We start from the raw sequence: 1098322 nt of genomic DNA on the forward strand, positions 1-1098322 counted from the left end.
GCTTGAGTGTTCTTTGGTTTTTTTTTTGTTTTTTTGTTTTTCCCTTCATTTTTTGTGAATGCAGTGTTTGGTTTTGGCTTGTGGTTGCCCTCTTTTTTAAGTATTCTAACCCCTTCCTATAAGTGTGTTTTAGCCTGATAGTCCTGTAAGTTCAAACACTTCATTACTATATTAAAATTAAGAAGAGAAACAACCAAAAAAAGGTCTATTTATTTCCTTACTTCTCTTGCCCACATTTTATGATTTTGATGACTCTTTCTTTTTAATTTTATTTTGTTTGAAACATGTTCATGATTAAATCTGTATGCTGGCTTATTTCAGTGACTGCTCTCTGATTGTGGTTTCCTCAATCCTAGTTTTTCCTTTTTTTTTTTTTTTTTTTTTCTCCTCCCTTTCTTTCCTTCCGTTCTTTTAGGTTTAGAGAAGCCCTTTCAATATTTCTTTTAGCCTGGGTTTGGTATTGCTGTATTCTTTTAGCTTTTGTTTGTTGGAATTTTTTTTTTTTTTTGTCTTTTTACCTTTCCTAGGGCTGCTCCTGTGGCATATGGAGGTTCCCACACTAGGAATCCAATCAGAGCTGTAGCCGCTGGCCTATGCCAGAGCCACGGCAACTCGGGATCCGAGCCGCATCTGCATCCTACACCACAGTTCACGGCAATGCTGGATCCTTAACCCACTGAGCAAGGCTGGGGATTGAACCTGCATCTTCATGGTTCCTAGTCAGATTCATTAACCACTGTGCCACGATGGAAACTCCTGGAAAAAATTTTTATTTCCCCTTCTATTTTAAATGATATTCTTGCTGGATAGAGTATTCTAGGTTGCATATTTTTTTCCTTTTAGCACTTTAAATACCTCTTGCCATTCCCTCCTGGCCTGTAGAGTTTCTGTAGAGAAATCAGGTGATAACCTTATGGGGTTTCCCTTATAGGTAACATTCTGCTTTTCTCTTGCTGCCTTTAGGATCCTCTCTTTATCACTAACTTTTGCCATTTTTATTATAATGTGTCTTGGTGTGGGTCTATTTAGTTTCAACTTGTTTGGGGCCCTCTGTGCTTCCTGTATCTTGAACTCAGTAGCCTTTAGATTTGGGAAGTTTCCAGCGATAATTTCTTCAAATATATTTTCCATCCCCTTCTTTTTCTACTCCTTCTGGAATTCCTATTATGCGTAGATTGGCCTGCTTTATATTATCCCATAGGTCTCTTATATTCCTTTCATGTTTTTTCATTTGGTTTTCTGTCTGCTGTCCTGATTGGGTGATTTCTATTAATCTATCTTCCACATCAGTAATTCGTTCTTCTGCATTATTCATTCTGGTTTTTACTGCCCTTAGTTCAGTTTGTATCTCTGCAAATGAATTTTCTAGTTTTTCTTGGCTCCTCATATTTTCTAGTTTCTTTCTGAGGGTGTCTGCATTACTGTTCATATCTTCTCTTAATTCCTTCAGTATTTTCACTGTTTCTCTTTTGAACTCCAGGTCTGTCAGACTGCAGAGATCTGTTTCATTGTTGACTGCTTTAGGTGAGTTCTCCTGTTGGTTTAAGTGGGGGTGGTTTCTCAGCTTCTTCATCTTGCTTGTTGTTTTCTTTTTCCTGGGGGAGTTGTACTCTCTGTGACCAGGCAGTATTTGCCTTGTCACTGCCGTAGAATGTTTCCTGAGGGCTGGCATTGTTGGTCAGTCTTTGAGGCAGCATGGCTTTTCCTGAGTGTGGGTGGGGCTGACAGGGTCTCTCTGAAGCAAAGGAGGACTTCCTTTGGGCAGACAGGACTGGGAGGTCCACACTGCGATGGAAGCAGATTTCACTCAGCCGAGCAGAGCTTGCTCTGGTGTTTTGGGGCTGTGGGGCTCTTGCAGGGGGCTGGGGGTGCTGGGCAGCTGTTCCGTGGGAGTACAGCACCCCCCCGAGGTCTGGAGGGGATAGCTGGGCTGCTGAGAACCCAAGAGGCTCTTCCCCAGGGCAGTCAGAATTGGAAGGACTGCCTGAGAATGGAGGCAGATTTTTCATGGCCCAGCCGAGCTTGTTCTAGCTTTTCTGGGCTGTAGGCCTTTTCCCAGGGGCTGGTGGTGCTGGGTGCTCCTCCGCAGGGGTGTAGCCCCTCCAGAGGGCAAGCAGGCCAGGGCAGGCAAAGCCCCTGCGGTGGTCGGCTTGGGCAAATGGTGAGGCCCGCCCCCCGGGATGGCAGGCAGCCCCAGGTCTGGTGCCTGCATGGGGTGGATGCCCTGGGAAGCATAGCTTTCCGATAGCTGAGGGCAAGTGAGCTCGCTGTGGCATGGGGAGTATTCTATGGTGGCCCACCCCTTCTTCTCTCCCCTCCCCAACACAGGCACCTTGTCTCTCCTGCAGATCCAGGTCTTCTCCCAGTTCCCTTTGATGCGGCTTTCCAGTCCCCAGCCCTTAGTATATTGCTCCCTCCCTCCGCGATGCTCCGCTTTCTAGTCTCCCAGGCAGTCTCTGCCGCGTCAAACCTGACAGACTGGTTCCTAGACCCCCCACAAGCAGTCTCCGCACTGCCCACCCCAACCCGTTCCCAGGGACTAACGTCCGGAGCCGAGGTCTCGGTGCCCAGCCCCCACCCAAGCGCCTCTGTTTTTGGTGACTGTGCCAGTAGTTCAGATGATGTGTTTGGTTCTCGCTCTGCTTTTCAGAACTCCGACTTACTGCTGTGCTCTTCTCTGCATCTGGAGATTCCTCCGATTCGGTTGATCTTCCCATCGAGTAGGTGACTTTCCCGGGTGTGGGATCCCTTTCTCCTCCACAGTTCCCTTTCAGGAGCGCCCGTCCAGCCCCGATTCTCCTCTCACTCTCCTCTTTTCTCTTATTTTACCCAGTTAGGTCACGAGATTCTTGCTATTATTGGAGTTTAGGTTCTGCCAGCGATTGATTGCTGTTCTGTGCAAGTCTTTTAACCTGTAGATGTGGTTTTTGTGTGTTTGTTTGTGGGAGAGGGTGAGTGTGTCCCCCTACTCTTCCGCCATCTTGCCTCCTCCCTCAAAAATTCTTCTTTATAAGAGATTGCCAGGAGAAAAATCTGAGAGATTGAGAATTAGAAAAAATAACATTTGCAGGTGTTCCCTATTGGCCTAGGGGTTAAGGATTCCGCCTTGTCACTTCTGTGGTGCAGATCGGACCCCTGGCCTGGGAACTTCCCCATGTGTCTGGCATGGCCAAAAAGGAAAAATACCATTTTCCACTCAATGAGAAGATTGTATCTGGGCAAAATAGGTGCTAAAAATGTTATGCGAAATATTGCTGGGGGACCTAACAGCAGGGGACTATCGACAACACTCAAAGGGAGCTAGCCAGCCCCTCGGCGAGCTAATGGGACACAGGCAGACCTACTGGGAGACACCAGCTCTTGCCAGAAATCGGCCCAGAATCACCCTTCCAGGGCTAATAAACCAGTTTACAGGAAACCGGGGGCTAGAGAAACATATTAAACGACATCAATGGAATTCAGAGGGGACATTCTAGAGGACAAACGACCTGCTTTCTCCAACAAACAAATGGCATGGAGAGAAATGGGGAATGTGAACATGTTTAGATTAAATGTAATTTAAGAGGTGAATGAAGCAAATGCCCTCTTTGTGAGGGCTTTGGATTCTTACCCAAGCCACCCGCAGGTAAAAAAGGTATTTTTTGAGACAACTGGGGACATTTTAACAGGCACTGAGTATTAGATAATGTTCCATGACGCAGTTCTTGCTGACTACAGTTACCTACTGGTTTAAATGACAGAATGTCCCAAAATCTCCAGGGATGAAGAAGCAGCCACCAAAATGATTGGTGTGCTGGCGGATGGCGGTGTGCCCCACATGCTGCCTCTGTCCCATTTGTTTCCGTTCCAAACTCGGGCCCCACACCTGTGCGTTTCATGGGTACGTCTAAAAAAGAGCTGTAATGGCAGCTTTATTTCCCCCTTTAGGACAGTCAAGTCCAGGTTTTGCTGGCTTGATCACAGAGTTTTGTGTAGGAAACGTCCAGACAGGAAGAGAGAGGAGTGACCTGTTGAACTCTCTGGGGATCGTGTGGAGGAGGGACTGAGCTGGGGGGAGGCGAGAGGCGGGAGAAGAAGGAAGGGAGGGAAGGAGAGGCTGGGAGGCTGAGGAGGTGAGTGAGGATTATGGCACGAGGGAGCGGGGTCGTGCCCCTCCCCGACCATTGCCCATTTAAGACTGGCAAGAGGTCACCTCTCCTGGGATCCCGGTTCCACAGCCAGATCCTCGAGTCAACAGTGCGTGATGTCCACGAGACGATAGAAATTGTATTCACCCAGCAACTAAGGGGCAATGCCCGGGGCAACAACAGGGACTCTAGTCTCTGCCTCAGCACTGTGGGCAGTGTCGCCCCTTCTCTGCTGTTAAAAAAAGTCTGGACGAGGATGACTGTGGTGCTGGGGTGCATCTCAAGGAGACTGGACACTTCCTTCTCTCCCAAGAGGTTGCCAATCATTGCTCCCTCCCGTCTTTGCCCTCCCTTCCAGCTTCCCTCCCCCAGAAGAAAAAAACAAGAACAAAAAGCATTAGCCTTATTCTGGAAGCCAGTGTGACTGTATTTTGACTTTCATCCTTGACGTTCACATTTCAGGAGAACCCTGACCTTTCTGATTCTTCCACGGTCCCTCGGCCCCCAGATCTACTTACTTTCAAAGGAGCCCTCTTTAATCAGCTGTTAGTAAGTAATGTAATAACTGGCCTATTGCGATGCTAAAGATTGAACAGGGCTGAATGCTGCATCTCTGCATCACTGTCCATGACATGTAGGGTCATGAGATGTAGACACTGGTTAAGTGTCTTCACAGTGTGACTTCATGGACTCAGATTGTGTCTGATGTGGATAAGCCATGATCTGTCTGCCCTCAATTCTTGTTAAAATGCAAGTATTTGGGTTATAAGGGAAAAATACGAAGCTCACTGAGTAAAAAATGACTACTACAGTCCTAGAGGCAATACAATCTACGAACGAATTCATAAGCTGTGACTTGCCCCAAAATCATACCAAGTATGATTTGGTTTCATGGGAAAAAATAGGTTAGAAGCCAGTGATTGAGTGGGATTCCCATTTTGCATTTATATGCAGGTCATACCCGGATGTTGACAGGATGTGTGTTTGGGGAGCTCGCAGAGGGGGTGTGAGCCAAGATGGGGACAGAGGGAGGGAAGGCATGTGAAGTGGGAGTCACCTGGGGGGCGTGTGAGTGTGTGGGAGTTCCTGTAGCATGTGTGTGTGCACAGTCCTAGACACAGTGGAAAACCATAGTCAGCACCCAGACTTCTAGAACCCATAAGATTGGTACTGAAGCCAAAAAAACAATGGAAGGTCTATCACCCCCTTCCTCCCCCGCCCCCCAGGAAAACTCAAGGATGTTTAAGGGCAAGAACTTTGGAGTCAGACCTACTTTTAAATCCCAACCCAGCACTCACTAGCTGAGGGACTCTGGACAAGTGACGCAGCCTCCTGACATCACCTTCTCATCTATAAAATAAGGATACTTCTTAGCGTCCACATGGGGCTGAGCACAGTGTGACACACAGCAGACACTCGATAAAGGGGAGCTTTAAAAACTTCTAGCCCATTGCTCAAAGAAAACTGCACCATAGCAACACAGTAATCTCCAACAGAGCAATTTTTTAAATACATTCACATTCTATAGCTTTTTTATTCTCAAGAGGTTTGGGCTTTTTTGTTTTGTTTTTGGAGAGGGAGAATAGAGCTGACAGACAATTCTTGATTGCTGTGGCTCCTGGGATTAACAAGAGGGCGAAAATCTAAAGTCCACAGGCTGATCGTCCCCAGTGATTTCAACCCACAAAACCTTTTACACGTGTTCTCACTTGTAAGCAGATCAGCTGACCGGAGCTTGCAGCCTCATTTTGTCTGGTCTCACCCTCTGACAAAGGCGCTGGGAGGCTGAGATCGGCCACCACTCTCGTCAGGTGAGTGTGGCGTGCGAGCCTCCTGGAGCAGGTGCTGATCCGTTTGCGGCTGGAAACCTCAGTACCTCTTCCGTCTTTAACACCAAAATCGATTATAATTTTAAGCCTTCTGAGGTTTTGCTGTAACGAGTGGAAATTTAGCCAGTAATTTCTTTGGGATTAGAAAGCAAAGAGCTAGTATAAATACAAGGTCCGTGTTACTTTGCAGAATATCTAGAGTGCTTCTTAAACCCATTAAAAAGTAATTCTGAAATCTTAGTCACAGTCACGCAAAGATTTCTTCCCCCTACTGCGAGAAAGTCCCTGCTCTAAGTCTGGGAAAGCCACTCCTGGGTTAGAATAATGGAAATTATGGTTTAACATTCTCAGAAAGTAATAGTAATAGAGCCCTTTTCTTCCCCCCACCCCCCTTTTTATAGCCTCTATGGCATTTCCCTGCTAATGCTATTCCAGCTGTGGAGTTACTCTGCTTGAATAGGGTTGCAGTTCTCAACCCGTCTAATTGCTGGGTTCTGCATAGGAATCGTTACGCCTCCCTGAGCAAGTGCTGGCTGCCGCAGACCCTCAGGCTTTGTTAGGGACCTTCTTGTGGTTATTATCGTAGCTGATGCCACCAATGCCCTCTAGCACGTTCATGGGCAGAGGAAACACGATGGTGGAATTCTTCTCCGTGGCCACGGTGGTTAAGGTCTGCAGGTAGCGCAGCTGGAGGGCGATGGGGGACTCGGCCAGCACCATGGAGGCTGACTTCAGAGACTTAGAAGCATTCATTTCTCCTTCCGCTGCAAGGACCTAAAAGGCCAGGAATAAAAGACTTTACAAATAAAAGCTGACAGCTGCGCCTGCTGCTTTCTTTTGCTGGGTCCGTACAGAGACTTCTTTCCCAGCCCTTGCTTGGCCACACATGTTTCACGCACTTACTTCCCTGGCAAGGAGAAGAGGTGCACATCCTAACGTGATTAGAGAAACGTAAGGAGGTTGCAGGAAGTGGGGATTACAAATTATGAGGCCCTGGAGCTCATTTTCAAACAAAATAAAAACACCGTTTTTAATCCAAACACAAACAGGTCCATCCACCAGCGTGATGTCCTTGAATCACCTTGAAGTCTCATCATTTGCCATCTGAAATTCAGGGTCTCCAACCTGTCCTTTTTTCTCTCCTTTTTACCTATCCTAGATGGTCGTTTTTTAAATTTATTTCTGTTGCCAGTTTTGCCTCATTCTTACAAGGTAAGGATTGTTTCAAGTTCTGATTACAAGTGGCAGCAAGTGCCAGTGTGAAAACCCTTGCTAGAATTCTCCTCAGTACCCTGCTCCTCTTCCAGTTCTCAGGCTGCCCACGAAGGACTTAGCACTTGGCCACCCCGCCCGTGGGCATTCACTGCCTGTGTTCGAAAGTGCCTCCTAAGTCCATTGCTTAGAAGTGGCTGGATCTCAACAGATAAATGAGAGAGAAGTAAAGCGAAACCTTCCTTACTGCCTAAGATTCCAAAAGAGGGATGCAGAGGCTTCTAATCTGATTGGTTTCTGATTCTTCAGGAAACCCATCCACACAGAGAGGAAGGCTGGAGAGCCAACAGATTCAAGAACACTGGAGGCCAAGGTGCCCTCACAGCTTGTAATTCTAACCCGACTGACGTCATCCTTTCCAGTTCAATTAACAGATTTGGATGATGTGCAAAAGACAGGCACCAAGATGCTACATCAGGTTCCCCAGATTTATAAAAATGCAGCTTCCTGGGCCCACTGGAGACTCTGCTTCACTAAGTATGAGGTGAGGCCTAGGAGGTAGCATTTGCTTTGCTTATTTCTCTCTAGGAGATTCTGCTGTGTGGCCGGGGTGGGGACCTGCCTTGTTGAGTCAGATTATGTTGCTAAGTGCCCTTGACGAAGACCTATTTCTTCCCCAAGGTACATTAAGCTGCCCATTATCTTTTAATTCAGGGGGAAATTCTCAGTAAAAACTGTGGGGAAGAAAAAGAAAAACCCTTTTCATCACAATAATTTGAGAGGCCCCAAGCTTCCTGCCAAGCTCCATCCTTTTTTTTTTTCCTTTTAGCCCTGTCTTCAGCATGTGGAAGTTCCCAGGCCAGGGATCTAACCCATGCCACAGCAGTGACCCAAGCCACTGCAGTGACAATGCTGGATCCTTAAGCCACTGAGCCTCAAGAGAACTCCCAAGCTCCATCTCTGCCTGCTCCGAGGCTGGGAGGCTTGGCCTCCAGTGCAGACAGCGTCGCCCTTACCCTGGCCCTGGCCTCCCGGGTGGCCTCGGCCTCCGCGGCCATGGACCTCTGCAGCTGCACAGGAATCCGGACGTCTTTGATCTCCACGCGGGCCACCCGGATCCCCCACAGCTCGGTGGCATCGTCAAGTAAGGTCTGTTTCCAGGTCAAAAGAAAGGACAATGATCAGAAGACAAGTGATGGGATCTACGTTTTAATGTATTTTATATATGCAGGAAATGTACTCTTTTCTCCTGCATTTACAGCACCTGGAGTGAGACGGTTGGGGGAGGGAATAGGAGTTCTCATCACTTGTTTGCTGGAATTGAAGTGAATCCAGGCAGGACTCAGGAACAAATCTTGACAGGTCTTTTAACAGGTGGTCTCTCAGCAGGTGCATCCCAATTCGTCCCTCATTAAGTATGTACTATTGGTCTAGATTCAAGCAAACATCCTACATTTTCTTGCCACCGGCACCAGGCAGGCAGCAGTGGATTTTGTCCTGGCTCTGCCATTTGCAGCTATAGATCATTGGGTCCATTACTTAACCTTTCTGAGTCTCTGTTTTCATACCCATAAAAGGTTTTCTTTCAAGACCGTCATAAGATGTTGGAAGTAATACATTTAAGTTATCTGTCAGTGCCTCCCAGTGACTCGATATATACTATAACTGTGGTTTGGGGGGTGGGGGTGGCTGCACTCATGGCATGTGGAATTTCTCTCACCAGCCAGGGATCGAACCTAGGCCACAGTAATGACAACACCAGATCCTTAACCTGATGAGCCACGTGGGAACTCCTCATCCAGGACTTTTTGAGATATAATTTGTCTTGCCCTGTATATCCTCTGGCCTGTGGCCAATTTTAAACAGGTAGCAAGGCATAGTTTTTAGAGCAGAAGAAGCCTAACAATCAAAGATATGCTCATCCTTTGTAAAAGCTTAAGACCACAGAGATACCTTGCTGGTTATCCTGGAGGAGGAAGGATGAGCAAGGGTGCCTGAGAAACAGTGAGATCAGAGGGGTAGATCCCGCAAAAGGAAGAAGGCAGAGATCTCCGTGATACCAAACAGCAAGAGAGCCCTCGCCTTTCTGGGATCCCCACAGACCCCCAGGAGGGGGGGACCTCACAAGAAACCAGTGATCTGTGACGGGGGAACATCTGAGTCTCCAAATTTGTGGGGCTCTTAAAATGACATGGAGAGTTGTCATGCACAACTGTCTTTCTCTCATAAAACCCCAGGGACTTTGTGCTACCTTAGGGGCTAGAGGAGATGCCAAGAAGGACCAAAAGTGAATTTCCCTCTTGACTTACCGAAGGCAGGCTCAGAACCCAAATGTAACTGATTTAAGAAAATATAGAAACGTGACTGTGTGTAATCTCGGGTGTATGCAAGGGAGATGGATACCTGTTACATCCTCATCAGTATTATAATCACACTGACCATTCGTGTCATTAGCAACACGAAGTCGGATTTCCGGGGGACGGCAGTCCTGTGCTGTCTATCTATCGAGTCGTAACTTTCACTTTGCACCAAAATGCAGGAATATACAGCTGCTTGAGAAATGGCAGCACCACCTGGGAGTCATCTAACTAAAATTAACTCTGGTCTCTTACCTCATCAGAAAAGTCTAAGGTGTACAATACTAATTCATGATTTTGAATCCCAAAGAAAATGGATATGTGCACAATTCCAGCAGTCCCCTCCTCCTACTCAGATATTTAAATCTGGACTTTGCGATTATAAAGAAATGAACTCCCGAAACGAAGCCCCAACTGATTAGAGCAGGTGTGTGTGTGTATGCACGCGCATGCCTGTACACACACATGGGAGGTGCTTTGACTTACTGATAATTAAAATGAGCAGATTAAAGATGCAGGCTATTGGTTCTTGGTGTCCTTACCTGGATGCTATGGGCGATCTCTTCTCTGCCAGCTAAGATTTGGGACAAGGTCTGTGTCCCTAGGACATTTCTCAGAGTGGTCTGAGCCAGCAGAAACGTGGCTTGGTGGACATCATTGACATTGGCTACTGCTGAGACCGCGCTGTAAATTCTGTAATAGACCACTCCATCCACTTGAGTGGTCACAGAGTCCCTGGTGAGGATCTGGAGAGCAAGAGCACAGGACATCACATGCTTACGCCTTTCGCAGTGATCGACCAAGGGCCAGCCAGCCCCACAGCCCCCTCCACAGGAGGGGAGCATTAATGAAACTCATACAGCATCACCAATTATCTGTCCCGGCTGGAATATCATCAGCCTGGTTGATAACAAAACTCTTACACAGGTGAGATCTGTACCTAACCCTGTAACTTCATCTGCAGGAAGGCTTGCATCCCATAGTCAGAGGGGAGATGAGGTATTTCCATTTTAAAATGTAATGGCAGACCTCTGCTGGAATTCTGCCTTCTACAGAGCTGGAACACCAGTTTCCCTGATACCTGCAATCTTTTCACTTCTCAGTTTCATCCAGCTTGTGAATTGCAGTGCTGCTTAGAAAACATAGATGGCACCAGAGACCATGTTCTAGACTCTAGAATGAAAAACCAAGTTATCTTTATAGAGGCTCTGCGTTCATTGTTCTGAATTAACATGACAGCTACTCTGGAGCAAATAAGGCTTTGGGGGTATCACGGAAACAGAGCCCAGATCTCCTTTCTCGCCCTAGAACTATTTACTATGGAGCCAGAAAAGGCCCATGATAAGTCCCTAAACATCCTAAGCTCTCTCATGACTAGGGGTGCATTCTGAAATAAGGACTCTGCAGTCGCTGCCAGTGGCATGGAGGCCTCACTGTTGTGTCTTGATTGAGGTTTCTGGACCCCTAACCTGATTTTTCTCTCTTCTCATTCCCTTTGCGCTCCCACACATTTTTTCTCAGATTGTTTTGTTCATCAGAAAGTGGCATGATTATTAAGCAATGCCGCTTCTCTTCCTTAGCGCCCAGTTACTGGTTTGGGTTATTTAGTTGCACTACTTTAGGAATGGAAACGAATTATTTGAAATCCAACTACGGGTGGACCCTGTGCTTTGGGTACTCTTTCCCCATGCCCACCCCACTTTGTTGCACACACACACACACACACAAAGGTAAAGCAGAGGTGAGTGAGACAGATATTCCTAAAACATTTCCTGAGAAGGTGATGGAAGGGATAATATAATAACCAGCCAATGAATTAATTTCAGCTCCTTCGTACAGTGATTTTTCATTCTCCCAAGCATCTGCCGTCATTCTGCGCCCAAGCTTCTCTGCCATCTGTATCCCTTCTTTCTCTTCTCTCCGCCTCCCTCCCACATAGTCATTCCAAGTCTTCTGGCCATTCAGCCCTTCCCTGGGCTTCATTCTCCTTTGATGAAACAAGCCCAGTAGTTTCAGGAGTCACCTAGGGGCTCCACAAGCAGATCTCTAAGAATCCATCCTTCTCTTTATAGCTTAAAACATAAAATCTCACTTGTCCACATAACAGGAAGATACTGGTTTTCTTTCTAGCAATATATCTTTAGTCAGCATTACCTCCTGTGGAGGAATGTTGCAAGTGACCGTCCGGAGATCAACTTTGACAAACACATCTACGCAGGGCAGGACCAGAATCAAACCTATGAAAAAGAAAACATGGTTTAAGGAGATCCCGTCATGGCTCAGTGGAAACGAATCCGACTAGGAACCATGAGGCTGCGGGTTTGATCACTGGCCCAGCTCAGTGGGTTAAGGATCTGGTGTTGCCGTGAGCTGTGGTGTAGGTTGCACACGCAGCTCAGATCCCGCGTTGCTGTGGCTGTGGTGTAGGCCAGCGGTGGCTACAGCTCTGATTGGACCCAGAGGCTGGGGACCTCCATATGCCGCGAGTGCGGCCCTGAAAAGACAAAAAGCAAAAAAAACAAAACAAAAAAAAACTACAGAAAATATGGTTTAAAATGTCACCCTACTGAAAATAACTGCAACATATTGTCTCCTAGGAATACTTAATTTTCATGAAACTATAAGTGCTTCTCAGATAATTTTTAAAATGTATACCTAGACCTTTGGAGAAATTATTTCCTCCCATCAGTCAATGACTTAAAGTGGTTCCCTTGAAATTAAAATCTTTTAATAAGAAGCCAAAGATCATTGACATTTGACAGTTAATTCTTGGATTTTCTTGTATAAAACATTCAACCTATGTCTATCTCAGTACTGAATCTGACATTTATTTAAAAGGATGGCTTGGAAATTGGTTTCCCTGTGTTAAAGGTATCTGTATAAAAAAAATTGAAGCAATAGACTTTTGACCTTGAATATCAGTGACTGTCAACATTCTCACTTATTTTCATTAGTGCTCAAGGAATGTTAGAATTAAAATCTTCCCAAGATTTCAGTGTCCCTAAAACCAATGTATTACAAAATTTATAGTTTCTCTGTAACTCTGTTCTGGTTCACATACAATAACATTCCTCAATTGTACGTACTTTTACTTCTCTCCAAATTGTGAGTATTGGGTTGGGGGCAAGGATAGGGCTAAGGAAACTCCTTTGAAGATCCTATGACTCCTTAACATAGCCCCAGAGAATATTCTGTACAGCAAGAGTTACATAGATTAGAACCACAAGGTGGAGTTCCCTGGTGGCTCAGTGGGTTGAGGGTCCAGCATTGTCACTGCTGTGGCTTGGGTGGGGGGTTGCTACTGTGATGCAGGTTCCATCCCTGACCTGGGAGCTTCCACATGCTGTGGGCGTGGCCCTCCAAAAAAGCACACAACGCACATCAGCAAGATGCAGACACCAATCTATTTCCAATACCAGAAAGATTTTTCTTCTATTGCTTTTTGTTTTTTTGGCCACACTAACGGCATGTGGAAGTTCCCGGCCAGGGATCGAACCCTTGCAAGAGCAATGACTATACTGGATCCTTAACCCACTCAGGCACCAAGGAACTTTCTGTGCCATTGTTTTATTTTCAAAAAAGAAACAAATTTTTAGGTTGAGTACTAATGCAGCTAAGGAGCTTTTGTTCTTTTGGTCTTTAAACTTTTCCAAGACTTGTGGTGAGGATTACTTCCTACTTTACTTTTTTGGGGGTGCTAAGAGTTAAGGTCATGGCCCTTAGAACTGGAGAGAGTCAAGTTCTAGCCCTACCGCTTAAATAGCTTGTGACCTGGGAACATTTATCTAATTTTTCTGCACTTCCATCACCTAGTATCTATATGGCAGTAGTGAAGATTGAGCACAAGTCAATATGATAATTAAAGAAAACACTGAACACGGAGCCAGGTACGTATTAAGTGCTCGAGAAGTAGCAGCTCTTATTATGAATATTTTCATTATTAGAGAATAATTACAAGTCACAGAAGTGGGCAGGTTTTCCATTAGCAATCTGGCCTGTTTCCCTCTGGCTCTCAGGACATTCTGCAGTGACTCGTTGGCCCCAGAGACACATATGACAAGAGTTGTCATCCTGGGACATTTAGTGGCAAAATCTTCTGGGAAAATTCATTTAAAAGACACTTTTCTCTAGAGTCCTCCAAGTCATGGCTATTTTACCTCTTTCAAATTTCCAATTTTATTCTCCCTTATAATCTTGGCCCCCACCTGATGTGACCGGACTAGGAAGGGGTTAACTTTGTTCTGTTACTCCTCAGCTGGATAATTCTAACACTGCTATTTGAACAAACTCATAAGCCTGTCCATAATAAACAATTCTTACCCTCTTTCTCTTAGGTCCCTTATTTGACAAGTAGGATTATACTAATGAAATGGCCAAGCTTTCCTAAGTTTCTTCTTTTGAAGTTTCTCATTTATTTTCATGCAACAGATACAACAGTGCAGGGCCAAGGGCAAAGCACACAAGGGAATAAGGATAGTCCTGCCCGTGGAGATCCTATAGTGCAGCTGGAGGGAGGATGAGTTTACTTAAACACATCGTATCGGGGGACAGAAAACAAATGTGATTAGAGAACAACAGCAAACAATCCTTCTTCTCCATGTGCCTACCAAGATGCTGTTTTGACAACCTTGCCTAAAATTTGTCATATGAAACTGTCATTTTGGTGTGTCGAAAACAACAGTAGCAGTTGCATAGAGTTCAACTAAATATACACCAAGAGAAGTGATGAGTATTAAATCAATATCTTACTCCTGGAGAGCTTCAGTACTGGTACCTCTCCCCACACCTTGCAAAAAACAAACAAAAAGTCCTTTTTTTTTTTTTTTCCCATCGCACCTGAGGCATGCAAAGTTTCCCAGGCCAGGGATCAAACCCAAGCCACAGCAGAGAAAGTGCTGGATCCTTAATCCACTGAGCTACCAGGGAATTCCGTTTATAGCATGAACAGTTTGGGACATTTTTTATTCTAAGCCTATAGAGAAGGGATGGATATAAAGACCACGCTTGACAAAAGGAATTGGACAGAGGTTTCCAGCTCTCTGTCTCTATTAGTCTACTTGCCATGAGAGGAAATTAACATTGACTTTTCTCTTAACTCTTTCCAAGAGTGAGAATCAAAAACCAGCTCCTGGGAATTGTCATGGGGGCTCAGTGGTAATGAACACGACTAGTATCCACGAGGACGTGGGTTCAATCCCTGGCCTTGCTCAGTGAGTGGGTTATGGATCCAGTGTCGCTGCAAGCTGCAGCGTAGGTCACAGATGCAGCTCAGCTCGGATCTGGCGTTGCTGTGGCTGTGGTGCAGACCAGTAGCTGCAGCTCCAATTTGACCCCAAGCCTGGGAACTTCCATATGCTGCAGGTGTGGCCCTAAAAAGACAACCAAACAACCCAGCTCCTGGAATACTCTTCCTGGATAACTAAATTTTCTGCCTTGGCCATTTGCTCCCTTCCTTCATTCTTCCTTCACTCTCTGGTAATAAGTGGCGTCCAGCCAAGGTAACCAGAGCCACCGTTTGTTCACGGCACTGAAACTCTCAGAGGGAGTGTTGGAAAACAGGTCTAGGTTCCCAGCCGGCCGAGCTAGTGGTCTACTGGCCACTCCCAGTAACTCGCTTAAGGAGACAGCACCCTTCAACTGCATGGAAAGGCAAGGGCCCTGGCTTCCTGTGATTTTCTCCCCCTCGGTAAATGCTGCCAGGGAAAATGTTGGTGACAGTGGCAGCAGTCCTAGGTGCCCTCGATCCTTATCAGGGCTGCCGCGGTGTCATTCATACCTGGCCCCTTGGCTTTTTGGGCTTGGATGCGTCCCAGGCGGAAGACGACAGCGCGTTCGTACTCCTTGATGATCTGCGAGGTTAAGGGAGACCAGTGAGTCCTCATGTTCGTCAGCTCACAGAGACCCCCGTTTACTTCCCAGGGAATTACCTTCAAGCACATCCATACGGAGACAGGGAAGGTTATGACCATCAACAGGAAAGAAAGGGAAAAGAGGATCCAGCCACACACACCCAGCCCTTTACTCTTGATGCCTAGGAAATGAGACGGAGGCAAGCCTGTGAGTGCCGCGGGTCTTAGGAAACACACACACACACACACACACACACACACACACACACACACACACACACACACACACACACACACACACAGCTTTTCTCTCTTGCCTGTTTAATGTTGTCTGGTTCCATTTTTGCTTTGACAATTGATTTTTTGTGTGTGCCTCACATTCGCCTTTGCGTCCCCTAGGCCCACGTGCTCCCTTCCAGGAAGACGTTCTGATCTTACCCTCACCCTGGCGGGCTCCTCTTCTGAGTGTCCAAAGCACTCACTATCGTCACTATTCACAGCACTTTGTCACTTTTAGTTAGGTTTCCTGTAGATTTTTAGTGCTTTGAGAGCAGGCTTTGTATTTTTATATCTCCATCTCCTGAAACACTGGAGATTCTGGTTCCATTCACTGAACGAGGGAAGTGGGTGACACCCTCAATGCTTTGAATTTAGTTCATTACTCAGAAACGTTCACTGAGTAATGAACTAAATTCATAGAGTAATAAAAACAAATAATACAAAAATTTTTTAAATTTAGGTTCCAAAAAAAAAAAAGAAAAAAGAAAAACATTGCTCAGCAACGTAATAGATGGATTTATTGATCTGTTTGATGTTTCTTGTTTGGAAAGACGGATCCATCAGAGGAGATTCTGGTTGCTCTCAAAACAGTCAGTTAAGCAGAGAACCACACAACCTCCCATTTTTTCCATCATGGGTCCTTACACCCTCAGCCCCCACACAATTATAAGAAGAAAATAAAGAGAAAATGCAAATGTTTTCCTTGCATCATTCTCCTCTCTCCTCATCCCCCCTTTTCTGTCTGAAATGACCACCAATAGCAACAAATACAAATGAGTCGTCCTTAAGATTTATGCCCAGGTATTCTCATGATAATGTTCCGTGTAAGCGCCGTATATCAAACACACCCTGAAAGTACAATGGAGGGATAATTAACAAACCATGATAAATCTACCCCATATCATATCATAATTTTTTAAAGTTACGAACACGTGAGAAAATCGCTATAGTATGTTGTTTGTTTGGCCGCAACCACAGCATGAGGAGGTTCCCGGGCCAGGGATCACCTTAAGGGACCTGAATATACCAATATATGGTATGTTGTTAAAAGAATAAAGTAATAGGATGCAAAATTATACGGACAGTACAATCCCTCTTAGTTAAAAAAAAAAAAAAATGAGGAGTTCCCGTCGTGGCACAGTGGTTAACGAATCCGACTAGGAACCATGAGGTTGCGGGTTCGATCCCTGGCCTTGCTCATTAGGTTAAGGATCTGGCGCTGCCGTGAGCTGTGGTGTAGGTTGCAGACACGGCTCAGATCCCGCGTTGCTGTGGCTCTGGCGTGGGCCGGCGGCTACAGCTCCGATTCGACCCCTAGCCTGGGAACCTCCATATGCCGCGGGAGCGGCCCAAAGAAATAGCAAAAAGACAAAAAAAAAAAAAAAAAGAGTAAAAAAATATTGGAAGAAAATTAACCAAAATACTAAAAGTGGTTAATTCTGAGTGATGGAAGTATGACTGGTTTATACTGTTCAGAGAATTTTTATTTTTTGCTACCTTGATAGTTTTCAAAAGCAATGTTAAAATTAAAAAAACTAAGCATGCCAAGTTAAAAAAATGTCCTTTGTGTTTCTCCAGATGCTTTCCAGGAGAACAATAAAAATTGTGTGGAGTAAGAACAGTCACCTTCCCTGGGCCTGGGGAGGTGGGGTTACAGATTCTTCCCTCTTTGTTCACTCCCAAGCCTGTGGACACACAGTGACACGGGCTCTCAGCAACCTCCTGCTTCTTTCTCTAATGAATCAAGGATTTTAAGCACCAAACACAAAATATAAAGGAAAACCCTATGGGTTATCACTTTTTACCACCTGTAAATCATCTGACCCCCTGCCTTTTTCTCCTAAATATGCACACAGCTAGTGTCAAGAACATTTTTTAGGAAAAAGTGCAGAATTGCCAAACAAAACATACTGTGTGACTCAAAGTATGGTCTCCGTCTGGCAACCTCAGCAGCCTAGGACCGTTTCTGGAGGCAGAAAGTCCATTCCAGACCTAGAGATGAGAAGTTCTAGAGATGAGGACCAGGAATCTGAGTTTGAAAAATCTCCCCCAGGAAGATTCTTTTGCACATGAATGTTGAGGAGAATTTCTAAGATCGAAAGAGTCAAGATTCCAATTAACTTCACTTCAACTTTTAAAGCAATAGAACGGGGTGGGGTTTCATGGCCAAGGCTAATGAGTAGAGGTACTAATAACAGTCTGGGCCCTTGGGGAAAAGCCCTCATTTACAGCGTTCCGTGGATTCTAATCGACCCTGTGACGTCACTGAACTTGGAGTCCGGAAGAGTTGCACCCTAGTGGCCTCCGAAAGCTGGGACGGGGGTTCCCGTCGTGGTGCAGTGCAAATGAATCTGACTACTATCCGTGAAGATGCAGGCTGGATCCCTGGCCTTGCTCAGCGGGTCCACCGGCAGTTGCAGCTCTGATTCAGCCCCTAGCCTGGGAACTTCCAAAAAAAAAAAAAAAAAAAAAAAAGAAAAAAAAGGCAAGCTGGGACAAGCCTGCAGAAGGCTCCTGCTGAGGGTGGGAACAAGGATTCAGTTATTTAATTCTCTCAGCATTTGTGAGCAGAAATTTCTGTACAGCCTGAAGGACTGGATGATGTGCCTGATTCAGAGGAGGGCACACATAAGTCAAAGAAGGGCTGACACTGCACCCATCTCCTTAACTACCTAAAGCGCGTGGCATCAGAATTGTGACATATAAGCCCTGTTTCTCTTTGTTCAGTGATCATGCAGGTTTTTCAAAGATCAAAACCAAGTAAACCTGTAAATGCATTTAAATATTTCACTGGTGATACAAGCTTCGATCTTGCTGTTTACCCAGAGGATGTCTTAAGCCATTAAATACAAGCTAAAAAGTGAAATTTCTTGTTTAAAAAGGTAGTGAAGGCAGCTTTTAAAGAGACTTCCCACTTGCACTTCCAAAGGAGGTAGCCTCCGATACACCAGTGTCGCTATCCTACTTCAAGAGAAAAATCCTCTTTTCCAATTCCCGAGGATACTCCTAAATGTATACTTGCTTTTATAAACCGATAATACCAAAGTGTTCTCTCCTTCTAACTTGACTTCTTTGGAAACAAATTATAGAGCACTTGGGAGAGAGAGAGAGACACACACACACACACACACACACACACACATCCCAATATCAGTATTATCTTCTTCATCCTCACTTTCTGGACTTTCAACAAGGTTTTTTAACTCTGCAAGACCCAGTTTTCTTCACCATGAAATGAGGTAATAAAAAAACCTACCTCAGAATTACTGTAGAATTTAAAATATAATGGGAACACAATGCTTTGTAATACAAAAGAGCCAATAGAAAGTAAGTAGCTGAGGTAGAAGTTGTTCCTTACAGTCTAAGTTTTATTTTCCTCAACTTCTCTCCAGGTATCAAACATGGTGCAGCTCAAACTACCTTTTCTATTTAATCATAGCATCAACGGATGATATTCAGAAATGATCTTAGCCTGTTCAACATATCTTTGCTATTTAATGCAAAAAAAAAAAAAAAAAAACGAGTGCAAAGGTAAACACAAATTTCATCTAACACTTAAGAAAAAGAGCAAGTCAAGTCATAGACTGCTCTTCAAGAAGCAAATGAAACCATGAGAAGCAATGAATCTAAAATCCTGGGCTCTCAGGAATACTGAGGCCAATCTCAACATAGATTAGTCTACCTCGTGCTCACGCTCTAAGTGTAATGATAGGACCGTCACTTTGCTTAATCTCCATACAACACACTTAAGGCAAGAAAAAGGAACTTACCCACCAAATTCTCTTTGTCCTGCTTCTCGGGGGAGGATGCCCCAGGATCCATCTCATTCTTGGGGGGGCTTTTATGCTTGACAACTTTTCATGGGTTTGGAGCCAGACCGGGGCTCCGGGCAGCACCCAGATATGCTTGGGAGAGGGAGAGGAGAAAGACAGAATGAGAGACTGAGAGAAGTTCCTCCGCTTTCCTGAGCACCCTAAGGAGTCGTTACCCCGGTGAAGGAAGCCTGTTAACATAAACAAAACGAGCTCTTTGGTGAGTTCAGACTGCCGTTGTCCACAGGGGAAGTTCAAAAGTATACACATGACCCGCTGGTTGGGGGGCTTCCTGTAAAATGTCCTGGTGTAGTTTTTGGTATCATTTATATTTTATAAAACACTTCTCTGCAACGTGTGTGACCTGTTTATCATAATGAGCTGTCCGATACACAGGGCCAAGTATGTCTGCTCTTATGTTTCAGATGAAGGCCTTTCATCCAATTCATTTTAATAACACTCAGAGTGAGTCTGGTCATCCCAGCATCTTGATTAACATAATCCAATGACTGCCAACTATTAGTACGGTAAAGACTAAAATCCCAAGTGTCCTAAAAGACCAGGAGTCTGTCTCTCCTGCCCTTGCTTGCCTCACTTACATGATACTTTCTTTACTCAGCAACAGCCTCACTGGCCTTCTATCCACACCAAGCTATATGTGTCCTAAGTGTCGCAGGGCCTTTGCACATGTTACCACAGGCATGGTTATTCAGTTAATGTTCGTTTCATTCTCTAGACCAGGGGTTAGCTAACTACAGCCTGCCAGGCAAATTTGTTCTTCCACCGACTTTTATAAATAAACAGCCAAGTCTATTTGTTTCTATATTGTCTTTGGTCACTTTTTCACCCTATCTACACAGCTGAGTGGTTGCTGTAGTGACTGTATAGCCGATAAAATCTAAGATATTTGCAATTGGAAGTTCCTGTTGTGGCTCAGCGGTAACAAGCCCTACTAGTATCCATGTGGGTGCAGGTTCAATCCCTGGCCTTGCTCAGTGGGTTAAGGATCCGGTGTTGCCATGAGCTATTGTGTAGGTCACAAACATGGCTCTGATCCAGGATTGCTGATGTGGTGTAGGCTGGCAGCTGCAGCTCTAATCTGACCCCTAGCCTGGGAACTTAACATATGCCGCAGGTGCCCCCTAAAAAGCAAAAATAAATAAAATATTTGCAATCTATCTCTTTACAGAAAATGTTTGCTGACTCCTACCCCACATTATAGCTTCCAGGAGATGAGTGACTAGGTCTGTTATTTTTTTACCACGGCATCTGCAGCATACACAACAATGCAGGCACTAACTGTTGTCCGAGATACTTGTTGAAATAATGAATGAATAAGTAATTCATCAAAGACAACAGCTCATCAATGATAACACTTTTTCTCGAATCTAGATCTCTAGGTTCTTGTCCCAGGAGTCCTTCTTTCATCAAACCACTTGAAACAAGGGCAATTTTGCCTTCATTTCAACACTGAATGCACCAGTCTTCTAATCCTCTGACGTTCATTTTTCTGATATCAACTCTAAATAATATTTTGTTTTCCTTTGTGTGGAAACAAACAATAGAAAACCACCTCCAATATTTCCTATCTCATCTTGTCTTTTCAAGTGTTTCTTCTTGCAACCACGTATTTATTTTCTCAGCAACTTCAACTGTGAAAACCTCAAAGATTGTGGGTTACTTTTGCCAACTACTTGATAATCATAATTGCCTTCTGCACAAGCTCAAATTACAGTAATAACCAGGCAGGGCTGTCATCCACCTTTTGTAATTATAAGAATTAATATGGACTATTAGAACTTTGGGAAGGAGGCTGGGGACCAGAGACAGATTAAAACAGACACGTGTACGTCCTGAGTCAGAGACTTTTGGCTTTCAAATGCTTTCCTCTGCATTCTTCTCATACATCCTAGGTTAGGGCTTGATGTGGAAATGATGCCAGGGGCACGGTGAGTGAGAGGCAGGTGCTGGGCTCACACTGCCTGGATTTAATGAAATCCTGTCTCTACCATGACCTAGCTGTGTGACACTGAGTGACTTCATCTCTTCTGCTTCACTAGTTTCATCTGTAAAATGGGCATGATAATGTTCTTTACCAGAGTGGGCGGTGTGAGGAACACATGGCATAGTCCATGTAAATACCCGAGTAATGACTGGCATCGGTACACCGTGACAAGGATTCCCACAACTGGGAGCTGCGTTGTATTTCTCAGGACTTAGCTGTCTTCTTTCTAAAGTGGGGAATGTTGGGTTGATTTTCACAGTATCTTTTCCCCTTGGAAATTGATTAGGTTTCTCCAAATCTTCATGACCTCTCTCCACCCGCCTGGTTAATGCTTCTCCTGTTTGTGGCAAATCTGCAAACTTGACTTCCATCCCTGGTTCTGTGCCGTCAATCCATAGACGGTGTTCTCTTTCCTCCAGGCCTCTACTCCATCACCACGTTGTCTCCACTTTGGGACTCATCCCTCCTGGAAAGAGCAGGAGGAAGTCGTTGCCATCATTTCTTGCGAGCAGGTTATAGAGAAGCTTTGCGGCAACAGGAAGCTGCTCTCCTTCCCAGTAGGGTGACCCTCCGCATCATGAAAACAAAGTGTTTTGGAAGTGCTGGTTTCGCTAATTTCTAAATACATTTCCCCTTAACACTGGCCCAGTACCATTTACGCCAGCACCGCCATCACTGAGGTGCGAGGTTCAAAACAACAGTGACAATAATTGCTCCCTGGTGGCAGCTCTTAAGAGCCTCCAGAGTAATTGCAACAAACACATCCCCTTGCAAGATGACTAAGCAACTGCTTTCCTTCTTCCTGCAAAATGTTCCAGCTATCTCAACCTCGAAATCGAGAATGATTTCAACGAGTAAGGAGCACCCAGGACAAGCCGAGTTCCTAAACGGGAGCCCCAGGAAATGAAGAAACCATAAGCCCATCTGCAGGTCTTCCTCTTCTTTTGCTTAAAATATAAAACCATCATGGGTCACGTTAATGGAATGTTCTCCCCTTGTCCTAGGGGACCGAGGGATAGGGAAGAAAGCAGACAGAGAACTGCCCAATGCACTCCCGATGAAGATTTTGTTTGTTTTTGTTGTTGTTTTGGCCACACCTGCGGCATATGGAGATTCCCGGGGTAGGAATGGGACCAACGCCGCGGCAGAGACCTGAGCTGCTGCAGTGAGAACGCTGGATCCTCAATCCACTGAGCCATCAGAGAACTCCTGCGTGTTTCTAAACTTTTATTCTGTCAACTAAGGAAAGGCCTAAAATGAGAACAGTTATGGGTTTTTTAATTTATAATTAAAAATTTTATACAATTTTTCTTTCTTTTGCCATGCCTGTGGCATATGGAAATTCCTGGGTCAAGGACCAAACCTGCAGTGACCAAAGAGCAGTGACCACACTGGATCTTTAACCACTAGGCCACCAGGGAACTCCCTTAAACATTACTTTCCATCGGCAGTTACTGCAAAATACTTGGAATATTCCCCGTGCAAGGCAGCTATAACTTTTTTTTTTTTTTTTTTTTTTTTGGTTTTGTTGTTGCCTTTTTAGGGTTGCACCCCTGGCTATGGAAGTTCCCAGGCTAGGAGTCGAACTGGAGCTGCAGCTGCCAGCCTACACCACAGCAATGCAGGATCTGAACTGTGTCTATGACCTACACCACAGCTCACAACAGTGCTGGATCCTTAACCCACTGAGTGAGGCCAGGGATCAAACCCACATCTTCATGGATATTAGTCAGGTTCTAAATCTGTTAAACCACAACAAGGACTCCAGATTTACCTGAATTTTAATGAAGCTGAACAATTTTCACATGGCTATTGATAGGACCTTGGGATATATTAGTTTAGATCACTCTTCCCAACTTACATGCTAATATTGTCCAATATATAATCTTTTGGCTGAACCAAATTAGATATTGTTTACTACTGTTGTGTCACCTTTAAAAACAACATAAGTTCATTAAATTCGATTTGGCGTAAATTCTTTCCTAAAGCTTAAAATTAAGGCTAAACAATTGCATGAATTGACAGCAAATCCTATACAGACTACAGGCCTTTACGGAGAGATTGGAGAGGGGCATTTCTATTTCCTTCTCATAATGCCAGTCCTCACTGCCTGCAATAACTTACAGCTTACTATCTCTAATTCAACCTGCAGGCTGCAGCCTAAGTGATTTTTGCAAAGTGCTTTCTAATAAATTCCCAAACTCCGGACCATGGAGCAAAGGCCCAGCTCTTCAGTGGGGTTTACAAGGTCTTTCACCATCAGGTCCCTCCCTTGCTTTTTAGATCCAGGCTGCAAACTTCAAGTCCATCCAGTTGTATGATTATATTAATTTGCTAGTCTGTGACATTCCATGCCTTATAAAGGATGTTCATTCTTTTTTTTTTTTTTTTTTTTTAGCAAGCAAGCAACGTCTTCATTAAAGGAAAGCAAATAGCTCCCAGGATTGCTGGGAGGGGGGAGAAGAGCCCCCTTCTTTATTGTCTTATAGGGATTTTTATCTCTTAGAGGTGGAAAGGGGCACCAGTGTGGGGTCCAGAAAGATGTGGTTTTCTCCTATTGGCCTTGTTCAGTTACCTGTATCAGTCCTTGTCCAATATAGCTTTTCGGGTTGGAAATGTCCCAAAAGTTTTATGTTGTTTTTGTCCTTTTCTTTCCTTAGATTAAGTCACCATTCTTCTCATTCCTTTTTTATCAGTTAAGGAGTGGGCTAGAGAGTCGCATTTTCTATAGTAAACACAAGTCTGTGGGGAATACGCATTTCTTATAATAAAGCACGGCCTGTGGAGATGTTACTTCCTGGAGCCCTTAAGCCACAAATGTTAATCAGTGGCCCTATCAAAGAATGCATCGAAGCCCACGCTCCTACACTGACTACCTGAGTTAATACTCTGCCTCAATTCCCCCTCTAGAGTTGGAGACTCTAACTGCTGGGAAAAAGGGGCGACGACCCCTCTGACTGCTTCCTGCTGAAAAGGGGTGTCGTTAGGGAAAAGCAGTTAGGTCTCCACTCGTGGGACGGTCGAGTGGGCTTCGATACATTACACTGGGTACCCCTTCCATCACCATTTGAAGGTTGATAGTTTTTAATCGGGATGTAATGAAATGAGAAATACAATTAATTACACAGGGTCCGAATAAAAGGATTAAGATCACAATGATGGGTATGGTGAGGAATATGTTCACCAGCACGAGGAGGTCAACCAGTTCCAGAGGGCGCCTCCAAAAGCAGGAGCCGGATCCAACATCTTATGAATCTGCTGCTGGAGATCTAGCAGAGAATCAGACACATTCTGTGAATAATCAGAAATACAGACACAACATTTACATAAAGGATGTTCATTTTTAAACACTTGGTTCAAATTTACCACTTACTGTGTGATTTAGATCTTGGCTTCTTTATCTGGTTAGTTAGATTGCTAGTATTTCTCTCATAGGGTTGTGGGATACACAAAACCAGGCTCCAGCAATTATTCCAAGTGCTCCAAAAATGCTCTCTTCATTTTTATACAAAGTTTTAAGTGCACAATATATGCAAAATCCCAGGAATACATCTAAAAGATGGATAGGACACCTGAAAGAACAGATGAACATCTAAAAGATGTTCCTTTGCTCTGAAAAGGGGCTCACAGGACAGGAGAAATAATAGCATCTCTATTATTATAGTAGCATCACTTCAGAAAGATTACCCATTCAGTAATTTTTTTTCCGAATGAACAGTCAACATACATAAGCAATATAGGTACAATATACAATATAATCTCTAAAGTGTTTTCTGAGTGTAGACCCAACAGGAACAGATGACAATTCCTAGGAACTAGTATAACATTAATTATGAGGTTACATTCTCTATTTGGAGAAAATTAAAGGCATAATTAGTCTGTTTCAAATGTTGGTTATAATAGAGCTTTCACATGAGATATTATTTAAAGGAATAGGCATCACTAGTAGATAAAGAATTACAACTAAATTCAGACAAAAATATTATAGCTATTAGGTCTAGCAATAAAAAAATGAAAACTCATCCAGGCATCAAATAAAACACATAAAATATCTATCATATCCATAAAGTTTATTTTAAAAAATTGTTAAAAACTAACCATACAGGAATATTTATCAATAGACTTAAAAAGTTTGTTCCCCATGTGGAAGGAAAATACATTAGCAACATCTTCCAGACACCATCTTTATAAAAGTAAAACCTCTAGATGCTGAAATGTACTACAGTAGATTCAATAGTTTACATTTTTAATCACAGGATTGGAAATCATTCTCCCTACTCCCCTGTCCCCCTAAACGTGGCAGTTATTTTACTTAAAATAATGACATTCGATCATATACTACCACAGATCCTTAAATAGAGTACACACTGCGGAGTTCCCATCGTGGCTCAGTGGTTAACAAATCCGACTAGGAACCATGAGGTTGCGGGTTCGATCCCTGGCCTTGCTCAGGGGGTTAAGGATCTCGTTGCCGTGAGCTGTGGTGTAGGTTGCAGATGCAGCTTGGATCCCGCGTTGCTGTGGCTCTGGCGTAGGCCGGTGGCTGCAGCTCCGGTTTGACCCCTAGCCTGGGAACCTCCATACGCTGCGGGAGCAGCCCAAGAAAATGGCGAAAAGACACACACACAAAAAAAAAGGAGTACACACTGCATATTTACTAACAGAGCAAGTCTTCTCTATCTTGTTGTCACATAATTATTTTAGATAAGCATTTGATTTTAAGTACAAATAGAAATACTACATCCCATGATTGTAAACATTCACCAAGAGCTTCCAGAGCACAAAGAGTAATAGAGGTGGCCCAAGGGTCAGTCAAACATTCCTCACTCATTTGGATGCTGCTGAGATTAAGTTCTGAAGGCAAATTATCACAAGCCTCACTTGTATTTCTGTAAGAAAGTAGTTCTGGATATAAGTATTTTTTTTTTAGTTGAAAACACCTGAAAGTCATCCTACAGACTATATTGAGCACCATTTTCACTTACCTGAAATACATTGAATTAAATTCAGCAGTCTATGTATGGTCAGTAATGTCAGGAATTAAAAATAACTGTGGGCCTCAAGTTCCCTTTTGTGGATACCTATGGAGCATGGATGCTGAGTTCCTGCGCTGCTAATGGGAACCGCTCATGCAAACCCAGGGTCGGAACTCCCCCAGGGCCACATGCAACCCGTAAGTCTGAGGCACAACTATTACTTCTGTCCATGGATGCTTTACAAGCAGATTTAAGGCTGTGTTTGGCTATAAAGAGTTCAACCTCCTCTTTAGTATTCCTCCTACATAGATCACATACACGACTCAAAATCTCATAGGGTGGGAGGTAAAGAGTCCCTCAACACTTTTTAATACTATTCTCCATACAATTTACTGTCAGCATATTTACATAGGGGAGTGTTCAAAGTTAAAACCATTTTTAAAAAATGCAACCCTATTTTTAAAACTCTTATCCCCATTTCCCCAGGATTATCCTCGTCCTCATTTCCTGACTTTCGGCCAACCTCACATTTGTCAGATTGTTCACTGCAGTCCTCAGGCAATTCTGATGTTGCTCCGAAAGCGAATATGCATGGAAATATATTCACTGCCACCCACTCTGGGACAGGCCTGGTTGCAGAGAAAACGGTGTTCCTGGTGTTGAAGGATAGCTAGGAAACCCATCTGGCTGAGCTGGATAGCTATCCAGAGCAGAAGCTGAATGGACCTGAAAGAAAGAAGAATGCACGAGTTACCAGACTGCCAAATTCAATCAGGTCTGTACTTGCTTTAGTCTGTGCCATACTACAGATATTCACAAAACAAAAGAAAGAAAAATGTTGGGGTGGGGTAAGTATGCTTGGTCTCTTGAAATTTCTAAAAAACCCAGAGTTCCCCTTATGGTGCAGTAGAAATAAATCTGACTGGTATTCATGAGGATGTGGGTTCTATCCCTGGCCTCGAGCCCAGTGCGTCAAGAATCCGGCACTGCTGTGAGCTGCTGTTTAGGTCAAAGACTGGCTTGGATCCTGCGTTGCTGTGGCTGGCAGTAATAGCTCCAATTCAAACCCAAGACTGGGAACTTCCATATGCCATAGGAGCGGCCCTTAAAAAAAAAAAAAAAGAAAGAAAGAAAATTTTATGAAACAAACTTCTTCAGAGGGCGGAAATGTGTAGAAATGCCTTTAAAGTGCTTACCACCCTTTAAAAAAAGTCAGTAGGTTTTCTAAAGAAAATTTGCTTTAATGGTTTATTATTTTAGCTTAAATCATAGAAGACAAGCTAAACTTTAACTGTCACGTGAAGATTCCATTTCTAAAATCTCTGAACTGAGGTTTAAAAGTCTATGTAAACAGGAAAACTAATTCATACAGATGAAGACATTATATCATCTTTGTTACCTTTCTGAAAGAAGACAGGAATGATTCATAGATGTGGGGTGAATTAATCAGCAAATCTCCAGACACTGGGTCAAGAGCCATTTTTGGCCAGTGTGGGAATACCACTCTCTGTGCTGCAAGGTTGTCACTACAGAAGCTGGTACATATGTTGCCATTTTATTTATGCCAGGCACGGCCTGCTCACCTGCTGTAACAAGGCTGACTGTGCAGCTGCATTATGCTGTAACTCCTGCAAGGATGACTGCGTGGGATTCTGAGAAAACCCGGGGATGGCAGGGAGGGACAAAAGTCCTGGAAACACAGAACTGCCTGCAGCTTGAAGTCCAGAGGATAAACTAAAACGACAGACAGACCAGGTCAAAATGCACATAACATGAAAGCTATCACTTCTGTATTTGTCAAATACTATCTCATTTCTTTAAAAAATCAGACAATTTCTGTTGGAACCATAAGAGCTTGCCACTCATGATATACTTCCCATTATAAACTATATTGTTCTGAATTCAATGAGCTTATTTGTTTTATAATAAAGATAAACTACCAAATACAAATCCTAAAGTTATCTGAGCAGGCATTAATATTTTATATACTAACAAAACATTTTTCGAGTTCTGACATGTGGGCCAAGAAAAATACTTTGCATCACCAAACAATTCGATTTTTTCATTTAGATGACAAGTAAGGAATGGTTTTCCCCTTTCGCACTATTCACCTACCCAGCTTGTGCCACCAGAGCCGAGTTGAAATTGGAACTGAAGGCGGACGCGAATCCCGGGAGGACAGGAGCTGGCGAAGGGGCGGTGGCCGCCTGGGAGGTAGCCGCCTGCAGCCCTGGAAACGAGGGCAGTGCGGGGGCGCCGGAGACGGAGAAGCTGGGGTAGGAGGGAGTGGAGGCTGGCAGAGGTCCTTGTGCCACCGAGAAAAGGGAGGGGACAGCGGTGGACAGGTTGAGCGGGAAGGCGGCAGCCGAGGCGGGTGCGGGGGCCGAGAGTCCTGAGAGCGCAGCAGCCGAGGAGCTGGGGTGCGGGAGCGCAGAGGAGGTGGTGGGCGCAGCCGAGGTGGCAATCAGCGCCCCGGGCAGGGAGGCGGCCGGGTTGCCAGGCAGAGGGAAGTTGTTGGTCAGGGACGTGAAAGGAGGCAGGGCGGTGAAGACCGGGGTGATGGGGGTGGAGGAGCCGTGCGGGGGCAGAGAGATGGAGGAGAGCGGGTTGGAGACGTTCAGGGGCGCGCTCAGGCTGGACAGGCCCGATAACGCCGGGTTAAGGCAGGACGGTAAGGTGATGGGCACGGAGGCCGACGTGTACGCCCGGCCCAGTGTCCCCGACAGGCCCAGGGTGCCGGGAGAAGGGGGCACGGGGTGGGACGGGCCCTTGAAGGCCGACGGCGTGGGACTGGTGGGCTCGGTTTTGATCATGACGGGCAGGGTGGTGACGGCGGGCGCGGGAGTGGACGGGGCGCGCAGGTCTGAGCTGCCCGCGTGGGGGCCGGGCAGCAGGGTTGCCGCGGAGCCACCGGTTCCCGAGGCCACTGAGGCCGCGGGCGCGGCCAGAGGAGACTGCGTGGGCAGGCTGGGCGGCGTGGAGGCCGAGTTGGCCGCGGGAGAGGGTAGGCCTGGGAACAGGGCCAGGCTCGGGGTGGAGGACCTCTGCGGTGCGTAGCACTTGCCAGCTGCCGACGCGGGAGGGTCGGAGCTCTGATTAGAGAGAGAGGGGAGTGAAGCCAGCCCACTGGTAACAGCCGAGGGTAGAGCGGAGGAGTTGATTAGATTGGTATCGTTTGACGTGAGAAAGCCTTTTAAAGCAGACAGAAGGGGGTTATTTACGCCAAGCGGACAAGCAACAGTGGGAGCAGAACCACAGGCGATCACAGGAGTTGGGTTGGTCACACCTTGGGATGTCGGTGTTAAGGTCAAGGGGAGACCCGCAAAAACCGATGACAGTGCAGCGGAATTGAGGTTGTTGGTAGAAGCAGCAGTAGAGGTGGCAGAAAAGGGGAGGCTAGTGAACGGCGGCGAAGTAGAAGCAAAGGTTTCATTGGAAGCGGTGGCCCGAGGTATAGATGTGGCCTGAGGGGCTGCGGTAGGAGCAGCAGAGGGACCTGGCAGTGGAACGAGGCCAGAAAACACTGAAGGAACGGGAGCAGATGTTGTGCTGTGGACGGAAGCTAAGGGTGCGGCCGGCAAGGAAGGGGTTCTGATAACTGTTGGATTGGGCGTCGATGGCTGCGGGGTGTGAACGGCTGCGGAGACCTGCCCCGGGAACACTGGAAGGACAGTACTTGGCATGTTCATCCCAGAGACCGTGGCAGTTGCGGATGCTGATGGGTGGTTTACAGCCTTGACTGGGGAGGCCGTAGGAATGGGAGTTGCAGCAGGTGTTGAAGGATTAGAGCCATGAGGAGAAAAGAGCTGACTTGCTGGGGTAGAAAATGCTGTTCGCGGGGTGGGGAGAAAAGGAGGCAAGAAATTGTCATCACACTGCAATGTCAAATTTTAACTGAAAAATGAATAAAAATGTCTGTAATATTTAACAAATTATCAAGGAAAATCAATGATCGGCATGATAGGCTATAGCAATGCATACATACATGGTGGATTCTATTACCCTGAGAGTCACCCACAGCCTCAGAGCCAGCTGAGTTCTAGACTCTGCTCAGACTAGCCCTCCAATTCAGAGTGAGGAAGCCTTGAGAGGTCAGCAAATAAACTTTCCTTTCCGTTTCCCAATTTCTAAAAATTCAAATAATTTATTTTTATTACGATTGGTATTGGTGTACTTTCCCTTTAATTCTCTCAAACTACTTATCTAGAATAATAAGACCTCACCTTCCTTTTAGGGGCAAACAAGGCCTTCCAGGACTCAGGCCATCTCTCTATATTCTTGGTTGCCACTCAGTAAGTTGAACTTAATATTTCAGCTTAGCAATCTGTATAGTTTCCCACCAAGCATTTTCAAATGAAAATGGGTTCGTACCTTTGTATTCAGTTTGTTTGACAAGAACTAGAAGCACAAGGAATACCTGGTTTTTGAGGTATTCCTCTAAAAATGTACCAAAAATTATTTAGGTTAACGTTGACTGGGAAACATTTGAGAATTCACTGTCTTATTTAACTTCATGCTGAGGACCATGTAATTAATGACAGATGGCAAGGTAAAACCAAGCTGTCCCAGTGTCCTTTAGAGCAGCCTCTGCTGGAGATCTTTTCATACAGTAACACGAAAGCCATCCACTGTTAATCACAGTGCCTGCAGTTAAAATGTAACAAAACAAAACTGAACCCCCCCAAACCATGTCATGATAAGTAGCACTCTCCTGTCATCTAATTTGGTTGTTAATCGCAGCACACTGTCAGATCCTGTGCTAAGTACATAAATCCCTCATTTGACTTATCCTCACATAACCCCCTGACATAGGCACTGACACCCCCATTTATGGATGGGCAATCTCAGGCTTGGTGTGATTAAATAACTTCTTAAAACACCATGCAGCTTATTAAGTGGTTTCAAAGGGTATAAAGTTTCAGTTACGCAGGACGAACAAGTTCCAGAGATCAGCAGTGTAACATATGTCTATAGTTAACAGTATTGTACTATGTACTTAAAAAACGAACAAAAATTGTCATGCAGCTATGAAGTGAAGAGCCAAGATGTGAACCCAGGTCTGTCAGACTCATGTTCGCAAGCACTATACTAGTTTGTATTTATTTCTGTTTCTTAATATGGTTCAAAAAGGGAAAGAAATCTTATTCATAGTAATGCAACATAGCAAAGGAAAACTATGTTATTCCTAGCAAAGGCACCTATGACACAATGTTTATTCTCTCCAAAAATAGATTTATTAATGAAGCTGAGTATAAAGGCTGAAGTGCCCTTAATCTCCTTTTCATAGACGCTAAATGAGCTCCTTGAGGTTACAAAGCTGGGTGGTGGCAAAGCCGGGATCAAAAACTGTGCCTGCCATCTCCCGTAGCGTCATCCTTTCCACTGCCCAGGAACTACCAGCTACGAAGCACTGTTTTGGCACATTCTCAGGGGAATGGAATCTTCCCACTGAGTTGCCTAACGCTGTGTCATAATTCGATTCATAGGCTACTTTGCTACACAAGAGCTGGCCCCAGGTTTTTTCTTGCACCAGAAAGCCTCCTGACCACACCTGTCCTCACTAGGGGGAGAATAAAATGTTACAGTGCTGCTGCCACCTGCAGGCGTGAGGGAGGCCACGGCTCACCCTCGTCTTACCATTCCACTTTCTGCTTTGGCGCCCCTGCTTCTTTTCTACTCATTACACTACCCCAAATGCTTGTTGAAATAATCACATCTAAAAGATGTACCTGACATAGCATTTGTCAAAAAGGGTTTTACATATATATACATATATAAATTGAGTCTTCCAATATCACTGATTATAAAGTGAAAGCAGATATTACTGCCATATAGCACTTTAGATGGCACTGAGAGTTTTGCAAACAGGATACAAAGGCATATGGTTATTTTTAAATCCAGTTAATACATGCCTTTCATGTTGTGTGTTTAAAATGTACCACTATGCAGCCACTTTGAGCAAGTATCAATTAATTAAATTATTTAACCAGGAAATTTCCCCAAGTATGAAGATTCCAAATACATTCAACTCGAATTGTTCTTAGTGGATTAGCAATGAGATCCTGCTGTGTAGCACTGGGAACTATGTCTGGTCACTTATGATGGAGCATGATACTGGGAGAAAAAAGAATGTATACATGTATGCATAACTGGGTCACCATGCTGTACAGCAGAAAATTGACCGAACACTATAAACCAGCCCTAACAGAAAAAAATAAAAATCATTACAAAGAAAATACCAAAACCAAAGAACCAAATTGTTCTCAGTGACTAAACAAAGCAGGCAACCAGGACAGACAAATGTGGTACTTACTTTGGTTCTGTGTGGGTTTTGATTGATTGGAAAGGTCTTCATTTTCTATGTGAAAATAAATAAATAAAAGTTAATTTCAGCTTTAATCAAATTATTCACCATCATAATAATCAGAGGCACGAAAGGAAAAATGCATAGTATTCCATCAAAACACAAATAAATGACTTGAACAAGTGGCATCTATAAATGGAGATTTAACGAAAGAAAGAAAAAGAACTTTAAAATCTGGCAGTGCAAAGTAATAACACAGATACACATAATACTACAAGAAAATAAGTAGAGAAGGTGAAGACTTCTAGAGATAAAAATCTGGCTCCAAATTAATAAATGCAAAGAATAGTGAAGATTACAAATAACATTGCTAAAGGCCAAATTACATAGTTGAAAATATACAATAATTTCATTTAAAATGGCACACACACACAAAAAGAGTATCATAAATGAATAGCTAAGAGACACACAGAGTACAAAATAAGAATCCTTTGAGCCACTTTCAAAAAAAGTGGGAAAAAAAGAACAGATAAAAAAGCATTAATTAAAGGAAAATAAACTTTAAAAGACTTGACTCTTCATATCCAAAGGGCTTATAGGTTCCAGGAAAGAGTCATGGTAAGATCCACACCTAGATATCCTGGTGATATAGGTGAACTCCAAGATTAAAGGCCTTTGTTAACTCTAAAGATAAGGAATGTTTTTTCTTTGTAAGCTCACAGAAAGAGACCAATGTTCTAACAAAAAAAGAAAATTGACTGGAATTGAGTTTCTCATCCACAACCCTATTCATGTGCCCCTTTTGAAAAAGCTGCTTAGAGAAATTTTCTACTAAAAGAAAATTAGAGTGAGCCTATCAGGACAGGACATCAAAGAACAGAAGAAATAGTTAAGAAGCCATAAATTCAAAGGCACGGAAGGAAAGACATAAAGTATTCTATCCAAACACACAAACTGATGTGTGGAAGTCAAAAGGTGGCATGTAGGACAGCTGCTTTTAGAGTTTGTACGCCAACCAGCGTTAGGAGTATGAAGGCGGTCACTAGTGATTTTAAAGATAGAAACCCTGAGTTTAGGTAGGGGCAAGGAAAGAAGCCTTGTTAAAAAATAAAAAAAGTAGCTTGATTAAACCAAATAAACAAAAGTAAAGAGAATGAAAAGCTGGGATTAATGAATAATTAATGGGTACAAAAAAAAAAACAAAAAAAAACACCTGGAAGGACTAAGGACAAATGTAATTTTTATGATTACTGGAAACTCCCTACTGATTTAAAAATCAGAATCCGGTTTTATATATATATATATATATATATATATATATATATATATATTTAAATTTTTTTATTAGGGTATAGTTGATTTACAGTGTTGAGTCAATTTCAATTTACAGCACAGTGACTCAGTCATACATATATATATATACATTCTTTTTCTCATATTATCTTCCATTATGGTCTATCCCAAGAGACTGGATATAGTTTCTAAACCAACTAGCTTACCAAATAAAACCCTAAAAAATTTGAAAATAAAGATACAGGCAAAATACTTTTGAAAAAGGAGGACAATATCAATACTCAATAAAGCTAGCAGGGAAAAGTTACAGTTAAGTATAACTCATTGGATGTATTATTTTATACCCAGAAAATTCAAAAGACTTAAAAAAAAAAAAAAAAAGCTAGAAAAGGAAATTAGTAAGTAAGTGCCTAGAAATGAAACACTCCATTTATAATTATAATAAAATAATACCTCTAAAATCCCTAGGCACAAATCTAGGGCAAAGAACCTATATGAGGAAAACTACAAGATCTTCCTGAAAGAGCTAAAGTAAGGCCTGGGGAAAAACACTACCACCTGATACGACGTAGAGACACATATGACGGAATGGTGAAACTTAATATCATAAAAATGTCAAGTCTCCCCACATTACTAACTATAAATACCTAAAATCGATTTTTTAATTGCATAAAATGATCTTAAAGCTCAGATGAAAGAATAAATTTCCAAAAATGGATAAGAAAAATATGAGACTATACAGAGAGAAAGCTAGCCTTATGAGATATCAGAACATACTACAAATCTGCTAATCAAATCAATATGGTATCATCATAACATAAAGTAACTAGATTGGAACAGAATAAAGAACCCAGAATTAGAGCCATGTGTGTAAATGAAAACTTAAGATAAACCTGTTATTTCAAATCAGTAAGGAAAACAGTTTAGTTAATGGATGGTGCTGGTATGAACGGACTGGCTACCATCTGGAAAACAAATTGAGATGAACCTCTATTTCACCCCATATGAAAATAAATTCCAGATGGAGCAGGAGTCTTACCAAACCCAGTTTACCAGACTATATAAGGCTGAGAATATCTGAACTGAGATAACATGGTTCCACTTTTCTTTCACAGCCTCTATTTGTCTGTGCACAATTTTAAAACCCTAAGAGCAAAAGGCACCATAAACAAGGGCAAGAAATAAAAGAACACACTTTGGAAAAATTGGTTTGCACCTTTAATCACTCAGAATACTGGTCGGCAAACAACAAAGCCACTCTGGCTAGTAACAAATAAGTTATTTATTAAACACTATTAAGTAACTCCAAGTCCCAGGGAAGCAAAGAAAAAAAAATTAAGTTCTATCTCTACCCTAAAAATATACAAAAATAAATGGCAAATGGAGTAAAAGCTATATATTTTATAAGAACCACTACAAGAGCAATTAGAGAATATAAATGATATTTTCACATTGTTGGGATGAGGGAAAGGCTTCCTACTTAAGCTATAAAATTCGGGAGAGTTGAATAAACAATAAGTGATCGAAATAAAAATTAAACTTTTGGAAAAGACACACAAAAGAAAATATCAGTTAAATCAACCTTATCAAATTGGCAGAAGTAAAAAAACAAACACAAACTCTGATGCTTTCCTACTTGGAAAGGGTGCAAAAAAACCATATGCTCATACACCCTCGCTGGCAGATGTAAACGGGTGTGGTCTTTTTGGAGAACAATTCGGCAACATACAGCCCAGTATGTATACCTCATACCCCGTGTTCCCAATAGACCCAAAGAAAAAGGCTCAAGTGGCAAGGGCCGGGGAGGTTCGGCCCTTCCGAGCACCTTCTCTCAAGCCTTTCCTCCCACGGCAGAAGGACTGTGCCCAGGTAGTGACACTCATGAGGCTCTCCCACAGCCTGTCAGTTTCCTGCTCGTGAGAAATGGCTCCTACTTCTCCAACCTGCTCGTGTTCACACATGCAGGCCGAGGCCGCTCCAGCAAGACTGTGTGTCTGACTCAGACCCATCAGCAGGCCCTCGGGCCGTGCTCCCTTAGGACACGGCCACATCACACAACCATCCCCTCCAAGTGCACCAGATAATTCACTTTTAACACCCCAGAACAACATGATTTTACCTGTTGCTCCTGGATTCGGAGTGTATGGAGGTGGTGGGGGCACACCTGGAGCTATGACATTGGCTAATGGTACCAGACCGGCATTGTTATAAGCACCTAAAATAAAAATATAATAGGAAAAAAATACATTCAATTTAGTGTGTGAGTTCAAATGGTATTGACACAGCTATCTAACTTATTTTTCAAGCTGTTATACAGCAGATTTGCATTTCAATGGAGGCTCTAGGGTTGGGTGAACTGAGACAAGTGGAGACTATTTCCCACTGCAGGCTCTATCCAGGCATACCTCACTGAAGGCCTAAATTATATATTTGCCTTTTCTGTCAAGCGCACACACTTGGCCTTTTTAAGTTAAGTGCATTAGTGGTGCCTTTGAATACCAACTATCAAAAAGGGATTTAAGATGATTTATCCATAAGCAAAGCCCCATAAAAGTAATTAATGATGAAGAACAATCTACAATTAATTTACCAAAGGAAACCATCCCAACTAAATTCTGTCTCCTGCACTGTTGCAGACCAAGACACTAGCAGCTGTGGACAAAATAAAGCTCATGACAGCATACTTCCTAAATGTTTCAGATTTCCAAAGTACATACAGCAACGTTTACTTTCAACTTAATAAATAAAGAGCAAAAAGAAAGAAAAGTGATTATCTGAAATGACTGCTTACTGGGTGCAATGGTTGCGTGTGGCCGGCACGGAGGTATTGGATAAGGAACTGGTTTATGTGGATTGTAGGTTGAAGGAGGCTAGATGCAGGGGAGAAAGCACAGCAGTTAGGAGAAAAATCCAGTAAGCCGTTTTCTGGCAAAACAAAACACAACGTGACTTTCAAAACATTTAGGCATAAAAGGCCAAAAATGCTCCAGCATCTCAAACACCATTGTACTAACACACGGCACAATGAGGGAAATCTCTTTGCTTTAAGAAATGTGGTTCCTATCAAATTCCAAAGACAGATCCTGCCAGAGACTGCTGCGGAGGTGTTTATTTTTTATTCCAGCTGTAAATCATCTCCAATAAAGGGCGAAACCTTATCCTAAACAGCAAATTCCTCTCTGCCCCAGCTTAGTTAATCCAAGAACGTCTATCTGCTCCTCTGTAACCCAGGACATCCACTAGGTTTCGGAACCTCAGCTACTTCAGGGCCTCCAATATCCTCCTGGGAATTCATCTTCTCTCTCCTACCCTCTTTTCTCCTTTGGGAAGAAAAAAGCACTGTCTCCTTTAGCATCTGGTATGCGGAAGCTGCTAGGAGAATCTAGACTGGGATTAGGAATTGAGTAGCTTAGTCTTTCTGCCTTTTGAAATCCACAGATCTCTCCTTTTACAGTTGACAGAACGTATATAAGTAACGAAGAACATTCAGAGTCGGTCTCTAGAGACCCAGAGGCATCCAAAGCCAGGCCAGATGCTGTAGCTTTAATGACAGAGACAGAACAAGAGAGTGCACTCATGCCCATGGAACAGTGGGATCCACTGGAGGTAAAGGGACAAGGGCAGCTCTGGGTGATGGACTAGCCCTAGCCAAGAACTAGGACCTGAGACTGTTTTGCTCTTAACAACTGCCATTGGCGTTCTTATAGGTGGGCTGGTGGAACTGCAAGGTGGCTGTGGGGAGGCCTCCAGTTCTCCAACCCCAACAAGCCTTCAACCTATAGCGTTGTCTTCTGTTCAGTTTCTATTCCAATCAGTCAGTCCAATCATTCCCTTGAAATTACTCTCAACCTCCTGGTTCCACTCTTACTTCACTAATGCTAATACGAATTCAGCCACCAAACCATTACCCTAGTGAAAGTGAATTCTCCATACTCCACGTCTCCAAGCCAACAGATGAATATGGCCAAAGAAAAAAGTAGAAACAGTTCAACTTTAAAATAAGACATTAAATCTCAAAAGGCACTTTAATACTGTTAGCTAATTAGATTGAATTTCGCTAGACCATTCACCTTCTTAGAGTTTACCTTAAACTTCACAACACAAAAAAGAAATTTATGTTTTGAATAGACAGAAAACAAAATGTAAGAGTTAAGACTTGTTCCATCATTTATTTTCTAAACATACTGGTTTGGATGGCCCGAGAATCCTTGCAGCGATTCCTTTGCCTTCATTGGTACATTCTTCACCGTCTTTCTTCAAAGGGGTTCCCTATTTTACAAAAGAAAGAAGAAAAAAATAGGTTACTGAGACCTAAAAAACCCCCCAAAACAAAGCAAAACCAAAATGAACCAACCGACCCCCTTCACTGTATTACACTGAAGACAAGGTAGGCATCTAAGGAGCTGGACTGCAGACCCAGCCCTGCCCTGGCGGCGCGACCCTGACACAGTCCTTCCTCCGCCCCCTCTGCCGCGCAATACTTGTAATGCGTAGAGGTAGAAGGAGACACGCAATCCACGTGCGGACGACGGGGGGCAGGGGCAAATAGGTTCTGATTTTTCTCCCTGCACAACAGGATCAGCCAGAGACAGAGCTTCGGGGCTACAGTACTCCCGCTCAAGGAGTCAAAGACAGTACACGTATTACAGCTGAAAATAGGTGAGAACAAACGGTGTTCTCCATATGCATGAAGCGTGATCGCTGGGAGGGAGCTCCCTGGGGACTGCTCTAAGGCCGGAGGAGACTAAGCTCACCCACCATTATGATGTGTCCCCTAGCAGCATGATTTCTAAATGGTACACCCCAGTACGGATGTACCCCTAATAGCATGGGTTCTAAATGGTACACCCCAGCTTCCAAGGGGGGGGCCCGTGCTCCTCAGCTCCTACATGTGCCTTGTGTCCTGACATGAACAGGACTGACCTGTGTAACAATTAGGATATTCCAGAACTGATGGCATTTGACTCCCAAGGCTGAGTCCTACAAGACAACACAGCTTCCACCGGCCTTCCCCAGGACCATCTGCCCCAGTGGAAGTCAGCTGCCATACCAGCAGGCACTCAATCAGCACAATGAAATAGCCCTTACGGCAAGGAACAAGGACCCCTGCCAAGGGCCAACACCAATATGCCAGGCCTGTAGGTGAGCCTCCTTGGAAGCTGAGGTCTGAGCTCCAATCAGGCTGTCAGATGACTGCAGCCTCAGGAGAAACCCTGAGCCAGAACCGAGTCCTGCACTCTGAGGTTCCTGACACTGCAGGAGATGCTAAATGTTCACTGTTAAGGTCCACTGAGTTTTAGGTCATTTGTCACACTGCAATGAAAATATACTGTTCTTTGAAAAAGTTATTTCACAAAGAAGTCTGAGGAACAATGGATGACATAAAAACAAATGTCCTTCTTATAGGGCCCCTTAGGGCCTTTATTATGCAAAGGGATTCCCTAGGAAGGAGACTCTGCAGGCAGTTTCCCAAACATATTTAACAATGAAACTGTCTGAGGAATACTAAGAATTTGAAAAATATTCCTTTACTACATGTAAATCAGTGCTTCTAAAATTGTTGGAAAAACAAAACCAAACAAATCAATCCCTTGTTGTTGTCTGGCTTGTTCTTCTGGACATTTTACACAAATACTTTAACACAGCTTATGTATGAACTTGCATTCAGTAGTGACTCTTTGAATTAAGTAGCTGACATAGTTAAATTCCTTCTCATTGCAGATATTTAAAGTGCTAAAAGGAAAAAATATGCAACCTAGAATACTCTATCCAGCAAGAATATCATTTAAAATAGAAGGGGAAATAAAATTTTTTTCCAACAAATAAAAACTTAAAGAATACAGCAACACAAAACCCAGGTTAAAGGAAATATTGAAAGGGCTTCTCTAAACCTAAAAGAAAGGAAGGAAAGGGAAGAAAAAAGAAAAGAAAAAAAAGAAGAGGAAGAACTAGGACTGAGGAAACCGCCATCAGAGAGCAGTCACTCAAATAAGCCAGCATACAGATTTAATCATGAACATGCTTCAAACAATATAAAATTAAAAAGAAAAAAATAAAAAAGAGTCATCAAAACCATAAAATGTGGGCAAGGGATGTTAGGAAATAAATAACCCTTTTTGTTTGTTTGTTTGTATGTTTCTCTTCTTAATTTTAATATAGTAATGAAGTGTTTGAACTTACAGGACCATCAGGCTAAAACACACAATTATAGGAAGGGGTTAGCATACTTAAAAAACAGGGCAACCACAAGCCAAAACCAAATATTGCATTTGCAAAAAATGAAAAAAACAAACAAACAAAAAAAACACTCAAGCAGATAATAACAGGAGACCATCCAACCAAAAAAAAGAAAGGAAGAATGGAGAACCATAGAATCAACTGGAACACGAGGTTCAAAATGGCAATAAATAATCATCTATCAATTATCACCTTAAATGTCAATGGACTGAATGTCCCAATCAAAAGACACAGAGTGGCTGAGTGGATAAAAAGGCAAAAACCTTCAATATGCTGCCTACAAGAAACTCACCTTAGGACAAAGGATACATATAGATTGAAAGTGAAAGAGGGGAAAAAATATTTCACGCCAATAGACATGACAGAAAAGCAGGAGTCGCAACACTCATATCAGACAAAATAGACTTTAAAACAAAAGACATAAAGAAAGACAAAGAAGGACACTATTTAATGATTAAGGGACCCATTCAAGAAGAGGATATTACTATCGTCAACATATATGTCCCAAACACAGGAGCACCCAGATACATACAACAAATATTAACAGACATAAAGGGAGATATTGATGAGAATACAATCATAGTAGGAGACCTTAATACCCCCTTCACATCAATGGACAGATCCTCTAGACAGAAAACCAATAAAGCAACAGAGGTCCTAAAGGAAACAATAGAAAAGTTAGACTTAATTGATATCTTCAGGACACGACATCCAAAAAAATCAGAATACACATTCTTCTCAAATGCTCATGGAACATTCTCAAGAATCGACCACATATTGGGACACAAAGCTAACCTCAATAAATTTAGGAGCATAGAAATTATCTCAAGTATCTTCTCTGACCACAATGCCATGAAATTAGAAATCAACCATGGGAAAAGGAAAGAGAAAAAACCTACTCCATGGAGACTAAACAACATGCTACTAAAAAACCAATGGGTCAATGAGGAAATCAAGAAGGAAATTAAAAACTACCTTGAAACAAATGATAATGAAGACACAACCTCTCAAAATCTATGGGATGCTGCGAAAGCAGTGCTCAGAGGGAAATTTATAGCAACATAGGCCTTTCTCAAAAAAGAAGAAAGATCCCAAATTGACAACTTAACCCTCCACCTAAATGAATTAGAAAAAGAAGAACAAAAAAGACCTAAAGTCAGCAGAAGGAAGGAAATTATAAAGATAGAGGAAATCAATAAAATAGACATTAAAAAAACAATAGAGAAAATTAATAAAACCAAGAGCTGGTTCTTTGAAAAGGTAAACAAAATTGACAAACGCTGGCCAGACTCACTAAGAAGAGGAGAGAAAGATCCCAAATAACCAAAATTATAAATGAAAAAGGAGAAATCACAACGGATACAGCAGAAATACAAAAAACCATAAGAGAATACTATGAACAACTATATGGCAACAAGTTTGACAATCTGGAAGAAATGGACAATTTTCTAGAATCTTACAGCCTGCCAAAACTGAATCAAAAAGAAACAGACCAACTGAACAAACCGATCACTAGAAATGAAATTGAAGAGGTCATAAAATCACTCCCTACAAATAAAAGTCCAGGACCAGATGGCTTCACAGGTGAATTCTATCAAACATATAAAGAGGAATTGGTGCCCATTCTCCTTAAACTCTTTCGAAAGGTTGAAGAAGAAGGAATACTCCCAAAGACATTCTATGAGGCCACCATCACCCTAATTCCAAAACCAGAGAGAGATACCACCAAAAAAGAAAACTATCGCCCAATATCTTTGATGAATATAGATGCAAGAATTCTCAACAAAATCTTAGCCAACCGAATCCAACAACATATCAAAAAAATTATATACCATGACAGGTTGGGTTCATCCCAGGTTCACAAGGATGGTTCAACATACACAAATCAATCAGCATCATACACCACATTAACAAAAAAAAAAAGTCAAAAATCATATGATCATCTGAATACATGCAGAAAAAGCATTTGACAAAGTCCAACATCCATTCATGATCAAGACCCTCACCAAAGTGGGTATAGCGGGAACATTCCTGAATATAATCAAAGCCATTTATGAGAAACCCACAGCAAATATAATCCTCAATGGGGAAAAACTGAAAGCCTTCTCACTCAAATCTGGAACAAGACAGGGAAGCCCACTCTCACCACTGCTCTTCAGCATAGTTTTGGAAGTCCTAGCCACAGCAATTAGACAAACAAAAGAAATAAAAGGCATCCATATAGGAAGAGAAGAGATAAAACTGTCACTGTATGCAGATGACATGATACTATACATAGAAAACCCTAAGGACTCAACCCCAAAACTACTTGAACTGATTAATAAATTCAGCAAAGTAGTAGAATATAAGATTAACATTCAGAAGTCAGTTGCATTTCTGTATACCAGCAATGAAATACTAGGAAAGGAATACAAAAATACGATACCTTTTAAAATTGCACCTCATAAAATCAAATACCTCGGAATACACCTGACCAAGGAGGTAAAGGACTTATATGCCGAGAACTATAAAACTTTAATCAAAGAAATCAAAGAAGATGTAAAGAAATGGAAAGATACTCCATGTTCATGGATTGGAAAAATCAATATTGTAAAAATGGCTATACTACCCAAAGCAATCTACACATTCAATGCAATCCCTAACAAATTACCCAAGACATTTTTCACAGAACTAGAACAAATAATCCAAACATTTATATGGAACCACAAAAGACCCAGAATTGCCAAAGCAATCCTGAGAAACAAAAACCAAGCAGGAGGCATAACTCTCCCAGACTTCAAGAAATACTACAAAGCCACAGTCATCAAAACAGTGTGGTACTGGTATCAAAACAGACAGACAGACCAATGGAACAGAATAGAGAACCCGGAAATAACCCCTGACACCTATGGTCAATTAATCTTTGACAAGGGAGGCAAGAACGTAAATGGGAAAAGGAAAGTCTATTCAGCAAGCATTGCTGGGAAACCTGGACAGCTGCATGCAAAGCAATGAAACTAGAACACACCCTCACACCATGCACAAAAATAAACTCCAAATGGCTGAAAGACTTAAATATACGACAGGACACCATCAAACTCCTAGAAGAAAACACAGGCAAAACACTCTCTGACATCAACATCATGAATATTTTCTCAGGTCAGTCTCCCAAAGCAATAGAAATTAGAGCAAAAATAAACCCATGGGACCTCATCAAACTGAAAAGCTTTTGCACAGCAAAGGAAACCCAAAAGAAAACAAAAAGACAACTTACAGAATGGGAGAAAATAGTTTCAAACGATGCAACGGACAAAGGCTTCATCTCTAGAATACATAAGCAACTTATACAACTCAACAGCAAAAAAGCCAATCACCCAATGGAAAAATGGGCAAAAGACCTGAAGAGACTGTTCTCCAAGGAAGAGATACAGATGGCCAGCAAACACATGAAAAAATGCTCAACATCGCTGATTATAAGAGAAATGCAAATCAAAACTACCATGAGATACCACCTCACACCAGTCAGAATGGCCATCATTAATAAGTCCACAAATAACAAGTGCTGGAGGGGCTGTGGAGAAAAGGGAACCCTCCTGCACTGCTTGTGGGAATGTAAACTGGTACAGCCACTATGGAGAACAGTTTGGAGATACCTTAGAAATCTATACATAGAACTTCCACATGACCCCGCAATCCCACTCTTGGGCATCTATCCGGACAAAACTCTACTTAAAAGAGACACATGCACCCTCATGTTCATTGCAGCAGTATTCACAATAGCCAGGACATGGAAACAACCCAAATGTCCACTGACAGATGATTGGATTCAGAAGATGTGGTATATATACACAGTGGAATACTACTCAGCCATAAAAAAGAATAACATAATGCCATTTGCAGCAACATGGATGGAACTAGAAAATCTCATACTGAGTGAAATGAGCCAGAAAGACAAAGACAAATACCATATGATATCACTTATAACTGGAATCTAATATCCAGCACAAATGAACATCTCCACAGAAAAGAAAATCATGGACTTGGAGAAGAGACTTGTGGCTGCCTGATGGGAGGGGGAGGGAGTGGGAGGGATCGGGAGCTTGGGCTTATCAGACACAACTTAGAATAGATTTACAAGGAGATCCTGCTGAATAGCATTGAGAACTTTGTCTAGATACTCATGTTGCAACAGAACAAAGGGTGGGGGAAAAAATGTAATTGTAATGTATACATGTAAGGATAACTTGATCCCCATGCTGTACAGTGGGGAAAAAAAAAAAAAGTTTTAAGTTCAGAACAGAAATGTTTTAAAAAAATGGCATTCTTCAAAGAAACGTTTTGTACTTTCTAATAATAATGTATCACTAATGATCAAACTCATTTTTATATACTTTTTGGATTTTTCTGATTTTAGTCACAAGCATAGTTTATAGTGTACTGACATATGCCTAAATAAAAATATTTTCATTTATAGTAAAAAAACAAAGAAAAACAAAAAACAAAAAAAGTTGTATTCAACCTCATGGAACATTGTTAATTTTTTATATGTAAAAATAGCATATTGAATTTTGAACTATAAGTGTAACATTAAATATGTATTGTTTGCTTATGTTTAAAGTGGTGATAAATGCTAGCTGAAACTTGAATATTATAAAACAGAAATGTTTTTATCCTATATAAAAAAAAATTCCTTCTCATTACAGAAGCATCATCACTGGCATTTTCTTTAAATATCACAACTATGCTCATTTCATATTTAGCCACAAGAAGTTTCATATATAGTCACAAAAGTATGCTTACTGGGAAAATTCCATTTATGCGACTAGGTTTTCCTTTGGGATATGGATTTCCTGGGATCGTTCCACAAGAAGATATCATAGCATGAGGAGCTTTGCAGCCTCCCTTAAAAGCCTGTAAAATTAAAAAAAAAAAAAAAAAAAAGAAGAGGATGGTTAAAAAAAATCAAATAAACTCATAAAGTAGTCTGGATATTGGGAAGCCCTGTTAAATAACATGAATTAAGGAACAGCATCAGAGTTCCCACTGTGGTGCAGTGGGTTAAGAATACAACTGCAGGAGCTTGGGTGGCTGTGGAGGCATAGGTTAGCTCCCTGGCCTGCTGCGGGTGCAGCCATTAAAAAGAAAAAGAAATGAAAGAAAAAAAAAAAAAAAAAAAACCAGCATCACATCATCCAGCACTTCCAATAGTGAACTTGACCAAATTTAATAAGTAAAATCTCTTCACTTGAATGGAATTATTATTATTATTTTCGTCTTTTTAGGGCCACACCCATGGCATATGGAGGTTCCCAGGCTAGGAGTCAAATCAGAGCTACTATAGCCCCTGACCACAGCCACAGCAACAGTGACGCCAGATCCAAGCTGTGTCTGAAACCTACATCACAGCTCACAGCAACCTACTGAGCGAGGCCAGGGACTGATCCTATGTGCTCATGGATACTAGTCAGGTTTGTTTCTGCTGAGCCATAACAGGGACTCCCCTCAAAGAATTATTTAAATGGTAACATGATGTTTTTAATATCAGAACTAATAGACTCCTATGCAAAGATATCTTCGTATATCAGAACTAAAAGACTCCTATGCAAAGATATCTTCGTAATTGTGTGCAAAAAAGCACATTTAGTATTTAATATGTCCCATTTCTCCAATGACCAAGAAATAACTTTGTCCAGCTCTACAAACACCATGCTCATGTTGAAGGCAAAGGCAAAGAGAGCGCAGATATGAAAGAGACAGTCTCTGCTCTGAAGAGGTTTATAACTTAGCAGTACCAACACAAACTACACGGGACACTGGGTATCCAAAGAACTATACTGTTGAAAAAGTCAGAGTTCTCTGGGTGCTGGGGTTCAACCTCCTGTTATACAGTTATGAGATCTACTGAGGAAGGGGTCTTGGTTCAGCTGGGGATCTTGTCCTCAACTTCTAACATGGTGGCTAACACAAACTGAAGGAGTGCTCAAAAATATGCATTAAATGAATGAAAAATTATACTAGTATGGACATACATTCCAGTAGATCTCTATGATATTATAGGAATATCAAGTTATATATATATATGTATATATAAATATACATACAAGCTATATTTTATAAGTATGTATAATGTTATCTACTTTGTTGTGGAGGTATGCTGACTTTGTGAATTCATTCACAACACACATTATTAGCTATACAATCTAGCCCCCTACCAAACATCCCAACCCTAAAAATCACCTCAATTTTTGGCTATTATAAATAGTACCAAGGTGAACACCCTTGTGTATGAATGTGAATATTACTTTTTATTTCCTAGAACAAATTCCCAGATACAGAATTTTTGGGTCAGCAGGTATGAACATTCAAAAGGCCCTTCAAATTCACCTTTCAGAGAAGTTGTACTAATTAACACTGATAAAAGGATCTAGTCCTCAGAAGACTCAGGCCCTGATTCTTTCTGAAAAGGTAAAGTGACATGATCAGAATACAAGAAAGAAAACTACAGCCGTAAATGCCTGATGCCTTGAAGAAATTAGTCAAAAACACCAATGAAAAAGTTACTAAAGTATAAAAAGCTGAGCTCAGCTCTTGCTGTTGCTACAATAAGTCACAAATAAGGCAAGTTCTCTGCTCTCCCTGAGCCTAGTGATGGGTGTGAGGATTGTCAATGGTGGGGACATGACCTCCTTAAAATAGGTTTCTCATCACTAATTCAGTTTCCAGCTGCCACCATCCTAAGAAATTAATATCTCAGATGACGAATCAGGTTTTCTAGGCTTGGACAAGTACTACTTCTCCCATTCTTAGAGATTTTAAATTCACAAACTGGAATTTGACTTTATTAGTCATCTCTTACGAATTTGATGAAAATAAGCCTGATAACAAAGTAAATTTAAACATTCAAATTCTAAATACATAAAATTAAAGACAAAAGCTTGGAGCCATGGCAAAAGCTACCAAGGGACCGGGAATAAACAGCCCACAAGGCTCACACTGAGGGATCCACTGGCTTCTCACTCTCAAGCCACCTCTTCATCCTCCAGGGTCCCCCTCGCATCTCTCTTTCTCCGTCACAGCCAGCAGGGGTGTCTTTCTTTACCCATCGCATAACAGCAGACAGGTTACTCATCAAAGTTAACACAGGAATAAGACTGCTACTTTCCTCTTCATCACTATTCAGAAAAACCAGCCTCGAGGGAATTACCTGTTCCAGCACTCTCTTGCACCGTTTCTTCTCAGACATATTTATCCTGAACAAATCTTCAATGGGACGAGAATTCTGTGCATCGACAATGTTTCTACCAGGGAAACACAATTTAGCTTTCATTTAAGGACCTGGACACATATTTAATACGTAAATATATCGGACTAATACATGACATAACAAGTATGATTATTTAGTTTGAATTGGTGAATGTAAATAATGTTTACATAAAGATGGTAAATATAATAACTGAACTGATGGTTATCTGGCTGCCTCGAAGTAACAAAGTAATACTATAAATAAAAATCACTATTTTGAGATTCTTGCAAATGTAACTTCTCAGTGTCGGAAGAGCTACTGGCAATAAAACAAAAATCACGGCTGATCTAAAACTTTAGGCTTTATTTTATGTTTTTGTGGTCATCTATAAATATATAAAAGACTTAAAACTGCGTGTGCTGTAAACCAGCCACTTACAGGCTCTTCCTTTACAGAACAGGTTCCTTTTTCTTTTTTTGAGCTGACATTCATTACATTTGCTTCTCAAATGCAGTGCTGGATGCTTTCACAGATCTCACAGTATATAAAGTTCACATCCTGACTAAGCAGGTGAGATCCTTATTTTCACAACTAAGGAAAATAAGGTTCAGAAAGAATAAGGAATATATTAAGCCCAAAAAAAATGCTGTCAAAATGTCAAAATCCATCTAACTTAAGTCCTACAGCTGTATCACCAAGCCTTTCAAGTTATTCAGAGTGGGAAGGCAAAAGCAAGTCACCAAAATGCAGACAAATCAAAATAAGTAATTCTTTTTTTTTCCCCACACCCCAGGCATGTGGAAGTTCCTGGGCTAGGGATTAAACTCGCACCACAGCAGTGGCCCGAGTCACTGCAGTGACACCAGATCCTTAACCCTAACCCTCTGTGGCATGAGAGAACCTCCTCAAAATAAAAAATCCCCATAAGGCCCACAACTTTCTAAGTTATAACCATGTATAATATGTACATCAGGTATTTAGATGTAAGAATTCAACCCTATGCTTTCATAGATTGTATTAGAGTTCCATTTACTAACACAATTCTGACACATTAACACACACTGAGTTAAAAGATGTTTAAAAAATCTTCCACATTTTTCTCCAATAAAGCAAAAAAAAAGAAATACTTACGAAGCTAACAGTTCAAGAGCAACTAGTTTGTCTTTACTGAAGGTGAAACAGTTGAGTATATTGACCACTTCTGCTGGGTGAACAGCCACCATTTTCTATTAATATAAAAAATAATTTCATTTTCAACATGAGACATTTTCATCCAGAAATCACCTTTGATGGGGCAGGGAGTGTAATTAAATGTTATTAATATAAATATTTGAGGTGAAAACTGCTTAATCAATAGTTAAGCCCTAACAACCATGTGAATTAGGCCTTTCCAATGTAACTACAATAACTGAAGAGGTAAGTTCTCTTACGTGCTTTTTTAAAAATCCACCATTTCTCAGTATGTTCACTTACAGAAAAAAATGTACATGTACTACTTTCCTCAGAAAAGCTCTATTTACAAATACTGGAGAAGTTAGAAAAAAATTCTATTCCTCGGCTGGAGTGCAGCATATGCCACCATCAGCCCTTCCTGCTGAAGTCCGTGGTGCTGCACAGCGTCACTGACCAAGGGTATTTCGCAGCCACATCGGGAGGGAAAAGGTGGGTTAAACAAGTTTCTTTACTGCAGAACTTTTTTTTAAAATAGTCTTTATTTTTTTCATCATAGCTGGTTTACAGTGTTCTGTCGGTTTTCTACTGTGCAGCAAGGTGACCCAGTCACACATACACATATACATCCCTTTTTCTCATACTATCATGTTCCAGCATAAGTGACTAGATGTAGTTCCCAGCAGAACTTTCTTAAGACTCTTGTTAATGTGTATTGTGACACTTCAAGATTGTGTGGACTGTTAGTTTATTTCACTAGGGTACCTATATTTTTGAAAAGTAGGTCAATTTATAGATTTATGTTAACAGTGGAGGACATTCAAAAGCAGTCACTATAAGGAGATCAGTTAGATTCAACACCCAATAGATTCCTAAAATTTGGAGCAGTGGTTTTCAAACACTTTTACTCCTGCACCAACAAAGAACTGGCAAAACTACATACCCCTTTGCCTGTTTTGAAATTGACATGTATGAATTTTACTAGAAGTCTACATATTTGCCAAAGACTGATTTCCTTATAAGGTTAGCATATATTTGTGAAAACCTTGGAACCACTGATCTAGTTCATTTAATTTATGAAAATGTCCATAACGTAACTTAACTGCCAAAGTTTGTCTTCAGTGTGAAAACACTCAAATCAGATTTGTTGGAAGAGGCTGAACTTAATTTAATTCAAATAAGAGCACTAAGGTGTGCCTGTGTAGCTTTCTCATCTCTGATTTTTAATTCTAAGGCAGGTGGACAGGCAAGCAGGCCTCAGAGCTTTGTCATGAGTTTGTTGCCTAATAAAAAAAGGCAAAGTCCCACCAGTATGTCTTACAGAAGAGCTCTGCTTTGCTCTCCCTCTCAGGACATTGCATTGCTTCTTTGGTCCTTGGAGAAAGATTTTCACCCCCAGCTAATGGGTCGATTGGGGAGATAATCTTCTTTTTTTTTTTGTAAAGTAGGAAAAAAACAATTATTAAAGAATAGAGGTACTACCAGACCCAGACACTTTCTTAAGCAGATTAGTTTAGGAAGTATCTTTTTTTTTTTTTTTTTTTGTCTTTTGTCTTTTTGTTGTTGTTGCTATTTCTTGGGCCACTCCCGCGGCATGTGGAGGTTCCCAGGCTAGGGGTTGAATCAGAGCTGTAGCCACCGGCCTACGCCAGAGCCACAGCAACTCGGGATCCGAGCCGCGTCTGCAACCTACACCACAGCTCACGGCAATGCCGGATTGTTAACCCACTGAGCGAGGGCAGGGACCGAACCCGCAACCTCTTGGTTCCTAGTTGGATTCGTTAACCACAGCGCCACGACGGGAACTCCAGGAAGTATCTTTTAAACCAACACTGTCCAAATGAACCTATTAAAATCAAAATTAAATAATACCTTAAAAACACCATTCATTAGATAGACTAGACACATTTTAAGTTCACAAAAGCCACATGCAGCCAATGGTTACCATACTGGATAGAACAGATATAAAACAGTTCCATCATCACTGAAGGTTCGTTGGACAGTGCTGGTATAAAACATACAAGTATAAACCAGTCTAGCTATTCTTCTAAGACCAAACTCAAGAGAGTAAAGATACACAAAAAGAGAAGGAAGTAAATAGAAATATTTAAGAATTCAAAGCCTATGTTTTGCTTGCCTATAAATACGTCCTATTCCAATCTGCCAATTAGAACTCTGTACAATTTAATGGTATAGCAGCCACAACTTAAGTTCAAATTTGGGAAGTTTTAACTTTTTAACATAGCTATTTTGAATAATCAAAGTATGATGAAATTTAGGGCCAACGCAAACAAATTACAACTTGAGATGGATTTTAGAAATTGGGGGAAAATTCAAAATACTTAAATTCTACATTCTTAAGGAAAAATAATTTACTTACATGCTGTAATGCTTTCATTGCCTTCAACTGAGGCTCAGCCCAGGAGAAATATCTCAGTAAATCAACCACCTGAAAGCAAAGAACTGATTTAGTTGTAACGACAATGCATTAGCAAACATTTCTACAAGATTTATTTCAGTGCTTTGAATTACTATTCAAAGAGTGCTGCCTGGGCCCAGACAATGAGGCATCAGCATGACACCAGGTTTTAGGCGGTGCTGACAGAGGAGACTCGTGCAGCTGCTTAAATTCACATCAACTGAAACTGAAATGTCAGTTCCTTATGAGCACAAGCTACATTTCAAGGGCTCAACAGCCAAATGAAGCTGGTAGCTACCATAATGGTTAGTGCAGAGAGAGCATTTCCACTGTCACACAAAGTCTTGGTCAACATTGGTCTAGAAATAAAGGATCAGGTACGGGAAAAAAAAAAAAAAAGGAAAGTGCCTAAAGAAAAGGAAAGCTGGAAGAGTACTATACGGAGATAAGATGTCCACTCAGGAATATAAAGATATAACATGAATGGAAAGCTTTAAAAAAATTTAGTGGAGAACGATAGTTTTATTCAGCCACAAAAGGGTGTCCAGTACTGTGGTTTACTGCAGGTCCACTAACCTCTTTTATTCAAATCTGGAAGGCATGCTACTTTTAGACCACAGATCTATTTCCTAAAAGTGTCACCATGAGTCCCTCTAGCAGCTTCTAAACGGTAAGTCACTTCAGGAGCACAGCCAGCCAGGCTTTCTCCCACTACCACCAGTGAACATCAAATGAACGAGGGAGCTAGGGAGCTATTTCGCAACAGCCAGTAAGAGGTGAGCAGGCACCAGGAGCCCAATAATGAAGTCTTCACGTGCTCACCACCACTGGGATTCACTGCCTCCATGGGCACCCCAAAAGGAAAAAAAAGAGACTCAAGATGAGAGGGTAATACAGTCTGGGTTAGTGAATTATTTTACTGTGAGTTCCTAAAAATGTATTAAGGTTTCAATTATTCTAAAAGTAAGATTAACGCTAGAAATGTAAAGAAGAGTAAAAATACTCTTTACTCCTTAGGGAGAGACAGACAAATAGGAAACAAGTTTTGTGTGTCCTTTCCATATAATTGGTAAGAGAGTATGTCCTTACTTTTATGGGAATAGTGTCTTTCCTATATACAGGAAATGCTACCTGACACTTCACCAACCATAAGACTTTACGAACTATCATGTCTGATACAGGAAGGAAAAACTTCAACGTAAGTAGGCTTAGAAGGTCACACTTAGAAAGCAGCTTAATAAAATTTTTCATGCCTTTAGCAAATTCATTACATTTCCACGAAGGGTAAGTTTTGTGTAAAATTTCATACAGATACACAGAAACACAAGAGAAGGAAAGAAAAGCTGTCAGCTATGAGAAATTATAAATCTTTCTGAAACATTTAAATTAAAAAAAAAGCATAAAGTGATTGTGAAAAGTAATGGGATAGCTCAAAAACACTCACTGAATAGGCAGCAACATATGCAAATCCCAAAGTAGCTCTTAGGAATTTAGAAAGCACAACTATAGGCATAAAGTTAAATTTTGAAAATCCTGAGAAACAGACGAAGAGTTGGAGCGTTTACGGACTCAATCTACAGATTCATCCACTGTCAACCTATTCACGTTTCCCCCCTTTCCCGGAACTGTTCTCCAGATGTCTACTTCTACTTCTGCTCCATTTTTCTATCAAGTATCTTCCAAAGATCTCTTGGAAATTCGGTTTTCTCTGTATATGTGTGTGTGTGTACATGCAAACCTATTTTTTTTAAATCAGCAAACTCCCCCTTAAGCTGGGTCAAAGTTTCCACTCAACTATCATGCTGAAAATATTAGTTTTCTGGCAGTTATAAAAACTACTTATTAGACACTGCATTTATTTTTCTTGTTGCCAAAATGTGTACTTAGTGACTTCGTATAAGAGCATATATCACCATTTGTTCAAGTTTTATAAAATGTAGTGAATTTTGCAATTACTGACTCATAAATACCATACAAATTTGGGTACTTTTACCACCAGAAGCTTACAAACTTATGATTTTGTGCCCAGAATATGAACACTTTGAACTGCTTTTTTAAGACACTGCATTTTTAAATCATGTTAGCATATGATATTGTGATGAAAGCAGATTATGTTTATAAAATACCCCAACTATAAATTCTGGGATGTTTTCTACTAAAACTGAAAGCTTCTAAAGCCCCTGAATAAATACAGCAGCAAACTAAAAGTAATTCTCAACTTGACCAGGAAGTAAACAGACTCTAATCAGAACATCAGTGTTTAAAAAAAAAAGAATTTTGTTTAAACAAATAAACAGATACCTGTTCACTAGAGAAATATCCGTGCACATATTCAATCGCTTTTAATTTATATTCAGTCAAAACAGCCTAAAAAACATAGAAAAACAGAATTAACATATGTAAGCGGGACAGTAATATGCGTATTATCAAAACTGCCTAAGCAACTCAAAACAGTGGCAGACCTCCTGCAGCCCCTGCACACAGAGGCAGCAAAGTCACCATGGTGATGTGACATTCTACCAGGTTCCATGAAGTAGGGGAGACACTGAAACTCAAGCAGGAAACCTCCCCTCCCCGAGCCTCCCTACTTACTCCTACAAAAGAAGGGAATGGAATTATAATAGATAAAATTGGACATTAATAGAAATACAGTATTTCTGTAAAGGTAATCATAGTTTTATATCATCCCCAATACAACCTGCCATTTTTCAGGTTAAATGGATCAGACATCACTTATTTATCAGACTATTATTTATTATACACCTGCACGTGCTAAATGATAGAGAAATAAGGATAAGACAAGGTCTAGTCCAGGCTCCCAGTATAGACAGAAATGAGAACCCAGGATCCAAAGAGGGTCTTGAATTCAACCTGTGTGCCTGCCACTAACTGGCAATGCGGCCTCTGAGGCATCTAAATTCTCGCAGAGCCTTCTCACTCGTAAAAGAGAACAGCATTCACTACCCACCTCAGTTACAGTGAGGATTAAAATAGTCAAGAGTAGATCTTGATAACAAATAATCACTTAATAGAGATCCAGGAAATTCTGGCCTCAATCACAGGGGAAGTTCATGGCCTTGACCCAGTACTATCTAGAGCCGAATGAAATCATGTATGATCTCCTGTCAACTATTTGCTAAGCTTAGAGACGGAAACACCAGACTAAAAACCAATCATTAAAATCATTAAAAATCCACCAGTCCCCAGGTGATAATTAGACTTACTGTGGTGAACCTTTTGTTGTGTATAGAAATATGGACAGTGTTGCAGGTCAATTATATACCCCCTGTCCCTCAAAAACAACTAATCCATTTGCTTTCACTACAAAACAATGTTTGTACTTCCCACATGCATCATTCTGCTAGAAGATACTATGACCAAAGAAGCAAATACATCCAGGGAGCTAAATAGTTGAATGCTCACTGAAGAGGAGGCGGGAAGGGTATGTTGGATAATGTATTCTTGGGAGTTTCATGATCATTTATTTCCATTACTGGACACAATCAAAAACATGTTTCTGGCCCACATCCTGGATGGTGCTGATGCCAAGTCAAGTCTTACTACTTTCTCCAGCACCAGAGAGGCCCTGCTGTAGCCTCAGGCACAGCATCTAGGCACTCCGTAGTTACACAGCCTGACTACGAACGCGAACGCGGGGCCCCTCCCTCACCAGCTGAGTCAGCTTGAGCTGACTAGACCTCAGAAAGACTAGGTTTGCCACCTGTAAAATGATCAATGGTACCTAAACCTCAAGGCTTGTGAGATGGATCAAATCAAGTAACGCCTGGAGAAACTGCTTAGAACAGGCACACTCAGAAAGTGCTCAATAATTAATGACTAATATTATTATTACTCCTTCTTAAAATGCAAACATTGCTTTCCCCCTCCTTTCTTCTCCCTTCATGTTTCTTTTCCTAGAGTCTCCTTTCTTGCTTTGTTTTCAATGACAGTAATGACAGCCAGTGTCACCTACAGACCTAGGGTGAAACTGAGGAAGAAATTACCTGGTTTAAAAATTTACCTCATTTACAAAATCTGAGAGAAGTTTTTAAAAAGCTAACAGTAATTCTATCTAGATAAGCCTATCTTTTTACTCTATTTTAATAGAATAGAAATTATCTCTGGAAAATTCCTTATTCCCCTCATTAACATTTACTATGTCATCTTTTTTTTTTTTAATTTACCAGTTGGAGAATATCTAAGTAGTGGCAAATTCTAAGTAGTCAGTAAGCTGACATTTCACTGCATACTTTCATTGGGCAAACTGGGTTTGCAAAAGCAGAAATTTCATTCATAAAAGAACATTCAATAGTCACAAACAAAAATTGAACTAACATGAACATTTGAAAAAGAAAAAAAGCCTTAAAAAGGATCGAGGAAAACATCTTGCTTTATAGAGAATAAAGTAAAACAGTATCTCCACAGGCAATTTTATTAATAAATTCATAAACTGAAATAAATATTAACCACCAGAGCACAAAAACAAGCCTGCGTCTGTCGTGGGTCATAAAGACAAGAAAACGGCGAGATAATTGCCCGGAAGTCCTAAGCCCAGGACCCTTATTAGCATAAGAATGGCGAGTCAGTCCTTCCAGTTTTAATTTTGTAAATTCTTATTTTTAGCTCTTAAAGAACTGGCTAATTCTGGGAGGCAGGCTACGTACTATCGCCCCAAAACGCAGCAAAAACGTGGAAAGCAGAGAAAAAAAAGTTTTAAAATTCAGGTTAGTGAAGCTCATTCCTATGACCTTAACCTTAATGCTACACTTTTTATTAGGACGCTAATTTTGCCCTCCCAGGCAACAAACATAGTCTGCTTATTCTCAAGACTTAAAAACACTTTCCGTAATAATAACTACCATTAAAGGAACTTTCTAAGTATTATTTCTAGTTCCCAGTCACTCTTATGTTACTGAAAGATGAGGAAATCGCCTCGGAAATATTAAAATCACTTATCCGAAAATACGGAGCTATTAAAAATGATCTGTAGAGCTCGGGATTCGGAACCCGGACTCTGAAAACAACCTCCGCAACACCGCACTGATCTCAGCCTTAACATAATTTCCGTTTGTATCGTGAAATGCATCAAGATAACGTTTCTACACTCCACGTTAAAATTCCAACTTTTTGCAATCCTATTATTTTACACGCAGTCCCTGAAAGAGAATAAGAGAATTCTTAGCTCACAGAATTAAGGAATTAAGTGCAATTACCTTTCTAATTTCATCCAGCACCGTTTCAAAGGACTTTTTGTCCATCTTGACTACTAGCTCCACGAGGTTTTAACAGTTACACTTTCAATTACAAAATGTTCATCCCTCGTCTGCTCCAATAGTAAAAATGTTTACCGCTGAGAAAGAAAAAAAGACTCAAGGAGCAGGAGAAAGGATGCGAAGAGGTAGAGTACTTCAAACGCTGCAAAAATTTCCAAAAATGGAGACTTATAAAAACTTTTTACTAAAAACGAAACCCGTCAGGCTTCCCCAGCTTCTTTACACAAAGCAGCAGGAACCCTCGCGGAAGAGCCAGGTCCTCTCTGAGTCCCGCAGAAAAACCCGCGGTTCGCAGCCCGAGGCAGACCGTCGGTCCCTTCAGCCGAAGGCCAGGTGCCGCCGTCGTGAAGCCGCCTTTCCAGGTGGAGCGGCCCAGAGAGTAGAGGCACCTGCGCCCCGAAACCGATGGGCGGCAAGGAAGGAGGCACTGGTTTCCCGGCCCGCACCAGCGCCTCGGCCGCCGGCCGCCTCTCACCGCCGCAAACCTGGCCTCATGGCCTGACTAGCGCTCACTCCCAGCAGCTCCTCGGGACTCCTCGGTCCCGCAGCCCGGGCAGCGGAGGCCTGGCAGGCTCTTTGTTACCAGGTGCCACCGCTTCCGGGAGCGGGCCGGCGGCCGGAGAGCTCCAGGAGCCGGGCAAAGGGGGGAACGCTCCCGGGTAGGGGGACTCCCGAATACCGCAGCGCCAAGAGCGCCAGGAGCCCCTCCTGGTTACCCCCACAGCTTCCCCCTGGCTCCTGGGGGCCTTCAATAGGGCCCGTCGCACCCGAGTAAACTCAACTCTGCGCCGCCAGCTTAGACCACGCCTTCAGGAGCGACTTTAAAGGGGTCCTGGTGTGGGAATGTAGATGTCCATGGCGCATGCCTGGGTGTCTCGAAATTGGATGCAGCTGATGTTCGTCCCAGAACCCAAAAGTTATTTTTTGAGGGTCACACCCTTGATTCTAGGATTTGATTGTGCCAGTTTGTGATTGCTAAATCTGAATTTAAAAGAATGAATGTGGAGTTGTTAAGGCATATCTACGGGCGCCCCGATACTGGCGTACCGGAGATCTCCGCAGCGTGGAAGGTCCGAAGGGTGGTCACGGGGTAAAACGAGGCACGTGATATGAGGGCGGGGGCGGGAACGAGTTGGGAACCCAAAACCTCAGTTCTGATTTTCTGTTACTTGGGTCTCTGCTGCCTTTTCGTTCTCGAACCCCGCGCATCCAGGGAAAGGGGTTTGGAGCTAGGAACTCGGGAAGCGACTAAGTGCGTGGACTTGAGGCTGTCCGGTGGCCCCCAGCCGCCTGCCAATCCTTTTCCCTCACCAGACTTCCCGTCTGGTCATGGCGAGATTCTGGGTCTGCGTAGCCGGCGCTGGCTTCTTTCTTGCATATCTGGTTTTACATTCGCATATTTGTGGCTCTTCGGTGAGTTGGATTGTGAGGAAACGGCTGGTGGGTGTGTGGATAGCACTGTGGGGAGGAGGTCTTGGGATGGAGTTGGAGCTGGTTTTCGCACTAGCTGGGCTCAAAACCTGCACCGGGGGCCGAACCGCCGACGTGTTGCTTGTCTCAGTGTTAAAACGTTTTCCTATTTTCTTTTCTTACGCAGCTCCCACTACGTCTTCATTTTGCTTTTAAATTTTCCTGGAGAGCTGAGGAAATCCTTTACCGGCTGGATGTGGATTGGCCCACGTATTCAGAATACTTTACTGGAGCAACATTTTGTGTTGCAGTTGATTCCCTCAACGAATTGGTTTATGTAGCCCAAGTAAGTAAATTTTTTTCGGAGTTATGAACATGAAGAAGACAGTTTTCCTGTATTAAGTCCATATATACGTTTATGTTTTGCCAATTGTGAAATTTTTTTTTTGAGTTAAAGTTAACATTTTAATTTTGAATGTGGTAGATAATAATGTTGTTAGGTTTCGTAGCAGGTTTTTTAAACGTGACTGAATTTCTCGATTAACTTTTAAATTTTGTTTCTCTTTGCCAACATAAAGATTGCCTCTTTAAAACGGATCTTACCTAAGCAGTTATTTTTGTGTACCTTTAGAGAGGGGATAACATCCCAAAGGTATTAGTGTTCACAGAGGATGGATATTTCCTACGAGCCTGGAATTACACAGTTGACACACCTCATGGCATATTTGCAGCCAGTACACTACATGAACAATCCGTCTGGATCACGGATGTAGGAAGTGGTATGTGTAGTAATATCTATTAAATTTTCTTGCTGCAAGTCACATCTTTGCCCATGTTCTTGCTTGTCCGTTTTAAAATCAGAGTGGCCAAATCTAATTGTAATTTTTTTTAATAATTCATGAAATCCCTTGTTTCTCAATCTTTATATAATTGTGCTTTTGTAGCATCAAGACATACCACAGGGAAGCTGTAATTATTAGGATCTTTAACCTCTCAAGGGGCTTTTCTCTTAAAAGCTTCAGTTACTTTTCTCGGATTAAATAACTAAACCTCTTTGGGGAAGCCGAGTAAGATGGCAGTCTCTAAAAACTAATGACTGGAGTCCTTGCCTCTCGTTTTCCTTCACCCTTCTCTGTCAAAAGAGAGTGTGCTGAGAAACCAGAACTACTTTCTTGCCCAAAGTGCGAGGTTTACAGAAACGCCTGGTGTCAGTGATTCTGAAGTCCCACTGACCTCAGCACATCCGAACCCTTCCTTCCATCGAAAGTTTTTAGTAAAATGCGCTGCAGAGCAAAGTAAGCACAGCTGAATTTATAGCTGTGAGATAAGGTTTCAGAGATAGCTGTTTGTGTTTGTGGCTTAGGACGCACAAACAATGCAAGAGGTAACCTGGAAGGATCTCAGGAAGAAAAGAGATCTTACAGTATTTCTAGTCTGGCTTGGCCCAGTTATGGTCATGGCTTGAAGGTCATCCTGTTCCCTCAGTCTGGCTAATTCAGATACCATTTTAGAATTACAGAGATCTCTTTTTTTGTAAGAAGCGCCCTTAGCACATCTGTTCTTTTCAGGATTCACTGTTAAAAGGAGGCCTTTTGAATTCCTTCCATTCATGTGATCTTTATTTTCTAAAATGCCTCACTGGTTCCCAGAAATAAAAAACCCACATGATGTCTTCATTCTTTCCATTAGAGCTTGATTTTCCCACACAGAGATCTGAAGACAGTTTTTTCTATTCCTTCCCATGTTTCAAATAAATACCCTTTAGTAAAAACATAGCTGCATATTACCCATTTTTATTTTTATTTATTTATTTTAAAAATATCTTTGGTTGCATCTAAGGCATATGGAAGTTCCTGAGCCAGGGATCAAATTCTACATCACGGCTGCGGCAATGCCAGATCCTTATTCCACTGCACCACAGCAGGTACTCTCCATTTTTTTAAAAAAACACATAATTATCTGGTATTTCTTTTTTTTTTTCCCAATTCTTTGGAAACTGTGAAGTTTGCTACCTTTTATGTTTTGTTCTCTTATTCTTGCTACGCATTTTAGCTCAAGCCTCCAAAACAGGTATAATACTAAATGCGATTTTAAAGATAGGATTGTAACGCAGGTTGATTCACTTTATTTCCAGTGAGCCCATTGTTTTCAATTTGTCTTTTTGATTGCCTCCCAGTTCTTGGTATGCCTTCCAGTTGATGTCTGCTAACTTCTTTATGGTTTCCCCCTATTTATTAATATTCTCTTTTATACTTTTGCCTGTAAGATAATTTTAATTCAAATTTTAATGTAAGAAGATGAGAGACTAGTGATTTGGAAAGATTGATAACTTTCCTAGGAAAGAAAAGCCAATGGGCTGAATTTTGGATTTTTTTTCACTCAGAAAAAAAGTGTCATTGTAAAAAGTTGCTATTGTTATAAACTAACATAATCTCAAATAAAAAATATTTAAAATACTCAAGTAGGTATAAATGTCTTTTATAAACATACAGAAGTCTGTGTCACAGAGAACTTCTTCACTGACCTACTGAATTTGTAGCTCTGCTTGTGAGTGACTGAAATAAGAGTTTTCAATATAAATTGTTCCTTTTCCACTGCCTTCTTGATTTTCTTTTATAAGTAACACTAACTCAGCATCGTAAGATTAAAAAAGGAAATGGTGTACCAGTACTTTTACATTGTGCGCTCTTTGAAGAATGAATTGTTTTGTTTTGTTTATTTGGATTTAGAATCTACTTCTTTTGGAATACCTGAGATTTTAATTTGTGAACAGATTTGGTTGTAACTAATGAAGCTCTGTCGCTTGTCTAATATAACATTTGATTATCTGAGCCTTTTAACTTTTTATTGCTGTTTAATTTTGTCAAGTGTTTGCTCTCAGCTTACTTGAAAAACATGAATGTTTGTACAGAGGCTATGTTGGTGAAATTGCCTGTCTGTCTTTATAGGATCGTATGGTCATACCGTTAAAAAATACAATTCCTTTGGTGATCTTGTTCAAATTTTGGGAACACCAGGCAAAAAAGGCACTGGTTTGAACCCCTTGCAGTTTGATAACCCTGCGGAATTATTCGTAGAAGACACGGGAGATATTTACATTGTAGACGGAGATGGAGGATTGAATAACAGATTGATCAAATTGTCTCAAGGTACTTGGCTTAGTTTCATATGGCATTGTAAGAGTATTACTTAGTTGGGTCTAATGTGGCTCACAGTATATATTGAAACTGTCGTACATGAAGGTTTATGTAAATGGCTCAAGTGTGGCTCAGAACAGATGTGTGGGATCGCCAATAATAAATGATTCTAACAGACCTGCTTATTCTTCACCAAAAATTAGGTGTTTCTTTTGAAATGAACAGGAGGCAGAGTGAAAATTTATAGTGTGCTGAAAAAATAAGTGGTTATTCAGTCCAGTTAAGAACGGGAAGGGTAGGGAGTTCCTGTTGTGGCTCAGTAGAAACAAAACTGACTAGTATCCATGAGGATGTGGATTTGATCCCTGGCCCTGCTCTGTGGGTTAAGGATCAGCTGTTGCTATGAGCTGTGGTGTAGGTCGCAGATGTGCCTTGGATTGTGCATTGCTGTGGCTGTGGCATAGTCTGGCAGCTTCAGCTCTTGATTCGACCTGTAGCCTGGGAACTTCCATATGCCATGGGTGTGCCCCACCTCCCGAAAAAATGGGAAGGGTAGGAACCTGGCACTTAGGAGCCAAGATATTCTGCAGGTTGATTGATCAGCACGTGTTATATTGTATTCCCTGCTCCCTGTTCTCAGCATTATTTCAGAAGCATGTCGGGTATAGGTGAGGCAATTAAATGCTACTCCATGACAGAGATTGTTGAAGTAAAAGAAGCTTAGGCAAACAAGAAATCACTATTGGCTAGAGAAGTAGGACCAGAAGGAAATAGTTCTTGAACTACCTGCTTTTGGTGGGAGGAGAAGAGAGGGATGGGAAGAGCATCCACAAGCTATTACACAAGGTCTGCAGGTGGGATTAGCAGGAAAGGTGCTTAGGATGCACTGTTGGATAGTTTGAAATAAGATTTGGGTTTGAAAGTTTAAGGATTTTGAAGCCATGATTTTGTTTATAAAAAGTTTGAGGTTCTTGAGCAGCAAAGTGATGTTATTGAAACAGTTCTTCGAAGACACGATGCTATAGTGGGATATGTTTGCAGTAAGCCATGTCATTGGGGGGCTCTGTCATCTGTTTATCGCCGTGTAACGGAATCTGGTTGGTGATATTTAAAAGGAGGTGAGGTGGGGGTGGAGCAAGAATGCAAAAAATTCTATGAAAGAAAGAACCAAATTTAGAAGACAAATTGAATATAGATATATTAGTTTCTTGTGGCTGCTGTAACAAATTGCTTCAAATGAAGTGGCTTAAACAGACGTTTATTCTCAGGGTTTTGGAATCCAGAAGTCTGAGATGTGCTGGGCAGGCCTTGCTCCCTCTAGAGGCTCTGGGAGGAATTCTTCCTTGTCTCTTCCAGCTTCTGGTAGCTCTAGACATTCCTTGGCTCGTGACAGCGTCACTTCACTCTCTGCCTCAGTCTTCACATTTCCTTCTTCTCTGAGCATCTCTGTGTCTCAAATCTCCCTCTCCTTCTTCTCAAAAGGACACTAGTCATTGGATTTCGGGTCCACCCTAAATGCAAGATTATCCCAAGACCCTTACTTGCATCTGCAAAGGCCCTGTTTCCAGCAAGGTCACAGTCACAACTCCGGGGACTGGGACTTGGACGTAGCTCTTTTGGGCGTGGGGTGGCCCAGTTCAGCTCACTGCTGGGTTATAAAGGAGACCTGTCTATAAAAACAGATTGTGAATTTTGAAGTCCAGCTTAGTTCTGGAGGGGAGCCCATTTGAGGGAGAGGTTAGCATGAACCCTAAACAGTGATTTTGAGATGTGCAAAAGTCGCATGGAGACAGTCATTAAAGAAGGAAATTAATTGCTTAAAACAGAGAAAAAATTATTTTTTTAGCTTAAATTTTTTGTGAGATATAAGAATTAGACAAGTGGGTATATAAACAGGAAGCCAGGAAGGCGTAATCAGCTGGGGATATAATTGAATCGTTTGTTATAACATTGTAACTTAATGACCTAAAATACAACGTGTAAATGCACAAGGTATTCCATGTGTTGTTCTGACTGTATGTGTTTGCCATTTATAGATTTCATGATCCTCTGGCTACGTGGAGAAAATGGGACAGAACCCGCTAAGTTCAACATCCCTCACAGTGTGACGGTTGATTCCGTTGGTCGGGTAAGTATAGTGTCACCGTGTCTGGAACTGTGTCTGCGTGTACTTGTGTGTTTTGGGGTGCATGCGTGCACATAGATATGGGTCTTGGTGCATGCACGCGTGTCTGCGCGTGTCTGTCACATGTATATGTGAGTGGGTGTGTGTGTCTGGGTGAGTCGGGGAAGTTCCTCTGGGGCTGGGTGTACCCACCTACTCTCTTATAAATGCTTGGGTTCTATAGTGACATTCCCCAGATATTTAGAAATGAGCAAAACAGACTGAAAGGGTAGAAGAAACAAACAAAGGCACAGAATATAAGTGAAGTTACCTGGCGGGAAAAAAAGAGTTGCTCTCCTCCGCAGTGACAGCAAACACTTGTTAGAGGAGTGAATGAGGGAGTCTCTTTTCAGTATTTCGCAGCATCTACTAAAGGCCTGCGTGACAGTGGAGAACTCCAGCTTTTCAGTAACGCAGGTGCTGTGTTTAGTAGTCAGAGCGTTCCAGGCTTTGGGTTAAGACAGACAGGGCCGTACGTGGCTCTCCTGCTTATTGTAAGCTCACTTCGAACTAAGTATTTAACCTTTCTGCATTTGAATTGTTTATCTGAAAATAGGCCTTTTTAAAAATAATTCTCCTCTTTGGGGTCCTTTAGATCCTAAATGAGAGTGTTTATGAAACCAATGAAAACAAACATTCATTGTTTCCCCTTTTTTTCTTTCTTCCCGTTATGATATAACCTTTTTCCAATCAGTATCTTTTTGGGTTCTCAGGTGTGGGTAGCTGACCGAGGCAATAGAAGAATTCAGGTGTTTGATAAAGACACCGGGGAGTGGTTAGGAGCCTGGAATGATTGTTTCACTGAAGAGGGGCCATCCGCAGTCAGGTAATTGTTTCTTTTTGTTTTAAAGTGTTCAATTTGGTTTATGATAGTTTCTCTGAAGAGCTAGCTGAAAGTGTAAAGCATTTATTGTGAATTTTAAGCAGGGAAGAAAAGGGATGGAAACAAGTATTCAGACAACACGTGATCGTATCTCAAACCCCAGGCAGAATGAAAGTGGATAAATTCCCATTGTTCCATGGGATCCATGTATCAGAGATAATAAATGCTGGGCCTTCCTACAGCCTCTGCCTTCGAGGTGCAGTTTATCTTTAAGCAAGAGAATGAAAATTAAAATCTTGAATCTGTAGCATGAGACCCAGCCTAATGTCGATTCTTCATTAGTTTCATTTTTGTGTAGTACCCCGATACTACTTTTTAAGAAAATACAAGCTGCAGTTCCTGTTGTGGCTCAGGGGTAAGAACCTGACTAGCATCTATGAGGATTTGGGTTCAATCCCTTACCTCACTCAGTGAGTTAAGGATCTGGCATTATCTCAAGCTATTGTGTAGGTTTCAGACAAGGCTTGGATCCTGAGTTGCTGTGGTTGTGGTGTAGTCCGGCAGCTTCAGCTCCCATTCAATCCCTTGCCTGGAAACCTCCATATGCAGGGGTTCACTGTGGCCCTTAAAAAAAAAAAAAAAAGCAAGCTAATCTTTTAGTCTGTCATCACAAATCTCTTGTTCCTTCCACAAGCAGAATTAGATGATTTTAAATCCCCTGAAAAGAACCCTTCAGCAGGCAGGTCCTTACTGTTGTGTAGCATTCCAAGGGATACAAATGGTGAAAAAAATAAACATGTTAATTTCGCACCAGTTGAGTAGGTAAAATGTCTTTTCCCTTAGATTTACCCCTGATGGGAAGCGTTTGATTATAGCCCAGCTGAATCTAAGCCGCCTCTTAATCACAGCGGCGCCGCCGGTCGGAAACATCGGTAACTGTTCTGTGATCAGCACCATCCAGCTAGCAGATCAGGTCTTACCTCATCTCTTGGACGTCAGTCAGAAGACTGGAGCCATTTACGTGGCAGAAATCGGAGCAAAGCAAGTACAGAAATATGTTCCTGTGAATAGCTATTTCTCTTCTTTCAGTTCGTAGTGTTTCTTTTGCTGAAGAACCTTCATGTGGAGGTTTAGAGTCTCTCGTTCATTGTTAAATACTGTAAAAGGATGTTCAGGCACCAGGATTTGTTTCTTTATTTTTACCTGACCTAGTAGCAGAAAGACTTGTTTTCTTTTTTTCTTTTTTTTTTTTGGCCACACCTGTGGCATATAGAAGTTCTCAGGCAGGGATCAGATCTGAGCCACAGCTGTAACCTCTGTCACAGCTGCAGCTGCACAACAGTGGGAACTCCAGATTTGTTTTCATGTCATTGTGAATCACGGCTTTTTGGCATCCTTGTGACTTAGTTTCACTCCTGAGTGCCTAAGGAAATTTTAATGAAAGAAATGTAACTACTGAAAGATGGGGCGGGAAGAAGGGACTAAGGAGGTAACCCAGGACCTTGCCTGTGGATTCATCCTCCCTGGTGGGTGGAATAAACATGGGAATAAACACGGGTTTGCAAGTCACATAAGAAACAAACCTTCACGTAGGCACTTCATAAAAAATGAGCTGCTGGAGAGACTGGGTCAGAGGAGGTCTTGATTTAGGAGCACCCACTGAGTGCTAGGTACCGAAGATGCGCATATGCAGAGGCAGGGTTTTCTCTGTGCCTTTGAGTAGCTGGAAGTCCACACAACACGGCGATGGCAACACCCAGGTGCAGTACGGGACTTGTGAAGGGAGGAGTGTTACGTCTGAGTCCTGGAGACCTTGCAAGAGACTCAGTTTGAGTCCAGCTTGAAAAACTGAGGAGGAGAAAAACCACGTGGTCCAGTTGGAGAAGCTGTGAAAAGTGACTTGCTTGCCATGAACTTTGAAAGCCTTTCTTTTAAAGGCTCTCCTTGGCTTTGGCCCTTTAGTTGTAAGATACTTAATCTCAATCTTTAAATGTAGGAATAAAATGGCTAGCATCTAAGCACTTTACCCAAAGGGATTTTTACAAATAACTGGTGTGTTTTTTAAGGGTAGTGTTGAAAATAGGTCCCCTTCTCAGTGCCCTCTTTCTTTTTCTTTCTTTCTTACCTTCCTTCCTTCCTTCTTATGCACTTCATTTATTCCTATCATGTGTCTACCTCATAGAAGTTGTAGAATTATCTATATGAGGAATGTGTGCCAAACACTTGAAGCTATTAAGATGAGTAATTCTCTGCCTTTCTATTTCTCTGTGTCTTTTTTACTCCTTTGGTCTGAATATTGGCCTCCCAATTAAGACCATTTGTCTGGTCTGTTCTAGTTTATTCTCAGTTTTGAAGGAAACTTACTGTACTATGTATTCTTCGCCCTCTTTCATATCCGCCTCCCTCTGTCTCAGTGTTTTTACGGTTAATTGTGTGGCATGTGAGAAATCTCAAATTGACTTTCCTCATCATCTTTTATGACTGGAGTCTGTTTTCCAGACCTCAAGGCACTCAACACTTGTTTTGATGCTGGATCATATGTTGATGCAGTTAGGAAGGTAAATCCATCAACAGGAAACTGTCCCATGTTCCCACGCCATTCGTAGGTGTGTCTGTGCCACTCATCAGGCCGTGTGATCCACAGGCGTCACCTTAGTTTTCTCTTCAGTAAGACGGGAGCATCACTGCCTCTCCTCCTTCAGAAATGCTGTGAGGACCACATGTGCACTAGGTTCAGATGTGCCCTTGGAAACTGTAGCTCCGGGTAAACGTGAAAAGCATTTTATTATCAAAGGTCCTTATAATATGCTACTTACCTGGGACCAGCCCTCAGCTTTGCCTTAATTTTGCATTTATTACTTTTCATCAACTTTATTAACCTTTATGCAGTTTAGCCAATATAGTAAATCGATGTGGATGAAAGGAAATAATTTGAGCTTTTATTTGTTCTGTTTTTCAAGCTAGGATGAGAAGTGCAAATATCTCTTTGAAGGAATATAGGTTAGATTTTGTCATTTCAAAATGTATTTAGCTTTGTTTTACACCAGATTCTTATGAAACTTGCTGAAAGTATTGGCTCCATGTGTCTAGCTGAAAGTATATATTTTACTAGCAATGCCTAACATCGGAGCAAAGCAAACATCCTCATGGTATTCCACTTTTTTTCTTGGGATTAAATGGTTCAATTAATTGAATGAGGTGTATGTTGTATTTTCTATTAAAAAATAAAAATTTTGGAAAGTCTGGTTTTCCAGTTAAAGTTTGATTTTATTGTAAGCAGTTTATAGTCTCTTGTTCCATTGCAGAATTTCAACAGTCATGAAATCATAGGTTGATACTGAGACTATATCCTTTTCATTCATATGTAAAGTGAAAGCTGAAATGTGCAAATATTGCTAGAGGTTGCTTAGAAGACTGAACGCGGCTTTTAAGAGGGCGGGTGGGTATGAATGATAGTAGTAACGAGCTAACTATATTTTTGCCTTAGAAATGGAATCTCTTGACCCCTTTACTTTCTAGATCTGTTCTGGGAGCAGAGAGGTAGGATGTTCTAAGTTGGAAAACCGAAGGCTTTAGGTATCTTTTTTAACCTCCACGAACATTGGGTCTTTAAAGTGGAATATTTGTCTGTCAAGAGAAAACATGTTTGCAGTCTGATGATAAGCCAAGGAGACCTGTATACCTTGTACTTAGGTCACAGGTGAAAAGACAGCTTCAAGCCATGTGCCTGTTAGGCTAAAGGTAAACAAGGTCCAACTTTGGCCTTTTTGGTTTTAAACATGATTGCATTTCAAAACAGGATAGATTGGATAGCCAGTGTTAAAACTGGAAACTGCCAGTTTTTTTTTCTCTCTTAAACTCACCAAAATAAATCCGAATCGAGTTTTTTGTTTTTTTCTTTTTTTGGTTCTTTTAGGGCTGCACCCATGGCATATGGAGGTTTGCAGGGTAGGGGTTGAATCAGAGCTGTAGCTGCCAGCCTTTGCCAGAGCCACAACAATGCCAGATCCAAGCTGCATCTATGACCTACACCACAGCTCACGGTGACACTGGACCCTGGGCCCATTGAGCAAGGCCAGGGATCGAACTTGCGTCGTCATGGATGCTAGTCAGATTGGTTTCTGCTGAGCCACGAAGGGAACTCCTCAAAGTCTTTTTTTAAAAAGTTAGAATATGTCGGATTTATTTATTCAACAAAAAAGTACAAAATGACAGATGTATGAAGACATTGAGGCAAGTATCTTCTGCCCAAGGAGTTGGCTACCTAGTTGGGAAAACAAGCCACACAAACCACCCTGAGTTTTTCAGCACTTTAGCATTTGTGTTGCATTCTTGATACAAAAGAGGGCAGCAGAGCTCTGCTTATGATATGCATTTCTTGACATCAGATGTGGGCATCTGTTGACCTTTGTACTTTGATTTTTTTTATTTTTTAATCTGAGGCTGTACTGTTAACCATACTTTTAATTTTTCTACTTTTTTCTTCAGATTGCTTACATCTTGAGGAAATTGGTTTATAGGTGACCTATTTTCCAAAGGTTGTTAGAAATTTTTATGGTTTCCTTGGACATTTTCATGTTTAAGAAAAAAAAAATCAAATCGTTTCAGTAAAAGATTTGGAATGTTTGTTGGCCAAAACTATTACAAGCCTTGTTCAGAAAAAAATTTGTTGCAACCTCAGTTAGCATTGATGTAAATACGGCAAGTTTATAGACAGGATAGTCTGCAATCCTGTTAACCAGATCTGAGGATTCAAAGTTTCCTTTGGGATGCTACATTTTAAGGGAAAATCCTACACATAGACTATAATTCCAAAATAGGTAACCAAAATAACACAGTGACAGGAAATGATTCTGAGACCTTGAGGGGGTAATTGTGTAGTAGAGTGAACAGACTTTTTGAAAATTGTCTTCTTTTAAGACAATGAGCAGAACAGACTTCTTAAAAATTGTCTTCTTTTAAAACAAGAGCAGAAATAACAGAAGTGGCTACTTGGCCTAGCCCAGTGAAAGAACCTTCTAGCAAAGAGCTGTTTAACAGTGGGATAGACTGTGTTAATGGGAATAATGAAGCTTAGTGGTTCAGAATGTGAAACTTGAAGCTAGGTCAACCTGGGTTCTGATCCAGGCCCTGACACTTACTATGTAATTTTGAGATGGCTTCATTTTTCTCATTTGTAAAATCAAAATAATAGTATTTTCCTCATAGAATTCTTATGAATACAAATAGGATCATGCAGAGAGAGAATCACAGCCATTCCCTGATACCCAGGAAGCTCTGGCCAAACTGTAAGAGATTCACTCACAGTATTTAAGCCAGAGATGGGCAGCCATGCCACCTTCGGGCAGAGGTTCTTACATTGGGAAGATGGTGAGACCAGATGTGTCTCCCTATTTTATGATTTTGTGTTTAATCATAGCCCTGAAAACTAAAGTTACAGTTGCAGTACACTAAGGCATCTATCATTTAGAAATGGCCATTTTTTAAAAAAGCAGATTTTCAGTTTGCCTTAAAGCTATTTATTCATCCAACAGGTAACTATATGCCAAACACCAGGAGTACAGTGATGAGCAAGGTCAGTTTTCTGGAATTTACATTCTACTTGGAGAGAAAGAACAGTTGAGAGGAAAAATGGGATTCTGATTAGAATTTGGGGTCTGTATAAGCACTCGGTTGGCTATTCCCATCATCCTCTCTTACCTCACCACCTTAGAGACTGGAAGAGCTAGGTGCTTCCTCAGCTCACTAGCATCTCGAAGTAGTCATATGATGTGATAACGGTCTGGCCAGTGTGCTCCTGGGACTTCAGGAAAATCATTTGGTTTTTTGATTTTTAAAAAAAGCAGGTGTAATTAGCACCACCACCTTCTCTCTTGAATTGAACTTGAATATGATGTCTGGAGTTGCAGCAGCTCTCTTGGAACTATAAAGCAACAAACCAACATGCTTAAAGAAGGCGGAGAACCAGGAGCCTGGGTTTTTATGATTCAGAAACCACCAAACAAGCCTTGTAGTTCTTTTCTCCAGACTTCTTTTTGTGTGAGATAATTAAGGCATCGTTAGTTGAATGTTTTCTTGCCAATTAAATTATTCCTAAGAAATTCAGTATTGAATTAACTTGTATTAGCTTGGGAGGGATGGTTATTTTTTATGATTTTAAGAGTCTGTAGCCAAGAAAATGTCATTTTGCTTTTATGTCTTGTGTCCTTTAATAAGATTTTATTGTTTTTTTTAAATATAGATTTTGTGCATTTCTTTTGAGACACATTTAGATTCCTATGTCAGATTTATCCTATTGTAGCTAATAGAGGAAGATTTTTTCCCCATTTCTAATTAGCTTTTGGCGATATAGAGTAAAAGTAGCAATTCTTTTTGTATACATCATATCTGTTCATCTTTATAAACGCCTACTAATTTTAATTAGGTACTATAGATATACAGATAGTGTAGATAATACAACTCTGAAAACGAAGATAAGTATACGTCTTTTAATGTTCTCATTGCTCATTTGTTTTTGTTTTTCTTTAATGGCTGTACACAAGGCATATGGAAGTTCCTGGGCCAGGGATTGAATCCCAGGCACAGCTGCAACCTACGCCAGATCTTTTAACCCACAGTGCTGGGCTGGGGATCCAACCTGCACCTCTGCAGCCACTGGGGCCACTGCAGTCAGATTCTTAACCCACTGTGCTGCATTGGAAATGCCTGAATTTTAAAATTTTATTACATTAGTTAGACTATTCAAAATGATGTTGAATGATAGTCATGATATGGAATATCCTTATTTTTGACTTTACTGGAAATATTGGTACTTCACCAGTTAATGCGATGTTTTATTGCTGTTAAGTTTTGGTAATTTTAGTATTTAGTTTTTTCAATCTCTTGAAATTTTATTAAAAATAATTACTTAGTTTTATAAAATGGTTTTTGGCATTGATAGGTGCAGTATGTTGATTAATGAAAGTTACAGGTTTTTTAAAATGTTTATTACTGGAAAAAAACTTTTACTTGCTCCTAATTCCCTGCTTAGGAATTTTATTCTTGAAACAAAGAGGGCAGTAGAGTTCCATTTTTATACACTTCATTACATTCCACCCAACTCCAAAAGGAATTTGAGTTACCTCACAGTAAAATATTTTAAATACATTAAAATAATATCAAAAAATTGTATGGGGGGAGGAAAGCATATTTATTCAAAACATGGATTAATAAGAGTTACAGCAATTTGGCATTAAGTTATTTCTGAATTTTCCTGTAGCCATAGCAGAGAAGGAAAATGTGTATATGTAATTGTCATCTGATAAAAGGGAATAGATCCATTTTTAGGAAACAAAAACCTTTTTCCCGCTTCTTTACATTTTAAAAATTATAGTTGGTTTACAGTGTTGTGCCAGTTTCTGCTGTACAGCAGAGTGACCCAGTCATACGTATATATACATTCCTGCTCTTAAATTATCTTCCATCATGGTCTGTCCCAAGAGATTGGATATAGTTCCCTGTGCTATACAGCAGGACCTCATTGCTCATCCGTTCCAAATGTAGTAGTTTGCATCTACTAATCACCAACTCCTAGCCCATCCCACTCCTTTCCTCTCCCCCTTGGCAGCCCCAAGTCTATTCTCTATATCTGGAGGTCTATTTCTGTTTTGTAGATAAGTTCATCTGTGCCATATTTTAGATTCCACATATAAGTGATACCATATGGTATTTGTCTTTCCTTTTCTGAGTATGATAATCTAGTTGCATCCATGTTGCTGCAAATGGCATTTTGTTCTTTTTTATGGATGAATAGTATTTAGTGTGTGTGCATGCAAGGAGAGTAAGAGAGAGGACCATACACAGAGAAGGGGGAAATAGCTTTTCTTCCACCTGTACCTTCCCACTTTGTTCTCTACAATGATTCCATCCCACTTGCACAACCTCAAGACTTTGAAGACAAACGCATTTGTAGGCATGGAGATTTTGTGGCATTTTGTGTGCTAGTTTGATAAGTATCATAGATAAAATGTGGTGGTAATTAGTATAAATTTCTCATTCAAAGCCCACAAACTGCATTGACCTGACCCCAGAAACAGGGTGGAATTGAAGTTATAGTTAATTCAGTGACCTTAAAATGCACCTTCACTCTTCTTGCTGCTGAATCATAGAAATTGGCAGTGATCGTTCCCAAACATACTTTTTCCTGTTATTCTTGAGAGTATTAATTGAAGGGGGTAAAGTCTATCTCTGTATTATTCAGTCTGTTAATCAGATGGGCTGAAAAAGTTAGTATTTCATCCAATTCTCCATCATTCTCTAATTTTTCAAGTGAAGAGACAGATCAGAGTTTCTCTTGTGGCTCAGCAGGTTAAGGACTCGACTAGTATCCATGAAGATATGGGTTCAATCCCTGGCCCCACTCGACTAGTATCCATGAAGATATGGGTTCAATCCCTGGCCCCACTCGACTAGTATCCATGAAGATATGGGTTCAATCCCTGGCCGGATCCTCAGCGTTTGCCATGAGCTTCAGTGGAGGTTGCAGACGTGGCTCCAATCTGATGTTGCTATGGCTGTGGCCTAGGCTGGCAGCTCTAGCTCCAATTCGACCCCTAGCCTGGGAGCTTCCATATGCTGCAGGTCCAGCCGTAAAAAGACACACACACACACACACACACATACACACACACACACACATTTTTAAGAAAGTGAAGAGACAGATCATTATGGAAAAAGTATGTTCTCACTGTGTGGAAATTTTATGTGTCTGCAGAGTCTAGTGAGGGCACGATGTATTTAGGGCTTTATATATATGTATATATAAAATAACACCCTTCCTTAGTGTAAAATTATTCAGAGACACCTTAATTGGCATGATTTTGGACGTCGTAATGGCAGTCACACAAAGCATGGAGGATAGAAATAGCACATAAAGATAGTAACCATGCATCAGAAGAAATCAAGATTTAACCTCAAAGGAAGTAACAGAAAATAAGGCAGTATTTGAACCCAAGTGACTGAGATTGAATTTGCAACTGTGATATCTGCTAACTGCCCCTTATCTCTGTGAACCCCCCTGTAAAAGGTCGTTGGCCCCTTAGCTGGACAGGAATTTCTGCAGAAATTATCTTAACATCATTTTATAGTTTTATAGCCACAGTTCCTGAGCTCTCGTCATAAGCACAGAGTGGAAAAAAAAAATTCTATTTTCCCCAGTTCCTGCAAACTGCCAAAATCAAGTTGTCTGTTATTCCTGCCCTAGAGGTTAGTACAGAGGTAGACTGGGGGAAAAGTAACCTCTACCTGCCTGGAAGAGTCTTAGGATGCTTAGGAGTGGAAACGGGGAAAGGAATCTGAACTGTCTGGTTGGACACTGAGCACTGTGGTGGGATGGGTTTTTTTTCTTTGAGCTTCTGTGGTTGAATATTCAGTCTTTCTTTTTCTGCAACCCTATTGACTAAAGCAGTGTACAGATTCCACAGGCGCAAGCCTCTGTAGGGAGCTTCTACCTCAGAAATGGAATATTCATCCTCGAAGGGCAAAATATTAGAGTGAAGCAAAAGCAAACAACCAGTGAGGAAAAGCCAAAGCCCAGAAAGGCAAAAAGAGAGGTTTTGTAGCACCCTTGCAACCACAAAGGTGCCTTCTGTTACTCGTTCTCTAACACCTGCTGTACACGACTCATGCCTTCTTTTCATTCCTAATTGCTTATTTGCAATTTCCTTCTTTAAAAAAGTGGGGAGTTCCCGTCATGGTGCAGTGGTTAACAAATCCGACTAGGACCCATGAAGTTGCGGGTTCTATCCCTGGCCTTGCTCAGTGGGTTAAGAAACCAGCATTGCTGTGAGCTGTGGTGTAGGTCGCAGACTCGGCTCGGATCCCGCATTGCTGTGGCTCTGGTGTAGGCCGGTGGCTACAGCTCCAATTAGACAGACCCCTACCCTGGGAACCTTCATGTGCCACAGGAGCGGCCCTAGGAAAGGCAAAACAACAACAACAACAAAAATATGTGTTAGAGCTGTCCTTCCTATTTTTCTTTCCAAAGAACCAGTGTTTGCCTTTGTTTTTTTTCTATAATACCTTGGTTTTTCTATTTTGCCCCTTATTCTTTCTTTCTATTCCCTTTTGGTTTCTTCTGTTCTTTTTCTAACTTCTTTTTAATTTTTTAAAAAATTAATTTTTTAAAAAATTTGTTTATTTTTTAAAAAAATTTTTTTGGCCACGCCTGCAGTGCAGAGTTTCCCAGGCCAGGTATCAAACACGAACCACAGCAGTGACAATGCCGAATCCTTACTTAACCTGCTAAGTCTCTTAAACAGAGACCTCCTATTCTTTTTCTAACTTCTTAGGTGTATGCTTAGCTCATTCTTTTAAAAATTCTTCTTTTATTGTATAATGCTATGAATTTCCATCCAAATTTTGTAGGTAGTATCTTTTTAAAAATGATTTTTATTTTTTCCATTATAGTTGGTTTACAGTGTTCTGTTAGTTTTCTACTGTACAGCAAAATTAACCCAGTCACACACACACACATATATACATTCTTTTTCTCACATTATTCTCCATTGTGCTCCGTTGTAAATGACTACATATAGTTCCCAGTGCTGTACATTAGGATCTCATTGCTTATCCATTCCAGAGGCAATAGTTTGCATCTATTAGCCCTAGATTCCCAGTCCACCCCACTCCCTCCCTCTCCCCTTTGGCAACCACAAGTCTCTTCTCCAGGTCCATGAGTTTCTCTTCTGTGGAAAGGTTTATTTGTGCTATATATTAGATTCCACGTATGAGTGATATCATACGGTTTTTGTCTTTTTCTGACCTCATTTAATATGAGAGTCTCCAGTTCTGTCCATGTTGCTGCAAATAGCATTACTTTGTTCTTATTTATGGCTGAGTAGTATTCCATTGTGTATATATACCACATCTTCTTAATCCATTCATCTTAACCCACTGGACTTTTAGGTTTGTTCCATGTCTTGGATATTGTGAATAGTGCTGCACTGAACATACAGGTGCATGTATCTTTTTCATAAAAGTTTTGTCTGGATATATGCCCAAGAGAGGGATTACTGGGTCATATGATAGTTCTATATTTAGTTTTCTGAGGTACCTCCATACTGTTTTCCATAGTGGTTGTATGAGTTTACATTCCCACCAACAGTATAGGAGGGTTCCCTTTTCTCCACACCCTCTCCAGCATTTGTTATTTGTGGACTTGTTGATGATGGCAATTCTGACCTGTGTGAGGTGGTACCTCATAGTAGTTTTGATTTACATTTCTCTAATAATCAGTGCTGTGAGCATTTTTTCATGTGCTTGTTGGCCATCCGTATTTCTTCTTTGGAGAAATGTGTATTCAGGTCTTTTGTCCATTTTTCAATTGGGTTGTTGACTTTGTTGCTGTTGAGTTAGATAAGTTGTATGTTTTAGAGATTAAGCCCTTGTCAGTTGAATCGTTTGAAACTATTTTTCTCCCATTTTGTAGGTTGTCTTTTTGTTTTTTGTATGGTTTCCTTTCCTGTGCAAAAGCTTGTCAGTTTGATTAGGTCCCATTGGTTTATCATAGGTAGTATTTTAATTATAATTCAGTTCTAAAGACTTTATTTCCATAATTATTATTCTTTGAAGTCTGTCTTTAAGTTTATAATTATGAGGAATTTTATTTATCTTTGTGTTTCTGATTTCTAACTTAATTGCATAATGGACTGAGAAAGTCATATATTTGATACAGACTATCTGGTATATTTAGACATGATTTTTAACTAAGTATATGGTCAGTTTTGGTAAGCTCCATTTATGCTTCTAAAGAATGAGAATTCTTGAACTATTGTCATTAGCTAAAGCTTGCTAATTGCATTATTTGAATTTTCTTAAAAAATTTTCCATCTCCTTGAGCTATTAGTGGAAGAAATATGAATTCATTCATTTTCTTTGGCTTTTAAATCAAATTTGGCTTACTACTTTCTTATATTGTTTCTAGAAGATAAGGCGAAAAAAGGCTTAAGCGTATTAAAGAACATAAAACCTGGTGTAATTGATTTACATTTATTGAATGTATCATTCCTTGGATTTGATTAATTCAAGTATTTCCTCTCACTTTCACTTTTCCGGGCTTTTTAGTCTGAGGCTCCTTTAATGCCTTGTTACTTCGATGGTTCCATTAAATTCAGTGCCCAGGGCAGAGTTTTGTTAAAGGAGGCAGGAGCTGCCTCCAGGAAACCTCAAGTCACCTGGAGCTTGATGATGCCTGCTCCCCCCGACGGCTGCCTTTGCAGGTTTGCATTTCCATTAGCAGGAGCTTGTCACTTAACAGATGAAATTGGCAAATGGAAAAAGCGAATGGACACTGTGTCCACACATCTTCTTACACAATCTCTCATAGTCAGGGAGAAAAAGAAGCACTGCTAGCCCATCAGATGAGTTGAATTTAATAAATTCTTGTATCCAGTTTGATACCTAGCCTGAAAACCTCCATGTCCCTCAGGTATGGTGCTTAAAAAAAAAAAAAAAAATTCTTCTAGTCATGATTTAATGGCCTTTCTTTTTTTTCCCTGTTTCATCTTATCTGTTTTCATTTTTTTTTTTCCCTTGATCCCTTTTATAACCACAAGGAAGACATTGGGTCACGGGTGCCTATTTTTTAAATCTTTTTTAACAGTTTAATTTTGGGGGGATAATTTTAGCTTTAAAGAATTGCAAAAACAGTATAGAGTTCCTATACTCCTTTCAGCCTTGTGTCACCATCTTCCTTAACCACATACACCTTTGCCTTCTCTGAACATCTTCCATGAGCACAGAACATTCATCAAAAGAAAGAAATGAACCTTGTTACAGTACTGATAACTGAAGTCTGTAAAATAGGTAGAACATTTCTCAGATTGCACCTGTTTTTAGTTGATGTCTTTTTTCTGCTCTAGGACCCAGTCCAGGATCTCAGGTTACATCTATTGATCACGTCTCCCCAGTCTTCTCCGGTCTGTGAACCTCTTTCTCCCTTGTCTTTCAGGACCTTGATATCTTCCAAGAGTCGTGCTTGGTTATTTTGTGGAACGTCCTTCACTCTGGGTCTGTTTGTTGTTGTGTCATGATTGTCTGAAGTCCTGCATCACTGGGAAGGATGAGTGGAGGTGCTGTGCCTTTCTCAGTGCGCCATATCAGGGAAACCTGATGTCCAGATAGATGTGTTAGGAGGTATTGCTATGGTAACCAGCATCACTTGGCTGAGGTGATGTCTGCCAGGAAGCTCCTCTGTAAATTTATTACTTTCCCCTTTGTAAACTACCACATATTTGGGAAGAGACACTTTGACACTACGCAGACACCCTATTTGGCCTCAAACTTTTGCGCCAGGCTACCCAAGGTCTAGTCTTCTGTAGGCGTAAAATAGCAGCCCCATGGCTCCTGAAACGTCCTCCTTTCCCCCAAACTGAAGTCTTCCACTGGCTTGGCTGAGAAGCTTACCTTGCAGGTTTTCAGTTTCCTTTCCATTTTGGCTTCACAGAAAGTGCTTCGTTCTGTCCTGAAAGCTCATTTAGTACGCTTGAGAAACTGCTTATGTTTCATCCAGCATTTCTCCATTGTGTCGTGGAAGACTACTCTTTCGGGTGATGCCAGCATCTTGCTGAAAGTGATCGTTGCTTCCCCCAAACGCATACACTGACATCAGTCTCCATCTGTATTCTCAAGGCCATCATTCTAACAGCTGTATTTTCCAAGTCCAAGATTCCTATTCTTAAAAAAGGACTTTTCTTGATTTGTGACTTTTTTTTTTACGTGAAAAGACTTAAAATTGTGCAAAGATTATGTTATTATACATTTAGTCTTTTTTTTGAAAGAATAAAATTATGTAAATTGAGACAATTACAGAAAATACTGGACATATGTTCTCTGTACCTATGGCTCGTTAATCATGTTGCTCAATTTCTCTGTTTCTGTTCTGGGTACATGATCTCATACAATAGAGCTGCATCTATGGAACAGTGAGCTCCATTGTTTCTCTGTATTTGATGAAGATGATGATATGAGGAAATAACTGCTATTTCTAAATAATGGATAGATACACATTTTACTTAAAAAATAGTTCTTAACAATTCTAAAAAGTTCTTTTTATCACCTCCTATTGCTGTTTTATTACACTGCTCATGTCTGACATCTATACTGATACCCTTCCAGCAAGCATCTTTCTGTGGAGCTATTTTTTTTTTTTTTTTGACTGGTTCCATCTGTCCTTATAATTCATCTCCCATGCTGAGTGGCTTTGCATGTGGTGATTCCTGGTTTCTTAGCCACTCGGACCTCACAGTTCTCCATGAAAGAGGAAGATCTCACTAGGGTTGTATTCAGATACCTGACTCATGTGAATTTCCTGCTGAGATTAAAATCTGAAAGGGAGAGTCAATCCTGTGTTTTCTGTTTAGGCTGGGGTGGAGATTGGGACTCTTGAGTGTGTGTGTGTGTACATGCACGTGTGCTCATTTGGAGAGTGAGACTAAGTCTCATTGCTCAATAAAGCAAGGAACAGATGGCACTGTCAGTTGCAGGCACAGCACAATCACACACCATCTGAGCATTCCCAAACAGAGCTGCATATGCAAACCCAAGCTGCCAGCAATCCCTCTGATACTTCAATCCCCAGAGCTCCAAGAAAGCATATTGTACTGCATTCCTCTGAACAAGAAAAACTGCTGGACTTTCTGCCTTTCCTCTACATTCCTTCCCACACCCTGTTCCCTGAGGTGCATTGGAGATGCACTTCAAACTACAATTTTATGAAATCAAGTCTTTAGTTATTTGTTCTCTAAGGCAAAGAGGTACTAACACAGAGTGATGCTAGAAATAAAGGAGTGGGACCCATCATAATAAATGTGAATATTATTTATTCACTGAACAAGTATATGAAAATCCCCCTGCGTGAACAAAAGCCCATGTGGCATAGACAGTAATATATTTTTTTTAAAAGTGCAATCTCTGCCCTCAAGCCACTAATAAATCAAAGGCTGTAGGATACACAATGTAACCAAATACCAGTTGGAACATAAAAAATAGCATAAAGTGAAAGGAGTTGAAATGAATGATATTGCTAGTTGAGGGGATAAACCTTATGGAAACAGTAGCATTTGAGTTGGACTTGGAGAAAGTCAGCATTTAGTTGTAAGACAAAGGGGTTGTAGTTTACTAATGAGTGAATGAAAATTGTATACAGAGTACTAGAATAATTTATTCCCATCAGTGGTCTTTTAGCCCATGAAAAATTAAAATGAGAAAAAAATATTAACTGGTTTAGGGATTTGGGCATTTTATTCTCAACGAAGAAATGCTTTTGCAACATTTTCCCCTCTGAAAACTCGCCATTCACCTGGAGCCCACACACTGCTGCTTGAGTGTAAATGGGTGTTACCACTTGGAAAAGTAAAGCTACATATAGGCAGAGCCTGTGATCCAGCAAGTCCACTCCTACACGTAGTCAGCAAAAGTCATGGTCTAGAATATTAATAACAGCATTTTTAGTTCTAAACTGGAAGCTACCCAAATGCCCATTGACATTAAAATTGAAGACTGTATCATGGCATATTCACTCAATGGAATGCCCTGCAGAGAAAAGTGGAATAAGTGTGTGTGTGTGTGTGTGTGTGTGTGTGTGTATACATTCAAGTATACACATACATGCACACACACAGAGCAGTCACTCAGCTAGATACAGAAGAGTAGGTAATGTATGACTCTTTTTATATAAAGTATATAAACTGGCTAAAGTAATCTGGGCTGTTAGAGGTCAGGGTAGTTGCCTTGAGGAGTAGTAAGTGGATGGGAACACAAGGAGGGTCTTCTGAGGAGTCTGTAAATTTGCAATCTCTTTTTCTAGGTTCCAGTTAAATGAGTGAGTTCAGTTTATGAAAAATTAATCAAATTTTATTTTGATGATGTATATTTTTTGTAACAATTTTTATTAAAAGTCTTAAGACTTTAAAAATAGTTTCAAATTTAAACTATTTTAAAATAGTTTCTCAAATCAAGATAGCCTAGATTTTTTTTTTCTCAAATATAAAGCATAGAACAATCAATTGAATTGACCTTGCTTTTGGTCTTTGAAATCTAATTCTTTGTCTGGTTATTAGGATAAAAGTCTTACTTGATCTCTAAGTCTCTAATGACCCTTCTGTGCAGACAGTATGTATTTTTCTTTAGCATGGAAGTTTGGACCGAGTGGGATTGACATTCTTTAGATTGTTCTCCTTAAATATTGTTCAACACAATTCTGTCCTTATATCGCTCTCTTTGCATGCTCTCCCATCTCTACATGCTCTCTTATTCATCCCTTGGCTTCAGTTTCCACCACCGATGTATAATACCCAAATTTCTGCTGTTTTCTCACCTTAGCTTCAGAATCCCTGACAGCATCTTCACCTGGATGTCTCACAGGCCCCTTAAACGTAAGGTGTAAAATGGAGCTTGGTATTACCCCCCTGAAAGCTCCTTTCCTCCTACCCCTCCTATCATGATAAAAGACCTCACTGTCCATTTCGCAGTTGGACAGTCACCCAAGACTCCCTCTCTTTTTTCTTCTTCACTCCCATATCGAATTAATCCACAGCTTCTGTCAGCTCTGCCCCCTAAAAAGCTCCTCAGTCTTCATTCTTTTTAGGTCCAGGTGCACTCAAAAAACCCTGTGGAGTAAATGAACCTCCTCCCGATTTCAGCCAGCCACCTCCCTCACATCTGTTCCTCGGACAAGCCTGTATTTATAGAGATAATAAGCCTATTCCAGTAGCTGCTCAGAACAAAAATCTTTGGGTCGTCGTCTGCTCATCTCTTTCTCACACAGTTGGATAACTAACTCTGTCTTCAAATACATCCAGAATCTGAAGGTTTCTTCTCATCTCTCCCCTGTCCTTACCACCTTGACACCACTCAAACCACTCACACCTGTAGCTTGAGCTGTACCCACACTGTCCAGTGAGCTGTGCCCCAATACACTACACTGCTGTGTGTGCACACTCTCTTCTGTTGCTAGGGGTGCCCAGCCCTCATCGATCTGGATAATTCTTTCTCATCATGTGTGATACACAAATACCACCATTCTTCTAGGAAATCTTCCCTGGATCTTTCATGCTGAGCTAATACTCTGTGTTTTTTATGTTCTGACTGTTGACTACATTGCCTGGCATGTAGTTGGTTCTCAGTAAGTTCAGAGACAATGATGATGAACTAATCTACTGCATTGTAAAAGAGCCCTGTTGCATTGCCTCTTGCAAAGCTTTGTTATAATAAATACCGTATTGTATTGCGATTTTTGATTTTCACGTCCAACTTCCTCTTCACCAGGTTATGAGCTCTTCAGTAAATGTGTGTCTTAATCACTTTTGCCTTCTCTGTATGCTCATGGTAGTGTTCAAGAATAATTGCTAAAAGGATAAGAGTACAAATGAGTCGAGAGTGCGTTTGTAAGTCTCCTGTGCCAACTGCTAAGGACTGAATTGCGTTCCCCTAATATTCATATATTGAAGCCCCAACCATAGATGTGATGATATTAGGAGATGAGGCTTTGGGGAAGTTTAGACGAGGTCATAAAGAGATGACTCATGAATAGGATGAGTGTCCCTCTAAAAAGAGACACAGATTCTCATTCCCGCCCCCCTCTCTTTCTCTCTCCCTCCCCATATGTGAGAACTATGAGAAAATAAATTTCTCTTGTCAAAGTCATACAGTCTGTGGCAGCCTGAGCAGACCAGTCCATATCTGAACGAAATTAGTTACTTCCAGCTGTTGTCAAGGACCGTGATTGGGAATTTCCTGAAAATACACGTAACATTTTTTTCTACAAATTATTGCCTTGGCTTGACTGTACATTTCATTTGGTTAGTATATGGCAGGCAATAAGAAGACCAATCAACCTGTCTAGCGCCGAGTCACAAAGTTCATTCTTAGCCACAACCAGTCATCTCAGGAAAATGAAACTGAATAACCCCCCTGCTGGGACATCAATCCAAAGCCCATTTCCTCGTAAGCACAGGTCTATATGGGCGATGTTTATAAATTAAGAGCAAAATGTTGTTATACTTTAAGTTATTTTCCTGTAGTTGAGTATTAACATCGGTACCTAATTTTTTTCGTCTTTGCTTGACTCACAGGATGATGAATGGCTCTTCATTTATGCCACCACAGACACTTAATTTTTATAATGAATTCAGTTTTTAAGAATCCAAACCTGTTTACTTTGTGTGTTTTTAGAAAGAATATTTCCTTCCTCCACTTTTCAGTTTCTCTGCAGAGAGAATTCACCTGGATCAGTCAACCCCCATGGAAGAGCAACAGGTCGCATACCTAGCTGTATTTTGAGCGTTTGGCTGAATATCTTTAAGTCCAGCATCTGTTCATGTCAGAGACACCAGGCAGCTGCATCCACAGCACATGTTTTGAACTATTGCCAATGGGGAGGTCGCAGTAACCTGTAAATCTGAAACCAGAAAGGCCCAGGTCAAGTTGTAGCCTCTTAATTGATTGTCTGATTCTTTTAATTTGCAGAATCAATTTAATATTCAAAAAGGAGGACACTTCGAGGATTGATTGAAAACAGACCAGGTAGGGAATGATTGTCTGACACATCGAGGTGCTTAAAAGGGGAGCCCACACCAATTCTGTGTGTCTTGTTTCTTAGTTTCTGCACGGGTTTATTCTTAAGTAAAGAATAAGGAAGAGGGGAGTTCCTGTCGTGGCTCAGCGGAAGCAAATCTGACTAGCAGGTTCAATCCCTGGTCTTGCTCAGTGGGTTAATAATCCGGTGTTGCCGTGAGCTGTGGTGTAGGACGCAGATGCAGCTTGGATCCCACATTGCTGTGACTGTGGTGTAGCCTGGCAGCTGTAGCTCCAGTTCAACCCCTAGCCTGGGAACCTCCATGCCATGGGCATAGTCCTAAAAAAAAAGGAATAAGGAAGAGTATGTTCATAGTTGTGACCCAAGCTGTCAAAACATAGTGGTGGCATGGCTGTGCTGTCCTTAAAAGCAAATAATAACAGACTCAAAATGGAAAAAGCTCATTCCACTGATTTCAGAGTCATGCATCATGCGACCAGCCCAGGGTGCATGCTCTAAAAACAGCGCTCTGCCCTCAAGCTCTCACTCTTTCATGCCTCCTCCGTGTGTCTCCTACGCTGCTCTCCTGGGTGTTCTCAGCCCTCGTCTTTAGAAGACCTTTTTAATTTGGGGGCTGGGAGTGTTATTCTAGGGTTAGCCGGTAAGGCACCAGCTGTCTCATTACCAGAGTGATAAAATATTTGCTGCATCTAACTGACAATTATCACAGGTTTTTCCTCTAAGCAGACTCCCTTCAGGCTCCTCAGTGAGAAAGAAAACCACAAAATTCAACATCTCACCCCAGCTGTAGCACTTCATGAATCTGACCCATCAAAATGGTAACTAGGGGAACTTCTTCCCAGCTCTCCCAGGAGGGTAATCACCTCTTTTGTTGGGAAGTCTGCAGGAAATTAAAGGTTCCCTTGCGCCTGACAAGCGCTTGCCAGGATGCCAAGCATTCTGGCAAGGGAGAGTCAACAGAATCCAAAGTTCTTTGGGTTAAATTTGCAGAGCAAATCCAGGAGGATGATGGTTCCCTTTGGCTGCCATATTCTGCCACTGCTGCTTTCAGCAAACCACCTCCACCTTTGCTGTTCCAGCACTTTAGGACCAGCCAAGCAGGGAGGCAGAGCTGGCTGCAGCTGAAGCTTGACTCTCAGCAGACCTGGAGCTTTAAAATCTTGTTCTTCCCCTTTTGCACCACATGTGATCTTTAAAACCTTAACCTAAAACCCACCAATGGAGGAGACTATATCCAGTCTGTCTTCAAAATCCTCCCTTAGGGCAGTGGTCTCTATTTCAACCCGAAGTTAGCATCCATTAAGAGTTAAGATTTGGGAGTTCCCTTGTGGCTCAGTGGGTTAAAGATCTGGAGCTGTCACTGCAGTGGCTCAGGTTGCTGCTGTGTCATGGATTTGATGCCTGGTCTGGGAACTTCCACGTGCTGCTGGTGAGGGCAAAAAAAAAAAAAAGTTAAGATTTGTTTCTGAATTTTGCGATATGCAGCATGATTTCCAGCTAAAATCCATCAATGATCAAAATACTGTGCTTAATTAGAAAGGAGAAGAATGTGCCTAAGTCCAAAATTCAAACAAAACTCTATTCCAAAAGTCAATGGTTGTACATTTTCTTGAAGAGAGCGCCCAGTGTAGGCCCAAAGTGCTGGCTGAAGACTCTGTTAATCATTTGCAAAAGTTCCATGCATTTCATTGCCATTTCCTCTTGGATTTCTCTGATTTTCTTTGAAAAGAGGCCTTTTAAATTCATTCAAACTCCAACACCCAAGTAAAATGTAGCAGAGACAGGCTGAGCATCCATCCCTATAGAGAGCCTCTGCAATTCTGTTCTTCCAAGGAAGGGACCATTGAGGATACATCTGATTGGTTATCAGGTAGCACAGCAGGAACCCCAAGGAAAGTCAGGTTCAGGTTGCCCTGATGTAATTACTGATGCACTTAATTAAATCATGTACCAAGACATTAAATATTTCAGCAAAGTCTGTTTTAGGTTGTTTTACCTCTTGAAAGACACTAATATGAAATGATTTTCTCAGGTAAATGAGGTTTAGCTGTGTTGGTGGGGAGGCCAGACGCAGCAGCTGCAGGTTTAATTAAACGTTTGCCTAACCATATAAAAAGACAGTGATATATCTTCATAGCATCTGGCAGCTTTACTATCCTCCAGTCCTCCTTTAATTAGCAGGCTGGTGAATTTAATAGAAAATGGCTTTAACTCAGGAGCAGATGGCTCTTCTGAGTGACAAGGGGAATGACAATTTCTGTCATGTTTACTTGGTATGGAGCTTTTTAGTCGGAAAGATCTCTTCAGAGCACAAGCCTGATGAAATCAGGGTCGGGTTTAATATCGTCTGAAAGCCACTACTTCTGAATCTTCCTCAACTAAAAAAATGTGACGTCTGAGCTTCCAGAGGTGGTTTTCCTTTGTCTCTCTGTGTTCATTTCTCATATTTTATGACAAGACTAGCCTTTTAGTGGTCGAGTTTTCTATAGAGTTTCTCAAAGGTAGAGAAAACTGTCTGTTGGACCCCAAAGAATCTCTGAAATGATGATTGTCATCAGCGTTTTAAAGTTAAGGAAACATGAACTTCATTTCCCTCCTAGCTGGCAATTGTCTTGAGAGAAAGCAAGTTAATATCTTTGCTTTTCACAGACGTTGCTTTGGATGTGAAAGACAATGTAAGAAAATCCTCAGGAATAAGGAAAACAGTGTTCAGAAGTGTTTAGTTCTTACAAGTCTATTTTTATTTCTTTTTCTTTTTTTTCCTTTTTATGACCACACCTGCAGGGTATGGAAGTTTCTAGGCTAAGGGTCAGATCGGAGCTATAGCTGAGGCCTCCGCCACAGCCACAGCCACGCTGGATCTGAGGCACATCTCTGATCTGCGCTGCCGTTTGTGGCAGTGCCGGATCCTTAAGCTACTGACCAAGGCCAGGGATCAAACCCACATCCTCACAGACGGGTTCTTACCTCACTGAGCCACAATGGGAACCTATATTTAGAACCTTCTTTCATGTGTAAGTGCTCTTCCTGCGGGTCTCTGGTCACTTTGTACATACTCGTGGGACAGTCAGGTTGCACCTAGGAAGTTTTAAACAGTGAATTTAGGTCCCTTTCCATGGTTAGGATGGACTGGGTCAAAAATGGACAATTGCTCTGTTTGGAATAAGAGGATTATTTCTCCAGTTCTCAGGTAAGGATTGCAGACAGACTAGTCCAAACCAGTCATGCAGTGTTCACTTCTAATAGCTGCCAACTGTAATAGTAGGTACTTTACTTAAATTATCTCATTTAATTCTCATAATTAACATGTTAGCCTGTAAGCCTTTTTTGCAAATTAAGAGATGGCCTGAAGAGTTTACGTGAGTGGCTGGGCTGGTTTTGGGTATGTCCAGACGGAAGTATCACCCTCTCTACCAAGTGTTACGCTGTCTAGAGACCATTCAATCTAACCATGAGCCAGACGGATGCTGGGCATCCAAAGACACAGAGCCCCTTGCCCTTGAGGAGCTCTCATCTCAAGGGGTGGAGGGATGCATGGCACACACGTAAGCACAGTGAACATGGTGAGAAATAAAGTAAAGCCCAGCCAACTACTTTGTGAGCCCAGAGAGAGGATTTGCACATTTTTCCAGGTATCATGCACAATTTAACATTGGATTTAGTCTCTTTCCTCCCAACTTACTGAAGTAGAGTTGACAAATAAACATTGTGTGTATTTACAGTGTACAATATGTTTTGGTATATGTATATGTTTTGAAACGACTGCCGCAATCAAGCTCATTAACATTTCCATCACCTTACGGAGTTAACGTGTGTGTGCGCGCGTGCACGCACATGTGGTAGGAATACCTAAGACCTACTGTCTTAGCAAATTATAAGCATACAATACAGTACTGTTAAGTAGAGTGACCACGGTGTACATGAGATATACAGAATTTATCCTACATAATTAATTCTGTACCCTTTGACCAACATCTCCCCGTTTATTCCACCCTTAGCCCCTGGCAACCACCTTTCTACTCTGTGAATCTTTGAATTCAGTTTTTTGAGAGTCTGCATATGTAATGTTACGCAGGTTTTGTCATTCTCTCGTTGGCTTATTTCACTTAACATAATGTCCTCCAGGTTCGTCCATGTTGTCACAGATGGCAGCTTTTCTTCCCCCTTTTGGATATATTCCATTGTATATGTTTATACCACGTTTTCTTTATCCTTTCATCTATCGGTAGACACTTGGGTTGTTTCTCTATTTTGGCTATTGTGAATAATGCTGAAATGAACATGGGAGTGCAGGTATCTTTTCGAGGTTCCAGTTTAATTTCCTGTGGAAATATACCCAGAACTGAGATTGCTGGGTCATGTTGGAGTTACCTTTTTAGTTTTTTTTTTGAGGAACTGCTATACCATTTCCCATATCTGTACTAACTTAGTGTGTTTTCTCCACATCCTCACCAACGCTTTTGTCTTTTTGATGAGAACCATTTCACAGGTATGAGATGATAACTCATTGTGGTTTTGATTAGTGATATTGAACACATTTTCATGTGTCTTTTTTTTTTTTTTTTTGTAAGTGGCCACACTTGTGGCATATGGAAGTTCCCAGGCTGGGGTCAGATTGGAGCTGCAGCTGTAGGTCTACACCACAGCCCAGCAACACTGGGTCTGAGCACCATCTATGACCTATGCCTCAGCTTTCAGCAACACTCAGATCTTTAACCCACTGAACAAGGCCAGGGATCAAACCCTCATTATCACAGACACTGTGTCAGGTTCTTAACCTGCTGAGCCACAAAGGGAACTCCCATGTGTCTTTTTTTAATGTCTGTATTATACTGTTTTGATTACTGTAGCTTTGTAATATATTTTGAAATCAGGACATGTGCTGCCTCCAGCTTCGTTCTTGCTCAAAATTGTTTTGTCTATTTAAGATCTTTTGAGGTTTCATATAAATTTTAGGATTGTTTATTATATTACTGTGAAAAATGCCATTGGAATTTTGATAGAGATTGCATTGACTCTGTAGATCACTTTGGGTAGTATGGACATTTTAACAACATTAATTCTTCTAATACATGGATATAGGTTATCTTTTTATTTATTTGTATCCTTTTCAATTAATTTCATCAATTTTTGTAGGGTTTTTTGTTTTTTTTGTTTCTTTTTGGCTGCACCCCCAGCATATGGAAACACTCAGGGCAGGGATCAGTCCCTTGTTACTGGAGTTCCCGTCGTGGCACAGTGGTTAACGAATCCGACTAGGAACCCTGAGGTTGCGGGTTCGGTCCCTGCGCTTGCTCAGTGGGTTAATGATCCGGTGTTGCCGTGAGCTGTGGTGTAGGTTGCAGATGCAGCTCGGATCCGGCATTGCTGTGGCTCTGGTGTAGGCTGGTGGCTACAGCTCCGATTAGACCCCTAGCCTGGGAACCTCCATATGCCACGGGAGCGGCCCAAGAAATAGCAAAAAGACAAAAAGAGAAAAAAAAAAAAAAAAAAAAACCAAACCAAAGCAAAACCTTGTTACTGCAGTGACAGTGCCAGATCCTTAACCCATTGCACCACAAAGGAAGTCCAATATTTTGGGGTTTTTTTATTGTACAAATTTTCCATTAAATTTTATTCCTAAGCATGTTATTTTTCTTGTTGCTATTATAAGTTGGATTGTTTTATTTATTTCTTTTTCAGCTAGATTGTCATTCTGTACAGAAATACAACTGATTTTTGTATATTGATCTTGTATTCTGCAGCCTTACTGAATTTAGTGATTACATATAACAGGTTTTTGGTGGAGTCTTTAGGGTTTTATACTTATAACATCATGTCATCTGCATATTATTTTTCTTTCTCTTTCTAATTTGGATATCTTTTATTTCATTTTCTTGCCTGATTGTTCTGGCTGAGACTTCCTGTACTATGCCGAATGAAATTAGTGAGAGTGGGCATCCTTATCTTGTTCCTGATCCTCCAGGAAAAACTTTCAGCTTTTTACCCTTGAGTATAATGTTAGCTGTGGGCTTGTCATATATTGCCTTTACCATGTTGAGGTATACTCCTTCTATACCTAATTTTTTTGACAGTTTTTAGACAAGGGTATTAAATTTTGCCAGCTACTTCTCTGTGTATATTGAGACAATGATGTGGTTTCTATTCTTTAATCTGTTAATGTGGTATGTCACATTTATTGATTTACTTATGAACCATACTTGTTTCCCAGAGATAGATCCACTTGCTCATGGTGTATGATTCTTATAATATGCTATTAATTTTTGTTTATCAGTATTTGGGGTGGGGGGGATTTCTGCATCTATATTCATCAGAGATAATTGATCTGTAATTTTCTTTCCTTGTAGTATCCTTGTCTAGCTTTGGTACCAGGGTAATTCTGGCCTTATAAAATGAGTTTGGAAGTTTTCTCTCCTCTTCAATTTTTTAGAAGCATTTGCCAAAGATTAACATTCATTTTTTTTAAAGGTTTGGTAGAATTCACCAATGAAGCCCTCTGACCCTAGACTTACCTTTGTTTTTGATATCTTGGTTTTGACTGAATTAATCTCCTTACTCACTATTGGATCTATTCAGAATTTCTGTTTCTTCATGATTCAGTGTTGGTAGGTTCTGTGTTTCTAGGAATTTATCTATTTCTTGTAGTTTATCCAGTTTTTACCAACAAATAGAATTGTACCTAATTGAGCTTGATAAATTGAAATTCTTAATAATTTTGAAACAAGTGGCCCAACATTTTCATTTTCACTGAGCCCCACAAATTAAGTCACTGGTCCTGGGCAAGAGGTCTGCTTTTCTTTGGCAAGGTAGAGAAGAGCGTTGTAAAGGCAGCAGTGGGAACAGGCCCGTTCCCAGGCTGAATAGTTTTTGCCAAGGGTGTATAAGAAACTTAAAGATCTGAAAGCAGATTTCTAACAGCCTTTGGAAAGCCCTGTAACTTCAAGGACCCGTGTGGCCCAGTTTAAAGACCACTCCTCTTGTCTTTCAGTTGGCACATGGCAAGACTGCTGGGCCTGCTGGATTTTTTGCACTTCACTCCTGAAAATGACTATACAGTATTCCTAATCAGCCTCATCCAATTTGAGCATCACACACTTCATCATCAACAAATTACTGCTGGTATCTTTCCTGCTACTCACTAGGCCCTTTAGTGTGTAATTTGGGTAAGGATAGATGAAGTGAGTAACCACCTCTGAAAGTGGAGCACAGAGGCCTGATTAGAGTCTCAAAATGCTAATTAATTATGTTATAGATTAGGATTAATTTGTACCAAGTCATCTCACTGTTTTTATACGGAAATATTTTAAATTGCCACATGGACAACATTGGAGCAACCAACAGATGCCCACTATTTCAAGCTCATGCTCTAAGTTTAATGACATATTTTTGATGCACTGTGCTTACGAACCAAACAGAACAGGGCTTCCAGGAGAGCATGGAGAAGAGGCACTGTCAGTCTCACAGCTGGACTGTGACAGACAGGTGGGGTCTACATGGTTCTGATGAGCTTCTTGATTCACAGCGTCCTGGTTTGTGTGTGTGTGTTTGTATCATTTTGAAAATTATTCAGTCGATGAATTCTGCTCTAGATGAAAATATCATGTAATATCATATAATAAAGTATTTTCTTTCTTGCAGTACATTTGAACAAATGCCTAAAAACAATGCGTTCAGGGTATTAGAGAAAAAAATGAAGCAATTGAATTCTAGGCAATAGAAGAGAAGGAAGTAATGTCTCTGGTGATGGTGAGGAAAAGTGAAACAATTGGGTTGCACTGACTCTTCATGACAGAAAGATAATCAAAACAAAAGCTATTTAAGTGGAAAGTGAAATTAACACCATCCATTCTTTCATGCACCTAATGCTTATTAATGATTACTGTACTTGAAATAAGAAGGATTGGGTTTTAATCTTAGATCTACAATTTTCTGAATCACTGAACTTCTCTAAGAAATAATTTTTGCTTCTAGAAGATAATTTTTTTTTTTTTTGTCTTTTATCTTTTTAGGACTACACCTGCAGCTTATGGAGGTTCCCAGGCTAGGGGTCAAATCAGCAGAGCTGTAGCCACTGGCCTACACAACAGCCACAGCAATGCAGGATCCGAGCCATGTCTGTGACCTACACCACAGCTCATGGCAATGCCAGATCCTTAACTCACTGAGCAAGGCCAGGGATTGAACCCGCAGCCTCAGGGTTCCTAGTTGGATTCGTTTCTGCTGTGCCACAACAGGAACTCTTAGAAGATAATTTTAAATACTCTCTGCCTGGTGCCACTTACAGGAATGTTGTAAACTCACAGGAGAAAATAAACCTCAATCATTCCTCTGTTCAGCTACTAAAAATGTAACTGCTATGAGTTTTTCAGGTTACTAACTCAAAAGTATCAAAAGCATATATGTATGTATACACACACACACACATATATAATTTCAAGCCCTCATTCTATATATAGGGGAAGTTTAATCTAGTTAATTGTAAGTGAATACCATCATTTTAAGGGTTAACATCGATCAATAAAAATCCACTTCCTTCCATTTTTTTCTCCATGGTAGCATGAAATATCCAAGAAGCTTTTTATTTAAGAATTTTATTTTTATTTATCTGTAGTGTCTTTGAATGTGCTTTGAATGTGTGTGTGTCTCTTTGTGTGTGTGTATCTTATCACTCACTGATTGAATGATCACTGTCACAAAGTGTGGGATCTTATCCCCATTTACATTCCTTTCCTCCACCCTTTCTAATATAGTGGCTTAAACATTTCCCATACATAAACTTATAATCACACAAGTCAGTGTTACAATTTTTGCTTAAGTTGTGAAACATAGTTTAAAACATTTAAGAAGAGTAGGAAAGCCTAGCTTATTTGCATATATTTTTGCTTGTCACGTTCTCCTTTCTTTCCTGATGTTCCAGGGGTCTTTCTTTTATCATTTCCTTTCTGTCTAGTAAAGCTTCTCTAGTTGTTCTTTTATGGTAGAACTGTGGGAGACAAATTCTCGGTTCTCTTTATCTGAGGATGACTTGATTTCCCCTTCATTTCTGAAGGGTGGAGGTTCCTGAGGTAGAGGATTCTGGGTCGATAGTTCTTTTCTTGCGGCACTCGACAAATGGTCTGTCTATATTTCCGGTGCAACATCAAGGACTTTATCTCCAGTTAATATTAGCATGATGGATGCTATAAATAACTTTCCATTGGTGAAGTGAGCAGCATCTAAGGTTTGTGGGTTGGCTAGAAATGTCACACAGGTCCTACGAGAATGAAGCAAGCGTGGTCACCCAATTGTGCAGAAGGGCTACTTTGGCTCAGGATTCTAACCTGTCTATGTGTGAGCACTCATACAGGATTTTTTTTGTCTCTTGGATTTTTGCCCTGAGTGACTCTTTCAGATGAAGATCTGCAGACCTTTCCTACCTCTAGTGGAGACAATTGACAGTGTTGCTGAGACTCAGCCTCTGTCCACTGGTGCCAAATAGAAATGCAGAGACAGAGTTGGGGATAAAAGAGAAAAAAATAGCTTTCATTGCTTTGTCAGGCACATGAGGCCACAACAGGCTAATGCCCTAAAAACCGTGCCCTCTCAAGTCCCAGCTACTCAGGAGGCTGAGGTTGCAGGATCCCTTGAGCCCAGGAGTTCTATGCTGCAGTGCACCCTGCCAATAGGGTGTCCACACTAAGTGTGACATCATTAACTCCTGAACAGAACGTAATAGTTGTCAACTACCAAACAGCCTTGAGTCATTTACAACCTTACACATGGCATTGCCTGCATCTTCCTTCCATGCTGCTTTGGAGAAGTTCTGGCTCCGTTCATGCAACAGTGAGGGTTGTGCGGAGATTCTGCCCTCTTTGGCTACAAAAGTTATTCTCTGATTGGTGTCTGAAGTGACGCTGAAGGTCCTGGAGCAGCCTGAGTGGTTTCTTATGATCCTGAGAAGCAGCCCCTTGACAGGAGCTCTCCTATGGTGCCTGATGAAAGAAAAGGTACATGGATGGTGGGGAAAAACATTTATGGAAATGGATACCCAACAAGCACATGAAAAAATGCTCACACCGATTGTTAGAGAAAAGCAATTTCTCACACCAGTCAGAATGGCCATCATTAACAAGCCAACAGATAACAAAGGCTGGAGAAGGTGTGGAGAAAAAAGTACCCTTCTACACTGTAGGTGGGAATGTAAATTGGTACAACCACTATGGAAAACAGTATGGAGGTACCTCAGAAAACTAAATGTAGAACTACCATATGACCCAGCAATCCCACTCTTGGGCATATATCTGGACAAAAATTTTATTGAAAAAGATACATGCACCTGTATGTTCATTGCAGCACTATTCACAATAGCCAAGATATGGAAACAACCTAAATGTCCATCGACAGATGATTGGATTAAGATGTGGTACATATATACACAATGGAATACTCAGCCATAAAAAGAGCAAAATAATGCCATTTGCAGCAACATGGATGGAACTAGAGACTCTCTTACTAAGTGAAGTAAGTCAGAAAGAGAGACAAATGCCATATGATACCACCTATATCTGGAATCTAATATACGGTACAAATGAACCTTTCCACAGAAAAGAAACTCATGACTTGGAGAACAAACTTGTGGTTGCCAAAGGGAGGGGGAGGGAGTGGGATGGACTGGGAGTCTGGGGTTAATAGATGCAAACTACTGCATTAGGAGTGTATAAGCAATGAGGTCCTGCTGTAGAGCATAGGGAACTCTAGTCACTTGTGATGGAACATGATGGAGGGTCATGTGAGAAAAAGAATATATGACTGTCACTTTGCTATACAGTAGAAATTGGAAAAATACTGTAAACCAACTATGATAGAAAAAAAAATCTTAAAAAGTGTAAATGTAAAAGAAAATGAATACTTTTTAAGCATCATCATCAACAGTTTCAACATAAGTGCATCTATATGCCTAGAAAAGAAAGGATCTTTTTACCACGATTCCCAAGAAAAAGATGACATACTTAGGAAACTGTTTTTTTTTTCTTAGCCAGACATTACTCTTCAAAGCAATCATGAAGGCTACTTAGAGATCTAACTTGGTTAGCTGAGCAATGAATGATCTTGTTCTAAACATAGCAGAGAACAAGGGGCTGTCAATATATTTTTTTTTTTAACAGAAGCTTTTTTTTTTTCTTTTTCTTTTTTTGCTTCCCCACAGTACATGGAGCTCCTGGGCCAGGGATCAGAACTGAGCCTTAGTTGCAGCCTAAGTTGCAGCTGTGGCAATGCTGGATTAACCCACTATGCTGGGCTGGGGATTGAATCTACGTCCCAGCACTCCCAAGACACTGCTGATCCTGTTGCGCCACAGTAGGAACTCTAACAGTTAGAAATTTTTTCAACAATAAAGTGTTATTGGAGTTCCCATTGTGGCTCAGTAGGTTTTAAGAACAAGACATACTGTCCATGAGGATCGTGGGTTTGACCTCTGGCCTCTCTCAGTGGGTTAAGGATCTGGTGTTGCTGTGGCTATGGCCTAGCCTGGGAGCTTCCCTATGCTGCAGGTGCAGCCCTAACAATCAGTCAGTCAATCAATCAATAGTTATCAAGGACTCAGAGGAAAAGTGGATGTACGCAGTGACCAGATTCTTCAGTCTCTAAATATTTATCATTCTTCCCAGATCCTCAAAGATCCTCCAGGAAGCTACCATTTGAGGACAGGCTTTCATATATGGCCCCCTTTCTGCCACAGGTTAAAACTGATTTGCAAGGCTCTTTGAATGGAAACTCCTGATGCCAGGAACTTGTGTCAGTGACAGTCCTTTGGGAGTTTTTCTCCCCACTGTCAGAACAGCACTGTCTGTGAACCGTTGTAGGCCAGGCCAGCTGAAAATATGGTGAGCCATCCAGTATTTGAATTCTGCACCAAAATTGTGAATCCTGGCAGCTGAAGAGGATGGGCAGGCATGTTCCAATTCATGGCAATGGCAGATAAAGTAGTTACACTGTGTTCTGTAGAGCATATCCTTGAGCAGCCCCTGGGAAATACCATCCAGTCCATGGATAAGGCATCCATGGGGGAGAAATGGGCAGAACGAAGCAGAATTGCTTAAAGTTCACGGGGGTGTCTTCAGTGGGTCTCAGCCAGGGTTGACCTAAGCATGAGCAGCTTATTTTCCTATGATTTGAGTAGCCCCAGGAAGTTTCATCTGCTTCTAAATATTCACTTAATCAAGTGCCTAAGATTCCACTGCTTGAGATGGTTTATCTAGGGTTAAGTATGAGGCAGTAATGTAGTGCCTCGTATCTATCAGGCATTCACTGCATTACTGCCATTGTTCTTTCCATAATAAGCACGATCCTCTTAGGTTGTGGATTTTTTTTTTTTTTTTTTTTTTTTTTTTTTTTTGCCATGCCTGTGGCATGCAAAAGTTCCCAGGCCCGAGATGGAACCCGTGCCACTGCCAGATTCTTAACCTGCTAGGCCATCAGAGAATTCCAGGTCATGAATCTTACGTAAGGGTATTTGGAGTGGTAGAGGAGCACTTTTTGGTTATCACAGTGTGGGAGGATGGGGCAGGAAGGGGAGAAGTGAGGCAGGCAGGGTTACTAAATTTCCTGCAGAGTGCAGGACGGTCTTATATAAGGATGGATTGTTCTGCTGTAATCACCAGCCCTTTCTTTGATTATGTGTTATAGGAACAACAACAACAAAAAAAAAGTTTTATTATTCTCTGCTTAGTGTGCCTTTATTTATCTGATTTGTTTTTCTTTTTTACCTAAGAAGCCCATGCACCATGCAAAACCCGTGTGCCTGTGGAGATGGAGAAACACCAGAACTCAACCTGGCCTGATCTATAAATACAAACATGCTAGGGGCAGGTTGGGGTGTAGGAGGGAACAGTTCAACCAGTTAGTCTTTTGGAAATTAGCCTGTTCTTTGCACACCCAGCCCCTCATCTATGTTTAGGTGTAGCCATAACTCCAGAATATTGGAAAATAAACAAGAAATGTAGAAGCTGGGTGATCCTTAGAACGGCATACCCCTGGGAGATTTTAGGTTGACTCTGACTTAGACACAGGAAGGGGAGAGGTGACAGGTGGGCCAGTTGATGACCTGGGCATTTCAGGACATAGGAACCAGGTGGAGTTTTTCTTGCTCTGTCCCTCAAGTCATTCCAGCAGTTACAATAGTGTGCATTGAATCCATCCTGGACAACAGCACTGATCTCGTCTGCCCAGTGGGCCGTGATGGAGCCACGTGCTTCACAGACAAAGCTTCACTTCCTGGGGGTGAAATTTTCTGGGGAGTGCAGAGAAAGCTCCCTTTGTTCTCCTCAAGGTTTTTTTATTAGCACCTGCCAGGGTCTCTGCCTCTCTCTGCACCTGCTGAGTTGGCAGTCTTGCAGCATACGTCATGTCCGCTGAGATTTTTTCCCTGACAGGAGTCATCGTCACACAGCATCCCTCTCCTGGGGCTCGGCAATGACAGATTTTGAGATCTGACCTGTCTACTCTTTTCAAAGACCACTTGGTGATCATGCAAACATAAATATGTAGACTTTTTTAACATGTGCAAAAATCAGATCCTAAAATGACTTGGAGTGTCTGGGGAATAAGTTCAGTAGCCTCTTTAAGGAAGAACATGCTAAAACTGGTCTTCGTGTAAGCAAATGCAAGTGTGTGTTATCAGGAATTCGAAGATACTTAAAATATCTCTTGGAGTCAAGATCGTGGGGAATCAATAAATGTTTACAAGATGCTTAGGAGTGAAGTTCTATTTCAGTATGATGTTGCCGGAGCAACACCCAGAATGGACTATCTGCAGAATAATGTGATAATTGCCTCATAGTTCCTGTAAAACAAGCTTACTTTCTAACTGTAATTGCTAAGATAGGCGGGCTGTAGGGACACTCTAGAAACAAACTGTCAGTTCTAGCCTCACTTGAAAGGTGGAAGAATTCTGATTGGGGAGTTTAGAAGCAAAACTTTCCCTGCAGTCCTGATCTCACCCTTTCTGTACAAGCCACTTCACTTCGTCCATCTCTATCTCCCTGCCTCCCCTCCCCACTCCTTACACACAGACACACACACACGAGTCATCACAATAAAAGGAAAAGTCCCCGGCCTCTCCAGGGACCGTTTCAGGTCAAGACCCTGGGGAAGGGAGAAAAGAGAGAGCGAGGCACAGATTTCAACTGAATGGGGTCCTGCTTCTGACACACTCTTTTGAGGATGAGGTCTCTAGGGCAGAAAGTCTGAGGCCCCTTCACAATAAAAACTCAGTTCTGGCCAGTTAGAGCCCTGTGGCCACCACTGTAGACCTCCCACGGGGCAAGGTCATTTTCAGTAGCAGGTCAATCATGGTATTCTTAATTGCTAAATAAAATACATTCCTCCTTTCTTTTCTTTTTTTGGCCACTAGGTAACTCCTCTTTCTTTTTTAAAAAAATAATCATTTAAAGTACCAAGGGTTGTACTAGATTCTAGAAATGCAAGACTGAAAAAGACATAATTTCAGCAAATAGGATATTTTGTCTGTCAGGTACCATAAGCAAATACAGAAAAACTATAGTATGGGGGCATTTGAGTTAATTTTTCTCCGTAATCATAAGAAATGATCACATAAAGAGAACTTAAAAGGCAAACCAACATTGCAGGGTAAATCGTGAAAAACGTTTGAATTAGGAAAAATGACCTACGGAAATAGAAAATATATGTGTATTTCTGATAGCAAAAATGTAGTAGAAAACTGCTTATTTACACTATAATACAAAGAAGAGTGGTACAACGAGGGTTCTTTTGGAGAGTGGTGTAAAAAATCTCCTTTGAATTATATGATGGCCGTACACGTCTATCACTTTATGTTTGACTTGCTCCACTCAGCCATTTGATAGGTCAGTTGGAAAAAATACAAGAGGGCTTATCATTTTTTTCAAGAGCCTTTCTTAATCTTCTGTATAGAAGCCATTCTCTTTTGGAACCTCAGTGATCTCTTTATACAGAAAATAAATACCAACACATCTGGATGCCCAGCCAGTGTATAAGCAGCCTTTTAATCAATTCTGTTTTTCAACCAAGAACTTGACTCCCTTGTCTGACTCACCTTCTGCCTGCAGTCCTGAGGGTTCCAGAGCTCCTGTGAGGGTGACTCAGACAGATTTTTCCTGCCCCAGAGCTTTCCTGTCCCTAAGTCATTGCCACTCCTTTCTTGCCTTTCTTTCTTCCAAATATGCTTTGGTATTTTTTTTAATCTACTGATATCTCATTATTTTGAATTTTACTTAGGGTTTTCCTTTACCTGTATTTAAATGGGATCCTGTGAAGCCTTTGAGAACAGCCCATGAGGTGCATCCACCATGTGAATCAGGAGCCCAGGCAGGTTAGGTTGTTTCCAAGATCCTGCCTGTAGCCATGGGAAGTGGGAAGTGGAGGCGGAGAGGCAGAGCCAAAGCAGGAGGCTCACTGAGAAGCCATCCCTTCTCCCTGAGCTTCTAGAGAGCCCACCTCAGTCTGGCTTCTGGCACCATCCCTCCAAGTCAGTCTGCTTTTGCCAAGTTTACCAGGGATGTCCTGGTTGCTAAATCTGGTCAACACCCAGTAGTCTCTCTCTCTCTCTTTTTAAAAAACTTCTTTATTAAAGTGTAGTTGATTTACAATGTTGTACCAATTTCTGCTGTACAGCAAAGTGACTCGGTCATATACACACACACATGTACTCTTTAAATACTTTTTTCCATTATGGTCTATCCTAGGAGATTGGATATAGTTTCCTATGCTATTTAGTAGGACCTCGTTGTTTATACATCGTAAATATAATAGTTTGCATCTGCTAATCCCAAACTTCCAGTCCATCCCCTCCCTCCCCCTTCCCCTCAGCAACCACAAGTCTGTTCTCCAGGTCGATGAGTCTGTTTCTGTTCTGTAGGTAGGTTCATTTGTGCCATGTTTTAGATTCCACATATAAGTGATATCATATGGTATTTGTCTTTCTCTCTCCTCTGACTTACTTCACTTAGTGTAAGAATCTCTAGTTCCATCCATGTTGCTGCAAATGGCATCATTTCATTCTTTTTTTTATGTCTGAGTCATAGCCTTTCTCTTGATTGCTTCACTGCAAACTTTTCTTTGTTGAAGTCTCTCCTCTTTTGGTTGCTAGGCTTCCTCTCCAGGTTTTTCTGATTTGCTCTTGTTTTATCTTCACAGCCCTGCCCCGTCTCCTGTCTGTCTATCACTAAATGTTGACGTGATCCAGTGTTCTTTGTTTTTTAAACTTGGAATCGATTTGAGAAAGTTCTTGGACTCTTCCCCTCTGAAGAAAGTCTTTCCATAGAAAGCCTCCAGGAGATCATCTCTGAAACTATAAGAGAATCAGCTGAGGAAATCAGAACATGCCAAAGCACCCTTGATCATTTGCTTAGTGACTTCACTCTTTCAAAAGCTGGGATAAGAGGTTGTTCTCGATTGTGTTACCGCCCGTGTGTGCGTTTTCTCATCCTCGCTCCTCCTTGGCTAAGAGCAGATGATAGCTGATAGTGGAGAGGAGTAGGTTTGCCTTCTCTCGCTTCCCTTTGAGCATTTTGGTGACAGGAGGGCTTTTGGCAAATGGGAGGGCTTGTGTGTATGCCTCTGTCTGACCTCCATAGTCTGTGCCTCGGTGGAAAGAAGCAGCGCCTTGGCACATATTCCTGTGACTTATGTGTGCTCATAAAAACAGTGTGCGATTCACAAAGCTATCAGGTCTCAGTCATGAAACAAAAACACCTGTCAAAAGAGTTTTATTTTAACTTGTTAATGACACCACAAATAGACCGACAGAGGACAAGGCCATCATTTCAGGGGACACTTTTACACAGCCGGCCTCTTCTAGGGCATGCAGATACTGCAGGCTGCCTCTGGTCCCTAATTAGAGACGTCCCTCCACGGACACCATAAATCAGTTGTCATCAGAGGGCTGTCACCTCTGCATGCAGGGAGGTTCTGCATCTGTTAGCACGGAGGCCATACCCCACAGCAATTACCACTGCCCGATAGTTCCTGAACATGGCTCATTACTCGGCAGATAATTCTGTTTTTCTCACAGTTCTGAGAAGATAAAGTCACTTATTAGGTACCATTTTTTTTTTTTTTTTAATTACGTTCCTGGATGCAATCTCTGGTGCTCAAGGGGCTGGGATATGTTTGGAGAACAAGTCACGAGGAAACATGATTCCTCACTGCACCAAATCCCTGAGTTCCTTTTAAGAATATGGGGCTAGGAGTTCCCGCTATGGCACAGTGGGGTCAGCAGTGTATTGGGAGTGCTGGGACGCAGGTCGATCCCTGGCCAAGCACAGTGGGTTAAGGATCTGGTGTTGCTGCAGCTTCAGCTTAGGTCGAAACTACGGCTCAGATCTGATCCGTGGCCCTGGAACTCCATAAGCCATGTGGTGGCCAAAAAAGAATACAGAGCCAGATTTGGGATGTCCAGGTCAAACCCCTCTCATCTAGTGGCCTCAGCCAACCTAACAGCCCTACACATGCTGCCCTGGGGGCTTATCGGGTCAGCCCTGGTAGGTGGAGACACTCAGCCCAGTTAACAGCTTTTAGGAGCCATCTCTCAGAAGGAAGTCAGCAAGGACACGCACTGCTCTGGGCTGAATCTCTCCTCCCCACATTTGTGTGTTGAAACTCTAACCTCTAGTACCTAACAATGTGATTGTGTTTGGAGGCAGAATTTTGTTTTGTTTTTAAATTTTATGGCCACACTCACAGCATATGAAAGTTCCTGCACCAGGGATTGAATCCAAGACACGACTGACTGCGAGCTAGCACCTACTACTTCAGCTGCTGCCCTTTAACCGACTGCATGGGGCTGAGGATGAACGTGCCTCTGCAGGGACCTGAGCTGCTGCTGCAGTCAGATTCTTAACCCACTCCAAGAGTTTTTAAAGAGGTGATTAGGTTAAAAATGAGGTTATTAGGGTGGGCTCTAATCCAGTATGATTGGTGTCCTTATCAGAAGAGGAGATTAGAGACCTAATTAAGACGCAGGGGGAAGAGCTTGTGAGGAGGACTCAAGTAGGAAAAGACAGCCTTACCAGCCAAGGACAGAGGCCTCAGAAGAAACCAGCCTGCCCGCACCTTGAACTTGGACTCTAAAGCCTGAGCTTGGACTTCCAGCCTCCAGAACTGTAGAGAAATGCATTTCTGTTAAGCCACCCAGTCCATTTTTTGTTATGGAAAAAGCCCTAGCAAAATGAATACAAGCATTTTCTAAAATTGCTTATAAAAGTAGTATTTAAACAGATGGTGGCTGCCTGATAAGCAGTATGCTTTTCTAGAAGAGAAGGAGAGGACATTCCCTTCCCTTAGGTCGTGTGCAGAGTAGGCACACTGGTTTTAATTGAGTCCATTTACTCCAATAGACAAGTAGCTTGACTTCCCTTTACATGAAACAGTAGAAGTAACTTAAAAAAAAAAAGCAGAAATATTGTTTTTTAAAAGTTTGGGGAAAGTGCTTTCTAACGATGTTTTTAACGTTGCAGTGGTCAAAATTATTTCTTTGACTTACTATGGGAAAGTCTTTTGTAATAAAGAATGGATTAAGTCCTCATTAGAGTAAGGCAGGTTTACTCTAATGTTTTCAGGTAAATTATCACATCACTGCTTGACCCTGTGGACCTTTCATTCCTGCACTAGATGTTGCTGCTCATTTACTCCCTGCTCCGCTCTGGATGCATGAACCCTTTCTTGCCCACCAAAGCTCAGTCTCCATTTGCTCATTTCTCTTATTTCCCATCAGAAGGGACATTTTAATGCCAGTTTGGTACATATTAAGAAGTTTTATGGTCTATAAAGGGAAATTTGGCTAAGAATTTCCCAGATCTGAGTATCAGAAATGGGAAAATTTATACGTAGAAAACTACATGATATTTCAAAATACCGCTAACCATGTCATCATGGGAACAAAAAATCAGAATGTTGTTGCACTTGGCTGTGAGAGTTTTCTGGTGTAATAGTCTTTTTGTTTTGAATTAAATATTTTGAGGAGCGGAGTGGGTTGGAAGCCCTGCCAGAGATTGGGAAAGGTCTTATCTGACCATGCCTTGAGTCAGTATCAAATAGGTAACCCCAAAGCTATTAAAATGATCGTTTTGGAGTTCTCATCGTGGCTCAGTGTTGATGAACCCGACTCGTATCCATGAGGTTGTGGGTTCATCCATGATGAACCTGACTAGTATCCATGAGGTTGTGCCTTGCTCAGTGGGTTGGGGATCTGGCATTGCCTTGAACTGTGACGTGGGTCTCTCAGATTTGGCTTGGATCCTGCATTGCTATGGCTGTGGCGTAGGTCGGCAGCTGTAGCCCCGATTTGACCTCTAGCCTGGGAACTTTCATATGCCCCACATGTGGCCCTAAAAAGACAAAAAACTAAAATAAAATCAAATCATAGTTTTGCTTATAAAAAAGTTATGTTTTTAAAAGACACATGGAATATGGGAAGAGGAAAATGGTGCATTTTGGCTGTATGGTTGGGGTCAGAAGGTGTGTGTGACAGAAAAAGAGACACAAAGCAGGGGGCGCGTTAGAACAGAGACTCCTCAGAACAGAAGATGAGAATGTTGGCTTCGGTTGCGTGTGTTAGAATGGAACACTGCCCCATGACCCCAGCAGGGAACACTAATGATAGTTTTGATTACTCTTACACAGGTTTGAGTAGAACTGAATTAGAAATGAGTTTTTCAAAGAAAAGGGTAGAATCGGGATTGTAAAAGATCACCAGGGAAGCACAATTTTTCCCAAAGTATGGACCATCCGTGGAAACTGTGTCCCTGGGCTCTGCCTCTGCAGCCCCAGTCCCTGAAATGCCATTCCACCGGCACATCAAGTGTCGAGTGCTTGAAAACTGAAAACTGAGCACCTCCAGTTCATATCACCATGAGGGTTTGAAACATTAGAAGAGCATTTCTCTTCTGTAGTCCTTATTATGTATAGGCACCTTTCTAAATACTTTCTGTTAATTCATTTAATATTACCTGCATGAGGTAGATACCAGCTTTTATTATCCCGTTATACCAACATGGAGACTGAGGTACAGAGAGCAAAGGTAATGTCCTCAGGGGCACACAAGTGCTAACTGGACCCAAGCAGTGTAGGTCCCCAGTCCACTCGTCTGACTGCTGTGTTATCCTCCTTCTCAGAGTGTTAGACGTGCAGCCTTTGACAATCATGACATATACTCTAGATTTTCTGGGCCTTTCTGTTTTCAAGTATTCTGCTCATTGCCCCACATAAATTCCAGTATTCCAGATTCTTTTCTGTCCCACACAACAAAGGTCTGTATGTAATGGTGCGTGGATCTTCACTGGCTGTTGAGTTTCCAGTCCCCAGATTGTTCTGAATTTAAATGTCCTAGTAAAAGCTATTGTATATAGTTTCCACATCTACCTTTGTGAAAATACAGTGTTTAGACCCCATCATTCATTGGCTTGAGAACATGCAACTTCTGTGGACCTCAGTCTCTGCATTTTTTTTGTTAGTGGCTATACCTGCAGCATATGGAAGTTCCCAGGCTAGGGGTTGAATCAGAGCTGCAGCTGCCGGCTTACACCACAGCCACAGCAACGCTGGACCCCAAGCTGCATCTGTAACCTATCCTGCAGCTTGCAGCAGTGCCAGATCCTTCACCCACTGGGCAAGTGCAGGGATCGAACTTGCATCCTCATGGAGACCATGACAGATTCTTAACCTGCTGAGCCACAATGGGAAGTCCTCAGCCTCTTTATCTCAGTCTCCAACAAGTGTTGGACCAGATGAGCTCCCAGCGTCAAGATTTTTTATTTTACATCTGTCAGTTGCATCCAGGCTTAGCCTCATTTTTGCTGAAGTGGCATGTAATCAGTCTTCTAGGAAATGATTGCAAAAATCCATCCGTATCCTCCAAGGTCTGGGGTAGCGCCTTCCTAGCGGTAATTGAGTCGGCTCAAATCAATGAGTCATTGGCCATCTGTAACTCTCCATGGGTTAATTACCAACACCATCTTTTGACTCTAACCTGTTTTGTTTGTGCTTAGAGACATGTTTTTGTGATTTCACTCTTAATTTGGGAGCAGCTTATATTAATTCACACTGTCCATTATATGTCTTTCACAATGGGCATTTCCCATAGGCAAGCTGATTAGCCTGCCCACAAAAACAGCGGCGAGCACAGAGCTTGTAAGGTAGCAGATGAACAGTGCTCAGTGAATGAGCTTTATGGACTAAATGGGGCGTGAGGTTCATCGCGCTCCCTATCACAGTCAAGAGGACTTGCAACGGAAAGAAGAAATAAGTCATTTAAATAAACTGGGTGAGATAAAAGAAGAGTTCAAAATCACTCAGCCAGTTAAAACCAATTTAATACTGTCATTGAGTTTAGGACCTTTCTGCTTAAAGCCTTCAGTAGATTAAATATCCAGAGGGTTGGCCAAGAGAAAGGAACTAACATTTATGGACATCGAATATGTGCCTGACATTGTGCAGAGTCTTTAGGATAGATATAAAATTAAATAATAATAAAACAAAACTTGTGTATGCACAATTCTAACTGCTTTAGGTGTCATACCAAACTCCAAGGAGTAAGTTCCATTTTTATCCCTTGCGATTACTGCTCTCAATCTTTTTTTCCCCCTTTTCAAGACCTCACCACAGCATGGGGAGGTTCCCAGGCTAGGGTCTAATCGGAACTGTAGCCACCAGCCTACACCACAGCCACAGCAGTGCTCTATCCTTAACCTACTAATAGAGGCTGGGGATCGAACCTGCATCCTCATGGATACTAGTTGGGTTTGTTACCACTGAGCCACAGTGGGAACTCCTGCTTTCAGTCTTACAACAAATGTCAATATTATTCCTATTTTTCAAATGAGACCCAGTGTTTCAGAGAAGTTTTTAATTTGGCCATGGTCCCTCAGGTAATAAGTGACTAAGGCATCATTCATGTTCATGTGTGCCTGGCCCCAGAGCTGTGCTTTTCCCCTCCTCACCTCGAACCCTGATATTTTGGAAAAGCTCTGCATTGCATCTTTTACCTGAGAATTTCCAAGTTGGAAAGGACCTGGATGGTCCCAAGCTCATTGCTTTTATTGTGTAGAAAACCATTGTTTTCCTTCCAGTGGTTAGCAAACCTGGGCCCCTGAATTCTTACCCTAAATCGCCTTTCCTTCTGTAGTCGCTGGTCCGTAGAACTCACACAGAGAACAGTGATGCGTAAGTTGGGGTGCGCATCAGAGAGCTCATCAACAGCACTTTAAAAAATACAGATTCCCCAGCACTGCTGTAGCTGTAGCTATTGAATCCAAGCTACCTAGTCAGCAAACGTGTGACTCTGATGTCACTGGGATTTCACCTGGTGTTACTGTAATTACTTGCTCTAAACTCCTAGACACTAAATTTGAAGGCACCTTATTGCTGCAGCATGACAATGGGCTGGGCCTCAAGATATACCGGGACTTCAGTAGAATAAGCAAGTAGAGACTTGTGATCAAAGCCTATGGGATCTGACTCCACAGGAGGATCAGCTGCAGATCTGGCCCTTGAGAGAGGCAATCAGATGAGCTTTGGCCATCCACGAGGTCAGTCTTTAGGCAGCAGAGATGCCAGCAGTCAGGCAGGAGGCACATTGCAGTTCTGCAGTCTCTGTCATAACAGGTCCCTAACTGGAATAGGAATCTAGGAGAGGGTCCATCCTCTGGGAAACAGGGGCTGGCAAAGAGCATAGTTAGTAGGGCTTCAGTTACGGAACCCGGGGTTTGGGGAGGGCCCTCAGCTCCGTGGAGGGTTTTTAGCCCTAAGAAGGAACCACGTCAGAAGCTCATTGTGCACTTTTTCATTTAAGCACCCATTTCTTTATTGATCAGGATTTAGGCCAGGTACCAGAGTAGGTGCCTTACATATTTTTATAATTGTAGTGATGATTATTCATTCTTTCTCAGTCATCCAGCACATTTGAAAACTCTTCCCATGTTAAAAAAAAAAAATTCCCTGTCTTAGGATTCTCAGGACTCATGGCAAGCCCTCCTGGTCTTCTGTCCTACAGAACTGTGGTGGGTATTGTTTTGAGCTGCCAACTTCTGGTAGTTTGTTAAGCAACAGTGGAAAAGTTTCGCATTCTCCTAAATTTCAGATCTACATGCTGGACTTCTTATTCTTCCAATAACTATTTACTGAGCACTAATCTCCATGTTACAACTTGCCATACATCCATAGACAGGTGAGACAGGCCTCTGTCTTCTGGTCCTTCTATTAGAAAAGACAGGCAGAATGACCTCCAACTCAGCCCTGCCTCCCTTTCCTCTTCCCTCTTTGTTATGTGCCCTTTCACAGTGGTCACTGTGGTGGCATCCACTCCGATGTCCAGAAACCCTGGCGTCATCTTTTCTTTTCCTCCTCCTCCTCCACGGCCAGTCAGCCAGCCAGTCCCATTTATTTTACTTCGCTACAATCTCTCAAATATGTTTCCTGATTTCCAGTTGAGATCCTAACTTAGTTTGAGCCACCATCGCCTCTCACTTGCATTACTGTCATAGCCTCTTAAATGTGCCCCCAACAGCATTCTTGATCCCTTCTTTGTTCACATTGGAGCTGGAATGATTTCCCTACAGCACAGATCTAGCCTTCTGAGTCTAATGCTTAAAATTCCCCAAGGTCTCCTTGCTCCAGTCCTAACGATACATAAACCCTGACCCCAGTGACCACCTAAACGCTAACTCTCACCCAGGAGTCACATGACAACTGATCACATGATGCCCTGTGAGGTCTTTTCCTTCTTTTCTCTTTCAGTATCTTGTCACCTGCATCCTTCCCCATGTAGCCGCTCTACTCTTCAGCTCTACTGACTTACCCACAGCACCGTTTTCTCTCCTGTCTTTCACTGTTTTTCCCTGTGCATGAGAAAACTCTCCCCACCCCCCTTAGCTTCTGTACCTTCTTCCTGTCTTTATTTACACTTCTGGGAAGACGTCATGCCCTTTCCTGGGCTGTCTTGCATCCTACTTCTCGCCCCTTTTAGTACTTATCATATACTGTCTGTTCAGTGGAAAATGGATTGTGTTAAGCAATATTCTGAACAGTAAAACTGATTAACTCAAGCTTGCTGACAGTGGCTTTAAATCATGACCTAAAGTGATTCGATTTATCCCCAAAACCACCTCATTTTTGAGTGTATTCGTTGTATCCATTAAACTGATCATAAAAGGCTCTCTGTGAAAATCCTCGCATTCCACGCCGCCGTATTCTCTATGCCTGTTCTTTATAAGGTTTGGATTGAAATAAAGTTGTTCTGAAGGGCTTTAAAAATATCATTTCATGAGTAATCTGTCTGAGAGAGAATTTCTGAATCTACTTGCAACGCTGCCATCAATCTGTCACTTAAAAATATTTTCACTAGCCGGTCCCAGATTTACCAATCGTATTGCCGGGGAACTCACACTGTGATGTGGGTGTGTGAATGAATGTGGATAAGCGTGTGATGATGACACTTATCAGAAGCCTGCATATCCACTGGGGGGAGGGGGAAACCAAAAGCATCCATGAGGACGAGTGGGTCTCCTTCAAGCCTCCAAGTTGGGACCTGTGGGGAACACAAAGCAGACAGGGATTTGGCGGAATAAGGGTATGCAAGGGAACAGGATAAGGAAACTATTTAGTGGTTCAGAAATAAAGTGAAGCCAAGTTTCTGCACAAAATGACTAGAATAGAGAGCAAGAGTGGGAATGGCAGATTTTTATGACCACTCCCACTGTATGCAGAAGTCCTGAGCCGAACCACAGCAGTGACAACACTGGACCCTTAACCATTAGGCCGCCAGGGAACTCTGGCAATTTTTATTGGTCACTTTCCTAGTTATTTTATCTTTTTCACTGAGCTTGTTGTGCTGAAGAGACTAGAGCAAGGAAATACTAAACTGGAAAATGGCGTATAATGCAAAATAATCTCATACTGACTGTGTTAGCTTGAGTTCTTCATTACAAGCAAAAGAGATCTACTCTGATTGATTGAAGAACAATTGAAATTTATTAAAAAGACACTGTTAGTTCACAGAATAGCAACAGGGCTGGCGAATGTGTCTTAGAGGCCACTTTGCAATAGGAAAAAGTCTCCAATCACACGCTTAAGTTTGTTGCTGATTTATGCAGCTTGTACTAGCAATGGTGTTGGTCCTGGAGACTGGCCAGTGGCCAGAGGTCACCATCATGAGTATTTCCTCCATTGTTACCCTGCAAATTTTTTTACTTTTATTTTCATCACTGTGTGAGAGAAGCCTTTGCCTGTCTGAACCTCTGCTTCCCAAGTTAAATTCAAGGGCATGTGTGTTTAGATGCTATATCGCAAACATAAATGAAAAATAATTACCAGAACCAAACACTTGAATTGATAGAATATATAGGATATATTCAACTACATAAAATTAAGGATTCTAGAACAAAGGGTGGGGGGAAAAATGTAATTGTAATGTATACATGTAAGGATAACCTGACCCCCTTGCTGTACAGTGGGAAAATAAAAAAAATTTTTTTAAAATTAAGGATTCTGTTCACCAAACAGAATGAAGAGATTTCCAAAAAAAAAAAAGAGTTCCCACTGTGGTGCAGTGGTTTAAGAATCCAACTGCTGCAGTTTGGGGTCACTGAAGAAGTGAGGGTTCAATCCCCAGTCCAGCACGGTGGGTTAAAGGATGTGGCATTGCCACAGCTGAATAAAAGAAGTAACTCTAGGAGTTCCCCGGTGGCCTAGCCTGTTGTCCCTGATGTGCAAATTTGATCCCTGGCCTGGCAGCTTCTGCATTGCACCAGCAGGCCAAAAATAAATAAATAATTAATTCTAGAAAAAAATCTTACAATATGCTCCATCTATGTAAAGATTAAAAATGCAACAGTGTATTGCTAAGGACACTTCAAGCGATTAATCTAAAAAAGAGGAACAACATTGATTAAAATTCAGAATGGGGAAGGAGTTAATGGGGCCACAAATAGAGCATCCAAAGTACCAGATGTCTTATTTTTCAAGAGTTGCCTGGAAATTATAAGGATGTTCATTTTACTCTTATCCTTTAAAACATGCATACAAGTGTCTTCACTCTTTGGAGTGTGTCCTAAATCTCACAATTAAAACAATTAAAGTGTTAACTAGACAATAGGAATGGTGGTGGTGGTGGTATTGGGAAGAAGACCACACTTTTGAACCATGTGGGAGCACCTGCTTTTTGGTCCCACAGGCTGTACTTGTTGATGCCCCGCTGCGGTTGTGGTGTGGGGACAGCTTCCTCACATGCCTTTCCCCAAGTGAGTGGCAGTGGCCCTCATGAGGGTTTGGCAGCTCTTTACTGAAAGCGTTGGGGGAGGGGGAAATGAATGGTCGTTCCAAGGAGAGAGGATGTGGGTTTTGTGCCCTTGGTCTAGTTTTCTTGCAGCACAGCTCCACTGTTTGCTGTCCAGGCTTTCCGCCACGTGGATGCTTCCCAGGTCTCCTGTCTGCTCTCCCTGCATGGACCTCTCTCTCCTTCCTCACACTCTGCTTCCCTTGTCTTGCAAAGCACTCTTTCTTTAACCCTTTCTCCCTCCTGTGTTCTTGGCTTGTCCAGCTCTGCTTCCCTACCCTCTTCAATCTGGGTCCCCAGATGCATCAGTCTCTTCCTGTTGAACAGATGTTGCCACCTAGTGTGTTGAATTTGTTTTGTTTCTCCTCCATCCAGTGACTGCTGCTCCACAAAGAGGTGTGAGTGGGTTCTGGCTGATGTGCCTTCCCACCCCCGGAAAAACAGGACAGTGAGCTTTAGTCCCGTGGAGGGTAGAGGGCCCATGGAGCTGCCAGGGCAAGGCTTTCCCTCTGGGCTGCAGCAGCTTCTCTCTGACAGTAGCCAGTCAAACATCTCACTACAGTGCAGATGGATTTCGTTCCCAAAACTTCATCTAGTGTGCAAAAAATTTCATAATCTGTCTATCATGCAATTTTGACCGCCTCCTTTTTTTAACAACCAGTACTAAATACTTGGGACTTATTATACTAAAATATGCTTGCCCCATTTTTATCCTGACTTGCATTGTAAACCACTCTGTTAACTGACTCTGGTTCATAAGAAGCAGGATGGCTCAAGAGGTGTGCGTGCTGCTTTTCGAAGTAGGTTATTTGGGTTTGAATGTCAGCTTCACCCCTTCACAGCTGGCTCAGCTCAGACAAGTGATCTAAGCATCCTGGATCAACTTTCTCCAGCCCATGGAAATAGTGATGGTCCTACCCCATCAATGAAGTGACATCGTCTATGTAAAGCACCTGGCACACGGCCAAGATTCAGTGTCAGTTGTGATACGTCATGCACAAGCCATGTCTGTCTACTTATAGGGTTTTTCCCTAGGGAATGATGAGGTGCATGGCTGGGGGTAGGGCAGAGCAAGGCAAGGGGAGATTAACACATTGACGCTGGTATGTTTTTTCTCTCCCCCCTGCTTTGCAGGATATGGAATCCTCTGTCCAGGGATCAAATCCGAGCTGCAGTTGTGACCTGCGGCAGCGCTGCAACTGTAGCAACTCTGGATCCTTAACCCACTGAGCCAGGCCAGTGTTTTTATCCCAAGTGATATGTACTCTAGAAATACAATTTCATCTGTCTGGTGGGACAGGCTGGTAGATGTGGGATGGTGATCCGTTTAAAAGAATAGGAGTTCCTGCTGTGGCTCAGCAGTAACAAACCTGACTAGTATCCATGAGGACGCTGGTTCCATCCCTGGCTCTGCTCAGTGGGTTTAGGATCCAGCATTGCTGTGGCTGTGGTGCAGCTCCGATTCAACCCCTAGCCTGGGACCTTCCATATGCTGCAGGTGCGGCCCTAAAACAAAAACAAAAACAAGCCCCCCCCCCAAAAAAAAACAACCCCAAAAAGCAATATTATTTCTTTGACCCTAAATAGATCACTTTTAAAAAATAATCAAACCTTTTACTTGGTTTTTAAAGATTTATGCCAGAAAGTTGTTTGGACCTGTCTGCTTTTAGGAAGAGGTTTAAGCATCTGTCTTCCTTCTAAATATTTCTCTGAGAAAGAGAGAAATACAGCAAGTGAATGTAAATAGTTAAGGGTTTCTTGTTTTTGTTTTTCCTTCTGTCTGTCAATAGACAAGGCCGACTTGCTAAATGTCAAATTGAATTTGGAACGCAGATTTTTGAAGAAGTGTACCTTAGAGTCTGTCAGCCCTCAAAAGTTTAAGAGAATTCTAGGAGGCATTGATGAGTTAGATTTGGTGGGGGTGTGCCAGTGCTGGCCAGGCCTGCCTGCCAAAGGCTGCAGATTTGATTTCCCTCTGTCCTGCCAACATTTGAGGAAAAGGAGCTGGCTGCTCTTTTAAAGGGAAATAAACAATAGAAGCTGACAGGAAGCTTAAGGAAGGCAAACCCTGTGTGTGTGATGGGGGTGCAGTGGAGTATAAGTTCCCATCCTAGACTCAGCAGGCTACCCCTTTTGGAATCTTCTAGAACTCTAAGTTGTAAAAAGATATTTTAATACATTGTTAGGAAAACAGTTCTCAAGCCCGTGCTTGTATTTGACATCTCCTTAGTGATTCCCCCAGTAGATAGTAGTTTGAGAATTGTAGGGTCCTTTTAAGCCTGTTTGAACTTTCTAACTTTTTCCATGAGGTAGTGCTTTTGCCATCTAAAGTGATAATGAGATTGTTCTGGAAAGCTGTGATATGACCCATAAGAGGGAGCTCAAGATTTAACACTAGATTTATTGAACAATAGATTTTTTTCCTACATAATCTTCATAACGTATTTTAAAACATCAGAATTGAAATGGACAAAATCATTGTTAATCGCTTTATTGTAAAGTGATTATTCACTAGTATTCTCACAGAGAAACTGAAAACCTCCAGTTACTTCAAGGTATTTGGGCTGTTGAAATATCTCTTTCAAGAACAAAGTCATTTTGCACTTAATGGTCTGGTTTGCTGAAGGGGGACCGAATCATCTATTTACTTCCAATGTGGTGCCTTTTAAAATTTCCACTAAGAGGTTAATATCCACAGAGGACCATGGGTGTTCACATCCCGACGTTAAGACTAGAAATTAAAGCACAATGAGAACGAAGGCGGAGGTGGTCAGAGGGTATCAGTAGTCTTTCCTCCAAGATTCTATTAAAAATAATGGGGGTCCAAAAGCTGTTGTTAATATTTTTTAAAAACCCAAAGCATCATACATTTGTCCTCAGTAAAACTGCACAGGATAACTGAAATGTCATATTCCTTTGATTTTGATTAGAATTAGATTAATCAAACATGATTACTCCTTGCTGATCAGTTGCTTTTTTTGGCTGAGAGCAAATCTTACATCAAATTAATTAAAAAGAGAAATGTATGTATTACTTTTTAAACGTTGTTTGTTTGCTAGACAGTATCTTTCAAGTACGTAAGGACTAGTGGGAAAACATTTTAAAAGGAATCCCTGATGGTAAAGAATTTAGAAGCCTCATAATAATAAACAGTTGTGAGGAGAAAGATGGGCATCTAGCTTTGCCAAATAACATGACAGTTTTCTTGCTGGAGAGCAGCATAAATTAGGAAATAAATGATGAAAAGCAGCACTTACAGTTGGCCTATTAAAAAACCTTAATTACTAACAGTTCCTGGGGAGGTCCTAAGGGTATGACATATGTTCCATAGAAATATAAATTAAGAACTTCCAGGCAGCCTAGGAAATTAATTATTTTCCCTAATTTCCAGCAAATGCTTTTGCTCTCTGCTTTACAGAAAAAATAGGCATCAGTGAATGGGAACTTCCTTTGCTTCCCTGCACCATATCTGCAAAGTGGCTTGCATCTAGCTGGAGGTGAGGTGATCCTCCATTGTCTAAGGCTGATCCCCTGTCTGAGCTCTGGACCCCCTCTCCCCAACCATCTTACAATTAGCCTTTTTTTTTTTTTTTTGTATCTTAAATCTTCAATCTCTAGCTCTCTGACATTCTAAGCTCACTGGCTTTTTCTCATCAGCAAGTAAACATCGTCAAATCACTCAGATCTTAAAAACTATACAAACAAAAAAACATGCTTTGATCTCGTATCGTCCAGATATTTTATTTTATTATAGTTGTAAAATAAAATAGACTTTAAAAGCAACAACAAATGCAACAAATGAAGCCACTTTGGATTCTGAGGTGAACAGACCAACTGCAAAAAAATTTTTTATGACATTGGGGAATTTTTAACATAGAGTTGTTATTAAATCTTGTTAAGAAATTATTGTCAATTTTTTGCAAATTTTATGATGGCATGATGGTTATGTTTGAAAAAGTCCTCATTAGCTAGCTGTGGATGTACTTAAAAATACTTGTGCAAAAAAAAGATTGATAAAACAATGTGGCAAACCACATCCATAAATAGTGAGTCTAAATAATGGATTTAAAGAGACTTATTTTACTTCTTTTGTTTTTGTTTGAAAATTTTCATAATATTAAGCCTGTAGAAAAAGATATATTCTTATTAGATGATATTTTTTAAATCCAGCTCAATGCTGCTTTTAAATAATCAAGCTTAAGAAAAAGTAAAGCAGAAAAGTGGATAATAAAGCTGTGTAAAAAAATATATTAGGAAAATAGCCAAATAAAGCTATAAACAATACTATCAGGAAAAGTGCTTTAAACACAAAATTATCAGTAGGGTTAAGGAAAGACACTGCTAATGATAAAAAGAATGATTCACCAAAATATGCAGTTGTCATAAACTTAGATGCACAAAGCAAAATGAGACAGAAACGAGTGTCAAATCCATAGATAGATGGGAGAATTCTAACACATTTCTCTCAAAGGTTGAGATCAGTGGAGTTCCTGTCATGGCTCATCAGTTAAAGAACCTGACTAGTATCCAGGAGGATTGGATTCGATCCCTGGCCTTACTCAATGGGTTAAGGATCCCGAGTTGCTGTGAGCTGTGGTGTAGGCCGGCAGCTATAGCTCTGATTTGACCCCTAGCCTGGGAACCTCCATATGCTGCAGGTGCAGCCATAAAAAGACCAAATTAAAAAAAAAATTGAGATAGAGAACAGAAATTTGGTAAAGACACAAGAGATTTAAATAGAACAAATACCAAAATTGCCTATAAAATTCTGAACTAGGAAGTAGAGAACATAAACCCTTTTCAAACACTCTGGAACGCTTATGAGAATTGACCACTTTCTAGGCTGTAAAGTTCCAACAAGGTGATAACCTATAAAACAGGTTTTTGACCACAATGCAATTAGATTCAGTATCAGCAATAAAAATGCTAAAGGGTGAATCATAGTGGAAGATGTCAATTTCTTAAAAATCATTTCCAAAGAAAGTTTTAAAAACTGGTAGGATATATATACATATATATATATATATATATATATATAGGCAAGCAGTGTGCAGAGAAAATTTACAACTTTAAATGCATGTATTAAAAAACCAAGAAAATTTACATAAGAACAAGCTAAATATTCAACTCTACAAGTGAGAGCAGAAGACTACAGAGTAAATACCAAAAAGAAGAAAGGAAATAATAAAGATTGGACTAGAAAATAATTAAAAAGAATATGCAGACATAGTCAATAATATAAAAGCCAATTCTTTGAAAAGACTAAAAAGTTAGAAAATCTTGGAGTTCCTGTTGTGGCTCAGCAGTAACGCACCTGAATAGTATCCATGAGGACGCGGGTTTGATCCCTGGCCTCGCTCAGTGGGTTAAGGAGCTCAGCGGGTTAAGAGTGTTGCCTGAGCTGTGGTATAGGTCACAGACATGGCTCCAATTGACCCCTAGCCTGGGAACTTCCATATGCCACATGTGCAGCCCTAAAAAGAAAAAAAAAAAGAAAAATGAGAGGCTTCTCTTACCAAATCTTATAGCCTCCAATACTAGAGGCTGGTGGGATGATGCAGAAATGGCACTTGCCAGCACCAGTGTTCTTGGGGTAGAATGAGCTCCCCAAATGGCTGCCGCCAATGTCTCGTTGCCAGAAGGAGGCTCAGTTGCTTCCTGCTTCTCCAAGATCAACAAAGGTGCTAACCCAGGCATCTTTCACATTACTGCCTCTGTGTTAGGTCTTGGAGCAGGTGAGGTTTGCAAGTGCTTTTTAAGAGCAGAGTCGGTCTCTCCTACAGCCCTCTAGCCAACCCTTAGGGGAGCCCCACTGCCTTCAAAGCTGAACACCCCGGGTGCCTGAAGGACCCTCAGGCTGGAAAGTCTTATGTGAGGCTCAAACCCCTTGCTCCTTGGGGAGAACCCCAGATCCTCCTGTGTGGGGGTTGCCGATCCAGGAGTGTGGTCCTTCGCTCTCTCTCATCTCTGCCCCTCCCACCCTTGACATTGTGGTTCCTTCTTTACCAGTTGGGTGTGGAAAAGCTTTTCATTCTCATGATAGTTACTCTGGAAATAGTTACAGTTTTGGTGTGCTCGTGAGAGGAGGTGAGCTCAGGGTCTTCCTTCTCCACCAGCTGGGCCACATCCATTTCTGCGGCTCCATCTGAGAAGAAGAATTCTGTACTTAGTCCTAGAGGGTGGACATCTGACATGAGCCTGCCAGCAGTTCTGGTGAGAACTCTAGCCCTGGCTTGTGGATGGTCACCTTCCAGCTGTGTTCTTACACAGTAGAGAGCAAAGTTGCTGTTTTTAATGATAGGGGCAATATGAGTATACTTATGGCCAAAGAGGAGGAGGAGTGGAACGGGAGCAAAGGAGAATGCCGTGAAGATTTCATAAATAGAGTAGTACACTGGAGTGGGAAGCAGTGCATGAGACCAAGGAACAGCTAAGAACTTGGGTGTGTTAAGGAGAAAAACAGTGTTCTCCTCGGAAAGAAGAACAAACAAGAAAAGGCAAGTGAAGATGCCCAAAACTTTCAGGTGGAGATGCTGCGGGTCCTGATAAATGTTCTCAATTATTTAGAAGGAGGAGGGATCATCTGTTGAGAATGAGGAATGTGGAGGTGGGGCTGTGGTCTCAGAGAGGGTGGGGAAAATGTGGCAGATTCACTGGGGCACCTCCCAGGCAGACTGAGACTTCTGTCTGGCTACGGACACTTCTACTGGAGCTGAGATCCAAATGCGGAAACGAGTGGGCACGAGATTATCTCGTTTTAATTATTTAGGGATTAAAAAGCACAAGTTGCTCTGTGAAAGTTTATCTCCCCAGAAAAGTTTGGATTCCAAAAAGCTATTCATTCTAGGAATATTTACTCATCTAAGAATATTTAATATGTTAAGAGAATTCAGACATCCACTGACAGTAATAACAAAAAAGAAGGCTGATTTCTGAGCGCTTGCAAAGTAATTAATTAGCCCAACACTGTTCCTTTTTAAGATCCAAAGGATGCCAGTGTGGAAAAGACTAAAAGCACGGATGAAAATGTGTTTTCTGTTAAATAGGCTGTGGAAGAAGCCCAAGAATATTGATGTGGTAAACATTTCAAAGAGAAACAGGGGAGGGAGTCCAGATTCCCAGTAATTCCATTGGAATAAGTCCAGTAAGACCTGTGGAAGGTTTAACTCCCCCCCCCCCACCCCACATACTTAAAAAAGTCACCAGGATACAACAGAAGGTTGTCATTAACTTCAGTTAGAGAAAGAACCCTTTAAAGCTAGAGTCCTTGAGTGTTAAATGACTGAGGATAAACCACATGCAATGGAACTAGGAATTCCATCTGCTGCTCCTGGGTCAGTTTGCACCCTCTGCCTCTTTCTTTCTGCTTGCTTGCTTGCTTGCTTGCTTTCTCTTTCCTTTCTTTCTTTCATGGCCCAAGGTCTAAGAATGGCCTTTCCATTTTTAATGGTTTCATTTAAAAGAGGTACCTAATTACCTTTCATATGTGCTGCCTTCATAGCAGTACATATGGTACATGGCTTTTCTGATGCCTTAGTATTCTTCTGGCATTTCATAAATGTTCTTTTTCCTCTTTCTTACCTCTAGAGGGCATGCACACCCCTTTAGAGTGGTCAGATCAGATGTTCATTTTATAAGGGACCTGGAACCACTTCTCTCTCATTGCCTTCTTCTGTGGTTAGTTGGACTCAGAACCAAGTTCTCTCCTCCTGTGGGTTGAATTTTCTGTCAGATGAACCTGTCTTTTCTTATGGTTAACTTGTTTGTTTGTTCTTTCTTTCTTTCTTCCCTTTTTTAGGGCCGCACCTAAGGCATATGGAAGTTCCCAGGTTAGGAGTTGAATCAGAGCTACAGCTACACCACAGCCACAGCAACGCCAGATCTGAGCCATGTCTGCGACCTGCACCACAGCTCACGGCAATGCTGGGTCCTCAACCCACTGAGCGAGGTCAGGGATCAAATCCACATCCTCATGGATACTAGTTGGGTTCATTGCCACTGAGTCATGATGGGAACTCTCCTTGCTGGTTCCTTCTTTCATGTTAGCATTTCTGTAGATGCTAATACTCAACCATTGATACTATTTTAAGATCTTTTCTCAAGAGTCTCCTCAATTCCCATGAATATCCGGTTTCCAGGATAATGTTCAATCTAGGCACCCTATGGCCCAGTTACATGACCATAAAATTAACCTTCACAGAAAGAAGCCCCTCCTTTGCCATTTCCAGTTTCTAGAGGCTGCCTTTTCTCCTTGGCTTGTGGTCTCTCTCTCTCTCTCTTTCTTTCTTCAAAGGCAGCAATGGCCAGTTGCATTTTCTCACATCGAATCGCTCTAAGCTGCTGCTTCATCACACAGTCTGCCTCCCTCTCACTTGTGATCACATTATCATCCAGGATAATCTCTGTACTTTATTTCCATCTGCAACCTTAATTCCCCTTTACCATGTAACATAGTAAATTCACAGATTCTGAGGATTTGGACAGGACCCTTAGGGCATCCACCATGCTGCCTCCTGTAGCAGAGCAGGAACGTGGTCCGTGGATGGACAGTCATGAGGAGCAGGTCACAGGGCAAGCGGGTAACACAGCGTCTCCCCTGAGCATCTGGCCTCTGTTCTCTGGCAGAACTCTGCTCTGATCTCAGCCTCGCCACCTGCAGCCACCTGACATTCAGCAGGTCACTTCACAACTATGAGCTCAGTTCTGTCATCTGTAAAGTGTCTTAACAAAAGTACCAGTGCCCGAAACATAAGAATAACAATTATAATACCTACTGATTTTGAGCTCTTATTAAGTGCTTAGTAAGATTGCAGCTATTATTTTGATGACGATGGAGTGGAAAGCTAAAATTTGGTGAGTCTGCCCTCTCAGGGGTGGGACTGAAATCGAAGGATTACTATAGCAAAGGGGTGGAGCCTGTGCTGATCTTCGTAATAATAGTCATTTCAAACTGACCACAGGGCATTTGCTGCAGTTAAAGCCTAGGAAAATTTGCCCTCTCTGCTAAATGCGCTGTATCTCACCCTTCTCTTCCTGTCCCTTAGGTGTTTAAAAACACGTTAGCTTCTTACCTGGCTTTTCAAGGTCGCCGTCCCTTGGCAGCCTCTCAAGATGCATAAAGTTAGGACCTGCGTCTCCAGATGTCTCCTTATCACCTACATGGTTGAGCAGAGACGTTTGCCTTGAAGTGATTAAAAAGACTATCCCCATGTAAAATACGCCCTCTTCATCTCAGAAAGAACACCCTTGTGAAGTGGCTAAGCTAATAGCACATTAACTGACAGAAACAATTTAGCAACTGTCATCATTTAACAAAATAATGTTGTCTCTGGTTTCAGGGAGAGACTGACTCACTAGGAGAGACTATCTCAAAATCACTTACACAAAGTAGACAACAGTTTACTGAAATCAAGTGACCGTTAACTATAAATATCATTAAATAGCTATGGGCCCTTGCATGTATTTCCTATTTTGTTTTAGATCACATTCAATGGGCTTCTTGTTTTAAAATTTGCCTGAGTGCTAATTGATTTGCTGTGTTTCACCCTATTCTCTCTGCCCCCGGGCTCATTTAAAATATGATAGCACAAGGGGCAGAGTCTTTAAGGCCTTAGCCTGCTGTGGCCCCCTTTGCCTGGCAAAGCAATAAAGCTGTCTTGTTCTCTGTTACCCGCCCCCCCAAAATAAAATAAAATATTATAGCACGATTGTAAAATCGAAGTATCTAAAGTAGAGGTGGTCAGTGGTGGGACCGCATGCAGTGGTCTCTGCTCCTTGCATTCCCCACCCCCATGATGGGATTTCTGAGCTATCCAAGCTGCAGAATCTCCCATCAGTTCTGCTCTATAGGCAGGTACCACAAATCTTGTGGATGACCCACAGCTTTCATCCGAGTGGACCTCCCTGAGCTACAGCACTGCAGTTACACGAAGGGAAGGTTGCTGAACCTTGCAGTGACTGCCATCCAAGAGCCAAGAGCTGCTCACATCTTACAGAAGCAAAATCAGCAGCTGAAGTCATACAACGAACCAGAATATTCTTTTTTAAAAAATCAATTTTTTAATCAGTTAAATACATAGGTAATTAAAAACTTTCCACGAGGTTAAGAATCTCTTTAGCCACCACTGTAATCTCAGTAGCTTATTATTTTTCTGAGTCTTTTTTTCCTCTGGATCTAAATACATCCATTTATACACAAAAAAACGAATATTGTTATTAGTTGCAGTCCTAAAAAAAACAAATTGTGGCCCTGAAACATTAATGGGAAAAGTATATGAACATGTCTCAAAATAAGAAGTACCAATGACCAATAAACATATGAAAAATATCCAACCCTTTAAAATCAAAGAAATGTAAATTTAAATAAGTTACCGTTTTTGGCATCAAACTGTCACAGGTCTGTTATACCAGTATTGGTAAGGGTATCGTGAGGTGGGCACTTGTGCTATACTGTTGCAGTAGCAAATTGGTATAACTTCTTTAAGAGGGATTCTACAATAGTTATCAAGGAACTGAACAAATATTTAGATTTCAGACTTAGCAATTTTGTAGTTTAAAATATAGGTACATAAAAATTCATCTCATTTATGATACTCAAGAATTTTACTTGATGGAGTTCCTGTCGTGGCTCAGTGGTTAACGAACCTGACTGGTATCCATGAGGATGAGGGTTCGATCCCTGGCCTTGCTCAGTGGGTTAAGGATCCAGCATTGTGTGAGCTATGGTGTAGGTCGCAGATGTGGCTCGGATCCCATGTCTCTGTGGCTGTGGTGTAGGCCAGCAGCTGCAACTCCAATTCAACCCCTAGCCTGGGAACTTCATGTGCTGCAGGTGTTGCCCTTAAAAAGAAAAAAAGAAAAAAAAGATGTAAAATGATAGTAGTGGTGGTGAGACTGCTGTTGCTCACATTAGCTACTCTCAGTCAACTCAGAATTTAACTCCCTCCGAGTCAGACTACTTGATTCCATTTCACACTTCTCTATTTACCATACGTATAGGTATTTTCTGTCTAAATCTAAAGCCTTTTGAATTTGATGGGATCCTAAGATGCAGATGTGTTGTCTCTATGGTGACAGCTTCAAACAGGACTTTTACACATTTCTCCTTCATTTTTAGGATCACATAACTCTTCCATCTTTAAAAGATTAAACAACTGCATTTGCATAGCTCTAACATTTTGCCTGATGTGGTGACAACTTATGATGTCATTCTGCTGAATGAGACCAAATCTGTGCCACAAATAATTTTGCTTAAAGTAAATTTTATTCGCCAAAAAATATAATGCCAAATATTTTTTAATTAATTTTTTTTAGACTAATACATAGTAGTTGTGGTTCAAGCTTAAATACAGCTGTGGATTCAAATCCAAGTTTTACTGTTCAAGAGTCCTATAGTATGAGGCTTTCCTCTTAACTTTCAGCAAGATCTGTCTGTTAAATTGGGATAATAACATCATCTCATTTTATATGGCTATTTTGAGGATTAAATGAACAACATAGTATTGGCTCACTATGAATTCTTAATAAACTTGAAGTTCCCATCGTGGTGCAGCAGAAACGAATCCCAACTAGGAACTAGATTATGGGTTTGATCCCTGGCCTTGCTCAGTGGTTAAGGATCCGGCATTGCCGTGAGCTGTGGTGTAGGTCGCAGATCTGGCGTGGCTGTGGCTGTGGCTGTGGCCGGGAGCTGTAGCTCCGATTAGACCCCTAGCCTGAGAACCTCCATATGCCTCGAGTGCAGCCCCTAAAAAAAAAAAAAAAAAAAAAGAAAAAAAGAAATCTTGATAAACTTCAGCTGTTATCATTATGATATTGTCATTGTAGAAAACTTAGGGATATAGAAAACAGATCAACAGAAAAGTCACCTATAGTTCCATGACCACAGGTCAGCCCAGTTACAGTCTTATGGTCCTTCATGCCAAGTGGCAGTGAGCACTTTCAAGACCCACCCATGTGCATTGCAGTCTCCTTTGTACCCTTGATTGCCTTGCTCCTCCTGCATCTCAGGGCTGTGGTCTCCAGTGTGCTGGTAAGAGATAACCATGGGGTGGAACATCCTGGTCAGGAAGCTCAAAAAACATATAAGAGAATTTTAAAGTTGGCCAAGTCATTCATATTCTTGGGATCCCTTCCAGCTCTGACATTCTATTATTCTATCTCCTCATCCATCAATAACTTTGCAGTAGAAATATCAACTTGTGATGTTCTGTCCCCTTGGTTCCCTGGCATCTGCAGACTAAACATGCACTTGAAGGAGGCAGTCTCTCTGCCTGATTCCTGACACCTGATTATAAGCATCTCAGGTCTGTTTGGTTTGGCTTCAAACCAATGTAAGCATTGTCCAGATTAGTCACCTTTTAAACTTTTCTTTTTTCTTTTTTTTTGAGGCATTATAAAAGGATAATGACTAAAAATACAAGGCTCTTTAAACGTTTGTCTTGTATTTTTGACATGATGTTTAGCACTTTAGCCTGTTTTTCCAGAGACTGGGATTCTTAGACATTAAAAATAATAATAAATAATCATACCTTCATTTATATTCTGTAAGGAATTTTCCTTTTCATCCCTCTATTGAGTTACCTGCCTGTTACGTACTCTCCTGCGTATCTGCTTCCTAACACTTCATTAATTTAACCACCTCAATGCAGAATTCCCAGGGGTCCAACTCCAGGTTCCAAATCAGCCCCTATCCTGACAGCAGCTGGGGCTCTGGGTGGTGGTTTTTCACTCAGGCTTTAATATAGAAGATTCTATCTGAATGGGATTCCAGGACAGCAGCCACAATTCTGGCAGTGTTGGTGAGTTGGTACCCATTTCATTGGCACTATCTGAGGATACGGGGCATAGGGAAGGCTGCGGATTAGGGGCCCCACCCCTTTCCTCCTCCTTTCCTGCAATGGGATTGCTGGTCATTCCTCCTTCCTACCTCATACTCCTCTCCTCTCTGCAACCCTCTCCAGTCATCTGGGTAGAAGATGAGAGCCAAGTTCATCTTCTCATTTTAACCAAGCCTGACTCTATTTCAGAGGTTTAGTTCATTATCGTATTTAATAGACTTAAATATAATATAATATATTGATGAAGCCGTATACTTTTAAATGTCTTTTTAGGCCCTTCCGTGGCTTTAAATTGCTATAAAATATATTTCTTTCCTACAATGATATCCGAAGGCCAGGAAGTCACCTACGTTTTTATTATTTTAATGATATTTTTCATTAAACCATATGGCTATGCCTTGTCATTAATTAGACCAAAGGACCCATCACATTCAAGCAAGAGCCATACTTAACAAAAATCAATATTAAATCCTAGCCTCCAGCTTTTCATGCAGAAAGGTCTTGGAACAGAAGCTGCCTCACACTGGAAGGAAAATGAAAGAAAATGCAGAACAGCTGTGAAGCTGTTGTTGTTACTTGTCACAATCTTGAACTTGATAAAAATTCCTCTAGGAAACTTCTAATATTGAACATTGATCCAGGTGGGCCTCTCTTAGAGATCCTCATGTTCTCTGTTGAATCAAGGAAAGAAAAATGAATAAACTAATACACAGAGTCCAGCCTACTCATTTTACAGATGACAGAGATGAGGCTCAAGATGTCAAGTGCCTGTCCAAAATCACACAGCCAGAGAGTAAATAAAATGCGCTAGGACAGGCATTATCCAGTTACCAAGCTAAAATTGTTTCCTCCATCCTACAAGCACTTTGAACTTGAATTTAACACCCCCAAGTGAATTTTAAAATTCTAATTTACTATTTCCCCTAGAGATATTTTGCTTCCGTGATGGTTATTTTAATGTGTCAAATGGGTTAGGATGTGGTGCCCAGTCGTTTGGTCAAACATCAGCCAAGATGTTGCTGTGAAAGTAGTTTTTAGATGTGATTAAGAATCAGCAGACTTTGGTTAAAGGAGATTTCCTCCATAATGTGAATGGGTCTCATCCAACCAGTTGAGAGTCTTAAGAAAAAAGATTGTGGGTCTTTGAGAAGGAAGGAATTCTGCCTCCAGACAGCCTTCAGACTCAACACGGTGGCATCAAAAGTGAAACAAGTAGAAAAAGATAAACACTGTATTATGTCACTTAGCTGTGGAATCGAAAATAGTCAAACTCAGAGAAACAGGGAATAGAGTGGTTGCTACCAGAGGCTGAGGGGTGGAGGAAGTGGGGAGATGTTGGTCAAAGTGTATAGACTTCCAGTTGTAAGATTAACAAGTTTAGGAATCTGATGCACAGCCTGGTTAGACTAGAGATAACATTACTATGTATTATACTGGAACATTGCTAAGAGAGTAGATCTTACATGTTCTCAGCACACACACATTCACAAAACGGTACTCATGTGGTGGGGTGGAGGTGTGATGGGGTGGAGGTATCAGCGTATGCGAGGGTAGTAATCATTTTGCAATATGTAAGTGTATCAGATTGACATGCTGTGTACCTTAAACCGACACAGTGCTATGTGCCAATTGTATCTCAATAACGCTTGGAAAGCAGGGGGAGAAATACAGCACCAACACTGGCAGGAATTTCCAGTCCACCAACCTGCCCTCCAAATGTGGGACTTGCCAGCCTCCAGAACTGCATGAGCCAATTCCTTTAAATCTCTCTCTGTCTCTACCTACCTATCTATGTTACCTGTTTAACTATCTCCTGTCAGTTCTGTTTCTCTGGAGAGTCCTAACATGGCCCATGTAATTAACAGATGAAAAGAATTTAAAAGCTGTGTGTCGCTTGGCAGATTAGCAATGTTCTGAGCTTCAGGTAATTGAAAGACTGTAGAAGTCATTGTAAAGAATTCTGAGGTGGAAAAGGGGCCATAAAATTGCCTTAATTTGGGGTGGGTTACTCTGGATTTGGTGCACTCAGCTGGGCTTGGTCCTGAAGAATGTTGTGATCCACCCAGTTGCCTGAACAGCCAACCCCAGCTCCCAGACTGTCTTGGTGGGATCCTGTAATTCTCATCTCTGAGCAGATTTTCAGCCTTCTTGGGACATGGGGCTGCCTTTTTCTTGATAGAGAAATTTCTATAATTTTTAAAGGAACCATTTCAGCTTAAAATTATACATGTAGTTTTTCACTCTATTTTTCTCAGACTCTTTCTCCCTGTCTTTATATTAGCCAGTTTACATGGGTGAAATGAAACTGTATGTATTCATTTTGATGAATACAAATACATTCTTCTTTAAAGATTTTCATGAGCAACAGTCCACACCTGGGGCAATGTTTTCATAACACTCTGAAGCAGAGGTAAAATTATTTCATGAGGCAAGCAATGCAAAAGAGAGGTCTGGAAGAGTGAGGGGTTCCCCTCAAATCCCTCATTATTATTATAATATAGCGACATCTCAACTCAAGGAGAAATGACCAAAACCCAGCCCATCAGCATAACTATATTTTCCCTATTCAGTTGGTTGTTGGAGTTTTGCCAAATCCCAGCAAGACTAATTTGTCCAAGCCTCAGACTGATTCAACCCCAGACTGTTGCCCCTGTCAGACTATCTTTTGTACGTCCTTGAAGCCAGTCCATTTTCATTCTTCCTGTGATCCATCTTCTAATCCACATCCCTCTCCCAGGAGACCACCAGTGGAAAAACCTGGGCTTGGGATGAAACAGAAAAATAGCAGAAAAATGATTTCCCTATGAGAAGTGCTTTTCTCTGCTCATTACTGCAAGAATATCAGAGTGACTGATAGCAGCTAAATCATAATCAGCCAGTTCATCTGTCTCAAAGCCAGCAATTTGGATTTTAAGGTTTACCTCCAGAGAGTGATCTTTTTCCTTGATCAAACTTCTCCTGTGATCTGCAGACCTGCCCCGGCTCACAAAGCTCCTCAGTGTGATAATTCACACTTCTCCGCAAAGATGAGAAGGAAGCTGAAGCTCGCCATCCCTGCAGGGCTAGAGTTTCTGTCCCGCATGCACTGCGACCCCTGAACCTGCGCTCTCTGGGCTGCGAGTTTGCACACATACTTTTCCCCCTAAGGGCCAACTTCTAACACTGATGACACAAGATTTTATTTCAAGTTTATTTTGTTCCTCTTTTTTGCAATCAATTTTTTAAAAATCTGCACCAACATTTTCTTCTGGGACAAGCCATTTTTTCTTTATGATTGTTTATTAGGTGTGTCGCATGTGCTGCTCAGCAAGAGAAATATAATGGGCTGGAGATCTTAGAGTTATGCTGCAGAGAAATCAGACAGCTTATGGTCTTAGAGATGCTTGGGCATTATTAAGGTCATTCGTTACACGGAATTTAAAAATGAGTTTATTATTGTGGTTCCTGAAACAAGGTTACTCTTACTTGAAAAATGGTCGATGGCTTGTCCCCATATAATTAACTCCTGGTGTCACTCAGGGTTCAACCAAGGAAGCAGAACCATTAGGAGATATATATACACACACACACGTATATATCTTTGATGTATATAGAGAGATTTATTGCACGGAGTTAACTTGGGGCGATTTTGGGTGGAGCTGGGCAGGTCTGAACCCAGGGCAGGCTGTCAGGTATGGCAGGCTGAGAATCTCAGGCATCAGGACTGCTGAAGGTGCAGCCCACAGGTGGGATTTCTTCTTCTTCCTCTTTGTGTGTGTGTGTGTATGCGCGTGTTTTGGGGGCCACATCTGATACATATGGAAGTTAGACCCAGGCTAGGGGTCTAATCGGAGCTGTAGCTGCCAGCCTACACCACAGCCACAGCAACACCAGATCCGAGCCGCATCTGCAACCTACACCACAGCTCATGCAACGCTGGATCCTTAACCCACTGAGGAAGGCCAAGGATGGAACCTGGGTCTGGAAACTCCCTCCAGGATTTCTTCTTCTTTAGGGAAGTCTCAGCTTTGCTTCTACTGAAGAAGACAGAGAAAGAAACAAGACATTGCATACACTGTGGTCAGGACTCGGTAAGAGTAACCACAATGTCGGGGTTGTGCCCCATTGGAAGTGAAGCTGACCCAGTTCGAGGGTGGTCAGGGCAAGCTTTCTGGAGGAGGAGACGTTTAAGTCCACACTTGAAAGACAGGTGATCATTATCCAAAGTGATCAAATAGTGGAGAAGGCTACTTAGGCACTGAGGTCTGATGTTCAAAGGCCATGAGCAGGATAGGAGATTTGGCCTTGGGCCTGTGGGGCAGTAGCCTACTGCAGGCTTGGAGTCGAGAAGAGGCTGTAACAGAGCAGCAGCCAAGCATGTGAGGCTTTTCAGGGCTGTCTAAGAAGATCAGGGTTTTAACTTGAGGGAACAGAGAGTCACAAAGGATTCTGCGGAGGGAATGGCATGCTCGAGGATGAAAGCTAAGAAGAGCAGTATGTGGATTTTCTTGGATTTCTTTGATGGGTCTGACAATTCTGGACATAAAGAGTTAGTTAAATAAAAAAAAGGGGAGGTGGCTTATTGCCTTGAAATGGGTGCCTCTGCTGACAAAAGGGGCAGCCCTGGCTGTGGGCTCAGCCAAATAGATGAGGCCATCCTGAAAGTCACTTCCAAACACACAACTCAGTGCTGAAGGGTCAGAAAAACAATAGGAGTGATAATCAATAACTTACAGAAAATGATGGCACAAAAAAGAACTCTGAATTGGGATTTGGGAAAGCCATGTTTACACCCCAATTCTGCCCTAAACCAAAAGCTTTCTTTGCCCTACTCTCATTTTTAATAAAAGGGGGATTGACTAAGAGAAAATTTCCAGGAAGATTAAAGGGCATGGGTGTTTTAAAATCTGTGCCAGGCTTACTTTGTTTTCGTCCTACTCTTTGGAAATCAAAAGTCATTTTCATTACTCTAGAAATGTAAAGATGAATTATATATAAGTTGTTTTGACCTTAAAATAAGACTGATATCTTAAGATATGAAGCTTTAGAAAAAAATCCAAACCTCTGGAGAAAATTTTCCTCTGAACTATCAGAAAAAATTCATTTAAAAAACTATTGAGGAAGAAGAAAAAAATCCATCATGTCTTTAATTAGATGATCATTAGTTATTTTTAAGCTCTAGGATCCAACTCTTTTCTATGGAGTAGCAGTATTTTGATCTTTTAAAAAGGTGTTTGCGGAGTTCCTGCTATGGTCCTGTGGGTTAAGAATCCAACTGCAGTGGCTCAGGTTGCTGCAGAGGTGCAGGTTCAGTGCCGGCCTGGCGCACTGGGTTAAAGGATTTGGCCTTGCCACAGCTGTGGCTCGGATTCAATTCCTGACCTGGGAACTTCCTATATGCTGTGGGTATAGCCATAAAAAATAAATAGAGGTATTCATGTACATTATATAATTTAATCTTTAACCATTATCCTTAGCAAGTTATTATTTTGAGGTTTGAATGGGAAGATTTACCACCTACACTATCCAAACAAAAATATCAATAATATCTTCCCAACCCGACATAAATTCTTCCACCAGTATCAATATGATGTCCAGTCTATCTTTCTATCCCCAGTACTCAGAGCCATGCCTGGCTCAGAGGTGATCTCAGTACATATTGGGGAATAGATGCATGAATGAGGACTTGAAGAAGAACTGTGGGGCTGATCACTCACCCAGACCCTGGACACACTGTCCCGCTAAGCTGTCCCACCTCCACTCCCCTCTCTTTTCCCTTGGAGGAGTGCTTGGGCATCTTGTGGTTGTTGCAGATGTCCAGTGTCCAAGAATAGTGTCTGCTTCCAGAGGCATGGAATTTGTGTGCACCTGTGCTTAGCAGGTGACTTTGCTTTGGAACTTTCAGTGTTAACTGTGACCACAAGAGACACAGAGAACATGACCTGAGAAATTAGATGGTGTGGCACGTGGAGGTCTTACAGCAGCCTGGGCAGCAGGCAGAGCACAGCTGTCATCATCACCATATGTAGAGTCCTGCGTGAAATCAGACTACATACTTCTTTTTAGTAAGCTTGGATTGGGGGAGAAGAACATCAGAATTTGGGTTTTTAGTCAAGAAGCATCCTAGGAGTTCCTGTCGTGGCTCAGTGGTTAACGAATCCGACTAGGAACCATGAGGTTGCGGGTTTGATCCCTGGTCTTGCTCAGTGGGTTAAGGATCCGGCATTGCCATGAGCTGTGGGGTAGGTCGCAGACGCGGCTCAGATATGGCGTTGCTGTGGCTCTGGTGTAAGCCAACAGCTACAGCTCTGATTAGACCCCTGCTCTGGGAACCTCCATGTGCCGCGGGAACGGCCCTAGAAAAGACAAAAAAAAAAAATGAAGCATTCTGTAAGGAGTTTCCTGGTGGCCTAGCAGTTGAGGACTCAGCATTGTCATTTTTGTGGCTTGGGTTTGAACCCTGGCCTGGATTGTTCACATGCTGCTGGCACAGCCAAAAAAGAAAAAAAAAAAGAAACATTCTATAACATCTTAGAAATATCTTTGTTTAAACAAATTATTGGCAAGAAAGGCTATTATCTGACATAGAATCTCAGTGTTGAATAGCGTTGCCCTGAAAACTGTCTTTCTGTTGTCTTCAAAAAACCAGTGCTGATCCTTGGTAGGTTTCCTTATCAATGACAGTTCACCCTGGTGCAGGTCTAGCCAGACTCCTGTGGAAGCCATTCTTCCTTCCCTTTCTTTTCATTCTGCCCTCTGGGGGGAGAAGAGACAGAGATGTAGGAGGACGAAATGGATTTGTTTGGGTGATGAATGTGAGAGAAAAATCAATCTCTCCTTCTCCTCATTTGAGAGTTGACTTTTTTCATCAGTAGTCCCGATTCCTGTTGTAAACACACAAATTATTTACAGCCTTTGTTCTCGACTTTGGCATGCAGGTGACAGAAGAGTCCAATAACAAATTCCAGAGAGGGAATTCATTTTTTAAAGAAGATTGCAAAAGTCTGTTGGTTACTATTTGACCAATATAAATTAGAAAATTTAATCTTCCCATTTCATTCCTTCCATTATTCATATATATGCTCATGGAGGGGCCTTTAATTCCTTTATGTTTTAAGGAATTATCTGTTGAGTGCCTGCTGTATGTGAGACCCTGTGCTGGGTGTGATGTAGCATCTTGGTTACCGCATGGAAACAAGTAGCAATGGAAAGCAGGTGGTGGAGTGATAGAAAGATATTTTAACCCTGTAACACCCCCCAAATGTAAAATTAAAGTCATTGCAAATACTACAAAGGAGCAATACATGGCTCTATCAGTTTGCCATTTCTGATAGCAAATAAGAAAGGACATCTCAGCACCAATGAACGATCACCATTTCTTTGGTTCTATAGCCCAGCTGGGGTTGGCTGATCTAAGATGGGTTTGGGGGTGTGGCTCTGCTGACGACCTTTCATCCTCCTTTTGGATCCAGCAGGAAACCCAGGAGTGTCCCTTTCATGGCAAGGGCAGAGGCACAAGAAGAAGAACTGATTGTATAGATGCTTTTCAGAATTCCTCTGTGTTCTCTACTTTCATGCCATTGGCCAAAGAAAATCAATACCCAGCTCAACATCAGTGGATACTCTTCTCTTAGAAATGAGGATGGGGGTACTGCGGAACAGTACCCCCGCCCACTGCAGTGGTTCGTGGACAGTGCGTTGTGGATGATTCCAGTAGGAGCTAACTGAGTGAAGCAGAAAAGGAACAACTTGACTAAAAGCCCTGTGGTGAGAAGGAACAGGGTCGCTTTGAGACAGTGAAAGAAGGTCAGTGAGGTTAGAACTCAGAAAGTGAGCAGCGACCTGGGGCAAGCTGAGTCTAGAGAGATCAGAAGGGGGCAGAGGGCACCATGCCCTGCAGGCCATATTAAGAACTCTGAGCCTTTGTCCTAAATAGTCAATATTCAGTCTTGGAAAGGCATTCTGTTCAGCATGTTACTCTCTTTCCCACCTCTCTTTTCTTCCTCATGAATCTGGAACAAAAAGGACAGCATATAATTATTTCTATATGAAAATGTAAAAACTAAGTGATATGGATATGGTTTCAATACACTGGGCCCATATCCCCAGCTTCTGCTTCTGAGATTCAACAAACTGTGATCAAATTTGCAAATGCAGAACCAGGGATTATGGAGGCCAACTGTAAAAGAGCCATGATGTGTAAGAGACCTGAGCATTTGCAGATTTTGTATCTCGTGATGCAGTGGGGTGGGTAACTAGAACCAATTCCCCTTGGATACCAAGTGATGACTGTTGATGCTTTTCAAAAGTGACGACAAGCAGGAATTGCTTTAGTCTTTTGTTTCCATTATGAGTTGTTTGTTCTATTTTATATTTCTTTATAACACGTGATTTTATATATGTGATTATATATTTAACCAGAAAACTGATGTTATAAAATAGTTCCTTTAAAAATGGTCTTCAGGAGTTCCCTTCGTGGCTCAGTGGTTAATGAATCCGACTAGGAACCATGAGGTTGCGGGTTCTATCCCTGGCCTTGCTCAGTGGGTTAAGGATCCGGCGTTGCCGTGAGCTGTGGTGTAGGTTGCAGACGCGGCTCGGATCCCACGTTGCTGTAGCTGTGGTGTAGGCCAGCGGCTACAGCTCTGATTAGACCCCTAGCCTGGGAACCTCCATATGCTGCGGGAGCACCCAAGAAATGGCAAAAAGACAAAAAAAAAAAAAGTCTCCATTTGTATCTGAAATTGCTTCATACATTATGTATATGTTTTTTTCTGTGTATTTGTATCTCTCTCTCTCTTTTTTTGGCTGCACCTGTGGCATGTGGAAGTTCTCAGGCCAGGGATCAAACCCAAACCACAGCAGTGACAACACTAGATCCTTAACCCACTCAGCCACTGGGGAACTCCAGCATTGTACGTGATATTAATGTGAGATATTTGTACATTTTTCTCAAAAGTAAAGTCTTTAACCTGAGAGTATACCTAGTAAATATGGATAGTCTTCCTTTGAGTATCCATGTTTCAATTATCCATATTTGCCAAGTAGACTGAAATCAAAGGCCTGGATTAAGCCTTCTCTTGCCTCATCTTCTCCTGCTGGAATATTCTAATATCCATTCATATATATGAATGCATTTTTTTCTTTTTTGGCCACCCCACAGCATATGGAGTTCCTGGGCCAGGGATCAGATCTGAGCCACAGTTGTGACCTGTGCTGTGGCAGTGCCAGATCCCTAACCCACTATGCCGGGCCAGTGATCAAAGCTGCATCCTGGTGCCGCAGAGATGCCATATAGATCCCTTTGTACCACAGTGGGAACTCCCACTCACGTATTTTTAAAACGTCTTGGCAAAGAGTATTTTCATGATGCAAAATGCATCTTGTGTCATCATGTATTTTACGATCCAATCTAGCATAATTTTAAAGTGAAAATAAGAATAATGTATAAACCAAGACTGTCCTGGGGAAACCGGACATCAGCTCACCCTACTAAGTGCATCCAGATGGGATTAAGCCTATTAGGACAAAACAAGGTTCTTCCCCGCATAGTTAGGAAGATGACAACCAATGCAGGATCCTGTGCGTGAATCTCAAGAATTATAAAAGCTGACAAAAGAGTAGATGCTGATGACAGGAAAAATAAAGCAGGGTTCTGTGGAGAATTGTATATATCGCAAAAGGAGGGGGGGTGGCATGTGCAGAAGGGTACAGGCTCTGGTGGCAGCTAGACTTGTCTGTACGGCTCAGCATGCCCCCGTGGACATGCTGTCTTACATCTGGTGCCTCAGTTTCCTCTACAGCAACTCTGAGAATCTGGTGAAATAATACTGAACACATAGTAACCACTCAAGTAAGGTTATTCCCTGTAGTAAACTGAAAAGGATGTATAATGGATTATGGAACCTACGTCCAGTTCCTCATTGCTAAGAAACTGGATAACCCTGAAGTAAAGTGACCAGGAGTCAGGAGTCTCCCAAATGGCCCCCTGAGCCATCTGTTGGGGGGGCATCTTCTTCTTGCTTCAGAGCACTGAATTCATTCTAGAAAGTGCCTGCCCTTTGTATTGCAGATGTTGCATGTAGACACTGATCACTGAATCTTAATAAATTGCCATCATCTGACTTTTCTTCCTGTTTACACAATGTGAGGCTGGCTCTCACCCCACCTGCGGTTGGACACAGCTGGATGGACACAGCTGCTTCCTCTGTGGAGATCAGAATTTGACACACAAGGTGGAAGTGCAGAGACGTTTCCAAACCTCTTTGGAGGAAAAAGACGTTAAGCCTAGAGCCGTAGCTGAAAGTGAGTCTCCTTGCAGAGCTCCATGACACCTCCTGATAGCACATTAAAGTTGCACTAGTGACAGCAGTTCAGAGATAGTGCTGTTTGATCATTTCCTGCTTCTATCTTTAAAGCTAGATTATACCAACACCTACTATTATTATCTAGTCAGTCTCAAGGTGCTAGCAGATACCCAGGTGCCTACCAGGACGTCATCCTGATTTCTGTTGCTCTCATTCTCTCTCTCTCTCTCTCTCTTTCTTTTTTTTCCCCTTTTGTCCATAGGCCAGGGATTGAACCCACGTCACAGCAGTGACCGAAGCTACTGCAGTGACCATGTCAGATCCTTAACCTGCTGTACCACAGGGGAATTCCATGTTGCTCTCTTTTTATAGCAATATTCCAAATGCATGCAAGAGAACACTTTCACCATGTATCCACCTTCAAGGTCAGATGGGACTGGGAAATGGCTCTACACCGTAGCTCCTTATTCATAATGAATTGGCATATTAAAGACTGATAGGTCCCACCAAAAAGAACTCAGTTTAAATTTGACTCAGCATGGCATAGCCAAACTTCTTTGACCATGGCACCCTTTGGTCATTAGCGAGTATTAACAACCGTGGCACTTGTAGTGAAAAACCCATGAAAAATGCTGCTCCGTAGGATATTGTTGTATTCCTGTTCACTTCAGATACTCTTCTAAAAATATTTGCTTTTGAAGGCACCATGCAGAGGTGAATCTGCTTTATTCCTCTTGGAAGGCGTATGAGATCAGTAAATTAGCTCCAAAGTGGTTTACATGATTACATGATAAATCTGAAGCATATGCAAATTACCCTGGAGTTTTTCTAGCACATGACCTATTGTAAAAGAAATCAAGCTATGGGTGAGCAATTAAGTTGTTTAATAGAATTTGAAAGCAGAATGGATAGCACAAAGCTACCAGCTAGTGTTCGATTTATCAATTTTGCCCTGTTTCTATGCAACTGATAAGCGTGGAGTAAATCTGGGCTTAAAAATACGTCAACCCTCTGACCATTATGCAGATTTATAATTTAGGAGATTGGAATTGTGAGGGGTCTAGGTGAGCCAGCAGGTGGAGTTAGGATGAATTTTGGTCAAATCCTACACTGCATATTCAGAAACTTAAACTCTATGAATTCTTTTAGGTGTAATTAAGTTCTAAGGGACTGATTCAAATTCCTAGCCTTAGAGTCATAAATCTAAATCAAAATTTGTTCATTCACAATTTGGGCTATTGCTTTTAAAGATGAGAAGCATTTTTTCTATTATTAAGGTAAAATTTATAGAGAGTGAAATACGGAGGCCTTCAGTGTACTACTTGAGTTATTTTTTGCATGGTTTTATTTATTTTTCATGTTTTTCTCTTTATTAAAAAAGTTTTATTGCAGTATATTTAATTATAAGATTGCGATAATTTCTGCTGTATGACAAAGCGATTTAGTTATACGTATGCACACATATCCCTTTTCTTTCAGAGTCTTTTCCCACGCAGATTAGCACAGAATATATTCATGCTCAAGCTCGTATTCAGGCTTCCTCTCCTTTTCCTCCACCTCTTCTTTCCTGCCCCTTCTTCTATCCTGCCTGCCCCATTTAGCCCTTTTCCAACTCTGTCACCAAGAAACACCTCAAAATAATTTAATATCTAAGGGGGGAAGAGTAAGGAGAAGCTTGCATTCTTATGAAATTTTTTACCTCAACTGTTATAGAACCCAAGAAAATACATCTCGCCTGCCTTGTTAATGACCCGAGCGCTCAAATCTTCCATATGCTATAGGCACCTGTCTCTTAGTTGGAGCAGGAGAAATGTTAAACCTGCCTTCTTCTGGCATTGCATTTTTCTAGATTCCAGAGTGATAGACAGCAGCCTCATGGCACCAGTACTTCATATTGTTGCAATTTATGATTTAAGAAATGCCCACTTTCATCAGCATTACACTTAGGAATCATTTCACAGGATGATTTTTAGTTAGTTTCTTAGTTGCTAATTTTATTAAACTGACATCAAGCTCTCAAGATGTATCCTGTTTAGAGTTTGGAGACCCTTATGCCGTGGTTATATTAATATTCTCTTTTATTAGTTAGAACTTTCTAGCCAATAATCAACCCTGAATCAGGCACCTTAGTTTCGTTCATGTCATCTGATGTCTTTTTCGAATAACTCAAAAATTTTTTAAAATAATGGTTTATTAGGAGAGTCACTGGGCCTTAGTGAATCTGGTGGCTTCTTGTTGAAAATCTAATGTCTGCTAATTTATTTATTTATTTTTTTTGGGAAATCCAAGACTGATACTACCTTTACTAAAAGAACAGGTACCCTATTTCAACAATTAGCACCACAGACTTAAATCCAATAATTAAGGTCACAGAATTTGAATAGAATTAGTAACTAATTGAATTGGAATTTGTGTGTGAAACAAGCAGAATTTTAAAACACTTGCGAATTTTAGGCATTGATGTGTTAATTAATATGAATTCTTTGTTAAGTAGATTCTGAAGTCCTGCCATTGATGTAATTATGTTAATGGATTAATTAATATGAATTCTTTGTTAAGTGAAGTAGATTCGAAAGTCCTGCCATTAATGTAATTATGTTAATTCTAGAAGTGAAATCACTTTATGTTCTAATTTTGTTTGATTTAACAAAATATGGACTGAGGATTTTTCCTGGTAGAATTTAAGGAGCACATGGTTAACAAATGATCTTGTCCCTGTGTTATTGATACTTGGCCCAAGGATAAAAAAAAGAACAGCTGTTTGCACAGGAAATTTCTGAAATTAGACACAGGATTTGGACAATAGCTAGCTTGCATTTGTTTATAATGTTACAGCTGTGTACTGGAAGAAGACAATCCCGTGGTGGAAAGTTGGTTAAGGATTTTCCTTTAGAAGTGTAGTAATGACATTTGTTAACATGAGAGGAAAGTTCCCCTATCCTTTCAAAAAGATACTTGCTGGAATCGTGAGATGGAAAAGGGCTTTCCTTTCTTTCTTTTTTTTTTCTTTTTTTTTTTTTACAGAATGAAATACATACATTTACACACAATTACATTCACACAGATTACTATAACATGGATCTTAAGAAACAGATTATGTGACTCCCACTAGAGAAGTGGAATGGAAAATATGCTGAGACAAATAGGAAATTTATTCTATGCTTTATCCCAATTTTATGGCTTTCATCTTTACTACTTAGTTTTATCTATTACATTTCAATTTTTCTTTAAAAATTAGCATTATATTAAATTGTTATATTATGCAACTAAAATTTATAAAGAAGAAAGCCTTATATACCATTAAATATTTTATATAGCATAGTAAAAAGAATAACTTAACTGGTAAGCATAACAAAAATAATACACCCTCTGAAAATAAGTAAAATATAAAATGCATAAGTTGGTTAAAAAACAGTATAACTATATAAATATGTCCTCACAATTTGTTCCATCTCATTGATTCTTCAATAAAGGCATTACACCATTCTAGGTGATGTGATAAACAAGACATTATAGACTTTACATTGTACCATGGAGAGAAATGGTTATTAATAATACAGTAGTAGAACTGTATTATTTAATTGTACAGTTGCATTCTTTAATTATAATTATCATAAATTCTTTGATGGAGAGGAAATCAGACTCAGATCTAAGAAGACTTCAGCATTCCAAGAATGATGTCAAATGACCCCCTTCATGGTGGATTATGCACTTATTTACTATGAGATATATTTCTTCTCCAGAGATTCCTTGTTTGTGTATCAATTGTAGATTTTTGGTTTGCAGTTATTCCGAAGTTTTGATGTAAGAGTCTATATGTATATGAGATTGTTTTAAGTTGTTGTTCTCTTAATTGCAAGTTCATCTCTGGTGTCCTGCATTTGTACCCACCTCTTCTCATGATTTCTGATTTTGATGGTATAACTGTGCATGGATGATTTCGTATCTTTACTGTATATATACCTTTACTGGTGAGTCTTGTCATTTGTGGAATTTTTGTTTCCTGTTGCTGATCTTTTCTTTTCTGCCTAGAGAAGTTCCTTTAGTATTTGTGGTAGGGCTGGTTTAGTGTTGCTGAATTCTCTCAGCTTTTGCTTATCTGAGAAGGTTTTTATTTCTCCTTCAAATCTGAATGAGAGCCTTGCTGGGTAGAGTATTCTTGGTTGGAGGTTTTTTCCTTTCATCACGTTAAGTATATCATGCCACTCCCTTCTGGCCTGCAGAGTTTCTGCTGAAAAATCTGCTGATAACCTTATTGGGGTTCCCTTGTATGTTACTTGTTTCTTTTCCCTAGCTGCTTTCAAGATTTTCTCTTTGTCTTTAATTTTGGTCAGTTTGATTAATATGTGTCTCAGTGTATTCCTCCTTGGGTTTATTTTATGGTACTCGTTGTGCCTCCTGGATTCGAGTGAGTGGTTCCTTTCCCATGTTAGGGAAATTTTCGGCTATTATCTCTTGGAATATTTTTTCCGTCCCCTTCTCTCTCTCTTCTCCTTCTGGCACCCCTATAATACGGATTTTGGTGCGTTTAACATTGTCCCAGAGTCCCCTGAGACTCTCTTCATTTTTTTTCAATCCTTTTTCTCTTTTCTGTTCTGCATCCATAATTTCCACTAATCTGACCTCCACCTTGCTTATTCATTCTTCTGCCTCCTGTATTCTGCTGTGAGGTGCCTCTAGTGAGTTTTTTATTTCAGTGATTTTATTTTACATCTCTTCTTGTTTAAGTTTTATATCTTGTATCTCTTTGCTCAGTGTTTCCTGTAAGTTATCCATCTTTGCCTCCAGTTTATTTCCAGTGTCTTGCATCATCTTCAGCATCTACAGTCTAAAGTCTTTTTCCTGGATGCTGAGAATCTCCTCATCACTTCGCTGATTTTCTGGGGTTTTTCCTTTCTCCCTCATCTGAGTTATAGTTCTCTGTCTTTTCATTTTTATAGGTTTTTGGTGTGGTGACCTTTTTATAGATAATAGAGCTGTAGCCTCTCTTACTTCTGGTGTCTGCCCCCCTTGTGGCTGAAGTCGGTATGGGAGGCTTGTTGTAGGCTTCCTGATGGGAGGGGCTGATGCCTGCCCCCTGGTAGGTGGAGCCGATTCTAATCCCTCTGGTGGGTGGGGCTTAGTCTCTGGATGGGATTAGAGGCAGCTGTGTGCCTGAGGGGTTTTAAGGCACCTGTTTACTGAGGGGCGGGGCTGTGATCCCACCTGGATTGTTGTTAGCCCTGGGGCTTCTCAGTGCTGACTGCTGGGTGGGGCCAGATTGTCCCAAAATGGCCACCTCCAGAGAAAGGCATGCTGCTGAATATTCGCAAGAGCTTCACTTTCAATGTCCTTCCCTCACAACAAGCCACATTCACCCCTGTTTTCCCAGGATGTCCTCCAAGAAACTGCAGTCAGGTTTGACCTAGGTTCCTGTGGAAACCTCACTCTGCCCTGGGACCCAGTGCACGTGAAAGTCTGTGTGTGCCTTTTAAGAATGGGGTCTCCATTTCCCCCAGTCCCGTGGAGCTCCTGCACACAAGCCCCACTGGCCTTCAATGCCAGATGCTCCAGGGGCTCTTTCTCCCAGTGCTAGATCCCCACACATGGGAGTTTGATGTGGGGCTCAGAACTCTCACTCCTGTAGGTGAGTCTCTGTGAGCCAGTTAGTTTTCAGTCTGTGGAGCTTCCCACCCAGGAGGTATGGGATTGTTTATATCATGAAATCACCCCTCCTACCTGTGGATGTGGCCTCCTCTTTTTCTTCTGGAGTATGGTATGGGTTTCCCGTCCATTTGGGTGGGGATTGCTCAGTCTTTAGTTGTGAATTTTGTTGTTTTTAGGAGAGAAGTTGAGCTCCAGTCCTTCTATTCCGCCATCTTAATCCCGTCTCTTAATTACAGTTCTTTATCGAAAGGCTTGTATCAAGGGCTTTTCTTTCTTAAAGACACCTTCCTTTCCTTCTAGAACATTTAAAAGACATAAACATCTCCATTCTAAATGAAAAGACACACACACAAATAATGTACCTGAATCCAAAGACCATTTTTAGCACTCTTGAAAGGCAGTTTACTTGAGTATCGTTTTTCAAAACACACAAGTGGATTATAGTTGGGACTGCTCTGACCACTGACCCAGGCAAACCAGTACTTCCCTCTGGGAACCTAAGCTCTCATGCTGCACTGAGTGCTCATCTAAAATGAGGAGATGTTTGAATTTCCCTTCCTGATCCCAGGGATGAAGATGATTGGAGAAGTCAGCTTAGGATAGGTGGCCTGATTTTGCTGTTTTTATGATTTGTATTGATTGTTGCAGTTAAGCCCAGTTGATCTGTTGAGTCTATCAAAAATGCTTAATTATTCTGTCAAAAGGTTTAATTAGGTACACAGATGCCATTAACCTCTTCTGAATTGCAATGTTGGGGTGGGCAGGATCACCTAATAATAATTCCTTAAATGTATGTAGTACTTATAAAGTCTATGTGTTTTCACCCTTTCCTCTTTTTTTAAAATTAATTAATTTTTGTTTGCTCTTATTGTTATTTCTCCAATTTTTTTTTCTCCTCTACAGCATGGTGACCCAGTTACACATACATGTATATATTCTTTTTTCTCCCATTATCATGCTCCATCATAAGTGACTAGACATAGTTCTCAGTGCTACATGGCAGGATCTCATCACTAATCCATTCCAAAGGCAATAGTCTGCATCTATTAACCCCAAGCTCCCAATTCCTCCCACTCCATCCCGCTCCCCCTTGGCAACCACAAGTCTCTTCTCCAAGTCCATGATTTTCTTTTCTGCGGAAAGGTTCCTTTGTGCCATATATTAGATTCCAGATACAAGTGATATCATATGGTATTCGTCTTTCTCTTTCTGACTTACTTCACTCATGAGTCTCTAGTTCCATCCATGTTGCCACCCTTTCCTCTGTAGTCCTTTCCAATAGATCAGCGTGACCAGTATTGGGCACCAGTAGGAGGGTAATAATCAATCCTTGGCATGACATTCTAGGTCTGTAACCAAGGCCTCTCTGCCAATCTAGGTAACCTCATCTCCTGCTCATTGTAAACACTGGTCCTCTGGTACTGCTGAATTGTATGTGCTTTCTTCAATGGGCCATATTCTCTGTGACTTTCCTTCTATGCATTTCTGACGGTAAGAATGGTGTTAGAAATGCCTGAGAGGGTGCAGAGAAAAGGGACCCCTCCTACACTGTTGGTGGGAATGTAAATTGGTACAACCACTATGGAAAACAGTATGGAGATTCCTTAGAAAACTAAATATAGAACTCCTGTATGATCCAGCCATCCCACTCCTGTGCATATATACAGACAAAACTATAATTCAAAAAGATACATTCACCGCTGTATTCATAGTGGCATTATTCAGAATAGCTGAGACATGGAAACAACCTAAATGCCCATCAACAGATAAATGGATAAAGAAGACATGGTTCAGAAGTTCTCGTCGTGGCTCAGCAGTGAACAAACCTGACTAGCATCCGTGAGGATACAGGTTTGATCCCTGACCTCACTCTGGGTTAAGGATCTGGCATTGCTGTGAACTGTGGTGTAGGTCGCAGACGTGGCTTGGTGTGGGTTGGCAGCTACAGCTCCGATTCAGCGCCTAGCCTGGGAACTTCCATATACTGCAGGCACAGCCCTAGAAAGACAAAAAGACAAAAAAAAAAAAAAAAAGGAAGACATGGTACATATACACAATGGAATACTACTCAGCCATAAAAAGAATGAATAATGTCATATACAGCAACATGGATGCAACTAGAGTCTCTCATACTAGGTCAAGTAAGAAAGAGAAAGATACTACACGATATCACTTATATGTGGAATCTAAAACGTGGCAGAAATGAACCTATCTACAAAACAGAAACAAATCACAGTCATTCTCTTGGGATAGAACATGATGACGGATGATATGAGAAAAAGAATACACACACACACACACACACACACACACGACTGGGTCACTTGCTGGATAGCAGAAATTGGTACAACATTGTCAATCAACTATAAGAATTTTTTTTTTAAATGAAAGAATGGTATTGGTCTGGCTTACTGTAATATCCCAGGTCTTGCAAAAATCCCAATTCCATCCCAATTCCAGTCCAAGTATTGAATGTTTATTTAGAATACCCTTCCCCTCCTGGTCGGTCCTTCGTCTCTCAGCCTAGATATCAGCCCCCGAAAGACATCTTTCTGGACTCTCCCTCATGTGTCATTGGACACCTTACTCTAGGCATACATCTGGCATAGGACTCAGGACACCGAGATGTCACTACCGATTGCTTTTGCCCTGGGCTGGGACCTTGAAGACAATGACTGTCTCTCATTCACATTTGTCTCTCCAGTCCCTACAGAGCACCTGTCAGGTAGACGGCTCCAGGATATAGCCTTCTGCATTCAGGTCGTGAAAGCACAAGAGGTCCCAACAAGTCTTCTCCAGTTTGTACCCTCTGCCAGTGAAATCACTGAAAATTCGGTCTCCTGGGTTTCCCAGTCTTTTCAGGGGCCCCCAGAATCAGTCACGGATGCCACTGGGTGAATAGTCCTATTGGCCACCTCACCTCTATTTAATGTCCCTTGTCCCCCCTCTGCCCAGACACGCCCCATGGCCAAGGGCTTTGTCATGTGCAGCTCTGGCCCTGGCTGTGCTCCCACACCCATTTTCACAATATCACTGGTGTTGATTATGTTTTAACCAAGCTTTCCACCAGGTTTTACTGCACAGACGTGGGAGGGTTAGAAACCCTTTCCTCACATCTCATTAATGGAGCTGCCACCAAGGTACAGCTCATTAGTTTGACTTGCTCTCAGCTTATTTTTTCAGCTTATGGTCAAACCTATTTTCTCCAGGAACCCGGAGTATCTCCCCTTGTGCTGGACGTCATGCATGGCTTCTTTAAAATCCACATGCCTGCTCACTTTCGGGTTCCCTGAACCTAAGGAGGGCAACTGCCTTTGGCTCCCCCAGAGCAAATTTTTTTTCCATAAGAGTTTGATGCCTGAGAAGTTAAGTGGTAACCCCTGTGTTCTTCATACTTAAGAATCTTAGCCCCATGGTCACTCCATCAGTGAATTCAGTCACTGCCTTTCCCATGAGACTCATCCGTTCTCATGGAAATGGAGACCCTGTCAACTTTTTGGCAGCTTGGCACAAACCTGCCTGTACAGGCCTGATTTCACAGCACACAGGGGCCTTGAGTAAAACAGGACAGAGATTTATATCCATGAGTACTCAGCTTGTTAGGATCTTAATTATGGCATTGATAAAATTTAGAAAATCACTCGGAGGGTCTGGGGCAGGCGCTATCACTTATAGTTTCTTCCCCAGAAGTAATTAATTACATAGCTACTCAAGTGGGTGATTGTCAGTTTTCTATACACATGCATGATAACATGTGTGACAAAGCTTTGAAATGAAGTTTTGTGTTCACCTAGTGTGCTGCAGGATAAAAGATGAATTAAGCCACTTATACCTGTCTTCACTTATGGCTTTCATCTTCTCAGTCTTTTCATCTCATTCTTATCTCTTCCTTCCACCCTGTACATTTTGAATGTAAAATTATGTGTTTCCGAAGGGATTCCAACGTGACTGTGTGACTCGGTGATGGTAGAAAAGCAAATGTCCGTATATTTTCTAATGCAGGACATGATCAAAAGCATGCAAATGAAAGGCACAAAGTTAAGGGCTAGTCCTTCGGTGCAGATGAGCTCCCACACGTAGCTCTGTGTGTGAAGGTTAAATATTGCTGTTCCCACCTTACCGGAAAATACCTTAGGCATCCCCACGTAGCAGAGAACAGGACAGCAGAGTGCTGAAAGAAGGCTCCAGGTCAGCCCCAGCCCGGGCCAGCCTACCTGCTTCTCATTTCCATTTTGCAATGGAACAAACTTTCTTGAACCTGCCCTTCACCAGTTGCAAGCCTTGCTTCCTGCACTACGAGGCCTGATCAGCCATGTGGGGTCAATGATCAGAGTGTCGTTTATTCTATACACTTACTAATAGTTTAGGCATAATTTGGAGAGGTGAGCAGAATCAGCAGCCAGATATAATGTGTAGGGCATTGGGTCATGAAATCTAGAAACCCAAATGTTCTTACATTTCCAGCCAGAATTACTGAGCACTCTTTCCCTGACAGATTGGGGTTAAAAAACACAGACTCTAGTGTGTGGTTTTTCTGAGAAAAGACACTGGTTGTTTGAAAAGATGTTAGAAGCCCTTCAGCCACTTCTGATCACTAAGCATGCTGTTCTCATAATGTAGGAATTGTGGCGAAGTTTCCAGAGTGTATTAAATATCCAATTATTGTGGTTGCAGTAGAGGTATTTTATAAAGTGGAATTTTTCATTTCTGATATTCTCATCTTGCGGGGGAAGAAGGGCTGCTGTTTACATTTTATGTCCAAAGTACAATTTATTGGCCCCCCCCTTTTTTTCTGTTACATTCTGTTCATTTTACACACATCTACTCTTTAGTCAGCTTGTTTCACAAAGGTAAGAAGGATAGGACATTCCATCTCATTTGACAGATGAGTCCATTTAAGCTCAGATATAGTGTGTGAGGATTAAAATAGATCTTTGATAGAAAATCTCCCTGGTAGCTTAACAATACCCATCACTGGTAAGGTTGTGAGGCAACAGGAACCACCATTCATTGTTGGTGGGGATGCAAATCATACAACCACTTTGAAAGACAGCTTGGCAATTTATTACAAAGCTAAACATGGTCTTAACATATGACCCAGCAATCACATTCCTAGGTCTTTATTCAACCAATTTGAAAACTTATGTTCAGGTGAAAATATGCATGCAAATATTCATATCAGCTGTTTTCATAATTTCCAAATTTTGGAGGCAACAAAAAAGTCTTTCAATAAGTGAATGGGTAAGTACATTGTGGTACATCTATACAACATGATAAAAAGTGTAAGCCATCAAGCTACGTGTGAAACTTAAATGCACATTGCTAAGGGAAAGAAGTCCATCTGAAAAGGCTACATACTCTGTGATTCCAAATATATGACGTTCTAGAAAAGACAAAACTAAAGACCGTTTAAAGGTCCATGATTGCCGGGGGATTTGTAAGGGAAGAAGGGAGAGTGAAGTAGAGAATGTTTTTAGGATGTTGAAATTACCCTGCATGATACTGTAGTGATGGATATATAACATAATACATTTGTCAAAACTCACAGACTTTCACCATAAAAGAGTGAATTAATGAATGCATGAAAAAAAATCACCCAGGAAGTCTGGAATCCCAGGATGGAATACAAAAAGTGTCAAAATAATGTATTCGTCTTGTCAATGTTGAGACAATTTTACTAAAGGAGGTGAGGGAAAAAGGTTCTGACCTAAGTAATTTTGAAAAAGAGTGGAGCCTATTAGATAAAAGGCAAAACAAAACAAAGCACCTCAGAACAAACCCTCTACATAAGCACTGTGTTCTAGTTGATATAGTTGTTTCCCACAGTTATGGTTTAACCACTGTGATAAACTAGGCATGTGTATTTGAATGAACAGTTAAGAAAAGTTATGACAGATGGTGGGAGCCACTTTTCTCACTTTCGGAGTGGAATGTTACAGATATGAGAGGGGAAATGCCTGGAATGACCCACGTGGTAATGGATTAGAGTTGGAGGCATTAATGTGAAACCATGTTTAGCCTTATATTAGATACAGATTTCTATATATAGAAATAGTTACAGATATGTGTATACACATATGCATGCACACACACAAGTTAGTTCACACAGAGGCTGGATGCAATGACACCCCAAGAGCAATGAGCACACCACACCTCACTGGTTGGTTTTTACTCCCATTCTCCAGTAAAAGGAACCAAGTTTCCTTGGAGAAATGACTGATTCTAGGGCCCGGGCAAGAGGTGTATAAGATGAGATTGAAGCATCTCTCAGTGTCAGAAAAAAATTTCAAAAAAGCAACAATGGTGGGATATGTCAAAGGGACTGAAGAGTCAGCTGAAAGAGATCCCACAGGCCAAAACTGGAATAATTTAAATAGCAAAATAAATGAAATGGCATTGGCTAAAACCCCAACGTATAAAAATATCCATAGGAGTTCCTGCTGTGGTGCAGCATAGATGAATCCAACTAGTATCCATGAGCATGTGGGTTCAATTCCTGGCCTTGCTCAGTGGGTCGGGGATCCGGTGTTGCCATGAGCTGTGGTGTAGGCCACAGACGCAGCTTGGATCCCACGTTGCTGTGCCTGTGGCGTAGGCCTGCAGCTGTAGCTCCAGTTTGACCGCAAGCCTAGGAACTTCCATATGCAGTGGGTATGGCCCAAAAAACCAAAAAAAAAAAAAAAAAAAAAATCCATGAATCCATATTGATATGAATAAATTATTGAATAAATGAGTAATTGAGAAAGAAGATAAATTTTCCCATGCAGAACAGTTCCGATAATTTGCATAGGTACTCTGCCCCCAAGGATTGTAGCCTCTCCTCCTTAAGTGGGGACTACACGTGGTGACGTCCTTCCAGAGGATGTTGTGTGGAAAGGAGAATCAAAGACCAGCTTCGCAGTTGAGGGGCTTGACAAGCACTAATTTGGTTTGGTGCTTGAGGTCCGCATTAGCTGGGATAAGTCATATTGATGGTATGTACCCCTGCTAAGATGTGCCGTGAATGGCTCAGGCATCTGACCGTTACTCCTGAGAGCTGTCATGACCATCAAAAACGAGGAAAGTCTGACCAACTGTCACAGCCAAGAGGAGCCTTAGGAGACCTGAAAACAAAGTATAACGTGGCATCCTAGATGGGATCGTGGGACAGAAAAAGGAAATTACATAAATTACTAAAGAAATTTGAAAAACACACAGACTTCAGTTAATAACATCAATATTCATTAATTAATTGTGGCAAGTGTACCTTACTAACAAAAGGCACTTTTAAGGGAAGTTGGGTGTAGGGTCTGTAAGCATTCCCTGTACTATCTTAATAATTTTTATGTAAATATGAATCTGCTCTAAAATTAAAATTAGCTTATTTATGGCCGAGAGATATATGAAAAGATGAACTGCATCATTAATCATCAGGGAAATGCCAATCAAAATCACAGCAAGATATCACCCTGCACCTGTTAGAATGGCTGTTGTCATAAAGACAAGAGATAACAAGTGTTGATGAGGATGTGGAGAAAAGGGGGACCCTTGTGCACTGTCGGTGGGAATGTAAATTGGTGCAGCCATTATGGAAAATGGTAGGGAGCTTGCTCAAAAAATTAAAAATAGAACGACCGTATGATCTAGCAATTCCACTTCTGGGTATTTATCCAAAGAAAAGAAAAATACCAACTTGAAAAGGTAACAGCACCCCCATGTTTATTGTAACATCATTTACAGCAGCCCATAGATATGCAGACATTGTGTCCATCAATGAATGAATGGATGAAGAAGATATGGGGGTGTGTCTGTGTGTATATATATGTAATTCATATATATGATATTCATCCTCTCATCAAAATTAGAGTATTGTATTCTGATTAGCAGAGCTGTGATGAATCTCTGCTTTCCCGCATTCTGTAACTTGAAGAGTTAAAAAACAGAAAAAAAAAAAAACAGTGGCTTAGATTGGTCTAAAAATTATTAATTTTTAGTAATTAATTAATTTCTAAACTTTTCTAATTAAGAGCAGCACTGTGCATTCCTGCACACATGTATGCTGTATGATTAATACTCACCTCGGCGCTACTTTCAGGCCAAAATAGTGACAGTTATCATAGCAAACAACGTGTCACACTTCCTGTCCTCCCTGTGGCTCGCCCTTGGGCGTGCTGCTTCGCAAAACTGGAGTCCCAATCAGGGCATTTGTGCTAAGTTTAAGTGAGTTTGGGAGAATACTACTTAACCCCAGAAGTTCACTAGTAAATAACTTTTAGGCAAAATCGTGAGGACTGATCCATTCGTGAATGTGAATTCAGTTTAGCTCAGCAGAGACATGGGAAAGGATGCATCTGATTCGCACCCCATGACTCCAGTGGTGAGAATCAAGGCACAGGTGAACTGTGTACTTTTTATTTACTCTAAGTAAATAATAATAATCTTCTTTGCTCCAGAAAACCAAGCTTCATTCGGTCAAAATACATAATAAGATCTGGGGCGTGAGGATATCCAGCAGGGCATTTGCAGTTGTTCTGGTTTGAGGAAGCATAATTCCTTTTTTTTTCGTAAGTCAACACCATAATCCGTTATAGTCAGAACATGATAAGGAAATAGAAGTTCTCTTCTATCATCCACAGGACTCATTTATTGTCCTTTTGTCCTGAGAGCTCTCTCACAGGGGAGATCAACTGTCTGCCTGCTCCAGTCTCTGTCTTTGGCAATCGTTACCATTATCTTAGAGGTGTTCAGATCATCTCAGCTAACTGGCCAGGGCTTTATGGATGAGGGAATTGCCCTAGATTTCCTCCTGTGGGCCGAGGTGGTCTGTGCAATTGCTAATGTATCCTGTGTATCTGAGTCCACGCCTCAGGCAAAGCAGAAGGAAGGGTCAGTATGGAAATGAAGGCGATGTCTCCTGACTTTCCAAGGAAGATGCTTGAGGCATATGAGATTGATTCGGCTGATTGAGTCTGAGACCCCAGGGTGCAGATTTGAGGTCAATATTATAGTTGGCCTTATCCTGGAATATTATTGGTAGTACCTTATTTAATCCCATATAAAGCAAATTGAACATTCTTGTCCTCGCCTTTGTAAATCAGGTTAATCCGAGTCAGTGATAACGTGAGGTAATCATGGGAAATTTCTTCAAACACCCAGAGGATGTAAAGATGAAAGCAGAATATTGTTGGGTGCCACGGTGTAGGTGTCTCATGTTTTCTACGTGTTCTGAGAGCAGAGGAATTGGGTGCCTGTGTTCTGGACTATCTTTTCATGGGTGTTTGTAGAGTGAACAGCTTTGGAAGATGGAGATAGTAAATCCTAGCAACAAGGACGAGCTACCTTAAAAGGATATAAAAGGTTCAGGATTCCTAAGCTCCTGATGTTTCTCCTGTATCATGACTGCTTCTGTGGCTGTGGTCTGGTCCCTCCGAGAAGAGGGGGTCGGGGGTCAATGTCACAGTGATGTCCCTGGCTACTGCATAGCCATGGGCAGTAAATGGTCCTTTACTTCTGAGACAGGAGTCTCCTCTCTTCTTCCAGCATCCATCAGACTGCGGCAGGCTAAGAGCAAACCTCTGACCCTCTGCAGTTCTTTTCAGTGCTCTCGGGAGTAACCTGGAGGGGAGAGAGGGAAGCCAAAGGGGAGGTAGTGATGCTGAGCAGTGGCTACCAACAGAGTCTATGCTACTCTGCATCTAACGGGGAACCTGGAGCTTGAATTAAGCCCGGTGTCCCACTAGAGATGACAGTGGGTCTTTTGCACCACCCCTCTGCCAAGACAGTCGTTGGCTCTGGGCCACCCAGGGGTGATAGTGGGTGATGGGAATCCCATCCAGACACTGCCCAGCAAGGCAGCTCTGAACAGCCAAGGGCATCCTCCAAAACCAGCTAAAGTCTGGATTGGCAGCAGCATCCACTACAGCCTGTGGGGTTCCTGGGGCAAATGATGTCTCAAATTTCTGCGATTACTTTTAAAAAGATGCATGAAATGCTGTCAGTGCTTTTTGAAAAACTAGGGGGAAGAGAAGAATAGCTCAAAGCACATGACCACATATGGTTTTGATTTTCCAAAAGAAGAAAGTAGATGATTTTACTCTTACGAGCAATCTTGAGGAAAATTGTAAAATTAATGTCTCAGAAAGAATGGTCTGTGAGGCAATGTTCAGAAGAGGAAATGGTGATTACCAAGCCAGAATGTGTTAATTTAAAAAGTCATATGAAATTATCTACATTTTCTTTTTCTGAAAGGATTGCTAGACCAGCACAACAGGAAGTGATAGATATTATGATTCTGGAATTCAACAAGCCATTTGACATACTATCCAGTGGACATACTGGGGAAATGGGGGCTTAGGTAAGTTGACAACTGAATGTATCAAAACTGATTTATTTGCATTCTCTTGTGGCCTAGCAGGTAAGGAGCTGGCATTGTCACTGCTGTGCCATGGGTTTGATCCCTGGCCCAGGAACTTTAGCATGACATGAGCATGGCCAAAAAAACCCCTTGATTTATCTAGAGTTGCTAAATGTAGTAACTGATGTCCCTAGCCTCATCTGGCTCAGCGCTTTAAGCAAAGCAACACTGATAAAATTGGTGGTGACATGGAGCTGTGAGAGGTAAAATATGTTTTGAATGACAGAATATAGTCCAAAAGGATTCTTTAGGCCACACTTTATATTTAAGGTGGATTCATGTAAGGTTAAGAACTTGAATCCAAATGTAAAATTGATGAGACCAGGCTCAACAGTAGAATGTGTGAAAAGGGTTTAAAAACCTTTTAGATCAAAGTTGAGTGAAAGTTCAAAATGAGGCAGTAGTGCAGTGGAACTTCCAATAAGTCTATTTGGCTTTTATCATGAGTGTACTGTATATCAGGAGTTCTCTTGTGGCACAGCACGGTAAGGATCTGGCATTGTCACTGCAGCAGCTGGGTCACTGCTGTGGTGCAGGTTCCATCCCTGGCCCAGGAATTTCCACTTGCTCTGGGGACAGCCAAAAAAAAAAAAGGTATTGCATATCAAAGAGAGAATGGCATTGATCACATGGACTATCAAGTTTATCTCATTCCCCCGTAGTTTGACAACACCCACTGAAATATGGTACCTCCTCAGAAATTTTAGAAACAAGAGTCTTCGCAAAGCAATGGAAAAGTCCAAAGGCAGCAGAAATTCCAAAGGGAAGGAATGTAACTTGGCTGTTTCCTCGATGAGTGATGATGGTTTGAGTATCTGGAATGCCATCATCAAAGACCAGTTGTTGATAAGCTAGGGTAAGATCAAATTTTACAAAGCCCTCCTTGCTCCCCTGCCCCTGTGCATCCACAGAAAGTTGCTGACCTGCCTGCAAGCGGTGGGAAGGGTAGGAGCTGTGTGAGCACTTCATGGACAGTGCACTTGAACTCTGGAAGCCTTCTTTTTCCATCAGGCACTATTGGCGCACAAGCAAAAGACTCCAGAACAGAATTATGTTCGCTCTTTTGCGAAATTTTCCTTTTTGGTGTTTTCCACCTCTCAGAGCAGTTTTTCTCAAAGCAAGATCCATAGACCATTTGTTCCTCAAGAACGTGAAGATATTGATCTGTGGTCAAATAAGTGAGCACACTTAGAATGTTTTATTTTAAAATTGAAGTTTCATTTGTTGTCAAGTAACACAAGAACAGAACTTTGAAAAATCAGATGATTCTACAGTGGTACCTTATCCTGTTCTTCCTCATACACAATTCTCTTTATACGAGGCCCAGTTTTTACTATTTTTCACATCTCTGTAAGCTTCTAGGAAATTCTTTTAGTTCCCTGAACTTGGAAACTTTGTGTTGTTGTACTGAAGTGTGTGTGTGTGTGTGTGTGTGTGTGTGCGCGCGCGCGTCTGCGTCCTCCCAATTCACATTCTGCCTTACAACTTCCATTATTTTGATGCCATCTCTTGTTTGCACTTTACTTCTTTCCTGTTACCTGATTTCCTTGTCCTTGGGACTTCCTTTTTAAAAAATCCCTCATGGTGGCTGACTCCTTTGCTGTAGCAAGCTCTGAAAAAACGGCCTTTGCTTTTCTTCTTTGGTTAGTCTTCGTTTATTTCCACACTTCTGACTTTTAAGAGGATTATGACAACTTGGTCAGGATGTCTAGGGCTATGGAATGTGGTACAGATGAGAAAGTCAGGGGAATATCCAAGTATTCTATTGCAGAAAGTCTCAAATATTTAAAGCTGATAATGCAGAAGTAACACTACAGCGGAAGAACTAGCACCACCTTTCCCAATGATTTGCTTTAGCATGAACAAGCCTGATTGAATCAGGTCAAGATAACAGGGCACTGTCCAGAAGAGACAAGGGTGTTAGATTTAAACTGGCAACACAGGAGTTCCCATGGTGGCACAGCGGAAATGAATCTGACTAGCAACCATGAGGTTGCGGGTTCGATCCCTGGCCTTGCTCAGTGGGTTAAGGATCTGGCGTTTCTGTGAGCTGTGGTGTAGGTTGCAGATGCCGCTTGCATCCTGCATTGCTGTGGCTGTGGCATGGGCTGGCAGCTGTAGCTCTGATTTGACCCCTAGCCTGGGAACCTCCATATGCCACAGGTGTGGCCCTAAAAAGCAAAATAAATAAATAAATAAATAAAATAAAGTGGCAGCACATGCATGTGTGAGAGACAGGCAACTGCAGCTGACTGTTTCCTTCAGGAAGGCAAAATTACAAAGAAATCTGTTGCCAGAGCAGAACAGCTGGAAGAGTTTTAAATTTCATTCTTGGGCCTGTAATATTAATTAAACAGGAAAGTGACCGGCTTCTCCATATATTTTATATTGAACTGCCCAAACAGGATTAAAGGACTGATGGTATAATAACAAAAAGTTGAGACAAATGAAAACCAGAGGATGTTTAAAATAATGATTATACAAGTCTAATAATCTGAATGTATTGCTTTCAGCAAGAGGCCTGTGATTAGCTGTTGCGTCGTAGGATGAGAGGTCAGAGTGGAACTAGAAATGTGAAAAGCTGATTGTTGTGCAGCACTTCAGGGAAGAAGAACGTGAGATTATTTTACTTTGGGTCAAAATAATTCCACTCACTCCCAGTTATTAAGCAGGATGAATTAATTATTGGAATCCATTTGTTCATTGCCAATTATAAAGGCCCCCTGGGTGCCAGCAACATGGTGGAAGCTGAAGTTGGAAATGGACATGAAAATAATACTTGCAGATACAACATGATATGTACAAGTGTCAATGTGACAATGCTTGTTAGCCCTCAGTATGTATTTGCTGAATGATTCAGTGGCTGCATAACAGAAAGTAAAGTCGTATCTCAAAATATGAGGGAAGACTTTCCAGCCTCACTGGGTCAAAGAGTCATGGTTAGTGAGTACCATTATCCTGCAGTTGTATTGCTGCCTTTCAATCAAAGCTGCCCCAACCCACCATTTTTTTTTGGAGGGGTGGCATATGCTGCTTTGATTTATGATCCCTACTTTGTAGTTGATATAAACCCTGATAGCCCATCAACAACCAGTTTTACCAGGTACTTGGGCATGAGCAGAAGCATCCCTGTGCAGGTTGGGTACCAGAGAAATGAACTACCTCTGAGCCTCTGTACAGTGTATTCATCTTCTCTTGCTGCCCTAATAAATTATCACAGCTTTAAACAATGGCCATTTGTTATCTCACAGCTTCTATAGGCAGCAGAACCAGAGCAGTGGAGCTCAGCTGCTTTCTGCATGGGTCTCACAGCATTGCAGTTAAGACCTCAGCAGGGCTTCATTCTAGGCCTCTGTTTCCTTATTGGCCCTGGACTGGAGGCTTCCCAGCAAGTAGGGCTTCTCACACTCCAAAGTTCAAGGTCCCCTTTCTCCATCGTCAAAGCCAGCAAACAGGGGTCAAGTCCTTCCCTGCTTCTGCATTTTTTCTGTTTCCCCTTCCTCTAGTGCATCTCTGAATGTCACTTCTGCCTCCCTCTTCCACTTTTAAGAGCCCTTGTGATTACATTGGGCTCACCTGATAATGTAGCGTAATCTATTTTAAAATCTGTCAACTTCCATCTCATCTGCAGAGTCCTTTTTGCCATGTAGGGTAATGTATTTGAAGTTTCTGAGGATTTAATAAATGGCATGGACATCTTTGGAAGGCCATTGTTCTGCCTGCCACCCTCCCCTAAACCTTCACAATATAGTTGTTCCACACCTACAAGCCTCTGCCTCTAAAGCCTTTCTTTTAGGGGAACCAAAATCACTTTATTAAAGTTCCGGGTGTCATCCCCAAAAAAGCAAAGCTATTTTTCCAGTTCCCTGTGAAGTCCTGTGTATATTCTGTTTAGGAAAGAAACGAAAACTTGGGTGATGTTGGCTTCTATTGCTGTATACCTTTGCAAAAACTCTCTAATAATTCTAAGGCTCTCTGTAATCTGAGCTTATAGCTACTTCTGCCCAGTGTTGGTGGATAGACTGATACGATATAAAAGGTCACATTTGACCTGTGTCTTAAAAAGAAAAATAGCAAGTCTGGTGGGGTGGGGTGGATAACATTATTGAGGCCCTTTGTATATCAAGAACTGTGATGGATAGATAGATACATACATAAATACATAGATAGTAGAGATAGGGAGAGAAATAGAGAGATCTTTCCTGAACAACATGGATTGAACTGAGCAAGTCTGCTTCATGTGGATTTTTTTCAATAGCAAATACCACACTCCTCCAACATCATTGGTTGAATCCAAGGGTATCATGGATATGCAGGAACTTCGTATACAGAGCGCTATGAGTTATACATGCATTTTCAAATTAGCACATGTGATTATGGAGGCTGGCAAATCCCAAATCTGCAGGGTGGGCCAACAGGCCAGAAACCCAGGGAAGCACCACTGCTGCAGTTCAAATCTGAAGGCCATCAGCTGGCAAAATTCCTTCTGGTTTGGGGTGGGTTTAGAGATGAGGAGTGAAGATCAATCTTTTGTTCCTTTCAGGCTTTCAGCTAATCAGATGAAGCCCATCACGTTACAGAGGGCCGTCTGCCTTACTCTAAAATGCAGTTTTAAATGTAAATTTCATTCAAAAATACCATCACAGAAACATTCAAATAATGTTTGACCAACCATTTGGGCATTATGGTCCAGGCAAGGTGACACATAAGATTTTAAGCATCTCAGGCAAGTTATCAAAGAGTCATATTTCATTACCTTTGAGGGTCCTGTGAATTTTGAGATTATTTTGATGGATGTTTGTTGAAGAGAGGGGAGCTCATAATATTCTATGAAAATTCTTGAAGTATTCTGGAAAAAAAAGTTTTTTTTTGGCCATGCCTGTGGCACGTGGAAGTTCCTGGGCCACTGCAGTGACAGTCCTAGATTATTAACCTGATGAGCCACTAGGGAACTCCAAAAGAAGCCATTTTTCACTCCAAAATTTCCAGGTAAATCTAGCATCAAATTTTTTTTAAAAGAGAAGAAATTATAAAAGTACTAAAGAAAATGTGGGTTAGCAATATATAATATTTATACAATTTATAATATTTCCTAGTCCTAAAGGTTTACAACTTTGACCATATTAAAAAATGAAAGACAAAAATTGAGAAAAGATTTTCAACACATAAGTCTAACAAATGTCTCATTTCTTTGATAGCCAAAAAACTAAAAACCAGGAAGAAAAAGTCAAAATCACATAGAAAACTGGGCAAAAAAATCTTTTTTTTTTTTTTTTTGTAAAAAACTGGGCAAAAGATCTTTTTTTTTTTTTTTCAAGGGACTGACATAAGAATAGTTTTATTTAAATCGTTTAACACTTGTGCAGTACTCAATATTAAGATGTTGAAACACTTTAAACAAAAATCTGTTATGCTTTAAACAGATTAAGAAACCGAATCCTGGTTGGCAGAAGCTAATTCTTATATCACACAGCTAACAGGAGGTAGAATTCTAAAATCTGATTCCAGCATCCACCTGTACCTGACAATTCAAGGCAAAGGGTGTCTTTTATTTTTGTGTCGCACGAGTTTCAGGACTATATAACCTGGATCAACTCTATGGAACAATAATTTAAAAGACAGAAAAGGGCCTCCTATGACAGAAAATCTTAAATTGACTATTATACCACTTATACAATCAGTGAAGAAAACTGACAACAGAACAGGCCAGGGGTCAGTCAACACACAACGCAACGTGTTTTAACAACTTGGCCAAAGGATGGATGAGCATCGTGCGTTACCTGTTGTGTGGTCACCTCTCGGCTTTTTTGAAGGGGGTGGGTGGGGAGGGAACATAAAAACAGAGGGATTCAAACTAGCCCTATTAAACATATCTGCTAAGTTCATGCCTTTGTCTGAAATTAACAACTGAGTGGAACGCGTATTTATCACTCGCATAACACTAGTCTTTTACTGAACTTTAGGGATTCAGCAGGTGATGCTCAGATTTAGGCAAATCCTAGAAGTAATTGCACTGAACAATATCTCAATTCTCAACTGCAAAATAATACTGGGTAATTATTTCAAAGTATGAGCTATAGCTACAATATTAAAAGACATGTATAGTAGAAAAATTCTCTAACTTAGAAAGTACAAATGGTTAAGTCAACAGTACCTACTTACACACAAATGAAACAAAATCAGAATAAACACTCAGCTTTAAGGAGAGGCAACTTCAGCCCAGGTTTTACCACTCAGGGGGAGAAAGTTCCTAGGTGGGTCATTTTGTTCAAGGATGACTTGAAAACCAATTTATCAGGCAAATATTTCAGATCCCAGCAAAGAAGACTCTTCAAGGATCTTGCCTATTAATTTGAGGCCGGAGGACAGACAGTGTGGAGAATTCATTGCTCCCGCCCCTCAGGCCCACCCAGGTTGGGCAAAAGATCTTGACCAGTCCTCAGCAAACTAGGAAAACTGCAACTTAAAACTCCGAGAACATTTCTCACATTGCAAATTAACAAAAATCAAAGTGTGATGAGACAATGCATGTGGAGGAAATGTGAAACTGAATGTACGCATAGCTGCTCTGAGTGTATTGTTCCAGCTCTACGGAGGTCGATTTGAAAATATCTAGTAAAATGCAGAATGCATACTGCTTTGACTCAGCAGTTATATTGCTTGGAAGTTATTCTACATATAGTCTCTCGCATGTGCACAAAGACATATATAGAAGAACAGTTATTACAGTGACTGCTTGCAAGAGCAAAATGTTTAAAAACAATGCAGTGTACATTAATACGTACTTGTTAAGTCAACTACAGTCCACCCACACACTAAAATACCAGCAGCTATTTTTAAAAGTCATCTCCGTATGTACTCAAATGGGATCATATCTAGAATATAGTAATGAGTGAAAAAAGCAAGATGTAGAAAAGTATTCACACTATGCTTCTGTGTATTTAAGTTAAAGGGGGTGATAAAATATGATACAGGTCTGTGGAAAGGTGCTCATGAAAACTGGGTAGAGAGATGAGAAACCAAGGGCTATGGGACAAAATGGGAGGAAAGCAACTTCTAACTACTGGATATTATTCCACACCTTTAAAAATTGTGCACCGTGTGTATACATCACCTCTTCTAAATGAATAAATAAATTTGAAGTGATTGGGAGTTTTATGGGCAGAACATTTACAAAATCAAATCATAAAAGGAATATTATGGCAATAAGAACTATTGCTGACAATATTGCCCATTCTGTTCATAGCAGTCTTGTTCAGCTAAAGATTGCATATAAGTCTTCATATGCATGCATGTGTATACATATATGATAGTAAAAAAAAACAAAAAACTTGAGGGAGTTCCCGTCGTGGCTCAGTGGTTAACCTGACTAGTATCCATGAGGATGCGGGTTTGATTGCTGGCCTTGCTCAGTGGGTTAAAGATCTGGTGTTGCTATGAGCTGTAGTGTAGGTCGTAGATGCGGCTTGGATCTGGCGTTGCTGTGGCTGTGGTGTAGGCCAGCAGATACACCTCTGATTTGACCTCTAGCCTGGGAACATCCATATGCCAGCAGGTGTGGCCCTAAAAAGACAAAAAGACAAACAAAGCAAAACAAAAACCTTGAGGAAAAAGGGTCAAGCAAGACATTGCAATTTCTGTACCAAAAAGTGTGAGAATGATTTATGATTCATTTATTCAACAGTGAACCAAACACAAGTCAATGTCAAGCAATAGGAATGATACTCTAAAGAGGTAGAAAACTCTTTATTTCTTGCACACAAGCCACCTAAAGCTTAATAGACTAATGGGTTCAAGATAACAGAAAAGACAAAAAAAGTTAATGAGAAGCACAGATTAAAATGACTGGAGGGTGGCTCAACTCATACTAAAAGGTTACTGTAGAGAAGTTGTACAGAAATTAAAATCTTGACCCTCTCTGATTTTCAAGACCTTAATAACTCCCTGATGCAGAACCAACTCTCCCAGTTCCAAGCGAAATTCTCAACTATGACCAGTGGTTCTCTGCTACCCACAATCACCCACCTGGTTTCCGTTAGCTGGGAATATTCTGTTCTGACCTAGCATGGAACATGCATGTGCAGCTGTCAAACAGCCAGCAACTCAGCCACAGTCTTGTCAGGCTGCTGTAGGGGGTGTGGGTTCTATAAATAGAGCACAAATGCTTCATGAAATACTTTGTAATTATTATCAGAAACATCTCTTTGCAGCTCCCAAGGATTAAAGAAAGCAGTGCTTGATTGACTAAAAATGCTCTGATGTGTGATACAAATATTGAAAAAGTTCCACACATTCTAGTTTATCTTTATGTATAATCCACCATTGTCCAGGATTTTTAACTTAGTAGAGAAAAAATACCCCTCTAAAATCATATTTCCAGATGTACATACTGGGAACCTAGCCTGGGAACCCTAGCCTGGGAACCTCCATATACTGCTGGTGTGGCCCTAAAAAGACAAAAAATAAAAAAATAATAATAAAAAGTTGAGTTCTTTATGGGAAAAGAATCTGAACAGGAATGTATGTATGTATATGTATAACTGATTTACTTTGCTATACACCTGAAACTAACACAACTTTCTAAGAAAACTATACTCTAATACAATTTATTTATTTTTTTAAGTTGAGGTTCTTTTCCAAAAACTCAAAAAAGATTCAAACTCAGTCATCTCAGATGTGAAGTTCAGGGATCAGCAATCCATGGCCTGTGAGCCAAATGTAGCCCACCTCCTGATTTTGTGAATAAAATGTATTTGGAACACAGCCACTATCAATTGCTTACATATTGCCCATGGCTGCTTTCAGACTGTAAGAGCCACTTGGAATAGCTGCTGTAGGAAACATAGGACTCAGAGCCTAAAATGTTTGCTGTTCTGTTCCTTTAAGAAAAAGTTTGCTGGTCCTTGATTGAGCCTTATGGAGTTAGCGCCTGAGATATCCAGAAAAACTCTTGATTCTTAGCTATATCATTACATCAGTGATAATTAAAATTCTCTCTCTGATAATAGGTAGGACTTTGAAGCTGGACAGGCTTGGGTTTCAGTCCTGGGTCTATAGTGCTTTTGCCTATTTAATCAAGTCACTTGGTTCCTATTTTCTCATCGGTGATACAAGGGTAATGAAAAAACACAGTGAAGGAGTTCCCGTTGTGGCCCACTGGGTTAAGAACCTGACTAGTATCCATGAGGATATGGGTTCGATCTCTGGCCTAGCTCAGTGGGTTAAGGATCTGGTGTTGCTGCGAGCTGCGGTATAGGCCGGCAGCTGCAGCTCCGATTCAGCCCCTGGTGTAAGAACATCTCTGTGCCGCAGGTGCAGCCATAAAAAGAAAAAAAAAATTAAAACACAAGGTGCAAGGTTATTGTGAGTATTATAAAGAGATGCCATTTATAATAAGCAGGTGGGAAAGTAAAGAAGCCAATGGATAAGAATCCAGTTATCGCAAAGAACTTACCTCTCTGTGGGTTCAGGTATTTATTGGGCTTAGCACCGCAATGATTTTACTGTATCACAATTTTGTGGTTAAGGGACTCAGGCAGGGGTTAGCTGAGTGATTCCATTGTCCAAATGGGATTGACTGGATGGGCTGGTCTAGAGGTTTCAGAGAGCCTCACTCCCATGGGCTTTTTTAGGGTACCAAAAAGGCTGGGCTCAGCTCAGGCTGTCAACTGGAGCACCCACATGTGGCTTCCCTAGCCCAGCAGTCCTAGGGTGTGTGGACTTATTAGAGGGCTGCAGAAAGAATGTTCCAGAGACAAAAGCAGAAGCAGCAAGACTTCTTATAACCCAGCCTGGGCAGTCAGAGTGTCATTTCCCCATACTCCAGCAAGTCCCTAAGACCAGACTTTAGCTCTCGATGTGAAGAGTCATGGAGAACTTGTAGCCATCGCTAATCGACAAGCCCTATTTTATATGCATAAAATAATTTCACTAAAATTTACCACCAAAGCAACAGGAATTAGATTCAGCCAAGAAATTGAGGGATTTTGGTTTGCAGGAAGCTTGGTCACTCTCCTTCAAATTGATTCGGCAGCTTTTAAACACAATTATCCATTCTAACAATCTAAGAGGCTGGAATTCTCAATACCCTCATTTTTATTTTCTGGAATTTACCAGATTAGCTGAGCCAGTGTGTCCTTGTGACACCCATAAAATGAGCAAAAGAAAGGTGTTTTTCTCTTCCCAGGGAAAAAAAAGTACAGTGTACTTGAAAATATGAAGGGCTTTGGCCATATTGGAAAAGTATTGTGAGCAATTTGGAGTGGAAAGTGGGAGACATCCGCTTTTTTCTTTCCTTAAATGTGGAAATGTAATTTGCACTTAGATTTTCAAATCCATTTTTATTCCAGATGTATTATTAGAGGAGGGGGAAATCCAGTAATATGACAGTGGGGAATTCAGTAATATGTCATTGCATAGATCCAAGTGGGTGGTTCTATCAAGAAATACAGTGACACTAAATTGGAAAAGCAAAAATCAGTCCATGTGCTGAACAGATGTTAGAGCCAAAATAGACACAGGGCCCCAGCGTCTAGCTGAGGCAGATGCTCTCTGGAACATGGTAGCAGCTTCACTTTTGGTGTTTTCTCACAAATAGTGAAAACTTCAAAACTGTGACCAGAGGGAAGAGCTGAAGTTTTGTGGGTGAGAAAGAATATCATTCTCTAAATAAGAAACAGAACTGAAACCTTTTTGGGAAACTCTCTTTTTGTGCAATTTTTTTTCTTTTTTTTTTAGGGCTACTCCTGTGGTATATGGAGGTTCCCGGGCTAAGGGTCGAATCGGAGCTGCAGCTGCCAGCCTACACCACAGCCCCAGCAACGCCAGATCTGAACCGCATCTTGACCTAAGCTGCAGCTTGTTGCAACACTGGATCCTTAACCTACCGAGAGAGGCCAGGGATTGAACCCTCATCCTCATGGATACTAGTCGGGTTCTTAACCTGCTGAGCCACAATGGGAACTCCCCTTTTGTGAAAATTTATAGGAAATTTTATTTGTAAAATGTACTTTTAAAAATATCACTCTCTCTGGGTTAAGGACCCAGTGTTACCATATGCTGTGGTGTAGGTCACAGATGCAGCTCGGATCTGGCATTGCTGTGGCTGTGGTGTAGGCCGGCAGCTGCAGCTCTGATTCACCCCCGAGCCTGGGAACTTCCATATGCTGCATGTATGGCCTTAAAAAAAAAAAAAAATCACTCTCTGATACATAAAAGAATGAATTTTTATAATAGTGTTTATGGTATTTATGTCACTTTAATGGGTGTAGCTGGGTGACTGGATGGGAGAATAGCAGCATCCTTGGATTAAAGCTACATTCACTCGGTTGTTTTAACCCCTAGCATCTCACCTGAGGAGAAAATCAGGTCATTCACGGATACTTTAAGGTCAGAAGCATTGCTTTCATTTCCAAACAGTGCTTCCTAAGAGAGCATCCATTAATCAGATCAGCAATTAATACTTTTCAGCTTAAATAAAGCAAGTTCTTACTTCCATTTTTTTTTTCTTTGGGACTGTGACCCACTTAAGAAAACTCACACACACAAAAATCACTGAAGTGTTAACTGTTAATGACTTAATATTGTTATTTTAAAATTTAAACTATAAAAATTGTCGAGTTTTTTATTTAAGATATAATGAACTAGAAATCAAAAAAAAAAAATGTTTTTAATAGGCTCTTTAACTAGAAATGTTTCGGTTCCGAGGTCTCAGTGGGAAGACCTACATTTGGCACACAATTTACATCCTACACTGCAGAATGCCACTCGTGAAAGCCTAAATATGTAGGCACTGGTTGTGGCTTCCTAAAAAGGAAACTTTAAGAATCCCATACCTTAAGAAAGGAAGGAAGGAAGGACGGAAGGGAGGAAGGAGAAAAGAAAGGAAGGAGATAGATAAAATGTAAATGGTGCAGATTAACCTTTAAAATGTGAACAAAGGAAAAAAAATGTGAACAAAAAAAGAATCCTATCCATTGATAATAACTGCTTTCTCATGAATTGTCTCATTTGATCCTCATAAGCCTGGGAAGTAAGTTTGACTCGTCCCTGAGACCTTGAGTCCCCTGGTTCCCACCTTTAACTAAGATAAATGTCTCTGTGTCTTGTTTTATGTTAACTTTTTTCTTAAGTTTCACAGTACCCGTTCTTCAGCCCTCACCTGCTGAGCTGGTCTCAGTGCTAGGGAGTCTTCTAATTTCATTCTTTTATATGTAGCTGTCCAGTTTTCCCAGCACCACTTATAGAAGGGACTGTGTTTTCTCCAATGTATATTCTTGCCTCCTTTGTCATAGATTAGTTGACTGTAGGTACGTGGGTTTAATTCTGGGCTTTCTATTCTGTTCCACTGATGTATTTTTGTTTTTGTGCCAGTACTACGCTGTTTTGATGACTTAGGGAGCCTGATTCCTCCAACTCTATTTTTTTTTCTCAGGATGTCTTTGGCTATTCTAGGTCTTTTGTGCTTCCAAACAAACTTGAAAATACTTTGTTCTAGTTCTGTGAGAAATGTCCTTGGAAATTTGATAGGGATTGCATTAAATCTATAGTTTGCCTTGGGTAGTATAGTCCTTTTGACAATTTTGATTCTTCCAATCCAAGAGCATGATATGTCTTTCCATCTTATTGTGTCTTCTTTTGATTTCTTTCATCAGCGTCTTATAGTTTTCAGAGTACATGTCTTTTGTCTGTTTAGGTAGGTTTATTCCTAGGTATTTTATTCCTTTTGTGTGATGGTAAATGTGAATGTTTCCCTAAATTCTCTTTATTATCTTTCCTTATTAGTGTATAGAAATGCAGTTGATTTCTGTGTATTAATTTTTTTTAACTTGATACAAACTTTTATTTTTATTTTTTTATTTTATTTATATTTTTTTCTGATATACACCATGGGGACAAAGTTACACTTACATGTATACATTTTTTTCCCCACCCTTTGTTCTGTTGCGATATAAGTATCTAGACATAGTTCTCAATGCTACTCAGCAGGATCTCATTGTAAATCCATTTCAAGACCCATAACCCTAAGCTCCTGATCCTTCCCACTCTTCCCTCCCCCCCCCCCCACCCCGGGCAGCCACAAGTCTTTTCTCCAAGTCCATGATTTTCTTTTTTTGTGTAAATGTTTATTTGTGCTGGATATTAGATTCCAGTTATAAGTGATATCATACGGTATTTGTCTTTCTCTTTCTGACTTATTTCACTCAGTATGAGAGTCTCTAGTTCCATCCATGTTGCTGCAAATAGCATTATGTTCTTTTTTATGGCTGAGTAGTATTCCACTGTGTATATATACCTCATCTTCCTAATCCAGTCATCTGTCGATGGACATTTGGGTTGTTTCCATGTCTTGGCTATTGTGAATAGAGCTGCAGTGAACATACTGGTGCATGTGTCTTTTTCAGGGAAAGTTTTGTCTGGATATATGCCCAAGATTGGGATTGCGGGGCCATGTGGTAGTTCTAAGTGTAGATTTCTAAGGTATCTCCAGTAGATTTCTAAGGTATCTCCATACTGTTCTCCATAGTGGCTGTAGCAGCTTACATTCCCACCAGCAGTGCAGGAGGGTTCCCTTTTCTCCACAACCTCTCCAGCACTTGTTATTTGTGGACTTATTAATGAGGGCCATTCTGACTGGTGTGAGGTGGTATCTCATGGTAGTTTTGATTTGCATTTCTCTAATAATCAGAGTTGTTGAGCATTTTTTCATGCGCTTGTTGGCCATCTGTATCTCTTCCTTGGAGAACAGTCTATTCAGGTCTTTTGCCCATTTTTCCATTGGGTGATTGGCTTTTTTGCTGTTGAGTTGTATAAGTTTTTTGTATATTCTAGAGATGAAGCCTTTGTCCTTTGCATCATTTGAAACTATTTTCTCCCATTCTGTAGGTTGTCTTTTTGTTTTCTTTTTGGTTTCCTTTGCTGTGCAAAAGCTTTTCTGTTTGATTAGGTCGCATTGGTTTATTTTTGCTCTTATTTCTGTTGCTTTGGGAGACTGACCTGAGAAAATATTCACGAGGTTGATGTCAGAAAGTGTTTTGCTATGTTCTCTTCCAGGAGTTTGATGGTGTCTTGTCTTACATTTAAGTCTTTCAGCCATTTTGAGTTTATTTTTGTGCATGGTGAGGGTATGTTCTAATTTCAATGCTTTGCATGTTGCTGTCCAGGTTTCCCAGCAATGCTTGCTGAATAGACTTTCTTTTTCTCATATTATGCTCTTGTCTCCTTTGTCAAAGATTAATTGACCATAGGTGTCTGGGTTAATTTCCAGGTTCTCTATTCTCTTCCATTGGTCTGTCTGTCTGTTTTGATACCAGTACCACACTGTTTTGATGACTGTGGCTTTGTAGTATTGCTTGAAGTCTGGGAGAGTTATGCCTCCTGCTTGGTTTTTGTTTCTCAGGATTGCTTTGGCAATTCTGGGTCTTTTGTGGTTCCATATAAATTTTTGGATTTTTTGCTGTAGTTCTGTGAAAAATGTCTTGGGTAATTTGATAGGGATTGCATTGAATCTGTAGATTGCTTTGGGTAGTATGGCCATTTTTACAATATTGATTTTTCCAATCCATGAACATGGAATGTCTTTCCATTTTTTTACATCTTCTTTAATTTCTTTGATTAAGGTTTTATAGTTCTTGGCATATAAGTCCTTTACCTCCTTGGTCAGGTGTATTCCGAGGTATTTGATTTTGTGAGGTGCAATTTTAAAAGGTATTGTATTTTTGTATTCCTTTTCTAATATTTCATTGTTGGTATACAGAAACGTGACTGATATCTGAATGTTAATCTTATATCCTGCTACTTTGCTGAATTTATTTATCAGTTCAAGTAGTTTTGGGGTTAAGTCCTTAGGGTGTTCTATGTATATTGTCATGTCGTCTGCATACAGTGACAGTTTTATCTCTTCTCTTCCTATTTGGATGCCTTTTATTTCTTTTGTTTGTCTAATTGCTGTGGCTAGGACTTCCAAAACTATGTTGAATAGCAGTGAGTGTGGGCATCCCTGTCTTGTTCCAGATTTGAGTGAGAAGGCTTTCAATTTTTCTCCATTGAGTATTATACTTGCTGTGGGTTTTTCATGAATGGCTTTGATTATGTTCAGGAATGTTCCCTCTATACTCACTTTGGTGAGGGTTTTGATCATGAATGGATGTTGGATTTTGCCAAATGCTTTTTCTGCATCTATTGAGATGATCATATGATTTTTGACATTTCTTTTGTTAATGTGGTGTATGGCGTTGAATGATTTGCATATGTTGAACCATCCTTGTGAACCTGGGATGAACCCCACCTGGTCATGGTGTATGATTTTTTTGATATGTTGTTGGATTCGGTTGGCTAAGATTTTGTTGAGAATTTTTGCATCTATATTCATCAAAGATATTGGGCGATAGTTTTCTTTTTTGGTGGTATCTTTGTCTGGTTTTAGAATTAGGGTAATGGTGGCATCATAGAATGTCTTTGGGAGTGTTCCTTCTTCTTCAACCTCTTGAAAGAGTTTAAGGAGGATGGGCACCAGATCCTCTTTATATGTTTGATAGAATTCGCCTGTGAAGCTATCTGGTCCTGGACTTTTATTTGTAAGGAGTGATTTTATGACCTCTTCAATTTCATTTCTAGTGATCGGTTTGTTCAATTGGTCTGTTTCTTCTTGATTCAGTTTTGACAGGCTATAAGATTCTAGAAAATTGTCCATTTCATCCAGATTGTCAAATTTGTTGCCATACAGTTGTTCATAGTATTCTCTTACTTTTTTTGTATTTCTGCAGTATCTGTTTTGATTTTTCCTTTTTCATTTCTAATTTTGTTTATTTGGGATCTTTCTCTCCTCTTCTTAGTGAGTTTAGCCAGGGGTTTGTCAATTTTGTTTACCTTTTCAAAGAACCAGCTCTTGGTTTTATTGATTTTCTCTGTTGTTTTTTGAATCTCTATTTTATTGATTTCTTCTTTGATCTTTATAATTTCCTTCCTTCTGCTGACTTTAGGTCTTTTTTGTTCTTCTTTTTCTAATCCGTTTAGATGGAGGGTTAAGTTGTCAATTTGAGATCTTTCTTCTTTTTTGAGGAAGGCCTGTATCACTATGAATTTCCCTCTGAGCATTGCTTTTGCAACCTCCCATAGATTTTGAGAGGCTGTGTCTTCATTATCATTTGTCTCAAGGTATTTTTTAATTTCCTTCTTGATTTCCTCATTGACCCATTGGTTTTTTTTAGTCTCCATGTAGTAGGTTTTTTCTCTTTCCTTTTCCCATGGTTGATTTCTAGTTTCATGGCATTGTGGTCAGAGAAGATACTTGAAATAATTTCTGTGTTCCTAAATTTGTTGAGGTTAGCTTTGTGTCCCAGTATGTGGTCGATTCTTGAGAATGTTCCATGTGCACTTGAGAAGAATGTGTATTCTTATTTTTTTGGATGTCGTGTCCTGAAGATATCAATTAAGTCTAATTTTTCTATTGTTTCCTTTAGGATCTCTGTTGCTTTATTGGTTTTCTGTCTAGAGGATCTGTCCGTTGGTGTGAGTGGGGTATTAAAGTCTCATACTATGATTGTATTTCCATCAATTTCTCCCTTTATGTCTGTTAATATTTGTTGTATGTATCTGGGTGCTCCTGTGTTTGGGACATATATGTTGACGATAGTAATATCCTCTTCTTGAATGGGTCCCTTAATCATTAAATAGTGTCCTTCTTTGTCTTTCTTTATGTCTTTTGTTTTAAAGTCTATTTTGTCTGGTATGAGTATTGTAACTCCTGCTTTCCTGTTATCAAAATCATAAAATGTGGGCAAGGGAAGTAAGGAAATAAATAGACTCTTTTTAAATTTTTTTTTCTTTTTCTTTTTTTCTTTGTTTCTCTTCTTAATTTTAGTATAGTAATGAAGTATTTGAACCTACAGGACTATCAGGCTAAAACACACATTTATAGGAAGGGTTTAGCATACTTAAAAACAGGGCAACCACAAATCAAAACCAAACATAGCATTCGCAAAAAATGAAAAGAAAAACACTCAAGCAGAAAATAATTGGAGACCATCCAACCAAAAAAAGAAAGGAAGAATGGAGAATCATAGAATCAACTGGAACACGAGGTTTAAAATGGCAATAAATAATCGTCTATCAATTATCACCTTAAATGTCAATGGACTGAATGCTCCAATCAAAAGACACAGAGTAGCTGAGTGGATAAAAAAGCAAAAACCTTCAATCTGCTGCCTACAAGAAACTCACCTTAGGACAAAGGACACATACAGATTGAAAGTGAAGGGGTGGGAAAAAATATTTCATGCCACAAGAGTCTTTAACACTTGAATGAACAACGTGAAAATCCTCTGTTTTTGAGCCGGGTACCTGGGATTCATTCCTCTGAAGCCTGAAATGCTCTCTCTGCTTCCACCTCCCCTGCTCCTAATTATCCTAAAGACCCAGATCACAGGTCAGCCCCTTTGGGAAACCATCCTGAATCATCTGGGAAACTTTAATCATTGTCTCCCAGAATTTGTCACACTCCACGGGGATTATTTACATAATCTGTCGCTCCCATCCAAAACTTGGAAAATACACGCAGAGATCAATACCAGCCATGGTTTCAAATACCTCCCTGTATTCTCATCTAATTGTTAATTGAAGGAATTCTTAACCCTAATTAGACAGAAAACTCCTTTAGAGTAGAGAATACAGCTTGGTAGAAATTTGTGCAATGAATACCATCTTTGGAAAAAGATTAGCTCTGAAGCAGTGGAATCACCTCCAGTGAAATGCATTCATCCCTGAAAAGAAATTAAAACAAACAAACCCACAAAGCCTTTTTGAAAATCACCCGTACATTTTTCAGAGGAAGTTGGTATATGTATCTGATTTTTTTGGTCATAAACAAATCATTATATTCGCAACACCCTTGGCATAGTCCTGTTGGAAGAACATGGATGGTGAGCAAAGGTGGTTGACATGTAAATCATTTTTACAAGGAAACACCTGATGCAAAGATTTTTCACAACTTGAGGACTAGCATATTTATGTGCACCATAAAGGTTTCACCTAATTTTTAAAATATATGGAATTTGGCTTCCCATAGCATACAGTACATTCCAGATAATGGAAAGTAATGAGCTGAATATAGTCTATTGCGTCAAAGTGAGTAGGATGATCATTATTTATTCTGAACCTTAGAACCTATTTTCATTACAATCTTAGTGAATATAGTCCATTTTAATACTACCCTAGTGAATTTTGTGGTGTGAAAACACATTTAGAGCTCTTGGAGTTCCTGATGTGGCTCAGTGGAAACGAACCCAACGAGTATCCATGAGGATGCGGGTTCAATCCGTAGCCTCTCACAGCGGGTTGGCAAGCAGGCATTGCTTTGAGCTGTGGTGTAGGTCTCAGATGTAGCTCAGATCCCATGTTGCTGTGGCTGTGGTATAGGCTGGCAGCTGTAGATCTGATTTGACCCTGAGTCTGGGAACTTCCATATGCTGTGGGTGTGGCCCTAAAAAGCAATAAATAAATAAATATTTAGAGTTCTTAATCAGGAATGTTCATGCTACCTATGTAAGAGTGGCTTTTATAGGAATGAATATAGGAACCAGAGCACATACTGTAGTATCGGGATCACCTGGGAAACTTGTTAAATATACAGGTGCTCTGACCTCAGCCCCAGCGATCTGAATCAACCTGTGTACTTTAGTAATAGCATAGTGATGCACACTAAAAATTGGGAACCAGTGGACTGGGAGGATAAACGCGGTGGTGTGCTGAATCCAGCTCCCACTGGCTTGCCGGAGCTGACTGTGCTCATCTCCACCCAGCTCTGCACCCCGAGAGGACACACTGCTAAGTCAGTCAGCCAACAGTGGCCGTATTTACACCATGGAAACTGCAACTACTATGTTGTTAAACACTTACCAGCGCTCCATTACATAAGAAATCAGAGTCTTGGTCTCTCTCTGAAAAAGAATTTTTGGGATAAACTTTGGTTCTGCTGAAGTTGTCTGATAAACATTTTGTTATGGGTTTAGGAAGGAGTTATAGTAGAGACTCAAAGTTCCCAAGTTGTAAAATTCGATATTTCTCCTTAACGAAGTGAAAATTAAAAGATTCAAGGAAGTGAGTTAACAGCCATTAAAAAGCAGGGAACACTAAAGTTTTTTGAGATGGTAAAATTTTTAAGGCTTTATGGCCCAGGTTTTACCTTGCATAAGGTAACAGGGAAGCTGTCGAGTGGGGCGACTGCCAAAGGGTGCTTCGCCAACTTTCTCATATTTAATCGGGTCCAACTGCAAACCAACTCGGACTCAGATGTGGGACCTGATGGGGAATCTTCCATGGCCCACACTCTCCTAGCCCTCCTGGACAGGCGGTAGGCATTTATGCTCACATGATTGTCTAAAAACCAGCCAGAACTTGACGGCGATGATGGTAATTTCGCATTTTATCAAATCTCACGGGAAACTCAGAGATTTGGCTTCCAGATTTGAATTCTTTCCCCACTCCCGCATTACATATGAATTTTGGAATGCCTGGGTCAGCAAGGTCACTGTGGTTCTGAAACATATTCATGTACTGGAGGGTCAGGGTGGGCAAACTCCAGTTTTAAAGGAGAGAGTGAAAAACCTATCTTGCAGCTTCACTCATTAATATAAATTGAGTGAGTGATAAGTTTTTTAAAAAAATAATTGTGGCAGAGTGGACTAGGTCCAGATTCAGAAAAAAGTACAAAGGATCAGTTCTTTAAAAGAGGAATGTGTCAAAAATCTTCTTAGGAATGCGTCTGCAATCTAAACACTATGTGGGGTCATAGAGATTGACCATCTGTGCCAGCTTTCTTGGTACAATTATGATTTTATAAAATTAAATAAAATCTCCATTGCTGACCAATGAAATGGAATTAATCTTAGCTCATAAAGATTAAGTAACTTCACAAATTAGGGGGGAAAAAATCCTTTAGCTAGATGATAGTCCCAATTTGAGATTTAGTATTATCACCTTGTTTACAGAATTCATGATAGGTTCCTTAGAGCTAGATATAAGCCTCAAAGTAGTCTCTGTGTTTTAAAATGAAGAGCACACACTTGCAGCATCTCAGCTTAAGTGCAAAGCTTACTTCTCAGTCCCTGCCCTCCCCTGAGCCAGACTCTCTGCTTCCCTTAAGGCTGAAAGTCTGTTGAGTTGAACAAAGGCCAGCAGCTTCAAATGTCACAAAGAAACTTAATCGATTCTTCTTCGGCTATAGGTTGATCTACGGAACTAAAGAAAGAAGGGAAAAGAAAGGGGTAAATAATAAAATCTTCATGGGAGAATTAGAGTGTTTTCTTCAATGCTTAACTTACTGCACTTTTCCCCAAATTTAAGTTCCTCCTTAATAGAGTCATGAAACTCCGATTCCACCCCTAGCCTGAGAACCTCCACATGCCGTGGGTGTGGCCCTAAAAAGACAAAAAGACCAAAAAAAAAAAAAAAAGAAAGAAAGAAAAAAAAGGTTTATCTGGAAAAGCAATAGGAAAAAGATCAGGGAAGAAAAGGGTAGTCTGTATTAGCAGTTTCTCAAGTAATTTCTATTTTGAGAAATGTGTTTTTCACCCTCTCACTTCAAATAATATTGCAGTTGGGCATGATAAATTCTCTGAGATACCCTGCAGTTAAAACTGTCTTAGACTTGTTTTTCTTTCATTTTTGTGTTAAATTTACATTGTGTTAAAATACACGTAACATAACTTTACCATCTTCATCATTTTTTTTTTTAATTTTATTTTTTTATTTTCCCACTGTACAGCAAGGGGGTCAGGTTATCCTTACATGTATACATTACAATTACAGTTTTTCCCCCACCATTTCTTCTGTTGCAACATGAGTATCTAGACATAGTTCTCAATGCTATTCAGCGGGATCTCCTTGTAAATCTATTCTAGGTTGTGACTGATAAGCCCAAGCTCCCGATCCCTCCCACTCCCTCCCCCTCCCATCAGGCAACCACAAGTCTCTTCTCCAAGTCCATGATTTTCTTTTCTGAGGAGATGTTCATTTGTGCTGGATATTAGATTCCAGTTATAAGTGATATCATATGGTATTTGTCTTTGTCTTTCTGGCTCATTTCACTCAGATGAGATTCTCTAGTTCCATCCATGTTGCTGCAAATGGCATGATGTCATCCTTTTTTTATGGCTGAGTAGTATTCCATCGTGTATATATACCACATCTTCCGAATCCAATCCTCTGTCGATGGACATTTGGATTGTTTCCATGTCCTGGCTATTGTGAATAGTGCTGCAATGAACATGCGGGTGCATGTGTCTCTTTTAAGTAGAGCTTTGTCCGGATAGATGCCCAGGAGTGGGATTGCAGGGTCATATGGAAGGTCTATGTATAGATTTCTAAGGTATCTCCAAACTGTTCTCCATAGAAAACAAAAAGACAACTTACAGAATGGGAGAAAATAGTTTCAAATGATGCAACTGACAAGGGCTTAATCTCTAGAATATATAAGCAACTTACACAACTCAACAGCAAAAAAACCAATCAATCAATGGAAAAATGGGCAAAAGACCTGAATAGACATTTCTCCAAGGAAGATATACAGATGGCCAACAAACACATGAAAAAATGCTCCACATCGCTGATTATAAGAGAAATGCAAATCAAAACTACCATGAGATACCACCTCACACCAGTCAGATGGCTATCATTAATAAATCCACAAATAACAAGTGCTGGAGGGGCTGTGGAGAAAAGGGAACCCTCCTGCACTGTTGGTGGGAATGTAAACTGGTTCATCATTTTTAAATGCACAGTTCAGTGGCTTTAAATACATTCACACAACATTCACACTGTTGTGCAGCAAACACCATCATCCATCCCCATAACTCTTTTCATCTGGGAAAACTGAATCTCTATTACCTATTCAACAACTCCCCCTTCGCCCCTGCCTTAGCCCCTGGCAGCCACCAAATGTGTCCTTAGGATTTTGACCACCTTAAGTATCTCTTATCAGTGGACTGGATTGTTTCACTCACCGTAATGTCCTCAACGGTCACCTCTACTGTAGCTTGTGTTGGAACCTCCTCCTCTGAATAATATTCCGTGAAAATGTATAGCCCACGTTTTGTTTGAATTCATTGGTCCATGGGCACTTGGGTTCCTTCCATGTTTTAGCTGTTATGAATAATGCTGCTATGGACATGGGTATCTAACTATCTCTTTAAGACTTTGCTTCAGTTATTTTAGGTATAGAGCCAGAGAGATTTAATTCAGCATTCCCCAAGCTTTTTAACTGCAGGTTCCTGTTTATATTGAACCCTATTAACATGATAAGAAACTAATGTCCTGCAGCCCACTAGTTGAAATATCAGTCAGATATGGTACTTTCTTCAGGGAAAAAAAAAAAAAAACCCACCAAAAATCTTCCCTTGTGTACAGCTTTATAGCCAAGGACACTTCAGCAGACAAACCCACTTCTGAACTAACCCACTGCTTCTTGAGAGCTGGGCCACAAGCAGAGAAAGGGATCCTTGAGGTCACCAGAGCACAGTGTTCCTGCTCAGAAGGGAAGGAAGCCAAATTTCCACTTCTAGAACTGAATAGTTTGCACCCCAGGGATGGGACTTCTGCTCAGATTCCAAATGTCACTCTGACGATTCATAATTAAAGTCATTGATTTCCTTTTCTGGGAAAGTTTTACTTCTACTACGTGTGCTCTATCTTTATTGTGCCTCTGCTATTGAATTATATTTCAGCCCTTTCTCGTGCCAAATTACTTTTAAAAGATAAATCTTCAGTAAGTTAATACTTTTCCCACATCCCTTGCAGTAATATGTACAATGTGTGGGCGTCAAGATGCTCTGTAATAAAAGGAGAGCTGCTCATGTGGCCATAGCATATATTCTAAAGGGGCGGATGGACCGTAACTGTGACTCTGCAGGAGATGGGGTGCCCTGACCTTCCTGGTTTACTCACTGCGGCTTCCAGGGTCAGATGTTACTCACTGCCAGCGAGTACCTCACTCCCTCTGTATCCTGAGACTCTCCTAAGTCCCTGGTATGCAAGATGAGCTTCTCCCAGTGTTTCTCTGGTGTCCACCCAGCAAATGCCAAGCAAAAGGAACTTAGGCAAGAGGAGGAGTAGAAACTTTGTGTTGCAGCTCAACAGGGAGCTCTAGGAAAGGAGAACCCAGCCGTCACAACACCACCTGAGCACTGGAAGGCAGTTTGACTTCCTTGGGGCTCTTCCAGAGGGAAGCTGGTGCTCATGGAAAGAGAGCCCTTTTGGGGGAGTTGACGTTGTGACTCAGCAGGTTAAGAGCCGGCTAGTATCCATGAGGATTCGGGTTCCATCCCTGGACCTGCTCAGTGGGTTAAGGATCTGGTGTTGCTGCAAGCTGAGGCTTAGGTTGCAGAACTCGGCGTGTATCTGGCATTGCTATGGCTACGGTGCTGGTCAGCAGCTGCAGCTCCAATTCGACCCCTAGCCTGGGAAAAAAGGGGTGCCATGGGTGTGGCCCTAAAAGGAAAGAAAAAAGCCATCAGCCCTTAATGTGTACCAGACTCTGTGCTAAGATGTTTCCATATGTTACCTCACTTCATTACCTGTGATCTATGAATAGTATTAATATAAATCCCCTCTTACAGATGAGGAGAGGTGAAGAAATCGAGGCTGAGAGGGGTTAAATTATTTGTCCAGGTGAACACAGGTCATAAGTGGCAGGCGGGCTGGGTTCAAATGCCAGCTGAGATCTCCAGCCTGAGGAGGGAAGGGAGAAGGCTGAAGCCGTGCAGGTGGGGCTCTGGTTCCTGGGATGGAGAGCCAGCTGTAGACGCCTAGGAGGCGGGCAGGAAGGGAGCTGAAACACTCCTGGAAAATGGAACAGCTTAGAAAGAGAAGTGAGTCAGAGGCCAAGGACAAAGTGCTGCCAAGAGCTGGAGGCCTTGCGGGGGCTGGATGGAAATTCCAGCTTCTCCTCTGAAGGGAGCCCAACTCCACCCACGGACTGTCTTCAGGCAGATCACTCAGGTACTCAGCCGGCAGCCTCACCACCAGCTGGACCCAACCCAGTTCAACTGGAGAGAAGATTTACATTTTAGACATCAGTAAACAGCCAGCTCTGTTCAAAGGAGTTTTTTTTTGTTTGTTTGTTTTGTTTTTAATTAAAATGTAAGTGGAAAATCCATGAAAGGCTCTTGTCATGGGCTCCTTCATGCAGTTCCAGAAGTGAAAGTTGGTTTTGCTTGTTGTCTAGAAGCCCAGGAGATCTGTAGGGCTGAATTTTTGAAAGAGGACTTACAGGAAAAGATCAGTTGGAATCAAGGCAACTAGTCATGTCAGTTCTAGATGTGAATTAGTTAATAAAAATGTGTTTATCATTAAGGTCCCCTTAAAGTTAGCTGGTTGAGTTTGGGGAGAAATTAGAAGTGATTAAGAAAAGCTATCGAATTAATTTAAATATGTCTCCGACCTCTTCTTTCACAATTATGGGAGAGGTTTATCAAAATCTTTGTGTAAGTGAATAAAGAACACGCCAGGAGTTCCTGTCGTGGCGCAGTGGTTAACGAATCAGACTAGGAACCATGAGGTTGTGGGTTCGGTCCCTGCCCCTGCTCAGTGGGTTAAGGATCCCGTGTTGCCTTGAGCTGTGGTGTAGGTTGCAGACGCGGCTCGGATCCCGTGTTGCTGTGGCTCCGGCGTAGGCTGGCAGCTACAGCTCCGATTCGACCCCTAGCCTGGGAACCTCCATATGCCGCAGGAGCGGCCCAAAGAAATAGCAAAAAGACAAAAAAAAAAAAAAAAAAGAAAGAACACGCCATCATTGTCCAAATACATACATTTTAGGACATGAAGGAACAGGAGAGAACTAGGTAGTCTCTGTGCTGTGATAATGAAATGAAGCACAGTGTACACCATATGCTCTCATTATTCTGATTACTTTGCACTTTTGCTCTTGACCCTGTGTCCCTGCTGGTTCTCTGTCATAAACATCACTCTTCCTTCTCTGACATTTCCCCTCCTGCTAGTAGCCAAAAACAAGACTAACAATCCATATCTGCAAGAGAAAAATATATTTTTTTCAGATTAAGAAATGAATTACAGGAGTTCCTGTTGTGGCTCTGGCAGTTAGCAAACCTGACTAGCATCCATGAGGTTGCAGGTTGGATCCCTGGCCTCATTCAGTGCGGTAAGGATGCAGCATTGCCCTGAGCTGTGGTGTAGGTCGCAGATGCGGCTTGGATCTGACGTTATTATGGTTGTGTTGTAGGCCGTCTACGAGGTGAGGGCACAGGCTTTGAAACACTAGACATTCTGGGTACAAGTCCCGGCTCAGCCACTTATTTTGTGACTTTGGGCAAGTTACTTTGGGTGAAATGCCTCTTTGCCCCCCTTTCCTCAGTGTAAAGGGGTGGTGATAATAGTATCTGACCTTATAGATTTACCCTGAGGATGAAATGTATGGATAGAGCTGAGAACAACGCCTGGAAAATAGCCAGCACTCAGTAAGCACTCAGCAATCGTTAAAGACAAAGAAGGTCCAGACCTGTCGAGGGCTGCTTTGGCTTTACATTCTCCATGTAGATGCAGGTACCAATCTCAAACTCAGAGAAATGGCTTGAAAAGAGATTGACGGGGCCTTCATCAAGTGCAGCCATTGATACTGCCTGTTATATTATATTTATTTATTTGTTTGTTTATTTTTGTCTTTCTAGGGCCGCACTCACGGCATATGGAGGGTCCCAGGTTAGGGAATCAGAGCTGTACCTGCTGGCCTACACCACAGCCACAGCAACGCCAGAACCGAGCCACATCGGCAACCTACACCACAGCTCGTGGCAAAGCTGGATCCTTAACCAGCAAGGCCAGGGATCAAACCTGCATCCTCATGGATCCTAGTCAGATTCGTTTCCACCGAGCCATGACAGGAACTCTGATACCACATATTATAAATAGCATACCTGAAAGAAGAGCAGTGATTATTACAAGTGCTGTTGGCAGAGACTTCACAATTGGATGAAGATGTGTTTTGCATAATAAAGGATTTGTCTGGTCTTTGTGCCAGGTTCCTGGGATGGAGCTTCTGAACCCTTGAAATTTCCTAGGTGATAGAAATGTTTTTCTTATTCCTGGCAGGTCCCATGACAGATCCCTAGGTCGTTTCAGGATGGGGGCTGGCCATGCATGAAAGACCTACTATGTAATTAGTGGGTGGGGACTTTGAGCTACATGATATTAGACGGAGCAGAGGGAGGCTGGTGATTGAGTTCAATCATGCGGCCAATGATTTGATCAATCTTGCGTATGTGGTGAAATCCCAATAAAAACTCTGAACATGGGAGCTTGGCTGAACTTCCTAGTATAATTTATGGCCAGGAGGGGGATGCATCCTAATTTCCCAGGGAGATGACATGGGAACTCTGCATTCAGGACTGTCCTTGCCTTACTTGCTTACGTGCTTACCTTGGGCTGGTCCTGATTTATATCCTTTGTAGTAAAACTAATCACAGGTATAGAGCTTTCCATTGTTTTGTGAGTCATTGTAGCAAATTACCAAATCTGAGGTGGGGTGGGTCTTGGAAACTCTTGAATATGTAGCAAATTTTGTCAGAAGTCTCAAGGTCCTGGGGTCTCCCGAACTTGTGGCTGGCCTCTGAAGTGGGCTGTCATGTTGGGGACCCTGCTCCTGATGTGTGCAATGTGCACGAACTCTGGGAAGTTAGTGCCAGAATGGAATTGCAGTATTGCACTGTATGAATCGACTCTTGACACGTGTGCTCTGTGGACGGAGGAGATGGGCTTGAAGACCCTTGGACCTATTCCACTCTGAAACCACGATTTGAAAAAAGAAAGTGTTTTTTTTTAAGATAAGGATTCTTTGGTAAGCCATGGTGTAGACTAGAAAAAAGGTGTCACATTACCACTGACCACGTATGAGCTAAGAGGTCAGCAAGGAAAGGTCTCTTCACACACAGACAGCAGCTCTCAGTCAGCAGATGATGCCTCCTCTTAATTCCATGATTTGGTGAGGGGGACAGTTGTGAAGCAATCAAATTAAGTATTTTCAGCCTCCTGTGCAAATAAATTGGCAGTACAAGCCTGCTTTTTCACTCTGAGTTTCCCTGTCAAAGGGGTAGATGCTCATGTCAGCCTTTGAAGGTTAAGTTATGATAAAACCAGATCATCACGACACTTATAAGGCCATGAAAAACCATTTCTGTGATTTCACAAAGCTTATTCAAGTGTCACAGCTCCACAATATATCAGGAATCCTGAAGAGCCTAAACTTGTCAGTTCAGAAGTGATATTTTAAGATGTTACTGCCGAGGATATGCTATCAGCATTTTATCAGACAGCCAAGATATGATAGACTGATCGTTGAGAGTTTGACTCTCTCCAAAAAATATGTGAAAAACTTTCCTCAACAGAGGAATTGGTGAGCTTCATATTAGCTGGTTATATCTTAGAACCACCTTCACATGCTGCAGTGGAAAGAGGAAAAAAATTACTTTCCAGAGTGGAATGCCAACAAGGAGCAGATTAGGAAACCATAAGCTGCTTTATCCCAGGCTGAAATACTCATAAACCTCTTGACTTCACACTTGACAGAGAGCCAGACGTCTTCAACCGACAGAACGCTCCTGAAATTCTGAATTCATGCCTTGCTTTTAAAAATAGTTAACAAAGTCACGGATCACTTGCTTTCTTTTTGACTTAGTAGTTTTAGTAAATAATAATAATGATATTATTATTATTATTTAGTAATAATATTTACTAGTAAATAATATTACTAAATAATAATGATGATAATTTAGTAAATAATAATGATGATAATTTAGTAAATAATAATAATGATAATAAAGAATGAGAAAAGAAATATTGGATGTTAAACCACTTATGGCTAAAAGTATCTACTATCAAGTTGGATACACTAACTTGGGAAATATCCATTTCACTAATAAGGATTTATCATTAAAAATTATTTTCATTAATAAGAGCAACGGCATTGATTTTATGTAAAACTGACAGTTTGTTTCCTGGATGCCTCTTACCTGAGCCTCAAGGTTTAACATAGGCCTGGAATGGTGACGCGAGTGTCCAGGTAAAGATCTAGGTGAACACTCTCCCAGCCCAACACCGTTTAACTGATGGAAGTTATAAATATAGGAACGGAGAAAACAACCATTTAAAATCTCTGGAAACTGCCCTCAGGATGGACAGCTATGAGAGAGGTATTTACTCAAATTGTGCTAAATCTTGATAAAAACAAAGACTGTCTTTAACATCTGAGTTAAGACCAGCTCCCATCACCCACTCCCACTCTGAGCGATGGTAGACCTATTCCTTGTGGGTGCCAGGAAAAAGATGGGGTGTCCTGCTCCCCTTAGCTTCTAGCCTAGAGCTATGATTGGTTCACCCCACGGGAGAGCCCCAAGGATCTTCCGGCCCTAGACTCATGTTGTGAAAGTGCTGTTGACAGCAGGCAAGGCAGAGAGTGGGGCTCCCTGCCTGCCCCCACCCCCGCTCATTCAAAGAGCGAGGGCGGTGCTGCAGGTACTAAAAACTGAGCACACTGGGGCCTGATTGTCTCCACCACAGCTCGACAGCCCGCTCGCAGGCAGAAGGATTCACATCAGTGCTGCAAAAGCCCAGCAGACAGCCCCCCACTGCTGCTTCAGCGGGTGCCACTCAGGGAGAAGGGGGCTGCTGTCCCCACATTCAGCCCTGTACAATGGCCCTGAGGCTCTCCGGGCATAGCAGGCTGTAAGAACGCAGAAGTTCCCAGCTCTGTGTGAGGGGGTGACACTGGAATGGGGCGAGGAGAAGTTCGTTCCTAAAGTGTTGTTGAAAACAATGGCAATTCTTGGGGGCCAGCAATTGAAAGGGGGCTGGTGGCTCCATCATAGTGGTAGCAACAAGTAGAAATGAGAGACCAGCCGGAATATTAATAGAGGGAATCAGGGAAAGGCTGAGCCAAGGAGGGTCTTGCTGTGATCACATTTGTCCTTGGGGTTCCAGAAGGCTATTCAGTGACAAGCACCAATCTGGGGGTTTGGTAGAGCAATAACCATCCAGAAAGACAAAAGCCTTGCCTTCAGGAAAATTACAATCAGGGGAGAAAGCCTCACAAACAAATCAGCAGGAGAATTCTAGAGTGTTTGTATTAGTCTGGAAGAAATAAAGTGATAGGAATAGTACTTGGGCAGTGAGTGGGTAGGAGGTAGCTGTATAAACCAGATCACTCTGCCTGAACTGACATTCGAAAGCTAGGAAGGTGTTAGCCATTGAGATACTTAAGAGCCCCAAATCTAGCAGAGGGGACAGCAAATACAAAGGCCCTGAAGATGAAACAAACAAACAAACAAAAAAGACAGGAATGGTTGGAGAATGTGGGCAAAATGAAGTTGGAAGCAGAGGCAAGAAGCAAAGCCTGCTGCTCTTCGGGACCTCAGGCGGGGATGCGACTTCATTCAGAGGTGATGAGAGGCCAGCCAAATGTCCAGATGAGGGAAGTAGCATGATCAGAATTGTATTTTTTTGAAAAGAGAATTCTTACAAACATACAAGAGAATTGTGAGGCGTGGAGTAGAGGAATCGTCGTGGCCACAGTGAAGAAAAACAGGCAGATTTAGGATTTGTTTTGGGTGTGAGAGTGAAGGCTACAGGATGACTTTTTAATTTTCAGCTTCAGTGGCTGTGGGTCTGGTTACCATCGTCAGAGATGAGTAAAAATGGAGGAGAAAATAAGTAGACGAGAGAAAAATCAGGGTTCTGTTTGGGATGGACTTAACTTGAAGGTTTTCAGACACCTTCCTGGAAGCTGGTAGGTGTTTGGCTCTGGTGCTCAGTGAGGGGAGGTTGAGCACTGAGGTGCAAAGGGGACTGTCATCAGCAGTGGAGTGGCAGACTGAAGTACTTGTCCCACTCACTAGCCTCCTTTCTGGCCCTGCCCTCCCGACAAGAGGAACCACTTCCGTTTCCCAAACCTCCGTGCCTTTGCCGGTCGGCTCTTGCTTTCCTGGAAGGCTTCTCGCAGCACATCCACCTGGTAAAGCCCTATCCATTTTCTGTTACAGAGGAAGAATTTGCAGGTAGTATCTTCTTAGGGATTACTAACAGTTTTGCAAGGTATAATCTCAATCTACAGCTAATCTTTGCTTACCTAAAAAATCTCAGAAAAAAAATACAACAAAACTCATAGAAATTAAACATGTATGTACCAAATGGAGCCAAAGCTGAGTCCTAAGGCTCTGAAGGCAAAACCGAGGCCAGTCTGCTAAGCATTCTTGCTGAGCATTCCGTCCTAGATTTCAGTAAACCATTTATTCTGCCTGAAAATCCTATTCTAAAACTCTTGAGGAATCTCTTTCTTTACTGACTCCTCTCTCTCTCTCTCTCTCTCTGTGTGGCTGTGCGTGGATATGTGGATATGTGTGTACACATGATTGTAATACAGTCTGACAAGTGTTCAGTTCAGTAGCTGATTTTTCTTTAACAAGAACAAAACTCAAGTGACAGCTCCTCTATATAGCTTTCCCTCAATGGCAAGATAAAATAACTGTTTCTTGCTACATTCCAACTGGATCCCGTACAAACTTCTATAACTGTAGCTCCATGTATTAACATGTCTGTCTTCCCATTAGATTGCTTCTTGAGGGTAGGACTTTTTGTTTGTAGCATTTTCTCTCACCTATACACACAGCTCTTGTCACTTAAAAATGTTAGCTAGGGGAGTTCCCTGGTGGCTCAGTGGGTTGAGGACCTGACTCTGTCACTGCTGTGGTGCTGGTTTGATCCCTTGCCTGGGAACTTCTGCATGCCATAGGTGCATCCAAGAAAAAAGTTAGCTAGGAGGGGAGGAAGGGAGGAAATTGTATGTAGAATGTTTTAAAAACAATGGAGTTCTTAATACTTTAAAATAGGCATTCATAATTTATATTTTTTGTTTTCTTAGAAAAAACTTACCAGCCCTAATTTTTAAACATTACATGTACTTCCTTAATATGCTATAAACAGAAATCATTAAAATGCAACATTTTATTCTATTGTTTAACTAGGTCAAATAATCTTTCCTCCTGTCTGGTTTTTTCCCAAACTGCACAACCCCTTTCTTTACTGACTGAATAGCTCAAAACCTCTTGCCAGAGGCAGAAAAAAAAAAAAAATCAAGTAGCAGAAAACATCTACATCAGCAACTTGACATTCCTAGCCAAAGCTCCTGGGAATCGCTTCTTGAGACTCTAATCATGTCCAGAAGCAGCCCCCATTCGTGGGAAAGCCCGCTGACAAGGTCCAGCCCCAGAGGAGGGCAGGACGCCCAGAGAGAGTCCCAAGATTCTCAGTTGGGGACAATGAAGTGCTCTGGGGTCCTGTGATTTATACTGAACGCTTCTTATTGGTGTTTACAAACGTGTCAGACAGTGTAACTAAGGCTCGTTTTTCCCTCCAGTGTCCTGTGTTCCTTTCGCCTCTCCTCTGCTGGCAGACCTCCTCCCCCAGCACCTGATTGGACAGACTTAGGTCTGAACTGTTGCCTCTCCACTTGGGAGACATGATTTAAAGTAAACACCACATCCAATCAGATCAGTGTTTGAGCTGTTATTCAAAATACCAGTCTTGGAGTTCCTGTCGTGGCTCAGTGGTTAACGAATCTGACTAGGAACCATGAGGTTGCGGGTTCGAGCCCTGGCCTTGCTCACTGGGTTAAGGATCCGGTGTTGCCATGAGCTGTGGTGTAGGTTGCAGACGCGGCTCGGATCCCACGTTGCTGTGCCTCTGGCGTAGGCTGGTGGCTACAGCTCCAATTAGACCCATAGCCTGGGAACCTCCATATGCTGCGGGAGTGGCCCTAGAAAAGGCAAAAAGACCCCCCCCAAAAAAAAATATATATATATATCAGTCTTGGGGAGTTCCCATTGTGGCTCAGAGGGTTACAAACCTAACTAGCCTCCATGAGGTTGCAGGTTCACTCCTTGGCCTCACTCAGTGGGTTAAAGATTGGGTGTTGCCGTGAGCTGTGGTGTAGGTCACAGATGAAGCCTGGATCCCGAGTTGCTGTGGCTGTGGCTGTGGCTGACAGCTGCAGCTCTGATTCAACCTCTAGCCTGGAAGCGTTGATGTGTCGCTGGTGTGGCCCAAAAAAACGAAAACAAAAAAAATCAATCTGGGAAAGGGCTACTCGGAGTCCTTCCCTGGGCGACGGTCTGATCAAAGGGCTCGTCAGTGCCTGTGACAGCTGCGCTTTACAGAGTTTCTAAATATTATCCAGGGAAACCAATTGCCAGAGACCTCGAGAGCCATGGTGGACAGATGTCCCATTCAGAGGCAGAGGCAGACTCTTTGTGTAAAAGAAGTTCTCAATGACTCCTTAAGACATAACTGAGCCCCACACTTCAAAATAGGAAATATTAAGAGTGAAAACAATCATAACCTTTGCTGAACACTCACTCTGTGCCCAGCATTAGGTTGTAAGTTTCTCATGAAGTTAGTCCAATTATTACCTCTGGTTAATAGATGAGGAAACAGAGGTTTAGAGATGATCCCACTGGGCCAGTTAGTAAGTAGCAAAAGTGAGTCTCCCACCCAGGCCTGCTTCATTGTGATTGGACACTGCTACTAGTTCATGGCTTTAGACTCCAAGCACAGATAGGGTTTAAAACAAAACATAGAATGATTTAATCCCAAAAAAGAACCAAAGAGGAGTTCCCAAGTGGCTCAGTGGTTAAAGAACCAGACTAGCATCCATGAGGACACAGGTTCGATCCCTGGCCTTGCTCAGTGGGCTAAGGATCTGGCATTGCCATGAGCTGTGGTGTAGGTTGCAGATGTGGCTTGGATCATGCATTGCTGTGGCTGTGGTATAGTCTGGTGGCTACAGCTCTGATTTGACCCCTGGGAACCTCCATATGCCGCAGCCCTAAAGAGACAAAAAAGCCAAAAAAAAAAAAAAAAAAGAACTAAAGAAGCAAAACCATGAAACAGGTCGTCCCGGATCCTGAGAGTGAGGAAGTGGGACTTCCAAGTTAGAGGTGAATGGTCTGGAGAGAACTGCCAGCCTGGCCCAGTCTTGTGTCGATTGGACCCACAGAGGAAAAACCCCACTGGCAGCAGATGGCATAGGCTTAGGAAGGAAGGTCAGATGCCTGTGGCAGACATTCGGAATTCTGACCATCATTTTCACTTTGTGACTAAAACTATCCTAATGAAATCATAACTTCATTCTCAGATCCTTCTGGTTTAACTCTGATGTCTAGAAAATCACTGATGGATTGACCAAAGGTTTCCAATACATAAAAGAACTACTAGCCACCCCCACCCCCAGTGGACACTTATTTATCTGGCACTACTTACTATTCATTCCTGTTCCTAATCCATATTCTCTTTAGCCTAGATTCTTCACAAAGAGCCAATTTTGTACATTTCTAATTCATTACCCTCCACTAAAATGTACGGCAGCTCTTCTTGAGAATCATCAACTGAGCAACTTTCTATTCTTTTTTTTTTTTTTTTTTTTGGCCATGCCTGTGGCACATGGAAACTCCAGGAATGGGGATCAGACCCACACCACAGCAGCGACCCAAGCCACAGCATTGACAATGCCAAACCCATAACCTACTGAGCCACCAGGGAACTCCCATTATTTGAAAGTAGATTTACAAGTGTATTTTTCTTTGGATAGAAGGTATTTTCTTGATTTAAGTCAGAATATTGTAGGTACATTCATATATGAAATGTATTAGAGGACCATGCCATTTAAACGATTCCATCATTATCTGTTGTGGATATTTAGATCTTTTTTCTAGGGGGAGTTCCCATTGTGGCACAGTGGTAACAAATCTGACTAGTATCTGCGAGGATGTGGGTTCGATCCCTGGCCTCATTCAGGGGGCTGGGGATCTGGTGTTGCTGTGAACTGTGGTGTAGGTCTCAGACTTGGCTTGGATCCTGCATTGCTGTGGCTGTGGTGTAGGATGGCAACTGCAGCTCCAATTTGACCCCTAGCCTGGGAACCTCCATTTACCATGGGTGTGGCCCTAAAAGGCGGGGGGGGGGGGGGGGAGAGAAATGAGGAAACCACACTTGTGAACAGCCGTGACAATGCCAGATCCTTTAACCCGCTCTGCCACACAGGAACTTGCAGGCATCTGTACTTTTAATAAGCAATGCAATAGGGGAAAAGTTGAGTGATCATTTTAACTCCTAGGAGGTTCTTGGTAATCCTTTAATGCATAAATTATCACTTGCATTGCCTCCAAGACAGCACAGAATGCCTGAAAAGAAATCCAATCCTTGCAATATAAACAAATGGATTTCCACTCACTGTTTACTTGAGCAGAGCAGACCAGTGGATTTTGCACTTTATAGAATTTCTCCAAAGGGAGGTCATTCACAGCACAGTTTCCAAACTAGTTTTCTGGGAGACTTCCTTCAACTCCCATTTTAAGGCCTTTTGCACCCCACCTCTGACCCCTGCTGTGCTTCCTGTAGAAGCCCCCGAGGAAAAGTGATGGAGAAAGTCCTTCCAGATGTAGCGTGCAATTATTTGTGTTTCTTCTTATCTTACATGTTTTTCTTCTCAAAGACCATTAGGAGCCATCAGCTAAGGAGGATTTAGGGTTTAGATTTCAAAGGATATCACATTTATACCTTATCTGTATGTCAAGTCTGAGTGATTAATGTGTCATATCATTTTCCAAAGAACCTCACTGAAAAGTCTACACCAGTCGGTATTCTCAGACACAGCTACAAACAAACCCCTGTGCTCCCAGGAAGCGCAGTGTATGCCTGTGGCTGGAGTTCCTCAGATAAATAGAGCTATTAAATTTTTTTAGTTATGCAGCCAATATTTATTGACTACTGAGAATGAGACAAAGGCAATGCTGAGAAGGACACAAACATTTTCCCTGTAGTAACAACCGTCAAACCATAGACATTAGGCAATTAATTCATTGCCACTTTGGTCATAGGAGGGTCCACCAGGACTCTTCACCTCATCTGAGATGGGAGGATCAGCTGTGGTTTCCTTTAAGTGTGACCTCAGTTATGCGTGGGGCTTAGTCGGATGGAGCGGGGTAGAGAATGACGCTTTAGGCAGGCAGACCAGAAGGACAAATGCTGCGAGGCACTTGATGTCTCGGCCAGTGGAAGGAACCCAAGGGAAGACAGCGTAGTCAAGGATAGTAGGTCAACGGAGAAGAGTGACAAGAGACAGGGAGGTGGGAGACTTACAGGCCAGGTGGAACCAGAGAAGCAGGAAGTCACGGAGGCGGGACCGGTTAGATCTGTGGTTTTTACACACTGCTTATCTCGCCTGTTGTGGAAACTGGGTTTAGAGGAGAGCAAGGGAGGATGCGTTGGGCGTGTGCAGATAAGAAGGGGTATATTTGCCAGCGATGTATTTTTTTTTCCTTTTGGCCACGCCCTCAGCTCATAGAAGCTCTCAGGCCAGGGCTCAAACCCACGCCACAGCAGTGAATCAAGCCGCAGCAGTAACAATGCCCAGATCCTTAACCCACTGAGCCAGAAGAGAACTCCTGCAATGTATTTTTAAATAGGACATATAAATATCCATCTATATGTATGTGTATATTATGTATGTTATATAATGCTATCATATGTAATGACATGCAAATCTGTGTGGTTCTTTTAAAATCTCTACCCTAGAGGTGACTATTTAACGTTCCACTGAACCTTCTTAGACATCCACTCACCAGAGGCAGCAGCGACAATCATTTCCAAATATCACTATTCAGTTTTCACCAGGGAGTTTGGTCACTGGTAGAGGAATGCTAGAAAGAATGTTTCCCTGGTGAAAGGGGCGGTATTCCAAATCTATGAATTGGCCTTGGTCTCTTACACAGTCACCTCCACCTCGGTGTGAGCTTTGCTCGGAGAGTCTCAGGGGTCCAGCAGCCTCTCGCACCCCAGGAGCGGTAACCTAGATCTTGGTAGCCAGACACTTGGTTCCGTGTCCCTTTACTTAGCAGATGACTCTGCTCTGAAAGAAGGTGAACTGGATCCTGCTGCTGGAATATTGTCGGATCCACTGAAGTGAGCCTTTCACCTCGGGTACTTTTCAAAGTGCCTAAAGTACAAATCAGTGGAACAGAGTGTAGGACGGTTTTTTGTCCTTACTTGCAAACATATGTTTGTATATGTGGCAGAATCTCGTCAGAGACCTGCTTTAATTATAAGATCCCATCTGGTGGTAGACTCGTGGAGAAGATACAGCTCTCACCAATCTCCGGAAAACCTAAGCTAGCTATATTTGCAACAAGAACTTGAACATGGGGTTGGCTAAACTGGCTCAGATCTGTTAACAATTAAGACAGAAGGATTAATTCTTTCTTAACTGGATTAAGTCAGCGTCAAGTCGGGCGAGATGGAGAGAGGGAACTACCTAAGGTGTAGAACTGATGTGGAAGAGAAAGAGGAAGGTATCTAGGATGACTGAGGTTTCAGACAAGAGCAGCTTGGTTTGCTGTCCTGTGATACACCAGGAATAGAGCTGGTTTAGAAGGGAGATTATAAAATCAGTTCGGACAGTGGGTTTGATATATCTGGGACAGAGCTGGTTTAGAAGGGAGATTATAAAATCAGTTTGGGCAGTGGGTTTGATATATCTGTGAGTTTGCTAAATGGTGATGTTGCATATGTGTTTGGGTATAAGATGTCTGGGGCTGACTAGGTACTTCTGGGAGCCTTTGGGAAATGGATGTAGCTGGGGCCGTGGGAATCCATGAGATTGCCCAGGGAGGTCGGGGCATAGACGGGAAGAAGGCCCTGGAGAGCTCCAGCGTTTAAAGTCTGAGTATCGTTGCATGTACATCAGTAATGATGTTGTTCCTCTAGCAAGTCTGTGCCCTTTTTACAGAACTTTGGAACTGGAAGCAAAGTTCCTTTTCAAATAGGAATTGCCTTAATTTGAACAAATACTTTGATGAGCCGAGTGAGGAAGAGAGCCCTGGATTGTGTTTCCAAGGCACAAAGAAATAGGAACGCAGAACTGCTATGCATTGGTGGGGGCAGGGGGTGGGGGATTGATTTTTCCTCTTTAAAGAAAGAGGACAGAGGAGGCAGCCTGATGCAGAGATTGGGTTTGGGGGTTTATTGGAACTGCAGCGGAAGGGAAGCTAAAGACACAGAGCCGGAATTATGGTTTTCTTTGGACAGATGCTCAGGAGTGGGGTGGCTGGATCACATGGTAATTCTATATTTAGTTTTTAAGGAAGCATCATGCTGTTCTCCATAGTGGTTGCACCAGCTTACATTCCCACCAACAGTGTAAGAGGGTCCCCTTCTCTGCACACCCTCTCCAGCATCTGTTGTTTGTAGACTTTTTGATGATGACCACTCTTACTGGTGTGAATTGATACTGGATATGTGTATATGTATAACTGATTTAGTTTGCTGTACACCTGAGAGTAACTCACCTTCGTGAGTTAACTGTATTCCAGTAAAAATTTTAAAAAGTCATCTAAATCCCCTCCACCAAAGAGTCTTCTCTCCCATTTGTAGCTGTTTGCAAGGCTGTGTTGTAAATCCCTCCTCCAGCTTCACCTGCCAAGTCTTCACTGAAACCTAAAGAAACCTCATAAATGTTTAGGGTGAGTAATTTTTTAATAGGACCCTCCACACACATGCACGCGCACACACGCGCGCGCACACACACACACACACACACACAAGCACTGAGTTTTATGTTAGGGGCAAAGAAGTAAAGGACCAAGGCAGCATATGGGTATATAAAAGGTAGCCTCTGAAAACATCCCCTCAAGAATTTGCAGAAATTTGGGGGCTGGCTTTGAACTCTAATAGGCTGTGAAATTGAACAGCTTATTTTCTATAGATTTTTGACTGATAAGCACATAGGCATATCTGTCATCTCATAGCTGAGTTATACATTTTTATGAAATGATCGCTTTGCATTACTTTAAAATTATTGTTGAGGGAGTTCCCGTCGTTGCTCAGTGGTTAACGAATCCGACTAGGAACCATGAGGTTGCGGGTTTGGTCCCTGGCCTTGTTCATTGGGTTGATGATCCGTCGTTGCTGTGGGCTGTGGTATAGGTCGCAGACGCGGCTTGGATCCCGAGTTGCTGTGGCTGTGGCGTAGGCCGGTGGCTACAGCTCCGATTCGACCCTTAGCTTGGGAACCTCCATGTGCCGTGGGAGGTGTGAAGGAAAGAAAAGGAAAGGAAAATTAAAGGTAAAGTTAAAGGTAAAGTGAAGTGAAAAGTGAAGTGAAGTGAAAAGTAAGATGAAGTGAAAAGTGAAGTGAAAAGTAATGTGAAGTGAAAAGTAAGGTGAAGTGAAAAGTGAAGTGAAAAGTAAGGTGAAGTGAAAAGTAAGGTGAAGTGAAAAGTGAAGTGAAAAGTAAGGTGAAGTGAAAAGTAAGGTGAAGTGAAAAGTGAAGTGAAAAGTAAGGTGAAGTGAAAAGTGAAGTGAGGTGTGAAGTGAAGTGCGGTGTGAAGTGCAGTGAAAAGTAAAGAGTACAGTACAGTAAAGTAAAATTGTTGAATGGGTAATGTAAGTTTAACAATAAGAAGGGCATTTAAAGTAAGTCTCCCTCTCACCCCATCTCTTATCCCGAGGCAATTATTAGTATCTATTACTTACCTTTCTGAGAGATTCCATTCATACAAAGTAAATGTATGTATATTCTTTAAAAATATTTGCGGACATTTTAGCATGCTATATCAGTTCTTCTGCATCTTGCTCTTCTCAGTAGACTCTGAAGATGTTTCTGTATCAATATAGAAATGTTTGCTTTTAAATGTTCATATAGTTTTCTATATATAGGTGTACCATCATTTATTTAAGGAGTTCCCTACTGATGGTCAATGATGATGTCTACAGACTTTCTCTGTTTTCAAAAATGCATCAGTGGGAGTTCCTGCTGCAGTACAGTGGTAATGAACCTACCTAATACCCATGAGGATGCGGGTTTGATGCCTGGCCTTGCTTAATGGGTTAAGGAACGGTGTTGCCGTGAGCTGTGGTGTAGTTTGCAGATGTGGCTCAGATCTGGCATGGCTGTGGCTGTGGTGTAGGCTGGCGGCAACAACTCCGATTAGACCCCTAGCCTGGGAACCTCCATATGCTTCGGGTGCGGCCCTAAAAAAAAAAAAAAAAAGAATTTCAATGAATAGAAAAACTTAAAGGCCATAGTAAAAGATAAAATATGTCAGTGCTAAATCTGTCACCGTGTTTGATATATAAGTGATCACTAAACACTTTTAAAATGAATACATAGTTAAAAGAAAAATACCAGAATGTCAGAAGCCCTAAGAAAACATCATGGGTGAGCTAAACTAAGCATCTCAGCTAATCCTATGTGGAAGGCACAGCATAATCTTCAAAATAGGATGAACAGCAGTTCTTCCCTGATTCCCAGATATATGGCAATTGTGAACACTATCAAGAAAAAAAAAATAGAAGTGGAAGAGTTTCCAGATCCAGTTGCTGGTGGAAGTAGTTTAGTTTCAGCATGGCCACAGCTGGCCTCATCGCATGATGCTCTGTCCTCGCGCTCGTTCGTGTTAAAAACTCCTCCTTTTTCATCACTGCCATTTATTTTCAGGTGTGAACATTTACTTGAACAATCACTTGAGTTCACAAACTAGAATAGGCCCTCAGGAGACAGAAGTAAAGATGATCTGAACCATGGGAATGATGTCCCTTTTCCATAACAGGTGAACTCCTCCAGGGAAGAATCACTTGTGTTCTCATTGACCCCCACTGGTAGGTGTTAGTGCAGTGACCCAGGTCACAGCATCTTCTTGCTCTGCTCTGGGGCATTAGTCCAATGCTTTGCCCTCAAAAATTTCACCTGAGATGACAGTTTCTTCTCACTCATGTGCACTTGTTGGAAACTGGTATAATGATCCTATGCTCTCATTTCCAAGAAGGTTCTCTCTCTCCCTATGTTTTGTTGGTTTTTTTTTTTTCTTTTTTTTTTGGCTGCCCAGCGGCACATGAGTTTCTGGGCCAGGGAATCAGATCCAAGCTGCAGTTGCAACGTATGCTGGAGCTGTGGGCAACACTGGATCCTTAACCCACTGTGCCAGGCTGGGGATCAAACCTGCATCCCAGTGATTCAGAGACACTGCTGATCCCGCTGCACCACAGTGGGAACTCCCCAGGAAGGCTCTTTTGGGTTTCCCACTCCACATGATGAGAGTAAGCCCCAATCAAAGAGAGATGCCTGCACATTTGATGTTCTGACAAATTCACTCCATCACCCAGGGCTGCAAAAACAGTTTTTCCCAAGATCATTTTGGTATTAACAAAAATGCTGAATGAATTTCCTCTTTCTTCTTCTCTTCACAGTTAGGCTTTTCCTTGTTTTTGCAATTTAATAAGGTATGAATGATATACAAAACCTGACTATATTCAATATATATGATTTGATGAGTTTGGACATATGCGTAGATCCATGCAATCACTGCAATCAAGGTTATAAAGCATCTCCATCACCTACAAAAGTTCCTTGTGTCTCTTACTTTGTGTGGATGCTAAGAACACTTAACACGAAGGCTACCATATGAAAACATTTTTAAGTGCACTACATAATGTCTGTGAGATTCATCTATGTCATCGTGTATACTAGAAATTCATTCTTAGAGTTCCCCTTGTGGCTCAGCGGGTTAAGAACCAGACATAGTCTCCATGAGGATGTGGGTTTGATCTCTGGCCTCACTCAGTGGGTTAAGGATCAGGTATCACCACAAGCTGTGACATAGGCTGCAGATGCGGCTCGGAGTTGGTATTGCTGTGGCTGTGGTGTAGCCTCAGCTGCAGCTCTGATAAGGCCCGTAGCCCAAGAACTTCCATGTGTGGCTCTAAAAAGGAAAAAAGAAAAAAAGAAAAGAAAGAAATTCATTCTTTTTCGTTGCCAAGTGGTATTCCACTGTTTAAATATACCAGTTTCTTTATGTGTTGGCAGACCTTTTAGTTGTTTCTGGTCTGGGGTTATTATCAACTTCAAACACTTTAATGCAGTCTTTTTGTGCACATAGATTTTTTTTCATAAATACCTAGGAGAGGAATTACTATGGTTAACTTAATAAAAACTGCCTAATGGTTTCCAACTACACAAATCCATACTTGGCAACGTTTGGTGTTGTAAATTGTTTAACTTTAGTCATTGTAGCATGTTAAATGGTACTTCATTGTGGCTCTGAGTTTCGTATTCTTCTTGACCAAGGATGTAGAAGCACCTTTTCAATGTGATTATTGGCATCTGTATATCTGCTTTTGTAAAATATTCCATTTTTGTGTTAAAATTGAATTGCATTTTTATATTCATTTGGGAGTTCTTCATGTGTGCTAAAGAAAACTTCTTTGCCAGATTTGTAACTTCTAGTCTTTGGCTTACCTTTTCATTTTCTTAATGATGTCTTTATGTCTTTTAAATTTATCTGTACAGGATTTTTTACCTGGAAGGAACTTTCTCCTTGTCTTTGAGAGTTAATTAACATCATGGGATGTGTAATCACTGTTATTCTTGTTCCTTTTCCCCCACAAGCTTGGGACCAACTTGAGAGCAAGGGTTGCACTTTATAGAGTGCTTTCTGTCTAGTAAAAAAGCCAGCAAGTAGCAGGAGCTCAAGATTTATTTGTTACTCAGATACACAGATAAATATGTTGCAAATTGGAAGAGTCAATTCAATTTCATCGATAAACTTCTTTTTTTTTGTTTGTTTTTATTTTATTTTATTTTATTTTTTTTTTGGTTTGTCTTTTTGCCATTTCTTGGGCTGCTCCCATGGCATATGGAGGTTCCCAGGCTAGGGGTCGAATCGTAGCTGTAGCCACCGGCCTACACAGCCACAGCAACACAGGATCCGAGCCATGTCTGCAACCTACGCCACAGCTCATGGCAACGCCGGATCCTTAACCCACTGAGCAAGGGCAGGGATCGAACCCGCAGCCTCATGGTTCATAGTCGGATTCGTTAACCACTGAGCCATGACGGGAACTCTGATAAACTTCTGTATATACCATTTTCTCTTCTTAAAAACAAGGAAAACTCCCCACTTTACTTTGCAACATGTACAAGCAATGAAAGCTTTATGAGGTTGTGAAATAGAGCTGTTTTGGACCTTTATATATATGTTAGTAAGTAGCTAGCCTGTGAATATATACTTTCCACAGATATTATTATTATTTTACTTTTAATTTTTAAAAAATTTTTTCTGCTGTACAGTATGGGGACCAAGTTACACATACATGTATACATACTTTTTCCTCCATTGTTGTGTTGCAATATAAGTATCTAGACATAGTTCTCAATGCTACACAGCAGGATCCCATTGTAAATCCATTCCAAGAGCAATAGTTTGCATCCGTTAACCCAAAGCTCCTGATCCCTCCCACTCCCCTCCCTCTCCCCCCCGGGAAGCCACAAGTCTGTTCTCCAAGTCCATGATTTTCTTTTCTGTGGAAAGGTTCATTTGTGCCCTATATTAGATTCCAGATATAAGTGATAGCATATGGTATTTGGCTTTCTCTTTCTGACTTATTTCACTCAGTATGAGAGTCTCTAGTTCCATCCATGTTGCTGCAGATGGCATTATGTTGTTCTTTTTTATGGCTGAGTAGTATTCCATTGTGTATATATACCACATCGTCCTAATCCAGTCATCTGTCAGTGGACATTTGGGTTGTTTCCATGTCTTGGCTATTGTGAATAGAGTTGCAGTGAACATGTGGGTGCATGTGTCTTTTTTAAGGAAACTTTTTTCTGGATATATGCCCAGGAGTTGGATTGTGGGATCATATGGTAGTTCTATGTCTAGATTTCTAATGTATCTCCAAACTGTTCTCCATAGTGGCTGTATCAGCTTACCTTCCCACCAGCAGTGCAAGAGGGTTCCCTTTTCTCCACACCTCCTCCAACACTTGTTATTTATTTTTGCTCTTATTTCTGTTGCCTTGGGAAACTGACCTGAGAAAATATTCATGAGGTTGATGTCAGAGAGTGTTTTGCTATGTTCTCTTCCAGGAGTTTGATGGTGTCTTGTCTTACATTTAAGTCTTTCAGCCATTTTGAGTTTATTTTTGTGCATGGTGTGAGGGTGTGTTCTAGTTTCAATGCTTTGCATGCACCTGTCCAGGTTACCCAGCAATGCTTGCTGAATAGACTTTCTTTTTCTCATATTATGCTCTTGCCTCCTTTGTCAAAGATTAATTGACTATAGGTGTCAGGGTATTATCATTATTATTATTACTATTAGTATTATTATTTGGCCATGCCCACAGCATGAGGAAATTCCCAGGCCAGCCAGGGATCAAACCCATGCCATTGTAGTGACAACACCAGATCCTTAACCTGCTGAGCCACCAGGGAACTCCTCACAGATTTTATTATTATTGTTATTGTTAAGATTATTAATCTATGAATCCTGATTTTCATTTGAAAAACAGTACATGTAAGTATTTTTTATATAATTCTTAATACATCAGATGCTCCTTATCAAATGCTGGGACATCTTGAACCATAAAATTAATATGACTCATAAGGACTTGAGATATAAGGGTTAGCCAGTGGTCTTTATCATGTCAGAGCGATCATTTTTATTCTAGTGAGGTTACTAATGTTTAAAACCATATGCTTCCATAAAATGACAATGTTATCATTAAATCTATTTAAGAAATTAGACCTTAATGAATTCCATTGAGAATTTCAACTTCATCATGGGAGCTAAGAAGTCATAATACTCTTCTGACAGGAAGGTGTAGTTAAAAAAATTTGAAAAGCACCGGCAATACATGAAAATGATGGGCTAATTGAGGAAGCCAAGTGCAATCTTCTTCTCCTGGCAGGAAACCACTGAGTGGAGAAGCCCCTGCTCAGTGGACAATGAGACACAATCAAATGGCATTCAGTGCATGATGAATAAACATTTGAGAGCAGAGTGACTTTTTCCATAGCAACAAAGCCTCAGAAAGTGCAGAATGTTAGTGGCCAAAAGTCTTGTGTTGTTTTTTTCAGGGACACATGAATCCTGGCCCTGGATGGTTAAAAGTGCCAGAAGCAAGCTTGCTGTTCAGGTATTTAAGTTTAAATTGATAAATATGTATAGAAAACATAGTGACCTGTATAAACAGCCCAAATGCTCAATCGCCACATATGAAAAAAGCATACCATTTAGAAATGAATTGAAACTGAAGCTTTAAGGATTCGATGCTTACTCAGCATTGCCTAATAAAAGACCAGTATCCAATCTTTGCTTTTGAAAGAGCTGGTTTTGTTAGGAGGTCATGGAAGGGTCCAAATCCTTCTTTCTAGTCAAGGCTTTATGCTGGGAAGAGCAGTGTGACAGTATCTTCCCCAATGGCCAAGATCCCTGAAAGATGGCGGTAGGAAATTGCCCCTGGGACAGAAGCATGGAGGTAATGCAGCCCCATGTAGAAAGGAGAGAAGCAGCATGTCCCCAGCAGCTAGTGACCACTGTCATCACCCCTGGAGACTGAACTGGGACCTGGTTCTTGCTGCCTTCATCCATGCCTCCCTGTTGCCCATATTCTCAAACGTTATCCAGATTAGACTTGAAATTCTTCTCTCATAAGGATCTGATCATGATTTAAGTGCAATGAACAGGCAGTTTGCATGCTGGTTGCAAGGGCTTTAAGTTGAAAGCAGGAGTTATGTCTTACTCACTTTTAATACCTTCTGTATAGAGAATACCACCTGGTTGGATGACTAGAGGGGGAACGGGAGGCCTTAACCTAAAACAGAAAATTCACCAGACTGTTGGAAGTTGAAGGTTACATGTAGGAAATTGCAGAAACAAACTCCATAACTGAATTAACAGTCTCTGACACATTTACCTATTGATCAAAGAGAGAATTTATTCACAGAGATTTTCAGATACAAACAAAATAGCACTTTTAAATTTTTTACAAAATGGATATTGGAATAAATGTGGTACAGCACAGGACAATAATGGACAAAAGGAAACAAGATCTAATGACCCGAACATGTCTCTCGTTACTCTCACATCTTCAACTGAATTCTCTCCTACAGAGGCCAGAAAGTTGCCCCTTTACTTCATAAGAATATCATAGCAGAAGCTACTCAGAGAAATATTGCATATTTTTGAATAATATTGAAATACAAAGGCTTAATTCTAAAGGTCCAGGTAAACACCGAAGACGTGTTGAGGGCATAAAGAGTTTGTGCAGGATATACAAAATACTGGAAGAGTGGCCTATGGATCCATTTATTAGGTTTAATGTATGCTTTACAAAGTGATAATACTGTATTTTAAATGGGTATTAAAAGGAAGATAGAGGAGTAATGCACCACTAAACTCTTGTATAATCTGTGCAACACCATAGTTTGCGTATGGCATGTGTGTGGATGTGTATGTCTGTATGTGCTCGTGTGCTTTCAGAAGTGCCATGACCTACAGGGAACGTCTATGGGTTACCCTGCTTCCTAACATAATACTGTTTCTACTAGCCCTTTTGAGTCTGAGTCATCATCCTTAAAAAAAAATTCCTTGTTTGCATATATAGATTTGTCATGTGTATGTATGTGTTCTACATTAACAATATTCTGTAGAATAGAAATACCCGACACCCTGCAATATTTTTAGCCTTTGGTCCATTTTTCTCTACCATTCCATGCTCTACATTTCTTTCAAAAGTCTTGCCCAACCCTTCCACATAGTATAATGTTTCTGATCCCACTGGGTTTTATTTCATGAGTGCTGTATGGTGTAGAACCACTATTCCACCTTTTGAAAGTAGCTGACTGCTTCGGTCCCTCCTAGCCCCTTTGGCTCGTCTTCTCCCCCGCTGGCTCTTGGTGGCTCCATCTCAGTATGGGTACTGCTTCTGTTTCTTGCCTGAGAAACAAGCCAGCCACGTGCATAGCAGCATGGCGGCTGCAGCACCTGCTCCCGTGCAGTAGTAGGCCCAGCCGATTTCACACTTACCTAGGAACACAAGAGAGGGAGAGAAAGCAGGCACAGATCAGGATGATTTTACAGGAGGCTCTGTTGTTTCTCCCAGGGTGTGTGTTCCTGGTGTACCAAAGTGAAATTGAAATACTCATTAGAAATGTTCTACTCACTAAAATGGAATGCTAACAAGTACTCAACGTTTCCTGCAGATGGAAAAAAGAAAGACTAGTTGTGTGCATTTCAGAAGGACCTCAATACCTATGTCTATGGCTAGCTGAGAAGACAGAAGCCTCGTCTCCCACTGATGTTCATTCTCATGGCTGAAGAAAAAGAGGAATGAAAGCAATCAAGATAGGAAAGATGAAGGTATTAGTTCTGATTTAAATCATCCAAACTCATATGCATAATGAAATGCCTTAGAAAAAACTCAAAATATAGATTTAGTCCTAAATACAGATACAGTTTCTGCAAAGGGTACACTCTAAGGAGGAGATCCATATGAAGGATAAAATGCTAAAAGAATCCACCAAAAAAACTCCTGGGACTAATAAGTGATTACAGCAATGATACAAAGGTAATATACAAAAGTCAATCACTTCCTCTGTACCAACAATCAGCAAGGTGTATTTGAAATTAAAAACACAGTACCATTGGATGGGATTAAGATGGTGGAAGAGGGGAGTTCCCGTTGTGGCACAGTGGTTAACAAATTCGACTAGGAACCATGAGGTTGTGGGTTCAGTCCCTGCCCTTGCTCAGTGGGTTAAGGATCTGGCATTGCCATGAGCTATGGTGTAGGTTGCAGATGTGGCTCGGATCCCACGTTGCTGTGCCTCTGGCATAGGCCAGTGGCTACAGCTCCGATTTGACCCCTAGCCTGGGAACCTCCATATGCCGCGGGAGCAGCCCAAGAAATAGTAAAAAGACCAATATATATATATATATATATATATATGGTGGAATAGAAGGACTGGAGCTCAACTTCTCTCCTAAAAACAACAAAATTCACAACTAAAAGCTGAGCAATCCCCACCCAAATGGACAGGAAACCTTAAAGATATCCTACTCTGGAAGACAGAGGAGGCCACATCAAGAGGTAGGAGGGGCGATTATGTGACATAAACAACCCCCCTACCTCCCGGGTGGGAAGTCGCACAGACTAGAAACTAACTGGCTCACAGAGACTCACCTACAGGAGTGAGAGTTCTGAGCCCCACATCAAACTCCCACGTGTGGGGATCTAGCACTGGGAGAAAGAGCCCCTGGAGCATCTGGCATTGAAGGCCAGTGGGGCTTGTGTGCAGGAAACTCCACGGGACTGGGGGAAATGGAGACCCCCATTCTTAAAAGGCACACACAGACTTTCACGTGCACTGGGTCCCAGGGCAAAGCAAAGTCTCCACGGGAATCTGGGTCACACCTGACTGCAGTTCTTGGAGGACATCCTGGGAAAACAGGGGTGAATGTGGCTTGTTGTAAGGGAAGGACATTGAAAGTGAAGCTCTCGCGAATATTCAGCAGCATGCCTTTCTCTGGAGGTGGCCATTTTGGGAAAATCTGGCCCCACCCAGCAGTCAGCACTGAGAAGCCCCAGGGCTAACAACAATCCAGGTGGGATCACAGCCCCGCCCCTCAGTAAACAGGTGCCTTAAAACCCCTCAGGCACACAGCTGCCTCTAATCCCATCCAGAGACTAAGCCCCACCCACCAGAGGGATTAGAATCGGCTCCACCTACCAGGGGGCAGGCATCAGCCCCTCCCATCAGGAAGCCTACAGCAAGCCCCCCATACCGACTTCAGACACAGGGGGGCAGACACCAGAAGTAAGAGAGGCTACAGCTCTATTATCTATAAAAAGGTCACCACACCAAAAACCTATAAAAATGAAAAGACAGAGAACTATAACTCAGATGAGGGAGAAAGAAAAAACCCCAGAAAAACAGCTAAGTGATGAGGAGATTCTCAGACTCCAGGAAAAAGACTTTAGACTGTAGATGCTGAAGATGATGCAAGACACTGGAAATAAACTGGAGGCAAAGATGGATAACTTACAGGAAACACTGAGCAAAGAGATACAAGATATAAAACTTAAACAAGAAGAGATGTAAAATAAAATCACTGAAATAAATTCAGTAGAGGCACCTCTCAGCAGAATACAGGAGGCATAAGAATGAATAAGCAAGGTGGAGGACAGATTAGTGGAAATTACGGATGTGGAACAGAAGAGAAAAAAGATTGAAAAGAAATGAAGAGAGTCTCAGAGAACTCTGGGAGAACGTGAAACGCACCAAAATCCGTATTATAAGGGTGCCAGAAGGAGAAGAGAGAGAGAAGGAGACAGAAAAAATACTCCAAGAGATATTAGCCAAAAACTTACCTAACATGGGAAAGAAACCACTCACTCGAATCCAGGAGGCACAACGAGTACCATAAAATAAACCCAAGGAGGAATACACTGAGACACATATTAATCAAACTGACCAAAATTAAAGACAAAGAGAAAATCTTGAAAGCAGCTAGGGAAAAGAAACAAGTAACATACAAGGGAACCCCAATAAGGTTATCAGCAGATTTTTCAGCAGAAACTGCAGTCCAGAAGGGAGTGGCATGATACACTTAGCGTGATGAAAGGAAAAAACCTCCAACCAAGATTACTCTACCCAGCAAGGCTCTCATTCAGATTTGAAGGAGAAATCAAAACCTTCACAGATAAGCAAAAGCTGAGCGAATTCAACACTAACCCAGCCTTACAACAAATACTAAAGGAACTTCTATAGGCAGAAAAGAACAAGGGAAGAAGGAAAGAAAAAAGAGCAGCAAAAACAAATCCAAAGCAACTCATAAAATGGCAATAAGAACATACATATCAATAATTACCTTAAATGTTAATGGACTAAACGCCCCAACCAAAAGACATAGACTGGCTGAATGGATACAAAAACAAGACCCATATATATGCTGTCTTCAAGAGACCCACTTCACTTCTAGAGACACATACAAATTAAAAGTGAGAGGATGAAAGTACATATTTCATGCAAATGGGGATCAAAAGAAAGCTGGAGGAGCCATATGCATATCAGACAAAATAGACTTTAAAATGGATATTTTAAGGGACAAGTAAGGTCACTACCTCATGATCAAAGGATCAATCCAAGAAAAGGATATAACAATTTTAAGTATCTATGCACCCAGCATAGGTTCACCACAATATATAAGTCAATTGCTAACAATCTTAAAAGGACAAATCAGCAATAACACAATAATAGTGGGGGACTTCAACACACCACTTACAGCAATGGAAAAAGAGAGAGAGGACTCAAATCAATAAACTTAGAAATGAAAAAGAGAGGTAACAACGGACATCACAGACAGAAAATCAACAAGGAAACACAGGCCCTGAATGAAGCATTAAACCAGAAGGACTTAATAGATATTTATAGGACATTCCATCCAGAAGCAACGGAATACACATTCTTCTCAAGTGCACATGGATCATTCTCTAAAATTGATCACATCCTGGGCTACAAATCCAACCTCGGTAACTTTAAGAAAATTGAAATCATATCAAGCATCTTTTCCAACCACAACACTATACGACTGGAAATCAACGACAAGAAAAAAACTGCAAAAAACGCAAACACGTGGAGACTAAACAACATGCTACTAAACAACCAATGGATCACTGAAGAAATCAAAGAGGAAATTAAAAATTACCTAGCAGCAAATGACAACAAAGATATGACACTCCAAAACCTATGGGATGCAGCAAGAGCTGTTCTAAGAGAAAAGTTTATAGCAATACAAGCCAACTTCAGGAAACAAGAAAAAGCTCAAATAAACAAGCTAACTTTACATCTAATGCACTTTGAGAGAGAACAGACAAGACCTGAAGTTAGTAGAAGGAAAGAAATCATAAAGATCAGAGCAGAAACCAATGAAATAGAAACAAAGAAAACCATAGAAAAGATCAATGAAATGAAAAGCTGGTTCTTTGAAAAGATCAACAAAATTGATAAACCCTTATTGCAACAGAACAAAGGGTGGGAAAAAAATGTATACATGTAAGAGTAACTTGATCCCCATGCTGTACAGCAGAAAAAAAAATTGATAAACCCTTAGCCAGACTTATCAAGAAAAAGAGAGAGAGGACTCAAATCAATACAATTAGAAATGTAAAAGGAGAAGTAACAACGGACATCACAGAAATACAAAGGATCATAAGAGACTACTATATGCAACTATATGCCAATAAAATGGAAAACCGAGAAGAAATGGACAAATTCTTAGAAAAGTACAGTCTTCCAAGACTAAATCAAGATGAAATAGAAAAGATGAATGGACCAGTCACAAGAACTGAAATTGAAACTGTGAGTAAAAAACTTCCAACAAACAAAAGTCCAGGACCAGATGGCTTCACAGGAGAATTCTATCAAACATTTAAAGAAGAGCTAACACCTCTCCTTCTGAAACTTTTTCAAAAAATTGCAGAGGAAGGGATACGCTCAAACTCATTCTATGAGGCCACCATCACCCTGATACCAAAGCCAGACAAAGATACCACAAAAAAAGAAAACTACAGGCCAATTTCACTGATGAACATCGATGCAAAAATCCTCAACAAAATACTAGCAAACCGCATCCAACAATACATTAAAAGGATTGTACATCATGATCAAGTGGGATTTATCCCAGGGATGCAAGGGTTCTTCAATACCCACAAATCCTTCAGTGCGACACATCACATTAACAAACTGAAGAATAAAAACCATATGATCCTCTCAATAGATGCGTAAAAAGCCTCTGACAAAATCCAACACCCATTTCTGATAAAAACCCTTCAGAGAGTGGGCATAGCGGGAACCTACCTCAACATAATAAAGGCCATATATATAACAAACCCACAGCAAACATCATTCTCAATGGTGAAAAGCTGAAAGAATTCCTGCTGAGATCAGGAACAAGACAAGGATGTTCGCTCTTGCCACTACTCTTCAACATAGTTCTGGAAGTCCTAGCCACAGCAATCAGAGAAGTAAAAGAAATAAAAGGAATGCAAATTGGAAAGGAAGAAGTAAAACTATCCCTATTTGCAGATGACATGATACTGTACCTAGAGAACCCTAAAGACTCTACCAGAAAACTGTTAGAGCTCACCCACAAATTTGGCAGAGTCACAGGATACAAAATTAATACACAGAAATCGACGGCATTTTTATACACTGACAATGAAAGAGCAGAAAAAGAAATTAGGGAAGCAATCCCATTTACCATCGCATGCAAAAGAATAAAATACCTAGGAGTAAACCTACCTAAAGAGACAAAAGACTTGTACTCTGAAAACTATAAGACACTGATGAAAGAAATCAAATATGACACAAATAGATGGAAAGATATACTGTGCTCGTGGACTGGAGGAGTTAGCATTATCAAAATGAATGTATTACCCAAGGCAATCTACAGATTCAATGCAATCCCTATCAAATTACCAAAGACATTTTTCATAAAACTTGAACAAAATATTTTCAAGTTTGTGTGGAAGCACAAAAGACCCAGAGTAGCCAATGACAACCTGAGAAAGAAAAATGGAGCTGGAGGAATCAGGCTCCCTTACTTGAGACTATACTACAAAGCAACAATCATCAAAACTGTATGCTACTGGCACAAAGACAGAAATATAGATCAGTGGAACAGGATAGAAAGCCCAGAATTAAACCCATGCACATACAGCCAACTCATCTATGACAAAGGAGGTAAGACTATACAATGGAGAAACGACAGCTTGTTCAATAAATGGTGCTGGGGAAACTGGAGAGCCACATGGAAAAGAATGAAATCAGAACACTCCCTAACACCAGACACAAAAATAAACTCCAAATGGATTAAAGACTAGACATAAGACCAGACACTATAAAACTCTTAGAGGAAAACATAGTCCAAACACGCTCTGACATAAACAACAGCAACATCTTCTCAGATCCACCTCTTGGAGTATTAACGATTAAAACAAAAATAAACAAATGGGACCTAATCAAACTTCAAAGTTTCTGCACAGCAAAGGAAACCCTAAACACAACGAAAAGACAACCCACAGAATGGGAGAAAATCTTTGCAAGTGAATCAACAGACAAGGGATTAAGCTCCAAAATTTATAAACACCTTCTGCAGCTCCATACCAAAAAAAACCAAACAATCCCATCAAAGAATGGGCAGAAGATTAAACAGACAGTTCTCCAAAGAAGATAGATAGCCAAGAAACACATGAAAAGATGTTCAACATCACTCATTATTAGAGAAATGCAAATCAAAACCACTCTGAGGTACCACCTTATACCAGCCAGTATGGCCATCATCCAAATGTCTACAATCATTAAGTGCTGGAGAGGGTGTGGAAAAAAAGGAACCCTATTACACTGTTGGTGGGATTGTAAATTAGTGCAACCACTGTGGAAAACAGTATGGAGATTCCTCAGAAACTAAAAATAGAACTACCATTTGATCCAGCAATCCCACTCCTGGGCATCTATCCAGAGAAAACCATGACTCGCAAAGACGCATGTACTCTGACGTTCACTGCTGCACTATTTTCAATAGTTAAGACATGGAAACAAGTTAAATGTCCATTGACAGAGGAGTGGATCAAGATGATGTGGTACACAATATTCCTACACACAATGGAATATTACTCAGCCATTAAAAGGAACGAAATACCAGCATTTTTAGTAACATGGATGGACCTAGAGACTATCATGCTAAGTGAAGTCAGCCATACGATGAGACACCAGCATCCAATGCTTTCAATGACATGTGGAATCTGAAATAAGGACAGACTGAACTTCTTTGCAGAACAGATGCTGTCTCACAGACATTGAACAACTTATGGTCTCTGGAGGAGACAAGTTGGGGGCTGGGGAGATATGCTTGGGTTGTAGGATGGAAATCCTGTGAAATTGGATTGTGATAATCATTATACAACTACAGATGTGATAAATTCATTTGAGTAATAAAAAAAAAACCACAATACCATTTATATTTGCTCCCCCCCAAAATGAAAATAGGGAAAAACCTGACAAAATAGGTACAAAATCATTATGAGGAAAACTATAAAATGAATGAAATCAAAGAACTAAACAAATGAAGAGATAATCCATGTTCATGGGTAAAGGCGCAATATTGTCAGGATGTCAGTTCTCCCAATTTGATCAAGGGATTCAATGCATTCTAATGAAACCTCTAGAAAGTTGTGTTATGGATAACAACAAACGCATTCTAAAGCTTATATGGAGAAACAAAAGAACAGCTAACACCACATTGTAGGAGAAGAACAAAGTTAGAGGATTAACACTGACTCAGGACTTACTGTAAGTCTCCAGTAGTCAAGACAGTGTGATTTTGGTGAAAAAACAGACAAATAGACTAATGGGACAGAATAGAGAGCCCAGAAACAGACCCACAGAAATACAGTTAACTGATTATTAATGAAAGTGCAAAGGTAGGACAATGATGCAAAGGTAGGTTTTTCAATAAATGGTGCTGGAACAATTGTATGCCCCATGCAAAAAAAGGAAATTATACCTTTCACAAAAATTAACTAAAAATGGATCATAGGCCTAAATGTAAAACATAAAACTATGAAAGTCCTAGAAGACAACATAAGAGAAAACCTAGCTGACCCTGGGTAAGGTGATGATTCTGGGCTATCACGCAGTCCATGAAAGTACTAATTGATAAGCTGAACTTCACTAAAATTAAAAAAAAAAAACTTATGTGTATGACAGTGTCAAGAGAATGAAAAAACAAACTGCAGACTGAGAGAAAGAAGTGCAAAAGACACACCTGATAAAGGACTCTTTTTTTTTTTTTTTTTTTTTTTTTGTCTTTTGTCTTTTGTTGTTGTTGTTGTTGCTATTTCTTGGGCCGCTCCCGCGGCATATGGAGGTTCCCAGGCTAGGGGTTGAATCGGAGCTGTAGCCACCGGCCAGAGCCACAGCAACGCGGGATCCAAGCCGCGTCTGCAACCTACACCACAGCTCACGGCAACGCCAGATCGTTAACCCACTGAGCAAGGGCAGGGACCAAACCCGCAACCTCATGGTTCCTAGTTGGATTCGTTAACCACTGCGCCACGACGGGAACTCCCTGATAAAGGACTCTTAACCAAAATACACTTAAAACTCAACAATAAGAAAGCAAACAACCTCATTTTAAAAAGGGGCCAATGGAGTTCCTGTTGTGACTCAGTGGTAATGAACCTGACTATCCATGAGGATGTGGGTTCGATACCTGGCCTCGCTCAGTGGGTTAAAGATTCAGCATCGCTGTGAGCTATGGTGTAGGTCGCAGATGCTGCTCAGATCCCGTGTTACTGTGGCTGTGGTGCAGACCAGCAACTATAGCTCTCTGATTTGACCCCTAGCATGGGAACTTCCATATGTCACAGGTGTAGCCCTAAAAATTAAATAATAAATAAGTAAATAAAAATAAAAAGGGGCCAAGACCTCAGAACACAGACACCTCACCAGAGAAGATATACAGATAGCAAATGAGCATATGAAAAGATGCTCCATGTCATGTCATCAGGGAAATGTAACTTTTGGAGGCTGGGAATAATATATACACTCTACTGTATAAAATAGATAATTAATGAGAACCTACTGTCCAGCACAGGAAAATCTACTCAGCAGTTTGTTATAACCTACATGGGAAAAAGTAATGGGTATATTTATGACTGACTGATTCACTTTACTGTACACATGAAACTAACAGAACATTGTAAGTCAACTCCAATAATTTTTTTTTAAATGGGACTAATCTTCAGGCAAAACCAAACAAACAAAAATGACAGTGCTACCTCACTGCATGCCCATTAGAATGGCCAAAATCTGGAGTGCTGATACCGCCAAATACTGGTGAGGATGTGGAGCAACAGGAACTCGCATACACGGGGGTAATTAGGCAAAATGTAGTCACTTTGGGAGACAAAATTAAACCTACTGTTACTATACAGTCCAGCACTGACACTCCTCGGTGTTCACCCAAAGGAGCTGAAAACTTATGTCCACACCTGGGCCTGCACAGGAATGTTTATGGCAGCTCTCTCCATAACTGCCCAAGTTTTGAAGCAACAGAGATGCCCTTCAGAGCCAGGACTCAAACCTGGGTTCCAGGTTCTAAGAATAAGAAGTCCTTGACCCAAAATATTCTATTTGAATTAATGGAATAGGTTTCTGCAGTAATCAATCATTTTATTTTTAAATAGCACCCAAAGATTCTTTTCTGCTCTAATTTTAGTCTTCTGGAAATCAGAAACCAGAAAATGCTCCAACAGCAACTATTTCTTCCCTTTTCTTTTGTTTTTATTATATTATTAGTATTATTGTCTTTCTAGAGCTGTACCTGGGGCATATGGAAGTTCCCGGTCTAGGGGTCTAATCCAAGCTGCAGCTCCTGACCTATACCACAGCCACAGCAACCAGGGACCCGGGCCGTGTCTGTGACCTACACCACAGCTCATGGCAATGCCAGATCCTTAACCCACTGAGCGAGGCCAGGGATCAAACCCGAGTCCTCCTGGATACTAGTCAGGTTCATTACCACTGAGCCACGACGGGAACTCCTCTTTTGTTTTAGTTTACACATTATATTAGCTACAAACACATATAACAAGATAGTTGGATTTCACAGTCAGTGAACATACAAACCATAGCTTGAAAACTATCTTTTTTTTTTTTCCCCACAAGTCAATCGTTTTTACCTTGTTCATTAACTACTACTTCTCTGTGAAGAAATACAAAGACTGTTAGGGGTAGCATGCAATTTGACTTCTTCTCTTCACTGAGGTCTACTGAAGGGGCAGTCAGCAGAGGCCTTATTTACAGGTAAGGTGAAGTGAGGCAAGGCTTGAGTCATTGGCTTGTAGTCACTGTAAGTCAACAGCAGCAAAATTAGATCCAGTATCTTCATATCTCAAAAGTATTCTACGTCATTACCTATGTTCAGGGACAATGGGATACGTTCAGTCTTCAGCCTTGACATCTTCCTTCCCATATCCAATAACATAGCAAACACATTTTGATTGCTGTTTGCTCTGAATTGTTAGGAGAGCTTTCATGGAGTAAATGTTAATACATTTAATCCTCATAAGAACACAATGGGATGTGAGCATCATCCCCACAATTCAGATGGGAAAACCAAGGCTAAGGAAAGTTCAATAACGTGCCCATGGACTTGCCTACAGTCCCTCTGCCTCTCTCCACAATTCCTCCTGTGTTCCACTGCTCCTCAACTGCCTGTGGCAACCCCAGGCAGTCTTACCTGCTGTCATTGCTTTCCTGTCTCCCTGCTTTGATTTATAGTATCAGCAACAGCCAGAGGCAGCTATCTTTTTTTCTGTCTTTTTAGGACCACACCCACAGCATATGGAGGTTCCTAGGCTAGGGCTAATTGGAGCTGTAGCCGCCAGTCTACGCCACAGCCACAGCAACACCAGATCCAAGCTGCGTCTTCAACCTATACCACATCTCACAGCAATGCCGGATCCTTAAGCCACTGAGCGAGGCTAGGGATTGAACCCACAACCTCATGGTTCCTAGTTGGATTCATTAACCACTGAGCCATGACGGCAACTCCGCAGCTATCTTTTTAAAAATAAATCCTGCTGGAGTTCCTGCTGTGGTGCAGTGGGTTAAGAATCCGACTGCAGCAGCTCAGGTCGCTGTGGAGGTGCTGGTTCAATCCCCAGCCCAGCACAATGGGCTAAAAGATTCAGCACGGCCACAGCTGCAGTTCAGATTCAATCCCTGGCCCCAAGAACTTCCATGTGCCATGGGTGTGGCCATAGAAAAATAAAATAAAATAGATCATGTTAAGTCATTCTCTTAGAATCCTTTCATAGTTTCTCAAACATGCAGTCTCCTTCCAATGGCCCATGAGCCCTGGCATGAGCTGGCATCTGCCTGCCTCTCAGAAGTCGTGACCACCTTCCCTCTGGCTTCCTTTCCTGCCACACTGGCTGAATTCTCTGGACCACATCTGGCTGGTTGCTTCATACTCTTTATTCTTTCCATTCAGAAAATTCTACTCCCAGATCACTAGAGAGCTGGCACCTACTCAAATGGCAGCCCCCTCTCTGCCTGTCTCATCAAATCACACTATTCCTTCACCTCAATTTATTGCCTTTGCAGCACTTACCATGGTTTGTAAATATTGTGTGTGTGCAGGTGCTTAATTTTAGTCTGTCCCACTGGGATAGATGAGAGTTTCAATTAGGGGAGACCTTTGTCTATTTTCTTCCTTATTGTACTCCTACAACAGTGTCTGACTCATAGTAGGCACTCAATAAAGAAACTCGGAATGAAAGGCAAGATGAAAGACAAACAGAAAGAGAGGAAGCGAAGTAGGCAGACAGCTAGTCTTTAAAAAAATAAATACAGAATTTTAAGAGTACTTCTGTCCTGTTTTGACACTTTTGGAGAGCAGTTGTCCAAATGTAAACTACGCATTTACAGCTTCATACAGAGTGTGCTACATTTAAAAGGATGATAGATCCGGAAAGAGCACACCTCCACCTCAGGCTGAATCTTCCCAGCACAAGACCTCCGTTTATACTGGGAGACAGAATCAGTCTTTTTCAAGGGTAACAGAGTCTCCTTCATGGACCAGATTTTCTGATAACCATAGGCTAATGTGGCAGTGAGTCTTGGGAATAATCTCCATTTTGAATTATTCTTTCGCTGGATGAAATAAATCTAGGAGGGAGAATTAATAAGTAGCTAAGCGATGGCAGGTGGTTTAGAACTTTTCAAAGAGTCAGCAGAATTGCTGGTCAGTCCATGCAGTACACGGCTCATAACAGAGAACACGATCAATTGTTCAAGAATAACAAGGTATTGAACTGCGTACAGTCCCACGACCTCACATGACAAGTGGAGGACATAACTCCTTATTAACTGTTGGACACTCCCTAAGGAAAAAGTAGCTGCTGAGACTAATTAAGAACAGTGTGCGTGACAGTAGTAGTGTGTTAAATAAGGATGAAAAAAAGAAGTCACTAAAGCACTGACTATCCAAAGACTCAGGAAAGAGCATAACTTTTTTTTTTTTCCTCCAGGAAAGTCAATAAAACAGCAGAAGCTTAAATCTTGGGGGCCCTTAATTGGCAGGGTTGGTGTGGCGATGGTGTAGATACTCCTCCATCCAATTCCTTCGGATCCCTCTGCTGGTTCCATCCTCCATCAGCTTCTGGCTGCACTTTGATTCTAACAGCTTAGATTTGCAACTCTCTTCTGAGGCCTGGTGAGCCGGGACCCATTTTGCTCCAACTCTCAGAAAGTGGAAGTACCCCTGGCGTGACCTACGATGGGCTGATGGGGAGTCTGAAAGCCCACATTCTTGCCTCCGGGTGGCACAAACTCTGCAGTGCCATGAATGTTCCAGAGCTCCTGCGAGCTCAGGCGGAGGCTGGGGCCTCCCCTGAAACTGCCTCCTTGCGTGGTGCCTACGCCTCTCTATCTTGGTTTCCCATTACTGGTTTCTCCTGGGCTCATTTCCTTGATCCCCTGAACATGAATCCTCATCTCAGGGGTTTTGCTTTGGGGAACCTGGTCTCAAACAAAAGCAAATGAATGATCTTTCTTGCTTTTCTTTACTGTAATCAGGGTCTGTGAAGTTTCTTCAGTTGTCAGGGCTTAACCCACCTACCCACCTACCCATCCAAACGCTGCCATCCCCTGAAAGACCCGGAGCCGAGACAGAGTCTTCAGCACACCCTCCCTGTGCTACCATCTTCCTGGGGCCAATCTAGCGCCTTACCTGCTCAATGTGTATGTGTCATTTCTGAGAATGGTTATGTTCTGGAGCCTTTCTTGTTTGTGTCATAAACCATAAAATTCATCAGACCAACTGTCTAGCAGGTGAAACAGAAAGGCAGGACACCAAAGAAAGGTACTTTAAAAGTGTACCTCAGTAGAAAATGTCTGAGGCCATCCCGCCGTATTGGTACTAATTACACACATGTGCCTGTTTATGTGTGATTTACACATTTTTTGGTTTAAATTTAGCAACTGGCTAAGATCCAAAATGAGCAACTAATGTTGTGTGATTTAAAAGAAAATTATTCCTCTATTTCAGATGTGAAAGTTTAGGTTTGCTAAGGAATTCATAAAGTAATTTGTAAATAAATCAATATGGATTTCTTCTGGTATTTTGCGTTATACAGAGATATAGCCAGTCCCTCAGTTTAACCTCAAAAAATATACATACAAAGGGCATACACCACACACACACACACACACACACACACCTTTTGAGAAGCAAGAAATGGTCAAGATCAGCAGTAAGATCAAGAGATGTCACTAAGATTTGGGCGAATCTGGAGAGACACTATGTCATCCGTCCCCTGATCCTTGACTCCCTTCTTCCCACCCCTCCTTCGATACATTCACTAATTTGACAAATACTTGTTAACATGTCCACCCCAACTGGAAGCCTCTGGGTACCAGGGATTCACTTTGGAAAAAGATAAAAGTCCGTGCTATCCAAGAACTGTGGTCCAGTCAAGGGAGTATAAACAGTAACTACTCAGATACTTATGTGATGGTAATTGTGACATGTGCTTGGAAGAGAAAAAAACACCCAGGACGCTAAGACAGCCAATCGCAAGGAATTGTATACGGTGCGGTCTGTGAACGGGCGTTTTCGATTAGCAGGGACATTTAAGCTGAGGCCTGGCAGAGGAGCAGGGGCTAGCCACGAGAGAATGTGGGAGGCTGGGGGAGCGCACTGCCCCAGGGGGATGGGAAACGTAACAGAGAAATGTAGGCAGATTTGGGTCTTGTTCAGATACAGTACTGTTCAGGCGAGAGATGGCTGTCACTGTGGGTGTGGGTGAGAGATGGGCTGGCGACCAGCTGCAGAGGTTAAGCGCTGGAAGGCAGGAGACTTCCTCTTTAGGATGTTCAGCTCCACTGGTACCTGGAAATATGAGACGGTCAACATCCATCCGTCAATCTTCTGCAGCCACGCTGCGCTGCACCGTTACAGGGGATCCAGGAGAGAATGCGATCGCGTCTTTGGTCCCACGAAGCTTATGTTCCACTAACACCAATTCTGGAGCATCACTGAGATGGGCCGCATTATTTTGAAATCATTCCTTGTCTATTTTACACATATGTCTGTAGCAATTCAGTTGAATGAAATTAACTAAAGAAGGGAATTTTTTCATTAAATTATAAATGTAAATGTCTCTTGAACTTCTCCCCCAAAAAGGAATATATTTTTTCTCTCTGAGCATGATTCCTTCCATTGTTAACGAAAGTTGGAACTAGAGGAATAAGAAATTAGCACTGTTTTTCACAGTAATAAGAAGAAAAGTCTTTTTGAGTACATTATGATGTTAGGGAAGAGCAGATGTTTCAGTTTGTATGTTTTAAGGTCCAAGAGTATTAATGGAGCTAAATGAAACCAGGAAATACACGATCATTCTTCCCTGGCCTCTCTCTTCCCCTGTCCTGGCAATAAATTCCCGTTCTTGTGATGCAAGCAGAAAGCATTTTACTAGCGGGCAAGTTTTGTCTGTATTCTTTCAGGAAATTAGAGAAGCAAATCTGTTGCAGCTTTCCCTTTTGCTCTCTGTAATGCTCCATCAAACAGGACTCCAAGATCACTGGGTTGGCAAACGGTGGCTTTCAACAATCGGGATGCCATTCTTGACAGATAAAATAGAGGTTAATGGGACAGAAAGCAGCCAACCACAGCCACCTGCAAAATCAATGGAAAAAGATGTCCTGGCTGCATTCCAGGGCAGCCCCAGAGAGAAGATGGGGGGAGAGGCGTGGCTGTTTTTCAGGGTGGCTCAAATTCATTTTTAGTGCGACTTTCCTTAGTAATAGAAAGAGAAGAAAAGGCATGGGGAGCCCAGTCTTACGACAAATTACACTGAAATTTCAGTGATAGTTCGTTTTTGGAGAACATGGTATCACTTGTTCATTTGTTTGATGAACATTCCAGAGCCGACCACGCGACTGCCTGTCTCACTCCCGTATCCCAACATTCAGTACGATGCCTGGACCACAGCAGACAATTGATACACGTTTGTGGCGTGAATTCATGCCAGACACTATGCTTGTGCTGAGAACAGAGATCTGAAATTAATAATTATATACTAGCTGTCCTGGATAGCCTGTGAGCCGGGCGAGAAACAGTTTAAAAGCAGCATCTCATTTAACCATTTTTGCCTTTGATGCTTTCAGGAAATTAGAGAAGCACCTCTGTTTACCCTTCCCCAATGTCCTTCCTTTTGAGGTGTAGACATTGAGTTCCATGCAAGATAAGTCACTTGCCCAGTAACTCAAATTATATGACGAAGCTTGAACTTGAGTCGGTTCCAGCACTTTGTCCTGTGCTCAGATAGTGTCTCAGGAAGCTCTCTATCAAATGTATGTTCCCCATGTGTCAGACAGTACTTGTCTTTGCTAGAACTTCCATGCCACGAAGAAATAAAACATGTTCTGCATTTTTGAATTCACCAGTCTCAGAAGGCTTCAGGCACCCGTGTCTACCTTGCACAATCTAGTTATTAAACGCCTGCATCTTGCAGACTTGGCACTCCCTCTCCAGGGGCCAATGCAACCCAACCGGCACTCTCTTGGCAACACCATCCCCTCTAGGGGACGTGGGGTGGTGTGGTCCAGTGAACTTGCTTGATCAAGTCAGATAACTGATTCTTTCTGGGTGAGAACTGGCTATGGACATGCTCACTAACTGGGTGTTTTGTTTTTCTTTTTAGGGCCACACCTGTAGCATAGGGAAGTTCCCAGGCTAGGGGGTGAATGGGAGCTACAGCTGCAGGCCTGTGCCATAGCCACTCAGGATCCGAGCCATGTCTGTGACCTACATCAGAGCTCACAGCAGCGCTGGCTCCTTAACCCACTGAGCAAGGTTAGAGATTGAACCTGCAACCTCATGGATACTAGTCGGGTTTGCTACCACTGAGCCACAATGGGAACTCCCCCAAACTGGGTGTTTTTGGTGTGTACCCCCTGTCTGAGCAGAGCCGAGGAAGGGCTCCAGGTCCTGGGCCCACCCCTGATCCCCTCCACCTGTAAACCTCTAGCAGGCTGGCGGGAGCTGCCGTGCCATCCTCAGTGGTTACCCAGAGGCTTTGCCACAGCGCCTCCCACTGGGCACAGGGCTGCTCATTTAAGCACAAAACAGGGTCACCCCGGTCATCCTGCCCTCTGACCAATGCCTAATGCAAACCTCCATGTGTGCTCAGCCTTCCTGTGCCCTGCACTTGAACCTGAGTCCCCTGGTTCACTTCTTTCCTCACGGGGTCACTGCTGAGTTCCCAGCCCTGAGTCCAGAAATAAGCCATCTGCCATCACTTATCAAGGCAGAATACCTTTCATCTGTGATGTTTTAAAATCTGCAGCATGTTAAGATATCAATGAAAAGTCTATGTAGAAAAGAAGCAGGTGAATTCAACTTCATTCCCTTTTGCTGTACAAATAATGAAGGCAGGAAGGTGGAAGAAGCATCGGTGAAGAGAGAAAACTTTTGTATTCCTAAATACCTTGGACAGAAAAGTTTGATGGGGCCTTCTCCTCCTGAATAAATTCCCTCCTACCTCTTCACATGCAGACCAGCTTGTCTGCCTACACATTAAAACCAAGAACAAAAACAATCTCTCATGGGATCAATGCCATTTGTTCTTTTGGGATGTCACTGAACAAAGATGATTCTAGTAAAAACAAAATAAAACAAACAAACAAAAAAGAACCATCATGTTTTAAATATTTGACCTAAAACATACAGAAGCTTTCATTCAAACTCATAACAGAACAAGTAGTTAAAATGATACCTGTCTGAAGAGAGAAGAGCAGAACTCAAAACTTTAAAAAAAAAAAATTACAAGAACTCGAACTTGATTGCTGAGCAAAAAAAAAAAGAAGTAAAAAGACTGAGGGAAGAAATTTTGTGAAGTGGGGCTCATTTTAAAAGCTCTTTGCTTGTTTCTTTTTATGACTAGAAGCATAAACTCACATTGCTGATTGTCCTAGACACAACTTCAGCGTCCCACTGAGACTGTACTTCCCTGGACGTGCTCTAGGGGGTGCTGTCCACAAGCAGATCTCAGGAATGCTCCCCTCATGGGTAGTTCCCAAGAGCAGATAGTGTGGAGGTCTGTGCAAAGGTGGAACCCACCACAGACTAAGCTCTGAGTCTGCACACAGTGTCCCAGGAAGCCACGGCCATCTTCATGACTCCTGTACATTCTACAGTTTTCCCGAGCTGCAGCACCGTGAATGGACTGAGCACCCCTCCTCAAGATACCATCCTTGACTGCAGGGAACAAGGCCAACGGTATCTTTCTACTTCTCCTGCCCCTTCATTCCCAGGCTTAGGAGGCTGAACAATAGGATGGGAACTCTCCTGGGAGCAGAATGGTACCTTCCCCCCAAACCTCAGTGTACGAAGGTCTAGCCTGGAGCACTGGACCCACTTCAACCAAAAAAGAGGAGGCGAGAGACTCTTAAAAGCCTCTCCACCTTCTCTGTCTGCTCTTACCTTCTCCAGGAGGTAACTGGGATGTGAAGAGTTAGACTAGACACAGCACAGTGTCCGGCGGTCAGAGCTGACACGCTCACACTACAGCATCAGTAAGGATGCTTCCTACCCTGCAGGTCCGAGGGAGCAGGGATTTACTCTCTGGCAATCACTTGTATCTGCAAAGTGTTCATAACAGCACCGTGTCTACGGTGTCTAGTGAATTTTTGATAGGAAAATATATATCTGCCTTATAAATTTTATCCGGCACAGCTCCATCGATTCTGTCGTTGGGGTGGGAGTGAGGAGAAGGCTGTCGGAGGAAGACGTGAGGGGTACGGACTGCTGTGCAGGCAGGCACTGAACTCCAATAGGAGTTCACATTATATAGTCCCAGATTTTAGAGGGAAAAAAAGCCTTCCCAAATTACACATGAATTCTACTTATTCAATGATATAAATTTCTCTTCTGGATTCCCACACACAGTTGGTTAAAGAGCCATAGTCTCAATTTGCTCTGCTGTGTCTCTCTTGGCCCCATAGCCATGTTTTAGCTCCACCTTTAAAACCAGCCATCATCAACTTAGGACACCCCAGCAAGTACCTATCCGAGGGCCCACACTTGCACAGCTGTTCAAACTTATCAAAGGGCAGGACACCCAGAACAATAGCTGGACTTGACATAAGGTTCTGTCATTCTGAACCCAAACTCTACATCAGGGGAGGAAAGATACTACTCTTTATTTTTATTACTATTACTATTATTACGAATACTTTCTGAAATTTTAATAAGTTCTCACATCAAAGTGTAGATTTGAACAGCAAGCTTTTAAAAAAAAATTTTTGAGGAATTACCATTGTGGCTAAGCGCTAATGAACCCCACTAGTATCCGTGAGAATGCAGGTTCAATTCCTGGCCTAGCTCAGTGAGTCAGGGATTCGGCGTTGCTGTGAGCTGTGGTGTGGGTCACAGACATGGCTCAGATCCTGCATTATGTAGGCTGTAGTGTAGGCCAGCAGCTTCAGCTCTGATTTGACCCCTAGCCTGAGAACGTCCCCATGCTGTGGGTGCAGCCCTAAGAAGAAAAAAAAAATTTTTTGAGCATCTAGAGATTTTCAATACTATTTTATGTTTGTTATTTTCTGAAAATAGAAAACTATGATGCAGAAATAAATTTTAGAGCGAACAACCCAGTATGAGACTGTAAATTCCATCTAATGCATAATTTTATACCTAAAACTTATAAGTCAATCTGTAGATTAGACAAAAGCAGTGTATCGATGTTAATTTCCTAATTCTGGTCATTTTACTGCTATGTAAAAGAACGTTATTCTAAGGAATTATTCACTTAAGTATCTGGGCGTGGAACGGCATCGTGTCGGAGAGAGAGATCAAGGAGCAGGACCGAGGAGGGGAATGACAAAGAAAATGTGATGACACTTAACATTAAGAGAATCTGAGTGACAAGTGTATGAGAATTTTTTGGTGGTATTTTTGCAACGTTTCTACAAGTGTGAAATCACTTCAAAACCAAAATGAAGCAACTATAGCAATTTAACGATACATGTAGATACACACACGTCCAGGTAGACACGTGCATATGTATGTATATAAACATGCATGGATGGGCCTTTATGATAGTTTGACTTATAATTTTTTGACTTTAGGATAGTGTGAAACTGATACATATTCAGTAGAAACTGAACTCTGAATTTTGGATTTGATCTTTTCCAGAGCTAGTGGAGTGCAGTCCTATCCTCTCTCATGATACTTGGCAGGGAGCACAGCTCCCATTCAGCCAGGAGATCAAGGAGGGTGAACAACCAATACATTTAGAACCACTCTGTCACTTCTAGTACAGCATTCAATAAATTGCATGAGATATTCAACACTTTATAATCAAAAAGACTTTGTGTTAGAAGGTGTTGGGCAACTGTAGGCTAAGGTAGGCATTTGGAGTACGTTAATGACAGCTAGTTAAAACTATGATGTTAGGGAGGCTGGGTTATTAAATGCATTTTCAACTTACCATGGGTTTCCTGGGATGTAACCCTATTATTATAAGTCAAGGAAGATCTACCTATAAAACCAGTGGAAGATTTTTATACTTCTAAGTACAAAGAGCAAGAACTCTATCTTGGTAAAAATACGGTATGCAAAATGAGAAACCTGCCTAATGATAATTTTTGTTGTGTAATTTTCCTCATGAAAATATTCATTCACCCTCTTCCACTCCATGTGCGCTTGTTGCCCTGCTGAGCACAGCACACAGTGGGGTGACCAAAGAGGTCTCAGATCCCTGGCTGCATCGCTTCTAACACAAAATCCACCAGATCCCCACCAACCACAGCCAACTACAGCCAATCACAGCCAACTACAGCCCATCATAGCCAACCACAGCCCATCACAGCCAACTACAGCCCATCATAGCTAACTACTGCCAACCATAGCCAACCACAGCCAATCACAGCCCATCATAGCTAACTACAGCCAACCATAGCCAATCATAGCCAACTGCAGCCTACAGATTTAATCCACCCAAATAAAGAGGACATTCTAGCATGAATCTTGAAATGCTGTGAAACGGTAAGCGAGGGGGACGTGTATGCGCAGGACTTGGTGCTCAGGTGAGGAGGAAACTGAGCAGGGCTCTGTCTTCTCCAGGATGTGCCCTGGGGGAGACCACAGCGGCATCTGGGCACAGAGACCCTATTTTCCTCCATTGCGTCTGGCAAGATGAAGGGGTTCTACATCCCATGTGGGAACTAGCACTTCCCACTGAAGGAAAAATCTCTTCCAGCTGATACACAGAAGGATTTCACACACGCTAAGCATGTACTCCATGAGAGAAAGATCAGGGGATTTTTACATGCAATCACAGTCGTCTCCAGGCAGCTCGGGCTGTGGGTGCCTGAGGCAAGACGGGAAGGCAGGGGTAATGAGGACTCAGGATTATGGTAAAGGGATTAAACCTGAACAGAACAGAGGCACGTTCACATTCAAGCCTCATCAGGAACCAGTGCATCGACCTCCATTGCTGTGTCCTTTTGACTTTATTCTTCCTTCGCACCTCTTGCCACCTAGCACATCCCAGCATCAAAGATTTTAGAGCCAAAGGGATATTGGAAAAGGATCATATAGATCAAGAGTTTTTCTGCAAAGGTCCAGAGAGTAAATAGTTTAGGTCAAAATCAGCCACAGACACAGAATAAACATAAACACAGAGCCATGGGCATAGATGTGTTCTAAGAAAACTTTTTCTTTCTTTTTTTTTTTTTTTTTTTTTTTGGTCTTTTTAAGGCCACTTTTGTGGCATGTGGAGGTTCCCAGGCTAGGAGTCTAATTGGAGCTGTAGCCACTGGCCTATGCCTCAGCCACAGCAACACCAGATCCGAGCCGCATCTACGACCTGCACCACAGCTCACGGCAATGCCAGATCCTTAACCCACTGAGCAAGGCCAGGGATCAAACCTGCAACCTCATGGTTCCTAGATGGATTCGTTTCCATGGCGCCATGATGGGAACTCCAAGAAAACTTTATTTTAAAATGGAGGCAGGAGTTCCCTTTGTGGCTCAGTGGTTAACAAATCCGACTAGGAACCATGAGGTTTGCGGGTTCAATCCCTGGCCTTGCTCAGTGGGTTAAACATCTGGCGTTGTCATGAGCTGTGGTGTAGGTTGCAGACACGGCTCGGATCCCTCGTTGCTGTGGCTCTGGCATAGGCTGGTGGCTAAGGCTCCGATTCGACCCCTAGCCTGGGAACCTCCATGTGCTGCAGAAGCGGCCCAAGAAATCGCAAAAAAAAAAAAAAAAAAAAAAAGCAGGCAAAACAGGTCCCATTGTTTGCTGATTGTTCATGGAGGTCTTTTGCATTTCATAGTTGGGGACCCTCTGGCCCAGGAGACTAAAGTGACTTCCCCAGATCTTCAATAGGAATGTCTGTTTTTTTGTTTGTTTGTTTTTATAATGAAAGACTTCCCAGTGCCCAATCTAAAGCAGGGTGCCAAGGCTGGATTATTCTTAACCAAAAACCAAGTCCTGACGATTTGGGTAAGAAGCATCTACACCACATAATTATCTGCCTGCACTTTTAAAGTTAATTTCACATAGCCAAAGCAAATAATTACAAAGTTGTGTGTGTGGTGGATGGGAGTAAGCCAACAACCTCTTTTACCAGCAAACCGGTACATTTGGACATACAGACGTCCTGTCAATATAAGTAAATCACTAGTGTGAAAACGGCTCCAGATAAGAACAAGCAGCGTTAGATGAATGGATGAACAAGGCGGTGGTGAAGCTACCCAAAGGGATGTTATCCAGCCATAAAAAAGGAGTGAAGTTCTGACACAGGCTACAAGACGATGAACTTGAAGACATTACACTAAGTTCGAGAAGCCAAACACAAAGGACAAATATTGTATAATTTTGCTTAAATAGAGTACCTAGGATAGGCAAATTCACAGAGACAGGAAGTAGAATAGCGGTGAGGGAAAAGTGGAAAAGTGGAATATGGGCTGGGAGCAGGAGATAATGGGGAGTTATGGTTGAATGGGTAGAGCTGCACAGCAAAAGCTCCGGAAATGGTGATGGTGGCACGGGATTGTGGGTGCACTTAATGCCACTGAACTGTATCCTTAAAACTGATCAAATGGTAAATGTTGTGTTACATATATTTTGTTGCAATTTAACAAAAAAGGAGCAGTGTGATGTGGGGTAGAGAACAGAGCAGAGTTGGGTCAGTCAGAGAAACTGGAAGATCTAAGAACTAGACGTCTAGCTGACTGCTGGGGGGGTCAGTGACATGGAAACGGATGCTTTTTATTTTTTTCTTTTTAATTTGTTTTTTTCTTTTTAGGGCTGCACCTGCAACATATGGAAATTCCTGAGCTATGGGTCAAATGGGAGCTGCAGTGGCCAGCCTACACCACAGCCACAGAAATGACAGGTCTGAGCCGCATCTGTGACCTAAGCCTCTGCCTGCGCCAACGCCAGATCCTTAACCCACTGAGCAAGGCCAGGGATTGAACCCGCATCCTCATGGATACTAGTCAGGTTCTTAACCTGCTGAGCCACAAGGGGAACTCCAGGAACCGATGCTTTTTCACTGCCTCTCACACCTGGGCTCCTAGGGCTTCTCCTTGTGTACCCCATCAACCCTTCTCATTGTTTTTCCTTCACGCCAGATCCATCTAAGGCCCGTCCTCTTAAACTTGACACGGAATCAAGGCCCTTTATCATCTTATCTTGAAATCCCCGCAAGAATCACATAACTCTGAAAATGGTGGCAAAGATGCTTTGCTATATAGTGTTCCTGCAGTACCAAGGAGTAGCAACAGAAATAAAAATACCCCGGTGCCTTCAGAAACATAATTAAATGCAATTAAATTTTAGTTTAAGTGTAGGTTTTTAGTAAAGTAGGGTGAGTGGAGTAGCATCTGAATTTTTATAATCACACCAATCTAGTGGACCCCTGTGCCACGGCCTGGTGGACAGTTTAGTTAAATCGCAGTTGCACGATTTACCCGTAAAAATGGTTTACGCTTTGTCCTGTCCGGCCAGCCGAGTCTCTCTCTGCTGGCACGGTTGCTATTAGTTCTCTCCCCTTAGCACCGAATCCATCCTAAAAGTTTCACTGGAGATAAGGCTGCTGTTCAGATGATAAGGCACACACATTGGCTCGTACGTAGAATGTACACCGCTGGCTTTGTGTTCACGCTGTGACCTGACACAGAACCTCATCTCCAGGTGGGAGGGGCTGAGATAACCAGCAGGGCCTTATTCACACAGCGATACAGATTATCCTTTGGTTTCTGTCTGTAGCTGCTCTTTATAAAGGCTGAAACTCCCTTTATTTCAGCTCCTTTGACTCATGGATGGCCCCAGCGAGAGTGTGAAAGGACCCAGGCCATCTCTAATAGCGGCTGCTCAGCAAGGCCTGTGGCTGCGGCCAATTTTCCAACAATCCATGTGAAGAGGTGCTGGTTTCTATCCTGACAGCATTTTATCTGCCCTCCCCTGTTGGTACCTGTCAGGCTTTCATCAGCCACCAAGCAGTTCTGAATAGAGGCTGGATACAGATCATCAAGGAAACCTCTGTATGCCTGGATCTGTATCCAGGGATATGGAGAAGTAGGGCAGCAAGGGCTGCTTTGATCTTGCTCAGTTGCCCTCAGTCCAAGAGGCTTCCTGGATGATCCCTCCTTGCTTGGGAACAGACTTAATCCAGTTTGGTCAAGCACAACCTTGAGAATCCGGTAAATTACAGCACCCACTGAAAAAGCAAGCAGGATGGGGAGACGTCGCCACTGTCTGAAGACCTCATTTCCAGGCAGACCACGTCCTGCTACACATACAGGCACTTACTAAGTAAACAGGTATCAGAAAGCAGGCACAAGCCCACTCACCAGCCTGCCCTGAGAGCTAGTTAAATCCTAGTTCCCTATCATTTTAAGGGATGTTGGGCTACCGTCTTGCCGTAAAGGAGCACTGGAGGCAAATGCAGCAAGGTTCCATGGAAGGATTCTGTTAACCTCTGGTAACAGATAACCCCAAATCCTCTGAACCAAAGACCAGAAACAGACCTCTTAGGAATGGTCCAGATTTGGCTGCCGTCCCTGGGGCCAGAGTGGGCACAGCGCGAAGGCTGAAGTAAAGCTGTTCTCGGTAAAACTACTGAAACTCCTGTACCGGTGATTAAACAACCACTGCCCCCAGCTTCCCCAGTGTCCCGTGGTCCCCTCCTCCCTTTGAGAACTCTAACACTTTCTAGACTCAGGGCCCAGAAATCAAGACGTTAGTACCTGGACCAACAGCCCCCTGGGGAAGGCTCAGGTCAGTATTCGTTTTAGTTTGGATTAGTCAGGGCCTATGACGTATTTTTGTTAAATATTTTAAATATCTTTCAGACTCACAATATTGGCTATATGCCTGGATGGCTATTTAAATCCTTTCCTGCCAGAACAGGGAGTACCTCTAACTCGGTCTACAAACCTCAGTGCCTTTGATGTCACCAGTGAGGGCCCATTTTTAACATTGATCACATTCATTAATGAGACACTAGTTCCACCATCAAAATTCCATTTCTGACCATTGCTGTACGAACAGTGAGGCTTGTAGTGATGGCTGAGCTATGGATAACAGAAGACTTGTCCTAGGAGCCTTGAGTTTCCACTCTGGAGCCTGCACCTGAGCTGTGACTCTCTGGGACTCATGCACATATCTCATTCCCTCCATCCTGAAGTATCCAATGAATGACAGGCATTGTAATAGTGGTGTGAAGAACTCCGAAGGATCTAAGGTCTTATTCCACTTGCAAGCTAACACATCAGCCTGCCACACCTTCATGGACATGCTGGCACAGGAAGGAGACTCCTGGATCAGAGACAAAGGACTGTGTTATTCACAGCACAGCAACCAGCATGGGTTTTGTATCTTAATCCATCCCTTTGCTCAAATAAGTCACCCAGAATCAGAGAGCTATCAGGGAGTGAAACTGAGATTCAGTTCTCATTCATCACATTTTTTTTCTGTTATGGGGAAAACTCATTTGCCTGGGATAATTCATTCATATGATATTTTCTGAAAAGATAGGATAAATGAATTATACTCTACAAATTCTCTATATTAATTAGTTTTGGTCAACTTCCTACCAGGTTCAAAGTCAGGCAAAAAGTCACATTGGCCCTTTGATTGCTTTGTTATAGTTTTGGTTTTGTTCTAAAACATGTTTGATGGGTTATTAATCAATAATGCTTACCAACAGCCCTTTCCTAACAGGGGACCTGTTAAGAGGTCTATCTTCTACTTCTGTTCTATCTTCTATTATGGAAAAAAGGCAAAAATACACAGGAAGTTAACAAAGAACATGAGTTGGCACAGTAATGTGAATTCCCAATTCTGGGGCAGAAATATTTCTCCTGAGGTTAAGAACCACAGTATAAATGAAAGGTTTGAAAGAACTGTCCTCAAATGTTCAGATAGACACATTCTTCCAGAAACATTAGTGAAAGGTGTTTCCTCAGAGTTACTGTTCTAAACAAATCAGATAAGAGGACGGTGTAAGACAAATATGTGAGAACTCTCCCAACTAGAATCTCCTTGGGGCAGGGAACTGGTGGGAGACGTCCAAGAGGCTACATTACATCATCAGACGGAATCATCAGCGTGGGTTGGTGGGGGTAGGGTGTAGATCCTTTTTCATAGATCATCCCCAAGTCCTTAACTAACGGAAAATTTTAATAAATCTATATATTTATTTAAGATGATGTTTTTATAGCCAATTTGTCTTCATTGCTCTTTCTTTCTCATAGGCATTGCTAATATGGTCAGATGAACACAGTTTATCCTGAGAAAGGATCTAAAACAACAAAAACAGTTACTTTTAAAATTAGTGCCTGGTGCAGCCACTATGGAAAACAGTATGGAAGTTCCTCCAAAAAACTAAAAATAGACCCCCATATGATCTAGCAATCCCATGCCTGGGCATCTATCTGGAGAATATTTGAAAAGATTCATGCACCCCAATGTCCACTGCAGCACTATTTACAATAGCCAAGACATGGAAGCAACCTAAATGTCCATCAACAGAGGAATGGTCCGTATATATAACAAAATACTACTTAGCCTTTACAAAGAATGAAAGAATGCTATTTGCCGCAACACAGATAGACCTAGAAATTATCATACTAAGTGAAATTAGTCTCTCTTAAAAGAGAGACTAACGTGTTCTTCCCAGTAGTTTGGTGGCCATATCTTAATATTAGAACATTAAGAAAGAATAATGCTTCTTATTTCCTACTGGTTTTCTAAGTGTATTTCCTCTTTTCTACTAGCACTGAATTCCACTGCTGCAAATCATTGCTAGTCACTGAATTAGGTTTTTAAAAGGCATTGATACAGCAATGGGAAAGATCTTGCTTTAAAATAACCAAACCAAAAAAGACTTTAGGAAGGAAAGATTTAGAGCAATTTCTTTTTTCATCTCCCAGGGCATTTGGTTCTTTAAACCATGACTCTGAACTTGATTACTTTCTGGGGACATGGTTAAGGCTTCAGTCCCCTCAGGGAGGGACACCATGATTCTTGCCGGATATCAGTGGCCAAGTACACACACGGTCAAAAATGAGCAATAGGGATTCTTCCTTTTTATCTTCTCTTCCTTGCTTCTTGCTCAGCCTCTCTCCCTCCCTTCTTTTAACCGTTTCAGAGCCAGCAGATATGTGACATGCAGGTAAGGATCCTAGCCATCTAATTAATCATTTTATTCTAAGTACGTGGCACAATTTTTGGTACCTAGAATGTGCTTAATACCTATGTTGAATAAATAAATACACTTATTGAAAACTGCTATGGGCCAAACACAAAGACAGGCACCAAAGTTGCAAAAATCCTATCCCATAGGAGCCTACAAAGATAGTCAGGGGGACAGATAGAATTGATCTACGGTTGTACAGAATAAGGTACTTTTTCCTAAAGCAGGACCAGAGGCAGTTATTTATTTAGCCATCAGCTAAAGTGGAAATGTTCACGCTGTCAGCTGTTGCTGTGCTTTCGGGAATGGGTGGGTTGAAATCATGTCCCTGAAATGCACTGGTTCTTCTCTTCACTTTCAGAGATGAAAGCAGGAAATCCAATCCTTCATCTCCTAAAAAGAGGCCCCTAGGAAAGCTGAGTGGCTAGCAGAGCTGAGTGTTTTTTTCTTGGAGGTGCCGCCTGGACACTTAGCTCCTGCACGTCGCACTGGCCGAGCTGGGCTTCCTCTGCCTGTGGCAGTTTTCCAGCATCACAGTCCAGAGTATTTCCGTGGGTGCCCCTGGGCCTACCTAGGTCGAGTCTTTGGTTTAAGTCACAGCGGCTGCCAAGCATCCCTCCATCACCGTCCCGCACTAGAGCTGAGTGACGGAACACAGACTCACACCGGACCTTCTCAGTGACTTCCCACGACTTGGACTTGAATGTCAACAGTTTGGAAGAGTTCCAGATAACAGCCATGGAGGAGGCGGGAATTCATCACTGCTTGAAAGACTTTACATTTGGCTAAATCTTAACACATATGCAACACCTCACCACTCATCAGGGTCCCGAATAGCAGTGTCATAATGGGATCATCAATAACCTTTGAGCAAAGACCAGAAAGGCATCAGGTGTTAGGAGTCTCTCCCCGAACCCAATGGCAGAGGGTACCTGCCATTGCTGGTGAGCACCCAGCAGGCCAGCCCGGCTCCCACACACTACTCAGTGCCTGGAGCCCCTGGGCAGAGCCTCAGCCTGGTCTGCACAAAGCAGCCTCAGAAGTCCACAGAGTTCTGGGAATCTCTCACTTCTGGCCAAGGGGATGCCAGCTTTATTAAATATCTCAGAAGCCGGCAGAAGCTTCTCCAGTTATTGACTGCAGAAATAGAGGCTTCCTTGTGGACAACAGGAAAACTGGGTCACTCAGCTTCAGAAACACCCACCAACACCACACTTAAGAAAGCTCAAAAGAGACATTTTCTATTTTCGTTCCCATTTTTGCTCACTGGCCTCCCCACAGCTTGCAAATAAACTGTTTTTTGTTTTTTTCGATTGCAGTTCAATGTGAGAGGAGAGAGCGTGTGAGTCAGGAGTCAAAGGGCTCAAGGAGACGGGTCCAGAGAGAAGCAAGATGCACGGCTCAGATTAGAGTAGAAGAGATTTCTTCACTGGAGTGGAAATTTGGAAGAAACCAACACTCATCTTTTCTGACACTGAGAGAGAGGCTGGGAGTTTTCCGAGTTTAGGGCATTCTACTTGAGAAGCCAAGAGTGTAATTTCAAGAACAGGAAACATGATGGCTCCTTAATCAAATTAAATAGCAAAATGAAAGCAATAATTACTCAAATTTACTTGGCAAATTAGCAAGACAAATTAATTGAAACAGTACCTTTGATCATAAGGTTATAATTAGAAAAGTCTTTGGTGGATGAAAATATCTTGGAGGCATGAATTAAATCAATTGGACAACCTGATTATAAAGCCCTTATGTTTCATGTGTAAATCCCAACCTACTGTTATGGAATATAAAGGGAGACTAGAGATTGGTCAGCAAATATTCATTCAGAATAGTCCTGAACAAGAAAAAATACTCCTGTATAAATAGCGTGAATAATATTAGCAAATGTCGACTGGGCTTTCGTCAGTGAAGATGTTAAGCTACACGAGGTGGGGTTCTTATCCCTTGTACTGTTTTGTTCTCTTAAGCAGTATAAAGAGACAGCATTGCTACCTTGCACAGCATAAACCTTTGTCCACACCATGGGCTTCATGATGGAAGGAACACAGGGCACTGAAGTCTGACCAAAAAAAAAAAAAAAAAACAGAGACTGAGGAGTTTCCTAGTGGCTCAGTGGGTTAGGGATCCAGTGTTGTCACTACTGTGGCTCAGATGGCTGCCATGAGCTGGGTTCAATCCCTGACCAGGGAACTTCTGCACACCCCTCCTTTAGTAAGATCTGGTTCTATATAGCTCTGAACACCTCTGCGCGGGGCCATAAGAAGCTTAGAAGTACATGGTATTATTCCCTAATAACAGCTATTCATCCCAGAGTGGTCACGTGGCTAATCGGTACACCTAAACTGGAGAGAGAGACTTTTAGTCCATTCCTGGGGGAGGGGCCTGCCCTCCTATTTGACATGAACAAGGACGCTTGGAGTCACCAGTGCCAAACAATGTCATCTAAGACCAAGGAAAGAACTAGCTTCAGGATGAAGCCAACTTAGAGATGGATGACATCTGTGAGCCCCAGGACCGGTCTGAAGCTCACCTTGGCTCTGGATGGGAAGGCTCCAGTACATCTGGGTGAATGAAACTAGAGGAGAAGTTTCCAGAAGGTTCTCAATGCTGAGAAGATGTAAAATGCTGGGGTGCGGTAGTGAAAACTGCCAAAACAGGATCTGAGTTTCATTATAACCTGCTAGTTAAGATGGTGATACACAACAGCAAGACGCCGACAAGAACTGTATTCTAACCAAGTTGAGGCCGCTGGGAGACAGGACAGCAAAGAATGCCTCCAACACCAGAGAAAGACAAATACCAAACACTGTGTTCAAATATCTCCCCTGGACACAGTGTGCTTTCCAAAAAAAAAAGAAAGAAAGAAAGAAAAAAAAAAAGAAAAGCTAGCAGTTTTTGTGTCAGCGTTTATCTCTTCTCTGCATTACCAATCACAAGCTAATCTAGATGCAGGAGAGCTTTGTCTTCAAGGAGGGAAGAATGGGCAGAGGGAAGCCTCTTACTTTTTAATCCAAGCAAATTGGGTGGTAGGTAGAACCCCAGCTCCTTCATCAAAAGAGCCAACATTATTCTGAGGAAAGTAAATGTTTGTCATTCACTGAGTCAAACAAAAATTGCTTCATTTTCAAATGCACAGACTTTTTGTTTTTTGGGTTTTTTTTGTTTTTGTTTTTGTTTTTGGTCTTTTTACGGCCAAACCCACAGCATATGGAGGTTCCCAGGCTAGGGGTTGAATTGGAGTTGTAGCCATTGCCTTATGCCACAGCCACAACAACACCAGATCTGAGCCGTGTCTGTGACCTACACGACGGCTCAGGGCAATGCCAGATCCTTAACCCACTGAGTGAGACCAGGGATCGAACCCGCAATGTCATGGATACTAGTCAGAATTGTTTCCACTGAGCCTCGATGGGAACTCCTCACAGACTTTTGATATAATATCATATCTGCCCATTTTCTCAGTATCTAACAGAATTTTTCTTATAAATTCTTCTAAAGTAAAAATTTTTTAAATGACTTGGGATATGAATAATACTGCTGTTAGACCACTACCCTTGACATGTTTCTTCTTAGAGTGAAATATTTAACGTGAAAAGCAGATAGATGGCTGGATTAGTACCTTGCTATGCGCTCATTGTCAAAAACTTAATCTGTCCACCCTTATGTTAAGGAGAAATATATTGGCTATCATTTGGCAATAAGTACTTTTGTGGACTTATAATCTTAGGTCTAGTTAACACCAATTCTAGAAAAATGTCCCGAGAAAATAAATCAGAAAGATGTATATTCATTAAATGATGCCTAAAATAAGTCTTAAAGTAACAGAAACTGGAATAGACAAAAGACCCAGCTAGAAAGAAATAAGGAAGTGGTTAACTAAGTGTAGGTTTATCAACTAAGTGAAATATTAGCTAATCATTATAATTATAATGGTGTGAATCATGCTGTATTATGCAAAGCATTTTTATAGGTTGCTAAGCAGGTAGAATATACTACCACCTATCTACACGTGGAAACTATCTAATTAGTGCACAGAAAAATTCATGAGCCCTTCATTGATTTTTTGGTCTCTATGATGCCCTGAGAAGCTTTCCTCCCCCTCCTGGGCTTCACTGTACTGTAATCCTTGCCTGCACTGTGCCTCTGTCTCCTGCCTGAGAATCCACACGCATCACTTTGTTCAGGACTCAGCTCCATTCCCATCCCTTTCACAAAGTTATATATTGCCCTGGAATGAAACTGCTTTAGATTCCTTAGCCCTGACTGTCATTTTCATGATATTTTGTTTGCTTTATCTGCTCAGACTGTGAATTCCACAGAGAGAGTTATTTTTAGTGCATGCAATGACTCATATGATTTTGAATGAATTCATCAATGAATATAAACCCGTCGGAGCAGGCCCCATTTCTTTTCTTTGTGTCTAAAGTACTTCCCAAAGGGTAGATTATAAAGAGCTCCTCACTAAACAGTTGGATAAATGAATATACGTGTGTTGTTACACATGACGCAGGCTCCAATACTGGAGTGTGTTTTTCTTTTTCTTTTTTTTGTCTTTTTTTTTTTTTTTAGGGCTGCACCTGCGGCATATTAGGCTAGGGGTCTAATCAGAGCTGTAGCTGCCGGCCTACACCACAGCTCACGGCAACGCTGGATCCTTAACCCACTGAGCGAAGCCAGGGATTGAACCCGAAACCTCATGGTTCCTAGTTGGATTCGTTTCCACGGTGCCATGATGGAAATTCCGTGTGTGTTTTTCTTCCCCATCCTTTTCCCATCTCTGCTTCTATGAGAGATCAGAAAAGGTTCGTTCTTTCTTTTTTCTCACACCTTCACATATTGAATTCCCAGGGTCCAGGGATCAAATCTGAGCTGCAACTTGGACCCATGCCACAGCCGTGGCAATGCAGGCTCCTTAATTCCCTGCCCCAGGCCAGGGATGGAACCCTCGCCTCAGTAGCACCTGGTGCCATTGCAGAGACAATGCCGGATCCTTAACCCACTGCTCCACAGTGGGAGCTCCCAGAAAAGGTTCTTTTTTAAAGGGAGTGCTCTCCATGAAGAGGACTTACCCAGGTCAAACTGGCCAGAAATGTAGCCGCAAGTCTGCCGAACTTCCTCACTGTCCCAGCCCAGGGGGTAGAGGGCGCAGCCAGCACCGATCAGCAAGCCTGCAAAGAGAAAAGACAAGAGGGCTTTACCAAAGTCCCTCAGTCACCCTGGATAAAGATACCAGGGAGAAATGATCCATATCAGCAATGTGCCAAAGAACATGGTGCTGGCTTTTTGGAAGGCACCAGTCCTGCTCCCTTTAGTGTTCTAAGGTCAGTTTGAGTCCAAGAGCAATTCAGGTCTGCTTAAAAGAGAAAAAGAAAAGGAAAAACAAAAACCCAACCTTGACAGACAGCTCCCTTTGGTTCCCACTTCACCCTTGAAAGTATGAAAAGCCGTACAAATCCTGTTTAGGAAGTCCAATCCAGAAGCCCTTTGAATCACTCTTGTGAAAAGCCAATCCATCCCACCATCAATCCATGTAAACAAATAACTCAAGAGCCAGCAAAAGTGCCTCACTGGTTAGACTTCATTATTCATTAGATCATTGTTTTCCAATTTGAAAATCAAAATAGACTGTTTCAGCATCATCAAATTTTACCAAGGGCAGAGAGAGCATAAAGATTTTGGTGAACCACTTTGGCACATTGATTGAACTCGTGAACTGTGCTATGGTTACTGTGCTCCCTTGAGGGATTTGAGAATCTCGAAGTGTCCATGTGTTTAAGAAATACTCTGGAAGACAGATGCTGATTGTAATCTCAGCTCTTGCAGCAAAGACCAAAAGGCTTGATGATTAAACTGGAGCAAGTGACAGTTTTATTTAAATATAAATCAAGTTATCACGGCAGCTCACTCAGCTGACAACTTTCGATTGGTAAGTCTATATTTTTTTTATTTTTCACATTTTTTTTCTGTAAGTGGTGGAACTGGAATTCTATGCACCTGTTTGTCAGTGCTTTTTTTCTCCTTTTTAAAAAATTAAAGTACAGGAGTTCCCATCATAGCTCATTGGTTAACAAATCCGACTAGGAACCATGAGGTTGCGGGTTCGGTCCCTGCCCTTGCTCAGTGGGTTGACGATCCGGCGTTGCCATGAGCTGTGGTGTAGGTTGCAGACATGGCTCGGATCCCGCGTTGCTGTGGCTCTGGCGTAGGCTGGTGGCTACAGCTCCAATTAGACCCCTAGCCTGGGAACCTCCATATGCCGCAGGAGCGGCCCAAGAAATGGCAAAAAAAATAAAATAAAAATTAAAAATTAAAGTACAGTTGATTTACAGTGTTGTGCCAATTTCTGCTGTACAGCATAGCGATCCAGTCATACATGTATCTACTTTCTTTCTCTCATACCATCTTCCATCATGTTCTATCCCAAGAGACTGGATATAGCTCTCTGGGCGGCAAACAGGACCTCACTGCCTATCCATTCTAAATGTAATAGTCTGCATCTACTAATCTCAAACTCCCCGTCCATACCATGTCCTCCCCCTTGGCAACCACAAGTCTGTTCTCTTTGCCTGTGAGTCTGTTTCTGTTCTGTAGAGAGGTTCATCAGTGTCGTATTTTAGATGGCAAGTCTTTAGTTTTGCATCACAAGTCTAATTCGTTTTACAAGAAGCTGAATGAGACCAAAGCACTCACCCTTTGAATCTGAGGCTAATCTGAAAGTAGCATTTTGTCAAAGTCAATGACCAAGTGTTAACATCACCCATAAGCCCCACAAGTGTGCTGAAACAGTAGGACCAACGCAAACAGCATGACTGAAGAACTGTGGGTTAAGAGGCGCTAAATAAGGGAGGCCCTTTCCTAAGACAATCTGTTCATGTAGAAATGTGGAGGCAGAACGACAGGGCTCCCAGATGCATCCAGACGAGACCTTCAGTCTTTCTGGACTGTCTCTTCCTGTCTCCCTTTTGCTTTTCTGCCATTTCTGGTGGAGGACTGAGCAGTTGTAACCCACACAAATAGTCTGTTTCCTCCCAGTCCTCTAAGGAGGAGCTGCTTCCCCTGCCCAACCTCTCTGCCAACCCCCAGAAGCTGACACACACATGCCCCACTTGGCTGCCCCTCCTTCCCATCCAGCTCCTGGACCACAGTAAAACGTGCATCTGATGTGGAGGGGCTGTGGTCCGAGGGAATGTCTGCAAGAATCACTGCAACTGCACATCACAACTTCCAGGATGCCTGTGTGCAACTGTATAAATGTGAATTGTGTTGAAGCTGAAGGGTAATTCAGAAAGCGATAACACAAGGTTTGCTGACTAAGCGAATGCCCCAGTGACCGGTTTCCTCAGGCTTTTCGTCTTAGGATAGAACTTACAGCATTCCGAAGACAACTCCAAACTAGTAAAGAAAGAATCAATGAGGATGCCAAAGTTTATGTAAACTGAATTCCATGAATGTTGAATAAATAATGTGGCATCATTTCCGTGAGACTCAGTTCATAAATGAGTAAGTAACACCACTTTTTGAGGTCTGGTGAGTCGTTTTTAAATGATGATGCATGCAGAAAGGCAGTTAGATAGAAAATATTCAAGGGTAAGAAAAATGAAAAAAGAGTAACTTTCAAGCCATCAGTATTCTCTTTATCTGAGAGGCAAAGAAATGATAAACAGTCTCATTTGCTGATGTTCTTTTCAGTATAGCAGAAAAATATGTCATGTGTTCACGAAGCATCTGCTCTGGTCCAGTATGATGGTGACAACATCTTGGGAGACTAAACAGAGGGGAACTTTTAAATCCTATATATGAGCAAACAAGCCTGTGATTCTCCAAGTGGTACAACATTTAGCAGTTAGGGTTCTTTTGTACAATACTGGGGTGTCCCTGTAACACTATGAAATGTGGATTTAACTATATAAATTAGAAACACTTTTATACATAGGAAATCTGTGTTAAATGTAAGAACTTTTAAAAAAAATGCCTTGAGTATATGTTCACATTTTAAAAAGTGTTCAGTGGAGGGCAACTAGCTTATTTGGATTTTCATGTTAATATTTATGTAGTCTTTGTTTTATCCTCTGCTCATGTTTGCCAACAGTAAAGATACTGCAGATTCTGAAGATTTCTGGGAGAAAAGTGCACATGGCAAATGGATCAGGCTAAGTGGTTGCGTTATCAAACGCAATTCATGGGCCTGACACACAGTGAAGCCAAACCATGTTGAAACGTAAGAGTTTGAAGTAGAGAAAGATTTATTGCAGGGCCATGCAAGGGGACTGGGTGGCTCATATCCCCAGAAACCCCAAACTCCCTGAAGAAGTTCAACCAGTTTGAAAGGCAAGGTGAGGGAGGGGTGTGGTTGGTTGTTGGAAACTTCTTAGTGTAGGAACCCTTTGTTCTTGCGGCTGTCCACATAGGTCAGGCCGTGATGTTCCTGTAACCCTCCAACAAGACAAATGGTATTCTCTGTTCTACTTTTTAACTCTGTGTGAATGGAAAAGTTATATCCTTAAAGGTCAGAGCCTTGAGAGTGAGCCGTCCTATATATTTCAGGCTATAGGCAACATTCTTCATGCAAAACAAGGCAATGGAATACGAAGGTTAAAATAAAAGCAGATCTAATAGCGAGTCAGATTGTTCTTCCCTATTACAGCTGTTGCAATGATTAGGTTCCGTAGGTCAACATCAGTGGCCTCTTTGCTCCCCCACTACCACTCCCATTGTACATTCAGGTGAAAGCAAGAAGTCTCAGGCCAAAGTCAGCCAACTCTCTGACACATGCTTAGGAGTAGGCTGGCAAAAAAACAATCAGATGATCCATTCTCTAACCTCGGTGAAACCCTCCCCCCGACTCCATCAGAGAGTCACTCTAACAAGTCCTTTAACATACACTCAATACAGACATTCAGATGGCAGGATCAGGGACAGTTCAGGTCAGATCCGGTAACAGCTTCCTTTGATGGAACAGGAGAGGACACAGAAGTCAGGTGTGCTAGACCTGCACTGCTCCATGCAGTAGCCACGAGCTACCTGTAGCTCTTTAAGTTTATATTTAGGTTAATGAAAATGAAGTAAAACTACAAGTTCAATTCTTCAGTCACACTAGCCACATTTCAAGTGCCTGACAGGCACCTGACACTGGCGGCTACCATACTGGACAGTCTAGCTATAGACCATTTTCATGGTCACAGAAAGCACTTCTGGAGAGGACTGTTCTAGACCTAAGACATCACTTCAAAAAGATGCTGGGGCAGGGGGGAAAAACCTGCTACTGTCTAATGTCTGTCTGGCATGTGGATTATTTTGAGCTGAAAGCCATCAAGGCCCAAAAGATTCAGGAAGAAAGCTTGACCCTCCCTCTAATGGCTGCAAGAATGTGGATAAAGGGCCTGTGTGAGGAACAGGGCATCACCAGAGACACCTGCAAAGACCATGGGCAGGTGAGGTGGGGGAAACTCGAGGCAGGGCCTAAGGATCAGAGTCCACTCTGTGTCCTGTGGTCTCTGCAGAGCCCAGCAAACACTTATTTGCCAAACATGTGTTTTTCCATCTCCATGTAAGTTACCTTCTTCCTTTTTGCAGTCGCAAAGGACTAACGCCCAACGGTCTCTTTGTCTTTAGCTGAAGATAGTATTTAAAGTGAATGAGGGTTTTACCTTTTTGGGGAATTACTCGTCTTTTTTCCTGAGTCTCTCCTATGTACACGTTATTAAACTTTTTTGTTTGAGTGTCTCCTCTTAATCTGTCTCAGGTCAAGTCAATTTAATTCTCAGGCCAGCCAGAAGAACCTAGAAAGGTAAAGGAAAATTTCTTCCTCCTAGACTCTGGGCTGGCCAGATTCTTATACCCTGTGCCGGAAACTGCTTGTCAACAATCAAAATCATCCTTATTCTTTTACTCATTTATTTAAAAAAAAATTTTTTTAGGGCTGCAGCTGTGGCATATGGAAGATCCCAGGCTAGGAGTCAAATCAGAGCTGCGGCTGCCAGACTATGCCACAGCCACAGCAGCGCAGGATCCCAGCGACCTTCACCACAGCTCCCAGCAATGCTGGATCCTTAATCCACTGAGTGAGGCCAAGGATTGAACCCACATCCTCCTGGATACCAGTTGGGTTCTTAACCCCTGAGCCACAATGGGAACTCCCATACTTACTCTTTTAGATTCTCCCTTTCCAGGTGGGGCTAGAAGCCAGGAAGCTACATTTCAAAAACTCTTCGCTAGCAGAAGTTCTAGCTCATATTCCATCAGTAAGGAGGTAAAAGGGAGAGATAAACTCAATTCCCCATTGGCAGCTGCAGCCAGGGTGAGCCTGTCTGCAGACAGTAGACATGGGATTTGGGGAGCGGCTTCTAGGAAGCCCCTTCAGCCTTGCCCACCAAGGGCAGATCGTCAGCTGCCTTGACTTTTGATCAGGCACTTCCTAAACTCCTGAATTCTTCAAGCAGTTTCTCTGATCTTCACTTCCCCAGACCTTCTAATAAGTCTGTGAAACTTCAAATCCCTGGGCTACATCCCCTCTGGCTTGAAATACCTAGAGTGTTTCTTTTACTCGCTAATTCCTGGCTGGTACATGCCCTACTTGTGCAAGGGCAGAGGGGCTGATATGAATATTTCCATCTGTCCATGGTTTTCACATCATCCTTTGTCTCAGTGAAAAATTACCTCTAAAACAACTCATGCTAATCCTTAAATCTTGGCCTAAGTATAGACAGTGATGTTAAAAAGCTTTCCGTTAATCACCTCAGTGGTGTGCTCTCTGGTTTGGGAACTTATGGTAATTAACTTCTGGAGTGAGGATTTCAGAAGAGGACACTTCCAATTTACATAGGAGTCATTAGGGATTTGTTGTCTATGCTGAAGTACCAATCCTGCAAGAGTAGAGACAAACATAAAAGCAAGAACATCTTTTTTTCTATTTTCTTTTTATGGCTGCATCTGAGACATATGGAAGTTTCCAGGCTAGGGGTCAAATCAGAGCTGCAGCTGCTGGCCTACACCACAGCCCCAGCAATGCCAGATCTGAGCTGCAGCTGTGACCTGCAGCACAGCGCATGGCAATGCCAGATCCTTAACCCACTGATCAAGGTCAGGGATCAAATCAGCATCCTCATGGATGCTAGTCAGGTTCTTAACCTACTGAGCCACAAAGGGAACTCTAAGAACATCCTTTTAATGGAAGAAATCTGCCATTGTTCAGCGTTAGCAGCGTTAAACCTTAGACCACGTTGTGGAAATCAGTGTTTGATGGAGACATAGGTTGAAAATCCCAGAACTAGATGCCACTTAGATATGATATCATATGCTGCAATGAGGTTCAGAGAATATGCTGGAATGTGAAATGGTTGCCCAAATGAAACTGTAGTGACCTAATGAGTTTTTATAGCACTAGCTGACGAATTTGCTCCTGGGGAGTAAATGGTTCAATTAAAATCTCTGGCTCACAAACTTTTATATTATTTACATGGATTTTCTTTATTAGATTTATAAACCTTGTGGTTACCTCATGGGGCTTAATTATGTGGTATTTTAACCAAACTCCTGTTACACGGCCATTAAAGACTTCATGAAAAAAAAAAAAAAAGTCACACTTTTTGAAAATCTGTACCTCTAGGAGTGTAAGTGAGAAAAGATGCTGTGAATCCTGGAAACAACCTGGGGAAGGTGGTAACGGAGGTGGGTTGGTTGGAGGAGGTGTGAGATCATTTGCAGCTACAAGCTCATTTGCAATTAAGAAGAAATCTATTTTTGTAATTCTAAAGACTCTGCAACTTTTAAGGGGCAAAGAGTAAATCACAGATTTGTGTAAATTAGTTCAATCTTTAATTTTCACCAGCTCCTGGCTGAAATCAGTTATTACAGACCAGAAGACAGGGCTGAAATCAGTTATCAGGACACCATAGACCAGGAGAAAGGTCATTTTGTAGGCGGTCTTAGGGATTCAGAAAGATCCTGCCTCCTAAAAAGGAAAAGTAATCCAAACAAATGACTCCATAGTTCCTAAACTAAAAACAAAAATTTGAATCATGCATTGACTGTGAGGTCATTTCAACCTGAGTACCCTGGGGTTTTGGCCTCACTCTGTTCAAGACAATGAAAATATCTGAAGACCCTGATCAGCAGAATGACCTTTAAGGAGAAGCCAGTGGTGATGGAGGAGGCGCAGCCCAGATAAATGCAAAAAGGTGGCCCCTGGGAACTGGGCAGTGATGCTGGGTTCTCAGAGGTCTTCCCTTAGCCCCTCATGGGGCTCCCGTCCAAATCTTAGCCTGCACACACCTGTCTGCCTACTGTAAACCACCTTCGGGAGAGAGTCCTCGTGGAAACGCAATTCGTTTTTCCACTGTGCGGGAGATATCTGCCATGATGCTAATTATTTTCTAGAATTTGAGGGGGAAGTCTGGAGTTTGTAAAGAGCTCTGTGGTCAAAGTCAGGACGGAATGCTGGGAACTTTCCCTTCTGCAAACCTTTTTCTATTCAAAGTCAGGACTTCACACTTAGCCAAGGGAATATTAACGTCACAATGTGACTCCTGCCAAGAAAGCAAAACAAACCCCCAGTCAGCCAATGCCAGTTACTCTCTGCAGGTGGTAAGAATAGAGCCCTCATGGTAAACTCATAAAGTCTTATTTTTTCCAGGCCACTCTTGAAACTTTTCATGTGATCTCACTTTTTTTTTTTTTTTCCATGACTATCACTCCATTCTTTTCCATGGTTTATTATTTTTTTTAAGCAGCTTGACTTTTTCCACCTATCGCCCCTCGAGTGGGCACACAAGCCTTTCCCATCAATTTATCTTTTATGTTTTTTTTTTTTGGATATTTTTATCCGTTCTCCAGTTCCTTTAGTTCCTTTATCGCCCTTTCTGTGGCAGGCACTGAGGGAAATTGTTTTCTTTACTTTTCTCATGAAAACGGCTCAGTCTTATAGCTTGTTATCTGGCCTTTTCTTTAGAAGAGGCTGGCCTCTTTCCATCTCCAAGACTCCATATGCTAATTTGTGTAATTTCGTCCATTTTCAGCCCTCGATGAGATAACCGTTGTAACAACAAAATAAATCCAGTGATGGGGAGGGACCAAGGGCAAGGGCCAGTGTTAACTTTCTTCAGACGTGGAACGCGCAATGAGCAGGAGACTGCTGAGGGAATCAGGAGGCTGGGTTAGGCTCTCGTAGGCCATACCTCCTTGCAAAGTGCTTTCTGGAAACTGAGGCACAGAGGAAGTGGGAGGCTCCAATCAACCCCAGGACCCCCAGAGCCCCGTCCAGGTCTCTTTTCCACCTATTGAGTCCACTCCAAGGTCATATGCTCCCAAACCCACAACCTGAGCTGGGGCCACACAGGCTGAATTTGACCCACATGGTGTTTTGCTGACTGGGATTTTTCACCCTCAAGTCCAGCGTTCTTGGCTCCCTTGAATAACTGAGAGATGTGCCCACCCTGAGCCTGCACCCAGCTGGCTGGAGCCAGGTCATGGAGGTCCCCTTAAATGGCTCAGGCACCCTGGCCAGTCCCCAATGCATTTCTAACTAGTATATTTTGAACTTTCTCCTCTCTGAAAGTTGAATCCCTTTCCTCTGAGGTATTTTCTTTCCTTGCCTGTGCTCAGGCTCGAACATACAAGCTGCTAAGGTTTAGACACCTCAACATGCAGCTGCCCTCCTGTGGGCTCCCACTGCGATGCACTCTGTGCCATTCGTTTGGGGCTCCCTTCCTTGCATTGCAGTTATTTCTAAGTATCACATCTCCTGGAAGGCCAGAAACTACTTTATGGTTTTTTTGTTTGTTTTTGTTGTCTTTTTACCTTTGCTGGGGCCATTCCCACAGCATATGGAGGTTCCCAGGCTGGGGGTCCAATCGGAGCTGTAGCTGCTGGCCTACCCCACAGCCACAGCAACAGGGGATCCGAGCTGCGTCTGTGACCTACACCACAGCTCACGGCAACACTGGATCCTTAACCCACTGAGCAAGGCCAGGGACCGAACCCGCAACCTCATGGTTCCTAGTCGGATTCGTTAACCACTGCGCCATGATGGGAACTCCTCTCCTGTATGTTTACTTGCATCCAACTCACTGATTCATGGTACTGGTTAAATATTAAATAGTCATGATACTGTTTATTCAGTATATGCAAAAGCTTCAGAATAATTATATAATAGTTATCTAAAAGATAATAGGAAATTCTGTAATAGTTATCGAAGAGATGTCCAATAGATAATAGTTATCTAACACATAGTAGATAATAGCCTTTATTTAGCAGAGGAGGAAACTGAAGCTTAAAGAAGTAGGCTCTTGCTCATGAAGCCACTAAATGGTAGATCCAAGGACTTATTTCCAGATCAATCTTAGCCAGTTCTATCCTGTATCTTCTAATGCCTCCCAAATCCCAAAATATTTATGGTCCCAGCTCTGACCTGAACTTCCATGCTCACATATGCATTGAACCTTAGGTATAAATGGAAAAGTAGGAATGGGATGGAAAAGAAATTTGAAGTCACCATTTTTCTGAACTGACTCTGCTTTAGCGACAGGGAACACTTCTCCAAAGACAAAGGATGGGCTCCTGGGAACCCCACAGATCCCCCCTTCCCTAGGTGCCAGCGAGGAAGAACCCACCACACAAATTCTGGCCACAAAGAGCACATGAAGGCATAAACTCTTCATCAGAAGTTTAGCCAAGGAAAGCATATCTCATCTTTATAATTAATACAGAAACATGACCACTTCTAAACTATCAAAAATACTTGCAAAAATCACAAGAACACTATTTCTTTGCTGAAAACATCCTGCAGAAGAGAACATACTTAGGTTCTCTTAAAATATTTTCCAAAATGGATCCTTGAGTCTCATTTCTTCTCCTTTGCCAGCTCATTCATCAAAAAACACAAGAGACACACGCAGTGTCAGGTGTCAGAACACCTGCTCCTTAGCTTAGCATAAAAATTCACAAGCTAATTTCAGCCACGAATGACTTGGCATCTTTGCGTTTTCTGGGGCCCTAAGCAATCAATGGTAGAAAAAAATAAAGTTGTTTCAAACAATGAGGGAGATTTTGTCATTCCTATGCAACAGTTTTCTGATAAATCATATCTGATTGAAAGCAACATCTCTCTAGACCTAGTAGTTAAGAGCACCCCAGGTCCAGGGTTTCACCTCTTTAGGTCTCAGATTTCCTCATCTTTAAAATGTGAGAAACCTCATCTCAGGTAAGAGAGGCAGCGCTGGGGTCAAGTCGGGGCTCCAGGCTCTATTGCTATGCGTTTGTTCACTGCCTTTACACTGAGGCTACTGGAAAGCGAGCTGGCAAGGGTCCGTGCAGCAGCTCCAGCTCTGAAACAAAAGAAGTTCTAATTTTCTCTGACCCTAACGTGCCCCATGTTACACCAGCAGAAAAATTAAGACATAGCCCCAGATGGCCAGGGTAGTGTGGTTTGGGACAGTGCTTCTCAGACTGAGATGCACACAAGGCAACTGGGGGGCTTGTTAAAATGCAGACTCTGGTTCTGCAGATTGGGGCGGGACTGGAGCTCCTGGATTTTGAACCAGTTCCTGGCAAAACCGAGGCTGCCGTCTATACTAGGCAGGGCAGGGAGGATCCAGTGGAAAGAATGCAGACGTTGAGGCTGATCACGTCAGGTTCGAGTCCTGACACCACCTAACCAGATGTGTGACCTTGAACAGCATGCTTTTGACTTGCCTGAGCCCAGACCATCATGTAAAAAAAAGACCCAATGCTGCCCATATCTTTAGCATTGTTATTAGAAATAAATAAAAGGCTAAATAAAAGTGCCCAGTTCAGGGTTTGACATAAGACAGGAACTCAGTAAATGGTAGCTGTGTATCAGTGTTAAGAATAATATTGTATCACTGGAGTGGCAAACATTTCGTCCTGTTATACTTGCCCATTTCAGATTCTTCATTATCAGCTCCAGGTACTCACCAGTTTAAAATAAACCAACCAAAATCCCAAAACTAAGAAAAGCAGCAGGGTCTGCCTTATTGCTTGCTTACATCTTCTGAATAAATATATTTTCTGGAACTAAGACAACATCTCTACAGTGAAAAATTATTACTTTCTTCTTTGTTCCTGCCAACACTATGTTATGAAAATCTTTGAGAGTTCCCTGATGGCTCAGTGGGTTAAGGATTCGGCGTTGTCACTGCTGTGGCTCAGGTCACGGGTGTGGTATGGTTTAATCCCTGGCCCAGGAACTTCTGCATGCCGGGGGTGCAGCCAAAAGAAAAAATTTCAAACTTACAGCATAACTGGACGACTTGTATGGTGAACACCCAGATACCTGTCATCTAGGTTTTATGTTGAACAGGTTTTTAAAATTTGCTTTATCACCTATCTTTCCATTTTTTCATTCCTCTACTGATTCATCAGTCAATCTTTTTTTGGGGGGAGAACGGACAGGGGGTAGGGAGATGCTCGTCACAGATATTCAGCATCAGTACACATTAAGTTTATTTTCAATATTCATGCTCCATCCTCTTTTTTTTTCCTCGGCCTATATGTCTGCACAGACCTATGAGGCAGCTGCAAAAATTGGACCCTAAATCTACAACTGTCACAATATTGTACCCTTAAGGCCTGATGGCACTAAATGGGGACCTTCAACCCAGAAGTAACTTAAATACAAATCTAGAGCAAAGAATTCCTCTAAGCTTTTCACATTTTTCAAACAGCCACCCTACAACCTAAAACGGGATTGGCGTGCTTCTGCTGTCTGAGTCACCAACACCAGTGAGAACATCACGAGACGGTTCCTCAAACTCAGAATGACAACAGCATAAGGAGTTCCAGCCCAGCCCAGCCATGCAGCTTAGAGTTCCCAGTGGACATATCTTCTCTTAAGGATCACTGCTGTTTTGCACAGAATGAATCACTCCCGATACTCCTTATTTGCCGAAAAAAGCATGAACAGAATCATCACATTTCAACAGGAAAGCTTTCCGGGAACCAGGCTAGGCTCCAACACTATCCTGTGGGAAGAGTCAGACCAAATCATGAAAACAAAAACTAAACAAACAGAAACACCCAGATGTAAGTAAATTTATACTGAAACCCTGAATGCATCCCACCCCTGGACACGCACCATTGATTCCAAAGCAGACTCTGGTCCATGCACGCTGGCTAACTGTGGTGACCCTCACTCAGCTGGATATTCAAGAGGTAGACAGCTGGGAACAAGGGCTTTGGAGTCCGAAAGTCCTATATTCAAACACTGGGTCTGCTATTGACTAGATACTGATGGAGCAAGTCTCTTAAATTTGAGTCTTAGGAGTTCTATCCATAAAATGATATACTGTTTTTTCTTTACAGAGCTGTTGAGGAGATTAGATAAGATGTCCCAGCAGAGTGCAAAGCATATAAAGTAGTGTGGCTTTTATGAAATAATGAGAAAAGAGTGGTGTGGTGTGTGTGTGGTGTGTAATGGAGTACTACTCAGCCATAAAAAGAATGAAATAACACCATTTGCAGCAACATTGATGGAACTAGAAACTATCATACTAAGTTCAGTTAGTGAAAGACAAATATATGATATCACTTATATGTGGAATCTAAAAAATAAAAAAGGATACAAATGAACTTATTTGCAGAACAGAAACAGACTCACAGACCTTGAAAAACTTATCAAAGGGGAGAGGTGGGGGGTGGAAGGGATGAACTGGGGGTTTGGGATTGGCCTGTGCACACTGAGGTATACGTAATGATTGGCCAAAGGGGACCTGCTGTATAGTGCAAAGAACTCTATCCAATATTCTGTGATAATCTATGTGGGGAAAGACTCTGAAAGAGAATGGATATGTGCATATGTCTGACTGAGTCCCTCTGTTGTACAGCAGAAATGATCACAACCTTGTAAATTAACTATATTTTAATAAAACTTTTAAAAAAAAGAGTGCTTTAGGAGAACACCACCACCAGGATGCTTTGCTTATGGGACGGGTTTGCAGACCGTCTGCTGGGACGGTAGGGCAGGTGGTACCACGTGCATCAAGTCTCACAGGGAACACATCATATAACACCATCCAGGAGAACACCATCCCCAGCCACGTGGGAGCCTTCCCCCGACATGCCTTTGATTCCTGCAGAGGCACGAACTCCCAGTTCCCCTCCCCTCAGGCTGTAGAGTGATTTGCCCTGGGCATGGGAAATAACACTGCTGTCCATGGGCTGTGTGATCCGACCAGAGGCCCTGGGTGCGTCAACCTCAGTGACACTGTAATGGGACTGAGAGCCTAGCCATGCATCCAGAGAGCTGGCTGGAAGAGAGGCTCCATCTCCTGCAAGGGTAACAGTGGATGGGGGTTGTGTCCTGTTGGCATGAAGACGACAGGGGAACCAAGCTGCCGCAGTTCCGTGTAGATCATGTGAGGAACTATGGTGTTTACTGCATTCATGCACAATGAACCAGGGATCCAGGGACTCAGGGAAGGGGCTGGCTGAGCTGGGAACTACCGGGGTGTCAGCTACAAAATTCCCGTGGAAGAAATGAGGGGCAGGATGGCGGGTTGGGGAGGAGGAGACTGGAGAATGAATCTTTTCATACAATTGCCAAAAAATTACCTTATTTTTAATTAGTATCGAAAGCCAAAGAGTCTGGAGAAGGAGCGTGCCTAGGCTAGGGTTTAACTCAAGTGGGGTCTTGCCTTGGGAGAAGCCTGCTGTAGAGTAAGGCTGGGCGCTTGGGAGGCAGAGGCCCTCGGTTTGGAGCCAGGCTCTGACCTGGGTTGATGGTGGATGTTCATACTTGACAGAGGAGAGTGCCCTACAGATCAGCCAGGAAAAGCACACAGAGAGGGCAGAGTATGTGGAGGAAAATATCTCCCTCCTTAGTTCTGATGTCCTAATACCATAAAGTTACCCAAAACGGTGGCGAACTCAGAGGAATCTTCTAAAAGAAAGTTAGGTTCCCTGGGGTTTTTACCTCAGTATTCCTACAATATAAGTTCCATTTTAAAAACTTGTTTCAGTTCCAACACAAGAAGATTTAGGAGAAAGAGTAACACCTCTCTCCCCATTAATGTTCTTAACCAAAACATCAAGTGCCCAGAGATAGGCAAATTCTGTGTTCCAAACCCTAGGCATTCATTTCTACTGGACTTAACAAAAAAAGTAGCAAGGTAAGACATGATTTATTTTCCTATTTATTTCTAAGGTCCTTAGTTTTTTCTTTTTCTTTTTACAGCTGCACCTGCTGTACATGGAAGTTCCCTGGCTAGGGGTCAAATAGGAGCTGCAGCTGCAGATCTATGTCACAGTCATAGCGACAATGGATTGGAGCCATACCTACAACCTACGCTGCAGCTTGCGGCAATGCAACATCCTTAACCCACTGGGTGAGGCCAGGGATCAAACCTGCCTCCTCATGGACAGACACTATGTTGGGTTCTTAACCCACCGAGTCACAACAGGAACTCTGGTCCTTAAGTAAATTAATTAGGGGCCCCATGACAACACTAAAGTAGGATGCCAGGCACATTTTTAAAAAGTAGGAAACTCTTCATATGATGACATGAATGGTTAGTGATAAACTTTCTACAGGTTGACAGAGAGGAGGCTCTGCACAGTCTGCAGCCCATCACGGTGAGCCATGCGAAACCTCGAAGGCACAGCAAATGGGAAGAGTGTTGAAAATACTTTTGAAAATGTAACGCAGAGGGTATCAAATGAAAATCCTGTGTAGTAATGAAAACAAGCCGACACACATTGATAGGCCACTTGTAATTTAATTTCTAGCTACCCCGATGGCAGATATTACTTACACCTAGCTTCCAAACAAAAAAATTTCAAGTGTGAGGTTGCCTGGATTTTTATCTTGACAGACCACCACAGCAGAGGCTAACCTTAAATCTAGGTCTTTTGAAGCCATAGTGAGAATCCAGTACGGCACATGTCTCACAAACAGAGCTGTACTGTTCAAGAGAGGGCTTCAGGCACCGCCTTGAGGTCTGACCACATTCTCTTCTGGCTTTGGGATCCTGAGTCACTTTCTTGCCTTTCTCTTGGGCATGTTTCCTCATCAGTAAAACAGGGATAAACACCATATCATAGAGTTGCTGTAAGGAATATCTGACATACAATGCACAGATACACACACCCATGCAGGCACATACACGCACGTGCATATGTACACACAGACACAACCCTATGCATAATAATATGTACAACATTATTATTGGAATATAATACATACAAATTATATAAGCACATATTTTTTGGACTAGGATATATAAGACATCTGTAACAGGTTTCAATTAACATTTTGGCTTAGGAGATATGCTATTTTCACGACTTCTATACTCTTAAGGCATGTTTCTCACCTAGCACTACCCATTCCGAGTATGAACGTGCCCTAGGATCACTGATGGGTGCCATCACCGAGGTGGTACTGGCAGTCAGTGTCTTAGTTCTGTAAAGATTTTTCTTTTCCTTCACCCACTTTCCGGGACATCAAGAAAGAAAAACCTCATCCATGTTTCCAGGTCTTTTTAAAATACCATCAATTCCAGTAAAAAAAGAGTAAAGCCATCTGGAATAGCTGACAGACAGCAATTTGGAAGCAATTTCTTTTGAGACAGCTACAAAGATTTTCCTTTTCTGTTTTCTTTCCTTCTTGAAATGTCAAGGATAACCGAAACTTGCTACTTTTCCATCTGCGATTTACTGATTGGTCCCAAACAGGTTCTGAAAGTACTTGAGAATTGGTTTCCAGTCAGTCCAGTGCCGGTTTCTTAAATTTTATTCAATTTTTAAAGTGCCGTATTTGTCATAAGTGTTTTTTGATATCAAAAAATATAAAATATTTAAACACACCCATTGGAGAGTGAATTCAGTCTTTCACAATGAGAAAAAAATAGTCTAAATATATAAAAATGGTATTATAAATAAATATAATAAAATTCATTAATTAACAAAAAATGATAAAAAAAATAGTATCATAAGCAGTTACAATGAAATCACGGGTATCTTTTTCAAATAGATTATCCTAAGAATCATATTAACATGAATGGGAAAAAAACCCTCAAATGGATAAATGCTGTATCACATATAGCAGAATTAGCAAAAAGGAGAGTCAGGAATTCTCATTCTTACTTAGCCGATAATAGCTGCCTGAATATGAATTTTACACAAAGACCTTAAAACTGAACACAGGTGTATCCCCAGGGCCAATGAGATATATTTGGAAATATGTGCTTATGTAGTTTACATGTTTGGTGGAGAGCACAATACTAATTGATCGCTGCCGCATTCATTGAGCTGGTGGGCTTTTGGGTCTGTGCAAAGCCTGATGCTAACAAGGTGGAGGAATTGAAAACACTGAAGAGGATCCATTCGTCCTAGTGACTGAGAGGAAGACAAGTAACACGGAAATGATATTTCAAGTCTGAACTTGGGTGGTGGTAGCAACGAAGCCAACAGTCACCATAGAAATCAGTTAATTTTCGGTGGAAACATGAGGAGGTGGCCCTTGAAGGATGAATGGGGTTTTGATAAGTGCATGGAGTCATCCCAGGTGAAAAAAAGAGGCCTGAAGATGGACAGGTACAAGGCAGGCTTGAGAAAAATAACACTAGACTAAGTTGGGGGCCAAGGGGCTGGAGAAGAGTAGTGGCCAGGTGGTCAGTGGCGCTTGAGGAGGTTGCTGGTCCTTAAGGGGCGAAGGGACCTTAACGTTCTGAATTGGGTTCTCAAATGTAAGAGCGGAAAGGGCCCCTCAAAGTGATCTAATCTAGTGCTTCTCCAACTCTGCCTTTAAAATATTCCTAAATGGGAGTTCCCTCCATGGCTCATCGGTTAACGAACCTGACTAGGATCCATGACGATGCAGGTTTGATCCCTGGCCTTGCTCAGTGGGTTAAGGATCCAGCGTTGCCGTGAGCTGTGGTGTAGGTCACAGACACGGCCCAGATCCCATGCTGCTGTGGCTCTGGCATAGGTCAGTGGTTACAGCTCCGATTAGACCCCTAGCCTGGGAACCTCCATATGCTGCAGGTGTGGCCCTAAAAAAAAATATTCCGAAAAACCAAGAGGAGTGAATTTCATACCTTACAGAGTCAAGGGTCCCACCTGAATCAGTCTTCTTCTGAAATACTCTTCCTTATTTCAACTTAAGAAATTATTATGGGATTTTCCATTATCCTCCACAGATAGCCTTATTATTATTATTATTATTATTATTATTATTATTATTTGGTAAAAAAAAAAAAAAACCAACAACAACAAAAAACTTTCTCCAAAACAGAGTTGGAGTAAAATGGATGCTCCAGTAAGATATCTGGGGTTCATGCGTGGCTTCACATATGCATAGCAAACCACTCTTTTCTCTTTACAGTATGTATGGTCTATACATACATACATAGTATGCATACGTATACTCTATACAGTATGTAGAGCTCAGTCTGAGAAGGATGAACCTTTGAATCCAGGCTGCAGCACAAAAGAGATGAAGTGACAGTAAAGAACCAGAAAGAAAATGCTCAAGATCACAGTTAGGGAAGGAATCAGAAATGGCATGATATCCCTTGTCCCTCTGTCCAAAGCTTTTTCTGCAACATCACATTGTCACAGAGAAAAGAAAGTACCTGAGCTGACGGGCACAGGGCACATCACACTCAAAAAGGTTCAGAGGTCACCAGTGGTACCCAGTGAGTGAGATGGAGACTTCCCCAGCCAGTCCCATGGGCCCCATCACGCCGCACCACACCAGCCACTTCTCCCCACAAGGCTGCAAATGTAACAGTCTCCAGTGATGCGACAGCAATGGCTTAGACCAGCCTCCCTCCAAGGGAACTATTCCCAATATCGAAATTTCTAGCTTATTTACCAAGGGAGAACAGAGCCTCAGATAAATGCCTCCTTTCTCAAGTGGAATTGAGCAGTTGCCAATCAAAGGCTGTCAAGCATGATTTATGCTATGCAGGGCTTCATGGGAGACACAGAAAAACATCACAACGCTGTGTTTATCTCCCTCTCATTGCTGGTTCTGGCAAGAGTATTACAGTCAGGCAGGCTGAGTCAAAACAGTTTTCTAAAAATATGGATCAGCTGAGACCATTTAAAGCCTCCTTTTATGGAGTTAATACTAGGACTTTCCCCTTGGGCTGTTCTGTGTATTCTTTCCCAGAGCCTACTCTTCCAACAGCATCCGGCCATCTAAAACACACAATTTTGTCTCCTTGCAGGGGGATCACAGCCTCCCAAAGACTGAAAGCAAGTCTGCATTCTTCCCAGGAGCCTGGGGAACTCCTCCGGAGGTTGGGATGGGGAATGAGCCTCCATCAGTTTCTGGTCTGGAATAACTGGTTTTGTTGGTGGACCCGGTGCTGCCCTGCAGGTGGGACTGGCAGTCAATATTTGTTTCTAATCCTTCCAAGGAGGAGCTTCCATTTTCCCAATTTTTATGAGAGGGGACAGTTAGATTCTAGAGGGTGAACTGAATGCCATGATTGTATATGGACTTTCATATGGGGGGGGTGAGAAAATCAACCCCTCATCTGTGTTAAGCTTTACATCCAACTCTGGTTGAAGGGCTGCTGGTGACAAGGCTAAGGGGACATGGGAGGACGTTTGCTTTCAGTTACAGATTCCATTTCATTTCTATTAAAACGAATAAACAGGGAAGTGCCATTGCTTTCCCACTAGCTTTGTGAACAGACTATTTTCAGAATGCATGCTCCTTAAAGCTGCCTGCCATCAAGGCATGGGTTTCTCAATGCATGTCGAGTTCTACAGGTTTTCATGCTGGACCCCTGGAAGCCCTGGGGAGCAATTCATGGTGACTAAAGAGCATCACACAGGTGAGAAGGGGTGAGGGAGACCCAAGCGGTGGAGAGCAGGAAGATCCTGGGCTCCCCTGCTGCTTCCACTAGGGCAGCGCTGCTCTGCTCTGCACTTGTACTGGGCTCTCACATGATAGTTTATATGAGGGAAAGGTTCAGCTCCAAAGTATTTTTAAAACTACCCTCTCCTAATGTTTTGGGTTGATTTATGCCTTCTTTCCCCCAAAGAGATATATCGAGGTCCTAACCCCCAGTTCTTCAAACTGTGACCTTATTTGGAAATAGAGTGATTGCGGATATAATGAGTTAAGATGAGGTCATCCTAGAGTAGAGAGGGCCCCTAGTCCAATATCACTAGTCCTTATATTAACATATACAAACGTCTCTCTGTGAAGCAGATAACCAACAAGGACCAACTGCATAGCACAGGGAGCTCGTCCCAATACTCAGGAATAGCCTATTTGGGAAAAGAATCTGAAAACGAAAAGATATGCATACATGCATAAGTGAATCACTTTGCTGCACACCGGAAAGTACCACAACACTGTAAATCAACTCTCCTCCAATATAAAGAAAAATTAAAAAAAAATAATAAAGGAGACAGCCACGTGAAGACCCCCCGACACAGAGGGATGATGGTCACGTGAAGATGGCAGCGAAGTTTGGAGTGATGCTGTCACAAGCCAGGGAACAACACCAGGGGCCACCAGAAACCAGGAAGAGGCAAGGCAGACTTTACCCTAGAAACTTTAGAGGGCACATCACCCAGCCAGCACCCTGATTTCAGACTTCCAGCCTCCAGAACTGCAACAGAACACATTTCTGTTGTTATAAGCCAATTAGTTTGTGGTCCTTTCTTACAGCAGCCCCAGGAAACCAAGACACCCGGTCAAAAATATTTTCTCCTCTGTTTAATTTTTTTCCTCTCTTAGGCAATACATTGATAAAGGAAAGTGCAGTAAAGCAGTAAAAGCAGAAAGCTATTTTCTCAGTTTACTAACCAACTCCTGGCCCTTGCCCCACCCCCTCCAGTTTGTCTCTTAAGAAAGTTCCTCCAAGAAGAGACATATACAGAGGCTCTGATTTCTCCTAGCACGACGCCGAGGTTCAAAGAGGCAGCCTGAGCTCAGATGCCACAGGTAACACCATAAATCTCTGCCTTACCACGGGGTCAGAGAACGAAGGTCGATCGGCAATCCTCATCTTTATAACCTGGAGGAAGCATAACTTACGCATCAGACACAGTTAACCATGCATGCCTGACATGTGAGATGCAAGCTGCGTGATCATAATTTATATTTAAAGAGCTTCTTTCACCAAAGGGCTCAAAGAAATTTACAGACTTTTACTTAATTAATCCTTGCAAGCCATCCATGAAGAAGGTAAAGTAAGGTCGTATATCCCCCTTTCCTCTGGCATCTCAGGGTTTGGTCACTTTTCTCCTCTTTTCTTATTCTTAGGGTTGTTGAGTTTCCTTTGTCCCAAATGTAGACTTTTATTTTGAAGCCGATGTTCAGATTTCCATATAACCCTATTTCTGGGAGCTTCTGCTTAGAAGAAAATTGGTCCCATTTCCCACCCTCCCCCATATAGATATTTGTGTGTGTGTGAAGGGGCGGGGGCTTGCTCTGAAAGGTCCAATCTATTTTGAAATTACCATTTCTTTAAAGCTTTTACTTCTGAATTATCTTGCAGTCTGGGAGACTAAGTGTTCATGAATTGTGTGTGTGTGCGCGTGTGCGTGTGTGGGGGGTGAGAGAGAGAACGAGAAGCAACAGCCTTGCCAAGTGGCATTAAGATGCCATAAAAAGTGGTTTAGGGGTGGAGACAGGATCTCAGCATCTCAGTAGTCACCTCATCATTGCACACGTCTTTTGTAACTTGGTCAGTGTTCAGACTGTGCCCACTGGAACTCTTCCCAGGATCATGGATGGGAGATGGGGAGAAGAAATAATCAAGGAAACTAAAGAAGGAAGGATTTTTTAGCCCCAAACCATATTTTACACAGGGTGGCTTCTCCTTTGCCTGTTTTCCTATTGAGCTTCTGACTAAGCAACTGCATCTGTGGGGCAACCTGCAGATGATAGGCAATGACTCAAGAAGGATTCATTAATTTCTCTGAGCTCTTTGGAAAGAGAGGTTATTGAAAAGAAAAAAAAACTGCCATGTGACATTGGGTTCTCTGGGCCTGACCTGTGAGGCTCTGTCTTTAATTTACCATACTAAGAAAGATTATTATCCATGAAGGATTATGTTTAGCCAACCTGGAATCTTTGCTGGCACTAGTTTGCCCTCCTGGATATTGTGGTTTGATGGAGTTTTAGCCAAGTGCCACCAGAGCACTTTACCATTATTTGACATGTGCAGCCAACCCACCTTACAACGTGAAGTCTTTCCTTGAGCCAATAATTAGTGCAAGAATTCAAGTTTTTAAAACCCTTCAGTTTTTCAGATGCTATAAAAAATTCCAACCCAGGACTTTCAAAGTTTCAACACAAATGTTTGCAAGCCAAAAGAGCTTAACACTCAATCTGGTTTATTCTGCTGCTTATATTAAAATCTGTAACTAAGCATTTATATAGTACTTGCAGCCATCTCGTTGAGAAAGAGTACAGAAATCAGTCTAAAGTGGCTTTGATATACTCCTTTCTGCTCAAAATAATCTGAAGGATTCAGAGGAAAACTAAGTTTAGCCTCTTCGAGCAGAAGGGTGTTAGAACAGAAGGTTCTAAAACAGCAAGGAAAGTATATTAATTAGCATTTATGAGAAGAGGAAAGTGACCACTAGGTAGGAGACAGTTTAAAGGGGGCAGGGAGAGCAGGAGTTCCTATTGTGGCTCAGTGGGTTAAGAACCTGACTAGTATCCATGAGGATGTGGGTTCCATCCCTGGCCTCATTCATTGGGTTAAGGATTCAGCGTTGCTGCAAGCTGCGGTGTAGGCTGGAGATGTGGCTGTGGTGTAGGCCAACAGCTGTGTCTCCAATTCGACCCCCAGCCCAGGAACTTCCATATGTTGCAGGTGTAGCCCTCAAGAGAAAAAAAAAATGTTGGTGGGGGGGAGCATAAATTTTTTCTAAACTCTGATCAAAGGCATTCCCGTAGGTACACCTTGATTGCAAGCTTACATAGCAGACTTGGAAAGCAAGGCAGGAATTATTACTGCTTGTTCGTGGAAGGAGAAGCAGCAGGTAGCCTGAAAACGGTACTATTTTAGAGATCAAGCTGCAGAAAAGAAAGAAATTCATGGAGGTGGGATCGAAATGTTATGGCAGATGCCTAATGTAGACTCTTGACTTTTGGGGAGAGAGAAATTCCACCCAAAAGGGGCTAGAGGGGCTCGGGAGGTCAGAGGACTCTGACTGCCAGGGTTAAAGAAAGAAACACAGGAGTTCCCGTCGTGGCGCAGTGGTTAACGAATCCGACTAGGAACCATGAGGTTGCGGGTTCGGTCCCTGCCCTTGCTCAGTGGGTTAAGGATCCGGCGTTGCCGTGAGCTGTGGTGTAGGTCGCAGACGCGGCTCGGATCCCGCGTTGCTGTGGCTCTGGCGTAGGCCGGTGGCTACAGCTCCGATTCAACCCCTAGCCTGGGAACCTCCATATGCCGCGGGAGCGGCCCAAGAAATAGCAACAACAACAAAAGACGAAAGACAAAAAAAAAAAAAAAAGAAACACATAAATAAAATATGACCCAGGAAGGCAAATCCAAAGTGAGTGGAAATTAATTAAGCCAAATTTAAAACGAGGGACAATGACGATGTGTACCCCAGCACGATACCTTTTGCTTCAGCTGATATGTTCTGTTAATGTTCCCTTGTTAAAAAAAACTTGATCTGAGTCTAATCCAAATGTAAGTTAAACATTCAGTTTCTCAGTAACACCAGCCACTTCACAACTTCAATAGCAACCCACGGCCAGTGACTACCATACTGGATAGCAAAGATACGAGGCATTCGCATTATTTGAAGGCAGTTCTATTGGACATCGCTGCATTAGAAGGAGGGTCTCTGATACGTTTCAGACCACCATACGGATGGCCGATATTAGTAAGATCATTCTGCATCTTCCTCACACCAAAATGCCAGTCAATTATCAGTCACTGTGTTTAGCTCAGCTTTCTTGATTGCTTCTCCTTATTGTGTCTCAGTTTCACCTATTTTCAAGTTTACCCTCCAGTGAAATAAATGAGGGAGAAAAATTGTGGAAAAAGATCATTTACACATAAAGCAAGCCATTCAATGATTAATAGATAGAAAATGAATTTGGATTATTTCTTAAAAGCCCTATGTGACATTAAATTCTGGTCTCACAACCATGTCGAGTGTAACTGAAAATGTTCGCAGCAGACACAGGGAGTATTCTAAGTGCAACAGTTAGAGAGCTCCCAAAGTCCTTTCCCAGATGTGGGTAATTTTAAAACATTTATTTGGACCTTGTGAAAAGTGCACCCAAGTGCCAAAGTCACTTGCATCAACCCTCTTATAGAAATAACAATGCAAGTGGAAACTAGAAACGAAGAAAACAAAGCACAGTTTGTTCCTCTGTCTGTTTCTCTCCTTTAAAACTAAGAACATCACTGTATTCATTGAAGAGGGGAAATTCATCTGCTTTATGAGGATACAGATTAGGGACACTTGGAGGGAACAGGGGGAAATGACCTCACTGTCTCATGCCGTCAAGTTCAGCACGGTTTGGAGAGGGGGCTGCTCTCCATCTGAGCCTGTTCTTTCTAGGGGTTACTATTCCTGGTGCTAAAGCAGGAAGATTAGCAATATGAACATTTCTGAGCTTTAGGGAGATAGACACACTCAGCCTTTTCCTTCTGATTTTTTTTTTCTTTCTTTCTTTTTTTTTTTTTTTTTTTTTTTTTTGTCTTTTCTTTTTAGGGCCGCACTGGCGGCACATGGAGGTTCCCAGGCTAGGGGTCCAATTGGAGCTACACCTGCCAGCCTACACCACAGCCACAGCAACGCCAGATCCAAGCCGAATCTGTGACCTACACCACAGCTCACAGCAACGCCGGATCCTTAACCCACTGAGTGAGGTCAGGGATCAAACCCGAAACCTCATGGTTCCTAGTTGGATTCGTTTCTGCTGTGCCACGATGGGAACTCCTGAAAGCTCATTTCATGGTTCTTTTTGCTTTTTAAAACACAGCCCTCAGAAAAGGTTAAATAACATCTGTGGCCCACATGACATTTCCATTGATGACAGAGATACAGACCGTGATCACAGACTCCAACAAACAAAAGAGCTTAGAAAGTGCTGACTCATGAAAAGCACCTCTTCACAGTTTTCTGCCATGAAGGCAAAAGCATCCTCTGGCAACAGGAGCAGAAGAGCCGCAGGAATTGGAGAAGCCATCCTGAATATCTCCACTATTGACAGCAACGTAAAGCCCTCGCCGGCCGCCAAAGCTACTGTAATGGAGTAGTATCAAAAAGAAATCAAACACAGACTTTAAAACCCCTGCCTTGTCTTTTGAACTGACTGTGGGAAAGCAGCTCTGGCAGTCTGCGGGGCTGGGGCTGGGGCTCCCCAGGTCCCCCGAGCCTCACTTTGATTTCCTCTTGATCAAAGATGGCACCTCATTACTGAAAAAAAAAAAAAGAGTTGAGGGCTCCTGGGAGGAATTCCATCCCCTCCCTTCCACCCCCGACCCCCGCCCCTGGAGGGTACACAGTGACCCAGGAAGACAGCCTACGGTTTCCTGGAAAACAGTCAAATCCCCAGATACTGAGAAATAAGGGGAAATAGGGATCAACAGAGAATGAGATAGAGCAGGAGACCCGGGGACGCAAGGCCGTCATCAGGTGGCATTCAGGTCATTCTCAGAAGTGGGCAGTGAAGGCATCTGCCAGGTGAGACAAGGGAACATCCTAGCCCCTCTCTGTTTCTGCCTCTTTTCTTGTGCTCTGTAAGCTCTTGTGTTCTATAAATAGGCAGGAAGGGGAGTTAATCAGTGCCTGTTTTCTCATCCAAAAAAAGAATTTTTCCCCCTGACTCCTTTCCAGTCTTTCCCGGCTTAGAGAGGACCATTCCTCTCCTGTCACAAAGTTTGTAAATTCCTTTGCATCACTTCATTATCATCAGTGTGACACTCAGCACTCACCACTTGGTTTAAACTTTGACGTCCAATAGTCATCAGCTACCCTGTTATGAAGAATGCCCAGGCCAGGGTGGCCAGTATCATTGGGTCAGAAAGAGCTACAGCCTAGAGGCAGCTACGACAAGCCCTGCCATTATCCGCCAATCAATCGCGAGCAGAAACGGTGCCGACTGCAAATAATTATCAACAGGAGGTTTTTACTGGTGAAAGTAATGTTTTGTTAATGCGCACGGTGGCTGTAATAACAGAATCCCACTAGGTGATAGTTCAGGTTTTCAAAGTATGAGTAAACCAAGTTAGTGGTGCCCCCTCTGCGGCATGAGGTTGTGAGACTCCAGCTGGGCCAGTATCCTGTACGCTGAATCTCACACTTCTTGGAGGAACGGTGCCTATGGCTTGATCTCTAGTGGGATCTGTGCCCAGCTACTGCTCTAGAAGGATTTCTGATTTAGGATGCCAAGTTGAAGGCCTGCAATCCTGCCCGGTAAACGCTGTTGTTTTTGTCTCAAGTAAACCTTTCATAAAAGGTAAGGGCAGCACACCTAGACAGACGCGAACCAAAACATTATGGAGCTTAAAGGACAAAGTGCATGATCTGCTTGGTGTCTGTGTTCCTGAAGGTTGTTTATTAAATGAGTCTGTGACAGAATTTTGCTTGAACCTAGGAGCCAGGTCAGAAGGGAGTGGCTTTCTCTCACCTGCTTGGAACTTCTTCATTGCTGCCATTATCTAACAAGACTAACCCCAGGGCTGTGCGGGGCCAAACTGGCTTGGTCAACAGACAGCAGCCCCATTCTTCACTCAGACCCAACAAGCAAGCCTTCTTTCAGACCTTGAGTGTTACAATCCTTCCTGCTTCGAGGGGCTATGACCTCCCCTCCGAATTCTAGTCAATTCTGATTCACCCGTCAGGTCTCAGCATAAATCATTGGTTGTCAGACTTTGCTGCACATCAGAACCACCCAACAGCTTACAAAATATCCCACAGCCCAGGTCACACTCCATACAGACTAAATCAGAACGTCTGGAGGTGGGAGCCGGGCACATTGATATTTTCTAACGATTCCCTGGCTGATTCCTTTGGGTAGCCGTTTGGGAACCACTGACTTCAATGTTATCTTTTTTCAGTGAAGATTTGCTAATCACTCTGCTTAACTGAGGTTCCTCTGGAACTGAGTTTCCTCTGTCTCAGAGCTCTCGGTATGCTTTCTCACTTTATAATTAGCCTTGCCATTTCTGTCTTGACACCCTCTGCCTCCTAGGCTGTATGCTCTATGATGGCCACTGACTTGGCTGTTTTTCGCATCTCGGTATCTGAAGCAGCTGGTGCAGTGCCTGTTACCAAGAGGGTGCTCGGAATACATCTGTACAAAATAAACGAATCAGAGAATTCAATGTTTAACTTCTCACTGATACGTTCTCCTCCAGTGAAAACTAGCCAACTCACCAAATATTTGCATGCTAACTGTGTGACGAGTTTTCTAAAAGGTACTTTGGAATGATAGGAGGGAACGTGAAGCTGATTTGTAGGCAGGGTTCATGCATATGAAATCGTAAGAGAGCTGGATAAAGCTGAAGGTATAAAATGCAAGGGCTTAAAGTGACAGTGAGTGCAAGGCCATGAGTAGCATCCGCACACGGGCATTTTTCTTCCTAGACGTCTAAGAATGAACCAGGGGACAGACAGTCAAATCCTAGGCCATATAGTACAGACTGTCTGCATTCATCCCCACTCTGCAGTCTGTCTCTCAGGTTTTTGAATTCCACCACCCAAGTCTTCCTGATCCTCAGTGCAGCATTCACCTAATTCAGTAGCCTTTTGTTTATCTGAATTGGAAAACTAGATTCACTCACAACATGAAAACAAAACAAAACAAAATACCATCTTGGAAACTGTCAGCTCTAATTTTGATCAAGCATTGGGATAATATTTAAATGACGAGCCTGATGAATCACAGGGCGGTGCTAGAAGAAACAGATTTGTTTGTGCACTCTAAAATATTTATTCTGCCCTCAAGTATTTATTCTCCTCACATTCTGTCTTCCACCCAAAGCCTTGACGATGCAAACACTTTCTAGGCTGTCTCTACAAACTACCATTCCTACATCCCACATGCGTAGATAAGTTCTGAGCAGGAAGGGGGCAGGGGGCCATGAATGTTCTTGCTAAATTCAAGACGCCAGTACATAAACCAGGAGATGCTTTGGCCTCACAATTTAAGCAGGGCTGCAGATTAAAGTAATGTTCAGAGGCCACAGCAAAGAGTGAGGATGGATACACCTTAGGGAGCTCCAGGGTGAAAGAAGGTAGGTTGGTCAAAGTATTAAAGGATATGCAAGATTAGTCCAGGCTGCGAGGAGGCAGCGACTGCCCTTTTTTCCTAAGCTAAATCTGAGTTAATGGCAAGACTCATCCTATTAAAGCAAAGGATGGCATGGGTCCAAACTATTTCTGCACTGAGTAACATGCAAGAGGCCTCGTGGGTGTGACCGACATGAATTTATTATTCTGTATTGTAAGTCAGCTCCCCAGAGTTCAGGATGAATGGGAAATGCCAATGAAGCGTTCAGCACAATTTCCCTCCCTGGTCCAGCTCAGTCCTGTGACTTAGGAGGCAGCAGATACTCTTTCCCAATCAGGGCTGGGAATTGTTAACGTAAAACACTGTCCTGCTGAGGGCCTTTCCTTTTCAACAAACAAAACACCATTCGAGATACAACTGTGTCAAGACGTTATCAGTGTGTGCCTTTTAGTATCTCCAAGGGTGGTTTTTGTGCACCCTTAAGATTATCTTGAAGTTATTAAAAAAAACAAAACAAAACAAAACAAAAAACCCTTAAGTTTATAAATCCACTTTGCAAATCTTTTTATTCTCTTTTGAAATTTGGCAAATATTAACAATTTATTTTAAGGGATCTTTGATCAACAGTTGCCCCTGTTCATTAACTTCCTCAAACTCCTTAAACATTTGAAACTACATTTATAAGTTTACTACACTTCACTTCCTGCACTGCCTCAATGCGTAGAGTCTAAGCTCTACCGCACACTTGAGAAGTTCTTGCAACTCTGACAAATTAACTCTTAAACACAGTGGATCTTAAGTTATCCAAAATGGTTCAGTATTGTTTATGAACTTATTAATATTTCAACTTTAGACCACAAATCTGAATAATCAAGTACCCCCTTTTTAATTTAATCACAGAGCTCAATGAGGTTATTCACACACTTAAGATGCCATAGACATTCAGATTTCTTAAGACAAAACTTTTTAATATTACGGGGTGATTTTTTTTTTAACACTGCACATTTAATTTTAAGTCTTCTTATGAAAATGACCAAATCCCCTCAAACAATTCTGTGATCATGATGACATGGAGATGTTGGAGATTACCCTTCTCCCCTCAAAGTGACTGCGTATCAACCACAGGTTTTAGCCTAGAGGAAAAGTCCAGGACTCCAAGAGATCCAGGGTGGTTTTTCTCAGGACCATCCATCAACAGGCCCAGGAACCTCTGTTTTGACAGTCGCTAGGCTGTCATGGAACTCAAGACCAGGATCTCCAAACAGGTGGTCTTACAGCTCAGGTGTCTAGATTAAAATCACATCTTTAACTTTCCTTCTCTAACCTCTAACAGGATTTTGTAGCCTACGTGAAGCTTAGCACTAATATCCTTCCCTGTTTCAAGTGTAGCTACTTGAGTTTCACAGATATTTAGTTACTCCCTTGGATTCCACGGGTCCCCTCCCCTTTACAAAAGACGATGTACTGACCAAAGAGTTCACGATTTTCTTCGTCTCTCCAATTCAGTTATAGATCCTGTCCGAGAACTTTTAGAGTGGAATCTGCTTCTTCTAGACTAAGCCCATCTCTTCAAGATGAACTCCATATTCTGGACACTGCTCAGCGCAAAGTTTACCTTGATACAGGAGAAGGCATGACTATACAGCATGCAAGTTTTCCTTTTTCCTGGTTTTTGGCTACAAAACATCTTCACTAACTTTAAAAAAAATTTTTTTATTATAGTTGATATATAATGTTCTGTCAAATTCTGCTGTACAGCAAAGTGACCCAGTTATACATATATACACATTCTTTTTCTCGTATTACTTTCCATCATTTCAGTCACACGTGATTGGATAGAGTTCCCTGTGCTTTACAGCAGGACCTCATTGCTTATCCATTCTAAATGGAATAGTTTGCATCTACTAACCCCAGACTCCCAAGTCCATTCCACTCTCTCCCCTTCCCCTTGGCAACAACATGTCTGCCCTTCTTGCTTCTTCCCAGGTAAGCGACAAGTGGCGCACAGGCAAAACAGCTCAGCGTCTGAAAACTAGAAGAATTAAGTCCACCATCAAAACTTAGTATTTGCTAAGAAAAATGACCCAGAAAAGCTTTTGAAAATACCTGCTCATAATTGGAAAAAAAAAAAAAAAAAGCTGAGCTGCAAATATGAATAAATATAATGCAGTAGGAAAGTGATGCTTTTCTATATAATAAATGTTTGTTTGAAAAGGTGTTTCACCTTAATATTCACTGATACATCCATATACATAAATGCACACAATTATTAATAAGTGATTTTTGACACACCAATTTTTTAAAAATTTCAAGAACCACTTTACAAAGCTGAAGTTTAATTAGTCATCAATGACTCCATAACAGGTCAATGAATAGAGTCGGATAAACAGTAGCGGAGTCTCTCGGAAAGAAACAGGGACATCTGTCTGAGAAGTCACGGCAGGTGGCAGACGCCTGTCTGGGACACAGCGTCCAGCACTGTGCTTTCCCTCTGCATAGTGACCAAGTGGAAGTGGATGCCGGAGGCTCTGATTATCTTTGTATCTGCCATGGTATAAATCAGGATGTTTGTATCCAGTTATCTCAAATCCCTTTTGAAATTCAATTGGACATTAAATAAGTAAACAAGATACACATGCAATCCTAAGAAATGTCAAACAGTATTGAATAAACCATTCAATTATGCTGAGAAATAGCTGAGTTTTAGGTCAACTTATTTACAAGGCAGTTATAGAAACTGAAATTGCTCTTTTATTCGTTTTGTTTTGTTTTGTTGTTAGCATGTCTGCCTTATGCAGAAGTTCCTAGGCCAGGGATCCAAACCACGCCACAGCAGTGACTCAAGCCGCTGCAGTGACAGAATTGGATCCTTAACCCACTGAGCCACAAGGGAACTCCTTTTTGTTTGTTTGGCTTGGGTTTTTTTTTTAATTGCTATTTTATTTATAATGATATCTTGATGGTCTAACCCATGGGCTAAAATTCAACACCTTAATGCAGGCAGAAATCTTACACAAGACTATCAGACCAGAAGGCCAAGGAATTTTGCCACAGTTATGAAGATATCTTTTCATACTCAAATTCAAAACAATGTTACTCCCGCTATGACCACTTTAATTAAGTGTGATTTATTTGACCCTTTTAGACACCTTCCAGAATTACTGCTTGCCTATAGCCAATTTTAAATACCCAGAGACTTTTCAGTTCTCCTCATAGGAAAATAAAGTGCTCTAATAAATAATGCACCTCCTACAAATTTGGGCCCATTCTCTTTTTGCGATGGTGCTTTCCTATACTTTGCACCAAACATACAATAAACACTTGTTCCTTATCTTTTTTTTTTTTTTGGTCTTTTTAGGGCTGCACCCAAGGCATATGAAAGTTCCCAGGGTAGGGGTTGAATCAGAGCTGCAGCTGCCAGCCTACACCACAGCCGGTCAGATATGAGCAGCGTCTGCGACCTATACCACAGCTCATGGCAACACCGGATCCTTAACCCACTGAGCGAGGCCAGGGATCAAACCTGCATCCTCATAGATACTAGTCAGATGTCTGCTGCACCACAATGGGAACTCTCTGCCTGTTCCTTATCTTTAAACTGACGCCCAGATTGAACTTCTCTGACTTGAGTCACTGAAAAATAAAAATCAAGTTCAAATAGAAGTAGACCAGGACAGACAACCAGGGGATGTCTGGTCACAATGACACTTCAAGGCTTGCTGATGCCAATAAAAGAAAGTGGATCCCGTTAGGAGCTTCCAGCAACATGGCCAGACATGTAATTTAGAGACTATTTTAATGATAATGGAAGGGATGAGGAGTTTGCATTGTTTTTTTGATTATTTGAAGAAAATAAGTACTTCTCATTTGGCCTATTCCACCCCACATAACCTGGTGGTTTCAGAAAGAGCCACCACAGCAGCATAAGTTGTCAGAGGCTAGTGTGCCGGAGTCGGAAAGTGGCCTAATACACCATAAAATAGGGAGGAATTTGTGTCCAAAGCAGGTGACTTTGACATCATCTGGATCTATGGGTCAAAATGGCTTTTTTGGCTATTTCTTAATTCCAACTAGGTTTTCTCCTTAAGACATATCTCTGTGGTTTATCTGATCTGACACCTAAATACTTTAGAGAGTGTTCTCACCACGGCACAGTGAGTTAAGAATCCAACTGTAGCAGCTCATGTTGTGTGGAAGTGTGGGTTCAAGTCCCGGCCCAGCACAGTGGGTTAAAGGATCTGATACTGCCACAGATGTGCTGTGGGCTGCAGCTTTGGCTGATTCAATTCTTGGCCCAGGAACTTCCTTATGCCACAGGTGCAGCCATAAAATAAAAAATAAAAAATACTTTATTATTCAGATTGAGAAGCACAAAGACATCCATGACTGGCAGTGATGGGCATTTTTTGTTATCATAGTGCTCTAAGCCCTGCTGAGCTTTGGAGACTCATGTTGTTACAGCAGGCAGAGAGTTAAGTATGAGCAGAGAAAGGGGACATGGGGCCAGATGGCAGGAAACCATGCCTCATGCAAACAGCAGGGTCCATGGGTGATAAAAAAAAAAAAGGTGGAACATCCAGACTGATAGGAATCCACACCTTTTGGGGTGATAAGTGTCCCGGGTGCAGACAAAGAAAGGTGGAAAAGGGGGCATGAATCTCCAATGTCTGGATGTAACCTGTTGCTCATTATGCCCTCATTATAATAAAATTACAATAAAAATTAGCTATGCGGATAAGAAGTACCCATCACACACAGACACCATAGCACTTCCGATAAAACTAAATAAGGACTAAAATCCCATCTCCCTTTGGGAATGTGAAGTTGGGATGAAAATTAAGGAGTATGACCCCCAAACCCCACCTTCCCCGTGAATATGCCGCCCATACAATTAGATACCCCATAGAACCGGCCTGTCTAAAAACGCAGACCAGCTGCTGGCCTCTGTGCCCCCCCTCCTTAAAAGGTGTATTTCTCACTCAAATAAATCCTCACTTTTCTTTCTCCATTTCCGTCTCGTTTCTGAATCCTTTCTGTGACGATAAGAACCGTCTAGAAACAACATATGTCTCTGGGACGTGGGGTCCTCACTAGTGCCTTCCACCACACACACTATCCGACATGACTGTTCAATATGCGTATTAGCTCTTTGCATTTCCTAAGGTAACTATTAAGTTATTTGGATAAAACTTAGCAGAATGATCTTTGGGTAATGGTCTTTAAAACTGGTACTTGGTTAGAAAAGAAATAACGTGACAAAAAAAAAAAGAAAGAAAGAAAAATTAATCCAAAATAATTTGTTCTATAACAACAGGCTCCTTCTGTCATTAGTCATCTTCTAGAAAAAGAATAATTCAACATTGCTCAATGCTATTCACAGGCAGGCTCTCTTAGCCAGGTTCTAGAATGTTTACCATTTTTGCTCCAGACACAATAATCCTGTGCTGGAGCTTGCTCAGTACCAAGGGCCAAAAAATAAAAATAAAAATAAAAATAAAAAGTCTAAAAGGGGAGCTTCTCCATTTAAGATCAAAATTCTTAAAAGATTGTATAGACTGGAACTCACTGTTCAGACACCCAAGTGTTTTATCTATAATTTTAGGTGCTAAACTCGTCTACCCATCTGAATTATACATCACATTTTGGAGAACAAGGACGTCATCTGAAGAAAAACTTCTCTGTGATTTTTAAAAAGACACAAAAAAGGCAAGAAACAAAAAGTCTTTCACAACAGTTCAAAATCCTGAGGCCAAATTTATTCATTCATTTGGCTTTCAAGCAGGCAACTTCTTTGTCCCCTGCAGTATTATGCAAGCTTACTTAGGAATGCAGAAGAGCTCAGAGAGCTGAAAATTCTATTCCCATTGCCATGGTGAAAACCACAGAGAAGGAAGATAACAGCCCCCCAGCACGAGTAGGGTGGTCTCCAATATGCCTTTAGAAGCCCACCACTGCCCTCATAAACAAATACTACAACTTAGAAATGAACCCTCTGTTTAGGACCCAGAAAACATCACTTCAAATACCATCTCAGAGAAAGAGAACTCACCCACATCATCATCAGCCACAGTGACACACGATTAACAAAAGACCTGACCTGTACGAAAGACAGGAATTCTCCCCTATCTGGGAAAAAAGTTGGGGGGGAGAATAGCACTCATAAACAGATACTTCCCACATCCTGGGGAGGCGCAGGTCCTCGTAGCATAATCTAAAGTCAAGTATTTGGCACGAACCCCCCCAGAGGACGCCCCCACCGGGATGATGATCCAGCACACAGTGGCTTTGGGACGGTTTCCAAGAGCAAAGTCTCCGAAGAATGTTAACGTTTCATGACTTCCTTCTTTTCTGAAGGGTTCCAAATCAGGAAGTCATTGTCCCCTATTAATCGTTGAAAGGGAAAAAAAATATGGGCAGGGATCTACAGTAACTTCCTCACAGCACAGCACAGCTGCCTGGCTTGCAATTAACATGCCATATTTCACATTAAACCAAAGAATTATAAATAAGAGGCAGGTTACAGGGAAACCTTGCCAGATGAATATCTCTGTCCAGGGATATCTGAATCACAGGCTACCTTTATTTTTCATCATGTTATGTTGCCTATAATAACCATATTTCTGCATGGAAGCAGGGCAAGGCAGTGTGAGTAATATGTGGACTCCACACCCCGGGGCAATGAGCTGCTCTCACAAGGAACATCCACTTCAACTGGGTAGTATTTCATCAAAAGGCCACATTCCAGGTGGCTGCTGCAGATGTGCTGTCACTGTTTTTTCCTCTCTACTAAAATTATAGATAAGATGCTTGTGTAACTGAACAGTGAGTTCCCATCTATACAATCTTTTAAGAATCTGGGTCTTAAATAGAAGCTCCTTTTTCAAACTTTTTTTTTTTTTTTGAGCAGGGGGCGCTGGGTACTGAGCAAGCTCCAGCACAGGATTATTGTGTCTGGAACAAAAATGATAAATTGATAATTGGCAACACTGACGTAAGAGGTGGGAAATTCGTTAGGGAGATTATTGGTGCGCTAAGGTAGGCAGATGAGCTAGACCATAGGTATACCTTCATTCTTATGTGTACATGCTTGAAGAAGCTGGAAGAATCTAGTTAGCCATGGCGGGTATATGCTCTGAATTGGCTCCTGAAGCTGGATTCCAAGAACCCTGTAACCAGGCGTGAGTCACATCATTTGGCCAGATTGTGTCTTGAGTTAAGTGAAGTCCTGGCCCCAGACCAGGGTTGTGTTTATCTCAAGGAGACTCATTCCTTCACATCGGCCAGGATGGAAGCACCTGAAAGGGCAGAGAGCTAGGATTCTGAGGAGCTTCAGAAAAGACACTGTCATGTTAGGGCTTGTTGGCTAATTAACATGTGTTGAAATTCTCTTCTAAGTACATGACGGTGTTAGCAGTGGAATGGTCAGAGCGGGGGCTATAACCCTCACCTACTTCTAAATACTAACAAACACTGCTAGCTGTTTCCAAAATCCGGTTTCTTCTTCTGGGGCACACACTGAAATTATGTTGACCAGCCCACTTTCAGTTGGATGTGGGCTTTAACTGAAGTCTTGCCAAAGGAATGAGAGAGGAAGTGATGTGGCCCATATTGCAGCATGGCTTTAAAAAGTAAAGGCGGCACCTCTGTGTTCTCTTTCCTTTTCTGTCTGGTGGATACAGGGATAGCTGGGGCTCGGGGCTCACATAGAAGAGCCTGGGTCCTTGAATCATCACAGGGAAGCTGACCAGTAATATCTACTTGGATTGTAATGAAAACTAGAAATAAACTTCTATTGCGCTTCAGCCCTTAAACATTCTTGGATCTATGAATATTTAGCCTACATAATTGACCCAGACCCTTAGTATTTACCACAACAGAACACTGACTCACAGAATATCTGAGAAAAAAAGTGGTGTTTGGGAATTAGCAGACAGAGAATTGAGTTTTCAACTGACCGCTACTCCTAGGTCTTGTGAATTTTGTCCTTTTTCTTTTTTCCATTCAGGAATCACAGTAGGAATCATAACAATGCCACAATTCCTGAACAACCCTAGGAAATAGGTGCTACACTTATCCCCTACTTTATAAACAAAGAAGTGAGGAGTTCCCTGGTGGTTAAGGATCCAATGTTGTCATTGCTGTGGCGAGGGTTCCATCCCTGGCTCAGAAATTTCCACACGCCATGGCACAGCCAAAAAAAAAAAAAAGAAAAAGAAATGAATACAGAGAAATGAAGTGTTTACCCAAAGTTATAGAATTGATAATGACAGTGGGGGGACTTGAACCCAGGCACTTGGGCAGCAGTGCACATTCCCTTCTCTTAACCTTATCACTGCACTGCTCATCTCCAGAATATCTCAGAAGATGCAAAGATGAATGAGATCTGGTCCTACTCCAAGGAGTTTATAAAATTTAGTATAATACAAGCTAGTACATGTATCACCAAGGGAAATACAAAATATTGTGGAGTTTCAAAGAAGGGAGGCATAACAGCCAATCAAAGAAATTTGGGATATTTTATGAAGGACAATAGCATTTGTTAATCATTTTGATGCAATTCCACATACTTTTATTGAGCACTGTTTTATGCCAACTCTTCGAAGAGTTTCTAGCCAAAGAGTAATTTGTACTAATGTACTAATATGTACTCAGGAAAATATTCTACCATCTCAAGTAAGAAAAAGAGATTCGAAGATTCACAAAATAAGTTTTTATTTAAACTCCAAATCCTGAGCTGATTTGTGTCTCTTTTTAACTATGTCTGAAATGAGGTTTTCTGCTGTGTTACTTTAATAAGTGAATATGTGTTTGCATTTGCACAAATGTATTGAAATCTAACATGCATGCTGAAAATGCATATATAAGGGCACAGCTCAAAGAATTTTCATAAAGTGAATGTAGCCTTGTAACCTTTACTCAAATTAAAAACCAAAATATGGCACCTCCAAAGCCGTCTTCCTGCTCTTTTGTAATCACCACCCTATCCCAAGGCTAACCATGATCCTAACTTCTAGCAGAATAGATTGCTTTCGCCTGTCTTTGAACTTACATAAATGGAATCCTAAATTGTACTCTTTTATTACAGCTTCTTTCTCTCAATGTTATGTTTGTGAGCTGTTTATGTCATCCATATCATTAACAGCTACTGATTTATTGTCATTGCGGCATGGCTTTCATTGTGAATATACCACAACTAATCCACTCTACTGCTGAATGAGAGGCATTTTGATAGTTTCCAGTTTTTGCTACAAAAGACGCTTCCATGAATAGTCTCATGTATGTCTTTTCACGCATATATCTACATTTTGTTGTTTGGACCGGAATTACTAGATCATAGGGCAAAGAGGCATTTAAAAAGTTATTTCCTACCTGGATAGTAAGCTCAGTAAATAATGTTATGTGTGAGCAATAGCCCAAGCACATCAGAAAGTCTTAATGAAATAACCACTGGTTGTGAGAATAGAAGTGTCAACATTCAGACAACATATTCTTCCTAATTACTCCTTCTAGAGGCAGGGTTAGGCCACTGTTCAGTGGGAGCTTATCCAGGGGACTGGCTCTTGTTGTCATTTTCCAAGAAACCGCTTTTACACTTTCACACTGAGTACTAGGGCCTGTTTCAGGACACCTAAAAATGTCCTTATGGTTGACCTTGGCTGGACTGCATGTAAGACAAGGTTCTCTGCTCTCGGTGCTACGAGGCTCAGAGGAATCTCTCTTGGGACAATTTTTTTTTCCACTTGTTCTTATGCTAGTGCAGTGAAGTAAATTTCATAATGCTTCAAGTCCCTTTTGGTGTGGGCTCCTTTTTTGTCATTTGTGTTAAAACATGCTATGAAATATTTGCTTACGCAAGTTTAACAAAGGGCATAATAAAGCCAATTGTTTGCCTTATCTCTGCCCAAACACCTAAATGGCATAACCCCTTAGCAATTCCAAGTTTTTTCCCATGACTTTTGGTGTTTAGGCCCTTGATAGTGTTATGTTAGACAGTTTGGGAGAAAGTAAACTGAAAGAAATCAGCATGTTAACGGATTTCAAAACATAAATAAGTGACTAGAGCCAGGCCAAATCAATGTATTTTTGTTTGTTTGTCTGCGTTTTTAAAAACTTATTTTATTTCATTTTATTTTTTTAGGGCTGCACCCACGGCATATGTAAATTCCCAGGCTGGGGTCCAATCAGAGCTACAGCTGCTGGCCTACACCACAGCCACAGCAATGCGGGATCCAAGCCGCATCTGAGAGCTACACCAAACCTCAGGGCAATGCTGGATCCTTGACCATTGAGCAAGGCCAAGGATTGAACCTGCATCCTCATGGATCCTAGTTGGGTTGGCTTCCGCAGAGCCACAACAGGAAAGCCCCCAATCAATGTCTTTGTGAAGACACTGGGCACGATCATTTTCTTAAAAACACAATTCAAGGAGTCACTCAGATCTTAAAGTCTGGGTTTCTCCTTCTTCCTAATCCTTCGGCAGCATGTGACCAGGTTATCTGGTGACAAACTGGCTGGTTTAACTGGGGCTGTGCTTTTCTGTAACAGTAACCCAAGATGGAAACATCTGGAAAAGTACCATGACTGAGCTGGTGGGAATCAGAGACCAAGTGAAATGGTCTATTGTTAATTTCCAGGAACTGACACAGAGGGCAGAATGAAATAATTCAGTTGGGCACGAGTCCCGTCGGATTTCTGAGAGGCTTGTATATCACTGTATTGCCTCGCCAAATAGTTGAAGGAAAAGTAGTTCAGCAAAGTTGAGGAAAAATAAATCTTGGCGCACACGTGTGTGTGTGTGTGTGTGTGTGTGTGTGTGTGTGTGCATGCGCACCTATGGAAACCTCTGATGGCAGGAACAACTTGCCATAAAAATATGGAAAAAATACAAAAACCAGCTGGAGAAACACTTAAGTCCTGAACTGGGTGTGCAAAGAAGCAGCTGGATCCCCCACTGGACTGAATTTGGAGGTGATGGTTGGGTTATCCTTGCTCTCCTCGGCCACTGGGTCAGGGTCTGGTATATCCTCTGCAATAACCAAAAGTCAACTGGGTGAAGACTAAATGAATTTATAAGTGGATGGGAGAATAAATAAAACAAGCAGTCAAGCTCCATCGTCTAAAGGCTGCATTTGACTCTTCTCAAGCCTTTCCCACTGGCAGTCCATTTATCTCCTGGCCCTTTAGTAAACACATTAAAAAATGAGGAGCAGGAAAAAAAATGAGGAGCGAAAAGAAAAAAAATACTTAGTTAGCTTGAGTGGATATGTGATACATAGGTATGTACAGAATAAGGACTAGAAAGACATTTCGGATGTCACTTCTCTATTTCTCTGCCCATGGGAAGTGTTTACTGAGAAACAGAATGGATGGAGGTTGAAGACAGGTCCAGTGCATGAGATTATACAGTTTCCTTGGGTACAATCTGAAAGCAGAGCACTGGGTAAATATAACACCTCTGTGGAAATGGTAAATAAAAATTAATAGGAGCTAAAGTCTTTGCTAGGATGATGAAAGTTGAAAAGATCTAGGGGAAAGATCGGAAAAATGAGAACCTGGTTCTTTGATTCAGACCAGGGTTCTGCCCTAGAATATAAACCCTAAAGGGCTAGTACCTTTATCTGTTTTATCCATTAATTATATCCCAAGCGTCTAGGACAGTACCTGACGTATTACAGAGGTTCAGTACATATTTGCTGCATGAAAGAATACACTTTAAAATGTTAAAATGAAAAAGAAAAGGTGGGGGAGAAGGTATTAATGGCTATCCTATTGGTTACATTCGTGGGCAAGTTCATTCATTCTGCATCTTCTCAACTGGAAGCACAAGCCAACAACACTGTCCAACTGTGATGCTCCAGTTTCAAAACTATGACAGTACAGGTTAAAGAATAAAAAGACTGAAAATAAAAGGTTTTCTCTCTTCTCCAACCTCGAGCTCTTCTTTTCCCTACGACCTCTTAATACTTGGGCAATAAAGTCCAACGTGTGAAAGCGAAGAATCGTAGCATCTGATTCATCTATTTCACATACGATGCACTGTTTAGCTGCAAGAGGGAAGAGAAAGTGCCAGCTTTCTCTCTTTTACAGTGTGTGTGAACATAAATCAAACACAGGGAAGTTGTAAAGCTACTGAGCACTTTTTCAAACTTTGATAACTCCGGTGTCCGTGTCGGGGTGGTAGAACTCATTTGGAAAAGCCATGCAAATCAGATTCTTCCTCGAGCCGTGAAAACCTCAGTTCTGCTAGTCCCAGGCCCCATTTGTATCTGATCGCCTACAAAAGGCATATAAATATTTGTCACAGGCGGGCATTTAAACGATGAATACATTTTGTACAACCGCATAAGGTTGTTTTCACAAAGGTGAAAACATTTCTGTTTTCAAGTGTCATTTGCAGGTTTCTTCTGTCCTTGCCTATACGCTTAGGTTATCACAAATGTTAAAAAGCCCAAGGGCGTACAGAGACTGTTTTCAACTCCAGGAAGAAAGAAAGGTGGAACAGGCAAAGTTGCTTTTCTTATACTTCTAATCGGTGTCTTTTCTCTCTAGTGAAATCACCCTGGCTTATTCATACCCTCTTGAGAACGAGACTGGGCTTTACCAGAAAGACCATTCAGCCTTTCTCTCAAAGGCAGTGTCTGTGGGCAGCCCTGGTGCAGCAGAATCTGTGGGAATCCCTTGACTTTGACTCGTGTGCCCCGGACTGACAAGGCTAAATTAGGTCCTAGCAGCTGCACAATGTCAAATGAGGCCAGGGCTGCATGGGGGGATCCATGTGAGGCTTCCATGCCTCAAAGCGTGAGTGAGAAGCCAAAGTGGGATTTTTGTTTTGCTTTTTAAATGTACATCTTTCTGTGCCCCTCTATCATTTAATCAATGGCATCTAATTCCCCCCCACCCTCCGCCCCAAGGGGGCAAAGGGAGGAGTCCTACCAATGGCAAAGTTTCCTCCAGCAAAATTCTTCCTTGTGAGCCATTCTGCAAAAGTTCATCAGCTGAATAAACCATTCTCTACAGCCCTCGTCTTTATTCCTCTCTCCTTGCCCCTCCCCCCTCCTTTCTTTTTAACCTTTCAGCGCAGAATTAAGTCTTTGTGCTACTCAGCACATCAATGAACTCTCTCGCCCAGCCCGGGGGAGCTCCTGGGCCAGGGCAGGGGCGCCTCTGTGGGCTGCATCCCAATTCAGAGAGGTGGTGACAAGGAAGCCAGTCCCAGCCGTCAAACGGACCCTGTGTCTGGGTATGATTCATAACAAAAACTTGTTTAGAAAGCAAAAGAAAGGAAGAAAAAGGCACGGGATTTGGAGTCATTGAGTCAGTATTGTTGAAAGATTGAGAGCATTACGGAGGAAGAGAAAGGGGATTTATTCTTGTGTCCTGGTGGCACCCAATCCACGGGCAGATCTGCTTCAAAAGAAGGCCAGTGACATCAGACAACATCTTCCAAAATAAGCTCACATTAAACCAGACCAAACCAATCCCTCAACTACGCTTTCCAACACCAGCCCACTTCTACCCTTTCCTGGCAAAATAAATGCATGCATGCAATAATAAATGAATGAATAAAGGAATGGAATAAACAGTCCTTTTTGACTATGGCCAGTTTTGTCTATATAGTTTTTTCTTTTGGATCATATAGAGGAAAAAGCTGAATTAGCTCCTAATGCTTTTTATGAGATGGCGGGGGTTGGGGGGGGTGGGGGGAGAAACGTTGCAGTGATATTTACAGAGTCAGTGAACTTAAAGAAACAAATTAATTTAGGAGTCCTCATTTACCTACATGGAGTGTCACAGATTCAAAATTCAATCAATGATTGGCTAGATGTATACTCTGATTCCTAAAATAAAATTTTTAAGGAAAAGATTAAAGCTTTTGTTTGCTTTTTTTTTTTTTAAGTGTGTAATAGAACTAATACTGGAGTAAAAAAGAATTGGCTAGGTCTTATTTTTGTATTACTTCCATGTTTTTAATAGATTTATGACTTTGTCTAGATACTCATATTGCAACAGAAGAAAGGGTGGGGGAAAAAATGTAATTGTAATGTATACATGTAAGGATAACCTGACCCCCTTGCTGTACAGTGGGAAAAAAAAAAAAAAAAAAAGATTTACGGACATTTTCCATTTTATCCAGCAATCTCTTACAACGTATGTGGGTGAATACTAAAAAAGGTTCGAGCTAATATGGCTTTAAATATGCACAAACATCGATGCCTATCTTACCTTTTAAATGACAACTGCCCACAAGACCCTTATTAAGGCAGAACCCCTGAAAGCTCCAAATAGCAGCTGGGCATTTTCTTCAGTTATCCAAATAAAATATCTGATCTAGTCACAGAAATCTCATGATATGGTCTTATCTTTGGGAAATTAAACGCCTCGCCTTCCCTATTTTATACTCTCAGTAATCTCCGGCATTAGCATAAAATACCTTGTGGCCAACCAGCCTTGAGGACTTTGTGGCATATCAAGTCATATCCATCCTAAGCTGCCTGGGACAGTAAAGGTGGAAAAGAGATCCCAATATCTTATGATATATAAGGTGCTGCCCAATAACCAAAAACACGGATTCCAGATTCACAGTTTCTGAAACGTTTCAGCCATGTTACTCTGCCTCTCTTTCTCTCTCTCTTTTTTAAAAGAAATAGTTAGAAGGTGGATTCAGTCCAGTTTTTTAACAGGTCTACATTTTAAATAATAGGTGTGCTAATTCGTCCATTTCGTTTATTAAAACAGTGCCACAAAACCCAGGAAAGTCTGCATTCTCTATGTACCAACTTCAATTTTCCTTACAAAGGAGAACAAACACCTCTAAATGTGGAATAACTGATACATAATAAGGAGTTGTTTCTCTACTCTGGGATGCCTTGCTTCTGGTAAAGGACAAGCATAATTTTATCGCCCTCTCTTCAGGAAGTTTAGACTCATGTCATTGGTGGGACCATGGTGGTCTGAGGTCAAAGTCTTTATTATGGTTGAACAAAGACAGAGGGGAGCATTTTCAGGCAGCTTTGGATGAAATGATTTTGAAACCAACTTGGTATTCCCATCCTCTTCTCTAAAAAAAGAGTGAATAAATTATTACGATTCTAACTTAATAAACATTCACTTAAAAATTCTAAGTAAAAAACTTTACAACCAATAAATTCAGCATTCCCAGTATATGAAATCAGCGTTTAGTATTCCCAAATTAATGAAAATGTTTTCAGTTCTACTAAAGCCGATATATTCTTAATCATTTGGGCAAAGCAGTTTAAGTTTCACAAGTCCTCAACTCTAATTTTCATTGAAATTTTTAAGCATTATGAGTTCTGCACATGCCAGCCCCAAGTTTGAAAAAAACAACACATTCTCCTGCCGACAAAGAGCTCAGAAATGATTTTGTTTTGTTTCTTGAGGGTCTTTTCTCAGCTTGAGGCTTGCCAACACAGATTAGGATTAACTAAAACTTTTTCCAAAATATTTTAAAAATCTAAAGTGCCTTGCATAACTAGTTAATATTTCCTTCACAGAAGTAAAAAAGGTGAGAATAATGATTTTCAATAAAGTGACCAAAGGTACAAAGAGGTTTTAGAGAGAAAATACACAGCTTCATAGTCTATCGTGTTCCTAGAAGGTCTGGGTCACCAGCTGCGTTTGCACCTGCTCAGCTGCCCTTGGCCTTTATATCATCAGGCAAGCCTCCTTCAAGTTAGGCTCTCTGAGGTCTGCACCCACTGTTCTGCAGCAGCTCCTCACCCTCAGAAATACGGATTATCTCCCAAAGACTCTGGAGTGTCCGAAGGGTATGGTCTGGGTTACGATGCAATCCTAAACATACAGAGTGTGCCCGAGCCTATTAAAGTGTAATCTATACCTCAACGTGAACCCCATGAGGTGAGTGTCATTAACAGACCATGCACCCTTTGTGTCTTATTTCTGTAGGTAGTAATTAATCTCGCGAGTGGTATGAAGGGAGAAAAATAAGGCTCTGCCATTCCAAAGAACCTTTCTAAAGAAAGAAAAGAGGAGAGCGTTCACATCCAGAAACTGGGATCCACCTTGCCAGTTTTCTTAACACATCCATATGACTGGGGATTGCTTTTCTACATCTGTATCACCCAAGACCCTCCTCCAAGAACTGGCTTGTGAGTATCAAGGGAGGGGAGCTTTGCAATATTGGAGAAGAAAGAAAACACCTTAAGACTTCCAGCAAGGTCGGGAAGGGGACTTGGTCGAAAGTTAGAAAACTTTCAAAAGGCTATTTATTTCTTTTTTTTTTTTTTTTTTTTTTTTTTGTCTTTTGTTGTTGTTGTTGTTGTTGTTGTTGCTATTTTGGCCGCTCCCGGCATATGGAGGTTCCCAGGCTAGGGTCGAATCGAGCTGTAGCCACCGCCTACACCGAGCCACAGCAACGCGGATCCGAGCCGTCTGCACCTACACCACAGCTCACGCAACCCGGATCGTTAACCCGAGCAAGGCAGGACCGAACCCGCAACGTCATGTTCCTAGTCGGATTCGTTAACCACTGCGCCACGATGGGAACTCCCAAGGCTATTTATTTCAAAGTCTTGAAAGAATTGCATTTTCATTTCCATCGTAAGAGATACATGAGGGAGATAAACATAGCGGAAAATGGGATCTTCCTGATGTGTGGCTGCAAACCACAACTGTAAGCAAGATAAAACCCACCGTGGATTCTACAGTCTGTGTTTGCCCAGCAGTCCTGAAGGTATCTGTCCTGGAAAAAGACTTTTCTCCCTTCCTACAGTGCTATTCTTATAAACAGCAACACCTTGACTTTAAATTCTCAAAACAAGGAAATAGATTAGAAGCAGAATTGAAAAGGAGTTGTGCTTTATCATTTCTGTTTTGCCAGGAGGACATTCTTAATCCTGGTGGTAGCAATATCGAATACCTGCCAATCCGATCACCAAAAAACCTCTAAATAACAACTGCAAATGCCCGTCCACCTTCCTATGATGTCCCCAGCAGAGAGGCTGTCAATCATGGAGGAAAACTAAAAGGTTGAAAGTGAAACTTCAAAACGCGCCAAAGCGATGCTTGGCTATCATATTTGCTTATTGGTCTAAAATTCTTCAATTACAGAAATGCTTTAAACAAATTTTGCAAAATATAACTAATAATTTAAAATTATTCTTCATAGATTTTACTAAATGTTAAATCCATAAACCTTTAAGCCTTAGGTTCATAACATACTAACCACACACATACTGTGATGAAATAGATTCCAGCTTTATGACTGATCCCACACATTGAAAGACTTTAAAAACCATTCTCAATGCCATCTGGATGATTTCATTGGGTGAATGATAGTCCACTGTTCTAATTTTCTTTTTACAGGGTATGAAATCAGATGGTTCATCCCAATAATTATCAGTTCCAAATGAACATCCCATGTCAATGCACTGACAAGTTCAAGGTTCCAAGTTCATTCCCACTAAGAAACAATGGAGAGGGGTTCCCGTTGTGGCTCAGCAGTCAACGAACCCAACTAGGAACCATGAAGTTGCAGGTTCAATCCCTGGCCTCGCTCAGTGGGTTAAGGATCCTGTGTTGCTGTGGCTGTAGTGTAGGCTGGTGGCTACAGCTCTGATTAGACCCCTAGCCTGGGAACCTCCATATGCCATGGGTGTAGCCCTAAAAACAAAGGAAAAAAAAAAAAGAAACAAACAATGGAGAAATTAATGGGGCCATTTTGGAAACTCACAGCTGTCATCTGTACCTACTCATGCAAAGCAGTCTAATAAAAAAGACGCTGGCAAGAGGAGGATGAAGAAGAGTTGAAAAGTGGCTTTAGAACGCTATAATTTGAAGGCTGGCTATATGAACAGGGCCATTTATATAACATATTTGAATTCTGTCCCCTTAGCTGGCAAAACACACACATACAAAACCAACCTGAGGAATACGGCTGCTCATACAGGGCAATCAGGTAAACTGGCTGTCTTAAAACTTGGCTAGGACAGTAACAGAAAAAATAGAGGAAGCATGAACAAGTGGTTTGGATGTTTTGTTCTATTTATTTATTTGTTTATTCATTTTTGCCTAAATCTTTAGGACATGGTCTTGCTTCATGTCCCACTCAGCAGATTTTGCAGGGATGATCATGGATCAATACCCTCTTGGCAAGTACCAGGAAATGGCAAGTTATGAAGGAAGTTATACAGCTATCGTGATCTATATAAACAGCAGCAGACTACATGATATGTTTTAATGTTAGGTACTACTTTTTTTTGGTCGTGCCCATGGGATATGGAAGTTCCCAGGCCAAGGATCAAATTCGAGCCACCTCAGAAGCGATACAGGGCTTAACCCTCTATGCCACAGTGGGAACTCCTACTGCTAGGTACTATTCATTCAAAAAAAATGATGCTGATTTAATTCATTTCAAGAAAATACAGTGGGTGACATCCCCAACTTCCCTATAAAAATAAACTTTTTAATCCCCAAAGCTCTCCTTGCTCTCCTTTTCCTCGGCAATTTATTTTAGGTGGGGAGCCTCATTTGTGTGGCTTTTATGGAGCTGAGAATCAGTAAAAGGATGCACCATGTGCACAATTCTCAGCAGGTCTCTTACAGTCCTGAGCTTATCTCAGACATCACAGGCGACTTACCAGGCTGGAATATCAACAACACTTCAAAAGGCAAAATGACTAAAGTCTTGCTTCAGGAATATTTGAAGCATAGACTTTTCAGACACACAGTGCAATGAAAGAGTCAAAGTTATACAGACTGCAGAGCATGAAGGGCTTGTACATTGCTGTGGAGTCATCATCACTAAACATGTCTAGGACTTTTTTTTTCATTCCAAACTGAACCTCTGTCTCCATTTAACATTATCTCCCCATTAACCCCTCTCCAAGCCCCTGGTTACCCCTATTCTTCTTTCTGTCTCTGTGAATTTGACTAATGCAGAGATCTCATATGAGTGAAATCAAGTTGGCTTAATTTTAAAAGGCTCAAGTAGAATACTGTTTACTTATCTCAAGAAATAAACACATCAAGCTAATCAGGTTGCCTTTTATTTATATGTAGCCTTCTTTTTGGGTGTGGGGGGTTCTGGGGTATCTTTAATTCTCAAGAGAAAAAAAAAGTCTTCACTCTTTGCTCTAAAATGATAACAAATCCATTTAGTTTATTCTGTGTGCCTTTCCTTTTCAAGGTAACTCATCCGTCATTCACCTCGAATCATATACCAGATACTCTGCTAAGCAGCCTGGAGGATAAAATGATGATCAAGACGGACTACAGTCCTACTTCACACAGCTCAAGGGATAGCGGGAGAAGCAGACAGGTAACTGAATTCAAATGCTCTAAGAAAGGAGAAAGGCAGGATGCTTCACGATACACAAAGAAGCATCAGATTCAGTTTGGGAAAGGAAGGCTTCTGGTGGAAAGTAATGTATAAACTGAGACAGGAAAGATAAGAATTAACAAGTGGGGAAGAGTGATTCCAGGCACAAGAAAGAGCATGTGTGAAGAAGACCTGACAGAATTTCAGCAGAGAATGAGGCAAGTATGAGAACCAGAACAGAGGCAGATGAGATAAAGTGCGGGCAGGGCACACTGAGCCTTCTGAGAGTCATGCTGATTAGTCTTCGTTCTCTTTCCAAAGGAAAGAGGAATTGGAGAAGGAGTCTGTGCAGTATTGTGATATGAGTATATTTTAGAATGCTCACACTCGGTAGAATTGCATTAAAAGTGGGAGAAACTGGACCAGATAAAAGTAGTTGGGGTATTATAGTCGTTAATCCAGCGATGACATCAGCAATGCATGGGAAGGAAGTGAAATCTCTTTGATGTTGAATTCCAGTAAACCAGTATACACACACACACACATATATGTATATATATGTACATATGCATGTACACATGTATATGTGTACGTGTGTGTGTATGTGTAGGTATACATACACATATATATTTTAGAGCATATATACAAAATAGTTATATAAAATCATGGTCGTTCCTAAAGGAGCTCATACATTGAAATGAAAATATAAACAAAAATTATGGGAAGTTGGATAATAAAATGAAAATGCTTTTAAAAAGAGTTTAACCTTAGATTTGGAAGTTCAACAAAAATTAGACAAAGTAGATTTCCACCTTAGAGTCTCCATCCCACAATTTGGAGAAATAAACTTTTAAGAAAGCATAAATAAACAAAAGTTGTGTAAATGAGAAACACTAAGTAGTAATGGAGAGACTGCCAAATAAAGCGGTCAACGACGGCACCAGGAGCTCAGCCTCATCACGCTGAGAATAATAACGTGGGCTGTGAAGGAAACATCCATAGTGCGTGAACGGGAAGTTCAAAGTACATAAGTAAAGCATACTGCAAAGTGGAGCTCCAGAAAAATTAATTTGTTCATGTGCCAGGCACCTAAGTAGGCAGTGAGATAAAATTCAATTTAAAATTATGGGGATGTTTACAAAGTCAAAAGAATGTTACTGCAATTTTTCAAAATGATGACAATGTCCTATGTGAAATATGTTATTTCAGAGATCTGGAACCCATGTGGCTATGGCAGCTCTTTTCTGTCTTGAGAACTCTTAATAGTAACAGGGCAAAATATCTTGGCATTTTTTGGCTACTAAAGCTGCAGTTTTATTGTGTACTCTTAAATTGTTTTAGACAGATTTAAACCACATCCAATCCAATCCACATATTTAACATTGTACGTTATACGCACACAGTCAAGATAAAGAGTTCCCCAAAGTTCCCCTCTGTCCTTCTGCAACCCCTCCCTCTTTTGCCTGCCAGCACCTCTCTTTCTACAGACAACCACTGGCCTTTGGTCATGACAGGTTAGTCGGCATTCTCTATAGTTTTACATAAATGGAATCACAGAGTATGTATGCTTTGTTTGGCTTCTTTTACTCAGTGTAATTATTTTCCATGATTCATCCGTGCTTTAGCATATATCAGCAGTTCACTTCTTTTCATTGTCTATTAATTATCCATTGTATGGATATACCACAATTTGCTGATCTAATCTTTTTTTTTCTTTTTTGTCTTTTTAGAGCCACACCCATGGCATATGGAGGTTCCCAGGCTAGGGGTCTAAGAGGAGCTGTAGCCGCCAGCCTACACCACAGCCATAGCAAGGCGGGATCCAAGCCACCTCTGTGACCCACACCACAGGTTATGGCAACACCGGATCCTTAACCCTCTGAGTAAGGCCAGGGTTTGAACCTGTGTCCTCATGGATACTAGTCAGATTCATTTCCTCTTGAGCCACGATGGGAACTCTTACTCATCTTTTTATAACATTTGTGTTGTTTTCACTTTTTATTGTTACAAACAAAGCTCCTAAAATCATTTATATACAAATCTATGTATGGACTTATATTTCCTTTTCTTATAGGAAAACATCTAAGAGTGAAATGACTAGACCACATGATAGGATATGTTTCACTTGTAAAGTAACTGCCAAAATGTTTTCCAGATTAGCTTTACTATTTTACTTTTCCACCAGCAATGTATGACAATTCCAGTTCATCCACATCCTCGCCCACATTTTGTGTCGTCTATCATTCTAATTTTAGCCATTCTTATACAGTTGTGTAGTAGTATCTCATTGTGGTTTTGATTTGCATTTGATTTAATTTTCAACTATTCTTTCTCTACTGAATTGCCTTTGCACCTTGTCAAAAATCAGCTGTCCATATATATGAGCTTTTTGCATAATTAATTTTTGTATAGTGATCTTAGCAACTTTGCTAAATTTATTTATTAGTTCAAGAAGCTTTGGGGGGATTTCCTCTGATTTTCTATATGGACATACGTGATATCCAAGAATAAAGACATTTTATTTCATCCTCTCTAATCTGAATACTTTGTATTTCCTTTTCTCTATTGCCCTGGTTAGAACTTCTAGTTTAATGTTCAAAGGGGGAGAGAGGACATCCTTGCCTTGTTCCTGATCTTCAGAGAAAGAATTCAGTCTTTCACCCTTAACAATAATGTTAGCTATATATTTCCCATAGATGCCATTAGGCTGTGGAAGTTCCATTCTGTTTCTCATTTGCCAAGAAGTTTTATCAAGTGTGGATGTTGGATTTTGTCACATGTTTTTACTGCAACATGTAAATAATGGTATACTTTAATTTTTTAAAGTTTTAAAAATATAATGGGAGTTCCCGTCATGGATCAGTGGTTATTGAATCCAACTAGGAACCATGAGGTTGCGGGTTTGATCCCTGGCCTTGCTCACTGGGTTAAGGACCCAGCGTTGCCGTGAGCTATGATGTAGGTATCAGACGTGGCTTGGATCTGGCATTGCTGGGGCTCTGGCGTAGGCCAGCGGCTACAGCTCTGATTAGACCCCTTGCCTGGGAACCTCTATATGCCACGGAAGCAGCCCTAGAAAAGGCAAAAATAAATAAATAAATAAATAAATAAATAAATAATAAAATTATAGTGATTTATATTGATTGATTTTTGACTGTTATACCATGCCTGCATTACTAGAATAAATCTGTGTCATGACAGATTATACATTTTACATGTTGTTGAATATGATTGCCTAAAAGTTTTAAAGAACTTTGACACATGTTCATGAGAGACAGTGAACTTCATTCTTTTTTCGTAACATCTTTATCAGGTCTCATAAATAAGGCTGGCCTTGTAATGAGAATACTTCCTGGGAAGCATTCTCTCCTATTCACTTTTCTGAAAGAGATTTCTAGAATTAATAGTATTCCTAAATGGTTGGTAGAATTTGCCAGAGATGTCAACAAGATCTATAGTTTTCTTACAGAAAAAGTATTTGTGTACAAATTCTTTTAAAAATAGATACAAGGCTATAATCTTTACCATTTCTCTTTCGGTTGCTTGTGCTTTTTCAAGGAACTTCCAAGTTCATCTAAGTTTTCAAATTTATTGGCATGTAGTAATTCATAATATTTCCTCCTCCTTTTTTCTTCATGGCCAATCCACAGCATATGTAAGTTCCTGGGCCAGGGACTGAATCCGAGCCACAGCTGCAGCAGCACCGGAAACTTTAAGCCACCTTGCTGAGCTGGGGGTTAAGTGCACACCTCTACAGCCACCTGAGCCAGATTCTTAACCCACTGTGCCATAGCAGGAACTCCTTCCTTATTACTTTTTTAATAACTACGAGTCCTTCTCTCTTATTTCTGATAACCATAATTAGTGTCTACTCTTCTTTTTTCCTCTGTTCAATCTGGCCAGAACTTTATTAACTTTATTGATCTTTTCGAAGAAACAACTTTGGATTTCAGCAATTTTCTCTATTGTTTTGTCTGTTTTATATTTCATTGATTTTTTTACTCTGACATTTATTATTTCCTTTCTTTTTTAACTTTGGATTTCATTTTTTCTCTCTCTCTCTCTTTCAGTTTTTAAAGTGAAAGTGGAGGTCATTGATTTGAGAGATTTCTATTAGAGTAAGTTTCCCTTTAAAAACTTCTCTAGCAGCATCCCACAAATTTTTACATTTTTGTATTTATTTTCATTCTGTTCAAAATACTTCCTAATTTCCCTTTTTATTTCTTCTTAAATCATGAATTATTTAAAAACATCTTGTTTATTTTCTAAATAATCACTAATTTTCAGATATCTGTCTATTATTTACTTCTAAGTTAATTCCATTCTGGTCAAACAATATATATCATATGACTTCAACTTTCTAAAATTTACTGGGACTCATTTTATAATCTGCAATATGATCTATCTGGTAAGGGTTCCTTTTGCACTTGAAAAAATTGTGTATTCTGCTGCTGTTCAGTAGAATGTTCTGTGAATATCAATTGGGTCAAGTTGGTTGACAGTGTTGTTTAGGTCTTCCATATCCTTATTGGTTTTCTTTCTAACTATTCTATCAATTATTGAGATAGGGTATTAAAATTTCTGAGTATAGTTGTGAATTTGTCTATTTCTCCTGCAGTTCTACCATTTTTTTGCCTCATGTATTTTGAAGTTCTATTGTTAAGTGCATAAATATTTAAGACATCCTGATGCACTGATGCTTCTATCATTAGGAAATTATCTTCTTGCTTCCTCATAACATTCTTTGCTCTGGAATCTCCTGTGTCTGCTATTAATATAGCTACTCCAGCCTTCTTCTGATTAGAGTTAGCAGAGTATATCTTCTCCTATCCTTTAAGTTTTAACCCATTCGTATCTTTATATTTAAAGTACATTTCTTATAGCCATGGTACAACTGGATTTTATTTTTATCCAATCTGACACAATTTGCCTCATAATTGGGGTGTTTAAAACATGCATATCTAATGTGATTATTAATATTAATTTCTCTATAGCTTTTCTCTATACATTTTTACTTGCAGCACATACCTTCTATCGGAGCCATAAGACTGGAATAACCATCTTTCTTCTCAACTTTTCATCTTTTCTTATTACTTATGAAGATCTCACACTTAACATCTAAAACTGAATACATGATCTGTACACGACCCTCTCACTCAACCAAAAACTCATCCCACACACAGCCTTTCCCATTTAAGTTCATGAAAAGGCCAACATCTTACTTATTATATCAGCCAAAAGCTCTGGGGGCATTGTTGGTGGCCTTCTCTCATATTCCACACCAAATGCGTCAACACAGCTGTGGGCTCTATTTTCCAAAAATATTGAACCAATGTTCCTTCCTTCTAAGCTATCACTCTGGCCCAAGTCACCAATATCTCTCACCTGAATGAACTGCAATGCCTCCCAACCTATTTCCTTGTGTCTGTACCTGCCCTCTAGCCTACAGTTTATTTGCAACCAAACAGCAAATCTGACGTTAGTGAAAACATAAGGCAAATCCTTTTACTCTTTTCTCGAGTTTTCTAATGACGCTGCTCTTCATCCATCCCTTCCCCCTGCACCCCCACCCCTCTCGGACCTCACCTCCTACGCTTCCCAGCCTCCTTGCTGTCCTTCCTCAGAGCCTTTGCAGGGGCTGCCACTTCTGCCTGAAATGCCCTCCTGCCAGATGTCTGCAAGGCTCACCCCCTTTCCGACCTCACGTCTGCTCAAATCCCACTTTCAGTTAGGTCTTCCTCAACCACCCCATTAAAATTGCAACCCACCCTCCCTCTGGTCCTTCCCGTTTCCTTTCCTGACTTTATTTTTCCCTCCTTAGCGTTTGCTTGGATCTTCCTCTCCCCACCCCACTCCCAGAACTTAAATCCCGCAAGTTCAGGAATTTTTATCAGTTTTATTTATTGCTATTTCTGCAGGGTCTCTAACACTGCTTGGCACATGATAGCCAGTCGATATGTGGTTGTTGAGTCAAGTAATTAATCACCAAGCAATCAACCAACCAACCAATCAACTGATATTGACCAAATATATTGTTTTACCTAAATCTATTTACCCATGGCTGAAATGTAGAATATATATCATGTGAATAAACAACATATACTGAAACAGAAAATAAATTCTTTTCCATTTGTCCTCCTGTGAAGCAGAGGAACACATTTGCAAAAATCCAGTCAAGCTATCTGGTCATTAGGGCCTCTCCTTCTGATGCTAAGATCAACATATGTGGCTTCTAGTTTGAAACTCTTACACTGTCATTTTTCCAGTGACTGAAGTTTTTCTCTCTGTAGTATTGAACTGGCTCTCTGAGCACTCTTATCTCTAAATTACTATAATGCTCTGGTAATTAAGTTTCAGAAACAACTAATTTGGTGAGTAATCCCTTTCCCTCCAAATGACAATTCATCTTTCGCCATGAAGCATATTTAACACTAGCTAACAAGATAAACAATAAACTAAAAAATAAAACAAAAGAAACCCTAACACAGATAAGCACAGAAAGCAATAGGCATTTCTTATCATTAAGAATTTTGTAACTTTGTATGACGTGTACAATTCAGTCTTTATTTCACTTTATATAAAGAGTATGTAATGAGTATAGACCTTTGATGATTCATCATGTGAAGGCGTGCTTAATATGTATCAAAAAGTAGCAATTAGGTGAGGGGAACCTCGTACCAAGGCTGCAGACATCTGGACAAGCACATCTGTTCAGAAGTCAGTGGTCTGTACAGAAGACCATAGAGAAAGAATTAGTGTCAATCTGATATTCAGTGATAAAAGATTATCACCAAAAATCCAATATGACACTAGGGATAACAACAAAACTGGCAAGTGAAGTGCAAATGGAATGACCTCAGATTTTAAGGAAACTCAATGACCTTGACTGCTGCTCAAAGCTGTCATGTTGGTAAGAATATTCTCATTCAGGGCCAAAGTACAGCTCTTCCTTGACTTACGGGTCATATCGGAATAGACCCATCATAGTTGAACTTAAATTGCATTTAAAATGTGCTGTTTTTCCTAATTTATAACACTGAATACATTTGCTATTTCTCTGAAAAAAATTCAAGGCAAATATCTATCTTTTGCTAATAAGTGTAAGGAATACTAGGCATTTCACTTCTTTTGGATATACACTCAGAAGTGGGATTGAGGGAGCATATGGCAGTTCTATTTTTAATATTTTGATATGATACTGTTTATCATAATGGCTGGACCAATTTACATTCCCCACAACAGTGTACAAGGGTTCCCTTTTCTCCACATTCTTGCCAATTTTACCTTTTGTCTTTTCCATAAAGCCACTGTAATAGGTGTGAAAAACTGTATTTAATGCACCTAACCTACCAAACATCCCAGCTTTGCCCAGCCTACCTAAAATGTGCGCCAGGTGGGCAAAACCATCTAACACAGAGCCTATTTTATAATAAAGCATTGAGTATCTCATACAACTTATTGTGTACTGTGCTGACTGTAAAACAGAATGATTGTCTGGGTCCAGGATGGTTGTCAAGTATACTGGTTGTTTATCCTGTGACCACATGGCTGGTGGGAGCTGCCCCTGCCTAGTGTCACAAGACGGTATGGTACCCCATACCAGAGCCCAGGGAAAAAGTCAAAATTCAAAATTGGAAGTTATGGTTTCTATTGAGTGCAAATTGCTTTCACAGCATCATAAAGTCAAAAAATCCTAAACTGGGACCATCTGTATAGGAATTCCCATCTGACCCATTCTAGTTCTATAAACCAGTTCCCTTAGCCCTGGAGAGCTGGAATAATCCACCAACCACCAGGGGCCTCCTTTGGTCTAAACCTTACTTCTTCTACTTCTTGTACCACACTGGTCTCCCACTCCTGTTTCCCTGGCTCCCTGGACCTGTTTGTGACCCTCCTTCTGATGTGGTGACTCTCACTGACTCTGACCATAGTTTGAGAACCACTGATATAAGAGAATTTTATGTAGCCACTGAATATTCCAAATGGTTAACAAACAAATGAATAAGTCATGAGAAAATAAGTTAAGTCATACATGATAACAGTTTTAGTCTAGGAAGAACCTTTTCCAATTCTTCACTACCCTCCTTTTCTTTCTTTCTTTCTTTTTTTTTTTTTTTTTTTTTTTTTTTTTTAACCCAATCCCCTCCTTTCTTCCTGACAGGTTCCTAAAATGCACATTACTTCTCTCCACCCCTGCCTCCTGGCTGAGCATTCCTAATTCTCTAGATCACACAATACTCTATCTTATAAAACAGGCTTTGCTCTTATCTGAAGGTTATTGATAAACACTAAAGTCACTGATCTCTGCAGCTATGTTACAAAGTCCAGACAATGCCATTCTTCATGCAATCATACCTGTTAGAGGTTGCACATTAAACTACGCTGATCATGCCATTCCCCCATCCAGCCTCACTCTTCAGCACCCCACTGGACACCTAACAAGAGCTATGAAATACAGCTGGGGTCCAAACAATGGCGGAGTGGGTGACAAGCATGACCTATGCTCTGGGTCCACTTTGCCATTTGATGGCTCTATGGCTCTATGGTTCAGCCACTGGCATCCAACAGAACTGGGACACACTCCACAGTCCTGAGGTTATATGTTTTATAACCTCTCTAAATCTCAGTTTCTTCATCCAAAAAGGGAGATAACTTTATGGAGTTGTTACAATATAAAAAGTCTTACAAATTCTGGTAGACGGCAAGTGCTCACAGAGTGCTAGCTGCTGTGCTGCGCTGATCTATATTATTAGAGGTGAACTCCCCATTTAGTCTTGCTTTCCTTAGATAGTGCTGTAATGGGCAACAGTGATTGCTTTCTTTTCAAGTCCAACCTCGTTAAATAACTGTAGATTTAATCAGTTAATACACGAGAGCCTGAAGGGCTGAAGTCTCACCATGGATTAAAAAAGACAGAGGCCACATAATTTGTAGCGTAGATGGCCAGCAGGTATTTTAGAAAAGACTAAGCTGGACCAATTGTGCAATCATGTATCACAGCTCATAAAGAAGAGGGGGGTATAATAAGTGGGAGAGGGGGAGAGGCTTGAGGACAAATTTTGCCAACTTCATAGTTTTCTCTGAGATTGACTAAAGCCAGAGCTTTGGGGAGTACATTACATACTCTTCTTTCTAAGAGAGAGGCCAAATACCTGGGCTCTTTCTTTAATTTTAGTTACAATCTCCAGTTACACCCCTTCTTGGCTCTTGATAGCTGCTTGATTAAATGCATTGCTTATCAGGCTTTCACTTAACCAACAGGTACACGAGCCTAAAAAATGACCCAAGACCACCACAGCCACTGAGATATGAAAAATGTCTAGAACAGGAGTTCCTGTTGTGGCTCAGCAGAAACGAATCTGACTAGTATCCATGAGGACACAGGTTTGATCCCTGACCTCGCTCAGTGGGTTAAGGACCTGGTGTTGCCATGAGCTGTGGTGTAGGTTGCAGATTAGGCTTGGATCCCCCCATTGCTGTGGCTATGGTATAGGCCGGGAGCTACAGCTCTGAATCGACCCCTAGCCTGGGAACCTCCATATGCTGCAGGTGTGGCCCTAAAAAGACAAAAAAGAAAAAAGAATGGATAAGCAATGGAGTCCTACTGTACAGCACAGGGAACTATAGCCAATCACTTGGGATAGATATAGAAGGAAGATAGTATGAGAAAAAAAATAAATATATATATGACTGGGTCACTATGCTGTACAGCAGAAACTGACACAACACTGTAAATCAATTATATTGTAATAAAAATAAAATAAAAAAGGAAAAAAGGAGAGGAAAAAACTTTATAAAATAAAAATAACCTTAAAAGTTATCTTTAAGAGAATTGTAGAATAGCCAGTCCAATTATTGTGTCAAGCTCCAAGCTGGGGCTGGTTGGTAGAAAAACTTAGTTTAAAATAACAGAATTTTAAAATAATGGATTGAATTCTACAGAAATTCTCAAAGGGGCAGATACATGTTCTTACAGATATTTGGCACCTTCTCAAAAGTTCACCCCTGCTACCACCATGAAAAGGACAAAGAAAGCAAAAACCTCTATTCTGAATATATCAATCGCCACATATTCAATACATCATATCTCCTTGAAAAGCATCTTTCAAGCACCAGCCCTAAAAAGTTTGTCACTGTCTTGAGCTGGATGGAGCCAAGTCTCTCAAAGTGGCCGAAAGGGCCCAAGTGCCTTTCTCTTTCCTGATCTCAGTTGCCCAATATGTGAGCGGCATTGAGAAGGTTAGACATCTCAGAGCTTTCTTCAAGCTCTGACATTCTCTTTGCAATTTCTTTCCCATCATCGTGAATCTTTGTCTTGTCGCCCTCCTGGATGTCTCCGCATCTTTGGCAAGACTGACCAGTCTCCTGCGGAAAAGTCCCTCCTTGACTTTTATCATGAAAGCAACTCAGGGTCTCACTCCTCAGGCTTCTATCCTCAATCACGGCCCCAAGGTTCAGGTCCCAAACTGCCGCACTCTTTCTTACCTCGTTTAAATGGCTCAGCATTTCCAGTGTCTTCCACTGGCACTGCTACTTCACTAACTTACAAAGCTCTGCCTCTAGGCCTGATGCTGTCACATCACATAATGAAAATGAATTATGGGAATGGGCTAGGGGACATACTCAGAGATGCCCTTTCACTCAGAACTCTGTAGGGACCTGCTGAAAACAACTTTTCTAATTTTACAAATTAAAACGTAAAGTGAGAGAGGTCAATTAGTTCCCCATCAGGAAAGCGGCCAGTCTTAGTGCAGAGAGGATTTCAACAACCGTTCATATGTAAGTGTTCTTTGGACTCCCTGCCCGATGGGGCATTAAAAGAGACAATCTAAGTACTCAGGAGTTGGGAGTTCCCGAATGCTTGCTTTTCGCGTCTTACTTGACTGCCCTTGCCGAAGAGTTATTCAACGGTCGTGTAAGTAGGTATTTGGTACAGCCCATGAATTTGCTACAGCATAAAACAAACAGAAAGTGGTGCAGTTAGAATCACTAGCCTCTTCAAATGGCAGCTCAGAGTCCTTCAGGAAGCCCTGCTACTCTAGAGGACATCAAAGCTCATTTGAAATGGAAAGAGCTTCTCCAAAATGCGTCTTCGAAGATGGCAAAGTATTGCAGAACAGCTTTAAATTTAGGCTTTCCTCTATGGTACTTTAAGTGTAACAGATGGATCTTCATAATTAGCATCCCATTTGCATTTTTCTCTCTACCAAAAAAAGAGCTAATAATCTTAGCAGGAGAATTAAAAAACATCATTCCATCATATTTTTATTGATCTTACTTATAATTTGTATGCCGCGTCCTCTTTATGGTCCCTATTATTTCCAACCCTCTCCCAGGAGATGAGCACATCTGCAAATAAGGCAATGAGCTGGTAGTTACTCAGGAGCACAAAGTTGAAAATGACTTTGGGACGAGAACAAAGCGGAAGGCCCTGATAAAGTGGAAGAAATATGGAGGTCCAGAGTCAATGCTAAGCCCATCGGTGTAATTTCCTCGAACAGAATAGGCCTATTTATCTTTGTGTACATTTCAGTGAGCCTCCCATCCTCTCCCTGGGCTATATAACTCCCAGCACTCAGAACCACTTAGTTTAGAGGTGCTATTAAATAAATGAAATCACAGAACAAATTGCCCTCCCAGGCAAGCTCTCCTGGTCGAAGGCTCCAGAGTGCAAGTGGCATGAGAAACATCTTGCCCAAAGTACTTCTAGTAGAGTGGCAAAGCCAGGATTTTCATTCAGGTCCTGTCCAGCAGCAAACATGACTATCATAACCAAAGCACCATTTTGACCTGCCAATTCTATGCAATACGTTTGCTCCGGTAACGGCCTGGCTTTGACTCTTTCATGCCCAATCCTCCATAATCAAAAGCATAATTTTGCAAGTCACCTGAGTGGGGATTAGGCATGTAATCAATGACCATGAAACAGAGAAGAGCAACTGGTCCACAGGGAAACTAAACCCTTGACCTTAAGCTCTTGAGGGCTGATTGCTAAAAGATTCAGTTAATTAGACACAGACTATTAAGTGAGCAAATCCTCTCAAACCACAAATCTGAGCTGACCCTTTCTAGGTGCACATAGTTAGTATGCCCTGATCGGGTGTGTGCCCTGGTTTAGCACATGGCAGGCCTTCTGAGTATCCCCAAACACGTGCAAGTATAGGGAAATTATCATCTTATGCTGACATTCTCTCACAATAATAATGCCTATGCTTTGCTACATCCTTTTTTATTTTTTTCCTTCTCTTTGAAGATGATATATCTAACCTAACAATCAGGGTCTTTAAAAGAATCAATTTTTCATCAGATTCATTACTCTTCCCCAGAGGCAACACGAGACCTTCAATTCTTGAGTTGGGAGCATCCCTGGAAAGACGGTGTGTCCTAGATGAGAAGCAACAGCAGCACATACATGACGCTAGGTCTGCAAAGGACTCCCCTTCCCCAGTCTGCTGCTACTGGGCTTCACTCAGGCCTCCTCATCAGCATGTGCAGCCCATTCACACCAGGCTCAGTGCCTCCGACCACTTCTCACTTGAACCAAAGTCGCTTAAGGGCTAGGTTCTTACAAAGCAGTAGAGGGAAAGAGGAGGCAAGACAAAGAGTTGCATTCCCTGTCTGTACAGTATGTGGGCCACCGCCCTTCTCTGTGTTCCCTAAATACTCGATATGATTTGAAAGGGTTGGAAAGTGAGAAACAGAAAGGCTAAGGGGGAGGAAGGAAGGAGGGGAAGGGAACTCTTCTAGGCTGCTCTTCTGTTCCTCCTCCCTCCGTCCAACCCCCTGACTTCTTCCCCTTATCTTCACTGTCATTCCTCCTACCACCTTCTTCCCAACCTCCTCATCTCCTCCGCTGTAGCCAAGCCCTGGGCCACAGCAACCACCCATTCCCCTTGGGGGTGCCTTTCCCACATCCCGCGAGCAGTAGGAAGGCACAGATCTCAAAGCTACAGGGTTCTGGTGAGAGTAGACTTGTTGGTTGCATTTAATTTAGATTTCTGTCTTTTCCTAGAAACAGTGTTCTCCAAAGATGACTAAGTTTGATAAAGCTGTTATTCAGGGTATATTTTGAGTTAAACAGGCTTTCAAGGGCTGGCTTTCGATCTTAAACATTGTAACATAATATTCTGAGTTCAGATGCTTCTAAAGCTTCACACGTATTGCATTATACACATTTATTCATTGTACAGAAAAACAAGGCAACGTGTAAAATCGAGAAGTGTACTTGCAAGGTACAATGTCAGCTAAAGAATCAGGCACACTGGCTAAGTTCTGTAATTATGAAAAGTAAGACCAGGCATTACACACACTAGAAATTCATCATTTGCTCCAACATCTCTACTTTTATTTTCTGTAAACACTGTACAACTTTATGTTAAAAAATCCTGTCATGATGTCTGGTGGCTGCTCTAGATTTAGATATGAAAAAGCCCTATTAAGAAAAAAATCACATGGCTGTAATTCTTTTTCATGGAGTTCTTGGTTGATCAAACCATCATTCATGACAGAAGTCTAAATCCAGAAAGGTGCTGGATTCTGATTTTCTGCTGTTAATCCGACAAAATCACTGGGAAACATTTAAACTGCCTGGATCAGAAATCATTTACTGGAAGATGATCATAAATTCCTTCATGAGTTTCTTTCAGGACAAAAAAAAAAGAAGAGTGATGCTCTGTTTTTTAAAGGGGGAAAAACCCTCACAAACTAATAGGATTAGATTTGCAAGGAAAGGAGATTGAGGGGAACTTGGCCAATTGGCAAAACCATGTGAGCAGATGCATCAGGGGCCATCTGATCTGGGAGACATTATCCCAAAGCCATCACACCTCCTCAAATGGCCTCAACCCTGTGGATGCAAAAATGGAGTCTTATTTCCAGTTTGCAGCCTTGATAGAGCCAAGGAAGCTGCCACTTATCTCACAGTCAGAGGAGAAGCTTTTCGGTGGCAGTGGATGCTTCCACCTCTTGTAGAAACGGAAGTCCAAATCCACTGGAAACTGAGCTTCCAGACCAAAGGATCACTGATATTCCTTAGTATAGTTCATGATAGTTCCACTTAAATATGCATGAACCCATACATATTTGAAACGGACTTTAATGGCAAGCCCGAGAAAACAGTAACACCTAATTTTAAATCAGGTGAGTTAATAAAGAAATGTTTACTTACATAAAGGGCTACAGCTACCACACACAGTCCCCGATCCATCATGGTCAGGAGTGTAAACGGACGTGGTATGAGGAATAATGGAAAAGTAATGTTGATAGGAAAAGGATTTTTTTCAAGGTTGTAAGGACAAACGATCTTCCTACAACATTATTTACAAATGTATTAGCGTTTTCCTATTTATAAATAACATGTCTGGGGAATATTTAATATTCACTTCACGGCCAAGAATTAAAAGTGAGCCTAAATGTATGCAACATACTGCCTTATCTTTAATTCACATGATGAAGCTTGTTTTCAGAATAGAATATATGAGGGATACACAGATAATGATCGAACTATCCAAGCAGCTAAGCTTTCATTACTGTAGACGCCACTAGAAGCGACACTGAAATCTAAATGGGATCACGCCAACCAAGAGATGAGAACTGTATCTGTGATTTAATTGCCAAGTCTACCCAAGACAAATGGCTAAAGGTTCAATGACCCTGAGGTGAAAGAAACAAAAGGAATTTCCAATGAAAACAGAATAATTTTATCATCAGACTTACCACCCCTGTTTTCTTACTGTGACCTCTCACTTATCCACAAATATTTATCTGGCAACCTCCCATTTTTAGAACATAACTGAAAAGCAATGAATCAAATCACAAAATTTGAGCAACAAAATTCTCAACTGTGCCTTGAAGGATAGACTCTTATACCATCAACTTTATGGATTAGTTGCTTTTACTCTTGACCTAAAAATACGATGTGCTTGGTGACTTAATTTCTAAGCCCAAAGAATATTAGACATCATAAGTAAGAGAGGTTATGACTTGCTATAGGTTTTATGAGAACAGAGAGACACAATGAGCAGAATAGTAGAGAGTAGAGAACATCCACTAAAAAATTGACAAACCTGCCCCCTCACCTCAAAAAAAAAAAAAAAAAAAAAAAAAACCTGGACAAAAGCTTAAAAAAGCACAGTAGTCTAAGAAGAGAAAGTAAGACTAAACACAGCTCAGCACGTCCTGGTATTACATGCATAGCAGAAAAATTACAGTCATTCTGGTATATGATTCATCCAGAAAAGTTCATATTTTGTTTGGTTAGTTCATTTAACAAGTCATGAAGGTACTAATTCATTTTAGAAAGGTATTCATTTAAAAGGCTTAAAATAATGTCTACGCGTATGTGTGTGTGTGTGTGCATGGGTGGGTTTCCATCTATTTATCAAGAGAGATGCTTAGAGGCTAAGAACTTCAAGCTGATAATTGCCTGCAATCAATTTTCTCTTAGTCATGTACTTCTGAAATTTGGCCTAGTGTCTGGAATATGGAAGTAGTAACAAAAAGAAGGCAAATCTTAACTTACTGGTTATGGATTAAGTCCCAGATACAGTGCTAGGCTTTTTCCATACATTATTTCCAATAATCAAAATAGCGAGAGGAGTTCCCGTCGTGGCGCAGTGGTTAACGAATCCGACTAGGAACCATGAGGTTGCGGGTTCGGTCCCTGCCCTTGCTCAGTGGGTTAACGATCCGGCGTTGCCGTGAGCTGTGGTGTAGGTTGCAGACGCGGCTCGGATCCCGCGTTGCTGTGGCTCTGGCGTAGGCCGGTGGCTACAGCTCCGATTCGACCCCTAGCCTGGGAACCTCCATATGCCGCAGAAGCGGCCCAAAGAAATAGCAAAAAGACCAAAAAAAAAAAGAAAAAAAAAATAGCAAGAAAGACAGATCTTGCTATGTCCCTTGATCAAGGAGAAAGCTGGGCTAGATAACTTGGCCCACATTTAGAGTGATGGGGCCAGAGTCTGGATGTAAAAATAAAACTGACTTACTCCAAAGTCCATGTTCTTCTTGCATTATATTGGCTGATTAACAATGAAAAAAAGAAAAACATCAAATGGCATTATGATTCTATTATGAGTAAATACCTTTTCAAGCTTGGCGTATGCTTTTGATGTATGAAGATCCAAGGTTTATAATAACTGATTATCTTTTCTAAAAACCAACCTGCATTCAACATATTACATAATCTCACCAAGGAGAGAAAAGTGCTTAAAAGACGTCACTATACCAGATATTTGTCTATTCATAGACTATTACATGGAATGGTTTTCTGCTGAAATGTATGTTATTCAGAAGATTAAAGTAGTACATTTCAAAAGTACATAAAGCTGTTTACAACCAAGCATGTCATTATAATGGTAACTTAATTTTTTTACATGCTGTATTAGTATGTGTCTCTACTGCTAATGTTCTGTTTTCAATAAGTCTCATGAAGTAAATTTAAGCCAAATAGGTTTTGTGTTCTTATTTGTTTTTAGCTTCATCAAGTTACACCCTTCACTAACATTTCTAAAGATTCAAGTATATTGAAACACTCCTATTAAATTTTGGAAGAAAAATCCTATCTAAGCACAGCCATAAAACTACAGAAAGCTGAAGCCCAAAACTAGAGGAACCATGTGTGTGCCTGTGTGTCTGCGTGTTCATGTGTATTGCTCTCTCTTGAGAATAGATGGATTAAGAAATATTTTTGGATCAGGGCCATGAACTGAATGGACATGGACTTCATAGAGCCCGAAGAGGACCTGCACATTAAAGGAACAAAAGCTTTCTACACAAAATACATTATGTACAGCTACACTGAGTTTAAAAAAAAAAAAAAAACCAACAGTGTAAAACAGAGAGTGTAAAAGAGGTCGATAGAATTACACCAGCTGGTCCCACTCCCCGCCAGGCTGCAGATGGAAGGGAGGCAATCCACAGGATACTTGAGGTTTAATCCAGAGAAAGCTTCACAGAAAAAAAAAAAAAAATCAACAGTGAGTGGCCCTGAAAAACAATCTTCAGCCACGCAGATTATCTAGTACTCGTCAAACTGAATAGATTAAAGGTTTGCCCTTCAAAGAGAAACTCTTCCACACCAAGCCATTTAGCCCAGGTTTTCGTGCGCATCATTGAGTTCAGAAAGACAGCCTTCACTTTAGAGAAGAGTGAGGGGCCATAGCTTTCGGTTAATGCAAACACAAAACCGCCCTTGCCAACATTACAACAATGTGTTAACATCTAAAGTCGAGGGGTGAGGGAGACCCCCCCATTTCTTTACAAACACCAGTATTACCTCTCACTCACGTCTGGTGGAACGTGGGGCCGCATAAGAACTTTGCAGGAAGCTCTGATGTGGCCTGTCGCGATGCCACCCAGACCTGGCCATCTCCCACCACCTCTTTCAGTCTCCCCCAAGTACTGCAGTTAAGAGGCTGGAGATGGTAATTCCAGCTAAAGGAAGAGCAGCAGGAATAATGGCCAGTGCATGACTGCAGGATAAGTTAAAAAAAAAAACCCAAAACAGAGATATCCATCAATATTTCTAAATGGAAAGGCCATTCGATTACAACAGAGGCCATCCCAGTCCTTTTCTCTCACAGTGCCCCCCCACCTAGCTAGCCCTCTGCTCTGTCGTTCAGATCCACCCTCTGGCTTTGTCCATCTGTCCCAGTTTCCTCCCCCCAGAGGGTGTAGCCTTTTTGCTGCTCTGCAGAAAGGCAGTCGATGCACGCGCCAAAGGCAGCCTGGGGAAAACAGTGAGGCGAGCAACAAAGAAGCCCGCCTGGAATCCTGACCTTTCGAAAGATGTTTCTGGACACCTAGGAAAAGAAGCCACTGCCTTCACTCGCCTAGGTCCACTCGACAGAGGAACATCCAAGGCCATTCTTTTTTTTGACTTTACCCTGGGGGACAGGTCATTCTTCTACCTGATAGGATATCTTTCCATTGGCTTTGCTTGAAGAAGTAGGTTTCAGTGCTAACACTGTACTTATAGCTAAAGACAAGGCTGGTTTCTTAAAAAAAAAAAAAAAATCTAAGCAACCTATCATTGCATGAACATGAGTGCAGTAAAAAGGCAGGCTAAAGAAGAAAGATTGATTAAGCTACATCAATTTTAGGCTTCTGTAGAATTTGTATTGTAAGCCTGAAAATATATCCTGATGTGCATTTAAACCCATGCAGTGCCTTTCATTTAAAAATGCAGAATCCCTTATATGTATACATGTAACTGATTTACTCTGCTATATGCATATACCTAAAACAAACACAACTTTCTAAGTCAACTATATGCCAATGAAAATTTATTTAGGAGTTCCCGTCATGGCACAGTGGTTAACGAATCCGACTAGGAACCATGAGGTTGCGGGTTCGATCCCTGCCCTTGCTCAGTGGGTTAACAATCCGGCGTTGCCGTGAGCTGTGGTGTAGGTTGCAGACGCGGCTCGGATCCCGCGTTGCTGTGGCTCTGGCGTAGGCCAGTGGCTACAGCTCATATTCGACCCCTAGCCTGGGAACCTCCATATGCCATGGGAGCAGCCCAAAGAAATAGCAAAAAGACAGAAAAAAAAAGAAAAAAGAAAATTTATTTAAAAATAAAAAAATAGAAATAGAGAATCCTTTATCTTGAAAAGCAATTTTTAAATCTGCTTTTCCAGCGAATAATAAAAATTATTTTCTAATTTTACTTACACTGTAAAAACATGTTTCATAATTTTTTAATCATATTAACAATTTTATTTAATTTTCATGCAAATACATGGCATTGGCAAGGCAAGTACAAACTGATGTAGAAAGACGTTAAATGAAAATCAAGGCATACGGTTAGTGATGGAGAGTTTCTACGCCACTTTCATCACTAGTTACCTGATCTGAAATGAGTCCCTTGCCTTCCCTGGGGATGCTGTCTATTCACTGATTCTTTAATTCAATAGATGGCGATGGATGGATGACTGTAAAGCCTTCACCATAAGTGGAGAAAGAACACAACAAAGTCACGTGCATGATATATCTAAAGAAAAGGAGAACCTAAACTTCTTTTAAATGCACTGGACTGTCAATCACCAGTGAGGAATGGAAAAAGGCCAAAGACCTGAGCCAGAGGTTTGGAGTGTCTGTGAGTGTTTGCCTAGATGTATTCTAATTGAGCTCTGTTACTACTTCTCCCAGGCAAATGCAATTGATTTTGGAATTATCCGCTGCTTTGAATGGCCCACCCCAGTTTCCCTCCATCCCTGTGGATAATTAAAGCCTGATGTAAAATTGAGAATTTGAAGAACATGAGATCTCAAACTACTGGAGCCTTCTAATGAGGCTCTGCTGTAAATTATTATACCTCTGCACCCAGAAAAATGAAACCAAGGTTCCTGAAACCTACAGCTTTATACCAAGACATAATCCAATACCCTGTGGTCTTCTGGATTGGTGACACTCCATTTCTTCTCTCGATAACATGTTCTTAAGAGTTGTAATCTACGGGTGCTTGGCTAAGAGTCAAGTTCACTTTATGGATAAGATTTCAGTTCTTCTTTCTGAAATTCCACGTGAGCACCTGATTAACACTGATCTTTTAAAGAGTCGCTTTTTGTAGCAAGAGTGAATGTATTATTATACATATTCATCACTTTGGCTTCCTAGTGATACTGTTTAAAGACTGGAGATACAATGTTTTCATCCAAAGGTCACAAAGCATATAATTGCTGGCATTTTAACTCATTTGGAAAAATAAATGTTATCATTGGATTACTAGAGAGTGCCCTTCACTTTTTTCTTCTCATTGTGGTCATTTTGGAGAGTCTGTTGGTAAAAGTCAAGCAGTCTTAAGGGTTTGTTTGTTCTATAAATTTTATTGGAGTATAGGTGACTTAACACTGTTGTGTTCATTTCAGGTGTACAGCAAAGTGAATCAACCATATATATACATATATATCCATTCTTTTTCAGATTCTTTCCCCACATAGGCTATCAGAGCACTGAATAGGTTCCCCAGAGGTATATGGTAGGTCCTTGTTATCGATACCAATTTTTGCATATGTGTATGTATGGATATGCCAATTCCAGCCTCTCAATCCATACCCTCCCCTTTGGTAACCATGAGCTTGTTTTTAATATCTAAATCATTTCATAAACTTCACTGAGCTGCCAGAGGACACCCAATTCTCCACCTACAGTGGCCACAACCTGGGTGAGTCATTAAAGAATACAGGAAATGGAGAAGTTGAAATTTCCATAGCATACTCTGAAAAAACTGAATCTAAAGACATCCTCTGTTCTCATCAAGGAAGAAAAAGTGAGCCTTTGTTGTCACATATACCACTGACAGTTTCACTGCGGAATTAATTAAATCATTTGGACGACAAAGCCCATTTTCTATTTTGTTAAAAATAATAACCATTATTTTAAATAATTCCAAGAGTTTCATTCGTTCCAGACAGGGTAGCCAGGCTAGTCACAGCAGCAATGACTCCTGCTCAGAAGCCTAAGGAAGAGAAATGGTTTATGAGAACAATAACCTGATTTTATTTCACTAGGGAACACGGCTTTCAAGTCTCTCATTACTTCTCATGGTAGATGTAATGTATTTATCAAATGTTATGAAGCATTTACTTCCTCAGCTCTAGTCATCAGTGGCAAATAAGATTACCATGTGAGAGAGTAGAAAACAGAAGTGGCTTTTTCCTAACCTCATTAAAACCACACAACCAATGTGGTTGCTTAAATGAACAAAACACATCTGAAAACCAAAATAATCTTAGACAGTGGATTACACTTATGAGCAGCCATGAGATGTGGGTGTGCACCCACTCACGCCTCTAAAAAACAGGGATAGGGTCGAGATCATCTCCTAGACTCTCTACCAAAAAACCCACATATATTCAAGGTAACTGATGGTGGATGCTTAGAGTTTTGATCACCAGAGGCTAAATGTGGTAAAAGCTGTAATGCATTACTGCTCAGATGGTTAACAACGAGATGAGAACAGCCCATTAGCTAGCAAGAGGTACAAGCTTCTCGAGGGCAAAAGCCACAGCTAACAGAGTTGGATTCACCTCTACACAAGTGTCAGCTTCTTTCAAAGTTCTTATTATTCAGCCTGGGCCAAATCTTCCTGTGGGTAACTTTCAGAGTGGCTAAAAACTGTGCCCTTTTGGAGAAAACTTAACGTTCCAAAGTTCAGAGGGCTGTTTAGAAAATGATTACTAAAGCAATTGACCTGACCCCCAAATCTACAGAAAGTTGATCTTGGAGAGGAAAAATACAAATTTTCATTTTTGATAACTTGGGGACATCAAGGGATCAGTGTATTCCCACACATGACATTATCTGGCCAAAGACTTCAGAATGTGCTCACAGACGTAAAGAATTGGGGAGGGAGGTGAACATCTACATCCATGTTGTATGTTTCCAAAATTCACCACGCCGTACCCTCAAAATGGGTGAATTTGACTGTATGAAATACATTAATAAATAGCGTTTAAAAATTAAATAAATACTTGTCTTTATCCATTGTCTTTCAGTAAAGAAAAGGACACAGTCCCAGGAAAAACTACTGCAGAAGAACATGGTGAAGTTCACATTTTGAGAAGAGGGTAATCAGGAATCCAGGTCCTAAGATGTCAAGCCCAGCCCAAGCAAACTACCTTCCAGCACTATGAATATTATCCAGTAGCATTACGTTTTAAAGGAAAAAAAAAAAACATTCATGGGGGTGGGGAGAACCCAGGAGGAACAGCCATTTCTGGGTACATTACATTATATGATAGAGAAAGAGCCCAGCCCTATGACAGACTTCCATGGACAGTCTGCATTAGCAAACCTTGGAGAAGTGGGGAGCAGAGGGTGGGAGGGGGACAGGATGGAGGGGAGAGAGCAGTGCCAAGAGGAGAGAGAACAGATGAGGAATTGAGCAGCCAAAAGTACCAGGTGGAAAGAGGTGAAGGGAAAAGCAGAGGAAGAGCTGAATGGTGTCAAGGGAACAGAACAAAAGAAACTACGGGCTACGACGATGCATATCGAGGTAAACAAAAAGTGAGCAGAGTTGGAAACCCACTCGAATGCATAAAGAAAGAAGATACAGAAACTAACCCGAAGGAAGGAGAGAAATGAAGTGAAGAAGGGTGGAGCAGTCCGGCTCTGGATACCACTGCCACATAGGAGTCTGCCGCTGAATTATTCTGGAGTAAAATTAAAAATATGTTAAGGAAATGCCAGAGAAATCACTTGAAGAATTTCTTTCCAGATGTTCTCCCCAGACTATTTTCTCCCCCTTCTTCTATGGAATGTAACCTTCCTGAGGCCTTTCACAAACCTTTGGCTCTTTAAACTTAAATAACTCAATGTGAGACAAGATTTCTCTTCCAAGGACATTTTACGGTATCCATTATTTTATTTATACTTCATTTCAAAGTGCTTATGAAGTGATTTCCCACTGTGAAGCAGAAGGACAAGAAGAAAACAAATTATAAAGACAGACCTGTATTCTGGTTCCAGAATTGTCAGCAATTGTTTGATTTGGACCAGTCCCTTAACTTTACTGCGTGCATGTGTGTGTATATGTGTGCATGTGTGTGCATATGTGTCTGTGTGTGTTCACAGAGAGCAATCTCCTTGCAGTTCCATTTATTACTCTCTTTCTTCCTTACCCCTTCCTTTATTCCTTTTTTCCCTCAATCTTTTCCTCCTGGTTTTTTCTTCCTCCCTCTCTCCTTCTCCATTTATGCTCCCTTCCAACAAATATTGGGAACAGATGCTGTGCTGACCACTGAGCCAGCTTCTGGGCACACAAACCCATGAGGGGTTCAATTCTGCTCAGGGTTTGGATGGGCTTGCAGACAGTAAATTCATCCGTCACTTTCAATGGTTGAACATTAAGGAGAAACAACTATTGACCGTCCCGTCCTCCCAGATTCATCTTTTGAAGTATAAAAACAAGATTTCCCTTTGGAATTAAGTCTCTCTGGATACAGCATTTTTCTAGTTCTATGCAATTATTTATCTCCCCATTTCCTAAATGTCATGTCTTCACTATTCAGTTTGGAATTTAAAGACTCAGCCTGACAAGACAGCCCGAGGCTCCTTCAGAGCAGAGGCTGCAGACAGTGATCCTGTGAATGTAAGGATAATCATTTGTGGCAACAACAAAAGTTCCAACAACCCCAAACAGAAATACTTTCAGAAAAATGTGCCTCCTAAGCACTGAATTTGATGTGCAAGGACTCATTCAAAGGCGGGCTGAAAACACGCTAACTGGTACAGGCACACCAGCATACCTTTCCACGCTTTCAGATTCCTACAATTATCAGAAAGAAGGCAGTATAACAGAATCTTTTTTAAAAAAGATAATATGCCTTTGTATGTCTTAATCCCTCCTCTTCTTAACTTCTTTTATGCTATTCAATGAATCCCTTGAGCATCTACTGAAATTTCTCTTTTCATACTATGACTAATTGATTTCTGCAAACATTTCAGAACCAGGCATTTCAACTCAAAATCCCACAGGGATGCCTGGTAGCCTACACACACACAAAAAAAAAACCCTGGAAGACATGGTAGACTCAAGATAGAGCAGGAGTTCCTGCTGTGCCATAGCAGATTAAGGATCTGGCAGTGTCTCACTGGTTCATGTGGCTGCTAAGGTGCAGGTTCCATCTCTGACCCAATGCAGTGGGTCAAGGATCGGGCACTGCCACAGCTGTTGCACTGTGGTTGCAGCTGTGGCTCAGATTCAATCCCCGGCTGGAGAATTTCCATGTGCTCCAGGTGCAACCAAAAAGAAAAGAAAGAAGAGAAAGAGCAAGGCTCACAGCCACCTTCACACAAGTCAAGGCTCAAGAATCCAATGGTTGATTATCTAAAGTCAGATTATGAAAAGGTCTCCAATCGACTTGACAAGCACCTTCCACCCCTTCCTTTGGGAGAAACCACATTCCTGCTTGCCTCATTATTTTTCTAGCTTCTCCTCAGGCTTTCCAGTGATGGGTCAATAGGAGATGCTTGAACAAGAACCCTGGTGCAAATATAAAAAGTGCAGCATCGCAAAATATCATGCATGCTGGGTTCACCTTGCAGAAGAGAAAGCAACAGAGTCCCAGCATCTCTCAGCAGTTCTAAATGATGATTTCTCAAAGAACCATAGCTGATTCTTTTAAGTTCCTAGGGATGGAGCTGAGGACAACGTTTGCAGGCATTTAACAGTATTTGATGGCAAAACAAATGCAAACAGTGTTTGTTATTTTGAGACTCATGCTCTTAAGTGATTTAAACTCCTAACAGATGCTCTACATAGGAGTCAGTCCCCTTAGAAGAGACATTTAGTTTGCTCTTTGGAAATATTAATGGAGGTTGGGGAGACTCCCTTTATGGTCCTGCCAATGCTTTAAAATCAAATGTCCTCATCTGCATGTGTTTATGGCTACATGTACAAAGACCAGTTGCAGGGAGCAGAGCCTCACAGTCAACAGCCCATTTGGAGAACTTGAACATCATGACAAGTCACTGTCCTTCGGGCAAGTTCTTCCTTATAGTTGAGGTTTGTATTTGGAGATGATAAGGCTCTAGTCTATGCCCAGAAGGCAAATAAAAACAGATCCTTTGCCAGTTACACTGAAGGAAAGAACCAGAGAAGAGTAGAGACAGAGGAATCACTGCAAAAGCCAAGATAAAAATCTTGGAGTTCCTATTGTGGCTCAGTGGAAATGAATCTGACTAGTATACATGAGGATGCAGGTTCAATCCCTGGCCTTGCTCAGTGGGTTAAAGACCCAATGTTGCCGTGAGCTGTGGTGTAGCTCACAGATGCGGCTTGGATCCCGCATTGCTGTGGCTGTGGTGTAGGCTGGCAGCTGCAGCACTGATTTGACCCCTAGCCTGGGAATCTCCACATGCCACAGGTGAGGCCCTAAAGAGACAAAAACAAAACAAAACAAACCTGCCTGCTGAAAGATGAGTATTTTAAAAGTCTCAAACCAGCAGGCAATGGTACATCCAGCTGGAATCCCTTCTTCTCTTAAGAAAAGCTTACTAGTGGTCATGTCATCAACTATTCATTTTTTTTTTTTCAAGTCTTGAATTCTTTAAAGAGTTTAGTTAGAAACATCTTACAACAGACAGAAGAGCAGACCAGAATTTGCAGGAAGAAAACCTGTGGCTGAGTCTGTCATCTGAGGATTATGAGAAGTCAGTCTCCCTGTCAGGTGTGTGATCAGCAGAGGGGAAGCTGATGCTTTGGGTTGGTTTCCTGCCTTAGAGGCTCAGGGACCCTGAGGCCAGTTTCTCTCTGTGAACATGCATCCTGTATTCTCCATGGTTGGGGCAGATCCTCAGCGGCCAATCCCTTTTTCCTCATTACCTCCCTCTTCAGAAAGCCTGGGGGTGATGGGGCCCCAGCCAGAGGAAGGAGATGATGCTCAGAGACACTCCCCCAGGGATTCATTCATGACCAAAACATCGCAGCAAAACAGCGCTCCCTGGGTGGAGCTCCTTTGGGATTCCAGCAAAAGTCCCTTTGCTTTGGTTGCCTTTATTTTTGTCCTTTTCCCCCCTTACATGTGTCCTAGTCTATCTTACACATCGTGTCATTGGGAAAGTTGAGTGAATTGAAAATATCTGTCCTTTGCTCTCACTCACATAATTGTCAATATGTTTAAAATCCTTCCCCTCGACAGATATTTCTGAAATCGACTGTCCTGTCCCTATCAAGATGCACATCACTCAAGGGCTTTTAGAGAAAGGGAACAAACCTGTATTTTTTTTTTTTTTTTTTTTTTTTGTCTTTTTGCTATTTCTTGGGCCGCTGCCGCGGCATATGGAGGTTCCCAGGCTAGGGGTCGAATCGGAGCTGTAGCTGCCGGCCTACGCCACAGCCACAGCAACGCAAGATCCGAGCCGCGTCTGCAACCTACACCACAGCTCACGGCAACGCCGGATCATTAACCCACTGAGCAAGGGCAGGGACCGAACCCGCAACCTCATGGTTCCTAGTCGGATTCGTTAACCACTGCGCCACGACGGGAACTCCGAACAAACCTGTATTAAGTGGCAAATAGATGCCACACACGAGGCAACACCTTTACATTTCTGTCTCCCTCTAGGAAGCAGGGGTGGATGTCACTGTCACCACAGTAGAGGTAAGTATACAAACTCAGGTAAGTCTCATAAGTGGTGAAAGGCAGAGGCAAGAATCAAACCAGAGTCTATGTGATTCTCAAGTTCCAGCAGTGTCCTTTCCAATGCATGCTGTGACCCTCGAAAAGCCTGAGAAATTGAGGTTTTCTGAGGACAGGGTGGCAGTCACCTCTGAAAGGTTTTTGGCTTCTTTTAAACTGATTTTTTTTTTTTCCTATTATATTGGGTTTACAGTGTGAAAGTTTGGGAATCATTCTTCAGGTTAGGGCTGGGGGTGTGATCAAGGTTACTTGTCCTAAAGGAAGCACTATGCTAAATCAGGCTGCAATAATGTGAGCCATTAGTGGCTAAAGCCCCCTGGTTCTCTAAGAAAGGCCCAGGAGCATGTTCGGGAAGGGAAAGTTACTCCCAAGAGGGCTTTACAGCCTCCACAAATGCACTCTTCCTCTACCCCACCCATGGAGCCATCTGAAGCAGTGACAGGAAATCGGTGTCATCACTATTGTCAACTCAAATTGAGAGATGCTATCAAGAGTGATGGATTGAAGAGATTCTGGGCTATGACAGGACTACAGAATCAATTAGCCAAGCCTCACTGCCCTTCTTCCATGGGTGCTCCTGGCATGAGTCTGGCCTAACGATTTCAACTTCATATGACTTCAAGCGCCCTGCTATCAACCCAACAACTTCTCCCCAACCACAAAAGGATGTTGGTCACTGGTAATTTACATACTGTCATAGCTGGGGGCTGGGGGAAGGAGATGCAAGATCTATAGTGTATCCCGCTACGTTTATTTCACTGGGATTGATGTAATCCGTGGAAACGGAGCTGCTGTAGTCTTGTCAGGTTACTTATATCGATTATAAAACCACTCAACCTAACAAAAAGCACCCAATATAAAATAATCTAATTGACCCAAACCTTCCTATTAACACATACCTTGCATACAAATATGGATTTAGGGTACGAGTCAAAGTCATCGTATTTTCATCTCTAGGTGAGTGTCCAGGACAGTGCATGAGCTGCTGTGTAGATGGAGAAACACTACCATTGGATGAGAAAGGTCTGAAGATTTCAGCCAGAGACTTTTACTGAAGCAAATTAGGAGAGGAGGGCAGGGAAGTGTGGAACCTCAGAGTTCTTATTCTTTAAAGTGGGGGACTCGCTTGCAGGAACTGGTTTCCTGAGGGGTCCTGTATGTAGCACACCCATGGCCACTGGGCCAATGAACAAATCCTGATCCATGGGTCCCAGATAGGCCGAGTGTATACACTGCAAGCAGTCTGCTACTCCCCCCATCTGGCCACAGGCTCTCTAGATATGCAAATTGAGCACCCCTAATACACGGGTGCTGCCTGGACACGGAGGTGTCACTGTCATGAGGTAGCACTCAAGTGTCGCAGTTGACAAAGCCACCTCCAGAATTGCCATTGGAGTCATAACTCATATGGGCACCATCTCTACAGGTAAAGTATGCCAGGCACAAAGGGAATCACCAATTACGGAGATGTTCAAAAAAAGGTGAGTTTACAAGTAGGTCAGTGATGCACGTTTCTTTTTCATAAGCTTGGTGATGAAGCAGTTAGTGAAGGAGGACTCAACGGAGTAACGCATTACAAAAAAATCTCCAGGACAGCATGGAGACACCAGTGAGAACATGTGGATTACCTCAAACTAGAAAGGATATTTTGGGGCCAATTAGATCTTTCCAGTAGTAATTTTTATGTAAATCAGTGGACTGAGGAACGAAGGCTGGCAACCATACACTGTATAAAAGAGCGAAGGATAAACATCATTTGACATTAGGCCCAGACAAATAAAGTGAAAACAGCTAACTAAACAGAGATGGAAGTCAAAGGAAATTGAAGATAAACTCCTAACCCTCATTAGTTCATATTAATTTTGGATGAACTGTGGTAAGTGACTCCATGTGAAAGAATGGACGTTAAAAAAAAAAAAATGTTCTAATACCAAACTGCTCTAGAAAATGTAAAGAAGCCCCAATCTGCAGTTCTTTAATTTTATTTCTGTAACATTTGCATGGCTGAATGTATATAAATTTAAACACTGGAAAAAAAAAACTGTCTTTTATCAGATCTAATGTCTTGATTTGGGTTTTAAATATTTGGTCACTACAGAAATAAAGTATAGGACCTACTGCCAAAGAACTGGAAATAGTGAACTTGTTTCTCCCCTTAATCATAGCACACGATGGGGAAAAGCATGGCCCTAACTGTTATTCGAGCTAATTATCCTGGAATGAGGTCTCAGCTCACATTCTGGAGGAGTCCTTCAGATAATTCAGTGTATATTATATCTGAGAAGACTGTCTTCCAATACGAGCAATTATTAGCTAAAGAAGAACAAAGAGCCAGTGATCTTCAGAGACAGTTGCTGTCAAACAGCATAAATCAGGGACCACGATTGATTAACTAATTTGAGTAGTAAAGACAGATCTGGTTGCTATGGCAATAAAGGAAGGGTTGTGGAAGACCCCATCAACTGAGAGATTCCCTATTCTTACGGGATTTCAAAGAAATCAAAAACCACAAAGAGAAAATGCCCGCTAGGTTACTGACTACAGCCATAAAATGACACTTTCCAATCACTTCCTTTCTGAAGCATTTAGAGGGCTTTCCCAATACTAACTTTTAGGGTAACCCGAGACAACTAGTGGTACCCCAGTCTCTCACTGAGAACAGACACATTCAGTGAGGAGATTCCTGGGCAGTGCATGGGTGAGAAATCAAAAATTCGAGGGTCTTTCTGTCTCTGTGACCCCTAAAGAGCTCACTCTCCTTATTTAAGAACTACTTTCCCAACATATTCGTCTTCAAGGGGCCAAGAGCCAATCATTGCAACTTTAGGTTAAAGAAAATCAGGGTCCCACTGTTTTCAGATCATATTCCCCATCTTGCAGCCCTTCTCCCCAACATCCAGTTCCAGAAGGAATGGTCAGAAGCCAAGTACTCATGTCTGTAAGGATGCTCTAGAAAAGACAACCTGGAAAGTCAAGTCAAAATCCTTGTCTGAAGATATGTGAAAGGTTCGCCTGTGGCCAAAAAAGTAAAGGTCAAACCTACACTACCCGGTGTCGAAGAGGCAGAATTTCTGGGCGGCCTCAAAGAGGAGAGGCAGCCCTTTGTAAGGATGTTGGTTTGAATCAGCATCAAGAGGAAAGAAACAAGCTGCTTTCACTGAAAAATGGTCCAGCAGAGGCAGGTGTGAGTTTGGAAGACAGCTCAGAAAAGTGCCATGCTCTCTGATGGCTTCTGCTCAAGTTCATGACTGTGATCACAGTTTGGTGCTGCTGGGCAGAAAAAATACATGCCCTTCCCCAGAGCACTGCCCTCCATGCTCTTTGAAAAAGCATTGCCCTCTTAAATGCCAACCTTTCAAACAAAGGGGGCTCTCTTTAGTAGAAAAAGGCCATCTCCCTCCATTCCTAAGCTCTGCCCCTTTCACCAGGGAATGAGGCTTGTTTAGGGAGTCTTACTATGTTCAGATAAAATATCTGTATCCATGCTTGTGCATTTGAGTGATTTATTTTTTCCTAAGGTTCTCTAAATATTGCCAACATAATTCTAGACACTCCCAGATGGAGAAAAATGCAATTCCAAAGACAGACGAAGAGGGGGAAAGAGGAAGATCTGATTCAGACTCACCTCTGCCTGCTATCAGCGTAAATTCAAGTTGGTAAATGCTGATTACACACCAAGCACGTGCCCAGAACCGCCATGAGAAAAGCAGGGGTGGGCATTTCTCTGCATTTATACTTTCCGGTCTTACACAGAAGACTTGAAGCACCTTACAAGCAGGATTAATTCCTAGCGCCTGACTTGACAGAGTTCACAGAGGAATGAGAGACAGAGGGTTTTTTCCTCCCTTGAAAGGTGCTTATTTAGGGAACTCATCAAATAAGCAGTTGGGAGCCAGGGCTTTGGAATCAGATGGCCTGGGCTGAGATGAGACTCAGTCAATGACAAACTGTGCGACCCTCAGTCATTTGGAATCTTCTCATTTGAGAGCATTTAACCAAAGTAATTAAAGCTCTCGCTTTTTACTCGCCTCTCTTGTAAAATAAATAATAAATGATAAGCCTCCACGGTCCATCAGCAAACATGTTTTCTGACCAAGCCCCTGAAGCAGTTATCCTACGATGATGCTACAGAATAAATGATCTTTGTCATTTGTTCATAGGTGTTTCTAAGTAATTTTTAAGGAAACATCTATTAAATATACAAAGGAAAAAAGAGAAATGCTGCACTATCTTAATTCATTTATTTGTTTCATTCTGTAATCTTACACCACTTTAAAATTTTTTATTTTGTCTTATTTTGGCCATGCCCACCGCATGTGGAAGTTACCAGGCCAAGGATCAAACCTGTGCCACAGCAGTGACAACGCCAAATCCTTAATCCACTAGGTCACCAGGGAACTCCCCTACATTACTTTTTATAAACTGATCTTTATTATTTGGGACAAAATGATGGAGACAACATAGGGTCTGTCATACTAAAAGAACAAAAGGTGAGTGTGGATAAAATGAAATCCAGATGAAGAGCTAGAGCCACTTTGATTCTATTTACAGAAGGAACCTGGGTCTATCTCTCACCGTCTCTTTGTGTCTCCAATGCAAAGAACCTCTTCCCTTAACTGCCCTCATCCCTCTATGATTCCTATCTTTCTCCTAGATCCTACCTTTCCTGAGTTTGGACACCATGTCTTATATGTATTTCCATTCCTGGTGTTTTGACATATGGAAAGCATTCTACTCACATTGTTGAATGAGTAAATGAATCTCCTCCCAGCTATTTTCTTTTCTTTTCTTTTTTTCTTTTTTCTTTTTAGGGCTGCAAGTGCAGCATATGGAGGTTCCCAGGCTAGGGGTCCAATGAGAGCTGTAACCGCCAGGCTACACCACAGCCACAGCCACAGCCACAGCAACGCGGGATCTGAGCTGGTCTGTGACCTATACCACAGCTCATGGCAACGCCGGATCCTTAACCCTCTGCTTGACGTCAGGGGTAGAACCCACAACCTCATTGATACTCGTCGGGTTCCTTATCACTGAGCCTCCGCCCAGCTATTTCCAACATTCATCAACCTGCACTTTTGAAGGGTGTCTCCATGTCCACAGGGTATAGGACTTCCCTTGCCTGTCATGTTAATACAATACTCCTCCCTCCTGCTTCCATATTCCTGTCACTCAATGTCATGAAGGTCTTTTTTCAAGCACTACCATCCTTGAAATTCTTGAGATGGCACCCAACCCAACTGCTGTCTTTTCCACTAACCTCCAGAAAACCAAATCATTAGTACCTTCCATAATGCACATTTATTGAGGAGTATTAGTAGATCTGTGCAAGCCTCTGCACTTCTGATATTCCTTTATCACTTTTCTCCTACTGCCTTTCTGAAAATTCTTTACTCCTTAATTTATTCCTCTTACGTATCCTTCCATCTTTCCATAACAGACAGAGAACATTAAACAGTTCCCTTTATAGCTGCTGTAGAGTAATCATGCATTTCTGCCTGGCCTTCACCATTTGAGTCCACAGTGAGCTGGTGAGGGCAGCGGGGACTGGGCTTAGCCCTTGGCTTCAGACAGATCATCTAGTACTGAGTAGTTTCTGAAAAAAAGAAAAATCTCTGGCTTGTTTCTTGAACTGGGCCAAGATTCATGCACTATCTTGATGTTTCTGTCACCAGTACAATGCTTCCATGATGTGTCTCTTCATGCTTGCCTATGTCCTAAATGCGATGTCATGATTTGCATCCGGGATTATTCACAGTCCCCAGGAAAGAATGCAAATACACTTCCTGATCAAAAATATCCAACATTACCCTTCCACATTCTCATTACTACTTAGGACAACTCTACACACGATGAAAATTCTCAGAAGCAGCCACATCTTAGATTCTTCTCCATCAAAAACTCAATCCTGATTCCATAAGGGAATTCCTGTTCTGATGAGCATCCTCTGTTCGCCATTTGTACAGTTGGAAGATGCCAAGATGTAAAAATAAAACCCCATAGCAGGGCCGACATTCTCTTCAAGTAAGTGCCTCAGCCTTGTTTCGTACGCTAGACATGTTTTAGCCAAGTTCGTCTGCCTCGGGCTAGCCTGCCCAGGTAAAGCTTGGAGCAGTGGCTATTCTAGGAGGAAAACCATATTGGCAGAGATTTAATGCTGGGTTAATAGTCACGGCAGCAGACAGGTCTCAGCTGTCCTGCCAGGAGAGTCTTCAAAACACTTCAAGTCAGATTCTGTCTTTTGTCTCCTGGCTCCCCGGACAGATTTTTCCTCCTCTCCCCATCGCTTGCTCTCGCTATAACACATGCCACCAACAACAAGGAAGTAACCTGGTGTTCATAATACTCCTAGGATTCAGATTCATACACTTACTTGGTTCCCAGGGTCCCGGCCCACCCACTTCCCTATCACATGCAAACCACCCTCTTCCCTTTTCACAGGGTCCTCTAATTTCTTCCCCCTTCAATACAACCGATGAGTTCTTCACTGCGTTTCACTCAGGATGAAAAAGATGCAGGACATAGGAGGTTCCCAGGATGCTTGTCTACACTGGCCCTGCTTTCCTGTTAGCCTTGTGAGCAAGCCAGTAGGTACGTGCTCAAGATCCAAAATAAATTAGCAGAAAGTCATCAAGAGAACATAAGAAGCCCTGTCTTTACGAGACCAAATAGGCTAATGGCGTGAACTTGTACTAGACATTTGTGGTTTCTGATTGGCCAAGGGAGAGCCACCTACCTCCTCACCAGAGTGAAACCAAATCGAAGTACAGTTAAGTCGTTTCCTAAAGCATATGCTAAATATCTGCTGTAGGCTAGGCATGAGGGAAACGAAAGATGAAACACCACACAACGTCTCTGTCTACGAGGCTCTCATAACCGTCTCGGACAAGACACAATCACATTGCAGTGGCATCGTTACTACAGTAGAAACACATGCCAAGCTCTGTGAAAGCACAGAATCTCAGTGACTGATTATGCCTCAATCAGAGGCATATAAAGAAAGTCCTCCAAGCGGCAATGTTTAACTTCCAGACTTAAAAGAAATGGCATTTGGGGTTGAAAAATCAACTGAATCAGTTCATCTCTCTGCTCATTTTAATTTTTTAATTTTTTGGTCACATGTGTGGTACGCAGAAGTTCCCAGGCCAGGGATCAAACCCGCATCACAGCAGTGACCTGAGCCATAGCAGTGACAATTGCCAGATCCTTAACCCACTGAGCTACCAGGGAATTCCTCTCTGTTCACTTTTAAAATATATATAATCTAAGTCAAAATAGGCTGGCTAAAATGAAAAATTCCTTCGGTAAAATTTGACTAAACTAAATGGGCCAGGTGAACTCTTCTTCAACATCTCTCACATCAAATATAATGTTTTGTGCCAGGCACGTTCAAAGTGCAAAGGAAAACCATCTAATATGTTTAATTTGTTAAGAAAGCTCCTGTCAAATTTAGAGAATGACAAGATTCAATTTCAATTTAATATTTTTCAATTTATTCCATTTATATTCCATTTCTTCACATTCAATTTTTTCAATCACCATTGTGTGTCAGTTTTTTTATATGCTAAATAAACATCAGCTGCTAAGAACTAAGCTGAAAAGGAAACTTCTTTTAATTACAAACACAGACTTTAAAAAAATAAATCCCAATAAATCAAAATGAAATTTTCTTTTCTTTGGGGATTTAACAGATTGCATTTTAGTTATACACACATTTCTAACTTGCTAAGCAGAGGAATGAGCACACCCATAAATTCATGGGTAGGCATGGCATGAGGGAAACGAAAGATGATATATAGATGAAAGATTTTTAATAAATAGTTAATAATATAGACAGACTGCCAACACAAAAATCTGATACCTGGTTCAAGAACTTTCTAAAAATGAAAGTTAATTTTAAAAAGCATCTGAGGAGGTTGCACTGCGGCCCAGTGGTTTAAGAATCTGACTGCAGTGGCTTAGGTCGCTGCGGAGGTGTGGGTTCCACCCCCGGCCCTGGGAAGTGGGTTAAAGGATACGGTGTTACCATAGCTATGGCACAGATGGCAGCTGTGGCTCGCATTATTGAATCCATATGCCATGGGTGCAGCCATAATAAATAAATAAATAGCATCGGAATGAAAAAAAATACTGATTTCAAAACAAGTGAAATTAATTACTCAGGTTTAGATAATGCTTTTCAATGTACAAAATGTTATTACATAATAATAGGAAATATTTGAAGTTCCCATCGTGGCTCCGTAGAAACAAATCTGACTAGGAACCATGAGGTTTTGGGTTTGATCCCTGGCCTCGCTCAGTGGGTTAAGGATCTGGCGTTGCTGTGAGCTGTGGTGTAGGCCGGCAGCTACAGCTCTGATTTGACCCCTAGCCTGGGAACCTCCATATGCCACAGGTGTGGCCCTAAAAACAACAACAAAAATAATAATAGGAAACATTTCAACTAGGGTCCAAAACAGGAAACTAATCATCAGTCTAGGTGCTCTTTTTATCCCTCACTCTTCACTTCAGACCTTCAGACCTGTGCTCAATAAATAGTCATCACGTATCTACAGTGAGCAAAGCCCAGGTCTAGGCACCATGAGCTAGGAGTGAAGTGAGAAAGTCTTTCTCCTTGAAGAACTCAGAGACCAGCAGGGAGACACCTAGAAAGGCAACGACAAGACAGTAGGTTTGGGAGAAGGAGAGGCTGGATGCTGGGGGGATAACCAATCAGAGTGAGCAAGAAAGTCTTCTGGAGGAAATGACGCCTGTGCTGAATTTTGAAAGACTGAGGACAGAGGCAGTGCTGGTCAGAGGGAGGAGAGAAGCCTACTTCAGGCAAAGGAGACAGGGATTTCTGTCATTTCCACTTTTCAAAGCATCACAGACATCTGTTCCCTCCTCTCCATCCTCATTGCCATTATTGGTTTCAAACCCTCGGCATTTTCTTCTAGAAGAGATTAACACATGAGTTTCCTAGAGGCTTTGGGTACCATGATACCATGAGCAGAACGGAGAGGGCTGTCACTGGACCATGGCAGTCAGCATCGATGCTGTAGCAGTCCATTATCCACACGCAGCCCATCCAGGACGTTCTATAAAAACAGTCACTAGACAGTCCCAGTGCCTCAGAGACCCTCTCAAGACTTCTGCCTCCCAGCCTCACCTTCGAACCCCCTGTAGAGATTTATCAGGAACACTTATTGATCTGCTGCTAAGCTGGATTTTAGCTGGCTCTGTGTTATGTGTTATTACTGACACACATATTGCACCATGTGTATTACATATACACTATGAGGTACCAGGATGGTCAACTTTATAGAGAAATCAACCAAGGCACTATAATTCATTGTTAAGGCATTAGAAGTTTTTCCTGCAGCACAAAACTTTAATATAAGCATGGTTATCATCCCCTTTCATTGTTATCCTAAAAAAATACAAATCTTTTTTTTTTTTAAATAAAAAGGGACTTTCAATTTTTTTTTCAGCAACTCATCATCAAAATGATCCTTCTCCTTATGGTGTGGATGGGATACATGGAAGGCATTTACTCTTTTCCACCTGGTATCAGAGGAAGGGAAAAAAATACTCTGGACCCGTGAGGTGGTCCTCCCGAACTACACAGCAAACTGATGACAGAGCTGGACTGAAATCTGACTCTCCGGTCTCCTGGTTCTCAACCTATTTTCCTTTTACCCCATCTTGCTGGCCCTGTACTCTCCGTAGTTTAGAAACATGCTTTCCCCTCTGCGGCTGAGTGCATCCTTTCTCAAATATACACCATTCAGCCATTTGCACAGGAGAAAAGAATCAGGTTATAAACACTAAAATCACTGACTATGCTGATCCAATTAAAACACCTCCCCATCCTTAGTCGGTGGCATCCTTATGGCTTCCCCCTCTGTCCGCTTTCTTAAGGGCTCCTCCCCGCAAAAGACGAGTAAGGAAGGCAGTGAGGAGCCCACCCGGCAGAAACAGAGCTCCCCCCTTGGTCATTGTCCTGGCATCTACATTGTTGCAGGACTCCTGCTTAACAGTCTGATAAGCACCCCAGGGCTTCCACTTGTTTTATTTATTTCCTGGGGACTTTGTCAAGGCTCAGCAGCGAGAGCAGGCGCTTTCTTTTCTCTTAACGAACTTGAAAGGTTTCTTCTCTTCTTTATTAACAATAATGCTTGGTGTCGGTACAGCTCCTTCCACAGCTGCAGCTAAGGTCCCTTGAAGGTACTGGCACTCTAGTGATAGCTTCTCATTATGTGAGTGGTAATCACAGAATGAAGGGGACAGCTGAAGGCAGAGGGTGGGCACGGGAGTGGGGAAGAAGGTTTTCATGGAGCCCCTCTCTCAAACATGAGTTTGGCCTGGGTCCTCTCTACAGCCACACCAACAAGGTTGTGATGCCACCTCACCTGTCTCCTTCAAACAGGTGTGCTTTAAGAAGCAAAGGTCTCCAGGGAAATGCCCAACTCTTCCAGAGTAAGGACAGGAAGACACAAGATAGACAAGATCACATATACACAGACTCACACACACACACACACACACACACACACACACACACACACACGGAACACAAAATACATTGTGTGTTTACCTGTCTAATACGTGACACCAAGACATAAAATGTGCAAGCAATCGCTGAGTTCTTTAGACACTCCAGAGTGAAAGAATGAAAGCCAATGCTCGTTCCAGAGAAGGATGTGGCATTCTTCCCCGCCCCCCATTCTATTCACACTTAATGTCCTCCAATATAAACGGGTCCAAATTCCCTTTTTCTATTAGGTTCATCTCCCAGATTTTACGGAGTTGAGCTCCTTGAAGTCTTCTTTCCTTCCGGCTCATGAACAGCCGTCTCTGTCAATGTCATCCATAAAAGTCCTTCTTGGGTTACTTTACAGGAACCGGGCATGCACCAATTTGCAGCATGAAATAACCTTTTTGTGGACAGGAGTAGAAAGTGAAACACAAACCAGTGGTATTATTTAGAATTTACGACAGCCAAATACCATGTCCAGTTGCAGAGTAAATGCCACAGACACGATATCAAAATTGGAAGCCGTTCGGAAGTGCCCGTGGGCTGCAGAGAGAAAACTCCAAGTGCGTTCATACTGACCCAAGAGGGCGGTTCCGAGTAGAAATGGTATTTCCGCGACGAGGGACGTTAACAACAGGGAACTCCCTGGCCAGTTGTTCTGCTGATACAAATCCTCACGAATTTATAATCAGATGTCCAACTTAGCCCCCCGGCAAAGAACAACTATAAAGCTTAATAAAACTATCAATGCTACTTCAAAATCTCCTCCGCATTCTTTATGGACCACTAAGGAGCAACTTAAATCCAATCTCTTTCTTCTTTGGCTCCTCCGGAGAACCAAAAAGAGAAATGGGAGAGGAAAAAAAGAAAGAAAAAAAGAAAAACTTTGAAAAACCTGATGACCATCTAGTACATTTCCAATTACACAAAATGTCCTCGATATCTTCTGACAGAGTTTGGAGAAAGGGTAACTATTCAGGACGCAGTCACTGCTTCCAGGGCAAGGGTGGACCATTTATCTCCCAGAATAAAACTGCAAATGCAGCATCACATGCATTCCGCCACAAGATATCTCTGCTTACAGATGTTTTATGAGAATGCCTTTTTTATGACCTGTATTAAACATTCTGTATCCCGTGGTCTGAGAAAAATGTAATAAAAAAAGTTTTAAGTGATAAGATTTCAGAAGGAAAAGGAACAAATTGTCTCCTTGTAATAATACAGCTTTTCTCTTTTAAGGGTTTGTTTAAAACAACAATACAAATTATTTTTTAGTTTCACGGGGAGAATTTCACTTGTCTTTATTTTTTCATTTTTCTTGCTCTGAGTCAGTGTTCCCATTTTTTCCGTAAGGAGAAGCCTGGCAGGACAAATTGCTAACAACTTTTTGTTTTTATTTATACTTGGTTTTTATCTCCTAAGTTAAAATATCATATTATTATTTTTTCCTCATGTGCTTAAACAGGATCTCTTTGAAAAAGAGAAGAAGAAAATAATGTTTCTTCACTTTCTGTCTTGCTCTTCTAGAGCCAAACTAACAAGTCAGATGATTTTAATTTAATGGATACGCTTAGGGTTAGTTTAATGGTGTGACACGCTAAGCCGGAGCTGGCAATGAGCACACAGAGAAGCACTTCACACACTGCCAGTGCGAAGTACTGGACAAAGGGAGCTGGCAGTGCATGTCCTACCCCACAAGGAGCCTGCAGACCAGCGCAGGGACAGACAGGCACTGCAGACAGACACCACACAGCCTAGAGGAGCAGGCAGCAGGGACCCTGACAAGGAATGGGGGCCTCCTAGATGGACAATGGTGACACTCAGTCTTCCAAGAAGGAATGTATTTCCTGCATCAGCGGTTCTCACATTTTAGGTTGAACTTGTTCAAAACAGTCCCACTCTGCCCTCCAGAGTGTGATACACAACGAATCTCAGATCTGACCCAAAAATCTAGGTTTTTGAGAAGCTTCCCATCTGATCTTGATTCACGTGGTCTCGGGACCGCCTTAGAGAACCACAAATTAGGCAGATGGGACAGGAGGTGTGGGTGGGGGTGATGTGTCAGGGCAGAGGGACCACGTGTGAGATTTCAAAGAGGGCAGTGTGCATGGTCATCAAGTGACTGAGCGATCGTGAAGGCCCTGTCACATGGAATTACTTGAACCTGATTTTGAAGGTGCTAGAGAATCTATTTCCGTATTTTAAAAAATGAAAAATAAGATCAGATGTGCTCAGTAACTTTTTTTTTTTTTTTTGGCCATACCCATCGCATGCCAAAAATCCCGGGGCAGGGATCCAACCTGCACTATAGCAGGAACCCAAACCACAGCAGTGACAACACTGGATCCTTAACAGCCAGGCCACCAGGGAGCAACTCAATAAGTTTTAACAATGGTAACAAGGTTGAGGATCAATTCTTTAAATGTGATTAGTTGATCTATTTTTAAAAATAAAACCATACCAAAAAAATGAGAAACACCTCTTCTGCTGTTTGGTTGGTTTGGTTTGGTTTAGTTTTTTTCACACAGATACTTAATGTCAGAATACAGTGGTTTCAAATGGCCACCAAAATTCTGGGGGACACTGTGGTGGCAGCACATCTCAAAACAAAGAATGTCAAGTGGCACATGGTTCCGTGGGCACCATCTACAGCCACATTCAGGGGAGCTTCCAGGACAGCACCCACCTTCTGGCTGGCACCATGATATGTTCGGAAACATCCCTGAGACAGGCTACTGGTGGCTGGAAGATGTCACTTAGCATCACAGAGGCCCCCACATCAAGTATCAGCAACAGGCTACTGTGATTGGAGTATAAATGGAACCACCCAGCCATCGGCCCCAGTCAAAAGTCAGAGGGTCCATCCCACGCCTCCCAGGGAGAACACAGACAAGGACAGTGGCAGTGATGCCCAGAGAAAAGGATGAGGTTCACGGTACCCTTGACTAAAAAAAGAGCTGCTTCTTAAAAAGGTGTCCCACAATGCAGAAAATGCAGAATCATATGGGTGACGGCATGTGTTTATATCTGTGTCCTGACTATGCATTACCAGTAACTTTTAAAATTATTTCATAGGAGCTAAAAAAAAATCTTTTTCCATAAGCTGATTATTTACTATTCCTATTAACAAATGATGGCCAAAGTGCATGCAGAATATTGCATTTAACCTCATGGAGCATACATGCCAGTTTTTTAGTCTGTGTAAGAATGTCTACTTCTATGTAAACATGTATTAATTAAAAATAAAAAGCCAAACTACAAAATGAAAAATAAGCTCTATTTTAAATTCTATTAGATAAATACTATTTGAATAAGGCTTGCAACTAAAAGACGATGCCATGTGCCAGAGAGTTATTTAGTCCTTGGCATAACTTCTAAATTCTTACTAAAGATCTAAGAAGAAGTTGGCAAAGTAGCTGAGCCTAAAGAGATTCTGCTGAAGGTAGGCAGAAGTTTTAATGAACTGAACTGAGGGCAAAGTACATTCTTATTGTGTTTTTTCAAGTTTCCAATGCAATTTATAGCAACTGCAGCATCACTGAGAACATAAGTCTGGTTAAAAAATATGCCTCAGGGTCTGAAGAATTTGTAAACCGTGTTTGCAAGGCGACACCAGCAGTGATATTTAGTAAGGTATGGACTGGATACTCTGCAACCTGTGAGGAAGCCCTTCCCTTCAAAATGATGGCGAACAGGACTCCCAGCCTGAGAAGTAGTGTCATCATACGCATTTGCAATATGCAGTCTTTGAACCTCATGAAGGATGAGGTCCACTGCCCTGTGCAAGGGACGGTCCATGGTCTCTGTGGCTACATACAGTGAATGGTGGATAAGCTGTGGACAATATCTGCAAATGGTAACCGATCAAACAAGGGCAGGAAAAGAGAAGTTCTGACACTTTATTTTTTTAAGCTTTATAGAAATAGAGCTGATTCACAAGCTTGTGATAATTTCTGCTCTACCATAAAGTGATTCAGTGATCCATGGAGACACACCATTCTCTTTCAGATTCTTTTCCCACATAGATCATCACAGAATACTGCGTAGACTCTTTGCCACAGAGCCGGTCCCTGCTGGCCAGTCATTCCATACTTGGTGTGCATATGCCAATCCCAAACCCCCAGGCCATCCCTCCTACCCCAACACCTGTCCCCTTGAGTAACTGTAAGTTTTTCAAAGTCCATGAGTCTGTTTCTGTTTTGCAAATAAGTTCATTTGTAACTTTTTGTTTTGTTTTTTTTTAAGATTCCACATATAAGTGAGTTCTGACACTTTAAAACTTCATTCACATTTCCTGTGGCTCCAGAGCCTGAGTTTTATGCTTCCAGAACCCAGTCTTGTCATATGCAGCCCACCCGGCTCTCCCCCACCTCCCCTGCCATCACTACCACCAGGTCCCCGCTGGACAGCCCCTGCTTCTGGGCTACGAGGCGCATCAGGCCCAGATTTGTCCTCTGTGACGCCGAAGCTTTTCTGTCCCCCTCAGTGGGGTTCTCTTCTTTCCCTGGACTGCTGCAGTAGAGACGGTCTGCGCCACGTGGCTTAGTTCGTGATCGCCCTTCTGGTGCTTCTGCCTCTCTGGGTAGGTTTCATGGGAAGGGAGCTATTTACAAGTACTTTTAGAATTCTATTAGCATCTCTACCACAGGAACTACTGAACACCATGCTTAGTGGTAGAACTTGATCTGCACGCATGCTCTTGGTCTCGGGCAAATGTGAGAAGAGGAACTTGCCTCTGTTACCGAATCCCCAGCCACCATCCTTAGGATGCTGTCACGAAGGAAAGAAGTCTACTAACCAAGGGCACTTCTGTAGCACACGGGAGGCCATTCCTAGAGGAATCACGTTGTCTCTTGTTTGCTGATCCGTCGGCTCCTCAGCTGAGTGGGAAGAAAGTGTGACTTTCGAGAGCAAAAAATAAAGGTCAAAAGATTTCGTGGTTCTAGTTCCAGCTTTTCTCCTGGTTTACGAGAAGCACCTTCGCAGGGTGTCAGGGACTCAACAGGTAGTTATTAAGTGATGACAGTCTCACTGAGCGAGAATCGTCTATCGATTTCCTGGAAAGTCAGTCATGGATAAACTTATCCAAAAAGAATATGGATGGAAGTATGAAGTTACAAGCCAATCAATGCCAATTTAAGAGCAGCGACCTGGAAACCACCGTTCAGGCTTGAGAGGCATTAAACAAAGCAAATGTTCCAAAACGCGGAAAGTCCTCCCATTTACAAAATCAAACTAAAGCAGCATCGGTGTTTATGGAGCATGTCCTGTATATGCAGCAAGGTTCTCAGGAGGAACAGAGATTGAGGCTTCTAAGCAGTGAGTGCTACTGCCTTGGAGGAGTGGGCAAGGTGTGCCCTGTGATTAATGCAAGTTCTGAGAAGGGATATCTCAATGAAATTGAGAATACCCACAGAAGGCTTGGTGGACTCAACAGTTAATTTATTTGATTTTCCTTTAGGAAACCAGAACTAAACTATAAACATTTTTCTGAGCTTCTCTAGGGCACCAGGCACCATACCAAATTCTGGAAATGTAATAATGAATAAATAACAACTGAAAGAACTCAGAGACTAGGAAGGGAACTAGACCTACACACACACAAAAGCATTACAACCTGTATATACTAACAGCACGTAACATGTACTTTGTGTGGATCTTTTGTCTTTTTAAAAATCTGGCTAATTCCCTAGGTTTTAAGATGAACCCACCTAGAGTGGTCATGAACAGAGTAAGAGCAAATGCCTTTTTGGGGTGAGCGGTAGACAAGCACAATTCAGAAAACATCTTTCGAGTACTGGGGAAAGTCTTGGCAGAAGTGGACACACAAGTACCTCATCTAAATTCATAAAGGGGGGTTCTGATCCCTTTGCCAGAGGAGCTCAATCAGCCACGAGGTTGGGGAGGGACTGCAGTTTCCAGAGCTTGTCAGGGGTCACTGCAGAGCTACTGTGTGATAACAATTTGAAAAAGAACAACAGAGCAGAAATTAAAAGGAAGGACAAAATAGGAAAAAATAACAGAGACGCCATCAACAGTAATCAACGCTCTGTGGAGCTGAGTCAGAAAACATATTTAAGGGCAGATCAACACGGACAATCTCCTGTGACTGTCATGAGTACACTTGAGATGCAAGTGCCAGGACGAGGCAGAGCCAAAAACCCATTAACATGGATCCAAGTACATGATGTTCTATTTCATGGCTCGATTTTTTTGAAGCTTACGGTATACAATTAGCCTTTACTCATGTTATCGTAAACCCTGCGAACAAGTAAATCTGACAAACTAGAAAATATAGATAAAAAATCAAACTAAGAAGAAATTCTACCCATAATTCCACAAGCACAGAAAAGCCCCATTAATATTTTTAGGCACTGATTCTTCCAAAGGTGCCGGCTGGAAGGAGGTCTTGTCTGGAAAAAGACAAGGGTTTAGTGAAGAACAAAACGAAGAAAATCTGAAGGTGGACGTAAAACCATGAGCTATGTAATGCTAATTAACCTCCTGGATAAAGGATTTTATGCACATTTAAGTGAAAGTGCTCACCAGCCAAAACGCATGATAATTCCATTTGAAGTTTATATTAGTATCTTGCTATAGATGCATCTATATTCATCTACATATATGAATATAAATATGTATGTTTCATACAGCACATCTACCTACTGTAATTCTTTTTGACCGGCCCTGCCATTAGTCCACTGTGGTCCAGGATAAAGGGTCCCTTCTGGTATTAAGAAGAAGGGGGGGATTTTTACCTGGCAGAGGAAACACCATGATCAAGAAGAAGGGAAGATACCTAGGTGAACCCCCTGAAATGAACTCCTTGGCTTAAGAGCCCAGCCTTCTTCACTAGACAAAAATCCCTATAGAAAGCTTAGACCTGCCGATGGTACGTCAAAGCAAAATTAGGCAACTAGGCACACACAGAGATTACAGGCTTACCTCTTACCAATATTACTCAAAGAACAAATCTTGAAATCATAGAATTTGAAATTATCTCTAAAGGTCAGAAAAGGTATGTGTTGCAATGTTATTTTGGTACTGAAAAAGTGGAATTAACTGCATATTCACAAAACCACAAATGAGTCATGACATAGCCATAGGGACAAAGCATTATTTAGCAATTAAAAATTGTATTTCTGGAGCTCCTGTTGTTGCTCAGTGGTTAACGAATCCGACCAGGAACCATGAGGTTGTAGGTTCGATCCCTGGCCTTGATCAGTGGGTTAACGATCTGGCGTTGCCGTGAGCTGTGGTGTAGGTTGCAGACTCAGCTCGGATCCCGCGTTGCTGTGGCTCTGGCATAGGCTGGTGGCTACAGCTCCGATTCGACCCCTAGCCTGGGAACCTCCACATGCCGTGGCAGCGGTCCAAGAAATGGCAAAAACACACACACAAAAAATTGTGTTTCTTAGCCTGAATATTTTCATTGAACGTATTACATATTTCTATGTTCATATGCAGATAATTATGTGCAAATTATTAATGACTACTGTGCATTGGTTTTCTGTTTCATTATAGTTTACTTATACTTTTAAGTTTGCCTAACTAACTTGTGTAAGTCTTATAATTTAAAAAAATTGTAAAAAACGCCTAACAGAGGAAAATGCTAATTTTACAATGGTAATTGAAAAAAAAAATCAGGCGATGAAAAGTTATTCCAAGAGACAATGAACAGAGTGTTTTCATTCACAGTAAAAAGAACTAAAGGAAGGTACTTTTAAATATTTGTTCCATAATCATTCAGTCCATATGCGTTAAGCAGTTACTTCATAGCAAGCACTGTTCTATCCTTTGAGTACAAAGCGGTAAAGAAGACAACCAAGACTGCTGCTTTCCTGGAGTCTCCATTCTAAAGGAGTAACTTACAATGACCAAATGCTTACAGACGCAAGATCGTTCCAGATGCTGGCAAGTACTAAGAAAACATATAATAGACACAGGTGACGAAAGGTAAGTGGGAAGGATGGGGCTACTTTAGACCGTGCAATTAGCAATCGTGGCTTTAGAGAAAGAAATCTGGGATGCAAGGGGACCATGAGAGAAAGCAAAAGATGGGGGAGGGGGATACTTAATGATGAGGATAAAGACCCCTAAATTAAATGAGCTTGTTAAGGGGCTGGAAGACAGAGAGCAAAAGGGTGGGAAGGTGGGTACAAGATGCATTCAGAGGAAGAGGCAAACGTCAGGTTGTGCAAGGCCAGAGAAATGAATATGCATTTTATTTCAATTACGGAGAATGTATTGTAAGATTTTAAATGAGGGGTTTAACAACATCTGAGTACTTGCTGATGGAATAGAAGTGAAGTTTGGGGGAAGAAGAGACATCAAGCATGACTCCAAAGTGTGCCATACTGTGATGACCATTAAGAGTGGGGCACAGTGTAGAGTGGCGAATGTGGATCTAGAGAATCAAAAGTTAGTCCTGGCCATGTTTTGCTGGACATACCATGTGGAGTGCCTAGTAGGCAATTAGCTATGTGAAGCTTGATGGAGAGTACAGGACTGGTGAGAAACTCGGGAATTATTGGCATGTCGATAATAGTTTTTTATTGGTATCCCATTTATTTTATTTTTTAATGTAATTTTATTGGCATATAGTTGAATGACAACGTTGTATTAGTTTCAGGTGTACAGCAAAGTGAATCAGTCATGCCTATTAATATATCCACTCTTTTTTCCCACATGGGTTATTACAAACTATTGAGGAGATGTTTCTGCACCATCCAGCAAGTTCTCCTTAATCATCTGTTTTATCCACTAGTGCGTGTATGTTGTTCCCTCCTTCTAATTCTTCCCTTCCCCTCAAATTTAAAGCATGGTTCTCAATGGAATCACACATCTCCTTCAGTTCAATATTAAAAAAAAAAAAAAGAAAAATGGGCAGAAGATCTGAGTAGACAGTTCTCCAAAGAAGACACACAGATGGCAAGAAAACACATGAAAAGATGCTCACCTTCACTAATTATTAGAGAAATGCAAATCAAAACTACTATGACGTACCAACTTACAATAGCCAGAATGGCCATCATCAAAAAGTCTACAAATAATAAATGCTAGAGAGGGTGTGGAGAAAATGGAAGCCTCTTACACTGTTGGTGGGAATGTACATTGGTGCAACCACTAAGTAAACTGGCAGGGAGGTTCCTCAAAAAACTAAAAATAGCACTACCATACGATCCAGCAATCCCATTCCTGGGTATCTATCCAGAGAAAACCATAATTTGAAAAGACTCCTGCACCCCAGTGTTCACTGCATTACTATTTACAATAGCTGAAGCAGGGAAACAACCTAAATGTCCATCAACAGAATAACAGATAAAGAAGTGATACATACACACAATGGAAAATTACTCAGCCAGAAAAAAGAATGGAATAATGCCATTTGCAGTAGCATGGATGGACCTAGAAACATCTTATTAAGTGAGGACAGTCACCTATACGTGGAATCTAAAAAAAAAAAAAAAAAAAAAAAAAAAAGGATACAAATGAACTTATTTGCGGAACAGAAACAGACTCGTAGACTTTGAAAAACTTATGGTTACCGAAGGGGACAGGTGCTTGCTTGGGGAGGAGGATGGACTGAAGGTTTGGGATTGCATGATTGGCCAACAGGGACCTGTTGTATAGCCTGTATAGCACAGAGACCTCCACCCCGTATTCTATGATACTCTATGCAGGAAAAGAATCTGGGAGAGAATGGATATGTGTATATGTATGACTGGGTCACTTTATTTTACAACAGAAATTATCACAACCTTGTAAATTAATCTTGTAAATTAACTACACTTTAATAAAAGTTTTTTAAAAAGTAAGTGCAGGGTAGAGAATATTCAAGAAGAACGAATTCTGTCCAAATTAAGAGGCCAAGCAGAGGAAGATGAGGAAAAATACCTGGTGAGTTGGGATTTAAGAGGATGTGATACGTTGGAAGATGTACCAAAAGATCATTCCAAGAGGAGAAATGGTCAACATGTCAAATGCTACACAGAAATTTAGAAAATTGAAACCCAGAGTTAGCCACTGGATTTGCAACAAGCAGGTCATGGGTAACCTGCACAATGGGAATTTTAGCAAAGTGACAGAGCAGGATGAGGAAAGAAGAAGAGAGGAGAACGTAAAGGCAGCAAATAAAGAAAACTCAGTTGTGTGAAAGCTGGCAAGGAAATAGTACTCAGAAGGGAATGTAGAGTTTCATGTAACAAGGGAGGTACAAAAGCTAAGGGAAAGAGAATGGATTAGATACAGGACTCAAGTGGAAGGTCATCCTGCATCCACGGTATCAGATGGGGAGTCAGGGAATCGGAGCGTCAGACAGGTGCAGGTAGCCTGGCAGACACTGTAGAGGATGGCACTGGAAGAGGATGGCTTCCAAATTTATCTTTCCAACTTTAATGATGGGTGTCTCTGCTAGGCTGAATTATTGGTGAATTTCACTTTAGTGGTATAACACTTTTTTTAGAATTTTCCATAATTTCTATAATGAACATATACTACATGCATGACAAAAACCACACACTTATAAACCGAAAGAAAAAATTTTTAGCTTGACTGAATTTTAAAATTTAGTTATACTCGACATGCAATATTATATTCGTTTCAGGTTTATAACATAGTGATTTAATATTTTTGTACATTATGAAATGATCATCACAACAAACCAAATAGTGAATGAAACTTAAAACCACACTGGAAACATCTGAAAACTTTAAAAAACTGTAATGTTACACAAGGGATTTCTTTGAACATACATGAGACAGAAGAAATTTTTATGGCATCACCTCTGTCCTGTTTCAGCTCTCCGCCTGTCAAAACCACTTCCCCTCTCATGTATTTCTTTCTAGGGGTTGTGTTTGGCGCAAAGGCTCCAGCAACGCTACCAATATTGTGTCTTGGATCTCCACCAGAAAAGGGAACTTTGCTTGGCCCCTACCTCAAGTCTAACGTAAAAATGTCACACACACAAAAGCAATAGGTTTAGATTCTCCCAAACTCTTGCTGCCTGGTCACAATTTTTTTTTTTTTTTTTTAACAAAACTACATTTTGCTGCTTTCCATCCAATTCTGCCTCCGGGAAAAAGCATTTATGATGTCATGAAACACCCAGCTTATTGGTATAGATTCTATTTCCTCTGGATATTTTCTGGATGAAATACTGATGCAGTTTTCTTCATTGGCTTCCACACAGCCCCCCATTTAGGATATTACAAAAGCACCAAAGATCAATGTGGAGAGGAGGAAGGTGGAGCCACCCATGGGAAAAGCTTACTGACTGAGAAACAGGAAGGGACTAAAGACACTCAGCCGTCGCTAGTATTTGTTGTCCTACCCCCTCCACGGAGGAGAGGGGCTTGAGACCTACTGAGCCCAGTGAACCGTTAACATTTAGGAGCGGTTTCAAATCCCACATTCCATTGGGTAGAAGGATATTCCTGACCACAGCCACCAAAACTATGACCTCTCTTAGCTGGAACAATGCGTGATTTTTCTCAGCTTGAGAGAGGCCCTTGATGGAGGACACTCGCACCAGCACTTGCGCCTTCTGCTTTCCAAAGGTGGTCTTGGAACTTTCACTTGCGTTTGCCGCAGTTGTGAGAAACTTTAAAGAGAGGACACCCCGGCTGGACAGAAAAATGGTCTCTTCAATGACCATGGGATCCTGAGTTATACACAGGGGGACAATCAGCCCCTGCCGGAAAAGTCGCGCCCCTCCTCTCTTGTCTTCCCTCTCCTCTTCCCCCCCCCCCCCCGCCCCGACTCCCCACCGCTGCCTGCACTGAGACGATTTGTTTTCCTTTCTGGATTCTTTTCAATGACCAGGACTTCCTCTAAAAGATCCAAGCCTCCAAGAAGGAGGCTGGAGCCAGTTACGAGGGTTGTAAACACCAGCTTTGGTCTCATTCCCATTTGTAATCAAGTGCTTTGGGGAGTATCTTTCAGAAGTTCTCACTTGGGGGGCGGGGGGCGGGGGGACAGGCCGGTGTGTGGTAGGCGAGTCCCTAGAGATCTGTATGTAGGGCCACCTACCAGCCCCTTCACCTCCAGAATGCCTGATGAGATGTCTGCCCCCTTCCTTGCATAGCAAGAAAGAACTTAGTGCTATTTACAGTGATGAAAACAAATGACCAAACCTGACAGTTTTCATCTAGAGTCAATTCACAATGATCCAATCGTGAGCCTGCAGACGTTCTGTGGCCAATTTTCAATTCCAGAAAGGTTTCTAGCGATACCTCCCATCCAGCAGGGTCACTTTCCCCTCATTAGTCAGTTAGTGCTCGGGGAATACCAACTACATTTAATATCAGATTAAGCAAACTATGAAGGAAGATAAATCAGCAGGAAAAATCACATCGCATACAAAGCAGACGTAGGAATGTTTGGGTCTATATCCTACTTTGCGTTATTAACATCACCACTTTCTAACCAAACAGTGTCTTATAGGCATTTAAAAATCTCTGAATATTCTGCTTGTACATCAAATTCAGAGAAATGGGTGCGGCCCTTTTTCAAGAAGTTTGCAATTAACTATCGAATTTACAAATGAGACAAGGAAGAATCTGTTCTTCTCCTGCCTGACATCCATCTGTTTTCTTTTTTTTTTTTTTTTTCATTTCAGAGCAGCACCATGGAATGATGGGAAAGAAAGATACAAACTAGTTCACTTTGCTACTTAATAGGTTTCTGGTAAATGCAAGACCAGACTAGAAAGTAGACTAAAATAAGATTTCCCCAAGTTCTACCTCAGAATTTCAATTATTCATGCGTTCCTTGGCTTCTGCCACGATGACTAATCGAGAGCTAGCAAAGATGAAGGCAGCGATGAAAAGCAGTACATTTTCAAGGAGCAAAAGAAATCAGGATAGACCTAAAGGAAAACGATAAGTCCTAAAAATCTAGGAGAAAAAAAAGAGTCTAGAAATTGTAGTGACAGAAATTTAATTTGCTTTGACTCCCTAGAGCATTTACATCTGTATCACCAACTTGGCACTCGGCACCTACTCGCTTGTGCTGTTATTCGTCTTGCCACAAGAGCTGGCTTTTATTTATTTATTTATTTACTTTCGCTTTTTAGGGCGCACGTGCAGCATATGGAAGTTCCCAGGTGAAGGGTTGAACTGGAGCTGCAGCTGCTGGCCTACACCACAGCCACAACAACTCGGGATCCAAGCCACACCTGCAACCTACATGACAGCTCACGGCAATGCCGGATCCTTAACCCACTGAGCGAGGCCAGGGATGGAACCCACATCCTCATGGAATACTAGTGGGGCTTGTTACCGCTGAGCCATAAGGGGAACTCCAACTGTTGCCTTTTATTGATCTTTTACAAAGTTCCAGGCTGTGTCAGGCACCTCGTAATAAACATTTCTAATCCTGACAACAATCCTCCAAGATCAGTGTTATCATTCCAGTTTTACTGATAAGAAAAAGGTTTGGGGTAAGGAAGCTGCTCAAGGCCTTTGGGTCTGTGGTGGACCTAAGTCTGGTTGACCCTCAAACCCTTTCCCCCCAGCTTTCCCAGTGTCAAGGGGAACTAGTTACAGGTCTTATTCTCCTTCCTAAGGAAACTGTAAGCAGCCAAATGGAAGGTGGGGTTGGAATCCTTAATGCGACAGGGACCTAGAGGTTCCATATCATTGCTTCGCTCACTGTCTCCTGGGCAGGGCTCAGTAAGTGCTACTGACTGTGTCTCCATCTTGGGAGGGGATTTTTGTTTGTTTTGTGCCATTGTTGTTTCTCCAGAAAGGCCAGCTGCAGCAATGCTGTTGCTGTGTATGGGATAGTAGGGATCCTGCCACTGACAGTATAGACTGTGTCAGGTAATATAACACTATTTAAAATGTACACAACCCTGTGCTTTCAGTTATAGGCAGGTAATATACACACACATCCATTCCAGCAGCCCTTGCGGGGCAGGCAAAGGGGTGCAAACTGCTTCATCCAAGCAGGCACTGAGTATCACTGCCAACGCAGTGACAGCGGTCAGGCTGTCTCACTCCACTCTAAAGATAGCTTTGTCAGGAAGAGAGGCACTGCAATCTGTCACGACGAATGGAAGTGTAATCTCACCAGCCTGAAAAGCAGGGGTCATATTGAGCCCCTTTTACAGAACAGAAAGAAATGCTAGCATGTCAGGGTGTCTAAGTTGAAAAGAGAAAGCAGTTTAGCTGCTGGCTGGATAGCTCTGTTTCATTAATTTAAAACAAATGAGTGGCCCCAAAGAAAAGATGGAAATTGTGTCCCTGCTTATGAAAAATTACTGTAAGTTTTTCACATATTCTTGTCAATTCATTCAGCGGTACTTAACCAGCATATTCCAGAGACTGCAATACAAACACTGCCATCCTCACAGGGACCACAGCTTCCACAGGGGTCACCACTCAACTCAGTGAACACGTATGTACCATTTTCATCCACAGGAAGATAAGTAGTTAACTCAGTGAGAGATGAAATTCGAGGTCTTTCTCAGAAACTAGGCCTACAATCTTGGAAGCTTTTGGAAACTATCATACAGACAAAAAGGACCACCCCGGAAAGTCTTTCTTCCAAAAATTGTTAAAAATGATAAATGGACCCTCCATCACTTTGGGCCAGACCATATGTCCCTCTGACATTATTCAAGAAACAAATGGAGATGGAATAGCGATTCCTCAATCCTCAAAAACTTTATAGTGCCTTCTGGGCTTCATTTGCTCCATTTTTAGTAGCCAAAGGACCATGCTTCAGCCTGCAGCTGTCCTGTCCTGCTCCAGGAGCCCCACCGGCTTCCTAAGTGACCTTGGGTAAAGCGCTTAACCTTCTTGCATTTTAGTGAGTCCAACTGCGAAATCAGAAAGATAATGACAACAACAATAACAAGGCTCAGGACCTCCATACCTCGCTGAAGGTTTATGAATTAATCATATTGGACTCTGAAAGTGCTTTTATGCTGTTAAAGCATTTGACAAGAGTTAGCAAATTCCCACACTAATGTAATATATATGGTCCAGAGAATTACGTCAGAGGCTATGCGTGGCAGAGTGCATTGCAGGTTACTTTGTGGTAACATTAAAAGAGATGCATTCTTTAACTGCCTTTGCTATTTACCCTAGGGAGGAACAGGAAGAAAAGCAGTTTTAAAACCCTGCATCCAGTTTAGTGAGAATTATAAAAGTATCTGAGTAAAGGATGAGCCTTTGACAGTTTTAATGCAAGCTCTGGAAAGAGGTAATGGATAACTGTGAGGTGACTGATCCTCCATTTTATCCCAGCAGTTTATTCCTTTTTCCCAACTCTGCCTTAACACTGTCACAATGGCCTCCTCGCTCACACTCCTCCATAACCTGCCCTTCTCTTCCATCAAAGATGTAACTTCGAAGGCTGACCCTGAAACTATCCATCTAGTTGCACAGAGAACATCTTAACTATCAAATGAAATCACCATTATTTTGATAGATCACGTGATGCATTGTTAATTGCAGTGAACTTTATGCTGACACGTGGCCGCCGTTAGACCATCAGCGTAGGTGCCAAGCCCTAGGCTCCCACTTCCTAAATAGTAACGTGGACCAGGCATAGGGCTCCTTGGTTCCATAGGCACGGATGGTGCTTATTAATGTACAAACAGTGCTTAGACATTTATCAGAGCACAAGGTTTCAAAAACACACCATCACCAATACTCACTACCTGGACTCGACACATGTGACTCTGTAGATAACATTTCAGACTCCATGTCCTTCATCAGGAATGTGGAAGATGTGGACCAAAACTTCCTTATCGGAAACCTGTTCAGTTTACATGGCTCCTGTGCCTTCCTGTATCTGTTGGGTGCCTTCCTCATCTCATGCTGCCCAGTATCATTCAAAGACTCCCAGGTCTCCTTTCCTATAAAAACAGATCTGCCAGCAAATTGTTCAGTCCTGAGATATAGAGACACACACACACACACACCACACACACACACACACACACACACACACACGAGGCTTTGCAGCATCTCATCATCAAGTGGTTGCGGCTGATGCTTACTTGTGTCATGACTGGTGTGCAAGAGTCATTGAACAACGGCGTGAGAACCTAAGAGCTAACCACTGGGAGGTCTGGGGCACTGCTGTAAAACCCTGAGGAACTACTTTGTAAGGCAAATAGTTTCTTCTGTTTCTGCTTTAAAGCATCTCTTTGATAGAGCAGTGGGTTCCTGCCCCAGGGCTGCCCCTGAGCAGGAATAGGACCTTGGACAGATACCTCAGTTCCTTAAGCCACTGACACTCCTTCAAAGGCTTGAACTTGATAACCTCTCAGCTCCCCATTAATCTTATGTAATATATATATATATGATATATTTATATTATATACATATATGAATGATTCCATGATTTTTCATAATCATGTCTTTTTTTTTTTGGAGCCACACCCACAGTATATGGAGGTTCTCAGGCTAGGGGTCTAATCTAATCGGAGCTGCTGCTGCCAGCCTACGCCAGAGCCACAGCAACGCCAGATTCAAGCCGCGTCTGCAACCTACACCACAGCTCACGGCAATGCCGGATCCTTAACCCACTGAGCAAGGCCAGGGATTGAACCCGCAATCTTATGGTTCCTAGTCAGATTCGTTTCCGCTGCACCACGACTGGAACTCCAATCATGTCTTTTTTTAAAGATACATTAAAGGAATGCAGACATCCTCTATGATTTTTTAAATAACCAATCCTAATTTTCTATGCAGCTTTTGGAAAGCTGGAGTAAAGGATAAACTTCTATTTAGAATCCACACACACACACACAAAGAAAAAAAAAACACACACATTGCACATAAATAAGAAGAGGTAACGGACATAAAATTAAAAGTAAGCATCAATTGAAATAAAATCCAAACTGTTGTTCCTATACCAGAAGATGGAAAGCTGGAGATAACAAAGAGGATCCTGCGGGGAACCTGGCCTCTCCTTTCACTGCTCTCCTTCCTATTAATTGATCCCCAAAGATGCGGAAAATATTTAGGCAATTTTTTTTTTTAATGTCCTGAATGGCAAGAACAGAGCTACAATAAAGTCAAATCAAGAGGAAGTAAGTCCATAAAAGCCTGATAGGGAACAAAGCAAGGTGGACAAAATCAAAGTCTCTAAAGGGTGGATGGATGAATCAGCCTTATAAAATTCCACTTCTGGTTACACCTGTGCTAAGGCAGATCTCAGGTGTATCAGTCTCTATGTTAGCTACGTCTCCACTCTGGAAACAATGATATGCTGGATGCATCATGAGTACCAATGTGCTGGAGTGTTTAGCGGAAAGATATGACTATTACAAATAAGCAGTCACTAATGTTGGAATTACAGCTACATCTGTGGCCATGTAATTAGCTGTAAAGCTCAGCATCTGTCATGAAATTGCAACTACGATATGTGAACTGATAACACCAACAATTAAAACAATAACACCACAGAGCCTCAAAGAAGCTTTAATTATTCATTTAATTTGGAAAGTAAAGCTGGAGAGGGCAGCTGCTAAAGATCTAGCTTTTCTTGACTCAGTCCTGCTCATCTGGTTTTTGAATTTTTTCCTACTGTTCATGTGATTCCCTTCTGTATTTAATGAACCCTGATTTCCCTGGAAGTCCTGCAAAATAGACCACTGTTCAATCCCAGTACTTTCAATTACGTCGGATGTGTGAGCATATTATTAGCTCTCTAAAATGGACCATCAACCCAAACTTCACTAGAATAAGGGCTACTCTGATATTTAATGCACTCAAATAGTGCAATTAAAATAAAGACAGTGACTGCTATGTATCTCTAAATTTAGTCAACAAAAATTTGTGAGTCTACCATGTAAATGTCGTTCACTAAATGCAGTTCTACCTCCATTTAAATTACTCTAAAACTTTACAGTCAAGAAAAGCAAAAGGGGGAGTTCCCATCGTGACTCAGCAAGTTAAGAACCCAACTAGTATCCATGAGGATGTAGGTTCGATCCCTGGCCTTGGTCAGTGGGTCAAGGATCCGGCATTGCCTTGAGCTGTGATACAGGCCAGCAGCTCCAGCTCCGATTTAACCCCCAGCCTGGGAACTTCTGTATGTTGCAGTTGAGGCCCTAAAAAGAAAAGTAAAGAAAAAGGATGAGCAAGGAATATAATACAATCTGTTATGTAATGATGCCAGGGAGGTGTTATAAATTTTGAGCCATAAGTAAGGAAGGGGAAGGGTGACTTCTGATCTGAGATCAGAGAAAAACTTAGGGCAGAGGTGGCCTTAGAAGTGATTCTCAGTCTCGGTAAAGAGGGAAACTGACCTTTCTGACAGACAGGTTAGAGTGAAGGGTAACTCAGAAGCAAGAAAGAACAGAGGGAGCTTGGGAGACGCAGAATGGTTACAACTGGCTGAAGTCTTAGATTTAAGGCCTGAGAGGGAGGGAAAGGATGGGTTGCCTAAAGAGTCTGGATTTGACTTGGAAGTGATAAGCTGACCAACATTTTTAAATTGGGGAGCTACAGTTCACCATGGTTCTTCAAGGATTACCTCTCTGATGAGGATGGGCAGGATCTATTGCAAAGGAAATCCCTGTCATTTGTTGGGGCCACAATAACAATCTAAGAAGAACCTGGTGAGGAGGACAGGGAGTGGAGATGGTAGGAAAGAAGAGAGACATTCTTTCTCCTAGAGTAGGGCTGCCCCATGCAACGTTCTGTGATGATGATGGAAATAGCCTATATCTGCCCATCCAAATTGGTAGCTTCTGGCCACTCACGCCTAAGAAGAACTTGAAATGAGGCTAGTGGGACAGAGAAAGTGAATTTTAGGTTGTATTTAATTTTAAGTACCTTAAATCATTCAATGTGTCTAGTGACTACTGCATTGGACAGCACGCAAGTAACAAATATTGCACAGGTAAGATGTCAAAGAAATAAGGATAAGCAATATGAAAAACAGTTAAGTAACAGAAAGCAGAAATTTAATGACCTTTTGTAACTTCCCTCAAATTTTGACTCAAGTCAAGTGTTTGTTAAAAATGCATTGAGCTGGGGAGTTCCCGTCGTGGTGCAGTGGTTAACGAATCCGACTAGGAACCATGAGGTTGCGGGTTCGGTCCCTGCCCTTGCTCAGTGGGTTAACCATCCGGCGTTGCATGAGCTGTGGTGTAGGTTGCAGACGGCTCGGATCCGCGTTGCTGTGCTCTGGCGTAGGCCGGTGCTACAGCTCCGATTCAACCCTAGCCTGGAACTCCATATGCCGGGAGCGGCCAAGAAATAGCAACAACAACAACAACAAAAAAAGAAAAAAAAAAATGCATTGAGCTGTGACCTTTTGGAAAGCACAGCCTTCTATTCATCTTTCTATTACCTAGAACTTAGTACAGTCCTAAGCACTATAAGTACTCACTGAACAACTCTGAATGAATACATAAATAAGTTAATGAATAAATACATTATACGTATGCAGTTTAGAACTCACCAAAGAGCTGACTTTAGGCAAATGTCTTAATGCGAGAAGGTAGTAACTATAGGCTATCTCTATAGCTTCACTCCCTGATTGTTCCAAAAACCAAGATTCTAGAGTATATGAACCCAACAGCCTGGAGTACTGAATTTTCATTTTTGTAGTAAAATTGGGAGTGTCATATTTCTCAAGAACTTTAAAAAAGCCAAGAGGACTCATATGAATGACAGAACCTTATCACCATCATGCATTTAGTTGAATGCTTTTAGAAGGCAATTTTCTACATATTAAAACAATACAAATTTCTAATAGAAACTCTGGAATATATTGAAACAATAAAGGAGAAAATAGAACAATCTATGATTCCATAGCCAGAGGTGTTCTCTATTGAGATATTTTTGTTGCCAAACCAAATTTGGGTCAGCTCACCCACTGGCAACAAAGCTAATGTACTGACACTGGGTTGTGGTGAAGGAAAGTGCAGTGTTTAATGCAGGCACCAAGAAAGGAGTCTGGGTGGCTAATGCTCAAAAGACTCCACCTCCTTGATGGCTTTCAGAGAAAGGTTTTTAAAGATGGAGTGAGGGAGGGGGTTGCAGGGTGTGTGACCAGTTCACGGACATTCTTCTGATTGGTTGCTGGTGAGGTAACTGGGAGTCAACATCATCAACCTCTGGTTCTAACTGGCCTGGGGTCTACATGCTGATGGTCAGTATACAATTAACTTCTTCCACCTGGTGGGGTTTGCAGTAGCTCAAGGATATGGCTCAAGATAATAACCTAAAGCCCTTGAGGAGGAACTAAAAGTCTTAAAGTTTGTTTAAGAACTAAACTATTATTATTTTGTCTTACTTGACTGTATTCCTTTGTTTCTACATTTTCTCACTTCTCTGATTAAATGTGTTCTTTGGAACTTGGGGAACACCTGGGAGGCTAAGGTTCTTCTACAAATAAGAGGCAGGTGGAGGACATGGAGGTTCTGTCCCGGGGAGACAGGATCCCTCATAGGGTCCTGCTCAGTTACAATCCCCTCCACTTCTCTTTGATACTATTCAATCTTGAGGGGGAACAGGTGCAGAATAAGAAAGGGAAAACAATTTTGGGTAGAGAGGTTAAGCCATAAACTTGGCATAGGAACTCAGTTTTAGGGGGAGTTGGTTTTATTATATTTCTTTTGTGTGTTTGATTCTGTACAAAACAATACACACACACACACACACACCTTTTTCTCCACAGAAAAAATCTTTATACCATGAGCAATGTCAATATTCTTCTGTAATAATTTTCATAGCTGAATAATATTCCATCATATTAAAATGCCATAATTTCTATAACAAAAACTTTTACTGTTGGTTACACACATTGTTTCCAGTCTTCTAGAGTACCATTTGGATATTTATAATAAGAGGCTTAAAATACCTACAGCCTTGACTGGGTTTCTCCATTTCTAGGAAAATATGAAGGAAATAAACTTCAATGGGCATCAAAGAATTATTTACAATAGGGTAAGACTGCTAAAAGGTTTCAACATCAAATAACAAGAGATAGTAAATTGTTACAATGAATATTATAAAACATTAAATGATGAAAAATTTGAAGAAGAAAATACTTATAAAAGAAAAAAACACTACATAATATTAAAATACATAGGGAGTATAATCACCAGTTTTTAAATCAAAACTAAAACCTCAACACAAGGAGGGGGAAAAAAAGCCTGGGAAACATATAGCAAAATATAGGCACACCTTGGAACCTGGGGAATAGTTCAAATAGATTCAGGTCCAGACCACCATAATAGAGCAAGTGTTGAAATAAAGGGAGTCAAATGAATTTTTTGGTTTCCCAGTGCTTTTAAAAGTTTGTTTATATTATAGTCTAGTAAGTGTTCAATACCATTATGTCTAAAAATCAATGTACATACAACAAAAAATACTTTTTTGCTAAAAAATGCTAACCATCATTGGAGCCTTCACTACTACTACTGGGTTGTAGTAGGAACAGGAAGATCACTGATCACAGATCACCTTGTAATAGGGGAGAACAAATCTGACTTCATAGTGGATCTATTATTCTATTCTATTCTATTCTATTCTATTCTATTCTATTCTACTCTACTCTACTCTATTTTTGGTTTTTAAGGTCACACCCATGGCATATGGAAGTTGCCAGGTTAGGAGTCGAATTGGAACTACAGATGCCAACTTACACCACAGCCACAGCAACATGGGATCCAAGCCGAGTCTGTGACCTACACCACAACTCATGGCAATGCTGGTATCCTTAACCCACTGAGTGAGGCCAGGTATCAAACTTGCATCCTCGTGGATACTAGCCAGATTTGTTTTTGTTACACCAAACAGGAACCCCCTTGTTCTGTTTTGAAAACATGTGGCTGCACCCTTGGCATATGGAAGTTCCCAGGCCAAGGATCAAACCGGAGCCACCACAGAGACAACACCGAGTAGTTAATGTTGTGAGCCAGAGAAAGTCCTAGATCTGTTTCTTTAACCTTCGTATTCTGTTGTTCTTGCTACAAGATGATCACTAAAGGGATGTTGCCTGTAAGTTTAATTTATAACAGTCCAACTCTAGGAACCCTGCCTCCCAGATAATGAATGTTAAGCTAAAATACCTTTTCTTAACCCACAGGAAACATCCTGACCAGGCCCACCCATAAATGACTGCAGGAAGGAAGAAATTAACACATCCTCCCTGGAGGCTGCCTGGAACCAGGAAATGTCTGACTTTACTGCCTCCTCTTTCAATGTAAAAGAAGTCTGAATTCTACCTCAGGCAAGATGGTTCTTGGGACAGGAGTCCACCATCTTCTCGGTCTGCTGGCTTTCCAAATAAAGTCACTAGTCCTTGCCCCAACAACTCATCTCTTGATTTACTGGTCTGTTGTGTGGCAAGCAGTTTGAGCTTGGACTCAGTAACACCATAAAATATAGTAACAACGAAAATGTTTGAAATATTGTGAGAATTACCAGAATGTGACAGAGAGACATGAAGTGACAAATGCTGTTGGAAAAATGGCAGGAAAAGACTTGCTTGACACAAGGCTGCCGCAAACATTGTTTGTTTACAGAAACAAACAAACACGGTATCTGCAAAGTACTATAAAGCAAAGCACAGTAAAATGAGGGTGCCTCTGTTAGCAATGACTGTCCTTGTCTGACAGACAAGAAAGTCATTATATTTGCTTCCACCCCCAATGTTTCCACATAGTAAAAGTTCTATAATAGACACAGTTTCCTCTTAAGGCGTCCATAGAGCATCAGTTAAGATCCCATGGCACTCTGATGCTGTCACAAATGTTCTCAGGAAAGACATCATTGGCCATGGTGACATTTTCAGGATGCTGTGAGACAAGTTTTGCCATGTGAAATCCTATACAGAAAAGCAAGTGAGCACGACTTTTAAGCACACAGACTTAACAGGGAATTTGAACACACTGCACATTCTCATCTCTGTTCGGAGCAGGGCACAAGGACATGGTGATCTTGCTTACAACCTTAGACAATACTCACTGAATGTTAACTTCATCCCTTTCTGTTAGAAAGAAAAATCATGACATTACCAGGTCGAAGAGACTCGGGTCTCCTGGAGGGGATTCTGCCAAGGGTGCCTCCTATAAGGGCAGATACACCAGGCAGCAGGTGTTTGATTACAAGACCGGCGAGATGAGAAAACCATCTGTGTGAAAAGGCAGTAAGTACAACAAAGCACACTGGCCTTAAACACTGCTGCTACCACTTGCAGGACTATTTCCAGTCCAAGCTATCTTCTAGTGCTGTCTCTAGGAAGGCACGAGGCTAGGCAGTCCACGTTCTTTTCCACCACTCATTCCCCCTTTGGCAGATGAGGAAATATTAACTCAGAGCTTGGGAATACCCCCATCTTATATACGGGAAATTGAAGGGTAGAGAGAACAAGCAAACTGCCTGAGATCCCTTCCTTTAAGAAGCATCAAAGGTGCGATTTCGAGCCAGTCCGTCTGGCTCCAGAGCCTGACTCCTCCACGTCCTCTTTCTTCCCCACTCAGCCCCACTAAGCTTTTAACCTCTGCCTCCAACATTATTTACATAATCAGCATGAAGTCTGTACACTTATTTATAGACACACCATTTCTAGCTAATGTGAACAATCATACCAATAGCATTACATGGAAAGAAAAACGACTCCACGAAACCCCTTTCCATAGCTCGAGCTCACAGAACCATAGATTTTCTGGAGCACTCAACCCGAAATGGGTTCCATGTCATTTCATATTTAATTGGAGTCAAGTGTGCCAAACTTAACTATACCTAAGTAGTCACAGGAGAATAGATGGGTCCAGGGCTAAAATACATGTTTCTCTGACCCAGATTATGGGCTTTCCTTTTCTAATAAATTAGTTCAGAGTTTCCCATTTTCTTTAACCCATTGTTCCGGCTTATGTGGTTCCACTGACCACATAAGCCAGAAGCAGAGACGTGACTATGTCACTATGAATTGTCTGTACCTTGGTGCCACCATATGTCCTCCTGAGGGATTTAGTCAGAACATGAAGCGACTGGCCCCATTCTTCTATCCCCAATTTTCCTTGCTGTCCATGTTCATGTCTGTTGGTGGAAGGGAGCAGTGGAAAGCAGCTGAATGCAATCACCTTTCAGGCTTACGAAAAATAGGTGTTCAGAAAAAGACATGGTGGATCAAACAGGAAAAAGTCTAGTTTCCAAGTATATTCTCTGTGCATGGCCTCAGGGTCTTGTAATACCTTTTATTAACATGAAAATACATCTCAAGTCAGTGGATCAGACTTCCGGTTGTGGGGCTCCCTGAACCTTTACCAAGTTACAGTCCCATCACTCTGACTTGTGATTTCATTTAATAGGATTCAGTGAATCTGGTCCATCAGATTTTTCCTATAACTTGTTTTATGAGAATAATACCTTTCATTTGCATGGTACCTTACACTTCTCAAAGCAGCCGTTGAGTGATCATAACGTTGCAGTTACAGGCATAAATAGAAATGATGCCCATTTTAGAGGCTAAGAGTGAAGAAAGAGACAAGAGTTGTGGTACTACATGGAGAAAGGATGTATCTCTTTTCAACAATTATAATGGGATTTATTTATAAGTCAGTCTATGACTCAAATATGACAGATGGCTTCCTACCTGCCCAAACCTTTTGGGGTATCAAATCAATATGGATTATGTGCCTACTCGGTGCCAGGCACTGAGCCGGGGCCAGGGATAGAAAGAGCTTGGGATGGAATTCAAGGATTTGTCGTGTTACAAATCCTCCCCAGGTTATACTGCTGCCCAGCCAAGCCTGGGACCAGTAGTGCTGTGGAAAGACTTCAGGCCTCAGGGACCCACGTGACCTAGAGTTAAAATTCTGGCTCAACCTCTTACCAGTTCGGTGACCTTGGGAGTCATTTTACTTCTCTGATCTTCAGTTTCGTCATCTAGAGCCAATGGAAACAATCTCTCCAAGCAAAAGTATAGGTAAAACGAGATAATGGATATGAGATAAAGTATACCTGGCACATGATAGGTATTCAATTAAGAATAACTCTATAGAAAGGGGAGATTAGAGGAGAAGGGAAGAGTAGGACGGAGAGCTCGGTCAGATCGATCCCTGGAGACCCTGCTGAGTCCAAGTCCAATGTTACAAAATGCGATATAACAGACCCTAGAGAAACTTTAAAAACACCCCGTACTTCAGGGAGCTCCTGTCATGGCTCAGCGGTGACAAACCCAACTAGTATCCATGAGGATGCTGGTTTGATCCTGGTCTTGCTCAGTAGGCTAAGGATCTGGCCTTCCTGTGAGCTCTGGTCTCGGATCCTGTGTTGCTGTGGCTATGGCCGTGGCAGTGGCTGGTGGCTACAGCCCCAGTTGAATCCCCCTGGCCTGGGAACTTCCACATGCCCCGGGTGCAGCCCTAAAAAAACAAAACAAAAACAAAAACAAAACAAAACCAAAACAAAAACAAAACAACAAAAAAATGCACATGGCATTGCATTTATACCTCCCAAAAAGTGGAAAAGGGCCAGTGTCCCAGTGCCAAAGAAAGACATCCCTCCTGCACACTACAGACTGGGAAGCTCAGCAGCAGAGCCCCAGAAAAGAGCACACAGCATCATGACTGGCTAGACTGAAAACAGTCGCTGCAGGAAGGCAGGCAATCTGCTATTAGTGAAAAGGCTAATGACATCCCATTTTAGAAAACATTTGCCTGGCTGGCCACTTCAGAGACCCAGATGTCGCTCGTTCCATAGGCATTTTCCACGAGCAGCCAGGTATGAGGCACGGTCATTCCTTTCCAGGAAAGCCTGGATGCAGCACCGTGCCCAGAAGCAAAGTTCATAGCACTGACAGCACCACTGGCGTGCAGGCTGCAGGGGGCCGAGTGAAGCCTCTGGACTACCTGAAATCCTCACCACCTCAATCCAAAGAGCAGACGACCATCCCAAATCTAACACCAAGCTGGAAATTGTGGTGGAGCCAGACAAAGAAAAGTGAGCAATTAGACTTCAGTAGGGAATATGAGTTTAGTGATGCATCATTTCACTCATCATCTTGAGCAAGCAAACGACTTTCCAAAGCAATTGATGGGCTTTTAGCCAAACCCGCACTTACTGCAGTCTCTGCACGAGGCAGACTGGGGCACGAAGTCAGGTGTTATGGTGAGCTAAGCAAAAGTGAGGGAAGAGACCACGTGAGCACTAAACCACGGGGTTTAGTTACTGGCAACGACTACGACACTGTGGGAGGGAAAGGTCAAGGTGAGAGAGGTCTGAAAGAGCTGATTCTACTCCTGATTCATGGGTTCGTCACTGACTTAACCATAATCGAGGGAGGGCAATGGAAAGTGAACCTTCCTACTTATAGGAACGCTACCCGATTCCCAGCAGGAATTTCATGTCAGTCCTCCAGATGCTCTCATGCTACAGAAGCGTGAGGAACGAATGCCTCAGAAGGGCCAAGTGTGCATTTTAAAAAAACACTTGGTTCACATCCGTTTATTTATTTACTTGGCCACATCCTTGGCACATGCAAGTTCAAGGGCCAGAGATGGAATCCGAGTCAGAGCTGTGACCTACGCCACAGCCACGGCAACAGAGGATTCTCAACCCTGCACCGGGCTAGGATCGAACCCTCACCTCAGCAGGTTTGAACCTGAGCCGCTACAGAGGCAATACCAGATCCCTAACCCACAGCGGGAACTCCCAAAACACTTGGTTCGAATACACCAGCATAATTTACTCCTCTCATGTTTTCCCTTTACTTTTTCCAGCCGTGGGAAAAATTAGTTCAGAACTAATGAATTTCTAAATATTTGAATAGGAGTCAATCAGTGATAAGCCTTCCTGCTCCGATTTCATATTTAGTCTCTGGTATTACGACAGCAACTCCAAAGATAAGGGAGAGGCATACGGGGTTTAACTCAGGGTTTATTTCCTCCACTCTCTTCACAGCATTAGGAGTGCCAGCGATGACGGTAAGAGCATTATCTGATTTGATGTGAGTGGCAAACTTTTCAAATGAATAACTGACGTCAGCTTCCCTGTCATGTTGCCAAGTTTAATTCCCACTTCTCCCACGATTAATACTCTAATGAAGATGCTGTCTGATTAGGGCTAGTATACACTCACAAAGCTTCACTCTCGGCTACAATTAAAGCTTCTGCAGTGAACCATGATAAATCAGCCCCATCGAGAGTCCCCATTAGTTATAAGACTAGAAACCATTGAACATTTCCATTTCTCTCTAAACCTGGATGACCTCACAGTGTATTTAACATTTTAGCATCACTTTATTTTAACAATAACGTGTCTGATTCTGTTTGGGGGCATTCTTCCCAAACCATTCCCCGAAAGGGAAGGGATCTGGCTCCAAAGGAAGACGGAGAGGGAAAGTGACCTTCCTAGAACAGGAAATCCTAACCGAGAACTAAGCGTCCATCGACAGAAGAATGGATAACGACGGTGTGGTGTATGTGCACAGGGAATGCTACTCAGCTATAGAAAGAATGGAATTATGCCATTTGCAGCAACACGGATGGACCTAGACAGGATCATAAGTAAGCTAAGTCAGAGAAAGACAAGTCTCACGACATCACTTACATGTGGAATCTAAAAAAAAAAGATATAAATGAACATATTTACAAAACAGCAACAGACCCACCGTCACAGAAAACGAATATGATTTCCAGAGGGAAGAGCAGGATTGGGGAAGGGGGAGATGAATTAGGAGTTTGAGATTAACGTATACACACTACTATGTATAAAATGGATAAACAACAAGGACCTACTGTATAGCACAGGGAACTAAGGGTCTTATGCTAACATAGAATGGAAAAGAATATCTACCTATAGTTGTATCTATATCTATATAACTGAATCACTCTGCTGTATACGTGAAGCTAGCACAACACTGTAAATTTAACCATACTTCAATTAAAATGGTGTATATATATATATAAATGAATTAACTGAAAACTTTGTTTTCTAGTTAACTGCACCATGAAGACAAAGAGCATTGGTCAAGCACCTACTCAGGTGGAGGTTGGGCTAAACTCAGCTAAGAGGAGTTAATCATGTTCCATTTGGTACAGTACTTTTGGCATTTCGCACATTTTCCATCTATATATGGTACAGACAGTACCAGGATACCTTTTAATTCTAGAAAGTCGTATCAGCCAGTTTTCCTCCTGAGATTTATTTATTTCAAAGGTTCAAGTCAAGGAAAGAAAGTCAGTAGGGAATGAATGAAGTTCCAAGTTAATTGAGTGAGCCGCTGCGGTCAGGAAGTCCAAAACAGCCCGGCTCTCAATGCTTCCAGCTTCCAGCTCCATAGGGAGGGAGTCACAAGCCTCCTAATATCTAGTTTGACAAAGGAAACAAAAAGGCACCTACGCACGCCAGCTCTCTGTGCTGAGAACTCAAGGATAAAGGACGGAGGGAGCAAATGTGCTCAGTTCCCATCTCTGGCCGGCACGGAAGGTGCCTCTGCATCTCCCACCAGCAGCTACAAAAACCTGCCCTGCTGAGATTGCGAGGTTTTGCTCTTCCTCCCAATGCCTGAACCTCACTATGGCTCCGAAGAGCAGCAGCTATCTCCTTCCTATGTTCCAGGCATGACACTGAGGTGTTTTTCTCTTACTGTGCTGTTAAAAGCCCTGGTGATTATTTCTTTACAGTGATGGTGGAAGTCTGTCTTCTTTCCCTTTGCAGAAACCACTCCCAGCTTGGCCCCCCTCGGTCTGTACTGGCTCCTGGCAGCAGCGGCCCTGCTGGTCTTTCTTCCTTGATGCTCTCATTTCAGATATCCCTGCGGAGGACAGCCTGGCCGCTCAAGACCTAGGCACACCTCCCCAATACCTGTTCAGCAGAACCAGCCACTCCCTTCAGTCCACGAGGTCCAGGTGCCAAGAGCCCTACCCATCCCTCCTGCACCGAGGCCATGGATGAGGGTCTAGCCTCCCTGAACCCAAAGCTCCACTCAAGGACATTGCCTGGGTTTCTGAGGATCTGAAGCAGCATGGAGCTCGGGGCTACCAGCTTCTTGCCAGGAGATGGGCATCTTCTTGAGAAAGGAGTGACTCAGAGACTTCTGGGAGAGGGATTCAGCCCCTGGATCTGGCAGGCCTGAAGCCAGGCTACCTTGAACTTCAGTGACACAAGCCAATAAATTCTCCTTTTTTCGACTCGGCCACTGGAGAACTCTTCCAATGTGCTGCTTTGCTAAGGATCCTGCAAAGTTTCCTGGGACATCCAAAGTGATCCATTCTTCCTTTCCAAACTCCTTGTTTGTTGCCATTTGATCCTTTTACTTCCAGATGTGCAGCTTCTCTCTGCCTTGATCCTCCATATCCCAGATCAGTGCTTTCCTCACACCCCTTTATTTTCTCCCTTTCCAAATAAAAATCCTTTGCCCCTTCAATGCAAACTCACCTGAATTCTCATTCTACCTCCCGTCAGCAGTTGTTCATCTCCTGAACTCCATCAGTATGCACATGATGACAGAGCAATGGAGATGTCTGTACCGCAATTAGACTGTAAATTTAATGTATTATTCTCATAGTTCCCGTTGTGGCTCAGTGGTTAATGAACCCGACTGGGATTCATAAGGATGCGGGTTCAATCCCTGGCCTTGCTCAGTGGGCTAAGGATCCAGAGTTGCCGTGAGCTGTGGTGTAGGTCACAACGAGGCTCAGATCCTGCGTTGCTGTGGCTCTGGCGTAGGCCAGTGGCTACAGCTCCAATTAGACCCCTAGCCTGGGAACCTCCACATGCCATGGGAGCAGCCCTAGAAAAAGGCAAAAAGACAAAAAAAAAAAAAAAAAAAGGATTATTCTCTAATTTGATTTAGTATTCTCAAATCTTTTAAACTTTATGGTATTCTTTTTGATAACTGAAAATTCTACTCCTTTCTCTCTCTCTTTTTTTTGGCTTCACGTATGGCATGCATAAGTTCCTGGGTTAGGAATCAAAAATGCCCCACAGCCATAACCAGAGCCACAGCAGTGACAATGCTGGATCCTTAACCCACTTCACCACAAGAGAACTCCTATTCCTCTTTAACATCATCTGAAATTTCAAAACAAATAAATATGGTGACCAAAACCAAACTCAATATTTGGTGTAATATTAACTATGCATCTTTAAGAAAGACAAACACCACATGATATCACTTATATGAGGAATCTAAAATATGGCACAAATGAACCCATCTACTAAACAAAAACAGACTCACAGACATAGAGAACAGACTTGTGGTCGCCAAGAGGGACGGGGAAGGAGTGGGATGGACGGGGCGCTCGGCGTTCGTAGATGCCAACTATTACATTTGGAATGGATAGACAAGCAAGGTCCTACTGTAGAGCACAGGGAACTATAGCCGGTCTCCCAGGATAGACCATGATGAAAAAGAATATAAAAAAGAATGTACATATGTATGTGTGTGACTGAGTCACTTTGCTATACAGCAGAAATTGGTACAACATTGTAAATCAACTACACTTTAATAAAAAAAATGCAGCTTTAACCTCATCTTAGACTAGAAATGTGGACTGTATCCCCAAGATCACTGGTTCAGACTTGAATAAACATCAGAATCTCCTGGAAAGCTTAGGAAAATTCAGACACCCAGCGCTTGTTCTCGGTCTGGGGTAAGGCCTTGAGAATGTGCACTTCCAACGAGTCCCCAGATGATGATGTGGTTTGAGGACCACGGTTGAGAATCACTGGCCTCCACCCTCTTTATTGAGAAGAGCCTGGGTTTGAATTCCAGATCCACCTCAGCTCCTGTGATCTGAGACGAAAGATTCCCAAGGCTCTGAGTATGAGCTGCAGGTGCACAGAAGAGTCAGCACCCCGATCTGCCATTCTGCTGACCTTGACTGAGCGCTTTCCTCAATCTCCCTACGCCCCCATCTCCTACCACCCGGCATGAGTCAATGACACACGTGTTGACCTCCCGAAGCTTACAAGTGAGGTGCTTCTTACAATACAGGGCACATAGTAAATGCACAGTAAATGCTGTCATTCCTGGTGTTGTTAGGATTGCCATCAGCAACAGGAACTCAGTGGTCTTTCAATTCCCTGTCCAGGGTTCTTTTACTCAGCCACCGTATCTCTGATGTGAATATACCTTCCACTATAAGGCCAGTCTCTAAGAGTATCCTTTCTCATTGTTCTATTATTCTCTTCTATTACAGTGTTTGAAATTATCTTTCTTTGATCAGCCCAGAATTTTTTCCTTCCATGATGGAATGTGTTTTTTTCCTTCCTCCAAATTCAAAGAAAACTCACTTTTCCCAAAGTCTGTGCATTAGAATAAGACACTGCACCAAAAGCACCCCGTTTCCTTTCCCCCTGACAATTATTGATAACTTTCTACAAAATATATTGAAGCTTCTCATCAGCTCTATCTACAAAATTCTCAACATACCACCATGAAGGATGGTTATGTGTGGCACTTCACAAAAACTCCAGGAAAACAAGAGCCATTTGTTTCCTGCTCTTTTTAATTTACCCCATGAAGAGTGACAGCCAGACGCTTGCTCTTAATGTGGTCATGGAGGCATCTACCATGCATTCAAAAGCTTGGCAAGGGGCTGGCCCAGAGAGAGCTGGGGCAGAGAAGCAGGATGCTAAGGAAAACAGAAGCCAAGAGTGAAGCAATTAACATTTTTTTATGCTTCACTATAATTAGCCAGATCGAAGGGGACCTGGGCTCACAGCATCTGCCAGCCACGTGACTCTCTGAGGACAGTCAGTGAGCAGTCCTGTAGGCCTTCAATATGACTAACTCCACGGGCAGAAATGGTTTTTCTCTAAATTACTCCTTTGTGAATCCTTTGCCAGTTACTCCCATCCTGAAGTGCTGCACTTGAGCAGTCACAGGACACACAGTTCCTGTTTCCTGCGAGTGGCGAATGGCTCTCGAAACCACAAACAGCCCTGCAAGGTCGGCACCGGAGCTTCAGGTTCTGGGACTCCACCGATGCCTCCTTGCTAGGAAGCGGCAGAACTGAACTCAGATCTTTTCAAAAGTCAGTGATTTGCAAATGCTCCTGATCATAAAAGAATCTCTGGAGCTGTTTACTAAAAACACGTGTTTTAAGCCAGTAGCTCTGGAGTGAGACTGGGAAACAGCATCTTTAAAAAGATTCAAGTGGTTCTTATTTTTCCTCAGGTTGGGTCAACCAATTGCAAAGCTGTAAGAGAGTATCTGTGGGACTTTCTATTTATGCCCAGCATATTGAAAACAGAAGCTTCAATTCTTGGGAGTCTTACAGAGTTCATGACTTGTCAGTCTCTTCTAGTCTTTTTTTCAGAGACCCAGAGTAACAGACTCATTTCTATCACAATCCATATGGATGTGTACCCCTTGCCCGGAAACCTGAGTGGTTCCCAGTTTCATTCAGCATCATAGTCAGAATCCATACAGTGGCCTGCAAGAACCACAGGATCTGGCCCACTCTTAGCGCCTGACACCAACGCTCTCACACTCATTCCTTTCCAAACACGCAGCCCTCGCCACCCCAGAAACACGCCAGTTCCCACACTGTGCCTTTGTAGTCGTTCTAACTGGAACATTCTTCCGCCAGATATCCACACAGCCAACTCCCTCACCTCCTGTAAGTCTCCGCTCAAACCGCAGCCCCATAAGGCCTGCCCCGATCATCCTACTTGAAACTCAACCTTCTCAACTCCTATAATTCCTCACTTTTCTTTTTTTGGCTGCCCTGTGGCATACGGAAGTTTCCAGGCCAGTGACAGGTTCCAAGCCGCAGTTGTGACCTATGCCTCTGCTGGAGCAATACCACATCCTTAATCCACTGTGCGAGGCCGGAGATCGAACCTGCGTTCCAGCATTCCCAAGATGCTGCCAATACTGATGCGCCACAGTGGGAACTCCAACTCCTCTAACTCCTAATCCTCTGTACTTACTGCCACTTTTTTTTCTCTTGGCCATTTATACCACACATGCACACACTAAGGTACAGCTATAGCTTCCAACATGCCGATTAAGAAGATACTGTGCAATTTACTTGTTATGCTTCCTGTTTGTGATCTTCTCCTGCTACAAGTAAGCTCCACGAGGTCAGAGATCTATGCTACTGATATATGCCCAAGCAACTAGAACAGTGCCTGGTATGCAGTAGGTGTTTAACAAATATATGTTAAATTAATGACCATAATTGAAACAAAATTTCACACAATACTTAACCTTACCATGTCAATGTATTCTGATACAGTCCATCCAATTCTATTCTAATTTATTTTATTAAAGTGTTGGCTGCAACACATGCTTGGTTACCCAACAATTTAAAAAAAGCACTGACATAATCAAAATTCTGCTGCTTGGTGGCCAACCCATTGCTGGGTGCCTGTTTAAGTCATCAGATCAATTTTTTTACCAGGTGCCATTTGACCAAATACAAAGAGCTTCCTCCAAAGGGTAACAACTATAGAGGGTGATAGAACACGTGCAAAGAAGAAAGATGATAAGATGATAAAGTTAGAAGTTTTGGTAAATGATTCCTTTGGCAAAATGCTAACTTAGCTTCAAGGGTTTAAAGCAAAGTGGTAATAGATGCGTGGATGTAGTAAGCAATGCCTCAGGGAGTCACAGGGAGGGGCACGACATGTTTCAGACTGTATTAATTTAGTTAAGCGAAGAGTGTTTCAAGACATACAGTTTAATCATCATGTTTTATAAATTTTCCTCTCAAACCTGCTAAAAGGAAAGGGATGGTTTTACATCCAATGAGACATTTCAGAGAACAAGTTCACTATGCCCCGTGTTATCACCGATAACCACTTATTTGTAGTTACATTTTTTGGAGTTTTAAATAGTCTTTAATCTTAGTTTGGCTTCATGTTTCAGAATTTATACCATAAGCATTTTCCCATTAGTTTGCTAGGAATGTCCTAACCAAGGACCACGGCCTGGGTGGCTCCCACAACAACTCCGGAAGCTGAAAGTCCAAGATCTGGGTGTGGGCAGGGCTGGTTTCTTCAGAGGCCCCCCTCCTTGGCTTGCAGGTGGCTGTCTCCTCTTTGCGTCTTCGCAAGGTCTCTCCTGTGAGTGTCTGTGTCCCAATCTCCTCTCAGTCATATTGGGTTAGGGCCCATTCTGATGACCTCATTTTAATTTAACTATTTCTTTAAAAACCCAATCTTGGAGTTCCTGTTGTGTCTCCTCGGAAATGAATCTGACTAGCATCATGAGGACACAGATTCGATCCCTGGCTCCACTCAGTGGGTTAGGGATCTGGCATTGCTGTGGCTGTGGTGCGGCTCAGATCTGGCATTGCTGTGGCTCCGTTCAGTGGGTTAGGGATCCAGCATTGCTGGGGTCGCAGCTCAGATCTGGCTTTGCTGTGGCTGTGGTCTAGGCTGCCAGCTACAGCTCTGATTCGACCCCTAGCCTGGGAACTTCCATATGTCGCAGGTGTGACCCTAAAAAGGAAAAAAAAAAAAAAAAATCTTCAAACACAGTCAAGATCCTGAGATGCCAGGGCTTCCATATAGGAATTTGAAGGAGACACAATTAAGCCCATAATACCCACATTCTTAATTCTAATGCTTAAAACACACTCAGGAATAAGCCTATCATTTTACACTTGTATCTGTTGTCATATACGCAACCCAAAGCTCAGGTAAAAACATGCTACTTCCTCTTCACTGTACCTGGCCTCTCTAAAACAAAGAGAAATGAACCAGGTAATAAGGTAAATTATTTAATTTAAATTAATTTAACTATAACTAAGATCACCAGATGTCCTTATCAACTCAGGAGAATAAAAGAACGATTTTCCTCAAAAGTCGGGCCTGCTTCCTAGATACTTCATTCTGGACTGGTTTATACTGACATGCCTTTTTCTCCTCAACATTCTCGGTACAAATTAAAAAGATAAAGGAACATGCACTTCAGGGAGGATGAAGTGACCAATTCAGGAGGAAACGTGACGGGAAATGAACGGGTTAAAATCAACCACGTATAGATGTTATCACCCGGAAAGCATCCCAGGAATCACTGCTATTTCCACATTACACAGGGTAGAATCCGCGTGGGATACAGCTGTCGGCAGAATCTCAGTGGAATTCAGAACATAACTGGTATCAGCATTTTGCCAGGTCAAACCTTGCCTGAAGGCCCACTATGGGTAAGGGATTGTACAAGAACTTAAAGGAGACTGAGTGAGAAGCTACTGAAAGAAGTAATTTTTTTTCTTACTTGGTGGATGAAAGATTTAGTGGAACTATGAGATCCGTCCAAAACACATGAGGGCTCTTAGGCAGAAGGAGGATTCAGTGTATTCTCAGGGGCTACAGAACACAGTTTGATCAATTGGTTCAAACCCTGAGAGGCTGATTTTGGCTCAAGAGAAAAAGGCTCTGCCCAAGAGAGCTACCCAGTAACACTGGGTGCTGCGTTCCTCTCACAGTATTATGACGAAGGGTCCTGGGCAGTGGGGAGAGAGTCATGTATCAAGCAGGGAAAGAACAACTTCTTGGTTCTTCCCAAATCTGAGACCTTTCCATCTGGTTCACCCCTCCTACAGGATTCCAGTGATAGAGTGAAGGATAACGTCTACCTACCTTCATGTATTGTTTAGATGATATTTTATCTACAGTATAAATAAAAACAGTCTCATTTATCCAAGGACCCATTGCTTTACTGTCACAAAGGAGTTGTCCCCGATTTCTTCAGCCTTCACCCACCTCTCCCTCTACCATCTGCCACTCAACTGAGATCAAGCCTTGGGAGTTCCCTGGTGGTCTAGTGGATAGGATTCAGCACTTTCACTGTTGCAGTCCAGGTTCAATCCCTGGTCTGGGAACTGAGATCCCCATGAAGCTACTCATGCTGACAACCTTGTCATGTAGGCAACCCAGCAAGAACCCTCTCTCTTTACAGACAAAATAACCCCAAGTATATCATCGTAGGAAATAAAATTCAAATAACAATGATCTGTGATCTTACGCATTATAATAATAATTATTATTATTATTTGTCTTTTTGCCTTTTCTAGGGCTGCTCCCATGGCATATGGAGGTTCCCAGGCTAGGGGTCTAATCGAAGCTATTGCTGCTGGCCTACACCACAGCCACAGCAACGCCAGATCCGAGCTGTGTCTGCAACCTACACCAAAGCTCACGGCAACGCCAGATCCTTAACCCACTGAGAGAGGCCAGGGATCGAACCTGCAATCTCATGGTTCCTAGTCAGATTTGTTAACCACTGCGCCACAACGGGAACTCCCTCTTATGCATTATTTTCATTATAACTTTCTAGGGAACATTATGAAGGTTTCCAATATCCGACACTGGCCTCATGGACTTAATGTTCCTATTCCATGACCATCAGGGTAGATAATCGTTGTGATTTTGAACAACAACAAAAAGAGGCATCAACTATAAATGAAAATACAATACATATGAGAACGGACCTGTTGTTACTACGGCTAATATATGTGCCAAATTTTTAACGAGGGGTGAGGATCTGAACCTTCGAAGGCAAACACAGTGAACGACTGTGAGAAAGGACTTCAGGGGCATGAGACGAGCAGAAGGAACACAAATACAAGCGAGTCAACATTTGTCAGAGTTAAGTTCCATCTGATTTCATACTCTGCTGAGCAGGGGACACCAAAATCACCTAATTTTCTACCCAGTCAGGCTAGGACGATGATCCAGAGTAAGAAACGTTTCACACTCCTCATTTATTTTATTTTATTTTATTTTTCGCTTGTCACCCCTAAATTAATCAGGGCCACCACCGTTCAGTGGCTTCATCAACAGAGCTCCATCATCCTGTCGGCTCCTTAAGAAGCGGAAGGAGGAGGGCTGGGTGGGGGAGGGTGTGTTGGCGGAGAAGGAAGGAGGGCTAAGGACTAGGAGAGACAGAGAGAGGGAGAGAGAGAGAGGGAAAGGTGTGCAAAAATGGGCCATCTCACGGAGACTCTGAAGCTGAGGCAGCCGTGTAATTAGAGAGTGGGCTTTTCTTTCACTTGACAGCAGAAGAAAAGGAAGTGAAGAGACGCTTTTAAATGAAACATGACATTCCCTTATTAAAGTTGGCTTCCGATTTTAAATGGCTTAGTGCTTTGCATTTTACTCCCCCGGCTGGGTTACCCAAGGAGTAGATGTTTAATGAAAAAAAGAGACTGCAGGGTTTCGGAAGAGCATATGCATGTTTCTAAACAATTTCTGTGTAAACATTTTTATGTTTAGAAGCGCTTTTGTGTTATCCAGGCAGTAGTAGGGCACCTTTTGGTAAGCAGACATGTATTCCAGCTTACAGGGGAAAGGCACGGTCGGCCTTTTGTTTAAAAATGACACGATGCATAATCTGTGTGATGCATTAAGAATTTATTGCCCGTTTCTGCTTCAGCTCCTCCTTCCTGGGGGTGGCCCGCAGACACCGGGCGTCCTCCAGCAGAGCTGAGTGGCCCACACCACGCTGGAGCACGGCACACGGGACCTGCAGACCCCAAACAGGAGGGCAGCTGCAGTATGACTCCCTGCCATGAGAGGCCTAACGAGGGTCACGCATTGTCCACCTCACAGCGAAAGAGGGGCATCCCTGCCTCTTCTCTCCTCCCCACACCCACTTCCACACCCCCTTCAGCCCAGAGGACTCCAGACGTTCCCCCCACAGAGAGGGAAATGCCCCAGGATTTTACTTTCAGCCTTGGAAGGTAGGAGAGATGGGTACCTGGGAAACTGGATTTTTTACATAGCTCTGAAATCATTACGTCTGTAACTTAAATTCTTCACCAAACCCTATGTTAATCAAGAGATCAGCATGCATCTTTCCAGGAAAAAAAAAAAGGGACAGGGAGACAGAATAAAAAAGAAAGCATCGGAGTTCCCGTCGTGGCGCAGTGGTTAACGAATCCGACTAGGAACCAGGAAGTTGCGGGTTCAGTCCCTGCCCTTGCTCAGTGGGTTAACGATCCGGCGTTGCCATGAGCTGTGGTGTAGGTTGCAGACGCGGCTCGGATCCCGCGTTGCTGTGGCTCTGGCATAGGCTGGTGGCTGCAGCTCCGATTGGACCCCTAACCTGGGAACCTCCACATGCCGCGGGAGTGGCCCAAGAAATAGCAAAAAGACAAAAAAAAAAAAAAAAGCATCAAGTTAGGAGTCTTAGGAATTAGTAGTTGCATGTATTCTTTACAGAAAGGGATAGCTTTGCTTCCTGGTTGGAAAAGTTAAGTAAAACAAAACCAAGAACAAATAGTCAAAGAGAAAAACTGCAATTTGGAAAATACAGTTTAAATCTGAAATCAAACTGCTGGAACTGGTATCCTTCATTATTATTAATTTTTAAATATTTTCTCCTGAAGTATTTCAAATACACAGAAAGTCATATATAAATACAATGAACATTTCCATATCCAAGTCCTGATTTACCCAGATCTTAACATTTTGCCAAATCTGTTTTTTTTCTTAAAATAATACAGTGTTATAACGAAGTTTTTCTTGATGAAAAATTTACAAATGAGAATGAGTTGCAAAATATCTTAATATACTTCCTGCTACAGGCATTCAATAATTTTTCACAGACATCAGTAAATTATGGCTTCTTTGCTCCTCACCTCTATCAATTGATTAAAACTGGTTCAGAAAAAAAAAAGAAAGAAAGAAAGAAAAAGAAAAGAAAATTTAATCAGCATCCCTGACAAATACATGGAGGAGCAAAACAAAGGGTTCCACGTAAATACGGGGGGGGGGGGGGAAGTGAACTTTCTAGGCCAATCACTTGACTTTACGAATAATTACAGAAATGTTGCTTTATGAAAATGAATAACTTCAAGCCACACTGTTTTCTTTCTGTGAAAAACCCATGGTATTTAAAGACAGGCAAAGGCCAGGAAGATAATGAAAATCCTTTTTTTTCCCCTCTGAATTTTAGTAATGTTTTGGAATCGATCACCAACTTAAAGTCCAGTTTTCTCTGGATCATGAGTTATACTGGAAAAGTATTTGCCATCTGCCTTCTGGGGCTTTCTGGTAAGATTTTTGCCTGCTGTTAGATATCTGCTTTATGAAGCAAAAACAGGTGCGGAGCTGTCCCTGAGAAATGCTTCTTGATAATAGCAATGACACAGGCTCTCTTCCTACATGTGCCCTCGTGTGAACTCCCCATCGTCCCCTCAGAGTTTTCCAGCACTTTCTGGAGCACCTACCTGTGAGATTTCTTACCCAACGCAGCCAGTGCCTGTGGTCCTCTGAAAAGTTCGCTTCTCCAGCCAAGTGGTTCCCAAGACTTTCCCTGAGACGACCTATGAACACCTAGTGATTTCTGGTCCTAAAGTGGGATGCGTGGTCAGAATACTCTTTAATTTGAAGACTTAATAAGTGTGACAATCCTGTCGAGTTTGAAATACTTATCTAGGACCTCAACAGCTTCCCACTGCCTGCCTTCTCCTTCAGGCTTAAGGAACGCTCCATCTTCACAAGGTCTCTTATCTCCCCCTAATGCCGGAACTCTGTCTGTGGGGCATCTGTGTCCTTGATTGAAAGCCAACTAATACCTTTCATTCCTCCCTTTCATAGTATGTAAGATGTATGAGAAATCAAATCAAGTTTCTCTCTCTGTCTTCAGTTACAAAATGGTTGTGCCAAACCTTTCCTATTTATTTATGTCTTTAGTCTTTTTAGGGCCAAAACTGCAGCATATGGAGGTTCCCAGGCTAGGGGTTGAATTGGAGCTGTAGCTGCCAGCCTCCACCACAGCCACAGCAACACCAGCTCCGAGCTGTGTCTGAGACCTACACCACGGCTCACGGCAGCACCGGATCCTTAACTCACTGAGCAAGGCCAGAAATCGAACCTGCGTCTTCACGGATACTAGTCAGATTCGTTTCCGCTGAGCCACCATGGGAACTCCCTTTCCACTTTTTTAACTTTACTCTGAAGTTGTTCTGGAAAACATTCACATCTTCAGATTGCTCTTCAAATCTAAAAAGTGTAAGAACAGTCTGACTGAGCTGGGGATATCTGGAATCTAGAAGAAGACAACCTAGGCATCCATGCTTGCTTCCTGCCACTTTTGTTCTAAGGCCCACCCCTTGCCTTTGGAAAGTTTTGGATGGTAGGCAAGGGTGTGAAAGGCCCACCCAGTTATACCAGATGTTGTTCTGCCTTTCATTTCTCTGCTACTGGCCACCAGAGAGGCCACACTTACCAAGATGTATGGACAAGATGTGCTGGGTATTATTAGAGAAGAAATATCCTTCCCCACTTGCTGGCTTTGCTCTCCCCTGGCTCCCATGTCTCTTCCTTGGGAAGCTCCAATGGCATTTTTTTCAATAATAGTGAATAAGCTTAACAATTACTAACTGGAAATATTGGTTGTGAAAGTATGTCTTGGGTTACATTCAATCCTTTTAGATCAAATCCAATAACTTCCAGTAGGAAGTAAAAGGAAATGACTCTTCTTAGGCATTCATGGAATTCTGCCCTAAAGTAATTCTTTTATTCCAATCATCAAGGTAAAGTTTCCTCAGCCCTCATTTCTTCTACTGCTAAATTGGTAGCATCTTTTCCAGTTTTGCTTCTGGGTTATATTTCTATTCTACATCTTTGGCCTTCTTTATTTGAACCTGTCAAAACAATCTTTAAAAGTCTTATCAACTAAAATTATATAGATAGAAAATTCTGAGAGCGACGTAGTAAGTACATACTTTCATTAAGATACTTAGAAAACTAGTTCATGGGGGTAATGTGAAAATAAAAAAAGTAAACTGTACTTTGTTGAGAGCTTACTATGTGCCAGGCACTGCATCAGAAGCTTTCATATTAGTGTATATATTCTTCACAATAATTCTAGAAAGTATTGTTTCCACTTTACAGGTAGGAAACTGAGTTTCAGAGAGAATAAATGTCATTGTCCAAGTTCATATAGCTTCTAAGCCAGGAAGCATACCCAGGCCTTCATGAGCCCTGCCTTTATGATTAAAACATGCATATGATCCCTTTTCCACCTATACTTAGGAAATATTTATTGAGTGTATATTATGTGATTTCTACTGTACTGTGTTTATTTGTGGAATAAGTAATATATGCACTTCAGTCCCTGGCCTCAACAACTTCTAGTAGAATATATTCCATTTCTGCCTAGTAAGAGTAGAGCAATCATAAAAAAATTGACAGTGGGGAGAAAACATATGAGGACTCTCAAGCCAAAGAGAGTAATCATCTCAACAAAGTCTACCCAGCTGGAGGATCAAACCTAGACTCTGAACTCAGATTTTATGCTTCTTCCGCATGCTACAATGACAAAGAACTTTTTTTTTTTTTTTTTTTTTTTAGTAGAAGTATATTCAATTTATAATGTTGCGTTAGTTTCTGGTGTATAGCAAAGTGATTCAGTTATACATATGTATGTAACTATAAATATATATGTGTGTATTATCTTTCAGATTATTTTCCATTATAGGTTATTAAAAGATACTGAATATAGTTCCCTGAGCTATACAGTAAGATCCTGTTGCTTATACAGTTATGTGTATCTGTTAATCCCAAACTCCTAACTTATCCTTTCCCCATCTTTCCCCTTTGGTAACCAGAGTTTCTTTTCTTTTCTTTTTTGCTCTTTTAGGGCTGCACCTGCCACATGTGGAAGTTCCTAGGCTAGGGGATGAATTGGAGCCGCAGGCCTACACCACAGTCATAGCAACATGGGAGCTGAGCCATACCTGCAACCTACACCACAGCTCACTGCAACCCTGAATCCTTAACCCACTGAGTGAGGCCAGGGATCAAACCCGCATCCTCATGGATACTAGTCAGGTTCATAACCCACTGAGCCACAACAGGAACTCCCCATAAGTCTCCTTTCTAAGTCTGTGAGTCTGTTTTTGTTTTGTAAGTAAGTTCATTTGTATTATGTTTTCACAGTCCACGTATAAGTGATATCATATGATATTTGTCTTTCTCTGACTTACTTCACTTTGTATAGTAATCTCTAGGTCTATCCACAGCCATTCTTTTCATTCATTCTTCAAGAAATACTAAGTTCTACGTGTGTCCCAAAAATCTGATAGATGCTGGGAAAATAAGAGAGATGAGGTGTGACCCCATCCTTGCAGAGCTTATAGCTGGATACAGACGCTCATGCTCTCCCCCACGATGTAGCTAATAAAAGGCACAGAACTACAGAATATTTATTCCTCCTTCGTCAAGTTTAAGTGATAATTAGCCATCTATGAATATTAGTTTATTCTCATATAAATGTTTCCTTTTAACTTACTCAGGCCCATGACGATAGTCTATGCTAAAAGAAGGCAAGAAAGAATCATTTAGATCTCTGGGTCTCAAGTTTTGGTGTGCCTCAGAGTCACCTGGAAGACTCATCAAAACACAGATCACGAGCCTCTACCCCAGAATGTGTAATCCAGCGTAGTTCAGAGACGGAGCCCAAGAACTTGCATTTCTAACAAGTTTCCAGGTGATATTGGTACTAGTGCTGGTGGGGAGACCACACTTTAACAACCACTAGTTTAGATCAACTCCAGAATGATCCGGCCTCCTACACAAGATACTTAGGACAGAGAGGATGATGCATATCATCCCTTACCTGTGGTGAAGAGGCCTAGTACTCTGGTTTTATACATGAGGGACCTGAGGCCAGTGAAAAATCCATGGCTTGTCCAGGAACAGGTACAAGTCTCCTGACTAATTATGAATGCAAGAGGTCAGATTTCTCCAAGCAAAACTGAAAAGGCTTTATGGAGACAGATAGCTCTACGAAGTATTCAAGAAATGGTGCCCTCTTTCCAACTCTGAGAACCAGTGGAGAAAAGTGATGAGTCCATCCTGAGCCTACTCTTTCCAACCTGATTCTTGAAATCCAACAATCCATCTTTGTAATCTCTACTCTCGGCTATTCCACTCATCTCATTGGGAATCTGAGTGATGAACGAAGAGTGTTTTAGACTGAAGGGCAGAAGACTCACATTCCAGTCCAGCGTTAGGCACTGAGTATTTAAACTGGCTGAATTAAATAAATGGGTTCATTCCTGAGACTAGCACAGCTTGGTGAAACAAATATACTCCAATTAAAGAAAAACGTCAGGGAGTTCCCACTGTGGCACAGCGGAAACAATCCGACTAGGAACCATGAGGTTGTGGGTTGGATCCCCGGCCTTGGTCAGTGGGTTAAGGATCCAGTGTTGCTGTGAGCTGTGGTGTAGGTCGCAGACACTGCTTGGATCTGGTGCTGCTGTGGCTGTGGTGTAGGCTGGCAGCTGTAGCTCCGATTTGAGCCCTAGTCTGGGAACCTCCGTATGCCGCAGGTGCAGCCCTAAAAAAAAAAAAAAAAGTCAAGGTGTCAAAGGACTAAATGCTCCAATCAAAAGACATAAGGTGGCTGACTGGATAAAAAAACAAGACCCATCCTTCCACTGCCTACAAGAGACGCACTTTGGAATTAAAGACACACAGAGACTTAAAATGAAGGGATGGAAAAAAATATTTCATGCAAACAGAAATGACAAGAAAGCTGGAGTAGTCAAAAGAGACTTTAAGACAAAGTGTAAAACAACAAAATAACATTTTTTCTTCCTGTTCAAAAAAATAATAGAGTAACTGGGGTCATCTAGGGACTGAATAATTGGAAAGAGGACTTCTAAAGTCCCAAAAAGCTCCAGCATTTTGCCACTCCCTCTGATTTCCCTGGTTATGAATGAACTAAAATAATGGATGAGAGAAAGGCTGGAGCCACAAGAGACAAAGCTCTAAGTGCAAAGGTCTCTTCCGAAAGCACAGAACGAAAACCTCTCATTTTCTCTCTGCACCAGCGGCTCAGGAGGGCAATGACCAGTCCCTTCTCATGAAGTCTGATCAGTCTACTCACTGCAGCCCACAAAGAAAAAGTGGTTTGGCATGAACACTGGTCCCTGGGCACCACATTTTCTGAAAAGCTGGTTATCGTGGTGATCTATTTTCAAACGAAGATCACGATAATCTAAGCAGGAACACCGTGCTATTTGAAAATAAAATTTAGCCAAGAAATGTGAGCCACCAAACCGGCCTGATCCATTCCATTATTATTCAGCCAAGGTTAAGTGAGCACCAACAGATGAGGGGAGGGGAGCGACACGCCCCTCCTTAACTCAGCAGAGCCCCCAAACCAGCCCCAAAGCATGGACTCAAGTGTAAAGTGCATTTCTGCACTTACATGGAAAGGAAAGAATGTAACCGCCCCAGAGCTGAAGAAGTCAACCCAGGACACCACGGATTGATATAAAAACTTTAATTCCAGCCAGCCAAAAACCAAAAGAAAAATAGTGCAGGAGAGGGACTTTTATTCCCCGTATAATGATGCCAAATGTTAGAAACAAGCTCCAAGAACGAGTATGAGGAACATGTGAGTGTTCTGGGCATCTGCAGGAATAGACCACATCAATCAATAACCAGCAAATCTGTCCCAGGCATTCCTTTGAGAGGTTTCTGAGCCACTGCTGTTGAACTGCATTCGCTTGATCCTGATGAGACCCGAATCCCGTTGAAATGGAGTGGTCGCACTCCTAACGGCTTTGCCCACTTCGCCTGCAAAGAATCTTATTCTGTTTTACACCTGATGATTTTTCTGACAAAATCCTGTCCCTGCCTGTCAGCTCCACTTCTGAAGCCAGCCAAGGCATGAACGAGCCCCACTGCCTTCCAGAAGTGACTCGTTTCACACTGACTACACCCGCTCCAGGCTTTGCCCACATGCCCATCAAGGGTGGAAGATTTTTTTTTTCTTTTTCAGAAAGCAAAATAAAGCTTGAAGTGCACAAAAGCTATAAATCAGCAGCAGGAAACAAGGTCACGCGTTTTACAGCATATGATCCAAACACATGCTGTGCCAAATTGGCCTTTAGTCACTGGAATTGCCATAAAATGTGCCTGGGCTGACACTTTATTTTCACCATTTGCCCTTATTGCAAGATAAAGGCTGTCGTCCCATTCTTCCTGGGAATTTCTCTGGGGCTTAACAGCTTCTTAAATGCTTGCCTTTGTTTGATAATCATTTTAAGGCCCTGCTTTAAATCATCTTTCTCCCTTTCTAATTTATCTCTGCCCGACAGCAAGGCAGCTTTGGAACTGTCTGTGCTGAGGTGGCTGATTAACTGGCTCACTGATTACCCCGATATTAGCATCAACACTGCCTCCCCAGCCACCCTGACGTGTGCGTGCTGATGAGGGAAGGTGGGAAGACACACAAACTGGAGAAATTGCTTAAATAAAGAGCATTATTAACTGAGAGTGGAAACCAATAATCAAAAATGTCTGCTTTCATTTAAAAAAAAAAAATCAGTCTGGGTAGAAAAAAACCTGGAGCTTGAATATCGTTTAAGATGAATTCAAATCTCAAAAGTTGTATGTAATGACAGTATGCCCTGTCTCTTTACTCATGCTACTCACTTAATAGGTTTTAACTAAATTTTTTTCAAAGTATTTTGCATTCTGCATATCCCAGAAGGCACAAGACTGCAGAGGCTAATTACAGGTTCCTATTGTCTAATCCTTCTGGAATAGACTCCTAGCTGGATTCCTGCAAGCTTCACATTTAGTATCAGGGCAGACAAAGCCCTTCAGCAGCAGCCGCAAGAATCTAACAGCTATGCCACACTTGAAGTAGCCTCTAGGAAATGAATGCAAAGCATTTCTCTCCTGGTGAAGGCTTCGTGCCCCCGAAATGAAGTCATCTATTTCCAGGCCATCTTGCCTCTGCCATGCCAGCTTCAAATACCAGACAGCACGTGGCTTCTCATCCCGCCCCACACAAGCATCCTAGGGTGAACCAGAGTGGCCCCCAGCCTGATGTTTTGGCAGTGGGTAACATATCCAGAAAAGGCTGCATCAGTCATGCAGGACATTACCATAATTGATCGCCATACATTACTCATTTGCAGATAAAAGATAACCCATGAGCACACAGACTTCCCATCAGGTCCCACTGATGTTGAAGGCCCTTAAACACAGCCAGTTCATAAGGAGACCAACCAGGATGTCAGGGAACAGACTGATGAATGTATGTATAATGCAGGAATCAACCGAGACCGAAAGAAAACCCATCTGAGCTAAGACATTGACATGCTAGATGACCTTGGCCAAGGTACTTGACCTCTGTAAGCCTCAATTAGTGGAACAGTAAAATTGAATAAAACCAGAGCCTTGATGAAAATTAGATGCTGAATTTGATTTACTTGGATGAACCTTCTGGAATAATTTACAATCCCCAAGACAATAGTCAAAACACACAGCAAACATCAGAAGTGCCAACCCAGGAGGGAGTTGCAGCACTTCAACTGTCCAGCCTATCACACCGAGTCCCTTCAAGTAGCATGTGCAGATCTCTCCTAAAGTAAAGCACATTACATGCGGCAATTTAAATCTTTCACGTTGGAAAAACAGTGTGCTATGTTGTTTTAAGGAGAGAAAGAGGTTTAAGAAAAAAAAAAACATTCTGATCTCCCTGTGTGATCCAAAAATAGTACCTTTTCCTAGAAATTGCTTTAAAGAAACTCTACCATGGTGTTAAAGGGCAAAGCTTGCCGAGAGCTCTAGGGATTCCAAAGAAAAATACTGCAGACTGTAGGGGGGTAATGAGAACTTTTACACTTCTAAATTATATAATTAATTCCTGAGTACCCACGACTATTTAAAATGCACTTTGCTGATTGAAAAGGGAAGAAGATAATGAAGCACAAAGAGGATAAAGAGGATACCACTTGTTAAGCCAGTGAACATTTATGGTATTGGGGGAGGAGAGACAAAAAAGACCCCTATTTGCTCGTGATCCAAGCATTCAAGATTTTTAAGAGGATTGGATAGCAAAAATGCTTTTTTGCTTTGATTTTACAAATAGAGACAGGGTCCTTGGCTCCCTTTTCTTTATTCAAAATCTGAAATAACCTCCAGTAACCCAGGCATCAACCTTTATTACTACAATCTATACTGGAGATCGCAAAACACTTGTTTCCAGCCCATTTTCCAGATCCAAATTTCTATCCAGTTTTCCTGAACTTTCCAAAATCTTTACACCTTGTCTCTACAGCTACTACTGCTCTATGTCCCTGTTTGTCCCGGCAGTTCCAGCTGATGCCCATTGTCCTGGAGGAGTTCACGTGCCTCCTCTCACACGCACAATGGTCCAGACTGGAGGACCCACATTCCCCGCTTTCTCCACTCCTTCTGGCCCGGCCTCAAGTAGTCCCGTATCTCAGTCTCTCACTGAGACAGATGAGATAAGCTATTGGGCAGGCTCCCCATCTCCACGGCACCCTCCCTTCCTCTAATTCATTCAGCACAGGTAGATCTTTCTAAAGGGAAAATCCAATCCATCACCTGCCTACTTTATTGCTACCTCTCCCTGCTACTTTCAGAATGAAGTTTAAACACTTGCAAGTGCTCAAGTTCAAAGTCTTCCATGATGTGACTTCATTCAGTAACATCAGCATTCCCTTCCAGCCACACTGACGCGTGAGTGATAAGAGGAAAAGAAGGAAGAGACACAAACGGAAGGGAATTTCTTAAATAAAAAGCACTAATAACTGGGAAGGGAGACCATAATAAAAAATATTTGCACGGTTGTTGCGTTTTTGTAGTAGCTCCTTGGAAAATCTGATGCAAGTATATGAGAAACCATGTCAACACACGTAAATATTTTTAAAATGGGGATAACTTCTAATAATCTTGCTTCATCTTATCCAAACTAGCCAATTTTTACATAATCCAAAAACTATGTCTACACATGCTAAGAGCACAGCAGAGGTAGGAATACAGTCGATTTGTCTGCACAAGAAGCTATTAAGAGAAAACAGGATGTGGAGTTCAAACTGGATTTCTGTGATTATGTAAGTTCTCACTTGTTGCATGTAGTTTTATTTTTTCCTTTTTTTTTAAATTTCTTTATATATATGGCCATCATCCAAAAGTCTACAAAGAATAAGTGCTGGAGAGAGTGTGGAGAAAAAAGAACACTAGTACACTGTTGGTGGGATTGTAAATTGGTGCAACCACTGTGGAAAGCAGTATGGAGATTCCTCAGAAAACTAAACATAGAACTACCATTTGATCCAGCAATCCCACTCCTGGGCGTCTATCCAGAGAAAACCATGACTCGCAAAGACACATGTACTCCAATGTTCATTGCAGCACTATTTACAATAGCCAAGACATGGAAACAACCTAAATGTCCATCGACAGAGGAGTGGATCCAGAAGATGTGGTACATATACACAATGGAATATTATTCAGCCATTAAAAAGAACGAAATACCAGCATTTTTTGCCACATAGATGGACCTAGAAACTATCATGCTAAGTGAAGTCAGCCATACAATGAGACACCAACATCCAATGCTTTCACTGACATGTGGAATCTGAAAAAACGACAGACGGAACTTCTTTGCAGAACAGATGCTTACTCACAGACGTTGAAAAACTTCTGGTCTCCGGAGGAGACAGTTTGGGGGGTGGGGGGATGTGCCTGGGCTGTGGGATGGAAATCCTGTGAAATCAGATTGTTATGATCATTATACAACTACAGATGTGATAAATTCATTTGAGTAATTTAAAAAAATGGAAAAAAAAAGTTGAGGAGAAAATAAAATAAAAAAAAATAAATTTCTTTATATATATATATATTTTTTCTACTGTACAGAATGGTGACCCAGTTACACATACATGTATTCATTCTTTTTTCTCACATTATGTGTTCCATCATAATTGACTAGACAGAGTTCCCAGTGCTACACAGCAGGATCTCATTGCTAATCCATCCCTAAGTCAACATTCTGCATCTATTTACCCCAAGCTCCCAGTCCCTCCGACTCCCTCCCCTTCCCCCTTGCCAGCCACAAGTCTATTCTCCAAGTCCATGATTTTCTTTTCTGTGGAAACGTTCCTTTGTGACATATATTAGATTCCAGATATGTGATATCATACGGTATTTGGCTTTCTCTTTCTGACCTACTTCACTCAGGATGAGAGTCTCTAGTTCCATCCATGTTGTTGCAAATGGAATTATTTTGTTCTTTTTTATGGATGAGTAGTATTCCATTGTGTATATACCACATCTTCCTGATCATCAATCATCCATCAGTGGACATTTGGGTTGATTCCATGCCTTGGCTATTGTGAATAGTGCTGCAATGAACATGCGGTGCATGTGTCTTTTTTAAGTAGAGTTTTGTCCGGATATATGCCCAAGAGTGGGATTGCTGGGTCATGTGGTAGTTCTATGTATACTTTTCTAAGGGACCTCCATACTGTTCTCCATAGTGGTTGTAACACCTTACATTCCCACCAACAGTGCAGGAGGGTTCTCTTTTCTCCACACCCCCTTCGGCATTTGTTATGTGCAGACTGATTAATGATGGCCATTCTGACTGGTGTGAGGTATACTGGTATCTCACGGTAGCTTTGATTTGCATTTCTCTAATAAAGATCATACACCACGACCAAGTGGGATTCAACCTAGGTTCACAAGGATGGTTCAACATATGCAAATCAATCAACGTCATATACCACATTAACAAAAGAAAAGTCAAAAACCACATGAGCATCTCAATAGATGCAGAAAAAGCATTTGACAAAGTACAACATCCATTCATGATCAAAACTCTTATCAAAATGGGTATAGAGGGAAGATACCTTAACATAATTAAAGCCATTTACAACAAACCCACAGCAAATATAATACTCAAGGGAGAAAAACCGAAAGCCTTTCCACTAAAATCTGGACAAGACAAGGATGCCCACTCTCACCACTGCTATTCAACATAGTAATGGAAGTCCTAGCCACAGCAATCAGACAAATAAAAGAAATAAAAGGCATCCAAATAGGAAGAGAAGAGGTAAAACTGTCACTGTATGCAGATGACATGAGACTATATACAGAAAACCCTAAGGACTCAACCCAAAAACTACATGAATAATCAACAAATTCAGCAAAGTAGCTGGATATAAGAGGAACATTCAGAAATCAGTCGCATTTCTGTACACTAACAATGAAAGAGCTAACCCAAAATAGATAACTCTATTAGCAATCAAAAATGTAAGTTAGGATTATCCGTCAGAATATAACAAGGGCTCCCAGAAGCACTTCCTTCTTACCAAAAAGTAGAAGCAGCTACCACAAAATACGACCGAAGGCAATTTAATTTTTAAAATAAAGCAGAAGAAGCCAGAGAGTCCTCCCTTGTGTCAGCTCTCAGGGAATCCAAAATCCCCAGCCTTCCCAACTCATGGCTTCCAAAAGCTGATTCAACTGGGTCTCTCAACTCAGGGTCACCATTATTCAACCCGCCTGTCAAAAGGCTTGCCAAACCAAGGCATACCCAAGAAAATAAGGCTTTCACTCAGAAAGGGTCACGTGACAGACAAAGGGTACTCAAAGCTAGTTGGTGACTTTTTTGAATACTGTCAGCATAACCAGGTTCTAATTCCCTTCAAATTCACAGCACTAACAAAAAGCAACCTGCACATAAAAACTACTCACTTTTTAACAATCACATGTTGAAAGAGTAGCAACATTCTACCAAAAGGCAAATACTGTCATTAAAATAAGTCTTTCTTACAAGTTGCCCCAAAACCACAGTTACAAGCATGTCTGTAGAAGTGTAAGTACACAAACTCACACATTTCGCAAGTCCGGTGCAAATACAAATATACTGGAAGAGTTTGCTAATGATAGAAATTCCACAATAAATCCACTTCGCAAGAGTTGCTGATTTTTTGCCTTAGGTTTGGTTTTTGAACATAAGAAACGTTTTTCAGTGGAGCCAGCAGAGGCCTTTTCCTCAAAATACTGCTCAGGTCAGCATCCAAGTCCCAAGACACTCTAAATATTAAAAGAATTCCCGAACATTCTACATCTTCCCCTCCATCTGCAACTGATATCGGATCAATGAGACCAGGGGATTTCTTCATTTCATGGCCTTAACAACGAACAGAATCCTTACTTATTCAACACCAATGGGTACTTCTTATGAAGCATTTCCACCAGCTAAAATTATGAAACTAAGCATGACAGATGAGAAATATGCCATCAAGGCTGAGAATGGAAGCTCTAATTCATTCCTACTCTCCCTGTGACCTTGAGGAAAGCCTCCTACCTTCTCCTTCTATGTCAATAAGAGACAGAGCATTGGGAGTTTCCGTTGTGGCTCAGCAGGTTTTGAATCTGACTAGTGTCTGTGAGGATTCGGGTTCAATCCCTGGCCTTGCTCAGTGGGTTAAGAATTCCGCATTGCTGTGAGCTGTGTGGTGTAGGTGTCAGACGAGGTTTGGATCCCGCGTAGCTGTGGCTGAGGCGTCGTAGGCCAGCGGCTACAACACCAATTCAACCGCTAGCCTGGGAACTTCCACATGCCCCAGGTGTGGCCCTAAAAAGCAAAAAGACAAACAAACTAAAACTGGAACATTTACAAATCCTAACACCTCAATTTCTGGAGGAAAAATAAAGTAATACATGAAGCACTCTGGGTATTAAGAAAAAAAAAATGAAATAAGGTTAGATCTATAGAAAGATCATTTAGACAAATCAGAGACAGAAACAGAGACTTTTGCTCAGAACTTCAATGAATACTTTCTCCAAGGTGGAAGTAAAGACTCCCTATTTTTAAAAACCTCACTATCCGGGGCTGCTTATTACAGTATGTATGTGATCCTTTTTATATTCTGTGATCCTTTTATCTTGAATTGGATCTTAGAAAGCAGAACTTCAGAGTGTCCAAAAATACCAACCATTACACACAGCCAGGTCCTACTGTTAAGATACCACTTGCTGGATGTGTGTTTCACATACATTCCTTGTGATGAAAAGGAGGTTAGACGTTAAAAAATGAGAGTCACATTTCCTCTACGCTACCGGAAGAACTTCTGGTTGATTAATCAGGTTCACATCATTTGGTCAGCGACAGAGACACAGGATTTTTCAGAGCGATCAGACCACTGATAAGATATGGTGTGGGCTTTTTAATGTGTCTTTGTTTTTTGTTTTTTGTTTGTTTTTTGGTCTTTTTGTTTTTCTAGGGCCACTCCTGCGGCATGTGGAGGTCCCCAGGCTATGGGTCTAATCAGAGCTACAGCTGCCGGACTACGCCACAGCCACCGCAACATGGGATCTGAGCTGCATCTGTGACCTACACCACAGCTCACAGCAACGCCGGATCCTTAATCCACTGAGCGAGGCCAGGGAGCGAAGCCACAGTCTCATGGTTCCTGGTCGGACTTGTTAACCACTGCGCCACGATGGGAACTCCGTGTTTGCTATTTATTAACCACATCGACACAGAGAGCAGAGAACTGGATGCTTTCCTCAAATTACAGAAGTAAAATGCAGTCACGAGAGGGCGTCATCATCTATCCAAATACTGATATCGTGTCTGGTGGGGCCCACCGCAGAGCAGCTGAAACACTCTTGCAGACCTGCCTTGCTGATGACTTATTTCCTCCGAAGGTGGAAGAGAGTCCAAAGAGAGCTTGTGCACTGAGACTTAAATCTGACAACCAGCAGGGGCAGGCCTATCAGCGAAGGGAAAATTAATGGAATACCGAATGCAGTGGTCCTCTAGACGCTCTCTTTTAGACCCTCCCTCATTATTTCCTGCCCATCCCACAGGCTTTCTCCTTGTTTTTACTCACCTGACCCCAGCACACACACACACAGGCTCCCCCCAGCCCATCACCCTCCTGCAACCAGCATAAGCATCCGGCCATTCAACTCTCTTTCTCCAAACAAAATTGCTCTCTTCTCTTTAGTAAGCACTTCAGAACTTACCACTTGGCAGGCATTGTGTGAGTACTTACTGAATGTTAACTCAGTTAACCCTGATTATAAAAAATAAAAAATAAATTAAAATAAATAAATAAATAAAGACTCACGAGGTGGTTGATGTTTTAACATCATTTTGCAGACAGGGAAACCGAGGCACAGAAGGTTTTACTAAGGTTACATGGCTAGTCAGGGGCACAATAGGATTCAAGCCTAGGCAGTCTGGCTCCAGAATCTGTGCCCCTAACCTGTACACTGGTGTCACCAAGGCCAAGTCCAAGCTCCTTAGCATGGAGAAGTCCATGACCACACCCTCCGACATGATGGCCCACTGCACCCTCTATGGACCCAATACCTCACAAGTCAAAGTAGACAACTTACCTGATGACACACACAGCCCGAGCCAGTCCACCTCCACACGTACAGGCAGTGTCCTCTCATCCTACGCAGACTTCTGCGTCCCCTTTAAGAAGCAGCTGGCGTACTGCTCTCAAGATGTGGCCCTCTCTCTACAAGGCCTACAAGACCCACTTTCTTCTATTTCAAATTTCCCTCATCCTTCTATATCTGAGAAAAAAAACTCATCTCGTTTTGCTTATAGTTACCTGTGTATCTGTCTGTTCCCTCTCCACCCCACAACCCCAAAAGACTGTTTTGTTTTGTGTGTCATTTGCACAGCATCTAATGTAATGTCCCAATCTGGCTGATTTCAGTTGCATTAAATTCTAATGGACAACATGGAAACATAAGCTGAACAAAAGTGTGGTTAAATGAAGTCACAGATTATTAATCAGCTCCCTCCAAAATGCAGTGACACGTGGACAGTCATCCTGAAAGGAAGCTTCCGAAGGTGGGCAAGCAACTCTCCTATGTTCTTCGTCCTGTCACTAACTTCTGGGAGGGCACAGAAGGAATATTCACAAGGTCTTTGGAGGATCCAAAAATACGAGGGGAATAAAAACAGATAACATGACAAAAATCAGCTCAAAAAATGGCTTGAAACGAACATAATAGGAATGTCCTATGGATAAGTATAAAAACCTGAAATCAGCAGCAACAGAATGTAGGGTGAGGGAAATGTAAGTTCAGGAGTCTCTGCAGAGAAGAAAAAAAAATGCAAACCTGCCTTGATCCATGGCTTTGGAAAATTTACTTAACAACTTTGAATCTTTATTTGATCCTCTATATAATCTTATACTTTAGAACTGATACATGTAAAGTGCCCTTTACACAGAAAATATACAGTTTCTTGTTACTTACTGTCATCAGTATTATAAAGGGAAACTCAGTACTAACCAACAATGTGACATGATTACTGAGGCGTTGGCACAGGCTTAAGCTGCATTCATAGCGATGAGGATCCAGATCATAAGCGGAATAAGGCAACGGGACCCTTCATTGGTCAGAGACCTTGGCAATGAGGCTGGATTCTAGAGAATATTCTGCAGTGATTTTATACACACACACACACACACACATATATCCCAAGAGAGAAATCTTAGGTATGGAATTTACTTTTTATCATTTTCTACCAGAGCAGCTCCACTCTCTAAGCAAGTAAATCCATACAAGGACCATTTCTTTCACAAAAGATGAAAAATAAGCATAAGTTCCAGAATTAAGGTTGGTATTAGAATCGATGAGAGAAGAGGAACAGAGAGTAGTTTAATGGGGTAGAGCTTTAAGGATAAAGAAAGACTCCATCAATACATGCAGTGAACTTCAAAGGAGAGTTAACATTATCTTAACACGGAAAAGAAAGGTTTGAATAATCATATTAGGGGAGGAGGGGGAAGACGGCACACATACAAAAAAAAGATAATAAAAATCAAGGGCTGATGACGGGGCAGTTGAAATACAAACAGGCCATACTCTAAAGATGTAAAGAATGGTATGAGATATGAAACAGATGCTTAGATAAAAGGAAGAAAGAAGTTAAGGGATATAAAAATGCTGCTATACCCTTAAGAATTAAATATTCAACAAAGATCTCCTTAGCACCTATATTGAGGAAAAGCACAATGTACTCTGATTTTGTACAGACTGGATTTTCATCCAAATAATAAGCACGCTTCAATGAGCACTGTCTTTTTAACCTTTGGGTTTCCAAAGGGAAAAATACTGTGATGTCATTTTCCCTCTGACTTCAAATTTGTACTGAAGGAGATCATAAAATAACTAATTTCGACAGAAACATCTTTTTCTCATAAGGTTGTATTTCTGGAAGGATACTGACCAATTTGGTAATGAGTTTCTCTTGGTGTATTATTGTAAGCCTTCGTGTCGGCCGTCATAAATTTAATGCTATTCACTAACTCCACATGGACCACTCAAGGGTTAATCTGAACATCTCTGAGCCACTAGAAAGGAAGGGTGACTGATGTGACTTAAGTGCTGATATAACCTTTCATGTTCTTGTTCACATGCTTTGACACTGAAGAACAATGATGACAAAAAGAAAAAAAGGATGGGGAGTTCTCTGATGGCCTACCAGGCTGAGGCTCCTGCATTCTCACCACTGTGGCTCTGGTTACTGGTGTGCGGCGTAGGTTCAATCCCTGGCCCAGGAATTCCCACATACTCCTGTGTGGCAAAAAAGAAAAAAAAAAAGAAAAAAAAAAAAAAAAAAAAAAAAACAACCAAGAGAGAATCTGAAATAAAAGTTGCAACTCTCAGTTACAAAAGAAAAAGAGGATGGCCAGGTCAAAGACACATACCTAGAAGTCATATCGTGTATTCAAGAAGCTTAAACACTTTTAAAGCCAATCCCTTAGGAAGCCCTCTCAATCTTATGGGAGAAACCAGTGCACCATTCATGCAATAGGCAGTTATCATCACTCACACAGGAAGAGCATAAACCCCATAAAAGTCTCAAGATTACTAATACATAATAACAATTTTTTTCTCATTTCACATAAAACTCAGTGGACATAGGAAAGTTAAAAAATTCTTCTGACCAGCTCAGGAGAAAGCACTAGCCCTTGACAAAGAGAATAAACGCTGAACAAATGCAGCATCCTTGACAGAACAAAGTCTTGCCTGTTAAAAAGAAGGTTCTCACCTTCTTCGACTGACACTGTTTCAAATTATCATCTTTGCATCGGTTAAAAATAAATACATGCACTATCATGTCACCAAATAGAAACCTAAAAATAATCTTTTTAAATAGACAACACCCCCTACACTGACCGACAAACCTCTTGGAGCTTATTTACAGTTGATCCCAAGTCCCTAATACACGCACTAGCCTGTAGGGGTGCTCAATACATCCTGTAAGTGCTGCTACTCTGTTGGCTCAGTGACTTCAGATACACTAAAAAGTACCAATAACTAGAAACCAGGATGCTGGTTTAAAAGATCTTCCATTTTCCATTGTCTGACCATTTCTTACTAAAGGATGACTGGATGCTATTTGCATCTTCCCCAGTGTCTACCCTCCTTTAACGGATCCTGACCTACCAAGCTCTCAAGTCCACCCCTAGCAAAGAGGCCTTTGACCTTCATTCTACAGCCTGAAGTGGTCTACTTGCAATCAAAACCATGTATAATATCATGCGATCAGCAAGGGCAGCTTTGTGGGATGAAGAATGGTACCTCGAGCCGAGACTATAAGTAGCTTTGGTTGGGGCTAACTTCCTGTTCCTAAGAGGTTTCTGTGTACCTGTACATCCCTGGACTGTGGATAACATGGTTCCATCTGTTGTTAAAAAAAAAAAAAAAAAAAAAAAAGTATACCTTCTACAACCTAATGAAACCTAAATTTTATCTCTTGAGAGGCTGACGACACGTCCAGGGTTGTTTCCTTGTTCTTTCCTATGAGAGATTTGTGCTGGAAAATTTGGACCTAGCTAGTCAAGAGCAATTCCACAGGACAACACAATGTGCCCAGGAGCAGAAACCATTTAATGCTCCCTGGTCAGAACAGACTGTATCAGGTCTCAAGTTTTGCACTGAACCCAAGAACTTGCCTGTGCTGGTATCAAATGGGAGCTGCTTCTAGTTAGGTTATTTTTCCAATGTCCTTGCTGCTTAGCTTCAATGGTTGTTGCCAGTCTTCCCTGAGAGATTATAAAATCAGCAGGCAGGGACATTCCCTCCCCCTTCTCTTTATTTACAGCCTAGAAAATTCCCTGCACATGCCAGGGGTTTGAGCAAGTGATCACATACGTAATATATTTAAGAATTTCCAGTTACTTCTGCTAGAAATGAGATTTGCAGTCATAAATATTTAAGCTAGAAAATAGAAGTTGTGGAGTTCCAGCTGGGGCGCAACAGGATTGGCAGCATCTCTGCAGCACCAAGATGCATGTTTGATCCCTGGCCCAGCACAGTGGGTTAAAGGATCCAGCGTTGCTGCAGCTGTGGCTTAGGTCGCAAGATCTGATCCCTGCCCAGGGAATTCCTTACACTGGAGGGCAGCCAAAAAAGAAAAAGACAATAGAAATTTTCTCTCTGGCCTGTCTCCTATTCTGCACAAACTTGTAGCTCGTGGCTTAGTTCTAAATCATAGAGAATCCCATCTTCTTCCACTTGAGATGATGAAAAGAGAAGTCATCATTTTCGCTGTTGTTGAGAATAAGGAAAAGGATCTGGGGTCCACACTGTGAGTCAAGCCAGCACTCGGACAGAAGTATTATTCGGCCTGGTCCCCACCCTGGGTCTCAGGGTCCAGGCCAGCTCTGCACTCACAAACATTTCCCAGTCCTGTCCTGTCTTGTCCCCCCAAACTGGGCTGCACCTGCTTCTCGATGGGGATACTTACTGCTCACCCCTCAACTTCCAAATTCTTCCTCTCCCTTGGGCTGAAAAGAACTAGACCTCGGAGCACTGTGCAAGCTGACTTGGAAAAGGATATTAAAGGATTTCTTTTTTTCCTTCCTTTTTTTAAGGCCACACACGTGGCATATGGAGGTTCCCAGGCTAGGGGTTGAATTGGAGCTACAGCTGCTGGCCTACACCACAGCCACAGCAATGCCAGATCCTTAACCCACTGAGCAAAGCCAGGGATGGAACCCGAGTCCTCATAGACACTAATCAGGTTCTTAACTTGCTGAGCCACAGCGGTAACTCCTTAAAGGATTTCCAATCAGGTCCCCCGGTTACCACCTGGTGCCCCTGGCAGCAGCGAGGTGACAACAGAGAGGAACAGTAGTGACAGGCCAGCAGCACATGAAAGAGGCTGAGTGCCAGGCTGTGGGGCAGCCCTCTCTTCCAGAAGCCAGCCGCTACAACAGACAAGTGCCCCCGTGACTGTTCATGAACCATAGTGTCATCTTTACAAATAGAAGTAGAATTTTCCCATCTCTCTCTGTGATATTAACAATTACTTCCATTTTAGGGAAAGTGGCAGGCGAGATAAAACGGAATGAGAAATAGGATCTATGAGCTGCTTCCCGTACATCTGGGCTACAATTCTTACGCCTGTCACCCTTGTTGACAAGCTTAAGATAAAACCATGATTTTTATGTTTAGGTCCCCAGACAATCTTCCAGGAATTTCCTTTAAATTTACTTCCCACCTTTAGGAAAAAGAATTAACACAGAATGAATAATAAATATATTTATTGTGTTGCTTAGACCCTTTGGCAGGAAAAAAATGTAGATGACTAGATTTTTCAAATAATTACTCTCTTTTGTTAAAAAAAGAGAAAGATAGCTAAAGTAGTGCCAGTCAGCTTTTGTTTGAGACAGCTAGAGGGCAAGGTCACTATTTCCCCACACCCAATTAGGAGACATGCCACTGCCAAGAAATACCACATTCATGCTATTTCCCCCATTTCTATCTAAATATATACACTGATAGAAACCTTGTGTGCTTTGTCTATTTATTCAACAGACATTCATGAGTCCCTCCTACATTCAAAGTCATTGGCATGGAGAATGAAGCAGACTAGTAACAAGTGGACACCTTTGTATGTTCGTTCATACTAAAGTGTGAAGCTCTGCACTGGAAATGCACAAATGTGTTCTCCTGTAAAGTCTAAAGACACCGTAAAAACAAACCAAACTTCCTGAACTGATCAACTTTGATGTTCTTATCTCCAATACACAAATAGGGAATCCAGGATTTAGGAAAGTTAACTTGCCCAGCTAGTAAAAGACAGCACTGAAGGCAGTCTATTCTCCTCCAACTCTTGCTTTTTCCAATTTACTGAGCTATTTGTTGGGGAACAACAAATTCAATTAACGCAACAAATTTAAAAATACAATCTTGGATTCAAAGTACTTATGGTCCAGAGGGAAAAGATATGCAGATAAAACAAGCAACAACCACAACACAATGTTAAGTGAAAACTGAAAAGAAGTTTTGCACAAAGTGCCAAGAAGGAGTAAGTTGCATAAAAGAGTGACGCATAAGCTGAGGCTTCCCCAAAGATTAATCTACCCAAATCAAGACTACAGCTGAGCAATTCCTATGTGCTTGATGTGATGCATAGTAGGTACGTAATAAATCACCGTTGACTTATTGAATGAATGAATAGGATTTCTTTATGTGAACATCAAGCAAGGAAAGCATTACTGAAGGAGAGAGCAAGAGATGCAGACCTCAAAAGAGCCCCAGCCCCCTCTGGAAGCTGGACTGGGCTGGGGAGAAGCGTGGGAAGGGAGGTGCCTGGAGCTCCAGGCAGGGGCTGACTGTGGAGAATCGTACCTGCCTATGTTTAAGAACTTGAAGTGAATCAATCCCTCTGGGGATGACGGGACATTCCAACACTGAAACCTGTACAGTGTGGGCAGGCAAGACGCATGCAATCACTTGCCACAAATCCAAAGGGCAGCATCCACTTTAGGCATGACATGAATAGTGCCCCCCAGACCTGAGCCTATGGCAGTAGAGAAACGATCATTGAAGACCTGTGACTGGATCTAGGAAAGCAGCGGATGGAAAAGAGCCCACAAATCACAGGGATAGTCCAAACTTGCAACCACGTAACATCGGAGGCAAAGCTCCTCCAAGGACATTCCACTTCAGTTATAGAATCAGGCAGCAATTCCATCTGAACCACTGCTTCCCGCTTGCTGGAGACAGGAAGACATTCTGTTAATTACAAATCAAAACAAGAGTGACATTCATGAGCTACTTAGAGTATACAAGCAGGGTATACTTAAGTGCCTCAGCTTTTCACAGTGACTATCTGCAAGTTAACTCATGCCAAGATCACACATTATAGCTAATGAACAAACTGGTTTTTCCCAATGATCTGTATGAGCAAAGTTTACTGGCGTAACTTAAGAGCACGTATTAAAAATAATGTGGACCATCTCCTAGTGACGTACTATGAGGAAATATCCTTTTTGTTCCGAGTAAATTGCCTCTAGTTTGTAATTGAAAAAATAGGCTGTACTGGTAGAAATGGCTTTTATGCAGATGAGAATTAGGAGCCTCATTGTCTGTGTGTTGACAGCTGTGCTTACATTCTGTTCCCTTTGGACTAACTTAAAGTCAAAGGAAAAAAAATTAAAGCCACCCAAATAAAAATGGAAAGGTTATTTGAAACTAACAAAATGCACTTGGAAATTCTGGTAAGATTCCAGACAACTCAAATCAAAACCATGCTGCGGGGTGGGAGCAAGCATGTACATTTAGAAATAAAACTTAACACAGAGAAGTACTACATTTAAATTAGGAATTTACCAACCCTGAGCTTTAAGTGACAAGAGCTAGCTAGCGGGACTTCTGGTAGAGTCCTTGCAAATACCACACCTCTCCATCAAAGACCAAACAATGAATATTGGTGGCCTAGAGGCTTTGCAAATCTCCTAACAAAAGTTCAACCATCACATTAAGAGCACAGGAAACTCAACTAAAGAGTAAATAACTTGGGCTGAACAAATAACACTTTACAGAACATAATTTCATAATTCAACCCTTCTGCCACAAGCATGCTTAAGAAAGGAGAGTTAAGGGTCGTGTGACCTAGGAAAAGACCTTGAAATACCACTTGATGGTTCTTTATCCACAGCTGTCAAAAGGCAACCAGGAACACAGATACAGCTTTTCTATTTTCAAATGTAGTCCTGTGCCTCCACTTTAAAAAAAAAAAAAAAAAAATTTATGGCCCTACCTGCAGCATATGGAAGTTCCTGGGCCAAGGACTGAATTTGAGCCACAGCTGCGACCTATGCCACGGCTGTGGCACTACCAGACCCTTTAATCCACTGAGCTGGACTGGGGATCGAACCCGCACCTTCACAGCAAACTGAGCCACTGCAGGTGGATTCTTAACTCACTGTTCCACAGCAGGAACTCCACACTTTTGATCTTCTATTAATGATTTATATATCTAAAAGCCCACCTGGCAGCTCTACACAAAATGTAGTGACAATAATAGGGCTGTGAAACATAGAAAGTGTGAAATTTATCCCTGGACCATTTTCCCTTCATCCCTGTCCCCTGGATGGTTGCAATGGACACTAATCCTGCCTCCCTCCGTTTGTCACCCTCTCCAAATCTTTTTTTTTTTTTTTTTAAAGTCTAATGTCAGATTGCTCAGAAAAGAGCAACACTAATTATGCTCCTGTCCTATTCAGAAACCTTCTGGGGCCCCCAAATGCCTACCAAACTAAGTGTGAATTCACACCCTCCACCATACAACCCCAACTGAGGCTTCCCAGTCTAGTCCTCATCACGACTCTACTAACACCAGCAATGGTTGGTCAACTTACAGGTACTGCAACATCACCGTTTTGCCAATAAAATCTTACACAGGATCCCAATCATATAAAGCAGGTAAAATAATTTCTTACTAGAATATATGTATTTCACAGACTCAAACTTGCATCATTTTCTTTTTATGAAAACAAATATTAGTATTTTTTAACCGTACCATGTAGACAGCCCATGAGACTGAGTGAAGAACTCCTCCAGACCTTGAAAATCAGGTAAATATGGTTCCCTTCTAGGAGTTAAAGTTTTAATCAATCCAAAATGGATGAGACACACAGTCACCTTGAACACAGACAGATGGTTTCTAGACCAGCAAAATACAAACTGTTATAACCCTGCGATTCCAAGCTCTGTTTCAGAAGTAAACATGAGTTCCACAAAATGTCAGGAAGGGTTGTCGAATAGCACTGGCAACACTGCCCATCACATCCCCCACTGACAAACTGGGGGTGGCACTTTCTCATCATGGCTCTGAAGAAACTGGTTCCAGTTATTTGACCCACAACTTTCCACAATTTCTGTGTTCAACTCATTGCCTACACCTTTTTTGGAAGAACACATGTCATACTGTGATGTGTAATAAATGCATATTTTGCTCTTCATCCTTGGATCAGAGGTCCCAAAACCTTGCAACGTCCTGAGTGATGCGAGCAATGGGGGCATCTTTTGTTATAGTATATTGTCTCTTGTCCTCAGTTCCCCAAGTTGCTACAGAGCCATAAAGGCGAAATGGATGTCTTATTATTCCTAACAAGACCCTTTGCACCACCACCGGGTTTATGTTAACAAGGGGACTTACGGAAAGCACTTAGGGATACCGGTTGGTCGCCAGGGAAACATAATCTTGAATAGAGGGACAAAACTCTCAGTCCCACCCTTGATTTGGGTGGGAGGTGGGGGTAGGGGACTGGGGGAGCTGGAAGTTGAATCAATCACCATTGACTGGTGATTTAACTAATTATGGCTATGCAATGAAGCCTCCAGAAAAACCCAGAAGGAGGGAGTTCGAAGACCTTCCAGTTTAGGGAACTAGAAAGAAGCCTTCCATGTGCTCTGCTGGGCTCCAAACTCGACTGGGACAGAACCGCTTTTGCTCAAGACCTCACTCATGTATCTCTTCATCTAGCTGATGTGTATCTTTTAATATGCTTTTTTTTTTTCTTTTTGTCTTTTTGTCATTTCTTGGGCCGCTCCCACGGCATATGGAGGGTCCCAGGCTAGGGGCTGAATTGGAGCTGTAGCCACCACCCTACACCAGAGCCACAGCAATGCGGGATCCGAGCCGCGTCTGAGATCCACACCACAGCTCAAGGCAACGCCGGATCCTTAACCCACTGAGCAAGGGCAGGGACTGAACCCGCAACCTCATGGTTCCTAGTCGGATTCGTTAACCACTGCGCCACGACGGGAACTCCCTCTTTTAATATGCTTTGTAAAAAACCAGTAACCTGGTGAGTAAACAGGTTTTCTGAGTTCTGTGAGCTGTTCTAAGAAATAAGTTAAAACCAAAGAATGAAGACTGGGGGGGAGGGAGCACAGGAACCACTGATTTATAGCCGGTAGGTCAGAAGCACAGGTAACAACCTAGGCTTATGATGTGCATTTGAAGTGGAGGGCAGTTTTGTGGGGTTGAGTCTTTAGCTGGTGGAATCTGATGCTACCTCTGCATAGAGAGTGTCAAAATGGGGTTCAGCTATGTTTTGACCCCCAACCGGTGTCAGAGAATTGCTTGTTGATGTGGGGGAACCCCACATACTTCCTCATGCTGGAATTGGGTACTGAATCTATAAGCCATTAATGCAACTTCCCTGAAAAGTAGCTTGGAAAGCACTGCTATAACCAACTTTGTACTAATTAGTCTCATCTCATTCCATAAACATTTCTAAAATAAAAAATTAAATAAAGGAAACAAGAGGACTGCCATCTTGGGAATTTGAGCTGCTCCAAAACTAGTCATTTGTCTGTTTATATTTGATTCCAGAAGGTAGTTTAAAAATATGGGTGGTCTAGTTGCTTAGTATTATCAGGGCATATGGATGTATTAGTTATGGCACAATCTAAGGTGCTGAAACAGAGTATCCCCCCACAACATAAGCTTGAACAAGACAGTGGTTTATTTCTCCCTTAAAGAAAATTCTATGATGGGGAGTTCCCATTGTGGCTCAGCAGGTTAAAAACCTGACTACTATCCATTGAAGATGTGGGTTTGATCTGACATGGCTGCAAACTGCAGTGGGTTAAGGATCTGACATGGCTGCAAACTGCAGTGTAGATCACAGATTCAGTTCAGATCTGGCATTGCTGTGGCTGTGGCATAGGCCAGCAACTGCAGCTCCAATTCGACCCCTAGCCTGGGAACTTCCATATGCCACAGGTGTGGATCTAAAAAAGACAAAAAAAAAAAAAAAAAAAGACTATTCCATGATGATGGCAGCGGGGGCTCTGCCACTCTCAACATGTGGGTTCCCTCTTGAGTACAAGGTGGCAGCAGTAAAGGAAACAGACAAGGAAGGCACACACACCCACTTCTTTCAGGGTCCTGGCTTGGGGAACCCCACATCTCTTCGATCTCTTCCATCCCACTGATCAGAATTTGGTTACCTGCCATGCTCACTGCAAAGGAGGTTGGTATAATCCCCCAAGCTGGGATACTGATGGAAAACTAGATGCTTCTGCCACCAGAGACCTGGCAAGGATACGACCAATTAAAACAAGGGAATCCTCCCCACTGTTCAAGTCCATAGCAAGAATGGAGTTTTTTGGTATAGAGTAGTCTCCCCTCATCCCAGGGTTCACGCCCTGTGGTTTTGGTTACCCCCAGTCAACTGCAGTCAGAAAATATTAAGTGCAAAATTCTAGAAGTAAACAATTCATGTTTTAAATTGCATGCTGTAATGAGTGGCACGTGCCATCAGCTCCATCCCAGCCAGGGCAGAAGTCAAGCCTCTGTTAGGCATATCCCACCCGTCAGTCAGACTAACTGTCCCAGTATCACTGTGCTCATGTTCAGGTAACCCTTACTGCATTCAGGAATGGTCCCAGAGCTCCCTTGTGGCACAGTGGGTTAAGCATTCAGCATTGTCACTGCGGTGGCTCAGGTTGGTGCTGCGGCACAAGTTTGGTCCCTGGCCTGGGAACTTTCACATGCCACGAGCATGACCAAGAAACCAAAACCAAACCAAACCAAACAAAAAAAACCCACAAAGATTAAAAAAAAAAAAAAAAAAAAGGCCTAAAACAGCAAAAGTAGGGCCGCAGGCAAGTCGAACATTCTCTTACAGTGCCTGATGCATTAATTAAATCATTAGGGGTGTGCATGTATGAGACAGTACATAGTATCAACAGGGTTCAGTACTATCCATGGGCTCAGGTACCCAGTGGGGAGGGGGGGCCTTGAATGTGTCCCCTGTGGAAAGGGGCATCGCTGTACTTTCAAAAGCACTGGTCCATTTAGTCTACTTCTGCAGCAGACTGGAAGATGTCTACATCGCCAAGTTTGAAAGAGGACAATAACGCCACAGCAACTCCCCCATATCTCCAGGGCCACAGACAACATTCCACATCCTTCCAAACTCCAGCTGTTGAGTTTCCAAAGAAGGTTCCCTACTAGAACTTCTGGTGGTAGTGACAGCCACAATAATTTCAGGGTGGCACTGTGGGCAGAGGATATAACTGGTTCACATCCTCAGTATAAAATATATATGTACCCTTGTTTTGATTCGTTAAGAACATTCAAAAACATCAAAACCACGCTCTGCTTTGCATACGTTCTACACCAAAAAAAAAAAAAAATCAGATTTACAACACCAAAGAAATAATGTGTTTTCAGCAATGACAAGTAAAAGACAAGAGATAAGGATTTTAACATAAAACTAACCTGGAGGCAGTTTGGCGGTAATCAAAACTACCTATAAAAATTCCTATTTTTTTATTCTTTTCAGGAGCTGACAGAGCCAATATAACTTGCTCCTGTTACCATAGTAAATACTCTTTTCATGGTCTTTAGGTCGGGGAAATTGAAGCTCTCCGGTTAATCCTCCTGCTCCCACCAAGAACAGGTTAAATGAAATTTGTAAACCCCTTTGCACAGCGCCTCGTACACAGTAGTTTTCAAAACACAGCAGCATTAAGCATTCCACATATGGCTGGGTGGTACACTGGCGCATGAATAGCAGCAGCAACAATGCTGGGTTTCATGAACGGAATTCTCTATGTCTATTTTAAATATTCCTTACTACAAAATAGCTCTGTGAGTGTTAATATGCAAAGATCTCAAAGAGATATTGCAAACAGAAAACCTGGGGTTCAAAATATATAAATAGCAACTTGTCATTTGTTGAGAGGAGATGGGAAAGGAAAGTAGATATTCTTATGTGCTTATACATGTATTATGTACATTCTGAATGATACCCAAAAAAGCGTTTTCAGTGGATGTCCTTTGGAAGAGACCTAGGTAGGTATGGGAAAATACAGCAAGAGATGCTTTTACTATATACACTTTTAATATCTTTATAACTCTGTCCCATATTCTTGCACCACTAATTCCAATAAATTAAAATTAATAAATACATATTTTCCATTGATACCTGGGCAACCTTCACTCTCTTACCATTTAAAATACTACCTATATTATTTTCCTTGGACTGTCATAAAATACTACAAACTGGGTGTCATAAAACCACAAAAATTTGTCTCTCACTGTTCTGAAGGGATCCAAAATCAAGGTGTTGGCAGGGCCATGCTCTCTGCTAAGCCCTGAGGGGAGGATTTTCCTGGGCCTCTTCCAGCTTCAGTGGCTCCAGGCATCCTTAATTTGCGGCATCGTCACTGTCATCTCTTTCTCTGAAGCCACATGGCACTTTCTGGGTTCAATTCTGTCCAATCTCCCTCTCCTTACAAGGACATCAGTCATACTGGGTTAGAGCCCACCTTATTCCTGTGTGACCTCATCCTAAATTGATTACGTCCGTAACATACTATTTCCAAACAAGGTCACATTCGCAGGCACCTGGGTTAGGACGTCAACATATGATTTTGGAGGTCAAATTCAACTCATAAGGCTACCATCATCCATGTGAGCATTCACTACATTCTACAGATCTCGATTCTCTGTTCCTGATTTCTGGTAGGAGCTCTGTACCGAAACAGAGTGGCTGGGTGACTCCAAGGATCACTTGGTGAAAATATATCTTTTGGTGGCAGAAATTTAAATAAAAGTGCAGAAGTACAGAAGAGTAGATATTTTAGGTATATCATTAATAGAAGGAAAATGGTCATTTTATACCACTGAAAGGGAACTGCAGGTACTTGATCCGGTTGCTCTGTGAATTCAAGCATAGTGCCCACATGCTGGCTTTCTTAGCGATCAATTTTTACCTGGTTGAAGTTGACCTACATAGAAATGTGTCCTGCTAAATTTTATAGCTAAATTGAAGCAAATGAGAAACGATAGCAAAGCTTTGTTAGGAACAAAAAAGCCTTCCTCTGCTGTGATTTTTACCTCTTCCTATGATCATTTGTTCTTAGTTATTACAGGGGCTAACTGATTCCCCTCGATACAGGGTTAGGCAGAGACCATAAGCATTCTAAACAAGGGACTCCAGTAAGTCGAGATCAGAATAAACTTCCCCAACCATTCACAAAGCATTAACTGATTACCCACTTCAGCCCCCTACTTGACAACATGCAGGAAAGGAAAAATCAGACATGGTAATCTCTTCATTTTCTTTATGCATTAAGTGTCTTTTCACAGTGGAGTTCACAAAAGATCTCCTTGTTTGTTGAGTCACAGCCCTAAGTTCACAAGCAGCAAGCAGTAAACTTCCGTTACCAAAACACGCAGCAATCTCTAAAATGTTAAAGAAATACACATTGCAAAGGGTCATTAGCTTTGAGTTATACAACCAAGTGATTGCTACAGGGGCATGGAAACCAAGAACGAGGTTGCCTGTGTGGACAGCCATGCAGTCACGTCACTCAGAAGGGAGCAGGGTCACCAGACTGGACACCAGTCACCACATCTTCAGGCCTCTGCACTAATGCCAAAGCCATGCCTCTCCCAAGGTTGTCCCAGCCAGTGACTGAGCCCTGTAGGCATAACACTAAGTCTAACCATTCTGGCCCAACTGTGGACTCTTCCAATGGGCAATCCATCTTCAGAGACCGCCCCCTACTGGGCAGGCCAAATTCTCAGAACTGCACTCAAGCCTGATGCTCATCCCACCCCACCCTTCTTCCGGCTGCTCTCATTTCACAGGTGTCAGCCCTCCAGCCCAGTCCCGTAGCTCTCTCTACCATCCCCCATCCCTCCCCTCTTTCGTGCAGATCTCTTGCATGTCTGGCCAACTGAACACAGTTAAAATTCTGCTTAAACTTGTAGAACAGTGAATCAGTCAGTAACGAATCCAGTGCAGATTTACCTTTTGTCTACTTAAGACTTCACGGGCAGGTGATGGGCAGTTTCTTTGTAGGCAGTCACTTTTCCTAAAACAATGACGCATCCTTCTTTATTTTTCACGTCCTGAGCCTTAGCCATCCCCTCTATGTACCTACTCTAACACGTCCACTCTTCAAGAGAAGCTCAGACATTCCCCTGAGGTCATGACAAGGCTGGGCAGCATGTTCTCTCCGACAGGCTTGGACCTCCGCACCTGTCATTTTGATTAACTGTCTTCCTACTGATGGGCGCCCTCTGAGCCTTGCGGGAATTTTTAAAGCTCGTTCACTGTTCTCTGTTGGCAGTGTCGTCCCGCCTCTCTCTCTATCCCTGCTCTTGCAAGGTACATAAATGCACCGCTGTCTGGAAATAAGGGGACAGGTGATGTCACATGCAGCTCTGTGTTCACAGACCTAAACGCACACACAAAACAATTCGACGTGGCTTTAGCTAGGATGCATAAAATGCCAGATCCGGGCTGTAAAAGGCAAGTGTGTGAACCAGAAAAATCAGAGTTAAAACAAGGCAAAATAAAAACTTAGACTAACACAATGAAAGTCCATCTTCTAAGCTTGCAGGTTCCAGTCTGTGTCTGCCTCAGGGAGACTTATTCTCACACATCTAGTTTATTCCAGGCCAGAGAGGGAGACATTTCAACATCCACGTGAAGAAATGTCACTGCTTTGAAGCTACACTCAAATGTTTCAAGGGTTGTAATTACACAAGTGCAATCACTACCTTACAACTTGAGTTTCCCTATCTGTTTAAGTTGGAATCACACCTCCTTCCGATTTTCTCCACATCTCTCATTATCAATCTTTAATCAGGGTGTTGGTTTTCTCCCACATTACTTCACTTAAAAACAAAGAAAGTTCCAACGGAAAACAAAGGAAAACACTCAATAACGTGGGACCCAAACAAGAGTCCCTCCTCAGGAAAATAGGTCTCGGCTCATTCTGTTAAACCACTGCTACAGACCTGCATTGAGTTAAAACATGATCCAGGGAGAGAACCATTTAAAAAAGCAATGAGAGTCAAGATGAGGTTACCATGCTGAGAGGCAGCCTGGAACAGTACAGAAAGCAGGAATCAATGTCGGGTTACAAGTTCTATTTCTCTTTATTTCTTGGACACACTGCCATTTTTTCCCATTTTTATTTTTTTAAAATGATTTTTATTCTTTCCATTATATCTGGTTTACAGTGTTCTGTCAATTTTCTACTGCACAGCAAGGTGACCCAGTCACACATACATGTAAACATTCTTTTTTCTCACATAATCAGGCTCCATCTTAAGTGACTAGACATAGTTCCCAGTGCTACACAGCAGGATGTCATTGCTTATCCATTCCAAAGGCAATAGTTTGCATCTATTAACCCTAGGTTCCCAGTCCATCCCACTCCCTTCCCGTCCCCCTTGGCAATCACAAGTCTGTTCTCCAAGTCCAAGAGTTTCTTTTCTGTGGACAGGTTCATTTGTGCCATATATTAGACTCCAGATATGTGAAATCATACGGTATTTGTTTTTCTGACTTACTTCACTTAGTATGAGAGTCTCTAGTTCCACCCATGTTGCTGCAAATGGCATTATTTTGTTTTTTTTATGGCTGAGCATTCCATTGTGTATATGTACCAAATACAATTTGTTGACTAAGCTGACAGTCAATCTTAGTGTCACCAATGGTGGCACGAATCTTCAGATTGGATGCAGATTTGAAGGTCATTTCTCATGATTCTGCACCACCATGCTTAGCCTGAATTCAGTAGAGATCTAACTTCCAGTTTACGCTAAATGCAGGATAGAGGTACATACTAGTTGACACCTGTTGAATACATGGCAGAAGGTGAGCCATTTTACAAGATAAGTGTCATAGACTTTCCATATGTCATGAAAAAAGGGACACATATCTTGAGTAAAGGAGACACAAACATCACAGGTAAGGCATGGCCCTGGATTGGCTCCTGGCAAGGACAAACTAGCTATAAATTACATTTTGGAAACAATTCAGAAATTCGTATATGAACTGGTGGCAAAGGAATTACTCCAGTTTTGTTATCTATAGTAATCTTAATTTGGCTATATAGAAAAAATTTTTGAGATACCCACAGAAAAATTAGAGATGGAATATGAGAATATCTGTAATTTCTATTACAATCTCTCTACACAAAATGTGATTTATTCATCCACCATAGGGAGAAATGTCTACCCTAGGGATTGGCAAGCTTTTTCTGTAAAGGGCAAGACAGTAAATATTTCAGGCTTCACAGACCATAGGGACTCTGTTGCCTTTACTCAACTCTACTGTCATAGCACAAAAGCAGCCACAGACAATGCATAAATGAATGTCCATGGCTGTATTTCAATAAAACTTTATTTACAAAGACAAGGGGTCTACACATCTTCATTTGCTGACCTCTGATCTACTCCTTTATTTACAAATGGATGCTAGGTTCATTGCAAGCATATCCTTGGCCACAGTATTCAACATGGCATCAACTTAGCCTTTTAGTTCTTTTCTCCTTTACATCTGGAACAACAGCAGCATGTGAGGTCAGCTCCTCTTAACAAGTGGGTACAGATTCCATTAGAACAATGTGTCTGGGAGTTCCCGTGGTGGCGCAGTGGTTAACGAATCCGACTAGGAACCAGGAGGTTGCGGGTTCGATCCCTGCCCTTGCTCAGTGGGTTAAAGATCCGGCGTTGCCGTGAGCTGCAGTGTAGGTTGCAGACGCGGCTCGGATCTCGCGTTGCTGTGGCTCTGGCATAGGCTGGTGGCTACGGCTCCGATTAGACCCCTAGCCTGAGAATCTCCATATGCCGTGGGAGCGGCCTAAGAAATAGCAAAAAGACAAAAAAAAAAAAAAAAAAAAAAAAAAAAGATCCCCACGAACTCAGATTTCACCTCAAGATGACTCCAGAAACACAGAAGTCAAAATAAAATATTTAGGGGATTAATTAAGTGGCACCATTGGTTCAGACTGCCCATTAAAGGTTTACCTATAACAGAAAGCTTCAGTCTCTTCAGTTTTGTGCTCTACCATTAAAGAGACATGTCATAAACTTTTATGGAATATGGCATGTCATGAAATTTGAATAGACTTAATAACTAAAAGAGTTTCATAGAGATGATGAGTACAAACTATGAGAAAATTCGTGTTATATAGATTCTCTATTAATAAAAAGAAATCTAAATCATCATTTAAATTTTTAGGGAAAAATAATCCCACAGAGTTAGGATAAGATAGCCTATAAATTCTCTGGATGTGGGAAGTGGGGGTAGGGGTGGAGGAGTGAATCCCCTGCCAAGTTTGAAGGTCATAAAAGGAGTTGAAATAAAATACAAAGCTATATATAGAAACACATTTTTCATGGTAATATACTTTATGGTTCAAACTGGGCAGTAAAGTAGACTTGTGAAAAAATATCACATTAGAGTCTTCTAATTAATTCTATGTATTATTTTGGGATTCTTAATTTGAAATGACCAGAAATGACATAAAAGAAAATGACTACTGTTAAATCCTATTAAAAGCTGTTTGTAGAAAGATGTGATTTATTTTTAAAATCTCTGCTTTTAAGGATTGTATTCACCTAGGACATAATACACAGTGAGAAATACCATGGTATTTCTACAATCATTTGTGCTCTGAAAAATTTATGTAAATTTGTCAAGAGGAGGGAAGATCTATCTCTGCCCTCACTCAGTAGAAAGGATTTTTTTTTTTTTATGGGAAATAAGGTCATCAGGAATGTATGTAATCTACTTAACATATTAAGTTTTCAACCCATTGTGGGAGGTTGGGGGGCTAGCAATTAATATCATAATCATAAAATAGTGGTATCCTTCTCTAAAACAGGCACCCACTGGATAATATTTACCTAACCAAGGTGGAAAAAAAACTATTTTAATGGGAAATAATAAAATTATACTTCTTTCCAAGAATTTTAAATTGTCAAACCTCTGTTTAGAGAATTGGGGATTACCTCTTTCCTGACCTGTACCAGCTACTAAGAAATGACGCTTCTTCACTGGATGTTGCTAAACCTGAAATAAATCCTTGAACAAATGGTTAAGCCAGTTTTGAAACCATAAATTTTTTTATGAATCAAAGAACATACCTAATGTGTCCAAGCTCTTTTTTCCATATTTATTCCTTCCTTTGTTTTCTAACATTGTTAAGAATGACACGTAATTCTGATATAAATTGCTTATTTCGTTTGTCAGAATCATAGGTTACACGAAGTTGAAATGCCCCAAAGTAAGGAGACAATATGCAATGTTCTACCATAGATGCAAACTTAAGCCATTTTCGTTTTGGAGGAAAACAGGTTTACCTATACCTGCCCTACCCCAACCCCCCTGAAAAATCAACAAAATTTAAAGGGCTCACAGATAAAGCAAAGATAAGAAGGCTACAGGGTGTGGCCCTAAAAGGACAAAAGACAAAAGACCAAAAAAAAAAAAAAAAAAAAAAAAAGTTTGTCTTCCTAATAATATGTCTCAGCAAAAGAAATAAAAAATGGGTGATTCTAGTATGGGCAGAGAAAGTACAACATGAGTCTTGGGACATTTTTTTTATACCAGAAAATGAAGAAATGCTTGCCAAAAAAAGGTTGACAGTATGCTATGAGGATGCAAGAGCTAGCTTGAAAGCATAAAAGCACTATTCAGAAAAGTAGACACTGAGAGTTCTCTTGTGGTGCAGTGGTTAAGGATCCAGTGTTGTCACTGCAGTGCCTACTGCGGTGTGGGTTCAATTCCTGGCCTGGGGACTTCCACATGCTGTGGGTGCAGCCAAAAATAAATAAATAAATAAATAAATAAATAAATAATAAAGGTGGACATTGACACATTAGACTTTATCAAAATCAAAAACTTCTGCTTCTTGAGAAACTGTTCAGAAGAAAATGAAAAGACAGGTCACAGAGAAAATACTTGCAAAAAACATATCTGATTTAAAACTTCTATCCAGGATATATAAGAAACTCTCAAAATTTAATCCTACTTTAAAATCCTCTTACAAAATGAACAAAGATTTTGAAAAGAGGCTTCCTCAAAGAAGATACATACATGGCAAACAGACATACGAAATACTGCTTACTGATAAAAAGGAAAATGTACATTGAAATTACAATTATGGTCAACTGATTTTCCTACCAAAGTACCAAGGAAATTCAATGGAGGAAAGATAGTCTTTACAACAAATGTTGTTGGAATAGCTGTATGTCCATATAAAAACAAACAACCCTTTGGCTTCTGCAAGAGACCAAAGTGCAAAATCTAAAACAAACTTCTAGAAGAAAACACGTAAGAGGTCCTTGTGTGATCTTGGGTTAGGCAAAGATATCTTAGATACAATACACAAACCACAATGAGATACCTCTACACACACATAACAAGAGCTAACATTAGAAAGACAGATCATGCAAAGTGTTGACCAGGCGGTAGAGCAACTGGAATGCTTACACACCACTGGTGCGCACATAGAATGGTATTGCCACTTTGGAAAACAGTTGGGCTTGGAACGTTAGGCACACATATACCACACAACCCAGCAAGCTGACTCCTAGTCACTTACTCAAGAGAAATGTAATGTTCACGCAAAACTTTTAGGCAAATGTTTATAGTAGCTGTATCCACAATCACTAACAACTGAAAAGAAAACACACATCCTGTAACTAGCATATACAATACCATAATGTGATACATTCCTACAGTGAGATGCTACCTCAGCAAGGAAAGAAAACAAGGTATTTTCAAATGCAACAACATGGATGGATCTGAAATGCATTATGTCAAGTGAAAAAAAACAGACTCAAAAGGCTACATTAGAGACAGAAAATAGATGCGTGGTTCCCTAGGACTGGTTAGGTGGAGGGGTCACAGGAAGTGACTACCAATGGGTACTAGGTTTCTCGTTGGAATAACAAAAACGATCTAAAATTGATTATGATGATGGTGGCACAATTCTGTGAATATTCTAAAAAGCAATGAACTGTATCCTCTAAATGGGTAGATTGCATGGCATGTGAATTGCATCCCAATGAAACTTTTTCTTAAAGGTTGCATATTGTATGATTCCACTTAATGCCATTCTATAAACGGCAAAAACCATAGGCACAGAAAACAGACTCTTAGTTGCCAGGGGCTGGGGTTGGTGGAGGAATGGACCACAAAGTGCAGGAAGGAACTTTTGGGGGTGACAGGACTCTTGGGTATCTTGATGTGGTAAAGATTACACAATTGAATGTGTTTGTCAAAACTCACGCAACAGTTAATCAAGCAGGACAAATTATTAACTACGAGTAAATAATACCTCAATAAGCCTGTCATTAAAACTTTTTTAAACAACTGTATCTTATCAGAAAAACACTAGCTCTATGGATTTTAGTTTGTATAATGGATAGTACTAGTCACCTTTTCCCAGATACTGTGTCATCAGTGGTCTGTCACAAAGGTAGCACCTATGAATGTATGGTTTATCATTACCTTTTTAAACCTCAGTGGTTTTATTCCACTTTTAAAACTGCTTTTCGAATAAGTACAAGGGGTAATACAGTAATATGCAATTTCAATCACAACTGCAAAGCTATTAACTACTTCTGAGTCTATTTATCCCAGCTTTATGAACAAGATAAATTCAGTTTACATGTGCTTTTTATGTTAACAATGGGCTTTATTTGCATACTTTAAATGCACACGCAGAGGGAAATTTAATTGCCTATTTAAGAGAAATGTTCTAAAATCAAATTATTTCATTTTGGGGATTTTTTTTTTTTTTTTGTCTTTTTCTAGGGCCACACCAGCAGCATATGGAGGTTCCAAGGCTAGGGGTCTAATCGGAGCTGAAGCCACTGGGCTACACCAGAGCCACAGCAATGCCAGATCCAAGCCGTGTCTGCAATCTACACTACACCACAGCTCATGGCAATGTCGGATCCTTAACCCACTGAGCAAGGCCAGGGATTGAACCTGCAACCTCATGGTTCCTAGTTAGATTCATTAACCACTAAGCCACGATGGGAACTCCAGAATGTTCTTAAAGAATGTTAGATTTCTCTACTAGGGAACGAGAACTTTTTAAAACCTTAAAACATGTCAAACATACAGAAATTTTGAAAGAATAAGAACATCTATATATCAAGCACCCAAATTCACCTATTGCTGTCGTCTTAGCCTTGTGGTCCTTATCCATCAGTCTAGTTCTGGGCTCTCTAGTTGGTTCCATGGATCTGTGTGTCTATCTTTTCACCAGTAACACATGGCCTTAATTAATGCGGCTTTCCAGTTAAGCTTGAAATCTTCCAATTTTGTTCTTCCTTTTCAAAATTGTTTTGGCTTTTCCACTTCCATTCTTTTCTCATTTAAATTTCTGAATCAACCTGTCAACCTTTACAAAAAGTCCAACTGGAATTCTGATTAGAAATGCACTGAATTGGGAGTTCTCTGATGGCCTAGTGGGTTGAGGCTCCTGCATGCTTACCTCTCTGGCTCTGGTTGCTGCTGTGCAGCATACGTTCAAATCCCTGGACCAGATATTCCCACATACTGCCTGTGTGGCAAAAAAGGAAAAAAAAAAAACCAAAAAAACAACGCAAGCGAGAACCTGAAATAAACGTTGCAACTCTCATTTAAAAAAAAAAAAAAAGAAAGAAAAGAAATGCACTGAATCTACCGGTCATTTGGGGAGAGAAGTGACATCTTAACAATATTGACTCTTTCAATGAAGGACACATTTTTCTGTCTCCATTTACTGAGGTCTTCCTTGAAATTTTTCTTCCCCCTAAGGAAAGACTTAGTTTTCACTTCTGGCATCTTCTTTTTCATCCCTGTGGTCCCTCACTCCATTTCCCAAAGTCAAGTTTTGACACATTAAAGAATGTGCTTAAGACATGGAAAAGACATAATACTGTCATATTTAAAAATTTTCAGTTACCGACATAATGATAACCCTCTGTACCTAAAAGTTTCTGCTTAATGACTCAGAGTACCTTGGCTAACTTCTTTTATTACGTGTGAATAAGCTAAATACAGTTGACCTGGACTTTTTATTGGACAGGATAATTACTCAAACATCAGAAAAAAAATCTATGCGAACATAAAATTTTTAAAATCAGTACCCTCTGTGCCACATACCATTACCTTCATGAATCAAAAATAATATGTGATTATCTCATTCATGAGGTTTTTTTCATCAAAATAAGTTGTACCCCTGGGTATCCTAACCCCACTGTCAACAGGCCAGCTTCGACATGTACCTTGAAAGCCTGTCCCAGAGGCAGGGGCTGGTATTAATGCAAGGAGAATCCATCAACTCAGAGGAACACACGCAGCCACATTCAAGACTGTGACTGGGACAGTAACTGAAAAACTGAATACTTTTCAAAATGCCCCTTTGTTCTTAATGGCATCGAAACCATTACTGGGCTATTCCACTGTCACCAACATGAACAAGAGTAGTGAGTACTGGTGCGTGCAAGGATCAAAAACTGTGCCGAAAGGGCTTGCAATTAATAATAATTGCTCCCCAAGTGTCTATTTTCCATAAAGATTCCACTTCACAAGGGATACACACAAGTCCACTGGGTAGGCTTAATATTTTCCCTGTGGGTGGTCCTTTCTGGGAAAGTTATTCAAAGGCTCTGCATGCTGCTAGCAAAACATCATTAATAAGAACGATGCAGAAGAATTATAGAGACAAAGCACACCTTGCCAAATGGTGACCCCTTACAAAGCAGCCCATGCAGTTATTGAAGACTGTGAAATGAAGGGATCCTTGAGACAGGGAGGGCACAATCACTTATTTACTCGAGTTGTTTTATTTATGGGGTTGTTTGGGGAGTGGAGACCGAGGGCGGTGTCGACACTTGCAGGCTTCATTGTATGCTGAAGTATTATTTTTCGGTAGGTAATTTTAAATAAAGGAGGAAAATTTTATTAATGCTTTTGAGTGGAGTTCAAGGCAGAAATGTAAAGCAGCAAGAACCAAAGAAAGGGAAACCAGAATCATATTCCCGTAATTGCAACAAACTGAGAAATTTAAATAGATATCAACACTCTCATGCTCACATTCGAAAATCATTCAGTTTAAACTTCATAGGGAAGCAAATGAATGTAATTAATGAAATACAATTTTTAAATTATTTTGATAATTATTTAAATAATCGGGACTCATATGGCAAATTGATTAAAAGAATAGCCCCATTCTTCACCCCTCCTTATACCTATAAGCCTTGAAGTGAGAATTCACAGCTTGACCCACTGAAGTTGGACTGGTCTTGTGACTTGCTTTGGCCAAAAGGATGCAATGGAACTGCTATTACACTGGTACTGAGACCAGGTCTCTAAAGTCCAGGCATGCCTTGGAATCCTGTCCTGCTGTCATAAAAAGAAGCCTGAGCTAACCTGCTAGATGCTGAGAGACACAGCAAGAACCATCTCAGCCAAGGCCACCCTATACCAGCCACCAATCAATCTGTCTGAAGGCTGCAGACACATGAGTGAGAGCAGGTGAGATTATCCTAGCCCATCCCAGGCCTGATGAACCATCCTGCCAAAACATAAACTGGTGAGAATAATTAATATGTGGCTATTGTGCCATGAAACTTGGGGATTGTTTAGAAGTACAAACTAACTGATACAATCAGCTACCTTTCCAAGTTGCTCCTTGGATTTCATTCTATATCATTTTCTTTTCCTGCCCCTGTGTTTTCAAAGTTATCAATATCACCATTACTAGACTCCTGATTAGTCAATGCACTTTGACAACCTCTGCCTCTCCTGTCCTTCCCATCATCAGTCCCTTGGTCTTGCAACTTCAACACAGAAGTAAGCGTCAAAACTATCTGCCTTCCTCCATTCTTCCTGCATTCTACTAATAAAGGCAGAATCATTTCTCTACCAAAAGCTCTCCTCTTTCCTCCTCACTCTTTTGTTTCTTTAATACATTCTTTAGCCACTAAAGTAGAATACTTTTCTTACTAAGCCAAAATCACTATTTTACCAAAAGGCATGTCAGGACATACCATTCCCCATCTCAGATTGTTTAATGGCTCCTAGCTGCCTATAGAATGTTCTGAACAGTTTGGCATGGGGTTTAAGAAGCTCCATCACCTGATTCTTTGGTCATTTCTTTTTTTTTTTTTTTTTTGTCTTTTTGCTATTTCTTGGGCCACTCCCGCAGCATGTGGAGGTTCCCAGGCTAGAGGTCTAATCGGAGCTGTAGCCACTGGCCACACCAGAGCCACAGCAATGCGGGATCCGAGCCGCGTCTGCAACCTGCACCACAGCTCACGGCAACGCCGGATCGTTAACCCACTGAGCAAGGGCAGGGACCGAACCTGCAACCTCATGGTTCCTAGTCGGATTTGTTAACCACTGCGCCACGACAGGAACTCCTCTTTGGTCATTTCTTACAGCATCTCTCCATACTTCTTCAGGCACATCAAGCTAGAATTATTGCCCCCAAAGACCATGCTCTTTCATATCTCTGCACCTTTGACACGTTATTTTCTTACCCTCTTCTCTACCCACTGAGCTCCCAACCAAGTGATTCACTTGCTGACGACTCTATGACCCTCTTCTCCCACGGGCATGCAGCCCTACCCTCCACTCCCACCCCCTTCTTAGTGTGCTGGGTAGATTGTCCTTTCCCCTGAACAGCTCTCAGATGTGTTTCTTATGGTCATTTTTTCATTACAGTTTAACCTATACTTCATTGAATGCTGGAAGGGTGTAAATTCCTTGGCAGCACGGCATACGAAGCTTTGCATACCTCATACACCCAGCACAATGCTTAATACGTTAAATACAATAAGCTACGGATCCTGGGCTACCAGAAAGGGAAAGGAACTCTTCAGAGGGAACTTAGTTTTCTGGCCAAGAACCAAATCCAGATGTGGGCCAAATAAATACCTTTGCTCCATTATCTGAAATGGATAGTTAGGCACAGCAGAAAGTCAGCTTTTGACTCCTTCAAAACTTTAAACTTAAATATCATAAGACAGCATTAGTTCCCTGACTCCTATTCAGGAAAATGATAACTACAACTATGTTAAATTCAATTGGAGTTGGGATCCAGAAGTGTTATCATCCCTTTCTGTTCTCACCCCTGCCATCTGTGCATTTTGCAGAATCAGATAAGTGAAGGGTAATTTCTGAATGCAGAAAAACCTTAAAGAACAAAGCTCTCTGTTACACAAACCTTTTTTTTTTTTTTTCATTCTGCTATAAAGAGAAGGGGAAAAAAAGTTGATATCAGGACTCATGTTCTAAAGAGTTCTGTAATCCCATGCACATTTGCCTCTAAAAAGAAACACAGTGACCCTGAGAAAAGTCTCTTCACTCTTCTGAGTCCCTATTTCTTCATCTATTAAAGGAGTGGCTGAGACTAAGTTAGCGCTAAACTTCAATGAGCTGATTAAACATCAGAAACTGATGTTCACACTAATCAACACCAGAGAAGCAAGACCAGTCACAAAATCATTTAAGCATTAGATTATGCAGACTGTACTTACAAAGATAACAAAAGACTCCAATATAACTTTGAAAGATTCTTAACAAAGATGAAATTAAGAGGATTTTCACGGCCTTCAATTAGTTAGAATTGCAGCTAAGAAGAACTATGTATTACAACTAGACAGGTGAATGAGGGTACAATTGTGAATATGAAAATACTGGTCTTCTAGGGAATGGAACAACTCCAGACTTTGTAGGTAAGCTGTGAGCCTTAGACAAGTTACCTAACCATGTCTCTCTGAAAAACAGGATAGGTATTTCTGACTCATTGAAAGCTGTAAAGATCGAGTGAGATATAGTCCGTGCAGGACTAGATTACGGCAGATATTAAGTAAATGCTAATCCCCCTTTCCCCACCATCTCCAAGAAAGTCTAAAAACACTTTAATATGCATGGTTGGAAATAACCTCTCAGCTGTGTAATGCTCCTTTTTTTCCATTATTCAACATTCTTTCATGATGCTGAAGTATTTTATTTTCATGAATAGCACTTGCTTCAAAAATCCTCTGTTTATTAGATGGCAGGAGATAATACCACAAAAAGAACCACAGTAAATTTATTCATAGAAACAGGTCTGACACGAGTTTTGCTAAAGTTGTACGCTAGCATATGAAATAAAGTCAGGGAACATGTGACTATAACTAACAGAGAAATACCCCTGAGAGTAGAAACCCTTGATCTAACCTTCTCCCCAGTACTAGGCAGGATACACTATTTTAGGAAGGGAATTTTCTTAAATGATATTTACTACTCTCTAAATGCCACCCCTTTGGCATGTACTGTAGCAAAGTTGACCTTTTAAAAATCCTTATTGGAAATGAAGAAACATTCCATTCTATAAAACTTCTATTCATTTAATGTAATCATGCTTTTGATCTTGGTCCACTCAGGATTAACTGAACAAAACAGACCAGGAAGGGTCAGAACCTGGAAATCAGAGCCCTTCAATGGAGAGATGCTACCCTGGGTGCTGAGACAGGACCCAGTCTATCCGACCAAACGCAGCATCCAAGGAGAGGATAACAGGCAGGTGCTGGATTTCTCCGCAGCTGCTAGAAGCCAGGGAGAGATCAAGTTGAAGGGCTCAGGAGCATTCAGCGCCTCCCCTCCAGGGATAGGTGGAGTCGTCCCCCAGGGAAGACACATCCAACATGCAGCATAGAGGCCCACTGGCTCCAGTTCCCAGGCTGGGATTCAGAGACGACATCAGGTTTCTGGGAAGGGGAGTTATGGAAGAGACAAGGTCTTTATTCTAACGTGATCGGCCAAAATAAACATGAAACAAGATGTGGATGCAGACAGGGTTCAAGAGGGACACTTGGATCTCAAAAGCAGTATCCAAAATAGGACACAGAGCCAGAACTGGACTAACTGAAGAGGACACTGCAGACTCCCACAACTCCCTAAACCCCAGACCTCCTTCAACCCCTCTGCCAGCGTCATTCCTTTCTAGCGAGCACAGTACGACTCACAGAACTGTGAAGATGAAAACATCTATTGAAAGCCAACTTTGTGTCCCTGCTCCAGGCAGTGGGAAATCCACAATGAGGAAGACAACCGTCCCTGCCTTCAGAAGCGCAACGTCATGTAGAGAAAGCAAAGGGTGACGAGGTCGTGCTGCAGATGGTCACTCCATGCTGCAGAGCACAGGGAAAGCCATCTCACCCAGATCTGCTTCGGTCAGGAAAACCTTCTCCAATAAACTGAACCTGTCTTGTTGAACTAAATCCTTGGACAGGTACTACAGCAATCCTCTACCTTCTCTCCCTTGGCCAGAAACACTTCTTTGTCTTCCTCATTTTTGAACATTTAAGAAAACCTTTCCCACTCTTTATAGAACACCCTCTAAAGTCTCTCAGAGCATTGTCCAAGCAGAACACTGGTGATCCCTGTCACCCACAGGACCAACTGAGCTTCTAAGACGGTCTCCGAAGGCATCAGAATACCACCCAGGGCAAAAGGCACTTGACAGTCCATCAACATAGCTGCTGTCCAAATCCGCTACGTCATGTCCTAGGAAGGAGATTATAAGAGCTCAAAATCAACACTATTATTATTATTATTATAAATTTGGCCTCACCAGTGGCATATGGAAGTTCCCGGGTCAGAGGATGAACCCGTGCCACAGCGGTGACCAGAGCCACAGCGGTGACAGCTCTGGATCCTTAATCCATGGCACCATGAGGAAACTTCTCAAAGTCAACATTATTAATAATAAGAAGTTAGCAAACACCTTCTGTAAGCCCCAAACTGCATACTCTACCAAAAAAATGATATTTCAAAGAATGACATAAAGGATTCATCTTCACAATTATTCCATAAGATGGTCTATATTACCTCCACTCTATAGATAAGAAAACTAAGATTCAGAAAGCAAATAAAATTTCTCAATAGATTTTTAGCTGAAAAATCCTTCTAGTGGAGCCAGAATTCAATTCCTGCTGTTTTTCTCCAAAGCCTGTTCAAGGCTCTCCTAAAACACCGCCTCTCACCTACAGTCTTAATCTTTTCATTTACTACCTGGGGGTGTCGCAGGATACTCTACTTTAAGTTATGCAAATTGCCTATTTCACACATATAAGATAACGGCCCTGCTAAATCTCTTGACAGCATATGACTCCAGCCTTGAGCCTGAGGTCTCAGCTTGGCAAATAGGACCAACTGTTCACCCACTGGCCCCAAGGGGGCGTTCTAGCCTCCTTTCTTGCCATTCTTCTCTTCCTCTGGTTCCTAACGCGATGCTGGAGCCAGCCAGTGTCCAGGTCCACGTTGCCTGCTCTGACCAAAGACCTTTCCCACTTTTCTGGCTGTAAATTGACTAATTCAGGCCCTAGATGACCCACTTCACAGCTCAGCCTGCCTCCTCCGTCTCCCCAGCACTAACTGACTGCTTTCTCTTTATGCTCACATCCTACTTTGGGATGCCAGGGTTGCAGCCCTTACCACTTTGCAGGAACATCTGTTCGCCAACATCTCCCTAAAGCCTTAGTTAATCAAGATGTGGTTCAGGAACCTCCAGCACTGACATCTCTGGGGAATCTGAGGTTCTCCCTAAACCTACGGCACCAGAACCAACAGTGTTAACAAGATCCCCTTGACTTTGGTGCACTGTAGCCTTTGAGAGGAACTTCTCTCGTAGTCTCTGAATTTCAGGAAAACAGTGGTGGAGTTTTATTCTCCTCAGCACTTTGCACAGAGCCCAGCCCTGAGAGAATGAATACTCTGTAAATGTTTGCTCAATCAAAATGGATGTGGAATCTCACTTGATTCTTTTAACAATCTTCTCAGCAACCACTCTCTCTATTACAAATGAGAAAACTCATGTTAGGGAGATTACGAAAATTTCCTAAAACACACAGCCAGTTGATTAGCTGGATAAGGTCCCGGTATCTAACATCTAATTCTGCATTCTTTTCATTTCCCTATTCTATATTCCATGCGTTAGAAATAAGAGCACATATTTACCCAGCAACTCACAAGATACTTATTTTAGCATGACAATAGTGCCAAGGTGGGGTTAGCAGACACCTTGCTTCCCTGTTCATGCACCCATGCACTCTTTCCTTACGTCTTTAGTCACAGAAGATCTTTCCTGGTGGGTTTCAGTCTTTTTCATTAATGGTTCTATAATTAGTTGTCATTTTGGTGTGCCCATGAGTGGAGGTGGGTTGGGATCTTTCTACTCCATCTTGGCCAATCTCTCACTCACTAACTCCTTTACAGAGTAAAATCTAAACTAAGCACCCACCACATGCCATGCCTTATACTCAGAATCGAAGATGTACAGCCTTGCCAAATCCATTCCTGCCCTCATGGGGACACCACCAAGTAAAAACAGCCCTTTCCCAGTGTCAGAAGGGCCACCCCGGGATCCCAGGGTATGGTGGGAACACAGAGGAGAGACCCAGAACTCAGACACAAATTCAGACTCTCACTGAAAATTAAAATGACGTGTTAGATCTTAGTTTTCCACTTACGTCTCCATTTTCTAAGACCACACCTGTGAGCGCATGCATCTGTGTGTACGGCGTGAGCATACAGTCGGAGGAAAATATGAGGACAGACACTCTAAACAACCTATAGCACATGCTGCCAAACAAAATCCGTCAAGGTAAGATAGGGAAAAAGACCCACCAGAGCACCATTTGGCTTTCAATGCATCAAAGATTTACACACTCTTCCCAGTATCATTAATGGCTGTTATGAACATAATTTGTCCCCACGCACCAAAGGGAGAATAAATTCCTCACAGAGGGGAAATAGAGGGTATTCAAAGAAAAAACTATTTTCTGCAGAAAACTGATGACTGCAGTAGGAGTCATAATAATTTTTTAAATTCCTCATTATAGGAGTCATAAAGGTCACAGGGCAATACTAGAAACACACATTCGCAGAGAACATCACCAAATCATCCAGCAAAGCGACAATAACAAACATGGCTTCAATGGGGTCCTGCTGTACGGTACAGGGCATCACGTCCAATCTCTTGGGATAGAAGAGGATGGAAGAAAGTAAGAGAAGAACGTGGATATATGTATGACTGGGTTACTATGCTGTACAGCAGAAATTGACACAACACTAAATCAACTCTAACTTTAAAAATGGCTTTTTAAAATGCAGGGCTCAATAAATCCTGTAAGTTTAAGTTCCAAAGATCATATAAAAGGCAAAAAAGCAGAAGGATGGATCAAATAAGAAAACCCTTTCTGTGCTAGTCCATTCTCCCTCAAGCCACTAAATCTGCGCTGACAGAAACAAAACATAGTTCTATCTCCGTGCAGAGGCAAAAAGCACAGGAGCTCCTGAATGACTAGAATATGTGCATCCGGAGGGTTGATAAGTGACTCAGACTGTTCACTAAAGGGGCCGGCTAATGAGACGAGGGACCAAAAATATTCATGGAGGGTAAAACCAGACGAGTCAGCAGCATGGGGCGTTTGGCAGAGCAGCAGGGCAGCCGGTGTGTGCGCCTTCTTGGCTAATGAGAATCAAACGGACAGGCCGAGGGGAGGCCGGAGACCTGGAGCATCATGTCTCCTTCCCTGGGAGCCGCATTTCCTAAGGCGATCAGAGGTTTTTGCTCCTCATCAGATCTTTATTAATCCGTGGTCATGTCTCTGTATTTTGTTATTCCTCCCAGGGTAACAGATTATACTCACGGTTTCAGAGCAAGTATCACAGCTAGCTCAGGGGACTGGAAATGAAATTAAGAATCAAGGATGGCATGCTCCTTTACTTGTCAGAGCCTCTGCTTCTTTCCCTGTTAAAACGAGGTTCACAGATGCTCTCCCCCAGGAATATTGAGAGAACAGACACTTGCATATTCCCTGGAGGTAACCAAAAACTGTGCAAGGTGTGTGTACATCTCATGGTACCAGGCTGGGCCGTGGTGAGTTCTCAGTAAACTGGCTCTTAGCAATGCCTTGGAAGGCATTCTGCCTTCGAGAGTCATTCAAATCAGGAAATTCTGAGCTGTTTTCCTCTGGAGACTTTTTATTTTATTTATTTATTTGTTTGTTTGTTTGTTTATTTATTTTTTAAGGAAATCCAGCACAAGTTTAGCCAAATCAGCAGGTAAATTGCCAAGGCCAAGAAGAAACCCTATTTGGCATACTCTGAATACAGCATCTAGCACAGCATTATAAATACATGGAGGAGTATTTGATAAAGATGGTAAAGTCTGCTGCCAGGATTAAATGAGGTGACCTTTTTGGATTCCTTCCAAATGGAGGTGGTAAAGGAAAAAGTGAATACTAAGAATCTATCTATCTATCTATCTATTTATCCACCCATTCATCCATCCATCTATCTCTCCCTAATCCATCCAGACTAAGTCATCAGGCGGGGCCAGAGCAACAGGTGTCTGAGCACCTTCCTACTTCTAAACTGCCGTCAGTGGCCCATGCACATGACACTCAAGAACAGTAAGTAAAGATCCTCCACTCTGCTCTTACTACATCACCTGTAACCACCCCACCTAGAGGTGAACCGCATATCAAAAAGCACCAAATGAGATGCCCATAAAACTGCACTGTGATATCCCACTATTTCTGGTTGCCTTTAGGAAATCTACAAGTGGAAAGCACCTAACCATAGGAAAATGAATTGAGTTTGGACCTCAGGAAACAGAAATACTGATGAAAGATTGTTGGCTGATTTCAATATAAAGGCTTTTGTGCATAAAAGGGTTAAGAAAACCACTTGCATACTCTGCCAGGGAACAGTTTTCATCAGGAAATTGGAACAGTTTATTGACTCTCATGACAAAATGAAAAAAATAATGCTAGTGGGGCAGGGTTCTGTACACCTATCAACATACCTTATTATACCTTGATAGGGTATAACTAGCATCCCTCCATAATAAGCAAAATAAATACAAAGGGCAATAAATTACGGGTTGTCTTCTCACATTAGAACCTCTCTGAGTCAATAGCAATCCCAAGGCATAAACACTTCTTCCACATTCCTGAGTCCCGAGAATACTCCAAAGACCAGAAATGATCCGTGCTGTTCATTTTTATACATTTATTTATTTACTTATTTATTTATTTTTTTGTCTTTTGTCTTTTTGTTGTTGTTGTTGTTGTTGTTGCTATTTCTTGGGCCACTCCCGCGGCATATGGAGGTTCCCAGGCTAGAGGTTGAATCGGAGCTGTAGCCACCGGCCTACGCCAGAGCCACAACAACGCGGGATCCGAGCTGCGTCTGAGACCTACACCACAGCTCACGGCAACGCCGGACTGTTAACCCACTGAGCAAGGGCAGGGAATGAACCCGCAATCTCATGGTTCCTAGTCGGATTCGTTAACCACTGCGCCACGACAGGAACTCCACATTTATTTATTTTTAGGGCCGCATCTGTGCCATATGGAAGTTCCCAGGCTAGGGGTCAAATCAGAGCCACAGCTGCAGGCCTATGCCACAGGCATGGCAATGCCAGATCCTAGCCACATCTGTGACCTACACCACAGCTCATGGCAACGCGGGATCCTTAACCCACTGAGCGGGGCCAGGGATCAAATCTGCATCCTCATGGATACTAGTCAGGTTCTTAACCCACTGAGCCACAATGGGAACTCCATGGGCCATGCTGGTTAAGATGCCATTTGCTTAGAATAAAGAACAAACTCTTTTGAATTAAGTGTGTCAGGAAGCTCACCCCATATCCAGAGGGAGGATGGACCCAGGAGGAAAAAAGAGAGGGGGAGCAATCAAATCCATATACCCCAACACAGAGTGATAAAGTATTCTCTTAAGGAAACAACGCCAATCTAGTCTATGTCAGAGTATCGTTTCTAAACACTATAGTCAAAAAGAAAGTTTTTTATAAAATTTCACTTTGAGTTCAAGTTTACTGCAAATTACATATGACAATAGAGGTCTTAAATAGTGCAAAACGAAGCTCCAACTATAATTTTGGCGTTGTGGTTTTTATATTTTTGTAGTTGTTAAAATAAGCCGGGATGCTGGCACAGACAGCAGAAGACAATGAGGAGGAAACGACTGAAGAAACAGAGCAGGGAAAGGGATGGGTAGTTTGGAAAGGATTTTGATGGGAACAGTGGAGTTTTTTTCAGTCTAGATTAATTGGGTTATTTCTGAATGAAACCGATTATTATAAAAGAACATTCTGCATATTCTAGTAAAGCTCTGTAAATTCCTGGCAGAGTCGATTCCAAAGGAGGAGGCTGATAAGCCCTTCTGAAAATCTGAGAACTCTTTGCATGAGAATTATCACTCCGGAGTGTGCAAATTCCAGTCCTGTTGACTCACTGTCTCAGCCACCTACACTGGGGCTCCCAGCCCAGAGGGGTTCTAGCCTGCTGTCTGTGGGGATTCCAGCACCTAACCAGCTCACAGAGTCACGTGGAGAATGACAAACATGATAAGAAATCTCACTGCTGCCTAAAAACAAGCCCAGTCAATAGAAAAGCCACGAGGCCATGCTGTTTATATTTTAACTCAATTTTCAGACTAGTATGCTCCCAAGTACATCTGAAACACACAAACAGATGCAGACAGGGCTTCTGGGAACATGAGAAATTGTAAATAATTTTTTATAGCAAGAGTGTGCCTCTTAAGTTCAAAGTGTCAGTGCATGATTTTGTCCTGTTGGAAAGACTAGAAAGAAGGAAGAAGGAGGAAGGAGTCTTTGAATGGAACTGCTTGCCACCTCTTTGAGAGGGTGGAGACTGCATGTAGCTGGAGAGAAGAATAAAGAAGCATCTGGGCGCCCATGTTCTAGTCCCTCCTTTTCCCTTATATTAAGGCAACTCATTCTCCTACTTGCTACACTTCAAGCATTGTTTTGAGGTAATACATCCTTAGAAAGCAGAAATGGTACCTCCATGACTCTCAATGCAGGCATACCTAGTTTTAATTCTGTTTCACAGATACTGCATTTTTTGTTTTTTTGTTTGTTTTTTTAATTTGAAGGTTTGTGGCAACCCTGCATCAAGCAAGTCCATGGGCTCCATTTTTTTTTTTTCCAACAGCATCTGCTCACTTCCTGTCTCTGGGTCACATTTTTATAAGTCTTGCAGTATTTAAAATTTTCATGGTTATTGTATTTGTCATAGTGATCTGTGATCTTTGAGACTGCTATTGTAACTGTCTGGGGGCACCATGAACTGACAGCCAACTTAAGTGCTAAGTGTTGTGTGTGTTCTGACTGCTCCACCAACAAGCCATTGCCTTGTTGTGAATGCAAAGGAAAGGTCCTTGAGGAAAATTAGAAGTGCTACTCCAGTGAACACATGGATGAAAAGAAAGCGAGACAGCCTTATGGTTGACATGGAGGAAGTTTTAGTGGTCTAAATAGAAGATAAACAAGTCAGGAGCTCCTATCATGGCTCAGTGCTTAACAAACCTGACTAGTATCCATGAAGACACAGGTTCAATCCCTGGCCTCGCTCAGTGGCTTAAGCATCCGGTGTTGCCGTGAGCTGTGATGTAGGCCGCAGACACAGCTCAGATCCCATGTTGCTGTGGCTGTGGTGTAGGATGGCAGCTGCAGCTCCCATTTAACCCCTAGCCTGGGAACCTCCATATGCCGAGAGAGGGCACAGCCTAAAAAGAAAAAAAACAAAGAGTAGATTGATGTAGCAAACTTCATTGTCTTATTTTAAGAAATTGCTGCAGTCACCCCAACTTTCAGCAACCACCGCCCTGACTGGTCAGCAGTCATGAACATCAAGACAAGACCCTCCACCGGCAAAAAGATGATGAGTCACTGAAGGCTCAGATGAAGGTTAGCATTTTTTAACAATAAAGTATTTTTAATTAAAGTATATACATTGTTTTCATACATTATGCTTTTTAACACTTAACACACTACAGTAGAGTGTAAACATAACTTACCAGTACATAACATTTGTACTGGAAAATAAAAATATGTGTGCCTGGGCCACCTCGCTGTGCAGTAGAAAACTGACAAAACAGTGTAAATCAGCTATAATGGAAAAAATAAAAATCATTCTTAAAAAAATAAAAAACAAAAAATACTGTCAAGATCAGAAAATAATTTACATTCTTAAAATTTCCTGATAAATCTTATATTTTAAAAGAATAATGAGAGCAAAGAAAACAATCAGTGATGTTTCTGATTCCCAGTATATTATCAAAATTTTAAGTTCTGCATTTTGTCTAACAAGCTTCCTTGCTCCATATGACTGAAATTTTAACCACAGGTAAAGAGAGAATGAGCACCAAATGAAATCCACAACTTGAAATTATCCAGGAAGAAATAAGCAAACTTTTAGAAAATGGATCAATAGACATTTTCTTTATAAGTCAAGCAGTAAATATTTTAGGTGATAGGGGTCAAAGTCTCTCTCCCTTCTCTTTCTTCTCCACTTCGTCCCTCACTTCCTGCGCCCATTTCCCCTTTTGCTTTTAAACAGCTCTTTAAAACCATTCTTAGCTCTGCAACTGAACAAAAACAGGCCTCAGACCAGATTTGGTCCAAAGACCACAGTTTTCCAACTTCTGTTCTAGAGCAGGGTCAACAAACAACGGAACAGAGTCCAAACCCTTCCTGCAGCCTGTTTTTGTAAACAAAGTTTTATTAGAACACAGACACTCTCCGTCATTTATAAATTGTTTATGGCTGCTTTCCCATCTCCCAAAACAGAGCCGAGTAGTTCTGACAGAGACCCTATGGCCCATAAGCTAAAAATATTTACTAGCTGGACCTTTCCAGGAAAATGTTTGCCTGTCTGTGCTAGAGTAATGCAAATGCTTCATTAATAACATTTTTCTCTAGCCCTTTCCACTCTAAGAAGAATTATAAGAAACAGCCTTAGTTAGTCTTTTGAGAGGGTTTTTTTTTATTGCCGTTGTTGGGTTTTTTTTTGGGGGGAGGGTAGCTGATAAACACTAGAAAAGCCAACCAACTGTACACACGAAACTCGTGTTGAGGAGAGAAACCTTCTGGACATCCATTTTTTTCTTTAAATGGGTGGCATGTATTTTCATAGCTTTTGTGACAACAGAGAATGGGAAATATTGCCTTTTATGAAATGTTGAAAGAAAGCAATATGAAGCTGAAATAACCTGTCCAAAAGCCCAGGATAGGATATACAACATCAACTTAGCCGAGAAAAACACCCTTTTATAGTATATGAACATGGGGTAAGCTGGCATGGTGGCTCTGAAAGACAGTTGAAAATACTGCTGCTGCCTATCAATTTCAATTCAGCCTAGAAAAATGCACAAAACTACAGAAACAGGGCAAAGCACCCTACACATCTGCCTCGATGAATTCGACTCCATTTTCGAAAGCTGCATTTCTCAACTGGCCAGCTTTCTCTCAATTCTGTAAGCTGAGTATTTTATCCTGGAAATTAAATCTGGAAAACTCTATGAAATTGTTCTCTTACTTGGTATTCCACCTTCCCTGTGCATGATGCTAGAAGTCAAAACTCCTTTCCCCCCCCCCCATCTCAGAAGCTCTGGACTCGGCCTCCCCCACAATCACCGTCACTGCTTGCTTTGTCTGCTTTAGGTAGAGGCTGACAGCCTTCAGAGAAAGACTCTTGCTTTGCAGCCCAGCAGCAGACCAGAATCTGAGTTGATTTTATCCAGGGACCTCAGTTCTCAGATCAGGGAAGGACAGAGGATTTAACAAACAGAAAAGGCTTTTGAGTGAACCCTCACCTGTCTTCCTCGGTCACCCTTCCCCAATCTCAGGAGACAACCATTTTCACTGCTGCTTGAAAACCATTTTTCATCTTGGTTTTCATTACTGCTTGAAAATCAAAAACCTCAGTAGAGCAGGATCATATCTGCCTCGCTCACCAATATATCTTCAGCCCTTAGTGCAGCGCCTAGCCCGCAGTAAACATAAATAAATATTGTTGGATAAATGGGTAGATGATGAATAGATAGATGGATGGATGGATGAAAATTCCAACATCCGAATGATGCTTAGTTTTTAAACTATGTTATGTTTCTCCATAAATGTATTTGCAAACATATTTGCATAACTGTTAAACATGCTGATTTAAGAGTTTATAAATACAGGGAGCTACCAGCAATAAACTGATGACCAGGATATCAGCATGCATACATAATCTAGTTGAGCAGGTCATGGAAGCGCTCAAACTATTGCTCTCATTTTCAAAAGGGGGAAAAAGAAAAACTGTAGTTTTTAGAAACACAGATCAGTAATTTTATACCGACTACCTGAAGAAAAATGCGGATTTAATATTTAGCCCTATAGTCTAAAAGGTTTACCAAGAGAAAGCAGATTCCCAGAACGCAGTACTGCATCATGAAGATTAAACCATATTACACTCACCTCCCCTTTAGTTTGGATAAGTTAAAAAAGTGTTACAGGCATAAGGTGCCTTGATTTTTGCAAGATATGTGACAATGTTAATGTTCTTTATGTGGATTGGATGGCAGGATAGTAAATTATCACTCATCTTCGTATGTACAGAAGGAACAAACGGGAAGCACAGAAATCAGAGGAAGGCACAAGCTCAAAAAAATGAAATAATGAAAATACTAATAATTCCAAAGGTCATAAAAATGGATAAAACAACTTCCGAAAGTATTAAGCCCCTGTTCAGACACAAGCTGGCTCTGACGTTCTAGAAGGGATGCCGTAGGATGGTGAGAGAGAAACTCTTAGAACTTTTCATGTAAAAATTTTCCAAGTCTATGGAATATCTCTCTAGAAGGAGAAGGATGATGTACATTGAAAAATCTTAGGTGCAGGTTCTGGCTCCTATTTAGCTTTTCAAACTTAATCTTTCTTTACTCCTTCTGTAGTTATCACGCCAGCAAACTCATACTGTCTGTAGCTTCCCAAACACATCCTGCAATTTCCAACCTTTGCAGATTTTTTTCTCTTTTCCTGAAAGCCATCTTTAATATTTTACATTAATTACATTAATATTTTAATTTTATTCCATTATTGAAGGCCTCATCCTCAATGGCCCATCATATACGCTAATTTTAAACTTTTCTTCATCCCATCCACCCACAAAAAAATATTTTGTATCTTGACTTTCCCTGCACTTTCATAATGCCATGTTTGTAAGTCTTAGCAGGCATATTGTATTTGGTATATATTATGCCTCTAGGCCCTTTCTCAACCATCTCACTGACTCATGTAGCTTTAACATCCCCATATACTGATAAGCACGAAATGTATGCCTCACGTGCTATCTCTTTGAACGTGGCCAACACACACCTGACTGCTCGCAAGACAGTCCTCCTGCAAATCCAACAGTGTTCAAAGTTGAAACCACTGGTATCCTTCAGTACACCTGGACCCCTGAACTTTTTCTTGACATGAGCACAGGCTCACACCCAGTACCAGGTCCTGAAACGATTTCACCTCCTCAACAGATTGAGGTCCAAGTCCTCTTCTCCACTTCTACTGCCCTTTTAGTTTTGACCCTCATCTTCTCTCACACAGATGGGACGTTATCTCCTACTGATTAGACCTCTTTATATATCTACTCTACAGAAGGCAGTCTACCTTCATCACAAATTGCATTGTCTAAACCCTATACTGACTCCCCATCACAGCAAGTTCAAGTCCAAGTTCCTCAAAACAGCCTGAGGAGGATCTGGTCAGCCAGTTAAGCTCACAATGTTAATTGTGGAGACAGAGTGTGAAAACCTAAAGGCTGCTGACTCCAAGCCCCTCTTAACCAAAACCCCTGGATGCTCATACTGTTCGCCAGCTCTTCTCTGGCAACGAGACACAGAACACGAAGTTGAATCTGGCTCTATCAGCCATAAACACAAGCAAATCTTCCTTCGTGTTGCCTCCCCGTTTCCTCGCATGGTCATGGAAAGCTTTGGTGGCTTATAAGCAAAGGAAACATATTGCTTTTACATTCCAAGCCACAAGCTCACCAAATCTAGCTAATGGAAATCGTACTTCATCTCTGAGAAGATTTATATAATTTTAAAATATCCAGCAGGATTTGCAAAAGTCATGGCAAGAAAAGAGAAGATGGAAGTGGGACTTTATATGACAGAATGATAATGAAAGAGCTAAGCAAGAAAATATTCAGATAATTAGCATTTGTGGGCAATAATGGTTCAATCATGATTACAGCTCTGGCAGATTTAAGATGGTTTCATTTTAAGTAGTATCACATGTCAGTCTGGTCACAACTGAGCCGGTATTTGAGTTGGGCGGTGGGATTCTTTTAAGTGTTTAAAGCAAAAGCATAAAACAAATGAGGCTAACTCTTGAAGAGGAATGTTTAAAAAGTAGGGAAAACCCTATAATTTCTTTTACCCATGGTTTACATTCTTTATCCTCTTATCCAATCAGATGCAGTAAACAAGAATCCTTAATTCCCATTAGGACAACCATACAGCCATTCAACGGAAAGTGTAAACAACAACCAAAAACTAACCATGTCATGTAGTCCAAATTTTAGCCAAGCTTATTCTTTTAGGAAATCTCAAGTGATGCCTCATTCTACAAATCATGTTGAAGAATTCATTTTTGTGACTGCATATGTAAGAGGTTATAAATGTAATAATTAAAGGGAAAAGATATGAACTGGATAATGATATTATTCCACAGGACAAGGAAATCCTAAGTGGTATTTATGTCCTATATAAGTAATAATCAGATATAAAAATAGTAAGCTTTCATAGGAATACCTGAAAGTCACCTAATATGGAATACAATCAAATATGAAATAAAACATTTAAGGCACGGAACAATCTAAAGAGTTACTCATCTAAGGCTCAGAGTGGTAGTAGTGGACTGTTTGTTTTTTAAACTTCATGTGTGTGTCACAGTCCCCATTGGGAATCAGACGAACATTTGATACTTCTTTCCAGACATGGGTATAATATACATGAATACAGGGCCAGACGTAGATCTTCTACGAATGGATGAAATAAGTCCTCATTCAGCAGGTCATGAACCCATTTACTATCCATGAGGATGCAGGTTCAAGCCCTGGCCTCGCTCAGTGGGTTAAGGATCCAGCATTGCCATGAACGATGTTGTAGGCTGGCAGCTGCAGCTCCAATTCGACCTCTAGTCTGGAAACATTCATATGCTGCAGGTGGGGCCCTAAAAAGAAAAAAAAAAAAAAAAAAAGAAGAAGAAGAAGCCCTCATTCAGAGGATCAAGTCTCATGTTCAGAAAACTGTTATATAGTATGTGCATTGCCAATTACTCAAAAACCTCGCTTCGGGAGTTCCCGTCGTGGCTCAGTGGTTAACAAATCTGACCAGGAACCACAAGGTTGCGGGTCTGATCCCTGGTCTTGCTCAGTGGGTTAACGATCCGGCGTTGCCGTGAGCTGTGGTGTGGGTTGCAGACGCGGCTCGGATCCCGCACTGCTGTGGCTCTGGCGTAGGCCGGCGGCTACAGCTCCGATTGGACCCCTAGCCTGGGAACCTCCACATGCTGCGGGAGCGGCCCTAGAAAAGGCAAAAAAAAAAAAAAACCAAAACTCTCTTCAAAAAGCAAGCTTCCAGATGTCCAATAGGCACATGAAAAGCTGCTCAACATCACTAATTGTTAGGGAAATGCATAACAAAATTGTTAGGGAAATGCACAACAAAAGTATCACTTCACATCAGTCACAGTGGCCATCACCAGAAAGTCTACAAATAACAAATGCTGGAGAGGGTGTGGAGAAAAGGGAACCCTCCTGCACTGTTGGTAGGAATGTAAACTGCTGCAGCCACTGTGGAAAACAGCATGCAGATCCCTCGAAAAACTAAAAGTATTAACATGCGATCCAGCAACACCACTCCTGGGCCGATGACCAGAAAAGACAAAACCTCTCATTCAAAAAGGCACATGCAGTCCGATGTTCACTGCAGCACTATGCACAATAGCCAAGTCATGGAAACAACCCAGGTGCCCATCCACAGATGAATGGACAAAGATGTGGTACATATATACAGTGGAATGCCACTCAGATAAAAAAGAATGAAATAATGTCGTTTGCAGCAACATGGATGGACCTAGAGATTATTACAGCAAGTGAAGTAACCAAAGACAAATTCACATGATATCACTTACATGTGGAATCTAAAATATAAGACAAACGAACTTACAAAACAGAAACAGACTCACAGACTTCGAAAACCAGCGTATGGTTAACAAAGGTGAAAAGGGATGGGGGAAGGATAAATTAGGAGTTTGGAACTAACAGGTAGACACCACTACACATAAAAGACATAATCAACAAAGACATCCTCTATGGCACCAGATATGTAACTACATATACATGTTTCCTGTCTACCTGAAATACAGCATTGTAAATCAACTGCAATTCAATAAAAAAGCCCATGCCTATCCCCTCAAAATACATATAAAATATTAAAATGGAAGCTTGAAATGTTTTTGCTCTGTTTCCTAATTATTCAAACCATAGATTTGAATAATTCCAGGTCTCGTTCAAAACCTACCTATGGGTCCAAGGCACCTTCTCTGATCTTTCCAGAGAAAGCTGAGGTTTGACATCTTGACTGATGTCAAGACTACACTCCATCTGTGTCACAGCGAGGGCAGGACCATGTTTTAGAGGAGAAGGGACAGGATGGGGCTCACCTGATTCAGGTCTGCATCCCAGCTTGGCCACTAGCTTGTTCCCTGATCTTGGCCTCTTTAAATCGCAACTTTTCTCATCTGTAAAACGGTGCCAACCTTCTCTTCCAGAAAAAAATATGGTCACAATTACAAACAAAAGTGTCCAGCCTTTGTCGAGTCTACAATGGAGCACAAATCCTATTATTAGATTATTCCTCCGTTTGTGCCCTTAATCTTGACCTCCAGTTTCCCTACAGAGCAACGTCTGGCATCAGGATTGAGCTGGATGATGATAGCCGAAGTTGCTGTGAGTTGAGACTCTTCAACAAGAGGCTGGAAGAGTGGGGAGAGGGGACCAGCAGGATGCGGTTCCTTCCTTTACCAGGAAAGGAAGAGGGTCTGACACATTTTCATTCTATTCCCTGTTCCCCACTCTGCCTCATCAGGACCCCTCTTGAATGACCAGGGCTGTGTTCTCCTTCCTGAAGGCAGCAGAGCACAGAGCACAGCCCTGGTTTGTGATCCAGCTACAGCCCACAGAACAATCATCTCGGAAGCTGCTGATATATCTGCTTGCCTCTCCCACTTTAACACAGTTAACTGATACTTAAAAATAAAAAATAGCATGTTTCCCAGGCGACTAGCATTTTGTTATCTCTATAAATTAAAAACTGCTAGAATGAAAATCCACAGATGGTCGTATCATTGTAGTCACAACATCTTCTTCCTTCACTGCAAAATCATTGAGCCCAGGACTCAAGAAGTACAAGTGGCCAGATCTACTGGGAGCTTCATTTTCATTCCAAAAGGTCTACCATTCAGTAATAAGTGCTATGCCATGAAAGCATCATCTAGAGGATAAGAAGCAACAGGAGATGCTGGTCGCAAGTCAGCCTACAGAAAGTTCCAAGTCCAGGGGTGAGGCGGATGTGGGGTGGCTCTGGAGTGAGCAAGGGCCTTCTTTGTGGGTCCAATGTACACGGTTAATCTCTGCGGCTCATTACTAGCCACTGGGCAGCCCAGGTAGAGAATGTCAGCTGCTCCCGATCTTTGGATTTACTTTCAGCGGCTGAAGGATCATCTGTGCTGACAAGTCCGCCTAGAAATCACCAATTTACTTTTAAGTCTGCAGGGACCACAGAGGGGCCAACATTTACTTTCCACTCAGGTTTATGTACTGTGCAAGCAGCCCTGGAGGACACGTCTCCTCCTTCTGCTTTATTCCAATTCAATTTCGCTTGTAAACTAAAGCTACCCCCGGGGAGTTCTTAAATATAAAGGTTTCTCTTACCTCTTCCTGGGACCAGTGACTCTTTGGCAATTCCATTTAGCACTTGTTCCCATGTCTCCAAAACCAAAGAGGAAATAAGCTCATTTGTCACTACTCTAATTTACAATCATTTAACCGAGTTCATACCGACTAAATTTGGGTCAAAATGATTTACTGGTGCAACCCAGCTAAAGCCAGTAACATAACAAGCGCTGTGGAGGAGAACAGATCTCTCAGGCTGGTGGAGTTTACTGCTTTAAATTTTATGCTAAGAAAACTGACACAAGGCTGACTTCAAAGACGGTAATTTAAGCATTAGTTCAAATTTGTGGTGTGACAGGTACCAGTATTCAGGATTCATTCTCGTGATTTCATTAGGAATCAAAGAAGCAAAGCTTTCATATGAACTACAAATGAAATATAGACTATGTTTAATTCACAAGCAAAACCAAGAAGATTGGGAATTCAAATGTCTGGCTCCTTCCTGCATTAGAACAGAGATGTTTCACAGTGTGCAACCTATGCAACAGTATAAGGCCACCCTTGGTCTCAATGCTCTGCTGTCACCATCTCGAGCTTCTTAATTTTTGAGCCAGAGGCCCCACATCTTCCTTTTGCACCCACATTACATTGCTAGTCCTGCATCCGAGGCGTGAACATTATCAAACTACTGTCCTTCCCTCCTTACTAACAGAAGAGAATTCATTCAATCATTTATTCATTCAGTGGCTATTTGCTGAGACCTACTATGTACTAAAAATGGGAGAAACTGATATACTCATATCCTCATGAGTTAATAGGCTAAAAGGAAAAAAAAAGTGGTGAAAATAACAACACTAAATGATAAAAATATTGAAAATGATAACATTTAAATTAGAAAAATATTTAAGTGCTAAACCAACCTTTAGAGCTTGAACGAAAATTCCACATGGTGGTTAAAAAGGATTGTGTTCCTAAATTGAAGAAATACACTCCCCTGTGCTGCTCCTTTTAGTACCCCACAGAGCCTGTCCTTCTCTCCTCCAGGCCACACACGGGGTGATGAGGCAGCGCCCCTCCAAGCAGAACTGAGGTGGGGACACTTGAGAGCCGACTGGAGTTCAGAGCTTCAGGAAGTCAATTTACAAATTTGGAAAAGTCAGTGTTTTAGAAAGGAGCACAAGGGTTCAAGGAATGAAATTCAATGCACACACTCACGTGCCACGCGTCACCAAGTCCCACCCACCTCCATGAGCTCCTGTCCCATTAGGGTCTCGCCATGTCCTGTTGTGATCATCCACCAGAGGCCGTTGGGCCTGGCTGCTCCCAATGCTAATGCTAGATTTGCTAAGATTCTGAAGCAGAAATGTTTGAGAACGCGGAAGCGAGAGCGTCCAGGCAGCGTGCCGGGTAAGACGTGCTCTCTCCCCATCAACAGAGATGGAAGAGAAGGTTTCCGAGCACATGGACCACCTTTAAAACACACGCCGGCAGCATGTCTCAACCCCTGTCACTGACAATTTCTCGTTTGCCTTTTTGGGAGGGATGCAACCAAGCTAGTTTCTCTCTAAAGGAAACGGCTGCATCGAGCATCGTGGCGTGAGAGGGCGAAAGCACCCCCGCCACAAATGACTAGGTCAGCATGGAGGAAACAGCGTGGACCTTTTTCGCAGGAACATTTCAACCACAGGCTGTGGCAGTACTATCTGCTAGTTTGAATGTAACTACAATGGGAACAGGGAAAAGAAGACCATCTTTTGCAATGAACCTGATCAGAAATATTTACATGTACGCAGATGTCCATTTTAAGCACAGGGCTCTTGCCATCCAAAACCCCCAATTCCACAGCGTCTGTTTTTTGCTGTTATGTATGATAGTACTGGACACAGGAAGCGGTTTAGCCAAGAGCAGGGGCACGGCCATTAACAGTGTAACCTAAAGAACACAGGCCAAGCATGTCAGGGACCCCAAATTAGAATCCTGCTCACATAAATACCTGGATTAAAAACTTTTCACCATGATTTTAAGCAAGTCCTCCATCAAATGAATGTGAATATGGTGATACGCACAGGATGTGCTGAGAGATTACAGAGGGGGGCTGGCGATCACACATGGAAGATAGTGTCCCCCTGGCCTTCACCAGGGGAAAAAAAAAAAAAAAATCTGATGCCGTTCCAAGGAAGCCCAAGAAAGGCAAAGTCCTTCAAGTTGCGTAATCAGAGAGGACTTGAGGGAGAAGTCAACACTCAAATCAAGCCTTAAAAGACAAGTGGATTTGAGGCCTGTGTCAAGGGGAAGAGGAAGTGTCAGCAAAGGCACAAAAGTGGGACTGAAGGCAGAGTATCCAAGGCACATTGGAAAATTCGGTCTGGGCAACTCAGAACCCACAGGAAGGAAGCCAGTGGATGGTAAGGTGACACGTGGAGTGTGGGCCCCCCTGTGGAAGGCCTTTATCCCACAGGGAGCAACAGAGGAATTCAGACATGAAGGACCAGGATCCCAGACGAGAAGATGACTCTGGAGGCTGGACAGGAGGGGGGCAGGTGTGCAGGACGGGAGCCCAGGCCAGAGACAGACCTCGGCCACCTAGTTCTGGTCCTCTGAGCCATCGGAAATAAATGTGATAGGGCACCAAGAAGCTGAATGAGAACAAATTTTAATGCCTTTTTAATTAATGATTTTCATAACGAATAGCTTTTGAAACGGTCACTCAGAGATCACGACTGTGGCAGAAACAAGCTTCAAAGACATTCCCTTACGTACCACATTAACTCTGTCACGGCGCCTTCGAGACAGTGCAATGCCTCATCCTCCTCCAAGATTCAGAACAAATGACTGTTTTACAGCATGTTCTCCTGCCCCATCTCTGTCCTCAGTTTCAAGGTACATTTTGTCTTTCCCTCATAATGTACTTGGTAGAGTTTTAAAAGAATTATATATCAGCATCAAAGACATTTTCTTTTTATTTTGTTCAATTCCCCAGAGGATCAGAAATGAAAGCTCCAAACCCCCTGAATGGAGCTTTAATCTTAGAGAACATCGCGGCAACATACACCTGCAAATATCACTGGCAAGGTTCATTTTGTGAAGATAAAGTCACCCTCTCACCATATCACACAATAGTGAAGCGGCTGAGAGAATATCAATGACATCTTTCTGAGGAGCGCCTAGCGACCAAAGCCATGAATTGACAAACTCCTGGAGGGCACAACCCCGTATTATATTTACTTCTTTTGTCTCCCACAGCACCTATCACAGTCCCAAGCACAAATCTGCAGCAGGATTTTAAGATTAAACAAGGAAATCTGCACAAAAATGTTTTGTCTATTATAAAATGAAAATTAAAAGTAGCTGACATTAGTTGACTTGGAACTCTAAAAAACTAATTTTACTTTCAGTGGGTTTCTATGGTTATTCAAAAGGGATAAAACAGGGGCAGAGAGTAATCAGGCTATAGAGACATGGGGTGGATCAGAGGAGATGGAGGGTTAAAGGAAAAATGCTCACAGAACCTAAAGATAGTATAAAAAATACCACCGAGATGGAAAAAAGTCACAATAGGGGAGCATGAGCTAAAACAAACAAATAAAAAAAACCACCTTTCCAGATGTTGAGATTATTTATTGCATCTCAAATTGTGATGAATAGGGGTTAAACACAGCTAGTAACATGTATTTACCTTGAGTAATAAGTATTTACCTGTGTACTAAGTCACCTGTGGAATGGGAATACTCAAAATTGAGTTCAGGGCATCCAGCAGAGTGCAACAATAAATTAAAAGTAGAGAAAAATATAATCAAAGGTCTTTCTTTTAGTTCCTTATCATTCTTTCTTGGTCTGCTTCTATTCATTACTTATCCTCATGGCTAGAATGCTGACTAACAGAAAGCAGGATTCAATAAATAGTTATGTAATGAATGAAGCTTATTAACTTCTCAAATTAAAGTGTAAAATTTTAAGCCAAATGAACTATTGGTAACAGCCATCATTGATTGGGAAGCTATCTTTTCAGGCTCAATATTATACCACTTACACACAGACAAACTTGGCAAAAACCCAGTGAGTTTGCATTACTATTACTACGTAGGTAACGGGAAAGGAACCCAGGCTGAGTCAGCTGCTTGCCCAGGGCCACAAAGCTGATGATGGGCAGAATTCAACCCTTGTCTGTCCAGATCCTGTGTCCACTTGCTTTTCACGACAACACAGAGCCGAAGAAAAACGTAAACACAAGAACAGAAGGCAGTATTTGAAGATTTGCTAATACAAAAAATAAAAAAAGGAGTAACATTTCATTTCACTGACACTCTTACAGAAACACTTTCTTCTGGGATCTGACTGCAAGCGAAACTCTGAAGCAGCCCATGTGTGCAAGTGTTGTTATTTTAATCTCAGCTGTAAGTAAGGCTACGAAAACAATCTGCCACAATTTACAAGCCTAACAAGCTAAACAGGGAGCGGATAGAGGAATGAAAACATTCGATGCCTCCACCACCTCAAGATCTCATCTGATTCGACTTCCCAGATGTGCCCTAACTGGACTGCAGGGTCATTATGGGAAAACCACACCATTCAAAGCACAATTATCTGAAATTACACTGAAGTCAAACGTAGGAAAAATGGCGCCACACAGAGAAGAAGAGCCCGCTGCTGTGTAATTTCATGAAACCTACTGGACACCAAAGACCCTGGCGGCCAAAATGAATTGTCAATGGTCCCTACAGGGAGGCTATAATCAGGAAAGCCACCAGTGGGTGGATGAGATAAATGAACCAACTGACTTTCTTCCACCTGGAAATCAAAATAGAATGCCATCTTTATGCATGAGACAAAAAAAAAAATTTGTTTTAAGGTAAAATATTCATCCTTCACACTGCTGTTCTTTTGTTACATTTCTAGACTCTTTCTTCCTTGAGGTGCTTTTATGTTCGTAAACATCACTCAGGGTGATATTTGTTCCTACCTTGTACAGATCTAGTCCAGAAAAAATAAAATCTATTCTTACAAAGTGCAAACTTCCCATGAACCCTTGTCCACCAGCATAGTAGCTGTTAAGAAACTAGTACCATCTAGGGGCAAGCTGAGAACTGATGACCAGGTCAAACACAGCCAGGAGCTTGCCTTCCAACCAGGACAGTCAAATGATAAAAGAAAGGGTCAGGCTATCAAAGCCAGTTTTTTTTTTTCAAGAGTAAGTGAAGTAACTTTTCTCCTAGAAGGTTCTCCGAAGACACTACCACTCCAGAGAGTCAACCCTGATCTCTCTCATGAGTTCTTTGCCCATGTTCCCAACTGCCCACGTGACCTTCCACCTTGAGGTCCCACAGAAGCTGAACCACAGACTGTGGGTGCAGAGATGCTCTTGGGTGGATCTCCTCCTCAGGAGCCTGTGAGATGTACACACCGAGGAGGCTGCCAAACTCAGCTGCAGACCCGGAGTCCTTTCTCCTGCGTCTCCAGCACTGTCTATGGAAAAAAGGCAAAAGTGCCTGGTACAGGTACCATGGAAGCGCTGGAATATGTGCTATTGGTCAGGCTCCTTGGTAAAATGTTCCCCCATCTGTTGGGGGTCACGTGACTGCCTAGCCCAGGCAGCCACAGGATCAGTGAATTGCAGCCTTCTCCTCCTACCTGGCTCTGTCTTGACAAGGCGAGGACTGCCTCTGCTTTGAGGCCCTGATTGTCCCTGCCTTCCAAGTCCCCCAGGAGGATAAAGGTCTCACTGGACTGCACTTCATTGCTTGGACCCTGCCTTCCCCTCCTCAGGGGACGCTCTGGACCTTGAGAATCAAAGACACAAATGTAGCCACCCAGGAGAGGGTGCAAATACCATTACCTTGCCTGGTTGTCGCTGGTGAGTGAGCCTCAGTGAGGCCTCTGCTGTCGTGTCTGTGTACCTCCCAGAATGCAGCTGCAGCTATGAGCCCACAGGACAGTGCTTTATGAGGGCAGTGACTACGGAGACTATAAAGGAATTGCCTTGACACCTAAGGATTGTAATTTCCTACTTAAATTAGGTAATACAATCCCCACGTGAGAAAACAAACACGAGAAACATGAACAGCAGCAAAAATGATGTCCTACCACACACTACACTGCATAGTAAGTGACTCCATTGTCGCCCCCATCGAGACACAAGGAGAACATGGAGAATCTTATATCTGTACCCGAGACAACTGTGCACGCAGCAAAGAGGGGGAGAGAGAACATGAGGGGCTGGGATTGTCATGGGGAGCCCACTGTGGCCAGGAGTGAGAAGAAGCTACACCAACTTGAACCACGAACCTACGGCCCCCTTTTCAGCCACATGCATGCTAGGAAGTCGCAGTCCTATAGGGAATCGGTTCTTCCCAGGTATTTCCAATCCCCTCCACTCCCTGCCCCCAACATATCAGCTGCCATCTGCTACCCACAGGACGATCCAGGTAATCTCATCGTAACACTACAGGCATAAGTTTTAGGAAAACTCTGGAGCTTAGAGGTAGAGACAAACATAAATGCTCATCCACAGCCACTCTCACCTGGGAGCACTGCATCAAGCGAGAATTCGATTTCATCACAGAGTCATACAATTTTCGAGTTTAAAGGCACACTCCTTTTCCTCAAAAATCTGATACGACAAACTAACAGGTAATTACCAAGGGATAACTAGTTGCCTTTTTTGCTCTACCTTAGTACACAGCTGTAACATGACTAGCATAAGCTATGACAGAATCTACTCTTTTTTAGGGCCGCTCCTGCAGCAAGTGGAAGTTCCCAGGCTAAGGGGCTGAATCAGAGCTTCAGATGCCAGCCTACACCACAGCCACAGCAACGCCAGATTGGAGCAGCATCTGTGACCTACACCACAGCTCATGGCAACGCCAGATCCTTAACCCACTGAGCAAGGCCAGGGATCAAACCTGCATCCTCATGGATCCTAGTCGGGTTTGTTAACCACTGAGCCATGAAGGGAACTCCCAGAATCTATTTTATTGCATTTTTAAAGATATTTTTATTATACTTGACTTACAATGTTCTGTCAATTTCTGCCATACCTCAAAGTGACCCAGTCTCTCTCACACACACACACACACACACATATATATTCTTTTTCTCACATTCTTCTCCATCATGATCCATCACAAATGACTAGATATAGTTCCCTGTGCTAGACAACAGGATCTCATTGCTTATCCACTCCAAATGCGAGAGTTTGTATATATTAACCCCAGACTCCCAGTCCATCCCAATCTCTCCCCCTCTCCCTCGGCAAACACAAAGCTATGACAGAATCTATTAAATCTCTGAACTAACAGAGTCATTTATTACAGGTAACCAGCAGCAGTGTTCAACGACAAACGTGTGGACCATGAAATTCATTTATTTCTCTATAGATAAAAATATAATTGAAAATGTCAAAATGTTATGATAAGATATACAAAGTCAATCTTGCATTTACTTATGTTTATGTATTTGCACACTTATTATTTCCTGTGCTTTTAGGGAGAGAAAAGGAAAATGTCTGCTTGTGAGAAGCCAGTGAAGTTCAATGACATGACACTGAGAGTCACTTTAGGTGTCATCAAAAATGCTCCTCCTAAAAACCCCAGGTATGTTGAGCAGTGAGTAGCTCTCATTTGCATAAAGGTGAATGTGCAAACAATTCTATTTTCTTCTTTTTTCTCTTTTATTTTCTTATTTTTTTTTTTTGCAAACAATTCTAAAATCAAAGATATCCACATTGTAATGTTGTACAGTACCTCACATCTGCATACAGTGGTAACAATAATATTAACCCCCCCTTTTTTTTGCTCTGTAAGCAAAAACAGAGCTACTGCAATTTAAGTCTTATTTTCTTGTTTGTTTTTTAGTTTTCCGAAGGACTGGGGGAGGAAAAGAAAATGCCTGGTTTCTTATACACCCCGAAATATAAAATAACTGAGACATCATTCATTCATTCATTTATCCATCTAAAAATAGGAGCAACAAAACCCATTTGCCCCTACCTCAGAAATGTCTTCAGAATTTTTTTCTCTTTATTCCCACATCTTCAACGAAGTTCTCAGCATCTCTGGCCAAGCCTGCTAGAACAGGTCTCTCGCTGCCTTTCCTGGTTTGGTTGTTCCCCAAACCAAACTTGCTCCTCATTGCTACTAGATTACATGGTTCCTAAAGTCAACTTCACCCAAAGCCACTCAAAAACTTCAGATCAGTAATACATACAGGGACCGTAGACCTGATCCTTTGTCACAAAAGACCTGATCCTCTGCCCCACACCTTAGTAGGTTGCCATTCCCTGAACTCCCATCAGATCTTTTTAGAGTAATTTGGCTTTGAGAATTTGATATCTCCTCTGCTCAAAATCCCAGGGAGTCTTCTGCTCATCCTTCAGACCCAGCTCGACTAGCACATCTGCCACAGTGACCTCACAGACCCTAGAGACACCAGGTCCCTCCCTCTCCTGTGCTGCTACAGCATTCTGTTACACTTCAGTGGACCCTGGGCATTCCTAAACATCAGTGATTTTTGTCTATTCACCCCGACCCCAAAAGTTCATAGTAGGGCATAATCTGACATGTGGCCCAGGTAGGAATTTGAATTGTGTATTGTATTTTAGCCAGGATCTAGGAAAGCAGAAACCATCGTCTCTCAAACACACAGAATTTAATGTAATACAGGAAATTGGTTACACAGATGATGGAAGAGCTCAAAATCCAGACAAGAGTTAAAGACATGACCCAGAAAGTGACATCAGTAAAAAACTGCTACCATCCATTAGGCTGGAGTAATGCTGGGAGAAGATGGCATCCCGATGACTGGAAGAACTGAGCTGTCTGACTAGGAGAAGAACATGACAGTGGCTCCTGATGGGAGGTGGGACCGTGAAGGGCAGGGCTTCCCAACAGGACTGCTACTGCCAGAGATTCTGCCCAATGAAGACTTAGAGAAGGAGAAATACCATGGCTCTCCCCTGCCTCCCAAAGTGCCTCCCATTGGCTGCATCTACCCAGACGCCAGGTGCCAAGGCTTCTGGGATATGTAGTCTCCAAGCAAGACAATGGCAGAATGGAAAATGATGGGCACATTGTGGGAGGCTAGTGAGCGCCTCACTTGGCAGCTGAATGAGCCTCACCAGACCATCACTGCATGCAACAGAGTGTGTGTCTGTCTCATGAGTCCTTTGGATTGTCATTGTACCTAACATGTTGGCTTCCCCCACAAGGCTGAGAACCTCAATAGCAGGGTACTTGTCTCAATTTGTACCCTGACACCTAGCATGGTATTTGACATAGAGTAGGCGATCAATACATACTACTAAAAGCCCACAAACATGAACCCCCTGGATTTATAACAAATTTTAACTCAGCATGTCCCAAAGTTTGTTCTGCTGGCCGTTAATTCAAAGGCATGCTATCTATCATCTATTAGAGGTAAGTAGGATTCTGTCATCCCCAAATAAATTTGTGAAACACAGTGTTAAACAAAGATAAGCTGTTCTTTTCATCCATTCAAGCCGCAATAACAAGTTTAGAAACAATAGAAATTGATTTCTCCCAGCTCTGGAAGTCAAACATCCAAGGTCAGGGTGTCAGCATGGTTGTGGGGGGGCTTCTCATCCCCTTGCACCCTCACATTGGCAGAAGGGGCAAGGACTCTCTCTCCAACTCCTTGCATAAGGGCACTGATCTCACTCATAAGGGCTCCACCCTCCTGACCTAATCCCCTCCCAAAGGCCCCACCTCCTCATAACATCACATCCACAGGCAGTAGGATTTCAACAAATGAATTTGTGGGGGGACACAAATACTCAAGCCATAGCAGCTCATTTCTTGACTGCAGACAATAAGTCTACTCAGTGCTTTCAAAATGTACTTGAAGAGAGAGATGTAGAACGAGGCAACATCATTTCAACATACACAACTATAGAACTTTTTTTTTTTTTTTTCAAAAGACTAACAGCACACAGGGACACCAGTTCAGGGGTCACTGCTTTAAGTGTTTTCACACTTACACCATTTTATTTCTTCTTCGAAATACTCCTGTGAGGTATAAAAGAACAAGGTCACACCTTACAGATATGAAATGTTGCTAATAAATAATTAAAACGAACTAATATATCCAGTACTAACTGAATATATTAGCTGTCATTTACTATTCTAATCACTGTAGGGCTAGAAACAAAATGTAAATCTTAGTTCTTGCTCTATCTGAACAGAAGACATTCAAGAAAAAGAGACCCATAAAACAGAACTTTCTTTTTATTCAATAACATTTTTATATGTGTTTTAGTACATCATGGCGTTGCCTGACTACTGAAAATACGAGACATATGGAAAGTAAGTTATTTACGGAAGTTATAAGCAGGTCAATTCTGGAACTTACATTTCAGTTTGAGCTTCATGAATTCAAAGAGAAAATCACTAATTGGTATAACAATATAAAAAAAGAAAGAATAACTAAACCCCCCAATAATCAGTCAGTAGTATCAGTGCACCAGCACTGGGGAACCAATGAATCCAACTTCATTTTTTTTTTTTTTTTTTTTTTTTTTTTTAGCTGATGTATTTAACTTCATAAAGTTCTACTTGCCTTTTAGTCTTTTTTTTTTTTAATTTTTTTTTTTAATTTTCCCACTGTACAGCAAGGGGGTCAGGTTATCCTTACATGTATACATGACAATTACATTTTTCCCCCACCCTTTCTTCTGTTGCAACATGAGTTTGTATACATAGTTCTCAATGCTATTCAGCAGGATCTCCTTGTAAATCTATTCTAAGTTGTGTCTGATAAGCCCAAGCTCCCGATCCCTCCCACTCCCTCCCCCTGAATCCAACTTCATGATCTACAAATGAGTATTCACAAGTCCCTCGACAATCATCAGACTCCTTTCGAGTGATCAAGCTAGAACTCTATCAGAATCTATTGCTTCTATCAGAATATTTTATTAAGACCGACAAAGTAGAACACTACCCTTCATTTCTAAAGAGAGACACAAGGTCTTTGGCTTTGTTATTTAAGTGTGTCTTAAATTTAACATTACCTTCAGCCTAAACAAAGGATTATTACAAGGGTTTCTAACAATGGAGAACTTACACTGGGGCACTTAGACTAGAAAACGTGGCCACCATGCAATAATGAGAGACACAATTCTTCTATTAAATCATTTTTAAAAGACAGCATGTCTGCTTTGGTTGGATGGTTTGGCATTCTCCCTCAATGGCCTCTCCACTATATATTATATTATAAATATTAACCTGGTTTGTATGTTTTGAGAACTGGCCAAAAGTTGCTATATCATATCACCACAAGCGGTTCTATCCTACTAGGAATAATAAAAAGAAAATTCACCTAAGTTAAGAGATTTATTATCTATAATGGGGAGAAATTTTGAATTCTACATATAATACAATGTGGAATTTCCATTAACACTTTAATATTATGGTGACAGCATTCACAGCTCAAACAAAAACTAATGGGATAACTTTGGGTGGCATCCTTTAAAATTCAGTATTTTCAGTTGGGAAAAAAAAAAAAAAAGGAATAAATTTCCTGCCTCACTGGGGTGAAATGAGAACCCAATATGTTCCAAGAATCACCGATCCCTTCAGGGAGCTGGTTCCACGTTAGTTAGGAAAACACTTCGTACCACTCTTAATACTATACTTTCTCCACGGTCCCAGGAGATGGGTATAAATACCAACTTACTAAAGGCTCTGTGAAGTTCCTCCATAATGAAATCTAGTAACTTTCCCTAAGCAAGTGTCTCCCAAATCTACCTGTTTCCCAAAAGATTCTGCTTTTTCCTGTTAACCTATTAGTTCACCCAGGAATCAGTGTTCCTCAGAACACACTCGAGAGTGATGCCTTAAGAAAACAAAAAGATGAGTGTGAAAGACATCCAAGGATAAGAGTTTGGACCTTGATGCTATTATCCTCTGTGCTTATAGGCAAGACACACAATAAGACACCCTTGCCAAGCTGGAGGGAGCTGCAGAGTTCAAGTTAATAATATAACAGTGATAACTTTGTATGGAGCAAAATTAAAAGAGGAGCCAAAAAAAAAAAAAAAAAGAGTTGCTTCTGCAATTGGCCCAAGAAATGCCTCGATTTCCTAAAATTAGAGCATCTTCTTTCAGTTAAGACACTGTCACTAAAAAGCCACTGTGCCCATTAACATGCCCACACTTATCATTTATCTTACTCCTCAGCTGTCATTTGACAGACAGCCTGAATTTGAAGGAGAGCACAATGTGACACATCCTACGTTAGGCCAGGTTTAAAGTGGAGCAAGAGGAAGAGAAGCCCCAAGCCCTCTACCTAAAGGGATGCAAGACAGGCCCAGGTGGCCACTACCACGAGGGGACTCTGGAGACCCAATGATGCTATCAGCACAGAGACACGGATGCTCCACGAAACACTCACCATCGCAGTCCTGAGGAGGACTTCACCCTCCGTCAGGTGAGGACATGGTTTCCCCCGGGCTTCTTAGAAGAGCACAGAGTCTAAACTGGAAAGGTAGCTGTTTGCTGCTGATCAGCATTCTACATCCATTTTACACGGATACATGACCCACATCCAAATGAAAGGGGGGGCGCTTTTCAAACATGCCCCCTCCCTCTAGCACGAGCACTTAACGGCAGAGGAAATGTACAAATTCAGACCCTGACATCGGCAAGCACCAGTGGGCAGAACTTAAGAGAACCTTAAGACGTCTTTACAATGTTCTCACATGTTTCATTCATGGAGCAGAGAAATAAGATCTTTAACATACACCAAAAGTTTGGTATTAAGTTTTAAAAACTCTGTTAAAGTACTTAAGGACTACAACAGTATTCGAAGGCAGGTAACTTCATGCTCAACAACCAAAACCAACATTAAAGCCACTCTTTCCTCATAGCGCCATTCCCATTCTCCACACGGGTTAACATTTTTATTGTATACGATAGTTCTCAAAGGCTTTCTACATGCCTTTTAAAAATCCAATCGAGGGTAAAACTCAATCCAGACGGGATTTTAAAAATTATGACAGAGACATGACTTTAAATATAAGATGGAGGTAGTGGCAATTAAAGTTTACGTACAAGGTACCACAAGAAAGGCAGAAGGCATTGAAAGTCTTCAAGTATTTCTTTTATGAGTAGTAAATGTCCATGGACCACAGTCCCATTTTGTATTGTTCCATCGGCCTACAGGTGACATTGGAACCACTAACCAACCGTAGCAAGGCGATTCCAAATGAAGGCTGACACTTTGTCCTTTAACCAGTTCCAAAGTACTGCAGGGGTTGTACTGCCTGATGTTATACCATATGTGCAAACTCTAGACACAGCAGGCAGGGTTAAGCAGGATGCCTCTGTACTTTGCCATTCTCCTGCTTCCTGTTGTTTTTGGAGCAATCCTAACTTTAGCTAAACATAACCCTTCTGGGTGAATCATTTTTAGTAGGAGAATCTGCCTTATAGCTCAGTGCCCTGTACCTCTGACTCCATTTCAGAAGCATTGCCATCTTCGGAATTCAGAGAACTCCATGGTTTGGTTATTTTGCAGTCTTTAGGAAACCTACCCTTTGAATGAAAACTTTCATAAAGTAAAATTACTGCTCTATCACTAAATGGTAGCGTTTATGGCAGATTTTTCAGAACCTTTTCCATCATCCAAGTTTTTTTTTTAATTCCAAAATGACTCCTATCTTGGATAACCAAATGTGTTTACCTACCTGAGCCCTCAAAGGGTTCAAATCAGAAAGCCCTCTGAGGTTTTATACTCAGTATGCCAGATGTGAAAAATATATTTGAGAAATGCTAGTAATAAACTATAACCTCAACTCCATGTCAATAACTCTTACCAAGCCAGAGTTCATGAAAAAAGCATATACAAAGGGAAAAACAGTCTTTTTAAAAGCATATATAAGCTCCCCAATGATCTTCCCCCTTGAATTTTCTGTAAAGTAGAACATTTAGCTCTTTATAATTCCCAAAAATCCTCACAGAGCTTCTAGAGGGAAGCAGAAATCCCACCAGTCTCAGGTTCACTTCCTGTTGCCTTCCTTCAATGTAAGTTTAAAGGTAATCAATAAAAACTGATTTCTCTTTGTAAGCACTTTCCTGTTCTGCCAGAAATAATAGTAGTCCCTGCCCCAAAATGAAGAAGACGAAAAGTAATATTTAGCATAAGAGGAGAAAAAGAAACTGCCCAAGCATTTTTCCTGAGCCAAGAAAAACACAAAGAGCAAATCGAGCTTATTCTGAAAGAAAAAAATTTTAAATATTCCTGGCATTAGTCCTATTCTTCAAATCTGTAGTATCAACAAGTTTTTGACTCTGGATTTGTATTTCAACTCTACAGAAACCTCATTATGTTTCCTAATGGTTTTACTGTATTTCTGTGTAAAATACACATCACATGCAAGACTTCTGCTCAACGTTGAACAGTGAAGCGGTAAAGAAAGTCCCCCAAATTGCCTCTTAGGGCAGAGTGGGATGAAAAACCACGGTGGGGGCAGGTGGAGGAAGCATACAAGAACAAAGTTACATCTGGGAAGGAAATCAAGAACTGAAAACAACTGTATCTCATCTCAAAACACAGAACTTTCTGCTACTTGCATTTTTAGCACAAGTATTTTCCTACTTAAAACCTTATTTGAAAGTTTTATATCAAATAATCTAAAATAATCTGTTGGAGTTTCTCCCATATGTAGACCGTATCCAGAACTCTTCACTGTTCATGGGTTTCCTTCTTCTGGATTTGTCACAAAAGACTGTAAGAAAACACCCAATGAAAGACCAACAGACTTTTACTTTGTAATGAAGTTACAAATACATTTTATACGTTTTCCTGGCTTCCTATTTCCTCACATTCTGTACTATCTACAGAGACTGTCGTATTTCACCAAAGCAGGTTATAAATCAGACAAGTTCAGTCCGTCAGGTTGAAAAATGGAGGTGAAAGGCACAGCAGAAAATATATAAAGTATAATTAAAACCATATGACCAGAGATATTGAAGCAATACATGTTGGAAGAAACCCAAGTAAAAATCAAACCTTTTCTGGCATTAGTGAGACTATCCAGCCCATTTGGGACAAGCACACATCGGTTGCTAAATATTCTTTTTTTTTTTTTTTCTCCACAGCAAAAGCATTAGAAAAGTTCAATCCTAACAGTAATGAAGCTTATCTTTGTGGCATAGTGAAATTCATAGCTGTTAATGTAAAACTGATCTCTCATTTAAAACAGTAATCATTTATTTAGAAATATAGTTTAAGATTGGGCAAGGCTCAATTTTAGATCCACCAAAGAGTATTAAAGGCTTAGGGTGACAATGTGGAATCAAAACCCTTTTCTATTTTTCTATGAAGTTTTCGTCTCTAAAGACCTGAGGATTCCAGAAGGACACAGATACTGTAATTGCTTGCTGTTGAACATAAAAAGCCAGAAGCTAGAAAATCCAACCTGTCTCCTCTACTGCTTTATGAACAATGCAGATGTTACTGCCTCACACAGGTGGTACTTCAGAGGCCAAGGATGTACATGTCTAAGGATGTACAGAAATTAAGAGCTCTTGAAATTGTAAAGCAACGCAAGGAAAAATCTTGGACTGCTGGCAGTCTGTGCCCAAAGCCATCCCATGTCAGTATCTCCCGAGCATTCCAAGTGTCAATTATAAGAATCTCAACAGACAATGGGAACACGGTTTTCAATACTGCTTTGGGATTCGGGCAAATGAGTGAAGTTTGGCAAAGTCACTTACCCCCCAGGAACTGAATTCCTCCAGCCACTCTTCCCACTGTCCTGGAGATGAGCTCCGACACACAGCAGCCCATGAGGGCAGTGAGCGCCACCAGGAGGAGGAGGCCACAGCCCAGGCCTGTCACGATGGTACAGATCCTCCATTCTGCGCTGGGGATGCCCTGGAAGGAGGCGTAGCGCCCACATTCCTCCACCATCACCATCATCTGCCGACTCTCATCGTGCACAGGATATGAGCACCTCCGGAAAGTACCGAAGGACACGGGCTTGCCCAGCTGCGATCCCCACAGCCAGTAAGGCATGAAGAACCCCACGCAGGAGGTGGCAGCACAAAGGAACGAGAGCAGAGCCCAGATGACCCCGGTGCAAGTCAGACTGGATGCCATCTTTCACCAGACAGGGCAGGGAGGACCCAAAGTCACTGTTCTGGGTCTGCAGGAGTGAGTGAAGGTATGAAACCACGGGGACCGACAGGTAATCCACAGTTGTGATGGAGGAGGGGGGTGTCTGTCAATAGAACAGATGTTCAGTCCTACTGGTCATCAGCTTCCCATCCTCTGCAGTAAGGATGATAGGCCCTGGTAAACCACAAGAAACAAAGTTAAACATTTTCAGAGAGGTGATGACACAGATTCAGCTGGTCTACAACTTTCAGTGAATAAACTTTCAAAAATGCCTCAATACCTCTAAAGTATTGCTGCACAAACGTCTTTGTAATTCAAATTTTGTCAGCTTAGCTCAAAGCTTTTTCATGTTTTTATCTCCCATAAATGTTCTCCAATTAACTCGGACAGCTATTTACTTAAAGAAACGCACGACTTCTACTAGCCAAGCCAGTGAACTCATTTCACCTACTCACATTAAAAGTAATGTAGCATGTTTACTGGCAGTGAACAGAATTCTGATTATTATAATAAAATGAGCCATACCATGGTTTGTTCAGTTGGCTTGCAAGTTCGTGCTCATAATTTGTAGCAACTTTTCTGTGTCCCCTTAGGTGCATTAACTCTCTGCATGAGCCCGGACAAAATAATTAGGATCATTTTCACAGTTTTAGACTGTCTATGCACAAGAACGGATGGACTCTTCAGCATCCCCAGCATTCATTCAGTAGCCTTTGTGAGTGCGTTCACTACGTTCTAGTGTCAATGAAAGAAAGCCTGTGTACGACTTATTTCCATATCTGCAATTCTGATTCATTGGCTCCAATTAAATTATTGGAACCATCTCTTCTGCTGAATGATTGTCACTCATCTGAAAAATAATCCATACTTTCCAGGACTCTACATGGAACCTCAGTCATTCGAGTGGTTCCACGTGCTTTGACTTCCATCCATCCCTCCCTTTCAAAAAGAGTTCCAGAACCACTTCCCACACTTTCCATAAAGAAATGAATACAGAAGCCCAGCGCCCATGCGCCCCACAGTTCCATTCCCAGAGCTCTTAACTCTAGCTTTCAGGGTCCACCCCAAACCCTCCCGCCCCCACCTATCTCACTTCCCAGCCCTGGCCCCTGCCCTTTCGTTTCCGCCCACCGCCCCATTCCAACTCCAGTGTGTCACTCCAGGGGAGTTTCAGCTACTTTTTAAAAATCTTGTCAACTGCGGTCAGCATCAGCATTAGCGGCTGAAGTTGGTCCGTCCTGGCCCCGACGCGGGGAAAGAAGCATGGGGGTGGCACGGGGGGAGGAGGGCCCTCACCTCGAGCCCGGGTAAGGTGCCGGGGGTAAGACCAGACAAGCCTGTCGCCAGCCCCCTGCAATGTCCTCGCCCACCTCCCCCCCCCCCACCCCGAAAAGACACACAATGAACCCTCAACCCCGAAGGCAGTGAGGGGTTATTTTGCAGCCGGCCCGGCGCGGAGGGAAGGGATGAGGATGGGCAGGCAGCACCCCCCGGAGGCCAACGCCCGCAGCGGATGCGGAGGGCAGGGCGAGCCGGCCGGCAGCCCCGCTCAGGAAGTCCAGAGCCCGGCAGCAGCCCAACTCCGGCGTCCGGGGACGAGGGGCGCCGAGGGGGAGGAGCAGAGCCTGCGCCCCGGGGCAGCCGCGCGCTGGACTCACATGGCTGGCGGGCGGCGGCCGCCTCTTCTCCCGGGGCCGGGACGCACACTCAACTTGCTGTCTCCCGGCAGAGCATCCAAGGCACGGAAGACCGTCCTTCCTTCTTCGCCGCGGTCCCTAACAGCTGCCGAGCCCTGGGGCCCGACGAGGGAGGAAGAGCCGGGAAGGCGGAGGGCTCCGAGAGGACGCGCGGCGGCGCCGCCAGTGCAGCCCCCGCTGCCCGCGGCTCTCCGGCGGCGGCGGCGGCTCGGGCGGAGCGCTGTGGCCGCGCGCGGGGCGCCGGGGCTGGCGCGGAGGAGTGGATCTGCCTTTGGCAGGCGAAGCACGCACCGCCTCCTCCCCTCCGCCGCCCGGCCCTCCTCTCTCTCTCGTCCCCTCCCCTCGCGCCCGCAGGGACCCGGAGCGGACACGGCGAAGGCGCGGCGCAGCGCGGCCGGCGGGGACCCTCCGGGCGCGCGGGGCGGGGAGGGGGCGCGGCCGGCGAGCGCCCGGTGCCCAGCCCACCCCCGGGGCGGCTTTCGTGGCTCCCTCGGCCCCAAACCACCTCCCGCCTTCCTCGCAGTACGACTCCTTCCAACGCGAGGGTGGGGGAGGCAAACGGACCGAGAAGTAAGGGAGAAAGTTGCTTGTCCTCACGGGTGCTCCCGAGGGGGCTGGAAGACGACACACGCTCCCTGTTGGCTTTTCTGCGTTTGGTATTTGGGGTTTAAGCTCAGGTTTCCGACTGCCTTTGGGGGACACAGATGGAGAACAGGGCCCTTCAGGACTGGATGCAGTGACCTTTTGAGTTCTCAAGAGGCTCTAGGGATGTGGTCACTTTGGAAGCTAGTGAACGAGGCCAGTGTGGGCGTGGGAATGAGAGGCGAGAACCGAGAGCCTAAGGCTCTCAGGGATTCCGTCAGGCAGCTGCCTTTGCAGCCAAGCCTGGGAAGTCAGAGGGAAATGCCAGCGAGCCTCTCCCAAGAGACGTCCTCTTTGCAGACCTCTTTCAAAGCATTCCTCTCTGTCTCTCTCCCTCTTTCCTCTCTCTCGATCTCTCCCTTTCTGTCTCTTTCCCTCCCTCCCTTTCTCTCTCCCACTCTCTCCACCCCTCTCTCTTCCCCATCCCCCCGCCCTTCCCTCCCATCCCTCTATCCGATCAATCTTGCAATCAATACCACCATTGAATTTCTTTACTGAGAAACACTGATTTTGATTTCCCCTCTGGACTGAAGGTCTTTTTTGCTTGTCAGTGGCGCTAACCCCTTTGGAGGGGTAGAGCTACGCTCGGCAGACGGTGGGAGCCTCTGCTGAAGACTGTATTTTAAGAATCGTGCCATCTGGGAATAGCAGTTTGTGAAGTAGCTACTTCCCCATAGTTTGTGCTTTTGCAAAGCAGTTGAAAGTAATAACTGTGTAGATATATATTTCATAGTATATTTTCAAATCGCACCATTTTAATTGGCCATGGTAGTGTACTTTTTTTTTTTTTTTTTACAACTACAGCTGGAGATGTGTGTTCTTTCATCATTATTTTGAAAGGCTTTGTGTGATTTGTTCCAACCCTTTTGAGGTCATAGACCTTTCTAAGAATATGGCGAAATTGATGAGACTCCCAGAAAAAAAAATGCACATACATATCAAGCTTTATCACAGTGGTTCTCAAAGGAGAGAAGGGAGACTATGACCGCCCCCCCCCAAGAGAACATTTGGCAGAGTCTGGAGATGTTTTTGTCATAACCAGGGAAGTTCAACTGGTATCTGGTGGGTAGAGGCCAGGGATGCTGCTAAAACACGCTGTAATGTACAGGACAGCCCCCCAGAATTATCCAGCCCAAAATACCAATACTATTGAGGTTGAGAAAGCCTGTTACAATAAAATGTCAGACAGTTCCCTGTTCCCCTGCAGCCCATCCATGATCAGAATCCCTGATCAAACGCCCTGATTAAATTATTTTCATTTGTCTTTTACAAGTTACTGGTTAATGAGCTCAGTGTCCATGTAATAACAACTGGTCTGACTTTCCATTAAGTATCATAGCCTAGGTTATTGCACAGAGCATTCAGATCTGTATAATGTGGGGGTAGAAGATATGCCTCCAAAAAGACAAAATAATGAGAGGAGATGCAGACTCATCCTCCACACAAGCCACTGTGGATATTGGTCTAGGACACTTTCTCAACTTGGAGTTTGAAGCACTGAGATGGGTGGCTCAGATGAAGCCCTCGCTGTGTCTCAGTCCTACACTAACTTTTCTTAATAGATTATTTCATCTAGTCCTCAAAAAAACAGGGGGGGAGGGTAGAATATGAAGGAAGTACAGTTATTATTTTACAGAGAAGTTAAGTAATTTGCCTGAGACTTTTCAGCTAAAAAGTGGACTTTTAAAAAAAGCTTCATTCTCTGCATTCTATTAAACAGACTAAATGCTATTAAGAGGTTCTGCCTAAGAGGAAAGTGAAAATAGAGGAGGAGGAGGCTGCTTTTTTTTTTTTTTTCCATCTACCAGGATGCAATATCAATATTCGTGAAAGCACAGTGTGTTATCTACTAGGACTGAAATTTCCAGCTCAGGTGAATGAATTTGGACAAACGGTGACCTTTCTGAGCATAAGTTCTCTCATTTGTAAACAGAACACGGAAACTGATGATTCCTAAAATTCTTCTAGCTCATGACTTCTAGCATCATGATTATATAGGTACTCTTACATGTGAGAAGAAGTTTCAGGGTCATCTAATTTTGTTCAAGTATATAATTTCACAGACGAGGAGGCAGAGGCTCAGAATCCTGCCCTAGTCTTACCCAAAGCTGAGCCTTGAATCCAGGTATCCTGACTTCTCATTTCACTCCACCATGTAATTACCTTCCCAAACTATAAAATCATCTGAATTATGCCTTGAGTTCTTGTATACCTACTTTATAGGCAAAATGCATTATAATATCTTTAAAACCCTTGCATGAAATTTACACCTTCAAAGGATCTTTAAATTACTTTCCATCCAGAAGTTCTCACATAGCAGATGCTGCTTATACCTCTTTATTCCAGGTTTGAGTTTCTAGTAAGTTTGGATGTAGTCCCATTGAGTCATAGAATGAGATCATGAATGTAAAAATACGTGGAGAGCTATATAACACTCTGGTTGAGCTACACCTTGTAGCACAGCAGGCATCTTTCAGAGGTGACAAGCACGAGGACACAGCCCACGCACTAAGAATGAAAGAGTGAAATGGGGAGCCTGGATTTGTGGTACCTTCAATAGGCTGCTGCATTCTCCTCACACTTCTCTCGGGTGAGACCAATAACCCTTAGCTGTTTAAATCTGCAATTAGCAATAGATAAATAGCGACTAGACTCTTCAACTCTTCAAACTGTTCTCTTGCAGTCCAAAAGCCAGCAGCACAGTAAAGTGGATTAGAGCATGGACACTAAGAAGAGCAGAGAGAGGGCAGAATGGTGTCACAGGAGAATTCATTCTCCAGCAATTGGGGGCTGCAGTGGGTGTTCGTTGTCTTTGCCATGTGTCAGAGAAGACGGAGCCTCCTGAAAACTTGGCAATAAAAACAGGAATAGCTACGAAGACAGTTAACAGAATGTCTCCCCTTAAGGTCTTAACTTCAAGAAATTCTAAGCACCATAAATGGTCTGATACAAGAAGGTATCCCCTTGAAGAGAGACCAGCAAGAGAGAGATGCAGGAAGGAGCAAGATGCAAAGAGAACAAGTGGGATAACAATAGCAGAGGCTCCAAACAGAGCCAAGGAAGAGAGACTTTCCTTGACTGCTCTGGCTGTGGAGTTCATCAGTTTCTCATCAGAATGTACTATTTGTTCCTCAGCAGAATCTATCCGAGCTCCCCAAAAATGTCCCACCAGCTGAAAAACCGTAATCAGAATTTTCAGCACAGAAGCAGCTTCCCTCCATGAAGCTCTTCTTCAGACAAATTCAAATAGGTATTGCTATGATGCCCCTCCTATTTATTGGGGAAAAAAAATCTCACAGAACAAGCGACCTCTCAGATTTCCTGATCTCCATTTCAAGTGGTCTCTGGATGAGGTCACATATGGCTTTTAGGGTGTCTATTCTCCAATATGTATACACACATTTACCATACCTGTCATAATGTCCTATTAAGTGGGTTGCCTATTTCATTTTCTAGGAACTTTCTTTCATGTGTTTGATAGACTCAAGACCCCTCTTCCTATAGAAATTGCATGTATAGTTATGTGCAATTTCTAAACACAATGATTTGTATGACTATATTCCCCAGGAGCTCTCATGGAAATAAGATGCATACAGTCTGTGGCTTGCTCCCAGGGGTGCTGTCTGCATTATTCATTTAAAGTTTATGAATTACTTGGGAAATATAAAGTGCCATATAATCTCTCTATATTATTCTTTTATGAATTAAAGTAGCATACAAATTTTAAATCAATAACTTATTCATAAAAAGAAAAAATGTGAAATGTTAAATCACGTTTAACACAGAGAACACTTCGCGTTAAACCATCAAAGTGGGAAATGTCCTTAGTACATTACACGTTTTTTTGCTACATGACCCAGTATGCATTTTAAAGCAGTGCATAATGTTGTTTCATACCAAATCAGTGCTATGCTTTTGCTACTTTTAAATGCTGCTTCTTTTTCCTCCCAGTATCAGAAATCATCTCAGGCTTTTTCAGTGTTCCAACTATATTTTCTGGTTCTCAAAATTTTTCCCAGAATGTGTAGAAAGATGAATATAATGCGTTCCATAGAAAGAGATACAAATTTTGTACATGTGTAGGTAATAATATTTGCCACCAGTCTGAAAGAATTCACAAAGATGTGTTCTACAGTATTTTAGAATCTTAAATCCCACCCTCCTTTGCCAAGATAAGATGCATTGCAAGGACTGAGTATGTTAAGACGATGGTCTAACAGAAGAACCCAAACTTACATGCTGAATTCGGCATGATGATACTAAGAAGGGGTTAACAAACACTGATTTTTCTCAAGTAAATCATTTCATCTTGCAGCCACTGCGAAATGGCAGAGGGGCACTGCTTCTTTCCCAGCTCCCTGGTCCTCAGGAGTGATCTTGCCGATAGGCACCAAACCTCTCCCCACTCATTAGAGCCCTTGGGGAAACCAGGGTCGCAGGGAACCCCACTCCGGCCCCGCCTCATGGGCCTGGTCAAGCCTGCTCCCCTCTCGTGGGAGAATCTCCCACGCAGGAAGCTGCCCCCAACCACGCTGCTGAGATGGGGATAGTGGGTGCATCTGCCGAGCTCCGGGCTCAGTCCGCAGACCCTTGGCCTCTCGCTAAGCTACATCCTCCACTTCAGCCTTTATCAGTAATCGCCCGTGATATTCTGGCTGTTATGTCTTTCCCTCTCAGCTGGTTCATACTGCAGCTTTGGAAGAGATGTGTTATTTCTTGCCCTCATCACAAACCCAAATCAGAACTATCGCTAACTGAAGGTACATGCTCTTCAATATTAACTACTACTATTCTGTCACCAATACATCAGCCACACGAGGCCTCTACTGATGGGGGTCAAGGAGAAAAGAAGGGAACTACTTTTCCACGGTTAGCATGGAGTGGAGCAGCCAAAGATGGTACCATAAATGCTGTGCTGGGTTGCACTGCCAACAGGGTGGTAGAGTAGGTGAAAGAGAAGGCTCTTTGGCCAGTTACCTCTCTGAAACATGGACGTCTCTGTGTGTTAAAAGCAAAAGAGCATGGGTGAAGGGGCAAGAAGCAGGACACAGCAGAATAAAAAGAGAGTCAAGAGCAGCGTACAGCGTGGACCCTGTCAGCAGGTGGACACTGGAAGTGGTGAGGAGGGTAAGAAACAGACTGGGGGAGAGAGAGGGAGGGGAAACGGAGGAAAAGAGGTCAGGAAGGGGACAGAGGGAGAGAGCGACTGAGAAGGGGGAAGGAGGGAGGAGATGGCAGAGAGAGAGGTCAACGAAGAAGATGAGACAGTGTTCTGCTTCTGGGTTTTGGTTCTGTTCTGCTTTGTTTCCGGGAGGGGGGAATCACTAGCAAGGGTGCGTTTCCTACCCTGAAGGCGCAGACCTAGGACCCTTGCTGTGTCTGATGAGGGATAGAAAAATCTGGATCCGGTGACTCAGTTACTACTCCGAGGGCATCAGTGTGTCATGAGGAGGGTGCGTCCACTTGGAAGCACTAGCAGTCAAAGGGACATTCACTAGATCGACTGAAATAAAAACGCAGGACATGAGAGCTGTGAGTTGCAGGGTCACTGGGCACTTACTGCAGACGACAGCCCAGGAGACAGCCTCTCAGAGGGCCCCGAGGAACTGCTCAGAGAGGAAGGTGGAGGGAGGTCAATGGATGTGTGATTTTTCTGCATAGAAGGCTGCTGCTGGTCATAAGGGACAGACCTCTTAGTTGATGGTTTTAGTGCTTTTCTAAGTATGGGAAGATGAAAGAATCCAGGATCATAAAAAATGTCTCCTGAAAATATCAAACTATCTGAAGGCGTGTTCTGCCAATTTTCCCAGAGCACAGAGCGCCTCATTCCTGATCCCTAATCCCTGCCCTGGACTGCAGTGGCTGTGCCTTCGTTCTTATTAGAACCAGATGGCGAATGACATTTTTTAGTTGTCAACTGTACGCAGGGAGATGACAAGCCGTGTGTCCCAACCCTTTGTTAGCATCTATAGTAGCAATCCAGTATAATAACTGCTGTTTGATACAATGCCTTCACCTGGCTCAGGCAATCAGCCCGTCCTGCCTCTGTGCTTCTGATCAGTTTATAGTGACTTCTGCTATGGAGCTTCTTTTTTTTTTTTGTCTTTTTAGCTATTTCTTGGGCCACTCCCGCGGCATATGGAGGTTCCCAGGCTAGGGGTCTAAACGGAGCTGGAGCCACCGGCCTACGCCAGAGCCACAGCAACGCGGGATCCGAGCCGCGCCCGCAACCTACACCACAGCTCACAGCAACGCCGGATCGTTAACCCACTGAGCAAGGGCAGGGACCGAACCCGCAACCTCATGGTTCCTAGTCGGATTCGTTAACCACTGCGCCACGACGGGAACTCCTTTTTTTTTTTTTTTTTTTTTTTTTGTTCTTTTTTTTTTGTCTTTTTGCTATTTCTTTGGGCCGCTCCTGCAGCATATGGAGGTTCCCAGGCTAGGGGTTGAATCGGAGCTGTAGCCACCGGCCTACGCCAGAGCCACAGCAACGCGGGATCCGAGCCGCGCCTGCAACCTACACCACAGCTCACGGCAACGCCGGATCGTTAACCCACTGAGCAAGGGCAGGGACCGAACCCGCAACCTCATGGTTCCTAGTCGGATTCGTTAACTACTATGGGAACTCCATGCTATGGAGCTTCTGACAACGCACTGCAATTACTTGGTTGTGAATATGTATCTCAAACTCGATTGTTAATTTTTCAAGAGCTCCCATATTCATCCTTCGAGGCACAGAGCAGGTGTTTACTTTGTAAGACCTAACATTTCCTGAGCTGCTTTGACACCTTTGAGCCTCTCACGGCCCCAAAGGCCTGGCGTGAGTTTCCCTGCCCTGGTCAGATATACCTCCATTTAGAAAAACAGGCTCCACCTCCCCCACCCCCCCATCCCCGACTAGCTCCCCTCTTGGCCAGATCAGCTGCACCCCATGTGGTCCTCAACCCAATGGGTTTCATCTCCCTACAAGCTCACAACATTATTCAAACACATCAATCACGTTCTCCTGGAGGAACAAGGGGGCACTTTACTCTCTTGTTACTACAAAGCCTGTCTCTCAGCCCCTGCTGGCTTCCTCTGCTCCTACGTGCAGCCCAAGTGTGGCCTTACTTGACAAGCGGGGTGCCTCTCTTCCCTGGGCTGTGAGTAGATGTGACTAATAAATGATTGTCATCTCATCTGTCCAGTGTCAAGTGTCATGTATTCAGCCAGATCATTGATTTGGGGTAAGAAGACCCCTCTCTCATCAATGAGGTGACTAGGAAGTGATCAGAACACTGCTGAATAAATACTTGATTAAAAATGTAATGTCTGGGAATTCCCATGGTGGCTCAGAGGGACGAACCCAACTAGTATCCTTGAGGATGCAGGTTCGATCCCTGGGCCTGCTCACTGGGTTAAGGATCTGGCATTGCCATGCGCTATGGTGTAGGTCATAGACACTGCTCAGGTCTGGCACGGCAGTGGCTGTGGCTGCAGTGTAGGTCATCAGCTGCAGCTTCAATTTGACCCCTAGCATGGGAACCTCCATATGCCACGGGTGCAGCTGTAAAAAGAAAAAAAAAATGTGAACTCCAACACAATCTGTGTCCACTCAAATTGCAGATCTGTGTCTCAGGAATACTATAGCAAACAATTCAGATTTGGTCTGAAGTTCTAGATTCCTTTCTTTTCCCTTCTACTCTTCTGGGGTCAACTTTCTTGAACACTCCTGCTGTAATGGCTCAAACCCGTATCTGGTGAGGTTCCTATATTTTTGCAAATTGCCTGGAGAAACTCTAGACACTTCTCACTAAACTGTAGGTCTCATCCCAGGGTTCCCCATCTTCTTTGTCTCCCAAGTAAGACCACACCAGGTGCCAGGTTTTTAAAAGGAAGACAGGGAGGGGCTGCATTTTAGCACAGCATAGCAGCCCCCCTAAAATAGACTACAAGAGCCCCCTGCCCTGGGAGCCTCAGAGGGGCTGTTTTCTCCTTGGAGAGTCCTGCCCACCCATTTTTTACCACCAGCTGGGTCCCTCTCTCCAGACTGTCCTCCACCTACTCCTTCCTGCACCTCTGCATCTTCTGAACCCCTCAGCACTTGTCTTGCAGGCTGCCTTGGGAACTTAAGTCTCTGTTCACTGTGTCCTTCAAGCATTTCCCATTGCCCCTTGGTCTCACTGTTGTTCTCTCTCTAGGGTGGGGGGTGGGGGAGTGAGCACGCCATGGGCACTATAATAATCCTCCCCCAACCCTACTGAAAGAATTGAGGGGATTTGAACTTGCGCCTTCCTCAGGTGTTAACTGGCTCAAACATCAGCCTTGCTTTTTAAAAATACAAAGTAAACTTATTTAAAATATATGATTAGACTATGTTTCAAAAGGCACTTCTTTAAACACAGTAAGTTCTATAGCCTCCTAAAGACCCTTTGAGCCCAAATATTAAAATCAAAAGCCCACGTTATTGCTGGTTTAAGAAAAAATACATAAAACATATCAACACGCTGCCCTCAAAAAAGTATTATCTTTTCCAAGAGGAGTCAGAGTCAGCTTCCGACCATCATAACCAACATCCACGATGCCCAGTGGTAGAAAGAATACCATATGGGAAGTCAAAGACCTGAGTTGAAATTCAGAGTCTGGATCTTGACCATACTAACATGACTCAGATATCTGTTCCATTATCACCCATTCACACAGGTAGTGGCTTTACCCAATAAGGCTAGTCGCCATCATATCTGCACTTGCTTGAGATGAAAAGAATCAATTAACTTATTCATATTAGTTAGTAGTAGAGCTTGAATTAAGAGAGGTGCCTGGATTAGAAAGCGATTTTCTTGAATGTTGAGTATTTGTTTCTTTATACCAGAAGCCTCCTAGTGGCAGAAATGCAGCAAAAAAGGAGATTGTAATTCAGTAATTTTTCTTCTAGGTGTAAGGGTGAATGTCAGATTTCAGCCTAACCCTGCCTGGCTTTTCTGTCTTTTTTTTTTTTTTTTTTTGGCCTTTTCTTGGGCTGCTCCCACGGCATATGGAGGTTTCCAGGCTAGGGGTCGAATCGGAGCTGGAGCTACCAGCCTATGCTAGAGACACAGCAACGCAGGATCCAAGCCGCATCTGCAACCTACACCACAGCTCACGGCAACGCCAGATCATTAACCCACTGAGCAAGGGCAGGGATCGAACCCACAACCTCATGGTTCCTAGTCGGATTCGTTAACCACTGCGCCATGACGGGAACTCCTGGCTTTTCTATTAATAACCAATTAGCATCTAATGTATCTGCTCCGAACATATTAGTATGAGAACTGGTTTAGTACCCAAGAGAAACCCAAGTTCTATTCTTGGTATAAACTACCCGTCAAGCATATTCTTCTTTTTCTTCTTTTGCTTTTACATATATGGCTATTATTTCTTTTATAGTCATGATATTCAATAGAAATTATGTGTAATATATTTAATGCAAAATTTTAAGACCTCACTTACCGCTTACTTTTGATCCAAAAGTACTGCAAGTCTTATGTGAACTTGGATATTGCTTAGAAAACAAGTAATTATGGTGTAGTGACGGGAAGAAAGACCTGGTTTCCTTGATTCAAAAGCTCCTGTGAGTCTTAAACAGAACAGATGGCGAATAAACATCCGGTTTTTGATGAACGCTTCCTAACCTTCATTTTAGCCTATAAAGAAGCAGAAGAGGAAGAGACATGAAAAGGAGATCTAAACACAGGGTAGCAGTCAGGAACACCCAGTTCTGGGCTCAGTTTGGCTGCTAAATTGTTTCTTGACCTTGGACAAGTAACAGTGAAAAGTGAGGGATCTGATCTGACTATTGTCTCCTCTGAAAACAGCTGCATGGTTCTTTAATGAGAGAGGTAATATAATTATCAATAGCCAATCAGGCGAGAGTCATGCAAGTCCTCGCTGTCTATGTTAGCTAAAACCACATGAGACAAACTTCTTAAAGGGTCAACTCACCCCAGTTGGAGTATGGATGGAAAGAGGCACCATTTTTTCCATGGTTTAACTTTTTCCCCAATTTCCCCCCCACTTTTTTTATAAAAAATAAAAATAACACCCCAAAGCCTTAAGAACAAGTCTGTTGTACCAGTTAGTGCTGGAGAATGAAAGGAAACCTGACCTTAAGTTTCCCAATGTAATAATTAAATCCAAACCACTCATTCTGAATCATTTCTCTCCCCTAGCCAGGTTCTGCAGAATTTCTCTTCTGCCATCTTAGAATGCATCCAGTAACAACAAAAATTTGACATGTTCAAAACCTACAATAAAAGTCTAACCTACTCTTCTAAGATGAACTTGAGGATGCACTTAGTGTGCTAAGAGCATGCAAAGTTCAAGACCCTTTTAGGGGTCGTAACAGTAGAGTGAACCTAAGTTCAATGGCCTTTCTTGTGTTACACTGAAAAGTTATCTTGGCAGGGGTGGTATTTTCCAGAGTTTCTTGGATTAAGTATTGATGTATAATAAAGGTAAATAGAAGTACAAGATGAAGCATAATGACTTGCTGCCATCAAGACAGGATTGATCTGAATTTGATTTAGCCATAGAAACACCTCCTATGGGGAGAAAGCCTATTAAAGTTTAAAGTGGACAGATTCTCAGCTCAGCCACTTACTGGTTTTCTCATCTTAGATAAGTCAGTTATTTAGCCTCTCTAAAACCCAATTTGCTCGCATGTAAAATGGCACTTCTATCTTCCCATAGTGTTATTCTAAACCCTAAATGAGAAAATATACATAATTTACCACACTGCCACACATAGTTACCTGTTCAATAAATGATAGCTATTATTTTCAGAAGACCTCTCTTCTACTATCTTATAATTCACTTACCAGCAAATAATCCAACACATTCAAACCTACAAAAAATTCTGATCTAGTCTCTTAAAATGATAAAATTAAAATGAGCTTTCTTTTAAAAATATTCAATATGCGATCTGCTATTTCCTACAGTTCTTTTTAAGAGAAGACAAGTGATGTCCAAATTTTTCATGTAAATAAAAGTATCAAAAAGTACCCTGATTTTGCACAAATGAACCTTTCCACAGAAAAGAAAATCAAGGACTTGGAGAATAGACTTGTGGTTGCCAAGGGGGAGGGGAAGGAAGTGGGATGGACTGGGAGCTTGGGGTTAATAGATGCAGATTATTGCCTTTGGAATGGATTAGCAATGAGATCCTGCTGTGTAGCACTGGGAACTATGTCTGGTCATTTGTGATGGAGCATAATGATGTGAGAAAAAAGAATGTACACATGTATGTGTAACTGGGTCACCATGCTGTACAATAGAAAAAAATTAATGTATTGGGGAAACTAAAAAAAAAAAGTACCCTGATTTGGATGTATTGTTCAGTATACTACATTATATGAAATGGTACCCGATACAAGTTTTCCAGTGGACATCATCTTTGACACCTTGGTACCTCGAATGAATGAACACTGAACTTTGAGGAAGCACTAGAAAGAGGCATTCGTTCTGAGCTCAAGAAATCCAAGGTGAAACCTCCAAAAGTTAAATTCTGTGGGCCTGTTTTCTTATCTCTAATCAAGCCCAACTCGACACCTTCCCTTCTTTCTTTCTTTTTTACCTTCTTGTCTCTCAGTCTATCTTGACATTCCAGCTTAGCAGGGACACATATATAAAAGCACGCTGGGGTCTATAGGAAAGACACATTAATACAATCCCAAAGTCCTTATTAAACAACATTAGCTCATAGGTGGTATAGCCCTTACTGACATATCAATTCCAGTTAATAGCAATTAATAGACTTTGTGGATAAAATACAAAACATACTAGCCCGTGACAACATCAATTACCTTCTAATTCTTCACCTTTACTGACCATTGTCAAAATAGGGCTACCAGTCTGAATACAAACCCAAGAAAATGTTGTTCTCACTGAAACAGACTTCAGACTTTAGAACTAATGTAGAACCCCTCCACCCCAGACATCATTTTATCTTGATCAGTTTTCAGAAGCCAAATAAAGGTCATTTTGATTATTCAAAATTAAGAGTAACCTCCTGGGGCAGAACTGCAATAATGGGACAGCACGTTGCTTCTTCAGTCTACAGTGAGTTTAGTATTTAGGCAAAGATCCCTGAGCTACAAACTATACGGCTGTTACTCACTAGTGCCATCTGCCGGTGACCCAGGAGCATGGTTTGCCACCTTAAGAAGCTCTGCTCTGGCACAGACAAGGCTGGAATCAAACATAGTTAACTCTTAGTGTGAAAGTATTTTTCTGATTTGTGGATTTCTAGGTCTTTAGTGACTCTTCATCCTCACACCCATTCTCTGAGGATGGCTGGAGGCCTCATCTTAGCATTCTCACCAGAAGTTAAGTAAGTGGGGAATAAAAAAGGAACCTCACATCAATCAGGATTGTTTCTGTTATTTAATGGTTTTAAAAATATGAAGTTTCCTTACAGAAGAATTCCAAATAATACATGTACACACCCTCCACCCCCACCCAGGAGGTGAAATTTATCCCCTCCCTCCCTGTAGGGTGGGCGGACTCAATGACTCACAGAGAATAAAGTATGGAAAAGGAAAAAACTAGTAACTTTCCAGTGGAGAAGCCTGACAGACAACACCTTCACCAGGTGACCAAGGTAAACATTCCTGGCCATGTGTGGATTCCAGGGATCCCTGATGTGACGTGAGCAAAGCACACCTCATTTCCTTGGCATTCTTTCCAAAGACCCATCACCCCAGTCGACTCACGCCTGACAAACCATGTTGGGGGACATTCTGCAAAATACTCCTCACAACTACCAAGGATAGGAAAAGCCAGGGAAGGCTGAGACACCGGCACAGATCAGAGGACACTGAGAAGACACGACGACTCAACGCAATGTGGTCTTCTGAACAGAAAAACGACGTTCATAGAGAAACTGGTGAAACCCAAATAAAAGCTGGGATCTAGTTAACAGTAAGACATTAATGTTGGTTTCTTAGCTTTTTTTTTTTTTAATCTTTTGTCTTTTTTAGGGCCATACCCACGGCACATGAAGGTTCCCAGGCTATGGGTCTAATCAGAGCTGTCGCTACTGGCCTACGCCAGAGCCACAGCAACACCAGATCCGAGCCAAGCCTTCGACCTACACCACAGCTCATGGCAACATCGGATCCTTAACCTACTGAGCAAGGCCAGGGATCAAACCCGTAACCTCATGGTTCCTCGATGGACTCCTTTCCACTGCGCCACAACAGGAACTCTGATTTCTTAGTTTTGACAAATGTACCACAGTAGGTAGGGGAAACTGGAAATGATTAAGGGTGCAGGAAAATACTATCTTATCCTTGCCAATTTCCTGTACATTTCCCAGTATTCCAAAATTTTTAAAAAGTTTATTTTATTATTATTATTGTTATTATTATTTTGTCTTTTTTAGGGCTGCACTCGTGGCATATGGAGGTTCCCAGGGTAGGGGTCAAATTGGAGCTGCAGCTGCCGGCCTAAACCACAGCCACAGAAACATGGGATCCAAGCCGAGTCTGTGACCTACACCACAGCTCACAGCAATGCCAGATCCTTAACCCACTGAGCAGGCCAGGGATCGAATCTGAGTCTTCATGGATAGTAGTCAGGTTCATTTACTGCTGAGCCATGACAGGAACTCTTAAAAAAGTTTATTTAAAAAAAAATGCAAAGTGGAGTTCCTGTTGTGGCTCTGTGGTTAACGAATCCGACCAGGAACCATGAGGTTGCGGGTTCGATTCCCGGCCTTGCTCAAGCAAGGCTACAGCTCCTATTAGACCCCTAGCCTGGGAATCTCCATATGCCGTGGGAGCAGCCCAAGAAATGACAAAAAGACAAAAAGTCAAAAAAAAAAATTTGCCATTATGTCCATTTCTATGCTGAACATTCTTGTTTCATTCATTCAAACACTTCATATTTGAAGAACCTGTCACAGATTAAAACGTGTTTCGTGTATGTTCATTTAAACTTCCATGGCAGCCTGCGAGACAGGCAAGATGGGTTATTTCCATCTACAATGTATAAATGAGACTTGGAAATTCTGTCCTCCTCAAAGTCACTCAAGGAATAAGAAGCAGAGCCAGGCCTGCTGGGTTTCTCCTCCAGGACTCTTTCTATACCTTCCAAGTTTCTCACTTCGAATTCTAGCAGTAGTGATTCTATTAGGAGTGACTGATATAATCACACTGGGAGTGATTGACGTGAGGTTGTTGGATTTCATGTACTCATGTTATCCTGACTCTTCTGTGTGAGGATCTGAGTGTGGAAAAGAGCAATGAACACTGTAAGAAAAAAATGGAAATGGGAAAGCATAAGTCAAAGTTGTAATATTTACTCCCAGACTTCATCATGAAGTAATAAAGTTTCCTCTGCCAAGAAAAATCCCTCTCATCCTTTAAGGCTTGGCTCAAGAATTACTTTATGAGTCCTTCCTCCAGGCTCTGTGCTGCATACGCATGTCTCCAAACTCTGTTTCTGTAGCGCTTTTCACTGCTCATGTATTATGGATATTTTCTTTGAATGTACTTTAAGAGGGGAATTGTTCTACTAAGTTTTGTAGAGAATGACAAAAGCTTTTCCAAAGTCATTTTACTAACTGAGACTTGACTAGCACCAGGTGATCTTGTGTCTTCCATGACTTGAGTGTCATGAAACTTCATTGTGATTTTCGTTTTCATTTTTCTGATAATCACCCATGTTGAGCACCTTTCCCTTTGCTTCTTGACAATTAACTGTTCTCCTTTGTGAAGTTTCTGTCCAAATCCTTTGTCTAAGTTCTATTAGGTTACACTGAAGGCATTAAACAAATAAGTAAATATATTAGGGATAATGGAAACTAAGTTTCTTACTGTTTGAGAAAGGAGTTACAATCACAAATAGGAAGAAACTGAAAATGAATCCTGTGTTGTTGTTGGGAACTAGAAGGGTTGATGTGAATGCATGGTTTTCGGTATGTGTAGATGGATATACAGATATCTATGTAGGCGGGGGAAAGAATGAGATAAGCCTGGAATATACTATTATGACAGAAAGTAAACACTCAGTGATGGAATTGTATCAAAAGGAAACAGAAGCCAGTTTGGACAGCCTCCCTCTGGTCAAGTCGGAGACAATTTGAGCATAAAAATAAATAATAATAGCAATGGATTATGACTCACTGAATAAAATAGGAAACTATGAGTCCTCAACAAACAAGCATGCTTCAAACTTGTTTGATGAGAAGTGGGGATATTTACGGAGTTTCAAATTACTTCCCACGAAACCCTTCTTAAATAGAAATGAGAAAGGCATAATGTTATAGTGAAGAATTCTGGCACACACCACCTTAACTGAATGATCAAAGTGAATAGGACCAGTAATTGGACAAATTAAAATTCTGTACTACCTGATAAGATGCAATAAGGGCACAGCATCAAGCACACTGAAGTTCCTGCCAATTACACACGCTGAACCTCATCATGAGGAAAATCAGAGAAAGTGAAAGTGAAGGACATTCTATAAAATGACTGGCCGATAAGCTTCAGAAGTGTCAGAGCATAAACGTTAAGAGAGACTGAGAAACTATCCTGTGGTGCTGGGAGAGAGCTGGGAGGAAAGTGAGCAGCTGGGGGGCCGGTGGCATCTGGGACAGTTCATGACGGTCTGCCCAAAGCATCCACGGAGGGTCTTCGGTCACCTGGGTCCACTGTCCCTGGGCTGGCCGGGCTCCTGCGGCGCTTCCTTCTTTCTTCCCTCCTCCCTCCTGCGTCTGAGCCTCCTCCCCGCTGCCCCCAGCACCTCCAGGCCCCGCACAAGGGACGAGCAGGGACTTCAGAGTGGGCGCACGGCCATCAGCACTGCAGGGACTGAAAGTGCAGGCGGGCTTCCGGGTAGGGAGGCCTCAGCGGAGCACCTTCTGCCTGGGGCACCAGCCGGCAGAGGGCGCCCTCCACGCCAGAGCGAGGAGGGTGGTGGGGGGCTCTGCTTCATAGGGGTCCCCGCGGGTGGGGGACCTGCAGCCACAGCTAGAGCGGGCTGCCCTGGAGCATCCTGGCCAACGTCTCCACGTAGGATGCAGATGCAGTCCCATGGTGCTCCCAGCCAGGTCTCCATGTGCAGTGGGGCAAGTCACCAAAATCTCACCTCCCATCCCTGTACTGCTGGATGTCCTCAAAGGACTTGGTGGTACTGGTGTCAAGAACACACAACCGGTAAATTCTCAAAGTTCATTTTCTGATTTTTCTTCTTTTCTCTCTTTTTTTTGGGGGGGGGGCAGCGATCCTGGCATGAAGAAATTCTCCGGCCAGGCATGGAACCCATGCCACAGCAGTGACCCAGCCACAGCAGTGACAACACCGAATCTTTAACCTGGTGAGCCATCAGGGAACTCCTTTAGTTTCCCAATTTTGGTATCTTTTTTTTTTTTTTTTTTTTTGGTCTTTTTGCCATTTTCTTGGGCCGCTCTCACGGCATATGGAGGTTCCCAGGCTAGGGGTCGAATCGGAGCTATAGCCACCAGCCTATGCCAGAGCCACAGCAACGCAGGATCCGAGCCGCGTCTGCAACCTACACCACAGCTCACGGCAACGCCAGATCCTTAACCCACTGAGCAAGGGCAGGGACTGAACCCGCAACCTCATGGTTCCTAGTCGGGTTCGTTAACCACTGCGCCACGACGGGAACTCCCCAATTTTGATATCTTTATTTTACTTGTGTTTGTGGAAAATATACACTAAAGAATTTGATGTGATGGGGGTCAGGTTGGGATTTGATTTTACCTTATTACCAGCTAGTCAATGACCCTGTTCCTATTTCAGGGATGGTGGCACAACACATAAGAGGTCTGGGTCAGAGACAGAGTATTTAATTACTCGTGGCACAGGAAGCCGTCTGAACACCACCATTTGCATCTGTCCCCTTTCCCCCAAAGTCCCATGAGGGCAACACAGGGCCCAACACATGCAGTGGGTTGTGATACAGGGAGAAATTCTGAACTCGGGGAACCTACTGTTTTAGAGCAGACAGCAAGCCTAATCGCTGCCCAGAGCACACCTCGTCCTTCAAGGAAACTCACTGCAAACAGAACCCTGATATATACTCAAAGGGGTAGTGTGTGTCTAGTAAAAACACGGAGAGGAATTATGGCAATATCCATATTATTCCTACTATCACAAGATGGTGAGCAATTTGTATTCATCAATAGTGAATAAGTAAATTGCAGTGTTTATAACTGAAGGAAAAGGCGTGAACTAATGTTCCATAAAACAATATGGATGAATCTTACAAACCTAAGGTTCAGAGACAGCATCCAGTTACAGAGAATATACAGAGGATTGCTTCATTTACATAAAGTAGAAAGGTGAATGAAACTAGTCTCAAGGGGTCAACAGGGGGTCCCAAAAGTAGTGACCAGAAGGGGCTTGAGAGAATCTTCAGAGATGCTAGAAATTGTTTTTTCTTTATCTGTGTGGTAGGTGCATGGTTGTGTTCACTTTGTAATAATTCACTAAGCCAAACACTCGTGATATGTGCACTTTTCTATGTTTTACTTCCCCCAAAGATTCAAATGTGAAAAGAATGCTAGTGCACGCTTATGTAAGTGAAATAACACAAAGATGTGTCAAGGAAATGCCAGTAACTTTCCCAGCCTCCTCGTCTCCTGGCGTACCCATTTGTAACAGACCAGCAAGCATCATTTTATATTGTCTGCTGGTTTAACAAGCAAATATCATCAGGTATCCACAGATATCTCTGCTTTCTCTCTCTCTCTCTTTTTTTTTTTTGCTTTTATTCATTATGTTAGACACCTTATTGACGTTAAACTCCAATCTTTTTATTTGAACGTTTGTCATAGACTTTCTGTAAGTCACTAGCCAAAGTTAGAACTACTGTGTCCAATTTTTCTACCCATATATTTATAATTTTACATGAATAAGTACACATACTGTTGTCTGCTTACAGTTTAGCCTTTTTTTCTATGCATTCCTCCTTCCACACAAGATCTCTCTCACCTCTTTAAAAATCTGGTATTTTCCTCCCCACTTATATTATTTGTAAATGAATAGTGTATTTAATCGCTCACATACATATGGATAAAATTTATATGTAAATATATAAAATATATTCATATTAATATTCTCATAATCAGGAGTTCCCATTGTGGCTCAGTGGGTTACTAACATGACTAATATCCATGAGGATGCAGGCTGGATGCCTGGCCCCACTCGGTAGGTTAAAGATCTGCTGTGGCTGACGCTGTGGAGTAGGCCAGTGGCTGCAGCTCCAGTTCGATCCCTAGCCTGGGAAATCCCATAAGCCATGGGTAGGGCTCTAAAAAGCAAAACAAAAAATTCTCATAATCATTAATTTCTCAATATTTCTACTCTACCTTGTTTTCAAAACACATTTAATGTAGCACTTTCACCTATGTAATAATCAAAGGTCCATGTGGTACACAGACATGGAAAGTATTGTAAACATATACCCAGTTATTATAACTGCAGCATTTTAAAGGTAGAAAGAATGTGAATAGTTTTACTTTCCACCACAATTCGAATATTTGGCCAAATGATACTTCCTCTGAATTAAACTTAAGGCTTCATCAGGTATATTGTTTGCACCTACTGGAAGCAAATGGAAATAATTAGGCTCAATACCATGCATTAATTTTCCTGTCTAATATCTGCACTTTATTCTCCTATCTCTGGTGAGGAAAATCTCCTTATTAAATCATTCATGTTATTGCTTATAAGGAGTTACAGCCAGTTCACGAGTTCTTTTGTTATACTTAAATTATCCCTTAGCTATTGAAGGGATACCATAATTTCCACAAATAATTTTTTGCTTTCTGTTTTTCAAGAAAGTCACCCTGTAAATTGACATCTGTTGCTTCAGAAATCAAAGTTAACTAACATGTGGAATTAAAACAAACTCAGTGGCACTCAACAGCACGTTCACTTTTTTCTTTAAGGAAAAAAGAGTTTACAAAAATTTTACATTACTTTATAAAGTCAAATGGGAATGCAGAACATCAAGTCAATGACTTTAAAAGAAATTTTCAATGTGAAAATCAATCATCATAAATTTGTGTCAAGCATGGCAAAATATGTAGACATATACTTCAGTAGTAATTTTTATTTTGATATAGATCCCCTATCAGAGGTAGGTGATTTATGAGCTTTTTAGTGTGAATAGCAAAATAACAGTACCTATCCTTAAACAAACAAAAAAAAAAAAAAAGAAAGAAAAAAAAAGGAAATATGCTTTAGAAACAGGACTCCAAGGAGCAGCCTAGAGTTATATAAGAGAATGAGAGAGGATTTCTTCTCATATATCATCTATAATCTGATAAGTTTTTTAGACTGTGGTTCCAAAGAGAGATTGGATCTGGTTGCTGCTAATTAGGCTTTGGAATCATATCTTTTTTAAATTAAAAAAAAAATTTCTTTAAGGCCCCACCCATGGCATATGGAGGTTCCCAGGCTAGGGGTCAAATCGGAGCTGTAGCTGTCAGCCTACGCCAGAGCCACAGCAACGCGGGATCCGAGCCATGTCTGCGACCTACATCACAGCTCAAGGCAACACCAGATCCTTAACCCACTGAGCAAGGCCAGAGATTGAACCCCCATCCTTATGGATCCTAGTTGGATTCGTTAACCACTGAACCATGACGGGAGCTCCCTGGAATCATATCTTGATTAAAAAGCCTCCCTTTAAGAAAAATCTGTTTTCTCTACCCTAGGATTACTAGAGCACACTGTTTTTGTTGCTTCAAATGTAAAGAATAGGGCTGGCTCAAATAACATATGCTCCATATTTTATCAGGCCTCTCACACCAAAATGTTGGTTCCTCACAAATGTGGCTGTTCACCTGACCTCAAGCTTTCCAAAGATTTTTTTTCTTCCTATTTTGGGGGGCTGTGTGTGGGGAGGGGGCATAAGGTAGTTACCAGGATAGGGGTTTAATTGGAGCACACAGCAACAACAGGTCCTTAACCCACTGAGCGTGGGCAGGGATCAAACCTATGTCTTCATGGATACTAGTTGGGTTCTTTACCACTGAGCCACAATGGGAACTAAGCTCTTCTTTCTGCTCTTCTCTCCTTAGGTACAAAGTGCCAGCTGGTTTTGGCAGCTCTGTTCCTTGGCCTCATAATTGAATTTCTTGTTCAAAATGACCCACTCCACCTCTGACACCAAGCAGCTCTTTAAACAGATTGGCCAAAAGCTACAAACCAAATAACCCCAGTGGTCAGCTGCTCACTAGAGGGATGTGATCATTCATAATCATAGGCCAATTGCTGGAGAGCAATTCAGAGTTTACTCACCAGTCACTACTGACAGCTTTGCTTTCAAATTTCCTGTAATAGAGTCTCACCTGACTTAGGTCTTGCTGTTTCTGTGCAATTATTGCTTTAAGCTAACAAAAACTGCACTGCATTAATATTTAAAATTAAAATCAATGATTACTCTAGCACAGTGACAGAATGCTGTGGCTGAATGCCATGGAATTTCTTGTTAATATTAATTTGTAGTTTGTACAGAAATGGTTTAACAACAACTGAGCTACACACATGTAATTCAAATATTGATGGACTGAGCCGTAGGTCTGGAGATCATGAAGGAAATGGCTTATAACCATTTGTGTTTGATTTTATGGTCTTAGAATTTAAAGAAAATTCAGTGTATTTCAGTAATAACATGTAATATACTTTTTCTAGTAGATTGGTACTAACACAAAATTTCCAATCTCTGACCAGCATAAATTTGTTTTAGATTGCTAGGAATGACATAAAATTTCCCAATGAGATTTTTATCTCGTCATGATAACCCTGATATCAGTGTTATCATCAATCATGATTTACTGAGTATGTTTTAAGAACCTGGGACTGAACTAAGACTCTGATTTTCCTTAGTATAGGAAAAGGATGATGTTGATCTAAATTAGTAGAATACTTAATTTGAATTGTTTTTCTTTTTCTTTTTTTCCTTTTCTTTCTTTCTTTTTTTTTTTTTTTTTTGTCTCTTGTGTTTTTTAGGGCTGCACCTAAGGCATACAGAGGTTCCCAGACTAGGGGTTCAATTGAAGCTGCTCCACAGCCATAGCAACACCAGATCTGAGCTGTGTCTGCGACCTACACCACAGCTCATGGCAACACCAGATCCTTAACCCACTGAGTGAGGTCAGGGATTGAACCCGAAACCTCATGGTTCCTAGTCAGATTTGTTTCCACTGCGCCATGAATTATTTTTCTTGATTGTGACAATTAGCTTCCGCTTGGCTATAAACACACGTCATGTTCACATTAGATGAACATGTGCCCACAGCCTAATAATCAAAGATCCACCATCCTAATTAGATATGTTTATAAAATCCAATAGGGAACTTGTTTTTTATAAGATCACTCATTAACCAATATTTATGGACTGTATAAGGCGTTATACTAATTTTTGCTGTGGGTTATATAAATAACACATGTATTACCCTCAAGGTATTTTATTATAAGCTAGGAAATTGATGAGACCTGTATGCAAGATCCATACTATAAATCCCACGTTTAATATATTTATTTTCTTTACAACCTCCCTAGGTTTGTGAGAACCAGAGAGAGTAACAAAATCATTGTGGAGATGAAGCTTCTCTTTGGGGCCTGTCATATTTGGATGATGTCCTTTTACTGAAAAACACATGTTTTAGGCCAGGGCAGTAGAATACAAACGTCAGTACGTGTCAAAATCATCTGAGGAATTGTTGGCTGGGCCTCACCCTTGGAATTCCCAATTCTGGGCCCACAGTGGGGCCTGAGAATTTCTAAAAAGTTTCCAGGTGATACTGAAGTTCTGGGTTGAGGCATCACTCTGAAAAGCCCCTGGCCTAGAGACTCCCAAGACTGGTTAGGAGTCAAAAAATAGGTAGGTAGCATTTTCTTTCTTCCTTTCTTCTTTTTTAAACTTTTCCTCTCCTTTCCTTCACCCCCCTTTCCCTCTTCCTTCCTTTCTTTCCTTTTTAACATGGGTCTCCCCGTCCTCACGCTTAAGAGACTCACTGGATCTGGGTTGAGGATCACAAGCCAACCCTTTTTCAAAGCTTACACTATAATTTGCTCAATTCCAAGACAGCGAATGTTCCTTTCCACTGTCCTGGGGGCAATTAGATAGGGGAGAGGATTGAATGAACCTGGAGGGAGCCATAATATAAAGAGACTGGTGAAACCAGGTGGAGGATTTACACTCCTTAATTTGATTCGCTGACAGGCACTAAAACTTCCCTCCATGTGAACACCCAGTGGGCATCCTCAGGTGGCAGAATTTAGAACATTCTAAAAGGTGCATGCCCAGGGCTGGGGCTTAGGAGGAGCTAAGGGTGGCGCTGCACTGGGGCAATTACAAGGAGGGCCTCTGTGACCTGTCCTCCACCAGCTCTGCATCATGGGTGTTTTCCTCTTTTTAAGCAACTTCAAGGGCCCATGTCATTTTTCACTCTCACTAACCTTAATCCCGTCACACACCTTTCGGTTTCCCAAACTGGATGATGAGAATACCACAGATACGTACGGGGCACCTTCCAAGAACATCAATTTCAATGAAAAAGTGCACCTTATACTATCTCTCAGAAGAGACTCCAACGCTGAGTATTGCAAGCACGAGTGTGTGTGTGTGTGTGTGTGTGTGTGTGTGTGTGTTGTTTTATACTTTTGTGCTGTAGGATATTAACAATCTTTCTAGTCATAAACAATGCTCGCAGCTATGTTTTCTGATTGCTATATGATCAAAACTGGGTGTGGAAGACAGCAACACTAGCCCTGCAATAAATTATGTGACGTCCATTACCTAAATTGCCTTCATTATCTGTGCCTGCAGAATGTGGGCTGGATGATATCACACTGAATTAATAGATATAATATTTCTTGTTAGCAGCAGGACAGCCAGTCCTCCAGGGTAAGGTTGGATATAATCACCTACTGAACTAGTTAATTTGTAAAAGGATAAGCAAGCCTGAAATCAAAACGTAAATCACTTTTTTGCTCTTAAAACTGTATCTTATACATATGTCAATACATAAGACTAGAGATGGTCCATAAAATTGAGATATGGCAGATAACTTTAAAACATAACAGCATTCTCCTTGGAAGTAGCCTTTAGAGATCTGGTGTTTCTTTCTGTTCCAAATCATAGATGTATGCCATTGAAAAGAACTTCAATTTGATGACCCACCTCATGGGAAGTTTCTTTCTCCTGAGGGCTTGTAAACTGGTTACTGCTTCACCCCTGAGAATAAATGTATGACCATTTCCTTGTTGGACAATTCTGACCAATAGAAGGTTCTTCCTTTCCAAAATTTTCACAAAAATGAGAATCCTTAGTCCATGCCTTAGGTCTCTCTGATTCCCAGCCCATATTGCTTTACAGTATCGCTTTGCTTCTGAATGAAGGGCCTACTATGTGCCAAAATTTTGCAAAATAATTGTCAGGAATAGAAAAATTAATGCAACCCAGAACCTCTCCTTAAGGCGTTTACAGCCTGCACATAAAAAAGATAATATACGCATATAATTATTTCTAATTCAAGCGCCAAAGAGAACCTTTAAGTTCTACGAACCTTTGTCCAGAGGAGGTGAAAAGAATGATACCCAAATGGAAGCAGGTTTCATGAAGCAGACAGCTGGTAGGTGGGGATACAGACATAAAATGCAGAGACTTTTTGGGGCAGAAGGGAGGCCATGTGCATGATGGTGATGAAAACACTGGGCATGTTTAGAAACAGGGAATTAAAATTCTTGCAGTGCAGCATAAGCTAAGTACAGGGAGACACTGAGAATAAAATATAAGGATGCATTTCTTTTTTTTTTTTTTTTTTGTCTTTTTGCTATTTCTTGGGCTGCTCCCGCGGCATGTGGAGGTTCCCAGGCTAGGGGTTGAATCGGAGCTGTAGCCACCGGCCTACGCCAGAGCCACTGCAACGCGGGATCCGAGCCGCGTCTCCAACCTACACCACAGCTCACAGCAAGGCCAGATCGTCAACCCACTGAGCAAGGCCAGGGACCGAACCCGAAACCTCATGGTTCCTGGTCGGATTCGTTAACCACTGCGCCACGACGGGAACTCCAAGGATGCATTTATCAGGCTGGGATGAAAATAAAGAGCACCTGAAAGCCAGAGACAGACCTGTGGATCTGATGCTCTATACTAGTTTGCTCCAAAGTGGGCCATAAATCTCAGGATGGATGTCAGAGAACGCAACCGGGTGGCACTTTCATTTGTAATGTGATGCATTATGGAAATGCACTCTACTGGTTGACTCTGGTTCTCTCACTATTCATATTTCTAGGTCACAGATCACACATACAGTATGGGTGGCATCCTGAGGGGGAGATTGGGTGTACCATGACGCTGGGATTGGGAGGGAGTCATCTTTTTTTGCTTGTTTTCAATGCTTGAGTTTGTACACCGGGGGGGGGGGGGGGGGGGGGGGGGGGAGGTAGGGAGGATTTATAGATTATGTCATCTAACTTTAAATAAACAGCCTCACAAAATGGCAAATGGCCTAAAAAGATTCCTTCAGAGAACCCACAAATTGAAGATAATACTAACAATATAGTCACAAATAAAGTAAAAGGGGCAGAGCTGACACTCCCCATCCTCTAAGGACAAGGTGTTCATAGCCTAAGTGTTTTAGTATATTAAGGAGCTCAACACACATAACTAGCATTCACATTTTCACTAAAAGAAAACCTTTATCTTCAATACGAATTGTTATATATAAATATTATATATATACACACCCATATAAAAATATACACATATTTAAAACTTAGGTCTCTGATGAGGCTTACCTGAATAATTATTTTTAACTGTTGGAAAATATTGATTTGAACTGTTGAAAATCCTGATTTTTACGGCTTTAACTTATAATTTATAGTTAGCATTATAAAATAAATTAACATTAAAAAACATAAAAATTGCTTTAAATATATTTAAATTTTACCATAATGTCCCTGTCTTCGCACTCCTACATATCATTCCAAGTTTCAGATTATTTTGTTTACAAATGCAAATTCAGAGAAGTGCAAATAAACACGGAAAGGTGGGGAATAATTTAAGGTTGCGGGCCTACCTTATTAACCTGTTCACATATTCAGCAACACACGAAGATTAGAAAATTTCAGGCCGCTTGGAAAGGTACCAAATGAAAAATGGAAACCTCCTTTCCACAGGAATGCCATCCTGGAAAAAAAAAAAAAAAAGCCTAAATTTACACATTTCTCTTTTTCACACAATCACACAAGTGTTTCACATTATATACACTATAACGCACCTTGCTTTTTTCACATACTAGATTTTGGAATTCTTTCCACAGCCTCATTTAAATCTCCTTCACAGCAGATAACAGTTGCATAGTATTCTAAAGTGATCTTAACTGGAAATAACTTTTACCGAACGTATTTGTGAGACACAGGGCTCCGTGTGTTTCACTTCTGCCTAGCACGAACTTTCAAAGATTCAGGATTCCACATGCCCTTTTAATCCCGTAAACTGGAATCTCCAAACTCTATAAATTTGCCCTGAAGTTTAATCTATTTTGCAAAGTCGCGCGTTAGTCTCGTCCCCTCTTGCTCCGAGAGTCCTGCCCCGCCCCTTCTCTTCCTTCCACCAATTTCTACCGCCCCCAGCAGCTCCGCTCAACAGGAGTGGTCAGGGCAGAACCTTCCCAGGGCGCATGCGCGGTAGGTAGGCGCATGCGCGATGCGCGGCTGCTGGCGCGTCGCGCACCGGGGCTGAGGTGGCCGGCGCCGAGGAGGGGGCGGGACGCGCGGCGCTATGGCTGAGGGTAGCGGGGAAGTAGTCGCAGTGCCCGTGACCGGGGCTGCCAACGGCTTCAGTAATGGGGCCAGTGGGACCTCGGCGCAGACCAACAACCCGCTGTCGCGGAAGCTGCGTAAGATCCTGGACACGCGGCTGGACAACGACAAGGTAACCGCAGCCGGCAGGGCCGAAGGTCCCGCGTCGTTCGCGGGTCGGAGGGACTGGGGGCGGCGTCTGTCCGACACCCTCTAGCTTGTCCCTTGTCCCCACCGCCGAGGGGACCCCAGGCCCTCGGGACCCGCTGTCGTGCCGGCATGGGGCGGGTAAGAAAGGGTAGGCCGAGGAGCCCCTGGAAAAGCGAAGAGGTTTTCTGGGTATTGCTCCCTATTTATTTAAAACGGTTCTTTCCTCGATGACTCTGGATCCGGAAGGTAAACGGTGGAGGCGCCCTGCTTCCGCAGGTGTTCGGGGGTTCTGAGCAGGGAGGGAGAGAGGAGACACCCCCCTGGGGGCGCAGAAGAAGAAACGGGCAAAAGAGGAAAATGCAAGATAAGGCAGGACGAAGGGGGGCCTTCGGAGGAACGAAGGCCAAGGCTAAGCATCACTGAGCTTTTCCATTGACAGGTGAAAACATCTAACAATTTACAGAGCGACAGGGCTACCACCTGCTTATGGTTCAAAGGAAACAATACTAGTTTTTGTTGTTGGCCAAGCACTAACAATTTACAGCGCGAAAGGGCTACCACCTGTTGATGGTTCAAAGGAAACAATACTAATTTTGTTGTTAGCCAAGCACTAACTGACGTGTGGGCTTGTGCTGTATTTCTTTACAAGATAAACCTCCCGCATCCTCTTCCAAGTACCTTCTGAAACTTAGAGCGGACTTCCCATCTCCACTAGTAGCTGCTTATCTCTTCTGTATCACTGAGTCCCTAGGTATATTGTCATGCCGTTGTGGTTAAAATAAAAATATATATGTAGAAGTGAGAGTTCTAAAGATGAATTTGTAGGTAACTGACAGTAACCTGTCAATAAGAATTTTTGTGTTAAAAAAATAACAATATAATGAGCTAAGAAAGGTAGGCTCTGGGGCCACGGATTATTGGCTCTAAACCACCAAATTGGTGCATTATGGTTTAAGCCCCTTCTCTAAGCTGATGTTAAAATTCTAAATTGGGAATACTGCTAATAACTTTCTCAGGGTTGTTGTGAGGGTTCAGGGAGAGACTGCTTAGCACAGGGCCCCAGCAGTTTTTCCTTATGAAATGTTAATTCTTATTAAATGCTAATATTATACAATTTCTTAAGGGTTTAAAGTATCTAATATTGACATGGACTATTTCATTTACTACATCTACTCTGATAAATTAATATTATCGCCTTTTTACCCAATGAGAAAAATAAGGTGTGGAGAGAATGTTACTAGCTTAAGTGACATACTGGGTAAGTGGTGAGCTGTAATTTGCCCCTAATCTTTGTGATTTTGTTCATTCAGCATTTACTGACTGACTACTCCTTTGGGCCAGGCCCTAGGACATTTCAAGCCTGTATTCAAAAGAAACAGCTTTGTTTTACAGTAAATATTGATAGTTAAGGATATTTTTACTCTCACATATTAAACTGAATTTAAATAGCTTTTTGTCAGTCCAGTATCCTAAAATATCATTATAACCAAAAAATGGAAAGGTCAGCCTCTTGGAACATACATGGTTCAGGTGTAGGAATTTCTGTCTGTAGGATTTAGGGTGCTATTAGATATCATGGGCTTGGAACTCTGCCTCCTCTCCTCTGTCCATATTCTCTCTGTAGAAGAACTCTTACTCTTTTTTTTTTTGGTCTTTTTAGGGCCATACCCACGGCATGTGGAGGTTCCCAGGCTAGGCGTTCAATCAGAGCTGTAGCCGCCGGCCTACACCAGAGCCACAACACCACGGGATCCAAGCCGCATCTGCAACCTACACCACAGCTCGCAGCAACACCGGACCCTTAACCCAGTGAGCGAGGCCAGGGATGGAACCTGCAACTTCATGGCTCCTAGTCGGGTTCGTTAACTGCTGAGCCACGAAGAGAACTCACTCTGTTTTTAAATAGTGAAAAGCATGATGCTTCTCTAATTTATGAACCTTGTTCTTGACATCTTTACTAAACTCTAGATTTGTACAATCATTTGTCTATTTGACACCTTTGTTTGGATACATGATCAACATCGTAATGATGTTTTAACATGGCTAGAATTCCTGATTTTTCTCCAAACTGGTTCTGCTCCCCGTTAGAAAGAACATCACAACTTACCCTTCAAGGAAGACGCATACAAGTAATTTTTTATTCCTGTCTTTTTTTTTTTTTTTCCCACATCCAGTCCATTAAAAAATCCTATAGGCGCTATCTCACAAAAAAACAAACAGTTTTTTGGAAATGTCCTCTTGTTTTTATATACAATGCTACCATCTTGTTCTTCGCCCCTGTCACATCTTGCTTGGATTATTTTAGTTTCTTCCTATCTGTTTCCTTCCTTGCCCTCCTCTAGCATCCATTCTCCTCCCAAGGTTGGAATAAACTTTTAAATGTATAAAGCATATTACGGTACTCCTTTGCTTGACAGCTCTCGTAGTTTACCATAGCTTTGGTCACACCAGCCTTCTTTGTGCTGCTTTAGGGTCTTTGTACTCATTGTTCCCTCTGCCTGTGAAAGGCTTCGTTTCCCCTGGATGTTTCTTTCCTACCAGGCAGGCCTAAGTTCAGAAGTCACCTCATACAGGTCTTCCTCTCTCAAGTTATGTCCCACTCACTCAGGTCCTAGCCTAGCAGCTACCAGTGGTACTTATTTTTTACGTATATCCTTCCAGAGATACTTTATGCATTCACAAGTGAATATAGTCCTTTTTCTTTTTTAATAGTTGGTGTTAGGTTTCTGTACCTTTTTGTTTCACTTACTGTATCTTGAAGATCATCCTTTGTTAAGTACACAAAGAATTTCCACTTTTTTCCAATGGCTATATCATAATGTCTTTAACCAATCCTTTTTATTTATTTTTTTATTTTTTATTTTTGTCTTTTTGCCTTTTCTAGGGCCACTCCCACAGCATATGGAGGTTCCCAGGCTAGGGGTCCAATCAGAGCTGTAGCTGCTGGCCTACGCCAGAGCCACAGCAATGTAGGATCCGAGCCACGTCTGCAACCTCACCACAGCTCAACAGTAACACCGGATCCTTAACCCACTGAGCAAGGCCAGGGATCGAACCGGCAACCTCATGCTTCCTAGTTGGATTCGTTAACCACTGGGCCACGACGGGAACTCCTAACCAATCCTTTTTAGATGGACTTTAAGGTTATTTCTAGTCTTTGCAATTCCAAAGAATTCTTTAGTAAATAATCTGGTATATATGCCACAATGCATGAGTAAGTGTGAATTTGTTGTGTCTCAGAAATAAGTTTACAGTTTGGTAATATGAAGGTCATCCAATATTTTTTGGATTGTGTAATGGAAACAAATTATTTGGAAATGATTTTGTTCATTTTTTGCTTGAGATTAGAAAAACGTTTGAAAATTGGTCCCAGTGATGTTCTTTTATTATCAATTATGTAGGAGATGTTGGAAGCTCTCAAGGCACTCTCAACCTTTTTTGTTGAAAATAGTTTGCGGACTCGAAGAAATTTACGTGGAGATATTGAACGCAGAAGCTTAGCCATCAATGAAGAGTTTGTAAGCATTTTCAAGGATGTGAAGGAAGTATGTAAACTCTTTTCATTTAGCAGTTATTAAGAGCTTACTATATGCTGACCCTGTGCTCATTTTTTTTTTTTTTTTTTTTTTTGTCTTTTTGCTATTTCTTTGGGCCGCTCCCGTGGCACATGGAGGTTCCCAGGCTAGGGGTTGAATCGGAGCTGTAGCCACCGGCCTACGCCAGAGCCACAGCAATGCGGGATCCGAGCTGCGTCTGCAGCCTACACCACAGCTCACGGATCGTTAACCCATTGAGCAAGGGCAGGGACCAAACCCGCAACCTCATGGTTCCTAGTCAGATTTGTTAACCACTGCGCCACAATGGAACTCCTTTTTTTTTTTTTTATGGGTAGTGTTGATAATGTTTGCTATTTGTGTACCGTGATCAAATAGAAAATATAACTACTAACTCCCGCAGCATCCAGATTTTTCTTTGGATTAGTGTGATTTCTAAATCTGTAACCTCCACTCATGCTGCTTCTTCAAAAGTTGTACCGTACCATTTGTTCCAAGAAATCCTTTTAGAAATTTTAGCTGTTGAAAAAAAAAATTCCTCTGAATGATTTCCTGGTAGAAATAGTCCTCCTTCAATGAATGAACCTCCCTTCTCTATTGGAGAGTAGTTAGGATTGAGTTACTTTACTGCATCCTAAATTATAACACTTTCAGGTTGGGATCAGTTACTTCAGTTAGTAAGTAGTGATTCATTATGCTTGAGTGAGTACTCTACTCACCAAAGGGTGAAAATGAATTTTATTTATTATGTAATATTTTGTTAATTATCTTAATATTACAGAGTGATATTCTGTAGTTAATACTTCTTTGTGACTTGTATGAAAGTGTCATACATGGTTCCAGTGAGTAGTTACTGAACAGATTATTTTTTTCTTTTTTCTTTTTTTTTTTTTTTTTTTTTTTGTCTTTTTGCTATTTCCTGGGCCACTCCCGCGGCATATGGAGGTTCCCAGGCTAGGGGTCGAATCAGAGCTGTAGCCACCGGCCTACGCCAGAGTCACAGCAACGCGGGATCCGAGCCGCGTCTGCAACCCACAGCACAGCTCACGGCAACGCCGGATCCTTAACCCACTGAGCAAGGCCAGGGACCGAACCCGCAACCTCATGGTTCCTAGTCGGATTTGTCAACCACTGCACCACAACGGGAACTCCTAAACAGATTATTTTTAACGTGTAGTAGGATTTTGTTGGCTGAAGGCTGTTAATCTGGAAGGTTAAAAGGAAAGTTTGGTGGTGTTCATAAAAATAGGGAGAGATGGTTGTGATGAGCACATCTCAGTTGTTCTCTCTAAACACCATTTCTCACTGAAAGGAAGTACCAAAGTGAGGAAGCCATATACGGCTACAGGGAAGTGTCAGAGGACTCTAGAACTAAAGAGGCTTCCACTACCAATGATAGGATGATTTGAGTACCAGTGGGAATAACTGCAGTGGACTGAGATGCATCAAGCATGTTTAAGTCCATGAGTTCATAGCGATACTAAAGTAGAACCCTCACTGGTTATCTTAGGCAGTTATAATTTGACTTATTATTTGAAAACGGCTAAGTGAAAGGAAAGAATCAAACATTTATCCTCTCTTTTGTACCAGCTACATACAGTTGAGGCAAGGCTTCTCTTTATGGAGATAGTCCATTCATTTACTAAAAGAAGAAATGATAGAAGATTTTTATAACCACTGTTGAACTGAATGGATCTTGCTCAAGTTTTCTCAGCCTTGGCACTGTTGCTTTTTTGGGCCCCATAGCTGTTGAAGGTTGTCTTCTGCATTGTTGGGTGTTTAGCAGCATCCTTGGTCTCTATCCGAGAGATAGCAGTGGCACCACCTTTCCTCAAGGTGTTGTGACCAAAAATGTCTCCAGATGTTGTCAGATGCCCTGTTGGGGGGACACAGTTGCTCCAGTTGAGAACCATGGGTCATCATTAGCTGCTTACCTCACAAAAAGAGAAACACTCCTATTTGGGACTCCTAGTAAAGGTACACAGCACCACCTATGAAGAATTCTTGCAGGAAAATTAAACCAGAAGATAATCAAGCTTCTAGATACCAGAGAAGAGCAAGGATTATGTTAACACCACAAAGCTGCAGTCAGCAAATCTGAAATACTGGAAACTGTAGACAAATGAATTGGCTTCTTCAACAAATAAACTGTAAGAAAGAGAAATAGGGAGGAGTGAGAATCTATAGATTTAAAAAGGAAATGAGAAATATCAACCAGCTGCTATTTGTGAATCTTTTTTGGGTCCTGACTTGAACAAATAATTAGAAGAAAAACAGAAACAATTGGGGAAATTTGAACACTGAATAGAACTTTGATATTAAGGGATCATCAGTGAAAGTGTAGATGTGTAAATGGCATTTTGTAAGAGGCCTCTTGGAAGTACATACTTCTAGTGTGTGTACCTGAGCTTGGAGAGGGAGAAAGTAGGTGGAAAGACAAGGAGTTCCCATTGTGGCTCAGCAGAAATGAATCTAGCTAGTATCCATAAGGACACAAGTTCATTCCCTGGCCTCGCTCAATGGGTTCAAGATCCAGCATTGCTGTGAGCTGTGGTGTAGGTCGCAGACGTGGCTCGGATCTGGCCTTGCTGTGGCTGTGGTATAGGCCAACAGCTATAGCTCCAATTCTACCCCTAGCCTGAGAACTTCCATATGCTGCCAGTGTGGCCCTAAAAAGGCAAAAATAAGGAGAGATCTTTTGTCATGCTTTGGCAAAAAAAGTATCATAGGACGAAAATAAGGCTAAGAGAAAAATTTATTTCACCATATATAATGCTTGGTGTTACTGTTCTCCTTTTCAGGAACTTGAAAGCATACATGAAGATGTTCAGGCGATGAGCACCTGTTGTCAAGACATGACAAGTCGCCTGCAGGTACTGCATAATGGCTGGGTTTTAGCATAGTTCTTGGTACAGAGTAAGCTTTCAGAAATTGTTAGATAGGTCTATAAAATGTATGAGTATTTAAGGCATCATGCCCTCTAGGAAGTTTGAGTATAAATGTGCTTATTTTTTTTACCTGTATATGTCTGTGTGTTTCTTTGGGTGATGGTTTACTTATTGTGCTGTTAACTCCAGAAGCTTTTGTATTTTGATCTTGCCAGTATAGAGATAACTGCTGAAATTTTGATTCAACTTTTCTATCCCATGATATTCCACAAATGCAGCAGAAATAAATTCCGTAGTAGAAGGCCTTAGGAATAATTCCAAACTAAAGCTATGCCCAGTAAAGACCCAGCTTAATTATGATGTATGCTCAGCCTAAAAAATATCTCAGGAAAAGCTGTATAAATTTAGATCCGGTTATTAAAGCAGTTCTAACCCTTTGTTTGGCTGCGGAGTTAGCATTTGACCTAATTGCCCTCCTGGAGTCATGACTGTGTCTACCAGCTTCATGTTTGTATTTCAGACTTATACCCCCAAGGGTCTCCTGGAACTTTTGACAGCCACAGTGATTCTGGGAAGAATCATTAATCCATGTTAATCTAAATGTGTTTCTGTCTGTAGAACTAGTCTGTTTCCTGTTTCTGTAAAATTTTAGCTTTCCTAGTCTTGTCTCAGTTTTTATATTCTCACAGTATGATATAGTGGGACCTCTAATGTTCGGCTCCATTCCTTAAAAATTAGTGGTCTGCAGAGTTATATAGATTCAAATCTATTTTCTTAAAAATATCTACTCTTTGCTAGGCACATAATTTAGTTGCGAAGAACACATACTCAGAATAGCTTCATTAGAAGCTATGTGGGTGGGGCTCTGTTATTGATGGGATGTGTATGAAGCAGTAAGACAACATTTTATTGAAAATCTGGGAGTTTGGAGGATTAGCCCTCTAGGAACCCAGAACCTTGGGTGTGGGGTGGATAGTGGTGGTCTAGGTCTGAGGTAGTTCTAGAAACATTAGCTGCAGAAGCTTGTCCCTTCACTGTAGTGTTCCAGTGTGGGAATGACCCAGGATCTTCATGTGTTTGCTCTGGCGTCCTCTCTTTAAAATACCGATCCTCCACTTTGTGTATTTTTTCTGCTTCACAGTTTCTGCTTGCTAGTGGCTTTATTTATACACACTTCTGCTTCATTTACTGTCCCTTCAAGGCATGGACCTTATGTCTCTACCCACCTTACAACCACTGGCTTGTCCCTCCTCTCATTACTAACTGCTTTATTTTTGCAGTATTCCCCGGGGCAGGTCTTTGGGAGAGAACTTCGTAGGCTACATTTGTTTTTTGTTTTGTTTCACTTTAGAAATATTTTCCTAGTCTTTGAATAAACTACCTTTTCATCAAGTTTTTACTTAAGAGTCTTTCAGCTCTGTTTTGGGGAAGAGAGGGTTGCTTAGTATGACTGTGTCCTTTAGATGGCGCTGTCTCTAATCATCTCCAAAACTGTAAATGAGGTTTTGTTTGTTTGTTTGTTTTTTATTCCAATTCTCAAATTGTTATCTCCATCTTGGGTATTTCTTTTGAGTTCCATACCAGCGTATGAATGACTTAACTTACAACTTCATTTAGAGGTTTCCTGGTACATCAAATCAGCACGTCCATGAGGAAGTCTGGCTCATCTTTAACTGGCTCTGGCCATGCTTCTGTTTCACTGAAAAGCATCAAGAACTATTAAATGCCTTAATCAGTATTGTGGTGATTACCTTTTTCTTTCTAAGCCTTAGCATTTGGTGTGGATTGAGAATTCTGAGTGTTTGTTGAAAGTAGTGTACGAGCCTTGAGACATCCATTTCAGTTACTTGCAACTTTTTTAAACCTTTAAGTTCTGGAGTGTGATCTCATTTGCTGTAGTCTGAACTCCAGTAAGTGGCAGTATTAGTTTTCTGAAGTACAGTACAATTGAAATGCACTGATGTTAGATATGTTTATAATTTTAGGCAGCCAAGGAACAAACTCAAGATTTAATAGTGAAAACCACTAAGCTTCAAGCTGAAAGGTAAGTTTTTCTTTACATAATCAACTCTTCATTAATTTGGAGAGTACTTGGAAAGAAAATTATAGATCACTTAAAGTTAAAATAGTCAAAAACAGGATTCAAAAAATATATACGATTCTAAGCTATTATCTAAGTAAATTAAACTTAAAACAGTAGTTTAAGAACATAGATAATTGGGACTGAGAGATTATCCCTCCTTTGAAGTGGTGGTGCATTGTTTGTTTGCCATAGATGATTGCTTTTAAAAATGTGGGATTTTTCAAATCTTGAGTAATTTTATTACCCTTTTCATGATTGTCTCTTATTTTTTACTGATGATTATGCACCCCATTACAGTCAAGATACAGAGCTGGTCCACCACCACACCGATCTCTGCCATGGGTAAATGGACCACAGTGGGAAAAGTTGCAGACTAAGCTGATGTGTAAAGATAGTTGACTATATAGAGAAGCCAAATCTCCAAGAAAAGGCAGATGCTGAATTTCTGTATCCAGGAATAAGCATGCACCTTGAGATAGAATGTTTTAGTATCACAGCAAATCTTTTGAAAGAAAAGTTTCCTAGAAGAAATTCCCAGAGACCAACAATGTGAATTTTTCCTTTAAGTTATTGTTGGCTAACCAAAAGGTATGAATTCAATTGAAAATTGTGACTAAAACCAAGAGAGTAACAAATCACCAGTCCAGTGTACAGGTTTATTCAAACCCTTACTGGTCTGAGTTCAGTCTTTCTCTTGCCCTCTGTACTGTAGTGGGTCTCTCATAACTCACTGACTCTCTTTCCTACTAAACTGTGAGCTCCTTGTATCAGTGACAGTTTCTTACTCTCTGTCTCTGTCTCTAGTGTGTAATGCACTGTAGATTCAGTAAATAATTTTGAGAAAATAAATACGAAATGCAACTGTCTGATGTCAGAAAAGAAACGAAATTGGAGTGTTTGGGACTCTGTAGGAGGTGACATTAGAATTTTGTGCTCCTGTTCATATTAATTAAGTTCTTTAATTTAAGCAAGGTTGTTTATGTTCATAATTTCGGTAAGCCTATGGATGTGTTTTGGCCTGGTACGGTTTTGAGAAGTGAATATTTATGACATTTTAGTATCCCAAGAGCTCTGGATGTGGTATGCCAAGTGAACATTTGTGTGGATGTATTTTGGGAAAATTACATAGCGGAAATTATGGTAACAGATTCCTGGGATCTGGCAGAGAGTTGTTTTTCCATTTTTAAAAATTACCTTTTCTTTTAAATAAGAGACCTAGTTAAACAAGCAGTTAGCTTTAGAAATAGAAACTCTGTGGGCTCATTTCGATCGCATGATATTCTTATTCAGACAAATGTATAAATGGTAAGACTGTTTTCTCCAAGAAGACTACTGAGCCAGAAGGGGGTCATTTTGACAGCTTCTGCTCTAACAGGTGAAGTTTGATACAGAATTGTCTCCAGAGAACTGCAGCTTAACATTTCCCCTTAACATTTAGAGTCAGACTAGGAAAGGCTATTTCCAGATGAACATACCTCTGTATTTTTTAATACCACTGGAATCACTATTCATTATGTCTTTTATTGTCTTTTGTAAAGGCCCACCAGCCGCATTTCTCCCTGGACTCAGAAAAATCTCTGAGCAAACATTTGTTTGTTTTTGAGTTGTAGTAGGTTAGGGTGGAAAAAATGCAGACCTTGAAGACCTGCATTCTAATCTAAATCCTGGATAAGAGCTCATCAGATCTTTAGTTTTATACAGGTTATTTCTTAACCCCCCTCAGTCTCAGTTATCACTTGTGAAAAAAGGGAATAATAAACTATATACAATTAATAAGTGATTTATATAGGATGCCGAACACATTGACGACATATCTCAAGAAGCGTTACCCTCCGTGTTCCTCCCCTTGGATTAGATGAAGCTGTAGCACACGGTGCTTCTACATTGGCTTTGGTGACGGGAAGCTTAGGCCATTCTTTGCTTAGTTAGCGATAACTTTCCTTACTTGTGTTATTGATGTTCTCATTCCTTCTCTTACTATTTTATTTTTTAGTAGTTTATATTTTAATTGTGTTGTTTGTTGTAAACTACTTTAAGTTAGATTTTGAAGTTGATAACATAAAAATATGAAAACTTTATTTTGCACATATTACATGTAAAAATATAGAGCATATGTGACGTATATTCTCTCATTGCCTGGTAGAAAATTAGAATGCAGGGAAGCATCATATCTTTCTTCTTTCTTCTCTTTTAATTTGTGTGTGTGTATATAATTTAAAGAAGAAAATTATAAGCAGCTGTAACTTTACCACCCTGACATAGTCTCTGTTAACAATTTGGTGTATTTTCTCTCAGAGTTACTGTGTGTACAGAGTTATATTTTACTATATTCACTTAATAGTTCATGTGCATTTTCCTATTTGAGAAAAATCATATTTTTTAATGTGGCATATTTTTTCTTGTGAGTGAACCAATATCTAGCATTCTTCAATTATCAGACTTTGTTTCCATTATTAAACATAATGGTTTGGTAAATGTTTTAAAGTCATTTTGTGCATTTCAGGTTATTTCCTTAGAATAAATTCCTAGAATTGTAATTAATCAAATGGTATAAACTTTAAAAAATACCCTCATATATATTGCCTAACTTTCTCTCCAGAAAGGTAAGGCCAATATACACCTCCAATATATGAGAGTGTCTATTTTACTAAACTCTCTAAGGGCTAGATATTGCCATTAAAAATAGTAATCTTACAGGTGAAAGATAGTGCCACACTATTTTAATTTACATTTCATTGAATAGTAGTAGATCTACCTTTTTTTCATTTTGTTTTGCCATTTTCTTTGCTTTTTTTTTTGTTTTAGTCTATATCTTGTGCATTTTTCCAGTTATCCTTTTTCAGTTATTTTGAAATTATTTGGTGGCGGTAAGTTTAGAAGTTAGAATTAAAATATGACAGAGGTATATTTTGAGGGAAAAAAAGAGTACCATAAGATTCATAAATCATGTTCTGGCACATTTTGAAGGAATCATTGTAAAAATGAAATAGTCTGTTTATTTTGAATACTCAGGCAATACATGACTGCATGTCCCAAAAATCGATACGTGTGTATATCGTTTCTATTTAAAAGTATGTAGGGATTGCTATACATAATTCTCTATGACTTGTTTTTTGTACTTATAAGGTGCCTTATAGAAAATGTTGTGCTTTACGTATAGCTCAACTTCATTTTTTTTTTTTGCTGCTTATTCTTCCCCAGTATGTATTTGCCATATTTAGTTATGTACTATTTAATTTATATTAATTAGTATATATTATAGTATATACTATGTACTAATATATATATGCTATATACTAGTATATAGCATATATATATTAATTCAGTGATTACATGAATATATACCAAATATTTTAGAAGCTGTAATTTATAATAACCATTCGTATGTTTTACGCTAACATTTATTTCATTTACTTTTAATTTAGATATTAAAAACTCTCCAAAAGATACCGTATTTTACTTTCGGTGTAAGCTAGGGCAGGGGCCTGCATTACATGCATCTTTTATCATCTCAGACCCCAGTACAGGGCCTTTATACATTGAAGATCCCTGTTAATTTTACTTGATTGTACAAAAACTCCTCAACTTTCTGTCAGAATGGTTGTGAAATTTTTCCTAGGAAGAATATATATGGTAAAGCTATAGGGTAATACGATTTTTTTAAATTGTTATTTCCCCAATACAATTTTTTTCCTACTGGACAGCATAGTGAACTAGTTACACATACATGTATACATTGTGTTTTCTCACATTATCATGCTCCATCATAAAATGATTTTTAAAATATAGTAAAATACAGTAAATTTACAGTTGCCCATGTTGTTCCTGGGCCAGCTCTGGTAGATTTAGTTAAAACAAAATGAGACAGTAAACTAAGATTAATTTTCCTTTGTGCCTTATAAATTACTATAAAGATCCAAAAGAAACTCCCAGAAGGTTTTAATTGAAATGGTTAATTTGTATAGGAGTTTTATAAAGTGTTTTAATTACTTTAAATCCTGTGCAGTAATGACTGGAGTTTTATCTAAAAGTATAAAACAAAACCTGTGAAGGTAACTTTTAAAAAAAAGGTATCACTACTTAATAAGACGATTAAAAAATAGGCTGTCGGAGTTCCTGTCGTGGCGCAGTGGTTAACAAATCCGACTAGGAACCATCAGGTTGCAGGTTCGGTCCCTGCCCTTGCTCAGTGGGTTAACGATCTGGCGTTGCCATGAGCTGTGGTGTAGGTTGCAGACACGGCTTGGATCCCGCGTTGCTGTGGCTCTGGCGTAGGCCGGTGGCTACAGCTCCGATTCAACCCCTAGCCTGGGAACCTCCATATGCCGCGGGAGTGGCCCAAGAAATAGCAACAACAACAACAACAACAAAAGACAAAAAGGCAAAAAAAAAAAAAAAAAAAAAAATAGGCTGTTTAAATCTGTGTATATTTAATTAGGTGATTTACATGATCATTTGAGAAAAGCAGAATGTTACTGCCCCCTGGAGGCCTCTTCCTTTCTGATGTTCTCGTCATTGAGCAGGAGCATTTGACTTTGTCAGCTTAAAACCTCATGACCCAAGAGTAGAAACAAAACAGAGATGGTGTGCTTTGTACTATCCATTCAGACAGTGGTAGTGAACAGTATTCAGTTTCAAATGAGTGAAGATACTCTATTCTATAAATATTGTTAGAATGTAGAATATTACTGCTCTGTGAACACTGCTAGTGAAACACTTACCATTTTATTGATACATCTTCAAAACAAAGATCTAGAAGCCAGAGATACTGAATTTCTGCTCACGTACTTTGTATCCCTAACTTGCCTTTAGATGGGACCTTGCTCGGTCCTTCAGATCCCTGCAGGTTGAATTCCAGACCAGATTTATCAGCTGATCTAGAGAGGTTGCATTCAAATAGTATAATTTAAAAGACCTTTTTAAAAAAAAAAAAAAAAAGTTACACTAGCATGCCAAAAAAAAAAAAAAAAAAAAGTGGGGAAGGCAAAGTGGAGGGGTGATTTTTTTTTTTAAATTAATGCGGAATAACTAAATGAGTTCTTGACTTCTAATCTAAAATTAGAAAATAACAGACCTGATTTGGGGTTGTTGTTGTCTTCACGCACAAGCTTCAAAGGCAAATCTAATGGGCATGTTTCTCTCCTGTAAGCTAACTTTGTTATTACATGGTACATATAAGTGACTAAGGATTTGTAATGCCCGGACCATTTGTGAACTTTTTTTCTCCTTTTGCATAATAATTCATCATTTTACTGTTGCCTGTGCTAAGGTTGAACAGCATCAGCCAGTTTTATCACCTACATGCCTGATGAGGCTTTTGAAGATACTGAGACTCTTTCACACCTTTGTTTTAAAGGTTATGTGAGATGAAACTTGTTCTAAAGCTATGCAGATGAATAGTGTGCTTGATTCTTTTGTTTTCTTTTTTGAAATACTGCAGTCAGAGATTAGAAATCCGAGCCCAAGTTGCAGATGCCTTCTTATCCAAGTTCCAGCTGACATCCGATGAGATGAGTCTTCTCCGAGGGACAAGAGAAGGACCTATCACTGAGGTGTTTTGTTTTCTGTTAAAGTCATTTACAATGTGGCAGTTACAGATATTCTAGAGAAATTACTTTTTTAAAGCTTTGTTTTACTAACCAAAATGTTTCTGATTTAAAAATGTTTTTAAATTTGGCAGTTAAGGCGCATGTATTAAATTACCTTAATTTCTTTTCTCAAAGCAATACATATATTTTTTTGTTTGTTTTTAGAAGTCGAAGAATACAAGGGGAGCTTATAAAGAAATCCTGCATCACCTCTTCCATTCCTTCCCATCTCTAATTCCTTTGGCAACCATTTTTAATCTAGTTAATTGCTGCTTTTGTAAATTCTGTATTCTAGATCTATAGTTAAAAGGAATATGCTTTGACGATCTATGTTAACTATTTTCTGTTGATTTCCTGTCATGAGCTCTGAGGATCTCTCTTTCCCCCCAGCCCCCTCCTCCCACACACATACATGTTCTCTTTCCTTCCTACCTCCCAGTGCAGTTAGATGCATCTTCTATTTCATTATGGTGACATTACAGAGATTGCACATTCTTTTTTATACACCTTTTTTTCTTTCCTGGAATTAGACATCTATTATTTTTCCATCTGTTTTAATTTCTGAACCCATGCCATTCTTTCCAAACATACACAGAACTATATATAAAGCCTCTCAAAAAGCAAACAGCAGGAATGGAGTTCCTGTCATGGCACAGTGGAAACGAATCCAACTAAGAACCATGAGGTTGCGAGTTCGATCCCTGGCCGCGCTCAGTGGTTAAGGATCCCATGTTGCCATGAGCTGTGGTGTAGGTCACAGACATGACTCGGATCCTGCGTTGCTGTGGCTGTGGTGTAGGCCGGCAGCTATCGCTCTGATTAGACCCCTAGCCCGGGAATCTCCATACGCACAGGTACAGCCCTAAAAAGACAAAAGCCAAAAAAAAAAACAAACAAACAAACAAAAAAAAACCGGGAGTTCCCGTCGTGGCTCAGTGGTTAATGAATCCGACTAAGAACCATGAGGTTGTGGGTTTGATCCCGGGCCTTGCTCAGTGGGTTAAGGATCCGGCATTGCCGTGAGCTGTGGTGTAGGTCGCAGATGCGGCTCGGATCCCTCGTTGCTGGGTCTCTGGCGTAGGCCAATGGCTACAGTTCCGATTAGACCCCTAGCCTGGGAACCTCCATATGCTGTGGGTGCAGCCCTAGAAAAGGCTAAAAGACCAAAAAAAAAAAAAAAAAAAAAAAAAAAAGCAAACAACAGGGAAAAGTGTTATTCCTTTCTCTTGAAAATACTGTTTTTCCTGAGAAGAATCTTTCTGTGTCCTACCTGGGAATTGCTGTGCCCGCAGTCATCACTCTGGGTTTTGAGGGCGGGAAGAGTTCCTGAAGTGGAACTGAGGGAGGGGGCATACTGAGAGGCTCTTGATGGTTGTCACTGTTAGGAATGGAACCAGTCCCCTGTAATAGGGTGTTAAGTAGGTGAGAGAATTGGCAGGCGCATTACTTACCAGTATTTATTGCCCTTGTAGTTTGAGAACCTTTTCATCTTTGAAATATTTGATATCTCACCTTTTTTCCTGGCAGAAATAGTAAACAGAGGGTTTTTTTTTAAGTTTATTCATCAGAGAAAAATAAGTCATCTACTGTTTTCATGATTGGAACACTGGTTATCTGGAAATTAATGCTCCAGTATCTTTTTTCTAAAAGAAAAAAAGCTGGGAGCTCAGCAGCAATCAACTCCAGTATATTTAATGGCATGTTTTATGCATCCAGCTTTGCATTGGGCTCTTGGATGAGGGGGCAAGGACAGTTTATGATAGCTATATAAACTGTCATCTTCAGTGATAATAAAGCAGTGCTGAATCAAGTCGGGGGTGTGTGGTAGCATGTTTTCTTTATGTGATGATCTTAAAGTTCACATTTCTCTTTCCCAAGATTGTACTCCTCTTTAGGACAGAGATTTTGTCTTTATAAATTTTGTCTCTTCAATTTAGCACTCTATTTGGCACATAGTAGATTTTGAATTAATATATGTTTTAAAATGTGAATAAATTTTTATTGCACTTTTTATAAAAATTTAGAGAATGTTGCAGTCAGTATAAGAAGGCTTCATTAGAGTAAATGGAATAATTTCTTTTTCCTCTGTAGTGATATTTCAAGTTAGAATAATGTAATTTACCTGAAAACAGAAATTTTAAAGTTACATTCTTAATTTTAAAGGATTTTTTCAAGGCCTTGGGAAGAGTAAAACAGATTCATAACGATGTAAAAGTTCTCTTGCGTACAAACCAGCAAACAGCAGGGTGAGTAATCTTTTCAGATCATGGTTGTGTTATCTTTTATATTTCCAGAATTTTAAAAAGTTTCTAGGTTCTTTTTAAAGTATGTGACGTGATGCTCTTTTGTGAAATAGAAGTTTAATCTTTATGTTTGGGTAAGGGGGGAGTTGTACCCTAACATGTTTAGAGTAAAGTAGCACTCGGGTATCTAAGTGGTGGTATTAAAACTGGACAGTGTTTATCTAATTATAAAATATTACTGAGGAGTTGCTATTGTGGCTCAGCAGGTTAAGAACCTGATATAGTGTCTGTGGGGATGCAGGTTTGATTCTTGACCTTGCTCAGTGGATTAAGGATCTGGCATTGATTGCCACAAGCTTCTTCATATATTGCAGATGTGGCTCAGATCTGGTATTGCTGTGGCTGTGGTGTCCGCTGGCAGCTGCAGCTGTGATTCAACCCTTAGCCTGGGAACTTCCGTATGCCACAGGTGCAGCTGTAAGAAGGAAAAAGAAGGAAAAATAAACTACCAAACTGTTTAAAAAAATTAAATTTTTCCACAGAATGATAAAAATTAATAAACTAACCAAATTATTCTGTAATTAAACAAAATAATTAGGTTCTTGGATGTAGCTATTGGCTAACTAAAACTTTTTAATAAATTATAATGTCTTTGACTTTTTTAGTTTAGAAATTATGGAACAGATGGCCTTGCTTCAAGAAACATCTTATGAAAGACTTTACCGATGGGCTCAAAGTAAGCGTTCTCTTTTAGTAGTCTAGATTCATAATAATTAGTGTTTAATTTTGTTATTTTACTTAGTCTTTATTTGATAACATTTTGATCTTAGTAATCAAAAATCGTTTTTAAAAAGAAAGCCTTTATATTCGAATATACCGTCTTGGTATTTGTCTTCTAAGCATCTGTTACCATTCAAACACTATATGATTAAGGATGGGAATAAAAAAATCAAGCAGTATTTCTTCCCCATATTATCTTAAAGTTCACTAGACATCTCTTGTTATGTATATAACTATTTTCAATGGTGAATTAATTTTCTATTGCTGCTATTACAAATTTAACACAATCTTAACATCTTAACACAAGTATATTGGTTTATAGTTCTGTACGTCAGAAATCACCACGCTAAAATTAAAATGTGGGCAAAACTGCATTCATTTCTAGAGGCTCTAAGGAATAATCTTTTCCCTGCTCATTTCAGTTTGATGGCATAATTCAGTTCTTAGAGTCTGAGGACTGAGCTCTGCGTTACCTTGCTGGCTGCCACTGAGGGTTTTTTCCAGCCTCTAGAGGCTGCCTGCATTCTTTAGCTTGTGACCCCTTCAGCTCCATCTTCAAAGCCAGCAGTGGGTGAATGGAGTCACTTTGTCACGTTGAATCTCTCCTGCCTCTTCTTCCATCTCGTATCTCTAATTCTTCTGCTCTCCTTTTCTACTTTTAAGACCTATGTGATGACCTTGCACCCACCGGGGTAATCTGGGAAAATGTCTCTGTTTGAAGGCCTGTCACCTTAATGCCGTCTGCAGTGTCCTTTTTGCCAAGGAAGATAATGTATTCATAGGTCTCAGGGATTAGGGATCCTGGGAGAACCATTATTTTGCCCACCACAACTGGTTTATTTCTTTTAATTTCGTTTAAAAATGTTTCAGTAGTCTGTTCACAGAATTGCCTGTTAAAAGCAAAGTAGGTGTCTTGACGTTAAGACATAGAGAATAGATGGACCTTCAAAACCTGTTTCTTTTTCTACCTCTTTTGTTTGTATTGTTTACTCCTCTTTGGAGTATTGTCTGGCTTCCCCTCTGTATATCCAAATCCTACCTCAACCTTCAAAATCAAGCTTTGCTTCTACATCTTTCTGGAACTCTCCGTAGCTATGTTAAGTCATACTGACTTTTCCCATTTCTAAACACAAATATTTATTTGGTAGACAGTAATTTAGTACTCTGTCATTGCTTAACTTTTGATGTATATACGTCTTGGCTCTCCAGTTAGATTTCTGTTTTCTTAGAGGCAAAGACATTCCCTCAGATTTCTCTGTGCTCCCGTGACATCTGACTTGGTACTTCCAAACTGTGGCGTTCCGACTCCTAAGGACTCTGGAGTCATCATGAGATATCTCCGATTCCATATGTTTTTTTTTTTTTTTTAACCATGCTAGACATTATACTAGTGTGAGCACCTTGGGAATTTCTAAGCATGTTCTAAGTTATTTGAACAGAGTAGACATTTAATAAAAATTTTATGGATACAGTTATAGTAAAGGACATGCTGGCATAGAGATTTTTAAAAGTTTAAGATCTAAACTGTTTTGAAATTGTAATCTTACTATGATATGTTAGTGACCTGTATAGACTTTTTTAGCAACTGCTTAAAGATTGCTCCCAAGGTGAGGGGCTGACAATGTACTTTTAGTCCTCTCTTCCCTCCTGGACGTCACCACGTATATAGATAGCAGTTATCTAGTGCATATTTGCTCATTGATTGGTTTCTTCAGAACCCTGTTTTTTATCATAATAAAGTATGTGGTACGTCAGATAACAAAGGTGATCATTTGAAGTTATGTAAACACTTAAGATTAATTTTATAGTTTGACAGAATTATCTAGTTTTTGATGGGCATGTTCTCTAGGTTTTTCTAAGCGTTTTTTTCATACAGTGGTTAGACTTTGACTGTATAATAGGCGTAATAAAGACCTGATTTTAATTTAACAAGTTATAATGTTAACTTTTTTTTAGATGAATGCAGATCATTGACACAGGAATCATGTGACATATCTCCAGTACTGACTCAGGCAATGGAAGCTCTACAGGACAGACCTGTCTTATATAAGTAGGTGGCTCTTTCCTAATTCAAAAAATAAAAACTTTTCCTGTGATAATTTACCTTGATTTTCAGAATTATCAAATTTGCATACAGTAGTTTGAATAATATAATTTACAGTGCTGTTTTTATCATTACCTGGGTACCATTGCAGCATCAGCCTGTTTGCATATTGTGTGCTGTGGAATGCAACACAGAGATGAAGACAGCGTGTCCCTGTATCTAGATGACCTCTTATTTGTGTACAGGTCAAGGGCTTTCCCCCAACCTGTCAACTTGTGAAACTACCCTGAAATTGTATGTAAATAAACTCTGCCCCTGAGAGAAGGAGGTCAGATAGACTGGGAAATATAATTACTCAGAGATGAGAAAAGAAAATCTAAAATCAGAATTCCGTTTGTAGGATTCAGGAAAAGAAAGCATTCAGGTTTTCGATCCTCTAAGTGTCACCAGCCAAGAGATAGGTGATGACGCTTTGGATAAGAACCTTATGCACTACTAACCTGTACTTTTGTTATTCTGTATTTACATTCCTTTTTCAGGAGTTCGCGTCGTGGCTCAGTGGTCAATGAATCCAGCTAGGAACCATGAGGTTGTGGGTTCGATGCCTGGCCTTGCTCAGTGGGTTAAGGATACGGCATTGCCATGAGCTGTGGTGTAGGTTGCAGAGGCGGCTCGGGTTCCGCGTTGCTGTGGCTGTGGTGTAGGCTGGCGGCTACAGCTCCAATTAGACCCGTAGTCTGGGAACTTCCATATGCCGCAGGTGTGGCTCTCAAAAGACAAAAAAAAAAAAAAAAAAAAAAATTCCTTTTTAATACAAAATAGAAATAAATTCTTTTTTTTAAAAAATTTTTAATGCCTGGGATAGTATGAAAATAGGAAGACCAAGTGGGAAGTTAAAATTCTGGAAACAGAAAGCCAGGGTCTCCTGCAGAGGCATTCCGTCCTGCTCCAAGTCATGCCTTTCATATGCTTATATATTTTGGGAGGATTTCCTTTTTACTGTTTTCTGACTGGAACCTTACTTGTCCTGTAGTGAGGTTCCAGAACACAGATGTTGGCACAGCTGCATAAAATGATAACATCCTAGTGCTGCTTTACTGGATACTCAGTGTGTCTTAAACACAGTTCTGAGTGTGGCAGACTTAACATCAATAAAACATTGCCTTCAAATTGCTTTATTTTATAGAACCAGACATAAACAGATATACTCCAGGGCATGTATTAATTGCTTTTTAAACGTCCTGTCCCCAGTGCTCTGTGGCTCAAGTAGTCTGTGGTGGGTAAGGGTGTAAACATTAGGGAAAGTTTCCCCTGCAAAGTAGGTGTAAAGTTAGATCCAGAGGTTAATAAGCATTTTCGTGGGTGAAAAAGGAGGAGAGACATCTCAGGTTGAGGGAACAGAAGGTGCAAGGTGTGGATTGCCAAGGAACACAGCCCTTTAGGAAGTGGCGGAAGCTCGCACTGGCTCCTGCATTAGTAGCAGGAGTCAGATCAGAGTAGCCCAGCATGTGGTGCAGTGGTGCAGGCACCTGTGATTAACTCATGTCACTGCTGACCACCAGTTCAGCAGATCTCACCAACTCTGGAGTGTCTTTCCCAGCTTTTTCACTCTAGTGTATTGCTGTTTGAGTATGAGAATCTTTTAGTACTGAGAAGATTTGGTGTTTGGTTTGGTGTTTGCTGAATAATGTGTTATATTGTCCACAGATTCATATTTGTTCACAAAATTAATCTTTTTAAAAAAATGCCCATGTATGTTTTGGGCATCCAAAAAGGTCAGCTGACTTCTACCACATAAATGGTTTTTTCCTAAATTTTGATTCTTGATCAACAGTTGGAGCAGTGTTGCGTATGGTTTAAAATGTGACCTCTGAGTTAGATTTTTTTGATGAGCCCATGCATCTTTATAAGCTTCAGTTTTCTTAAGTTGTAAAATGAGTGTAAAAATAGAGCCTATCTTGCTGTTGTTGTGAAGATTAAATTAGAATGTTCACATAAGGTGTTTAGCATAATGCTTTGCTCATCACAAAATAGTAACTATTATTTCTATTTTGAAAGGAGATAAACTGGAAAGCTTTCAGCTGAAGAGAGATGTATTTAGGGTCTACATGACAGTGGGGCAAAATGCTTGAAATAACAGAGAAAGAACAGAACTAAAAATTTCTCTCCACAGGGCACATGTCAGGAGCTGGGGGCAGTAGTGCAGTATGGGAGGTTGTACGAAGAGTTAGAGGTTGAATAGGAAACGAGGAGGGTTTTAGTGCCAGGTGATTACTCTGAGGGGAATGCCAAAAAAAAGAAGATTGGCTTTTCATCTTAAGTAATCACCTATTTTCAAAGTAGCGCTTTCTTTAAATTCAGTGAAAACTTTTCATCACCAGATGGCGCTATTGGACCTTGATTTAAATGATGTGTAAAAGTTTCACTGAAGTGTTTGGGAAAAGTTGCCGTACTCTGTTTTTCTTAGGTATTAAATAACTGGAATGCTAAGGCATTATTAACTTTTAATAAATAAAGTACAGAAGTTTCTTCAAAAATAAATTTATTACAAGTAGAAATGAGCAAATTGATGTTGTCTTGGTAGATCTACAGCCTGTAAATTATTAAAGAATGTAGTAATATATGTACAATGCTGATTTTTCTTCATTCTTTATTTGTTGCATTTCTTAGGCTTTTACACTAATTTTTATCTTTTAATTTTTTTGACAAAAATTTTTCATTTCTTAATTTGCATTTTGACCAGAATTTTTTCTTTTTCTACTATGGCTAGATACAGAGAAAAGGTTAAATTTTTTATTTTAACTAGAAGCATTTTAGAATATTTACATAATTTTAACACCGACCTTTGTATAGCTGCATTTTCAACTTCTGACCTTTGTTGGAAAAGAATGTTTTTGGTCAAAGAAATTTTTTTGTTTTTAGGAAAAGATGTTTCAAGTCTTCAGTTATCATTGAAGGTTCATTTTAGCTCATGCTGTTCTTCAAACTGTATTTATTGCAGGAGAATTAGCATTAATATTTATTTATATTTTATAGTACACAGATTAGATTCTAGTGTTTGTCAGGCTTTTTAAATTGCCCTTCCCCCTAATTTAAAATGCCAGCGAATTCACTGGTTTCTTTTTTTTTTTTTTTTTTTGCTGTTTCTAAGGCCACTCCTGCAGCATATGGCGGTTCCCAGACTAGGGGTCTAATTGGAGCTGTAGCCGCCAGCCTACGCCAGAACCATAGCAACTCAGGACCCAAGCCGCGTCTGCGACCTACACCACAGCTCACGGTAACGCCGGATCCTTAATCCACTGAGCAAGGCCAGGGATCGAACCTGCAACCTCATGGTTCCTAGTCGGATTCGTTAACCACTGAGCCACGACGGGAACTCCGTCACTGGTTTCTAATATAAATTGTGGTCACAGTGAGTAGTCCTAGAGACAGAAGTTACATTGTTTCTGTTTATTGTGTGGCCATTTGAGTCCTGAGGGTAAAGATTAGTTTTATATATTTGAAAAGTTAAGTTTGTGAATTTTCTGCTATGATGAGTCATCTGATCATAAGTCATTTCTTAGAATTGATCATTATTTAAAGGAATGCATTCTTCACCCTGGACATTTTTAATTTTAGGAGCATGAGGGGAAAAAATAGAAATAAGCATTTTAGATATACTTTGTTTTAAAAAATAGAAAGTGAATGCAAGACAGTTGTGCACTTTATCAAAATATAGTTTGATGCTGCATTTTCATCATTTTGCTGTATTTTCATACATTTTCATTTAATGTGTTGCTGGTATGACTGCAAGGAATTTCAAAACCATTTCCTTTTAACTAAAACCAAAAAACCACAAACAATCATGGTCTGGTTACAAGTGAACAGTCCTTTAAAAAGGTTCAGAGTCCTAAAAATTTTAGCTATTAACCATTTCACTACCCTTTTTTGGGGGTTGTTTTTTTTTTGTTTGTTTTCTTGCCATTTCTTGGGCCGCTCCCTCGGCATATGGAGGTTCCCAGGCTAGGGGTCAAATCGGAGCTGCAGCCGCCGGCCTACGCCAGAGCCACAGCAACGCAGGATCCGAGCCGCATCTGCAACCTACACCACAGCTCACAGCAAGGGCAGGGACCGAACCCGCAACCTCATGGTTCCTAGTCGGATTCGTTAACCACTGCGCCACGACGGGAATTCCGAGAGTTTTTTTTTAGTTTTATTGGGATATAGTTGACTTACAGTGCTGTATTTCAGGTGTATTGTAAAGTGAATCAATTATACATATGCATATATCCATTCCTTTTCAGATTCTTTTCCCATGTAGTTTATTACAGGATATTGATATTTCCCTGTGCTGTATAGTAGGTCCTTGTTACATATCTATATAGAGTAGTGTGTGTATGTTCATCCCAACCTCCTAATTTATCTGTCCCCTTTTGTTTCCCTTTGGCAGCCATAAATTTGGTTTCTAAATCCTTGAGTCTGTTTCTGTTTTGTAAGTTCTTTGTGTCATTTTTTTTAATTAAATTTCACATATTAGTGATCTCACATATTTGTCTTGCTCTGACTTACTTAGTATGATAGTTCTAGGTCCGTCCGTGTTGCTACAAATGGCATTATTTCATGCTTTTTTATGGCTAAGTAGTATTCCATTGTATGTATGTATTACATCTTCTTTATCCAGTCCTCTGTTGATGAACATTTAGGCTGCTTCCAAGTCTTGGTATTACAAATAGTGCTGCAGTGAATAATGAGGTGCCTGTATCTTTTCAAATTAAGGTTTTCTCCAGATATATGCCCAGGAGTGGTATTGCCAGATCTATGATAGTTCTATGATAGTTCGACATTTAGTTTTTTCAGGAACCTCCCATCAACAGTCACTACATTTTTAAAATATTCCCTCTTCCAGTTTTCATATATTTGAAAAAAGGTAGTTTTTTTTTTTGTTTTTTTTTTTTAATTAAATCAGTAGAATATTCAAGAAAGCAGTATAGCCTAAGACATTCTTTTGGAAACCCTTAGGAAATTTTGATAACTTTTATTTATATGTAGGGTAATGAAATAATTCTTAATAGGCAGTCTAATAGAATACTGTTTAGGGATATAAAAGGTAATGGGTCTCAAGTATATTGACATTGGACTATGAAAAGATATTTTGTTTTCCTTTCTACTTCTAAAACAGAACCATCAGTTGGCCAATGGGTGGTGATAATGGGAAATAAAGGCTAAGAGTATGGGCACTCTTAGCAATGCTAAGCCATCCTGTAATTTGACCCAAATTGTTGAATCTTTTAGTTCACAGTGTTCCCACTCTGCATATTGCTCTCCTTCAAAAGTCTTTTCCTCCAACTCTAGTAAATGACTTGTAAGTGTATGCAAAAAAAAGAAAGTATTTTCTCTGTACGCATAGTTGGTCAGTAAATTTAAGGAATATACATTTAATATTGGAGTCACAATAAGCTTTTAAATATGAATAGTTTATTTTGGACAGATTTTGATGATTGTATATGAGAATTTTTTAACATAAAAGAAAGAGTCTCATATTTTGGATTGCAGCGCTCCAACAGTAACCAGCCTCTGAGAACTGGCCAGCAGGCCCGCGTGTGCAGTGGAGCATCTTGTCTTGGACACCGGCGGCTCCGAGACCTGAAGAGCTCAGGGTCGCCACCTTCCTTTGATCTTTACTTTTACCAAATCTGCTGTTTTATCCTTTATTGCCACTGCCTCTGTTACTGATTCCAAATCCTAGCATCCTTTCTTAGGAGTAAAAAGACGCAACCTTTAGATCAAAATGTCATTTCGATAGTCATTTCATAAATATTTTATGTTGCTTAAAACAATATTGCTTGAGAGAGTTGTATAAAAAAAGCCTTGGATGTCTTGCTTATCTCAGGAATTACATGAATAGTTTGATATAACCATTCGGAAAAAAATAAAACAACTTTTTTTTTTTTTTTTTAAATAACTTATTTCCTCTAGGTATACCTTAGATGAGTTTGGAACAGCCAGAAGAAGTACAGTTGTTCGTGGATTTATTGATGCTCTTACAAGAGGAGGCCCAGGAGGTACACCTAGACCCATTGAAATGCACTCCCATGACCCTTTGAGGTATAGTTGTTAGACAGCATTGGAATATTGGGCATTTTTCGGAAGGAATTCTTTAGTAACATTGAGTTTTTTCATTAGATATGTAGGAGATATGTTGGCTTGGCTCCATCAAGCTACTGCTTCTGAGAAGGAACACCTTGAAGCTCTCTTAAAGCATGTAACTGCACAAGGTGGGTTCTCCAGAAGATTACTGCTCATGTCTGAATACAGCAAATCACACACGACTTCCTTGTTTTTCCTCTTATTGCTGTTTTCTTTATGGAGATAAACTCTTCACATGAGGTGATGCAGTAAGCATCATAATTAATCTCTCTCTCTCTCTAGTTTTCCTCTTCTTTTTTCTGCTGACAGTCTTTCATCTCTCTCACTCTCATTTTGTCACACAACTGATCACACTTTTGTACTGGACCCTCGGGACCTTGCCTGGTGAGCCTAGACCCCTCTGCTTTACTGCTAAGACCTCTCTGGAGTGCCTGGCCTATGCTGTCTCAGATCTTGTATACCGCCATCCTTGAAAGGCCAAGGTGGTGTGGTGTTCATTCTGTCTATGCGTGCACAGGCTGCGTGACCTGCCTACGGTCATTAAGCTGCTACTCCTTTTCATTTCTACTACCCAGCCTGGTTGCTCATTCTCACGTAACTGTTTTAAAGTATTTTGAATAATTACCTGTATCCTAAATGGGCTAGATTTCAAAGCATAAAAATGATTATTTTTTAGTTGCTAATGTCTGTTCATAGAATTTCAAATCTTCTAGTTGTGACCACCTTAAGATACTGGTTGTAGAAGGGACTGGAGGGAGTTCCTGTCGTGGCGCAGCAGAAACTAATCTGACTAGGAACCGTGAGGTTGTGGGTTCGATCTCTGGCCTCGCTCAGTGGGTTAAGGATCTGGCATTGCCGTGAGCTGTGGTGTAGGTTGCAGACATGGCTCGGATCTGCTGTGGCTGTGGCTGTGGCTGTGGCTGTGGCCAGCAGCTGTAGCTCCAGTTTGACCCCTAGCCTGGGAACTTCCATATGGCACAGGTGTGGGCCTCCAAAAGCAAAAAAAGAATGTATTTCTTGAAAGGTGTTAGTAAAGTGCATGAGAGGCAACAATGAGATGAATTGGAGTTAGATGAAATAAGTTATTCTAAATCTCTGCTTCTCCATCTGTAAGAATGAGGGTAGTTACAAGTAGTACCTGTCAGGGACCCAGTACAGACCTTGATAAATAGTCCGTAGTTAGTTAGTAAATGTCAGTTTTTCCATTAGGTTGCTTTCCATCTTTATACTCTCACTTTGTATGCTTAGCACTGCTGCCTAGAACAAGGCATTGGTAGAATGAATGCTAATACGTCGTCACAGCACCTCCTTTAGTTAATATATTCCACAATCTTTTTTCCTGTGACTCATACATTTATTCTTTTTCACAAAGAAATGAAGTTCATTTTATTAACAGTCAAATGAGGGCTTTTGACTCACATATCAAATTTAATAAAATATTGTTAAGGTCCTAAAAGATATCAAATTTAATAAAATATTGTTAAGGTTATTTTAAATGTTTGTTGATAATGCCATTAATATCTGTCAGTATTAATTTTTTGAACTTGTGTGAAGCAAACTGTAACATGGAAAAAAATTTCCATTATGTTGTAATTAATTGTAGGTGTTGAAGAAAATATTCAAGAAGTTGTTGGCCATATCACTGAGGGTGTGTGCAGGCCTCTAAAGGTAAAGTATTGTTTTTATATGTTATGTGGCATCTGATTCAATTTTACCTTATTCTGAGTTAAAGAAACTCAGCAGCTTGAATTCAAACTCTAATTTTGGCACATTAACACAATAATGTAGGATAATAAAACATTTTAAAATAATCATTGCCAGTTTTCTCATTAAGAATATTTGGGAATTCCTCTGGTGGCTCAGAAGTAACAAACCTGCCTAGTAGCCATGAGGATGTGGCCTTGCTCAGTGGGTCAAGGACCTGGCATTACTGTGGGCTGTGGTGTAGGTCAAAGATGTGGCTTGAATCTGGCACTGCTGTGGCTGTGGGTGGTTGGCAGCTGCAGTTCCAATTTGACCCCGAGCCTGGGAACCTCCACATGGCACAGGTGTGGCCCTAAAAAGCAAAAAAAAAAAAAGAATATTTGAAATACTCTTAGTTGGAATATATTAGCTTGTTTTTTTAACATATTGTTTCCCATAGTAATTCATGTTAGTAACCTGAGAAAATGTCTGTTAAATTAAAATGTCGACTGAACTCTTAAAACAGATTTATTAAGAACATGTTTCACTTACTTTGTTACTTTGCACATTGTAAATTTCTTTATTATAGCTATAATAATTATAAATCCAAGGAACAAAATGAGCAAATGTTATTTTCAATACTAGTTATAGTGCAGGAACAGAATCTGAGATCCAACCTGAGTTAGAATTTCTACTTTGCCACTTAATTGTGTTCACTCATTCTAATTGCATTCTGCATCTTAATTTGCTCATGGTGAACTTGTATGTAAAAATACCTACCATCAAGTGTTGTGAGGATTCAGTGTGAAAACCATGCAGATGAAGTACACAGTTCCTGGCACCTACTGGGCCTACCGACAAACGTTATTTTTATGAATATTTCCAGAATACTTTGCAATTATTGGTTTACTTTTCCTTGTTGACTGACTTCAGTTTACTGTATAGAAATTTAAATCCAGAAGTTTTATGATTTATTCTTACCAGGAGCTCAATTCTAAACCTACATGTTTTTTATTTGTTTCTAAGATACTCTTTTGTTATTTTTGTCCCAGGCAAGGAGATCCCAGTAACACACCTTGTGACAGTTGATTATATTTGCCAATTAAATTACTACTATAACTTGATTATCTTAGGCCCAGTTGCATATTCAGTAAATTCATAGCTAAGTATTTTGAGCTGATTTTTCCTGATTCTCCCAAATGAAAAATTTACTTGCCAAGTTGGACTTTTAGAATTCTATACCCATATAAAATTGCTTGTTTTATGTACTAGTAGTTATTGGGAAGATAAGAATAGAAAAGAGAGAATAAAAATAAGTTTCTTTTTCAACACTTTTCATACCTTTTTAAACTACATATAGTTAAATGAAACTGCTAGTCACTTTGGTGGATAAACTGTAGTTTATCTGCCTCTGCCTCCTTATCCCACCTGACTTAGGATATTATGTTTCTTATGTTACTTGCTCCTTCTTTGCTATTTTTTTAAGTAATTGTGTAAAATAGAATTATAGAATTTGAGAGCTGGAATGAACCTTAGAATTTCCTTTTCTGGTTTGAGAAGGAAATGTAACTATGTTAAAGATGTTTAAAATAATATCCATTGTTTATACAAAGAAATTACATACCAAGTCAGCATTCGTTTTAAAATGTACTTGGAGATTCTCATTTCCTCTTCCTTAAATGCGTCTGCCCAGACAGGTGTTCAGAACACTTGTAGCACGTGGTCGCACCTCCCTGTGAACTATTAATGTAAGACAGAAGATGAAGAGGAAGGCTAGTGAGTGGGCACAGATCTTTTGATTGTAAAATGATGAAAAATCCCTTTAGTTTCTTAAGTGACAGAAATCTTAGACCTTCCTTTCTATTTGACAGCGATATTTATTGCATACTCCAGAGAATATTTAACAGGTGTTCACAGCAGTCACACATCACATTAGCTTGAGAGTGACGTGTTTATGATCCAATAATTCTTCCCTTCCTTTATGTTCTCACAGACAGTGTTACACTATTTTAAGAACGTTCTTTCTCTGTGACCTCATTTGGGTATCTGATAGTCTTAGTGATACAGTTATTAGCTGAGAAGAAGCTTAGTTTAACATTTTCTTTTGCAGCTGTAATTTGGGATATTTTTCTTAGTGATCTGTCTCCTTTTACATTCCCTTAATATAAATCTTTTCCCCTCCTGACTGGTAAGTGTCGTGGTAACTTTTCATAAAGTCAATGAATGATCTGGCTAAATTTCTTTCACTCAACCTTTTTGGCTTTGTATTAATGAATTCTTTTTAGGGCCAGGAGATTTTTATTTTTAGAAGGGTAAAGAAAAACTTGTAGTGGTGATGGGAGATATCCTTGCAAAAATGTATGTTCTGTTCTACCCTATATTGAATCTTTTCTTTGTGTTAAAAAGTGAAACTTCAGAGATAGTCTATATATTTGTAAGCACTAAGGTATGATCTCTAAAGTTATTTCGAGTTTTAAAAATATGTGCTCTAAAGTAAAAATTAAACGTATTTTGGACAGGTTACTATGGGTCATCAGCATTAAGCCTGTTGTTTTACAGACATCGTCACTGAAAGTTGTAACTAGAAACGTCAGAATTAATGTATTAAATCTTTGTTTTTCAGGTTCATAGTTAAAACGATCTGTCTTTTATGTGAGTGTTCTAGATCACTGACATTTGAATTTTATCTCTTTTAACAAAACTTTCCTCTATGCTCCTGACCATCTTAGACTATGACAGGTTCTGTGAAGATAGGTGTGTGTCCGAAAGTAAATGGCAGGAGGACAGAGGGATTCTGTATGGTGTGAGATGGCCTTAGTCCCCTGATGCTGCTGTTTTCACTGGAGAGCAAATATCTGCCCCGAGCAGCTGTCTGTCATACTAAGTTCAAGGGGGTTTATCATCATTCCTTTTAAGATGTCCCTTCCCCCTTTCTCCATAAATACAGTTTCTCTTCCTCTCCTGCTCTCCCTCTCACATTCGCTCTGGCTCTCTGTCTGGCATTGAGTGCAGAGCCTCTGCTCTGTCTTCTTTCAGCCTGAGGTGGTTGTCACATAGCCTGCAGCCCATTTGCTGCCTTTTTTTTTTTTTTTTTTTTTGGTCTTTTTGCCTTTTCTAAGGTCGCTCCTGTGGCATATGGAGATTCCCAGGCTAGGGGTCTAATTGGAGCTGTAGCCACCAGCCTACATCAGAGCCACAGCAACGCCGGATCCTTAACCCACTGAGCAAGGCCAGGGATCGAACTGGCAACCTCATGGTTCCTAGTCGGATTCATTAACCACTGTGCCATGACAGGAACTCCCATTTGCTGCTTTTAGTATCTGCCTTTATCATCCATGTTCGTAATAAACATATGAACCAGGAATTGTTCCAACCACTTTCTGTTCAGGTGTTATTCCCCTCCCAACTTTTAAGCTCTATAATCCTTTTTTCCTCCACGTCCATCACTGTTTTGATTCCCAGCTAGTCGCTGCTACAGCTTCTTTGGTCCTTCACCTATTTTACTTGCATGTTTTTGTTTCTCTTATCTCCTGTGTTTTTCCTGGAGCTGTTGGTTTTTGCTGAAAATGCTTTGGTCCCTTATATAAACCTCATGAGATAGTGCGGTAAATTACTGCACTAGTCTTGGTGTATCATATATAAATCTCCTGATTTTTCAGCCTTTCTCTGTTGTTTTCATTGTAGCTGAAAGGATGCCACTTTCCCTCAAAATCTTTGTTAGAAAAAAGGTGAAAGTTTTTCTTTTCTTTGTTCCTTTTTCCCTCTTTTTCTTCCTTTCTTTTTTTCTTCCCTCTTCTCACTTTCTTTAAGAAGTTGGAATGAAGAGTATTTGTCTTGATGCCAGAAAATTCTAGAAGGCAGATTGCCAGATAGCTGAGACAGTGTTACAGATCTGCTAGGGAAGAGCTGTCTTAAATCGTTTTGTATTTTGCCCGAATAATTATATTAAAATTCATAAATACCACTTTTATTGATGTAATACACATTTAAGTCACTGTTGAGGCCTTGGACCTAGAAAGAAGTTGTAACATGAAAATTACAGTTTTTAAATTCACATGCCATTCATGATTTATAATATTGTGGTGGTTAGCTAGTCTGTTACCCTATGCCAAAAGATGTATCAGTTTCATAAACATACTCATTAGCTAGAGATGAATTTCTGTATAGGTGGTTTTTGTATACTCACATACATGTATTTATAAAATGTCATTTTAGCACATCACTTTCATTAGTATTATGCCATTAGTCAAAATCTAAAGGCTTTCAAAAGTGTTTATTAAACATCTTTTGTATAAGTGCTGTTCTACCAGATGCTGCAGAGTATGTAAAAGAGCCGGAAAATCCAATGTCTATGTTTAGGAAATAAGACCAATGTTAGCAGCAGCTTAAGCATAGATATAATATGTAAGTAAGCGTATTCAATTTGGGTTAGCTTATATTTATTTATTAAGGAATATAAAGTAAGGGAAGGAGTTGTGAGGGATAGAATTTAATTAGAAAAGATTCCTAATAGTTAATCTTGAGCAGATGAAGTTAATCTTGAACTAGATATTGCCCAGGTAGTATAATAATTAGACAAATATGTTGGTGCCAATTTAAGATTTGTCTGCTTTCCTGTTCTCTAATTAATGTAAAAAGAAACTTGTGTAGTAGTTGAAGATAAGATTTTTTTTTCTCCTGAATATTTGTTCATAGAGCAGTACAGCAGTACATTTTCACTGATAATCTGTTTTTAGGACTGTAAATGCTGCTTTGTGATTTAGAGCTGAAATAAATTCCATTATATGCTGGTGATAATCTCATCATTGTATTGATCATTTCTGATAGCAACTGCTTTGATCCAAATTGTATAGGTAATGGATCATTTTTTGTGAAGTGTTCTGGGTTAAAATGTTTGTATTGGTTTAACATCCTCTATGATTTAATATTCAGAAATTTGTTATTTAGAAGGATTTTTGTGATCTCTGCAATAATAAAATTTAATCTTTTTAATGCTATTCATACCATTTGTGATTCATGAAGAAAAGTTATGGTTTTAAGAAATGTTTAGTTTTTCTTTCACATGTTTTTATAGGTTCGAATTGAACAAGTAATAGTTGCTGAACCTGGGGCAGTTTTATTATATAAAATTTCTAACCTCCTCAAATTTTACCATCATACAATCAGGTGAGTGAAATGGTTATGTGTGCTTGTTAAATTCCTCATGAGATGTGGTTTCAGTGAGAGCACCGTGTAGTGTGTGTTCCCTTTGCATGATTAAGTGTAACTAGTAGGACCTCGCACCTAGGAATCATTACATGCGTGTTATACATGCTGCACTTTGAGGTCCATCATTTCCTTTTCCTTTTTTTCTCCAAGCATAACACACACTCACATATACACATTTGCACACACACAATTTATGTAGCAGTGTGAGTCTGTCAGTATTTTTTGAGTCTTCCCATACTAGTAAAAGAGATCCATGGTACCTAAAAGAACTATGTATTATACTCAGAATAGTGTGTAATTAGTGAAATATCCTTTCTTATAAATAACATAAATTCTCCTTCAATGTTTAATTTCCCATTAGAGTAAAAGGGAGCCATAGCTTTATTTCCTGTAAATAATAGCTGTCTTTTATTCTCTACATAAAAGTGACTTTGTCTGATTAGGAACCATTTGTCTTAAATAAGATTTTTGACTCTAAAATTTGTTCTCATTTTCACTTCACATATATCTGTTGATGGTATACATACACTCGAGCCTTATTGTAAACATCACTAACACCATGCTATATGTGTAGTTGTGTTAAAAGTGTTTTTCCAAGTTATATTTTTGACAGTTTTCATATTAGTCTATTAAAAATGATTTAAAATTACGTTTCACGAAGAATGTTAGGAACAGAAGGCCAATTGTTAAAATCCAAACAGTGATTGTATAACTGACAGATCTGGGAGGGGTGCAGGGATCACTAGTTCAGAGGCACCTAAAGAGTATGGCAGCGCTGTTACTACCTCTTGCTGGCTCAGATGAGCCACCCAAAACTCAGAGCTGAGAGATGGGTTTTATATCTTGATGATAGATTTTTGCACAAGGTTAATAAGCCACAGGCTACAAAACTGATCAGAGATGGAATTGGGGTTAGTTGTATGACATTTTAGGTATAATTTATTATCACCAGTGCCCATAATTCAAAAGCAATAAATTAGTTTTAATTGTAATGTTTTGCATTTCCTAAAGTAAGAGAATGATACATACCTAGGAAACACAAGAGCAGCTCAAAGCAGCTAACACTGTTTATAATCATAATGCTGTATTATGCAAAGATAGTGGTGAAAATAATTTTTAAATGATCTCTTTAGTTATATCATAATGGTGCTGTGTGCCATTTATTATCTGAAAATGATGATAACTCAGTTTCTAGTAGAGTGCTGAGAAAAGAATCATATGGATTCTGAAGATGATAGATTTTTTTAGGCTCTGAGAATTATAATTTTTCTGTCCTTTTTGAGAATTATAGTTTTTTATCTTTGAAGATAATTTTGAAGATGACAAGATCTTTGGATACATTTTTTGGCATGTACTTTTTCTGTTAGCACATTTCTTCAGTTAGTCAATTGAAAATTAACTGTAAATGTTATTTTTCTAGGTGCTTAGGAAATGGCAGTGAACAAAATGCAGGTTGAACTTACGTTCTAATGAGGGAATCAGGTGTGAAATAATAATTTTAGATAGCAGTAAGGGCACGGTGGAGAAATCAAACCGGAGAAAGGCAATGGAAAGTGTAGCAAGTGACCCTGCATGAGTAGGTGTGTGGGGTAGGGGGGACAGTTTTTGAAGGTCTTTTGGTGGAGGTGATAATTGAACAAATGCTTGAATGACATGAGGAGCTGGGCATGAATAGAGCTCCAAGAAGAGTGTCTTAGGCTGAGGCACACTCTGGGCCTGAAATAGGGAAAGGTTGTAGTGCAGAGGACCAGGGTTGGAGTGAAGTGAGGTGGAAGGCGGAGGGGGAGAGAAAATCAGAGAGGTAGGCAGAGGACAGACCATTTAGGACCCTGTAGGCCATGGTGAGGGTTTTGATTTTATACTGAGTGTGTTGAGGAAGATGTGGGAGGATTTGGAGTGACTTTAGCCGATGTATGATCTAAGGTATCTCGAGCACTACGTGGGTAATGCAGTATCATGGGACAACAGGAGAACAAGGTATTTAGGAGGCGGTTAGCCGTTCTGAGCAGAGATGGTGAGGAGTTAGACTAGGTTGATGGACTTGGAGGCGGTACAAAGTAGCTGGCTCTGGAGAAGTTTATGTTATAACCAGTAGGACCTGTATATGGACTAAATGGGTAATATGAGAGGTTCGATTATGAATTCTCAGCTTTGGTGTGAAGAACTAGTTGAGAATGGTATTGTCATTTGCTGAGATGGGGAGCACTAGAGAGGAACAGGTTGATGGGAGTCGGTGGGTATTGAAGAGCTGAGTTCGGTTTTGGCCCTGTCAGGTTTGATGTGCCTGTGATCATACAGTAGGAGATGGCTACTGGGAAGATAACACAGAGAATGAGGGCTGGAACTGAATTTGGTAGTTTATAGCATATAGGTATTCGAAGCCAGAAGACCATGTAAAATCCCTTCAGAAGTGAGGATAAAGAATAGGGCCTAGGTCAGAGTCTTCAGGAGCTTCGAGCTTAGAGGTTAAGAAGAGAAGAAACCCACAGAGAAAACTGGGGAGGAGTAGCTCCATAGGAAAGATGGAAGTTCTCAAATATTTGCCTCCTGTACGTTAAAACTCCTGGAGGATTGATTTCATCAAAAGGCATTGTAACCCCAAAGAGGGGAGATGTGGAATCCATCAGTAGAGCTACTGATGGAATGGCTTCCTTAAAATAAAAATGAGATCTTTTGGATGATCAAGACATGCATTTAATGTGATAGAGGAAAAAACAGAGATGCGGGTTTGCGTGTTTTAAGTATCTATTATAACCCACTGTATTCTAAAAGAGATTATGGAATATCGAAAACATGGTATTTGTTTTCATTTGTTTATCACCCAACTTAAAAGGAAAAAAAATCTCATTTTTTAATGAAACTAGAATAATTGTTTCTAAGTCACAGGTTATATTCTGTATAAAAACTTAATTTAATCCAGATCTTTTTGAAGAATTATCAGTTAAAGAGCTGAATTGTTTTAGCCAGTTATGCAACTTGAGATATTCTTTGCTTTTAGCGGCATTGTTGGAAATAGTGCAACTACATTGTTGACTACCATTGAAGAAATGCATTTGCTGAGCAAAAAAATATTCTTCAATAGCTTGAGTCTTCATGCAAGCAAATTAATGGACAAGGTACGTTTGAAAAAAATTCTCGAAACAATGTGAATGTGAGTTTTTCACATTAAAAAATGTCGTTTTTACTGTTTTTACATTGATAGCGGGTTTTTTTTCCCATTCTGTATGGCATCCTTTTGAGTTTTTCCTAGACAAAACAAAATTCATTTTGAGATGGCTTACTGGATCTAGGTTTATAGTCTGTTCCTGGAACAATATAACGTTGAGTCATAATTGGAGATAAAATCTCAAGCCCTAGTTTCACTACCTTTTTTTTCCAAAACCAAGAATTTGTGATTAAAGCAGACTTCCTATATTTAGAACTTTTACAAAATGTCTTTTTCTAAACAGCTTACTTATATTTTTACACTCAGGTCTGGCTTTGTCCTTAAGAAATTTATGATCTTTTGAGTTATATATTAATTATGAAAACAAACAAGAAATCAAAAACTAAATAACAACAAAGGCCTGAAAGAGTCCTATGAGAGCGAATATATTTTTTTGATGGCTTTTTGGGGCCCCACCTGCGGCATATGGAGATTCCCAGGCTAGGGATCAAATCGGAGCCACAGCAACGCAGGATCCAAGCCACGTCTGTGACCTACACCACAGCTTACAGCAATGCCAGATCCTTAACCCACTGAGCGAGGCCAGGGATCAAACCCACAACCTCACGGTTCCTAGTCGGATTCATTTCTGCTGTGCCACGACGGGGAATTCCGAGAGCTAATGTTTGTGAAAATGAACAGTAGGTTGTTCAGCAGTAACTTGACAGGACGTTTAAGAATGGGTTTACAGTAATCAAATCCTTCTTTAGTTTTGTTTGATTATTAAGGATGCAGGTTTTTCAAGGATGTATCACAGTCACCATTCTGACTTTTTAAATTTTTTTTAAAAATTAGGCTGCTCTATCTACTCACTTTGTTGTATTAGACAAAGGTTCTTAGTATAGTGTGGAACAGTCAGTAGCAATCCAATCCAGAGTACCTGGTCAGTTTTTGCATCCCTGAGTTCACCTAAATAGCTAAAACAATCATGGCAAAGAAGAAAGCTTGGAGGACTGAAATTCCTGATTTCATACTTACTACACCGCATGGTAAACAGTTGGCACTGGAATAAAGACAGACTAGAGAGCAATGGGGTAGAATAGACAGCCCAGGAATAAACCCTTGCATGTATGGTCAGATGATTTTTCACAAGAGTTTCAAGACCATTCAGAAGGGAAAGGACAGTCTTCCTCAACAAATGGTGCTAGGAAAACTGGATATCCATATGCAAAGGATGAAGTTGGATCATTATCTAACACTTCATGTAAAAACCAGCTCAAAATGGATCAGAGGCCTGAATGTAAATGTAAGTTATCAAACTCTTAAAACCTAGGACAGAAGCTTCGCAATGTTGGATCTAGTAATTTCTTGGATATGACACCAAAAGCACAAATGATAAATGAAAAAGTAGGAGTTCCTGTCATGGCGCAGTGGTTAACGAATCCGACTAGGAACCATGAGGTTGCGGGCTCGATCCCTGGCCTTGCTCAGTGGGTTAAGGATTCGGTGTTGCCGTGAGCTGTGGTGTGGGTTGCAGACGCGGCTCAGATCCCGCATGGCTGTGGCTCTGGTGTAGGCTGGTAGCTCCAGCTCTGATTAGACCCCTAGCCTGGGAACCTCCATATGCCGCAGGAGCGGCCCAAGAAATGGCAAAAAGACAAAAAAAAAAAAAAAAAAAAAAAAGGAAAGAAAAAGTAGACAAATTGGATTTGATCAAAATTAAAAGATTTTGTGATTAAAAGATGCCATCAGTGGAGTAAAAAGGCAACATGCAGAATGGGAGAAAATATTTGCAAGTCACATATCTAATAAGAGATTAATGTCAAGAATACATAGAGAACTTTTAAACTTAACAAAAACTTCTGGCTTGATTAAAAAAATGGACAAAGCTCGAATAGGTTATTTCTTCAAAGAAGATGCAGAAACGGCGGATAAGCACGTGAAAAGATGATCAACATCACTTCTCATTAGGAAGGTGCAAATCACAATTGTAATAAGACGCCCATTAGGTTGGCTAGTATGAAAACAGCAGAAAATGGCAAATGTTGGGAAGAACGTGGAGAAATTGGAACCCTTGTGCACTGTTGCTGGGATTGTACAATATTACAGTTGCTGTGGAGAAGTATGATGATTCCTCAAAATTTTAAGGGTAAAATTATGACCGAGCTATTCTCCTTCTGGGTGTATATCTGAAAGAACTGAAAGCAGGACCTCAAGGACATATTTGTACAGCTTTGTTTGAAGCAGCGTTATTCACAATGGCTGAAATGTGGAAGCAGCCCATTGTCCCTCGAAGGATTAATGGATAAACAAAATGTGGTATATATGTAAGGTGGAAAGTTACTCAGCCTTAAAGAGGAAGGAAATTCTGACATACGCTACAGTATGAATGAACCTTGAGGCTATTACAAAATAAGCCAATCGCAAAATGACGAATACTGTATGACTCCACCTCACAAGGTACTTAGAAGAGTCCAAATGGCAGAGGAAGACAGGAAAAAGGGTGGTCGTCAGGACTGGGAAGTGGAGGGATGGGGCGTTTCTATTGTGTGGCTGCAGAGCTGCGGTGTTCAAGATGAAAAGAATTGTGGTGGATCCTGCTTGCACAGCATTGTGACGGTATTTAGTACCCCCACCCTGTGCACTTCAAAATGCTTTCATTTCCTGAATGCCAGCTCACAGGGGACTCAGTAAATACCAGTTACATGAATGACTGGTTCACTTCATTTGCTTCTCACCCGTGGTCTGTCATCATCTTGCTATTACACTCACTATGCAAAACCACCCCGGATTAATTTGAGTTTTTAATTTCTCTTTTATGCTGTGATTGTTGTTCACTGCTAAGGGAAATGAGGTCTAGAGCCACTAAGGCGCGGTCTCCAACATCTACGACGCCTCTGTGGTGTCTGGGAGTCCTGCACGTCCACGCACAGCCCCTCATGGTTAGTTTCCTTTCACCTCTGTTCTCAGATCTACCATACTAGCTCCTATTAGAATGGCCAAATTTCTCCGAGTTGAATAATAAGCATTTTAAAATGTCTTTGCCAATATGATTAGCACAAAGCACCATGATTGGTTTTTTTCCAATATAGATTGTGGTGCTTCTAGCAAAAATGAGCCTTTAAAAATATGTTTATTGGCTGTTTGAGAATTATTTTTTCATGTCCTTTGCCATTTTCCTACTAGGTTATATCTTATTTTCTGACTTTTTTTTTTTAATGCATTATGAGTGTATTACAAATCCCTTCTCCGCGTCATCTTTTACCTTTTAATTTTGCCTGTAGTATTTTCTTACGTACCGCCTTTCATGTTTATGTAGTAATATCTAACTTTTTTTCTTTATTATTTCTCCTTTGAGAGCATGCCATACTTCAAAAACTTTTCAACAATAAGAAAATATGTTCAGAATTTAAGATATGCTAAAGTTAGCATCTGTCAGTGGGAAAATGTTAGATTATTTAATAAATTCATTTAAATATGCGTTCTGAGGTCTTTGTGTAGATTCACTTTTTTTTTTAGTGGAGGCTAGTGGCATGTGGAGGTTCCCATGGCCAAGGATCAAATCTGCACCACCGTAGCAACCCAAGCTACTGCAGTGACAATGCCAGATCTTTAAGCTGTTGTACCACAGGAGAACTCCTGTCATTTCACTTTGATATCAAATATTTAATGTACTTAAAGTTTATTTTTGTTCATGCTGGGAAGGAAAAATCTTAATTTATTTATCCGAAATAGCTATCCATTTATTTTATTTTATTTTCACTCAGAAAAACCTAGTAGGTTCTTATACAGTTTTTTCCCTATAAAGTTAAAATGAAAGTTGTAAGAAAATAAGAAAATATAATGGCTTACAAAAGATAAGTTTTAAGCATGGCATTTTCTAGTTGAACCTAGAACGGAATAAGAGGGGAAGAAAGAACTGTAATTTGAATGTATTAAATACTAATTAATACTACAGCCTATGTGAGTTTATAGCAATGAATAGGTTTTGGCTATTATTATTGTTGTCCTTGCTATCAATAATTATGCCCTAAAATGTTTTTCTTAGATATGAATTGGGTGATATTTAGGGATATTTTAACATTAGGGATTGCAATATCATAACATTTACAGCATATGTGTTGCTTATATATACAACTGTTCAGTTTTCTTTCAAGAATTATCTTCCCAGGGTTCCTGCTGTGGCACATTGGGTTAATAATCTGGCTTGTTTCTGTGGCGGGTTCGATCCCTGGCCCAGTGCAATGGGTTAAGGATCTGGAGTTGCCACAGCTGTGGCGTAGGTTGCAGCTGAGGCTTGGATTCGATCCCTCGCTTGGGAACTCCCATATGCCGTGGGGGCAGTTGACAAAGATAAAAAAAAAATTATCTTCCCTTTGCCAAATTTTAATGTTTTCATATTTTGCATGGTATCTTTTTCTTATTCTGCCTCTTGTAAATCATTCATCTCTTCTAAGAAGATTCTAGCCTTATGAGGAAAACAACACTTACTGCAGAATGTTCTTCATTATCAAAGCACCCAAGTAGAAATTTTTGATAATAGAATTTTAATGTTCTGAGGTCTTTGTGTAGATTTGTTAGGAAGAATAGATTTTAAAATACAGGTATAGCCAGAGATGAACTCTTTCCGTGATTCCTTCTGTGCTTTTAAAAAGACATATTTGGGAACTAATTCTTTTATCTATTATGAAAAAAAGAAACTTCAAGGACATCATTTTATTGAATGATGTACCTTTTTCATAACAAAGCAATTGGAAGCACTTGAGTGCTCAAGTGCGTGTACTCCCTTCCTTATCAGGCTCTCTTGAAACATTCATAACCGAGAATCCAGCAGAGTCTAAAGGGACTCTGTATCTATAATACAAAAGATACAATGTCATATCAATTTTAGCTAGAAAGACATTGTCTAAAATTCTTTTTCTCTGTAGTGATACTACAGTTCTAATTTGAAAGGAATGGTATGCCATAAATGAAACCTTTATCAAATTAGTAGGTGAGATGGATTTGTCCAGCTCTCTGAAAAAACAAACCTAAATATTCATTTAAATTTTGACTTAAATTCTAGGATAAGGTTACTGTTTAAAATGTCTTTCTACTGTTCAGATTGTAGTACCTGGACCAGCAGCTTGGGCATCACCTAGGAGTTTATTAGTTTAGCTAAAATTAAGAGTCTGAGGCCCTACCCCAGACCTACTATATCAGAATATGCATTTTAACCAGATTCTCAAGTCATTCAAATGCATGTTAAAGTTTGATAAGTGCTTTTTTTAGGTGAATACTTAGAGTTTTACATTATTTCTTGCAGATTATTCTGCCAGGAACAACAAACAAAAACAATGTTTTCAGTTAAAATGTTGTTTAAATGTAAATAAAAATATGCACAATAGAAAATTTATTAGAGTTATTTCAAACAAATGTTAGTTTGCATTTTTATACATAAATTGAATATTACTATTGACTTTATAAACTTTAATTCCATAAATAAGGTAAGAGGAAACTTTTGGAGGTGATCCATATGGCTTATGGCATAGAATGTGGTATTGGTTTCATGGGTATGTAACTGAGCAGGGGCTCATGTGCCCACAGTCCAGAAAGCCAAACTCTGACAGTGGGTATTTGCAACAAAGTAAGGGTAACCCTATTTGCAGGGCCCCAAGCGAGGAGAATGGGCAGCTCATACTCAAAAGACTGGAACTCCTCAATGGTTTTCAAGGCAGGAGTTTGGAAAGACAGTGTTGGGGAACAGGATCCGAGCATGTGTGATCAGCTTGTGGACCTTCTGAGTGGATGGTGGTGAAGTAACTAGTTGATATTTGGGGAATCTCAACCTTCTGGTTCCAATCAGCCTGGGGTTTAGCACTTGTGGTCAGCAGATAGTCACCATCCTCCGATTGGCTGGGGGTCTTAGTTTCTCCAGAACAACTCAAAGTATGCGTCAGATTGTAGGAATCCTGTGACTCTGTTGTCCTAATCATTAACTGCTCTTCAAAACTCAGGGAGGCCCAAGGAGACTAAAGCCTTCCCTACAAATGAGAGACAGGGGCACAGCAGGGCTTTGATACCTGGAAAGGTCCTACAGGGTCCTGTTGAGTTTTAATCCCCACATTTCTTTGATACTTCTCAGTCTTGAGGGGAACAGGGGTGGACAAGAAAGAATACGGTTTTGGATAGAGAGCTTACTCATAAAATCAGTAAGGGAGCTGAGTTTTAGGGGGACTCGTTTGCAGCTATATACTTAGCTCTAAATTCTTGGAAGTTTCAGACTTGAAATAACTTTACCACAAAAGGTATTTTTCCCTTCAGTTTTGTCCATTTGGGCTTCATTATTTTGGGGCTCTTTTGTTATATGCCTATATGTTTATAATTATTTTCTCGTCTTTATAAAATGCCTCCCTTTCTAGTAGCAGTTTTAGTCTTAGAGTCTTCTTTGTTGAATTAGTATAGCTACTGTAGCTCTTTTTTGGTTATTTTTGCAAGGTATATCCTTTTCTGTCCTTTTACTTTCAACCTATTTTTGTCTTTAAAGTGTGTTTTTTTTTTTTTTAAATACAGCATATAGTTGGGTCATTTTTTTTTTTCTTTTATCCATCTGCCAATCTCTGCTTTTTGGTTTGCATGTTCACATTTAATGTAGTTGCTGATAAAGTAGTATTTATGACTGCCATTTTTTACCATTCTTTTTTATGTTCTAAGTGATTTATTTTGCTATTCCTTCATTACTGCCTTCTTTTGTGTTAAGTAAATATCTTCTAGTGTACTATTTTAATTCCCTTATTGTTAATTTAAATATACGTGTGGATACAACCACTATGGAAGACAATATGGAGGTCCCTCAGAAAACTAAAAATAGAACTGCCATATGATCCAGCATCCCACTTCTGGCTATATATCCAGACAGAATTGTAATTGAAAAAGATACATGCACCCATGTGTTCATAGAAGCACTGTTCACAATAGCCAAGACATAGAAATGACCTAAATGTCCGTTGACAGATGAATAGATTAAGAAGATGAGGTACGTATATTCAGTGGAATACTACTCAGCCATTAAAAAGAATGAAATAGGAGTTCCTGTTGTGGCTCAGTGGTTAACAAATCCGACTAGGAACCATGAGGTTGTGGGTTCGGTCTCTGCCCTTGCTCAGTGGGTTAAGGATCCAGCTGTGGTGTAGATTGCAGATGTGTCTCGGATCCTGCATTGCTGTGACCCTGGTGTAGGCCAGCGGCTACAGCTCCGATTAGACTCCTAGCCTGGGAACCTCCATATGCCACGGGAGCATCCCTAGAAATGGCCAAAAAAGAAAGAATGAAATAATGCCACTTGTAGCAAAGCGGATGCAAGTAGAGACTATATTAGGTGAAGTAAGTCAAAAAGAGAAAGACAAATGCAATATGATATTACTTATATATGGAATCTAAAATATGGTACAAATGAACCTATCTGCATAACAGAAACAGACTCATAGACATAGAAAACAGACTTGTGGTTGACAAGGGGGAGGGGGAGGAGTGGGATGAACTGGGAGTTTGGAGTTAGTAGATACAAACTGTTAATGTTTGGAATGGGTAAGCAATGAGGTCCTCCAGTCTTGAGATAGATAGAACATGATGGAAAATATTACAGGAATGTGTGTGTGTGTGTGTGTGTATATATGACTGAGTCACTTTGCTGTGCAGCAGAAGTTGGCACAATGTTGTAAATCAACTATTTAATAAAAAATAAAAAAGTGTATGTATAGTTATTTTCTTAGTGGTGCCCTGGGAATTAAAATTAACAGCTAAATTTATAATAATCTAGCTAGTTTAACCTACTTATAGGATTGTGGTAGGAAGAAATGAGATTAAAGGATATAAAGCTTTTGTAGGCCCTGTGTGTAATATATGTTGCTCATAAATATTAGTTTTTCTTTTATTATTACCTTGAAAAAACACATACAAGTTTTAAAAACATGCCAACTTCAGTTAAAATCTTCTTACACAAGAGGTAGCCACATGAGGAATCATTACCAACTAACTTTAAATAGTATATAAAAGCTTTGTTCCTGTATAGCACCATTTTCCTCTTCCTTTATGATATTATTGTTACAAATTACATTGTGTGCTCATCAGCATAGATGTATAGTGACTGGTGTTCTCTATTTCTTTGTGCAGAATTGAGTTGCTGTGTAGTGTCCCTTCAGTTTAGCCTGAAGGATTCTCTTTAATACTTCTTGTAGAGCAGGTTTGCTAGTAAAGAATTTACTTGTTGAGAATGTCTTAATTACTTCTTTATTCTTGCAGAATAGTTTTGCGGAATATAGAATTCTTGATTGACAGTCTGTTTCTTTGAGCCCTTGAATATATATCATCTGTGGGTTCTGATGAGAAATCAAACGTTAATTTTATTGAGAATCACTTGTTCAGAATGAGATATTCATTTTGTTGGTTTCAAGAGTCCTTTTGTCTTTGTCTTTTGACAGTATGATTATGATGTGTCTCAGTGTGGACATATTTATTTTGCTTGGAGTTCATGAACTTCTTACATGTTTAGATTTTTTTTTTTTTTGCTAAGTCTTCTGCCACTATTTCTTCACATGCTCTTTTTGCACCACCTCCTTTTCTCCTTTCCTTCTGAGATCCCTGTTTTATTGTTGTTGTTGATGGTGTCCTCTTTGTCTCTGAGGCTGTTAATTTCCTTTCATTCTTTTTTCTTTTTTACTCTCAGACTGGTTAATCTTAATTGCCCTGTCTTCAAGTAACTGATATTTCTTCTCTCTACTCAAATCTCCTATTGGTTCCCTACAGTAACTTTTTTTTTTTTTTTTTAAAGGCCGCACCCACGGCATATGGAGGTTCCCAGGCTAGGGGTCGAGTTGGAGCTGTAGTCACTGGCCTACACCACAGCCACAGCAGTGCCAGATCTGAGCCACATCTGTGCCCTACACCACAGTTCACAGCAGCGCCAGATCCTTAACCCACTGAGCAAGGCCAGGGGTTGAACCTCTGTCCTCATGGATACTAGTCAGATTCATTTCCACTGAGCCACGATGGAGAACTCCCCTACAGTGAATTTTTCATTTAATTTACTGTGCTTTTGAACGCCAACATTTCTGTCTCTTTATTGATATTCTATACTTTGTAAGATGTTGTTCTCATACTTCTCTTTAGTTCATTAACATGGTTTTCTTAGTTTTGGAACATATATAAAAGAGCTGATTTAAAGTCTTTGGCTAGTATTTCCAATTTCTGGGCTTCCTCAAGGAGTTTCTTCTTCATTTTTTAATTTTCCTGTAAATGACTATATTTTTTTCTTTGTTGGCATGTCTCATAATTTTTTGGGGTTTTTTTTTTGTTTGTTTGTTTGTTTGTTTTGCTTTTATGAAGGAGGGAGGATTTTCAGAGGTCCTCCCTTTGCCATTGCTACTTATGTCACTTTTGTATTCGCTTTTATACCCAGAACATTCTTAATATAAATCCTGGTATTTTAAAATTCTTACACCTTTTCTGTCTACCTGACACAAGGGTGTGGTGTCTTACATGGATTTCTAAGTACCAGATTTTGTTTCGTTTACAAAATCTAACTATGTTAATATATTAATACTTTGAAAAATACTTTGAAAAAATTTGTAGACACATCTTGAATATCATGATGCTATCTCATAAGGATAATGAATTTAGCTAATTAATATGTGTCAGATACTCAAGTGGTTGAGATGCAACAATCCATTTAATCTGATCAGAATCCCTCTGAACCTCTGATAATTTAAATAACTTTTCCAAGGTAACACAACCAGTCAGTGGTAGGTACAAAATGTGAAATTAATCTCCTGACCCAGGATTTTAGTGGCAGTGTTGCATAGTTCCTGTGAAGTATGTGGCCCATGGACCAGTGTCCTGAAAATCATCTGGGTACTGTTGAAAGACGGATATCTAGACCCCAAACTACGCATATTGAGCCACACAGTATCTGAGATTTGGGCATGAGGGTGAGTGGTGATTCTCAATTATAGTTGAGGAATTACTGGTCTCTGAATTGCTTTTTTCTTAAGACTTGGACTAAAAAATTACCATCAAATTCACATAAAAATACAACTCTACAGTTCAAAGACTGCTGAGTATCCTTATAATTTTTTCTAATTTTAAAAGTACAAATTCTGGAAGTTCCTGTTGTGGCTCAGCGGGTAACGAACCTAACTAGTATCCATGAGGATACTGGTTCAATCCCTGGCCTCATTCAGTGGGTTAAGGATCCAGCATTGCTGTAAGCTGTGGTGAAGTTCGCAGATGCAGCTCGGATCTGGCATTGCGATGGCTGTAGTGTAGGCTGGCAGCTACTGCTCTACTTCGACCCCTAGCCTGGGAACTTCCATGTGCCACGGTGTGGCCCTAAAAAAAAAAAAAAACGAAAAAAGTACAAATTCTGGACTTCTAATTGTGAAGTATTCTGAGATAATCTAACAAAAAACTTTCTCTGATAAAACATTCTCTGTAACATTCTCTGATAATTTTGATTAGGATGATAGATTATAGATTTTGTAATATGTCAGCCAGGCTTTACATCTTTGATATGAATTATTGTGAATTGGCAATTTTTTAGACACTAAAATTAAATAGAACAATATAAGCAATGGATCATACTTTCTTTTAGGTTGAACTCCCACCACCTGATCTTGGACCAAGTTCTGCATTAAATCAGACGCTCATGTTGTTGCGTGAAGTTTTGGCATCTCATGATTCCTCAGTTGTACCATTAGATGCCCGTCAAGCTGACTTTGTACAGGTATGTTGTAAATTCATTTCAGTGGTTTGTATTATTCCTCTATTGTATATTCTCTTGGAATTCTGATGTTTTATAACCCATAGATCTTGCTCTTGCTCTCATTGCTTTCCCCTTCAAATATTAAACCACTTCTCTTTAATTTAAAAAGTATTCAGTAATGCTTGTTTTAAAAACTATTACAATCGTTATACCATTTAATCTTTTTCTTTTTTTTAGTGGTTTCTTATTTTTTATTTTGTTTTATTATTATTTTATATTTTCTTTTTTGGCCACCCCATGGCATATGGAGTTCCCAGGCCAGGGATCAGATCTGAGCTGCAGTTGTGACCTAAGCCACAGCTGTAGCAACACTGGATCCAGGCCAGGGATCAAACCCACATCCCAGCATCCCAAGATGCTGCCAGTCCTGTCGTGCCATCCTCATTTAATCTTTTTCTTACATGCTTCTCTAATTTGGCCCCCTTTGCATTAGTTTGGCTTTTCATTGTGATGTGCCATTAACACCTGCCTGCATCACTGATTGGGCAATTATACACTTTATTTTTCATTTTAGGTTTTATCATGTGTCTTGGATCCTCTCCTCCAGATGTGTACTGTATCAGCCAGCAATTTAGGCACTGCTGACATGGCCACTTTCATGGTCAATTCACTCTACATGATGAAGACAACATTAGCTCTGTTTGAATTCACTGACAGACGTCTGGAGATGCTGCAGTTCCAGGTTAATTTTGCCATAAAATGACTGTCCACTGTGGTGAAACCTTTTTATGTGATCTTAGTTGCTGACTATAAGCTAATTTCAGTGACCTGATATCTTTGAATCCCTTGTTATAATCTGGTAGAACCATGCACACACCCTAAAATGCATATTTAGTATTTCAGTTGTTTGGAGAAGCCAGAATATATAATGGGTAAGATAGTTTATTCCTGCCGTAGTATGTGTTGGTAGAATGAAGCTTTTCTGACTAATCTGAACAGTTATTCTGTATGCAGATTTCAGTTTCTGAACTGTGAATAATGTGCTATGTTTTTCACACTGTGAGCTAGTGCAGAAGGTGTTGCTGAGGACAGATATATTTTTATCTATGTGTAAATCAGTGTTAGGCACAACATTACAATTTGTTATACCAATCACTCCAGTCCTATAAGCCAAATGGTATCACTTAAGATTCGCAACAAAGTCATTTATAAAATTTGCCAGATACTTGGCTTCTGATTTTGAAATAGTGATTTTTAGTAGATATAATGATTTTTAAATAAGAAAATTCTCCATCTTCTTTGTTAGCACAAGTATATATATTTGGCATTGGGTACAGTCAAGGTTTATTTATCATTTGGGGGTTTTTCTATGGAATGAGCTTTGAGACCTCCAAATTTTTCTAATTTCTAATTATTTTAAAAGAAATAACAGTGAGGTATGATTAGTTTTCTTTTCTTGCATAGTTTTTTATGTATGATAAAATCATTTTTTAAAAAATTCATTGATTCTTTCAAAAAATTCCTTCTGTATTTATCACTAATTCTACCCCAATCTCTGCCATTTGACTAAACTTTTCTTAAGATGTGCAGATATATCAGTTGTCCAAGAGTTTGTTTTATCACCAATTATGTTTTTTTTTTAATACTCCCAAAGTCAGTTTTTACATTCCAAGAGGACAGGCCCCACCATGTAAGCGCTTATTAAATCTGCACTTGCATCATGTCTGCTGACAGGCTGGTGACCAGTGCTGGTCACATGGACCAGCCCATCTCCCAGTGTGGAGAGAACTGTGCAGAGGTGTGGATGCTGGAAGGCAAGAGCCCACCACAGTGATAGTTTTCCTTATTGAGTAAAAGATTCATGAGGTTCAGGCTTTTTCTATCAGTAGTCTATTAATTTTCTTCCACTCTTACTTCTTTCAGTGTTTTAAGCAAGTAATCCGGGCTAGGCTGATTCTCTTTTATTGGTGACAACATATTCTCTTCATGTGGAAGCTAGTAATGATTTTCTCTTGAGTTCAGGTATTTCCTCAGGATACTTTTTGATATGTCTCTTTTTCTGTTGAACTTGGACTTTGCAGAGCCATTTCTGTCTGAAGAGTCAACTCTTTCTTTTGCTCAGTACAGTTTTTCTGTTACCTTTAATTATCACTTCTCCATCTGTTACTTTTTATATTTGGAAGCTCCTGTCCTTAGTTGGCTTTATTTCCTGAATTTGCCTTCTGATTTCTTTTAAAATCTCACTTTAATGTATTTCTCTGATATTTACTCTGTATTACTATTCTTTCATTTTTCTTTCGGTTACTAATTTGGTTCTTAGCAATAACTCTTTCATGAAATGTTGTATTTGCTATCTTGTTTTTCTTGGCTTCCAGTAAGACTAGTAAGTAAAGGTTCTAATTGTACTTCCTTGGGCAGTCCCTTAAAGTACTCTGCGTCTTTCAGTAGTGTTGCCTCAGGAAGAGATACTTGTTCTCATTATTCGGGTAGGTTTCCTCTTAGAACCCACTCCCCTTCTTAAAGCAACGGTTGAGGGGGAGGGGCTCAGCTATTGGAGTTACCTGGACTGTGGCTTGCATTCAGGTGGTAACGCATGAATCTTGTTAGTAGTGTTCTATGCCATTGGTGAACGAGCTGGTAAAACTCAGGGGACTCTGGTGAGGAACAGAAAGGTCTGCAGGCTTTCAGGCCTGTGCTAGTAAAAGAAAGGGAGCCATAGACTCCTTCCCACTGGAGGAGTCATCATCCCATCAAGTAGCCTCCCTCTGTGCCTTCTGTCCCACTGGCATGAAGTGGCTTCCCCAAAGAAAGCACACACAGCTCACGCTGCTGGCTGGATCTTTTTAGACAGTTCTTGAACTCGACATGTTTGACCAGCTTTCTGCTGGGTCCTCAACAGTCCCCTAGTTGTCACAGAGCTGCTTTCTCCTCAGGAACACTTACTGCCTCCGCCCCTGTGGGGTTGCCTCCAGGCTTCTCCAGGTGGCATATTCGATGGGTCGAGTCAGTTGAGCAACTTGGGGGCATGAGGTGGTGCGGCGATGAGGACGAGTGTTTTATTTTTCACTGTTGTTGTTTATGAGTAGTTTTTGTTTGTGTTTTGCTTGATGTAAGCTTTTAAAAGAGCTGAGAAGCAATTCAAATTTTTTGTCTAGTGGCCAGCCCTGGAATCCCCTGGGGTTATTTATTTATTTATTTATTTGGTAAGCCTTTCCCTCCCTTTTGTCGGAGGACTCCCTCTTTGGAGGAAGGAAAAGTCTTTGTGTAGAAGCCATCCCTGTGCCTCATAGTTTGGCTCCATGGCCACTGCCAGAAACAAGTCCATTACAAAGAGCTAAGACTCCAGGATGATCTGCTACTCTCATAAGTTTTACTCTTCTTGTAAATTATTTTCTTTCAATTGTGTTTTATTTTAGATTGAAGCACATTTGGACACACTTATAAATGAGCAAGCTTCTTATGTTTTAACTCGAGCAGGCTTGAGTTATATCTATAACACCGTGCAGCAGCATAAACCTGAACAGGTAAGCGCATGGATGTTCCTAACGAGAGGGATACACCAATTTAGAGTATGGGTTCTAGAGCCAGACTCTGGGCTGAATCTTGGCTCTTCCACTTAATAGCACTTTTTCATTAGGAACATGGCTTATCTCTCTCTTTGCTCATCTGTAGATTGAGGATAATAATATCTGTAACATTAGGATTGTTCTGAAGATCGAATGAATAGCACATGTATAGTTCTTAGATACAGTAGGGTGCCCCAAAATATTAACTGACCTTTGTAATAAAGATAGTTTGGGTTAAAAGTAATGAAAATATAAAAAACTTTGTATTGAAAAATGTATAAAGGATATTTATTGGTAACTTTTCACAGTCCTTTATCACTGTCAGTGAATTGAACACATAGATTACTGTATAAATAGCGGTCATTCCCTTTGTTAATTTAGCAAATCATGGACTATTCCTTTGGTCTGTTTCTTGTGGGGCTAGCATTTGATCTGATTAAAGTATAGAACTCCAGTAGGATTGGAAAATAGAGTGACAGAAACCCTAGAAAAGCATGTAAGCATCTTTCTTTAAAAAGCAAAAAACTCTTATAAATAACATTACATTAAGAATATTTTATAGCTTAGAAACTCAAGTGAAGCTCTCAAAAAAAATCACAAGTTTTGAATTTTTCTTTTGACAAAGCAATAAGCAACAAATTTCCATCAGTAGGTGCCAATTCTGGTGCCTTTTTATACTTACATCTAAAATTGTCAAAGTGAAACTCTGAAAGCCCCCATATCTCATTGCCATTTCTCGGTGTTACTGCCCTTTTTTCCTTATGTTTAGATTTGAATAATCCTGGTATTTGCATTGTTAGTAAACTTATGCTTCTCCAACAAATATTATTGAGTGCCTTCATATTAGTTATACAAAAATGAACAAATCATAGTCCCTGTTCTAATTGAGGTTTAAGATATGACACTTGAGTTCTTTGGAAATAAGCTAAATGTTCCAATTTGGGCCATCTACTAATGGACTGTATTTCATAAGTGAATTGTAACAAATAACGTGTGTTTTCATCTTGTTTTTGCCTCCCTGCCCCTTTTAAGGGCCCGTTAGCTAATTTGCCCAACCTAGATTCTGTGGCAGTGAAAGCTGCGATGGTGAGTACATAACAAAGCATTTCAATGTAGGTTTCCTTATGGAACGTTATTGTTATTTTTTCCCACGTGATACTTTTGTCCTTGGTGATAATTTTATCTCTTAATATGCCATATTCACATTGGATCTAGTCATAACGATTGCACATGCATTGCTTTAACTAAGGAGGTCTGCCCAAGACGTATATTTGTAGTATATTTCACCATACCCTTGTAGTTTGATCATTGCTGTTTAGGTTTTCTTCAGTTTCAGTTTTACTCCTAACCTCTGGAGGAAACAGAAATGACAGACATGAAGAAGCTAAGCTGTGTGTCATTATAGACTTTGCTCTGTCAGTGATGCTTGGCTTATAGTTCTTGACTTCTTCCCGAGACAACTGAAACTGGATTCCAGTCTTGAGATACTGTGTTACTCTTAGTGCGACACTCACCAAACTTCCACTTTATTACTTTCCTTTCCGGTGATGCAACTTACGTGCACATCCCTTTCTTCATAAAGAAGAAAGCTTTGGAAGCTCTGTAGTGATAACACTAGTAGTACTAATACTAACAACAGTGAGTGATGACGAGAGCCGTTAACATCTCTTGAGTGTGACACACATTTTTTATGTATTTTTTAATCTTCCTAAGGACCCCATTTAACCCAGTACTTGTGTTTTACCTGCTATACAATACTGCCTATCTTAAGTGTGTAAATACTCACTACCGTAGTGGTTTGACTCTAAGCAGTAGTTCTCTTGGGTGACTTTTTTTGATGCTAGGGCTTTCCTATCTGTCATCTGACAGAGCTAAATTTAACTGAAAATAAAGGAATAGGCCCACAAGATACCTTACATGCACAGAATGCAGAGCTGACAGAATTAATATTAGACAAAGGAGATTTTCAAAACACTAATTATTCATAAATAAGGAACATTATGTCATGATAAAAGAATATATACATAAAAGTAACATCCATAACTTTAATGTATCAAACATAACAGTAAAAACTGTAGAAATGCAAAGAAGATTTGATTCTAAAAAGTTCAAAAATAAGTGAAAATGAATAAATTTTAGATTCATTAAAAAAGGTGAGCGTCTTAGACATACACTATACTACCCAGTAATTCCACTTCAGGGTATTAACCCCCCCTCCCCCGCAGATGAGGACATGGGTCTACACAGAGATGGGCAACTTCACTTAGTACTCCGTACGTGTACGTGTCTTGCCTGTTCCTCCTTCCCCAAGGACGCATATTCAGTTCATAACATAAACTCACAAAATAGATTTAAACCCTATTACAGATTCATATATGCCTGGTCTTAACTTTAAAAGCAATTGAGTTGAATATCTGGGGTCTCTCTAAAGAAACAAAATCTTGATTTTTATGTGTGACCCATAGTTTTATAAATAACTGTCTGGGGCCCAACTTGGATGCCTCCAAGGCACATCAGTTCAGTGTATCCCACACTGAATGAACTCCTCCAACTCTTCACCACCAGCCCCAACCCCAAGTTCTTTTACACGTGTTCCTCAGAAAGTGCAGGAGCATCTGCGTATTTACTATTTCAACAATTATTATCCTAGTATCTGCTATTATCTAGGTGCCATGCTACAAATTGGGATGAAAATAGATTTGCTCTAGTAAGAGACCTAGTCATCACATAAATAAATGTATAAGATCGCAGTTATGGATTGTGATAATATTGTGAATTATAGAGATCCAAAATCTGAGAGTCAGCACCTTCATCCTGTCACTGACCAAACAGTGATGGTTTTGCTCGCCAGTTCTCTCTTCTCCCCACCCCTGGTGCCCTCGCCGTCTACTCTAATACAGCCTTCCCTTCTTCTTGCTGTAGCCACATGTAGCTTCTTAAAATTTAAATCACACTATTCTCTCCTTCAGTGGTTTCCTCAAGCTTTTACAATAAGAATTAAAATATTTTAGAAAAGCCTACTGTCCTGCATGAACTGATCTCTAATAGTCATTTTCCCTCTCAGCCTGAGCCTCAATCCATGCTGTCCCCACTACACACACACACACTTAATGTGATGCTTGTTCATCTTTAAGATTTCACTTAAAATGTCCTTTCCTAAGAGATGCTTTTGCCAAACACACAGATTAGCTATGTTCTCCTGATTTATGCTTTCATAGTTTGGCCTTTTCTTTATTTATGTTATTATTTGTTAAGTACTTTTCTCACTAGGCCATAAGCTCGAGGAAGCTCTAGGGACTGTTCTCTTTTGCTCACCATTACAGTTACATTATCTTATATGGTACTTTTATCTTACCAATAGCAGGTCCTCAATAAATATTAGTTGAATAAATAGGTGAGTAAATAATTAATAAATGCCCTGCATTTAGAAAGTCACATAGACTTGCAGTCTGATGACTTCTTGTTAATATTATTACTCAGAAGTTGGGTGAAGGAGATCAAGATGAATGGTTTGGATTCAGGATTTTAAAACTAGGTGTTGCTGTTACTGACTACATTGAAGATTGACATTTCTGGTGAGTTTTAGTTAGAATGTCTAAGAAATAACTCATTTGGATAACAAAAAACTCTCTATTTGAAATATTGGATTTTTACCAAGATTGAATCCTTAAAAGCAATGGTTGGTGGATGTTAGTAGATACATGCACTTGGTGTTTTGCATTTGTCTGTTACATTTAGGTTCAGTTTGATCGCTATCTCTCAGCCCCAGACCACCTGTTAATGCCACAGCTGAACTTTCTTCTGAGTGCCACAGTGAAGTAAGTATGTTTTGGTCCTGGTTAGATCAAAAATTTGGTCTCCTGTTTTGGTCTCCTATTCTCAAGAATAGAGATTTACTATTGAAGATTTATAGTTCTCAACTTTTTTTCTGCCTCAGCACCCCTAAAGAGATCTAACCTTAACCTTTCATATTTATTTCTTATCTGTGTATAGCTCCAAAATCTTTATTTAGTGAATGATTTTTAAAAACAATATGAATTATATAACTGGATCCACATAGTTATTATACCAAATTCCCTTGTATTAACACACATGTCAAAATGGCATTGAATATGTCATGAAAGATCAGCAATACATTTATTGTGCAATATAGATGATACGCCATGTAGACTGTTTTGGACTCAGGCAAGTTCTGTAGATACAGTGTAAAATTGTTCAGTATCACATACTTATTAGGAATGTGTTCAAGACAAAGAACACATATTAGAATATTGCAGTTAAAAGAAAATAAGAGATTATACCGGGTGACTTTCTTCATTTTAAGAAAATATTGACAAAATTGTCTGCAAGTAGGAAATTAGATGTCTATATATTTTTTCTTTCCATTTAACTAATGTATTAAGTGCATTCTATGTACTAGGCACTAGAGTAGATTTAAAAGACCTCTTCATGGAGATTATAGTCTGACATGTTAGTTATACACATGAACAAATATTTATATTAAAAAGGAACAAAAAGAACTGTGAAACTTAAAAAATGCTTCAGATATTGGAGAGGATGTATTGGTACGGAGGTGGTCTACTTTTTCTGTTGTTCTGGGGAGCAATACATAGAGCAAGGAGGCAGCTTCTGACTCAGCATGAAGAAGAGTTTGGTGGCAGTTAGAATTGGCTGGAAATGCATTCTCTCAGACATGGAGTTAGGGGATTTATGTATTCGGTGTGGTTAGAGTAAATGATTTTAAATTTTTTTACTTTTATATTCTCTTATCCTAAAAGATCCACAGCTGTCCTCAAAAACCAGAATTCTAAAGACCCGTGAGATTGTAAAACAAATTCCATTATGCCATGATTCAAATTGTTTGTATGTGTTTCTTAAATTATTTTATTTTTTTAACCAAACACCTGCAGTTCTTTTACATTTAACCACGTTTCATTACTTAGTATTTGAACATTGAGTTGTTTGGAGCATCAGTAAATGTAAAACATACCTTTCATATTATTTTCATAGTACAGTCCTGCTCTCTGACATCTGCAGATTTCACCTTTGTGTAACCACCCAACTGCAGGTTGAGAATATTTGCTAAAAAAAAAAAAAAAAAAAAAATTCTGGAAAGTTTAAAAAAGCGGAACTTGAATTTGTTGCACATTAGCAACTGTTTACGTAGCATTTACATTGTATCAGGTATTATAAGTAATCTAAGATGGTTTAAAGTATATGGGAGGTGGGGTGTGTGGGCTATATGCAAATACTATGCCAGTTTATATAAGGGATTTGAGCATCCTCGGAGTTTGATACCTGAGAAAGTCCTATAAGCCAGCTACCTCAGATGCCAGGGTCTGACTGAGGGGAAATTTTAATGTATTTTAAAAGATGACATGTAGTCAGATGCCAGGGTCTGACTGGGGAAATTTTAACGTATTTTAAAGGATGGCATGTAGTCAGATGCCCTAAAGGGGGAAAATGGACAGATTTGGCTACATAACACTTGAAACATTTACAGAAAAAGATGATATAAACTAAGTTAAAATAAAAGCAATAATGTGGAAAAAATTTTTGTAAATTATGTAACAGACCAGTTATCCTCAATGTAGAATGAGATCCCGCAAATCAGTAGAAGATAATGCACTCTTAATTTGAACAGCTAACAGAAGAAATGCAAATGATAAATAAATACATGAGAAGATAATAATCAAAATATGCAAATTAAAACAGCAGTGAGAAATTTCTGCCTATCATATTACTGAAAATAAAAAGTTTATTGTTATATAGTAATTGAAATGGTCTGGGAAAATGGCCATTTTTATACTCTCTTGGTGAAAGTATAAATTAGTATAATCCTTTTAAAGGACAGTTTGGCAACATTTGTCAAAATTTAAAAGTATATGTCTTGCAGTTCCCATTGTGGCTCCGTGGTAACAAACCTGACTAGAATCCATGAGGATGCGGGTTCAATCCTTGGCCCCTGCTCTGGGTTAAGGATCTGGTGTTGCTTTGAGGCATTGTGGTTCTGGTGTTTTCTGTGGCTGTGGTGTAGGCCGGCAGCTGCTGCTCTGATTCAGCCCCTAGCCTGGGAACCTCCATATGCCACAGATGTGGCCCTACAAAGATAAAAAAAAAAAATGTGTATGTCCTTAGTTTGTGTGCATTTGTATATATAAACTGAATCACTTTACTGTGTAGCAGAAATTAACATTGCAAATCAGCTATACTTCAGTTAAAAATTTTTTAAAAAAGGATATTCTTTAGGCTCAAAGATAACTCTTAATAGATTTTTTTTTCCTTTCTTAATCTTAGTAAGAGTTTATAAAGTTTCTGAATTAGCGTCGGTAATAAGCACCTTATTTGGATCAATCTGAATTCTTTATCTTTGAGGACATCTCAAATTTTCTAGAGTTTAAGCAACATTTTAAGTCAAATGTTTGTGTCCTGTTACTGAAATATTTTAGGTTTCCTCCTACTTTTTACTGTCCACTTGCTTAACAGTAGTAATTTAGTTTTTATTATTAGCAAAGTCAAATAAACATAGGTTTTGGTACATTACTTTAAATCTAGTCTTATATTAGTATATTGGTTTTACAGTAGGGACTAGCATTTATGTTATAAATTCATATTCGAATGTAATTTAAAACTGAGATTTACATATGGTTTATGTAAATAATAATAGCGCAATTATGAATTAGAAATCGATCAGTACTGATTTACTTCTTGCAGAAAATTTCTAAAATGTTTATTGAAAAGTATTCTAAAATTAAATGTAATCTATGAATGCATTTTCAGGTTTTTTAAGAAATAGTATCAATTTGGCTACTTATTTTAAAAATCAGGTTGCATTGAAGATTTAAGGCATTTTTTTTACACATTGAAGATTCAGCATTAAAGCAGATTTTCTGACTGCCTTTTTTTTTTTTTCCTTTTTTTGATTAATAACATGTCCTTACTCTCAAAAATAATTTCTGTGCTTATTTCTGCTACTGTATAGGCATGGTATATATTTGGTCTTTGCTTTTTAGGGTCGTACCTGTGGCACATGGAAGTTCCCAGGCTAGGGTTGAATTGGAGCTATGGCTGCCGGCCTACACCACAGGCACAGCAACGTGGGATCTGAGCCACATCTGTGATCTACACCACAGCTCATGGCAACACCAGATCCTTAACCCACTGAGCAAGGCCAGGAATTGAACCCGCAACCTCATGAATACTAGTTGGGCTCATTACCGCTCAGCCACAATGGGAACTTCCTGTATTTGATTTTATATATAAAACATTTGAAGTAATAGATAACTTTCATTCAATTAGATTTTTAACCTTTTCAAAATGGTAATTCATTTTTAACCAAAAATAATTTCATTTCTTTTTTCTCAGTTTCTTTCTATTCATATTGTATTTAAAATGTCAATTATTGCTTTGAAATACAAAACTTTCTTTTTTATCCCTGTCTCATTTTGCTTTGTTAATGTTCTATTCTCCTGAACTTTGCTTGTCTCTATGGTTACAGTACCTTTGGGACACCTATCACTCTTGTCTCCCTTTTTCTTAAGTTTGAATGCCTTTCAAAGGAGATTTTGATTGAGCACTTCAGCCTTAGAATAAACTATTGAATAAATATAACTAGCCAGGAAGCAGGGTTGTACAGAAAATGAACAAAAGAATAGAAAAAGAAAATAGTTTTAAAGAGTTCTTCCTCCCTTGTGATGAATTAGAAGGATGTTCTTTTTTCAGTGCCAAATTCCAGTGTTTTAATTGTGTAAAAAAGGAGTTTGGACTACAGAAACCACAATTATGCGTATTTATAAAATATTCTCAGTGTCTTTTCTTATTGAATCAGGATTGTTTCTCTGAGTAATTTAAGAAATAGAAATTACAGATGCTTCTTAAAGTGAGCATGTAGCAAGTGGCTCTGATTTGAGAATTCTTTTATTCAGGAATCTCCCTCTATTATATATGCTAGAAACAAAGCAGGTATCTTTAAAAAGAACTGCTTTTTTTTTTTTTTTTTTTTTAAAGAGGTAAATGGAATGATTTTCTTTTACTGACGCTTTTTAAGCGACCCGTCTTTAACTCTCAGGAATACCCGTGTTAAAAATAGAGCAGGTTTGGGAGTAGGGACAGGGTGAAACTGCCAGAGAAATAATGGCTACTAGAAATCTGTGAGCTAAAAAATAACTGGAGCTCACGCAGTGCTTTGGAGAGTCCACACCTTGAAATTCAAGTAAGGTTAATCAGTCCTACAGTAAAGGCTACTTTAGACTCAAACTAGTAAAGCTTAAAAACTAACCTCTGAAAAATCATGTGGATCTTTATTAAATTAACTCCCTTCCAGAACAAAACTTAGCACTCCCGAGTATGACAACAAATACAATCAACATTATAGTGTTGATAATGCCGAGCCTGCAGTAAAAAATGCATAGGTGAAGTAGTCAGAAAAATGTGAACCAAGCTAGAAAAATCTGTCAATAGAACAGACTTACAAATGACAGAGTTTACAGAACTAGAAGATAAGGTCTTTAAAACAGCTATTTAAAATGTGTTCAAGGACTTAAAATTTTAATGAGAGGAAAAATTAGGAATTCTACAAAATGAAAACTATAGGTCTGAAAAATACAATATTTAAAATGAAAAACTTAGAGTTCCCATTGTGGCTCAGCAGCTTAAGAATCTGGCTAGTATCCATGAGGGCAGGTTCGATCCCTGGCCTCATTCAGTGCGTTAAGGATCCGGTGTTGCCATGAGCTGAGGTGCAGGTTGAAGATGCACCTTGGATCTGGCATTGCTGTGGCTCTGGTGTAGGCCTGCAGCTGCAGCTCTGATTAGACCACTATCTCAGGACATTCCATGTGCCGCAGGTGCAGCCCTAAAAAGGAAAAAATAATAAAATGAAAAACTCACTGGATGAACTTAACTGCCAGCTGGATATTCTAGAGGGCAAGATCAGTCAACTTGACCAGAGGACAATAGAAGCCATCCAGACTGAAGCACAGATAGGAAAAAATTAAAAGTTAGAAAAAAGGTGAAGGAGTTCCCGTCGTGACACAGTGGTTAACGAATCCGACTAAGAAACATGAGGTTGCAGGTTTGGTCCCTGCTCTTGCTCAGTGGGTTAACAATCCAGCGTTGCCGTGAGCTGTGGTATAGGTTGCAGGCGCGGCTTGGATCCCGCGTTGCTGTGGCTCTGGCATAGGCTGGCAGCTACAGCTCCGATTCGACCCCTAGCCTGTGAACCTCCATCTGCCACAGGAGCAGCCCAATAAATAGCAAAAAGACAAAAAAAAAAAAAAAAAAAAAAGGTGAAGAAAGCCTCAGTGAATGTTGAGGTCATATTAGCATTATAATCATAAGTATAGGTGGAGTGTCTTAGATTGAGACATAAAATATTTGAAGATGTAAAAGTTTTTTTCACATGTGACAGAAAACATGAACTCACACCCAAGAAGCTAAAATAAATACAGTAAGGCACACCATAATCAAATTATTGAAAACCAGTGATGAAGAGGAAAAATCTTAAAAAGCAACTAGAGGAAAAAAAGATGAGACATATTATTTGAAGGAAGCAGTGATAAGTATACTGCTGACTTCTTGTTAGAAGCAGTTCAAACCAGAAAACAATAGAACAGCATCTTTAAAAAGCTGAATGATAAAACAGTTTCAGCTCTGATTGTGTATTCATCAAAAGCATCTTTCAAAATGAAAGCAAAGTAAATACATTTTGAGACAAGATAAAAGTAGAGAGGGTTTATCACCAGTGTACTGCACCCTGAGAAACGATAAAGGACTTCTTCAGGCTGAAGGAAAATGATAACAGAAGAAAACTCACATCTATACAGAGGAATGACAAGCTCAGGAAATACAAAAGAGAAATTTAAGAGATAGTTGACCATTTGAAAAAAATATATACAGTCATTAATGGAATTCTTTTTATTTATTTTTTACATTCTTTTATTACTCAAATGAATTTATCACATCTGTGGTTGTATAATGATCATAACAATCCAATTTCACAGGATTTCCATCCTACAACCCAAGCACATCCCCCCACCCCCAAACTGTCTCCTCCAGAGACCAGAAGTTGTTCAATGTCTGTGAGTCAGCATCTGTTCTGCAAAGATGTTCAGTCTGTCCTTTTTTCATATTCCACATGTCAGTGAAAGCATTGGATGTTGGTGTCTCATTGTATGGCTGACTTCACTTAGCATGATAATGTCTAGGTCCATCCATGTGACTAAAAATGCTGGTAGTTCATTCCTTTTAATGGCTGAGTAATATTCCATTGCATATATGTACTACATCTTCTTGATCCATTCCTCTGTCAATGGACATTTAGGTTGTTTCCATGTCTTGGCTATTACAAATAGTGCTGCAGTGAACATCGGAGTACATGCGTCTTTGCAAGTCATAGTTTTCTCTGGATAGTTGCCCAGGAGTGGGATTGCTGGATCAAATGGTAGTTCTATTTTGAGTTTTCTGAGGTATCTCTGTACTGCTTTCCACAGTGGTTGCACCAATTTACAATCCCACCAACAGTGTACTAGGGTTCTTTTTTCTCCACACCCTCTCCAGCACTTAGTGTTTGTAGACTTTTTGAGGATGGCCATTCTGGCTGGTGTAAGGTGGTACCTCAGAGTGGTTTTGATTTGCATTTCTCTAATAATGAGTGATGTTGAACATCTTTTCATGTGTTTCTTGGCCATCTGTATGTCTTCTTTGGAGAACTGTCTGTTTAGATATTCTGCCCATTTTTTGATGGGGTTATTTGTTTTTTTTTTTTTTGGCATGGAGCTGCAGAAGGTGTTTGTACATTTTGGAGCTTAATCCCTTGTCCGTTGATTCACTTGCAAAGATTTTCTCCCATTCTGTGGGTTGTCTTTTCGTTGTGTTTAGGGTTTCCTTTGCTGTGCAGAAACTTTGAAGTTTGATTAGGTCCCATTTGTTTATTTTTGTTTTAATCGTTAATACTCCAAGAGGTGGATCTGAGAAGATGTTGCTGTTGTTTATGTCAGAGCGTGTTTGGACTATGTTTTCCTCTAAGAGTTTTATAGTGTCTGGTCTTATATCTAGGTCTTTAATCCATTTGGAGTTTATTTTTGTGTGTGGTGTTAGGGAGTGTTCTAATTTCATTCTTTTCCATGAGGCTGTCCATTTCCCCAGCACCACTTATTGAACAAGCTGTCCTTTCTCCATTGTCTAGTCTTGCCTCCTTTGTCATAGATGAGTTGGCTGTAGGTGTGTGGGTTTAATTCTGGGCTTTCTATCCTATTCCACTGATCCATATTTCTGTCTTTGTTCCAGGACCATGCAGTTTTGATGATTGTTGCTTTGTAGTGTAGTCTCAAGTCAGGGAGCCTGATTCCTCCAGCTCCGTTTTTCTTTCTCAGGTTGTCATTGGCTACTCTGGGTCTTTTGTGCTTCCACACAAACTTGAAAATATTTTGTTCAAGTTCTATGAAAAATGTCCTTGGTAATTTGATAGGGATTGCATTGAATCTGTAAATTGCCTTGGGTAATATAGTCATTTTGGTAATAGTAACTCTTCCAATCCATGAGCACGGTATATTTTTCCATCTATTTGAGTCATCTTTGATGTCTTTCATCAGTGTCTTATAGTTTTCAGAGTACAGGTCTTTTGTCTCTTTAGGTAGGTTTACTCCTAGGTATTTTATTCTTTTGGATGTGATGGTAAGCGGGATTGCTTCTCTAATTTCTTTTTCTGCTCTTTCATTGTTAGTGTATAGAAATGCCATTGATGTCTGTGTATTAATTTTGTATCCTGTGACTCTGCCAAATTTGTGGGTGAGCGCTAACAGTTTTCTGGTAGAGTGTTTAGAGTTCTCTAGGTACAGTATCATGTCATCTACAAATAGTGATAGTTTTACTTCTTCCTTTCCAATTTGCATTCCTTTTATTTCTTTTACTTCTCTGATTGCCATGGCTAGGACTTGTAAAACTATGTTGAAGAGTAGTGGTGTCTTGTTCCTGATCTCATCGGGAATTCTTTCAGCTTTTCACCATTGAGAATGATGTTTGCTGTGGGTTTGTCATATATGGCCTTTATTATGATGAGGTAGGTTCCCTCTGTGCCCACTTTCTGAAGGGTTTTTATCAGAAATGGGTGTTGGATTTTGTCACCGGCTTTTTCTGTGTCTATGGAGAGGATCATAGGGTTTTTATTCTTCAGTTTGCTAATGTGGTGTATCACACAGATGGATTTGCAGATATTGAGGAACCCTTGCATCCCTGGGATAAATCTCACTTGATCATGATGTACAATCCTTTTAATGTATTGTTGGATGCAGTTTGCTAGTATTTTGTTGAGGATTTTTGCATCAATGTTCATCAGTGAAATTGGCCTGTGGTTTTCTTTTTTTGTGGTATCTTTGTCTGGCTTTGGTATCAGGGTGATGGTGGCCTCATCGAATGAGTTTTGGAGTGTCCCTTCCTCTGCAATTTTTTGAAAAAGTTTCAGAAGGAGAGGTGTTAGCTCTTCTCTAAATGTTTGATAGAATTCTCCTGTGAAGCCATCTGGTCCTGGACTTTTGTTTGTTGGAAGTTTTTTACTCACAGTTTCAATTTCAGTTCTTGTGATTGGTCCATTCGTCTTTTCTATTTCATCTTGGTTTCGTCTTGGAAGATTGTACTTTTAAGAATTTGTCCATTTCTTCTCAGTTTTCAATTTTATTGGCGTATAGTTGCATATAGTAGTCTCTTATGATCCTTTGTATTTCTGTGATGTCCATTGTTACTTCTCCTTTTTCATTTCTAATTTTATTGATTTGAGTCCTCTCTCTTTTTTGCTTGATAAGTCTGGCTAGAGGTTTATCAATTTTGTTGATCTTTTCAAAGAATCAGCTTTTCGTTTCATTGATCTTTTCTATGGTTTTCTTTGTTTCTATTTCATTGATTTCTGCTCTGAACTTTATGATTTCTTTCCTTCTGCTAACTTTAGGTCTTGTCTGTTCTTCTCTCTTGAGCTGCTTTAGATGGAAAGTTAGCTTGTTTATTTGAGCTTTTTCTTGTTTCCCAAGGTGGGCTTGTATTGCTATAAACTTTCCTCTTAGAACGGCTTGTGCTGCATCCCATATGTTTTGGAGTGTCGTATCTTTGTTGTCATTTGCTGCTAGGTATTTTTTAATTTCCTCTTTGATTTCTTCGGTGATCCACTGGTTGTATAGTAGCATGTTGTTTAGTCTCCACGTGTTTGTGTTTTTGCAGTTTTTTCTTATTGTTGATTTCCAGTCATATAGCGTTGTGTTCGGATGTGGAATTCTTAACACAGATAAATAAAGTTTGTTTTAAGGTAGATTATAAACCTTATCACAAGTACTAAAACGTTTTCTCTAACATGCCAATAGATAAGATAAAATAGAATGTTAAACAGTTAGAAGAAAGCAGGGAAGGATAAAAAAGAACAGATGGGAGAAATATTAAATAAGTAACAGGATGATGGACTTAAATTCAGCTTTATAAGTAGCAATATTAAGAGGCAGAAGGATTGGATGATAAAGCATAGCTCAACTATCGACTATGAGAAATCCACTTTAAATATAAGGACACAGATAGTTTAAAAAGATGGTGAAAAATATACCATGTGGGAGTTCCCGCTGTGGCTCAGTGGTTAACGAATCCAACTAGGAGCCATGAGGTTGCAGGTTCGATCCCTGGCCTTGCTCAGTGGGTTAAGAATCTGGCATTGCTGCAAGCTGTGGTGTAGGTTGCAGAGGCAGCTGGAATTCTGTGTTGCTGTGGCTCTTGCGTAGGCAGGCAGCTACAGCTTCCATTAGACCCCTAGCCTGGGAACCTCCATATGCTGCAGAAGCGCCCCCTAGAAAAGGCAAAAAGACAGCAACAACAACAACAGCAAATACCATGTGAATAAAAATTGTTTTAAAGCTGAAGTAATTATATCCTGAAATTAATATTGTAAAAATTAGACTAATGGGCAGACGAGGATCTTTCAGAGTAATACAATAATTCATGAAGTTAGAATAGTAAATATATTTATCTAAAAGTAGAGCTTCAAAAATGTGAAGTAAAAGTTTTTAGACTTGAGGAAGGATAAATTGACATTTATTTTGATGTTTCAACCCTTCTCTCTTGATAATTGATAGAAAAAGTAGACAGAAAACTAGTTCAGTGTAAAAGAACTGAGCAATTGCACCAATCAGCTCAACCCATTAGGAAGAGACTAACCACATACAGCTATAAGAAACAACATTCTTTTTAAGTGGAGATAAAACATTCACCAACCTAACATAAATGGACAAAACAGACATAGAAAAGCCACTAGCGAATATTCCCGCCTATAAACGTGGTTATGCCTGTTTATTCAGATCTTCTTTTAGAACTTTCTGTAAAGATTAATAGTTTCTTCACAGAACTTTCCATTTATATTATTGGGTTTATTCCTAGAAAACAATTCTGTGGCTCTTATGATAAGGTCTTTTATTTTCTATTACCTATTCTAATTAGATATTGCTGATATACAGGGAAAGTACTAATTTTATATGTTCATTTTGAATTTGTTCAGGTTAACTGAATTCTTAATTCTGTTAGTTTATCAGTTGTTTGCCTTGATGTTTTTGTTTTTGGTGCAAACATCTAAAAATAGTAAGTTTTATTAACTCTTTTCAGTACTTGTGACTAAACTCATTAAATTGGCTGGGCATGCTCCAGAGTAAATAGTAGATGTGGTAATGAGCGCATATCTTACTTTGAACTTTTTAATAAGAATGTTTCTGATGTGTCATCATCAAGTGTGACATTTGCTCCAGCACGGTCACATGGTCTTCATCTCCACGTAATGTAGTTAATCTGTAAATTCAGCCTAACTCCAATCAAAATTGCCATGGAACCATTTTATTAAATATATAGAAAGAAAACTGTGACCCTGGTCACTTTTGACCATCTCCACAGTGGCCACTCAGGTTCAAGATAGAATTTCACAGACGCCTAAGCCATTCTCTGTTTTTGGCCTTGCCCTGTCCACCACTTCTGCACCAACCTCTGCTGTCTAATGTTAGCTTCTCAGCTGGAGTGATCCTTGAATGGATTGCTTCACTTAATCTTCGCAATAAGTCAGTACGTTAGGATTTCCATTTGACGGAAGAGACCGTTTTTTAGAAAAGTTAAATAATTGAAACAAGATCAAACAATTAGCAAGAAGCAGAGCCGAGGTTCAAATCCAGTATTTCTGATTCCAGAAGCTCTTTAATATTTTTAGAGGAGGTTCAGAGTGTTAGGCATATGTAGTAGATAAGGCTTAGGTGAGATGGCCTTTGTCTCATCTAAAACATGCGTTAATTTTACTATGAATGACAGAAAGCTATGACGTCTTTGGTATTATGATAAAAAGAAATTAAAATATGCACTTTTCAACCAATTTATTTTTTTCCTTAGTTTTTTTGGGTTTAAACTGTTAACACCTCTTCTCCTATGGCCTGTTTGATTGCACTCTTAACTAATAAAGCTTAATTTTAGTGATCACAGGACCTGAATGTTGAAATGTTATTTTTAGAAGTGCTGGGTTTATGATAATGATGAAAGTTGTATAATGTTGTTATGGTAACCAAAATTCTAAAGTACTGATTAATGACAAGCTCACTGATGCTGGAAGTAAGCAGTTCATTTATTATCAAGCTCAGTACTTTAAATAATTGTTTAAAATATATGTAATTCAATGAACATATTTTAAAATGACAGTGATATCTCCATTTAGTTATACAGTAATTTTGAAATTTATAATACTAGATTTTTGTGGCATTATGACATTTATAACTGGATAAATTAAGTTTTATAATGTATGACATTCCCATGCATAAATAACTAAAATAGGTTGCCAGTCTGTAAAATTACATAACAAACTCATCTTTTCTTCCTTTGTTTCTTCTTCTTCACCACAGCACATAAGTTACATGATTATTGTCTCTTTTTTTTTTTTGGTCTTTTTTGTCTTTCTGGGGCCACACCCACAGCACATGGAGGTTCCCAGGCTAGGGGTCCAATCAGAGCTGTAGCTGCTGGCCTATGCCACAGCCACAGCAACATGGGATCCAAGCTAAGTCTGCGACCTACACCACAGCTCAAGGCAACACCGGATCCGTAACCCACTGAGTGAGGCCAGGGACCGAACCCACAACCTCATGGTTCCTAGTCGGATTTGTTTCTGCTGCGCCACGACGGGAACTCAGATTATTATCTTTGATATGTGGTATACTGGTATAGCAAACTATATCCAAAACTCTGTACTTTCCAAAAGTAAGAAAGACTGTCCTAAACATGGAAACCAGGCATATCGAGTCTGAGAGAACAGCATGTCCTGTTAGTGCCATACTGAGACATTGTTACCGGGCTCATCAAATAGTATTTAATTATTTAGGGGGAATGCACCACTGTTTGATTCTCTGTTTACTGTTGCTTACTGTTTCAGTAGTTTTTCATTTCCTGTGTTTTTTCCTGCTTCATGGTATGTTAACCCATTTTGTACATAACCTAATTTTAACCTTCCTTTTTAAATGCCTGTAAGTGACCGGTTCCTCAAAATATTTTGCAAACCAGCTTTACCATCTTACTAAAAATTTCTCGTTAACAAATTAAATGTTTGACAGTCTTTATTTGTATGAGTCAAGTTTTAAATTTTTTTTGAAATTACTATGAGAATTTCATGGTAGTAAAGAGACCAAGAAAGTTAATGGTCTAACTATATAGAGATGAGTCTTAGCTTACATTCAAATAAAAGCTTTTCCCTTTTTTTTTTTTTTTTTTTTTTTTAAGGGCTGTACCCGTGGCATATGGAAGTTCCCAGGCTAAGGGTCGAATTGGAGCTGCAGTTGCCAGCCTATACCACAGCCACAATAACACCAGATCCCAGCCATGTCTGCCACCTACACCACAACTCATGGCAACTCCGGATCCCTGATCCATTGATTGAGGCCATAGATCAAACCCACATCCTCATGGATACTAGTCGGATTCATTTCCACTGAGCCACAATGGGAACTCCCAAAAGCTTTTCCCTTTTAACTGTCCTTTTTTGCAGATCTGTTGGCCATGAGAAAAGCAGGCCTTGTCTTTAAAATTTTAACATAGAGAAGCAGTTCTAAACATATTCTTTATTCATCAGCTGTTTGATTGGCTGTGACTGATCAAAATATAGAAAGTAAAATCTGAGGGGGATATCTATGCTGGCAGGAGAATAGCATACATGACTGAAAAAAAAAAAAAGTGCTGCTTTTCTTTACCTGTAGACGAAGTAATCGGGAGATAAGGACATTCCAAGTTTCCTGAAGCACATGACTAGACTGAAATGATTTTCTGGTCATTTTGTATTCATAGAATTCCTGAAGTTTTCCATTTTGAATATTGATATGTCACTATAATGATTCATCATTATTTGAACTCTGTATTTCAGACATGGTGTTAGTGAATAATTTGGGACAAGACACCAGGCAGGCAGATGGTATACAGACATCTGCCTGTGCTTTTTTACATTAAGGATGAACTTAAATAGTAATTAGCATTATTAATAATTAGCATTATTAATAAAAAAGAATGGCAAGAAAATTGCTTTAGCATTTTAGAAATATCACCCATTTATATACAAGTAACTGATATGCTTTTTATAAATCACTATTTAGGGAAAAATCCCCTAAAGTAATGTGTGGGTGTGTGTATAAATTTAGCACATAGAGATTTTTTTGGCAGCAGTGCATTAAAAATGCTCTTAACCCTCAATGAATTATATAATTTTATTTTATTTTTTGTCTTTTTGCCTTTTCTGGGGCCGCACCAGTGGCATATGGAGGTTCCCAGGCTAGGGGTCTAATCGGAGCTGTAGCCACCGGCCTACACCAGAGCCACAGCAATGCGGGATCCAAGCCACATCTGCAAGCTACGCCACAGCTCACAGCAACGCCGGATCCTTAACCCACTGAGAAAGGCCAGGGATTGAATCCGCAACCTCATGATTCCTAGTCGGATTCGTTAACCACTGAGCCACGATGGGAACTCCAAATTATATAATTTTAAAACAAAGTACCTTGTAAAGGTGGTGAAAATCAATATTTTGTTTTATAGTGGTGAGTTAGGCCTGGAAAGGTTCAATTACTTGTTCAAGGTAATAATAAGTAGTAGAGGAGTTCCCATCATGGCGCAGTGGTTAACGAATCTGACGAGGAACCATGAGGTTGCGGGTTCAGTCCCTGGCCTTGCTCAGTGGATTAACGATCCAGCGTTGCCGTAAGCTGTGGTGTAGGTTGCAGACGAGGCTCGGATCCCGCATTGCTGTGGCTCTGGCGTAGGTCGGTGGCTACAGCTCCGATTAGACCCCTAGCCTGGGAACCTCCATATGCCGCGGGAGCGGTCCAAGAAATAGCAAAAAAAAAAAAAAAAAAAAAAAAGTAGTAGAACCTCAACTGGAATCAAGATCTTCAGACAGTAATGCCCTTTTCTATACCGTTTTCTCTCAACTGTATATATAATTCATTAGAAAAACAGTAAAGAACATAAGTGTATGAGCCTGTACCTCATTTGGGTTAGTGATAGATGAACTCAGCATTTGTTCAGAAATATAGAATCACTGTCAGTTACAGTTCTTGCTCTTTCCAGTTTGGATTTGGCTCATCATTTGGAGAATCTCCGTTTCCATTGCATTTCTTCTTCGTAAGGCCAGGAGGAACAGTTCTTTCCTCTTCCCGTTTTACTTCCCACTATGTGAAAGACCTTTTTGTCCCACTGTGTGAAAGATTCTTTTTCATATCTCTCATCTTGTTCAGTACAGCTGTGTTCATTTTTTTGGTGGCCTCTTGAACAGGGGAACAGAATGAGGAAGTCCTGTATTGTCAGTACCAATGTCTAAAATAATTATAAACTCTTTCTTGGTGTTATTGGGCTTGATTTCATGTAATTGTGTCTTAGCAGTATTGCTTTATTCTGGTTTTCACCATTGCAAATTTATGATTTTTCAGCTATATCGTGAGTTGTAGATTTGTAAGTTAGTTTAGCTTACAAATAGATGTGCCCTGAGTTACAACTAAGCAAGTTTTCAAGTTTTGGACTTGAAATTAAAATGTAAAATTTATTACTTAAGAATTTCAATAGTTCATTTATTCTACATTTACCAGTTAGTTTAGTAATACTGGACTTTTAAAAAATGTGTTTAATATTCATTATACCTTATTCTGATTTTAACTTCTTGTGAGGCTAGCCTTGTTTGTGTATTTTTGTGTGTGGATGTGTGTGGAGGGGGGTGGGTGTGGGTATGTGTTGGGCCACACCCATGGCATATGGAGGTTCCCAGGCTAGGGGTTGAATCGGAGCTATAGCCTCTGGCCTATGCCACAGCGATGCCAGATCTGAGCTGCATCTGTGACCTACATCACAACTCACGACAGCACCAATCCTTAACCCAGTGAGCAAGGCCAGGGATCAAAACTGCGTTCTCATGGATACTAGTCAAATTAGTTTCCACAGAGCAACACACTGGGAACTCCTGTGTATTCTTTATGTAGTATAGATACACTGTGTTCAGATTGAATACACACTGTGCTCAGATTGAATATAGATTTTAGAGTATGAGGTGTGAGTAATGAGTTCTTTGTACACCTCCCAAAATCTTACTGCTTTTAGTGAAGAACTAAAAGTACTGTATCCAGAATCCATTAATTAACTCATTGCAAAATGGGTATTAAGTGTATATTTAACAAAATTGTAAAATACCAGAGTTCCTGTTGTGGTGCAGGGGAAACAAATCTGGCTATTATCCATGAGGATGTGGGTTCTATCCCTGGCCTTGCTCAGTGGGTCGGAGATCTGGTGTTGCCAGGAGCTGTGATGTAGGTCGCAGACACAGCTCAGATCCCACCTGGCTGTGGCTGTGGTGTAGGCTGGAAGCTGTAGCTCTGATTTGACCCTTTGCCTGGGAATTTCCATATGCTATGGGCATGGCCCTAAAAAACAAACAAACAGAAAAACTAGCTATAGTATTTTTCAGCTGTATCCTTTATGGAAATTATTTTTACATCATTTTGATGAAATTATTAAGCTCAATTAGTTATAGGAATGATCAATCAATTAAAAAAAAAAAAAAAAACCTCAAGGCTCTTGTGGTTAGGTAGATTTCCAAACGAGTTTCTACCATCCTCCCTTCCAGCAAAAAGGTAGTACAACCAGTAGCCTTAATCCACTCTGCTCAGAAAATGTACTCAGTGTGTCTTCCTTCTATCTATATCACTTTGGAAGCTTTAGCAAGTTTTGGAAAATGTCAGGTTGCTCCAACTCAAAGAGTTTGAGACCTCGTCGGAACTGTGTGCTGATGATCCAGGATCACAGGAGGACTCCCTTCCTCATTCCATTGATTGATTCCATTCGTTTTTAGACCACAGGCACACATTTCCACAGATAATCTTACAAATGTATTATTTTGGTAGTGAATGTAATGGAAACTGATTCTTTCTAGCTCTGAAGATCAGGAAAGACTTCACGGATGAGAGCGAACATTTTACTGAGAATTAAGAGTATTCACAGGTCAGGGGGAGAGAGACATCCTGGGCAGATGGAGGTATGTGAGGGAGCCAGGAATTTGGAAGTCAGCAAGAGCAGGGTGGATAGAACAGTAGTGATACAGAGGTATTATAAAGAATTTTGAGAGATGAGGTAGGGAATTTTGACTTCTCTGAAGCCAGAAGAAGCTATCAAAGCTCCTTGAAGAAAGGCCTAGGATAAAGGAGAGTCATGATGGAAGGTCTGCTTTAGAAACATAAATGTAATAGCAGTGCTTACCATATACCAAAGTGCAGAAGAGACGGACTGGGGAACGACTGGATAGGAGTTTTTCTTGTGTACTCCAGGCAAGAGTTCGGTAGGATCTGAACTGAGGTGATGGGATGTGGTTGTGCCATTGACAAAAATAGGAAACATAAAAAGACTTGGTTTAGGAGTAAAGCTTGAAAGATGCATTTTATTTAGTTACTGTAAAAATCAGAAAAAAAAAAATGTTATCCCTAGTAGGTACAGAAATAGAAGTAGCTGGGAATGGCAGAGTAAATGTTGGGGAAAAGAGAGTTAATGCAGATTTAATGAACCCAGTGGGGATTTTTTTCTAAAAACATTTACTTCTGTTTGTTTAAAACTATTTCTGTCATTCTTTTATGTGCTTATATGGAAATGCGTGTTTGTGAAAATGCTGTGATTTGTTGCAGCAAGTGCTACTTTTTTGCCAGATGAGAAAGAAATCTAGGAGATGTGGTATTACTGTAGGAGCTATAGATGAAAGGGCAGTATATTTATTGTAAGTTATCCTGAGATTTCACTATTGATAAATTTGAGTAATTGTAAGCTGCTTTGTTTAAGGTTAATGTGTTATCAGTAAGTCGCCTTTGCAAAATCAATACCTTGGTGGGTCAGTTTCTTTTTCTTGTTTTTCTTGATCCATTATATCAGGCACTGTTCTAGCCCTGAAGATAAGGCAGTAACAAAGCACAGTCCCTGCCTTCCTGCAACCTACGTACTAATGGAAAAGATGTAATAAATAATATAAAAAAAATTTTGTCCCCAAAGATTACTTGTGTAGTTGTGCAATGATTATGTAATAATATATGTGATATTTGTGAAAATGAAGTATATTCGTTCAAGTATGAAGCTTTTCTTACAATTAGACTCTGTATTCACATTGTTTGTTTATCAATAGAGAGCAGATCATAAAACAGTCTACAGACCTAGTCTGCAGAGCCTATGGTGAAGTGTACACAGCTGTGATGAATCCGGTCAATGAGTACAAAGACCCCGAGAGCGTTCTGCACCGATCGCCACAGCAAGTGCAGACTCTTCTCTCCTGATTGTCGTCTTCGAACGTTTTAGCAAAATACTGCATTCCTAAAACACTGAAGGTTTTCTTGGTTTTTAGTCTGTTAATCTTTGAAATTTGATGGTTACAGTTTCTTTGTAGCATAAGAATGCAGGTCCCAATAATTGCTTTGCCTTAGTCACAGTAATGTGGAGGTAACGTGCTGACCTGAGTTGGTGTTGCTCTCTGTTGGCTCTCCTCGTGAACGTTTATTCTCTACTAGCCCTCTCTCCAGCTCAGCAGTGTCCCTTCGTTCTGGAATATGGTGTAATGGGAAAAGAGAAGTGTGAGAAGTTTGGGGGATTTTTTTTTTTTTTTAACAAGATAGTTCTTGTAAGAAACTGCATTAAAAATTTATTTAAAGCTAAGAATTAGTTTGAGGATATGACCTAATAAATGCCTCTTTATACCTAAAGATTCATTTGCTTTCTTGTTAGTTATTGTGAGTAGGTATACTCAAACTGAGGAGCAGAACTATACACTGAGCAAAAATAGAAGAGAGAAGTTAAATGTAAAGTTGGTTTCTACTCTGTGTGCCCTGGATTGAATTCAAGGTGAAGTTCAGCACTTCAGATGGGATTTGGGTGTGTAGACATGCTCTGCTCCATGTAGGTCTAGTGTTGAGAAATAGACATCTGTTACATGATGTGAACTCTGAATTGATCCATGTATAATTTTGTGTTCAAACCAAAGAAGTAATGATGTCTAACGTGGGAGGAAAAACAGCAGAGTAGCAATTGCTTATGGATGAAATGTCTGTCCTACGGCGGCCCCTTGCAAAGAATTGTTTGGGCTCAAACTTTAGAACTTTACTAAGAATAAGATTCAAAATCACTGTGTGTGGTAGCTCCCATTGTGGTTCAACAGTAACAAACCTGACTGGTGTCCATTACGATGCAGGTTCAATCCCTGGGCTCACTCAGTGGGTTAAGGATCCGGCATTGCCATGAGCTTTGGTGTAGGTCACAAACATGGCTCGAATCCCGCATTGCTGTTGCTGTGGTGTAGGCCAGCAGCTGTCGCTCGGATTTGACCCCTCGCCTGGGAATGTCCATATGCTGTGGGTGCGGCCCTAAAAAGCAAAACAAACAAAATCTCTCTGTGTGTGTTTTTTTTCTTTTAAATCTAAATGTGTTTAGATAAAAAACATGGTATGATTTGACTTTGTCGGTAAGATTTTGAGGACAGTTCTTATTAGCAAAATATCTTAATTTCTGGTAAATCTGTAAAAAGAGGTAAGTCTCCAAATTATAAATGAGAGAAATGAAGCATAAGGAGAAAATTGATTAGGTTAAAATATTGAAAAGTAGTAAGATAAAATGAATATTTATATGGCAAAAACAGAATAACAAATTGGTATTTATAGAACATGGCCTATTCGTCTATCTGAAATTTATAATTGTTTGTGTTAATATGACTTTGGGGAGCAAGAATGATTGATTATATATTCTTTCATGTTAATCTGTATTTTGAGTTTTTTTCCTTCAGTGGGTATGTGCGATATATAAAAGAAAGTAAAATAGGATATAAATGAAAAGTTTAAATGTTCTATAATTTATATCTACTGTGAAAAAAGTTGCTTACTTGCCATTAGTGAATTCCTTTGTTTTCTAGGAAAAGAGTATATTTAGCTTTTTACCTAAAAATTTTTTAATACAATATCAAACTGTTTCAGCAACTATTGCAGGATTTTATACATCTTATCGTTGTGTCTTTAGAAAATATGATAATGGAAAAGAAAATCCAATTTAGGTAAAATGGAAATAACCAGTGGAAGACTGATGAACCGACTGTGGTGTCATTGTGATCTTGAGAACAAAGTTAAAATAAAAGATTGTAAGTTTAATTCATTAGCTGTATTTGCTATTTACTTCATAGTTTGCATTTTGAACTGTTTTTTGAGGTGACATAACTTCAAATAATGCATGTCAGCCTTTCCTTCAGAGGGAAAGGCGTTTGCCTGACCAAAATCTTCTCCGATTGAAATTTTCCGTTTTTTTTTCCTCTGTGCCTGTACTTGAACAGGTGAATGTCACCCAAGAAAAAAACACACGGTGACTTTTTGAATTCTTGATCACAATCTTTAGATAGCTAGCACTCAATATTGCTTTGTAGTTTTCTACTCTGTCTCTGGTAAACTCACCTCCCCGCTTTTCAAGATGACTTTTCCACCTGCACTCTTAGTTAATGACCTTCATAATTCATTGAGAAAACGGAAGCTCTTGATTAATGTCCCTCATTTTTCTACCCTCACATGTTGCATTCATCTTCTTCATCTTTCCTCCTTTTGTGTTGGAGACAGTGTCCCTCCTCCTGTGACAGGCTGTTCCCTTTCTCTGTACTCTGGATCCCATCCTCTCACCTTCTCAGAAACTTTTCTGAGTTAGCCCTTTATTTTGCTTCAACAACTTGTGAATGCTCTAGGATTATTCTCAACAGCCTATACATGCTCTAGTGTTCATAACATTTTAAAACTTCCCACTTCCCAGACCTTCCCAACACCTTCATTTCTCTGCTGCTGTTTTTATGGTCGTTTATGTATGTTGTCTTCTGTTTCTGCTGCCATTATGTCTTTAAATTAGCCCCCTGTGGCTTCTGCATCACTACCGGAACACAGCTCGGATGAGATATCCATAGCTTGTGTGTTGTCACAGCCAGTGGATTCTTCTCATTCCTTATTTTATTAAACTCTCAGTAGGCTTTCATGGCACAACTTTCTATTAGTTTTCATTCTAGTTCACTAACTAAACCCGTCTCAGCCTCCTTCCCTGGGTCTTTTGCCTCTTTGTTACTTTTAAAAGTTGACACACTCTAGGGCTTGATCCTCAGATTTTTCCCCTCCCCTTAAGAGTTTATTATCTAAGCATAGTGTAGCCTTTTCTGACTGCTATTAGCTCATATGTCCTTAGGTCTGTCATTTAGTGGAATACTCTATAGTAGTAAAAAATGAAATAATTTCCAAAAACGTAATGTTGAGCAAAAAGATAAAAATCACATAATAATATAGTTTGAGTCCATTTATAGAATTTAAAACGTAAAACAGTTATACATTGTTTATGGATACACAAATGGTGAAGCTATAGGGAAACACAGGAAATTAATAACATGGAATTCAAGATTATCTCACAGGATCTTTAAAAGTTACTAATAATGTTCTGTTAAACTGGATTGTTGGTATATGCATATCTAACTTGATTTCTAAAAATATACATATATGTTACATGAACTCATATATATATATATATATTAATTACAGTTTTTTAAGAAGTTAAAATTTGTTTAGCACAGAGCCTGGAATAAAGTTAGAACTCAGTATATGTTAGCTAACGTTTTTCATTACACTTGTGATTAAACAAATTTATTAAGTAGCAAGAGGGGGTAGAGTCTATGATAAGCACCAAGGGTTTAACAGCTCACTGAGATGTGCTTCTGTCATTGAATTCCCTGTTTTGCACAGAGCTAGTCACAGGTATTGTAAGTAAATATAATGCAGTTTGATAGGATGCTTGTGCATGTAGGTAAGAGGGAAAAAAGAATGTCATTCTCTTTGAAAGCCACATTGTATGCTTGATGTTGAAGAGGCTGAGAGGACAGGAAACAGAGTTTTGTAGCACAGCTGTACATTTTTTCGTTCTTTGATGACAGTCATGACTGGGTTACATTAATTAGCTGTTTGATTATGATGCAGAGTTGTGTTATGGGATGGGAACATCAATAAAAATGTCGGCTTAAGAAATTCCACCAAAAAAAAAAAAAAAAAAAAAAAGGAGTTCCCGTCGTGGCGCAGTGGTTAACGAATCCGACTAGGAACCATGAGGTTGCGGGTTCGGTCCCTGCCCTTGCTCAGTGGGTTAAGGATCCGGCGTTGCCGTAAGCTGTGGTGTAGGTTGCAGATGCGGCTCGGATCCTGCGTTGCTGTGGCTCTGGCGTAGGCTGGTGGCTACAGCTCTGATTGGACCCCTAGCCTGGGAACCTCCATATGCCGCGGGAGCGGCCTAAGAAATAGCAAAAAGACAAAAAAAAAAAAAAAAAAGAAATTCCAAATTTCTGGGAGTTCCCATCGTGGCGCAGTGGTTAACGAATCCGACTAGGAACCATGAGGTTGCGGGTTCGATCTCTGGCCTTGCTCAATGGGTTAAGGATCTGGCGTTGCCTTGAGCTGTGGTGTAGGTCGCAGGCGCGGCTCGGATCTCACATTGCTGTGGCTCTGGCGTAGGCCGGCGGCTACACTCCAATTGGACCCCTAGCCTGGGAACCTCCAAATGCCACGAGAAATGGCGCTAGAAAAGGCAAAAGGACAAAAAAAAAAAAAAAAAAAAAGAAGAAAAAAGAAATTCCAAATTTCTGCCTCTCCCTAGAAGAAACCATAAAACTGGCCTCCAAAACTGTCAAAATCAATTTTTTCAGAACTGAAGAAACTTACTAAAGGCTCACAACAGTTGGATTATGCTTACTAAAAAAAAAAAAAAAATGCTGAGTCTTGGTAAGAACAGCATGCATTGTGGTATTTTAACTTTGACTACTCCTATGCTTTGCTCCCAAACTTAGCAATAGCCTTGAAAATAACATCCCACATTCCTGGTCCTGGAGAAAACAGAATAGCCCAGTTTCTCAGAGATTGTCCTTATTTGACCTGTCTAACGCCTCCCTGGAAGACCATTCGAAAGTTTATTTTTATTTGCCTAACTTGGAACTCGCCCAGTCCTAAAGCCACTACCCAGGGGAGGGGCCTTTGGGAGGAAGGACAGTTCTCTTCTACCTGAAGTTAGGACAAATGGTAGTTAAGGAAAACTTGGGAAGAAAGGTTAGAAATGTGATACTTGTAAAGTCTTTGAAAAACTGACATTTTTGACAGTCTTAGAAAGCCATGCACATGTCTGGGATTGTCATGCTTAAGAGAGACCCTGAGCACTCAACTCTGACTGACCTTGAGGCTTTCCTGCAAGCAAGACATAAAGGCTGAAGCAAAGTTAAAAGCTGCCTGGCTGAATGTTGAAGGACTGCTGCCAAACTCACACAGAACATCTCAGCAGAGACTGGGAGATTTTTTTGGTTCTAAGCACTTAAGGAAATCTGTCCAATTGTTAGCTAACAGCTTAGCTAATGGACTACTATAACTGGTCACACAAAACAAAAATTATGGATTTTGCAGAATTAATTCAGAAAGGTCACTAAAGGAGTTCCCGCCGTGGCGCAGTGGTTAACAAATCCGACTAGGAACCATGAGGTTGCGGGTTCAATCCCTGGCCTTGCTCAGTGGGCCGATGATCCGACGTTGCCATGAGCTGTGGTGTAGGTCGCAGACGCAGCTCGGATCTGGCGTTGCTATGGCTCTTGAGTAGGCCAGCAGCTACAGCTCCTATTAGACCCCTAGCCTGGGAACCTCCATATGCTGCGGGAATGGCCCTAGAAAAGACAAAAAAAAAAAAAAGTCACTAAAGCACATACAGTAATCACCACAAAAACAGCACCAACAGCAAACTTTGAGGGCTGAGGTGAGAAAATCTGATTTTCCAATAGGATAGCACATGATATTTAAAATGCCTGTTTTCCAAGAAAAAAACTGGCAAGTTACTCAAAGTATGGCCAATACACAGAAGGATAAAAAGCAGTCGATAGAAGCTATGCCTGAGGAAGCCCAAATATTGGACATAATAGACAAAGACTAAAACATCTCTTTTAAATATGTTCAAGGGCTGAAAGTGAGTATGAGGACAATATCTTACTAAAAAGAATAGCAATAAAGAGGAATTTCAAAAAGATGTCTTTGTAAAGTTATAAATTTGTAATAAAATGATAACTTAGTTATAAATTTACAAAAATTATAAAAATCTGGAGTTAAAAAGTTTTTAACAACTGATTTAATTTTCATCAAACATTCACTGTAAAAGTTCATCAGCAGATTTGAGCAGGCAGAAAAAAGAATCTGCAGACTTGAAAATAGGTCAATTGAGATCATCCAGTCTGGGGAACAGTAAGAAAGCCTCAGAGACCTTTGGGATTTTATCAACAATACTACACAGTGGGAGTCTCAGAAGAAAAAGAGAGGGAAAGGGGGACCAAAAGAATATTTGAAGAAATATTGGCCGGAAACTTTATAAATTTGATGAAAACCTTACTATATATATACACACTAAAACTCAACAAGCTCTATGTAGGATAAACTCAGAGGTACACACCAAGATGCATTACAGATTATCAAAAGCCAAAGACTACAAGGGAATCTTGAAAGCAACAAGAGACATAACTCATCATTTGCAAATGGTGCTTAATTAGGTAACACCTGGATTCTTATCAGAAATCAGAGAGACCAGAAGCACTGGATGACATATTCAAAGTGGTGCAAGAACAACTGTCAAGTCAGAATTTTATATCCAGCAAAACTACCTGTGAAAATATTGGAGAAGCTAAGAGAGTCTTCAGATAAAAACTATTATACTTGTCATAAATAAAAAGAGTTCTTAAGGCTGAAATGAAAGAATGTATTAGACAGTAACTCAAAGTACCAAAGAAAGAATAGCAAGGAAGTAGACAACTTGGGAAACTATAAACCATCTAGATCTAATGGACATCTCAGACCACTCCAACAACAGTACACATTCCTCTCATGGGCAATGCTATATTCTCTAAGACCATGTGTTAGGCCATAATACAAGTCTCAATTTAAAAAGATTAAAGTGTGTTCTCCAACCACAATGACATGAAATTAGAAATCCATAACAAAAGAATTTTTTTATGGCTACACCTGCAGCATATGGAAATTCCCAGGCCAGGGATTGAATCTGAGCCACAGCTGCAGCAACACCGGATCCTTTAACCCACTGCACTGGGCCAAGGATTGAACCTGTGCCTCCGCAGCAACCTGAGCCACCACTGTAGTCGGATTCTTAACCCACTGTGCCAGGGCGGGGAACAACCAAAAGGAAGTTTTGAAAATGAACAAGTGTATGGAAATTAAACAACATACTCTTAACTAATGAGTAAGTCAAAGAAAAAATAAAAAGGAACTAAGAGAAAACTTTGAGGTAAAAGTTCGGTATGAAACAGCATTTCAATTCTTATGGATGCAGCAAAATAAAACAGTGCTCAGAGGGAATTTTATAGCCTACATTAAAAAAAAAGAATTAGTAACTTTACATCTTAAAAAATTGGAAAAAGAAAAGAAAGTTTAACTGAAAGCAAGAAGAGGGAAATAAAGACATAGAGAAAATATATAATAGAAAAATAACTGTGTTATTTTAGCAAATGGATGTGCTAGCCATCTGTACCATGTAGAGAGATGTTTGAGTACACCTGTAAAAAAGATGTTTCAAAAATTGTTGCTTGGAGTTCCCATTGTGGTGCAGCAGAAACGAATCCAACTAGGAACCATGAGGTTTCAAGTTAGATCCCTAGCCTCGCTCAGTGGGTTAAGGATCTGATGTTGCCCTGAGCTGTGGTGTAGGTTGTAGACACGGCTTGGATCTAGTGCTGCTGTGGCATAGGGTGGCAGCTGTAGCTCTGACTAGACCCCACCCTGGGAACCTCCGTGTGCCGCGGATGGTTAAAAAGCAAATGAGGGATGGAGGGAGGAACGAAGGAAGAAAAGGAAGAAAGGAAATTGTTTCTTACACGGCATGTTAAAACCAGTGTTACTTCTGAGAATGTATGGGCTAACCATTGTGTAACACATGCAGATAGTGTTTAAAGACATGTGTAAGATGTTTCTAGGAGTGCTCCCTGTTCATCATGTTAAGAATAATGTCCTTTCAGTTATTCAATGTGCTAACCATTCAGCATTGCATGTAGAGAGATGTTTAAATATATATGTAAAAATACAGGAAAATATAGAATAGAAAAGTTAGTTCTTTGTAAAGATTAAAAAAAAAATTATCCTTTACCTGGACCAAGAAAAAAAAGACACAAATTACTAAGATTTGTAATTTAGTAATTTAAATTACTTCTGACTACTAACCTTACAGAAATAAAAATGGTAGGAGTTCCCGTCGTGGCTCAGTGGTTAACGAATCTGACTAGGAACCATGAGGTTGCGGGTTCGATCCCTGGCCTTGCCAGGTTAATGATCTGGCATTGCCGTGAGTTGTGGTGTAGGTCACAGATGTCGCTTGGATCCTGTGTTGATTGCTGTGGCTCTGGCGTAGGCCGGTGGCTTCAGTTCCCATTCGACCCCATCCTGGGAACCTCCGTATGCCGCAGGAGTGGCCCAAGAAAATGGCACAAAGACAAAAAAAAAAAGAAAGAAAGAAAGAAAAGTGGTAACAGAATACCTCAAATAAGTATATGTCAACAGATAATATAGGTGAAAGGGACAAATATCTAGAAAAACAAACTAAACTGACTAAAGAAGAAATAGAAAATCTGAATAGACCTAAAAAAGAGACAGTAATCAAAACACTTAAAATTTTTTTAAAAAGCCCAGGACCAGATGTCTTCACTGGTGAATTCTAACAAATGTTTAAAGGATTAACACTCATCCTTATAAAATTCTTCCAAAAAATAGAAGAGCAGGGAGCACATCCTAAAATTCTATGATACCAGTACTATTGGTTAAGCAAAACCAGAAAAGGCACCGCAAGAAAACTATAGAGCAGTATCCTCTGTGAATATTGATGCAAAATCCTCAACAAAACACTAGCAAACAGAATCTACCAACATACTTAAGGATTATATGCTACAATTAAGTGGATTATTCCAAGAATGCAATGTCAGTCTAACATATAAAGTCAGTCCATATGCTCTATACTGTATTAATAGAATAAATGAAGGGAAAAGCCATGATCACCTTAAGAGATGCAGCAAAATCTGACACCATTTCCTGCTTAAAACAACAACAAACTGGGAATAGAATTTCTTTGAATGGACATTTATGAAATATACACAGCTAACATTAATGGTGAAAAACTGAAATCTTACCCCCTCTGAGATCATGAACAAGTTAAGGATGTACATTCTTGCCACTTCTATTCTACATTATAACAAATTCTAGCAGAGCAATTAGATAAGAAAAAAGGCACACAGATTGGAAAGGAAAAGTAAAGCTCGATCTGTTTGCAGATGGTTATGGTCATGAATATGCTAAGGAGTAAAAAGCCTATCCGTTAGAACTAATGATGTGGTAACACTGCAGTATACAAAATCAGTAGGCAAAAGTCTGCTGTATTTCTAAATGTTATCAATGAGCAGTCTGAAAATTAAAACAATTCAATTTATAGTAGCACCACAAAGAATAAAATACTTAGCAGTAAATTTAACCAAGGAAATGAAATACTTCTCCACAGAAAACTACAAAACACTGTTGAAAGAGATTGCAGATGCCCTAAATAAATGGAAAGACATGTCATGTTCATGGATTGGAAGACAATATTGTTAAGATGACAATATAGGATGCGCTGGGGTTGTGGGTTGGAAATCCTATAAAATTGGATTGTGATCATGTACAACTATAAATGTAATAAATTCATTGAGTAATAAAGAAAGATGACAGCATTCCCCAAACTGATCTACAGATTCAGCACATCCTCTATCAAAATTGCATCTGCCATTTTGTTTTCCAGAAATGGATAAGCTGATCCTAAAGTTCCTATGGGCATATAGGGGAGCTCACATAGCCCAGACGATCTTGAATCTTCCCAATTTTAAAACTCATTACAGTGCCCCAGTAATCAAAATAGTTTTGTATTGACATGGATAGGCATAAATAGTTCAATGGAATAGAATTTAGGGTTCATAAGTAAACCCATGCATCCATCACTAAGTGATTTTTTTACAAAGCTGCCAAGGCCCTTTAGTGGGGGGAAGAATTGTTTGTTGTTGTTGTTCTAAACAGATGGCACTGGAATAGCTGGAAAACCACGTGCACAAGATTGAAGCTGGACCTACCTATATCTCATACCATATACAGACATCAGTTCAAAAGCTAAGATTTAGCTTTTTAAATGTAAAGCTAAAAACTAAAACTCAGAAGGAGACATCTGTGTAAATCTTTGTGGGCTTGTATCAAGTGACAAGTTTTCATCTTTTATACAATATAGTTTTTTAAATAAAAATATAAGTAAAATGCAGAGTCACATAATAATGTTGAACATTATTGGTCAGTTGATTTTTCCTAGTTAGTTAACTATGCTGTTAACAGTTATAAATAGATAGGCCTATATATGGTTACTTTGGGGCTGTAGTTATATTTAAGCAGAACTGTCTTGAAAATACATATTTATTTCTCCTCAGAGAGAATGTGCTTTTGGAGTTAGATAATTATGTATTTTTATATATCCAAATATAAAATTACTACAAATTGGCTAAGTGAATATAATAATCACATTAGTAATAGCATGGTAGTCTATCAAATTCAAGTAACATTTGATAGAGCCAAAAATATCCATATGAAATATTTACTTGCTCTGAGAGAAGAAATCTTTTTTTTTTTTTTTTTTTTTTTTGGTTGTGCCTGTGGCATATGTCAGTTCCTAGGCCAGGGATTGAACCTAAGAAGCCACAGCAGTGACAACACCAGATCCTTAACACACTGAGCCACCAGGGAACTCTGAGAATGTATGACTTTTTGATGGTTTTGTCATTGTATATTTTAAACAGTAAAAAGTCCAAGACAATCTATGGTTTTGAATGTTTATAGCTTTGTCAAAGGAAATTAATTTACTTGAATATTCTTTTTATTTCCATCAATGTCAAGATCTGAAATTCCCCTGGAGCAAGAAGTAGCTTTTTGCCTACTAAATGCAAAATGACAGGAAACAATAGTGATTTTTCTTGTGCAAGCCATCATCAAAAGTTGGGTATCCTGTGTTGAGATGCCATGAGCTTCTCTAGAAGTGTCATCTGTATGAGCCTAGTAGCAGGATTCAGACAAGAGCTGGCTACTATTGGTAGGCAGGCCTCAGATGGAAGATAAAATGGTAATGGGGATTGAACTAAGGGGAAAAATTGCACTTGCCTTAGATGCCAAGTCTTGGAAAAGATTGCAAGGCTAATCCACAGCCTTGCAAAATGTGTTTAATAGCAGACCAGGAATCTTTTTTTGCTTAAAAACAATTAGTTCCTTTTTCATCAACAAAGATGTAAGCAAAGCAAGCATTCCAAAGCCAAAAAAAAAAAAAAAAAAACTGTCGTTAAAAACAAAGGTAAACAACAAAAACACCCTGTTGAGGTCCCCTGCCTTTATGCTGAATCTTTCAAGGAAGAAAATCACTTATCACTGAGTATTAATAAGTTAATGTAATGAATCATACAATAATAAACCATAATTCAGTTTGCAGAAACCAAAAAATGTGCAAATTCCCTCTTATTTACCAAAAGACTCTTTCTTTGCAAGTGTAATCATGAGCCATGGTGTTGCTCTTGGTAACTGCAGGTCTCAGAAAATGGTATGGAATTAGTACTGCTTCCTACTTTCTGTGTGTCATCACCGTGGGCTGAGGCTGGGCTGTCTCTGTCATGTATCAAATCTCCATTATATGGGGATACATGTCTGGGTCTTTTTTGCACTCTTTTCATGGATCGATTTATTCATGCACCAGTAACCAGTATTTTAATTGTTATAGCTTTATAATAAGTCTCAATCTCTTGTAGAGTGTTCTATTTTATTTTCTTCACGTAGGGTGCTTCAGTCATTCTTGGCTTTTTGCTGTTTCATCTAGGTTTTAGAATCAACTTTGTAGTTCTCAAACAGCAGTTGGGGATATGATTATGATTACTCTGAATCTGTATATCAATTTGAGTAGAATTAATATCTTTATGATATTGAATAATCCACATTATTAATATGTTGAATTTTCCCTAGTTAGGATAGTTTTCATGTCCGTTAGAAAAATTTTATAATTTTCTCCATATAAATCTCAGAAAACTTTGTTATATTTTTTCTAAGAAACTTACAGTTCTTATTTATAATTTAAATAGTATCTATTTTAAGTTACATTTAGAAATTGTTGGTTGCTGTATTTAGAAATGTAATTGACCTTTGTATGTTGATTGTATTAGATCCAGAAACCTTCCTCACTTATTTTTAATGGTTTTACTTTGGGTTTTCTGCATAGACATTTATATTATTTGAAACTAGATGAGAGTGTTGTTTCTTCCTTTGCAATCTTTATGTGTTTTATTTCTTGTTCTTGTCTTACCATGCTGCTGGTTCCTCCAGCCCTATGTAATTAATAACCACGATAATGGACACTTTTCTTAATTCTGGCTTTAAAGGTAGTGCTCGTATCATCTCACCATTAAGAATTTCTTGAGTTGATTAATCAGAGAAGTTCTTTATATTCTTATATACTCTTATTATGAATTAGAATGTATTGAATTTTATTAAATGACTTTCAGAATCTATTGAGATGAACATGTGGGTTTTTTGTTTCTTTTATTTGTTTATGTGGTAAACTGCATTTGTAGTTTTTCTGATGATAAACCACTCTTGCATTCCTGGGATAATCCTAAATTGATCACATTCTGTTTTTCTTTTTGTATAAACCACTGGATTTAGTTTTATTTTTGTACATGGACTAGTGGCCTTGCTAAATTTACCAGTTATTTCTAAACTTCATCTATAGATTCTTTTGCAAACTTGATCTGTACATCCACCACATGGTTTGTGATTAATAGCAGCTTTGATTCTTTTTATTTTTTTCTAGCTCTGTGATACTGTATAATGTTCAACCAGTACAGTGTTACAGTGTTGAACAGAAGTGGTGATAGTGGTCACCCTTGTCTTTTTCTGAAATGTGGGGAAGGAGGGAAAGCTTTCACTAGGTAGATATGTTGTAGATAAGCTTTATCAAATTTATAATGTTGCCTTCTGTCTTGTTATGTTTTAAGTCATGAATGAGTATGGAGTTTTATCAACAAATTTTAAATCTGGAGTTCCTGTTGTGGCTCAGTGGTTAACGAATCTGACTAGGAACCATGAGGTTGTGGGTTCGATCCCTGGCCTTGCTCAGTGGGTTAAGGATCCGGCATTGCCGTGAGCTGTGGTGTAGGTCACAGACACGGCTCGGATCCCGAGTTGCTGTGGCTAGGCCAACAGCTACAGCTCTGATTCGACCCCTAGCCTGGGAACCTCCATATGCCGTGGGAGCGGCTCAAGAAATGGCAAAAAGACAGGAAAAAAAAATTTTTTTTAGTCTGTTGAGATAACTATATGGTACCCCTCCCTGTTACTTAATGTGAAGAATTTCAAATGTCAAAACAACTTTGCATTCCTGGAATAAACGCAGTGGTCATAATGTACAATCTCATTTAATATAGCCCTTGATTTTTTTAATATTCTATTTAGAGTTTTTGCATCTATGTTCATGAGAGAGATTGCTCTGTGATTTTCCTTTTTTTATTGTCATCAAGTTTTTGTAACAAAGTTAAACTGACCTCATAAAACAAAGTGGGACATATTTTCCCTTTTTCTCTTGTCTGGAATAGTTTGTGTCAGATTGTGGTTAATTCTTCCTTAAATGTTTGGAGGAATTCCAAGTGAAGCCAACTTACCTGGAGCTGTCTTTGTGGAAAGGTTTTAAATTATAGGTTCAATTTTTAAAAAATACATAGGACTATTCATATGGTCTGTTTCTTCCTGTGTTAGCTTTGATGAATTCTGTTTTTCAAGGTATATGTCCATTACATTTAAATTTATTATCATCTTCTCATCTTTTTTAATGTTCATGGACCTGGTATTAGTAATATATGTTTTCTTTCTTTTTTGTTTCTTTATAGGTCTTGCTGAGTTATGGTTTGCTAGTCTTGTCAAAGAATCTGTTTTTGATGTGGTTGATTATGTTTATTTTACATTTCATTTTTTTCCTCTACCTGAATTATTTCCTTCTTTATACTTACTTAGTATTTTATATGCTCCTCTTTTTTTTTTTTTACCTTCTTCAAGCGAAGCCTGTATCATTAATTTTCACTTTCTTTTTTTGTAATATATTTATTTAAATATGTTCATATATATTTTCTTCTAACACAGACTTAACTATATCCATGACTTTTTATGTCATATTTTTATTATCTTTCTCTTCAAAGTATTCTCTAATTTCCATTGTGATTTCTTCTTTAACTCATGGGTTATTTAGAAGTATATTTCCAAATATATGATCATTTCCTATTTCTCTTTTTTGTTATTGATTTTGATCTCACTTCCACTGTAGCTAGAAAATATGTAATGTATAGGATTCCTTTTATATTTGTTCATCCTTTAGGGTCCAGCATATGATCAGTTAAGTGAATGACATCCCCCTTATACATGAAAATGATGTGTTCTGTAGTCATTGCGTCCAGTGTTCTACATTTAACTATAATTATGGCTTGACTTATATTTCTTTTTAGTTTCGTAAGTTTTTGCTTTATAAGTTTTGAAGCTATTTCTAGATATTTAATTTTTTCATTATGATTTTTTCTTCGAACCATTAGTTACTTAGAGGTACATTCTTTGCATTTTGCTATTAAAGTTTCTAGCAAAGGAATAAGATGATAAAATTTATGTCTTAAAAAGAATACTTGATGATGAGGTAGATTTCCTTCTGCCATGCCGCTTTGGCATCCTGCTGTCTGTGTCCTCCTCCACAGTTATAAAGATAAACTTATAGACCTACCAGTGAAGCTGATGGGTGAACTACTTACTGGCAGCACCAGTCACTTTGATCCCATGATAAATTAAGCTGAATCCTCACATTTACAGTGTTCACCTCTATCTTTCTCTTTCAGACCCTGGGTTGGGTGACTTGGATTCTCTTGGCTCTTACTGCTTTTGAATGCTGTCCTTTGATTTTAAGAGATCTGGTATCTTGTATACTAGAGATAATCTGACTTAATTATCCAAAATGACCTCATCTCAAAGTGGGTTATGGTATATAATCACATTAACATGAATAAGCAAGTATGTCACATTGACTTCCAGCTTCCAGTTTTTTGAGATAAAATGCGAATCCTTTCTGTTGCTGAACATTGCAGTATTCATCATAGATGGTTTTTTGAACAAAATAAGGAGGCAGTTTTCTTGCTTGGTGGACATTCTGCTGTTTATAAAACTATCCATAATCTGAAGCATAAACTTAATGTAAAATTCAGTTTGGTTTCTATCCAGTAGCATCTGAGATTTTTTTCATGGAATTTTGGTGGTCGGCAAAGGAATTATTGAAATAAAAACATCACAGCTTCTGTGCTGTGTGCAGATACTTACTGAGTGTGACGAAGGAATTACTCTCTAACTGAGCACATATTCTGAGCAATTAGGCTAAGTGCCCAAACCATTAAGGCTCAAATGCCAAGTGCCTGTAGGGAGGGTTCTGTTACAGGATTTAGCAACCAACCCCTGGCTCACTTACCAGAGGGTGGCACTCCAGGCTTCCTTATCACCGTGCCAGTCTGGCTGAGACTCAACAGCTGCCACCTGGCTACTCCTGGCTTCTAGACACTCTCCCCAGTGCTGCCTCTGTCCTCACTCTCCTTGCCCATCTGCCCCCCATCTGCCTGCCACTTGAGTGATGGGTGCACAGCTGGGGGCACCTTACGAATTGAGTCATGACACCAGCTGACACATTGCATTCACCTTTCCTGTGCCTCCATCCCCCAAGCCCCTTCTCCAGCTCTGGAAGCTTGACAGGAAAAGATTGTCAATTCCTGTTCCATAACATTTTAAGGGCTCTATTCTGAGGCTACTAGAGTATCCCGGCACTCAAGGAAACTGAGCGTGGGGGTGGGAGAGGGAGGTGTCCCTGCAGGGGACTATGGACATCCAGGCACCCTTGGCCTACACCCCAAAAAACATGGGGAAACAGGGAACAACAATAGTGGCCTTTGCAAATCCAAAATTGTATCAAGATGGGCCGAAATCTTGTTCTGTCACTTTACCATCCTGTCTTGTCCCCCAATCCGCTCACCACCACTCCCGAAAAAAAGGAAAAAAAAAAAAAACCCCAAAACGTAGTAGTGCAGTTTCTTAACAATTTGACTCTTATCCAGAACTGAGGCTCTTTATTTGTTAGAGCTATGCATTTGGTCCAAGATTTTCTAATTCTTTCTGTGGGAACTTGCATCAGTACCCCTCCCCAAGCCCCCACAGAAGAAGCAGATGGGGATCTTGGCAAGGTTGGGAAGTCCAGGACTTGGACAGGTTGAGAGTTCTATTTGCCAGGCTGAATTGCTCGTAATTAAAAAGCTTCTCCTCCTCCTTTTTTGCACTTCTGAACTTATCTGAGGAATCAAGAGAGTACTTAATCATGCACAGAGACAAATCTGTCTCCCCGTATAAGTGAAAATCTGCATTTGAAGTCAAGGGCTTCCCAGCAGAGGTGAGTCATGCAGGCTGGTTGGGGCCATGGGGCACAGTCAAGTTCTCTGCACAGGTGAGGGCCTGGGCGCACCCTCCTCCCTCCCCTCCTCAGCCCCGATCCCTCTCCTGAGCTGAGCTATCACTGAATGCTCCCAGACTGCAAGATTCTGAAGCCAGTTTTGAGTCTTGTGACACTTACTGGCACCAGATAGTTAACATTTATTTGCTTTCTAATACTGAGAAGAAAATAACTCATTAGTCTCGACATTTTAATGTGTGAGCTTTCTGAGACCAAAGTTAACTTTGCTCCTTCGGACTGAGCTATGCTAACCATCAGATCGAATGCCTGTTAGAAATTTAGAACAAGGTGAGGCATGACCACTTGTGGCTCTTGGGGTGGTAAGAACTCAGAGTTGTTTTCAGAAGTACCTGATTTTTTTTTTTTTTTTAATATTCCAAAAGAGGTAAGATGCTGAGGTCGTCTCCCTTTAGGAGCTCTTGAATGGGGCGTTGGTGACTTGTGGGTGGAGGAGGTGGCAGCAATAGGGAGCTCTGGAGCTGGCACCCCACCTGTGAGGGAAGAAGAGCATCATGGGGAAAGCATTGACTGGTCTAACCAAAGTCGCATGCACACTTATGGGGAAAGGGAGGAGATGTCAGTTGTAGGGCTTCCTTACAAAGAAGGATGAGGCAAGAGCTGTGCTCCTGTGTGGGGGTGTTTTCCCCTGGGGTCACTCTCTAGTCTTAGATTTCCTGTCACAAAGGCAGACAGCTCCCCTTCCAGCCCTGAATTCCGCCAGGAAGTCATGAAAGTGCTAGATGTGCAGCTTGCTTGGGTAGCCATGCCCAGATGACCTCTGCAGACCGTAGGGGGCAGGCACCTGTCCTGTACAGGACTAAGGCCCCATCTTCCAAAATGGAGACACCCCTGCTTGCTGCTAGTCAGCTCCACTCGGCACCATCACAGCCCGCAGCAGCCACAGGCCGTGGCTTCAGAGGACTTCATAGTCATCAAGGCCTCTTCTGACCTGGTGGCACAGTCAGGCGCTCTTGGATCACTCCCGCTTCACATTCATTTATGTGATTTCGTTTTTCTTGCATTTTAACACATGTGTCTCCGGCTCTCTTTCACACCTAGGCACAATGAGATTTAGTAACCCATTTTAATGAGGCAATTATATTTTAACTCTATTATGTGCAATTATCCACTCCCTTAAATTGCCTCAGCTGGAGAGCCTGGTGTCAGTGTCCCGCTGGCACTCACTCGCTGGCCTCTGGGGCAGCTGGGTAGCTGGGCCTCTGCACACTAGGGACACTCCCACAGCCCCTGCTGCTCTCCACAGGTGGCTCAGTGCTGCCACAGGGCAGGGACAGTTGCAGTTTCTGGCCCACCCAGTGGAGCTCTTGATTGCTGTGTGGGTGGCCTAGATCTTTCTCATCTGCTTTGCCCTGCCGACAGGGCTGCTTATCCAGGCCCCAGAACCCCAGGTAGTCTTCCAGCTTGGAAGGGCCAGAGAAACAGCCTTAGATAATCAGAGCCGTGTGCCTCGGTCTGCTTCTTTTCTCTGTAGTTATCTAGGCTTTGGGGACCTAGGGATGGGGGTGGAAGGAGGAGGGTCCTATGTGCCCATCCTACTTCTGCAGATAAGGCCTAGTGGTAACTTTAAGAAAGGGTTTTATTTTTTATTTTGTATTTTTAAAGTTTTTTTTGTCTTTTGTTTTTTGAGGGCCACACCCGTGGCATATGGAGGCTCCCATGCTAGGGGTCCAATCAGAGCTGTTGCCGCCAGCCTACACCAGAGCCACAGCAACGCCAGATCCGAGCCTCATTTTTGTGGCTATACCACAGCTCATGGCAATGCCGGATCCTTAACCACTGAGCGAGGTCAGGAATCAAACCCACAACCTCATGGTTCCTAGTTGGATTCGTTTCTGCTGTGCCAAGACGGGAACTCCAAGAAAGGTTTTAATCTTACCTACTTCATTCTAGTAGTGTATCTAATTTATATGGCAGCACGATGCATAACAGCTGTCATCTGTGGACTTAACCACCCAATTTAATAGGTAGAATGTTTCCAATATTTTTCAGGTACCTGTGGCTATTTATTTGACCTTAACCTATGCATAGAGGGACCCATGTGCTTGAATTTTGTCCCTGACTTTCATTTGATTTTTTAAGAAGTTTTATCACAGAGCTATATATCAGCATCATCATTTGTTAGCTTTGCATGCCTGGAGTTTTACTGACGTGGTGTCATTCTACATGTAGTCTTCCGTAACTTACTTTTCTCCACACAGTTAATGTTAAAGCTTCATCTTTGCAACTGTGTTGAGTGGAGGTTCATTTATATCCACTGCTGTGTAATTTCCCACTGTGTGACAAGCTATTTGTCCATCTTCCTGTCAAATGAACTTTTGGCTTTTTTAGTAATTTTTTTTTGTTTGGTTTGCATTATGAACAATGCCTTCATAACATTCCTGTGTCCATATACTAGTGCAAATGCATGAGAATTCCTCTCTTGTGGAGTGGAATCTCTGGGTCATAAGGCGTGAAAGTGTTCAAGTTATAAGAGAGTGCCAAATTGTTTTCTAAAGTGGTTGAACCAATTCATAGCCCCTCCAGCCAGGTAATCAGTATCTTTTGCTATTTCCCAGATTCCCAGGCATTCTGTGACCAATGTGACATATCAGTTAAGCGCATTATTTGGATATGAATTCCAGATGTTGTCTCTGGGACCTTGGAAAAATCAGTTGTTCTCACTAAGCCTCAGTACCCTCATCTGTAAAGTGGGAGGGGAAATACTTGAGTCCAGTACCTAATAGCTCATGGTTACCTGGGCAGACTCCTTGCCTTATGAACAGGCAGCATCCCCCAGCACCCCAGTGCCTTAACGTTGCCCCGTGGAGTTAACCAAAATCCTGTGTGCTGTTGTTCAGGAATTGGCTACTTAGTACCATTCACAATCACCCTGCCCTGTAAAGAAAATGAGAGGTCAGATATCTGAAGGTGTTAACATTTTCTGGTTTGTATCATATGTGATAGTTTGGTAACTTATCTAATGAACACCCCCACTACTGCTGGTATCTCGTACATAAGTACCTGTTCGTTGGGTTTTCTCCTTGGGCTCTCAGTGGGATGCCTTTGCCCTCAGAGACCCATAAGACAGCACAAGCTTCTCCAAAGCTCCCTCTCATTGGAGGAGCTGCGCTCAGAGGCAGCCAATAGTGATGCTGCAAACGGTGACGTTAGGGCAGGGCTTTTACAAAGCACATTGCCCTGCTGCCTAACCATGGTCTCCCCACTGGGTCCTCAGAGCTAAATGTTATTTCTGTTCCCATCTTTACAGATAAAGAAACTGAGTTAGAGACAATTAAGTGACTTCTTTTCTTTCAAAGTCAGACCTTTGACTGAGGCCCAAGTCCCTGGACCTGGTGCTTGTCCCACTGCCACGCATGTCTTCCTGTCATGCTCCATAGTATACATTTATTCGTTTTTTCTTTTCTCTGCTATTTAATATAATCCACTTGATTATATTAAAGCAAAAAGAAATCAATTTGTGTCTCGGGGGAGGCTATGGCCATTACCCAGAATACCAACCAGAGTTCTCTGTCAACTTTGCTTTGAGAAGAATGGTTCAAGAATTAATTGTAGGAGTTCCCGTCGTGGCGCAGTGGTTAGCAAATCTGACTAGGAACCATGAGGTTGCGGGTTCAACCCCTGGCCTTGCTCAGTGGATTAAGGATCTGGCGTTGCCGTGAGCTGTGGTGTAGTTCGCAGACATGGCTCGGATCCTGTGTTGCTGTGGCTCTGGCGTAGGCCAGTGGCTGCAGCTCCGATTCGACCCATAGCCTGGGAACCTCCATATGCTGCGGGAACAGCCCAAGAAATGGCAAAAAGACAAAAAAAAAAAAGAATTAATCATAAAAGGCTTATTCATAATGAAAAAGGCTTAAGGTCACAGGCTTTAATTTCCTCAGTTAAGTTGTAATGACTGAAAAGTTTGGTAACAACTGAAGCGTATAGTTCCTGCGTCTTTATTGCTGGGAGGCTTTTTCACAAGCATTTCCATTGCCTCTTTGTCTTCTCCTCTCCTCCTTCAAGACCTCACTTGATAGCTGCCTTTTTAGTGTTCACTTTCACTGAAAAAAGCCTCTGCATTCTCTGGGGCTCAGACCTTAGCTGCTCCTCGGTGACTGCACCTCATGTCCTCTGAGACCGTGGCTGCGATGGTGCAGGCCCAGCTGTGGCTCCACCGAGCAGGAAGAAGGCCCTGTCACTGTCCTGCTGGGGTCATTGCACACAAGGCTAGGGAACAAGAACCACCCCAGTTCCCAGGACTCAGGGCCTGTCTTGTCCTTTGGAATCTCACTGAGCAGGTTGCAGATCCCAGAGTTTTCTGGCTTATTTCCCACAGATGCTGAGGGCGCTTGCCTGGATCCGCTCACTGCAAGATTTCCAGGCACTTTTTGTGCGCTGTCCAGATGTGGTGCGCGGTCAGCCAGGTGCGTTTGTCCCGGAGGTGTCCAGATGGTGGGCGAGGGTGCAGGGAGCCTCAACTTTCCCCCAGGTCTCCCCAGCGCGACCCTGCCCTGCAGTCAGACCTGTCACATGGTCCTTACCTCCAGCCGTGATGGCGCTGGAGCAGGGGGGTGCATTGGCCAGGTTTTGGTCTCTGGAGGACAGTCCTGATTTAAGCCCTGACTTGGTCTGCTTCCTCGAGAGAGTAAATGTGACCGCCCTGAGTCCTTCCTTCCTACAGCCATGGCTGCTGACCTCAGAGAGCCTTCAGTCTTTGTTTCCTCTGCTCCCCAATGTTTGAGGGCAGGAGCTGAGCCTCACTTTGTGTTCTTTGCAGGGACAGCAGCCCCTGAGTAGTAGTTGAACTGACCTGCTCGTTGAATGTCAAAGGAGTTCTCAATGACACCTGGAATAGACATTCCTAAAGTTACTCCCTGGCACTGTGGGGTCACATCCCTCACATCTATTTCTTGGCTCAGGGACCCTGCCCAGACTCCCCTTCCTGGCCCAAGAGCTCAGTTCTCGACCTCTTACGGTTGATTCAATAAACAAGTGTTTGACCCACTCAGACGATCTCCTAGAAAACAGGAAAACACCCCTCTCCAATTACCTTGAACTCCCTTGCCCCAGTTGAGGAACTGAAGGGTTTTCCAAAGCACACAGATATCCAGCCAGAGGCTTGAGTCTCAGATCAGCGAGCAGCTGGTAAAGACCTCAGGTCTATAGAGGGAAAACGTGTGTGGCTTCCTTCTGTACACCTGCTGTTTTGAATTGCCAGCTTTGGGCCAGGCACTTTGTATGTTTTATGTTTAACCCTCACACCAACCCCACAAGGCAGACATTGGAATTGCTGTTATGCAAATGAGAATCAGGAGGATCTGAGAGGTTGAGGTTCTTTTCCCAATGGCCGAGTGGGGATCAAAGCCAATTCTGCCCCCTCTCTGCTCTTCTTACTTCTCCACTCTTCCTCCATCCTAGCTACATGAATGGAAAAATAGCAAATCTGTCTCCAAGGCAACCAGAGGGAGGAGACTGGCTTTCCCAGGGTGCAGCTCATTTGGGATGTTTCTGTCTACCTATTCCTTGGAAAGAGGCTTGGGCAGGGGTGAAAGCAGCAATGAGCCCTTTTCAGATGGACATCCCTGGCTATGTGAAGCGGGGAGCTTTGTGTGATCTGGAGTCCCCTAACAGTGAGAGCCTTGAGCACTGGAGACTGCCTGTGGGGCTTCTGACAGACAAAGAAAAAGAGATTTTATGCCATTTATGTGGTTTTCCACTAACAACCGAAGAGGCCGAGACACATGATTTTCAATCATTAGATGCTGATTATCTTTTTCTACATCTGCTTTGATTAGAACAGGAGGAAAACAAAACGAAACAAAAACTCAGAACTCAGAATTATCTGATTTTAGGTTGGCAGTGCCCAGCCAGTAACGAGCTGGACCGCTACCTCTAGTCTGTTTTCTAGAGTAGAGTAGTCACTGTAATGTAGAAATTCTGCACCAGCCTAACTTCAATCAGGAGGCTTTTAAAGCTGGTAGTTTCATCGAACTAAGTTAATTCTTTCCTATCCCACCCACCTCATTATCAGCTGCTTGTTATTTCACAGTGAACTGTGTTTCTTAGAATAAGAAATGCTGTGGTAGCCTGTGTAAAACCTCTCAAGCTGTACTCTTATTAGTCCAGATGGAAATAGAAATTATGACTCTATTGACAATTTTGTTTGCTCCACAATATCTAACTATTGGCTGAAATGAACCTAAAAATTAATCACAAAAGGGAATTTTTGAAGGTTGTAGGAAGTTTGGGTAGATTCGTGTAAAATAGCGAAGTGGAAACCCCCATGCGTGTGGTGTGTGCTGAGTGGATAAACCCCAAAGCCGTCCCTCAGTTTGCAGAGCGGGACTGTCTCATTGCAGGAAAGGGCCCAGCCACCTGCTTCCCTAACTATTAATGGGGCAAACCAGAGCATGCTCGTTATAGGATGCTCACCAATAAGCCCCAAGTTCATACCTGCCAAAGGAAGCCTTAGTCTCGACTTTAAAGTCCTCCATGGTCTCTGTTTTTTCCAAACTTCATATAATTTTCAGACTTTATAAATGTAATGTACATTTTGAAGATTCCTTTCTTCTAATAGAAAGTTATTTTTTTATAAATTGTTATCAATCATTTCTGGTGTTTAGAACAGACTATACCATACTCATTAAATATGGTTTTGAAAAAAAATCTGAGAACTATATTTAGTATTTGGTACATTACATTATTCTCAAAAGCTCTTCTATTTGATCTGTGGGTTTGGATGCTTAAATTTCTTTTGCATAGATTTTTATATTGCTTCTTTTGTAAATCTTCTTATTCATAATTATTTTTAATAATTTTCATAATAGTTTTATCAGTGGGTTGGGGCAAACTTTTTAATATTTTTACATCTAGAAAGTTCACAAAGATGCAGATTTGCAAAGTTCTTATTTTCACATTGTTGAGAAGTCAATGTGATTATATTCAGGAAATCCTGAGGGCGCCAGATTGCCAATTCATTTGTAATGATTACATAAGATAGGATTATGAATATGCAAAGCCACAATAGTGACACTGAAATATCAATGAAATATCAACACTTAGACGGGGGATAGGCATTGCTTTCTCAGCCCCAGAGGAAGGTCTGCTTTTTCCGAGAGGCCACCCAGTGAAATGGTGGGTTCATCGTCCATGGCGTCAAGGTCTTAGAATCCCCCTCTGTCACCTGTTACAAAAGGCTGTTACCCTGGGAAAGTAACATAGCCTTTTTGTGCCTCGTTTTCCTCATTGCTAAGATGGGCATAATGTTATTGAAACTCAAACTAAAACACACAGAAAGTGTAGAATAATGCAGAGCACAAAATAAGCATTCATGTTAGCTGCTTTTACTTTCAATATACTTATGTTGCTGGAATTTAGATTCCAGAAAAAGAAAAAACACATAACACCTTTATCTCTCAACTTAATCATTTGTATAATGAAAGAAGTTCTCGATTAAGGACAAGGACATCTGGGTTCTGACCCTGGCTTTGACTCATCTAGCTTTGTGACCGACTGTCCATCCGAGGACTGGGTTTTCTCATCACTAAAATGAGAGGGTCGTACTGGAGACCCCCTGTTCCCTTCAGCTCTGTCATCTAAGATAGTGCTCCAGTGGGTCCCCAAACCCTAAGGACTTCGTTCTTTCTTTAAGGTGTATTACATTTTAATACATCAAAACAAAATACAGCATCCAGATGCCAGCTAAAGTGAGAGCTGGAAATATTCTAAAACAGTCTTTTCAGACGTATTTCTGAAAGATAATTTTGAGGCAAAATTCTGATCAACTAAGACTTGGGAAAATATGACTGGGTTTAAAAAGCTAAAGAAAACAACTGCTAGAGAAGTATAATATCAGCTCTTTTATTCCAGTGTCTGGCTTTGTTTCTAGGAACCATTAGCTAAAACAAAGGGGCAGAGGAAGGAGGAGGAGGAGGAGGCGGCAGTGAGGGAGCAAGAGAAATAAAGTACAACTTGTGTGTCATGTGCGGTTGTTATTTTAAGAAAATGTATTCTGACCAATTTTATTCAAAGCATAAATCAACAAACACCCAGTAGCAATCTGCCCCAAGATTTTTTCCCCCAATATAGATCTAATCAAATTAATCAGGATGTGTCAAAAAAATTTCCAGTAAAGTGGCTGTCTCTATCTTTTCCAGTGTTGGGGTTAAATATCAGCCACCATGGGCTTGCCCAGCCCCCTTGCCCGGTAATCTTAGCTGCATAAACATCAATATTGTGCGTTCTCCCCTTGGAAAAATGAAGGCGAACAATGGGAAAAGATGTAACACGTGATTTGCAGCCTTATTGGAAATACTTTATGAATGAATCAGAGAAATTAGAGATGAAAAAGCCCACTAACTCTGGCCAGTACCTGATGTCTACTGCCGTGTAGCTTTAAGTGGTTGGTCTGGTCTTGTTTTCAGTGATGTAGGTTTTTGGGAATTTACCACTTCCCTCAAAGCTGCTTTCCAAGTGAAGACTATCTAGCCTGCTAGAAGAGTCTGATAAATTCCCCTTGCTTCCTTTGATTTTCTCATTAATCTCATTTGATTTAGCTTATTTAGTTGCTTATCTTTAGTGTCATTTGATTCTTCATTGTTTTCCACGTGTGTTTTTTGTTTCTCTTCTTTTAGCCTTTCTCTCTTCACCTTTTGCCGGAATGAAAGCAAACGAAATTTTTTTTTTAGCTGGTGGATAGGTGGGCAGTAACCATTGGCTTCATTTAACAAATTAACAACACGAACTGATCCATTGTCGGGTGTTGTGCTAAATACTTCATATACACGGTCTTATTTATCAAGCCCCTGCTGTTAGCCAGACTTTGGAATGCAAAGTTAAATATGACCCTGTAATTTTTGACAAAGAGCTTGTAATGTCCTGGAGGGGGACAAGCATTCAAAGAGGCAGTGTCAGCACAGCATGCCCTGAGCATGGGGCTGTGTTCAGGGTATTGTCCAGCGGTGAAGAGAAAGGGGCACGGGCAGCGGTCAGGAGGAGTGAGAGGAGGATGTCCCAGATGAGTCAAACTCTACACTGAATCCTTAAAGAGTTAGAAAGGGTGCGTGCACCTGGAAAGGACAGTTGCTCCAGAGATTACTTAGAGTTCATTCAGTGTTATTAAGTTGAAAATCACGAGGATTGTTAGGAAGTAAGCTAGGCTAGGGTCAGGTTGTAGGAAACTCTGTACTACCTGGTGGAAAACTTGGACTGTGTTCTGGGTTTTAAGCAGAGGACTGGCATGGCTGCTGTGGGGAAACGTCCAGGAGTCGAGGCGGGGAGATTGCGGCTGTGGCATCTGTCATGCTGAGAGACAGTGAGTGTTGGGATTGCAGGGTCAGGTTAGCTGTTCTTGGTTGGAATACATTTAAGGCTGTCTCTCTGCTTAGATTCTAAGTCATCAGGAGGTACTTACCAAGTACCTTCTTACCAAGTACCTTCGAATCTCTGAGTGGGTGATCCAGGTCCCTAGATACTGAAAAGTGGGTAGTAGAGACACGTTTGCTGCGGCCCGTGGGGTTATATCAAATGGTGGTTATTTATTGATAGTTGTCTAACAATTTCTGAGGAAGACTAACTTTCTCTTAATAGCATATACGCAGTGTGATGGGAGAGAGATAAGAACTGCTACTTACTAAGCATCCACTTTGTGCAAAGCCCAGTGCTGTGGACATTAACATTTGATGTATTAGCAAGGTGGCAGTAGGGAGTCACCCTTTCAAACGTGGATCAGTCCTAATCAGCACATAATGGGAGATAACCGCTTGTAGAAATAATCTGATCTAAGAGATGAGTTGCTTGCATTTTCCTCCCAGCCTCAAAGTAATAGATAATAATTGATGAATCTACTACTTGAGCTCAGTAGATTCAGTACATATCAGTTTGGTTAAGGTGATTGTGTTGTTTCCTCAGGATAGAAATGGCACCAGAGGAAGTTTCAGTCTGACAGATTATATTGTAACAGGCTAGTCTGAAGTAGTAGAAAGAAAATGCCTGCCTGAAGTTTACAAAAAGCTGGATAAGGCAAAAGGTCTCAATCAGGATTCATTCAGCACGTCCAGGGAGAGGAGTGACTGTGTCGTGGATGTGTGCATTGCAGTCACGGGGTTTCTACGTATCTACAGACGTATCAGCATGTTCTGTGGCTTGGATTCAATAGTCTTCCCAATTATTGAACACTTTTTTTTTAGCTCAATGAATTGTATTATATTTGTAGTTGTACAACCATCATCATAACCCAATATCACAAAATTATTGAACACTTTTTAAAGAATCCGAGCTCATCAAATAACCTCCTTTGTATTGGCAGAGACAGAATGGTGTAGTGGTAAGCTGTGGGCTCTGCTTTCAGATCCCTGGGTTGGTATCTTGGCTCTGACCCTTTGAAGCTAATGTATTTCAGTTATCTATTGATGCATAACAAACTACTCCAGATCAAAACAGTAAACTTCTCACAGTTTCTGTCGGTCAGAGATTTAGAAGTGGCTAAGCTGGGCAGTTCCAGCTCTGGGTCTGTGGTAGTCTGCCATCTGAAGGCTCAACTGGGGCAGAGGTTGCTCTCCCAGGGTGGCTCACTTACAGCCTCTTATAGGCTGCCCGAGAGTCCTGAAGACATGAGGCCAGGCTTTTCCCAAGTGAGCAGTCTGAGAGCGAGCCAGGAAGAAGGGACAGTGTCTTTCATTCTAACCTAGGAAGCATATTCCATCACTTACACCACATTCTACTCATTAGAATTAAGTCTCTAAGTCTGATTCAAGTCAAGGGAGGAGGAGAATTAAGCTCCATCTTTTGAAGAGGGGACTCTTGGAGTTCCCGTCGTGGTTCACTGGTTAGCAAATCTGACTAGGAACCATGAGGTTGCGGGTTCGATCCCTGGCCTTGTTCAGTGGGTTAAGGATCTGGTGTTGCCGTGAGCTGTGGTGTAGGCCAGTGGCTACAGCTCTGATTGGACCCCTAGCCTGGGAACCTCCATATGCTGCGGTTGTGGCCCTAGAAAAGACAAGAAAAAGAAAAAAAAAGAAAGGAGGACTCTCAAAGAATTATGCACACAATTTTAGACCATCACCCTGTGTAGCTTTGGGCAATTTATTTAAAACCTCTGCTCTAGTTTCCATAGTAAACTGGAAGTGATGCTAGTGTCTGCCTTATAGAGTTGTAAGAATAAAATGAAACCTTTCTTTCAGTGTATAAAGCAACGTAATGACATGTTCCATGGAAGGCGAGACCACCAGGAAGCATAAGTGTCACCCTCAGGCACGCATGCCCTGGTCTGACCCTTCCCTGAAGGAAATGGCCCTTCCATTCCAAGGCAGTATCCGGGGTGAAGTAATTTATAGATTTTAATCCAACAAGTGGAAATTATTACTTCTGGTCAGGCATCCATATTAATACAGTTTCTCGAGGTATTATACTTTCAGCTCACCTAACAGAGGAATCAGCTTCAGGATCCATATTTGGGTATTTTATGTAAACTCTATTACTTAGGGTGAGCTGAAGATATTTGGAGATAGAATATTATGATGAAGTTCTAGCACATGATTTTCAGGCAAAATTCACCTTTTTAAAATGGATTATGAACTATGTAATTTCCCCCAGTTATAATTATTCTCATGAAAGAAAGACACACAAGGAACTGGGGAGAGAAACAAAGAGAAGAGTCTTTCCTTACACAAAAGTCCACACAAGAAAAGGCGGATGGCTCTCAGCACCAAGCACAGATGCGGGGCTGTGAACCACGGCCCTTCTTTTCTTCTTGGAAAATGTTCTCCAATTAGAGGAGGACAGGAGATGAACTGCTGCTAAGTACAAAGTTCGTTACTTTCTGCAACAGTGAATGCCATTGAGTTATACCAGCCATTCTGAATTCTTTTTCCTCCAAAGGCCCCATTTGGCCTCTAAATCTCTTTCACAACCCCTCCTCCTCTCTCTTAAAAATGTTTCCTATTCACTGTGAGGCTCTCATCCAAGGAAAATAGATGGTGGTGAAGGACCTGGGGGATGGGGACAGGAGCGCTGAGGGGAGCTGTTTCCAAGAAGAGAAGGGGTGTGAGGTCCACTCCCCACAGCATCCATGGATGCTTAATAGAGGGTTGGAGGATGCTTTTGGCAAACATCAAATTAGGACCAAGCATTCACCCCAGTTCACTGGAACGTGCAAGTTCGGTTGATAGGTTAAGAGAAGAGAGGTTTAAACAATTACATTCTTTTCCCTGAAAATGTGAAATGGCTTTGTGCCATAGAAAAAAAAGCAGTAGCTAATGAGAAGGGCCTTCTTTTTTTTTTTTTTTTTTTTTTTGTCTTATGGGAAGCAAAGAGGCTGGGAGAGAACTATTTCATATTTTAGATGCAGTCTGCGATAGCTGAATAACCTTCTTATTTTGACTCACAGCTTCACACAATGCAGGCTTTCATCACATGAAGAGCCACAGCAGAGAGTGTTTGGGCCATTTTCTCTTTTTATTCATTTCCTAAGCCCCATCCCTCCCCCACCTCCATCCCGCATCCCCTCTGTCTGGGTTTGAATAGCTGAAGTGTGCCCACAATATGTATGTACTAGACACATTGTTACCTTCCTTTTACCAAAAGCACCTGGCAGGGTCACCCGCCACCCCATGGAGTCTGGCTTAACTCTTTGAGTGACAGATGTCTAAATATATATTTTACAATGATTTTAACAAGTATTAGAAACAGACCAACAATTTTAACAAACACATTAAAACCTAAGAAGAAGGTAGATCCTGTCATGTTTTCTTAAGTTTTATAATTTCCCTTCCACTCTTCCATCTCCTTTTCTCTTAGGCTTTTAATATTAAAATGTGGATTCGTTCCTCCCCAGCTAAATCAGTGGGAGTGTTCATAGCTTTTAAATCTAAGCCTGTCAACATCTGCAGACTTTGTGATCATAAAACAAGCAACCACACATATTTGGTGAAGGAAAACAAAACAAAACAAAACAGTACCCATTATACAGCAAAGTATAAAAATAAGCAAATTCTTTGTATTTGTAAAAATCCAAATACGTGTTTTTCTCAAGAGGCTGGAGGACTGTCAGATTGTAGCTCCTCAGATTTCTGCTTCCAGCCAAGATGGAGTAACAGGGACTGGATGTACCCTCCTGTCCAAAACATCCCCAGATCCAAAAAACTAGATGAAATAATAGTTTTGAGACACTGGACAATAGGTAGAATAGGATAATTTAAATCAGATGGAGATTTACTTTCGTTAGAAGTTGTAGTTAGAGTCATAAATAAAGGAGATTAATTTCTTACTTGGTGTGGGTGTGGAATGTTGGCCACAGTGGTTGTAGTGACCTGGTAGTACCTCCACTCCTATCTGACCAGAGTGGAGTCCTCCCCAAGGGCTGGACGCCGACATCCTGCACGAATCGCACAAGAAGGGATTTCCCTGAGGACCAGCCTCCCTCAGCTTCACTGTCATCGGGACTTAGCTTAATGCAGATGAGGGCGCACCTGTCTATGACCATGAGCTGATCGTGTTTGGAGCCACAGTGAAAGATAGGAGCTGCTGCCTTCTCTCCACTACATGAGCCTGGCAGTGGCTCTCTTGGGGACACTCCTGGACCAGGTTCATTAGGGAGCAAGAGTCTCTGTGGCATGTGGCTTCCTGTCTTCTTAGGAGATACTGATGGCTAGGTGAAAGACTGAAGTTTTCAGTCCCAGCTTTAAAAAGAAGTGTGGTTTGTAAGGGAGCGTCTGAGGGGCTGCTGATGTCCTGGGTGATGGTTACCAGTGTGATCACTTGGCTGTTGTTCATCCAGCCGCACACGGGTCATGGTGCATTTTTCTCTGTGTATATGAGTAAGTTCAATAAGAAGCTATAAAAATAAGCGTAGTGGTTCACCTTAACTATGTACTTCTTTTAACTGACTCTGTTTTGATCTAATTATTACTTTATTTTAGGAGAATGTATGGTAAAGCTTGAGTCCTGAGTATACCTCATATTTTCAGTGGTGATCCTAGAGGCCTTATGTATTTTCAAATATCAACAAAAAATTCAGCCTCTTCATTCCTGCAGGTGGAGACAAAGCTATATCATTCAATCCTATGCCCTTTAGAAACTTATATCTCAAACAGAAGTAAATATTCCCATTGACAAGAATATGGTTACCATTGGGCTAGAAGGCTGGGGTTATTCAGAAATTTTCTACTGGTCAGCAACATGAAACCCTGGCCCTTTCAATCACTGCATGACTGATATTTGTTTGGGCTCTTCCTTTAGTTTTCTTTTTTTCATTCCTAATGTTATAGGTGATTTTTATTTAAAATTTTTTTACTCTCTTTTGTGTTTCATGTTAAATTCTTAGAGTCAAGGATTGTGCCTTTTCTATTTTAAAATGATGCTACAGTTGGCAGTGCTACTCATGTGCTTGAGAGGTTGAATAGGACAGTACTTCCCAGAGGCGTTCTTAGGCTACAGACCAATTCAAGCTAACCCTAAATGAGCAGACATTCTGTATCATGAAATGCGGTCCCTCGTTTAGATTTTAATTCTACCCTAGCAAATGACCCAGATCTGTTTCAGTTTAATCCCAGGACATCGGTCACAGTTTATCTGTTGACCTGGATCCCCTTCAAGCTAGGAATAGCCATACACAATAGTAATACAGTTTTCATATGCAAGTTTACCTTCTGATGGTATCTGGTAGGGAGAGGAATTTTTCATTCCTGTGTTGTTGAAGATCTTCAGAAATAAAAGTAACCCCAAGCCAGGTGAGATAATTTTTCATCCAAGCCTAGAGAAAAGGGAAACTGAGCTGGCAGTGTACCCAAACAGCATGGAACCTGGGGACTGAAAGTGTAGTAGACAGAGATGCAAGGTGGTTGCCGTGTGGCTCAATTTAGGGCTGGCACAATCTGGTCCATTCCAGCTGGAATGTCTAGCGTCAAGAAGGGGTAATGAGGAGTTCCCGTCGTGGCGCAGTGGTTAACGAATCCGACTAGGAACCATGAGGTTGCGGGTTCGGTCCCTGCCCTTGCTCAGTGGGTTAACGATCCGGCGTTGCCGTGAGCTGTGGTGTAGGTTGCAGACATGGCTCGGATCCTGCGTTGCTGTGGCTCTGGCGTAGGCTGGCAGCTACAGCTCCGATTAGACCCCTAGCCTGGGAAACTCCATATGCCGCGGGAGCGGCCCAAGAAATAGCAAAAAGACAGAAAAAAAAAAAGAAGGGGTAATGAGAAGGCTGTGCCTGGACAAGTTGACATTACCTTCATGGTGGACTGGGAGCTTACTTATATTCATGGAACTCTTAGCAGATACCTGTAAGCACCAGTCTGCTTAGGTCAGAGTACAGCGCACCTGACCTCACCTGCAAAGACTGGCTCAGATGCAGCACTGTCCTCCCAAATAAACTCCCCAGGAGGGTAAAAAGAGAGAAACTTTGGAGCTGGTTCCTACCCTGAGCTGGCTGTTGAAGGAGGAGTGTTGCTTTGGAGCCAAGATAGAGGAACTGCCATGGGTTGGGTAGGAACTGGAGTGAAGGCCCAGTTTCAGGCCCTCAGCTTTGGTCCTGGCCAACTGCAATATGCTTCAGCTTCATGGCCGCTGCACGGCCAACCGAGGATGTCTTTGGACTGCTTGGTGGAATCGTGGTTGTGTTCCAGTAGCACTGAAGGTGACCTTGAGGGATGCATCTGAGTCCCTGCTCCTGTGGGAAGTCTGGAAAGCTAGGAACTGCTTTCAGATTCTAGAAGTAACATCTGGGACTTTGGGGCTGTATCATGGTATCTGGTAGGGAGACGGACAGGAGGCAGGGTGTCAGGAAGTAATGGGACTGGATTTCCTGGTGTTAGGAGCATGTGAGAATATAGTATTTTATTATGGGTCTTCACTAGTCAGTGTTACTTTTCCAGATTTAAAGTGGACTTATCTCTATGATCATTTTCTAGTGACTACTAAGGAGTTTTTTTTTTCATATATATCATACACATTTTAAATTGATGAGTGTCTACTTAAATATCTCTGTCAGAATCAAAAAGGATTAAAGAACTTACCCTAATTCAAGTAGAGCTACCAATCCTTTTCAAATGATTTTTGTAATAAATATTTAGGGTACTGAGAAGAGATTTCAACTGGCAGAATCTGCCTCATGCAACATTTTTCTAGCTATTAGCTCATCCTTAATTTGAACTAATCTATCCACTTAGGGATTGAAGTAGAAAGACCACCTCAAGTCAAAGCAGGAAATGGGTAGAGGCTAGAGTACTCAGAGGATGAAGGATTTACCGCTTTGCTCAGCTTTGGGGAATGAGGGAAATGGTACATCAAACCCGGGGCCACCTCCATACCCTGGGATGTAAATACGATGCACTGTACAGAGGGGGTGATCCCTATGAGGTGCGGTCAGGAGGGAGCCCAGCAGGGCCTCCTTTCTGCGTACACCCCAGGCTCCAGGAAACCCTGTGACAGCAGGAAGCAGAGGAGCATCGAAAGCCCAGAGCCTGGAGGAGAGACCCCTCACGGTGGGGGGAGGGCAAGCAGCTGAGCAAAGGAAGTGAGAAGAGAGGAGGAAGTCAGTTCCCCCAAACAACTGGGCTCAGAAGCTGTGCTAAAGGGAGAAGTTGTCCCCTCCAAGATTCCAGGAAGCGGGTGCAGACCTCTGCAGTGGCAGGAATAGGCAGAGGAAGAAATGTGGAGGCAGATAAAGGGGGCAGCCGGAACCCTGGCTCTGCCTGTTCTGATTCATTCGACTCGGAGTGAAGGATAGTGGAAGCCTGAAAAGGGGCGTGTGGCCCTGGCCGCAGTGGGTGGAGTAGAGGCCAGAGGCGCAGTTGTTAGGACCAGACAATTTAGGAGTCACTTCGCTAGTAAGTGACCACCCCACATGGGGTGAGTGGTGTTGAAACAGGTTTTGCAGAGAGAAAATCATACTCCAGCTTGCACTCGTGAAATTCAGCTTTCCAGCTTGCACTCGTGAAATTCAGCTTTACAGCAGCGGAATTTCAAACATGAAGCTGAGACTCGTGCTTTAAAGCATCCCCAGGAAGAGCCACTCTGTGGTGGCCGCTTGCTTTGGCCCTTCTGATTGAGGTCTGCAGATTCTGGAGATGTTGCTCGATTTTACCCACAGCAGCATGGCTCGTTCTTTGCTGGATTCAAGCAGAACGTTTTCTCGTTGAATAACCAGCTGATGCCTGTCACCCCTTTGAGCGTCTAGCCTACCTGTGAAAAGGAAGACAGATCTCACAGCCTCGCATTCATAATTCACCGACGGGACCTTCTAAAGACACTATTTCATCTGAAAAGCTAAAAGTGACTAAGACACTTAATATTATTAATCACATTATGAGCCCCTAGAGACTGCTTACTGGAAAGTATTTTGGGAAATTTACTGATGGGAAATGGAAGGCACCACAAGTCTGCTGGTTCTCTGCCCATTCTTTTTTTTTTTTTCCCAAAGGTAGGAAATGTCTCTTTTCACTGTGAGATTGGCTCACCACGCTGTGAACTGTAGTGAGTAGACTGGGTCAAAGGTCAGGGGAGTGGAATGAACAAAAGGACATGGTGGTCACTACACAAAGGGCCAGCTCCGGGGGGTCAGGTTTGGTTATAGCAAAGTGCTTTTGCATTGCCTGCCAAGAAGATGGGGTTAATTAGGTAGGAAAGAGTAGGAGGAAACTGATGTTAGTGAAACATTTAACTGGATGCTTTAGCATTTAACTGGATTCAGTATCAGATGGAGTATGTGTGTGTGTTTAATTCTCACAAAAACCCCATGAAATGAGAATCAGTAGCCTCAATTTACAGGTGAGGAAACAAGCTGTAGATTAAGTAAACTTGCCTGGTGGCGCAGAATTATTAAGAGACTTAGGTTTAGAACAGATATCTGACACTGACTTCTATACTTCTGCCCTTTTAAAATAATTCACTCTTTTATTTAGTATTATCTATCCATCTATATACATATATTTATAATTTTATTTAATGAGTGGAGTTGGTATACAGCAGTGCTTCTTTGTGGAATTTCAGGCACTCAGGACAGAGGTGTTGAAAAAAGATATTATGGAGTGGGAATTTCTCAAAGTGCCATGCTTAAAGCTTTCCCTGTGTGACAGCTGTCACCACTCTACAATAAGCAGCTGTAAGCAGAGTGCCTAGTTGCCCTCTCCATCCTCACAGGTCCCCCAGCGCCTGGTGCTCAGTCCGTGGTTCTGTATGCATCTTTCTCTTAACCCTCACTGGGAGGGCTCAGGAATGTGGAACATTCAGAGCAGGAAATTGCACCATCAGCAACATTGTCTTTGAATGTTGACACTTGCTTAAGGTCAGGCCACCCCAGGGACCATCATCATCATCTCGTGCCCTGTGCAGGACCTTGTGCTTCTGGAAGCATTCCAGGTGTGGGAGGTAATGAGGTCTCGGAAAACTGCCTGGCGCCCTGGCTTGTAGAAACATGGCCAGATGGTTTTGTCATCAGCCTTTGTCCACACTATGCTCTGTTTGATGGAAATGGACCAAATGGAAACTCAGATTTACTGAGATAGACGATAATATGCACATGTAGCACATAGGGTTGCTGTGAGCATTAAACAAATAAATACGGGAAAAGCACTGAAAATAGTGTCTCACAAACTGTAAGCACCAATGAAATGTTTGTTATTATTATTGGTATTCTTGACTTAAATGGATATTGTTTCCTAAATGACTTTAATTTTTATAGACTGTTAAAAGATAGAGTGACCTGCAGAAAATTAAGCCCTAAAGATCCATTTATTGAGCAACTTTTTTCCTCTGCTACTCTTTCTCTTAAACTTCAAAATTCACTCTTGTGTTGTCACAAAAGACATCATTTGGCAGAGATAGTGTCATGCAGGGGATGATTAAAATATCTTCCCTTGTAGTTGTTGGTTTTACATTATTTTATTGTTTATTAGTAAGTAATAACAGGTGTACTGCAAAAAAAACGGTATGAAAGGATATACAGTGAAAATGTAGTCTCCTCCTCACCCAGAGCCTTAGTCATTGAGGCCTCTCCCCCACAAGAATTCTCTTATTATTTATGATGTATTTTTTCATTGATTCTCTTAGGTATTGCAGAGAAAACGGTTGTTTCCAGAAAAACATGTCACCTACAAAAATAATTCTTCCTAATCAAATTTTTATACCTCTGTTTTTTCCTGTTGTCTAATTGCAGTGACTGGTAGCTTTGGAACAATATAAACAATATTGCAAAGGATGTGTTTTTTTTGTTCCAGAGTTTAAAGATCATGCTTTAGCAAGAGGCTGCTAGACACACACACACACACACACACAAATCATGCATCTGTCGGTACATACATCCTCCCTCTCTTTTTCTCCTCTCTTCATCTACAATATACTACATATAGGAGTTCCCATCGTGGCGCAGTGGTTAACGAATCCGACTAGGAACCATGAGGTTGCGGGTTCGGTCCCTGCCCTCGCTCAGTGGGTTAACGATCCGGCGTTGCCGTGAGCTGTGGTGTAGGTCGCAGACGCGGCTCGGATCCTGCGTTGCTGTGGCTCTGGCATAGGCTGGTGGCTACAGCTCCGATTCGACCCCTAGCCTGGGAACCTCCATATGCCGCGGGAGCGGCCCAAGAAATAGCAAAAAGCCAAAAAAAAAAAAAAAAAATAGAATATACTACATATAAATAGATATTAGATATACATGTGTGTCTGTGTGTGTGATTCATGGTAAGAAATAGCTATTGTTAGTATCTAGTATTTAACATTTCTATCTGGAATGGATATTCTGTTAAAGCCTTGAAGCACCTATGGAGAGGATAATATGAGTTTTATTTTTTAACTAATTAATGTGATAAACTATATTAATATAGTAATAGATTTCCTAGTATTTCATTAAATAGGCATTACTAGAGGATTCTGTTTGCTGATATTCATAAGTGAGCATGGTCTGCAGGTTTCCTTTTTTGCACGTCATCTCTGCAATTTTTGTAGTTTAGCTTTGCAGGAATTTTTTACAGACTTCTATTTGTGAAAATATGTGTTATACATCTGAAAATAACTTATAGAGCAGAGTAAAATGTTGAATTAAATAATGGAAACATTTCTTAGTTTTTTTCTCCTGATGTAATTTTTGGAAATTTTTATGTATTTTACTCTGTTTATAAATTTTTGTCTTTTTGGGGCCACACCCATGTCATAAGGAGGTTCCCAGGCTAGGGGTCAAATCAGAGCTGTGGCTGCTGGCCTACATCACAGTCACAGCAACTCGGAATCCGAGCCAAGTCTGTAACCTATACCAAGCTCACGGCAATGCCAGATCCTTAACCCACTGATTGAAGCCAGGGCTCAAACCCACATCCTCCTGAATCCTAGCTGGGTTTGTTACAGCTGAGCCACGGCAGGAACTCCTGGAAATTTTTGTTTTAATAAACAATCATGCATTACTTCTTGGTTCCTAGATTTATTTGCAGAGAGTTCAAGTATTCTCCTATAATTCCTTTGAAGTCTTTGTATCTATGATCATTTCTCTATTATTTTTCATTTTCTATATTTCTACGTAATATGTATTTTATTTATTAAATTAGTAAAATTTTTTTTTTTTGGCTTTTCTAGGGCCACACCCATGGCATATGGAGGTTCCCAGGCTAGGGATCGTATCAGAGCTGTAGCCACAGGCCTGCACCACAGCCACAGCAATCAGCCAGCTGCACCAACATAGCCACAGCAATGCCAGATCCTTAACCCCTGAGCAAGGCCAGGGATCAAACCCGCAACCTCATGGTTCCTAGTTGGATTTGTTTCTGCTGTGCCACGATGGTAACTCCTAAATTAGTTAATAATTTATTCACTTTATTATTTTAAAAATATGTAGCCCTTGAATTTATTAACTTTATTATTTTTCTGTTTTGAAATGATTAATTTCAATTTTCATACTTATCAGATCTTTCTTATTGCTTTACTTTTGTCATTAACTTTCTAACTTCTTGAGATAAATTTTTTTCCAACATTTTACTATGGTGAATTTTATTTTATTTATTTATTTTTTATTTTTTTCTGCCATATAGCATGGGGACCAAGTTACACATACATGTATACATTCTTTTTCCTCCCATTGTTCTGTTACGATGTAAGTATCTAGACATAGTTCTCAATGCTACACAGCAGGATCTCATTATATTTATTTATTTATTTATTGTCTTTTTGCTATTTCTTTGGGCCGCTCCCGCGGCATATGGAGGTTCCCAGGCTAGGGGTCGAATCGGAGCTGTAGCCACCAGCCTATGCCAGAGCCACAGCAACGCAGGATCCGAGCCGCATCTGTGACCTACACCACAGCTCACGGCAACGCCAGATCGTTAACCCACTGAGCAAGGGCAGGGACCGAACCCGCAACCTCATGGTTCCTAGTTGGATTCGTTAACCACTGTGCCACGACGGGAACTCCAGGATCTCATTATAAATCCATTCCAAGAGCAATAGTTTGCATCCGTTAACCCCAAGCTCCCGATCCCTCCCACTCCCTTCCTCTCCCCTTGGGTAGCCACAAGTCTATTCTCCAGGTCCATGACTTTCTTTTCTGTGGAAAGGTTCATTTGTGCTATATATTAGATTCCAGTTATAAGTGATATCATATGGTATTTGTCTTTCTCTTTGACTTATTTCACTCAGTATGAGAGTCTCTAGTTCCATCCATGTTGCTGCAAATGGCATTATGTTGTTCTTTTTTATGGCTGAGTAGTATTCCATTGTGTATATATACTACATCTTCTTAATCCAATTATCTGTCAGTGGACATTTGGGTTGTTTCCATGTCTTGGCTATAGTGCTGCAATGAACATGTGGGTGCATGTGTCTTTTTTAAGGAAAGTTTTGTCTGGGTATATGCCCAAGAGTGGGATTGCTGGGTCATATGGTAGTTCTATGTATAGATTTCTAAGGTACCTCCATACTGTTCTCCATAGTGGTTGTACCAGCTTACATTCCCACCAACAGGGCAGGAGGGTTTCCTTTTGTCCACACCCCCTCCAGCACTTGTTATTTGTGGATTTATTAATGATGGCCATTCTGACTAGTGTGAGGTGGTATCTCATGGTAGTTTCGCTTTGCATTTCTCTAATAATCAGGGATATTGAGCATTTTTTCATGTGCTTGTTGGCCATCTGTACATCTACCTTGGAAAAATGTCTGTTCAGGTCTTTTGCCCATTTTTCCATTGGGTTGTTGGCTTTTTTGCTGTTGCGTTGTATAAGTTGCTTGTTTATGCTAGAGATGAAACCCTTGTCTGTGGCATCATTTGAAACTATTTTCTCCCATTCTATAAGTTGTCTTTTTGTTTTCCTCTTGGTTTCTTTTGCTGTGCAAAAGCTTGTCTGTTTGATTAGGTCCCATTGGTTTATTTTTGCTCTTATTTCTGTTGCTTTTGGAGACTGACCTGAGAAAATATTCATGAGGTTGATGTCAGAGAATGTTTTGCCTATGTTCTTTCCAGGAGTTTGATGGTGTCTTGTCTTATGTTTAAGTCTTTCAGCCATTTAGAGTTTATTTTTGTGCATGGCATGAGGGTGTGTTCTAGTTTCATTGCTTTGCATGCAGCTGTCCAGGTTTCCCAGCAATGCTTGCTGAATAGACTTTCTTTTTCCCATTTTATGCTCTTGCCTCCTTTACTATGGTGAATTTTAAATGTAGACTACAGTTGAAATAATTTTATAGGAATGTATAGATTTACTCACTTCATAGAGTCTACCAGTAACATTTTTCTCTGCTCGTTTTATGACACATCTGTCTATCCATCCAGCGAGCCATCTTATTTACTTTATTGACTCATTCCAAAGTAAACTGCAGAAATCAGTTCACTTCTCCTATTTCACATGCGTATCATAAAATAATTAAATATTTGTTACAGCTTTTCCTTTTTTTTTTTTTTCTTGTCTTTTTGCCATTTCTTGGGCCGCTCCCCCAGCATGTGGAGGTTCCCAGGCTAGGGGTCTAATCGGAGCTGTAGCCACCGGCCTACGCCAGAGCCACAGCAACCCGGGATCCGAGCCACGTCTGCAACCTACACCACAGCTCACGGCAACGCCAGATCGTTAACCCACTGAGCAAGGGCAGGGACCGAACCCGCAACCTCATGGTTCCCAGTCGGATTCGTTAACCACTGCGCCACGACGGGAACTCCAGCTTTTCCTTTTCATGTAAGATTTACATACAATGAAAAACACAAGTCTTAAGTATACATTTGCTGTATATGTTGAAGTATGCAAATATTTATGTATGTGTACCTGAAACCCTATCAGTGTATAGAACATGCATATAACCCCAGGATTTTCCTTCCTCCCCATCCAACTCAGTCACTATTTCAATCCCTTCCAGAGACTATCACTATTCTGATTTTTTTCTCACCATAGATTAGCTTTTCCTATTTTAGAAGCTCATGTAATGTAATCAGGCTATATACTCTGTTGTGTAAGGTTCTTTTGACTCCACCTGTTTTTGAGATTTGTCCATGTTGGTGCATGAATCAGTAGTTCTTTCCTTGTTATTGGTTAGTAGTATTCCCTGGTACCCTGTTATTAACAGATACCATGCTTTTCTTTGAAGAAGATCCATTCGTTCAGAGCCAGCTATCTATAATAGTTGCATGTGGGGGAAGAGTGAGATCCATGTTTCAGGCTAGTGGAAATTCTTCCTAATATTCAGGGTTGTACATCTTTGTGAATGAGTAACTGTACCATGTATCTCTCTAGCTCAACTCGGGATTCTGCCCCTTTGTCTCAGGGATAGACATGCAAGGTGGCTTGTTTCTGCCATTTCTCCTTTAATCTTCCCCTCAGTGCTTCCTGACGCTACCAGGAGTACCTATGCTTCTGATTTCAAACAAGAGAAGCTTGCTTTTGTTCCTCTAAGGGACCAAGCTCAGAATTGTACTCTGTTGATTCTCTGAGAACTGCAGCAGTGAGCATTCCCATTTGGTACTTGATCTTTACTGCTTTTGTCAGCTTTTCTATTGTTCTCTATTTTAGGGTTCCTATACCTCCTACTTTGCCATAGTGGGAACTTGCATTTCTATGTCTGCTCCTTGTTTTACTCTGCAGTTTTCTATAATTCAGTGACATTCTAAATGGCCTATTTTGAAAGGACCTAGAGCATTATCATTAATAATTTTAAAAAATTCTTTCTTCTTCTCTCAGATATCTCCGCAACAACAACACAACAAAAATAGAGAAATTTTTGTCGTTGTTAAGTGGTTAAGTGGATGGGTACAGAGAGCCAGCTGGGGTCATTGAATTTTAGGTAAAACATCTTAAAGAGTCAATTTTCATGGAAGAGCAGTAAGAAAAAAGAGACCAGAGATGGCAGCTACCCCAGAGCTGGTAGTCCCTAGGTACGCTTGGGTACAGATGAGCCACATGTTTCCAGATAACACTGAATCTGATTGGGCAAGTATCTGCATTTTAGTTTCTGGACTCTACTGTTTTGTTACATATTTTGACCATTACCCACATACCCAACACAAAGTAGAGATTTGTTAATTATTTGAACACTTCAGTCAGTGTGGATGGCCAATTTGGAGGAGTTCTTGAATTTTTCCACCCTGACTCCATTAACCAGGTAATTGCCATATATCCAAAGGATTACCTGATGCTGACAACCAGCTTTTCTATTTATTCCTCTTGTTTCTTTTTGACTCAACAGACACATTAGCTCTGGTGGCTTCGCTTCTTACCCAAATATTTTATTTATGAATAGGACCCTCTGATTCAAATTTTCTATATTAATGCCAAAGCACTGTTTATATACTAACAGTAAACTGGACTCTTTATGCAGTATAGCCAGCCTGGCTTGTCACGGTTTCAGGGGAGCCCTTTTCTCGGGATGTGAAAGCTCTAGTGTTAGAGATCAATAAACCCTTTCAGAACCCATCAGCAGTAGCCAAAACCCCTTTCTGTCCAGCCAAATCTACGAGTTTGGGTCCTTTTCTCCATCAAGGATTAAAGAAACAAACACAAAAACAAAAACACCCTATTGAATCACACCCCTGAACTGTGTTGAACTAATTTCTCTTGGGGCTGTAGTGTGAGTTGTGATTGCCTTCAAATTAATTTTATCTTCCTCCAGTGTCCCTCTGAAATGTTTCCACTCTACCTTCCACCCTGCAAGACTGGCTTAACTCATGTCTTATCTGGAAAGATTCTGCTGCGAAGTTACCAGTGCTAACCTTTAATGCACGTTTACCATGTGCTAGGAGCTGTGATTTCCATGCCTTACCTCACCTGATCCATAGAACAACTCTAGTAAGATGGAATCATTACCAGCCCAATATATAGATGCCCAATATAAATCTTCAGTCGAAGAAGGTGGAAGAGGAGAGAGTTTAAGCATGGTGTATGAGATCGTACAGCTGGTTAGTGTTGGTACCAGAAATCTGACTAACCTGGCCCATCTGAACCCACTAAGAGTGACACCCCTGTGTGCACACTTCTTCAACTTTGGGCTCCTCTTTGTAATTTATACCCTGCCTTTTTAATTTTTTAATTTTTTTATGAAAGTGTAGTTGATTTATAATGTTGTGTCAGTTTCTGCTGTGCACAGCAAAGTGACCCAGCTTGACCTAGTAGGACCTCATTGCTTATCCATTCTAAATGTAATAGTTTGCATCTACTAACCCCAAACTCCCAGTCCACCTTCGCCTTCTTAACCCAATGGTTTTCAATCCTGGCTGCACACTAGAATCACCTGTTTAACGTTTTAAGCAATATTAATTTCCAAAAATACTAATTTAATTGATTTGGATGAGACTCTGGCATTTTAAAAAGTTCTCAGGGTTAAGTAATACAGCCTTAACCTTTCATTTTTAATGACCAGGCCTGGGCACCTAATATACTGATTTATACATTCTTCAAAATTAAAACTTTAGTGCATCAACAGAGTGAAAGGTAACCTACAGAATGGGAGGAAATATTTGCAAATCCAGTATCTGATAAACGATTTTTACAGAGACCATAGAAAGAATTCTTAGAACTCAACAACAACCATAACAACAAAAAACCCCAAACAACTCAATTAAAAAATGGGCACAGGGCTTAAATAGACATCACTCCAAAGAAGATATGCAAATTGCTGGTAAGCACATGAAAAGATGGTTAACATCACTAATTATTAGGCAGATGCAGATCAAAACCATGATAAGATACCACTTCATCCTCATCAGGTTGGCTTTTATTGGGAAAACAGAAAATAAGTATTGACAAGCTTTTGGAGTAGTTGGAACTTTTGTGCCTTGCTGGTGGCAATGTGAAATTGTGAAGCTGGTGTGGAAAACAGTATGGTGACTCCTCAAGAAATTAAACATAGAATTACCATATGGTTCAGTAATTCCATTTCTGGTATATATGCAAAAGAAAGGAGACCAGGGACTCAAACAGATGTTTATACACTAATGTTCATAGCAGCATTATTCGCAACAGCCAAAAGGTAGAAACAACCCGAGTGTCTTTCAGTGGATGAATGGATAGACAAAATGTGATCCAGGCATGCCATGGACCTTTATTCAGCCTTCAAATGGAAGGGACTTCTGACACAGGTTGCATACAATGTGGATGAATCCTGAAGACATTTTGATAAGTGAAATAAGCCAGACACAAAGGGGCAAATAGTATCTGATTCTATTTCTGTATGGTACCTAGAGTAGTCCAGCTCTTAGAGACAAAGTAAAAGGGTGCTTGCCTGGTCTGAGGGAAGGGTGAATGGTGAGTTAGTGTTTAATGGGTAGAGAGTTTCAGTTGGAGAAGATGAAAAGGTTTTGCAGATGAAGAGTAATTGATGATTGCAGAACGATGTGAATGTACTTATGGCAGCAGAATTGTACTCTTCAGGAGTTCCCGTCATGACTCAGTGGTTAGCGAATCCAACTAGGAACCATGAGGTTGTGGGTTCCATCCCTGGCCTCGCTCAGCGGGTTAAAGATCCGGTGTTGCTATGAGCTGTGGTGTAGGTTGCAGAGGCGGCTCAGATCCTGTGTTGCTGTGGCTCTGGCGTAGGCTGGCAGCTACAACTCTGATTTGACCGCTAGTCTGGGAACCTCCATATGCTGTGGGAAGCGGTTCTAGAAAAGGCAAAAAGCCAAAACAAAACAAAACAAAACAAACAAAAAAACCTGTACTCTTCAAAATGGTTAAAATGGTACCTTTTATGATTTGCCACAAAAGTTAATGTCAAAAGAAAAGAGTCAGATCTTTAAAGAAAAGCTTTGTTAAGTCAGCTGACCCATCAGTTTCCTCTTTTTCCTGGGGGCCCCCTTTCTCTTCCCTAACGTGGATGTGTTGATGGCTCCAGGACTCAGAGGTCAGCCAGGGACTTTCCTGCCCAGCTGTATCGCTGGAGCCGCTGCTTCCTTAATCTGTTTCTTGATCTATTCCCTTGTTTAGGTGGAGCCTAGTCTCTCTGAAAGGATGCATGAGTATTAAATCTTCTGAGTCCTTGCCTGTTCAGGAATGTCTTGATTTTTGCCCTGAGCTGAACCCCAGTTAGTTTTCCCCAGAAATTCTCCATTTATGTCTAGCCTCCTCAGTGCTTTCTTCATTATTCCATCACACCTTTGTCCTAATGCCTCAACCTCTGTACGTAATCTCTTATCTTTTAGATTTTATTGAATCTGCTTTCTGACTTGAAGACTGTCTCCTGCTATATGTTTTTGTAGAATGAACAAGACAGTTGGTGAATACCATTCACTGATGTTGTCTTCCCATATTTACCCACTGGGTTCAATCCTCTGCTCCCTGCTGTGCCCAGGAAATTTTTGGAACTCCAGAGCTGTAACCTGGCTGTATAAAAAGTGGCTTTGTAAATTGTCCATTGTCTTAAGCATTCCCTGATTTTTTTTTTTCTGTTTCATTTCACAGTAGTTTTGGAGTTGGATTCACTATGTCTGTTCTTTAAAAAAAAAAAAAGAGAGATCCCCAGAAGGACAAAACACCAACTAAATAAAAAGCCCTATTTGTTTGAAAAATGTAATTTGTTAGCTATTATGTTACCTTCATATTTTCATTTTAGCCTGTTATCATTAACCGAGAATCAGTCTTTGCAGAGACTAGATCCTTCCATCTCATACAGCATGGCACTGAGGGTTAAGAAAACATATTTCAGATTTCATTTTACTTTTTTTTGTTTTGCTTACTTTGTGCCTTTGTATGTGTTCTCATCTAAGTGTTTTCAGTTTTTAAATAAATATTTAAGAACCAGATCTATATTTGGATGCATGCATAACCAACATCACCTTCAGTTAAATCTGCATTTTGCAACAAATGGCAGAAATTGACCTTGATATTTCCCAGGAGGACAAATTTATAGATATGAAAACAAAAAGAAAAATCCTGCACCAAGATAGCAGATGACTCAGTACAGCTTCTGTGGTGAAATGAAGACCATTCCCAAGGCCAGCACATTTATGAAAAGTACAATAAATTATGTAATACCACAAATCAGCACAGATAATATGAGCTTGTGCCTTGTTCTTGATGCCGGCAATTTTTATGCATCTAAGCCCTCCTGTGTTTTACATTCACTGGGTTTGTCCAGAAAAGCTAAATGTTCTGGAGAGACCCCCCCCCTCCCCACCGCGTGCCCCCCTCCAAGGTGACTCTGTCATTTGAAGTCCTACTTTTGCTTTGTTACAGATGCTTTGTGTGGAAAGGAATACAAGCAGCCTTTGGGTTTTTTGGGGCGGGGGGCAGGGGGGTGGCAATTATGTAAAGAGAGTTAGAGAAAACATTGATGAAGAATATCATTTAAATGGTTATGATTTCACCTTCCTGATTCAGCAAATCTTGTTAAGTGAGCAGTTTTTATTTTCATTTTAATAGGTTTTGCTTTAGCTCTGCATCGTCTCAACTGTTTCTTCCTTACAGCTGCCCTTTTCCTTTGCTCCGTGATGGCACTGGGCTTTACTTTCAAGGATCTAGTTGGATTAGTAGGTTAGTTGGAGTTTGACCTCACTGCTTTCTTCTAACCTCTCCTTGGGCCAGCACAGAAAGGCTGTGTGGGGAAGCAAAGGAGGAAGTAGGAAGTGGCAGAGAGTCCAGGATGGCATGTCAGTAGAGAGCGGGGCATCCAGAGGCCCCCAGGAGAAGGCGCAGGGCCCTTTCTCAGGGATGGGCCTGCCCCTGGGCTCAGCCTCTTCTCCCCACGTTCCTTGCAGCCTCCCGGGAAGATTCAGTTGGTCGTCCCCTCCACCCTCACTTTATCCCAGGAGCTCCACACCTGCCTCCTCCTCGTCCGCCCTGAACCTCCTTGGAGGGTGGGCCCGCTCTGACCGCTGCCCTGTTGTTTGCCAGTCCCTAAGACAGGTCCTCCTACGCTGGCCTTAGTGCACAAAGGCGTGCGGGGGAAGAAGCACAAGCCCGGCGTGGGATGGGGCGCCCACAGGCGGCCAGCACTATACAGGCGCTGTACGTCCACGGACTCCCTCAGTCCTGAAAAACTGCCCCTCTCAGGCGGGGAACCTCACCTGTCAGTGAGGTTAGGGAATTTTCTCCAGGTCACTTCCATGCCCACATTCTTGCTAGTGAACCATGGCCCCGAGTGACAGAGTCTAACAAAGCTCCAAGGCCAGGGGATTGTGGCTCCCACGCCGGAAGCCTCTGAGCCTTCTCTGGCTCCTGCCGTCGAAGGTCACCTCAGAGGAGGGGCGTCTTCACCTTGTGTTCCTGGAGAAGCTGAGCTGCAGGGGACAGCGTCTGGGAGGGGACACCAGGTGCGGCTGGTCTGGGTCTGCGCTCGGGGAGGCCATGTCCCCCACCCCCGCCAGGTGTCTGTCACCCCCAGCGCTCCCACCCCCTCGTGGCTGAGGACTAGTGAGGGAGTCGGATGAGAGTCCTTAGAATTGGATCTGGACATGCCCTTCCCATTAAAATGGCAACGCCGTTTCTGTGGGGAATGAAGGCTGCGGCAGAGTCTTGGGGTTGGGGGGGGGGTGCTGTGTGGCGCGTAGGCCGGCTTCCTCCTCCTCCAGTAAGGACTCTCGGGCTGGAAAGGCACCGGGGGCTGCGCGTCGCTCTTGGGCGTTTTCAGAGCACCTTCACAGATATTCACTCTTCTTGTTGTACAAGGGAGCAAACTGAGACTCACAGAAGTGGCTTGTCCCAGAAAAAGGAGGGGAGAGCTGAAGTAAAACGGAGAGTTTGAAATCTGCGCTAGCAAACTTTTCTCGGTGACACTGTGGCCTTTTCTTTAACATCAGGTCCTGCTGGACATCACTCCCTCTCACAGCTGTTTCTTTTCCCCTTCTGTATTTTCTCTGTCTTTGGGGCACAGTCACCTCGTTTATTATTGGTATCGATTAAGGAAGACTTAGAAAAAACTTGAGAGTTGATTACGTACACAGTTGACTCTTGAACGAGGCAGGGGTTGGCGCGCCAACAGCATGCCATGGAAAATCCATGTAAACTTAGAGTCCACCTGCTGTATGCATGGGGTTCCACAGCCTCGGATTCGTCCAGCTGAGGATGGCTTAGTACTGCAGTGTTTCCTGTTGAAAAAAACCTTGTGTGTGAGTGGACCCATGCAGTTCAAACCCATGTTGTTCCAGGGTCAACTATACGACCTTCTTTGGGTTCTGGGCTGGCAGAAAAATAAAAACCATGAGCTTTTTTTTTTTTTTTAATAGCTGCTCCCACAGCATATGGGAGTTCCCAGGCCAGGGATGGAATCCGAGCCACAGCTGTGACCTACTGCCACAGCTGCAGCAACACCAGATCCTTTAACCCACTGCACTGGGAAGGGATCAAACCCTTGCCTCCACAGCAACCTGAGCCACTGCAGTTGGATTCTTAACCCATTGTGCCACAGTGGGAACTCCAAACCGTAATATTTTAGAACCATACTTCAGTGTGGAAATATGTAATGTGCACAGAAAAGAGATGTGTTTCTTCTTAGGTGTGTAGTGATGACCCTCAGACCACTTTCTAGGAACTCATTTGTGTAAGGCTCACAACTATGTATTTTCCACCTATTGTTGATAAGAATATGAGTATCACTCACTGAGAAGTTTTAAGAGGAATATGTATTTGTGTATATATATGTGTGTGTGTATATATGTTTCTGTACATTCACCCACGTATAAACAAACATACATTTATATACAAAAAAAAAAACACAGGGAGTTTCCGTCGTGGTGCAGCAGAAACGAATCCGACTAGGAACCATGAGGTTGTGGGTTTGATCCCTGGCCTAGCTTAGTGGATGTTGCCGTGAGCTGTGGTGTAGGTCGCAGACAAGCTCGGATCTGGGGTTGCTGTGGCTGTGGTGTAGGCTGGCAGCTACAGCTCCAATTAGACCCCTAGCCTGGACAAATGTTTGCTTCTTATTGCACTTCTGTGGCTGGTTTCTTTTATACTTGAGAGTGCCATTACTATGGTTCCTTACTCAGCGTAATAATTTCTGTCTGTATGAAATTATGCTGATTGCTACCTGCAAGGCTCTGTGATCTCAATTGTGTGAGGAGAAACATGGTGCCATTCAGATAATATTCAAAAATGCAAATATTCAGAGTAGGGATGTCCACAGAAGTCTTTCCCCCACATTATATGGGAGAAAAAAATAGAAGCAGGAGTGCTGTAATAGTAAATTGGCATAAAAGAACCAAAACACTGTGGGGTGATGGTTAAAAGTTAAAATGAGGAAGACAGCATTCTTGTTGAAAGTTCTGACCCATCAGTGGTATAAACTCGATCACCTCAAACTCTGATTTTCGTGTCAAATCAGACCGACAAAGAACTGTCAGATTTTCAGGTTCTGCTGGCAACCTTTTTAGAATCCGCTCCCTGATGTTTATGATTGGAGTGTCTACCTCTTGACACTCTTTGAGCCAAGCTATTTTTAAGCATCTGCACAGATTTTTGCTTCCTGGAGCTTCAGGACTCGTGATTTCTGTGTCAGAGTCAAGCTTCCAGCTGTTTAAATCACAGAGGGCAGAGCTGGTCCCATCTCTTGGGGAGTTGGAGCCTCTAGACCCTGGTGGAGTTAGGAAGACAGAGGGAGGGGGAGAGAAGCCCATAGTCAGGATTCTGGAGTCTGTCTCGTGAGACCCACCCTAGGCATGGACTCCTGGGAATTGACACGACCCATTTCAGGGGTTGTGAAGGTTCCTAATGAGTCAGTTCTGCTTCTTTTAGTTGTTTGTCTGTAGAGAAAATTGAGTGCAGTTTCTTGGCACTGTTGACATTTGGGACCAGATCCTTCTTTGTCTTGGGGGTGATATCAGGTGCACTAGACAGTTTTTAGGAGTGTCCCTGGCCTTTTCCCACTAGATGTCAGTAGTGCCCCCCTTAGTTGTGACAATCAAAAAAAAAAAAAAAGAGAGACATCTCCAGACATTTTGAAGTATCCACTGGGATGAGAGGGCAGAGCAAAATTGCTCCTGGCAGAGAAACACTGAACGAGAATGTTGTTTGATGCACTTATAAATTAAGACCAATTTTTCTAAACTCTTGGCTCCCAAATATTTTTTCCCTCTTACCTTAAGAAGCAAAGGGGTAAAGCCTTAGAAATGATATGGCCCCTAGTATGTATTACACTTTTTTTTAATGTTGAATTTTTTATATAACAGTAGTGACCACTTTATAAAGATGACTCATTTTTTTGAGGGACCTGTTTGCAGATGATTGCACGGCTCTGGTTTCTTTGACTTTCCTCTTGTCTTTCTTCCCTGTCCCCCAGTTCTTTCAGAACCTTCATAGAAAGTGAAAGGAATAGAGGTGGCTGTTGTCTCTGTAAGGTTGAAGATTGGTATTGTGTTTTGGGGAGACTGCTAGATAGAAAATAGAGAAAGCCACATGAGTGATTATGCTGGACTAAATTCTAACTCAGAAATAAAAGGAGGCGATGACACGTATGTTAGACATTTTGGAAGAAGGTGACTATGACCTCTTTGTAATCTGTCCTGGAGAAGAAAGCACTGAAGGACTTAGCTGTGCACACTAAACTTTGGACTCATGGAGCAGATAGAGGTAGATGTGGTGATAGAAAGGGATGCCCAGTGGCAAATGCTGTTGTAGATGGAATGGATGGTCAGTGGGGCCCTACTGCACAGCACAGGGAGGTCTGCTCAGTGTTCTGTGATAACCTATGTGGGAACAGATATGTGCTTATGTGTAGCTGAATCACTTTGCTCTGTAACAGAAATTAACAAATAAATAAACTATAAATAAACTATATTTATAGTAAATAAACTATATTTCAATAAACTATATTTCAATAAAAATAATTTTAAAAAAGAGATACCACCTACAAGAAATGTTCTCAGAGTTGCTGTTGTGGCACAGTGGAAATGAGTATGACTAGGAACCATGAGGTTGCGGGTTCGATCCCTGGCCTTGCTCAGTGGGTTAAGGATCCAGCGTTGCTGTGAGCTGAGTGTAGGTCCCAGACGTGGCTTGGATCCTGCATTGCTGTGGCTGTGGTATAGGCCAACAGCCACAGCTTTCATTGGACCCCTAGCCTGGGAACCTCCATATGCCACAGGTGCAGCCCTAAAAAGACAAAAAACAAAAAACAAAAAACAAAAAAAGAGAGAGAGAGGGAGCGAGAGAGAGAAAGAAATGTGGCTCTGGGGGGAAGGAAGTCTCAAGTATCATGAAATAACTCGCAGTGAGGATAAGAGAGGAACCACCCAAAGAACCAGTGGGAAATTAATGAAGAACCAGACCCCAAGAGCCTTGATTTTAAATTCCTCCTTATCCTACACTTTTACCCTTTACCTCTTGCATTTTTTATATATTTCATTGAAAACACTGAATTTCAACTCTTAATGTCAGATTGTGCTTAGATTGTTGAGATAACATAGATATTTGTTGGAGTTCCCCTTGTGGCTCAGCAGGTTAAGAACCTAACTAGTGTGCATGAGGATGTGGGTTCGATCCCTGGCCTCACTAAGTGGGTTAAGGATCTGGTATTGCCACAGGTTTGCAGATGCGGCTCAGATCTGTTGCTGAGGCTGTGGCATAGGTTGGCAGCTGCAGCTTTGATTCAGCCCCTAGCCCAGGAACTTACGTATTTCGCAGGTGTGGCCCTAATAAGAAAAAAAAAGACATTGTTGAATCTGTTTTTAGAAATCTCCCAAATCCAGCCTAATTCATTTCTGTTTTACCCTGTTGTTTGGGCACCAAAGTTACTCGTAATGAGAGTGTCCTTTGGCTTTTATCCTCCCTACGTGTACCTCCCTGGGGCCGTGAGTCACAGAAGTGAGTGGATTTGGGTATTCTTGATGTCCTCTGCACTGTCTTTTTAAATTTCACTTTTACTTTCCTTTTTAGTAGTGTTATCTTTGTCTCATGGGTTGGTCTGCATCTTCATTGCTCACATGGCAACAGAGACTCTTACCAGAGGCTTTGTGTGTCGTCTTGCTTCCAAAAGCTTTCAGGCAGCCTGGTCACACCGTGAAGGCACTAGAAATACAAGACTTTGAAATATGCTTGGAAAGTAACAAGATTCAAATATGCTGATGAAGGTTTTATAAACCCAACCTTTTTTTTTTTTTTTTTTTTTTTTTTCTTTTAGGGCCTCACCCGTGGCGTAGGGAAGTTCCCAAGCTAGCGGTCAAATCGCAGGTATAGCTGAGGCCTACACCACAGCCACAGCAACGCCAGATCTGAGCTGCATCTGCAGGCTCGCAGCAATGCCAGATCCTTAATCCTGAGTGAGGCTAGGAATCGAACCTACATCCTCTTGGATGCCAGTTGGGTTCTTAACATGCTAAGCAGCAGTGGCAACTTCCCTTCATGTTATTTTAAGTGAATGTTCATTTTATCTCATCAACATACACCCTCAGGTGAGTCAGAAATTTTCCAGTTTAGAGTCTATGTTTTATAGAGTCGTATTGACAACCCGCTCCTGGATCAAATTTGCCTCTGGAGTATAGATTTCAGTGGAGTGGCTTCAATTCCCTGTGCACTTTGGCTTTAGCAGAGAAATTTGTCCAAGTGATTTGACCATATTGATCCCCAACAAAGCAAAAGGAGTAGATGTTGACTAGAGATAAAAAACATAACCCAGATAGATTCTTATACTGACTCCATTTTTAATACTTTTCTTTTTTAAAAAGAAACTTTATGAGATGTGGGGATATGAAAAGGTGTCTTAAAGTTTAAGGGCGGTCTCTCCCTCAACTTGTAACAATTTAAGTGTATTTCTTTAATAAGGGTTTTTATTTTAAAAAATAAAAGTTTTGAAATATTTTCTCCTTTTCTAACCTGCAAACTCTGAGGTCAGTATGTACCTGCTCTGCCATGTGAACTTGAGACAGTACAGACTCTGAGAACAGATCCCCAGCCCTTGAAGAGGCTGACTCAAGGACTTCTTTCAGAGCTCAGAACTCTTGTGAGAAACTGAAAGTCTCTCCTGCCAGGGGCCAGAAGGTGAATGTGAGAAGAATCACATTCTTTAATTGTTGGAACCTTTAATTTTTGTAACCAAATATGTCTCCCGTCAGGACAGGCAGCATCATTTTTCTAGGCCAGTGTAACGTGAACACGCAGGGCCCCTTGCTCAGAACTTACTGAGGATTTCAGGACAATGACAGCAGATAATGAAAGCAGCCGAGGGCCTCTTCCAAGCGCAATTGTTTGAGAGACATTTTTTCCCCTTCTGCTTAGCTAGTTCCTCTTCTTGGTTCAGGGAATGCCTGTAGTTGTTCAGAATGGGCCACGGAGATTAAGTCCATGGCTTATCTTGTTTTGACAAGAAAACAGGTGAATTTTCAACAATACCATAAACCTGCAAAATACGTTCAACCCAAACTGTGTTTCTTGTAAGAAACGCCATTAAGAAGAAGATACTGGCATTAAATATGATGTATCATCCATTGTAAAATGAACTGTAAGTGCGGAGACATTCAAATGTTAAGACTTTAGGGGTGATGAAATTGTGGATCTCAACAGAGAAGTCTTGCAACACCGTGGGCTACCTGCCGTTATCCCCCCACCACACAGTTTTCTGAGGCTCTTCTGTTCATAGAAGTGAGGTACTGGGGTTCGGGAGATGTGCTAGGGTCACGCACCTCGTTAGGGGTAGACCAGTAGGCTCGGTCCCCAGAGCTGAGCTTGTGCTTTCTCTCTGTAACCTGGCTGTCCTGTCTCTTCAGAGGGGTCTTTCACTGGGTTAGAGAAGGACAGTGGTAAAGAAAGAAGGAAATGACAGAAAACTAGATAAGAACAGGAGAAATGTGCACGCAAATATTAGTATTCTCTCTCTACACACACACACACACACACTTATTTTACTAGATATATGTATTTCAGATGACATTTGGGAAGCAATATTTTTCATGTGAAATTTAATCATTTTATGCCTCCTTTTTAATTAGTTTCAAGCTGTTGATGATTACATATATATATATCATTTCAAGCTGTTGATTTATGTATGTATATGCACATGCATTTTATATATAGTTTGGGGGTTAGTGCTGTAATTATTTGTGCAGTAAACACCATAAAAGTTTAATGTGGACCTATACATAAATTTGCCCATTAAGATGAAAGACAATTCAGTAAATAAGCCCCAGGGTCAACAAGGATTAGGACAGTGCCGTCCTCTCTGAGTTTAAAGTGTCTTGTACGTGAGTAATCTGAAATTGTGAGAGATCTTTTTTGAGATATTTTCCAGAAATTATTTCTTCTTCTGTAGCATCCACCTGACCAACACACGCACAATGCCCACACGCCAGCCCCCTAAGCCTGCATTGATTGCAACCTTACAGTCTCATAATTGAAGTGTGCTGTGTGTCTGAAAAAGCAAAAAAGAATAAGGTTTCCACTTCTGTTGCTCTGCCTGAGAGGTGGTCTGTTCCCTCAGAGAATAGAATCCCCAAGACAGTCTTCGTCTCTCACCCCAACTCCATCTCGCTCTGGTCCTAGAAGGATGGGGGCTGGGCCGGCTTGTGGTGCAGTGGGAATTTGCTAAGTATACCAGGTCCCCTGGTGTAGAGCCCTGGTGCCTCTGAGGGGAACAGCGGGCCAGGTGACCCAGAGGCCTCTGGAGTTCCAGGGGGCCAATGGCAAGTGGGCACTGTGGGTTCTGTCTGCGTGCCAGGGACTAAAGCTCAGACATCTAATACAAGGTACTGGAGCCAAACAAAAGCAGACACTGAAGTTGATCCTTTGGAAGAGGAGGGTGAAAGGAAAAGGGATTTGGAGAAACCTGTTGGCCCTGTGGCTTTTAAGACTCATCTGGCCAAAGACAAATTCAAGTTACATTCTTCCAAAGATATTCTTCTTCAGTCTGAAAGCCACAACTAGTGCAAAATTGTAAAAGCCTTGTACAGAGGTGGACTTAACCAGCTTTAGGTGGGAACAAATAAGCAAGCAATGTCTTAGAAAGTAAGCTTCAGTTCCTAGATTCCTCCCGCTTTCCCTTTTTCCTTTGCTTTTCTTTGGCTTCTTAGTTGGAGGGGAAAAAAAGATATCCACTCTATTATTCCTTAATTTTCATCTTGCAGCTCATTGTCTCAATCAGCATGTCACAGTTAAGTGCACTGATTTCTAAGAAAAATTCCAGCAGGTCCCTGTAGCTGTTGATGAGCTGTGGCTCATCGCCACAGTTAAGCTTTTCCATCATGACATGAAAGGGAGTGTGAGCGTTTGATTGGGAGGATTAGAGAAAGAAATCACAGGCAGAAGTGATCGTGTCCTGTCTTGGCTCTTGGGGGTCTGGGATGGGAGGATGGAGGTGAGGGATCATGAACCAGTAACCACCCAAGACCAGTTCAAGGACAGTTTGGTCTGGACCCAGAAGGGGACCCAGCAGAACAGTGTGTGTTAAAGGAGAGGGCGGCTGCCCAGGGCTTGGGAATAAAGTATCTTGTGATGGGAAAGGGGAACAACCTCGTCTGCAGAGGGAAGGTTCGTCACGAGGACTCCATGGAGAGTGTGGGGGGAGGTTGGGTGAAGAGCTCGGACTCCCTTGGGGGAGAGCCGCGGAAGCAGGGCTGGAAGCCGGAGTCACTGCTTACCTCTCACTGGTGCGCTGGACTCCATCTCGCTCTGCTTTGGGCCTCTCCATCTGTGAAATGAAGGGAATAGAAACGGATTTAGCCCCTAGGCTGTCCTCATAGCGTCATGTAGAAGGAAGGTTTGCAGGGGGCAGATGGAGCCATCTGAGGACATTCCGGGCCAGAGTCAGCATCAGGAAGGTGGAGAATTAGAGTCCATGAGGCTTGAAATGAAAGAGCGCAAAACCTAAACCCGTTGGGTCCCACCCCGAAAGAAAGGATGGAAAGAAAGAAAGAAAGAAAGGAAGGAAGTGGAAAACTGTGAAGGCGTGCCCGAGGGGCGCGATGTGCCTCAGGGCGTGACACTGCTCTCCGTGCCCTGAGAACCTCCAGGGCTGGCCATGGGTCTCTCAGGATCAGGAAACATCTATGATTGGGGGGGGGGGGGACTGAAGAGACGCATAAGAAAAGGTTACGTTTGTCTGTAAACAGAAGGGATGGGACCTGATCAGAAAGAAGCAGGAGGAGCAAAAAGGGTACAGGAAGGGGAATATATGGAATTCAGTTAAAAAAGACTTAGTTAAAAACACCTCCATACCCTCCCCCTCAAAAACCTCCTAGTTAGAGTAAAAAAGATGAGATATCAACTAAAACAAACAAAAAAGTCCCCCCCCCATCACTAAATAGATTGTTGGAATTACACAGTCAGTTAAGCCAGCGTGGTTATCTGGTGGCTTCTTGCAAACGCAGACTTAATGAGAAGTTTTTAACTTGGTCCTGGAATACATAGGATGAGATTCTGGGGAGGACCAAGTAAAACAAAATGAGTCATGAATCAGAACCATCCAGCTTGTCTGCAGTGCAAAGCAGAGCAAAGCAGATGTTTCCTCCCTGCAGCTGGCAGAGAGGCGTGAGGGCTGCACTGGGGGAAAGTGGGCAGGGTGGGCGAGGGGCTTGTGCCTCCCTCCTCCTCTCCTTCTCTCTGGCGGAGTCTGTAGACCGTGGGGGGTGGGGTTGGAGGAACCTCCTTGTATCCTACACAAGGCAAAGGGGCCGGTTCAGCCTTCCTCCGCCCGTGATAGTATCTGAATTTCAAAATGCGGAGATAGAGCACAGGGGTGCAGAGCATAATACAGTACTGATTTGGTAACCAACCCAGAGCAAACTTTGTTTTCCAAGCAACCATAAATGAAAAATAAGCTTTCAGAATCAAGGCTGATGATTGAAGCCATCATTCTTTTCATCTCAGCGACTGCTTAGATAGCCAAGGCAAAGTGAAATCTGAGTCCCCGCACCCCGGTCAGTGTCAGGAAATGCCTGTCCTGCCATAGTCATCTCCCATGGAGTTTCAAGACTGGTGTTTCTCTGTCGCTCTTGAATCATCTGTGGCTTCCAGGAAGGCGTCAGGCTCGTTGGAACTATGCAGGCTTTGGATATTGACAGTTTCGCTTTGAAACTCAAGAGGAAAGACAGAGAAAAAAGTAAAATAGCAGCCCCCACACCGCCTCCCGCCCCTGTGTCTTCTCCATGTGGAACAGCAGGGGAACACATCCCAGGAACTAGGTGGGCAAATCCTTGCGTCTCTTGCTGTTCTCCACACATCTTTCCTTATTTCAGTCCTTTTCCGAAAAGAAGAAACTTTCCTAACAAGAAGGACGGCCTTGGATTTGGAGAATTAGAAATGGAGAATGTCTGACTCGGTTGCAGTCTTAGGAGAAACTGACTGTGGGGGTGGGCGGTGGGGGGGGACACCCAGCCGCCCTCTCTGTCTATTCCCCCAGGGGGTGCCTCACCCTTCGGTCAGCACCACGGGCACCAGGCCCTGGAAAAGTAGGTTTTGGACGCATCTGGGCACCTGTCATCAAGGGCTCAGCTCTTCCATGACATATGGACATTTTAAGATCTGCAAATAAATATACTAGGCAATAAAGGGTCTGTCTGTGCACTCAGAACGGCCGGTGGAAAATTCTGGGGGATTTTCAAGGTTCTCACATTAAAGGAGATGGGGACACACATCATGCGTTTGTAGTTTAAGCCAATACCGTTTCCTAGGAAAACGGCACTGACCTCCGAGCTGGTTACTCCTCTCATGCCCTAACCACCCCCACGCGCCCTTCCCTTTTTCTGTGAAATATAAGTGAGTACAGCTTTCCCTGGAAGTGAGCCCTAAGTCTGAATTTTATGCTTATTTGAAATGATTTAAAACAAATATTTTTGTGAACCTTGGATCCTCGAATTGGGCAGAACTGTTTATAAACAGATGCTGACATGGTTGATGATATAGTTGGCTTAAAAAACGTAAGCCTTCCTTCAATCTGGCCCCTGAAATGGTATTTATAAATGATTACTTTGTGTGTAAAGGAACAATTTCCTGTAAATCAATGTACCTTACTTTAGATTTCAGTTTAGTACAGAAGGAAAAAAAAACCAACCCCGTCCTTGGAAAGCTGAGGGCACACACATTGTTCGTGATCTTCGTAGGAAAAAGCATGTTACTTAGAGTGATTTATCTAGATTTTCAGTCCCTTCTCATTGGAAACCTGTATTTCTCAATAATGTATTTCTCAGTAATAGTTAACCTAACCCAGCAGAATAATTCTGGGATACCTGTGTTGATAATAGATGAACACAGGCTGATTCTTTGGGCATTGATTTTCATTGTAGGATGCACCCTAATAAGATACAGCAGTTGCTTTTAATGATACCATTGCCTTGAAATGGCTTTTGGTTTTTCCAATTTTGGACCTTCTCAGAGCTATTTCTGTTATTAAAGGGAAGAAGCATAAACAACGGCCACCGTGGCTGAGGACAAACGTGGCGGAGCCAGCGCACAGGAAGGACCGTCCTTTTCTCAGTTTCAGCCGTACTATCCAAGGCAGGGAACTGAAGCTGGACTCACTGTTTAGGAGGGTTAGAATAGCAGATTTTTTGAGGGGGAGGGAGTTCCTTGCAGGGTATTTGTGAAAGTGTGGTGTGATTCTGCTCATCTTTTAAAGAAGAATATGGGCAGGAACATTCTCTTCTCTACAAGGGGATTTACCTGCAGAAATCAAATTTCTCTCCCATAACATTTAGGCCTGAGGGAGGTATCTTGTTTCCTGCATCTCGGGAATCTTTGCATCAATTGGGGAAAGCTCGAATGCGCCCAAGGGGGCATTTTGACTTTGAAGCACGGAATTATATCCTTTGAGAGGCAGTCTTTTCCCGAGTTCCCCCGAGGCGTGGAGAGCCAGAGGGGATCTGTGTGCAGAGGCCCAAACTACCTAGGATAGTGGTGCCAGCCTTTGTGAGGCGAAGAAAACAGAGCAAGGGCAGCCATGAAATCCAGGGAGCTTCTCTTCAACTCCTTGTGCCCCTCTTCCACAAGCGCCGCCTCAGAGGTCGTCGCCTGGGGACTTTGGATACTCAGAAGCGCCTTTCTCCTGTGATGTAAATACGATGACGACCAGGACTAAGGTTTTGACACCAGTTTCTTTAATATCATGTTCTAGCCAAAAGGTCTTGTTCCATGACGATTTATGTGACATTTGGCAAGTAATTTTATTGGGTCCTCATCTTTGCCTCCAACAAAGTGATGACAATATTTTCTGCCCCAAAAACCTGGGTCTTGTAAAATTAAGTACAAACATGCATATAGATTACTTCTCCTTGTGTTAAAATAAATAAACACAAGGTGGCTTTATAGGATTATTATTTTTATTAAACATGAATCCCAAGACAAGCATGATTACAGTATCATGGTTTTATAGTTCTCTATGGTTTATAAAGCTTTTTTTTTTTTTTTTACATAATGCTAACCCGTTTGATATTTACAAAAATACTAGAGGACAAACGAGGCAGATGTTATTTTTTCTATTTCGTAAATTAAATCATAAAGAAGCAGAAAGGTTAAAGGATTTATATTAGGTCACACAATCTGGAAAAGAAGATTTAAAACCCTGGTTTATGATAATTTTCAATGTCTTTCACACTTCTTAGGTGTCAGAGTTTTATCAGATCACTAAATCTGTCTTTATTTTCTGAGCCAGTTTGCTTAAAATCCTAATATTCTGATTTTTTTAAGTATTGCAGTTTTAGTGTAGAAATAAATCTGTGACCAGTCTGCTGGGCTGTGTGTCCAGGAGTGAACAATTTGACAGCCTGGTAAAACAACCTAGATGCCTCATAAACAAACGGACTTAACAGAGAGGGGATTTCTGTTTACAAGTTTATGATGGAAAGAAGTATTAGTATCTGACTCTTTTTTTTTCTGTGCAGACCTTCTTGAACTTTTTCCCCATTGTACCCTTTAATAAATTCCTCAGAGTCTTTTTGTAGAGTAAGTTCCCGCTCTCCTGGTCTCAACTTTGGTCTCAGTATGGACCCCTTAACCAAGCCAGTCAGAATCTTTTCCCCAGGAGTCAGGGGCAGAGGCAGATTCAGTCTGCCGCGGTGGGTAGGCCTGTAATGGGTGTATTTCTGGGGCCGTGGTTCTCAACACATGAGCAGAAGAGCACAGAGATGGAGAGGGTGGGGGGGCACGAGGGGTGGGGGGAGAGCCGTGCAGTAAGGCTCTGGGAGAAGAGGGGAGAACGGAGGGAACCCTCTGAGATTTCCAAGTCCTGTTCCCAGGCCCTGCTGGGGATTTGTGCTATCCCTGCCTCTGGAGTCTGGGAGTTTGCCCTGAAGTCTTTACTAGTATATGGACCTGGATTTCATGTGCTTGAGATCACCTTTCCATCCAGCTGAAACAAGTGTTCAGTCATTGCCTTCTCGGGCAGAGCATTTTACATTCGGCTCTTTAATCCACGCCATGTGTCATAAACACATGGAGGCATTGATGTAATTATGTGAAGGACAGGGTGGAAATTAAAAGGAGGAAATGCCGTCTGGTGGTTAGATTGGCAGGCTCGATGTCAGGAGTTTTGTTTCCGGTTTTGACCTGACTCTGGGGATACGCTCAGTCCCAGGCTCTCTGCCGTCACCCCCTGAGCCCAAGACGGGGTCTGTCTCCTACTTAGATGAACAGAGCTGCTCATCCTCTGGGATCTTCTGATGGTAAGAAGATGCCTCTCCGAGGGGAGACATCACCAGTGCCAGGCAGAGCCAAAGGTCAGTTTCACAGTCCGCCCACACTTCCTTGACTGCCATGCAGAGGACAGCCTAAGTCACACCTGATGGGGCCAGTTTCAGCTGCGGGAATCAGTCAGCCTACTATTTTATCTCGTGACACGATTACCGGCTCAACACAGAGGAAATCTGATGTGGTGGGACCCACAGGGTTTTTTGTGTGTATTTGAATAGAGACAAGTACTCTTTAAACAAACAAACAAACAAAACATTCTGCCCTGCTGCTTCTATAAAAGAGTCACTTGTCTTTCAAAACCATGATGTGGCAGCACCCTTTCCTCCAAAATCCTTTCTGTTTTCTTTCTTTCTTTTTTTTTTTTTTTTTTTTTTTTTTTTTTTTTTTTGTCTTTTTGCTATTTCTTGGGCCACTCCCGCGGCATATGGAGGTTCCCAGGCTAGGGGTCCAATCAGAGCTGTAGCCTCTGACGTATGCCAGAGCCACAGCAACACGGGATACGAGCCACATCTGCAACCTTCACCACAGTTCACGGCAACGCCGGATCCTTAACCCCCTGAGCAAGGCCAGGGATTGAACCCGCAACCTCATGGTTCCTAGTTGGATTCGTTAACCACTGCGCCGTGACGGGAACTCCCCCTTTCTGTTTTCTATTAGGATTTCTTGATAAGCTCAAACAATCATCTCATGTTCCTTCTTATACATGATATGATTGTCTATGTAGAAAATAGCCCCCGAGAATAAAATATGTATAAATTCAACAAAATATATGTAGGATCTGGATACTGAAAGTTATAAAATGCTGATAAAAGAAAATCAAAGATCACTTAAATAAATGGAAAAATGTACTGTGCTCACGGATAGGAAAATTTAAAATAGTAAAGATAACGGATCTCCCTAAATTGATCTATAGGTTTAATGTCATTCTTGTCAAAACACGGGCAAAGTCTTTGGTAGACCTGGGCAACCTTATTCTCAACCTGTAAGGCAAACCCCAGAATAGCTAAAATCACCTTGGCAAAGAAGAGGAAAGAGGGGTATCACTCTTGCCAGTTACTAGGGCTCACCAGGGCCCTTACAGGAATCAAGACAGTGTGACTCCGACAGACAGACAGCCACGCACATCAACAGAACAGAAGAGAGAGACAGGTACAGCCCCACGCAAATGTGTGCCTTTGATTTTTTTTGAGGAAGGTGCAAAAGTAATTCAGTGTAGGATAGCCTTTTTAACAAATGTTGCTGGAGCAATTGGCCATACAGGTTAAAAAAAAATTAAACCTCAGCATAACCCTCACACTTTATACAAAAATGAATTCCACATGGATCACTAACTTAAAAATATAGCATAAAATTGTAAAGCTTTCAGGAAAAAACTTAGGGGAAAAACCTTCAGAACCTAAAGCGAGGCATAAAGTTCTTCGACTTGGTGCCCAAAGCATGGTTCATAAAAGAAAGGGAAACCTGGTAAAATGGACCTTATCAAAATATAAAAGTTTTACTCTGCAAAAGACCCTGCTAGGATGAAAATACAAGGTAGAGACTTAGCATATTTGCAAACCACATATTGACAAAAGACTACTATCTAAACTGTATGCAGTTCTCTTAAAACTCAACGATGACCAAACAGATCATTCAGTTAGAAAATATGCGAAAGACAAGAACAGACTCTTTACCAGAGGGGTTTACAGGCAAGTGCACATATGAAAAGACGGCCCGTGTTAATCGCTATTAGGGAAGTGAAAATTAAAACCCAAACAAGATATCACTACCTCTCTATCAGAATGGCTAAATTAAAAACAAAAGCAGTGGCAACACCAAATTGTGATGAAGCTGGATCACTTCCACTCCAGAAAATGGTTTGGCAGTTTCTTAGAAAATGAAATAATTACCATTTGACCCAATAATTGCAGTCGTTGGCATTTATCAAAGAAATGTCATATTGTTTTCTTTTTTTTTTTTTTTTCAGAGAGAGGGGATTTTCTTTTAATCATTTTCAGAATGTAAAATAAAATCAAAGATAATTATTTTTGAAATAATGCATTTGGATTTTTATATTATCTTATTCTACTATTTTTTTTATAATTTTTTTATTTTCCCACTGTACAGCAAGGGGGTCAGGTTATCCTTACATGTATACATTACAATTACATTTTTTCCCCCACCCTTTCTTCTGTTGCAACATGAGTATCTAGACAAAGTTCTCAATGCTATTCAGCAGGATCTCCTTGTAAATCTGTTCTAAGTTGTGTCTGATAAGCCCAAGCTCCCGATCCCTCCCACTCCCTCCCCCTCCCATCAGGCAGCCACAAATCTCTTCTCCAAGTCCATGATTTTCTTTTGTGAGGAGATGTTCATTTGTGCTGGATATTAGATTCCAGTCATAAGTGATATCATATGGTATTTGTCTTTGTCTTTCTGGCTCATTTCACTCAGTATGAGAGTCTCTAGTTCATCCATGTTGCTGCAAATGGCATGATGTCATTCTTTTTTATGGCTGAGTAGTATTCCATTGTGTATATATACCACCTCTTCCGAATCCAATCATCTGTCGATGGACATTTGGGTTGTTTCCATGTCCTGGCTATTATGAATAGTGCTGCAATGAACATGCGGGTGCATGTGTCTCTTTTAAATAGAGTTTTGTCCGGATAGATGCCCAAGAGTGGGATTGCGGGGTCATATGGAAGTTCTATGGATAGATTTCTAAGGTATCTCCAAACTGTTCTCTATAGTGGCTGTACCAGTTTACATTCCACCAGCAGTGCAGGAGGGTTCCCTTTTCTCCACAGCCCCTCCAGCACTTGTTATCTGTGGATTTATTAATGATGGCCATTCTGACTGGTGTGAGGTGGTATCATGGTAGTTTTGATTTGCATTTCTCTTATAATCAGGGATGTTGAGCATTTTTTCATGTGCTTGTTGGCCATGTGTATATCTTCTTTGGAGAAATGTCTGTTCAGGTCTTTTGCCCATTTTTCCATTGATTGATTGGCTTTTTTGCTGTTGGGTTATATAAGTTGTTTATATATTCTAGAGATTAAGCCCTTGTCGGTTGCATCATTTGAAACTGTTTTCTCCCATTCTGTAAGTTGTCTTTTTGTCTTCTTTTGGGTTTCCTTTGCTGTGCAAAAGCTTTTCAGTTTGATGAGGTCCCATGGGTTTATTTTTGCTCTCATTTCTATTGCTTTGGGAGACTGACCTGAGAAAATATTCATGATGTTGATGTCAGAGAGTGTTTTGCCTATGTTTTCTTCTAGGAGTTTGATGGTGTCCTGTCATATATTGAAGTCTTTCAGCCATTTGGAGTTTATTTTTATGCATGGTGTGAGGGTGTGTTCTAGTTTCATTGACTTGCATGCAGCTGTCCAGGTTTCCCAGCAATGCTTGCTGAATAGACTTTCTTTTTCCCATTTTATGTTCTTGCCTCCCTTGTCAAAGATTAATTGACCATAGGTGTCAGGGTTTATTTCCGGATTCTCTATTCTGTTCCATTGGTCTGTCTGTCTGTTTTGATGAAATGTCATATTATTTTCATACTAATAATGCAAATTATTTTCATACTAAAACCCATACATGAATGTTTATAGGAGTTTTATCTATAATAGGCCAAAAGTGGAAATAGCCCAGTTTTCCTACATAGGTGATTGGATAAACAAACGGTGGTACATCAGCACCACAGCCCACTACTCAGCATGAAAAGGAACAGACCATTGACTCACAACAACCTGGGGAAATCTCAAGGGAATTATGCTGAGGGGAGAAAAGCCAATATCCCAAAAGGTTACATGCGGTATTCATGTTACATTCCTGCTGTAACAAATTACCATCAATTTAGTGCCTAAACAACCCAAATAACACAAAGTTTTTATCTTACCTCGCTGGAAGTTAGGACTCTGAAATCAGTCTCTAAAGCTTCAAAACGTCAAGTTGTTGACAGGGTTGGTTCCTCTGGAAACTCTTAGGGAAAATACACTTCCTTGACCCTCTCAGCTTCTAGAGGAAGTCTGCCTTCCTTGGTTTGTAGCTCTTTCCTCGTGTGCCCTCAACTGTGCCTCCATCTTCACATCTTCTACTTCTGGGTCCCTGATCTCTTGCCTCCCTCTTAGCACAACGTTTGTGATATTATTGGACTCATCCAGATAATCCAGGACAGCCTCCCTCTCTCAAGATCCTTACCACAATGACATGTGCAAAGTGTCTTTTACTGTGCAGGCTAATGTATTCGTGGGCTCAAGGAATTAGATTGTGAACATCTTTGGGAGACCATTGCTCAGCCTATCACATACAATGCTTGATTTGATCTTTATAACGTTATTTAAATGAAAAAAATCATAGAACTGGAGAACAGATTAGTGCTTGCCAGGGGGAGAGGTAGGTGTGGCTATCACAGAGCAACACAAGGATGTGTCTTAACTGCTCTGTATCTTGACATTGTGGTACAGACACAGTCTACACGTGGGTGAAGTTGCATGGAACTAAACAGACATGTGCACACAAATGAGTATAAATAAAACTGGGCAAATTTGAACAAGACAGGTGGACTATATCAGTGTTAATATCCTGAGTGTGATACGGTCCTATGGTTTTGTAAGATGTTGTTATTGAAGGAAGCTGGGTAAAAGGTCTGTGGACTCTCTTTGTATTTCTTCCTTTCTTTTTTTTTTTTTTCTTTTTGTCTTTTTAGGGCCACACTCGCAGCATATGGAGTTTCCCAGGCTAGGGGCTGAATTGGAGCTATAGCTGCTGGCCTACACCACAGCCATAGCAACAAAGGATCTGAGCTGTGTCTGTGACCTACACCACAGCTCACGGCAACGCCCAATCCTCAACCCACTGAGTGAGGCCAGGGATCGAACCTGCATCCTCATGGATATTAGTCAGATTCGTTTCCACTGAGCCACGGCAGGAACTGCTCTCTTTGTATTTCTTACAAGTGCAAGTCCATCTTTGATCATCTCAAGATAAAGTTTAAACAGCAAAACAACAAACCCCGGACAGTCATAGTTATTCTAGAAATATAATCCTAACTTAGGTTGGATCCCAAAACCAGCAGGTAGTCAGAATTATTTGGGGGAGGGGGTTGTTGTAAGAATACAAATTCCTTGGCCCATGTCAGGCCACATTGATTAGAATTGTGTGGGATAAAAACCAAGAATCTCCGTCTTTAAAACTTGCAAGGAGTTTCTGTCGTGGCACAGCGGAAACGAATGTGACTAGGAACCACGAGGTTGCAGGTTCGATCCCTGCCCTTGCTCGGTGGGTTGGGGATCCGGCGTTGCCGTGCGCTGTGGTGTAGGTCTCTATGTGGCTCGGATCCCAAGTTGCTGTGGCTCTGGTGTAGGCCAGAGGTGGTTATAGCTCTGATTCAACCCCCAGCCTGGGAACCTCCATATGCCACTGGTGCGGGCCTAAAAGGACAAAAGCCAAAAAAAAAAAAAAACTTCCGCAGTGATGTATCATCAGCTAGGCTTAGAAAGCACTGTGTCGTATGGTGTACTGCTTTTCTTTAAATGGTTTTGCCTGTAGTACTTTTTGTTTCCATAAAATTGCAAAAAGCATGTAAAGGCATCTTACCAAGATGACAGTAGAAAAATAGACACTTCCTCTCTCCCACATACCCTTCAGGGGGAGTTCTGAGTACAGTTAGGGAAAAATTGTTAAGAATAGGAGGAACTTGGGGTACTGAGTTTAATAATCATGTAGGCGATTCTGTCTGAGTGAACCTACTAGAGAGATGGTGGTTTTGAGGTTCTCCCTAACAGGGGAGGAGGCTCCGGTTTGGGGGAGACCCCTAGCAAGAAGGAGGTGACAGGTGTGACATAAACGAGAGACACGTTGATTGGAGATGCTCTGTTGCTTTGCATGTGCAGTTATCTTTAAAAGTGGGAACAGCCCTTAACGTTACTGTGCATAACTGTTTGAAGGCCGATTGTGGCTTTGAAAATCAGGATATGATGAGAACCTTCACTCAAGTTGCCAAATTTGTGGGAAAACCAAAATGGCCAGATGCAGAGACTGGAGAAGAGACCAGATTAAATGGCAATTCAAAGGGTAAAGGTTCGTGAGTGGAAAAGTGTTTGGTTTGGTTTGTCTTTTGAGGGCCACACCTGCAGAATATGGAGGTTCCCAGGCTCTGGTCGAATTGGAGCTGTAGCTGCCGGCCTACACCACAGCCACAGCAACTCGGCATCCGAGCCGCATCTGAGACCTACACCATAGTTCACGGCACTGCCGGATCCTTCACCCACTGAACAAGGCCAGGGATCAAACACGTGTCCTCGTGGAGATTAGTCAGGTTCATTACCGCTGAGCCACGACGGGAACTCCCAAAAAATGTGTTTTGAGGACACTTGAGTGGCAGCCAAGAAGAAGTGTCTCTTAAAAGATAATGTGTGTCTGTTGCCCTTGTCTGACATAAATAGGTGCTGTAGGAGTAATGAGGAGAACCCCATAGTCTGTGAGCTGACACTAGCCTGATTCAATTCGCTGAGAAACTGTTAACTTGGAAACTTTCCATGAAAAGCAGGGCCTGTGTCCCATCCACAAAGATAATTAAAAGAACCAATGGAGGTAAATTAAGATGTACAGGCAATTAAAATTAGATGTCATGGACCGAAGGCGTACACCAGGTTCCTGCACAGCAAGCTTGGGTGTTGACAGATCACCAGCCCTAAGCCAGTTGTTCCTTTCCTGCTTGCTTCTTGTCTCCGTTCCTCTGAGCATAAGCAAGGTCTAGGGTCCAAGATCAAGAGAGCTAATATTTGGAACTTCACCGGAAAAGTCCATGTGATCAGATTTCTGTCCTATTACCCTAGGGCAGTGGTTGCCCTGTGTTTCAAGGGCAGAGGGCATCTTCCTGCTCAGACCCCTCAGTATGCACAGGTAGCCAGCTGTATATAGAGGATGTGCCCTCCTCTGCCCATCAGGTGCGCAATGGGAAGGGGCTTCCTGCTTTGATGCCATTTTCCTGGAGCCGTGGCCTCTGCAAGGAAAGCTGAATCACCAGCCATGTACAGAGAACTGAAGACTTCTGCCCCCAGTACTTGCTAAGAGATCAAGGGACATTAGATAATACTCATTGTGGGAAACTGATGGGTCCTGGGACCTTAATCTACTGTAAAGTGCCATCCTCAGGGTCTGTAATATTTGTTAGTGTTCTTTTTATTAATAAAAACTTCTTTTTTGGAGTTCCTGTCACGGCTCAGCAGAAACAAATCTGACTAGTATCCATGAGGACACGAGTTCGATCCCTGGCCTTGCTCAGTGGGTGAAGGATCCATTGTGGCCATGAGCTGTGGTGTAGGTCACAGACCGGCTCGGATCCCATGTTGCTGTGGCTGTGATTAGGCTGACAGCTGTAGCTCCGATTCAGTCCCTAGCCTGGGAACTTCCATATGCCATGAGTGCGGCCCTAAAAAGCAAAAAATAAAATTAAGTTTAAAAATTTTCTTTCAATAGGCTGTAGCCAGAGTTCTTGTGAAGGGTGCTGTTGTCAGTTTATTGGGCTATTGAGGAAAACTGTGAAGTTGTTTGTGTGGGAGCCAGGAGAAGTGCATGCCTTCGGAAAGATAGTTAAGTTCACTGTGTATTTCTAATGGACCAGAGACACGTGAGTGGAGGGATCATCTGCAGCCCGTGAGCAGACCCGGCCACGAGAGTGAGTGACTGGGGCGGGGTCTCTCTTCTGCTCCCTGGCCCTAGAGGCTGGGGAGGAAGCGGTCTTCTCCCAGCAAATGTTCGACTTGGAAACTGAGTATTGTAGTGTAGTGTAGTGTAGTGTATTTATTTTACGGCCACACCTGTGGCATAAGGAAGTTCCCGGGCTAGGGGTTGAATTGGAGCTGCAGCTGCCGGCCTGTGCCATAGCCAGAGCAGTACAGGCTCCTGAACCCACATCCTTATGGAGACTGTGTCAGGTTCTCAACCCACTGAGCCGCAATGGGAACTCTGGAAATTGGGCATTTTAGAGAGCGATTGCCTCTGGGGTCAAATATGATGCTCCTGATTCTAGTCCTTGACACTGAATCCAAACTTCAGGAACAGAGAGGTGACTTATTTGACCTGGATCATCTAACTTTCAGCTCTGTACTCTTTCAGGCTCTTCCCTGTCCATTCTTAGCACACTTATTTACACCCAATCACTTGTCTGATCCTGAAACACTGCAGGAATCCAGCATCTCGAACTTTAAAGCCCAATCCTTAATGCCTTCTGGTTCTTCAGTATCTTTGCGTCACTCTCTGCACCAGACCCTCCTCATCTCCAGGGTGTGCACCTTGCTGTGCCCTGCTCATTGGCACACCCACGTCAGAACACACCTGAGTGGAATGGTGAACCGTTAGTCAGCTGGATGAAAGGGGTGAATCATTTAGGTATTGTTGGATATGTCTACAATTTCCTACAGGTGAGCGACTCAGACAATACTCTACTTAAAATTCCAATACCGTTCTCCTCAGGAGCTTAATAAACCTTTTGGGAACGAAGCCAACATTACTCTCCCATACCTGCCCTTTCAAATCAAAGGGACAAAGGCCAAGATTGTTCCTCTGTGGTTTTATTGTTCGCTTTTCTTTTCCTGGGTCAGGGACTTTCCTTTGGACTAAAAACCTCAACCCAATACCATCACCCCAGTCTCACTTTCCTGACCAACACCCAAGAGGGTACCTGGTCCCTCGGGTGTGAGATAACGTTTAATCAAATCAGTACAGACTTGGCTGCTATCTGAAATACTTGTGAATACAGGGATTGTATCACATCCACCTGGCCTTTTTACTATAGGATTAATGTGTTGGAATAAGGCTGGAGATCCGATGACACAGATCGGATTTACCGTAAACTCCGTAATTTATTCCTCCCTAGAGACTTTCAAGAGACCGGGTATTCTGTTGCTCTGGTGTTTTAATTCCATGTCAGCAGCAGAGAATTAAATGGGTTCTCCGTGACGCCTCCAGTCCCCAGCCAGTTCTCACCCCCAACTCCATGCTTCTGGTCACTGGCTGGGTTATCTGTCAGCACCGTAGCCAGGAGCCACTCTTTCCACATCATTTCCTGTGGAGGTCCTTGCATTCTGAGGGGCTTTCCACCTCTGTCTTTCAGACTCTCTGAATCTCTTAAGGCACAGCCCTGTAAGGAGTGTGAGGAATGCTTCTTTTGAATGCATGGAATATCATCCTTTGGATGTGGAATGTCTCCAGATGTGTAAGAGTGTGCACTTGGGGATGCATGCTTTTGAAAAATGATCATGGCATTCTCTCTGGGACTTGTCACTCTAGCTTATGTGAGGTCCAAGTTGATGGCAACTATGTAAGATACACAGCATCAGACCAGAGGGTGGACCCCAGGCAATGTCAAGGCCACTTGTCACACCCGGCCAACTTTACTCAGACTTCCTGACACTGCCCCTTGCCCAAATCTTCTGGGTATTGGTCTGCCCCAGTGCCCTCACACACATGCCACCTTCCCATTCCTCTTTTTGTCTTATTTCATCTTCACCTTTGCCCTTTGCCAAGATGAATTACAGCTCACCAGATCCTTTCTGCCATCAACACCCAACCCAAGTGCTTTTTGGTCATTCAACCCAACATATTTATTGGGTACCTAGTATGTACCAGTTGACATGCTGGGTTTGGGGCACCCACTGGTGAACAAACAAGCATGCTCTGTGCCCTGGGGAGGTTACTGCCTATGGCGGGAGGCAGACAATCAACTGGAAAGCCAACACAGAAGCTATAAAGAATGAGCAATGAGACAGAATAATAGGGAGCACATGCTTAGAAAAGGTAGTGACATTTAACCTAAGATCTGAAAAGTAAGGAGAACCCAGATGTCTTCTGGGCATGAGCATGGACTCAAGGGCACCTGATAGAGCACGTGATCGAATCTGACAGACGCGCTCTAAAAAGCTGCTTGTGGACAGCGGATGGGACGAGCGCAGAAGTAGATGGGAAGCCAGTAGGTGGCTGTAGAAGTAACAAAGAGGAAACCTGATGGATGAGAATGGTGGCAGTGAAAATGGAGAGAAGGGACCATGTTGGATTGGATAGAAGGTGTGATGTTTGGGGAGGAGCCAAGAACAGATCCAAGCCAGCCAATTAAAGTGCCTGCTTACTCTTTCAGACTAGTGCCAGGCACCCAGTAAACATCAAAACTTGTTCCTTTTTTATGTTCTTTGAAGACGTAGTAATTCCACATACTTCTTGTTTGGCAAAAATATCCTGTGACATTTCTTCCACTGTCTACTAATCAAAGGTGCTGGAACATATCATCAGATAAACACTAAAAAGTGTATGATTTACCCTCCCAGGACCCAGCCTACATAGCTCTTTGAGGAAATAATTTCTTTCTGGGACAACAAGGCCGTGATACCAGAAAGGTAGCATCAATTGTAATGGGTCCCAGGATAATGTTAATTTCAGGTTCTCTTGCAAAGGTGCAAGGCATATCTCAGGCATGACCCTTACCTATGGTGGTAGACCAGGAAGTAAAGGCAGAATTACATTGGTGGGGAAGTCTGAGGTCAGGCTAGAGCTGCATCTAGAATGGATGGGCACTTTGCAAAGGGTCCATCAAATATTGTCACGTCAGGCTCATCTGCACAATAGAAGCCGAGGGGTCTGTGCCTGCCTGTTGGAGGATGGAAGGAAGGCTAGAGAAGCTGCTGAGGGCACTTGGTCCTATCAGCCATGGGTCAGAGTGCTTACCCGTGGATTCCTGCCTGGCCCACGGTGGCCTGAGAGCCAGAAGCTGTCAGGGGGCACTTGTGGACGGTGCAGCTGGAGAATGTTCTGAGTCTTGGGCCTGGAATGTTTGAGGACGAGCCTTGGGCCTTGAAATGTTTGAGCAGGACAAGTTGGAAGAACCACATGGAACACACCAGGGGACTTGTGCTGAGACACTCAGCTGAGGAAATACGGGAAAGCCCCAGTCATCTGCCGTCACTGTTTGGGGTGGGGGGGAGTCTTTTGTTAAGAGAAAGATGGTCTTCATGTAAATGCTTCTATTATATAAACATGTCCCAAAAGTTGTGAAATCCACTTAGTATTAAGCACGCTGCTGTACCGAAAATAGCCACACAACAAACACAGGCTATTCACTTTTTCCACTTGGGAAAAAGAAACACGGCATCCGTCCAACTGCTCACTTCAGCCTGCGATCGCGGCCCCTTCTGCAGAAGAGGGATCCGAACAAGTGGCTTTGCTGCTGGCCATTCCAGTCGTTTAGCCAGAGCTTCTGGTGCCTGCCACGGGGAAAGGCAGTGTCTAAACAACTGCAGCTGAATCAACTGACTGAAAGTGTGGGTGAGCCCATGAGCCTCGGGCTGGGTGACAGAGCCCCACGGCTGGGACGTCTGCCCAGGCTCTGCCCCTTGTCCAGCCTGGGCCACCACCTAACCAGTGACAGTGACTACATTTTGCTCCCCTTATTCAGTTCACCCACAGGACAGACATATGCTCCTTTCTTTTTTTAAGGACTAAAACAAAAATAAATATTGCCAGTCAAAAAATACCAGCTGAGAATGGAGAATAAGCAAGGAATCCTTGCCTCAATATTACACATAGAAAAGCAAAATTTTGGAGTCAGGTACTTTCATTTTGCAATGATGTATGTGTTTATTGTGCTTCCTGGAAATACACTGCTGGTTTTTTTTTTGTTTTTTTTTTTCTTCCAGTTCTCTGCTCAGCATAAGGTCCAACCTTAGTCCCCAGAGACACACATGCTCTACTATCATTTTCCTTCACATACTGGAAAAAAAACAAAGTGATCAGAATCCCTTCCTGAGTTAAGAATTTTATTATGATAATTGTTACCATAGTAAAATGATTTTTTAACCCATTTATTTATTTGTGTTAGTCCCTTTTCTCATTATGTTGATGCATTTTTTAAAAAATGAAGGCTGCCAAGAAAATTCATTCCTATAATTCAGTTCTTTAAATTGTATGTTGATCACGTATATTAAGTTTCAAAAGGAAATTCTTCTGCTTCTCCCATGGCCTTGGTAAAGGTGATACTGATGGTTCCTCAGACTGGATTTCTGTTTGAGTAACCGTTGCTTTTCTGTCCAGATGAGCTTCCTGAATGGGCATTCCTTTCCCGTCCTTACAGGAGCCATCCAGTCACAGTGATATCTGGGCTGATGTTGTCTCCAACTGAAACCATGTCACGGATCCTTAACCTGGGCAGGTGTGAGAAGTCAGAAGACAATACTTGTGGTTCCTGTGTTAGGGATCATCCACATTTCACTCGCCCTAAGGACCAGGTGAGGGTTGGAAGTCCTTAAACAGAATGTCTCTCTCCACCATGGGCCCCTCCCTGCAGCATCACCTACACCTGCTCGATGGCATTAATCCCTTTGGAGGTGACTTTGTTTTTATGTTTGTTTCTTTCACTTAGTTGCAAGGCTTAAGGCAATGTGGTAGAAGGACGGGGCTGGATTCAAATCCCTCTGGGCCACCTTTTAAGCTAGAGACACAGGTTGGGCTCTGTGACCTCCCCAATTCTCTGTTTTATCACTGGGGTAATAAAAAGGTGAGACTGATAAAACCTGTATCACACGGTTGAATAAGTGACACATATGTATTTACTTGCTATATCTATTAGGGGCTCAAGAAATAAGCATGTCTACACCTACTTTTAAGACTGTTATTTTAGTAATCAGTGCTTTGCCCTGTACTTGCCCTTAGTAGGGGATGCAATAAATGTACATGAAATAAATAAATCAATAAAAAAGGGTGAAGGAATCAGCCAAATTTCTGAGAAGGGAGTTTGCCTGGAAGGCACTCCATTCTCTCTCCTCCAGTCGGCATCCCTCCCCCACACTCCTAACCTTCCGGACGCATGTCCAGGTTTTGTGTCCTGTTAGCGTGGAGGTGGGGTGGACAGGAAGGGCGGGGGCTCCAGGCTTTCACTGCCTGCTTTTCAAGTTCATCCGTTGAGGTGGCTGGAGACCACTGCTCTGTGTCTAAGCCTAAATCTACCTAAATGGGAATGAATCAGTGTTTCTGAAAATTTTTGCTGTTAGGTGTGAAGACAAGTTTACAGTGTTAAAAATATGTCCCCAGATAGCCCACTGGTGGTGACTCTCTGGCTCTGGGCTATAACAAGCTTCAAGGGGACAGAGAAGGACGGAACTGCACCCCCGCCCACCATCTCCTAATGCCGGTACTTTCCATAAGCACTTTTTAAAAGCTAAAGGCAGACTTACCCCTCCCTCCCTCCCTCCCTATTATTGAATTCCTGCTTCCACATCATGTTTCTTTCTCTGTGTCTTCGCCTAGTGCTCCGAGAGCAGAAAAGGATGAAAGGCAAGCCTCCTCCGAGAAGATGAAAAGGCTGCTTGTTAGGAAGCATCGAATTTTCCATGGTAAATGCTTTTCAGAACCCAGGTAGAGCCTGAGCCGTTTCCCTGATGTGTGTCAAGCCCCAAGCCGCAGACGCAGGAAGGGGCAGATCATGAGCAACGGGGGCTGTGGGCCGAGGGATCCCGTGTTTAGACAGATGGCGTCCAGGGGTGCGTGGGGCCAGAGAAAGCAGAGCTCCACGCCCAGAGCACGGCCCCAGGGGGGCGAGTGGAAACGTCCGCAAGGAGCGCGTGAGGTCATGTCGAGAGCTGGGCGTGAGGACAGGGTTCTCCATCATCGTCACCCACAGTGTCACCAGCAAAGAGAGGGGGGTTAGTCATCAGCTGCAGAGGTGGCTTGTTTTTCCTGAAGGAGAGTATGAATGAGAGAATGAAGTCATATGAAAAAGGGTATCAAAAATAAGAAGCCAGAGTGACAGATTTGGGTGAGTGGGGTGGGGGTGGCAGTCCTACTTCCTTGTCACCTCCTGACCACCGTGTTCCCTCGGTCTAGACTGGTTTACTCCCTAGGTTTGACTTCATGCATCCGCATGGATCAATTGGTAATGGCTGCCTAGAACGTAGGAAAAGAATCTGCTGATTGATGACTGATGTCTGCCCCGGCACAGGAAAGAGGAATAGGGGTATGAGTGCCACTGACTGGCCATCTTTGGTCTAGAACTCAACTTCCTTTAGGCTTTACTTTTCCTCATCTTGAAAACCATGCCAACCAGGGTTGTGTGTATTATTTTAAGCCTAAGGTGTTGCTAATGAGAGTACTGTTGGAGGGTTGTTGTGGGTATATTAAGTTCACTTGCTTATAACACAGGTTTTAGCATTCATTTAAAAAATTTTTTTTAAGTTTTTAATTTTACAATGATTTTTATTTTTTTCATTATATGCAGGGTTCTGTCATTTTTCTACTATATAGCAAGGTGACCCAGTTACACATACACGTATACATTCTTTTTTCTCCTATTATCATGCTCCATCATAACTGACTAGACATAGTTCCCAGTGCCACACAGCAGGATCTCATTGCTAATCCATTCCAAAGGCAATAGTTTGCACCACGATTTTTAGGTTCAAGTAAGTGAAAGTCTTTAACCTTTTAACATCATTCACCATAGCCCACTCATTGTGCCGTGGTATCTAGGATTCAAGTTATGCTGGTATTATGTTATCATTTACATAATGCAGTGGTACCTGATACAGGCTTATGGATTATAGGCTTCGGTTGGTTGGGATTTTATAATGAAATGTCAAAGATGGAGACATCGCACAATTTATTCTAGAAGAGGATGGGATCTCTAAAACCCTCGTAGAGATCTAGGTGTGTCTGTACCTATCTTCAAAATGTGTGAAATGGAGAATGAGAGGTAAGTGATAATATAAACCTGTATTTTAAACAGCTGCTTCATAACAAATAAGTTTTTTGATTGCAAGACCTCCCCCCCACCCCCCAAAAATAGTCATAGTGTCGAGGGTCTGGAAGAGACTTTTGAGAATTGCCCCTAACTTTTAACCACCCTTTATATTCAGCAGGACTTCATATGAAGGAATTCCAGAACTACTTTGTACAATTTTCTTCTTCAGAACTCCTAAAGCAGCTTTGACAGTCTCCTTGAATAACCTATTCCATGACAGATCCAGGTTTTGTGGGGCCTGGAGCTCATACATATTTCGGGGTTCCTCTTAGAGAAAATGGACACAAAAATCCCTTTTACAAATTTTATATAAACATAAGACCTGTAAACACATCAGCAAGTCCTCTGTCAGGGTTTTGGAAGGGGCCGCAGCCTTAACTTTATCAGCCCTGAAATGTTAACTTTATCAGTTTGTCATTCTTAGGAGTCAGTAGTTTTGGCTAATTTCCTAATCCTGCTGGAATTGAGGAAATAGGTCGTTACACACTTATCTAAGGTAAGAAAGAATGTAGTGGATTCTGATTTCATTATCACATTTTTCTAGGAATCAGAGTCCAAGTAGTGAAAATGTATGCTGGCAAATTAAAAAAAAAATAAGACTATAGGCAATTACCTATAGTATAGGCCTTTAAACACTGACACATGTACAGAAAATAGTGTGGAAAAGATTTTCTCACTCTTTGGTGACAAAATAATCTGGCCTCCAAAAATAACTACACTTTTTATTTTCTTTCTTTTTTCCTCTCTCCATTCCCCTGGCTTTCCCTCTTCTCCTTTCTCTTCCTTTTTCCTTTCTCCTTCCTTCTCCTTTTCCATCTGCAGCTTTCATTTTCTTTTCCACTCTTTTCATTCTTCTCTACCTCCTGGCACTGCTGTCTTTCCGTTTCTCTTTTGGGGTACCTTTTTCTCTTCATTCTTTAAGCTCTATATTAAAAAAATCCCAAATTATCACAACCAAAATGTTAACTACAGCACAAAGTTAACCTCAATGTTCCTAAATATCCCTTTCTTATTTTACTTATTTTTTTTTTTAAGGTTATGGGAACAAGCTTAAGTTAACTGTGAGCCCAAGGACCTGAAGGCCCAAGACTCACCCGAGAGCAGAGTGAGTGAAAGTAAGTAGCAGTCAAGCCCCAGCGTACAGATGCTAGAGGTGCCCACATTTGTGAACTCCAGATGCCGCGCATCACTGAGACACAAAGAGGGAAAGAAATTCTGTTTTTAATTTTCTTCTTCCAGCAAGTACTCTGCTTCATTTTTTTTTTCTCTAATATGTCTTTAGACATATTTTGGAGCTTTGTGGATTTTTTGTCTTTTAGAAGTTATCTTACCATTACTCAAATTTAGAAATGTGGTTTCACTAAAATTTTAAAGTATGAAATATTTCAAATCTAAATACAATAGACACCAAGAGAGCCCAACAATCAAAATGAGTAGATTTTCTGTACTGTTTCTGACCTCTAATTTTTTTAAGGAATAGGGCATTTTGCCTGTACAGTTAAACCCCTGCTACAGACACCCCCTCTCTTTCCTTAACTGCATGTTGATGGAAACATTGTTTAATTCCCTTTGTGAATTCACCAATGTCCTCTATACTTGCATTCCATTAAGTTCTAACAAGCATCCTTTTTATTTTTTCTGCAACAACAAAAAAAATGGATTTAACACCTAGAATTTATCCATCTATTTTGGATACAAATGTGAAGGTACAGAACAAAAGCACTGTAAAGAGATTAGTGGTGGTTTAATTAATTAGAGATTCAGTAGTTAAATTATACATCAGATAAAGATTTCCCAAGTGCACACAGAGTTCTGGTTCACATTTTTTTCCCCCCAGTAAGGAGTGTTAAAGAACCTGTGGTGGATCAAAGACTGGCAGTTAAGATTCACCTAATCCTGACACATCTTTAGTGCTACTGTCAAAACCAGAGATTAACTGGGAACCCAGACCACAAATTCTGATTCTAGATTTAGCCAGTGGACCTTGGCGTGACCTTGGGAAAGTCAGTAGCTCTGTCTCTTATACTATCCTCGGTGAAATACGGTTGAAATGAAACTCCCCCCCCCCCCCCACAGAATTGTTATTAGTATGAATGAGTTCATACATTTGGAACCTCTGAATAAAAGTTAATTATATTCCAGTCTAAAGATGGAAAAGAGGCTAATGTTGTTAAATGGAGAAGAACAATGAACATATTATGACTTGGGGAACTTGCTTGATAAAAATTGGGGAGAACCATCATTTAGTAGTTTAATGAGGCTTTACATCTTCGCTGCAGCCAAGATATATAAAATATTGAGAGACTGAAATAGTCACAGATGTAAGACATATGGACAGAGGTTTGGATTTTTAACACAAGTAATAGCTCAGTTTAGTGAAATGCCCCAAAGACCAGAAGATTTAAAAGGCTACATGAAAATAGGAAATGAGTGTAGTTATCAGTATGAGAGAAAACTTCACCTCATTAATAAATTTGCTGATTTTTTCATCCTTAATTTGATGAAATAATTGCTGGTATAAATTGAACTACAGTAGATAATCCTTAAGATCCTCTTTCCTTCTTCTCTTTGGGGTCTAGAGTCATGATATATGCATTTGTACAAGGTCCTGAGAATTTCATTGTAACCAAAATGGGATGAAAACAAAATTTGTTGCAATTATTTAGCACTTTGATGACATAACAAGGATTTTTAAAGGAATATTTATACTCTTTGAGGCTTACTTTGTGTGTGTGTGTATGTGTACATACACACACACACATATATGTTTATATGTTAATAATTCTTTTTACTTTTTGTTAGTAAAAACAACTCTTTTGGCAGAAAAAAATGTGTTTTAGTGACCACCAGTACCTGGAAACATAAGACCTGATTGTGTAGTTTTAATCTCACCACCAGATGGTAATGGTCTGACTTTCAAGTTACAATCTTTGGCTCATGGCTTGCCTGAAATAGGTCGAAAGAGCAAGTTAATTAGGTTTCCGCAGTTACATAGAAGTATCAGTGCCCCTTGAACCACCGATTGTAACTTGAATAACTAGGTTAAAACATATCAGTGTATTAAAAAGTATATTTATAGTTCAACTTTTCTAAAGGTTTATACTCCCGGTGTATTCTTTTTTGATATTTTAACAATACACTGCATGAACAAAAGGGTTTACAAACTGCCACTGTTAAGCAAATTTATATATTTGAATGTCCAATTTAGCTTTCAGCAAGGTGATGTTTTCATATCAAATAAATTATTTCCATTAGTTTAACTTGGAAATGATATTTAAGAGTCTGTTTTGATTTTCCCATTGTATATTGGGCAAGTTATTTAATTTTCCATATTTTATTTCTTTTGTTTTGAAATGACATTGATAACACCAGTTCTTACTTCCCAGATTTGTTGAGGGTCTTTCCTGAGCTAATATATGTTAAGCACCCCCAAACAATTGCTGGTATAAATTGAACTAAGCATTCGATAATTGTTATCTGTTATTATTAATAGTAATAATATTATTGGGAACAGTAATGCAAAAAACTGATAACAGAAAGACAGTGTGGGCTCTTCCCCCTGTCTCCTTGAAAGGTTTCAAGTCTTAATTTAGAACCCTTCTTTACTTCTACTGAAGTCTAAAGCACTCACTCTCAGACTTCTTTTCTGTTAAAAAGACATGATGTTATGTGTCAAAGAAGACAATTATTCAAAGTCTAATTACAGTTTGGATGAAGAAGAATTGATGTCTTTAGGCAATTGGCATTTCTCCCTAAATCCCTACACTTTGAAAAATGGAGTGTTAACTCTTTACGGTGGCATCCACGGTTTCAGTCTAATAATGCCATCCTAGTTTCATTAACTTAGACCCTATGAAGATAGTTCCTGTGACCCAATGCAGGTAAAGTATTCCATTGCTCAGGGTTCCAGGAAGAAATGGATGAGATAGCCAAGTTGGGCAATCTCAAGAGAGACAAAGGGACTGTATGCAAAAATGTCAGGGAGTCTTGAGTTAATCAAGGGACCCTGCGTAGTTCGCAGCTTCCCGGGCGTTTACACCCTAGGCCTGAAGGGTATGTAAGGAGGGAACAAATTCAGAGAGAAGATCATGACTTGCGCACTGGCTGATGTTTCCAGCATCAGCTGGGGGTCTACAGAGGAGCGCCCAGTCCAGTGGCAAGGACAGATGCCAGCAGAGGTGGATGGCTTGCTCCTAGTGCGATTAGTATCATTCAACGTACTCCCCTTATTTGACTACATCTGTCTAGTCTCTACCTGATAATAATCTGGATTTCCTTCTAGATTTGTCTACGGGGGAGCAAATGAACAAGCAGAAGATCTGCTCTGGCTCTTTGCTTTATGTTTCATTTTAAGGTAATAAATTGCCATTCTGGTTATGATACATAGTAACTGGGGATTCAGTTAACCGTGAGTCTTTCCAGAGAGAAAGATCTACTCTTGCTGTTACGATTGATTACTTTTCTAAGGCTCCCCGGCTCAGGACTGGACCTTGAATAGCAATGAGTTTACTTAATTCACCAAGGCTGTAGCACCCTTGGGACCCTCACTGGGTAATCTTTGCTAAGTTTGCTTTTCCATTCAAACCGTAACAGGAGACCTGATGAAACTGACTTTTACAGACCCAGTCATGATCCTAGTGGTCTGAATTGGTACTACACCTGATACACCTAAACTTGCTCACCTGAGCCTTGATCCAACATGAATTCTAGACAGGTGCCTGATTTGGATATTGCTCAACACAAAACCTTCATACAAATCAATTAACTGCAAGAACAGGAAACAAGTCTAAAAAGGATAGTTTTTTTCTGTATTTTCTTCTTGGGGGAGAGCTACTGGAGAGTGAAAGAAATGACATTATTTCTTAACTCAGATACAGAGTCTGAAACTATTAAGCTTAGGGTACTAAAGGTATTAACAGTGAGTTCTTAAAAAACACAAGGGTAATTGGAAAATAAGACAGTGATAAGAATGGAAATATAAAATTCTGTTATCCCTCAGCTGACAAAGTTAAGGCTGAGTGGAATTTTGTCCCTCAGATCAATAGGTTGAATATAGATGATGTCTAAGCCTCATAAGCTGAAATTAAGGCAGAGCATCTAAACATACTTCTCCTTTAATTATTTATAATTTATTTATAATTATTTTTAATTTGTGTATTTCCTAAAAGACTTTATATCCACACCATACAGTGTGGATATATTAAAAGATAACATCCAGTTATTTAAGTGTGAACTGCTTAGCCACTTGAATAAAAGGGATCTTCTTCCCCCAAATATCAAATAAAATCTGTCTTTGAGCAAGATTCTGATGATAAAGAAAATCGATTATTCATTTGCACATCTTCCCCCCACTTCCTGAGAGTAAACTAGAATGTTGCTGCAGCCATACAAAGAGGATGCTTCTTAGTTGTCGACTTAAAGTTGGCGTCAGAAGTGCTCTGACCTGACCTGTGTGGCTGTCTGCCTGGCTCTGATGTTAAGGAGGGTTTGGAGAGCTACCCCGACAGCAGCTTGTGCTTTCAATCCAGTCTCCACTGTGGAAGCACTTCCTGTTGCTCTGAACACCACAAGACTCAGTGTGCACACAGTTACCCTTGATCCAAGGTCCTGCTGTCTTTGGGGTGATAAGCAGGAGGAGTCACTTGTGTCTTTAGGGGTTAACAGGTGTCCGCCCCTCATGGTCCCCTGTCTTGCTTCCCAGTCCCCAGGCCTGGAAACAGGGCCATCTGCTGCCTTGCTCCTCATCTTCTCCTTAAAGCTCAACCCCCTAGTCACTCTCCTGTCTAATCACATTCCTGTTGCTTCTCCCAAAGTCCTAAGCATTTCTAAACTGGGGAAAGGAATTCTTTAGCGCCTTGGTTCTTGAAACACAAAATAACTGCAAACTCCTCTAAAGGCAGAACTTTAGAATTCAGACCCCCAAGGCTGTGCTGTGCTTCCTAGAAGGAAGGAAATAGAGGAAAGTACTTTTTTCTTCTTGTTTGAACTGCATCTACCATAGCAATAAAATCAAGACCTCCAGGTGATGCTTTTATGTAACAGCACCAAAACAAAATCACAAGACCTAAACAGTAAAGAAGTATAAAATGATTACATTAGAAACCTCAGTGAGTAACGACTGGCTTTTCCTTCCAGGATAGCACAGGCTTTTACCTGAGCATCTCAGCCGCTGTGATGATCCAGGAAGCAGTGGGATCACCAAGCTCTCGCCTGAAATAGTGAGTGAACACTTACCCGCACTGTATTGATGAACTACATTTGCTAATGAGGTGTCTTCAGTATACGTTTTCACAATGCACAGGACTCTGCAGAACTCTGCTAAAATACCACCAATGATTTGCACATAGAATTAAGCTTTCAGGCACCTCTCATTCAGGGATGTGATACTGAAGAAATTAAATTACAATAGAAATACTGGGCCAGATACAGTCAAAAGGTCACAGTTTTTCAAACCAGTTAACATTAATCTGTCCATTTGTTTACTTATTCATTCATCAACTCATTCTTTTTTTTTTTCCTTTTTCTTTTTAGGGCCACACATGCGGCATATGGAAGTTCCCAGGCTAGGGGTTAAATCAGAGCTGTAGCCACCAGCCTACGCCACAGCCACAGCAACGAGGGATCCAAGCCACATCTGCAACCTACACCACAGCTCACGGCAATGCCAGAGCCTTAACCCACTGATGGAGGCCAGGGATCAAATCAAACCTCATCCTCATGGTTACTAGTGGGGTTCTTAATCTATTGAGCCATCATGGGAATGCCTCAACTCATTCTTTTATTAGTCATTTGTATAAGTGAAACCACAGTCCCTGCTGGGGAGTGAGACAGCTTCCAGGGTCCTGGGGAAGTTTCCAGTCTATGGGAGGAGACAGATGTTAAAGGTGTTGTTTTATAAAGGTTGGTATGCCCTGTCGTGGACGAGATGCTGACATCACCCCAAACACTAGCACAGTGCTGATTTCAGAGATAATTTTTGTATCATACAAGAAAAAGAGTTTCCTGGAGTTCCCGTCATGGCACAGTGGTTAACGGATCCAACTAAGAACCATGAAGTTGCAGGTTAGGTCCCTGGCCTTGCTCAGTGGGTTAAGGATCCAATGTGGCCATGAGCTGTGGTGTAGTTCGCAGATGTGGCTGAGATCCCGCGTTGCTGTGGCTGTGGTGTAGGCCAGTGGCTACTGCTCTGATTCGACCCCTAGCATGGGAACCTCCACATGCCGAGGGAAGCACCCCTAGAAAAGACAAAAAGACAAAAAAAAAAAAAGTGTTTCCTTAGTTTAGAGGTCTAGCTTATTTAATCAAACAAAAACAAAATCAGCCAACCAAAAATTCTCCTTTTGTGCTTTGTCTTTACTGCATAAGCTTTGCAAAGAGAGGACACTGCACACGTTGACTTGTATTCACTTAACTGAAGTTCAGGTGACCTTGGGATCTTTTCAAAGCACAAAGCTGTGTCACTGTGGAGACTATGTGAAGAAAGGTTTTGAGTTCGGAAAGTGCTCCCTGAAGAGGGGTGACACTGCCTCTTCAGAGAGAGACAGCAGCATTACAGTAAATGTCAGATACTTCAGAGGGACGGCCACGAAGGGTCCCGAGCTCAGTTGGCGCGGGTTGAAAATGAAGTCTCCGTGCTTCACCATCCTGCCTTTCAGGGTAGGGCAGGCCCTGGTTTTGCATGCCTTTTTTTTTTTTTTTTGCTTTTTAGGGCTGCACCTGTAGCATGTGGAGGTTCATAGGCTAGGGGTCAAATTGGAGCTGCAGCCAGTGGCCACAGCCACACAGAATCTGAGCTGGGTCTGTTACCTACAGCATAGCTCACGGCAATGCCCAGATCCTTAACCCTCTAAGCAAGGAGAGGGCTTGAACTCACATCCTCATGGATACTAGCTGGATTTGTTTCCCCTGCACCACAACGGGAACTCCTGCATGGCTCGTATTGAGCCAGTATTGAGCACTCACCTGCACAGCTGCCATCCTGTGAAGACGGAATGATCATGGTTTCCTTACGTGTTCCTGTAACGCAGGGAACTGCAATCAGTTGAACTGGATTTGGGTCTCAGCCCAATCTCAGACTGTCACCCAAGGGTAGGTTTAATCCCTCTAAGCCTCCGTTTTTTCCCCCCAAGACATTTTATTATAAACAAATTTCTACCAAAAGGCAAAGCTGAAAGACTTTAATAGTGAACACTCCTAATCCCTTAGCTGGACTTCAGCATTAAGCTTTCCTGTACTCTCTTTATCACACACGCATGCAACCCTCCCTCCGTCCATTAATCGAGCTTACTTTCTGAAAGATTTTAAAGTAAATCTGCAGAGATGAGCATACCCTAAATACTTCACCAAATATATTGTTAGCTAGAGGTGGGTATCTGCTTGCCATTTTTATGACTGAGATACCATGCACATACATTAAAACGCTTAAATCTGATTTTTTGAGGTGCAATTTTAAAAGGTATTTTTGTATTTCCTTTTCTAATATTTCATTGCTGGTATACAGAAATGCAACTGACTTCTGAATATGAATCTTATATCCTGCTGCTTTTGCTGAATTTATTAATCAGTTCCAGCAGTTTTTGGGTTGAGTCCTTAGGGTTTTCTATGTATAGTATCATGTCGTCTGCATACAGTGACAGTTTTATCTCTTCTCTTCCTATTTGGATGCCTTTTATTTCTTTTGGTTGTCTAATTGCTGTGGCTAGGACTTCCAAAACTATGTTGAATAGCAGCGGTGAGAGTGGGCATCCCTGTCTTCTTCCAGATTTGAGTGAGAAGGCGTTCAGTTCTTCTCCATTGAGTATTATATTTGCTGTGGGTTTGTCATAAATGGCTTTGATTATGTTCAGGAATGTTCCCGCTATACCCACTTTGGCGAGGGTCTTGATCATGAAGGGACGTTGGACTTTGTCAAATGCTTTTTCTGCGTCTATTGAGATGATCATATGATTTTTGACTTTTTTTTTTGTTAATGTGGTGTATGATGCTGATTGATTTGTGTATGTTGAACCATCCTTGTGAACCTGGGATGAACCCAACCTGTCATGGTATATAATTTTTTTGATATGTTGTTGGATTCGGATGGCTAAAATTTTGTTGAGAATTTTTGCGTCTATATTCATCAAAGATATTGGCTGATAGTTTTCTTTTTTGGTGGTATCTTTGTCTGGTTTTGGAATTAGGGTGATGTTGGCATCATAGAATGTTTTCGGGAGTGTTTCTTCTTCTTCAACCTTTTGAAAAAGTTTACGGAGATCCTCTTTGGTAGAATTCGCCTGTGAAGCCATCTGGTCCTGGGCTTTTATTTGTAGGGAGTGTTTTTATGAAATATTCAATTTCATTTCTAGTGATTGGTCTGTTCATTTGGTCTGTTTCTTCTTGATTCAGTTTTGGCAGGCTGTAAGATTCTAGAAAATTGTCCATTTCTTCCAGATTGTCAAATTTGTTGGCATATAGTTTTTCATGGTATTCTCTTATGGTTTTTTGTATTTCTGCAGTATCTGTTGTGATTTCTCCTTTTTTCATTTCTAATTTTGTTTATTTGGGTTCTTTTTCTCCTCTACTTAGTGAGTCTAGCCAGGGGGTTGTCAATTTTCTTTACCTATTCAAAGAACAAGACAGGGATGCCCACTCTCACCACTGCTATTCAACATAGTTTTGGAAGTCCTAGCCATAGCAATTAGACAACCAAAAGAAATAAAAGGCATCCAAATAGGAAGAGAAGATATAAAACTGTCACTGTATGCAGACGACATGATACTGTACATAGAAAACCCTAAGGACTCAACCCAAAAACTACTGGAACTGATTAATAAATTCAGCAAAAGCAGCAGGATATAAGATTCACATTCAGAAGTCAGTTGCACCAGGAGGCATAACTCTCCCAGACTTCAAGAAATACTACAAAGCCACAGTCATCAAAACACTGTGGTACTGGTATCAAAACAGACAGACAGACCAATGGAACAGAATAGAGAACCCAGAAATAAACCCTGACACCTATGGTCAATTAATCTTTGACAAGGGAGGCAAGAACGTAAAATGGGAAAAAGAAAGTCTATTCAGCAAGCATTGCTGGGAAACCTGGACAGCTGCATGCAAAGCAATGAAACTAGAACACACCCTCACACCATGCACCAAAATAAACTCCAAATGGCTGAAAGACTTCAATATATGACAGGACACCATCAAACTCCTAGAAGAAAACATAGGCAAAACACTCTCTGACATCAACATCATGAATATTTTCTCAGGTCAGTCTCCCAAAGCAATAGAAATGAGAGCAAAAATAAACCCATGGGACCTCATCAAACTGAAAAGCTTTTGCACAGCAAAGGAAACCCAAAAGAAAACAAAAAGACAACTTACAGAATGGGAGAAAACAGTTTCAAATGATGCAACCGACAAGGGCTTAATCTCTAGAATATATAAACAACTTATACAACCCAACAGCAAAAAAGCCAATCAATCAATGGAAAAATGGGCAAAAGACCTGAACAGACATTTTTCCAAGGTAGATGTACACATGGCCAACAAGCACATGAAACAATGCTCAACATCCCTGATTATTAGAGAAATGCAAATCAAAACTACCATGAGATACCACCTCACACCAGTCAGAATGGCCATCATTAATAAGTCCACACATAACAAGTGCTGGAGGGGCTGTGGAGAAAAGGGAACCCTCCTGCACTGCTGGTGAGAATGTAAACTGGTACAGCCACTATAGAGAACAGTTTGGAGATACCTTAGAAATCTATCCATAGAACTTCCATATGACCCCGCAATCCCACTCTTGGGCATCTATCTGGACAAAAGTTGCCTTGAAAAAGACACATGCACCCGCATGTTTATTGCAGTACTATTCACAATAGCCAGGACATGGAAACAACCCAAATGTCCATCGACAGAGGATTGGATTCGGAAGAGGTGGTATATATACACAATGGAATACTACTCAGCCATAAAAGAGAAAGACATAATGCCATTTGCAGCAACATGGATGGAACTAGAGACTCTCATACTGAGTGAAATGAGCCAGAAAGACAAAGACAAATACCATATGATATCACTTATAACTGGAATCTAATATCCAGCACAAATGAACATCTCCTCAGAAAAGAAAATCATGGACTTGGAGAAAAGACTTGTGGCTGCCTGATGGGAGTGGGAGGGATCGGGAGCTTGGGCTTATCAGACACAACTTAGAATAGATTTACAAGGAGATCCTGCTGAATAGCATTGAGAACTTTGTCTAGATACTCATGTTGCAACAGAAGAAAGGGTGGGGGAAAAAATATAATTGTAATGTATACATGTAAGGATAACCTGACCCCCTTGCTGTACAGTGGGAAAATAGATAAATAAATAAAAATATAAAACAAAGAACAACAAAAAAAAGAAGTCAGTTGCATTTCTGTATACCAGCAATGAAATATTAGAAAAGGAAATACAAAAATACAATACCTTTTAAAATTGCACCTCAAAAATCAAATACCTTGGAATACACCTGACCAAGGAGGTAAAGGACTTATATGCCGAGAACTATAAAACCTTAATCAAAGAAATTAAAGAAGATGTAAAGAAATGGAAAGATATTCCATGTTCATGGATTGGAAAAATCAATATTGTAAAAATGGCCATGCTACCCAAAGCAATCTACAGATTCAATGCAATCCCTATCAAATTACCCATGAGATTTCTTATAGAACTAGAATAAACCAAAAATTTATATGGAACCACAAAAGACCCAGAATTGCCAAAGCAATCCTGAGAAACAAAAACCAAGCAGGGGGCATAACTCTCCCAGACTTCAAGCAATTCTACAAAGCCACAGTCATCAAAACAGTGTGGTACTGGTATCAAGACAGACAGACAGACCAATGGAACAGAATAGAGAGCCCAGAAATAAACCCTGACACCTATGGTCAATTAATCTTTGACAAGGGAGACAAGAACATAAAATGGGAAAAAGAAAGTCTATTCAGCAAGAATTGCTGGGAAACCTGGACAGCTGCATGCAAGTCAATGAAATTATAACACGCCTTCATACCATGCACAAAAATAAACTCCAAATGGCTGACGACTTAAATATAAGACAAGACACCATCAAACTCCTGGAAGAGAACACAGGCAAAACACTCTCTGACATCAACCTCCTGAATATTTTCTCAGGTCAGTCTCCCAAAGCAACAGAAACAAGAGCAAAAATAAACCAGTGGGACCTAAACTAACTGACAAGCTTTTGCACAGCAAAAGAAACCAAAAAGAAAACAAAAAGACAACTTACAGAATGGGAGAAAACAGTTTCAAACGATGCAACAAACAAGGGTTTAATTTCTAGCATATACAAGCAACTTATACAACGCAACAGCAAAAAAACCAATCAATCAATGGAAAAATGGGCAAAAGACCTGAATAGACTGCAAGGAAGATATACAGATGGCCAACAAGCACATGAAAAAATGCTCAACATCCCTGATTATTAGAGAAATGCAAATCAAAACTACCATGAGATACCACCTCACACCAATCAGAATGGTCATCATTAATAAGTCCACACATAACAAGTGCTGGAGGGGCTGTGGAGAAAAGGGAACCCTCCTGCACTGCTGGTGAGAATGTAAACTGGTACAGCCACTATAGAGAACAGTTTGGAGATACCTTAGAAATCTATCCATAGAACTTCCATATGACCCCGCAATCCCACTCTTGGGCATCTATCTGGACAAAAGTTGCCTTGAAAAAGACACATGCACCCGCATGTTTATTGCAGTACTATTCACAATAGCCAGGACATGGAAACAACCCAAATGTCCATCGACAGAGGATTGGATTCGGAAGAGGTGGTATATATACACAATGGAATACTACTCAGCCATAAAAGAGAAAGACATAATGCCATTTGCAGCAACATGGATGGAACTAGAGACTCTCATACTGAGTGAAATGAGCCAGAAAGACAAATACCATATGATATCACTTATGACTGGAATCTAATATACAGCACAAATGAACCTTTCCACAGAAAAGAAAATCATGGACCTGGAGAATAGACTTGTGGCCGCCCGGAGGGAGAGGAAGGGAGTGGGAGGGATCAGGAGCTTGGGGTTATTGGATACAACTTGGAATGGATTAGCAATGAGATCCTGCTGAGTAGCATTGAGAACTATGTCTAGATACTCATATTGCAACAGAACAAAGTGTGGGAAAAAAAATGTATACATGTAAGTGTATCTTGGCCCCCATGCTGTACAGCAGAAAAATGAATAAATAAATTAAAAAAACCCTAAATCTTGTGTATGCACCACCTTTTTAAAAAATTTTTTAAATTGCACAATGGAGTGGAGAATATTTGTCTCAAAGAGCTGTGAGGACATGAGCTCATGTGCAAAATTCTTTGTAACCTGTAAAGCGAGGTATTGGGGGAGGCACTGTTATCATAATTGTAATGAATATAATCATTATCTCCTTGATAAGTATGGCTATTAGAGGTGAAGCCAGCTCGAGAGAGTGGCCATTTCAGTTAGACACATAGGCTTCATGAGCATAAAAGCTGTTGCTGTCCCACTGTTAATTGCCAAGCAGTTTGCTCGCAAGTACTGACACAGCCGTGACACGGCTGCTTGCCTGACATCCTCCCAGTAGCCGGGAAGCTGCCTCTGTGTGTGTCTGCAGTAAGTCTGGCACGAGGATGATGGCAGCGCTCCGTCCTCTTGATTCAATTACCATCGCTCTGTTGCATTTTCCAGGCTGTCTGGGTGGCCCTGGAGGCTGGCCCTGGCTTGCTGTCCACCTTTGAGTTGTGTCACCTTTCAGGAATGGCTGACAAATCAGAAGGCTAGGGGTCAGAGAGAGTGATTGCTTTCCTGTGTTCCCTTAAGCAAACCACCTACGTCAGTAAATGTTCAGATATGGACATTTATCAATCCAATGCTGACATTTGCTGCCCAGTAATCCTCTACTGATGTTGTCGATGGTTAGGTTATAATGCATTTTGTCAATAAAATGATACTGGAGAAACTTGGCTGGGACTGGTCTGGAACTCGACTTGCCTGGAACTATTGAGCAGGTGCTGCAAGGTTGTGACTACATTCGGGCTGTGGGAGAAAGTCCCATCCGGCGGGGTACACACGGCCTGGCTGCAGAGAAAAGGCCATCGGGGTGGGTTGCCAGCATCAGAGCTGAAGGACTCCACAAGGAAAAAGGTGGCACAACCTCACTCATTGGAGCTAGACCTGTTTTTAAAGTTCCCAGTCAAGAAATGGGAATATCAACTGTTATCTTTTGTTAGGCAAGCATGAAGAAAAGAATCGAAAGAGACATGAGGAAAGGTGTTCAGCAGACCCTCTCAGTTGTGCACTCGAAATCCGTTTCCTCACCTGCTCCTTGCTAAGGGCGTTCTGACTTTGTTCAGGCATCTAGCCCTGTTTCAGGAGACAGTCTCGCCTCTCGCCCAAGGGTAAACCCTGTGTTATCTTCAGCAATGGAGCCGAACTCTTGCTAATCATGTGTTTAGGAGAAATCACTTCGTGCAATAAGATTTGAGGAGAAATCTGCTGCAGGAAATCTGAGAATGGTTTCCTCACTGACAGAAAGCTGTGCAGAAAGGGAGGGGCTCTCTTCTTTCAAAGGACTTGGGGAGGAGGGCTGCGGATGGGATGCCCGGGGCTACAGCAGCCGCCCCACAATCCAGAGCCAGGGTTTGCCCGAAGACACACCCCGTACTGAGGCTCCTCCAGTGGAATGAAAGGAAGAGCCCCTGATAAAATAGGAGAAAAAGAATGGACATACATGCATGCCTCAGTCCCTGTGCTGTACAGCAGAAATGGACACAACATTGTGAATCAACCATACTTTAAAACATTTTTTAAATAAAAAGCCAGACTTTGGGATAACAGGAGCTGCTCGCTCTACATTGGAACTTCCAGTCATGAGGATACCAGTTTGCCTATTTAATCCAGTTGAGTCTGGGATTTTTGTTGCTCTTGTTCCTTACGGTTTTAACATTCAGCTGACATGGTGTGGGATTTTTCCAGGAGGTCCATTTGAATAGACTCATCCAGGTCTGACGGCGGCGAGCGTCAGGACCAGCTTCTCTACTCTTTTCTGAACACCTGTTCTTTCTGTTGCAGATGCCACCCGACAATCGACTGCTAGATTACTCGCCTTTTTCCTACTTGATGATCTGTCACGTTGGACATCCTCTTCCCACCGTTCAGCTGAGAGGCGAGATGGGAATTTTTCACAAGAAACTTTATAGGAAGCTAAGAAGGCAGAAAAAGAAAATGTATTTCCCCCCTCCCTCCTCCTCGTCCTTTTCTTGCTATTTCTCCTTTTTGTTTCATTAAAGAGCACAAAAAAGACTGTACAGCTTCTAGACACTTACATTTACCCCCTTTTTGTACTTTAGCTCCTTATTCTGGAAGAAAGTATTCTTCTCAGCTACATGCGCCTTCACGATGCTAGCAGAGCTTCGCGTTGTTTGTTTTAATCACTTTCACAATAACAAGCCGAAATTCATTAAAGGAAAAGAGAGTTACTTCTTTCTCATGCTCTGCTGTTTTTTTGGCCACTATTGAAAACATTCATTTTATAACTAACCTAGCAAGCTTTGGGACCAAAGGAAGTGGTAAAACAGCTCCTATTCACTTTTGTTTAAAATGTAACCTAGAAGGGAAAATGAAAATTCTGAGAAAATACCAAACAAAATAGGGGGAATTTGGCAATCTGGTGCAAAATTCAATTTAACATACATCTCAGAATTTTCGAACTATGCCTCTTGGAATAAACAATTTGAGTTACCAAAACATGGCGATTGTTTCTGAATTGCTGTCCAACGTGGGGACAGATTTCGGCATCAGAGCAGACATATAAATAAATCTGTGCAAAGGGTATTCATAAATTGTTTGTTCTTCAAATAAAATGCCAGTGTGTGCTAAGAAGAGAGCATTACTTAGAAAAATATTATGCCACTCTGGAAATTGATAATACACATGCAGTGTCAGCACCAGGATCTTTTTAAAACACAGTATCTAAAAATAGATGAGCAGACAAAGGAACTGACAAAGTAGCGCCAAGTGAATGTCTTTATATTAAAGGAAGAATAGAACTATGGAAAGAAGGACTTATTTAAATAAGCAGTAAATTAAACTCCTGCATCACTGCCTTAAAAGTATCTTAAAGAACAGAAACACGGTGTCACCACCCTCCTCCTCCTCCTCATCATCCAAAGCCACGGAGGGCATGTTATGTCAGTAAAAATGGGGGACTATTAAAAGGGAATCATAGTTTTCTAAGAGCTCATGTTTTACTTATTTCACTTTGGCCATTCCGGCGGCATGGGGAAGTTCCCAGGCCAGGGATCAGACCCATGCCACAGCTGTAACCGGTGCCCCAGCAGTGACAATGCTTGATCCTTAACCCACTGAACCACAAGGGGACTCCTAAGAGCTAATATTTTAAAAGTAAATCACCCTGAAATGTCTACACAAGTGAAAATCATACTGATGTCTACTTAAGTATAAGACATGCTGACGTGGAAAAGTTATAGAAATTCCCACTTAAGAAACAAACCTTGTATGGGAATTTTCTGGACTATCTTCCTAATTTTTCTATTAATCTAAAAGTCTTCTAAACAGTAAAGTGTATTTTATTTATTTACTTTGGGGGCCACACCCGCCGCATATGGAGATTCCCAGGCTAGGGGTCTAATAGGAGCTATCGCTGCTGGCCTATACCACAGCCACAGCAACGCCAGATCCTTAACCTACTGAGCGAGGCCAGGGATTGAACCTGTGTCATGGATGCTAGTCAGATTTGCTTCTGTTGAGCCACAATGGGAACTCTGGTCCAATAGTTTTTAAACTTTTTTTAACAGTAAGACACTCTGTGTGAATTAAATATTTATTATATGTAATCCAAAATGTAATTCTTATAAGGCAGAGCTGATTGACATGGAATGGGGAGGGGCTAGAAGCCCAGCGGCTCCATGTCACCCCCTCTTTAAGCCAGGGGTACTTGCTAGAACCACAAGGGCTGAAAACCTCAGATACATCCCACTTCCAGAGATGTGCCCTGGCTTGGTCAAGATATGTAGCAGCAGAGTGAAGGCTGGAACCCAGCGAGTGAGCTGCTCACTCTGGGCTGTTTTTCCTACCACACCCTTGTCGGTACCCTCCACAAACACAAGGGGAAGGATGTGCTAACTAACCTTGTTGTGGTGAACACTGTGCCACATCAAACCACCACACTGTACACTTTAAACTCACACAGGGTCGTATGTCAATTACAGCTCAGTAAACCTGATTGTGGGGAAAAATCAAAACAGAGAAAAAAATAATAGAAAACTTCCCTGGTACAGACAATATCCTGCAGGTAGAAAGGGAAAGGCAGAGAGTTTCACAGGTGGGATGGCCCTGGAGGGAAACGTGACAAGCTACAGAAAACCCTAGGAAAAGCCACATGGTGCCCTGACACAGCTACCCCGAGCCCCTGACAGTGCAGCCAAAACCTCCTTTGGGCTGTTTCCTGGAGGACGTGAAGGGGCCCTGCAGGCGTTCCCTCTTGCTCTCCCCTTTCAATGTGGCTTGAATTTGCTGGCCTTCCAAGGTCACTGTGGGCCTCCGAGGGAGCCTTTGATTTAACATGTAAGGGAATTCCCACTGGCTGATTAAATATTTTTATATTTTATCGCTTTCCTGCAACTAGCAGCTTTTGGCATGCAGAATATTTTTATGAATGTTATAAGTAAATATTATGGGGTCAATCACAGAATTGAACATGGACCTGCAAGCCTGGGGCTGGAAGATATTAGGCTCCACTGTTTAAAAAAAAAAATGGGAGTAGAAAAAGTGAAATACGGAGAGCCTGAAAATACTCGTCAAAAGGACTGCAACTCTGCCCCCAACATCCAAAGTTAATTAGACCAATAAAAGCAAATTGATTTTAAGCAATATATCTAGATATCCAAGGGATTTAAGTGCTTTTTTCTTTGAGTATGGGGCATTTATTAGAAGAAAAAGAGTAAGCAGGGTTATGTTATTCACGTTAGTAAACATCAATTTTCTTTTCCAGACAGAATCAGACCCTTCTGCAAAGCACAGCAGACAGATTCCAATGATGCCAAGCCACCACTCAGGGTTTCCAGGGGTCATTGGCCACTTTCGGTCCAAATGCCCTTTTGAAAAACACTCCTCAAATAAATAAAATATGGACTCTGGTGATGTTATGCTTCAATGCCCTTTTGAATAGTAAAGTCTCGGTGAGCTGCTTGGAGGTTGAGGTCAGGAAAATCCTCCTTAGCACCGGGTGACTCACTCCAGGAAACTTGGTCCTTCCTGGGAGACCTCTAAACCTCAGCAGTGGGTGGACACCCTGGGCAGTCCACGCGGAATGTATCGGTCAGCAGTTCCAAAGGGACATCTGCCTCAAGACCTGCCCCCCCCAAAAGCATTTTTTCCACTTTTCTCTGGGCTCCCATTCGTTGTCCTTGGCACAGGTCAGAACACATGGGCTGGGGGTGGGGGTGCTCAACAGATACATTTGACTTGCTCCCTGATCTCTTTCGCCCGATCCGGAGCCGCACACCCTGCTGCCTGTCACAGTACCTTTCTGTTTGCCCCGTGCCACCTTGAGCCTATGCTTGTTTGGGTCCAAGTCATTTCACAATGTTTCTAATTAGCTCCGGCGCGTTTATTCAGCACACCCATAAATTTTCTTCCCTCTCAAAGTGCTTTCAACACTATTTGCTGTCATCTTCAAATTTAAGAGCTTAGCTTAAACCCAGATAATTAACAAAGTCTTAGCGCCAGGCATATAGCAGACAGTCAATAAATATATTGGCAGGAAGGAAGGAAGAGAGGGAGGGAGGAAGGGAGAGAGGGAGGGACGGGGGGAAGGAGGGAGGACTTGCCCTGGAGCACAGCCCACATTCCTCCAGGGTGATGTTGAAACACCTGGTGAGCATCCTGATGGAAGGCTGGGACCTGGTCCAGCCCAGGGAAGCACACGCCTCTCACACAGAGGTGCAGTGGAGATAAGATGACAGAAAGGGCATGGCAGGAAGAGGAGTGCTGAAAGGTCACACAGTATGAACAGGGCTGAGGAGCCAGGAGAGTGATGCTAAGGACGCCCGCGCAGGTCGCAGAGGGAAGGTCCACGAAAGATTCCACCCCGCCCACATCACCAGTCTCTGGGTCCTCAGCATCCTCTGTAAACCCTGACTGAGAAACAGAGGCACAGCTTCAGGGCATCCCTTCCAGGGGATGCGAGTGGAATGAAAACCTTTCTGGAGCCTAGGTATGATGGTACCTTCATCTCCTGCTTGCCTACCTGGCCTGTCTCTGCTACATCAGGCAGGGATCATGTTGTTCTGGAGCCAGTCTCTGCACAGCCGACAACCCTTCTCACACCCCTCGCTCCTCCCATGGCTGCTGGCCGTCTTCACCCGCCACAAGAACGTGGTTCTAGGGGCTGTGAAAGAGAATCGCAGGAGATTCTCTGCCTCTTAGAAGTGACCCTAGAAGGTTTCCCTTTGTTTTCTCTGATTGGAATATGTAGCACCAGCCTACATCTGGGTTTGGGTCCTTGTTGGAGAAGGTCTGGTGGGATTTTGGAAAAGGATCTTCCAGAAATGTGGGAGGAGGAACCTACCAGGGAGCAGACTTGTTTCAGTTGCAGGAAATGAGACTTTATTTATGTCCCAGGTAAATTCTTCAGCGTCAGAAAATAGCTAGGGAGAGGACAGAGGGGAAAACAGTAACTTCTTAAAGATGTGGGACATTAAGGGCAAGATTTATTGTCTAAGTATTCAGTGTAGCTGATGATGATGATAGTAACGGTGAATGAGATGAAGTGCTTACGCGTGTCAGGCAGTATTAAACTCTTACCTCACTTACTGCTTACAAGAAGCCTATGACTTAGGCTCCCGTATGTCCCCATTTTACAGATGAGGAAACTGAGGCTGACAAAAGCGAAGCAAAGTGCTCAGGGTCACATGGCTGGTTAGATGGTAGAACCTGAGTCACTGAATTGATGTTTCTAGTTAATATCCTATTCTCAGCACGTTGGGCCACATGTATACGGACACAACTGAGTAAATCCTGTGGAATAAATCCTGATCCAAGATTAAAACTGACAATTGCTTTTTCCCTAGGTTTACGTCTTAAGTTTCCCCAGGTTTAAGTGTTCACTACTTGAACCTGCATTGCCTGCCTCTGGGGCAGGTTCGCTTACTACTCAAGGATGCCACCTGGTAAGCTGGCAGGATCTCTGTCCCCACCTTTCAGGTCCACCCCCCAGGTCCCCAACACAGGCACATGCGTGCTCATGGACGTGTGCGCTCTCTGGTGGGTCTGAAACCCAGAGCTAATGAAGTCCCATTCCTGCTGAAGGACTTTATCAGTGCAACTCGAGTTCCTCGATTTTCCGTCTCTTCTCAAGGAGTCTGCGATGGCTTCTGGCCCACTGCTTCCAACCTGATTCCTGTTTCTCTGAGAGAGCAAATCTTGATTATGAAATTCTTGAGCCATCTTCCAACTGGGCTCCACTCTCCTTTTTTTTGCATTTGTGCAGGGGGCTTTTGAAAGGACGTTTAGGCTTTGTTCAGCATCTTTTCCTTGACTCTACCCTCTTATTTCTGGGTTCTGTGCAAACACGGCTGCATATAAAATTCAAACCCTGGGTCACTCTGTAGCTAACAACAGGCCTTCAATATGTGAACGCTTTTCTCAGGATCTCAACAACACCCATTCTGTGGCTTCCAGAAAAGGCTCATCGAAAGAGAGGCCTATTTCCTAAATTCTAGTAATTGCAGTTTCTTAGTGGAAGTAACTGAAATCATAGTTTATTCCTGTGTTGGATGTTACAGAAACCAGTATCCCCTATAGCCACAGTGTTATCCTGTCCTAGCTCACCGTTTCCACTCACTTTCAAAGTATGTTGAAACAACAACAATAATAAAGCTGTTTCAATGATGCTGAATCTAAAAAAATCTACACTCCCAGACTCCACTATTGTGACTGTGTTTCTAGTTGATATTCTATAATCTTATCACGTTTGGCCACACATCCACATACCAGCCTGGGTTATTTATGAAGATAAATCCTGTGCTGAGATCAAAATCGTCCAGTATTTTTGCTGCGTCAAAATTTATTTTTGCTGCTTAAAAAATGATTTTGAAAATATTTTCCAGTGGGTTTATTTATTTTAGAAAGACTGTGGTAAAGAAATCACTCTGAACAAAAGGTAGCTCTTGTCAACTACCAACTACCACATATTTGGCATGTCTTGAGTTATTGTCCAGGAACAGACAATTCAGTTTTAGGATGACTTTGTACCCTTGGCTATGTTATTATATTTTAATGTTTCCAAAGTTTGTCTGTCTAAAAGTATACCTCCCATAATGAGTTTCTGGCTCCTTGTGAGCAGGGGGTTTGTTAGCTCATCGACCTGCACGTTACCCATACTTTCCGAGCTTCAGTTTCCTCACCTCTTTTCTTTGTCTTTTTAGGGACACGCCTGTGGCATGTGGAAGTTCCCTGGCTAGGGGTCAAATAGGAGCTGTAGCCTACACCACAGCAACTTGGGATCCAAGACGCATCTGTGACCTACACTACAGCTCACGCCAGTGCCAGATCCACTGAGCGGGGCCAAGGATGGAACCCGTGCCCTCATGGATACTAGTCAGGTTCATTAGCACTGATCCAGGAAGGTAATTCTGATTTCCTCATTTCTGAATGAGTAAAGGAGTAAGACCCACTTCCTAGAATTTCCTGGGATTTCAATGACGTCATCCAGGCTACAACAATGATTTCCCATCACGTAGTAAGTGCTCAGCACAGGAGAGCTCGGAAATATCATCTAAAGAGATTTTAGTTAATTTAAAATGAATAATTGGGCTACAACAATGAGTGCACACCTTCTCCCCCACATGCCTGTGTGCTCTGGGAGTCAGGGCGTCCTCTGACCTCCGGCCTCACCCAGCTTTCAGCCCAGTCCTGGCACAGAGCCATCTCCCAGTGGGAACTGGTGGAAGGAGATTGGCTGGCCGAGCAACTTGCTGCCCTCTCCTTTGCACTGATAAGTCATTGTCTACGGTTCTGTATTCGGAACAGATTTCTCTTCTTTGAATATTTAGAATTTTCAAATTTTCAAACACTCATGAAAGATACTGTTTTTGTTTCACTCTCTGTTTAAGAAACTGAAGTTGAAATTCTAATGTAAAATCAGTAAAATGGCATTAATAGACTTACACCTAAAAAAAAGGTCAGCAGATCAATGATGTAATTGGCTTTGCCAAGGAGAGGTAAAACTGAGACAGCTTGGGAGAAGAGCAGGACTTTGTTTTTGGTTCTGGGACTTGTCTCAGAAACAATCAGCCACAGTCTGGAGAGCTGAACTAAGAAAAAATTTGACCTCACGTCTGAATGTGTTGGCCACTCTGCTGTGAGAAGGCCAGTGTCATCAGTGTCATCTGCATGAAAGAGACAATTCAAAGCCCACTGGGCTTGAACATGCAGTTTTGCTCTATACAGAATATACTTCCCAACTTTCTGCCTGATAAGCCTCGTCTACTCTTGCAATGCATACCAATAAATGTATGGGCAAATGCTTCAAGCTAATGTACAAATCTACCTGGTGTTACTACAATATTCTCAATACATTTGGCTCGGATTTAAATGTTGGATGTGTGTGTTTAAAGAGAACTTTATTTCATAAGATTGTATCAATATTAGTCTAACAAATATTTCAGACACCCGTGCAAAAGGCTGAATGCAGGGCACAAAAGAGGAAAAGTGCCCAGCTACTAGAATGGAAGATTGGGACCAGATTGTGCCATGCTGTGGTTTTCAAAATGGAGCATATTTTATCTTACAGGACGAGGTTGGAAAATATGTTTACCTTGAATGACAATAGGATAAGAGTTGGCTACCTGGAGAGCTGGGATGGAAATGGTTCTATGACTGAAAGCAGCTTCCATAGTATATTATCCAGGGGCGCTGGGAGGGTGACCAGCCATGGGCTATTTGTCACTCTGTCTTGTGGTCAAAGGCCGTGGCTGGCACATGAAATGGGTCTCATCAGGTCTCTGCTTCAGAAGACTGTCCACAGCAAGGGAGGCGAATTAGAGAAGGAACAATGAGCATATCTGATCTCACCCCTTAGTAGCTATTCTCCAGACCCAGGAGACGCTAGCCATCTCCCCGGGCACCCATCTTCTCACCTGGGGCAGGCAGGTCCCTGTGGGAGAGGTCACTGGCACGGGGGAGTGCTGCGCTGCCCTGCCCGTCCATGAAAGGAGGACAGTCTTCACCCACTCGTAGGAAACGAGCCATGCATTTGTTCACATTTCAGATTACAGGGCCAAGGCTACAGGTTTCATAAGAGACATTCTCTGAACCCCAAGCTGAGTGTCATCCTGATAAATATTGCAAAATTCAGGAAAGTGAATTCCTGTCTTTTGACCCAGAGTAGCGTCTGGAATCTCTTGGTATCTGAGCACATTTTACCAAAACGAGAAGCATTTCTCCGAAAGAGAAATAGCAGCCAAAGTGCAGTGTGTTAGAGTTCCAGCAGGAAACAGATGGCACTCAAACTGAGTGAGTGAGGGCTGTTAACACAAGAGTGATTTACAAAGTTGTGGAAAGACTGAGGGACATGTACAAAGGAAGGTGAAGGACCTCGGGGCTAAAACAGCAGGTGATGGTGACTGACTGGTGAGCCCTTTGTTATCGCCTGCTCTGAAAGAAAACGTTCCATTTCCAGATCTCCGTGCGCGGCCACAGGGAGGGGTCACCAGAGAAGAGCCGTGACATCTGCTGGAAGGATGTGGCCAATCTGTGTTCACCGCAGGGGAAGAACTAAATGCACAGCCTCCCTCTCCTCCCTGCGGGGCTGAGAACCCACTGATGTGGCCTGTTCAGGTCAGCCTGCCAGCCACAGGCCAGGACAGAAAAGGATGGAGGGTGGGTCTGGACGGCAAAGGAAAGAGAACCAGCTCAGTGCAGTTTTCAGTTATGTGATCAGTTCACCTCAAATAATGGTGGGACATCGGCAAAGTGGTGGGCTAGGAGGCTCCAGCTCCAGGTTCCTTCATAAAATCATCAACAAAGAAACAAAAACCCAAACCCACACTTGCCTGAATGAAAAGAGTCTTAGTCTTGAGTGTGGCAACTCAGTTCCCAGTTTCACTCCCTAAACCAAAGGGAGAGCGCAGACCTTGTTTGCAAATTGTTGTGTACATCTGTACACATTGGCGTGGATACCTGAGGATCCGACCCACTGTTTTTCTCTTATAACTCAGAACACGTGCAGGGAAACTGTAGGCTCTGCTCATACAGTCTACAAGGGGACACACCCTGCACACCCACAGAAACCTGGGCCAACAGATGCTCACTGGAGATACACAATAGACATCGAAGGTTCAGAAGAGAAAGTTTGGATGAGACTCTTTGGGAATGAGGACATCCAAAAGCAGCCGTTTATACAGGGGAATCTAGAAAGCCACATGCATAACTGGGTAGGACATATTCTCAGAAGAAAAAACCCAAGACCTTACACTTTCATGTAAGGCCGATCCCTAGACCTCACTAAGTGGAAGAAGTACCCCAGCACAAAGTTGGTCTCTCTCTCCCTCTCTCCCTCTCTCCCCCTCTCCCTCTCTCCCTCCCTCTCTCTCTCTCCCTCCCTCTCTCTCTCTCCCTCTCCCTCTCTCTCTTTCCCCCCTCCATCACTGTCTCTTTCTTTCTGTGTTTTTTGGTTTGTCCATTTCAGCTCCAAGCATTCAAGGAAATTTCTGTCAGGACATTAGTTGAACACAAGGTAAAGTCAAAGAATCTTTAGTGAACACACATGGCAAGGAACAGACTTTGCAAAAATCATTTGGTAACTTCTCAAAACAAATGGACTCTCACAGCCTTCAACAATCAAACCAACAACCAAAAAGCGAATTCTGGGGAAGGGAGGAAATCTGATTCCCAGACTTACCACATTGTAATAATCACATGCCCAATTTAAAAGTCAAAATTAGGTTGGAAAGGAAAGAAGTTAGGTTGAAAGGGAAAGGATGAAAAAGATATGTTACACAAATAGTAACTAAAAGAAGGTTGGATGGCTATTCTAATGTTAGATGAGATAGATTTTAACTCAAAAATTATTGCAAGAGACAGGGAGGGATATTATTGATAAAAATATCAATTCATCAAGAAGTTACGACAATTACATAGATGCCAAAAACATCAGAGATTCAAAACATATCAAGCAAATACTGAAAGAATTGAAGGGAGAAATAGACAGCCCTAAGATACTAGCAGGAGGCTTTAATTCTCCCACTGTCAATAATACAGCAACCAGACTAAAGAGGAGTAAGGAAACAATGGACTCAAACAACACTGTAGACCAAGTGGGGCTCTCAGACATATTATAACACTCAATAACAGGAGAATACACATCTTTATCAACTGGATATGGAATATTCTTCAGGATGGACCATCTGTTAGACCACAAAACAAGTCTAATTAAATTTGAAACAAATGAAATCATATAAAGTTTCTTTTCTGGTCATACTGGAATGAAGCTAGAAATTAATAACAGAGGGAAAACTGGAAAATCCACATGTGCAAATTAAACTACATATTCTTAAATAACAAATGGATCAAAGAAGAAATCACAAGGGGGATTAGAAAATACCTTGAGACAAATGAAAAAGAAAACAAAACCATAAACATACCAAAACTTATGAGATGCAGAAAAGCAGTGCTAAGAGGGAAATTTATTGCTGTAAATGGTTACATTAAAAAAAGAGAAAATCTTGGAGTTCCCATTGTGGCTCAGTGGTAATGAACCTGACTAGTACCCATGAGGTCGAGGGTTTGATCCCTGGCCTCACTCAGTGGGTTAAGGATCCAGCATTGCCATGAGCTGTGGTGTAGGTTGTAGACGTGGCTAAGATCCCATGTTGCTGTGGCATAGGCTGGCAGCTATAGTTCTGATTAGACCTGTAGCCTAGGAACTTCCATATGCTATAGATGTGGCCCTAAAAGCCAAAAAAAAAAAAAAAAAAAAAAAGGAAAAAAGAAAGAAATCTTAAATTAGTAACCTAACGTGCTTTAAGGAACTAGAAACAGAAAAGCAAACTAAAGGCTAGCAAAAGGAAGGAAATAATAAAAATTATAACAGAGATAAATAGAGAATAGAAAAATAAAGAAAAATCAGCAAAACCAAAATTTGATTCTTTGAAGATTGACAGACCCGTAGTTAGGTGGACTAAGAAAAAAGAAAAATCAACTAAAATCAGAAATCAAGTGGGACCTTATGACTACTTTTATAGAAATAGAAACTATTATAAGAGAATATTATGAACATTTGTATGCCAACAAACTGGATAACCTAAATGGAATGGACAAATTCCAAGAAATACACATCTACCCAAACTGAATGATGAATGAATAGAAAATATGAGTAGATTTATAACTAGCATGAAGATCAATCAATAATCAAAACCTCCCAACAAAGAAAAGTCACAGGCCACGTGGCTTCACTGGAGAATTCTACCAAACATTTAGAGAAAAATTAACATCCATCCTCAACTGTTTGAAAAAACCAAAGACAAGAGAACATTTCCTAGCTCTTGCTATGAAGCCAGCATTACCCTGGTAGCAAACTTAACAAAGATGCTATAAAAAAAAAAAAAAAAAAAAAAAAAGACAACTACAAACCATTATTTTTTTTTGAGGTTGCTAGAAAATGTCTTTTTTACAAAAGAAAATCAAGATCACTGAGGGAGGAAGAAGCAAAAGTCCTCATCATAAGGACATCTCAGCAGGTCAGCCAGGGCCGGCCAGCCCCAGCGTCTGTGGTCGGCAGAACGGCCGTGCCGAGATGTTTGTGTCCTACTTGCTGGAATCCGGGAATGTGCTGATTACCTGGCAAAGGGAAGGTCAACTGCAGAGGGAACTAACGTTGCTCACCAGGTGACCTGGCTGCGGGGAGATGGTCCAGATTATCTGGGTGCAAACCGGTGTTCTTTACGATCACCAATGCAAAAATCCTCTGCACGACACTAGCAAGCTGAACTCACCCGTATGTTAAAGGCTTACATATCATGGCCAAGTGGCATTTATTCCTGGAGTGCAAAGATAATTCAATATACAAAAGTTAACCAACATAACACACCCCATTAACCAAATGAAGGAAACCTCCCTGCATGATCATCTCAACTGATGCAGAAGAAGCATTTGACAAAGTAATGATTACCGTTTCTCTTTATTTAGGATGTGCTATGTGCCACGCTGTATATTCAGGCATTTAATAGAGAATGTTTTGAATCCCCAAGGCAACACTCCAAAACATGCAATATTCTATTATCGCATCCCTCTTACGTATGAAGAAACTGAGGCTGTCTTCAAAAATTGCAGCAATAGGTCAAAATCATACATATACTTAAGAGTAGGGTCAGTACGTATATTCTAAATTTTCAGATTATAAAGCCTAGGACATTCCTACTGTGTATTGTGGCTTTTGCCTCTGTTTTGTTTGTTGGTTGGTTTGGTCGTGCCCTCAGAAGTTCCCAGGCCAGGGATAGAATCTGTACTACAGCAGTGACTAGAGCCACAGCAGGGACAACTCTGGATCCTTAATCCAGTAGGCCACCAGGGAACTCCTGTTTGTTGTTTGATCGCACTGTTTTGTTGAGGGGCTTCGGGGGAGGAAGGAAGCCTGGGAAGACCATGAGATCTGACGTCCTTGCCTGGGTGGGGCCGCCCCAGCTTCACAGTTGCTGAAAGCTGCTTCTGTGTAAAGGGAATCAAATGAAAGCACCAAGAGCTGAAAGTCACTACCCAACTGAGGGGCTTAATGAAATGGCTTCTGGTGTCTTCACCCTTTCCCCGTCCCCATGGGTAATAATGGGCTATGACTTTGATTGCATATTAACCTCCATTGCTGGAATGGGGGGGTCTGGCCCACCTCACTCCCAAGCTGACTTTGAAGCGCTGGGTGTTGTCTCTTCGCTTCTGGCAGTCTCTCCAGGGAAAGAAGGTTCACAGGGAACCAGCAGCCTAATAACGGTGCAGCACCCACGGTGGCAGTAAAAGCCACAGAAAACAAAAAGGACGCTAACAAATTGAGAAAAGCTGGAACCAATTTGGTTTTGACTCAGAGTCACATGCTGTCTGTCTCTCTTGAGGGGAAGGAAAAAAAAAAAAAAAAAAAAAAAAAAAAAAAACCTCTGAAAGATCAGTTCCAGCTCACTGTACTTGAGTTATAAATAAAAGTCAAGATTAGAATTTCCAATTTTTAAAATGACTTTTAATAGGTATATTGTTTAGCTTCCTGACTTATGAAATGCAGACCTGCTAAATTGCGAAAATGCCTGTGACATTTGTTTACTTGGACTGTTACAAGAAAAGAGGTTGTTCAAGATTATATCCTTTTTATAGGAAAACCTCAAAGTTGGCTTCTGCTGACTTCTGAATTTGTACCTTTTAAACTTTTAAAATCACTTCCAAATGATTACTTTGCTTTGGCACCACAGCTGGGGAGGCGAGATGCCTGACAGGCCAGGTGCTCCTGCTCTGTAGGTGACATTTCCAGACTAGGAAGTAAAGGCCCCGCCAAGGATCCAGCTTTTGTGACAGTCTGAGGTGAAGGGGTGTTCACCTCACCTAAAAGCCTGGGTTTTTCTTAGACCTAGAGATCAGGGATTTCTGGGGAGGGGTGGCTAATACATAAACTGTTTCTTTTTTCTTTTTTTTTTTGTCTTTTTGGCATTTCCAGGGCCACTTCTGCGGTATATTGAGGTTCCCAGGCTAAGGGTCTAATCAGAGCCATAGCCGCCAGCCTACACCAGAGCCACAGCAACGCGGGATCCAAGCCGCGTCCGCAACCTACACCACAGCTCACGGACCCGCTGAATCCTTAACCCACTGAGCAACCAGGGATCAAACCCGCAACCTCATGGTTCCTAGTCAGATTTGTTAACCACTGAGCCACAATGGGAACTCCATAAACTGTTTCTTACTGGAGCTGCTCCCCCCAGAGGTAACCCCACATTTTGTCTAGGTTCCACTGATTGCCTTCTGCTCTTTGATAGTTTTTACAACATCCTTGGTCTGTCGCTGGCCACATGCAGAGAGGGACGATGCCAAGACAAGGCCATAATGTTAATCAAGCAATTAAAGCACTTAAATGCTCTGTGTGATACGGCTGCTTTCAAAAGTGATGTGATGGTGGTATGTCAGGTCCGTTTGGTAATTCCAGCCCAAGGTGTCTTACACGAACCTGGTTTATTAAAGAAAAAGCCTACCTCTCTTCTGAAAATTGGAGTTAAAATCATACTAATAAAAAAACCCCAACTCTTCATTTACGCTTCACACCAGGTCAGGTGACTTCTGTTATCATCTCTAGGTTTGAAAGCTTTAACCACGGGAAATAGAGTGGCATTAAGCAAGAATTTTCCTATCACAGAGAAAATCTGCTTGTTAAGTTTGCCGCAAGCTGTCCTAAGTCACAGCCAAAATGACAGACTGGCAAATCCTATGCCAGCGCGTGTGGGCGGCTTCTCAGGCTCTCATCTCTGAAGGCAGAGGCTACAAGTAGGTCACTGTTGTGACCTATTCAAGACCTTTTCAAGGAGCCGGTCTAGAATTGGCTCCAGGACGAGTACCCTGACTCAAGGGAACTGGTGGCCTCCTCCCTGTCCTGCCTTTCCAGGTTGAGGGTATTGGGGTTTTTAAGTAAACCTCTAGGGTAGAGGCAAGTTAGCAGGTGCTGGACACCTGGGGACCAGGTAGCCCTGGTCAAGAGCACGGATTAGGAGGAGAAAGACCACTCTGGCTGATGAGAGCCCATGAGACCAAATATTTATTAAGCCCTTAGACAAAAGCCTGGCAAATCCCCAAAGATCAACTCTGCCCTCTGGGGTTTGTCAAAATCAGTCCCACCGTCTTGGGTTTTAGAGAATGGTTTTCTTGCCCAGCCACGAGCCCTCCGTCTTGCACTGCCTGTCTGCACTTCTGAATTCTGACCCTTCGTCAACTCTGTTGTCAGCATTCACTTTTGTGCAAGTTCAGCTCTGGATCTTCCCTTTCTTCTCCCTTTTCCTTTCCCCAGCCCACGGCACCCTCCCTGGTCAAAGGAGGCCTGTGTAGAGTTCCGAAAGCAGAATAGAATGCTGTTGCCGAAGGGCCCCCGTGCCAGGGTGTAGCCTGCATTCAGCAGAATAGAAGTGGAATGTGGCCTTTGGCTTGTACAGGCCTGTGTCTAAAAATAGCAGAGACGCCCCTTACTGTCCTGCTGATACACAGACTCATGGCGGATGAATAATCCTCGCCACAGTCATGTTGGGGGCTGAGCCTTTGAGAACAGTGAGTAAAAACTGGTCCCCAGCCGAAAAATGAGGATCACAAACTTCAAAGCATGCTTTCATCATCCACTGGGGCTTTCGTTCCTTGACCAACTCCTTTTACTCTTTATTTCTAAAGCCGGAGTTTGCCCTCCCTCACACTTTCTATTTACCAGGCTGCTGTGGGGACACGCCCGGAGCCCTCTTGAAGGGGTCTGCCAGGCTAGAGGGCGAAGACAGTCTCGGCGTCAGAATGGGCAGGTTTTCCAGGGATGGCAGAGTTGTGAGCCCACGTCCTTCTGGTAAAGACGCTCACCCTGCACTTTATGATGATAGGGCCACTTTCTCATTACGGAATTTAGATCTTCAGGGGACTCTAAGCAGACAGTTCTCCCTTGCAAATGTAGGTGACTCTTACTAGCTATTTGCCTATTTTCAACAGACCATAAAATCAAAGCAAGAGCCATTCAACTGGAGTGAAAAACAAAGCACAGAACTTGACTTCTTTTCCTACTCACTACAACATGCTTTTCTTCTTCTCCTTTAGGTTGTGTGTCTAAACACGGATCTAAGGGCCAGTGACTTGTATTTCAGAACGAGGGTGTTTTCGAAGCTAACAGCCCATGAGCCCTGGGGTGGAATGTCTTGGTGGCAGTTAAAGATTAACAGGATGAGCAGACGTGCCCTTCAGTGTCTTTGAAGAAGAGCCACATTATGTACTGCAAGGCCAAGGGCGAGCCTCCTAGCCTCTCTCTCCAAACTTCCAGATGCAGCAGGTGTGGCTCCAGGTTGCCCAGAGCTGGGCACCTTTGCAGCCTGGGGGGTGGAAGCTCAGCCAGGTCATGGAGTCAAGGATGCTCCAAGCTGGAAACGCTATCTAGGTCATCAACATCAACCTCCTTAATTTATAGTCGAAGGCCTGTGTCACTGAACTGTGGTTGTGTACCAGTGTGTCTGCAAGTACTCTTCACACTGTGAATCATTTCTTACACATTATGTCATTTGTCCCCAAAGATTTGAAGCATAGATATTTGTGCTTTTTTGCAGTTGAGGAAACAGAGGCTTGGAAAGGTTAAGTGGCTGGTTCCAGATCATAAACCTGTAAGGAGCGGGGCTGAGATGGAGTCTAGGTTTTACACCCTCTGTGCCCTTGTCACTAGGTTATGCCACCCTGTCTGCAGCTGGAGCAAAGGTTTATTGTGTGCTTTCCGGGTGCCTGTATTATACGTAGGTCTGTAGTCTGTGTTCCTGCCACCTGTAAGCCGTTAATAAAATGGTGCTGTACGACTGGAATAAGCTTTCTCTCTCAGTCATTTTTATTTCATTAGGGAAGTAAATACAAGGACTTGGGTTTGCTTGTTTGTTTTTTGTTTTGGTCTTCACTTTCCTGTGCAGGTAAGGCTCCTTTCGGCTCCCCTTGTGAATGTGGTACCAACATATCTAACAAAGGTAACCACAAAGTCTCCTGGGAGGAGACCCTTGTCAAGCTTAGAGATGAGAAAATTAACACCAGAAACTTCAAGTAAGTTTCCCAAGGCCACACAGCTCGCTAGATTGCTGAGCCAGGACTGAAACCCAAAACATCTGATTTACCTCTCGAAAAATAAATGTTAGTTTACTTCTCTTAAAAAAATGAATCGTTTTTAGCCACGTGTAGTTTGCCTGTTTCATACTAGTACCTCTTTTTCCAGGACAGCTCTTACAAAGGAACACTCCCCAGCTTTATTTTATATACCTGCCTATATCTCCGTCCCTATCTACCTATCTCTATCTATTCATCCATCCATCATCCATCCATCATCTGTCCCTGATACAGCATACAGGGAGATTAACAATTACACACATTAATCTGAAAAGAGACGAGCAAAAACTAGGGCCATCTCTGTTCTTGTTTAAATTCATGCCTCTGGATCAAAACCATTTGAGAAGCTAGAAAAGAACTCAGAGCCCTGCGTGACTGCCAGAGAAAAAGAAAGGAGAGCAGAAAAGCAATGTGAGGGAAGAGAGGAGCAGAGACGCGGTGCTGTTTCCAGCCTCTCAGCCCGTGGTCACACTTCCAGCTCTTCATCAGATAAGAATGTTTTGTGCACACTGGGCCAATTTATGCTACACAGGAAAGCCTGCAGCTCGGCTCTCAGCCCACCCCTTCCTGTGGGAGAAGCAAAATGGGCTCAGCCTGCCGTTCCTTGGACCACTAGCCTTCCAAGTTCAAGGAGGATCCTCATCCTGCCTTTCAGTGGAAGGGTCTACAGGCGGCTCCCGACAGCCATCAGGCAAAGATGGTCCATTTCTGAGGTGTCTCTTCCGTGTGTGTGTGTGTGTGTGTGTGTGTGTGTGTGAGAAAGCACAACCTTCTTTTGGCTCACAGCACTCCAATGACTCACACCATTCGTGCAAGTTAATTCTTTACAGTTGTCATCCTAAATTTCCTTTTTCCATGACAATGTGAGCCACTTGAGGTTCAGGAAGAGGCCTTCTAACCCGGGAGCTGACCTCTGCCACAGGGCCGCTACCACAGTCTCCCTTCAGCAGTTCCAGCACCTCGCACTGGGCTGCAAAGATACGTATTGTTTCTTTACAGTGTCTCCCGCCAGGAGAGGAAGAGTCCCTTGCGAGGCTGAGATACGCTTTGTGGATTTTCATTCTTAGGTCACTTTCTCATGAGGCCACAAGGCAAAGACAGATCAAGAATATGGGCTCATTTAATTTGTTTGAAAACAGTGTTCAGGAGTTCCCATTGTGGCTCAATGGTAACTGAGTATCCAACTAGGATCCATGAGGACGCAGGTTCCATCCCCGGCCTCGCTCAGTGGGTTAAGGATCCAGCATTGCCGTGAGCTGTGGTGTAGGTCGCAGATGTGGCTCGGATCCTGCACTGCTGTGGCTGCGGTGTAGGCCAGCATCTATAGCTCTGATTTGGCCCCTAGCCTGGAAACCTCCATATGCTGCAGGTGCAGCCTGAAAAGAAAAGAAAAGAAGGGTTTAAACCTGTTTGTCCATGATCATCTTCACACTTCTTCCCAGTCGTCCAGTGTCCTGCTCTGCCCTCTTCCTCCTCCCCTCCCTCCCTGAGTCCCCCTAGGCCACCACCCCAAGCAAATGGAAGAAATTCTGTCGTTCCAGTCTCCCTCTTGGTGTCCCAGCAGGCGAGACGTGGGGACTGAGAAGAGGGTGCAGCCTGCTCACCTTATTCCAAGCCCCCTGTCCCCAGAGCACTGCTGTTCTGGTCTTGTTCCTCCTTGAGGGTTTTCCCTGTGGCCTCCTGCCCCTCCCCCCAGCCCAAATCTACTCAGATGACAAAGCCCTGCTCTAGCTGGAAGGTTCTTTAAGCCAAATCGGAGCACTCAGACTCTCTGGATGCCCTGTAGTCAGGGTGCTCACCCTGGAGCCAATTCTGGACCAGCTTCTTGAACATGGAAAATGAAACAGTAACTTCTCGTTCAGGGCTTGAGCCCCGTGAGCTGAAATGACATGCCACCATCCCCCCAGCCAGTGCAAAAGGCGGGACCAAAAAGACTCAGATCTGACTCTCAACCCCATCAGCTTTCCAGCCTCCCTGGGCAGCCAGAACCGAGCTTCAGCTGGGAAAACCTCCTGCTCAGAGGACTTGGTCCTTTGGTTTTTGATTCTACTTCTTACTGAGTAGAAGGAATTGTTTATTTTCATGAGCAAATCTAAAGGACCCAGAAACCCTGGGTGAGGATTGTGTAATTTATAGAGAACTCCATGGAGGGAAGACACAGGAAACGACGATGACTGATGTGACCAAAAGTTCAAGGACTGAAAGGAACCTAAAGCTCTTCGTAAGTGTCAGATTCTCGGGTAAAGAAGTCTTGCTCCATGTTTGCAACATTTTTTTTTTTTTTTTTTTTTTTTTTGGTCTTTTTGCCTTTTCTAGGGCCGCTTCTGTGGCACATGGAGGTTCCCAGGCTAGGGGTCGAATCGGAGCTATTGCCGCCGGCCTACACCAGAGCCACAGCAACACGGGATCTGAGCCTCGTCTGAGACCTACACAACAGCTCACGGCAACGCCGGATCCTTAACCCACTGATTCAGGCCAGGGATCGAACCCGCAACCTCAAGATTCTTAGTCAGATTCGTTAACCACTGAGCCGAGACGGGAACTCCTGTGTTTGCAACATCTTTAAGCCCATGTTCTCACACAATGCTTTTTCAATGAAGCCGCTATGAATCTCCTAAAACCCAAGAAGATTTTGAGTAATTTCACTTGTTATATTTGGGATCATGAAAATATGCACCTTTATAGACCCTTACATGCCCCCCTGGGGTAACTAGACACTTCCCCTCCCACATTCATTGAGAACCCAGTAGCCCAATCCTGCAGATGAAGAAAATGCCAAGAGATGACCTGCCTAAGATCCTTTAGCCAGCTAGCTGCCTGCCCAAGATAAGAACACATGTTTCCTGTCTTCTAGCCAAGAGCTTTATTCTCTATAAGGTCCTGCATCCCTAGAGTTCAAGTGTATTAAGAATGTGAGATGTACTTAGAGTTTCCAATTCTTCAAATTCTTCAAAGTGCTGAAAATATTTCCTTGGGGAGAGTTATTCTAGGCATCTTCTGGGAAACAAGCACATGGTATATCCATTATCCAAATGGCTCTTTAGTCAGAGAGAGAAACATTGATGTTAGAAGCAGAGATTGGAACCCCAGCCAAAGTCTCAATCTGCCTCTGAACAAAAGGATGGAGGAGTGACTGAGAAGAGTTACAGAAAAGACGGCACCAGTGACCACCTGAATTTGACATAGTAAAAGCTGATAACCACACAGCCCAATGGAGTAGAAGCCCTCATTCCTAGATTTAAAGTTTCAAGAACAAAATTAATCAGCCCAGTAAAATGAGAATTATTAAATGCTTGGAAGTGCCTCAGGAATCTTTAGAAATTTAAGCAACATTCTATAATTAATACATAAGGGATTTAAAAAAAAAAGAAAAAGAAAGGAAAAGTACAGCTGTACTGTGGACTCACAAAGGAAGATAGAGGATTTCATCTTGAAAGACATAAAATAATCTCTCTGAGAATATGAAAGAAGGTGAATTCACACTGGAGCAAACATGGGACAGGAAAGGACAGCAGTTCCTGGAAAGACCGTGTGGGCAGAAGGATTAGAGCAACTTCCAAGGCTTTTATAAAAGGATTGGAGAGAAGAGAAGCATAGGAGGCCCATTAGTAAGTCAGAAGAAAGATGGATTTAATGATGAACATGACATTATTGAGATAATGAACTGCATTGTGAAATTCATCTTTTAAAAGGAAGCAAAGCATATCCCCAGGAATCTTTGTGTAGGGGTGGGGGGAAGGGTGGAAATATGAATCTTTAAGAAAATGGCCGCTGGTAAACAAGCAAATTTGAAAACTGAATGAATTCAAAAGCAAGCAAAATTAATCAACGGCGTGAGAATTTGGAAGAGGGATATCCTGGGAGAGGAGGAATGGGGGGCTTCTGGGGTACTGATGATGCTCTATTTTAACACCTGTGTGGGATTCCAGGGCGGGGGGGGGTTGCTCTTCATGAAAACTCATTGGGCTGGACACTGTGACCCATGTACTTTTATATATGTGTTATATAGCAATACAAAGTACAAATAAAAATGAGAGTTTTTGAAAAGGTAATTATTAAAATTATAGTGATGTGAAGCCAGAATCAAAGGTAAGTGGTAAGGTAATAGAATTACAAAGCAACAAATAGGTATTTTCAAAAATCTAAGCTGAAAATTAATGGAATAGCAATCAATCAGGGTACAACCACATTTTACTTTGCAATCAATATATTCCTATACAATTACATATATAATAATTATATAACTGTATAGGAATTATTATGTACATAATTGTATAATAATATATATAATTGTATAATATATAATTATATCATATATACATATTATTATATTGTATATGATATAATACATACTTCTGCATTTAAATTTTGTGGTGGATCTCATTAATAGGAATCTTATTTCCTATTTGAAATTAAATCACCACTAATTTTCCTTTTATAAAAGCATATCCAAGTTTCCATATATATACAATTTATTTCAATTGAAATGCATCCAAATTGACAGAAAGGAAGGAAATCATGTAGCCATATGTGACTTTTAAGGAAAAGACTAGTCAGTCAACCAAAAACAGTGTGATTGCTAATTATGAGGCCAATCCAATACTAGTTATCACTGAGGATACAAAAGAAGTAAAAGATTTTGTTTCCATTAAGAAGTAGTAACCTAGCTGGGAAGAGAGACTAATAAATATGAATGTCACAGACATGCTATATTGTTCAATGCCCTCTCTGTATTTTTGGTAATATGAATGTGATAGTATGAACACATGGTATCTTAAATAGTATGATGTTGACTCCCTCTTTTAAAAAAAAATGTTAAAATAAGAACTACTATATTGATGGAAATTTGTTTAGAACATACACTGAAGACTCTTATTTCCTGGGAATTATCTGATGGAGATCAAATTAGACATCATTTTATTAAACAGGTTCATTGAAAGTTTCTAAACAATTTTTACCTGATAATATGCAGTGGTCACGAATGAACAACATTTTGTGAAAGGCCTCGAACACTTAAAAGGGGAGAAGGAGAGGAAATAGGGAAATCTCTCAAGTTGAATGCCAGTACCACTGAAAATCAATTACCAGCATGATATGTGGGAAGAACTTGGTCAGGTCAAATGCCAAAAGCAATCCTGAGGTCAGAGTCCACCCCAAACTACATCAGGGTTGGAAACATGACTTAGCAGGAAGTGGCAAAGCAAATAAGCAGAGTCTAGGTCTCTGTCTATGCAGTAGTAATAACTCCCATGTTGAGGAGGAAAAAAAACAGTCTAGTAGAATGAGCAATAGCTGCCCCGAGTGTCCACATTTCAGCCTTGTTTCCAACCACATCTGAATGAATCACAATTTTCCCTCCATCGAGCCAACTTGTAGCTGAGCACAGTGGGCTGAATAAGGGCCCCCACAAAAGTATCTCCGCCCTAATCCCAGGAACCTGTGACTGTCTCCTTCTATGGCAAAAGGGACTTTGCAGATGTGGTTAAGGTTTTTGATATGGGGAGAAGTTAGGGCCCAGTGTAATTACAATGGTTCTTTTTAGAGGGAGGCAGTAAGGTCAAAGGAAGAAGCAGGAGATTAAGGCAATGGAAGCAAGAAGTTAAGCAGTGAAAGGAGTGGGTTGTGCAGGAACCCAGGGAAGCGGGCCTACTCCAGGTGCTAGAAAAGGCAAGGAAAATGGATTCTCCCCCAGACTCTCAAGACAGAACCAGCCCTGTGGACACCCGGGCTTTAGCTCAGTGAACCTGACCTGAGACTTCTGATCTCCCGAACAGGAGGGGGTAGGTTATCACTCCCTTTGTGATAACTGTTCACAGCAGCAGTAGGAAAGGAACGCATTGATTAAGGTAATCAGTCTGCTTAGACCTGATTTCCTCCAGAGTGTCTGTCTTATCGAGCATCAGATTGGAGCATAGCATTTGCAGAGTGATGGATAAGTTCACAGGGAGGCAAGATCTTCTCTCAGAATATTTCTGATGCCATTTTCTTATATATATTTTTTCCTGATGTATTTGTGGCTTTTGATGTTCTAAGCTTGGATTTAAGTCCAAGATGGAGTCCTTGATATTATCAGCTCTTTGAATTGTTACCAGAACCCATTCACTGGGATGTTGCCTGAAATTTGTGTCTGTGGGCTATGGCCCACCTCCAGAATGCATGGGGACTGGTATCTGAACTACAGAGAAAAAGAAACTGGCCACAGGCCTTAGGAAACACTGTTACAGCACACTGAAAATGAATGTAATATTGTGTGTCCACTACATTTCCATTTTATTTATTTATTTATGTCTTTATGTCTTTTTAGGGCTGCACCTGCGGCATATGGAGGTTCCCAGGCTAGGGATCGTATCGGAGCTGTAGCCGCCAGCCTACACCACGGCCACAGCAATGCGGATCCAAGCCGCATCTGCGACCTACACCACAGCTCACAGCAATGCTGGATCCTCAACCTGCTGAACAAGGCCAGGGATGGAACCCGCAACCTCATGGTTCCTAGTCGGATTCATTAACCACTGAGCCACAACGGGAATTCCTATATTTCCATTTTAAAAAAAAAGGAAAGACTGCTACACTTGGGAAATGGTAGAAGATTAAGACACCAGCTCTAAAGTATAAGTCTTCATGTGCTTCTACATGGATTATTTGACTCAAATGTCTTTTTGGTAAGTGATTTATTCCCCATCTTCATAGAAGCAACAAAAATGTGGAAAGGATACTTTAAAGAAAGGACTTATCCATTAACAAATACATTTTTCTCCCTTACTGGACCATCAGGATAGAGTCCACGAATTATTATCCTTTGGTTCCACAACTGCTAGTCGAGTGCCTGGTGAATAGTAGCTAGTGAGATACGTTTTTCCAAAAAAGGAAGGGAAGGAGGCAGAAGGGAGGAAAAAAAACAAAAAAGATGCTCTTTTAAAATATTTTTTCTTGAAAACAAGAAATGGGGGGAAGCCAGAGAGGATTTCATCAGTCAGGAGCTACATAATTTTAAAATTCATTTATAAAAATATTGGTTTACTTTTCTGCTGGTATCGGCCTACCAAGTAAGCTTACTACTGAGCCTAGATTGGAGAACAAAAATTAGATTCAATGTTTTGGGTATTGAAAAATGACAGAAAATTCTAACCTTGGTGAATGAAGTTTCAAATGGAATTCAAAATAAATATTTTGGGTATTTTCACTCTAAATACCCAGGCCTGTATTTGTGTGTGTGTGTGTGTGTGTGTGTGTGTGTGTGAATTTCTGTTGTAAAACTGAGATAACTGTAAGCAAAACTTTAGAGAAATTTTCATACATTGTACAATCATGAAAACATTGGCATAAGAAAGACATTTGTCAATCCTTCTAGAAATTTAAGTGGAATGATAAGAAGTTAATACATTAAAAGAAAAAGGTTAGTGGAGTTCCTGTCGTGGCTTAGTGGATAACTAACCCAACTAGTATCCATGAGGACGCAGGTTCCATCCCTGGCCTTGCTTGGCAGGTAAGGATCTGGCATTGCCTTGAGCTGCGGTGCAGGTCGCAGACACAGCTCGGATCTGGTGTTGCTGTGGCTGTGGTGTAGGCCGGCAGCTACAACTCTGATTAGACCCCTGGCCTGGGAACCTCCATATGTCACCGGTGCAGCCCTAAAAAGACAAAAAGACAAAAGAAAAAAAAAAGAAAAAGTTTAGCGCTTAAATAGGAAGGGCTCAATATATATTGCTTGATCAAATCTAGAGTAGAGATGGCCCTAAGAGGAGAAACAATTTAATGTGGAAACAGGAAATACTTGACTTAGTTGCAGGACTGATGTAGAAATGGAACTCTCACCAAATGCGATTTCTTTAGTGGGTTCCCGAATCTGCAGTATCCAGGAAAAGATGACAACCCATAGTGACGAACACGGTCTACAAGATCTGTCCATGATTAATACATGGGACGGCACTGGGCTGGCCTTGTGCTGGACCCCAGGAAGAGGACCCTGCACTCGTCACAAGTGGAGGCATCTTCTCAGGAAAGAGAAGCACTGGCAAGTCAGGAGGCCTGGATTCCAGTCTAACTACGACCTTGGAAAAATGACCTCTCATCCCCAGACTTCAGTTTCCTCTTTTGGAACATGGTGGGGTTGAATCAGAGGACCGCCAATGTCCTTTCTTATCTGAAATCTATAACTGTCCACATGGCCTAGAGAACAGTGCTATCCATGAAGAAGGAATTTCGTTCTCTGTCAGGTTCTTCTGCCCCAAATATTTCAGGTCTTGACTTGTACACAATAAGGAGCAAGAGGCTCCTCTTTTTGATCCTGCGGTTAAAAATATTTAGTTCTTCGGTGTTGAAAACATTTTCTCCAACTAAATATTGTAACCTTGACATAGCTGTATTTGTACTGAACTATAAACATATACTATTGGCAAGACCCCATGAAATAACTGACAGTGACCTTGGGGCTGGCAGCATAACAGCTCAAGTGTCCCATTATCATTCTGTGCCAGATAAGAGAAATTTCCTCCTATTCAGCTGATTTTCAGCCTTTGTTTGTTGGGTGGTGGATAGTGAGAGCTTTAAAACACTCAGCATCATATGCTGGGATGTGAATTTCAGCGGCCTCTTTTGGGGAGCTATTTCTAATCTCTCGATACACAATGTGTCCATTTTCTCCTTATCACTGTCTTAGATTTAATTAACAACAGGTGTGATTACTCTTTCTGGTTGAGATGCCAGACTCAAGACTTTGAATCATGAACGCAGCCATGTAGGATAGAAAGCCAATACAACTGCTTTTGATGGGACGAGTTTATGAGTGTCTCTGTGGGCTGGTGAGTTTTGAAAAATCTGTTTGCAAGACCACATAAGTAACTGATTATAAAATAAGTGTTAAGTGGTCCTGCTGTTCAATTGGAAAGGACTGTAACAAAAGTGAACCGTATTGCTCCATAAAACCTCATGTAAAAACTTAAGGAACACTTCTGTTGTAGAGAACAGGCCATGGAAATAGGAGTGTTCAGCCAGGGTTATTCTCCTTCTTTATATTATTCCTTTCTTATCTACTATACAACTAGAGAAGAAACGTTCTAGCTTCACTCCCATATTTGACTGCTCCAGTAATGACCTTTTGTTCCTCCCAAGTTAGAATCTAGGTAAAAGAGAAGCAGCAGCCTTGGGGCTAGGATCATGAGTTAACAGAACTGATTAAAATGTGTTTAGAGATATCTGGGAACCACATAACAACATGGGACTTTTAATCAATCTTCAAGAAGTAGACATTAACTGGAACTTCGCATCTTTTCTTACTCCTTCCCACATTATTGTTCTCATCACAAATTAAAAACAGTACATTCACCAAAAATGTTTAAGTCCCTTAGTGTTTATCCAGTCTAACCAAAAGTAGGCATTTCCAATAAATCAAAGTTGCAGGACCTTGAAAGAGAAAGGGGATGAGAATAAATAGATGGAAAGAGCTTAGTACAAGGTCGGATACATTTCAGATGCTCAGTAAAAATGGTAACTATTATTAACAGCATAACATCTTTGACTTTGCCATTTGTCTTTTTGCTAATTTATTTCAGAGCAATCACACACCAGTCTTGTTTTCTCTCTTCTTGCTGCTTAGGAATTTGATGCCTAAATTTAATATTCACTATAGCTAAATCCTTCTACAAGTAATTAATTAACACATACCATAGAGCTAGTTAGAATAGGATTTTAGCTGCATCTCTGAAAGTTACACTATTAAATTTATAAATTAAAAACCAGTTTTGAAAAGGGGTTTAAAATGGAGTCATTTACAGAGTCAAAGACATATATTTTTACTCCAAAAGATATTGGTCTGTAGACAATAAAGTTATCTTAGAAAAGAAATTGTGCACCAATAAAAAGTCAGAAAGCTTCAGGAAGCTACTTCAAAGTTGATACTTGGAGATTTGAGTGGATTTTAATCCAGACTCCATAATAAACTAGACTTGATAGCTTTGGAAGCTTAATTATCTATCTTAGTTTCTTCATCTATAAAATAAGAATTATGATATAATGCAAGATTCTTTTTTATAAAATTGCGCTCAGAGTGTACATCCCTGGAAGAATTATTGGCATATCCCTTCTCAGCAAAATGGTGTAAAGGCATTCCAGCCAGTAGCAGGAAGACGACCGAGGTGAGCAAGGTGCACGTTTGTCTCTGTGATTCTGTGGTTCTCTGATTTCTCAGAATGGGTGAGGCCACCAGTTTTGAGCAGCTAAAGTCAAAGGGGCATAAAGAGAAGGAATCACGGTTGTGGGAGAAAAATAATCTGAACCTCCACTTTACCTTCCCAGCTGATAAAATTTGCTTCTATTGAAATTTGGAAGAGTACATATTCTAGAAACCCCAAACACTGGCTGATTACAGAGCTGTGACAGTAATGATGCCAAATCAAGCTGGATAAATGCTGCCCGGGAAATAGAAAGTCTTCTGTCAATGTTTGTTAAATTAAACCTGAATTTAAATGATTGTGAGATATTTTGGAAATAAAAAAATACTTGAAGATAGCAAAAATATAAAAGCCCAGTGTTAATCAGGAAAAATTAAAGGTTAAAAATGAAATGATCAGGTTCCTAATCAATGATTTATCTCATAGAGATTTCTGAGAAATGTTTAATTGATGAATATAAAGATTTGGGATTTTAAAATGATCTTTGGAATGCATTTTTCTGCCTTTTTGCTTGTTTTGTGAGTTTGCACATATTGCCTCTTTATCCACAAATATTTATGGGGTGACTACCAGGTGTGAGATACTCTTCTAAGCCCTGGGAAGCAGAACTGAACAAAACAGGGGACAAATCAGACCTTCATGAAACTTCTGTTAGAGGAGGGGAAACAAATAAATATGGAAATGAGGAGTTCCCGTCATGACTCAGTAGTTAACAGATCCGACTAGGGACCATGAGGTTGCAGGTTCGATCCCTGGCCTGGCTCAGTGGATTAAAGATCTGGTGTTGCCGTGAGCTGTGTTGTAGGTCACAGACGAAGCTCAGACCCCACGTTGCTGTGGCTGTGGTGTAGGCTGGTGGCTACAGCTCCGATTCAACCCCTAGCCTGGGAACCTCCACATGCCGTGGGTGCGGCCCTAGAAAAGGCAAAAAAAAAAAAAAAAAAAAAAAAAAAAAGAATATGGAAATAACATAGTATTTGAAATGTAATAAGTTATATGGAGACAAGCCAAAGAGGGCAGGACAGCAGAGGACTGCTTGGGAGAATGTTTTCATCATAAACAGAGTGGTCAGGAAAGGCTTGCTGAGAAGATGCCTCTGGGCAAAGATGTGATGGGGGAGGCAGGTAGTGAGCCTTGGGGGGACCTGGGGGTCCTGCATTCCAGGTAGAGCCAACAGCAACACCTGTGGAAGCCCTGTGCCCTGTATTTGAGGGTAAAACGGAGGTCACCATGGCTGGAGCTGAGTGAATGAGGGTGACTTGTAAGGGCACTTGGCTGGGGTGGGGGTGGGGTGGCTAACGTGGAAGCAGATCACTCAGAGCCTTTAGGTCAGTATAAGAATTCAGGCTTTAGTCTGAGATGGGTGACAATTCAAGTTGTTTTTTTTTTTTTTTTTAATTTACATATGCACCTCTGGCATATGGAGGTTCCCAGGCTAGGGGTCGAATTGGACTGCAGCTGCTGGCCTACACCACAGCTCACATCACAACGGATCCTTCAATCCACTGAGCGAGGCCAAGGATCAAACCTGCATCCTCATGCTCTCAAACAGTCACCTGATTCATTTCCAAGGCTTTAATTTTAAATTCAAACCTATCCCTAAAATGATGCCTTAGTTCCACGCATTATTTTCAGTCATCTTTTCTGTGTTTGAGCTATGATGTTATAAACACCACGGTGTGGAATAACCAAGAGAAAGTCACACCTTCTGACACAACCTCCCCTCTTTCATGAGATGAAAGTGTTTATCTTTCTGGTTTCACATGTATATTGTCAGTCAAGGTTCTTGGTGGGAGAAGGACACTTGAGCAGAGAGTAAATTTATTATTGGTTATCTGTGCGCTTTAGAATTGCTAGTACGGCTGAGGAGACAGACTTAAGGACTAAAATAAGACACACGCAAGAGTTTACATGGTTGGGATTACAGACAAGTCCCACTAGAGGAAAAGGATAGCTTTGCAGAAGGGCTGCCTCCACAGACGCTGTAGCCATGACCCCGAACACTGCTGCCTCCACCACGGAGACAGCATCCCACGTGAGATGAACCGACTCAGCATCTTAGGATCTCACACAGGAGTCTGTCTCCAGTGGGCACATCCTACTGGTGGCTCCTGAGTCACAGGATCACTAGTGGATCCTGCGTTGCCCTGGGAGCAGGCAAAGGCAAGATCCAGTTGAGCCAACACACGGAGGGGATTTCCAGCCCACAGGCATGGGAACTGGATGTGCGACAGCAGGAAATGTTTGCCTTAGCTTTCCCCCAGCCACCCCAAACTCAAGACGCTAAAGCAGGATGCTATCTGTTACCCCGGCAACTTGTGCCTGAACCATCTACCTTACATACTTCTAGATGGGGAATCTTGCTTCACAAGGCTTTATTTTAATAGTTGTTCAGTTTTATTCAGCAATGGCCTTGGTCAGATTGTTAAATTTTGATCGCTTCTTTCTTTTCTTTTCCAGTCCTAGCCCACAGGCTTTGTCAGGAAATGACTAATGAAGGAATCATTTAGGGATTCAAGGCAGCACCAAGGAGATCTCAAGGTAGAGTTTTATTGATTTACGACAAAATAATCGTGACTGGAATTCTTGCTCTTTTATGTGATTTTCATGACTGTTTCCCCCTGGTAATTTCTAATGAACTTCAGTTACCAAGGAAAGTATTTTCAAACCCCGGCCCAGCAGAAATCAGGACCTGGTGAGGAAGGGCTTACCTTCTTTTAGGGAAGGAGAACTTACAGAGGAGGCAACACTGGCTCTGGTCTTTTATTCTCTTTTTTTTTTTTTTTTGGTCTTTTTTATGGCTGCACCTGTGGCATATGGAGATTCCCAGGCTAGGGGTTGAATCGGAGCTGTAGCCGCTGGCCTACACTAGGACCACAGCAAGGTGGGATCCGAGCTGCACCTGCAACCTACACCACAGCTCATGGCAACACTGGATCCTTAACCATCTGAGCAAGGCCAAGGATCAAACCCGCAACCTCATGGTTCCTAGTTGGATTTGTTAACCACTGAGCCATGCTGGGAACTCCTGGTCTCTTATTCTTTCACTGCGATGCAGATCACAACACTCTCACACTTAGAATAATCACCCTCTTTTCAAAGTAGATTTAATTCAAATATTTAAACATTTTCTTATGTTAAGGAGGAAAACATCCAGGAAACAAAGCCTGGGGTGTACCTGTACCTGTGGGAGCCTGCTACCTGTACCTGTGGAAGTCTGCAGGTGAAGGGGAGGTGATGGTGTGTCATGGCTTAAAGAAACATATTTTTCTTGGCTTTTGATTGCGAAACTCAGCTCAGCCCCTGCCTTCACCAAACAAGAAGGGAGGTAATGCGATGTTATCTGAACATCTGTAAATAGCCACAGAGGATTGTAAACACCTTTGCTACCTTGAAGCCCATGTGTTATGTGAATTGTCAGTGTCTAGCAGTTGTCGCAGATGCACTTTATGGTTTTTCAACTTAGGATCTGATTATATATCTACTCCCTGGGCTCTTAACTGAATTATCTATTTGAAAAAGCAAACTACCCCCACGTTTAAAATTAGAACCTGCCCCTGCCACCTAGGCCTTCCTAAGCCCCTCACCCAGCTCTGCTTTTCCTTTCTTTTCTATAGCCTTCTAAAAGATGGTATGATTTAAGTGTATGTGTTGTTTAATGTTTATTTTCTAAATCTTTCTGTTAAAGGGTAAGCTCTATGAGGACAGGAGGCTTTAACTGTTTGTCTTGAGTGAGTGCTAAGAGCTTCAAAGAGTACTTCGCACATTCTATGCATGTAATTAATGTACTGAATGCATGGACAGAGTCCAGCGGTAACACCTGAGACCTGTGTCTCTGATGTGTCACCTCGTTGAGCTCAATTCCTGGTCTGTGGCCCCTTCCCCCTAAAAACCTGCTTTTTCAAAGGATCTAAATCTCGCTCACAGCAAACCTTCAAGGACACCTCACAGCTTAATGCACTCCTATTTCCTGCAGTATCTGCATTTGAAGGGTCACAGGGTCAAGCTAAAATAATACAGTTTTTTGGAGACTTGGTTTTTTCCAGAATATTTTTAGGTTCGCCGTAAAATAGAGAGGAAGGTAGAGAGATTTCCCATATGCCTCCAACAGCCTCCCTCATAATCAGCATCCTTCACCAGAATGGTACATCTGTTACAGCTGGTGAACTGCAATGACACGTCATAATCACCCACAGGTCCAGCTTTCCTTGGGGCTCGCTCCTGGTGGTGTACATTCTGTGGGTTTGGCCAAATGTATAATGGCACACAACCCTCATTATAGTATCATACAGCGCAGTTTCACTGTCCTAAAAATCCTCTCTGCCGTGCCTGTCCATTCCCCATCCTCCACAACCCCTGGCAATTACTAATCTTTTTATTATATCTGTAGTTTTGTCTTTCCCAGGATGTCATATCCGTTGGAATCATACAGTAGGTGATTCTTTTCAGATTGGCTTCTTTTATTTAGTAGCATGCACTTAGGTTTCTTCCACGTCTTTTCCTGGCTTGATAGCTCACTTCTTTTCAGTGCGGAGTAACATTCCACTGTCTGGATGGAACACAGTTTATTTCCTTATTCACCTATGAAAGGGCATCCTGGCTGCTTCCAAGTTTTGGCAATTATGAATAAAGTTGCTGTACACATCTATTTGCAGATTTTGTGTGGACATAAATTTTCAGCTTCTTTGGGTAAATACCAAGGAGCACAACTGCTGGGTCACATGGTGAGAGTACATTTAGTTTTATAGAAAACCACCGACCTATCTTCCATAGTGGCTGTACCATTTTGCATTGCCACTAGCAACGTCTGAGAGTCTTTGTCGCTCACATCTTCACCAGCATTTGGTGTTGTAAGAATACAATTTTAATTGCAAAATTTCCACCATATTTTTTTTTTTGTGTGTGTGGCTTACACAGTCTAGCAGGGGTAATTTTGTTTTGAAGATAAATAGACTCCATCTCCTGGACCATTGCACAGGATTCCTAATTTGTGCATTTGCTGTGAACAGATATTTGTTCAAAGAGAGTTGTGTTCTCCTTTTTAAGACTTTACTGAAAACTGTGTGTTACATAGAAAAGAAAATAAACATAAATCATAGTCTAATCCTAAGATGTTTGGCATTTTCATCAACTGCTCTAGAAGACCTGGCCTCACCATCTTAATGTGAATTGCTTCCACTGTACTTTCTTTCTTTTTAAAATCTGAAAGACCGTACGTGCCATCATCACCATCGCCAGCATCATCAGCGTCACCACCATCACCAGCATCAGCATCACCACCTTATCAGCATCAGCATCACCATGTGATCAGCATCACCATCTCATCAGCATCAGCATCACTATTACCATCCCCATCATCCCATGAAGCTTGATATCGCACTATTTTAAATTTCATAACCAAATACAGTAAAGTCGTACGTATATGAAGGTCATAACTGGAAAGCACAGTGCTCTGGAACTGAGTCAAGAAACGGTCTCTAGCTGTTTTGAATCACCTAATTAAAAATATCTTTTCAAGATCTCCTTTCTTTTTTTCTTGCCAACTTTTACTACGCTGCTGGCTCTTGGCCTCCTGCACAGATCCTCTGGGGCAATCTGGTTTCTTACGGCCTTTTGGCCGTGGGTGTTGAAAGAGAATTTAGAAATTTGGAAGGACACAGCCGGACCTGAGCCGGGGAGGAAAGCAGAGCCTGAGGGAAGCACCATACGACTACACTATTGTTTTCTAGGCTAATCTCATTACTGATTTTTTTTTTTAAAGTTCAGTCATGTGAGTTGTCTATTCTACCTTTACATTTGATTTATTATTTGGGCATTAGACTTTAAATTAAAATATTTTTTGCCTCCTGATTTTGAAGGCATTTCTCCTTTGGCTTTTATATCCCTTGGTTGTATTTGACCTGTTTTTCTTTTCTTTCTTAACCCACTGAGCTACAACAGGAACTCCTATTTTTTTTTTCCCCTTTAAAACTTTGCTTCTCATTTGCATTTGTGTAACAAATTTATGTAGTTTTATTTAGCTCAAATAATCAGCTCCTTGAGCATCTGGAAACTGATTTTTGCTTTAAGTTATGTGTTATCCCATTTTGGGGTGAAAAAAGACAACTTGGGGATGTGGGCTGGAAAATTACTTGAGTTAGTAAGTCCAGAGAGCATCATTCCTCCCCAACTGGCTCCTTTTGCAGTGCTCTCCAGCTCGGTAGCTGGCACCTCTGGGGTGCCTTAACAAATACCACAAACGGAGTGGCTTAAACAGTAGAAATGTCTTGTCTCATGGTTCTGAAGACTAGACGCCAAAGGTTGGGGTCAGAAGTATTGGTTCCTTATGAGGCTGTTCCTTACCTCTCCCCTAGCTTTTGGTCCTTTGCTATCAATCTCTGGCATCCTTGGTGTACAAAGTATCACCTTGATCTCTGCCTTCACTTTTACATGGTGTTCCCCTGGCATGACTGGCTGTCTCCAAATTTCCCCATTTTATAAGGACACCAGTCATATTGGGCGAGAGCCCACCCTAATCAATTTCTTTTCATTAGAGAGCCTCTGTAGAGACCCATCTCCAAATCAAGTCACATTCTGAGGAACCAGAAGTTAGGATTTCAGCAAGGGATTCTGGTCGGGGTCACAGTTCAACATGACACTCAGACACCTGGATGTCATTCCTGGCAGCTCCCTCCCCTCCCTCTCTGCGTCCAGTCCATCACGTTCAGCCAGCTCCACCTTAAGCACACTTTGGGTCTAACTCTTTCTCTCTATCCTTAGCCTTACACTGCCGTTCTTTCTCTTGGATTGTGGTGGTAATTTCCTCGCTGGTCTTCTGCTTCCACTCTCGCCTCACCTAATCCATTTTCCACACACCAGCCAGAGATCTTCGCAAAGTACATATTTGACGTTATCTCTCCTCGTCTTACACCATCCCTCTGACTAGAGGTAAACGCAGAGCTCCTTCATGTGACGTACAAGCAGTTCGGCTCCAGCCCTGTCTCTATTTTATTCTCTCCCGTGCTCTGAGCTGGGGCCAAAGAGGATCTTCTCTCGGTTGCCTGGCTGCACCAGGCTCTTGCCTCTAGGCTTTGTACATGCTGTTCCCAGTCTGGAACGCCCTTCAACCCCAACTCCCCAGACCTGACTCATGCTTTAGGCCTCAAATTCAAAGTCGACCAGCTTCAGGAAGGCTAGCGCTTAGCAATAGGCTGTCTACCCTCGAAAAGATTCCTCCATGGATCAATGCCTGAACCTGTCACTATTACCTTGTTTGGAAGAAAGGTCTTTGCAGCTGTAATTAAGGTAAAGTTTATGGCTCTCTCCCCAGGGCCTAGCCCAGTGCCTGTGGCATGTCCTAGGTGCTAATATTGAACCTTAACAATGTCAATTATAAGAGCTTGTCTTGAATAAATAAATGAATGGCCCAGTCCATGCTTCAATCTAGGCACTATACCAGTGGTACAGATTTGGAAAAAACCAGAGGTCTGGTACCTGTGGACACTCCACAGTTCTGACCTTCCTAATATCTTAAGAAACTTACAGTCTCCCTAGTGAACAAAATGCCCACAACAAGAGTTCCCATTGTGGCTTAGCAGAAACGAATCTGACTAGTATCCACAAGGATGCAAGTTCCATCCCTGGCCCCACTCAGTGGGTTAAGGATCTGGCATTGCCATGAGCTGTGGTGTAGGTCACAGACACAGGTCAGCTCTGGATCGGCTGTGGCTGTGGCTGTGGCTGTGGCTGGCAACTGTAGCTTCAATTTGACCCCTAGCCTGGGAACTTCCATATGCCATGGCTGCAGCCCTAAAAAGCAAAAAAAAAAAAAAAGAAAAAAAGAAAAGAAAAGAAATTGCCCGCTGCTCCACTGCTGGCAAGATACTTCATTTATTTATTTACTTATCTATTTATTTATCGGCCACCCTGCAGTATATGGAGTTCCCGGGCCAGGGATCAGACCCAAGCCATGCCACAGTTGCAACTATGCCACAGCTGTAGTAACATCAGTTCCTTAACCCACTGTGCCCGGGTGGGGACTGAACCTGTGTCCCAGCTGCTGATCCTGCTGCGCCACAGCAAGAATTCCAGCTGGCAAGATACTTTAAAAGCTCCCCAAATAACACCACTCTCCCCAAAAGAAAACAAATACAATCTAATTTGATTTTACAAGTATTTTAAAAGATTTTCTTATCAAGACATTGGTTGAAATGTAATTTTTATGGAATGCCACGTTAGCTATTTAAAGCTGTTTTTAAAGGAGTGACCTGATTCTTAATCTTGACAATTCCATAGGATAAGAAGAGAGAAGGAGAATTACAGTTTTCTTCTTATGTGCAAAACATCAGAAATATAGGAGGAGACCTATGTCGTTCAAGACTAAAAGAAAACTAACAATGACAGGAAGGAATAATAATAAGCGCATTCACAAGTTCCACGTCTGTTTACATCCCATTCTTAGAGCTAAACGTCATTACCACTGGTACTTCCTTGAATGTTCCACTGCTTTTCCTTTCAGACACTGCTCCTTCCCAGGTTCCTGGTGAGCAATACATCCCATGCCCCACCTTGTCCCCTTGGGAGGGGCTGACCAGAGCACCTCTTATTCCTGGGGCAAGCATACATTTCAAGTAAGGGCAGCCGGATGTCTTTTCAGGGATTGCTGTGGATTTCATGAGAAAGGGGTGACTCTATTACTATTATATTTTCTTCTGAGATTGCTGGTTCTAAAGATAAAGCAATCTAAGCTTCTCATGGCCATTGTAGCCAGTGTGTTATGACAGCCTGCCTGAAAGAAAGCCAACAAAGATGAAAGCAAAGCAAGAAATGGGAAGAGAAAGACAGAATCTTGCTGGAGTTATTTTAACCCTGGGACCCAATACCCATAGACTTTCCCTGTCTTTATTTTTATTCTTCTATTTTCTAGGGCCACACCCAAGGCATATGGAAGTTCCCAGGCTAGGGGCCAAATCGGAGCTGTAGCCAGTCAGAGCAACACCGGATCCGAGCCGTGTCTGTGACCTACACCACAGCTCTCAGCAACTCCAGATCCTTAACCCACTGAGAGGGTCCAGGGTTCGAACCGGCATCCTCATGGATACTAGTGGGGTTCGTTACTGCAGAGCCACAAGGGGAACCCTGACTTTCCCTGTCTTTAGATCAGGATATGAGCTCTGAAGGGGTCTGGGTGACGTGACGTGAGGGAAGGAGGGAAGGTGACAGAGTGACTAGATGCTCGTAAACACTAATGCATTGGCTCCCATGTTGTAGAGCTGTCCTTGAGCAGTGACTGTCCACTCAGGACATTTCCCAGCCCCCCTGGCAGCTAGATAAAGGACACGTGACTCGTTTTCCCAAATGGAATGCGGGCGGGAAGTGTGTCCTTTTATTCGTTTATTTTCAATTAAGAGGCTATTAAACCTTTTTTGAGATTCCATGTGAATCATTTTTTTTTTAAATCTTATTTGTATTTTTTCCACATCTCATTCTAATAAGACTAGAATCACTCTTTTATTTTCTTTTTCTTTTTTAATGGCCGTACCCTGGGCATATGGAAGTTCCCAGGCCAAGGACTGAATATGAGCCCCAGTGGTAACGCCTGATCCTTTAATCCACTGCACCCCAGTGGGAACGCCAGTCATTCTGTTAATATTCTAAAACCAAGCATCTTTTCCCATTTTTACTGAGGTATAATTGCCATACAACATTGTCTGTGTGTAAGGACGGGTGCCCCTTTAGAGCTGAGGCAATTCGGACCTTGGTGTGCCTTTTCTACACTCTCTTTGTGGTTTCCAGAGCATTTTTATTTAAGATCAGTGGGAAAGAGGGTAGATTCCTGAAAATTAGTCTTTAAAAAAAAAAAAAAACCACGCAAAGGAATTTAAGACTGAACTAGTGAGAAAGAGGCATTTTAAAAATATCTCAGTGCTGAAATGCTTGTGCCCTTTTTGAACTAAAAGAAAGAATGCAATCTGGTTTTTGGTGGTGCCAGTTAAGTGACCTACCAAACCAGGTCCCTATTTCCTGAATACCAAGCATCAAAACCTTTCTTTCCGGCTCTGGAAGGGCTCTTGCTCACAGGCAAAGCATTTCGTTTTGGTCACTTCCCAAGCCCTCGGTTTCAGCACACAGATCAGTGTTTCCTTCCAGCCCGGCAGCTCTGATTCCATCCTCTCGTTGCCTCACTGGAGCTCTTGCAGCTGCCAGCCTATTACGTCCTGGGAGACATTTCAGCCCAGACTTTGTGTCGGAGCCAAAGAGTGACATGGTCAGGCCTCTGTAGTTGGTCGGCTTTCCTGTCTGTTTAGAAATTTACTCCCATTATATTGCCCACAAAGCCGCCTCTGTTTGGCCGATGCTGTTCTACTATTTTTGTCCTTTCTTCCGAGTGTGTGGAAGTTTGGAATTTAAGCTCAAATGGGACATGAAGGCTATAACTGTAACCAGGAGACTCTGTGAATATTTGACTATTCAAGGAAGAATTAACCAATTAGCCACAAAAAGAAAGGAATTGTTTCAATTGTTTTAAAATAACAATAATCCCATTGTTTTGCTCTGGAAACTAAGACTGGGAGAAGCCTTATAGAGCCTAAAACGGACTTTGAGGTTGTGTCCACACAACACCACAGGCTAACTTGCCCCCTGGGATGTTCATTAAGTTTTATGAAGCAGCGAATTACAGGTCCCCTGGAGCCCAAAGAACTTTTCTCTTTTCTCTTGTCCATGTGATCACCTATTCCAGAAGTGTCACTGGAGGTCACGAATGTTGCGTGTTTGAAAAATGTGCTTTGGTCTTTACTGAGTCAGTTGTTGGTGAGGGGTTGTTACTGAAGGTCAGCTGGGGCACCACTGCCTGACGCTGATATTTGTTCCCTGGGCTCTTTGCATAAGGACCATCCATGTGGACTGTCTTGTCCTCACGGACATGCCCTGAAGGACTCCTTTGCATGAGGAGTGGAAGGAGAGAGGCGTGGTAGTTGGGAGTGGTTTGGGCAACAACGGATTGAACAGACAGAAGCATCCTGAGAAGGACCTGGGAATGAGAGAGAGAGGAAGGGAAAGCGAAGGGAAGGAGTGGGGAGGGAACACTGGTCCAGAGGCCACTGAGTTGGGGTGACTGGGTAATGTTCTAGGAAGAGAACGTTGCCTCTAGGGAGCTGGCAGGCTGCCCGCATGAGAACGCTGGCAAAGCACAGCTGGGTCATTCCTGCATTCCTCATTACATACAGTAAACATTTACTGCATGGCCCACGATGTGCCGAATTTCAGATCGGTGGCCACCTCTTACAAAAGAAAGACACTCTCTTCCCTCAATATTTTGCAAGTGTTTCATGACCATTTTCATGCTTGCTGACACCAATGTGCACGCGTGGCAGAAGAGGAAATGTGAGCCACCGAGAGGTTAAGTGATTTGCCTAAGGTCACAAAACGACGGTTGCATAGTGATTAGATTAAAAAAAAAAAAGACTTAAAATTTCAAATGTATCACCTCTGGCGAGATAACTACCAAGGTTTAATTTATATAACATTTTTTTTTTAAATCATTTTTCCTCTAAGAGACACAAGATCTGCAATATAAAGCTCACAAGGCCTGCCCTATTCTGGGACCATTCCCTTGTGGGGTGAAGCTGAACACTTCTAAGACTAATTACTCATTTGATCATTTAAAAAAAAATTACTATCTGATGATGTCCTTGGTATAGAAAAGGCTTTTTTTTTTTTTTCTCTTTGTGGCTGTCTTCTTGTCTCCTAGGCTAATGGTGCTCATAAAACTGGACTCGAGAGCACCCCACACCAGAGAATGGAGCTCCAGGCAGCCCAGCTAGTATGAGACAGAAGAGAGTCACAAACCAAGGAATGATAATCTTACGAGGAGCCAAATCATTTGAACTCTTAAAGTACAGGAAATGCTTTGGTCCAGATATACCACACACGGGGCCAAGCCAATGGACGCATAAGAAACAAGAAAGGGTTGGCAGAAAGGGAGAAGGTTTGCAAAGTGTCTGAGATGCATCAGCTCCAGCCTCGTGTTGGTCATTGGATAAAGAATTCAAATCCTCCCAGCCTTGCTCAGCATTGTCCTGCCTGTCTTCAGCTTCAAGGATAACGGTCATCTCATCCTGCTCGTCAACTACTCGGGGAACAGGTCTCTCTCAGCTGCTGTTCGGTGGCCAGAGCACTGCCTGTGATTTATACGCCCTCTGAGAGGGACAGAGCCTGACATCCTGTTTGCTGTCACAAACAGCTATCAATTGTAAATCAAGTGACAGCCATACTCTTCTATTTCAGGGACATCCTCCTTTTAAAAAAAATCAAACCAAAACACAGCTTTTTCTGACTATTGTCCCGGTTTTACAATCTTGAGAAGCAACTGTTTGCAGTGTGAGGGTTTTCTGCAGCAAATGCACCAGACCTCAGGCCAAGCACCGTGCTGTCTCCGTGAACCAGAATGTACTGAAGAGCAGAGGGTAGGTGGCTGTTAGGAATTGTTTCCAGTCAGATAGGAGTTTGAAAATTACCTTCACAAGAACTCAAAGTTGGCTCTTCTTTATTTTGGAAATGGAGAATTCACATTCAATAGTCCAGGGGCCAGGATATGGCTTCTAGGATCCAGAAGCCCTGCACATTTTAAGCCTTGCTTCCTCTCTGCTTTTTTCTGAGACAAAGCTCCATTGCTTATAATAAAAAAATGTTAATGCCTAGGACCCCCATTGCAGTATTGGTTAATTTTGCAGTTTGGCTCCCCAAAGGCATGTACTTGGTACAGGTATTACAGATCCACCATACATTTGCATACATACACACATACACCATGCAGTATACTCCGCATGTATTATATATCACCATATGCTGTTTATTACTTGACAAGGGGACCAAAAGAGGAGTGCCAGCCCAGGTGCATGTCAGACCATGACCACTGCTTTTGTCAATAAGAGGTGACCTTGAAATGTCTGCGTTTTCACAAGATCCAGTTTCTGGAGTTGAAGAAAGAAGTGGATGGGGAAAGGACTCTTCTTCTAGTTTAAGACAAAATCATTCAGACCTTTGAAAATGATCACTTGTTTTTATATTTTTCCTTGAACAGTTCTGGGCTCTTGAAATAATAATGCATCCCTATATTTTCCTTCTCATTTTCATTTTAATTCTGTTTCCAGCAACAATTTCCTTCCTACCATATCATCCCATAATGCTCATTCTTCTCATCTCAGTAAATGTGTGATCTGGGCAAAGATGCTGAGATGAAGCTCAAACTGGAAAAGAAAAGGGAGGCTGGCACTTTCTAGTGGGTGTCAATCAAGCTATTTCAGATAGTCGATGAAGCCATGTGGGCTTTGGAAAGAAAACATCTTTATATTTTTGCAAGTTTGTTTCGGCCTTTCTTTATTTAAAATTTTTTGATTTGTGGCTGTGCCCATGGCATGTGGAAGTTCCTGGGCTAGAGATCAAACCTGACCCATAGCAGCAACCCGAGGTGCTATGGTGACAACACCTGATCCTTAACCCACTGTGTCACCACGGAACTCCCTGTTTTGGCTTTTCTAAGGCGTTTTCTCAGAATATACTCTTGTAAAACTAACCTTGACTTTATTGAAACTAAGAGTAAAGGGATTTGACCGCACTCTGTCAAGAATACATTTAGGCTTTACTGTCAGACAAGGGATGGTTGGTTACTGGAACAACCAGCTCTGAATGGGAGGGAAGCCAGGAGGACAGGGATGGCAAGGGGGAGGGGGTCATGGGAAAAGGAAGCAGGAAGACAGGATGGGTCCAGGCAAGCACAGGGGGGCATGGCCCCTCCTCTCCTGAGTCTTTGAACGCAGGTTCTTTCCGATAGTGTTTCTCCTTCTCCAACTCATTAAAAATAGTACCCATCATGAACTCTTAGAGGCCTCTCTCTGTACAGGACCAGCTATTCCCAGGGTACTAAGCAGCATAACCCTGCATTTCTGTGTCCACTGCATCCTATTTCTCCTGCTCCCCAGGAGGGGAGCTGGGGGGTTTGGGTATAGATGGGGATTGTCCCTTTCTCTATTTTGTCCTTATCCAGTCCTCTTTCATCCCTTAATACCTTCTAGTGTCTCTCCCTAACACTTATCCGTGATTCGATTTACATAGATTTTAAAAGGTTTTGTTAAAAGATCAACATTATAAATCAACTATGCTTTAATAAAAATTTTAAAACATCGTGTCTAAGAAAGCACAGCTCATCATGTAATCCTTCTAAACCTAGCTCAACATCTTATTAGCTGTGTGACCTTGAGCAAGCCATTTGACCTTGTTGAGTCTTTGTTTCCTCATCCATAAAATGGAGAATAAAATAGTACCGATTACAATGGATACTACGGAAATACAAAAAACTATGAGAGAATACTATGAACAAGTGTATGCTAACAAATTTGACAACCTAGAAGAAATGGACAACTTTCTAGAGACCTACAGCCTGCCAAAACTGAATCAAGAAGAAACAGATCAACTGAACAGACCGGTCACTAGAAATGAATTGAATATTTCATAAAAACACTCCCTACAAATAAAAGTCCAGGACCAGATGGCTTCACTGGTGAATTCCACCAAACATACAAAGGGGAACTTATACCCATCCTCCTTAAACTTTTTCAAAAGGCTGAAGGAGAAGAAACACTCCCAAAGACATTCTATGATGCCAACATCACCCTAATTCCAAAACCAGACAAAGATACCACCAAAAAGGAAAACGATACCCCAGTATCTTTGAAGAATATAGACGCAAAACTTTGCAACCAAATTTTAGCCATCTGAATCCAATAACATATAAAAAAGACTGTACACCATGACCAGGTGAGATTCATCCCAGGTGCACAAGGATGGTTCAACATACACAAATCAATCAATGTCACACACCACATTAACAAAAGAAAAGTCAAAAACCACACGATCATCTCAAGAGATGCAGAGAAAGCATGTGACAAAGTCCAACATCCATTCATGATCAAAATTCTTACCAAAGTGGGTATAGAGGGAACATTCCTTAACATAATTAAAGCCACTTATGACAAACCCACAGCAAATATAATACTCAAGGGAGAAAAGCCGAAAGCCTTCCCACTAAAATCTGGAACAAGACAAGGATGCCCACTCTCACCACTGCTATTCAACACAGTAATGGAAGTCCTAGCCACAGCAATCAGACAAATAAAAGAAATAAAAGGCATCCAAATAGGAAGAGAAGAGGTAAAACTGTCACTGTATGCAGATGATATGAGACTATATATAGAAAACCCTAAGGACTCAACCCCAAAACTCCTTGAACTGATCAACAAATTCAGCAAAGTAGCAGGATATAAGAGTAACATTCAGGAATCAGTCGCATTTCTGTATACTAACAATGAAATATTAGAAAAGGAATACAGAAATATAAAACCTTTTAAAATTGCACCCCAGAAAATCAAATACCTGGGAATACACCTGACCAAGGAGGTAAAGGACTTATATGCCGAGAATTATAAAACATTAATCAAAGAAATTAAAGAAGATGTAACGAAATGGAAAGATATTCCATGCTCCTGGGTTGGAAAAATTCATATTGTAAAAATGGCCATACTACCCAAAGCAATCTACAGATTCAACACAATCCCTATCAAATTACCCATGACATTTTTCACAGAACTAGAACAAACAATCCCAAAATTTATATGGAACCACAAAAGACCCAGAAGTGCCAAAGCAATTCTGAGGAACAAAAGCCAAGCAGGAGGCATTACTCTTCCAGACTTTACGCCATATTACAAAGCCCACAGTCATCAAGAGAGTGTGGTACTGGTACCAAAACAGACAGACAGACCAATGGAACAGAATAGAGAACCCAGAAATAAACCCTGACACCTATGGTCAATTAATCTTTGACAAAGGAGGCAGGAACATAAAATGGGAAAAAGAAAGTCTATTCAGCAAGCATTGCTGGGAAACCTGGACAGCTGCATGCAAAGAAATGAAACTAGAACACGCCCTCACGCCATGCACAAAAATAAACTCCAAATGGCTGAAAGACTTAAATGTAAGACAAGACACCATCAAACTCCTGGAGAAGAACATAGGCAAAACACTCTCTGACATCAATCTTACAAATGTTCTCTCAGGTCAGTCTCCCAAAGCAACAGAAATAAGAGCAAAAGTAAACCAATGGGACCTAATCAAACAGACAAGCTTTTGCACAGCAAAGGAAACCAAAAGGAAAACAAAAAGACAATAGTGTCAAATGATGCAACAGATAAGGGCTTCATCTCTAGCATATACAAGCAACTTATACAACGCAACAGCAAAAAAGCCAATCACCCAATGGAAAGATGGGCAAAAGACCTGAACAGACATTTCTCCAAAGAAGATATACACATGGCCAACAAACACATGAAAAAATGCTCAACATCCCTGATTATAAGAGAAATGCAAATCAAAACTACCATGAGATACCACCTCACACCAGTCAGAATGGCCATGATTAATACATCCATAAATAACAAGTGCTGGAGGGGCTGTGGAGAAAAGGGAACCCTCCTGCACTGCTGGTGGGAATGTAAACTGGTACAGCCACTATGGAGAACAGTTTGGAGATACCTTGGGAATCTATATATAGAACTACCATATGACCGCACAATCCCACTCTTGGGCATATGTCCAGATAAAAGCTGCCTTGAAAAAGACACATGCACCCGCATGTTTTTGCAGTACTATTCACAATAGCCAGGACATGGAAACAACCCAAATGTCCATCGACAGATGATTGGATTCAGAAGATGTGGTATATATACACAATGGAATACTACTCAGCCATAAAAGAGAAAGACATAATGCCATTTTCAGCAACATGGATGGAACTAGAGACTCTCATACTGAGTGAAGTCAGAAAGAGAAAGCCAAATACCATATGATATCACTTATATCTGGAATATAATATAAGGCACAAATGAACTTTTCCACAGAAAAGAAACTCATGGACTTGGAGAATAGACTTGTGGTTGCCAAGTGGGAAGGGGAGGGAGTGGGATGGACTGAGAGCTTGGGGTTAATAGATGAAGACTATTGCCTTTGGAATGGATTAGCAATGAGATCCTGCTGTGTAGCACTGGGGACTATGTCTAGTCACTTATGATGGAGCCTGATAATGTGAGAAAAAAACAATGTATACATGTATGTGTAACTGGGTCACCATGCTGTACAGTAGAAAATTGACAGAACACGGTAAACCAGCTATAATGAAAAAAAAAAAAAAAACAAAAATGATTAGAGTTCCCTTCGTGGCTCAGGGGTATCGAACCCTACTAGGATCCAAGAGGACGTGGATTGGACCCCTGGCCTCGCTCAGTGGGTTAAAGGATCTGGTGTTGCAGTGAGCTGTGGTGTAGGTCTTGGATGTGGCTTGGTTTTGGTGTTGCTGTGGCTGTGGTGTAGATTGGCAGCTGCACCTCAGATTCGATCCCTAGACTAGGAACTTCCATATGCTTCTGGTGCAGCCCTAAAAGGCATTAAAAAAAAAAAAAAGTACCTATTTCATTGCATTATTGGGATGATTAAAGTAATTACAACAGTGCCTAGCATATATCAAACTGACAATGGTGGAATTAAAATTTTCATTAGAAATGGTAAAAAAGGAGTTCCCGTGGCGCAGTGGTTAACGAATCCGACTAGGAACCATGAGGTTGCGGGTTCGATCCCTGCCCTTGCTCAGTGGGTTAACGATCCGGCGTTGCCGTGAGCTGTGGTGTAGTTTGCAGACGCGGCTCGGATCCCACGTTGCTGTAGCTACGGCGGTAGGCTGGCAGCTACAGCTCTGATTCGACCCCTAGCCTGGGAACCTCCATATGCCGCAGGAGCAGCCCAAAGAAATAGCAAAAAGACAAAAAAAAAAAAAAAAGAAATGATAAAAAAAAAAATCAGAATAGGTAACAGAAAATATAATCAGGATAAACTTGAGATATTCTCCCAAAGCTTCTTGAAAAGAGAAGACAAAATGATAGAAAATAAAATAAGCATAGAGGACACAGCAAAGCGTTCTGAGATTTAATATAAACATCCTGACATTTAAATAAGGACATAAATGTTTGAGTTATTATTGATAACCTTGAATTAACAACAATTTTGTCTGTATGCAAAGGTAATTTGCCTTCTTTTCAAGGATTCATGAAACATAGCTTTTAGTTATGTACGAAGACATATTGTGCTAATGCAAAACCACAGATTTTCAAGAGATCCTTTGGGTTGCCTTGGTCAAAACCAAGGGTCCCTAGCTAGTTATAAGTAGGTTTCCAGGCCTCTCAATTCTCCATTCAACTAAAAATGTTCTCAGTTTTATTTTTTTACAAATTATGGTTTCAATTAAGGTTTATTTTTTAAGTGTTGCATTGGGTTAAATAGTAACAATAGGTTGAAAATTGCTACCGTAAAAGTTAATAAATTCCTAAGAGGTGAAACAGGGTGTATAGACTCAATTCTCATACTATCATAAAATGAACACCAGAAATTAATAATAAAAGTGAAAAAAAAAAAAAGAAACCCCGGCTGCTGGGACATTAAAATTACTGTTCTAACTTATCATTGATTCAAAGAGGTAATCAAACTACCATTATTCTCTGGATAAAAATGTAAATGTTATGTATCAAAACCAATAAGATGTGATCAAAAACAATGCTCAAGGTGTAATCATAACCACAAATTTCCATTTTAAGTGAGAATTTTTTAAACAAGCACTTCCTTCCCTTATTAAGAAAATTTTAAAAATTAACTCAAAGAAAAAAGCAAATTCAGAGATAAAAGTAAAAAAGGGAAGGCAAGAAATAACACGTATTATAATCAATAGATCTAAGAGTTAAATCTTTGTGAGTTAAAAACCAAACAAATAAAAAAAGCCAATGAATTAGATAGATTTCTGGCAATTATAATTTTTAAAAGGAGAAAACCCACAAATTAACAAAATTTGTTTAATAATGAGTAGTAATGAGGTAATAATGAGTAATAATGTGTAGTGAAGAGGAAGTGGTTGTAAGTACAGACCCAAAGGAGATCATAGTTTTACAAGAAAATGTACACATTCTGGTCAGGGAATCTCAATCAATCCCATATATAAGGAAAGAATTTGATACATGAATTAAAATTCTTCAAAATGTGCCAACTTTTTGACCCCCAAATTTGTTTCTAATTGTGAATTTGATAAAATTATCACAGAAATGAAACAAGACTTTCTTTCTTTCCTTTCTTTCTTTTTTTGGCCATGTCCGCGGCATGCAGAAGTTCCTGGGCTAGGGATTGAACCCACGCCACAGCAGTGACTCGAGTCACAGAGGTTGCCAGATCCTTAACAACACTTATTTATAAGGGAGTTTATTTTTGCATTATCTATAAGAGCAAAACATTAGAAAGTTCATAAATGTTCAATCACAAGGGACTATTAAATAAGATATGGTACATTTATTTGGTACAATGCCATGTAACCATTAAAAAGTGGTAGAATATATGATATATTTATTTCACTTGAGCAAGTGAAAAAGGCAAGCTTCAAAACTTCAGTCCAGACTCTTTGGGTGGATTAAATGATTTAAGTAATTTATATCAAGTCCTCAATGGAGAAGACATTCAATATGCCTCAGTTTTCCCTTCCACTCAAGGTTATTTTGAGAGCTAGTTGCATATAACCTAGCTGCTTCAAGCTGGGCAGGTGGTTATTATCTATCAGGTAGGTTCTGCCCTTCTACCTCCATCGGTGCTAAAGAGAGCTAAGGTTTAACTCTAGCACACATTGGTATTTTTGTCCCAGGATGCAACAAGCTAGGATGTGGTTTCTGATGTGGTGCGGGAATGACAAGATAGTGTGTGTGTGTGAACCTCTTACCTACTGTGTTCTCTAAACATGTGTTTAGTGTTGAATGTCTTGCTGATAATCTGAAAAGGGCAGCTGCATGAAAACTAGAGCTCATTCTAGCATCCGGCCAATAAATCTTAGTTAGTCTGGCCATGAGCCAATCTCTCTATTCATTTGTCTTATCTAGATCTACAACTTGTGTTCAGAGAGACCCTGGGACATCCTGCTAGTTGTATCCATTGGAAGGCAAAACTCCCTTTCTCATTGTTTTCATGATACTTGGTGTATTTGAGCTTTTATACAATTCTCTAGAAGGAAGTCTGCAACCATTACAGTTGATTTTTAATTTTTAATTTTTTTTATTTTTTTCTTTTTGCCATTTCTTGGGCCGCTCCCACGGCATATGAAGGTTCCCAGGCTAGGGGTCGAATCAGAGCTGTAGCCACCGGCCTACGCCAGAGCCACAACAACGCAGGATCTGAGCCGTGTCTGCAACCTACACCACAGCTCATGGCAACGCCGGATCCTTAACCCACTGAGCAAGGCCAGGGATTGAATCCGCAACCTCTTGGTTCCTAGTCAGATTTGTTAACCACTGAGCTACAACAGGAACTCCAATCTTTAATTTTTATAACGTGTTATGTTGAGCTGGAATTGGCCTCAGTCTTCTTTGAAGGAAGAGTTTCAATGAAATACTGAAAATATGAGCTTGCTTCTGACCTCTTCTTTTGCCTTGGCATGGTCAGGGGGATGGATTCCTACTATGCATGTCCAGCTAGGGTTTTAATGGGAAGCTGTGGCAAGTCACTGCAGGCCACCTTAGCATTAATGACGTACTTGTTCCTGCATCAGCCCTGCATAAAATACCTTCAAAAACTGTCCTGGAACAATCTGCCTAATAATCAAAACAATCAATAATTGATTGATTGGAATAATCAATCCCCACAATTGGGATTTTTTTGAACTATCCTTGCAGGAATATGTGGGTACAAGCCCTTTGTGGGTATGATTCATTTTGTGGCTTACTGGGTAGGATTTCTTTATCCTTCTGTCCTTCCATATTTCTGTTCCTCCCAAGCGCTATTTTGGATCTATTTCAACTTTCAATTATCCTTCTATTTTGTGTCTGTAGGGTATATTTATATTCCTAATTTACTGTTATCTCATCCTAATATTGGGCAAGACATAGTTATTGCTATCTAAGGGCCTTTGGAGTGATTTTTTTTTTGGGGGGGGGGAAGACCCAAACAGGCTTATTTCCTTTCTTGGAATTAGGGAATCATGTGGCACCATCCCATTAAATTCGACTTGTTTCAGGGATCTGGGTTAACAAATGCATAATAAGGTCAGGCTACAGAACTCAGGGGCAAATGTGACCTCTCTGTAGAATGAGGACTTCTGTGGGGGGAGAAGCAGGGTTCCAAAGATGCTCAAAAGGTTTCCCGGTCACCTACCTAACCTTACAAAACAGCACTTTAATGATTTAAATGTAAATAGATTAGACACATGTGAGTTTAATTTTGCCTCAAATACACATGACTTGATACAATCCAGAGGCAAGAGTTGAGGGCAAAATGTGTTTTTGGTTTATAAAAACCCAAACATTGGAAAATAACAACTGGAACATTTGTCTAGCCCCAAATACCACTGGGTCAGCTTATTCCTTACTGTCAATTGACAGCCTGTTTCGGGAAAGCAGAAGGTGCCTCATCTATTCTTGTCTTATGTGATCAAAAGCTCTTAAACTAAGGGGACCTCTTCAATAAACATCTTTGAAGAAAAACTCATCAAGTTTCCCAAACGCAGGGTACCATTGGCTCTGCCCAATACACCTCTGCTATCTCTCCACTCCTTTTAGTTCCATCTTTGGGTCTCTGCATTTGGTTACTTTGGATTATTGGTGAGTATTTGCAGTTCCTTAGGGAAAATGATTTTCTTAACAGCAATAAAGAATTTTATAATGTGTGTGTGTGTGTGTGTGTGTGTGTGTGTGTGTAGCTTTTCAAAGACTCAACAAGCCCTGAAAATAAAACGTACTTTGAAACATTGAACGACTCTACACCTACTGGGCCTGTAAGTTCACCCCATCTCCCTGCAGTGCCACTAGAGTTTTTGTTCAAAGAGGACAAGTGCAGTGGAGCACCCCATCCTCTTGTTCAGGTGATGTGTAAGAAGGACCGATGATTGTGTCACCAGGGAGGACAGTGGGCGATGAAGATTTGCCCGCCAAATGGGAAGGTGGTGCCGTCACACCCCGTGTAGCATGTGCATGCACACGTGCATGTGTGTGTGTGTGTGTGTGTGTTGGCGACTTTTTCCTAAGGGCTAAAAACTCCACAAGAGCTCTGACGCGGAAAGTGTGACAAATCAGTAAACAAAGTCAAATTGTTGCTAAGAGGCTCTGTATTCAGTCCACGGTAACCACTGATATTTGGTATTGTGCATTTTCAGCTGATTGTTAGAAATGTCTATTATCAACTTGTGTTTTTTTTTCCTTCTTTTTACTAATGCAAGGGCGTTCCATTGTTGCCATGCTGGATACAAACTAAAAATAAAAAGGTATTCTTTTACAATAATGGAAGTTCTTCAAAATGGATGCTTATCACAGATAACCAACAAGGACCTACTGCACTGCACAGGGAACTATATTTTGTATTTTCTAGGGAAAATAATATGAAAAAGAATAGATATATGCATACATATGAATAACTGAATCACTTTGCTATACACCTCAAACTAACACAACATCGTAAACTATACTCCAATAAATTTTTTTAAAAAAATGGATGCTTATGCATTGATATGTTGATAGAGTCAGCATTACTACAGATAAGTAAAAGCAGCTGATATGGAAAATGTCTATTAGTCAGTAATACCACACCCTCCCTTACTGAATCATTTATATTTTATCAGAAGCCCTCACCTGGAAAGTCAGAAGGATGGTGATAATTCTGAACATTTGCCAAGCGCCATGTGTTTTAACTCAAGTGTTACTCATCTTCACCCAAACACTTCCACTTAGATGTCTTAACCCCATTGTCTGGAAAGAAAACTAAGAACCAGAGCCTACAAGTGACTTGACAAATGTCACACACTTGTAAGTAACAGAGATGCTATCTGAATCCAGATCTGGGTGATCACAAATCCAGCTGATTCCCTTTCCAAAGGGAGTCCCCCATCAGCCCTTTGGTTATAAGATGGTCAGGAGCGGTAGCCAAACGATGACAGTGGTAATAACAGCAAATACCAGCTCACAGTTATTATTGAGATGTTATGGTATGAGAAGCAGCATTTTAAGTTCCTTGTGAAATAGTCTTCATAACCACCACCTTTATTGAGTGCTTTTTAGGTAGCAGATTATGTTTTTAACTTTTAATGCATTTAATGTCTAATGTAATCAAAACCACTTCTCAAACTACTCATGGTATCAGAAATATTATCCTTATGGGTTAGATAAGGAAACTTAGTTAGGCTAACTTTCTCGAGATCATCCAGCTCATTAGAGGTGGGGCTAGGATTCAAAGGCATGGAGTATAGTCTAGAGCTTCAGATTTATAATTTGTGATATACCTTCTTTCTTAGACAAGCTGCTAGAGAAGCAAGAAGCCAGGGCCTAGAGATTTGATTAAGTTGAAGTTGCAGGAAGAAGCAATAGTGGCCAAGAATACAGGCTTCCTCTCAAATGAGTGATATGCAAAGGATCACGGGTGGAGAGGTGAGGGGTTGAGCAGACCTGCATGGGGTAGTTTGGATGTTCTTACAGAGTAGAAGACAAGGCTCTGATCTTGAGTGAGAAGGTGAGGTTAGATCCGAGGGCTTGGCAATCATGGAAAATAAAACTGTCTCACAGGGCAGGCTGAAAAGGAATCCTCAAGAGATGAATGGAACTGAAGTGGACCTAGCTTTTGTGGGACAGCTTTTGTGGCGGGGGAGACAAGCATCCTCACAAGGTCAAGGCCAAGAACTGCTCTTCCAGTCTCAGAGGAGGATTTGTATTGCTCCACCTGCTGACCCCCCACCCTTTGTCACAGACACGAGGCTTTGCAGCAGCTTCCGAGGGCGGGAAGAAAGCCCGTGACCCTGGGGTAGGTGAGGCTGCCTGGCCTCCTGCAGGGAAGAACTTATGAACTTGTCTCATCGTCTTCCTGCTGGTCCCAACTGAGGCTGTCATTGGCAGAACAAGATTAGACCTGTCACCCACACCAAGGGACCAGAGAAAGCCCTTCTGATAGAAAAATCTCCCAACACTGTATTATTTCAATGTTGTCATTTCCCCCAATTTCTTTCCTTTTTTATTTGCATAAATGTAACTTCATTCATTTTATGATTAATTTCTATTGAGATGTAGTTGACTTACACTATTATATCAGTTTCAGGTAGCATGACCTAATAATTTCTAATAGAAATATCAAGTCTGTAGAGTGGCTGTGATTTCTAATTTTTTTGGAATGATTCTAATTAAATATCAGGTGGAGTCTGGATCCCCATCTTAGGAGAAGTAAGAAGATACTCCATTTAATTTACCTTAAGTTGCCCAGTGGCATAAATCTAACGTATCCATTCTAATTTTAGGGGTCTTGATATTAGCTTCTGTGGGTGGGTGGGTGTGTGTGTACAAATAATTCCAAGACGTTTCATTTGCTCACCTGCTCTCAGTAGCTGGAGATCATGCAGGAAAGTTTCTAGCATCCGATCTGCATTGGTGCCTCTTTCAGGAAACTCCCAGTACAAGTCACAGGCAACCAGAACTGGTTAAACCGTAGGAAATTTGTTGAAGGTGGACCTGGAAATATAGAAAGATGGACTTCAGAGTGAGTTTAACCCAGTGGTGCCAATTCCATCTCACCATGGTTCCCCAGGCTGTTCCTTGGTATGCATCTCTCCTTGTGGCAGCAGAAATAGCTACAGGAAATTTCAAGTCATACCCACACAAGGCAGTGTCCATAGGAGGAGACAACAGCTGCCTCTTCCAGTGGCTCAGTCTTAAAAGAGAGGAAATGCCTCACCCAGAAGCTCTCACCACACTTCTTCTAGGATCTAACTGACCCCCATTCCCTTGGCACAGAGAATGCCATCCATGGATGGGCTTGGTCCTGGCATCTCCATCAACCAGTGGCAAGGGGGATGGGGCTGTCCCAAGACTATCAGATCTGCCCTTGGTCCTGGGGTCAGGCAGCTTCCCTGAGGCCCAGCTTCCCTGAGTGCTGAGAAGAGAGGTGGGAGTTCCCTTCGTGGCACAGCAGAAATGAATCCGACTAGGAACGATGAGGTTGCAGGTTTGATCCCTGGCTTCACTCAGTGGGTTAAGGATCCGACATTGCCGTGAGCTGTGGTGTAGGTCACAGATGCGGCTTGGGTCTGGTGTTGCTGTGGCTGTGGTATAGGCCGGCAGCTGTAGCTCTGATTAGACCCCTAGCCTGGAACCACCATATGCTGCAGGTGTGGCCCTGAAAAGACAAAAGAAGAAAAATAAAAAAAAAAGAATATCAGACCAAAGATGGGGTTTCTTTAGGCAGAGAAAGGTTAAGTGATTTGGGCAGGTTATGCCCTGAGGGTGTGATGGGGGGCAGGGTAAGGAAAATGAAGAAGGGCATGAAGCTTAGCAGCTTCTGAGTCAGCTGAACCCTGCTGGTGGTACCAACTAGTGATGAACTCTATACTGCAGTCCCTCTGAAGGGGTCTCCATGGAGACAGCTGCCTGGCTCTAAGGAGCATGTCCATGGGGTTGGGTTCTGCTTCGGCCATGGCTAAGAATTGCTTCTTGGAGATGATGCTTGCAGTGCTCCTGTGACGGTAATGGGAATCTTTAATGGGAATCTTTTCCAAAAGTTCCGGAAGGGTTGTTTTTGCACGGTCATGTGCATTCTGACAGCAGTCACTAGAGGGCTCACGGGGACACCTTTCCGAGCTGCCCTCTAGAGGTGGAGCCTAGAAAGTGGTGCTAAGCGGTCCTGCAGCTCAGAGCCCCAGGAACTGACTGAGGGCAGGCGAGGAGACCTTGGAGGAGCAGCTGCAGGGATGAAAAAGCTAGTCTTTGAAGACAACGCAATAGTCACCCACAAGAATGGCACATGGAGCAGGTCTATCTGCGAGGTCCAATATGGAGCCCTGAGCACCGCGTGATTAGTCAGTGCTTGAAATGTGGCTCCTTCAAATGGAGATGTGTATGGCATGGCAAAGTCTTAGTATGAAAGAAAAAAACGTAGACTGTTTCAATTTTGTATATTAATTATATGTGGAAATTAGAACATTTGAATAGATTGGGTTAAATAAAATAATCAAAATTAATATCACTTGTTTTGCTTGAGTTATTTCAGTCATTTGTTTATTTTATCATTATTTTTTAAACAATGTGAATAGACTTAGAACCCTGTGGAAACAGTCATGTTCCCATATAATTTTTTATGCATGTGGGTGTGTTTTAATTGAAGTATAGCTGACACAGTATTTATTCTTTTTAGGTATACAGCATTCAACATTTAAAAAAGACATTTGAAATTGCCTTTGTTTGTGGCTCATAGAGTATTTCTATCAGATGGTGCTGTGCCGAGCCATTTGCTAAGGGGAGAGTGTGGGGGTGGGGAAGGGTGGACACAGGGAGGAACCCTCGGAGAAGCTTGAGCCAGTTGACAGAGACCCCTCCCACATTTGTCTGGCCTTGGGTAAGAGGCGCTCGCTGAGTTCGGTGATGATGACAGTGATGTCAAAGGTGACTTCCCCTTAATGAATCAGTCCAGCCTCTATCAGATGCTGCCTTCAGTCTCTAGGAACCCTGAAAAGCAGCCCCATTGGCTGGATGTTCATGCCACCAACACGGTTTCTGCCACCCCTTCTCCATGGCTCACTTTCCTTGTACCTCATGCCCCATGAGCCTGCCCCAGACTGCACCATTCGAAAAATTCTCTGTGTTACATTAAACCCAGTGACCAGCCTATCAAATGCATCCCACAGTTGCCCCAGAGTTTCTGTGTGAATCAAAACAGATGACTAATGTCAACCCTGGATACAGGGGAAAAAACACTGCATATATATGCATTTATCTTTTTTTTTTTTTTTTTTGCAGTGTTTGACCATTTAGCATTTCGAGACTGAGCAAATGAGCTTTCACTGTTGCTTGTGGGATCTGTTTCTTCAGAACACATCTGACCTTTCTGTTAACATCACCTGTCACTGCTCGGCATGTGTCAGGCAGATAAGTACGTTGTGCGTCACCTCCTTTTTCGCAGAACACAATGGAAATCTTCCAGCTTCTTCCTCTCTCAGGAGGCAGAAGTTCATTACTTTTCAGTACTCTTTGTGTGACTTGCTGAAGACAGACGAATAATATAAGCTGTTATAGATTATTGAAGAGGCCTCCCAAAAGGCTCGGCCAAGGCAAAGAATCAACTCAGATAGAGACGGAAAGAATCATGTGAAGCAATGAACAAAGTGGCAGCTCCTAATTCTAACTCCAGGGGCATCAGTGTGAGCGTTCCCTAGGCTCTCAACATGGCAGGAGCTGACGGTATCAGTAACTAAGGTTCCGTTTCCAGAATAAGTCCCCCACCTCCTTATACCATCTGATGGTGCCTCTTCTCATCTCAGCCCCTGACCACGGCAGAGCCTCCACTTTTGACATCAAAGACATCATCAGCCCCTCCCACAGGGCACTTCTTCCCTTGACCTCTCACCTCCAGCCTCCCAAAGTGAAGAAACCAAGATTCCTCCAAGGCCAACCAAAGAGAAGGAGTTCTTTTCTTCCGTAACAGGCGATGTTGAAAACAACGTAAATATTTATTTCAAATTAAGAAAGGCAGGATTAGCATTTAACAATGCATTGGGTTACATTCTAGAAATCATACAACAGAACTCTATGCCTCTTTCAGCCGCGGTGTCAAGGGGTGACTTTTAAAAAGACATCCATATCTCAAACGTGCACAGTCCCCTAAAACCTCTAAAGGGGACACCCTTCATTTGAAAGTACAAGTTCCAAAGGATCTGACAAAGGTCAGCCCCACCGCACAGCTAATGCAAGTGTGACCCATTCAGCAGCATTGCTTTCCTTTTTGCCTGAACTTCATCCCTTTTCAAAACAAAAGCAAAGCTCATTTTGCTTTCGGTTTGGGGTTTTTCAGACAATTTTTCAGACCTACTGAAGTGAGAGCACACTTCCTTCTGCACCCACCTTCCAAATCCAGTTCAACCCACAAAAACGCATACTACACGCATTTCGACAAAGTACTAAGGAAGCTTAGTACAAAGAGAATAAGATGCAGTGAAGGTTAGCATGTCAAATCTGCTTCTCTATCTTGTTTAGATCCTAAGTTTTCCTTTCATCAATAACAACTCCACTCTGCCTAAGACCTTGTGGTAGAAATTGTGAGTTACAAGGTTCAATCAAACAGGATTGCTGCCTTCAAGGAGTGATTATTGCAGGAGGAAGAACTAAACGGACGCAGGACACAGGAAGAACTACAGGACCCCCATAACATGCAAGTGCCCAGGGCAGACACAAGGTAGTCGTCCTTAAACCCCACTCACAATTTCAGTTTTTATCAAATCCATATCTTGTGCTAATGAAGACTATTTTAATCATGCAAAAGAATTGCTGGAATCCTTTGAGACAAATTTCAGTACACTGCTGGTCCTGCCTCTAGCTGTCTTTGGTTCATTCTGTGGCCAATGTTTTGTATCTGCAGGGTGGGTCTAGAAGCCACGGGTGTTACCTTGGGGCAGCTGCAAAGGACAGGTGGGTGGCAGAGGAGGGGCAGGAGGGAGAGGTCAGGAGAGGGCTGGGTGGGACCAGCAGGACTGTGGCACGGAGGGGATTGATGGAAAAGCAGAGGGGGTAAAACAGAAGCTTTGGGTTTTGTCAGAGGTCTCGGCAGCGCCATTAAGAAGGAGCTGTGGTTTGGGGCCAACTATATAAAGCTTTGAAGCTTCTGGCAAACTGCTTCAAGCTGCCTTCCTATCAGCCCAGTGTTCAAGAGAAAGTTTACAGTTCCTTTCCGTTTTATCTCCACACTTTATATTTCCATGGGTCCAGGATCTTTCAACAAGTCAAGACATCTTTCTAAGATTCTGTTACTCAAATCTGTAGTTCTATCTCCTAAGAGTCATTTGATATATTTGTATTCAGTTTTATTTTTACATTTCGGCAAAGAACTCCTTGGTTTCCAAACAATTTTATTTGTTATCATGCTCCAAGTAGTTTATTTTAGAATCCTGGGATCTCGCAAGTGAAAAACCCAAAGGACTGATGTATAGTTAACAGCAATGGCAGCTTTGGTTCTTGCTTTGGTTAGTGTGAATATCAGGAATATTACTGTCGATAAGGAAACAGCCGTCCTTAAAAGCAATGAGGAGAGGTGAAGGTCTCTTATCGTGAGAGTCCCTGTGCTGCAGAAGAAAGACAGTATCAGGTTTTTTAAAAGGGGGAACTGAGATTTTCCCCTCTCTCAGAATATAAAAGTAGTGGTTATAAATTCACGCAATGAATAAAAGTTAAAAACCACTAATCACATCTGAAAATACAACTTACCAAATTTTACTGACTGGTAAATTACAGACTGCATTGAGTTACTATGACAAATGTTAATGGAATATGGGAGGTTAAATGCTGTTTTCCCATTGGCTGCTAACTGGTCTTTAACTGTGAGGGAAGACCAGCAGGGTAAACAGGAAGTCATCTCCATGGCAACAGGCCATTTGCCTTAACTTTTTAACACATGAAGAGGTAATTACTTTATTTTTTTATTTCCATTTTTATAATTTTCACAGTTTATAATAGCAGTGAGGACCTTTGGGTCAGGCATTTCCTGGCTGTTAATAACAGGCAGATTTAAGACCACCAATGCTTGAACGTTGTGCCAATTTTTTTTTTTTTTTTAATGAAAAGAGAGCTGTGATTTTCTTTTTTTCCTTCCTGAAGTCTGTAGCATAAATAAATGACAGGATTTTATGTTCACACACATGGTGTTTTGATTTCCTGCAGATGATAACATCAGGGAGGAGACGGATCATCACTGGTGGGGTGGCCAAGGGGCGGGGCTTGGGATGGAGAAGCCACAGGGTGAATCCCTCTGGATGGCTGGTTGGAAGATGAGCCGCCCGTGGTGGGGGTAGGGGGGTCTGAGAGAGAAGACGAGACCACCGAGGGTCACGCAGGTCACTCACAACATGATGCACAACCTCAGGGACCAGGGAACGTGCTGGTGGAGCCAATCAGTAGTCAAGGCTTCCTTTTGAACTCAACTACAGAAGCCAGAGTCCTGGGCAGCTTCCCTGGCCTTTGCTCATCCAGAAAAATTTGTCTTCCCGACTAGAAGGTAACTTTAGTGATCTGTGCATTAAAAAAGACCCTAAGGCAGCCTGCAGTCCTGAGTTGTCTTGGGAACAAAAGGAGAGGTCTGACAAAGCCATTATTTAGGTACAGCGCCTTCCCTTAGGTTGCTGGTACACGGCAGCAGCCACTCTGTGCGGGAGGAGCAGGGCCCGGACCAGCACCCAGCGGCGCATCCCTCCCCAGCATCCATCAGGCAGTTTTTCATCCAGCTTGAAAGCCTCTTCTCCCCCAGTTCCTGGTCTCTGAAGGAAAGGGGGAAAGGCTGCAGGAACCCTGCAGCAGTCTCTCCAGCTCTTCCTGCCCACACCACATCCGCTTAACCGTCCGTGCGGAGCATCCACGTGAGAAAGAGACGGGAGCAAAATCTCTCAGGGCCGCAGCCTCTCAGCTTCTGGGAAGCCAGCCTGCTGCTTTTGGGCCTGGAGAGGCGAGGGGAAAAGAGGAGCCACGGAGGGCAGCTGCCAAAGGCCTCCCCACGCAGAACTCAAACCCCAATAGGCTCTCAAAATGACGAGAGGGAAGCTACCCATGGGAAGAGGGAAGAAGGATGCCAGAGAAGAGGGAAGAATCCAGCACAAAACGGAGATACACCCGGCTCAGATGCGGGGCCCAGAAAGCCAGGGGTCCGGGGAGCTCGCCCTTCTTTCATGTACGCCCCTATTCTGGTGACTCCGTGGTTCCAGATAAAATTATTTTCAAATTTTATTTTTTTAAAAAATGGAAATTCATTTTACATTTCTTTCTTTCACCGTGTTCACCGTTGGAGAAGGGATAAAAGTCCCTAACAGAATGTCTCCAGAGCTGAACGGCAGCGCAGGGACAGGGCCTTTTCCCTTGCCCGCGAGGTTTCTCCTGGACGCTTCTTGCGGTGATTCCGTGATCCTCGTCCAGCCCCATTGACGCAAATGCCTTTGGGTGAGGGGCCGTTAGCGTTAGTTCTTTCCCTTTCTGGTCTCTCATTGTGGATTTTGTTACCTTAAAATTTGAGCTACTGGGATCTGCTCCCCCGCCTGCTGTGGAAGACCAGGCCATCTAGATTTTCCAGCATTTTCCATACCACGGCATGGTTCCTGGGGGGCCAGACTTTTTTTTTTTTTTTTTTTTTTCACTTAGATTAGGGCTTCTCAGATTTAGAATTCTATTATTTTTCTTCTATTCTCTCAAAGTCAGGGTTAGCCTGTGAAAGGCTGTTACACAATGTACTAGGGGACCGTCCAGAGTCCCTCTAAACTTTTCTTATCCCAACTATCCAATGAAAACATCTTTTTTTTAGGGCCGCACCCTCTGCACATGGAAGTTCCCACCTAGGGGTCCAATCGGAGCTACAGCTGCCAGCCTACACCAGAGCAACAACAAGGAAGGATCTGAGCTAGGTCTGCGACCTACACCACAGCTCACTGCAACACCGGATCCTTAACCCACTGAGCAAGGCCAGGGATGGAACCTGTGTCCTCATGGATAGTAGTTGGGTTTGTTACCACTGAGCCACAATGGGAACTCCCATCATTGGGTTTTATCATGCCTTAAATTTTTTAGCATCCTCCAGAAGAATTTTGTACTTTCTGTATTTACACCCTAATTGTTTCTAAACTGCCCTAGCACTAATAAAAACAATCCTTAATGGCGCTGGATAGAATTGAGGGCAAATGGTAGTGCCTATCACATGCCTTCTGTACTGCAGCTAAAACAGGAACATCTGGCCAGCAGTGTGGGTGGATTCCAAGGCTGGGTGAGACCGAAGAGGCAGTCCACAGGTAAGAAGGACCATCTGTACTAAGCCATTTTATACAAGGGGCTTGCACCTCGGTGGATTTTGGTATCCCCTGTGGATACAGAGGGACAACTGTATTTTCTGTCCACACCAGCCTGGGTGTAGCAAAGCTCTGCTCTCCAGCTGGCTTGCAAAATAGTCTTTCCTACTGAAAACTTCTTCTCATCAGGTTGAGAGAAGAATCCAGAAATCTCCCAACCCTTCATCTTCTCAAGAGTGCTGTCACGTGATGCTGGGACCTCACTGCGGGGGGTGGGGGGGGGTTCCACAGGATTCCCACCCCTCCTGCACTCTGATGTAGATGGCGGATGCCTCCTTCTCATCTAGGATGCATCGCAGGACCAGTTTTATTAACTGTAGCCTCCTGGCAGGAACAAAATTTCTCCTTTGTCACACTGTAGAATGGGGAGATTTTCATCTGCTAGATTTAAAGCCCTGCAAGGACTGCTGTTGGTCCACATCAGGTGCAAAGTGGGCACTCAGTATTTCTGAGGGACTGGAAGTGACTCCACCCGCAGCCTGCAGTGCTCCCAGGGAATCCGTGTGCTCACTTCTCCTGGGGCAACTTCCCATTCCTACTTGTCCAGCCAGCCCTCTCAGCCATTTCAGACACCATCAAATACGCATTCCTTCTCTCACACTCGGTCTCTGTGTGTACTATGTAGCCCCTGTTCTGCTGTGTAACAGCACTGAGCTTGAAGGAGCAGTGAGATCCAGGAAGATGTCACAGTCTTTCTTAGGAAACAGTCACTCTAGTTACAATGTCCCTGCCCCCTCTTGTGTCCTGTATGCCTTCAACAGCCCTAAAGTATCACTAGAGTATGTGACAAGCAAGCTCAAAACTGTGTCTTGGGTCTGAGACCAATGGGTATCAATGGATTTGTCCTCCCCCCCCCACTTAGCTTGGAACCTCACTTTCCATTCTCTGTTTCCCAAGAAGCAGACACCAAGTGCTCCCAGAAGTGGTTGGGTGCCACTGGGGTCATCTTCATGGAGGAGGTGGGGAGTCATGAGGAGAGGCTGGGACTAGAGGCCGGGACCACCGGGAAACCATCGCAGACGATTCCGTTCGTGCAACACGTACTGATTAAATATCTGCAGTGTGCCAAGCACTGAACAGAACACAGCTCTGAGGATGTGATTAAGGATGCTGAACTGGGCGGGGGGCTGCAGGAAGGGGTGGGCGGGAGGTGGGGGCAGGAGTAGATTTGGGGAGAGAGAAAGCCTAAATCTCCCCAGGCTCTGGTGGAACTGGCAACGTTATATAAACTCCGGCAGGAGTCAGGGCCTCCACGTTCCCGGCACTTCCCTATTCTGTTTAATGGATGTCCTTCTCGGGTAAGGTAGAACAAGTCTGTGGTTTTCATCAAGTGCTGGGCCTACCCTAAAAACCCAGTTCTCTGGTGGCTAATCTCTCTGTCCACAACCTCATTCCCTTTCTGGTCCCCTCTGACCTCAATCCTGTGTGAACTGAACACCAATCAACCAGAGTCAGATGACTAAAATTGCTGTTGTTGATAACACTGCTGACGAACATGCTGTTATAGAGATCACCGTCAATGGACAAACCCGAGTTGTTTCTCCAGGGTAAGACGAGCTAACAGACCCTCGAGCCATGGATCACTTGGCCTGAGAATCCTAAACAAGAGACATCCTGACTCCAGAAACCACGATTAAGAAATGCCACAGAAACGTCACAAGACAATGATTAAATCCAGCCTCTTTGTTCTTCCCCTCAAAACAAAAACACAAACAAAAACAAAAAACACTAACTCGAAGACCACAATGGGGTGGATCTGAGGCTTGTCTCCCTCTCCCTTGCACAGTGCCCTAGAAATAAACCCTTACTTTGCTGCAAATACCTACCCATCAGAGTTGAGCTTTCCACATCACAAGCCCATGAGCCCTTGCTCAGTTACACACCCACTTTATTTATTCTTTCTTTTTCTTTCCATTTGATACTTACTGAATAATCACTAACCTCTAGGTACTTCATTAGGTACAAAGGACACATCAATAGTCAAGACAGACACAGCCTCTGCAGTAATGGAGCTTACAGTCCAGAGCAGGTGTCAACCCCTGTTCTATGTGTGTGTGTGTATATACACACACACACACATACACATATCACACACACACTATATACTATATGCTATACACACACACACTATATATATATCTATATATACACATATATAGATATATATAGTAATGGGATAGACAGTAAATAGTCTATAGATTTTTTTGCAACTACTCAACTCTGCCATTGTAGCCTAAAAGGGACAATAGACAGCATGGAGATGAATAGCATGGCTATGTTCCCAGGAATCTTTATTTGGAAAAATAGGTGTAGGCTCAGATTTGGCTTGTGGTCTAGAAGGGAGGTTCCCAGGCATGTAATTAGTGAGCATGCTGATTGTTTTAAAAGGGTGAGAGTGATACGAGAACAGAGAGTAAGGGATCCTAAACTGTCAAGCCTTCTAGAACTGTGGATGTGGTGCTCAAGCTGAAATCCAAACTTTCAGTAATGCGTTAGCCTGGCTGGAAGGATTTTGGGAAGCTGGAGGAGCACAGACTATTCCAAGGAGAGGGACAAGTATGAGCAAGTTCCAAGGAGAGGGACACGGCAGCGTGGGAGACATTCAACATGACTGGAAGGAAGGATAAAGATGGAAACCAGTGATGATGAGACTATAGGTGTGTGCAAGGGTCAGATTCTGGAAGACCTGGTAAGATGTGCTGAGAAGGTCAGACTTTGCCTCACTTAAGACCATGGGAAGCCCCGGCCAGGTTTCAAACATTGGAGTGTCATAACCATCTGTATGTTTGAAAGCACTCTCCGCTGTGAAATAGAGTCAGCTAGAAGTCATCAAACGGATGGCCAATTAGAAAGTCCACACAAGAGCCGATGATGGTCTTGAGGACTGTGGTGGTGGAGATGATGGGGATTAATGGCTGCACTTTACACATAGAAAGTAGTCCTGGAATAAGCAGCAAGCTCAAAAACTGCTTCTGTGGTTTGAGGAAGCGACTCCTACCTAGCCTGGAGCCTCCTTTTGCTGCTTTTTGCTTTCTGCAAAGAGGAAAGAAGCTTTGATGGGGAAGGGATATAGGTATGGAGGGTAGGAGGTAAGAGTGGGAGGGCAGAAGGAGGAGCAGGATGGAGGGGCAGCCTGAGCCAAAGTGGACCTCCTCCTCCACTTCCTTCCCTTCCCAGTACACAAGATCATGGACCAGGTTAGACTTTCTCAATGGGTCATGTGCGCTTTGTGAAATGAAAGCTCCTATTTATACAGCATTAAACCCCAGCCGGCAGTGATGGATGACTTCTCTGTATCTAACACCTCTGAACACTTGGGTGGACTTCCTTTAAACACGGCAGCCAGGTCTGTGTCCACCGGGCTGCTCAAACTTATCAACTGATCTAAGGTGATCTTGGTATGTCTCACGGACAAGAGAAGCCTCTTACTAAGCACTTTCAATAAAGATGGCTTCAGAGAGGGCAAGAGAATCAGCTGTCATTTCAAAATATGTTAAAGATCTTTGAATGGAATAGGTGATTTCAAAAAGTCTAGACATTTTGAAACTAGATGCTGAATGGTTACTTCCAATCCCACTAAGCATCATGTTGGGTTTTATCTTGGTGATCAGTCAGGCAAGATTCATGGATAGAAAAAAAAGAAAAGAAAAAAAAAACAAGAAATCTCTTTACTTGTGACCAAAAAAAAAAAAAAAAAAAATACAAAGAATAGCACAGAGAGGATGGATACGTGTATGTGTGTGACTGTCACTGTGTCGTACAGCAGAAATTATCTCAGCCTTGTGTATTAACTATACTTCAATAAAACTTTTAAAACCCCCCCAAAAAAATATATGGTGTTAGAGAATGTTCTAATCTCCATTCTTTTATAGTAGCTGTCCAGTTTTCCCAGCAGGACTTATTGAAGATATTAACTTTTCTCCACTGTATATTCTTACCTCCTTTGTTATACATTAATTGACCACAAATGCATGGGTTTATTTCTGGGCTTTCTATCCTATTCAATGGAATATATATTTCTGTTTTTATGCCAGTCCTATGCTGTTTTGATTACTGTGGCTTTGTAGTATAGTCTGAAGGCGGGGCACCAGATTCTTCCAGCTCCGATCTTTGCTGTACACTTGAAACTAACACAACATTGTAAATCAACTACACCTCAATGAAAAAAACCTTTTTTTTTTTAATAAAAATAAATCCAGTTAAAGATTGCTGTTGAAAATCTCACTCACTGCAAGCATTTCACGCAGGTAGGATGGAAGAACAAAATCAAAGCTAATGGCTGTGTTTCTCAATAGAAAAGAATCCAATTTGCAGGGTGAGAGCTGCGATAAAGCAGGCCAGTCCGCCTCTTCATACAACACATCCTTTTGTATAGCCCTCAGCCCCAAACTTCTAAGTCAACAGGAAGTGGTCAGTAACATCCATTGAGCCCTGGGCGCACCCAGGGTCTCAAAGCCCAGGGTCACGACTACTACATGACCTGACATCGCCATCTACTCAGGCACAGGGAAGGGAAGGGGATGGAAACCAGTTACTGGCGACTTCCAAGCCTGCTGTAGATGAATGAGTCTTCTCTTTCCCACTTCACCCTCCTGACGCATGTTCTCTGAGCTGGCTGATTTTATTGTTTAAGTAGTTGTCATAAATAACTGCCTAATTGTCCTTTTTTTTTTCCTCATAAAACAACTTAAGTGATGCCGTTTTGTGCAGCTGGGTGTGAACTACATGGAGCCTCCTGAGCCTTCATGAAATTTTGGAGTTGTGGACTGCCTCATGTAACCCAATAAGATTGCAAACCACTTGTAGGAAGAGATCATTTTCTATACTTCTTTGCATTTTTCATAGCGCCATGAATACAGAGGCTTTTTAATGTTGGTTGAGAAATGCTCAGTTTGGTTCACAGTCTTCACATTTTTTTCTTTTCTTTTTTTTAGGGCTGCACCTGTGGCATATGGAAGTTCCCAGTCTGGGGGTTGAATCAGAGCTGCAGCTGCTGGCCTATACCACAGCCACAGCAACACCAGATCCAAGCCATGTCTGTGACCTACACCACAGCTCTCAGCAATGCCAGATCCTTAAACACTGAGCGAGGCCAGGGATCGAACCTGCATCCTCATGGATACTAGCTGGGTTCATTTCTGTGGAGCCACAATGGGAACTCCCCCCACTGCATTCTGACTGTGGCACTCAACAGAGGCTCACACACAAACCCTCCCCTTTGAGTTGGTTTTGGTTAGGCCCCACTTGGGACAATGAAACTGCTTGGAAAACTGAAGCTTTTTTGACCCAACTTTAATACTAATTTCAGGCAGATTCCTTGCAATGACTTGCAGCTGTGACTGTCATCCTGCCATGAGGAAAGTGTCAGCAAGACCAAGAATAGTAGCAGTCTGTCATCTCCCTGTTTTTGACGTTCTCATCTAAAATGTTAATTAACTGGTTGCTCTGCACAGAATGAAAATAAAAGTCAAGAAAAGTAGCAAAGGCAAAAAGTGCAATCATGCTAGTATTAAAATAAGGAATTTGTTTTCCTGTGTTGTACATGAGCCCCATTCTCCTCATTTCAGCTGTAAACATGTCGTAACTAGCAAACAAATAAGCAGAGATGCCCACCAAAGGAGAGGAAAATTCAGTAGCTACTTAAACTTTGTTTCTATTTAAAAGGATTAACAAAGTCAGTTACTTAAACAGATTCTATTTTGATTAATCCATTAGTAACTGAATCTGCTTTTCTTTCACACGAGTTTGAGTTTTCTATGTCTTGCATTTCACAGTAGAGAGGCCAATTCAGCAATACCTTCATGAATCAGTATCTCAGGCAAAGCCACAAGATCTTAATTTTTTAAACTAACTTTTTGAATGAAAATGTGATCACAAGCTTAACCACGTTAATTAGCATGTTTAGAGACATATACATACTTTTGTGATAATGGCAGAATTTGACATCCGAAGACCATTATTTCTGAGACTCATTTATAAAAATTCATGTCTACTGCAGGGTTTATATGGTGATTATCTTTTATGTTTTAGGTTAATCCTTTCCAGGATAATAGAGCTCCCAGAGAGTACTTGAAAATGTTTTTATTTATCTATAAACAAACAATGGTCTCATTCATAGAAGCAGAGCCTGGGAAGGAGTTACTATCAGAAATAGCAAAGCCTGGATGAAATTCAAGTTTGGCCTTTAACCTTTGTTGAAAGCATGATATTTCAATTATCTTAAGAATGTGTCAGATACGGGAAGTGAGTCAACAAGATAAATGGAGATAGAGAGAAAGGAAATTATACTGGACCAGAAAGGTCAATGAACTAATAGTATTTGTTGACCAACTGCTTTAGGTAGGTGCTATGGATAATTAAAAAAAAAAAGGTTAAAAATGGATAGCTTATTCTCAAAATGAAGCTGGAGATACAGGAATAATAGAGGTAAATAACAGCAAACAATTCAAGAGAATCTTCGATTACATCTTACATACTTTAAGCCTTACAGAAAATGCAGAGAAACTGGACCTGAAGGTCTGAACAGTCAGGGGAGGGGATTCACAGAAGAATGGATTCGGACAGGAGGAAAAGAAATGGTGGGTTTTGTTTGTTTTGCAACGGAACCACCTCCCGAAAAGCAGAACAGTGGGGAGCATGTGTCTTTGGTGTGTTGAAGGGGCTGCTCTGATTTGATAACTTGGTTGTTACTGAGAAGTCAGAAGAAATGATGACAGGAGAAAGCGTGGAGCCATAGGGTGGAGGCCCTGGCAGTTAACATTTGACACAGTCTGTTCTAGACACGGAATAAGTGAATAGCATTTAGGGAAGATCTGTCTGGAGATAGGCCCCAGGACGGATGAATAGATGCTCTCAGGCTTTCAGGGCAGGATGGGAACGGCTGGAGCAGCTGCCATCAGAGAAACCAGGGGCAAACTGTCACAGGAATCTATGTGTGCCATGATGGGGGCCTGGGCCAGAGTGGAGGGGATTTGGCCATTTGGTGGAACAGGCTGTGAACTCCACTCAGGTCCGGTGGTAAATGCTCTTGGCAAATGTGGCCTACGAAGGCACTTGGAAACAATCTTGTAGGCATCTCATCGAATACAGGCTGTTTTGTAGAGGTCAGAGTTCTCTTCTTTTTTCTAGTATTTTATTCACAGGTTTATTGGATGACACCATTGTCTTACATGTATGGTATTACAACTTTTTCATTTTGCACTCTTACCAAAAAACATACTTTTAGCATCCATCTCAATACTGGCATATCTATTTATAATGATGCATTGTCTTACGTTGAAAGTCATACTTGAGTAAGCAAAAAACATATAAATATGCTTCATAATGTTAAAATCTTGGTTTACTACCCTGTGATACAATGATTTGACATTTAAGATAAAACTGGTTTATTTACATACTTGGTTTAAACCTGCCATAACTGGCAAAGATACCCCAAAGTCTGAGCAGCTCCAAGGGGAGAGCGTAGATTTTGAGCTGCTTCTGCTAAATCGTTCCTCTTCCCATCCCCTCCAATAGTTATGTAAAAGTTGTAGCTGAAACGTGGCTAGTAATTTTCCATCTTCCCCAATGGTCTTTCAACTAATCAGAACTTGTTACATTTTAACATGTTTAACAAATGGGTTTATAAACCACTGAAGCTTTTTTTTCTTCTTTTTTTGGAAGATTTTAAAACATGGTAGAAAAAAGTTTCCAAGTTTCTAAAAAGTTACCAGTTTTTAAGGCAAAACACATTGCTTCTGGCACTAAAAGAAGAAAACAATGGAAAACTTTCCAGACATTGCTTCCACAGTGTCCTCTCTAGAGTCAGGGTTTCTTTTGAAAAGTGGTTTGTTTTCTTTAAATTCATTGTTGTAATGTCACCTTTACACTGAAGGGTAAGTTTATAATTACATCTAATAAATTTGTACTAAAAGAAGTGCTACAATTTTCTTACTGATAACTCTTCATTGTTAGAATTTATAGAATGTTGTCTATATTTAATATGTAGACTTTTTTTAAACCACTTGTATATCTGGGAGAAATATTAGTTTAGTTAGAATTGAATGGATGAACAACTATATGCCAACAAATTTGACAATCTGGAAGAAATGGACAATTTTCTAGAATCTTACAGCCTGCCAAAACTGAATCAAGAAGAAACAGACCAAATGAACAGACCAATCACTAGAAATGAAATTGAACATTTCATAAAAACACTCCCTACAAATAAAAGTCCAGGACCAGATGGCTTCACAGGTGAATTCCACCAAACATACAAAAGGGAACTTATACACATCCTCCTTAAACTTTTTCAAAAGGCTGAAGGAGAAGGAACACTCCCAAAGACATTCTATGATGCCACCATCACCCTAATTCCAAAACCAGGAAAAGATACCACCAAAAAAGAAAACTATCGGCCAATATCTCTGATGAATATAGACGCAAAAATTCTCAACAAAATCTTAGCCAACCAAATCCAACAACATATCAAAAAAATTATACATCACGATCAGGTGAGATTCATCCCAAGTGCACAAGGATGGTTCAACATATGCAAATCAATCAATGTCATACACCACATTAACAAAAGAAAAGTCAAAAACCACATGATCATCTCAATAGATGCAGAAAAAGCATTTGACAAAGTAACAAAAGAAAAGTCAAAAACCACATGATCATCTCAATAGATGCAGAAAAAGCATTTGACAAAGTCCAACATCCCTTCATGATCAAGACCCTCGCCAAAGTGGGTATAGAGGGAACATTCCTGAACATAATCAAAGCCACTTATGAAAAACCCACAGCAAATATAATACTCAATGGAGAAAAACTGAACGCCTTCTCAGTCAAATCTGGAAGAAGACAGGGATGCCCACTCTCACCACTGCTATTCAACATAGTTTTGGAAGTCCTAGCCACAGCAATTAGACAACCAAAAGAAATAAAAGGCATCCAAATAGGAAGAGAAGAGATAAAACTGTCACTGTATGCAGACGACATGATACTATACATAGAAAACCCTAAGAACTCAACCCAAGAACTAGTGGAACTGATTAATAAATTCAGCAAAGTACCAGGATATAAGATTCACATTCAGAAGTCAGTTGCATTTCTGTATACCAGCAATGAAATATTAGAAAAGGAATACAAAAATACAATACCTTTTAAAATTGCACCTCAATAAAGGACCTAAATGCCGAGAACTATAAAACTTTAATCAAAGAAATCAAAGAAGATGTAAAGAAATGGAAAGATACTCCATGTTCCTGGATTGGGAAAATCAATATTGTAAAAATGGCCATACTACCCAAAGCAATCTACAGATTCAACACAATCCCTATCAAATTACCCATGACATTTTTCACAGAACTAGAACAAACAATCCCAAAATTTATATGGAACCACAAAAGACCCAGAATGCCAAAGCAATCCTGAGGAACAAAAACCAAGCAGGAGGCATAACTCTCCCAGACTTCAAGAAATACTACAAAGCCACAGTCATCAAAACAGTGTGGTACTGGTACCAAAACAGACAGACAGACCAATGGAACAGAATAGAGAACCCAGAAATAAACCCTGACACTTATGGTCAATTAATCTTTGACAAGGGAGGCAAGAACATAAAATGGGAAAAAGAAAGTCTATTCAGCAAGCATTGAAATTAGAACACACCCTCACACCATGCACAAAAATAAACTCAAAATGGCTGAAAGGCTTAAACATAAGACAAGACACCATCAAACTCCTGGAAAAGAACATAGGCAAAACACTCTCTCACATCAACCTCATGAATATTTTCTCAGGTCAGTCTCCCAAGGCAACAGAAATAAGAGCAAAAATAAACAAGTGGGACCTACTCAAGCTGACAAGCTTTTGCACAGCAAAGGAAACCAAAAGGAAAACAAAAAGACAACTTACAGAATGGGAGAAAATAGTTTCAAATGATGCAATGGACAAGGGCTTCATCTCTAGCATATACAAGCAACTTATACAACGCAACAGCAAAAAAGCCAATCACCCAATGGAAAGATGGGCAAAAGACCTGAACAGACATTTTTCCAAGGAAGATGTACAGATGGCCAACAAGCACATGAAAAAATGCTCAACATCCCTGATTATAAGAGAAATGCAAATCAAAACTACCATGAGATACCACCTCACACCAGTCAGAATGGCCATCATTAATAAGTCCACAAATAACAAGTGCTGCAGGGGGTGTGGAGAAAAGGAAACCCTCCTGCCCTGCTGGTGGGAATGTAAACTGGTACAGCCACTATGGAGAACAGTTTGGAGACACCTTAGAAATCTATACATAGAACTACCATATGACCCCACAATCCCACTCTTGGGCATCTATCTGGACAAAAGTTGCCTTGAAAAAGACACATGCACCCGCATGTTTATTGCAGCACTATTCACAATAGCCAGGACATGGAAACAACCCAAATGTCCATTGACAGATGATTGGATTCAGAAGAGGTGGTATATATACATAATGGAATACTACTCAGCCATAAAAGAGAAAGACATAATGCCATTTGCAGCAACATGGATGGAACTAGAGACTCTCATACTGAGTGAAATGAGTCAGAAAGACAAAGACAAATACTATATGATATCACTTATGACTGGAATCTAATATCCAGCACAAATGAACATCTCCTCAGAAAAGAAAATCACGGACTTGGAGAATAGACTTGTGGCTGCCCGACAGGAGAGGGAGGGAGTGGGAGGGATAGGGAGCTTGGGGTTATCAGATACAACTTAGAATAGATTTACAAGGAGATTCTGCTGAGTAGCATTGAGAACTATGTCTAGATACTCATGTTGCAACAGAACAAAGGGTGGGGGAAAAAAACGTATACATGTAAGGATAACTTGACCCCCATGCTGTACAGCGGGGAAAAAAAAAAAAAAGAATTAAATGGTATAATCCAGTAAATTATGCTACACAGCAACTGCAAAACATCACAGTTCTTGGAACTCAGGTGGGTGACTGACTTAATCCTTCATCAGCCAGGTGACCTGGGAGCGCCAGACATATGGGCTGAGTGAGGAAGCCAGAGTTACTCTATCACATATTCATATATTTCATTTATCTTTTTATATGACAATAAAGAAAAATGTAAGTTCAAATATTTTCCCATAATCCAGTGGATCATCTTTTATTTTTCTTTTTCTGGCCACATTCATGGCATGCCAAAGTTTCTGTGCCCAGGGATTGAACCTGCACCACAGCAGCAACAATGCCAGCCAGATCTTCAACCCACTAAGCCACCAGGGAACTGCTCATATTTTCTTTTTTTATATATAGACTATGTCCTTTGAGAGCAGTTGTAGGTTCTTTGGATCAGTTTTTATACCCACCCTCGGCAGCCACTATCTTAAACGAATGGTTGGGTGGTAGCAAAAGTGTATTAGTGACTTGGTAAAGCTTCATCATGGGAATTTCCCTAACCCTCACAAGAAAGACTAGTAACAGTGACATTCTCAATTTCACAGTCATCTTGAACTTGCCTGCCTATTATAAGACATCAGATTTCCTCGAAAGCCCTAATAAATAATTGCTGGATCTTCCTGGGGGCATTTTACCCAGACTTATACATTATCTTTTCAAGCTCTCCTCCATGTTGGTGTCTGCTGTCCAGACAGCCACTTAAAAGGCATGTTTTGCCACTGTCCCCAGGGCTGCTGTCCTTGGTGAAGGACAATCTTGATCCTTTGTCCGGGGCCCTGTAGCCTGAGACTCCCTTAGGATGCTAACATTTGAAATGAGTTTTGGTAGAAAACAAGTAACTTAAAGCAATAATTTGGGAGTTCCCATCGTGGCACACTGAAATGAATCTGACTAGGATCCATAAGGATGTGGGTTTCATCCCTGGCCTCGCTCAGTGGTCAGGGATCTGGCATTGCCATGAGCTGTGGTACAGGTCGCAGACACAGCTTGGATCCTGCATTGCTGTGGCTGTGATGTAGGCGGGCAGCTGTAGCTCCTATTTTGACCCCTAGCCTGGGAACCTCCCTATGCCACAGATGCAGCCTCAAAAAAGCAAAAAAAAAAAAAAAAAAAAAAAAAAGCAGTAATTTGGTTGAAATAACATGATCCAAATGAAATATCCCCAATTGATATTTATGTTCCTTGAAAATTTTTTCTACTCTTACAATTTTTAATTTTAAAATGATTTCAGCCAAATGTTCCTGCCCGTACTATTTGGAATATTGTGGAGTTGGAAACAGCCTTTAAATTGCTGCCACATTTTCACTTCTATGAACTCCACAGAGTACAATGATTTCGTTGTCAGAAAAATATATTGGAAGAAATAAAATCAGGGGGGAAAAGGAAAAATATATCCATCTACTAATAAGTTCTTTAAAAAAGACAAAATAATTGATGTTTGCCCAGACAGTTATAAAACTGGCTGATGAACTCAAATTATCAACACAGGAAAAATACAGCATTTGAGAAGTACTCTTTTTTTTTTTTTTTTTTAAAGAATCATCGAATACTCATCCTAAGACAAGTTGTTGGTTTTCATCACTACCATTTTGTTTTGAACTAAATTGCATATGATCAAATTATTTTTGATCTTTCTTGTGAGCCAAATTACCTAGAGGAAACATCCCTGTCCCCAGTTCTGAGTCACTTTCTGTCGCTCAAGTTCTGAGTGTGCACTCCTTGGGTCCCGGTCGTTTTCAGAATGGTTCCAGGAACCCAGTCTTTACTTTAGTCAGAAGCCCCGCCCACCAGGAAGTGTCAACCAATCACTGCATTGATTGCGGATGTTGTCGCCTCCCCTTCTGTGAGCTCTTTCCAAGTACCCTCCCACCTCCCTCACCGCAACTCTGAGGACTTGGCAGTTTCATCCAGTTGCATTCTGGGTCAGCCCTGAAAACCTCTCGGTTGGATGCCATTTTACAATTTAAAAAAAGCACAACTTAAAGTGCATATTACAAAATAGCATTTTATAATTAAAAAAAAAACACATTCATATCCATTATTAGTTGTTTAAATCTGCCAACACATCTCTGCGGTAGTCAGAGGAGAATTCCTTTGATCATTTTACAGATGACAAAAACAAATTTTAGGCCTGGAAAGAAACTTCAATATGATTTAGAAGTCCAATTCCCTCATTTTCCGTGGTGCATAAGGTAGTCTAGACAATTTTTTTTTAACAGAGAAATCATTCAGCCTCTTCACTTCCACCCAATCAATTCTCCCAGGAAAGCACAATATGTACAGAGATATCAAGATATAGTTTATAAATGTGAAGTTATTGGTGTGATATTACTAGTTCAATCAGGGAAAATCACAAGGTTAGCCTACTGAATGCAGGAAGTTGAAATTTGAAGTTAAGGATGACAAGAGTTCTCTTGCTCTCAGCACCAAGTTATTTCTCAACTTTGTTTTGGCATCACAGTGTGTTCAGAATACAGCGGTCCACCAGCTGTGGGAAGCTGACTGCTAAGATGGTCCCCATGATCTTTGCTTCCTGGTGTCCACGCCTTTGGGTAATTTCCTCCTTTGAATATAGGTTGGACCTGGTGACTCGCTTCTAATGACAGAGTATGGCAGAGGTGACACGATGTCACTTCCGAGATACGGTTATAAAAAGACTGTGGCTTCCATCTTGCTAGGATTTATTCTCTCTGGCTCTTCTCCTTTGCTTGCTTGCTCTGGTGAGGCCACCTGCCATGCTGTGAGTTGCCCAGTGGGGAGACCCATGTGGCAGGGAACTGAGAGAGGCCTCCAGTGAGTAGGCTGCAAGGACCTGAATGCTGCCAGCAGCCAGATGAGTGAACTAAAAAGTGGACCCTTCCCCACTGAACCATTAGATGACCACAGCCCTGGCCAACACCTTCACTGCGGCCTGGGAGAGACTCAGAGAACCAGATACCTGCACGATAGGAACTGTGAGATAACCAATGTTAGCTTAAGCTACTAAATTTTGAAATAATTTTTTTTTTTTTTTGTCTTTTGTCTTTTGAGGGCTGCACCTGAGGCATATGGAGGTTCCCAGGTTAGGAGTCTAATCAGAGCTATTGCTGCTGGCCTATGCCACAGCCACAGCAACATCAGACCCGAGCTGCATCTGCGACCTATACCACAGCTCAGGCAATGCCAGATCCTTAACCCACTGAGTGAGGCCAGGGATCAAACCCGCTACCTCATGGTTCCTAGTCAGATTCGTTTCCGCTGTGCCATGACGGGAACTCCTGAATAATTTTCTAGGCAGCAATAACTAATACCCTGGGCAAGCAGCTGCAAAAGGTAGTGGATTTTTGACATCTCCCCTGGCAATTTCTGGATTCTTTTGAATTAGGCTGAGGAGGCAGGCAGGGGAAACATGGGTACATTTTTCCCGTAAATTTAATAAACTCAGCAGCAGAAAGGGATGAGCATAAGTCTCCAGTGTTGTAGCCTGTGTAATAAAACACATTTGAGTGTACTTCTTGGGTTTGTTACAGTGCAAACAGTAAACCCAGGCTTTTTAAAAGTGAATTTTGTATGAAATGTTTATGGAAATCACAGGAGATGATATATGCAGTGGAAAGAGCCCAGGTCTTAAAAGCAGACAGACTTGAGGAGGCTCAGTTTCTTCATCATAAAATTGGAATAATAACCCTTAGCTCATGGATCCTAAATGACATAGACGCTCAGTTCAATGCCTGGTCAACTGAGGCTCTTCAGCTTCTTTTGTGGCAGGTGATGAAGTTGAGGGCCTGAGAGGTGAAGTAGCTTCATTTACCCAATGAAGATGGGATCTAGGACTTAACCTCAAATTTGATGTATCCCCATTTACCAAGCTATTGAATGGCAGATTTTTGAACTCTGAATCCATGTCTCTGGCTTCTTCTGTGTCACACAGGATGCCCCCACCCACCACCTCTGTGTCTAACTCCCAAGAAGAATTCTCCTTGAGACTTCTGTTCAAGCCAATAATGCTAATGGCATTTGTAACACGCTAAGAACAAAGGCTTACAAAGAGAGATGGAGAGGAGTGGCATTTCCTTTAGATAATCTGCATTTAAAATTCCATCTTTCTAAACACAGTCTTTCCTCCACCCTCTATCTTTGATTTTGACATTGATAGAGAAGCTTTCAAGAGAGCAGCATTGCTCAATTAGTTGAAGCTACTAATTTGAAGGAACAATACATGATGAACAGTACTTAGATGTGGTGATTGTAACAGAGAGTGTCTACTGCCATTTGCCTCCCTGCAACTTTTTATCTTGTCCTGTCCTCCGTTAAAGTATTGTCAAGTACCAGTGTGAGTGAGAGAGAAAGAGGGAAAAGAAGAAAGAGAGGAGAAGCACTGCTTTGGAAGAGGAGAGGATGTAGAAAATGAGCCTGATGACAGGTGTACATGAAGGAAGGAATGCACCCAGGCTGCAAAACAGAAGTAAAGCCATTCTTCAAAGACTCTAGAGTGCTCTGAATTAGCACTGGACACTGCCATGCTTCTGCTTCTCTTCCCTATGGAAAACAGTATGGAGGTTTCTCATAAAACTCAATATAGAACTAACATATGATCCAGCAATCCCACTCCTGGGCATATATCCAGACAAAACTTTCATTCAAAGATACATGCACCCTATGTTCACTGCAGCACTAATCACAACAGCTGAGACATGGAAACAACCAAAATGTCCATGGACAGATGAATGGAATAGAAGATATATACACAATGGACTACTACTCAGCCATAAAAAGAATGAAATGATGCCATCTGCAGCAATATGGATGCAACTAGAGAGTCTCATACTAAGTGAATAAGTCAAAAGACAAATACCATATGATATCACTTACATGTGGAATATAAAATATGGCACACATGAACCTATCTACAGAATGGAAACAGACTCACAGACCTGGAGAACAGACTTGTGGTTGCCAAGTGGGAGGGGGAGGGAGTGGGATGGACTGGGAGTTTGGGGTTAGTAGATGCAAACTATTACACTTAGAATGGATAAGCAATGAGGTCCTGCTGTAACGCACAGGGAACTATATCCAATCACTTTTTCTCATATTACAGAAGATAATAGAAAAAGAATGAGTGTGTGTGTGTGTGTGTGTATGTATAAAACTGGGTCAATTTGCTGTATAGAGAAATTGACAGAACAGTGTAAATCAACTATAATAAAAAATTAAAAATAATATAAATAAATAAACAATAAAAATGTAACTCAGAAGAAAAAAAAGACTGGTGCAGAGAGTGTCAGGGCCCCAGTGCAATCTTCCAGCCTCCATGTGGCAGACCGCTAACAGCCTCTTGGACATAAAATGAAAATCTCTGACCTTACAAATAACTTATCACACATTCTTATACAACAAAAGCATCTGGGTAAAACGTTCCAAACAAAAGCCCTTTATGCATATATACATCAATGATAAAAAGGAAAATACTAAACTGTATATCATCTCTTGCTCACTTTTTCTCCCTTCATTTTACTTTTGATTGTTCGTGTCACGGAAGTGTTAGACTTCTTGACAGCGTTTCAAGGGAAAGGGATTGGATTGAGAGCAAGAAAAAGCCTTTCCCTAACTTCACACATCTTTACACTCTTTGGAGTTTGCCTCATGTAGTGGACAAACCACTGCCAAGGATTGGAAAGACCTGGTTTCTAGCTTTGGCTCTGGCAGTAATAACCAGCAGGGTGGTGAAGCAGCAGTGTGGTTTTTGCAAGGCGCTCTCCTTCCTACTGTGTCTGGGGCAAACACTAAAACTTCTCCCCATGTCCACAGTCATTATCTTGTCTGAGTCATGTTCCCCTCTCACCTGCTCCAAGCTGGAAGAGCCTCCCAGCTGGTCTGTTGGATTCACCCTCACCCCCCCCCGGTTGGTTGCTTCCCACAGTTGTGTGAATGTATCCAGAGAAGTGAATCCGTGCTTGTCACTACCAAAAACCCCCACGGTTTCCCCCCCATCCCACTTTCCCAGCTCATCTCTGGCTGCTCCGCTCTCCAGCACCACACGCCTGAGGGTCTGCTCTTCTGTCAGTTCTTAAGCCAAGCTCTCTCTCTTTTTTTTTTTTTTTTTTTTTTTTTTTTTGTCTTTTTGCTATTTCTTTGGGCCGCTCCCGTGGCATATGGAGGTTCCCAGGCTAGGGGTCGAATCGGAGCTGCAGCCACTGGCCTACGCCAGAGCCACAGCAACGCAGGATCCAGCTCACGGCAACGCCAGATCGTTAACCCACTGAGCAAGGGTAGGGACCGAACCCGCAACCTCGTGGTTCCTAGTCGGATTCGTTAACCACTGCGCCACGACGGGAACTCCAGCTCTCTCTTTCTTTGGAGCATTTTCCTTTCTTCTCACCTCTGCCTGGGTTCCACACCCCCCAGTTCTTTTCCCAAATCACTCCAAAGTTGGCGGGTAGTAAACATCAGTTGAAGTAAATGAATAAATGAACCCAATTCCTTATTTGCTCCTTGTCATACATCAACTTAAACATCAAGTCCCAAGAGAAGCTTCTCCCAATCATTTGAACTGAAGGATCAATCCATTATTCTCACATATCCATCTTCATTTTCATTTTAGCATCTAACACACCTATGAAAATTTTTTTTTCTTTTTACCACTGTTTGCTTTTTATGTCTCTTTTTCATCCGAATTTAAGCTCCCTGAGGGCAGGGACCATTTCTGTCTTATCAGCATTTTATTCTCTGTGCACAGCAGGGTGCAATGCCCAGCACATCATGGATTGGAATAAACATTCATTGAATCAAATGAATGAACCTAAATTCTATATTTATCCCTTACCTAAAGTCCTTCCAAAGCTATCCATAGCCCATCAGAAAACTACTAGACCCTACATGACCTAGAGATGTATTTTTAAAAAACTGAAGTTAACTTGATTTACAATGTCATTTTAGTTTCAAGTGTACAGACAGCATAGTGATTCAGTTCTATGTGTGTGTGTATTTATATTTTTTCAGATTCTTTTCTCTTATAAGTTATTATAAAATATTGATTATAGTTCCCTGTGCTATACAGGAAGGTCCTTTTTGGTTATTTATTTTATACACAGTAGTGGGCCTGTGTTAATCCCGAACTCCTAATTTGTCCCTCTCTTCTTTGGTAACCATAAGTTTGTCTTCAGTCTGTGAGTCTATTTCTATTTTGTCCAGGAGTTCGTTTTTATCATTTTATTGAGATTCCACATATAAATGATATCATATGACATTTATCTCTGTCTGGTTTACTTCACTTAGTATGATAATCTCCAGGTCCATCCATGTTGCTGCAAATAGCATTACTTCATTCTTTTTTATGACCAATATTCCATTGTATATTTATATACATACCACATCTAGAGATGTCATCTTGATGTGGTTCCACTTCTCCTTCCTAGAGTTTAGAAATTACTTGTGCTTACAATTAAGTCATATTCTTTTTAGCTTCTGCTTTTTGCACACAAAGTGTTTGCCTGGAATGTCAGCCATCACCTCTCCTCTACATAATCTTTCTGGTTGGTTTCTGTTTGTCCTTCAAAATTCAGTTCAAGCACCCCTTCCTCTGAGAGGCCCTCTTTGATTACTTCCTCCTCCCTGTCTCCCGTTTCCTGTACCTGTTGGGAACTTACGCTTCTTTCCATGATAGCACATACCACCCCTGAGTGAGATGTTTTTCTGGTGGGGGCGGTGGGGGAGGTTGTTTCTAGAAGACCAGGATTGTTTCTTATTACTCTTGTTTCTTTTTTGCCCAGTGCATAGTAGATATTCAACAAAAACTTGTGAATAAATATTAGTAAATTGCTGGCTCATTCCTCCTCCATGCTGTAGAACTGTAAGAGGTGCCATTCCTAAGGGCATATCCTACAGAATGCACTCATGCTCAGGTAGTAAGTGCCACTTAGTGCTAAACTAAAACATCTTGATACCATGGCTTAAATTCATCTTTCAAGCTGCCAGAGTTTTTGATTCTGCAAACCAGACCACTCAAGGTCATCCTTTCCAGAAAGGCTGCACATGCCCAGGGCACCTATCAGGCTGTCCTGGTTTTGCCCTTGCAATAAAGGTGTAAACTCCCACGTGTGTGTCAAGTTGTCTGCCTCTGACAATGGAAATGGCTGCTTAGATGTTATAAGTGTATGACTTGGTCAAGCTGAAGTCTGAGCATCATGTGAGGTCTTGGGACTTTAAAATTTTCAGGTAAATGAAGAGATGAAGGGTTCAGAGAGTGACTGGTTTGTCAGTGTGGCTAGTGACCTACTTGCATCAGAATCATCAGAGCCTCAGCGGTCACTAGCGGACAGAGCTTGCCTCTTGGTTGAGGACAGTGGAGCTATAGTCTACCTCAAGTCCAGCAGAGTGAACTCACCTGCCATCTCTCTCTGCCTCTTCCTGGTGTTTCTTTCCTTTTGTCCACCTTGTCAGGCGAGTGAAGAATCCAGGTGATTAGACATAGTCCCAAGTTTATCCTAGGAAAAGATTAAAAATAATGAAAATAACACCTTATGTTTGTCTACTTGTCTAATGTTTTATAATTGTAGGATGTTGTCACTCATGGAAAACAACCGTCAGCCTGATGGAAAATTTGAAACTGTGTACCTGGAAGTGAAAAATGGCTTGGAAAGCAATGTTTCTAAAAATCTCTCCAAAAACCACCTGGGATTTTTGTTGTTGTTGTTGTTTTTGTTGAAAATATAAGTTCCTAGACTCCTGCAACACATACAGAGGTAGAACCCCTCTGGGTGCACCCTGGGAATTTGTACTTTTTATAAACTCCCTGGGTGAGTGTTATGCCCACTCAAGTTTGAGAGGCCACGTTGAAAGCATATGACGTTTTCATTAGAGGGTAGCAAGGCCATATCAGGACAAGTGTCCCTGGGAACATGTCACCAGAGGATTTGGGCAGAACTGAAAAGGTAGGTTATTTTAGAGGAAAAGAATGGATGAAACTCAAGATCCTGCATTGAAAGCGCTGAAGTTTACATGGTAGAAACGAGGCACTGACTACAAAGGGTGGCCTACTTTTCCCAGTGTAGGGATAGGGTGTGTGGGCACAATTACCATCATCAAAGGCTTGTTCCACGTGTCATGAAATAAAAAGTAGCCCTGGGACCACAATCGCCTATTATTAGAAACGTAATAGTCATATCTCATTTTAAAACCTGTTTTTAATCTATTGCCACCTGTAAAACTAAACTAAACAGATCAAATGTTAAGCTACCTAAAAATACTCAGCAACATAATTAGGGTTCTAATTGGGATTATCATTTAGTAGGCTGTGTAGACAAGCTTGAAGAGATAAGCCCCTATCAGAGGCATTAAGTTCTAAGTGTTTGTTCCATTTATGGGATGAAGCCATGTGTGTTTTGGACAGTGTAGAAATTATGTTGAACAGCTTTCAAAACCCAAGTAATGACTGCAGAATATGTTGACGGCCCTGATTTCAAAAGACGAAGCAATGTGAGGTATGGGGACTGCCAGCTCATGAGAAAACCTAGCTATAGGTCTCAAGTGCTCTGAATTTTCAGATACCACTTTGGGAGGAAACTGAGAGCAATTTTAATTCCTCTTTTCAAGGTTCTCATTTTAGTGCTGTAGGACACTAGGACACTATGGCACGAAGAGAGGATAGCGTGAAAGCTCTCAATTTGATTATACGGCATAGAAACCACTCTCTGGGAGTTCCTGACGTGGAGCAGTGGAAATGAATCCGACTAGGATCCACGAGGTTGCAAGTTCAGTCCCTGGCCTCATTCAGTGGGTTAAGGATCCGGTGTTGCTGCCGCTGTGGCGTAGGCCGGCAGGTGTAGCTCGGATGAGACCCCTAGCCTGGGAATTTCCCTGTGCCGCAGGTGCGGCCCTAAACCACCCCCCCCCCCACACACACACACGCACAAAAAGAAAAAGAAACACTCTGAGCAGAAGACAAAAGTACTTTCAGATATAGTCAACCCTTCGGTTTTTTACATGGAACAAGTGAAACTGGCATCTTTTTAAATATATATACACATAAGGAGGCGGAGCAAGACGGCGAAGGAGAAGAGGTCACGCACACCTTCTCCCACAAAAACATCAAGAAAACACATCTCCATGTCAAACTACTCACACAGAACATCAACTGAATGCTGGCAGAAGAATTTAAACTTCTAAAAAGGGCAAGAAACTCTTGACATAATTGGCTAGAACAAAAGAAAAAAAGAGAGAGAAAAGGCATCAGGACGGGACTAGCGTTCCCGAGAGGAAGCTGTGAAGGAGAAAAGGAACCCACCTCCTGGGAAGCCACCTGACTGACGAAAGATCAGCTGAGTCGGCAGGAAAAGCACAGCAGCTGGACTGAGAACAGCAAAGCAGAGTGAGAGCCGCACAGACCATCTGAACCACCGGCCGGGACGCCACAGCCTGAGACGCTGGGGCAGTGGCTGGGCGCTGAGATTCAGGCTCCGGAGGTCAGTCCCAGGGAGAGAACTGGAGATGGCATGAGGGGCTAAGGAGCAGTGGACCTCGGGCTACGGAGGGGAACACCACAGACTAAGGAGGGGAAGCCACGGCAGAGGGAACCTGGGAGAAGGTCTGGACCGCGGGAGAGGGAAGGCGCCATTACTGCGGAAGGGAGAGGAGGAGGGGCGGGCCGCCAGAGGAAACTCCCTGCGCCAGAGCGTGCGCATGCGCCTGCCCTTGGGCTTAGAGGGCGGGGCTGCTCTGCAGACACTATGGGAGGTGAGAAGCCTCTTGCTCCTTTAGGGGAGATTAGGCGCTTCTTCTGCAGGCTACTGGTGGCCAGGCACCTATCCTGTGGACTAAGGGCATAAGGGGACTAAGTGCGACGTGATGCCTCTTGCAGCATCTACAGGCGGCAGGGACAGCCTGTGGAGGTCGTTTCAGAGGCCAGAGGGAGGTGTGGCTTGCCACCACCGAGGGCCTGTGAGTGGGCTCCATCTGCGACCCCAGCCACCTCAAGGGTTAGCAAAAAGAAAAAAGAGGGCACCGCAACCAAGCACCACACACTGTTGCTCTCACTCCCCTGGGAACACACCCACCCTGCAGCTGCCACTACCAATCGCTCTGCGTGGTGGCCAGACACTTGGTCACTGTCCCTTCCCAAGACCCTACAACTAGGAGCAGCTGGTACAGCACCTCCTGTGTGGGCTAAGTGGGACAGGGTGCTTCTTGTGTGGTCTGCAGGTGGCAGGGGCAAACTGCAGCAGTTACCCCTGATTCCAGAGGTGGGCGTGGCCCACTGCCATTGGAGATTACTGAACAAAAATCACTTGCAGTCCCATTCACCTAAAGGGCACCACAGAGGAGGGCACTGTGACCAAAAACCACCTGTCAGTGCTCTTGAACCCCCGGGAACACACCCACCCTGCTGCTGCTACTGCCAAACGTTCCAGGCAGTACCCACAAGTGATCTCTGTCACTTCCCAGGATCTGGCAACCAGGAGCAACCTGTACAGCACCTCATATGTGGGCTAAGTGAGATGGGTTACTTCATGCATGGTCTACAGGTGGCAGGGGCAAACCACCACAGTTATCACTGACTCTAGAGATGGTTATGGCCTGCTCCCAATAGGAGTCCCTGAACAGGCACCACCTGCAGTTCCAATCACCTCAGAGGAGGGCATTGCAATCAAACACAAGCTGTTGTTGCTCTCACTCCCCTGGGAGCTGCTATTGCTACTGCCTAATGCTCTGGTCACCTTGAAGAGATGCCTAGCTAGAGCTTATTACCACCTCTCAGGGCCATGCAACTAGGAGTAGCCTGTGCCAGCTTCCTGCAGGTCCTTGCTGCTGAGAGCCCAACAACCAGGCACTGACCGCTGGCCCTACCAATTGCCGCCTGCTCCCTGAAAACACACTGAGCATCCTGGGAACAACAGTCTGCTCACACCGAAGAAAGAGACAGCAAATATTCAAACTCTCACACAAAAAAATAAATAGTAACCCCCCAAAAAGTGCAAAGGGGTATTCTTGCATAGAAGTAGCCTTACAACTATAGTTTGGCTTCCCCGAACTCACAGAAAAAGAAAAACACAAGCAAGATGAAGAAGCACAGAAACCATTCCCAGTTAAAGGAACAGAATTCACCTAAAGCAATCAACAATGAAACAGACCTCTGCAGTCTGACAGACATTGATTTCAAAAGGCAGATAGTAAAAATACTGAAGGAATTAAGAGAGGATATGAACTGTAATGCAGATTCCTTTAGAAAGGAACTAGAAAATATAAGGAGGAGCCAAGAAAAACTAGAAAATTCATTTGCAGAGATACAAACTGAGCTAAAGGCAATAAAGAGCAGAATGAATAATGCAGAGGAACGAATTAGTGACGTGGAAGATAAAATAATGGAAATCACCCAATCAGGACAACAGACAGAAAACCAAATGAAAAAGCATGAAAACAATATTAGAAACCTATGGGATAGTATAAAGTGGGCCAATCTATGCATAATAGGATTTCCAGAAGGAAAAGAAAAGGGGATTGAAAATATATTTGAAGAAATTACGGCTGAAAACTTTCCAAATCTAAAGGATACTGATATCAAAATACAGGAATACAGAGGGCCCCAAACAAGTTGAACCCAAACAGGCCCACACCAAGACATATTATAATAAAAATGCCAAAAGTTAAAGAGAGGATTCTAAAGGCAGCAAGAGAAAAGCAAAGCATTAATTTTAAGGGAGCCCCCATAAGGCTATCAGCTGATTTCTCTACAGAAACACTACAGGCCAGAAGGGAGTGGCAAGATATATTTAAAGTGCCGAAAGGAAAAAATTTTCAACCTAGAATACTCTATCAAGCAAGAATATCATTTAAAAGAGAAGGGGAAATAAAGAATTTCTCCAACAAACAAAAGCTAAAAGAGTACAGCAATACTAAACCCATTCTAAAAGAAATACTGAAAGGGCTTCTCTGAATTAAAAAAAAAAAAGACAAAAAAGAGAAAAAGAAGAATTAGGATGGAGGAAACCACAATTGGAAAGCAGTCACTTAATGAACCAGCATACAAATCTAAACATGAAGATGTTAAAAAAAAAAAAAAAAGACATCAAAATCATACAATGTGGGGCAGGAAAGTAAGAAAATACAGATTCTTTTTTTTTTTATTTTAATGATGTGTTTGAGCCTATATGACTATGAGGCAAAAGCAAGCAGATATAGGAAGGGCATAATAAAACAGGGCAAACACAAATCAAAACCAAACATTACATTCACATAAACTAAAAAGAAAAGTACTCAAGCATAAAATAAATGGAAACCATCCAACCTAAAAAAGAAAAGAAGAAAAGAGAAACATAGAATCAACTGGAAAACAAGGTTTAAAATGGCAATAAATACTATCTATCGATAATCACCTTAAATGTCAATGGACTGAATGCTCCAATCAAAAGACACAGAGTGGCAGATTGGATAAAAAAGCAAAAACCTTCAATCTGCTGTCTACAAGAAACTCACCTTAGAGCAAAGGACACATATAGATTGAAAGTGAGGGGATGGGAAAAGATATTTCATGCCAATGGACAAGACAGGAAAGCAGGATTTGCAATACTCTTATCAGACAAAATAGACTTTAAAACGAAGGCCATAAAGAAAGAAAAAGAAGGACAAAGAAGGACACTATTTAATGGTTAAAGGATCCATTCAAAAAGAGGATGTTAGAATCATCAATATATATGCCCCTAATATAGGAGCACCAAGATACCTACAATAAATACTAACAGACATAAAAGGAGAAATTGATGGGAATACAATAATAGTAGGAGACTTTCCACCCCTCTCACATCAATGGACATATCTCCTAGACAGAAAATCAATAGGGAACAGAGATCATAAAGGACACAATAGAGAACTTAAACTTAATTGATATTTTCGAGACATCACATCCAAAAAAATCAGAAGATACATTCTTCTAAAGTGCACATGGAACATTCTCAAGAATTGATCAAATACTGGGGCACAAAGCTAACCTCAACAAAGTTAAGAGTATAGAAATTATTTCAAGTATATTCTCTGACCACAATGGCATGAAACTAGATCAACAACAGGAAAAGAAATGATAAAAAACTTACTACATGGAGACTAAACAACATGCTACTAAAAAACCAATGGGTCAATGAGGAAATCCAGAAGGAAATTAAAAAATACCCCGAGACAAATGATAATGACCAAACCACTCAAAATCTATGGGATGCCGCAAAAGCAGTGCTCAGAGGGAAATTCTTAGCAATGCAGGCCTTCCTCAAAAAAGAAGAAAAATTTCAAATTGACAACTTAAACCACCACCTAAATGAATTAGAAAAAGAACAACAAACAAAACCTAAAATCATCAGAAAGAAGGAAATCATAAAGATGAAAGAGGAAATCAATAAAATAGAGATTAAAAAACAATAGAAGAAATCAATAAAACAAAGACCTGGTTCTTTGAAAAGGTAAACAAAATTGACAAACCTCTGGCTAGACTCACCAAGAAGAGGAGAGAAAAAACCCAAATAAACAAAATAAGAAATGAAAAAGGAAAAATCACAACTGATACTACAGAAATATAGAAAACCATGAGAGAATACTATGACCAATTGTATGCCAACAAATTTGACAACTAAAAAGAAATGGACAACATTCTAGAGACTTACAGCCTGCCAAAACTGAATCAAGAAGAAATAGATCTGGAGTTCCCATTGTGGCACAGCAGAAACGAATCCAACTAGGAAACATGAGGTTGAGTGTTTGACTCCTGGCCTCACTCAGTGGGTCAAGGATCCAGCATTGCCATGAGCTGTGGTGTAGGTCAAAGACGAGGCTCAGATCTGGCATTGCTGTGGCTGTGGCATAGGCCGGCAGCAACAGCTCTGATTAGACCCCTAGCCTGGGAACCTCCATATGCCACAGGTGCGGTCCTTGAAAGACAAAAGACAAAAAAAGAAGAAGAAGAAATATATCAACTGAACAGACTGGTCACTAGAAATGAAATTGAATATTTCATAAAAATACTCCCTACAAATAAAAGTCCAGGACCAGATGGCTTCACTGGTGAATTCTAGATACATACAAACATACATAGAGGAACTTATACCATCCTCCTTAAACTTTTTCAAAAGGCTGAAGGAGAAGAAACACTCCCAAAGACATTCTATGATGCCAACATCACCCTAATTCCAAAACCAGACAAAGATACCACCAAAAAGGAAAACTATACCCCAGTATCTTTGAAGAATATAGATGCAAAACTTCGCAACCAAATTTTAGCCATCTGAATCCAACAACATATAAAAAAGATTGTACACCATGACCAGGTGAGATTCATCCCAGGTGCACAAGGATGGTTCAACATACACAAATCAATCAATGTCACACACCACATTAACAAAAGAAAAGTCAAAAACCACACGATCATCTCAAGAGATGCAGAGAAAGCATTTGACAAAGTCCAAAATCCATTCATGATCAAAATTCTTACCAAAGTGGGTATAGAGGGAACATTTCTTAACATAATTAAAGCCACTTATGACAAACCCACAGCAAATATAATACGCAAGGGAGAAAAGCTGAAAGCCTTCCCACTAAAATCTGGAACAAGACAAGGATGCCCACTCTCACCACTGCTAGTCAACATAGTAATGGAAGTCCTAGCCACAGCAATCAGACAAATAAAAGAAATAAAAGGCATCCAAATAGGAAGAGAAGAGGTAAAACTGTCACTGTATGCAGATGATATGAGACTATATATAGAAAACCCTAAGGACGCAACCCAAAAACTCCTTGAACTGATCAACAAATTCAGCAAAGTAGCAGGATATAAGAGTAACATTCAGGAATCAGTCGCATTTCTGTATACTAACAATGAAATATTAGAAAAGAAATACAGAAATACAAAACCTTTTAAAATTGCACCCCAGAAAATCAAATACCTGGGAATACACCTGACCAAAGAGGTGAAAAACTTATATACTGAGAACTATAAAACATTAATCAAGGATCACACCAATTTCCTCACCAAAAGAATAGAATTTTGGATTGACACCTTAACACACACTTGCTGATTAAATTCACTTTGTGTACCATTAAATTACCATTTGTATATATAATTAATGCGAATCACTGGATTTTGTGCTATCTAACAGGCTAGCATCAAAGTGAAACAAAATTCCTTATATATCCTCATAAAAAACATTTATCAAGGAAATTGGAGTTCCTGTCATGGCTCAGTGGTTAATCCAACTAGGAACCATGAGGTTGCGGGTTGGATCCCTGGCCTTGCTCAGTGGGTTAAGGATCTGGTGTGGCCGTGAGCTGTGGTGTATGTTGCAGACACAGCTTGGATCCTGCAGTGTTGTGGCTGTGGCATAGGCCAGTGGCTAACAGCTCCGATTAGACCCCTAGCCTGGGAACCTCCATATGCTGTGGCAGTGGCCCTCAAAAGGCAAAAAGACAAAAAAAAAAAATTAATCAAGGAAATTAAAGAAGATGTAACGAAATGGAAAGATATTCCATGCTCCTGGGTTGGAAAAATTCATATTGTAAAAATGGCCATACTACCCAAAGCAATCTACAGATTCAATGCAATCCTTATCAAATTACCCATGACATTTTTCACAGAACTAGAACAAACAATCCCAAAATTTATATGGAACCACAAAAGACCCAGAATTGCCAAAGCAATTCTGAGGAACAAAAACCAAGCAGGAGGCATTACTCTTCCAGACTTTAGGCCATATTACAAAGCCCACAGTCATCAAGAGAGTGTGGTACTGGTACCAAAACAGACAGACAGACCAATGGAACAGAATAGAGAACCCAGAAATAAACCCTGACACCTATGGTCAATTAATCTTTGACAAAGGAGGCAGGAACATAAAATGGGAAAAAGACAGTCTTTCCAGCAAGTACTGCTGGGAAACCTGGACAGCTGCATGCAAGTCAATGAAACTAGAACACACCCTCACGCCATGCACAAAAATAAACTCAAAATGGCTGAAAGGCTTAAACATAAGACAAGACACCATCAAACTCCTGGAAAAGAACATAGGCAAAACACTCTCTCACATCAACCTTGAATATTTTCTCAGGTCAGTCTCCCAAGGCAACAGAAATAAGAGCAAAAATAAACAAGTGGGACCTACTCAAGCTGACAAGCTTTTGCACAGCAAAGGAAACCAAAAGGAAAACCAAAAGACAACTTACAGAATGGGAGAAAATAGTGTCAAATGATGCAACAGATAAGGGCTTCATCTCTAGCATATACAAGCAACTTATACAATGCAACAGCAAAAAAGCCAATCACCCAATGAAAAAATGGGCAAAAGACCTGAACAGACATTTTTCCAAGGAAGATGTACAGATGGCCAACAAGCACATGAAAAAATACTCAACATCCCTGATTATTAGAGAAATGCAAAGCGAAACTACCATGAGATACCACCTCACACCAGTCAGAATGGCCATCATTAATAAGTCCACAAATAACAAGTGCTGCAGGGGGTGTGGAGAAAAGGGAACCCTCCTGCCCTGCTGGTGGGAATGTAAGCTGGTACAACTACTATGGAGAACAGTATGGAGATACCTTAGAAATCTATACATAGAACTATCATATGACTCAGTATTCTCACTCTTGGGCATATATCCAGACAAAACTTTCCTTGAAAAAGACACATGCACCTGCATGTTCATTGCAGCTCTATTCACAATAGCCAAGACATGGAAACAACCCAAATGTCCATTGACAGATGATTGGATTCGGAAGATGTGGTATATATACACAATGGAATACTACTCAGCTATAGAAAAGAATGACAAAATGCCATTTGCAGCAACATGGATGGAACTAGAGACTCTCATACTGAGTGAAGTAAGTCAGAAAGAGAAAGCCAAATACCATATGATATCACTTATATCTGGAATCTAATATCCAGCACAAATGAACATCTCCACAGAAAAGAAAATAATGGGCTTAGATAATAGCCCTGTGGTTGCCAAGGGGGAGGGGGAAGGAGCAGGGTAGATGGGGAGCTTGGGGTTAATAGATGAAGACCATTGCCTTTGGAATGGATTAGCAATGAGATCCTGCTGTGTAGCACTGGGAACTATGTCTAGTCACTTATGATGGAGCCTGATAATGTGAGAAAATAGTATAACTGGGTCACCATGCTGCACAGTAGAAAAAAAATTGTATTGGGGAAATAACAAAAAAGAAAAGGAAAAAAAAATATATATGATCTTTGGTATTTATATATTAAATGATCATATTAAAGTGACAGTTGGGAAAAAAATATACCCTAAATTAACAATTCAAAACAATGAAAAAAATGGTGTTTCACTGCAGAAACTCATCTTAAAATGAGAAAAATATGATTAAGCCTCCTTATTTGGTTCCTTTATTCTAGTATTTCATTCTGGAAACAAAATCTAAGGGAGTGAATAAAAACTAGCTTAAGGGCAATTATCTTTTCTGTCTCCTTAAATAACCTGCCTGACTCATGGTTTCCCTGAGATTGGAAAAGGCTATTAGATGCTTTACTGAACAGATGGAAGGCCCCTAAGGGAGCTGAACTGCGCTTGTCTGCAAGGCCAACTCGTGAGCTCTTTGGTGGCGGCGGTGCCTGTGCTTTTCTGCCAGGATTGTGTTCTCTGGAAGCAGTGACTCTATCAAGTTCCTTATTTCAAAAATGTCGCTGAGATTGCATGCCTTCCTCACCCACAAACCAACTCTCTTCTCATAACCTCATAAATGTCACTACAGTTCTGCAAATAAAACCTGGAGAGGCATCTTGACCCTCCTTCCCCATCATCCCTGCACACAATCCCACCAAGTAGATTTGTCACTTTTCCCCTCCACACGCACCTCTCAGTCTCCTCTCATCTTCAGTGTTGTCCTCACATCTTGGCTGATCAGTGCAACAGCCTAAGTAGGTACCCTTATCTCTACTCTGTCTGCATTCTCCCATAGGTTTCACAAATGGCAGCCATAGTGATTATAAGCATAAGTCATATCTTTTTTTGTTGTTGTTTTTGTCTTTTTATGGCCACACCCACGGCATATGGAGGTTCCCAGACTAGGGGCTGAATTGGAACTACAGCTGCCAGCGTATGCCACAGCCACAGCAACACCAGCTCTGAACTGCATCTGTGATCTACACCACAGCTCCCAGCAACACCGGATCCGTAAGCCACTGATCGAGGCCAGGGATCAAACCTATATCCTCATGGATACTAATTGGGTTCATTACTGCTGAGCCACCACGGGAACGCTGTAACATAAATCGTATCACTCTCCTGCTCGAGTGCCTTTGATGACGTCCCACTGCACTTAGAATGAAATGCTATATCCTTCCAGTGCCTAAGTACATGAGAAGATGGTCGACATCACTAACCATCAGGGAAATGCAAATCAAAACCGCAATGAGATAGCCCCTCACACCTGTTAGAATGGTTATCATCAAGAAGACAAGAGATGACAAGTGTTGGCAAGAGTGTGGCGAAAAGGGAATCTTTGCTCCACTGTTGATAGGAATGTAAATTAGAAGATAAGTAAGTTCTGGAGATCGAGTGCACAACATCGTCATTGCTCTACTGTATACTTCAAAGTTGCTAAGAGACTAGATCTTAAATGTTCTCCCCACAAAATGAAATAATAATTATGTGATGTGATGGAGCTGTTAGCTAGCTCTATGATGGTAATCACACTGCAATGTATAAATGTATCAAATCAACATGTGGACGCCTTAAACTTACCTAATGTTGTCAGATTTTTTTTTTTTTAAGTCAGACAGAACATGAAAATTGAAGGACAGATGAAGAGCTGCTGTTATTTAGTGATTATACACTAGCCACCCTTTGCTTGGTTAATCTTGGTTTTTCCACTTCTCAGTTTTCCTCATACACTTCTACCTTTAAAAGAGGTACAAGATTTTTATTTTTATTTTTTGGGGGCCGCATGTGTGGCATAGGGAAGTTTCCAGGCTAGGGGTCTAATTGGAGTTGCAGCTGCCAGCCTACACGACAGCCACAGCCACACAGGATCTGAGCTGTGTCTGGAACCTACACTACAGCTCAAAGCAATGCCAGATCCTTAACACACTGAGTGAGGCCAGGAATCAAACCCACATCATCAAGGTTACGAGTCAGGTTTGTTACCTCTGAGCCACAATGGGAACTCCCAATAGAGAACTGTCTTTCTGAGCCTTTGAGGATATGGAACTTACAGAGATAACAGAGGGTATCAATATGAACTATAAGACGTACTAAGTTAGCCAACTGAGCTAATCTCCATTGTTAGAGACCTGAACTCAGAGAGAATGTGTCTGTCAACAAATGACAGCCTGACTGCAGGGCTTAGATGTAATAAAAAGAATGCTATGTTTGCCAAGTCATCATTTGCATTAATTCCCTGATATGGGCACTAATATGAAGCAAATGTTCAATAATCTTTCTTTCCTCCCTTCCGCCTTCCCTTTCTTTTTCTCTCTTCCTCCCTCCCTTCTTTCCTTCCTCTCTCTCCCTTCCTTCCTTTCTTCCTCTCAAAAATTAGTTATCCTGAGAGTCAGGTGTCACGTCACTGACAAAACAGATGTGATGTCATCATGAAAGTTAGAGTGGAGCAGGAGGCAGACTTTAAACAAATAGTTTTACAAAGCAGTTTAATTACAACTATTATCACTGATATAAACGTTTACAATAAGAGTGAATGACAGAGGTACCTTACTTAGTTTGAAGGATCAGGGAAAGCTTCCTTAAAAAATGACATTTCCACAAGATTCAGAGGATAAGAATGCTTTCCCTAAATGCCTTATTAAAAGTGTTATAAATGCTTTATGATATGCATCTCCTAAATGTTTTGTGGTGTTAGAATCTTTGGTGCCCTTATCATTTTTCATACCTCCTATTCTTCTACTCAAAACGGTTTATTTGGAGATAAAGTGGAAAAATGATGTTCATGGTCTGAGTATATAGTTTCTAGGTTTCAGGCTCTTTGCACCCAGGAAAGGAGCCTTTGGGACCATTTATAGTAACACACACACACACACACAGACACACACACACACACACACACGCATACACACACACACACACACACACACGCACGCACGCACGCACTTTTTAAAGCTATTCAATACCCCCTGGATTTCAAGCTTATACATGATCTCCATGACTATTGTTGGGTTGCCTCTATATCTTAGGAAGTTCTCTGAATATTATAATTATAATCAACAGAAGACCTTCTGACCATACGTTCTCTGACTTTTTCTAAGTAGCAAGTAATATTGGTCCTAGAAAATAATATCTGGTACTGCCTCTGTGGAAGGCAGAAGAGGATTGGAATCTAAAAGGGGATGTCAACTTTTTCGCAATTTTATTTCATAAAAAAACAATTGAAGCAAATATTATAACATGTTGGTGTCTTAAATTCAAGGTGCAGGTTACATGTTCATTTTTTAAAATTAGAGCATCTGATTTGCAATCCACAAGTGGTTCATTTGTGAGTTAATTAATTAATACACACCACAAGGAGTCATCTAGGTACCTGGATTTGTGCTGAGAAATGTGATGTGAGACAGCACTCTCCTTTGGATGGTGTCTCACTACCGTGTGGACTTCCTGATTCAGGTTTCCCCACAGTGAGAGAAGATGTTTAATTGAGATTGGAGGACAGGTCTATTTGTGGAGTGTTTAAACCTGACGAAGAGCAAATGCCTCTCTTGCTTATCTCCTCTTTCTCCATCCCATCCCCCTTCCCAAGATCATTGCAACTGGTAACTCATTTATTCTAAAGTAACAAGTCTTCATAGAGCATTTGAGTGGACACGTTTGAGCCAATAAGAATGTGAAGCATTCTGACACATAAAAGACTTGAGAGCTCTTAAGCCAAAATCTAAGAATGGATATCCTTTCACCAAAAGATCCTAGGTAAACCTGCTCTTGGTTCAGTTTCTAAACTGAGTTAGCATAAACTGACATGTTTTGAGATGAATTATGGTAACTTTGGCTGACCTGTTAGTTTATGATAATTTCTTCAATAGGAGCTAAGCTCCTTAAACGAAATATGACAAAAGAGAGCTGTCAACATCAATTGGCCCAATACAGTGAGTCTGAAATTGAAATGATAAAGTTCATGCCAGGCCCACTCAGTCATGTTTATTGCACCTCTGAGGAGTGAAGCACTTGCTGATTGTGTGCTAACCTTTAGATAACTTACCAAGAGATTAGACAAATCTCACTCAGGCAGTCAGTGAGCAAATGCTGCCTCAGTGTTACTAAATAGGTCTTTGCCAGTGTTTCTATCCCAAAGAAGCTTCAGCTAATTCCTGACAAAACAGCAGTCTAATCATCAAAGGGCTCTCTACTGAGACCATATAATTCCTCCTGTATTCAGACTCATATACTCATCGTTTAAATGGCAAAGACAAAGAAAACAATAATCAAGAAGCAGAGAGAACTGACAGCAACAGGTCTCTTGAGCTTTGTGCCATTATTCTGCATTCATTAACAAGAACGGTAGAGCGTGTGGATTGTCACTTTTATGATTATGGATAAGCTAATACATGAGTAATGCAGTTCCTTTTTTTGTTTTTTTTTTTAAAAATATGATTTCAAAGTTGTCTCAGAAATATATCCGCTGATGAGGTCACAGTGATGGTAGTGATGGACACAAAATATCCTCTTCAGAATCTGCTCTGCAACCTGGAGTGGCAACACAGTAGAGAAAAACTGAACAGTGGAAGGGAGGGGCTAGAGTCCCGGATGAATTCCAAGGGCCACTTTGCTTTTTGCTGTGATTTCTTCCTTAATCATAATCATATTTAATCTACAGAATTTCCCATCTTGCATAATGTGAAGAGCATTATGTAAGACGGGGAATTCTGTAGATTAAATAACAGTTTAACTGTCCATCCCAATGCACTTAGTAGCTGGATGTGAAAAGGGTGCGAGCTTGTGTGTGGAGTGTCCCTTCCCATCCACGTCAGTGATCGACTCACCAGCAATGGTGGGCTTGCAGTTTCAGTTTCGCAAAAATGCAGCTGGAATTCTGGGGCACAGGACCCTTCGCTGGAAACCTAGCTTAGTGCATCTTTATTCCACTCCGTTCTCAGTTTCCTCTTTAATTGTTACTAGGATGAACAACAAGTAGTTCCGGCTCAGACTGCTTTTTTGGAAGGCTTGGTGCTCACTTTGGCAAGCTTGTATCTTAGGTTGGGGGTCCTCTCCCCAGAATGCCCCGCTCCCACACAGCCTCGTGTAACAGCCTCAGAAGAGGCTTGTGCCTGCAGATGACAAGACACAAGTGGGGAGGATTGGCAACTACAGGAAAAAAGACACAAAATAGTCTCCGCCCACCAGTCAGATGCTGCTCCATGAGAATGGAAAACAATGGAGCGACGGAAGATCCTGCAGTTGAACAGGTTCCATTTTGAGCCATCTCTCATCAACTCAGGGACACCTCCGCCCCCCCCCCCCGCACCCCCCAGCTCCCCTCCATCATCTGTCTGCATTTGTGTAGCTCTGAGAGCAGCATTAAGAATACTTTGACAAGGGTGTCATTTGAATCTGAATGTCTCAAAAATGACTGGGGAGAAAAAAAAGTTCTCTTTTGCCTTCAACTCCAAAATAAAATGATCCGAGCAGGAGAAAAAAAAAAAAAAAAGTTTCCCCAAGAGATCTATTTCTGGTGCCCAGTCTTCTAGGACTGCTCTGAGGAAGGAGATACGTTGGGGGGAGACGGTGTGACCTCTGCCATCATTCTTGAGGAAAGGCTTAGTCAGGCCAGCCCAACGGAGGCTGACTGCTGCCCGCTGAGAAGGACCTGAAGGAGAAAGAACCTGGAATCTGTCGTCGGAAGTGTGAATTCAGGCTCTGTGTTTTGTTAGCTAGGGGACTTTGTACATCTCTTCAGTATCTTGGAGCCTGTCTTCTTGTTCGTAGGGAAGAGAGAATACCTAAGTGAAGGTGATGTGGGTATTGAATGAGGGGCTGTATGTGCGAACGTTTCTGGCAGACCCTGACCTGTCTCAGCTGATGCGGTCATACGCCATGGACACAAAATATTCTCTTCATAGCCGACTCTGCAACCTTGAGCAGCAATGTGGTAGAAAACAAACTGGACAGTGGACACCAGGCGCCTGAGTCCTGGCTGAACTCAGAGGCGGCCACTTTGCCTTTGCTATGATTTCCTGCCCGTGCAGCGTACGCAAGATGGGGAATTCTACACATGAAATAACAGTTAACTGCCCATCCCAGTGCCTCTCGCAGCTGATAGTTGAAGGAATGACATTTGAAATGAATAAAAGCACAGAGTGTGAAGTCTGCAACAATCAGAACTTAACCCTGGGCTACCGCTGGGACAAGAGGAGATCCTTCGATGGGCCAACATGCATCGAGCCATACACTCCATATATGCCTCAAATGCACACGCACATGTCTGAAACCAGGTCCGCCTTGGGCGTGAGTGGAAGGACGGAAGACGCAGCATGCTCTCTTTCCGTGTGTTTTCCTCTCTGAGGTCTCCCACTTGCACTCCAGTAGCAATGACTTCCCACAGTGTCTACTTGCAGATGACAACAGGCTCCTCAATCATCAATGCCTTTAAAACTACACCAAAGTGTATCTTATCCCAAGAGTTCCGGCTGTATGCATTTGGGTGCAAAGTCTCTTATGTCACATCTACAGGTTCTCTCTCTCTCGATCCTTCTCTCTCTCCTAGTGCAAAATATTTATTAAAGAAACTGGGTGATTTGCTCTGTAGTTTCCTACATTCTGGATTTGCTACTTGCATTCCCACACTTCAAACGTTTCCTTTATCTCATCTATTTTCTGTATAGTGGAAGCTAGACATAGAGGCTTATGAGATTCCATGATGGATGTTTGGTTAAGAATACCTTACAGATGATGTGGTGTGCATTCCACTGCATCTTCAAGAGGCAGGTATTCTGTGGTTGTTTCTCTTTTTGGTAACATCAAGGTCAATCAGTAGGTTGGAGCATGGTCAGGTGATTCATTCTTTATAAAATTCATCTAATTTTTTTTTTTTTAAGGGCCGCACCTGCGGCATATGGAAGTTCCCAGGCTAGAGGTTGAATCAGAGCTACAGCTGCCAGCCTACACCAGAGCCACAGCAACGCTGGATCTGAGCTGAATCTGCAACCTACACCACAGCTCATGGCAACGCCAGATTCTCAACCCACTGAGCAAGTCCAGGGATCGAACCCGCAACCTCATGGTTCCTAGTTGGATTTATTTCCACTGCGCCACGACGGGAACTCCCCATCTAGTGGTTTTAACAGTCACTGGTAAGTGCTGTGAGGTTCATTATTTCAAGACGGTTTGCAAAATACTAATATTCTAATTCTATCACATTTTTACTTACTTGCAGGAATTCTTTTATAAGGAAAAACTTGCACACATCAAGCATTTGATTACTCTTAGGTACAACACGAGCAGGAAAAGCAATATAAATATTCGCATTTTTTTTACTTTACTAGTTTTCAAAATAGTGAGTTGGTTCTCAAGCATTCTTCAAAGGTGACCAACCACGTTGTTGCGGTTTCTACTTTTTAGTGTAATAACGAATGTGAGCTTTTAATGTATTTAATATGCTTCACCTCATTATGATGACTCTTTTTTAACATTCAGATTACCTCATCTTTGGCCAGTAGGACTGCCTACCAGTTGGCTACTAAATCCTTTTAACGTGACTCCAGTAACCTTGAAAAATGCTTTTCAGAAACCTCTTGCTTAAACTCCCAGAATTAGGTAACTATCTTGAAGGGAAAACCATCCATGTGCTAGGCTTAGTTTCCTGACCCACTCTTCTCAGCAGGATCTTTGCCCAGCACATCTCTAATTTTGACTTTTCATCCTCACGTGACCGCCACAGTCTCTGTTGGTTTCTCTTTTTCTGCAGTGGCCTCTGCCTGGGCAAATTTCAGCTCTTTTCCTGTATCCAGAATCAGCAACAGTTCCCAGGGGAAAAGTAGATGACAACTCTCAGCTCCTTTTCCACTGTTTGGCCTCTTTTCAGAATCTTGAAGCCCCTAGTCTTGGTTGTCTTAGCAGCTCGCTGATGCACATAAGTAGAACTTTTTTTTTTTTTGTAATTTACCAGGCGAGAGTTATGGTTTAGCTGTAAATGACTTTAACAACCCAGGTTTTCTGATAGCAAACCCAGCGCTTTCCCAGGATCATCACAGCAGACGTGGTTGGTGGATGGTGGCAGCACATGTGGAAAGAGTGGAGGTGGTGTGATGACATCAGGATGGAGAGAGTGTGCTTGGCCAGACTTGGTAGCTGGCTGGACCTCAGAGACCTTGGCGGTGATGTCTGGCCTGAGACTGAGCCGAGCTGGCCCTGCTGAACAATGGGAAGTTGGCAATAGTCACTTCCTGCACACTCAGCTTTCCTTTTAGGTAATGTTAGTGAAACCCGGGCTGTCTGAGATACCAGGCCTTGTGCTGGAGCCTTGTTCTGTGCACAGGAATGTATTTATTTATTTGAGGGGGGAGTGGAGTATTTTTTAATTAATTTTTTAATTTAAAAATTATTATTATATTGAGGAACAATTGGTTTACAATGTCATATTAATTTCAGGTGTACAACATAGTGATTCAAAATATTGACAAATTATCCTCCATTTAAAGTTGTTATAAAATATTGGCTATATTCCTTGTATGGTATTATATATCCTTGTAGCTTATTTAATTTAATTTTTTATACAATGATTTTTTTTCCCATTATAGCTGGTTTACAGTGTCCTGTCAATTTTCTACTGTTTAGCATGGTGACCCAGTTACACATACATGTATACATTCTTTTTTCTCACATTATCATGCTCCATCATAAGTGACTAGACATAGTTCCCAGTGCTACACAGCAGGATCTCATTGCACAGGAATTTAGAGGAGCAAAATTTTAATGGAATGACTTGTAACCTTTTTCCTGCCTTTAGCATCCCTCCTCTATCAGCAAATATGCTGTCACTGCTTCTCCAGTGATCATGGTGCACTTGCTCCTGGCCTTGAGTCGGATGCCCTTGTGGCCAGGTGTGGGGATGGCTGTGTTTGGCTATCCAAGGTCAAAGGTGGGAGGTCTCCAGTCTGGGGCGCCTCCTCTTTCTTCCTCTGCATCTAGAGCATTTTCTGTGCCACTTGCTTTGCACCCATGACTATTTCCTGCTTTTGGGCACCAGGCCTCCATCCACCAGGTTCCAGGAGCTGTAATCTCTCCCCTTTCCATTAGCAAAAGCTTCTCAGGGAATTCCAAACTAACTCACCCTGACGAGGAATGGCAGGCAAATCAATGAATGGGACTTTATTTCACTGTGAGGTGTTTCCATTGTGTGGGGTTTAGAAAAACCCTGAACTCACAGCTTGAAGCACTGAGCAACTCAAAGTGGATTTCCAGTTTTTTAACCTTTTTGTCCCGAAATTTCAAAGTGTCATTACCTCTTCATAATGGGATGCTCAGAGCAAAGTCAAATTTTTAATCAATAAAATATTTGAAAAGGGAGCCAAGGGATCATACATTTTCCAAACAAGGTGAATATTCTGGGAAAACACTGAGTTGCTATATGGATTAGAGAAACACAAAATGTCCTTTTAAAAATTAGTTCATACATTTGACCACTAAATGTAATGTGGTATCCTGGATGGAATCTTGAAACAGAAAGAAAAAAAGAAAAAAAAAGACAGTGGGTAAAACTAAGGAAATCTGAATAAAAAAATGGGTTTTAGTTAATAAGAATGTATCAATTTTGGTTCATTAACTTGACAAATGTATATCTTAATATAAGACGTTAATAACAGGAGACGCTGAGTGCAGGATATATGGGAACTTTCTGCAGTGACTTCACAGTTTTGGGGTAGATCTAAAATTATTCTGAAATAAAGGGTTTATTTTTAAAAATGATTTCATATACTAAGAAGGTGCTGAAAAGCAAAGGGAGGTGGGACAATAAAAGGTTACACTTATGACTCAAGCTCTAAAGCAAAATAGAAATATTAATATTCCAGGAAGATTTGCAGAAATGATGTCAGCAAATCGTGTTTATCTGGAAATAGTGGAATAGGGCATTGCACGAGGGGAGAGCAATGTTACAGAGCCAGCATCACCAAGTTCTTGCTCATTTACAAATTTTTGTGAGTGAAAATGTACATAATTCCTGGTTTTTCAAGAGCCGTGGGCTAGGAGCCAAAATATATTCTTGAGCTCTATTCTTTTAGGATCCTAAAATCAACCTATTGGAATGAACTATTCTAGAAATCTATCTCTAAAGAAACCTTTTTATTCAAGGATTTCTGAAATGAGGCATTTGATTTTTTTTTTTACTGTTTTTATATATTAAAAAAAATGTCAAACACACACACACACACACACACACACACACACACAAGTGTATAGAACAGTGGAGTTCCCATCATGGCTCAGTGGTTAATGAATCCGACTAGGAACCATGAGGTTGCGGGTTCGATCCCTGGCCTCGTTCAGTAGGTTACAGATCCAGCGTTGCTGTGAGCTGTGGTGTAGGTTGCAGACCCGGCTCAGATCCCGTGTTGCTGTGGCTGTGGTGGAGGCTGGTAGCTACAGCTCCTATTAGACCCCTAGCTTGGGAACCCCATATGCCGTGGGTGCGGCCCCAGAAAAGGCAAAAAAAAAAAAAAAAAAAAAAAAAACCAACCAAAAAACCAAAAACAAAACCAAAACAAGTCTATAGAACAGTGTAGCAGTCCCCAGTGTGCCATTACCCAGCTTTACCCACAGGGGAGACTCACTAAGCTCGTTTCCACTCTCCTCTCTCCCCTCTCATTTTTTCCCCTAGAAATAACATAAAACGACTCCTAGGTATCACAGTCATTTGCTTTTTAAGTATACTGAGGTTTAAGCATTCTTCTGTAACATTTATGGAGCACTTACTCTTTTTTTTTTTTTTTTTTGTCTTTTGTCTTATTTTGTGGGGGGCAGGCGCACCCACGCCATATGGAGGTTCCCAAACCAGGGGTTCAACTGAAGCTGCAGCTACCGGCCTATGCCACAGCCACAGCCATGCCAGGTCTGAGCAGCGTCTGCGACCTACACCATAGCTCATGGCAACGCCGGATCCTTAACACCCTGAGGAAGGCCAGGGATTGAACCCACATCCTCATGAATACTAGTCAGATTCATTGCCACTGCAGCACAAGGGGAGCTCCCTGGAGCACCTACTTTTGAGGCCACCATTTTAGGAGATGAGTTAGATCTGGATCTTGCTGGAAAGGAGGAGCTTAGTTTAGTAAGAAAGTGAAGACATACACATAATACCCCCCACTGCACACTATCGAGGGCAAATGCTGGGACAGAGACCCAGAGGGCATGTTATAGGAGCTCAGGGTAGGGGTGGGAGCTTCAGCTGGGAGCGTGGAGAGGAAACTTCGCGATGGAGACTGCACCTGCCTCAGACCGCAGCTGATGACCAGAAGCACACCCACGGCAGGACGAAGGGTAAGTTGCTGCCCCCAGCCCGGGCCCCCCAGCCTGTGCCCACTCCCTTCTCCTTGCGATCCATACATAGGGCAAAGGCATCTCAGAAGAAAGCCATTTCTCCAAAAAAATGGATGCACCACAATGGGCCCAATATTAGAAGCAACTTCAGCCTCATTTGATAAAAGAGAACCTGAAGAAAGTTAAGTTGTCTACGAACGTGACAGAATGAGGACTCCGAAAGAAATTACATCATTATTAAAAAATTCAAGATAATTCTAGTTCTTTCCCCCGTGTGTTTGAGATATACACCCGCTGTGTGTATTTGAAGATGTTGGCGTGAGAATAGATAATTATAGAATTAAGTTTGGGCTTGGAGGAAGCAAAACGTCAAAGAACAAAAGAGCACAGTGACAGAGCAGACTTTGGGAATGAGGGGAGCTGCTGCTTCAGCAGGTCGGTGTTGAGGGGTAAAGGAAAAGGAGGAGTGAGAAGGAAGGAAGCTATTGTCATAACAACTTGGTTTTTCTCAGTGAAGTGGAAGTGAGATCGATGGCTGACCACAGGAGCGAATTGCATTGGCAGCAAAAAAATTAGCCAGCGATAGTGATGGCAGTGATGTTCTCTCCACCTCCCAGGCTCTTCCCCACAGTTTCTGGCCAGCTAGCAAGGAGGTGAGACCATGTGGCTCGTCCTGGACACGCACGGGCCCATAAATGACTTGTGTTGCTTCCATGATGAGGCCCTGTAGAGACGGGGTGCCACCTTCATTCAGCCTCCTCCTCCCCGGCAGCGGAAACCCTGGGAGCCACCTGGCGAGGCCGAGACATCCCAAGATGGGGAAGCTGGATCCCTAAGTATCATGCGGGGGCGGGGGGTGAGCCAGCCAATAGGCTGAGGCCATGAGCCAGGGGAGGCGTGGCCTTCCGTGCTGACACCCTGAGGGTTACTTGCTGGTGGAGCCCAGCACAGCTCACCTTCTCTAGAGCCAGGCTCAGTCAGTGTCCTGCTGAAGTCAGTTTACATGAGTAGCCAAGCTCACCTCGGAAGCACCTGTGGTTTTCTCTACTGAGTCTGCTGGATCCCAGCAACGAAACTCTAAGAACAAAATGTTTCACACGCCCCTCAGAGGACCCGAAAGAGCATTTTACTAAGATCCGTGGAATGTGAAAATAGAAGAAAACCTCAGAGATTGCCCTTGTGGAATTTTCATGCTTCATACAGAGAGAGGCAGAAATTTCAGACGTTTCAATGAGGAAATTAAGGCGGCAGTCTAAAAGTCCAGTTCTGGAAAGAGGGTTTGACTTTTCGGGTCATCCTAGTCATTGTATCCATTAACAACAAGGCGGTTATGCAGTGAATCCTCTCAGGCAGTGCTCTGGTGCGTCTGATCAGGGGCCAGGACACTAATTCAGACACCATGCTCCTTTAGACATCAGACTTCCTTCTTAGTTGCTCCCCCCAATATTTTGATCAACTACAGAGTTCCTAAGCAACCAAGATGTGAGTCCTGGATAAAGTACAGTCCCGGGGAATGTTTCAAAAACATTTAGAATCAAGACATTTTAGAGATGACCTCAGGTATCCTAAACCTTTGTACTTGCGGGGGAAAAAAAAAATGCAGTTCCTGCCAACAGCACTGATGTCAGGTGAATAGGGTTCCTTTCTTGAGCGCCTACAAAACTCAGGGGAAAGAACATGGAGGAAATATAAGTAACAGCCTAAGACATCATGCTGGAGAACAGAATTTCATACTGCTTTGTTAGACAGAGCAGTATACTTAATAAATCGACAGTTTGGAGTTCCCGTCATGGTGCAGCGGAAACAAATCTGACTAGGAACCATGAGGTTGTGGGTTTGATTCCTGGCCTCACTCAGTGGATTAAGGATCCGGTGTTGCCATGAGCTGTGGTGTAGGTAGCAGGCGTGGCTCGGATCTGGCATTGCTGTGGCTGTGGCACAGGCCGGCAGCTGTAGCTCTAATTGGATCCATAGCCTGGGAACCTCCATATGCCACAGGTGCAGCCCTAAAAAAATAAATAAATAAAAATAAGCTGAGAGCTTGTTATTATAGAAGATAATAATTATAATTTACATTTGTATAGCATTTTGTTAAAAAAAAAAGCATTGTGTGCCATTTATTTTTTACAACTGTCTAGGGTGAGTGATATTATGAGCTCTAGTTACAGTAAAGCAAACAACAGGCTGAAGATATGCTTCACTTTCTCTTGCAGGAGCACTGGCAGAAATTCGGCATCAAGGAGGGTGTCACACTGAGCCCCTTCTGCTGCTTGAGGAAAAGTTGGGTGGCAGCAAGGAATGGTCAGCTGGGCCAGAGGAAGCCCCCTCCACCCCCCTCCCTACAGACTGTCCTGTCTGTCCAGTCTGTTGGATGGGATCCCTGCAGCATGGTGGCCCAAGACCGGGGAGCAGGTGACACCTACCCCTGGATGACCAGGGCATGAATGCGCCATACTGCTTCTCAGATGCCCTCAACATTACTTATGTTTTTCCAGTGAAACTCTAAAGACACAGAAGGCAAGTTTGCTTATTGTCGATGCAGGCTGGTCAATAGGCGTGTGTGCATCTGGGGTAAAATCATAGCAAATTCCTTTTGCTTTGTTTGCTTTTAGCTATATTTACAAGAGAAAGAGATAAACTGCAAGAAAACAATCAGAGCTCAATTTTTTTTTTCTTTTTAGGGCCTCCCCCCAAGCATATGGAAGTTCCCAGGCCAGGGGTCAAATAGGAGCTACACCTGCTGGCCTGCACCACAGCCACAGCCACACCAGATATAAGCCACGTCTGAGATCTGCACCACAGTTCATGGCAACGCCGGATCCTTTAACCCACTGAGCAAGGCCAGGGATCGAACCTCTGTCCTCATGGATATTAGTCGGATTCATTTCCACAGTGCCACATCAGGAGCTCCTTAATATTTTTTAGTACATGTTCCAGAAACTCCGTGTCCACAAAGATGACCCAAGACACTGTAAAATCTTAAGTCAATTTTTAAGTGTTTTAGTTGTATTGTATTTATTAAGATTAGAATGTAAACGAACCCATTCTAGAAAAGTTTTTCATGACAATTATTGAAACATGACAGTAATGACATCCATAGGCAATATTTATGCTAAAATATGCAATTTCCCCCCCTCACTTTTCCAGGTTTAGGACTAAGTGGGGTCAGGCTTTATGAACCAAACATTTTTGATTTCTGACTCTGAATACCTGGCAGTCTCGCATGTAAAGAGGGAAGTGGGGAAAATCTGTACTGAACATCCTCCTCTAATAGAAAAAAAGTTCTTTGTAGAGGAAAAAACCCTCTAAAGACAGACTCTACCAGTGTAGTTAGTTTAGATTAATCTTTTACCCCCACTACTGACTTACGAGACGGGTGCTGTGCACACGTCATTGAATATAACTCGATCTCTATTTGGCTGTCCATAAAAGGAGGGTAATAATAGTTCTGCTTCACAGCTGTTTTAAAAATTAAGTGAGGAGATCCAGAGCATGTGATGCCCAGCAAGTGCGCAGTAAATATTTGCTGTTTTCCCAATGCTATCATCCAGACAAAGGCGACTTTCACAGTGACGCACAGCAGTTTGCAAATGCTTCCTATTTCACTTACACTGTAGGTGATCATATCTCTTGTGTTGGAAGCTGACTTTTTCAAAGCACTCAACACATATATGCTCTCAAACATGTTCCTGCTCTCAAAAATTAAACCATTGCATAAGCTTTCTCATCAGAAGTCTTTTTCATTACAAATTGTGATTTTTTTCCCAATACCTGAATTACATGGATTTATCTAAAAGCGGCTACCTAGAGGGAGCTGTTACGAATTTGCAGACAATGCCCCTAAATCTATGTATCTTCTCATATAGATACATATTTGCAATTTTTATTATGTCCAATTGGCACATATTTGCAAGGGTTTTGTTGTTTTGTTTGTTTTGTTTTTTCATGGCCGCACCCACAGCATATGGAAGTTCCCAGGCCAGGGACTGAATCTGAGCCTCAGCTGTGACCTAAGCTGAAGCTGTAGCAAAGCTGGATCCTTTAACCCACTGCACCAAGCCAGGGATCGAACCTGAACCTCCGCAGGGACTTGAGCTGCTGCATTTGGATTCTTAACCCACTGTGCCACAGCGGGAACCGCTGCAAGGTATTTTTAAGGGATAAACTCCATGTTGCCTTTGAAAGAGCAAAAACTAGTCCCCACCAGAGCCAGGGAACACTTGAGAGAGGGAGAAGCAGTGTGCCTTCTGCTCATGGAGGCATCGGAGAGTCTGAAGCTGTGTGTGCTCTTCCTGGCTGCCCCACTGGCTTCTTCCATGATGCTGGCAAAGCCAACAGGCTGTGCACCCAAAAGCTGGCCCACACAATAGCACCGTTATCCTGGCATGAGAGCAAATTGGCATGCTACTTCAAAAACACTGGAAAACAAAAGCAGATGTGAGTTCTGACATACGCTCTGGGAGGTAGGGAAGGTAAGCGTTCAGGGGAAGGGGAAATACTCATTTTGGTTTAAGCCGGCAAAGTATCAAATTATTGAGGGAGGTGGTTTGCTCAACTGATGCTTTTATAAGTGAACCGGACTTTACATATTGCATTCTTTGCTCCCAAATGTTTTGACTGGTTTTGGGGGTGTCTTGAGAAACCTTTTTTTTTTTTTTTTTTTGTCTTTTTGTTGTTGTTGTTGCTATTTCTTGGGCCGCTCCCGCGGCATATGGAGATTCCCAGGCTAGGGGTTGAATCGGAGCTGTAGCCACCAGCCTACGCCAGAGCCACAGCAACGCGGGATCCGAGCCGCGTCTGCGACCTACACCACAGCTAACCTACACCACAGCTAACGGCAACGCCGGATCGTTAACGCACTGAGCAAGGGCAGGGACCGAACCCGCAACCTCATGGTTCCTAGTCGGATTCGTTAACCACTGCGCCACGACGGGAACTCCCAGAAACCTTTTTTTTTTTTCTCTTTGTCATCCTTAGGATTCTCCTCTCTGTCTACCGAATAGAATCCATTGGTGAGGAGAGAAGTCTCTTTCTACTTGAAGATTTGTAAGGGCCTTGTAATAATCCTCTTTCAAGAGGAGCATCAGGAACTCCATGATACACTTGTCACATCTGATCACTGCCTTCTTCTCTCTCCCAAAGTGCATCCCTGGCCCCTTGCTCCTGGCAGGTCAAGATACCTACCTGAAAAATGACTGTAGTCCCACTTCTTTCTGTGGCATGCCTCTTCCGTGAAAATGTGTGCTTTCTTGCTGGGAACTCAGGCTGACCCACTGGCTCTTCTTCTTTTATACATAATTTATTCTATTGAAGTAGAGTTGATTTACAATGGTGGGTTAATTTCTTCTGTACGGCAAAGTGACGCAGTTATACCCATAGTTCTTTTCCATTATGATTTATCCCAGGATACGGAATCCACTTCCCTGTGCTGTATAGTAGGACCTTGTGGTTTATCCAGCCTATATGTATATTATATAATGTTTGCATCGGGTAACCCTGAATCCACTGCTTCTTCTTTTCCCCCACTGAGTTGTCTTCAGAATGCTCCAGGAGAAAGGCAGGCACCTGCCTCTGTCTTCACACATGTTGGCAGACCCCAGGGGCTACAAGCCAAGTTCTCCCAAGAACTCTTTGGGGTGCTCTGCTCTGGGTCGCTCTGCGACAGCACTCACAGAGCCTTCCAAACCTGCAGATGAATGCACAAAAGTACTCCTTTCCCTTTCATCTTTCCTTCCTTCTGATCTTGTCCCAGAGGAGCCAGAAGCAGGAATGATAGACTCCAATGTCAGGCTGCAAGCCCCAGCTCAGGACTGAGCTGAGGGAAGAGAAGCAGCTGGGGATTCTATGTGGGATTGGTGTTTGCATTTAGACTCTCCTGGGTTTTTTCATACCTGTAAATGAGTCCACAGTCAAAGTAGACTGTTTTTTTTTTTTTTTGTGCTTTTTAGGTCCTCACCTGCGGCATATGGAGGTTCGCAGGCTAGGGGTTGAATTGCAGCTGTCGCTGCCTACTTGCACCCCAGCCACAGCAACACGGGATCTGAGCCACATCTGCGACCTACGCCACAGCTCACGGCAATGCTGGATCCTTAACCCACTGAACAGGGTCAGGATTAAACCTACATCCTCTTGGATACTAGTTGGATTCCTTTCCACTGAGCCATGATGGGAACTCCAAAGTCGACTGTTCTTATAGCTGAACATGACTGGAAACCTACAGGATCTTCTAGAGATGTTGTCAAATGTTGAGGATGAAAGATCTGGCAGAACACATTGGAAAGCAGTGCTGGGAGAAAAACAGAGTCATGTCTCATGTTCCAAAGTCAAAAATAACATGTCACTCCTCTGCTTAAAACCCCTCAGTGGCTTCCAAACATAACTCTTGGCACATAAGAAGCATAAATGTTTTTTAAAAAAAATAAATGAATGAGCGCATCCATATTAGAAAAAAAAAAAAAAAGCAAGCCTACTCCTCCTCACATATTTCTGACCTACAAAAAATAAAGTCATTGAGAAGGCAGGCATTTTGCTTTTGTTATTAAACATATTTTGAAAATATTAAGTAGACCACAGGTTGACTATCTCTTGTTCTTCCAACTCCACCCAGCCGGCCCCAGTATAAGGTCTCTGTCTATATCTGTCACTCCATCAAAATCCATGTTCTGATTCATATTGTATCTTTCAGTGATATGATTTTATTTATTTAAAAAATTTTTTAAAGTATAGTTGATTTACAATGTTATGCGAATCCCCATGTTGTATCTTATGTCATCAGTGAAAAGATAGGTAGAGATAATTTACAGCCTTCATTACTTTGAGTGCTCATGGAATTTTTTAACCATATTCAAAGCAGTAACTAATAAAGGAAATGAAATGTAATTTGTTAGCTATTGGTAGCTATATATTTATCCATATGCACAGAGATTTATAGATACAGCTATTTCTCTCCCTGCCTGACACCCCATATACAACCCTCCCTTTTGTCTCAGCCCATTGCAGCTTTGTTGTTGACAGTCCCCCTGCAATCTGGCTGCAACTGATCCTTGGAGACCCTCTGTGGCCACCATAGTCAGCCCAGTGACAATCGCACAGGCCAGCACCATCAGCTGCCTTCAGGATAAGCACCTAAGGCCCAGGCACATCCCCTAGAAAAGCCTTTTCACTCCTGAAAAAGCCTAGCTCCCAAGACTTGACGCAAAATCATATTCTGGTGATTGGAAAAATAAACACTGACATTTTCTTTCTCTTTGCATTCTTATCTCAACAGTCCCGCAGAGAGTATTCTGGGCTGACTTGAGAGAAAGTCTTAGACATGCAAAAGAGGAAATCATTTTTTTTTCTCTTAAATTACCCTGATACAAATTTGAACCATGACCTAGATCAGGCTCTTGTGCTCTTGTGCGGAGAGGAAAAGATGAAAGGGATATGCCCCCACCATGCAAAATGCTCCTTCTGATGGGGATTTATGTAAATGGATAATTATAACATGGAACGAAAAATGTACAGATGGACTCAACACTCAAGCATTGCCTGGCTCCTCAATTCCTTCTTATTCTGCCTTTATTTTGTAACATGCTGAACACTGGCCGGGCAGTGAAAAATCTAAAGCTAAGACACATTATTTGGGCTCAGTTCTTTGGCAAATAGTTTATAGGGAAGGCCAAGAGAGCATATCTTGGGCTCTTACCCTTTGGAAATACCCCCATGGCAGCCAGGGTGACGAGCTGGGAGGGGTGGCAAGAAATGATTCCTTTTCTAATGGGAGAGTTTCAGAAAGGTACTAAAAATCTGTTGCGATGTAACAGTTTGAAAAAATGAGTTATAGGCGAATCTGACTCTACAGCTCCTAAAATGAGCAATAGCTACAGATTTAATCGCTTTCATAATAAGACTGACCTGGAGAGTTGATGAAAACTAATCCAAAACATTAGGTGGGAAAGCACAGTGTAAAATAACTTTATAATCTTAAGCAGGAGAGGATTATACCATCTCCATTAAATACGATTGATCAAAACTATCTTCTAATTTCCTGTGTAAGTTTTTCCTAAGCATTATGTTGCTGCCATAATAACGATTCAAATAAAATGGAAAGATTCTATTAGACAATCAGAATCTCACACAAATACAGATATTTTCCCTTGCAAATAAGTAACTCCTAGGCTGTGTATGCTTTGAGGTTTATGAAGGCAGGATTGTTTGTGTGAATCAAGTCACTCCTTTTAACAGCATGGTTTTTTTAGATGCTCTGCAATCCAAAAACCATGTTTGACCTTGTGGCTTCTTTTAAAATGGTCCAAAGGAAATAAATATATTAACTGGTTCTAAATATCATTAGCACAATCATGTAAAGCCTAAATGCTTCCAGTTACAACGGTGCACACAGATGTCTGGTAAAAGCTTTAAACAAAGGCAAACAGCTCTTCCACAAAGCATGGAGGGAATGAGGTCTTGTTTTATAAGTTCATCACCAACAGTTTTATAAGGCTAATGACGCAGCTTTGATAATGGATCTTGTCGACCTTTCCCCAGTATCAGTCCTTCTGGGTATGGTTCTACCACATGTGGAAAGACTCTTTAGTCATAAAAATCAGGAATTTTTATCAGACGTGTAGGCATTACTTCAAATGATGCAAATGTAGGATTAGGTGTCTTGGGATTGATAAGCCTATTCTAAATGTTACGTGATGGGAGTATGGTTAGCCCTGGGTTCTGACCATCACTTATTCATTCCAATAAAACGTCAACTGAAAGGTAAAACCTATTTAAAAATTGAAGACTGAAATGTAGAAACCTGGCACTGAGTTTCTCCCAATGCTCCATTTAATAATCCTGATGATTTGTGGTTACCAGATTGCCCATTGGCAAGAAGAACTTATAAACTGGGCAGGCAGATGAACCTGGACCAGGTGTATTTAGACACGATTTACTGTCTGTCTTCTTCTCTTGCTTGGAGGGGACTGCGCAGAGGTGAAACGGGGGCACACCATGGCAGCGGGTTTCTGGATGAGTCCAGGTCTTGGAAAAACGTGAATCTGGGTGGTAGCAAGTTGTGCTCCTGCAGCAGCAAGTTTTGATGCTAGTAACTGTTAGACCTCTGAAATCTCAACATCTTGGGTAAAATCTGAATGATCAACAAGGTTTGGATCCACAAGAAATTGGTGGAGGCTAATTTTCTCTTCCTCAGCCCTCTTCTCTGGATCCATCACAAATTCTGTGTCTACTACTCCCACTCTCCTCTGGACTTGCTCTCTCCTGCGTGTGTGTACGTGCACACACACACCCCCACACACAGAGAGCAGAACACATTTAAGAAACACAGCATGGACCATCTTGACAACTGCTTATTGTTTATTTTCTACAGCAGTCTTTTTTGGGGAAATATTCTGTTTTGGAAATGAGACGGGCCTTGGGTTCTGCATGTCTGCCATCTTCTCCTGCCATTAACGAAGGAGGCCAAACCCTGAGGACTGCTGTGTTGGCAACAAGAGTAACAAGAAGTGTTGAGACACAGTTGATCCATCAGGAGAGCTCTTTACAGGTCAGGAGGGAGGCTGAGCTGGCTGCTTCCGAGATGTGGCCGACGAGGCTGGGGCAGGAGCTGGGGCTGCCGAGGTCCCCAGGGCAACAGATGTCCTGTACCCCAAACACCCCACAAAGGCAGGACCGTAGAGATTAAGAAAGAGAAACCCAGGGACAGTGACCCAGAATGACTGAATCATAAGAATGATAGTCCCTGGCAGCCTGTTTTCTCTCTCTCCTAAAGCCAACCAGCAAAGGTTGCCCTGTGGGCACATCAGCAGAAAGGCTGGTGTCAAACAGTGCACTCCCCTGTTTGGCAGCCTCCTTTGGCATTTCAGTCTCTCATTTGGCGTCCACTGTCTTGGAACAAAGACATCTCATTTTTCCAGAGCTGGCTGAGAATTTTAGAGAGAGAGAATTCCTCTTGTTTTGCACGTACGAGAGATTGGAAGGAGGGCGGGGTACCAGTGTGTGTGCAATCTACCTTCACTCCCCCATTTCTTGGAAGACACCAGGTAGTGACTGATTCCAAGGCCTTCAGGACTCTGCAGGTGTGGCTGTTCTGATGAGTGGGCTGTCCCTGAGCTGGTGCCTGGGCAACTCAGTGTTTAGCTCAGCACAAACTGAAGCATGTGACATAATCAGCGAGGAAGGGCCGACTTCTGCAGAATATCCTCATCATGGAAGGGAGGGGCATCAAGAAGAGCCACAGAAGTCAGTCTGTTCTTGTGGGGTCCCAGCTTTTGTTTGCAGTTTCTCGCTTGCTCATGACCTTCTCCTGACTGCCTGCTCTGTGGGCCTTGAGTTTCACATCAGATGCAGAGACAGAGCCTTAAAGAGATGGCTTAACCAAACCTCACATTTGCCTAAGGTGGCTCTCTGTTAGATAGCTACTTAATTTTGTTAAATCTGAGGCAGCAAATTGCCAAGAGACAGCAGCTTTGATTGCTGTTGCACAGTATGGTAGGAGCACTAGATTTAGGACAGAAAACAAATTCTGATACTTTGCATTTATCATGTACCTGACTTTGATATGCCACGTAAACTCTGTTTCTTAACAAATGAAGTGGAGCTCAGAGAGAGGACTGTGGGGATTACATTGAAGTGAGGTCTTTATGATGCTTTCAAACTGTAGTGTTGTAGCATTGTTAAGGCATTAAGTCCTGTATTAGTCAGGATAACAAACATTAGCTGATGTAACAAACAGACCCCAGGCCTCAGGGGCTTAAGAAGGGAAAGGTCTATATTTTGCTCATGACAGTGACCTGTGCAGGTTGGTGGTGATGGGAAGTAAGTGGGTGGACTTTGCTCCTGGATGCCATTTATGGACCCAGGCTCCTTCTTTTATGTTGCTCTACATTCTTCTAGTTTCCTTCCCTCCTCTGCATTCAGCAATTCAAACAGAGAAAGAGAGAGGGTATGGAGCAACCCATCTGCTCTTAACTCCCTTGGCTTGAAATTGACTCGTGTGTAAAAGCTGTGCCCATGAAAAAGAGGATATCACAGATATTGGTGAGCAGAAGTCTCTGCTACAGAGCCTGGCATGGCTAATTAATTATTGTATCCTCCATGGGGAAATTATTTCATGCTTATTACACTTTGCTTAAAGTCAAATGCCATTAGAAAAGACACAATCTCTTTGAGGAATGACAATCTCTGCCAGAGGTCAAGTTGAACAAGCTGCTTTGAATGTTTAATAAATACATTTAAGCTTTCAATGCCAAGTTTAGGCAACTGATCATAAAGAAAGTTTATTTTGCAGTTTATTATTCCATGAATAAGATGGAAAAAAGTAAGAATACGCTGATTAAAAGATGACAATCAGTATCTGTGTATGGCCTTCCTTATCTTTATTTTTGTGTCAAATCAGGTGACTGGGGGCCCAATGGCAGCAACCTCCAGCTTAGCAACTGCTAATGCTTCTCACCTGTCAAGTGATTACCTCTGTTTGTGTATCTTCTGAATGCTACTTAAAGATCACTTCTTACATCTTTGTACCTGAACAGTTCTATAAATCTGACAATAGATATTAAATACAGAATTGCTGTTTTTATTTAATTTCTCTTGGAGTATCAAAGATCTGGAAGTCTCTGACCAATCAGTTTGTCTAGAAACTAATGGAATCGTGAGATTCTAGTAGCTATTTTATATGTGGATCTTCAATATTTCAACAAATTCCCACCCAACTATAATAGATACCCCTGGTCCTTCATTTACTTCAAAGAAGGTTCTGAAGTGAACAAATAAAATTAGTTTTAATTTATCAAATGTTAGAATGAGATGGAATCTCTAACACGAGCACATTCAACTCTTTAATGTTACAAATGAGAAAACTGTGGCTCTGGGATTTCACTGACTTTGCCTCAAACCGTTTAGCTAGTTAATGGCAGAAATGTGGCTTAAACCAAGATTTACAAATGTTTGGAGTTCCCATCATGGTGCAGTGGTTAACGAATCTGACTAGGAACCATGAGGTTTTGGGTTCGATCCCTGGCCTCATTCAATGGGTTAAGGATCCAGCATTGCCGTGGCTGTGGCGTAGGTTGGTGGCTGTAGCTCCAATTCGACCCCTAGCCTGGGAACCTCCATATGCCGCATGGCTGCAGCCCTAGAAAAGGCAAAAAGACAAAAAAAAAAAAAAAAAGATTGATGAATGTTTACTTTAATCTGTTCATCATGATAGGAGCCCTCCTCTCTACTTAATTTTTTTAAATATGAATATCTTATTTATTTTTTTTTAAATTTTATTTATTTATTTATTGTCTTTTTTTGGTCTGTTGTTGTTGTTGTTGTTGTTGTTGTTGCTATTTCTTGGGCCGCTCCCACGGCATATGGAGGTTCCCAGGCTAGGGGTCCAATCGGAGCTGTAGCCACCGGCCTATGCCAGAGCCACAGCAACGCGGGATCCGAGCTGCGTCTGCAACCTACACCACAGCTCCCGGCAATGCCGGATCGTTAACCCACTGAGCAAGGGCAGGGACCGAACCTGCAACCTCATGGTTCCTAGTCGGATTCGTTAACCACTGCGCCACGACGGGAACTCCAAGATATGGAACTTTCTAAAATCACTCCAGAAAGTTCCCACGTGCACCCTTCCCAGTCAAGCCCGCCACTCGATGCCTGAAAAGACAGCCACCGTCAAGATTTCTATCATGATGAATTAGCCTGCCTTTTCTGGGACTTCATATAAGTGGAATGATAGAGGATGCACTCTTTTGCAGGTGGCCCTTTCACTAAGCCTAATGTTTTGAAATCTGCCATGTTCTTGCCTGTCGTGATAGTTTCTTCCCGAATATGCTTTCCATTATTTAGCTGAAAGATTACGTCACTTACTGCACTCATTCTATAAGTCCTAAACCAGAGAAATAACTTACATTATCAAGTTTTTAAAAAAGTGAAATAGTAGCGAATATAGACATGACATTGCTGGTGAAGAATTATTATCAGGTCGTGGCAAGAATAAGACTGAAACACAATGACCATAAAATCTGGTGTTTGGCTATTTTGTCACCTCAGTGGAAAAAAACATAGAGCCATCTTGGCTTGGTAGTGTTATTCCAGTCTGATGTTTTCATGGAGATTTCTGAAAACTAAAAGTTGGTACTACAAGGGTCACAAAATGCCTTCAGTGTATTTTTGAAATGAGGAGGCACCACATTGGAAAATGTCCCTAGAGCTGTGGCGTCCGACATGCATGGCCCCAGAGGCATGGCAGGAAAGCAAGATAACAGATCTTCCAGATTATCTGAAAATAAGACAGATGATGAGCTTTACTAACATGTATGCTGGGGAGTGTCACCGCCCCTTGAGCCCACGGTTGGAAGCCGGATGAGGGAAGAGGAGGAGGTCCACCAGGACCCTTCCCGAGCTTTTGCACGTCACCGTCTATGGCATTATGGGTGTCCTCGTGGAAAGGATTTAAGGATAACATCACCTTGTTTTAATTAAATCAGCCACCACAAAATGCTGGCTTAAAATTAATCCTGCAAGGTGCTCCTGATGAGTGATGATCACACGGGGAAGTCAGCAGAAGCAAAGAAGACGGCAGAGCTGACCCTTCCCTTCCAAGGAAAGCTTTTTGCCAGCTACACGGTGAGCTTAAGATAGTAATTGTCTCCTCATACCCCGAAAAGAACGGGGCCGAAAATGTCTGCCCTCATCAAGAAGACTTCAGAAACAGGGACTCACTTCCTTTATCATGAAAGACGAACCTTGGCTGAGCTTCTGCAGAGCCTTCTGCTAACCAATAATAAAATGAAGCTACTGTGGTTAGCAAGACATTTAGAAGTACTGCTGAAAAGAAAAATCGCTGATTTTATCTTAACTTCATCCTTTAAAATGTTCTATGTTTAGAACATTTTGGTTGCATTTTTGTATATGTTTTAATTTATAGACTAGTCATATGTTCAGTAATTTCTGAATAAATAAGTACACATGACTTGGAGGTATTCAAACATTTTACCACAACCTAGTGTAAAGTGACATGAAGTTGCTTTTGTGTGTTCTCTCTGCTACAAAGCACCTTTTTTCTCTGAATTACAAAGAGAAGAGCAATGACCTTAAGGAAATGTGGGATCAGGTTCACTATGTCCTACATGTGGTGTGGTCTCAAGAAGCTGCTTTGCCTTGTCGTTGTGCTTCTGGAATGTGGTTAGAGGTTAGATGTAGTGTATGTTACATTTAAATGAATACAGTGCCTTCTAATGTAATGAAAAACACGTTTTTTTGAGTAGTCTTCCAAAAATTTGCACAGTCTCTTACTCTCTGGATGCATGGAACACTTTAATGTCCACAACCATGGAGATATCATGCATCTACGCTTTTTTTTTTTTCTTTTTAGGGTCACACCCATGGCATATGGAGGTTCCCAAGCTAAGGGTCGAATTGGAGTTACAGCTGCCAGCCCACACCATAGCCACAGCAACACAGGATACAAGTCATGTCTGCGACCAACACCGCAGCTCATAGCAATGCAGGATCTGTTAACCCACTGAGCAAGGCCAGGAATCGAACTGGCAACCTCATGGATCCTAGTTGGGTTCATTACCACTGAGCCACGAGGGGAACTCCCTATGTTTTGCTCTTTTGAATCTTGAATTTATTCTATCCCCATGATCTTACTTATTGTTTTACTGGAACGTTTAATGCGTGGGAGGAGGAAAAAAATAGAAAATAGAGAAAGAGAAAAATAGAAGCATCTAAATACCATAAGTGAAACTGGGATTATTTTTAGGCAAATAAGATAGTGTCTGCTACCATAATCATCTCCTGCTTTGTGTAGTGCTTTTCTTCCCAAGAATGTAAAACACTTTATAGACAACTCGAGATCACATGGTGCATCCACATCAAAACTAAGAACAGAAGTTACCTCCTGCTTAATTTTTATTGATAACTGGCTTTGGGAATTTTACCTGAGGTCAGGGTTTAATTACTCATTTAATAAATGAGAGGGACATTTTAACAGAGAGAGAAAAAACTCAAAAAGAAATAGAACAGCAAGATTGAAAGCTGACATTATGGTTTATTTGCCAGTTAACTTTATTTCCTTCTGTTACTTGCCATTACTACAGCATTTAATTGGTTTTCATCAGGCGGTGTCCAGACTCCAGTTTGGTGATTACCTGTCTGTTCAGCGTGTTCCTGGCAGTTTCAATTTTCCCTCCCTTTACAGTGTCTGGTGCTGCCACATGTAAATTTTTTATTTGAGGGACAAAGTATTTGCTGAATAATAGTATATTTCATATGCCCACTTTAGAGACCAAACGTTTGCAGTCCACGTGCTTGACACCATCCTACTAACAGTCCTCAAATGTGTTTATTCTATAAGGTACAGGTGAGCATATCGTTGAAAACATCTTCCAGTGTTCGGGTATGAATGGATTTATTTTTGTCTAATAGATGCTTTTCTGATCAAGCTCCTGGACTCACCATTTTCAGTATCAGCCCTGGCTGGATGTAACTGCTCATGTGGATAGGCTGTTTATTTTTTTTTTAACGCATTGTATGTTTAGTCTCCCCAATTATTTTGTAATTTCTCAAGGACAGAAACTGTCCTCGTTGCTTCTGTTGGTAATATTTGCTCAGTGGTAGCACTTTCTTCATGACTGGGATCACAGGGCAGAGTCCCCCGCTTTCCAGGAGGCGTGCTGAGCCTCCCACGCATGGAATGTTTAGATGGCGGTGTTGGGCTTATTGCTCATGATCCATCCGCTTATCCAGTTAATATTTTTGAACTCCTCCTCCCTACCAGAAGTTGTTGTTGTTGTTGTTTAATTTTTTTAATTTGGCCACCCTGCATCATATGGAGCTTCCAAGCCAGGGATCAGATCCGAGCCACAGCCAAGAACTAAGCAGCAGCTAGGGCAACGCCGGATTTCCAACCCACTGTTTCGGACCGGGGATCAAACCTGCTTCCCGGGGCATCCAAGATGCTGCCGATTCTCAGCACCGTGAGAGCTCCCAGAAGCTGTTTTAAACTCAGCCGTAAATAGACAAAAATTCCTGACCTTGTGTGGCTTGCATTTTAGCGAGAGCAGAACAGATTATAAAATAAAGCAGGGAAATAGTGAGTCATTCAGCTAGGTCTAAAGGACCCACAGGAAGAAAACACCTCAAAGGTAGCATCTGAATAGAGACCAAGAAAATGAGGGAAGGCATCCGTGGAACAATCTGGAAGGAACATGTTCCCTGCAGGGGAGAAAAAGTGCAAAGGCCTAAGGCAGAGCAGGGCTGGCTTGTCCCAGGAAGAGCAAGGAGCCTGGTGGGGCTGGAGCCGGGTGAGCAGCTGGAAAAGCAGTGGGAGAAGAACCCAGGGACAGGATGGAGTCCACAGTGAAAGGGCTTGTGGTCACCGAGAGGGCCTTACTCTGTGGAGAAGGAAAGCTGTGGGTTTGCTTAGGTGGCTGTTACAAGTCACCACACGATGGGTGATTTAGGTAACAGAAATTGATGTCGCACAATTCTGGAGGCTAGGAGGCCAACATCACGGTGTTGGCAGGGTGATTCCTCCTGAGGGAGAATCTGGGGTGAGCCTCTCTCCTTGGCTTGCGGACAGCCACAGCTGTCTTCACGGTCACGTGGCGTTCTCCCTGTAGTCAGGCCTGTCTCCGAATCTCCCTTTTTAATAAGGACGCCAGTCATACTGGATAAGGGTTCACCCCTAGTAACCTTATTTTGAGGCAGTAAGCGCCTTATCTCCAAATAAAGTCACACTCTAAGGTGCCAGCGGTTAGGGCTTCAACATGGGAATCTGGAGGTGAACTCAGTTCAAACCGTAACAAAAGCTAGCGAAGGGCTTTGAGGACAGAACTTTTTAAAGTCCTTTCTTAGACAGAGATTCTATTTTTTTTTTTTTTTAAATGACTCCAGGGAAGAAAGCCAGGAGCATTACAATGGTGGCCGACGGTGAATTCTTCAGTAATTTTTCTTGCCTCTTTAAATTTGATGATTTTTTTTTCTTTAAGATACTTTTTAAAAGTCTAAATATTACACCAGGAATCAATCAACATCAAGTTTCATCTGATGAGGTGTATATACATGTATCCTAGTTTTAAATAGACATTTGTTTAAGATCATTTGAAACTTGGGGATTTAACAGATTAATTCCATCTAAGAACTAATGGCCATTCTTGAGTTGCTTCCAATTGAGGGATTAAAGCCATTCTTGAGTTTCTCACAGTTGAGGGATTAAAGTTAACATCTTGCTACATCAGCCACAGAGAATCCTTGACCTACCTTGGAGTGCACTTTATGGGAATGACAAGTAGTTTTCCAGTTTCAAACTTCCAGGATGTTAATTTCCTTTTCTGAGTAAACCAGTTGTGAGTTTGGAAAGAGGAATGTTGAGGTGAATGCAATTTACTGATTTGTCGGTTATTTTCACAAGATTCTCCATAATTTGGCAGGTATCAGGAGCCTTTACATGCAGTGCTAACAGTTGGTGTGAACTTTGGTCATGAAAATGTCAATAATATTGGGAATTAAATAACTGGAAAATTCTTGGGAGGCAGTTTTCTGTGGCTCTCCTGGATGTCTGCCTGTCTTTTGAATAGAGGTGCTGATTGCCTTTGCTCTGGACTGGCTTTTCAAGGATGCTTTTATATCAAACAGCCTTGGAAGACAGAGACCTCTCACTCCAAAGCAAAGGGCAGGTTTGTTCATAACCCTGGAGGATAGAGATGGTGTCTCCTTCCAGAGTAAAGAACAGGCCTGCTTAGTGCTCAGTCTACTAAGGGTAGCACCGCCTTTGCAGCAAAGAGGAGGTATGGTCACCACCCACTATAAACACATCTGGCTTCCTAACCTGTCATGCAAACCTCTGTGTGTGCAGGTGTCCCCTCAACGGGGGCACTGAGTCCTGGGGAACCAGCTCAAGGAATTGCGGATATTCTTACTACCTCAACGGCTGTGAGTAATAAATCCCTTTTTCTCTGATTTAAGCATCTTGTGTCTTTCACCAGCATCCATGAGACTGTGCCAGGCTAACCTCTTAGCCTGCAAGTAGCGTCAATCTCAGACCAGTCACAGTTTTGATAGTCACGTTGGTACGCCATGGTGTGTGTGTGTAAGACCTTCCGTGTAAAAGTGCTTTAGAACTTCTAATAAAATAGCAGAATGACCAAAAATTTTTAAAAGACTATCTCCACCAGTGTTACACTTTAAACCTGGTGATTACCTACTAGATAATAGATTCTTTTTTTTTTTTTTTTTTTTTTTTTTTTTTGGCTGCCCTAAGGCATATGGAGTTTCAGGCCAAGGATCAGATCGGAGCCACAGTTGCAACTCCTTTAACCCACTGAGCCAGGCTGATCCAACCTTTGTCCCAGTGCTGCAGAGACACAGCTGAGATTATAGATTCTTAACAGGAAAGAACTGTTCCTTTATTTTCGAAGTCATAGCTCCTTGCTCTGTGCCTGGTATGAACTAGGTTTCCAATACAAATTTGTGGAAACAGTTAAATAAGGCACGGCCCCGCTGAGTGCCTTTTTATTGCACAGTCTTTTTAAATAATTTCATCTTATAGTTATTAGGCTTTAGTTTTGTAAAAGGGGTATTGCTAATATTTTGAGTATTAAATAATAAAATTTTGCATTTTAATATAATTTTATCAAAACTAGTTTTTCTTTAAAGGCTGATGATCAAGCTGTGCTGCATTTCCTAATGTGTTGTGACTATTTCCAGCCCCGTGGAACAGAGGAGAGCTGGCAAGTTAAGAGATTTTGCTTCTCTCTTAGGTTTCCTTGCCTCTAAAATAAAAGCAACAGGACAAAATGAGATTTAAAATCATTTTCAACCCAAAGACTATGTGATTCTATGCTACTGATCCCCTATTTTCCATCATGAATCTAAAGAATATTCACATTTACTTCAGAGCCCTTTTTGCTTTTGTTGTTGTTGTTGTTTTTTGCTTTTTAATGCCATACCCGAGGCATATGGAGGTTCCCAGGCTAGGGATCGAATTGGAGCTATACACGCCGGCCTTTGCCAGAGTCACAGCCACATCAGATCAGAGCTGTGTCTGTGACCTACACCATAGCTCACGACAATGCCAGACCCTTAACCCACTGAGTGAGGCCAGGGATCGAACCGGCAACCTCATGGTTCCTAGTTGGATTTGTTTCCACTGTGCCATGACAGAGTCATTCTCTTTTTAACTCGCATTTTCTGAGATTCACTTTCTCTCTTTAGGAAGACACACCTGTCTTTGCTGGGGATGGAAAAGTATAAACAAAAAATTAATCCTCCAGGAGGGAGGAGTGGTGCTGATCTAAGTCTTGTGGTTATGTGCACATCCGAGGCTGACATTCTCAATCACTGTCCATTCCAGAAGGATTATCTGAGCCTGAGGATGGGGATGGGGGATGGGAGAGGCGGTCAGGTGCTCTTTGGGTCTGGGGCTGAGATGCAGGTCAGAGCTGGAGCTGAAGGTTGAGGACGATCCTTAGAAAGTTGCCATTAACATCTTTGGAATAGAGCACTCAAGAATTTCTTCAATCACAATTGAAAATATTGCTGGGGAATGAAAAATTCCATTCAGTGGTTGGAAGCATGGGACTTAGAGTCAGGCCGGTCTCCTGTTTCACCTGGGAATTAAAGCTGTGCCCAGTCTGAGTGAGGATGAAACATGACAATATGTGTCCTGGCCTCAGGACTGTGACCACCCAGGGAAGAGGTTCAGAAATCCTCATGGTGGTGATGACTATTTCACTTATCATCTGTCTGCCAGGGAGGCAGGAGAGAAAGCAACGCATGCGTCCTCTCGGTGGTGAGGGGTAGGGCGGGAATGGGATTGAGCGTGGGCTCCAGCGAGGGGCTGGGACAAGGGAAGAAATGATAGCTGTGAACAGCTCTTCTGTTAGAGGAGGTTCTGACGAAGGCAATGTCTCTACATCTGGATGTCCCGGGGTTTTTATTTCTGTTACATGTGCTTGGGAGAAATAATGCTTATAAAGATTTATCACTCCACAGGTGTTTTGAATCAGAAAATAATGAATAACAGGACCTGGGTTCTGGCCTCAGAATCCCCTATAGGCCATCCAAGGGTCTTTCATAAACTGTATCTTAACTAGAGAATCGTAGCACTAATTCCATTAGAGCTGAATGTTTCTTCTCGTAGGGAAGTGCCTTGGACCTTTTCTGGCTGGAATCTAACTTGAATGTCCTGCCAAACACTTTCTGCAACAAACTATGATGCAGAAATCTGTCAGGGGTCCTGAAATTCTACAGAGGATGAACGCAGTGCCCGGTGGAGGGAGGAACCAGCCCATCTGAACCTTGACTTGTTAACCCTGAATGTGGAGAGATCAAGCTACAGAGCTCGTTCAGGTCAAAATACCCTCTAGTCAGTAATTCCTTGTCATTTGTAACACACAGGGAGGCAAAGCAGGTGCACATCTATGTGTGCCTGTGCATGTGTGTTCACACCTATGCGTGGAAGTCTGTAAGAGGATACAGAAGAGGAAAACTGACAGGGAAAACATGACTGGAGCTTGATGTTAAAAGCAATACTAAGTCAATGTTATTCTAGGCAGTACACACACATTTCAACTTAGAAACTGGCAAGTTGGTTTTATTTTTCAGATGAGCAAAGTGAATACTTTCAGAGTGATGGAAGAATATTTCAACATGAATTTTAATAAGTCTTTTTTATTGATGACAAAATGCCAGGCACAACCCGATGGGGCCAAGTCACCATCATTTGATCTGGGTGACCACTTTCTCAAGGGACCAGGATCCTCCCTGCCGAACCAGACTGCACTTTGGCGAAGAGATGTTTTATTTATTTATTTTTTTCTTTGGTGAAAGGATGTGGCATAAACCACGGATCTCCTTGATCTTCTGCCTGGGTTCCCTGCAGATTATCTGGACAAACTCCATCACTCCTCTCAAAAAGACACAGAGCATCCTCGGCCAGCCCTCACAGTGCGAGGGAGCAAGCAATAGGGAACACGGCAAAGACTGAGTCTGGAGCTAGCAACTCGGCTTGCAAATTGATTTAGGCAGTTTACTGAAACACCAACCTTTGTCTTCCTATCTGTAAGACAATTTTGCTCACTCTGCTAAATTTAAGAAGATGTTGAGTGAGTTCTATGATATCCGTGGAGCCATCTGAGTGCCAAGAATGATAACTGTTGGCGGGGGCGCCCAAACCACAGTCCTTTCAGAACAGCCTCTCACACCCACAGCACTGGGTCCCAGCCGCCTGCTCACTCAACACGCTGCCGCCCTGGCCAGAGCTGTGGAACCAAGGGTGGACGCGGGGAGCTGGTCACTAGTAATCCAAACCAGAAATCTCTCCCAGAAATTTGGAAGGGGAACCTAGAAGGCTTGGTTGGGTGGGAGCCCTGAGACGGGGAAGTGACATGGGGCTGAGGTTTCTGAGAAGCAGGAAAAGCCATCTGTAAAGAGAACTGATGCTGAAAAACAGAGAAGCAGAGATAAGCCCCCCTGCTGGTCCCCAGGGAAGAGGCTGGTCCCTGACTGGGCTCCCATCCCTCATCCCAAGATGAGATCCACCCTGGCTCCCCTTCCTGCCCGTGGTCTCCACGCGATAACCTCTGTCCTCCCGAACAGCTGCTCTTTTTCAGCAGGCTGGAGGAAGTGTGTTACTTGGAATTGGATGATCCCTGAGCTTGATAGCCTATTGTCTGAGTTTCTTGTCGCAGGAAAAGCTAGCAATGTCGTTGACATGTAAGGATTCTCAACAAGATTTTTTTCAGTAAGACAAGCAGATTTCTTAAAAATCCATTCACAAAACCAAACAGAACACACACTTTTTTCTTGCTTGTTCCTTGGCATCCATGTCTGTCAGGGTTGAGACCATTTGTTCAACCTGAACGTGAAACTGAGCAGAACTTGAAACAAGAGCCCAGAACTCGGCCACTAGTAGAGGTTTCATTTTTACGAGCACATTGAAAGATGACTGGTCTCAAGGCAGTCCACAGCCAAGTCGGGTTTTGACCCCTGTCCATACACAGGTGGACTCCGGCTCCACTCACCAGCTGCGGCTGCCCCATGTGGGGGCGAAATGTGCCTGTCGTTCACGCACCGGTGGCCCATCCCAAATATGCCCTTAAGGACATCAAATGGGCCAGGAGAACCCAGGACTGAGACCACACGGTGTCCGCCACCACCGTCCCGCGGTCCCTGGAGGTGTGAGAAGCCGGGTCGTTTCTGTTCACAGGGAATTTGGTGACTCATGAACATTTCTGTCAGCCTGAGGTTGAAAGTGAAACCCTAGGCAGCCATCAAGGTTTGCTCTGCAGGGGCTGGTGAGGGTCCAGACCTGTGGGTGGAGTGCTTTCCTTTCTGGCCCCTGGTTCGTTGCATCAAAGAGTGTCTCTCTGTGTCTGTCTCTTTCTCCTTCAAAGAAAAAGGGCCAGTGCCCTGTTTTACAAAGGTCACTAGATGAAAAGCTGAAATGATGTTTCTAACCCCGGCTATGTGTCCTTAAGCAAATGACTGGCTTCTCTGAGTCTCAATTTCCTTAGCTTTATTTTTCACTTCTTCCTGGCTTTACTGAGCTATAATTAACATATAACAAAGTGTCATTTGCAGGATGATGACCACTGCAGTGTTAACTAACACCCCCATCACGTCACAGAATCACCGTTTCTTGTTTTCTTAGTGGGCATTAGACTACTCCCCCCCACCTCCCCGAGTCCCTCAAGGCCTAAAGATGAGTGGCTTTTCCTTACAGTAGAAACTCTTTGGAGCAGGGATCACATTCTCATCTCCTGTGGCTCCTCCCCGTTGTCTCCTCCACAGCGACTGTCTTTCTAAAATGGAGGTGAATGTGCCATGAAAACTGGGGGGCGGGGGGGAGATGGTCATTCGGTCTTCCTCTAAACTGCACACTCTTGGAGTTTCCACTGTGGCTCATCAGTAATGAACGCAATGGGTGTCCATGGGATGGGGGTTCAATCCCTGGCCTCACTCAGTGCGTTAAGGCTCTGGTGTTGCTGTGGCTGTGGTGTAGGCCAGCAGCTACAGCTCTGATTTGACCCCTAGCCTGGGAATTTCCATATGCTGCAGTTGTGGCCCTAAAAAGCAAAAAAAAAAAAAAAAAAAAAAGAAAAAAAAAATTTAAATAAATTGCATACTCTTAGGTGTCACAAACTTTAGCCCTTAAGCTACCCATCAGGGTTAGGGTTAGGGTTAGGGTTAGGGTTAGGGTTATTGTTCACTCACTGTGTGAACAATAAAGGCCCCCTTTCTGCCAAGTGACTTCATCACAAGAGATTACTATTAAAAAGGGTGTTTCATTGTGCAACTTCTCAAGAGCAATGAGGCTTCCAAATTGATATCTATGAGCTCTGCTTTCCGCAGATGTGGCCAGCTGCTCACATTTCTGCACAGAAGAAGTAGAGTTCATAGGAAAATAAGACTGTATTTCAGTTTCTTTTTCAGCAGAATTTACAGGTCAACCAAGGGGATTCACCTTGCCTACCTGCTCCCCCTCCCCCGCCCTCCACTCCAGCTGAGAATATCCTGCCCTCCAGGCCCAGTCCCACCACAAAGCAGCCATGGAGAGGACAGTTCACTCCCTGGCCTCCTGATCTGTTCTCAGGCTGACGCCTGCCTTGTTGGTGGGTCAGGAGTGCTAGCAGAAGTTTCAAGAACTGTGCTCCTCTAGAAACGTCACCGAGACTCTGTTATGAAACAATAAGGAGATATTCTCTTAACTTCCATGACTTTGGATCCTACAGGCTGGTGTGTATGCTGTTTGCTTGCTCTGTGCTTCCAAGCCCCTTGCTGACCTTTGCCGTGAGGCTGAGCTGTCATCAATGGTGCATCAGGAATAGGACTTCTTGTTGGACGCAAAAACACTTGCATCTGTTTTGGAGGATCTGTGCAACTTTTTAAGATTATAAGATAAGAAAACTCACTGTGTGAAATGTAACAAGAGAGCACCTTGGAAAATGAGTGTATAAAGTGGCCAAATATGACATAAAGGCCAGTGATTGGCACAAGCTACTCAATGCCTGCCTGTTCTGTGAATCTGAGTGTTATTCTGAACTGAAGTGACTTGGTATAAACATGATATTTCTCATTTTTCTTCTATTTTTTTTAAGAAGCAAGAAAATAAGTTAAACCCAGTAGCAGTAAATGAATGAATGTGTTATAAAATTTTAAAACCGATAGCTGAACTAGGGAAACATTTTTGGAGCTTTTCTTTCACAATTTTCACCACAGGGATTTTTACGGAAAAAGTGCCATTTTCGTGGCAGTCTCTGATGTCTCTCTTCCCCGTAGAGAACAGACGCACTTATCTCCCACTGTTGTAAACCCTTGTACGGAGTCGGTTAAAACTCTGCATCGTCATCCCTGGCTTGAAGTACATCTCCTTCAAGAGACCATGGATTCCCTGAAGTAAAGGAACATCTCTCCTTTCTTCAAGCTTGAATGACTGCTACTTAGCAATTCGTACATATGAGATACAGAAGAAAGAACGATTACATAAATGAGTGAATTTTGCATCACAGAACCATGTTACATAATGCAATGTACACACACACACACACACCCACACACATTTTTGTATATATAGATACACAAAAATGAAGTCTAAAGTCTAATGGGCCAAAACAAAACAAATAACAACCAACTTAGTTTGTAGCTTTCCTTTTTATCTGATGTTAATTTCTTTCTCCAGTAAGCAATTAGTAGGTGAAAGGTAAACGTTAAATCCCCATTAATAGCAACGCATCATACAGAAAGACCACCATTCAAGCAAAAGTGCCTTCCTGGTCAACTGGAGTTTTCTCTCAAATATTCATAAACTGAGAGGCAATAAGAGGAATCCCATCCAGAGTAATTCAGGGAGTCTCATCTGGAGGAAATCTCTGTCAAGACGCAGTGTGCAAACTGTTACCTTTAGAACAGATAAATAATGAAGTTCTACTGCACAGCCCAGAGAAGTGTATCCTGTCTCTTGGGTTAGAACACGATGGAAGATTGATAGCATGGAAAAAAAAAAAAAGAATGTGTATGCATATGTGTGTGTGTGGGGGGGCTGGGTCACTTTGCTGTACAGCAGAAATTGAAGGAACCCTATAAATGAACTATAATAAAAAATTTTTTTAAAAAGATGCAATGACAAGGTCTGTTTGAGCTAAGTCCACATATTTTAGAACATGTTGCCTTCATTTATCAAAGGCCAAAATAGTGAACCCCAAATGAAATCCATGAGGGTTTTTTCCCTGAATGGAACATTCCAGTTTGGTGCAGTTCATCAATTCTTTTCCATCTTGTTTTTACTACTGTTTTTGTTTTTTTTTTTTTTTTCTTTTTCTGAGGGCCCCATTTCTTTCTGTTATTTCTCTCCATGCCCGGTAACCCCAGGTTTCTTTCGATGGAGTGTGTTGGCCATGATCAGGGTCTGAGGCTCAGGCTGGTCTTCACTTCAGGGTTTAAAGCACCGTTTTATGGGCCAGATCAAAGGTTGTTTTTCTTTTGTGAAATCTTGCTAAGAGAAAAACCCCAACACACCATTTAAGGAGCTTCACGTTGAGAGGAGTCTGCATAATGGACTCTCTTGTTTCTTCCCTCTTAGGGGGCAGAGCAGGTTCCATGACGACGACAACTGCAGTTTTATCCTCTGCTCCAAGGTTGCTGGACCGGGAAAGAATCTGGTGGCCTGAAAGCTGGATGAAAAGTGGCAGCTTGGGAATATCCTGTCCCTGGAGAAGAGGTTCAGGGAGCATCGTCTGTTTAGCTCTGATAACACTTCAGTGGAGCGCATCTCAGCAGAAGCAAAACACGGGTAAGTGACACTGAAGTGAACCCTTACTTTGAATGTTTTTCCACCGGGAAGGGGGACAGACGGGGGAGGGAAGGGAATGGATGGTTCCTCCCTCCATGTGTGTCTTGAACATCATCCAGTTGATGGGAGTGGGAGGTCAAGTGAGAACGTAAGGCAGTCGCAGGATAGAACCCCAGCCTAACAAAGGACTTTCAAGCATTTCTACTCTACCCAGTTACTGGCAGGTGAAATCACCCTGTAATATTTTGGCAAGCCGGTACCTGGCACCTAGTTATAACAGACAGCAAATAGGACAATACACTCAGAGTGTGGCTGTCACTGTCCTCAGAAGGATGCATTGTTCTCAGGATGACCCTGTCAGCTCTTAGAGATCTACATGTTTTGACCGTGAGTATGACTTTCCCAATCTTATGCACTGTATGCTGATATGGTTAGACCACTGGTCAGAACGCAAAGATACAAAGACACACCTTCGGTCTTTAGGGCTCATGATTCTAGGAAGGTTTATTTGTTTATTGAGCAAGAAGAGCTCAAGATGAGGTGGGAAAAAAACCCAAATGGTCTGCAAGCCCTTTCGCTGCCCAAACATCATGGCCAGTACTTCTGGCCCTGGAGCTGGGATCCTTTTGTTCAATAGTCATTACTAAGCTCTCAGTCTGCACCAGGCATTGTTTCCCCTTAGAGGTCAAGGTGAGAGTTTTTGTCCTAATCCTGTGATTGCTTTGAAATACATATTTTGAAATAGACTGAAATTGAGAGACCATTTTTTTTCTTTTTAAACACTACTTTAGTGGTGTTTTCAGGTGGCTCTCCTGCTTCCCCTAGTCACGATTCTTCTTACATTTTCTGCCCAAGAGATGGAGGAGTGGAGTTCTGCTCTACATCAAGGAGATAATTGGCACTCAACTAAAAAATGATATGGTGAACCACAGGAGTGCTCAGAAAATGTAATTATTAAGGCGGAGATGAATGGCAGGGTTTTCAGCCGCAGAACTGCTTGAAGCACCTTGGGAAAGGAGAGCTAGAATTTCTTTTTCTCTTTTCTTTTTAGGGCCACACCTGCGGTATATGGAAGTTCCCAGGCTAGGGGCTGAATCAGAGCTGCAACTGCCAGTCTACACCACAGCCACAGCAATGCCAGATCCGAGCTGCATCTGTGACCTATGCCACAGCTCACAGCAATTGCCAGATCCTTAACCCACTGAGCAAAGCCAGGGATCGAACCTGTATCCTCATGGATACTAGTTGGGTCCTTAACCTGCTGAGTCACAATGGGAACCCCTAGAATTTCTTATCTTCCCTTTATTTTAGCATTCAGACTTCTCCCTCCTGGCTCCTAAAACCAACCCAAGCTCCTTTCTGCTCCATAGATTGCCGTTGACTAAGCATGGTATAAATGATCCTCTCCAGTGTAAGTAACATTGGAGATGCCAAACTTAGAGAGGCATTAAACCACATGGAACATTTGTATCAGAGCCAAGAGTAGAACTCAGGTCCTCTGTCAGCACTACCTGCTATAATAGCACCATTCAAAGACCCTCCGAAAACATACACCAAAAAGACTCCTGCATCGCTTGCTGACACCAAAGAATTTTAAGTTTAAGAAATGCTTCTGGGAGTTCCCGTCGTGGCGCAGTGGTTAATGAATCCGACTAGGAACCATGAGGTTGCGGGGTCGGTCCCTGCCCTTGCTCAGTGGGTTAACGATCCGGCGTTGCCGTGAGCTGTGGTGTAGGTTGCAGACGCGGCTCGGATCCCGCGTTGCTGTGGCTCTGACGTAGGCCGGTGGCTACAGCTCTGATTCAACCCCTAGCCTGGGAACCTCCATATGCCGCGGAAGCGGCCCAAGAGATAGCAACAACAACAACAACAAACAACAACAACAAAAAAAAAGACAAAAGACAAAAAGACAAAAAAAAAAAAAAAAAAAAGGAAATGCTTCTTAGCTGGAAAGAGGCTCACTACTCTTGATTTCTCCCCCCACATGAACTAGGCCCTCTGTGGCCTGAAGGAACTCCTTCTTAAATGTGTTAGGAGGTTCTGTTCATATTTCAACCCAGAGGTGACAGTGGCAGATGGTCAGTGCCCTTCTGTTGGCATCACAATGCCTAAATTACCATGTGATGATGGAGCCCACTGTGAGGCCTGTGGCCACTGTTCCTTGAGACAAATGGGCTACTTTTCAGGGGACCCAGAATGAAGGAGGGGCAGTGGAAGCAGTTCCCCCTGAATGCAGGTCATACATGAGTGTGTGGTTTGCAGAGACTTTAAAAACAAGGCTAAAATCCACTGAAAGTGGATCTGCTCTTCATTATCTCCATGGGCTGGGGATTCTGAACAATATCAGTGATAAAGTATGCTTTCCTGAAAAAAAAAAAAATCTGTTCCCATCTATACTTGGTATAGGATAATTGCTGAAGTTACTGTTGATTTTATGTATAAAAATATCTTGGTAACCTTCAAATTAGCATGCCTCGATTATGCATTCTTTAATAAACACAGCATTTTACATGGAAGTGAACACAGAGAATCCACCTTCCCAGCTGGCCCCCACCACACCAACTGAACAGCTCATGTTCCTTTCAGGAGTTTGTGGCTGGGCTTTTGGAACTGATCACTCATGCCTCCATGACAGCGCCTGTGTTCATGCCCTATGGTACGACGCATTCCTGTGATTAAACAGTAGGTTCAAAACAAAAAAATGATCAAACAATGGTAGTGGATTAGTCAGCTCTGGTTACCATAACAAAACAGCACAGACAAAGTGGCTTAAACACAGAATTAATTTTCTCGCAGTTCTGGAGGCTAGAAGTACAAGTGCCAAGTGTCAGCAGGGTTGGTTTCTAGAGAGGCCTCCCTTCTCGGCTTGCAGACAGCCACCTTCTTCCCTGTGCCCTCACATGCCCTTCCTCTGAGCACAAAGGAAGAGAGATATTTCTGGTGTCTCTTCCGCTTCTTAGAAGAACAGCAATCCCATAAGATCAGGGCCCTACCCTAATGACCTTATTTAATCTTAGCCACCTCCTTAAAGACCCAATCTCCAAAAAAGTCACTCTGAGGATTAGGGTGCAACATATGAAGGTGGGGGAAAACAATTCACAACAGATACTGAACATAAAGTACAAGCAGCAGAACCTCAGTCACTTTAATTCTGTCATTCCCTGTGACCATGCAGCACTTTTGTGTCCTAAAATTTTAAACAGAGAAACAGATCACACAGTGCCAGGCATCATATTTTTGTTTGCTAAATGCAAATTTTAGCTCATGCCTGAAATATTTTACTTCTTTGGAATAATACCTTTAATATTAAAATTTGAAAAGAAATGATTATTTATATAATTGTGCTTTACTTGTTATTAAATGGAAATGTATTGCTCATTGTTGCAATAAATATAGAGATATGCTGTTCCCGTTTTCCAAAAAATACTTTCATTTAATTAAAAAGCTTTAATCCGTTACTTGCATACTTTCTTGTGAAGTTTTATCTTTTGACTGGCTTGATTATATATTCAATGGACAAGCAAAGACTCTGTATTGTGTTTGTTTCTTCTTTTTTACTTTTTAGGGCTGCACCTTCGGCATATAGAGTTTCCCTGGTGAGGGGTTGAATCAGGGCTGCAGCTGCTGGCCTGTGCTACAACCACAGCAATGCCAGATCCGAGCTGCCTCTGTGACCTACACTGCAGCTTGTGGCAATGCGGGATCCTTAACCCACTGAGTGAGGCCAGGGATTGAACCTGTATCTTCACGGATACTAATTGGTTTTTTAACCCACTGAGCCACAATAGGAACTCCTTCACTATGTTTCTTTACTAGGCATTTTTACATTTCATTTCGTGATTATGGTTGAATATAAGTTTTTCATTAGATATCAAATAATCATGGAAAACCAGTAAGGAGAGGTTCTTGATCCCAAAGACCAGAAAGTAAAACGGAACAAAACTAAGCAAATCACCCTGTTGAGATCCTAAGCTCGCAAATTAACCTAGATCCACTTTCTCTCCAGAAATGAGACCTGGCCCTTTCCTAATAATGTGGGGCTGGAGAAAGGGAATATACAGATCCACTCCCTCCAGCCAGGACTCACTCTCAGTTTCCTGCTTTGAACCTCTCCACCCCATCAAAGGCGTGGAGTGCTTCCCACGGGTAGCCTAGCACTCGGGGCCAAGCCAGAGCCACTCAGTCCACCAGCTCTTGATCACCCCCTTTTGCCTAGAGTGTGTACCCCAACAACCAACGCTGCCCTCAGGAGGATGGACCTCGAAAGAGCCCTCAAGGACCTTGGAAATGGGCTTGTGCAGGGGACCACCTACTAGGGTCTTGGTGACAGAGCTTCAGGTTGGCACTTCCCCTTGGCCCTGTGGCCTCTTCACCCCTGAGGAGAGGCAAAGCCAAAGCAGGGTGCCGAGGTGGCCAAGCTGCCTGTCCAAATCTAAGGGAGGAACCATTGTGATCAACTTTGCCCACTGGTGGATGGGACTTGGCTTTGGAAATGTGAGCTATGCAAAATGCATTTTGCAAAATTTTCTCCTCACTGGCTCCTTGGCTGCTCCATAGAGCATGGATTTTAGACATCAGGTCCTTTACTCAAGATCCTTGGAACTGTCACAGGAGAGCCTTCGAAAGTCCTCCTGCCCTTTGGTTTTCCATCTAAGAGCAGAACCTTACCGGTTTACTCCTGGGCTCTGAAACAGTGAGTTGGGAGCCCCGTAGACCAAAGGTCAACTTTTAAACACTTTTCTCAGAGTTAAATACAGCATTGTTTCTTGTGAGGGCCAACATTACTTGATGATAAACAAAGACCATTCTTTAAATATCTTTCATTGAATATATTTGCTTCCACATTTATATCAATATATATTTGTGTGTGTGTGTGTCTGTGTTTGTATCTTCGGCCCCCAGAAGTCCCACTGAGCGTGATTTGTTTTGACACCTCTTCTGAGTGAGACTTTTTTTCCCTCTTAAAGGTGTCATCAGAAGCTGTGAAAAGGTACAGCTTGGAGACTATAACATCCCCTAAGGGACTTCTCGGAGGTTCACACTTCATGTGCCAGACTCCCTTGTTTCAGGGTAAGTATTTGACATGCTTTGTTACCTGATTAAACCTGCATGTGTTTCGTTCTGGCTTATTACTGTCTGAGGCACTGTGTTGTGAAATGAAAATTACTGGCATTTGCCTGCCAAATGCAGTGATTCAGAGAATTGTGAATTAGGATTCTTTAATTACAGAGATCGGCGCCTGATAGGTTAATTTCAAAAGCGGAGTTAACTACATGTGCTCTATTTATTTTCAAACTAATTCTATTGAATTACATTTCATTTAAAAGGCCTTCTTGGTCCCCTATTAATAAACAAGGAAGAATAAACATGATACTTTGTCAAGCTCAATCTCATTTCACCTGGGCTAGAGAATGAAGAAGAAAATTACATTTTCATAAAATAGAATTCAAACACCAGTGATTTTTAAGGGCCATTGCTTTAATAGCACTCTTATTTGGTATTATTATTCTGTACCATTTTTATACTAAATTTAAGTCAAAAATATTTAGCTTCATGACACTGGGTGAATTTAGGAATAAGTAAAACAAGGTGATTTATGGGGAAAGGATAGGAGCATCTGTTTTAGGCTCACATTGCTTTCTGTATTTTGCATTAATGTTTAGATTTTGAAGAAATTCCTATAAACGATATCTAATTTTTATTTTATAGACCATTTTGTTATCGTTAATAGATGTTCAGTTGAAACAACAGTAGTAATTGGGTGCTACGCAGTCTGTGAAGGCAGTTTCTTTAGAAGATTAAACATGTTGAGTCACAGCCTGAGGACCTGAAATCTAAGCATTTATTTTGAAAGGGTATATCCATTATAGTTATTTAAAGTGTTTTTCTTTTATTAAAAGCAAGGCATGCATATCATAGTAATTTTTAAAAGATCCAGAAAGCAGAGCCCCAAATAAAAAGTATAAGTCTCCTTCCATCTCCATTACCCAGAATCACAGGCTGTTACCAGCTGCAGAATTTATTGCCTCCAGGACTGGTCTTCTATTTTATATGAGAAGCTTCTCTTCTTTTCAAGAACTGTGACTTTCTTTAGCATGAATGCCCCTCTATTCCATTAATGTCCTATTTCCTAGGATCCTCCTCAGAAGCAAAGCATCCTGGATGCCTCTCATGTATGCTCCTGGACATTCCATTATCTAGGTTATTATTTAAATGACTTTCAAGAGAGCTCCCAAATGCCAATAACGTCTGCATTTAAATAACATGTAAACATGAAAATGCTGTAGGTCAAGTACAGGTTGTTTCTCCTTTTGGAAATTTTATGCAACCCATCTGGATGACACTTCCTTTGGAAAATGGTTCAGAAATGGTGTTTCCCTCATTGCCTCTGTCCTTCTTCCACTGTGCATACGTTCCTTGGCCCCAGACTATGTACACATACAGGGAGATAGAGCAAAATGGATAGGAAAACCTTGTTATAAAGAAAAGACAGAAACTTTGGAGGTAAGGACAGACATTCCTGCTGAAGGAGCTGAGGGTACAGTCTCTGCTTTGGTGCGTGGTCAGTGAGGCTGGAGCAGGAGGGAGAGGACGAGGTCCCTTCACTTCCAGGATGAAGAGTTACACCTCTCTACATGGGCGCTGAGGGCTCACGGAGGTTTTGCAGTGGGAGAGCAGAGAGCGGGCCCTGGCCCTGCCAGGGCAAAATCAAGGACACAGCCTATTCCTAACTCTGCCCCCACCTGAGGGTTCGTGGTGCCTGGGGTCGGGGGAGGGTGTCCTGGCAGGGTTGTATGGGTGTTTCTCAAGTCAGTAGGGTATACTGGTAGGAGAGATGCTCAAAGAACTCTTTCTACCGTCCCCATCTGTGCCCTCACTCCTCTGCTTCCCAGTCTGTAGCCTTCTCCAGCCTAGTCACAATTATTAACCCCAGAGCTGTTTCTCCTTCTGAATCTGGAAGATGACTCATACCTAGAGCCTTCCGGGAGACACACTGACCTCTCACAGTGAAGATGTGCAGAGCAAACATCTTTGTTTTTGTTTGTTTGTTTGTTTTTATGTTTTTAACATTTTTTTAGGTTTTCTCTTTTTTTAAAATTAAATTATAGTTGATTTACAGTGTTGTGCCAATTTCTCCTGTACAGCACAGTGACCCAATCATACATACACACACATTCTTTTTCTCACAGTATCTTCCATCATTTTCTCTCCCAAGAGATTGGATATAGTTCCCTGTGCTATGGACCTCATTGCTCATCCGTTCCAAATGTAATGGTTTGCATCTACTAACCCCAAACTCCTCGTCCATCCCACTCCCTCCCTCCTCTCCCTTGGCAACCACAAGTCTGCTCTTTATGTCTGTGGGCCTGTTTCTGTTTTGTAGATAGGTTCATTTGCGCCATATTTTAGATTCTGCATATGTGATGTCATATAGTGTTTGTCTTTCTTTTTCTGATTTCCTTCACTTAGTACTATAATCTCTAGGTTGCACCCATGTTGCTGTAAATGGCATTATGTTGTTCTTTTTTATGTCTGAGTGGTATTCCACTGTGTGTGTGTATTATATATCACACAGCTTCTTAATCCATTCATCTGTCAATGGACATTTAGGTTGTTTCCATATCTTGGCTATTGTGAATAGTGCTGCTATGAACACAGGGGTGCATGTATCCTTTTGAATTGTAATTTTATCCAGATACATGCCCAGGAATGAGATTTCTGGGTCATATGGAGGCTGCCTTCCAAACCCACAGGATCAGCAGGAGTCTGACTGTAGCCCAGGTGGCCTGTGGAAGCCAGAGGAGACCTTACAGAAAGCAAGGCTCCTTTGCTGCCTCCATTTTTTAATTTTCTCTTCTGCTCAAAGTTAATTGCAGAAATCAAATGAATCCGTACAGATATTTATTTATGTTCCAGAGATATTTATTGCCACTTTATGAATTATGGCCAAAAATGGAAAACAACCCTAAATTTCTAACAATGAGGGACTGGTTAAATCAACTATGGTATATCCATGCAATGTTTTACCATGTGGCCATTGTAAACGATGGAGAAAAGAATATATACTGAGATGGTACAATGGTCTTGATTTCTATTTTTGGGGGGGGCACACTAGTGGCATATGGAGGTTCCCAGGCTAGGGGTCCAATCAGAGCTGTAGCCGCCGGCCTACACCACAGCCACAGCAACACAGGATCCAAGCCGTATCTACAACCTATACCACAGCTCATGGCAACGCTGGATCCTTAACCCACAGATCGAGGCCAGGGATCGAACCCACAACCTCATGGTTCCTAGTCAGGTTCGTTAACCACTGAGCCACAATGGGAACTTTGGTCTTGATTTCTAAATGCTAGAACTATGCATGACTTTCTGCTTCTTTCAGCTTATATGCATCTCCTACCTTTTCTGTAGTGCATGTACATGTTTTAATAAAAAGGAATTCTATTTTTAAAAATCAGCAACATTTTTTTTTCTGTATTTTGAGGTCCAAACGCTCTGGGATCCAATATCATTTAAAGGCATTATAAATTGAGAAAATGCTTAAAGCATAATTTACCTAAGGAATCAAGTGTATGGATCTGACCAGCTCAAAGCTATAATTTCAACGTGTTCCTGGAGACACGGTAAAGCCTCAAGAGTAAAATTTAAGCTGTGGCATCATGCATCAAATCCCCTGACACACAGGTTTCATTTAGGCAAGGTTGTTCAGATATCATAATTTTTGTTACTGAACTTGTAATTTAACAAATTGTTTTCTCTTTCTCAAGTCGGGCATTTAATAGTTACAAATAGAACATGAAACAGTAGACTTTTTTTTTAACCTCCCACACAATTATTAGTTACTGTGTATCATCTATGGTCATTGGTCGCACTAACCCAGCAATGCACACACAAGTATAACAGTTTTGTTCAGGTTATCATTCTGAAAATAAATTTGATTTAAAAGTTATGTTGATTGGAGTCCCCGTCATGGCGCAGTGGTTAACGAATCCGACTAGGAACCATGAGGTTGCGGGTTCGATCCCTGCCCTTGCTCAGTGGGTTTAACCATCCGGCGTTGCCGTGAGCTGTGGTGTAGGTTGCAGACAAGGCTCGGATCCCACGTTGCTGTGGCTGTGGTGTAGGCTGGTGGCTACAGCTCCGATTGGACCCCTAGCCTGGGAACCTCCATATGCCGCAGGAGTGGCCCTAGAAAAGGCAAAAAGACAAAAAAAAAAAAAAAAAAGTAATGTTGATCAGCAACATGGAATATAATTTATATAAATGTAGTTGGAAAATGTCTTTTTAGAATTTGTGTATATTTGCTCTTATAAGCTTGAGCAAAATGTTTTTCTCGGTTTTGCCATGAACACTTCTCCTCTGGTTGTCAATGGAGACCTTACTCGCATCTCTGATGATTGATTCCCAAGCAGGCAGAACCACTCTAGCTGCCTGATGGATTCTTTTTTTTTTTTTTTTTTTTTTTTTTGTCTTTTGTCTTTTTGTCTTTTGTTGTTGTTGTTGTTATTGCTATTTCTTGGGCCGCTCCTGTGGCATATGGAGGTTCCCAGGCTAGGGGTTGAATCGGAGCTGTAGCCACCGGCCTACGCCAGAACCACCGCAACGCGGGATCCGAGCCGCGTCTGCAACCTATACCACAGCTCACGGCAACGCCGGATCGTTAACCCACTGAGCAAGGGCAGGGACCGAACGCGCAACCTCATGCTTCCTAGTCGGATTCGTTAACCACTGCGCCACGACGGGAACTCCCTGATGGATTCTTTAGAAACAGAGGCCAACACCTCTCATGCTTTCTCTTACTTTGAATGTTTACCCCTTTTTTTTATCTTTTATTCTTCCACACCTCCCATGTAAACTTCATTTTTCTCTTCCCCCTTGGTTGATGGTGTTTGCCAGTGGAACATACAGGTTTTTGCTTAGTATTTGGGGTCATTCAGGACTGCCAACGGCTATGATTTTCATTGACCCTTGCTCTATGAAAATCCTTTTGTGAAGGTACATAAAGAGAGTTTGGGGAGAAAGAGAAAAAGGGCACAAGCCCAGAACTTTGGGTATGATTTCTACAAAAAGAAGAGAACAATACAGCATGGGAAATCTACTCAATAGTTTGTATAACCTATATGAGAAAAAAGAATGGATATATTCATATGTATGACTGATTTACTTTGCTGTACTCCTGAAACTAAGACAACACTGTAAGTCAACTATACTCCAGCAAAATTAAGTCTAAAAACATAATCTATTCCCTAGAGAAAACAGACAAAAGAATGGATGGATAAGAAGGGAATACAAAGATACAGCGACATGTGCGTGCACATGCACACACACACACAAATACGTACAATCATATCATATACACTAAAATATTGTTTTAGCAACGTTTTGCATATACAAGAGAATCTGTGTGAGGCAATGGCAAGTTAGCTACAGAGCATAAAAACAAAGCCCCACGAGCCCGCTCCATGGAAACCTGAGCGCTGGCCGTGCCATCGTTTCCAGTCTTCCCATTCCCTACTTTGCCCCCTCGATGTAACCGCTATTTTAAATTCGAAGATGGTCATCCTCTCCATTCTCATTTGTTCGTCCTTATTGCTTAAGCCCATTACACGTGTCCCATATGAGTAGACTGTTTGATTCTGAATTTTATAAAACTGAAATCTAACTAGAAAAAAATAAAAAGAAACCAGTGAAAGGGCCAGGGGAGTATGTTTCTCTAAGACCTCACTCACATGGTGATGTTGTTCCCAGACGCCCAAAGAGATTTTCACTACTTCCCCTTCGTTGCGGAAGGGCAGGCTTAAAAGCGTGCTAATATCAGAAGTGTCGGAACAAGCATCATAAAAACCACTCTTTCTCACTGGAAAGGGAACATCAATTTCAGATTGGCAATTAAAAAAAATTATTACTTTAATTTCAGAGATGTCAGAATAAGCTTCATAAATATTCTTTCTTGTTGGGAAGGGGCATTTTATAAAGTGGAAACTCTGGGGTGGCCCAACTGAATATGCCCTGTAAAGAAACTATAGAGAATTTTAAAATAATGAGCAGATCTTACCTTCCAAGGGCCTGAGTTAATCCCTGGGATCCAGGGAGGCAGTTTTGGGGAAGTTGTATTAACACTTAAAAGCCACCTGGGTACCATATAATACGAGGAAGTAGCTGAGCTAATGGTACTTTTGAAAAGCATTTTACTTACTCTTTGGGTGTGAAGCTTCAACATAAGGAAACTCTGGCTCGGATATTTGCGGTTTTATAGTTGCCATCTGCAAGAAAGTCAAGGTGAAATATAGGCTTTATATAAAAATCCTCTTTACATGTCAACGTGCTTAATGGAGTCCTAATTGCAGTTAGGGAAACTGAGGTCTCTCTGAATAGATTTCAACTTGCCAGTCAGAGACAAGTACTGTGTGATATCACTTATATGTGGAATCTAAAAAGTTAAACATAAAAGAGAGTAGGACAGTGGTTATCAGGGAATGGGGTGGGAGGGATGAAGACTGTGGTAACTGAGGTTACAAATTTGTAACAAATAAGGAAGAAGCCCTGGAGATCTAATACACAGCATAGTGAATGCAGACAATAATACTGTGCTATATTATGTAATGTGATAAACATCACTGTATTGGCAATCATATTGCAAGATACAAGTGTATCAAAGTAACACACCTGTACACCTTAAACTTTTATAATGTGATGTGTCAAATGTATTCATTAAAAAAGACTTCACACAAATACCTTAAAAAAAAAAAAAAGCTTGAAAGCGTTTCTCATTTTGTTCACCTGTTCTGAATGTTTGTTAATTCCTTAACTCCAGATATTTGGATAACTCGACTTTATTTAAACAGCACTTTGCAATTTAAAACATAGCCCCGTTTGCAGCATGATACAATTTTGGCTCCAGAAATGAATGTAGTCTTGAAAATACCCTCCATCCCATAAACCCTTCCACTAAAGTGTAAGAAGCATATCTTTTTCTCTAATTCCTGGCCTCGTTTCAGGTTGTGAACATTTCCAAACACCTGCATGAATATCAGCAAGATCCAAATCTGCTTAAGGGGACTGCATGTTTTTGTCTTAAAAAAAAAAATCATGTTTTTACACCAAACAGTGATCCAAAGATCTGCTTCAGATATCATATATTCTTTCCAAAAAGGTCTTTCCTTCTTCTTTTCAAGGAATGATTAGGAAAAGATTGTGTGGTGAGCCTGATCGCAGAGCTCACGTTCATGCTGAAAGGAAAGAAGGTTTTGGCTAGCCCAGCTTAGTGGGAGGGATGAGGAAAGGGGAAAGTGGTTTTGGAACTGTTTGTAAGGGTGGGCCCATCTAACTTAATCTGATCTTGATCGTGTTCCATCAGACCGTCTCAAGAAGTTGGGAAAACTCCAAGGAGAACTGGAGTTGGAGGTCCAAAGGTTAGTGACATTTGAAAAGACCCAACTCTTTCACTTTTAATACTTACATTGTGTGATATTTACAATGTTGGTGAAGATTCTTGAGCATATTTGGAGTTCCATGAATATATAGTGTTGTTTTGAATATTACTCCTGTTAAACTGGGTCTTTTTAGACATCATAACAAACATGTCATTTTCTCCAAACTTGATGCTATTGGTTGACCATCAGTAGACCTGCACCCTAAATTTCCTCTCCAGAATTGGTGACAAATGCGTGTGAATCCTTTGCTCCCTCTTGTCTGACCCACTTAATCACCAAAGGCTTATATTTGCAAGAGGGAGTTGTGTATTTTGAAGTGAGACCTTGGACAAAGGTACTTAACTTTCCCGAATGTCAACATCTTCATCTGTTACATAAGAATAACTAATCATAATGTCTACCTCATAGATTTCTTCTAAATATTACATGAAAGAACGCAATGTAAAGCATTTAGCCCTGTTCTGGAATCAAGGAAGAATTTAAATATTCCGAAGAAAGTAGTAACTAACATTTATTAAGTGCTTATTATTTGCCGGGAAAGGTTCTAATCACTTTATGCATATTAATTCATTTCATACCATTATTACCTCATTTTACAAATGAGAGAATTAAGCCACTTATTAGACAGAAATTTATAAGATTAATAAATAATACTGCTTTCTTCTTTTCCCAGATTGGAAAAAAATTGAGAGATAGAGTAAGGCAGATGAAACTTTACATGGTATTTTTATTATTGATATAGTCAGTCAGAGACAATGACTTCAGACCTGCAGCCTGGCTAGTATTTTTTCCCAGAAGACAACTTTTCCTCCCACCTCTAAACACACTGGACAATTTCCGGTCTCCTTGGGAAGAGCAAGCAGGTTATTTCCTGCAGAAAAGAGAGCCGTCACAAGACTTCTCTCAGCAGGAAGTCAGGTCTGAATAAAGAGAAGGCAAACCTGAGCTGAGCACACCAGTTCCTTCCCTCAACTCCTCTGTCACACCATCCGCTCTCCTGTCAGGGGAATAAGGAGGAGAACCCAGGCTTTATTCTTTTTTTTTTTTTCCCCCGGGCTTTATTCTAATAAAAGCCCCACAGTATGAAGAATGGAAGCTCGGGTCTAAGAGGCTATCCAACTATCATCCCTGTCATCATTATTGTCCTTATTAAGATTCAATTTCTTTTACTTTCTTTTTTAAATAGCAAACCCACAGCACATGGACGTTTCCAGGCTGGGGGTCAAATTGGCGCTGTAGCTGCTGGCCTATGCCAAAGCCACAGCAACACCAGATCCAAGCTGTGTCTTCCACCTACACTGCAGCTCATGACAATGCTGGATCCGTAACCCACTAGGCAGGGCCAGGGATCGAACCCATGTCCTCTTGAATACTAGTTGGGTTTATTACCACTGAGCCACAACGGAAACTCCCAAGATTCATTTTCTTAAATAGATAGTAGAGTTTCAAAAATCTCTATTTCTACCAATTTGAGTAATTTGTATTTTTCTAGGAGCTTATTTATTTCATATAAATTTTCAACTTGGTTGGCATAAAGATGTTTATATAACCTCATTATCTTATGAATGTCTGTGAGATCATACAAAACTCCTTTATTTACTTCTTAATAAGGATAACTTATGTCCTCTCTTAATTCTTCTTGATCAGGGATTTGTACATATTCTTGGTCTTTTAAAAATTTATTTTTAAAATATTAGCTTTGTTGAATCTATTATATAGTACATATTTATCTTCTAATTCACTGATTTCTGTTCGTGTCTTTATTACTTCCTTCCTTCTACTTTATTTGGCTTTAACAGATCTAATTTTCTGAGACGGACACTTTCATCATTGAATTTTCAGCCTTTCTTTTCTACTCCATTTAAAAGCATAAATGTCTCTCTAGAATGGCTTCAGCTACAGACTACAAATTTTGATACACAGTATTCTCATTGTCATTCATTCGAAATATTTTTAAATTTTTTATTGTTATTTCCCCAATACATTTTTTGAGGATTAATTATATTTCTACTCATTTTAAGATGAGTTTCTGCAGTGAAACACCATTTTTTTGATTATTTTGAATTGTGAATTTAGGGTACATGCTTTTTTTCCAATGGCCACTTTAATATAATCATTTAATATATAAATACCAAAGATCATACATATATTTTTTCCTTTTTCTTTTTTGTTATTTCTCCAATACAATTTTTTTTCTACTGTACAGCATGGTGACACAGTTACACATACATGTATACATTCTTTTTTCTCACATTATCAGACTCCATCATAAGTGACTAGACATAGTCCCCAGTGCTACACAGCAGGATCTCATTGCTAATCCATTCCAAAGGCAATGGTTAACCCCAAGCTCCCCATCCACCCCTCTCCCTTCCCCTCCCCTTTGTCAACCACAAGTCCATTATCCAAGTCCATGATTTTCTTTTCTGTGGAAAGGTTCATTTGGCCATATATTAGATTCCAGATATAAGTGATAGCATATGGCATTTGGCTTTCTCTTTCTGACTTACTTCACTCAGTATGAGAGTCTCTAGTTCCATCCATGTTGCTGCAAATGGCATTATGTCTTTCTCTTTTATGGCTGAGTAGTATTCCATTGTGTATATATTACCACATCTTCCTAATCCAATCATCTGTCAATGGACATTTGGGTTGTTTCCATGTCTTGGCTATTGTGAATAGAGCTGCAATGAACATGCAGGTGCATGTGTCTTTTTCAAGGAAAGTTTTGTCCGGATAGATGCCCAAGAGTGAGAATATTGAGTCATATGATAGTTCTATGTATAGATTTCTAAGGTACCTCCATACTGTTCTCCATAGTAGTTGTACCAGCTTACATTCCCACCAGCAGGGCAGGAGGGTTCCCTTTTCTCCACACCCCCTGCAGCACTTGTTATTTGTGGACTTATTAATGATGGCCATTCTGACTGGTATGAGGTGGTATCTCGTGGTAGTTTTGATCTTCATTTCTCTAATAATCAGGGATGTTGAGCATTTTTTCATGTGCTTTTTGGCCATCTGTACATCTTCCTTGGAAAAATGTCTGTTCAGGTCTTTTGCCCATTTTTCCATTGGGTTGTTGGCTTTTTTGCTGTTGAGTTGTATAAGTTGCTTGTATATGCTAGAGATGAAGCCCTTATCCATTGCATCATTTGACACTATTTTCTCCCATTCTGTAAGTTGTCTATTGGTTTTCTTTTTGGTTTCCTTTGTTGTGCAAAAGCTTGTCTGTTTGATTAGGTCCCATTGGTTTATTTTTGCTCAGTTCAAAATATTTGTTAATTTTCATTTATCTCATTTTCTTTCTTTTATATATTTCTACCGTAATTTCTTTTTTCTTTCCCTTTTTTTTTTTTTTTTTGGCTTTTTAGGGTCACACTCACAGCATATGGAAGTTCCTAGGCTAGGAACCGGAGCCAAGCTGTCAGCCTACACCACAGTCACAGCAACACCAGATCCTTAACCCAGTGAGCAAGGCCAGGGATTGAACCTGCGTCCTCATGGTTCCCAGTCAGATTCGTTTCCGATGTGTCATGATGGGAACTCATATTTCTACCATAATTTCAGTGTAGTCAAAGAACATGAAGGCTCTGATTGATTTCACTCACTCAACGTTTTTCAAAGGAGCTACAGCTCAGCATATTATTTTGGTTGATATTTTCTTTAGACATTAGGTCAAGTTTGTTAATCATGAGGGACAGATCTACTCTGTTTTAATGACTACCTGTTTGTTAAAAGCTCCATTTCTTCTGGTTGCTTTATCTGTCTTTCTAATTCTGTTGATTTTTTCCTTATATGCTTTGGGGCTATCTTATTAGAAACATATAAAGCTAGAATTATTATACTCTTAATGAACTATCTTACTTTATGAAATGTTTTTCTTCTTCTAGTAACGCATTTTTTCCTCAGAGTCTACATTTTTGATACAACTATCCCAGTTTTCTTTTGGTTAACATTTGTAAGATATAAATATGTACTTTTTTCATCTCTTTATTTTTAGCTTTTCTAAGTTCCTATGTAAATGTTGTATTTTGTGTCCCAGACATGAATATTCATAGGGATATAGGTATGGGTTAATATACAGATATAAAGACAGATCTATATCTACAAACTTATCTATGTTTACATTCATATTATTATTATTTTAATATTATATTATAATTTATATATGTAAATATCTATTTAACAAACTAGTGTCACAACATACATGATAGTCTATAACCTGGTCTTCTCCACTTAATATATATTATAAAGTCTCTACCTGTGGATGCCATGTTATTTTTTCAATATTTTATTAAGAAAAGTTTCAGCTGAATAACAAAGTTAAAAGAACTGTATACAACACTTGTATATCCATCGCCTAGATTCTACCACCATCATTTTACCAACATTTTACTAAATTTGCTTTAACACTTGCCTGTCCATCTATTCATCCATCCATCCATCCATCCATCCATCCATCCAGCTGAATCCATATCTATTTCATCTATTTCTACACCTGGAAAAGGGTATGTACACTGTAAAAACTTATTTTTATCTTTAGGTAGGACTGAATGAAGGAGTTAAGAGGTATAGAATTTTTATTTGTATATTTTATATATGTCTGTATCATTTAGATATTATAAAGTAAACAAGCATAACTTCTGAAAGAAAAAAATAAAGATAGATGTATTTGAAAAATAAAATATATCCTCAGACCTGATCCTTAGATATCATATGAAGCTAGATCTAATATCAGCCTCTTTTTCCATCAGCCCATCAATCCTCTCTCCATGTGCATCCTGCAGGCATTTCTTGAACCCATTCCCCATCTTATTCCACTGACTGCTCATAAGCCCCACGTGAATTAGGTACAGTCATTAACCCCATGTGAGAAAGAAGAAAACAGGAGGCACTCAGAAAGTAAATTTCCCCCCAAATCACCCAGTGGTGAAGAGCAGACAGGCTTAGAGCCCAGAGTCTGATTCAAGTCTGAACTTCTCACTATGTATTATGCATCTACATCCAACACACACCAAACAAATAAAAAAGCAAAAACAAAAACCTCATTAGTTTCTCATTTAAAGTGAATCAATTCAAAGAAGACACAAAGTGTCCGTTAGGAGCCAGACCAGGGAAGCGGCCAGCACTCTAAACACAAAAATGGACAAGATACATCCCCTGGCTGGAAGAAGTTTTCAGTCTATTGAGAAAAACAGGGTATTTTGAAACCATCTGACAAGGTTTGAAACTGTCTGCCCTGATAGGGGTAATCACAGAGCATTTGGGGAGCATGTGGTAAGTGCACTTAGACCCACTTAGGGGAGTGGGGAGGGATGGGATTGTCTGGAAAGATTTCCTGGAAAAACTAATACCTAAAGCGGAGACCCAGAGACAGGAGGCATTAAGTACTCTGCCAGATGCTTTAGGACACGGCATAGAACAGGTGAGGAGGTACAAACCAGGGCCAACGGCAGGAAAAGGACATGCCAGCCAAGGGATCAAGGAGTCCAAGGTCAGTAGAGTTCACGACCCACCTTGGCTTAATGTCACTGCAAGAGCTGTATTTCTAAAACACAGATCTGATCATGTCATTCTTCCATAAAAGCCTCTAACGTTCCCTGCTCCCTACAGAGAAATAACCCAACTCCCAGGCAGACATGCAATGCCCTTCATAACCCGCTCAGCTTATTTGCTGTACTTCTACTCCAGCCACATCCTAGCTCCTGCTTTTCCCTCTGCTGAAATACCCCTTCTCCTCTCTCTTCTCCGTGGAGTTCTACCTATTTTTCAAAGGCCACCTAAATGGCACTTTCTCCTTGAGCGTCTAGATGAAATTAAATGTTTCTTCATCGTTGTTCGCATATCTTTCTGCATGCCCTGACACCGATGCTATTATGTTATTATTTTTTGTGTATATGTTTATCTTGTCTGATGGATGCTGAGCTCCTGGACCTCTGTGCACATTTCTCCCCTAGGTCCAGTGAGTTGGCTGGCCCTCCATACGTCTCCAACAAATACTTTAGTAATTGAATGGATCTGAATTCTAATTTTGCCAATCATGGATGCAATATTTCTAATTTCAGATTTTTCCTGTAAATTATAGTTAAAATTGTCCATTTGCACAGCTCAGTTTTTGGTTCAAGAAATCTCAATCATTCAATTTCTTGGTAAGGAATTGTTTATAAAAAATTAAGTGGGGTCAAGGTCAAGTTGTACACTTGGCTAGAGTGGAATAACTGCAGGAGAAATGATGAGAAGAGCTTTGAAGGATAACAAGTCAGCAAACACCCTCTCTGCAGTTTTGATTCCTGGGCACTGATGCAGGAAGCGAAAGGTCCCTGCTGAGTGTTCCCCTTTAGATTAAGAGATTATGCACAGCCCATCTGCCAATTGGCAGCTCAGGGAATGGAACCCAGGAATCTGTATTTGTAACAATTCCCAATCCTTGCCCCAAACACATTGTCACTCAGTTCCTGCTCTCTCCCAGTGACTTGTATCCAAAGTAGCGTTCCAGAACCATGGCTCATAATCTTCTCTGGCAGTAGACTCAGTCAACAATTTTACAGTTAAGTTGCCCTTTCCCGGGAGGTATAATCAAAAGCCTCTATTATTGAACAGCATGAGGGATTCCACCCATGGTGTCTAGGTGAGATCAGGTAACTGATAAATACATAGAAGGGCCAGTAATAACTTTGACATGATGATAATTATAAAGGGTTTGACTAGTTCCAGTGGGAAACACTGTAATCAGGAGCCAGAGAATTTGAAAAGCCATTTCGTGCTAATTAATTACGCAATTCCAGGTCGATGTATTAGGAGATACGACTATTTTAAAGTCAAGATCCTGATGGCCTCGCATATCCTTTTTACATGAGCATTAGACGTAGTAGTTAATAATCATTACCAGAAGCAACATGACACTAACCTTAAACATCTGTCTTCACAAGGAAGATGGCAAATGTCACCATATGTTACACATGGTTGTTATTATTCCAAATCCTATTATTACTACAAACGCACAGACCACGAGTTAAATCATGTTCACAAAATTGAAAACCAAAGTGCGGAAAAAAACAAACATTTAAGACACATACACAACCGTTTTACAACTTCTCTGTGTAGGCAGAGAAAGGACAATTAAAACGGTCTCCGTTTGACATCTATTTAATAAGACTAGTTTGTGGCGGAGCAGCCCGATGGTTAGAGCTTGGTGAATATAGTAAGAATAATCAATCAATTATAGCACCATTGATTACCGTCTATGTGCCCACTCGAGCGGTGCCCGAGCTTTCTACACGTTGTCTCTGGTCTTCAACATAACCCTCCAAAGAAACCACTCCAGTGTTTACACTTGAATACATTGTGTGAGGGCGACTGTCTAAAGTCACACACTAGTTAGTGAAAACACTAGTTTCCAAACCCAGGACGGTCTAAACTCAGAGTTCATACTCTTTTTATTTTAGATGATAAACGGCACGAGAGCAGAACATTTATCTGTTTTTATTCCCTGTTCAATTCCCAGAGATGGAACAGAATGTGGTATAATGTAGGTGCAAAATAAATAAAAGAATAACATGTTGCCCGGATAAGGAATTTCATCCTTATATTTCCCTGACCCAAATCTTTAATCCTATACTTTATGATGGTATCCTGACCCAATCAAAACTAATTTAATCATGACAGGCAAAAATATAATAATAAAATTTTCCGATTAATCCAAAAGAGGGCAAGAACAGATCCAAAAAATAAATAAATAAATAAAAATAAAAGGAAACAGGGGACAAATAGAGTTTTTTTTTTTTTTTTTTTTTTTTTTTTTTTTTAGGGCCACATGTGAGGCACATGGAAGTTCCTGGACTAGGGGCTGAATTAGAGCTGCAGCTGTCGGCCTACACCACAGCCACAGCCATGCCAGATTAGAGCTGTGTCTTTGACCCACACTGCAGCACATGGCAATGCCAGGTCCTTAACCGACTGAGCAAGACCAGGGATTGAACCTGAATCCTCGTGGATACTAGTTGGGTTCTTAACCTGCTGAGCCACAACTAGAAGTCCATAAGATGGAAATTTTAAACTCAGTGTACCAGCAATTACATTCAGTATTTAGTAAATGAACTAATCCAAGTAAACGATAAAGATCGTTAGACTGGTTTTAAAATTATAGTCATATTATTCACAAATTCTTAAAAGTCTTCCCTTTTAATATCCACTTTATGGGTGAAAAAATGGAGACTTCAGAGAGTGAAGAAACTTGCCAAAATGACATAGCGGGTAAATAGTGGAGTCAGGATAAGAACCCCAGTTGTCCAGCCCAGAATCCTCCCCTGTGCCCACTGAATACAACTCAGCAAAGGGAAGATACTTCTGAGCTTGGCGAGAACGTGTGCCTGCAACTTCAGGGGCAGAGCTAGACTTTGGCTAGGCCTAGTAAATGTAAAGTTGAACCCCACATCATGCCTAAAAGCTCTGAGACTGGCTAGGATTCTGAGCAGTGTTAACGAAACAACCGATGTTAGAAACCACAATTTGTAATGGAATCAATACACAAAAATATATGATATACGCCAGCAGTCCCTGGCTGTCCTGGTTAAAAGTAGATAAAAGATGATGGTTGATGTATCTGGGGTTTGCATTCTGCTGGAAAGTGGAAGAAGACACAATGGACAAGGGAGATGGGGGCCTGGGAGAGAGGTTTCCACCTTGGGGTCTTGGCTGAAGAGGGAGGCTGCAAAGTCAGAGGAAGATGTACCTGAGAGAGCAAGGAGACGTACAGGGACCAGAGGTCTGCGGGAGGCTGAAGAGGAAGAGAACTAGGAGCATTTGCACCTGCTGCCAGTGGGTAGGACAAGTGTCCAGGCAACATCTTCTCAGGCATCCCAGAGGTCAATTAGAAACAAAGGTAAGGGAGTTCCTGCTGTGGCTCATCGATAACAAACCTGACTAGTATCCATGAGGATGCGGGTTCGATCCCTGGCCTTGCTCAGTGGGTTAAGGATCCAGCATTGCCATGAACTGCAGCATAGGTCACAGATGTGGCTCAGATCCCACGTTGCTGTAGCTGTGGTGTAGGCCGGCAGCTGCAGCTCCAATTCAACCCCTAGCCTGGGAATTTCATATGCCTGAGGTACAACACTAAAAAGACCAAAAAAAAAAAAAAAAAGGAAAGAAAAAAGAAACAGAGCTAAAGTCCAAAGAGATTTCTTTTGTATCCTTAACTTTCAAGGAGAAAGATAAAAGCTGGAGACTGCAACTCACTTCTTGTTACCTGAACCACCATTTCCATGAGATGCCTAAACACTCTGATCAAAGATCATTAAAAATATTCTAAATTCCTCCAGGTAACAGATTGCTTTCTCTGAATCACTCACTTTTTTTTTCTAAAACAGGGAGGAGGAAAAGAGTTAAAATTAGCCACCTTTTTACAATGCTCAAACTAATTAGTAATTATTTTTTAACATAAGCAGTTGGTGTGAGAGTGGTGATAATATATTTACAATATAAACTTAGCATCATTAATGAGATTGTTGCTTCTATGTGGAATCCAGTCTGTCAGAAGCTGTCCCCCTTATGACAAGAGACTACTCTTTTAGTTCTGGGGTGGGACGGTGGTAGTGAGAAAACTCTTAAGAAACAGCCCTGCAGGAATAATGTGTGTCAGCAAACGTGTCTGAAGAGCAGCAATATGTACAGTTTTTCAAGAATTTCCATGTAGCAAATTAAGAATTTGTATCCACACTGCTAAAGCTTGAGTACTTTAAACATCTATTAATACAAAAGTGTGGCTTCTTTTCAGTCAGGTATTGACAGGGATGGAAACTCCTTGATTCTCTGATAATAAATGAATTGTTATTTCTTCCCAGACTAATCCTTAAGCAGTCTAATATTAGCCTTTTCCCTTAGAAAGTCCATATTTGGATTCAGAGTGAAACTTTCTTTTCCCTTCTCATTTAATCAATGTTGGCACTAAACTCCCCTCCGTCAGCTTGATATTCAGCTCTGGTCTGACCTAATTGTGCTGAAGAAATGAACTCGCTGACTCCACACAGCTGGTGGAGTGGAGTTAGGGAGGAAGGAGAAAAGCGGGAAGAGAGGGGAGATGCTGTCTTCCCAGGGTTGGGCCACATGAGGACCTCAGCCTAACACATTTAGGCTCTCCGATTGCATTCCATGGACGATCGAGTTTCCCTTGACCCCACTCCTCCTCTTCCCAGCTATGCAAAGGAACCTCATCTGGCAGAGTGGGATTGAGAAGGGTGAGTTTTTTGGCCCCTCACGTGGTTCCCAGCCCTGCGTGTAATTTCCCAGTGCCTTTCCAAGCACTAGAATGTCTGGTGGTGCCCATGAGCCCTGGACGCTGCTGTGGGCATTTCTGCTGCCCTGCATCGCCCTTGGTCACACTGTGGCAAAGCTGCTGCATGTTCCCAGATACAGAGGGCTGTCCCCAGGCTTCCATCCTCACTGGACACTCTGCTCCTCCCCTCGGCTTGTGACGGGCTATTTTCCAAGTGACCATCATCCCCACAACTGCAGGGAGCCTCAGTTGTAGCAAAAGCTCACAGCAGAGTTGAAATTTTCATCATATAACTCTGACTGGGAAAACCTACTTCAGCACTTTTTAAAAAAAGAATTGATTTTGTTCTGGGATTCCATTCCCAATAACGGACCCAAAGAGTAACTCTGCTTGGCTGGAGACTGTGAGTTGCCCCGGCTGAAATCCATTCTCCTCTTCTTTCTTCCTGAGAATACTCCAGTTTTGTCCCAGTCACAAAACAGTCAATCAAATGTATGCTTCCCAGGTTCCCTTGCAGGAGGTGAAGACCTGTAACTCAATTCCGACAAGTAGGATGGATGTTGGACTATTGCATGTGACTTCTAGAACAGCCCTTTCACCTAAGCTGAGTCAACCTAGAGCACACCTGTTACCCTCCTCACCTTGCTTCAGCCTGCTACCTAAAATGTTGGTGCCCTCATACCACTTGCTGAATGTATTGCTTCATTCTTACTTATTATTTTGAATTGTGGGGAGGTTTTTCTTTTTGCCTCTAAGTCTTGTTGCACCAAAACCAACTCACAGTCATGGGCTTTACTAAGCACTGTCGTGAGTGTGTGTGTGTGTGTGTGTGTGTGTGTGCGTGTGTGCGAGCACATGCTTGTGCTTTATGGGGAGAGATGGAGTTATAAAAATAATAGGAGAAACAATCCCGGACATGAAGAAACATATGATGAGGATAAGACTTACTTGGTAGGACTAATACGATAACATACACAAGGTCTAGATCCAGGTACCGTGATAGACATCCACACACAGAGAGGATGCAGGCAGATTTTTCATCTAGTGTCAAGACAGGAAAGTTACACTGGATTGGACATTATCACTTTCCTTCCCTTGACGACTGGAGATTCAGCTGCTCATGTGTTCAGAAATGAAATGCTCAGACAGGAGGGAATGAAGGAACGCCCCTCGCTCTTCGGAGCTGTAAAGAACTGTTGATGCTCTGCTCTCACTGTCTTCATCAAGCGGCTCCTCGTTCTCCACCTCTAAGGATGCCAGGCTGAGGAAGATGGCCCTTCCGTTCTGTGTCTGAAGAACTCGTCTCCTTCCCAACAGGGACCACTGGGCAAGTTACTGAGACGACCTCTTAACACATGCAGGGAATCACTTGAAGTTTCAAGACAAGCAAATCCTTGAACTGCAAGTGCCTTAAAAGCTCAGACACCGCATAGGCACCGACACAAGCACTGGTATCTTTGTCATGTTTCTATAATACATGCAAACCAAAGAAAGTGCCCACGAGGTCCTAAAGTATGTTCAATTTACCTTGAAAACAATGCTAATCCTGAATGTAGTTACCACAGTAATACTTCCAAGGACCTGCAATCTAACAGAAAATGTTTCAAAATCACAGCAGCATACAGAGGGTGGTGTTTACCATAAATAATATATAGCAATCTCACAATTAACGGCAAAATCACAAAGTTCCTTTTCAGTTGTTTGACGCGCAGGATAAACTAGAGTTCTGCTGTAAATTGTGTGGCCTGTTGATGATCATTTGAAATGGCTGGGTCACTGGGGGGCGGGGACCCTCCAACACAACTTTTCAAGCTCATTAGCTATATGGTAATATGTGGGCAGGTGTAGCAAAGATACCAGCTACCTGCCTAAGGGGCAGGCTTTGCTCTGCACAGCGGGGTTTAGAGTCAAGAAGTGGCTGCCCTTGCATTTAGGTGGTCCGTGCTGGCTCAGTTATGGGTACAGGCGTGTAGGTGGAAAGACAAGGTCACCCTGTCACGCAGGCCTGGACCAGGGCAACTTGCCCGCAACCTCCCAAGTGCTCTCTCGTCCTCCATCCTCTGGCTGGAAGTGAACAGCTGAGGCACCAGGGGCTGGGGAAACCGAAATATAGAAAGAGCCCGGGGCCCTGAAACACCGCAGGGAACACTGTTTGCAAAGGATTCACCTCAAACTGATCTTTAAAGAAAATAAACTCGGCGTTAAACCAGTGACACGCAGGGACTTGCCTGTTATCACAGTCTGGGCGTGTCTTTGTTCTTCACATTTTCTTTCCCTACAACATCTCTATCAAATCACCTGTCAATCCATCAGGGATCGAGTCTGGGTTAGGAAGAGGGAGGGGGAAGAGACGAGGGACACAGGCCCCTGAGGGCAGTTCTCCTTCAGCATCTGCACATCCCCACTGCTTCCCTTTTCCACCCCAGGGTGTCTGGAATCACACTCCAGGGCCTGGATGTCAGTGCTCTGCTGAGGTCAGGAGGGAGGCCACGCTGCAGGAGCATCTTCTGGACACTTTCCGGAAGGGACAGAACCAGGCGCTTGCTGCAGGAGCAGCCCTGAGAACACCCGGAAACCAACTCCCACGGTCCTCGGGGTAAGGTGGTAATTGACAAAGGGCAGCAAGGGGTCTAGCTGGTAATTTTCTTTCCTTTTTAAAAAATTCCCCTGATGTTCCCTGAGGCTATGCCAATGAATAATTACCCATTTCCGTTCTTCCAAGGAGAATCAATCACTGTACAAAATGGTATCTGGCTCCTTTATGTAATATTCCTGGAATTTAGGTCATGGCAACATTCACGTTCCATTTTATGAACAGGCAACTTGCTTGAGAAACAGCAGCACATTTTATTGCCTTTTTGCTGTGTTTCTGAGTGTGCACAAGCTCAGGAGTCAGAATGGGGGCAGGTTCCTTCCAAGGTGCAGATGTGAGTGCACGTGTGAAAGTGTGCGTGAGCGAGAGTATGAATGGGGTCCTGTTCGCTGGTCTAGACTTGCAGGGGAAAACTGTATTTGGAGGACTGAAAGCGAGTTGGTTGGGGGTCACTCGGAAGATGTGGCAGGGAGAGTCAGAGTCCTCATTCTCGTCACTGTTATTTCACAACTAGCACAATGTTATGTCTACACTGCCTTGGGCTGGATTCCAGCTCCAATGCTTACTTGCTGGGTAACTTAGGGCAGATGACTTAGCATCTCTGTCGCTCAGTTTCCTCTCCTGAAATATGAGAATTGTCACAATACTTGTAATATAATGATACCTGCTTTGCGGGGATGTGAGAGGATAACATGAGATGAATCTAGGATCCTTAGCACAGGGCTGAAATAGCAATGCTCAATTTATATGAGCGGACACTAAGGAGAAAAAAGAAGGCTGCATTGTCTGCAGAGGTTTCTGCGTTCATTACCAACGGCCTCCCAAGTCCCTTCTATGCTGCAGAGTCTATGACTCTCCCCTGCAGCTTCCTCTGCCATAAAATAAGGCACTAGGTTCTTGTCCGAGTCAATCAGTGGCCCCTGTAGGGGTCCTGGTCCACAACCTGCCCCCCCCGCTACATGCTGAGAAGAGTAAAGGCCTTCCTAAGAGACTGGTTAGATCGTGCCCCAGCCCAGCTGGAAACGCTCCAGGGCTCTTCGTCTCTAAGACAACCCTGAGAAGTTCAAACCTGGTCTGTGAGGCCCCAGCCCCCCAGCCTTCCCAGCAGTGGTAGTGCCCACCTTGGCGCTGTGCCCAAGCTGCTCACAACCCATGAATCTCACAGCCTGTGTCAGCTTCACTCATCCCTTGGGGCTGAACGCTGACCCCTACCTCCACCCACGCCCACACACACTCTCCATCACATGCAAAAATGTTTCTGTATTATTGGGATTTCTTTCAGGATTCGTTTTAAGCATCGCCTTCACTTTGAAGGCTTTCACCAATCCTACCCCGACACTGACGCCCCTCTTCCCTAGTCTTTCTACGAGTTCCCATCACTGCACTTATAACCCTTCCTTGCACTGCTATTTGCATGTCTGTTCTCATTTTACTCTTGTATCCCCAGTATCTAAGGTAGCATTTACTAACTTTCATGTTGAACCACATCAGATTTCTGTTTTGATAGATTAAAAACTACAAAGTTGGCAATTTCATGTGGTTTGGCCTAAAGTGGGAGCTTAGTAATATCTGCTGATAAAGGAATAAATGAATGAACTTTTGCTCCCACTGACCTGCTACTCACTTACAAGTCTCTTAAATGACGTCATGGCTTTCACAAACACCAATGTATCCTCCTGGGTACACATTAATTCTATTTTGATTTTCCAGTAGAATTTTGTTAAAAACCTGAGTTATAGGTGGGAGTTATGTTTTCCCAGCGAAATGACAGACACAGTCTATAATATTGTTCTCAGGCAAATAGATCTAAGAATCATCTGAGACAATCTCTCTCACACACACCCATACACACAAACTCACATATATACTCACACACACTTGAGGATGGACTGACCCCATTCTGAATCCTGAACATGTATATATCCACCATTTTTTTTTAAGGCTGCACCTGCGGCATATGGAAGTTCCCGGGCCAGGAGCTGAACTGGACCTGCAACTGCAGGCCTACTCCACAGCCACGGCAATGCTGGATCCGAGCCACATCTGTGACCTATGCCATAGCTTGTGGCAACACCAGATTCTTAACCCACAGAGTGAGGCCAGGGGTTGAACCCACATCCTCAAAGAGAAAACATCAGGTCCTTAACCCAATGAGTCACAATGAGAACTCCTGTTTCTTCTCCTCTATTGAACCATCTCAAAACACTGTCAGAAGCCCCAATCTACTTATTACACCATAACTAATCAATGGATTATATGGAAGTCAAATAATTGTCCTATTTCCCAGTCCCACCCCCGACCCAGCCATCTAGTCTTCTAAAAATGATTACTGTGACTACAAAATTAGTTCCAAATGTGATGAACAAATATAATGTGTTTGTGTCTCACATTTCATATCATCAGAGAATGACCCCAATCATCCATGATGACTCCCTCTTTGGGGACCTTTCTGATCAAAGAAGCAAAGGCATTGAGGTTCTCAACACCTCAGGTATTGAATGTCACATTTTGTCTACTAGCATGCTGAGGACCAGCCCTATGAGGTGGGACCTGAATTGACAAGGGTCAAGGAGTTCTAACCCTTCTCTGACCTTGACCACCAGTGGGTTGTATGACCGGAAAAACGAGCACAAATTCAAATGCCTAGAGAGGCCGGGAGAGCCTGAAAATAAGAAAAGGAGGCTTAATGGGAAGCGATAGGGAGCAGCGAGGAGTGTGGAAAAGTATTCTATGAAAAAGCAGCAGCCACTCAGTTCCAATAAAGTGTTACCATGCTGGCTTGTGAACTCAACAATGTCAGATTTTAGGATTTTTTAATGAGAAACTAGATAAACGGAGAAATTTATGAGCACTTTCCTGGATTTTGAAATAATGCATGTATCACATAAAACAGGGTTGAAGGCCAGATCTTATTTCCTGTCACCAGTCACAGCTCGTACATGAAATCATAATCCATGACACCTTATGCATGCAAGGAGCTCAGAGACTAAAAGGGAAGTTCAGTGGCCAGAATGTTCAAAGAAAACTCTAATTTTAAATACTCTCACTTATCATTCCTGCAAATATACTGACGTGTGTTGGAACACATGTCTCAAGTTTTAATTTGGAAGATACAGCTTTGATAACTCTAGTTAGCATCTCGGATCTCCCCAAAAGTTAGTAGTAGTCCCACAAAGCTGAGAAAGAAGGAACTGGCTTCAATAGGAAAGATAACAAGAAGGCTGAGTTAGGCAATATGTTTATTTTAGGGAATAAAAAATGTTAAAAACCTGCCTTAATGTTTTCCAGTTCCTGATGCAAGTCTCTTTTTCTTTACTTGCTCTTGTCTCTCAACATTAAACCCTTTGGCCCTGATTTTGAAAAAACTGTATTGGAGTCATTCTCAGAAGTCTAGGCTGTGAGGAGGGCACCGCAGCCCTCAGACAATTTCCACCCCTTTCTAAAATTTTGCTCCAACATCAGCAAAACCTGCCTACTAGTCTGAAATTCTTCTAATTCACCAATGAACAGATGATATTATCAACATTTCTGAGACACACACACACACACATCCCTTCACCGTGAGTGAACACACAGTTCAGCTCTGGTCTTAGAAGCACCAAACTCATCGAGCGACGAAGTGGGTGGCGGGGGAGAGATGAGTCTGCTAAAAGGTCATCACCCCCTTTTCGGCTTCCACCCCCAATTAAGGCGTCCAGGGCATTAAGGTCCCCCTTGAGTGGGTGGCGATATTACTTGGTGACACGTCGTCTTTGAAGAGGAAATGGGAGGGCTGTCAGTTTGGGCTGGAGCATACGGGGAGCAGTAGTAACAACACTGCCTCGGCTGGTGTCAAATCTCCATTCGTCAATAGCCCATGGTGACAGGGCCCTGTCTTCAGAAGCTGCCTGCTATCGAGCAGGAGGCACAACCACAAAAAATACCCCGTCAGCCCACCTGAGTCAGATAATTTCCCTGACTGCAAACCATCCAGGCAGGAGCACGAGGAACCTTTCAGGGTCCTAGATCATGCCCTGCCTTTTCCAGAATGAGGCTAATTTGCTCCTGTATCAGCCGACTCCAGCCCAGAGAGCAGGTGAAGGAGAGAAAAGAGGATGAAGTGTCAGCGTCATTGAAAAGATTCATGATTAGTCACACTCAGTCGCAGGCCAGGGCCTTGCCAGACACCACACCACTCATCACAGACCTGAGAACTGGCGTGCCTCCCACAGCTGAGCAACAGCTCCCGGCCGGGCAGGCCCCCAGGGACCAGCGAAGCCCTGCTCTCCCACACCCTGCAACGAGAAAGGCCAGTCTGGGCAGGCCTGGGTGCGACTGGCTCTCCAGATGCTAAGGGAATCTGTTTTATGCTCCGTGTTGCTTAAAATATAATTATCCCAGAGCTCAGCTGGTGTGGAAATCAAGGTAACATCTTTTCAGGTAATGCTGAAACAGTTACCTGGCTGGGGTCGCCATTCCCCCACCCCAGGCTCTCTTTGGAGGATCTAAGAGCTGGCCCTGTGCAGGGTCCATCAGCCTTGCTCCTCTCACCTCCAGCTACGGCTGTGGGCCCTGCTTGTCCAGAACTGTCTGAAGAATGCCAGCAGTTAGAGCTGAAACACACAGTGCAGCCCATTGGAGGGCTCAGAGCACGGAAGGCTAATCCAGCTCGTGCATTTGCAGAAAACAAGGGTGAGGCTGTGGGAAAGGCTGATTTCAGCTTCTACAACAATGGGGAAACGGAGGCTGAGAGGCAAGAGGACTTGCCAGAAAGTGTCAAAGAGGAAGAGCAGCCAGGTGCCTGCTTGTCTGCTCATTTTCACTCCACTGGTTTGAGCTACGATCCACTCAAGAAGTTGGGGGCTCTGGTCAGGATGGCAAAACAGGCTCCCCTTTAGAAAAGCATCACTCTTCGAATCCTGACTCCAAAACGTTCAATCAAAACAAGCCAGAGAAAACTGACAGAACGCTGTAAACCAGCCATAGTGGAAAAAATAAAAATCAATAAAAAGAAGGAAAGAAACCAGAAAGAGATGGCTTCTGTAAATGTGCTCTGGCCCCTCCACAGTGGATCTGAAAGCAGAAGGGACAGGCTCAGGCATCGTAAGTGACCACAGCAGCATGGAACACCCCATCTCACCCCAGTGCTCAGAGTAATACGGAGGCATGGAACTCTTATCACCCAGCTCAGCGAAGCTCTAGCCAAAATCACAACGGAGCTCGATTCCTTCAGGGCTTACGGTGTTTGATATGCGCTCATATGCATATTAGCTTAGATTTAGGCTATCTACCCAAGGTGACCCGGGCCCTGAAAGAAGTTCACGCGGTGATTAAGGACCATCATTAACAACGTAGGTATGACTCAAAACACTCACACTGCCTTTTTTCAGGCTGGAGACGCCTGCGCCCTGGCTTCACGGAGGTGTCTCCATCCCCGTGACCCTGGCAGGTGTGGTAAGGCCTTGGGGAAATTCCTGTGAGTTTCTAGAGTTTTCAAAACTCCCTGCAAAGCTGCTAGACGGTGCTTCCTGAGGGAAGTAGGTTGGCAAATTCCGAGATAACGTGGGAAGGATGTTTACCACGGTGGACGCTCAGTCCTGGGCCTCCTCCTCCTCTTCCTCCCAGAGGCCCTGGGAATGGGCGGGGCCAACCCCATTCCAAGGCGTGGCCTGGAGATGCAGGGGGCCGCCCACTGCCCCTCCCCTTGCGTGGGTCCTCCAGTCTGTCCCACCTGCGAGGGTCCTGAGTCAAAAGAGGTAGCGCGTAAGACAGGAGATCCAGTTAAAAGAATAGTGTGTATGCGTCGATCCCAACCTCCCAAGTTAACGGGCCTCCTAAGGCAACGGGGGCACGTCCGACTCCAACCTCCCAGATTATTCCCCCCACCCCACCCCCAACGTTTGGAAACACAAGCACGAGTTTGGTTTAGAAATCTTGGAGTCTGTGGCTATTCTGTGAATAAGTCCTTTTTATACCCACTACTATATATGGAGTAGATGAGTAACAAAGACCTACTGTGTCGCCCAGGGAAAGCTCCCCAGTACTCTGTGGTGACCTATGTGGGAAAAGAGTCTGAAAGGAATGATATATGTATGACTGATTCACTTCGGTGTACACCTGGAACTAACACCACATTGTAAGTCCATCACACTCCATCCACTAAGATTTTTTAAAGGACGACAAAGAATATCAACTAACAATTCATAAGAACAAAGATTCAGTTTTTTAGAGAAATATAAAAATTGTTCAACTAATTATCTCAGACATGAAGACAACCATAAAATCTGTTTCCACTCTAAAAAAAATAAGTAAATAAAGTCCAAAGACCAAAGGAAAAAAAAGAAAAGAATAGCTTGCCTGACCCCAAAAGGGAGAGGAATGTGACTCTGAGTCGCCTGGGACTTAGACAGCGTCCCCACCTCCTCCAAGGTGGGGCTCAGATGCAGCCCGACTACTGTGTGCACTGCAAATCCATGCACCCCAAGGAAAATGTCCTTTGCTTCCAATTTTTGCATTACTTGCTGTCAGAAGGGATGTGATAACAACAGCCCGAAAGTCTGCACACTTTTCCCAGGCACCATTTGGAGTGAGTTGACTCTGTTAGCTTCCCCTACAACCTCATGAGGAAACCCACACACTGAGAATTCCTGGCTGACACAGCTTGGAAGTGGCAGAGCTGGGGTTTGAGCCCGGAGCCCCAGCGTATCTCGCCACGACGCTGGTTAAGAAAGGACGACAGGATGCTATGTAGAGACAGGGCCTGGTGTAGCCCACTGCACTCGTGGGTGGGCCTCGCTATCTCCACCTCCGTGGGGACATGCAAGAGTCAAGGAAGACGCAGGTGCGTCAAACCGAGGGGAGCTTTGAAGCAATGGTCAAGCACAAGGGCCTGGTGATCAGCAGGTCTGGACTCTCCTCTGTCGCATGCCAGCTAGGTGACCCTGGGCAGGTTACTCAGCCTCTCTAAGCTTCATTTTTCCCAGCTATAAAATGGGGGCAATGAGGGCCCTGTGGGGGAGTTAAAAAGAGTCGTCCCCCCCCGCCCCCGGCCCCGCAACAACACTGAACAGTGGCTGGCTAGCAGCTCATGTGGCATAAATGGTGGTGTGAATTTCCATTAAACACATAGAGCTAAATGGTAAACAGGACAGATAAAGTTGTGTTTTTTTGTTTTTTTGCTTTGTTTGTTTCTTTTTAAAGACGAAAGGTCCACATTGTCTTCTTAGTTATCAAATTTGTCATGGAGACATGGAACCATAAACAAGAAATCTCCCTTAACACAGGAACTTTGGAAGAGAGTCCCTTTTTCTCTCCTGGCTGTTGTCCTTTTTTCTGCTTCACCCCGTCTTCCCCAGGACATGACGAATAATTCACAGTTACTGTGTCACCACTAAGCCGGGCTTCTCCTCGGCCACAGCGCTGCCCTGCCGTGTCCGTGGGGGTCTGGGGAAAGGGCAGTTGGGGCGGGACTATCCATCCAGAGGGGCCCCGCCCTGCCATGCCCCCCCCCCACAGCGTCCTCCGTCCTCCTGGGGAGCTCTCCCTGCTCCTCCCAGCTTGGCAACGTGTTGGCAGGTCGCTGGCCGGAAGCCTGTATTCCTCACCCAGGTCCTGTCACTGCAACAACCGTCTTTGCTCTTGTGGTGAAGAGTAACTGAATTAAATTGGGCAGCACTGGATCCTGACCCTGCTAAGTGCCTGCTCCAATTGAGGTCCCGGGCAGGAATGGGCAGGGCAGCGGTGACAGACGTCCTTGTCCAGCGGGCCTGACAGTCGTGTTCTTGTTTCCACGTGGAAACTTGTGGAGGTTTGGTGGGTCTGGGAAGGAACTAGGAGAGTCCCTGGGCCTGTGAGGAATATAGCTGAGCCCACAGGAGCCCGTCTGCCTGATGTTACAACATATGGACGTGCAGATGTTGAAACAGGGACGGATGGCAGCAAGGCAATGGGTGACATCTCCAAAAATGGGCTCAAAAAATACTGTGCGCTCGTGTGTGTGTGTGTGTGTGTGTGTGTGTGTGTGGTGGTGGTGGTGGTGGTGGAGGGAGATCTGTGAGCAGGAATGAAGAGTTTTGCTCTGGTAGCATTTCAACCCGTCCATGGTTTAGAAGTGACATGTCTTGGGCAAACAGGCAGCCCCAGCAGTCTTTACCAAGAGTACACTACATGGGTATGCCGCTTATCTAAAAGCAAATAAGAAACCCATGGCTGCCTCTAACTAGCTCTATTTTCCCTTCTTTCTGCAGATAAAATTAAACATAGACATCGCCATCCAAATTTACCTGCAGGGTCATCAGGAAGGGGAGAGGAGAGGAAGTCCGGGGCAGGGTATGCCTTTAAGAGCCCTTTTTTTCTGTCATCCTTCTTGTCCTCACCGTCCATTTGGTCCTGGCAATACTGTTCATCACTCAGACGTGAGACTGAGTAACCCGTGCAAATGCTTGACTCCAGCTCTTTCAACTTCCCTTTCAGAATCCCTTGCAAACATGGAAACATGCTCACACATGAAGGGCGCCTGGAAATCCAGCCTTGCTTGTAAAACACTGGCAAGGTTGAATCCCATCCTCAGAGGCATGGCCTCTGTCACTTCATTGTGGTGATCGCCCCTACTGGCCGGCCCTTAGTGAACCAAATAAGTGAGTTGGAGGAGTCTTTCATTTCGACGGTTCAGTGTGTGTGTGAGGATAAGGATCTGTGGGCTGAGCGAGAAAGGAAGTCCCAAACACCCCATCATTTTTAAATGATGGGCTATGACACATTAATGACTCCCAGGATGGGGAAAGTTTCCACTGGGGCATGTGATTCAGCCCAGTAAGAGAGCCTAGAGCCTTCGATAGGTGCCAACTTGGTTCACAACCCACTAATCCTCTGCAGCCACCCACTGCCTCCCCAGTGAGCGTCCTCCCCAGAGACTGGGTGAGTCACCATGACCATCTTGCTGCACCATCTGGAACCAGCTTAAAGTCTATGCCCAAAACCTCCATGCACAGGAAGACCAGAAGAGCATTCCAAAGGCACCCTAGCCTAAATACCTTCCCCGCGTGGCTGCATAGACTTTGTACTTGAGTCCTTAAAAAGGCTTGTCCCCAATCCGACAGACATGGCTAACGTGGTCTTAATTATGGGCTGTTAAAGTCAATGGATGATAGGTTCGATGTAGCGCCAAGTCCAGTAGGTATGTCACATGGCCTGAGAAGTCTCACGACGCAAAGGAGCACTCGGGAATCAGAGCCCCAGAGCCCACCGGGAAACTCAGTGCCAGCTTGGCGCCTCGGGTCTCCCTCCCTGCTTCCCCCCCGCATGTCCCTTCTTCACAATGACGTTCCACAGGTGCTGTCGGTGGCCTTTTCTCACTCGACCCATGCTCCCTGCAGGAGCTGCTCAGCTGGGGAGGGCTTCAGGTCCCATAGGCACATGTGGAAAGACCCAGATCCAGATGTTTAGGTCAACCCCCTCTCCTCAGTTTCAGTTCTTTCAATAAATATGTGCGGAGAACGTGCTATGTGGGAGGCCCTGGGCTGGGTGCTGGGCACAGGGAAATGAATAAAACATGGTGTCAGCTGTCAAGGCTCACACATAATTTTATATCCAGATACTACTGGGATTTTCCTCGCAGACTTACAGTGATAATAACAGAGGTAATTTTTAAAAATCTGGGAGCTCCTGTTGTAACTCAGTGGTAACAAACCCGACTAGTATCCAGGAGGACATCAGTTCCAGCCCTGGCCTCACTCGGTGGGTTAAGGATCTGGCGTTGCTGTGGCTGTGGTACAGGCCAGCAGCTGTAGCTCCGATTGGACCCCTAACCTGGGAACCTCCACATGCCATTCCTGTGGCCCTTAAAAGACAAACAAACAAACAAAAAAACCCCAAAAACAACTGCTACAATTTATTAGGTTTGAAACCAAGCTTATTAGAATCATGACTAAGATAAGCACAAACAAGGTTCCGATTTTGCAGTTTTTGAGTAAAACACACAAGCCTTGGAACGTCTTTTGCTTCTCCTGGACAGCACTGAGGGCAGCTTAGCTTTTGGGTCTGTCTTCCGGATGGACGAGGCTGGCTTCTGGATACGTGAGGGGCCCTGGCAGTCACCGGTCTTACCTGACTCACCGCTTGGTGGCAGCACACCACACTTCCTTCCTCCCTGCTCTTTCCTGTGAGTGTGTGAGGAGGAGGCCCTCTACTTAGGGGCCGTCCCCACACCTCAGTCTCCTGCATTGCTTTTGATGCAAATTATCACTTAAACTTTTAGGCAACAGCAAATATTGTTCGTGTGTGCTTTTATGAACTCCTTTCGGATGACGTGGAGCTTTGCCAAGGCCAAACCCAGCACCTTTCATCAGACCATTTTCACTGGGAGGTTTTTCTTACATAAAATGATCCACGATTAAAAATATGGAGAAATTTTCTCAGTGTGGCACAGCTTTTTAAAAGACAGGGACAAAACCTTTATCAACAGAGCAATTTATCATGCCAGTAATTTTCTACCTCTGTCCTGCTATTATCAAGGATGGCCGTTTTAAAAGGAACTCTTAGCTCTGATCTCTCGGCTCAGCCTGCAGCCTCACAGTAATGGCCCGACTCTAACTTCAGCCCACTGCCATGGGAGTAATTATGCCACACGCACAGAAGGGCGATTTGCCACAGAATCAAAGAAGCAATTGGGTTCAAAGTGAAAAACAATCTCTAGAGATGGGAGGGAAAGACACTTGATGAAGCGGGGAGGACAGAGAGAGCCCTGCTTTATGTGGAAGAGGGCTGTGGACTAAAGCTCTGAAATAAAATCGCATCAGAGTAAGACCGCGTATGAAGTGAATGAAGTCATTTTCCTAATGCCTGCTTTCCTTCTCCCATGTATTTTTTAAAATCACAGCACAAGGAAAGATGAAACGTTTTCCTAATGCTCCCTTCCCTTCTCATATATATATTTTAAATCACAGTACAAGGTTAGACAGTCCCAAATAAAGGATTCTTTATAGCTGCTGCAATAGTGTCTGCACCGATCATTCCAAGTGAATGCTTTTATTTCCTTCATAAAACCCTGGAAAAGAATCACAGACCCCGTGGCTGTAGATGTGATCTGGGAGCTGAGCTTGTCCCATTTCTCTGCCTTCAGGAGGGTTCCAATCCAAACTTTCCCAAGAGGATCAAAATCAACACTGGAAAGTTCATGAAATGATTTTTTTGAGGCCAAGGACAAAGATCCCTCAGTGTAAAGGGTCAAATATTTTGTCCAGAAAGAAACATGAGTCTGGAATCAGGTGACCCAGGAGGAAGGCTGAAGTTCGGGCTTTGCCCATCCTGCCACTGGGACAATACATATGAGGTCTCTGTGCCCAGGTTGCTTCAAAATGGAGATGATAATGACATCACTGCTCCAATGACCCAGTGAGATGATGGATGTGAAAGTGCTTAGCAAACTGCGCTGTTCGATAACCACTTGCTAGTGTTGAGCTCACTCGGTTCATTTTTCCCTCTGTAAGCTAGTCCTTTACCACCAAAATGCAGAGGACTGACTGTGGGGGCAGGCATGCCCTCGCCCTCTCCCCGCCCCCCCAAGCTCAGCAACCAAGACGGAGGTGGAATATGAGGACAGAGGAGGAGCCTGGAGCACATGGCTGCAGCAGCACCCTCCCAGGACGTGCCTCTGTGCACTCTCCCAGCCCAGCCTCCATCGGGCACAGGGACTGTGACCTGAGTGACTGGAGGCGTGGATTCAGGCCATTATCTTACTGTGTGACTCTAGGTTATTTCATCACTTATTTGGGAGGTTACTCATTCAAAACAAATAGGAATAGGTGACCCAGGCTCTCAAGCCAGAAACCTGAGTTCAAATTGTGGTACCACCAATGACTTGAGAGGTGACTCTGAGATAGGTACAAATACTACTCAGTAATGTATCGAGCATTCGGATGCACCAGCCCTGCTCCAAATGCATCAATGCGGGTGATCTTCACAATAACCTCCTAAGGTTATTAGCCTAGTTATTATTCCCATATCCCAGATCATGAAACTGAGGCCGAAGTGCTTGAAAAACTTGCCCAAAGTCACTCAGCAAGTGAGTAGCAGTCTCTCACACTCACCACAAACACTCAGTGATAGTGAATATTTGTTTATTAAGGACCCATTATACACCAGCCACTTTACTAGAAGGACCTAAGATACACTAGCTCCTCATCGTTATTCTGTAAAGATCACAAATAAAAATACTTGCTTAGTTTATTCCACATAGTTGTTCTCAGGAATCAAGTCAGAAAGGCAATAATGTGTAAAGATGTTTAAGTGGGCTTTTGAAAGTTGAAAAGCAGCTATATCGGGAAGGCAGAGTCAGCATTAGTTTATTTTAGCTGAATCCGACACAATGTCCTTGTAATAGGAAAAACTTAATCCAAGAGATACATTATAATAATCTTGTTGAAACAAACATCATCTGGTATTGCTGCAAGCGTCTAGAACTCCCTTTGCCAAAATAACCGATTCGATTTTGTAGTTCTTAGAGTGTCACATTGACCCCAGCCCTGTTGTCATAACTCTCTGTTTATTTTCCTCCAGAGTGGGACGCTTACAGCAACATGAAATGTCTGTTTTCTTTTCCAGGCCTTGTTGGCCTTCTACCAGAATATCAGAGACTGATCTTTCTAAACACCCGATCAACGTATACTTATTGGACACGTTCTGTTTGCAAAACGCTATACCAAGGTCTGTGTTTGTTCATGCTTTCCTCATTTTCTGTCTATGGCTGTGGATTAACTCTGTTAAAATTTCTGTATTACGAAGATCACAGAACAGATGCAAGAGGGGTTCATTGTCCCTTTTATCTCTCAGAATGTCTAACAGAAGAAAGTCGAATCTAAAACACTTTGTGAAAATATTAAAGAACACCATGGTTCCTTTAGCCCAAAAGGCAAATTTCTGAAGGAGATAGACTCATAGTAAAACAATGTTAATCTGATTTTAATGGGCATTTCTTGACCACCTCTTTTGACCTAAGCTCCAGAATACAAAACTTCCTGGCTTGGACAAGTCACTTAACCTTTCTGGACCTCAATGTCTTTATCTATAAAATGGGGGAAGAAATAAAACACTGGGGAAGCTCTTAGAAAGCATTTATTACCTTGTTTCATCCTCTCAAAAATCCTGTGAAGGAGACATCGTTCCTTATTGTATCTGATAAAACTAGAGCTTGGCTTCCTGAGCAAAGCAGCACACCCAAGTTCGCATGGTTGGCGATACACTTTATTTTCAAAAGCCTGTGCTCTTTTCCCTGGGACCAAAGCCCCAAGACTAGAGGCCTGCCTTTGGAGAAGGCAAAAGCCTAAGCAGGCAGTGCCAGCTTTTATTATTATGCAACTCAAATCGCCCTCATCCCAGGGACGTGCACACTCCGGCCTCAGAATTTCTTGGTATCTGTGTTTGCAGGTCAGCACGCACAGAACTTTGCAGTTTCCAAACACAAATGGCCCGTTTCAAAGCTACGCAAAGCCAGACTGACTTTCAAGTCAGAAAGTTCCATTCCCCCCGCTTTGTGTGCCCTGGGACGCTTTGTGTGCTGGAGGTCAAGTTTTCCCAGTGATAAGGCAGATTGGACGAGGAAGGTCTCCAAAGCAGGAAAGCTGAGCGTGAGCGCCCCAAAGGTTATCCGCGGAGAGACGGCCTTGAGAGGACAGCTTTATCTAAGAGCACTTGCCGCCGGGAGTCGGGTGGGAGCAAACACATGCTATTCCCGCCAAAGGTCACAGGCCTAGTGGGGCAGCTGACAAACCCAGGATGGCTTCTAACTACAGCACGTGAACTATACCAGGGACCGGGCAGCAGTGACACTGAGAAAGTTCCTTTGGGAAGTGCAGCGGGTTTTAGGGCCTCAAAATTCAGGAGAGCGTCTTATGTTGCTGCCATTTCTCCCCTCTCCTTTGCCCCTCCCCTCCCCACCTTTTTTCTTCTTCTTCCTCCTCCTTACCCATCCTCTCAGAGAACCAGAATCTGTTCACTGAACTCTGTCCATGGAACACAAAGCCTACTCTGGCCTACATGTCCATCATTTTGTATTTAGCTAATAAACCCTCATGAGCTAGGCCTCATGCCAAGGCTGCCCAGGTTCCACTCAGGGTGACGTGCATACGTTTTTCTACCCTTGTTCCACGTACTCATTCTTGGAAATGCTGTTTCCCTCAGGTCCTGTTCCAGATGCTGACAAGGAGGCCTCCTCCCTCAGCTCCAGGTAGTAAAGCCTATTGGAATTCCAGCAAGGGAAGTTTCCAGAGATGTATCTGGAATCGCTACCTAAAGAAGTTAGAATAAACGATCATATCTAACATCCAATGCAAGAGGCATTTGTTACTGTCCCTAAAGGAAACCTGTAACAACACTCTCATTTATTATTTTTTTAAACCTTATAGAAAGAATGCATGTGTCTGCAGAATGGACTAGTAAGGGCGGCAAAATGATGGTTTTTGCTCTGGTCACCTTCCAGGCTTCCTCCTAGAGGAAGGGGGCCAGTCTGCAGTCAGATGTACTGGGGGCTGCTCCAAGCCCAGCTCCTCCTGAGCCCAGCCAGGTCTCCAGGGACGCCCTCCTGTCCCAGGAAGTGGCAGGCCCAGCTTTGCCCAGCACCGTCCCCCACTTGCTATTCCAGCTGTCACATCGCCCTCCTGCCAGCAGCTCCCCAGAGGTCAAGGTGAAGGGCTGGAGGCCCACGCACTCAGAGGCCGTGTTCCATGATGCCCTGGGGGAGAGCACTGTGTAAGCCTGGCAGCCACTATCTTCTAAACCCTCAGTCTTCCTGGCCCAGGAACGGTGGTTGTGGCAGACTCTCCTGGCAGCCTTCCTCTCTAATCTCCATGGTTCACCTCTGAGCACTCTACGCAAATCTTCCTTTTCTTTGGTAACTCCAGTCAAATTTGCAGAATCCAAATTCAATGAGGGCTGAAGTCATTTTCCACATTGGCTGCCTTATGTGCTTAGATTCAGCCCCCAATTGTTTAATTCTTGGCTCCATGTGGACTGCGTGGATATAGCCTGAAATTCCTTATGTCCCCAAAGCATCTACAGGACCACCCCCCCAAGTGAACTCCATCCACCCGCAGCATGCGTAGCTCGGTTACATCCACAACCAGAGAGGAAGAAGGTTCTACTTAAAGGCCCCAAGAAAGAGAGAGCATCTCTCCTGACCACAGCAAGGGGTAAAATACCTGATACCACTGCCGGATTCGGTGTGTGAGGCTGGGGTAATTTCATAAAAAGGGCTCAGAATGGAGAGAGAAGAATCCTGGATTCTAGCCTCGTTCCTACTGTGTGAAAAGCAAGGGATCCTTAACCTTTCTGTGTTGCCTCGTGGACCCCCCTGAAGCCCCGCTAGATGCTTTGGAACCTTAAGCATATCCACCCCCAATCTGAGGAAACAGATAACAGCCTGCGCCGTCTCTCCTCCTGGTCTTTTCCAGCACCAAACCCTCGGGGCCATTAATCCTGCATCCGGCGGGAAACAATCCAGCAAGTTATATTTTACTGTTCGAAATGCTAATTGTCCCATGTAGCCTTGAGAGTGAAACCAGAATAGTGTGGGGAAGTTTAATCAACTGGTCGTCGTGTAGCTCCGTCTCGTCCTTGGTTTTTATGAAATGCTAAAATTATCCTCGGCTCCTCCAAGCGTTAGGGAGTTCCATATGGTTTATATCCCGGCAATCTAGCAATTCATCAATCTGTTTACATACTGATGTTATACTTAGATTGATATTTAACCCTCCTCCGAATCAGGCCTTGCAAAAGATTTGCAAATGACTGCTTTGCAGTAATAGAATAGATATTGCACCAAACGGAAAACAGTCATCATTTAGCTACAAATCATGGTCCCTTTCTTTTTATTTACACATACATAACCGCATATTCACGCATACGCACGAGAGCTGGCTATGTCACAGCCCCTGACATTGACAAGTATGTCAACTACTGAATGTTGATTTGTTAAACAGCAACTAAAGTTCTGGATATAAACAACCTCTTATAGAAATGCACATAAAGTAAATGTGCAGCTATCAACACACACATAAAAAGTGTGCACTCAACTTATCACTCTCTCGCTCTCTGCCTGTTTTTATTTCATGGTATATGTCACAGTGGGACTCAAAATCTGTCAAGAGACATCAACAATATATGAAATAAATAGCTCTTTTTTTTCTACTCCTATCATACTATAGAATCTTAAAGCTGGAAGAGATCGGAAAGGCTGTTTACCCTGGCATCCAACCCAATGCGGGAATCACCTCTTTTACAACCTTGACAGATGGTTGTGCAGAGCTGTGCTTGAATACTCCTAGTGATGGAGAGCTCACTTCTGTACAGATCTAAATGTTAGGAAGATCTTCTTTCTAAGGTTCCTAGTCATTTCTATGGCAGATCTAAAGTCAAACTTGTCTTTCTTTTTCTTCACACTAGCTCCTTTTATGTCTCCCATTCTAACTCACAGAACTGTTGATGAGCCCCTTAGAAATCAGGCCCCACACATCTCTCTTTTCCCCAATTGGTACCAAACCCAGGGGACTTTGTTTTGCTACAATAGCCTTTTGGGTCTGGTGCCTTCTTTCTGTCCCCCCAATTTTATCATCTCTTTCTTGAATTATTGCAATAACCAATAACCGATCACTCTGTTTCTAATCTCAGCCTGCATGGTTCACCACCCAAACGGACTCAAACTTGGAAGCTGTGACGCCAGAGGATGCCACTCCCCTCTCGTTCGTGATGGGGCTTGGGCTCCGAGCCCCAGGGGTGCATCTCCATGCTCTCCGTGACACTCGTCCCCCCCGCAAGGTCCATCCCTAAGTACCACACAGTAACTCATACCACTGTGCTTCTGCGAATTGTGTTACTCTGCCTAAAGCACGGTTCCTCCTTCGTCTATTCGGGGAAGGTCCACAGGTCCTTTAGGGTTCACCCCGGCAGCCTTCCTGACTCAGGCCAAGCAGATCCCTGCCCTCTTCGTGCCTCCACGGAACTGTCGGTGCATCTCAATCACCATAACTGTTGCTTTGAATGACGTGAATGTAAAAGTGCACCTTTTTCCTAGAGTGTGAATCCCATCAAGTCATTCATGGTGGAGCCCTGGGGAAAGCAGGGGCTCCAACGCCTGCAGCACAGCTCAGGGAGCCTCGCCTGATTGGTGCAGGAAGGTTAGACAGGGAGGGAGGGAGGAAATGAAGGGAGGGAGGGAAGGGAAGAGAGGGAGGGAGAGAGGGAGGGAGAGGGGGAGGGGAAGGAGGGCCAAGGAAGGAAAGAGCAGACTAAGCGCTCTGCTCAAACAACCGCCACGAAAGTTCAGGGAGCCAACCCTATTCTGAATTTTGAAAACTACCCGAAAATACTACTTTTTCCTCAACATTCTTCAATTCTTTTTCATAAGTTTCTCCTTACAGACATGCTACTCCTCTGAGAGCGCCCCCTGCGTGAGTTCTAGAGCCGAACAAACCGTGCCCCACGGGTTCTGACCCATCAGGCAACCGTGTGTTTGGTGTAACTGAAGTCCCCCTGGGGTGAGGTCTTTGCTGCCTGTCGCCGCTCTGCTCCACTCATGACCTTTTTCTTTTCCCTCGTGGATGGCCTCCATGTCGCCGCCACCCCAGCTCTAGACACCTGCACCTCCTTCACCGCCGGCGACCCCGCCACCCAGACCGCCCTCCTCCGCCCCAGCTGAGGCCCGAGGGTCAGCAGCTCTCCCTGCAGAGACTCACAGACCTGCAGCCAGACGGGGCGGGTCCCTGGGCTGTCAGGGTAGAGAGGAGAGGCCAGAGCAGCACCCGGAGGACAGGAGCGGGCGGCAGCATCAGGGGGCAGCGAGAAGCGGCTGGGCCGGGCCAACGGACAGACAGCCCCAGGGAAGGAGGGACAGGAGGCCCTGCAAGGAGAAGGGAGGGGGACGGAGGAGGCCCGGGAAGGGGAGGTGTGGGGAGTGTCAGCCCCCGGTCTGACTTCCTAGATCAGGTGGGCTTTCCCTGTGGGATGACTCTTTCACTCGCCACCCCCTCACCCAGGACACACTCAGAAACACAGGAAACGCATTCGGAGCTTTGTTTCCTTGAAACCAGACAGACTTCACCAGAATGCTTGACCTCCCAATTATTTTATTTCGGGAACCCAATGCTATGTTTACTGCCCCCCCACCTTTTTTTTTTGTTTGTTTGTTTTTTTTGCTTTTTAGGAGGTTCCCAAGGCTAGGTGTCAAATTGGAGCTATAGCCGCTGGCCTACACCACAGCCACAGCCACACCAGATCTGAGCCACTTCTGCGACCTATACCACAGCTCACAGCAACGCCAGATCCTTAATCCACTGAGCAAGGCCAGGGATCAAACCCTCATCCTCCCGGATTCTGGTCAGATTCATTTCCGCTGAGCCACGATGGGAACTCCAAATGTTTACTCCTATTAAATTTACATTTGTTATATTTGTCCAGAATTTACAATTTCAGGTGGCGATTTCATAAAATCTCTCATCATCTACATCTTTCAGGCTGGTGACTATGTAAAGAAAGAAGATGAGGCTTGTGTTGCTGGGTCTTCACAGCATCATCTCTGTCTTTTCTAAACATCAACAGATCATTTAATTATCTCACCTAGAATTTTTAAAACTAAGACATTTTCTCATTTCCAGTCTTCCATCCCTTTTCCATTCTCCACAATTCTCCGTTTTTTTTTTTTTTTTTTTTTGGTGTCCCAACCAATTGCTTTATCTTGTCACTATCATCTTGGTTCAGACCTTTCTTGCTTGAAAATTAGCTTATGTTGTGATTGGAAAAAAAAATGGAATTCACATAGAAACAGGAAAATTTGTTTTGTTTGGGGGCGCCGCTATCCCTAATTGCCCCTTCCCTGGCTAGACGAAGGCTGTTTCTCCAGATCTGTTTCTTTATTAAACAGGAGGAAGCTAGGATTATCCTTACCAACTTCTGAGGCCACCACTGTGAAAGGCACAAGTCCCCTAAGTTGGCCGAAAGAAAGTTTATTCAACCAGAATGACCCTGACGAATTGGTTAGCAAATAGTCGACCCACAGGCTCTATATTCTCCCTTGTCTATTAAAGAGCAGTTCCCCATGATTTGAAAAAGAATTCATCCAGGACACACAGATGACCTGTCCTGGGAATTGCCAGGTCCAAGGCCATATTCCTTTACTATCTAGACAACCTGGGATGACTCAATTCATGGTTGCCACCAGATACTTATACTCTTCCCCAGGGGCTCAGAAAAAGAGCTGACTTTCATTTCTAACCGACAAGTGTCCTCAAGGAAAACACTAACAGCCTCTAGCTCCAACTAGCGCATATTTAGCTGACAGGTCTGGGCCTGACGGAATGGCCAAGGAAATATATCCTTTCTTCTCCCGAGGCCCCCCCCAAGTCTTCTAGTCCCTGAGTGTTCATCTGGAGGTCAACTCAAATACATCTCTGACAACCAAATGTCTAATGCACATACAAAATACTTCACAAATGTTTAAGGCTTGATTTATAACCACCAAGAAGTGGAAACATCTCAACGTCCTCCAACTGGGGAATGGATACAAAACTATACTACACGGTGTATCGGACGCCCTTATATGTCACAAACTCTTGTAACAACAGGATGAATCTCAAATGTGTTATGCTCAGTGACAAAAGTGCCCCCAACTCCATACTTTATGATTGCATTTACCTAACACTCTGGAAAAGGCAAAACTAGGGACAGAAAATTGATCAACAGTTGCCAGGGCTGGAAAGGGGGAAGAGGCTGATGACAAAAGGGCAAACAAGGCATTTCAGGAGATGCTGGAATGGTTCAATATGTTGGTCAAGGTGGTGGTCACACAAGAAATGTGTTTGCCAAAACTCATAGACCCAGCCACTAAAAAAGAGTGAATTTTTGTATACGCAAAGTACACCCAATAAACTTGACCAAAAAATAATTTTAAATGACATTGTTGTGTGCGTAAGCAAAGACAGAAACAAGTGGCTGAGATTATTCCACTCTTCCTTTTTTCTTTTTTACAAGTGGCTGCACCTGTGGCATAGGGACGTTCCCAAGCCAGGGATCGAGCCACTGCCACTGTGGAAACAACGCGGTGTAGTTATATTGTGAGCCAGAAGGGAAGTCTGAGATTATTCTACTCTTAACCTCAAGTTTAGGTAGATATGTTTCACCGGCAATGATTAAGTGGATACCTGAATGGAGACTGGATTTGGTAACACTGATGCAAACAAGCATCTAATAGACAATTGTGTGGTTCGGGGCAGCATTCAGGTAGGTATTTTGACTACATGATTAAAAACAGTTGGATATCTGGAGTTTTGAGATGAACTGTCTGACCCTTCCTTTGTCCACCAGGTGTCCAGGAATCTTTGTGTTACAAGCCCTTAAGGATGACCCAGTGGCAGCACGTGGGCGTTAGGTATCTCAGGAGTTCTGCTGTCATACCTGAAATCACTAGACTCACCGGCACGAAAGAATGGAAAACACATCAGACCTTCCATACATCTTCCTGGTAACGCAGATCTCACCGCTATACCAGCACGAGACCGACAATGTCATGTGTTGAACGCTCTTGGAAATGTTCAAACCAGAAGGGTCAGAATGTTAGGAAGTGTGTAGCAGGGAAAATTCTTGCAGCTGATAAGCTCCATCTCCTGACTAAACTCTCTCCTCTCTTTCTGATACATCACCTCCCTGAACAACAAAATCCCCATGCGGTTCTGTAACAGTCACACAAAGCAGATGGAGCCCTCACCCCACGCGTCTGCTTGCAGCCCTCCTGGGTTCGGCAGCACCTGTGTGGGCAATGGAGGCTGGGGTGCAGGGCTGGTGATGGAGTGGGAACCCAGGAATGGGATGGCACAAGGGCAGGAGCTCCCCGTTACAGATCACGCAGAGTCCTCTCCTCAGTCAGGCCAGGAAGAAGAAAGGGTTCAGAAGGGGCTTGATCCCACCCTGTTGCTTCCCTATACTCTGGAAGCCATATTTTTTCTTTTCCCATTTCTTTTTTCTTACTTTCAACTTTCCCCTCACTCCCTGTCAACAGGCCCATGCCCTCAGAAGACAATGGAGAAAGGTCTCTCCTTTCCTTCTTCTGTGTTTACCTTTGTTCATCCAGGTGAGCTGGGGGAGGAGGCAGAGGAGATGCAGGGGAGAGAGACACTGGAGAGGCAGCAGAATAGGGGAGAAACCAAAGCCCAAAAGGCCAAGTGCCTTAGAGGAGGCCCGACACATCAATAACTGTTGGTAATTATACCTCTCCATGTTACCTGCACCCAACCCCTAACAGCCCTTACACATCACACTTGGAGCAAGTTCAGTTTGCAAAAAATCTGGATTTTCACAGAAGAGAACTTACAGATTGATACGCCTTTAGTAGAGACATAAATTTGAAAGTATGCATAAATACCTTCAATGTGCCCAGCTTTTTTGTGCATTTTAATTGTTTATTTGTTTATCTATCTTTTTTAGGGCCACACCTGTGGCATATGGAAGTACCCAGGCTAAGGGTTGAATTGGAACTGCATCTGCCAGCTTACGCCACAGCTACAGCAATGCCAGATCTGAGCTGCATCTTACCTATGCTGCATCTTGTGGCAACACTGGATCTTCAACCCACTGATGGAGGCCAGGGATTGAACCAGCATCCTCATGGACACTAGTGGGGTTCTTAACCTGCTGAGCCAAAACAGCAACTCTGTTTTTCATGCATTGTAAATGAGACTGGGTTTCTAAGGTGGGGAGTTCCATAATGCTCTTTGGGACCAGATCTATTGGGCAAAGTAAGCTATATCTGCAGTACAGTCCAGCTTTCTGGAGGGGAACACTCTCCATTTCTTCCACCATTAACTGTAATCCTGGGGTGAGCTTAATGCAGAGGGGGTGAACGTGAGAGTTAGGCTGAGCTGAGCAGAGATCTGTCTGTTCCAGGGCACAGGGGATCATTTTGATTAGTATTCCTGAAAGGTTTGCAGGGTGATAATAAATGCTTCTCTGGGACAGAGTCAGTCTGTCTCTCTCACAGCAAAGCAGAAGGCAGCTTTCCCACTTTCACAGAAAAGGGGGGGTGGGCGGGAGAAATAAGGCGGCAAGAGGGATGAGCTCCTCATCATTTTATCTAATGCAGCTATGGGTTTTATGGGACCGGTGGGAATGAGGCAAGTGTGCGAATGATGAGTGAAATAAAGCAAACCAATTGCCTTTTCAACCTTATGTTTTTAATCTCAGCTCTTAAGTTGTGGCCAATTTAACCTTTAAGGATGCCTGTGCCCAGACTGTATGTTACGAGGGCAGAATATTAAAAATCTCTTGACTTGGCCCCAATCCTATTTACACTGTTAAAATAAGTACAATAAATTCTGTAGGAATGATCAGCCAGGAGTTGTGCTTAGAATCACAGAAATTGTTTCAAGTATAACAGCGAGTCATTCCAACAACAAACATTAATTGAGCACCTACTGGGTGCCAAAATTTGCATGAGGCAGCAAGGCACCCACCATAAGTAAGTCCTGGATCCTCAACAGGTTTGCAGCCATATCAGGAGACAAATACAAACCCAAACGGCCCCAAGGTGATGTCGTAAGGGCTAAAAGAGGGATGCAAAATAACTCCACATAGAAGCAGGAGGGGTAAAAGGAGCCAAGGGGTCGGGAGGGGATCTGGCAAGGGAAGGATACTCCTGGAGGGCAGAGCTTCAGCACAGGCTTCCAAGATGAGCAGAACGTGACAGAACCAGGAGGCCCTTATTCAGGGCACTTTTGCTCCAGTGGAACTCCCAACCCAAAGAGCATTGAATTTTCCATCAAGAGGGCTGCCACGTTAACTTTTCCATGAAAATATATACGCCTGCCTATGCACACACTTGCCCTCCCCGGTCTTGTCAGCTTGGTAGCAATTACAATTATTTTTTGTTCTATCTTCCCAGGTCATGGGTGCACTGAGGTCTAAATTCCAAAGGAATCAAGGGCAAGAGTACCTCCTCTCTGTGATTTCAAGCACTCTGGGGAAAGATTTGGACTAGTAAGTGAATAACAATTAACAATATTTTCCCATCTGATTGGTGTTTGCTCTTCAGAATTAATTTAGCTTTCTGGTAAGGTTATCGTGCACACTTTCCAGGGTCCCCTGATATAAATGGACAAAGCAGTAAGGAGGAAATCCAAACAAGTGTGCGTGTGTCTGGAACATGGTGACAAGTGTGCGTTGTGGAGGAAGACAAACAAATACAAGAAAACAACAATTAACAGAAAGCTTTAGGACAGAGCTAGTCACTACAATATCTTTGTCAGACCAACTGGTTGGTCATAAAAGGCTAAGCTAGAAATTCAGGTTAAAGTCAAGGAGAAGCTATAGGTTGCAGGGAAATGATGAAAGTATTTGGCTCTCCCAAGTGGTTCTTTAAGAAATCAGTCCAAGTTTAGCAAATTTCTTTCATAAAGAAAAAAATAAAGCTTCTTCGCCATTAGTCAACAGCAAGAAATGGATCCAGTTCCAAAGTTGCCTAGAGCAAGTATTTGCCAACAGCAAGCTGGGGCTCATGAATGAATATTCATCAACCTTAATACCTTAGTTCCCTCTTTTTTTTTTTTTTTTTGGCAGGGGTATGGAAAAAACTCCCATAGCCAGACAGTATTTACCTTCATCGTAGTTGTAAATCTGAATTGACAATCTTTTTTGATGTAGATTTTGCTGAACCAAAAGGACATAGGAGGAAAGGTCCTGGTTTGCCCAGAATTCTAAGCTTTAGCGCTGGGAAACTCCTCAACCTGGGACAGGAGGAGAATGAATTCCTAAATACCATTAGCCATATTCCAAGTGAAGGAATTCTCAGAGGGGAGGGGCTATTGGTCTATAGATCAAAGCACTGTACCTGCCCAACCACCTATCAGGCTTGGCCTTTACCCATCATATGTGAGCCGGTGATGGGAAGGTGATGGGAAGAACCTAAGTTCTCAGGGTCAGTGCCTCCTTCCCACGGTCAACTCAAGTTACCAGCAGGTAGACGCAGCTGATGAAGTTCTTGGTCAAAGCCAATCTCATCCACATGCAGACAGTAAGTTTGGCCTTTTCCAAGAGGCTTTAAGATAGGTCCCCCAGTTCAGTGAGATCAGCATCAGCAGGGAACTTGTTAAACATGGCCCTGTGTCAGAGGTGCAAAGAGTCAAGTCACTGTAGGACATGAGTTTAAAGAATTTTTATTGCAGTTAGAGCAAAAGCTAAACATAACCTGCTTTTCTAACTAATTTCTATTCCTATTATGTACCCTTAGGTTAAATTCAGGTTCAGAGTAACTGTTTTCTCTTTCCCCATATCCCCAAAAAAAAAGCCCAGAGCACAACTACAACCTGGATTTGGGAAACACAATAAAACAATTACTATTTCATTGAGAAGGATCCCCAGCAAATACTGACAAATGGCACAGCCATGCACTTGGGATGGAAATGAAGGCATCCCTAAGGAGAAAAGCATCAATAGATTCTGAAAGAACGTGATCGGATGTCGTTCCTTCCCTCCTCTCTCTCTTTCCACATCCCCATGCCGCCTAAAAGTAGGAGAAATTGATTCTAGAAAAGCACAGTTTCCACCAGTGCTGACCCAGTTAGGTCAGTGACACCTCTCTGAAAGGTCTATGATCTCTGCCCTCCCTGGTGAAACCTATTCAGGGTTGCCCAGCAGCCTGGCTTTAGAAATGGTGATGGATTCACTTAGAATCAGAGGCTGCTGAGCTGCAAGCTCAGGTGCCGCAGAAATGGCAGGTGGTTGGAGCTGACTTGACAGCAATTAAATGTACAAATCTTTGATTAGGCTCCCGGGAATGGAGTCATTAGCAACCCAGAATGGACCAGCTTGGTTTCCACCGCCTCATTAGCTGCTCCACCGATGTTACTTTAAAAAGCCAAGGGAAGGGAAAAAAAAACCTCTCCAGCACAGAATTAGGAAAGTTGAGTGACAAAGCCAGGAGGGAAGGGAAGCAGCCAGTGTAAGCATTTCTTGCTGAACAAACAGGTCTCCTGCTTTTTTACAGTATGGTCGCTGACATGCGCATTCGTGTTTGCTGGACTGTGAAATAGCCCCGTACCTGCCTGATTAATCTGCCCAAAAAAAGTGCCTTTTTCTTTTTTTAACTTTTTTTTTGAAATCTTCATTTGATTCATTCTTTCGAGCTAAAGCCTCAGAGTGGCAGGAGCCTTCCCCCAGGGTTCAGAGGATGGATGAGCCAAACCAGCTGCAAGGTTCCCTACACCTTCCCCAGTGGTGGGTCTGGGGTCCGCATCCACCCGGTGGGGACCACAGACTCTCAGAGTCCATCTTCAGCTGCTGTTTCATAGTCCTGGCTCCCTCTGTGATCCCAGCTGATAGCCACCTTGTGGATTCCCCCTAGGTTATTAGAGAGCTAGAAGCTGGCTCAAACCAACCATGCAAGTCAAATAATCTTCCCAACTGGGAGCTTTAAAACAAAAGGGAAATGTATTTCACAACCCTAATATCAAATCCTGTGTGACCATTTATTTGATATGAGCCTAATTCATTGTGTAATTTAGGATTTTTATCTTTCTCAATCTGCAATCACTGGATTCATATTTATAAAGCACGTTCCACAAATGTTTGTTGATCACCTATTATAAACCTCATATTAATGGCTATAGGGCAGAATCTCTATGACTTTAGAATCTGTAAGAAAGAACTGTCATATTCATTTTCTCTCATTTATTCATTTATTTATTCAACAAACACTTGCCATGTGCCTGTTTAGTTTAAGCATTGTTCCTATCAATAAAAACACAGAGGACAATAAAGTACAATAATTATAATTGCTTCCTCTCTGATCAGCATTTTGCTGTAGTAACTCAGTTAATCCTTGCAACTCTGTGAGGTGGGTACTATCATCATTTCCATTTTAGAGATAAGAAAACTGAAGCACAGAGAGGTTAAGTGATGTGTCCAGGGTCATGCTGCTGGTAAATAGCAGAGCTGGGATTTAAACTCTGGTGGTCTGATTGCTTAACCATTATGCTGTGCTTTTTCAAGCTGCTTACAGCTTAAGAGGGAAGATACACATCAAAACCAACCATTTCAATATAATGTGGTATGCAGATTTGCTTAAAGTATATAAAAAGTTTGTGGTAGAGGGTGAGGGGAATTGTAAAGTACCTGTGGAAAAGATTTCACAGTGGAAATAATTCTTGATCTAGGTTTTGATTTAAAAAAAAAAGCCACAGCTTTCAAGATGTTATAATCTAATAAGATACTTCAGTCAATATCTTTGACTCTATTCTCACAAAGTTTCTGAAACCAAAGGTTTCACATATGTTGGAAATTTTGAAAAGGAAGAGGTCACACCCAAATGGGAGGGTGTGGGCAAAAATGATTTTATTAAGAGGGGACATCTAAGCCAAGCCTTTGAGAACTGCTTAAAGTATAGGATCAAGCCTTGTTGAAAGCAGAGAAGCCAGGAGAAGGGGAAGGCTAGGATGGGACTGAAAGAGGAAGAAAAGAGAGAACAAAGAACTGACACCTCCAAGGAGGTGAGGTGAGGAGATAATGTTGGAAGAAGGATTTGAGCCTAAGCATGTGGGTATTGAATGAGAGATTTTATTTAATTGTAGAGATCTATTGAAGGTTTTTGGAGGAGGAGAGTGACATGAAAATGACTTAGAAATACCGAGGAATGCAAGAGAGAAATTCCATCCAGTTCATATGATAAGAAAGTATATTTTCAAGCCAAGTAAAATTTCAAACTAAGGGGTTGTTTTTACTCAGCAAAACAATCGACTACAAAGAGTTTTTGAGAAGATCAAATGAGGTACAAGAGGCTTTGTGAGCCCTAATTTATTGTATAAATACTATTTTAAAATTTTTTCACAAGATATTTATATGACCTTTAATTCACTTTTCAGTTCAAAGTTAGGATGATACCCAAACTGTCTGCCTATCTCTGTGGCTAATAAATGGACAGACCATCTCAAGGAGCTTTTCATCTTGTAGCAAATGAGTATGAGAGGCCTTTCTAGAACATTCTCTGGAGGAATCAGAAAGCCTGGACTCGGACCATCACTTGGCCTCCTGTGATGCCTCCAGGGTGGGGTGAGCTCTTCCCCTGTCGACTGTCCTCAGGATGGGGGGAGTCCCAGACCAGGTAGAGAAAATACTTATTGCTGCCACCACCACCACCAACCAAAAGAGATGATTCTTTCAATTCGATTAAGTAGCACCACAACCTCATTCACGTCTTCCTAATTTTTCCATCCAATCAACTGGCTTCTATGAGATCACAGCCCAACCTGTTTATTTTTAAAAACAATGTCTTTATCGCTCGTACCCTACTCAATTTTGGGGGAGTCGGGTGTGATGATAACTAGGTTCATTCTTGACCACAAGTTGTAGATGCTAATTTGTTAAGTGACTTCCTGGCCTTTCTTCTGTCATGTCTATCCAGAGCTGGGTGCCCTCCCCTCCGCAGATCTGGATAAAAGTCCCCTCCTCCCTTTGATAAAAGACCACGCAGCCCCTCCCCGACCCCTGTTGCTGGGGAAATGCCCAATGGCTATTTCGTAGGGGGGAGGGGAGGTCATCCGTGGTCCTGGAGTTTCCAAAACTTTAAGCTGAGGCATAACCCCAAGACAAGGACAAGGAGACATCTGAAGTTCAATGCATTGTTTGTCATAATTATGAATTGCAGCTGAAATGAAAAACGGGCTTTCATCTGTTAAATAATAATGATTATAAGACATGCATAATTTCTTCTGAGGTAATTTCTTTCCCTTGAGCTTCCTTGGGATAAACAAGGAGACAGAAGGAGTATTGTTAGCTTCCTGAGTCTGTTTTCGGGCACCATATCACCAGCACCCCCAGCTGCCTTGCATTTCTGGACTTGGGGCTACATGGCAAAGCTCCAACCCTGAGTGAATATGGCAACCTACCCCACCAACCCACTGGATGAGAGAGGAAAAATATTACCCCACAATTCACACGCCTGCTGTTAAAAATCCATGGTCGAGTTTTCTCTCGTCCTTGCTCTGCACTCCTTTAGCAGAATTTCCACTTCTTCACACGCTCCAGAAAGGTTTCACCATCTCCTGGACCCCGCACTCATAGCACATGGCCTCAACATCTACAACTTTTAAAAACCTGACACAGTTCTGTGTGAACTTTAAGCTTGTCTCCACCTATCGAAACTTTCATCCACTCACCTTCTTGCCTAGAGTCTCACCAAAGATGGAAAAGATGATGCTTTTCTTTGTTTTGTTCCTATTTCATTCTAGACCAACCTCTCTCCTCCTGAGCTCTGGGTACCCTGTCCACCTGTCACTTTCTGGGCTTGGATCCATCAATATCTTTTCTCCTGCCTTTACACCTTCTTTCTCTCCACAAGTTCTTTCCTAGCAGATAGAAATCTTCTTCAGTGTTTCCACTAGAAGAAAAAAACAACGAAGCATCCTCTTTCTCCTTCCTTTTGCTGCTTCTCTTTCTTCTGTTCTCACCAAAATATCTCAGAGTCAACACCCTCTGTCTCTACTTCCTCCTCTCACATTCCTCCCTCCCCACCTTGTGCATCTACTTCCAAGCCAGTTTGCCCCTCCTCAGTCCTGCCTGGTGGGCCTCCATGTGGCACTGGACATCTCTTCCTAGTCACTCTCCACTCTTAGTTTCCATCACACTGCTCCCTCTCGTTTCTCCTTCAGCCTCTCCAATCAGTCCTTCTTGGCCTTTTTTTTTTTTTTTTTTTTTAAGTTTTATTGACGTATAGCTGATTTACAAGGTTGTGATAATTTCCACTGTAAGACATTCTTGGCTTTAAAGGCTGCTTTTCCTCTTGTGCTTCATTTCTTCCCAATCTTTTTAGGGCCACACCCACAGCATATAGAGGTCCCCAGGCTAGGGGTTGAATTGGAGCTGCAGCCGCTGGCCTAGGCCACCAGATCAGAGCTGCATCTGCGTCCTACATCACAGCTCATGCAGCGCAGGATCCTTAACCACTGAGCGAGGCCAGGGATTGAAACTGCATCCTCATGAATACTAGTCAGATTCGTTTCTGCTGCACCTCGACAATGGGGACTCCTCGTGCTTCTTCAGTAGTGGTCTCCCCAGGCTTCCGCCCTTGATCCTTTTGTTCTCACCCTCCATTCTCTCCCTGGGCAATCTCATTCACTCTCATGGTTCCACAATCACCAGTAGGCTGGCAACCTGCAAATCTGTGTTTCTAGCTGGGACCCTCCAATATACGTCCCTGTTATAGAACCAGTGGTCTACGGGACCTCTCCCCTCATATCCAGTTCTTCTGAAGAGCCTTACTTTTGTCTCCCACACAAGCTTCCCTTACACAGTCCCCATCACAGGAGATGGGCTGCTACTCACACTGCCCCCCAGGTTGGAAATGTCCTCAGTTCTTCTCTACCAATTCCTGTCCCAAGTTTTCAAATGCACCCCTTCCTTTTCAATCCTACTGCAATTTCCATAGCTTCCGTGGGTCCTATCATTTCCCACCTGGACACCCGCAAAGCCACTAACAGGACATCCCACCTCTGGTCTTGCTCTCTTCCAATCAGCTCACTCACAGAGCCCTGGAGAAGCTGTCTGAATCGCAGATCAGGGCATCTCATTCCCTTGCTGAAAACCCTTCAAAAATGCCCATGGGCCTGAAAATAAAAAGCAGTGATGAGGCTCTTTATCATCACCCATGTCTCTGGCCTCGTCGTTCACCAGGCCTTGTTTTCCACCGCTTTTCGAGGAACAGCGAACCACTGGCGGCCGTCATCCTCAGTCATCATTGCCCGTATGCTGGGCCCTGTGCTAAATCGTCCCTCCGTGTGCCTTGTGTCACACAGTCCTCACCTGGTAGGCACTGGTCATGATTCTCTTTTATACACAAGGAAACCGAGTCAGGACAAGGACAAGTGACCCGTCCAGACTCGTATAGCTAGTAAGTGGCAGAGATGAAATGTCAACCCAGGTAACTGGACTTCAGAAGCCACTCTCTTCATTCCTTTACACATTCTGTGGCTTCGCTTATGTTTCCCTTCGGCCTGGCACACCCTCTCCCCGCCTCTGCTCTCACCCCTGCTAACCCCGCAAGACTTGGCTCAGACGATGGCAGCTTCCTTCAGCAGTGACCTTCTCCAATCGCCGGGGCTGGATCGGGTGCCTGAATTTGCGCCCCCACCCCACCCCACCCCACCCCCGTCAGCAGTCCCTTCTCTTACACATGCTTTGGTCATTATCTCTCCATCAGACTGTGTCCTATCCGCCTTAGCCTCCCCAGCACCCAGCCCGGGACCTGACACAGACAAGTTGCTCAGCACCTACAGAAGGTAACGTGGTGAGAACCTGGCCACTAACTAGCTCTTCCTCACTCTGAAAAGTAAGGTAGCATATTCCTGTGGCAGGAAAATGTTGGTTCATCCATCTCAGAGAGCTGGGATTTGAAGGATTCCTCTCCTCAGCTAAAAGCACGCCTGCGCTGAGCCAGTCATGGTCCTGCATCACGGGTACACCTTCCCTGACCAGCCTAAGCCCCTGCCCTGAAGGCAACTATTCAAAGACTGAGTGACACAGACATGGAGAACCGACCTGTGGTTGCCAAGGGGGAGGAGGAAGGAGGGAGGGTGGACTAGGAGTTTGGGGTTAGTAGATACAAACCACTACATTTAGAATGGACAAGCAATGAGGCCCTGCTGTACAGCACAGGGAGCTATATCCAGTCTCTTGGGATAGACCACGATGGAAGATAATATGAGAAAAAGAGTGTGCATATACCTATGACTGGGTCACTTTGCTGTACAGCAGAAATTAACTCAACCTTGTAAATCAACTGTAATTTCACTAAAATTTTTTTTTCTTTTTTCCTTTTTTTGTCTTTTCTAGGGCCATACCTGTGGCATACAGAAGTTCCCAGGCTGGGGGTCCAATTGGAGTGTAGCCGCCGGCCTGCGCCAGAGCCACAGCAATGCCAGATCCGAGTAGTGTCTGCGACCTACACCACAGCTCATGGCAACATTGGATCCTTAACCCACTGATCAAGGCCAGGAATCAAACCCGCAACCTCATGGTTCCTAGTCGGATTTGTTAACCACTGAGCCACAACGGGAACTCCCCTAATTTAAAAAAAAAATTTTTAAAGAAAAATCTCTTAAAAAAGAAAGAAAGAAAGAAAGACTGAGTCAGAGTGGAGAGAGGTCATATGGCTGGGGGAGGCTCAAGGCCCAGTTTTACGTGAAGTTCATTATTCTGTACTGCATTTAACTCCTCAGCCTGTTTTCCAGGCCCTTCATGTGGATCCACGTTTCTGGCTTTACCTCCAGCTACTCAGCCCTTGGGACTCCACTTCCCAAACCTGCCCTCCTCTGGCCTCTCAGCCGCCACGCTCTTGCCTGTCTTCTGCACCTTTGCAATTCCTGCCATTGCTTCAAAAGCAGCTCAGATGGCACTTTTTATCTGTAGCCCTCTCTGTCCCCCCCGACCCCCACCGACGGTACGTGACCTTTCAACAATGATTCTCTCTAGTAACCATTTATACACCAAAATGAATGCACTACTGTCATGCAACATCCTTCTTCATGGCATAGACTGGTTTCCAGATCAATTCAGGTTTGTGTGTGTTTGTGTCTTTCTTCTCCTGGAAAAATGTAGGTTTTTTGGAAGCAAGAACATCTTTGACACATTTCTCCCTCAGTGCTCAATAAATAGGATAACTTTCTACTCTTTAAACTCTTGATCCTTCCCGACCTTTCCAACACAACAACCTTTCTCTTACCCAGGCTCAAAGAGAGATCTTTTAATTTCTCATCTTACTCTAGATTCAGGCTGCCCTGAACCCCCTCATCCTTTCCCGGTGACACCTGACTGATCTGCTTCTCTCTCACTGCAGCTCTGCGGCTCTGGACCAGTCTACACCCTGTGGTGCTACACAGAGGTTCAAACAGGAGCATCCAGACCCCACCTGCTTTTTGCTCCAGTCCTGCAAAATCTCCTGTGATGTGCCCTGTGGCCACTGGATAAGCAGATTCCCAAATCTCAAGTCCCTCGTGTATTTTTCTTAGCACTACAAGGGGAGGAGCTAAAGACGTATTTATGTCATGCCCGTGACTCTGTGATCCTCAGAAACCACCCCCCCACCACCAAACAACAGGAGATGGAAATCGCCACCACCTTTACCAAAGCCCCACCACAGTTTTTGAGCTGGAATCAAGTCACACGGAACAGTTCAAGCACCCTTGCAAGATGTGATGAAACCAGCTTATTTGTCGTTTAATTTTCCATTCAATATGCTGTTCTGTTTTATGAGCCATATAACTCTGCGAGGCAATTACAGCTAACGCACAGACTCGGGCAGGAGGCAGAAACCCGTGAGCTGGGTACAATGGGCTCCCCTGGGTGGGTCTCCGACGTGGAGAAGTTGGGGGTGGGGGGTGGGGGGGCTCGGGTGGGAGGAGCAGCTGAGGAAAGGCCCTGGATAAGGAGCTGGTGATAGAAACTGCAGCTGTTGAAAAGAATCACTGGGGAATTCTAGCTGGTCTGTCAAGTGACAATTAGAAGTAGTCATTCTCTGGTCAAAATTTCATTTTATCTCATCATAGGACAAAATCCAGGTCTCCCCAGTCACCCCATTGCCTCCTTGCCAGGTGCCACCTCGTACAGAGTCAGCCTACTACAGAGTACAATAATTGTACTGAGGGCTCCCTGGGGGCCAGGTGTGTTGGGCTGAAGAGCTTTGTAATGTTCATGGGTTTAAACCTCTCCACAACCCCTTTGTAAGGTTATTGTCATCCTCCCTTTACTGATAAGGAAACTGAGGCTGAGAGGGTTTGAGTTTCTAGCGGAAGGGAAGGTCACATAAGCATCAGCACCAGGATTTGGACCCTGGGGGCCTGATGTCAACTCCTTGCCGCTCCTTTCTGCTACTTGACTCCTTGTATCGGGCTTTCTAGTGCTGTCCTAAGCATTTTACAGTTACCAACTTTTTTTTTTTTTTTTTTTTGGTTTTTTGGGCCCAACCTGCTGCATATGGAAGTTCCCAGGCTAAGGGTTAAATCAGAGCTGCAGCTGCCGGCCCAAAGCACGGCCACAGCAACGCCAGATCTGAGCAATGTCTGTGACCTACACCACAGTTCCCAGCAATGCCAGGTAACTAACCCACTGAAGCCAGGGATCGAACCCACCTTCTCAAGGATCCTAGTCAGGTTTTTAACCCGCTGAGCCACAACAGGAACTCCCTGTAGGTACTAACTCTTAAACCTCGTAACACCCCTATGAAATAAGAACTATTTTTGTCCCTTGGGTGAGGAAACCGGGGCCAGAGAGATTATGGGACTTGCTCAAGGTCCCGGGGCTGGAGAGAGCAGGGCTCAGGGAAAGGCAGGCCCCCTGGTCCTGAGACCACACTGCTGAGCTCATGCCGCAGGGCCCGCTAGCCAGCCGCGAGAGGTGGAGAAGGACCTCCCCTGGGGCCACCAGGTTATAGGTCTGCGGCACTAGCACAGAGCCCACCCCCATGCCCCGTGAAGACTACCTGCCCCCCACCCCATCACCTTGGCTCTCTTGCCCTCTTTTCTGGTACAAGGCCTCCCAATGCCTTTCTTCAGGCTGCTGTCCTGGGACACAGCAGGGGGCAGTGCTCTGGCTTCAGGGGACCAGTTCTATCTTCAGCATGTCAGCTGAACGACTACCATGTGGCTCCAAGACATGGTTGTGTTAGAAAGAGACTCAGCAGGGCCCAAGTCCTTGTACTAGGTCCCCGGACACCCTGATTTCTGCATCCCCTGGGCTGAGCCTGCTCACCCGCTCCAGCGCCTCTCCTCGCACTTCTCTCCTTATCGGCCTTTGAACCCTCGTTCTTCGTCTGCCACTTTGGACTCTCTTTACTCTGCCTGCCTGTTCTCAGGGAATAAAGTGGAATCGATCCGGTGACTTCACAAAGAAGGCGAATCTCAATTCTGTTTAAAACCTGGGGTGGTGAGGTGGAGGGTAGCTGGGGGGAGGCCTGGGACCTGGGATCCTGCCCCAAGTCTACCACTGGCCACCAGCCATGAGGTCTTGGCCAAGAGAGAACCAGCTCTGGACTCAGCACTCAACTCCAAAAAATGGGCTGAGGGTCATCAGGAGGTTGGGAGCGTGACACTAGTTAGCATTCTGCTCGTAAAACACGAAGCATGGCTGCTGCGTCGTCAACTCGCGGTAACCATAAGTGATCCTTGTCACCTATGAACAAACTAATGGAGCCTGGGCTGTGGCAGGTGTCTGTAGAAAAGAACTGCTGAAAGGCTCTGCCTCTCCCAATGCTTTTCATGTCGGCTGGTTGTTAATTAATCCGCTTTTTTTTTTTTTTTTTTTTTTTTTTTTAGGGCTGCACCTGCAGCATATGGAGGTTCCCAGGCTAGGGGTTTAATCAGAGCTGTAGCCGCCGGCCTACGCCACAGCCACAGCAATGTGGGATCCAAGCCGCATCTGCGACCTACACCACAGCTCACGGCAATGCTGGATCCTTCACCCACTGAGCAAGGCCAGGGATAGAACCTGCATCCTCATGGATGCTAGTTGGGTTCATTAACCACTGAGCCATGACGGGAACTCCTTAATTAACTAACCTGCTTTTACCTGTTGTTGCAAGAACAGGCTGTGATAATAAGGGGTTTGCAATCCTACTCTTTACCTTTTGTGGATGTTTCAGTGTTTTCCAAATAAAACATCTTTTAAATCCTAGGATTGTGTGATAGAAATGTATTATCCGCTCTCTAGAAACTTATATTTTGAAATTTATATATTAAGATTAGTCAATTAGAAATAGAAGGTGGGGAATAGGATCCAGAAGAAAGTGGAAGTAGTTACCACCATTTTATGAAAACTCTTTTTCTTAGGGCCACACCCACAGCATATGGAAGTTTCTAGGCTAGGGGTAGAGTTGGAGCTGCAGCTCCCAGCCTGCACTGAAAGCAGCTCACAGCAATACCAGATCCTTAACACACCAAGCAAGGCCAGGAATCAAACCCGAGTCCTCATGGATACTAGTCAGGTTCATTACCGCTGAGCCACCGCGGGAACTTCTTCATGAAAACTTTTAGAGAAAGACCAACCTGAGCCCAAATCCCGGCTGGTCCACTCATGGATTTGGTGCCTTTGGATAATTTACTAACTCTTCTGCTATGTGTTTCGTTCCTTTTTGGAGTCAGATGATTAATCCCTGCTGCCAGGATTGCATGATGTTTAAAGGAGATGACATGTGTCATCCCCAACCAGCTGCACACTAGCCCCTCTTTCCTCTTGTCACAGTGGAGTATCGAGATGGGGAGGAAGTGGAGCTGAGGTGGGGGTTGGGGAGGAAAAAACTCAAGGCTGAGAATATGAGTTTTGAGGATTTAGTGAGAAATTGGTCTTGCACCTTCTTTTAAAATGGGCTCAAAGCAAAATGGTGCAGCAGGTTGAAGGAGAGTCTGGGCTGCCTTTCCTCCTTGGCCCATGAGCTCAGGCCCCCCCTCACACAGGGCCCCAGAGGAGGGACTGAGATTCATTCTTTCATACAGACAGGCAAATTTCAGTCTTCAAATATCATGACTTGTAAGAAAATCTGCCTTTAAACTACTTAATCCAAAGAATAAACTCTCAAGAGTTGAATTTCAGCAGGCAACATAGAGGAAAGAGTTTGTTTTGGGGGGATGAGGACGGAAGGGAGGAGAGCCAAGGAAAGGCCTTCCTGGTGTCCCTGAAATCATGGCACTTAAATGCCAATGTCTTTTTATTCCGTCCATGGGATAGCAAAGTCCGTGGGATGAACACACGGGGACAGAAGAAGCTCTCCTTTGGCACGGCTCCCCCTCTGGAGCTGACCCTGCTGGACAGCGGGAGATCCTGCCCCAACCCAGCCCAGCAAGAAAAGGAGCAGGGGCTTCTGCCAAATCTACAGGTGCAGGGGGCTGTGCCTGAGGACGAAAGAGAGAGGGAGGAGGCAGTCTAAAAGGGCTGGGTATCATAGAGCTATCATGTCACCTCATTCAGCCTCACCATGCACCAGGAGGAAGAGAGCATGACGCATGGTAAACAAGGCTTAGCCTAAACTAGGCCACATGCCAACATCACACAGCTAGCCATCAGGAGTGCCAGGAACCGAGCCCAAGTCTACCTGCCACCAAAGCGCCACACGAGACTGCAGCTGTGGAAGCTGAGAGGAGAACTGGGAGTCTCCCTCTGTCTCCATGGTGACCAAGTCCACCTCAGGGATCACAGTAACGCTGCATGTGTCCTGTGCGGCCACCTGCCCCGTGAGGTCAGCTGCCCACAGAGCAGCCCTTGTCCTGGCTCCATGCTCTTCCTGTGTCTGGTGAGGCAAAGGGCTGGGGCCAGCGCCATTACGCTCACTGCTATACTTCCTCTATGATTCTGTTTTCAAACAATCAGCTCTGACTGTGCCCTCAGACCTGTCCCCCAGGAGGCCATGTTCTGGCCTGTCCTGGCTGACAGCCGGCCTGGCCTCGCCAGTTGTCTACAGGAAGACTGATGTTTCATGTCCTTCCTGCCGGCTCTCTCCTCCTCCAACCTCCCCTGCCGTGGGCCCCAGGCACAATGCCTGCTGTGCCTGTTGCTCTGTTTTCTACTCCTCTCTCTGGAGCTTGGTTTCCTCTCTGGTGAAAAGACAGAAGGCTGCTTCCTACTGGCCCGTGCAGGGCACTTGTCTTGGTGAGTGTAGAGAAGGAAGAGGAGGCAGAAGGGAAGGTAGGCAGAGACGAGGCCGTCCAGCCCTGACCTTGGGAGAGACATTGGAGAGCAACGCTTTCTTTTAAGGACTGTTGATGGAATAAATAGGACATAAATAACCTGAGTCAAGAAAAGTGATCAGGACAGGAGGAAAGAGCGACTGCCCCATCCTGGAGCTCTGGGTGCCCAAGGTGAGAGCTGGAGGAAACCTGGCAGGAGAAAGGGAAGAGAGGAGCTGAAAGGCAAGCCATGGGGATACAGGTTAGGAAGCAGAAGTACCACCTAAACTTTATTTTTCTCCCCATGGAAGGTGGCAGCAGCAGCCCCAGCGGTTTGAGTGTCCCCAGTCCCACAAGAACACAGTTGCCCCTGGACAACCCCTGAGTTCATGATGGTGAGGTGATTCATGGTGGCCACTAGGTCACTTCAGGATGGAGACTGGCCATGCCAGAAAGACCAGCCTTGTCACTAGAGGCTGGAGCTTTGAGTCACATGATATCAACCCAACCTCCTGTCCTCCAAGGAAAGGAGGAAGGCTGAAGACTGAATTCAGACAAGTAGCTGATGAGTCAATCCGTCATGTCTACATGAAACCCCAGTAAAACCCCTGGCCCTGAGGCTCACAAGGGCTTCCTGGCTGGTGAACACGGCCATGTGCCAGGAGGCTACATGATTCTGCAGGGGGAGGATGTGGAGAGGACACGGAAGCTCTGTATTTAGGATCCTCCCAGGCTTCACCCTATGGGTCTCTTCTCTTGGCTGGTCCAGATGTGCATCCTCCATCCTCAGTCACAAAACTCAAAGTAGGGTGCTTTTCTGGGTTCTGTGAATTTTTGTACTGATTATCAAATCTGAGAGAGCTGTGGAATCCCCACATCTGCAGACAGTGGTTCAGTAGTGTGGGTGGCCTGGGGCCCTGGAACACATGGCTGGCGTCGGAGTGGAAAGAAGTCTTTGGAGGACAGTGTGCTTTCCCTGTGAAGTCTGTGCTGACTCTGGCTGCTCAGAGTCACAACTATGGGGCAGCATTTTTTTTTTTTTCTTTTTTAGGGCCAAACCTGGGGCATATGAAGTTCCCAGGCTAGGGGTCGAATCAGAGCTGCACCTGCCAGCCTGTGCCACAGCCACAGCAATGCAGGATCCTGAACCCACTGAGCAAGGCCAGGGATCCTCATGCATACTAGTCAGGTTTGTAACCCCCTGAGCCACAAGGGAAGTCCTTCAGCATGTTTTAAAAATTTCTTATTAAAGTATAGTTGACTTACAATTTTCCTTCAATTTCTGCTATACAGCAAAGTAACCCCTTCATACATATACAAACGTTCTCTTTTTTTCATACTATTTTCCACCACATTCTAACCCAAGAGACTGGCCGTAGTTCCCCGTGCTCAACAGGAGGACCCCACTGCTCATCGGTTCTAAATGTAATAGCTGGCAGCACATTATTGAATGATTGGACAAATCTCCTACAGTCCAGCGAGGGAGGTAAGAGCAAGCCATCTCCTGTCTCCAAGAGGAAGCCAAGCGCCCTTCATCAGCTATCTCTCTGGGTAAAGCAGCAATGAAAGTTCTGGTTCCGGAGCTCATGGCCCAACAAAGTTTAAGAGTATATTCACAGGGTTCCACCGCCACTGAATGGACAAACTGGAGTCAAATCAGCTCTTTTGGCTGATAGAACATGCTCGTGCAGAGCAGTGCATTGATTACTGAATAATCAAACTCATTTGGTGTCTTTAAAGTGGAGATAATTTCACAGTTCAGACACAGTCCAATTATTCTGTTGTTAATAAAAGCGGATTGGCTTGGCCCTTTGCAATTCGATCAGTTGCTTGGCAATCAACTTGCCAATAGTTTTCCCTCCCCATTTTTCTCTCTGCTTTTAATTGTGGCACTGGAATAAAAGGATAGCCCACACATCTGCTGCCTTGGATTTTGAAGTTTAATTGAAAAAAGTCAATCCTTAGCCTGGTTTCTTTATTCCCAAACGAAAGGAATCCACCTGTTATTTTATATCCCTTCCTTTCTTTCCACTTTCATCTCCTCATCCTGTCCAGCATCTTTGTCTTTTCCTTTCCTCTTCTTTTATTAAAAAATGCAGAAACAAACTAAATACGGATTTAGCCAATCTGAGAACACTACAAGAAATTCTATTGAATCTTATACATCATATTCAAATCCATCATCGTACATTTTCAGCAGTGCTTGAGTTTCACCATGACCCCCAGATCTTGCACTTCCAAGCCTCTCTTATCTCTCCCCTTCCCCACCATTTTTGCATCCGTGTATCATTTGCTTTACGCCCAAATTTAGCATGTGACATTGATTCCAGCAACGTTATATTTTATCTTGTGTGTAGTTTCTCAAGGCCACTTTAAACTTTTCTCTGCATTTTATGGGCATAGTAAAAATATCCACATATACTGCATTTGCCTGAGATTAGAAACGTTTTCTTTTTCATTGGGAATTTTTAAACTCATGACTGCTTGTCAAAAAACCATGGTGAGATCACATCCATGGCCTTTTCTAAGAGACCCTGTCCTACCCATAGCCTGTGCTAAATGGCAGCCCTACAGATGGTCCTGTGACCTCTGTCTTCATCCAACTGGACGGAGGTCAACATCTGGGTCAGGACTGCCTATCCAGGCTTATTTCACCACCTATTGTAAAGAGCTGAGCTCAAACAGGGATCCACTGGGCCAATCAGATCATCACTCACAGGACTCTGAACTGGGAAATACACAGAGTCTCAGGCTCTTTGCCACAGGGACTGAGATTCATTGAGTAATAAGACCATGAGCAGCCCTGAGCCAGCTGAAGTTAAGAGCAAGCCAAAACTGAGGGAGCACAGAAACCACAAGTGAACAGAAGTTATCACGTAGAGGGGCTGTATGAAGTCGAAGGTGTTGGGAGGAAATGCTAGAGTGGACGGACAGAGAGCTGCAGAAACCCAAGGGCTGGCCGACGCGCTTCAATGGCAGAGCATGAAGTCCACCACCTCCAAGTGCCAAGGTCCCCAGAGCCACACTGCCCCCAGCTCTAACCTCAGGGTGGACTAATCATAACTGTGGTCCTTAGAAGAGAACTTCTCCCGCGTTCCCCCTTGTTGCCTGCAGTAACTCCAACCCATTTCTATGTAACCCAACCCTCACGGGGCATGGTTCCTCATAACTCACGGTTACACATCCATTGCTCCTGCCTGTGCCTGGGTACCAGAGAAACTGACAGGGGCATCGCCAAGGGGTCCTGTCACTTACTGGCTGCTGTAGTTCCCCCGAGGTGGTCCCTCTGCCCCTTCAACATGGACCAGCCTTTGAGTCAGGAAGCTGCCCTGAATGATTCAAGGTCAAAACAAACACATAAAAACACGTGCAGATCACATGTGCTACATCCCTGCATCTCCCTGGGAGGATGTGCTAATTCTGGCTGCATCTGCTCATGGAGGCATTTTTGTGAGCATGAAATCCGCCCTCTGCTCTGTGACTCCTGGTTTGAAGTGATTCAGGGGTGGCAGATGAACCAGATACGAACCCAACTCTGAGAGAAAACGATGCCAGAAAAACCTGAGTGACACATGGTCCCTGACATTATTAAGCCTGCAAGACAGCAAAGCTCTGGGTGCCCTCAGAGCCATGACGTGAGAAGAGGATGACATTTACGAGCTCTGCCCAACCCTGGGCATCTGTAGGGGAAACGAGGCCAATATTCCCCCTTCTGAGGATCAAGAATAAAGAGCACTTGAACCACTGCAGATGTGTATGGAGTCCACGGCGGGGCTAGGAGGCAGCCCCAGCCACAGAGTCATTCTCTCTACCTTCACACAGGACTGTCCCAGGTCCTTGATCACAGAGGGGACAGCTAGTCCCTAAACACACGAAGGGATTTACATCCTCCAGCTGGGTACCATGCTGATGCACAAGCCCATGGGTACACCCATGCATCTGTGGTCTTTCTAGAGCTAACACGTCAGAGAACACGCTTATTCACCGCGAGCTGGTCATGGGGGACCTCATGAACCCACAACTCCCGGGCTCTCATTGCACTCACACACCATGGCTGCTTCCAGGAGCATGGCCCTACCCTCACCTTTGTGGCTGCTGGTAGTGAGGATGCGGTTGTCTGAGTCAGGACGACTCCCTATCATTCAGACAAGGGTCATCTCTGGGCCAGGGAAAGTGGGCTCCTTGGTCAGCCCAGGGTGCAGAGGTCTCAGCTGGGCCCCTGAATTATCACCAGGCACATCAAGAACTCTGCCCCACAACCCTCTGCAGCCTGACTCAGAGAATGCCCACAGCTCCAGGTACTGCTCACAGGCTGGTGGTCGCCTCCACATAGACATGCAAACAAAGCCAGCCTCTAAACTTGAAGCTCTGCTTAAAGATATAGGGCCTGGTGCTCAGGGCTGCAGACTGCTTCGCACATACCTCTCTCCCCCAGGTTGCTGGTTCCTACTGTGACACTGTAAGGGTGAACCTGCCTAGGGTCCCTTTCACACTGGTGACAGCACTGAGAAAACTGCAGACAGTCTTAGAAAATGCTGTGCCTGAAGTGGGAGAAAATGAGAGTGAAGAGGGCAAGAGAAGGAGTCCCCATTGTGGCTCAGTGGTAACGATCCTGACTCGTATCCATGAGGACACAGGTTCGATCCCTGGCCTCGCTCAGTGGGTTGAGGATCCAGCATTGCCATGGGCTGAGGAGCAGGGTCACAGACACAGCTCAGATCCCACGTTTCTGTGGCTGTGGCGTAGGCCTGTGGCTACAGTTCTGATTAGACCCCTAGCCTGGGAACTTCCATATGCCATGGGTGCAGCCCCCCCCAAGAAAAAAATTAAAAAGGGAAAAAGAATTATATAAAATAGCATTCTTCAGGCCAGACATTGAGTTCCTAGGCCAGCCTTAGAGATTCTATTTCAGGATATCTTATTTTTTGTTCTTTTTTTAAGGCGTCTCGGGTTTTTAAGGCATCAGGTTTGGGAAACAGTCTTCAGGTATGTACACACACACACACACACACACACACACACACTCACACACACACACACACACACACTCACAAAAGGCCAGGTCATACTTAGGTATAACTCCATTGGTTTAACCATATTGTCTAGAAATACCCTGTGCTAGAAAAGGCCTTGTCTGGGAAGTTAGAGTATCTGACATGAGTTACTAAAATGATCCTGATTAACTCACATTTCTTCCCCGAGCCTCATGTGGAAAGTAAGGTGTTTGGATTAAATTCTCTCCAAGATCATTCCAGCTCCAAAGAATGGCAATGCTGTGGATATTGTCAGTTTCTCATTGCCTTGAAATGTAAATTTCCCCTTCAGACAAGTAGTTGTTATTTGAAAAGAACTATACAATCGGGCCAACCCAGAAAAATATTTTCAGTTATCTTCCTTCCACCTAGGTGACTAATATTTAGAAGCACAGGCAAAGAGAGCAGAGAGTGGGAGTGTAAATTAAAGAGGATGAACCAGCTCAGGTGTAATTGAAACCTTCCCCATCAAATAAATACAGTGGGCCTCCCAGCAAACTGTAAACAGAGAAACTCGCAGCCATGCATTGTGGGAGTTGCCATAGGGAAAGGAGTCAGTGCTGGGAGAAGGCGCTGCTGACCAGCACGGAAGGGTTGGGGAGACAGGAGAGTTGGGGGTGAAGACAAGATGGCGACCACCAGGGAAAAGAGCCAACTTCTCACCCAGCAGAACCCAGAAGGGAATTCACACATCCGGGTGTGTTTCGGGTAGAGACCAAGCCAGAGAAGCAAAAATGACCTGAGAACTTATGGATTTCAGCCAAGCAGGGAGTCAGAAGCTTGAGGCCACAGCAGAAAGAAGAGGTGGTACTTCATGTCAGTCTGAACCTGAAAGCATTTTCTTAGCCCCCATCAGGAGCTGGTCCCGGCTGCATGAGAAGGTCCAGTCCTCTCGAGTAATTAAATTTGTACTCAAGAGCAGAGAGTTCTAGTCTGGGAGCTTGATGAAGACAGAAGTGGGTGCGTTTAGTAAGACTCTTGGGAAGGTAAGGGAGCAGAACACGACCAAATCCATTTCAAGGTCGTGAATGACATAAAGTCTTAGCGGTTGTGGGTTGAGGCACATGGATTTGTAGACAGATGTCGTAATTCTCAGTGATTATATATATATGAACCAAAGAACATGGAATGGCTGTTACACAGTATTTTCTGAAATTCAATTTTCTTCATATAAATCTGAGGTGCTTACTTCATAGGCGATATTCCCAAGAGCACTGAGAAAGGTGAAACAGGCCACAGGATAACGTTCGACCTGGAAAATTATCACGGGACTTTTTTTTTTTAAGGGAGTGCTGCTATCAATTATGAATCGAAACTTTTCAGAGTCCTTCCATCTTGTAGGGAAAACTAAAACGTGGACAAAATGCTCCATGAACTTACACATCCCAGGGGAGACAGACACCTGCCCCATGAAGTCATCAGAACTCTCCATCTCCTTCCATCCATGTATTTCCCATCAAGACAGCATATATCTCCTTTTAACACAATATCTATTTTTCCCTGGTTGCACAGGTTCAACCTTCTTTGTTGGGAGCTCTCCTAAGTCTCTGAAATTCTGAAGACATCATCCACAGTCGTTAACATTTCTGAAACTGTGGTATCTCTCCTGCATTTCATGACTCCGTCCTTGGGACTTCTGATAGCCAATCTCACCTCCATCAGCTTCTTTATCCTCCTTCCATCTGATTTTTGGGTTCATGGAAGCCATCAGCGATCTCCTCCAAATCCAAGGCAATGGAACCTCTGGGTCCCCATCCTTAGCATTGCTCCCTAGTGTCTAATGTCCTCTCCTGGCTGCATTCCTTCCTTAATTCTCTTTCTTGCCATGCCTTAAGAGAGGACGTCGTCTTTTCCTCATCTATGTGCTCCCTCATTCTTTCTCTACCTATGATCCCAATGACAGCAGCGATCAGAGAGGCACATAAAAGACGGAGGCGGACCAGGGATGTACTAAAGCTAAGGGTGTGTCCAACTGAAAGGGATGGCCATTACTCAGCTCCGACCGATGACTGTATTTGGGGAGCAGAGGCCCAGTGCTATCAGGTGTTGTTAGCAATTTTTCAGGGAATCTAGGAATCTGAATCTTTATGGTGAATCTCCTTTTTAAAAAAATGTGAGCTATTGATTAAAAAAACTTCTTACAAATACATGTGAGCCAAACCAGGCAAATGGAAAGGCTGGGATCAGCCTCTGGGCTGTGAGTTTGCCACCTGTGACCCATACCGCCTGCTCGATTCCACCCAAGGTCTTGTGCAAAGTTAGGAATAACCAAGACCACAGATAGTGTTACCTGGTAGGAGACAGACAAGCTCTTGTTTTGTACTAAGGAATACTACGTAGATGGTTCTTTCATGCTGGAGAAACAGAAAAGGAATTGTGGAGAGAAAAAGGAGCTCTGGAGAGACAATTCTGAACTGTGAGCATCTTCATGGAGCTCTATTGGCTGCAAAGGTTAAAGGGTCCCTGGGCTCGCAGTAGTACTGCAGGGGGAGCATTGGCTGCACTGGGATCCAGGACAGTTCTAGGAGCTGGTTATCTGTCCAGCAACCAGCAACTGGCTCTCGGAGATCTGTATCTGGTGTTCCTCCTTCGCCAAGCCGCAGTTACGATCAGATTCCGGCTTTGCTATGCACTTCCTTTCTCGGGGTCTCCTTCCCAACGACTGGACCCTTGCCCACATCCCCAGTTCAGTTCACTCAGAGAAGAAGTCTGTTTGGCTTCATTAATCTTTTTCTGACCTGCTTCATGCACTGATTTTATACCAAGCTACCTCACAGGCTGCAAGCCAGGTAGAAATCTAACTCTAGTTAGGTCAAGTGTGTCTTGCCTGAAGGCTGGCTCAGTTGTCGTGGGCGGGGGAGATTTTTTTTTTTCTTTTTTCTTTATTTATTTTTTGTCTTTTGTCTTTTTAGGGCCACAAAGGCAGGCTATGGAGGTTCCCAGGCCCAGGGGTCGAACTGGAGCTGCAGCCACTGGCCTACTCTACAGCCACAGCAACGTGGGATCTGAGTCCAGTCTTCAATCTACACCACAGCTCATGGCAATGCTGGATCCTTAACCCACTGAGCGAGGCCAGGGGTCAAACCCACATCCTCATGGATACTAGTCGGGTTTGTTTACCACTGAGCCACAATGGGAACTCCCTTCTCTTTTTTTTGAAAAAAAATTTTTTATTAGAGTTGATTTACAATGTTCTGTCAATTTTTGATGCAGGGGAGACTGTTGGTAAGTTCAGAGTCAGATCTGCTTGCCACAGTTTTCTTATCAGAAGTCAGGGTGAGGCAGGCAACCGAGATGCAACAGACCCCTCCCGCCAGTGACTCTGGGATGGCCTTAGGAGTTACTGAAACTTTCATAAGGAGTTTCCGTGGAAAAAAGAAACACAGTAAAACTTAAACCATGATTTGCAGAAAACAGAAAAGGCCTTCATACCTGGTTAGCTCAGGGGACAAGGGCATCAGTTACAACAGTTAAGGGAAAATCTAAGAAAGATGCCATTTTTGGTTAGAAAAACCAAATTAACACCCAACTTTTAGCATCCTAAGTACCAACTCATTGAGAAAAGTAAAAGGTCAGAGAGATGGAGGTCAGAGTGTCAGGTTGATCGATAAAGCCAGACTGGAGAAGTGGCTCAAACCAGTGCCAAGTGGGCTTTAGGCTGGAAATAGGCAGATCTTCCCACCTCTGAATAAGCCAGCTGGAATCGCCCAGGACCACAGACCCCAACGTTAGCTTTCAGACCAGCAGGCATGAGCAGTGCATGGCTCATGTGCAGGCAGACATACGTGACAAGCGTTGCTCTTCTCGAACTTGCCAGGTAAAGTCAGGTGCTCCTGCATTTGGTGAAGAGTGAAACAAAAGGACAGATGCTCTCACCTTACGGTTAAAGTAGGAAAGCAGAAGAAAGAAGGGCTGGAGCTCCCTAAGAATTGTCAGGTCCAAGTTCTATGCATTATTTTAAAAATTCAATGAGAAAATGCATTTATTGAGCCAAAAAAACTTTTGAGCACTCACTATAGACAAGCAGACCAGGCCCCTGACCTCCTGGAGGCAGGGAAGGCAGGTTTTAATCACATCACCAGAAAGAGACATTTAGAAACTTGGAAATGCAAGGAAAATGAAAATAAAGATAACTCACCCAGCATGGAGGTGGTCAGATGGATGGAAAAGTCTTCAAGGAGCAGAGATATTTGTGCTGAGATGTGAAGGCAACGATGGGAGAGCGACCTCCAGGCAGAAGAGTGAAGCCGCCAGGGCAGGAAGGAAAAGGGCATCATGGAGACACTTTGGGTGGCGTCCTCAATGGTGGGCATGAGCTTTCACTCAGCTCCTGAAACACCCCCTTCTCCAAAACCATGCGGGAAACCCACACAAAGGAAACAGGGCGACCCAACAAGACAGGCAGGCTAGCACCCAAGAAACAAGGTTTTAAACAGTTACAAACACAGGAGCCTTGATGAGGGAAGGGAAGAACGATGCTGTACGTGTACAATGAACGTGGGACCAAAGACAGTCTCGGGAGAAAGGGTCATGACACTCCGTCTGGGTCTGAACGAAAGAGAAGAAGGCTGTCTCCCAAAGGCGAAGAAAATATTCAGCACAGAGGAGCTTACGTAAAGCGTGTGCTGATTCCCCTTTCTGAAGGTGTCTCAGCTTTCCCCATAATTCTTTTTTTTTTTTTTCACATTCTCCAATACAGTCCTTCCTTGAAACTAACAACATGAATTTTTAATGGATTTGGCCACTGAACACAGAGAAGCCAACCGGTCCACGTAATGAATAATGCCACCTCCACACTCTCAGATGTACCCTTCTAGTAAGACTCAAGGTAAATTCTAATGCGCTGAAATAATAAAACGAAAAATGTAAAACACATGCCCCTCCCCCCCAAAGCTTCTTCCCACATTCTAAAGAGGAAACACACACAGAGACAGCATTCATCTATTAACAGAAGCTCACTTTACCAATTCTTCTTCTTCATGTTTTTGAATTCCAAGCACTACATTTGGGAGGACGGCGAGTGGGTTTAGGTGGAGAAGAGATAAGAATTAAGAGAGGACAAATCACTGTGTCTGACTAAGGCAATAAACCCTGTGTGTTGAAGCGCAGGCTCAAGAAAGATTCAGGCATTAGCAGAGAACTTCTTTACAAATCTAAGTAATTTTTCCTCACGTAATAAAACTTAAACATGGAAAATGGTTTAAAAAAAAAAAAAAAGTCAGGTCTAATGACTGAGTTAGTTGGACGAGAAGTAAAACTTCCTGCATGGAAAAACAAAGACTGACTCCAAAAGTTGACTTTTTGAAACTAAGCACCAGGCGGTATTCCCCCTAATCACACTGGGCCTCTGCCTGCTCTGGCCTCAAGGGCAGGGATGGCTCCTAGACCAGGACAGGTGGGGCTGGGGAGCAATCTAAAGACAGGAATGTACCCAGGGAGAGAACCATTCCTATCACCACTTGGATCTTCTCGAATGTTCGCAGGCACCTGGAGCATTTTCCTGGGGTGTCCTGGCAAGTCCAGTGGTGGGGCCACCAGCCTCCTCCTTGCTGCCTGTGAGAAAATGCATCCTTGGGCTGAAAGGTGGAGCAGCTGTAACACCCAGTGAACAACCAGATCAGCGCCACAAGGATCCATCGCCCTTTCTGCTCACGGAGGGCAGAGTGTCACTGCAGTGGGTGAAGGACGTCCAGCCAGGGCACGGCTCTAACCTCATACCAAGGTCCTCTAACTTCTGCTCAGCAGAAGCACCTGGAAAGCTCGTCAACACCCTGATTACTGGTCCTCACCCTCAGAGTTTCCGATTCAGTGGGCCAAAGGATCTGTCTCTCTAACAAGTTCCCAGGAATGCTGCTGCTGCTGGTCTGGGGACCCCAATTGGAGAAACTGGGACCCAGGGGATCCTTGATTCTCCTGAAATTCCATACACCATCTGTGCATAGGTGCCTGTGAGTTTTTGTCCTGAATGTGCTTCCTGGCTTCCATCAGAATCTGCACATGAACTAAACCACAAACAAAAGCCAATAACTTTTTTTTTTTTTTTTCTCTTTTAGGGTCGCACCCTTGGCATCTGGAAGTTCACAGGCTAGGGATCAAATCAGAGGTACAGCTGCTGGATCACACCACAGCCACAGAAACTCAGGATCCAAGCCCCACCTGCAACCTACACCACAGCTCACAGGAACGCCACAACCTTAACCCACTGAGTGAGGCCAAGGATCTAACCTGCATCTTCATGGATCCCAGTCAGGTTCGTTTACTGCTAAGTCGCAAAGGGAACTCCCCAAAGCCAATAACTTAGAGAACATTTACTAACACAAAATCCTGGGAGAGACGCTGACCCCAAAGAGAGAAGATGAAGCGATGGTCTGGAAAGTGTGAACTCATGAGGCAGAGCAAGGTCAGTTCCCCAATAAGCGCCCAGAGTTGCTGGGTGAAAGCGGGGTAACGGCTGATAGGCACAGTTGAAATAAAGAGATTTGGAGAGGAATTCGTATTCTCACCCTACAGGAATTTATTTTTAATTATAGATAATTATGCTGAATTACAACAAGATGATTTGAACCATTACGCTAATTCAGGAGTAATAAAGCATGAATTACTGATGCAATTTTTAAAAATGTAACCTATCAATCAACACTGGATCAGCAACAGACAAAGGCTCTGATGTGACATTCGTATCGTACAGGATTATAGTTAAAAATGGCCTTCCACTTACCCCTTAAGAGCCCCCAGCGAGCGATGAGGTGGGAACACCGGGACTCTGTGAAGAGCCCCGTGAAGATACCCGTGCAGGGGTACCCCTCCAGGCTACCCCTCCCCGCGGGCTGGCTCTCAGAATCCCTGGTTTTTAGACATAGTGGAACACAATACTTTGTGTCTGGTCAGACCTTGGTTCAAATCCCAGCTTTGACCTTGGCTAGCTATATAACCTTCAGAAAGTAACTTCCATTTCTCCAAGCCTCGGTTGCCTCATCTATAAAATGGGAACAAGAGCCTAACACACAAGGCTCTTCTGATGATTGCATGATAAGGTCCATAAAATTTCTGAGGCAGTGAAAATTCAACAGCTGGTCAGGGGGATAAGGTCCTGCCCTGGACTGAGGTCACTAATAGAATCACATGTGGCTCTTATGCTGAAAAACTAGCCCCTAGCCTTCCAGGGAGCTCCTCCAGACCCAGTTTTGTTCAGCAGGACAGAGCAGTCTGTCTAGTTTTCATGTAACATTTCATGAGGGTTAAGGCTCACAGTCAAAGGATGGTTCCTGAGCTGGCAGGTCAAGTAAGATCCATCAGTCGGTGCTCGGAGAAAGTGCTGGGCTTGCTGATGAAACATCTGCCCAATGTGTATTCTCTCTCCTGAACCTAAGAGGCCATAGTCTGAAGACAACAAAGACGGGGGAGGGTGGGGGAAGGAGATGATAAACGTCTCCCACACAGTGACTGCTAATTTCTATAGCAAGACTGGCGACCTTACTCAAAGTGAAAAGACTTCACGAAGAAGAGGGGGAAAACCCAGGATTAAGCATTATCTATGAGTCAGTTTTGCTTGCATATTATTACATAATGCCCTCTTTAGAGAGGAACAAAACAGAAAAATATTGCCCAAGTTCATAGAGCCAGTCATTGGTAGAGTCCGGATTAAAACTCAGATCTTTCTTACTCCAAAAATCACAAGCTTTCAGTTAAACCATACTATCTTTACCAAAATAACTGACTTGTATTTCATGGTGCTGCTATTTTAAGTAGAAGGGGGAGAAAAGATGGTGGGTGTGGAAGGAAGAAAACCCAGAATGTACCTATAAGAACTGCAAGTAAGTCAAGAAGAAAGAACCTATCCACACACAAGCTGAACAGAAATGAATGACCACACACACAAAAGCACTGGGCACAAAAATACATGATCCATCTCAGGCTATAAGACCTTTGTATCGCCTGGGAGCCAGAGTTAACCAGACGAAATGGCAAAGGCAATGAGGTCAATGGCCTGTGGAGGGCAGCAGAGAGTTGGGGTTTGATGAGCACCTTTGGCTCCCAAACTCGGGGTAGAGGTGGAAGTCAACAAAAAGCCTTGCCTCAGAGAGACTTTATCGATAACTGAGAATCAACTGGGCTCTGTGCAAAGAGGTCACCCTCGGTCAGGGTAGACCTGGAGACGGGTCTTTGCATTTGGGTCCAGACAGGCATTTGCATTAAGGCAGGGTGGCAAGAGGGCTCTAACAAGAGATCAAGCTGCCCAGCAGTGAGTTCAAAGACCATGGATTGTGAATGGAGTTAGAGCTGGGCACACGCTGGGGCTTGAACACACTCAGCTCTGATGGACAGGCGTGGCTTAGTGCCCTGTGTTCCCTCGGGGCAAGAAAATGGAGCTGGGTGGGCACAGTCCTACTAGGTTACTTGACTGACCCTCAGAAAGCATTTGAATTTGAGACACCTGGTTTTAAAGAGATGTTATCCCAAGAGATAACTTTGACAACAGTCATCACTGCAATTTTCAATGTCAAAGACATAAGCAGGATTCAGAGCCTACACCATTTCTTTTCCCCTCCACCACGTAAGGGCAGATTTCTCATACACATCACGGAATGGGCTAAAAGCGGAGACAATCTGACCACCACCGCACCCCCCCACCGCCAAAAAAAAAAAAAGAGTAAAGACAATATCCACATTCTCATTAACATCTTAAATTTAAGGAGAGCCTACATGGATCTGATCCCATAACCAGTCTAGTGAACGCAAGGATGCATGTGGTATGATCACTCCCCGCCGTAGTGTAATTGGGGAAATGGGATCCGTACTACGTAAGTAGGTCTGCAATGCCGCCTTGGCATCTGTTAAATGCCAAGTAAGAGTGTAAACAATAAGGGCTAGAGGTATTCTAAAGTTTATTGTGGGCTGAGATGGTTTAGGTTGACTTCACAAAGAAGTAGAATATTAACTGGGTCTTGGATAAAGGTTAGGCTTCAATAGTTAGAACAATAGAAAGGAGGGTATTCCAAGAAAGGGACACTGCATGAGCTCAAGAGAGGCAGCAGGAAGATGTGGGGCCAAGGTTAGGGACGACGAGATCAGCCTGGCTACAGTCCGGAATTCACGCGGAAAGAGGAGCATGCATGCATCCCGGGACTTTAAGAATAATCCCACTCTCAGGTTTGTAAGACCACACAGGTTACCATGGCCCCTAATCTTTAATTTGGGAAAATGAGATTATCATACATCACCACTCCCTAAACTCTGATACACTCTTGAAGCCAGGAAAGTTAAGACCTGTTGATAATTCTACCTTTGTGTCTCTACCATAGTATTTGGGACTTGGACGGCTCAATGAACCCAGGACCATTTGTTCTCTGTACTTTGAGGGTTGCATTCCCAATGAATATTTACTTATCAAAGACCATATTAGGGCCTAAGGCTGAGTTTTCAGGTGTATATTCCAAAGTTATTTTTTTCCTTTTGGAATGTGCAATATATCACAAGAGCCTAGCTTTCGAAATGAAACATCATTGAGCAAATGCATCCATCTAGCTTAAGTGAGGCATTTCTTTTCTCCTTACCGCGTAAGGGCAGGTCTCATATGCGCTTAGCATCCACTGAAGGGCGAGCAAATCACACAGTGTCTCCAAACAGCTGTGTGTGGCAGACTTGAACTTTTTCTTTTTTCCTTAAGGGACATATGATTACTGGATGGTTTTAGGAGACAATTCTTTATAACTAATAACAGCAGATGTAACTCATTCTTCTTCATTAATTCACCCATCATATGCAATTTTTGTTATAAAAGCTTTGCTAGAGAAGAAATACCTGTTTGTGACTGAATAGAAGAAGGAATGAATGAGTAGATACCAACAGAAGGACTGCTGATGATACTTTCAAAATGTTTCTCCAAGTGTAGGCAGTGGACCCCATAGTGAAGTCAGCCAGATTGCTGATCTAAAATGCGGGGCTCTCCAAGGTAAGGCTTGGAAGTGTGCACCTTAAGTTCCTGGGTGATTCTCATAGCTCTGAAGGCTAGCATCTTTGCCTCAGAGGAAGGTGCAAGCAGAACTTGGGTGGACGTGGAAGCTGAGCTGTGCAGTATCTGAACAGATCCTGATGGTAGTGGGGAGAAGCCAGGAGAGAGAACCTCAGTTAGGCAGAAGCACTCTGATGTCTGCTCTGAGGGGGTGGTTTGCAGAACTATACTTCAATTTAAAAAAGAAGATAAATTTGAAAAAACTAAAAAAAAAAAAAAAAAAGAAAGAAAGAAAGAAAAGAAAACAGTATTGGGTCTGGGACACTGAGCCCTGCCTCCTAGGAACGAGACACGTAAGATGTCACATACCAGCACAGACAATGACGGCTCCCAGGACACTGCTGCTGCCTTAGGTTTGCCGCTGCTCTTAGCATCTTTCCAAAAAGGGGCCATCCCAACCTGGTGGTAAGGAAGAAGCTCCCCAGAGCAGGACAGAATCCCACGGGGCATGTCAGAGCAGACAAAGACTGGGTCCTATGGGAGGAGTAAGTGGCTATTATAAGTTGTTTGGGCTTCTATCTGTAGGTGACAGGGACCTCAAGACATTTGCTTTTTAAGATGAGAGCTGATATATCCAAAAGTGCACTTGAGAAGATGCAGCTGAGAAACATGTACAGGTGGGAGGGGGCAGAAAACACAGGCAGGGAATCCAGTAAGAAGATCGCTGCTCAAGTTTACCCATTAGAGTCCGTCTCCGTTTCCTGGAGAGTTTTCACATTTCTGGCCAGTGCTGATTATTTCCGACTGACTCTCGAAAGTGTAGACGTTCTGTCTTATCACTCTGTGTGTTTCCCACTATGTATGGTGCTGAAATGAACCAAGCCATGCCCATCTCCTGGTAATGACAATACACTTGATGTCTACTTCAATGCAAATCACAGTTATCAGCCTTTTATTTTTTAATTCACCATATTATTTTTTTTAATTCACCCTACAAATACGTACCAGATTCATATTTTGTTCTGGAATGATGAGAGACGTTATCTGCCCCCATGGGCAGTGCCGTTCACTGCTTCCAATGGACACGGAGGTGGGAGTGTGTGAGGGTGCTGCAGGTGCAAATAACACCAGCAAAGGTCCAGGGACCCCGAAGAGAACTATCTCCTCCAGGGAGGTAAGAACTGCCCCACAAGAGATGGGGTAGTGGCAGTGGAGGAAAAGCATGACCTTGAATGTCCAAAGGAGTTTGACATGTAACCTCCAGACACTAGGAAGCCATTGAAGGCTTTGAAGCAGGTGAGTTCATGGACCAGATCTGGGTTTTAGAACATAAACTTTCTAAGCAAGCACAGCATGAACTGGCAAAGGTAGATTCCTGGGATGGGCACGTTCACTGGAACGTGGCTGCCACTGTCCAGGTGAAAGACGGTAGGGGCCCAAGTGAAGGCGCCAATCTGAAGAGGCCAAAAGACCACGAGGAGATCAATCTATAAGCCTAAGGAGGAGCTGAAAAACATCCCTGCCCTGATGACCACGTGGTCCAAAGAATGCCGCTGATTAAACATGCCTCAGGGAGGAAGAGTGTGTACGAGGCAGGCTGACACCTTGGGTTCTAATTCGTTCCTCACTGCAGTTAGAGCATCACGGTTTGCACTGAACTCACAGACCTGGCCACAGCCCTCCGCTGCTCTGAGCTCTCGCGTGGACCACCTTCCTCAGCCTCATCAAGTTCCAACTCATTACCGCCTAGGCCTACATTCATCAGCTGCCTGCTTGATGGAAGTGGTGGCAGTAGGTGTCCTTTCAGGAAAGGGTGGCTACATGGTGAATTAAGAGGCAGCGCCTACCTTTTTTTAAATCAATGTTTTGAATTAATTAATACCTAATAATTCAATTTTTTGAATTAATTAGTGCAAGAAACATTTCCTGAGCGCCTCTGTGTAACCAGTACATTATCAAAGTAGCGAAAAGAACAGACAAAAATCCCCACCCTCGTGTAGGAGACACTCTGGTGAGAGAGGCAGATAATACCCAGCAAGAAAGTAATAGGGAGGCAGTGACAGTGTTAAGGGGGAAAGGTCGGGAAGAGAAGAGCAGGGGAGGGAAAAGGAAACCTTTACCTGAGGGAGAGGCCAATGCGAAGGTACTTGTTGGGTAAAATCCTGAAGGACGTGAGGGTGCCAGCCAAGGGACAGCAGGGGAAGAGCATCCCAGGCAGAGCACACAGCAAGTGCAAAGGCCCTGGGGTGGGAGCCTGACTGCCTCCTACACATCCTACCTTACTGAGGCTCACAAGCTCAGAGTCACTGATTTATTCATCTCTCCCATAAGCCAGACCATGTGCCAGGCACTTGAGATACCAGATGAATAAGTTTCACTGCCAGTAAATCCACACATAGAGACGAATGACAGGCTGATGCTGCTTAAAAACTCAAACTGACTCTTCTAACTCACGAGGTCAATGTTAGTTCAAAGGGACAATTTGGCTTTTTTCATTGGCTGTTTTCAGAGAGGGGCAATGTATCACTTTAAACATAAAATGTCACCCTTATCTATTTTATGTGTAGAGATGACACATTTACTATTTTATTTGAAAAAACGATTCTTCTGTTCAAAAGAGAAACGTGGTCTAACAGTTTCATAACCACTGGACTAAACCTGGAACTTCCCTGCCAGCCTGGACAACAACCCAGGGCTGACATGTCACCTATCACTAGGACTGAGCCACCACACAATTTCCATGCAATTCCACGACCCAACGCCAGCTCTGGACAACTCAGTTTAGACCTAATATGAGCATCCACAGGATTCAAACACAGCTGCTTAATTCAATTTTTAAAAATTTAATCACCCCCATTTTTTTTTTCCTCCAAGACACCAGCCAAGTGTTTGGACTGATTTTTTTCCAGAGAATTTACTGGTTCACATCACACAGACAGGAACTCTCTGTCCAAAGAACTTGCAGTTTCAAAGCGACGTGATGATGCAATGAGACATTTTGACCAAATTCCGTTCTGGATTTGATGATTCCACCCAAACGGAGAGGAGTGGCTGCTTCTGGTTTGAACCAGTTCTCCAGGCAGCAGAGCCTCTTACAAACATTACTGGACTGGGGATGTGGCTGCTGGATCTTCACCTCTGCCCTGCCACTAACTAGCTGGGCTAACTCTTACCAGTTTCCTCATCTGTTAGTGACCTATTTGAACCAGTTGATGTCAGAGGCTCTACTCGGCTTTTGAAATTCAGCAATCCCAAGCAACATCTCTTAAAGAACTGTTCTCCAACTTTGCCATCCTGGGTAAACATGATTGGGTCACGCTGAAATTTCCTGTTCTTGGTAATTACCATTAATTAGCAGAAATCTATGGCATAAAAAAATTAATCACAGTGCAAGAAGGATGATCATAGCTAGCCAGATGGTGACGAGATGAACTAAGAGGAGAAACTTCTTTTTCATTTCCAGAGCCCTGCTTCAGGAGTTTGCTGGCTTCTTGAACTTGGGTGGGTACCAGGAAGCCATTCGGGCTTGGCCTGGCTTTGAAAGACTCTGGGGCTGCTCTGAAGTTTCACCTGGAGCCTGGTCAGAAATAGGCTGTTGATGGTAGAGAGATCTACCTCTTTCTGTGTCTGAGGACAAAGGGCCTTCTGACAAGCAGGTAGAAGGAAGGCTCCTCAATCCAGACAGAGCAAGTCAGGGCCAAGTGTCTGTCCTGTTTGCTGTCAAGCTAAGAAGGGTATGGGGGGTGGGGGGGAGGAGGAAAAAAAAGCAAAACTTGCTGAAAGCCTCCTGCTGTTTGTGCCTCATCCTGGAAGGAAGGAAGAGAGTTTTACTAAGCTCGTCCCTTTGTGTCTGCATATCTGGGGGTGGGGGGAGGTAGCTTTTCAACCCAGAAACTTTGGGTTAGAATGTACCTTGTAAGCAGATCTGGGTTTCAGAATTCCTGGTGGAGTCTGGTCTCCGTCCTTCCTGTATTTATCTTTAAATCCTCATTGCCCTCCCTTCTCTTGTTATTTGATACCGATTCAGGTCAATGGCTCATGATTGAATTATTTTAAAACTTCACAGTAATTTCAGAGGAAAAAGAGAGCCCTTGAGATTCCCTAAAGTTTGCTTGTATGCAGAATGGCACATTCCATCTGCCAACCAGTGGAAATTTGTGATTTTGGTTTACCAACTGGATTCATTCATTCCATCCCCTTACCCCAGGGTGCTGGCCCCCTCGGGCACAGGAGAGGGCCCTGGCATCACCACCAGAGACCCAACCCATGCCTACATTTTCACCCAGGGTTTGGCCCCGGTGAAACTGTAGGAAAAGGCCTAATATGGCACGTGAGTGTTTAACCAAACTCAACGAATGATTAACTACAATGTGAGGAGAAAAACAATAACAGGAACCAACAATGGTACGAACACAGATGAATCATATGTCAGCCCTTGCTGATTGACGTCAGACTGGCTGCAAACGGTGTTTGACACGTTAGGGACAAGGTGACCTCCAGGCTCATACACTCCTGCTTCTTTACACTATTTTCCTTTTCCAGGTCCCATCTCTAAAGGTGTCCAGATGCAGAGCGGAGGGGCTCTTAGCAAGTCAGGGGACCAAATTTCAGAACTGCTGCCCTAAAGAGATTTAGATTATCTGAATTTATTCTAAAGAAAAAAAAAAACTTTAACAATTTCAGATTTCAAAACAAAAATTTATATTTATACGCTCTCTGATTTCCTTCATAAAGCATTGTTTACTTTTTCTTCTCTGCTTCTGTCACTATCACCCTTCCCTGTTTTTTCTTTTTCTTTTTTCCCATGGCCCTTATACTACCTGACGTATCACTGATTTGTCTGTCCTCCGTCCCCTACCCACCAGCATGGAAACCTTTTAAGAACAGGGATTATTATTATTATTAGCCTTTTTAGGGCCACACCAGCGGCACATGTATGTTCCCAGGTTAGGGGTCCAATCGGAGCTGTAGCTGCCGGCCTACCCCACAGCCACAGCCACAGCCACGCAGGAACTGAGCCGTGTCTGCGACCTACACCCACAGCTCATGGCAACACCAGATCCTTAACCCACCGAGCGAGGCCAGGGATCAAACCCACGTCCTCAGGGTTCCTAGTCGGATTCGTTTCCACTGCACCACGACGGGAACTCCCAGAACAGGGATTTTTTTATGTTCACTGTTCCCCAACATACAGATCACCACATAGGTCTCAGGGGTATCAGTGAATGAATAACTCTAATCAAATACCTATCTCAGGGTCTTCAGTAAATGTTTGTTATGGGAATTTGTAACTAGAGGGATAATTAAGTCTAAAAAGAAGGAAGCAAGCAAATTAACTGACCACCTGTGAGAGGATTTCAGTCATCATCATAATACTTATCATCACGTAAAGTACCTGTCCATGATTTCAGACGACATCGCCGGATGCTGACCAGCCCATGAACGGTGCGCTCTCGGTCCCCCTCCACGTGGTGTCTGAGGGTCTGGTAGGCTGACTCGGGTTTTGCTCATGACGGTGGACTACAGCAGGGTTCTAAGAAGGCAGGCAGAAGTCCTCAGGGCCTCTTGTGTTCAAGGACTCTCGAGGCCTTGGCTTGGGATCAGCACACCATCCTTGTTGCTCTTTTGGTGGTCCGAGCAAGCCCCAAGGCCGGCCTTATTCCAGGGCTTAGAAAGTCAATTTAATTCCCCGATGGGAGGAGCTACAAAATCACACTGCAGAGGAGGCAGAAACAGAGAGGGGTGCAGGGTTAGAGGCAGTTTTGCAATCAGCCAGGACGGTACCTACATTCACTTGATGGATTCTTCTCCACGCCTTAAAAATGAAGCCTATGTACCAAGTGCATGGAGTTAAAAGAACAAACGAAAAAGTATGTGTTAACTTTCATTACAACCATACAAATATACATACAAAAGGTCAGAGGACAAGGTTAAATAGGGATGACAGAATTTGCGTCTTTCACTATTTTTTTTTTTAAATCCTGACAGCCGTAGGGGAGAAGGCAAACCTCCTATCATATCTGCAGGCAGCGTGAGCCACGCTTCTTTCCCTCAATAGGATTTGGCTAAAGGACCCAGTGAATGAACAAAAGAATTATGGAGAGAAGAAGCAAATGACCTATTTTTTTTTTTCCTTTTTAGACAAAACGATTCAACCCCCAAATTCCATGCCAGACAATTCAGCTGACAGAAGGAATTTAACACGACATAGTGTGCTTGCTATTTCTAGGGAAACGGAGCTAGCTCTAAAGAGCACAAAGCAGAACGCCTTTGCCTGTTCAAGCATTTTGCACAGGAGTGAAACCTTTCATTGTGTGACTAAATCAATGGCGAACATCTCCCGGGTGGGAATTTCCTTTTGTCCGCAGCAGGTGTACTCTGCGGGCGCCTGGTCTGCGTTCGCTTCAGTGGCTGAGCTCTCAAGCGAGTGACCGAATTCAAGGTAATGCTGAATATTGGCCCGAGGTCACTGTGTCGATACTGATTTCCCGGCCTTCGCCTCTTTCCGAGGCCCGTCACTGACCGGCGCGTCGCACTCCGCCGCGTGGGCTGACGCGAGCCCCCGCTGGGGGCTGTGATGCTGTGGTTGAGACACCAGCTGCTGCGGGGCACGGTTTCTCCAGGACTGTGTTCAGCAGGACTCGCCTGTGGCCTGACTGGCCGGCCCAGCGCCGCGTGTCATGGGAAGTGGGTTGCGGGTTCCCACTGGGGATGAAGCCCCACTGGGGAGCCCAAAGGCACAGTTCTCGTGGGACAAGCAAAGGAAACTCTTGAACGGTGGAAGTTCAGAGCTGGAAGGGGACTCAGCCTCCAAGCAAAGTCAGGGCCGGGCAGCCCGCCCTCTGTCTGTGTCCTGGCCTTAAATGAGTGGCGGTGAGGTTGCTCCAAACCGCCTCCCCACTGTGGTCTCCAGCTGGCAGCCAAGAGCTGGGGGCGCTACACCCCTGAGAGAAATGCCTCCAAGGGGAGACTCACCCTGTGCAGAGAGGGACGTGCACCCCCCGCCACCTGCCTCCCGCTGACTTCCAAACTGCCGGTCCCCGGGAAGAGGTGGGAAAGCCGCCAGTCCTCTATCCAGCCCCACCTCCTAGTCTACCCTTCCCAGACTCTGTTTCGTCCTCTAGCCTGAGCTAGAACCTCTGTGTCCCCAAACCCACTCCCTTTCCCATGCAGAGCAAAACGGACACTCAGAGCCTCCTGCAAAGTGACCATCACTTATTTTAACCCCAAAGCGCGGATGCTCTTCGAGGGATCGACAAGGTCAGGAGGACTTAATCTTAAGGAACTGAAACTTTTCAAGGTTAGACTTGGTATCTGAGCCCGGAGCAGGGGCACAGATGGCGCTCAGGAAGCTCTGGCGGGCAGCGTGAAGGTGAAGCAAGCCAGGGGGCAGGAGTCAAGCTCTCCAACAGGCTCCTTGGCAGCAAGGCCAACATGATGGTCCTGGGCCAGTTCAAAGATGTTCAAGGGGGGCAGGTGCCACTGTGGTTCAGGGGGTTACAAGCCCTACTGGTACCCATGAGGATGTGGGTTCCATCCCTGGCCTTCATTAGTGGGTTAAGGATCCCATGTTGCTGTGGCTGTGGTGTAGGCCGGCAGCTGCAGCTCCAACTTGACCCCTAGCCTGGGAACCTCCATGTGCCACTGGTGCAGCCCTAAAATGCAAAAAAAACAACCAACCAAACAAAGAGGTTAGAGAGGACAGAGTTTGGGTGGTCCCCTTTCAAGTCTTGGTCGGACTCTTCACCCTCTGGTGTAAGAACCAGGTCATCATTCTGGGGGAAATTCTGGAGATAATTTCTTCTTTGTTAGTTTTTCAAAAGAAGTTAGAAATCTGGGTTTTATGTACAATCTTCTGATTTTTTTCTATGTCGGGAATTAACTCCAGTGGCGGGATCCTTGTGGGGGTGGAGCAGGAGGAGCTGTCATCTGTGGGCTGAATCCCGCCCTCAGGATGCCCTCGTAGGACCTTGTCCCATTTGGAGAAGGGTGGGCAAGGTGGGACCGAGCAGGCACTCCTCAGATCATAAAGTGGAAGAGGCTTATTCGAATTGAGAAACTAAGGAATTTTCATTTTATGTTTCTTAAGGGAGACTTGATGTTTAAAGGCTGGGTCACCCTTAGTGAAGGGTCCCCATTTGTGACCACCCATGGAGGACGCTGTGAGCCACAAGTGGAGGGGTCAAGCCACATGAGGCCAAGGGCCACAGATGGGGGGGGGGGTCACCTCCCTGCCCAGGCTGTCCTGTCTGTGCCCACCCTCTGACCGTGTCCTGGGTGGAGAGCAGGAAACAGCTTTTCAGAGATGGCCAGCAATGCAAAAGTGTGGCATCTCTGTGCTGAAACACCCTTAGCGGACATCTGTTCAACCCTGTCGTTTTACACAAATATAAATAGAGCCCAGAGCAGGAGGGTCACCTTGCTCAGCCCTCACACAGCTGGTTTACGGCTGAACCAAGACTACAGCTCAGGGCCCTGCTCCTGGTACAGCGCCTGCCTTGAAAATCTTCCCTCTCCCTCACCGCCATTCTCCCTCCAGAAAGAGTTGTCATAATGAGTGTCTGAGAAATGGAAAAATCCAAGACAGCTTCCTTTCGGTCACTTTGTAAGACTTATCAATACATATCACAAATTTCATAAGCCAGGAAAAACCACCTTTCTCAAATCATGTACCCCTATTCAGGGCTCAGAAAACAGAGACACCAAATCCTTCTGGGCTTTGCTTAATGCTGACCAAGAGCGTGGTAAGTGCATCTTCATTATCATCTCTGTTTTACAGTGAGAGGGACTGAGGCTTCAAGAAGCTAAGACGTCTGCCTAATGGCTTGCCAGCAGTAAGGGACAGAGCTGGGATTTGACCCAGAGCCCTCACGTAAGAAACATGGTCCCTGTAGCTGAGATTCACCCCTCGCTCAACTCCCAAGAGATGTTAGCTTTCAAAGGTCCAGTTCCCAGAAAACCTTCCACCATCCTGGCATCTAGGGAGCTGCTCTGGTCTCTTATGCAAAACACCACCCTGTGATCTAAAAATGTGATCTTCTTTCCTGATGCCAACTGAAATACAATGGTCTTCTACTCAGCAGTTCATGGTTCACCATGAACTGGAAGAGAATCCTAGAAGGTTTGTTTCAAATGCGAAAAGTGTTTGCTCAAAGGAAAATCCTTTTACTAATTCTCCAGGGGGTGGGTGAGGGGGGAGAGTTCCAGAGGAAGGCTTTCTATAACTTTAACCAAACTGTCATGGATGGTGTACCCTATATTGGCAGAATGCCTTGATCCCAGAAGAATACACATAAACAGAGGAGTTAACTAGATTCATCATTTTGACACGTGAAAGGATGACAAGGAACCTTCAACCCACTGACAATCAACAGAGGGCAGAGTCATTGCGTATGGCTCAACCAGACTATGAGATACCCCATTAGCAAGCTGGCTGGCCTCTTAGACGCAAGTCATTCTTTTATATACTCGGTAGGATTCAACACAGTTTCCTTGTCTCTGACATGCAACCAAAATTTTAATAGCAACTAAATACTTTACTAAGCAATTGAATGCAATAATGCATTCCAGCTCCAGAAAACCTTTTCAGACCTCTTTTTATCTCCACATTTCACTGATGGAAAATGGATTGTAAATCACATTTATAGACTGGACACATGCCATGCAATAGATTTTTTTTTTTCTTTGTAAAACTCAAGCATTCCAAACTATCGGAGGAGTTAAGCGATTTTGATCATTTTGAAACTAGCTGTCAGATTTAATCTGTGCTACAAAGACAGAGGGCAAATGTATTCTGAAGCTTGTTATATAATTTACAGATTATTTTTGCAATTTATATTCCATCAAATAGGGTATATTAGGCTCTCAGAAAGCACGTAATGATCAATTAATTTCAGCAGAGCAATCCTGGTGGCACTTATGGGACAGACATGATTAGACCCTTTTCAAGCTGAGTCCCAAGGTCAAGTCATCAAATATGACTGATTATATTTTCTAATGGTTTCTCCATGCCCATTAAAGAGCACTCAACTATTCAGACTCGCCTCTGATGGTGACATTCAAAATTTGCTCGGATGGCTCCTGACAAGCAAAAATGTATTCTCTAATCTTTAACCACATAAACAATAGCTAACCACTTGTAATTGAGTTTAAATTGATTTCAGGTGGCTTCAGAGAAAAGCAATTTCTACAACAGATTAACCTCTTAATTAAAGTATATTAAGAATACTGTCAGGTGTAGAAATTCTGCTACAGCAGAAAATTATACCTCATTGACATTCACTTATGAAAGAATTGCTGTTCTATTCCCAGGTAACAGGTTACTTATTTGTGGTTGTTGCTTCCCTGAGTCAACTTCGGCCTGGCTCACTCTGTCGAATAGCTGTCTACAAGCCTAGTGACCAAACAGGTCTCTGCCAGGTGTTCTTTAATGCATTTAAGTGGACACCATTCCTGTCTTCCAAGTTCTTCCTGCTCAGAAGTGGTCCTCAGATCAGCATGCTTTGGGGGACTGTTAGAAGTGTAGAGTCTTGGGCCCCTGGACTCCACCCAGGACCTACTGACTTGGAGGCACCATTCTACTAAGATTCCTCTGGGCATTCATTTGTGCTACTGAAGTTTGAGTACACTCAGCCCTTCACATCTGCGAGTTTTGCATCACGAAGCCACCCAACTGCAGATCAAAATAGTTGAGAAAAAAAATTCCAGAAAGTTCCAAAAAGCAAAACCAATGTGCCATGCTCCAGCAACTATTTACAGAGTGTTTACACTGTATTAGGTATTCTAGATAACAAACATATGATTTAAAGTATATGGGGGGGAGTTCCCGTCGTGGCGCAGTGGTTAACGAATCCGTCTAGGAACCATGAGGTTGCGGGTTCGATCCCTGCCCTTGCTCAGTGGGTTAACGATCCTGCGTTGCCGTGAGCTGTGGTGTAGGTTGCAGACACGGCTCGGATCCCGCGTTGCTGTGGTTCTGGTGTAGGCCGGTGGCTACAGCTCTGATTCGACCCCTAGCCTGGGAACCTCCATATGCCGCGGGAGCGGCCCAAAGAAATAGCAAAAAAAAAAAAAAAGACCAAAAAAATAAATAAATAAATAAAGTATATGGGGGAATGTGCATGTGTTTCTTGTAAATATAAGGGACTTGAGCAACAGAGAATATAGCATCGGCTGTACTTTTTTTTGCCTTTTTTTTTAAGGGCCGCATGTGTGGCATATGGAAGTTCGCAGGCTAGGGGTCTTATCAGAGCTGTAGTTGCTGGCCTATGCCACAGCCAAAGCCATGCAAGATCCGAGCCATGTCTGCGACCTACACCCCAGCTCACAGCAATGCTGGATCCTTAACCCACTAAGTGAGGCCAGGGATGGAACCCACAACCTCATGGATCCTCGTTGGGTTTCTTACTGCTGAGCCACAATGGGAACTCCCCAGCTTCACTTTTAAGTGAAGTCTAATCTATATAAACCTTGAACCACTACATTGTACCCCTGAAACTAATACAATATTGTAGTGCAACCATAGTTTTTTTTTTCTTAGGACCAGAAAACACAGAAAAAGAAAAATTAAGGGGCTTGTGAATGGTGGATTTGGTGTCCCCGGGGTCCAGGCATGAATCCCTTGTGGATACTGAGGAATGACTAGTGAGTATTAGGAGAGAGTATTATGTTTGGATTCCCATCAACTCAGGCTGTATCTGTGCAGCAGAAACACTCGGTCAGTTTGATGAAAACATCAGTGGAACTGGCTGTTGAGCACGAAGCAGACCAAACAACCTCGTCCGCACTTGTTACTGTTCCTCTCCCTCCTTCAAGAACTTTCTCGTTTCCCATATTGCCTCTCCTGGCTGTGAGCAGCCCAGGTGAGTTCAGCCCCACTCACCGGGTTCGGGCCCAGGACTCAGGACACGAGGAGGTCCAGGCGCAGGCTGGTTCTGGAAACAAGCTTTATCCTTGAGCTGCCTCCTTGGGCCTGGGATAACCTGGAAGTTTGCACCCTTGGCCCTGAACCTTTGACTCACACCCCTGCATTAGTTCCAGCCTCTGCCGTCCTCAGCCTGACCTTTCAGACTGCTCTCTGAACTGGCCTTTTTGATCTTGCCCACTGGTCTCAGGATACCTGCTTCCTGCTCTTCTCTGTCTCATCTCAGGCTGTGGTGCTGATTTCTAACCTACCCTTTAGGTGGCACCTCCAGCCCACCTCAGCGTGGCTTGTGGTTGTTCAAAGGAAGTCACACAAAAGTGCAGCTGTGCTCAGTACCCAGGTGCTGTTGAGAAAAATTGGTTTAGGACAGTGACTCTCAGGCTTGACAGCACATCAGAATCCCCTGAAGAAACTGCAATTTTCCAATGCCAAGGGTCCCATCCCAGGTGAATTTAAAGCAGAATCTCAGGTTCTGAGCACAAACAGCTATAAAAACTAAGAGGTGATTTAAGATGCAGCCAGAGTTAGGAAGCCCTAGTTCACAGACAGTCCCCTGTTCCGGCCCCGCCCACCCTCACTCCACCCTCTCTGCTTGAGTAACAGTTTACTTCTCCTTATATTCTACTTAGCACCAGAGCATTTAGAAAATAGTGAATGAACAGGGGGAGCTTCTGTGTGTCTTAATGGGGGAGGGGAGAGAACCAATCACACTGCAAAGACTGTGCAAAAAACTGCATCCAGGATGGAGAGGAAACCGGCCCCTAACTTCCCCCAGTTTAAGGTGCATGACTCGTTCAGAAGAATCATGGAAGGTGAGAAAATGTAACCCAGACATCATAACCATTCTCAAGCCTGAAAGAAGCTGACAGAGCACCAGGGAAGAGATTTAACATGATACAAGCAGATGTTTCTCTACTCGCAAATTCTCCAGAAGAGAAAAAATGCCCCCACACCGCAGACATCCATAAATGGCAGTTCTAACCTGTCCTGAGCATCCCTAAGTTCTCGGAGGTAAAACGGAGGAGGGTGCCACACACTGGGAAAGGGTCTGTCCACGCCCTGGGTGGGTCTAAACCTGCACTGAAACCAGGTCCCAACACCTGCTGCAGAGCCGGGGGGAGGAAGGCAGGGCACCCCTGCCAGGCTGCCTTGGCTCACCTTTTCTTTCATGGGTCAAGGATTCATAACAACTGCCACCATGTGCTCAGTCCTCTCAGCCCACCAGATGCACGGCACCTGGACCCAGAGAGACATGCAAACTCTCCAGGGAGGCCCCGCCCAAACCCACTGGGGCAGAAACTTTAGAGTGGGGCCCACAAGCTGGGCTTTGAGACACCCTCCTGGTGACTCTGACACACGCTCAAGTTTGAGAAACACAACTTTATTATCTCAGAGCTTTCTTAGGTGTCTCCTCTTGCGTCTTTTTGATCTGGACTGATAAGGGGAGTAGAGGGGACATTCTGGGTCTCCATTTAGGTATTGACCGAGGTGCTGCTATTGGTGAATTTACTGGCAATTTTTTTTGAATGAAAGAATTCGCCACTTTTGGTTTCCCAAATCCTTCTACCTGTATTATCTCACCTGATCACTGTGACAGTCCCATAAGGAACGCAAGCATGACACTATTAACAGGGACCCTGAGACCAGTCCAGGTGATGGTCCAGTTAAGAGCAGAGCAAAGGTTGGAATTTAGCCCTCTTCCCACTAAGACACATTTTCCCGAGCTTAATTCATCTCTCCAATGGCGTTTTCCACACTCCTTCGCAACACACCATTAACATTTTCTACAAGGCTCGGATGTGTAATCAGCATTCACCCACAACACGTACTGGCTGAAACTAGACAGACAGCCAAGGATGTGGTTTACCTTGTCCTACAGGCACAGGCCAAAGATTTAGCAGAAGATAAAAGGAGGGAGGCTTGGGCCATGCAGAAGGGGTCACCTGCAGCCACAGTGAGAGGTTCCTGGATTTGAAGAGGGCTCTGGTGATCGACAGAGTTGATTAAGGGGTCAATAACTCCTGCTGTGGTTGAGACATCAAACGACTTTCACCTCGAACCTCTTGTTAGTTTACATCTACCTCTCATTTCGTAGGATGATAGTGAATGAATGTGGGCATTCGAGAGCTGGTGGGATGCCCCTATGGGGCCCTCCACTCCCTGAAGGCCAGTGCTCTGGGGCTGGAGGCCTGAGCTGAGTCTCTCCCAGTGTCTGGGGGGGCGGGTTGTGTGGACCACTTATGGAGATTCCCCGATTCTGAACTCATTTCTTGGCCTTGCCATGCAAGTCCTGTGTCTAGATGCTCAGACTAAATTTTGAAACCAGGCAGGTACCTGTCATCTCAGCCTCTTTGACTGAGACCTTGACCTCTGGATATCCACTTCACTACTCTCTGCCTGTGTGCACTGCCCTGTGGGAACCCCTGAATTCTAACCCCATCCAGCCTGCAGGGAGGCCAGGCCAGGGCCCTGCCTTCTGGTTCAGCTGGCTAACTCGGACTCCGACAGCAGCTCTGCCTTTGAGACGCACATAAACCCCATCTCTTGTATCTCTCCCTGGCCCACTGGCACCACATGCTCTCAAGATGACCCACCCCAAGCCTGCCTTCCATTGCAAAGACTTTGTGTGTCTTTTTAGGGCCACACCCAAGGCATATGGAAGTTTCCAGACTAGGGGTTGAATTGGAACTGCAGCTGCTGGCCTATGCCACAGCCACAGCAATATCAGATCTGAGCCGCATCTGCGACCTATACCACAGCTCATGGCAACGCTGGATCCTTAACCTTCTGAGCAAGACCAGGGATCAAACATGCATCCTCCTGGATGCTAGTTGGGTTCATTACCACTGAGTCATGCTGGGAACTCCCGAGTGCAAAGTCTGGTCACTTGTGACCCAAGTTTCCCGTGACCATGTACCAATGCTCCAACTCAGCAGAGGTCAGGTCTGTACTGGTCAAGTCACCTGGGATTCAAATCTAGAGCATGGCTGGGGTTTAACAAATGATGGGAAAGATACAAACATATGAAGAAGGGAAGGGACAGATGGATTGCACTTGGATAAAGTGGAGAACAAGCATAACCGGAACAGCCTCTGCTTTCAAATATGAAGCTGAAAGCAATGAGCCATCCTTGCCCCACATCAGCTGACTGTGAATCCACAGGGATTTCCATGCCTTCTCGCAAGTGGTCTAAATCCCCAGTTCTTGTGAGGTGACCCTGCACTTTGATGAGCAAATGACAGTGATGAAGACAACACTGAGAGGATGAAATAAAAAGAAAGAGAAGGAAATGAGCAATAGGAGATTGCTTTTAATAAACACCTACTCTGTGCCAGGCACTGTGTTAGATGCTGAACATGCAGCAGCACCTACATCCTTGCCAAAATCCCCTAGAATCCTAACATTACCCCCAATTGATGGGCGACGAAATCAGGGGAAGCCAGAATGTGCTTCCAAACTTGTGCCTGAGCTCACCACCTTGTGAGGCTCCTTTTCTCATGGACACTGGAGTCTCTACTCTTGGGCTTAGTTCACTCCTTCATTTGGTCTCAAGAAGCAGTGGCTTGGTTGGCTGACCCCTGTCACCACCATATGTGATGTTTTGACCAACAATCCTCTCACTGCTTATATTATAGCATCAATATAATCCCTTGAAACGTTGAAAAATGAAGTTGACCAACTAGGCCAAGGAATTTCAGCTCATGCATCTGGGAAGAAGCCCGGACTTGGATCTCGCTTGTTCCCTGCCTTGACTGTGTCACCTTAAAAACCATCGGCCATCTCTGAGTCTGCTCTGTCCCATTCTATGCCTCCATGGTGCTGTTCAAAAATAAAAAGAGCTACTGATGTAGGAGGGTCCTATACACTGGAAGGCATCACCAAAAATAGAAATTATTATGATGTCCAAAAAGTAGTTCAACTCTTTTTTTTTTTTTTTTTTTCTCCCCCTGATGAATTTACTAACTACCTAAGAGACAGGAAGGGAGACAAGATCTTTTTGTGGCTGGGTTCATTCCAACAACAATACTTTCCACAGGCATCCATTAGGGTCTAACATGAGCCAGGCACTTTTACAGATATTTTCTCCTCTTGGAGACAAGACATTTACGACCAAGTGACTTCTGCATCTTCTCGCGTTTTTGGCGGGTAGGATACCTGCTGGACCGCATCCACGGAGTTGGTCCTAGATAGTTTGGTTAATTAGCAGTCAGACATCGTGGTCTGACTCTACAAGCTCTCAACTGCCCTCATCTCGCCTTGGCTTCTTGCCACGTGCACATCTGTGTGGCCCATGGGGCAAGGTCAAGTGGCTTTTTCATGGAGGCCATTTTGGCACATGGATTCCCTATAAGACAGTGGGGATGAATCAGAGCAGCTCCCTCGCCCTGTAACAAACAGCTCCCGATGCACACACTGTGGAGCGTGAGTCAGGCTGAGGGCAGACCTAGGGGCCGTCTCCTTCCTGGCTTTCCACTTTTTTCTGTCTAGCTTCTCTTCCTGTGTTTGTTTTGTCTTTAGGTTTTCTTTTCTTTTCTTTTTTTCGATTTTACAACTAGTTTTTGATACTTTCCTCTAAGTGCCTTGGCTTAGAAAGACACAGCACATGCTTTTTTGGAGAAATGCATTCCACATAAATATACTATACTACTACTATATTTTTATATAGTAAAAATTGTATTATTACTACATTAATGTTATTACTCTATCAATGTTTATATTATATACAATATTTATGTATATAAGTATATATTAAGTTTATACTATATTACATATTAGAATAAATTAGTATAAATAAACCATATCATATATAGTATAAATAAACCATATTACACATAGTATAAACCCATGATGACTATAGCATTTCTCAATTTCTTTTAACTAAACATACATCAGAAACTTTTTTTTTTAAATGGCCACACCTGCAGCATATGGAAATTCCCAGGCTAGGGGTAGAATTGGAGCTGCACTGCTGGCCTACACCACAGTCACTCCAGATCCAAGCTGCATCTGTGACCTGTGCTGCAGCTTGTGGCAATACCAGATCCTTAACCCAATGAGCAAAGCCAGGGATTCAACCTGCATCCCCAGGAAGACAATGTCGGGTCCTTAACCTGCTGAGCCATGACGGGAACTCCCAGAAACTTATTTTTTAACAAAAACTTTTTTGTATATATATATACACACACACACACACAATTTTTGTATATATATATATACATACTATATATATATATACACAATATATATACATATATACAATTTTTTTGTATATATATATATATATATGCAATTCAAAAACTTTTTTATTGATATATACATACAATTCAAGGGTTTTTAGTGTGTTGACAGAGTCTCACAACCATCAGCATGATCAGTATTGGAAAGTGAAACCCCATATCCAGTAGTGGTCCCTCTCCATATCCCCCTGAACCTCTCAGCCCAAGGCAACCAGTGAAATACGTTCTCTCTGCATAGATTCGCCTATTCCAGACACTGGAAGCAGCCAATTCGTGGCATTGTGATTGGTTTCTTTCACTTAGCATAATGCTTTCAAGGTCCACACATGTTGCAGTTTCCAGAAACCTCTGCATCTTGTCAGTTAGGACCTCTGCCTCATAGTGTTGCTTCTCAAGGACCTTTGTAACATCCTTGCTTCTCCTGTGACAATAATAATAAACAATAATTCAAGTATCCTGTGGTGGGCGCCTATATACGGTGTCTCATGCTCGGAGCAACCTATAAGAGAGTCGTTTTACCGTCACTATTTCCCAAGATAAGAAACCCAAAAAGGATATGGCCTCGTTGCTGATGGAGTCAGGATTCTAACTCAGGTTTCTTTCTAAATCCGTTTGTCTCCTCAGACACACACAGTAGTTCTGTCTTGGAAGAAGAGTCATAATTATTACCAGCAGCATCTCAAACACCTTCAGCCTATGTTACTGACTCTTGGAAACCCAGTGCTAGCCCATAGCTGTGGCTAGAACTTGCACCAGAAGAACAGATGAGATGTTCCTTCAACGCAAAATGCCCCTAGATGTAGCCTAGGCAGGAAAGGAGGCAGGGTGCACAGTGATCAGGATTGCAGGACTCCAGAGTCCAAAACAGACCTGGCTTCAGACCCCCGAGCTTCCACCTCTTAGGACTTTGAGCAGTTACTTTCTCATTCTTGATTTTCCCACTTGTCAAGTGGGGACAGTGTTTCCTATTTTGTGGGGTTGTTAAGGGAATGAAATAAAAAGACGAAGGCTTAGTGCAGTACCTCGCACGAAGGCAATGCTGAAGAATATTTAGAGCTATCAATTATTATCACCGCGTTGATAGAAATGGAATGGCAATTCATCAGGCACCACGGAAGCCTCTGCACACACTTACACCAGTGGAGTTTGGGAGGCGAACTCCTCTCTGGCCTTCTATTATCTGAATCCCTGTTATAATGAGGAAGGATTTAAATACAAGAGGGAATAAAGAAGGAGCAAGGCTTACAACACTGGGCAAGAGAACTTCCCAAGGACCTGACCTTGGGATCCCAGAACCAATGACCCCCAGGAACCCAGGGAAGACAGGAAGAAGTTGAGGCAGGATGAGCAGCCATGCTGTCATGGTTTTGCTGCAGTGGGTTACTGATGGAGAGACGGCCTTTATAAAGTTCACTGAATCTTGCAAAAACATGACTACCGTAGTAGGAAAGTTTGCCAAATTATGCAATTTGGAGCAAAACACTCCTTTCCGCCCCCACTGTGATGTTCGGCTTCTGGCTAAGCCAAAAGCAGTTACTGGCAAGAAAATTGTTAAAAAAAAAAAAAATTTTTTTTTTTTTTTTTTTTTTTTTTGGCATGTGGCAAAAAGCAGGAAAATAGGAAAATAACCCTAGAGAAGTTTTCCCCTTACTTTTTGCTAAAATGATTTTTCTGGATTTGGCAAAATGGCATTAATCAAAACACATAATTTTTGACGAAACTCATGTCAAAGCTCTACGTTTTTGTGAACGTTTTGGACAGCAACTCTATCCCACACGCCCCTGTGTACACTGAGACATAGAAGAATGCTCAGCACCACATTTTTAAAAATAATTCTGAGAAATGAAATGAAAGGTCTGGTAACAGGAGAAACGCTAAGCAAATATGGTACATGCATCTACCAAAATCAGGTGGACTGTGTTTGTGATACCGAATGATGTGCTGTACTGAACAAAAAAAAAACTGAACAAAAAAAGCAATCCATTCGACAACATACCGAGGATCGGCACATCTCGGAGATATTGTGGGTTCATTTCCACATCATAGCAATAAAGCAAATATTGCAATAAAATGGGTCACAGATTTTTTGGTTTCCAGTGCATAGGAAAGCTATGTCTATTTTGCACACTATTCCTCCTGCCTAGAAGAGTACCTGGCACCCTGTAGAGACTCAAATATCTATCATTTGAATGAATGAGTGAATGTTCATGAAATATTTTTTCTTTCTTTCTTTCTTTTCTTTTCTTTTTTTTTTTTTTTTTTGCTTTTTAGGGCCGCACCTTCGGCATAAGGAAGTTCCCAGGCTAGGGGTCGAATCCAAGCTTCAGGTGCCAGCCTACGCGACAGCCACAGCAACACCAGATCCAAGCCGGGTCTGTAACCTACACCACAGCTCATGGCAACGTCGGATCCCTAACCCACTGAGCGAGGCCAGGAATCAAACCTGCAACCTCATGTATACTAGTTGGGTTCGTTACTGCTGAGCCACAGTGGGAACTTCAGACCATGAAATACTTTCACAATGAACAGTTAAATACACAGGTATATGTATGTGTTTATATACGTATATGTTTGGGGGGTATGTACATGCAGCAGCTATTGATATTGTGACAACGGTCAAGGCAGGCATAAAGATACTGATACGGTGAGACCAGCGGAGGCCCTCCTGCACCCTTCCTGTGACCTCTTTACCCCTGTCTTCTCATCGTTCATTTGGGGTCACTTTTCCTCCACTTTTTTCTACATTAATGGTTCGTCATTGGAGCTACAGTATATATAAATGTAAAAAGTCAATGAATGAAAGGAATAAGGCTACTTAAATATTTCAAGCTGGAGGTGATGGAGGGCAGTTACTGTCTTATATGAGCCTCAGAATTTGTTGAGCTAGATTAAAAACATTTCTATCTGTATAGGTAAGTATTTACAAAGAATCACTTTTTAAGTAAAAAGGTCACCTTGTGGGCTCAGAAGATGGTCCAGTTTAACTGAGATGGCGAGAGAAGATTTACCTAAGTTCTCATACCTTAAGCACATATTGATAAGTGCTGTCTCTCATTGATGAACTTTTGATACAAAATAAATTCATGGCAACATTGTTCATTGTAACTTTTAAATAGAAAAAAAACTTATTTCTTAACTAAAACTTGAATGAACTGGTTATTGTTTATCCAAGCCTCAGCAGAGACCTGCAAAAAACACTGACAAGCTATGTCTGGAAGGAGCTTTGATTTTTTTTTTTTTTTTTTTTTTTTTTTTGGTCAACCTATTGACACCTTTCCCTGGTTCACAATGTCACGACTTTTGAGCCAGAGCTGACATCTCAAAGGTGCCCAACCCAGTGTGTCCTGTGAGCCTTAAAACGAAAACCCATGAGGAACCAGGCCTGGTACACACCTCGTGTTGCTCGTCCCCCCTCCCCTACCCCTTCTCAGGAGAGAATAGAGTGCTGCCAGGCTAAAGGGGTAGTACCAATGTCTATCCTCGGGATGTTTTCACAGGTTTGAATTGAGGTGAATATTCAAGATGAAAATGGCCATCTCTCTGCAGCCCCCTGCACATGATGCAAGCATGGGCGGGGAGCTTCTGTCTCTAAATTCAGCTCCCACCATCTCTGAAGTCACCACCCTAGTGGCACACTCTGGCTCTTTCAATGCAATCATTTGCTTAGTAATCAATCCATCCTAACCAACAAGGATCCCACTTACATGGTTCAACAGAGAATGCTCTTAGAATAAAACCCAGACGCCTTTCTTGTTCTCGTCTTTCTATCCTCATGCCTCACGTGCTCTTGGGGCCTCCAAGTTTTTTTTTCTGACCACCTGGCTTTTCTTCTTACTGTTGCTACTTTTTGGAATGTGCTTCCCTCAGCTATTTCTATCATTTAGATTATCTTTTTAATTTTTTTTGGTCTTTTTTTTTTTTTTTTTTTGTCTTTTCTAGGGCGGCTCCTGCGGCATATGGAGATTCCCAGGCTAGGGGTCTAATCAAAGCTGTAGCTGCCAGCCTACGCCACAGCCACAGCAACACCAGATCCAAGCCGGGTCTGTAACCTACACCACAGCTCATGGCAACGCCGGATCCCTAACCCACTGAGCGAGGCCAGGGATCGAACATGCAACCTCATGGTTCCTTGTCGGATTCGTTAACCACTGCACCACGACGGAAACTCCCTAGGTTCTTTTTTTAAATGGCAAATCCGCTGTCCTACTTCATCTGCCCTACTGTCTACCATGTCAATCTTTTTCTTTTTTCCTGGTACCCCTCAGACTCTCTAAATATCTAGCCTATTGATTTCTTTATTTGGGTATTTTCCATCTTACTTCATTAAGCTTCATGACGGCAGAAACTTTGTCTTGCTTGCCACATATTCCTAGTGCCTAGCGTGTAGCGGGTGTTCAATATCTACTGAATGAATGAACGAACCAGCAAATGAGAATTATCTCCAATGTTGACATAATCTGGAGAACACAAAGGATTGGGCTAACAATTTAAATCTCTCTTGTAAACAATAGAAAACCTCAGTGTAACAGACAGAGAACCATATTTCGGGAACCCTAAATAATTAGAAGCAGGATTTTTTTTTCTCCCCCAGAGGATAACGAAAGAGTCACCTCTCTAAGCAGATAATAGATCAATTTAGAGACAGCTGCTACAGGGAAGTCTTAGAGCCTGTGGCAGGTCCCCTGGCACTGAGACAGATTTCCAGAAAAGGATGCAAATTTTTGGAGAAAGATTTAAAACCAGGCAGGACCCTTTGGACTTAACTGTGAGTCTGTGGGACTGGGCCAAAGTCTCTGTGAGGAAAAGACCAAGTAGAACCTGGAATGAAACCAGAGCGCCCTTGTTTCGGCCCCTCCCCTCTACCAAACAGAGGTCAGTGCTCGGTGCTAAGGATCTGGGTGGGCCGAGCCTGCAGACAGAGGTCAGGGTGAGAGGTCAGCCCCACGTAGGGAGTGGCTGAAAAACAGTCCGTGTCCAAAAGAGGGGAGCAGATATTCGTCACCACAGCGATGTCCAAAAGGGCATTCACTGGGGATTAGGAAATACTATCTCCCAGGAGCACATGGTGTAACGGGTTCCTGTCCCACAAGAAAGTGTCCTCTAGACACCACCCCCAACACACACACACACACCCTGTCCTCCTCTCATACCTCTGCAGTTTCCTAATCCTTGCAATACCTTTTCCCACCTTTTAAAAAATTTTTTATTAGAGTTGATTTACATTATTCTGTCAAATTCTGCTATACCGCACGTGACCCGGTCATACATGTATACACACTCTTTCTCTTATTATCTTTCATCCTGTTCCATCACTGAGACTGGACACAGTTCCCTAGGCTGTACAGCAGGACCTCAGTGCCTATCCATTCTAAATGGAGTAGTTTGCACCTATTAACCTTCTCCCACTTTTTATGGGCAAACGCTGGCTCACTCTTCAGAAGCCACTCATCAGCTCTATGGTGGGCCCACGCAGCTACGCTTCCCACCTTCGCCTGGGACCTACTCGCACCCCGTGACACGCAGGTCGGGCACGGCTGCCTTGCACATCCTGTCCTGTCCCTGAACAGTCACGGTCCCTGTGCCCTAAAGAAGTCCTCAGGAGCAAGGGCAGCCGGGACGATCTTGCCCAGGCCCTGCCTCTCCAAGTTCACACTCTGCCAAGAGCCTGGCACAGGGAGAAGCCAGAGCGGTCAGACCCCGGCAGGGCTGATGCCTTCCTCACTGACCTTCACGGTCAGAACGGACCACACTCACCGCCTGATGTGGGGCCTGGCCAGCCCTCAGCATGTGACAGTCTTTTCCATTCAGGGCTCACAGGGGCGGCCAGCGGGTCTGTGCAGCTGCCAGCGTTTCCGAGGCTGCTGCTCCTCTTTCCTGTCTCGGGTTCAGGGCTCGCCATCCCTCTGACTGCAGAGCCATGCGCTCCATGTGGCTCCTCTCCGCTCGCCAGGCCTTCGGGCGGCCCCCGCGGCCAGAGTGGAGGCAACGCGGAGCTAGGTTTCGTGGAGCTGGACCGGGACAGAGGACGCGGGGAAGCGGGCTCCTCGGGGACCCAGCCCTGCCGGCCCACGCCTGGGACCCTTCACTTTGAACCCAGCGTGTGCTTGGCGGCGGAGACTCCCTAAGGCCCAAGGAGGCGTTCTGGGCGGGTCGAGGAAATAAGCAAATAATGATAAGACGCGGGTGCAAAGCCTTCTGCATTGAAATGGTACGGAAATTCCCAAAGGCGAGTTCCCTCTCTCCCTCTGAGGGACGTTCCCCTCCGTGAAGCACACGGAGCTAGGGGGTCCCGCGAAAAGTGCACGCGGGTGATACGTATCTGACACGGATGTGAACAGGTTTAGGTCTGCGATGGTTACCGCTAGAGGGACGTCCTCCCGGGACATTCTGGAACATCTGGGTCTAAATTCCGGTTCTGGGCTGTCAGTCAGTCTGTGACACTCTGCACGCCTGCATCCCATCAGCGGTCGGACGAGTCCGCCGACGGGCGATTAGGCGGAAGAATCTAAGAACAGCGCGACTGCTGACGGGGCCAGGTGGCTGAATCTGTACTGCTCGCTGTGTGATCACCGGGTGACACGAGCTCTCTGTGCCTTGGTTTGCTGTCATCTTCTACTGCGTAACAGGGGACACAGTACTGCTTACTTCAGAGGGCTGTGGGGAAGCCCAATGAAGGAACGGCCCAACCCTGGGACACAGGAGCCACTCAATGAATGCTACGCCCAAGTGTGCCATCACTCTGACGGGTGCGGTTCTGCGTTCCAGGGCGTCAAAGAGCACACGAAATCCAATACTCCAGTCCACTTTAAATATCTGAAGACAGCCACCATGAGCTGTGAGACAAATACCCCAGTTCTTTTCCGTTGCAGCTGTTCCTTCACCTCCAAACCGTCCAGAGGATTCTGTGCACCCAGGAGTTCTCTGCAATCCCACACTGCCCACCTCAGCTTTGGGCAGGGCAGTCCTAAGGTCCAGTTCTCCTGTGAATGGGAAGGAATTTTCTTCCTGCTTCCCACTGCCTCAGAGTCCACATCACTCTTCTTTGAGTGTCTCTGCACCAGGCCACCCCGCCTTCCTCTCTCACTAGCTAGAATGAGGCCCTTCTCCATGGAGGGTGTGTGTCACCGCCTGCAGCACCTACCCGGAGGCAGAGTCATGTGGACTGTGGCTGGTGCTCAGGGCCTGACGAGTGAGTGGTCGGTGGAAAGTGTACCTGCCTGTGACTGGGGGAACTGGGGTCATAATCACAGGGTCCCATCAAAATGGCCCTCCTAGGAGGTCCCATTGCGGTTCAGTGGTAAGGAAACCAACTAGTATCCATGAGGACATGGGTTCCATCCCTGAGCTCACTCAGTGGATTAGGGATCCAGCATTGCCTGTGAGCTCAGATCCCGCATGGCTGTGGCGTAGGCCAACAGTTGCAGCTCCTATTTGACTCCTAGCCTGGGAATCTCCATATGCAATGGTTGTAGTGCTGGGGGAAAAAAAAAAGTCCCTCCTGGGCATGCCTCTAGATTGTATACAGGTCTAGTTGCATACAGTTTCCCCTGATGGAGGCTGGATAAATGCCTGAGCTGCCCTTCTCCCTCCTCTTTTAGATGGGCTGTACCCAGGCAGGCCGAGGCTATGAAGGTTGGCTCCATGAGAAGATCCAGCCTCCACTTCCAACCTGGGACCACGCAAGGACAAGGGGGGCCTCCAGCACAGTGCTGACCAAAGAGCCACAGACGGCCTAGAGCTACTCCATGACAAAAGCCTGGGCAGTGCCTGTTCTGAGCAGGACAGAAGGGGACCAGCTTCACAGAGGTGGGAGGAGCTGTCTAGGACTGTCACACACCATTAGGAACACTGCACCCCTCCCCACCTGGCTTCAATAGCACCTGACAATGCAGGTATTTCCATGGGAATATGTATGAGTTTCAATGTAGGCAAAGCAGCACGATCTGGTCTCCATCTTGACAGAATGTATCATTGGCTGGAAGAGTTGGGGTGTCTTTGCATGACTCTGAAATGTCAGCGGTGGCTGTGGTCAAATTTCACCCCAGGGTGGAGGCCAGGCTCAAGGAAATCCATCCAAGGCTTCTATGGGCGAGCACAGACTGCCCTCCTTCCCCGCCACAGCCCTCAGGACAGAGCACAACTTAAGAGGGGTTTACCAGCACCTGCAGATGAAGGGAAACTGGCACTAACCATCTACCTGGGGTCCAGAGAGGACAGCGGAACTCCCTCCCCCAAATCCCAGGGGAAGAGTTTTAGTCATCTTTTGCTGACTGACTTGAAAGCATTATGTGGGGGGAAGGGAGGAACCCTGAGGATCTTATGAGATGTGTCCTCTGCCACCTCTCTGACTCCACCCTGCCTTTCCCCCCATGCTCAGGACACCCAGCCACACTGGCCTTTGTCCTGTACCTTTAACTCCCCAATTCCTCCCTGCCTCGCGGCCTGTGCACTTGTCAGTTCCACTTTCTAGAGTATCCTTTCAGTTATTCTAGAAGCTTAACTGTCACCTTCTCAGAAAGACTTTCCTTCATCACCTTATACAAATTAACCCTCACTGCCCAGGCTCTCACTATCCTATCCTCTGGCTTCGTTCCTTCATAGCATCCCTTCAATCTGAAGTTACACTGTGTGTTTATTTATGGGTTTATTGTCTGTCTTCCTGGATCAGAACATCAGCCCCATAAATGTGGAAACCTTGTCTGTTTTGTACCCCAATGCTTTGCCCATCGAAGACACTCAGTGAATATTAAATGAATGAATGATACTATCAAAGTTGTTTAAGATTCTTAATGGAGAGGGACAAAAACCCCAAACCTTTTATGAATTCCAAGTAGGGAGAGAAGAGGAAATAAAGCAAGAAATAGAAGAATTGTTAACTCCCACATTAGCTGGAGACTGAAACAACCAGAAAAGTGAAACTCTGGATGCTTAAGTATAAAATGAGAGCAAAGGCAGTTTTCAAATGGGAACAGGCTTGTGTCCTCAGGAAGCAGATGGATCATAAAATGCCAAGGATGGCTACTTCACACCCCCTCAAGACCCGTGCCCAGTTCCTTGCTGGAAGGACAGCGTGATTTTTCTGCCCATCCCTAGAACATTTCAACCAGAAACACTTCAGACGAAAGTACAAAAGAGCCAGAGAAGCCTCGCCATGGACAGCATCTGGGCAGAAGAAAGAACATCTGTTCTCAGCATGAACCCTATTAGCTTCATCACTGGGCTTTCAAGGAGAGAAAATGTACAATCATGACACACGGACGGCACTGGTGGCAAGGTGGCAAGCGGCGCTGCGCAGCGGGCTGCATGCTCAGAGTGGACCAGGCTCCTGGGAGGGGGGCCCGCGCCAGGGGCAGGAGCAGCTACAGCTTGGCTACCAACTCCGGCAGCCAGCGAGCCAGGCTCCTAGAACAGGGGCCACCCAGACTGGAGGAGAGAGCGAGGTGGGGTTAGGGGGCGAGAGAAGGGGGCACAGAGGCAGAAAGCGTCGCCCGGCCTGGCAGTAGCAGGAGGACAGCGTCCCAGGCACTAAACCCAGGCACCCGGGTGCGCATCGCGGCAGCACCACTTCTCAGACGCGTGACCTCGGGCAGCATGTTGTGCCTCGGTTTCCTCCGCTCGTGGGAGGTGAACATCAAGGCACCTACAGCCGAGGGTCAGCGGGAGGGTGATGAGGGTCGGCGGGCAGCACTTGAGCGGAGTAAGCCCTCAGGAGGGGGCAGTGCCGTTGGTGACATTATTACTATCGTCGTGAGGTGTAGGACGGCATTTACTCCTTACAGCACAACCAGCTAGACCTGGTATGACGCCCAAGGCACAAGCCGGGGGAGGAAGCGAAGGCCGGGCCTCAGCCCTCTCTGCCTCCAGAGCCTGGGCTCCTTGCAGCTGCTGTGCAGGACTCTGTGCTCCCTGAAGAGGAGCCCTTGGCTTAAGACTGTTCTGCTGGAAACCAGCCCAGAGGCAGCCGGAACCAGACGGAAGCTATGTCTTGGTTTGCTGTGTGGAAGGCCAGGAGCAGACTCCTTTCCTGGGCCCGATGATTACTGATGGCGCCACCGGCAGCAAAGGAAACAGGGTTGAAGTTAGACACACACGGGTTCCAGTTCCAGCTCTACACTCAAGAGCAGGGAGCATGGCCTGGGGGCTGAGGGGCCCCCCCCAACGCCCCCGGCTCCCTGCTGGAAAATAAGATGCCCAAGAATGTGGTGGGGATTCCAGGGGACCAAGCAGAGACTTCATGGTGTCAGGCACGTGGCACAAGGGAGCTCTTTTTTTTTTTTTTTTCTCTTATTAAATAGTGGTTAATTTATAATGTTTCTTCAATTTCTGTTGTACAGTAAAGTGACCCAATCACACAGTACCTCTTTGCATCTCAAAAGAGAACAAGCTCCCTGAGAAAGCTGAGAAACAAATAGGAAAAGGGGGCAGAGAGATGAAAGCAGAGAGGAGGGAGGGCAGCGTTTGGCAGACAGCAGCCCTGGAAGCAGGGAGCAGAGGTGGTGGAGCAGCAGGCACGGAGGCTGCGGGCTGAGGCGCAGCGAGGCCGACCCCATGGGAAATGAGAGCAGCCAAGACCCCTGTTCCCCTCAGCAGTCAGGAGCCTCCCAGGATGACAGTACTGATGGTCCCGAACGAAACTTCCCTAAAAGGTTCAGTGATGTGCAAACAAGCTATATGAAAGGTCAGGAATTTATGGACTATCTTTTAAAAGGATTTCTTACCAAGTTGTTAAAGTTTTATAAAAAGCATGTAAAGGGAGATGTGTTTCTAATATCCAAAAATAGCCAGACTCTTCGGAAGGGTCCATACTCAAAGGAAGCTAATAAAACTGAGGTGTTGCTGTCTGTCTGTCTATCCATCTATCTATCTATCTATCTTTTTAGGGCTGCACCTGCAGTATATGGAGGTTCCCAGGCTAGGGGTCTAATTGGAGCTGTAGCCTCCAGCCTACACCACAGCCACAACAACCACCGGATCCAAGTCTGCGACCTACACCTCAGCTCACAGCAACACCGGATCCTTAACCCACTGAGGGAGGCCAGGGATCAAACCTGTGTCCTCATGGATGACAGGAACTCCAGGTGTTTATTTCTCCCTTATCTGAGTTATAGTTCTCTGTCTTTTCATTTTTATAGGTTTTTGGTGTGGTGACCTTTTTACAGATAATAGAGTTGTAGCCTCTCTTACTTCTGGCGTCTGCCCCCCTTGTGGCTGAAGTTGGTACGGGATGGGGGGGGGCTTGATGTAGGCTTCCTGATGGGAGGGACTGATGCCTGCCCACTGGTAGGTGGAACTGATTCCTATCCCTCTGGTGGGTGGGGCTTTGTCTCTGGATGGGATTAGAGGCTGCTGTGTGCCTGGGGTGTCTTTAGGCAGCCTGTTTACTGATGGGCAGGGCTGTGATCCCACCTGGATTGTTGTTTGGCCTGGGGCTTCTCAGCGCTGATGGGTAGGGCCAGATTTTCCTAAAATGGCCACCTCTAGAGAAACGCACACTGCTGAATATTCCCAAGAGCTTTGCTTCCAATGTCCTTTCCCCACAACAAGCCACATTCACCCCTGTTTTCCCAAGAACTGCAGTCAGGTGTGACCCAGATTCCCATGGAGACTTTGCTTTGCCCTGGGACCCAGTGCATGTGAAAGTCTGTGTGTGCCTTTTAAGAATGGGGCCTCCATTTCCCCCAGTCCCATGGAGTTTCCTGTACACAAGCCCCACTGGCCTTCAATGCCAGATGCTCCGGGGCTCTTTCTCCCATTGCCAGATCCCCATGTGTGGGGGTTTGATGAGGGGCTCAGAACTCTCACTCCTGTAGGTGAGTCTCTGTGAACCAGTTAGTTTCCAGTCTGTGGGGATTCCCACGGTGGGGGGGGATGCTTATATGGAGTAATTGCCCCTCTTACCTCTTGATGTGGCCTCCTCTTTGTCCTCTGGAGTAGGATATCTTTTTGAAAGTTTCTGGGCCATTTGGTTGAAGATTGCTCAGCATTTGGTTGTAAATGTTGTTTTCAGGAGAGAAGTTGAGCTCCAGTCCTTCTATTCGGCTGCCATCTTAATCCCACCTCCCCCAGCTGTTTATATTTATGTAAAGTCCCTCCTCTTAGGAGGTGCCCTCCTGCTGTTTTAGCCACCTGGGTGTTGGCATAGGAAAAGCTGTTTAATCTTGGGCAAGAGGCCTAACCTCTCTGAGCCTCAATTTTTTTGTCTGCAGAAGAAGTATAATAGGTGAACCTACTTTATAGGTAGGTGTGAAAATTAACTGAGATGAAGCACGTGAAGGGGTCAGGATGATGCCCAGCACCCAGAGAGAACTCAGTCAATGTGAGCTGATAGTCTCGTGGCTGTTTGCATTATTATTTGGCAATTGTGATAAAGGGGGCACGGCAGTGTGGCTTAAGGGCCACACAAATGTGATTTCTGGAAATGATCCAAGGAAAGTAAGCAAAAAAAAAAAAATAATAATAAATAAATAAAATAAAATAAACCCCATCTTCTGCCTCTTGCCCTCTCAACTCCACCTTATAAGCACCTCCCTCTCCTCACTCTGTCCTCTTCTTAGCTTTCTTCGTTTCTCATGGGCTCTTCCCCAACCACAGGGGGCTCCTCTGTGGTCCCTGCTGCTAAGCCTTTCACCCAGTCCTCATACAGAAGCTGTGGAGCCCATCTCTGATGTCCGAGCTTGTATTAAATTTTGATTCATGCACATTTTTCATTCTACTCCACAGCATCACTAGGTTTACTTTCATTTTTAAAAATTTTTATGACTTACATTTGGTTAAATTAACATTCCCAAAACTTTCCCAAGCTTCTCCAGAAGCCTGCATAACTAGAACGCAGTAGGGGCTCAGCAGATGATTGCTGACTTGAACCCCAGATGCAAAGAAAATGCCCAAGAAAAAAAGACAGGGGTTTAGCATGCCAACGTGACAACTATTGGCAAATTAGGAGGGTGGGGTTATGGCTGTATTTTCTCTCTCTCTCTCTCTCAATTTCCCAAGTTTAGGGACAAATGTTTTCTCTACTGCGTTTCCTAAAAACATTTTGTTAAGGCACAAAGGTGCATGGCGGTGTCGCCCAGACACTACACAGCAGGCGGACCACGCTTGGGTCGCTGTTTGCAAAACCTGTTGCTGTTTTTGATGCGTGTTTCTATTGGAAAGAACAGGTGCCCAAAGTTTGACAGATCACGTGCCTCTCGAGTGCACAGTGTGAAAGAACAAATGACTTCTGAAATCAGAAGCAACCACAACCAGGCCGACCTAGGCCACACCCATCCGTCCTGAGCGGGCTTCGGGCTGTGGGCTGCTACCTGGCGGCCAGCAGCTCAGGCTGTGCGCTCTCCTCGGCTTCCTCCGCGGTCCCAGGAAAAAAGTCCCCCACTACCTGCTCACTCACAGCTGTGGACGGCCTCATCCAGCAGTTTCGAAATGTGAAATGATATTCCCAGGACTGGCTGCCAAGAAGCGAGTTTATCCTGTATCCCTTCTCACCCTTGGGTGAGGAAAGAGAGCATCGGGTTTGTGGGGGCCCGTGTTGCAAGCAGTGATGTATTTGTTCTTAGCAACTGCCGCTTCAGCTTAGCGACGTCTGTAAACCGAACATTCTCATCAAGTGTGTGTTTGATTCAGCTGCTTGCCCTCGGGGTGCTGCAGGCTTGGTTGGTGTCCCGCTGGAAGCTGACGACTCTGACACCCTCGCACCCTCGCCCCAGCGCGGCCTCGGCGTCAGCTCTTCACAGGCACACAGGGTACAGCCTGTTCCGAGCTGGCTTTCGTGGCGCCTCATCACCAGGTAACAGCCTCTTCTAAACCTCTTAATCACCACCCACCCACCCCACCGCCCCGGCGCCCCCACCTCTCGCAGCCCCACTGCCTAAAGGAAGACGGCTTTCCTCTTCTCAAAAGCACCCTTTTTCCTCTTCATTGCAGCTTTGTTACCTGTTAGTGGTGTAAAAGCCAAGTAGGCAGGTGGAGGAGGGAAGCAAGCCTGTCAGAGGGAGCAAACCCATCCCACGCTTTGTGGAGCCTGCAGTGGGGCCTGGCTGGGAGCCTGAGAGATGGGCACCTCTGGCCTCCTGGAGAAACTGACCCTGGTGTTCATGGCTGTGAAGCCCAGACCCCGGCTGCTAGGAGTCATGACTCTGAACCTGAAAGGCACAGGAATATTCCTGAGTTTTCTTGGATCCTTTTCATGATCCAGAGCCATAAGATGCTTCTTCAGGTTTCAACAACAAACACACAAAACAAAACAAAACAAAACCCCAAAAAGCAAGCAAACAAAAAGATGAAGATGAGGATTTAGGGAGAAGGCGCTGGCGTTCAGCGGTAGACGTGGATTTACATCCATATCCCAGTCCTTGCCCTAACTAGCTGAGAGGTCCCGGGGAAGTCACTTGACCTCTCTGAGGTTTAGTTTCTTCACCCGAAAAAATGCTGGAGAATTGTACAAATCTCAGAGGGACCATGATAAAGACTAAATGAGATAATTCGTATAAACTCATCATATAATACCTGATACTCAGTAAGGGCTCAGTCAATATTAGGTGTCCTCAGTGTTTGTTTCAAAATGATCGAACAAATGAACTTATCTATGAAACAGAAAGAGACTCACAGACACAGAGAACAGATTTGTGGTTACCAAGGGGGAGGGGAACAGGAGAGGGATGGACTGGGAGTTTGGGATTAGCAGATGCAAACTATTACATATAGGATGATAAAATCCTCCTGTATCGTACCGAGAACTGTACTCAATATCCTGTGATAAACCATAATGGAAAAGAATATGAAAAAGAACATATATATATCTGAATCACTTTGCTGTAGAGCAGAAGTCAATACAACATTGTAAATCAACACTGCTTCAATAAAATAAGTTAAAAATCGAACCAAAAAAAACCCCAAAAAATTATCAGCCCAGAAGTGCACACGGATGGGACAAGTTTCAGATCATTTCAGTTGCCTCCCAACTTTTGGTTTATTTAAAAACTTGCATGAAAAGAGCCCTTATCCCTTCCCCATCCTCTCTCCGACGCCCAGTTCAAGTGCCCGTTCTCAGCCTGCGTCCCTGCAGCTCCCAGTACCCATCCTGCAGACAAGTACGTCCCTGTCCTTGACTCCTCCCTGGCCAGCTCCCCTCGGGCATGGCCTGTGCTTGTCCCAGCCTGGGAGACTCTTTCCCCCACACGAGGTCCTCAGCACGGCGCTGGCTGAGCGGAATTCCTCGCCTTAAGTCTGGCGACTTGAAAAATGAACTATCGATTCCATGGGCTGATATCTTTGAAGATTTTCAAAGTCTCAGCACCACTTCCCAGTCAGAGAAGTTCAAAGAATGAATTCCTCGACTGGCTGGTTCTGCTCTCAGAAGTCATTTACACTTCAGTCGGGGGAGAGGCCGGGGAACGGGTGCTCGCTGGGGAGATCTGGCCTCCTCACAGCCTGTCTGATGTCGGCAGAAAGAAACTTCCTCCAGCCTGCACTGCAGAACCTGTGAACACTAGGAGCAGAAAACTAGCCCTTCCTGGGGGCCCAGAAGGAACCCAATTCTTGCTTCTGACAGCAAGGGATCCTATGGCATCAGAACAGCGAGGCTGGCCTGCATCTCTGGGCTGCTCCGAGATGCCTGGGGCCACAGTTCAGTTTGAGAGAGTGGTACCCTGAGGTCTGAAGCATGCAAAGCTGAAGCCAACATCTCCAGGAGGGCTCGCTCCCTGTGCTGCTGCCTCCCTTCCGTGCTCTCTCCTTTCCTCTGTAACTAGTTATAATTCACCCTCAGCTTTTTAAGGTGGATTTGCTGCTACCTGATGGTCAAGTAACTCTATGCCCATTCATGATGGTGCAAAATCCTAATAGCCTCACATACACACACAAACCCCTCTGAATAAATAAAAGTTAAGAAAACTCTGTCCATGTTATATTAATGAAGAGAGTTATATAAAGACTTTTCGGAAAGAAGACATTTTCTACAGTGACCTGAAATGTCATAGGCTTCCAGATAGGACCATGGTTTACTGTCATGACATTATGACAGACCAGCCAGAAGATAGACAGGTGAGAGAGCCAGGGGTCAGAACCCACAGACACAGGAGTGGAAAATGCCTTATGTAAAGACTGTAAAAATTCTTTACAAGTTTTCCTGAGATTCACATTTTAAAAAGTGATCAAGTGACACCATATAAAGAAATGTAGATCTCACAAACAAACGAGCAGCTGACCTCATGACTGTTCAGAAATGAAGCATTCGGGCAAAGTCAGGAGCTGGGGGCTTGGGCAGGTGCGGGTCAGACCCTGGTGCTGGAAATAACTGGTGGCAGGAACTTGACACTGGGAGAGACCCAAGTTCTCAGAAAGGGCTGTGCTGCCCCTGCCCAAAAGCCCGGGCAGTTTGCTCTCAATTAACCACCCCATGTGTAATTTCAGGGAAACTTATTCTGCAAATTGCAGATTTTTTGACACTTAACTCAGAAAAAAACAAGTTGTCCAACAGTGATTTCATGCCCAAGTAAACCTGTCATCTTTACTCAGCCTTTTCTTTCCCTTCTTACAGAGAAAAAGGATCCAGACATGTTCGAGAGAAAATAAACTCCCAGAGCGGAAAGATCAGAGTTTTCGAGTTCACTTAGACTGCTCAGCCTAAGAAGGGGGCTCTCCAGTTGGCAAGGCGCTTCCCTCCCACGTCCCCACTAATTCGCCACCGACTCCAAAGGCTCTGACTCAGAGGCGTAAGCCCCAGGCTCGTCTCATAAACACAGCTTCCCAAGCGCCGCGTTAGATTCCTTGCTAGCGCAGGGCTCCTCGGGGTCGGGGCAAATAAGGTAAGGAGACCATTCCAGTTCAACTTCTGACTCCGTTTTTTTCTCCGCTGAAGTTTAGGTAGAGGCCAAAAGGGCTGTTTTCACCATTGTCTCAAACTAAACTGCTGACAGCTAAGAAGTAGGAACCCTTGGCAGAAATTCAAACTCCGACAATCAGCCAGCAGCACGAGGGGATTGTTCGGTGTTGCTTTTCTCCAGCTCTTCTTTTTCTACCCTGTGATGTTAGCTAAGGGCTCTTTGTCACGGCCCACGCCTGGGACTTCGGTGGCCACCCAGAGGCCCTCACGCCCGTCCAGGCAAGTTGTCCCAAGGGGGTGTGGAGGCCCTGGCTGTGGGGGGCGCTGAAGCCATGGAGTGGGTGTGGAACAGATGTCCCCTGCCTTGGCACGAGGCCCCTGCTACCCCACCTGCTTTGTGGGGTCATCGTGATTGGAACACGTAATTAAGACTGTCATGGGAGTTCCCGTTGTGGCTCGGCAGGTTAAGAAACCGATTAGTATCCATGAGGATGTGGGTTCAGTCCCTGGCCTCGCTCAGTAGGTTACAGATCTGGTGTTGCCACAAGCTTCAGTGTAGGTCGCAGACGCAGCTCAGATCTGGCGTTGCTGTGGCTGTGGCGCAGGCCGGTCCTTAGCCTAGGAACTTCCATATGCTGTAAGTGGGTGTGGCCCTAAAAAGACAAAAAAAGAGACTGTCATAAAAGTCGGGGACAACTGAAAGCGTTTGGGTGAGTGGGAAGGCACTAAGCAGATTTGAGAGGGGTTATCTCCCGTCCCCCCCTTTTGCCCCCACTTCTCTCCCACTTGCTTGGACTGGCGTGGTCTGCTCCCACCTCCATTCACTCATTCACTCAACATCACACCTTCCTCTCACATCTCCCCAGTCTGGGTCCCTCATGATCTGGCTATTTCCTGGTCCCCATCTTCCATCAAAACCCCTGGGTGTGTGTGCCATTTCCTGTGGCTCTGGAAGCTGAGGCACCTGATAAAATAACTTCTTCTAATGGGCCAAGTCTCCCAGGGAACACAGATACTTATCCACGTCCTTCTGGAGAAAGGACGAGAGCGCCAAAAGTGATCTTTAAGTAGGGGAGACCAGGGATTGGTATTTTGGGGCGGGTATCGATTAGTCACAAGCTTTCAGCGACAAGTAGCAGAAAGCCAGCTGAAATGAATTTGAACAACAGGAGGAATTAATTGGATTATGGGACAGGGAAGGGCGGGGGTGGAGTTGGCCTCAAGCACAGCTGGAGAGGAACCTTGTCAGGACCTGCACCAGCTTCCATCACAGCTCTTGCCTAGGTGTCGGCCCAGTTCTTATCAGCTTCTCCAGTTGGCAGGGCCTATGCCCCTGGCAGGTCTCGGGCTCTCCATCCTTAGAGCGCTCACCAAGAGAAGTCTTCTCTTTCTTAGAGTCTCAGGGAAAGTCTCTGATTGGCTCAGCTTGAATCACATGCCCATCTCTGGGCCAATCACTGTGGCCAGAGATTTGGTCATTGTTTTCATTTTCTATGGCCAAGCCAGGTGCCTTAAAACAGACATTTATCATCTTACAGTTCTGAAGGTCAGAAGTCCAGTAGAGGTCCCAGACAAAAATCAAGGTTTTAGAAGGATGCGTTCCTTTCTGTAGCCTCTAGTGGGGAAAATCCCCTTCCTTGCTTATTCACTTTGCTAGCAGAATTCATCCTTTGTGTTTATAAGACTGGAGCCCCTGTTTCCTATTTCCTTCCCCATCTGTGGGCCATTTCCAGCTTCAAGAGGCCACCCACATTCCTTGGCCCATGGCCCCTTTTTCCAGCTCTAAAAACACAATGGTGGGTCAAGTCTTTCTCAGGCTTCAAATCTCACCCCCCATTATGATATTATCTGGCCCTTCTGTTTTCCTCTTCTACTTTTAAGAGCTCATGTGATTACATTGGGTTCACCTACATAATCTAGGATAATCTCCCCCTCCCAAAGTCCACAACCCAAATTCCATCTACAAAGACCCTTTGGCCTTGTAGCAGCAATGTATATTAAATAGCACACTTGCAAGTGAATGGCAATGAATATGTAAAATATATTCACAATTTCTGAGGATCAAGCATTACCATCTTTGGGGAGCCCACTATTGGACTATCACAGCCAAGTTTTGGTCACATATCCACCTGTGTAGCCAGGGCATGAGCTGGTGGTGTGATGAACAGCTCCAAGAGAACCATGTGGGAGAGGAAGGATGCGTAAGTTCCCTAAGGAAGGACAAGATGCTGTCAGCAAGGGGAAGAAGAGAAAACTGTCTGCTACAAGGCAGGATGGGCATTACTACGCATTAAAGCCACTGCTCAAAAGTGTTGGTGGGCTTTTCCGGTAGGAATTTTAATATTCCCAATGGCAGGTGCCTAAGACATTTTTTAATGAATAAGTGAATGAATGAGAGTGAAGGCAGATCAGAGACAGAAAATTAATATGTTAGCAGGTTTGCCCACCCTGAAGTGTAGAACTTTGTTGGATTTAACTATGAGAAACACAGAGGAAATAGAAACTACTCATAGGAATTTGGCCCAAAGAATCAGGCTCACATATGGCAACAGAAGCCAGCCAAGAAAGAGGGAGGACTGGGATCTGGCTCAGGACTCATGTGCTCAAGTAGATCAGGAACTGGAACAGAGGAGGTGAGCCAGAGAGGCTAACTACAGCATCTGTGGGATGGAGGAGTCCAGACTGTTTGTTAGGACATACTGGCTAGGGCTCAAAATCCTGTAACTTGCTGCACAAGCTTGGGTAGGTTTGACCTTGGGCCAATTTCATTTCCAGTAAAAGAAGAGAGTAGGACCAAAGAAGTGACTGCCACCAGTCCCCTTGCCACACTCACGCCCACATCCATAACCAACCACACCACTCCTAGCTGCTGAACCCTGGCCATCCTCGGAATTCTCAAGCCAGCTCTCCAATAGCCATTACTAATTGATCCAAGTCGTACTATGCATTAAAACCCCTTGGTCATCCTAGAGCCAGACAATTTCTGACATGCTTTCCAGCTTTGACAATTAATATTCTAATAGAGAGCAGCTCCTTAGGAGCAAAAGAGACCTAGGCTCCCCATTTCAAACTCCCCAGGCTGGAGGAGGACAAAACCACCTGGTGAGAAAGGCAGAGAGAGCTGGTACAGCCTTCACGACCTAACTCAGGGCTCAAAAGCAGTTTCCTTAGAAATTCAAGTCAGATAAAATAAATCTGCCTGCTCACCAGGCGTCCTGAAATGCCACCTGAGTGCTACACAAAAGGTCAACTATAATTCTTTATGTAAAAGTAATTGCCCTGAGATTACGTGGATAAGCCGTCCAGCTTTGAGACAGGAAGAGATGCAACAGATAAGTTGGGAAACGTTGCAGGTCAGTTCCCTAGAAGCTCTGATTAGCAAACAGGAAAGGGATTAGGGTATGGTCTCCGGCTCATACCTGTGGGGGAAGGACGGTAATCAGGATTGACAGAAATGTACATAGGACTGTGGACTGGGCAGAGGTCTCAGCTGACTGCATGGGTGGATCTAGAGCTGGGCTGGCCTTTCAGAGATGTCCCCAGCTGGGACAAGGGGGTCAGACCTGTATCATCTTCCACTGGCCTGTCATTGAAAGAGGCTGTGCTCCAGAAGGAGGCAGTCCTTGAGTGAAGATGCCATCTTCAGAGAGGACAGAGTTCCAGAGAGGGACGAAAGTGGACGGCTGTCAGCCAGCAGCAGGCCCTGAAGCTGAGCGAATAGTTCCTTCGACCCTGGAGCCATATACATAGGAAGAGAAGCTGGGGGGGGGGGATCCCCCACCTAGATTGTCTACCTGTTCTTTAACACTGCAGAGCCTATCCTCTATATCTTATACACACTGTACGTTCTTCAGGTGTTGACTCATGGCCGATTTTCAGTGGTACTCCACTGCCAAGAGCCAGAGACATAGCTGATAGGGCCTTCATTCATTCTGATGGATAAATCTCATGAGTTTTATGTTAATGTTATTGGAAAAATATAGGTGGAAAAAGTGTAGTATCCTTATAATGTAAGTTACATAAAGATAGTATATTAGTCTGTTAGGGCTGCCATAACAAAATGCCACAGATGGAATGGTGAAAACAACAGAAACTTATTCTAACAGTTCTGCAGGCTGGAAGTCCGAGACCAAGGTGTCGGCAGGTTTGGTTTCTCCAGAGGCTCTTCTCCTTGGCTTGTAGAAGCCACCTTCTTGCTGTGACCTCACATGGCTTTTCTCTGTGCACATATATCCCTGATGTCTCTTCCTCTTCTTCTAAGGGCACCAGTCCTATTGGGTTAGGATCTCACCCTTACGACCTTATTTAACCTTAATTATCTCTTCAAAAGCCTCATCTCTAAATACAGTCATGTTAGGAGTTAGGGCTTCAACATATGAATTTGGCTAAAAATACATAATCTTTTTTTTTTTTTTTTTGGTCTCGCCCATGGCACATGGAAACTCCCTGGCCAGGGATCAAACCTGAGCCACAGCAGAGACAACCCTGAATCCTTAACCACTAGGCCACCAGGGAAATCCCATATAACTCTTGCAGCACACTCTGCCTAGGAATCTATGGATGACTGAATTATAGAATGTAAAATTTGTATACGGAGGCCTTTAAAAAATATATTTTGAGATTTGTTCTGTCTCCTTTTGTTTTTATTTTATTGTAGCAATTTTATTATTTAGATTAGGATTGAGAATATAGAAAAGTTCAAAGAAAAAAATAAAAATCCCCCATATTCTTATCTCCCATTAAAAAAAGCAATATTAACATTTGATGTATTTCCTTCTAGTCTTTTTTCTCTGCTACATATGAATTTCTTTTATGGATTGGATCATATGTATATTGTATCTACATGTTTTACTACCCACAGCTTAATTGTCTGATATTTTATTTCATGAACTCCTGTGCCCAATACTTGCATATAACCATTTTCTTGAAGGTCTGGCTTTCCAGACATATTTGTCTTTTTCATACCATTTCCTTTCTCCTCTCTGGCTATCCAAATGTGCCACATTATTTTAGGTCCAGTTCAAGTCCCACCTCCTCAAGTAAAGGTTTCCCCAGTGTTTCTGTGGCATGGTCACCTCTTCCTTGGAGTGGATATAATGTGCTTTCTATATTATTTGCTTAATCTCATCTTTCTTGTGATATATCCTGAACCACTGTCAGGCTGCATTTTTATTTTAAGCCTTTACTCCCCAAAGGATTGTAAACCTCTTGAGTACAAAGATGGGGCCTTCTATTCTTCACTCTACTGTGGACAACTGCTTGTTGCTTGATTGGTTGGTTTTTTTGGTTGATTGGTTAGTCTGCTGGTTGGTTTGTTATTGTCTGAAAATTAAGAGTGAATGCCCAGTGGTCTGTGGAAATCACGTTCCCCCCTCCTTAGCCTTTGGAGGGCACTGGTTTGTGACATTTCCGCAGCAGGGCTAAATTGGACGTATTGTGTTCCTTTGTGTTCCCCTGATTTCCCTGCTCTGTGTGCCTTGACAGCAGGATGGTTCTATTATGTTATGTCCTATTGTATTTTTATAATGGCTTAATTACTGTCTATGGGCTTCTCATTGAGAAGCAGGGAGAGGGCAAATTCTATGACTAAAACGTGTGATCGGTGACATTAATATGCAGCCAGATGTAGTTGTGTCTCCGTTGCTCAGGTTAATATTAAAATTCAAAGTGTTGCCAAATATATGCTATAGGTAAAGAATCTCTTTTACATTCCTTTAGAGGGTGAATTAAGCTTCAGTCAAAACATGTTCCAAAAAGAGGAACTCTGATGTTCTGATGTGCCCTGTACTATATGGCAGTTTATCTCCCCTGTTTTCTCTCTATGCAGTAGACTGGCCAGCAACACCTAGAGACATCTGGAAAAAAGATATTCTTCTTTGTGCTGAATCTGGACAAGCAACACCTTAGATTATCATTACTAAATCAATTTGTCAATATTTAAAGTGTTTGTAGAATGGTATCTGGTTCATTAGGATGTGCATAAAACATCACTGTAAATGGCTAACGGGCCAACATCAAGTGACATTCAACATGTAGAACTGAAGGGGGGAAGAAAGAAAAGAGGAAGGAAGGAAGAAAGGAAGGAAGGAGGGAGGGAGGAGCCCATACACACACACACACACACACACACACACACACACACACACACACACACACACTCATATATGTCCACAATGCAAGAGAATTCTGTCATTTGGTTACATTCTCTTTGGAAGCCTTATTAAATTTAAATTTCAGGTTAAATTAACCACATAATAACAAGTCGAGCTTGAAAGCTACAATCTGAAAAGTGGAGGGGGGGCATGATATTTTGACACTGCTGTTTTGATACGACTACTTTGATGAGAGAATATTTTATCACATTAAAAAAAATCAGCTATGATGTTTTTAAGGGAATGGGTGAGCAGATAACCTTACCCCTTCCAAAAGCCCCACCATCTCATACATTGCCCTTGAAACTCAGACCCCCAGCACGGCTCCGAGGAACAGAGGAGGCTCAGGAAGGGGAGGAGTGGCACATTCATTACTCACTTTTGAAAGATGATTTTTAAATTTGCCCAGCCCATTTTGATGCATCCCAACATCTGCATCAAATGTTATCCTTTCAGGCACATCCCACTGGAGGGCCATTTCTGGTCCCCCAGCACAAATAGGATGTTAAACTATGTAATTGCTCTGGTGATGAATAGAAATACATCTGTCAACCGAGAGGCACCTGTGCCCGGACTTGTCCACTTGGCCAGCCCTGTCCTTCACTTCCTGATCCAAGTGCAGACGTCATTTGGAAGTTTCAGTGTTTGCGTGGGTCAGACCCTCACGAGGCTGAGAGGAAGATGACAATGCAGTGGAACAGGAGTGAGCAAGAGAAAAGGCAGGGGCCCAGACACAGTATAGGGGCCTTTGCCCCCCCCCACCCCCCACGCCCAAGAGCTAGAACAAGAGTAAACCCATGAGGCGACGGGCCTGTGGGCTGTCAGGGAGAGGCAGGTGAGGCCTTTCTCCTGGTGCCTAAAGAAACGGGCTCTTTCCTTTTAAGCATCATTCCCTGCAGAGGGCTGTGGGTGACAGTCACTGTGGCCCCCATCTCTTGGCTCCTAGAGTCCCATCCACTGGGGGACACAAGGCTCAGGCCAGCCCCTGACCCTGAAACAATGTGCCACCACCACTGCTTCCTTGGAGGGCTGGCTGGAGACTAGCTGACCTGCCCCAAGTATATCCCTCAGCTTCCCTGGACACCACGGGGAGTGACTTTTTTCCTTTTCAAAGAACAAGGTGAAGGAGCCTAAGTCAAAATGGAGGAGAGGAAGCCACGGGATAAAACTGAAAACTAAAGCAAACAGAGAGAGAGGGAGGCCCTGCCTGGAAGGAAAAGGCTTCGAAGGGCAAAGGCGACACCGTGAGTAAAACACCATGGCGATGGGAGCGTTCTTGAGGTGTGCTTCCCAAAGTGAGCCAGTTTTCCCCAGTTCTGGGTCCCTGGGTGGTAATGAGTGGGGTTGGGAGGCATAGCTGCTCCTCCAGCTGCCCGCCCCGGCCTCCGCATCCCGAATGCACATCTGCAAGTGCCCAACAAGATATGGATGGAGAGTCGGCCATGAAAGAGAATGAAATAAAGCCATTTGCAGCAACATTAGGTCCAATGGACGGACCTAAAGGTCATCATACTAAGATAAGTCAGGCAGAGAAAGACAAATACCATATGCTCTCACTTATATGTGGAATCTAATAAAAATGATATGAAAGAACAGATTTATAAAACAAACTCACAGATTTCAAAATCAAACTTATTGGTACCAAAGGGAAAGCTGTGGGGGGAGGGATAAGTTGGGGGGATGGAATTGGCTTATACCTACTACTACGTACAGAATAGACAGATGAGGCGGGAACCTGCTGTAAAGCACTGGAAAAAAGAATGGATCTCCGTATATGTTTAATGGAGTCACTTTGCTGTACATCTGAAACTAATATAACATGATAAGTCAACTACACTTCAATAACACTGAAAAAAAAGAAAGATAAATGAGGCTGGAGGATTGAGCACATTGTTACCAAACTCACTCTGGGGCACAGCCCCTACCAGTCTGGGCTGCGCCCTGCGGGGCACAGGGAGAGACCCCAGCCCTCCTCCACAAGTGGATTCTTTATTTAACAAACACTTCTATAGGGTTTACTACTTCTCAGGCAGTGTCGGGAGTGCTTGGCCAATACTAGCGGAGTTAATCCAGGTAACCAGGCCTTGAGGAAGGTGCTAGCTGTTATTACCTGTATCCGACAGATGGGGAAACTGAGATAGGTGAGATCATTTATTGCCCAAATGCACCCAGCCAGTAATCGGTGAGCCCACTGGGCTGCATGTGAGGCTGCCTGGCTCTGCGAAGGAGGGAGGAGCAGGGAGAAGAGCTGGGAGGGTGGGGGAGGAGGCGCCCAGCGCCAGGAGTGCCCAGGTGTGGCTGGGGTGAGAGAAGCACATGGAAGCTGTCCTCTCCCTGCAGCCCATGGCTCTGTCCCCTTTCGGCCAGCTGCCCCTGTATGCACCTGCTTGCGTCATGGGACAGAGGGCCCAAGGTCACTGTGGCAGTTTGCAAACCTTGCCTGGGGACTGAGAGGCCTGTCCTCTGTTCTTAAGACTCTGTCTCCTGGGTGACCTTGACCTCCGGTTGTGGGGTGAGAGGGAGATGGGGGGGTAGGGCTACTAGGTAAAATACAGAACGTCCTGTTTGAATCTCAGATTAACAACAATTCTTTGTTTTTCAGTCCAAGTTATGTTCCATGCACTACTTGAGATATACGTACCCTAAAACAATTATTTATTGCTTAAATTCTAATTTAACTGGGTGTTTGGTATTTTTATTTCCTAAACCTGGCAACCCTGAAAGTGGGCTTCTGCAGATCCTGAAAATGCTGGCTGGGGATGCACCTGGGTGGGCAGGTGGGCTCTGCACTGCAATCCAGGCGGTGAGCCCTGTGGGGACGCAGGGGGCTGGCTCCTGTGGAGAAGAGGCAGTTTCCTAGGGCCTAGACAGAGGCCATCCTGAGCCCATGACAGAGACAGGAGGAAAATCAAAAAGAACCCCCTGTTGCATTCATTGTGCTGTTCCGCAGGCTCACGTTCCACATACTGCATGCAACCCCCTTATTCCACAACTCTTCTATTTGGAAAAATTTCAAGCCTACAGAAACGGTTCAATAATAGTGAGATGAATACTCTTTTTGGTCACATCTTCTTTTTCCTTTGAGGTGTGTGTGGGTGCATGTGGGCCCATAGGGACACAGGTGTGTATTCATTTGTCAGCTGATGCTTTTTTAAAAAAATATATGTATTTTTTTTTCTTTTTTGGCCCTTTTCAGATTATGGAGTTCCCTGGCTACGGATAAGATCCGAGCCACAGTTGTGACCGAAGCTGCAGCCGGGGCAACACCAGATCCCCAACCCACTGGGCTGGGCTGAGGATCGAACCCTTGTCCCAGTGCTCCTAAGACACCACAGTGGGAATTCCTGTTAGCTGATCCATTTAAGAGTTTGTGGCGGATGCTGGGACATTTCATCCCTAATACATCCCTAAAAAGGAGCGTGTCTCCTGTAACAAGGGCATTTTTCATCATCATCACAACACCACAGCCCCTCTCCAGTGATCGTTAATGTGGCCTTAATACCACACTCCTAGCTACTATAAAGACTGTATTCAAATTCCTCAATATATATAATGTCACAAAGATATATGTACGTGTACACATACATATATGTTTATGTATATACATATTTGTTCATATATTGTATATTTGTGTATATACATACACACGTTATTGCAGCAATTGGAAGAATTCAAATGTGGAATTTGTACATATATGTGTATATAGATACACACATATACATTATTATCATGTATTATTTTTTATTATATTATTTTACTTTATTATTTGTAATTTGTCATCCTATTTGACTACAGCTTATTATATTGAAGTACACTAAATATATTTACTATATAAGTAAAATATATTAATATAGTAAATATGTAAATAAATATATTAAATATATTTATGAATAAATATATTTTATAAAATTATTAAATACATTTTATTATTTCATTACCCCAAACATGCTACCTGTTCCAAATAAAATTTAAATGTTTAAATAATTGAGAAATTATTTGTCATTTTTACATGTGCATTTGATATGGATCTAGATGGGTGGTCCTGGGCAGGCTGAAAATCAGGAGAAATTAAGCAGCTCTGGGATGTGACAGCATATGTATTTGTTCAAGAGTGAATGGCAAAGATCTGCATTTCATATTTACAGTATTTCATCAGACATATGGGAAATCACACTAGGTGATTCTTATTTAAAAAGTCGGTCTGTCCAATGCAAACCTCATAGGCACATGCAGACCGTCAGACATCCTGCTCTCCGTGGGAACCAGGGCGCTCTCGTTCCTGGGGATGTCATTACTCACATTGGAAGAGGCGCTGAGGTTTTCAGAGGGACTGTCTGTTTCCAATATGAAACTCAGTCAAGCATGGAGAAACCCAAGGCTCCAGCAGCCTGTTTAACATTGACCTTCAAAGCTCCGGGGCTGCAGGTAAAATGATCCCAGGAGCAAGAGCCCCAGTTCACCCATTCTTACATCTCCCCTTCTTATCATAATCTGTCTTTACCAGGGAAGCCAAGAGTAGGTGTCCCAGGTGGATAATTGACGAGTTCAGCATCTTTCCCAGCTCCTCATTTTTCCTTTCAATTTCTTGATTAGGTCTCAGATGAATATATTTGCCGGCGGGGCTGCAGAAGTGGCTGCAGAGTGTGGGAAGTGGGAGGGGCCCGCTGCCACCGTCCCTGCACAGCCTGGAGGTGACAAGCACCTTGGAAGCCCCAGCGGTGGGAAAGGCAGCTGCTTCAGGACAGCACGGAACTTCTGTGCATCAAGAGTCCTGTGCTCAGCAGAGAGGGAGATGGAGGTGGGGAGGGAGGAAGCAGGAAGTTGATTTTGTATAAAACCCTGTATCATACATTCGACCCTGCTGAACGCATTTCACTAGCCAGCATGTGTGGGCATTACTGTTCAGCAGACCCCACTCCAACATCCACACAGGACCCCCTGAGGGACTTTGCAGAGCAGTTTGGAGGGTACTCAATCTTTGCTTCACAGACTAACTTTGGAAACTCATCTCCCAAAAAGATGCAATTTCACACTTTTAAATATAAAGGGTAGTTTAATTATGCTAATTAGTACAACCATTACCTCAAAAATGACTCAAGAGAAGGACCCAGGGTTCAGCTGATTAATGAATGTCAGGTACTCAAGGGTCTGAGTTGCAGATATTAAACAAAGACAAATGGGACAGAAGAGCAAGGGGTGGCCTGAAACCAGAGCTAGAGCCGTCATCCGAGGGAACAAGGGGCTCACTGTGTGTGTCTGGCCTCGGTCAAGGGCTCAGGCAGGGCACTGGTACAAAGTGCAGGGAGCACAGCCGCAGCTCAGAACTCAGGGGCTAAAACAGATCGTTCATGCAGCGCCCCCCCCCCCCCCCCCGTCATCATCAATGTCATTGCTGTCATGGGCGTTTACTGAAGGGCTACTCACGTGGGACAGAGGAGATAGTGGGCCAGTGGCCAGGGCAGGGTCATTTGGTTTTAAGGAACTAATAAGCAGCTTAAATGGCCAAGGGGCTTATTCCGGGAAATCCTCATGAAGTGCAGCCAGGCCGTGGGTGAGCTGAGAGGCCGTCACGCAGGGAACTCTGCTTCCGTGAGGCCATGTCGCCTCTCGCCTCCCACGGATGAACCCCTCTCAGCAACTCGCTTCTGTGTGCACTGACCACCCACCAGAGCCTACATGGCCAGTCCTGACACAGAGAGCTCAGCCACCAAATCTAGGCGGCCTTTCAACTTTGGAGACCGCCACCAAAGAGTGTGAGGGGAGGGGGCGACTCAGCTCAGGCCACCTCCCAGGTCAGGGCTATGCTTCCACTCTGTTTAGAACCGAGTTGAGCACATGTTACAACAGCAGCCACTTGGTCCCCCCGCAACAGGTGGGGCGGCATGTGGGAAGGGTCCAAGTTAGGCTGGAAAGGGAGTTTGGATTAGGCAGGGCAGTAGACTAACGCAAGTGGAAAGCAGGGGCTTTAGTCAATGGACAGAAGCATCCAAGACTAAGGCTTTTTTTTTTTTTTTTTGGTGTTTTTGCCTTTCTAGGGCTGCTTCCAGCGGCATATGGAGGTTTCCAGGCTAGGGGTCGAATCAGAGCTGTAGCTACTGGCCTATGCCAGAGCCATAGCAACGCCAGATCCAAGCCACGTCTGATACCTACATCACAGCTTACAGCAATGCTGGATCCTTAACCCACTAAGCAAGACCAGGGATCGAACCCGCAATCTCATGGTTCCTAGTCAGATTCGTTAACCACTGCACCAGGACGGGAACTCCAAGACTAAGGCATTTCTAAGCATCTCTTAAAATGTGCACACCGATACTCTCTCCCTGCTCACTAACAATAGCTAACATGGATTGACTTATTCCTAAGCACCAATATCCATGCTTTTTCATCTTTTCGCTTGTTCTAAGCACTAAGTACCAAGAGGCATTATTGCATTTAACCCTTATGACCTGTAAGATGAGTGCTATTATTGCCCCCAATTTACAGATAAAGAAATTGAGACTCAGAGAGGTTAATGAACTTGTCCAAATTTCCCAGTCAGTAAATGGTAGAGCTGGGACTTAAGTCCAGGACCCAATCACCTACCTGTGCGCTTTTTAATATTGATTTCTTTTTATTTGGCCTCATTTCTCTGAGGGCTTAAATAACAAGGGGATAAAATAAACTTGGCAATTTTCTACAATATCCACTAAAAAGTCCCTAAGAGAAGAGTTCTGTTCCAGGTTCTGTAATACTTAGTGCCACAAAGTTTTTTTTTATAATGTTCAACCTACATTTCCAGAAGGCATTTAAAACTTAAAGTCAGCCATATCAAGAAACAGTTCCCTGAACATCTCACGTGTGCAGACTCTTGACCAGGTGCAGAGGATACAGAAGGGAGGAAGGGTCCAAATCCTGACCCCTGTACCCATCCTTTCAGGCACTGAAATCACTGGGTTCCCTGCCTGCCCACCTTTCTGCAAGAGAAATCACCGCTGCCCCTTTCAGTCCTGCCTTACAGCCACTTCATCATTTTCATTTGCGTTCTCTGCATTTTCCTCAAACCCCTCTCCATCACATCGTCTTACTTAAAAGGTGAGGCCAGAAAGAACTCTAAGAGGCTGGTCAGGGTGGGAGGATCCGCTTAAAGTTCCCTCATGCCAGGCGCTTGTTTGTGAATTCCAAGGCTATGCTTGCCTTTTCCTTAATAAGAGCAAAACTCAACTGACTTATGGTTCAGCTGGCGTCCCACTATGGCCCTTGGCTCTTCTTCTTCCATACTTGTACATGGCCAGCTCCTTCCTGATCTGTTTTTATGGTCTTATTTTCATTCCCACATAAATTTCCCAGCCCCGTCTCCATCATGTGGCACCCTGTTTTAGATCATTCACCGTCACCAGCGGGCCAGAAACACGTTCAATATTAATTCTTTGTTTTATGTTTTTCTTTTTTTCTTACCAGAGACTCTTTACATCGTGAAGGATTTTTAGAAATAATTAGCTCTGTCTTGTCTTTGCCTTGGTTGGAACTCACAGTTGCCATTTCATCTTTAAAAAGCAACAAGGATGGTGTGACGAGAACGTCTTTCAATAGGGGTTTAGGAACAGTTCCTAAGAGGGGAAAATCCACAATGTACAGAGCACTGGATTCAGTACTTTAAAGATATTTTCCCATTAATTTCTTGAAATGTCCTGGTGATATGGGCTTTATCATTATCATTCATTCTATAGATGAAAGAGCTAAATAATAGAGATTTAAGTCACTTGTCTAACGAAGTAGAATGGGAATTTAAACCCCATTCTGGCAGCTTCCAAAGCCCATACTTTTGAATCCTTTTCTAGATTTACTCTTTCTCACTGTCAAAACATTTCCCCTTGCCAGACTTAGGTTTTTCATGCCAGCTCTGTCATCAGCATGTCGGGTAAATCCTGTCGGGTAAATCCTTCTACCTCCTTGTGTTCATTTTCTTATTTTAAAAATAGGAATAATAATATTCATTTTACCTGCCTTGCAGGTAAGGATCAATATAAAAGTACTTCAGAAAATATGTATCTTAAACAAATGCAAGTGCTTACTGTAGTTGTTATTCCTAATCTTGAGCATGGTCCAGTGGATTTGAGGCTCCTTGTACCAACAGAGAGATGGCTTTGTTATAAGAGATATAACTCTCCTAAGAAAATACAATATCAGTTAGGACATAGGACTGCTAGTAACAGAACCCTGACTCACTGGCCATAAACAACTGGGGAATTATTCCCACAGTACGAAGTGCCAAGGTAGGACACTCCAAGGTGAGTTAATTCCCGGGCTCCTTACCATCATTCGTGAGCAAGATTCCTCTGGCCTTTCAGCACTGCCCTCCCCACAGGTTGGCTGGTATTCAGATGCATTCATTACATGGAAGCAAGATGTGGACATGGGCACCATTTGCAAAGACTAGCATCCAGCGAAGATGAAGACAGCTGCCTCTTCCTGGTGGTCTCATCTTATAAGCAAAAAAAAAAAAAAAAAAATCTTTGCCAGGTGCCCCCATCCCCCAGCAAGCATTCTTTCATCTCTCACCGGGCAAAACAGTACCACATGCTCTTGCCTAAACCAGTGCCCAAAGGGCCCTGGCGTGACGATGGTGGTCTTACTGAGACACATCTCCTTTTCATGGCAGTGGGAAGGAGATTGGGTTATTCAAATAAAACCAGGGTTCTGTCAATGAGGAGGAAAGGGAGAAGAGCTATTAGAAAGCCACCAATGACATCTGCTCTAGAAAATGAATTAAATCAATTAGCTACAATGGGTTCTAGCCCCTTTGAGCCTCAGAGGACCTCTGAAGGAGAAGCGAACCTGATCTTCTCTCCTCATCCCCCTCCCCACTTCCATCTCATTTCAACCTGGTTCTAGTTCAAAAGATTCAATTTCATTCCACATGTACAGACTTCAAGATCCTTCTGCCTCCCTGGGTCTCTCTCTTTCTCTTTATTTTGGATACAGCTTGTGCTAATCGGCGCCAGAATGCTGAAGGGCTGCTTAACATTTTCTTTCCTAGGTTTTCCCAAGTGAAACAGAGAGAAGGACTCTGGGATGGGAAAGCTCTTGGAGGGACCTTAATTAAAATAAGCTGCAAGTTTCTCGGTGTCTCCTTTCCAGATCACATTGCCCTCTGCATGACCAATACCAACAACGCTGCCCAAGGTCTTATCACGTGCCCAACAGATTTGGTCTCTAATGAACAATCTCTCCTATATTCCAGAAGGAAAAGAGGAGACACGTGTTCTGAAAGTGCGTGGAACTCCTTAGGGCGTGAGCATTTCTGGATTCAGTTCCATGGTCCAGGCATCACGGTGACTGACACCCCAGGAGAGACGCTCTGGTCCAGAGGAGCCTCGAGGTTACTGACACAAGCCCAGGTAGTCACTCGTCAGGGTAATTATCAGGCTGTATACCCACAGATGCGGAGTCTCAACTCAAGAATATTTTTAGCTCTAGAGTCCACTGGCTTTTCCTGTCTTTCTCTCCCTCTGTTTACCCTAAAATTAGCATTAATCAACATTTGGCTCCAAGCACACTGGGCTTCCACCCTGTAATTATAACACATTTCCTAATTTTTTTTTTTTTTTTCCCAGTTTGACCTTAAGTCCCCAGCTTCTATCTCTTAGTCAAGATCAGCATTTGGAGCAGTGAGTTAATCAGACCTGGGGGCCCCCACCGCCACCCTATCCTATGAGGTAACAGACCCAGAGTGTCCAGAGGCCACACTTGTAGAAACATTCTTCCAGTGGAGCCGAGGGGAATATATTTAGGCTTTGTGTTATGGGAAAATTATGTGGCACAAAAGCAATAATATTTCACTTATTGCCACTTAGACACCACAAAATAGCTATACGCAGAGACAGAAAAGCTTGGATATCTAGTCATTTTCTAAACGTTTTAAAAACCACACGAAAACCTCAAACTGGATGCCATTCCCTGGCTTTCTGATGCTAATTCTTGTGACCATGGTTAGGAGAGTCCTCAAAACACTAGTAAGACAATTCCTCCTCCACACTCTCTGGCCAAGTGAAGAAAACGGAGATGTCGTGTCACCTCTACTGCTGGGGACACAGCCGTCTTCTTTGCGTCAAAAGATAAATCCAGTCACAGAATTGGCCCCCAGGTGCACAGGGTTAAGCAAATAACAATGAAGTGGTTTACTTATAATCAAAAATTGGAACTTTTTGATTAACCCTTTTGGTGCAGTGGGTTAAGGATCCGGCATTGTCACTGCAGCAGCTTGGGTCGCTGCTGTGGCGCCAGTTTGATCCCTGGCCTAGGAACTTCCACAGGCCTTGGATGCGGCCAAAAAAGAAAGAAAGAAAATGAAGCTAGTGGAGTGTGTTTCAGGGTTTAGCATTGCTGAGAAGTGACTAAATCTCTGGTCTTTCTTCTCATTATTCATTTAATTTGTAAAAAGTGATACAGGACAGTAATAATACTATTTGCAAGCAGATCAAACCTACAATGAGGTAGCACCTCACACCAGTCAGAAGGCCATCATTAACAACAAATACTAAAGGCTGGAGAGGGTATGGAGAAAAAGGTACCCTCCTCCACTGTTGGTAGGGATGGAAACTGATACAACCACTATGGAAAACACTATGGAGGTTCCTCAGGAAACTAAATATAGAGCTACCGTATGATCCAGCAATTCCACTGTTGGGCACATATCAGACAAAACTTTCTTTGAAAAAGATACATGCACCCCTATGTTCATTGTAGCACTGTTCACATAGCCAAGCTATGGAAACAATCTAAATGTCCATCAACAGATGAATGGATTAAGAAGATGTGGTACATATATACAATGGAATATTACTCAGCCATAAAAAAGACAAAATAATGCCATTTGCACCAACATGGATAGAGCTAGAGACTCTCATGCTAAGTGAAGTAAGCCAGAAAGAAAAGGACAAATACCATATGATATCACTCATTTGTGGAATCTAAAATATGGAACAGATGATCCTATCTAAAAATAATAAACAAAAAACAGAAACAGAGCATAGCCAGACTTGGGGTTCCAGGGTGGGGGGAAAGGGGAGGGAGTGGGAGGGACAGGCATTTTGGGGGTTTCTGGGGATGCAAACTGTTATATCTGGAGTGGATGGGCAATGGGATCCTACTGTACAGCACAGGGAAAAAACGTGTGTGATTGGGTCCCGTTGTTGTACAACAGAACTTGATGAAACCTTGTATATCAACTATAATAACAATAATAATAAAAAATTCTCTTTGCAGATTTATTTCCCTCTCTTGTATGTTTTTGTTTTGTGATGTTTTCCAGCTTTATTGGGATATACTTGACATTGTGTTAGTCTCAGCTGTAGAACACCATGCTTTGATATAGGTATATATTGTGAAATGATCCCCATAATATCTTTAGGTAACAACCATCATTCACATAGTTACAGTTTTTTTCTTGTTATGAAAACTTTTAAGACCTACCCTCTTAGCCACCTTCAGACAGACAATACAGAATCATTAACCATCCTTGCCATGCTGTGTGTGACCTTCCCAAGACCTAACTTGCTTTAGAAATGGAAGTTTATAACATTTGGCCCTCATTGTCTGTTTCACCCACTTTTGGGCCTTTCTCATCTGGAAATAACCTGTAAATTGGTACCGTGATTCCTTATTTTCAAAACACTTTCAGCATTTATGATCTCATTTGAGCCTCACACTCTGTGAGACAGGACAGGTATTTTTTTTTATTGTTTTAAAATTGATAAAACTGAAGCTTAAAGAGGGTACGTGACCTCCGCGAGAGCAATGTGGCGAGCTGGCTGTGCCAGTTCACCCAGGACAGTCCCGCTCCCAAATGCTGTTCCCTAGCAACTATTTTTTCGTCTCTTGTCCTTTTTAGGGTCGCACCAGCAGTATATGGAGGTTTCCAGGTTAGGGGTCTTAATCGGAGCTGTAGCTGCCGGCCTACACCACAACCACAGCGTGAGATCTGAGCTGTGTCTGCAATCGACACCACAGCTCATGGCAACACCGGATCCTTAACCCACTGAGTGAGACCAGGGATCGAACCCGAAACCTCATGGTTCCTAGTCAGATTCGTTTCCACTGTGCCATGATGGGAACTCCCCCCTAGCAACTATTAAAGGACCTTCTTAAATTCCCAAAAGTGTCCTGGCTTGAATGATAAGGTATATAGTCACCCGAATCACAGGTCAAGGTCAGAACCCAATCTTCCAACTCTTGGTCCAAGGCTATTGTGGCTGCACCTCTGAAACGGTTACTGAAACAGCAGGCAGTCAGCTGACAAGCCGGAGTTTCCCTGGCTCTGGCTCACTAGGGATTATAGCCAGTGATGAATCAAGTGAAACTCACCTGGGATGAAGAATCTTTTTCTAATGACAGATGTAGCTCCAAAGGTGACTGTCTCCTGACTCAGACTGGCTGACTCAATATGGCCACGGCCATCCAAGCTGGTCCAGAAGTTCCCAATGTCAAATCCTACTTAAACTTACCCAGCCCTGGAGTTCCCATTGTGGCTCAGTGGGTTAAGAACCCAGCTAGTATCCATGAGGACTCGGGTTCGATCCCTGACTTCATTCAGTGGGTTAAGTATCTGGCATTGCCCCCAGCTGTGACATAGGTCACAGATGTGGCTTGGATCCTGCATTGCTGTGGCCGTGGTGTAGGCCAGCAGCTGCAGCTCCTCATCACTTCTGGACACAATGGTCTACCCAGAATGAATACCCTACCCTTCGAGTTCCCTGATCCCAGGCCAGTTATTCATATTGCTGTTAAATTTACCTGCTGTTCACACCAACTTTATAGTGACTTATAGTAAAATTTGGAAATCAGAAATTGGTGTTCTGATTCTGGAGTGAAAAACTGTATACATATTAGACCAAAGAGAGAGAGAGGGAGGGAGGGAGAGAAACTCTTGCTAATCACAGAGTCCAGGAATAGAAGCATTCATTTGAGGAGATGAAAGTCGTATTTTAAGATCCTTGTTTTAAGACGTAACTTTGGGGTGGGGGGAGATGCAACTTTGCTTACACTTAGAAGGACTGGCTATAAGGTCTATATTTTTTTCCTATTAAGGGGGAAAATAAATAGATGCCAAGTATTTGAAAATAATCTGAGTTCTCAGGAGAAGAAGACCCAAAGAAACTCAATATGTAGTTTTAAAGGCTTTACGTTATGAGCCTGATTGTCCTTTATTTTCTGCACTCAGTCTGATCTCTCTCTACCAGACTCTTTCCGGAAAGAATGTAGTTAAAATAAAACCCCCATGTCGGTCCAGTGCTGCCCTTCTTGCTGCGTCTCCTTTTTCTCTAAGGGTGTGCATCTTGGGTTCGTTTTCCTAGGGAGCCTTTGAAGAGATGCTTGTGAATAAGGAATTGAATTGTTTATGGGACAATGTGGGGCATCGTCTCCATTTCAAAAATGACTGTATCTTCCACGTGGGAATCACCTACTCCCCCAAAGAGGGAACTTCCCAGGGAGAGGGGTGTTGGGGTGTGTGTTGCCTTTTCACAAAGCCCGCCCTATTCTCTTACTAATCTAACCACCTCTGGAAAGCCTTCCACTCACTGCTCGGCAACGCCCTCCCTGTGACCTGGGCTACACCTGGGACAGGGGCCAGCCAGCCTGGGCTTGCCTTTCGTGCACCAGCGCACAGGGCTGTACCAACACTTCAGACTCACCTCAGAGCTGCCCAAAGGCCACTGCAGCTGGACAGGGTCTAGCAAGAGTGGCTGGAGTCTCTTCATCAGAGATGGGCACCCAAATGAGATGACCTGCGTTTAAATCTCATTTGCTGACTCTGGTGCCATTTACCAGTCACTGGTGAATCTCAGAGAGTTGAATCAGATCCCCTCTGGGGCTTGGCGTCCCCATGAGCAAAGGCAGAAGACGTCAACGACCATGTCCGCCAACGGCGGTCACTCCCCACGCACTCACGGCGGGCCTGGAGCTGCTCTCCGTGCTCTGCTGATACCCTCTCCACACACCCAACCACTGCCGAGACGACACTCTTAATCCCCATTTGACTCATAAGGAAAAGGACCCAGGGCACTGTCACCACCCAAGGCCACACAGCACCAAAAGGATGACACTGGTTTTGACCCTAGTCTCCCAGGCTCCAGATCCAGGCTCTGCAGCCATGAGGACACATGGCCACCTCTTCAAGGGTTGCCCAGGGGATCAAGAAAGTGATCCAGAGCAACATGCTCAGGGAACTGCTGTCCAGGTCGGAGCCGCCCTCGGTAACCCACTTCCTCCTGTCTCCACTTCCTTGCCTGCATCCCCTCTCACCCTCCCCAGGCACAGTCCCCAGGCCCCCCGACAGCGAGAAGATCAACGCCAGGCCTCACGCGCCCTCATGCCGTGTTCTCATGTGATGCCACAGTTAGACGCACTGCAAAGGCCGCGGAGGAAAATGAAGCCAGAACACTCTGTGCCAGAAATTCTGTGAGCATAATTATCTCACAGGTCGGTCAGAGATGCCGGGCAAACCGCTCCCGTACAGATGTCGCTGACTCCCGAGCTTCCGCCCCCCGTCCTTTCTTCCAGCTGAGCCGAGCAAACATGCCCTCGCCCTGCTACTTTCCCTCCTCTTGTTGCATCCCTTATTATCTCAATTACCATCCCCGAAGAGGCCCCGCAAATGAAGAAGGGCTTGGAACCGCAGTGGTCAACATCATACTTAATAATAACAATTATATAATTATATATCTTTCATATAATAATAGGTAATTACCCAATAATTACTATTAAGCAGTGCCATGGTGACCACTGAGGTTCCCAAACCCTTTAATTACTGTTGTCGCTGAGAATGGAGCAGAAGATGATTCTCTAACATTGTTTCTGTGCCCACAGACACCTCTCTTTCGAGCTTTCAAGGGCCTGTTTATTTATTTATGTTTTCATTCCTGAGCTGAGGTCTCTCAAGGAGATGGACACCTTAGCGCTCCAGTCCTGAAGCCTGTTCGCACAAATCTTTTAAGGATTTACTTTCTCCTTCATCTCCAAGGGCAGGTGGTAAGTATCTGGAGATGCTCTGAATCTGTGGGGATGGAAGGGGAGACCTCACATCAAAATACGCAGAATGAGCCCAGGCCCCAGATTCTTCCCAACTTGCCTTGAGCTACGCAGCAAACAAGTAAACAGACAACTCATTCGGTAGAATTAAAACAAAGTCCTCGGTACTCTAACTTTAGAATCTGAAAGTTTATGACATTCCATCTCTCTAATTGGATACAAGCCCTCCTGTGGAGGAAATACCACATTTCATCTTTTCTTTGCTGGATTCCAGTTTTGAGACATCTTCTGGGGAGGCGGGGAGGTGGGGAGGTGGAGGGACACCACAACAGTATAAGAATTTCTTTCTGAAAACTTCTGATGTTAACATTGACATAAAAATCACCACATTGTAAATCAACTATACATCAATACAACTTAAAAAAAATTGCAGTGGATAAATTCATTTGAGTAATTAAAAAAATGAAAAAAAAATTGCAATGGAAAAAAATTGACATGAGAAAAGTGAATTATTTGGCTAAAAACTGTACAGTCTGTAGTCCTTCAAGCCCCATCTTTCTCTGTTTCCTAGACTATAAGTAGACCATGAAAAAAAATTTATCTAGGGGCCTAAAAGCTAAAATAGGAACGATGTCCCTTTCTTGGTTTGAGACTGGACACTTTCAATGCTTAAGAAGGCCTGATTCATGAGGCAGTCCCATGAGCTAAAAATCAGTCCCTGCCATATAGGCTAAGAGAGAGAGCACAGGCAGATGAGACTCGGGAGACCAAGGGAAATGAGAAGGTAAATTCACATCCTTCAAACTCAGCTTCTCATCAGATGATTCATGAAAAAAAGAGACAAAGCAAGGGTATTTTTTTAATTCATCATGGTAAGCCATGAAAATTTTTTTTTTCCTGCTTCATCTACCAGCTCCCCCTGCCAGGCTGATCCTTTGAGCAGAGAAGAAGCTAAATGCTGCCCCACACCTCAGGGATACTGCACGCAGGTGACAGAATCAGGAACGCAAACTAGTTTTCTGAGGTCTTGACAGCACTTGAGTTGTTACTCTTGGAAGGAGGCTTTATAAACACAAGGCACGATTACTATTAAAAATAGTAATAATTAAAAACATTGAAAAATAAAGAAAAAAAATTAAAAATACAAACACAAGATACTGTTGGTGCCAAACCCCTGAGTGTCCTGTGTAGGCCATGCCTACTCCTTGCCAAAGGATGAAGCACAGAGACGTGGGGCTCTTCTTTCACGTGTGACTCGTGTTCGTGCCCCCTTTTCTCTGTTACAACGTCAACCTGTGCCTTCCAGGTTGGACAGCGGTGCAGAAGCTTGAATGCGCCTCTGGTGGGGGATGGAGGCAGCCCCTGCCATTGCCTCCACCCACTGGGTGCCAGAGCCGAACCTCAGCTTCAGTATCACACCTGCCACTTGGGGTCGGAGGTGGGAAGACCCTGAGCTCGAGGGCAACGGAGGGGATGCTCCCTACTCTAAACCTTTTGACAGATTTCCAGAGTTTGCGGAAGGAAAGGTGACCTCACTGCAGCCCAGAGGGCCCTCTGGGAACGCCTCTCCAATGCCAGCAGTCAGCCCATGTCCCTCCAAGACATCCCCGGCAGCATCCCGCGAGCTCTTTCCTGCCCCCGCATCTTTACAGACCCCGAGAGCTTCCTTCTCCTCCGTCTCGGTCAAGCAAACTCCTATGCATCCTCGGCACTGCTGCCTGAAAGTCACCTCCTTAGAGAAGCCCGTGAAAACCACCCCATCTGAGACTGTCCCCGGGTGTATGTAATTGGAAACTATTCCTCTTTAATAAGTTATTGAAAAGATAAATGAAAAACATCAAACTCTGCCCCCCCCCCCCGATTGCAAGCTTCAAGAGAGGAGGGGGGCTAGGGCTTCGTTCCGTTTTATTTACCCAGCGTTAGGCACGTGGTCACTTACAAACTGCTGAGGAGTAAATGAGTGAGGTTAGTAGATGGGGTGACCGGAATATTTAGAGGCACATCCGATGGCCACCTTAGGAAATCGGCAGAGAGGAGCTAACACTGTGGAAGGAATAAAGTGTATGGGAGGTGAGGTCCCAAAATACTGCACACTAGCTCATCAAATCCCCCATCCACACATCCCACCACTTCTAGAAGGACGGGCACCTGAAAGGATGGCCACAGGCCCTGGCTTCCACAGCCAGTGCTCGCTCCAGGCGTTCACCACTCTGCTCTCAGAAACCATCAAAAAGCCGCAGAAGTGCTCAGGTGCAAGCATCCGTTCCTGTCTTCCCGAGTGTCTTAAACCCAGAGGATGGGGATAAAAGGAATCCTCTGTGACTCACATGTCTCTGTTTTTGGTTCAGAAACGACAGTGCAGAGCTGACATGTGTGTCAGCCTCAGAAGTCAGGGAGGGATTCCAGAGCTGCCTCCCTTCCCTCAGCCACCTACGGCAAGCATGTAATTTACTGTTTTATTTATGGTCTTGTTGTAACTGTATTTTCATCTTTACTAAAGCTTAGGGGATAATGAGTTCCACACGTTCACGACCTGCTGTATGAAGTTGTAATTTTCCAAACTGCTCGGAAACCCTTGTTCTCGAACGTGTCAAGCCACCCTGGGCCTCTGCCTCTGGGAACCTCTTTACTGAGCAGGGAGGTCCCAGGTGTCCTTGTCTCCCGCCTCCCCCACCCCACTCAGCATCTCAGCATGATTTCTTCGACTCTCTTGTGTCCTGTAGCCTCTTTAGGGCCAGTCCTTTCTTAACGGACTTGCTGTACAAAGAAATGTTAAGAAGAATGAGGTCTCCTTCTCTGATGCTGCTGGACTCCCGACTCCTCACAGGGTTGTCTGGACCAGCAGCAGCAGCATCACGTGGAGGCCTGTGAGGAACGCACAACTCTGGGCCGCCCACACCAGGTTCTGAATCACAATCTATATTTTAACAAGAACAGCAGGTGACTTCTTGGCATATTAAAGTTTAGGCAGATGCTCTAGAGAAACGTCCCAGGCCCCAAGGGCCCTGGTCCAGGGGCTTCCTCCCAGTGCCCCCGACCCCCTGCCCTACCAGCATTCACTTTCCTTACACAGCAGCTGGTGGCTTCTGTGACCCAGCCGCCTCTCCACTTGGATTCAAAAGACCGCGGAGAGCCTCGGAACTCTGAACTCCCAGAAACTGGGGGTATCAGAGGTCCCAATAGTAAACAGTAGCTGCCTTATGTGCTTAATAAGAGCTGTTTTTAAAATATAGTTGATTTACAATGTTGTGCCAATTTCTGCTGCACAGAAGAGCGACCCATCACACATACATACACATTTCTTTTCTCATATTATCTTCCATCAAGGTCTAGCCCAAGAGATCAGATAAAATTCCCTCTGCTGTACAGTGGGACCTCACTGCCTCTCCATTCTAAATGTAATATGGAGTTTTATGAGCTGCCACATGATCTCCTATGTTAAGAGTGTTTCTGCCTATACATATATACGTCGTGTTTATGCATATAACACACACTGTCACATGTGCTAATTAGAATCTCATATTTAGTTTTTGTGGAACACACACACCCCACATTCTAATGCTGTGTAATGCATGGTAGAGAAAACAGCACAGGCTGTGGAATTAGACAGACTGGGGTTTAGGTCACCTCCACCACCAGCATGGCAAAGCCTTGGGCAAGTTATGGAAAACTATCTTAGCCTCCCATTCCTCATGTACAAATGAGGGCAGTTCCTACCTTGCAGGGCAGTTGGGGTTATGCATTGGTAGAATCTGCATTTGTCACAGTTCCTAACACGTACCAGTGCAGAGTAACTTGGAGACCTGTTATCAGTGTGATGGTCACAATAGATACCCATGTAATATCATTTGTGGGTTTTGTTCACTCTCAGATATTTAGTTATATCCAATTCAGTTCTTAGTGGAACTGTAGGCCACTTTTTGTAAAAACTGGTCCTAGCCGGCATTTCCACCCAGTTGGCTCCTTGGCCCCAAAAACCACCTTTACAAGTTTTCCTACACTGAGGTCCAAAGTTTATTCTTTGGCTGTAAATCACTCTGTGCCCACTCTGGGGCACCTTCATCAATGCCTCAGGATCTTAAAGAGAAGCTGCTCACCCATCTAACCAGCCCTATCATGTTCCCCAACCCTTCAATGCCTCCTTCACTTGGGGAGTGGTTCTCTGGGGGGTGGGGAGGCAAAGATCTCAGCAGGGGACAGCTGGCAATGTCTGATTGTCACAGCTGGCAGTGGAAGGAGGCTATGGGCATCTAGTGGGTATAGGCCAAGGATGCTGCTAACCGTCCTACAAGCACAGGACAGCCCCCCAACAAAGAATTGCCAGCCATGGTCCAGAGTACAACGCTGAGCAGCCCCGCTCTAGTTGAAAGCTGCTCAGCATTAGCCTCAGGAGCCCCTGACCACAAGCCTGTATCTCCACTCTCCTCACTGTCTTCCACTTCCCTTCCGGCATCCCCATCTCTTTACGCCCCATCAGGAGCTTCAAGCCTCTCTGCAATGGCCTGGTCGTTCACTTCCTGCTGACCAGAGGGTCATCGTACTGACCTCGCGCCTGGGACGGCCTGGTGGGTACAGGGTGACCCTCATGTATGCTGTTTGTACCAGCACATCAGCCAAGCTTCCTTTTAGCTGAGGAAGATGCACGAGGATTCTGGCTGTGAGCCTACTGTCTCCCTGATGCTTCTGTCTTTTCTCTCTCTTGGCTGCTGCCAGGGGTCTGGGTCCCAGATTTTACTCTCTGGGTCACTTACTTTTCAGCCAGTCTGCACACCTCGCACTGGAAGCCAAGCTTTTTTTTTTTTTTTTTTTTGTCTTTTTCGGGCCGCACTTGCGGCATATGGAAGTTCCCAGGCTAGGGGTTGAATTGGAGCTGCAGCTGCTGGCCTGCACCACAGCCACAGCAACGCCAGATCCTGAACCCACTGAGCGAGGCCAGGGATCCAACCGGAGCCCTCATGGATACTAGTTGGGTTCATTACCGAGCCACAATGGGAACTCCAGCGAGCTCCTTCTTACTTCCACATTGATGGCTTTCTCCTCCCTATCACTGTTTTTCTCTGATCCCAAACTTTTATCCTCTGTTCTCACAGGACCCCTGTTGTGTCTCTCACTGGACAGGGGCTAGTTCGAGCTCACCCCAATTGAATGCACCAAGTAACTACCCACATCCAGCTCTTCCAAGGGCATCTATCATCAACGTCACAGCTACTGAAAATTTTACACTGTGCTCGAATATTGGACAATCTGGGAAGAGGCGGCACTTTCTCGGGTACACCTAACCTTTAGCGAAAGAGAGATAACACCATCTGTTATTCGCAGAGGATAAACCAAAGAATACATAGAAATGACCATTGTGAACCATTTCTGTATATAACTAGTAGGAATAAGCACCCTTGAGATCATGTGCATAAAAATTAACAAAATGCACAAAGGAGTCTATGACTGGTAGAGCTGCCTTTGCCAGCTTCGCCAAGCAGGAGGACTCTTTATGTGAACCATGGAGAATGCGGCTCACTCTTCTGGTTGGACACTGACAGTCTGTGGGGTGCTGCCATGTGCAGAGCAGGCCCCAGTCAAATCTCCATCCTCCTAAACCCTCACAGGATATGGCGGTGGGCACAACGGGACACACCCAGCAACCAGCACCTCCCACATATGCCCGCTCCTTTTAATAGCTGAGTTCTCACTGCTGCTTTCTGTTTTCTGGTTTCATTTCTATTTTTATCTTGTTTGCAGGGCTCATAAACACCAGAGCAAGAGCACCTGGTCTCGAATCATCAGGAGAAGGCCATGAAGCCTTGATCTACCCCTGGGGTCAGTAGGCTTCGCCAGAGATCCTTACCTCCTTCCTGGGAGTGTTGGCAGCTCTGTCTTGTGGCCCGGCAGAGTGAATATTCTTGCGCTGTCCTTTTCTTCATTCCTGCAGATGCCAACCATTTTCCAAATAGCCTACGCATCTCACAGAATATTGATCGCATCACCAGCCCCAAGAGTGGGCACGGGTTAGTCGAGCATAACCCGGGTTGCCCCGTGCTTCTTGACATGATGGTTTCTGGAGCTCGGGCTTCAGCCAGCAGCTCATGATACTATTCTCTTGGTCATAGTTATTGATGCTGGGGTAGGATGAGATCTAAGTTGGTCTAATCAGATTGAAGTGAAGGATTTTTCTTCCCTGAAGGAAGAGAGTCTCTTCCTTCCTAACCACAGGGAGATGCCCAGGGAAGAACGCAGCCCTGATTTTTGCTGGTCATCCCCACACAGCCTTGATGAGAGAAAGTTTAAGAATGAGACCAATGGAAGTTCCTGTCGTGACACAGAGGAAATGAATCCAACTAGGAACCATGAGGTTGCAGGTTTGATCCCTGGCCTTGCTCAGTGGGTTAAGAATCCAGCGTTGCCATGAGCTGTGGTGTAGGTCACAGACGTGGCTTGGATCCCTCCATGCTATGGCTGTGGCGCAGGCTGGCAGCTGTAGCTCTAATTCGACCCCTAGCCTGGGAGCCTCCACCTCCACCTGCCGCACCTACAGCCCTAAAAGGCAAAAAAAAAAAAAAAGAAAAAAGAATGGGGAGTTCCCGTCATGGCGCAGTGGTTAACGAATCCAACTAGGAACCACGAGGTTGCAGGTTCGATCCCTGCCCTTGCTCAGTGGGTCAAGGTTCCGGCGTTGCCGTGAGCTGTGGTGTAGGTCGCAGACGCGGCTCAGATCCCGTGTTGCTGTGGCTCTGGCGTAGGCTGGTGGCTACAGCTCCGATTCGACCCCTAGCCTGGGAACCTCCATATGCTGGGGGAGCGGCCCAAGAAATGGCAAAAAGACAAAAAGACCAAAAAATAAAATAAAATAAAAAATAAAAAGATCACATGTGAGTGCACATCAAAAAAAAAAAAAAAAAAAAGAATGAAGACTTATGCTAGCATTGGGCAGAAGGACATGAAGAGCTGAATCCTTGATGACACGGAGTCACTAAATCAATCAATCCTGAAGTGCACTCTAGCTTCCTGCTGCGAGAGACGACACACCCCCTGATCGTTTGCATCGGGTTTTCTCTTAGAGCCCAGAGCATCATGATGGATCATTTCTCCTCCTCAGCAGAACCCAGGGCCCTAGGAGGGAGCCCCCAGAAGGCTCAGTAATCCCCTGACAGGCTGCTTCCCAAACATCCCCCTAGCCCGCCATGGCAATCGGGAGACTTCCTTTCTACAGGGTTAGAAACTATTAGAATCCAACTCTAGACCCTCCAAAAGCCCGCTGGATCTTGGCCATCCATTGCTTTCTTTTTCCTTCGCCCATCCCTTCCTGCCTCCATCAGCCAAACCTCCTCCCCTCTCCATTCCTGCAAGGGCTTTGTGGCCTCACGTGGGGACATTTCCCCCAAGATGGTCTCAGGGCCAGGTGTTTATGACGTCCGTGACAAGGACTTGCTAATCTCTTGGAAGCCGCCTGGGACATAGAACCCTGCAGTGTACCTGAATGATCAAACAATTTCATTTTTTAATTCTCCCTACTTGGTATCAGTGCCTTAGAATAGAATCTGGAGTCACGCTTTGCCTGAAAAGAAAGAGCTGACAGGGCTCGCAACTGGCAATGCATCAGTTCTACCTCAAGGAGATCAACGGGGAGAAGTTAATGAAACGGAACAGTTCTCATATTAACCAGTTAGCTATTCAGCTTAGGACAGATGTGGAAAATCAGCCCATACGAGACAAATTCATTAAGGTGAAATTACCCGTTCAACACCTTGATATCTGAGCAGACTGATGTTTCAAAATTATTATAATTATGATCATGGGGATAAAGAGAGCCAAACTTTCAAAAGAAGATTGGGAAAAAATTAAAAATTCTAGTAGTACCCTGTGAGATGAAAATAATGAGCTGGTCACGGATCCCCAGGATATCAGCAATCGCTCTAAATCCTTCTTGATGAGGAATCTGTGACTCTGAACTCAACATTAATTCAAATGCAAATAATATCCCTTCCCCCTGAGAATCATTATTCCTGATTCGGCAGGCAGTTTAATGGGAAGTCTGCAGGTGCACTGCAGACTCAACCAGAGAAGTTGTTTCAGCTCCAGAGGAAAGCTTTGACTCCTCGAGACACGGAATCCGAGCCCAGGGCCCAGAGCTTTGAATTCCCTCACTGCCCCTGAAGTCGAGGCCCCAGGTAAAGCCTCTGAGACTCAGTAGGATGTAGAGGTGGTGTCTGCAGCCTGGAAAGCATCGTAAACCTCTTCTGCTTCTCAAGCACAAACCCCACCCTTCAGCAGCCGTTCAGCGCCTTGCCCTTTGCACAGAGGTTCTTAAATACAACCTGCAGAAGACAGCCTCCAGTATTATCACCTCCAGGGAGCCCACAGAGGGGAACACGTTGGACGCCTCTGAAACTGGATGGCTTGGGTTTGAATGTATGATGTCAGGAAAATGGCGGGGCCATCAGCAAAATGAGGACAGTAATATATCTACCCTGTGGGATCACAGTAGCATCTAAAACTTTTCGTTGACCACACAGGAAAGTGGTTAAGAGCACGGACGCTGAAGCCTCACTTACCCACGTTTCAGTCTGAGCTCTACCCTTGCTGACCACGCAGTCCTAGCAAGCTAACGACCCTTTAGCTTTATGTCCGTTTGCTCAATGTAAAATGGAGATGATAACATTAAAAGCTTTCCCTAATAGGTGTTATGAAGAGCAACGTTTTCAAACAATTTCGACCAGGGTCTGATGTAGAAAACAAGTGCTTTTTGTGCACGGAGGACAGCATTTGGCCCCTAGTGAGAAAAGTGCTGCATTAATACCAGAATTAGTGTTAACCATTGGGTGAGCGGGAAGAAGCAGTGAGGTTTCCGAGGACAGAGGAGGAAGGGACAAGATACTTGGAGATGGAAGAAGACGTGTTGCAGCAACCCTGTCTCACCAGGCTCCACGTCACCGTGGCTACTCGATGTGATGCTCTGTGTACCCCATGTCCCGGGATCTCCATCTAGAAATACATCAGGCACCCAGGTGTCGTTCTCCCGAGAAGCCCCGAGGCCTAATTCTGAGATAAGCAGGAGGGAGGCCCAGGTAGGAAGCTATCGTGTGTGGCAGCCGTAGGTCTGAGAGACTCATGAAGGGCTTCCTTCTTTACACGACTGAGTCGCAGATGATGTTTCCGGATCACACAGACACGGCATGTCAGGCAGACGAGCTGTGCTTCGCCAAGAAATGTGAATGACCACAGTCCTTGGCTTTCACTCTCACAGGGGCATGAAACCCTGCCTGGTGGCAACGTCTGCTTTTCTAAGCCACGCCCGAAAAATAACACCCATTTATTCAAAAGACAGCATTGTAAACGATGTACTGATTCAATAAATGGGCAATAAGCTATACTTAGCTTGTTTTATGGGTTATTTCTATCGCTAAAAATGGGGCGTAGAAAGACAATGGAACAGTAAAATCATGATGAATGTTGGATTAAGACAACCCTGCAGCAAGTCTAGAAAATCTATTTAAATACAAATAATCACTCTGATTTTTGCTTTCTGGGTTTTTTTTTTTTCCTAGTATTATTATAATTGGAGAGACACAAAGAGTTTTCTTAAGTCAGGGCTTCTATTTTCTAGTAGAGACTTTTGCCTGACTTACTTATTCTGTTCTTGCTCTTGTATGAGCAAGAAGTTAGATGCATCAAAAGGTAAAGTGAGAGCTGAGATATACTTCTGTCATACAGAACTTTCTCTCAATTACTTCAGGCCAAATGAGTTTCAAAGTCACTGCTCAATCAATATGAATTATCACATCTTGCTAAGTCTTGCAAATTTGTCATTGTCAAAGATTACAATTTCATTATGAGAGTCTTACAATGCTATTAGAATCCTGTACTTGCTAAAGCCATTTTATATTGAAGGAAAAAATTTAAAGTGAAATATAAATACATCATATATGTATATATAAAGCAAAATATAAATACATATATGTGTGAAAAGAAGAAGAAAAAGAATTTGCCTCTTTTACCTTTAGGGTTGGGAAAAACAGCTAAAAAAACACTTACAAAAATTTCTTTCTTTGCTTCTGGATCAATTTAATGTCAAGGTTTTTCTGTCTCATCATCAATTTCAAATTCTAAAAAATAAATTAAATGAAGAAATAGATGACAGCTGCTGAGTCATCAGAGTCCCACCCCTTAATCTTCTCATTAGCGAGCTGGCAACATAGGCCAATTTTTCTCTCTGTCTTTAGTTTCAAAGGTGAGGGGAGTTTCAGAGCCGTGCTTCTACTATCTGTTGATGTTTTTTGTCTAATGGTGACAGCATTATTTTGAGCAGGGCTTCACCACTAAGCCTTTCCATCCCCACCCCAATCAGGGGGCGACCACCACTATCTCCCCTTCGTTTCAGCCACCACGTGGTCCAGAGCTTCCCTCTCTGTGATAACTGAACTACGGTTCATCCTAGGAAGGAAAGGGCCAGTGGCAGAGAGGTCAGCCGTCTCGAACAATGAGAGACAGCAGAAAAGCCCAGCTGGATGCCCTCGTCCCCTCTTTTTCCTGTTCTCAGCGGAAGGCACTGGTCTCCCCGACCTGAGTGGCATCAGAGCCCCCACACCTCACACTCTCCCGTCTTCTCCAGACTGAGAGGAGTCCATGGTCAGGAGGCTGAGAGCTCCTGTCTGTAAATTTACAATTTACTCTTTGGAACCAGAAGGCAAAACACCAGCAGACCTGTTACCTCAGGGGTCCTACAGAGCATTCTGTTTATTTCTGTTTGCACCCTGAGGGACACAGATGACACTGACTCCCTCCACAGCAGGTGTGCTTCTAACTACGTCTCCTCACCTGTCAAGCTGCTCTGATCCCTTGTGTCTATGGCCTTTGTTCCAATATCCAAGCAGGATAAGATGATAACCGGAAAATCTTGGTCCCGTTCCTTGTTATAAATGTTTCAAAAATCATAGAATGAAGGAAGCCAAAGAGAGGACAAAGCCACTGTCCTGTGACAACTGGCATAGTATACAGTTTACTCAAAGGGTTCGAATCTTGCTGAGAATTCTTTTTGTTGTTGTCTTTTTAGGGCCACACCCAGGCATATGGAGGTTCCCAGGCTAGGGATCCAAACTGAGCTGTAGCTGCTGTATATGCCACAGCATATACCAGATCCGAGGCGCATCTGCGACCTATACCACAGCTCATGGCAACACCGGATCCTTAACCCACTGAGTGAGGCCAGGGATTGAACCCTCGTCCTCGTGGCTACTAGTCAGATTCTTTTCTGATGAGCAATGACAAGAACTCCTTACTGAGAATTCTTGAACTATAAAAACTACGTCAATATGCATTGATTCTTCTCAGTCTCCCCTTCCATCCTACAACTACCGATATTTCATTGATTGAAGACTTTGTCTCCATCAGGAGTTCTCATGCATCAGGGTGGATCAGAATCACCAGGGGGAACATGTTAAAAACACCCCCCCCCCCGGCTGTGTTCTCCAAGAGTTTGATTTAGGAAATACAAAGCACTCAGAAATCTGAATGTTTAGCAGGTAGACCAGCTGACTCCAAAGCAGGTCCAAGCCCATGTCTGCACACTGGCCTAGGTCAAAGCCAATGCTTCTTCAATCCTCCAGAGGACCCCATCCTTCGCATTCCCAGGATGGATTCTTCCATTTCTTTCATACTAAGTGCTTAAGATTAGATGCTGTCTCCAGGGTCCTGAAAGACCTTAAGGTCTTGTTGAGGCAAACAATACAATATCTTGGACTTCTAGGACTGCTCCTCTGCAGTTCAGAAACTCTTTTTGTCCATACGACACATTCTAGGCGCTCCAGATATACGGCCGAGAGAGGCAGTTCTTGCCCTGAGGGTCTCACGGGCAGGTGGAGATCTTCTGCTAAATGAGCAATTACAACATGGCAGAAGAGTTAAGATGATAAAGATAGACACGGGTTGTCATGCAAGAACGAATGAGGGGCACTGCCCAAGACAGCTCAGGAAGCCTTATCTGAGCAAGTGGCCTTGGAGCAGGGTTTTGGATATGATGGGATGAGATGAACCAGGGCAAGAAGATAGAGAGGAAAGGCACGGAGGAGAGTGGGTGCAAAGCACGGTTCCAGCACCCACAAGGTGCTCACTGTGGGCCAAGGGCGGGGTACCGGGAAGAGTAATGAGGGGAGAGGCTGGTGGGGTAAAGCAGACATAAACCACACTGAAGAGTTTGGAGATTATTCTTTGGGTAACAGGGAGCTGCCGGGAGGTTCAGATATGGACAGACTACATAGGGTCAGATGGGGGAAAGTTTAGCTGATTTCCTCACGTAGCCAGGCTCAAATACCAAAGCTTAATAACACCGAGTCTGTGGCTTTGGCACCCTGTTCCTTTTTTAAGCAATAAAAAAAGTTTAAAGGTTCTATTACACATGGAAATCTGTTGACAATTTTAATCTGATGGCGGCTGCCGCAGCGCTTTGACTTAATGACAGAGTCCTTTGCCAGCAGAAACAAAGAAGGTGATGCTGCCGGCACGATTCAACTTGGCTTTACTTCCTCATTTTACAAATCTTCTTTTAAATTTGTCTTCTCCTTACAAGCTACGATCTTCCTGATGGATTCTTCAAGTCATTCAAGGACAATGCATTTTTTTAGCTCAAACGCGTAGTTAGCTGCAAACCCCTTAACAGCCTAAAACCCTCCACTGCGAGCCCAGCCTGCCTTCCAGACGCAAGCCCCTCCGTGACCACTGCGCTGCAGGCACTACAGTCAGAGCCCAGAGCCCTGCACAGCCGCCCACCTCAGCGCCCTTGCTTGTCCACTTTCCAGTGCCTTCCCGTCAGAATGCCCTTCCTCCCACCTCATCTCCCCACCGACACTTTTCTGACTCTTTAAGCTCTAGCGGCTGATGGCCTGCGCAGAACTGTCTCCTTTCTGAGCACCCTCGGTTTGATGGTCTTCCAGAGCTCGGCTGGCATCAGATCCGCACTGCGAACCCCTTCAAGGCCATGAGCCCGTCTCTGTCACCTTTGCCTCCCCGGGTCCTTGCTCGGTAAGCACACAAGACTGAATTGCACTGCACGGCAACTTCTGTGTTCCAGACACTGTGCTCTCATAACCATGCCGCCAGGGATGCTCCAGGTTCACCAGAGCCAGAGCTACCACTGACAGCTGCCCCCAGCGCGGTGTGGACCAAGCACTGGGCTGAGATTTTCACATATATGTGTTCGCATATGTGCATATTGGCTGAGAATACACACACACACACACACACACACACACACACACACACACACAAGGTCAACTAACCCATGTACAGAGTATTATCATCTCCTTTTTAGAGATGGTTAAAGTGAGTCACAGAGACAGTGGGTGCCTTGTGGGAGCCGGGACCGCCGGGTGGAGGGGCTACCCGAAGCCATCTCTCTCCAAGAAGGCAGGTGCACCCACACTTGAGCACTGCCTGCTGCTGCCCCGCCCCTGCCCCCGCCCCATGATTCCTGATGATGCGAAGCCTTCCACTCCTCCGAGGCTCCCCTGCTGCCTCCCCAGAAGAGATGGGGTGGGTGTCAGGGGCGTGGGGAGGAGACAACCACAGAGTCTGGTGGAGTCACTGCGTTTGGAAGGAAAGAGAACACCAGGCCAGTGACAGAGCTGAGGAGAGATGGGCTGGAGAGCCGGCGAACAGAAGGGTGCAGTAGCCAGGTCATAGGAGCCGAAGCTCTGTACCTGCTGCTTTTATTTTAACACATCAGCACACGTTTGTCGAGTGTTTGTCTCTCATCCTGGCTTGTCAGCTTCTTGAGGGAAGAAACCATGGCTATTGGATTCCCAGCTACATTCTGAGCAAACAGTGTCTAATAATAATAATTTTGCTTTTGGGGGCCACACCCGTGGCATATGGAGGTTCCAGGCTAGGGGTTGAATTAGAGCTGTAGCCACCGGCCTACACCAGAGCCACAGCAACGCAGGATCTGAGCCACGTCTGCGACCTACACCACAGCTCACGGCAATACCGGATTCTTAACCCACTGAGTGAGGCCATGGATCAGACCTGCGTCCTCATGGATGCTAATCGAGTTAACTGCTGAGCCACGGCGGGAAGGAATACTGTTTTTATTGTAACAGTAGCCAGTATTTACTGAGCATTTACAATGTGCCAGGGCCTTATTCTAAGCACATCCCCTGCATTAATCTCATCTGATCATCACAAAACTTTGTGGGGTAGGACAATTATCCATCCTCTTTAAAACGTATGGAAACGGAGCTCCTGCGAGGCTGTATAACTCACCGGGGCCACATATCTGAGACAAGTCAGGACTGGATGTGAACAGAGATGTTAAGACCCAGAACCTGCTTTTCCCCGCCACATTCTACCACTTCCCATGGCACGTGAATGAGCCCCTTCATAAGCATCTATCGAGCAAATTATTAACTACAGGAAAGGGTGAGCCACTGGGCCAGACCAAGGGAGGGCGAGACGTGTGGGGGCTGAAAAGGATCCTTGGCGCTGGCGATGAGAAGGGTGTTGGCGGCCTACGAGAGAGCATGGTGGGTGTCGATACCCCCCGGCCCCCCGCCCCGTCCCCATGAAGGGGTCTCTGCTGGGCTGGTCTTTGCATCCTCCATTTCTGCAAGGTGCCTGACCCCTGGCCCACACTCAGGAACGTCTGCCAGGGAGAGGGGCTCCACAGCCCAGACCCAGCTCCCTCCCATGCCTCCCACTGGCCCTGTTAATAAACAAGGGGCATAATGAGGGCTGAAGCTCCCAGAGTGACTGAGAAAATGACATTCTTGGCCCTGCAGAGACGTCGGAGAGAGGAAATGTTGAGACAGAAACCAAAAGCTCTCGGTGTATAACTTTGAACCAGGCCTGGGGGAGGGGAGGAGGGGACTAGCTTTCATTGGCTACGGCCACCACATCAAAAGTAGGTAAAACATGAGAACGGGGACCACATGAAGGGAGAGAGTGCCAACCTCAGTGAGCTTCTTAACACTTAAGAAGCTTCTTGGTAGAAGTGAAGCCTCTGGAATGAAAAACAAGCACCGTTGTTCTTTATGGTCTAAATTACTTCAAAAGAGATTCATGAGCCCAAAATAAAGCTGAGGAGGCTCAGCTTAGATGTGCACCCCACCCCACTTCCTGGCTGGCATCTTGCATCGCACGCAGGAACCAGACCCCACTAAGCAGCAGGCCTGGGCTGGGGGAGGAGGGGCAGGAGAGAGGGAAGACCCCGGCCACTCTCTGGGCAGCACTGCCATTTGCAAATTGCAGGCCCTGGACCCAGACGGGGAGAGGCGTCCTGTGCTTGACGCCTGTGTGACCGGCCAGCTGGGCCACGGGACTCAGCCTCCCTGGGCTCCAGGAGGCTGCAGATTTCTGACTCAGATCTCGGCCAGCCACACTGACATCTACTGCCCCAGAAAGAGATTTGCTATCCGGCCTAATGGATTCTCTGTGTTCGTTTTGGACCTTGGAAGGACCTCCCAGGAAGACCAAATATGTCAACAAGCAGGGTCACACCCCTCACAGGGGAAATGAGATCTCAGCACAACTGTGTTCCTGGAGGCAGAGGGTTCAAGGCCAGGGCCAGCAACAGGGCAAGCCCAGCTCGTGGTGAGCAGGCCAGCAGGAGCCCAACGGCGCTGGCACGAAGGAAAGCAAGAGGCACGTAAGCAGTACAAGCCGAGAGCGCACGGCGGAGTCACTGACACTTGGCATTCCAGAGTGTCTGGGGGCTTATACGTGTGGGAGAGTTCTGTAATTCACACTGGGAGAAGCCGATCAGCAGGAGGGGCACAGCCATCCGCTCCGGCCTCCAGCTGCGCTCCTTTGGCGCTTGCCCCGCCGGGGACCCCGCGCCGGGGGTGCGGCCCAGATCCCCAGCTGATGAGAAGCAGCCCAGGCATCTGCTCTGAGGGAAGTCTTCGCTCAGCCCAGAGGCCTCCTGGCATCTGTCAGGAGGGGACGGAGTTCGGGAAACCTGGCTCAGGGCCCTCTTCCCTGGGTGCTGAGCTGGCCCAGAGGAGAAGTCGGTGGGCAGCCCAGGACACCCCATGCAAAGTGGGTCCACTGGAGGCGGCGAGGCTGGAGGCCTCCCTTGCCCCCTGTGCATGTTGTACTCGACCCAGAGCACGTGGTCCGGCTGGGCAGCCCGCGAGTGCTGTGGGGGCCGAGGGACGGAGGGCCTCTCTTCTGCTGTGGGCTTCTCCTCCACATAAGGGCTCAAGGGGACAGCGAGGTCGGTCGCGTCAAGTGAGAGCGAGGAAGCGTGCACACAGAACTGAAGTACACGACCCTCTGTAAGCCTTTTGCCCACTGCTGGATGGGATGGACGGGGTGGGCTACGCAACGTCAAGGTAATGTGTGTGTTTGTGTCCACAGGGCAGGGAGATCAGAATGAAAAGGAAAGAGGAAAAACAGGTCAAGTAATACAGATTTGTGTACATAAATACACAACAGTACACAACGCAGCTAAATCTAGTCCCTAAGACAGTGGTTTAAATCTATTCCCTAAGACAGTGTCCCCTATTGAGGAGAGAATGGGACAAACTGTCACCCATCTGCAGAAAATTAGAAATGGAAGGAAAGGGAGGACAACGTTCATACTCATTTCATGTACAATAAAAATACACGTGGGACACACATATGTTAGTTTCAGAGGGACAAGTGACCTTTCCCAATAAAGACGGTCAGCATGACCTTCACTTTTTGAAAGGGTGGTGAGAGTAGATGAGGGGTGTGTACACCCCAGCTTCCTTGGCCAAAACTTAAAAGTTGACAATTCTACCTTGCCATCAACCCTAATTATTTTTTTCCCCACCTTTACTTGTCTCTGAAACTGGCATGTCCAAGAACTGCTAACCGAGGACATGGAGATGGTACAGGATTTCTTTATAAATTTCGAGCTTCCTGGACTAAAGCAGATTTTTATCCAGTCCTTTTTGCTTTTGCAAGCCGGGATCACATAGGTTTCAAGGAGAGCAGGCGCTTAGGAGGTGTGCCAGGAAGCCCACGGACTCTTTCTTGTAATTCAGGTCATGAAACTCACGCAACATCTTTGTACGGCAGATGTGATTTAACCTGGTGCTTTTTCAAAACAGAAACAGAAGCTTTATAACCTGAGCAAAACCACACAGAAGTGAGGTCAGGATTCAGACTGAGGCCTGCCGTGTTTCCTATCCCACGTGCTCAGCTAGCGTGGTACCCGAGAGGCCCCAGGTTTCCTGTCCCACGTGCTCAGCTATTGAGGTACCCGCTGCCGGACCTGAGAGACCTGGGACGGCATCTCCTGCAGCCCCTAATTTCACAGAGAGGACCCAGCCATGCTGAGGTCGGGTCACTTGGCTTGGTGGGTGAACATGGTGATGGAGCTGGGCTGTCACTGAAGTACCCCTGCACCCTCCATCCTGCACCCTGGCCCTAGCCACAGCAGGGAAGAGGCAGCCACTCTCAGCGTCACCCAGGCACAGCCTGTGAAGCCAGGGCGTCTCCCCAGCCTATCAGCTCTGGATGTGACTGCCAGGGGGCCCAGGAGGCTCACGCAGAGCCGCCTCCCAGAAGGAAGATGCTGGGAGCTAAGAGGCTCCCTGGCAATGCCTCCACCCAGCTCGGGCCCTGCCCTGAGGGAAGGGGGCCACAGGGACAAAAGCGCATTGTGTTGGGGGGAGGAATGCCCTGGCAACTTGTCCCTCTCTCTGAGCTGAGCTCCTCCCTCCCTCACCCGACTTCTCATGGTAAAGGAAGGAACCACCAGGAGGGGCACGGGTCGTGCACCGTGGGTGACAGGAGACCTGAGCTGATTGGCTGAGTGAGAAGATTTCCTCTGAGGGATGAAGAGCTTCCTTTAGCCTGCCTTGTGTCCCTTGATACAATGGCCTCAAGTCTGGAGATGCTGCCTTATCACATTCCTTTGATTCCCTTCAAATGGGGACATTTAAAAAGAGTCTGCTAACATTTTTCTGAAAAGGAACACCATCTCCTTTTTTTTCTTTTTTTCCCTAAGAAAAGGGATAGGATCATTTGTTTTCAAACGGGAGCCTCCGAAAGAGGCTGCCTGAAGGGCAGAAGCCATTTTCCTAGCATCTTCTCTTGGCCGAACTGTGTCTTCATTTGACACTGCGGCTTTATTCTCGGCCCCTTTGACACAGCCAGCTGCCTTTCACATTCCAGCTCAGAAACAGGCTGGCTTCAGGCTGTAACAGGCACCAGCCTCCAAAGCCCTTTCTCTGATGACTCACGGTAGCCTGTGTGAGCCTGTGAGCCCGGCCTGCGTTCCTCGACCTTTGTTTCCTTTACGAAGCGCGCGCTAAAGGGGGTGTGTAGGTCTCAGGACAAAAGCAAGGTCTGCTGGAGGACCCTGCCTTAGCGTGGAGGGAAATAATGCATTACACGGTGGAATGTCTGCTTCAGATCAAGTTCAGGTTCATCCTGTTATCAACCCAGAAGACAGAGGAAGTGACATCACGCACCCAAGTTCCCCTTTGAAGCTGGAGGTGCGTTCCAAGACCTAGTCGGCAGGTTGGCACTCAGCCAGGGAGCAGCCTTGAACTTTCTGTTAAGCTGTTTTACGGGGGGAAAAAAGAAAAGGTCGGTTCCTCAGTTTCTGAACCAGAATTCTGAGTCCCAATGCAGGAATGGTGGAAAAGGCCTTCTGTGAATTCTACTCTTAGCCGGGGCGGTGATGGAGGAGAGGACATCCGTTCCCCTGAGAGCCTCGAAACTTAAATCCTGTTGTACAAAGCATGGATATGCAGGGGGTAAGAAACGCTCAATTGAGCAGGCTTTCACGGAACCAGCGCAGCAAATCTGTCTAACACCAGCCACCCGTGTCTCTCTTGGCTGGAGTCTTCCAAGCCCCTTGGTTTGTTCGCTGGCTGTGTTTCCACTCCTCTGCGAACGTGCTTTATAAATGGGCTATCTCAGGTTTTTCTCGGTGAGTGACGGCTCTGGGAACTTGCAGTGTGGATCTGAACAGCGTGCAAAATCGTTTCACTTTTAAGACAAAAGACATTAGCTTCCAGGCCCTTTCTTGGCCATCTCTACCTCTCCCCTCTTCCCTCCCTTCCCTCCTCTCCCTGCCTCCCCACGGCACTAAATAAAATGCTTAGAAAACAAAGGGCACAGCTGCCCTTTCTTCCCATTAAAACAATCAAGAATGATGGTGAATTTAATACATTTGATTAGAGAAACTCCAATTTGGTGCACTTGAATCAGCTGCCTTTGTCTTCAGCTCCCGATGGCCTGATTTCAGTGGAATGCCCTCTGCTGCCCACTGCCAGCTCCCTAGAGCGGGCAGAGAATTCAGCCTCTGAAAGCATTTGCTTGGCAGCCTCAGAAACAGGGTATTTAGGCTGTGGAAGGTGCCAGGCCCGTTTCTCACTAATCAGAGGGAGCACTTCATTAAATCATGACCACTTACTGGTGACCCTCGAGTTGCAACCCCCAGGGGCCTGGGGTCCTCTTTAGCAATGTTAATTTTTCATGGATTTTACTGCTTTTCTTAGCAATAAAATTACCATTAAGACGAAGGCCTGAATTCTATTCAAACAGCCCAGGAGATTCTGGTGTTCCAATTGCACAGAAGAAATGCAGAGATTAATAATTGCATTTACATATGGAGTTCCTTTTATCCAAAGAACAAGCATAACCCTAATAGAAAATAAGAAAATGTGTCATAATTTCCCCACCAGGTGTTATTAAGAGAGTCTAGATGGTGCCCAGGCATCCCCTACCTTCCTTACAGGATGCTTGGAAAGGAACTCATCTTGTGGGGCGTTTCAAGGCTTGAAGAATGCTGCTTATTTGCACTTAAAGTTTATGGAGATTTTTATGAAGGGCTCTCATTAAATATTTTTAAATAAATGCATGAATGCTCAAACAAAAAAGTATAACAATGAATTAAGGGTGAGAATTGACTCTCAAAGATGGATTGGAATTCTGCAGAAGTTCATAGAGGTTTCTGGAATCTATTTTACTTCCTAACCATTGCCAAAGTCAGAGACTACACTTGGGATGGACCGGTCACTAGAACCGTTAAAAGTACCTTCCACACTTTTATGAAGAAAAGGTCCCACATTTCCTGGTGTCCACCCCAAAGCAGCCGCCTAGCCTGGCGCCTTGCTGGATGACTTCTCTCCCCGGTTCCACAGCAGGAAGGCAGAACCAGGGAGCCGCAGCCAGGCGAGAAACAGCACCCAGGTTTCTGGGCTCCAGGGTCCATGCCGTAACTATGAGTCAGCCTGTCAACAGCCCTGACAAGGTACACACCAGGCCCTGCTGGGTCCAGGGAGAGTGACACCCTGTCCCAGCAGGGCCTGACTGACCCCTGCACCGCCGCCTTGGGGGTGGGCGGGGAGGTGAGCACTTCGCCCAGAGACCCATGTGTGCGCATCAGCTCTGCGGGCGCTGCAGGCCCAGGTCCCCCGAGGAAACCTGGGCTGGCTCTGGCTTTCCTCCCCAAGGCCCTCTGGTCCCAGGGCAAGAAAAATGAGCATGGCCTTCCAAGCAGGCCTGGTTTCCCAAGCGCACCCCCCCAGGCTCAGAGCCCAGGTGCAGGCCTGCAGGAGACACGGTCCTGAGCCACTGGCTCAGCCAGGCCACACGGAAGCCCCCACGGTGAACACGATAACGCCGGTGGCAAGAACACCACCAAGGCTGATTTTACCTTCCTTTTCAGTGTCAAAGTCGAGTTTTCAGAGTCTTATTGTCTAAGAAGGAGTGTGCAAAGACTTTCGCGCCCTATTATGGCATTGTGTTATGATAATGGAATGCTCGCCCCGCCCAGTCTGGCTGACCGGCCCCCAGACCTTGCCAACAATTATGCAGTTGCTCAGCGTGTGAGTGTCGCCTGGGGACAGCTTCCTGAGCCTGAGTGAAAGAGGCAGTGAAAGCCTCGAGCTGGAAAGCAGGGCCCGGCAGGCCAGCCCGGCGCCCCTTCTCCTCCCGCACAGACCCCAGGGCGCACCTCTCACCGGGCAGCCTCGCTCCTCTCTCCAGGAGCTCCGGGCCCTGCCCTGGGTCTCACAGTCCAGCAACTGCGGCTGCACCAACCGCTCGTTGTCTTTGATGTAACACACAATGGGTTCCAGAAAAGGAAGACACGATGCTCTTTAACCCGCTCGCTGCGTTCTGTTGGGAAAAGCTGAGTGCAGGGCAAGGGCTGCCCTTGACGAGGCAGAGCGGGGTGCCTGCTTCTGAGCGCTTCACTTTGCTTGGCAACCCGCGCTCGCTGCCCCTGAGCAGAACCATGTGCCCAGGACTCTCCCGGATTGGCCAATGCAGACAGAGGCTGGGAACCACCGACCGACCGACCGACGGAGGGAAAATGAGCTTTGTTTTTAAGCCCTCAAGCATCTGAAGAATTCTCAGGGAGGAAGTGGTGACAGGTTCTTTTCCATCACCACCGGAGCTGAGCACCAGGCGATGAAGAGCAGCTGCAGCAGGAGGGACCCGGGTTAGACGTGAGGCGAGTTTTCCAGACGGAGGAATGCTGGGCCCTGGCGTGTGTCACTGAGAGAGGATGCTGGAACATTGCTGAAGAGTGACTGTGCCTGGCCCGTTCCGTGGGGTGAGGAACAGAACCCTGGATTCTAGGGACCCCGAGGCTGGGGAGGTGGTGTTCACAGCGTTTTGTCTGGGTTGGGAATTCCTAGTTGTTAGGCTGCGGTCACCACGTCTCTTCCTCAGAATCACGCCGTGTGCAGGGAGAGCGGGGCCTTTCCGGCCCTGCGGACCCGTTCCGGGGGCTCCAGCCTCTGTCTAATCTGTGCTGCGGAAACGGCTGCCTGGGTCACCCCTTCCTTCCTGCTCTCGGCCGGAACCAGATTCCGAGGCAGAACAATGGCCACGGGGGCGCGTCTGGGGGAGCTGCTCGTCTTTTCCTTTTTCTTCACGGAAGTCCTTCACCTACGTGTGTGTGTTCAGGCGCCAGGCCCAGCCTCCTCCACAGGAGGGTGATGTCGGCAGCCTCGGGAGGCTTTGGAGCCTGGGAGGCCTCCGGCTCGGGAGGAAGCAGTCGTGGTCTCCTGGCTGAGGCGCTCCGTGTGCACAGGGTGGGCTCCGTGTGCACAGCGTGGGCTCCGTGTGCACAGGGTGGGCTCCGTGTGCACAGGGTGGGCTCCGTGTGCACAGCGTGGGCCAGGCAAGGTCCTGGGGCGGACGTCAGGACAGGCTGCCCTGCCCAATGTCTCCAAACCAAGTTGCGGGCCCGCGGCCGCCCATTTTCTGAGGTACTTCATTTCCGGGGCACCAGCCGAACAGTAGCCAGTCACCCTTGCTCTGTCTACACTGAAGCAGCATCAAAAGAAGTCACATCAGACTTCCTTGATGGTACCTCAGGCCTGAACCTCCCACTCACGTCTGTCCTGCCAGGAATTTGTGCGAAAGCCTGGCACCAAGCGTGCTTGGTGTTTCAGCCACGGACGCCCGCAGCCCAGCCCTGGCACGATCCCCTCCCCTGAACGTGAACACGCAAACCCTCCCAGCCACCTCCCAACCTCTTCCCGCGAAACCTCCCTCCTTTCTTCCGCATCAGCTCTACCACCGCATCGGCACCTGCGCGGATGTAGACAAACTGACCGAACGTTGCTCGCAAACACCCCTTCCCCTTCTGGGTGACGTGCTAGAGCAAAGCTGTGAAATTCACCAATAGCGAAGTTATTGCAATAAATGTACAACATTTGTTTTCATACATATGTCTGCATGGCTTTTGTCAATGACACACTGACCCAGTGTCCTATATAGGAAAGGAAAGAGATTAAAACCGTTATCCAAATTAGTAACTGCTGGTGTTGAATTAGGTCACTCTACACAGAGTACAAAGCAAAGGTATGTCCGTTTAATCCTGAAAATACTCACACTTAACATTTAAGATCATGTTTTGGGATGTGCCATCTCAGCGATGCCACAGAGTCACAGCTTCCCTGAGGCTCAGGTGTCCATCCCACCTCTTACCTCACATAGAACCTCTCGAAGGACAATACGGTACCTACAGGTCAAGAGAAAGGATGGCAAAGGCATTCCTGGCTTATTCTCATGCCCTCCAGCTGAAGACTCTAAGTGCATCCAAGATGCCCTCTGATGCTCAGAAGGAGGCAGACATGGGCCCTCACATCCCGCTTGACTCTAGCTGGCATCAGCCACTCCTCCAGGATGGACCATCCCCTGAGACATCTGATGCATATCAATCAAATGACCCAAACTCAGGGCAGCACATACTAAAAAGAAGTCACCGATGGTAAGCTTCTTGAGCACAGAGACAGTGTCTCCCTCAACTATGTATCCTCGTCGCCTGGTAAAATTCCTGTTTCACAGTAGTTCACAAATGCTAACTGCTCAATCCAGAGGCAAATAAATTTTTCCTGTCTTCCAACATGAGAAAACCATCAGAGAATTCCAAGAAGGTGAGGGGCAATGAGGTGGCGCGTTAGTGTAACTGGTAAGAAGACAAGTTTGTAGAAGGATGGATAAGTAGGATTTGGTCCTAAAGATGCAGAGCAAACACAAGCAAAGGATGAGCTGTGGATTTACCTATATTGTTCAGTAGCTGCGTTCCCAGATGGACATGCTAAGGAAGAGTGACCCAGCCACTGCCTAGGATAAGGACCCAGCGGGGCTACAATAGGAAGGATTCACTCCGACCCCGGGAGTAACTTGCTGAGCCAGCAGCTCTCAGACTGCGATCTCCTCCCACATCCTCTCCTCATAATGGTGCCTCTTTGGAATAAAGGGAATTCTTGAGGGCTAAGGCTATGGGCTGAGTCTATGCCTTTCTGTGGGGGAGGAGGGCATGCATGTGCCCCCAAAACCATGCATGTGTCAGGGGAGATCCATTTGCCTCCCCTCCGCCCCAGAGCACCTTGACAGAGAACTGGGTTCATGTTCGTTATTAGAAGCATTATTATTAGCATTATTGCCAGCCCGGTGCCCTCTGCATTGTGTCTCATAACTGAACTGAATGATGATCATGAAGAAATGCCTAGCGCCACAGGACAGATGGGAGAGAGATACAGTGATGGATGCAGAAAGAGTAAAAGAAGGGCTCGTTCAGATTTGTGGACCTTTAGCAGGTTAATAAGAAATCGATGGTGCGGCACTGGCTGTTGTATTTAGGGCACAATGAATGTGAAATCTACATGGACCTTGCTTCTAGAATATCTCTTTCAGAATCAAATGAGTGCAATACCCACAGACATCTAAAAGTACCTTGAAATGTATATAATGATAAAAGAGAGGTTTTAAAACACCACGGCCATGACTCCAGTGCCCCGGACTTTCTTATTTGAAAAGCAGGAACAGTGTCTTCACCAGTTGATATTTCTATGTTCCCAGGAGGTGTGCAAGATTGCAAAAGCCGCCACGCTACCCACTGGCTTCAAACAATAGAGAGTGAGCCTTTCTAAGGGACAGAACAGGACAGGACAAGGAAAGCGCGTAGAGAGGCTCGCGTCTCGGCAGAACGTCTGAGGTTTACCACCACCGCAGCCACTGAATCCCCAGCAAGCTGATAACGAGGGGCCCTTAATGCGTTACCGCCTCTGACATGCGTTGGCCCAGCGTGCAATCGTCTAAATGATACCACAGCGATGCGAGGGCACACATTAAGCTCTTACTGTAATAGCCGGGCTGCTGAATGGGAGACGTGGAAGGAGACAGAGCAGCAAAAATTAAGGGTACCCTGGAGGACATGTGCCCTCTGCTATTAGGCCAGGGCTTGGGCTCCAACAGGCTAGGCAGTGATGACAGCAGGGAACCAATTTACCAAGAGGTTGCTGGTGGGATCTTCCTATTTTTAGTTGAAAAAATGAAGTAGACCAAGAGCAAATCCTAACATAAACAATGGACAGTGGACTTACAGTGATAACGCAGCATCAAGGTAGGGCCATGGAGTGTAAAAATGAGCCACTCTGGAGCAGGATGTTGCAAGCTGTCACGTCGGGGGCAGGGGCATAACAGGGAACCTGTGGGCCCTCTATTCAGTTTGGCTGTGAACCTAAAACTGCTCTGAAAATGAAGTCATGCATAAATAAATAAAAAGTCCAAAGCAGGGCCAGGATGGACGGTAGTCCCTGAGCAAACATGGTGATCTTTCACCTCAATCCACTCCATCCAGTGAGGTGCTAGAAGGATGCAGTGTCAAGGGCCTGCGGATGACTCTGACTCAAACCATCTGCCCTCTTACTCGAAAGAAAAGGTGACTCCAAAATTTGCCCCATCAACACATTTCCAAGCTTCAAAATCTCATGGTTTTGTGTTTTTTTTTTTTTTTTTTTTCGTTTTTTTTGTTTTTGCTTCTTAGAGCCATACTCATGGCATATGGACGTTCCCAGGCTCGGAACAAAGCTGCCGGCCTGCACCACAGCCACAGCAATGTGAGATCCAAGCCCTGTCTGCAACCTACACCTCAGCTCATGGCAATGCCAGATCCTTAACCCACTGAGTGAGGTCAGGGATCAAACCCACGTCCTCATGGATATTACTCCAGTTCATTACCACTGCACCACAATAGGAACTCCCATAATCTCATGCTTTTAACCTTCAAACATCTTGGGAGAGTAGCTGGCTTTTTCATTTTTGCTATAACTCTAGATGTGAACCCCCATATTGGGTTCCTATTGCCGCTGTAACAAATGACCAAAAAACAGCTGCTAAAACACCATCCATCTCTTCATCTTGTAGTTTTGTGGGTCAGAAGTCTGGGATGGGTCTCAGCAGACCAACGTCAAGGTGTGGGCAGGCTGCGTTCTATCCCGGGGGCTCTAGCAGAAAATCCGTATCTTCCCTGTTCAGGTTGTCGGCAGGATTCCTGGCAGTGGTGAGACCAAGAGCTCCATTTGCTTCACAGCTGGAAACCAGAACTGTTTCTGGCTTCCAGAGGCCATCGCTGTCCCTGGCTCATGGCTCCCGTCCTCCACCTTCACACCCAGCAATAGGGGATGAAAGGGTCAGGCCCTCTCTCTCCGGCCACCCTTCCGCCTCCTCTTCCACTTAAAAGGACTCAGGTGACTAGAGTCTGGCTAATCTCCCCTCGTCTGGATAACCTCCCCAGCTCAGGGTCCATACCTTAGGTCACAGCTGCCAAGTCTCTGCCATGTGAGGTACGGTTCCCGGGATTAGGGCTGGTACCTCTTTGGGGAACCATCATTCTGTCTACCACACTTTCCTGACCTCTTAACAGATGGCCCTGCATCCACAGGGCTTTTGGAGCCGCCGCCCCATTGTCATCTGAAACACTTAAATGCTAATTCTCCCTCACCCTTATGCGGCCATTCTGCAGTGTTGGGCATTGATATGACTTGTGTCTTGAACCCCTGGCTTCTACTCGCTCTGATGACTGTCTGCTCTTCTTCTCCTACCCCCGGGCCATCCTGTATGGACTCCTTCATCCACTCCTTGGCTCCCTTCTCTTAGCACTGTACCTCTCAGGACTGAATCCAGCTCTCCTAGACCCTGGGCTGGTTCGTAACCGCCTTCTGAGAAGCCCTGCGTGGATGACCTCTCGGCTCCTTTCACCCAGATCTGACCACTTCCCCTTCCTGCACTAGATACGTCATCATGACGGCCCCCAACTTCCTTCTTCGTGACAGACCCTTCTGCGACTGATCCTCTCCTCCTCCTCCTGCCCTGTCAATCGGCATGCCCTGTCTGTCTCACCTCCTACATGTCTCCTGAACCAGCCCTATCCTCTCTCTTCCTGCTGCCACTGGTAACGTTTAGGCTCCAAAATCGGTCCCTAGACTCTTGGAGCCGCCTCCCACCCTATGCCCTGTCCCACCCACTCGCAGCTATTCTTCACCCTGTCACTAGACACAGATGTGATCTTGTCACCGCTCTGCTGACAAACTTCGGTTGCTGCCTACTGATGACTGGCTTCACATCTTGCAAGTGTGCGCATGCGCAAACACACACACACACACACACACACACACACACACACACACGCACACACGCACGCACGCACGCACGCACGCACGCACGCATACACACACACATACACACACCAACCTGCTAGGCTTATCACTGGCCTTCTCTCACTCGCTATTCATATCTGCAGAGTGCTCTGCAAGCCAGCACCATCAGCATCACCTGGGAGCCCGTTAGAAATCACAACCTCTAGCCCCACTCAAACCTACTAAATCAGCACCTGCATTTTAGTGAGATTCCAACTCAAATTCTATGCACATTCAACTTTGAAGACACATTGCTCTACAGCTGTGCTCTTCAGAGTGCTGACCTTTTGAGTACAGAAACATCTTTCAGAAATTCTCTTTATTTTCATGAGTAATCTCCATCTTAATTTGGATTTTTACCCATATTTTATGAATCACTGGCCATTTTAACTAATCATCCCTAACTTTCATGTCCCTGTGCTTTTGTTTACACTACCTCCTCTGTCTTGAATAATCTTGCTTTTCCAATGACCAAAACTAGCTTTTGTATCCTCCAGCATCACCTGCTCCAAGAAACCTTCCCCATTCCTTTAAAAAGGTCATTGTTCTCACTGCCACCCTCTTATAGACATACTAACTGAATTGTTTATTTGCACATTCATCTTACCCATTAGCTTGTGGGCTCCTCAAGTATGAAACCCATGTTATTTTCATGTCTTCAGGTTATAGCACAGTGACATCTTAGCTAAACAAATTAATATCTAACTTGAAAAAAGTCAGTCATATTTTAAATACTTTTCTATTTTTCAAATCTCCACTCAAAGCCAAAGAGAGTTGTTTTCTAATCTCTCTCCTCAGACTGCATGTTCTGGCTGATTTCTAGTTGGCATCACATCAGCTGGACAGAGAGCTGACGGACAGGGTTTGATCCTTTCTCACCTATAACAAATCCGGAGTATGTCAGATGTGCACCTCATCTTCCAGTTCTTTGTCTCTCTGGTGTGGAGAGGGAAAGACCAATGTCTGGAATCAAATGCTTAGCATCTTTTGCTCTGACTAGACATCAGTCTTAACAAATGCTTCAAGACCATGCTCATGCCCATACCATAACCCCCAGAGCAAAGCCCTCATTTCCAAAAAAACTGTTTTGTTTTTCTGTCTGCTCCAGGGTAGCACTGGCTGATTCTGACCCTAACTGGTAAACTACTAATGGGTATTAAGCTCATTAGTGGTGTAATCTGACAACTTAAAACCAAATGGCAGCTAATAAATTTTTCAGAAAGGCATATTTCCCTAAATCATTTACAATGAAATTTGCTATGTTCAAAGAGATCAAAGAGACATTGTTGGACTAAATCCATTTCTTCATATGCAAACTTGTACCCTATCTACCCTACAGGGCTACTGTGAAGGTCTAATGAGATAATAGATGTAAAAAAATTAGACATGTTACAACTCTATACAAATGTATGTGTGTCATTTTCATTAATAGCATTAATATGTAATTATATATATATTTTTTTTAATGTCACAGATTTCATTTCTTCTGGCAAGTGGTCGGCATACCTTCTACACTTTCTTCAATGTTTCTTTTTCCTGTTTCTGTTGTTCTTCTCACCCCCTTTCTGACTTTGAGGGGGAAACATATACCCCTTAAAATAGCCATTCTATAATGTGCACAGGGCAAGGGCTTACTGAATTTCACTTATTCAGTTTAATCAGGATTTGAATAAATTACACCTCTTTTTCCTCCCTGAAATGTCAGGTATCTAGCACTGCATAGAATTATAATTAAAGCTAACAAGGTGGCATTATCTCCTATTGTTCTAATGCCCCTGGCCTGCTGCCATACATTGTCTGCTTCTAGCAAGATGGGTGGACCCTTGCTCACGTGGGCAGGGTAGGCAGGCAGCAGCTGGAGAGGAAAGAACAGATAGTAGGAAAGATGGAAGCTCAGAGTACTGGTGCTCGCTGAGGCCTCATCAGTATCTACTTTATGTCTACCTCCTTTCAATTATGCAATACAATAAAGGGGTGTAGGGCCCACTCCAAAGTGAATTCAGCAAACTTGGTTCACGACCACTGCTACACGGTGCCAAGGGTCCATAACTAAAATAGCTAACTAACCAAAAGGGAAGGCTGGGGGGAGGGATGGATTGGGGGTTTGGGATTGGCAAATGCACGTTTTGTTTATGGAGTGGGTGGTTACCGGGTACCTGCTGTTCAGCACAGGGAAATCTACTCAACATTCTGTGATAACCTCTCCGGGAATGGATATGTGCCTATGTGAGGCCGAATCACTAGGCTGTACAGCAGAAATTAACATGGCATTGTAAATCAACTCTACATCAATAAAATGTTAAATAACATAAAATAGCTAATAAAAATATATAAAGATTTGACACTTATAGATCACAGTAACTAAAAACTAACAAAATTAAAACAAATGAATATGAGACAGAAAATGATGCAAACTAGAGTTAACATATAGGAATAACGAGAACAGCAGAGAGAGATTCATCCAGATTTAGAGAACTAAGCAAACCTTCTCAGAGTAGGTGGCCTTTGATTAGGGCCCTAGAGCGGCAGGGAACTGGGTAGGCGAGACGGGCGGGGATTCCCACGAGAGGGAAGAGCGGAGGGAGGGCAGGCGTGGGTGCGGCAGAGAGCAATTATCCACACACAGGAGGGAGTTAGAGCGTCTTGTGCAGTGGGTCTGTTAGACACGGCAAACAAGCTGTGTCTGGAATGGAAAATGAGTAGCCATTACATTTATTTCCGTGTCTTTCTTTTAATTTAGCCGTGTTCACTAATAGATACTTTACAGACAGCAAAGTTTTCCCAAGTGTACTCATTTAACGTCTACAGAGGGCCCAGGGTCTGACCGGAAGGAAGCCTTGCCGCAGTAGATGGTCATCAGGCATCACAGAGGGTGGATGTTCTGCTACCAACGCCGTGGGATCTGAATGCAGCAACTGCCCGCTTTTCCTGTAGGACTTTTCTGTAGAGCCCTGAGCTCACTTGCTAGATGATGCGAACGTCTAGCTTGATAGTGGCCTGACTTTAAGAGGTCCCTTGATTTCACCAGCGTTTCATGTATTCATTTAGAAATTACTGCATACACGGCAACCCCCTCTCCAGAGTCTCGGGGCATTTGATTTGCAAACAGCTATAGGGAATCCTAGGCAAAATGTGAGGCAGGACATTTGATAATATGTCTCCTCATTTTATGATGACTAGACATTTTCTAACTGATACTTTGTGAAAGGAAGAGATTGGGTTTTATTGAGGATATTAGATTGAGAAGACAAATGGCAGTCACCCTTCATTGCTGGAAGCCCGTTTTCACATTCATTCTCTCCACATGCTCACATAGGCAAAGCAGGTATTATTTGCCTAATCTGGTAGACAAGGAAAAGGACTTGAGAGCTGAGTGACTCGTTCAAGGCCACAAGCATAGGTGGCAAGTCACAGACACAGGACCCAAACTCCAATTCTAGGGCAGTGTTCTTTGAGAGAGCAATCACAAGACACTTTTGTTTTTTTAAATTTTATGATCGTATCAGGGGCATATGGAAGTTCTTAGGCCAGGAAGTGAATCTGAGCCACAGTTTTTAACCCACTGCCCTGGGCTGGGGATTAAACCTGCACCTCTGCAGAGACCCACACCACTGCAGTCGGATTCTTAATCCACTGCACCACAGCAGAACCCCAAGACACTTTTAATTAAGGTAAGAGTGGAAATCACTTTTCAGACACGACCTTTGAGCAATGAGCCTGTCAGGGCTCAGTTTCAGGAAAGAGAAAGTATTATAGGTATTTCAAACAGAAAGGAGTTAAATACAGGAAATTCTTCAGTGCTTACAAAATCATTGGGTGAAGGGCTGGAAGGATTAGGCTGTAGGTTGGGTCTCTAGGAATGACTCTGGGCACGACACTGCTGCTGATCTGATCCACCAAGGGCACTGCTCCCACCACCCCAGACAGAAGGTGGAGAGTTGGTAGGCTGCCACAGGAATTGCTGAGTTCCAGGGCACAGACCAGAGCTCTGGATCTGGAAACTGTCAGCAAGCAGCTACGATTGCCTTTCTACTCACATAAGCTGTCAATTACGCAACAAAAGTTTGCTACAGAAAAGTGCAGCATCTTTAAGACCTTGCTTGCCAGCAACTGTGGCCAAAGCTGCAGAAACCTGAACTTTTATCATATTTCTCCATTTCGAGTCTCACTTGAGTGCCTGTGACTGGGGACCCAGCTTTGCATCCATAAACCTAGCTGCAAGGGATTCTGGGAACACTATAGTTGGAATAGATGCCAAGTACCAATCTACTTGACCTGTGACAGGTGAATTCTGACACACTGAGAGTCCCCAAGACAGATTAGAAACAGGATTCTTTGTCTGTGCTTGAGAGGCAGACATCACAGGTGACGGGGAGCCAGGTGCAATGTGTGGTCACACAGGCTGCTCTACTCAGAGCAGAGAAGGAGTGACTCCTTGGGTTGAATAGGATTCACAGAGACTGGGAGTAGAATGGCCATTGCGGGCGTTGCCCAGCCAGCCTCCTCCATTGCTGTCTGAACAAGAGCAGGCTGTGCTTATGGCTTCGGCACAGAGAGAAAGCCATGCGTGTGACTAGATTAGGAAGTTACCTGGCAGTGGAGGATCAGCTAGCATGCTGAGGCCAGGGCTAACGGAGGAAGGTCAAAGAGAGGTCAAGACTACTTCAGGGGCCAACAGCCATATACCTGCCCAGCCCAGATAGTTTCATCTGGCTTTGTAATCAGAATTCAGCATAAATAGACCAGAGAACAGAAACGTGAGTTAAGATCTAAGACAGTCAAAAGCAAGTATACTATGCTAAAAAGTCCTTGAACTGACTTTGCATTATGGAAAATTAAAAATAAAAATCGATTCTCTCCACTCATGCATTAAACACAGACACATAAAGAAAGACACACACACACACAGAGGCAGGCTCCTTTTTATCTTATTATTTTTTACTATTCCTCATTTGTCTTTCTGACTTTTCTTTCCAACAAAACCCATAACATTGTATTGCTCTCTGGATATACCCCTTCAGTAAAGACACCGAGAAATGAGAATATATCCAGAAGATAGCAATTAAAGCAGGGACAGGTCTAGACTCAATGTCATGAGATTATTAGCCTCGGAAGAGAAGCCTACATATCCAAGTGCCATCATTACAGAAAGGGGTGTAATTTGCTCTTTGTGGTTCCAGAGGGAGGAACCTGAATAAATGACTCAAAGATACAGAAAGGGAGTTTGGGCTCAGTGTAACCAGGAGGCCTGGCAGCACATGAAACACGCTATTTACCTGATGTCTCCTAGGGGCTGAGATCCCACCTCTGATCACATTTACCCTTTGGTCCCCTGGGCCTGACTGGATTATGTGCCATTGTCTCCCACCAGCCCTGAAGTAACTCCCGGCCACAGGTCTCACACTTTCACCCCTGCATCTCCAACTCTACCCACAGTGCACGGCACTTAATGGACACTCAGTACAATCTTGATGAAAGGATGTGGATGAGCAGGACCAATGGGTGCAGATGACATCAGCAGAGGAGATCTGACCCCAGAGAACTGGTGCAGAGCATCAGAGTTGGTGATGCTGAGGGGACCTGGCACCTACGCCATGGCTTTGCAGACAGAGATGCTCAAAGCCTGGCACGAGCACAGGCTCCAGGTGGAAGCGGGCAGGGGATGTGGGTGACTAGACAAGTCTGGGCACAGATGCTGTCATGCTTTCCCAGCGCCCATCCACAGAGGCTGTTTATTTTGGACCAAGGGTAGTGGTGGAATAGCTCCTACGTATAGAAGGCCTTTGTTCCAGGTCTTCAAACATTCTCTGCACATGATCTCACCCCTTGCACCTCTTCCCTGGGAAAGCAAGCAGGTGGCCACTACCAAAGGCCCCGACCTGTCTGTTTGGATGACAGCCCATCCAGTGCCTCCTCTCTACAGGCGGCCACCTGAACAGCTGAGAAAGGGCTGTCTTTCAACCCCAGCGACATCATGAGATGACTTGAAACAGTATCAGTTGATACAGGTGATACTTCCTTGATATTTGTGACTCACTGGTTAACACCGCAATACATATTGCTAATCACAAATCAGGGGCCTGTGATTCAGGCCTGAATGGAATCAGGGAGGCCCAGTGAGTTTGGGCAACAATAGTGTGCGTGTTTTTTGATCCACACAAGATGTTGGCATGAGCCCTGTGCCCTACGCCCACTTCCCCAGCTTCCCCCCAACCCAGCCGCCCTTCTCACCAGCTCCTAGAAAGCCAGGGATCGTCATTCCAGTTTGACTGCTGCTGGAGGGCATCATCTGCTAGTCAGCATGGGCCTGTCACCTTATTTATAACAGCCCTGGAATGAGTTGCCCGTCCCTGCCCTGGCTCCTCCTGCCCCTGCCGCTCTAGTGCCTGCCAGCCTTAGCGCCTGAGATCAACAGGCACAGGCATCCCACTCTCCATTTCTGCCTGCTGGATACCCCCAGGTCTGCGCTCACAGCAGCGCATCTGGTGGCCCTGGGCGGCATGTTCCTGGGTGCGGATGAGAAAGCTTTCTCTGCTGATTCACAGGAAGAGTATTCATACCTTTTGACTTCCTGTTTTTGATGAACCAAGGACAAGAAAAAGAAGTGTTTTATTTTTTTAAAAATACAATCGACCCCAAATAGTAACTTATTAAAAAGCAAATGGAAACTGGAGGTGGATGACAGACCTGTCACCACAGCCCATCTTCCGGCCGAGGGACCAGGGACCAGCCCCACACACGGCTAACGCCGCAGCAGCCATGCTGCTCGGGACGCAAGTCGGGACCGTTAGGGGGAGAGGAAGTGAAGGGTGTCTGCACCGAATCGCCGACCGGCAGACCGTGTGCCGAGTGAGTCAGGGGGACGGCAAATGAACCGTGAGGGACTCAAGAGCTCTCACTCCCGCTCCAGCAGATGGGGCTTCATCCTGGCACCCGGCAACTGGCCCGAGTGATTGGATCCAAAGGGCTGGGCAGGGGACCACGCTCGCCCTTGAAGGTGGTAGAGGATGGACATGCAAAGCACAATCGCCCATCGCCTTAGGCTGAAACAGCAGCCATCTACGCAGCATCATCTTACAGGGGCAAGGAAAGAGAGACTCGGGCCGTCTGTGCCCAAAGTTGTGAGTACATTGGGGTACACTGTGTACACTGTGGGGTAAATTGTGAGTACATTGGAGGCCATAGCTAAGTGACCAGGCCCTGCCCAGACACCAGAAAGGCTAAGAGAATCAGCTTCCCAGCATCCCTGGGTCCACTCAAGCTCCAGCTACGAGATGCAATGCGGTACCGGTGAGGGTGGCTGCCTGAGAGTGCGGCCGTCCGTTCTACTTCCAGGGCTCTGGCCACCCTCAAAATGTCACAAATATTCAGGTAATTGAGTCCCACACTTGGGAGGTGTTCAGCAAACATCAGGCCCCCTTCTCTCCAGAAAGACTGTGTAATACAGCGCTTAAGAGCATGGATTTTGGCCACTACAGTCTGGCTCTGCCATTGATTAACTGGCAGCCGTGTTCAAACTATGTTAATGGCCTAGAGCTCTTTCCTCACCTGCCCTAAAGGACTATGGTCATGAACTTACCTAATTTATGTAAGACAAAGCCCAGCCCAAAGGAAAGCCTCGAAAAATGGCAGTGACTATTTTTATTCCGTGACTCTTCAGACTGGATCGATGCTACGTCATGGCACCGTCCATCTTCATATATTGTAGTTGGTTTGTATCTGTCTGTTGGCCCACACACCGGCCTGGGAATTTCATGGGGCAAGAGCCCCTCCTTACTCACATCTGTCCTCCCAGCATGGAGCACGGGGACCAGCACCTCATGGACACTGAAGACGTGAACATCCCTGAGCCCGCTTGGCCCCAGGGTCGAGGCAAGTGCCAATGCACAGAACTCCCAAGGAGCATCCCCTTCATTGCTGCCTGTCATCGGCTCTTTTGTTTCAGCTGCAGGCCTTTCTTTTTCTTAGCTGCTCAGTCTGTGAGACCCTATGCCAGACATTCTAAATCAGAGCTAAAGGGATGGTCCCCTGGGATCTGCCGTTTAACATAGACCCTAAGTTATCCTGAAGCCCACGGAAGACTGAGGAAATGGCCCACATGCAGCAAGCAGAGGGCAGCAGGCCAGAGGCAGCATCTGAACCAGAAAGGCGAAGTTTCCTTTCCAACTTATATAAGCAGAAAGCAGTGATTCTCACACCTGCAGGCAAAGGGTGAAGCTACGTGACCTCAACAGATAGCCCCTGTGTGGAGACGTGACCACGTGGCTGGCAACAAGTCGGGCCCAGAGACATAGCACTTCTTTCTTCAAATGCTGTTGGTTCTAGCAAACCCACCAACCTCCCCGAGCGGTCCAGAGGCCTTGATTCCTTTCCGGCCTTTCTGGGAGGAAGAAGGACCCACTGACTCTGCCGCTCCTGTGAGACAGGCTCTGGACTGGGAAGCAGGCCCAAGAAGGGTGAGTTAGCATCACTTGAATTTAGTTGGACCTAAACTCCAGAGTCCCATAGGGTGGAATTTTTTTTTTTTCCCCAAAGAACACAAGAAGTTAAAATAAAAATTCATGGTTGAGAGCTGTGTTACAGGTGATGCTTCCATTAAAGCAAGGGGGACAGGTGCCTGTCATCCAGGGCCACGTTCCCGTAAAATGCATCATTAAAGCCAGCGAAGCCTCCTGCCCCCGCACAGATGAATCACCACAGCAACGGTGAGCAGAGACGCTCGGAGAATGGGCCGTGCAAACTGCCACGGCAGCTCATTAAGTTCTTAGTTGATTTTTATCTACGACATCTTGGCCCACAGCATTGCATCGATGAGAGCCACTGACTCTGCAGATCCACAGCAGGAGACAGACAGCATGGGCTTTTGTGTGGCGTGGGCTCTGGGGAGAGTTGGCATAAAGTGCCCACCCTGCTCCGATGGACAGCCAGACCAGCATCTGGATGACAGACCCTCACATCTGGGAGATGCCCTGGAAACCATGGCCCAAAAGCCTATGGAAAGCCTTTAACCTGAATGTGTACTCCGAGCACAGGTAGCCCTTTGCTCTACACTGCAAACAGGCTAACCAAAGCAGAGGGGCCAAGGCCCAGGGCGCTCTGTGCCCCGGCACGGCTGGAGCCCGGCTCAGGGCTGCCTGTCACAGGGACACGCCTGGTCTCAGGCACCGGCATCCTTCAGAGGGGGGTTGTTGCAGCCAGAAGGTCCCAGCTCTGCCTCCTCTCCCAGTGCTAGCCTGGCAGAAGGTGACAGGAGACACGTGTTGCCTGGAAGGATCCAGCAGACTCCAGGTCAGGAGAAGCAGTGAGAAGGGCAGTTTCTTCAATGGTCAGTTCTTCAAGACTTGACACCCAGGTGAAGGAGTTACCCTGGCTCTCCTCTTCTACACCGTCCTATCAGCTCTTTTTGTGAACAACTTACTGTCATTATCACCTTCCATAAAAGGCTAGAAGCAGGCATAGGAATCATTTTGAGCCACTGCCAACTAACCCTGAAAAAAGACGCGAATGGGGAAGATGCAAACGGCCAAGCAGGCTGTGGTTTTCACGAATCCACGCGTCCTCCAGCGGACGTGTTCGCGGACAAGGAACACATGCTGGACGGTACAAGATCCGCCTGTTACTGCCCTAAGTAGCTCCTTCAGAAACGTCACGGCATCACAGCCCGGCTTTTCCTCTGCTTTCCTTCCTGTGACCCCCTTTCGTGACCTGTGTGATGATGATCTAACTCTCAAGAAGCACTTCAGGCCATGAGACCAAGGACTCTGTCTCATTCTGTCACTGGCGTGTGTCTGGAGTAGTTACAAAGCAACAAATATGTGTTGAGTGACTGACTGGGTGAAGATAACAACCAATATCTAAGCCAATATAGGACCACAGTGCTTGCGTGTTGTAGCCTGTTTGGGTCTGGAGTTCAAACACACGACACCCAGTTACAATCATCCAGGAGAGGAAAGTTGGAAAGGGTTTCATCTGCTGTGTGCAGTTGCAGAAGGCGAGTTGGAGGGAAGAGAAGACACGGGTGAGCCGAGTGAAAGCTGAGAGCCAGGGCAGGGCTTGCCCTCTGGGATCGGGCTGGGCGTCCACCATCTACGTGGCGCCGCCATCTGCACACGGCTTTTCACCCTTTCAAACTGCTGTTGCCTATTTTATTTTGTTTCATCTTCACAATAATCCTAGAAAAAGAGCAGGCCATACCATTAACCCTTGACAGGGATATGCATTTGACAGGGAAGACAGCAGGCGGGGAAGCGCATGCCCTACCCCAGGACACCTTGAGGCCGGTGTCGACAAGGGCTTGGACTGAATATTCCTCAGGCGTCTCAAGTGCAAACTGTCCAACACTCAAGTCATCATTTTCCCCTCCTGAACTTCACAGACTCCTGGATCTCAAAACAAAGACGGAGAGAAATACTTTCAACAAATATTTGACAAGAGATTTATATCCAAAGCATCTAAAGAACGTCTGCAGCTCGATAATAAAAAGAAAACCAGCCACATAAAGTGGGGAAAAGAAGTTGAAAACACACTTCTCTAAAAGAAGATCTACAAATGGAATCGTTTCTCCCAACATGGACTCTGCCAATTGGTAGTTGCTGAAGGTGCCAGGCAAGAAATTTAAACTTTGTCCAAAAGCCACTGAATGATTTAAGCAGAGATTGATGTGCTCAGCCTTTAATTTTAGGAAGATCGCTTTGAATGTTAGTATATGTTCTGTTAAGAGAAAGAAAGTGAGAAAGAGAGGAAAAGAGAGAGGGAGGGAGAGAGAAAGAAAGACAGAGAGAGGAAGGGAGGGAGGGAGGGAGGAGGAAGGAAGAAGGGATCCCAAGGTCGAAGATGGTTGGGAAACCTAAATCGATCCTTCAGGGATCTTTGCCACGAAGTTTCTCACAATGACACCTTGTGGGTGGACTCTAAGAGAAGTAGAGGTAAGACGTGCAGTGGATCAAGGAACCGGCTGTTTCGAGAATTTTACAGAGGCACTTCCCAGAGAACATGCTAAAGACTTCCCAACACATCCCTGCGCTCCAAGTTCGAAAAGCCACCTGTGCTTTCAGGCAGGGAAGCATCGGCCATCCGAGCTTTCGCAAGAGGTACCCCCGCTGGATCCGGTGCCCTCCAGCTCCGCCCCTACCAATCAGCTACTCATGCCACTCCCGCCTCAGAACAGGTCAGACTCCCCAGACCTTGGGCTTCCCCTGGAAGCTCTCCAGGTCGGAGCTCCGCCCCCTCACCCTCCTCCTCACGCGCTTCCAGCCACGGCACCTGCCGGCCCGCATGGCAGTGCTGCTGTGTCTGCCCACCTCCTGGGCCACCTGAGGTCAGGGCTGTGCCATTCAATTCTGGGGTCCTGCTCACCTCTGTATCCCATACACTGCGTGCAGTTAAACCTATTCATTCTACTCATTTTTCAGCCCCAGCCAAAACCACCACCTCCTGGGAGTCTTCCTCGACCTCATTCCACAAAGTTGCCCTCTTTTGTCATAGGCTTTCCCACTTCCCTTTACTTTCCCTCACCACGCTGCTCATCTCTTTAATTACTTCACTGTCTGATTATCTGGCTGTGACGCTCGCCACAGGGTAGAGATCACGTCTGTCGAATTCCCGGTGTTAGAACGGGGACTGGCACAGAGCTGATGTTCCATAAATATTCGATGAGCACATGAATGGATGAGAAAGTGTCCCTAGACAGTAATCCCTGGCTGGGACAGAACAGGTGGAGGGACGTTTGGTCATTCAAAGGGCACATGTGCTGGTCGCATACCATTCGATAAAGGGTGACAAAACCAGCTCGGCCAAGACACGCGCATCTGGAGAGGAGGGGAGCAAGAGGCCGTGTGGTGACATAAAGAGCTTCTCTCCTTCCATCTCCTGCCCCTGATGCTGGTCCAGCACAAGCAGGTGGGGGAAAGAACACGATGCTCTGAGGTGGCCGGTAGGGAGCAAGGCTGACTCAGAGATCAAGTTCAGGCGGCATGTTTGTCCCTGGTTCCCCAGTGGTATTTAAGTATCATTATTAATTCATAACAGGAGTTCTCTTTTAAAATAATGTAGCCCTAAAAGTAATGTTTAAAATGTGCAAAATGGAATCTAGACATTATACACCAGGTTCTGTTTCTTCCCCTGAGCACCTCATCAATGCAAGTCAATTTGAAGCTGATTTTTTTTTAATACAAATTCATTGCCCACTTGCAAAACAGCCCATGGAAATAGAATAATTTGCAATTCCTTGCACTTTCTTAATAGCACTCTAAACTCCCTCCCTGTAGCTCCTTTTATCAGAGAATCTTTATCTTAAACCACTTTATATGCAGTCATTAATTTTCACAGCACTCTTGCTAAGAAGATTCTATTACTTCCATTAAACCATAGAGTAAACTGAGAAGTCAAATTAAGTGATTTGCCTGCTCAGGAAATTAGTGGCCTAACTAGGTTTAAACATAGCATCTCCGATTTCTAAGACCTCACACCCAATTGCCACGCTGAGTATTTCCTGGCTCTGCGCAGTAGGTAAGAGCCTGGGCTTCAAGTGGGTGAAACCTGGGCTCAAATCTTAGCTCCACAATTTCCTTGACAAGTTATTCAACCTTATTAAGTGCCTGTAAATTGGGGATAATAAAAACACCTGTTTCATAAAGTCGCTTTGAGGATTAACAAATGAAGAATTATTTTATGATTATGCACACCTGGAAGGGTATATCCCTTAGCCAGCCCCCTCCCATAATCTTTTCCTTATCACATCAGAAAATGAGCAAGCCAAACCTGCAGCTGTGCTATACAATCACACAGTTGCAGATAAAGTCTGCAATGGGGCTATTAGGATACCTGAGCACATTCCTGGAGACTTGCTACATCAATGATTCTCTGATTATTCATTCATGCATGCATGCATGTATCCATCTATCCACTCATCTATCCATCTGTCCGTCTGTCACCTCACCCAGGTATCTATCCATCCGTCCTTCCAACCACCCATCCGTCCTCTCATTCACTTATCTAACTACCCATCCATCCATCCACACATTCATCCTTTCATTCATTCACTCATCCATCCATCTGTCCACGCAACCATCCATCCCTTCACGTTTAGTGCACACAGAAGCGCCTACCATGTGTAAGGTCTGTGCTGCTGTGGAATATACTGAGATGACCAAGACATGGTCTCTGCCCTCGTAGCTACAAATCCAGACACTTACCAAAAAAAACCACAAAACACAAAAAACAAAACAAAACAAACAAACAAACCTATAAACTGAAATAGAATGTAAAAAACAGTGTCATAAGAGAAATGACTGAAGGTGAGTGAAGGGCATTGGCTACACAGAAAGAGTAGTGAATTACGAGCCAGGAGATCTTTTTTTAGTCCCAGATTTAGCGTAGATCTAACAGAAGCCTAGTCACCTCCCAGCGTTCTGTTTCCCCACACGTACAGTGAGGGGCAGAAGCAGGAGATTCCAAGGGCCCTTTCAGCTCTAACTGCAAAGCGTCCGCCTCTGGACAAGGCAAGGTAGCATTCAAACTGAGCGCTGAGTAACAGGTACGGCATTCCAGGAAGAGAGAATGACACAAGCAAGTTCACGAAGACAGAAAGATTCAGAATATTCATGGAATGACGAGTTGGTACATTTGATTACAGCAAATGGGGGGGGGGAATCATGTCTCAAGAGTTAGATCCAGACTGTACTGTGAAGGGGTTTATGTCCAGGCTAAGGAACAACACACACACAGAGCTGACAGGTGACAAGTGATAGGTTCATATTTAAAAAAAAAGACTAGAGAATAGAAAGGGTGAGGTAACGCTGGAAACAGGAAGACCAGATAACAGGGTAAAAGGCTTTGGTAAGAGTTTAGATAAATAATAACCAAGGCTGGAGTCAAATAGCAGTAGGAATGTACAGGAGAAAAATGTGAGAATATTTATAGGCACAATATGCAAGGCCTTGTAACTCATTAAGGGTAGGGCTGTCATTAGAGATGACTTTGAGGCTTTGCATTAATGTCTAGAAAAATATACTTGACATCGGCTGAGTAATGACAAAATATCAAGTCTATGCTGGCCTCAAGCACACTCCGGAGAGTAGGTAAAGTGTGGGTTCTGCCTTCAAAGACGTGGAACTTGAGGTCCAAATATATCATGAGAAGAGCCTCCATCCATTCAAGAAGTCGCTATTTCTTCCAACTAGCACTTGCTGAGTACAAACTACGTACAAAACCGAGTTAGGTCCTCCCCGCTGGAAGGAGAGGATGAAGACGCGGCTGGTGTCCCACGCGCTCCCTGGCGTCAGCAGGAATCAGCAGCGGAAGGAAAGGGCAGGTCAGAACCGTGGGAAGAATTCCTGACTATTTAGCAAGTGGCCACAGTTCTTCTCGCTCCGTCAGCACTTTCCCAGGGTCACCTCCTCAGGGCACCTCCCCAGGTCCGGCAGCAGGGGAGGGTGCGGCCAGGGCCCATCCACTATGCACAGGGTGCTTTCCATTGCCAGGGCCCTGGGAGGAGCGGAGCAGGGGTGCAGGGTGCCCTGTGCCTGGGCTGAAGGCCATCTGACGGTGGAAGGTGAACCCTCCAGGATGCCTCCAGCCAGCCACAGCGGGGACAGGCAGGCCGTGCCCTGGCTCTGTGCTACCAGAACCCTACAGTGGGCACTCCCTCACGCTTTCCTGCCTATATGCCTCCTGAACACCTCCTCCTGGTTCCAGTCCTCACTCCAGACTGTCTGACCGGGAAGCCCTTCCTCATTCCCTATCCTCACTCCCAGCCCACGCACGATGGGCCACTCACTCAACGCTACTCATAGTGTCCTATGATTCTTCATTTAATCTTATATGTTCACATATCTTCCCTCCCCCCCACCCCAGGTCACTGCAGAAAGTCTCTCAGGCAGGACTCTATCTTAAGCACCTTTGCATCCCAGCTCTTGGCCTCGTGGTGACACCAAGTCCCACTTAAGCTCCTGTCACCAAGAAGAACAGCTAACTTCTATAGCAAGCTCCCCTGTGGCCAGCACTCTCCATGGCTGACTGTCTCAGTTAACCCCCACGACAACCACACACTTGAGTTTGGTGTTATTATCCCTACTTTATAGATGGAGAAACTGAGGCTTGGGCAAATTAAGCAACTTGCCCCAAATGAAAATGCTTGTTTTCTTCCCTGGGCTCTCCATCACTTTAGACCGATGTAGGTGAATGGTCTGAGGTTGACAAAACTTCACATACTGTTGCAAAGCAGGGGGCTGTCAGCTTAGCTGACAGGAAACCAGTGGGCCCTGTGTAGACACATGCACTCAGAGTCTGCGAGTCCCTATTTTTTCAACCCTGGAGAGGATTTGCTCATCATCTAAAGATAACACCATAGCACATAAGCCATGTAGCCCACCATTAAGCCTAGTTCACGGCTAAGAACATCCAATAAAATAGACTTGAAGTCCAACTTGCTCCTCTCCTCACACTCGCTCTGGAGACGCTCGCTGGTTGGAACATTCTCCCTCGCTGATTCCTCTTTGCCTTTTCCCACCACTGCCCCTTGCCAGACACAGCGCACGGCAGGCTCCTCTTCCAAACCCGCTTGAACACGTGTGTGGGTAAGCAGCTCCCAGGAGGAGCGAGAGAGCTCCTGAGGCTCAGAGGGGATTTACTGGACGGCAGCGCTCGCTGGTTCTAGCCACTGCCCGCCTCTGAAAATAGCCCCTTGATGGCAGCAAGCCCAGAGACCCCACGAGAGCACCAGGCAGACTGCATTCTTATTAGGAAACAGCCCACCTGGGCCTGAGTCCTGCAGAGGGAACCAGAGGGACTCAAGGCCAGTGTTACCCAACCACTGCCCCCAACCAGGACGTTCGGTACAGTCAGAGGAGGCTTAATTAGCCTGAACCAAGAGTCTGAGGTCAGACGATTAAGCACATTTCACAGCCTGGGGTGGTAACCTTAGAAATGCCACAGATCATCATCCCCGGCTGGGCCCCAAACGGGAGAGCTTTAAGTTCCCTGCAACCCCGGCTTCATTCAAGAACCCGGGGTGGGGGGAAGGAGGGGGCGAGGAGGGAGGCTTGTCATGTCTGTTAGAACCCACAGTTGTGTATTTGCATGTGTGTGGCTGTGGTTCTCTTGGTGTTCTATGCTCCTGATCAAAGGAAGCTTATGCAAGAGGAAAATGAATTTAAATAGCAAAGTAGTGACATTATTTCCAAGCGTCCCGAGGAGATTGTCCCAGAGTTTATGTGTTCATTTACTTAATCATTCAGGCTTTCAGCCAGACTTTGAGGGGACCTCTCCATAGCACTGGCTCTGAGACTGAAAGCAGGCCCACCAGGTCCCCCATCAGCTTCCCATCGCTGCCATAAGAGACCGCCAGAGCCTAGGGGCTTCCAACAGCCCAAACGTGCTAGCTTAGCGATCAAATGGTCTGAAGGGCAAATTGGGCGGAGCTGGGTTCCTTTTGGAGGCCCTAGGGAAGGACCCATCTCCTTGACCTTTTCAGCTTCTGGAGGCCAGTGACATGCCTGTGCCCATGGTCCTTCCCTCTTCATTCAAAGCCAGCAACGTCAGCCTGCGACTTCCTCATGCCATCATCTCTCTGATTTCTCTTCTGCCTTCCTCTTCTACATTTAAGAATGCTTATGAACACAAGGGGATGATCCAGGGCCTTAATTTATTTATTTATTTATTTTTTGTCTTTTTTGTTGTTGTTGTTGTTGTTGTTGCTATTTCTTGGGCCGCTCCCACGGCATATGGAGGTTCCCAGGCTAGGGGTTGAATCGGAGCTGTAGCCACCGGCCTACGCCAGAGCCACAGCAACGCGGGATCCGAGCCGCGTCTGCAACCTACACCACAGCTCACGGCAACGCAGGATCGTTAACCCACTGAGCAAGGGCAGGGACCGACCCCGCAACCTCATGGTTCCTAGTCGGATTCATTAACCACTGCGCCACGACGGGAACTCCCAGGGCCTTAATTTAATCTCACCAGCAAAGTCCTTTTTGGCATGCATGTGGCATACTGCACTGTACTCTACTCTACTCTACTACACTACACTATACCATGCCATGCCATACGATACCATGCCATGCCATACTATACTCTACCATACCATACTATACCATCGTATACTCTACCATACCATATATTACCAAAATATACACGTATATCCACAGGTTCTGGGGATTATGACTTAGACATCTTAGGGGCCATTATTTTGTCTAGTACAGTCCCAGTCCCAACAGGATTCATTTTTTATATCTGATTGAAACTGACTAACCTTGATTTTAGCCTGTTGTTCCTCATTAGCTTCCTTGGCTACACTTGAAGGTGTTTCCACAGCATCATTTTTGCACACTGTTCTCAATCACCAGCTTGCACAGTCATCTCCTTTGCAGTCTCTTTCTAAGACACCCTAGCCAAAGAAAAAATGTAAGATTTAAGACACATTAGTCTGATATTTGCTTTTGAACTAAACAGCAAACACTAATTTGAATATCCATAGACTCCTAGGCGCTGGCCTGCTGCTTGCTTTTCTCCAAAATGGGTTCTCTGGGCCCACCCAGAAGGGCAAGTAGGATTGGTTCCTGCTCATGGGGGATGTGTCACTAATTCCCACTGAATCAGGCTGCTCAGATTAGTCATTTTCGCTCTTCCATTCATTTCCATGTTTGAGACTGAGTTTCACACAACTCGGATTTCTAACCTCGTTACCGATGTGGTGGGCAGCACAATGCTCTCACTCTCCAAAGATGTCCACATCCTAATCCCCAGACCCCGCGATTATGTCACCTGACAGGGCAGAGGGACTCGGCAGATATGACTGAAGGCAAGGACCTTGAGTGGGGAGAGGATTCTGGATGATCTGGGTGGCCAATGAGGTCAACAAGGGTCCTTCAGAGGGGAGAAGCTTTCACAGCTGCAGAGAATGAGGGGGGGCAGAGAGAGAGAAAGGGAGGGAGGGGGAGAGAGATGGCAGTAGACGGGACCAATCAAAGCAGAACAAAGCAAGGAAATAGATTCCTCCCCCCTGTAGCCCCCAGAAGGAATGCAGCCCTGCCCACGTGGTAACCTTATCAGCTGAGACCCCTCAGACTCCTGGCCTATACAACCCACAACCCTAAGGTAATACATTCACATTGTTTTAAATCATTAACGTGTGATAGTTTGTTACAGCAGCCATAGGAAGTTAAAACACCGTGCATTCTTTTCAGTCTACACTGATGATTTAAGCCCTCAGATGAATGTGATTCAGAGTCATTAGCAGGTGGGCACCACCCTCCTTCAGATCATTAGCCAGAATTCAAACCTGGCTAATGGTCTGATGTTGTGTTTCCCAGACCTGATTTTACCTCTGAACCAATCAGTACCTTTCCCACCAGACAGGACCCTGCTCAGGCTTACGTCTGTGAAAGAGGTGACCCTCCGCTGATGTTACAGTCAGGTCCCCCCAAGGCCACGTCAGCACCTCCCTGCCAACATGCACACACAGATTCGCACACAGACACAGAGACACACTCAGACACATGCTTCTCCCTCCTCTGAAAAAAGCCACTCAGAGTTTGAAAAAGACCTGCTCTTTGGTCTCTGGTGTCTGTTGCCCCAGGGTTTGTGACTTTTTTTCTTCTCATCTAAATGTTTCAATATGTTTTAAAATGTTGGATACGTAATGGAGAAGTAGGTTGGACCAGTCAGGTTTCAAGCTTTCTATGAAGAGAAGACATTGGATTTTTTTTCTTCTGAAACATACAGAAGGAATTTCACGGATTTTTGCCATAGTTCTGCAAAGATGTCAGTATGAACCAGTAAGGCATGATTCCAGGATGTACACGATTCGAATCACCATTTCGCCTGATTAGAAGCACTTCAGGCTTCAGACTCTGAGCTCTTGAGATGCTCTGTTTGATCTTCTGATGCTTATTTTTGATACTCATTTGTACATACTTTGTCTTAGACATGACTCCAGGTACTGGGAATGCAGTGGATATTCTGGGCTGAAGATACAGATTTGAGAATCAAAGCCGTTGGAATTACAGTAATTACTCAGAAGTTTGCAGATGGAGAAGAGAAGGCAGATCCAGCACACAACCTCCGAGCACTCCAAAATGCTGAGGACCAGCAGAGGAGAGGATTTAAGACAGAGGTAAGTTTATGGTAGAAAGAGACCCAACAGAATGTGTGGTGTCATAGAAGCCAAAGGAAGACGGTGTTTGAAAGAAAATAGTCAGTGGTGCCAAAAAGTTCGTATGACTTGATCATAAAAAATGACAAAGTGAATATTGTAATCGTAATAAAGTGAATCATAAGGGTTTTTTTTTTTTTTTTTTTTTTTTTTGCTTTTTGGAGCCGCACCCATGGCAAATGGAAGTTCCCAGGCAAGACGCTGAATTGGAGCTGCAGCTGCCGCCAGTCCACACCACAGCCACAGCAATGCAGGATCATGAGCTGTGTCTGCGACCTACACCACAGCTCACAGTAACCCCAGATCCTTAACCCACTGAGCGAGGTCAGGGATCGAACCTGTGTCCTCATGGATACTAGTTGGGTGTGTTACTGCTGAGCCACAATGGGAACTCCCATATTAATTTTTCATTTTCTGGTGCATGTGTAAGTTATATTATAGTCCATTAAGTGTGCAATAGCATTACGTTTAAAAACAACATACATACCTTAATTGAAAAATACTTGCTAAAAAAAAAATGCTAACCATCATCTGGCCCTCCAGCAAATCGTACTCTTCTTGTTGGTGGAGGGTCTTGCCTCCACGTCGATGGCTGCTGGCTCATCAGGAGGTGGTTGCTGAAGGCTGCGGTGGCCATGATGATGTCTTAAAATAAGACGCAGCGAAGTTTACCACATCAATTAACTCTTCCTTTCACAAATAATTTCTCTGTAACGTGCAATGCCGTTTGATAGCATTTTACCCACAGCAGAACTTCTTTCAAAACTGGAGTCAGTCCCCTCAAACCCCGCGTTGCTTTACCCACAAAGTTTTATGAAATATTCTTAATCCTTTGTAGTCATTTCAACAGTCTTTACAGCATCTTCACCGGGAGTAGATCCCATCTCAAGAAACCACTTTCTTTGCTCATCCATGAGACTCAGCTCCTCATCCCTGAGCTTTACTATGAGATTGCAGCAAGTCAGTCCCCTCTTCAAGCTCCGATTCGAACTCTAGTTCACTTGCTAGCTCCACCACGGCTGCAGTTATAACAGGAAACTTAGAGGTTGCTGGCTATAGGTCACCATAGCAAATATGACAATAATGAAAAGTGCGAGATATTGCCAGAATTATCAAAATGTGCCACAGAAACACAAAGTGAGCAAATGCTGTCAGAAAAATGGCACTGACAGACTAGCTGGACACAAGTCCTCAGTGCGTACAAAATAAAATAGCTGCGAAGCACGATAAAACAAAGTGTGCCTGGAGTTGCTGTAAAGCGCATCAGAGAAACGGAGGAGTAGCTGGAGGTGGAGGTGGGGTCACGGGATGGGATTATTACATTGGTATCCTAGTGATGACAGTAATAATTCAGGGGCGAGAGAGAAACTGGCGAGGCGGCAAACGAATTGATGATTGCCAGGAGGAAGGCCTGGACACAGTGAGGGGAAAAGGATCCAAGGCACATCTAGAAAGGGCCAGCTTAGGTAAAAGCAGAAAATTCCCCATAGAAATAGGAGGCAGAGGAGTTCCCGTCGTGGCGCAGTGGTTAACGAATCCGACTAAGAACTATGAGGTTTTGGGTTTGATCCCTGGCCTTGCTCAGTGGGCTAAGGATCCGGCGTTGCCCTGAGCTGTGGTGTAGGTCACAGACGTGGCTCGGATCCCATGTTGCTGTGGCTGTGGTGTAGGCCAGGCCGGTGGCTACAGCTCCGATTAGACCCCTAGTCTGGGAACCTCCACATGTCACAGGAAGCGGCCTTAGAAAAGGCAAAGAGACCAAAAAAAAAAAAAAAAAATAGGAGGCAGGGCAGGAAGGATGAGTGCAATCAGCCTTCCCTGTCTACAGGTTCCTTCCCCATCTGCACATTCAATCAACCTGGATCGAAAATACATATTTTTGGATTCCAGAAAGCTTAAAAAGCAACACTTGGATTTGCCACAGGCTGGCAACTGTTTACATTGCCTCTATGTGGTATTAGGTATTCTAAGTAACAGAGAGTGATTTAAAATAAACAGGAGGGTCTGCCTAGATTACATGAAAACACTTCACCATTTATTTTTCTCTAAAAACACATACATCCTTGAGCATTCAAGGATTTTGGTATCTGGGCGGGGGAGGGCTGGGGGCTGTCCTGGGACTGATGCCCCGTGGATAGAGAGGGGGGACTGTACAAAAGCAGGTGTGCTGGTGGATTGGCAGTGGGGTGATAAGGCTCTCCTGTCTAACAAGTGCTCCGTTCTCTAAGAAGTATGAAGTAGGGTCATTGGGTCCGCTTTCAACATCTTTATAGTATGACGCAGTAGAATGACTCTTGTCCTGTCAGCTAAGACAATGACGACGGTACCAACAATGTGGGGTAGACACTGATAATTTAGCAAGAAAGTCACTTACTCTGTTGGTGAATATGCTTCGAAACTTTCAAGCAAGAATGACAGCTATGGTATTGATCAGACATTGCAGAATTCACCCTGGAGATGTCTGCTTCTGGAAATACGGTTAACTAAAGGTCCAGAAATATCTGCAACACGAAATGAATCTTAAAATACGTTTTGGAATGTATGGTAGAGCTGGCAGAAAGTACGGAGGCTTCTCAGAGGGTAGAGCACGAATCCAGGGAGGTGAGCTGTTGCTGGGGCTGACCGGTCCTGTCAACCTGCCCACCACTGGGGACCTGGCACCTGGGCTAGAGTAGGATGAGATCCTCAGAGTGAATACTGGCAACAGCTACAACAAAAATCCGGGACCTCAGAAGGGAAACACTCTTGGTGAGGAACCTAAAAAAAGAAAGCCTAAAAGAGAAGGAAATAGATAAGTCTTAGCCTTGGCTCTAGATGGAGGAAAAGGAAGTGGAGAAAACATTCTCTGCTGAGAATATCTAACTATAAACCCCACACTTGAAATGGTTTGGGGCTGGAATTCACTCTAAAAACATAAGCGCAAAATTGAGTTGAAGAGACTTCAGCCCAGGACTCAGAGAATTCCTACCGTGAAGTTCCAAGAAACAACCATCTACGAAAATGAGAGTGAGAAGGAAGCTATCACAATATAATAAGACAGATTTTGGTTTTTTAAAAAAAGATCAATTAGAAATTTGAGAAAGCAAAAGCTGACAACCCGTGGAGCCAAGGAGAAAATTACTGCAGTTAAAGATCAAGCTGAAAATTTTACCAAAAAGGTAGTACAAAGTGTCAAAGGGATGAAAAATATGAAGGAGAGGTTGAGGAGGAAGGAGGTCAAGGGTAAGGTTCTGACCTAAATCTAAAGGCAGCACAAAGGAGGTCATGGACAAGACCCGTCCAAACTTGATTACTGACAGTGATCCCCTGGTTCTCAGAGCTCAGCCAACACCAGCTTCTCCAAAGAAAGCCCCAGCCAGGCACATCAGAGCCAGACTCTGGAATCGTGGAAGCCAAGGAAGCGGCACCCGGAGAAAAAGACAGATAACTGGCAAAGAGTTTTAGCCCCACAGCTAACTCACAAGCAGGAACGACGGAGAGAAAATCATGGACAACCCAGGAAAACTGTCTTTACAAATGTGAGGGTGAAACTCACATAATTTCAACTAAGAAAAAAACCCGAGCACAATTATTACCAAAAATCCTCGGTAAGGAGCTTCTAAAGGGTGGATTTCAGAAAGAAGAAAAAGATCTCAGGGGGAAATAAAATGATTCCCAAGCAGAAGTTAGGAGTAAAGAAAATAACAAATAGGGAGGTAAATAAAGCACAAAATAAGAAACACAGTGCCCAGTTTGTGAAGTTAACCAAAATGGAGCTGTAGGTAAAATAGCACATAAACGTGGTGTAAACAAACGACTCAGAAATAGGGACCAGGGCGAGCTCCCTCCCCCTCGGATCATCAGCGTTCAATGTCAAACAGTAGCCATTTTCAAAACGATTTCTAGAAGCTAATTGCTTCTACTTCAGATCAATTTTTGATGTCTTGCTCAATGCTTTAATGGTTGCATTTTCTGAAAACCAAATCACCTAATGGTGGCATTTTGCTTCAGACCCACAGCATTTAAGTAGCTCAACCAAGTATGACGGATCCAAAAATTCCCAGATTTTTGCTTTTTCCATTTCCATCTCCATTTAATTTCTAAGAGCGATGAGATAACTGCAGTGACAGCAACCTAAGTGGCTGCGTATTTTGCCTAAAATGCCCTGAAATCATTCTGAGTTATTATGTAAATACCCAAATCTGTTCATTATGTTGTTACAGGGGGAGGCTCCACAGTCCTCCTACCGGTGTTATTTCTTAAGATGAGATCATTAGAAAAGGATTAGTGGTGTAACGTCTGAGGGGCTTAAACAATAATTTGCGTCTTTCAGATGTGTACAAGGTAATTTTAAATAAATTCCAGGGTTTTTCTGATGATAGCCCTGAGTTCAATCATAGCTGCTTTTAAAGAAATGCTAATTGGATGAGGTAATTCTTAATGCAAAACCTGACACACCGCAAGCCCTCAGTAGATGCGAGCTATTGCCGTCCTCAGCGCAATTTCTGGGGAGAAATAAAATGAATGCAAAAAGCATGGTCGCCAGGACAGATTGTTGGTCTTTTGAAGTCTTGGTTCCCTCCTAACAGTGATTTGTAACTTTCCCAGGCTATAAAACTGAGGGTCAGAGAGATCTTTAACTCCATATCTGACTTCAGGGATATCTGCTTGATGGTGCCCATAAACACTTAGAGACCAGGGAGATGATGGGTGCTGCCAGTGGAAGGATGTATAAAACATGATCCTTCTCCTTAAGGAGTTCACCACTGGCCACTGTGATGCATAGGATTAGTGTTTGGACAAAGGCTTCCCGGGTCTACTTAGTGCCAGGGCCTAGGGACACTGGGAGGAACAAGATCTGATTATATGTCACAGATAAATTATAAATCATTAAATGACAGAACATCACACCCCTAAGAGAGCCATGGACATGACACTGGGAAGTACAAGGGTCAGAAGAGCTAACCCAGGCTGGAGGAGGGGCAGACAGTTTTGTTTTTTGTTTTTTTTTTGTCTTTTTGCTATTTCTTTGGGCCGCTCCCGCAGCATATGGAGGTTCCCAGGCTAGGGGTCGAATCGGAGCTGTAGCCACTGGCCTACGCCAGAGCCACAGCAACACGGGATCCGAGCCGCGTCTGCAACCTATACCACAGCCCACGGCAACGCAGGATCGTTAACCCACTGAGCAAGGGCAGGGACCGAACCTGCAACCTCATGGTTCCTAGTCGGATTAGTTAACCACTGCGCCATGACGGGAACTCCAGCAGACAGTTTTTAAAGGGGATGGCATTTGAAATTAATCTTGAGGAGTTCCCGTCGTGGCGCAGTGGTTAACTAATCCGACTAGGAACCATGAGGTTGCGGGTTAGGTCCCTGGCCTTGCTCAGTGTGTTAAGGATCTGGTGTTGCCGTGAGCTGTGGTGTAGGTTGCAGACACGGCTCGGATCCCGCGTTGCTGTGGCTCTGGCGTAGGCCGGTGGCTAGAGCTCCGATTCGACCCCTAGCCTGGGAACCTCCACATGCTGCGGGAGCGGCCCAAGAAATAGCAAAAAAAAAAAAAAAAAAAAAAAAAAAAAATGAAATTAATCTTGAAAGATGAATGAGAAATGGGAAGAAAAGAAAGAGCATCTCAGACAGAGTGGGGATGCAGCAACAACCCAGGGTCATGAAAGGCTGTGCCAGATCTGAGGGAGGGCTTGAATGTCAAAGACGTAGGTGGGGAAAGCATAGGCTGAAGAACTAAATTGGTAGCAAATTGGGAAAACCTTGCAACCTTTACAAAGAATTTAAACCTTCCTGGGAACAAGGGTCTACAGGGAATTTGAAGGAGGAGACTGCTCTACTCAACTTAAAACAAACAAACAAATAAAAAATTATTTCAGGAGGGCACAGTCACTCCAGAGATGAGAGGGACCAGAGGTTGGGAAAAACCACTGCTTAGAAGCCATAGCAATAATCTAGACAAGACATGAGGATATGAAGCAAAGTCATAGCGGTGAGAATGCTGCCAGATCGATGAGAAAGAATTTGACAAGAGAGGCAATTACTTGAATGTGGAAGGAGAAGAAGAAGAAAAATCAAAGATGACGGAGGATGATCTAACCTGAGAAACTAAATCAGCCACTTCACCACTCTCTGAGAGGGAACGCCAAGGGTATAGAGCAGCTTGGAAGAAAAGAGAGTATATTTTATGTAGCAAACTTTCGGTTTGATATACTGTGGAATCTCAATCGGAGGATGCATCTAGTAGGCAATTCAAAATATGGAGGTGATGTTTGGGGGAGTAACCACTGGAGAGAGTGATAGTTGAAATCCTGGACGTCCTCTGGAAAATTCAAGATTAAAGCAATAGCACAGAGAACTACATCCAATCACTTGTGATGGAACAGGATGGCGGGTAATGAGAGGAAAAGAATGTGTATGTATGTATACCTGGGTCACTTTGCTGTACAGCAGAAATTGACAGAACATTGTAAATCAACTATAGTTAAAACAAAACCAAACCGGAATGCAGGAAGGAGCCCAAGGGGAACTGAGGATTTGCCCAGATGAAGGAAAGCTCGTTGTAAAACCAATCGCAAGCACAAGAACCCATGATGCACTGCACTCTGTACGCAGACGCAGACAAGACGTGACAGTAAATTCACGGAGGGTCCCCATGTTCCCAATCTTTTAGCTAAGTAAAAAAGGCTGTTCTGCCGCTCACTTTAAGAAGCTATGACTAGCCACAAACTCAATGTCAGGATTCGTAAACTTTTCTTCACAACTTCTAACTAAGGGGAAGCCTTCGAGGTAAGGAGGGAATAATGTAAAAATGCAGAAAACAAGTTGCAGCACCAAGAAGCCACGGAGCAACAAAATCAACCCAGGACCGCAAGCCCGTGGCTTCTCTTTGGGAGAGCTACCTTTCGCCTACCTGCATCCTCTCTTCAAGGTGTATGTATCGGCGTGACCTGGAAGCCCTCCACGCTGGCGCTAAGTAAAGGCGAGGGGCGGGGGAATTAAGGGCCTTTTTACTGCCTGCCCCACAACACGGTTCCTTCCTTGTAACCACCATGATTTCTCACACGTCTCTCCCTTAGGAGACCAAAGCCGTCTGGAAGACAACGCCGGTCACGTAGCCAGTGACCTTGGATGGATCTCTCAGTTCCCGATTACATTCCCTGCTTTACCCTGTCCCTGTATTTATGCCCTTGAAATACCTGCCATTCCAGAATAATGAGACAGGACCCAAGTTCATGCCCCAAACGACTCACACCTTCCTGGAAAAGACTAGACATCCTGACATCCCCAAACAAGACGTCTCCTCTGCTCCTCTTAAATGGTGGTGTGTTGGGCAGGCGAGGGAAGCTTCGGCTGACCATCAAACCTGTTCGGCCTACATCAGCACTTTTCAAACTGGAGGATGAGGTACACAATGATAGGAGCCGTGGGCCAGATAACTCATGAAACCGTAAGATAAAACTGTTGTTTCTCTTTGGAACTTCAGTTTTCCTTGAAGCTATAAAGGAGGATTTTGTCTTAATATTAAATAAGCACAAATATATTAAGAAGCAGACTGCCAAGTTTGCATGGATTTCTTAAAGATAAAATAGGAGACTTCAAAGGAATTTCAGACCTCTGGATAGACTCCTTCCAGCTCCCTAAATCCGAGTGGCAAAAATTCCCCCTCCTCTGCCACGGGGGCATTTCAGATGCTTGGAGAAAATTCTTGCTGGCTGGAGGAGTAAGAGAGGGAACAAACTCCAGAGTCAGTCTGGAGGATACCAGTGATACCATCTAGAATGAGGACACACAGAATCAGCACGCACCCCGGTTAAGAGATGAGAGGTAGAGCTAGAATGTAGACCAGACCGGGGAAGCCTGTGTCTCCTGTTGCTGTGTAGCCTTGGGGGGGATGTGTCACCTCCCTCAGGCTCCTCATGCATAAAATGAAGGAACTGTCCTAAAAGGCAAGTGACAAACTCTGTAAAACTTCTGGCTAGTTTCGCCATTTAAAATTTAGATTTCAAAGAAAAACCTGGACTGTTGTCTTCTCTTGAAAAAACAGAACATCTCGCCCTGAGCTTGTAATGTTCCCACATGGCAACTAGTTTTCAGAGTTGAGAGAGCTTTCCTTAGACGGGGCGTGGGTCCCCACCACGTCCTGGGGTCTTTTCTGGGCCCAGGTCCCTCCCCACATTGAACAGCCTTGCCTGGCTCTGAATACCTGAAGTGTCCAATGCAGTGGCCCCAGCCACGTGAGGCTAGTTCAAGTTTAAACTAATTAAAATTAAGGAAGCTTAAAAATTCAGTTTCTACAGGAGTTCGCATTGTGACTCAGCAGGTTATGAACCCAACTAGGATCCATGAGGACTCGGGTTCAATCTGTGGCCTCACTCAGTGGGTTAAGGATCCAGTGCCGTGAGCTGAGGGGCAGGTTGCAGACGCAGCTTGGATCTGGCATTGCTGTGGCTGTGGCGTAGGTCGTCATAGGTAGCTCTGCTTAGGCCCTTAGCCTGGGAACTTCCATAGGCCACAGATGTGGCTCTCAAAAGAAAAAAACTCAGTTTCTAGCCAATTCTGAGTGTTCAATAGCCACACGCAGCTAGTGGCCAGTGGACTGGACATTGCAGTTAGAGGACATTCCCATCACCACGGAGAGTCGCAGCCACCGGGGCTGCATGAACATTTGAATATGTGGCCTCAGACCAAGTGGCATTTGGGATTCCCTGTAGCCAGGAGAGTCCAAGCTCTCTGTGGGAAACCCCGCCAGCAGGGATCGTAGCCTCTGCACAGGTGTCCCTTTAAGGACTCTCCCTCACAACCTGTTGCTGTAGATGGAGAGGATGGCTAAAGGCCCATTCCTGGCTCAAGAGTATCCGAGCAAGGCGGAGCAGGGGCGCTGGTCTGTTTTGGGGGGCCGGTTTGGAGGAGGCGCTGGACGTAGGCCGATCTGCAATTCTTCATTTCCTTCTCTGCCCATAGCCCACGTCGGCCCCACTGCCTCCCCGGGCTGGTGGCAGTGCCCATTTTCTTTGCCAGGAAAGGGTAATTAAGGCAGATATGCAGATGATACCCACCACGGAGGTGTCCCCTAGGAAAGAAATTAGGGCCAATCTCAAAGCCATTAGGCTATGGACACAACATAATTGGATAAGCAATGGCGAGTCCGCCCGCTGGCACAGAGGCCTTAAGGAGAGCACGGGGTGTGAGCTGCCCTTGGCAGTGCGAGCATGTAATTACAAACCATTCGATGCTTCCATCATATTCCTTACAGCCAGCACCTCTGGGAGCTCTGCCGGGCAACACTTGGTCAGCTGTTAATAAGCCACTGGGGGTGCCAGGCAGCAGCACGACAGCATTTTTTTTCTAACACTCTCTCTCACTGGCCTTCCCCTGTGGTTCAGCAAATATGAGATACCCCTGTTCGCTTTCACAGAGACCTAGAATTCAAATTTGGGGACTACCACACCCACCACCTTGGATGTGGGGGTTTGGTGAGGTGACACTCTTTCAGACCCTACCCCAGAAAAGAGGAGACACAGTGGCTCTCAATCCAGCCAACAGCCTGTTTAAAAAAAAAAACAAACAAAAACCTAACCTAGGCATCAACCCAGACTGGTTAAGTCAAAATTCCAGGAGCGGGGCCCAGGAATTGCAATATTTTGAAAATATCCCAGAGGATTCTAAGATGTAGCAGCATTGAGAACCACTCGCTTTTGTAATCGGGTGGGGGGGGTCGCACTGCCCACATCCTGCTGCTCTGAGACCCACAGGGAGGGAGAGCTGGATGCTAACCAGGCTTGGCCTCTTTGTTGACAGATGACTGGTCACCACGCCGACCTGTCCCGTGGTGGTCATGGGAGGGCCCCGCCACGTGGAGAGGGTAAGCATCAAAGATGCCAGGTACCGAAAGCCTAGAAGCTTTCCTGCCTCTGGCCCAAGATCCAAGAGAAGGGTTCACCAGGATTTTCAGATTCCCCGGGATCCGGGGCTTGGGAGAGACTGGGAGGTTCAGCTGTGGGAACTGGGCTGTGCCCTGAGCATGGGGGCCAGGAAGAGACAGGAAGGAGGTGGCGAGAGGAATCCAAGATGTTTGGGGAGAGGAAAATAAAATAATTAGCTTTGCAGCTGCTAAGCCATAAACCTGAGAGCAAAAGAGAAAGGCAGACAGCAATGAGGGACGTGACAGGCACGAGTCCGGCAGCCAGGCATGGTGCGACAGCTGCGTGGGCTTTCTGTGTGTGGCACCCAGCTGAAGCACGTGTCCTCCCGTGGCCGGAGTGAGACCTGACCCACGCAGATGGAGATTGAAAATGCGAGCGTTCACATGGGCAGCTCGGGGCTCCCCCAGAAACCTCCATCAATTTCTAGGCTGCTTTTGCAAAACCCCATAAATCAGCCTGGCATCGTCTCTGCATCTCTAAGAAGCAGTGAGATTCGGGGCGTCTAGAGTTACGGGCGCCCCCGCACATGGGCCAGCGCCGTGGCCCCGGCTGAACAGCTGTCCTCCCCTGACCCGGGCACAATCTCTCCCTCATGAATTTCCCTCCTGATAGCGCGACCAGATGGCTCCGCAGGAGACGCAACACATTCCCAGCTCTTCCAGCGTGACTCTCAACGCACAGGGGACTGTGGGGTTTGTTTTGGTATTTGCTTTTTTTTTCTTTTTGAACACAAATGTGTCTTGGGGACACTTGATGCCTTACTAGCAACAGCCAGGCTTTTCCTGGGATCCAGATCTTGCTTGGAACTTTCTCCTTGGCACTCCTGCTACTATGTGCAATAGGCTGACTTTTTGGAGAGCTATACCTGAAAAGCCAGCTGTGGGTAAGCCCTCCTCCCCCGGGGCCTCGGGTCCTCCATGATGCTTTGTGCCTTATGCCTGGGGCCCTTTTAAAGTTAAAAGGACATTTTAACTCCTTTTCCCGGGCCTAGGATCCAGGGCAGAAGAAGGGAACAAAATACAGCAACCTGTTGGTACAGTTTCCACAGAGAGGGACTGGTGTCCTCAGAAATGCTTATAAAAGGAGGATTCAGGGGTGCAGCCTCTGGGCAGAAGGAACAGGGTCGGGTTCCCTGCGAACTGAATATAAATAGAGCCTGGTGGGGGCGAAGCATATCCAGGCCCACTCCTTACAGACAAGGCTCTCTGACTCACACGGGAGGGAAGGAATCTCAGAAACCGTCTATTCCAAGGGCTCTCCAACCCGCCGCCCAGGAGAACCACCGGGGGCGTGTTCCAAAGCAAATCGCTGTCTCGGTCTCAGCCCAGATGCAGGGGGTTTCTCCTTAGCTCCCTGGCTTATGCGCTTCTGGAACTTGGGGACCCCCGAGTGTGGCAGAGCTGAAACTGAAACCCAGCGGCCTCCTCCAGGGCACCCCAACCTCAACTGTGCGCAGAAATCACCAGAGGACAATCCTGAAGCTCTGTGACAGTCCTGCAGTTCTGCAGCTCTCCAAGGCTCCCAGGAGAGGCCGGTCCTCAGACCACACTCTGAAACACCAGGCCTAGCATCTAGTCCTGCAAAGAGATGAATCGCATGCCAATGAACCTCTGGTCTTTCCAAGGTCAAGTCTAGAGAGCCGTTATGGTAGAGGGGTTGGACGGGAGTGACCCAGGTTTTTCATCCTGACTCTCAAAATTAATTGCTGTGTAATCTCGAGCAAGTCACTTAACTTCTCTGATCTTTCATTTCTTTAAAATGGAGAGGAAACTAACTCCTATTTTACAAAGTCACTGGCCTGATCAGAGGAGACATGTGAAATTGTTCTAGAAACTCTAAAGCCCCATAAAGTCTAAGAGTTTATTATTGTAAGATCGGCCTTTGAAAGACACCAACATTAGCCCAAAAAATGTTGGTCATTTTTATGTGCACGCACATTTTTACAGTCCTTTATTTCTCTCCATAGACTTACATGAACACGGGTACATGTGCAATAGCTGACCTTCATTTCCAAAGGGTTTTAACTCGTGTGTGTGTGTGTGTGTGTGTGTGTGTGTGTGTGTGTGTGTGTGTTCTTGTCCCATTGCCTAGGGGGAAAGAATTGCAAGGAAGTTCTCTTTAACTGGGAGGATTCAGGAATGCAGAGCAAATGTTCAGAGGCAGCAGCCAAATTGGTAGCTTTTGGTGCTCCTTTCCATTGCATAGCACACCCTTAGCCAAATCAAAATGGAACCACAGCCTGGCCCACTCATCTCAACGTTCCCGTGGCCACATGTTCCCACTGCGGGGAGCACGGCGGCCAGGTCTCGTGTGTAGCCTGGGCAGGAGACCCTCCCGCAGGACCCTCGCCCCCCTGAGGTCTGAGCCCCCGGTTCCCGCTGACATGTTGGGCCAGCACCAGTCCTGCCCTGCGTGGATGTTCGCTCCCCAAAGAAATGGAACCCTGGCAAGTTCTTCACCCGCATTCTGGAAGCGGCTTCCCGAGGTTGCGCAAACACATTTGGCACAGGCTTCCGGGACCAAGAAGTTCTCTGGGTTGAATCGCAGAAACAAAATGTACTTGTCCTACTTCCGAGATCGTGTCTGCGGACTTGGCTCCCTTAGCCGAGGAACTGCCTCCTGGCTGACGTCACCCTGCCACCCGCCCCGGGAGGCAGCCCTCTCTGGGTTCAGCAGTTCAGGACCAGAAGTGAGAGAAGATGGGAGACCAGCAAAGGGAGTCGCCCTGGCTTGGCCGGGACGGGACGACGTGGGGAGAAATACACCACTTCTTACAACTAAAGAATCTTAAAATAGGAACGTGTTGGCACAGCCTGTGAGGAGGGGCCGTTGGGCTGAAAAACCCTCGGACGAGGGTCACTAGTGGCGATGTCACCCCACGCGTGAGGGGGGTTCTGGAGCGCCAGGCGCGGCCACACACGCCGCCTGGAAGCTCCGGTCCCCAGGGGCCCAGGAGGATATTTGACACCCAAACCGTAGGGATGAAATAATTCCTATGGAGAGCTCGTGCCTGGCCTTCTTGTCACGTTGCGTAATATCTCAGACATCCAGTGACTACATCTTCCCAGCCAAACCGAGGCGGGTCCTGCTGGCCCCGAGCACATTTCTCAACCTCAGGTTCTATCTCAGCACACAAAGTACCCAGGCTGCTCCAAGCATCTCCAAGGGCCATTCTGGAAAGCATTTTCTTTTCTTTAAAAGATCATCTTTCCCACACTCCTATTTTTCACCCATAAAACCTGGGATGTTTATTATCAGGCCAGACATCCCTGCTGTCTCAGACCCCATTGCCCCACGGAGGCTTTGTGCTCAGAATAAAATGAATGAGTTCTGAAAACTGTAAAATGTGCAGCACAGTGCTTGGTACGTAAGAGTTCAGTAACGTGGACTGTTGTTACTATTATTCATATCACACGGATGCACGAGTCCTCCTCCTTGGCCCCATGGTATTAATATCTGAAGATAGCAGCACATCACGTGCGGGAGATGGGGTGGGGAGGGGGACTGGCCTCAAGAACACGCAGCAGTAAATAGGCAGGGACTGAGGCTTTACGGTCCAAGGAAACACAGCCCTTCTTGATGTCCAAGGTGATGTACGGTTCAGATCCCAACTGAATTACGTGGTATGAAGGTCCCCCTCCTCCTTCCCTTCAAATATATGAGGTCTCTGGGTGCTCAAGTGTGATACACAGCCGTCGAGAGTGAAACCTTTGGCTCATCATCTTCGCAGACAAGGCTGAATAGGTCAGGAGGGTTTCCCACCCAAGTGCTCAAGTCAGACCCCCGGCTACAGCCCAAGAAAAAATAGTGGGGATTAGAAAATCCATCCTCCTCCCCTCCCCAAACCTCCTCCTGCTTCCAGTACCTACTACGGACCATCGTTTCTTGGTTACCGTGACTCCAAACTTCATTTTTTCATGCCTCCCCTTTGTTTTGCAGTCTGTATTATAAAAGAAAGAGCTCTCTTCTCCATATCCCCACTCCCTCCCCAGTTCAAGCCCTCGTGACAGGAATGTGACCTCAATGACTCCCCTGAACTCTTTGCTTCTGGAAGCATGACCCGCAGACCAGCAGCTGTGGCCCCACCCGGGAGCAGAATTCTGGGTCTTACCCTTGATCTACGGAGCCGAATCTGCACCTTAGGGATCCCCAGGTGATCTGTGTGCCCGTGGAAGCTGAGACGCGCGGGGCTGCCTGAGCCCTCCTTCCTGGGCTCCGACGGTTCTCCTGGAGCCCCGATGGCCGGATTACCTGGCTGGAGGCCATTTCCAGGCACGGCCAAGCTCCAAACCGTCAGCTTTCCCCAAGGACCACAGGCTGCGTGACTCCTTCATGTGTATACAGGGCTCTCAGAGTACAAAGCGTTTCCACTCTGCATTTTATCTACGGTCACATCTACTCTAACAGCAAGTTCCCGATAACACTCCAAATAGTCCAGATCCAACCATGTGTTTCTGTCTCCCAACAACCACCCTGCCCGAACCACCACTATTGTTTGTCTAAATTGCCCCAATGGTCCCCGAGCTAGTCTCTCCCTTTTCATTCCTGTTCTACCACAATGCTTTTCCCACAGGATAAACTGGGCCCTGCCCCTGCTTTAAGCCAGCCAGGGCTTCCCATCACCCTTCGAATCAAGAACGAACGCTTCCCTAGACCACACAGCCCTATACCATCTATCCTGACAATGCAAAGACTCCCCCATCCCCTGACCACACTGGCCGTCCCTCTGATCCCCGTGGATGGGCTTCCTCTTACCACTGCCTGGAACTCTAGTCCCCAGGTCTTCACCTTTCCGGCTTGTTTTCATCAACTGTTCACTCCTCCAGGAAGCCTTCCCTAACTGCCACATCTAAAGTACAAAAAATCCAACTTTTCTCCTTATTCTTTACCCAAGTGTCTGTTCTCTTCCCTTCACAGTCACTATCACTATCTGAAATTATCTTCTTTCCTTTAGGCTAGACTACGCCTGTCTTCTCTGGGTGTCTGCACCAACACGTCCACTCTTGGAGAACAGAGCTCTACATGCCTGGTTTCCTTGGCCTCGCTAGGACCTAGGCACTGGGTGAGCATTTCTTGCAAGAATTAATGACTGAACACCATTATCCTGAACCTCATCATAATCCAGCGACCACCGGCTCAGACATCAGTCCACGATTCTTTGGGCAGCCTCCATTGTTTAAAGTTTTTCTGAGAGTTAGTCCTCTAGTAAATTACGTTATAACCTAACTCAGCTCTTTCCCCGCCAAGTGCTGTGATTTCCTCAGTACCTCACATTCTCTTTCATATCAACTATTAAGCCCAAGATTCAAGGACATTCATAATTTGTACCTAATTTATCCTTTCTGGTCTATTACAAAATGTTTCCCAACATATTCTCTCACATTCCAGCAAAACTATACAGTCACTTTTCCCTTAAACATGCCCCACACGCTCCTGATTCCCTGCTTTGCTCCTGGAAAGCTTTCCTTTCTCCTACTCCCCCAGCCCATCCAGGCCTGTGGAAATCCCACCTCTTCCTGAAGCTCCGTGAAGGTCGCCACCTCTTGCATGAAGAGGATAACCTCATGTTCTCTTTCCCCTTCTGAGATTCTGATGGCACCCCCCCCTTTTACCTCCCTTATGTTACATCATCATAATCCCCCGTGTTACAGCGACATGGGCCATCCTTCACTCTCCGTGGGCCCCTTAAATAGCATTTACTCTCTGGAGGGCTCCTGTCTATCCCAACCCTCCGTCATACTCTTTCCACAAAGCCAAACTCATTTACTGGAGTCACGTGATCCACATGACTGCATTTAAATATCTTTGGGTGTTGTGGCCAAAGAGCAGAATGGATCCAGAGTTTGAAAAGTTTCATACCCTTTGACTGCCTAAACTCCATCCTAAGGAAAGAACTGGAGATGCCCATATCAATTTACATTAAAAGATATTCATGCTAGAGTTCTTGTAATAATAAAAGGTTGGAAACTGATAAATATGTATAACACGGAATAATTAAACTTTGGTATATCCGTTTTTAAAAAAGATCTTTTCTCTTAGAAATGATATCAACAAGACTTAGGTCTGAGCTACGATGCAAATATGGTCTTAAATATCTATAAGGGAATCAAAGAGACCCAAGAAGACAAAAGAAAACATGACTAACATGTGCTCCTATATATAAGAACTTGTTTTTAGGTTTTGGAAGAGAAACAAAGGACTTGGCTGCTCATACCTTGCTCCCCTCTCTGAGACCAGAGAAAACAGGACAAGGAGGAAGAGAAAGAGAGAAAGGACAATTGACCTGACCTTATCCCCCTGACTGCCACCAAGTAGAGCGTGGAGCCTGGGAATGGATTCAACTCTACATATGCTGAGGCTTGACACAGTAGCAAGGGTCACAACACTTCCAGGCTATAGTCTAGTTGAGGTCCCTGATTGTTTCTAGAATTTATGAAAACCCATGGCTTACTTGGTCAAGAGCCTTATCTTTCTCTTTCCTCTCATTCCCATCCCTCTTCTTTCTAGGAATTCTCAGGTTGTCAAGAAGTAACCAGTGAAATCATCAGAGGCAGGATTACTGGGAAGCTAATGAAGGTTTCAGTTTGGGGCCCTTTACATGCATAGGCTCTGTAGCTCTGGGAATTTCTGGGACTTTCAGGGAGCTCTAAATGCAGAAGGAAAGCCAGCTGAGACAAAGGAAACATTCCTCAGAAAGCATTTCCGGCAAACAAAGAACTTGGAAAGAAGGGCCCTGAACCTCTAAGCTTCTGGTCATTTGGTACAGTTTCTTTACTCATTCCAAATAAATAATTATCTTCAAACCTAATTTGTCATTTTGTATTTTTTTACATTAAAGAAGACTCCCTTCACACACTCAAAGTATGTTTCAGGTTCCACAAACCTGCCCCTAAAGTAGCATCAACCAGAAACAAGAATGACGTCACTCCTCTCCAACATTTGCTACATCCCTCATGCTCGCAGAACACAGTGAATGCCAATGAATGAAAGGTTGCCGGGCACTGGGGCCAGGAGAGCAAACCAGGCGGAGGCTGACATGGTCCTTGTATTTTGAGACCTTGTAGGACGTCAGGACTTTGGAGAGTCAGGGTGGGCTCACACTACCTAGAAGCAGGATACTGAGGGTAAATCCCCGGTTCAGCTCTAGAAAGAGTCTGGTGAACATCTATCCATCCTGTTTTAATCGTGTTCACTACATCACAGAAGATGCAGGCATTGATCTCCATGCTGATCCTTGAGCAAGTCAAGCATCAAACGAAGTCATCTGCCCTCCCCAAATCCAGACCAGCATTTGTGCTCACTCACCACACCAGCTCTGGCAAAACTGGGAAGACTGGACCAGACAGTTGGAAAGTCATGGCAGACATCCAAGCCCTTGGCCACCTTGAGAGATCCACCCATCAGTCACCTGGAAAAGATGCCAGTTCTTAGCTGCACTGACTCTTCCACTGCCTTAACAAATAAATAAATGGAGCGTCTGTTTGGGGATTCATTAAAGAACTCAGTGGTTTGTAGAATAAGGACTGAATGGGTTAGGGAGGATAAAATATTGTGTGGAAATCACAAAAATAATGAGGCCAAGGCAGTCAGTGTATTCATTCGTTCAACCATTTAGCAAAGATTTATTGAACACCTGCCATGTGGTAAAGGACACATCCTTGACCCAAACAGAATCACTGTTTTCTTGGACCTGACACTCTAGCAGAATGACAAGTGAGAGCTAAGAGATGGGGTGGGGGGAGTGTTTACGCAGGATAAGGAAGATCGGGACCAGTGGGGTGAGGAGGGATGTGTGTTCCCCAAGAACAGCCACTCTGCTGGCTGTGCCTTGACAAACATCAGAAGTGCCACAACAAGGGTTGGGACCCATGCTTCCCAACCACAGAGGGACACCCCCAACAGAAACGTACGTTCTTGACGCCCTGTGGCTTCCTCAACAACATAATAAATAAATATTTTTTGAAATGTGATTTTTCTAGCCAGAGAAAAGATTTCCCTGAATGTCATTTAAAATATATTTTCATTTCATGTCATTTAACTGACTTAAAAAGCACTGGCCATAAATTCCCTATAATAGGCGGGTTCCATCGGGGAGGACTGGTGGGGCAACTGTCAATTAGGTGTTGCATAAAAGGATGCAAATGTCTCATAAAAGTGATGGAAGATCATATTATTGCATTAACCGCGTCATTCTTGCCACACTGTTACACACTATAGAATAATAACCGATACATTTAAAAGGTGGAAATCATTCTGAATGTGCATTTAAGCTGTGTGTAAATGAAAAATGTCTTGAATCAGTTCTTAACACCTTTGTCAGCTATTTTCCAACCCTCAAGTGCTGGGGAAAATAATTAATAGGCGAGATCGCTGATAGAGTAGGTTATGGGCTCCACCAAGACATTTTCCAATCTGTGATGATCTACAGTTGTGCCTTTGAAAGCTGGTTGTCAAATCTGTAAAAATACAAACCTGATTTATCCCAGCCATAAAATCTTCTAACAGTGCCATGCTTCAACCTCAATTATTTTTTTTCCCCCACAGCTTCTAAGGTAAAGGATTTCAAAATGCCAGCAGAACACTCTTGACAGGAGAGCAAGTGAAATCTGAAGCAGATGTGGAGGAGTCAGGAGCAGAGGGCATGCAGATTTGCCTCCATGGAGGGCATCCATCTCAAAGGAAAAGAAGAACATGGCATGGGATGTACCCAATAACTCACTCAAAATAACAAACGGCCAGGCAGTGGGAAGAAATACTGATGGGCTCTGCTGGTCCAGTGCATTTTGGAGTCATAAATGAGGAAACTGGTTGATAAGTACAACTTCACTTGTGCCCTCAAACTTGACCGGCTGGAGCTCCAGGTTGAGACACCGTTGCAGAGGCCACGGCCAATTCAAGAGAAATGGCTGGGGGCGGGGAGAGGAAGAGGGGTCTCATCACATTATCATGAGGAACTAGAGCTTTGAGGACGTTCTCAAACCTGAGCTAGAGGTTTGCATGAGGACAAAAAGCCAACAAAGAATAGGGATATAGCAGTGACAAAAATGGACAAAAATTCCTGCTTTGTGGGTGGAGATAGATAACAAGCAAATAAGCAAAACACAGTCAACAGACAGTGGGTGCTCTGAAGAGAAGCAAAGCAGGGAGCGGGAATAGGGAGAGGTGGGATGGGGCTGTTGACTTCCTCTGGGTTGTCAGAAGCCTCTCTGAGAAGGTAGCACCTGGGCGGAGACCTGAAGGAAGTGGGAGGAGAGAGCCTTGGCGATGGTTGAGGCAAGACCTTAAGGAAGAACAGGTGCCAAAGCGGGAGGTGAGGGTATGTTTGGCCCGCTGAGATGCAGCTGCTGAGCTGGTGTGGTGGGAGCAGGATGGGAGCAGGTGAGACTGCAAGAGGAGAAGTCAGGAAGGGCCTGGGAGGCGAGTGTTCTGGGCAGTGGAACAGCTGCTGTGTTGAGAACAGTCTGAAGAGGACAGGGGTGGAAGCAAGTTGACCCAATAGTAGGCTAAGGCAATAAATCCAAGTGGGCCATGGCCGTGGCTCTCACCAAGATGATGGCAATGGAAGTGATGAAAAGAAGGAAGATTCTGAATATGTTTTTAAGGGAGCACCAACAGGATTTGCCAATGGAGTGGCAGGAGGGGTTGAGAGAGAGGAAAAAAAATAAAGAATAACTCCCAAAGTGTTGGCCTGAGCATTGGAAAGAATGGGAAGGCCTCTGGCATGGCCAGCTTTGAGAGGGAACTAGCAGGAGTTTGGTTTGCAAGTGTCAGACCTGACATGGAGAGTTCATTGAGGTGGTTCGATGCAAAGTCTGGATCTCAGAGAGGAGGCCAGGCTGGAGAGGTAAATTTGGGGGCTGTGAGCACATGGATGGGTTTATGGCCATGAGACGGGATGAGATAACACAGGTAACAAGAGTGAGCTGAAGAGGTCCCAGGTCTCAGCTCTAGGAAAGAGGACAGACAAGCAGAGAAGACCCAGGAGGAGTCAGCAATGAGTTAGGAGGAAAACTGGGCTGCGGTGTCCCAGAAGACTAATCAAGAAAGTGCATCAAAAACATGAGTTCGAGGAGTTCCTGTTGTGGGTCCACAGGTTGAGGACCCAGCCTTGTCTCTGTGAGGATGCGGGTGAGGATGTGAGCCTTGGCCTGGGGTTAGGGATCCAGCATTGCTGTGAGCTGTGGTGCAGGTTGCAGCTGCAGCTCCCATTCAACCCCTGGTGCAGGAACTTCCATATGCTGCATGTGCAGCCATAAAAAGAAGAAAAAAATGTGAGTAGAAAACGTTATTGAAGTCATGGAAACAGAAGAAGGGAGCTACGGATCGTGGGTCTGGTCTAATACTGAGACTTGTGAAGTCAGCAAGGAGACGTAACAGCAGAATTCTAAGGAGAGAAGACATACAGAAACGGATCGTGTTAAAGCTGTGCATGGTCTTACACCCTGAGAGTCTTCATACAACCCAAGGAGGTCGGGACCCCAGGTGGAAGTTCACTGACTGACACGACTTACACTTTCCCCTCTTTCCAAAAACTTCCAACAACTCCCTGGCCCATGCTCTTGATTCCTCTTTCCCCAGAAAACAAGAGTAAGAAGCCTTGCATATGCCCACCACGACCCCTCCCTTGCGATCTGTACCATGTCCACGCACTCGGCCTCCCCTGTGTTGTTAGGAGCGCATGTCCTAGTAATATCCTCCAGTGGTTCTGCAAAAAAAGCAAAACTATATGGAGAGAGGGAAAGGGTGCAAATATGGCAAAATGTCAACAATCGCTGAATCTAGGCAAAGGGCAGAGGGTTGTTTATTATGCCATCCTTGCAACTGCATACAGTAAAATTTAAAAAATTTTTCAAAACAAATTTTTTTAAAAACACAGGCCAGCCCTATGTTTACTATAAGATGTACTTTTTGGAGTTTCCCTCGTGGGTCAGTGGTTAACGAATCTAAGGAACCATGAGGTTGCAGGTTCGATCACTGGCCTCACTCAGTGGGTTAAGTATCTGGCGTTGCCGTGAGCTGTGGTGTAGGTCACAGACACGGCTTGGATCCCGTGTTGCTGTGGCTGTGGTGTAGGCTTGGCACTACAGCTCCAATTAGACCCCTAGCTTGGGAACCTCCATATGCTGTGGGTACAGCTCTAAAATACCAAAAAAATAGCCAAAAAAAAAAAAAAAAAGATGTACTTCAGGAGTTCCTGTGGTGGTGCAACGGTAATGAATCTGACTAGTATCCATGAGGACATGGGTTTGATCATTGGCCTTGCTCAGCAGGTTAAGGATCTGGCTTTGCCATGAGCTGTGGTGTAGGCTCCACTTTGACCCCTAGCCTGAAAAATTTCATATGCCGCAGGTGCAGCCCTAAAAAGAAAAAAAAAAATGTACTTTTAAATTTTGATTCTTTCATATTTTGTAATTATTTACCAAAATATGCAGCATATTTACATAATTTTTGTAAATTCTGCGCTAATCATGATTATAATGATATTTTAATATGAATAAATTCAACATTTAGAGACTTACAATCAGGACATTTAAACCCTTTTAAATTTAACCATATATGTACTTTTTTAGCAGCAGAGTAATGATAGAATGAACAATAAAATACTTTGAATTTAAAAATTATAAAAGCCTTTGTTATAATTGGAGTGCAAATAAAGGTTCAAGGGAAAGTAGAATGATGTAAAATTTCTTTTTTTTTTTTTTTTTTTTTTTTGTCTTTTTGCCATTTCTTGAGCCACTCCCGCGGCATATGGAGGTTCCCAGGCTAGGGGTCGAATCGGAGCTGTAGCCACCGGCCTACGCTAGAGCCACAGCAATGCCAGATCCGAGCCGCGTCTGTGACCCACACCACAGCTCACGGCAACGCCAGATCCTTAACCCACTGAGCAAGGCCAGGGATCGAACCCGCAACCTCATGGTTCCTAGTCGGATTTGTTAACCACTGCGCTACGACAGGAACTCCCTAAAATTTCTGATTGATAAAGAAACACTTTTTTATGTATTTTTAAATGGATACTGATGGATATCAAATCACTATAACATTAAGGTTTCCTTCAGAGCAATTTAAAAGAGTCTTGCAATTAAAAAAAAAAAAATATATATATATATATTTATAATACTTTAAGATTTTCAACAATTTACATTGCTGATGAAAATTTCAATACACATTTAAAATATGGAAGAGAGTACCTAGTTCTAAAAAATTATTTTGGAGATTTACAAAAAGAAAAGGTTTGAATAGCCTTACTCTGTCTAAAAGTTTGGGTATTTAAAAGCAGGGAAGTATCTGACAAGTGCCCGCCAGCTTTAAGAGCACGACTTAAGTTAGTGCTCACTGACTAAAGGAAGACTAGTCAAGGTAAGAGTGTGCTTTTCTCCAGCCACTTTTATCTATGTGGATGCAGGCATGGGGAAAGGAGAGAGAGATTTAACTGGTGTTGGGGGTTTGCTAGGCAAATACAACAAAGCAGAAGAGAGACAAGAGAGCTGATGGCATATTTCAATGAGTACTTGTAGTGATTGACCATAAGCTAAGAAAGGAGGGAAATAAGAAAATGATGGGACTGTAAGACATGGAAATGTGGTCAGATCAATAAACTGTAGATTCTGGTGAGTTCAAGTCATTATTAAAGTCATGTAACTAGAAGAAGTGAGATGGGGAGAAGAGGCTGTAGTTTAAGAATGAGACTCTTGAAGTTGAGAATACTGAGGGTATGGTAGGGTGAGTTCTAAAATGATCCCCAGTGGCCCACGCCCTTGGATAATATCCTCTGTGGGAGTGTGAGAGGGACCTATGACTAGAAGGATATCACTCAGGTGATCAGATTATGGTGTATGGGACAGAGGATTTTGAGAAAGGGAGATTAGACTCGGTGGGCCTGACCTAATCAAGTGAGTTCTTGGATGGGACGGATCTCACCCTGATGAAAGAGACTGGAAGCATGAGAAAGATTCTACGCCAGGGAGATCCTCCACCGCTAGCTGAGAAGATTTAGAGGGCCATGGGTCATGGGATTTGAGGGGCCTCTGAGAGCTAAGAGGAGATCTGGCTGACAGCCAGCACGGAAATGAGGACCTAGTCCTACAACTGCAATTAAGTGAGGTCTGCCACAACCAGGTGGGCTCCAAGTGAGAGCAAGCCTGGTCAATGGTTCTGATGTATAGGTGTTGTTTTAAGGCACTCAGTTTGTGGTAATTTATTACATTGCAATAGAAAAGTAATATCAGGGACTATTGGCAATTTCTAGGATATGATCAAAGGAGTGAGAGGCTTAGGTTGGATAGAGGATAATACAATAGAGAAACTAAGATTCTAGAGCACTGGGAGTATCTTCTATTTGAAGGCTTCTATAATTATGAAAGGGTAAATGAACCAACAGCTAAAATCTTCAAGGAATGAGGGGGAGTAACCTGAGTGGTAGGGTCTTTGGATGACAGAAACTAGGAGTAATGGGAATGGAATATAGTGATGGCATGAGATAAAGAGCTGGGGCGAGGGATCAGGAGGAGAGATGAGAATGGTCCAGAACAGCCATGTGATGCGAAAGGGACACCAGCCCACGTCCAGGCCAGTGGCAGTACAACCATGAGAAGGAAAACAGCCCTGACTTGAATGAAGCCCAGGGAAAATAGTGACTTCAGCAGAGTCAAGTTTCAGGTAAAGCAAGAAGGTGGGAGAATTCAAAGACATGGTGGAGGTACAGGAGGTCTTCCTAATAAGTGATTCAGAACTTCAGAGGCTCAGTGGAAGATCAGAGAAATTGTGGAGAGGTAGGACATGGGGTCAGAAAAAGGGAGCAGCGATCTCAAGGGGATGAGAATCAAGCTCTCTGTTTCTAGTGGTGATGGAGACAAATAGAGAGAATAAAATGCGTATGTCTTGATGATGATCTCAAGGTCAGCAGTGGTGGCCAACCTTTGAGCATTGGAAAGAAGAACTAATTACCTTACTAAAGAACATGGACCACAAGAGCTTTTTCTTCCTGGGGATGAAGATGGAAGCTGAGGGGAGGCAAAGTGCCCAGAGCAATGTGCATCCCACTCCATCCTGGGAGTGGACATAGGTGTGGGGTTACACAGAATACACACCATTGGATCTGCACACTCACAAAAGGCAGGTTGCAAATTTGGTTTTAAGCTTTCTTCAGTCCAAGAAAAGAGGGAAATGTGACTTTTAAATGACTCACAGAATCCACAAGACAATAACAGAGAAACCCAACTATAGTACCTCATCCTTAGAACTAAGAAAAAGTCTGCTCCTTATCTTCTCAAAGGATGAAGAGCAATGGAATGAACACTGTCTCGGCAACATTAGAGCAATTAATGCAGCAGTGAATTCTACATGACTGTTTTTCAAATGGTCTTCCATTTAGAGAGATGGCATTATGCTTCAGGAACATGGCTCTTTAAATCTTTAGCTGAAACTAGGGAGAGATTTTAGAGTATTGAATGGAATAACTTGCACTTCGTCTAAACCATCCTTTATAAATATCATCTCTTTCATTTGCATTTTTTGTAAGTATTGAGCAGAAATGAGTTTGAGACTTTATGTAATAACAAATCCCTGAAATGGAGCTCTTCTATGTTGAAAATCGGGGGCACAACCCCTGTCTTAGCAGATGACCCCTTAGGAAGGTTGGGGAGCCCACCAGAGATGTATACCTAATTTCCAAATGCAGATGGACCAAGAAAGATCTCAATTGTTGGTATAGATCTGTCCTTCCACACAAATAAATGGACAACTGAAGTCATACAGCATACAATGTGGACAGAATAATTTTAACTGAAATAAATGTTTTAAGCACATGTTACCAAATACCCACTCTGGCTAGAAAATAGTAATAAGCACACATTTAATTTTGAGTGACATAAAAAAAAATGAGTTGGAAATGTTATTTCAGGGTAGCTGAATGAGTTTTCTTTTTGTATAGGGTTGTTACTCAATGTAAGCCATTGAAGTCCTTGAGAAATATCTTGAAAAAATTATAGCTCTTTGTTTTTGGCTTTTTTTTTAAGGGCCACACCTGCAGCATATGAAAGTTCCCAGGCTAGGGGTCAGATCAGAGCTGCAGCCTCCAGCCTACACCACAGCCCACAGCAACTTGGGATCTGAGCCATGTCTTCAACCTACACGACAGCTCACAGAACACTGGATCCTTAATCCACTGAGAGTGGCCAGGGATGGAACTTGCATCCTCATGCATTCTAGTCAGGTTCATAACCTACTGAGCCACAACGGGAGCTCCCTAACTTGTTTTTAAATAGCCAATATAAAACCATTCTGTGAGGAAATGCTTCGATGGCAGGGCCAGTTGCCCTGATGTCTATTTCGATTTATGGAAACGGAGATTGTGGAATTGTGTCTCGGGGACACGGCCATTCCTCACGTTCATCACAAAATGGCCCCAGGGAGATACATGGTTGAGACACTCCAGGGGCTTGGGCAAATGCCAGAAGGGGCACTCTGCTAAAAACAGATCATCGGGCAAGTTCCAGACTTGTCCTGATGACAATTTTATCTCTGAGCCAATAAAGAAGCAACAAAAGGACTGAGTCTTCAAACCTAATTGAGACAAACTGAGAGGTTTTCCTGGGTGCTGACATCTGAGGAAAACCAAACACATCATCTCAGAACTTCTGATAACCAGCAAGGCAAGTCTGGTCATAGGTAGGCTTCAAACCTGCGACACGCCAGAGAAAGGCTTCAAACAGTTTTACAGCCCGAGACCCTACAGACCGTTGTGAAGGGAAGGCAGGTGCATCCAGCAAGCAGACGCAGTTCTCACGTACCTACGGTGACCCTGTGCTTCATGCACGTGATGGTGCTTCATGCTCACCACACACCTATGGGGGTCCCATCAGCACCCTCATTTTCAGAGGAGGGAGAGAAGCTGTGTCACCCGCTGGAAGTCACCGAGCCGAAGGGCAGTGCTTGGGCTGAGACTGCGGTCGGGCTGGCCCCTACACTGGCCCTCTTCCTGCCGCAGCTTCTCAGAAAGCCCTCCTGCCTACACAGCAGAAAAGCCCCAGTGCTGAGGGTCTGGGGCGCCGCTGCAGCAATGAGTGTACCTGCTTAGGGAGCTGTGTATACAGCTGACACATGTCTAAGGCCCGCTCAGGAGGATGGAACGTGAGCGCGCTCCCAGGAGGGGTGGAGACGGGATCGGGGGGCAGAGCAAGCCCAGGTCAGCTGAGGGGAGATCTCTCGGCCTCTTACTCAGAACATGACAAACACCGAAGTAGGTTGGCTCCCCAAGGCCAGGGATGCAAGCGAGAGGATGACAGAGAGAAAACAAAACTCCTCCACCGGGAGTCTGTATCCATCTTTCTGTCTCTGGTGCAGCCCAGAGCTTTTTTCTGCCAAAAGCTGTCAGCAGTACAAAAGCCTCCCTTCCGGCTCCACCCCGCCCGCCCGCCCCATAGAGTTTGTTTCTTACAGCGTGAACATGCTCGACAACAGCTTCAATCTATGTATATATATCTAGGGCAAGAGATGATGAGGGGTGTGCGTGTGCGTGCGTGTGTGTTTGCCATGAAAATGCCTGTTTTTTTAATAAAAAACATTGCTACTGAGATGAGAAGAACACAGATGAAAATTATTACCAGTCCCTGGAGGACAGAAGTGACTTTTTTTCTGATACTTTGAGAGAAGTTGAGGTTTTGGCTTTTATCTCCACCTGTTGTCTCCATGCAAATCTGGTTGCTTGAGATCACGGCTCTAATTTTGTTTTGTTTTGATTCCCCTGAGAGATTCAGAAGATCATAGAAAGGTTCATTGCAATTCAGCAGTTAGTGTGTCTGTGGCTTTCCTCTTCTCCTGACCAAAAATGCAAGGTCATTCTGTCCTGTGAAAGTCATTTTCTGCCGACATCTTACACATTAATTTGCTGGCATTAAAATCCAGAAGCAAGGAAGGCAGAATGTCAAAAGTTCCAGCAGATTCTGTGCATGGAGCAGGAGGAAAAAGTCAGCACGAGAGCCCTTCCAGGCAACTGCCCTTCTTTGATCCAGAAAGAGCGTTCCTTTAGTTTTAATGTATGAAAACAGCAAAAAAGAATAGTTGAAAGGCACAAGCTTCTAAAAGACATCTCACTGTGAATCAATCCTGTAAAATACCCATTCACCTTGTCACTCTCCTGCTCTAAACCTTCCCCACCTCCTCCGCCCCAGGCCCATGTCTGAATCCTCAGTCTGGCTTTCAAAGTTCTCTGCTCAGTATTCAACCCGCCTTCGTAGCTTCTCTCATCCTCCGTTATAGGCCCATCCATCTGCTCAAGTTGGTTTGTCCAAAAAATGTTACTGTTGCTGCTTTCAACACTGTCTTCTGGCTTCAAATCAGCATCAGCTTCCTGGGCCTATGACCAGGGCGTGCACATAGGGCCCACCTTCAGAAGGGCACGCACGTGGGTTTAATACTCTGTGGCTGCTCTCTTGAGATTCTTTTTTTTTTTTTTTTTCTGTTTTTTGAGCCCGTGTTAAATTCCTGAGACAATGGAGCCTCAGTTCCCAACCAGCCCATATCCCACTGTCTCTCCGCCCCTGAGAGGGGTTTTCAGTTCCACCTGACTGTCTCTCTCTATCCCCACCCCACAACCACTTCTGTCACCCTCCATCAGGGCCTCGACAGAGGGGGAGGGAAAGGCAGGGTCAGGTATGCACCCCACAGCGTCCTGGGGCACAGCAGCATGGAGGGCATCCTACCCTGGCCTCACAGGTACCATAGCACGTCCATCCTCTCACCACCCTTGATCCAGGTAGGAAAACATCTTGAAGTGGGGGTTGTAATACCTTGGGGGCTTACCCACTGTGGTGGATCCAGGCAGCGGGCCTGGGTGGGTGAGACTGACTCCCCATCCTATGCTGAGGCTCCACACTTTCAGTAGGTCTTACAAATTCTGTAGCCTGCTCTGACTTGACTATTGGTGTCTGCATACTTCTTCTTATCACATTTCCTCCTGACCATTTTAGCTCTTTAGTCAAACTGTTGAGATCATTTGGAATCATGCATCCCAAATGCTATTCACATCCCCTTCAAACATTTCTCTCAACTACTGATATGAAGGGTAACAGAGCTAAAGATAGAGTCTTATACCACCCATGAGAAGCCTCCAGTTGGGCTCACAATTTATGAACTATCTTTGTTATCACATCGTTGATCTGACGTTCTGACGATGTTATCACCAGGCCAACATCTGTTCATCGGGTCCTCAAGGAAGAGTATCACCAAATGCTACCTCCTTCTGCCACCCACAGGCCTCCATGCCCAGATCCATCATACCTCCCATTTCCAAAGTTTGGCTGCACCCCAGTGTGTTAGACTAACCATGACCTGAACACTTCGTTGAAGAGAAACTATTCACCAAGATACTTATTTTCAATTGGCAAGACAGATTTTATTCAGACTACTGCAGAAAGGGAGAGAGAGTCTAGGACAAACCAAGCTCAACTCTGCTGAAACAAAAGATGAGAGCCTTTTAAAATGCTGATGTGGGCTCAAAGAAAGGTCCTGAAGGATCTTAAGTGAGGGAGGCTGGTCAATGAGATAAGGCCATCAGTGTCTGCCAACTGGTGCTAATGGGAAGTACGCGTCCCTCCTCACATGGAGACTGGGAGAGACAAGGGCTACCCTGCTAGATGACTGAATCTCAAAGCCATGCCTTCCACCCCCTTGAAAAGACATTTCTGATTTATAGAAGATACATAACAGAGGCACAGAGAAAAGATTTATAACTGCAAGTTTTCTAAAGTTAATGCTCTAAATGGGGAAACTCAGGGGTCTGTAGTCAGGTTTGGGCTAGAACAAAGAGTAAATTCTTTTGGCAGCATTGTGCTTTCTAAGGCAGGCATTTCAAGGGAATTGGGTCATCATCCTGAGAATAGGGTTATAAGCTAATAGAAGCCATGCAAGAGTTTGGTCACGCCTCTTAGTGAACTAAGTTGTTGGCTATGTGAGTTTACAGTTCTCATTCTAAGCCATTCCAGTGCCCACCAATTCCTTCCCACATTTGTCTGACCGAGGATGTGAGGCTGCACTGCTGACCACTGATGTCCCAGAACCTCAGCTCCCTTGGCTTTTGGTACCCAGGAGCCCAGGTCTGAATTCTTTCTATGTAGTCCACAGAGGCCAGGGTTTTGTTTCAGTTTTTCCCAGGAACTGAAGCCTTGCCTTTGGCCATTCACCTAGGGGCAACAGCATCCTTGGTATGCAGAGACAACATTTCCCAAAGACCAACTGCTACATCACTTATTCCATGGCAGAACCTTCTCTATCAGTGGTTGTCTTTCCCCAGTGATCACCCTGCCCTCAGAAGCAGGTCTGTGGCTCTCCACCCAGCTCTTCGCTGCCATCTTATCTTGCATTATCTCTTTTATCCCCTGCAATAATGCCATGAGGGAAAAATGATCCTTAGAGAGGTTCAGTAATGCCGGTAAGGTCAGGAGTAAAACAACTACATTTTCATTTTGTTTGATTTGTTTCTCTTCAAGCTAAGGATAATGAGATTAAAACTAGAAGCAAAAAAAAAAAAAAAAAAAAAAAGCAGAGAAATGAAATATTTAGAGAAAGTAGTCTTAAATGAATATAAGTATTTCATCTCCCAAATTGTTACCAAAATCATTGAAGAAGTGATCAGAGAGCCACATGAGTGGTCATCACAATACCCTGGAGAAAAGAGGAAATGCCAAAAGGCTAAAGATAGAAAACGGTTTCCTGAGGGTCATAAAAGGGAGAATTGGTTGTTCAGAGCAATGCAGAAAGCTGCCAATCCATAAGCTTCCTGTTGACCTCCAGGGAAATTCCCAAACTGATTATTGAACAGAACTTGGTGAGCCCTTAGAAACACCAGAACTAATAAAGGCACACATCAGAAAGTCATTATTTTCCCACTTCATTGTTTTTAACTAATGGATGGAACAGAACTGAGAAGCATTCTAAGATGTATTAAGATGACAGAATAAGGAATCAGTGGGATTCTAAAATATTAGAAAGAGAAAAAAATCAGAATTAAACAGCAATGTTTCAGGGTGGAAATTACCACCTGCAAAATTATTCGATAAAGATCTGGCTTGATAGCAATTTATATTTTAAAATCTAGGCTTAGTTGTAACGTTGCCCACCCGCTCAAAGTACAGCAAGTTCAGTAGCCACCAAAATGCCTAACCCCACCTTATGTACAGCACAGGGAACTCTACCCAATATTCACGATCATCTACATGGGAAAAAAATCTGAAAAAGAATGACTGTGTTCATGTATAACTGAATCATTGTAAATCAACAGTACTTCAATAAAACTTTTTAAAATAAAAAAAAAGTTTAAAAGTTGAAAAAACAAAATATAAGTAAGTTAGAGTCCAGCATGCTAGGCAACACCACCTCCGGAGAATTGTGAGGAGGAGGAGTCCAAGGTGACATTCATCAACGGGGACACTGACAATTTGAAAATGTGTACAGAGTAGTGGGTATCCTTGTTGAAATCGCCCTGTGTATATATGAGGCAATCTGATTAGAGCTGATAGAATTTTTAAAAATCCTAATATGTTAAGATTCCTTTGGTTGGAATTGAAAGAAGCTTAACTTATTTAACAAAAAAAAAAAGGGAAATTTATTGTTTTATTGGCTCAAGAAACTAGTGGGGGATAATTGGCAGATTGCAAAAGCCAGAGACTTCATGCTACCCATTGATGGGTATCTGAGTTGTTTCCACAAACAGCTGTTTCCAGGAAAGCTGCTAAGAACATTTGTTGTGGGTTTAACTCTGTCCCCCCAAATTGATACTTTGAAGTCCTGACCCCTGCTACCTATGAATGTGACCTTGTTTGGAAACAAGGTCCTTGCAGGTGGAAGCAAGTGACCATGAGGTTATATTAGGATGAGTGCTAATCCAGTATGACTGTATCCTAATAAGAATAGAAGAGACACAGAGAAACAGAGGGAGAAGGCCATGTGAGGACAAGGACAGAGATTGGAGTGATGCATGTATGAGCCAAGAATTGTCAAGGATTGCTGACAACCCTAGAAGTTAAGAAAAAGTCACGGAATGCTCACAGACATAGAGAACACACTTGTGGTTGCCAAAGGGGAGGGAGGAGGAAGTGGGATGGATGGGAGTTTAGGATTGGCAAGTGGAAACTATTACTTTAAGGATGGAAGGAATGAGGGTCTACTGTACAATATAGGGAACTACATCCAACCACTTGTGATAGAACATGATAGATGACAATATGAGGAAAAGAATATATATAATATTGATGTGTGTGCATATATATATATATAGTCATACACAACTGGGTCATTCTGCTGTACAGCAGAAATTTCCACAACACTATAAATCAACTACACTTTAATAAAAATAAAATAAAATTTAAAAAATAATTTTTTTTAAAAAAGAAAGAAGTAAGAAGAAAAGTGGAGCTGGGAAGAGAGGTAGACCTATGGGGGAAAAAAAAAAGCAAGCAAAAGTCATGGAACGGATTTACCCCTAGAGCCTTCAGGGAGAGCATGGTCCTGCCAACACCTTGATGTTGGACTTCTAGACTCTAAAAACGTGAGAGAATACATTTCTTTTGTTTAAAGTTATTCTCATTTGTGATAGTGTGTTACTTGTCTTCACACGAACACAGGTTTTCCTTTCTCGTATAAATATCCAGACGTGGGATTGCTGAGGTGTATGGTATGTTTAGTTTTACAAGAAATGACCAACCTGTTTTCCAAACATGCAGTGAATCTGACACTCTGGCTAGCTACCTACAAGAGTTCCAGTTGCCCCATAGCCTCATCAACACTTGGTATTATCAGTCATCTTAACTTTCCATTATGGTTTTAATTTGCATTTCTCGGATGACTATTGATGTCGAGCATCTTTTCATGTACTTCTTGGTTAATTATATATCATCTTTGTAAAGCAGGTCTTTAAATATTTTGCCCATATTCTTGGGTATGATTTCTTTATCAGATGTATGTTTTGCATATATTTTCTCCCTCTGTGTTGCTTGCTTTCCACGATCTTAACAGTGTTATTTTAAAAAGCAGGCATTTTCATTTTGATAAAGTCCATTTCATCAAATTTTTATTTTATGATTTGTGCTTTTTGTGTCCTAAGAAATCTTTGCATACCCAAGGTCACAATGACCTTGCCCCATCTTTTTTTTTTTTTTTTCAGAAGTGTTGTCATTTTAGATTTTACATTTAGTTCTATGATTAATTTGGGGTTAATTTTTTGTGTATCATATAAGTGTCAAAGTTCATTTTTTTCATCATGAGCATCTTGTTGTTGAAATGAGTTGGCTTAATATCTCCATCAAAAATTAACTGGCCATCTGTATGTGGGACCCTTGTGTTTCTCAAGTCTGTATCTGTTCCATTCATATCTCTCCTTACATCAACACCACACTATCTTGAATACTTCCTTTTTTTTAGTAAATCTTAGAATCAGGTTATACAAGTCTTCCAATTGTGTTTGTATGGAAATTTGTTCATTTGTTTTTATTTATTTTTCCATAGGTAATAGATGCACACAAAGGCATCCTCTAACTCTCGCTCCTAGGCTGTCACTTCTCCTCCCCAGAAGAGGCCATTTTAGATGTTTCTTATGTTTTTCTTCTTCAGAGATTATAATTGTGTTTTTTTAAAACTGAGTCAGACTTTAAATTTACTATTTAAAAGCCTGTTATTTACAGACAGATTGAAAAGGGAAAAAAATCATGCCTTAATTTTATTTTCCATATCAATCCAAATTTCCAGTAAGTGTGTTTGCCTTAAGGGAAGTCAGTCACTATTGGAACGATTCAACCTTTGCTAACGATACACTTAATTTTATCCACCAAAAAAATGAGGAATGGGGACATTTGTGTGAATCAGCCACTCGCCTTAATTCTTTTAGAGTTACTTAAATATGCTGCTTATTTTTAGTTTAATTGCAGTGTAATTACATAACACCAGAGCTTGGTGATACTAACAAACTGATCTTTAAGACAATCTCAGAGGCCGAGTTAAGAATCATCCGCGTGTTGACTCAGAGGTCACCCACCCCAAAGATCAAGATATTGTCAGGCTACAACAGCACAGATAAAATTCAGTTCAACTAAAGTTATCAGTTGTCATATAAGACCTTACACTAGGAAATGTGGGGGAATACAGAGATAAACCAAACCCTGTCAGTGCCTTCAAGAAATTCACAATCTGGGAGTTCCCACTGTGGCGCAGTGGGTTAAGAATCTTATTGAAGCAGGTCAGGTGCTTTGGAGGTTTGGGTTTGATCCCAAGCCCAGCACAGCAGGTTAAAGGATCGGCTGGTGCCGCAGGTGCAGCCATTAAAAAGAGAAAGAAAGAAATTCACCATCTAGAAGAGGAGGCAGGCACATGCATACACTTCCCTGATGCAGTGGAAAACTCCCCAACTAACGTTCCGATAGAAGACTCTGGGATCATGTGGCGGCAGACACCTCTCTGGAAACCAGATGGCAAGACCATTGAAAGCCTTCCCAAACTCAAACCACTGAGATGTTCTCATTTTAGGACGAGCTGGAAGCAGTGCCTAGGTCTCAAGATCTACTTCATTTCATTTTCATTGTATTTCATTCTTCTTATTTTATCTCTAAATGAGGCCTGTGGTTCTTCAGAATATAAGCATACAAAAGGGAAGCTTGTGTTAGGACCTCAGCTAATTTCTAAGCTTGCCTTTTTGATCACATTTAATTACTCTTCTGGGAACATCAAAGAAAAGTAATAAAGTTCTCCTCCCTCTGGCAAAATAAAAAATGGATTTGGTGACTTATTTTCCTTAGAGGGAGAGAGACAAGCAGTGACTGTAGTCCAGCCCAAGAAAACGTGGAGGAGAAGAGGATTTCTGGCTTCCTCTAAACTTGGCATTTCCTCTAGAATCTCAGGAAGCTATGAAGGCTGAACACAAAAAACTACTGTCCTTCAGAAACCACAGTCTGATTCAGAAAAACAACAACAACGACAACATAGTCTTGGTTGAGAGTCAAGTATGCAGGTGTACGGACTTCAATCACCCAGAATTTCTTGTTGTTTGTGTTACCAACACTCCATGGTTGATACATGTGTTATAAAGTATTTTCCATGAAAAGTTCTTATAACTTAGGTCTTTTATGATTGAGTGCTTTTCCTATAGTAAAGTTATTCTTGGGAGCCCTGAGAAAAAAGAACTTGCTTTATTAAACAAACTACCCTGAGGAAATGTGTGAAAAAAGTGTTCAATGGAAAGGCTATGTTTGTTTGCATCTGGGTGGCATTCTTAACTTCTGAACAACGCACTAACCACCCTACAGGGGTCTCAAAGGTCAGATTTGAAGCCACGTTCACTATTTCTTAGCTATGCACACTGATCAAGTAAACAGAAGATGGGGTGTGCAGCTGAAAGTGGGTCTCGCCGCTAAAAGTGGCAGTCAGGAATCACCCTCCTGGTGCTACCGATTGACCACTATATCTGTATCAGTTTAGAATGCCTTCAGAGGCAGATAACAGAAAACCCAACTGACAGTGGCCGAGACAAACAGGGATTTGATTTTCTCACAGAGCAAAGGAATCCAAAGGCTGGTTCCAACTAATGTTGGTTCAGCTGCTCAGTAAAACTATCAAGGACCTAAGCTCATTCTATCTTCTCCTTCCACCATCTCTAGCATCCTTGACATGCTGAATCTTTGTCTTCACAATTATCACTGGCCACAAAATGGCTGCAGAAGCTCCAGGCATCTTATCCGCATGTAAGACAGGAAAAAGAGGAAAAGTGGCACCAGCCCAAATGTCCCCTTTATCAGGGAAATCAGAAAGGTTTCCCAAAAGCCAGCAGGACGAACATCTCATTGGCTAGAACTGGGTTACATGCCCACCCCCCCCCACCCCCGTCCCCCTGCCCCACAGCTGCAAATGTAGCCAAGAAAGTGAGTATGTGGCTCCCTCTCAACTTGGGGATGGGGTGGTTAAGGAAAAAGAAGGCTGACAATGGCTATGAAGTTAGCTAGTCAGTAGTTTGCACCACGGTATATAATCAAACCATCATACTTCATTAGGCTTTAACTTTCACAACCAACATTCAGTGCCAAAGGGCATTGTGATGATAATGAAATTAAAATAAGAAGTTTGCAGATGCTTAGAGACATCATAAACTGGACCGTTGAGCTATCTTTGACTTAGTTGGAAATTTAGCCCTTTCTGTTCATAAAGATAACCTGGGGTAAGTCAGAGCACCAGGGGGTCTTGTTTGCTTTGCAGCTGGAAATCAAAAGCCTGAAATAATAGAGTAGCCTCACAGAGGGGTAAGCTTGCTCCCATCCTCCACTGCTCTACTTCAAAGCCTCACCGAGAGGGTGGGATGCCTTTGAAACCTTTTGGTCCAAAACTGAAGCAACTCCCAGCAAGTCCCTGGTTTTCATGTATTCAAAGTATGATACATTAGTATGTATTCAGCCCTAGGAGAAGAGAGTGATCTTTGGGGTTTGCAAACTTCTCTGACTGGTCATTGTGGTGTACGTTGTTGTTTAACTCGGTAGTTTGCAAAATCACTATAAAAGGCACCAAATGCAATGGGATTCATTCCCCACTGTTCCGCTCCTCCTGGGATCTCCGATCTAACAATACACAATCTTTGTACTGGGGAAGGCTGCGATAAGCAAACAATGAATATAACTACAAAAGATAAGTCATCTGCATACTTTTGTTCTGTTATCTAGGACAATAAACATGACCATTCGGGGAAGAAGGTATATGTTAAAGATTAGTGACAAAAACACAACACAGGCAAGACAGACTTGGTGGCATCACAGGAGAACCAGCCCATACATCTTAATGAAAACCCGGAAGTTTGATAGATAGATAGATCGATCGATCGATCAATAGATAGATTGATAGGGTCATAGAGGGATGGGTGAACAAACAGAGATACACCAATAGACAGATAAATAGAGGGAGGGAAGAAGGGACGGACAGAGAGAGCAGGAAGGAGGGAAGAGAGAAAAATGAGGAAAGAAGCAAAAAAGCAAAATAGGAAGAACAAATTTGATCTTGTACGATGGTTTAGCAAGAAGACGGAACAAACGGCAAGTACAGTTATTCAGCTTTAGGAAACTCAAGCTGAAAAATCCTAAGATGAAGATGTTTTATTCCCCCTTCTTTCCACTCCCCTCCAGCCTTAGTAATACCGTCTGGGTATAAGGGGACTTTGAATTACTTATTAATCTTCTTTAACATCTTCTCTTAGCCATTGTCTTTACCCTAAGGATGGACACAAGTGCAGAAAGGATGTGATCTGTCTGTAAAACCCCAGTGAGGTTTATTTACATTGGTTTACCACAGCAGAGCCAAACACTGCACTAGGGGAAATGAAAACAATGATGCTTTTAGCCCCCATTTAAATTTCCCATTAGCTGAAGTGAGACCACAAGTGCATTACAATTACTACGTGTAAAAATAAGCATACGTCTAGGGGCGCTTCTTTACAAAGTAAGATCTCTGAGATGTAGACATACTTGACAATGTAAGTTATTCACTGGCAGGCTCTAATGACTAGAAAAGAACTGAAATAATTAATAAAGTCGACAGCAGAAGCTCAACTAAGACCCTAAGACCATAAACACGAACTCGCTGCATCAGTCTGCCTCACCAGGAACATTACATTCTGTTTGGCTTCTCCGGCACCAGCACCGGAGTTATTATGATAATAACTCTATGATGGTGGAGTGGAAAGAACACAAATTTTGGTGTCAGAAAGACCAATGCAGGAGCCACCTCATCACATCTGTGACCTTGGGTGAATTATTTAACTTCCTGTGATTCAGTCTCCACATGTGAAAAGGGGAAATGATAACAGCCGTACCTCAGAGGATAATTGTCCTTAATGAAATGATGGACAACGTATAAAATACCTGGCAGACACCCAAATACATGGTGGTGCTCTTTCCTACTGATGGAGAAACTGCAGGACTCTCCTGCCCTAGAAAGACTGTGCTTTTCAAGAGGGTTGTGTTAGTGGCCATTCTACAGTTATGTGATCCACAGTGTGCATGGCCACACGTATGTCCTTCTGTTGGGATGGGTTCTCTTTTAGAGACAATGCCCTCTCTTTTAAGGCTACTGACCAGGGTTAGAAATTTTACTATTGCAACTAAGCTTACCAATGGAGACACAAAGGGAGTCTTGATATGGGCCTCGTTAACAACATACTATAAGCTAGGGGTCAGGAAAGATCCTGCCGGCCAAATCAATTTTTGTAAATAAAGTTTTATTGGTACACAGTTGCCCTCCTTCGTCTACACAGCGCCTATGACTGTGCTCACACTCCAACAGTGCAGCTGACTTCTTGTGACAGAGGCCATCAGGCCCACAAACCAAAAATATTTACTCTCTGGCTGAATCCTACTCTAAGCAATCAAGCCACAGCCATATCCATCGATTTAATTCAAGTTCTTTGTGGAGCACTTTTTACAGCCCAGGTATCGTGGTAAGCTTGGTGTTGCTGACAGGTAACAGGAACACCAGTCCCTGAGAAGAGAATCATGGTTTTACAAGGAGAAGGGTCCACAAAGGAGGCAAATTGTAGCAAATTATAAAACATTCAATTACATAAGAGAGGCCACAGAGGGGAAACAGGGATAGGAGAATTCAAGGTATGCTGGAATCGAGAGAAAATTCTTTCCAGTTCCTTCTAACTGAAAGTTAGTAATTCCCCCGCCCCATGCTACAAATTGTTAATTATAGGAAATAAATTCACTCTACAATCATCAGCTTCGATGAATGAAGTACACTGTTTTTCCACGGAGAAGGGGTGTGCAGGTGGGGAGGGAGTTACTGCCGTACAGGGCAGTGCAGCTTATCCACGTCCCTCCAAGACACTTTGAAGGTATTTTAGAAATTTGCGTGTGTAGGACTTTTTTCTTGTCTCATTGATGCAGTAGGCAGTCCAACCCTATGATGTGTGAGGACCAGAAATGCTGGACATCCTGCACCGTGGAGATGGCCCCATACTACGCAGGACTGTGCTACTTCCCGTGTGACTTTCTAACCCTCCCCTGGACTCTCCTGTAGGTGAAACATCTAGTTACAAGTAACTGAGCCTGGGGCTTAACTCCATCTTATATGTAACCCTCCCCTTTTTTTTGGTATTACTCTGGTACTCACTGAATTTCCCCAAAGACAATTGTGATATTTTGCTTAGAACTTGACCAAGAGCCGTCTACCATGCTGGAGGGTCCCTTAGAAGATTAGGTCACCAAGGGCATTGCCACTTGTGCTATTAGTTATGTGTTAGTCATCAATACAAAAATATCTTGATCAGTCTACATTTTCAGCTAGCCCCCTCAAAGGTATTCCATTTTAAACTATCAATATTTTTTTTATTTAGCCTTTATCCCACAATGAGAAATTTAAAGAAAAAGTGTGAGCACAATTCGGCTTTACCGCTCTGAAAACCAGATTTATTCCTTCTAAGCAAGTGCAAGCACCTGCCTCATCACTGTGTTCTTTAGTGTCATCGTGCATTTACTTATGCAACACATGAAAGTGTCTTATACTTTACCTTCCATGCATTTCTTACCATTACAGGCAGACCTCATTTCGCTGTGCTTCGCAGATAACTGCGTTTTTTACAGATTAAAGGTTTGCGGCCACTCTCCGTCGACCAAGTCTACCAGCACCATTTTCCCAACAGCCTTTGCTCACTTCCTGTCTCTGTGTCACATGTTGGTAATTCTCATAATATTTAGATGTTTTTGTTATTGTATTTGTTATGGTGTTCTATGCTCAGTGGTCTCTGCTGTTATTGTAAAAAGATGACTAGTCACTGAAGGCCCAGATGATAGCACTTTTTAGCATTATAGTAGTCTTTAATAAAGGTTTGTACTTTGTTTTTAGACATAATGTATTGTTCACTACATAGACTACAGTTACATGGCATAGTATAAACATAACTTTTATATGCACCGGGAAACCCAAATTCGTATGACCTGCTTTATTTCTATTTTACTTTATTGCAATAGTCTGGAACAGAACCCACAAATGTCTCTGAGGTCTGCCTGTACAAATTTTAAGTATATATAAAATTATCTCTTTTTTTTTTGGCTGCCCCAACGTATGTGGAGTTTCTGGGCCAGGGGTCAGATCTAAGCCACAGTTGCGACATATGCTGCAGCTGCAGCAGCAGCAAAGCTGGATCCTTTAACTCACTGTGCCAGGAGGGGGATCAAACTTGTGTCCTGGCATTCAGAGATGCCATTGATCCCGTTGTAACACAACAGGAACTCCTGAATTTTTTTCTCATGAAAAACTTAAGGCCCAGAGAGGTGATGAGCCTTATGCGAGTCAAGCAGCTCTTTAGTGGCAAAGTCACAGAGAAGCCTCTTTTACTGAGCTCCTCCCATAAGCCAGGCTCTGCACTGTCACTTTCACACTGATCATTTATTCCATAACTATGCACTTAAGGTCCACCAGTGCTCAGCCTTGCGCGGGGCTGATGGTGCCAGGCTGAGCACGTGGGGTCCCTGCCCTGGAGGGAAGGCAGACCAGAAAAAACAATGACCACCGATGCTGTAATAGACAAAACGGTGGTGGTGGTGCAGAAGGGACAAATCGAACTCAGCCTGTTTCAAGACCTCCTCCAGGAGGAGGCGGCACTTGAACTGACCCTTGAATGGAGGTGAAGGGCTAGCCAGGTGCGTAAGGCGTGCAAACGCATGGAAAGCCAGGGGAACAGATCATCCTGGAGGAGAGTCAGAGAGAGCCTGGCGCTCCTGCAAGGACATGAAGTCCTTCTGTTCGATGTCACCTCAGGGTGAGAACACAGCCTGGTGAGGGGTGGAGCTCGGGAGGAGGAGGGACACGGCTCACGGAGGGCACTTTTCCCCAGGACAGGGAAACTGAACTAGCCCTTGGACTTAGGAGGAAATGAGGGGTGTTGGCCGCACCCCGCAGACCTATAAGCCTTGTGCTGGCCCAGCTTCGAGAGCAAAGAAAGGGCCCAGAGTCAGCAACAGAGACCTCAGTGGTTTAATGGATGGGGGATCTTACACGTCTGAAGCAAGGTCCTGGAGTGACAGACACCCTACTGTGTGCAGGAGAGGGCAGGCAGGACATGGTGGCAGTCTTCGCCTCCCAGGTTGGAAGGGGAGCCTGCCAGTTATGGGGGATCCCTCTGCTGTTTCCCTTGGTTACCAGGGAAAGAGCAGAGGGATGCGCTCCTTACCGCCCCTTAGATAAGAATAAACACCAGCTGGGGCCTGGAGCAAGTACATGGGAAGGTCAGTCATGTGAGCAGGTGCAGGTAAAGCAGGCACTGGTCCAGGCAGGGATGTACCAGGGGCAAGAGAACAGTCAACTTGAGTGGCCTGGCCAAACAAGGAGGCTTTTAGGTAGACATGTGACACCAGGGAATTCACTGTCATGGGAGATACTGCAGGAACCTCAGAAATGATGAGGAGTCAGATCAAGAGTGGCCATGGGTGGAGATAGGAGAAGCAGAGTTATCCAGGTTTGGTGATGGATGGAATTTTCCAGATGGAGGCAGAGAGAAGACTTGGAGATGATCCCAGGTGTCCGGCGTGGACAACAGAGAATGATGAAACCCTTCACTGAAACGAAGATGCAGGAGGAAATGGGTAGTTCAGTCTGGAAGGCGAGGGAGCGGAAGGATGAACACAGACTGAGACACACCAAGCACAAACACGGATGCACGTTTGGGTGGGACTCCGGGTCTGATGATCAGTACGAGAGACACTGCCGCTGCCATCCGGGGAACGTCGGCATCTGTATTATCTCCTCTAGTCCCCACAACCACCTCAGGAGGCAGCGGTTGACAGGCTCATTGGACAGTCAGAGAACTAAAGTTTGCCTAACCGCATGGTTGGAGAGCTGAGATTGGCCCCTTGGTGTGTCCGGCTCCGAAGCCCACGCTTTCTCTTCCACACCATGTCATCCTCCAATTAAGGAGGCCTGTGGCTCCCAGAGAGGCGTCTTTCTAGTATTCCAACCTGTTCTTCTCTGTATACAATATGTTCAATAACGTCGGCATGGCTGCCTGGAGAAGTACTTTTTTCCAGAAATCACTATAAGCAACTCCCAAATTTCCCAAGAAACTAGTTTTTAAAACAAGGTGACACCTTGATATGTGTGGTAGAAAGACACCCGAGAGCAGCTCGCCCTAGCCCACAGAGAAACCCCTGTTACCGTATTCTCTGAGTTCATAGTCCTGAGTCACAGCTCTAGACAGAAAGTAACAAACGGGATCCCAGAGCCCTCAAGGAAGGCCACCAGGAGTCAGGCAAGTACCTTCATTATTAAAAAAAAATAAAAAAATAATAAAAACCCCACACAAATACAAAAAACAACCCTTGTCTAATGGGTCAAATCCACTTTAGATAATAAACTGCTAAATTTATTTGATACCTAAGTAGATATGTTTCAAAGATAAGTAAAGCGAAGAGTGACATAACCATTCGCCTTCTGAGTGTCACATCAGGGACAGGAGGAAGGAGGGAGGGAGGTAGGCACCTGTAAGGGAACCTGCCTGAAGTCACAGACGGGCCTGGTGACCACATGGAAATGAGCAGCCACAGGCCTCTGGGCAGAGCACCAGGCTGGCTCTCGGTGCAGCCCTCACCGTGAGGCAGTGCAAGGTTGATGGCAACAGGCGATCCAAATGCCTATCGTGTGCCAGAGTGAAGGAGCTGACATGTGATTTCAGACGTCTCCCGTCACCATGAGACAGCAGTCTGGACTGTGAGCTAAAATCTTGGCCTGCCCCACCCCACCCCAGGCCGCCCATACTCCACGTTCATGAAGAGCTCATGCAAGAATTCCCCGGCCAGCTCCATCCAATTCGGGCTTGCCCCAACCATAAGCATCTTGGAAGCCACAAGACCTGCATCCAGAACTCTCAGCTGACTCACGACACCTGCCAGAGCTTCTGGAAGAAGCTGTCACCAACAGCTTTGTGCTGATTCTCAGATGGCCAAGCCCTTCCAGGACCACGCAAATGGCCTAGATAGCCAGGCAGCTCTCTGTCTGGCCAGGCTAGTTATTTGATGAAAGTCAAAGAATGTGATGGCTCGGTCATCACCCGGCGACCCTGCCCTCATCGTGTTCCCAGATTCTTTGAATCTCGCTGTGCCAACAGACTGGACAAAGCCCAGCTGCTGCTTTTGCAATTCACAGACACCATTCCAAAGCCTGCCCCTGTGGTCCAAGTTCTTCTAGAAGCTGAGACAACTGGTTAAGCAAAAGTCAAGTAAGCAAGGATGGTTTCAAAATTCTGCCTTCTCTCCTTGTCTTAAGGGAACCTATTGTTACCACAGGCCCCCGGGATCCTTCCTCACAGAAGTAATCACCCATCCCACCCTGCCCTCCTGTCTAGAAGACAGAGGTATGGGCTATCACGACCTGACTAATGAGGCAAAGTTGCAGTCTGGACAGTGGAAACCGTGATATGGCGGGATGCTGGCAAAGAGCCCTGCATTTGGGGGATCTGTGTGTTTGCTCCCCCTGAGCCCTGAATCCACCCCTTCATGGAGACAGGAAACTTGAACACGAGTTCCTCAACTATAACATCGGGGCGTCACCTGTCACCCCATTTTTCCTGCTACCCTCTTGTGAATGACGTAAGGATAAAATGAAAGCAGAGATGTGAATATGGATTAACAAAATATAACCCACGGTTATTATTACTGACTGCCAGTCAATGCCTTTGTACCATGACTCATACCCAAACAGGATTAAATTCTGTAACACACCTAGTTGTGCTCATTCTGAGCATCAGAGGGTTTGGTTCTAATAATCAGTACTGAAGGGAGTTTTTACCTGAAGACTGCGAAATTGACAATAAGCTGCAATAAGGACTGGCTAGCTCATGCTCCGTAATGAAAATTGTGTATTACATTATTAGATATTCTTAGGCAATGGGACTTAACCCTAAACTTTCTCTCTCTAAAGAATGGGTGGAAACCCTAACACAGCATGGCCAAGATACAGTTCTCCCTTTAACCCATTTCTTATTTCTCTGCATCCTGAGAAGTCTCTGCTCTAGGCATGCTTCTCTGAAGAGTGACAGAGTGATCTGAGTTTGCGTCTGTGCAGTAGCCCGAAGTGAAGTCCCTAAGCACCACGTTGGCAGCCACAGATCACAAGCCCTGCTTCCCTCCTGCTCAGCTGAAGGTGAGCTGAATTTGACCTGGGAAGAGCCCCCGATGGGCCCTCAGCTCTCCGTCTCGCCATCATTTCCCGCTTCCATCAAGATGCACTGAGTGGCACAATATGCCAAGTGCTGCTTGGCAGAAAACGGCACAAAAACCACCTGAGGTCCTTCCTTTTTAGGAGTTTATCCTCTACCCTGAGTCTGCTCAGGAGAATGGGTTCCCCCTGTGACATCGAGGGCCGTGGGGTTTTCTAGAAACACTTCAGGCAGAAAGAGCCTCTTCTGGTTGGTATCTGAACCCCACAGGGGTCTCTCGTTGCCCCGAAATCTGGATGCCATCACAACGGCCATGTCGACGCTCGAGTGCTCCAGCTTCCTCACTTCACAGGATGCCACCTCCACAGGCCCCATCATCACATCAACAGCTCCCTTCGAGCACTGACTGTGTGCCAGGCCAGGGGCTAAGAACTTTGCATCTCAGTCACCTCACAACAAATTATCAGCTGTGTACAGATGAGGAAACCATAGCTCAGGATGATTAAGTAACAAATCCAAGTTCATGAGCCAGTGGAACCAGGATTCAACCCTAACCTGACTCCAAAATCTACCCACCGGTGGGAGAAGCTGAGTCCAGCAGAGCCGGGAAAACCTATGGTGTTTACAGTAATGAGAAAATTGGGAGGGTTTTGTTGTTGTTGTTCCCTCTGTGGCTGGAAACAGAATGGACTCCTTTCTGAGAAAATCCAGTCTGGTCTCTCTGACTTAGAAAAATAGTCAAGTGTTATCTGAGCTGTTCGGGATCCAAGAGGGTAAAATTAGCAAGCGTGAGAGCAGCCTTCTGTTTTAAAGGTCAGCGATGTTCTAGGTGTCGAGAAAGACCCTATTATTGTCAGGACACACACCAGGCTTTCCTTCTTCCCCCGGGGCATCGCAGAATGCTCTCCGGAGTCCTCCTGACACGCCAGCGCAGCCGGGGGACTTCCACACATGGGCACGTCCCCGGGAGAGTTGTTTCGCAGAGGATCTAACAGGAACGACTGCCGAATTCAGTCCCCTCTGTCCCACACAGCCTGATGTCCAAGCCAGGCGATGGCAGGTGTGCCTCGTGCCACCCCTAAGAGAGGCCTTATTATCTGAACCAGAGGCCGCCCCCATCAGCACTGCCGTTTTCCCAGCACCCTTCCACGGAGCCACGCTGCTCAGAGCACGGTTCTCGGGTTTCTCACCTCCTCCAACCAAAGCTGGGAGCGGAGTCTCAGAGTCCTTCACTGGTCTGCTCGGGAAGAGGTTGGAGAGAAAAAGAGCCTCTTTGTCAAAGGCTCGTTTGAAAAGGCATGAACAGATGAGTTAGAATCTGGGACGGTGTCCAGGTGGGGAGGTGTTGCCTGGAATTCCTAATACATTCTTTCTGTTATGAAAATAATATAGGGAACCGGGGTGGCCTGTTGCTTCTCTGCATGGAGTCAATTTGGCTCACGCTGGGCGACCATTTAAAATCTGACCTCAAGCGGTGCCAGTTTCAAAATCTTTTCAGGCTGGGTATGTTTCCATTCCACACAACAAGCCCAGGGCTGTTCCCTCAACTCTTTCTCCCAGCAAAGAGTAACTCAGTAGACACAGCCTCTTGCCAGGAGTGATGCAATCGGCCAAGCTCCTCAGTGTCCTGTTGGCCGGGCCCCACCCGGCTGCCCTGCCCAGGGGCGGCTCGTGGGTCCCGTCTCAGCTCCATCTCCTTACCTACCCCTTTGAGATCTGGGGAAGGTGTTTCCAGGTGACAGGAAGCACATGGCAGTTTCTCCTTCCATCATGGGGAGAGCCCTGCCTGCCTCCCCCACTAAGACATGAGTCACCAACACCCAGGATGACAAAGCCTTCAGCAAAGATGCATGAGGCGTGGGGGAGGGAGGAGCCACAGGCACCCAGATTTGCCTCCCGAGAGCTCTTTTGCAACTTCCCTTGACCTCTGTGTGCTCCCAAAGAAACCTGGGGTCAAATACTCCCAAAGCACCATGATTTCCATGAGGTGTCTGGTCCTCCACGAGGTAATAAGCAAGAGAGAACAACATATTTGTTTCAAATATAAATTTCTCATCTGAGAGCTCTGATCAGCCATCTGTGTTTCCAAAATGACCTATTGAGGCTTTGAGGCATCTGGAGCTGTGAGAATCACCTCGCAAGCTCCCTGGAGACTCCCTGGAGACCAGCGAGACCACCCTATGAAAATCCACCACCCTGGAACCTGCACAGGAACTCAGGAAGCTGGAGGGCGCCGCACCGCTGCCTTCTGCCACCACTTCCAGTCCCTGCCCCGCGCCTTTCCTCTGGTTCATGCTACTCCATCTGAGGCTCAGAGCAGATGAAAAAGCAATTGTAGCACTTAAAAGACCCCCAGAGGAGCAGCCCGCTGTCATGGGCTCAGAGAGGAAGGAAATAAGATGGTGTTTTATTTTTAAGTAGCCCATGAGATTTCATCGATTGCATTAAAATTTTAATCACAAACTCCTTAAGTTAGGAAGAGAAGAAGAGGGGAAAAAACCCACAAAGGACTCATTGTATAAGAGAGTTTCACCATTTGGAGTTCTTTTATAAAAATTTGTGTCAGATCACAATTTGCTGTCTGGGAAATGTAAATTAGTTATTAATGAGCCAAAATTCTAACATCAAAGCCTGTGCATCCACATGCCAGGGAGAAACAAAGAGCTTTCACAGAGCGCCATCGACAGCTCCAAGCACCGGCCTGAATGCAGCATTCACCCTGACACGCTCTGCCGCCTCGTGAAGGAGATTGCTTTTCGCCCTTGGAGTCGCCCGGGGCGCCTGGAGCATACGCATCACCTCCACCTGGGCACTGCGTGACCATCAGCATCTCAGGCATCAGGCGGCATGCGGAGGGTCGCTGAGAGCAGGGCAGGCACCCCCTTCTTCCCAGCGGACCATTTTCAAAGCACAGTCATAAAGGTTCTCAATAGGACCTTTCCCAGGTGGAACGGGGACGTGGACCTGGTTTTGAAGTATTCACACAGAGTTTGCTGCATCCTCTGTCCTTCCTCTTTCGATGGAGGTCAAGAGTCTAGATGCAAAAGGCCCACCTGGAATTTGAGCCTGTGGGAATGGCGGGGAGAGTAAACCAACCCAAGTCTTGCAGGCATCTGGAGATACCCACTGATTCATGCTCTCAGCAGATGCTGCTGTGCTCCTGCCGGGCGCCGGCTTGGCCCGCAGGGAGAAATGATGGTGAGCAGGACGGAGCTCTGCCCTCACTGAGCTCCCTGCCTAGTAGAGAGGACAGGCAGTGAGGAATTGCCCAAAGCATCTTACAGCCGGGCTGAGAGTCGGGGAGGCACCCCTCAGGGGCATGAGAAACCGTCAGGGTGCTGGTCCAGTTAGGGGGGCAGGAATGACCTCCATGAGGAAGTGGCATTAAGGCTGAAGCGTTAACTAGGTCTAGAGAGGACTAAGGGACAGCTAAGAGGTCAAGGTGGGCGGCAGCCAGGAACAGGTGGGAGCTGAGAGCAGAGAGCAATGCCCGACCTGGTGTCCTGATGTGACGCCGCCTCTCCCCCAGTGGGGCCCCGGGTGGCCTCCTCCGGGTTTGGCCAGGCCATGCGCCCCAGCTGCGCTGCCAGGGCAAGTTCGGAGCAGCCTAGGTTGCTGGGTTCAGGTGACTCAACACCCAGCCACACGGGCTGCTGTGCCTATCCACCCAGTGAGAGTCACGTCTCTGTGACACCTGCACCCATATCCCAGGTGTGGTAAGAAGGTCCCTCCCTGAACCATGGCTCCGGGGTGGGCGCTCCTGCCCAGGGCAGCCAGGCTGCCTGCCTGGCTGTACCCCTCTAAGTTCCTCTCCTCTGCCCCCAGCCTTGGGGAACCGTCCTGAGAGGTGACCTGCCTCAGCTGACCTCTGTCACTGTCATCATCACTGCTAGTGCTGTGCCCACTTGCCTGGCCGGCTGTCCTCCCAGCCCCGCCCCGCCCCAGTGGGCACGTCCTATTCCAGGACCCGGGCTGTGCTGGCCGGATGCATCACTCCTCTCCTCCCACCCACCACAGACCCCTCGCCTAGACACCTCTACTCCAGCCACGTGGAATGTGTTTCACCTCCTCTGACAGAGTAGTTGGGAAAGCTTCAAAAACACTGTCTTCTGACCTGGGATTCAAACCATCTTTCCCTGGGGAGCCCACCTGCTGGCCCCCAGCCTGAGAAGCACGCTCCCCCTGAGTCCTGGCCTCTGAGTTGAGTGTCCTCCCATGCATCCCTTTCTCCCCGAACTTCCGGTCTTGGGGATTCTCACCCCACTGCATTGCAGCTGTATTTATTTGTCTGTCTCGTGCCTGGTGATGGAGTGTTCAAACCACACAACAGACTCCCCACACGCACTTGTTACACAGGTGGGCTTGTGCCCACAATTCTCTCTCCTCCACCACCAGCCGAGGAAGGAAGCAAATTCTCTTGCTCAAGCCATGGCCCTGGATGAGCAGCACATGCTGAGGTCACATGGGCACCCTGTCCTCTAAAAACATCTTGGGAATCCCCCCTCGGTCCTTTAGGTGCTGGAGCCCCTTGACTACAGCAAGCAGAACCCAGCATGACCTCGGCGGTCAGGTGACAGGCCCCTGCATTGTTAGAGCCGGCTTTGCCCAGCTCCACACAGGGTCCTCTTTAGGCTGACGTCCTTCCCTGGGCAATCTCAGCACCACCACCATCACCTCGGGCATCCTTGAGATGGGACTTCTCCCTGCTTCCTGAAGCACCAGCATTCTTGCGCACCCAGCCACGGGGAAGAGGGGGTCTCCCTGGAGAATGTCCCGCCCACCCTCAAGGCAAACACTTTATAAAGTTTTTCTAAAGTACCTTCCCATTGTTGCCACCGTCTCACTTACAAGCTTCCCCAGTGTCTCACAAAACAGAAGGCAGAAGCAGCCCCACGCTCACATCGATTAGGGAAACACAGCACGAGTTATTCCCTCTCGGAGAGTCACAGCACGCAAAGCTCTGAGACGCCCTGCGGTGGACACTTGTGCCCAGGACTTACAGTCCACTCGGCACGGCTGTTCGATCTTCGCCACGTCCCTCTGCCCCACATACATACACAGCAGCGTAAGACCAAACATAAGTCGAGGAAACGAAAGAGGCGTAGCCCTGGACAGACAGCAAACCAGCACCTTGGTGAACCAGAAACGGAGTGGAAACACAGAGCCACGAGCAGGCTGACCCCACAGGCCTGCTGGTTCAGGAACAAGGCAGGGGAGGCTGTAATAACTGTCGTGGGACAGAGAGGAATAAACTCCTTTCGTGGGAGAGAGAGACCCAGTTCACTGCTTGAAACACTTCTATTTACATTCCACAGACAAGTGTTTTGCAAAGCACATTCTGGAACATGCTGTCTCTCCCCCTTTCTCTTCCACTCTTGAGTCACATTGCCGCCCGAAGGCTCTCAGATACCAAGAATTTGTCAACCTCTGGTACAACCACTATGGAAACAGGGTGGAAGTTCCTCAGAAAACTAAAAATAGAACTAGTGATCCAGCATCCCACTCCTGGGCATCTAACCAGACAAAACTATCATTCAAAAAGATACATGCACCTCTATGTTCACTGCAGCGCTATGCGCAATAGCCAAGACATGGAAACAACCTAAATGTCCATCAGTGGAGGACTGAATTAAGAAGATGCGGAACATATATACAATGGAATCCTACTCCATCATAAAAATAACGAAATAATGCCATTCACAGCAACACGGATGGACCTAGAGATTCTCACACCATGTGAAGGAAGTCAGAAAGAGAAAGATAAATACCATATAATATCATTTATATGTGGAATCTAAAATATGACACAAATGAACCTATCTACAGAACAGAAATAGACGAACGGACGGACATGGAGAACAGACTTGTGGTTGCCAAGGGGGAGGAGATTGGAGGGGGATGGACGGGGAGGTAGTAGATGCAAACTCTCACATTTAGAATGGAGAAGCAACGAGGTCCTACTGTATAGCACAGGGAACTGCATCCAATCTCCTGGGATAGACCAGGATGGAAAATTTAAAAATGAATGTATGGATACTTATGACTGGTTCACTTTGCTGTACAGCAGAAATTGACACAACATTATAAATCAACTATACTTTAAAATATTTAAAAAAAAGAATTTGACAATCTCTGGCACACTTCTTTGCGCCTCTCTGAATATTAGCCTTCCCAAGGCTTATAAGAGAGGCTTTATTACAAGGCCCAAAATGATGGCTATTCATTCTCTCTCTATCTCCCTTCCCACCATCAACTTCTTGGGAGCCCCCCTCCTCTTCATCTTCTACTCACGTAACCCCTGGCAACCTGACTTCCTTCGTCATTCCTAATCTATGTAGTTGTTGCCCTGGTAGCCCCGACACAGAGTGAAAGCCTCAGTCTCCACCTCACTCCCACATTCCCATACATCCGGGAGTTTGAGACCCTTGTGACTTAAACGCAGCTTCAGAAACATCTGGTTGGGTTTGTTTTTGTGTCTTTTGTTGTTGGTTGTGTTGTCATGGTGCATTATGGTGGTTGAAGCACAGATTCCGATGACTAAAGAGTTTTCCATTTTGTTTTCACTTGTGGACTTGACTTTCTGTCCAGCTCGCCCATGACATCTCCTAAACCTAAGCTGCTTGCGACAGCCATGCATTCTATTGAATTACAGACTTCTGGTAGAGTAAACCATTTTAAATGCATTTAAACTCCCACCTACCAAAGGGACCTATACCAAAATGCAGTCACATTACGAAAGATTACTGAATGTTCCGTGTTGTTATTCCAGAAATAATTTCCAAAGGCATTCACCATAGTTTTACCTTTTCAATGCATTTTTAATTTAATATCCATGGTTAGATGAAATGTTTTAAGTCCATTTTCATCCACTTCTCAATTTTCTCTTCTCATATCTATAAGTCTCGTTTAATCTTTAAAGGTTTTGGGGTAAATATTTATAAATTTGTGCATGAATGTATAAAACCCTATTCCTTAAACTCATACGGATATGAACACACATATATGGCTGTACTTAGACAAATACTTAACTGTGCAAATCAAATTTGCTTACTCGAACAGTATGGAAAAATATGAAAACACATCAAGTAATACAAGTTTGCTTATTACAACCACCCGACAAACGCATCCTGTCTGACATTGGCTTCACCTTCTCCATCTGTACTCATGTCCACCCTGCCCACCCCACCCCTGGACATAAAAATAGCTTGAAACCATTTCTTCCTCTTCCTTACTTTCAGTTCCTGCCATTTTGCCTTTTTTCCAGTTATCCAAACTCCAGCTTCAAAGCTGTCTTACACCTCTCTTCTTTCCACTCTCCCACTCCCCACAAGAGCCCAAATTCCTCAAAATCAGTTGTGGATCTCTTTCCACTTTTCCACCATAAAGCCTCTCATCACATGGAAGTGCTCCTCAAATATCTCATCACTCTAAAGAGGGGGACCTGGCTCAGAAAATGATTCTCTGGATGATAGAAATCCCTGAAGACCCACATGTACCATGTGGCCTGAGTCTTCTGAAAAAGCATCTTGTCCTAGGAGATGGTGCACGAGATCCAGACAAAGAATAACATGGACCCCAGGCAAAGGGACCAAGTCTAGATAGTTCACCAAAGGAAGGACTTAGAGCCAACCATTGTAAAGAGAGCGATAAGCCACTCCATCAGAGTATGAGCCGACTGGCACCAGGGCATGGAGAATAGGATAGCGGTTGAAAAAAGCAATCAGCCAAGACCATGCCATACATCTTGACCCACAACCATCCGAATAATCGGACCATTTCATCCCAGCTGACCAAGCCTTGTTCTTTGCTAGACATAGTTCTCTGGAATAGAAGCAATTTAGATGCAATGAAACATTCTGTAGGATACTTGGTGCCCTTTGTCTAAAACTGTCCTTGTATGAGCCTTGATGATGAAAAATATTATCCTAAAAAGACAAAAAAAAAAAAAAAGAGAGAGAGAGACTTTGTGTGTGTATTTGTGTGTTCTGAGTAGCTAATTAAAGTGTATTTAAAAAAAAAATTCACCCAAGAGCTAAGCCTTAAGCATATAACATTGATGTGGAAGTTCTTAGATAACAGTTTACACTCTCCTCTCTTGGAGCTTTGTACACTGAATTAACTAATAAAATATCTTTTGAGTAGTTGAAAAAAAAAGTATTTTTTTTTTTTTACTGAGTCATGGTCAAACTTGAAAACAGTGGCCACTGATGGAGAGGTTAGATTTAAGCTCTCTGTGACAATCCCGAGGTGCTGGTGGCCATGGTGTGGCTACGTGTCCTGACCCTCCTGCAGTTCAGGGAAACTCGCCCATCCCAACTTCTCTCTTTCCTTCGTCTGTCCTTCTTCCCTCCCTTCTTTTGTCTTCCTCCCTTCAGTAGATATTTACCGAGTATTTATCTACTACCTACCGTTTCCTATTCTAGGGTCTGGGCACAAAGTTTCCATTTAGACAGAGTCCTGTCCTCCACAGGGCACAGCACGTGTTTAACATCTGGTGAGAATGAGCTACAGAGGCTGAGGCCTCTCAGGGCACAGGCGACGACCCACTGTCCTAGTCCCCAGCCCAGCCCTGTCTTCTCTCCATGTTTCAGACCCACTCTCTTCCCTCAGACCTGGATAATCCATATGGTCTCTCTGTGGCCCTAACCTTTCCTCCTCTCCAGGAATGCTCTTATGTTCCACTCCTGTGACTACAGCCCAATCTGTCCTAGCCCGAGCACCCCCTGCACGCCCAGACGGCTGCCCTCCACCCCAACACACACACACACACACACACACACACACACACACACACGAGCGCTGTGTCTCAAGGACCTCGCTGGGACTCGGCAGAAGGGCAGCTTCGCGGCCATGCACGCCTTGTGCCCGTGCTCACCCACGTGAGCCAGCTGCTGGGCTTGGCCATCCTTCTAGATCCGGGTCTTGTGCATCTGGTTTCCTTCCATTCCAGCAGCCCTTCCAGCGGTGGTTTTTGCTTCAGACAACCAGATTCACAGTCAGAAATGAGGCTTCTGCATTAAGCTAATTAAACCAAGAGAAAGGGTTCCACTGCAGGTTTGGAAAGGGGAAGAAAGGTCTGCGAAACTCTCAGGTTTGAGAGCGAGGAGACATTTGAAAAGAACCCGAGCACAGCTGGTTCCAAAGCCCCGTTGCGTACAGATCCAGCTGAAGTTCATGGAATTTAGGACTCACCCATGTTTCATAATCCACGGCACCCGGGGCATTCTGAGGGGCTTTGGGGCGCCCTAGGGAGGGAAGGGGGCTCAAGGTCTGGCATTCCAGGTCTGCCTTCATGCTCCCTCCAAACATCCTTGCAAGTACCTGTTTTAGCTTGAAAAGAGGGTCTCACTGCCTCAAAGCAAAGACGTAGGCAAAAAAACCAAAAATCATACTATGCCATGATTTTTATGACATTAAATTAGACTCCATTTACAGCAAGAGGAAAAAATCCAAAAGCGGATGCTAAGCTCCAGCTAATGATACATGCGCCAACTAGGGGAAAGTCTACCGAGGTCGGCAAGCTACCATGAAACGTATCCCCAAATAAGATGGAGTAATGAGTGGATGGAGGAGGGCTGGACAGAGGGATTCAGAGGAGAGCAAGCACAAGAGACTGTTAATGGTAGAATCCAGGTGGTAGTTTTCTGGCTGTTCTGGGGAAATTCTTTGATATTGCTGTATGAAAGTTTTCACAATAAAATGTGTGGTGAAAATTGTCACCAGATGCATATGTTCCAAGAAATGTTTTCTTACCTGCTAAAAAAAAAAAAAGTAAACTGTCTCTGTACCCCTTCCCACATGGCCACTCTTGTCATCGTGTCGTTAACATAGAGATAGCTGATGTCGTAACTTTGGGACAGTAAAATGCCACCTCAAATATTTTTCCTATTCAATCACTTATTCATTAGCTTTTCTTCTAAAGCTATCAGAACTTCTAGAAACTACTGGGGTTTACAGCAGCATCTCACATTTTTGTAGTGATAACATTTCATAAGTAAGTTCTTTCACACACGTTCTTTTGTTGGAGCCTGAGGACTTTGTAAGGTGGGCAGGAAAGGGCTGCTCTGAGGTGGTCTGTCTAGGGTCACAGAGCTGGATCTGGAAATAGAGCTCACATCTCCCAGCTCCTGCATCAGGGCATAAGGACAAAGGGAGGGACACAGAGGGCCAGTGCTGTACCTGTAAAGGCCCTCGATGGGCGGAGACACCAGGGACAAGACTGAGACCTACGGGTTGATGAGATGGTCAGGTATGGTGACGCCTTCACGTATCTCCTTCTTAACTTGGCAAGTATCACCTGCCGTCTTATGGATGAATGCTTTGCCGTGAACATCTGCTGATGTTTGTATCAGCCCCACCATTTTCCTCATTTCAAAATAAACTCTGAATATGTATGTAAGTCCAGAAATTATGGTGTGGGGGAACTTGGGGTTCTGAAACCTATTCAGATGAACCCCATAATCAAAGGGGCATTAATCGCTAGAATGTAATGGACTGCGTGTCTTCCTTGATAAAGTGAGAGAAGCCAAACTTACAGGATGGACAAACAAAACAAAACAACAAAAAAAGAATTCTTTATGGGATAATAATCTTATCAAATTTCTGTTGTATTAATACAGCCATCCTTCAGTTTCCTCGGAGGACTGGTTCCAGCAGCAAAATCCATGGATGCTCAAGTCCCTTGTATGAAAGTTGCAGTATTTGCATATAACCCACGCATATCCTCCCATACACTTTAAATCATCTCTAGATTACTTATAATCCTTAATACAATGGAAATGCTATGTAAATAGTTGTAAATACAATGTAAATGCTATGTAAATAGTTGCCAACACATGGCAAATTCAAGTTTTGCTTACTGGAACTTTCTGGAATTTTTGTGGGTGTGGATATTTTCAATCCATGGTTGATTGAATCCACAGATGCTGAATCCACAGATACAGAGGGCTGACTGTAATAAGAACACACAGAATCAGAGAAACTAAGGGATCTAAGTTCCTCCAACGAGCAAGGTGAGCCAGAAATTAACCCAGTATTTATTTGGGTATAAAATCACAGCAAAGATGTAGATGCATTTTGAGACATTTCCTAACAACACATTTATTTAAGCTTTTCTTTTGTAATTAACAAACGGCTATTCATTGAATTGAGAATTTCTGCACTTCTTTATTCTCAGATTGTTTTGGTGGGATGGACAGCTTTTCCACTGAAGCTCACAGCTACTTTAGTTTCTAAAGTAACTGCTGGTCCTTCAAAGTCAGATACTTCAACAGAACCACCCATTCTTTCTGGGCAAAAGCAGAGAAATTCATATGTCAGCCTAGCAGTGGCATTTTTTATATATAAAAAAGCAAGAAAACAAATGCATCCTTCTGAGAAATTCTTCAATTCTGTTGGTCCTATACAATGTTGTGGAGGCTGGGAGCATAAATGTATCAGTTCTGGGGAGAAACCTACTTCAAATCCCAAACTTGGCTACTTACCTCAGCAACACCTTATCTAGAACATGGGGATAAATGAATGCATATAAAATACACAGTTGTTCACAGCACAAAACAAGTATTCAATTAATGTTAACAGCTACCATAACCCACTGGCTAAGTGGTACCTAGCCCCAAGGAAACTGGTGTCTTGATTAGCCAGAATTATTCCTGCCATTTTCTTGTAGGGTAAACTTTCAAATCCCTAGGAAATAAATCCATCATCAAATCCAGAGGTTGACGCTGAACAGTAAGTTCCAAGGACTGTCTCTTGAACATGGTGAAGGCTGAGTCCTGTCCAGCATCTTGGGCTTTACATTTAAGTCACAGTTCCTGGGCTTGGAGCCCTCCCCCAGTTCAGTTTCTGGGACCCTGAGCTCCCCACTCCTCTCTTGCAACGGGCCCTCTTGTGACACCTGATTTTTTTTATACTCTGCCGCTGTTGCTGAAGGCAGGGGCTTTACCCCATCTCCACTCGCTCACTGCAGTTCATGATCTGATTTCCCCCCCGACTCCACATCCAGGAGCCACCCGTGCTGTGGTTGCTCGCCTTAGACACGGCGTGCTGGGCAGCAAGGCAGAGGGGCTGCCAGGACGTCGAGGGTCAGGGGGATGCCTCCTGGGGCCCCTACCCTGGAACTACACTTGTCAAGTACAAATGTGGATTTGCCACGCCCTCCATACGCTGAGATGAGCAAAGCAGATGGGCAATCTGTCCACTCACCACGGATGTAATTTAATAAACTTAGAGCAAAACGGTGCGGTGTTTGAAAGTGCCAGCGTGTCCCAGCTTCACTCAAGAGTTGCCCTAAAAAACAGGCCACATGGAGTTCCCACTGTGGTGCGATGCGATCAGCAGCATCTCTGGAGCACTGGGTCTCGGGTTCAATCCCCAGCCCGGTACAGTGGGCTAAGGATCTGGTGTTGCAGTAGATGCCAACTGTGGCTCAGATCTTATCCCTGGCCCAGGAACTCCATGTGCCACGTGGGATGGCGGGAAAAAAAAAAAACAAGCCACACATCAGAGGCCACCTTCCGCTTACTATTTGGAAAGACCACACTCCTGGGGCGTCCTAACAACAACGGCGATCCACATCTTGTCGATACCGGAGGTTTTGCTAATTGGCAGAGTAAATAATTACAAATGGATTTTTTTAATCGGTTAAATTAAAGACTTTTTTTTAGGGCTGTACCTGCGGCATATGGAAGTTCCCAGGCTATGGGTCGCATTGGAGCTACAGCTGCAGGTCCATGTCACAGCCACAGCAACATCAGATCTGAGCTGCATCTGCCACCTATACCATGGGCAATGCCAGATCCTTAACCCACTGAGCGAGGCCAGGGACTGATCCTGCGCCCTTTATGGACACTATTTTGGGTTCTTAACCTGCTGAGCCACAGCAAGAACTCCAAATTAAAGACTACTTAAATAGCATGAATGGATATTGAAAATTGATACAAATTTAAATTGAAAAATGTGAATTGATTTAAAAACACTTCCTGCTCTTGGGGGACCAGGTATAAAAATCTAGCAAGGCCTGTAGCCTTGCCCCTGAGGCTACAGCCAAAGGCCAGTCCCTAAGTAGTCCTGTGCAAACAGCCATGAACTTGGAGGATTCTTCTTGTGTGATGCCGGCTATGAGAGTACAGGATCCTGCCTCCGGGACCCGGGAGAACTGTCCTGAGGACAGCTTTCACCCCCTACCTGGACGGTGAGCTGGAACCCAAGCAAGCTCACCAGGTGGCTTGCACGAGCCATTTCTGTGCTTGTGAATAAATGCTCAGGGGATAATGCTGTATGTGTGACGAGGTCAGGGCTACAGTGAGATGAGGGCAGCACTGGTTTCTGGTGCCAACCTTAAAGGGGCAGCGAAACAAGTATTTTAGTGCAACAATTTGTCAAAACACTATGGATGTTTGCTTTACAACCACATAAAATTATCATGCATTGGGAACCATTGTCTCCAATCAGCCCACGATCTGGGACCTCACCCAGGGCCTCTCCCACTGAGCGAGTTTATGGGTTTTAGGGATGTGGCTCTCAGACAGACTGGGCAACGCGGGTGGGTGTAAGACATGTCATTTCTTTTTCACCTGTAGAGTTTTTATTAACTTTGGATATTAGCATCTATAATATAATGATATAAATTGTAATGTGCTTATATATTATATATTGTACAGTCATATAATTTATAACATAATTAATCTGCTCTATAGTTATCTAATGTAGAGTGTAGGTAATATATGATTATACACTGTAATGTTAATAAATGAACTTTTGATAAAGGTATACAGAAGCACCGACTTTTCCTTCTGCACTGGCTCCAGCATGGCTGCGCACAGCACCATTTGGCAGAATGTCATCTGAGACTTACTCTCCTTGTGTCCTGGTAGTAAGATTGTTGCCTAAGAGTTGGCCATGACTGGAGAATTTGTAACCATGGCACATTTTTCTAGTGATCCATATGTTTACCTCCCTGTCCAAGGCACCTGCGGTCCCAGGATCAGGCTCACTGGGAGGAAACATTAATAGGAAGGGTAGCATAAAATTACACCACAGGAAACTATATCCAATCCCTTGGATAGAACATGATGGAAGATAATATGAGAAAAACAATATATATGTATGTATATACGTGTGTGTGTGTGTATAGAAGAAATTAACACCACATTGTAAATCAACTATAATTTTAAAATTAAAAAATCAAATTGCAGCAAAAAAAAAAAAAAGAAAAACAAGATGTGCATGCGATCCTGTCTGTGTGTGTCTCACCTAACACTTACTTGATTAAATATAACATTGAGGGAATACTTGAAATTTTTGAAATTATAGAGAAGTACAAATAAAAGTATAACTGTAACAAATCACTCATAACCCTACTTCACACACACATAAAGCAGAAAGCTTCTTAAGAGATTGTGAGGAGTGTCAGTCGAGAGAGTGCCCCCAGTGTGACGGCGTCCTGTGAGTTTTGGGGAATGTGGGGTGGCATTTACGATGCATCCTGATGGACAGATTGCCAGGACATATTGTTCGGGGAGAAAAGCACTTTGCAGAATGATAAGCGCAGTTGGATACTATTTATGTCATAGACACACCCACACACAAAACAACAAAGCATCACCATACATTCTCCATAAGTGCATATATATATATACACATATACACATATATACATATACATATATATACATATACACACATATATATGTGTGTGTGTGTGTATATATATATATAGCTGTCAACACATAGAAAAGAGCTGCAAGGGGGCCCTTAGAGAACTGCGGTGGCCTCTGGGGAGAAGTAGAAGGGCTTGGAAGTAGGTAGGGAGCTGGTCAAAAAAAGCTTCTATATGATGCTATAGTACTTAAGTAGGAAAGGATTTAACTAGGAAAGGATTTACAAGAAGACTCCCCCAGGGAGCTGGGGCAGCATGAATTTAAAGTGGCAGAGCAGAGGGCGCAGCTGGGCCGTAGAATAGAGGGCATAAACGGACCAGTTCCAGGTGGTTCCAAAGGGGAGGTCAAGACCAGAACGCAAAGAATCTTCCGTTCAAACCGAGGAACTGGCACTTAATTGAGAACTACACTGTAGGTGGATACTTTGGATGGTATTAAATAAAATGGATTGGACGGGAACAAGTTAGGAAGCTATGACAATGGCCAGTAGGCCAGGAGAGCGCGGAGGGCAGTGGGGGGACTGGAGGAAAGATGCAGGAGAGATTTAAATCTGCCCGGTCTGGTGAGGAGCAAGGGGACTGAAGGGGGGGGAAGAGGGAGAGGAATCTAAGAGTTCAGCCCACATGGTTTGGTGTGATGCTGATACCAGTTAAAGAGATACAAGAACACCACATTTTAAAAAGAAAACAGTTGCAAACGAAAAATACTGACGATCACCACATTCTATCACTGAGGCATCAATGTGAGGGAATCAATTTTTTTTCTGGTGAAAAACTGAACTAACACATGGAAAGCACTCTGTACATGGCACAGAGGTGATACTAAAAGTAATAATAATGGTAAATACCCATGGATGTTTTTGTGCGTCTTGTAAAAAGTGCTGTCGTGAAGCACTTTTATCTACGAAAACGTACTCCTCACAATGATTTCAGACAAAGTGAATCGTTACTGTTCCCATTTTACAAAGTTACAGCATTTATAGATGAGGGAGAAGAAAGAGCCAGAAATCAGGCAAAGAAGGCCCCTAGGGTCACGGCTATTGTGCTAGATGCCCGGCACCAACTGTGAAACACGCAAGAGCTGTCAAAGGGACGCTGGCCTGAGCATCGTCCTGGACGTTTAAAGGGAAGCAGTCACAACTGGAGAGCGCTGACTAGGAAGAAGCGAGGTAATACTGCATTTAGAGATGGGCTCGGGGGTCCCCCAGGTAAGGGTCAAGCTAGAACTCCCTGTCCAATTCTCTGCCCAGGGTGACATCCTGGTTTAAGATAATGGTCACAGTTGGGTCATGCATGTGAAAGTACCCGGCACAGTGCCTGGCGAGTTGGCTTATGTTTGTTGAATGGAATGAAAGAATACTTAAATAACTTTTGCTAACTTATTTTATTTGCTGTCTCTTTTTTCCTCCTTACCCAGGAGGCCTGCTGGGTTATGCTGGCAGGCCCTAGTACCCTATCCATCCAGCCCAGGTGGCTGTTCCTCAACTTTGTGCCCGGGAGCGGGCAGGGGGGAGCGCTGTCTTTAAGCTTCTTTTTTCCTTTTCCTTTTTTTTTTTTTTTTTTTTTTTTTTTCTTTTTAGGGCTGTATCTGCAGCATATGCAAGTTTGCAAACTGGAGCTGCAGCTGCTGGCCTACACCACAGCCACAGCAACACCAGATCCTTAACCCACTAAGTGAGGCCGGGGATCAAACCTGCATCCTCTTGGATACTAGTCGGGTTCTTTCACCAACTGAGCCACTATGGGAACGCCTAACTTTCTTTATTATGAAAGTAAATGTTCTAGTTCCTTCCTTAGAAGATCCATAGTCCATTCCTACTGTAGCAAACATTGAAAAATCACTTCCTATGAGACATATTGTTATTTTAAAAGAAAACAGAATACATGTGATACTTGGACAATGTGGGGCTTGGGGCACCAACCCTCTACACAACGGAAAATTCAAATATGACTTATAGTTGCCTTATAGGAACATGTGTGGTTCCTCCACATCTGTACTTCTGCATCTACCAATGGAAAGCCGTGTAGTAATGCAGTGTTTGCTAATTTTTTTTTTTTTTGGTCTTTTTTTGTCTTTTCTAGGGCCGCACCCATGGCATATGGAGGTTCCCAGGCTAGGAGTCTAATTGGACCTGTAGCCGCCAGCCTATGTCAGAGCCACAGCCACAGCCACATGGGATCCAAGCCACATCTTCGGCCTACACCACAGCTCACAGCAACACCAGATCCTTAACCCACTGAGCAAGGCCAGGGATCGAACCCGCAATCTCATGGTTCCTAGTCCAATTCATTAACCACTGAGCCACGACAAGAACTCTGCAGTGTTTACTATTGGAAAAAAACAAACAAACCTGTAGTGGATCCCAGCAGTTCAAAACCCATGTCCTTCAAGGGTCAACAGTACTTTTCAATCTAACATAAGGGATAAATACAACACTTTGATAAAAATAGGTGGAAAGTGGAGTTCCTATTGTGGCTCAGCAGTAACGAACCCAACTATATCCATGAGGTTTCAGATTCGATCCCTAGCCTCACTCAGTGGGTTAAGAATCCGGTGTTACCATGAACTGTGGTGCAGGTCGCAGATGTGGCTTGGATCTGACATTGTGGTGGCTGTGGTATAGGCTGGCAGCTGTAGATTCACTTCAACCCCTAGCTTGGGAACCTCCATATGCCACAGGTGAAGCCTTAAAAAAAGCAAAAAAAAAAAAAAAAAAAAAAAAAATAGGTGGAAAGTTCTGGAATCTTTGGTACTACAGTCTAACTGGATCCATGAACCCAGAAGTATGGGGTTTTAAATTTTAAAGTATGGCCTTTTAAATTTGGTCAGTGGATTCACATTTCTTCCTTGGAAAAACCCAATTTAAATTCAAATAGCTATTTCTTAAAGGCATTTAACTTAGGCAACAAGACTTTAACAGGATACTAAAGTGCCAGGTGAGAGGTGGTGTTGGAGTTTTCACCATGAGCCAGGCTCTATTCTGGGTACTTTCCAGCAATTAAATCATTTAACCCTCATGTGAACTCCTTCAGGTCAATCTTACCAATACCTCTGTTTCCAGATGTGGAAACTGTGATACCCAAGGCTCAGTTATGTGCCATGATCACATGACCCATAAGGATGGAACGAGAATTCAAACCCAGGCTCCCAGCTCCAAACCCAAGCTCTTAATTGCTATCATATATTGATTTTAAAATAACCGTCATTATTAGCCTTTTTTACTGTTATAAAATATAAATGTCTGCACACTAGATTTCCTTTTACACAAAAGAGGCCTCTCGGCATAAAATGAGACCAACTGTCTAAACAAAAGGAGTTCCCTCCTAGGAAGCTGCCAGGCCTCTGGCAGCAGAGGAAGCGGTCAGAGATGGGCTCCTACACCCACCCACACGCACGATGGGTCACGCCCATCACATTCTAAAGCCCTCGTGTTTTATAGCTTTGTAGATTCTTCTATCACCACTGCGCCTTCGACGCTTGTTTCTGCGTGCCCCCATCGCCACTGCCAGGATGCTGAAAACAAGAACCTGTCTTACTCATTTCGACTGCTGTACAATGATTACAGTGACAATTAAAACAATAACAGAAAAGCCATAACAATAATGGGGGCTTACCACGCGCCAGACCCAGTGCTAAGTGTTCAGCACACATTGTCTCAGGTAAGCCTTTCAACAGCCACCTGGATCTGAACCACAACCACCTTTTGTCCAATGAATGTCTGGCACCGGCCAGGTGCCTGAGAAAGTTTGATGGATGCTAGCCCATTGCTGTTAAACACATTTTCATGGAAAAAAATTAAGGCACACATTCACTGGGGGAAACAAACACACAAGGGATTTCCAGAGATGGAGAAGCCAGGGCTACTTATATTCGGGGGTGGGGTGGGGCAGTTAAAGTAACGGGAGCTGATATATATATTTAAAAAATAAAAAATGAAGGCCAACTACCCAAAGATACAAGCACTATGCAGTCATCTCTGCCTATAACCCCAAGGGACCTCTGACAACATGGTTTACTTTGCTGGGGGAGCATCAGTTTATGTCTGACTTCCTGATGATATTACTAATAGACCCTCCTTTCACCCCCAAGAGGTTTCGGCTTGAATGATATAGTAACTGGTCACCCCAACCACAAAGGCTCAGCAGGAATGTGACATGCTGAGTGTCCACGGTTTTCTGCAACCCTGCTATCCCACCCACCGCCCCCCTCCCCTGCCTCCACTGGCCAAGGGGGATGTGACGCTGTGACTTGGGACAATCTTGCTTTGATACTAAATGAGGAAGGGGGAGAGCTACACAGTCTATAGGCAAAGAGCCGCACTGCCACAGCAGGAAGAGCAGAGCGAGTGGTGAAAGAACTTGGGAGCAAGAGAATCTTGATGGCGTTATCTGGATATCCGCCCTTGATTTCTCCTTGGGTACATTTAACCACATGTGTCCCTATTCTGATTATAAAATAAAAAGTGACCACAGGGTTGTAATGAGGCAAGAACACTCATCTCCCTACCTCACACCATAAATATGTCTGTACATGGCTCTAAGGTCATAAGATGGTATGGAAAGATACAAACCAGTGTGTTGCTGTGCTCTGTCTGGGGTAGGGTGGGAGTGGGATGGTGGTGGATGGAACATTTAATGGGACAGAAAAAGGAAGAAGAGGGGAGCCCAAAAGCAAAGGAAAAAATAATTTTAAAGACAGAATTTTCCATGGCCTGAAAGTTTGTATCTCCCCAGCATCCATATATTGAAATCCTAACCCCTAAATGTGATGGTATGAGGAGGTGGGGCCTTTGGGAGGTGATTAGGTAATAAGGGTAGAGCCTTCATGAGTGGGATTCGTGCCCTTTTTTATAAACCCCAGAGAGTTTACTAGCCCCCTGGTACCCTATGAGGACACAGCAAGAAGACAGCCCTCAGTGAATCAGGAAGAAGTGCCCTCACCCAATTATGCTGGTATCCTGATCTCAGACTTCCATCCTGCAGAACAGTGAGAAATAAATTTCTGTTGTTTATAAGCCACCCAGTCTGTGGTATTTCATTATAGCTGCCCAAACAGACCACGATAGCACTGGAAAAAAGAAGCAAATTATATGATGGCATTTTGGCATTTATGTTAAATTATGTACGTGTGTATGTGAAAAATGGGTAAAGTGCTAGTCTAGGATCTGAGGCTACAGATGCTCTGTCAGAATACCTTGTCCACTACAGCCTCCCGAGCACTTAGTCTAATGCCTACGGTACAAATATTTCTGGAGGGAAAAAGCAAAGACGCTAACTAGCAAACCACCTTGGCCTTTCGTCTTAACTACACGCCTCCTTGGCTGGGTGGCTCTGGGCAATGCTTTCTGACTCCAAGCAGCTGAGAAAATGAAAGTTTGCTTTCCATCGTATCTGTCACGTAGGCAATGATGAAGGGCAGATCTGAGCAAAAAGCTCCTACAGACCATAACCAGATACTCCCAGAGAGGGTGACCACCACAGTGCTGTAGGGCGGGCTGCTTTGAAGCTGTGGTGTTTGATCTTTAAGCTTTTTTTAACTCACAAATTGTACTCACACATACTACACAGAAAGGAAAAAGAAAAAAATCCACCGTTTTCCCAAAAATACATATAATTTTCAAGTTTGTCCTTTTCAAGACGTGAATGCCATCATCCCCCAACATTTTCATTATCTAGATGTATAAGAATATTCTTTTTAACAAAATAAGATCAGATGTTTATATTATTATACACATCACAATTTATATGATTCTCTCTCTGAAGCTTTTTTTCTCTCAATATATTAGATCTCTCTCCAGGCTACTGTATCAGTCAGCAAATGTCACAGTATCAATGCATAACAAATCACCCCCAAATGCAATGACTTTCTACAACTATCTTTTTTTTTTTTTTTTCATTCACAATGAGTGAATTCATTGAAGCTCAGCTGCCTCTCACTTTCAGGTTGGGTCCAGTCTGTTCCATATGTCTGTTATTACCTGTCTTGGACCAAACCACCAGAGGAGCATATGCTTCTGATACAGATGGCAGAAGCTCAGGATGGGTGAGTAGAAACACCTAATGCCTCATAAGGTCTGGGCTCCATAGCTTCCCACTTCCATCTACGTTTCATTGGCCAAAGAAGTCACTCGGCCACATTCCATATTGGTGGGGTGGGGAAGTATTCTCTGCCTCTCCTGGGAGAAACTGCATGGTCCTTGACAAAGGGTGTGGTCACAGGGAGCGTTCACCACAGGAGGATGGAGTGGTACGAATGTATCCCCCTTTATTTAGCCATTCTCTCCCACTGATAAAAATTAGGTTGCTTCCAGCGAACACTCATGAAAATACACTCTAATAAGTCTCTCATTTAAACCGCATGACAAGCATGAAGAGTAGTTACTATAAACCCTGTTGAAAAATGAGGAGGAAACTGGACCTTACCACAAGGCTTGGTATATTGCCGCGGGTCATGCTTTTAGGCAGGAACCGAGGTGAGACGCACACCCGTAAAATCTTCTCATTATGGCCCCTTAAAAATCCTTTCTGGGATTTGATGCTTGAGCAGATTAGTCTCCAAGAAGCTGTGAAGAACATGCAACTTGTCCTATTTCCCTTTTGTCTGGGCTTCCATGAAGCCTGGAGCCAAATTTAGGTCTCAATCAAGGCAAATTACTTACAATTAGCATGGCCATAGATTCATTTTCTTTGGTTCTAATTATCCATTTCTATTCCATTCAGTCTTATTGTAATGTTCTTTTGTGCAAGCTTCCTTAATTTTTATAATAAAGAATCAAGGTGTAATTCACTTGAGTTTTAAGAGTGTCAGAATCTCCCGACTGACTCCTCGAGGTACGGAAGAGTCAGGGTCTAAAGATGCATGGCCACACCCCCAGACTTCCACATTCCAGCACCTTCTGGAACCTGGCCAGTATGTGTTTGCTAGCCACTCTCACTGCCAGCAGAGGACAGGGAAGGAAGAAGAATGCAGACTTCAAATGAGTCCATGTTGCTTGTTAGCAGCACCTCGCCCTGGTAGCAATTTAATAAAGGTGGAAAATTGACAGATGGTGTCCCTCCCTGCCTCCCAACCCCAGAGAAAATCCAGGGGTTGATGTTAGTGCCCCAACAGCATCTGGCCCTTGTCAGGGACTTGATAAATGCATAATGATACACAGTTATCTATTTATCAAAAGGAAATAAACCAAGCCCTAACATGTGTACTTTGCGCCCCCGCACCTGTGAAGCCCACCCCTCCCCCCACAGCTGCCCCCAGGGAAGGCCAAGCTCATAAGCCACTCCTCCCCTCCGTGTGGCTACGCTACGCCACCAGGACATGGTTGGGGTGGGGCGGGGGGTGGGGTGGGGGGCAGGCTCACTCTGGAAACCTAGTCTCATGCTTTTAATCAGCCATTCCATAAAATGCAACCAATCTGCCAGTAAAGACAATGAAAGAATGGCAAAGACATAACGCTGACCCAAAGACACTTACATGGGAGTGGGAAGACCTGGATTAAAGTCCAGGGGTCTGACCCTGATTTGAGGCAGCCACGTCACTTCTCTGAATCCATTTCCCCAAGTAAAAGTCAGTTACAGAAATCACAGTGTGGTGTACACTTAAGCACCGGGCAGAAAGAGATTTCCATAACGAAATGCCAGTTAAAGAGCCAGCTCTTTAGGCCTATCTCTCCACACCGAAAAGGCTGTCGTCTTTAATTCAGTCACACTCTACGAGACATTCTGTGCTTAGTAAGTGCCTCCGTCTTTCCATTTAATTGCTCCCACATAGTAGGCGCCATGCCTGGGACCAAACCACGGGCGCATCTTGATGCTGCCCATCACTTTGGGGTGCAGAGGTACATGTGACCTTAGAAGGGAAGGAAAGAGGGTAATTACTTTCTTGGATTAAAGCCATTTAAAATATGCAAAGTTGTGATAAGCCACCCACTCTCCCAAGAGCCCACCATCCTTAAGAGCTACCCTGTGAGCTCAATTAATCTGTTTTCAAGCTCAGTTCCATAGACATCACATTAATAAGGGGAAAATTCCTCACAACCACCTTTTCTGTGCGAAAACAAGTGGCATGCTGTCCCTTGATCTGGCTGTAAATTCCTGCCGCTGCAGCTTCTCTAATTAAAGACACTTTTAGAGGAAGAAGACAATTCTTACAGAGCCAAGGAAAACATATGTTGGGGCTCAGACTCCTCAACCCTGACTGGGGGGGGGGGCGGAGGAGCCAGAAGGATGGATGAAAAACAGTCTTAATGAGGAGACTCTTAGCTTTGGCCCCAACGAGCAGGTGCCTAGAGGCAGGTGACGCAGGGGAGGGGATGGCATTCATTTTCCCACCTCCCAGCCAGCTGGGAGGATGAACACCCACTCAGGAGGCCCTGGATCGCCTGGGACCCAGACCACATCTTCTGCAGAGGGGGCTGGGAAGAGGAAGCCCCCGTAGCATCTTTTATCATCCATTGATAATCAGCGGGGAGGAGCAGGTTGTGGGCTTGCCCCTGCACAGAGCAGGCAGCCTGAATTCACAGGAAAGAAGTACCTTGGTATTAGGGCTAAACCTTCTGTTGTGCTTCAACCCCTTCCTCTTCCTCCTCCTCTTTAATGAGAAACCATTCTGAAGATTTGGGGATATCTGAGCAATGTCATGTTAGCTAAATTTGATAACACCATGCAAACGGATTTGGAGAAGGGAAGTTCCAAGAGTAGGAAAGCAGGTAGGAGGCTAAGGAAAGGTTTCAGGAGGAGGCTAATGAGGGCCTGAACCAAAGCAGCAGCAGAGGCGTCGCCCTGAAGTGAAATCTGGCCGGAATCTCAAACTCATACGCACGGAGGCAGAGACCGGCCCGCGAGCGCTGGTGCCTGCCTACCCGCCTAGGCTCTGAGGAACCAGGAGTTAGAGGGAGGCCTCCTGAGATCTTGTCACAGAATATGCCACTTTCTGTATGTTTTATTCATATGCCATCAGTCATCCTCTAAAAAATTAAAACACAATTCACAACTGTTTTAATGTGGAATTCATACAATTTTAATGAAATCAAGATCCATGTTAATGAAAAGTATAGAACTTACCACTGATTCCAATCACCCCCTCCCTTAATAGGTAAGTATCTTCAAATGAAAAGGGTGATAGTTTGTAAATAAACCTTGAGAATGAAGAGGAATTTATATTATTACTCATATGAATACTAATTCATACGTGTAATTTAATTAAGACAGCCTTAACGTGTGCATAGGTTAATTACAAGGATGTTCACAGTCACCTTATTACTAATCTTGAAATTTGGAAACAATTTAATTGTCCACAAAGAGTTAGCTGAATAAGTTATCATGTATCCATATGATGAAATATTTTTGAGGAATTAAAAATAATGTCATAGCAATGTAAAGACATTCTGTGGCTGGGTGAAAAAATTAAATTACAAAGGAGCGTGCAGCATACAAGCTCACTATTGTTTAAAAACAAAAGGCCTTGCATAGGAAAAACCTAGAGGGGTGTATACTAAAGTGTTTACAAGGGTTATAGTAAGTGGTGGGGTGTGAATAATTTTTATTTTCTTCGGTTTGCTCTTCGGTATGCTTTGTACTGTCGCTTTGTGTCTAAAGTGAACGTGTGTTAGGTTGTGTGAGAACAGCGTAGTCCTTTTGAAGATCTGCATGAGGTACTATAAAGATGAACATAAGATTTCAGGGATAAGCAATGAGCTCCAGAATGACAGGTGAGGCAGGGGACTGGCCCAGTTGGAATGTGGGTTCTAATAGTCATAAGGAAATATAATACATGTAGCAAATGCCCAAGCTACTTATTCTCTTGTTTTCAGTTTTCTCATCTGTAAAATGGGTGAAAGATAACCTTACCATGTTACCACCATGTTGCTGAAGAGTTAACGCAGGGCGTATGAAGTTAGCTTCCAGTCAAGTCTGGCGTGTGATAAGCTTTATGTGCACTTGCTTATTTAAAAAATATTTCCTTTGAACAATTCCTGAGATGAATAGGTAAAAAAAAAAAAAATTACTTTATTATCCCACCCCCTTTGGGCTGAGTCAGCTAGATGGAGAGAAGGCTGGGTGTTGTGTTCTTTTCAAACACAGTTCATCTTCTTAATTTCTTTAAAGAACCAATTCACTTCCTTTCCTCCTCCCCATAAAAGCTCTTTGGGAAGTTTTGCTTTATTGCTAATGGTTTTCTTTATAACTGGATGATCAATTCAACTGAGATTAATTGAGCATGAAGCTGGCAGCATCTGCAAAGCCATTTATCAGGGAGAAGGAGCCGGATCACACTGGAGCCCACCAGCTGTCATTATCTGCGCTGTCGTTCCAGCAGCCTCAGGCACACCTGAGCCTCAGGTGGCCCGCGTGTTCACAGCGTGCAGGAGCAAGGGGAGAGGCCCCCTGCATTCCCTCCTCCACGGCAGAGAGGCTGCGATGCTGCAGCTGGGCCTTGCAAATCTGAAATGTCGAATTTACGCCACTGTCATGCCAGCATCTTGCAAATCTGAAATGTCGAATTTACGTCACTGTCATGCCAGCATCTTGCTCTAACACAGTTTACTAAATAATAATACTAATAATTTAAAGCAGATATGATCTGGATCCTATCCAGCGGAATTTCATTAATAAAGTACCAAAAGCATACATCTGAAGAAGCAGAATCCAGCTTGGGCTCTGCAACAGTACATGGGCAGAGTTTTGGAATAAGATACTCAGTTATTTGCCAGCAGCGTGAACAAGTGACACCCGCTGAGTACATGATGGTGAGGATGATGATGGGGAGGGGAGGGTGGAGATGATACACATTCCTAGAACTCAGGTGCCAAACAATCTCGCAAGCACTTCACAGCTACTGCCCCCTTGAATCCTCACTACCTATGAAGTGCGGCTTCTGTTATTTCCCTATTTTACAGATGAGAGAAGCAATCACAGAGAGGTTAAGCAGCTTGCCCACAGTTACACAGCAAGTTCGTGGCAGAGCTGGGATTCCACCTCCACAGTGGGGCCCCATGGTGCACACACCACCGAATCTTTCCGTTATGCTGACACACACACACACATCAGCCAAGTGCCTCTTTCAGTTCCTACGCAAATCCAGGGATACAGGAAGTTCTGCAGCTGGCTGACATCAGCTTTTAAAAGCTCTGAAGCAGAGGTCGCTCTTAATCAGTCATCCAGGCCCAGGTGTCATATCCTTTGACCACCCCTTTTCCTAAGCAGAAAGGAGCATGGAGATACTCTCCCCACCCAAGGCTGGTTAGTTCTTTCCTTCTTCATGAGGGACTTCAGTTCATTTGTGTATGTGTGTGTGTGTGTTTCATTGCTGGACACTCACAAGCACATATAATATCCCAGATGCTGTCCAACACTGCAATTGGTAATTTTATGTGTCATCTTGGCTGCAGCCACAGTGCTCAGATATGTAATCAAATGTTAATCTGGATATTTCTGTGAGGGGATATTTTGCAGTGAGATGTAAATTCCAATCAGTGATCTTTGGGCAGAGCAGAGGGACTGCCACAATGTGGGGGGGCCTTGTCCAATCAGGTGATGGCCTGAATAGACCACAGGGCTCTGAGTAAGAGAAAACTCTACTAGCAGACAGCTTTTGGACTTGAATTGCAGCATCAGCTCTTCCAGGGTGTCTTAGTCCGTGCAGGTTGCTATAACAAAACACCACAGACTGGGTGGCTTACAGACAACAGAAGTTTCTTTCTCACAGTTCTGGAGACTGGAGGTCCAAGACCAGAGTGTCAGCATGGTCAAGTGAGGACTCTCTTCCAGGCCACTGGCCTCTCACTGGATCATCACAAGGCAGAAGGGATGGGGGAGTGACTTGATCTAGAGCCCCCCCCCCCTTTTTTAGGGCCACACCAGCGGCATATGGAGGTTCCCAGGCTAGGGGTTGAATCAGCTGCCGCTGCCAGCCTACACCACAGTCACGGCAACGCCAGATCTGGGGCACATCTGCAACCTACACCACAGCTCGTGGCAACGCCCATCTTTAACCCACTGAGCAAGGCCAGGGATCAAACCCAAGTCCTCATGGATACTAGCCAGGTTCTTAGCCTGCTGAGCCACGACAGAACTCCCTGGAGCCCCTTTCACAATCTCATTCATGGGGGCTCTGCCCTCACAGCCTAATCACCTGCCAAAGGCCCTGTGTTCTCATACACTCCATTGGGCATTAGGATCTCAACACGCGACCCTGGGGGGACACAAACATTCTGACCAGAGCACTGAGTCTTCAACCTGCCAGCCCACGCTGCAGATTTTGGACTTGTCAGCCTCCGTGATCACATGAGCCAGTTCCTAAAAGTAAACCTCCTTTTGCACATACACACTCTCTGTTGGTTCTGGTTCTCCAGCAAAGTCTGACACACTCACACACAATCAGTCGTGCTCAGGGCACATGCAGACTCAGCCAGATGTCCCTGGGACAGGGCAGGGGAGGGGGGGAGGCTCTGCTTTGAGGAGGGGACACTAGGGGACCTTTCATCCTTTACAAAGCGAAAATCTAAGATTTGGTGATTCCAATACATGGTACTTCCCTCAGTACAGATTCCAGCCTCGAGGAAAATGCTGTTCACCCATGTGACCAGATATAAAAATAGGACAGAGTATGAGGCTCTAGTTCCAATGTTTAAAGGGACAGGCACGTGAAGCCACCAGGCCTCACACAAGAAGGAAACCGAGTCTGTGACCCAGATCCTGTCACTGGCCTTTTAAACTCTGCATCACAGAAGTCACAAAGGGAGAGAGAAGCATGGCCCTCCCTTACCACATTTTTTTCCTAAGGGAAAAACAACAATGAGCAAAGGAAATCCTCTGTGGGAGACTTCCTACCATTCCAGAGCTACCATTCAAATAAAAAAAATTAAAAAAAAATAAAAAAACAAAACAGCTCATGGAACTGGGCCACCTCTGCCGGCAGAGGACCAGCACAGAACTTGACAAGGGCATCGTTTTACTCTTCCTGTTGAAGTTCTTCTGCAAGGAGCCTTGATCATCATCACTGAGCCAAGCTTCCTAGTGAAGGACACGTGCTTGGTACCCACCTCGACGTGGTGATGCAAGGCCATTGTCTGTGCCGGCTCCCCCATAAAAGGGATGTGTCACCTCTGGGGATGCTGTGGCTGTGACTGGGAGTCCCAACCAGACGCTGCTCTGAGAATGCGCACAAAGGGGGGCCTGATAGGACACCTCTCACCTTTCTGACACATGCTCTACGTCAGCCTCCTGCCGGACAATGTAACCAGGAACCCACTTCCCGTGACTTTAAAGGCACTAACCTCAAACTCCAACAAGTTTCCTAAAATGTCACTAATATAGTAGAAAACACCTCTGTACTCACGTCTAAGCAATAAAACATCATGCTGAGGTGTAAAATGCCGCAAGCGTCGCTTTCCTGATCACCAAAAAATTAATACGTTTGTAACAAAGTGATGCCTGAATGATGTCCTAGGGCCCCTCTCTCAGCTCTAACCACCAAGGCACACACCCCAAGTGGACTTCAATGAGCCTTGAAAACAATTCAATGAGTTGTATTTAGAATGTAACGCAAGACGATTCCCACAAATCATTTTACTTAAATGTTGTATGGAGTTTGGGGGTCATATAGAGACACGTTTTTCTACATAATCATTGACATTGAAAACCACTGTGTTGAAAGATACATACATTCTATGAAGTTGGGTTTTAATAATTTGAGAAGCATTCTATTGAGAAAACTGTTCCCCAGGGAGACACTGTGGAGAGTGTATCTACCAGTTATTTGCCTAGAGGCAGACCTCATTGTATTGCGCTTTGCAGATTCTGCATTTTTACAGATTGAAGGTTTGTGGCAACCCTGTGTTGAGCAAGCTTTTTGGCACCATTTTCCCAACAGTATTATTATTATTATTTTTTTAGCCTCACCCATGACATATGGAAGTTCCCGGGCCAGTGATCGAACCTGTACCACAGCAGTGACCCGAGCCACCTCAGTGACAGAGCCATATCCTTAACCCCACTGCACCACAAGAGAACTCCTCAGTAGCATTACTTTTTAATGAAAGTATGCACATTGGTTTTTTTTTTTTTTTTAGACATAATGCTATTGCACACTTAATAGACATCTATGAACAGGGTAAAGATCACTTTTATATGCACTGGAAACCAAACCATTCTGTGACTCGCTTTAATGCCATATTCACTTTACTGCAGTGGCCAGGACTGAACACAACCTCCAAGGTCTGCCTGTATTTCACTATCCATCTCCCCTCACTGGACCATACGCCCTGCAAGAGCAGGGATTACTTCTCTTTGGCTGCTAGTCCCCAGTGCCTACAAAGGACTGGATGCAAGTCCTCTGAAGTCCTGTAAAGGAGGTGTGTGATGCGTGGTGGATGATTACAGCAGCAACATCAGGGAGATAATGGATTGCTAAAATCCTCGTTGTCTACGAGGAGAAGCTTTGAACAGAGCACTGGACCAAGGAGTCAGAGTCATGAGTCTGGAGTCCTGCCTGGCTCCTCAGTCACTCACTGTAACTTCAAGCCTCTTTTTCCTATCCAGGCTCCAGATTATCTACAAGGCTCCAGCTCCATTTGGTTCCAATGGGAATAAGCCTATCAGGCTCCTCAGGGAGAGAAAAAAAGCAGATACAGTCTCTACTGGGAGGAAGTAGGGGGCAGGGACCAAAAGAGAAAGAAGGCAGAGCGTCTGGTTTGGAAGATGAGGCTTCGCTTTGCCCTCTCTTGGGCACTCCCTTCTTGTCCCATCACTTAGCACTTCCTGGTGATGTTTAAAAACAGAGAAACCATTTCAGAGGTACCTACAGTGTTCCCGGAACTCCGTCTGCGTTCCCTTTCGCAACAGTTCTACCTGCAGAACAAAAGGGCGGTTGGGCTTTCCAGCAAAGAGGCACGAAGCTGTGGTTTCCCCTGAGGTGTCACCCATCCGGCAATGCTGCTTCTGGTTAGGTGTGTTCGCAGCTGCTGCTCCCCATGGCAGGCTCGCATGCAGACAGCGCGAGCTGGAGATCTTCCAGGGCTGTGTGTGGCGTCGGGTGCCGGGAGAGAGGCCAGCAGAGCAAAGAGAACGAGCCCTTGCCCCATTCAAGGCAGAGGTGGGCACCGGAGGAGGTGCCCGCCACCTGGAGGGACAGGTTCCTGACAGGTCGCCATCCTTCAGACGGTAGACAGGCGTTGATGAGGACTTAGCAGGCACTGCGCCAGCCCCTTTATGGACAAAACTGAATTTGGTTTTCAAGTAGCCTGAGGAGGTGGATCCTATTGTTCAGATGAAGAAATTGAGACTGAGCTTAGGTGACTTCCCGAAGGTCACACGGACAAGATATGGAAGAGGCAGGACTACATCCGTGTGGTCTGGCCCCAAGCTCAGTTCCTTAGCACCTCACACCCAAAGGAGTTCTGGGCTGGCCCTGACAGGGGGCCCTCCGCCCTGTGCCTGTGGCGGTGTTTCAGCTCCCCGGGGCCCTCGGGAATAGCCGCGAGCGCTCTTGCTGCTTCTGTCTTTACCAGTCCTTCCAACCACAGCCCTCCAAGTCCAGAGCAAGCTCTTTCTCACCATCGTGGCCAGAGTTCTACAAAAAGTGTGCGACGCTACTTCTCACCTCCCACTACCTGCCCACACCTGACTTATCAGGAAGCGTCAGATCTCGCCAAGATCACTACCCATCCCCATGTTGCTAAGTAGGCACTTTTTTTAGTCACTGTTTTACTTGATTTGTCAGCCCCTTTTGCCCTCTGAGCCATGACCTTGCTCTTCTGACCTGCTCTTCCTCTGGAAGCCTCACCACCGCCTCTCACCTTTCCTCCCTGCTCTCTGGCTGCCCGTCCCAGTGGGCCTTCGGTGCCCCCACACTTGAAGGTTGCGGCTTCTCTGAACTCTGTCCCGGGCCCTCCCTCTCACCCCGGACGCTCCCTGGGCGGGGTTTCACTCCCTCAGGCCTCTGACTGATGCCTGTGTTCCAGTGACCCCCAAATCTGCACTCCCCCGCAGCCTGCTCTGTGCTCGGCTCTCAGCCCCGTCCATTCAGCCCCGCAGCCCCGCCTCACCACCAGGAGGAGCAGAGCCTCCAGCACCCGCTGTGCTGAGTCTTCCTGCCTCGTTTCTCCCCCCCAGATACTCCAGCCTTTCAGGAGCACTGGCTCTTCCTCTTCCGAGCCATTGTCCCCTCGTCCGGTGAACTCCTGAGCCCTCCTGCTCCCTGGCTCCGTTCCACTCACCCGTCAGACCTGACCGCGGACATCACTGCCTCCAGGAAGCGGGAGGCATCAGCCGGGGGGTTCCCACCACCCTGCACGCTGCCCCCTCCGAGCACGGATTCCGGTGTCCTGCAATGGCCTGTTTCCTGAGTCTCTGGCCTCCCCTGGACCAGAGAGTTACGCCTTAATCCTCACTACCTAGTATAGTTCTTGATCTGCGTATTAGAGGAATTCCGCTAACACTGGTCGAGCGGAGGAAGGATGAATGGACAGACGACTGGGGATGATGTGCCACTGCCTCTGTTCTCAAACCGGCTCAAGTCTGACAAGCCCACAGCTCCGGCAATTCACGGTGAAGCGAGCCGGCTGTGATCCACAGGCCCTGATTCCCAGCGAGTCCTCTTCATCCAGCGCAGGCAATACTTGCTCATAAGAACTGACACTCAGCTCTGTCTTTGGAGTCCCATCCACGCCAACCACCTTAACCACCAAGACGCTCCCCCTTGGCCTGCTCCTCCTCTCGTTCCTTCTCTGAGCATGTTATCCAACTGCATCTTCTGGCTGCTGCTGCTGCTGCTGCTAGTGACCAAGCCTGGCCACCAACTGTGCACAGGTGGGGGCTGGCGCAGTGCCCTGAGCACTGCAGGTCCGGCCGGTCGCTGCCTGGCATCCTCGGTCCCAAGGGGAGCCTTCCTCCCCAGGAGCCCCTTGATGCAGGAGCTCTGGATCTGTTCGGGAAGTCTTCCTGCGTGTGTGTGCACGCACATACCTGTTCAACCAACACCCCAGACAGAGCCAGACCCGGCTCCCTCCAACACTGTGCAACCCTGTAGGGAAGGCAGCAAAGGTCCGCTGTGCCCTCCTGACTCAGCCTAATTCTGGCTGGAAGTAGCCCAAACGGGCCACATGGGTGGAAAAACACAAGCCTTTCCATTGACCCTCCAGATGTTTGCAGATATTGTCATGTTGGTGGCTAGAAAACATCTGGATGTCTGCTTGACCCTGCATCCACTGTTTGCCCAGAGGCTTGCTGTCTGTCATATAAAACGCCAAAGGCATCATCTCTCTTTTCCCCTCAAATGTGCCATTTCTTTCCCTCCATTGCATCCAGAAGGTGCTCTCCGCATGCGATGGCATTTCAGAGCGAGCATGACTGACTGAGTCCTCTCATCGGATCTTTGCACAGATCACACCACTGCCAGGACTGGCTGGGGACTCGACACTCAGAAGCGCTGGGCTCCCCCTTGGCGCTGGCCAGCCCGTGGTTCCAACCGTCCTGGACAAGCTGCCTGACCCTCACCCCTCGGCTTCCTCCCCTGCACGATCCCCATTCCTAGCGCTTCTCTCTGCTGCTCCCAGAGGAATGTATTAATAGAAGCCGGAGCCTTTTTTGTTTCTTGAGAGAAAAGTTTCTATAAATACAAAACGCTGTTATGATGTGACCCTATTATTCACCAACCAAACAATTCTCCCTGCACATCTGTGATTTGAAGGTTTGTTCATGAGAGGGCTCCTTGCTACCAAAGTTAGTTGAATTCATTTTAACACATTCAAGTAACCCTCAAAATGGATTTATTTTTCAGTACCAAGCACATTTATCTATTTATTAATCAATTATCAGTCAGTTGGTTCCATAAATGCTTGTTTCACCACTACCGTGTGATAGGCTTTGGAGTGTATGATAAGGACACAAAGGCAAACAGGACTTGAACTTGTTCTCAAACCGCTTACCCTCTGTACAAGTTTGCTTGGGCTACCAGAACAAAACACCACGCTCGGGGCCTAAATAGCAGAACTTTATTTCTTCACAGTTCTGGAGGTGGGACCTCCAGGGTCAAGGTGCTGGCAGGTTTGATTTCTTTGGAGGCCTCTCTTGGTCGGGCAGATGGCCCTCTTCTCATCCTGTCCTCACCTGGTCTTTCCTCTGTGCACCCACGTCCCTGGTGCCTTGACAGCATCTCCAAGTACGTTACATTCCGAGGTACGGGGGTTTAGGATTTCAACATGCAAATTTGGGGAGCAAGATACCATTCAGCCCATAACACCATCTAACTGAAGCAGAGAATTTAAAAAGTCATTCCAATTAAATGTATGGTAGAGGAGATACAGGGTGATTTGGAAGCATCCAACAAGACACCTAGGCTATTTTGGGTGAGGTAAAGAGCAGTCAGGGAAGGCTTCTGGGAGGAGGTGTTGCCTACACTGAATAAAGGGTGGCACATATGCAGACTTAGTAAGGGCGAGTGCAGCCCATAGAAGTAATTCAGTCTGATCCAAACGGAGCAAGAGTAGAAGCCAGAGATGAGAATGGCGAGGAAAATGGGACTGAGAGGAGAGCCGCGTAGAGATTGGGCTCCAGCCTACAGGTGGTAGAGAACTGTGTGCTCTTACAGACGTGCACGCTGGGGATGGCGAGGGGCAGTTCCGTGACCAGACATGGGCTTTATAAGAAAGGATGGCTTTAACTGTCCAGCGATAGACTAGAGTTCCTGCCAGACTAGAGGCTGGGAAAGAAGTGAGGAGGCTGGCAAAATTATCCACAGGAAAGGTGATGAGAACCTAAAGATACACATTTGGGTCGGGGATGGGATGGATTCACAGTGAAAATGAAGCCACAGAAAAGGAGAGGATCCTTCCAGGAGAAGATGGAGAGTGAGCAGAGCAGAGAGCAAGGAGGGGACCAGAGTGTTGAGGCGCTGAAGGAAGGTCTAACACACAGGTACACAGGGCGGGTGGCAACACAGATCATAACCACAGGAGGAGTTGGGTCCAATTGCAGAGCTAAGTCCATCCCAAAAGGTCAGCCCCCACTCGGCTCCAGCAGCTGCTCTGGCAGGTGAATCCCTGCTCGGACCTGCCAGACCTTGAATTCTTCCGAGGAAGTGATACGTGTAGATTTGGGGGTAAAATCTTCCCATCTTTAAACAACAGACACCAACTTAAGAATCAGAAAACCCTAAGCAGGTTAAGCAGCATGAACATATGGGCTGTGTCCGATGCGCAAATCTGAACTGGAGGGGAAAGAACCGCAGGGAATGGGGTGTGGGGCAGGGCGGAGGGGGAGCCCGGCCTCCCTGGGAAGGACCACACATCACGCTTCCCTGACCTCAGGCTGGGTCATGCCATGTGCTTTGAACAACGGCATGCGAGCAGAAGTGACCTGGATCATGTCCAGATGGAAGCTCCAAGCGCCAGCACCTGCTTCTCTGTGATTCCGTCTTTTCCCACTGCCGTAAGAATGACCATGGTCCCCAGAGTTCCTTTCATCAGCCCAGGTCCAAGAATGAGGGGACTCAGAGCCAACCTACCAGGGACAGAGAACATGAGTGGGAAATAAGTCTCTGCCATTGTGGACTGCTGAGACGTGAGGATCGGTGATAACTGGATTCCTGCTGCAGGACTGGCCCGTCTTAACTCATGCAGTTTCAAGAAGCAACTAGCAATGCTCGTTGTCCAATGCTGCAGAGCCAGTTTGGGGGAAATCTGAAACCACAGGCAAAGAGGACAGACACTGGGGCAGATCCCCGAGGCAGCTAGAGGGAGGTGGGTTCTGAGCAGGGGCACCGGTCTAAGACGTGAAGAGAGGTACTTCCAGGCTCTTCCACTGAGACTTAAGGAAAGGAAGACAGAATAGGCATGAGTACAGGTACAATTTGAGGAGGCAGGTGGGCAACAGGTTGAAGTAGCTTGGAATGGGCAGTATAAAACCAAAATAAAATCTGAAACTCTATGCTATAGCAACTAAAAAGAAAGGAGCATCGCTTTTTCTGGAGCAATAAAGGAAGATAGAAAAGAGGGGATCTGAGCCTGGCTTGAGGCAACACTAGTTACCCTATAGCATAAATCCCAATATGGGAGTCGCTTGACCAAAGAGTATTTTTTTTCTAACACAAGGAAAGTCCAAAACCATGGAAGAGAGGCTCTGATCCATTCGGTCTTTCAGGAAAATGACCAACGAAGGATCTGCCATCTTTGATCCTGGATTTGGGTGGCAGAGCTGTCCTGCTATTGACATGCAATTTGTAGACAGAGGAAGAGATCAAGAGAAGCTTGAAGGCAGCAGGTCAATGAAGTACCTAACTGCAAAGCAGGCTGGGAAATGTAGTCTAGTTAATAAATGAGCAGATAGTTCCATATGCCCAGTGGGTAATTAGAATGTACTGAGTAAAAAGAGCAGGTTACCAAACATGGATACAGCTTGTGCCTGCTGTAGTTTTTTTTTTTTGGTTTTTTTTTTTAAATGAAGTGCATATGCTGTATTTGATCTGAAAGAACCCAAATATTAATCCTGGTTTCCTCTGAGAGATTGGATAACAGATATTTCCTTTTTTTTTTTTTTTTTTTTTTTTTTTTTGTCTTTTTGCTATTTCTTTGGGCCGCTCCCGCCCAAATCGGAGTCAAATCGGAGCTGTAGCCGCCGGCCTACACCAGAGCCACAGCCATGCAGGATCCGAGCCGCGTCTGCAACCTACACCACAGCTCACGGCAACGCTGGATCCTTAACCCACTGAGCAAGGGCAGGGATCAAACCTGCAACCTCATGGTTCCTAGTCGGATTCCTTAACCACTGCGCCACGACGGGAACTCCGATAACAGATATTTTCTTTTCCTCTTCATAGTTTTCCGTATCTGTCCTTTAAAATATTCTTAAATGATCATTTGTTGCACTTACAACTAATTAGAAGAAAAAAGAAAAGTTATATCACCCCCTCCTCCCTATTTCTCAATATATCCATGAGACACAATGAGAAAGTGCTCATGGAAACTCCTGGAGAAAAGGCCAAGCACAATTTGAATGTTTATTATCACTGTCCTCACAACAGGTCCTGTCTGATGACTTTCTAACATTATTTGAACAGAAAGCTAGAGGCGCACAGAATAAACTGGGAGGTGACGTGGCCACAGGGGTGAGGCAGGTGATGATATAGATGGTCCAGACTCTACCTCAAGGCTTCTCAACTCTAGGTGAATCTAGTATCACTTAGAGAGCATTAAAACTGCAGAGCGTGTGAATCAGAATTTCCAAGTGCAAGGCCAGTTTCCCAAAAGCCCCTCAGTGAATTCCAACATAAGGCCAGATTGAGAATTTCTCTCCTACAAACAGGAAAACCCACGTACTTGAAACTACTGTTTTATTGCTTACTGGGGGAGAGGGACTGGGGTAAGGGGGCTGGGTCAAGCTCTGAGAGAGATCCCCTCGGGTCTGAATGTCCTGTATGCAATCAGGCCTTTGTCTAGAAATGTGGGTTATAATCTCACTCTGACATTTTCCATTGGGTGGAGCTGGGAAAACTAGAGTATGCCTCCCCCCAGAAACTGGTCTGGTTCTTTTTTTGAGAAAATTTCCTAGTCCATGTGGTAAAGATAACAATGACAAACATTCCTAGAGCAGATCACAGCTATCACAGCAGTTTCCGGGCATTAACTCACTGGAGACGTGTAATTACTTTTTTTTTTTTTTTTTCAATTGGTGGATATTTATTCCAATATTTCCCCATTGAATAGCTTTAGTGAGGTATAATTGATTTGCAATAAACTGAACATGTTTAAAAGTGTACTATTTGGTACATCTTGGCATAAGTAAACCCTGTGAAACCATCACCACAACATACCCACCACCTGCACAAAATTTCCTCACACCGATTCATGATCACGCCACGTGGCCTCACTCCCATCTCTAGGCAACCATGGACCCGCTTTCCGTTACTATTGATTAGTAAAAAAACTGTCTGCATTTTCTAGAATTTTATATGAGGGGACATTGACAGTACTGGTCTGTCTCTTTTCATTCACCATAACCAGCTGGAGATTCACCCACAGCGTTGCTTACTGGTATCCCATTTTACGGCTATATTACAATTCGTTTACTCATTCTCTTATAGTCATTTCCAGTCTGGGGCTATACACACAGAGCAGCTGTAAACAGTCACGTGCAAGTCCATGTAAGGATGCAAGCTTTCACTTCTTTGGGGGAAATACCTAGCAGTGGAATAGCTGTATCACATGGTAAATGAATGTTTAATTTTTTACAAAACCATCAAACTATTGACCCATTCCCACTGGAAGTGTGTATAGTTCCAATTCCTCCAACTCTTCATCAACAATTGGTTTGGCCAGACTTTTTAATTTTATCTATTCTTAAAGGTATGCAGTGATACCTCATTATGGTTCCTTCCTTAAATGACTAATGATGAACTTCGACTCTGTCTTCACATGAGATGGATAGACACACACTCATATCTCCAAAATAAATTATAAACCTAAATATAAAAACAAAAGTTATAAAACTTCTAGAAGAAAAGTTGCAAAACATATTTGTATATTTTTCAGCTGCAATACATATTCGTTGCAATCTTAGGTAGGCAAAGATTTCCTTAATAGGAAGGACACAAAGGGAAAAATAATAATATTTATAAAATAAACTGAACTTTTTCAAAACTAAAATCTTTCGCTTCTCTAAAGATACTATTAAGAGAATGAAAAGGCGAGTACAGCCTGGGAGAGATTTTTGTAAAGCATATATCTGATAAAAGACTTGTATCTAGATTACATGGAGAACTCTCAAAACTCAATACAAGAAAACAAATGATTCATTTTTTTAAGGGGTGAAAGGTTTGAGAGGAGGATATATAGATGCCATATAACCCCCTGCAAATACATCCAATATCACTGTCCTAGTAATCACTTTAAGATAAGCCAGGTAAGCATTCTCATCATCATTATCATCATCACCATCGGGGTTTTGCAGATGAGGCAACAGAGGCTCAAAGAAATCACATGACTTAAGATGATACAACTAGGAAGTAGAAAGTCTGGACTAGAGTCTCTGACTCCAGCCCAGTGTCTTTCCATGACACAGCCAGTAGTTCCGAGAGCCAGCAGGGCTTCTAGGACAGCATCCCCCCCTGGGAAGATCTGGGCTGAGAGGAACTGGGCACGCACCGTCGGCACCGAGACAGCAACACACAACACGGAGGAGGTAAGAAGACAGGACAAACCAGGGCTGGAGCCCTCTGAACCCAAGGAGCACTCAGACCTTAACAGACTGGGAGATCACCAAGCAGGTGAACAGTCAAAGCTAGAGAGCATCACGTGTGCCAGAGGCCAGTGCAAGGTAGGGGTCAGCTCCCAGGCAGGTAATTCACACAGCAGACTTAAGACTCAGTGCTACCCGTGATGGGTAGCTGTGACAGAGAGGCGAGCTGCGGAGCCATCCTGAAAAGACGAGTACATCACCATGACCAGAATAGAATCTGCCAGGCACAAGCCCTGATACAGAGATAAGAAGGAAGGTGCCCTGCTTGCCCACTGAACACACCCCCAGGGACCCAGATGGGGCAGGAATTGCAGGGTGTGGGATTGATCTAAACAGAGCACTCCAGGGAGGGGACATGCAGTTGCTCTTGGAGACTGACTGAGACATAAAAAGTCACTGGTAGGAGTTATGGGTCAAATGTGATTCATTTTGGCTTCTTTAATTTCAGTTCTCAACTTCTGTTTTAATTGTACCTTGATTAAATGGTCTCGAAATGAATAACTGAATTCTTTTTAATATTACTCATCTACATGCCTTTAATCATGTCGTTGATCTTACTAATCAGCAGTCTCAATCCTGTGCCTGATGTTGTTGTCTGACAGATATTGTGATAAGTCCGGAGCCAACAGAAGGCCCTACACCTGCAACAGAAAGCACTCTTAACCATTCTTCTATAAGAAGGTCACCATTGCTTGTCAAGACAGAAATGCAAGGGACGGGTGGGCCACAGTGGAGGGGGTTTTGAAAATGCAATGTCCCAAATTAAACATACCAGGTGCAGTGCTTATTTCAAATTTGCATTGTCTCCAATTTCCATTTACGTGCAGTTAAAAGGTCATTCAATCTGGTGTACAGATTCTGTTAGTTACTATTAAATACAAGCGGCCTATGACTGGGCCTTTTGTCTCAACGATTTACTATGCCTTACAGTGATTTTTTTTTTAATTATTTTAACTTTTAATTTTCACTTTTAATTTTACCCTAAAGGTCAGGCTTTTGATACAGCAGCTTTAAGGCCAACGATTGCATGGAAATGCAAAGAACCCCTTAATAGACCGTTACTGGGTGCTGAGTTTCAGAATGCGTCATCAAAGTCATCTATATCTCTGGCTAGGAGGCCTCCCAAGCCCCGCCACACCATCCACACCATCCACACATTCAAGCTACCTATCACAGTCCTGCCCCAGGCCTGCGTGCAAGGCCAAGACACAGTCAGAGGCACGTCACAGACCAGAGGGAGAGTCACAAAGGTTTCCAGTGACGCTCGGGGCTGTCGCAGTCCAGGCCGGGGCACCCAGAAAAATAACCACGTGCACAAGCCCAAGGCAGTCCTCTGCAAACGACCCAGCAAAGAGCCTTGGGCTTGCAGGCGTTGGACCTGGAGCTGGGTTGTGAATGAGGCCAGACCCAGCCCTGAACCAGCACCTCCTCCCTGTCCGGGCCCAGATCCGACATCATCTCCTTTGTGGTCATTTCCGCTTCATTCCAGGACCCGCTTTCCTCAGGCTGGGCACTTCTGAGAGGTCAGGAGTTCTGTCTCTTTAGCCCCTAGTAGGAGGTATCACAAAACCTTCCCCAGCTCCCCCAGCTCCTGGAAAGATATAAGTTCCATGGTAGAACAAGAATGCCTGCAAGCGCCATGGCGAATAAAAAGGCTCCCTCAGGGGAGGCCCATAACCTAAAAATAGCCAGCTGCCCTTATCAAAGGCTTGGAGCTCTCATGTGAACTTCGGCCTCATTCCCCAAACTCCAGTTAAGCAAACATCCTGGAGGTCGTCTGCTGCTGCGTTTTCCACAGAGCCATAAAAGTTACAGCCGTGGAGCCCTGGCTGGGACCTCTGAGATTGTCTCTGCCACCTTCTGCGCGATCGCAGATGAGGATCAGTGATGACAACGGGGTGTATCTGCATAGACCCTGTCCAAAGAACCACGGTAATGCCTCCTTTAATCCCCCAATGGCCCATCAGACTTGGTACTTTATGCTCCATCTCACACACGAGGCTCTAAGAGTGGCTGAGAAATGTGTCTGATGTCACGCACTGAGGAAGTGGCAGTGCCCAGATCTCCACATTCGTCCCTTGAGCTCTGAGCCACTGCAGCCTATTGGCTCCTTCTCCCGCTAACAAGCCTCCAGGAACTTCCACAACTCCAGAATCCCAGTGGGACCCTCTCTGGGCTGAAGCTTTTCACCCGCATACAGGGCAAATCACATGCAGTCCCAGAGAAGGTTGCATTTACCTCCGTTCCAAGCCCAACACAACTGCTACTTCTTAATGCTTGCGAAAAATCATAAACTGCTAGCATTGCAGAGGGCTTCTGAGAACATTAGGCCCAAACCTTCATTATGAAAATGAGGACTCAGAGTCCTGTTGTGGTTCAGCGGATTAAGAACCCGACTAGTATCCATGAGTATGCGGGTTTGATCCCTGACCTTGCTCAGTGGGTTAAGGATCCAGCGTTACCACAAGCTGTGGCGTAGGTCACAGGCGAGGCACAGATCCAGTGTTGCTGTGGCTGTGGTGTAGGCTGGGCAGCTGCAGCTCCAATTCAACCCCGAGCCTGGGAACCTCCACAATGCCCCAGGTGGGGCCCTAAAAATAAAAATGAGGACTCAACACCTGGAGTGGTGAAATGGCTTTCCCAGGATCCCATGGCTAGAAGGCAGAGCAAGGAGACATGCGTCCGAGTTAAAATAGCATGCTGTTTTATTTACTCCATTCCTTTTTTTTTCCTCCCTAAAAATGCAGTTGGACCTATAACCTGGTGTTAGAAGCCGATAAGAAAGATCATCATCCTTTTCTGAAAAGAATTCCCTCTTCAGTTGAGATGATTAACCTTTTGGAGGCTTGACTTTTACTCCAGAATTTATGGAACATGTAGCCCAAGGGTATAATGTGACAATTTGAAAAAGGTCAGTTCCCTCTTCAGGGCTTTCTAGCAATTTTATAATAATGCTGTACATTTATAGGCAGCACTTGCCACTAGGGGAAAAGGAGCATCAACTTTAGTATCTCTCAGTTAGCTTTTGAAGTGATTGGTTTATGGGTGGATCCCGGAGTTCCCAGCACAGGAAAATGTGGGAAGTAAGATACAGATAAAGGAAGAAGCAGGCTCAGCCCCTCACTGCAAGGGGTTTAGAATCTTTGAGAATTTTCTTCCTCTTTTTTGTCCATTAAAACAAGTAGCCACAGAAAAACCAGGAACTATTTGCATTCTTTGAGATAATTAATTATATCCACAGAAAAAAGAGTGTAAAGGGGGCGAATAGGAAAATGAAGAGAGTGAAAGAGAGGAAAGAGAGAAGAAAGAAGATTAAAGCAGACCTTCAGTGAGGTGGGAAAAAGGCCACAGTGCTGCATCCAGAGAACGTGCTAGCAGAGCGGGGTTATTGACGCTGCATCCAGAGAACGTGCTAGCAGAGCAGGGTTATTGACGGTCAGCAGGCGGAACCCTCAGTCCAGACTCAATGGCGAGGAGCCAAGCTCCGGTGGTGCAGCTCCGGCCTGACAGCAGACGCTCCTGGGACCAGACACCTTCCAGGCTGGATGTCATGGGTTAAGACCTCACCCCTGGGGCCAGGAGGGAGACAGACAAGTAAGAACAAGGTCACCTCTGTAGGTGACCAACAAGCACTCAGGCGAAGGAATCAGGACAGAAGGCCAGTTGCCAGAACTGGGGTCCCAGGGACTTGCATCTTGGAGGGAGGCAGAGCACACCGATGAGAATTGGGTCACCAGCACAGGGCTGGACCAGCGGCAAGGCTTACATGAGGACAACTTGCAGAACACTGGCTCAGGACTAAGTCCCTCTGTCCATGGTCAAGGCTGCATGGACAGGGAGCAGGGGGGAGTCCCGGGACTTGAGACGTGGAGGAAAGATGGAGGACAAGACAGGTGAGTGTGGGCAGATGCAGGAGGATGTGGTTCCTGAGGGCAGGGCCTGTGACGTCTAAAGTGACCTTGTCAAATGGAAGCCCATCCAGAACCAGAGAAGCCCAAGTGCAGCAGGACTTACCTCCAGGCAGACCAGGGAATGGTTAAAGAGACCGGGAGTGTTTAGGCTGGAAAAGAGAAAGTTCAGCCCAAGGGAAGCAGGGGATAAATTCACATATTTAAAGGCCACATGAAAGTCTAGATGCAGCCTGTGTGTCTAGTCAAACAGAACTGAGCCCAGTGGGTGGAATTCCCAGGGAGCAGTTTTTAATCTCAGTAGAAGGAAAGCATTCATGCAGCCTGCCTCTGCTGGCTCCAGAAACTCATTCGCTTTGTATCCACTCAACAAGCTTTGACTGGTTTGCCCAACCTAGGGCCAGTTTATGCTGTGGTATCAGCTCCCACCTGGTCAGCACCCCCTTCCTCTTAAAGGGTCCTGATTTGAATAATAAACTATATGGCCCCCTAGCCACTCAGCACCTGTTCTGTGCCAGGAATTGGACTGAACAATGAAGACCCATTTCAACACAATCCCTGGCTTTGTCCAGCTCATGGTCTAGTCAGAAAGTGTTTGGTTTTTTTTGGTTGCATCCAGAAGATCCCAGGGTCTGGGATCAAGCCTGCACCAGAGGAGTGACAACGCCAGTTCCCTGGTGGTCCTTAACCACTAGACCACCAGGGAACTCCAAAAGGAAGATATTGAAAGAACAAATTAGAATCTAATGTAGTAAGGGCTGTATTACCAAAAGATCAGGGGATGGAGACATTCACTTTAATATCAGGGATGAAAAGGAGTTCACAGCTCATCCAATACCACCTTCTTCATTCACTCAGTTAATATTTGCTGGTCAAGTGCTGTGGGCCCACACTGTAAAAGTACCACGGATACAACACTGAACAAAACAGAACCCCTCCCTCCCTCATGAAAACTGTATGGCAGATGAACCAACCTTACAAGTCTCTTTCATTTTTGAAGAATCTCCCTGGTGGATCGATTTTTTTTTACATATATTCAGCCAAACCATGCCTTCAGAAACTTCCACCAAGCTTCTAAATCTGGCCACTGAAGTCCAGTGAAATCAAACCCCTTTTCTATATAGAAGTCTTTCAAATGCAGCTACTATACTTTTCTTACGTTTTCTGCTGTCCAGGCTAAATCTTCCCAGCTCTCTCGTTCAGTTTTCCTATGAAGAAGACATCAGACTTTAAACCTTCCTGGCCACTTTGTCATCCTTGAATGTCCATGTCCCTCAAAGAGGAGGCCCAGGACAATCTCCAAGTTAAGAGATGCCCTGGCTGGTGCACAGAGACTGGAACATCTCCTCTCTGTTCTTTTCCTCTGGGGCAGCCCCCCACCCACACTGCTGGTCATGCTGACTTGTAGTCAGAGTCCTTGGTCTTTTTACAAGAACTGCTGCTCAGCCAGTCTTTGTGTTGATTTCTTGATGATCTGTGTTCCTATAACACTAATAGTAACATACTGCTGGTTCTATATCATTTCACCTTATTAGTTTATGACTCCATAGAATTATAGAATGTTCATGCTTAGAGACTTGCAAATCTCTGAGTCCAGTCCCTACATTTTATCGATGCAGTTACTGCGGTACAAAGAGATCATATGATAGTCCTAAATCACAGCTCACTGCATGCCAGCCCGTGAAGATATAGCTACCCCCGCCCCATGGAAACACCATGTATCTATAACTATCTCCGCTCCCTTTTGCCTTGAATGCAGCAAGGAGGGAGGACCTGCCCTCTACTAAATAGCCCTATTTCCAGGATCTTCCCATTTTCAACCCGTTCTCCATACTTACCACTAATGCTGTGTTTTTGAAAAAATATAACTGTCCTCACCAACATCCTGTAAAAGTTCCCCACTGTGTGGAGGCTGGACCTCCATAACATGCCTGGGAAAACTCTGCTCACCTCTCTGGCCTATCATTTCATTATTTCTTCCCCGATGCTCCAGCTCTTGTCAATCCGAATGAGTGTCCTTTCCAGATATGCCACATCTGGTCAGTGGCCCCCAAACTTCTACCTGTAGCTCCCTCTCTGGGGAACGCTCTTCGCCACTTGGCAAACTCTTAGCTTCCACTTTCAGACTTGCCTTCATGAATGAAGGCCTCCTCAAGTTCTCACCAATGACACCGCGCCCCACTGTCCCCTCCCCAAAGCCCAGGGCCGTGAGCAGATTTCTCCTATCAGTGCTTTTCCTGTAACATCTCGTATATGTGGCATTTGTGCCCAGGTGATGTTTTTACTGTCTCCTCTATAGAATGACTCCTTTGAGGATGGTATTATACCTTCTGTCTAAAAAATACCCAATGCCTATTCATTTCATCTAGTCAACAAGTATTAACCGAGCCTATTTGATGCCAGGCTCCAATACTGGGGGTGATCAAGATCCATGAGGTCCTTGTCCTTATGCGTCTTACAGAGGCTGGACGTTCCCTAAAAGCAAGTGACAACAATGGCATATAACAGGTGCTGTAACACAGGAAGTACCATGTGCTATGGGCACATATAGGAGGGGGCCCCTCTGGAGAAGTCACATTTAAGCCGAGACCCAATCATTATCCAAGTGAAGGGTGAGATTGACTCCAATTTATCAAGCTTGTTTCCTCTCCAAATGGCATTTTCTACCATTTCTTTAAAGCTTTTCCTAAGGACAGGGACAAGGATGAAGGTCTGTGGAATCTGTGGAATCTAGAGACCTTCCACTAATGGATGCTATAAAGGCTACGACCAGGGCTGATATTCCCAGCACCGAATAGCAGGTACGACACGGACGTCGGCCAGTCAGCATGGACACTGGCCAAGGGCTACTCACCCCCATGTCCGCAGGCTAAATGGCAGCCCTGGGCAGAAAAATGCAACCTGCCATGAGTCTCTCTACCTGGAAGAAGACACGGACGCGGCTCTGGTCTACACCTTTTAGAGACGGCTTTCTTCTACACACGACGACACCAGACACACAAGTGGGAGGAGACAGTTGGTCTAGAAAATCCCCCTTCAATATTTGTTCGTCCTGCAGAGCTGGCTGTGCCCCCGAGGTCTCCTAGGACAACTATGTCTTGAGTCAGCTGGCTGGCTGCTGTTTCAGAGCCTTTCCCCCTGAATGCTCCTTTAATACCCATAACGAGTTCAAAAGTGCCCCGTGTCTGCCTGGCTTGCTCGGGGCTTTCCCTCCCTGCCTCCCAGCGGACTGGGGAATTCTAACCATGCATCTGCGGCGCAGTGAGGCTGCTGGTAGGTCAGGCTGTCCGTCTACGGGGTCTGCACCCTGAGAGGGACCACAGGGAAACTCCGAGGCGTCTGCCAGGAACAGAAGTGGGAAGGAAGGCGCTCTTACTCTTCTTCCAGTGACATCATCCCAGAGCCCTTCTTTGTAGTCTGTGGGCTTTATGTGATCTTCGACACGGAACATAAGCAGTATGAGACCTAAGAAACTCATCTCAAGTTTTCAGCAACTTTACAGATGCAAGGAACATGTTTTGGATTCATAGTAAAGCTCCCTTCGAGGGGGTAGAGTCTCGGGCATTTATCGCAGGACGGGAGGAACGCTCTACCTAACTTGGCCCCTTCCCTGGCTCTTCGTGCGAGGAATGTCTGCGGAGAGCCTCTTCTGCATTGTATGCGTTCCTCGCCTCGGAGAGTAAGATCGAGGTTCCTACATTTTGAAGATCACGAATCAACATAAATTAAGGGAAAGTAATGACTTGTTTCCACCGCCCTTTATAAAGTGGGGGGAAGTCAACTATTTACTCCTGTGCCTCACCTGTGGTGCTGCTCAGGGTTTCTGACCCAGGTTCGGTTGTCAGAGGGGGCTTTCTCAGCTCCTGCAGGAGGTTGTGGCTGATCTGAAATGTTTCAGTCCTTTCCAGGCCTCCCTTCTCGTACCGATCCCAGCACCCTAGTACTTGGGAGCTGAAGTGTGTAACCAATTAAGGATCACGTCATGGTTCTCCTGAGACCAGAGGCCAACTCCCGCCGCCCCTGCCACCTTTGCAGAGGCCCTGACCAGTTTGGCCATCCAGGCTCCCGGTTTTCATCGTACCCAGAGAAAGTTCTGTTTGCCTCCAGCACTAGGCTATTCGGGGGTGTGCTGGGAGTCAGCTCCAAGAGGGAACTTCCGAACACACATCTTCCTGTCTCCCCAGCATCTCCCTTTGGCTCTATGGCCTCAGGCGAGATCCTCGAACTTCGTGACGCTCAGTTTCCTCCTCTCAAGGTTGTAATGCCAGCAGCTAACCCAGACGCTGTCGTGAAGACTCAGTGTTTGCCCTACATGGACCTCATTCTCACTCCTCACCCCACCGCCCCCAGAGGAGGGACAATGACGGGACGTGGGGGAAAGTGTGCCATAACCAATGTGCCATCACCCAGTTCTCTGCTCCAGGAAATCTGGTCACATTACCTCGCAAACTCACCCCAAACATGGTCAGTCACCTGCCCCAGCCAAACCAGGCATCTACTAAGCTCTCAGTCTCTGCCTAACTTGGCTTTGCCAAATGGGTGACTAATGTCACCAAAGTACCTAGTGAGTTCTGCCAAGGGGCTCACGACCCACGTGGGGTCTCAGTATATACTGCAGGTAAGAGTGGAGCTGTTCCGATTTAAGGAGAAGTTGCTGGTGATACCACACTCCTCCTTTCTCCCTCTCACCCCCTCCACCTTCAGCACTTCCGGGAAACCCTAGAAGTCATTTGAAAGCCCGAACCCTGGACCACTGACTCCCTCACAGAAAGCATGAGACTGGGGACCCTAGGGGACTAAGACTTTCACCATCCCTAGCACCCAGACTCTGAGCCCTGCAAGCCACCGAAGGTACTATAATCAACCCCTTCCCAAATCGTGGGCAACATGAACACTCGAGAGATAGCGCTCACACCAGTCTCTTCCATGGAACACACAACTTCTTTTTTTATTTTTTCCTGCTTCCTATCTGGACGAATAAAGGGGCCTCCAGCTGTTCCCGTCAGTCAAATCGCCAGTATTTCCTTTCTGGGAATACATTTTTCCTGAAGCAGCATTTTAGCACCAGATTAGCCCCTGATGCATTAGTGCTTTTTATCACCTAGCAGTATTTGTCATCCAAAGGGCTGAGTAGCGCAGTTCCCCTCTGTCAAGTTCTATTTGTTTGCTGCTCTCCGTCAACTGTCTCCCTGTAACCTGCACTTTAATACAAAATGGCTCAAAATGAGAAAGTTGTGGCATTATTAGGGCTCAGAAAGTCTTAGTCACTGAGCTCTGTCTCTCTCGTCATGCACCTCTGTCCCCTTCTTCACTTTTTTTTTTAACCCCAGAAACAATGTTTCAAAGAATATCGCTTCCTAGACACATAGCAAGTATTCAGTATGTATTTGATAATGTGATTTAAATCACCAAACATGAAAGGATATTGCAGAGAGTGGAGATCTCATCACAGAAGTTTAGACCCATCAGGGAACTTACACATCACACAGAACCGTTCATTGTCTAGACGGGAAAGTGAGGTACAGAAAAGCCAAGTAATTCACCCAGGTGCCCAGTGGCTATTTGTCATCATGATTCGATCTCCTCCTTCCAATCCACACGCAGACACCGCAGTCCTTCTTGCCAAGCCTCTGACCAGAATATGATGTTGCTTGGCTCTCACCTTGACCCTGGGAGATTGGTTAACACAACCTTTTCATTTCAAAACTGGGAGTTTACGCAATCCCACCCTTGGGCATATATCCGGACAAAACTCTACTTAAAAGAGACACATGCGCCCGCATGTTCATTGCAGCACTATTCACAATAGCCAGGACATGGAAACAACCCAAATGTCCATCAACAGATGATTGGATTCGGAAGATGTGGTATATATACACAATGGAATACTACTCAGCCATAAAAAAGAATGACATAATGCCCTTTGCAGCAACATGGATGGAACTAAAGAATCTCATCCTGAGTGAAATGAGCCAGAAAGACAAAGACAAATACCATATGATATCACTTATAACTGGAATCTAATATCCAGCACAAATGAACATCTCCTCAGAAAAGAAAATCATGGACTTGGAGAAGAGGCTTGTGGCTGCCTGATGGGAGGGGGAGGGAGTGGGAGGGATCGGGAGCTTGGGCTTATCAGACACAACTCAGAATAGATTTACAAGGAGATCCTGCTGAATAGCATTGAGAACTTTGTGTAGATACTCATGTTGCAACAGAAGAAAGGGTGGGGGGAAAAATGTAATTGTAATGTATACATGTAAGGATAACTTGATCCCCTTGGTGTACAGTGGGGAAATAAAATAAAAAAAAATACACACAAAACTGGGAGTTTAAAAAGCCAGCAAATCAGAAACTAGAACGCCTTTGTTTGCCCAAGACAGTTCATTCCAGATTTCACAAACCTGGCACTGGGCCAGAATTATTACCTGGCGCTTTTCAAAAGGTCATTTCTCTACCAAATCCATCTCTGGGCTTGGCAAAGCTTGAGGCTCCGTTTGTCACTGGCTGGGGGGTTGTTCATTTGGGGGTTTCGTTTGTCCTCCCAGCCATCTTGCCGCACACCACGTTTGGAGACTGCAGATCTAATCAGTGTCCCCTGCTTAATCACACTCATGTGTGGACTGTGTGGGGCAGAGACCCTGAGACCTGAGGGGCACAGCGCCACCGGCATGCTGGAGCCATAACTGAAGTCATCCATCAAAACACGACTCAAAACCAGTGAACCTACAACAACAATAGTGGTGACTAGAAATCCCACTTGCTAGACCATGGAAGGTAAATTCGTTCCGGTCCCAGGTGCCCCGGTCCCGGAGGCGCCCCCAGCATGGCCCCGCCTGGCATGTGAACAGCTGGTGAAGCTGGACTGCTGGGGCAACAACCTCAGGCGGCAGCCACAGCAGGAGTGGAAATCACGAGGCAAGTGTAATTTAAAACCTACACATTGAAGCAGACAAACTCTTGTCAACATATAGTTCCAGCACTTTCTCTCTTTTGGCTCTGACTCCCTATTACCGCCTCCTTTCCAAGTAATTCCGTGAGTTCTGGGAATGTCCAGAACTGTGCGCAGCCGGGACTGGGACCAATTTATCCCGAGTAATCCACAGTTCATGCTTTGCGATGGGTTTGGGTTACCAAGCAACCTCCCTGTCACTCGGGATAATGACCTGACGCGAATTCCAGGGGAAGCAACACAACATGGGATCCCGGGTGAAGGATCACCAGGGTGGGACTTGGGCCAGCCTGGGGTGAATCCAGCTGTGCAGTTGCCCTCTGTCAATCATTTAGCCTCTGAATGTAAAGCGGGGAGGGGAGGGGGGCTGGCCTTCCATCTGGTCATGATTTGAGATAATGTATATACAGCACCAGGTTGCTTTTATGTAATGCCAGCCTGAGCGCTGGAAAGCGATGGTGGCAGAAAGTCAAGTCCGAGAGGGCCACATGGCTCCTGGGAGGGTCCAGCCACTGTCAAAGTTAACTGAGAGGAGGTGAGTCCACAGCCCTCCAGGCCCACTGCTGTTCCACGTCCCTCTGGAAAGCTGTAGAAACAGCTGCGCTGGTGCCTCTGCTGTCTCGGTGGCATTGGGAAACTGGATGTGTCATTTTCCCAAAGCTTTGAGCATCCAGGCAGCTTAAAGGCTGGCCATGGTGACTGGCTCCACCAACGCCTGTGTCAGCCCCAGGCTCAGCGTCCAGGGCTCTCTGAGGCCATGGCCTTCACAGTTGCTCCAGCGCTGCATTTACAAGCTCTGCCTGTGACTCAGGGCAACGCAGCTGGTCATTTCTCAGCTCCATCATGTCCACTTAGCATGGGGTTCACTCCCGCTGAGAGGTACTTGAGGGAACGAGGAGAGGGAGCACCAGCCAAGTCTACAAATCTGTTCTCTAATGGCTCGGCCAGGAAAAGCCCAAAAGTCAAAAAGAGAGGTCCTGCCTACTCAAGCACACAAAGTCTTGTATTTAAACGAGGAGGGCCTGGCTGGTCCAAGGAGTTTAAGAATAAACTAGAGGAGTTCCCGTCATGGCTCAGTGGTTAACTAGGAACCATGAGGTTTCAGGTTCCATCCCTGGCCTTGCTCAGTGGGTTAAGGATCTGGCGTTGCCGTGAGCTGTGCTGTAGGTCACAGACACGGCTTGGATCCCGAGATGCTATGGCTGTGGTGTAGGCTTGGCGCTACAGCTCCAATTAGACCCCTAGCCTGGGAACCTCCATATGCCGTGGGAATGGCCCTAGAAAAGGTAAAAAGACAAAATAAAAACAAACAAACAAAAAATAAACTAGAAATCACAGCAGGGGCTCTGAATGCAGGACTTATGGACAGCTGTCCTCGACGAGGGGCCCCCGGATGCCACTGGTCCTCAGGAGCCTCTTTCACAAGAAGGGGGGAGGGGAGGGGCTTTCTTTGTCAACGTGGTGATAATCCAGTGGGGTGGCGCAGAGAACAAGCCTGGCAATCACCAGACATGGGCCCCTCATGTAAGGTGGGCAAACAGCTTCTTGCAGCCATGGGAACTGGGAGAGGGTGGGCAGAACACAAAGAAATGAAGTTCAATCCTCATCAGGGGCAAGCAGAGAGGGGCACACCCTTCACATGCAGAATGAAGCACCCAGGCAGGGTTACCCAGGGCGGCTTTGTGCTGTTTTGCAAAAAACTCTCCCTTCAAGGGGTGCTTGGTCTCCATTTCAGATAATCCATGCTCAGTCAACTACTAACACTCAGATTCCAGGATCTGGGTACTCATAAGCATTTTACTCTTAATCCATAAAATGTTGGGGCGGGGGATGGGGCAGGTGGTGCCGAAGGAAAGTGGTGCCCAGAATGGAAGTGCCCACTGGGGGATTCCTGAGCCCAGATGTCAAGAGCACGTTCCCCTCCCAGAATCCAAGCCTACTGGAGCACACGAGAGACTCAAACCAAGCCTTGGACGCCAGGAGTCTGTTGGGCTTTTGTTCCCTCTGTGGATGGCATTGGAGTAAAGCAAAAGGAGCCCAGACTTGGAATCCGGAAGCCTACCTGGGATTCATCTCTGGCTCCGCTGACCGATCTGCTGGCCACCAAAGTGTCAGAAATCCCCAGACCTCTCTCTGCAGCCTCTGCATCTTTCACGTTGCAGAAATACAACGAGCAGTTTTCTGGGCTCCCAAGGACCTAGTTCAAAGTACAATCTGGACCACTTACTTCAGAGCCATTTAAAAATGCAGATTCCTGGGCCTGACCCAGACCAATTGAAACAGTATTTCCAGGAGGGAAAAAAAAAAAAAAACAAACCTAAGAAATCTGCATATGTATATATATATATATATATATATTTTTTTTTTTTTTTTTTTGTCTTTTTACCTTTTCTAGGGTTGCTCTCGCGGCAATATGGAGATTCGCAGGCTAGGGATCCAGTCGGAGCTGTAGCCACTGGCCTACGCCAGAGCCACAGCAATGAGGGATCCGAGCCGCGTCTGTGACCTACACCACAGCTCAAGGCAGTGCTGGATCCTTAACCCACTGAGCAAGGCCAGGGATCGAACCCGCAACCTCATGGTTCCTAGTCAGATTCATTAACCACTGCGCCAAGAGGGGAACTCCGAAATCTGCATTTTAAGAAGTTTCCATCGTGGCACAGCAGAAACGAATTGGACTAGGAACCATGAGGTTTCGGGTTCTATCTGCCTTTTGAATCCTGTTCCCAGCATCCTCTCTGCTTCCACCCCAACTGCTGATATATGGGTCCCCATGCCACAGGCCAGGCACTGGGCTAATTCAATGGATCCATTTAGCCCTCAGAGCATCTCTACATGCAAGTGTGATCATCATCCCCATTTTACGGATGAGGAGACTAAGGCTTACAGAGGTTCAGTAACTTGGTCAAGGTTACACAGCAAGTACAATGCAGAGATCAGATTTGAAGCCCCATCCATGGGGTTGCAGAATTCTCACTTTCAGTCTTCATCAACACGGCCCATCCTGTGCCCCCTCAAACATGCCGGAGACTCATGCCTATGTGGCCCTTGGCCTCAGATGCCTCAGGACACCCTTATCCTCTGCAAATATAGAGATTTCAAATGTTTTACCTGCCTCCAAATTTCCACAGGTCTCACTGAGGGGGGTCAGCTACTCCCTTTTTCCTGTTCCATTGGCTTTTTATTTATAGCTCTACTTCAACATTGTTGAAATTGTATTGGTGATTTCGTTCCAGCCTCTTTTACCAGGCTTTAAAAATTCCTGAGACACGGAGGGTTTTTAAGGTAGTAAAACTATTCTGTATGACTGTACAGTGGTGGATACATGTCCCTATATGTTGGTCCAAACCCATAAAATGTACAACACCAAGAGTGAGCCCTGATGTAAACTACGGACTTGGGGTGATAACAGTGTGTCCATGTGGGTTCATCAAACAAAGGTAGCACTCTGGTGGGGAATGGTGTCCACAGGGGCGAGGCTGTGCATGTGTGGGGACAGGGAGTTTAGGGGAACTCTGTGCTTTCCACGCAATTTTGCTGTGAGCCTGAAACTGCTGTAAAAAAAGTTTATTTAAACTTTTTAAATTCCTAACACTATGTTATCCGTCTCTGTAACCCCACAGCATGGCATCTAGAAGAGGCCTCACAAATGCCCATTGAAGGAAAGCATGACGGGCAGGGCAGCTGCTTTCCCCTGGGACTGAGAAACAGATGCAGGCAAGGCCCTCGGCCACGACAAGAGACGAGGAGGAGGCCAGGGGAAGGGGTCAAGACACGGAAATCTTAGAGGCTACGTCTGGACAGGAAATAAGAGAGACTGGGTGCTGGGTGGCAGTCCCAAGGATGAGCTGAAGGATGGGGACATTCTGCACAGGTGGAGGTTTGAGGGAGCACGAATGACCAGAGCAAAGCATGGAGGCACCAGAGTGAAGAAAAAGGACACAAGGAAAGAGCAAAGAGATGGAGGCGACCTGGGATGTCCAGGGATGTACTGTGTGCAGGTACTCGTGAGCCCCTACTGGTTCCGAAGGAAAGCAGGGCCATTAGAAGGGAAAGGGGTTGGGGGGGGCATTCCCATGGTGGCACAGAGGGTAATGAACCTGACTAGTATCCATGAGAACGCAGGTTCAATCCCTGGCCTTGCTCAGTGGGTTAAGGATCTGGTGTTACTGTGGCTGTGGTGTAAGCCAGCAACTGCAGCTCCAATTCAGCCCCTAGCCTGGGAACCTCCATATGTTGCAGGTCCAGCCCTAGAAAGCAAAAACAAAAATATAAATAAGAAGAAGAAGAGGGGAGTTCCCGTCATGGCTCAGTGGTTAACGAATCTGACTGGGAACCATGAGGTTGCGGATTCGGTCCCTGCCCTTGCTCAGTGGGTTAATGATCCGGCGTTGCCGTGAGCTGTGGTGTAGGTTGCAGACGCGGCTCGGATCCCGCGTTGCTGTGGCTCTGGCGTAGGCCGGTGGCTACAGCTCCGATTCAACCCCTAGCCTGGGAACCTCCATATGCCGCGGGAGCGGCCCAAGAAATAGCAACAACAACAACAACAACAAAAGACAAAAAGACAAAAAAAAAAAGAAGAAGAAGAGGGGAAAAGGGGACCCACGCAGTCAGTCTCTTGAGGGCACGAAGCAGATTCTAGGAGCATCACGGGGCCATTCGTCATCCGAATGCCATGCAAAGGAGAAAACCAGCCAATGGAACGATGCTGCAGGAACCTGGTCTGCAGTGTCACAGGGAGCGATTCCAAGAGGTGTTTTAATGTTGATTTAGATGCCAGGAATCAATCATAATTTTCAGATGTGGGGCAATCAATAATTTGTTTTGAAAGGCAAATGTGGAAGAAGAAAAAAAGTGAGTAGTACCAGCTGTGTGGTTAATAACACTACCAAGTGGACCAAGGGGAGGTCGGGGGCGTGTATAATGAGAAACAAATGGCTATAAGAGAAACCTAGAGACTAAGTAAGATGTTAAGAGGAGCCCTCCATCATCCCGCCAGTGGGGGCCACAATTTAGACTAGACTTGGCATTAGACATGCTGGGGCTGGAAGGCTCTTTCACGTTCTAGCTCTGTGAACTTGCTTGAGTTTCTCAGTCTCCCTGAGGTTCAGTTTCCTTATCTGTAAAAATAAGATAACCATGCTGGTGGAGAGGTCCTATAAATGATGGCAGTGCTGGTGGTGTCACTTTGCTACTATACAGTTTCGTGAAGATGTCTTTTTTTTTTTTTTAAGTCTTTATTTTTCTTCTTTTTTTAAAATTTTTTGGTTTTATTTATTTTTTTTCCACTGTACAGCATAGGGACCAAGTTACACTTACATGTATGCATTTTTTTTCGCCCTTTGTTCTGTTGCAATATCAGTATCTAGACATAGTTCTCAATGATACACAGCAGGATCTCATTGTAAGTCCATTCCAAGAGCAACAGTTTGCATCCAATAACCCCACGCTCCCTCCCTCTCCCCCCGGGCAGCCACAAGTCTATTCTCCAAATCCCTGATTTCCTTTCCTGTGGAAATGTTCATTTGTGCTATATATTAGATTCTAGTTATGTGATAGCATATAGTATTTGGCATTCTCTTTCTGACTTACTTCACTCAGTATGAGAGTCTCTAGTTCCATCCACATTGCTGTAAATGGCATTACGTCATTCTTTTTTATGGCTGAGTAGTATTCCATTGTGTATATATACCACATCTTCCTAATCCAATCATCTGTTGATGGACATTTGGGTTGTTTCCATGTCTTGGATATTGTGAATAGAGCTGCAATGAACATGCAGATGCATGTGTCTTTTTCAAGGAAACTTTTGCCCGGATATATGCTTAAGAGTGGGATTGCGGGGCCATATGGTAGTTCTATGTATAGATTTCTAATGTATCACTAAACTGTTCTCCATAGTGGCTGTATCAGCTTACCTTCCCACCAACAGTGCAGGAGGGTTCCCTTTTCTCCATAACCCCTCTAGCATTTGTTACTTGTGGACTTATTAATGATGGCCATTCTGACTGGTGTGAGGTGGTATCTCATGGTTTTTTATTTGCATTTCCAAATCCCTGATTTTCTTTCCTGTGGAAATGTTCATTTGTGCTATATATTAGATTCCAGCCATTCTGACTGGTGTGAGGTGGTATCTCATAGTTTTGATTTTCATTTCTCTTATAATCAGCGATGTTGAGCATTTTTTCATGTGCTTGTTGGCCATCCGTATTTCTTCCTTGGAGAAGTCTATTCAGGCCTTTTACCCATTTTTCCATTGGTTGATTGGCTTTTTTGCTGTTGAGTTGTATAAGTTGCTTGTATATTCTAGAGATTAAGCCCTTGTCCACTGCATCGTTTGAAACTATTTTCTCCCATCCTCTAAATTGTCTTTTTGTTTTCTTTTTGGTTTCCTTTGCTGTGCAAAAGCTTGTCAGTTTGATTAGGTCCCACTGGTTTATTTTTGCTCTCATTTCTGTTGCCTTGGGAGAATGACCTGAGAAAATATTCATGAGGTTGATGTCAGAGAATGTTTTGCCGATGTTCTCTTCCAGGAGTTTGATGGTGTCCTGTCGTATATTTAAGTCTTTCAGCCATTTTGAGTTTATTTTTGTGCATGGTGTGAGGGCATGTTCTAATTTCACTGCTTTGCATGCAGCTGTCCAGGTTTCCCAGCAATGCTTGTGAATAGACTTTCTTTTTCCCATTTTATGCTCTTGCCTGCTTTGTCAAAGATTAATTGACCATAGGTGTCAGGGTTTATTTCCGGGTTCTCTATTCTGTTCCATTGGTCTGTCTGTCTGTTTTGATACCAGTACCACACTGTTTTGATGACTGTGGCTTTGTAATATTTCTTGAAGTCTGGGAAAGTTATGCCTCCTGCTTAGTTTTTGTTTCTCAGGATTGCTTTGGCAATTCTGGGTCTTTTGTGGTTCCATACAAATTTTTGGATTGTTTGTTCTAGTTCTGTAAAAAATGTCATGGGTAAATTAATAGGGATTGCACTGAATCTGTATATTGCTTTGGGTAGTATGGCCATTTTTACAATATTGATTTTCCCAATCCATGAACATGGAATATCTTTCCATTTCTTTACATCTTCTTTGATTTCTTTGATTAAAGTTTTATAGTTCTTGGCATATAAGTCCTTTACCTCCTTGGTCAGGTGTATTCTGAGGTATTTGATTTTTTGAGGTGCAATTTTAAAAGGTATTGTATTTTTGTATTCCTTTTCTAATATTTCATTGCTGGTATACAGAAATGCGACTGACTTCTGAATGTTAATCTTATATCCTGCTATTTTGATGAATTTATTAATCAGTTCCACTAGCTCTTGGGTTGAGTCCTTAAGGCTTTCTAAGTATAGTATCATGTCGTCTGCATACAGTGACAGTTTTATCTCTTCTCTTCCTATTTGGATGCCTTTTATTTCTTTTGTTTGTCTAATTGCTGTGGCTAGGACTTCCAGACTTCAAGAAAAAGAAAGTCTCTCAGTGGTGAGAGTAGACATTCCTGTCTTGTTCTTTGGAAAGGTAAACAAAATTGACGAACCCCTGGCTAGACTCACTAAGAAGAAGAGAGAAAGAACCCAAATAAACAAAATTAGAAATGAAAGAGAAATCACAAGAGATACTGCAGAAATACAAAAAACCATAAGAGAATACTATGAACAACTATATGCCAACACATTTGATAATCTGGAAGAAATGGACAACTTTCTAGAATCTTATAGCCTGCCAAAACTGAATCAAGAAGAAACAGACCAACTGAACAGACTGATCACTAGAAATGAAATTGAATATGCCATAAAAACACTCCCTACAAATAAAAGTCCAGGACCAGACGGCTTCACAGGCGAATTCTACCAAACATACAAAGAGGATCTGGTGCCCATCCTCCTTAAACTTTTTCAAAAGGTTGAAGAAGAAGGAACACTCCCAAAGACATTCTATGATGCCACCATCACCCTAATTCCAAAACCAGACAAAGATACCACCAAAAAAGAAAACTATCACCCAATATCTTTGATGAATATAGATGCAAAAATTCTCAACAAAATTTTAGCCAACCGAATCCAACAACATATCAAAAAGATCAGACACCATGACCAGGTAAGGTTCATCCCGGGTTCACAAGGATGGTTCAACATATGCAAATCAATCAATGTCATACACCACATTAACAAAAGAAAAGTCAAAAATGATATGATCATCTCAATAGATGCAGAAAAAGCATTTGACAAGGTCCGACATCCATTCATGATCAAGACTCTCGCCAAAGTGGGTATAGAGGGAACATTCCTGAACATAAAGCCATTTATGTCAAACCCACAGCAAATATAATACTCAATGGAGAAAAACTGGAAGATGTCTTTTCTGTATAGGCACGCCCTCATCCCCCAAGCGGATTGTACCTCCCAAAGGAGCCCTACAAACGTGTCAGATTTAGTCTGTCAGAAGCAACTTCAGCACCTCTCTCTTATTCTGCACCGTCCCCTGGCAAGACAGGGCACTAAGGCTAATGGAAATGCCCCGCTGGGGCTCCCTGCCTACTGCTGCTTATGTTCTAGTGCCAGAAAGGAGGTGGACACCCTCTCTGTGCCCCAAGGCAGAGTGGCAGAAGTGTCACATGAACTCTGCCAATGGGCTCTTGGGTCAGAGGAGGGCATCCCCACTCATTGCTGGCTTCAGGGCAGAAGGAGCAGTTTACCAGACAGGGTGCTGACTGAATGACCGAGTGGGTACCAGAGACGCCAAGCCTGTGCTCATCCCTCCCACCTCAGATTTTGAGGACCGCTGAGGATGGCCTTGTTTTATACAAAGTTCCCTGCTCCGGGACAATTGGTCCAGAGGAGACACTTGACCAAGGCAACAACCCACTGCCCAGCAGGGGGAGAAGAGAAGAACTGAAATGCTGGAGGGTGGAGGGAAGGAGGGATGGGCCTCGGGGGCTGCAGTGAGACTGAGCCAGAAGCTGGGAGACGGACTCAGAGAGGAAGTGAGGATGCAGTGTTGGGGCTGTGGCTGACATTTGTCGGGAGAGAGCAGCGACTAGAAATTAAGCTAGGAGAGAAGGAGACGTGATGGGAGAGAAATCGTGGGGTCCTACAGAGTGAGAGAGAAAGACAGACAGGAAGACAGAGGGGAGGAGAGACTGAGCAGTAGCTAGAGAGGGACGAACCGGCACGCTGGGCCAACAGAGATGGAGAGACTGGCCGAGAGGGAACAAATGTGACTGGCTGACTTTCTCTTCCTGAGTCACGTGCTGCTGGGGTGGGGAACAGATGCCCAAGAAGTGGGGGCTTGGCTGGGCACACTGCAGAGGGGAGACAGGACAGGGAGAGCAGACCCAGGCACTCAGATCTGCTCGGCATTTGGTTTTATGTAATTATGTAATTATAAAATCAACGCACACACCAGCCCAGCATCATTGCTTTCCCTGCTCTGTGCTGTTCCTGGGCCACCTGAGTCCTCGGTAAAGAACTATCACCCACACGTCATGCTCTAAGGAGACACAAAGCTATGATGGTAAGAAGGCCGGGATGGGACCAGAAATCCCCCAGTTGTTCAGCAGAGGCAGGAGGGTGGCTGATGTCACCACTCCAGGGCGAACAGTGAGCAAGCAGGGCCTGGGCCACACAGACCAGCTCTGCAATCTTGGGCAATTGACTTAACCTAGCTGGACATCTGTTTGTAAATTTGCAAAATGAGGAGGTTGAACTGGATGTCTTCCAAGCGCACTTGTAGTGCTGCTAACATTCTAGATTCTGTGGTTCTAAGAACCCATGGTTATTCATACATCATACTTTTTCGCAATGCCCAAATGGTATTAGCCGTCTTGCCAGCCATGTCAATAATATTTTATTTATTATGTTACTATGATGTGAATAGGTTATTTATCTTCTCCCGGTACAGCTTGTACTCGAATACAATTTCAACCTGTGTAGTAAATCTCTCCTCCTTTGAACTCCCAAAGCTTTTACATCTGGACACCTCTCAGTGTGCTTACCTTACCACATTCTGTTTCATGCTACGATTATTCAGGAAAATGCCTGATTGTCCAGTGCTAGAGGTTAAGCTCGCCGTAAGCTTCCTGGAAACCCTGGCCCAGAGAGGAAAATGAACAAAGCATCTGGGGCTGCTTTCACCTCTGCAAGCCCCGAGAGCCCTGGAAAGTACCTCACACTGAACTGATGCCCAGAGCGTATTTGTAGAACAAGCGTGTCGTCAGAGAGAAGGTAAAGGGAATTCATCAGATGAGTCTATGAGACCCTTTGCTTCACCTCCAAGCCACCAGGATGGCTGAACGCAAACTTTTATTAACCTAGAACTAAGACGCAGTGATGGTCCCCAGTCACAGTGCACTCAAGGACTCAGGAGATGCACCCAGTGCAGACAAGAGGGGTTGTCACTGAGCACACCAGCGGGGAAAAGGTAGCAGGACACCCGAGGTTCCCCGTCACGGAGTGTGTCCACCAGACGCCTGCAGCAGCTCGAAAGGGAACGTTACATGGAGCTGGAGAACCCGGACAACACCAGGTTGGCTTGCCAAGCACTCTCAGCCGAGAAAACAAAATGAGGAGGTAAAAAAGGGGGATGTTATCAAGGCAGTTTTTCTTAAGGCAAAAGCCACCCAAGCCATATTTTCGAAATATTCTGCAACAAAGTTTGGATGGGGACTCGGAATTTTATTTCCACAAGATCTCTGCAGATCTTTTAAACATCCCAGTAGCTCTGCCAAGCCCTCTGCCCCCTGTCTCTTTCCCAGGGAAAGTGCAGGCCTCCCCTAATCCCCCAGCAAATGCCAGGGGCCCCTGTGAAGAACACGCTTGCTTCCACGCTGTGCCCTGTGTCCCAGGCCCTAGCCTGCCTCTGCTCTGCCTGCAAGTCTCAATTCCCCAGCGAGCTCAGCCCTGGGACACTGGCCCTCTTTGTCACCAGGCGGTCCCTGCACTTGCTGGATGTCAAGAGCCCTGTCCTCCTCGCCTCCTGCTGGCCCAGCGGCATGCCTCCTGTCCCTCCCGTTCCACCCTGGCAGCCCTTCTCCACTGAGCTGTCTCTCCCTCTCATTCCCCCTTCTTCCATTACTGATGCCTATTCTGGAAACACGCTGCGTGAGGGCTGTACCCACCAGTGGTGTGGGGCATCTTGCACCACTCGAGTGTCATGAGTTTCATGAACTAAACTTTTGCTTCACTTGCTAGCCCTTTATTATTCCTGCCTATGTTTATTCATATTCAAACAGCCCTGAGCTCCCACTTTGGGAAACAGGAAGGACGTTTACTCAGCTGAGGTTGGGGACAGCCACAGGGATGGCCAAAGGGGGTCCTGAACCTGCCAGTGGGGGACAGAGGACCTGGGCTCGGGGCTGCAGCGAGGTTCTTTCGCAGCAACTGTGCTCAGAGACAGCCAGCCACAGATTTCAAGACAAAAAAGAAGTGTCCTGGAGAGCTCCCTTGGAGCTGTAGGCCAGGAGAGGCTGTTAGCAAGGACGACCTCTGTGAACTGTGCCAAGAACTCTATGCCCCACGGTCACAGGATCCTGAAAAGGGCTGAAAAGGCCCGTCTTACAAAAGAGTTAAACCAAGGCCACATCACCAGGCTGTTAATGCCTCCTGCTTTCAGAGCCGACAGGAACAGGATGTTCTCAAACGGCTACACCCTTGAGCCACAATTCATCCATCACAGCACGGAACATCGAGCTTGGGGTTCTGACGGGTTCCTGCAGGCTCCCTCTCTCCCCTCTCTGCCAGGCTCCTGTTTTGTTACCAGGCACCTAATTAGCTCTTCGGAAACGAGACTCACTGTCGGTTACATCCCTGGCGTCTCCCTTGTCCCACGCGTTGGCACACCTGGCACGCGGGGCCCCCGAGTTCACAAACAGCAGCGCCGTTGCCCTGCTGGCTCCTGATTATTCATAGGTCTTGATACCTGGCACTGTTCCGGCTGCCACACAGGTTGTCTCTAAAACATCTGGCCAGTTGTTTACCTCTCCAGCTGCTTCCCAGTTGGCAGCTCTCTGTCCTCGCCTCCCTCCAGCCTCCTACAAAGAGGAGCCCAGCCTCCTGCCCGGCCAGAGTTTCTTCCTCATGCCAGGTGGACATCAATTTGAAGCAGCCTCCCTTTGGCTGCTGAACTGGCCCCTTCCCACCACCGGCTCCAGGCCTCTACTGGGCTTCGCCACACCTGCAGCCACACCTGTTTCTGTCCCAACTCTTTGCATTCACCCAGCCTGCCACCTCTCCTCTGCGTCTATGTTCCAAGGACCCCTCCTGAATCCCTTTCTTTGCACAAAGTCCCCGCAGTCTCCTTTGCCTTCTAAACTCCTTCTTTGAAAAGCCCACAGTTTATGTGTTCAGTGCCCCAGTTTCTGTCCAGGCTTCTTGCCCTTATAGCTGCTTCCTCTTCCTCTAGCTTTTCTGCCAAGCCTATCTTCCCAAGAACATCAATTTGTGCCCAATGCGTCCACACCACTCAGGGTTGTTTCTCTGATGGGTGGAGTGGGGGTCGTCTAATAGGCAGTTTACATCTCAGCAAACATTTCAAATTCCCTTCCTGGCAGTGAGAGCTTGCCAAGTGATTCTCACTGATGGATCCACTTTTCCTCTTACAGATGTTCCCTGTGTTCTTAGCTCCCCTGTCCTGATTCCTCCAATTCCCTTCTTCAGCAGAGTCAAGTCTGCCTTCTAGAGCAGAACCCAGAATTGTCAGGAAGCTTCCTTAGCTAAACAATCTGCTCTTTGCGACAGATCTTTTCTTCTTTGATTCCACCCACCGCAGTTGGCACCCACCTAGTTCCCACCCCCACTCTCCCTGCAGGCGGGCACACCTGCACACCTGCAGCCAGGTGACGACGGGGCAGGTGAAGGTGAGGAGGAGGAGGCGGACAGCTAACACTTTTTGAGCATTGCCTTTCTTGCAGGCACTGCTCTAAACACTTTGCATGTAGATTCGCTGATCTGTCCTCTGCATCTTCTTTCTGGTTTCCTTAACTCTTACTTATAGGAGGTGAGCCACCCAAGTGGTCAGAGGAGGGAAGAAGCTTTTTTTTTTTTTTTGTCTTTTTGCTATTTCTTTGGGCCGCTCCCGCGGCATATGGAGGTTCCCAGGCTAGGGGTCCAATCGGAGCTGTAGTCACTGGCCTATGCCACAGCCACAGCAACGCAGGATCCGAGCCGCGTCTGCAATCTACACCACAGCTCACGGCAACACCAGATCCTTAACCCACTGAGCAAGGGCGGGGACCGAACCCGCAACCTCATGGTTCCTAGTCGGATTCGTTAACCACTGCGCCACGACGGGAACTCCAAGAAGCTTTAAAATAACTGACCGGATCCTTGTAAATCTTTCTAGATGTCCTGATTTGCCATGTATTATGTTTTTAATACCTTTATCTATAATCCCCCACTGCTTCATGTCTGTATCTTCTTCATCCCGGGTGTACAATCTTGTTTTTAAATTAAGAAGTATTCCACTTTAAAAACCGCACATTTTTTAATAAATATCTCTGAATTTCCAATGATAAACCAAAAGATTTGGAATAAGAATGATACATAGTTTTTAGGGCTGCCTCTGCCCATTACTGCCTTTTGTGATTTGGGATACATTTCTTGTTTTTCCTTTCTTTTTCTTTTCTTTTTTTTTTTTTTTGCCACACCCCACAGCATGTGGAAGTTCTAGAGCCAGAAATTGAACCTGTACCATACAGTGACCCGAGCCACAGCAGTGACAATGCTGGATTCTTAACCACTAGGCCACCAGGGAACTCTGAGAGGTATGTTTCTTTTTTTTTTTTTTTTAATGATTTTTATTTTTTCCATTATAGTTGGTTTACAGTGTTCTGTTAATTTTCTACTGGAGAGGTATGTTTCTTAATGCTACTAAGCCTCGGTCTCCTCATTTACAAAATGAAAATAATACAGACCTTTTTATTAATGCGGGAGCTGATGTATGTAGTGTTTACCATGGTGCCCAGCACTTAGTAGATGTTATACAAGTATCCCCTCCATTTCTAAAAACACTGGTATTGGGAGTTCCCATTGTGGTTTAGCAGGTTACAAACCTGACTAGTATCCATGAGGACACCAGTTAGAGTCCTGGCCTCACTCAGTGGGTTAAGTATGCGGCGTTGCCGTGAGCTGTGGTGTAGGTCGCAGACGCGGCTCAGATCTGACATTGCTATGGCTGTGGTGTAGATGAGCAGCTGCAGCTCCAATCCGACCCCTAGTCTGGGAACTTCCATATGCCTTGGATACGGCCCTAAAAAGGCAAAAAATAAATTAATTAATTAAAAAGTAATGATAATAATGAAATTTTTAAAAATTAAAAAATTAAAACACTGGTATTATCTCAGTATAGTAGGTGGGTGTGAAAGGCACAGGTTACTTTGCCATCATAGCTTCTTTTCTTAGTTCAAAGCCTCTCCCAGAAACCAGGGGAAATCTCTCTAAATGACAGGCAACAAAGAAATCACATTGTCACAGTGTACAGGAGGGCAGGGCCTTGCAAAAGACAACGTATTCGGCCCCGGGCAAACTGCGGGCCTAGTAACTTACCATGCTCCCCCCACCGCGCCCATTTCCCTGGCCCCTCAGTGAGTTTACTTTGGGACCTTTAATAGGACATGTCTTCTGGCCCTCTCACCAGGTTCAACGACTTCCTGACTCAAGAATACCCTAGAATGCTCCCTGGGTACCCGAGAAAACCAGGTCTGGAACAGTCATCCTTAAGATGTGTCAGTGGAAATATGGGAGAGAGGATTAAGGTGGCAGAATAGAAGGACTGGAGCTCAACTCCTCTCCTAAAAACAACAAAATTCACAACTAAAAGCTGAGCAATCCCCACCCAAATGGACCGGAAACCTTAAAAAAGATACCCTACTCCAGAAGAAAAAGAGGAGGCCACATCAAGAGGTAGGAGGGGCAATTTCGCAATATAAACAACCCCATACCTCCTGGGTGGGAAGCTCCACAGACTGAAAACTAACCGGTTCACAGAGAGAGACTCACCTACAGGAGTGAGAGTTCTGAGCCCCACATCAAACCCTCCCGTGCAGGGAGAAAGAGCCCCTGGAGCATCTGGCATTGAAGACCAGTGGGGCTTGTGTGCAGGAGCTCCACAGGACTGGGGGAAACGGAGACCCCATTCTTAAAAGGTGCACACAGACTTTCATGTGCACTAGATCCCAGGACAGAGTGAGGTCTCCATAGGAATCTGGGTCAAATCCGACTGCAGTTCTCGGAGGACAACATGAAACGCAACAACATCGTATTATAGGGGTGCCAGAAGGAGAAGAGAGAGAGAAGGGGACAGAAAAAATATTCCAAGAGATAATAGCCGAAAACTTCCCTCACATGGGAAAGGAACCACTCACTCAAATCCAGGAAGCACAACGAGTACCATATAAAATAAACCCAAGGAGGAACACACCAAGACACATATTAATCAAACTGACCAAAATTAAAGACAAAGAGAAAATCTTAAAAGCAGCTAGGGAAAAGAAACAAGTAACATACAAGGGAACCCCAGTAAGGTTATCAGCAGATTTTTCAGCAGAAACTCTGCAGGTCAGAAGGGAGTGGCATGATATACTTAATGTGATGAAAGGAAAAAACCTCCAACCAAGATTACTTTACCCAGCAAGACTCTCATTCAGATTTGAAAGAGAAATCAAAACCTTCACAGATAAGCAAAAGTTGAGAGAATTCAGCAACACTAAATCAGCCTTACAACAAATACTAAAGGAACTTCTCTAGGCAGAAAAGAAAACACAGCAACAGGAAACAAAAATTCCACAAATGACAAGGGTCACCAGTAAAGGTATATATACAGTAAAGATACGAAATCATCCATGCACAGTTATACCACCAAAATCAGAAATCATGAGAAGAGGTGGGTACAAATGCAGGACACTGGGGATGAACTTGCAATTAAGGGAACAACAACTTAAAACAATCTCATATACATATAGACTCTTACATCAAAACTTTGGAATAACTGCAAACCAAAAATCTACAATTGATACACAAACAAGGAATCTCTGAAGAAGAAATATATCTCATAGTAAATAAGTGCATGACCCACCATGAAGGGGGTCATTTGACATCATTCTTGGAATGCTGAAGTTTTCTTACATCTGATTCCGATTTCCTCTCCATCAAAGAATTTATGATAATTATAATTAAATAATGCCACTATACAATTAAATAATACAGTTCTACAACTGTATTATTAATAACCATTTCTATCCATGGTACAATGTAAAGTCTATAATGTCTTATTTATCACATCACCTAGAATGATGTAATGCCTTTATTGAAGAATCAGTAAGATGTAACAAATTGTGAGGACATATTTATATAGTTACACTGTTTTTTAACCAATTTATGCATTTTATATTTTACTTATTTTCAGAGGGTGTATTATTTTTGTTATTCTTACCAGTTAAGTTATTCTTTTTCTTATGCTATATAAAATATTTAATGGTATATAAGGTTTTCTTCTTTATAAATTTTAGTTGCATAATATATACCATTTTAATATAATGCTAATTTTTAAAGAAAAATTTAAATGTAATAGATAATACTAAATACTAAAGATGAAAGCCATACAAAATTGGATAAAGTATAGAATAAATGTCCTATTTGTCTCGGCATATTTTCCATTCCACTTCTCCAGAGGGAGTCTCTTAATCTGTTTCTTAAGATCCTTGATATAATAATCTGTGTGAATGCAATTGTGTTTAAATATATGTATTTTACTTCGTAAAAAAATTTTTTTTCATAATTAAAAAATAAATAAATAAATGTGTCAGTGGACCAGTGGCATCAACAACATCTGGGAACTTGTTAGAAATACAAATTCTCAGGCCTTATTCTAGACCCATGGAATCAGAAAGTCTTGGGACAGGGCCCAGGAGTCTGTGTTTTAACAAGCCCTCCAGGTGATTCTGATGCAGGCTCCAGCTTGAGAACTACTAGCTGAGATAGTACTGTGGGAATTTCCTCTTAAGAGAATCCATGGGGGCAGTTCCAACAATACAGCAGCAGGTAACAGACTGTCACCTTTGGAGGCACACTGCCAGCTGCCCCCATATGCAAGGCAGCCATCAAGGAAGGGGGTCCCCATGCCTCCTCACCTAGACACACCCTCCCCTGACACAGTTTTGCCAGCACCTGTTCCTGCGGCTCTGGCCTAGAAGAGACAGCACAACTCCACAGTCCTGAGAGCCCAACCCAAGTGCCATTGCTCAAATGAAGGTTTGTTATCTATTCCCCCGAACCACCCTAATCACCCTGAGACCGGGAGAAGCACCCACTTGTGTCTGGCTACTGCCGTTCCCCACTGAGTGGAACAGATCAATTAGAGGTGCTGTCAGCAACCACACAGGTCACCCACTCTCCCAGGTGGCGCTGTGTCTTCCCCAGCGCCTGGGCCTGACTGACCAGATAGCTGTGCTACAAGTCTCCCAAATAAGCAGGAGGCAGGGGAGAAGCCAGAGCTCAGAGCTCTGGCTCAAATCAATAACCCAAAGGACGCAGCCCCGGCACCCTCACCCCCTCGTCAAGACGGACGACGACCTCCTCGCCTGCAATCCCATGGACTCAGCTGCCCGTGGCCCCATGGTTCTTCCTGCTTCAAACCTAAACTTCTACGAGCCGCTTCCTCCTCTCACTTACCACTCCCCACCCTCACCTTCACTCCCAACCTCACTGCCAACGGCTTCACCCTAAACTCCAGGCAGGAGAAACTCACAGTCCATGTTTAAAATTAGCCAGCAGGTAACTCAGGAGACCTCAGGTTTGATCGAAAAAAGAGTTCTGAGGCTGGCCTAAGACAACACGTGAGAAGGGTTGGAATGATTCTATTACCAGAGGTTTTTATTTTTATTTTTTATGGCCGCACCCACGGCATATGGAGATTCCCAGGCTAGGGGTCGAATCGGAGCTGTAGCCGCCAGCCTACACTACAGCCACAGCCACACCAGATCCGAGCGGTGTCTGCAACCTGCACCACAGCTCACGGCAATGCCGGATCCTTAACCCACTGAGCAAGGCCAGGGATCGAACTCACATCCTCATGGATACTAGCTGAGTTCTTAACCCGCTAAGCCGCAACAGGAACTCCTATCAGAGTTTTCATTCAGGAAATTTGAGAACTAAAAACTCTGGAATAGATAACGCAGTTGACGGGGGGCTTCTATTCCCTACCTCCTTTATTTCCAGGTAGGACTCTCTGCCTGAGCCTCTTTCTCCTCAACTTTTTCTTCGGCTCCATGAGCCACTGTTATTCTTCCAAGGAATTAACTAAGGAGCCAAGCAGGTCTCTCTGGCCCCAAGGAGCCTGCCTGATGGACATCCCGGTACCGGAACGCTACTCAGCCCCCAGCTCCTCAGGGAGCCCCTCTCGGGTCCCCTCCAGAGTTCTGCCCACCCTCGTTCGGATGCCCTTTGTGACCTTTCCCCGCACGTAGTGGGACATCCATACACCCCACGCGCATCGCCAGGCAGCGTCGGGAAAACCCGTGTCACCAGAGGTGCTGCATGTGAACCCTGCCTCCACCACGACTTAACTCTGTAACCAGGCTAAATGCTTTAACGTACACTCCGAACTTCAATTTCCTAGAAGTAATATATTCATTATGAAGAATAAATGAACAATAAATCTAAGGCAGCCAGCACACACTCTGCCAGTTACCAGGTATGTAACCAGCATTCCCACCTTCCCAGTCTACGTGATATCCCCTCCCCAGTTTGATGCTCTTCTTGGCATATACGCCTATAAAAACAGAGTAGGTGTGCTCTGTCTTTGATGTCCATTGTGGATGCTACATCCTGATGCTAAATCCAGCCTGTGGAATCTTTAGAATCTGGTTTGAGCTGCAGGAACACTCTTAAAATTCTATGATTACAGTATGATTGACTATAATTTTATTTGCTCTGAGTTGTATTTGGAGCAAATGTCTCTAACTATATTTTTAAACCCTTTGTTTTGGGTGCTATTCTATTAATATGCACTTCCAGGAGTGCTGAGGACCAGAAGACGAGAACTCTAAGAAATGGGAAGGAGCATGAAATTCCATCCAAGTGTTTAAACAGCCTTAGAGTCATGTTATTCTTAAGGATGATCTAAATCTTTCTTGCTGCAATTTAGTCTTATTTTCTATCATATGCTACATGTTGTATAATATACTTGAGGACAGTCTTTGAGCTGCTTTTAAGCTTTTATCTCCAGCTTTTTTATACTTTCCTCATGGCAGCTGACATTTATCAAAGGATAGCTATATTCCAAGTATTATGCTAAGCACTTTGCACATGTTTTCATTTAATTCTTAAAAATCACTCTGTATCTCCTATGCTCTGTAAACATTATGTCCATTTCATGAATGAGTATATCTTAAAGAGGTTGCGCAACTCGCCCAGAGTTACCCAGGAAGTAACTGATGGTGCCAGGGTTTGAACCTGAGCAATCTGCCACCGGAGATACTGAATTCCTTAACTTGTACGATTTTAATGCTCTTATTGGTCTTTCTCCCACTTCCCTTCAACCACCTTAACTACTGTTGACCAACAGTGATGAGAACCATCTGATGCTAAGACTGGGAGAAACATCTTCGTGTCCAAGTGGACCATGCTCGCAGCTAATAGAATATTAGCTCACAGCATGGAATAGCTAAGGGAGGGGCATTAAAAAGAGCTTGACCCAATGCAACTAAACAATTGCTGACCCTACTGAAAAAAGACTGGCAGCTAGAGCCCCAAGCCAAAGCCCAACACCAAAGAATCACAGTTAGTAGCTAAAGATAACCCGACCTGATAAGCACCGACAGCATGCAAGGTGCTTCCTAGCACCAGGAGCCCAGCAGGATGGCACCTGCAGATGAGGAAACGGGAATTCAGAGAAATTCACTGACTTGCCCACAGTCACAGAGCCAACACATGGCAGATCTGGTTTTACTGGGGGCCCTTAGCTCAGAGCCCGTGCTCTTTCCCCATGCTCACCTGATGAGTGGAAGGGTTCTGGCCATGTTTTGTTCAGAAACCACAAAGGGTGGTGGAGGGCAACACTCCTCGGCTGCCCCAGGGACCTGGCGGGGGGGCACACCCTTCCTATGACATGGGAATTCATTCTTGCCTCACCTACCCACCCACACTTCAGCCTTGCACTCTTTCACCCACACTTATTTGGTGAGTAGACACCATGATTTTAACCCCCTGCAATCATAGCGGGTTTTGCGTATCACAGAGGTATTATCACGAGGAAGCTCAGGCAAGCCTGGTAAATTAGAGACAGCCCCTAATTCCTAACCTAGTACTCTTCCTGTTTCATCATGCTATCTGTAGTCAAAAATGAACTGTCTATAGGAAAAATTTAAATTAATTTGCAGGGGGTTTTAGTAGAGAAAAAAATCAGATTGTAATTTCTCTTATACCAACCAAGGATGCTCTTTAGTCTCTTTACAGTGTGGTGAGGGGACAAATATCTCCTTAGAGTAACATCCCCAAACTCAATTTGTAAAAGTGCCATTGCCAGAGTGCCTGTATGGACACTGAAAAAACAGGCGTCCATGTGACTAAAAAGACCACAGTTTTCTTTGGTCCCAAAGGAGACCCTGCTGAAAAGCTCATGACCTCAAGATGCCTGTCACTCGGCATGAGTAGAGGAAGCCAATGACTAAATAGAGAAAAGAAAGAAACATTTTCAAGGGCTTGTAAACGTGGGCTCCACGTGTTTCTCTCCTGGTGGCCTTTGAAATCAAGCCAGCTGCTCAAGCAGAAAAGAGTCACTGGCTTTCTCATTGGGGTCTATCTGTCAGGTCACGTACTGGGTGTTCCTTCTGCTGAAACGGAGGGGCTAGCCTTGCATCAATGGCATAAAAGAGACTTTATTCATGGGAAGCATCCAAAATAGAAATGTTGCTGTAAGACTAATTAGACTTGAGTTTAAAAGGATCAGTTCCTCATTAAGGGTTTCCCTCAAAGGCTTTTTACAAGCTTAAAGCTTGAGTCTAATCTCCAGTGTCAGCTGTGGAAGGGAGGAAGACACGGATGCATATTCACATACAAAGAAGCGTGCACTCTGGCTTCACCGATAAAGCATAAGAAGGATTTCGCTCTACATAAATATATTCTCACCATCCCCAGTCCCCCCAGCAACCCCCTAGAAATGTAGACCCCGGAGATCAAAGCCAACACTTGGCACTTATAAGAGCTGGAAGCAAACTTTTTAATCATGCTAAGAATTATAATTGGTTATTTTCAGCAGCCCCAAGTGTCAGCAGAAACCCTCCCTTTCCAGGATTCCCTGTACTGGACATGTATCTGTCTCTGTTCTAGGCTTGAGGATACAAAGATAGGTAAGACTCTTTCTGCCCTCCAGGAACTCATGAGCTCGAGCAGGGTTTATCAAAGCATGTACCCTCTGGCACCTACTTGGAACGCCGGGCTCCTGAGAGGCTGCTGTAGAACAGTAGGCAGAGTGGAGTTTTCAGATTCTGTGCAGAACCACATAACATAATCGGAATCTCTAAGAGTGGGTTCAGGAATCTTTCTTTATATAAGTTCTCCTGGTGATTTGACTTATACAAAAGTAACAGACATCCTAATTTCAGAGCACTTGTAAATAATTTGTGATTTTCATTTCTGAGAAGGCTTTAAATCCTGGGCTTTGGATAGCAAACCTGTCTCTTAAGAGAGCAGAGACAAGCATCTCCACCCTAGGTGAGATCTTCTAGGGTGCTATAGAGCTAGACTTCGAAGGGTTGATTGCAATAAACCTTTCCAAATGCTCCCTTTTCTCAGTAAGTTTTTGATACTTCCCATAGTTCGCAAAGCACACAACAAGCCCCACCTTGTCTTCCACTGGGAAAATTCTGGTGGGGGTGTTAAAAGCAGGTTGGGGGAGTTCCCGTCGTGGCGCAGTGGTTAACGAATACGACTAGGAACCATGAGGTTGCGGGTTCGGTCCCTGCCCTTGCTCAGTGGGTTAACAATCCGGTTGACGTGAGCTGTGGTGTAGGTCACAGACGCGGCTTGGATCCCGCTTTGCTGTGGCTCTGGCGTAGGCCAGCGGCTACAGCTCCGATTGGACCCCTAGCCTGGGAACCTCCATATGCCACGGGAGCGACCCAAAGAAATAGCAAAAAGACAAAAAAAAAAAAAAAAAGCAGGTTGGAATCAGACCTGGTTTTGAATTCTAGCATTTTAGCTTCCTGGTTGTGAAACCAGAGGCAAATCCCTGGGACTTCCATCTCTTCACTGTGAAATGGAAATTCAAATTGGATGGACTAATGCATACAGAAAGCACATATATGGCTTGGCATACAGTAAGCATTTAATAAATGTTCTGGAGTTCCCATCGTGGTGCAGCAGAAACAAATCCGACTAGGAACCATGAGGTTGCATGTTCTATCCCTGGCTTCGCTCAGTGGGTTCAGGATCCAGCGTTGCCATGAGCTGTGGTGTAGGTTGTAGATACGGCTCGGATCTGGTCTTGCTGTGGCCCTGGCGTAGGCTGGCGGCTGTAGCTCCGATTAGACCCCTAGCCTGGGAACCTCCACATGCCGCGGGTATGGCCCTGAAAAGATAACAAAAAAATAATAAGTAAAAAAATAAATGTTCTTACTGTGGATACCAAAGTCCTTGCTGGAACTCTTTGGAGTTAATGGCTCAGAGCTCAAAAAAAAAAAAAAAAAAAAAAAAAAAAAAAAAAAACCTCACAAAATTCACAGCAGACTAGCCTGTTTCCTGAAAGAGACCTCAAAATCCATGAAATGTAAGCACCTAAGTTAAGAGGACAATGATATACCTCTAAACTGTGCCCTAGAGTCTGAAAATTATAAACTAGTATGACATGTGCCTGGGGAGGGAGGGTAAGCAGTGGTTGGTATATAAAATGAACATTTTTTTTCTTTTTTTAAAAATTAAACTATAGTTGATTTACAATGTTGTCTCATTTCCTGCTGTACAGCAAAATGACTCAGTCGTGCATATATACACACATTCTTTTTTTAAAATATTATTTCCATCATGGTCTATCTCAGGAGATTGGATATAGTTTCCTATGCCGTACAGTAGGACCTCATTGCTTATCCATTCTAAATGTAATAGTTTGCATCTACTAACCCAAAACTCCCCGTCCATCCCACTCCCCCCCTCTCCCCCTTGGCAACCACAAGTCTGTTCTCTATATCTGGAGGTCTATTTCTGTTTTGCAGATAGGTTCATCTGTGCCATATTTTGGATTCCGCAAATAAGTGATATCATATGGTATTTGTCCTTCTCTGTCTGACTTACTTCACTGAGTATGATAATCTCTAGTTGCATCCATGCTGCTGCAAATGGCACTATTTCATTCTTTTTTAGAGCCAAGAAGTATTCCATTGTATATATGTACCACATCTTCTTAATCCATTCATCTTTCAATGAACATTTAGGTTGTTTCCATGTCTTGGCTGTTGTGAATAATGATACAATGAACATGGGCATGCATGCATCTTTTTAAATTATAGTTTAGTTCAATGAATATTTTTAAAACTGAATTTATAAAACACATACGGGTATATCACACCAAAAGCAGCCAGAAATATTAAAAAAAATCCAGATTTATTATGCATGTCTTTATCAAAAGATAGACACTTAGGTCCCTAAAATATTTAAAAGAGTGGTTTTATTTTAAAAAAAAATCTTGGAGTTCCCGTCGTGGCGCAGTGGTTAACGAATCCGACTAGGAACCATGAGGTTGCGGGTTCGGTCCCTGCTCCTTGCTCAGTGGGTTAACGATCCGGCGTTGCCGTGAGCTGTGGTGTAGGTTGCAGATGCGGCTCGGATCCTGCGTTGCTGTGGCTCTGGTGTAGGCCGGTGGCCACGGCTCCGATTCAACCCCTAGCCTGGGAACCTCCATATGCCGCGGGAGCGGCCCAAGAAATAGAAAAAAAAAAAAAAAATCTTTACCCAAATGCAAAATTTTAGGAGAGTATCTATTACACAGTTCAGATAGGATTCCCCAAGTAAGCAAATTAAAATATAGGATACTCAACTAAGCTTGAATTTCAGATCGATGAGAAATTTTTTTTAGTAGAAATATATCCCATGCATTATTTGGCAACCCGAACTACAAAGCATGACTGTTTTTCACAGAAGTGTATGTCTTTAACATCCTTAGCAAGCTTTATGTTAGGAAAAGAAAAAATGATCGGAGATAAACTTATCACTAGTCAGATGAATTAATAAGTTGTGAGTTCTATGAGAAATTAATAAAACAAACCAGTCACACGGATGCAATTAAACCTGAGCTTTTCCCCAAATGCTAAGGAGCTAGAGAGTCCCTGTGTGCCTGCAGAAATCCCTTCTATAATCTGTACTCGGAAAGTGCTCTGTGAGAACAAGAGGAATAAATGGAGGAAAAGTTAACTTAGGAGAAATAAGTTATTAAGATCAGGATCCAAGGTTCATCCTGGAATCTGGGCTCAGGGTTCAAACTTGCTCTTTCACAATGAAGACACGCTGGCCCTGAACGTGCCATTGTGCCATCGCATAGGGCAGGATCACCAACCCCTCACACCCATTTTCTTTCATTCTTTTTATTCCCTCTAACTGGAGAACAGGTAAAATCCTTTTTCTCTTTGAAGTTTAAAAAAAAAAAGGTCTCATTTTGGAACTGCCAAAGAGTTTCCAGGGTGAAAATTTGCGTAGTTCTTTCAAAATTTTGTAGTCTTTAATAAGCTTTGCATAGCAGTGGGATGGGAGGTGAAAAATCAAGAATATTTCACTATGCTTTATATTTTTAAAAATGCTTCTGCCACTGAAGTTCATGCTGGCACGTTATTAATTTCCTCCCAAATTAGTAGGCTACAGTAGATAAGAAATGATCCCACTGGAAATGAAAGTCCTCCAGGGGTCCAAGGGAAACTGGACAGGAGCCAGAGGAAGGACAGCAGACTGGGAATGAGATGACCGGCTGACATCCTCCCTGCCCCCCACACCCCCCAGACACCGACAGGTCATTAGATGACCAGACATCCCCAACCCGGCCGCCGACAGGCTGTGTGGCTCCAGGCAAACCAGTTTCTCCCTCTGGAACTCTGCGTCCCCATCTGTAAAAGAAAGGTGTCCTACGGGCTTCTGCGGTCTGAAATTCTGTGATTCTCCATCAAGCCATTTGAATTTGGATGGCTCGCTCTTCACTGGCTGTACTGCTTTGAGGAAATCTCCCCCTTCCCTGTCTCCGGAAGCCGGCTGCAGGGACACCCACACGCCGCCCTCACAACACCCTGAGCAGGAACTCATGCCAGCCATCCTCTGAGAGCACTCTGAACACAGCTGCCACGCAGCTCGAGAGGAATGACCGTCACTGCCAAGGAAGGAAGGATAACACCAGCAAGAAGCGCCTCCGAGAGCTGTCAGTTAACTCAGCCTTGAGGAGTTCCGGTGTGGCTCAGCGGGTTAGGAACCCAACTAGTATCCATGAGGATGTGGGTTCGATCCCTGGCCTTGCTCAATGGGTTAAGGATCTGGTGTTGCTGTGAGCTGTAGTGTAGGTCGCAGACATGGCTTGGATCTGGGGTTGCTGTGGCTGTGGCTCTGGCGTAGGCCGGCAGCTACAGCTCCCATTAGACCCTAGCCTGGGAACCTCCATATGCCGAGGGTGTGGCCTTAAAAAGCCAAAAACAAACAAACAAACAAAACCCTCAGGCTTGAGCCATTGAAAACTGAAAATCCCAAGCTGGCAAACAAGTGGAGGGAAGGTCAGGAAACCACGGCCTCAGAGGAGCTGAAGGGAGAAGTGACCATGAAGACCTGGGGAGGCGCGATGGCCCCTTCCCGCCTCCCGGGGCCCAGGGCAGGTCCGCCACCACCTGCCCCTCACCCCCAGGTCAGACACTAAGGCCAGCCACCTCTGAGGCCACCTTCAGGGGCCCCAACTCCAGGTGACCCAAAGGAAAGGGCTGTCACTCAGCTCTGCTCCACTCCTGCCACCTTCTTCCTCTGCAATGGTCTGCCGGACCGAAGACATTAAGGACAGAAAGCAGAAAAGGGATTTTCCCCTCACATTCCTAAACAAAATTATGTTTAGAAGCACTAGCCTTCCAAAGCACTGAGTCTCGAGTCAGGTCTTTGAGATTGGTTATGCGTTACCTGACTCACACGGTGAGGGGCGAGAATCATCAAATCAGCTGGCAAACAAGCTCCAGCCCTGCCATTACCGTGTCGCCTCCCTGCCATGCCCTCTCCTCTGCAGGGGACCCAGGGAAGACCTCCATCCCTTTAGGGAAAAGTCACCGCAGTAGACTGGGCAAAAATCAAACAGACAAAGCTCACCAAGCCAGGCCTTTTTAGGGTAACCCTGGACGGCATCTGGGAACTATAATTCCTGCTCGTGAGGAGCGGAAACGCAAGGCAGACAGCAGTGTGGTCTCTTAGAACCATTTCCATCCAGTATGACTGGAGGCCTGTCTGGGCCCAGGGCTGGGGACGTGCTGTGACACCGGACAGTCAAGCCCACCGTTCCCTCCACGTGCCTCAAGAATGACACGCGCAGGATCGACACATCTGTGATTTTGTCCTTCAGTTTATTATTCATCATTGGCTTTATAAATGCAAGAGCCAGAATTTTTGACTTGTCAGGGCTCACCCCAAAGAAGGCTCATGGAAAAGAAGGTTCCAGGATACCTGCGGAAAGCGGCAGCTGCTTCCCTCTTTTGGTAGAGTTTATCTTGTCTTTTCAGTTACTATAATTTTTGCCCTGCCTGTCGCTTTCTGAGAAGAGAAGCTTTGCAGGGGAAATCAGGAAACATCATAAAACGCTGTGGATCACTTTAAAAAGTGAACCAAACCCCTCTGACAATCGGTCGTGGTTGTTGTCTCTAGGCAAGGAGACCTCTTGTGCTTTAGGAAAATGTTCGTCTTTTCCTGTAAACGGAGGTGCTCCAGGCACCGTGGAGGAGTGAGTTTACCTGTCCCCATCTCTGTGCTGGATGCTTCAAGGGTCACGGGTAGCACAGTGCTGACGTAACAACCTTGCTCTGGAAATGGCACGTCAGACCCTGTGGCCGAGGGTGTGTGTGCCCATGCTTCCACAGCAACTGGAAAAGGTGGATGAGTGCCCAAAGACGCCAAAGACATAGTACGATACCTGCTCTGCGTAGAAACCATCTGCAAGGCCAAGTGTTGCATGCTATTCTCTTGACCTTGTGAAGGTACCAAAAAACCCCATTCCCACATCTCTCACTGCTAGTCCACTGGGCTGGAGCTATAGATTCCCAGCTGTCTGGCAGCTGTCACTCTGCTTGTTTACAAATTCAGCAGCTTGTAACAAGGTTCCAGGGGACCAGAACTTCCCATAAGGCCACCCTCGAGGCCAGGGCTGTGACATGGCCCACCAGGCTGGGAGATGGCTGCTGGAGCGCTGAAGCAATACGGAGGCTGCTGTGGCCCTGGACCGTTTCCAAACTAGCTCCCTCCTGATCACTGTGCACGTCAACTGAAATATGCTGTGGCCTTGGGACTCTGCACCGGGCAGAAATCAGACTCTCAAGCCCTGACACCATCCCACCTGTGATGTGCGGTCATGGACCATTACTTGTTTGCCATACCTCTAAGTCTCACAAGCTTGTCACTATCACGGCAATAAAACAGCAGTGGGCTACAAGAGGAACGTGCCCCTTACATGTTTGGGTCTGTGTTTGTGGTTTTTTGGTTTCTTTTAGTGCCAAGTTCCCAGGGCGAATGAGTGTGATGGAAAGACGGAGGGGCTACGGAAAAGAGCATGGGCCCTGGAACGAGCCGAGGCCGCGCTGAAAACCCTGCTCTGCTGGTTACTGATGGCGTCACCCGAAGGAGATGCTCCACCTGCTTGTGCCCCGAGTCTCCTGAGGATGGACCAAGACGACACTCAGGCAGTAGAACACGACGAGTGGTGAACACAGCATCAGCCTCACCTAGGAACCTGTGGAAATGCACCTTCCTAGCCTCCCCCGCGGAGCGACGGAATCAGAAACTCTAGGGGTGGGCTCCTGCAGCCTGTGTTTTAACGAGCCCGCCTGGTGATTGATTCGGATGGCCTCAGAGAATCACCCGTGTAAGGCCTCCACCACGAAGCTTGGCACACGATAAATGTTCATGAATTTCTGAAGGATTTTTGATTTGGAGCCTAAAACATCAACCGAGCATGTTGCTGGGGCCTGGGGAGGATCCCCCCTCCCAGGAGTGGAGTGGGGCACGCCCCCTTGTCCATGTGGACGTGGGGCGCGTTAGCTGGTGCACAGGTCTGGGCCGTGGGTAGTGTGTATGGGTACGAAGGAGGTGAACTCAAGGAGCAGCAGCTGGACCCTGCCCACTCTCTCCCCCTGATGCCAACCTCTCTCTCTGCCAAGAGTGAGGTGTTCTCCTGGGCCTAAGGATGCATAGGGAACACCTCCCGCACGTCTGATGCAGCAAATGTGAAAATTCCTTAGTTCTGTAGGAGGCTGTGCAGGAAGCCTGGAAGACCCTCAGGTGAGGTCTCCAATGCTGGCCATCTCTGTTGGTAACCTGGCTGGTTTTCTTTTCGGCTGCAAGTTAGGAAAAACTTCTTTTGTCCCTAAATGACAACAATATCCACGTCGCTGCCTCAGAGACCTGAGGTCTGGGGGGTGTTACACGACAAGGCTGTGATGCCAGTAAGTCATCCTCTGGCCTGTGGACTCAGCCATCATCCTCAAAGATGACGGACTGGACCCTGGGTCATGGTCTGTGCACAGAAGCTTCTTAACAAGTCAGCCCGGAGTGTGTGGAAAGAACAGAAAAAGATGACTGCGTCCTCCAGACACGGGCGCTCCAAGATTTTTTATTAATGGAAAAAAGTAGCTCTGCTCTGGAGATGGCAAAGGTGAAACATCTCATGTGGCAAATATGAAAACGTCAAGTTCGGCAGGAAGGAAGACGTTGCTCATCAAGGGCTTTTGGGCCATGGATGGCAGATATCAAATCCAGATGCGGCCTGGAACCTTCACCAAACAGTAAGAGGAACGAAATCATCCGTTTCACATACATGGAATAAATAAACATCAATCACCCATCCATTCATTCAACAAATACTTGCTGAGCACACACTCCATCGCAGGTCCATGCTATGCCCCAGGGTCACAGTGAAACTGCAGAGACGCAGAGAGGGCCACGACAAGGAAGGTGAGGGGGCCTCCCAGAGGAAGCGAGGCCAAAGCCGAGTCCGCAGGATCGACGCCCCCGGCCAGGCCAGCCAGCAGGAGCAGGGACAAAATTGTCCTCCCTTGAGGCTGGACTCCCAGGGGTTGGAGAACCAGGCTGCTGGGTGGGGACGGAGAAGTGAAAGGGCCACGGTAGAGGGGACGAAGGTGGAGAAGGAAGCGGGATGTCGTGGGCGCATGGGGGCAGGGCGGGGGGCCAGGGGCTGGGGAGCCCCGAGTTTCCTAAGTGGTGAGCCAACATCTTTAGGGTTACACAGCAGCCTGTGGGTTCAGAACCAGTCCTGAACCTCTGTTCTATCACTTCTTAGCTATGTCTTTGGGCAAGTATCTCAACTTCTCTTGACTTCAATTCTCTTCCATAAAAAATGGGCTTCATTACCTTACAGGGTTGCCATAGGAATGAATGAAACGAGTGCATATAAAACGCTTAGCACTGTGTTTGAGACGTAGTAAACCCTTCATAGATATGAGCTGCTGCTGCTGTTGTTATTATTATTAATGAAATAGGGAAAATATCATTAATGTGGGGTTCTTACAGCCTTTCCGCTGCCTCTCAAAGAGGATTCTGCCAATTATCCCCCTTCTTTCTCCTTGTCGCAAGAAAGGATGCGCTTTGTTTTGGGAGCTAAACAAGCCACCCACTCTCTCCTGGGTGATGGAGCTGGTCCCTGGGCCTATGGGGGGGGGAAGAAGGCTCGCGGACACACCATCTCCAAGGCGTGTGGAGTGTCCATCCTGAAGAAAAGAGGATGGCGAGTTCCTCAGACAAGGGGGTTCCAAGCTCTTTTTTCAGGGGGGGAACCCTGGCCTACTTTGGTGGGTGGTAGGGAGGGAGGAGAAGAAAGGTGCGGAGCCCAGGATGGAAACGAAACTGGGGAACCCACAACAGGGAGCAGCTGGGGGTGAGAGGAAAGAAGCGGGTGAGGAGAAAGGATTCAATGAAGAGTTTCAAGGAGACTCACGTTTAGGTTTGTTTGTTTTTCTAAAGACCCAAGAATAAAATTCCCTTTTAATTAGTTTGACTCTTGTCCTGTGTTTCTTTAAAGTTGGCTCTACATGTAAATGGAGCCATCTCGACTCCTTCTCCAGGATTTAGTAGGGTTATGGTATTAATGACTAAAATGGGCATATGAATACCTACCCCCCGAGGGCTACTCTTAGGATTAAATGTGGTCATGCACGTGGCATCCACCAGCTTTCACTAGATTATGCTGCAAACAACCCCAAATCTCAGTGGCTTACAACAACAAAGCTTTATTTCTTGCTCCTGTTACATGTTCTTTGTGGTTTGGCTGCACGGCTTCATCCTGGGAACCAGACGGCCTGGATCCACCCCTTTCTGCGCCTGGCAGGGCTGGCGGGGAGGGAAGGAAGGCAGAACCCACCAAGGCTCTCAGAGCTTCAACACTGAAGTCTGTCACTACCATTGGCCAAACTCGTCCTGTGTGTCCCCCTGGGGTGGGGAACATGGCTGTCCTATGGGGAGGGGCAGCAAGCAGAATCTGCCCCAAAGATGAGCTGTTAGGACAGAGCCTGGCACGTGGAATAGCCTCAATAGTGATGAAAATCCTTTGTGTGCATCTGTGAACTGGGGTAAATACTAGGGCCAGCCTCACAGGGGAGTCTGAGGACTGGGGAAGGCCACCGCACAGGGCCTGGCAAAGTTACGCACAAAGGGCAGCTATTGGTGACTTGCTAAGGGACCGGAGGCCCTGGAGCCAGGAGGCGGAGATATCAGCAGTTAAAGAAGGCAAGGGAGCACGGGGTGACCCGAAGCAATCGAGGGTCTCTGGGGCCCCGATGGGAAAGGATGTTCCTGTCGAGGGGTCAGAGACCAGAGCAGGACCCCGGAGAGCCCAGGGCTGCAAGGGAGCAGGAAACGCCAATTACTCTCTGCCGCCAGAAGGGACGCCCTGCAGCCCACCCGCCGCAGAAAAACAGAGAGCTGGCTGTGTGTCCCGCCTCCCCTGGGCCTCAGGGCCAAGCCCTGGGGAGCTGGCACAGAGCCCGTTCCCTGCTCCGGGGCACTGGGTCCCCTCCGGCCACCCGTCCTTTTCCCACACAGAGAGGGAACTCTGGGCCACCCACACACCCAGCCACTCTCCACCCAGGCCGGCCAGCCAGACTGCTCACCCAGCCAGCAGCAGGGCCAGGCCCACAGGCCTTCGAGAAAAATCTATTTAGAACAAGTTTGTGTGGAAGGATCCCTTCCACACCCTTCACCCCACCTCTGCCATCCCCCATCACAAGGCTCTCCAGGGGGCTCCCCACCCCCAGCCACCCCCGCATGGCCTCACTCTCAGCCCATCATCTAGCGGCCAGTGGAAGCCTCTCCACATGGCAGATGTTTGGTGCCAGGGATAGAGCCCTGAACGTGGGTTGCCTCTGCCCCAGTGCCTGTGCCCCCGTGCTCACCTCCAGACCTCACACCCAGTGCTTGTGTCCCAGCGCCTGTGCCCCAGTGCTCGCTCCCCAGTGCTCACGCTTCCAGAACCCAGAGGAAGAAGTAAAGCATTGCCCATGGCCACTGGGAAGTGCTGTGGAGCATAGGGACTGGGTGTGATCTTTGAAGGTGGCAGAGAGGGCCTCTCTGGAACAGTGGAGTACAGACCTAAGGGGGCTGAGGGAAAGGGTTTTGGTCAAAGGACCCAGGAAGCCAAAGGACGAGGTGGACGCTTTAGGAAAAGGCCCAGAGCCGGTGAGGCTGCAGGGCAGGGAGCAGAGGTGCGGCAGCCGGCGTCCAGTGCAGGCTTCCTTCCCCCAGCCCTCTGGGCCTGTCTCTCAGGCTACAGGCGAGGGAAGCAGCCAGTCGGCTCTCTCCGTGGTTCTGTTTCAGCCACACTGAGTCAAGCTAGTCTATTGGCACTGCTTTTTCAAAAGCATTTTCTCGTTTTCTGTCTCTGCCACATTTTGGTAATTCTCGCAATATTTCAATGTCTTCACTATGCTTATGGTGATCTAGGATCCGTGACCTCTGATGTTACTATTGCGGAATGATCACAGCTCACTGAAGCCTCAGGGGATGGTTAGCATTTTTAGCAATAACATTTCTAATTAAGGTATGTACATTGTATTTTGAGATATGAGGCTACTGCACACTTAAGAGATGACAGTATAGTATGAATATAACTTTTCTATGCACTGGGAAGCCAAAAAATTTGTATGTCTCACTTTATCCTTATTGTGACATTAGCTTTATCACAGTAGCCTGAAACCAAACCCGAAGTATCTCTGAGATTTGACTATAGAACAAAACATAAATGTCCCTTCAACCCTCACCCCCAGCCCCTCCGGTGTCAATGGTCTGATCCTTCTCCCAGGTCCCTCTGATACAGGCATGTAGGTGAACAATTTTTCTTCTCCAGAAGTACTATCATACTAAATAAACATGTACTCAAGTTGTTATGCAATTTGCTTACTCCTCTCCAACTACGTTACGGAGATTTTCTACGATGCTATGATAAGTTTGCTTCATTTTTTTAATTCTTCAGATCAGATACACCCTAATTTGGTTTAACAAGCCCCTTATGGATAGATGTGCATGTGGTTTCCACGCCTCCCGCTTTAAAGGTAGAACCACAATCAGCATCTCTATGCAGACATCATTGCACAGGCAGATGAGTATTGGTTTTTTTTGGTTTTTTTGTTTTTGCTTTTTAGGGCCACATCCACGGCATATGGAGGTTCCCAGGCTAGGGATTGAATCAGAGCTGTAGCTGCCGGCCTACACCACAGCCATAGCAACATCAGATCCGAGCCACATCTGAGACCTACACCACAGCTCACAACAACTCCAGATGCTTAACCTACTGAGAAAGGCCAGGGATTGAACCCACATTCTCATGGATACTAGTCGGGTTCGTTTCTGCTGTGCCACAATGGGAACTCCCAGATGAGTATCTCTTAGAGGAGATTCCAGGAGGTGGATTTGCTGGGTCAAATGGTGTGTGAATTTTTGTTTGGCCAAATCCTGCCAAATTGCTTTCTAATTTACACTCCTACCAGGTTTGGGGGGAGGTTTGTTTTTCTTTTCAAAAATTGTAGGAAGGGTTTTCTGAGGGAGTTGGTCTAGGCAGAGGGAAGTATCATGTTTTTCTCTGACAAATAGAAACAGCTACAAATGCTCTTTTTTTTTTTCTTTTTTTTTTCCCCCCCTGGAAATACAACATCCCAGTTGCATGGGACCTTCTCCTCTTCTCTTTCATCCCTCTCCTCCCAAAATTCCTGTCTTTCTCTCTCTCTCTCTCTCTCTCTCTCACACACACACACACACACACACACACATACACATACACACATACCACATAAGCAACTAAATGGATACTGCTGACTTGATTGGGGACATTATTTACATCAAGATATGAAAAGATTGACCCTCCTCCACTGTGGCCACCAGAGAGTTTGTTTTCCTGAGTGGAGTTGCCTAACCAACACTCCAGCATCCTTAGAAAGAGAACTTTATATTATTGGAAGGATGACATCTGGATGGCTATAGGACTACATTTCCCAGAGTGCATTGCAGAAAGAGGCAGCCAATGAGCTGTGAGTACAAGTTGACGGCTGGGCCTTATGAGAAGGACTCTGTGAAGGAGGCTTATCTGGGAAGTAAGCCCTTTTGCTTACCCCTGCCCCCTTCTTCCACCTGGAATTGGGACCATGAGGTAATCTTCAGGATGGAAGCTGGACTCTAAGGATAATGGACAAGCCAGAAATTAGACGTCTAATGAAGGTGGAGCCACCATACCTGCCACCCAGACTCCTTTTACAGAAAGTCACTGGGCTTAAACTCATGGCATTCCTTTGCCCAGGTTTTGGCTCACTAAGATGGAAAAAACCCAAGTCCACACTTTCTGTGGCCAAAAGAGCAGCCTTCATTCTATTAACCCACAACAGCTTTGAGGGACTGGTTAAAGAACCACACACTCCAAGGCCTTCTCTAAACAAACGCCCCTCTGCCACGTCTCCTGCTATACTTAACATCAGACTTTTGCAGAATTCCCCCACATATGGCCTGACACTTTTTGCCCTGTTTCTATTCATCCCAATTAAAATTGGATTAATTTGGAACATAGCCATACCAACCTGTGGGTTCCAAGATCCCACCCCAATTTCCCATCAACTGGCTAAGCCCCCAAATGCACATTAGAATTCCTTCCCAGATATAGTTTCCCAAATCAAAAGAGTCCAACACAGAAGTCTGCACCTGTTATGAAACAGGACGTGGAAATGTTTCTATATGTTCAGTTAAGACTTGTTTACAACAGAGAATTAAAGAAATTGTGGTGAATCCAACCAGTGGACTACTAAAAGGCTATTTAAAAATCATGATATAGAAACTCGTCAGCAATATCCAAAATACACCAACTGAAAAGAATGTAGTGAATGATCTCTTTTGTAAAATAACTATATGTATTTTATATATTACATTTAAATCTATGTATACAAATGCAGGATAATATTAGAGAACTAAATACCAACAGGCTTTAAAATGATTATCTCTGAGTTCATAAGTGATGTTACAGTTTGTCCTCCATGGCTTCATGTACATATATATATTTCACATTTTCTACAATATGTATTTTTTATAATCAGAAAAGACAATCCAAATATCTGTTCTTTGCTATTAGCATCTATGTCCATTGATTTAAAAAAAACAAACAAACAAAAACAAAAAAAACCCCAAAACTTGGAAATAGGTAAAGGATGAGGTAATAAGAAAGGTGCAGCCTGGAGTTTCAAGTTCATGGGTGAGTCCTAAACCCATTGTTCAAAACCAAGGGTGTCTCCGTTTTGGAAACCAAACCCGTTGGACTTCCCTGGTGTTCCCTAAGTTATGTCAAATACCCCAGTGATGTGCCCCATGTGACAAGATGCCCACTTCTTTACAGAACAAAGGCTAAAAAAGGCCACTTGACACCCTTCCCCACTTTGAAGGTAGGTGGCTGGGCAAGAGCCGTTCCACACCCCCCCCCCCCCACACACACACCGTCCCTTCAGCTCACACTTCCCTCCCACGGACTTGGCACCTCGCCCCACCTCTATCCCAGATCCCTCCACTCCCTCCACAGGGAGAGTGTGTTCTGCCAGCTCTTGCCCCATCGAATGAGGAAAGGGAACTTTCCCTGCTGCTGCCCCATCGTGGCAGGTTCGCTCAGGAAACCAGCAATCCTCTTGGGCCCCAGACAAAGGCTGTACCGGCCCAGCCCTGAACCAGCCCCGGTGTGGAGACAGGACTGGGCCAGCTCCACTCTCAGCACCAGCTCCCAGGCCCAGGTGGCCTCCCTCCTCCCATCTGGCTCCACTGGCGGATGAAGCTAGAACTCGGTCGTGCACATTGGAGGAGCCAAGGAAAATCGGGATGCGGCCATTAGTTCTGAAGCCTTAGCTGGGCCGCTCATCTCCGGTTGGCCGAACCTCCCCTCCTGTCAGATGACCCTGCCCGTGGCCCGTCACTCCCCCGCCTCATTTCACTGGGACTCAGAGAAACCAAAACCGCCCCTCAGCAGGGAACACTAGTGTTCTTACAGTGTCTCTTACAGTGCCTGCTAAGACAAAAAATGTTAAACTCCGTGGTATGGCGGTTATTTTACGGCCTGCTGAATGTTTCAGTTAAAAGTGAAGGACTTTGGAGTAGCTGCAGGAATTGTGGCCCATCAGATGCAGTGGAGATCACAGGTCAGTACCCACCCCATTATGGTTGTTGCTTCTGATTTTAGGATGACAGGCTGATGCATTCAAGCCAAACACCTCTGGGCACACAGCCTTGATCCTGCCTCCCGAGCATCCTCCTGAATGAAGGTCACCTGTGTCTATTCAACAGTTTGAGTCGAAGATACACTGAGGCAGCCTGATGATTCCGTCTGCAATCAGGTTCAACATTAAAACCGTGAGCCGCCTTCTCTTTATTGTGGAGCACATGGAGCACTTCAGTGGACGTTTGGAGACAGTGTGTGCTCCAAGTTTGTGCCAGCAGTTTCTCTTCCTAACCAAACTCATTGCAGAGTTGTCCATTTTTAACGGCACTAGATAAACAGTCTGCCTTCAGAAAAAGGCAAAAAGAGGAAGAGGAGGAAGAAGAGGAGGACAGTGGAGGAGGAGGGGGAGGAAGAAGAGGAGGAGGGTAGAGAAGGAGGAAGAGGAGGAGGAGGGTAAAGGAGGAGGAGGAAGAGGAGGAGGGTAGAGAAGGAGGAGGATGATGGGGAGAAGAAGAAGGAGAAGGGGAAGAAAGCCGAGAGAAAAGCCATGGCTCGGCATAATTTTGATTCTGTGAATTAGTCAGAAGCCATTAACACTGACCAGTCATGTCTCAACTGGCCCCCTGGAACTCTGGAATGAAGTAAATCCCCTTGTGGGCTTTACCAAAGCATGTTAATTCTAATAAGATGAAGTTGCCATTCCAGTAATTCATCTCAAGAAAACTTTCCTGGAAAGTTCTACTTTCTTCATAAGAAAGCATGGCTTTATTAAGGTGCTTAAGATTATAGGGACTTGGGGACGCATGGCACTCTGAAGGTGTCACTGACCTCTGGGCCAGCTGTGGCTTGCTGAGGGGCTCATAAGACTGAGCTGAGCGGGAGTGGAGAGAGTGTGGAGACCAGACCTATCTTTTGTCCTTCCAGGGTCCCTGGCCCCTCTTGAAAATGGAGACAATGGCACCTGCTGCGGGGTTCTGTCGAGGTTGATAAGATCATGTTATCAAAGTGCTTTGAACTCTGAGGCACGCGTTCTTTAACTGCTCTTTGATCATCACATACCATTTTCGAGTGTGTGCTGGAGTATCAGGTGCAATACTGAGGGTCATCTACAGCTCTTTGGGTCAGTGTTCCCTGGAAAGCCATCCACCTTCAGCTCTTATTCTCCACCTGTTCCTACTTTCCCACTGTCCAGCCTGCAAAGAACTCAAAAAAAAAAAAAAAAGGACAAAAAGACCCAAGGACATGAACAACTATGGTGTATCCCCCATGTGCCAGGTGATGCACTGGGTCCTCGGTATAAATCACCTCCTGGAATCCTCACAACACCCTGCGAGAAAGACATCATTGTCACCCCACCCCTGAAGAATCAGGCTCAGGAGGGTGACGTCTGAAGAAGCAGGACACCAGCCCAAGTTCTCCTGGGCTCCTAATAGGTTTCCCTTTCTATTCAACAAGATCCTTGTCATGCAACACTCCCAAAGATTGGCCAGACTGCCCATTTAGGTCTGAGAGCTGCCGCAGGGACCCGGTGAAAAAGCTGGAGCCATAAATAAGAACAGGTTTGTTATTACAAAAGATGACATTGCTAATCCGATTAAAATTTCCTTTAAAAACAAGTCCTCTATGCAGTTTTTTCAACAGAGCTCCATCTAGCTGAGGGACCCATTTGTCTGCCCCCCACTCCTAACCTAGTTCCGACCTCGTTTCAGCTCAAGGGCAATAAGCGCCTGGTCCTCCCTGATCTGTGTCGTGTGCACAGGGAGACGCGGTGACATGGAGGAGGGATGACCGTGGCTGGAGTGAGCCTGTTCTGCAGCTCCACCTCTCTCCTCCCTCCTCTCACACATGACTGCTCTGCTTTTCCACTGACGTCCAGGCTCTCACTTCCTTCTCCAACACACCCTACAGACATCGAGAGTCCTCACTGAAGCTCAGGCTAATCCACGGCTGACTCCAAGGCCCTCACACTTGGACATGATCCTTAAGTTCTCCAGCTCTCAATTTCTTCAACTGCAAAACAGGCATGATGGTGGCCGGGAGGCTTCCGGGACATAGAGATCTATAAAAGGCACCCAGCATAGTGGATGAGGCGTCACAGTTAGGTAGATATTTCTCTTATGAGAAACCTACGGTGGCTGCTGTCCCTTAGATTAAAACTCCTAATTATGGCTTTTAGGCTCCTCGACAGTGAGACCTAATTGTCATCTTCATTTATTTGTTCGTGCATCAAATTTTTGAGCATCTAACCGCATGCCTGGCTGGGACAGACGAAAACACCTGCCCTCCTGGGATTTACACTAGAGTAGACAGGAATAAACAAAGTATCAGCAATAAATAAATGAGCAGGGATGGAAGGGAGCATGGAGACAGACATCCAGTTATGTAGGGAAAAGGAGGGCAGGGGAAAGAGAAGGGTCTGAGCAAAGGCCCTGGGGCTGGAAGGTACCCACCATGCTCGGAGCACAGTGGGGGCCTGGACAGTCTGGCTGGAGGAGCAAGAGGGCAGAGCAGGAGCTGGGACTGGCAGGCAGAGCCGGACCGGTGGCAAGGGCCTCGGTGCAAAAGTAAGGGGCACCAGGAAGCTCAGTGGTCAAGAGGAATCGTATTTTAATGCTGTAGTTTTTTTTTTTTTAATCAAAATGAATGCCCCCAAAGTTCTGATAAACCAAATATAAATATTTTAAATCAAGACTGATCCTCCTTTCATCTTGGGCCTAATACGGCTCAGCCCAGGCCCTGGGGCTGGTGATCCTGCCTTTGTTTAAACCGCTAATGGAGTTGTGGAGCAGCGGATTAAGAACCGGACACAGTGTCCCTGAGCATCCAGGTTCAATCCCTGGCCTCGCTCAGTGAGTTCAGGATCCGGAGTTGCCGTGAGCTGTGGTGTAGGTCGCAGACGAGGCTCGGATGCCGTGTTGCTGTGGCTGTGGTGCAGGCCGGCAGCTGTGGCTCCAATTCAACCCCTCGCCCGGGAACGGCTCTTCAACAACAACAACAAAAGAACCTGGTTGTACTGCCTAGAAGCTGTCAGGCCTGGGATGGTTTTTGTCCTCCGTCCAAGCCTCAGTTTCTCCATCTGTAAAGTGGAAATAACCACACCTCAGGGCTCTTGTGAGGAAGCCAGCGTAACTGCAAGGCATGCGGGATCTGCTAGGGTTCTCGTGGCAGCCCCCAGGAGATTTCTCTCTCCACCCTGACCGCACTGAAGCCTCTTTCTGTTCCTGAGTGGGAATAAGAGTTGGTAAGAGAATGCCAGGCTTCTCCCATGGCCCCCAGTGCGGCAAGGAGGCAGGCGGCAGCAGACGCAAGGAAAGCCTGCGGCCGGGACCACCAGGGAAGGCTTGAGATGCTGCCAGCAGCACTCTCGGGGTTTGTGAATAAACTGTCACAGCTCAGCTCTCACCAGCTCCTGGCGGTGACAGATGGGCTCCTGCGACACCCTCTTCCCTGCCACCCCCAACTTTGACACTTTCGGTGGGAAAAATCTGACGATGCCCAGAAGAGCAGCTCTCAGTAGATGGAGGACTCTGGGACCTAGGTCTTCCTAGGGGGAAGGACTCTGGGACCTAGGGGATGAGGAGAGCCACACCTTAGGCTGTAACTTTAACCTGGTGGTCTAGCGAGAATCCTTTTCATGAGCAGGGAGACCTAAGGGTCTCAACCTGAGGGGTGCAGATCCACAAGGGCCAGGCCCTCGCACAGGCCCCCCCACCCATTTTACAGTGTGCAGCTGGAAAGGTTGACATGGGAACTTTAGACCAGCAAGAGCCGGCCAGTGCCCCTGTGGCACACTGGGAAATTCCGGAAATGAGGATGCCAAGAGTGGTGGGCTTCCCAAGCTAGAGGTACGCCAAAGGACAGCCAGTCGGGCGTTTTCAAAAGTTCCTTTCAGCAGGGGAAACCTCTTCGTCTCACATATAATCATATGTATAAATTCCACGTGTATTTTCTAGGATGAAAAAGATGCTCTTCCCCGTTTCTCAACAGGGATGCTATCGGAGTCTTCGCTTTGTGAGCCGGTCCTGCACGTGGGAGGGTATGTAACATCCCTGGGCCCCGTCCCTCCATATCAATGGCTCCCTCTACCCCAAATGACTGAAACTAAGAAGCCCCCACACATTCCCAAATGCTCTCTGCAGTTATCTATCCCACTTGAGAAGTCATCAAAGTGCAGCTGCAGAGTCAGGTCTGCTGGGTGGGGCGGGGCAGCTGCTGATTCTGAGATGATGGCCTGAGCGTGGGTGAGGCAGAGCCTCCTTTGAAAGCCCCTGTGGGGACACCTGACAACCCCTGGGGTGGCTACACACTTGCTCTGTTGCCAGGGGTAAGCCACTTACCCTCTCTGGACCTCAATTTCCTCTTCCGCAAAATGGGAAAAATAATCCTTACCTACATCACGGGGCTTTTGTGAGGCCCCAGTGAGGCCCGGTGCACGAGCTTGCTTTGTTAGCCCTCAAGCCCTCTGCTGATGCATCATCGTTCATCAGACTACTCTCCTCGTGTGGAAAGACACTGCTATCTTAGTCTTTTGAAAAGACTTACCATGGAAACCAAATAACAAAAGCAAAAAGCTCAATCATAAGGCTTCCACAGAAACCCACTCCTATGCACGTCCCCTGCACACACGGCCCCGTGGAGACGACAGTTGTACTCTGCTCCCACCGAGACACCTCCTTTCTGTTTTGCAGGCTGGCAAGACAATCAACCAGCCTTGGCCTGCAGGGAAGGCTCAGCCAACGCAACCTGAGAGCCAATGACTTAGAGAAAACTGCCAAGCAGACTTCAAGTGCTTTCTTTATTACCCCGACTGGTGTGCATGACTTGAAAATCTACCAGAAAAAAAGGTTATGAACAGACATGGCCCTTCACTTCACACCTGTAACCAGGGGGAGATACCACCGTGTCTTTTCCAGAGTTTTGATAGGTTGGCACCTGGTTCATGAAAAAAGACGGAGATTTTTGTTTCAAAGGGAATCAGGATGACATCATGTCACTGGTGGTCTTTTTCCCCCATAGTCTTTGAAAGGCATGCTTTGAAAGGAGAAGGCTGTGCAGGCATGTTTTTCAGGATGAAATGAGCAAAGGAATCCATTCCGACTTCAACCCAAACTGGAGCCAAGGATTTTCTGAGTTCCAGGTCTTCTTAGGTGATAAAGCTGAGTTTACTTATTTCTCTTTTCCTCTGTTCCTCATGCGTGGGTTCCGGCCCTGAAAGGAGTGTCCTTCAAATGTTCTCAGATAAGTACCAGGGGCCGAGAGGGTTTGTTTGAGGCTTAGGACCAGCTTTACAGAATAAATCTCACAATATCCCACTCACTTCTGCAGTTCTGCTCTGCCTCTGGCAACTGTTCCATCTCGTTTGGACTAAGTACAGCTTCTTGGTTCAAAGAGAAAATGCACGGAATGGTTCCGCTGGCTCCCTCAAGGCATCCAGGGGAATCCACGTGGGCAAATCTAATATGAATAAGAAGCACATGATTCCACCTCTCTATAAACATACCTGGTTTAAGAGAAATGGGCAAGGCGCCTGGCTGGGAACACTGTACTCCATCCACTTCAGAAAGAAATCGCATGAATCCGTAAAGCAGATCATCAGACCCAAAATACCAAACACCCAAAGGGCAAAAGAAAATCTAAGTGAAACTTGCACTTTCGCTCACTCTGGGGGTTTCAGGGAAGCTAAGCATACAGCGGAATTTCTGAAGGTCACCTGTGGCTTCATTTGTCTCCCACGGCTGCCAGGTCTGGCCACTTTACCCACTGACCTGGGGCAGCTGTGCTTTGGCGGTGCCCATGCCTGCTGATGGATTCTCGCTCCTTGCCAGGGGAAGATGAAACAGGCACAGGAGCAAAATGCCAAGAGTGGCAGCAGAAGAAAGGAAGCCTGTTAAATGTCTTGGCCTCTCCATTACCTTTGCTGTTTTTTAACACTAAATCTTCTAGAACCAGATGCTTACGTTAATAAAAGCCTATTAAAGAAGAAATAGAAAAGGTACACAAGTGAGCGGGTCTTCTCATGGGAAATACTGACAGTTGCACCCTTCAAACAAAAGGGCTCAAGTTCTGAGCAGCACTATGGCTAGTGGTTCAGCACTAAGTTCTGAGTCAGTGGGACCAGCTCAGCCACTTGTTTCTGTGTGACCGGGACAAGTCAGTCTCTCTAAATCTCAGATGTGGCATCTGTGTACAGGATTAATAACTATAGCTAGCTTGTGGGTTTTGTGTGCCTTAAAGAGATAAACCAGATGCATTCTTAGGGCACTGACAATACAAACTCCATTCTTAGAAATGTTAGGTGTTATTGTTATTATTATTTTAACCATTAGACACCTAAAATATGATATGATGGGCAGATGAAATATCGTTTTGAACCTCTTTCACTGTAGGCTCTATGCATAACTTGCAGCTATGTTCACCAACTACAGCACTTAATTAGAATTCTTAAATTTCTGCTCCCAGTGTTGCTTCTATGCTGATAAATCTGACAGACTTAGGGTTCCTCCGGGCAGCTCACCAGCCCACTATCTGCAACTTGACTGGGACATTGCATGGATTTGAAAAGCATGGCCCAGAATTCTCCTCTACACAGAAGCTGCTCACTCAGGCTGGCACTTGCCCACAACAACAGCTTGCCAGTCTCTAAGAAATTCTTTGTTTCAGGGAGCAGATCTAGGGATTTTCCATAGGCTCTTTCCCGGGAGAAACCTCCTGATGAAGAACTTTGCAGGGTGCTCAGTATTTATACATTAGGTGTGCATGACACCCATATATAAAGGCAGCCTCTGGCATGCAGGGTGACACCAATTAAGTGGTTGGCAGCAGTATCTCAGAACACTGAAAATGCCCTCCTTGGACTAAGAGAGGTGGTCTACGCTGGTGAGAAACCCCTCTCCACTCTGCCCACTGAGAGAGGGCACCAGATCAGGGCCCAGGCAGAATCCACAGAGGCAGCCACATGACAAGACACCTGCCTCCCTTTCTTTCCTCCATCTCCCTCCCTACCCCATCTGTTAGCTCTCACAAGATTGCACATTATCCAGCTTTGTAATTGATTTTTATTGCTGAGGCCGAGTTTGGTAATGTCACTTTCCCACTCAGAACAAGAAAATATGAAATTCCCAAGGCTTATTGGCCTGCTATAACACAGGAATTCTGTATATCCATCAACCATTCAGTCAATCTGTCAATCAAAGCACAGTAGTGGTTGAAAGAGCACCGATAAGATAATGAGCTAATTAGACAGGTTGCTGCTTCCTCCCCTAAACCAAATTCTGAGAAACCACAGCAGCAGGAAGGAATTTGGGGAACCCCAAGACCTGACATTACAACTGTGAGACTCACCTGAGACATATAATGTGGTTGGGTTGCCATGTGGGAGAGAAATGCCATATAGATTGGAAGAGGCAAGGGCCATGGAAGAGCATGCAGGCCAGTAAGTATCCAGTCTCTGCCCTTTGTTTTCCCAATTCTGTCCTGGAAAGATCAGTATCTGCACCCTCATCTAAATGGAATAGAAAAATAGCAATAGCAGCCTAGCCCAGTGCCCACTAGAATTGAACAGTAAAGGTAGAGCAGCCAAAGGTGGAGATAAATAAGTTCCCGGAGGAGCAAGTTTACCCAGTTGGGGAGATACAAATAGACAAAGGGTCCCTGGTATGTTTCCAAGGGAATATGCTTCACAGGGGAAATTATGAGTCATTATGTAAGAATAAGAGCTCGTTGAGCAATCTAAATCAAAGAAAGTAGATGCAATGAACACAGAAAAAGAATCTAGAAGAAGCATACTAAACATCCTCAAAGAGATGAGAGGATAGTGCAATTATGAAAAAGCAAGGGTTGCAATTTTAAAATGAAGGAGTGAATAGATATGTCAGTCAGGGTTCTCCAGAGAACTAGACCAATAGGAGATAGGGATAGAGATGGCGTAGGTCAGCATGCTAGAAACTCAAACAAGCGTTAAAGTCATAGCCTTGAGTTTATGATCCACAAGGCAGTCTGGCAGGCTAGAAACTCAGGAAGGATTTTCTATGTTATACTCTTGAGACAGACTTTCTCTTTCTCCGGGAAAACTCAGTTTTTGTTCTGAAGATCTTCGCTTGACCAGATAACAACATTATTGAAGATAATCACCTTTATGTAAAGTCAACTGATTGTAAACATTAAGCATATGTGCAAGATACCTTCACAGTAACACCTAGACTAGTGTTTGACCAAACAACCGAGCACCACAGCCTAGCCAAGTCGACACATAATTCACCATCACACTGGTGAATGAATATATTTTAGTTAAGACAAAGAGTTCCTGTCATGGCGCAGTGGAAATGAATCCAACTAGGAACCATGAGGTTGTGGGTTCAACCCTGGCCTCGCTCAGTGGGTTAAGGATCCAGGGTTGCCATGAGCTGTGGTATAAATTGCAGATTTGGCTCAGATCTGGTCTGATGTTGCTGTGGCTGTGGTGTAGGCCAGCAGCTTTAAGAAGAATTGACACCAATCCTCAAACTCTTCCAAAAATTGAAGAGGAACACTTCCAAACTCATTTTATGAGGCCAGCATTACCCTGATACCAAAGCCAGAAAAAAGTTTGACAAGGAGAGAAAATTACGGACCAACAACTTCTTAAGAATATAGATGGAAAAATCCTCAATAAAATAATAGCAAATTAAATTCAACAGCATATTAAAATGATTATATACAATAACCAAGTGGGATTTACCCTAGGAATGGAAAAGTGGCTCAACAGATTAAAAGCAATCAATATAAAATATAAAATTAATAGAATGAATGGAAAAATTCACATGATCATCTCAGAAAAGGTATTTGACCAAATTCAATGCTCAATGATAAAGACAATCGAAAAAAGAATAGAAGGGAACATTACCAACATGTGAAAGGCACATATGAAAATCCCAGAGCTAACATTATATTCAATGAAAGACTAAAATCTTTTCCCTAAGATGAGAAACAAGGTAAGGATGCCCATTTTTGCCACTTCTATTCAACATGGTACTATAAGTCCTAATTAGAGCAATAAATCAGGGAAAAGATGTAAAAGGCATCCAAATTGGAAAGGAAGAAATAAAATCTCTATTTGCAGATGACATGATCTTATATGTAGAAAACTCCAAGCAATCCACCTAAAGAATTATTAAAGTTTATAAATTCAGCAAAGTAGCAGAATACAAAAATCAAGAGCAAAAAATGAGTTGTTTTTCTAAATACTAGCAATGAAGGGAAATGAAGAAAACCATCCCATTTATAATAGCATCAAAAGGAATAAAATATATAGGAGGAGTTCCCGTCGTGGCCCAGTGGTTAATGAATCCGACTAGGAACCATGAGGTTGCGGGTTTGATCCCTGGCCTTGCTCAGTGGGTTAAGGATCCAGTGTTGCCATGGGCTGTGGTGTAGATCGCAGATGTGGCTTGGATCCCATGTTGCTGTGGCTGTGGTGTAGGCCGGCAGCTACAGCTCTGATTCGACCCCTAGCCTGGGAACCTCCATGTGCCGCGGGAGTGGCCCAAGAAAATAGCAAAAATACAAAAAAAAAAAAAAAGGAATAAAATATATAGAAATATATTAAACCAAAAAGAAATAAGACTTATACACTGAAAACTGCAAAACAATGCTGAAGAAATTAAAAACCTAAATAAATGGAAAGATATCCCATGGTCAAAGATGGGAAATTTTAATATTATTAAAATGACAATGCCCCCAAAAGATCTACAGACTCAGTGCAATCACTATCAAATTCTAATGAAAATTTTTGCAGAAATGGAAACTCTCACTCTAAAATTCATAAGGAATTTCAAGGGACTCCAAATAGCCAAAACTATCTTGAAACAGAAGAACAAAGTTGAAAAGCTTACTACACATCAACAGTTTGGTACAATCATAAGAAGAGACATGTAAGCCAATGGAGTAGAATTGAGAGCCCAGAAATACACGCTCACATCTAGGGTCAACTGATTTTTGACAACAGTGTCAAGATCATTCAATGGGGAAAAAATAAGCTTTTCAAAAAATAGTGCTGGGAAAATTGTATATCCACAAACAAATGAATGAAATTAAACCCTTACCTTACACTATATATAAAATTAACTCAAAATTAATAAACACAAGAACTAAAACTATAAAAATCTTAGAAGAAAACTTTGGTACAAATCTTCATAACCTTAAAAATGACACCAAGGGGTTCCCATTGTGGCTCAGTGGGTTATGAACCCAACATAGTGTCCATGAGGAGGCAGGTTTCGTCCCTGGCCTTGTTCAGTGGGTTAAGGATCTGGCATTGCTGGAAGCTGTGGTGTAGGTAGCAGATGCAGCTTGAATCCAGTGTTGCAGTGGCTGTGGCATAGGCTGGCAGTTGCAGGTCCAATTTGACCCTTAGCCTAGGAACTTCTATATGCCACAGGTGTGGTCATAAAAAAAAGTACAGGTAAAAAAGTAAAAACAAAAGTACAGGTAAAAACAGAAGTGGACTTTATATAAGCAACTTAAAACTTTGGTGCCTCCAAGAACACAAGAGTGAGAATACAACCCATAAAATGGAAAAAAATGTTTGCAAGTCATATATCTAATAATAGTTTAAAATGCAGAGTATATAAAGAACACCTACAACTCAACATCTAATCGACGAACAACCCAATGTGAAAAAAAAACATGGGCAAAGGACTCGAATAGAAACTTCTCCAAAGAAGATATACAAATGGCCAATAAGCACATAAAAATGCTCGATATCCTTAGCAGGGAAATGCAAATCATAACCACAATGAGATACCACTTCATACCAAGCAGGATGGCTTTAATTGAATAGATAGATAGATAAAGAGAAAAAAAGTGTTCAGGATGTAGAGAAATTGGCACCCTCTTATACTGCTAATAGGAATGTAAAATTGTGCAGACATTGTGGAAAGTGGTTTGAAAATTCCTAAAACAGGTTAAATATAGAATCACCACATGGCCCAGTTATTCCACTTGTAAGCATAGTCTCAAAAAATTGAAAACAGGGACTCAAACAAATACTTGTGCACCAATGTTCACAGCAGCACTGGTCACAATACACAAAAGGTGGGAACAACCGAGGTGCCCATCAACAGATGAATGGATAAACAAAATGTATGATACATACAATGGAATATTTTTCAGCCATAAAAAGATAATAAGTTCTGACACATGCTAAAGGTGGGCAAGCTTTAAAAGCATTACGCTAAATGTAATAAGCCAGATACAAAAGGACAAATATTATATGTTTCCAATCACATGAAATATCAACAACAGGCAAATACATAGAAACAGAAAATAGCTTAGTGGTTATCAGAAACTGAGGAAAAGACGGAATGGAAGAGTTACTTCTTAATGGAGAAGAGTTTCTGTTTGGGGTGAGAAAATTTTTTGCAAATAGATAGTGGTGATGACTGTTCAATATGGTGAATGTAATTAATGCCACTTAATTATACACTTAAAAATGGTTCCAATGGCAAATCTTATACTATGTATATTTTAACATAAACACATACAACCAAGAAAATGAGAAGCAAAGACTTGTCAGATCAAGAAGGAAAAAGAAGGAAAAGAGAAACTATAGAAACTGGCCAAGAGGAAATCGAGATAATGGAGTTATTAAGCACTGGCCTTAGAATAACTTTGCTTCATATGTTCACAGAACTTTTAAAAAAAGATAAGGCAAAAAAAAATAAAAAATAAAAAAAATAAAAAAAGATAAGGAATGTTGGCCGGCAGCTGAGCTAAAAATTTGGGAAGTATATGTTTTAAAGAATTAAATGAGAATTCTAGAAGTGAAAAGTGCAATATCTAAAATTACCTAAAAAGATAATTTGAAGAATGGATGATATTAGAAGAGAATATAATTTCCAAACTGAAATAAGGAATGACAAAAGGAAGAATATGCAGAAGAACGTAAAGAAGTATAGATGTATACGAAACACGAACAGGAAAGTGGCCTAATGTAGGTAGAATGCCAGGAAAGATGGGAGTAGCTGAGAATCCCCCCTAAGTGACAAAAGACATCAAGCTACACTCTCGAGAGGTACTACAAATGCCAGAAACGAATAGCAAAGAAAATTATATCTTTGCACATAGCGAAACTACTTAAAAACCAAAGACATATCTTAAAAGCCATCAAAGGAAAAGAACAGATTATTGACACCTTACTTCTCAGTAGAAACAGTGGAATCCAGAAGACCTTGAAATATCTTTAAAGTATTGAAAGAAAATAACTGCCAACTAGAATTCTTATTGAGAAAAAAAAAAAATCCCTCAAAAATAAAGCTTGAGTAAACACGTTTTCAGACAAAAATGGAGTATCCACAGCACATCAACTCCAAAGAGAATACTAATACCTTTTCTTTAGAACAAAGACAAAAGTAGACAAAAGTTCAAAAATGCAGGAAAGAATAAAAAGTGGCACAAATGGTAAATCTAAATAAACATAATTATATAATTACATACAATTAATTATTACATAAATCATGGTTATCTAAATAAACATTGACATCACGTAATGGTCTTGTGGGGATTAAAATACATATAAAACTAAAATACATGACAACAATAGTAAATAAGTTGAAAGTGGGGTTAATAGGCGTTCAAATGTTCCAACAAGGTTTATTGTATTCGTAACAGTACGAATTTATGTGAGATTTAAAATTGTCAAGGATGCGTGCTGTTATCTCTAGAGGAAATGTTAATATTCATACAAGAATGTTTAAGCTAATCAAGGAAAGGAAGGCGTGTTTTTAAAAAACTTACATGAAAGAAAAGGCAAACAAGGAGAGACAAGACACACAGAAAAGGTAAAACACGTTGAAAGCAAATAGGAAGGTATTTCTTACCCCAAGTATACTGTAATTACATTAACTGTAAGCTGACTAAACACTTCAAGTGAAAGACTGAGAAATCAAAACAAAACCCAATTACATGCTTCTTAAGAAAGACTCACTTTACATATATAGAAATAGAAGTATTGAGAGTAACTGATGAATAAGATCTACTGTGCAAACACTAACCCCAAGAAAGCTAATGTAGCCACAGTAATATCAGAAAACATAGACTGTGGGGTAAGAAGCACTGACAGAGATACATTTCATGATCATAAACGCTTCCATCTACTAGGAAGATAAAGCAATTCTAAATTTCTAAGCACTTACCATCATATCTCAAAATATATAAAGCAAAAGAACGAAAACTTTAAAAAAAGAAATGAAATTCATAATCATTATAGGTGATTGTAACACATTTCTCCAAGCAGACAAAATTAATAAAAATATAAAAAATATGAACCATACAATTAATAAACTTGACCTAAGTGAGAAATATTAAACACTGTACTCAACAACAGCAGAATACATACTCCTGAAATATGCAAGGGAAATTTAACAAAATAGATGATATCCTTGTCCAAAAAGCAAGCCTCAGTAAACTTGACAGGAGTGAAACCTTACAGTGTATATTCTTTAATCACATACAGAAAGGCAACCAGAAAAATCTGTAAATACTTGAGAATTACGTACTGCACATACATAATCTAAACGTCATTTATTCTTCAAAATTACATGTCTATCTAAGGACTCAAACAACAACCTAGAGCAGATGTCAGAGGGCAGGGAGCAGGAAATGAGAAAAGTAAGGGAAAAAAAAAGCAAAAACAAAATAAAACAGAGACATGTGGCCAAACAGCAACAACAACAACAAAAGAGTTCCTTTGTGGTGCAGCAGGTTAAAGATCCGACATTGTCACTGCAGCAGCTAGAGCCATGGCACAAGATTGATCCTTGGCCCAGGAATGTCCACAACCCACAAAAAGGGGGGGGGGCTTTGCACAAAATGATGATTTTGGTGAAAAATGACCCAAGAAGTATAATGAATTCAACCCTGCACACCAGTGGTCAAAAATAAAAAATAAATAAAATTTTTTCTAAAACACTAACATTGAGAAATCTGAACTCTAGCATGTTCTAAATGTCAGTCTTTGAGTCTTTGGGCCTCACGTTTGATATATAATAACACCACTATTAATTAATACGCAGTCCTTGTACCTCAACCATTAACTCAACAAGCATCCGATGAACATATGATGATGTGCCACACATTGCGCCAGTTTGTTCAGATACAAAGTCATATGAGATAGCATCCCAGTTCTCAAGGCACTAACTCTTCATGGGAGCTGATGTCATATGAAAAAAAACGGAGGAAATATTGTAAGATAACCACCGAGAAAAACTGCACAAAAACCACAGGTTGCACAACAAAGTAGTACTAGGTATTTGATCACTGATTTTGACTTGGCTGAGAAGGACCTCCTTTTTAATCTTGTGTTCGCTATGCAAAGTACAAACTCCTGGAGGGCAGGAACTAAGGATTATTTAATTCCACAATCCCGTGTTTAGCAGAGGAAGAGTTCATTACGTTTTTTGTTGATTGAATGAATGAATGAATGAATGTAAAATGGATGACAGTTTGAGTCAGTGTTCCAAGTTCCATATTTCTTCATTCAGAACCAGGTATAGAAACAGGTGGAGGCTGCGACTGGAAGCAGAATCCACAAGGAGGTGAGCATGATTAGGTGATAGACTCTAGATGATGTCCAGCCCCCATGACTGGGGGAACTGTCATGACTCCAGGAACTGCTGAGGATGTTACATCCAGAGTTTTGGAAAATTTCATTATCTGCAGGTCAACTCTGAATCAAACATATACAGGGCTTAAAAAAAAAAAAAAAAAAAAAAAAAAAGCCCTACCCAACGAAAAGTTCTAGAAATCAATCTGCCCTTCAAGAACAGCAGGGGAATGAGTGAGCACAGAAATGCTCATTTGTCAAATGGACATGATGATAACCTTCCAGAAAGGTTCTTGGAACAGCAAGAGTTCCCATTGTGGCTCAGCAGGTTAAGAACCGACTTGTGCCGATGAGGATGTGGGTCAAGCCTGGCCTCTCTCAGTGGGTTAAGAATCTGGTGTTGCCGCAAGCTGCCGTTTGGGTTACAGATGTGCCCCAGATATGGCGTGCTGTGGCTGTGGTGTAGGCCTGCAGCTGCAGACCCAATTCCACCCCTAGCCCGGGAACTTCCATATGCCACAGGTGAGCCAGAAAAGGAAAATTAAAAACAACAACAAAAAGAATGATATGAGATGTGAAAGGCTGGCAACTAGAGGTGCCCGATAAAGAACAGCTAAATGAATAAAAAAATTAGTGGGCATTCTGTAAGTGTGACCTCTCCTTTTCCCTCCAATCTCCCATCTTCCACGTTCCCAAAAGAGGCAGGTAACTCTGAAATAGAGAAATATGTGGGGGGACTTTCATGTGTAACTCTTGGGATACTGTACTGCAGAAAAAGTCACAGTTGTCACATGTAGAGGCCAACACGGAATGCCAAAGTCAAAGCAATTGCTGCAGGCAAGGGCTAGGACTGAGCCTGGGGGCAAAGGAGAGGGGACCACAATGGCATCAGCTACAGATCAAAGGGCAGCTAGAGGAATAGATGATGTGTGCGTAGAGAGGCCTGGCTCCTTAGTCAACGGAGGAAAACTGGATCATGTGGGCCAAGATGCAGGCCCCACATACCATCTCCACCACGGCCAAGATCCCTCTTCCTCTGGTGGTGGATTAGACAGCCCCAGCCTCCATGCAGCTTTAAAGATCAGTACGTGACCCAATTTCTTTAGACACAGTCAAGTAATCTCCAAAGTACTTTGCATGTATAAAATGCATCAAAGTGCATTTATTTATAGCCTGTGATGCGCTAGAAGTTTTGCTGGATGCTATACAAACTACCTCCATATTCTTGGGCCCAGGCTTTGAAAAGGAATCTGGCTTCTACAATGACCCCTCAATAATCATTGCCCTCAGATGGCTTCCTAGTCTCCAAACTCTGCAGCCTTTTCTTTTCTTTTCTTTTCTTTTCAGGGCCGCACCCACAGTGTTTGTAGGTTCCCAGGCTAGGGCTGAATCAGAGCCATAGCTGCCAGCCTATAGCACAACTCACAGCAACGCCAGATCCTTAACCACTGAGTGAGTGAGGCCAGAGGTTGAACCTGAGTCCTCATGGATACGAGTCAGGTTCATCATAACCTGCTGAGCCCCGATGGGAACTCCCTCAGCAGCCCCTCCTGAGACTGCATTTGTTTTAGCTCCTCTAGAGCTCCGGGCCTCTGCGTCTCCCCTCCTCTTTTCCAAGGCACACAACTTGCCTGTCTTTCCCCACTATCTCTCCCATTGTTTCTTCAGTCTCCATCAGCTTCTTTTCCTCCCTCTGAGTCCTAAAAGGACAGATTCCTGAGAGTTTTGTTTCCTGCCCTTTTCATTTTGGTCCATACTCTCTTCCTTAATGAATTACGACACCCACAGCTTCAGCACGTCTATTGCTATGAGCTAGCTTTCACTCGTCCTCTTGGCTGGCCCATACCTCAAATTTCAATGATGGAAGCAAAGCTCATTGTATCTCCTAAACCAGCTCTTCCTCTTGACTTTCATATTTTGGGTGTTTGACTGTGGAGGTTGCTCCTTGGGGGAGAAGGAGGAGCCCTGATTTAATAGCCTTTGTTGGTTTCCACACTGTTTCTGGGTTCCCACCATGGCCACTTTCAAGCTACCGACAAGCAGTCACCGACCACAGAGTCTAGAAGAGACCAGTACATGACACTTCCAGCAAGCCACTCAACAAGCCTCCAAACTTCTCACTCAAAACCTCAAAGTCACCTTTTCCCTCTCCCATGTCCTCACCCAGACATCTGATCAGCTGCAAGGTTCGCTTGGGTCTCTGAACACAGACTCTGCCACCCAGCCTCTCCTTTCCATTGTCGCCACCACTACCTACCTAAGGCGGTCATTGTCTCCTGTCCTGCCCACTGTGAACCGGCCCCCTCCATACTCCTCCCATCTCTAGGCTCTTTCATCACCTTTACATGACTGCAAGATGAATCTTCAAAAAGGGAATGCCCCAGTGCGTTACCCGAAACCTTCAATAGTTCTCCAATAAAGATGATTTGGCATTTGATGACTAATTCAAGATGCACTGCCTGTATCAGCACTGTTATCCCTTAAGATTGAGTTGGTGACAAATCAACTTGTAGACCCCAAATAGTAGCAGCTTTAAAAAGACAGTTTATTTCCCTCTTTTTTTTTTTTTTTTTTTTTTTTTTATCTTTTTAGGCCCACACCTATGGCATGTGAAAGTCCCCAGTCTAGGGGTCGAATCGGAGCTGTAGCTGCCAGCCTACACCACAGCCACAGCAACACGGGATCTGAGCTGCATCTGCAACCTACATCACAGCTCATGGCAATACCAGATCCTTAACCCACTGAATGAGGCCAGGGAATCAAACCTGCATCCTCATGGATACTAGTCGGGTTCATTAACCGCTGAGCCACGATGGGAACTCCCAAAAGACAGTTTACTCCCTTCTGAAAACTCCAGAGGTGAGTGGTCCAGGGCCTAAGGAGACCGTGCTACGTGAGGTTTTTAATCCGCTCGGGCACTTCCAGCTCGGCATCCTGACAAGGTCGACAGATGCTCCTCATGCCCCTGATTGAAGGTGGCAGCCATCGCCTCAAGATCCAGGCAGCAGAATGGCAGAAAGAAGAAAAGACAAAGCTGGCTTGTAGGAAGTTCCCAGACACCTCCTCAGGACATTTCCATTTAGTCCTCATTTCCCAGAACCTAGTTACACAGGCACGCCGAGTGGCAAGAGAGCCTGGGTGGCCATGTGGGGATTCTGGAAGAGGGAGACCAGATTCGGAGGAACAACTGTGTTTCTGTAAAAGGCCTCAATGTTCTGTTTCTCATTAGGCCACAACTTAACAACAGCAGATATGTATGTAAATCTGACTACGAGCGAGGCGCTGTGCTAAGTGCTTTACATCTATGAGCCCACTTAATCCTGAAAACAGTCCAATGAGGCAAGTACCATTATCATCCCCATTTGACAGATGGGGAAACTGAGACCCAGAGGGATGAAGACATCCAGAGATTCTCAAAACTGCTTGGGAATTAGCACACCTGCGAAGCTTATTAAAATATGGAATCACATGCTCTGGGATGAGATGGAATTGCTAAGAAAAAACATGGAGATGTGAGAAGCGAACTAAAAGCAGAACCCCAAGAAACAGCAGCTACCTTCCTTGGCCAGATGTAGGGAACGACTGACTGAGGACCTAGTGGGAGAGGGACAGAGGGCCCAAGGCCAGTGCTGTCTGGGGAGTTCAAGAGAAGCAGTCAGTCCAAATCCAAGGCCGTTTCTCCCTCTCCCCCGCGGCCGCCCCACCCGCTTCTACACGGTCACTGCTCGTTGGCTCGCTTGCCCTTGCTGGAGAGGATGAGCCCGTTCCCCAAACCACTGCGATGCCGTCAAGAACAAGAGATGGTGGGAACGTGAGCTGAGAGGCCGCCAGCTCGCGCGAGCCGGGTAGGAAAGCTTTCGGGAGGAGGGGGCAGGCAAGGGCCCCTCCCACTGGTAGAGGGGTGACCACGGGCTGCCTGTGCACGGCGGCCAGGCTCCGCGCGCACGGGACCCCACAGTTCTGGGACCATAGGTGCAGTCGCCCCCACTTCTTCTGGAGAGGCAGCTGCCAAAAACCGAAGTCAGGGTTCCAGGTCACTGGGAACCCAGAGCCCACCCTGAAATGCTGTCCATTCATCGGCCTCCGGGCCTCCCTGGGCGGCTCCTAAGGCCCGTGGTTCTTCGCAGTCACAGCCGCTCCCCCGCATCCTCCGGAGGAGAGCGCACGCCGGCTGGTGCTCCCACAGCTCCGGGAGCCGTGAGGCTTCAAAAGAGGAACCACGGACACTGTCACCACCACAGCGGTCTCGGCTACAGGATCTCTTTTTCCGGTACAGCATCGGATGGACCGGTCCGGCTCACGCCTGAGAGGAGAGAGGAGGGCCTTGCAAAGCCTCTGACTCATCCTGCCCCCGCCTCGGCCTCCCCAGCTGCCCCTCACCGCACTTCCTCCTCCTCTGAAGTTAAAGGTCAGCCTCTCAGGCTCAGGCCAAGGTTTTTTTAAACACACACACACACACAGCTGAAAGAAAGAAAGAAAAAAAAAAAAAAAAAACTGGCTTCTGAGAGAATATATTTTTTAACATGAAAAGAAATAAGGAAAAGAGCTTTCAAAAATAAATTTAAAAATAAATAATCCTTCCCCCCAAACTACTTAATAATTCCAGAATAATACAATTTTCCAATTGTAAATGTGTAAAGAATGAAATAAAAGGAATGAATGCCCCATTGTGCTTACACAGGCCTCTTAAAAATGATCCTAATTTCTTCCAGAAGGCTCTGTGGGGTAATTGCAAGGTTCTCCTTAATATAGAAATATTCCAGCGGTAATATATTCGCTTCTCTTCACGTGTCTCAAGCACTAGTGTGAACACAGCAATGTTTTACAGCTGCCATCCTGTACATGCTGCTCAAACATTTGAAATGCCTACTGCTGAGTAAAAGCAGTCGTAGGTCCCTCCCACCCCAAGCTCACCAGGGGCCACCACACAGCAACCTCTACTTGTCCCCAGAAATCCCGGCTCCTGATAAGGGGTGAGCAGCCCACTGAACCCTCGGACGAGGCAAGCGGCCCAGGCTCCTGGGAAGGGGTGTTGGGAAACTTTGAATCATGACGTCTCTGCCTTGGGGACAACTGTGCCTCTCATGCCTCATTTGTCCACACCTGGGATGTTACCCAGCCCTTTGATGTACCAGGAGGCCCGTGACACACTGCACAGAGGGTATTACAGGAACGCTCCTACTGTGCTGATAAGCGAAGTCTTGGAATTGAACCCCACAAGCCCTGAGGGGCCGCGCCTGGACCGCAGCCGCAGCTCCTGCATCTCGCCACCATCCAAAGTACTTCCACGAGCCCGTCCGGCGCTAAAAGCAGGCACTGACCTCATTGCAACAGGAGTCTGGGGTCCTTCTCTTCCTGCCCAGTGTCCCCACACTGCCCCGAGGTCTTCCTTACAGCGTTTTTATCCATGGCTCCTTTCTCCTTTGAACTTTCCGAAGCCTCTATCTGACCGCATGGTGGCCCGTTTCCACACCTCCCGCTTTGCCCCATGCCCAGGACAACCTGTTTCCGATGAGTTTAACAGTTTTCTCCTGAGAGTTTCCGAAAGCTCTTCAACCAAACCACCAGGGAAGGGATGGGCCTGGCGCCCACCCAGCACCCGGCAGAGGAGCCCCGGTCGCTGCCATTCCCTGGAGACAGGTCGTGGGCACAGACAACGTGGCCTCGGAAAACTTAGGGAAACCGCTTCAAGTTAGTAAAGTTCAATTATGTGAGAGGCGTAGTCTTTTGGAATCTATCACTGTGCTCTTTTGGCATTTTTCTGTAAATGACTTTCGTCCTAGTGGGGGGTGGGACATGGGGCGAGCACTGCAGGGACTATTAGGATGTAGGAGGAAGGATGCCAGGAAAAAGAAAGATGCAAGTTCAACTCCTCACAGCCATAACAGGATTTTCAAATCCACGCAAAGGCGTTGTCAAAGGCGGGGGGGGGGGGGGGGGGCGAAATCCCTTTATCTACACTTCTTTAACATTTCGAGCAACAGGGCTGGCAAACAGCCAGCTCAGGGAGTCCCACCTGAGGGAGGTCCCCTCCAGAAAGAAGGACAGGTCTGATGCTTCTTGCCTGAGGAACCAGAGAAAGATGAAGAAGAGGCAGAAATTCAGGGTCAGAGACTGAGAACCCCAAAGGCCCACATCTCTCAAAGGGGTGGGGCCTGGATGCATCAGGGTAGATACAGGACTTGCTTCTGGGGACCTTCCATAGCAGGTGGCCACTGCCACCTGGTGCAGAAGCATCAGCACAGAGTGGTGGGGGAGCAGGAGGTAGCACCCCAGATCTCCATGGCTGAAGTTCCACCTGTCAGGGACCTGAAGGTCCCTCTGCAGCAGTGATGAGAGGCAGTGTGGGGGTGAGGTGGGGCACAGACCTTGTGTGGGAGTGAAGAGGTCACAGTGGGGAGACAGACCGGAAGAGATGGTCATTGCCATGCTGCATACGAGTTGCCTGATTAACTATAACCCCACCAGGGTGCGACCTTCAATAGATAAAAAGCTGAATCTAATCACCTCCCGCTGTCTCCATCAATATCACAGTCCCAGCCACGTTCATCCCTCACCCTGACTTGGTTTCTAGTGGCATCGGTTTCCTTACTGGTTATTCTGCCTTCACGCTCAGGCCCCTGAAGTCCAGTCTCCACCCAGGAGTGATTCCTTTTTAAATGTAGCTGAGACCATGACCCCCTCCAATCAAAGCCCTCCAGTGACTTCCCAATAACCTGAAGTCCTTACATGTCAACAGGGTGTGACTGGATCTGGCCTCGGACTCCCTCTCAAACCCCTTGTCTCTCTGCTCACCTTACCCAACCCCACTCCCATCCAGGACCTCCTGGCTGATCCTCCCACACAGCCAGCACGCTCCCAGCTCAGGCTCTCTGCACTCACTCTGCCCTCCGCCTGAAATGTTCTCCCAAACATCCTCATGGCTTGTGCCTTCGTTTCCTTTAGGTCTCCTCTGTCAACGTCCTAAGAGAGGCTGTGCCTAAACCACCCTACGCAAAATAGAAACCATCGCAAGTCACTCTCCACCCCTACCCCTGCTTTCCTCTCCTTAGTGTCTAGCATCCCTTTTAGATTTATGTCATTGTTTAAATGTACCATCTTAACCGTTTTCATGCGTGTGGTTCGGTGGTGGCAAGTACGCTGACACCGTGAGCAACCATCACCACCATCCACCTCCAGAGCTCTTTCCATCTTGCAAAACTGAAACTCTCCCCATTAAACGAACTCCCATCTCCCTCCTCTGATTTCAGCAACCACTTTTCTACTTTCTGTCTTTACGATTTCATATATGCCTTATGCAAGGGACTCTAGATGTCTCATAAAATTGAAATCACACAGTATTTGTCCTTTTGTGGCTGGCTTATTTCACTTAGCAGAGGGTTCTCAAGGTTCATCCACATAGTAGCATGTGTCAGAGTTTCCTTCCTGTTGAAGGCTTAAAATACTGCACTGGGTGTTTATACCACTTCTGGTTCATCCATCCATCAATCAATGGACACTTGGGTTGTTTTCACCTTTTGGCTAGTGTGAATAATGCTGCTGTGAAGACAGGTGTCCAAAGATGTACATCATGTTTCATATGTATTTGTTCACTGTCTGTCTTTAGCACCAGTACAGCATCTGATGCATAGCATATGCTCTATGGACATTTGTTGAATGACTAAAAATGGCACCATCGGGGTCTGTGTCCAGGTCTGTCCCAGTGCAGGGCTCTTGCTCTTAGCCATGACTTTGGACTACTCCCCAGCATCAGGACGTGCTGGTCAGTCTGAAGTGGACATGCTGAGGCAGCCCCCGTGAGAGCACTGTCCAGGGGAGAAGGCATGTCCTGGCCCAGGGCCTCAGTCATTCTGTTTCTGGCGTCAGGAATTTACCAAGGGAGAAAGGCCAGGTCACTAGCAAAGCGTGAATCAATTAGATGCTTGATTCACTACCACAATACTCTGTTTTCTGAACATGATTTCATACTATTGGAAATGACCTTGTTCATTCATTGTTTTCTCGTTGATCGTCTGTTCCCTTCCTTGCCACGTAGGCAGACATGCCGCCTTCAATGCAGAATGATGGAAACAACAAATGAATAAAGGAATTCATGCCAACTGATTCCTTTAGGTCTCAAGACACCTTCTCATGATAATTTTACTTCACAGGTAGATGAGGCCCAGGTCAAGCTAATGCAAATACAGTATTCAGTGAGCTTTAGTAGAGCAGCATTTCTGTTTATACATCTGTAAGAGAAACCCTATTTTTTCTCCTCTACTCTCAGTCCTTTGACACCAGTTATGTGGGGTTTTTCTTACTGCAAACTATTATCCAAGCCAGTAGACACCAACTGGGGGTCCTACACATTCATTTCTAATACTGTCTACCTGGAGATCACATCATATCCCACAGATTAAGGAGTGAGTCCCACAGGACTGACCAACCTGCTTTAGAAGCTAATTACACGTACAGGTTGTCACCTGCTCTTCTGAACAACCAGCTATAAGTCTGGGTTCCATGACCCCCTTCTCTGGTTCAATCATTTGCTAGAATGGCTAACAGAACTCAGGGAAATATTTACTTACCTTTACTGATTTATTGTAAAAGAATACAACTCAGGAACAGCTGGAGGGAAGAGATGCTTGGAGCAAGGTATGGGGGAGGGGCACGGAGCTTCCAGGCTCTCTCTGGGTGCACCACCCTCCCAGCACCTCTATGTGTTCACAAGCCTGGAAGCTCATCAGTTCTCATTATCAGAGGTTTTTATAGACATTTAGGGTCCAGACTCCTCCCACTCGCCTTCCTGGAGGCTGTGGATGGGGGCTGTGGAAAGTCCCAACCCTCTAATCACGTGGTCTTTCTGACGACCTGCCCCATCTCAAACTATCTAGGGGACCAGCTGTAAGTTACCTCATCAGCATAAACTCAGAAGTGCTGACAAAGATCGTCTTATGAATAACGAAAGACAGTCATGTCACTCAAGAAATGCCAAGTTTTAGGAGCTCAGTACCAAGAGTCAGGAGCAAAGACCAAACACATTGCTTACTAGACCATAACATTAGTTTCCATGAGCTTGGCTGGTATGAGTCTATCTCTGAAAATGAACCTTCATCGCATTATGCAAAAAAAGTAAAAATCAGACCAGTCCCTCCACCAGAATCAATCACCAGGATCAGCATCACTTTAAGGGACTTAGGGCCACCACAATAAATTGGGGAAAAGGGAGGGTGAAACCTTTCGATTTACATCAGCTTCTTGATGTCTTGTGATTTCTAATTTATTCCAACCAAAAGTATGAAATGAGAACTCATACAGGGAGAGGTGGCCTTCATAATTTTGTAGATCTCAACATAAAAGAATTTCACACCTTAGCAGGAAACAGTGCCATGATTAATTGGTGATATCTGCCATGGCGTGGGAAGGAAGAGGGTGGCATTTATGCCATGCATCTGCCATCCCTCATCTAGGCAGCCTTTAGTCTTCCAGTTTCCTTTGAATGTTCAGACACCCTTCAGAGCCCCTAATTACAGAGCACCATGAAGAGTCAATCAAGGGACTCATCCTTCTGGGGGTTTTGTCTTCCCTGTCCTAGTTGCTTCCTAGATGGTTAATGTAGGAAAAGTAAGTTTTCATCTTTCAGTTCCTACCAAGACTATTTCCCTGTTCAGAGGGCCAGATACTATCTCAGACCCTCCAGTAGAAAACTATAATGTATCAGCAATTATCTGTTGGCAAAAGCCTGTGCACTTTCTTTCTTTCTTTCCTTCTTTTTTTTTTTTTTTTTTTTTTTTTTTCGGTCTTCTGTCTTTTCTAGGGCCGCACCCGCAACACATGGAGGTTCCCAGGCTATGGGTCTCATCAGAGCTGTAGCCGCTGGCCTATGCCAGAGCCACAGCAATGCCAGATCCAAGCCTCGTCCGCGACCTACACCACAGCTCAAGGCAATGCCGGGCCCTTAACCCACTGAGCAAGGCCAGGGATCGAACCCACAACCTCATGGTTCCTAGTCAGATTCGTTAACCACTGAGCCATAACGGGAACTCTGAGCCTGTGCACGTTCGCCCCACAGCCCAGCATTCAGAGTCAGAGCATGACCATTACATCTCAACTTTTTATTAGAGCTGCTCCTGTGTGTTCCAACTCATCTCCTCACATTCTGCTGCTAAAATTAGGCCTTGGAACAAATGTCATTTCTGCCTCCCAGGGGTTGGTTTGTTTTCTTATCTCACAGGTCAAGGGGACATCCTCTACGCCTGCTTCCTGATCCCTAGTACTACCTGCAAAAAGAAAAGAAAACCCTCAAGCTTCTTCTTACCAGAAGCCAAGCTTCCTCATTGGGGACCGTGACCCTCATGTGAGCAGGAGAAGACCAAATTGGACCGCAGCTTGGGGAGCAGAAGGCTTTTCAGAAACTAATCACTACACACAACCATAGGCCCAAAGCTCAACCCTCAGGGTGCGATCCAATTTCACTTCTCATTCTTCTACTCACGGACCTTGAGCTCTTGTTTGACGTTTCTACTGAGGCAGTGGTCATGTGTATACTGATAACAAAGAATGCTCTGCTTTATCTGGAAAGGTTGTCTTTTCAAACCCAAATGCAGGAGTTCCCTTGTGGCGCAGGAGGTTAAGGATCCTGCATTGTCACTTCAGTGGCTTGGGTCACTGCTGTGGCCTGGGTTTGATCCCTGGCCCGGGAACTTCCGCATGCCAAAACAAAATAAAACAAAACAATATGCAGCTTCAAGAGGCCTGGGCTATGACAAGGAAAGACAGACCATCCGGGAGCCAAAGTTGCACAGCCCTGTGTCTGGATCTAATTCTCGGGGAATAATAAAACAAGTTTTTCACAATGCTTTCTTTCACTTCAGTCTCGAAGGCTAGATAGGCAAATCTATGAAGGTAGGGGTCATATCTTTTGATTTTTTTAAATATTTCTTGCTAAAAGAAGCCCCCGGTAAATATTTACGCCTTGATAGTCATGACACTCATTTTATAGATGGGGACAGGAGACAAATAAGGCTGTCTGAATACTCTGTAGAAGACTGATGAATAAATTAGCAACCTACTAAGTTCATAGCCAAGGGATCAGCTAACCTCAAAGAAAACACTTGAAACTTGACTCGTAAAGCAATAGAGGGTCCCAGCTCCTTTCCTTACGGTGCGGGGTGCACTCCACTCCTGCCCAGCCTTCTCAACTTCACATCACTCCTCCCCACCAGGTTTCATCATGTTTAGGTCACATCATGATACGGTCTCAATGTCCAATGGATCACAAGGAAAAAAAAAACCTTTTGCAAAGTGAAGAAAACACATTTCTGAACACAGTATGAGTTAGGAAAGTCCAACTAAGGCACCAGGGAATATTCAAAAGGAATGCTATTCATTGACTGTTAAATTTGAGTGGAGCCTTGTGCAGGCACTTTATATAAAGCATCCCACTTAAAAGTGTTTGTTTCGGAGTTCCCATGGTGGCTCGGCAGAAACGAATCTGACTAGTATCCATGAGGACGAGGTTTCGATCCCTGGCCTTGCTCAGTGCGTTAAGGATCCGGCGTTGCCTTGAGCTGTGGGGTAGGTCAAAGACGAAGCTCGGATCCCTTGTTGCTGTGGCTGTGGCGTAGGCCAGCAGCTGTAGCTCCGATTCGAACCCTAGCCTGGGAACCTCCATGTGTTGCGGGTGCAGCCCTAAAAAGACAAAATAAATAAATAAGTTATCTTCAACCTCCTATAGCTTAGACTTTGGCCTATTATCTCGCAGCGTTTCAGATCTGGGTATTTTGCGCAATGGTCTATGGGTAGAAAGGGGGAGATACACCATCCATTATTCCCATCTTCCCCTTAGAAAATATCCAAGCCAAGGTCCCAACTCTGCACAAATTATTATTAAACAAACACAAACTTTTGTGAAAATGGGAGAGACGATAAGGTTCCCATAACACCTCTAAGTCTAATGGCTCCTGAGCTGTTCGGAATAAAGTTCCCGACCATACTTAACACCCGGCCAATGTACAGTCAGGAATTATTTTCCTGTGATGCATGAGGTAGCGGGGCTTCTCTGAAGAGGAAATAATATTTACCTGTGGGTTATTTGAAGTGCGCCTCCAGAGCCTGACCAGGCTTGGGCAGATACCCGAGAGCGGAGTCACCAAGGCCAAGCACCAGTTGCTTGCTGTTGTTTTGTTTTGTTGTTGGCACAAGACAGTTAGTGGCTCAGAGTACACCATGCCCTCGCTATGTCAGAAAAACAACACTTCGTCTGAGAGGAACCGGACTATTCTGCATGCATTTGAGGGAGTTTCTTAATGGAAAATGTATTCTGGTCAGTGAAGAAAATACACTTTGCTACTCATCCATTTTCTCATTAGCTTCCTGGAGCAGAGTGATGCATTGACTCCATTTAGAGTGTGCACAAGTAATATAGTGGACGCTGTGTACTGAGCACCTGCCATGTTCTAAAAAATTAACTCACTTCATTATCTACATCCTAACTTTGTAAAGTAGTGTTATTTCCCTCCATTTCAGAGAGGAGGGAAGAGAGGCCCAGAGAGGTTAAGGAACTGGGCCAACATCACACAGATAAAAAACTGCATAATGTGAATCCTGAACCACCTATTTTTGTTCCCAGGCCACGCACGGAGTCACGGGTTGGTTCTTTGGAGTCAGCACAGTTACAGAAGAGAACACAGGAGATCTGAATCTGTAGCTAGAGGGCGAGTTACCCACAGGGAAAAGACAGGGCTGAGCTCTGAGGGGTTTGCTGGGTCAGAAAGCAGCATCCTCCGTTACTGCAGAGGGAGGTTCCTCCTACAAGGAAGTGAGCAGAGGTGGCTCGCTGGGGCGAAGCAACGCTACAAATCTTTGAGCAACTTTCACCCCTGCTCCTGCAGGTCTGAGCACTAGCAGCAGACAAACCACAACCACTCAGCCCACCAGGATGGCCACTGCCCCAGCCCCAGCCAGCATCACAAGGGCGTCAACGCCACCCATCTCGGCCACCCACTGCACCAGCACCACCAGCGCGCCCCCACTGCCTTTCATCTTCTTTTGTTCAGTCATTTTTTATGGGATTGCTTTCCCATGCCTTCTTCCTCAACCGTCTCCTACTAACTAACCAAAAGGCAGGAAGGTTGTTATCACCAGCGTAGAAGAAAAGAAGTTGTTCCGTTTCCTGTGTCGCTCCCACCCAGTCCTCAGCAGCACTGTCGGACTGAACTATGATGCTTGCTCTACACCTACATCGTGTGCTTTCCAAAGTTCACTCACTAGACAAAACTGGGATCCAATCCTGAATCTGCCCTTAAGCACAGATGCGGGACACGCTATTGCACGTCTCTAAGCTTCAGGCACTTTGTCTGTGAACAGGGATAAAACCTCCACATGTTAGACTTACTGGGACAATAGATGTGGGGGGAGGAGAGGTTGGCACGATTCCAAGACGGCTGAATCTGCAGTGAACCTGTGCGTGGGGCACCTTGCCGGCCACCCTGAAGTCTAGGTCCCTTGCTGACTGCTGATACCTGGGAATGTCAGGACCACTGGCAAGAAGCAGGGAAGGTACCAAGAGGATGGGACAAAGGGATGACGGGGAGGGATGTGAGAGGCCTGGTAATTGTGTGGGGGAAGGAAAAGCGAAGTTCGGCAGGCCTAGCATCCATTTGTGAAGCCTGAAAACTTTTAGATACTGCTTATGTCCACCAGACACAGTGTCGGAAACAATATCAGTTTAGGTACATTCAACAGAAAGAGCTTGAACACAGAGAGTTGGGTGCTTATGAAGTCTTTGGAAGGGCTGACAGACGAGTTCTGGGATGAGCCTTCAACTCTGACTCCCAAACAATGCCGACTGAGCCACCAGCCCAGCTGCCAGCCTGGAGCACGAACTGAAGCTATGGGTTCAAGACCCACTCCCACAGCTGTGAACCAGAGGTCAGGGTCTGGCAGCCCCCACAGCTGCTCTGCATCTGCAATTGGTTCTCAATACCTGGGAACCTGGAGAAGGCAAGCTGCAGGGCTGCTGCGGGACGCCTCACTGGAAGTGAGCGTGGGAGGGTACCCACCTCACTCTGCCTTCCGAATCCAAAGCACGAGAGTGCCTGATTCGCAGGATCTAATTCTCACTCAGAATCCTCGCTGCAGGGGAACCCGCCACGCATCAGTTTTAGATTCCCAACACCTCCAGCGAGAAGCAGGGTGGATGGGGACTAAGCAGGCCATCCTCAGCCCCCAGGGCTTCAGAGACATGTGAACCCCACGGCTGCTGCGGCTGCTTTCTCTGGTCATGAGGAAGCTCCCAGGCCAGGGATCGAACCCAAGCCACAGCATCAACCCTTGACAGAGCAGTGACCAGGTCAGATCCTTAACCTGCTGAGCCACCAGAGATCTCTGCACAGATTCCGGCTCTGACTTTGCCAAATGTCTTCTCACCACACTTCCTGTCTACTTTTCAGCATCTAGAATCTAAGACCTTATATAATCAAGTCAACTTTTTTTTCTGTAGCTTCTACCGTTTTGATAAAAACATTCTTCTTATCTCATTCCAGTACCTTTTAAAGCTCAAATAAATGGGTGCTTATCTTTTCTCTTTCGTAATATGGGATTTGACCTACTTTGCATATATGAATTTCAAGGTCTACCGCTGATAAACTTCAAGTTTAACTTAGGAAATTAATTTGGCACACAGTTTATATAAATGACACTAGAAATCTTACTCACACACAGTAGCATTACTGACCTTCAATGACGGGAGGGAGGGAATGGGGCTGAGGAGTTGCTTGTTTTATTAGCAGATTGCACTGGACCACGTGTCTTCAGTTCAAGCTTGAGCCTTACAAATCCCCCTCAGCTCGGCCACCGAACCTGTGAATTCCCATTTCCTCATGCGGAGATTAGGGATGCTGTTGACTACACTTTCCACCTTTGGTGGTGGTTAAATAAAAGCAACATAATGAATTAGATTGTGCTGCCTCCCTCCTGTCCAGGGTTTGTGTTGCCACCAGCTTTCTAGGCTCTTTGCATTTCTCCAGGAATGGTCTCCCTCTGCACCTGCAACCACACATCCACCGGGACTCTTGAGGATATTCCAGATGAGTGGCAATGTGGCTTAGACACCCTGGTATAGACTGAATGGCCAGAAGCACAAGAGTCGGGTTGAACCACCAGGTAGCTACCAAAAGAAAGACCTTACTATGCAGATTCTTCAAATCTCAGGTAGAGGAGCTCACCCAAGAAACAATTTCACACGGACGCAGAGTGAAAAGCCTCATAGACCCAATACTAGTCTCATTTGGCTCAAGTCATTCCCATCAGAACTTTTCAACAGAGCCACCTTCGAAACACAGGCAGATTTAAACATAAGGAACCACAGGTACACAATACGGCCAAACAGTACACGTCACACCATGACTTATTTCACAACGCACTTGGCAAAACCAAATAATGGATATGGGTAAGGCCAGTAGAGAAAGTTGCTCTGAAACAAAGAAACAAAAAAGCATCTTTTTCCACAACATAACAATGTCCAACATTTTGCAAACAAGTCTGGAAAAAGAGTATTCCAACAGTTAAAACTTACCCTTCTCTGGGGAAACTGGAGTCGTTTGTCACCGTGAAGTCTGGTTCTTGGACAGAAGCTCTAGTCAGATGCTCAGCTGATAGAGAAAACAAGCAAATGCGGCATGTCAGGCATTGGGTTAGGGACTTGTGTCTCCTTTCTTTAACGAACTAAGAATCACAAAATACCATTATCTAGATCAAGAAATCAGCTCAGAGAGAACGTGTGATGCACCCAAGGGCGCATAGCCAGCAAGGGTGGGAGGGAAGGACCTTTCCACTTCAGCCCACTGACTTCTCTGTAAAAGGGAGATTTAAAGCGGAGAGCTCCCTACTCCAGCCAGCCCAACATACCCCCCCACCCTGTATGGTTGTCATCATGGGGGCTGGGGGTGGGGGGCGAGAGGTGGGAACTAGGGAGAATGTCAGAATGGGCTGAGCTTCTGCTTTCACTCATGAGTCACAGTTACCATTTTGTGCTAATGAAACCACGACCAAAACAGCAGTGTATGGGGTAATTTTTGCATTTTAGTAATTCAAAAATGATACCTCTACCTTGCCCAGTAGGCTCTAGCCCTGAAATTTCTAGTACCTAAGACTATCAAAGGGCAACTCCAACCAGGATGCTGACACGGCAGGGGTGAGTGTGTAAACTGTACAAAACTTTGGGCAAAAGCTTTAAAATGTAAAATACGGAAATCTTTTGACCTAATATTTTCTCATCTAACACTTAAGTATAGTAAGGCCATACAGTACCCAGAGATCTATACACAATGACTTTTTTTTTCCAGGACTGTTTATAAACATGAAAAACTGAAGGCAAAGCACACATTCACCAATGGGAACTGGCTAAATAAATTACAGTACACACAACATAAAATGGAATATTCCTCAGCCACTAAAAAAAACAAATGTGCGTTGACATGAAAAATATGCCCAAGATATGTTGCTGAGAGAAAAAAAGCATATTGTAAGACAGCATGCATAAAATTATCCCATTTTTGTAAATAATAAAACATATGGTTGTATATGTGTAGGGAGGAGATCTGGAATGATATTCACCAGACTAGTCACAGCGGCTTTTTCTGGGGGATGGAACGAGGAAGCATCCTACTTTCTATTTCTTATTATTTCTCCTCCTTCAGAAATTCTGATTTATATGAATATTTTTACCATTAAAAAAAATTAACAAAGACTTGTGTTCTATTTTTAGTCTGGGGCCTAGTGTTTGGAATACAAGAACATAGCCATGCCTTCAAGTCTGGAACCAGAAAGGAGAACAAAGAGAACTGACAATCTCCACAGCATGATTCTTGTGTGAGAAACAACTATTTATTTGAGGACGGATTTGCCGGTAGCTTTCAAACACACAGCTGCAGCTCTACCTGTTGTTGATGAGCTAAAAGTACCTTTGAGGTTTCTGGGGGAAATGGCAGAGTTAGAGTATGTTTTCATGACTCCTCTCCCTAAAATCCATTGAAATAAACAAAAATCAATTCTGCTTGTGGTTGGGTCTATGTGTTTCTCGATTCCACAACCAAACTTATTTTCAAGAAGATTCTCTAAGGGGGTGTTTTGAGGCCTTTGATCTTAATGTAAAGACTCATCAGATCATCCAGACAAAGCTACCTATGTCTCCCAACCAACTCCATTTCTGGAAGCATCTGAAGGCTGCATGTTAGGGACACATGCTACACCATGTACAGCCCCCCATAGCAATGCTGAGCCAGGGAGCCTGGGGAGGGTCTGAGACCTGGCTGGCTGGCTGCCCACCTGGCTGCCTAAAGGCCTCATGAGGTGGGTTTCAAGTGGATCAGGCCTCATTTCCATCTGTCATGAATGCACTTACCGCCTCTCAGAGACTGATACACATAACTAGATTGCTAGAGAATTCACTTGCAGTAAGAGCAACCTGTTGATTCAATCAGCTAGAAACAATGCTGGTGTTCTCTCTTTTGAACAAACTCATGGCAAATTCAGTATCTTCAGGAGGTTCTAGTGCAAACATGGCTTCACACCAGGACCAGGAGGCTACATAATCTGTGAAATGGCATCCGGCCCAAACAGCCTGCCAAGTCCATCTCTATGGTACAGTTTCATCTTCCAAGAGGCCCAGACGCCGTCCCCCCCCATTCAGCCAAGACATTGTCTTTCCAGGAGGTGACCAACCTCTGGTTCTTCATCTCCCTTTCTACAGCCCCCCCTCCTTCTGAAACACGGTCTCTCACAACAGATCAGCTTTCAGGTGTTTGTTTGTGTGTTTGTTTACAGTCATATTCTATTTCTGCCTCCATGAGCTCATTCTCTGAATCATCGCAAAAGTGATGTCTGATGCCAGCAAATTTACAGACAGATCGCTTCTGACTTTGCTCTCTCAAACAGCCGATCAAACCCCAGATTTTACTCTGAGAATATACAGTAGTCAGGATGAGGTAGGCTATGCTGAGGTAACAAGCAAATCAAAATCTCACAGATTTAGCACAACATTTATTTTGTATCCTTGCAAGATCTACTGTGAGATGGCAGAGCCCTTCTCCATGTGGTGAGTCTGGATCCAGATTCTATCTATCCTGTGGTCTACATCTCACACGTGGCTACAGGCTGACGGAAGAGAGGGCTGGCTCCTAAGAGCCTCAGCCAAAGTGACCACTGATTTCCCATTCACGCCTCACTGCCCAGAGCTAGTCACCTGGCCAACCTAACTGCAAAGGAGGCTGGGAAATACTCTGGACCACTGGATGACTTAAAGAGTGCCTGCTGCCTCTGAAACAGAAAGCTACCTGATTTCCAGGTTGTTACAAGCATGTTACTGTCACCCTCTTACACCAGCAATGACTGTAATCAGAGGGCATTTAATGCTTCAAAAGTACTTCCTAGCCCCAAACTCTACTGAATCAATATGATTCAGATCATTTACTGAGGGGCTAAAAATCTAGGTTAGACTGGGATACAGAGTAAGACATAGCTTCATCCTTAAAAAGAGCACAATCTAATAATGGAGACATTGCATTAATAAAAGTAATATTATAAACATCATACAATATCACTTATATGTAGAATGTAATAAAAATGGTACAAAAGAACTTATTTACAAAACAGAAACAGACTCATAGATTTCAAAATCTAACTTACGGTTTCCAAAGGGGAAACACAGCAGGGAGGAATAAATTAGGCAGTTGGGATCAACATATACACACGACTATATACAAAATAGATAAACGGCATGGACCTACTATATCACACAGGGAACTCACTCAATATTCTGTAATAACCTCTATGGGAAATGAATCTGAAAAAGCATAGCTATATGTGTACGTATAACTGATTCACTGTGCTGTACACCTGAAAGTAACCCAACATTGTAAGTCAACGACTAAAGTCGTAAGTCTAATAAAATTTTTAAAAGTAATAATTACACATGTTTATATTATATATGTGATTACAACATAAGACATACAAAATGTAAATAAATATATATTTATATTTTGTAAATGTAAATATTTATTAAGTATATAATATGTATATAATGATATATATCTGTAATACAGAGAAAAATTAAATGGTGACTAGACTAAATGTACAAATAAAGTTTTATTAGAGAAATAATTCCATCATGAAGAATATAGGATGTGAACTTGGAGAAGGCAGAATTTTGACTATGTCTGCAAAGGCTCTTGAAAATATAGGCACGTGAGAGGCATAAACTCAGGTAAGGGGTGCGATTGTGACATCAGGGGCAGGGGCGTGAGAGGGAGGGATGTGTCTGGAATATTGGTACATGCAGGTGAGGAAATATCTGGAGATGGGCTGGAAGCTCGGATAAGGCCATGACTGCCAATAGGCTGGCCTGGACTTGGATCTAAATGGGACTTACTGCTGGTCTGGGGAAATGGAAAGTAGCTAACCCTCCTTTAGAAAGATAACCCAGGGATGGGGGGAGAGAGCCAGAATGCTGCTGTAGCAGCTCCAGAGAAGAAGCTTATTCCGATGGCCCATCTCCTGCCAGGAGCCCCCTGAAATTTAACTACTAGAAGTGCCAATGGCCACAGAGGCTCCTCAGGTGTGCACATCTAGACACACCACTACTCATCCAAACAGCTCCTTCCTACTCTGCCCCACATGCAGCACGTCAGCAAATGCCTGGGTGGTCCTGCCTTCAGAACAAATCCTGAATGGGACCACTCCCCCCAGCCCTGCCCTCCCACCTAGTCCAAGCTGCCACACGGCCACCCCACTCCCCGCCCCACTGTGATGCTTTGAGAACCCACATCACAGCTGCACACCGTCCCCCACCCCCGAGGCTCTTGATCACACCCAGAATAAAACGCAAAGTCCAGCCACGTCTTCCTGCTTGGCTCTGCCCCTCACCCAACCTGCTCCAGCCACACCGCCCTCCTCACTGTCACTTCCCTCCTCCTAGCCCACTCCCACCTCCGGGCTTTGGAGCCAGCCGTTCCGTGTACATTCAGAAGCCTTCCCTGAGCCTCCTTCCTATCCCAGGAGCAACAGACCAGCCCCACTGCCCGCCCCTGCTCCCCCCACTCTGAGCTGTCCATACACCCATGCTCCCAGCCCCAACCAGTGCCTAGCACGCAAAAAGCCCTCAGTCAAAACGTGTGTTCATGAAGCAGTTAATAAATGGCGATTGTATAACCTCAAGTGGAATAAAAATGAGGCTTAGAGGCTAAGCTCCATTCCTTCCTTATACTGCTTAGGTTTTTCTGTTTTGTTTTGTTTTTGTCTTTTTGCCTTCTCTAAGGTCGCTCCCGAGGCATATGGAGGTTCCCAGGCTAGAGGTCAAATTGGAGCTGTAGCCACTGGCCTATGCCAGAGCCACAGCAACACCAGATCCAAGCCGCGTCTGCGACCTACACCACAGCTCACGGCAACGCCGGATCCTCAACCCACTGGGCAAGGCCAGGGATCGAACCCGCAACCTCATGGTTCCTAGTTGGATTCCTTAACCACTGTACCACAATGGGAACGCCCACCTTCCTTATAGATCTTAAATATCTCAGACCGCATTCTTATTCCAAGCACCTTCACTCAAGTTTAATTCATGTTCAGTTTGAGGCTTCTGTCTCAAAGGTAGGACAGGGATATTTATCAAGAGCGCCCAGAGGCCAAAGGAAATGCCTGAGAGTCCCACGGAGCCAGCTGGCAGGTGCCACCCTACACCTGTCTTGGGGGTGGGGTGGGGGGTGAGCTGCTTTCACCCAGCCAATGGGGAGGGAGAAGGTGGTGCAGGGACCCTGGCACGCAGACCAGGAAGCCGGGTCTTGGACCAGTGTCTGCTCCCCACCTGCAAATCACTGACCCTCTCAGACCTCAGAAGTGGTCTTGTAAATAAAGGAACACTACCCTTTGCTCTTACAGTGATAGAACTAAGTGATGCGTCAGCAAGCAGCTTCCTCCCTGCATGCGGATGAAGACGTTTGACGGGTCGCCCACACAGGTGGGGGCGGGGACAGAGTCCCTCCCGCGGCCGGCTCCCCACCCTGACCCCCGGGAGCCCCAAGGGGAAAGGGGGAGCTGATGCTTATGGGAAGATGGGAAGGAGAGATTCGTTTGGAATCATCTTGACAGCCAGGGAATGGTTCGCATGCTCAGAAGGACTGGAAGGTTTACATCTGTGACGCCTCCTGTTGTTTTGACAGAGATCTTTTTTAAGCTTAAAAAGGGGAGCAGAAGGAAATGTGGCCATTAAACCAGTAAATGAGCTCTGGGGAGGCCCCTCTGCATAGCAAGCTCCCTCCAGGCATTCTCAACATGCCACACATCTCCCCTTGCATGCTCAGGGCTGGGAGGCCACAACCCAGCTGAGGCCTGAGGTCACCTCTGCCTGTTTCGGGCTGTTTCCATCCATCTCTTAAGATTCAGGTAAGAGCGATGCAACAAAGATGAGAAAGAGAAAAGAGATGGGTGAGAAGAAAGGAAGAGAAAGTGTGTTTTTGTACTGGGGGCAAAAGATCCATCTCTTCGCCCTTCAAAACCTCATGCATTTTCGCCACCTAAGAGGCAGGTATGTCGGGAACTCCCTCGGTAGAAATTAAGGACATCAGGAACTGCCTGGTGGCCTGAAAGAGGTCAGCAGTGGGTATCACCCCAGGATATGCCACGTCCTACACATGCCTCCTGGGCGTCACCCCAGGAATTCTGACTTACGGTCCGCTAGGTGTGTACAGAGATGTGGGGGCAAGGAAGGGGTCACATCTGTGTTTTTAATGCCCCCAGATGGTCCTGACTCAGAGTGTAAGTTATGAACCACTAACAGGGAAGTGGGTCTGGAGCGACGCCAGCCACAGAAGATTCTGCCCACTGAGCAAGATTCCTTCTAGAAGAATCACTTATCAGCTGAGCCAAGCTCCGAGGTACAGAGAGGCTCAAAGCCCCCAGAATACTGGCCTGAAAACACTAGCCACAGTCTTTATCAGTGAATTTGAATATTGGGTTGGATTTCAATAACCCAGTCCTCCCACTCTCAGCCCTCCTGACTCCATTCATCCACTGAGCGTGCAATGTACCAGGCCCGAACGTCAGAGGCCCGGGTGACACAGCCCTTCCCTCCAGACAGCCATCTGAGAGCCATCAGGTGAAGGTATAGGGTGAGGCTGGCTTCCGCCCAGGGGATCAGAAAGGCCACCTTGGGGAGGAGTGTGTAAGCTGACATGCAAAGCACAGTCAGAGTGAGCCAGGCCAAGAGCTGTGGGAAGGAGCGCCCCCCACACTTTTACCTGGCAAACCATCAGTAAGCTCTGCCCCTAAGAGGAGACACTGGCCCACTTCTCTGCTCTGACCCCTCAGCGACATGGTGCTCAGGACACAAAGCAGAGCCAAGGATCCCAGAGAATATCCTCCAACCATCTCACATTCTCACCGTGCAAGTGACCGAGGGGCTGGGCTTGCTTTGCCTGACCTCGTGCACTCATTATTCACTCAGCAATCTCTTGAATGAGCTCTTTCTCTCAGTCACTGTGCCAAGCACAGGGGTACAAAGCCTCATTGCTGGGAGTCCCTAGGCTCCAGAAACTCACCACCCATTAGGGGAGACACACAAATTAGGGCCACACCTGTGACATATGGCGGTTCCCAGGCTAGGGGTTGAATCGGACCTGTAGCTGCCAGCCTACACCACAGCCACAGCAATGCCAGATCCAAGCCACATCTGTGACTTACAACAGAGCTCACGGCAATGCCAGATCCTTAACCCACTGAGCAGGGCCAGGGATCGAACCCGAGTCCTCATGGATACTAGTCGGGCTCATTAACTACTAAGCCACAATGGGAACGCCGTAAAGGAGAATGTAAAGTGGCAAAGAATGATGACATCAAACGCAAGAGATGTTGTGAGAATTAAGTGAGATAACACGCAGGATGCTTAGGAGAGTGCCCGGCACCGACTAAAGACTCCAGAAACATGAATCATCTTCATTCGAAGAGGTTGGCCTGCAGGGGGGGGGACCATGCAGGGTAGAACGAAGTATTGTAGGAGCACCTGGCTGGATGGTTAGGAAACATTTCCTGAAGGAGATGACATCTGAGCCGGATTCCAAAGGCTGAACAGGAACAGTCCATCTCTGTCATCTCAGCAGGAGGATGCTGATGTTAAGAGCCAACCTGCAGGATGTGCTCACCACGCTCCAGGTGCTGTGCTGGCCCCACTGTAAAGATGAGACCCCCGAAGGGGAGATAGCCAGAGGTCGCACACACAGCAAGTGGAGGAGCTAGGCCTGAAGCCAAGAGAATCTTAATCCAGGGGCTAAATTTCTTCTAGCCGCTATATTATTAAATTAAATTTAAAAATGAATTTCAATAAAGAACAAAGAATATATAAGCGTCCGTGTACCCATGACCTGAAATTCATGTAATCATTTTCATATTTGCTTCCGTTATTTTTTGTAAAAGCACTGAAACACTACAGAAATGTCCTCTTTGGATCTCTTTCCAACTCCATTCCTCTCCTTTCCCCACGACCACCATTAGGTGGTTCTGCTGTGTCTCCTCTAGGGCCCCAGCTCTTGTGGGACCACCTGAATAGGTATCCAGAAACAGCAAGATAGCTGTAACCATGCTTAATAAATCATACAGTGTGTTTTAAATAACCACATGAACTGCTTCATTCTCTATGTGCTGTTCGGTAACTTGCTTTTTTTTCATGCCACATTATACTGTGCACATAAGATGATACTTACAGATTCTGTGTTCACCATATTCCATCTCGTGCCACCACTGTGTCTGTGGCCCCAGTGATGGGCACTAAGGTGTTTCCACCGTCCCACCACTGGGACCACAGCTGCTCTGAACATCATTACAGAAGGCAAGGACTTCTTCAGACGCTTCAACCTCAATATGTTATTAATTCCCTCGTGAAATATACAGACAAAAGATGGAGATGGAGTGTCGCCAGCTGGTGCTCTAGAGCGAGCACTGAAGCCCCTCCCACCTGCAATGGTCCCTTGACAACTGAAGGGGGAATTGGCTGCACTGGATAGAAACCAGCTCACCTGCGCTCTCACCTGGTTCATCAGTTGCTCCCTTGGCGCTGAGAGGGACAGGGCTGGCTGTATATGAGAACCACCTGGAAAGCTTGGCCTCCCCAGAGATTTGTGACTTAACTGGTGCAGGGCGTGGTCTCAGTGGCACAAGCCGGTTCCTCACACCTGGCTGGAGGCACAGGCCTGATAAACACGCTGCACGTTCACCCCTACCTCGAGACAGGCGAGGCTACCCCTCTCCCTGCGTCTTGGAATTGCTCCCAACCCCACAGCCCACCCCAGCTCCGCCCGCACTGGGTCCACAGAAGAGCCCACGTTGTTTCCCCGGGCACAGTGGTCTCCCCTGGCTGCCCTGGCAGAAATTTTGTCACAGTGATTCCGACAGAATACAGCAAACTTCCCGGCTGCCTTCATCTGTGCTACTGGAAGCTGAGGAGGAAATATTAGCCAAGAATAAACTAAGACAAGAGGAGTGTATTTCTGTCCGCTCATTCTTTCATGCGATAACTCATTTTAGCAATACTGACACTGCTGGCCACTCAGTGCTCAGGACATTAATGTCATACCAAGCATATGGACTGTGTTTCTGTAAACAGCAGTGGCCGATGTGAGACTGACAACGATGCTGATAGGGAACCCTGGTGTCTATGCCCATTTCACAAATGAATAAATGAGCTTCCAAAGACCGGGTGACATAAATCAGGGTTCCCAGACATTTACAATATCAGTAAAAGAAAAAAACCTAAGAGTGAGACAGGGGTATTTATCTCGTCCATTGACATTTTTATTGTGTTATTTTATTATTGACTTTTTAGTTCTCTGCAGCTTTGGTTTGTTTTTTGTTTGTTTGTTTCTTTTTAGGGCAGCTCATGTGGCATATGGAAGCTCCCAGTCTAGGGGTGGAATCGGAGATGCAACTGCCGGCCTACGCCACAGCCACAGCAACGCCAGATCCTTAACCCACTGAGTGAGGCCAAGGATCCAACCTGCATCCTCATGGATGCTAGTTGGGTTCTTGACCTGCTGAGCCACAAGGGGAACTCCAGTCCACTGACATTTTTAAATACCACCTACCATCACCAATATTTAAAAACAAAAGAATACTTTAACAACAACAAAATGAAAACAAAGACCCTTCTCTTAGAATAAAAGTCCTTAAAGTTGAGTAAATTTAGCCTTAGAGAAAGCAATATCCATTGTTCTTATTTTTCTGCATTTCCATGAAGATGGTGAAAACTTTGTCCTGGACCAGCACTGGCCCAAGGATCTGCATCTGGGAACTACTGAGTTAGAACACAGAATTTTAGAATTACAAATTATCTTGAAAATAACCATGTTCAACCACCCCTATGATGCTTGAGTTCCTTGTGTCCAGCTCGTTATAAGAACAACATTCCGATGAGGCCAATCTGACACGTGGACATCTTGACATGTAGCGTATAAAGTTATCCTCGAGGCTTTTGGGTAACAGTAGAAAATACCAGCTACTCTAAAATACAAATAAAGATGTGAATCCTTTCAGTATTTTCAGCTGTAACCCCCACTGTACCTCAGAGACTGTCGCTGGTCTGCAGTGTCAATGTCACCATGGTCAGGCAAATCAAAAGGGACACTGGCGGTCAGGGTGGGTCCCATGGATATGTCAGGAACGGGGCCTGCGAAGAGCTGTGGGTCGGCAGTGGGAGGAGGCTGGACTGGGCCGGGGGGGGGGGGGCGGGAAATGGGCCAAAGTCATCTATTTCACCCTGAGTTCTAAAATGGAGGAAAGTTTAATAGTAGGAATAAAACCATTTACTATGTGTTCTGCTAGTGCTAGCAAGGTTTGATTCTGTCCTAAAAATCATGTCGGAAATGTCTGTGGTGACACTGCAACACTGCATCAAAACTTCCACAGCATCACGACAACCATGTCAGCATGGAAGAATCTGGTAGGATTCTTCCCAAGAACAACCATCTAAAGCACCTCTAGACATTTGCAACCATTGGGAAGACCTTCTCATGGGCAACTAAAGTGAACTCCATGGCTTCCGCCAGGGCCCAGACCACACTCAAAGGGCCTCACCAAGGACTCCGATTCCTCTTGCCCGTGACCAGCGTCAGATCGTCACACCTCCCCCAACCCCTTCTTCAGGCCAGGGCCCTCAGTCCTCTGCGCCTTCCTGACATGGTTTCACCTCCCCGCCCTGCCCTGGAGGCTGTCCTCCAAGTGTGTTTTGATTTGTTTCTATCACTCTGTGAGGGCAGCAGGCAGAAGGGGATTCAGTTCTCCAGATGTGCCCACCCCCCAGCGGAACCATGGCTCCCTCTGAGCCAGATGGCACCCCCTATTCGCATGTCCTCAGACCACATCAGGTTCTTACTCAGCCATGTCACACCACTGACATGGCAACTATGGTGTCAGAATGTGGCCCCGAACCTGGGGCTTCCAGCTTGTGAGCCGGGGCCCTGGAACCTCCCCTGGAGCATCCTAATAGGAGAGGGAGCTGAGAGCGCCCCGGGGTGGGCCCGCAGCTCCAGACAAGACACAGAGCTCCACCTGAGATGCTCTCCTCCCCGCTGCCCCGGGAGCGCTGGTTCAACACACTACACAAACGCAGCGTGGCCCTCTGGCTGCTTGAACCATGTTTGAGTCACTTGGGCCACCAGCCATGATGCCCACGGCACAGCAACTGCGTGCAGGAACAGAAACCCGCACGCTCCCTGACTGTGCACGCTCCTGGCTGCCCCTCCCCACACTGCCCTTGAGGGCTGCCGGCCTGGGGACAGCTTACAGATGTCTCATCCCCTCTCAGAGTCACAAACAGCCCTGGGAACATAGGGGGATGTGACATAGCAACATTCAACGCTTGAATAAGCAGCAAAAATTAGAGAAACTTCCACGGGGAATGAAATCAGTAGGAGACACATCATCTACCATTTTTGATTGACTTTCCCACAGCATGAACATTTCTCTTCTGCGAGGAAAGAAAGTTTCCCTGACTCTGCCCCCACTTGCCTCACTGCATTTCCCTTTAACACATTTCATACGGTGGGTGAGACAGTCATTAAGACATTAAAAGCATGAAATGCTTATGGATGGGCATTTTCACAATGGACCCTTGCAGCAAACCCTCTCGCAGTAAATAAATCCTGATTGAGCTGACTGTTAACTATAGATCCACGTACATAACTACACACAGACATACACACAGAGACACACACACAGACACAGACACACACACACACACACCTCAGCTGTAAAACGTTCACAAGATAAGTCTCTCCCAAACTAGGGCTTCAGCTGTGAGAAGGCCCCCCATTAGCGAAAATTGTAGCCTGGCAGCGAGTCACCGAATACCTCATTCAGAGCAAAATAACTCTCAGGAGGACCCTAGAAGGATGCAGTCCATTCACTATCACAGTGAATCTTAACTTCCCAACTATTCATCCTTCCCCCCAACCTCCCCATTAATTCTGGATTCTGCCAGAAGCCAGCCTCCTGAATTCTCATCATCCCTGTTAATATGAATAAGGACGGTGGGGCTAATGAGAAGAAACTGTTTCAGCACAGAGGAGACCACCCCAACCGCAGGACAGGATGTCAGCATCCAGATTTCATTAGCATTAATGTGACTTCTGCCAGGGGAAGATTTGCACGTGGAGACAAGACTGCTTAGACACACATTGTTTTCCTCTCATTATATGGACATTTCCAAGAATATTCAAAATGCACCATAAATTAGGTGTAGCGTGAGGCTGCAGAACACACTGTTCAGGGTAGGAAGTGGCAGGCTGGTGGCAGATGAAGAATTCGTGGTGTGGCAGGTCCCCTCCAGTGTGGTAGGAGTTTGAGTATAGAGGCTCCCTAGGGATTTCCGAGTGATTACACAGGCTCAGAAAGGACCTTGCCCAGAAGCCCTAGGCCTGAAGGAAACCAGATGGCCAGAGCGCCTTCTCTGTCCTCAGCTTGTATAGACAGCAGGAGTAGAGGGATGAGGGCCTGGACGTCCAGTCCAGGCCTGTCTTAGAGCTGCTGGGGTGCCAGGCTCTGAGCACACAAGCCAGAAACACCTGCCCAGGATGCTCAGGCCAGGGCTCGGCAGAGCCATACAGCCCTGAGATGAAAGACCACGGTTTATAATGGAATTCTGGATGCCAGTGTTGTAAGTTGCTTGTTGTCCCAGGGAAAAAGCAGAGCATGTCAGAGTCTGCTCACTACACAGGTGAGGTGACATCAGGTTGCGACCAGCATCACTTCTTCCTTGGTGCTCTGCTCCTCCAGGTGTGTGTGAGACAGACAGAGATGGGGACAGAGAAAGAGACCTGACCTCAACACAGCTAACACTGGCAAGGTTAAGTGGTCAAGCCCCAAACCCTTGACTTTGGATTTGTCATCCATACCACTCCCTGAATATCTAAGATGGGCCATTACGCTGTTCCCTGCATGCACAGGTGAACCTGTGTGAATGCGCATGCACTCATACAGAAATCAGGTAAGAAAAAGATTCACTGGAAGTTCCCTGGTGGCTGTCAGTTAAGGATCCAGTGTCATCACTGCTGTGGTTCAGGTTGCTGCTGTGGCGTGGGTTCCATCCCTGGCCCAGGAACTACCACATGCCCTGGGCACAGCCAAAGAAAGAAAAGATTCACTGTAATTTCTTCTGGTTCCTGGGAGCACAGGGACACCTAGGATAGATGGGAGCTGAGCGTGACAAGTTCTGGCCACCTCCACCCATTCCCTTCCATTGAAAGCTGACCTTGTACATGCTTGTCAGGCTTGCATTCCGCTTTATGACAAATGACACCATTAGTGCCCATAGCAACAATGTCTACTCCTGTGGGTCTTTGCTTGTTCATAAGGTGTCTCGCTGGTCAAAAACCCCCATCACTTACTTCTCCTAGTTCCAGACTCTTGAACTGCTAAGTCAATTTTGCCCCTAAGTCAAAAAAGCAGAGTGGACTGCAACTTGAGTAAACAATCCATTTACACACAAAAGGAATAAGACAGAATCTTACCTAGCAGCATTCTACCAAGCTAAGCAATTTGACCATTGACCTAGACAACCTGAGTTCTTGGAAAATTCCAGATGGACTATACCAGATAATACAAAAACACATTCACGCTACCCCAACAGACAATTGTCATCAAATAAGAGTGTTCTAATTTTTCTCTAGCATCATCAAAATAATTTAAATTTTTGTCCTTCACTCATAAGTTAGCACAAGTAGCATCCATGTTTACAAAGTAAAAGGCCCAAGAAAACTAAAGTAAGAAAGTTTCTGTGTGCCTTCCTGCATCAGCAAAACAAAATCAACCTTGGAAATACTGTCTGAATAATCCAGTCCTGAGACCACAGAGATAACACCCTACGAAGCTAGGCTCTGCAAGCGAGACAGGCTCTACCAGCAGGAAATGATTTAATTATTCAAATAATTTAAATATTCAAAAAGAGATACAAATTAAGTCACTATCTTTCTACTAGTGGATGCTTCTCATAATATTTAGCAATTTAAGCAGTCTCCAAAAGTCAGTAACTACTCCATGTAGAGTCAAAAGTTTGCAAAGTGTCAGTGCTCGGAGCTGGCTGAGGTCTTCTCCCCAGCTGGGCTGCTTAATTGAGCCCTCCAGACACATCACAACCCAAGTGACTCCCCAAAGGAGAAAATGCCCAAGGACTTGAGAAAGTATTTCACACCTGCAGGCCTAGTGAGAACTACTCACCCTTGAGTGCCAGTAAAGGAAGAGGCCAAAAATGGCTCTTACACAGGAAGCCCCTCGGGAGAGCAAGGCTGTGTGTGCAGCTAGGAATTCTGCTTCCTTTGGTCTAGGCCAGTGCCATTCAGATCACAGCTCCCAGATGCCAGCAGACCTGTTCGTGTGCCCGCTGTGACTGGTGAAGCCCCCTGTCTCTACTAAAAATAGGTACTTGACCTCTTTTTGTAGGGAGGACCCAGTGATGCTTTCCTTCCACGGTTACTGCAAATATTCCTGGCGCATTTAACTCTGAGGAACATGGATGTGAGGCCTGACTCAGCTTTTGATATCTCATGGGGATGCCTTTCACTCCCATCTTCCTGGGTCCTTTAGCAAACTGGAACGTTTAGCTAGGTATTGAACCAGCAGCTGTGATGGAGCAGGGAGAGGGGAAAAGGTTTCCTAAAGCTTTCCTCTCTGGCCCATACCAGCTTCCCCAAAGGTCCGCTCCCATTGAGAGGGAGTATTGTCAAATAAGCCCCAAATGTGTATAAACCAAGGCACTCAGGCCTTACTGCTTGTCTGCACTGACACTGCCCCAGGGCAGATTCAGAAAAGTGAAATAAATGTCAGAGGCCACCCAGCAGTTAACACCCAGAGAGCCACAAATCGGACCCAGTTCTGTCACACCCCCGAGGGTATGAACCTTCTGGTGGGTAGCATTGCTAGATACTTTTCTTAAGGATTCTCAACTCTGAAATTAGTTAGGGTAACCTCTGCTACTATAATAAATAAGCCACAAGCTATACAATAGCTCAAACAGGATAGAAGTTGATTTCTTGCACACACACAAAGTCCAAAGTGACTCCTCCTGAGAAGGGGCAGCTCTCCTCCAAGTGGTGATGGAAGGGCCCAGGCTCCTGCCTCTTTGTGGCTCTGCCACTTCACGGTGCCTTCCACGGTGGTCATGCTCATCCTCATCAAGAGGGTGGAAGGGGAAGAGCACAGGGCATCATCTGCCACCCAAGCCTGGAAATGGCACACGTCATTTGTGCCTACATCCTTTTGTCTAGAACTCAATCACATCGCCTGTTTTGAAAAACATAGCGTAGCCATATACTCAAGAAAAATTCGTTGTCACAGTGGAAACAAATCAGACTAATATCCATGAGGATGTGGGTTCAATCCCTGGCCTCACTCAGTGGGTGGGGGAATCTGGCATTGCTGTGAGCTGCGGTGTAGATCACAGATGTGGCTCAGATCCCACGTTTATGTGGCTGTGGTGTAGGCTGGCAGCTGTAGCTCTGATTCAACCTCTAGCCTGGGAACTGCCATATGCTGCACCTGCGGCCCTAAAAAGCAAAAAAAAAGAGAGAGAGAGAGAGAAAGAGAAAGAAAATTTGTTTTGTGATCAGCTAACCAATCTTTTTCACAGATGATAAAGATTTTAGTATTTGAGGAGGAAAGGACACACACCTTTAACAAAAGTTTGTGGTATAAACTATTTATGTTTTTCAAAGACAGTAGGTATTAAGCATCAACCAAAATTAGTTAAGAGCATCAACCAAAATTAAGATTTGAAAAATCTTTTCAGTCAGGCCTGCTGATCAGGAAACATTTTCAGTATTCAAAGAAAGATACACTTAATTCACAATCCACTAACAGATTTGTTTCATGGTATTTAGCAAGATAGCCGGTCTCGAAAAAAACACCTACTAAAGGCAGAATCAAGAATGTGAAAAAATCAGGCTCCCCTCAGTATTCCACCATCTGTGACAACGACGATGATGACAATGATGAGGGCCGGCCCTGCAAAGCACCTTCCCACTTAGAGCCTGTTACTTCAGCAGAAGTGATGTGAATCCCTGACCTCGTCAAGCCAAGTGCCCTGTGGGGCAGGTAAACGCTGGCTCTTTGATGTCATTGGCAGCAAAGTACACAGCTCTCCTAGCACAGCCCAACCATCCTTGGAGCGTAAACATCTGGGAGTCCATCAGTCTGTCCACATCACCTTGGCCAGCGATGACTTTCCCTACAGACCACTTTCAGCAGCAAGACAAAGAAGCAGGTCTAATGATGAGGTGACCGTGCCCTGAGCCTTCTTCTCCATGCCTGAGCTGGGCTGTGACCAAGAAAGGGGAAACGGCATCCCCTCCAGGCCTGGTCATCGGCTGTTCCAAAGACCCAGGTGCACAGGGTAGCATTTGGAGACCGAAGATCTGAGCACCCTGGACAGTGCGCTAAACGTCTCTGTTCTCAGATCAACTTTGGGCAGATCAAAGCCAGATGCTTGAGGCAGGAAAACACTGCCTTTATTTTTCTGGTTTGTTAGATGTGGTTCAGGTAAAGGTCTCCTCTCCTCTGTCAGCAGCCCTTCCTCCGCCCCCACCCCTAAGCAGGGTTGCTCCTTGGTCTTCTGCAGAAAATCAGAAAAGTGGGAACCAGAGTGTAGCACAGAGTCAGGCAAATGCTAAGTGCCCATTTCAAGTTCACCAGCAGGAACTAAACACCATTCTCTGCAGGCACAATACGCCGAATGAGGGTTACAACATGATTCCACGTAAAGCAGGTCCCCCTCTTTCCGAGAAAACAAAGGTGCACATTTTCTTGCACTTAGTGGAATTTCAAACTTGTTGATTCCTAACTGAATGAATGACAGACCCTGTGGTCATATCATAAGTCAAGGAAATGCGCCCAGGCTTTTCTAAAAATGAAGCCATATCAGTTTTGCTGGCCCCGTCGCCTTCAATATAGTGGAAAGACTGAACGATCTTCCTGATAAGGGTCTGTGAAAACAATATTAGCAGAATTTCTGCATAAGAATCTTGAATAAAGTGATCAGCTAAAGCACCCAAAAAACTATCTAGGTACATTATTAAATACTAAGGTTTGGTTTTTCCTATTTTATCTTTTTAAAGGATAAATACTTATAAACACAATGGAGCTTATAAAAACAATGGGCTGGTTTAAGGTTACTCTTGAGAGTCAAAAAAAAATACTGTCAAATCACAATATTTCAAGATCTCACCAAAGATTCCAACACTTTTTTTTTTTTGCCTTTTTAGGGGACACCTGTGGCATATGGAGGTTCCCAGGCTAGGGGTCGAGTCAGAGCTACAGCTGCCGGCCTATGCCACAGCCACAGCCACACAGGATCCGAGCCACATCTGCAACCTATACCACAGCTCACAGCAACACCAGATTCTTAATCCACTGAGTGAGGCCAGGGATCGAACTCACATCCTCGTGGACAACAGGGTTTATAACCCACTGAGCCACAGCAGGAACTCCAGATTCCAATACCATTTGTCATAGAGGTAAATCGTTGTACCAAAAGAATGGCATCTGTTTCTCTCCTATAACCATGAAGTATATTCCCCAATAAAATTAAATAGAAAAACTGGGAAAATCAGAGCACGCACATGGTTCAGCCCAGAACAAAGGACAAGCACATGTGGTAGCTGTCTGGTCGGCGTGCTTAATTTGCTGACTGTCATTCTGGATGGCCACGGGGTCCCTCTGAAGCCAGACATGTTGCACCCACTAAGTCTTCTTGACCATGAGGCCCGTCTCTCTGAAGAGCAAAAAACTGCCTCAGCCAGATAGAAAGGCATATTTTTTTAAGTATGAAAGACTTTTCACACTGTGTGGTATTTTATTCAAGATGCTTGCTAATTTATTTGGGGTTATTCCTTCCTTCGGGGTTATTGCTTAAATCTGTGTGTGTGTGTGTGTGTGTGTGTGTGTGTGTGTGTGTGTGTATAAACACCAATGTGTATGGGTGTGTATGGGTGCGACAGCTCTTTATGATTTGGGGGTTCCTCCCTGATTGCACAAATTCATTCTTGAAATGACTTTGGCAACCTTATTTTCATGCCCTGAAATGCAAGGACACCAAGCATTCTGACTTTAACACCCTCAACCCATTTAAAACATCATCCACCACCCCTACCTCCTCCACCATCTGAATTTATGTGTCTTCTGTCCCTATTTCCTGTTCCTTTTTTTTTTTTTTGTAAAGTATGGAGGTTTTATTAAAGGACATCAAACATCTCTGTCCTTTTGATGGCTTGTTATTGGCTCTTCATCGCTGTCTACTAAAGAAGAGAGGGGACGTTCTCTTTTGCCCTTTCATGCTCCTTTATGTCTTCTGCAAGTGCTGTCTCGTGAGCTGCTTTGGCTAATCTGACCTTATTCTCCCAAGGCTTTGTCACCACAGAGATGCTGCTTGAGAATCTGACCCAGTTTCCTTTTTTGCCGTGTTCACATTTTTATTTCATCTTTTTCTTACATGAGCTTGTTTTCTTCCTCCTGTCTCAGTTTCACTGGAACCAAAGAAAGTATTTGTGTCCTTCCGTGTTTTTTTCTCCTTAAAAATAAATCCAGTTATTCAAAACTCCTTTGCTCATTATGCAATGAGGCTCCATAGATTTTCTTCGACTTGAGGTAAGCTTATTAAAGTCTGTCCCTTGAACATCCCATTTGCTGAAATCAACGGTTAAATTTGTCAGAGTTCCCATCATGGCTCAGCAGTAACAAAAGTGACTGGCACCCAGGAGGATATGAGTTTGATCCCTGGCCTCACTCAGTGGGTTCAGGATCCAGTGGTGCCGCGAGCTATGGTGTAGCTTGCAGATGCGGCTCGGATGCTGCATTGCTGTGGCTGTCACGTAGGCCAGCAACTGAGGCTCCAATTCAACCTCTAGCCTGGGAACTTCTAGATGCTGCAGGTGTAGCCCTAGGAAGCAAAAAAAAACAAGAAAAACCAAAAACCTCCAGGGCCTCTGTGCTTGCTGCCGCAGCTCGTGATATCAGTAACACTGGGCCTGGAGCTTCCCCACAAGGAATCTCAGCGCTGCCTTTCTCCCGACCCTCCCTCCTCCAAGCCCTTTCCTGTCCCCATGCCTTCTCTCTGTCCCCATCCCAGACCTCTGGCCGTTCTCTCCCTTCTGGGGCTACTCCTCCCTGCCCAGCCCGGCTCCCTTCAGTGAAGAAAAGCGGCTCAAGCTAGAGCAGGCTCCTTCCAGCCTTGATGTCCTCCTTAGAAATCTAGTCTCCAGGATGCCCTGCTCAGAGTCCCAGCCATCCCTAGGGTCCAGGGAACAAGGCCACATGCCCGCTGGCCAGGACCTGGAGGGGCACGGCTACAGCAGCTCACTGGGGCTAAATCTCTCACATACAGCCAGTTCCACAAATTCAACCGCACTGAAACGGGGCCCGATGCACACACAATAACGCAAATTCAGACCAAGTGTGATGGCCCGTTGGCTTCCAGACCCCCTGTGTAGGTTCACCTTTGTCACTTCATTCACCTCCAAACAACCAGCCTGGGGTTTCCACCCTGGCATGTTTTGGACCCTTCTCATGGTGCTATGGCAGCACCTTTGTGAATCATTGCCATCAAAGAGGCATGGCTGAAACCCACTTACACAAGCACAGGTGTGTGTGTGCATACACACTCACACGCACACATCTGTGTGCACTTTATCCCTCTTTTCCTCCTTCATGTTTTTCTGTAATTTTAACTTGGTTCCCTCTTCATAGAAGCAGCACTGTGATCATGTTAATGCCGATCATTTATTAGCATTTCCTAGTGTTTGCCCTGTGCGAAGGCTATGTTCTATATACAATCACTTCTTTTCTTTCTTTCCTTTTTTTTTCCTGCTTTTTAGGGCCGCACCTGTGGCATATGGATGTTCCCGGGCTAGGGGTCGAATCGCAGCCACACCTGCCACCTACACTACCGTTTATGGCAACACCAGATCCTTAACCTATTTAGCGAGGCCAGGGATTGAACCCACATCCTCACAGAGACAATGTCATGTCCTCACCCTGCTAAGCCACAGTGTGAAAATTATTGAATTTTCACAGACACCTATAAGAAGAGAATCCTCATTCACGTTTTAATGACCCTAACTATTAAAGCTTAAAGAGGCTCAGAGACTTGCCCTAGACCACTGGGTGACCAGCAACAGGTGAACATGAGATTCAGACCTAGGGACGCCTGCCCAAGGTTCGCTCTGGTAATCTCTGCACAACTGTGCAGGGGCATCCCTCTAGCACATTCTGGAAAGGACCTCTACCCTATGCTCCCCTTCAGGACAGGGAGAGAGTAACACAGGATGACACTTCAGATAAAAAATCACTGGCTCTAGTAGTTTCTTCTTATTGGATTCTCCAGCTTTCTGTGGAGAAATATAAAGGAGGCAACTGGCCATCACTGTTCACCTGCCACCATCCCCCTGTCACACGGGCTCCTAAAACGGCCTTAAAGCCACAGGCACATCAGACAGAGATCAGAGGCAAACTCTAAGGGACGGAGAAGCCGTATACAGAAAAAGGAAGTTAGAGAAGAAAACAGGCTTGTTTTATTGAAGTGGGGAACGGTCCGAGCTGACTCACTGCTTTTCTGAATGAGGATTTTGATCATCCTGGATGAGCTAGAGCAGGACAGGCTCCCTTAATAAAATACCGACAGCCTCCCCCTGAGGGACTGGGAAAAATCACGAGCTGTTTGCGCGATCCTCTCACGCTCCCATTTCCCTTTGCTCAGAGGAAAGGAAAGTCTAAAAAGCACTCCTGCCCCTCATGTAAACATGTCCAAACCTGGGTGCGACATGCAAGAAAAACGGAATACTCTGAAAAATACAGCAAACTAGTGAATATAACAGAAGAGAAGCAGACTCTCAGATACAGAGAAAAACCTGAGGTTACTAGTGGGGGGCAAACGGGAGTGGGGGAGTGGGCGAGGCCAGCTACTGAGTGTAAGACAGTCTCAAGGATGTACTGTATCACACGAGGAATAGAGCCAATATTATGTAATAACTGCTAAATGGAAAGTAATCTTTGAAAATTCTATTGAATTTTTAAAAATTTTTTTAAAAAGAAAAATGAAATTATGTTAACTTCTCCCACTAGAGAAAACCATGAATGTAATCTGTCCAAGACTGAGGAATCTGTGAGACTAGATCTATAAGAAAAGAGAGGGGAAAAAAAGCTACCGCGAGTTCCCACTATGGCGCAGTGGAAATGAATCCAGCTAGTATCCATGAGGACAAAGGTTCAATCCTTGGCCTCGCTCAGTGGGTTGAGGATCCAGCGTTGCTGTGGTGTAGGTCTCAGACAAGGCTTGGATCTGGTGTTGGATCTGGTGTTGGCTGTGGTGTAGGCTGGCAGCTGTAGCTCCAATTCGACCCCTAGCCTAGGAACTTCCATATGCCGCAGGTGTGGCCCTAAAAAAACAAAAATGAAACAAACAAACAAACAAAAAAGGAGAATTCATACCATATGATCCAGCAATCCCATTCCTGGGCATATATCCGGACAAAACTTTCCTTGAAAAAGACACATGCAATAAATTCATTGAGTAATAAAAAGAAAGAAAGAAAGAAAAAGAAAAAGACACATGCACTCTTATGTTCATTGCAGCACTATTCACAATGGCCAAGACATGGAAACAACCCAAATGTCCATTGATTGATGAATGCGTTAAGAAGATGTGATATATACACTTCTATGGAATATACTCAGCCATAAGAAAACAACAAAATAATGCCACTTGCAGCAATATGGACAGAACTGGAGATTCTCATGCTAAGTGAGTAAGTCAGAAAGAGGACAAACACCATATGATACCCTTATATCTGGAATCTAATATATGGCACAAATGAGCCTATCTACAGAAAAGAAACTCATGGACATGGAGAACAGACCTGAGGTTGCCAACGGGGAGAGGGAGGGAGTGAAATGGACTAGAAGTTTGGGGTTAGTAGATAGGAACTATTTCATCTGGAGTGGATAAGCAATGCGCTCCTGTGGTATAGCACTGGGAAACTGTATCTAGTCACTTGTGATGGAACGTGATGGAGCATAATGTGAGAAAAAGAATGTATCTATAAGTATGACGGGGTCACTTTGCTGTATGGCAGAAATAGACAGAACATTGTAAACCAACTATAATTTAAAAATATTTAAAAGCAAACACCAAACAAAAAAGGAGAGTTCATAAATTAAAGAGGTCTGTGAGCCATAGCTAAAAACAGGAACCAACAGGTCTCATAGGGAAAAAGGGTTTCGCTAGAAAGTACGTGCTACAAATTACAGATGGCGTGATTCACGTGGACGAGATTAACCTTTGGTATCAAGTTGACTGAAGTTTCAGATGGCACTGGCCACTGGCCATTCATGCCATCGAGTACTCGGAGTGTGCCAGCACTCACAGGCTCCAGAGGTCAGACTGGGGCAGGACGGAGCTGGAAGCCCGCCAAGGCTTACCAAAGGGTTGGCAAGCAATTCAATGTGACAATCAGAGCTTCCCCTTTGAGTTTCCTGCTCCCCAGGCCTAGATACGTTTCCTTCATGGACAAAGAGTGCTAACCATCCAATCGACACTGCCATGTTTTCTCCATTGCAGGTAACGGCTTTAACCCATCCAAACGCTTTTTCAAAATTTGCATGGTTTCATGGCTTCTTTTCCTTCCTAAGGGATTTATAGCAGGGGGAAAACAGTATGGTCATGACTGTTCACATGCAGATGCCTTTTGAAATGACTGAGTGTTCCATCAGCCCGAGAGAGGCATTTCCAGACTCAAACTGAGTAACAGGTGATCGAGGCTGGCTATGGAGAATCACATCTACTGGACGCACGTAGAGTGGACCCTGTTGTGTATGCAAACAGGGACACCGTCCTCTAAATCTTGCCTTTATATGATGATTTCTGATAAAGAAAAAATTATCTGACATGACGAATACTTGCTCACAAAAAATAAATTTCCCATCACTTTCATTAAATAGATAACTAAAGCAAAACTTTCAAATAAGCATATCAGCTAGATCCTAAGTTGATCTCAAAGAAGACTATGGCAGGACAGGTCCAGATGCATCTCAAGTTCAACTGAAGGATGAGTGACTCCCCACTCGCATGTTCAGGATCTTCTCGGCTCGATGAGATTTCTAATCCACTCTCACTTCTGGCATTAAGTCTGGAATTTACTTCAGTTGATTTAAAGTACTTGTGAACAGGAATTTCATCTGAAATGTCATCACCCTAGAGCAACGGGCCAGGCTGAAAAGGTGTCCTGAACTGGGCGGCTGGGCAGGACAGGTCAATGAGATCTGCCAGGTGGCCCATCACTCAGCACGACCACTTCATGAGCGTAACAGGATCAGCCCTGGCCACTTGCTAGGGCAGCAGCCCAGGATTACCCCCAAGCAAGTCCACACTGACTCTGATAAGGACAGACAAGTGAAAAAGGATGGGTTATAAATAAGTTAAAGAAGAACATGTGCGGGACACTATTCCATCAGCACCTCTACTCGGTTCACAAAGCCCAGGAGCAGGAATTCATTGGTGTAACTCACATCATGGTAAGAATAAAATCCCCAAACGGCAAAGCCCCAGCTGAGAGGCATCTGGTTACCAAGGGGGCAGTTTATAACTCTGGCTGATGTGCAGTCAGGGGACCAATTAACAATGGGAAAGAGGAAAGAACGATAGAGAAGAGAGCCGGATAAAGATGAGAACCCCGTGGAAGAAAGGTTTGCTCGTCATCTTTAACCCAGGGGCTGTCTCTCCCTGCGGCATGAAACAGCAGGCCTAGACCTCCCCTCTCGTTACGGCCGTCACAGGCACTGCACGGACAATTCACAGGGTGCATACACACCCAACTGGACCTCATGACTTAGGGCTTTGTACCAACCGGCGCAGTTGTAAATAGGAACAGAAATGGGTAGAGCTACAGAAAGGGATGACTAGTCGTCTGATGAAACAACGATGAAGATTCTGAATAATCACAGGCAGAAGTGAGAAATAAGGAATACACCAGCTCTCACAGAGAGAGGACAATCATGATTAGGCAGAAGGGACCGTGGATCAGTGGGGGACAGAGAGGGGTAAAGAACTGGTAAGCCAAAAGGGGGACACCTTCCCTACCACCTCGACTAAAGTGTGTGAGAGTGAGAGGGGTGTGTGTGTGTGTGTGTGTGTGTGTGTACATGCTCATTTCTCACCATGCCCAAAAAGACTTTTGGGATCACCAGGGTCCTGGAGAAGCATCTTGAGCTTGACATCAGACCCATACTCTAGATATACCAGTATTTATATTTTAGTTTGATATATGCACAGGCACTTTAGTAAACTATTAAAAAGTCATAGAAAACAAACTATGGTTACCAAAAGGGAAAGGAGAGGAAGGATAAAATAGGAGTTTGAGATGAACAAATACACGCTACTATATATAAAATAGATAACCAACAAGGACCTTCTGTATAGCACAGGGAACTGTACTCAATATTTTGTAATAACCTATAAGGGAAAATAACCTTAAAATATATATATATACATATATATGTATATATATATATATCATACATATCATACATTTGAATCACTTTGCTGTACACTGAAACTAATACAACATGGTAAATAAACTATACTTCAATTAAAAAAATAAAATGGAAAAAGAAGATTTTAAAAAGTCATTCCATGATGCATGTGTATATGTATATATAGTCTTTTTAGAGCCGAACCTGAGGCATATGGAGGTTCCCAGGCTAGGGGGTTGAATTAGAACTGCAGCCGTCAGCCTACGTCAGAGCCACAGCAACGCTGGATCTGAGCCACGTCTGCAACCTACATCACAGCTTGAGGCAACACCAGATCCTTAACCGACCAAGCGAGGCCAGGGGTCGAACCCGCACCCTCATGGATGCTAGTTGGGTTCGAACTGCTGAGCCACAATGGAAACTCCCCGTGGTATAAATTTATACATTCTCAACTAATTCCTTTCTTACATTTCTAGAACGGCAGGCTTTAAAATCTTAGAAGCCCTGTTGATCTTGGAGCACGCTATAGCTCTCAGGATGCACTAAGGGACACTTGAACTTAGTGGCCACCTTCCTGATTCTCCGAGAGGATAAACCAAGTTCACAGAACTGCTTCACTTGAACAGAGCCCAATGTTGCCGCTTCCACTGAAAACCATAAAGGTCAATCCAAGTGGGTGCATGGTCCACAATTTAAGACCAATGCCTTGAAGGTTAAAAAAAAACCTAAGCCAAAAAGGAGGCTGTCCTCTTCCTGACTGAAAGATCAGGCCAAGCAAGGGCCCTGCATTGTGGGTCAAGGGGAGCATCTGGTCCTCAGATGGACCTCTAGTTACCTGGCGTCATGACTTCTGTGAGCTTCTGGCAGGAGAGAGGTGAGCAAGGGGCTTTGTATGGGAGGTGGCACATCCCCTGTTGTCTGATGGAGACTTTCCAGCCCGGTGAGGCTCACACATTCCAACAGATGTAGAGGAGAGCGAACCACATTAAGAGCTGTGTGAATGGTGTCACTTAGAAAGGCAGGACTTCAAACGGAGTCACTGGAGACAGTGCTCAAGTTCTAGAATGACTTTAGAACCTCCTGCAAGGTTTGCTTTCAGTATCCTCAAAGGGAGCACGAGCAAACAACCCTTCATTAGCTGAAGTCTGGAAGCCCTGTGAGAAAATCAGATTTTAAAAATCTAGTAATTTAACCTTGACACTGGCTCCAAAATTCTCAGGCCCTAGGTGTGTTTTATGATATTGTCTTGAGAGGTGAAGGTATCATCTGAAAAGCTGTCTTTCGCTTATAAACTTTAACTTGTTAGCCAGTGATATGTTAATAATTCAAAGAGCACGGCAACTCTCTAAAGATGGAGCCTGACAGTAAAAAGGATCTCTTTTCTCTTCTCTTCCCCCCCCCCCACTCCCATGGTTTTAGGCTTCATTCTCATGCTGTCTTCAACGTGAATTACTCCACTTCATTCAGTAGATCCCCCCAACATCACTCCAGGAGCCTGGGGGCAAAGTCGTAAATACCCCTCATTCCCAGACACTTGTTTTTCTATTCTTTCCTTTGAAAGGAAAAATCCCCAGCCTGGGTGTGCTCAGCCTCCAGATAAGGAAAAAAAAAAAAAAAAATGAATATTCATTACACATTTCTAAATTTGGATGATAATAATTTAATGATTTTTATGTTGTTTTATTTTGAAGCTTTTTCTTGTTTGGGTCTAAATCCTAGGAGATAGTTTGATATTCCAAATGCCTCCATTTCTAAAACCTCTAATGTCTTCCTCTCGATCCAGTTAATGATATCCCCTAGCTCCCATTAAACAGAAGAAATTCTTCAAAGAGAGCATTATTTGAATCAAACTTCTTGGAATTGTTGCACTGCAAGTACTGTCCGGGGCCCCCAGAGAGGAGGCACACGTGTGTTAGGAAACTCAGCTGCCCAGAGTTTTATGTCATTATTCAGTAATATGTAGATCATGTTACCAAAATGGCACATCTGCCTCCGAGGTCAACGCGTGGAAGTGGGACCCATACAGAAAACAGACGTGGAAAATCTGGCCATCGGCTCTGACCACAGCAAAGGGGCCTGCTGAGACTGGGTTTTAGATGAGTACTTCCATTCGGCTACATCGAACACAGAGTTGAGGACAAGGCCCTATTTCAAAAAGAACCTTCTACATGTACTTGCTGTTAAAAACAAGGGCAATTCTGTTCCTTCAGACCAAGTGGGATTCTAAACTCAATACAACCCAAGTGTTTCTTGCTTTTAGTGCAGGGGTCTATACAAAAAAGGACATAGTGTCGAAGAAGCTCAAGTGCCAGAGACCTTGGG

The 1098322-nt window shown here is 43.3% G+C and overlaps 4 protein-coding genes and 3 long non-coding RNA genes across 46 annotated transcripts; 3 read left to right on the forward strand and 4 right to left on the reverse strand.

Annotated features, from left to right (window-relative positions):
• On the reverse strand, positions 4525 to 24683 carry STOML3 (stomatin like 3). Of its 8 annotated transcripts, XM_021065271.1 has the most exons (9): positions 24046 to 24164; positions 21608 to 21936; positions 19424 to 19558; positions 15453 to 15556; positions 15302 to 15374; positions 11680 to 11762; positions 10068 to 10271; positions 8185 to 8319; positions 5641 to 6730 (listed from the first exon to the last, which is right to left on the reverse strand). In XM_021065271.1, exons 3-9 carry the CDS (start codon positions 19473 to 19475, stop codon positions 6503 to 6505), a joined length of 879 nt encoding a protein of 292 aa, XP_020920930.1. In that variant the 5' UTR covers positions 19476 to 19558; positions 21608 to 21936; positions 24046 to 24164; the 3' UTR covers positions 5641 to 6502. The 8 variants fall into 8 exon arrangements, with proteins under 8 accessions (XP_005668418.1, XP_020920935.1, XP_020920934.1 ...); XM_005668361.3 differs by lacking the exons at positions 21608 to 21936; positions 24046 to 24164 and adding an exon at positions 17565 to 17645 and having other exon boundaries at positions 4525 to 6730; positions 19424 to 19553; XM_021065272.1 differs by lacking the exon at positions 21608 to 21936 and having other exon boundaries at positions 5638 to 6730; positions 24046 to 24528.
• PROSER1 (proline and serine rich 1) lies at positions 25520 to 57168 on the reverse strand. The gene is made up of 13 exons (XM_021065266.1): positions 56305 to 57168; positions 53393 to 53458; positions 51053 to 51121; positions 48634 to 48728; positions 47464 to 47557; positions 45060 to 45170; positions 38229 to 38312; positions 36835 to 36913; positions 36163 to 36258; positions 32760 to 32804; positions 28562 to 30275; positions 28030 to 28180; positions 25520 to 27172 (listed from the first exon to the last, which is right to left on the reverse strand). Exons 1-13 carry the CDS (start codon positions 56347 to 56349, stop codon positions 27050 to 27052), a joined length of 2772 nt encoding a protein of 923 aa, XP_020920925.1. The 5' UTR covers positions 56350 to 57168; the 3' UTR covers positions 25520 to 27049.
• NHLRC3 lies at positions 57446 to 238166 on the forward strand. 17 transcript variants are annotated; one of them, XR_002336523.1, is made up of 11 exons: positions 57458 to 57777; positions 57962 to 58120; positions 58406 to 58553; positions 60723 to 60923; positions 62948 to 63039; positions 63789 to 63901; positions 64742 to 64939; positions 82403 to 82459; positions 191902 to 191960; positions 194029 to 194185; positions 237291 to 238068. It is a non-coding gene; the product is annotated as an NHL repeat containing 3 (long non-coding RNA). The 17 variants fall into 17 exon arrangements; XR_002336522.1 differs by lacking the exon at positions 237291 to 238068 and adding an exon at positions 205926 to 210761; XR_002336516.1 differs by lacking the exons at positions 82403 to 82459; positions 237291 to 238068 and adding an exon at positions 221931 to 222694 and having other exon boundaries at positions 57457 to 57777; positions 64742 to 64943.
• LHFP (lipoma HMGIC fusion partner) lies at positions 192742 to 449452 on the reverse strand. Of its 4 annotated transcripts, XM_005668367.3 has the most exons (6): positions 449121 to 449452; positions 448920 to 449029; positions 433310 to 433503; positions 421097 to 421673; positions 225681 to 225779; positions 192742 to 193852 (listed from the first exon to the last, which is right to left on the reverse strand). In XM_005668367.3, exons 4-6 carry the CDS (start codon positions 421479 to 421481, stop codon positions 193734 to 193736), a joined length of 603 nt encoding a protein of 200 aa, XP_005668424.2. In that variant the 5' UTR covers positions 421482 to 421673; positions 433310 to 433503; positions 448920 to 449029; positions 449121 to 449452; the 3' UTR covers positions 192742 to 193733. The 4 variants fall into 4 exon arrangements, with proteins under 4 accessions (XP_005668424.2, XP_005668425.2, XP_005668423.2 ...); XM_005668368.3 differs by lacking the exons at positions 433310 to 433503; positions 448920 to 449029; positions 449121 to 449452 and adding an exon at positions 423761 to 423883; XM_005668366.3 differs by lacking the exons at positions 433310 to 433503; positions 448920 to 449029; positions 449121 to 449452 and adding an exon at positions 423158 to 423464.
• Positions 348531 to 366794, forward strand: LOC110255750. Its single transcript, XR_002336534.1, has 3 exons — positions 348531 to 348550; positions 359088 to 359090; positions 366426 to 366794. It is a non-coding gene; the product is annotated as an uncharacterized LOC110255750 (long non-coding RNA).
• Positions 449516 to 611158, forward strand: COG6 (component of oligomeric golgi complex 6). 14 transcript variants are annotated; one of them, XR_002336505.1, is made up of 24 exons: positions 449532 to 449776; positions 453195 to 453338; positions 456149 to 456220; positions 458221 to 458279; positions 463759 to 463870; positions 466070 to 466152; positions 466815 to 466885; positions 468886 to 468979; positions 474929 to 475057; positions 475136 to 475227; positions 476703 to 476767; positions 481857 to 481948; positions 484989 to 485106; positions 495763 to 495894; positions 496448 to 496615; positions 499290 to 499397; positions 500472 to 500525; positions 503178 to 503257; positions 592698 to 592851; positions 593870 to 595310; positions 596394 to 596473; positions 599641 to 599712; positions 601494 to 601576; positions 610490 to 611158. XR_002336505.1 is itself a non-coding variant. In XM_021065267.1 (19 exons), exons 1-19 carry the CDS (start codon positions 449624 to 449626, stop codon positions 521261 to 521263), a joined length of 1974 nt encoding a protein of 657 aa, XP_020920926.1. In that variant the 5' UTR covers positions 449516 to 449623; the 3' UTR covers positions 521264 to 523121. The 14 variants fall into 14 exon arrangements, 2 of the variants coding, with proteins under 2 accessions (XP_020920926.1, XP_020920927.1); XR_002336504.1 differs by having other exon boundaries at positions 593870 to 593955; positions 595162 to 596473; XR_002336506.1 differs by having other exon boundaries at positions 593870 to 593955.
• LOC102159588 lies at positions 601592 to 827123 on the reverse strand. The gene is made up of 7 exons (XR_002336533.1): positions 825578 to 827123; positions 817892 to 818211; positions 746759 to 746825; positions 688690 to 688789; positions 661903 to 662039; positions 603321 to 603374; positions 601592 to 601676 (listed from the first exon to the last, which is right to left on the reverse strand). It is a non-coding gene; the product is annotated as an uncharacterized LOC102159588 (long non-coding RNA).

Source organism: Sus scrofa, chromosome 11 (assembly GCF_000003025.6).
Source record: "Sus scrofa isolate TJ Tabasco breed Duroc chromosome 11, Sscrofa11.1, whole genome shotgun sequence".
Lineage (NCBI taxonomy): Eukaryota > Metazoa > Chordata > Mammalia > Artiodactyla > Suidae > Sus > Sus scrofa.

What these genes read in the sequence shown, in the direction of transcription:
- COG6 (XM_021065267.1), top strand. Translation starts at nt 449,624, where the DNA reads ATGGCTGAGGGTAGCGGGGAAGTAGTCGCAGTGCCCGTGACCGGGGCT. An exon ending in CAAGCAAATTAATGGACAAG is followed by an intron (nt 485,107 to 495,762) that starts GTACGTTTGAAA and finishes ACTTTCTTTTAG; the next exon opens with GTTGAACTCCCACCACCTGA. An exon ending in CTTCTGAGTGCCACAGTGAA is followed by an intron (nt 503,258 to 521,115) that starts GTAAGTATGTTT and finishes GTTTATCAATAG; the next exon opens with AGAGCAGATCATAAAACAGT.
- LHFP (XM_005668367.3), bottom strand. Translation starts at nt 421,481, where the DNA reads ATGGCATCCAGTCTGACTTGCACCGGGGTCATCTGGGCTCTGCTCTCG. An exon ending in AGGAATTCAGTTCCTGGGGG is followed by an intron (nt 225,780 to 421,096) that starts GTAAGTGACTTT and finishes TTCTCTTTGCAG; the next exon opens with GCTTGCTGATCGGTGCTGGC. An exon ending in TTCTGGCCAGTTTGACCTGG is followed by an intron (nt 193,853 to 225,680) that starts GTAAGTCCTCTT and finishes TTGTGTTCCTAG; the next exon opens with GTAAGTGTGAAATCGGCTGG.
- STOML3 (XM_021065270.1), bottom strand. Translation starts at nt 19,735, where the DNA reads ATGTGTATACTTTTGAACTTCCCCTGTGGACAACGGCAGTCTGAACTC. An exon ending in CCAAAAAGCCAAGGGGCCAG is followed by an intron (nt 11,763 to 15,301) that starts GTATGAATGACA and finishes TCTTTTTCATAG; the next exon opens with GTTTGATTCTGGTCCTGCCC. An exon ending in GCAACATTCCTCCACAGGAG is followed by an intron (nt 10,272 to 11,679) that starts GTAATGCTGACT and finishes CTTGCTCTCCAG; the next exon opens with ATCCTCACCAGGGACTCTGT.
- PROSER1 (XM_021065266.1), bottom strand. Translation starts at nt 56,349, where the DNA reads ATGGACAAAAAGTCCTTTGAAACGGTGCTGGATGAAATTAGAAAG. An exon ending in TGCTGGATGAAATTAGAAAG is followed by an intron (nt 53,459 to 56,304) that starts GTAATTGCACTT and finishes TATGTTTTTTAG; the next exon opens with GCTGTTTTGACTGAATATAA. An exon ending in GCATAAATGGAATTTTCCCA is followed by an intron (nt 38,313 to 45,059) that starts GTAAGCATACTT and finishes TTTGTAAAATAG; the next exon opens with GGAACCCCTTTGAAGAAAGA.